A 1,113,439-nucleotide genomic window follows, 5' to 3' on the forward strand; every position below is an offset into this window, starting at 1 on the left:
AGCATAAGACTAAGTAATGACTACTCAGCAGCCACCATGGAGGCAAGAAGGCAGTGGCATGATATATTTAAAATTCTCAGTGAGAAAAATTTCCAACCAAGAATACTTTATCCAGCAAAGCTCTCCTTCAAATTTGAGGGAGAGCTTAAATTTTTCACAGACAAACAAATGCTGAGAGAATTTGCTAACAGGAGACTTGCCCTACTGGAGATACTAAAGGGAGCCCTACAGACAGAGAAACAAAGAAAGGAGAGAGAGACTTGGAGAAAGGTTCAGTACTAAAGAGATTCAGTATGGGTACATTAAAGGATAGTAATAGAGAGAGGGGAAAAATATATATGACAAACATAAACCAAAGGATAAGATGGCTGATTCAAGAAATGCCTTCACGGTTATAATGTTGAATGTAAATGGATTAAACTCCCCAATCAAAAGATATAGATTGGCAGAATGGATTAAAAAAATCAACCATCAATATGTTGCATACAAGAGACTCATCTTAGACACAGGGACACAAAGAAATTGAAAGTGAAAGGATGGAAAAAATATTTCATGCAAGCTACAGCCAAAAGAAAGCAGGTGTAGCAATATTAATCTCAAATAAAATAGACTTTAAATGCAGGGATGTTTTGAGAGACAAAGAAGGCCACTACATACTAATAAAAGGGGCAATTCAACAAGAAGAAATAACAATCATAAATGTTTATGCACCCAATCAAGGTGCCACAAAATACATGAGACAAACACTGGCAAAACTAAAGGAAGCAATTGATGTTTCCACAATAATTGTGGGAGACTTCAACACATCACTCTCTCCTATAGATAGATCAACCAGACAGAAGACCAATAAGGAAATTGAAAATCTAAACAATCTGATAAATGAATTAGATTTAACAGACATATATAGAACATTACATCCCAAATCACCAGAACACACATACTTCTCTAGTGCTCATGGAACTTTCTCCAGAATAGATCATATGCTGGAGTATAAAACAAGGCTCAATAAATTTAAAAGGATTGAAATTATTCAAAGCACATTCTCTGACCACAATGGAATACAATTCGAAGTCAGTAACCATCAGAGACTTAGAAAATTCACAAATATCTGGAGGTTAAACAACACGCTCCTAAACAATCAGTGTGTTAAAGAAGAAATAGCAAGAGAAATTGCTAAATACATAGAGACTAATGAAAATGAGAACACAATACACCAAAACCTATGGGATGCAGGAAAAGCAGTACTGAGGGGGAAATTTATAGCACTAAACGCATATATTAAAAAGGAAGAAAGAGTCAAAATCAAAGAACTAATGGATCAACTGAAGAAGCTAGAAAATGAACAGCAAACCAATCCTAAACTAAGTAGAAGAAAAGAAATAACAAGGATTAAAGCAGAAATAAATGACATACAGAACAAAAAAACAATAGAGAGGATAAATGTCACCAAAAGTTGGTTCTTTGAGATGATCAACAAGACTGACAAGCCCCTAGCTAGACTGACAAAATCAAAGAGAGAAGACCCATATAAACAAAACAATGAATGAAAAAGGTGACATAACTGCAGATCCCGAAGAAATGAAAAAAATTATAAGAGGATACTATGAACAAATGTATGGCACCAAACTGGATAATGTAGAGGAAATGGACAATTTTCTGGAAACATATGAACAACCTAGACTGACCAGAGAAGAAACAGAAGACCTCAACCAACCCATCACAAGCAAAGAGATCCAATCAGTCATCAAAAATCTTCCCACAAATAAATGCCCAGGGCCAGATGGCTTCACAGGGGAATTCTACCAAACTTTCCAGAAAGAACTGACACCAACCTCACTCAAACTCTTTCAAAACATTGAAGAAAATGGAACACTACCTAACTCATTTTATGAAGCTAACATCAATCTAATACAAAAACCAGGCAAAGATGTTACAAAACAGGAAAACTACTGGCCAATCTCCCTAATGAATATAGATGCAAAAATCCTCAACAAAATACTTGCAAATTGAATCCAAAGACACATTAAAAAAATCATACACCATGACCAAGTGGGGTTCATTCCAGGCATGCAAGGATGGTTCCACATAAGAAAGTCAATCAATGTATTACAGCACATTAACAATTCAAAAGGGAAAAATCAAATGATCTTCTCAATAGATGCTGAAAAAGCATTTGACAAAATCCAACATCCCTTTTTGATAAAAACACTTCAAAAGGTAGGAATTAAAGGAAACTTCCTCAATATGTTAAAGAGCATATATGAAAAACCCACACCCAGCATAGTACTCAATGGTGAGAGACTGAAAGCCTTCCCCCTAAGATCAGGAACAAGACAAGGATGCCCACTATCACCACTGTTATTCAACTTTGTGCTGGAAGTGCTAGCCCAGGGCAATCCGGCAAGACAAGGAAATAAAAGGCATCCAGATTGGAAAGGAAGAAGTAAAACTGTCATTGTTTGCAGATGATATGATCTTATATGTGGAAAACCCTGAGAAATCGACAATACAGCTACTAGAGCTAATAAACAAATTTAGCAAAGTAGCGGGATACAAGATTAACGCACATAAGTCAGTAATGTTTCTATATGCTAGAAATGAACAAACTGAAGAGACACTCAAGAAAAAGATACCATTTTCAATAGCAACTAAAAAAATCAAGTACCTAGGAATAAACTTAACCAAAGATGTAAAAGACCTATACAAAGAGAACTACATAACTCTACTAAAAGAAATAGAAGTGGACCTTAAAAGATGGAAAAATATTCCATGTTCATGGATAGGAAGGCTAAATGTCATTAAAATGTCAATTCTACCCACACTCATCTACAGATTCAATGCAATCCCAATCAAAATTCCAACAACCTACTTTGCAGACTTGGAAAAGCTAGTTATCAAATTTATTTGGAAAGGGAAGATGCCTCGAAATGCTAAAGACACTCTAAAAAAGAAAAACGAAGTGGGAGGACTTACACTCCCTGACTTTGAAGCTTATTATAAAGCCACAGTTGTCAAAACAGCATGGTACTGGCACAAAGATAGACATATAGATCAATGGAATTCAATTGAGAATTCGGAGATAGAACCCCAGATCTATGGCCGACTGATCTTTGGTAAGGCCCCCAAAGTCACTGAACTGAGCCATAATGGTCCTTTCAACAAATGGGGCTGGGAGAGTTGGATATCCATATCCAAAAGAATAAAAGAGGACCCCTACCTCACATCCTACACAAAAATTAACTCAAAATGGACCAAAGATCTCTATGTGAAAGAAAGTACCATAAAACTCCTAGAAGTTAATGTAGGAAAACATCTTCAAGACCTTGTATTAGGTGGCCACTTCCTAGACTTTTCACCCAAAGCACAAGCAACAAAAGAAAAAATAGATAAATGGGAACTCCAGAAGCTTAGAAGTTTCTGCACCTCAAAGGAATTTCTCAAAAAGGTAAAGAGGCAGCCAACTCAATGGAAAAAATTTTTGGAAACCATGTATCTGACAAAATACTGATATCTTTCATATATAAAGAAATCCTACAACTCAATGACAATAGTACAGACAGCCCAATTATAAAATGGGCAAAAGATATGAAAAGACAGGTCTCTGAAGAGGAAATACAAATGGCCAAGAAACACATGAAAAAATGTTCAGCTTCACTAGCTATCAGAGAGATGCAAATTAAGACCACAATGAGATACCATCTCACACCAATTAGAATGGCTGCCATGAAACAAATAGGAAACTACAAATGCTGGAGGGGATGTGGAGAAATTGTAACTCTTATTGATTGTTGGTGGGACTGTATAATGGTTCAGCCACTCTGGAAGTCAGTCTGGCAGTTCCTTAGAAAACTAGATAGAGAGTTACCATTCGATCCAGCGATTGCACTTCCCAGTATATACCCGGAAGATCGGAAAGCAGTGACAACTAACAGATATCTGCACGCCAATGTTCACAGCAGCATTATTCACAATTGCCAAGAGATGGAAACAACCCAAATGTCCTTCAACAGATGAGTGGATAAAGAAAATGTGGTATATACACACGATGGAATACTACACGGCAGTAAGAAGGAACGATCTCGTGAAACATATGACAACATGGATGAACCTTGAAGACATAATGCTGAGCGAAATAAGCCAGGCACAAAAACAGAAATATTATATGCTACCACTAATGTGAACTTTGAAAAATGTAAAACAAATGGTTTATAATGTAGAACGTAGGGGAACTAGCAATAGAGAGCAATTAAGGAAGGGGAAACAATAATCCAAGAAGAACAGATAAGCTATAGTGGGTAAATTTAACGTTCTGGGAATGCCCAGGAATGACTATGGTCTGTTAATTTCTAATGGGTATAGTAGGAAAAAGTTCACAGAAATGTTGCTATATTAGGTAACTTTCTTGGGTAGAGTAGGAACATGTTGGAGGTAAAGTAGTTATCTTAAGTTAGTTGTCTTTTTCTTACGCCCTTGTTATGGTCTCTTTGAAATGTTCTTTCATTGTATGTTTTTTTTTTCTTAATTTATTTTTTTATTTTTTTATTTTTCATATAGTTGATTCAAAAAAAAAACAAGCAAAAAATATGTAGCGCTCCCTTGAGGAGCCTGTGGAGAATGCAGGGGTATTGGCCTACCCCACCTCGATGGTTGCTAACATGACCACAGACATAGGGGACTGGTGGTTTGATGGGTTGAGCCCTCTACCACAGGATTTACCCTTGGGAAGACTGTTGCTGCAAAGGAAAGGCTAGGCCTCCCTATAATTGTGCCTAAGTGCCTCCTCCCAAATGCCTCTTTGTTGCTCACATGTGGCCCTCTCTCTCTACCTAAGCCAACTTGAAAGGTGAAATCACTGCCCTCCCCTCTACGTGGGATCAGACACCCAGGGGAGTGAGTCTCCCTGGCAATGTGGAATATGATTCCCGGGGAGGAATGCAGACCTGGCATCGTGGGATGGAGAACATCTTCTTGACCAAAAAGGGGTTGTGAAAGGAAATGAAATAAGCTTCAGTGGCAGAGAGATTCCAAAAGGAGCCGAGAGGTCACTCTGGTGGGCACTCTTATGCACAATATAGACAACCCTTTTTAGGTTCTAAAGAATTGGGGTAGCTGGTGGTAGATACCTGAAACTATCAAACTACAACCCAGAACCCATGAATCTTAAAGACAATTGTATAAAAATGTAGCTTATGAGGGGTGACAATGGGATTGGGAAAGCCATAAGGACCACACTCCCCTTTGTCTAGTTTATGGATGGATGAGTAGAAAAATAGGGGAAGGAAACAAACAAACAAACAAACAAAGGTACCCAGTGTTCTTGTTTACTTTAATTGCTCTTTTTCACTTTAATTATTATTCTTGTTATTTTTGTGTGTGTGCTAATGAAGGTGTCAGGGATTGATTTAGGTGATGAATGTACAACTATGTAATGGTACTGTGAACAATTGAAAGTACGATTTGTTTTGTATGACTGTGTGGTATGTGAATATATCTCAATAAAATGAAGATTTAAAAAAATATATATTTATCTCAGAATCTGGGAGTACTAGGAGGCAATTTAGATGTCCTATGTTTCAGACATACTTCTCCCTGGCCCCATTGTGTAATAGCAACTCAATATCCCCTTAATATTGAGGATTCATCACCCAGGAAAGTATGAGCAGCCCAAACGGCTAGGAAGCACTGACAAATCCCAGAGTAATGGAACAACTGCTCTGGGAACCAAGACCTCAAGACCAGGAGAACCCGAAGTTGCAGAGACAGAAACAACAATTTCGCTAGTGGATAGTTAAATGGAATAGTGAGAAGAGCCACTCCCATTGTCAATCCTTCATTAATAGACCTGGGAATCATAGTTATGGGAGAAACAACAACACATATCAGTCACTTACTCAGACCACACTGCATCCTGCAGAACAATGCCCCAGCCCACAAAGTGTTGCCACCCAGTAGCACTATAGCTATTTAAAAAATTATTTAACCCATCTTTCAAGCCAGCTGCTTAAGGGAGATGAGAAGCATGATAAAACCAACAAATTCCCTAAGCATGGACCCAACACCGTACTTCATTGGCTGTAAAATTAGTTCCCTTGTGAAAAGCAATGGTGTGCATGCCACCATAACAGTGAATAAGACATTCACAAGTTCATGGATGGTGGTTTTGGCAGAGGCATTTGGGCAGAGAAAGCAAATTCATATTCAGAATATCTATTCCAGTAAGAATAAAAGCATGCCCTTCTCATGGCAGAAGTTATCCAATGTAATCACCCTACCAATAGATGGCTGGCTGGTCCCCCTGGGGAATACTGCCATACTGGGAGCTAAGAGATGGTCTCTGCAATTGGCAGATTGGGCACTCAGCAATGACTCTAACCAGACTGGCCTTAGTGAGTGCAAGTCCAGGTCGCTGAATCCACGTCCATTTTGTCCATGCACTTGTTGGTCAAGAACAGGGTGGCTGCTGAAAGAGGCTAACAGCCACAAAACAAGTGACCTTAACCACCTGATTATTAAGGTCCCCCATTAAGGATGCTTTTTCCTGTGCTTTCACATAGGACACAAATATCTTCATACTCTGTATCCATTTGGAGATGTTCATCCATGCGCCATTTCAATGTACCTCCTTGTCACCAATTTTCCAATCATGTTTTTTTCCAAGTCAAATAATTGGTCATCTTTGGGCAATGCCAGCCTATTATGCAAAACCACCCATAATCCAGGCCCAAAGTTTGTCTTCCTCAATAAAATGGTCAAAAGGAATTTCCCATGAGGCCAAAATTATGACTGAAAGAAAGGAGACAATGCAGAAGAAGTAGGTACCATAAGAAACTGCTAATTGCAAATGCAGCTCACTTGTTCCTTTAAGACTTGCTCAAGCCTTATCTTGTATATACCATTCCACTTGATGATGGAATGCAGCTCTGTTTACCCAACCTTATGGCTTCGTAGGTCTAACAATATCCTATTTATGAGGGACAAATCAGGTTACATGGCAACTTGTGGCCCATAACAATAGTTCAGTAGTAAGCCATAAGATTCTCAGAAAGAGAATTTTTATCTATAGAGGATGGCATGGTATGCTCTCAAGTGCTAAGTTTTCCACTGTGATTTACCTATAGGGCCTCATAAAAATTCCATAAAACATTGGCCACAGACATTTCAAGCACCATTAGATCTGCTGGGTCATGTGGCTGAAGCCTGAATCTTGTTCTGGGCCCCCCTCAAAATTTCAGATTTCAAGTTATTCAGAAAAAGAGGTATATGTTAACTGCATAATCTAAAGAGTTCCTTGATACACTGGACTGTTTTCTCAGTGGTAGGAGGGACCAGATATAGTAACCAATCTTTCACCTCGGAAAGGATATCTCAACATGCCCCAGACAACTGTACCCTTAGAAAATATTCCTAAGGTACAGGTCTTTTAATTTTTTTGAGAATATACAGTTCCATAGTTTTTTTTTCAGTCCTGTATAAATTTACTCAAGATTCTAAATCTTTGGAAAGAAGGCTTTTGTCTAGCCATGTTTAGGCCATATCTCACTGCTTGGTACTACTAGGACAGTGAGAGAAAGGATGTGGGAAACGTGGCCTGCCACAGCCTTTAGGAAACTCTGCATCCTCTACTGTAATCTTCCTCAAAACTATGCAACATAAGGAGCTGCATTAACTAGACAACTGCTGAATCGAGAAAACACAGCTTCAAATTCCACAGAAGCAGCCCCTTGTGCCCTTGCTGCACCTCATACCCAATCCCTCCACAAGGCAGAATGAAGCCAGCTTGCACTCCAATTGTGGGTCCCTGACCCTGTTCCAGAAGGGGCAGAGTGGTTCCTGTGCATGTACTGGGGTGCATGTATGTCAGTGCCAATCTTTCAGGTAGAAGTCTGAGAGATTAAGCCAGGGAACTTGTCTTGGGCCTGACCTCCCAGAGTTTTTCCTGAGAGCAGAGAAGCACTTGCAGACAGCTGGGACAGTGCAAAGTTGAAGCAGCCTGGGGACTGCCTGCATTAATTCACTCAAGAGAGCACCCAGGAGGGGTGAAATCTATTTCAAAGAGTAGAGGGTGTATCCACTCAATGCCTGTAATGTAGATGGGGAATTCCTAAGGAATCTCACAGGCAAAAGCCTAGGGAAATAAGCAGGCTTTAGGGCTCCATGGAGACTTAGGACAGAGAGCACCCTGCACTTCTCATTTGCCTCAAGCTGATCTTCTTCATATGAGAACTAGGCTCTGAAGAACACCACCAGCAACAGCAGAGTCAAATTGCAAAGGTAGGAAAAGGTGCTTTTTGCTTTGGTTTGTTTGTTTGGATTAGCTCATGGCATTCAAGAAAATTTCTGTCGTATCACTACCTGGATATAAACTTAATGAACAGAGAGCTCTAGGATTAAATCCTAGAGTTAGCATACTTTAAAATATTAAAATGTACAGTATGCAACATAAGATTTCAAGAAAAACAAAAAAGAAATGATGGCTCATCCAAAGGAACAAGATAAAAACTCAGTCACTGTCAAGAAGAGGATTTACCAGACAGTTTAAAAAATTGATCTTCAATGTGCTAAATGAGACAAAGGACAACACAGAAAAAGAACTAAGAATATGAGGAAAACAATGAATGAACAATATAGGAATCTCTTTGAGATCCTCAACAGGAATCAAACAGAAATACTGGAGTTGAACACAATAAATGAACTGTAAAATTTCCTAGATGATTTCAACAGCAGATACGAGATGGCAGAAGAATTAGTGATTTTTAAAGACAAGACAATTAAAATGATTCAGACTGAGAACAGAAAGAAGAAGAACAACAAAGAATGAACAAAGGTGAAGAGACCTTCAGTACTACATTAAGCATACCAATATATGCATCATGGGAGTCCTAGAAGGAGAAGAAAGAGAGAAGTGGGAGAAGAAATAATTCAAAGCAATAATGGCAGAAAATCCCCCAATTTAAGAATATGCCCATTCAAGAAGCCCAAATAATCCAAAAGCAGGGTAAACTCAAAAAGAACAAACAGCATGTCCGAACAAACAGCAATCAAATTATCCAGTGCAAAAGACAAGAGAATTCTGAAAGTTGGAAAAGAAAAGCAATGAATTATGTACAAGGAAATCCCAATAAGATCAAGTGCTAATTTCTCATCAGAAACCATGGATGCAAGAAGGTAGTTGCATGAAATAAAGTTTAAGTATGGAAAGAAAACAACTGCCAACCACTAATTTTATATCTGGCAAGACAAACTTTGAAAAATGAGGGAGAGGTTAAGATATTCCCAGATAAACAAAAGCTGAGGGAGTTCATTAACACCTGACCTGCCCTACAAGCAATGCTAAAAGAAGTCCTTCAGGCTGAAAGAAAAGGACACAAGACTGTGGATCAAAGTGGCAGAGAGAAATAAAGGCCTCTGGTAAAGGCAACCATATGGGTAATTATACACATGCCAGTACTATTATATTGTATGTCACTTTTTACTTCTTACAGGTGCTAAAATGCAAATGCATAAAAAGTAATGATAAATGTATGATTTTGGACATACAATGGGCAAAGATAAAATTTCTAACAAGTACAAGAAAAGGTGGAGAGACAGAAGGATATAGGAACAGTGTAAATGAATGCAATTGAATAAATTTTGGTATCAAATAAAATATGATTATTAAATATTTGGAATGATAAATTTTAATACCATGGTGTCCACAAAGAAAATACATGAAAAATATATTGAGAAAGAAATGAGAAGGGACTCAAAATGTAACAAGACAAAGAAAAAAATAATAAATATAAACGCAGGTATTAACGAAAGAATTGAGGGTCAAAAAGCATAAGACTTACAAAGACTAAATAACAAAATAGCAGGAGAAAGTCCTGGATTACCAGTAGTTACTTTAAACGTAAGTGGATTAAACTTTGCAGTGAAAAGGCAGAGATCAGCTGTGTTACAAAATATTCACCTTAAATGCAAAGACATAGTTGGTTGAAAGTGAAAGGATGGAAAAAAATATACCATGAAAGTCAGAACTAAAAGAAAGGTGAGGTACTATCTTAACATAAGATAAGATAGACTTCAAGTAAAATAAAAACTGCTATGATGGACAATAAAGTCATTATATACTGATAAAGGGGTCAACTAAACAAAAAGACATAACAATTATAAATATAAATGCACCTAATGACAGAGGCCCAAAATATATGAAGTAAATATTCACAATTTGAAGGGAGAAATAAGTGATTCTACATTAACAGTAGGAGATTTCAACACACTGCTTTCAAAAACAGAGCATCTTGACAGAAAGTCAATAATGAATGGAAGACTTGAATGATACTCCAAACTAATTAGGCCTAAGAGAGATCTATATAGAACACTTCACTCTACAGTAGCAGTCTATGCATTATTTTCTAGTGCACATGGATCATTCTCCAGGATAGACCATATGTTAGGTCACAAAATGGTTCCCGGTAAACTCAAAAATACTGAAATCATTCAAATTATCTTCTCTGATCACATGGAATTAAATTATAAATCAATAACAAAGGAAGAAATGGAAATTCTGTGGAAATTAAACAGCACATTCTTAAGCAAACAATGGTCAAAGAAGAAATCACAAACAATTTAAGAAATATCTTCAGGTGAATGAAAATGAAAACATAACATGCTAAAAAGTATGGGATGCAGCAAAGGCAATGCTGAGAGGGAAATTTATAGCTCTAAAAGCTTACCTTAAAAAAGAAAAAAGATCTCAAATCAGAGATATACCTCAAAACTGTAGGATCTAGAAAAGGAAGAGAAAACTAAATCCAAAGTGAACAGAAGGAAGGAAATAGTGAAGATTAGAGTAGAGATAAATGAAAATAGAGAATAAAAAACAATAGAGACAATCAACAAAACCAAAAGTTGGTTCCTTGAAAACACCAATAAAATCAACAAACATTTAGCTAGACTAACAAAGAAAAAAGAGAGGACTCAGATACCTAAAATCAAAAATAAAAGGCCTAAAAGAGGATACTATGAACAACTGTATGATAACAAATTAGATGTAGATGAAATGTACAAATTCCTAGAAACACAAACACTACCTTCACTGACTCAAGAATAAACAGAAAATCTTGACAAACCAAAAACTAGTAAAGGGAATGGACCTGCAATCAAAAACCTTCCAAAAACATAAGCCCAGGGCCTATGGCTTCACAGGGAATTTTACCAAACATTCCAAGAAGAATTAACACCAATCCTGCTCAGATGCTTACAAAAAATTGAAGAGGAAGTAACTCATTCTATGAGGCCAACATCACCCTCATACCAAAGACAGACCAAGATACCACAAGAAGAGAAAATTACAGGACAATATCCCTTATGAATATGGATGCAAAAATCCTAAATAAAATACTAGCAAACTGAATCCAATAGCACACTGAAAGAATTCTACACAACGATCAAGTGGGATTTATCCCAGGTAACAAGGGTGATTCAATCTAAGAAAATCAATTTAATTAATAAAACACATTAACAGAATGAAGGACAAAAAACATGATCATCTCAATTGATACAAAAAAAGTCATTTGACAAAATCCAGCACCCTTTCTTGATAAAAACAATCAGAAAACTAGGAACAGAAGAAAACTGCTCAACATGATAAAGGTCAACATATAATTATGAAAAAAAAAATGCAAAGTTTTAATAAAGAGGAAGTTATAAATAATAACAAATGCTACAGAGAAGGATAACTTTTTAATTCTCCACAGGGGAATTATGAGTGATATTATTTCATTCTTTATAAACTATAGTTTATTTTTAAATTACAGGTAAGAGCAAACCATTTCCCCTACAAATTAGCAACAAATATATCATTGGCAATCATAGCACAAGCAGGTTCATTGAAGTGCACTGACAGGACAAAGACCATACCACAATTCACTAAGGAAGTGGAGATGTCAAAAGCACATTTCCCTTTCAGATTGAATAACTGGGAAGGAGGGAGAGAGATAGGCTAAGAGCTGGTTGAGAGCATGTAAAGTCTAAGAAGGTTTTGCTTTTAAGGTGGGAAATAATTGAACATGTTTATATTGTTAAAGAATAAACAACAGCTGTTAGGTATGAAAAACAAAGCTAGGTCTATCAGCTTTTCAGCCAAAAGAGAGCCACGTCTCTCAAGAAACATTTGCAGTGAGACTCCCTGAGCTAAAAGTAGAAGGGTTATATGCACAAGGGTAAATGGGAGCATTTACTCCATATTAGAAGGAACCCAAGGCATTATTTTGGGATTGCTTGAAGAGAACATTATAACATCTGCCTTGGAATTGATTATGCTCTGGTATATGTTATAAAAGTGTGGCCAAAGGAGAAAGGCTCTACTGAGTCAAGAGGCACATAACAGAGACTTTCCTATGAGCATGCTTGGACTTGGCAAATTTTTCTTTAATACTATGTTGAGGAAAAAGAGTTATTAGATATGTAGAGGTTGAAGACACAGAAGAAATGAGATAATTAATGCAGCCAGATCCTTGGACAGATATTTTTAGTGGGTTGGACAAAAAATTAAGAAATTTCCCACCTGCTAGCCTCTATTTTTTCTGTGAGTTAAGAAATTAGACCTTCCAATGAAAGTCAAAGAGAGGGTCTAATCAGAGTTGGGAGGGCAACACATGCCAGTTTTCCTGGGAAATACTAGCTTTAGTCCTGAAAGTTCAAGTATTGTGCAAACCAGGACGTTTGGTAACCCTAGATGAGACTGTTATGAGCCATAGTTGTTTAGGAAAATGAAGAAAAAAATTATTAGAATCTCCCCAAGGCTGAAGGCCAGGAATTTGTAATATTCCAGTTTAAACAATTATGTGATTTTGCAATGTTACATGCTTAGGTATGTTTCAATATGTCCAAAATGTTGGGGCAAAAATACTTTTAGGAAAAGAACTTCACACACCAAATATATCCACTGTTTATAATTCCTGTACCTCCTCGAAAAGGAGGAGGGGTGAGCCAAGGCAGAATCAGAGGGAAGGAGAGTGGACAGAGAAGTTCTGGTGTTAGATCTTTCCTGATGGGATAAAGTTCACATGGGATTCTGATGCCATGCCTTCCCTGGATCTTCAGGTTAAGTTTTCCAGAACAATAAGTCACATATTTCTTTCTTCTGTAGAAAGCAAAACCAGATAAGTCCAGTTTTGAAGACTCAAATACCATGTTCTTGCTAGCACAGTATATAGAGAAAGAAAAATAAATATTTTCAGTTCAGAAGCAAAGAAAGAATAGAGAGACAGAAGATATATGAGTGCCTCTGAGTTCAAAACTGCTTGAGTTCACTGGGCATGGTTCTGAAACCCCACTGTGTATCAGAATCACCTATGGAGCATTAAGAATTACAGGTGCCCAGCTGCACCCCAGACCTCCTACATAAGAATCTCAACAGGCAAAGCTCTGGAATCATATCTTCCAACAGGCTTCCCAGAGTGGTTGTGGTACATGATAGCATTCCTTATGCAGAGAACTAGGGCAAGTTCCAGAACTATATACAACACTTGGACATTGCAGTCAGAGCTCTAAGTAAATTTCCATCCCTAGAGATGGTTCACTCATAAAAGAAAAATAAGTTAGAGCCATCCTTTAACCTAACTTGAAATGGATTTTCTTCTCCCTAATTCTTTGGTTTACAATGCCTTTTCATTTTTCTCATAAATAACTGATCAACACTATTTTTCGCTTTGCTTTTTTGGTTGCAAGGAATGGAGACATTCAATCTGCTCCAAGAGGACAGGAGTTTATTTTAAGAATAAATGTGGATCAGACCTGGAACAGGATTACGCTGAGGAGCAAAAGCAGCTATATGAAACAATCACATAAGACTTCTCTCAGAGTATCTCTGTTTCTCTCTAGAAGGAAGAAAGATGGAAATGAAGGCCTATCTGGAATGAATCATGCTTCCTTACAAACAGAGGCAGTAAATGGGCAGCTTTATTTAGAAGGGCATATGGCTAGCAGGATAGTGGACATTTCTAGTGCAAATACTCATGCTGTTTCTAGTTAAGTGATTTTTTTTTACAGTAGAAAACAGAATCATGTCTTCCCCCTGTATCTTTATTTATACATGAAGACTAAATCCTGCATATTTTTCCCTAAATCTTCCTCAGATTCACTTCACTTCTCATGCATCATTCCTTAATATAATGAGAACTGTTTTAACAAGGTTGTAAAAATTCAAGCTACTCCGTTTAAGAAATTCAAACTTATTTGAGTGCCTAAGTTTTTGCCCAGGTAGACTGTAAAGTATTTGAAGGCAGGTTCCTCCACCATTTCCCCTTAACACCTACCTATAGGGCCTATGACTGAGAGAGAATGAACCTAGGAGAGCTCTGAACACACACTAAACACTCATAGGATATTATCTCTAAGGGGGCCCATAGAGATGAACTGATCTACTGGATAATAGCAAATGATAAATATAAATCATGTCTTTTATGTCTGTAATGTTCTCCTACTCCAAATTACTTACAGAACTGAAAATTTATTTGGGTAAAACCTCAGAACTCATAGAGTTGGAATCAAATCATTTAATAGTATAAGATTAGAGGATGAAGAAGCATTTTAAGAAAATATTCTTTAACAAACTGTGGAATAGATCTAAAAATAAGTAGTTTTGTTTTGCATGTTAAATGGATGAAAAATAACAAGCCCATGTAATTTTATACTACTTACAGATTAATATATGTATTAATGATTTGTTCTTTAAACATTTCCTTCTAAACTGTTATTACTTGAATTGGCTAACTCTACTGGTTCTTTTCCCTCTGGTATTATCTTCTCAGAGGACCAAATAATATTACGAAATTCAACCTAAATTCATTCCTTCAACAAATTATTCCGGGTCTATGAGTGAGGGGTGACAATGATGAATGTGGTCTGTGCCCTCAGGAAACTCACAGTCTGTTGGGGAAACAAACACATAAACAAGTAATTACACTTACAATGTGAAAGTGTCATGCTAGACAGCCTCTGGGTATTGCAGGAGCACTGCAGAGGGGACATTTGCCCAACTTACAGAGGTCAGAGGAGGCTTCCTGCAGTATGCGATGTGGCACTGAATCACATACTCCCTCATCTGCCTTAACAGTCTCAAGTTTCTATGAAACACAAGCAAACCACCATGCAGCCATCTTAGTCTAAACTATCATCATTTCTTAGCTCAACTATTATAATAGCCACCTGTTTAATTTTTCCCCACATCTATTCATTATTACTTTACATTATTTTCCACATAGGAGCCAGAGTAATAAATCAGATCATATCTTTAATTCTTTGGTGGCTTCCATCACATTTCAAGTAGGAACCAACACTTTCCTGCAGTTCATAAGCTCTTGTCTGAGCTGGACCGTGTCTACCTCTCCAATATCAGCTCATTCTACTCTCTCCCTTGTTATTCTCCAGTACCAGTGAACTTCTTTCCATTCTATATCTGTCCAGGGCTTTTTCACTTGTTATTCTCTCTGTTTGAAACCCTCTTTCCTCTCTTTGCCTTTTCTTTCCTTGGCTGGGTACTTATCACCCTTCAGGCTTGAAGTTCAATATCTCAAAGACACTTCTCCTGATTATATGAAGTAGACCTCCTTTGTTATTTTCCACCTCCATACCTTGTCTATACCTTGGCAGCACCTATTACAAGTTGAAACAGTGTGTTGATAGTTGGTTTGCTTGTTTACTGTCTGTCTCCTCACCAGGTTATAATTAGCTCCATAAAGGCAGGGACTAGATTGATTCTGTTCACCACCAATGTACATCCAGTAGAATGTGGCCTAGTAGAATCTAGTAGAATGTGGCCCCAGAACTAGGCACTCATAAAGAAGAGAGAGGATGCAAATAAATGAAACAAAATTTCATAAGAGGATACCATGAACAACTGTATGCCAACAAACTAGGCAACTTAGATGAAACGGACAACTTCCTTGAAATAAATGAACCAACCCTCACTTGAGAAGAAATAGAAGACCACAACAAACCAATCACAAGTAAAGAGATTGAATCAGTCATAAAAACTTCCCAAGAGAGAGAACCTAAGATGGCGGCTAGGTGAGACAGGACAAAAAAAACATCTCCATGAAAAATAATAGAAAAAAAACCAGAAGGTGACCTAGAGTACCAGTTTCAGTGATGCGCCAGTTGGATGAGGCCTCCTAGCACCACAGGGGCCATATACTAGGTGTAACCAGGAGTCTGCATTCCGAAATGAGTAAGCAGGCTGGAGTGCTGTGGTGTGGGGAAGCCGGGGGTTGGCTGCTGGAGACAGACTGGTTCTTTAAAAAAACAAAACTGGAAAAACCCAGGAGCGGCCGCAGTTGCCGATGGTGGAAACTGCGCAGTGAAACACGACAGGAGCGAGCTGAGCCGGCCTCTCAGTCTCGGCCATGGAGGATAGCTCGCGGCAGACACCCTCGGGACAAGGGGAGTGCACGGGAGAACCGGAGGGAGGGATAAGCCCCGCGGCTTGTAGCTGGATCCCCGGAGGGCTGGATAAACTCCTGCCCGGAGCCGTGCCCACAGCCCAGAGCCCCGCCAGTTATCCCGGAGCTGGGAAGGAGGAACTGTGCAAAGAGAGGGGGTTGTGGAGACGCCCTGTTCAACCATTCTTGCGTTGGGCTGAGAGCGCCCCAACACAGCAGGGTGGCCCGGGGCTTCCCTTGAGGGACAGCGCACAGTTGTGACATAGCACAGCCCTCCCCTCAGCAGAGGTCCTGGAAGATCACAGCTGAGAAAGAGGGCCTGCTGGGAAAACCCAGGGACGCTGCACCAGGTCCGGTGGTTTGTTGGTCAGTGAGACAGAGGGTCTGGGACGGATCTGAAATGAAGGCTTAGACTCTTGTGACGGCCTTGAATCTCCAGGAACACCTGGGGGGATTGAATATTAAGACTGCCCTGCCTCCCTGGCCACCCAGACACACATTCCACATTCAGGGTGGACGGCTCTAGCAATACATCCAAACTGAGTTCACCCACTGAACCCCCACAAGAATCATTTCCCCACACACCACGGGGACAAGGTTGGGGAGAGCTGACTTTAGGGGTATAGGTGACTCACAGATGCCATCTGCTGGTTAGCTAGAGAAAGTGTACGCCACCAACCTGTGTTTATGAAAAATCAGATTGGCATTTTTTGTTTTTTAACAACTCGAAAGAACCCTATTAAGCAAAGCAAATGCCAAGAGGCCAAAAACAACAGAAAATCTCAATGCATATGATAAAACCAGATGATATGGAGAACCCAAGTCCAAACACCCATATCAAAATATCAGAAGACACCCTGTACTTTGCTCAATTAATCAAAGAACTACAATCGAGGAATGAAAACGTGGCAAAGGATTTAAAGAACATCAAGAAGTCCATGGCCCAGGATATAAGCGACATACAGAAGACCCTAGAAGAGCATAAAGAAGACATTGCAAGAGTAAATAAAAAAATAGAAGATCTTATGGAAATAAAAGAAACTGTTGGTCAAATTAAAAAGATTCTGGATATTCACAATACAAGATTAGAGGAAGTTGAACAAAGACTCAAAGTCCTAGAAGTCCACAGAACAGAAAATGAAAAAACAAAAGAAAAAATGGAGAAAAAAATCAAAAAAATCAAAATGGATCTCAGGGATATGACAGATGAAATAAAATGTCCAAACTTAAGACTCATTGGTGTCCCAGAAGGGGAAGAGAAGGGTAAAGGTCTAGAAAGAATATTCAAAGAAATTGTTGGGGAAAACTTCCCAAACCTTCTACACAATATAAATACACAAAGCATAAATGCCCAGCGAACTCCAAACAGAATAAATCCAAATAAACCCACTCCGAGACATATTCTGATCAGACTCTCAAATACTGAAGAGAAGGAGCAAGTTCTGCAAGCAGCGAGAGAAAAGCAATTCACCACATACAAAGGAAGCAACATAAGACTAAGTTGTGACTACTCAGCGGCCACCATGCAGGCGAGAAGGCAGTGGCATGACATATTTAAAATCCTGAGAGAGAAAAATTTCCAACCAAGAATACTTTATCCAGCAAAACTCTCCTTCAAATTTGAGGAAGAGCTTAAATTGTTCACAGACAAACAAATGCTGAGAGAGTTTGCCAATAAAAGACCTGCCCTACTCCAGATACTAAAGAGAGCTCTACGACAGAGAAACAAAGAAAGTAGAAAGAGATATAGAGAATTTTAACAGACATATATAGAACCTTACATCCCAAATCACCAGGACACTCATTTTTCTCTAGGGATCACGGATCTTTCTCTAGAAGGGACCATAGGCTGGGACATAAAACAAGCCTCAATAAATTTAAGAAGAAAAAAGAAAATTGAATATATTCAAAGCACATACTCCAACCACAATGGAATACAAATAGAAGTCAATAATTTTTTGAATTGTAACTCCACTATTTACTTCCTACATGATATAAAATACACAAACTCTAATGACAAATCAGTGGTTTTGAACTCAACATAAAATATGTAATTTTTGGCAAGAAGTATATAAAGGTGGGGGTATGGAGGAGTATAGGAACATAGTCTATGTGTCCTATAGAAGTTAAGCTGGTATCAAAGAGAAATGGGGGAAGGGGCAATGGGGAGTTAAGAAACGAGTGTAAAGTTGCTGTTTGAGGTGAAGGGAAATTTCTACAATGGAGGGTGGGAAGGTGATAGCATTACAACATTCTAAATGTGATTAATCCCACTAATGGAAAGCTAGGGAGGGGGTGGAATGGGAAGATTTACGCTGTATATGTTTCCATAGTTGAGGGGAAAAAAAAAAAGTCTAAATAGACAACAATTGAATGCCAAGGATGACCCTGGATAGGATCAGACGATGGAGGACAGGAGGCTCAAAGGGACATAGTTGAGACATAAGGAAAAGGAAATACAGAATGCAAGCTTTGTATCATTGTTGAATCTCTTGTACTTCTTAGCTGCGCTTAATGGGATTGCATAAAAGAATGTTCTTGTTCATGGGAATTGTATATGAGAATTATAGTGTTTGTTCAAGGAGGTGTGCAGCTAGCTCTCATATGTTCAGAAGACAGAGCAATAGATGATGGATGATAGATAGGGAGATAGGGAAGGAGGGAGGAAGGGAGGGAAAGAAATAGCAGTGGGACAACATGTTAAAGTTTGTGGATCGGGGGGTATCGGCGGGGTATCGGGGGGGTCAGGGAATGCTGGAGTTCTGAGTATGGGATTTGTATGGTTTTTGCAACTGTTCCTATAACTTTGAATTTATTCCAAAATAAAATTTTAAAAAAAAAAAAAAAAAAAAAAAAAAAAAACCTCCCAAGAAAGAAAGTCCAGAACCAGATGGCTTCACATGTGAATTCTACCGAGCTTTCCAGAAAGAATTAGTACCAATCCTGCTCAATCACTTCCAAAAAACTGAAGAAGAGGGAAAGCTACCTAACTCATTCTATGAAGCCAACATCACCCTAATACCAAAGCCAGACAAAGATATTACAAGAAAAGAAAATTAAAGACCAATTTCTCTAATGAATATAGATGAAAAAATCCTCAACAAAATACTTACAAAGTGAATCCAAAAACACATTAAGAAAATTATACACCATGATCAAGTGGGTTTTATCCCAGATAAGCAAGGCTGGTTCAACACAAGAAAATCAATCAATGTAATACATCACATTAACAAATCAAAGGGAAAAAACTACATGATCAGCTTGATTTATGCAGAAGCAGCATTTGACAAAATTCAACATCTTTTCTTGAAAAAACACTTCAAGATATAGGAATAGAAGGAAACTTCCTCAACATGATATATGAAAAACCCACAGCTAACATCATACTCAATGGGGAAAGACTGAAAGCTTTCCCTCTAAGATCTGGAACAAGACAAGGATGTCCACTGTCACCAATGTTATTCAACATTGTGCTGAAAGTTATAGCTAGAGCAATTATGCAAGAAAAAGAAATAAAAGAAATCCAAATTGGAAAGGAAGAAGTAAAATTTCACTATTTATAGATGATATGATCTTATATGTAGAAAGTCCCCCAAAAATCTACAACAAAGCTACTAGCACTAATAAACAAATTCAGCAAAGTGGCAGAATACAAGATCAAAGCACAAAAATCAGTGGTGTTTCTGTATACCAATAAGGAACAATTTGAGGAGGAAATCAAGGAAAAAATTCCATTTACAATAACAACCAAAAGAATCAAATATCTAGGAAAAACTTAACCAAGGATGTAGAGGGTCTTTATGCAGAAAACTACAAACATTGCTATAAGAAATCAAGGAAGACTTAAATAGATGTTCATGAATCAGAAGACTAAATATAGATAAGATATCAATTGTAACCAAAATGATTTAGATTCAGCACAATACCTATCAAAATCTCAACAGCTTACTTTGCTGAAATAGAAAAACCAATATTCACATTTATTTGGAAGGGCATCTTCAAAAAGAAAAATGAAGTTGGAGGTCTCACACTTTCTGACTTTAAAGCATATTACAAAGCTAAAGTGGTCAAAACAGCATGGTACTGGCATAAGGATATCTGTACTGACCAGTGGAATAAAATTGAAAGTTCAGAAATAGACCCTCTCATCTACAGCCAGCTGATATCTGAAAAGGCATCCAAGTCTACTCAAATGAGATAGAACAGCCTCTTCAAAAAATAGTCCTGAAAGAACTGGATATCCATACCCAAAAGAATGAAAGAGGACCCCTTTCTCACACCATATACAAAAATTAACTAGAAATGGATTAAAGACCTAAACATTAAAGCTAAGACCATAAGACTCTTAGAAGAAAATGTAGAGAAATATCTTAAAGATCTTGTGGTAGGTGGTGGTTTCCTAGACAGTACACCCAAAGTACAAGCATGAAAGAAGCAATAAATGGGATCTCCTCAAAACTGAATTTTTTGTGTGTCAAAAGACTTTGTCAAGAAAGTAAAAAGGCAGCCTACTCAATGGGAGAAAATACTTGGAAACTACTTATCAGATTAAGGGTTTAATATCCAGAATATATAAAGAAATTCTACAACTCAACAACAAAAAGACCAACAACCCAAACAAAACATGGGCAAAAGTCATGGAGAGACACTTTTCCAAAAAGGAAATACAAATGGCTGAAAAGCATGTGAAAAGATGTTCAACTTCTCTAGCTATATGGAAAGGCAAATAAAAGCCACAATGAAATACCATTTCAAACCTACTAGAATGGCCATTATCCAAAAAACAGAAAACTACAAGTGCTGGAGAAGTTGTGGAGAAAGAGGTACACTTATTCACTGTTAGTGGGAATGTAGAATGGTGCAGCCACCGTGGAAGGCAGTTTGGCTGTTCCTCAGGAAGCTAAGTATAGAATTGACATATGATCTAGCAATCCTGTTACTGGATATATATGTAGAAGAACTGAAAGCAGGGACACAAATAGACATTTGCACACTGAAGTTTATAGTGCATTATTCACCTTTGCCAACAGATGGAAACAGCCCTAACAGCCATCAACTAATGAGTGGATAAACAAACCACATATAAATGTACCATATGAGTGAGATATCCATATGATGGGATATTATGCAGCTGTAAGAAGGAATGAAATCATGATACATGCAAAAACATGGATGAACCTTGAGGAAATTATGATGAGCAAAATAAGCCAAAATAAGTCATAAGACAAATATTGTATGGTTTCACTAATATGAACTAACTATAATGAGCAAACTCTGAGACTTAAATTCAAGAGCATAGGTCATCAGGAGATAGAAAGAGGGTAGAGATTGGGCAATCAATGCTTAAAGAATACACAATTTTAATAAGGTTGATTGCAAAGGTTTAGAAATGAATAACAATACTGTGTGACGGTAGCACATTCTGTAAGTGTAACAGAGCTGAGTGTGAGTATGGTTGAAAGAGGAAGACTAGGGTTGTGCATGTCACCAGAAGGAAAGCTAGAGGATAAAAACTGGGACTGCATAACTTAGCTAAACCTAGAATTGGACAATGACAGTGGTTAATTGTACAAATATAATAAAGTTTTTACATGAACAAGAAAAATGTATATCACTATTACAAGGTGTTAATAATGGGGTGTTATATGGAAAAAATACAATTAATGCAAACTGAATTCTATAGTTAACAGTAACATTGGAATATCATTTCATTAATTGTAACAAAGGCAATATACCAAAGCTAAATGTCAACAATAGGAGGATATAAGGGGTATGTGATGTCTTTTTTTATTTTTTTTTTTTCAGAAGAAATGAGAATATTCTCATATGGACTGTGGAAGTGAATGAATAACTATGTGATTTTACCAAGAGCCATGTCTATACACTTAGGATGGATTGTATGGTGTGTGAATAAATCTGTTTAAATAAAATAGAAATAAAATTAAAAGCTATATATAAGGAAGTATCTAAAATGTATATAAAATAATTTTTAAAAAGCCGTTTTAAAAAGGCCCTCAATACTTTCACTGTCTCAAAGAGTACAATGTTTTAAACATAAAAACTATACATACTACTTCTTTGGTGTGAATAAAAAGATTTCTTAAAAAAAAATCCTGTCCCTTCATAAAGTCTTCCCTAATTTCTCTAACATGATCTCATCTTTCCTTCCTATGAATGAGCATAAAAACTTTTGCTTCTCTTAAGCCTAGTGTACACATAGGTATTGTGTGCTTGTCCTATCTTCCTTACTAGACCATAAGTCCCTTAATGCCAGAAATTGTGTCCCAGACATTTTTTTGTCTACCATAGCACCAGTTACATAGTGAGCACTCTGTAAAGGTGATGAGTGAAAGAATAAAATAATTTCTGAACCAGTTAAAAAGAAAGAAAAAGGATTTATGTTAGTAGAATTTGAAGGTGGAACCTGACTCTGACACCTTTTATTGTGTCTTAAATGAGCAGTTTGTCACCTCTAATTTCTATATTCATTCTTAATGTTTTTATCTTGACTGCTCCATGTTCTTTCTCAGTTAAGCTGTCAAAGCTCACCTGGGCTGGTCAGCAAGATGTTAGCCTTGCTGTGACACCATGCCAACATTTACAGTCTGCACCTGCCATTAAAAAATTGGTATGTTATTTGGAGAGAAGAACTATATCAAGAATAATATGAAGGGATTATTCTTAATAGGAGATTCTGCAACATTTGGGAACAGCCCAAAACAGAAAGGATTATATAAATTTCTATGCCTACGTCCACATGATTTGCTTATAGCATAACACTAAAATCAAACCCAGATTTCAATAACTAGAGATACTAAGAGATATTAGCTTTAGTTTTAGAGGAAACCTCAAAGAATGATTCCAATTAAAGAGAATTGTAGTAATATGGTGTGTACACATATTTTCAATATAATTCATTCACCACATACTTTACATCTTAAAATCCAATTTATACAACTTAGGTTTTATGAAATAAAAATGCTAGCCAGTTATTTATAGCACAATGAAAAGTGCTAAATGTCTAAAACATGACAATGACCTTTACATTAACTTCTAGTACTACCTACAAAAGGCATTTTATTTCATAGCCTATCAAATATAGAAGCCATTTTCAGATACATCTAGTTTAAGTGGTAAAACTGCAGAAAATTACACATATAGCATGATAGCTTTTCTCCCTACTCTAAGGAAGCCACATAAATGCCTTCAAATTCTGTAAAATCACTGCTCTTTCAGAATCAATGGTTTCCTAAATTATCATAAGCTGCTTCAATTTTGCAAGTATATGTGATTATTTTTATGGTTAATACATATTTATTGATGCCCACTGAATTTAACATAGATTGTAGATAGCATCACACTGAACCTAAACATTCCCTTGTACAACAGAATAGCATCATTCTATTTAGAGGGGAAGGGATGGAGCAACAAGGAAATCAGGGAAAATGCCCCTCATCAGTCATTAAAGCCTAGAGGAGGACCTCACCCACCCACCAACACTTTCTAGCCCCTTCTGCATCTTTCATCTCTAAATTTATCTAAATCATCATCCAACTCTTGAGAGGAGAAAGTTCTCTAATTTTATTATCTATACTGTGCTACACACTTTCATTTTCTTTAAAATTGTGAATTTTGAGTTTTAATAGGTATCCCATAATTCTCATCCTGAGACTTTGAACAAATCTCCCTGTTAATCCTTTTCTAATTTTGTGACTGTATGGACTTTGATCTTCTCTCTCCCTCATCAGCACTTGACTTTCCAGACTGTAGTTCAATATTTCTAGTCCATCATCTTGCAGAGTTTAAGGCTCTCAATCTCCTTGATCATATAAATCGCCCTACATGGGAAATTACTAGCTCTTTTAGGGTGTTAGTTACTATTCATTTTAACTCTGTCAAAGCTAGGAAATTCCTAACTTTGAATTCTGAGATTTTTCACATGCCGACATTAAAAGATGTATACATTTTCTAGTAGATGCAGGAATAAATGGAAAAAAAAAATCACATCAGATGATGGAAACTGTGAAATAAAAGTAACCCAAGCCTCCCTCTGTAGCTATGTAAGTTGCTAATAACTACTGGCTATTCTAATGTTGTCTGGGAGTGTCAAAAACCTGTCTATCTGAAAGCATCTCTTCTACTTGCCAAATACAATCTCTGAAATTCCAAAGTTATATAATCACTCCTTAAAATGCAAACAATTTACCTATCTACAAGAGGTAGCCTGTTAGTACATGAGTGTGGATCCAATAGGAGGACAATCCTTTGGGCTTGATAGAGTTGTGTAATAGGCTAGTAGAATTTGATGGGTGAGTGTTTCAAGAAAGGTATGAAATTTAAGGAATATACATGAAGGTAAGGCTAGGTAGGTTTTCTCAGAAGATAATCTATAAGCAGGTACAAGCATCCAGTAAACAGTGACTGGAAGATAGGCACCTAAAAAAGGAAAAAAATTTATAGTAGCAGATGCTAGTAGGTTTAGAATGAGCCCCAAATCAAAATGTACAGTTATCTTAACTCAAGTGACATAGTTTTGTTAGAGAAAAACCGCAATTTTATGTCATTTTAAGTACAAGTAGCTACCCACATAAATATACATGACAATCTACCATAATCTTATTGGTTAACTCATCAACTGATAAGAAAAAGAACTCATTAAAAATATTGACAAGGTACATCTTTAAATAAAGACGTACAAATGGATTTTTCACTTAAGAAAAATATGTGGAAAAATCAATAATAAACAAAGATATGCAAATTAAAACCAGATTACATTTTTACCTATCAAAAATGGCAAGGATTAAAAACATTATCTCAAATGCAGAAGCAATACAGCTGGTAGAAATGTAAATTGCTACAAACTTTCTGGGAAATATTTTGTTTATATCAAGGTCTTAAATATTATCATATCCTCTGAAGAGAGTATGTTTTCAGAAATCTCTCCTTGGAAAGTAATCAAAGCTGTAAAAAAATTTGTTACCAGCATTATTTATAGCAATAAAAACTAAAAGAGAAACAAAGATGTTTGAAAATACCCAAAAGGTTAAATAAATTATGGTTGAAATAGAAAAGATAGACTATTATATAACTACTGGCAATAATATTTTGATCACTATATAATGATATAGAAGATAGCTATGAATGCTAAGAAAAAGATCATGGAAGTAAATATTAAATGTTATGTGAGATTTTCTCTGGGTGATGGAATTGTAATTGGTTTTTACTGTCTCTTTAATAGTTTTCTGTATTTTCTACAATGTGATGTATTCTTTATACATTCTAGGGAAAAAACACATTTTTAAAACTAATAAGACTTGAAAGGAGGGGTCTTCTTAGGGCTTGCTAATAATTGTCAAATGCTTTCAAGAAAGTAGAAGCCAGGTGGGAAACCAAACTCTGGGAACATAAGGATAGTGTCAGAGTACAACTGTTCTCCCTATTCTCTAAATCACCTGACAAAATTGCCTAAAATTTTAAACTACATTTAAAACTTTTTAAATCCCACAAGTACGTATTCTAAAAGACAGTGTCATTCTTACAGAACAACAAAAAAAGGAGATATCAACATTAACCAAAATTTATTGAAGGCTAGATTCTTTACCTTTATTAATTTATCTTCACAACCCTATTTTTACAGATAAGAAAACTGAGACCCAAAAGGCTACGTAACACAGTTGTCAATAAATAATAAGTAACAGTTGTCAAGCAATAGTGCCAAAATTGGAGCACAGGTAATAAAGATTTCAGAGCACATGCTTTTAACCATTAAACCATTCTACTCTTTTCATGGCATCATGCCACTCAAAGTTTCTAATTTATTAATCCCTAATTTTTACTAAACCTATTGGTTGCAATGGGCAATGATTTACTTTTGACCTACTCACTTCCCTATAACTAAATTGATCAGTGCTACAGGTTACCAGGTCTGGAAACTGAGAAAATCATTTAGCAGATACCACATCCATATACAACAAAGCTACTACAGCTAATAAAAAATTTCAGCAAAATGACAGGGTAAAAGATCAACAGGCATAAATAAGTAGTGTTTCTGTACACTAGTAGTGAACAATCTGAAGAAGAAATCAATAAAAAAATGTCCATTTACAATTGCAACTGAAATAATCAAATATCTAGGATTAAATTTAGCCAAGGATGTAAAACACTTATGCACAGAAAACTACAAAACATTGCTAAAAGGAACAAAAGAAGTCCTAAATAAATGGAAGGACATTCCAAGTTTAGAAGACTAAATCTCATTAAGATGTCAATCCTACCCAAAGCGATTTACAGATGCAATGCAATCCAAATCAAAATTCGTACCATCTTTTTTGCAGAAATGGAAAAGTAGATAATCAAATCTATAAGGAAGGGTAATGGGCCCCAAATAGCCAAAGTCATCTTGAAAATAAAGGAAATACAAAACTGGAGGAATTGCACTTCCCAATTTTAAAACTTACTACAAAGCTATAGTAATCAAAATAGCTTTGTACAGGCAAGGATAAACAGCACAAGGAGAGGCATTTAGACCAATGGAATCAAATTAAGAATTCATAAGTAAACCCTAACATCTATGGCCAATTGATTTTTTTTTAATATATATATATTTTATTGTGATTGTTCACATACCATACAATTATCCAAAGATCCAAAGTGTACAATCACTTGCCCCCAGTACCATCATACAGTTGTGCATCCATCACAATTAATTTTTGTTCAATTTTTAGAACATTTTCATTACTCCAGAAAAGAAAGACAGACAAAGAAGAAAAAAAAAGGAAACTCAAATCCTCCTATATCCCTAACCAACCCTCCCCCCCCCATTGTTGACTCATGATATTGGTATAGTACATTTGTTACTGTTTATGAAAGAACATTGAAATACTACTAACTGTAGTATATAGTTTGCAATAGGTATATATTTTTTCCCTATATACCCCTCTATTATTAACTTCTAGCTGTAATATCATACATTTGTTCTGGTTCATGAAAGAGATTTCTAATATTTGTACAGTTAATCATGGACATTGCCCACCACAAAGTTTACTGTTTTATACATTCCCATCTTTTAACCTCCAACTTTCCTTCTGGTGACATAGATGACGGAGCTTACCCTTTCCACCACATTCATGCACCATTCAGCACTGTTAGTTATTCTCACAATGTGCTACCGTCACCTCTGTTCATTTCCAAACATTTAAGTTCATCCTAGTTGAACATTCTGCTCATACTAAGCTACCGCACCCCATACTTCAGCCTCGTTCTGTATCTTGGTAACTTATATTTCATGTCTATGAGTTTACATATTATAATTATTTCCTATCAGTGAGACCCTGAAATATTTGTCCTTATGTGTCTGGCTTATTTCACTCAGCATATTGCCCTCAAGTTTTCATCATCAACCCAGTTTTTTTTTAAGATGGTTTTGTTCACATGCCATACATTCCATCCTAAGTAAACAATCAATCCTTGTATAATCACAAATTTATGTGCTCACCACCCTCACCACTATCTATATAAGGACATCTACATGTCTTTCACAAAGCAGGAGGAAGAGTCAAAGAAGTCAGAGAGGCAGAAGAAAAAGAAAAAAAGAAAAAGAAAAAAAAAACATGACAGCTAGGAAGCAGCAAAAGGAATGATAACCTTAGATCAAAGTAGAATAGAGTCAGACAACACCACCAATGCCAAGAGTCTCACACCCCTCCCCTATACCCCTCTCTTATCTGCATTTACCTTGGTATATTGTATGGGCAATTGATTTTTGACAAGGGTGCCAAGTCCACTCAATGGGGAAAGATTAGTTTCTTCAACAAATGGCGATGGGAGAACTGGATATTCATATACAAAAAGAATGAAGGGGGCCCTATCTCATACTATATAAAAAAAATCAACTAAAAATGGATCAAAGTCCTAAATATATGGATCAAAATTATAAAATTCTTGAAGAAATTAAGGAAGCCCCATTAGGACCTTGGGTTAGGCCATAGTTTCTTAGACTTTACACAAAAAGCTCAAGTAACAGAAGAAAAAATACATAAATGGGACTTCACCCAAATTAAAAACTTTTGTGCATCAAATATCTTTATCATGAAAGTAAAAAGACACCTGACACATTAGGAGAAAATATTTGGAAACCACATATCTGATAAGGGTTTAAATCCAGAATATATATAAAGAAACACCCATAACGTAACAACAAAAAAACAAACAACCCAATTTAAAAATGGGCAAAAGACTTGAATAGACATTTCTCTAAAGAAGATATTCCAATGATTAAAAGAAAATGAAAAGATGATCAACATCAATAGTAATTAAGGAGTTGCAAATAAAAACCAAAATAAGATGCCATTTCACCCACTAGTATGGCTACTATTTAAAAAATGGAAATAAGTGTTGGAGAGGATGGGGAGAAATAGGAACACTCATTCATTGGTGTGTAAAATGGTGCAGCAGCCACTATGGAAAATAGTTCCTCCTTCCATATGACCTAGCAACCCCACTTCTAGGAATATACCCAATAGAACTGAAAGGAGGGACTCAAATAAATATTTGCACACCAATATTCATAGCAGCATTATTCACAATTGTCAAAAGAGAGAAGCAACTCAAGTGTCCATCAACAGATGAATGGATAAACACAATCATTAAACAGAAAATGGCCTATTATTCAGCTATAAAAAGGAATGAAGTTCTGTTACATGCAACAACATGAAAGAACCTTGGAGATATGTTGAGTGAAATAAGCCAGACACAAAAGGACAGATACTGTATGATCTCACTGATATGAAATAATTAGAATAACGAAATTCATAGAGTCAGAAACTACCAGGGGCTGGGGTGGAGGTAGGAAATTGGAAGTTAATGCTTATTGGGGAAAGAATTTCTGCTTGGGGTGATGGAAGAGTTTTGGTAATGGATGGTAGTGATGGTAGCACAACATTGTGAAAGTAATTAACACCTCTGATTATATATTTGAATCGTGGTTAAAAGTTGAGATTTTAGGTTTTATATATATCAGTAGAATAAAAATTTTTTAAAAATCAAAACAGAAAACCTTAGGACTGTATAACACCAACTGTGAATCATAATGTAAAATACGAACTATAGTTAATAATATGCATTATTAACAATAAATATGTCAATAATATATATAAATAATATATATATTTAAATTTATACATAAAGGGAGTGGGAGCAGAAAGAGTGGATAGGGACAAAAAAAAGACGTTTCATTTCTTGAATTAGTTGTAGGTGATTGCACCAGTCAATTCTCTCCTTGAATTTGCAAGCAAAGGAGGGTAACTGATGTCTCCAAGTTTCCACATACAAAGCCAAAAAAAAAGAAGATTGCTTCCCCATCATTGCCTAGTCTGTGGGCAAGATTCTAGGGCTTAGGGTGTAGCTAAAATTTTAATGAAACACGTATTCCCTGTGTAGCTTCAAATATGGTTGGTTTAAAACTATTGAATTCTGAAACTATCTGCTTTACTTCATCTTTCAACTGGACAAAAAGATTTTTCTATAGCCAAGAATCTGCTCTTTTATGGTTTTATAAAAATTCAGCTGTCAACAAAGCTCTCCTCAGTCATTCTATTGCACTTTTAAATAAATCAGAAGAGCATTTTACTTCAAATGAAAAGCAGATTGAATATGCAATAAATTCCTTCTTTTATGACAATTTTCCCTGGAGCTGTGTTTATCAATACCACAGAGATACTGCAAACTTTTGTTGTGAGATCAAAAAATAGAAGAGTTGATACAGTGACCACAAGAAGCTTTGATCTCCTTTGTTTAAACTTAGAGAATATAGTGTGATATTAGAAAAGTAAAATAATGGAAGTAGGACTTGGTAGTTAATTATGTAAGAAAAAAGTAATTAGCCAGTTCCTTTCATCAGCCCTTTCAAAACAAAACAAAACAGATAAGAAAAGAAAAACAACCAATAAAATTCTATGTGGATTAAAGATATAAATTGAAAAAATGATCTGTAAATAATGGAGAAAAGTGAGCAAATTATTTTATAATCTTGAAGTAGGGAAGTATCCTGAGTATAATACCAACCCAGAAATATTTTCAATATTTCATTGTTTGTGAAAAACACGGCATTGTACAATTTTTCTTAAAACCACTAACAGTGGAAGTGGAGGAAGTAGGATAGGTGAAAGAGACTTTCACATTCTACTTCACATCCTTCTGAAATAAATGGAACTTTTGCCACATGCATGTAATTCTCTTATAATTAAGAAGGAAGGAGATAAAGAATAGGAGGAGGTAAAATAGAAGTATAAAAAATTATAAAGCATATACCACATTCTCCAAACACATCAAGATCTGCATAGTCAAATATCCTCAGTTACACAATAACCAAAGAGGCCACAATGATTTCCAGGTGCAACTACATCTGAATTCAATCACCCAGCACCAAGCTTTGGTACTCGATATTCAGAACTCATCAGATCTATACTATTTTAGAGAATTTTAAACTAGGACCAACCATTTTTTTTTTTTTTTTTTTTGCTTCTGCTGGTTAAAGCTAATCTCAAATTTTGTACATAAAGATGCACTGGCATAAACTATTGTAATTAGGGCATACATAGGATGAATGAATTTCCTTCAATTTATAAGTAATACTTTCCCTATCAGAGCCTTGTATTCGTTTATTTTTTCCACTTTGCTGGAATTTAATCTCCGATCACACTTCTCAGAACAATTGGAGTCTAAACTTCATAAACAAAATTAAAGACTGTAACAAATAGTTGCCAAGATCAAATTTCATAAAACATACAAAATTTTTAATCTTAGATCATATCCCAAATTTTGTAAACAGATACATCAGTTACAAAATCTGCATCAGGAAGAAGTATTAAGATATCCTCCCTGGTTCAAAATTATTCCTTTGTTGTTGCTTTTTAAAAATTCTCTCTTTGCCTACTTTTCTTACAAATGTGTGGTGATCATATTTTCGAACAAACAAAAAGGGAACACAAATAATTTTCCTAGTTTGTGAATTTATCTTTACTCTTACAAAAAACATAAAACTCAATTTAAATTTTGAAACAAATGTAATGCATTATATTTATTTCAAAAGTATAGTTAAACAAAACCAATATTATCTTAGACAATCCAGGAACTATATTTTATGCAGCAATGTTTATTTCTTCATGAGATAAGAAAGTATATAATCTAATTTTTAACTTTACCAGGAGACACTTCTTGAACAAGGTGGATATAGATGGATTAAAAAGAAAAGGAGATTGATTTAGCTATATACCTGAGCCAGTCTTAAAATACTAATTTTATAATGCTGTAGCTTTATCATCAGATTTAGGTTACACGGAAAGGAAATTCCAAAGTAAAGTAATTTTAATTTTTTAGATGTAACCCAATGACAAATATACAGGATCCAAAATTCTTTTTTTCAAAGGAATAATAAAGATTGTCTTTGGGGCAAGTTCATTATCACAATTATTTAGAAATTTCTGAAATTAATCTACCTCTTCAAAGTAGGGTTTCTCTATTTGGTAAAAGACCATATTATAAAAACAAATTTTCATCCATTAAGAAATCTAGATATATTATTCCCACCATTAAGAAATATAGATATATTATTCCCACTAATGTTCAAATGGCAGCTAAAACCCTTTCTTTTAAACAAGAAAATTTAGATTAAGTGCTACAATAGCCCATCTCTTGATAAGGCAGCTGATAAGATTTGGGTGGAATTTTTTTTTTCCCATCTGTTGAAAAAAAGTATCTGTGCCATTTTCAATGTATTGTGTCCCTCAAACACCATTATCTTTGACGTAGTCTTGTGGGGCAGATGTTTTGGTGATGATTAGATTTGCTTGGAATGTGCCCCACCTAGCTGTGGGTGATGACTCTGATGAGATATTCCCATGGAGGCATGGCCCTACCCATTCAGGGTGGGCCTTGATCAGTGGAGCCATATAAACGAGCTGACTCAAAGAGAAGGAACTCAGTGCAGCTGTGAGTGATGTTTTGAAGAGGAGCAAGCTTGCTAGAGAGGAACTTCCTGGGAGAAAGCCATTTTGAAACCAGAACTTTGGAGCAGACGCCAGCCACGTGCCTTCCCAGCTAACAGAGGTTTTCCAGACACCATTGGCCATCCTCCAGCGAAGGTACCCGATTACTGATGTGTTACCTTGGACACTTTATGGCCTGAAGACTGTAACTGTGTAGCCAAATAAACCGCCTTTTTATAAAAGCCAGTCCATCTCTGGTGTTTTGCATTCTGCAGCATTAGCAAACTAGAACAGTATCTAACATTATGACAGACATTTCCTTTGAACTCTTGCCCAGATTATATTGCTAAAAAAAAATGATATTGAAGCACCACTGACTTTTTTTTTTTTCTTGGAGACAATATAACATGTTGAGAATTTTTTTCTATGAGAACTTCTTAGACCAGGGTGTGCCTGTCACCTTATTTACAAGTGTTGACACCAGGCCAAAGCCACCAAATGATGCAAGCTCTCAGACAATGGTAAAAACGATAGGTCCAATCACGTGTTTCAATAAACTGGTTAAAGAAATCAAACTGTCTCAAACTACGTGCTCTAATTTTTTAGGGGAGAAGAGAACTACCATTTATTGAGCACCAGGCATTTTATATGAATTTTTTCATATAATCCTCAAAACAATCTTATAAGATAGAAATTTTACTCTAATTTTGCAGAAGAAAAGATGGAAATCTTAAAAGGTAAATAGCTTGCCTGAGGAATTCTGGAATTCAAACACAGGTCTGTATTTTGTTTAAAAATCTGTTTTATTGCTATTACGCCACATGTCCCTGAAAATAAAACAGCAGGAATAAATACATGTGTCTTGGAACTATATTCTGTGAGGTGATAAAGCACAGCTAATGAGGACTGCTCTGATCAAGAAAACAAATGCTGAGTTGATTCACTTTCTAGGACAGGAAACAACAAACACACGGAACTGAAAAAATTCTTAAGTAGTTCACTTATGAAAAATTGTCACAAGAGCGTGTATATGCTGGAAATGAGAAGGGGTACAGGGAATCTGTTAACTAAGAACTCAAAGCTTGCACCCTGGGTAAAATGGAATGAGTTCATAAATCTGGGTACTATTGGCTAAAATAATTTCCATTGTACATGGGTCAAGAAAGATTCTTCAGTAAGGTTCAATAAGGGTGGAAGTATCAGCTAATTCAACTGATACTAATTCAGTTGGCTAATTCAAAGTTTGTGGTCATTTAACAACTTTGACTGGCTAGAACCAGTTATGGTGAACCACAGTATTCAATTTTTTGTTTTGTTTTGTTGGTTTTTAAGTAGTTGTTAAAAGTTTAAGTCATCAAGGTGGCAACTGGCAAGATGGCAAACCTGGTTTAAAGAAGACACTTGTATTTATAACCACGGTAAGAGTGTTTAGGTAAGATTGCTAAATTATATACAAATGTAATTTGTATGTAATGCCTTCTAAGGCAATAATACTGTAAACTTTATGTTGTAATCTTTTTTCTATACAGAAAGCATTTGCATTTCTAATGGACAAATTAGTTTGCATTTTTATTTATTGGTCCAGGATAATTTGCATCATTATCATTTCTCTATAGGCTAACAGCTAACCTTACTGAAGTGTGAAATAACCTAATCCCCAGTAAATAAAGGTGGGCCTGTTAGATAATGTTCCAGTAGAACATTGAAATTATATGCAATTATCCTTTTTCCAATTTCCAGATTTTGGATTTTTATTTTGTTCCTAACAGTTGCCTTAGTTTACCAGGCTGCTACTGCAAATACCACACAATGGATTGGCTTCAACAATGGAAATTTATTGACTTATGGTTTCAGAGGCATTGCCTAGAAGATATGCTTCCTCTTTGGGTCAGTATGGTTCTGGCCTGTGGTAAACCTTGGGTTTCTTGACTGTCCCGAGACACGGAGACGGCCTATCCCTTTCTTCCTGGTTCCCGCTGACATCCGGTTCCCAATGATTTTTGGTTCCTGCTGACTTCTGGTTCCCGCTGATTTCTGGTTCCTGCTGATTTCTGGTTCCCCCTTATTTCTGGTTCCCCCTGGCTTCTGACTCCCGACTCCTCCCCTTGATTTTCTCTTACTATGTCTGAATTTCAACTATTTATAAAGGACTCTGGTAATCTGGATTAAAACCCACCCTCATCCAGTTGGGATATACCTGAATAACATCTTCAAGAGCCTATTTACAATGGGTTCACATCCACAGGAATGTGGATGAAGATTATGTCTAAATGGAAATGTTGGTTTTTTAACTTAAATTATGGACATATGTATGGTCAAAGTTGCTAACATGTATATAAACATCCTTGTAGTAAATTCAGCAAATTTAGAGCTATATGGTGATAAGCAACTAGTAATTGAAGAATATTATCTTCTATTTGGAGATTTCATAAGGCATCTAGGAAAATATTTACAATAGCCTCCATCACTCCAGTGTTTTCTTTTCCTCTTATTTGCTCTTCTCTTCCAAAGTCCAGAACACAAACAAAAAGTCATATCCACCAGTTCTGCATGAATTATCTATAAATGTGGCTGTATTCTTCTCTTCTTGAGGTCTCCATACTCAGGAAAGCTTTCTGACCAGCCAAGAGGTGTGATTCTGCGACTCTGTAAACCATAAAACTGTACCAGATTATTTTCTTCAGAGACAACAATGTTGAAATTTACCTGAGCTCCATGCTCCTAGAAAACAGTGATGTTAGGTGACTCCCCCCACCCTTTGTGATCCAGGAAACAGATTATGGCCAAGATATACCCTTTCCCATATAATTTAGATAAGACTCATGAATGCCCCCCCATTTATCTACAACAAGGCTCCCCCCACCCCAATTTCCATTTTTTGCCTAAAAAATGATTATCTGAACCACTTGTCTCCACTAATCAACAGGAATAAAATGCTTTTTAACCAAACTTTGGTTAAAATTCTCTTCTTTCCCTGGGCCCCTGAACTTTGACCCACACCCAGCCTGAGCCAGCATATAGTCCCTCCAGAGAACAGGCTGGCCCCAGGGTAAAAAATTCTCTGATTCTAGCTTATGAGAGGTGACAATGTAATTGGGAGAGCCTTGTGGACAACACTCCCCTTTGTCCAATGTATGGATGGATGAGTAGAAAAATGGGGGCAAAAAAAAAAAAAAAAATGCACCCAGAGTTCTTTTTTACTTTAATTGTTCTTTTCCCCTTTAATTTTTATTCTTATTATTTTTGTGTGCCTGGTAATGAAAATCTCCAAAAATTAATTTTGGTGATGGACACACAACTATATAATGGTGCTGTGAACAACTGAATGTACACTTTGTACAACTGCATGGTATGTGAATATATCTCAATAAAATTGAATTAAAAAAATTCTCTGATTCACTATCTTATCAAGTCACCCTTTCACCTCTAAAATTGAATTAAAAAAAAATTCTCTGATTCACTATCTTATCAAATCACCCTTTCATCTGACTTCTCCATTCTGAATTCTTTCTACCCTTTACTCCTCTAAGACAGAAAAGCCATTTTTGCCTAACCCTTGAAACAGTTGCAGATCTAGGTTCAGGGCATTCTCCATATTGTAATAGACCCCCTGCTTCTTGCAAAAAAATTTTTATAAAGTCTCTCCTTTATAAAGTCCAGATTTGTTTTTCATTTGACAGAGGGCTTTGTAAACAAAGATTCCACATATGAAGTACAACTCCTGCTACTTAATGGTAAATAGGTTTCAATGATATTAATGAAATTTGTTCTTGTATATAACACCCAGGTATGACTTTAGATGCAAAATTTATTTGCCCATTTATATATACTCATAAAAGGAAAGACCGATTCGTACTGAAATATACAAGTAACACTGGCATTAAAAGAAAAGAGATTCATGAAAATTATATGTTCCAAAATTCTGAGGGGTCTGTGAAAAAAAAAGATACCATTTACAGAATATTTCATAATGAACGATGAAATAATCTATTACTTTGATGATTAGAGACAGATCAAGAAGAAAAAAGGAATTCTTCATATGCCAATTAGGAAAGAGAACATTAAAAGTAATAGCAATAGTTTTCTAAAACAAATAGCCACAATTAAATTTCCCTCATTATTTTATTCAATCTTATGTAATTAATCCTTGTTCCACCGGATCTTGTGTCTGTAGTATTTCCATTGATTTATCTGCCTCTGGACACAAAGGGGTTCTAGCAGTCATCTAAATAATGTCAGCTCAGAAGTATGTACAAAATAGTCTATTCCTTGACGTAACAATAATAAAGAGAAATTTGTAGATACCTGGGCTAGTTTTAAGCTGTTAGGTACCCCAGAAAAGACCATGTTCTTTTAATCCCATTCTTGTGAGTGTAGACCTATTTTAGGCGGGACCATTTGGTCAGATTATTTCAATTGAGATGTGATCCAGTCCATTCAAGTTGTCCTTTATTAGGATAAAAGAAAAAAGCCAAGAGAGCTTACAGACAGAAACACCCAGGGAGAGAGCTCACAGAGGGAGAAAAGCCGCTGAGGAGCTGAGAGAGGAGACTGGAACCAGAAGCTGAAAGCAAGGAGACCTGGCAGCAAAGGACCAGCTGATACCAGCCATGTGCCTTGATAACGGACAGAGGAACCCCGGATGCCAGCAGCCTTTCTTCAGAGAAGGCATCGTCCTGTTGGTGCCTTAATTTGGACATTTTCATGGAACTGTAAATTTGTAAACTAATGAATCCCCATTGTAAAAGCCAACCCATTACTGGTATGGTGCATTCCAGCACTTTTAGCAAACCAAAGCAAGACCTTGTGATGATGCCCTGACACTATAATTCTTTCTTGAAAACCAAATTTCTAAACAGGACCTTAAAACAGAGCCTGCAGGTAAGCATTAGAGGAAAAACAATAATACCTGCTGATGATAAATCTGCATGGTTGTGTTGATTTATTACTGTAAGCAAAAATATCAGAATTCTTTTCAAGTGCCCAGTAGGGTATTCCATGTAGGTGTATGTGAGTGTCTGTGTTTGTACACACACATTTTTCAGTGCTGATAGAATATTCATGAAGATAGACCATATGTTGTACCATAAAACAGGTACCAATAAATTTTAAATGATTAAAATTAAATATAGTTTATTCTCTGATAACAACAAAATTAATATAGAAATGAGAAATAAGATATAGAAGAAAACCTCCAAATATTTAGAAATCATGCAACATATTCCTAAATAATCCATGAGTTAAAGAAAATTAGATAATATTTTGAACTGAATGATAATGAAAACATAGTATATCAAAATTTGTGTTATATAGTTAAATGAATACTCAGAGGAATATTTATAGGTTTAAATTTTCTTAAATTTAAAAAATCTGCATGATTTTTATGTAAAACTACAACTTTTCTTAAAAAAACAATCTTCCTAACTTTTACTACTGTGCAGTCCAATATAGTAGCCATTTGCCATGTATCTTGTAAGCAATTGAACTATAGCTAGTACCATTGAGGAACAGAATTGTTTCCATTTAATTTCAATTAATTTAAATATAAAAACTGATAATCAGTTATTGGAAAGCTTTTAGAACTGTAAATTTGCAACCTAATAAATCCCGATTGTTAAAAGCCAGTCCATTTCTGGTATATTGCATTTTGGCAGCTATAGCAAACTGGAATACTAACCCACATAATGGGAGAAAATAGTTGCAAATCATAGGTCTGCTAGGAGTTTAATATCCAGAATATATAAGGAACTATGAAAACTCAGCCACAAAAAGACAAACAACCCAACTTATAACTGGCCAAAAGACTTGTCTAGAAGTTTTTCCAAGGATATAGAAATTGCCTGTAAGCACATAAAAAGACGCTCAACATCAAAAATTATTAGGGAAATGCAAATAAAACCACAATGAGATACCACTTCACACCTACTAGGATGACTAGTATTTAAAAAAAAATGGAAACTAATAGATGTTGGTGAATATATAGAGAAATTGGAATCCTATGCATTATTGGTGGAAACACAAAATGGTGCAGCTAATGTAGAAAACAGTTTGTTAGTACCTCAAAAAGTTAAATATAGAATTACCATATGACCCAGCAATTCCACTCATAGGTATATATACCAAAGAATTAAAAACAGGGACTCAATCAGATACTTAAGCACCAACATTAATAGCAGCATTATTCATAACACAAAAAGTTATATAATCACAGGGTTATGCATTCATCACTACAATCAATTTGAGAACGTTTTCATTGCTCCAAAAAGAAAAGTTCCATAACCATTATACTCCTCTATTATTGATACTTAGCATTGGTATGGTACCTTTGTTACAAGCGATAAAAGAATAATACAATATTACAGTTAACAATAGTCCATAGTTTGCAGGAATGAAGTTTTGATACATGCTACAATGTGGATGACCATTAAAGCATGAAGACATTATGCTAAGTAAAATAGGCCAGATACAAAAGGACAAATATTGTATGATCCCACTTATATGACTAGGCAAATTCACAGAGACAGAAAGTAGATTAGAGGTTACCAGGGCCTTAGAATAAGAGATAATGGATAATTATTGCATATTGAGTATAGGGTTTCTCTTTACAGTGATGAAAAATTTTCTAAATAGTGGTGATAGTTGTGCAGTACTGTGAATGTAATTAATACTACTGAACTGTACATTTTTGTTAATATGGCAAGTATATATGCTACCACAATAAAAATAATATTAAGAGAATATTATGAACAATTTAAACAAATAAATTCAATAAAATAGGTAAATGGACAAATTCCTTTCCCAAGAAGAAGTGGATCAGGATACATACAGAATAGGAAATAGAAATAGAAAATCTGAGCCCTGAACCTATTAAAGAAATTGAATACATAATTAAAAACATTGCCATAAATGACTTCACTGGTAAACTCTATTAAATATTTTGGAAGAGATAACACTAACCAAATAACTCTTCCCAGAAGCAGAGGAGGAAATAACACTCTCCACTGAGTTTATGAGATCAGCATTACCCTTTGAAAGAAATAAGACAAGGACATTATAAGGAAAGAAAATTATAGTCCAATATCCTCAGAACATAGATGCAAAAATCCTTAACAAAATACAACAAATCCAGCAAAATTTAAAAGATAAAGAATCATGAGCAAGGTAGTTTTATCCAAGGAATGCAAAAGTTGTTGAACAAATTTTGTTGAAAATGAAGGCATACAATTTACAATATTAACAAGGTAGAAAAACAGATGATCATTTCAATGTTTGCATAAAAAGCATTTTAGCATAAAAAGCATTTTAGCATATTCAATATTCATTCGTAATTTTAAAATCTTAGGAAACTAGGAAGAGAAGGCAATATTTTCAACCTAATATAAAAAAGTGTATATAAAAAAATTTACAGTTAAAATCTTACTTAATGGTGGAAGACACAAGTTTTCTTCACTAAGATCAGTATCAAGGTAACATTGCCCACCCTCACCATTTCTGTTTAGAAAGAGAGAGAAAGAAGGAAAGAGAGAGAATGAGACAATGAGAGGAGGGAGGGAGGGAAAAGAAAGGGAAAGGAAAAAAGAGGGAAAGAGGAAGGTAGGGAGAAGAAAGAAAAGGTGTTCAGATTGAAAAGGAAGAAGTAAAATTTTGTTTTCCTTGAATGACATGATCATATTCATAAAAATCCTAAGGAATCTACCAAAAAGCTAATGTAACTAATAACTGAATTTAGCAAGGTTACAGGATACAAGACCAAAGGTCAACATATTAACTTCATTTCTATATACTATTAATAAACAATTGCAAAATGTAATTTTAAAAACACCATTACAATGGCATCAAACCATAATATACTAAAGGGATAAATTTACTAAATATAGAGTCTACAAAATATTGCAAATTTATAAGACTTAAATACATGGAGACATATACTACATTCATCAATTGAAAGACTCTGTATTGATTAAAAAGTCCATTGTTCCCACACAGATTTATAGATTCAGAGCAATTTCAATATTTGATAAATTTGACAAGCTGATTCTAAGATGCATGGACCTGCAACTAGACTAGTCAAAATAATTTTTGGGGAAAAAAAAGAACAAAGTGAAAGGATGGAGGCTACCTAATTTTATTTCAAGACATTACAGTAATTAAGTCAGTGTTGTATTGGCATAGGAATGGGCATATTGATCCATGATACAGAACAGAGAGTCCAGAAAAAGATTCACATGAATATGTTTAATTGATTTTTGTCAAAAACTGATGAGGAAATTCAATGAGAAAGTATTTTAAACAAATGATATAAGAGTAACTGGATATCCATATGGAAAAAAAATCTTGTCCTCTACCTCACACCATACACAAAATTTCACTCAAAATGGTTCATAAACCTAAATACACAAAACTATTAAACATTTAAAAAAATATAAGAGAAAAATCTTCATGACCTTGTGGTAGGCAAAGATTTCATAGACAGGATCTAAAAACAACATGAACCTTAGAAAAATAATTGATAAACTGAACTTTAGCAAAATTAATAATTTATTGGCATTAAAAGATATTATTATGAAAATGTAAAGCCAAACTAGATACTGGGAGAAAAGATCCATAATGCATATAATCTGATAAAGGACTGTATCCAGAATACATGAAGAATGCTTAAAATTCAATAATAAGGTAAACAACTCAATATAAAATTAGGAAAGGATTTTAAACAGACATTTTACCTAAGAAGACATATGAATGGTCAGTAAGCTCATGGAAAATGCTCAACAACATTAAACATCAGGAAATTGCAAATTAAACCATAATAACACATCCACTAGCATGCAGAATTTAAACAGGCAACATCAAGTGTTGACAAGAATGAGGAACATCTGGACTTGCATATTTTGCTGTTAAGAGTGTGAAATTAAAAAAAAAAAAAAACACTCTGGAAATCAGTTTGGTAGCTCCTAACAAAGATAAGCGTGCACTCACCATATGATCCAGCATTTCCATTCTATGTATTTACCTAATGGAAATCAAAATATATAGTCACAAAAGGGCTTGTAACCAAATGCTCATAGCAGTTAATTAGTGATACACACAATAACTGGGATGTACCTCACAAACATGCTGAGCAAAAGAAGACAGACCCAAAAGAGTACGTACTATATGATTCTATTTATATGAAGTTCTGAAATTGGTTAAACTGCTCTATAGAAACAGAAATGTGATCAGTTTGGGGAGATTGACTGCAAAGGGGTACTTTTCAAGGTGACAGGATGCTTCATTAGGATAGTAGTTACAAGGGCATACACATTAGCCAAAACTCAAAACTATACCTTTAAAAATATGTGAATTTCAATGTATAGGAATCATCCCTCAAAGTCAACATATTAAACAAAATCTTTTTTATAGTGCAATTCAGGATGTGGTGTCCTGATTTTCTTTCTTGTCTGGGAAGCCTAGAGTAAGAAACTATCATAAATATTGATATAAGATCAGAGATATTCCAGGGATTTTTGCAGAAACAAAGGCAGAACTGATCAGGAGGCTTACTCATATAATCTAGGGCATGCAAAAAAGTAACTGCTGCTAAAGATGTGTTCTCAATTAAATATATACATATATATAAATCACTCGGCTGTGAAGTCATTCAGTGCAAAAAAATAAAAACAAAACAACCTGAAAAAGACTAGGAAATAAGTATATTTACAGTAATTAGAGATAAAGAAAGAGTACTACATCTAATAAGAGAGGATCCCATGCTAAAAAACAAAACAAACAACAACAAAAATGCATACCTGTAAAAGGAATCAAACACAATTTCTAGAAATAAAATCACAGCCATTGTAAGTAAAAATTCAGTGATGCATTCAATAGTGAATTAAACAGTGAATTTGATGCAGCTTAAGGGAAAACTGGTGAACAAAAAGAGTATGGCAGGATAAATATCACCAAAAGTTGGTTCTTTGAGAAGATCAACAAGATTGACAAGCCCCTAGCTAGACTGACAAAATCAAAAAGAGAGAAGACCCATATAAACAAAATAATGAATGAAAAAGGTGACATAACTGCAGATCCTGAAGAAATTAAAAAAATTATAAGAGGATACTATGAACAACTGTATGGCAACAAACTGGATAATGTAGAGGAAATGGACAATTTCCTGGAAACATATGAACAACCTAGACTGACCAGAGAACAAATAGAAGACCTCAACCAACCCATCACAAGCAAAGAGATCCAATCAGTCATCAAAAATCTTCCCACAAATAAATGCCCAGGGCCAGATGGCTTCACAGGGGAATTCTACCAAACTTTCCAGAAAGAACTGACACCAATCTTACTCAAACTCTTTCAAAACATTGAAGAAAATGGAACACTACCTAACTCATTTTATGAAGCTAACATCAATCTAATATCAAAACCAGGCAAAGATGCTACAAAAAAGGAAAACTACCGGCCAATCTCCCTAATTAATATAGATGCAAAAATCCTCAACAAAATACTTGCAAATCGAATCCAAAGACACATTAAAAAAATCATACACCATGACCAAGTGGGGTTTATTCCAGGCATGCAAGGATGGTTCAACATAAGAAAATCAATCAATGTATTATGACACATTAACAAGTCAAAAGGGAAAAATCAATTGATCATCTCAATAGATGCTGAAAAAGCATTTGACAAAATCCAACATCCCTTTTTGATAAAAACACTTCAAAAGGTAGGAATTGAAGGAAACTTCCTCAACATGATAAAGAGCATATATGAAAAACCCACAGCCAGCATAGTACTCAATGGTGAGAGACTGAAAGCCTTCCTTCTAAGATCAGGAACAAGACAAGGATGCCCGCTGTCACCACTGTTATTCAACATTGTGCTGGAAGTGCTAGCCAGGGCAATCCGGCAAGACAAAGAAATAAAAGGCATCCAAATTGGAAAAGAAGAAGTAAAACTGTCATTGTTTGCAGATGATATGATCTTATATCTAGAAAACCCTGAGAAATTGACGATACAGCTACTAGAGCTAATAAACAAATTTAGCAAAGTAGCGGGATACAAGGTTAATGCACATAAGTCAGTAATGTTTCTATATGCTAGAAATGAACAAACTGAAGAGACACTCAAGAAAAAGATACCATTTTCAATAGCAACTAAAAAAATCAAGTACCTAGGAATAAACTTAACCAAAGATGTAAAAGACCTATACAAAGAAAACTACATAACTCTACTAAAAGCAATAGAAGGGGACCTTAAAAGATGGAAAAATATTCCATGTTCATGGATAGGAAGACTAAATGTCATTAAGATGTCAATTCTACCCAAACTCATCTACAGATTCAATGCAATCCCAATCAAAATTCCAACAACCTACTTTGCAGACTTGGAAAAGCTAGTTATCAAATTTATTTGGAAAGGGAAGATGCCTCGAATTGCTAAAGACACTCTAAAAAAGAAAAACGAAGTGGGAGGACTTAAACTCCCTGACTTTGAAGCTTATTATAAAGCCACAGTTGCCAAAACAGCATGGTACTGGCACAAAGATAGACATATAGATCAATGGAATCGAATTGAGAATTCGGAGATAGACCCTCGGATCTATGGCCGACTGATCTTTGATAAGGCCCCCAAAGTCACTGAACTGAGTCATAATGGTCTTTTCAACAAATGGGGCTGGGAGAGTTGGATATCCATATCCAAAAGAATGAAAGAGGACCCCTACCTCACCCCCTACACAAAAATTAACTCAAAATGGACCAAAGATCTCAATATAAAAGAAAGTACCATAAAACTCCTAGAAGATAATGTAGGAAAACATCTGCAAGACCTTGTATTAGGCAGCCACTTCCTAGACTTTACACTCAAAGCACAAGCAACAAAAGAAAAAATAGATAAATGGGAACTCCTCAAGCTTAGAAGTTTCTGCACCTCAAAGGAATTTCTCAAAAAGGTAAAGAGGCAGCCAACTCAATGGGAAAAAATTTTTGGAAACCATGTATCTGACAAAAGACTGATATCTTGCATATATAAAGAAATCCTACAACTCAATGACAATAGTACAGTCGGCCCAATTATAAAATGGGCAAAAGATATGAAAAGACAGTTCTCTGAAGAGGAAATACAAATGGCCAAGAAACACATGAAAAAATGTTCAGCTTCACTAGCTATTAGAGAGATGCAAATTAAGACCACAATGAGATACCATCTAACACCGGTTAGAATGGCTGCCATTAAACAAACAGGAAACTACAAATGCTGGAGGGGATGTGGAGAAATTGGAACTCTTATTCATTGTTGGTGGGACTGTATAATGGTTCAGCCACTCTGGAAGTCAGTCTGGCAGTTCCTTAGAAAACTAGATATAGAGTTACCATTCGATCCAGCGATTGCACTTCTCGGTATATACCCGGAAGATCGGAAAGCAGTGACACGAACAGATATCTGCACGCCAATGTTCATAGCAGCATTATTCACAATTGCCAAGAGATGGAAACAACCCAAATGTCCTTCAACAGATGAGTGGATAAATAAAATGTGGTATATACACACGATGGAATACTACGCGGCAGTAAGAAGGAACGATCTCGTGAAACATATGACAACATGGATGAACCTTGAAGACATAATGCTGAGCGAAATAAGCCAGGCACAAAAAGAGAAATATTATATGCTACCACTAATGTGAACTTTGAAAAATGTAAAACAAATGGTTTATAATGTAGAATGTAGGGGAACTAGCAGTAGAGAGCAATTAAGGAAGGGGGAACAATAATCCAAGAAGAACAGATAAGCTATTTAACATTCTGGGGATGCCCAGGAATGACTATGGTCTGTTAATTTCTGATGGATACAGTAGGAGCAAGTTCACAGAAATGTTGCTATATTAGGTAACTTTCTTGGGGTAAAGTAGGAACATGTTGGAAGTTAAGCAGTTATCTTAGGTTAGTTGTCTTTTTCTTACTCCCTTGTTATGGTCTCTTTGAAATGTTCTTTTATTGTATGTTTGTTTTCTTTTTAACTTTTTTTTTCATACAGTTGATTTAAAAAAGAAGGGAAAGTTAAAAAAAAGAAAAAAAAGAAAAACAAGGAAAAAAAAAAGATGTAGTGCGCCCTTGAGGAGCCTGTGGAGAATGCAGGGGTATTCGCCTACCCCACCTCCATGGTTGCTAACATGACCACAGACATAGGGGACTGGTGGTTTGATGGGTTGAGCCCTCTACCACAGGTTTTACCCTTGGGAAGACGATTGCTGCAAAGGAGAGGCTAGGCCTCCCTATGGTTGTGCCTAAGAGCCTCCTCCCGAATGCCTCTTTGTTGCTCAGATGTGGCCCTGTCTCTCTAGCTAAGCCAACTTGAAAGGTGAAATCACTGCCCTCCCCCCTACGTGGGATCAGACACCCAGGGGAGTAAATCTCCCTGGCAACGTGGAATATGACTCCCGGGGAGGAATGTAGGCCTGGCATCGTGGGACAGAGAACATCTTCTTGACCAAAAGGGGGATGTGAAAGGAAATGAAATAAGCTTCAGTGGCAGAGAGATTCCAAAAGGAGCCGAGAGGTCACTCTGGTGGGCACTCTTACTCACACTTTAGACAACCCTTTTTAGGTTCTAAAGAATTGGGGTAGCTGGTGGTGGATACCTGAAACTATCAAACTACAACCCAGAACCCATGAATCTCGAAGGCAGTTGTATAAAAGTGTAGCTTATGAGGGGTGACAATGGGATTGGGAAAGACATAAGGACCACACTCCACTTTGTCTAGTTTATGGATGGATGAGTAGAAAAATAGGGGAAGGAAACAAACAGACAAAGGTACCCAGTGTTCTTTTTTACTTCAATTGCTCTTTTTCACTCTAATTATTATTCTTGTTATTTTTCTGTGTGTGCTAATGAAGGTGTCATGGATTGATTTGGGTGATGAATGTACCACTATGTAATGGTACTGTAAACAATCGAAAGTACAATTTGTTTTGTATGACTGCATGGTATATGAATATATCTCAATAAAATGAAGATTAAAAAAAAAAAAAAAAGATTCCATCAAGACCCTGCTGTTTATAGCTATGTGATTATACCCTTGATTGTACACTTAGAGTGGATTGTATGGTATTTGAATAAAACTGTTAAAAAAAATAGAGGGATATATGGAAAACAAATTACCTATTGCAAACTACAGACTACAGTTACCAGTAATATCTTAATATTCTTTCATCAACAGCAACAAACATACCACATCAATAATAGGGCGGGGATAAGAGGTATGAGAGGTTTTGAGTTTTCTTTTTTATTTTTATTTCTTTTTCTGGAGTAATGAAAATGTTCTAAAAGTGATCATGGTGATGAATGCACAACTATGTGACGATACTATGAGCCACTGATTGTATACTTGGGATGAATTGTATGGTGTGGGAATATATCTCAATAAAATTGCATCTGAAAAAAAAAAAAAAAAAAAAGAGTATGGCAATCACCGAGAATGCATTACAAATGACAAAGATTTAGAAAATATGAAAGCAATATTAAAAAGAGAAGATCAAATATTCTTCCAAAAGGAGCAAATGCAGAAACAAGAAGAGTGGTAGTCTGACTGCTTTAATGGCCCCAGTTCTTCATCACTTCCTATATGGAAGCCCTTTGCATGTGACTTTGTTGCTTTTCCCTTAAGAGGCTGAATATATTTTCCTACTGTTTGATTCTGAGTTAACCACGTGATTTGATTTAGCCAATGGATGTCAGCAGATGCGACAGAAGCAAAGGCTTAAAAAGTGCTTAGACTTTTGCTGCTAATCTTCTGAGTTTTGGGATTACTAGGAAAACATGCCCAGGCTAGCATTCTGGGAATCGAGGGATGGGTGACACAAAGCCAAGGCACAGTCATTCCAACTGAGATCTTCCTAGATCAGCCAGTGCAGTCTGATCTCTAGACCCATGAGTAAACACAACCAAGGTGAGCAAAGATGCCTGGACAACTCACGGCTAATCACCATGCACAAGCATCCCAGTCAAAATCAGTTAAGCTCTGCCCCATCAGCTGAACCCCACAGCTCATGATCTAAACAAATGTGTATTGTTGTATGCCACCAAAGTATTGTGGATGTTTATTATGGGGCATTATTATGACAAGAGATAGCTGATACAAAATAAACAATATTCAAAGACATTATGAGAATTTTCCAGAATTAAATACAACACAAGAGGAAAAAAAAATGTGACATCATGGTGGATTCAGGAAATACAAGTAGTTCAGAAATCTGGATTATGTGTAGGATTTTTCAAATGTCTCAAGAGGTATGAACTAAATGCTTAAGTTTGAATTAATACTAACTCAGTGTAATTTAAAATGTCAATAAAAGCCATGCTGTTGTTTGACATGTTATAATAGGAGCCAGAAAATCAAATTGTCCTAGGTTTATATTCCAAAAGATTGTGAAGGCATCTTCTCTACTGTTAGGTTTTTCCATCGGGAAGAGAAGAGGCCAAAACTCCATCAAAGGAGCTTTCATTGTTAGGCTGTGCTCAGGCAGGCTGAAGCCATAGATGGCAACAGCCCCGAGCAAAGGGAACAGTAAGGTTTATATAGGATGCTTGGTGGGAAGTTCTTTGTCCAGGGAAAGGGGACTGGCAGGTCTAGGTTGGCAGTTTCTCAGTGGTTACTTTGGGGAAGGTGGGTAGCTGGCAAGTTGACACTGGCTGGTGTGAGAGCATGAGCTTGAGAGTGGGGACTGGGTAGCGAGAAAGTTGAAAATTTTAAATGTTATCGCAAACTTGCAGGATTTCTAAGGGCAGGGGTGGGAGGAGGGCCCAGGGCCTAGACCTAACATCTACCTTTTAAACATATTCCTAAAACGCATCTAGAATTCATCACAGTTCTTATCTTGCATATACTATTCTTATATGCACAAAGATAATTTTGATATTAAAGTGCTAAATACATGCATGTAGGCCTAGCATAGGTATGCAATTAATTAATATATTCTGGTTCTAAAATCAAAATTAATGTATCCTTATGCCTGACTGTTAATCAACAACCATGAATTGTAACTTTTTGACTAAATCAGCTAAAATACTGAAAATACATGAGGTATAATGTTTTTCAGAATATGACTGAGTTTGTGGGATAAGTCTATGAATAGAGGTATAGTATATCCCTTTTATATTATTGAAATATGAAAGAATATGATATTCTTTAAGGTGTTTTACAAAAAAATGTTTTTCTTTAAATGAAAATCAATTTTTATTTTTGGCTCATTCTAACCAATTTCTGTTTATGTTACCAAAATACTTCCATAAAAACTCTAATAGAACAGAATTCCTGGCATGTAGTCAGCCTACAATATATACTGAATATAGTTTTTTTTTCTTTTCTCTCAGTTAAAAAATAAATAAAACTCCTTTTTGTTATAGAGTTTTAAATTGAATTACAATGAAAACCATTTATTCCTTTTTTGCCTTGATTGCTTATATAAACTTGTACAGCTATTTACATTCAAACTACAATTATTATTATTTTTTTTTAAAAAAAAAGCATTTGCCTTTTCTTTGGAAAAGTAAATATATAGGAAGCTCAGAGTTCAAATTCTCAGTAATGATCAGACATTCCTACTTTAATCGGAAAACAAAACTGCTAGAGATTTTCAAACAGAAATTAACATAAGAACCCAATTTCTTTAATGTTCCTACATTGTCTAAGATAGACGTTTGCTATGGTAATGCCAATTGACATTCATTTGACAGGCACCAACAACAACTATGGTAAAGATACCTCCACAAATATTCCATGATAGGAAAGCCCCATGTATCACATCATATGTTATATTATTAAAAATAGAAGTTTGAGAGAAATGAACCTAAGCATTTCTCCACAGCCAATTTCCACTAGACAGCTATTCCAGAAACGCATTATATAACATCACTAAGGGGAAAAATGTAGGTGAACAACATAAACAGATTTGAAAAGCCTGTATTGGCAAATCTTGTTGCCACTCAGATTTTGCTGGCTAAATATGATTAACTGAATAAATAATAGCATTTGTAAGCAATGTTTACTATGTACTATGGGGATCTAGAAGACATGTAATTTCTTTAAAATTATCATACTATTGTTCTCTAAATGGATGACATCTAGTAATTGGTAGAATTTTAAATCAGCTGACCTTTATGTCCATATTGAGAGAGAATTAGAATTAGGGCAAGGGCTGGAGAGGCAAAAGTCAAATTCCCAAAAGCCTCAGGCCTCGAGGAGAAAGATATCTCTGAGAATAGCAATAAACAACACTAGGGGCCAAAGGCCCCCCACCTGAGTGAGTCATCTACAGAGAAGGGTGGAGCCCACTGACCCACCCAAATGCACTATCTACCACCAGGCACAGCCCTGGAGAGAAGGGAGGGTAGGAGAAAGAGCCCAACAGGAAAGGGAGGGGGGTGAATAAGTAAAGCTAATCTATAAAAGCAAATGGTCCCACATTGCGGGGGCCTCTGGCCTCTTACCCTCTCTTCTTTGCAAGTGCCGGCATGTTGTCTCATATACTTTCTTAATAAATTTTCTGCCTGCTTCCTCTATGCTGTGCTGTGTCCTTGAATTCGTTCTCGTGGCATGGCCAAGAACCTAGGAAGCCGAATCAGCAACAATATGATCAGATAATTTGTTAAAACATTACAGTCTTTCAAGTAGAAAACAATAAGAATGAATAACAAACTTAATGCTTTGTGGGTCAAGCCAGGCCCAAATACTATTGCATTTTGCTCATTGCTAATACTTTCCTGGAGCACTGAAGAGTTCTGCTGAACTTGCCACTCTGAAAGCTAGTCAGTACTCTGTTTTTGAGGGGTATGGGTTTCCTATTACGTGGTATCAGATGAGAGTTTACATTGTTTTAAATAAATAGTTTTGTTGCTGCCTTATTTTCCAATAATTCTATATAGTTCTAATTCTCCTGAATCTTTATTCATAGGCTTATTGAAGGGACGGAATACTTTTGAGGATGCCAAAAGGAAGAAGACATGAATATGCAAAACAGAATTTTGCCCAAACTGGGTTGAATGGTAATATGTTTTATCTAATGTTTACCATCCTGTCTTTAATCAATGAATATTTAACACATATGATGAACCAGTCACTATGCGAGGCACTGCAGAGAGAGAATATTGAGTATCCCTACCTTTAGGGAGACAAGTGACATCACATAATCTCAGAAAACACAAAACTGGAACCATGAGAACTGCTAAGAAAGAGAAGCCCCTGCTGCTAAAAGCATGCATAATAATAGGATCTGTCTTAATCAGGGATGAGAGAGAAAGCTTCTCTGAGGAAGCGACAATTAAACGGAGATCTAAAGATTAGTAACCAGGCAAAGAGAGGAAGGAAGAACTTCTAGGCAAACAGGAAAAAAAAGCTTGTAAGAAAGTTCAGGTGAAAGCAGGTGTGACTGGAAGAGACAAAACCAGGAAGATCTTCCCAAGGTCTCAGAGATAGGTCAAAAACATGGTGATAATCCATTAAATAATAATAGAGAAGGCTCAGTTCTAACAACTAAGGGGTTCTATCTCATAGAGGACACACAGACATACCAAGTTCTGCTCTGTCTTTGCACTGATTTCTTTATCCATAAACCATCGCAGAGAGGGGGCAAAAATAATTATATATTGCTTAGAGATTGCAAAATATTGAGTAATAAGTAAATAAATAAAATCACAGGCCTGTACAAATAAAGCTAAAACATCCTTTTTAACTAATTAAAAAGATATAAAGAAAATGAAAATACCAATCATGTTCTAGGTTGAAAAAAATTATTGTCATAATCCTCCTGAAAACAGCAGCCTGGGAATAAACAAATAGGTGAGTGGTACTGGAATAGGAATAAACAAATTGACCAGTGGAACACAATAAAGAGTTCAGAAATAGGTCCTTGGATTTATAGGAAAGTCATAAATGATAAAGTTAATAGACATGCTTTAAAAATCCAGATGTATTAAAGATCTAAATCCATTTATTCAACTGTTCACTCAATCAAATATTTACTGAGGACCTAATGTATGTAGTTCAGGCACTTTTCTAGTAATTGCAAATACAATGATGGAAGAGGTAGACTAGGTCCCTGTCTTAGGGAAATTAAATCTAGGAGGAGAGATAGACAATAATCTCAGAAACAAAGACATGCATGACATAATGTCACATAGACAGAGAGTGCAGGGGGTGGTGGTTACTCACTTCAGTAGAATACCCTTTAATAGCATAACTTTTCTGAGGAAGCAACATCTGAGCTGAGACCTGAATGAAGCAAGAAGGAAAGATTTATGAGCATGTGTTGAAAGAGCATGTCAACCAGAGGGAACAACAAATACAAGCATCTGAAGAGGAATAAGCCTGGTGTATTTGCAGAACAAAAAGGGGTGAGGGTGGGAGGGAGTGGCTGGAATGCAGCTGGAACAAGAGTTTTAGGGTACAGGTTGAAAAGGTGGGGAGGGCCCAGAACATGCAGGGACTCATAAATCATAGCAAGAGCTTGGATTTTATGCTAAATGAAAGTGAAAATCATGAGCGGGTTTTGAGCTGTTATACACGATCTGCATTTTACAGAGATAATTATGGCTGCTCTACTGAGGATGAATTTGGGAGGTAAGAATAGGTCTATATAAGTCTCGGGTCCAAAGTCAAGCAAAGAAATAGTCTCAAAAAGGAGAGTGACCGACTCTGTCAAATGCTTCTGACAGATGACAGGTATGAAAGTCTGACTGGAGCAAGTTCAAGAGAGAATGTAAATGTAAAATAATTAACAGCAAATATTTTATAAGAAATACAACGACATATACCCAGATGCTAGTGTTAGATCCCAGAAGAAGAAATTAACATGTAGAAGGAATTTCTGACCCAGGGGCCCCACAGCTTATCTCACAGAAAACAGGTGCCCCATAAACTAAAGAATGAAGGCTGGAATGAAGGTTCCAGCCACAGTGGCACCTCAAAGGCAGGTAAGGCAAGGTCAGACAGGTCCATAAGACGAACATCCAAAATGGCCTGCTCTCCCTAGCTAGATAATGCAGCTGCTTTCCTAAAAAGAATATTGTCTCAGAACTCTACCAACCAATCAGCCCGAAACTAGATAAGCACTTACCCAGTCGAGGCACAGAACACCACAGCAGGCACCCTTCCCAACGTGGGTTCCTTTTTTTGTTAAAAAATGCTGCTCTCAGATAGAGAGCTGGAGCCATTATCTATCTTTCTTTCTTTTCGCTGGCTCCCACCTGCTTTCTTCCTCTAATAAATCTTAAACTTTATACTTAAACTTTGACTTGCTGCGTTGTGTGGATTCCTGAACGACTCCGACCTAACAGCTATAATGGAATATTATTGTCTATTTGACAATAAAACAATAAAATAAAAAACTTTTCAAAAGCAAAAAATACAACACATAGAGCCAAAAGACAAAAAATAAATTACAAAGATATTGTCAACAAACATTAATATCTACAATATAAAAAGAACTTTCAGAAATCAATAAGAGAAAAGAAAACCAAAAGAAAAAATTGAGTAAAGGTTATGAATTGGAAATTGTCACATAAGGGCAATTTAAACATCCATTAAACATATGAATAGAATCTTCTCAACCTTACCAGTGGTGAAGGATAATGAAAATAAATAAATAAATAAAAGGCATGCTTTTAGCTGGAAAACTATAATGTTAAAAAAAATCTGATATTATCTAATAAAGTTTAAAATATACTTATCTTTTATCACACTTATTCTGAATCTAGGAATCTATCTACCTCAAAGTGAAAAAAAATCGAGTGGGAGATAATTGAATAAACTGTGGTTCATACACCCACAGAGCATCCTACGTACTTTTTAAAAATGTGTTAGATCTATACCAGCTGACTGGGAAGGTTTTCTATAATGTGTTAAGTGAGAAAAGTAAGTCATAAAGAAAGTTTATACAAAATGATTTATATGGTATATATGAAAGATTGCCACCAAAGCATTAATGATGCAAATGTGACATGGAGGGATTTCCAGTGATTTTTCACATTTTTTTATATTTCAGGGGGAAATTACTACAACACATTTCAAATATAATTTGTCACAAAAATAGTAAATACTAGTTATAATGAACCGCAATTTTAAAAAATTACCCAGTCATACATACTTAGACCAACAACTACAGAGTGTAAATATGTAACTTGCTACTTAACATTTATATTTAATCCTGCAAACTTCTTTTATTTATGTAATTTTATTGAATTCTCAAAATAGCTGACAAGCAGTGGATATATTACCATTTCCTTCAGAGAATATGTAGAATGGTGCAACTGCCCTGGAAGACAGCTTAGCGGTTCTCACGAAGCTAAGTAAACAATTGCTATATGATCCAGCAATCCCATTACTAGGTATGTACTCAGGGAAACTGAAGGCAGGGAAACCAATGGACATTTGTACACCAAAGTTTATAGTAGCATTATTCATGATTGCCAAGAGATGGAAACAGCCCAAATATCCATCAATATTTGAGTGGATAAAAAAAACTGTGGTATATACATACAATGGAATATTACACAGCTGGAAGAATAAAGTCATGATGCATGTAATAACTTGGATGAACCTTGAGGATATTTTGGTGAGCGAAATTAGCCAGAAACAAAAGGACTATCTGCTTTCACTAACATGAGCTAACTATAAATGAGCAAACTCCAAGAGTTAAAGTTGAGAACACAGGTTATCAGGAGATAGAAAGAGGGCAGAGATTGGACATTTGATGCTGAAGGAGTACAGAATGTTCAACAGGATTAATTCTAAAGATCCAGAAATGGATAGCACAATATTATCTGATGGTAGCACAATACTGTAAGTATAAAGAACAAAGCTGAGTGTGAGTATAGTTGAAAGAGGAAGGCTGGGAGTGAGGGGGGGCGGGGTGGGTGGGGAATGTAAAACACCAGAAGGATAGGGGATAAAAACTGGGGCTGTATAACTTAGAAAAACCTAGAGTGGACAATGATGGTGATTAAGTATAGAAATATAAGAAAGTTTTCACATGAGGGAGAAAAATGAATGTCACCATTGCAAGATGTTGAAAATGGGATGGTATATGGAAAAAATACAATCAATGCAAACTAGAGTTTATAGTCAATAATAACATCGTAATATTCTTCCATTAATTGTAACAAAGGCAATATGCCAAAAATAAATGTCAATAAGAGGGGGATATATGGTAGGGGTACAGGATTCTTATTGTTGATTTGATTGTCTCTCCTTTTAAATTTTTTATTCTTTATTTAAAAAATTTTTCTTCTTCTTTCTTCATGGAAGAAATGGAAATATTCTCATATAGATTGTGGTGGTGAATGCATAATTATGTGATTATACCAGGAGCCATTGATAGTTCACTTAGGATGGATTGTATGATGTCTGAGTGAAACTGTTTAAAAAATAGAAAGATACAAGTGCTGGAGAAGATGTGGAGAGAGAGAGATATTATTTGTTGTTGGTGGGGAAGTAGAACAGTGCAGCCCCTCTGGAGGGCAGTGTGGTAGTTCCACAGGGGCTAAGTATAGGGTTGCCACATGATCTTGCAACCCCGTTATTAGACAAAGACTCAAATGAACTGAAAGGAGGGACATGAATAGACATTTGCACACTGATGTTTATGGCAGCATTTTTCACAATTTTCAACAGAAGTACGTGGCCTAAGGTTACATCAATGGATGAACAGAGGGGTGAACTGTGGTGTACACATACAACAGAATATTGAGCAGTTGCAAGAAGGACTGAAGTTGTGAGTCATGTAATGAGGTGAATGAAACTTGAGGACATTGTGTTGTGTGAAATAAGCCAGAAATGAAAGAACAAATATTGTGAGTCCTCACTAATATAAACTAAACATAATGAGGAAACACTGAGAATTGAATTCAAGAGCATACGTTGTCAGGGGATAGAACAGGGGCAGAGATTGGGTAATGGATGATTAAGGAGTACAGAATGTTCAATAAGGGTTATTGTAAGCGTTCTCAGATTGTAAGCTCTTACAGCAGTCACATCTATTCCTGAGTTATCAGTGTTATTTCTAAACTCTGAGATGCTGGGCCCTTTGGGTATAACCTGGTAGCTCCCTGGAAATTTGGGTATCTGTGTGACACCTGCGACTCAGAGTTAGAGTTCTGCAGCTCTGAAAGTCAGCATAACTCCCTACAGCACCTTTTAAAGAAGGTGTAAAAGAGATCAGACTACAATTAGAGATATGACTGAAACACACTTGGTTGGGACTAAGGACTAAGGTAAATTAGAATACAGAGTAAAGGATTATATCGACTGTATTTTAAAACTTCAACTTCTGTGTGTGACCAAAGGAAGAAAGGCTTCTTTGGTACAAAATTTATATTTTCTGCAATACACTATTGAATTTAACTTGTCTAGTGAGTTTATTTAAACAACTTAATTACATGGAACCTAGAATAGGGAATGAGATCTTGTTATTGTGTACAGGCTAATGTAATACTCCAATACATCCAGAAAATTTGGGGCAGAAAATAAAGTATTTGCAAAGTCCCCTTGAGGGACTGGAGAAAAACTGTGGAAACGTTAAACTTTCCCACCTGGGGAATTCCTGCTATTCTCCTAAGCAATAGGAACTCCCAATTTAATAAGCCAAGCCCTCAATCCAGAGGCCTGCCCTTATGAAACATCTCTCTCCAATGGCAAAGCTAAGCCTACTTATAACTATGCCAAAGAGTCACCCCCCAGAGAACCTCTTTTTTTGCTCAGATGTGGCCTGTATCTCTAAGCCAACTCTGCAAATAAACTCACTATCTTATCCCCTATGTGGAACACAACTACCAGAGCCTGTAAGTCTCCCTGGCAACAAGGGACAGGATTCCCAGGGATGAGTCTGGCCCTGATATCATGGGATTGAGAATGCCTTCTTGATCAAAAGGGGGAAAAGAAATGAAACAAAGTATAGTTTCAGTGGCTGAGAGATTTCAAATAGAGTCAAGAGGTCATTCTGGAAGTTATTCTTATGCATTATATAGCTATTCCTTTAAGTTTCTAGTGTATTAGAATAGCTAGAAGGAAATATCTGAAATTGTTGAACTGTAATCCAGTAGCCTTGATTCTTGAAGATGATTATATAACTAGATAGCTTTTATTGTGTGACCATGTGAAAACCTTGTGACTGACACTCTTTGGATCCAGTGTATGGGCAGGTAAGTAATAAAATAAATACAAAAATAAATAAATAAGGGGGGGGATAAGGGGTATGGGATGTTTTGGTTGTTCTTTTTTATTTTTATTTATTTATTCATCTACTTATTTATTAATTTATTTTTTTGGAGTAATGAAAATGTTCTAAAATTGATTGTGGTGATGAATACACAACTATGTGGTGATACCTTGAGACACTGATTGTATACTTTGGATGGATTATACGGTATGTGAATATGACTCAATAAAATTGTTATTTATAAAAAAAACAAAAACAAAACTAGGAGCTGGGGAAAGGATTGGGTGATTTGTAGGGTAGGTGACCCAAATCATTTCATTCCTAAATGAATGCTTTCACATTAACTGCTGTTGCCTAAATTTTCCCCATCAGTAAACTTCCCTCTACCTTTCTACGCAATTTATGGTTACTAGCAAGGGTTAGAAAGCTAGTCATCTAAAGTCTTATCTAGCATATTTAGCCTTGCATTGAATGAGTGGCAAAGCAAACAATGTTCAACAATTACTTTTCTATCTGATGATCATTAGTAAAAGAGTACAGTAAAATGCTTCCTTGATCAAGTGTTTTCATTCAAAATAGTGGTCTGTATTAGGATGGAACCCTATCCCTAATATTTCCATCATGGTGGGATTTCTAAGAATAGCCCCCTTGCCCTTCACTCAGTTGTCCCTAGGGGAGGATGAATGACTTACCTGATTGGTAAGTTCCAGAAAAGAAAATGGGCATGCAGGTCTCAGGTACTTGTCAGTGCTCATTTATGGAGAAGGTGCACTAAGATTTCTTTTCTTCAGCCTTGTAGGTAAAGGCTACTGTCCTCTTGATGTCTGTCTAATTCATGGGTGAAATGTTTGCAAACCCTAAAAATTAAGCCAGGTTCTCTAACCTAACTCTTTGCAGTAATAAAGCTGATACTTTCATCTCTCCTGCCCATCTTTCATCATGTTCAAATTATGGGAAGAAAAAAAAAAAGAGGTATGATTAATTGGCCCCCTAAAATGTGAATATCTGATTATTTAGACCAGGAGCCTTTGGAATCATACATAAACACTGGTGTTTGCAGAACAAAGTAACATCTGTTGGAGACTGAGACTTTGATGTAGCCAGGGTGCTCTGCTTTAGGCCATGGACTTTATCAAACAGGGTCATAAAAGTTCTCCAAAATAATTGTTTGCAACACACTGTATTGCATTACACAGCTGGTTTATACTCTAGTGTTTGTGGCTTGTTTCAGATTTATCTGGATGAACAACTTTAGCCTTTGGCTTTGTGAGCATGGGCAATACAAGAATTTGATTGTATTGGGTTAAATTTTTCTGAAGGTGAATGGCTATTTTAAATGAGCAAGGATCTAACAAGGCCTTAACAAACACAAAAGTATAGCTCTTAATACGTAAGCTCAGCTGAGGCAAAATTTGTTTATAGGAAAATAAATTCTTTGAGTATACAGGACTCTTAGGCATTAAAGAACAAGAACATTTTGCTGCTTTTATTATGCTTCACAGCTAAATATGTAGATCAGGATGCTAGACTTTAATCTTCGTAGACAAATGAGTTCTGTACATCCTACAGAAGACTAGTCAGGTTCCAGATTTACATTTTAGTGGCAGCCATGGCAGGTTATGCTAGGGAGCCTATGTTGTTAGGTCCAAATATTGAGCCTCCATTCCTATCACTGTGTTTTCTGGAGCCCATAGTGCAAGAAATGGAGTGACCAAGGATAGAGAATAAGCTATACCATCAACCTGATTGTTGAGTGCCTCCTCTACAGTGCATGCTTTTGGAGGCATCCAAACACTTTGGACCAACTCTTAAAGGTCCATCCACACTTTCTCCATACTATCATGTATCTAATCTTCCAACTTGTTCCTTTCAGGCCCTGGTTAACTGCCAAGCTCTCACCTTTGCCAAAAATACACGCATATCCATATATCAGACAACTTCTCCACCATAAAAAGTTGATGACCAGTTGTTCTATTAAAAACTCTGCCCCACTGGAAGGATTCCCCCTTACCACTGTTCTTCAGGACCATCCCCTGAGGTTTTATTGAAATGGGAGTCCATTTTTCAGCTTATATCAGAATATTGAACAGACTCATCCAATATTTCTTGGATTTCTTGAAAATCAGGCCAGGATTTCTTCCCACTGTGTTAGCTGGTCATGAGGAACTCTAATGAATACATAGTTTTTAGCTGAGGGAGAAAGAGAGCTGACAGAGGAATGTGACGTGGAGGACTGAGTTCATGAATCTGGATAGTGTTCATGTATCTGAATAGTGTGCTCTGGATGTTGTCAGAGCTGAAATATGCTATAATAAATATATGATGGATTGCTGTCATGATCATCCAACTTGATGACCATGGTGGATCTGCTAAATTCCAATCCATGATAGGCAGCTCTGTTCACACAGTAACTTAGTGCCCCGGGGTCCAATGCTCAGTCATGACTTGCCCCCAAGTCATGGTAGAAGTTGCTTTTTAAATGGTGAGCCTTTCTCTGCTGCATAGGCATGGCTTTGCTCCACAACCTGCTGCAGAACTCTCTCAAACTTTGGGCTCCACTCACAACTGCCATCATTCAGAGTCATCTGACAAATGGGTCTGAAAAGTATCCCTTGAAAATCCAAGGAGTCTAACGAAAAATTAAACCTATTTCTTCTTAGTAGGAGACATAAGATGAAATAATGTGTCCTTTCCATTTAGGGAGCTGTCAGGCATACCCAAAGTTCTCAGACTTTTACCAATATGCTCAGAACCATGTGCTTTTATTCATAGTGTTCCCTAATTCCAGAACACTAGTGAAATACTTAATCTCCAAGACCCAATTCCATCATGAAGCATTCTATCCCTGCCCCTATCAGAATTAATCATTCAGTATATTCCTATAATGGCACAGTATATTCCTGTTATGACATTTCTTGAGGATGTACTATAACCTGTTATATAATAACCAGTTATTAAAATCAGAGAACGAGATAGCATTTTTATTCTATTGAATATAGTGCATGCCTCTGACCCTCATTGGGTCATTATGTGTCTTTTTATAGCTCCCTCCTTGTCATATCTAGGATGGTATGTTGCATATAAAAAGGGCTCAATAAATCATTTATAAATGTGTATTGAATGAACAAAAGGCATATCACATTTCCAAAGGGGAAGTGAATAAGAGCTGGTACATGTTACCAATTTAGCCTGTAGCACTCTTGGGTTTTTGCCCCCTCATCAGATAGAGGACAGGACAGTGATAGTGACATAGGGAAAAGAAACAGGCAGTTGTCACAGGAACTGCCACTAGTTCAAGTGAGCTGGCTTGAACACAGAACCAGGAGAAGCCTGTTCAATGGTTTAGGCCACCATGTTTTCAAATAACTAACCATTCACTGTTCATCATGAAAGAAAGACTGACATCATTTAGTAATCAGAGAAAATTGATTATGGTCACTGAAGGACATACTTATTAATCAAGTGGTAAAAATTTATCCAAATCTTTGTTCATCAACGGTATCAAAAAGAATCAAACACAAAGGATAATGATAACTGAAAAGAGAAAAAGAATACCTTTGAAAGCTGAAAATTGCAATTGGGGAAGTAGGTTGCTAGTTTTTATCATTCTTCCATTTCTCTTACTCAGTTGGAAAAACCAAGCAGAAACCCCAGGACCTTTATACTATATTTGATGAAGGCAAAGATTTTGAACCACAAGAATTCCTTTATTAAAAGACAAATTGAATTTCATCAAAATTAGCCAGTACTGTTTTAAAGATTGAATTTATTAGAAACAATTACCTATGAAAATATCCAGTAGAAAGTACTCAAAATATATTAGTTTTAGTTTTCTCTTTTTAAGTTTAGAAACCTATTTAATAAAATCGAGTCAGCAAAAGATAGTTCAGTCTTTTATCCATTAGCTTAAGTATATCTTTCCATTAATATAAAGATATAATTAGTTTAGCAGGTAAATAGATCCTTACTCAGAATTCATATTTTTAATGTGAAGTTGTGACAACCTATATTTACACTGCAATTATCAGCTTGTTAAATGTACTGTTCACCTGCCTTAGGGAACTTAAAGCAGCTAAGTGTATTATCCAAAATGCTAGATCAGAAAAGAATCAAAGAGATACCCACGGATTTGAAAGAGCACATGAAGTATTTTATTGTGACAGTATTGCCAAGACCACAAGAAAAGGGCTTTAAATTGCCCAGGTTCCAACACATTTGTAATAATTGTTTTAATTCTTAAACGGTCTCTTACCCTACAACACTACAGAAACCAGATCATGAATCCTCCAAAATTCCACTAAAGTAGGTTATTTATTCATTTCTAGTTCTATCAAATTTTCTGGATAACAAAAAAGTAGCAGACAAACAGAAATATGGTCAATTGCAGGAAATTAAAGTTGGGAACTTTCATGACAGTATGATAACCAAAAATAACACAAAATGTTTACTTCAAATAATCTATTTTAAATGGCCACTTATATCAATTTTCTTCCCATAAATGGAAATATATAAATAGAAAATATAGAAAATGATCCCCTATGGATAAAATCAAATGCCCATCAAATGCCCTTCTTTGTTATCTAATAGTAAGTTATCTACTGATAGCTAAATATTATCATTTTGATTCAACTGTATGTAGGAAAGGTATTATATTTTAGTCTTATTCATTTGTGTTGTAAAATTATTCTGCAGGTAAATTCTCATGGCTCCACATATCTTCAGAGTGAAGCTCCCACATTTTAGATTAAGAAGCAGGTGTTCAGAGAACAATTTTGCCAAGGTTCCTTAGAGATGGGCCCAGGATTAGAATCCAGCTCTCTGTATCACCTACCAGTCCTTTGCTCTCTCAACTGATCAAGGTTATTTCTGAGGAGAAATAGAAAACCAACCTCCTCAAAGTATTTTGAGAAGTTGATTTCAAATTATTAACTATTTTATTATAATTACCTATGGGAATAGTGGGCTGCAATAGCAAAGCTGAAGTCATGACATTTTTCTTTTTTCCCTTCCCCACTCCCCACATTCTATCCTCCCACCAGAGCCACCTTTTCATATCCACAGCCACTGGTTCTTGGTCTCCTCTAGCTATTAACTGTCTATAACTGCCAGTAAGATACTAGCAAATGAGGTTTTTATTTAAATTTCATGAGTCTAAAACAAACAAAAGCCATTAAGACCCAAATAAGTCAACATGAAATGGTGCAATTTTAAAAGCACTGGCAATCTATCAGCATATTTTGGATGTAGGGTTCTATTAAAAGAATAAGACTACAGCTGGTATGAAAATTTGGTATAAAAACATTCCTACAATTTGTGATTTGCCATCTAAGAACTGGTGATGTCTCTGCATTACATAAATCCATCCATCTAAGGCACTTAGAATTGGATCTGGAACATGGCAAACCTTTCATAAGTGTTAACTATGAGCTATAAAATCTGTTCACACCTAAAAAATCCTTCAGGATTCTGTCAGTTTATCTTACCTTCTATTATTTGTTTGGAATTATAGAATTCATGCATCCTATAAATAATCAAAGCAAAACAGAATATCTACAGGAAATGTGAGACTCTCCCTTTACCCCCCTTTTCATATAGGATTATACTGAATTTATAGGTTAAAACAGGAAGAATTGACATCTATACAATGAGGAATCTTCTTATCCAAAAACAAGATAAATTTTCCCATATATTCAATATCTCAACTCAGTAAAATTACAAATTTTTTTCATAGAGATTCTATACATCTCTTATTAAATTTATTCTTGTTTGTATGATCTTGTTTGGTATATTTCCTAACAGGTTATTGTTTGTATATAGGAAAACTATTAATATTTGTAAATTTTATGTATCTGATCTTGTATTTGAATTTTCTTATTGTGAGTTTTAGTCAACTCTCTCATATGATTGCATATAATCGTATTATCTGCAAATAAGGATAAATTTGCCTATTTTCTAAGTTTTAACATTAATTCTTTCTCTTGCCTAATTATATTTGCCAACTCTTCCAGAACCATGATAAATAATAATAGTGATAAAGGCATTCTAATTTATTGACAATAATTTAGAATGTTTTACCATTAAGACTGATGGAGACATTTGGCTTGTGATTTATTTTCTTTCCATAATAAAGATACATTGATGAACATTTTAATTTATTAAAGTTTTTATCAAAAATGATGTCAAATTTGTCAAGTCTTTTCAAGTATTCAAGAAAATTATAAGTTTTTTTCTCCCTTGACCTATTAATATGGTGAATAATACGAGAGTATTTCTGAGCAGTAAAGCATCTTTGTCTTTCTCAGATAACTGTTGTTCAAGTATTACTTTTCTAATTGTAAGAAGAAAATTATTTATTAGGATCCATTTACTTATATTATACTTGAGAATTTTTAAACAGTAAGTAAGATTGGCCCACATCTTCTTTTTTGTGCTCTCTTTGTCATATTTTGGTTCAATGTGATGTTGGAAAGTTTGGACTCTCCTCTCTCAGCTCTGGAAAGAGAAATAGCATGATAACCCTTTGAACCTGGAAGATGTGATGGAATTCACCTATTTAATTGCTTGTCTTAGAACTCTATGGAGGGGGACTCTTGAACCACTTTGTCCATTTCTTCTATGGTAGTCTCTAATTTTCAATCTTTGAAATTCAGTTTGGGTACTCTAAAATTAACTAGAAAATTATCTTTTTCATTCAGCTCACAAAATTTATTTACATAGGGTTAAGCAAATTATTCTTCTGGAATTCTTTCAATTTCATTTGCATAAAAGATTTAGAAATTGTTTTTCTAACTTGGTACTTTTATTTTTTTTTTAAATGAAGATAACTAATGGATTGCTTGGTTTATTGTTGCATATCTTTTCAAAAACCAGTTCTATTTATTATTCTATGCTCTACTTCATTTATCTTTGCTTTATCTATTTAATTCTTTGGTTTTTTTCATTGTTGTTTGGTTTTTGGTTTCTTATGTGTTCCTTTTCTAATTTTGTGAGTTGAGTGGTAGTTCAATTATTTCCATTTTCTATCTCTTACTAATATGCATCAGAGGGTTTTGTATTTTCCTCTGAGCAGACATTAATCATACAGTATAAGTTACGATACCCAGTGTTTTAATTATCCTCATTTTCTAGGTATGTCCAAATTTGTTTTGAGAATCTGCTCAGAGATGCAAAAAAAATGTTGTTTAACAGAGATCCTTTGCATTTATTTGTTTTTCTTAATTTCTAAGCAGTTGGGATTTCAGGTTTCTATTTTTGATGTTTATTTTATTTTTATTCCATCATGGTCTATACCATTTTTACCATTGAAATTTATCAACATCGCTTTGAGGCCTAACACGTGGTCAAATTTGCAAACCTATCTTTAGTCTCTGGATACTGGGTATAAATTTTGATATTTTTATTGGAGCTATCTTATTCATCACTATTTATATTCTATATGCATCAGTATTTTTCAACTACTTCATTTGTCACGTTGTATTTCTAATTTCCTGCAGCTTTTGCTTTACAAATGTTATGCTGTGTTGTGGTACATTAAATTCATGTCAGAGCCTCCTTGTGACTGACCCCTCTTTGTGTTGCTGAATATGTTTCATCTTGAATTCAACCTTCTCTGATATTTGTTTTCCTGGTGTATTTTTGGCTTTCCCTGTACATTCAAACCTTTATTTTGCTTGACTTTTTTTTTCACCTTACCATACTCTGATCTATTTGACTCTTTTGAACTCTAATTTCAATTAAACTATAACCCAGGAGGCTGGGTAAAATATCCATTTTTCACCACTGTATCACTCACTTCACAGTTACCACAGTATCTGGTACTTAATAATCACTGTTGAAAATGACTCCAGAGGCACTTTAATTAGATGTATCTCTATATAAAACATATACCTAGATTCCTTTAAATCCAGTCTTACAATGTCTTTTCCTAATAGTTGTTAAGCATTCCTATTTCCATTTATTGATATAGCTATGTTTAATCTACATATTGCCACTAAATTTTATTATTTTTCTTGCATTTAGTGCCTCTTTTGTTTTCCTACTTTTGCTGTATGGCCTCCATTATCTTGAGATAGAAGGAAAATCCTCCACCATCCTATTAAAAATATATAGTCTATATTTAATATTTTATTGGTTACTTCTATGACTTTTAATATACTTTCATTTGTTGATTTTTTAATATTTGAAAGTATTTTTTTCCAACATGACTGATAATGAAATTCACATATTTGTATATCTGTCCACCTTCCCTCCCCAACCTGATTTTTGTAACTTATATAAATATTTTACACTTTCAGAGTGTATAATTTTTATAATATATCTATATATGTAATATCCACATTTCCTTACTTCTGCTTTTAAATGGATTCAATGCTTATTACTAGTCCTTTCCCATTTGCATTCTACTGTCTTGAGCTTTTTTCCCCTCAATATTTTATTTGAAAAAATTTTAAGCCTATGGAAATCTGAAAGAAAGGATCAATTAACAGCCACATGCTTTTTACTTACATTCACAAATATGATTTTGTCACATTCACTTTATCCATAGATATGTGTGTGTGTGTATATATATGTATGTTATATCTTTGTTTGTTTATAGACATAATGTTACTTCATCCCTTAATATTTAACTGTCTCTGGTAAGAATAAGGAAATTCTCCAATATAGCCACAACACTATTATTCATAATACCATTTAATATCTAATCCATATTCAAAAGCTCTCAATTCTCTGGAATATCTTTGATAATTTTCTTGCCATTGTTGTTTTAGGATCCACTCTAGGTTCATGTATTACATTTGTTACTACAGCTCATAGATCTTCTTTATACTAAAACATAACCACAATTTGTTTCAATGATGTTGATTTTTTAAAGATCCAGGCCAGTTGTCATGTAGAATGTCCCAGATTCTGGAACTTACCCAATTATTTCTCTGAATGTCACTTATATTGCTCTACTATCCCCTATATTTCTTATAAATTATTTCTTTAGACTTGATTTGACTCAAATTAAATACTTTTGACAATATTTTATAAGTGATGTTGTGTTCTTTATATCACATCATATCAAGAGGCACATAATGTCACATTACCCACTGTTTAGTTTGATTCATCTCTTGATGAGTGAATTTAATTAATCAAGTAGCTTTTTGAATTTTTTCTTTTTTGAGAACTCATGGATTACATTTTAATTCCAGGATAAAAATATTTGAGTTGCACTTTTTAATTCAGATATTTACGGACATGACTCCAGAGTATTCTGGCTTTATGATGTTTATATGAAACATGCAGAGGCCAGATGAATTTCCTCCCTTAAGACAACCTGCTTTTCTTGCTTAGAGACCCAGTAAATAATAATTTAGTATCATGTTTAGTTTTTTCCTTGTGATTCTTGTACCTTTAGATTTCCCTTTTGAATCTGTACATTTTTTTTAAAGGACAGTTTCCTTCCTCCATATCTTTCTAATATTTTTTGTTTCATTTGTTATTTCTCTCCTTTAGTAATAACATTGAACATATTGTATATCCTCTGTATCTACAATTATCATTTCTTTAATGATGGGAGACAGTTCTCCATGGGTCTCCCATATTGCTGCATGTATTATAAACAAAAGCACTAACTGTCCTTTTGTTCCGGACTATTTTTTCAAGAATACGTGTATAGTAAACAGCCTAGCAAAATAGAGATACTGTCCCCTGCTAGAGCAGAAGGTAGGTTTGCTTGCTGTCTAGTACAAAGGTGATAATATCTCTCCCTAGAGCATGGGACAGGCAGATTTGCCTCTTTCCTATAATAAAAGATTTGGACTACCTAGGTTTGGGATCCCTTAGATGTGAAACAACCCACTGTATGCACAGCATCCACCTGGACCACTCTGTACCACTTTCATGGGACTTGGGGGACAGGGTAACCAACCCAGGCATGAAGCTTGTGCCACTTGCTTTATCAGTAATAAAGTCCTTTTCATCTAAACCAGGAGTCCTGTGAATTCGGCAGCATCCACAGAACTACAACAGGCACACCTTTTAACTTAAGAGGTGGGTAAAATCTGAGACCTTCACAGTGTTTGACTCTTTTCAAGCACTTTTATCATTTTGTTCTGTTTCAATGATCTTTTCTTCATGATAGTTTTCTATGACTCATATTTATTTTTTACCAGGTTATTTAATCTGGGTTTCATTATCCTCATCTGGATAATAAGAATACGAATAGTACTTACTCCATAAGGTTATTAAGATTATGGTTATAATGACCAAGATTGGTGTTATAAAATTAACTGAGTGTGGAAAACCCAGGCACAGGGCATTCACTAAGGTCCTTGAAGATTGCACACAGCAGCTTGTGTGACCTAGGCTAGGTCAGTTATGGTTTTACCTATTCTCCTTGTAATATCAGATGCTAACTATAATCTATACCTGAAACTACCTCCTCCCTGAGACTCCCTGAGATACTGTTATCTCTATAATCCTCCCCTCCTCCCTGCTGATTACAATCAACCCCTCCCTACATTGCAGGACCCTCCACTCCCTGCCTTATGCTCTCATACCCATTGTAATGTTGAGCCCTTATAACCAGCTTATTCAGCCCCTCAAAGTGCGGACTATTTCCACGTTGTGCTCTGAACACGCCACCATTCAGAGCAGCTCCTAAATTCATTCAGAAAAGCTCCTGATTTCAGAGCAACATGGCGTGACTTTCCAACCTGTAGGTAAGCCCTATAATAAAAGCTCATGTCTCAGAATGTGTCCAGTGCTTTCTTTAGTCCTTTGACTACAAAAGCCCTCTTGGGCCATGACACTGAGGTAATTAATACATATTATATAGAATAGTCACTGTCATATTGTAAGCATTCAACAAATGACTGCTAATTACATTCATAATCTTATTTTTGTTGTTTTTACTTGAGCTCTTGTATCTTTAATGGTTTTATTTTTCTTTTCCATTTATTTTGTTCTCAACCAGTTCACTTTTCTTCTTTGAACCAAAACATCCTCCCTAGAGAGAAACGGAAGATACTATTGGAAAATATATTTGCTTTTGTTTGTGAGAAACCTTAGATGCTAAAATTACAAATGTTAACTTCATTTTGTTAGCATTGGGGATTCAATGTAGGATTTAGAAATATATATGGTAGAAACATAGTTAAATAATTAACTTGGTGTTTATTTATAGCAGAACTTCTCAGCCGGCACACACCGGCACACACCAGCACACACCAGCACTGAAGCAGTTGCAAGTATGTTGCAATATTTATTCTCCTCAGCCTTTGGCTGGATACAGCTTCCTGGGGGAGACACCTCCAAACATATATGGTCTCATCTGTTTAACCCAGTATGCTGTAAAAATAATTAAGAAGTAAAAAATAGGCTTGTACATCCACAAATAATAAGTGAGCAGATAAGAGGAGCTAAGGAAAGAGAAAGGTAAAAAGAAAGGAGAAAAATCAGAGAGAGCAGTACCTCAAAAGTCAGATAGAGAGAGTTTAAGAAACAAATGGGTGGTCACTAGAGCTCAATGTTGCAGAGTTAAGTGCAAACTTACCAAGAGATTGGGTAAATTAGGCCAGTGTGGGTGACCTTTGGGAGTGCAATTTCAATCAAGTGGAAGCAACAGGAATGAAGAAACTGAAGTGAATTTCTGAATGCAGAAATTTGCATAAGAGATTTGGTAATGTAAGAACCAAGGATCCAGACCAAAGAAGGGGTTGCTTTTGTTAGTGAGAGAGACAGGAAGCACAGCTGAGAAATAGGGAGAGATTTAAAACTACAAGGGAAGAGAAGAAATTTGAAGTGAAATGTCAAATCAAATAGTAAACAATGGGACTGGAATCAAGAATCCAGGCAGAAGGACCAATCCTACAATGGAAAATGCAGATAAGATGTCTGGTAGACCCGGCACAATAAGGCCTTGGAATGTAGAAGAAAACAATACTGTTTAAAAAAATGTATCAAATGCATACATAGATCCTTTTGTTGAAAACATGCTTCTAAAGATCAGTATTCTCAACAGCAATGTCCATATGATGGGCTGGAAATGCTGGTTGCCAGCCTAAGCCCAGTGAAGTACCAATGCATTTCAAAGTGATTTATTAGCAATGCAAATGTCAAGTTACCTCTGATTTTCCCAAAAGCAAGATAAACAAAATAAATGAGCCATTAGGAGGCACAGGTGAGACACTCAGGCTTCAAGAACCTTGCTTTGATTACTTTGAAAGGCAGAGAAAGGCAGAATAACAAGTTTCCACTTGAACAGAGTGTGTTTATTCAGCTTGATGCAAGTCAGAGGAAATAGCCCTAATAGTTTTGAATTGCTATAAAAGGTTGTATGCACTTGTCAAATTTATGCATTTAGGCCATAAAAGCAAAAGAGTCTTACAGAGGCATTTTCTTAATTAAGCAATTCAGGTATAAATTCAGCTATAGGAAAGAAATGCAAGCTTCACATACACAGTGTGTGCCCAAAATTACCTCTCTTTTCCACTCCTACATTTCCTAGTCAGCTTTCAACACCAGCTCAAAGATTTCTGCCTCAAGTGAAGCATCTCCTGTATCTTCCTGCTTATCCCTTCTGCCACTAATAACTTCCAGCAACTTATAAATATCTCTATTGGGACAATTTCCTTTGTTTTATAATTATTAATTTACCTCTTTCTCCCCCTGTTCTGTGATGTCTTCAAAGGCCAAGACCATAATCTATTCACGTTTCTTAACCACAGAGCCTTTCACTGAAAAGATTTAACCATGTTTATTCATAAAAAAAAATCAAAAGAAAAGAGATGATCCCTAATTCTTTAAAGTTTACAGAATTTTTTTTTCAATTTCATAGTGGTTCTTATAAATCTGATAATATAATGCTCGATAAGTACGTTAAAGGATAATTTTCAAAAAAAGGTGAAATGACTCATAAAATTATAAATTGGACATGTATTAAATATTGTATTTAGCTTATTATTATGAGGGAATCAGGTGGATGTTACCATGGGTTCAAAGGAAAACTCAAACAAGCACAAACCAATGCATAAAGTGAACGTTACTCACTAAAGGAATGTGGAAATGAATTTACAAATGGATGGAAAACTGGCATTTCTCCATGGGAAGAGAAGGGAGGAAAGTCATACTCTACCAAACAGAATTTGTTTGCATGCTTAAAAATGAAGTATTTTGCATTACTATCAGTTATCAGTTATCTACAACATACAGAGTTGTAAAAGAGCTAGCTCAGGAGCAATGGAAGCCTAGACAGACAACTTGGGAGAGACTCCCATTAATCTTTTTTTGGTTATTCCAAATTTCCTTACAAATACGTCATCTTAAAGTATAAGGATCCCATGTTCTTTGAATAAAGGATCAACTTGTGATCAAAAATGGCTTTTTAAGTTTGTTTTTTTTAATTAAATTCAGTTTTATTGAAATACATTCACACAGCATACAATCATCCATGATATACAATCCACTGTCCACAGTATGATAACATAGTTATGCGTTCATCACCACAATCTATCTCTGAACATTTTCCTTACATCAGAAAGAACCAGAACAAGAACAAAAAATAAGCTTTTTAAGTTTTTAAGAAAATATAACCTCACACCTCATCAATCATATCATTATCCCTTCCTTAATAATACAGCCATTAAGAAAACTAACATGTATTGAGGGCTTATTATTTGCCAGGTAGTGTGAAAAACACTTTACCTTTAGAATTTTCTTTAATCCACATGCCAACTTTATGAAGTAGGAATTTTATTATTCTCATTTTACAGAAGAGGAAGCTAAGGATTAGCAAAGACTGTAAATCACACTGCTAGCATATGGCAGCACACTGAGTTTTAAACAGAAAGTTCTAGGTCTGTGAAGTCCAAAATGATAGCCAATAGCTACATGTTCTAGGTGCAAAACACATGCTGAATTTTGAAGACTTGGTACAAAACATACATATATTATAAATGATAATGTTTTGGATATATTTAATTAAATAAAATTAATTTTGGCAACTTATTCTTTTTATTTTTTTTGATGTGGCAACTAGAAAAATTTAAATTACATTATTTTTTTGTTGGACAGTGTCGTTCTAGGACCTGCACTCTTAATAGTTGTGAAAGGAACTCTAAATTGACTTTCAGACCCTGGGTTACAAAATGGTTTCGGGAAAGGAGGCAAACAAGATGGGTGTCCTATGCTAACGTACTCAGACTTCAAGCATGTGCAGTTTGGAGAATGAAACTTAAAGCTTACAAGAAACAGGATGAGAAAAAGAAGCCTAAGCTCTGACCAATCAGCTTAAGGGCAAGTTTCCTGCCGCCTCGATGTTCCAGTAAGTGTCCAGAACAGAACATGACTGACAATCGCAAGTTCAGTCTTTTTTTTTTTTTGTACTATAAATTCTCAGTGCCCCCCAAATGCTTTGGAATGCCTGTTTTATTTGGTGTTGGCCAATTTGCGAATTGTGTACTGTTAATAAATCTTTTTTCTGTTTGCAGTAGCAGTTCTTTTGATACAGTGGACTGGAATGACAGAATTGGCAACAAAAATCATACAAGTTCCCATTTTTTTAAATCAGAAAAATTGTAGGTTTACTGGCAGAGTTCCCTTTTTAAAACAATTCTATGATGCGATTAAAAATATTTACTGCATCAAAATATTACCATTATAGTACATGCATGTAATTAGTAGAGAATTTTCTGCAAAAATTATAACATTTTATAAACATTTTAACAGATTTACCCTCACACAGGAAAAGACCATCTCACATTTATCACCTTAAATGCCAATAGTGGATGTACTTACCAAAGAGGATAACATACAGTTAGAAGTGGATTGTGGCAGAGTATAAAATGATACCTGTACATGGGGTAAGGAGGCCTGACTAAGGGTCCCAGCTCCACACATAGCAAGTATCTATGTGAGCTGCAATTTCTTCAACTGTAAAATGAGGACATTTAACTGTGATGTTGCTTCCAGCTGAAAAAGTTCATTAGCTCTGTGATCATACTGGATTTTCACCACCTGTTAACCTTCTTCAACGTGACTTAGAACAGGGTTTCTCAATCTTGAGAGTGCATCAGAATCACCTGGAGGGTTTGTGAAGCCACAGACTGCTGGGTCCCACCTTCAGAATTTCTGATTCAGTGGGTCTGGGGCAGGGCCAAGAATCAGCATTTCTCATAAGTCCCAGGAATGCTGACAGTGCTGTTCTAGGGTCCACACTTGAAGGACCACTGACTTAGGGCAATACACAGAGGCACTCACCCATCAAGGGATGGAGGAGTGCTAACAATGGGGCAGAGTGGAATTCAAGCCTATTCAACAAGAGAACTGAAAGTCTGAGTATTTTTTAACCCTCTTACTGAGAGTGTTTATAATTTGTACATTCCTATTCAAGAAGGGAAAAAGTTAGAACAATAATGACATTAATGATTTTTTTTTTTTCCTGCTGGCATTTTGCCTTTCTTTTAAAGAATTATGTACTCTAAAGGGAAAAGTCAGATTTGGTTCTGAATTCTTTTATTGGCTTGGTTTTTCAGTATAAATCTATATTGCACTTTGAAATGTGGGTAGTTGGCAAAGTCTCCACCTACTACATTACATAAGAGACACATCCAAACTCATATATCTATCTGAAGTTAGATTTTTTTCATTTTCAAACAGAGTTCACTGGTAAAAGGAATGCATTTCCTTCTTATTTGCCATTTTAAAGTTTAATTTATTTTTATATTATTACAAAGTCTGTTTTGTGTCCTTTGGGGAAAAGGCAGCTTGTTCTAATTACATTTATAAAATTTAAAAGCTTGCCCTGTTCCCCTAATGTTTCAGCATTTTTATTGCCTCACATCTGGATATTTTTAGGGCCTAATGTGCAACTTCATGGTTCTGTGAGAATGCTAACTGACTGTGCAAATATGCATTAAAGCAGTGGGAATTTGGGTTACCTTGTCCAGACAATGCTGAGAGAATCATCACACACAAAGATGGCAAATGTGATTTTAAAAATAATAATAATAATAAAGACATTTACCTAGTTGGGAAAATAATGCGGGTTTTTGTTGTTTCTTATTGTATTTTATTTCAGTAAATTCACCTAAATATTAGTAAAAGTGTTGAAGTAAATCATGGAGCCTCTGCCTTAATTAAAAAAAAAAAAAATTCAACCTAAAATTATGTATTAAAAGGTTTTATGTTTTTATGTTAATTTTCTCTTAAGTATTCCAATTAAGCCTAATCTCTGTAAGAAATGAAGTTAGTAGACGAGAAAAGATAAGAAAAGCCATAAAATAATGCCAGGTCTTCTGAAATGAAACTCCTTGCTGATTTGGAATTGTCAATTACCAGGTGGTGCAGTGTGGTCAAAACAATCAATAATGAACTGTTTTGTTCCTATTCTTTACAAGAAATTTGGTTTATATGATGTAACCTGTCTCTAGTGTGATTAATACTACAGCTATTTTAATACTTATTTTTAAGCTTCAGGGCTTTCATGATTATTGTCCTTCTATCCTCATCATTAATAAAGGCCATCTGCACTTCCCTTCCTTTAGTGACTGTAGTGATTCTACTTTATCATCAGTATGTTCTCAGAATAACGCTCTTAATGCTATACTCCGAAAAGTGCCTGAGGTAATTAGGGGACCCAGCTGAAAAATTTCAAAATTAAAATATTTTCCCCAAGCTTGGTAATATTCATGTCACATACACGCTCACAACCATTTTAACTGACAAATATCAAGTAAAGCACTTTTACCAAATTGATGACTTTTCAATCCAAAAAGAATAAAATCAGTAAAAATAAATAAAATGAATCCTTTCCACTTCTCTTTTAAACTAACTCCTTACTCCAAGTAGACATAAACTTCCTTTTTAAAAAATGTCCTCTATTTTTCCTATTTCTTAAAGTTAACCTGGAACTGAGAAAAACAAGACATATTTTACTAGATAATAATGCCTAGTATCAGGAATAGTTTCTACACATTTTGACTATGTCTGCATAGCCTGTTAAAGGTTGACTGTTGCTTATGAGTCTGCGTTCAATGCAGTTCAATGCAGCTGTGTTCTGTATAATTAAAATAACAAGGGATAGGTGGGCTAAACATTCCAAAGGACTAGTAAACGCCACAAAAACCTTTCAGAATTACACTTAAAGAAGAAGCCTCTTAGGCCCTTTAAAGACAAGTGTGATCTGTTCATCCATTCTGTCGTTATCAATCAAGTGGGCTTATAATGTAACTAATTTGGTGCCATATCACATCTATTATCCCCAAGATGGCCACACTGGACTGATCAAATGTGGTTACTATTATTCTTTTATTATTACTACTATGAATATCATCATTATTCTTAATAAAGGCATCGTGTACAGGGTATGATGTGTACTAAGCAACAGCCTAGTTCCCATCTGAAGTTAGGCACTGTCAGCTTAAGTGACAATTAGAGGAAAGATTTGGAACTGTGCATTGAGATAATCTAGAAAGCTTTTTAAAATTGGCCTTGGGTATTTCTAGTGTTTTATAGACAAAATCTGTCTCTGCTTATGATTAGAACTGCAGTCTTCTCATTACTCATTTTAAATGTTCCTACCTTCCATGATTATTTTCTATGATTCTGATTTGATAGGTCTGGAATGGGGCCCAGGAATTTATATTTTTGAAAGCTCATCAGGTGATTCTGCTGTGCAGTCAATTTGTGAACCCTTTTATCACACAGATGGAGAGATTAAAGCTCAGAAGGCAAAGTGACTTACCCTGTTAAGAGGCCTGAAATTTCACCATTGCAATTTACTTCCTCAGAACTTCAATATTTCTTAGTCTTCAATACTTAAAATGGAAAGATTTCTTTAAAGGAAGGTGTCAGCTAAAGCAGAAAGATAAAGGGCTAGAACTCAAGATATGTAAATAGGGAGAGTTAAAATTCCCCAGAAAACAATTATAATAGTGAGATTAAATTCATTTTCACTTTCCTTATTACATTAAGCATGCTGATGATCCATGAGGTAGGTAGGGTAGGAGTAAAGATAATAATAAGGATAATGTAACTGAAGCTCTGAAAGTTTCAGTGACTTCCTTCAAATTATACAGCTTTGTGCCACAGCTGTCTTCAACAATAAATAGGTACTAGCTATTTTGAGCAATCACAGCAAACGTAGAAAAAATGATCCTAGATCATGATTCCAACTCTGTACTTTCTGCTATTTGGTGCTTCATGATTTTGCCTCATAGTGACCACAGTAGAGGGTAATATATGCATGAGGGAAATCACACTCAAGAAGGAATTTTAAATAGTGCAATCAGTACCTGAACAAGCTCTAGCATATAACAGGTGCTCAACAAATATTTACATGAGTAAATGATTCATAGTAAGCTATAATTCCCCTTAAATGTCGCCAGCTCAATTTCTTTCTTTCACTTATTCTACCATCTATCTTTCAATCGAGTTTACTCTAAAACTGTAACCTACTATTTGATAGCTTCGTTTTCCATATTGTGGGTATTGTATTTAAGATCAATCTTGGTCTCACTGGTGTTCCCTACCAGTTAGAAATTTAATATGATAAGCCTAAGAAAAAAGGAATGCAATGCTTGCTTGTTTTTTTTTTTTTTTTTTTTTTTCCTGAACAGAGTATGCCAGTTGAAAGCAAAGACAGGGTGGAATTTCTGAAAGATTTCATAGAACTTCTTAGCTAGAATCTTTAGCCTGACATGCAAGACCTCCAGAATCTGAACCAATCTTTTTGTTTGTTTGTTTTCTTCCAAATTCTGTTTCCACTACAATTCTCACACCTATGACTTTCCTCCAATTTGAGAACTCACATAGTCCTGTCCTTTTATAGTAAAATTTTTGCATGTTCTGTTTGTCCTCCCAATCTCGGCAGTATTCAAATGCTCCCAGTCTTTCAAGCCATACTGCAAGCATCACTTCCCTGTTCCCCTCAGCTGGAACTATGCTCTACCTCTAATATGCAGCTGGATGGATAAATGGATTCTTGACCAGATTTTTAATCCAGGAATCAGTCTTAACTGTTTTCATTGTTATTAAACATTATAAGCAAAAGCCCTGTTTTCTATGACCCCCCCCCCCCAAAGCCTATTGGAAGAAAACAAATATATATGATTTCCAACTGTCATTTTTTCTCCGTTTGCTGTGATTGCTCAAAATAGCTAGCTCCTATTTATTGTTGAAGATTGAAGAAGCAGTAAAGAAAACAATTCTGTTTTCACATTGTGAACCTTGAGTCATTATTTTCAATTCCTTTTTCCCATACTCACATTCTAAATTTGTAAAAATGCAAAGAGATCCCTCAGGTACAGTATTTTATTTGAGATAAGAAACTGCTGTTTTAATAATTACTAAAATGCAATAATAATCTTGTATTATGATTTTATCTTATCTAAATATGATAAAAGGAGCCAAACTAAACTAATTTACAAGAGAAGGTGAAAAAAGTAATGGCCTATTTGAAAAAAAGTAAAAGAAATTCCAAGTTATTTTTGGATACTTTCTACTTTTGATTTTTCTCACTTAACCTGCAATCAAGGGAGCTTTGTATTCCTAAAATAAATACACTGCAACAAATTTATTCTTATATATTTTGTGATTAATCATAAAAGTGGGTAAATTTACAAATGTGTTTGTTTTCCTAAACATTCTGCATTAGCAGAGACCACTGACTCATAATTCTAAAAAAGATCCCAATTTTAAGAATAAGATATTAAAAATAATAAGTAATAAGGACATTGGATAATAATGTTGGATCAAGAAAATGACATTAATTCATTTCTTAGACTAAATGCTATGGCTCTATTCTTCTGAGTTGGTAGAGAAATTATAAAACTGAATATTGGGTTCTTGTGCCAGTTTTCAGTTAAATTCAGATTCATTGAGTGAAGTGAAAATATAGGTGTACATTAGTTAGAACAACTCAAGCTGATGGTACGGAATGAAACTACCAGTTAAGTAACAGATTCTTCAATAATATACCCTGGAGTAAATAACAACAGGTATAAAACAAGTCAAAATGCCATTTTGTTTCCATGTATTTATTCTAAGAAAATAGTCATGAATTTGAACAATGATTTAGCAACTCAACAATGTTTATAAACTCAGTAGTGTTTATCACACGGAAAAAGTGGAAAACACCTATGTGTCTAAAAAAAAAGGAAATCTTTAAATTATGGACTATCCATATAATGAAATAGTATGTAAAATGATGTAAAGCAATCTAACAGCAGAGAAAAATTGTTCATGTTATGTTAATCTTAAAATAAGGTTCTAAAATGTAGGTTCATGGTGATCACATTTGAAAAATAAAATGATTCTGGCTTCATTAGGATATGAACTAAATTGCTATAAAAAGATCTCTAAACAAGTTTTTCACTCATGTGACAATCAAGTGGTACAGGGCATGTAGGCAACTGGGCCCCATGAAGTCTTCCAGGAATCCAGATATTTCTTCTATCCTGATATTCCATGATTCCCTAGGACACAGGTTTTATTATTATTATTATTATTATTATTATTATTATTATTATTATTATTATTTTGGAAATAGGGGTTTCACAGATTTGTTGAATGTTATGAACCCTCACCTCAGAAAATGCACACACACAAACACACTTCTACACTGTTGCAGGGTTTGTTAAGTGAGGTCACAGATACCTCCTGGTGTGTTAGCTGCATCTGCATCACTGAAGCTAGCTCACAAGCTAGCTCACAAAGTTCATGCCTAGGGAAGGTTGCAAGGGGATCTGGGTAATGTAGTCTCTACCCAGGAAGCTACATGCCCAGGTAGAACTTAGGATGGGGGTGTGAAGGGTGGGAGTGCTTTATTAATAAAGGGAAGAAGTGAAGAGGAGAAGGGATTCTGGGAATATTTAGCAGCCTCTGCCATAGATACCATAAAAACACTGATCTTTGTATATCAGATATTAATAATAGTTACGCCTGGATGATGAACTAATGAGTTATTTTTATAATTTCATTTTCACTTTATGGTATTGAATATTTCTATATCAATTCTTCTGAATTCTTTAAAGCATCCTTTGTGGTTTAGTATGTGATAAATTTTTGCAAATGATTCATATATTCTGTTGAACAGTATACATTTTCTATTTATTGGGAACATCTATATATCTTAAATCAAGTTTGATAATGGGTTTTTCAAATCTTCAGTTTGTTAATTTTGCCTGATGAGAGAAGTATGTACTATAATTATGGATTTGAAAATTTTTCCTTGTAATTCTGGGAATATTTGCTTTCTACATTTTGAGACTGTTGTCATTGCACACAAATGTATAATTGTTTTATTTTTTAGTGAAATTTACCTATTGTCATTATGTAGTGACAACATTCCTATTAATGATTTTACATAAATTGTTTTGCTATTTCATTAATATTGCTACACTAGCTTTGTTTTACTTACCATTTGCCTAGTAAATCTTTTTATATTTCTATTTCTAGAAATATAAAATTATATTTCTAAAATTATATAAATTAAAATTATATTTCTATTTTTAAATATTTGAGTTATATTCCTTTATGTATATCTCTTGTGTACTATATAATTCAATTTTGTTCTCTTATGTAATCTAATTCCTGAAAAATTTTACTTTTTTCTGTCATTAATTTTTTGTCTCTATTTACAATTTTTTTGGCTGTTTTTTCTTTTTCTGCTATCTATTGGATTGAGTTTACTTTTATCTTTTTATTCCTTCCTCCACATATTTAGAAATTATGTACTGTTATTTCTAATTTTTTAGTAGCTAACTAAATTTTTAACGTGAATCTCTAAAATTTAAAAGTAATCAATATCTTTATTTGCCTTCTGAATAATTGAAGGGCCAATGAATACTGCTCTCCCACCATATCCCATTTCTATATTATTATAACCTATTGATCAATAAGATGATTTATGAGTTTGAAATGGAAAAGAAGTTTTTTCCAGCTCAATCTGCCATATCACCATGTGGTCTATTTTAGAAATTTTCTCCCATAAACTTGAATACTTTAATAATAAAAAACAAATTCATTTTATAGAATATTTCTAGAGAAAAGAGACAAGTCAAATAAAACTGTCATTAGAATAGATTTTCTGAAAACCAAAAGAATATAAAACTAATGACTAAATAACAGAAAACAATATGGAAGTTCAAACTGCTATAGTTTTAGACATCTGCTTAGGCAAGTGATAAACAGTGAACAAGTAAAACATAGAAAATATTAAAGTTAGGAAAGGACAGGTTGTCATTTATATGCATCAAAAATCCAGGTCTTTGTTTTCCCATTATTGAGTTAAGGAAAATGTCTTCAGCAATGGAAACAATGCCAACGTTTTGCTTTCAGCTCTAGTCATCATCCCATCCTTACTTCATTATTTCTTAAAACAAACAAACAAACAAAACCTTTGGGGCATGATTTTCAGACATCAAGGCCTAAAGCTGTGGAGCATGAAACATCCGGAGTTTGAAAAATGAGGTTTCTGTATCCCTATCTCACCTCTGCTGTATTTCCAGCTAGTATTTTAGGCATAAGCAAAAAGGAAACAATGTAAGTAGCACTGATTGGAAGGTGTCAAAATTCTGTATACTCTCAATCATTCCTTTTCAGCCTAAAAGTCTCTAAAAAATCATCAGTAGAGTCAATCTTCAGGTTTCAACCATTTTGTTTTTTTTAAAAAAATGTATGCAAGACCAACTCATAAAGACATTCAGTTGTTTACATACATCGAGTTAGAATTAACTTTTTAATACTTATTTGAAATCAATGAATTCCTTTGTTGTTTTCTAAAGTTTTTTGTTAAAAACAAAGGGCCTCCTGAAGTGCAGTAAGATGGATAAGATCTAGAATCAATAAACAACTGACAGTCATATTTACTTAAAATAAAGAACCTAAAGTAGACTGCATTCCTGGCAGTGTATGAACTGAGTCTGCATAAATGGGACTTACTCTTCTTGAATCTAGCATTCAAACTCAACTTTTAGTTTTCTCTCTTTCTCTTCTCTCTCTTTCTCCTACCTCTCTCTTCTCTGTCTTCTCTCTGCTTTCTGCTCTCCTCTCTCTCTGATAGTACCGAGAGTCATTTCTATATGTTAAATAAACAATGTCAAGAGAGAAAAAATAACTTGCACAAATTCACACATTAAAATATGGTAATCCTAGGATTCTAGTGCAGGCCACCTGATTTGAAAGCTGCACATTTAATTATTAAACTAAACTGCCTCCTATGCTGAAACGTTCACACAGCATCTATTCTTTCCTTTTCTCCAGTCCCAAAAACCCCTAAGAGTTCATACGATTCCTTTTGTTTTCCTTGTACCAAATCCATATGGTGCAACAAGACCTCTGGAGTATAATTTCACATAGACTGAAACATGGATACAATTGAAGACCTACTTTAATTATTGCCAGCAACCTCTCAGGGAGATTGTTTGATGTGAAAGGTGATGTTGAAATCAAAATTGTTGCTAGGTCAGAAATAACCATTTTTGTAACAAGTGTAGTCATGAGCGGCTGGTGGCTATTCTTGGGTACTGGCCAGGGCTCTACAAGCATGGCAATTCTCTGTCCATTGCTTACTTTGGAGAGTAGTCAGTGAGGATTTGGATGGTAGAAGAGTGTTTCGTGTTTTCTTGGCATCTAGTAAGTAGAAAAAAAGTCAGCATATTTCTTAACAATACTCATTTTGTCATCCTTAAAGGATCAAGAGAGCCCTCGCATACTGTTGAAGCCGTATTTGAAAAGAATAACCAGCTTATTAAAGTTAAAAAGTTAAAAAAGATCCCTTTTTACTCCTTGTACAAAAGACATATTGAATGAAAAGAGATGATTTTGTCATTTTTACATAGACTGCCTTTTGCCCCTGTACCCAATGTATTTAGTAGGAATTAACAATAAATAATATTAAGAAGTTAAGTTATAAATATTTTAATGGAGTTAAGAAAAAGATATGGAGAAAACAGATGATTTTTAGCACTACAGTGACCTAGAGTTCGGGACCACTGTATTGCTTCAACTTTTTTCACTGTTCCACTGCCTTGACTTCTATTACGTTATTAGTGCAATGATTATATACTGTATATATATCATGAATAAAATTAATTTGATTTCTTCTGCTTTCATAAACTTTACTACACAAAAGTTCACCACCTCTCTCTCCTAGTTTCTTTCCAGAAATGATTCTAAGGTTTCTAAATAAATGTAATACTTCATTTGTCATCTTATATTATAGCCTAATGGCAGCCATATTATCTTTTCTCTTATGGGATAAAAGAGGATTTTTTTCCCTGTTAGCATTTATCAACAAGCAAAGATGTCAAATAACAATGGGATGTTATAACTATTTCATATGGTATATTACCTTCACAATATATTTGTTAGATTGGTGAGGATCAATGAATATTTTTAGAGCGAAAATGGGTTATTTTCAAGAGGTAATATTATCACATAAAATGCTTCAGTGAACTAATGCCCTGCAATTCAATGACTGCCCTAAAATTGCTGGAACATTTGTTAAAAATTAGAAATGAGCAGTATTTGCTAAGGGGAGGAGGCAACTGTTGAATTAAATAGTTACTTTCATAGAAACCAGAAATATAAACAAATCAATCCATCTCTTATTATAAATTCCTTCCAGTCTTAACAACAAAGGATTTGTTTTGTCATGCTCTCTTCCTAAATTTGGAGAAATCAGTATATGTTCTAAGATTATGCTGTAAAATATGAAAAAAAAGAAATAAGAAGAGGAAAAGTGAAACATCTTCTAAAGTATAGCACCTGACCTTCTTAACCCAACTTATCCACAGCCCTCTGTGCACACAAGCCCACACTCAACTGAATATGGGTCTGAAGCTCAACTAACAAAATGTGTGCAGGACTAACAGAGCTTATCTTTGACAAATCAGCATCAAAATAAAAATAAAATAAATAAAATGTTAAATGTTAAAGATAATTCACAAATGTAAAAATGAAGAAACATAATATTTGGCACACTGGTGACTGCAAAAATCATTCACATATTTAGGAAATAAATCTGAGTTCAATGACTATGGGTGATTCATGATGCTAGTATCCTTGACTACACAAAGGAACAATGACCTTGAAATGATGCAAAATAATCAGCCTACAACCCTTGTGATGTCTGTTCCTTTACAAAAACTGGTGGGAATTCAGAAAAATATATTGATGTCCATTCAGCTCAACAATGACACAATCCAGATGGTTAACTAAGCAGTAAAATTCTCTTCCCCAGAGCTGCACAGATTGCCTTATCTGCTTCTGCAGTCTGGGCTATCTGTTCAAAAAAACTCTAAGTATATGCTGGCTGAGAGGAAAGTTGCCAGCTTTTAAGGTAAAATTTGATGGAAAAGAACATTGAAAAAAAATAGAATCTTTTAGGGCATTCATTCACTTAACACAAACAAGAAATTGCATGTTTTCCAGAAATAGCAGTTAAAGGCGAAATGTTTGGGAACCTTCGAAAGCTATTGCCTAGAACAAATGGCGTTACTGACCCCTTAGGAATGTTCTGATTTTCCACAGTATGAAATGAAATGCCTATTTCACCATTATCCACTAGTTTGATCATGGAGCCATATTGTATGCCCATACAGATTAAGCCTGGAACTCCTATTTTATGCTTGGCAGTGACTCAGACAGGAATTGAGAACAATCTGACAAGGTTTTTGGATGATTCCAGGCTATAGCTGTATATGGCAGACATAGACTTTAAGTGCTTTTCTTTTAAAACACTCCCACACTTTTTATTTTATTTTACTTTCAAAAGAGTAAGAAAGTCACCTGCTGTATGTTCAATTACAGAGGGAAAAAAAATAAGTAGAGACAAAGCAATGACGTGGTATAGGAAAAGAAAGCACAGGCTTTGGATTCCAAGGTGGTCTATAATCATGACTGACAATTCATATATGTGTGATATAGGGCAAATCCTTGAACTTCTTTGGACTTATTTTCTGATCGTGAAATGTCAATAACACCTTTCAAGATTGTGGTGAGGATTAAATGTGTAAAAGAAAAACTGAGACCATTTAAAATTCTATGAAAAATTATTTGGGCAAAATAATTTGCAAATCAGGCAACACCAAATCGAAAGCCGTATAGAAGCAGTGGAAAGGAGAAGCTCACAAAACGCAAACGCAGAAGCGAGCGGAGAAATGTTCTGTTCTGATTGGATAGCTCAGTTGCATTACCTTATTGGCTCTGTTTTCGGGTGGAACACCCCTTCTTAAAGTGTCTATCTCTGATTGGCTGGTATTAGGTTTCTATTTCTTAGTGCAGCGGGTCTTTTCGGAAAGACAGCATCTCTCAAGGTTTGATCCTGCTACTTGGGTATGTCAGTCAGAGATTAGCCAAGGCCAATCATTTAACAAATGAGATCATAAATGTATAAAACCCATGGTACAGTGTCTCGTATAACCTTCTTGCATGCTTTCACAGTGCAGGAAAAAATACCAATTGTCTTCTACATATGTATGGGATTATTTTATGACTGAGTCTAAAAGCAACCAGATATAGGAAGGAAACATTCAGTATCAGAACTGCACTCATAATATCTGCTTGATGACAAATAATTTTTTTGACTTTCCTGTTTTCATTGAATTAATTTCAATTGATTCAGGAAATCAATTAAATCCGTTGTATAAACAAATTCCTTGGTTCTGATTTGCTCTTTTCTAGTCTCACTTAATATATGAAGGTAAATAGGATCAAAACTCAGATGTGTGTGATGAAAGTTAAAGGTTTCTATAAATTATAACATTCATTTAATGGGTTGTGGGAGACATGGAATTCTCAGCAGGCATCAAGAAGAGAACCCTTTGTTTCCCCCAACTGTATCATTATATTTTAGATCCTCTTCCCAGTCATCCATAATCAATATTAAAGATGCCAGCCATGCCAGAAAATCAGAGAACAGGCTGGATAAAGGGGTGGCTTTTATAATTCTGTCCTGGAAATGACACTCATTTAAAATTATGCAACATAAAACATCACTATGATAGGCCATTTTTGTAAGTCTGGAAGACTTTTTTACATATGCTTTAAAAAATGATTATGGCTGCATCAGTACAGATTAGATTGGGCAATAGAAAATTCCAGCTTTGTTCTTTACAGAGGACGCAGTCAGGCAAAAGAATTGCCTTTCAGTTAAATGACATTTTTAGAGAATACAGTTAAAATTTCTGAAAATATCTTCCTGGGCTTTCAGAAGGATCGGGTATAAAAATCTTTATAGGATTTAATCCTGTTGCCAACGAAGACATCAAATTCCAAAATAAACGATAAAAAATAAAATGCTTCTTTCAAAATAGTGAGAATAGAAAACTCTTAGTATAAAATCAAGATAGGTAATGGTGTAAAAAATTATTCCATAAATCAATCAGCTCTCTATACTTGTTTCATTAAAGGGTAATATAACCAGGATATCATTTCAGCAACACTGTCAAAGCTTCCCAGATTTGATTTCAATCCAAAACTTTTAACAGAGCTCAGCACTTTAGAAACAAAGAAACAAAGGGAAAAGGGAAATCCAGTGCAGATGTACATTTCCATATTTAATGCATAATGGCATAGTTGCAGCATATTAGTCATTATGGCAACCAGCCTCCAAAAAATATTAAGGAAACCTGAGGACAAGCTGCATTTTGCTGTTCAATCTTTCCATAACTCAGATTATAGGGGCTTTAATATTTATAAGCAATATATTAATTTCATGGGTATTAACAGTTAAATAATAGCATCTTTCCTTCCATAAATTCTTGAGAGTCTGGCAGTAGATTGTTAAAAAAAAAAAAAAAGCAATGCATTAATTAGTCATCAGAATGCTTAATTTATCAGACAAACCACTAGGTAATTTGAGTGAAACAAAAATATTAGAACAGAAGGATTAGTCTACCTCCTTAGGACAACTTAATTATGCCTTTTGTAGGTTTCTGTTAATTACCAGGATTCACTGTCAAAATATATGCACTTATTTGCATTACTTTTTCAAAGAGTCACATGAATGTATCATATACGATGAAATGAAAACCTAGAGAACAGATAAATGTGTCTGGAAAAATCAAATCTGAAGAACAGTTACATGTCAGAATAACATAAACACTGTGAAATTAGACAATACTTAAAATCTCAGGTCTACCACTTACTTGAAATGGATGAATTGCCTCTCTATTCCTCAATTATTTTTCATCTATAAAATAGGGACCTAACATTGGAATGGCATTTATTTTCAGATATGATTATCTCCCTAGAAAATCCAAGATAATCAATGAAAGCTATCTAAAAATAATAGAGTTCAATAAGAGCAACATAAAAATAAATAACTTCCCAATACACCAGAGATGGCCTTTTGAAAAAATATAATGAAACAATATCCCATTCCTAAAATATCAAATATCTTAGAACAAACTTTATTATATCTGCATAAGACACAAATGAAAAATATAAAAAATTTAGTGAAGAATAGAAAAGGAGACTTGACAAAATGGAAAAACAATGTTCCTGGATGAAATTTTTTTTTTAGTTCTTTCCAAATCAAGTTTACAAATTCAAGAATCCTAATTAAAACTCTAGCAGGGTATTTTTACATCTTGACAAACTGATTTTAATGTTTGGATGGGGTGAAAAATGCATAAGGCAACCAAGATATTTTTGAATAAAGAAGAAAGGAGTATGGGAAGAAGGAGGTATGCCAGACATCAAATACTATAAACTCACAATAATTAAAAAATGAAGTTATACATGCAAGAAAAGATACATTGACAAATATATCAGGATAATCTGAACCAGACCATATATACATGTAAATGTAGCATATGGTACATACAGAATTTCAAATTGGTAAAATAAAAGATGGACTATCTAATAAAGGATGTTAGGACAATGGAGTATCAAGATAGAGAAAATCACAACCTCACATCATAACACAAATATAACTTCTGGATGGATCAAAGCTCTTAAATAGTAATTGAAGTCTCTCTGCTCCTCTGTGCTTGAGGGACAGCCACACCTTTTCTTGCAGTGCCAGCTGCATCTCTAAGGCATGATGGTAAAGGTCAGAGTAAATGGATTTGGCCAAACTGGTCACCTGGTCACCAGGGCTGCTATAAACTACAGCAAAGTGCAGGTTGTTGCCATCAGTGTTCCCTTCATTGACCTCAACTACATATTCCATCCATGACAAGTTCAAAGGCACTGCCAAAGCTGAGAACTGGAAGCCTGTCATCAATGGGAATCCCATTACTATCTTCCAGGAGCAAGATCCCACCAACAAAAAATTGGGTGATGCTGGAGCTGAATATGTTGTGGAGTCCACTGGTGTCTTCATGATCTTGGAGAAGGCTGGGGCACACTTGAAGTGTGGCACCAAAATAGTCATCATCTCTGCCCGTTCAGCCAATGCCCTCATGTTTGTGATGGGTGTGAATCATGAGAAGTGTGACAATTCTCTTGAGATTGTTAGCAATGCCTCCTGCACAACCAACTGCCTGGCCCCCTGGCCAAGGTCATCCATGACAACTTTGGCATCATAGATGGACTCATGACCACTGTCCATGCCATCACTGCCATCCAGGAGACTATGGATGGCCACTCAGGGAGAATGTGGCAACATGGCATGGGGCTGCACAGAACATCATCCTTACATCTACTGGTGCTGCCAAGGTGGTGGGCAAGGCATCCTGGAGCTGACTAGGAAGCTCACTGGCATGGTCTTCTGCAACCTCACCCCAAATATGTCCATTGTGGATCTGACCAGCTGACTGGAGAAAGTGGCCAAATACAGTGACATCAAGAAGGTGGTGAAGAGCAGGCATTAGAGAGGCCCCTAAAGGGCAACCTGGTCTACACTGAGGACGAGGTTTTCTCTTGCAACTTTAACAGTGACACCTACTCTTCCACTTTGGATGCTGGGCCTGGCATTACCCTAAATGACCAATTTGTCAAGCTCATTTCCTTGTATAACAATGAATTTGGCTAAAGCCACAGGGTGGTGGACCCTATGGTCTACATGGCCTCCAAGGAGTAAGAGTCCCTGGACCACCAGCACCAGTGAGAGCATGAGAAGAAGAGAGAGGCTATCAGCTGCTGAGGAGTTGTTCCTGTTTGCTAATGCTGCCATTATACAAAATACCAGAAATGGATTGGCTTTATTAAAGGGGTTTTATTTGGTTAATTAATTTACCATTCTATAGCCATAAAAGTGTCCAAACCAAGGCATAAACATGACTATACTTTCACTGGAGAAAGGCCATTGGTGTCTGGAAAACCTGTTAGGTTGGAAGGCAGGTGGCTGGCATCTGCTTGCTCCCAGCTTGCATTTCAAAATGATGCTCTCCAAAATGTCTCTAGGCTTAGCTTCTTGGGGCAACCTCTAGGCTAGTATCTCCAGAGAGTCAGCAACAGTCTGCTTTCAATGGCCATCTCCAAAATGTCTCTCTAACCTGCAGCACTGAGCTCCTTCTGTCTGAGCTCTTATAGGACTCCAGTAAACTAATTAAGACCCATGCTGAATGAGCAGGGCCACGCCAACATGGAAATAATCTAATCAAAGGTATTACCCACAGTTGGGTGGGTCACATCTCCATGGAAACAACCTAATCCAAATATCCCAACCTAATCAACACTAATACATCTGCCCCCACAAGATTGCATTAGAGAACATGGTGTTTTGGGGGACATAATACATCCAAACTGGCACAGGAGTCCTAGCCCAAATCAATCCCCCAACATTGAGGATTGCCCATTCTCCATAGCTTCTATCCAGACCCCCTGAAGAAGGGGAAGGGCTGAGAGCCTTACCTTGAAATGTACCATCAATAAAGTACACCCAGCCAAAAAAAAAAAAAAAGAACTGAAAATTTGCAGCCCTAACACCAGTTATGGCCCAAGAATTTTTGTTTGCTTTTTTAATTTTCTATTTTTGAACAGCACAGTGTGAACAATAACAATAATAACAAAACCGTTTGGACTTGATTACATTTAAATAAGGCATTCTCCCTGCCACAGTAACCACAACTTCTAATGTCTTGCATCCTGACTCGTTCTAGAAAGTTGATCATATTTGCAATTTTCCACTCCTGATCAAAAAAATAGAAGTGATTATAAAAGTATTCAAGGAATATTTAGGAAACTCTTTCTATAATGAGTAAAAGCATTGAAACCAGTCTGGAAGGATAGTCAACAAAGTGTTACAGTGGTTACCTCTGTACACAGGAAGGAAATGAAATCAAGTTGGAAAGGTGTTAATGAAAAACTTTTTTTGATATAATACACATAAAAATTATTTGAATTTTGTATCACAAGCATTTATTCAGGTTATTTCTTGGAAAATGTCATTAAAACACAAATTGAGATAATGTTACCCATCTCTTAGAGTGGTTATAAGGATTAAAGAAGATGATGGGTGCAGGGGGCTTTAAAAAAAAAAAACAAAACAATAATCAGTCTATCTTTTCTCATTGAATAGGAGCTTAGTGCTTAGTGCTTCCTGCATAGCCATGCACATTAATAAATACTTGGCTAATTTTAGCCATTATTAATACTATGACCATTTTTAGTGTTGATAACTTGCTCTGTTTTTGCGGTTCTAATCTATGCATATTCATGCACATATTTGTTTCAGAGAGAAATCATTACAGATTATACATCATTTAATTCAAAAAACTGTAACATCATGTGCCAGTTTGTATATATTATGCCCCCCAGAAAAATCCATATTCTTTGATGCAGTCTTGTGGGGGCAGAAGTATTAGTGTTGATTAGATTGGAATTCTTTGATTGAGTGTTTCCATGGAGATGTGATTCAATCAATTGTGAGTGGAATGTTTGATTGGATAATTTCCATGGAGGTGTTACTCTGCACATTCAGGGTGGGTGTTAATTGGATCACTGGAGTCATATAAAGGAATTCACAGACAGAGGACCTCAGAGCAACTGAGAATGACATTTTGGATAAGCTTCAGCTTACGGAGACATTTTGGAGAACACAACCCAGAAGCAAGCAGATGCCTAGAGAGGAACATCATGAGAGAAAGCAATTTTGAACCGAGAACTCCAAAGGAGTCACCAGCCACATGCCTTCCGAGCTAACAGAGGTTTTCTAGATGCCAATGGCCATCCTTCAGTGAAGGTACCCTATTGTTGATACCTTACCTTGGACACTTTATGGACTTCAGACTGTAACCTTGTAACCAAATATAAAAGCCAATCCATTTCTGGTATTTTGCATAATGGCGGCATTAGCAAACGGGAACACATGACTATGATGAATCTATGATACTAATGAAAATATGGAATTAAAAATACTGCCATGTGCATGTGGTCTCCAACCTCTCTGACACAGATGTGCATAGCAACATATGTTTGGAGGCTGGCATCTGAATGAGCTTGTGTAACGTGTGAATAGATGGGCAGAGCTAGCTAGAATCAATACATGTTTAAATGATTTGTTTTAAAGACTCAGTGAATGACCATCAAAACTCATGATAGTCAATAGCTCACTCTTAAAAAATGACAACAATACAAAAGATATCTAATAGCAAAAGGTTCTTACCCAGGGTAGGCTGTATTACTAATACAGACTCACAACTGCTTATGTTATAAAAAAGAAGCTATAGAACTTGAAAATATAAAAAAAAGCCAGGTATGATTCCAAGATGTCAAAGCATTATTACTCTGTACTCAAAATGGAAACTGTTGCATCTCTCATTCCAACCCGGCCTTTTCCCCACAAAACAGGCACTATTACAGATCTTAATACCTTGGAAATAATGAATTTAGCTAGTCCTACTGCATTTTATGGGCAGTAAAATAAAAAATAAGGCATGATCCCTGTTCCATGAGAGCCTTTAATCTAGTAGGAAATATAAAACTAATCCCATGAAATAATGTAATAACAATTAAATGCTGAACTCTTGATATCTTGACTAAGCACTTTAAAAAATTCAAATAGTATCAGTATGGGATGGAAGAAACAGGGGCAGCTTTGTTTCCAGAATGCAATAATGATGAGAATAATGAGAATAAAAACAACAAAAGCATTGGGTTTTTTTTTGTTTGTTTACATAGCCTAAATCGAGTTTACATGGCAGTGCCTGCTTAACAGGTATGGTTCTAAGTGTTACACATAAATTAGTCATTTAATCTTTCCAACAACCCTATGAGGTGAGTATATTATTCTCCCATTTTTCCAGAAGAGACAACTGAAGCACAGGGAAGTTAAATGACTTGCCCAGGGTCAAAGTTACTGCATAGTAGAGTCAGGATTTGAACCCAGGCAATCTAGCTTTAGACCTGATGCTATTGACAAAACACCAGGAGAACTTGCACCTAAAAAGAACTATATTCAGGAATGGTGGAAAATATGGTACTGATCACCCACACTCTTTCATACAGTTCCCACTGGTCTAAGAGCCCACTATTGTATAATAATTTTCCAGGGTTGGGGAAAAGGATGAGAGAGGTATAGAAAGATAGGATGTCCTTAGGCTGTACCTGGTCCAAGGAAGAACTAACACTAAGGAAGAGCAGTCTCCTTTGCTCAGGAAGGATCACTAGAACATTTCTGCATCATTCAGGATCTTGGAAAAGACAGGGAAGGAAAGGCAAAATTGACCCTGTTGGTTTTTCTAGGGTCTTATGGAACAAGGGGAAGAATCTTTATGCCAGCCAAAGGAAAGAAACTTAGTTACAAGCTGCCTGGTACCATGGAGAAAGATATGTCAATTTTTTAAGAAGGTAGTTTTCAAACTTTCGTGTTTTTTTAAACCACAGACTTTTGGGTCCTATCCTCAGTTTCTAATTCAGTAGGTCTTAGAGGGGCCAAAAATTTGCCTTTCTAATGAGTTCCTAGATGCTGCTAATTTTGCTGGTTTGGGAACTACACTTTGAAACATTGATTTGAGGCATTTCACAATACCACAGACTTCTGTGGTGGATCCTGTTGTGTGTCTGATAAAAGGTACTCCATAAGCATTATAATGAGAGGGAAACATGGACTTTCCTCTATTATTGGTACATTGCTGGGAAAACTGCCTTGCATTTCAAAAACCTTCCAAGACCTTGGTTTATTTTGTATTATGCTCTATCCCAGAGCTTCCTAATTGCTATGTCATGAATGGTTAAAAGTGACAAGATATGGTTTTCCCTCATACCTCAAGCTGAGAGGAACACAGAGCATATGGAGTTCACAGCCCTCGGCACCATGTAAAGCTTCATTCAGTTACCCTCATGTGGCATTCAAACACTGACATTTTCTATGTATACCATGATGTGAAAAAGATTGGAAAGCACTACAACCAACTGAGCTAAATAAATACAAATGAACTAAGGTAATAACTTCATATTCTACTTTCACCATGGTCAAGTCATATTGTGCCAGTTTCTCCTAGGAAGTAAGAAATCACGTAAAAAAGAAAATTAGTCATCCTGTATTCCCTTTGTGAAGAAAATTACATAGTCCCACTACAATATTGTTCCACTGGAGTTTTATACTCATCGACAATTTTGAGGCTTCATGAATTGTATTTTAGTAATAGACAATCCATCAACAAACATTTATTGAGAGTCTACTGTGATGGTAAATTTCTTCACAACTTGGCTTGTGTCAACGTGGCTAGGTTATGGTGTGCAGTTGTTTGATCAAGCAAGCACTGACCTGCCTGTTACTGTAAGGCAATTTCATGGATGAATTTAAATCATTAGTCAGTTGATTGCACCTACAGCTGATTACATCTACAATCAACAAAGGAGAGTGCCTTCAGCATTGAGAGGATTCTCCTCATCCTATCAGTTGGAGGTCTTAAGAGCAAATCTGAGGATTTCAGCAGATGGAATGAAGAATTTCTATTTCTACTTTAGCCAGCCAGCTTCTCCTGGGGAATTCAATGTCACCTTCATGGGAGTTTCCAATGTACAGTGTGCACTGTGGAATTTGAACTAGCCATTTCCCAGGGCTATGTGAGCCAATTCCTTTAATAAATATACCTATCTATATGTCTGTTTTGGTTTGCTAAAGCTGCCAAAATGCAATATACCAGAAATGGATTGGCTTTTTCAATGGGGATTTGTTAGGTTGCAAATTTACAATTCTAAGGCCATAAAAACATCCAAAGTAAGGCATCAAGAGGTAGATACTTTCTCTGAGGAAAGGCTGATGGCATCTGGATTCCTCTGTCACATGGCTGGTTCTGCTGTTCCTTCTCTCCTGGGCTTAGCTTCTGGTTTCAGCAGCTTTCTCCAAAAATGTCTCTGAGCTTCTGTCTCAGCACCTGTGGGTCCTTGTTTGCTTCTCACAGGGGCAAACTCTGGACTACATATCTTAGCTTCTCTCCAAAATGTATCTCTCAGCTTCTCTGAGCTCTCTCCCTGAGCTCTCTTAAAGGACTCCAGTAAAGGATTAAGACCCACCTTGAATGGGCAGGGTCACAGCTCCATGGAAACAATCTAATCAAAAGGTCTCACCCACAATAGGTCTCCACCATGAGAGTGGATTTAAAGAATGTAGTCTTTTATGGGGTACATAACAGATTCAAACCAGCACTCTCTCTCTCTCTCTCTCTCTCTCTATCTATCTATCTATCATACTAAATAAGACATAGTCTCTGCCCTTGAAGAGTTTAAGATTGAGTGGAGAAGCACCACAAAAGGGATAACCACAAAACAATCTGTTGAATACAGATATAGAGATATGCAAAGATTGCTTAAATCTATTTAGGAGGAAGGGATTAAGGAAGGCTTCTTAATGACATCCATGTTGCAAACTCAGTAGTAAATTCCCATTCTCATCTTCACTTAGCATCATTTAAAACAGGTTATCACTCCCCACTTCATGAAACATTACCTTCACTTGGCTTCTGGGACACTGCTCTCTGGGTGCTCCTCTTTCTTCATCGGCTGCCCATTCTAAGTTTTCTTTCTTTAATCTTTCTCATCTCACCAACTTTAAAGTTTGTTATGCTCCAGGGAGGTCTTCAGGCCTCTTTTTTGTCTACACTCATTTCTACAGTGATTTATTCCAGTCTCAAGGCTTTAAACACCAACTATTTACACCCGATCTCCACATTTATCCATTCACCCTGGAACTCTCCCCTGAATTCCAAACTCATACCTCTAATGGTCTTCACTTCTCCACTCAGATGCCTAATAATAGGCATCTCAAGCTTAACATATCCATTGACAAACTCCTGGTTTTTCCCATAAAAATTAACCTTCCCCATAGTCCTCCCCATCTAAGTAAATGAGAGTATTATTACAATTATTCAGGGCAAACTTTGCCATCATCTTTGACTCATCTTTTTAACTCACTGTTCAAACCCCAACCATCATTAAATACTGTCATTCTTTACCCTCAAAACATATCCAGAATTCAATTACTTCTCAACATGGCCACTATTAGCACTCAGACCCATCAACTCTTACTTCATATTTTAGTTTGCTAAGCTGCTCAAAGCAGATACCATGAAATATGTTGGCTTTAACTATGGGAATTTATTAGCTTACAAGCTTAAAGTTTTGTTTTTTTTTTTAAATCTTCATTTTATTGAGATATATTCACATACCACGCAGTCATAGAAAACAAATCGTACATTTGATTGTTCACAGTACCATTACATAGTTGTACATTCATCACTTAAACCAATCCCTGACACCTTCATTAGCACACACACAAAAATAACAAGAATAATAATTAAAGTGAAAAAGAGCAATTAAAGTAAAAAAAAAAAAAAAACACTGGGTGCCTTTGTCTGTTTGTTTGTTTGTTTCCTTCCCCTATTTTTCTACTCATCCATCCATAAACTAGACAAAGGGGAGTGTGGTCCTTATGGCTTTCCCAATCCCATTGTCACCCCTCATAAGCTACATTTTTATACAACTGCCTTCGAGATTCATGGGTTCTGGGTTGTACTTTGATAGTTTCAGGTATCTACCACCAACTACCCCAATTCATTAGAACCTAAAAAGGGTTGTCTAAATTGTGCATAAGAGTGCCCACCAGAGTGACCTCTCGGCTCCTTTTGGAATCTCTCTGCCACTGAAGCTTATTTCATTTCCTTTCACATCCCCCTTTTGGTCAAAAAGATGTTCTCCATCCCACGATGCCGGGTCTCAATTCCTCCCCGGGAGTCATATTCCACATTGCCGGGGAGATTCACTCCACTGGGTGTCTGATCCCACGTAGCAGGGAGGGCAGTGATTTCACCTTTCAAGTTGGCATAGGTAGACAGAGAAGGCCACATCTGAGCAACAAAGAGGCATTCAGGAGGAGGCTCTTAGGCACAATTATAGGGAGGCCTAGCCTCTCCTTTGCAGCAACAGTCTTCCCAAGGGTAAATCCTGTGGTAGACGGCTCAACCCATCAAACCACCAGTCCCCTATGTCTGTGGTCATGTTAGCAACCATCGAGGTGGGGTAGGCCAATACCCCTGCATTCTCCACAGGCTCCTCAAGGGGGCTCTACATATTTTTTTCCTTGTTTTTTTTTTTTTTTTTAACTTTTTTTTTTAAAATCAACTGTATGAAAAAAAAAATTTAAAAAAAAAACATACAATAAAAGAACATTTCAAAGAGACCATAACAAGGGAGTAAGAAAAAGACAACTAACCTGTTCTAGTTTGCTAATGCTGCAGAATGCAAAACACCAGAGATGGATAGGCTTTTATAAAATGGGGGTTTATTTCGCTACACAGTTACACTCTTAAGGCCACAAAGCGTCTAAGGTAACACTTCAGCAATCGGGTACCTTCACCGGAGGATGGCCAATGGCATCCGGAAAACCTCTGCTAGCTAGGAAGGCAGCTGGCGTCTGCTCCAAAGCTCTGGCCTCAAAATGGCTTTCTCCCAGGACGTTCCTCTCTAGCAAGCTTGTTCCTCTTCAAAACATCACTCACCACTGCACTCAGTTCCCTCTCTTTGAATCAGCTCATTTATATGGCTCCACCAATCAAGGCCCACCCTGAATGGGTGGGGCCACACCTCCATGGGAATATCTCATCAGACTCATCACCCACAGCTGGGTGGGGCACATTCCAAGCAAATCTAATCAGCACCAAAATGTCTGCCCCACAAGACTACATCAAAGATAATGGCATTTGGGGGACACAATACATTCAAACCGGCACAAAACCTAAGATAACTACTTTACTTCCAACATGTTCCTACTCTACCTAAGAAAGTTACCTAATATAGCAACATTTCTGTGAACTTTTTCCTACTATACCCATCAGAAACTAACAGACCATGGTCATTCCTGGGCATTCCCAGAATGTTAAATTTACCCACAATAGCTTATCTGTTCTTCTTGGATTATTGTTCCCCCTTCCTTAATTGCTCTCTATTGCTAGTTCCCCTACATTCTACATTATAAACCATTTGTTTTACATTTTTCAAAGCTCACATTAGTGGTAGCATATAATATTTCTCTTTTTGTGCCTGGCTTATTTCGCTCAGCATTATGTCTTCAAGGTTCATCCATGTTGTCATATGTTTCACGAGATCGTTCCTTCTTACTGCCGTGTAGTATTCCATCGTGTGTATATACCACATTTTCTTTATCCACTCACCTGTTGAAGGACATTTGGGTTGTTTCCATCTCTTGGCAATTGTGAATAATGCTGCTATGAACATTGGTGTGCAGATATCTGTTTGTGTCACTGCTTTCCGATCTTCCGGGTATATACCAACAAGTGCAATCGCTGGATCGAAGGGTAACTCTATATCTAGTTTTCTAAGGAACTGCCAGACTGACTTCCAGAGTGGCTGAACCATTATACAGTCCCACCAACAATGAATAAGAGTTCCAATTTCTCCACATTCCCTCCAGCATTTGTAGTTTCCTGTTTGTTTAATGGCAGCCATTCTAATCAGTGTGAGATGGTATCTCGTTGTGGTCTTAATTTGCATCTCTAATAGCTAGTGAAGCTGAACATTTTTTCATGTCTTTCTTGGACATTTGTATTTCCTCTTCAGAGAACTGTCTTTTCATATCTTTTGCCCATTTTATAATTGGGCTGTCTGTACTATTGTCATTGAGTTGTAGGATTTCTTTATTTATACAACATATCAGTCTTTTGTGAGATGCATGGTTTCCAAAAATTTTTTTCCATTGAGTTGGCTGCCTCTTTACGTTTTTGAGAAATTCCTTTGAGGTACAGAAACTCCTAAGCTTGAGGAGTTCCCATTTATCTATTTTTCCTTTTGTTGCTTGCACTTTGGGTGTAAAGTCTAGGAAGTGGCCGCCTAATACAAGGTTTTGAAGATGTTTTCCTACATTATCTTCTAGGAGTTTTATGGTACTTTCTTTTATATTGAGGTCTTTCATCCATTTTGAGTTAATTTTTGTGTAGGGTGTGAGGTAGGGGTCCTCTTTCATTCTTTTGGATATGGATATCCAACTCTCCCAGCCCCATTTGTTGAAAGGACCATTATGACCCACTTCAGTGACTTTGGGGGCCTTATCGAAGACCAGTCAGCCATAGATCTGGGGGTCTATCTCCGAATTCTCAATTTGATTCCATTGATCTCTATGTCTATCTTTGTGCCAGTACCGTGCTGTTTTGACAACTGTGGCTTTATAATAAGCTTCAAAGTCAGGGAGTGTAAGTCCTCCCACTTCATTTTTCTTTTTTAGAGTGTCTTTAGCAATTCGAGGCATCTTCCCTTTCCAAATAAATTTGATAACTAGCTTTTCCAAGTCCGCAAAGTAGATTGTTGGAATTTTGATTGGGATTGCATTGAATCTGTAGATGAGTGTGGGTAGAATTGACATTTTAATGACATTTAGCCTTCCTATCCATGAACATGGAATATTTTTCCATCTTTTAAGGTCCCCTTCTATTTCTTTTAGTAGAGTTATGTATTTCTCTTTGTATAGGTCTTTTACATCTTTGGTTAAGTTTATTCCTAGGTACTTGATTTTTTTAGATGCTATTGAAAATGGTATCTTTTTCTTGAGTGTCTCTTCAGTTTGTTCACTTCTAGCATATAGAAACATTACTGACTTATGTGCATTAATCTATCCCGCTACTTTGCTAAATTTGTTTATTAGCTCTAGTAGCTGTATCATCAATTTCTAAGTGTTTTCCAGATATAAGATCATATCATCTGCAAACAATGACAGTTTTACTTCTTCTTTTCCAATTTGGATGCCTTTTATTTCTTTGTCTTGCCGGATTGCCCTAGCTAGCACTTCCAGCACAATGTTGAATAACACTGGTGATAGTGGGCATCCTTTTCTTGTTCCTGATCTTAGAGGGAAGGCTTGCAGTCTCTCACCATTGAGTACTATGCTGGCTGTGGGTTTTTCATATATGCTCTTTAACATATTGAGGAAGTTTCCTTCAATTCCTACCTTTTGAAGTGTTTTTATCAAAAAGGGATGTTGGATTTTGTCGAATGCTTTTTCAGCATCTATTGAGAAGATCATTTGATTTTTCCGTTTTGAATTGTTAATGTGTTGTAATACATTGATTGATTTTCTTATGTTGAACCATCCTTGCATGCCTGGAATGAACCCCACTTGGTCATGGTGTATGATTTTTTTAATGTCCCTTTGGATTCGATTTGCAAGTATTTTATTGAGGATTTTTGCATCTATATTCATTAGGGAGATTGGCCGGTAGTTTTCCTTTCTTGTAGAATCTTTGCCTGGTTTTGGTATTAGATTGATGTTAGCTTCAAAAATGAGTTAGGTAGTGTTCCATTTTCTTCAATGTTTTGAAAGAGTTTAAGTAAGATTGGTATCAGTTCTTTTTGGAAAGTTTGGTAGAATTCCCCGGTGAACCCATCTGGCCCTGGGCATTTATTTGTGGGAAGATTTTTGATGACTGATTGGATCTCTTTGCTTGTGATGGGTTGGTTGAGGCCTTCTATTTTTTCTCTGGTCAGTCTAGGTTGTTCATATGTTTCCAGGAAATTGTCCATTTCCTCTACATTATCCAGTTTGTTGCCATACAGTTGTTCATAGTATCCTCTTATATATTTTTTAATTTCTTCGGGATCTGAAGTTATGTCACCTTTTTCATTCATTATTTTGTTTATACAGGTCTTCTCTCTTTTTTATTTTGTCAGTCTAGCTAGGGGCTTGTCAATCTTGTTGATCTTCTCTAAGAACCAACTTTTGGTGATATTTATCCTCTCTATTGTTTTTTTGTTCTCTATGTCATTTATTTCTGCTTTAATCCTTGTTATTTCTTTTCTTCTACTTGGTTTAGGATTGGTTTGCTGTTCATTTTCTAGCTTCTTCAGTTGATCCATTAGTTCTTTGATTTTGGCTCTTTCTTCCTTTTTAATATATGCATTTAGTGCTATAAATTTCCCTCTCAGTACTGCTTTTGCTGCATCCCATAGGTTTTGGTATGTTGTGTTCTCATTTTCATTCATCTCTACATATTTAGCAATTTCTCTTGCTATTTCTTCTTTAACCCACTGATTGTTTAGGAGTGCGTTGTTTAACCTCCAGGTATTTGTGAATTTTCTAACTCTCTGATGGTTACTGACTTCTAATTGTATTCCGTCATGGTCAGAGAATGTGCTTTGAATAATTTCAATCGTTTTAAATTTATTGAGGCTTGTTTTATGTCCCAGCGTATGATCTATTCTGGAGGAAGTTCTGTGAGCAATAGAGAAGTATGTGTAACCTGGTGATTTGGGATGTAATGTTCTATATATGTATGTTAAATCTAATTCATTTATCAGATTGTTTAGGTTTTCAATTTCCTTATTGGTCTTCTGTCTGGTTGATCTAACTATAGGAGAGAGTGATGTGTTGAGGTCTCCCACAATTATTGTGGAAACATCAATTGCTTCCTTTAGTTTTGCCAGTGTTTCTCTCATGTATTTTGTGGCACCTTGATTGAGTGCATAAACATTTAAGATTGTTATTTCTTCTTGTTGAATTGCCCCCTTTATTAGTATGTAGTGGCCTTCTTTGTCTCTCAAAATATCCCGGCATTTAAAGTCTATTTTATGTGAGATTAATATTGCTTCAACTGCTTTCTTTTGGCTGTAGCTTGCATGAAATATTTTTTCCATCCTTTCATTTTCAATTTCTTTCTTTCCCTGTGTCTAAGATGAGTCTCTTGTATGCAACATATTGATGGTTCATTTTTTTTAATTCGTTCTGTGAATCTGTATCTTTTAATTGGGGAGTTTAACCCATTTACATTCAACATTATAACCGTGACGGCATTTCTTGAATCAGCCATCTTATCCTTTGGTTTATGTTTGTCATATTATTTTTCCCCTCTCTCTGTTAATATCCTTTAATGTACCCATACCGAATCTCTTTTGTACTGAACCTTTCTCCAAGTCTCTCTCTCCTTTCTTTGTTTCTCTGTCTGTAGGGCTCTCTTTAGTATATCCAGTAGGGCAAGTCTCCTGTTACCAAATTCTCTCAGCATTTGTTTGTCTGTGAAAAATTTCAGCTCTCCCTCAAATTTGAAGGAGAGCTTTGCTGGATAAAGAATTCTTGGTTGGAAATTTTTCTCACTCAGAATTTTAAATATATCGTGCCACTGCCTTCTCGCCTCCATGGTGGCTGCTGCGTAGTCACTACTTAGTCTTATGCTATTTCCTTTGTATGTGGTGAATTGCTTTTCTCTTGCTGCTTTCAGAACTAGCTCCTCCTCTTCCGTGTTTGAGAGTGTGATCAGAATATGTCTTGGAGTGGGTTTATTTTGATTTATTCTATTTGGAGTTCACTGGGCATTTATGATTTGTGTATTTATGGTGTTTAGAAGATTTGGGAAGTTTTCCCCAACAGTTTCTTTGAATACTCTTCCTAGACCTTTATCCTTTTCTTCCCCTTCTGCAACACCAATGAGTCTTATATTTGGATGTTTTATATTATCTATCGTATCCCTGAGGTCCATTTCAATTTTTTTCAATTTTTTTCCCCATTCTTTCTTTTGTGCTTTCATTTTCCTTTCTGTCATCTTCCAGGTCACTGATTCATTGTTCAACTACTTCTAGTCTTGTACTATGAGTGTCCAGAATCTTTTAAATTTGGTCAACAGTTTCTTTAATTTCCATAAGAACATCTATTTTTTTATTTAGTCTTGCAATGTCTTCTTTATGCTCTTCTAGGGTCTTCTTGATATCCTTTGTATCCTGTACTATGGTCTCATTGTTCATCTTTAGTTCTTTGATTAGTTTCTCTAGGTACCGTGTCTCTTCTGATCTTCTGACTTGGGTGTTTGGGCTTGGGTTATCCATATCGTCTGGTTTTTCATATGCTTTAGAATTTTCTGTTGTTTTTGGCATCTTGGCATTTGCTTAACTTGATAGGGTCCTTCTAGGATTTGTAGACCAATTGAAGTCCTTATCTCTAATTTATCAGATCTACAGCTTCATGGCATACACTTTCTTTAAGTAACCAGTAGGTGGCTTCCAGAAGCCACCTGTTCTCCACAAGCCAGTTCTCCCCTGCTTTGCCTTTGTGGTGAGTGGGGGAGTGAGTCTTGTGGGGTCCAATTGGTGTACCAAGCTTGCGTGTATAGTTGGTGTTGCCCGCCCTGTATATGGGGCGTGTGTCTGGGCGGTCAGGGAGGGGGGGTGGCTCTAACGATCAAATCTCCGTGGTGTTCCTGGAGTTTTAAAGCTGCTGCAATATTCTAATCCTTCAGTTCAGTCCTGCCACGGTTTGTCTCTGCCACTGACCCACAAGTCCTTGGTTTTGGCATATGGCTCCTGAGACTTGCGAGAGGGTCCCTCTTCCAGGCCATGCACCCCCGGTCCTCTGTTGACGGATGACTGTGCTATGTCAGAGGTGAGTGCCATCCCCCCAGGGTGGTTCTGGGCTGCTGGGCTGTGTAGGGAGGCTCCCAGTCTGCTGAAATGATGGCTGAATGGGGCTTTGTTAATTCACACTGCTCCACCTTCCCAATTCTGGGAAGTGCTAATGTCCACGCCTAGTTTTGTGGTGTGTGAGTGTTATTTGAAGCACTTCCGTCACACTGGGTTGTCTGGGGCAGCTCTGGGCTATGGGGCTTGCGACAGGCAGGAGTGTTTTCTGTCCACCAGGATGATGGCTATGAGCAGACACCCCCCTTTTCTTGGGAAGTTGTGGTGTTTAGTGAATTTTCTCAGCCACTGGATTATTGCCTTTTGTCTCAGAGCTCTCTTTGTTCTGTTCTTGTCTTGACCTGCTCAAATTGCAAGTCTTTGAGGCTTTCTATATTGGGCTTCTTAGAGTAATTGTTTTAGAAACAGAAAAAAAAAGATTAAAAAAAAAAAAAAAGCCCTCCTGGCAGATCTAATGGGTTATTGAAATGCTAAGAGACAAAGCAATTAGGGCCATTAAGGAAAGATCCAGGGGGCAGAGAGATCAGTTTTTCTTCACGATTTGCATATGAGCCTCAGGGCCTGAGCTCTGCCCTTCCCCTTTCTATGTTCACCAGAACTCCAAAAAGCCTCCACTTTTATTTTGGAGTTTTTCTTGCTGTTTTTTGCTATGCCTATCTCCTCTCTGCTGGGCTGGCTGCTCTCAGATTCTCTGGTGTCTGGTCTCAGTCTATCTATGGTTGGAGTTTGGATCAGTAGAATGAGTTTCCGATAAGAGCTGCCACTGCAGTTCTCCCTTCTCCTTCCCAGTGCTGACGGCCCCTCCTCCCACGGGACTGAGCCTGGCAGGGAGGGGCGCGGCTCCCCTGGCCACAAAAACTTACAGATTTCGCTGATCTCAGCAGTTCGACGTGTTCATGAGTGTTGTAGGAAGTATGCCCGAAATCAAATTGCTCTGCATTGTCCTGTACACGCAGTTCCTGGCTTTCTACCTACTTTCCTGGAGGAGTAACTAATACATTCAGCTCACCAATCCGCCATCTTGCCCCGCCTCCAAGCTTACAGTTTTGAAGCTGTGAAAATGTCTAGTCAAGGCATCATCAAGATGATGCTTTCTTCCTGAAGCCTGGATGCCGGTGATCCTGGACTCCTGTGTCACATGGCAAAGGCACATGACAGCATCTTCTGGTCTCTCCCGTCTCTTCCTGACTCCATTGCTTTCAGCTTCTTGCTTCCTTGGCTTTCTCTCTCTGTCTAAATTTCCTTCTCTTATAAAAGACTCCAGTAAGAGGATTAAGCCCCATCCTTAACTGAAGTAACCTAATCAAAGGGTCCTATTTATAATAGATTTACACCCACAGGAATGGAGAACTTGATTTTCTGGGGTACATACATTCCAAACCACCACACCGGATTGCAGCAACATCCTCCTAACTGATCTCCCTGTTTCTGTAATGTCCCTGTTCAGTCTGTTCTCAACATATCAGCCAGACTTGTCCTTTTAATATTTAAGTCAGGCCAGAGGACTCTTTGGAGGAAAAGCTTCCAATGTTCTCTTACCTTCCTAAGGGTAAAAGCCCAAGATCTTGCATGGACCCATGAGGTCATACATGATCTGCCCTTCTACCCCATGATATGTCTCTGAGAAGTCTCCTATCACCCTCCCACTTTCTTACTCTGCTACAGTCACACTAACTTCCTGGAAGTTCCCCTAAAACTCCAAGTAAACAACACCTAAGGGTCTTTTCATTTGCTGCTCTCTCTGCCCAGAATGTTCTGACCCAGACAGGTGGAGAGCTTACTCCTTTAGGAGTCTGCTCAAATGTCCCTTCTTCAGATCAACCCTGATTATTATGTATTAATTCGTTGGAATCCCCCAATCCCTCATACCCTATCCCCTTGTTCTGTTTAATTTCTCTCCATTGCACTTATCTAATGAATATATGTATTTGTTTATTGTTCATTTCCCATCTATCCCCACTAGAAGGTATGCTTAATGAGTAAAGAAAAATTCTGTATCCCCAGAACCTAGAACACTGCCAGGCACATCTTATCATCAATACATACTTGTTGAATAAATGAATGAGTGAACAAGGTAACACCTAGGTTGAAGCTTAAGGCAAATAGCTAGCAATTTTAAACAGAGAGGCTAACATAAGTAAAAGCAAGAAGGTTAAAAATAATATGATGTGTTAGGGATCTGCATGCTGTATATAATTGCTAGAGCATTATGGTGATACATAATGCCCAATAAAGACATAAAACCGGCGTGGTTGTCTGCATTCAAAATATGGAGAGTTTTGCACCACATTCAGAAGGTCAAACTCCATCATGACTGCTATGGGAAGCCAATGAAAATTTTTAACTGGGGATATGGTCTGTAAGCTAGGTGGAGAATTGAACTGATGAAAAAAAGACTAGAATCACGGAGACTGGATAGAAGGCTATTATAAGTGGTGGTGACAGTCTGAACTAAAGCTATGATAGTAGTGATAGAAGGGAGTGGAACATACTTTGGAGACCATGTAACTGATTGGGTGTGGAAGATTAGGAAGAAGAAAAGTCCAAGATAAGAATAGCAATATTTTTTAATGCCTTCTATGAACCAGGAACATACTAAGCACTTGATATATAAAATCTCTAACTCTTACAGCAACTATAATAAGAATAGCTATTTTTTAAGGATTTCCCCCACCCAACCACCCCAAATGGATGGTGACACTGAAGCGCCGAAGTTAAGTGGCTTTTCAGAGGCCAGATGAGTAAGTTCAAGTGGAAACCTTTCCCAAGTTTCTAGCTTGGGTGGATGGTGATACCATCAGTGAAGCCAGAGAAGACTAGAAAATGGTACTGTATGGGAAGAATATGTGAGTTCATTTTGGGCAGGTTGTGTTTCTTGGGTTATTCTAGTTCTGAAGCTTAAGTGTATATCTGGGATACAGACATATCTGTATTACAGGAGACATTTGAAACTTTGGAAACATATGATATTACCTGGAAGAGGGTATTGAGTCAGGAGAGATACCGAGAGAGGCCAGGACCCTAGGGTGTGTCAATATTTGAGTTAGAAGCAAAGGGGTATAAGAAGACAGAGTGGTAATAACCACATCGAATGATGATAAAATTAATCTCCATCATTCATTCGAAATTCAGGTATTTCCTGCCTACTATGTGCCAGGCTTCATATTAGGCTCTGGCGATAGAGCAGTGGAAAAAATTGACCTACAACCCATGGACTCTGTGTCATGGTTTGTATGCGACAATGGGAAAACAAACAGGCCCAAAGACCATGAAGGCAAAGAGCAGGATATTATGAAAGCACACAATAGGGGTGAGCCAGTCCGTGATCAGGGAAGGCCTAATTATAATAATGGTTCATAAATTACTACTACCATGGCAATAATAGAGGTACTTTAGCTTTGGAAATTGTTTTACTCCTTATAAAATGCTTCCAGACACATTTCATTTATTTCCTCAATATCCTGTGAGGTTAGCAAAGGAATTATGAATCTCATTTCAAACATGAGGAAATTGAGACTCAGAGAGGTTAAGTAACTTATCCATGGTCACAAAACTGGTAGAAACTACAGCCTAAAATATAGGTTTTAGCTTATATTCTATTGCAAGTTCTACTAATACCATTTATCTGCTGCCCATAGAAAACTCAGGAAGACACAGCAGGTATTTATTCTTCTCTGCTGAGGTAAAGAGAGGAAGGAAGGTAAACTCATCAGTTCAGAGAATCTTGTGCACTGCTATCGATTCTAAGCTGAAAAGTCATACATTTATACAGACAGAAATAAATAAACGATGGATAGAAAAATGATAAATTGAAGAAAGAAAGATTGATAAAAGATAGATAGGTAGATAGATAGATAATGAGATAGGAGACAGCCAAGTTTCTAAGAACAGAATTAACTTGTCCACTGTGATGGTTTGGAGCTGTATGTACCCCAGAAGAACATGTTCTTAAACTTAATCCAGTGTGGGTATGAACCCATTGTAAGTAAGACCTTTTAATGAGGTTACTACACTTAAGGTGTGGTCCAACTCAAACAGGATGGTCTTACTCCTATTACTGGAGTCTTTTATAAGCAGAATGAAATTCAGACAGACAGAGAAAAAGCCAGAGAGAGCAGCCAGAAGTGCACATAAACAGAACCCGGAAGAGAATTGAGAGACCAGGAGATGCTGCCATGTGCCTTGCCATGTAAAAGAGCTAAGGACCAAGATCACCAGAAGCCAGCCCCAGAACGCCACAGTCTTTGGGGAGAAAGGTATGCCTTGATGATGCCTTGATTTAAACTTTCTCTTAGCTTCAAAACCGTGAGCAAATAAATTTCCATTGTTTAAGGCAAACCATTGCATGGTATTTGCTTGAGCAGCCTAGGAAACTAAAACATCCACTTAGCAAGACTATAGTACTCCCTTTTATATGACTTGAAAGCCATCTAAAGAAACCATGTTTCATAACTGTGTACTTTACGTGGTCTTGTATTTGTCCAGTTGAAAATAAAACATTCCTACTTAGGGAGTCAGCAAACAAGCCTCCTGTAGTAGGCACCACAACACAAGTACTCCCCCTCAGCAGTTGTCCAAGTTCCTTTAAAGACAGTGATGAAGGCAGGCCACATAGGACCAAAGAAAAGACTGGGCCAATCATAAGACTGTCATATTTTAAGTCTCATTTTCCCTCAAAATTGGCTGCAGTTGTGCCAGCTTCCAAACTATTAAAATCCTTCATAGTTCACTTTCCCTACCTTAAATTCAAGCAGACAAAATATTCTGTCCTTTTTAAATGCAGTTCCCATGCAAGTAGAAACATCTTCCCTGCAAGTCTGAAGAATGCATCCCGCAACAGCTTTACACTCAAACTTTCCAGGAGGCAAATGAAAATTTCCATAAGTGTTTTAATTTCTGGACAAAGGAGTAGTGTGTGTTTGTGTATGTCTGCCTTCTTAAACTAAAACCAGAAAACCTAAAGAAGACTTTTTAATTGCTGTTGATAACACTATTTTTCGTTATTAATTTAATGCCAATAATACATGATTATATTCTTATATTAAAAATTCAAATAAAACAAATATACACAAATATAAATCTGGAAATGTCCCTTCCTTCATACCCACAACTACCAGTCCCCTCCCTCTCAAGTCTCCCTGGATTTCTATTCAGCCTTTTGTTCTAGTCCTATTCTATGCATTTGCATACATATCTGTGACTTATAAATATGTATATTTCAGTTATTTTTTTTTTCACAAATAAATCATCTTTACAAGTTGCTGTACAACTTGTGTTTTTCAATTTAACAATGTCTGGAAAATCTTACTTTGTCATTGCATATATAACAACTTCATTCTTCCGTAAAGGCTGCTTGGTATTCCAAAGTATAAAGGATTCATAATATATTTCCTTTCTGTGGTGCCACTCAACAGTTTCCCCATGAAAAATCTGCCATATCAGGTGGATTTCATTTCAGCTCTCCATCTCCTGACTGGTCTTTCAAATATATTAAACACCAGATCTTGACATTAGAAAGACATCCTAGTAAAATAGGATGGAAATTTCTATTTATTATTTTCATTTTATTTTAGAGCTACACATTTATAAGAATGAAGTTTAAGATACCTGAAGTGTAAAGCCAATAGAAAATCCATGTATTATAATACAATTGATTCTTAACTTTCAATTAGAGTTGCACATAAAAGGAAAGAACAATATAATGATTAGTACTCCTTGAAATAGCATTTATAAATTATCATTAATGGAAAGAGTTTCATTGCTAAGTTCACTACAAAGTATGTGATTTTAACCATTAAAAACAATGAATTTTCCCTAATGTTTAAGTTTCAACATTTCACAGAGTTCTTAAGCACTCCTTCACAGACAAAACAGCCATCTTGGATTTCTTTGGAAAATTATTTCAGGACCATTTCTGCTTTCAGGCTTCTGTCCTCAAGGGGAGATAACCCTCTAGTCTTGGCAAAATTGTCAACATTTAAAGCTAACTCACAAAACACACTAATAGGGCTAAATTAATAATTCACAACCAGTCTTCTATCTCACTCTCTTTCCAGCCCACAACTTGCTTTCAAATTTCATCCAAATCAAAGAAAAATTCAGTTCTCCAATTCTTCACTGACAAAATCTTCAAAATTATAATCAGAGTAACAAAGTAGTACATTGGGGGCATTAGTAATGGCTATGCATTGCTTACTTTCCTAAACCACACATGGAAACCCAAAACAGACACACTGGTTGTTTTATTAGACAGTCACTGATCAGGATAAATGGCCCCAGAGTTATCACGCCACAGAGGTAAAAGAAAGTCATTAGGGGTGGGCCTGTCTCACTGCCCCAACTCTTACTTATTCAGAAGCATACTGAAATAATTAATTTGTACTAAAAGTTTTGTTATGGTTATATTAATATGAGTCTTAAAAGTGCTTTGATGTCATCTTTTCAAGAAAGGCATGACCAGGACTAGAAAAGTGAATGCATATTAGTTTTCTCCTCCTTTCCTCTTTCTCCCTCCCTCCCTCCCTTCCTTCCTTCCTTCCCTCTCTCCTTTCCTTCCTTCTTCCTTCCTCCTTCCTTTCTTCATTCCATCCCTCCTTCTATGTTTTCTTTTTTCTTCTTTTATTTCTATAGCACAAGATTTCTCAACCTTGGCACAGCTGACATTATGGATAAGATAATTCTTTCTTGTGGAGGACTGTTCTTTGTATCATAGGATGTTTAGCAGCACCCCTAGCCTCTACCCACTAGATTCTAGTAGTACTACCTCAGTTATAAAAACCAGATATATCTCTGGACATGAACAAATGCAGAGCAAAATCACCCCTAGCTGAACGCCACTGCTCTAGCATTTATTGAGCATGACATCTACAACAGCAAATTCTGAATCCAATCCACCCCATCCACGCACCATGATGACCCATTAACTGATGTCCTCTCACAGAGCCAGAGTGCCTCCTCAGCCACCATTCCCAACATCCTGCTCACAACCAGGAGTGAGAGTATATCAGAACTATTAACAATAAAAATAATTACCAGGCTCTGATCTAAGCACTTTAACATACCTGTCATAATCTCTTTATGCTTTGGTTTCATTATCTCTAAAGAATGGTAATAATAGCAACTACTTCATGGAGTTCCTGTGAAAACTAAATGAATCAGTGTATCTCAAACACTTGGCTGGGTTTGGCATAGAGAAAATCCTATATAAGTACTAATGATTTTTACCCTTATTATTATTGTTATAATCCTTAAGTTTAAGTTTTACAACCGCTGTAATGTGGCAGGTACTATTACCTTTAACATACAGGTAAATAAATGCAAGTTTAAGAGAAGCTCAGTAATTTTTGAGTAAATGGTGGAGCCAGAATGCAAACATGGATCTATCAAGTATGAAAGCTTGGACTCCTAACCACTAATGTTGCCTTGAAAGTAGAGACACTAAAGTTAGCATATTGGGAGCAACATTTATAACTTTACATTTTTTAGTAGCCACCTATTAAAAAGTGTAAAGAAATAGGTAAACTAGTTTTATAACATTTCAATTTAGCCCAATATATTCAAACTATCATTTCAACATGTAATCAATATAAAAATTTTATTGAGGTGCTTCACATTAGTTTTTTTCTTAGTCTTCAAAATCCAGTGTGTGTTTTATACTTACAGCACATCTCAGTTTGAACTAGCCACATTATAAGTGCTCAAAAGCCTCATATGGCTAGACTACTGCATTGGATGGTACAGGTTTAGACTAAGGATAGATCAAGGATGCTGTACAGGTGAAGAACCCCCCAGTTATGTGTCTGTCTTGTGGTTGAAAGTCTTACATTTCTTATTAGATTGGATCCTCTTTGGTGCAGTGTCCATGGCTTGCTAGTCATTGTATAGTGTACACAATTGGAAGTACTGTACATCAAACAGAAGCACAGCTGCGAAACAAAATAAATGTATGAATGAATGAGAGGGTGGAAGTAAAATGAAGCCAAAATAGCATACGGCATTTAAAAACAAACAAACTAACATATTTGTACCTTTTATTAAAATCGTTGAGCACCCTAGGTTTCCCTGAGTTACAGTCCCAGTCTTTATCCTTCGTCTTTTGTTCTGATGTCCCACATGGTCCCAACCTTCCTCTTTCAACCATATTCACAGTCATCTTTGTTCAGTGTACTTACATTGCTATGCTACTATTCCCCAAAATTGTTTTCCAAACCTCTCACTCCTGTCTTTTCCTTTCTGTCTGCAGTGCTTCCTTTAGTGTTTCCTGTAGAGCAGGCATCTTGTTCACAAACTCTTAACATTGTCTGTTTGTCTGAGAATATTTTAAGCTCTCCCACATATTTGAAGGACAGTTTTGCCAGATATAGGATTCTTGTTTGGTGGTTTTTCTCTTTCAGTATCTTAAATATATCACCCCACTTCCTTCTTGCCTCCATGGTTTCTATTGAGAAATCTGCACATAGTTTTATCAAGCTTCCTTTGTATGTGATGGATCACTTTTCTCTTGCTGCTTTCAGGATTCTCTTTACCTTTGACAGTTGATAATCTGATTAAGTTTCTTGGCATAGGCCGATTCAGATCTATTCTGTTTGGGGTACACTGTGCTTCTTGGATCTGTAATTTTATGTCTTTCGTAAGAGATGGGAAATTTTCATTGATTATTTCCTCTATTATTGCTTCTGCCCCTTTTCCCTTCTCTTATCCTTCTAGAACAGCAATGACACATATGTTCCTGCTTTTCATTTTGTCCTTAAGTTCCCAGAGATGTTGCTTGTATTTTTCAATTCTTTTCTCTATCTGTTTTTCTGTGAGTAGACTTTCAGATGCCTTGTTCTCCAGTTCCTGAGTGTTTTCTTCTGCCCCTTGGGATCTGCTGTTGTATGTTTCCATTGTGTCTTTCATCTCTTGTGTTGTGCCTTTCATTTCTATAGATTCTGCCAGTTGGTTTTTTGAGCTTTTGATTTCTACCTTATGTAGGCCCAGTGTTTTCATTATATGGTTCATTCCTTTTGCCGTATCTTCCCTAAATTTTTTTTTTTTTTTGGTTTGTCTGTACGTCTTTTTTTTTCTTTTTAATTTTTATTGGGATTGTTCAGATACCATACAATTATCCAAAGAACCAAAGTGTACAATCAGTTGCCCCTGGTACCCTCATACAGCTGTGCATCCATCACCACACTTAATTTTTGTTCAATTTTTACAAACTTTCATCACCCTAGGCAAGAAATAAAGTGAAAGATGAAAAAAGAAAAAGGAAAAAAAAAAGGAAGAGGAAATTCGAATCCTCCCATATCCTTAACCAACCCCCTTCAATTGTTGACTCATAGTGTTGGTATAGTACATTTGTTACTGTTTATGAAAGAATGTTGAAATACTACTAACTGTAGTATATAGTTTGCAATAGGTATATATTTCTTCCCTATATGCCCCTCTATTATTAACTTCTAGGTGTATTGTCATACATTTGTTCTGGTTCATGGAAGAGTTTTCTAATATTTGTACAGTTAATCAAGGACATTGCCCACCATAGGATTCAGTTTTATACATTCCCATCTTTTGACCTCCAACTTTCCTTCTGGTGACATAGATGACTCTGAGCTTACACTTTCCACCTCATTCATGCACCATATGGCACTGTTAGTTATTCTCACATCTTGCTACCGACACCTCTGTTCATTTCCAAACATTTAAGTTCATTCTAGTTGAACATTCTGCTCATACTAAGCAACCACTCCCCATTCTTAAGCCTCATCCTATATTTTGGTACCTTATATTTCATGTCTATGAGTTTACATATTATAATTAGTTCTTATCAGTGAGACCCTGCAATATTTGTCCTTAAGTGTCTGGCTTATTTCACTCAGTATATATTGCCCTTGAGGTTTTGTCATCAGCCCATTTTTTTTTTTCTAAGATGGTTTTGTTCACACACCATACATTCCATCCTAAGTAAACAATTGATGGTTCTCTGTATGGTCACATATTTATGTGTTCACCACCTTCACCACTATCTATATAAGGGCATCTACATTTCTTCCACAAGGCAGGAGGGAGAGTCAAAGAAGGTAGAGAGGCAAAAGAAAGAGGAAAAAAAATGACAGCTAGGAAGTAGCAAATGGAAAAATAACCTTAAATCAAAGTAGAGTCAAGAGTCAGACACCACCACCAATGTCAAGTGTCTAACATGCCTCCCCTATCCCCCCCTCTTATCTGCATTTACCTTGGTATATTGCCTTTGTTACATTAAAGGAAGCATAATACAATGATTCTGTTAGTCACAGTCTCTAGTTTACGTTGATTGCATCCCTCCCCCAATGCCTCCCCATCTTTAACACCTTGCAAGGTTGACATTTGCTTGTTCTCCCTCATAAAAGAACATATTTGTACATTTTATCACAATTGTTGAACACTCTAGATTTCACCAAGTTACACAGTCCCAGTCTTTATCTTTCCTCCTTTCTTCTGGTGTCTCACATGCTCCCAATCTTCCTCTCTCAGCTGTATTCATAGTTACGTTTGTTCAGTGTACTTACATTGCTGTGTGTGCCAGTTTGAATGTATTGTGTCCCCCAAATGCCATTATCTTTGATGTAGTCTTGTGCGGCAGACATTTTGGTACTGAATAGATTTGCTTGGAATGTGCCTCACCCAGCTGTGGGTGATGACTCTGATGAGATATTCCCATGGAGGCATGGCCCCACCCATTCAGGGTGGGCCTTGATCAGTGGAGCCATATAAATGAGCTGACTCGAAGAGAAGGAACTCAGTGCAGCTGTGAGTGATGTTTTGAAGAGGAGCAAGCTTGCTAGAGAGGAATGTCCTGGGAGAAAGCCATTTTGGAACCAGAGCTTTGGAGCAGACGCCAGCCACATGCCTTCCCAGCTAACAGAGGTTATCCAGATGCCATTGGCCATCCTCCAGTGAAGGTACCCAATTACTGATGTGTTACCTTGGACACTTTATGGCCTTAAGATTGTAACTGTGTAGCCAAATAAACCCCCTTTTTATAAAAGCCAATCCCTCTCTGGTGTTTTGCATTCTGCAGCATTAGCAAACTAGAACACTGTGTCTCCCAAAATTGTGTGCCAAACTACGCACTCCTGTCTCCTCCTATCACTCTGTAGTGCTCCCTCTAGTATTTCTTATAGGGAGGGTGTCTTGTTCACAAAGTCTCTCATTGTCTGTTTGTCGGAAAATATTTTGAGCTCTCCTTCATATTTGAAGGACAGCTTTGCTGGATGTAGGATTCTTGGCTGGCGGTTTTTCTCTTTCAGTATCTTAAATATATCACACCACTTCCTTCTTTCCTTCATGGTTTCTGCTGAGAGATCTGCACAAAGTCTTATCAAGCTTCCTTTGTATGTGAGGGATTGCTTTTCTCTTGCTGCTTTCAGGATTCTCTCTTTGTCTTTGACATTTGATAATCTGATTATTAAGTGTCTTGGCATAGGCCTATTCAGACTTATTCTGTTTGGAGTATGCTGTGCTTCTTGGATATGTAATTTTATGTCTTTCAGAAGAGATGGGAAATTTTCATTGATTATTTCTTCTATTATTGCTTCTGCCCCTTTTCCATTCTCTTCTCCTTCTGGGACACCAATGATACGTACATTCTTGTACTTTGTTTCATCCCTAAGTTCCCAGAGACATTGCTCATATTTTTTCATTCTTTTCTCCATCTCCTCCTTTGCGTGTAGGCTTTCAAGTGTTCTGTTCTCCAGTTCTTGAGTGTTTTCTTCTGCCTCTTGAGATCTGCTGTTGTGTGTTTCCATTGTGTCTTTCATCTCTTGTGTTGTGCCTTGCATTTCCATAGATTCTACTAGTTGTTTTTTGAACTTTTGATTTCTGCCTTATGTATGCCCAGTGTTTTCTTTATAGCCTCTATCTCTTTTGTGAAATATTCTCTGAACTTTTCAAATTGATTTAGCATTATTTGTTTAAATTCCTGTATCTCAGTTGAAGTGTACGTTTGTTCCTTTGACTGGGCCATAGCTTCACTTTTCTTAGTGTAGGTTGTAGTTTTCTGTTGTCTAGGCATCTGACCTCCTAGGCCACCCCAATCAGTTTTCCCAGACGAGAACAGGCTCAGGTCACAGAAGGAGGAAATATTCAGTATCTGGTTTCCCTGATGGTTTTCCTTAAAGGATTGATACACCTGTGCTTTTCTGCCTGGCAGGTGCACATGTCATCCTGTCACCAGCTGGTGTAAGAGGGTGTGGCCTGTGGCTCTTCTACCCCAGGCTTTGGGGTCTGGTACTGGGAAAGGCAGGTAGTAGAGCTGGGCCCCTCCCTTTCCTCTTGGGAAGCTATGTCCCCTCCAGAGAGGTCATCTGCATATCAATAAGTTCTTTGTTTCTCCGACTCTGCTGATCAGAGTGTTTTGATTTTAAAATAGCTGAGGCTGTCTTTACTGCAAAGCGCTACAGGCTGAAAACTGCTGAGGTTTTCTCCACAGAGAGAGAAAGGGACAGAAAAGCTCCCAGGTTCACCCGTCAGCCAGAGATAGCACCTGATCCTCTGGGCACCCTGTCCTGAGACAGATATGTCCCCGACTCTCCCAAGGTCAGTTGTCACCAAAAGCCCCTATCTGCTTGTTGAGGATTCACTGTCTGTATTGAGCAGTTAACATTAAAACCCCAGTTGGAGCTGGTCTGAGGGAGTGCTGCTCTCTAGCACCGCAAGTCTTCTGTGAGGGAGAGGCTCTCAGCTCTTGGCTCTCAGCACAGGTCCGCAGTTTTACCTACAGATTTTATGCTGCGATCTCAGGCATTTCTCCCAATTCAGGTTGGTGGATGATGAGTGGACAGTCACGTTTGTCTCCCCGCAGTTATTCCAGGTTATTTAGTAGTTTTTTGGTCATTTATGAATTGTTCCAGGGGGGACTAACAGTCTTCCACTCCTCTCTATGCCGCCATCTTAGCTCCTCTCCCTAAACTTTTTGAATTGATATAGTATTAGTTTTTTAAATTCCTATATCCCAGTTGAAGTGTAAGTTTGTTCCTTTGACTGGGCCATAACTTCATTTTCTTAGTGTAGATTGTAGTATTCTGTTGTCTAGGCATGGTTTCCTTGGTTACCTCAATCAGGTTTTCCCAGACCAAAATGGGCTCCGGTCTCAGAAGGAAGAACTATTTAGTACCTGGTTTCCCTGAGGGTGTGACTTAGAATATTGGTACACCCTGTGAGGCCTCAGGTCACTGTGCTTTTCTGCCCAGCAGGTGGTGCCTGTAAGCCTGTAACTCCAGACCAGTATAAGGAGGTGTGACCTGTGGCTGTTTTCCCCCAGGCTCTGGGGACTGGTTCTGAATGGAAGGCAGGTAGTAGAGCTGGGCCCCACCTCTTTTCTCTTAGGGAAGATAGACCCCCTAGGGAGAGGTCATTAGCATTTGAATGGTCTCTCTCTGTCTGTGCTATCTCAACCCTTGTCTGGGTCAGAAGATGGGAACTGAAAATGGCTGAGGCTTTCTCCACTGAGCTGAAACAAGGACAGAAAGACCCCCACTGGGTCAGTCCATGGCCACCCTCCAGCTTTCCAAGGTCAGTCATCACCCAAAGCTTCTGTCTGCTTTTTGGGGATTGTAGCTTGTATCAAGGAGTCCACATTTGTTAATTAAACCCCAGCTGGAGCTCAGTTGAGCTGTATTCACTTGCTTGGAGAGAGCTGCTCTCTAGCACCACAAGTCTTTGCAGCTCAGGCCATGGCGGGTGGGAGCTCCCAGCTTGGAGCCACAGTTTTTACTTACAGATTTTATGTTGTGATCTCGGGTGTTCCTTCCAATTCAGGTTGGTGAATGATGAGTGGACAGACATGTTTGTCCCTCCACAGTTATTCTGGATTATTTACTAGTTGTTCCTGGTTGTTTATCAGTTGTTCCAGGGGGACTAATAAGCTTCCACTCCTCTCTAGGCCACCATCTTTGATGACCATAGTGCATTTTTTTTCTAACCTTGGGGAAATAGAAGAGCTTGCAAATCCAAATCCTCTATAGTAAGATCCATTTGGTCATTGGGCCTGGAGTGTTAGAGATACACAGTTCAGTCTCTTGCTGTCAATCTGATAAAATTCTGAATGTTTTCACATTTAAATGCACATTAAATTTTACTTTTTACATATTCATACTCTGTAGAATTACATGATTGTGTAAAATTCTTCTTAAACTTTCTTGAGGACAGCATCTGAGTAAAATCGTATCAGGAAATTTGACAGAAATAGTGAACAAAAGAATGGACAATTCATATGAATGCTATAGTCTTGACTGTGAGTAACACATCAAAATTTGAAACCTCACTTAACATTCTGTTACTTTTAACAGAAGTAATTTTAACAACTAAATATTCTCAGTTGTTTGAGCTATTTTGAACAAGTTTCCTTATACACTCCAGTTCTTCTTAAAATGTAGAGTCCAGAACCAGGTATAATATTCCAGATAGCCTAACAAGCACAGGGTACAATAAAGTTACTAACTTTCTTAATGGAGACATTGAAGTTATAAATCTGTTCATTATACTAATTTTTAAATATCATCTATCACTGAAAGCTCATACTGTTAACTCACTTCTACAGGTCATTTGCATATGAAGGTCCAATAATCAATTATTAACAACCTACATTTACATATGTACACATGGGTACACATATGACGATATTTAAACAGAGTTGTTACTTGAATATCTATTAGACTTTATCTTCTTAACTTTAGCCTATTTTCAGATTACTAGGTCAACATTTATATTGATTTTGATATCTACTACATTAGCTAGCATTCCTAGCATTGTGACCATGACAAATCTGATCAACATATCCATATATCCATCCAATGTTCGTAGGAATATTAAAAAGGACAGAATTTAGGAGGAAGTTCTGTGGAGTCCCACTACTTATTCAAATTTCATGTGCATAAGTATCACTCTGAGGAGTTTTTTAAAATGCAGGCCTCTGGACCTCCCCTGCAGAAATTCTGATTCAGTATGTATGGAGTAGGGCCTAGGAATATATTTTGAGAACGACCTCAGGAAATTCTGATACTGGAAGTTCTCAAACACAGAATGATAGAAATATAAAACACTCATCTTTATCCTCATGTTGGAGCTGATTAAACCATGACCTCAGCCAGTTGACATTTCCCCAGAAACTCCCAGTCCACAAGGATATTAAAGCAGAATGACCACTTGGAATAACAGTTACTTATTTGGGTAATCCTTCACAGTTTACAGTTTTTGCACATTGTTTTTCACATTTAACCTTCACTTTGTCTTTATTTATGAAGAGCATGGCACTATATTCTCAGGCAAGTGGACTCTACATGTGATTATTTGGCTATTACATATTCTAGACATGCAGACTACATCTATAAAACACAAATGGGTATAAAAAACACAGGAAATTTCTCCTAAACATATTTCACAATCAAAAGGATAAGGTAAGAAGAGATGTTCATTTGGTGGAATATCTGTATTTTCTACAGCATGCTATATAATATAACTTATATGGTCAGTTTATTCAAACACCATAATTATATGGAATCTTGAATATAGGGTGAGATCGGGTTGGTTTGTACAGGTTGGCATGAAGCCCCAATATATCCCAGAGTAATTGGGACAGAGAATAAAAATGTATTTGCAAAGCCCCCTTGAAGGACTAGGGAAAAACTGGAAATATTAAACTTCCCCACCTGGGAATTCCTGATATTCTCACAAGCACTGGGGACTACCAATGTTGTAGGCCAATCTCTCGATCTTGGGGGCTGCCCTTATGAAGCTTGTTACTGCAAAGGAGAGGCTAAGCCTACTTATAATTGTGCCCAAGAATCACTCCCAGAAAACCTCTCTTTTGTTGCTCAGATGTAGCCTCTCTCTCTAAGCCAACACTGCAGGTAAACTCACTGCCCTCCCCCCTACATGGGACATGATTCCCAGGGGTGTAAATTTCCCTGGCAACATGGGACATGACTCCCAGGGATGAGCTTGGACCTGGCATTGTGGGATTGAGAAAGCCTTCTGGACCAAAAGGGGGACGAAAATTGAAACAAATAACGTTTCAGTGGCTGAAAGATTTCAAATGGAGTTGAGAGGTCATTCTGGAGGTTATTCTTATGCATTTTATAGATATCCATTTTTGGTTCTTAGTGTATTAGAATAGCTAGAAGGAAATACCTGAGACTATTAAACTGCAATCCAGTATCCTTGATTCTTGAAGACAATTGTATAAGTATATAGCTATACGGTGTGGCTGTGTGATTGTGAAAACATTGTGGCTCACACTCTGTTTATCCAGTATATGGATAGATGAGTAGAAAAAAGGAACAAAAGTAAATGAATAATAGGGAGGAAAAGGAGTATGAGATGTTTTGGGTGTTCTTTCATACTTATTCTTATTTTTATCTTTATTTCTTGGAGTAATGAAAATGTTCAAAAAATTGACTGTGTTGATGAATGTACAACTATATGATGATACTGTGAACAACTGCTTGTACTCTTTGATCATTGCATGGTATGTAAATATAGTTCAATAAAACTGCATTAAAAAAAGGTAAAAAAAAAAATGATAAGGGAAGTATTAAGGAGGAATTTGTACTAGCTATAAGACCCAGCAACTGTACTCCTAGGTATCTACCCAAGAGGAATAAAAATTTATATTCACACAAAAAAACTATACATTAACATTTACAGCAGCTTAATTTATAACTGCCAAAAGCTAGAAACAACCTAGATGTCCTTCAATAGATGAATGGATAAGTAAACTATATTATAACCATACAATAGAACACTATTAAGGAATGAACTATTGATTCAAGAAACAACATGAATGAATCTTAAATGCATTCTTATAAGTGAAAGGAGCCATACCCAAAAGGCTGTACAGTGTATGACTCTTTTTATATGGCATTCTGGAAGAGGCAAACCTAAAGAGATGGAAAACAGATCAATGGTTACCAGTAATTTGGGGAGTGTGAGGGAGAAGTAAACTACCAAGGGGGAGTACAAGGAAATTTGGGGAATGATAGAACTTCTTCAAGGAATTGTTATGGTAGATACATAACCCCATACATTTGTCAAAATTCAGAGTATTGTACACAACAAAGAATAAATTCTACTGTATATAAATTTTTTTAAAAAAGTCAGCCAGGATAGAGAGGAAACCCAAGATGGAATACCGACTTGTGACAAATGAATATAACTGTTTTATAAATAAATAATATAATACAGAAAAAGGTGGGGAAGAAAGAAGTTGATTTAAATAACTTTGGAAAACAATATTTTGACTGAATACTGTGTGGTAAAGACCAAAAGAATGATACACAAATACAGAACTCTATTGCTAAATTTCTCACAGGAAAATGAGTTAGCAACAGTGATGCTTCCCAAATGAATACTAGAATCAAACAAATTAGAAATAAATTTTAGAGAATGAAAAAATCCCAGGAAGTTCTACTTTTGAAAAAAAGAGAAGCAAAATTTGATAAGTAGATAAAACATAAGATTGTTTGTGTCAGGCAATAGAAAAGAATACTTGTTGCATGGAATTTGGGTCCTGGAGAATAACAAGTTAACATGAGGGAACTGAGCATTTCTAAAGATGATACAGACAACACAGCCTGTATTTCTTTCTGCCTCTGACTTAGAGACTATCTACAGCCAGACTGGTCATAGATAAGATAAAAACTGTAATAAACTGTTACAATTATTTTTAAGGAGTAGCAATAAAAAATCATCCATCAAAAAACTTTGAAGTCTTCAGCCACCATATAACAAGATCCTATTATTATCTGCTATGAAATCAGCAATCAGATTACAACAGGAGATATAAAATATATGTGCCAGATGATCAATGGTGCTGACTTTTTTAGAGGTTGAATATTGTAAAAAGAAAATGAAAAACTGCTAAGTTATTTCCAGAATGAATCTTGCTCTTTTCAGTGGTATTGGCATTAAAAAAAAAAAAAAAATGAAGAAAGCTGGATTGTTAGGATCATTTCGAACCTACCATAGATGAAGAACCCTCCTCTCATTTAAAATCCTGTTTCAGAGATGGCTCTGCTCTGCAGAGTTGCCTGATCACTTCTCACAACACTTTGTGATGATCTACATTCTCCCAGGTCCTGAGTAACTTCACAGAAGTTTGTGAGCCTTGTCTCTTAAATTTAAATCACAATGGCTCTTATTTAATTATAAAATCAATGTGTGTTTTGTAATTCCATGAAAATTTTGCTTTGTTGAGCCTATGATTTCCATCAGAAAAGCAAAGGGGTCAGTAACTCCCAACACCTTAAGAGCCACTGCCTGGAGTCAGTAGTTTGAGTGTAAGACTTGCCACTTTGTTGTGTGGTCATGGACAAAGAATTTACTTTCTCTGGGCCTGCTTCCTCCTTGGCTGCCAAGGGCTGATGAAAAAATCCCTTCCCTGCTCAGTTCACTGGCTGACGATCAAATGAGATTGTGGAAGCAATAGCACTTTGTAATCTTGTTTCATAAAAAACTATACAAATGAGAGTTGTGATGAAGAGTATAACTATTAACAAGAAAATTCTTAACATAAATGAAAATCAAAGATAAACTTTTAATAAATAATAAAAACATTACAGACTGACAGATTTGCTATGTTGATAAAATGATTTCAAAAATCATCCATATGACTATTGAAATGTCTTCTTCCCATCATCAAGTATTCAATGATGTGGAAAATGTAAGTAAATCATAGCATAATAACTCAATTAAATAATTTACAAGGATTAAAAATTATAATTATGAGGGAAAATGGAAGTCATGATATTCCTCCTATTTCCTTACTTTATTTAACTAAAAAATAAATAAAGCATGAAAATTCATTCACACTAAGATATTGGGAATTTTTTTACCTTCCTATGGGTACTTCTGGTTTATTATTAAAGCTGAATATAAAAGAGTGAATTGTTAATGGTTGAATTCTGACATCAGGGAAAGACCAACCTCCATTCAACAATACCAGCTAGGCAAGTATATGTTCTTACATAAAGCTAGATCTGCTTTTTTCAAATCAGTGAAAGCAAAGAAAACAAGGAATCTTTTTTTTAATCATGGAGACCATATAATATAAGGAGAAAAGACTGAGCAGAGGGTCAGTAGTCCTTCTTTCTGGTCCCATTATTAGCTATTTCGGACCTCAAATTTTCTCACCTACAACAGTTGTCCTCTCTCTTCTACAGCGTGTGTGTGTGTGCACGTGCATGTGTAGAGAGAGGGAAAGGTCAAATGAAATAAATGTGGAAGTGCTTAAAGAATAGTGTTTTTCAAGAGAGAAATTATAGTTTTTCATTCTGGAACTATTACATTAAGAAGTAAACGTGGTGATAAAAACAGAATTGTGTCCATAATTTAAAGAAAAAAGTCTTAGAAACAGTCATTTCTTGGGAGCATTAAGAATTTAACTTCTATCATTTCTTCAAAACATCAGCTCCTTTTTTGGAGGAGCTATTGTCCCTGGAGAGACAGGCATTCTTCTCCAAGGGCTCTGCCTCTGTGCTCTTTGGTCTCAGCACAATTGTGAAGCAGTTGAAGCACATTTTTGGAACTTTCTATTTCTCTAACAGTACCTTCTCCAGAATTTAGGAGTCACTTCCATCGTCCCAGAAAACTGAAACAAGTCTTTCCACTTCTCCACACATCAGCAGCCTAGATAGGATCAGGCCATGATCACTCTCAACCTCAGTATAATCACCTGAAAAATGTGATCATACTAGATTATGTCATAGGGTCTTTTTCCATACTCATGTTTAGTGCCAACAAGAAAGAAAGTATGCTCATTTCGCTCCATATGGGGAACACTCTTGTTGTCTCTGCAGAACATGAGAGCCAGACTCAGTAAGAAAGCTTCTGGATCTCTCCCAGGAATGGATCCATGTTTTTATACAACCGGGATGAGTAGGAGACTCTTTAAGGAAAAGAACACACATTTCAAATACAAAATTAAATATAGAAATGAACATTTATTTAGAATAAGGTAATCACAACAAAATTACAAAATTTTTAAAATTTGACAAATACCACAAACAAAAAATTAAAAAGCATGTTTTTATTAAATATTGACAGATTTCTATAATACTTCTCCCTATATTTTTGTTGCATGCTCTTTGCTCCTTTGTATGACATCAGTGTTAAAACATTTTACATAAAGTGAATAAAATAATAGTTCAGTCTTTTCCCTATCATGATTAATCAAAATTTGTTTTTTAACTATTGAGGAGGCAAAAAACATGTGACTTCACATACAGATATATACTGTCTATACTATTGCTACCAGCATGTGCCCTACAAATGCAGGGATTCTGAGAACTTCTAATGCATGGTTTATAATAGCAAATGCTGCACTGTTGTATATATTACTGTTTTTGGTGAGTCATTTATGAGAACCAAAACTTCCTCTTACCACTTTGTCCATCTGATGAAGGGAAGAAGTATTTCTGGAAGCTATTCTTGTATCAGGAATATGATATCAGAAATATCACAATACTTGAAAGTGGCATTACACCACATAAATATCTATTACTGACCCCAAACTAAACATATCGTTAGTTCAACTTTCCATTAGCTGAAATCCAAAAATGCCTCTGGTCCCTCTGATGCTACTTGAGAGGAGTTAGAAGGTTGGAAGGAGAGTAGAAGTACAGATACAGAGGTCCTAATCAATTGTGGTTAGAATATCTCAATTTTAAATTTTTACAAAGAATAATGTTCATTAGCTTCACGGCAAACCTTCCTCTGTCCTTCCAATTGATTCCACCCTTACGCATCCTTAGACTGCAGCTCTAAAAGGAAACACTTGAGCGTTGAAGCTGGAAAGTCATGGTAAGGAGCAAATTCTAGAGATCCTGGAACAGAGCCTTAACCTAGAATTAATAAAGTCACTACATCCACCTTGCATTAAGAACAGTATAAAAGTGGACAGCTCCTTTCTTAGAGAGAATAGCAGGAAAAAACCAAGACCAGGTGACAATGGATCCTGTCAAAAGGACCAGAGCACTCCTATGCATTACAGTCTGCTGCAAATTACAAAATTGAGTGATAATTTTGGGAGCCAAGATCAATTAGAGATGCCTGTAAGGGGCAATGAATGGGAAGGTGGTATCATATGTTCTGGTTTCATATGTCAATTCAAACCAGAGAACACGTGTGAAGAGAGCTGGAGACAATGTCCAGAAATTCAAGTGACAGGATTCTGAATTGAAATAGTGGTCAGGAGAACAAACAAACAAACTGACAAACAACAACAGCAACAAAATCCTAGGGTTGTAAAAACAAGCAGAGAATATAATTCAGATGGGAGGAACTACAAAGGAGCATAATCAAGGAAGGACTTCCTTTATCCTGATTTTCACACTTCAGTGTCATAGGCAGATAAGAGCAGACAGTTATTTGTTGTTCCTCATATCTAAGAAGGGCTTACCAAATATTTGTAATTAATGGCTGCAGCACACGTGGAAGAATCTGGCAAATCTTCATAGTTCTAATAAATGAAAAAGATAAAACCCAATATTGGCCCCACAGTTTATATATTCAAGTGCACCCTGAGATGGAACTTTGTTTGCAGCTAGTTTATTGGGAAGTGCTGTTAGGAGCAACACTTGTAACAAAATGAGAGAGGCAGAATCAGACACAGGGAGAAGCTGAACTGTAATGGACTTGCAACAGAACCCTCAGTTGATCCCACAGAGTTCTCTGGAACTTGAATAACCTTTAAAAGATATGCTGAAGTGAAGCAATGGGGCTGCTGAATCCCACAAGGGACCTGTCATTGGATGGAGGTTGTCCCTGGGGAGGGGTGCATAACACTGGGTGAAGCAGCTCCTTAAGGTTGAAAGCAGTTCCCAGAAAGCTTCATGTATGAGTCATCTACAGCCAACATTCCCAGCAGCTGAGGATATGAGGATCTGAGTCTTGAAGGGCGAGCTACACATTACAGTGCCCACTTACGGGCATAAAGATGAAGAAATAAAGGTAAAATCTAAAACAGCAATATAGTATCTGGAATACTTTTCCCTTCATTGATGAGTCAATTGCAAGATAAGTGGCATAGACAGCAGAAAGGGAACATCTTTCTGGTCTTCCTCTCCTATTTGAGTCTCTTCTTTGGATTGAGATCATGAGTCACTGATCTAAAGGCACCGATGACCACATTTGAGAATGAAATAAACACAGATACGTTTAGATGGACTATGCAGTGAGTGAGTATTTCCACTGGAAAATTACAACAGACAGTTGTGGTTCACCAGGGAGCATCCTGAGGGCAATGGCTATGCTAGAAGATGACAAACTGGAAGAGTCACCTAGGGCAGGGAGAGAGCACCAAGGTGAAATTTCTCCTATTTCTAGGCTATCCTTGCTGCACATTGTCCTGTTTTGAATATTCTATTTCTGTTTAACTACATTCTGTGATTCTGTCCCCCAATAGCAGATGCTCCACACTTGGCAATGCTGTGGGCAACTGAAGGATTTGTTTATCTTTGTTCTGAAGCTCTGTGACACTTGTTCTTATATTCCAATACAGACAACAGAAGGAGAATGAATGCATAGCACAGAGAACTAACTACCAATACTTAAAAATAGGCTGGCTTGATATGTGTTTTGCCTTGACTGCAATTAAATATTTTTTTTATAATAGTGAATGCCAAATACATGCAATGGCCCAAGAAAAAGCAAGAAAAACAAATGCTAACAGCCGCCATGTGGCAATCCCAGTTGTATTTGGACATAATTATTAACTTTGCTTCTCTAGAATTTACAGGGAAAGTACTGTTATTCTCTAACATCATTCAAAAACTTCGCAAATTAAGTTTTTGTCAAGTGGAGTCATGATTTGCACTTGAAAATTTTGAAAAAGAGTTAGGAAGTTAGCAGGATTGGATTGAAGGGTTTTCTCTGTTTTTCAAAGCATACTCAGCCTTATCTTCTGAAGAACACTGTGGCTAACACAGGATAGAAATCTATCAGTCAATAATCTATGGTTTTATAAAGATGGGTTTTCCTTGGAGACCATAATTTAAACTATATTATTTAGGTTATATATTATGTTATCTGAATTTTTAAATCAATTTCCAATTTCCAGACACAGAAAACCACTTATTTAGAGTACTAAAACCTTCTTGTTCTCTCTCCTTCTTACCATTGTTTTTTAATTTTTATTTTCATAGACTGTGCCAGTTTGGATGTACTATGTCCCCCAAAACACCATTATCTTTGATGCAATCTTGTGGGGGCAGGCTTATTAGTGTTGATTAGGTTGAAACCTATTGGTTCAGTGTTTCCATGGATATGTTACTCAATCAACTATGGGTGAGACCTTTCATTGGATTATTTCTATGGAGGTGTTGCTCCACCCATTCATGGTGGGTCTTTATTGGATCGCTGGAGTACTTTTAAAAGAGCCACAGAGGCCCAGATGCAGAGCAGCTGTGAGTGACATCTTGGAGAGCAACTGGGAGTGACATGTTGAAGTGTGCTGCAGCTGAGAGACACAATTTGAAGACAGCCATTGGAAGCTGACATTTTGGAAAACACCATTTTGAAACACAACCTGGGAGCAAGCAGACACCAGCCACGTGCCTTCCCAGCTAACAGAGGTTTTCAGATGCCATAGGCCATCCTTCAGTGAAGGTACCCTGTTGCAGATGCCTTACTTCGGACATTTTTATGGCCTTAAGACTGTACTTTGTAACCAAATAAACCCCCTTTATAAAAGCCAATTCATTTCTGGTATTTTACATAATGGCAGCATTAGCAAACTGGAACACAGACTAAACTAAATCTGCTATGGTCCTAAATACAAATATACCTGTAAATACAAATATACCTGTGGGTTATTGGCCAGCATAATCTTAGAAAAGATCTGTTTCAATCCATTATTTACCTGAAATAAAGAATAATAAATTATACTGTTTGCATAGTTTTTTAACTGTTTTTAGTAATAAAAAAGTACTTTTAATTATTTCTTTCAATTTACTTGTATTATTTTGTGAAGTATTTCCTTCCAAGAGACCCAGATAGATATATTTAGATGGCTGTCATCTTATAAACGTAATGCCAAATTTGGTGATTTTGTTGATTAAGGGAAATCCAGGCTATATTCTAGGTCATTTGACATATGACTTCTGTTGACTTTTTCTCAGAGAAGAGGAAAATGACCACCTTGCTTCCAACAGGACTTTGAGAATATATACATAACACTTAATTACCCCAAGATTCAATAGACACCTGTTATATAAAACTCCTCTGTTGGTTATAGCTTCCCCTTTGTGATTTGTGAATCTTATTCATTTGCAGTACATCTCTACAACAAAGTTAGGTCTCAAAATTTTTCCCACTTTCTTTCAAGTGCGGAAATGAATCATTTCAGTCTGTAATTCAACATAATCTTCTCAAAAAAAAAAAAGAATTCTAGCACAGAGGAATTCCCATAGACATGCTAGATAATACTTAATGAAGCTTTTTATAGGGGGAAGATGGTGGAGCTGGAAGCCCCAGGAATCAGCCCTTCCACCAGTACAACTATTAAACAGGCCAGAACTGTCTGAATCAACTATTTCAAAACTTCAGAGTCCAGTAGAACACTGTACAGCATCCAGGGAAGAGTGAGAGGAAGAGGCAGGCAAATTACAGTAAATGCCAGTAAAGTGCTCTCTCTGTATGAAGGTTACTGGCACCCATCCTCCACTCTCATGGCAAGCAGCAGTAGCGTCCAGCCCTTAGTGTAGCTTCCTGATGCCATAGGAAGACATAAAAATGTACTTCCCCAAGACCTGGGGGGAGGAAAGGGTGCAATCCAATGTTGATCAATGCTTTTAATTAGCTACTTCAGATCACTGTGGGCCAAGCTCTGAGGGTGGCTATTATTACAACCCACCCCTGACAAAGGCAGCAGAAGAAACTTAAAGATGGTACAATTTCTCAGAGATGTGGAAGAAAGTTGAAGGACTTATCAGTTGGGCAGGGGCCAAGTCAAGAAAGCCGCCTCCCAGAGTTTGTCCTCCAGGAGAAAGCAGCTTGAGACAAAGAAAGCAGTGTAAGGAACAATTGAGAGAACCTAAGATGGCGGCTAGGTGAGACAGGGCAAAAAAACACCTCCATGAAAATTACTAGATAAAAACCAGAAAGTGACCCAGAACACCACTGCCAGTGATGCACCAGCAGGACAAGTTCTGCTAAATCCACAGGGAATGTGCATTTGGTGAAACCAGGAGCCTGCATTCTGAAACGAGTGAGTCGGCTGAAAGTCCTGTGCCTGCGCTGTGGTGTGGGGAAACAGTGGGCTGCGTTTGGAGACGGACTAGTTCTTTAAAAAAAAAGCCCAGGAGTGGCTGCAGATACGACAGGGAGAGCCGTGCAGTGAAGCACAGCAGGAGCGGGCTGGGCTAATGCCTTGGTGTCTGGTGTGGAGGATACCCCTTCCCATACCCGCTGCTGATTGTCTCAAGACCAGAGGAGCAGAGGGGAGCCAAAAGGAGAAAAAAAACCTCTTTCCTTGCAGCCATCTCCCCAGTGGGCGGGGCATGCTCCTGCCCGGGGCCAGACCCACAGCCCAGAGCTGCACCAAGAACCCAGTGTAATGGGAAATCTTTGCCGCAGCACTACACACAAGCCACAATATCAGCCATGGACAATGGCCTTTAATACACCCACGGCTGATTGTCCTGGAGCCGGGAGGGTGGAGCTGTGCAAAAAGGGGAAAGTTAACGTGTCCCATTCAACCATTTTTGAAGCGGGCTGGGAGCGCCCCTGCATGGCCCAGTGACCCAGGGCTTCCCTGGTGGGCCAGCGCGCACTAGTGATGTGGCGCGGCCCTCCCTCAGCAGAGGTCCTGGAAGAGCACAGCTGGGAAGGGAGAACTGCTGGGAAATCCCAGGGACCCTATGCAAATGCCAAGGACTTGTGGGTCAGCGGCAGAGACAATCAGTGGAAAGACTGAAATGATGGCTTAGGCTCCTGCAACAGCCTTAAATCTCCGGAACGCATGGGAGATTTGATTATTAAAGCTGCCCTGCCTCCCTAACCACCCAGACATACGCCCCACATTCAGGGCGGACAGCACCAGCAACACACCCAAACTTGGTGCACCAATTGGACACCACAAGAATCAGACACCCACACACCACAAAGACAAAGTGGGGGAGAACTGACTTGAGGGGAATAGGTGACTCGTGGATGCCATCTGCTGGTTAGTTAGAGAAAGCTGCAGTTCAGTCAAATTAGGGATCAAGTAAAGCAAATGCCAAGAGGCCAAAAACAACAGAAAATCTTAAAGCATATGATAAAACCAGACAATATGGAGAACCCAAACCAAAACACCCAAATCAAAAGATCAGAAGACACACAGTACTTGGCACAATTAATCAAAGAATTACAGACAGGCAACAAGAGCATGGCTCAGGATATAAAGGACATGAAGAAAAGCATGGCACAGGATATAAAGGACATAAACAAGACACTAGAAGAGCATAAAGAAGAAATTGCAAGAGTAAATGAAAAAATAGAAGATCTTATGGAAATAAAAGAAACCCTTGGCCAACTTAAAAAGATCCTGGATACTCATAATACAAGGTTAGAGGAAGTTGAACAACAACTCAGTCTCCTCGAGGACCACAGAACAGAAAATGAAAGAACAAAAGAAATAATGGGGAAAAAAAATCGAAAAATCGAAATGGATCTCAGGGATATGACAGATAAAATAAAACATCCAAATTTAAGACTCCTTGGTGTCCCAGAAGAGGAAGAGAAGGGTAAAGGTCTAGGAAGAGTATTCAAAGAAATTGTTGGGGAAAACTTCCCAAACCTTCTACACAATATAAATACACAAAGCATAAATGCCCAGCAAACTCCAAATAGAATAAATCCAAATAAACCCACTCCGAGACATATTCTGATCACACTGTCAAATAATGAAGAAAAGGAGCAAGTTCTGAAAGCAGCAAGAGAAAAGCAATTCACCACAAAGGAAACAACATAAGACTAAGCAGTGACCACTCAGTGGCCACCATGGAGGTGAGAAGGCAGTGGAATGACATATTTAAAACTCTGAGAGAGAAAAATTTCCAACCAAGAATACTTTATCCAGCAAAACTCTCCTTCAAATTTGAGGGAGAGCTTAAATTTTTCACAAACAAATGCTGGGAGATTTTGCTACTTCAGATACTAAAGGGAGCCTTACCAACAGAGAAAAAAGCTGAGGGACTTCACCACCAGTAGGTCAGTCCTATAAGAAACGCTAAAGGGAGTTGACCAGGCTGAAAGGAAGGGACACTAAACAATTGACTGAAACTACATGAAGAAATAAAGGGTACCACTAAAGATCACATGGTAAATATAAATACCAATAGTACCATATTTTTGATTTGTAACTCCACTACTTACTTCCTACAGGATATAAAATACATAAACTGTAATGATAAATCAGTGGTTTTGGACTCAATGTAAAATATGTAATTTTTGACAAGAACTGCATAAAACTGGGGGAATGAGGGAGTATAGGAACATAATTTATGTGTCATATTGAAGTTAAGTTGGTATCAAAGAAAAACAAGATTGTTATAGATTTAAGATGTTAAATTTAAGCCCCACAATAAACAAAGAAAGTATCAGAGAATATGACCATAGAGATGAAAAGTAGAGTAGGGGTTCTGAGAAGTGGGGGAAGGGGCAATGGGGAGTTAAGAAATGAGTGTAGGGTTTCGTTTGGGGTGAAGGGAAACTTCTAGAAAGGGATGGTGGGAAGGTGATAGCATTGCAACATTCTAGATGTGATTAATCCCACTAATGGAATGCTATGGAGGAGATGGAATGGGAAGATTGAGGCTGTATATATGTTTCCACAATTAAAAAAAAAAAAAAAGATAGTCTAAATAGATGACAATTAAATGCCCAGAGTGATCCTGGATGGGATCTGAGGATGGAAGAGAGGAGGCTCAAAGGGACACAGATGGGACTTAAAGGGGGAAAAAAAAAAAAAGGAAATATAGAATGTAAGCTTTGTATCAAGGTTGAATTTCTTGAACTTCTTAGCTACGTTTAATGGGATTGCATAAAAGAATGTTCTTATTCATGGGAAATGTATATATGAATTATATTATTTTTTCAAGGATGTGTGCAGCTTGCTCTCATGTTCAGAAGACAGAGCAATAGATGACGGATGATAGGGAAAGAGGGAGGAAGGGAGGGAGAGAGGGAAAGAAAGAAAGAAATGGTGGTGTGACAGGATGTTAAAGGTGGTGGATTGGGGTATCGGGTTCGGGGGGGTCGGGGTATGTATGGGGTTTGTACTGTTTTTGCAACTGTTCCTGTAAGTTTGAATTATCTCAAAATAAAATTTCCTATTAAAAAAAAAAAGAAACAATTGAGGCAGAAGGACTGGGGCAAACATCTAACTGCTTTAAGCCCTGTGGTAGAAGACCCAGGAGAGGGACAAGATCTGTTTCCTGGGAAGTAGAGGAGACATTGAAACTCCTGTGAACACAAGGCCACTAGTGAGCACAAGCCTAGGTAAAGACACAATCTTGGAACAGATAGTTAGGACCCTGCACTCTGCATTTGCCTGTGGCTGAATGCCTGATAGAGGGCTGAACACTGATGGGGAGCACCAGTCAATGCAAAGCCAGTTGACAAAGATGGAGAACAGTGGTTTTGCTTAGTTTTGTTTGGGTTTATTAACTCCTAGCACACAAGAAAATCTCTGTCATATCATCAGCTGATTACAAACTCAAGAAATAGACATCTCAGGGAATAAATCCCAGAGTTAACATTTTAAAATATTAAAATGTACAGTGTACAACAAGTGATTACAAGACAAATAAAGAAACTGGAAAGAATGGCCCATTCAAAGTAAGAAGATAAAAATCCAGAAAACATCAATGAAGAAAATCAGAGTGTGGACATACTGGACAAAGACTTTGAAAAAACAACCTTCAATATGTTCAAAATGAAGGACAATACAGAGAAAGACTAAGGGATAGCAGGAAAACAGTCAGTATGCTCATGGAGAAGGAAAATACAGGAAAGAACCAAAGGACATCAGGGAAACAATGAATGAATGACATGAGAATTTCAGTGAAGAGAGAGAAATTTTTAAAAGGAACCACAGAACTACTGGAGTTAAAGATAACAATAACTAAAAAATTATCAAGAAGGTTTTAAAAGAAGATTGGAGCTGAAAGAATCAGTGAACTTTAAGACAAGACAATTGAAATGAGTCAGGCTGAGGAGCAGAAAGAAAAAAAAGAATTGTAAAAAGTGAAAATAGTCCAAAGAGATCTCTGGTGTAACAACAGTGTACCAAAATATGCATTATGGGAATCCAAGAAGGAGAAAAAAAGAGAGAAAGGGGCAAAGGGAATAGTCAAAGAAATAATGACAGAACACCCCCCAAATTTAGCAAAAGGCACAAATATGCACATCAAAAAAGCCCAGAGAAGAAAAAAACAATTATAAACTTGAAGAAAAATACACCTCATCACATACTGATCAAACTATCAAATGCAAAGGGTAAGGAAACAGTTTTGAAATTTGTAAGTAAAAAACTCAGTGTGTTATGTAAAAGTGAGTACCAATTAAATTAACTACCAATGTCTCATCAGAAGCCATCCAGGCAAGAAGACAGTGGGTTGAAATATTTAAAGTGATGAATGAACACAATTGCCAATCAAGAATTTTATATCCACCAAGACATTCTTTCAAAAATGAGGGAGAGATTAAAACATTCTCAGATAAACAAAAGCTGAGGGAGTTCATCACCATTAGAACTTCCCTGTAAGCACTGTAAATAAAATGAATTCCTTAGAAAGGAAAGGACACTAGACAGTTGTTAAAGGTGCCATAAAAAAAATAAAGACCTATCGGTAACATTAATCATTTGGGTGATTATAATTGCCAGTACTATTGCATTGCATTTTTTGGCATGTAACTCCACTACGTATTGCCTACAGGTACTAAAATGCAAATGCATAAAAAGTAATAACAAATCTATGGTTTTAGCTATACAATGAACAAAGATATAATTTGTAGCAAGTGCAAAAAAAGGACAGGGGAAGGAGGGGCATAGGAACAGTGTATGTGTATGCTATCGAATTCAAGTTGCCAATAAATTAAATATGACTGAATAAATATTTCTCCAAAGAAGATAAAAAAATGGCCAACAGCACATGAAAAAATGCTCAAAACCATTATGCAGTAGGGAAATGCAAATCAAAACTAAAATGAAAATGCTAGCAAACCAAATCCAACATCATATGAAAAGGACTATACACCATGATCAAGTGGGATTTATTCCAGGTATGCCAGGTTGGTTCAACACAAGAAGATCAATTAATGTAATACACCACATTAATAGACTGAAGGGGAAAAAACAACATGATCATATGAATTGATGCAGAAAAGGCATTTGATAAAATACAGCACTAATTCTTGATAAAAACACTTAGAAGAAAACTTCCTCAACACGTTAAAGGGCATATATGAAAATCCCATAGCTAACATTCTACTTAATGGTGAAATAGTGGCAGCTTTCCCTCTAAGATCAAGAACAAAACAAGGATGCCAACTGTCACCACTGTTATTCAAAACTGTACTGGAAATTCTTGCCAGAGCAATTAGACAAGAAAAAGAAATAAAAGGCATCCAAATTGGAAAGCAAGGAGTAAAATGTTCCCTATTTGCAGATGACATGACCTATAACAGAAAGTCCTGAAAAATCCACAACAAAACTCCTAGAGCTAATAAATGAATTCAACAAGTGGTGGGGTACAAGATCAAAATCCAAAAATCAGTAATGGTTTTATACACAAGTGATGAACAACTGAATGAAGAAATCAAGAAAAAATTTCATTCATGATGGCAATTTAAAAAAATCAAATATCTAACCAAGGATTTAAATCATTTATACACAGAAAACTACAAAATGTTGCTAAAAGAAATCAAAGAAGACCCAAATAAATGGAAGCACTTTCCATGTTCATGGATTGGAAGACTAAATATCATTAAGGTGTCAATATTACCTTAAGCAATTTACAGACTCAATGCAATTCCAACCAAAATTCCAACAATCTTCTTTGCAGAAATGGAAAAGCCAATCTTCAAATTTATATGGAAAGGTAAAGGGCCTCAATAGTAAAGATATCTTGAAAAAGAAGAATGAAGCTGGATGTATCACACTTCCCAATCTTAAAAACTCATTACAAAGCCACAGTAATCAAAACAGCACGATAATGGCACAAGGCAGACATATAGACAAACGGAATCAAATTGAGGGCTGTACTGGTTTGTATATATTATGTCCCCCAAAAAAGGCATGTTCTTTGATGTAATGTTGTGTGGGCAGACGTATCAGTGTTAATTAGATTGTAATTCCTTGAGTGTTTCCATGGAGATTCACCCCACCCAACTGTGGGTGATGACTCTGATTGGATAATATCCATGGAGGTGTTACCCCACCCATTCAGGGTGGGTCTAAATTAAATCACTGGAGCCATATAAATGTGCTGACAAACAGAAGGAACTCAGTGCAGCTGGGAGTGACATTTTGAAGGGGAGCTACAGCCAAAAGGGACACTTTGAAGAATGCACTGGAACTGAGAGAGGAGCTTCAGTTTACAGAGACATTTTGGAGATGGCCTTTGAAAGCAGACCTTTGCTCCAGAGAAGCTAAGAGAGGACAAATGCCCCAAGAGCAACTAAGAGTGGCATTTTTGAGGAGCTGAAGCCTAGAGAGGAACATCCTGGGAGAAAGCCATTTTGAAACCAGAACTTGGAGCAGACGCTGGCCATGTGCCTTCCCAGCTAACAGAGGTTTTCTGGACACCATTGGGCATCTTCCAATGAAGGTACCCAATTGTTGATGTGTTACCTTGGACACTTTATGGACTTAAGACTGTAACTGTGTAACCAAATAAACCCCCTTTTATAAAAGCCAATCCATTTCTGGTGTTTTGCATTCTGGCAGCATTAGCAAACTAGAAAAAGGGCTCCGAAATCAATCCTCACATTTATGTTCAACTAATTTTTTACAAGATGGCAAAGACCACTTAATTGGAAAAGAACAGCCTTTTCAACAAATGGTGCTGGGAAAACTGGATCCCCATTTATAAAACAAAACAAAACAAAACAAAAACAAAATAATAATAATAATAACAACCACTAACTCATACCACATGCAACCCTCAACTCAAAATGGATCAAGGACCTTAAAATAAGAGCTAAAACTATCAAACTCCCAGAAGAAAACATAGGAAAGCATCTTCAGGACATTTTGTTAGACAACGCTATCATAGTCTTTACACCCAAAGCACAAGCCACAAAAGGAAAGATAAATCAACCTCATCGAAATTAAAAACTTTTGGGAGAAGGAAGAAGATGATAGCATAGAGAGGAGTGGAAGTTAGTTAGTCCCCCCAGAGCAACTAATAAATAACCAGGAACAACTAGTAAATGATCTGGAATATCTGCTGGGGCACAACCATGACTGTTCAGACACCATGCACCAACCTGAACTGGGAGGAATGCCTGAGATCGCAGTGTGGGATCTGTGAGTAGAAACTGCAGACCCGAGATAGGAACCCCCTCCCCCATGGCACCCGGAACTGCAAAACCTAGCTGTGATAGAGAGCAGCACTCTCTGAACAAGCAAATATACCTCAGTCCAGCTCCAACTGGGGTTTTAATTGGCAAACCTGGACTGATCAATGCAAGCTGAATCCCCAACAAGCAGAGGCTTTTAGTGACAACTCATCTTGAAGAGCCAGGGGACTTCTCTGTCTCAGGAGGGGGAACCCAGAGGACCAGTTGCTATCTCTGGCCAATTGGTCAAACTGGGGACCATGGACTGACCCTGAAAGGGGGCTTTCTGTCACTTTTTCTCTCTCTCAACCTGATCGACTCAGTGGAGAAAACCTCAGTCATTTTCAGCTCGCAGTGCTCTGCAGTAGAGAAAGCCTCCACCATTTTCAGCTCGTAGCCCTCTGACCCAGACAAGGATGGAGAAGCAGAGTCGGAGAAACAAAGAACCCATTTAAATGCAAATGAAAACTCCCTACAGGTGTATTTTCCCCAAGAGGAAAGAGGTGGTGCCCAGCTCTACTACCCGCCTTCCATTCAGAACCAGACTCCAGAGCCTGGGGGAAAATAGCCACGAGCCACACTTTCTTACAATATTTGGGAGAGACAGGCTGACAGGCACCACCTGCTGGGCAGAAAAGCACAGCAGCTTGCGGCCTCACAGGGTGTGCCAATCCTCTAAGACACACCCTCAGGGAAACCGGATACTATTGCCTCCTTCTGAGATCTGAGCCCATTCTGGTCTGGGAATACCTGATTGGGGTAACCAAGGAAACCAGATGCACAGACAACAGAAAACTGCAACCTACGCTAAGAAAAACGAAGTTATGGCCCAGTCAAAGGAACAAACTTACACTTCAACTGAGATATAGGAATTGAAACAACTAATGCTAAATCAATTCAAAAAGTTTAGGGAGGATATGGAAAAAGAGATGAAGGCTATAAAGAAAACACTGGGTGAACATAAGGTAGAAATCAAAAGCTCAAAACAACAACTGGCAGAATCAATGGAAATGAAAGGCATAACACAGGAGATGAAAGACACAATGGAGACATACAACAGCAGATTTCAAGAGGCAGAAGAAAACACTCAGGAACTGGAGAATAAGACAACTGAAAGCTTACACACAAAAGAACAGATAGGGAAAAGAATGGAAAAATATGAGCAATGTCTCAGGGAACTGAAAGATAAAACAAAATTGAGGAATGTATGTGTCATGGGTGTCCCAGAAGGAGAAGAGAAGGGAAAAGGGGCAGAAGCAATAATAGAGTAAATAATCAATGAAAATTTCCCATCTCTTATGAAAGACGTAAAATTACGGATCCAAGAAGTGCAGCGTATCACAAACAGAATAGATCTGAATAGGCCTATGCCAAGACACTTAATAATCAGATTATCAAACATCAAAGACAAAGAGAGAATCCTGAAAGCAGCAAGAGAAAAGCAATCCATCACATACAAAGGAAGCTTGGTAAGACTATGTGTGGATTTCTCAGCAGAAACCATGGAGGCAAGAAGGAAGTGGTGTGATACATTTAAGATACTGAGAGAGAAAAACCACCAACCAAGAATCCTATATCCAGCAGAAGTGTCCCTCAAATATGAGGGATAGTTCAAAACATTCTCTGACAAACAGACAATGACAGAGTTTGTGAGCAAGATATCTGCTCTACAGGAAATACTAAAGGGAGCACTACAGACAGATAGGAAAAGATAGGAGTGAGAGGTTTGGAACACAATTTGGGTGATAGTAGCACAGCAATGTAAGTACACTAAACAAAGATAACTATGAATATGGTTGAAAGAGGAAGGTTAGGAGCATGTGGGACACCAGAAAGAAAGAGGAAAGATAAAGACTGGAACTGTATAACTCAGTGAATCCTAGAGTGTTCAACAATTGTGATAAAATGTACAAATATGTTTCTTCATGATGGAGAATAAATGAATGTCAACTTTGCAAGGTGTTAAAAATAGGGAGGTATTGGGGGAAAAATACAATCAATGTAAACTAGAGACTATAATTAACAGAAACATTGTGTTATGCTTCCTTTAATGTAACAAAGGCAATATACCAAGGCTAAATGCATATAAGAGGGGGCATAAGGGCGGGGTATGGGACTCTTGGCATCGGTAATGTTATCTGACTGTTCTACTTTAGTTTAATGTTATCTGTCATGTTTTGTTTTGTTTTTTCCTCCTTTTTTCTTTTTCTTTTGTCTCTCTACCTTCTTTGACTCTTCCTCCTGCTTTGTGGAAGAAATGGAGATGTCCTCATATAAATGGTGGTGAGGGTGGTGAATACATAAATACGTGACTATACAGGGAACCACTGACTGTTTAGTTAGGATGGACTGTATGGTGTGTGAACAAAACCATCTTTAAAAAAAGGGTTGATGAGGGCACTATATTGAGTGAAATAAGTCAGACACATAAGGACAAATATTGCAGGGTCTCACTGAATATGAACTAATTATAATATGCAACCTCATAGACATGAAATATAAGTTACCAGGACACAGAACGAGGCTAAAGAATGGGAAGTGGTTGCTTATTATGAGCAGAATGTTCAACTAGGTTGAACTTAAATGTTTGGAAATGAACAGAGGTGACAGTAGCATGTTGTGACAATAACTAGCAGTGCTGAATGGTATGTGAATGGGGTGGAAAGGGTAAGCTCAGAGTCACATACGTCACCAGAAGGAAAGTTGGAGGTTAAAAGATGGGAATATATAAAACAGTGAATCTTGTGGTGGGCAATGTCCGTGATTGACTGTATAAATATTAGAAATCTCTTTCATGAACCAGAACACATTTATGACACTAAAACTAGAAGTTAATAATAGAGGGGCATATAGGGAAAAAATATACCTATTGCAAACTATATACTGCAGTTAGTATTTTAATGTTCTTTCATCAACAGTAACAAATGTACTATACCAATACAATGAGTCAACAATGGAGAGGGATTGGTTAGGGTCACAGGAGGATTTGAGTTTCCTTTTTTTTGTCTCTATTTCTTTTCTGGAGTAATGAAAATGTTCTAAAAATTAAAAAAAAATTAATTGTGGTGATGGATGCACAGCTGTATGATGGTACTGGGGGCAACTGATTGTACACTTTAGATCTTTGGATAATTGTATGGTATGTGAACAATATTGGTAAAAAATTTTTTAAAAATTAAAAACTTTTGCAACTCAAAGGACTTTATCATGAAAGTAGAATGACAACCTACACAATGGGGAAAGTATTTGGAAAGCACATATCTAATAAAAGTTTAATATCCAGAATATATAAAGAAATTCCTCAACTTAAGAATGAAAAGACAAAGAACCCAATTAAAAAATAGGGAAAAGACTTTAACAGACATCTCTGCAAAGAAGATATACAAATGGTAGAAAACACATGAAAAGATGCTCAATATCACTAGCTATTAGGGAAATGCAAATCAAAACCATGATGAGATACCATTCCACACCCATAAGAACGGCTGCTATTAAAAAAAAAAAAAACAACAGAAAACAGGTGCTGGAGGGGATTCAGAAAAATAGGAACACTCATTTATTGCTGGTGGCAATGTAAATGTCTGCAGCCACTATGGAAGACAGTTAGGCGTTCTTTGGAAAGCTAAGTATAAAACTCCCATAAGATCCAGCAATCCCACTACTAGGTATACCCAAAAGAAATGAAAGTAGGGATTCAAACAGACATTTGCACACTGATTTTCATGGCAGCATTATGTACAATGGCCAAAAGCTGAAAGCAACCCAGGTATCCATCAACTGATGAATGGATAAATAAAATGCAGTATATACACACAATGGAATATTACTCAGACATTAAAAGGAGTGAAGTCCCGATACATGCCACAACATGGATCAATCTTGAAGACAGCATGTTGAATGAAATAAGCTAGAGAGCAAAGGGCAAATATTGTATGGTCTCACTGATTTGAAATAATTAGATAAGCAAACTCATAGAGTCAAAATCTATAACATAGGTTACCAGGGGATGGAGTGGAGATAGGGAATGTGAAGTTAAGGCTTAAAATCTACAGGGTGCATATTTGAAATAATGGAAATGTTTTGGTAATGGATGGTGGTGATGGTGGCACAACATTGTGAATGTAATTAACAACACTGAAATATATGTCTGAATGTTACTCAAAGGGAGAATGTTAGATTGTATATATGATAACAGAATAAAACTTTTAAAAAATTCCATGGAACAATACAACACAAACAGGGAACCCTAAATTTAACCATGGACTATAGTTAATAGTACAATTATAAAAAAGGTTCTATCGTCAATTGTAACAAATGTTCCACACAATTCAAGGTGTTAAAAATAGGGTGGTATATGGGAATCCTGAATTTTATGCATGATTGTTCTGTAAGCCCAGAACTTCTCTAATAAAGTAAAGAAAAAAGGGGAGAAGGATACCACAATGAGATACCATTTCACAGCCACTAGAATGGCTCCTATTAAAGAAACAGAAAATTACTAGTGTTGGAAAGGATATAAAGAAATAAGAAGACTCATTCTTTGGAATTTTGAATGAATTTTATATTCATTGGGATGTAAAATTGTGCAGCCACTGTGGAAGAAGGTTTGACCATTCTTAAGAAAGGTAAGTAAAAAAATGACCATGTGACCTAGCAATTCCACCTCTAGGTATATATCCAAAAGAATGGAAAGCAGGAACTCTAAGAAATATTTACATACCAATGTTCATAGCAGCACTATCCACAAATGCCAAAAGATGGAAACTACCCAAGTGTCCATCAACTGAGGAAGGGATTAACAAAATGTGGTAGATACACATGAGAGAGTATTATTCAGCCCTAAAAAGGAATGACATTCTGATACATGCAACAACATGAATGAACCTTGAAGACATCATATTGAATGAAGTAAGCCAGATACAAAAAGACAAATGCTGTTTGATTTCACTGATATGAAATAATTAGAATAAGTAAACTCAGAGCATCAGAAACTAGAATATAGGTTATCAGGGCATGGGGTGGTGGTTTGGAATAGGGAGTTAAGGCTTAAAATACACAGAATTTCAATTTGGGATAATGATAAAGTTTTGGTACTGGATGGTGGTGATGGGAGCACAACATTGTGAACGTATGTAATCAACAGCACTGAAGTATATATTTGAATGTCAGGTTGCAAATATTAGGTTGTATATATGTTACCAAAATAAAATTAAAAAAAAAAATCCATTGGACTGTGCAACAGAAACAGTGAACCCTAAGTCAAACCATGGACTGCAGTTAATATTACTATCATAATAATGTGCTTTCATCAAGTATAACACATATACCACACCAATGCAATGTGTTAATAGTAGGGTAGTGTATGGAAACTCTGTATTTTATGTGTGATTTTTCTGTAAAACCACAAGTCCTTTAATAAAAGAAAACATAAAACATAGGAATTTTTAAAAATATTTTGAATGTTTTGAAAATTAAAAAAAAAAAAAGAAAGTCTACACTGTAAACTGTGAATAACACACCTGCCCTGGACTGATCACCCCCAGACTTGTTTAATATAAAACAGAGATAAACTTCTCTCTTGTTTAGATAAAAACAAAGATTTTATACCACGCAGTCTGTATGTGAAATGGTTATTGAAATAATATTTTTAAAAATTATATTTAATTCTTCATCTAAATAATAAAATCAGAACTGACACTATAAAATAGTCCAAAGACAACTAATCTATGACAACTAAGTTGTTACATTAATATTAATAATACCCATAAATAATCCAACTCTTAATTTTTCATAAGACCTAAAAAAGTCACATTATTGCAATAATTGCAAAACAGAAATCATAAAGAATGTGGGATTCTAGCTGAATGCAAATAGAATTTAAATATGTATGTTACAGCTTAACCATACTGTGTATTCTCTGGATGTGGTTTAGTCTTTTTTCTGCTATATAAAATAATTCAACCAATTCTCTTTCATACAATGGGAATATTTTCACAGTACAGGCATACCTCAGAGATACTGCAGGCTCAGTTTCAGACCAGCATAATAAAACAAATATCGCAATAAAATGAGTCACACAAATTTTTGGTTTCCCCAGTGCATGTAAGAATCATGTTTGCACTTTATGCTGTTGTCTATTAAGTGTGCAATAGCACAGTGCCTAAAAAACAATGCACATACCTTAATGTAAAAATACTTCATTGGTAAAAAAATGCTAGTCATCATCTGAGCCTACAGAGAGTAGTTTTTGCTGTTAGATGGCCTGGCCTCAAGGTGAATGGCTGCTGATTAATCAGAGAGGTGGTTGCTGAAGGTTGGGGTGGCTGTGGCAATCTCTGAAAATAAGACAGCAGTGAAGTTTTGCATCGTTTGACTCTTGTCCTTTCATGAAAGATTTCTCTGTAGCATGTGATACTGTTTGACAGCATTTTATTCAAAGTAGAACTTCTTTCAAAATTGGAGTCAATCCTCTCAAACCCTGCTGCTTTATCAACTAAATTTATGTAATGCTCTAAATCTTTTGTTGTCACTTCAACCAATATTCATAGCATCTTCACCAGGAGAAGATTCCATCTCAAGAAACACTTTCTTTGCTCTTCCATAAGAAGCAAGTTCTGATCCTTTCAAGTTTTATCATGAGATTGCAGAAATTCAGTCACATCTTTAGGATCCACTTTTAACTCTGGTTCTCTTGCTATTTCCACCACACCTGCAATTACTTCCTCCACAATAAGTCTTGAGCCCCTCAAAGTCATCCATGAGGCTTGTAGTCAACTTCTTCCACACTCCTGTTCTTGTTGATATCAAGCCAAGTCAAGACAAGAGACTTCAAAGAGAGTCAGCCTGTCCTTGGAGGCTCTGAAGCCAGGCACTAACTTCCCTCTAGCTATGAAAGCCCTAGATGCATCTTCTTTTAATAGAAGGGTGTTTCATCTACATTGAAAACACATTGTTTAGTGTAGTCACCTTCATCAATTATCTTAGCTAGATCTTCTGAATAACTTGTTGCAGCTTCTACATCATCACTTGCTGCTTCACCTTGCACTTTTATGTTATGGAGATGGCTTCTTTCATTGAACCTCAGAAACCTACCTCTGCTAGCTTCAAACTTTTCTTCTGTGGCTTCCTCACCTCTCTCAGCCTTCACAGAATTGAAGGGAATTAGGGCCTTGCTCTACATTAGGTTTTGGCTTAAGGGAATGCTGCGGCTGGTTTGATCTTCCATCTAGACCACTAAAACTTTCTCCATATCAGCAATAAGTTTGCTTGGTTTTTTCATCATTTGTGTGTATGCTAGATTAGCGCTTCCAATGTACTTCAAGAACTTTTCCTTTCCATTCACAATGTGGCTAGCTGTTTGGCACAAGAGGCCTAGCTTGGGCATGCCTTCCCCTCAAAGCTTAATCATTTCTAGCTTTTGATTTAAAGTGAGAGACATGTGACTCTTCATTTCACTTGAACACTTAGAGGCCATTGTGGGGTTATTATTGGCCTAATTTCAACATTGTTGTGTCTCAGGGAATAGGGAGGCCTAGGGAGAGAGAGAGAGACAGGAAATGGCTGATCTGTGGAGCAGTCAGAACACACACCGCATTTATCGATTAAGGTCACCAACTTATATGGCACAGTTTATTGCGCTCCAAACAATGACAATAATAACATCAAAGATCACCATAACAGATATAATAATGACAAAGTTTGAAATATTGTGAGAATTACCAAAATGTGAGGTAAAGACAAGAAAAGAACACATAATGTTGGCAAAATGGCACTGATAGACTTGCTCGACGTAGGGTTGCCACAAACCTTCAAACTGAAAAAATGCAATATCTGTGAAGCACAATAAAGCAAAGCACAGTAAAGCAAGGTATGCCTGAATGGTTTCCTGTTCATCTGAGCAGAGAAATCTTGCTTTCTGCCCCCTTTTTTAATCTACCTTTTACCTATATATTAGCCTAGCCTGAAGTGAGTATCACTTCTACAGAACCAAGACTTTTGCTAACTCCAAACACAAAACTTTTTGTGCTTTCTGTCAAACAATCAGGACAATTTTTAATTACATAAAGCCTTATCATAGACACACCCATGTGAATCCTCTTTTAGGGGTTATAACTGTGACCATGGTACTTTCTGTGCAGAGTATTCTGGTTGGAAGTAAATATAACTGAGTCATGATGCCCATAATTGCAAAAGGGAGGGTTGGGACTGACAGCAGCATATAATAAATAAGTCTGTTAATCAGAAAGATAATTATTTCCACTTATTTCCTTTTTAAGACTGGACAAATCTAGGTATCTTCTGGTGATCCACTGGTATGGGATTCAAACACAATTTTTTTGGTCTGCTTTACTTATCTCCATGCTTCACTCATTCATTTAATTATGTAGGACCTTTATCCTAGACTCTCGCAATATGCCATCTTCCCACATCCTCCATTAATAGTCTTCTGCTATTTTAGTCTAAATGGGCTAGGGTTAGCTGTTATTCAAGTCTCAGCAGCCAAACAACATAACAATTTATTTCTCACTCAGATGAGGTCTGCTGGAAATTGGGTGACTCTCCAGGGCATCTGGCCTCCATGTAGTGATTCAATGATCTGGCTGTTCCCCTCTTATAGTTCTGCCATTTCAATAACTGCACCAGAAGAGATCATCTATAGATCACACAGTTGCTCTTCTGTGGTTTGGCCCAGAAGTAACACATGGCACTTGCACTCTCAGCCTATTGGCCAGAAGTAGTTACACAGCTCAGGATCTGAAGCCCAGGCAGGTGGCCCGTGGTACCTTTCCTGCTGGTGGAATTCTTGTCATACTAGTCAGTCTACCACTATAAAAGCGGTTGAGTAATGAAAATTGCAAGGGTCTCTCTGTTGATTCTTTAAGTAAAGAGAGAACCTGGAGTATAGGTATTTATTGAAGTGATTCTTTAATTTATATGTTTTATGTGAAATAAACATAACTAATGAGTTAAGCTTATACAGTTTGAGCACTTAAAATGAAATATAAAATATTCTTTCTAGATTATTTTAAAAATTGCTTACATTTTTAAAAGTTAAACCTCACACTACTTTTAAATTTCACTTAAAAATGTAATGTTAATGGAGAGACACTGATGTTGCAAGGCATCTTTGAAACTTTTTCTCTGGGCTTCCCATCTTTGTATTCCTAATGAGTGAATAGTAGGTGCTAAAATGACCATTTATCTCAATTGATTAGTTAGTTAATTAATCATTACTTAATTATTAATGATACAATGTATCTACCCAGTCAAGCAAAAATATCAGGGAGCCATCTTGGTTCTCAGTCCTTTCATCTCTCACATACAATCAATCATTTTTTTAAATTCAATTTTATTGAGATATATTCACACACCATACAATCATCCAAAGTGCACAATCAGTTGTTCACAGTACCATCATATAGCTGTGCATTCACCACCCCAATGCATTTTTTAAACATTTTCCTTGTACCAGTAAAAGTGAAAATAAGAGTAAAAAATAAAAGTAAAAAAGAATACCCAAATCATCCCCCCTTCCCACCCTATTTCTCAGCCAGTCTTTTGTCCCCATTTTTCCACTTATCCATCCATACACCAGATAAAGGGAGTGTGATCCATAAAGCTCTCACAATCACACTGTCACCTCTTGTAAGCTCCATATAAGCAATCATCTTATCTGTCAGTTCTACCTCCTCAATATCCCTCAGTTCTGTTCCTCTCCTGGCTTCCCCATTGTGACAAAATCTTATTTCATGTTCCTGCCATCTCTCACCCATAGAATTGCAAAAACCTCCCAACTGGTTTCCCTGAATCTCATGTTGTATGCTTTCAACCCATTATCTACTTTTCATCTAGAATTTTATGTATATAGCATTGTGTGTGTGTACAAAATATTCAAAAGTGATCATATTACTTATTGTTGCCCACTAGATTAAGTCAAACTCCTGAACACGGCAAAGCAAGGCATGATTTGGCCTTGCTCACCTATCCAGCTTCATCACTGGCCAGCTCACCCACTGTAGCTATTAAGATCTACTTGCTTTTCATGGAACTACACTTCTTTCACTGTTAAAAAGATCCATGTGCATCTCCTTATGTCGGGAACACCCTGTCTTCCTATAACTGAGGAGTTAGGATTTAATGAATGATTATGACTACTGAATCATTATATAAATATTCTTTTATTTCTTTCTGGTATGTTGGAGTGGATAGAAGGAAATACTTGAAATCTCTGAACTGTGATTCAGCTGCCCTGATTTCTGATAATGACTCTAAAATCCTTTATCTTGTGCCTTTGTGATTACAAAAGTGGGTACTCCCTTTATCCAGTTTTTTTCTCAAAGTAATTGTTAGGGCATATCCCCTAATGCTAATGGAGGAACTTGAATCAGCTCACAACCAACCATTAATTGGCTCCAGCACAGTTTCACTCTTTTACATTTGTAAATTGTTTCTGCCTATACCTACTATTGAAATAATTGTCTCTCTTTCCCTTTCTGCTTACACTTGATAATGAGATGATTAACTCTGTCTCTCTCCCTTTCTGCATATACTTGCTGTTAAATTTGTAATGACATCATCTTCCCTTGTTAGAAACCAAGAAAATCTTGAACTCCCTAGACTCAGGGAGACAGAATTTTAGGCCACTAGGCCATCTGATCTCCTGCTCCACACTTAGCAGTAAACTCTTTCTCTCTTTGAAACCCGTGTCTCAGGAATTGGTCATTTGAGCACATCGGGCAGAGAATCTTCTGCCTTTGTCCGGTAACACTCCCTGCACTCCTTGTTCCCACTCTGGACTAATTTCTATTTGTCCTTTGCGACTTGGTTTAGCAGATACTCTGAACATAGGTGAGGTCCTCTTCCTTCATGCTGTCACATCTTATACTGGCATCATCATAGCTGTAGCCACACAAGATGGTAATTCCCTCCTTTGCTATATCAACATTATTCAAAACGTAGTCCAGTAGCACCTGCAATCTGAATCAGAAGGGGAGCTTATTAAAATGATAGATTCTGAGATGCTACCCCAGATCTACTGAATCAGAATCTCTGGGAGTGATGTCCAGGATTCCATATTTAAACACGTTATGCAAATGACTCTGAAGCCTACTGAAGTTTGAGAAACATTACAGTGGGTTGCACTCCTTTTGGAGGTAGGCTGTGACTCAGTAATTTCCTCCACATGTATCTCCTTATGCTTAGCAGTGCCTGGTGCCCAGTAGGCAGGCAAGAGAGAATTATGAAAGTCCTATCCCATTTGCATCTTATTGTTTGATGCAAAAAAATGGTTTTCATAACTCAGGCAAAACTCACTCTAGGTTTATTTCATTACCTAAGAGTATGAAAACAACGTGAAATGTACACATTTATCACTAAACTGTTTTACCAAATTTGTAACTTAACCATCAGTTTCTCTTTCTAATGTTGACAATTAAGCTTTATTTCTAATTGTTGTGTGAAATTTTAAGATGAATTCTGATTTTTCTTTCTACAATTATTTTGCCTTTTGCTTAACATGAAAAGATGACTTCTAAACATTTTAAAATATTTTCTTTAAACATGCCCTGCTTAAGTTTCACTGTGTAGTATTCACAATTAACCTATCTGCAGATATTCCAGATATCTAAGATATTACTATACTTATTTTTAGGATTCACTCATTCATTCACTAATTCATTGGACAAATATTAGGGAGCTCTTACTATGCATCAAGCAAAATGTTAGGTGTTAGTTATACAGAAGCATATGAAAGAGACATAGTCCCTACCTTTATAGAGATCGTATTATGCTTGAGAGAAAAACATAGATAAGCAAACAGATGTATGTGTTGATGAGGGAGGTGTGTAAGTGTTTGTATAACACAAAATGTGAAATGTAGGAATGAAATAAGCAGGGTGCTGAGCAAGAATAATGAGGATGGGGTGTTTACTTAATGTCCCTTGCTTCTGAAGGAAAACAGCATTTGACACTGAAGCTGAAGGGCAAATGTAGTCAACAATGAGAGAAGCTAGAGGAAGAATGCCCCAAGATAAAGGACTTACAGGAGGAACTTATCTATTCAGGGGCCTGAAAGAAGCTGGAGATGTCTGGAGGATGGGGAGCAAAGAGGGGATTGCCCAAGATGAGGATGGAGCCATGGTACAGCCAAGGAGCTGGAGCAAGGAAGCAATGTTTAAAAACCTTGAATTTTCTTCTAATCACAATGGGAGGTTATAACAGGGTATAGGGGAGGCAGGTGATTGGACTTCTAATTTTTAGAGATCGCTCTGTCTGAACTCTGGAGGATGGAATTTAGGGAAGGAAGAGAAGGACTGAAGAGAGGAGTTAGATGGATATTGACAGTTGTTCATGTATGACAAGATGGAGTCTGGTGATGGCAATGAAGATGTGAGAAGTGAGCAGACGGAAGCATATCTTGAAGGTTAAATCAACCATTATTGTTGATGGATTTCATGGGGAACAGTGGGGTGAGGTATGGTTGAAAGGGAAGAAGCCAAGGTTCTGGCTTAAAAACTTCGTGGATGGTGGTACAGTTTATTGCAAGAGGGAAGCCTGAGAGAAAAACAATCTGAGAAGAGTAGGAGACCACAGAAGTTCAGTTTAGGACATGTTAAATTGGAGATAATTGTGAGACATTTAAGTAAAGATGTCAGTTAGGTACTTGATTAATACATAAATATTTAAACCACAGAGAAGGTTCACAATGTTCTCACCAGCTCAACCGTGTTGAAATTAACTTTAGCAGTACTTTCAATTTCTTTATTATTGTTTTATTTGGTATCACTTTTGGTCTACTTTTACGCTTCACGTAAGGAGAACCTCCAAACTTCCCCCTTTATCCTGCCATACCCTTCTATGCTCAAGAAACTCAGAAGAAAAAACAAATGTAATCAAATTCTAAAATAATTTCATATTTGAATTGAAGCAAAATTATCATATATATTTCACCCCTAAACATGTCTGTGAGCAAAGTATAAATAGAAGAAATTGGCATTAGAATTCTAAGAAAATAGATGCATTTGTTCTCATTTTACTGTTGAATAACCCTAATGTCTCTCCTTGCTGTTTTACAGACTCCAAATTGACTACAAATTTGCAATGACAGCTGTTTTACACAGAAAAGGATAAATGCGCAACAGAACTCAAAAAGCACACATTGAGCATAGGCATGATGCTTAATAATAATAACAATTTTTATTAAGAACTTATTAAATTATAGATTTTCAGTGCTTTTTCATATAATATCTTGTATGAATCTCATAATACATCTAGGAGATAAACACTTGTACTGTCATAGCCGAGTACTACAAACCGGGTAGCTTAAAACAGAAATTTATTGTCTCAGTACTGGAAGCTAGAAGTCCGAAACCAAGGTGCTGGCTGGGCCGTGCTCCCTCTGAAGACTCTAGGGAAGAATCCTTCTGTGGTGGATTGAATTATGTACCCCAATTTAGACTTGCTCTTTGTCTTAAACTGCATTCCTGTGGTCATACTGGATTAGGGAGCGCCCTTAACCCAATGACTGGCGTATGGATAAGGAGAGGCGAGGACACAGAGACGGAGAAGAGGGCCATGGGAAGGCACGTGCAGAACTGAGAGCGATGCAGCTACAAGCCACGGAACACCAAGGATGGCTGGGAGCCACCAGAAGCTGGGAAGAATCAAGGAAGTGTTCTTCCTAAGAACCTCTGGAGGTAACATGGCCCTGCCAACACCTTGATTTCGGACTTCTGGCCTCCAGAACTGTGAGAGAATACATTTTTGTTGTTTTAAGCCACTCAGTTTGTGGTCATTTGTTACAGCACCCTTAGAAAATCAATACAAGGTCAATTCTCATGTATACTTCAAAATTCAGCTGAAATGTTTTCTCCTCCAGGATATTTTCTTCTGTATCTCCAGGGAGAGTTAAGCACGTCCTCCTCTTTGCTCCCACAGTGCTCAGAGTGTAGCACTATTCCCATTCATCTAAAGACTTCTCTCCTATTTGTGTCCCCCTCTGAATTGTGAAAACACTGCGGGACATAAAATGTGTTATTTGTGTTTTTCAGAGCCCCAGCATTCATTTCGGTGTCTAGCACACAGCAGGCACTTAATAGTTGCTTGGTGCTTGAATAAATAAATAAATGGTTTTGTAGAAGAGAAATGACAATAAACATCATGTCTAATAAAAACATGCAGATGGGCTGGAGGCACTGAAATTGTTTTTATCATAAAATTCATCAGGAGTATGATTTGCACAGTATCTACGAAGTACCCTATATTATATACTGTCAAAATCACTGTAATCATACAGGAAGAACTTAATACTGTGACCCTGATTCTTTAATCTAGCCTATCAAAATCAATAACATGAAAAAATTACTTCATTTTAGATTTAGCAGATGAGGCAAATATGATTTAATTTGCACCAAAAGTTATGAGGTAAATTTCTTCAGCATTTAAAAATAATGAGACCAATATGCATATGATTCAATAGGAGGACTTAGAAAATGATTGTTAAATTGAGCTGTTCAAAATTTGAGGATGGTTTTTTAGTACATATAATCTAGAACAATAATAAGAATTTACCATGGAAAAGTCCATCGTATTTGAAATCTAAAAAATATATATACAAATCTAAAATTAAAATATATATATATATATATATTACAAAATCACAGTCTTCCAAATCCATTCCTTTTTTTCTCTCTAACCCTGCATATATGCTCCATATAGAGAATATAGCATTATTTGGGAAGGATAAAAAGGAAAAAGAATGAATTTCCATGGTCTTATTTCTAACTGTGACCTCATGCCATGGAAGATTTTGAATGTGCCAAGCAATTAAAACCATTCATTGTACCAAATGAATTGGCCCAAATGAAATTATATCTATCATACCTGATGGAATCATTGCCTCTCCCTTACTGAAGAATGAGCCATGATTAAGAATAGATTGAATGTGGATTAAAGTTAAATTAAACATTAATATTAAAATATGTTTCCCTTTAAAAATGTGTACATTTATTAAATTATCCATTTTTACAGGGGAAAAAAGATTATTTAATTGATTTCTACCATTGCATCATGAATACCACCAGCTGCAGGCAAAATCCATTACAGGAACATCTCTACCAGAATGAATCACAAATCCAATTAATACTTATATGCAACATTTGGAAATTCAGGCTACAGGCCGATGGAAATGATTCAAATGACTGTCTCTCATTAAATGTTGAGAGCAAAACAGAGCCAATATGCCAGTCTAAATGAACACGTCTTTCAACTGTCATACAAAGTAGTATAGTGTCTTGAACATTTACTTTTTATAAATAAATTAAGAGAATAGTCAATTGGCATAACTCAACTATTAGATAAGACAATGAAGAAATGCTTATTCAGAAATGAATCATTTAATACATACTGAATGTGTAACCTAAAATATAGAATGCAATATGAAAGAAGCCATACTGCTAAAAATAGAAATAATGCTATCATAATATATTTTTTTCCTCAGTATTGCTCCCAAATACTAAATAAATCTATTTTTTGTTGTTGTATTAAAATGGTAAAATGTTTAAGAAAAAAGATTGCCATTACTGATTTTTTTTTTCCCCATTTATTAAACATTTTTTAAATACAGAGAAAGTGGACAGAATCAGGAATTCCGGGTGGCAGAGGAGGGGGCAGAGGTAACATCAACAGCAGTTTCTATATGTGAAAGGCCTCCACTGCACTAAACTTCCTATCATAGCAACTAAGGACTGACTGAGGAATAGAGACTCAGAAATAAGAGCTACCTGCCCAGCCAAACCCTTCTGGAAGGTTACTGGGCTTGGAGCTGTTTTCCATTGGATAAGCCCATCCTGAGGTTAGAAGCACCCATAAGAAACTTAATAGTGGCAATTTTGTCTTCCACTCCCTTACTCCCTTACTCCCAGAACATACAAAGGGACAGTCTAGGGGTAGGAAACATTGGGAGTATTATTGATTTTTAAATTGTGTGTTCATTGTATTGGTAGAAATTATCAAACTTATCTCAAAGAGTATCACTTTAATTAATTTTCCATCTTAAACATTTAACCCAAAATCTTCTATCTTCTTGACCATTTCAATAGTATTGAATTCAATTAGTTTCAGAAAAGAATGATGTATCAAAATCTGTTAGCACATATATAAGCAGTGGCCAAAGCATGACTCAAATGACAGAGGTAGTTTATGGCATGTTTTATTTTTTCAGCAATATATTTTCTTTTCAGTCAATAAAGAGAAATAGGGAGGATAGTGCTTCCTGAAAGAACGTAGGGAAGTTATGGAAGAGAAAGGTGTGGGAGTGATTTGACAGCTGTGAAGAGAGAAGGGTGTAGTAAGATGAGCAATGAGAATGAAAAAAGGAAAGTAGTAATGATATAAGTAAATATCACTCAAAATGGAGAAGGATGAAAGCAGAGTGCTCAAGAAACTTGCCCTCCACTTCCAGGAAGTCCCTACCCTGTATAAATGCCATCTATTATATTCAAATGTTTTACAATTCTCTCCATTTGGGGACTTTGCCCTTTCTATTTTCAATAATAACCACTACAGTAGTTCCTTATCAGCAGCTTCTCAACATTTTCCAATCATGCTCCTATGTCCTTCTCATGTCTACAAAAATCTTCCAATGAAGAAAAAAAATCTCAGAACCCACAAGTCATCATGGGGGTAACTAAAATGATGCATCCTCATACCTCCCATTTCCAAGGAGTCTTTCAGACTCAGGTGGATGGTCAAGAGAGATGATTCACACCAGTTAAGGTGGACATCCTGGGAAAAATGGGAGCAAGTTGGGGGAAAAGGCCTGTGTGATGGATAGTCTCCAGTATCTCCCCACCCCACCACCAGATCCATTATCAGCACTTCTCTGCCCTGCTGACTTTTATGGTTGATGCATCAAGGCTTTCTTACCCTCTGGCTTCCATTTCAGTTTGGCTAATGAGGGCCATTGGCAGGAAACTATAAGGAAGAAGGGCATTTTCTCCCCACCCTCCCTTACTGCTTTGTCACTCTTCTTAATACTTGCAAATGATGGTCAGAGCCCCCATCCCAGCAGCAACTGCTTTCTGACTCCAAGCTTTCTCCTGACTCCAGTGAGACATTCTCTCTTCTTGCCCCTCCTGGCCTAGGGTGGCAATGGCATCCCCCATAGCCAGTCCTTGACACTTCAAAGGTCTTTTATTGTTCACTTAACTCTACCCACAACTCTGTAATTGCTCAGCTCATAACCTGTCCTCTGTTAAACCCTTGGAGCATTCCATCTTTTCACTGTCAGGACTGTGCCTTACACACTATGGAGACAGTCCTACTGTCACACAGGAGCTCTGAGGAAATGTGTCACACGCCAAAGAGAATCCATCACCCTGGAAGGGGAGACCTGGAAATGGCCACTCTGTAAACTAGCCTCACCTTCCACAGACCAGGATCTAACAGCAGATACTTCCAACACATGTCACATATCTCAATGACAAAGAAGAGGATATTGCTAATAAAATATGTGTATTGATAGATCATTTAAAAATAAGAAAGAAAACATAAGTATTATCCGTAATCTTCATCCCCCGAAATGGTAAAGAAATATTTCCATTGCAGTCATTCTATCGCAGTTCCCTGTTTATTTCCTTTCTTGCAATATTACAAGTTGTAATGATTTTTGTTAGTTTCTTTCTTTGATTTTTTGTTTATTGTATGTCTCCCTCATATAACACTGTACAGTAAGTTATTTGAGGGCCCATACTACCTGGTACAGAGTAGTAGCTCAATACACAATATTTGTGAATGAATTATTGAATATAGATTTCCTTGGAAACCTGTTGTACACTAAGCACTATAATAAGATCTTTTATGAGTTCATGTTCATGGAAAAATACCAAAAAGTTAAACAACTGTAATAGGTATGATAAATGTTATGTGCCTGAATCACATAAATTACTAACTTTACATCCATTATCTCATGTTATCTTTCCCACCATCCAATGAGACAGGTAGTATTATTATTTCCATATATAAATAAGAAAACATTTTCAGAGAGGATAAGTAACTTGCCTAATTTCACACAACTAGTAAATAGTAAAGCTATGACTTGAATCTGTACCTATCTTACACCTCCCTATTCTATGATTCATGTAAGCTCAGAGTCTTCATTCATTGATTGAGTCAATGAATATTTATGTGAGTGTTTATTTTGTACCATATGTTGTTTTAGACACTAGGAATATTGCAGTAAACAAAAGAGAAAAAGTTTTCCTTCAATAAGCTAAAATTCAAAGTTGCAAAGACAAACAATAAAAATGAATCAATATTGATAATAAAATGTTTGAGAATGATCTTTTTTTTTTGAAGAAAATTAAAGCAGAGTAAGGGGACAGAAATAGCAATAAGGATTTCTATTTTAACTTTGTGGGTCAAGGAAGACCCCTCTTAGAACAGGGAAGTTGCTCACCCATTTAACATCTTTTGGCAAATTAGAAAAATGCTCACCTTCCTCCAGGCATAAGCAGCCCTTCACTGGGCACCTGGCCTGGCAAGCCAAGCAGAGGCTGGATGTCAGCCCTCATTGCTGTCTTTACCAGCCAGCTTTGTGCAGGACTCAGCTGAATGCAGTGGCCATTTGGGGAAATGATGTTTAATTAAAGGTGTGAATGAGATGAAAGGCTAAGCCATAAGGAAATGTGAAGGGAAGAGCAAATTGAAAAAAAAAAAAAAGCCTTAAGACTAGAGAATGGCACATTGCATGCGCAATAAGGAGATCAGTGTGGTAGAATGGGCAAGTGCAAAGGACAGGGAAAGGGATTGGAGAGGTAGCCCCTGGGTGAGCCTGGGAAGAGCTTTGCATTTTTCTTAAGTTTAAAGAAAGCCATTAGAGTAGGAAGCTATTAATTCTCTCTCCATGGGAAGCAACCTTCAAAAAAGGGGATACAATTTGATCTGTAGGTTTGAGGATGACTTGGAGTCACTCCAGGGATAGAGGTTCCATATAGAAGGAATCTGCTGGGTTGGAAGGCATGGTAAGAAATAAAGAGAGCTTGATTGCTTGATCTTTGCTGCCAAAAACATCTAGTAAAGACTAGTGGCATCAGCATCACTTATGAGCTCGTGAGCAATGCAGAATCTTGGGTTCCTCTCCAGATCTACTGAGTCAGAGGGTGCATTTTAAGCATGATACCAGGTGAATTATAAACATGACAAGGGATGGTGGGTGAGAAGGAATGTTGAGTGACCCAGCGTTGCTAGATTCCAGAGAATAACCAAGAGCAGACTTAGAGGCTGAAGAGGCCGGAAAATTAGATTGGACTCATTGAAAAAAGCCTTGAGTACAATGATTAAGAGTTTGGAACAACTCGATCGCTCACAGCATGACAATGGCCTCAAATGGCTGAGTATCACCATCTGTGAAATTCAATATTTTTAAAAAAGTAGAGAAATAGAGAAATTTCATGTATTGTTTCAAACAAAATCAAATTAATTAAAAACACTGATAGAAAATGTGGGTTTTAAAAAGGAGACTATATTGTCTATCTGAGATAAAAACTATTATTGGGTTAATATATGCATACATATCCCAAATTAGTTTATATCCAATCCTCAGAAGCCCTGAAATACGTTGAATAAAATGAGAAACTAAATAGCCCTTGTAGATGTAGATCAGAGTTTACTCTTTTCATTTCTCATGTTCCATAGGTCAGGTTAAACCGCAAATGTGCTCTTTCTAGAAATGTAAATGTGATCAATTACAAGGCTTCTCCCCCTCTTTGTTTTGGCACACTGGCTGTTACATCTTCTGCTTCTTAATAGACTTAATAAATAGGGATATTCAGAATTCACCACAAGGAGGGATGGTCAACATAATAGCAAAATTGACAAATCCAATGAATGACTTGAATATTAATTTTTACTAGAAAAATGTTCCAAAAGATTTTAATTTTTCCTTATTTCCTTAACCTTTTTTTTTCTCCTTTTGTCTCCTTTAGCAAGTTTGAGCATCAAGAAGCAACAGTTTGGACAACCAGAGATAGTGGGGACCCAAGGACCTGAAACAACATGAAATTAAGGGCAGTACCTGCAATAGAAAAAAGGAGATGTTCAGCCAGATACTGTTAGCTTCAGGGGGACCTGATATTGGGAATAGGGCAGAAGTTCAGTGTGCAGGGAAAGAAGTACACTAAGGGAAGAGTTGAGAGACGAAACTGGAGAGGTAATCAGAAGCCAACTATGAAAGACGTTATGCCTCATGATGAGGAGCCTGTGCTTGACCTTGATCTGAGAGAGGCATTCACGCCCTCATCTCCATCTTCTCCTCTACCACCTTCAACCAGGCCATGATCAACTCTCATCTACAGCAGCCTTCTAAATGACCATCTTACTTTCATTTTTTGCCCTATTCTAAGCCTCTTCCTCTAATCTACTCCTCACACAGTAGTTAGAGGGTTAATCATGCCACCCCCCACCCCCCCCACCCCCAGCTAAGAAACCTTCAAAGACTTTCCAATACACTAAGAATGAAATCCAAACTCCATACTAATTGGCTCACAAATCTACATGCTGTGGCCTGACCTACCTGTAGCCAAACTCATGGTTCTGACTGGTAATTAAAATGTCAGCAGAGACTTGAGTCTTAAATCCCTCCAGAAAATTCAACTCCTGAATTACTTCTCTCTCCAGGGCTGGTGTTTTTCCTTCTTCCAATGAGAGGACCTGGGACAGTTCTTTAAATCTGAGACTGTCTGCTGGGAACATGGGTGGAGAACAGAAAACACTCCTATTCTTCCATGAGAGTTGCAGTTTCCCTTCCTCAGCTGTCAGAACCCTTGCTGCATGGTCTCTCCTGGGCTCGCCACTGCAGGACCTGGAGAGCTCAGCTTCTCTGCCTGGAGAGTCCAAAGCCTGACACACCCCCTGTCTCCCCAGTTACGACCTCAGAGACTCAGATTATGAAAAATGCCTTTTTGCCTTTGCCATGTTACCTGGCTTCTAGGTGGTCCGACCAACATGTCCATTCCAATTGCTTCACTTCATTGCTTCTCTACTCCTCTCCCAAATCAACAACCCTGAGGCCATTACATTCTTCTCTGATATTATGGGACAGAGTTGAGCTTTTGCTGTTAGCCCCATGGCCTTGACCAAATAACCCACCAGTTTTGCACTTTCCCTCTCTACCTCACAGACTGGAGAGAGAAACTCCATTTTTTAAAAAAAAATGATGAATAATGCCAACTCTTGACCTTGGATGACATCGTCTCTTCTTTTTGCTTAAATATATGTTTTCTTGGTCACCTCTCAATTATTTTTTCATTGATCTTATTAGACTTCTTCCTTATTCCATTATTTTCCTTTACCTCAATTGATCCTCCTGGCAGCTCATCTCAGTTTTTTTCTTATTCCCAATCATATGCTTCTGAAGTTATGCTTACGAAAATGCACGCACACAGAAGGGCTCATTCCCGGATGGCAGTTTTACTGTTGCCATAGAGACATATCAGTTTCCTATCAAATGAGGGAGATGAATCATGATTCATGAATATTTATTTCATTTTATATTTGATTATTCCATTTTTAACATCTGTGGCAAAATATGCATATTTTACTTGCAATATCTTTTCAGTTCAACCTTTTCCTTTTAAAGACAGCAATTCATTCTCACTCAAAAACAAATGCAATGAAGCTGTCAAATGTAATTAGGACCATTACACTGATAAGTTAGTTTCTAAGTAAGTAGGTAAAGAGTAAATATGTATAAATTTGTGGTATACCATAAAATATTGTTATCCACTGTATATTTATTAAAAATATGTTCACCTGCAGAATTATACATTATTTTTAGGACTTTTGTATTAAACTGCCTGTTATATGTCTAATACAATTTCTGTGATTCATGTGGACAAAGAAATTTAGAAAACACCATTAAAATCCAAATCTTGGGTGATTCAAAGTTTCTTACATTCCTTTAAATTTCTGGATCACTTTTCAATTTTTGAAGCACTTTCACATATGTGACAGGGTATGAGCATTCAACCTGCTCTATTACAGAAGCAACTGTTTTGCTCATCTACTCTCTTTCTATGCTACATTAGAATTATAAAATATGCATATTTACCCACACTTCCTAGGAGTGTTTGAAGTTTGAGCTTTTTCTAATTTCAAAGAATGAAACCAGATTTTTGTTTACTACTAATTATAACTCTGAGTTTAACGGACAATCAAAACCATTTAAAAAAGCAAGTGAAAATAGAATAGTTTGTGGGGAAAGTTCATGTGTAAAAATATAGAGGATTTAGCGAGGGAATCAAAGAGGAGGAGCAAGTTTCCTTGGTAATCAGATGCGACCCAGTAGTCAAAGGAAGAAGAAAGATCTTGCCCTGAGAAGAAACAGGTAAGTGGACCCAGACAAGGACCACAGGTTCAGGTGTAGAAAGGGACTTTGCCTCTTGACTTTCCACTGGGAATGATGATTTTACAGGATCCCTAGGTGCACACCCCCAAGCCCAGTATGCTAGAGCATAATACCAAAGATGCGACCCCAGGAAAGCTAGGAAATAGTAGTAAGCTAGCCTCTTACCAGTACTTTGGGGGCTAAACTAAATAAGCTCCAGATTATTGTGCTGAGACAGGTGCTCTGGGTTTGGGATAACCTGTTTATTATCTGTTATCTCACTGAGCCTCCCAAGAGGCCAGTGAAGTGGGGTGTGCAGGCATTTGCTATTCCCCTTTCTACAGATGCATATGAAGCCATATATGAACAAGTTGACAGCATGAACTCTGGGGTCAAGGAGACCTGGACTTGAATTCTATATCTTCCCCTTACAAGCTATGTGTTGAACAAGCCATGTTTTATTTTTCTAAGCCTCTATTTCCCCATCTAGAAAAAAATAGGGAAAATATAATAGAACTTGTTTTACAGGTGTGTTGCAATGATTAAATAAGATAATACAAGTAAAGAAGGTAATACAGATACTAGATAATAATCAGTACTCGATAAGCTTGACTCATTGTTAACATTAGGTAAAGCACAAAGTGGGCAAGTGATTTATCCAAGATTAAATGTCTGGTTAGTAATGGCATCAAGGATCTTTCTACTACCCTTCATGGCTTCCAAGCCATCAATAGGGCATTCACCTTGGAATCAACAGCATCACTGAAGAGCCTACCTCTACCAACCTAACTGAAGATATCTGGAAGGGACATGACTTGTGTATGCTTTTTCTTGCTCAGGCCCAATTGAGTAAGCTGATTGCTCAACTATTTCTCCAACCTCTAACCTGTCCTTCACCCCATGAACAGAGCAATGCCTATGAGAAATAGAACTTCTCAGTCTGGCAGTCAAGGTCCTTTACAATCTGCCCACAAGTTTGCTTATTGAAAATTTTGTTAATTGTAACATCCCATCCTCTGTGACCACTGCGCAGCAGCTGGACTCCCGTGGTCCCTGTGCCTGGAAGATTACATATTCATTCCTACCACTGTGCCTTCACCCACCTCATTCTGTCATGGCTAGACCAACCAGTGTCTCTATTTGCCTGGGACAGTACTATTTTATGTCTGCTGTTCTAGTAGAATTACTACTAGCAACTCTTTCACTCTCAAGAGTATCATGGATTGAACAATAAAGTATATAACTCTACTTGACCCCTCCAATCCAATCTAAAAGTCCCTCTCTGCTGTTCTCTCTTCAACCAAATTCTGCTAATTCTTTGTGAGTCACTCAGTTCTCTGTATGAATCTTTCCTGACATTTTTTGTACAATAATTTTTTTCTCTGTCTGGGTTATCCACTAGCCATCACCAAATTCTGTTGTGTATCATATATTTTGTCTTCCATTTTATTGATTATTGATTTTATATTAAAACCTTCATATATTTTTTTGTCCTCCCCAATGAAATTGTAAGTTTCTTAACAATAAAGACCTTGTCCAATAGTTCTCCATGTCTGCCCTCCCTCCAGACTACAGGGTTAATTTTATAGTGTAGTATAAAGAGTTAAACTTTGGAATTGAACAGTCCTGAGCCTAAACTCAACACCGATATTTACTAGCATGGGTAGGTTAAAGCTCTCTGAAGATCAGTTTTATCAGATGCAGAAAGGCTATAATAATACACTTACATCTTCAGCTAAATATTGCTTCAATTTTAAAGAATAGAAATCCGTCTAAAATAGCCTTATCTATTTCATTTCTCTTACAACTCAAGGGTCTTATGATTAGTTAAAACGACCAGTATTTATCCTGTCCCCCCTCCCCCATTTAAACATCTAAGAATCCTCTTTGATTAAAATTCCTCCTTTATTTTCTTGGTCCTGGTTCTTATAGTTGACCCATTTTGGTTAATTTTTGTACATGCTGTATGATAGGAGTCCTCTGTCATTCTTTTGCATATAGATATCCAGTTCCCCCAGCACCGTCTGTTAAAAAGACTATTCTGTCCCAGTTTAGTGGACTTGGCAGCCTTGTAAAATATCAATTGGCCATAGATGTGAGGGTCTAATTCTGAACTCTTAATTTGATTCCACTGGTCAATATATCTATTTTATGCTGCTTTGACCACTGTAGATTTACAATATGCTTTCAAATCAAGAAGTGTGAGTCCTTCAACTTTGTTCTTCTTTTGCAAGATGGTTTTGGCTATTCAGGGCCCCTTACTGTTCCAAATAAATTTGATAATTGACTTTTACATTTCTGCAAAGTAGGCTGTTGGAATTTTGATTGGGATTGCGTTGAATCTGTAAATCAATTTAGATAGAATTGACATCTTGATGCTTAGTCTTCCAATCCATGAACACGGAATGTCCTTCAATTTATTTAGGTCTCCTTTGATTTCTTTTAGCAGTGTTTTGTGCATTTCTGTGTAAATGTCCTTTGCATCCTTGGTTAAATTTACTCCTAGATAATTGATTCTTTTAGTTGCTTTGTAAATGGAATTTTTCTTCTTGATTTCCTCCTGAGATTGTTCATCATTAATGTACAGAGACATTACTGATATTGCATGCTTATCTTGTATCAAAGCACTTTGTTGAACTCATTTATGAGCTCTAGTGACTTTGCTGTAGATTTTTCTGGACTTCCTATATATAGGATCATGTCATTTGCAAATAGTGAAAGTTTTACTTATTCCTTTCCAATTTAGATCCCTTTATTTCTTTTTCTTGCCTAACTGTTCTAGCTAGAACTTCTAGCAGAATGTTGAATAAAAGCAATGACCGTGGACAACCTAGTCTTGTTCCAGATTTTAGAGGGAACGCTTTCAATCTTTCACCATTCAGGTTTGGATATATGCCCTTTTTCATGTTGAAGAAATGTCCTTCTATTCCTATCTTCCAAAGTGTTTTTATCAAGAAAGGATGATCGGTTTTCCCCCTTCAATTTCTTAATGTGGTGTATTACCTTTATTGATTTTCTTGTGTTGAACCACCATTGCCTACCTGGGATAAAACCCACTTCATCATGGTGTGTAATTCTTTTAATGTGCTTTGCATTCAATTTGCAAGTATTTTTTTTTGGGGGGGGGGAGTGGGAATTTGCATCTATATTCTTTAGAAAAACTGGCCTATAATTTTCTTTTCTTGTAATATCTTTATCTGGCTTTGGTATTAAGGTGATGTTGACTTCACAGGATGAGTTAGGTAGTGCTCCTTCCACTTTGGTTTTCTTGGGAGAGTTTGAGCAGAACTGATAAAAATTCTTCTTGGAATGATTGGTAGAATTCACCTGTGGAATCATATGGTCCTAGGCTTTGTTGGGAGGTTTTTGATGACTGATTCAATCTCCTTACTTGTAAGTGGTCTCTTGAGGCCTTCTGTTTCTTCTGCAGTCACTGTAGGTTGTTTGTGCATTTCTAGGAATTAGTCCATTTCATCTAAGTTGTCTAATTTGTTGGCATACAGTTGTTCATAGTATCCTCTGCTGATCTGTTTTATTTCTGTGGAATCAGTAGTGATGTTCCCATTTTCATTTCTGATTTTATTTATTTGCATTTTCTCTTTTTTTTTTTTGTTAGCCTAGCTAAGGGTTTGTCAATTTCATTGATCTTCTCAAAGAACCAACTTTTTGTTTGTTAATTCTATTGTTTTATAATTCTCAATTTTATTTATTTCTGCTCTAATTTTGTTATTTCTTTCCTTCTGCTCGCTTTGGGACTAGTTTGCCATTCTTTTTCAAGTTCCTCCAGTTGTGCAGATAGGTCTTTGTTTTATCTCTTTCTTTTTTTTTAATGTAGTTGTTTAGGGCTATAAATTTCCCTCTCAGCACTGTCTTTGCTGCATCTCATAAGTTTTGACATGTTTTGTTCTCATTTTCATTCATCTCGAGTTATTTCCTGATTTCTGTAGCAAGTTCTTCTTTTACCTATTAATTATGTTTAAGGGTGTATTGTTTAGCTGACATATATTTGTGAATGTTCAGAATTTTCCAGTTTTCAGCTTGTCATTGATTTTCAGCTTCATTCCATTCTGTTCACAGAAAGGCCGTGTATAATCTCAATCTTTGTAAATTTATTGAGACTTGTTTTTTGACCCAACATGTGGTCTATCCTGGAGAATGATCCATGTACACATGAGAAGAGTGGATATCCTGCTGTTTTGGGATGAAATGTTCTGCATATGTCTGTTAGGTCTAGTTCATTTATCATATTATTCAGGTTTTCTGTTTCCTTACTGGTCCTCTGCCTAGATATTCTATCTATTGATGAGAGTAGTATATTAACTATTATTGTAGAGATGTCTATTTCTCCAGCCAGTTTTGCCAGTGTTTGCCTCATGTTTTCTGGGGCATAATGGTTAGGTGCATAAATATTTATGATTGTTATTTCTTCTTGATGGAGTGTCCCTTTTATTAATATATAGTGTCCTTCTTTGTCTCTTATCTAAGTTTTGCATTTAAAGTCAATTTTGTCTGAAATTAATATAGCTACTCCAGCTCCTTTTTGGTTACTGTTTGTGTGGAATATCTTTTTCCAGCCTTTCACTTTCACCTTATTTGTGTTTTTGGGTCTAAGGTGAGTCTCTAGTAGACAGCATATAGTTGGATCATACTTTTTTTCATCCATTCTGCCAACAGGTGTCTTTTGATTTGTGAGTTTAATCCATTGACATTCAATGTTATTATTGTAAAAGTGGTACTTACTTCAATCATTTTATTCATTGGTTTTTATATATCATATTTTTGCCTCTCTTTTTACCCTTTTAGTTACTCTTACTGACAATTTTCATTTCTACACTCTACTCCATGTCTTTTCCTTTCAGCCTGCAGAACTCCCTTTAGCATTTCTTGTAGGACAGGGAGAAGGTCATGAAAGATGCCAAAAGCCTTGGTGACGAACTCTCTCAGTTACTGTTTATCTGTGAATATTATAAACTCTCCCTCATGTCTGAAGGACAGTTTTGCTAGATATAGAATTCTTGGGTGGCAGTTTTTCTCTTTCAGTACCTTAAATATAATCCACCACTAACTTCTTGCCTCCACGGTTTCTCATGAGAAATCCTAACTTAGTCTTTTTGAGTTTCCCTTGTATGTGATGGATCACTTTTCTCTTGCTGCTTTCAGGATTCTCCCTTTATCTTTGGCAGCTGACATTCTGATTAGTGTGTATCTGGGAATTAAGTCTATTAAGACTTATTCAGTTTGGAGTACACTGCACTTCTTGGACATGTATATTTTTGCCTTTCATAACACTTGAGACATTTTTGGCCTTTATTTTCTCAAATCTTCTTCCTGCTCCTTTTCCCTTCTCTTCCTCTGTGACACCCATGACACATATGTTTGTGTGCTTTATGCTGTCATCCAAATCCCTGAGACCCTGCGTGTTTTTTCCATTCTTTTCTCTAGCTGTTCTTTTGTCTGTAAAATTTCAGTTATCCTGTCATCTAATTCATGGATTCTTTCTTCTGCCTGTTCAAATCTGCTGTTGTCTGCCTCTAGTGTATTTTTAATCTCTTCTATTGTGTTTTTCATTCACATAATTTGTTTCTTTTTGTACTTTCAAATTCTTCTTTACACTCACCTAGTGTCTTCTTAACATCCTTTATCTCTTCAGCCATATTTTCTTTCCTCTCCTTCAGTTGATTTAGATTTGTTTGAATGTTTTTGATTAGTAGTTCCAAATTCTGTGTCTCCTCTGAAATTGTAATTTGTTCCTTTGACTGGGTCATATCTTCCTGTTTCTTAGTATGCTAGTAATTTTTTTGCTGATGTCTAGATGTGAATATCTTGATGAGTTTATTCTGAAGGTCAGTTTCTCTCTCCTGCCTAGGGTTTTATTGTTGGTTGGTTATTTTTGCAAATTCTGGGAGCAGGTACACCCCAGAAAAGACTTTCCAAGTCAATATTTCCCAAACTAAATAGGGTTAGGGACCCACAAAGGAGGGCACAGACCAGCTCCTCCCAGTCAGTAAAGATGCCAGCAGCCTTTTGGATAAGTCCCCAAAGCTGTGCTTTCCTTGCCTGCTTAGCATATGGCACTCTTCAGCAAACTATTCCCAGAGTCCTAGTGAGGAACTGTGTTTTTAAACCTCCACTGTCTCTGTACCTATTAGGAGTGTGGTTGAGACAATGGCTATGGCTGTCCCTGTCCAGGGCAGCCTGAAAGAGCAGTTCAGAGGTGGTACACAGGGATCTGAATTCACTGACAAAAGCAGTGATTAGTGCTCGGCCATGCCCCACCCCTACCCCTGTTCTTGGGGAAGAGGATTTCCATGTCCCTCTTCATCTTCAGCAGCCAGTCAAGGTCTGGACCCCAGGGCAGCCTGCCTAGAGAGTGGGGGATGGGCACCAGCAGCCACTGTGGAGAAAGCTTTTCACAGTTCTTTACCACATTTCTCAACCTCTTCCCCCTACTCTTCCCTGGATACTGTACAATGTTCCCATGCCTCCAGTGCTCCAGAACAGAGAGTTTCTGCCTGTTTCCTACCTGTTTTGAAGGAGGAGTGAGTCTTGGAGCTCCCTATTCTGCCATCTTTCCTAGAAGTTCCTCTTACTTTTATCTCTCACTTTTTATCTCTTTTAAGCATTATGCTTAACACAAAGAATGCTCTAAGTGAATGTTGAGGACATAAAATGAATTTAAATACTGATTTTTAAAATATAGATTATATGAGGGTATTTCAGCTAGAAATTCTCCTGGTGTCAATATAATATATAATGCAAGAGCAGTTTCCAAACTAATAAACCAAACCCATCTAAGAGTAAAGATGTACAAATATTCAGTTATTATACACTTTAACTATTAGGAAATTATTTTCAACAAATCACTAACTTAAATGCATTGGTAAACTTCAATGCCTCATATATAGTAGTGGTTGAGCATCTATTCTTATTATGTTAGTTATTGATTACTAATGATGGTAGCTCTTCAACTGACCCCTATTATTTTCTGAACACTATGCTTGATGATTTTCATATATTATCTAATATTTTCCTCTTATCTTATATCCACATGTTTGGGTGATGTTACTCTAGAAATGAGGAAATACATGTTTCTACAGCTTAAATAATTTTGCCAAGGTTACCCACCTAATGAATGGCAAAGCCAGCATTTAAAACCATGTCTTGAGAGAACTTAAGATGGCAGCTAGGAGAGACAGGGCAAAAAAACACCTCCGTGAAAAATACTAATAAAAGCCAGAAAGTGACCCAGAACCCCAGTTCCAGTGATGCACCAGCCAGATAAGGTCTGCTAAATCCACAGGGACCATGCATTTGGTGAAACCAGGAGTCTGCATTCTGATATGAGTGAGTGAGCTGGCTGAAAGTCCGGTGGCCACGCTGCAGTGTGGGGAAACCATGGGTTGGTGTTTGGAAATGGACTAGTTCTTTTTAAAAAAACAAAAAAAAAAAAAAACCAGGAGCAGCTGCAGTTATGACGATGAGAACCACGCAGTGAAGCACAGCAGGAGTGGGCTGTGAAAACCTCTCGGTGTCTGGTGTGGATAGCCTGCTGCTGATTGCCTCAGGGCCGGGGGGCAGAGGGGAGCCAAAAGGAGAAAGAAACCATGCCCCTTGTAGCCATCTCCTGGTGGGCTGGGAACGCTCCTGCCTGGGGCTGGAGCTATAGCCCAGAGCCGCACCAAGAAACCCAGTGTGACAGGGAGTGTCTCCCACAGCATCGTGCACATGCCACAATATTGGCCATGGGCAGTGGCCTTTAGTGCACACACAGCTAACTGTCCCTGAGTGGGGAAGGTGTAGCTGTGTGAAGAGGGGGAAATTAACGTGCCCCATTCAACCATCTTTAGAGCAGGCTGGGAATGCCAGGGCTTCCCTGGAGGGCCGGCACACACTTGTGACATGGTACAACCTTCCCTCAGCAGAGGTCCTGGAAGAGAACAGCTGAGAAAGGGGGCTTGCTCGGAAATCCCAGAGACCCTATGCCAATACCAAGGACTTGTGGATCAGCGGCAGACACAATCTGTGGCAAGACTGAAATGAAGGTTTAGACTCTTGCAACAGCCTTAAATCTCCGGGAACACCTGGAAGGTTTGATTATTAAAGCTGCCCTGCCTCCCCAACCACCCAGACACACACCCCACATTCAAGGCAGACAGCACCAACAACACACCCAAACTTAGTGCACCAAATGAACCCCACAAGAACAAGATCCCCACACACCACAAAGACATAGTTGGGAAGAACTGACTTGAAGGGAGTAAGTGACTCACAGATGCCATCTGCTGGTTAGTTAGAGAAAGTGTACACCACCAAGCTGTAGATCTGACAAATTAGAGATCGGTAATTTTATATCCAGAAAGAACCCTACCAAGTAAAGCAAATGCCAAGAGGCCAAAAACAACAGAAAATCTTACAGCATATGATAAAACCAGACAATATGGAGAACCCAAACCAAAACACCCAAATCAAAAGATCAGAAGAAACACAGTACTTGGTGCAATTAATCAAAGAACTAAAGACAAACAATGAGAGCATGGTACAGGATATAAAGGACATGAAGAAGAGCATGGCACAGGATATAAAGGACATAAAGAAGACCCTGGAAGAGCATAAAGAAGAACTTGCAAGAGTAAATAAAAAAAAAATAGAAGATCTTATGGAAATAAACTCTTGGCCAAATTAAAAAGACTCTGGATACTTATAATACAAGATTAGAGGAAGTTGACTCAGAGTCCTAGAGGACCACAGAACAGAAAATGAAAGAACAAAAGAAAGAATGGGGAAAAAAATCGAAAAATTTTAATGGATCTCAGGGATACGATAGATAAAATAAAACACCCAAACTCAAGACTCATTGGTGTCCCAGAAGGGGAAGAAAAGGGTAAAGGTCTAGAAAGAGTATTCAAAGAAATTGTTGGGGAAAACTTCCCCAACCTTCTACACAATATAAATACACAAAGCATAAATGCCCAGCGAACTCCAAATAGAATAAATCCAAATAAACCCACTCCGAGACATATTCTGATCAGACTGTCAAATAATGAAGAGAAGGAGCAAGCTCTGAAAGCAGCAAGAGAAAAGCAATTCACCACATACAAAGGAAACAACATAAGACTAAGTAGTGACTACTCAGCGGCCTCCATGGAGGCGAGAAGGCAGTGACATGACATATTTAAAATTCTGAGAGAGAAAAATTTCCAACCAAGAATACTTTATCCAGCAAAACTCTCCTTCAAATGTGAGGGAGAGCTTAAATTTTTCACAGACAAACAAATGCTGAGAGATTTTGCTATTAAAAGACCTTCCCTACTTCACATACTAAAGAGAGCCCTACTGACAGAGAAACAAAGAAAGAAGAGAGAGCTATAGAGAAATTTAACAGACATATATAGAACATTACATCCCAACTCACCGGGACACACATTCTTCTCTAGTGATCACAGATCTTTTCTCCAGAATAGACCATATACTGGGACATAAAACAAGCCTCAATAAATTTTTTTTTTAAATTGAATATATTCAAAGCACATTCTCTGACCACAATAGAATACAAATAGAAGTCAATAACCATCAGAGTCTTAGAAAATTCACAAACACCTGGAGGGTAAAAATGAGGGGGAGATGAAAACATTCCCAGATAATCAAAAGCTGAGGGACTTCATCACCAGTAATCAGTCCTATAAGAAATGCTAAAGGGAACTGAGCAGGGTGAAAGGAAGGGACACTAAACAATTGACTGAAACCACATGAAGAAATAAAGATTTCCAGTAAAGATCACATGGTAAATATAAATACCAATATTACTGTATTTTTGATTTGTAACTCCACTATTTACTTCCTACAAGATATAAAATACATAAACTGTAAGGATAAATCAGTGGTTTTGGACTCAATGTAAAATATGTAATTTTTGGCAAGAACTACATAAAGTTGGGGGAATGGAGGAGTATAGGAACATAATTTATGTGTCCTATTGAAGTTAAGTTGGTATCAAAGAAAAACAAGATTGTTATAGATTTAAGAGGTTAAATTTAAGCCCCACAGTAAACACAAAGAAAGTATCAGAGAATATGACCATAGAGATGAAAAGTAGAGTATGGGTTACTAGAAGTGGGGAAAGGGGCAATGGGGAGTTAAGAAATGAGTGTAGGGTTTCTGTTTGTGGTGAAGGGAAATTTCTAGTAATGGACGGTGGAAGGTGATAGCATTGCAACATTCTAAATGTGATTATTCCCATTAATGGAATGCTAAGGAGGGGTATGAATGGGAAGATTTAGGCTGTATATATGTTTCCACAATTGAAAAAAAAAAAGTCTAAATAGATAATGACAATTAAATGCCAAGGATGATCCTGGATGGGATCTGAGGGTGGAGGAGAGGAGGCTCAAAGGGACACAGTTGGGACATAAGAAAAAAAAAAGGAAATACAGAATCTAAGCTTTGCATCAATGTTGAATTTCTTGAACGTCTTAGCTGTGCTTAATGGGGTTGCATAAAAGAATGTTCATGTTCTTGGGAAATGTATTTGTGAATTATATTGTTTGTTCAAGGATGTGTGCAGCTTGCTCTCATATGTTCAGAAGACAGAGCAATAGACGATGGATGAAAGATAGGGAGGGAGGGAGGGAAAGAGAAATGGTGGTGTGACAGGATGTTAAAGTTGGTGGATCGGGGTATCGGGGGAGGTTGGTCGGGGTATGCTGGAGTTCTGTGTATGGGGTTTGTATTGTTTTTGTAACTGTTCCTGTAAGTTTGAATTTATTTCAAAATAAAATTTAAAAAAACAAAATAAAACAAACAAAAAAAAAACATGTCTTTCTGCTTCCACTCCTTTTCTCAATCTTGCACTGATCTTCCAGGTTATTATGCCTCAAGTTCATTATTTATATCTATAAATAAAATTAAAAACATTTGTCCACCTCCTATATTTCATTGAGTGACCATCATTTCAATGGAAGAAAGAGCATTTTATATGAAAGACATTTAAGATATTTGGTAATTATCTTCAAAGTCAGAAGAAGCAATGAAATGCTCAGAACATAAATAGACAAGTCCAAATTCCTACTGATTCCTAATTAGTCTCTAAATCTGTGATTTTAGGCAATGGAATTATAATCTCTGGGCATCATTTTCTGCAGCTACAAATGTTCACCTATACTCCAGGATTATTGTAAAATTCAAATGACAGTTATGAAAGCAATGGCCATGTGCTCTAAACCCCCTTATTTTTCTATACTTTTTCTATAACATTTAGCACCTTCTAACATTTTATATAATTTAAGTATAAAAATTCAATAATTAAATCAGATTGTAGGCTCCATAATGGCAGAGAATTAGTTTTTTTAAAAAAATTCAGTTTTATTGAGATATATTCACATATCATACAATCATCTACGGTATACAATTATTTGTTCACAGTACCATCATATAGTTGTGCATTCATCACCCCAATTATTTTCTGAACATTTTCCTTATACCAGAAAAAGTAAAAATAAGAAAAGAAAATAAAAGTAAAAAAGATCTCCCAAATCATCCCCCTCCCCTCCCACCCTATTTTTCATTTAGTTTTTGTTCCCATTTTTCTACTCATCCATCCATACACTGATTAAAGGGAGTGCAATCCACAAGGTTTTCACAATCACACTGTCCCCCTTTGTAATCCACATTGTTATACAATCATCTTCAAGAGTCAAGGTTATCGGGCTGCAGGTTGGTAGTTTCAGGAATTTACTTCTAGCTTTCCGACACATTAAAATCTAAAAAGGGTTACCTATATAGTGCATAAGAATGCCCACCGGAATGATCTCTAGACTCCCTTTGGAATCTCTTAGGCACTGAAACTTTATTTCGCATCCACCTTTTGGGTCAAGATGTTCTCAATGCCACAATGTTGTGTCCAGGAGAATTAGTTTTTTCATTGGTAAATCCCAAATCTCTAGATTAGGCTCTCTTAAGTAATAGGAACTCAGATTTCTGGACATATATGGCACATAGTATAAACTGTGAATAGATAGAACTTTAACTTCCAGTAATAGTAAATTAAGTAAATAAAACCAATCATTCTACTGAGGAACGCTAGAAAAACTGGAGAAAATATTTTTAAAACTCTGCATGTTGTCATAAAAAAGATAGCAAAATAGTAAATAATTATCAGATGGAGATCCCAGGAAGGGAGGCCAAAGAGATCCCATATTTTAGGTACTTTACCCCCAAGGACATCTACTGATTGTAGAAGATGCTGCTGAGTAGCAGTGAGGCTGAGAACTACTTTTGACAGACTTGTTGAACTAGTGAAAAAGGTACTGGAGCCCAGGGCTCACTCATGGGCGGGGATGCTGGTGGATCTCCCTAGATTTGGACTGAGTCCTCCAAGGGCTTCACCCTCAGAGCATGGGTAAACTAGAAGTAGAAATGTCCTTGTGGGAACTGCATCCCTATTTAAATCATTTCAATCCTGGACATGATTTGTTGATCTATCATTGCTAGGGACCCCAGGGACTTAGTAAATGCAAACATAAATCCTGTCTGAACGAAGATAACATCTACAAACAATTTTGCAAATACAATACCTTTTATATAATCAAAACTAAGCAGGCACCTAAGGGAACAAAAACACATAATGAAAACCAGTAGAGACAACAACAGAAATATATCAACAAGGACTACAGTTGCTGGAGTTTCAGGCATAGAGAATAAAAAAAACAAGAGATGAGAATGTAGGAGACAGAGAGAAAACAGTGATATGGGTTAAAATACATATAATTGAAATCCCAGAAAAAAGGGGGGAACAGAGCAATATTTGATGATAGAACATTCCAAAACTGATGAAAGACATTAATCTAGAGCTTTTTAAAAAGCTCAATAAATCCCAAGCAGTATAAACAAAAAGAAAACTACATCTAATCGCATAGTAGTATAACCACTAAAACCCAAATATAAGTAGCAAATCTTTAAAGCAGTTAGGATGGGTGGGGGGGAGGGAGAAAGATTTTACCTTCAAAGGAGTAAGAGCTGATCTTTCAACAGAAATAATGGAAGCCAAACGATAACTGAAAGTGCCTGAAAGAAAATACCTTCCAACCTAGAAATCCATACCCAGTGAAAACATTCTTCAGAATGAAAATGAACTGAAGACATATGAGGAAAAACAAAAACTGAAAAAATGCGCTTCCAGTAAATCCATACTAATAGAAATATATTACAATTAATGGTGAAATGTTTCAAGCTTCCCCCCAGAGATAATACAAGGATGCCTGCTAAGACTATCTCCAAAGATAAAAAATGTAGATCACATGATTATATACACATAAAATCCAAGGAATCTATAAATAAATTATAAGAATTGAAAATGAGTACCAAGATATCTGGATACAAGGTCAATACAATAGCCTCAATAATGTTTTTTATATACTAGTAACAAACAGTTATAAAATGAATTTCTTTAAAGTACTGTCTCCAATAACATCAAAAGTATCAAATTACCTAGGAGCAAATCTAACCAAAGGTACATAAGACCTCTATGTATAAAACCACAAAATATCAATGGGACATTTGGGTCTCCTTTAATTTTAAAGAAGACATAAATAAATCAAAGAATATATCATGTTTGTGAATTAAAAGACATTATTGTAAACACATTATCCCCAAATGTGTCTATAGATTTTAGAGTAATCCCAGTCCAAATCCCAATGTCTTTGTGTATGTGAAAACAGAAAATAATCATGATAATAGTTGAAAAGAAGAATAAGGAAGGAAGACCTGCCTTACCAAGTATCAAAAATTCAAAGGACTATGGGAACATGGCAGTATAGGGCTCTCCAGGACTCAGTCCTTCCATCAAAACAACTATTAAACAGGCAGGAACTGTCTGAAACTATTTTGAAACTCCAGAGACCAGAAGAACACTGTAAAGCACCCAGGGAAGAGCAGAAGAGGCTGATAAAGTATAGTGAAAACAGTAAATTGCTCTCTCTGCATGGCAGCTACTGATGTCCATCCCCCACTCTCACAGCAGGCCATTGTGGGGTCCAGACCTTGGCTAACTTGCTGGTGACAGAAAGAGACATAAATATCCTCTTCCCCCAAAACAGGGGTAGGCAAAGTTGATCATTGATCATGGCTTTTGATAAGTGAATTCAGACCACTGGTGACCTGGCTCTAAGGGCAGCCATTGTCTCAACCCGCCCCAGACAAAGGTGGCTGTAGCCATTCTTTTGACTCTCACCAGACAGCAGCAGTGGTGGTGGAGACATAAAGACACTATGCTCCTCAGGAATGCGGGGGACAGTTAGCTGAAAGGCTGCATTTGCTGGGAAGGCCAGGAAAGGTCAGCTTTGGGGAGCTGTCAGAGAAGCTCTTGGTGCCCCTCCTGATCCCCTCCCTGGGGCACTTTGGAGCTGGTCTGTGCCTGCTCCGTGAGTCCCTGGCCCTATTTTGGCTGGGAAAGACTGACTTGGGAAAGTCTTCTCCCAGGGTACCTCCCAGAATTTGCCCTCCAGGCAAAAGTAGCTTGAGTCAACAAAAGGTGTGTAAGAAAATTACAGAAGCAGACAGTCTGGGACAAAGGTCTGCCAGCTTCAAACACCCAGAAGAGGGATGTTTGTTTCCTGGGAAACAGAGGGGCCAACCAAACTCCTATAAATAGAACTCCAAAACAACTAACAAGCAAAAACCCAGAGGCCACGAAAGACAGAGAAAACTCTGCATCCAGCATTTCCTTGGAAGGACCTTCCTAACAGAAGGACTGAAGCTCAAGAAAAATCTCTGTCTTATCACTAGCTGCTTACAAAACCAATAAATAGACATCTCAGGGAATAACTACCAGAATTAGCATTTTAAATTATTAAAATGAACAGTGTGCACAAGAGTACAAGACAAAGAAACATGAAATGATGGCCCATCCAAAGGAAGAAGATAAAAATACAGAAAATACCAATGAAGAAGACAAGAATGTGGACATACTAAAAAGGCCTTTTAAAAAATGATCTCGAAAGTGCTCAACAAGATGAAGGAAAGTACAGAGAAAGAACCAAAGGATATCAGGAAAACAATGAATGAGCAATGGGAGTGTCTTAGTAAATATCAAAATTATTATAAAGCTACGTTAATTAAGGTAAATGTGGTATGGGCGTAAGAATAGAAAAACAGATCAAAGGAATAGAATAAAAAGTACAGAAACTGACCCACATATATTAGGGCATTTGATTTGCAATAAAGGTGACACTAAAGAGCGGTGGAAGAAAGAAGTCTTTTTAATATATAGTATAGGGACAATGGACTATCAATACAAAAAAGAAGTAAAACTTGATATCTACCTTAGTTTAGTGAAAAATTTTCCTTACCGGAAGAGATGTCTGGCTTTTGCCCTTGGCTACTGGAAGGTGATCTGTAGGCTCCTGGGAAGTCCTGCCTGATATGACTATTTGCCTGTGGTCACTGGTCATCAGACAGTCTAACATTATGACTTATAATGGGGGCTTTGAGTTACTCAATATCAGATAAATTGGAGACTAAAAGTATTAGCCCAACTCCCAGAAGGGGCTGGAGACTAAAGGTCAGCCACCCAGGTAGTATGTCATTGAGCCCCAAAAGTCTCAGAGAAGCGCACCTGGTTGTCAATCCTCCATGAAAATTGTCACACTTTGTGGCTGGGAGGAGTTGACACCATCATGACTTCATGGGTAGAGGACTGGAAGCTCTGTGTTTGCACACTTCCTGGATTCTGCCCTATGTGCTGCTGCTTCGTAATCTATATTCTTTTCCTGTAATAACCATATCCATGAGAGTAACAGATTTCAGTGAGTTTGGTGAGTTCTTCCAGCAAATTATTGAACCTAAGGGTGGTTTTGGGAACCCCCTCTTTGAACTTGCAATAGGTGCCAGAGATGAGGGGACTGCTCCCTTTAATTTTTTAGTTGACCCTAAACTTCTCAAAGTCACACTATTCTCAAAAATAAAAAATTGATTCCAGGTGGATTATAGTTCTATATGTGAAAAGTAGAATACAATTTCTAGAAGATAATATAGGAGATTATCTTCATGGCTTTAGGGCAAGGAAACTACTCAAACAGACCATGAAAACACTAACAACAAGGGGGAAGACTGACAGTTTGGAATACACTAACAGACACTATTAAGAGAGTAAAAAAGCAAGCTACAGAGAGAGAGAGAAGACATTTTCAAAATATATAACTAGAAAATATTCATATCTAGAATATATAAAGAATCCTATGCATCTGTAAGAATGAGATGACCCAATTTAGTAACTGAGCAGAAGACTCAATCAGGCACTTCATAAAATAGGCTATTCAAATGGCCATTGAGCATATGAAAATGTCTTCAACATCATTAGTCATAAAACCATAGTGAGGAATTACCACATATTCACAAGAATGTCTAAAAATGAAAGAAAAGAAATGCCAAGTGTTGGCCAGGATTTGGAAAACAGAAAGATTTACACTGCTGGTGGGAGTGTAAATTTTTACAACCACTTTGAAAGACAACTCAGAATTTTCTTTTAAGATTCAAGATACATATATCCTATAACCCAACAGCTCCATTCCTAGGTATATACGCAACAGAAATGAGTGCATATGGACCTAGAGGTATGCAGTAGAATGTTCATAGCAGTGCTGTTTGTAATAGTAAAAAAGGTGACAAGAATCCAATGCCCATAAATATTAGAATAGATAAATGATGTTATATACATTCAAAAAATATTTACAGTAATGAAAATGAACAAGCTGCAACAACCTGTTAACAACATGAAAGAATCTCACAAATATGCTGAACAAAAGAAGTCAGATAGAAAACTATATCTACTATACTATTCCATTTACATAAAATTCAAGAACAAAACAGGCAAAAGTAAACAATAGGTGGGAAAATTATAAAGAGGATGTTGGAGGCAATTGTTATTAAAATCAGGATAGCATTTACCTTTTGGGGAGTGAAGAGAATCATTTTCAGGAGGGGTACAAGGAGGGCCTCTGGGTGCTGGCATTGTTTTACTTCTTGACTTGGGTCATGATCATATGGCATTTTGTGATAAATCATTGTTGCATACATTTTTGGTTTTTGCCTTTTTCTCTATGACTACATTTCACTATAAAAACGTTTATAAAAATATGAATGGGAAGTGTTCCAGTTTGCTAATGCTGCTGTTATGCAAAATACCAGAAAATGGATTGGCTTTAATAAAGGGGATTTATTATGTTAAAAATTTACAGTTCCAAGGCCATAAAAGTGTTCAAACTAAGGCATCAATAAGAAGATACCATCGCTGAAGAATGGTCAATGACATCCAGAACACATCAGCTGGGAAGGCACGTGGCTGGAGTCTGCTGGTTCTTTTCTCCCAGGTTGTATTTCAAAATGGCTTTCTCCAAAATGTCTCTGGGCTTCTGTCTTCGCTCCTTTCTCTCAGCTACTGTGCATCCTTGCTTCTTCCTCCCAAGGTATTTCTCTCTAAGGATCTGGGGGATCCTCTCTTAGGTTCCCCAGGGCAAACTCTGGGCTTCATCTCCTAGCTTAGCATCTCCAAACATGCTTCTGTCCACATTTCCAAGCATCTCCAAGCATCAGCAAGCATCTGGGTCTGTGTTGGCTCTTAGCGTCTCTCTTAAATACTCCAGTGAACTAATCAAGACCCATCCTGAATGGCAGGGCCACACCTCCATGGAAATAATTTAATCAAAAATATCACCCATAGTTGGGTGAGTCATATCTCCAGGGAAACACTCCACTGAAAAGTTCCACCCTAATCAAAAGACTAATAAATCTGCCCCCACAAGATTGCATTAAGGAATATAGCTTTTTGGGGGGCATAATATATCCAAATTGGCACAGGAAGGATACATACCAACTTCACAATGGTCCATACCTCCTAGAAGAGAGGGGAAGAGCATCAAACAAGTGTGCAAATTGGGTTCACATACATATGTAGTATTTTCTTTCTTAAAAGGAGTCTGAGGAAATGTCAAAATGTGAATGAGTTATGGCTATTAAACCTGGTGGACATTAACTATATTATTATTCTCTGTATATTTCTATAGGTGTGAAATATTGGAAAATAATTATTTTCTTTAAATTTTACTACATGTCACTCCTACACTTTGTAAACGTCGTAAGAGCAATTTTAAACTTCTCCCAAGGGACCAGTTCAAGGCATAGTGAATTTAAAATGAATAACTGCTCTTCAGTTGAGTAACTGGTTTGTGATTTGTCGCAAGTGTATTTTAATTGGGAAGACAAAATATTCTTAATCACATCTGTGTCCCTCCAACATCACTGGCCTTATCTTTCTTAGCAAATAGGATCCAGACAAGCTGACCTTGGAACTTGCTGTTTCTTCTGCCTAGATTCCACCTCTTCAGCTTTTTGCATTGCTGGTCCTTTTCATCAATCAGGTCTCATCTCAAATGTCCCTCCTTTAGAGAGAGGTTCCCTGATTATGGTAGCTACTGTCCCTTACCAATATAGTCAATCTTCATTATACTCCTTTTCATTTACTTCCAGCACTAATCACTATCTGAAATTACACTTTCATCTTTTTTCCCACTGTTTTATTGTCTTGCTCTGTTCACTAATATGCAAAGTGTAAGAGGGCAGAACATCTGTCTATATTGTTCACCACCATACCCTCAGCACTTAGAACAACACCTGGCAAGTAGTAGTTGCTTAATAAATATTTGCTGAATTAATGAATCTGCTGAGGCAATTAGAATTTTGCTACACATTTCATTTTATTGACATTTTCTTTACACATATATATGTACATATATATATATATATATATATATATATACAGTCACTGAGGAACAAAAGATGAACTTGGGAAATTTGTCAAGATAAATGGAATTTATTAACACAATTCAGACTGAAACCTATCAGTTGTTACTACAAGTTAACTATAAGCTAAAATAATTATGAACCACATTTCAGATAAATTTTATGAGAAACTTTTGTAGTGCTTTAGACTCAAGGGGGAAAGCAGTTAAAAGTAGAGCTACTTGGTACCTAGCGAATGCATCCTAAGGCAGACCCCAAAACATTATAGAGGAAGTGAACCTTAAGAGGCCAAAGAAAGATGAAAATACATTTTTAAACATAATATGGTACTGACAAGTGGAAATTTTAAAAGAAAAATTATACTTTAAACTTAAGAAATATCCAAGCTAAGTTTGACAATGTTGCAAAAGTCTCTTTTGTAATATTTGAAAATTCTACATGACATTACAATGTTTGGAATAACTCAATGAAACTCTTTAATTTCTTATAACATTTTAAATCATTTGACAATAACCTCAGTGATGAATGTAAGAATCAGAAAGTTTCTAGAAAGGAAAGAAATTCCATTCATAGCTGGTAAATTACAGAGATTGTATTTCATTCCTGAGTCCTCTTAGAAATGTCTGTTCTTAAATAAGGATGTTACCCAGCCTGTTAAAGCATTTAACTGAAACAATAATAAAATTTGTAAATTAATTGCAGGTTGATGGCTAAGTTGAATTCAGAATGGTAATCAGTAATAGCCAGCAAACATGTGTCTTATTTAAATCATATAACTTTTAAATGCCATGAAGGGCCCTCTAAATGAAAAAATATGATGAACTTATTAAAGGGGTATATCATATTTTAGAATGCTGGCATAAAACACAAATAAAATGGAAGAGAAAAACATAAATAAGACATATAACTGAAAAAATAAACTACAAGAACTTGAAAGAAATAATAAACATTTTATAGTTATTCCACAAAGAATAATTTTCTTATTTAATTTTTTTTTAAAGTGAACATTTACTGCTGGCCATTTAAAAAGATTCCATTTCTAGAGAGAGAAATATATGTTTTCCTTTTATTCTTATTCTTTAATTGTTTTAATTTTTGTTCTTTCATTCCCTTATTCTTTTCCTTTCCATCTAGGGTTCCAATTATTTGGATATTTTTAAAGTTATTTCCAGTCATGGGGAGGAAGACAGAAGGAGGTATTATTTAAAGGCCATTTCACATTTGGAGGAAACATGTGCCTTGTAAGAAAGATGCTTCATTATAAAGGAAAAACCATGATATCAGTTAATTTAATGAGATAATAACCAATATGCCCCACTTGTTATAATTTAAATTAGAAGCTTGTTGCAAAAGTGATTAGCTGATCGCTAATTGGATATGGTTAAGAGTCAAGGCTCATTTTATTCATTAATATGTACTGAGCACACAGAATGCACCCAGTGTGGTGCTAAGCAATGAAAATAGAAAAATAAATAAGACACAGTCACTGCTTTCAAGGCAATCAAAGTCTACTGGCAGAATCTGAGATGTAAGTAAATGCTCATAATACAATGAAGAAAGATAAATGGAGACCAATGGAAGCATGTAAGCAAGCAGTCAAATTCCTAGATTTAAAACAAGTCCTAGATTATCCCATCTATAAACATTTAAACAGCTTGTTTCACTCAATCTTCAAAACAAAGCAAAGCAAAGAAAAGCAAACAAAAACCCTTTTGATCCCATATCACCTTCCAGCCACTATCAAGTAACTTACTTATTTGTGCTTCCTCACCCAAACATCCTATGAAATGTCATCTATACTTGCTGCCACCATTTCCTCACCTTTTGCTCTTGAATCCAAATTTCCATCCACTCCACTCCACCTAAATGACTCACATGTCATGAATCCAACAGACTTGGTTTCTGTGTTCATCCTACTACTCTGTCAGCAACACTGAAATTCCTGGACATGCTATCAGACTTGAAGCACACTCTTCCCTATTTCCCATGGCTTTATCCTACCCTCTAATGTATTTCTTCTAACTCCTATGTCTTCTCATTCTTGAACTGTTCTGCGATGCTACCTCTTCTACCCACCACTGAATGGGGGTGTTCCTAGGGATTCCACTCCGGCCTCTCCTCCTTTATTCTCCACTTAACCCTGATGATCTTATCCACCTCCATAACATCAAATGACATTAATATTCCAGGAACTCTCAAATTTGTATTAACAGCCTGGACCTCAGTTCTGAGCATCTGACCTATTTATGCAACTGATTTCTAAACACCTCTACCTGCATGCCAAAAATCCTTCCAGTCAACAGTTCGGTAACTGCAGTCACAACTTTCCCCTAAGAAAATCTATTCCTCTCCCCTTATTTCCTCTTTAGTAAATTGCACAATATCCTTCCAGTTGCTGTTGATGGAAACCTAAGCTTCACTCTTCACAGCTCTCTCCTACTCTCAACACTCACATCAAGTCTAGAACCATGTTCTTCTATTCTACCATCAAAATATCCAAAATATCTATCAGAACAATCCATTTCCTTGCATCTCCACTGCCACCACCTTAGTCCAAACAGCCATCTTGTCTTGTATGGACTTCTTCAATATCTCTTAGCTAATCTCTTTACTTCCAACACTTCCAGTATGTTCCTTTCATTGCAGGTATATTAAACCACTTCAATGTCTTTCTATTGCTCTCCAAAATTGTAAGCATGGCTAAACAAGATTTTACACTATTAGGACCCTTCCTACCACTGCACCCTTATCTTACTGCATACTCTTCTTAGCTGTTTACCCACCAGCAACCATGGCCCACTTTTGTTTCTTTGAAAACTGCAAAACTCTGTATGTCTCAGGCTTTTATAAACACTGATCACTTTGCCTGAGTTCTTGTCATACCCTTTTTATCTACTGGCTTCAGTTACATCTCAATCGAAATGTCATTTTCTTTCTACCTCTCCATTTGGTTAGGACCCCGTTATATTTTTATGTATTTACATCTACATTTCACCATATAGCATTTATCAGATTAGAACTGATTAATTAGTTTTCTAGTACTCTATTTAATACAGATTTTCCCTTTTAGGCAATAAGCTCCACATAGGCAGAAAACACTGTCTTAATTCTTCCAGCATCAAGCATACAGCATTGGTCCATAGTAGGTGCTCAATAAATATTTGTTGAATAAGTGTTGCATGTATCAAGAAATATGTAACCAGAAAGCCTGGTGTAGTAGCAAAAGCATGTGTGGACTCTAGGATCAAAATATATGGATTTGAATCCCAATACTGTCACTAGCCTATTCTTAATTTCTCTGAGTTTTATTTATACGATTTGAAAAGTGGGGGTAGGGGGGCAAGATGGCGGACTGGTGAGCTGTATGTTTTAGTTACTCCTCCAGGAAAGTAGGTAGAAAGCCAGGAACTGCGTGGACTGGACACCACAGAGCAATCTGACTTTGGGCATACTTCATACAACACTCATGAAAACGTCGAACTGCTGAGATCAGCGAAATCTGTAAGTTTTTGCAGCCAGGGGACCCGCGCCCCTCCCTGCCAGGCTCAGTCCCGTGGGAGGAGGGGCTGTCAGCTCCGGGAAGGAAAAGGGAGAACTGCAGTGGCAGCCCTTATCGGAAACTCATTCTACTGATCCAAACCCCAACCATAGATAGACTGAGACCAGACACCAGAGAATCTGAGAGCAGCCAGCCCAGCAGAGGAGACAGACATAGAAAAAACAACAGCATGAAAAACTCCAAAATAAAAGAGGAGGATTTTTGGAGTTCTGGTGAACATAGAAAGGGGAAAGGTAGAGCTCAGGCCCTCAGGCTCATATGCAAATCCCGAAGAAAAGCTGATCTCTCTGCCCTGTGGAACTTTCCTTAATGGCCCTGGTTGCTTTGTCTCTTAGCATTTCAATAACTGGTTAGATCTGCCAGGAGGGCCCATTTTTTTTTTTTTTTTAATCCTTTTTTCTTTTTCTAAAAAAATTACTCTAAGAAGCCCAATACAGAAAGCTTCAAAGACTTGCAATTTGGGCAAGTCAAGACAAGAGCAGAACTAAGAGAGCTCTGAGACAAAAGGCAATAATCCAGTGGCTGAGAAATTTCACTAAACACCACAACTTCCCAAGAAAAGGGGGGTGTCCGCTCACAGCCATCAGCCTGGTGGACAGGAAACACTCCTGCCCATTGCCAGCCCCATCGCCCAGAGCTGCCCCAGACAACCCAGTGTGACGGAAGTGCTTCAAATAACAGGCACACTCCACAAAACTGGGCGTGGACATTAGCCTTCCCTGCAACCTCAGCTGATTGTCCCAGAGTTGGGAAGGTGGAGCAGTGTGAATTAACAAAGCCCTATTCAGCCATCATTTCAGCAGACTGGGAGCCTCCCCACACAGCCCAGCAGCCCAGAACTGCCCTGGGGGGACGGCACTCACCTGTGACATAGCACAGTCATCCCTGAACAGAGGACCAAGGGGTGCACGCCCTGGAAGAGGGACCCACTTGCAAGTCTCAGGAGCCATACGCCAATACCAAGGACTTCTGGGTCAGTGGCAGAGACAAACTGTGGCAGGAATGAACTGAAGGATTAGACTATTGCAGCAGCTTTAAAACTCCAGGATCACCAGGGAGATTTGATTGTTAGAGCCACCCCACCTCCCTGACTGCCCAGAAACACGCCCCATATACAGGGCGGGCAACACCAACTACACACGCAAGCTTGGTACACCAATTGGACCCCACAAGACTCACTCCCCCACTCACCACAAAGGCACAGCAGGGGAGAACTGGCTTGTGGAGAACAGGTGGCTCGTGGACGCCACCTGCTGGTTAGTTAGAGAAAGTGTACTCCACGAAGCTGTAGATCTGATAAATTAGAGATAAGGACTTCAGTTGGTCTACAAATCCTAAAAGAACCCTATCAAGTTCAGCAAATGCCAAGAGGCCAAAAACAACAGAAAATTATAAAGCATATGAAAAAAACAGACGATATGGATAACCCAAGCCCAAGCACCCAAATCAAAAGATCAGAAGAGACACAGCACCTAGAGCAGCTACTCAAAGAACTAAAGATGAACAATGAGACCATAGTACAGAATACAAAGGATATCAAGAAGACCCTAGAAGACCATAAAGAAGACATTGCAAGACTAAATAAAAAAATAGATGATCTTATGGAAATTAAAGAAACTGTTGACCACATTAAAAAGATTCTGGACACTCATAGTACAAGACTAGAGGAAGTTGAACAACGAATCAGTGACCTGGAAGATGACAGAATGGAAAATGAAAGTATAAAAGAAAGAATGGGGAAAAAAATTGAAAAAATTGAAACAGACCTCAGGGATATGATAGATGATATAAAACGTCCAAATATAAGACTCATTGGTGTTCCAGAAGGGGAAGAAAAGGGTAAAGGTCTAGGAAGAGTATTCAAAGAAATTGTTGGGGAAAACTTCCTAAATCTTCTAAACAACATAAATACACAAATCATAAATGTTCAGCGAACTCCAAATAGAATAAATCCAAATAAACCCACTCTGAGACATATTCTGATCACACTGTCAAACACAGAAGAGAAGGAGCAAGTTCTGAAAGCAGCAAAAGAAAAGCAATTCACCACATACAAAGGAAACAGCATAAGACTAGGTAGTGACTACTCAGCAGCCACCATGGAGGCAAGAAGGCAGTGGCACGATATATTTAAAATTCTGAGTGAGAAAAATTTCCAACCAAGAATACTTTATCCAGCAAAGCTCTTCTTCAAATCTGAAGGAGAGCTTAAATTTTTCACAGACAAACAAATGCTGAGAGAATTTGCTAACAAGACACCTGCCCTACTGGAGATACTAAAGGGAGCCCTACAGACAGAGAAACAAAGAAAGGACAGAGAGACTTGGAGAAAGGTTCAGTATAAAGAGATTCGGTATGGGTACAATAAAGGATATTAATAGAGAGAGGGGAAAAATATATATGACAAACATAAACCAAAGGATAAGATGGCTGATTCAAGAAATGCCTTCACGGTTATAACGTTGAATGTAAATGGATTAAACTCCCCAATTAAAAGATACAGATTCGCAGAATGGATCAAAAAAAAATGAACCATCAATATGTTGCATACAAGAGACTCATCTTAGACACAGGGACACAAAGAAATTGAAAGTGAAAGGATGGAAAAAAATATTTCATGCAAGCTACAGCCAAAAGAAAGCAGGTGTAGCAATATTAATCTCAGATAAAATAGACTTTAAATGCAGGGATGTTTTGAGAGACAAAGAAGGCCACTACATACTAATAAAAGGGGCAATTCAACAAGAAGAAATAACAATCGTAAATGTCTATGCACCCAATCAAGGAGCCACAAAATACATGAGAGAAACACTGGCAAAACTAAAGGAAGCAATTGATGTTTCCACAATAATTGTGGGAGACTTCAACACATCACTCTCTCCTATAAATAGATCAACCAGACAGAGGACCAATAAGGAAATTGAAAACCTAAACAATCTGATAAATGAATTAGATTTAACAGACATATACAGAACATTACATCCCAAATCACCAGGATACACATACTTCTCTAGTGCTCATGGAACTTTCTCCAGAATAGATCATATGCTGGGACATAAAACAAGCCTCAGTAAATTTAAAAAGATTGAAATTATTCAAAGCACATTCTCTGACCACAATGGAATACAATTAGAAGTCAATAACCATCAGAGACTTAGAAAATTCACAAATACCTGGAGGTTAAACAACACACTCCTAAACAATCAGTGGGTTAAAGAAGAAATAGCAAGAGAAATTGCTAAATATATAGAGACGAATGAAAATGAGAACACAACATACCAAAACCTATGGGATGCAGCAAAAGCAGTGCTGAGGGGGAAATTTATAGCATTAAACACATATATTAAAAAGGAAGAAAGAGCCAAAATCAAAGAACCAATGGATCAACTGAAGAAGCTAGAAAATGAACAGCAAACCAATCCTAAACCAAGTACAAGAAAAGAAATAACAAGGATTAAAGCAGAAATAAATGACATAGAGAACAAAAAAACAATAGAGAGGATAAATATCACCAAAAGTTGGTTCTTTGAGAAGATCAACAAGATTGACAAGCCCCTAGCTAGACTGACAAAATCAAAAAGAGAGAAGACCCATAAAAACAAAATAATGAATGAAAAAGGTGACATAACTGCAGATTCTGAAGAAATTAAAAAAATTGTAAGAGGATACTATGAACAACTGTATGGCAACAAACTGGATAATGTAGAGGAAATGGACAATTTCCTGGAAACATATGAACACCCTAGACTGACCAGAGAAGAAACAAGACCTCAACCAACCCGTCACAAGCAAAGAGATCCAATCAGTCATCAAAAATCTTCCCACAAATAAATGCCCAGGGCCAGATTGCTTCACAGGGGAATTCTACCAAACTTTCCAGAAAGAACTGACACCAATCTTACTCAAACTCTTTCAAAACACTGAAGAAAATGGATCACTACCTAACTCATTTTATGAAGCTAACATCAATCTAATACCAAAACCAGGCAAAGATGCTACAAAAAAGGAAAACTACCGGCCAATCTCCCCAATGAATATAGATGCAAAAATCCTCAACAAAATACTTGCAAATCGAATCCAAAGACACATTAAAAAAATCATACACCATGACCAAGTGGGGTTCATTCCAGGCATGCAAGGATGGTTCAACATAAGAAAATCAATCAATGTATTACAACACATTAAAAATTCAAAAGGGAAAAATCAAATGATCATCTCAATAGATGCTGAAAAAGCATTTGACAAAATCCAACATCTGTTTTTGATAAAAACACTTCAAAAGGTAGGAATTGAAGGAAACTTCCTGAATATGATAAAGAGCATTTATGAAAAACCCACAGCCAGCATAGTACTCAATGGTGAGAGACTGAAAGCCTTCCCTCTAAGATCAGGAACAAGACAAGGATGCCCGCTGTCACCACTGTTATTCAACATTGTGCTGGAAGTGCTAGCCAGGGCAATCTGGCAAGACAAAGAAATAAAAGGCATCCAAATTGGAAAAGAAGAAGTAAAACTGTCATTGTTTGCAGATGATATGATCTTATATCTAGAAAACCCTGAGAAATCGACGATACAGCTACTAGAGCTAATAAACAAATTTAGCAAACTAGCGGGATACAAGATTAATGCACATAAGTCAGTAATGTTTCTATATGCTAGAAATGAACAAACTGAAGAGACACTCAAGAAGAAGATACCATTTTCAATAGCAACTAAAAAAATCAAGTACCTAGGAATAAACTTAACCAAAGATGTAAAAGACCTATACAAAGAAAACTACATAACTCTACTAAAAGAAATAGAAGGGGACCTTAAAAGATGGAAAAATATTCCATGTTCATGGATAGGAAGACTAAATGTCCTTAAGATGTCAATTCTACCCAAACTCATCTACAGATTCAATGCAATCCCAATCAAAATTCCAACAACCTACTTTGCGGACTTGGAAAAGCTAGTTATCAAATTTATTTGGAAAGGGAAGATGCCTCGAATTGCTAAAGACACTCTAAAAAAGAAAAACGAAGCGGGAGGACTCATACTCCCTGACTTTGAAGCTTATTATACAGCCACAGTTGCCAAAACAGCATGGTACTGGCACAAAGATAGACATATAGATCAATGGAATCGAATTGAGAATTCAGAGATAGACCCTCAGACCTATGGCCGACTGATCTTTGATAAGGCCCCCAAAGTCACTGAACTGAGTCATAATGGTCTTTTCAACAAATGGGGCTGGGAGAGTTGGATATCCATATCCAAAAGAATGAAAGAGGACCCCTACCTCACCCCCTACACAAAAATTAACTCAAAATGGACGAAAGATCTCAATAGAAAAGAAAGTACCATAAAACTCCTAGAAGATAATGTAGGAAAACATCTTCAAGACCTTGTATTAGGCGGCCACTTCCTAGACTTTACACCCAAAGCACAAGCAACAAAAGAAAAATAGATAAATGGGAACTCCTCAAGCTTAGAAGTTTCTGCACCTCAAAGGAATTTCTCAAAAAGGTAAAGAGGCAGCCAACTCAATGGGAAAAAATTTTTGGAAACCATGTATCTGACAAAAGACTGATATCTTGCATATATAAAGAAATCCTACAACTCAATGACAATAGTACAGACAGCCCAATTATAAAATGGGCAAAAGATATGAAAAGACAGTTCTCTGAAGTGGAAATACAAATGGCCAAGAAACACATGAAAAAATGTTCAGCTTCACTAGCTATTAGAGAGATGCAAATTAAGACCACAATGAGATCCATCTAACACCTATTAGAGTGGCTGCCATTAAACAAACAGGAAACTACAAATGGTGGAGGGGATGTGGAGAAATTGGAACTCTTATTCATTGTTGGTGGGACTGTATAATGGTTCAGCCACTCTGGAAGTCAGTCTGGCAGTTCCTTAGAAAACTAGATATAGAGTTACCATTCGATCCAGCGATTACACTTCACGGTATATACCCAGAAGATCAGAAAGCAGTGACACGAACAGATATCTGCACGCCCATGTTCAGAGCAGCATTATTCACAATTGCCAAGAGATGGAAACAACCCAAATGTCCTTCAACAGATGAGTGGATAAATAAAATGTGGTATATACACACGATGGAATACTACGCGGCAATAAGAAGGAACGACCTCGTGAAACATATGACAACATGGATGAACCTTGAAGACATAATGCTGAGCGAAATAAGCCAGGCAGAGAAAGAGAAATATTGTATGCTACCACTAATGTGAACTTTGAAAAATGTAAAACAAATGGTTTATAATGTAGAATGTAGGGGAACTAGCAATAGAGAGCAATTAAGGAAGGGGGAACAATAGTCCAAGAAGAACAGATAAGCTATTTAACGTTCTGGGGATGCCCAGGAATGACTATGGTCTGTTAGTTTCTGATGGATATAGTAGGAGCAAGTTCACAGAAATGTTGCTATATTATGTAACTTTCTTGGGGTAAAGTAGGAACAGGTGGGAAGTAAAGCAGTTAGGTTAGTTGTCTTTTTCTTACTCCCTTGTTATGGTCTCTTTGAAATGTTCTTTTATTGTATGTTTTTCTTTTTTGTTTTTTGTTTTTCTTTTTTTTAATTTTTGTTTTTCCATACAGTTGATTTAAAAAGGAAAAAAAGGTTAAAAAAAAAAAAAAAAAAAAAACAAGGAAAAAAATATGTAGTGCCCCCTTGAGGAGCCTGTGGAGAATGCAGGGGTATTGGCCTACCCCACCTCAATGACTGCTAACATGACCACAGACATAGGGAACTGGTGGTTTGATGGGTTGAGCCCTCTACCATAAGTTTTATCCTTGGGAAGACGGTTGCTGCAAAGGAGAGGCTAGGCCTCCCTGTATTTGTGCCTAAGAGTCTCCTCCTGAATGCCTCTTTGTTGCTCAGATGTGGCCCTCTCTCTCTGGCTAAGCCAACTTGAAAGGTGAAATCACTGCCCTCCCCCCTACATGGGATCAGACATCCAGGGGAGTGAATCTCCCTTGCAACGTGGAATATGACTCCTGGGGAGGAATGTAGACCTGGCATCGTGGGATGGAGAACATCTTCTTGACCAAAAGGGGGATGTGAAAGGAAATGAAATAAGCTTCAGTAGCAGAGAGATTCCAAAAGGAGCCGAGAGGTCACTCTGGTGGCACTCTTACGCACAATTTAGACAACCCTTTTTAGGTTCTAATGAATTGGGGTAGTTGGTGGTGGATACCTGAAACTATCAAACTACAACCCAGAACCCATGAATCTCGAAGACAATTGTATAAAAATGTAGCTTATGAGGGGTGACAATGGGACTGGGAAAACCATAAGGACCACACTCCCCTTTGTCTAGTTTATGGATGGATGAGTAGAAAAATAGGGGAAGGAAACAAACAAACAAACAGACAAAGGTACCCAGTGTTCTTTTTTACTTCAATTGCTCTTTTTCACTTTGATTATTATTCTTATTATTTTTGTGTGTGTGCTAATGAAGGTGTCAGGGATTGATTTAGGTGATGAATGTACAACTATGTAATGGTACTGTGAACAATTGAATGTACGATTTGTTTTGTATGACTGCGTGGTAAGTGAATATATCTCAATAGAATGGAGATTAAAAAAAAAGTATATTAATTTAGCAAATAAATATACAGGGTGCCTAGTTAAATATGAATCTCAGATAAAAATGAATAATTTTTCTGTATAAGAAGGTCCCAAATATTGCATGGAATTCTAATTTAACTGGGCACCTGTATTTTATCTGGCCACCTCATAGGTTTGTAGTGAAAATGAAAAGTGCTGCATGTTAGGGACCTAAAAGTTTGTAACAGTGTCATTCAATAAAGCACTTAATGTTAAACTACACCATATTGAATCAATGCATGTTTGCCACCTGAGGAGAAACCAGGCAATCTAGGTACAGGAAACGGCAGGCTCAGGGCTAAGGATAATGAGAAGTTGGAAAGATTTGAAGGGTAGAGTGCACAAGACTGAATACAAGGAGTCAAAGTTGGAGAGATTTTTGTGCCATGTTAAAAATTTGGACTCAGTGCTGTGGGCAGCCGAAAATCAGCAGAGGTCTGAGAAATGATACCACAATCTTTGTTATTTCAGGAAGACGACAGGTGGAGGAACTGAAGTAAGTAGAGATGGTAGACTGAAGACCAGTTAACAGAGCATTTATTCATGTGTTTACATTTTTATTGCATACCAATACTTACTATATCAGGCCCATGCTAAGGCATGGATTTAGAAAAATAAGTAAGACATAAATCCTGGCCTCATAGAGTTAGTCTAGTATAAATAACAGGCTTATCAATATTTATATGCTATTTAATAGGTTCATGAATAGAAGAAGTATATATAACAACATCACAGAGAAAGGCATGGTTAACTTGGTCTGGTGGTAGCAGCGAGGAACAAGGAAGGCCTCATAAGAGAGATGATACTTGAACCAGGACTTGAGCGATGAGTAGACATGTATTAGTCAGATATGAAATTAAGAAGACTCCCCAAAACAAGAAACAGCTTGTAAACCACGTGACTTATTTGGAGAATTACAAGACTTAATACCTAAGTGAATGGTGGGTTTGTGTGTTATGTGTCTTGGTGAGCTTTGGTGGGGAGGGAATAGGGAAATAAGAGCCAGATAAGGCATTGTGATGGAAAGACAAGCAGTCGCCAAAACACAAATGGCCTTGAATATCATCCTAAGGAGTTTTCATTTTTTTAATGCAACAATGAGGCACTGATTAGTTGGTTATAGACACATATAATAATTTTAGGAAGATCCCTCTGGTGATAGTGTGCTGGATGATCAGGGGAAGACAGAGCCTAGAAACAGGAAGATAATTGAGAGATAATAATATTTTGGTCTTGGTGACAACAATTATGAGGACAAACCTAAGGCAGTAGCTGTGGAGATACAAAAAAGGAGCTGGGTTTAGAGGAATTTCTGGAGGTACAATAAACAGAATCAGATATATGGAGTGGGAAAAGAGATAGGAGTCTGAGATACTGGGGTGATAATATCTTCTAAAAATATCAAGTTTACAGGGCAAAAAAGAAAGGAAAATGAGTTCAGGATCAGACCTGCTGAGCTTACGGCACCTATGGGAAATGCAGAGGGAAATCAATAGACGTGGAAAAGCTGGAGACTACAAACATATTCAGTTGTTGAAGCCATAGACACAAATCAAATTCCCAGGAAATGTTTGTAGAGCAAAAAATAACGGCCAAGAATGAATTTCTGAGGAAAGCTAACATTTGAGGGGAGAGAGTGACAGAAGATGAGGAGTAAGTAAAGGAGAACAAAAGTCAGGGCAAACGAGGAAACCAGGAAACCAGGAGTTATTTCAAGACCAGCATGAGGTAATCAAGTATGTTACCTTTTATCTTACATTCACTTCTCAATGATATCTTTTGACAAAAATAAGCCACCACAGAAAAATGCCTATTAATTTCATGATTATTTCTTTATAAATTTAATTTCTATTGTTTTAGACCTACGTGAAGAGGGTTGAACTAATCTTGCTTCTTATTTTATTGTGTATTTCCATTGATCTATGTAAGGGCCTCTCTTATTTTACTTATTACTTTATTTCATTTTAGCCCTCATACCCACCATTCTAATAAGTGACCATTCTGCTGTGTTTAATGAGCAACCTTTTTTTTTTTTTGTATGTGTTCTTGTAAAATGTGCTCTGTTTGTTGAGCAAACATTTTTAATTAAATAAACAGTATTGTATGATATATTCCATTCTGTTCCTTTCCTTTTAGCAGCCACATTTTTAAGATCTACCTTTTGCTATGTAAGCTTCTAATTCATTGCTTCTAATTGCTGCATAATAATTGATGATGTAATCACCATATTTTACGCAAATATTCTCCCCATGATAGACCCAGGTGACTTCAAATTCCCATCACCAACAATATGGTAGTAATATTTACCTTTCCTTATGTTCCCTTATGGTCCTATGTAAAATTCCTCTGGGTTATAAATCTAGAAGCAGAGTTGATAGGTCAAAGTGTATGCAAATATCTAATTTGAATATCCATTGCCACATTGTTCTCTGAATGACTGCCCTAGTCCACACTCTCTTCAGCAGGTTATAAGGATTCTTGTATCCTCACGTATCAATCAAAAGTTAACTATCTATCTCTTCTAATAATTGTATTGAAAATAGATGATAAGTGATATCTTCTTTAAATTTGCAAAGCTGATTACTAGGACTTTTTAAAGCATCTCATCATGTGTTAGTTTTTGAATTTACTTTTCTGTAAACTGCCTCTTCATACCTTCTGTCTGTTTTTTTTCTATTGTTTATTCTGCATTTTTTGATTGCTGATTTTATGGAAGACCTTGGATATTCAGGATATTAAAGCCTTGTCAGTTTTAGACTCTGCAGATACCGTCTCCCATTATGTTATCTGTCTGTAATACTTGTCCATGGTGACTGTCATTAAATGGAATTTTTAGTAAAATTTTTGGTACCAACCATATTCTACTAAACTGTAGGGAGGCCTTCAATCTAGATATTCATTAAAAATAAGACCACTTAAGTGAAATATTTTTACATATAAGTGTATGATAAGGTAATTGTTGGTTGCTTTCCCAGCATGTAGCTGGAATTCATGTAGATCAAGAGATGCTAACTGTACCTCAAGCTTGACTCTGATTGAGTTAAACCAAAGAGCATATTTTATCCCCTGGTCACAGTAACTGGCTCAGGCCTGGAAACATGACTAAATTATGGACAAAGAGACATTAGGTAAGGATATCTGGATAAAAGGCTTCTTCAGCTGCCATCTAGCTCGACATGAATAAGGAAATACGTAATCTGTTGAAGCTGTTGGCAGCTCTTGTGCTTCCATTTTGGAAGACAGTCTGAAAACAAAACTCAACACAAAATTGGGGAAAGCCATGAGAATCACAGAAAAATTGATATTGAGTCCTAAACAAAACATATCTGAAGCTTTGGACTTTCTATTATTTTGATATACTTTTTTTCCAGGAGAAAAAGCAGTTTCAGAGTTCCACCACTGGCTAGCTATGTGATATTAAGCAGTCTTAACTTCTCTAAGATTACCTTTCCTCATCTGTAAAATGGGATATCCACAGTATCTAACTCACAGAGTTTTGTGAAGATTAAATAAGACAACATATGTAAAGCATTTAGCCCAGAACTGGTCAATTACAAGTAAGATAACTGTGAGACATTTTCTATGTTATTATTATATATTATTTGTATGCTGACATCATTATCAAACTGAGTAGCAAATCCAGTATGAACACTCAAGTCTTTTGTCTCCTAATCTTATACTTCTTCCACTTGAAACAAATTGTCTTTTGGCCCTCAAGCTATCTGAATTAGTATAGGAAAGTAATAGAGGCTACAATTACTGACTTAGTCTAAACAGGAAATTTAAAGAACCTAGCACGTATCTGGTGCATGTAAATGTTCAACCAATATTAATTAGTTTCCAGCATCTCTCTTCCACCCTAAGAATCCACAGGACTCTTGAAGCTCTATTTAAAACCTCTTTCTTAAAGCTATTAAGACCTACTTGCTTTTTTTTATCCTGTAGCAACTACTATATATCTCAGAATATTTTAATATGCATAACATTGTGCAGGTACCTAAGCAAGAGTAAAAGAAAACTTTTTGTGAGTGTGAAATTCATTCAGTATGAATTCTCATAGCCTCACAGGAAGCCATCTTAGCCTCCACCAGGAACACTGTATTTAAGTTTGCCAAAGTTTCAAGTTCCATGTTCAAAACGAATTGTTTTCCCACAATTTTTATGGGTCAGATAAGCGTTTTTCCAGCCTCACCTACAAACTGTGATCAGTATTAGTAACCAATCTAAAGTATGAAGAATGAATCAAGTCATTTCAGAAAGATATCAAATCTGAGAAAAGATGAAAATCATTACAAAAATGAATAAATAAGACACCTGTTTCTCATTTTTAAATTCTCTGGGAACTTGAACAAGGAAACAACCAACTGCCAAAAATAAATTCATAAGTACAGGAGACATGAAAAGAAAAACTGTTACCTTTCCCTTAAACATTTTTCCATACAACATTCATTGACGATAAAGAGGAGAAAGGTCAGAAAAGGAGGCTGCTAGCTGTTCAGAATAAAACCTATAGGTGGCAAACCTCTGGGTCACGGCACGTTCCTAAGTTTTTCTGGTTTAGAAACCTTTTCTTTTTTTTTTTTTTTCAGTGTACCCAAAAAACTGATTCACAATAACCAAAAGTCACAAAAGACCACTAAGCATGAGTGGAAAGCTGTTATTTAATAGTGATTATGATAACTGTCAACAGGACCAAATGATCCATTCTATCTAATTCTAAACTTTTGTTACCTATAAAAATGCATGTGAAAGGAGAATATCTTTAAGTAGAATACTTGGTGACCCCTGAATTAGAGCAAATGCAGTTATCTGGGAGCTTTCTAATGACTGGAGCTGTAAATTCTGATAGCTTGACGTGCCCATCTCCACCCTGTGGACTTACCTGACAAGGAGGCCCACTGGACTCACCATGTTTTCTGATTAGGACATCTCCTTGGATATGCCAGGAACAAATGGAAACATTCTTTACCTCAATATTTCCATTTTTCTAAGTTCCATGAAGAGCATTGCTCTATATTAACACAGCCTTTATACAATCAGGTTATAGGATAATACAGGTGATTTTGTTACAGCCTTCTTCACTGTGATCCAGGCCTGACAGTGCATCGTGGACTTCAGGTTATTCTGGTCTCCTAAGCAATATGCTTACAATTATTCCTTTGTACACAGATCACTCATTCATTGTTTTGTTTCATTTTTTTTCTTCTACTTTTATTATCAGAGGCTGATTTAAACTTCAAAGGTTAGGGAGACCCTATGGTGGCCCTATATGCTATCTATAATGTTCTTTATTACAGCTCACTTTTTTGTTTTAGTACTCATGATCCTTTCAGATCCTGAGGCAGACACTAGGCTTTAAAAATCACAAAAAAAATTTCATTGATGATGTGGAAGTCAGGATGACATGGAAGGCAGTCAATTTTCCAGTCAGAGCCTGACTCAAAGAAAGAAGCTTTCACATTGATATCATAAGTTCCATTTCTGTAAGAATCTAGTTGCCTCTCCAGGCTCCTTCAAATTTTGTTCCCCTGTCACCATGGCATCCTCGTGACAAGAAGAGCTTAAGGAAAGTTTTCTGACATTATCTCATCCAGGAATATTTTTTCCTCCATTTTCTAAATTGACAGTTCCAATAAATTTAGCATCAGCCTATGAAGATTCTAAGATACCTGAAATCCATATATCAGTAAAGATAGGATCCAATCAGATGAATACAAGAAAAAAGAAAATTGGTCTAAAAAGGTTTCTCAAACTCTAGTTCCTACACCCATTGCATTAAAGTTGCTAGCATACTTATAGTAAATAACATTACAGTTATTTATTTATTTGGCAAACCAAGAATTCTTATTATGTGCAATGTTTTAGGCTAAATGGTCAGAACACAGCTGTGAACAAGACGAAGATGATTCTCTGTCATCAGGGAGTTTATGGTGAGGCAGAGGTTCGGGTGGGGATGAGGGTGGATACCACCTAATGCTAATGAATCATTTCACTGTGAACTCAGCATTTTTGACTGGATGACCAAGTGACTCAGACTTTCCATGTTTGGAAACCATTGTTATAAAGCAATTATTTTGGAAACTACGAGAACAAAAGAAACCAGAGAAAAGCAATTATAGAAATTCTAGCCATTCAAAGCTATTGTGCCTTGAGGAGATAATGAAAGACACCTAGCAGAGAAGGGGGTTATGTGGAAGAGTTCAAAACAAAAAACAAAACAAACAAACAAAAAACTAATGTCCTGTCCATCTGAAATCATTCCAATTCTATTTAAATAATAGGTCTCAATTTGATTATTATTAAGCTTCTGTTCCATGAGGCTTCTGTGACCTTAATTTAATATTCTTCGACATAAAGCATTTCACCTAAAAATGAAAACAAAAAATGAACATGCAATTTTCCCTTACCAATAGTGAGAAATAAGATATATTACAGCAGAATTATGAAGTGGATTGATTATTTTCATGGCTTAAAAATAAAACACAACTGTTTTTGTTGCTGACAGGGCAGTGCAGGAATGAGACACAGACACAAAGTTAAGAATTAAGGGAGCAGGGGGCCTACTGCATCTTGTGCTAAGTGGACAATAATGCACCTTTGCTCCAGTTACTTATTTCAGAAGATCAGGGAGTATATGTTAAATGTCCTCAGGCTCGGGAGAGCCCACCAAATACTTATGTTTACATCCTGTTGCATATCAAAAGGAACAATCTACGTTTAGGACAATGGTAAACGTTGTCGTCATAGTCACAAGACACATATCTTTACAGGGGGGGCCCGCACAGCGTTCCATGCAGGCCTGAGGCTTAGTGTTCTAAGCCACCACCCTAGATATGCCTCAGGCAACATGGAAGACTCAGTTTCCCACATGTTTTCTTTGGTATGTATTTTCCCATGCAGACAGTGTAAGTATTTTATCACAAAGGATAAACATCACAGACGTAAAATGCTGAGAAAAAAAAAAAGCTGTTCAAAATGTTTGAGAAAAGAAAAGTTATAAACAGAGATTTTTTTTTTTTTTTTTGCTTTATGAGAAAAGAACAAGGAATAAAACAAACAAGCAAATAAAGGAAGAAAAAATGGAAAATAAAACACAGCTACATACCCTGAGAAGCAAGAGACAGAAAATCTATGTAGCCAACAAATAACCTTCTTGTCAGAATCTATACCCCATCCAAAGAGGCCACTTTGAGAAGAGACAGCAAAGATAGGGAAGGTTCAGTCACACCAGTTATTGCAAAGAAAAATCAAAAGGAAACCTATAAAAGAGACAGGGAGTATGCCCTGACTCTTCTCTGTGAAAATGATTACAAACTGAACTTACTGGTCTCTGCGTTTCTAGGGCGTTTTTGATGTTTAGGATTTGGGATGAAGTGAGAGAGGGAAGGGCCTTTCCTTCTCTTCCTAGAGCTCCAATTCTTCAGAGTGACAAGAGATAACTACTGAATATCTCTCCAAGTTCAACCCAACTGCTTTCATTTTCTGTTCAATCCCTTATGTTTCCTAACCAGACCTATTCTGTCTGGTCCTACCCTATTGGGGCCTATATTTTCAGATTGGAAAGAAAAGATACATGGAAAGAAGTACTGGGATGAGAAACAGAGGAAGGTATCAAATGCAAAAAGAGGCAAGGGTGGGATTCGTGTCACTTCCATGTGTCCTGCGCACTCCCCCAAAACAGCAGTTATCTCACTTTGCATACTAGCTTGTTTATTTGTCCATATCTGCTCTAAAGGCAGAGATCACTTCTGTGTAGTTGTCCACTTTATCCTAAGTCTTAAATTGAGAAAATATTCAATATTTTATAAGAACTTTGAGAAAATTTACTTTTATAATCCTACTCAATAGCAGAGCATCCCAAAGGATTTATGCCAATTGACACTGTGACAGAGCTCAGACCCAGTGGAAAGAGTACAAAAAAGGGAAACCTTTTTCTCTACTGCAATCATCCAGTACTTCAGCCTAAGAACTGGATAATCAAGACATCAACAAATGCTTGCCAAGACCCTACTATGTCACATTAAAATCCTGGGCAACATAGAATACGCATCACCCAGTTACACAATCAAAAGCGGTCTGAGAACCCTCCCACAGTGGAGTCAGGTATGGTGTAGAAAGGGTGTACCAACCTCAAGTATCAGATCAGAAAAGGCCAGGATGACTTGGTTCATGTGCCGGCTGTCCTACTGAGCATCTGTGAACTCTCAGGCAAGCCACTCACCACTTCAAGATCTATGGATGAGATTTTAAATAACCTCTGAAGCTCCTGTAGTTCTACTTAGAGTGCAGACACCAAGAATTTAAACATGCAAGGGTGGTGCTGGCCTCCTCAAATTCCATAGGCCTTTGTCTAAAGAGTGCCTTCATTCTGCAGGCAGTTAGAAGGGTTGTGTCCACAGTGAGTCGATGTGCAAAATGGCAAAACCAAAATTTGACCACTGTTCTAAAACCTACTCTTCCAGAATAAAATAGCTCCTCTGCAGAATCCATTTTGGCCATTAAAATAAAATCAATCAAAACCTACTATATAAGATTCCCCTATTTGCATATAAATGATGCTTCCTTTCTAAATGTACCTGTTTGACACATTGAAAATAGAAGTCATTTTTTAATTACAAGTGAATGCTGGTGATATCTGTCCATTTTCTTAGCTTTTAATCGGAAATATAGATACAGACTACTCAAAAATGACATTCAGATAATCATGAAAAATCAAACTCCAAGAAACTTATACGGATCTGCATTCACAGCCTGTGAACTGATCAAACAGATTTTGTTCACCATAGAAAATAGGTTATTGTGAGTCTGCAGATTCTAAAAAGCAAAATTTATTTTACTATGCATTCAGTCATAAACTGATGATCTCAGATAATTAATCATCAGCACTGTCCAATAGAACTTTAGGTAATGATGGGAATGTTCTATATCTGAGGTGCCCAACAGCATATTAATCACTTGAAGTGTGGCTAGTGCAAACGAGGAACTGATTTTCTAATTTTATCTGATTTTAACTAATTTAAATTTAAATGGTCACATGTGACTAGCGCTTACCATATTGGATAGTGAGACACGGACCATAAAAAGGATAGGAAATGTAATTAAGTTCTACCGTTTTACAGTTAAATACTTCTAGGATTTGATGAACATTCCTTCTGCAAGAAAACATAAAATGATTTCATGAAATTTAAAATTTAATTTATCTGAAAAAAATTGCCCATATGGACAAATGTTTTAAATATATATTTGTTTATCTATAGACAAAACCAATCTTTGACAAATCATACTTTTAAAATAGAAAGATATGGCAAGCCAAGCCAAAGGGTAAAGGTTGAAACTGATTGTGTTTTAAAACTTCAACTTCTGTGTCAGACCAAGGGAAGAGATATTTATTTGGTATAGGATCTAAATTTTCTAAATGGTACAACTCTACAGTCGATTTGTTCAAACACCACAATTGCATGGAACTTTGAATAGGAAGTGAGATACGGTAGGTTAGTATAGGCTGGAGTGAAATAGTGACACATCCCAGAGTAATTTGCGCAGATAATAAAAAATATATTTACAGCCTCCCTGTCGCCAGCCCCGAGGATCTGGGGGAAGGTGCAGATGTGTTGGACATCCTCACCTGGACTGGTGTTGATGTTGTCACAAACATTGGGACTGGCGGTTTGATGTGCTGAGCCCTCGATCATGGGACTTGCCCTTATGAAGCTCGTTACCACAAAGGAGAGTCTAAACTTGCATGTAGTTGTGCCTAAGAGTCTCCCCCTGAGTACCTCTTTGTTGCTCAGATGTGGCCCTCTCTCTCTCTAACTGAGCCATCTCGACAGGTGAACTCGCTGCCCTCCCCCCTACGTGGGACCCGACTCCCAGGGTTGTAAATCTCCCTGGCAATGCAGAATATGACTTCCGGGGATGAATGTGGACCCGGCATCATGGGACTGAGAGTATCTTCTTGACCAAAAGGGGGATGCAAAATGAGACGAAATAGTTTCAGTGGCTGAGAGACTTCAAATGGAGTCGAGAGGTCACTCTGGTGGACATTCTTATGCACTATATAGATAACACGTCTTAGGTTTTAATGTATTGGAATAGCTAGAAGTAAATACCTGAAACTACCAAACTCCAACCCAGCAGTCTGGACTTCTGAAGACAATTATATAATAATGTAGATTACAAGGGGTGACAGTGTGATTGTGAAGACCTTGTGGATCACACCCCCTTTATCTAGTGTATGGATGAGTAGAAAAATGGGGATAAAAACTAAAGGACAAATGGGGTGGGATGGGAGGATGATTTGGGTGTTCTTTTTTCACTTTTATTTTTTATCCTTGTTCTGGTTCTTTCTGATGTAAGGAAAATGTTCAGAGATAGATTGTGGTGATGAACGCATAACTATGTTATCATACTGTGGACAGTGGATTGTATACCATGGATGATTGTATGATGTGCAAATGTATTTCAATAAAATTGAATTTAATTTAAAAAAAAAAATAGAAAGATACGACTTTTCCTTTTGTTCTAAAGCACTTTTTAAAAACAGTGAAATCATGACTCCCCTAAAGCAATCTTAGCAATTTCCCTCAGAGCATTTAATTATACCTTACTTTTTTTTCAATAATGTAAGAATCTAAATATTAATATAAAGTATGAGAAATGTCCAGGCAAGGTATTGGGTGTTTGAACTCCTTGTATTCATCTTAAAATATTCATACATGAAATAAATGAAATTAAGAGTACAATTTGGGTCAAAATAACATTTAGAAACATAATTAACATTTGCACTTTTAAAAAAATTTTAAATGTCTATGACTTTTAAAGCAATTATAAACTATACTTTCATAGATATTTTAAAATTTTGGTTAATTAAAATATTTATTGACTCTCACTTGAATTCTAAAATTATAAAGAAATATGCAATTGTTAATGTACTTCAGGAAATATATAATGTACCTCATGACAGAGAACAAGCAGGAAAAAGTATCAAAACCAAAATCTCCAGGAAGTGTGTGAGTATATACATATGTGTTGTGTGTGTGTGTGTGTGTGTGTGTGTGTGTGTGTGTGTGTGTATAAAATGGTGAATTAATTCAAGGAAAACTGTCAATTATTGCCTCCCAACCTCCCAGCTCATCTCCATTCATCCTCCCAGGGAAAGGAAGCCAGGTTCCAAATGCCTTCCGAAAGGAGATAATAGGGGTGGTCCTGAAGTGGGGTTAGGGATAGAAGATGGGTTTAGAGCACATCACAGGAGCTGGCAAGGGAATGGGGGTGATTTCTCCCAGGCACTAGGGTCAGACGAAGAAATTCAGAGGTTTTAAGCACCAAAAGGTTTAAATGCCCCTACCCATCCATCCGCGTTGTTCAAAATAAAAGAAAACAGCATGTTAAAAACAAAAACTTTACAGACATACTTATATTAGGTTTCTTGATTGTAAACTCCTGGATATGTTTACAAGGTGGACTTTTCTAGTATTTTTGTGCTCCTGTTTTGCTAGATCTCCAAAGAAAATGTTCTGATGACTTACATCTGATGACTTATACAGCACTGGGTACAAATACAGAGACCAGCTCCCACAAAAGGATACCTGAAATGCAATTTCACCTCTGATGGAGTCATCTGAGGAAACCTGATAACAAATCACTGAGCTCTGTGATGATGGGAGCTAGAACAAAGATTCTAGGGCTTGGGCTTAGCATAGAGAACCACCCATTTCCAAAGTTTCAGGGAGGCTTGAACAGAAAGTCTGTCAAAGGTGAACTGGAGACCAGGGCCCAACCCCGGATGTTTCCGTCTGCAAAAGACCTGGGGAAACTTAGTTTGATTTAGGGAATAGAGGAAATTAATATCAACAATGACAATGATTTAATTTCCTGGTAAAACAAGGTTGGGGAGGGAGGCTTTGATTTAAGAAAATAAAGGAATATGTTACTTCTTACATTCAGAGTGGGGAGGATCCTGCCCCCTCATCTGACATCAAGACTTGCTCAACCTCCTATAAGAATATCATTAAATTAGTCTCAGGGCATGTCTTTCCAGCAAGCTGCTAATCAATACACCTACAGACAGGACTACAGACCTGTAAGTTTATAAGGACTCCTCGGTAATAAATGTCTATATGTTTGGCAGAATTTGGTCTGAGACATGCTTTCATTGTGATTATCTAAATTGAGATTTCAGGGTGGGAATACATACATCACTGTGGCATCTAAATACTGGAAGCTAGGCTACTCACCAAAAACTTTCTGACATTCTCTAAATGAAGAAATTTGCTTGGGTGAGCATTTGCAAGTAACATGTTACTTACCAATAATTTCAACTTCATTAGCATAACAGTTGCACTTACCTATATTTTAAACAGAAACAGAGAAGACTGCTTTCTATAAGAGGAAAAGCATGGAAGTCAGAAAAGTATTGATTTGAGAGACTTGTCACCCTCTCTTAATGTTTATTGTGTGAGGGAAAAAAGCAAGACCTAAATCTATTCAAAGACAGATTCATGGTTGCTATTATAGAAAACTTAGGAGAGTGGAGCAATCAAAGTCCAACATAGCAGAAGGGAAACTGCTCACCTTACTGAGATATTATTGGCCGGGCTTAAATATTGTAAGAGAAAGGACAGAAAGGGTGCTATCATGTTTAACACCTCAATGCTTGTCAAATAGCATTATAGAAAAGAGGAGGGAGTTAAGGTAATCATGCTACATATCCCCAAATAAGTAGCTGGAAAATGGTAATTCTTCTTTTTGATCCCTCATCAGCTGACTCTTTACCTAGGGGATTTAAGAATATTGATCCCTTGAAAGAAAGCCACCCACTGAGAATATATAAATTTGTAATGAGTGAAGAATCAGAAGATGTACTGAAATCACAGAGGAAGAAGCAATAAATTACACCTTGAATAAATTACAAAACACAGGTAGGATACTTTCCCAAGAGAAAGCAAAAGTTGGGTTGGCTTGGTTAATCAGAATTTACGCTACAGGAGCAGATACTTTTAAACTAACAAAAGATGGAATTAGAACACTGAGTGACCTTCCCAGGGATGCAAGTCTTGGGTCACACTTAAGGCAACCTAGAGATCTGGATAAACAAGGTGAAACCCCATGACTTTGCTATGTGTTTACAGGCTGGCAATAATTTATCTATAGCCAATACATCCACTTTAAGAGCAAACAAGTAGAAAACCACTGTGGAAGCAAAAGACATATTTAAGTGGTTGACTATGATTGAATGTGTTTATCAAGAGACAGAAACCTCCCAGAGAATTACTAAGCCACCACTTCCACCAAAAGGATCTGGTTAATTAATACATTAGAGAATATATATATAGTATAACAGTCACTGGACACTCTGCAAGTGATAGAAGAATGTTCATAGGTAACCAGCTTCACTTCAGCCATTCAACAACTAGGTTAACTTTAGCCATTAGCAGCAAACCAAGTAGGAGAAAGTTGTGGAGAGTTATAAGAAAGTGAAGATGTCAAAGGATAAAATTGATGGGAAATAAAATGAAGTATTTTAAGGCTGTTATCAAGAAACCAGCTTGAAATTCCAAATGAGCTCACTAGGGGAGAGGGTGAGGATCAAGACTTTGGAATACAATTTGCCAAGGTAAAATAAAGAAAGCTGAATATGGCATTATATACCCCGAATTGAGAAAGTTGCAGCTTCCTTAACACACAGAGTTGATACACTATTCTAAAACATGTTTCCCAGATAAAATCTCCTAAGACACACAGGAACTTGAGTAATTACCTTGACAAATGAAATTAATATCTAAAACATGTTCTTATTACATAGATAATTTAAAAAAAAATTACTGACCAATTCCAGTTCCAGCCATGATAAAACAATGGATGTTGGAATTACCATCCACCATAAATAATTATAAATACCTGAATCAATCACTAAAAAAAAACAAAAACAAAAACAAAAAACTGGATAACAGACATCCCAGGTCAGTAATCCTTGAGAAAGAAAATACACTAGATGAACTCCAAATGCAGGATACAGAAGTAGCCTGAACAAAAAGAATTGGTCTTACAGGGTAGAAAAAATAGACATCAAAGGTAAAAACTGCTGAGGCACCTGGAATTTTCAGGGTAGGCTACTGAAAAAGAGTAAGATATTCCAAGAAGGATCTCCAGAAATAAGCATAGTTTCTCTTTTAATCTTTGGCCAAATGCTAACCCACCTATGTACAAGGTACATGTGAAGCATGGTGGAGAATCACTATTGGGGACTGTGAGCTGAACCATGGCCCCAAAGATCACACAGTGCAGAGAGATATTGAAGATCTGATTATCCCAAATGAACAGCTTCATTGAACTCTGTGGGTATTCAGTTGAGACTCCAGAAAGACCACACATTAAAAGCAGTACTACGTTGGCTTTAGAATAAGGACTAGTCTAGACCTTCTCAAATACAAGCTTCAGTAGGATAAAACTTATCAGCCAGTAAGTTAACTGACTGCCAGAACAAAACTCAACACACTTTAATAAAGACTGTAAAGTATAGGCTCTCAACAATGTAGCCAGAAAATGTGACACATAAGCAAAAATAAAAAAGTATATTGAAACAAACGAAGGATGACATAAATGTTGGAATTGACAAACACTTCAAAGTATTAAAAATATATTCAAGGATTTAAAGGAAAAGATGGACATAACGAGTAAACAGATGGAGAATCTAACGAGATGAATGACAATTTAAAAAAGAACCAAATGTCAATCTTATATCTGAAAAGTCCAAAACCTGAAATGAAAAAAAATTACTGAATCAGCTTGACAACAGATTGACCACTACAGACAAAAAAGGCAGTTATAGAAACTATCCATTCTGAAACAGAGAGAGAGAGAGAGAGAGAGAGAGAGAGAGAGAGAGAGAGAGAGAGAGGGAGGGAGGGAGGGAAGACACTGGAAATGAAAACAGTTTTATTGACATCTGAGACTATATCAAGAGGTCTAGCATACATGTAATTGAGTTCCCAAAAAGAGACGAGAGAGAATGGAGCAGAAAATTATTTGAAGGATTACTGGTGGAAAATCTTCCAAATTTGAAGAAAACTATAACCCACAAATCAAGAATCTCAATGAACCCCAAGCAAGTTAAACACAAAGAAAACAATACCAAAACCTATCATTATCAAATTGATGAAGACACGTGATAAAGAGAAAATCTTAAAAGCAGCCAAAGGGGGGAAAATATGTTATATATAGGGGTAAAACAATAAGAATAACCATTTACTTCTTAACCATTTACTTCTTATCTGTAACAATACAATAAAAGTCAATGGAATGACAAATTTAAAATGCCAAAAGAAAATAATCGTTGACCTAGATGTATATATCCAGAAAAAAATTTCTTTCAAAAATGAAGGTAAAATAAAGACTTTTTCAGATATATAAAAACAGAGAGACTCTGTTGCCATCAGATCCACACTTCAAAAAATGTTAAGGAAAGTTCTTTAGGTAGAAGGAAAATTATGCAGATGAAAAATCAGATCTATACAAAAGAATGTAAAGGACCAGAAATTGTAAATATGTGGGTAAATATAAGACATTTTTTTCTATTTTAAATTTCTTTACAAGATAATTTACTGTTTAAAGCAAAACTAATAACACAATGACAGTAGAAGAGAAATGGAAGTGTGGTTAGCAGAATTCTAAAAATGTTCCCCAAGATCCCTTCCCTAATCCCTGGGACAGGACTATAAATATGATGAGATATCATACTATGATTATATTATGTTACATGGAAAAAGGGATTCCATAGATATAATGAAGGCCACTAGTCCATTGTCCTTAAAATAGGGAGATGAACTGGACAGGCCTAATTTGATCACATTCCACAGGAAAGGAAGTCAGAGAGATTCAAACACGAGAAGGATTAGATTCTCACAAGATGGAGGTGTCCATGCAACAAATGGTTTCTAGAAGCTGACAGCAGCCCCTGGCTGACAGCTAGTAAGAAAATAGTAATCTCAGTCCTACAGCCCTCCAGAACTGAATCCTACCAAGAACGTGAATGAGCTTGGAAGCAGATTCTTTCTCAGAATGTACACATAAGAGCTCAGCCCAGTCAATGCCTTGATTTTGGCTTTTTAAGTCAACCTGGACTTCTGATCTACAAAACTGTGAGCTAATAAAAGAGTATTGTCTTAAGCCACTAAGTTCATGGTAATTTGTAATGCAGAAATAGAAAATTAATATAGAAATATACTTTGTAAAGTTCATTATACATGAAATGGCATAAGATTATCTAAAAGTAACTTAAATAATATTATTTGTGATAATTTAAACATGTATATTTTAAATGCTACAGCAATAACACATAGAAAATTAGAGAGATATAGCTCACAATCCAATAGTTAAGATTAAAATAGAATATTAGGTATATTCAAATAATCCAAAAGCATGCTTCAAGTATTCTCAGATGGGAGCAGGCACTTTGATCTATTTTAGGACAGAGAACACTGCTTGTCATATAGTGGGGAATTTCTAAATATTTATGGGATGAATGAGTCAATACCTGCTTAAATGAATGGTCAAGTCCATGCGCTACGCAATCAAGATCCATTAGCTCTTCTTGAACTAAGACAAAGACAGACACACCTTAGTCCATAAACAATATAAAGGATAACCAAAAGGGAACTCACCACTTAAGCAGAGAAACTGGTGAGATTTTCTTTTTAAATTATTTATACTCAATCTGGTTCTAAAATGGATTTAAGGTACATAAGAACAATTAAAAGTTTGCTTCAATAGTCACGTATATGATGGCTGTGGAAATAAAGAAGGAAAATCAAGGACACTATATATAAATGTAGAGAGATTCAAATTTAAAAAAAACATATAAACACTTACATACCCATATTCCTGCTTTTAAAGACAGGAATATGGGTTCTGGACCTAGCACTGTTTCAGCTGTTTTTGCCACTATTCTACACACAGTAGGAAGAATGTATACTTGCAAAAGTTGCAAATCTAATTATAATGTCCAAGGTTAAATACCAGCCCAGAAATAGATATTGAGATTTAAAGAAAGTCCTCATATCTTCAACTAGTGAATAGTCTACAAGATGAGGCATGCTTTTTAGTAAAATCAGCTAGAATTTTAGAAATTCCATGTTCTCATATTTGACCACGTGTAAGACACGATTTCTGTACATCATAATCTCTAATAATTAGTAAGAATAAGGGTAAGGACAAAGGAACAAGCATATCTATGTTCCTGTTTGGATATGAGGGGCATATCATCAGAGATCTTATTGATGTGAAGCCTATATATTCTGTTCTCTTTGGGAGAATTTCTGGCACTAGAGTACTATTCACGAGAATACACTAACAGGTTTTTTGGAATCTTGGCAGTGCTGCAGTCTATTCTGGATGCTACTGCCTGAGATATTTCAATTATCCTGTAGTCCCATTATCAAACCTGCACATCACTGTGAAAAATGTCATGACTGTTCATATGTCTGTGTATTTTAGATAAGAATCTAAAATGTCTGAAGTTTAACATTAAGAAAATATGGGAGTCTTTTCTTTCCACCACTTCACATAACCCTCCCTTTACCAAGACTTATGGAAAAATGGAAGGTATCTGTGGCTCTCTGTGTTTAAGTAAGCTTGGTATCCCTTTGACCCAGTGAGTATGGATCACTACTTAACAACAAGGTGGTGGGTGTTTTACTAAAAACAAAGTGACTTGATTAAATGCAAGCTTTTGAACCAAATGCAATAGAAGTGTATCTTCTTTCAAAAAAGTCATGCCAAAGAATCTTCTCCAGGGTATCCTATTGGGAAAATGAGCACAATCTTTAACCATACCATACATGATTCACACTAATTAAACACATAGTTTATCAGTTTTTTTTTTTAATCTTTTCAAATGTACTTTTTTTAAAAATTCAGTTTTATTGAGAAATATTCACATACCATACAATTATCCATGATGTACAATCAACTGTTCACATAACCATCTTATAGTTGTGCATTCATCACCCCAGTCTATTTTTGAACATTTTCCTTACACCAGAAAGAATCAGAATGAGAATTAAAAAAAAACCCACGCAGATCACTCCCCACCATCCCACCCTAATTTTCATTTAGGTTTCGTCCCCATTTTCCTACTCATCCATCCATATACTGGATAAAGAGAGTACCATCCACAGGGTTTTCACAATCACTTACTGTCACCCATTGTAAGCTACATTGTTATATAATCGTCTTCAAGAGTCAAGGCTAGTGGGTTGGAGTTTGGTAGTTTCCAGTATTTACTTCTAGCAATTCCAATATATTAAAATCTAAAAAGTGTTATCTATATAGTGCGTAAGAATTTCCATCAGAGTGACCTCTCGACTCCATTTGAAATCTCTCAGCCACTGAAGCTTTATTTCGTTTCATTTCACAAGTTTAGCAGTTTTAATCTAAAACACTGAGTTATCAATTTTGTAGTTTAAAAGCTATGTTAACATTTTCTAGTAACCAGAAAGAAAGAAGCTACTTAGCGGTTGTTTAATCTATCAACACAAACTGAAATATTTTAAATATTTAACTAATGGCTTACTTTTTAAGAGGCTACCCACCTAAAATGACAGAGGGAAATGAACTTAGAGACAACACTGGGTTTAATGTGGCTTGAAACATGAGAAACATACAGTAATTAACAAATACATGTAGTAATTTAATCCTCAAGTATGTGCCAAGTATTGCATAATATACTAGGGATTCAGAGATGAAAAAGACAGGATTTCTTCTACCAAGTTACTTCCAGTCTAAAGAGGGAGACAGCAGTGCATATCAGTAAATTCAGGAAGTATGCTACGTGCTTACTTTGATGGAGACTGGTGAGGAATGCATTCATAAGAACGCAACACATGAGCTGGGCCCCGAAATAAAATACACGTTTTACAGGCAAAGAAAACTCAATGAGCAAAGCAGAGTTATATCAAATGAGGCCCGTTTGTAGAAGCATAGGAGGGATGGGTAAGTGAGGAAAGACCAGAGACTGCCTTTAGCCAAGGCTGGATCCGCAGATAGACAAGGGTCAGAATACACAGGGCCTTGCTGAGGATTTGGGACTGTTTCCCGGGGACATATGGAAAATCATTGAAGAATTTTAAGGAGTTAAGCAAACATGATCAGAATTATTTTTAGAGAGAATACTGTCACAGCAGCATGGAGGAATGAGAAGCTATAGGGCAAATAAAATTTAAAAAATTAAAAGGCCAATTAGGAGATTTAGTGCCACGGTCATCGTAAGAGGTGATAAGGAAGTGAACAAATGCAATAGTAGTGAGGATAAAAGGGAAAGAAGGTTTTGAATTATGTTTTTCAAATAGAAATTCTAAGATTTTTGTTTCCTTAATTGTAGTTAACTTCCTATAAATTCTTAACATGTAGTTTCTATTACATAATCTTTAAAAATCAACTTCAATAATACAAACAGACTTAATATGAATGATAACTATATTTAAGGATAATGCTTTGGGGCAAAACTATTAAATATTTAAGATACCTTTAATAACTTTATCTTAAAAATTTACTTTTCCCTAATCAGCTAATTCTGATCTTATGTACAAACTTTAATAAGTCTCAAACTCACCCTACTCATCTTTTAATCAGTTAAATGATATGCACTTGGTATTATGCTAAGCAGCAAAGAAAATAATAAAGCAATACGCACACTCCCTACCCTTCAGCAGTGTTGCTAGTGACACATTCGTAATGTTTTACACTTACGGAGGCACTTCACATACATTATCTAATTGAATCATCACAACAACCCTGAGAAGTAGATAATATTTCCAAATTTTAAAAAGAAAAGACAGGGAAATTATCTAACTGTCTCAAAGTCACAGAGCTAATGAATAAAAGTCAATGCTGGGACTCAAACACAGGTCAGCTTATTGCAGTAAAGATAGCTAACATCCAGATAGCTAACATCCACTGAGCTCTCACTGGGTATCAGACATTGTTATTAAGTTCTTTACACATATTATTTTAACCCTCATGAAACCTCTATGAGGTATATATTAGTGTGATTATTCCCACTTTTTGTAAAGAGAAACAAAGAAACTGTATGAGTTGCCCCAGATCACATAACTAGTTACCAGCAGGTCCCGGTTTCAGACAAAGGCCATTGAAATAGAGAGGCTACACCCTTTACAACTGAGCTGGGGGCAGCACACTGATCTGCCTTTGCTCTTCTCCATACCAAAAGAAAACCTTTCACTTACTAGACTAAAGCCAGACACGATGCTCAATTACCCTCCCAGACCTTTAGCTAGAACCACAGGTTCTTGTATGCCTTCTTGTATGCCTAAATGCTGAAACACTCCAATATATCTGTCTGTTTTATAACATAACATCATGACTTGATTTTGTTTCTAGTACAAGAGAATTTGTTTCACAATATTTTAATAAACTACTCCAATTCTCTTTTGCTCCCACCTAGTTAATAAATGAAATAACTTATGGTCTATATTCAGTTTTTTCCACAACAATCATTTAGCACTTTATCAGATAATCTCATGCAGACTTTCTGTAAAGAGGTTGAAATTACAAAATATAAGCTTATCAGACCCCAACATTTAAAAACACATTTAAGTAAAACAGAGAAGATTTTAAAATTACATATATTAATGGTTCTCACCACAGGAATTTTCAAATTATGTGGATATCAAAATATCTAAAGTGCACTACATTTAATGCCTAAAAAATTAGCAACTTCCTCCTCTTTCAATTATAAGATAAAGGAAAAAATGAAAGAGGAACACAAAGCATCTCCCCTCTAGTTCTATGCTTTCCAGCAGCTTCCTTTCTTCACTATACCTGAATCAGGAGAAGAAAATAAAACTCAATATTACTGCTATTGAAAATATATATGTCTTTGTGGGGATTTTTTCTTTTCTCTTCAATAACAAGAAGAAACAATAGTATGGAGTAAATGAGTTTAAAAAAGCTCTTTCATGCTCTGGTCAGGAGCTTGCTAAAGCCAATTTGTGCATGTAGTGGTATTTTTCTATCAATGTTTTACTATTATCAGTGTCATCTTCACAACCTGCTTTGCCTAGACTTTCCTATAGAACATATATTTAAGATAGCCTATGTCCCTTTAATAGGTCCAAACATATAAAAAGTTTTGAACATGGATTTACACTAGATGTGCAATACTTAAGCCCAACATTCCAAAGTTATTAATTCAGATGCACATCAAAATGATTGAATATGAACACTCCATCTAATCATTTAACAGAAAGAGTAAAGAGCTGACATATTTATAGTGATAAGGAAGTTGCTTCTCATTTCATATATCTCTATTGACACACTTATTTCAAGAAAATTTTACAAATTCTAGAAATGTCAATGAGAGAAATAGGGCCCTATATATGAGAGATACAGATATATTGCATCTAATGGGCCTTCTGGATGCAAACGAATTTTAACTAATTCTGTACTGCTAGGACCCTACAACAGAATGGAGGGTTGTTTCTGCTTTTGTGCATCCCTTGCACTTCTTGTCTTCTATGCTTTGACAATAGCTCTGTAGCCAGAGGGAGCCTTGGCCACAGCCTCCTAACAGGCATGATCAATCTGAGTGAGGAAAATGAAGTGAGGAAGAAAGGAGAAACAATATCCATCCAGTGAGGGCCAAAATGTCTCTGAGGGGGGATGTGGTAAGCATGTTACAGGACAGAATACAAGTTTTTCAAATTGGTTGTATCTAATGTATATTTGGATATCTTTCTGTTAAAGCTATAAACTTGACAAGACCATTGAAGAAAAGGTGAAAGTACATGTCATTGTTTTCTTTTATACATATTTTTATTCTGAATTGTTCTGAAACTAAAATATGAACTTTGGGGGAAAAAAAACATTTTCTCATAAATTAAAACAGGCAGCATCGGATGGATAGTGGTAGAGGATGCTGCCAATATTCCCCCTTCCAGCTTGTGATCATGGGTAAATTCCTTCAAGTCAGTGTCCTCAAGCACTTCACAAGCAAAAGAGGAACAACAATAGAAGCTACTCACTGGGTAAGAATATTAGATGACGTACATAAGACATTGGCACTTATTAGATCCTCATATGTAGTGAGGCCCTGCAAGTTAGAAAGACGGAGGCGAAAACAGAAGATAGAACTATTATTGTTATGCTTTCTTTTAGATACTCTCTAGTAGGAAAAAGCTGGAAGGATTTTGGATAACTGATTCTGATTGAGAAAATGCTAAGATGGCAACATAATGCTTTTAATTGGAAAATTGATGGGTTTAATATAGTCACTGTTGGGGATTGAATCATGTCTGCACAAAAGACAGATTCAAATATTAATCCATGTTCCTGTGGATGTGAACCCATTTGTAAGTAGGACTTTTTGAAGATGATCTTATTAGTTAGGTATAGTCAAATTGAATCATGGAGGGTCTTAGTCAATATACCTAGAGGCTTTAAAAAGAGAGGAAGTCAGAAGAAGCCAGAGAAAGATCATCATATGATGGAGGACTGCTATCACCAGAGTGCTCCTAATTCCGGGAGAAAGCACGGCCTTGCCGACATCTTGATTTTGGTCTTCTAATCTTCAAAACTGTGAGATAATAAATGCTAATTCCTTTAGCCAACCCATTGTGTCGTATTTATTATAGCAGCTCTGGCGGATGAAGTCACTTTTTAACAAGAGGGAAAAAATAATTGGAGGACTACACATTGACATAAAGAAAATTCATTTTGAATCAGACAAACCGATAAGTTCTTCAGACCATAATTATTATGTAATTAGAGAGGAAAAAATCAAGAGCAATAAGATAAGCTATTTTAAAATTTAAACACAATAGAGAAAGATTTTTAAGGAAAGCCAAAATAGTATAGACAGAAAATGTTCACTTAAAGCTAAATAATGGAATGATAAATTATATGAAAATAAAGATTTATCCATTATAGAATAGGGTGAGAAACTAAAAAGTTATGTGGAAAATTTTGTCAAAATATGAAAGAAAATGTTTTAAGAAGAGAAAGTAAGCAGCTCTTGGTGATTGAGTGAAATGTCCTTGAATTCCAAGGTTACAGGAAGGAAGGTAGACTAATCAGAAAGGAGGATTGTGAAAAACATTGATAAATTTGTCAAATCATGAGTTTTTAGAAGAAGCTTCACCCTGGAAATTTACCACCCTTTTGAAGCCCCTCTGTCTGATTCACTGGTTTTAGTTTTTAATAAAGTCTGAAAGAAAGGGTAGATGAGTAACGCTATGAGTCAGAGGTTATTAAGAGTTATTTTTAAGAAAGGTGATATTAGATTTTAAAATCTTGGCGACCTTTAACATTTTCTATTACCTGCTACACTAAATTATTCTGAGAAAGTAACCAAGGATTACAGAAAAGTTGGCTGCTTCATATGCAGCGTGCACTGTTCAGAAGCAAAAGTTGGCAAGAGGTTTAGTTATTTTAAGAGCAAGGGCAAAGTATTAAAAAGTTTAATGTTACTTAGGTTTTATTTTCCAAAGTTTAGGTCATAAAATTAATTTTCTCATTGAAAGAGTTGCCTCTTGAAACTACTGTAGATATTTGGCACATGCCATCAACCATATTAAACCATAATCTCTAGACTTCTTTTTCTAGATTTAGACCAGGTGCTTTGCTTTACATAATTCAACATGTTGCCTCAAAATAGTTTTTGACAATTGCAATAAATATATGAGGACAAATGAGTTACCAATCTAAGCTTAACAGCAAATCCTTCTTAACAAATAGTAAATATTGTTTATGTCACTTGGAAGTGTTCAATTGTTAGGATTTTGTATCTTTAGCACCTTCCTGGCAATAGATTACAGCATCCAGTTGATGTTTAAAAGTTTGCAATGGCTACCTAATACAATTATTATGCCAGATAGATATTAGCTGGCAAACCCTGTGGGTTCCTGCCTGATCGTGTAATACGACCAATAAAAGCACATTTATCTAGTGCTAAATTGCTCTACTTACTATATACATAATGCCAGTTCCTGACAAAATTGAAGTCCTTTCTAACCTTTATTCTTTATTTTATAAGATTCTACAGAGGATGGAGCTTAAAAAAGCAATTTATTTTCTTATACATATTCATACACAGAGCTGCCCACAGATATATCCATATACAGAAAACTTTTATTTGCAGAAGAGCCTGTTGATATGTAAAATAGCAGAGGGAAGCTGCCCCAAAGCAAATACAAACTGTGTCAGAATTTCATACCAATTCAGATCTTAAAAATGATAAAGTTTCTAAAATAAAATGTATTTAACTGCAAAGCAAAGTAAACAAAACCATTTCACTATATTTTTAACTCCATGAAAAATTTAAGAAATAATTTCTCTATTTTATAACATCTGTTAATTCAATGAAAGCAGGGTTTTAGAAATATTATAAAAATGTTTAAGAATTCATTATTTTCTAAATGAATGAGAGGAAATTAATTTTATTACATTTCCTACTCTGAATCAAGCTTGCTTATGTCCATACTTAAGTCTTTTTTTAACATGTAATTTTATTGAGATATATTCACACACTATACAATCCATCCAAAGTATACAATCATTGGTTCACTGTGTCATCACATATTTGTGTATTCATCACCATGATAATTTTGAAAACATTTGCATTATTCCAGAAAAAGAAATAAAGAGAAAAAAGACCCCAAACATCCTATACCCCTTACCACTCCCTCTTATTTATCACTAGCATTGCACTCTACCCAATTTTAAGAGTTTCAATAGAGGTAGGTGTAACTAAGGCAGTGTAGTACTATTGTAAAAGATAGATACATAGATCAGTGGAACAGAACAAAAAATCCAGAAGTAGATCTATACAAATATGGACAACTGACTCTTTTTTTGCTATTTAATTACACAATCATTATCAAAGATCAGGGCTACTGGATTACAGGTCAACAACTTCAGGTATTTTCTTCTAGACACTAGACACTAAAAAGAAACATCTATATAATGAGTCAGTAGTCACAGTCATTTGTTAAATCCTAATTTTTCAACTACATTTCCTCTGTCTCATTTGATCATTTTCTCAATCTTCAGGGACATAAAGGCAAGGACCATTTTAACTTCTTTGTGCTGGGAAGGGGTGTTGACCTTATGGGGTAGAGGAATGAAACTGGTTGATATTCTTGGATAGACAGGTACCTCGGGGGTTTCAGGGCTTTTCTGGCATGGGGTCAATCTGGAGGGCTTAAGTTTCTGAAAAAAATAAACTTACTAAGAAAAACTTTTATAGAGACTTAGATAGAGCCCAGGGAACTCTGGTGGGGTTCTCAGGAATATTGTTGGTTGGGGCTTCGCATGCTGTGGTAGTTTGCAATATCTGGCTAAAGCTTGCATAAGAGTAACCTTCACATTGACCTCTCGACTCTATTTGAAATCTCTTAGCCACTGAAAACTTTATTTCCTTCCACTTCTTTTCCCCCTTTTGGTCCAGAGGCATTCTCAATCCCACGATGCCAGGAACACGCTCATCTCTGGGAGTCATGTCCCACGTTGCCAGGGAGACGTACACCCTTGGGCGTCAAGTACCACATAGGGGAGAGTGTAGTGCGAGTGCAGAGTTGGCTTAAAGAGAGAGGCCACTTCTGCATGCTCAAGTCTTAACTAAAATTTTATGCACAAGATGTATAAAACTGAGCCCAATTATTGATAAAGCCTGTTTCATGTGTGTAAGTTTATGTGCTAGGTATGTGTTTCACCTGACAATGGACTCTGAAAGTTTAATGCTTATATGCCATGACGAGGAGTGAAAAATAATCCTTTTCATATTAAGCCCCTCAACTTCCTATGGATTAATATTAAAACTGCAAATTGAGAAAAAAAGAGCTATCTACTTGCCTTTGAAACCTTGACAAAGATAGAACTGTGAGTAAAGAAGTGGCAATTAATGTGGTGTATCTCGAGGAGGCACAAGGGCTTTCCAAAAATATAGATGTAGTTGCCTGACTTTCATTTATTTTAATTTAATTCCTGCAGATTAGGAAGACTCTTCAGGTTTTTAAGAAAATCCATTAAAATTAAAATACTTTTGAAAGGAAAGGAACTGTTATTGCTGTTTTACTATATGCACTATTCGAGGTGCTTTATATTTAATTTAGTTGACATATATTTAAGTTTATGCTTTAGTTATTAGTAAACAAATGCATAAAGAACAATAGAAAAGGCCCTGACAAAGTAGTTCTCAGAGGAAACCTAAGAGGAATAAAAAAGATCATCAATCCTGAGTGCCAGCATGTAGACTAACCATATATGTGCTGTAATTCTCACCACAAAAGGAGGAGAATGATGGCATCTTTATGATAAATATGCCATTTATTCATTTATCAGTTCATTATTTTATGAAAAAACATTCTTTTATGTGATGTGAAGGATATACAGGGATATCAAAAAACAAGTCAGGGTGACAGATTGTGTTTGATAGGTACTAAATACTAGAGTGCCTTTCCATAAACAGTAAAGTTTCACTTGGCAGGATTACTTGCCTGGGAGCAGGGCATTAACGTTATTTTGAAATAAAAAAATTAATAACAAAATTGTATTTCTCTAAGTTTAAAAAAATAGTGTCTTTAATTAGCCTAAAGGTTTCCTACTAAAGGTTCTCCTTTGACAAGCCCTAAATATTACTGCTAATCAATATATCAAAGCACTTGTTCAGGTCAAGTAACAATTATTCCACTTGTACATAGAAAGATGTTTCTCAAGTTCTTGAAAGCAGTAGCTTCTTAGCTTCTCTTCCATTAGGTGGTTTCTTCTAGAGGCTATTCACATTGTTAGTTTGCTTAATGATGCTTTTGTGAAAATGCACAAACTTCCCATCCTATCAAAAATACAAGACCTCTGATTTGAAATCCAAATTAGTATATAATATATCATTCCAGATAGGAAGTTTTATTCTGCATCTTATATAATTTACTTCTACATTAAATCATTCACTATCCTATAAATAAATCCCCCATGAGAAATATTTTAAAATTTTAAACTGAGAGAAAAGTCTCCCCAAGGAAATAGCATGTTTCCTCTTTTCCAATAACTAGGGTCATGTTTTTTTTTGCTCTTATTGCCAGGAACCTCAGAGCCAAACCTGAAGTAAAATAAAAAATATGCTAATTTCATGGTTAGAGTATCTGCAGCTTCCATGGTTCTGTCATCTTGATTTATTACATCAATCTCTATTTTATTTGTGGGGAGAGAAGAAAGCATAAATATACTTCATAAATTAAAATATAGAGAATAGTGTACTATACATAACACATAAGTTATACATAGTTTCAAATACCTACCAGTTATGAAATAAATTATTGATACACAAATATATTTGTAAAGCCATGTCAAGGGGGTATAAACATCTCATTTTATTTATATGTAAATTTATTTAAGCAGAAACCTGGTTATCTTAAAAAGAGTTTCATTTGGTCTTAATTTCACGGTTAGTTCCTTACCCAGTATCTTAAACTTTAGAAAATATCTGACATGCTTCACTAGTACTCTAAAAATCCAGCATCATCATTATAAATCACTAGATCAGCTGATCATGTACTAGAAAAAAAGCTTAAATAGAAAAAATAATAAATCCATCAACAAACAAAAAATTGGATGGTTTGCACAAAAGAGAAAGCTGACCAATGTACCTTTCTGAAATAATTGGAAGAACTATCACAAGATCACATTTCTCAAATAAGAAAGCTAATTGATTAGGCCTCCTAAGGGGTTTGTTTTTTTTAAGTAACAAATAATAAATGTGAAAATAAACCGTAGTGCCTATATTAATGCAAAAGATTTTAATTTTTGTTGTGGCTTTCCTTCACTCATTTGACTTACAACAATATAATAATAACACAAGTAATAATCAACCCAAGTAGACTGAGTCAGCTATTCTAATAAGAGTATACTTGGTTTTTAGGGAGGTAAATTCTGCAGGTTTGTAATTTTTGCTACTGAAATAGTGAAGAGAAAATAGATTGGCAGAAACTAAACAACTAGATTTTTGTTTTTTGTTTTTTGTTTTTTTAGTTTAGTTTAATGGGTTTTTTTCCTTCAAACTACGCCTTCTGAAAAAAAGTGTAGGAATTAGAGAAGGAAGGAGGAAGAAATGTAAAAAAATAGTGCCTCTTTGTCTTTCCAGCCAATTCTACTCTGTTATAACCATCTTTTAAGGCTACATATTTCAAAATATGGTCCTCCCCCTTATTGTTTGTCGTCTTAGACGAAAGCCAGTCCCATAAACTCCTCCACTTACCCACTGTTCCTTTATGAATGTTGAAGGCAAGGTCTCTAAGAGATCAAGAGGACCCTAACCAGATATTCACTTTATCCAGCTTCATTTTCAGCTCCAGACTGTCCTTGGGCTTTCCTGCCTGTCCTCCACTCTGGCTGCCTTTGCACTATGACCTTTGGGATCTTAATATTGAGTTTAACACTTTCCTGCTTGGTTTCTGCTTCCTGACTCCTGCCTGCCTATTGGTAAATAAGACCAGCCACTTACTCCATACCTCATCTCTGCTCAGTAGGCATCAATAATAGCTAATATTTATCGAATTTACATGCTTTATGTGCACATTCATTCAACAAAATTCATTGTGTTTACTATGTGCCAGGCAGTACTGTATGCTAAATAAACACTGGAAAATTATGCTGATAAAATCCAGACAAAAGTCTCTGCTCCCATTGAGCCTACATGAAAGAATCAGACATGAATCATATAAACAGAGTAAGGACTATAAGAATCAAACAGGGATAGGAACTCTTAAAAAAAAAAAAAAGCAGAAGTTTTTTTAGGAGAGTATATCAAAGCATTACACCTACGTAGGAAGAGTAAGAAAAGGCTTCTCCAATATGAAATATGAAGGATAATGAAAATTAACTAGACAAATTGGACAAAACACTCCAGACAGACTGAAAAGCATGTGAGGGGAGCCTATAGCCCTAGAAAACCAGAGAAGGGGGTGGGGCAGGCTGGCATGGGCCATTTGAAAGACTAAACAAGAAGGCATGGCAGAAGTGCAAAAAGCTGAAATTAGAAAGCAGCAAATTAGACAAGGCCTTAAAGATTATGTTAATGACTTAAGTCTTTATCCTTAGACCAGTTAAAGCCACTGAAAGATTTTAAATAAAAGTGACACAATTATATTTGTTCTTTGAAATAATAATCCTGGCTGCAGGCTAGAGGAAGACTGGAGGTGGACAGAATGGATGCAGGGAGACCAGTTAGAAGGATATTGTAATAGTCCAGGCAAGAAATGATAACTTTTAATTTGATAATAGCCTACTTAACGAGTTCATGTGATAGATATATCCCATTTAATCCTCACAACAATCCTATCTATTAGAGACTGTAATTCTCTTTACAGATGGAAAATGAGGTTTAGAGGTATTAAGTGACTTGCCAATATCTCAGAGAATAAGAAATGGGAGAGAGATTTGAGCCCAGGCAAGCTAGCACTAGAACTCATGCTCATAATTGTATTCTGTACTGCTGCCTTTGTGTGATGGCAGTGGAGTTGAAAAGGAGTGCACAGACTCAAGAGCTATCTGGAAGGTGAAACTGACGGGATGCAATGACAGATTGGTTATGGAGAGTGAAGAGGTGCTGCTGGTAATGGAGAATGAGAAGATGTTAAGACCAATGTCTAAAGATCTGACTTACACAACTGGACAGATGATGGAGCCATTCACTGAAATAGGGAACACTGAAAGAGAACAAGCTTTGGGGGCCTTGGAGGTAGAAAAATCAAGCAGGCAACTGGATATATGGATCTGGAGCTCAGAAGAAAGATCTTGTCTGGAGATGTAAATCTGGAACCTATCAGCATATAGAAGATAATCAAGGTCATAGGCATAGCTATACTTACTAGGATACATTATTTTTCCCATGTCCTGTGACACAGGAAACTCACTCTGGGTGCCCATTCTTCCCCTCCCCGTGATGAAAACTCAGGCAGACCCCATAGCTTTTCTGTTAGTTCTTACAAGCTTTAATAGACAAATCCAGTGTAATGATCAAAGATCCAGAACTTTCTCAGTTCAGTCCTGCCAGGGTGCAGGCTGATATGATTGGTTTTTCTCTTTCTCACCACACCTCCTCCCCTATCCACTGGTGGTTGGTTTTGATCCCTAATGGTAAGAACTTGGGGGATTAGTAAAGTACCCTCTTATGGAGACCTATATATCTTACTAATTCCTTGACATCTTTTCTTAGATACCTAATAGACATTTCTAACTTAGTATGCCTAAGACCAAATTCTTTTTTAATTTTGGAGTTATCTTTGGCTCCTCTCTTTCTCGCATAAACCATTTCCAAACCGTTAGCAAATCCTGTCATTATCTTCATCCAGGATCTAACCACTTCTCACCACTATAACCAATATCACTTCTGCCTAAGCTACCATCATCTCTTAACTTGCATTAAGCTCCTAACCTGCCACCCAGCATCTACCTTTCCCCCAACAGTCTAACATCTACACACCTTTTTCAACTTAAGTCAGATCATGTCACTCCTCTGTTCCAAACCCTCCAGTGCCTTTCAGTCTCTTTCAGAATGAAATCCAAAGTGCTGGCCATTGGTACACAAGGCACTGAGTGATCTGGACCCCTGTAACCTTAGTGACCTACATTCTGTCCCCTCCCCCACCCCATTCCAGAACTAGCATACTCCCACCTCAGGACTTCGCACTTGATTTTTCTGCCTGTAATGATCTTTTTATAGTTTTCTCTCACTTCCTTGAAATCTCTGTTCAAAATCTCTTTATCAGCCATAGGGTTTCCATGATGTCTCTAGAGTCAATAGCACTGCTGCTACTCTCTATCCCTCTTACCCTATTTTATTTTTCTTCAGGACACTTATTGCCACTTGATATATTATGTTTTTTTTTTAATTATTGAGCAATCCTATTTTGCCACTGTTGTATTTCCAGCACCTAGAACAACATCTAGCACATTATAAGTGCTCGATAAATATTTATCAAATGAATGAAGAGTTGCAGAGTATATGGGTTTATGGGTATAATAGTGAAGTGTCCCCAGCCTGGGACAGAAACTTCTTGATGCTAATGCTCCACCCCCGAACCCAGACTTTATGAGTTCTATTCTTCTGTTTGGTTCCTTAACCAGCATAGGCATCCCTTCATCCATTGAGGTGGTCCTTTTGGATAAAATCTAAGACTGGCTCCCTTATAAATGTGGTCCATATCTGGACCTTGGGAAACACACATCTTAACTCTGTCATTAGAGAGATTTTTAGTACTTAAATATACTAAGCTCTTGCTTTTCTCCAGGCCTCCACATAAGCTGTTCTCTTTGCCTGAAAATCCCTCAATCCCTGTCCATTACACCTCAGTTTAAATATCACCTCTTTCAAAAGGCCTTCCCTGACTCATTAGCCTAGGTTAGGACACTTAGTGCAGTGGTTCTCAGATTTTAATGTATATGAATCACCTGGGGGCCTTGTTAAAAGAGTTTCCTGGAGCAACAATGAGAAGGAGTGAAGCTGTGAGACACACAACCAGGTGAATGGACCCTGTAGACAGCATTTTGAGTGAAGTACATCAGAAATAAAGGCAAACACTATAATGCCTCACCAATATGGACTAACTAACTACAATGTGGAAACTCAGAATTGAATCTTAGGACACAGAGTAAGAGGGGAGCGATTATTGTAATGGTCCCTAGATGGTAAGCTCTTACAGCAGACACATCTATTCCTGAATTGTAATGGCTATCTCCAAACTTTGAGATGCTGATCCCTTAGTGTACAACCTGATTGGTTTCTGGAATAATGGGTATCTCTGTGACATCTGAAACTCAGAGCTAGCACTCAGCAGATATGAATGACAGTATTAGCGCATACAGCCACTGTTTCTAAAAAAAAAAAAAAAAAAAAGCTGAAAAAGATCCCAGACTTCAATTAGAAATATGAATGAAGCGGATCTGGTTAAGACTACGGCAAACCAGGCCAAAGGGTAAAGGTCGAAACTGACTGTGTTTTAAAACTTCAACTTCCATCTGAGACCAAGGGAAGGGATGTCTATTTGGTGCAGGATCTATATTTTCTAAACAGCATAACTCTACAGTCAGTTTGTTCAAACACCATGAACTGTATAGGTTCTAGTGAAACAGTGAGTAAATAAAACACATCCCAGAGTAATGTGGGCAGAGAATAAAAATATATTTGCAGGGCCCCCCTGAGGAACTGGGGGAAAATGCAGAAGAGTTCGACTTCCTCACCTGTACTGATGCTGATGTTGTCACAGACATTGAGGACTGGTGGTTTGATGTGCTGAGCCTTCTATTATGGGGCTTGCCCTTATGAAGCTCGTTACTGCAAGGGAGAGGCTAGACTTGCATATAACTGTGCCTAAAATTCTCCACCTGTTTGCCTCTTTGTTGCTCAGATGTGGCCCTCTCTCTCTCTCCAACTAAGCCACCTCTGCAGGTTAACTCAGTGCCCTCCCCCCTACGTGGGACCTGGCTCCAAGGGGTGTAAATCTCCTTGGCAACACAGGATATGATTCCTGGGGATGAATCTGGACCCAGCGTCATGGGATTGAGAATATCTTCTTGACCAAAAGGGGTATGCGAAATGAAACGAAATAAACTTTCAGTGGCTGAGAGATTTCAAATGGAGTTGAGAGGTCACTCTGATGGACATTCTTATGTACTATACAGATAATACCTCTTAGGTTTAATGTATTGGAATAGCTAGAAGTAAATACTTGAAACTATCAAACTCCTACCCAGTAGTCTGGACTCTTGAAGATGATTGTTTCAGTTTGCTAATGCTGCCTTATGCAAAATACCAGAGATGGACTGGCTTTTATAAAGGGGGTTTATTTGGTTACAAAGTTTCAGTCATAAGGCCATAAAGTGTCTAAGATAAGGTGTCAACAATCAGGTACCTTCACTGGAGGATGGCCAATGGCGTCCGGAAAACCTCTGTTAGCTGGGAAGGCACGTAGCTGGCATCTGCTCCAGAGTTCTGGTTTCAAAATGGCTTTCTCTCAGGATGTTCCTTGTCTGTCTCCTCCAAAAATGTCACTCTTAATTGCTCTTGGGGCATTTGTCCTCTCTTAGCTTCTCTGGAGCAAAAGTCTGCTTTTAAAGGCTGTCTCCAAAATGTTGCTCTGTAAACCACAGCTCCTCTGTCAGCTGCTGTGCATTTTTCAGAGTGTCCCTCTTGGCTATGACAAGCTTGCTCCTTCTGTCTGAGCTTATATAGTGCTCCAGTAAACTAATCAAGGCCTACGCTGAATGGGCGGGGCCACATCTCCATGGAAATTATCCAATGAAAGATCTCACCCACAGTTGAGTGATCACATCTCCATGGAAACATCCAATCAAAAGTCTCCAACCCAATCAACACTGATAAGTTTCTAGCCCACACAAGACTGCATCAAAGATAATGGTGTTTGGGGGGACATAATACATCCAAACCAGCACAATGACTATAACACTGTTGCTTACAAGGGGTGACAGTGTGATTGTTAAAACCTTGTGGATTGCACTCCATTTACCTACTGTGTGGATGGATGAGTAGAAAAATGGGGACAAAAACTGAATGAAAAATAGGGTGGAAAGAAAGAAAAAAAAGACAGTCTAACTAGATGACAATTGAATGCTAAGGATGAACTTGGATGGGATTGGAGGGTGGAGGACAGGTGGCTCAAAGGGACACAGTTGAGACATAAGGAAAAGGAAATATAGAATGTAAGCATTGTGTAATTGTTGAATCTCTTATACTTAGCTGTGCTTAATGGAATTACATAAAAGAATGTTCTTGTTCATGGGAAGCACATATGTGAATTGTAGTGTATGTTCAAGGATGTGTGCAGCTAACTCTCATATATTCAGAAGACAGAGAAATGTATGATGGATGATAGATAGGGAGGGAGGGAGGGAAAGAAATAGTGATCTGACAGCATGTTAAAGTTGGTGGATTGAGCTATCAGGGGAGGGGGGTCAGGGTATGATGGAATTCTGTGTATGGGGCTAGTATTGTTTTTGCAACTATTCATGTAACTTTGAATTTATCTCAAAATAAAAAAAAAATACGGTGGGATGGGAGGGATGATTTGGGTGTTCTTTTTTACTTTTATTTTTTATTCTTATTCTGATTCTTTCTGATGTAAGGAAAATGTTCAAAAATAGATTGGGGTGATGAATGCATGACTATATGATGGTACTGTGAGCAGCTGATTGTACACCATGTATGACAGTATGGTATGTAAATACATTTCAATAAAACTGAACTTCACTTTTTTTTTAAAAAAAGAGTTCCTGGGCCCCATCTCCACAGATTCTGATGGAATGGTCTGATGGAACCCATTAATTTGCATTTCTAACAATCTCACAATTGAGGCTGATACGGTTGTCCAACAACTGTGCTTTAAGAATCACTACCCTTGAATATATAACCTATCATAATCATCACAATTTATTATAGTTATTTAACCATATGCCTTTCCAGCAAGAGATTAAGTTCTACAAAGTTCCCATACAACATTCAACAACAAATAAATATTTGTTGGAAAAATACTCATTTTGGAGTTGATGAAATTAGAGTTCAGATATGTTAACTAATTTGACCAAGGTTACAAAAGCTCTGAGGGTAGGTGCAAGAGAGAAGAGAAAGTGATAAAAGAAGGGAAGAAGCTAGTCTAGTTCTAAAAACCTGAAATGATGAGGATGCAGTCACTCCAAGACTAAATACTGTCTTTTGGGGTACCAAACTTTAGCTGTAGTTAAAAATCTACAAACTAGAGGAATTAGAAACAAATGTACAAAGGGGTTGAATTCTATCACCTCCTCTTCTATTCCTCCAATCTTCTCTTCCTTCCCAGACTCTTTATCCTCATCACACACAAGTAGCTACTTCTATGTCAGTACTTACTAATGTCTTAAATATAACCAAATTGGAATGGCTGACTGAGAGAATGGCTTAAGGGCAGCAGGGAGAATTTAAACTTCCTTGCAAGCTAGTAGGAATCTCCTTATAGAGAAGAAGCTTATTAGGACTCCTGAGACACTAGTTTGCCAGATGCCAAAGGAAAAATAAATGAATTAAAAGTAAAGTGAGTATAAGAGACTCACCTTAAATTCACAGATGTAAACAGGCTGAGGATTAAGGGATGGAAAAAAATATATACCATGCAAATAGCAAGGAAAAGAGAGCTGGGGTGGCTATGCCACTACTACTAATAAAGTCAGATAAAATAGACTTTAAGTAAAAAAGAGTTACAAGGGACAAAGATGGTCATCATATACTCATTAAGGGGACAATTCAACAGGAAGATGTAATAATTATAAATAACTATAAATAAATATGCACCTATCAGCAGGGTCCCAAAATATAAGAAGCAAATACTGACAGATTTGAAGGAAGAAATTGACAGTTCTACATTAAGAGTAGCAGACTTTAATAATGGATAGAACATCTAGTCAGAGGATGAATAATGAATGATACTCTAAACCAACAAGACCTAAAAGACATATATAGAACACTTCACCCAACAGAAACAGAATATGCATTCTTCTCAAGTGCACATAGATTGTTCTCCAGGATAGACCATATATTGGCTCATAAAACAAGTCTCAATAAATTAAAAAATATTGAAATCATAAAATTCATATTCTCCAACCACAAAATGAAGCTAGAAATCAATAATAGCAAAGGGAGAAATGGAAAGTTCACCAATATGTGGAAATTAAACAACATATACTTAACAACCAATGGATTAAAGATGAAATCACAAGCAAAATTAGAAAATATCTTGAGGGAAATGAAAACGAAAATACAACATACCAAAACTTATGGGATGCAGCAAAGGCAGTGCTGACAGGGAAATTTATAGGTCTAAATGCTTACATTATAAAAGAAAGACTTCAAATCAGAGATCTAATATCACAACTAGAGGAACTAGAAAAACAAAAGGAAACTCAACCCAAAGCAAGCAGAAGGAAGGAAATAAAATTTAAAAAATGAGTGGAGATAAATGAAATAGAGAATTGGAAAAACAATGCAAAGAATAAACAAAAACAAAGTTGCTTCTTTGAAAAGTTCAACAAAATTGACAAGCCTTTAGCTAGACAGACAAAGAAATAAAAAGAGAGGATACAAATAACAACAATCAGAAATGAAAAGAGGGACATTATTATCAACCCCACTGAAATAAAAAGGGCTATAAAATGATACAATGAACAACTGCACAACAATAAATTTGATAACCTAGATGAAAAGGACAAATTCTTAGAAACACACAAACTAACTACATTGACTCAAGAAGTAATAGAAAATCTCAATAAAACCAATTCATAGTAAAGAGATTGAGTCAGTCATCGAAGACCTCACAACAAAGAAAAGCCCAGGACAGATGGCTTCACAGGGGAATTCTATCAAACATTCCAAGAAGACAGCTCAAACTCTTCTAAAAAAACTGAAGAGGAGGGAACACTCCCTAATTCATTCTACAAGGGCAAAGTCACCCTCATACCAAAGCCAGATAAAGATAACACAAGAAAAGAAAACTACATACCAACATTTCTTATGAATATAGATGCAAAAATCCACAACAAAATAGTAGCAAACTGAATCCAACAGCACATTAAAAGAATTATACACCATGATGAAATGGGATTTATCCTTGGTATGCATGGTTGGTTCAACATAAGAAAAACAATTAATGTAATACACTGCATTAACGGAACGAATGAAAAAAACCACGATTATCATAATTGATGCAAAAATGTCCTGGACAAATTCCAGCACCCCTTCATCATAAAAAACATTTGGAACACCAGGAATAAGGGGAAACTTCCTTAACAAATAAAAGGCATATATGAAAAGCTCATAGCTAACATCCTACTCAATTAAAAGACTGAAAACATTCTCTCTAAGATCAGGAACAAGACAAGGATGCCCACAATCACCACTGTTATTAAACAATATACTGGAAGTTCTTGCCAGAGCAATTAGGCAGGAAAAAGAATTAAAGCACACCCAAGTTAGAAAGGAAGAAGTAAAACTTTCACTATTTGTAGATGATACAATCTTATATACAGAAAATCCTGAAAAATCCACAACAAAGCTCCTAGCACTGATAAATGAATTCAGCAAAGTGGTGGAGTAGAAGATCAACACCAAGATATCCATAGTGATTTTATACACAAAGAAAAGAATTCCATTCACAACAGCAACTAGTAGGAATCAAATGTATAGAGATAAATCTAACCAAGGATATAAAGGTCTTGTACATAGAAAACTTCCAAACATTGCTAAAAGAGATCAAAGAACACCTAAACAACAGAAGAATATTCTATGTTCATGGATTGGAAGACTAAGTATCATTAGATGTCAATCTGCCTAAAGGAATTTGTAAATTCAATGCAATCCCAATCAAAATTACAAGAACTTTCTTTGCAGAAATGGAAAATCAAATCATCAAATTTATACAGAAGAGTAAGGACCCCAAATAACTAAGACTATCTTGAAAAAGAAGAACGAAGTTGGAGGACTAACACACTTCCTGATCATAAAACTTATTACAAAGCTACAATAATCAAGACAGCATGGTACTGGCACAAGGACAGACCAAAGGAATCAAATTGAGAGCTCAGAAATCAATCCTAACATTTATGCCAACTGATTTTTGACAAGGGGGCAAAGACCACTTAATTGGGAAAAACAGTCTTTTCAACAAATGGTGCTGGAAAACTGGACCTCCATTTACAAAAAAAAAAAAAAAAAAAAAGGACCCCTACCTCACATCATATATAAAAATCAACTCCAATTGTTCAAAGACCTAAATATAAGAGTGAGAACTATCAAACTCCTAGAAGAAAACATAGGCAAGCAACTTCAGGACCTTGTGTTAGACAATGCTTTCTTACACCCACAGCACAAGCAACAAAAGAAAAAACAGGTAAGTGCAAACTCATCGAAATTAACAACTTTTGCAACTTAAAGGACTTCATCATGAAAGTAAAATGATAATCTACACAATGCAAGAATATGTTTGGAAACCATGTATCTGATAAAAGTTTAATAACCAGAATAAATAAAGAAATCCTTCAACTTAACAACAAAAAGACAAAAAATCCAACTAAAAGATGGGCAAAAGACTTGAAGAGACATCTCTCTGAAGAAGATACACAAATGGCCAGAAAGCACATGAAAAGATGTTCAATGTCATTAGACAGCAGGGAAATTCAAATCAATACCACAACAAGATACCATTCCACACCCATTAGAAGGCCAGCTATTAAAAAAAAAAAAAAAAAAAAAAGGAAAATAACAAGTGTTGAAGAGGATGCAGAGAAATAGGAATACTCATTCATTGCAGGTGGCAGTGTAAAACTGCAGCCACTGTCTAAGACAGCTTTGGAATTCTTCAGGAAGCTAAGTACAGAACTACCATATGACCTGGCAATCCCACTACTAGGTATGAACCTAAAAGAACTGAAAGCAGAAACTCAAATGGATATTTGCCCACCAATGTTCATAGCAGCATTATTCCCAATTGCTGAGAGACAGAAGCAACCCAAGAATTCAACAACTGATGAATGGAAAAATAAAATGTGGCAAATACATAATTATTATATTACATATTATTCAGCCATAAGAAGGAATTAAGTCCTGACACATGCAACAACATAGATGAAACTTGAAGATGTCATGTTGAGTGAAATAAGCCAGATGCAAAAGGACAAACATTGTATGATCTCATTGATTTGAAACAATTAGAATAAGCAAACTCATAGTCAGGAGCTAGAATATAGATTACCAAGGGACAGGGTGGGGATAGGGAATGGGAAGTTAAGGCTTAAAATGTACAGGGTTCCTATTTAGAATGACAGAAATACTTAGGTAATGGATGGTGGTGATGGTAGCTATAACATTGTGAACACAATAGCACTGAAATATATATCTGAATATGATTAAAAGCGGAAATGTTTGCTTGTATAAATGGTAACAAAATAAATTTTTCTTTAAATCCATGAAACTACAATGCACAAACAAGGAACTCTAAGTTAAACAATGGACTTTAACTAATAGTATAATTACAAAAACATGCTATCATCAATTGTAACAAATGTTCCACACCAATGCAAGGTGTTGGTGGTGGGGTGTGTATGGGGATCCTGTATTTTATGCATGATCATTCTGTAAACCCACAACTTCTCTAATAAAAGAATAATAAATAAATAAATAATTTAAAAGAAGCAGAAAACAAAAAGTAACATGATAGGAACAAGTTTAGATGAGCATATAATTACAATAACCATAAATGGACTAAATTTTAAATTTTAAAAGAGAGTAATGGTATAATCAAATTAAAAAGGAAGAAAACCAAAATAAAATAAAATAAAATAAAATGATCCAGTAATAATATCTGGTTTATTAAAACTTTCGCATACTCAAGGTCTGTTAATAATCTTCAACCTATAATTTAGTTTCTAACAATAATGATACCAGTAACATGCTTATACTAACATGATGCAATTATCTCTTACACTAACAAAGACACACTTGACTTCTCACCCAAAAATAAAAACAAAATATTCCATAAATTACTGTATTAATATCTGGGTAATGTTAATTCTTTTTCTAGCTTAGGTGCAATCCATCTTTGAAGGATTGCTTGTAATGTAAACAATGAATAATAAGGTTAATCATAAACAAAACGTATTATTAAAAATAGAGCAAGGAGAGAGAGAAAGATAGTCAATTAATTTAACACACACACACACACATATATAAAACACAGTAAAGGGGATAAAAAATATGCATAATTACCTCAGCCCTTGATTCTGAAAGTAATCATAAAGTCATAATTGGTAAACTTTCTTCTACATTCCATTTTGCCTTTGCCCTTACTCTTACCCAGCACCTAAACTGATCATTGTTGGAAGAAAATTCTCCATGGGTTTCTCATATTTCTGCATATCTTGGGAGCAGAGGTACCAACTACCTTTTTTCCAGACTGCCTTTTCAAGAATAGTTGCATAGCAAATAGCCTTTGAAGAAAGGATACCTTGCTGCAGAGGAATGTTGACTTTTATTTATTGTCCAGTATAAGAAAGACAATGCCTCCTACTGTAGCAAAGGTTCTGTAATACAACTCAATGTGTATGTAGCCATCACTGACTATTTTTACATCATCCTGTGGTAACTGTGATTTGGAAACCAGCACAAATGCTTACACTGTGTCTATTGCTATTATGGTGAATACTAAAGTTCTCTTTTCTGATCCAAGAATCTCATATATTTTTTTTCAGTACCCATAAAACTGTGGCACATTAACTTGTAGCTTGCAAATGAATAAAGTTTCATCCTCTTTACAATTCTTGATATGCATGAGTCTACACCTGACAATCCAAAATTTTATTTTTCAAAGGCCTGAGCCATTTATCAGATTGCTATAAATAGTCTTCATTAATTTCTTTCATTTCATTTCCATTGCATTGTTAACTGCAATTTTATTGAGACATATTCACACAGCATAGAAACCATCTGAAATATACAATCACTGGTTCACAGTATCAACACAAAGTTGTGCATACAGCCCCATGATCAAATTTAGAACATTTTTATTACTCCAGAAAATAAATAAAAAGGAAAAAAGACCCTAACCCTCCCATATACCTTATCTCCATCCCCACCCCCACCCCCATATTACTGACCCACAGTATTAGTGTGGTAGGAGGATTTTGTTGAACCCCCCCACCCCACTGTCTTTCAGGGCATTTCTCTACAGGGCTATAAAAATTAACCACATGTGGTGCATCATTCACTTCCACGATGCCATGGGTTTGAAGGAAAAGTAGCAATGCATCAAAAGGAGGTGTCATTTAAGTCTAAGCCACCTGCTCAAAAATTCTTCTTGTGCCTAAGGATCTGCTGAGGCTCAATTACATTGATGACACAGTGAACCTGTGCAGGCCTAAATTTATGGCTTAATAGATTAGATAATACCCAGTTCATAATTGGATAATGTCCAGATTCTCCAAAACCCTCGTGCTTGTCCTGGGATTCTTCTATCTTATTTTCCAGAGGTCCCAATCAGCATCCCTCTCTATCATAATTATTTCAAGTACCATGGTATTAGCTCAGTCATAAGTCCTAAGTGGTAGATGCATGGACTACCTGTACTATATGCAGAGCTTCTTCTTCTATGGGAACAAATCAAAACTGGAAGCCTTACTGGCTATTCAGGAAATGGATTGGAGTAGCAAACTGTAATATAGTGTATGTTCATCTAGAATCCAAATATTTTCGCATATTAAAATTGAAATGCAGTTAGTCCCCTAGAGCAACTAGTAAATAGCCAGGAACAACTAGAAAATAGTCTGGAACAACTGATGGGGGGACATCTGTGACTAGACAACATCACACACCAGCCAGGAATGGGTGGAAAGGCTCAGATTGTGGCATGGAACAGTAAGTAAGCTCCCCAAACTGTGGAGCTGGCACCCCTCCCTACTGGCACAGCAGGCTGAGCTGTAAAACTTTGCTGTGGAAAAAGGAGCAGTACCTGACAAGAGCAAGAGAATGTAGGTCAACCAAGATCCAATTGTAGTTTTAATTAACAAATTTGGACCACTGAATACATGTTACCAGCACAGATAAAACTGGAGCAAGCAGGAAAGGAACCCAGAGGTTTATTCTGGCAGAGGGGAGGCAGGGCTGATGGAAAAAAATACATAAATAAATAAAAACAAAGATTTTTGGAGTCCACTGAGCTCAGAATACTGGAAAAGGGCTATGCCCCAAGAAAAGGGGCACAGAGAACTGGATACAAACTCTGGTTCTTGCCTGGTGAACTGGAAGGCTGGGGACTGGCTATGAAAAGGGGACTTCTTGTTTTTTTCCTTTTGTTTCTCTCATTCTAAGAAGCTCATCAGAGAAAGCCTGAGGCAGTTTCAATTGTCAGCATTGACACAGGCAAGGGTGGAGTTAAGATAGTCAGAGAATCAAAGGGAAAACTCAATTGGAGACAATTCCCTAAAGGGCATATCTTCCCTAAGAAAAGAGGGGAGGGGCCCAGCTCAAGTGGTGGCCCACTCTCAGAGAACTCAGACCCCAGAGCCTGGGGGTTGAGGGGAAAGCAGAAACAGCCTAAGCCTGGCTTCAGACACCCTTGGTCCCTAGCCAGTACAGGGTCCAATGAGAATTAAACACACCACACCTCTTTACACCAGTGGGGAGCAGCAGGCTGAGAAGCACCACTTGCTGGACAGGATAGGAAAAGCATAGAGTCTAGAGGCCTCACAGGAAAGTCTGACAAACTTCTGAGTCTCACCCTCAGGGAAACCTGATACTGAATACAGCCTCCTCCTGAGACCTGGGCCCATCTAGTCTGGGAAAATCTGATTGGGGTAATCAAGGAAACCAGATGCCTAGACAACAAAAAATTACAAATCATACTAGGAAAAACGAAGATATGGCCAGTCAAAGGAACAAATTTACACTTTAACTGAGACACAGGAATTGACACAACTAACTATTAATCAAGCAAATCTCTAAATCAATTCAAAAGTCAAATCAACAAGTTGAGGGAAGATATGGCAAAAGAGATGAAAGATATAAAGAAGACATTGGGCAAACATAAGGAAGAACTCAAAAGTTTGAAAAAACAATTGGCAGAAATTATGGGAATGAAAGGCAGAATAAAAGAGATGAAAAACCCAATGGAGACATACAACAGGAGATTTGAAGAGGCAGAAGAAAGGATCATAAACTGGAGGACAGGAGAGCTGAAATCCTACACACAAAAGAATAGATAGGGAAAAGAATGGAAAAATATGTCATTCAGTTTTGATGACATCATGAAGCACATAATTATACATGGCATGGGTGTCCCAGAAGGAGAAGAGAAGAGAAAGGGGGCGGAAAGAATAATGGAAGAAATAATCACTGAAAATTTTCCATCTGTTATGAAAGACATAAAATTACAGATCCAAGAAGTGCAACATACCCCACACAGAAAAGATCCAAATAGACCGACTCCAAGACACATAATAATCAAATTATCAAATGCCAAAGACAAAGAGGGAATTCTGAAAGCAGCAAGAGAAAAGCAATCCATCACATACAAAGGAATTCTGATAACACTAATGGTGGATTTCTCAGTAGAAACCATGGAACTGAAAAGGCAATGGTATGACATACTTAAGATAATGAAAGAGAAAAACTACCAACCACAATTCTGCATCTAGCAAAACTGTCCTACAAAAATGAGGGAGAGTTGAAAATATTTTCAGACAAACAGACACTGCAAGAGTTTGTGAACAAGTACCTGCTCTACAAGAAATACTAAAGGAAGCACTATAGGCAGATAGGAAAAGACAGGAAAGAGATATTTGGAGAAGAGTGTAGAAATGAAGACTACCAGTAAGGGTAAAAAGAGAGAGAGAGAGAGAGAGGAAAAAATTAAAATAAAATAAGCTATGACATACAAAAGACAAAAAGGTAAACAGTAGACATTACGTTGAGTGAAATTAGCCAGACACAAAAGGATGGATGCTGTATGGTCTCACTAATATGTACTAACATTGCTGAGTGAAATTTGAAAGTTGAGAACACAGGTTATCAGGATATAGAAAGAGGATAGAGATTGGGCATTTGATGCTGAAGGAGTATGGAGGTTTGTGCCAGTTTGGATATAGTATGTCCCCCAAGAAAAAGCCATGATCTTTTAATCCAATCTTGTGGGATATTTGGAATAGGTTGTTTCCACAGAGATGTGACACCCAACTGTAGGTGATAATTCTGAATTATTTCCATGGAGGTGTGGCCCCACCCATTCAGCATGGGTCTTGATTAGTTTACTGGATTCCTCTAAAAAGAGCCATCATAGGCCCAGGCTGCTAAAGCTGGGAGAGACATTTTGGAAACGGCTGTTGAAAGCAGACTTTTGCTGACGCTTTGGAAATGCTAGCCCAGAGTTTGCTCTGGAGAAGCTAAGAGAGGACAAAACTCCCCAAGATCAACATTTAAAGAATGCACAGGAGCTGAGAGAGGAGCTGGAACACAACCCAGGACCAGCTGACACCAGCCACATGACTTCCCAGCTAACAGAGGGTTTCTGGACCCCACTGGCTTCTTTCGATGAAGGTATACTCATGTTGATGCCTTAATTTGGACATTTTCATGGCTTTCAGACTATAAATTTGTAACCAAATAAACCCCCTTTATAAAAGCCAATCCATTTCTGGTGTTTTGCATAACGGCAGCATTAGCAAACCAGAACAAGATTCAACAAGATTGATTATATAGATCCAGAAATGGAATGGATAGCATAATAGTGTGTTATGGTAACACAATATTTTAAGTACTCTGAACAAAGATGAGTGTGAGTACAGTTGAAAGAGGAAGGCTAACGGCAGGTATGACACCAGAAGGAAAAATAGAAAATAGAGAGACTGGGATTGTAAAACTTAGCAAAACTTTGAATGGTCAATGATGGTGATTAAATGTACAAGTATAAGAAGGTTTTTAAATGAGGGAGAACAAATGAATGTTAACACTGCAAGGTGTTGAAAATTGGATAGTATAGGGGAAAAAATACAATCAATGCAAACTAGGGTCTATAGTTAATGGTAACATTGTAAGATGATCCATTAATTGTAACAAAGGCAATATACCAAAGCTAAATGTCTGTAAGAGGGAGATACAAGGCAGTGATATGGGATTCTTGGTGCTGGTGATGTTGTCTGACCTTTTCATTGTATTTTATTTTTATTTTTCTTCTATCTTTTGTATTTTTATTCTTCATTTTTTCCCCTCCTTTTCCTCTTTTTTTGGGGAAGAGAAGGAAATGTCCTTATGTAGATAGTGGTGGTAAATGCACAATCATGTGATTATACTGGGAAACACTGATTGTTTACTTAGGGTGGATTGTATGGTGTGTGAATAAAACTGTTAAAAAAAAAATAAACAGAGGGATTCAAGTGCTGGAGAAATGTGGACAGAGGATGTACCTATTCCCTGTTGGTAGGGAAGAAGAATGGCACAGCCCAGCTGGAAGGCAGTGTGGTGGTTTTGCAGGAAGCTTATGATGGGGTTGTCATATGGTCCTGCAACCCTGCTATTGGATATACACTTGGATGAACTGAGAGCAGGGACATGAGTGAACCTTGTACACTGGTGTTTATGGCAGCCATATTCAAGATTCGCAATGGATGGAGGTGGCCTAATGTACATCGACTGATAAACAGAATGGTGAACTATGGTGTATACTTATAATGGAATACTAAGCAGCGGCAAGAAGGAATGAAGTTGTGAGGTATGAACCTAGGTGAATGGACCTTAAGGACAGTATGTTGAGTGAAATAAGCCATAATTGAAAAGACAAACATTATAACACCTCACTAATATGGACTAACTATAATGTGCAAACTCTGAGAATTGAATCTGAGAGCACAGGTTATCAGGGGAAAGCTTGTGGTAAAGGTTCCTAGATTGTAAGCTCTTACAGCAGTCACATCTATTCATGAGTTGTAATGGTTATCTCTAAATTTTGAGATGCTGAGCTGGTCAGTCCCTGCAACTTCAAGTATTTGTGTGACACCTGAGACTCAGAGCCAGAGTTCAGCAGCTATGAATGTCAGCATTATCCCATACAGCAAATGTTAAAGCTGAAAAAGAGAACAGATTTCAACTAGAGATATGAAGGAAATGGACTTGATTAGAACTAAGGTAAGCCAAAAGGATGATATTGACTGTGTTTTAAAACCTCAACTTCTGTGTGAGGCCAAAGGAAGAGATGTTTATTTGGTGCAAAATATATACTTTCTGTAGCATGCTATATAATTTAACTTGTATGGTCAGTTTATTCAAACACCATAATTACATGGAGCCTTGAATAGGGAATGAGATCTGGTTGGTTTTCACAGGTTAGCATAAAACCCCAATACATCCCAAAGTAACTAGGGCAGAGAATAAAAAGTGTTTGCAAAGCCTCTGAGGGCCTGGGAAAAAATGTGGAAACATTAAATTTCTCCACCTGGGGAATTCCTGATATTCCTGCAAGCATTGGGGACTTCCATTGTAGTAGGCCAAGTTCTCGATCTTGGCACTTACGCTTATGAAGCGTATTACTGCAAAGGAAGGGCTAAGCCTACCTATAATGGTGTCTAAGAGTCACCCCCAGAGAACCTCTATTGTTGCTCAGATGTGGCCTCCCTCTCTGAGTCAACTCTGCAAATAAACTCACTGCCCGCCCTCCTACATGAGACATGACTCCCAGGGATTTAAATCTCTCTGGCAACGTGGGAAATGACTCTGGGGGATTGTGGTGATGAATGCACAACTATGTGATGATACTGGGAACAATTAATTTTACACTTTGGATGATTTTATTGCATGTGAATATATTTCAATAAAATTGCATTAAAAAATTGAAATGGAAAAGTGAACCCTCAAATCCAATACTTGTTTTGCCCCTAACATGCTAGCAATATGTACATTCACTACAAAGAAAACCACACAAATTCTTGGCTACAGGAACCACTACTGCTCCACCTTCTGTGAGAGTACCAAAAGAACTTGAACTCCCATGTTTTCTGTCTTTTGAGAAACCACAGAACTCTGCTAAAGTATTGAGCAGAACAGATATAGAATAAAACGGCATGGCTTCCTTCCTGGTTCTCTCTTTAAAGCAATCTAATATAATGTTAAGATGCATATAAGCACCCTGCAGCTGAAACATTTGTTTCCTGCTCTTGAATTAGAAATGACGAGAATAGAAGCCTGAATGCCGAAACAATTTTGAGATAATCATGTCTTAATTGTAAGTACTTAAGTTTTCATATGAATTTAAGGTTCATCAGCAATTCCACTGAATACTCCAATGCCTGAAATGTTCTGGATCTAATATGATTCTGTGATAACTGGCTCAAGATGGCAGCATTAATGACTCAATTAAATAACACCATGGCACTATAACTTTTCTTCCACTGTGCAAATTCATTGTGATTCACCAGCGTAATCTCCTCATCTTGGAAATCTGTAGTTAACTTCCTGCCTCAAGAAAACTGAGGAATATCAACCCATGGTTTTAGGTTGTTAAATAGATCACTGAATTCACTTGGTTTGGGCTCAGAAAAGAAGATAGCTCATCTTCGTTAATCATTTAGTAAAATCTCCAAAAACAAATCACCCTGTAATTATACCAGTGATGTGGAATGAAGCATTGGTGATGTCCAAGTGGTTTTCAGAAAAATGCCAAAAATTAGTAGGAGGTTTCTGAGAAGTGATACTGAAAAATAACATCTTCCTTGGTATATCAGAGAATTGAGGTCATTTTTTCAGGATACCTGCAGGCACTGGTTATTTTCATCCCAACCCATTATCTAGCGATTACATAGTAATGAATACTGATAAGCTTAGTAAGCAGAGAAAGAATTTCCTAAATTAAATCAGTCTGACTGGCTGTATCATATTTTAGGTGGGACATCAATCACAATTTGACCTTCTCCAACAGTGCTGTTTATAGATTATAGCCACCTTTCGAATAAGCATATAAAATAACTCACTCCTAAACTGTCTCATATCAATGAAGTATGAGCAATGTGTTTCTGCAGAGAGAGTAAAATTTTTTAAGAATTCATAATGGATTAATGAGTTATGGTATCTACCTTCACAAATGAGAAAGATAACTCACAAATGGCTTGGCCATGAAGATAAACATTGTAAAGATTCATTTCGTGTAAAGTATGAACACAATATTCAATTACATTCTTCATTTTAAAAAAAAAAAACATTCCAATTGAAAATTTTCCATGTATGCACCAAGAAAATAAAATGAACAATAATCACTGTACATAAGAGGAAAGCATGCTAATGAAGTGAATCTAAAATGGAAAGAAAAATGCTACGAAGCTACTCCCGATGCTTTGTATTCCACTGTATGAAACTGTCGTTAGTTAAATTAATAGTCAGAGGTCAGTCATTTTAGAGCTAACATGCATGCAGCTGCAAAACTGAAAACAACGAAATTAGATTTTTATAAACCCATTTTATACATGAATTTCCTTAGGTTGACTTCAAATATATTGAATAGTCTAAAATATAAAGCTTATATTTTCAGCAACTGTATTAATAAAAGCATAAGGAAAGAAGAAATCCGTAAGTAGCTCCCTTAAAAAACACTGTGTAATATAGTTAAAGTGTTTCAAACCATAGGAAATCAGAATTATTTGCAATGGGTTTTCAAGTAGTTACTGCTAAATAAATATGAACTCAAAGAATTAATTTCTCCAATGGTACACTCAGTTCAAATTCCAATAAGAATCTTACATTCATCATTACCCACTTTTGTATGTGAATTCAATGTAAAAGAGAGACAAGTATTCCTTGATTTTAAGGTCTAAGTTTTTACAAAGATACCACATATCTTGGAATAACATTCTAAGACTGCATCAATTATTTACGACATGAGACCACCATATCTTAAGAAAATCTCATCAACTCTATTCTCTTGAAGCCTATCCAAGACAGAGCTTCCTGATACTTAAAAATATCCTCTATTCTACAACAAATAACATTCTAGCAAGGTCCCGAATGTGGCTGCATAAAATGAAGGCCCCAAATTTATGTTTAATTAGAAATTATGCTATAGTAGGAAACCAGTTTAAGAATTACCTAAGTGTAACAGCAAGTGAGATATGTCCTCAAAATGCTTACTCTCAAGAGAGATAAAATCAAATCTGAACGAATAGAAAGACTCTAGAATAAATTTTCACTTTTAATTCTTAGGCTTTTAAAATATTCCTAAAATGTATTGGTAGACTTAACTTTCTCACCCCAATAAGTACATTTTCATAAGATGATGGATAATTAAGAATATTGTAACCCCTAAAGAAAATAATTATATACACCAGTTCTTGCTAAAATAATTGTAGAAGCAGATATAGACAGAGTTTAAACTATATCAAATTTATGCTCCAAGACAAATGCTGAATGCTTTTTGAAGATAATTTCCCCGATATGAACTTTTTTTTTCCTTCCACTTGCCCACTTCTAAAAATAAAATAGCTCTGTTGGAAAAATGCATTAGATTGAGGAGTTGGTGAAGGGACTGTAACTCTGATTAAACAATTAGTTTATGATAAGCCCTATACTGATGTTGCTATGTTATTTCATTTAGTCTTCACAAGAAACCTTGGTGATAGGAATCATCACCCCACCTTTACATAAAATGAGACTGAGGTTTAGAAGGTTTAGTTAACTTGCCTAGGTCCACAGCAAATAAATGACAGAAGCAGTTCTGTCTGTTTTCAAAACTTATTTCTAGTATATCATGTTGCTTCATAATCTAGAAAGTCGGATTCTAGTCATTGGAAGGTTTTCAGCATTATGAAAATATTATTTGTAACTGACCTTTTCAAGATTGTTTCAATAATTTCATTAATATCATTTATTGAGTGGCTCCTACTAACTTTGTACCAGACATCATGCTAGGCACAATAAACACAACAGAGAGAAAGACAGACATAGTTCCTACACTCATGAAACTTATAATTTAGAATGAAAGAGAAAAGTAAAAAGACAAAATTTTCACAAACTGTATATGTGCTTGGAAACAAACAAGAAGATGAGAAAGAATAACCATGGTGAGACATATATTTTATAGGGTGGTCAGGAATTAGCAACAACAGGCTGATGGAAAGCCAAGGAAGCTGGGACAGAGTTGAGACTCAACAGGGCAAAGAAATGGATGAGCAATGGCTTGAAAGCCAAATGAATGGGAAAGGAAATCTAGATGTCAGACTATACCTGGAATCAGAAAAATCCATGAAAACCTGTCTGAATAGAAAATAAAAGGGACTGGGTTGTAAAACCCCGAGAAGAAAAGTGCCAGGGACAAAGCAGGGCCATAGACAAGGGCTGCTGCCAAGATAAAATCTCAGTCCTAAAGAGAAACCAAGGTTCAGGTAAAGCAGCCACACAAAAACTATAGAACTTAGACCCAAGATGGGGACAAATGAAGATCTGCAACATATAGCAATAGGCATAAGATTCAAGGACTTGTTGCCAATGAAACAGCCTTAGGAAAGGGAGGGCATATGTCACAGTCAGGTTAGTGGATATTGCCATCAGTACAGTCATAATACAAAACATTTCCGTCACCTCAATATGCACAACTTTCCCATCATGTTGCTCTTTTATAGCAACACTCACTTCCCTCTCTTCTCCACCCAGTCATTAACCTCCGACAACTAATCTATTCACGATTTCTATATTTTTCATATCAAAAATGTTATATTAAAAAATCATAAAGTATGCCATTATTTGGGATTGGCTTTGTTCACTCAGCATAATTCTTCAGTAATTCATTCAACTTGTTGCAAGTTTCAATTATTTCTTCCTTCTTATTGCTCAGTAATATTCTGTGATATGGATATACCCCAGTTTGTTTAACCATTCACCTATTAAAGATTATCTGGAATCTTTCCAGTTTTGGGCTATTATGAATAAAGTTGTGATATAAATATTCATGAACAAGTTTTTGTGTGAACGTGTCTCCAACTCTCTGGGATAAATGCCCAGGAGTGCAATTTCTGGGTGGTATGGTAGTTGCATATTTAATTCTTATGAAATTACCAATCCATTTTCCATAGTGGCTTACCATTTACCAACACTTGGTATTGTCACTATTTTTAATTTTAGCCATTCTGATAGGCATATAGTGATATCTCATTGTGGGTTTAAATTTCCATTTCCCTAATGGCTAACGATGTTGAACATCTTTTCATGAGCTTATTTTCCATTTGTATGTCCTCTTCAGGGAAATATCTGTTCCTATATTTTGTCTATTTTCTAACTGGATTGTTTTATTACTATTGAGGGTTTTTTTAATTCAATTTTATTGAGATATATTCACATACCATACAATCATCCATGGTGTATAATCATTCACAGTACCATTATATAGTTATGCATTCATCACCACAATTTTTGAACATTTTCATTACCACACAGAAAAAAACAATAAGAATAAAAGTCAAAGTAAAAAACAACATTCAAAACATCCCATACCCCCCCATCCCTCCTATTATTCATTTACTTTTTGCCCTCATTTTTCCATTCGTCTGACCATACACTGTATAAAGGGAGTGGGAGCCACAAAGTTTTCACAATCATGTGGTCACACAGTGTAAGCTATACAGTTACACAATCATCTTCAAGAATCAAGGCTACTGGGTTGTAGTTCAACAGTTTCAGATATTTACTTATAGCTATTCCAATACACTAAAATCTAAAAAGAGATATCTATATAATAACCTCCAGAATGACCTCTCAACTCTATTTGAGATCTCTCAGCCACTGAAACTTTACTTTTCATTTTCTTCTCCCTTTATGTCCAAGAAGGCTTTCTCAATCCCATGATGCCAGGGCGAAGCTCATCCCATGAGTCATGTCCCACGTTGCCAGGTAGATCTACACCCCCAGGAGTCATATCCTATGTAGGGGGGAGGGCAGCAAGTCCATTTGAAAATTTGGCTTAGAGAAGCCACATCTGAGCAACAAAAGAGGTTCCTTAGGGATGACACTTAGACACAATTATAAGTAGGCTTGGCCTCCCCTTTGCAATAACAGACTTCATAAACTTGGCCTACTAAATTGGCAGTCCCAATGTTTGTGAGAATATTAGGAGTTCCCCAGGTGGGTAAATTTAATATTCCCACAATTTTCCTCCAGTCTCTCAAGGGGGCTTTTCAAATAAGCCACACACTTTCAACCAATGGGTCAAAGAAGAAATCGTTTAGGGGATATTAGTAAATATCTTGAATGAAAATAAAAACAGAACATACAAAAATTCATGGGATGCAGAAAAGACAGTGCTGAAAGAGAAATTTACAGCTCTAAATGCTTACATTAAAAAGAAAGAAATATAAAAAATCAGTGACCTAGCCTTATAATTGGAGGATCTAGAAAAAGGAAAACAAACTAAACCCAAGGCAAGAAGAAGGAAGGAAATAACAAAGATGAAAGTGGAGAAAAATGAAATAAGGAATAAAAACATAATAGAAAGAATCAACGAAACCATCTTTGAAAAGATAAATAAAATCAACAACCCTTTAACTAGATGGAAAAAGAAAAAGAGAATATGCAAATAACTAAAATCAGAAATGAAAAGAAGTGCATTAACACAGAACTGATAGAAGTATGAAAAGATTATAAGAGAATACTATGAACAACTTAACATGAAAAAATTAGATAACTTAGATGAAATGGACAAACTCCTAGAAACACACAAACTATCTAGACTAACTCAAGAAGATACAGAAAATCTCAACAGACCAATAATAGGGAAAGAGATAGAATCACTAATCAAAAACCTTCCAACAAAGAAAAGTCCAGGACCAGATGGCAACACTGGTGAATTTTACAAAACATTCCATGAAGAATTAACACCAATCCTGCTCAAACTCTTCAAAAAATTGAATACGAGGGAGGACTTCCTAACTCATTTTATGAGGCCAGATTCATCCAAATCTGGCCAGATAAAAATACCACAAGGAAAGAAAATTGCAGACCAATATCCTTTATGAAAATAGAGGCAAAATCCTCAACAAACTACCAATAAATCAAATCTAACAGCACATTAAAGGAATTATACACCATGTTCAAATGGACTTTTCCCACAAATGCAAGAGTGTTTTAACATAAGAAAACCAATCAAAAGAATACAGCACATTAATAGGGGGAAGAAAAAACCCACATGCAGAGAAGGCATTTGACAAAGTCCTGCACCCCTTGTTGATAAAAACACTTAGAAAACTAGAAATAGGAGGCAACTTCCTCAATATGATTAAGGGCATATATGAAAAGCACAAAACCAGCATCATACTCAATGGTGGAAGACTGAAAGCTTTCCCTTAAGATCAGGTACAAGACAAGGATGCCCACTCTTACTACTGTTATTCAACACTGTACTGTAAGCTCAGGACAAAGTAAATAGGCAATAAAAAAGAACTAAAAGGTGTCCAATGAGAAAGGAAGAAGTAAAGCATTCGCCATTTCAGATGACATGATCCTAGATAGAGAAAATCCTGAAAATATCACAGCAAAACTACTGAAGTTAATATATGAATTCAGCAAAATGTAGAGGTACAAAATCAATACACAAAAATCAGTAGTGTTTCTACACACTAGTAATGAACAATCTGAAAAGGAAATCAAGTAAAAAATTCCGTTTACAATAACAAGTAAAATAATCAAATACCTAGGAAAAAATTTAATAAAGGATGTAAAGGGCTTGCACATGGAAACAAAACACTGCTAAAAGAAATTAAAGAAGACTTAAATAAATGGAATTACATTCCATGTTCATGTATTAGAAGACTAAATATTAAGATGTTAATCCTACCCAAAGCGATTTATAGATTCAACATAATCACAAAACAGCCTTCTTTGCAGAAATAGAAAAGCCAATCATTAAATTTACATTGAAGGGTAAGGGGCCCTGAACAGTCAAAATCATCTTGCAAAGCAGAACAAAGTTGGAGGACTCACCCTTCCAATTTTAAAACTTATTACAAAGCTACAGTGACCAAAAGAGCATAGTACTGGCTCAAGGACAGACATACAGACCAATGGAATAGAATTGAGAGTTCAGAAAAACAAACCTCACATCTGTAGCCAATTTATTTTTGACAAGGGTGCCAAGTCTGCACAATAAGGAAAGGATAGTTGCTTCAACAAATGGTGGTGGGAAAACAGGCTATCCGTATGCAAATGAATTAAGGTAAACCTCTACTTTACACCAGTACAAAAATCGACTTAAAATGGATTAAAGACCTAATTATAAGTACCAAAACTGTAAAATTCATAGAGAGAAGCATAGTGAAGCATCTTCAGGATGTTGTTAGGCAGTGGTTTCTTACACTTTACACCAAAAGCACAAATAACAAAAGAAAAAATAGATAATTGGGAATTTGTACAAATTACACCTTTTATGCATCAAAGAATTTCATCATAAAAGCAAAAAAAACAACTCCCAGAATGGAAGAAAATATTTGGAAACCTCATATCTGATAAGATTTAACATCTAGAATATATAAGGAAATATTACAACTTAACAAAAAAGTAAACAACTCATTTTTAAAATGGGCAAAAGACTTGAATAGACATTTCTCCAAAGATGTTACACAAATGGCCAATAAACATATGCAGAGATGCTTAACATCATTAACTATTAGGGAAATGCAAATCAAAACTACAATGAGATACAATTTCACTGCCATTAGAATGGCTATTATTTTTTAAAAAATGGAAAATAACAAGTGTTGGAGTTTTCCAGTTTGGTAATGCTGCTGTTAAGCGAAATACCAGAAATGGATTTGCTTTGATAAAGGGGGTTAATTTGGGTACAAAGTTACAGTCTGAAGGCTATAAAGTGTCCAAGGTAACGCATCAACAATCAAGTACCTTCACTGAAGGATGGCCATTGGTGTCTGGAAAACCTCTGTTAGCTCGGAAGGCACGTGGCTGGTGTCCACTTGCTCCCAGGTGGCATTTCAAAATGTTGTTCTCCAAAATGTTAGTGTCAGCTTCCAATGGCTATCTTCAAAATGTGTCTCTCAGCTGCAGCTAGCCATGAGTTACTTCTGTCTGAGCTTTTACAGGGCTCCAGTGAACTAATCAAGGCCCATGCTGAATGGGCGGGGCCACACCTCCATGGAAATTATCTAATCAGAACTATCACCTACAGTTGGGTGGGTCACATCTCCATGGAAACAACCTAATTCAAAGGTTCCAGTTTAATGAACACTAATAAGTCTGCCCCCACAAGACTGCATTAAAGAATATGGCTTTTTCTGGGGGACATGATATATACAAACCAGCACAGGGGATTTATTTGGTTACAAAGCTACAGTCTGAAGGCCATGCAAATGTCCAGATGAAAGCATCAACACAAGTACACCGTCCCCGAAGGAAGGCCAATGGTGTCCGGAAAACCTGTTAGCTGGGAAGGCACGTGGCTGGCACCTGCTGATCCTGGGTTGTGTTCAGCTCCTCTCTCACCTCCTGTGCATTCTTCAAAATGTTGCTCTTGGGGTGTTTTGTCCTCTCTCAGCTTCTCTGGAGCAAACTCTGGACTAGCATAAGTCTGCTTCCAATGGCTGTTTCCAAAATGTCTCTCTCAGTTCCTCTCCAAAATGTCACTCACAGCTGCTCTGAGTTGCTTCTGTTTGTCAGTTCTTTTATATGGCTCCAGTGCTTTAATTCAGACCCTCCTGAATGGGTGGGGTACAACCTCCATGGAAATTGTCCAATCAAAAGTCTTGCCCACAGTTGACTGAGTCACATCTCCATGGAAACACTCAAAGGATTCCAACCCAATCAACACTAATACATCTGCCCCCAGAAGACTACATCAAAGAACATGGCATTTTGGGGGACATAATGCATCCAAACTGGCACAGAGAGGATATGGAAAAATAGGAACACTCATTCATTTTTGGTGGGAATGGTGCATTTTGAGTAAAATGGTGCAGCCACTGTGGAAAGCAGTTTAGTGACCCCTCAGAAAGATAAGTATAGATTTACTATATGAACTGATAATCCCACTTCTAGGTACATACTCCAAATGATGGAAGGCAGGGACTCAGATATTTTCACACTGATCTTTACAGCAGTATTATTCACAATTGCCAAAAGAGGGACACAAACCAAGTGTCCATCAACAGATGCACGTATAAACAAAATGTGGTATACACATACAATGGAATATTACGCAGCCATGAAATGAATAAGGTTCTGATACATGCAGCAACCCAGATAAAACTTGAAGACATTACATTCAGTGAAGTAAGCCAGACACAAAAGGACTAATACTACATGATCCCGCTGACATGAAATAATTAGAATAAGCAAATTCAGAGAGTCAGAAACTAGAATACACTTTACCAGGGGCCAAATTAGCAGTAGAGAATGGGGAGTTGTGGTGGCTTGGAGTGGCCAGAAAAACATGTTCTTAAATTTAATCCATTTCTGTGGTTGTGAACCCTTTGTAAGCAGGATCTTTTGATGAGGTTACCTCAGTTAAGGTGTGGCCTAATTGGATTAGGATGACTTTAATCCTATCAATGGAATCTTTATAAGAAGAATGAAATTCAGACACATGGGGATAAATCCACATGAAGAAGCCAGAAGTCAACAGGACCCAGAGAACCAGGAGAAATCGCTATGTGCACTGCCACGAGAAAGAAGATCCGAAGACCAAGGATTGCCGGCAGCCAGCACAAGAATGCCACACTCTTCTAGGAGAAAGCATAGCCAATAAATTCCTGTTGTTTAAGCCAATCCATTGCATGGTATTTGTTTTAGCAGCCAGCAAACTAAAACAGGAGTTAATGCTTAATGGGTACAGAGTTTCTGTTTGGGGTGATGAAAATGTTTTGGTAATGGATGGTGGTGGTGGTAGAACAACATAATGAATGCAGTTAGTGCCACTGAAATATATTTAATTATATTGAATATAGATATACAGATATAGATATATACAAATATATATAAAATTGTCCTAAATATTTCCTCTACATCCATTTAGAACCATTTCAGACATGTAATAATTTTAGCTTCATCCACCAAACATAACTTATAAGATTCATGTGGTGAAGGAAAGACAACTGTATGTATCCATATTTTTGCTTACCATGTCTGTTTTACCCTCATGATGTTTGAAAATTCCTTCTTTTATCATACCCATTCTGTTTAAAGAAATTCCTTTAGCCACTTGTTTCAGTGCTAAAGCTGCAGAAATGCAATACACCAGAAACAGACTGGCTTTTAACAACTGGGATTTATTACCTTACAAATTAAATTCAAAGGCTGTGAAAATGTCCAAATTAAGGCCTCAGCAGGAGGACACCTTCTCTTAAGAAAGAGTGCTGGCATCCGGGACACCTCTGTCACATGGGAAAGCACATGGCCGGCATCTCCTGATACTTCTCTCCTGGGTTTCATTGCTTTCAGCTTCTGGCTTCAGTGGCTCCCTCTGTGGGTCCTCTCTTAGCTTCTCTGGGGGTTTTCTCTCTAAAACCTCTTGGCTTTTTTCTGTCCTTTATCCTCTCATAAAGGACTCCAGTAAAAGGATTAAGACCCACCTTGAACAGGGTGGGTCACATCTCAAATTGAGATAAACTAACCAAAAGTTCCCACCCACTATAGGTATGCACTACAGGAATGGATTGAAAGAACATGGCCTTTTCTGGGGTACATAACAGCTTCAAACCAGCACACCATTCTTCTAGTGTAAATCTGCTTTGTAACAAATTCTCTTCTTTTCCCTTCAAATTCAAGAATGCCTTGCTTTCCCTTCATTAACAAAGGATATTTTTGTTGAACATAGGATTCCTTTCCTTCAACACTTGAAATATTTGCCACTTTTTACCAGCCTCCACGGTTTCTGATGAGAAGTCCACGGTCGTTTGAATTGTTCTTCAACTACACGTAAGGTGTTGCTTCTCTCTCACTTATGTCAAGGAGTTTTCCTTGCCTTTTGTTTTTAGGAGTTTGACTATATATCTGGGTTTGCCACAGATTTTTCTGATTAGCTGGAGTAGAGCAGCTTTATGTAAAAGTTTTCTGCCTTGCTAGGCTGCTCCTTTCCTGGACCCAGGGCTAGAGAGGGCTGGCTTTTGCCGGGGCGTTTTTCGACTGCACCCACTGGCATTTCTGGGTTGTCACCTTCTTCAGCCCCGTTCTTTGATATGTGATGCAAAAAGAAAACCCAAGGACTAACCACTGTGTCATTCCTTGAGTCCCAAGAACTGCCTTTTTCTCTCTACCTTTCAGAGACTGCTTATTTTTGTGTTATATATAGTGTCCAGGGTTTTTACTTACACTTAGCAGCAGGAACAGCAAAGTGCATCTGCTTCATCTGCTTGGAAGCATAAATTTGCTATTTTTTTTAAAGCTCCCCAGGTGATTCTAATTACCTAGGGCAACCATGAACAGAGAACTTCTGTGCAGAAAATAAAGAGAAACTATGGGACAACTGGAACAGAGAGGAGGGTATGGAAAGATCACTCTGCCTCACATCCAGTGGAAGAGCAACCATCAGCAGTGGGAACCCCCTGACCCAAGAGGAGGCCATGGGGAAATATTACCCATTTCTGGAGCAACTTGGAGAAGAGCCCAGCCTGATGGTGCAACAAGGAATCTCTGAGAGCAAACTGGGTCAAAAGCACCTCTGAGAAACCACTTGGTTACTGCAAGAAATTATTGGGGGTGATTCCACAGTAATCTAGACAACCCATGTCAGCAGTTGGGAGTAATAGGCCAGCAAAACATAAGTATTTAATTTATATAACTTCATATATACTAACAGGCTGGTGAGACCTGAGAAAAATTCTAATACGTTTTATTTTTTTAATTTCCAGGAAATTTTACTAAGGTACAAATAAATTATTTTCCAGGAAATCCACAATGGAAAAAGTACTGGCAAGCATTTTATTAAACAAACTGTAGTTTTAAATGAACTTCCTCATCTTAGATTTATATTTATGGTTTCACAAAAGATTGCTTCCAGATCAGGCTCTATTCTCTTAGTTGTACCATCATTTATAGTTAGTGAAGCAAATATTTTGTAATGATTTTGATGCCAATCTATCATGTGCCTTCTAACTCAACCCTAGAGTTTTATAGTTGCTTGTAAGAAATTAAAGCTTGCAGAAGTCCTTTTTTAGTTAGTTTTATTATCAGCCTCCTTACAACTTAGAAAATGGAAAGTAGAGGAAGGCTGAAAACTACACAGCTAATGCAATTAGTGTGTCACAGACCAAACATCAACAACTTGTTAAGAGTGGTTTGCTTCTATTAAATCTGGCACCTACTGTAGGCTCCATAGGTACCTTTCAAGTGAAGATTCCTTAACACTAATACATCTATTTTCATTTTTTAATTATTACTGAAATCTGGATAGACAATCATTTAATTATACTGCTTTAGAATAATCTAATAAAACTAGAATAATAAATAAGCCAAATGTGTTTTTTAATTTACTATCAGCAATCTGTGATTCTTTAATTATCCTGTCATTTTGTAGAAATGAACAGTTAGAAAAAAACCCTGTTATATCTGTAATTTTTTCCACCTTAAGAAATCTTACAGGGCTTAAAGCAATAGACAGACTTCTTATACATATGTATAATATACACCAAGATGTCATCTGGGAACTTTGGCACAAAGAATTTGAGATCATGAAAGGTAGAAATTAGAAAAAGGTTGTCATTAAAAAACTGCAAATGGTTTCTATTTCAAATGGTAGAGATTTCAGTGTTCTTGGAGGAAAACTTTCCTTGTCTCAGGGAAATCACCTAATAGAGTCCTACATTACTCAAATAAAAATCAAGAATCTGTATGTTTATATGGGGGAAAATATTAAAACTACGAGCAATCTGAAAGCAGATATTTTACACAGAGAAGCTAAGTCTTATACTAGATAACATAAGTCATTTTGGGTCAAAGTTCTAAGCCCTAAATCTGTAGATTTTATTGTGTTCAGAGGATAGGCTGGGAATGTTTCTGTGGGGATTTTGAGAGAAGGGAAAATCTTCCTCTCTCTGTACCTTACAATGGTTAGAGGAGGGGAAAGGAAGTAAGAGTAGGGGATGTTGAGGGATTTCGGTGTTGCTGACTGAGGATGGCAGGCTGAAAATATGTTTAGGAAGTCCCTTCTCTTGTAAGGAGGCCTGTGGGAAAAGTTTCAGAAGTTTATCTGTTGACTTCCACTTCTTAATGGAGAATTAAGAAAAGCTCTGTTTCAAGATGGTGAGAGTGATAAAGAAGAGGGGAAATCACCCCTCCCTCCCTTCCAGCAGTCATAGGCTGGAGAGGCTGTCATGGAGGCAGAGACAGTGTGATAGAGGCATGGCAGCTTAATGAAGAAGCCAAACAGGTCATGAATGAATTCACCTCTCAAGGAGTGAAGACTATGAGAAACCGCTCAGAAATAACTGAGGGACAAAAGAAGATGGAAACCATCCTAGCTTGAATATCAGTGATTCCCTCAAACTTAATCACATTGTATCATGTTCAAACCTTCAAGTATTTGTAAGGAGCTACAGGATGATTTCAGTGCAGTCAGCACTGAGCCCCACTCTGCAGGAGGCCACAAAGCAGTGGTTCTCAACTTCAGGGTACTTAAGAACCTTCTGAATGCTTGTTACAAAGGCTGGTCCTGGGGTTTCAATCCAGAAAGCCTGATTAATGTCTTCCATTTTAACAAGCTCCCATATAATGCTGATGCCAGAGGTCCAAGACAACACTCTAACAAATACTGCCTGAAAACGTAAGCACTCTTTCATCAGATGTTAGTGTAAGAGTTATAGAAAGAGTCAAGTCATTTCTTACATAAAATAAGACAATACATTTTAGCTCTTTAATTTACATCTTTAGCAGAGCTACTAGAACTGTGATGACCCCGAGGCTTATTTAGGTATGATTATCTTAGATGTGAGCACTAGAAGCAATTACCTTAAGAAATTCTTCCTAAATATCCATATATGTTCCTCTTTTATATTTTAAAAACAATTTAATTTAGTTTATTTATCAAAAAACGTGTCAAATGCCTACTATGCAAGAGGAAAAAAAGCATTATACATAATACAAAGTTGATTTACATGAACAAACTTGTCTTAGGTAATTTAAAAATGGATTTTGAAAACCAGTAAACTAAAAGTATCTAACGGGTATTTTTGTAAATGACTGTTCATCTGACTCCATGGGATTCAGAAATAAATGTTTTCTTAAATAATGATTAGGCACATAATTCCTTCTCTTGTCTGCTTCAACTGGAGTTTAAGTCCTTCATTTATACACTTCTATAAATCTTTCCTATTTGTTATTTTATTGACCCCTGTAATTACTCTCAGATTTTATAATTTGCTCATGTTTTATGGGATTTTTGACTTAATCACATTGTATCATGCTCAAACCTTATAGAGTTTATTTTAATTTTTATTTACTTAGCTAAATCAAATTATTTTTAAGGAAAAAAATTATCCTTGTTAGTTGGGGATATTTAATTCTCTGCTGGAATTGATGAATGTTTAGAGTAATAAGAGCTAGTTTTTTTAAATTCACTTCCAAAATGTCAACAAAATAGGATTATTTTCGATAGCTTTGAGTCCATTTCTCATTATAGCAGTTTAAGAATTTCCAGAACAATTAGCTTTTCATCTTGCCATTCAAAATTACAACTGATATTACAAAAACATCTCTGAAATATGGTTTTCTGTTTTGACTTTAAGTAAGATATTCACTTATAGGCTTTTATAGGATTTAGTGAGTTTTCAGATGTGAATACTAAACCAACATTTAAAATGGACATTTAACTACACTTTTCAAGTAAACAGTTCATAAAATTGCTTATACTCTTCAGATTTATTTCCTTTCATTTTTAATTAATTGCATTATAAATTGCCAAATTCAATTGCTTGCATGACAGTGATTACTGATCAGAGCCTAGGAGTCATGTTAAAGTGTGAGGGAAAAGCAAATAACCTAAAGTCAAAATCTGGTAACTGTCCAGTCATGGAGGAAACAAATAATAGATAAGTATGTCATATGGTCAAATTATTGTTCAATAGGAGGAAAAGCCATCTTTAGAATCTAAGGAAGAGCATAGCTAATGGAATCCAAAGTTTGGGGTGCAAGAATCAACCCATTAGTAAAATGATGAATCATGTGGATACCAACCTCAAGAAGGTTTTTCTAAGAACCAATTATCTGTCCAAAACATCTTCACCTTCAAAATGTTATATAATTAAAAGAACTGTCAGAAATTTTTAGTCTTTCCTTTTGGAGTTCTCTGTATTTTGTGCTTGGTTCATTCAACAGACTCAATGGAAGATATGGGAGTATAAGAAAAACAAGTACATATTATTTAAAAACAAAAGTTTTGTTATCATTTAATCTGTTTTATATGAAACAGCTTACACAAAGATTCTCTATAACCAATGTCTAAAGTTATCATGGTTCTACAAGTTTAGTAGAAATCCAATAGTGTTATAAAATTCTAATTAGAAGCCAGAGCATTAACTATGTTAAGAGTTTTGTGTTTTAGTTGGGTACGTTACATGGCATCTCTGAATGTTCTTGCTGGATTTTAGTGGCATTCAGGCAATAAAAACTATGATGAGTCAAAACATAGACATGAAATCACATCCTGTATTAGCCCACTACACAAGAAGATGTAGACTGTCCTAGAGAGGGAAAATTAATGTTCAGAAATTAATAAATTCTATTCTAAATTGCTCAAAGTCAATCATTATTCAAGTCATACAACAAGAATCTTTGTATCTCTATTCTATTTAAAACATTGTAAATCCATCTGCAAAGGAGAATTTACTGAAAGAATAAATAAAACACAAATTTTGGTGTGGTTAGTTTGTGTCTTTAGGTTATGGATCAGTCATTCAGGTCCCATCTTTGCTTCTATCTGAGAATAATGATATCATCAGCTAATACTTCCCCTTGCTTTTAAAGCATCTATCTTCTAAACCTTTCAAAACATCTCCTCCTCATCTTTTCCTATTCATGGCCTGGTTCCTCTACCATATTCCACTGCTTTCATGATGTAGCTGATACTTCTAGGGATTACTCACCATTCAATCTCCCCTTCTTTCCTAACATTAATTTTGTATGGCATGTGCAAGTGCCAGGTTGAAAGGGCTACCTTCCAGTCTCCCATGTAGCTATAGGGGACAGATGATGTCAGTTCTGGCCATTGAGCTATAAGGTGAAGTCAACTGAGAGGGCCTTACAAAAGTTATTGTACTTAAAGAAATGTCAGAAGTACCACTTTGACTTTCATTCTCTTTCATTCTTCTTCATACCTGGATGGTATGAAACTTGGATGGAGAGGTAGAATAGCCATCTTTTAAACATAAAGGCCCAAAGCCACATCCTAAGGATAGCAAAGCAAAAAGCAAATGGAGCACAGCAAGTTGATGATCTCAAGTGAGTTCTGGGCTGCACACCTGTGGACTTCTTGCAACATCAGAAACATAAAACTGCTATTTGCTAAGTCACTATAAACAGTTTTGTTATGTGGAATCCAATGTAATACTAATCAATACACACAGAAAATCAGCAACATCTCTCCTTACATTAACATGCATATAAATATTTACACTAAAACTCTTGTTTTTATCATACCTCAATAAAAATTTTTAAAAAAGAAGAAATATTCAGCAAAAAGATTAAAATACACATAAATTGTTCAGGCATTTTGCTATGTTTTGTTAATTTTGTTGTTTATGATGGTTTTGGTTTTTTTTTATCCTTGTTTAAACAAGTTTTAATATTCCATGCAATAAAAACAAAAACCTGATTGAGTGATTTTTTTAAAAAATTGGCTACTAATTCTTTGGTACTGTTCCCTAAAAGGTGAGGTCTGTGTCCCTTTTCCCCCGAATCTGAGCAGCCTATGACTTGCTTGAAACCAAGAGAATTCAGCAAAAGTGAATCTGTGATTTCTGAACAGAACACTTGCACCTGGAGCCCTGAGCCACCCTGTAAGAATTTCAACTACCCTGAAGCCACCAATCTGCCAGATGCCACATGCAGTCACATCCTATAGACAGTCCTTGTCTTCAAGTCCTGCCAAATATGTGAGCGAACAAGCCTTCAGCCCCCAGCCTTTGAATCTCTTCAGCGGAGGCCAGACATCATGGAGCAGAGATAAACTGCCCCACTGTGACCTTTCAAATTCCGTACCTATGGAATTTGTTAAAAACAAACAAACAAAAAAACACAGTTTTAAGTTGTTACATGTGAGGGTGATCTGTTTTGTAGCAATACAAACTGCAACACTGGAGAAAGCCATTCCCCTACATTTAGGAATATGTGAAAATAGAAACATTTCTCAAAACTAACTCAAAGGTCTTTAGTTCTCTTTTCCATCTCGGAAGACGGTGGGCAAAAGGCTGAGAAGCTGACTACTATGGAGAGAGGCCAAGAAGGCTGATGCCAGTGGCAAGGGTAAGAAGAGTAGTCTCAAGACCAAAAAGCCCACAAAAGGGAAGCCTCACTTCAGTCAAAACCCGGTTCTTCCCTATCTGCAATGTATTCCAGAAAGGCCATGTACAAGAGGAAGTATTCAGCAGCTAAATCCAGGGTTGAAAAGAAAAAGAAAGAGGTTCTTGCTACTGTCACAAAACCCATTGGTGGTGACAAAAATGGAGGTACCAGAGTGGTTAAATGTCACAAAATGCCTAGATATTATCCTACTGAAAATGTGCCTTGGAAGCTGCTGAGCCATGGCAAAAAACCCTTCAGTCAGCGTGTGAGAAAGCTGCGATCCAGCATCACTCCTAGGACTGTTCTGATCATCCTCACTGGTCGCCACAGGGGCAAGAGAGTGGTTTTCCTGAAGCAGTTGGGCAGTGGCTTGCTACTTGTGACTGGACCCCCAGTCCTCAATCGAGTTCCACTGCGTAGGGCACACCAGAAATTTGTCATTGCCACCTACACCAAAAGAGACATAAGTGGTTTGAAAATCCCAGAACATCTGACTGATGCTTACTTCAAGAAGAAGAAGCTGCATAAACTTAGAAACCAGGAAGGAGACATCTTCGACACAGAGAAAGAGAAATGTGAGCTTACAGAGCAGAGCAAGGTTGATCAGAAAACCGTGGACTCACAACTTATGCCAAAAATCAAAGCTGTTCCTCAGCTCCAAGGCTATCTGCATTCTGTCTCTCTCACAAATGGAGTTTATCATCACAAATTGAGGTTCTAACCTTTTTGCAAAGAACCTAATTAAATAACTGATATATTAAAAACAAAAAAAAAAAACTAAAAGACACACAGTAAGAACAGAAACAGTACTATGAGAGGACTTTGGCAATAATGGAAATAATATTTTACATTTATATTGTGTCTTCCAGCCCATGAATCTGTGGCCCATAATAAACTAACTTCCTAACAACGAAGTACACAGACACCTCTTTCTATGTCTAAATGTACTGAAAAACACAACAGAAAGATGGTGAGTTTCAAATAATCACAAATAAGAATCTAAAATCGTCAGATAATGTTAAATTTCGAAACACACTCAAATTTTCAGTTCAGCAAATGGTATTGCTTTCTAGGAGACCTGCTATTTATATTTCCCTTAACCTCCTCCTCATTATAAAAACAGCAGAAGCATTATCATCATGATCATTTTTATCTCAACTTTTCAAACCAAATGCTGAAGGTATGGAAAATGAAATGCCATAGATTTCTATATGATGTCATGCATTTCTTTTATTTTCTGTATTTAATGATGTTTGCATTTTACTTTTCCATTTTGACATTGCAAACTGAGTGAATGTAGAGCCAATATAATGGACACTTGGCCTACCATTAAAAGTCTTACACTTAACTAGACTGTGAACCCATAATTGAAAATACAATTCCATTGTATGAACCAATTTAATTCCTCCTTTTAAACAATTATATCACACTGTCTAAATATCTTGTTCTCTGAAAGATGTTTGCTGGGAAAGTCACCAATACCTGCTCAACAGCCATCTCCCAGCCCTTGTCTACCTCACCTCCTTTTCCATTGTGAGACGGTGTTTTTTAGACTTTTTCCACTATGCAGCCCAGGGGAGATGTTACAGCTAATGAAAAGGCCTGACCAGACCTTAAACCCAGAAACCAGGAACAAGCAGCCCCAGCTGCTTACTGGGGCAGGAAATCTCAGTGACAGTGCCCCCTCCCCCTGAGTTATATAAATACACCTCCCTGGGCAGCACAGATTTGTCTCTCCCCTCTGTCGTGAAGTGGGGCATGTGGAATTGCCATCCACTGACCCTGACCTGAGCAGTTTGGCCTCCCCAGGAGACTAGCCATGACGGAATCTCTTCCCCTGCTCTTTTGGACCCTTTGGGCTGTGTAACCAATAAAATGGTCGTTTGCTGAAAGGCTCTGTTGTGCCTGAGCCTGTGCTCTCACAATGTACCATGTAGCAACTCGCTCCATATATTCCTATGCCTTTTATTTTTGTAACAGCAGCACCATTTCTACAAGGTGCCTCCAAATAATTTTCTATACTTTGATCTACAAATACCCTCCTCTTCCTCATGTTATGTCCAGAGAGGCATGAAGATATAGACAAGTGTTGTAAACAGTGTCATAGAAACCAGACTCACTGACAGTCAGCCAAGAGTTTCCCTTTAAATCTTTCCTTTGAAAAAAAAGTTGAAAATTATGAACTTTTTCTCAAGACCTGACACTGTCTTCCTCAAAAGAGCCCACTTACATCATTCCAAGGGTTTGTTTACTGTCATATACAGACAGCTTATGTCCTCCCTGAGGCCTGAATTGCTCAGATGACTGTCAAAATTCACTCAATCCAATACTTTGTTTGGATATACCTGTCCTAAAATTGTGATGCTAACCTCCACAAGCCTTGTATTGAAAAACTGAAATGGGGTTCTCTGGTTTGTTCTAACCATAAAAAGACACAAATTTTTAAAACCTGAGCATACATGTTAATGTCATTAGCTAATAGTAAAAATAACTACAAGAAGATCTGGTAAATTCATTTCAGTTAGCTACAATAAAAATACTACAAAGATTTGTCTTCAATTTCCGCAGTAGCATTTTACATGTTTGAAAATACACCCAAATGTTACCAACTTCAACATGTTAGGCTAATATGTTGAAGATTGCAGATTTCACAGCAATAACAGTTTCATGTCATATATGCTTATTTCTTAGTATATTTCAATCATTTATTAGTTATTACCTATTTTGATTTTTCATATGCCCATGGAATCTTTGCAATATCTTTACAGGAGTTTGCCTTCTCCAAATATCAGGAAAAACTTTAAAAATATTTCCTCAAAGAAATTAATTTTCCACAAACATAATTTGGATGGTATTGATTCTCTTTGAGTTAAATAGGATCTATAGCCAATGTTTCATAAATAAATTGATTTCCAAAATATGATATATCTTGTGCTTTATAATGTTATTGTTGGCTTTCCACTAAGTTAATCCACTGGCATAACACTTGAAACTAGAAAACATAACACAGTATATTGTTATATTTTATGAGTTGATATTTTCAGAAAACAAAACACTGAGTAATTAGGGAGTGGACACACATTTGGAAGAATATTCAATTTTCTAACAGATTTTTTAGAATGGTTATGGTAGTCAGTTCTCTTGAGACCTGAGTGTTGTGTAAGGGAAACTTGTGTTTATCAAGTTTCTGTAGAGTGTCTTCCGGAGCTTTATAAGGGAGGGTGTGCTGCTTTAGTTGAGACAGTGCCTAAAGCAACACAATAACATTCTCATAATAAATCCTCTGATTGCCAAAAATAATTAAATCATTCTTAGGTTTGGTAAAAAAAAAAACAAAAAAAAAAAACCTAATGGAAAGCCTAAATCTTACAAATCCATGCATAATAAGAAAAGCATGATGGTAGTGATTAATTACTGAGGTCTGGATTTGTGGCCCTTTTCAGATATCCTTTTCAGGTCCTTAATCAATCCACTCACCCCCACATTTTTATTTATGCAACCTGTTCGGGTATACCGTAGGACTAGTCACATTGAATTATAGTTCATTGTACATACAGTCTGTCTGCACCAGTAAGATGTGAAGTTATCAAAGACAAGTACAATTTCTTTTTCATCCCCGTACTCAGAGTAATTAATGGAGTGTCTGATGTAGGGAAGATACTAATATATGGAAATGGAATGGAATAGAGTAGAGTAAGATTCTTACACATACAGGCATGATAAAGAGACTAAACTGAAGTAAAATACAGTCATGACCATTGATGTACCCAAAACACATGACACAAAGAGTTTCTTAATACTTCAGCTTCGCTAAAAATTACAAACTTTAATAAATCAGGGGATAATTGAAATCACAAATTTACAAGCACCATTTTGTTCTGTTTGGCATTTAAATTTCACAAACATAATCAGCAGTAAGAGAAGAACAATGTTGATTATATTCCAGAGTAGCACTACTTTTTTCTACACTGAGACTCAGGGATATTTTTAAAAAGACATGTTGTGGATCCACTTGGTAATCATAGTGAAAACAACATATAAATGGAGTCGATCAGTTTAATCTGTGTTTTTTAGTAAACGAAACTAGACATCTATAATCACCACAATAAAAGGCTGTCCTGAGAGATTATGACACTATACATTACAGAGTTTGAAAATATAACTTCAATGAAAAGTGCTGGTAATGAAATAAAGTCAGCGGGATATTGCCAGAGAGGCAGAAGAATTTAGAAAATTGAGGTTTCAGGTGAACTCAGATTTGCCTGTCCTTTGCAGACTGCAGAAACAGATATAAGTGCTCTACTTACACATTAAAGAATGTGGGTAAAATTTTATCAGTTATTATACTATTCAACATCCATTAAAATGAAGTCTAAGATGTTTATTGCGGCATTATTCACTATTGCCAAGAGATGGAAGCAGCTCAAATGTCCATCAATGGATGAGTGGATAAACAAACTGTGGTATATACACATGATAGAATATTATGCAGCTGTAAGACGAAAAAAAGACATGGAACATATAATAATGTGGATGAACCTTGAGGACATTATGTTGAGTGAAGTTAGCCAGAAACAAAAGGAGAAATACTATATGGTCTCACTAATATGAAATAACACTAAAAGCAAACTTTTAGAGTTAAAAGCTGATAACACACGTTACCAGGAGATAAAAAGAGGGTAGAAGTCAGGCATTTGATGCTGAAGGACTACAGAAACGTTCAGCAGGAATGATTGTATAGATCCAGAAATGGATAACATAATACTGTGTGATGGTAGCACAATATTGTAAGTACATGGAACAAAGATGTCTGTGAGTAAAGCTGTAAGAGGTGGGATAGGGGAATGTATGACATCAGAGGTAAAGATAGATAATGAAGACTGGGACTGTATAACTTGGCAAAAACTGGAGTGGCCAATGACTGCTAAATGTAAAAATATAAAAATGTTCTCACATGTGGGAGATTTCTATTATCTTTGTTATTATTCACCAAAAACAAAACAAAAAGACACACTTTTTCATAATAATCAATATGTTTAAGTGCTGAGTGTGGTGATAAATGTACAATCCCAGACTTCAATTAGAGATATGAATAAAGCAGATCTGGTTAAGACTAGAGCAAATTGGGCCAAAGGGTAAATGTTGAAACTGACTGTGTTCAAACTTCAACTTCCATGTGAGACCAAGGGAAGAGATGTTTATTTGGTGCAGGATCTATATTTTCTAAACAATATAACTTCCACAGTCAGTTTGTTCAAACACTACAATTACATGGAACTTTGAATAGGAAGTGAGCTATAGTAGGTCTGTATAAATTAGAATGAAATAGCAACACATCCTAAAGTAATTTGGGTGGAGAATAAAAATATATATTTGGGGCCTCCCTGAAGAGCTGGGGGAGGATGCAGAGGTGTTGCACTTCCTCACCTGGATTGTTGCTGATGTTCTCACAAACATTGGGGACTGAGGGCTTGATGTGCTGAGCCCTCTGTCTTGGGGCTGGCCCTTATGAAGCTTCTTGCTGCAAGGAAAGGCTAAACCTGCTTATAATTGTGCCTAAGAGTCTCCCCTGAGTGCCTCTTTGTTGCTCAGATGTGGCCCTGTCTCTCTAATTAAGCCACCCGGCAGGTGATCTCACTGCCCTCCCCACTACACGGGACCTGACTCCCAGGGGTGTAAATCTCCCTGGCAACGTGGGATATGGCTCCCAGGGATGAATCTGGACCCGGCATCACGGGATTGAGAACATATTCTTGACCAAAAGAGGGATACGAAATGAAATGAAATAAAGCTTCAGTGGCTAAGAGATTTCAAATGGAGTTGAGAAGTCACTCTGGTAGATATTCGTACACACTATATTGATAACACTTTTTAGGTTTTAATATATTGGAATAGCTAGAAGTAAATACCTGAAACTACCAAACTCCAACCCAGTAGCCTTGACTCTTGAAGACGATTGTATAACAATGTAGCTTACAAGGGGTGACAGTGTGATTGTGAAAACCCTGTGGATGACACCCCCTTTATCCAGTATATGGATGGATGAGTAGAAAAATGGGGACAAAACCTAAATGAAAAATAGGGTGGGATGGGGGAGGGGATCTTTTTTTTTTTTTTAATTTTTTATTCTGATTCTGATTCTTTCTGGTGTAAGGAAAATGTTCAAAAATAGATTGGGGTAATGAATGCACGACTATGTGATGGTACTGTGAAGAGTTGGTTGTACATCATGGATGATTACATGCTATGTGAGTATTTCTCAATAAAACTGAATTAAAAAAAAAAAATTGAAGTCTAAGATGCTACAACAGTTCATGTTACCCAACATTAATTTTTTGACAAGAAAAAAGTTAATGTATGAGTATTTCCAGGTTTTCTCCCTCTTTAGCTAACTAATGAGATTTCTAGACTAGCCTATTTGGTCTATTTTGCTCCCAGCCCCTTTTCTACTGAGAACAGTATTTTCTGGCTTTGCTCTGTAAACTGGGGAGAATAAAAAGGGGCAAAAGGAGGTAAGTTTCTAAGTTAGTGATGGATGGAATTTCTCAGGGAATTTGGCCAGGATATGAGGCTTGGAGCTTTGGCACATAAGCGAAATAGATAGGAGAGAATGTTTATGCTTTTTAAGTGTTCCTATCACTTAATTTTCCCTCTGCTGTTCCTTCACAATTTTCATGAAAATCAAGTAAAGAACCTCTCCAAATCTGGAGGACTGTAAAGCTTACCTTTTAAGGATTACATGGCATAACAATAAAGGCCAGAGAGTTTACATATTCAGGATTCAGCAAGATTCCTCAGAATACAACAGATCCTGCAAGATTTCTGAAGAGGTAGTGGTATATTGTGAAAAAATCCATGATATAGGGTCACATAAACTTGTGTTTGAGGCCTGATTTTCCCACTTTCTCACTACAGATCAGGAAGCATGGCTCTGTCCTCCTCTGATAATATTGACAAGGCTGAATTATATGGAAAGAGCCCAGCAGTTTGTTTTTGTTATATGCATGCTAATTCTAATTGTGAAGTAGCAATTATCAATAAAAATACCCTATAAAATTTCCTCAAGGAACCTTTTGTCAATTACTGAACATAAATGGGGTTTTCAGGAATATAATAAAAACAGCACACTGTATGGCATTTGCAGCTTTTACATTTATGTACATTTGTACTTTTTACAAATGTTATCTTACTTGATCCTTAGGTATGCCTATTAATAAATAGCCCCAACTGAGACTCAAAGCAAAGGAATTTATATAAAGTCATCCCACCAGTGAATAGTAGAGTTGAAGCGTGATTCCAGATCATCTGAACCTAAATTCTGAGATATTTCCACCACATCTTCACTGATAGGATGTGGCCGCTTAACCGAGAATGGAATAGAGACAGAGCGCGAGTACTTGAGAAGAAGCTGGTCCATAGCAAGGTGATCTACACCCAAGATATTCACATCAAAGGAAGAGCCAAACTACAAGAAATTGTCAACACATTCTCTATGGTATTTTCTAACCAGAAGTCAGTGTCCTTCCACATGGAAATAGGAAACTAACACATTCACTTAACTGGAGCTTTGCCTTAAAGAAGTAAACCTCAGTGGCCTTAATACTGCTTCTGTGACTAACTCCAACCCCTCAATCTCTTCTCTGACTGGCTAAATCTTACTTGTGTCTTAAGATTCAGAATAAGCATCATTTCCTCCATTAAGCTTTCTCTCATCCTTAGCCCTATTCCAAGGTGAGCTAGAGAGCGCATCTTTGCCTTCCCACAATACTCTTTGCCCACTTCATCATAGCACCAGAACAGGAGCTCAATGAGGAACTTTTGTCTTATTCACTACTTTGTTCCTAGCACCTAGAACAGTGCCAGGCATAAAGAAGGTGCTCAATAAATATGTGTAGAATAAATGAATAGCACTTGTCACTGCTTTTGATTTGCTATGCAATGTCTGGGTCATTAGTCATCACATTCCTTGAGAAGAGGCATTCTGGCATATCTGTGGATTCAGGTCCTGGTCAAGATTTTGGCATATATAAACATTCCATATGTATTTGTTAAAAAAAAAAAATACATAGCACCAAGCACAAAGTCCTTTATGGCTATTAACTCATCTATCCTTACAATACCTTAAGAGGTAGTTACTATTATCCTACCCATTTCACAGATGAGAAAATTCAGGCACAGATCACATTAAGTAACTTGGACAAAGGCACACAACTAGAAAATGGCAGGGCCAGGACTAGAACCCAGACAGTCTGGCTCCAGAGTCCATGCTTTTAACCACTACACTCCATTGAACAAATGACTGAAGAATACTCTAACAAAATAAAGATACTGCAATGATAAATTCAGTACTAGAGGACTGCAATAGTGCTGTAAACACAGATGAGGCAGTAATTAACTCTGATTGGGAATGGTTGAAGCCTTCAAATACAGGTGACATTTGAGCTCAGCACCGAAGGATTAAGTCCACCTGGAAGTACATGTAAGTTTTTATTATACTTTACATATCATATTGCAAACAGTATCAATATCTTTTCCAAATCTAAGTTTTGGCAGTGTATTTAGTAACAACACTAACTTTACTCATCGTTTTTTTTAGTTTGTTGGTCATTTCCTGTACTAAGCTACCTCACTTTTTTTCTTTCTATTTTCTTTGATAAAGACAATATTTTGGGAAATGCAATCACTTATCTTTGTGAAGTAGATTGCTTTTGCTGATGCTCATGAAATGAGCTAAAACTGAGATGGAAAACATGAAGTAATTTTCTCTCTCTACTTCATAAAATTTGTTTTGGCTTTCAACTCAGAGGAGCTTGAAACTGGAAACTAATCACTCCAGGGACCACCAATCCATTTAACAAGGTTCATGTCTGATTTTGGCAAACTTCCTTTTAGGATCATGCCCAGCCCTCAAAGAAGTCATGAGAAGGGAATGACAGGGAAGGGGTGATAGGGAATGTGGCTTAAAGTGTCCAGAGAGCACTAGAGGAAAGTGGGAGTCATAGAGACAACGTGGAGATGAGCTAAATGCAACCTTGCTCACATTAGGTATCAAGTTCCCTAAAATGATTCCTACCAGAGATTAGACTGGCTAGAGCTGATTCTACCCCGGCACCCCTTTGGCAGGTTCAGGCAAACAAGACTTAGCTTGCAAGTGTGCAGCTGCTGAGCTTGCAAAAGAGCCAAGAAAAAATGTGGAAAACATCTGCAAGCACGTCACTCAAAAAAGACCTTGAAATAAGTTAACTCTAAATGTGTGAAAGTCAGGACTAAGTGGACAAATAAATTTTGTGTGATTTTGCCCAGTTTCTGAATTGTATGAGGAGGAAATAATAAACTCAACTTCATACCTCTGAAATGCTTATTTCTTTCCACTCCAGAGACCACTATGTTGAGTATTTCTGACAAAGAAATTTCAAACCAAATCTCCATGAAACAAAGCTCCTACATTTCAATTTGACATCAGAAAAGCCACATTCTGAAAGAGACCTTTTATTCCTTATTTAACTATAAAGCATCACTCTATAGTCTCTTGGAGGGAAGCAAGATCACATTTATCCCCTGACTACTTGCAAAAGACAGTAAATTAGAAGCCCAGGTCAGGTTAAGCTACAATTTCTGCAAACGTAAGCAAGGAATCATTACCAAGTAGGGCTCAGATGAAATATGGGCTCTACATGATGTCATGAACACAATGCACTGTTAGGGATAGAAATAACCCTGGAAGGGTTAAGATGTCCAACTTGTTACAATGACACAATGCCTTGCTAAAACATTAAGTAAACTTCAATACTCTGTCCTCCTATGGTTGGATATTATTCTATTTGGCAAAATATAATAATTTTCACTCACAAAAATGCTTAATCAAATAAACAAAAGAAACTCATCTCCATCTATCAGGATTTTCATAAGGAGCCCAGATCATAATGAGAAGTCTTATCCTCCATTTTCGATTCATGTATCCAGTGTCTGACCTTGTAGTTTCCATCCTTAAAATGTCCCAGCCCCAAATAGAACTCTAAGAACTCAAAACTAAATTTTTAAAAGATCAGAACTCTGAGTTTTGATCATGTGATCCCACAAAAGAATTATAAATGACCTTAAAAGAACCCACACAATCCAGTGGTAAATATAGATTACTGAGGCCCCAGTGAAAACTAAAACAAAACTTCATCACCCAGAGAACATAAAATGTTCATAGCAAGACTCCGGGTAAAATTTTCAGTTTTAAATTTTTTTTACTTTATTGTTCTACCTAAGATAACAAATGTTCTAGGTTATATCTCTTATCATGTATATTCTGCATTGTATAGAAACCTAGATAGAAAAGAGTAAACCTATAATAAATTATCAAATTCCTGAGTTCAGAAATGACTACATTAGTATATTAATATATCCTAATGAAAGAAAGCAAAGATTTCATTAATACTCACCTAGTAAAAACCCAAAGAGTTCAAGACCATCAATTTCCACACAGATGACAATCTGTATACCTTTGTGAAATAATGATAATAATCTGCAGTGCTTTATAGCCTTCAAAGATAACATATTATCTTGTCTCAGTCTTACAACAAAGACAGATACAAATATCCTATATTACAGATGAGAAAGTGACTTACCCAAAACTTCATTTATTCTTTTATTTCAAAATTAATGAAGCAACTACTATATTCCAGTGCTGTTTTGGTGCAAGTGATACAACAGGCTAGGTCCTTGCTCTCATGGAGCCTACCTTCTAGGGGAAGGAACACCTAATAAACAGGCAAATGAAACAATAAGTGCAACAAAGACATTAAAACAGGGTGATGTGAAAGAGCAAATGAGGTATAGGATGCTACCTGAGAAAGGGTGGAAATGGGAGTGGTTACCAAGGAAGGTCTCTGAAGAAGTAAGACTTTAGCTAGTTTCTGAGTGATGAAAATGAAACAGCCATGTGAAGATCTAGAAGAGGATTCCAGGAAGAAGGAATAGCAAATTCATGTGATTAGTTAATAGTAGAGCAGAAAATTCAGGTCAATATTCTGCTCTTTCCACAATATCATGCTCCTTCTTTTTACTTGATAAAATGACAAACTATGACCAAGCAGTGGAAAAGCACAAGACCATATTAAAATTCTCATAATAAAATACTTATTTGCAACCTTTTTTTAAAAAAATCACTACTGAAATAGTTTGTTTTACAGGCAAGATAAAAGATTTTAATTTTAATCAATATAAAATCATTCTAATAGAAGAAACATTAGCACCCTCAGTAAGACGCATATTTGAGATTTAAATGGAATTTTTGTCCCTCCAAGCATTTTTATGAAATTATCTTCATTTGCACTCCAGTATACTAAGAATGAATCACCAACCTTGGGTGAAAAGATAAATGTCTCCCCCTCCCACACACATATCTCCCCATAAAAGCATTACCTGAAATCATCAATGTTGGGCCCTTCACCAGTTGAAAAGAAAGATATATTGAAATTTTTTTTCAAGTTCACCTACTAAAATCAGCATTTGCACATTAAATTATAAAGTTTGTGCATTTATATTTTGTGATACATGTTAAAAGCTCTTCACTAATTAGAGCAGATTGATGAGAGAATTAAAATTCATTTGCAATTCTAGACTTCAGTTTAAAAAAAAAAATTAAAAGATTTTCACCTCTCCATACTCAACATTTTAGTAAAAGAATTTTTCTTATTTACTTTATGCAATCATGACTAAGAGTGAACCTGCTTGTTTTATTATTTTGTTCTCTTCCACATTCTACATGCTTATCAGTCATTCTCACACCTCATTACCAGGAAAGATGTGCCTCAGAATACACAATAAAGCATCTCTCAGAGGTACCTGACTTCAACAAGCAGCAAGTCACTGTTTTCTCTGTTTCGAATGAAAATGACTGTTACGTTTAGAATGCTGGACAATACTGTCAGTTGTCATCAGTCTTTCACGAACAACATTCAAGACCAAATTAGAATTTGTCCTTGCCTGGCTAGTCTTGCTTTTATTTTAGGGGAATTGTTTAAGGAAATAATGCTGAAACTTGGGACTTGTTTTTCACAGAATTTTTTTAGTTTTGAAACACTGGGTAGGAATAGGCTATGTTTTGCAGAAGTGGCTTCTTACTAGACTAATAGTAATTGGTTTTAACTGCCAAAGATTTTTATTCCTTGACTCTTTAGAATCCTTTAAGAATCTGTGGATAAACTCTAGATCCCGAAAGGCAAAAAACAGATTTTATTCACCTTTGTATCACAAATACCTAACACAGTGTTTGACACATCAGCAGGCATCCTCTTGTAATTCCTTGCATAATTAAGGATTTTAGGAAGTCCTTGATATTAACTACAGAAGTGAATTACCTCTAAACAGGTCTAAGCTTCTGGAATATTCTGACTTCTCAGATTTGAACCACAGTATTTCCAGAACTACATTCTCCACTGTCAATCAACTGTAGTTAAAACTAAACATCATGTACATAATTCCAATTTTTTTAAAAAAGTCTGTCTTAAAAAGATTGAAATTTCCATTTAATGTGGAGATAGGGGTGAATATAGAGATCCATTGTATTGTACCATTTAACTTTGAGAAATTTTGAGAAAATGAGTCCTATCTTTAAGCAGCATAAATTATATGAAGAAGATACTGATACAGTTTTCAAGTGTCAATACTCTTTTCTAGAGGAGAGCCTTCTATTTAAGTTTAGTTGACAATTTACTACGATTTTCTACCCATGTCTCTTACTCTTTTTTTTCTTTACATATTTAAAAAGAGTTTTCTTGTCTCCATCTTGATTTTTTAAATAGGCATATTTTAATTTAAAAAAATATGTGACTATTTCATTAATAGAAAATAATACAGATGTGAAAAGTGGCACCCTGTTGACTCAGGTGACACAGTATAAAAGGGGTCTGAGACTATGCCCAGGGTATCAGATTGTCTGCTGTTAACTCATCATCATCATCACCTCCCCTCACTTGTCCTAGCATCCCCTTCCCCACATAGTTCCACGTTAATGTTATAATAAAGAATCTGGGCTCTATATTTGAGGTTTGACTGCTGACAGCATTCAAGGCCCGCCTCTCCCCTTTTCTCTTCTGCCTCTCATCTGAGCAAGAAGATAAGAAAGCTCAGGTGCTCCTTCCTTGGTCACCAGTGGGGAAGTTCATACCAAGCAGACCTGTGTCTGCACAACAACCTTTATGCCAGCCCCACCTCCTAATGACAAAAGAAGTCAAGCCAATCTCCTTCCCCTGCTCTCTCAAGACACTTTTGGATCTGCTTACAGGCTGCCCTGATCTCCCACATAACTTTATTTTCTGAGTAGTAAACTTTTTTATACCCTCTTAATGTATGTATGACATCATCAGTCATGCTAACTGAACCAAATTTTGAGTGGGGGACCCATCTCAAAGTTGACCACAACAAGCATGATAGGAGTGGCCATAATTTTCCATAGGCAGGTGCAGCTGCATACATGAGCTGTATTGAGATTTCCAGCAACTTCTGAATAACCCTTTGCAAAGGTCTCACTTTACTTCTGCATAAGGATATAGTTGATGGAAGCTTCTCAGAAGGTCTTGAGATTTGCAGTAGCTTCCCAGTGGGCCCAAAGAACCACCCACTTCAGAGATTCATTGGTGGTGATTTTCCTGCACTTTGCTCCCCCAGCCCTTCCAATGATTGTGTAAGCTTCAAATTCCCTACTACCCCTCCATTCTTTGAATACATAAGGGACTTCCATTTTCCTGACTGAACTCTGACTGACATAGTTAGTAGATAATTAGGAACAAATGAGTTTCAGACTATTCCACAGATTGGCATTCAATAAAAATCTGTTATATGATGGCAGGCTTCCCTCCTTATCAATTAGACTCAGTTAGCAAAAAGAGCTAGCATGAGGAAATTGAGCCAATATTAGGGAGAAAGTTTTCAAGGTAAGTCCAGGGGATGGTTTGGGTCTGAAATGTAATGGAAGGCAGGTGGTATGCCATAGATAAGATCAAACCTAAAGCTGGAAATGAAGTAGAAAGGGAATAACATATCACATGGAGTTGGATGTTGGAAGTATATATTTTTGCACAGTGTATCTCTGCCATATTTGTTTAACAATTTGCTGTTAGGCCAACTTATTTTGGCCTGGACTCAAACGCTGCAGTTCTCTCCCATGTAGCTTCAAGAAAGCACATAGCACCTCAACTGTCAGGCCCTGAATGGTAAGATCTGGCTGCAATGGAATCCACAAGCATATCTAGGAGAAAAGCCAGCTATGGGTGCCCAAGGAAGCAAGCAAGAGCAACTCCAAAGCATAAAGACAAAATATGCTTTCATTTAGGAGTCAACCTAGAGCTAAGTGCTAGAAAGTAAAACCAAGTTGAAGATCAAAAGGTCCCATGGGTTACAAACAAGTGCAAGATTATTGCATGCCAGAAACATATAAATTCTTTGGTCACTCTGTTGCTGGTTCAGTTGGTTTTAATGTAAATGAACCTCACAGGGGGATAGTCTGTCCCTAAGGCTTTTTAACGCTGCTAAACAGCTCTTGACATTGTTCTTAAAGCTTTATATCATTTTGGTTTACAGGTCTGCAGAAAGCCGTACCTCCAACCCTCACTCAAACTCCTCTATTAAGATACCCATGGAACTATCTGCTGCTGCTGTGAACAGTTGTCTTGCTAAATAAATAAGCATCACAAGTTAAAGATTCAGATTTTCAGGCAGTGGCTTCATGTAAACATAGCCAGAATTTGTCTATCGTCTTTTCCTGATTTCTCTTCTAACCTTTAACTACATCTTCTCCACATTCCAATACAAGATCAGTGACTCCGTTTATCTCACCTAAGACTATGTTCAACTCACTCCAGATACCTTCTCAGGTAGCCCCAAGATGAAGAGAAGAGACTAGAATTTGCAAGGGATTTTCATGGGTTTCAAAATTACTGAAAGAGCAGGGATGAGATAACTGTGCAGAGGGAAATGATTTTGATTGCTGCAGGCTAAAATCAATTTGTAGCCTAGATAAAAATACAAAATAGCCAGCAGTGACCTCATAACATTAAATTTCCTGCTGAGGTATTAGGTATATCTCTAGCTTTGTCCTATGTGTTTGAGGATGGAGTTGCCATAAGTATTGCTTTCTAATTCCTGATTCAGCACTATTATCCTCATTCTGGGAACTCTGAAGCAGCGAAGACCTGAGTGAAATCCTTTAAGTTCTATCTTGATGAAGATGAGCAGTCAAGATGCAGGATGATAAGCAAGACAGTGTCAATCAGTATCAGTTCTCAAGTCCATTTGGGAATTAATGCAATACAGATAAGTGAGAATATGGCCTCATCTAAATGTAAACATACTTACTTGTATGGTCTGTGAAGTAGACATGTGAAGACAAAGTCGTATTCACTCATACTCCCTCCTCTTTTACTCATGTGCATTGACGTGTCACATGATATACACGACAGATTCAGAAACACAGCTCCCCACAACTGCACCGACTGACATTTACAAATCCTCTGTATGTTTGGGCCCCCCCATCCCAGTATGCATTCACACAAACATGTTACAACTGTGCCACTGCTAGTATTCAGAATCCCTCGGAAATGTAGAAAGTCCACCTTCTGCCATATGTTCTTATCTGCAAAGTAATTGTGTAATGTGATCGTTTTTTCCCTTAAGTATTTTATCTCTTTTCACTGATGAACAGTTAAGTCCCCACAGAAAGTTATTTTGACAGTCTTATTGATGAATGATTCACAAGAAAAATTAAAATGTGAACTGAAGCACACTTCAAATTGCTGAGTGCAAAATATTGAATCATCTTTTACTATCATGGAATTTCCAAGTTACTGTTTAGTCCTCTTCTAGTACTCTTCTGAAAGTTGAATTTTCTTGAGTACTTTTAAAACAGAGTAGTCATTTGAACAGAAGCGTTTTCCCCTTTGCCTTGGTTTATGGTCTGCATAAAAGTGCTCTGAAAGCTAGGAAATATTTTTACACTAATTAAAGTATATAAACACTTCAGGCTAAGTGTAGGCATCTGAAGTTGCCATTCAAGTTTAGGAACAGAGTACCTTGGAGAAGAAATAAACACTTGTGACATTAAATAGTATATGGCTGAAGGAGTTAAGGAAAAAAGGTCAACATAATAAAGTACATGTTGGAAATTTGGGAAAAGCCCACAAATTTGCAAAAATAAAGACTTCAAATATAATTACTAAGACTACTGATGTTGCTAGCTACGACATAAGAGAGTGTTTATCCAAAGGTCTTTTGTAGGTTCATTCTATGTTTTGCCTTGTAATAAAAAAATGCAATTTCTTATATGTTAATTATACTATTCCCCCCAGCTGTTTTTAGCACTAATGCTAATTCATACAGCTTCATGTCCCTTCAAAGCAATTGGGATTTCAACCTTCAGTTCACCTACTGATGTCACTATGTCTCTTGAAGGAGGATAAAATTAACTAAAAATCCAAGGCTCATATATTAATTTCATATGCTGTTCAACATCTATATGAGAGTTGGTCTGATTATAAATTATATTTAGAAGGCTCTCTTTTGCATTTTTTCAGATTAAATTCCTGTTATAAACATGTCAAAGTTCATAGCTGGCAAAGCACTACATTTCAGTACAGTCAGTGGACCATAAAACTGCTGTTCAGACACAAATTGCTTTGCACATAGATGAAAAGCAAGAGCTGTCTAAAGTACTGGTCCCACTCCTTCAGCAGTGTCCTATGGACATCAAGAGTAGCAAAGAGACTACAAGGTCAGGTAGCCATTTCAAAGTACCTAAGCTTTCCATTTTCTGATCCAAGTTAGAGCATCCAGAAAGTAACAGTTAATACATTTTAAGTAATAATTATAATATCTTTACTGGGCATTCTGGTATGGCTTACTCAACTGCCATCCTACCTTCCTTTTGGTTGAGAGGCAGGGAAGCTAAAAATTATATTTCTCAATATCCCTTGCAATAAGAGTACTTTATATAATGTGTGGAAGATAAAATTGAGGTAGAGGCCAACTTCCTGTGACTCTTGGCTGTTGCCACTAGGTAGTAAGGTCATGGAAACATGAGGCTTCCCGGAGGAACATTATCCTTGCTCTAGCTTCCAGGGGATCCAGTAATAATGGCAGCAGAGTCTTCCTGATTCAACATCCATGGATCACAATTTCAGCTGTCCCCAGACAACTGAAGAAGTACCAGAAGCAGATCTTGCTCTGGCATAGCTTTAATGGTGGCCCAAACATATATATAAGTTTTCTTAGTAGATGACTTCTGCATCGTTCTGAGACTCATTTAGGAGGCTCAACCTAGAACCTGCCCCTTTAACCTTTCCAATGAAATTGTAAGCTCCAAAATCCCTGAACTAAATTTATGCTTAAAACACCTACAGTGTCATTTCCCTCCTGCATTCGACCATGACTGATTATAGTTTTGTAGCTGTATATGTTTAGAAAATAGTCTGTGTGATGTAATGAAAGAGTGGCTTTACAGTTGGGTTCAAATCCTGGTCTCATCATTTTTTAGCTGTGAGAGCATTTAACTTTCCAGCCCCAATTTCCTTACCTGTAATGTAAAGTTAATAATTACTTCTTCACAGGGTTAAATATATTAAATTAGATCTTACATATAAAGTGCTCCCCCCAAGCATCAATAAAGGATATAGTTGGTCCTTCAAATTTTAGTCCTTTCCCCTTTAAAGTACATCAATCTCATTTATATCAAGTCTCTTTCAATAAGTGTTAGATACTCAGAAAAATTCCTTTCCCCTCTTCTGTTCACATATGTGATCTCATTAATCTTATCTCTTCTTTGAAAACCTAATGGGCACTCAACAAGTATTAGTTCTCTTATTAATTTATGAATCTGAGCATCTACCAGGCATATCTTAGGTAATCAATAAGTGAATTTGATTAGTCTATACCCAAGCTTATCACAAAAAAATATCAGTTTATGAATATTGACTCACCCTATGTAGGGAATGGTAAAGGTAAACATTATTCAACTCATTCAAAGTTTACAAACCAGAGCCCAATAAAGTGCACAAAGTTAAGCTGCATAACCTTTGGGCAGGCAAAGGTTATCAGGCCTATTGACTGTTTACCGTGAAGAGATAAAAGCTGATGCATGTTGTCTTTTTCTCCACCATTTCTTACACTTTAAACTTGATAACAATTTTCCAGATAGGTACTTTAAAGTAATTAGGAGCCCTGATGAGGTTCAGCCACTTCTAAAAATGTGACCCTAGACAAGTTTCATAGTCTCTCTGAACCTTAGTCCCAACACCTATAAATGAAGATAATAATTCCTAATAGGGCCATGTGAGAATTAAATAAGTCTTTTGTTATCCTTCTTGACATTCTATACTCAGGAATCTCCAGTTCCCAGTCCTAAAGATGACATTCCCACCAACAAACAGCTTTCTTAAACTCGTTTGTCTCTTGAACTTTAATAAATCAAATCCTTCCTTCTTGTGCTGTGAACCTGGAAGAATACACCGGGCTTTCTTTATCTTTCTCTTGTCTCTCCTCCCTTCCCTTAAGATTTTGAATTCAATGACTTTAAGATTGCCTCCATCCAAGATACCCATCTGCCTTTAGATCTCCCACTGTTCACCAGACACCAAACAAAGAGGACATCTGTCCTAGCTGATTTCTCTTGCTTTCTGCACTAGAGGATTCCCCTAGGGAACACAGCTCAGAAGCCTGCTTGATGATCTGCAGCCTGATGTGTCGTCCTTTGGCACCTAGCGGGGTCAAGTTCCCCATTAGCAATTTCCAAGGGTCCAGCTCATCAGCACAAGACTCAGATGAGAATTTGTTTTGATAAGCTGACCTTCTTCATTCTCTCCAACTGATGGGGAAGTTCATTATTATTCACTCGTAGATTCAACAAAAGTTTGTGTGTGCTAACTGTGAAGGGGATTGAGCTAGGTTCTACTAAAAGATGAAGAAGACATTCTCCCTAGTCTCAAGAAGTTCACAGTTAAGTATGGTCAGTCTTCATTAAACAAACTCCCATCTTCATGTCTCTTCTCATTAGAAGCAACATATTCTTCACTTCTGTTTTGTTGGCCTCATGAATGTGTAAACACAAATGATACATATGGTCAGATCACATTCCTTTTACTCTGCTTTATGTGTCCTGACCAGGACTTCTTTAGAACAATACTTGCTCTAGAACTGTTATTCCAGTAAAAATCTGGATTCTAAGCTAAAAATCTTTTTCTACTATTTTTTTCTCATGATATTTGCATTTATTTACAAAGCATGTACAAAAGCCACAAGGTACTGTATTTTGTTACCCCAAATTAGTGCATCCAAGACTTACTTTTCAGCTCCAGCCTCCCTCTAATCAGTACAGTCTCTAATTACTTTTGCACTTTTTCATTTTTCTAAGGGTAGTCCTTACCTAAAGGAATTACCCGGCTGGTTCAAAATGCACAAAAATGGGTCTCCCATCCAGACGTTAACAGTATCTGACATTTCACTATCAGAGATTCATTCCTTTAGATTGCTTTCCTCACCATCTGCTTTAAGTGCTAGTAACATCACATTAATTCACACTATAGAGTGGAAGGTCATGTTCCAGCAAGGACTTCAGTGTCATGCATGCTTTAGTAAAGATTTTTCTTCATTATTTTCAGTAATATTGTCAACCACTTAAGGATTGCCCGATGCATACAAAGTTCTAGACATTTCACAGCTCTATTATTTAATCTGTACAACAACCCTGAATTACAGGTGTTATTATCATCCATATTGTACAGATGAAAGGTAGTTTAGGAGAGCAATTAAAGAGTCCTGGCTTTGAAGAGAGACAAACATGGTTAAAATTCCAAATTCATTACTTACTAGAAGTGTGTCCTTGGAAACCTTAGAGTTCCTTTGCCTGTAAAGCAAAGGCAATGATATTTTCCTTCTAAACTTGTTATAAATAGTAAATAAGCACCTGGCATGGAGTAAGCATGAAATATAGAGGCTGTCTAAGGACAGATGAGGAAATGACAATCAGAGGTCACGCCACTTGCCGCAGTCACCAGCTATAAGATCCCCATCACCTGGACCACCTCTACCACAGTACAGTGTTTCTTGGGAAGAGCATGCTTGTCTCTGCAGCTCTAAATCCTTCCTCCAGAACAATATGGATAAATAAATATAAAACAGGAAGGTGATAACCATTATAATAATAACATAAACACTGAAAAATTAATGGTTCTCTCTCAAAATTAACTGCTCTCTCCTTTCCTAGCCTGTGTCTCATGAAGGTCAACTGTGGGTTCAGTGACAGCAGCCTCATTCCTCTTCACCAGCTTTGTGAGGACTGGTCTGCCTGTTAGTCTGGGACATTAACTCACCTCTATTAGGAGTTTCATGAGTCAGAGCCAACACAAAGGCTGAGTCATGTTGACAAGCAGTGATGTGGTCTTGAGACACTGGAGATAGTAATTCAAAATGACCTTTGTTGGTAAATTAGGTGTCTCCACGCCCCTGACTGCAAACTTTTATATTAGTATCAGAAAAGAAGGCACTGCACAGTTCATGTGGAGAAAATATTACTGTCGAGACAGATATGATAATACAAGTGAGGAGAAAAAAACAGAGATCTAAAGCTCCTACGAATGTTGTTATTGATACTGGACAAAAACTTCCATTTTGCTTTTTAGTTTGTTCAACTTAGCACTGCAGAGAGCTGTTTATTGCAAATCCAAACTTTTTAAGTGCCCAAAAAGAGTCCCTTTTCTCTCTTATTGACATCTTTTTTTCTCGTTTAGCCATTTATATTGCCCCCAAACCCAATCTTTGGAGCCTGATACTTTGCTAGAACTATCAAAACAGCCAAACATAAATTCTAAAAAAAAAAAATTAGCTTCTTCCCACTCTCCACTATTATCTCTGGCAGGGACACAAGAGATAGCTTCTCTGTTCATTACCAATGGTAGATTATTTTAACAAGATCTCTTTCCTTATATCACTAAGGCTGTGGTTTCCCTAAATTATTTGGGCCTGAACAAGTTCTGATCACTCAGCTTCCAAAGTAAGAAAAGAAGTAGAAATCATCAACCAGCTTTCTCCTTACGGAATGTTCTGTTTTTGAAGAAGAAAACCTTTTCCGTTGGTAGAAAATGCCAGTTGGTTCTGACAAACACTTGTGAAACTTCTGTCTTCTTGAAAATAGCAAATATCTAAAAATTCACAAAACTGTTCACAGATTATAAGAAATTAGTTGGAATAGGTGTGTTGTTAAAGGCCAAACTTCCTGAGCTCCAGCTCTGCTTTTCCAGCTTTCTCTTGGGCATCATCATGTGGCATTCCTGCCAAAACCTCAAACCCAACTTGCTCAAAACCCTATTCCCCAACTTTCCTCTCACAGAAAAGGGCATGCTCAACTTGCCTTGCAGGTATCTTGAGATGTTCTCATCACCATACTACTCACATTCAATTCATCACCAAGTCCTGCCAACTCTCCGTCATTAGCTCTCGTCTCTGTCTCCTCCTTTCCATTCTCACTGCTTGGCCCACATCATCTCTCAAATGAACTATTGCAGGAATCTCATATATGGTTTCTTTGCCTCCTCGAATGCCCTTTGTGCAGTCACCAGCATTATCTTTCTAAAATACAAAGCAGTTTCCAGTTGCCCTCAGAATGTAGTAAAGACACAACCTGGTACCCACCTTCCTCTCTGGCTCCATCTCTTTACATCTTCCACACCGTATCGACGCTCCAGCCACACCAGAAAAGTCACTTTTGCTTAAACGTGCATTACACTTCTTAACTCTCTTCTTTGACAAAGGTGACCCCTTTTCCTGGAATCCTGAACCTGCCCATCGTCACTAATCAGAGTGCTTTCTCCTTCTCGATGCTCCCTGACTTTTTCAAAGCAGAATTTCTTTCTCCTTTGTGCCCTAGATATACATTGTATTTCTTCACAGCAGTCAGTGTGAACTTTTTTTTTTTTTTAATAAAATACTCAAATAATATCACTCCCCGGCCTAAACCTTTAGGGGCTTCTACTAAACTCATGTAATAAATTACATACTTCTAACCATGGTGTACAAGGCTCTGCATTTTTGGCCCCTGCTTACATCTCCAGATTTTGCCTATACCACCCTTCTTGCTTTCCATGTTCCTGCCACACAGGTCTTTTAAATTATTATTATTATTATCCATAACTCCAACTTCATCCCCAGCTCTAAGTCGTTGCATTTGCCATTCACTCTGCCTGGAATATTTCTCCCACACATCGTAACATCACTCACTCCTTCCAGTCTCAGTTTTTATATCACCTCTTCAGAAGGACCGTCCCTCTAAACTAGCTAATCCAACTCACTATCACATACTTCTGTGCATTTTCTTTTTAGCACTCATGACTAACAATTTCTAAAATTATCTCACGTGTATATTTGCATTACCTTTCTTGTCTGTCTCCTTCCAACAAAATGCAAACTCTTTGAGGACAGGTTGCTTATTGTTTGTTTATCACTGAAACCTCAGCACCTAACACGGAGCATGACACATCTGATTGGAAGCACTAAATTAAAAAAAATACAGCATTTAGCCTATATTATCTTGTATTTCAATAAGTTGTATGCAAGACCATCTTTCACCTAGACTGTAATCTTTGTAAGACCAAGGATGATGCATTAATAATATCTATATTCCCCCACAGCACCTTGTATATCAGATTTCCTTAGCAGATAGTCCAAAAAATTTTCTGATTGGAATTGACTTAAGTTGAGTAATGATACAATTCACTGAACTATATTTATCTCCCCAATTGTAAAGAGCACTGGAGTCAGGAAACTGGCCCCAGCTTCAGCTTTGCCACTTAAGAGCTGTGTCACCATTTTCAAGTTGCTTAACATCTCTGAATCTCTGCTCATCTGAAAAGTAGTGATGATAAAAATGCCTCTAACTCACAGAGTTGTTGTGAGAATTAAATTAAATCACATGTGATTTATTTCTGATTAAATTGCATACGAGCAGAGAGAATTGCTATTTCTTTCCTTTATCAAATGTATACATAGATGAATCAATAAAAGCTATCAATCAACAAAGGTATATTACAGACGCTGTAAGAGGCACCTTTCAAATGTTTAACCCTTAAAACAACTATGTAAAACCAGATATTGGTATCCCCTTTTATGGTTGAAAAAATGGATAGAGATTAAGAAACTTGCTTAAGGCCGTATTGTTAAGTCACTATCAATGCTGGGATTTGATAACAAGTCTGTTTGAACAACTAAATATAAGTGCTAATGCTTATTTTTTTTTTTTTTTTAACTATCCAACATCCATTCCCCTTCCTGAGTATTTCCCAATTGCCTTGATAAATCCCAGAAGCTTTTCCTTTCTGTTTCTCCCTCTCATGATTCCAGTACAGCTCAGGAGCAAGCCCATGACCTAAATTTGGACCTGTTTTCATAGGGCACTGAGTCTTGATCAGTGTGAGAGTGAACGAAGGAAAGAGGAGAGTTCATTCTTGCCAGCAGGGGTTCCTGTGCGCGATTATCCTACACTTCACAGCCACTGAGAACTTCTAGAGCTGCCTCCTTTCTGTTCCCGGCCTGGTTCTCCAGCCCCCCGCCCCCTTCAAACCAGTGAGTTTGACAGCCTTCTAATAAATTGTTTTGTCCTGTATTTGGCCAGTTTCTGTTGTTAGCATACACAAAATCCTAACTGATATAATACGCAAAAAGAAAAATGGTATGGACTTGTAATGAATTCTCAACAAATAATTTTAATGAATGAATAACCAATGTGCTAATGAATGAAAGATTCCTATTCATAAGAAAACATGTAAAATATTAAATTACAGGCCAAATGCTATATACAAATACATCACAAAAAATATCACAAGATAGTTATGATTAATTGTCAAATTAATAGCTAAGGTTGAAAATACTGGAGGAAATCAGAGAAGAAAAAGAACACAGCAAGCTTGAGTGATCCAGGGAGGCTCCACAACTCAATAAATACTCAATGAACAGCCATGACATCATTACCTAAGACAGACATGAGGAAAGCACCGAATACAATTCTCTGTTTCTCACAGACACAAAGGGTTGAGGTGCTGGAATCTTTAAACACACAGTCATTTGAACTACTCTTCTTCAGGACTCTGCAATTCAATAAAGGCCCATGACAGAGAGACCGCCTTCGGCCACTTAAGTGCTTTCAGTCAACAAATCCATGTCAAGTGACTACAATGTCCCAGACACTGTGACTAGTGCTAGGAATAAGTAGGTGAGTAAAATTCAGACATTTGCAGGCACACCATCTAATGACGATGAGAGATACAGACAGAAAAATATGAAAACAATTCCTAGTAGCTGACAGAGAAATGCCAGAGACAGAGGATACTCTCAGAAGGGGAACCTACCCAGCCTGCGGATTGTGTGTGTATGGTGGGGGGGCGGCCAGGTAGAAAGCCTTCTGGAGAAAAGGCAGCCTAGCTAGGTCTTAAAGGGTGGATAACCTTGGTAGTGCAGAGGCAGCGGAAGGGCATTCTAGGAAGAGAGGTGAGCGTAAGCAAAAGCAGAATTGAGGAACACTGTGGTGTGTACACATGTGGTGTGTGGCAAGCAGTAACAAGAGATTAGGTCCAAGAGGGAAGCAGGAGACAGACAATGGAGGGTCTGGTATGTGATGAAACTGTAGACACAAGGCTATAAAACCCTAAGACCGAGCCTCTTGACCAAGCTTGGAGGCTGGAAAGTCAATGTCACTTGAAACACATGAACTGAAAGTGAGATAGATTGATGCCCCCGAGGATTATCAGAGTGCTAGTACCAGAAGAGTGAATAGATGTTACCTCTTACCTGTGTTCACCTCTCATCTAGAGTAACAGATGTTTACTCTCATCTAGAGTAATAGCTTCCAGAAATCTATTATACCTAAGAACTCAACAATAATAATAGTTTACATTTCTTACTCTTGAATGGCTTAAACTTCACAATGTATAAAAACCTGCATAAATCTGTGCGACTGAAGGCACCACGGGGCAGGGACATGGTCTTGTAACCACTATGCCTGGAGCATAATAGGTGCTCAACTAAACTTGTTTAATAAGTAAATGAAAGAATAAGCATAATACCTTATTTCATGCCCACCATCAATTTTGTAAGATAGGAATTTTTATTTCCACTTCATAGATAAATATTTAGGTAATTTAAAATATCTTTGGTGAGAAAGTATGTAATCAGATGATTTATTTTTCGGACATTGAATAAGAGTTAGTGACTCAAAATCTAAGACAGAATTTTAATCATATTTCCAAAATAACTTCCTGATTTCAAGGTTTATAAAAACTAGAACTACTTTCCCAGAAAGGCTATAAATCTACTCCAAAGATGTTTTAGGCCAAGTAAGATGGTGATTAAAGTGAAGCCTGCCTTCCTCAAAACAGGGATATAGAGACATTGAGCTCCAACAAATTAGTCTATAATTTCTTTTGTGATGTTTACTAGAAGGAAAAAAACAAATCATTCTGAATGGCTGATTTCTTTTGTTATAGCGACATCTACTGTTATTGACGATACTTTTTTTGAGAGAAACATTTGGAGTATTTGGAAAATAGCAATATGTTTAAGCTCTAACTTAAAAACTTAATATTAATTCTTTATTTTAGGGGCTTAAGTTATGAATTAAATGTTTAGGAAGGCTAAAAGAAACCATATAATTTATACATCTTTGAAATAGAGTATTGATGGAGCTATGGTTATTTTATCAATTGGAAACAGAATTTCCATTTATTTATTGGCTTAATAAATGGTCATCACCACATCTGAATACACATATACATGTATAAATATATATATATATATACACACACACATATCTATATACATATTACATATACATATATAGGGCATTATAAGAAATAATTGTGAGAATTTTAATACTAAGCCTATAAAACTTTAGGCATGTAGTTAATTTAGTAAGCCTTGTACATTTCAAGTGCATTATTAATATAATGAAATGTTAACTATAAATTATTCAATACAACCCTAAAATATATATTTTGAATGGTATTAAAGATAGTCTGAGTACTCATTTTGTTCATTCTATTTAGTAAATTTCTTATTCTAATTTTTTCTCTTTTTTAAGGACTAGAAAGGGCCCTGAAAGGACACTTGGCCCTTTTCATGGAGTCCAAGAACCTTGCATTTAAATCCACCTTAGGGATGTAAATAGCTCATCTACTTCTATAGCTTTCTGAAAATGGAAAGTTGACATCTCCATTACATTGCAAATATCAGTATTTTTAAAACATCTTCTTTGTGTTTTTATTTTAGTGGTATAAGTACAATAATTTACCTGAAGTTTGATAAGTTAGAAGTGAGCTAACATTACTAAAGTTTACTGACCACTTATTACAATGATAGAACAGGGCTGTGCTAAATGCTTTTCCAGCATTATTTTGTTTAATGCTCACGACAGTCCTAACAACTTGCTGAATGTAAAACAGCTAGTAATTGGCAAATAGAATTATGAAATCCAGGGCAAACTCCAAGGGCCAGAGCCCAACTTAGGATCACTTAAATATATTTTGGCACACAAGAAAATAGGATGCAATTTGAAAGATAGAAGGGTAAATTTGAGGAAAGGCAAAGTCATGTATGTGGGAAAAGACCTCAACACACTTACGCTCTCCCTCTGCAATCCTTACCCTATTACTCCTAGCAGGATACAGCTAGGTGGCAAAAACTCAGCATAAAGTGATCAATATCATATGCCTGATTAATCCCACATGATAATTTATAATTTAAAAAAAAGACATGCTTTTTGGAAAAAGTACACAGAAACAATAATAAAACAATACAGAAAAAGAGCATCACACAGAAACCAGGAAACAAAAAAAGCATCTGAGCATGCCACTCAATTGTAAATATCTTAACATGGTAAGTGAAAATTGGCAATAAATATCAACAAATCCAAGCAATATTAGAACTAAAATGAGAAAGAACCTCAGAATTAGGGATATTTCCTAGCATCTCAGGAACAAAATACTGAGTAAAGATACAAGGAAACATCCTGGATGGGCAGACTTCATAGGGATTGGAATTTTTATTTGTCTAAAGTAATCTCCTTGATATACAGATACCTATAGAGACATGGATGAATATATAAGATGACATCAATATAGATATAAATATCTATGTCTGAACTTAGCCTTCCGTCCTGGTCTTCCACATTATCACAAAATCATCACAGGTAATAAGGAAAAAAATCAGTCAATCTATTTATTTTCAAGAGAACACTATTCAGGCATTAAGAGAGACAGGGAGAAAGGCAAATTGGCAGAGGTGTTCTACACATAAGAAAAAATAATTCACAATATCAGACAAAATGAGAGTTTCATATATTAAATTCTACAATGAATTGGAGGAGGTGGCTTCCAACTTGACTCATTACAAAGGGCTCCAAAGTAGACAAGGCATATTAACTGATTTTTTTTTTTTTTTTTTTAGTTATGTAATTATAGAGACAAAGCAGAGCCAAGAGAATATTCTGGGTGGAGACTGAATCAATTTTAGAAGCAAAAGTGTGAAGTCAGGATGTTTCCAAATGCATTTAGAAGACAGGATTTTACCTAGAGAGCAGGATCTTAGAGAGACAGCAGGGTTAGTGTCGGAAATGGTGGTATAGTGGCGATTTACCATGAAGTGTGCTGAATGCCAGGCTAAAGAGTTGGCACCTCATTCTATCTGGAAATGGGATTTTGAAGGCTTTTGATCCCACACTGAAAGCAGTATTTTAAGAATAATACTGGTAGAAATGTAAAAGACCAAGAAAGACAAAGAAGGTGACCAGTTCAAGGTTGCTGCAGTAGTTCAGGTATGAGATTGTAAGTCTGAATTAGGTAGGTTGTGCTAAACGCAGGAAGAAAAAAACATAGATGTGAGAGATGTTGCTAAGATCGAATTAAAAGAACTTGGCAAATAACAAGGACCCAGGTGTTTGGCTTAGTGAAGATGCAGTGCAGCCTATAAACAGCAAGAAGAAACCAAAATACAGTAATGACTGTGATAGATCAGCCATGCCACAACCTCAAGCTTTTAGAACAGCATCCAACCTGGTGGGGAGTAAATACCTCTAGAAGAAAAAAAAAAAAGAGTAACAGCAAAATTGTTAAGAAAAAAGAGCTGAAAATTACACAGAATGTGCTATGATTGGTCTATTTGTTACATAGAATGAAAAGATGCTCTCTAAATAGTTAGTAATGACTGTTAAGAGCTGAGCCAATTTGTGCAAAATCCAAGCTGTCTGGACCAAGCATTGGGAAAGGAAATAGGAGAGAGAAAAAATAAGAGTAGAAAAATAAGCAAATGGCAAGCAGCCAAGGAGACAAGCAGCAGAAGTGGCAGGGGAGAATAGAAGCATAGGAAGTGACAACAACTGTCACCTAGATGAAAGAGAACAGAGCCAGCAATGGACAGAGGGAAGTACTAGCAAGCTCTGAAGTCTAGCATGACTACAAAATTAAATGTACCTCATTTAATCGCCTTTACAGTGATCATTTCCTGGGACAAAAAATAAGAACCCATGTAGTCACAAGTCCAGATTTACTTATGAAGCCAACTGAATAGAATACTAAGATATACTGTGGAAATTTGATATCTAGGAAGGAGGGGAAGGAGAAGAATATAGTGAAGAGAAAAACCAAGCCATATGAAAATGGCTTTTCATGAGCTGGTTTTCCAGCTCATGAAAATGTTCTTACCTGGGCTCTTCCTATAGCTCACAACTTCAAACTGAATAAAAAGTGCAGAGTCCGCACAAACATCACTCTCCTCAGACATCACTCCCCTGGCTTCACTAACTAAATTAACCACTCATCCAGCCTGGTCACTCCTTAACTCTCCAGTGTGCTTTATTTTCTTTATAGAATTTACCACTACCTGAAATTATATTATGCCTTTATTTTTGAGTGATTTACTTTCTGCCTTGTCCTAGAATGTAAGCTCCATAATGGAAGGTACATTGTCTTTCTTGTTTATCACTGCATCCTGTAGTCTTGAATGGTGCCTAAATATTTGTCAAATGAAGAATGAATGAATGAATGACCATATTTGCACATTGACATTCTAAAATCACACAGACCTTTGTTAAATTCCATCTTGTCTCTTACTAAGCCTTCTTCTAGTTTAATCACTTTCCTGATTTTCAGGGATGTCTAGGCAGTGACCACCCTAACTTGTTCATGTTAAAAGGGGTGTCAAATTTATGAGAAAATGGGACACATCTAGTTGATGTTCTTGAAGAGGCTATTGCCTCTGGGTTTTGGGACTGAGCTAGCATAGGAGATCTCTGAAGAATTTAAGTTTCTAAAGAATAAACCTAGTGAGTGAAACCTTTATAGAGTCTCAGATAGGGATGCAGGTAGTCTTTAAAGTTTTCAGGACTACTGTTGACTTGGGCTTATCATACTGTGGTCATTTGGCCTATCTCGGTGAAGCTTGCATAGGAGTAATTTCAAGGACCGCCTCTTGACTCTCTTTGAATTCTCTTAGCCACTGAAACCTTATTTTGTTGCCTTTCTTTTCCCCCATTTGGTCAAAGTGTCAGGCTCATTCCCAGAAGCTGTGTCCCATGTCACCAGGAAGACTCACTCATCTAGGGGGTTCTTTCCCATGTTGGGGGGAGGGTGATGAATTTATTTGCAGAGTTAGGTTTAGAGCAAGAAAGTCCACATTTGAGCAACAAAAGAGGTTCTCTGGAGGTGACTCCTAGGCATAATTTTAGGTGGGCTTAGCCTCCCATTTAAAACCATAAATTTCACTGAGCAAGCCTCAAGATCGAGGGCTTGACTTATAAAGTAGGGGGTTCCTAAGTTCACATAGCATATGTTATGTCCACAATAACTCATAGCATCCTTTGAAATTTGTTCTACAGCTACTTGTTAAACTGTAATTTGAAAGCTATTAGCTTTTTGTATATATGTCATATTTCATAATAAGAAAATAACTGGAAACTATCATACTACAACTCATAACAACTTTGGAAATTTTCTATAGAACAACTTGTTAAATCATACTTTGAAAGATACTACTTTTTTGTATATATGTTATATATCACAATAAGGAAATAACTGAAATTGTGGAACTGTAACCTATAATATTGCTTGAAATTTGCTCTCTAACTACATACTAAATTGCACTTGGAAACTTATCACTTCTATGTATATATGTTATATTCTAAAATAAAAATATGATAAAAAAAATTACACAGACCTATGTCGAAATCCTGGCTCAGCAAACGGCAGCTTTGTAGCAGACCTGGGTTTCTTTCTTCCTAGCTTATTTTGGAAGAGCCCCCATCCCTAGTATCAGTCCAAGTGGCTCTCGGGACTAACCCCACCTTCCAGCTCCAAGGGTGGCATCCAGTCCAGGATGGGTTACTCTGAGAATTCAACCAGCCTTGTCATTGTTGGTTCATGAACTGGTGTGAAATCCAAATTAAGTAAATTTCAGACTCTTCTGATATTGAAAGCCCTCACAGGGCTTCAGCTTTTTTCTGAAGCTATCTAGTCAGTGTAGTCTCTGGGATCTCTATAAATAGAATGTAGCCAGCAACCATTTTTGTTACTTCATGAGAAGCGACTGCCTGAATATGAATCCAACATTGAGGGAAAGCTGATAGATATGGAAAAAGAGACAAATTCCTAATGACATGGTTTGAATCTCTGGATTCAAACATGCCTAAAATGTAACATTCTGAACTTTCCAGGAACATGAGTCAAGCAATACTCTCTTTTACTTAAACAAGTTCATGGTGGATTTTTCTCACTTGCGATAGAAATAATACACCAGTAAAAATTTTGAGTGGTTGGACAAGTCTCATCTTACATATTTGCAAACTAGTGATAATAACACCTATTGGCTGTAGAGGAAAATATCAATTGTTTAAATTATAAGAATAAATAACAATAATAACAAAGTACCTCACACATAGAAGATAATAAATGGTAATAGTCGCTCATGACGTTGTTTGTAGAGGATATTAGCAAGAGCAGCAGGAGAGTACAGAGTTTGTAGAATATAATTGCTAACATTCAAAATAAACAATGGAAAACATTTTGATGTCACGTCTGTCTACAAGAGAGAGGTCTAGCCTGAGCTTAACCTGTCCATGAGCATGTGAGAAATTTTTAACAAGCCCCAAAACCAGGAAGAAAAAGACAAGTCATGGCCAGATATGGACTGGAGGAAGGAATCAGGAAGGTCAAAGACTATCCATCAGGTCAACAAGTTAAATATACTGAGCCAATAGGAATTTAGAGAGAAGTCGTTTGAAATATTAGAGATGGGGAAAAAATGGACATATGGATGAGTGAGGAACAACTGGGGAGACAATTCTGCAACTATATACTCAAAGAGAGACTGGCTGATTCTCTGGACCAACAGCATGTCTTTCAAATGTCAGAAACTCTGTCTGATACACCTTACCCTTAATTAAGTTACCCAACTGATAAATCAAAAGCTTGGTAAAGACAACATCTTGAAATGTGAATTCCTTTCTTTCTCAAGCCAAGAGCAAATAACAAAGTTTAGAAAGTTATACTAACTTCGAAAGAGAAAAGTATGATCTGTACATAACTTGAGAAGAGTCATCCCTGGAAACAGCTAATAGATTGGCTCAGTGTTCAATCCTCCAAATTATTTGACATCAAAAGGTCTGCTGGTCACAGAATTTGTCATTTGTTAATCAACAAAATATAATAAGCATTATTGTATCACACAATTATATGAACAGTTCTCAGTGAGAAGATGAATGCTTTCTGCTATCATGTGTTAGAAGTTAATTGAATACTGGGAACATACTTGGAAGAACCGAGGACAGGGACATGAATGGACATTTGCACACTGGTGTTTATGGAGGCAGTATTCATGATTAGCAATGGATGGAGGTGGCCTGAGGGTACATCGACTGATGAATGGAATGGTGAACTGTGGTGTATACATACAATGGAATATTGAGTGGCCACAAGAAGAAATGAAGCTATGAGGTACACAACTAGTTAAATGGACCTTGAGGACAGTATGTTGCATGAAATAAGCCAGAATCAAAAAGACAAACATTATACTGTCTCAATAATGTGGACTAACTATAATGGGCAAACCCTGAGAATTGAATCTGAGAGTATAGGTTATCAGAGGAAGGCTTATTGTAATGATTCCTAGAATGTAAGTTCTTACAGCAGTTATCTCTATATCTGAGTTGTAATGGTTATTTCTAGATTCTGAGATGCTGAGCTCTTCTGTATAACCTGGTTGGTTCCTGGAACTTCAGGTAACTGGGTGACACCTGAGACTCAGAGCTAGAGTTCAGTAGCCATGAATGTCAACACTACCCCATACAGCAAATGTTAGAGAAACCGATAAAGGGATCAGACTTCAATTAGAGATATGAATGAAATGGCCTTGATTAGGACTAAGGGTAGAGGATGACATTTACTGTATTTTAAAACTTCAACTTCTGTGTGAGACCAAAGGTAGAGATTTGGCAGAAAATCTTTATTTTCTGTATTTTAACTTGTATGGTCGGTTTATTCAAACACCATAATGACATGGAACCTCAAATAGGGAGTGAGAACTGATTGGTTTGTACAGGTTAGCACGAAACCCTGATATATCCCAGAGTAATTTGGGCAGAGTATAAAGAAGTATTTGAAAAGCTCTCTTGAGGGACTAGGGAAAATGTGGAAATATTAAATTTAGCCACCTGAGGAATTCCTTATATTCTCAAAAAAATGGGGACTACCAACTTACTAGGCCAAGCCCTCAAACTTGGGGCTTGCCCTTATGAAGCCTGTTACTGCAAAGGAGAGGCTAAGCCTACTTATAATTGTGCCTAAGTGTCACCCCAGATAACCTCTTTTGTTGCTCAGATGTGGCCTCTCTCTCTAAGCCAACTTTTCAGGTGGACTTGCTGCCCTCCTCCCTATGTGGGACATGACTCCCAGGGGTGAAAATCTCCCTGGTAATGTGGGACATGACTCCCGGGGATGAGTCTGGATCCGGCATCATGGGATCAAGAAAGCCTTCTTAACCAACAGGGGAAAGAGAAAGCAAAACAAAGTAAAATTTAAGGGGCTGAGAGATTTCAAATGGAGTTCAGAGGTCATTCTGGAGGTTATTCTTATACATTATATTGATACCCCTTTTTAGTTTTTAGTGTATTAGAATAGATAGAAGGAAATACCTGAAACTGTTGAATAGCAACCAAGCAGGCTTGATTATTGAAGACGACTGTATAACTTTATAGCTTATATGGTGTTACTGTGTATGGAGAGATAAATAGAAAAAGGGGGACAAAAAAGTAAATGAATAATAGGGGGAATGGGGGAGATGGGTTGTTTTCGGTGTTCTTTTTTACTTTTATTTTTATTATTATTTTTATTTTTACTGTTTTTTTTTTTTGGAGTAATGAAAGTGTTCAAAAATTGAATGTGCTGATGAATGCACAACTATATGATGATACTGTGAAAAACTGATTCTACATTTTGGATGATTGTATGGTATGTGACTATATCTCAATGAAATTGCAAGAAAAAAATAACAAAACAAAAAGTTAATTGAAAGCAAATATTTATATAGGATCTAATGCAATTAATCTATGACAGGTATTTCTTGATGACTAATTTGATGTTTTGAAATAAGACACATTTCAGAAGACTAACAACAGAATTTTTAAAGAGTCAGCAAACTTTGATGCCACAGGAGTACTCAGAGTTTTCCAGTGAATGCAGTTTGAGGCCAAAATATCACTCATCCTCCAAAATTCAGTCAAGTGTCACTAGGAGGCCTTCTCAGAACCATCTTCCAGAAGGTTCACCCTCTCTTCCATGCTTTTTCTGTATGTCTATTATAGCACTCTCCACTGTAAAGTAATTCTTATTTTTGTTGTCCCATCTGCCTTTGCTATACCAATTCCAACTAAATTGTGACCTTTTTACAAGCAAATGCTGGTCTTGCTGATTTCTATAAACCTAGATCCAAATTCAGAGCCTGGCACCTACCAGGTGAGCAATAAGAGAATGAAAACTGAATGAATGAGCAGTCTATTTGAAGCGTTTTATGTTGCTTTGCAAATGAGTCCATTTTAGCAAAACTTAAACATTATTCTGACAACTGCCAGTGAATCAAGCACCTAGATTTTAAAAGAATGAAGATGAAATGATAGTTCTAGAATTTGCTAATCTTGAAGTTTCTCATGACTTTGAAAATACTTATCATACTGGAGCTTACAATGGTATTTTCTCCTTATTACTTAGAATGCAAGCTGATTCATGGATGAATAAAAAACATTTTTGTCATCTTTGTAATCATCTTTTCATATGTCCAGTGAAAGTTAATTTCAGAAATATGCTTACCTGAAGAGAGCAAAGCTATTCTATTGCTATGATATTGAAACACTGCCTGAGGAAGCAGGGTTACTGTCTGTTAATATTTTTAGCATCTCTCTGCTCCCCATTGTTACCTCATTGATTCAACTAATGGACCAGAGTGTTTTTCAAAATATGAAATGTTATTAAACAGAGTTCTGAAGAAAGTTGATTCATCTGAATGAATTATATAAGAATCCTAACATTGTTACAACATTAAAGATGAAATTTCTGTGATATTGATTAGAGCTAGAATTCTATGCAGTCAAATGTTATGGAAAACTTGGAGAAAGTCTTAGTTTCCTAATGTCACACTTTAAGAACTTTTGAAGATAATAATGAGTGTTTAAGAGCATAGGATTTAGATAACCGGATCAAGATGGTGGAATGAGAAACTTCAAGGCTCTGACTCACCATAGAAGTTTTGAACAAACAGCAAGAACTGTCAGAAACCTCTTTCTCAAAGTTCCAGAAAACAGTTAAAGGATTGCAATAACATTGACAAATCAAGAAAAAGGCAACCTAAAAGTAGTAGGATCTCGTGAGACCTGGCCTGGTCCCTCCCATCCCCTCACTGGCTTGCTACAGAGCTAGTCCATGGTCCCAGGGAGGGTCCCTGATCCCAGTTTTCAGACGGAGCAGAGTAAAACCCTTGTGCACATTCTGGGAGCATGTAAACCTCCCCAGTTTCTCAGGTGGTAGCCTGAGGGATTGAACCAGGACACTCATTGCAGGCTTACTGTCCCAGAACTTGCCCTGCATGTAGAAGGCAGCTCGCAGAGCTATCCTAGAGAACATGGTGGGGGAGCAGTCATGTCATGGCTGCCTTGGGTAAGGTATTGCTGACTTAGGACATGTAGTGCTGTGTTTGGGCCATGAGGAGACTTTCCTAGGGAACAGGGGACATGTGTATCCATGTAAATGGGGGAAATCATGGGGACACATGTGCATGACCAAGACAAGGTGCATGTGCACAAATGATCATGGAGGTGCTTACATTTTGGCCTTAAGCTATTCTCTAAACTCATTGTGTGGATAAGCTCTGAAGGACAGCACTCCCACAGGCCAATCTACAAAGACTAGGAAACATGTTTTCTTTTTCCCTTTTTTATTTTTAGTTAGATCCTGGCACTCAAGGGAAGTTCTGTCATAACATTCACTGTATACAAATTTAAGGAACAGACACCTCATAGTCTAAATTCCAATGGATAACACATTAAAATATCAAAATGTCTAGGCTTCAAGAAAATTACAAAACATACAAAAAAAGAAAGGGAGAAAGGAAGAAAGGAAGAAAGAAAGAAAGAAAACCAGGAAGTGATGTCCCAGGCAATGAGAAGATTAAAGTATTAGAAACCATCAATAAGCAGATCAGATCTGGGACATACCAGACAAAGACTTAAAAAATAGTCCTAACAGGTGAACTCGTTGCCCTCCCCCCTACGTGGGACCCGACTCCCAGGGTTGTAAATCTCCCTGGCAATGCAGAATATGACTTCCGGGGATGAATGTGGACCCGGCATCGTGGGACTGAGAGTATCTTCTTGACCAAAAGGGGGGTGCAAAATGAGACGAAATAGTTTCAGTGGCTGAGAGATTTCAAATGGAGTCGAGAGGTCACTCTGGTGGACATTCTTATGCACTATATAGATAACACCTCTTAGGTTTTAATGTATTGGAATAGCTAGAAGTAAATACCTGAAACTACCAAACTCCAACCCAGCAGTCTGGACTCCTGAAGACAATTATATAATAATGTAGATTACAAGAGGTGACAGTGTGATTGTGAAGACCCTGTGGATCACAACCCCTTTATCTAGTGTATGGATGAGTAGAAAAATGGGGATAAAAACTAAAGGACAAATGGGGTGGGATGGGGGGATGATTTGGGTGTTCTTTTTTCATTTTTATTTTTTATTCTTGTTCTGGTTCTTTCTGATGTAAGGAAAATGTTCAGAGATAGATTGTGGTGATGAATGCATAACTATGTTATCATACATAACATAGTTATGTGGATTGTATACATGGATGATTGTATGGTGTGTGAATGTATTTCAATAAAACTGAATTTAATAAAAAAAAAAAAAAAAACCACAAAAAAAAAATGGTCCTAAATATGCTCAAAAAGCTAAAGGAAGTCAGGAAAATAAGAGATGAACACAAAGAGGATATCAATAGAGAGATAGAAATTATGAAAAGGAACCAGATAGAGCTAAGACCAGAGTAACAGAAATGGAAAATTTCCCAGATGGTTCAATAGCAGATTGGAGCTGGCAGAAGAAAAAAATAGTGAACTTGAAGGTAAGACAACTGAAGTCATCAGTCTGAAGAGCAGAAAAAAGAAAGAATGAAGAAAACTGAACAAAGCCTGAGGAACCCTTGGGACACCTTCAAGGGTACCAATATACACACTTTGGGAGTCCCAGAAGGAAAAGAGAGAAAGGGGCAGGAAGAATATTCAAAGAAATAAGGGCTAAAAATGTCCCAAATTTAATGAAAGACATGAATGTATACATCCAAGATGCTCAAAAAAACTCCAAACAGGATAAACCCAAAGAACTACACACAACATATTTTAATCAAACAGTCAAATACCAAAGATAAAGAGAGACTTCTGAAAGCCTCAAGACAGAAGGAACATGTCACATACAAGGGGCGCTCATTCAGATTCAATGTCTATTTCTTATCAGAAATTATGAAGGAAAGAAGACAGTGAGATGACACATTTTAAGTGCTGAAAGAAAAAAAAAAAAAAAGCCAACCAAGAGTTCTGCATATTGCAAAAATGCCTTTCAAAATGATTGGATTAAGACATTGCCAGATGTTTTTAAAAAAGGTGAGGGAGTTCATACCATTAGACCAGTCCCACAAGAGATGTTAAGAAGAGTTCTGCAGGAAAGGACAAAAGACAATAGATCAAAGAAGCATGAAGAAATAAAAAACCTCCAGAAAAGGTAACAACATGGACAAATATAAATACCAGTACTATTGTATTTTTTCTTTGTAATGTCATTTTTTATTTCCTACAGGATCCACAAGGCACATGCATAAAATGTAATGATAAATCAATCAGTGGTTTTGTATTTATCATGTCTAAACATGTAATTTAGGACAAGGACTACATAAAGGTGGGGGCACAGAGGAGTATAGGAAAACAGTTTGTGTATTCAATTAAAGTTAAATTTGTATAAAAGCAAATGAGGTTGTTATAGATTAGATTGTTAAATTTAAGCTCCTCAGTAACTATAAAGAAAATATCAGAGAATAGGCAAGCTTACAGAGAGAAAAAGTGAAGAACATATTACCAGAGGTGGGGCGCAGGGGGAATGCGGAGTTAATGCATAATAGGTGTAGGATTTCTGTTTGGGGAGATGGGAACATTTAAGTAATGGAGGATGGTGAGGGTACTGCAACATCATGAATGTGATTAATCCCACTGAATGTATGTTTGGGAGGGGTTGAGATGGGAAAGTTCATATTGGATATATGTTCCCATGATTTTTTTTTTAAAGAGCCACTAAAGATACAATGACAATTAAATGCAATATATGAACAAGGATGATATCAAAAAAGGAAGAAGTAAAGGCTAAAAAGGACATTATTGGGACACATGAAAAAATTAGAATATAGACTGTAAGATTTAGATCAATGTTAAGTTTCTTGAACTTGGTAACTACACTTAAGGTGATTATACAAATAAATATCCTTGTTCTTGAGAAATGTTCTTAGGAAATGTATTAAGTGTTGAAGGAGCATGATGTGTACAATCTACACTCAAGTGTTCAGGAAATGGATTGATAGATAAACAGACTGATAGATGGATAAATAAAATGATACGGAAATTTGGCAAAATGTTAAAATTGGTGAATTGGGTATCTGCAGGGAAAGGGTTTGTTGGAGTTCTCTATATGGCATTTGTCTTATTTTTGTAGATGTTCTGTAAGTTTGAAAGTATTTCAAAATAAAAAGCTAAAAAAATTCACCACTTGCAAGGGATGTAACTTAAACAAACTTGAACAAATACTTTATCTCTTTAAAACAGCTTCATTATCTGTAAAATGAGGATAAAAATAAAAATGCCTACCTCAGGATTAAATTAAGTAATCTGTGTGAAATAGAGCATTCAGTACATTTTAGCTAATAATATTAATATAATCCTACAATTATGAAAAAATTAAGGATTATGAAGAATTTAGGATTAAGATTTAATTGAGTCTTCCTAAAGCACTCTGAGATAAATATTAAAATGGTGAGAGTTATCCCTTCTTCACACACGTCAATAAATTCCAGGCAAATGAAGTAGGCCAATGAATTAGTAAAGAAGAAGTAATACACAGCTGAGTAATGCTAACAGATCAAGGACACCGGCATCTTTACTGAGGGATGTTGGGGGGAAAACAGAGGCTTTTCTAGAAAGTGAAAAACCACTGGATAGAAGATTCCTCAGCTCTGAAATGCAGAACACAGAGTCGAGTGATTACCATTTCCAAACGTCGTGCTGGAACTTGCTTTCTTGAAAGATTAACTTATGTGAGCTTGTGTGTGTGCATGCATGTGCATGTGTGTGTATGCATGCATGCATGCGTGTTTAATAATATCTTCTTTTTTCATAAAGAAGATGTGGAATGTGAATACAAAGGACCCCAGGTAGAGGTGCTAGATTTAGCAAATAAAAATACAGTTTACTCAATTAAATTTGAATTTCAGATAAACTATGATTATTTTTTATTATAAGTATTTTCCATGCATAACCCCTGGGCTATATCCTGGAAAAGGAGGGTATTCAAATTCAAATTAATATAGTTAGCCCTGCCCCAGAACAAGTGGTGGAAGGAAGGAAACACCCAATTAAATGAGGCTTCCCAAGAAGAGGTAAGGAAGAGTTAGGTGCATAACCACTACTGCATCCTCAGCTACAGAGAGATTGCACAGATGTTCTCAAACATTACTTTCAGTTCTATGAGACCACAAGACACCACAGACCTTTAAGATTTAAGTTCTTAGAATATGACAGGTCTCAATAAATACACAAAAACATTTTTATTCAATGACTAGTAACAAAAGATTTATCAAATTTTAAGATAATTTTTTCCCAAGGTAAATGGCAGTAGACTATCATGTTCAATTGGTACTAAAAACTTAGCAGTTGTTAAAGACCCTTAAATTCACTGCCTGCTTTCATCTGCTTTGTGTTAAGCTTTTAAAAATAATTCTCCTATCTATATCTCAGCTTCTTTGCACCCTTGCTATTACATGACTAGAATCTTTCAAAACCATTTCCCCTAGCCCTTTAATATTCTAAGTGTCTGTGCAGAAGTTGAACTTATGTATTTGGAATTGAGATTAAATTCTCTGAATGCTTTTGGCATTGCTGAGTGCTGTCATTCTCATCACTGTTCAACACCAATGCCATTGGATAAAGTAGTTTAAAAAATCTGAAAATATTGCAGCAACTGAACGATACGTGGGACACCGAGCTGTAAACAGTGGCAGAACTTGAAGCACAGCCTTACTCAATATGACACAGCATGTAATGCACCTGAAATTGGGCCCCATGTAGTGACTAAGAGTTTAAATTTTCCGAGTTTTATAGAATTCTGTATTATGTTTGACAGCTCTGTTTCACACCAATGGCTGGTTCCATAATGCTAACAAGTACAAAGATGAGAAAATGTCACTAAGAAAATCAAGAATGCAAAAAAAAAGTGTATGTAAGCTTCAAGCCCATAAAACCTAATTTCTTATGGGAAATTACCATTTTACACTTGGTTGTGACATTTTGAGGGTAGCACAAGGCAGAGGTGGAGATTGGGGGGTGGGGAAAAAAGTGAGGCAGGATGGAACTGGACCTGTCTGCACTCTCCCCTAGCTCATTTTTATGCCTCTTGCCCTGCTCCATCTCTCCTGCATCTGCTCTTAAAATACAGCATGGTCACATCCACGGAAGAGATTTTTTCCCCAATCAGGTTAAGCATAAGATGAGGTTCCAGAAAGACTGAGACAAGTGATTAATCTCATTGGTCATCCCTTTGTTCCCCCTCCTGGTAACATGCATAGGTAATAAGGAACTGATATGTACTATTATGGATAATCTAGCTCCAATGTGGTTATTGCTGCCCTATTGGGTAAATTTTTCCTGGTGACCATCTCATACCTATAATATGGAGAGGTCCTGTCTCTTAAAGGAACACTGTCTGCCCAGTGGAATATTCCCAAGGACATGTAAAAAGGTAACAGGGATCAGAATCATTTACCCTATTCCACACTGACTCTGATTTCTCTTCCCTCTCCACCTCTTCCTATTTCAACCAAATTTCCGTGTTAGCAGCTTCCCCCTCAACCCCCTGCCTTCCTGGCTCCCAGTTCACAGCTGGCATCCTTTTTCACATGCACCATTTGTCAGACTGATTAATTACCCAGTCACTCCTCTGCTTGCCCTCAGAACACTGCCTTGTGAGCTATTCCCAGAGGCAGCCCTGAAGAGAGTTTTCTGTCATTTGCTAGGTCTCACCTCCTGATCCTGGTCTCAGAAGATCAGAGGTAGACACCTGTTCTCAAATCCCTGATAATAACTACTTGTAATTTGAAATCATTTCATAATGAGGCACTGTGTTATGATGTACAGAGCCCAGGCTTTGAGATCAGATAACCAAGGATTTGAAATCAAGATTCAGGCCCTAATTATCTACAGGAGCTTGGCAAATTGACTTAACTTTCCTGATCCTCCATTTCTACATCCAGAAAATGGGGGTACTGATGCTGAACCTATAAGAGAATTGTGAAATGAAGACTCATGTGGTACATATTAGAGCTATGCTACCCAAACTGATTTCTGGTTATGAAATATAATTTGTTTTATATCTTACTGTCTTTCACCTTCCTTCCTGGAAGAATGAGGGGTTAGAAAGTTCCTATTGCCCATCCACTCATCTTCTGTGCTCCTATTTTTGCTCAGACAGATATTTTGGGCAAGAACATTGAAACTCAACAGTGAAACTCAGACAGAAAAATTTACTGCATTACACATCATTGTCCCAGTGGGAATATTTGTGTTTATGAAATTCATTGGTCTCCTGGGTTTTCTGTTTTTGTAACATAATTAAATGTATTTGGAATCTACCTCCAGATGAAAAGTTATTCATTAATAGAAGCAAAGATTAATTTTATTTAAAAATAAGCAGACCAATTGCTGCCTATGGGTTTGCTTATGTGAGCTTCTGAAGTCACTAAATTCAGATGAATTACGGCAATTTGCTCTCTCATACCATGATTTACATCCTTATCTGTGCCCCTAAAAGGGACACAGAGGTAAAGTCATCTGGTAATTATACTTCTGCAGAAATCCAGGCCAAAAAGTACATAAACCATACCATGTAATAATGATACAGTGATTGGTTACACTGTTCAGCTGCCAAAAATTACCTTCCTGTAGTCCTTTCACATGCTTCAATGGAATCCCATATGTCTCAGTCCTGGACACTTGTCTCCAGTAACAGACGATGCTCTCAGGAATCATTCCTTGGGCCAGAAAACATGGACCACATTCCTTGATGAGAAGCCATTTGCAAAAACATTTCCTAGAAGGTTGGTTTCTGAAAATGGAAGTAATCCAAAATACAGCACTGTCATTACTTATTGATGGTAATAACTGATACAATCATACATATTATGGTATAAATGTTTATTTTTTAAAAGGTACTTCCATTACTTTTCTACCCTAAGCATAGGTATTTGAAAACTTATTTGAGAGAGCTATAAAAATCAGGGCAAGAATAATAAGTTCATATTATTTGGCATAATATTTATTTGAATACTTATTACTGGATGTGTTTTTATTTAATCCTTACAATGACCCCAACTGTAGGGGTTATTATTATTTCCATCTTAACAAATAAAGAAACTTAGACTTACAGAAGATATCTAGCCTTCACAGATGGTAGTGAAACCCAATTCAGTTCCTGGTTTTAATTCTAAAGCACAACTATTAATCAAAACATGAGTATTATTTTGGGTTATTTAGACAGGAAATTCATCCTCAATACCCAAGGCAAGGGTCACATCTAAAATGCCTTCAGGTTCAGGCAGGTATAGAAATGAGTGCAGCAGGTCTGATGTTAAAACGATAGGACATGGTAGTACCTGTGACAGAACTGGAGCATATAAGTCCCTTCTTACAGCCATCCAAATTCAAAATTTTTATAAGACTATACCAATCAAACTAAACACATCTGCTGGCCACATTCAACCCATAGAAAATGTATTTGAGACAATCTCTAGACTGATTTAAAGGAAACATCAAGTCAAGGAGTATTTTCAGAACATTTTTTCCTATGTCTAATCAAAATTACAACCTTATTTGCATAAATGAAAAAGCCAATCATCATATTTATGTATCAAATTTATACAAGTTTATGAGTAGAAGAATCATTCTTCCTGGTCTTAAAACTTCTTTAAAAAGCCACAGTAATCAAACCAGCATGGTACTGGCACAAAGACAGATATGTAGGCCAATAGAATCAAATTGAGAGCTCAGAAATAAACCCTCACATTTAGGGCCAACTGATTTTTGACAAGGTGGAAAACATCAATCAATAGGGAAAGATAGTCTCTTCGACAATGGTGCTGGGAAAACTGGATCTTTATTTGCAAATAAAAAAGGAGGACCCTGTGCTGGTTTGAAACTGTTACGTTCCCCAGGAAAGACTATGTTCTTTAATGCAATCCTGTGGGAGCAGACTCATTAGTCTTTTGATTAGGGTGGGAACTATTGATTAGGTTATTTCCATGGAGATGTGACCCACCCAACTATGTGCAAGACCTTTTTATTAAATTATTTCCATGGAGGTGTGAAATCTGCCCATTCAGGGTGGGTCTTAATCAGATCACTGGAGTTCTTTAAGAGAGCTCATGGAGAGAATGAGCTCAGACAAGCTGAGAGAGACACTTTGGAGAGAAGCTCAGATATGTAATCCAGAGTTTGTCCCCTGGGGGAAGCTAAGAGCCAACTCAGACTCAGATGTCTGGAGACACTGGGAGATGCAGAGAGAAGGATGTTTGGAGATGCTAAGCTAAAAGATGAAGCCAAGAGTTTGCCCCGGAGAAGCTTAGAGAGAAACGCCCTGGGAAAACAAGCAAGGATGCAAAGAGGCTGAGAGAGAAGCTAGGAGAGACAGAAGCCCAGAGACATTTTGGAGAAAGCCATTTAGAAACCAGAATCCTGAAGCAAAGGATCAGCAGACACCAGCCACGTGCCTTCCCAGCTGACATCGGTATTTGAGACACCATTGGCCTTTCTTCAGTGAAGGTATCCTCTTGTTGATGCCTCAGTTTGGCCACTTTTATGGCCTTAGAACTGTAAATCTGTAACCTAATAAATCCCCTTCTGGTATTTGGCATAATGGCAGCTTTCCCAAACCAGAACCAACCCCTACCTCACACCTTACCCCAAACTCAATTCAAAATGGATCAAGGCCTAAATATAAGAGCAGAACTAGCAAATTCCTAGATGAAAATGTATGAACACATGTTCAGGACCTTGAATTAGGCAAGGGTTTCTTAGAATTTATATCCAAAGCCCAAGCAACGAGAACAAAAAAATGGATAACTGGGACCTCATCAAAATTAAAAAATTTTTACCTAAAAGGACTTTATCATGAAAGTAAAAAGACAACTTATACAATGGTAGAAAATATTTGGAAAGCACATATCCAATAAAGGTTTAATATCCAGAATATATAAAGAAATGCTTCAACTTAAAGACAAACAACCCGATTTAAAAATGGGCAAAAGCCTTAATAGGCATGTCTCCAAAAAAGATATACAAATGGTCATAAAGCACATGAAAAAATTCTCAACATCAGTAGCCATCAGGAAAATGAAAGCAAATCAAAACCATGATGAGGTACCATTTCACACTCATTAGAATGGCTGCTATTAAAAAAGAAAAACAGAAAATAACCAGCATTGGAGACGATGCAGAGAAATAGGAACACTCCTTCATTGCTGGTGGCAATGTAAAATAGTACAGCATTTGCTGCAGAAAACAGCATTTTCTGCAGAAAAACAGAAAATAAAGAGTGTTGGAGAAGATGTAGAGAAATAGGAACACTCTTTCATGGCTGGTGGCAATGTAAAATGGTGCAACCACTGTGGAAGACAGTTTGGCAGTTCCTCAGAAAGTTAAGTATAAACCCAGCAATCCTACTAGGTATATGCCCAAAAGAATTGAAATCAGAGACTCAAACAGATATTTTCAAACCAATGTCCATAGCAGCATCATTCATGATTTCCAAAAGATGGAAGCAACCCAAGTGTCCATCAACCAATGAGTGGATAAACAAAAGGTGGTATAAACACCTTCTGGACTTTTATTCAGCCATAAATAGGAATGAAGTTCTGATATATGTAACAACCACCTTGAAGACATCATGTTGAGTGAAATAATTTAGACACAAAAGGACAAATATTGTATGATCTCACTGATATGAAATAATTAGAATAAGCAAATTCATAAAGTGAGAAACTAGATTTCAGGTTACCAGAGGCCAGGTTTGGGGTGGGGAATAGGAAGTTAAGGCTTAAAATGTACAGGTTTCCTATTTGGAATAATGGAAATGTTTAGGTAATGGATGGTGGTGATGGTAGCACAACATTGAGAATGCAATTAGCAGCATTGAAATATATATCTGAATGTGATTAAAAGGGGGAAATATTAGACTGTATACAATGGTAAATGAATAAGTTTAATAAAAAAAAAAAAGCCATGGAACTACACCACACATACTGGGAACTCTAAGTTAAATCATGGAACTTAATTTATAGTGCAATTATAAAATATGCTATCATCAATTGTTACAAATTTTCCACACCAATGCAAGTTGTTGTTGGTGGAGTGGTGAATGGGAATCCTATGTTTTATTCATGATTGTTCTGTAAACCCTCAACTTCTCTAATTTAAAAAAAAAAAAAAGATGGAAGTATTCCACATGTCCATCAACTGATGGAGAAACAAAATGTGGTATACACATACAATAGAATTTTATTCAGCCATAAAAAAGGAATGACATTCTAATACATGTGACAGTCAATGAAATTCCAATACATGTGACAGCATGGATGACATTGAAGACATCCTGTTGAGTCAAATGAGCCAGACACAAAAGGATAAATATTGTATGATCTCATTTTTGAGTAAGCAATCTCATAAGGTCAGAATCTAGAATACAGGTTACTGGGGGACGGTGTGGGGATAGGGAATGGGAAGTTAATGCTTAACATGTACACAGTTCCTATTGGAACCATGGGAATATTTTAATAATGGATGGTCATGATAGTAACACAACATTGCAAATTTAGTTAACAGCATTGAAATATATCTGAGAATGTGATTAAAAGGGAAAATGTTAGGTTTACATTTAAAATGTTAGAATAATTTTTTAAAAAATCCACAGAACCGCACTACGTAGTGAAAACCCTAAGTTAAACCATGGACTATAGTTAACAGTACAAGTATAAAAATAAGTTTTCATCAATTGTAACAAATGTACCACACCAGTGGAAGGTTAATAATAGAGTGGCATATGGGAATCCTGTATTTTATGCATGATTGTTCTGTAAACCCCCAAATTCTTTATTTAAGAAAACAAACAAACAATAGGAGGTCTTTTGGATACTCACCACAGATATTCAGCAGAGTGGTAAGTATTCAAAAAAGACCACCAGGGAAGATACCCAGAGTCACCTGGTAAAATGGTTAGCTTTTTCATTACCAAAAGAGAAGGATAAACCAAGTTTAAAAGAAAATGTTAATGGTACTGTGAACAATCGAAAGTACGATTTGTTTTGTATGACTGCATGGTATATGAATGTATCTCAATAAAATGAAGATTAAAATAAAAAAAAAAAAAAAAAAAAAAAGACATAATGCTGAGCAAAATAAGCCAGGCACAAAAAGAGAGATATTGTATGTTACCACTAATGTGAATTCTGTGAAAAATGTACAATGTTTTATACTGTAGAATGTAGGGGACCTAGAGATACCAATTAGTGGAGGGGGAATGATAGTCTAATAAGAACAGATAAACTATGGAGGGTAATCTCAATGTTATGGGAATGCTCAGGAATGATTATGGTTTGTAAACTTTCTTGGATATAGTAAGATCATGTTGGAAGCAATAGAGTTATTTTAGGTTTTTTTTTTTTTCTCTTATTCCTTTGTTTTCTTAGTGGTTGTTAATTTTCTTGGGGTATGGTAGGAACATGTTGGAAGCAATGTAGTTATTTTAGATTATTTGTTTTTCTTACTCCTCTGTTTGGACATGGTTTATTAATTTTCTTGGGGTATGGTAGGAACATATTGGAAGCAAAGTAGTTATTTTAGGTTATTTGTTTTCCTTAATCCATTGCTTTGTTTGAAATGTTGTGGGGCTTTTTTTTGGTTCTTGTTTGCCTGTTGTTTTTTAATTTTTTGATAACAAAGTTAAAAAATTGAAAAAAAATCAGTAGAAAAATGGGAGTAAAAACTATATGGACAAATAGGGTGGGATGGGGGGATGGTTTGGGTATTCTCTTTTCACTTTTATTTTTTATTCTTATTCTGATTCTTTCTGATGTAAGGAAAATGTTCAGAAATAGATTGTGGTGATGAACGCATAACTATATGATCATACTGTGAACAGTTGATTGTATACCATGGATGACTGTATGGTTTGTGAATATATTTCAATAAAACTGAATTAAAAAAAAAAAAAATCAAAAAAAAAAAAAAAAAAAAACTCATACTAGCATAGCTGGTTCTGCGTTTCTCAACAGGTAGTATGTGTGCTCCTGGTAGGCATGGATAATTGGAAGATAATCCAAGAACATGAAAATAAACAATTCTAAACACAAAAAAAAAAAAAAAAGAAAATGTTATGGGAAAATAGATCTGTGAGAAACAATTTTCCACATATTTTCTTTTCAAATTATTAAATGTTACTGGACCAAAAAAAGATAAAAACACAAAAAACAGAGATTTTTCCATCAAACCCTAACCCAACAAGGGTGAGGAACTGAACCAGATAAAAAAAATTGCTTCTGTCAATATTTTCCTTGATTTTTTGTTTCAAAAAATGCTACAAATTTGATTGGTAATTTAACTAGCAACTTCAGGCTGGGAGCCAATGGCCAAGATGCAGGTTTTGAAATGCAAACATCCCTATAGAAAGCAAAGTTCTCCCTCCTTCTTTTACTTGCATGGAAATAATAGAAGCATTGTGTTTAAAAACTTTTTTCAATTATAGTCTCTGTTTTTAGAGGCAGTTTTAGGTTACCAGAAAAAAGTGCTGCAGAATTACAGCGAGTCTCCCACATATCCCCTCTCTCCCCACACAGTTTCCCCTATTATTAACAACATGCATTAGTATGGTACATTTGTTACAATTAATGAACCATTGTTGATTAAAAATTATTAACTAAAGTCCATAGTTTACATTAGGGTTCATTCTTTGTTTTGAACATTTCTACGGGTTTTGACAAATGCATAATGTCCCATATCCACCATTCCAGTCTCTTACAGAATAGTTCCACTGCCCTAAAACTTCCTGTGCTTCACCGAATCATCCCTCTTCATCCTCCCTCCCCTGAGCTCCTGATAACCACTGATCATTTTACTGTCTACAGTTTTACCTTTTCCAGAACGTCATATAGCTAGAATTACAGATATTTAGCTTTATCATACTGGCTTCCTTCACTTAGGACTATGCATTTAAAGTTTCTCTATGTGAATCATGGTTTGACAGCTCTTTTTTTATCACTGAATAATATTCCATTGTATGGATGTACCACAGTTTGTTTTTCCATTCACCCATTGCAGGACATCTTGGTTGCTTCCAAGTTTTAGCAATTATGAATAAAATTACTAAAAACATTCATGTGCGTGTTTTTGTGTGGACATAAGTTTTTAACTCATTTGGGTAATTACCAATGAGCGTAATTTCTGGATTGTAGTATAAGACTATATTTAGCTTTGTAAGAAACTACTAGCCTGTCTTCCAAAGTAGCTCTACCATTTTGCATACTCACCAGAGTGAATGAGAGTTCCTGTTACTCCATATCCTTGCCAACATTTGATATTGTTAGTGTTTTGAATTTTAGATATTTTAATAGGTGTTTAGTGTTATACTATTATTGTTTTAATTTGCAATTTCCCAATGACATATGATGTTGAGCATCTTTTCATATTCTTATTTGCCATCTGTATATCTTCTTTGGAGAGATTTCTCTTCAGATAATGTGTCCTTTTTTTAATTGGGTTGCTTGTTTTCTTATTAAGTTTAAAGAGTTCTTTGTGTATTTTGGATACAAGTCATTTAATCTTATATGTGTTTTGCAAATATTTTCTTCCAGGCTGTTGCCTGTCTTTTCATTCTCTTAACAGTATTTTTCTCAGAGGAGAAGTTTTTTATTTTAATGAAGTCCAACTTATCAATTTTTCTTTCGTGGATCATGCTTTTGGTGTTGTATCTAGAAAGCCATCACCAAACCCAAGGTCATCTAGGTTTTCTCCTATATTATACTTCTAGAAGTTTATAGTTTTGCACATAATATTTCAGTTATAATCTGTTTCAAGTTAAATTTTGTGAAAAGGCATAAGGTTGGTTTCACACTTTTTTTTTTTTTTTTCAATGTGAATGTCCAGTTGCTCCAGCACCATTAGTTGAAAAGGACTATCCTTCTCCATTGAATTGCCTCTTTCTCCTCTGTCAAAGATCAGTTGATTAAATTTGTGTGCATCTTTTTCTGGGCTCTCTTTACTGTTCATCAATAATACAGTCTCTTGATTACTGTAGCTTAACAGTTAGCTGTTGAAGTCATGTAGGGTCCATCATCCAACTTCATTTCTATCTTTTATTTTTAATTAGACAAGCTCAAAGGAAATCAACAAATGTAGTCTTGAATCTTGTAGTCTTGAATGCTAGCGATAGGATTCTGGACTTAAACCCTCCTATTCCCACGTTCCTCTTTAAAAATGGAAACATTGACAGTTACAGAGTCACGCAGACTAAAGAAGAGAACAAAATTGCCACTCACAATGCCTGGCTCAGCTAGTAGTGACTCGACAAATTCATGTATGTATTCATTCATGCAATAAATGTTTCTTGAGATCTTACTATGGGACAGACACTATTCTAGGTGCTGAGGATACACTGGTAGACAATTCAGAATGAGCCCCTGTCTTCATGGAATTTAAGTACTAGTCAGAGAGACAGATAATAAATAAGGAAGCAAATGCATAATATAATTTCAGATAATAAGTGATTTGAAAAAATACAGGAAGATATGGCGATAGCAAATGAAACCGTGGGAGTGGTAGCAAGTAGGATTCTTTTAGATGGTGTGTTAAGGGAAGACTTATCTTAGAGATTATATTTGAATCAAGGCCTGAATTATGTAAAGGAAAGAGCCCTGTAAAGATCTGGGGAAACAGCATTCCAGGCAGAGCAGAGGACAGATGTTAAGTCTGATTTTGGAATGAATTTGACAAGAACAAAAAGAAAGCCTGTGTGGTGTGGCAGAAGCACAGTGAATGAGGGAAAGAGCAAAAAGAGATGAGACTGTCGTGGTAGCCAATGGTCAAAGTTATGTGGGTCCTGTGTTTAGGGATCTGGATCATATTCTAAGAATTGATTAGCAGGTTTTTAAGCAGAAGAGTGATGTGATTGAATGTATGTATGACGATTTTCCTGAATTACAATGTTATCATTAACCCAACTACTTTGTACATGTTTCTGAAAAGTGGTTGGCCAAAGTTTGGAAGTGGCAACCATTTATTGACATTATTGCTCATTAAATAAGCCATTCGTAAGTATGTTATATTTTCATGTAGCTCCTAAACTATATGATTTGTTAAAAGAGGTATTCATAATAATGTAAAACTTAGGTATACTTCCTGTAACGTACATAAACAATATTTGCCCTAAAGTAAAAACAATAAGAACAAAACACCTAAAGAAAACACATTTTTTGAAATTTATAACCAAATAATCATGGTTCTTCATGCCCTCTTTCAAACTATTACCATTGCTCTTCAACATGCTGAGAATTCTTTAAATGATTATGTGAAAGTATTCAAAGAAAATCTGAAACAATACTAACAAACATATGTACAATAGACTTTTTAAGCTTTTTTTTAAAAAAATGTATATTTTGAACCCTTCAAAAGTATATATTTACTACCTAAGGAGAAACAAGATGAAACTCAAATGAAAGAAAGGTGTCATGCTGCATATTTTTGAATTTGTAAATGTTTAGAATAAATCTATAATCTCAACACACTTTATTTACTTCACACTAAAGAAATAAAATCACAAGGCCTTAATCACATGCATCAATGAATAGGAAACCAACTACAAATCACCTAATTTTGTGAATTTGAAAGCTATTACATTAATAAGTCATCATACAATGAAATTTTATAAGGTTGATTGTATTCCTGCTTCAGAATGTTCAAGAAACAGGTGTCCAAAGCAACACACAGTTTGAAATGTTGCTGGAATGTGTCTCCACCATTGCCATTTAGCAGAGAGCTCTTGGAAATCCAACTGGAAATGAGCACCACTGTTGGAAGCCAGCCACCTCCACAGCAGCAGGGTAATAGGTTACTCAGTAAGGGGCAAAAAGGCTAAAAAGTTGACATGGTGAGGTCTGCGGTTGCACATCCTGGAGAGGAGTCAGGCACAAATTTTCACTTGGGACAGGGCCACTTTGTAGCAGCATCACTTACAGATCAGAGTAGAAGGCTCCTTCCCATACGGATCTGGATAAATCCTTCAAACCCCAAACAGAGATTTGAATTAATTTAACTAATACTAGAACTTATCTAGCTGCAGATATAACTTTTAGAGAACTGTATTTTTGAAAACTGACGGCAAACTGTGCAAATCACTGTATTCTAGTCATTTCGGGAAATTAAGGATAAAGACTCTTTTAGAAGAGGACTAAAGATCTGCTGTAGGAGTCTCGTTATATAAGGAGGTCATCTCTCTCCAGGGTTTTTAGGTAGCAGCTGGTTTTGCAATAATGATAGTGTAATAATAATAATAATGGCTAACATTTCTTTAACATTCAATTAGTCCCACAGGCTGTTCTAAACTCTTTACACAATTATCACAATGACTATCTGAAATAGCATGGCACAAAAGCACCTGGTGGGATGGATATGAATTAGTGAAAATGTACCATCCAGATGAGTAAAATTCCTAAGAAAATCCTAAAAACTATTTGTACACATCTCAACACTCCTTGGAATTATCTACAATTCTGACTTAATACTACCTACCAGACAAATAATTTATTATGTAGCTATCCCTATTTGGAGTTTAGCTTTTTTTGAAAAATCACATTGATGTCATCAGGAATAAAGGACTTCATGCATGGTCCATTCAAACACAGTTCACACATGGTGATTAGCCCATTAATCTCAATGAGCTCAGGGAAGAAAAAGGCAAAGATGTTAACCCCAATCATGTTCTTTTGTTCATCCATTCACTCATTCATTCAAGTATTGCCAGAACTATACTGTTAAAAACAAGAGGAGCATATCTGACTTTGTTGCTATTATAAGCTTAGTGGGGAAATGCAATTACCCACTGATCAAGCATAACACTTTGAATTACCTTGAAAGTGCTTGAGGAAAAAGTAATTACTCTATTAGACAATCAGGCAGTATCATAAATTGCAACATATAACAGTTACTGGTTAGTTTTTTTTGGGCAAAACAGCATTTTCCTTGGCCAGTTCTTACTGTGTGGTATACAAAGGACAAATTAATGTGGTTCTTCTGCTTTTTGTACTTCAACATCCATGATCTACAATGTGACATTTAAGGACACTTTTTCAAGAGTGCTTTTCAACTCATTTAAAGATAGTAACCCTAAGAATGTACGCTATTATAGTACACCCTGCTAAAAATCCTGTCTCTAGCAGTAGGAATAAGGGATATTTTACAGGTGAATCTGGTAGTTTTCCTATATGATACCTGTCTCAAAAGGTCCATTTATTACCTCAGCCTGAAGGATTACTCTATTGTGTAAGATAGTGTTAGCTATTATTTGTTCTAAAATGACCACCTTCAAGCTTTAAGAAATGCAAACATCCATTATAAACTTTGGTATGTCTGTTTGTATCCAGATTACATGTATTAGATGTGCCAGTTTGTATCCAATTTGGAGTGTTGCCAGTGAATCATATTTCCTCCAAGTTATTATGTTCTTTTATTAGTCCACATGTGGAAATCACTTAACTCTGATTGATTTGGTTCTTCTCTAGCATTTCTTATACTATGTCTTTTTTTTTTCAATAAGAGAAGTTGTGTGTTTACAGAACAATGCATAAAATACAGAATTCTCACATACTTCCCTATTATTAACACTTTGCATTTTTGGTACATTTATTATAATATAAAAGCATATTTTTATAACTACTAACTATATATCCATGGCTTATCTGTAAGTTCTATGTATTTTTTATTTATTCTAGTAACATATAAACCTATAATTTATTCTAGTAACATATAAACATATAAACATACATAAACATATAACAAAAAAAGCTAAATTTTCCCATTTTAACAACATTCACATATATAATTCAGTGCAGACAATTACATTCACAGGGATGTGCTACCATTACCAGAATGTCTGTTTAAGAAGGCCTACCCTACACAAGACCTTCCAGCTGAACAAAGTTCTGATTTTTGTTTAAATTAATGTTCAAATAATTTTAGAAGAGCTACATTCAAGGACCGAAATAAATAATAAAGATTATTTACTAGCACAATATTAAGTGTTCCCATAATGTTATCCCAAAATATTCCAAATACAAACAGATTTTCTTTGTAAGAATCTGACTCCCCACTATATTGTAAACTCTTGAGAGAAGTCATGCATTTTTATCTCCATAGAACCTCAATATATGTTTATGAAGTTAAACTTGAACTAAATACATTAATCTGAAACAAGCCTAGCACATATTCCACAAAGAATCCCAACGCTTTGTTTTAACAGAAAAATATATAATTAGCATATATAATTAGCAAAGTTGACTACTGGACAATTTACTTTATCTCCAAGATCCCATGCTTTTCAATTGAAAAATGGGAGATGAATAAAATGCCCAATATTTAAGGAATGGGAAAGAATGGTTAAGGAACACGTCAATGGATTGTGTGCTATAGAAGCTGCATACTTGCTGCCCCTCTCCCTCAGTTCTTAGCTGGCTCTGAAATTGTCCACTTATGGCCCATAAAAAGAAAAATGTAACTGAAAATCTATCACTGGGGCTAACCTTTTATAAAGGAAATATTCCTAATAAACTGGAATACAGAAGTCATTTGATGAAATAAGTAAAAGCTAATAGAATTTTGGATTTAAATGAATGCCTAGAGATTCTAAAAGTATCAAAAATAATATTGGATTAATGAAAACTACTGTGACCTTCTCTCAAAATAAGTCCTCACTTCAGAGAAGCAATTAAAAGAACTCACAAAATGTAGACTACATAGCTAATGTCACAGAATACAAGTCTGAGGAATTTACAGCATAATAATAAAAAATCTTTAATAAGTTGCTACACTTGAAAAGGCAAAAAGACGATCAATAGGATTAATCACTAGACTGCAAAGTATAAAATATTTACTAAAACCAAAACTAATTAAACCCATAAAACTTTAGCAAAGGCAATCCTGATAGAGATTAACAAAGCATAGAATTTTGTGTAGAATTTAAATGCTGTCTGCCTCAATTCCCTTTGGAAACTAGGGAGCCTGCCACAAAAGCTGTCAGGGCAGTAAAGGGAGAAAGGGGTTCTCAAGTCTTGACAACCCTGCTGTCAGTGACCCTCCCTAGAAGAGCATGATACTCAAACGCTAGTGTTCTTTCCAATAGTGTAAAGTGAGAAGCAGAAAATCATATGCTGGTTTATTCATTGGGTAATGACAGACATAATCCTCCAACCCCGCCAAGCTTTATTAATAGATAGAAGAGTTATAAAAATGCATCTTTGCTTGCTACCCAACAATCTGTTCTTTATGCAAATGACAGAACTTTGCATAGGAGCTCAATTTTGGACTGACTGTTGCACCCAGATAAACCTGCAAAAAAAAGATTTCTACCAAATTTTGCTGTAAGAAAGGGTGATTATCCTCATTTGTGTATTCAGGTGAAGAGTATCTTCATGGGACTCCTGGCATTTCTTAACTCCTTGGGGAATGTGACCTAAATGGAATTAAGTTAGGGCAAAAAAAAAAAAAAGTACCAGGCTCAGAGGCTCTAATTCCTACTAGAAATCCTCCACAGAGTATGGCAAAGACCCTTACATGAAATTCTCAATACTCGGCAAAAAAAAAAAAAAAAAAAAGGAAGAATTACAGAGATCTTCTAGAGTTGGTAGCCAGAGAATACACAGGAAAACATGTGAGCATGGACAGAGAAACTTACTTATTATATCCAGGAACTCAAATTCCTCAGTGATCATAATTTGGCTAAAATCTAAAAATGAAACGGAAGCAAAGCTATATTGAAGCATTCCTTTGAAAATTTTGCCATTATTTCATATCCAAGTAATATGCATCAACTACAGGAAAAAAAAAAAAAAAAGAAAATTTACTTTAGCAAAAGAAAAAAAGAGTAAAAAATGACTCATACTAATTATCCAGAGAAACCACTATTACCATACTGATATATTGTACTCCAGGATTTTTTATGTTAAAAAAACTTTTTTACATAAAATGAGATCAGGACATCCAGTTGACCAAGATTGTAGCATAAGATGCTCCAGGGTGCTGTACCCCCACAGAATATTTGAAGAACTAGCAAAAACAGGCAAAGCCCTCTTCCTCAAAACTCCAGAAAACAGTTAAACAGTTGCAGTAATGGGACAAGTGCTATTTCAAGAAAACACAGTTTTAAAAATGGTAGGAGAAGCTCATGGTGCCTTTGCTGGGCCCCCAACTTCCCCCACTCAGTGCATTGTGGAGACAACCTGCACTCCACTGTGGGACACTCACCCTGTTCTGGAGGGAGCCGAGGAAACTCTATGCACATATTAGGGTGCCTATGTGTCCATGTCAATCTGTCAGGGGGCAGCCTGAAAGAGTGAACCAGGAAACTAGTCTCTGGCTCACTTCCAGAACTTGCACTGCAGGCAGAAGCAGCTGACAGACAGTTAAAGCAGTGTAAGAAACAATTATCAAAGTGACCTGGGGAAAAGGATTACCACCTTTAAGACATACAATTGAACACCTGAATTTGGGGAGGGGGAGGGGAGGGTCTATCTCACAAGGAGTGGAGGGGACATTCTGATTCCTGTTTAGGGAAATTCCTAAGGCCACGAGCAAACACAAGCCCAGGACAGGATGCAGGCTCAAAAAGAAGGAGGACCCCACACTTCACTTTTGCCTTGAGCTGATCTTCTTTATAAGAGGTCTAACTCTGAAGGAGAGCACCAGACAATGCACAGCCAAATTGCAAAGACTGTGAAAGGTGATTTTTGTGTTGATTTGTTTGCTTTTGTTTGTTCCTGGCACTCAAAGAAAACTCTGTCATATCATTAGCTGTCTACAAATTTAAGGAACAGACAGTTCAGGGACTAAATCCCAGAATTAACAACTTAAAATGTTAAAATGTAGAGAGCACAACAAAAGATTACAAGACAAACAAAGAAATAGAAAATGATGGCCCATCAAAAATAAAAAGATAAAAATAAAGACACCATCATTGAAGGTGATAAGATTTTAGACATACTGGACAAAGACTTTTAAAAAATGACACTCAGTTAGAACAGCCAGAAGGAAATAACTGAAATTGTGGAAATGTAAAAATTACACCATAATTTGAAATTTGCTCTAAAACTATTTGTTAAATTGTATTTTGCAAGTTATCACTTTTATACATATATGTTATATTTCACAATAAACAATGTTAAAAAATGACACTCAAATGCTCAAGGGGATAAAGGAAAAACAGAGAAAGAACTAAAGAAAATGATGTATGAATAATATAAGATTCTCAAAAAAGATATAGAAATTTTAGAAAGGAACCAAACAGAAATATTGGAGGTGAAGACCACAATAACTGAAATGAAAAACTCTTTAGGTGGTCTCAACAGAAGATTAGAGCTGGCAGAAGAAAGAATCAGTGATCTTGAAGACAAGAAAATTGAAATAATTCAGACTCAAGAGCAGAAAGAAAAAGAATTTAAAAAAGAGATCATAGCCTGGGAGACCTGTGGGATATGATCAAGTATACCAATATATTCACTGTGGGAATATCAGAAGGAGAAAAAAGGGAGAAAGGGGCAGAAGGAATATTCAAAGAAAAAATAGCAGAAAACTTCCCAAATTTAACAGAGATATGAATAAACACATTCAAGAATCCCAACAAACTCCAAAGGATAAACTTCAGGAAAACCATGCCCAAATACATGGGAGGCAAACTGTTGAATGTCAAGGACAAGGAGACAGTTGTGCAAGCTGTGAGAAAAAAGCAACATTTTATGTACAAGGGAGCCCCAATAAGATTATTAGTAGTTACTTTCAATGTAAATGTATTAAACTCTCCAATCAAAAGCAGAGGCTGGAAGAATGGATAAAAAACCATGACCCAACTATATGCCATATACTAGAAATTCACCAAAAATTCAAAGACATAAGTAGGTTGAAAGTGAAAGATGGGAAAAAATTTACCATGCAAATAGTAACAAAAAGAGAGCTGGATTAGCTACACTAATATTGGATAAAATAGACTTTAAGTAAAAAAACTGTTACAAGGTAGAGAAGGTAATTATATACTGATAAAGGGGTCAATTCAACAAGACATAACAATTATAGATATGCACCTAATTAATGGCAGAGCCCCAAAACATATGCAGCAAATATTGACAGATTCTAAGAGAAAAATAGATAGTTCTATATAAATAGTGAGAGAATTCAGTACACTACTTTCAATAATGGAGAGAGCATAACTGACAAAAGATCAATTAGCAAATGGAAGACTTGATCAATTCTGCAAACCTATGATACCCAACAGACATATGTAGAACATTTCACCCAGCAACAGCAGAATACACATTATTCTCTAATGTACGTGGGTCACTCTATAGCATAGACCATAGTTAGGTAACAAAAAAAGACTCATGAAATTTTTAAATATTGAAATCATAAAATGTATCTTCTCCAACCACTAAGGAATAAAGTTAGAAATCAATAAATGAAGGGGAAATGGAAAATTCACAACACACTATTAAACAACCAATGGGTCAAAGAAGAAATCACAAACAATATTAGGAAATATCTTTAGGCAAATGAAAATGAAAATACAACATGACAAAACTTGTGGAATTTAGCAAAGGCTGTGCTGAGAGGGAAATTTATAGCTCTAAATGCTTATAGCAAAAAAGAAGGCTGATTAAAAAAACAGAGACCTAAGCTCAAAATTGGCAGATCTAGAAAAAGAAGAGAAAATTAAACCCAAAGTGAAAAGAAGGAAGGAAATAACAAAGAGTAGCATGGAGGTAAATGTAATAGAAAATACAAAATGACAGAGAAAATCAACAAAATCAACAGTTGGCTCTTTGAAAAGATAAATAAAATTGATAAACTTCTACCAGATTGACAAAAAAGAGGACACAAATGACTAAAATCAGATATCAAAGGGGGACATTACCATGGAACTCATAGAAATAGAAAGGATTTTAATAGGATACTATGAACAACTGTACATCAACAAATTAGACAACCTAGACGAAACAGACAAACTCCTCATAACACAGAAATGACCTACACTGACTCAAGAAGAAACAAAAGACCTCAACTACCAATAACAAGTAGAGATCAAATCATTCATCAAAAACCTACCATTAGAAAAAAGCCCAGGACCAGAGGGCTTTATTGGTGACTTTTAGCAAACATTCCAAGAAGAATTAAAATCAATCCTGAATGATTGTTCTGTAAACCCACAACTTCTCTAATAAGGAAAAAAATCAATTCTGCTCAAATTCTTCCAAAAAAAAAAAAAAACAAAGAAGAAGATGGAGCACTACCTAAATCATTAAATGAGGCCGACATCCCCCTCATACCAAAGCCAGACAAACATACTGTAAGAAATTACACACAAATATCCCTTATGACTGTAAATGTAAATACCCTCAAAAAATACTAGCAAACTCACGACACATTAAAGGAATTATACACCATGATCAAATGGAATTATCCCAGGTATACAAGAGTGGTTCAACATAAGAAAATCAATCAATGTAACACACCACATTAATAGAATGTAGGAAACAAAACACATGATCATCTCAAGGGTGGCACACAAAACACATTTACACAATCCAGCACCCCTTCTTGATGAAAAAAAAAAAAACTTAGAAAATTAGGAATAGAAGGAATCTTTCTCTACATGAGAAAGGGCATTTATTTTAAATCGATGGATAATATTATACTCAATGGTGAAAGACTCAAAACATTTCCTCTAAGATCAGGAACAAGACAAGAACAACCACTGTGATCACTGTTATTCAGCATAGTACTAGAAATTCTAGCTGAAGCAATTAGTCAAGAAAAATAAATGAAAGGTATCCAAATGGGAAAGGAAGAAGAAAAACATTCCCTACTTTCAGATAACATAATTCAATATATAAAAGTCCTGAAATTCCACAACAAAGCTATTAGAGCACTAGAGCTAATAAACAAATTCAACAAAATGGCAGGGTACAAGATCAACACACGTAAGTCACTAGTAATGAACAATCTGAAGAGCAAATCAAGAAAAAAATCCATTTACAATAGCAACAAATCAAATATCCAGGAATAAATCTAACCAAGGATATCAACAATTTGTACATGGAAAATGACAAAACATTATTAAAAGAACTCAAAGAAGACATAAAAAAAGAAAGGGCAGTCCATGTTCATGAAGTAGAACACTAAATATTGTTAAGATGTCAATTCTACCCAAAGCAATTTACAGATTCAACACAATCCCAAACAAAATTCCAACAGCCTTCTTTGCAGAAATGGAAAGGCCAATCACCAAATTTACATGGAAAGGTAAGGGGTCCCAAATAGCCAAAACCATTTTGAAAGGAAGAACAAAGTTGAAGGACTCAGTATTTAAAACACCATTGCACAGACACAAGGACAAACAGACCAATAGAACTGAATTTAGAGTTCAGAAATAATACCTCACATCTGTGGCCAATTGATTTTTGACAAAGGTGCCAAGTTCATTATACGGGGAAAGAATAGTCTCTTCAACAAACGGTACTGGGAAAACTAGATACTCATATGCAAAAGAATGAAAGTGGACCCCTACCTCATACCACGTAAAAAAATTAACTCAAAATGGATCAAAGACATAAATATTAGAACCAAAACTATAAAACTCTTAGAAGAAAAAATAAGGAAATATCTTCAGGAGCCTGTGTTAGGCAATGACTTCTTAAACTTTATACCAAAAGTACCAGCAATAAAAGAAAAATAGATAAATGGGACATCATCAAAATTAAAAACTTTTACACCTCAAAGGACTTTATCATGAAAGTAGAAAGACAATTTACACAGTGGGAGAAACTATTTGAAAACCACATATCTGATAAAGGTTTAATATCCAGAATATACAAAGAAATCCTTCAATTTAACAACAAAAGACAAACAACCCAATTAAAAAATAGGCAAAAAATGTTGAATAGACATCTCTCCAAATAAGATATACAAATGGCCAAAAAGTACATGAAAAAATTCTCAACATCATTAGCTATCAAGGAAATGTAAATCAAAACCACAATGAGAATGAGATACCATGTCATACCCATTAGAATGGCTGCTATTTAATAAAAAGAAAATTACAAGTGTTGGAGGGGATGTAGAGAAACAGGAACTCTCATTCATTGCTGTTGGCGATGTAAAATGGTGCAACTGCTGAGGAATACAGTTTGGTGGTTCTTCAGAAAGCTAAGTATAGAGTTACCATATGACCTGGCAATCCCACTACTAGGAATATACCCAAAGGAATTGAAAGCAGGGACTTGAACAGATATTTGCACACTGATGTTCATAGTGGCATCATTCGCAATTACCAAAAGATGGAAGCAAACCTCATTAATGGATGAATGGATAAGCAAACGGTGGTATAAACATACAATGGAATTTTATTTAGCAGTAAAAAGGCATGAAGTTCTGATACATGCAACAACATGGATGAACCCTGAAGATGTTCTGTTGAGTAAAATAATTCAGACACAAAAGGACAAATATTGTATGATCTCACTGATATGAAATAATTATAATAAGCAAATTCATGGAGTCAGAAACTAGAATTCAGGTTATCAAGAGCCAGATTTGGGTTAGGGAATAGGGAATTAATGCTTAATTGGCACAGCATTTCTGTTTGGGGTGATGAAAAAGTTTGGTAATAGATGATGGTGATGGTAGCACAACATTGTGAATATAATTAACATCACTGAATATGACTGTTGTTAACGGGAAATTTTAGGTTGTATATATGTTACTAGAATCAAACTTCTCCAAAACAAACAAACATACAAACAAACATAGGACTTTACAACTCAAACTGTGAACCCTAATATAAACTATGAACTATAGTCAATAGTATAATTATAAAAACATTGTTTCATCAATTGTAACAAAAGTTCCATACTAATGCAAAATGTTAACAATGAGGAAAACTGTATGTGAGGGATGGTTTACAAGGACTCTGTATTTTCTACATGATTTTTCTGTAAACCTACAACTTCTCTAATCAAAAATAAATAAATACAATAAAAATGGGATCAGGATATATGTTCTATTTTAAAACCATTTTTTTTTTCTCCAAAATGAACACCTTTTCATATCAAGATATATACAGGTAACTCACCTTTTTTAAAGGCTTCATAGTATACCAATTTATGGATATACCCATAATTTGTTTATTTCAACATTTCCCAAAGTCTCTTCTGTGAAGCACTAGCTCCACAGAAACTAGTTTAAGTGTTTTGAGAGGACTATATTGTGCTGCATCTCCTGAATATGCCATCATGAGACTGTTTTTCAGCGATATCTCTGGATTAACGTTCCTCAGAACACATTTTGAGAAAACATTTGCTAGGGCAATACAAGAATTGAACTGAGCCAATATTAAGAACATAGGAATATAACTCCCTTCCTGTTGTTAGGGAAGGGAATTATCAATAAAATGAACAACAGGGTTCAAAAGTTCATGCTTCTATGTGTAGTATCATTGAGGAGACCACTGCATTTCCTTGGTTCTTTTCCCTTTGGACAGCTGCTCTTTCTTGCACCACTAGCTGCTAAAACAAAAAGAACCCAGGACTTCCTCCCACTAGAAGAGAAGCAACTCCTCCCAATAGTAGAGTGCCAAACAAGAGTCAAGATAGTGCCCAGAATAAGGACCAGAATAAGGAAGGCAGGGCAAATAAGCCCCTGCAGCTCATTTTTCTCCAAACTAGATTACAAATAAGGATTTGAGGTCAACAAGTAAGAAAGTAAGAAAAAGTAATTTTGCCTAATCTTTTTTCTATTCAAATAATCCTCAGAAACTCAATTGAGGATGGCTTTAGCCATAGACAAGAGATTAAATTCCTGGCTATCTCTCTCTGGAGAAACACTTAATAACTAACCTTGCTGCCAAAGTGGCAAGACAAGGTTCATGAACCATAGATTCAGGATCCCAACTATTCTCTGTCCCCTTTGGAGACATGACTAACACCTGGTGTAGAGCAAGAGAACATGATGAGAATGGGTACAGGGAATGGCAGGTTCACTGTGGGATCCTCAAACAGCAACTGCCCTTCTTGAGAGCAAAATCTCATGTGGAAGGCAAAGCTCCTGAACTGGAGAGGATTTTGATCTCTGCCTACAATAATAATCTGGAATTAAAAGGAAAAGGGATTCATTCTTAAGCCAAAGCAGATTTACTCAGGACTGAAAGCTGAGTAAAACTTCAGATCTTGTTGGAAACATCTCAGATGGAACAAGCAGAAAGCAATCATCGATCTTGATAACAATCCACTTTGTGGCTAGGGCAAGCTGGCCTTGAAATAGAAGAATTTGCATGTAAAAGTTTATGGTTTGGTTTATTTCAGGCATTTATTGTAGAGATTTCTTACCCTAGCCTTTTATTTATTTACTTATTTTCCTAGTTTCTTCTTTACTGTGGCCAAAGCCAAGACTGGCATATGAATTTTTCAGGAAACAGAATCTTAGACAAAGGTGCTAGGAAAGATAATGACATCAAAGTAGCATAGATTACCTGAGAATGCGAAAGCTTTGGAAAGGCAAAATTTCAGAGGAGAGGCCACTATGAAAGGGCTTCCTCTGAACCCCTGATCAACATCCACATCAAAGCCATCAGAAAGCTCTGAGATTCTTTTTTTTTTTTAATACAGACAAAAGCCAAGGCCAATTTTAACCGTGAAGTGCTATGCTCATCCAAACAAAAGCTATGAACTTTGATAAGCCCTCATTTAGTTCAGAATCCAGGTACCAGGAACTTGGGGACAGGGATAAATGGAAGCCAAATCAAAAGGCTCTACATATATGGTTTAAGCCAAAAATAATAATAATAAATACTAATAGTTTATATGTATTGGGTACTTACTATCTTCCAGGCACTATTCTAATTGCTTTACAAGAAGGAACTATTATAATTCATGTTTGTAGGTGAGAAAACTGATGCATGAGGAGATTAAGTAATTTGTCCTTGGTTATATTGCTACCAAACGGTAGAGTAGAGATTCTGACCCAGCTCACTGGCTCAATACCCTGTAGCTCCTGGGGGGTCTCAGAAGTCATGGGAACTAGGGGTGCCTCCGCTTCAAGTTTCTATATTGCAAGAAGATGGAAGTGTCTTGAAGGCCTCTATCTAAGAGAGGAGATGGTCTGCACAGGTAGTACACAATTTCCTACTCCCCCCCTCCCATTCCCAATAGAGTCACCGCTCTAAAGGACAGTGCGTGAGTCATGGTGCTCAGAGGTGGCCATCACTGAGAGCAGAGGGAAGAGGTCAGAAGCATCTGCTTGGAATGCTCTTATGGAATGCTGTCTCTCTCACTGGATAATTTCCTTTTGGTTACTATTTTTAGGATGTCCAACCATCCTGGTTTGTCCAGGTCTTTCCCAGTTTTAGCACTGGAAATCTCAAGCAAATCAAGACGGATGGTCCCCCTATCTATTTGTCTAAAATAGAGATTATTTTGTGATCCATCCCAATTCACAGGGTAGGGGATCACAACTATCTCCAGTGGGGTTCACACAAGAAATACCCAGTAGTGGTATATGCTGGCTGGGACCATGAATTTCATGTCCATCAGTTCAAGTGTCTAAGGACCAGATAGAATAAGCTGAAGATCTCACTGTAATTCAGAAGTCATGCTAAATGAATGTTTTCTAGACAATGAAATAAGGCTGACAGCTATGCATGGAAACCAGACACTGGCCTAAGAAAGGTATGTAGCCAGCACACAAATGAACAGAGGCTCTAATATTCCAATTTATTGGAAACTCTGTATCTAAATAAATCCTTTGCCATTACAAGAATCAGAAATCACAGCAAAAAAAAATTTGCAAAAATGCTGCAAAACATGAAAAAGAAACATTATACTGTGGAATCAGAAATCTTGGAAAGCAACAACTCTATGAATATACTAAAAGCCACTGAATTGTCCACTTTAAATGGGTGAATGTATGAATTATTTCTCAATTAAGTAACTTAAAAAAAGAAATCTTAGGATGAAGGAGACTTGGCTCTAAATTTCAGAGAAAACTTTAAAAAGTAAAATGACTGGGATGCAATCATTAGAAGGATAAAAAAAAGATACTGAAGGATACAAGCAGAGAAAGAAAATTAATAAACTGGGCATTCATCTCATGAAGTTAGAAAATGAACAAATAAAGAACTCTAAGGAAAACTACAGAGTAGAAATAATGACGATAGAAGCCACAATCAATTAATTAGAAAACAGAAAAAAGATTATTTATTTATTTATCTATAAATAAAGTTAACCTTCTAATCATTCTCCCTGTTAAAACAGACAAAAAAGCTACACCCATTTTCACCAAATTTGGAAAACAGTACATTTTGGATAGTCTGGCTTGAAATACAGGCAGACATTCTTCAAAACAGCAGAAACAAAGTACTGCCTATTTGACAGCCCTTTACGTTAAAATAGAACAGACATTAAAATACAACAGTGTTTCAAAAATATAAACCCAAATTGAAAATAATGAGAGCAGATGCTCCAAATGGTAGGCAGTGTTCTGGACTGAGTTGCTTCTCATGTGGACAATGCCATGTAGCATGTTCTATTGTATCAGCTGGGATTTATTCACATGTGCCCCAAATATTAGAACCAAAATATGAGATATAAACACTTTGTTTCAATGTTAGAAGTTTTACAGATCTGAATTAATTGCTACAATTATAGAAAGTTATTGCAATACCCAGATTATTTTTTTAATTAAACTTGATTTAATATTGGTTTTAGTGATTCTCCCATGTAGCATCACATAATACATCCAGTTGATAAATGAATCCAAGAACTGATTATGTGAAAAACCAAGAAAAATAGACTATACTCTTAAAAAGCTTATCAAAAAAGATGAAAAAAAAAAGAATGAAAAAGAGGATATAACTAAAAATGTGGAAGAGATTTTTATCATTTTTAAGCCTAAGGTAAGAATTATAATTTAATCTAATAATTTTGAAGGTCTAGAAACTTTAACGTGCATCAGAATCATCTGCAGGGTGTGCTAAAACAATGATTGCTGGATTCCACCCCCAGAATTTCTGATTCAGTAGGTATGCAGCGAGGCACCAAAAAATCTTATTTATAACCAATTTCCAGTTGATGATGATGGTGCTGGTCTAGGGACTAGACTTTGAGAACCACTGATGTAGATAAAGTGGAACTATATCTGGGAAAATACGGATAACAAAATGACTAGAGAAGTTAAAAAAAAAAGAAAACTGAGATATCCAAAAGTTTATGGGGAATTACTTTTTTTAAAAAATGGTTACTAAACTAGAGAATTTGCCAGTTGACTTCCTTAAAACTGTTAAGAAATGGATGATCCCCAAGTCACAGCAACTTTTTCTGAGCATTAAAACATATGGAAAACTATCCAACTCATTTTGAAGCTAAATGCAAAACCTGAAAAAGCACAAAAAGAAAATGTAAAAACCAGTGATTGTTCAACAATTCGTACAACTACAGAACCCTGTTCACATGAAATCTTATGTGGGAGACCAGTTCACAGACAGATAAAAGCAGAGAGCTCCCTGCATAGTCTTCCTTGGCCTAAGCATAGTGGCCATATAGTGGTCACTGCTCTAGTCCAGACTCAGGTAGGAATGGGGACATCAGAATCCTAAGTAAAATACTGGTAAACTAATCCATTAAAAAATCAACCAAGTAAGTATTATCCCAGAAATGCAGGCATGCTTTAATAATAGGAAAATCTATTAATATAAATCAATTCAAATGTTTCAGTAAGAAAAAATTTTTTGGCAAAACACTACTTGAGTTGAAAACTTCTCCATAAAGTAGGAATAGAAGAGAACCTGTTAATCATGATTAAGAACGTCAATCTCAAACCAAACCAACATCCATTATAGAAAAGCATTTTTTAAAAGGAGTGAATGTTTTATTCCTTAGTGTTCAAGAGAATACGTAACAAGTCACATAATGATTCATTACTTCACACACAGGGGAGGAAACAGTATCAAGTATTCCTGTTAAACAACTGGTTGTGCATTGGGAGAACAGAAATCTCTAGAGCATTTAGATGGTTGAAGAAATTCTCACTTTAAATTTGGGCATATCTGAAAAGACTTTCTTAAAATATAAAGCAACTTTTTTTTGGCTTTATGTTTCACTAGAAAAGATAACCTTATTATGATTTTTTTCCCCTCTCTCCTTATATTTTGAGAAAATGGCTCAATGATATGTATCACTTAGCATACAATGCTTTCAGCAGTGTCAGAATCCAAGATGGCTCCGTGGGAATCTTACATTGTTTAGACGATATGTTTTTCCAATGACCAGAAAAATTTAGGTAATACATATTTAAAAATTAACATCCATGAGGTATGTTTTAACTCTGTCATTAAATGGTCTCTGATGCTGTTTGAGTAGTCATAAATGAATTGCCATCATTTCTATTCAATAGTAACAGCAAAATTCATTTGTCTATAAAGTCAGAGAGACATAGCTGTGTAATAGTTTACTTTACAATAAATGTCCACAGACCTCAGAACACAAGTAAAAAAAACTTGGCTTGAAAAAAGAATCACAAAATATATAAAGTGACAAGAATCCTTGGTCACTAGTCCATCTTTCTACCACACAAGATTATTTATGAATGGAGCTCTTCTGGTTAAATTTCTTCTGTCTAAATCTCAGGGGCCCAGTAGAGAATCTAAATCTTCAAATGCTAATACTTCTAGATTTTTTACTGTCCAAAAGTGTGACAAAGAAAAGTTAACTTCAACATAACGTGTTCCTGGCTATAGGAAACCCACTCCAGTACTGTAGCAACCAGAAATAAAATAGTATTTTATTTCTTATTTCTCTAGAGACAGACTTAGGTCATCTAAGAAAACTAAATCTCTCTTTAAAAGATTTATAGAAAAGAAAAAATAGAAAACTTAAAATCACAATAACCAATCTTTAAAAATTCAGAACAAATCAGTTTACTATTTAAAGAAACTTAAGTCAATTGAGTAAAGTATTTGTGATTTAGAATATAAAATAAATTCTTAAGGAATTCAATCCCTCCAGTCAATATTTTTCTAAATGTCTACATTTATAATTTAGCATCTTTATGTGGGAGCACCAAAATGATTTGAATATTAGTTTGGGATTTATCATAATTTGAAGAATAAAAAGTTATGAGATCTTCAACCTACATGGCTTTAAGGTAATACTAGCATTCTATGGAAAATTCCAATGAAAACTGGAGCAAGTTATGAACTTTGCCAGTTGCCCATTTTGTCTGAGTTTTCCACAGATTATGCATTACTCAGGGAAGCAATAAGCCCCATATATTTGCATCTAGTTTGAAATAGAAGACTATTTTGGCTAGTATTAAAACTATTACTTAAACATGGGGTTTTAATACTTTTTCAAGACTTCCAAATTTGCTTAGAAGTTTCCAGGGCCAAGTTCTATTGAAGATGTAACAATAAAGAGGAATATAAAGTAAAGCAGTGCAGAATACTGGTTCCATGGGGTAAAGTCTGGGAGGAGGAACTTCCATGGATTTGCAGAGTTTGGGAGACCTCACATTATATGAAGTCAAACGGGCTTTTCAGCACCTTAATATGCAATGCATATTAATATTCTATGCAACATTTCCAAAACCTAACTGGCCACATTCCTTCTTTTTGAGGAACAATTTATGGAACATTTTGAGAAATTCTATGATAGAGAAACTGATGTGTTTTTCTAAAGTAGATATGTGGCATATTCTGTTTCCTCCATTTTATCCTAAAGACTGATCGCCTTTCTAAGAGCTCACTGTGGCAGCTCTGAAATCCAGAAGCTGCTGGCAAAGATGTTGTTAGCAACAGATAGCTGTGAAATGCTATGAAGGTTATGTTTTTTATATTATTCTTATGGATGCTGAGGATATCGTTATATTTTAAATCTTTTGCCATTTTCTTGACATTCCAGATGCTGAATAAAAGCTTTGCAGACTTCTAAGAAGTACTGTCTCCATCTTGTAAAAAGCTTCTAAGTAACTCACTGGGACTTGTTTTATGAAATCAAATGGCTACCAAAATTTATTTTTAAGTAAATATGATTTACACATCATTTCCTCTTGGCAGGATTGCAGGGGCCTTGTCTGAGATATTCTGAGGTGTATTAAGGAAGCAATGAAAGAAAAATTATCTGTTAAGAATTCTTTCCCAAGTAACAATGAAGATGAAGCTTTAGTATATGTTGGTCCGTATTCAGTTTTCAGTTCTATTAGGGAAGTAATGTTCCTAAATGTTCCCCAGTGGATAGAAACATAAGATGGAAATTACCTCCTATACATTTTATCCATTCTCCTGACACTTGGCAAGAAATGCTGACAATTTAGTGAGTCTATCCAGGGTATTAATATATTTTGTGTACTCTCTTCTTAATTTATAGATACAGTGCCTACTTCAATCACCCCTCCTAATAATCTATTCCCTCCTCTAATAACTCTTATGGAAAAGAAATGCATTCATATTAATTTTAAACTTCTTCCTTAGAAAAATAAAGTAGTAAATAATTTCAGTTTCCTTTTGGAATCCAAACATACTTTACCACTGTATTTGTTGATCCTTTCAAGTGTAATCCAATCACTTTTTCATGGTGCTTTCTTTTGGAGGTGGGGTGGAGTGTTGTATCAGGGTTATATTGAGCCAGATCGTCAAATGTGCAAACCACTCCTTGAAAGGAAGTGGAAGAATTAAGAAGTATTAATCCATGATGGATAATTCTAATAAACTGCACGCCATTGGTGTAAAATGTCCATTTAATCTTACAAACATAGCTCCCTTTCAAGAAGTATGTTAACCTCTAGATAAATGTGTGTATCATATCCTTTTCTGTATGTCTACAAGTAGCTTAGTTCATAAAGGTATTTTGGGGCAGGGGGTATTTGCTTTTGTTTCAGAAAACCTGGTCAGGCAAAATTGATTATATTAATTATCCCAATAATCCTGAATGGAAGAAATGAATCATTCAAAAGAAAATTACTAACTGGATAAACAACATTATGCTCAGCAGTGTGGATGATACAAACAAAGTAGAAAATATATTACCTGCCCTAAAAAGCTTAGGAGACTTAGTAAATAATTAGAAAAAACATAGGGAAAGAGTTCTAAAGCCAAAATCCATGTGGCTTGGTCAAAGAACAGTATCCCATTTTAAGATGAAACAAATTTAAGTGGAAATTTTCATCTTTACATTCACTTTTCAAATAAGATACTAAAGAATTAGTGAGTTCCATTTTGAAACCTCCTCAGACGAGTTAATTTAATCCTAGGATGGACTTTCAAGATTTTTCCTTTCTCCAATCAGGACCTCAACATACAGCCATACAGGTTGTGCACTGCACAACTCCAGAGAATACTATTTACATATAACATGACATGAACGGGGCCCTCAGAAATTTGAAACATAGTAATTCTGACTCTAGTGTCATATCAGAATTCATGCTCCCCACATCTACTGCTCCCCATCAACTACTATCTTGAGCAAAATTACAAAGTTAAAAGAACATTATTTTCAATCTCTCTCTTTCCCTTCTTTCTCTATTGCCTGTTTCTATTCTCTTTGCCATTATACACATGCACACACACACACATTTACAAATATACTTATTTTATACTAGGTGACTAAGTGCATGGAACATACCTCTTCTTCAAATTTTATTATGGTATCATTTTTTTTTACCTTTCGAAATAAATTTTAGTGAGTGGGTTATCTCTCTAGGACAAACAGCATCTTTGTTTATTCATTCGTTCAACCAACCAAAATTTACTAAGTACTTATAATATATATAGTATATTACATATACTATATATATACACATATATCCATGCATACATATATGTATACATGTATGTGCTTGTGTGTATTCCTGTAACAGTTTGCTGCCTACCCAAAAGGCAGATCCCCACCTCCCCCCCCCCGGCCAACTTCCTTGCTATTGGAATCAGGATTTGGTCCAGGTAGCAAGGTATCCCTTGATGTCAGGTAATGTGGACCTGGCCCTTAGTCTAAAGGTAGGTAAATGACAAGTTCTGGACAATGAAATCTGGGGAGAAGCCTGATGGGGAAAGAAGAGCTTTGGGGGAATATTCTCCTCCACCAAATGAGACAGGGGTGGGAGGAGTTTTCTGCCTTTGATATGATACCTGAAGCTGCTGTAGCTATCTTGCCATCACAAGATAAAAACAAGCAAATCACAGACATGGATCCAGAGCCTGGAAATTGTTAAGCCAGCAAGCCAATGCCAGAAATGGCCACACTTCTTAATATTAAAAAAAAAAAGTCTTATTGTTTAACACACTCTTAGTAGTGCAGATTCTTAAAGCCTAAAGCATTTCTAACTAACATAAAGTCCTTACAGACAAAATAAAATTGTATTGCTAGTCAAATAATTTTCAGGTTCCAATGAGTATGAGGAAGAATGTTTTGGAGGGCTGGGGACTCTCCCTGAGGTCCTGTGAGCATACCACAAAAGTCGTTCTTTTAGTACTTCTCCTAAATTTATTCATGCTACTACCGCATCTGCCTGTTCTCAGCATATATTTGTGAATCTATGTCTTAAACAGAGCAGGACAGAAAGAAACCCTGAGAACGACTCTTTGCAAACAAAGAGTTAAACAGAGCAAAGTTGTACAAATAATGAGTGCTACCACATTCCCAAGGTCCCCAGAGCTATGCTCAGTGCGGGGAGAATGGCCAGCTGTATGTAGCCATGTTCAGCCTTGACTGCACTGGGAAGCAGCTCAACACCACCAACAGCATCATTCCCAAGCACAAAGAACCCATCTAGTATTCATGCTAAGATCTGTTTTAAAAACAAGGTAAATGCATAATGGAGAATTCACTACAAAATTGGCTTCTAAGCCAAATAATTACCAGTTCTTACCGGAAATACATTCCAGCTTGCTACTACTTTAAACAAAATTTTATATGTGGATAAAATATGTCACAGCAAAAAACTTTAAAGCTCTAATAAATCATTCTGAAAGAATAATTCATAAAACTTTGCTTACATGAACATTATGTCAGTAATTTAGATCTTCTTTTTGACAGCTGACACTATTTTGTACATGATTCTAAAAAGAAAAATAAAGATTTACTTTAATACTAACCAAGTCTGTTCAGCATCTAACAGAACCATGTGATGCACAAAAAGCACAGTTATCACAAGAAACAAACTACACCGATGCCTATTAATAGAAATTATCTGAATCATGAGCCATAAGAACAATGGTTCCAATTGAATAGACACTTTGAACAGATACACTATGTCTTGGCCTGAATTAGGCAAAAAATAAAATAAAAATAATAAAAAAAATACTGTATATGCAGGCATACCTTAAAAAATGCAAAAAATAAGCTAAGGAAATATAAGTTTGTAAAAGGGTAGACTCAGGACAGACCTGGTTCTTCCATTCACTATTGTATGACATTGTAAGAGTCATTTGACCACTCTGAGCTTACCTTTCCTCATATGTTATTCTGTGGCATTTAATTACAACTTGCATTTATTTTATTTATTTATGCTCTTTTGATCCCTCAATAGAACATAAACTCCACAAAGATTAGGACCATGGCTGTCTCGGTTTCCAAAACATCCCTAACACCTAGCACCGAGTCTGGTCTATTGTAAAGGCTCAATGAAAGTACTGAATAAATGACCTGAACCTTATGAATGAAACATAACTTGTAAGTTTGTTTTAAGAACTAAATGAAATAATATGGTTCCAGCTGTTTTGTAAACTGTAAAGTGCTATAAAAAATACATCAGTCACATGTTTCAATCAAGTATTCCTGAATTTACAAAATGCAAAATGAAGTCTTACCAGCTCTATTACTGCAGATGACTCACTTAACCTCTTTAAAAGCCACCCGTGAGCATTTTAAATGGAGACAGACTGTCTCATCCTAATATTGTGAGGACAGAATCAAATAATGTATATTTGGTAGTATGAATAATGGCCCCCTGACTTCCTAATACCTGTGAATGTTACCTTATATGGCAAACGGGACTTGGAAAGTGATCAAGTTAAGGAAGTTAACTTGTATTACCCAGGTGGGTGACATATAATCACAAGGGGCCTTTTAAGAGGGTTGCAGGAGGAATCAGAGTCAGAGGAGAAGGCAATGTGATGATGGAGAAACAAGTCTCAAGCCACTAGAAACTGAAAAAGGCAAGTAAACGGATTCTCCCCCAGAGCAGCAGAAGGAATCAGGCCTGCCCACACCTTGGCTTTAGCCCTGTGAAACTGATTTCAGACTTCCGACCTCCAGAACTCTAAGAGAATAAATATGTGTTGTTTTAAGTCACTACATTTGTGGTAATTTATTACAGCAGAAAAAAGAAACTAATACAGTATATCAAGTTGGTTTTAGCTGTGAAGCACTGTACAGGAATAATGTAATAGAGTTTTGAACATCTGAGGGGACAGAGTGAAAGGGTTCCTATTTCCAACAGAGCAACACACCAGCTACTGAACTATTTAATATAATTTTAAAAGGACTGGCTGCTCAAGCTTTTGACATTGCTAGAAGAGTACAGCAAGGACAAATATTAATTCCCAATTCACTGACAAAGAGATTTTGGAAGAATAATTAAGACCTCCATGCTTTGTACTACATGCTTTTTGTACATTGGGTTCATTTAATTTTTGCAATATCCCTGTGTGGTTAGAATTATTATCATTTTATGTATAAGAAAATTGTAGCTCAGAGGTATTAAGTAACTTGCTCAAAGTGAAACACATGTAAGTGGTAAAGCCATGGCTGGAGACCAAGTCTGTTGGTAGCAATTTGGCTGTGGAATCATGAAGGCTCCTGCAAATCAAGCTGAGAGCCAGAAGGAAAAATTGCTTTGTCCTGCACCCTGCTCTTTCATGGTTGCCTGAGGACTTCTCTTTATCTCTACAGTACCTCTACAGAACAAAATGAAATTGGACTTCTGCCTAGAGTTGCAGAGCTTCACTCTTAAGTGTCAAAGATTGCTGATTTCCCTATTTTCATTAACTTGCCAGACATTTAATTAAATGGAGAGCTCTTTATTCTGTTCCAGAGTTAAACTTAAAACAGGAATAAAAACTTACCAGAAAATGGATTCATTCTTTTCGTATTTTGCTGAGGACTGGGTGGGTTGGGCAAAATTAGACAGAGTTGATTTTCTCTGAACACAGAGAAAACTAATTTTTGTTTTCCCCTGCTTTGTAAATGTGTAAACACAGGGTTAACTTGCAGCTAGTCCATGACATTTCTAAATTTATTTTTAGGGACTCCTGAAATCATGGATCTGACCCCTGACCAAGACGGAGATGAAATGTACTAGGGTGATTTACATTGTACTTTTTAAGGTTTGGAAGTCCCTCGAAGCACCGTCTACCAGCCTGTCATACTATTTATTGAAAATGTGCAGACTGGCTGTTGTATATCTGATTTACCTGGTTACACAGCCTCATTTTGGCTACATGACCAGTGGAATGTAAATGATTCTTTAATAGGCTTATGCCTTGGCTTCACATATCTTGAGGGTTCATGATCCAGGAATGAAGCGTGCCCTGTGCATCTGAAAGAGGACCCAGGAAGCTGCACCTGGATCTTTCAATCTCCCTGTTGTTTACCTGTGCTATCTTTTTCCTCCTGCTATATTGTACCTTTGTCTTTATTAAAGCCTTATGTAAGTATACTCTGTGGAGTTTTGTGAGTTCTTTCGATTATATGACTCTGTGTAATTGCTGCAGCATATAATTTGGTCCACTATAGCAAAGACCATAAAAGCATTAGATTTTTTCATGTGTAAGAAAGTGAGGGTTTAGAGTATATTCCCTGTATACCTAGGCATCAAAACCTACTACCCATTCATAGAACTTCAAATGCATTTTACTTTAATTCATTGGTTCCTTCTCAAACATTTTGTGAGTACCTGCCATGTGCAAATACATACCAACTAACCAAAGATACATTTCCTTTACCCTTTACTCCACAAATCTCTCCTCTATCTTCAACACAACACACATGCTATTTGAGCTCCAGGATAATTTGATTAACACTAATCATATTTGAATCCTACCCCAGAAAAGCTATATTTAACCTAGTGAATTTTGTTCTATACAGGGAAATAAGTCTATTAAATTTAGCAATTTCAAGCTCTCTCCTTTTGTGTTCTGTATCTTTTTAAAATAAAAGAGTCATATAACTGAGAAATGACAGACAAACTTCCATTATTTTCTAAGAATTATATTCCCTGAAAATGTTTTCATTTTGAACTGGATTGAGCAGTAACATCTTAAAATGAGGACCAAATCTTGCTCACATCTATACAGTAACTTTATATCCCATCACTCTTTAAATTGTATATACTCTCAATATTTTGGCCACCAAGTAATAGCACATCCTATCACCAAACATGACTTGACATGACTTCCTTGACTTGTTGAAGCAAAATATGAGGGCAGTGGATATTGTAGGTGGCTCTCTGGATATAAGATATTCTATTCATTCTGGGCCCAAGATACATTAGTTCTCTTTTCCCCCTCAAGTCATGCGGCTTCGCATATGCATTTTGTGTCTCCAGGCTTACGAGAATAAACGTTATTTTCAGTCCTTTACATGTTCTCTCTCTGTTGTCAGGCCATCACATATGCTTTCTCTCTGCCTAGAATATTTGTCCCTCACTTTTCCTCTCATCTTCCTTCCAATTTACTTGGCTAGCACGTACTTACACTTCAGGACTCAAGGGCTTCTCCAACTGGTCTTTCTGACTTCTGAGACCAGACTAAAGGCTCCTGTCCAATATATTCCAGTAGCTCCCTATACACCCCCTTTCATAATACTTATCACTTTTCCTTGTAATTAAATATTTAATCCTGACTTCCCCTCTAGACTGTAAACCCAATCATGTTCACTATTGAAGCATAGTACCCAGGATAGTGCTGGACACATGGCCTTAAACTTACCAACTCATAATCAGTCTTTTTCCTTATCTGTTCAATGGGGATAATACACAACTCTCACTGTGATATTATTTTGGTAACAGTGCTATGAAAAATAAGAAGGTATTAACAAATAGCATACATCTGCATTTATATGCTCAGGTACTACTAGAAAGACAAGCTGAATAGTTCTTTTCTTTGATAAATGATAATGGGTGATTCCTGCCAAAACTGTAAAGTCTAAACACCCCATACCACCCCACCTCCTCCTTTTATAACTCATTTTCCCCAAACCAGTAAGTCTCATAGCCTTATCTAACTCTTCAACTAAGCATTTCCCTCATTCAGTTTCCGTCCCCCAACACACTTGAGAAAGCTCTACTCCCACCATTTCCACACTTTCAAAAATTAAACAAAGTGTTTACACATTAACAGCTCATTTGGTCACTCCTATTTGAACCCATTTGATCTTTACAGATTTCAAAAATAATTTCTCAAAGGTGCTCACTCTTTATAATAAAAATACATAAGATAAAAATCTGGCCCATGATGACAATATTTCAGGACAACAACTACTTTAGGCTGTATTAGTCATAACTATGACTGAGCGCTTACTAAGTGCCAGGTTCTTGTTAAACACTCTACATGGATTATACCATGTAATCCTCATAACAACTCTATGAAGTGGGTTCTATTGCTCTACTCATTTTAAAGATGAAAAAATTGAGACTCGAGAAGAATTAAGTAACTTATTACCCCTCTGGCAGAATGTAGATCTCGGACTCAAACCAAGGCAATCTGACCCCATAGTTCATCTGATTAGCATTACAGCTGCTCAGTAATAAAAATAAAGTCAAATCCCACCTAACCAAATGAATTTTATCAGATTTGCAATGAGTTTTATGAGTTTTATCTCTGGTGGTTGGATGTATTATGAAAATACGAACTTATGATTTTCACTGCATATTTTTCTATGGAAAAAATGTTTCAATCAAACCATTTTATGACATGAATTGGTTGTATTTCATGTAGAACTGTACTTTCTCTTGTATATGAATTTATTAATACAGAAATGATGCCACAAGTACTAAAACTGAATCAACACTTGGTTCCTTGTTTGGTTTTCCGTTTGTTTTCAAAAGCTTTCTAGACTTTTTCTACCTAAGAAAGCACATGTTTATGCTACAGCAACATGTGCTGGTTTATGAAGTTTGGAAAGTGTTTTGTAATTTTAATCAACTCAGAATTTCACACCATTTATACAGATGTAGTGAATAGTAAGTTTAACCTGTGCATCATGCCAAATAATTTTTGGCATTATTAAATAGAATTAGCAGTTTTGCATAATAAAAGTATACTAGGAGTCACATGAAGAATGTATAAATCTTGTTTAGTCACAGAATTCAAGTCTCATGACTCTTTTGCTTTCTTATACACATCATAAATACCCTCAGCAGCCAGATGAAGAGACCCCCAGGAAGAAGTGTTTTGTATAGTGGAAAAAGTCCAATGGGACTCTTCAAAAACCTCAAACTATAAATGCCCATGAGAAAGACAGTATTTTGAGGCCTGCCATGCAGAAGCCCTCGATGGTTAGTTGGCATTAGCTAGGGAAGCAAAGGCCAAACCATAGGCAATTGAAAAAGAGATTATTTGTCCTTTCCCTATTCTCTCTCTTAACCCCAATGCCAGAGGAGTTAGGCCTTGAAAAAGGAAGAGGGGGCATGACCCAGAATCAGACATTCCACCTCTCTACACACACATACACATATATATACCACACCTTTCACCTGGATATCATCTAATAGTCTTTCAGGACTCAGTTCATCTTATCACACTCTAGGAAACTGCCTACCTTTACCGCCAATCTACCTCCCATCTCCTTCACAACCCCATCCCTGAAGTCTCTGTTAGAAGTCCCTTTTCAGTTCTCCCTTAGCCCACTTCTTTCATAGCACTCACCAGCAGTACCACACTAAAATCTGTCTATCTCTCTTACCTATCTATATTAGATTATACCTGCCTATATTAGACTATAAGCTTTTTAAGAGCAGAGGCCATATATTTTTCATCTTTGTATTTCTTTGTAGTGTCTACAATGCAGTAGATCCTCACATATTTGTTGAATGGATGAATAATGACTATTAAGGTAGGTGTGCCTTAAGACACCTTTTTTATTCTGATGCTTATTATGCAACACAGAATCATCATAGTGACCGTAGGCCTTTTGTGAGTCCTAGCAAGATACCTAAAATATGAGTAGCCCCATCAAGACAAATTCTAACCTAAAAGAGAGCAATTATAGGGAATATCTATGTCATTATTCTCAAACAGAGTAGTCATTGCTCCAAGAATAATATCAACCAGGAGAGACATAAAAGTTGACAATTTCTCTTTTGTATTTCAAGTACTACTTTGTAGAAAAATAAATTTGAGCATCCCACCTTTCTCTGCATGGGTACTGTGGCTGTGTTTCATGATCAAGTTCTTTTCCTGCAAGGACATAAGATGGGACCAGTTATTTGGTCCTTTTCCTGGGTTTCTTAGGGGCACACATCAGATGTTCACCAAGAGCAGACCTACATGGAAAAACAAATGGCATCTAGCACCTCCACATCACTGTGGGCCATCAGTAATTTCTGGAAGCATCACTTTCATCACTTTCCTGCCCTGTTATAGAGGTATAGGAAAAGGGCTACATACTGTTTCCCAAGAAAAATCTGGCTTATAGGTAGCCAGAGTAGCTGCCTGACTCAGTGAAGAGGTTTCAGAGGCAGGGGGAATCCTCCACACTTATACCATCTAAATGCTGTGAGTTAAATCCTAACTGCTGGAATGTCATTAAACCACTGGAAGGAGCAAGCTTTAATTCTTTACGTATATTTAAAAATTTTTATGACAAATCTTGAAAGTAGAAGAGGAAGAAAGAACATGAAATAGAACAAAGGGTACCAGAGGAGGAGCGGATTTGGGAATGGTGAGCTCCCTAAGCAGTTTGTGGTCCAGACACTAAGGTTAGAGCATACCAGAACAACACTTATCCTATTTTACAATTGTTCTAAAGATCACTCTGACTTTCACATCCTTCCTTTCATTGACAGTCCATAGTTAACATATATCCAGAAAAAAAAAAAACAAGAATCTTTTGAACATAGTTAATGTTTTTTCTATCATAGATTCAAAAGAATAGTTTATATGCTTCTTTATTTTCCCACTTTCAAATCAATCTTTTTAGACCATTAAAATCCAGTTTCTATCCTTAATACTTCCCTGAAACTGCTCATGCTGAGGTCAAGTATGTCTTCCAAATAGCCAACCCTAATAAATACTATACAATAATAATCATTTTTGATCTCTCTGTAGCATTTAACAGTTTGTCTCCTTGAAGCTCTCTCTTCCCTTGGCCTCTGTAAACGATATGATACTCTTACCCCTCTCAAATGTCTATCCTTCCCCATCATCTTCTCTGGTGCCTCTTCTTTACCTGATCATAGCTACTGATGCTTCCAAACATCCCATTCCTGGGTCTCTTCTCTTATCATTCTCTCTGTAAGGAACCTTATCCACCATTCCCATGGCTTCAATTGTTACATTTATGACTCTGACTTCCAAATCTATATTACTCTGTTATCTAATCTTCAGATGTGAATTGTTGAATGCTGCTGAGTATTGCCACTCAGATTCCTAACCTAAAACTACTTATTACCTTATCCTCAAACTCTTCTCCTTTTCCTACTCTAGTTAATAACATCATCATTTACCAGTTCTTTCCTGATAAACACCTAGAAGTTCTCCTTGACTTCTCCTGCTCTTGCACTACCCTTAGCTAATCAGGCATCAAGTGCTTTCAATTCTCTCTCTTAAATCTTTCAAATTCTCTTCACCTCCACTATTAATCCTTTAGTTTAGACCTCAAGTCTCTCGAACGGGATGTTCTGAAAACTTCTTAGATATTCCACTTAACTTTAATCAAGCAACCTTGTAGTTGCTTTTCATCATAGTGACACATCCCTATTGGTATATATCCAGTATCATTCTAGCATTGTGGATATAGTGGTAAATAAGGAAAACTCCCTGTTTCTATGGAGCTGAAGTAAGGACTAGGCTCTTTAGAATCATACATAAGACCTCTCATGATCTGACAATAATCTACTTTCTAGCCTGTTACTTTCCATTCTTCTGCTCATATTCTATGTTGCTCATGAACTCACTACAAGTATTTTATTCTCTCTCAAAACTTTATGCCTTTTCAGATGCTGTTCCCTCTGCTTGGGATTCTCTTTTATATCCAACACTTTTTACCACCTGATAAAATGTCTATTCATTATTCAAAGCACAATTCAAATGCCATCTCCTCAATGAAACTTTCCTGGCAGTTAATCTTTCTTCTTCTGCATTTTCACAGGACTCTGGACCTTCCTCCATAATAGTATCAGTCACGCTGTGGACATACACATACCTGTCTTAGCTCATCTGATAGTGAACTCTCCCAAAGGCGACTTAATTACCTTTGTAACTAGCACACTGTTTGCTACATAGTAGACAGCCAATACACATAAATGCTGTTTAATAAATAAATCAGAGTAAATGAAATTATACATTCTATATTTCTAATTCCAAATTCAGAAGCAAAAGAAGGAAGTGTAAACATTGGGTATTTTGATTTTTTAGCTTAAAATTTGTACTGATTTTTATCTAAAATTAATGGCACAACTGAATTTAAACAAATATTTAAATGTTTTAAAAACTGATTTTACCAATTGAAATAATAAATGTGCATTTTTTGTTTTTGTATAATGCCCTTTGTATAAAGCAATAACTTGCAGATTAAAGACCAAAAGTGTCTCTCAAAATGATAAAAGGCTGGTAGTAAGTGAAATATATGCTGGGCTTACTTAACCCCTGCTTTGAACTAACAAGCTGGAAACACTTGAACATGACATTTCTTTTTCCTCTCTGGGACTCAGATTCATCATCTGTAAACTGAGGAGGATGGCATGACCCTGGTCCTTCCATTCTGATAATCAATGATTATATCGTTTCCATGGAACTGCCAGAAATGCAACAAATGCATGAACATGAACATGAAAGGTACAGATGAGAAGAACTCATACAGGGGCATCCTTGACTAAAGCAAACACAACTACTCAGAAGCAAGACTAGATTAAGGCAATATGAATTATGCCAAGGGATTCTGGCTGATACCCCAACAAATAAATGCAACTGTTTTAAGCGTGCACTGGAGAAAATAGACAAAATTAGATTGTCAAAGCTTTAAAACATCATAAAGATTCTGAATCATCTCAAAAGATTCAATCAAGTGACACAGAAAGGCAGAGCATTTAATGACTTAGAGTCAAGGGCTTAAAAGGACCTACTTATATCATAGCTTCTCCCCATCCCTTTACAATTTGATAAAATGGATAATCACAAATATTCTGATGATGCACAGTTTCCAAAACTCATTTAAAGTAATACTTCTGTTTTTAGTCAAAGTATGGGCCCTTTTTCTTCACTAATGGAAATGAAGTTGGGTAATGGAGAGAAAAACATCAGAGGCAGAGTCCATCCTGCCTAACCAGACAGATCTGCCAATCTCAAGAATTAGTTGCACATCTAAATATTTCTGGGTCAATTGTTCTAACCTGAAGAAGTACTCAGATTGTTTGTTTTTCACCCCTCTCATCTCCCAAATGTCATGCTCTGTTCCCCCAACAGCTGCTCTATTTTGCCACTCTGTTGGTTTCTAAGCTTCTCTGCCTATCACTGGCTGTGATCTAAGAAGAGAGAGAACAGATAAAAGATGAAGAGAGCACTAGAGCAGAGCAAAGCAGCTGCCAGAGAAAAGATGTGTCACTGCAAGAAAAGCAGACGCTAGAGACGGAAAACATTTGCAAGAACTGCTAAAACGGAGTTTGGGAACATGTGGAAAGTGGAAAAAAGAGAAGAATTGGACTCAAATCTACAAGACCATTGTCACTAATTCTGTGTTTTCATCATCTTTTTAAAAATGTAATTCCATTCCAATTTAGTCAGATTAGAAGTGATTCCTTAACATACCCAAGGTGTCAGTTCTGCTTTTTCAAGGAAAAATTCTCTGTCTTCAAAAGAAAACGTTTAATGTCTTTGATAAAATGAAATCAACAACAAAAATAATTTGTAAATAATGTGGTATAATTGGTTGAAAGGGCTTTAAAAAAACATTTTAAAAAAATTTGCTCCTGCCTCCTGTTTCCATGGAGTTGTTGTTTGTGTTGTTGTTTTGCTTTAATAGCAAAATTCTTATCCTTCAAATGAAAATAGCTGATTGGGGTTCTGATGAAGACATTAATATCAAACATTTTCAGAGGGATGAGAAAATAATCTTTTGGCATTATAAGCAAAGCTGGAAAAAGAGAGGGTAACTATTATTTTTAAAGCAATAACAGTAACACAGAATTCAAACAGAAAATCCACGTCTATTTGAGATACATAACGCTGATTTCTTTAAGATCTTCAGGCACCACCTTCCTCAAAACAAGTATTGAATTCTTATTACATGTTTCATGCAACAGAAGATAAGATGCATACTGTCAATCTCTATACCATTTCCCCTTGTTTTTTTTCTAGGGAAGTTAGGATAAGACATACATCAATGACTGACCCTGACTCCTGCCTCTCTTCCAGGGAGAAGCAGTCTCATTTTTATACAGGCTGGAGAGATCTTAGTCTTTTTAGCTTGTGATTAGAAACTTCTCTTACTGGATGGTTATTTATTATTACCACTGATCACTCTGCCCCACCCCCCTACACATACCTCCCCCCACCACTGCTTCTCTGACCAACACAAGAAAAGATCTCAATACAGCCAAATAAAAGGTGGCTAAATAAAAAAAAAAAAAATTAATTTAGCCAATGCATGTAAATGATTACAGTTAAGAGCTTAAATAGCTAATAACATGCAATAAAAACATTTTCACATACATCTAAACAAGAAAATTAAAATTTTTAAATCCAGGTATTTCCAATACAATTCATGTCAATATGCACATTAGTGTCAAAAGTGTGGACAGCACAACTTTGAGACAATTTTTCCAAAAATGCTCTAATTATGCATAAAATCTACCCTAACTTTTGGCACTTAATTTTAAAGTGCAATGTGTTCTTTTGAAGATGATAAGGAAATACACCATGATCTTCTTGATAAATATACTATATACTTTTTAAAATTCTAGGTTATTCTTTTTCCAGAGATTCAGCTCTCCCCAATCTCCCAATTCAGTACTCATAATGGGCTTAGAAATTCCAATGATTAATATAAGGATTGAACTGGGCTTCACTTTTATATATTTATTGCTTGCTAAATTTATACCCCTGGGTTTAAAATAACTACCAAGTACAAAATTGGAGCAGCACTATCAACACAGCAGAAGAAGGCTGATAGAATTGAAATGGAAGAGGGGAAGAATTAATGGTATTGGACATGAAAGGAGAATTTTTGTTTCTAAACATTAGTTCTGTAATCTCCTCTAGACTTTAAACTCTCTCAAGGTTTATATTCTTAAAATACATTTATTGTAAATTTACTCACTTGCCAAAAAGATTTACTCAAGCTGTCAGTTTTCATATTCTCAAGTATTTCATTTTGAAGTGACTAATTCCAATCATCATCCCCCTTTTAAAGTAAAGTCTTTTAAAGCTGGCTCTTGGGAAACTTCTGCTATAATAAGAAACAGACTCTTCCACTGCTGATGCGAGTGAGTGTAAATTGGTACAACCATTTGTATAACAGGCACTACTGGGCAAAGTCAAATATGCATATGGCTTATAATTCAGTAATCCTACTCCTAGATGGCAAAGAGAAACTTTTACACTTGTATATCAGGAGACATCAACAAGAAAGCTCACAGCATCACTGCTCATGAAAAACAAAATTAGTAATACCTAAAAATCAATAAACAGTAAAATGGATGCACAAATTTCAATATATTCAAATAGAGGATTCTATGTAGCAGTGAAAATTAATGAACAGCCACACATTGATATGCAAGAATCAATATGCAATATGCAATTAATATTGAGTGAATGAAGCAGATCACACACACAGATATACACTACATAAACACACACATCATGTAAAAGTTATTAAAAAGTGCAAAATAAACAATATTTAAAAGGATATAAATCTGATAAAACAATAAAAAAAAAAGAATGATTAACAGAAAATTCAGGAGCAAGATAAGCTCTGAGAGGGGAGGGAAAGGAAAGTGATCAGAAAGGGGCACTTGGGAGCCATCTAAGGTAATAGCCATGTTCTATTTTTTAACTTGGATGTTGGAAAAGTGGATATTGCTTTTATTATTACTTAAACTGTGTGTATATGTGTATGTTCACACATTCTTGCATGTATATTCCAGAAAAAAACTTTAATTATTATTAAAAAGCATAGAGCGAAGGAGAGGCTAGGCCTCCCTATAATTGTGCCTAAGAGCCTCCTCCTGAATGCCTCTTTGTTGCTCAGATGAGGCCCTCTCTCTCTAGCTAAGCCAACTTGGCAGGTGAAATCACTGCCCTCCCCTCTACATAGGATCTGACACCCAGGGGAGTGAATCTCCCTGGCAATGAGGAATATGACTCCTGGGGAGGAATCTGGACCCAGCATTGTGGGATGGAGAACATCTTCTTGACCAAAAGGGGATGTGAAAGAAAATGAAATAAGCTTCAGTGGCAGAGAGATTCCAAAAGGACCCGAGGGGTCACTCTGCTGGGCACTCTTATGCACAATATAGACAACCCTTTTTAGGTTCTAAAGAATTGGAATAGCTAGCAGGAAATACCTGAAACTATCAAACTACAACCCAGAACCCATGAATCTTGAAGTTGATTGTATAAAAATGTAGCTTTTGAGGGGTGACAATGTGATTGGGAAAGCCATATGGACCACTCTCCCCTTTGTCTAGTTTATGGATGGATGAGTAGAAAAATGGGGGAAGGAAAAACAAACAAACAAACAAAAGGCACCCAGTGTTCTTTTTTACTTTAATTGCTCTTTTTCACTTTAATTTTTATACTTATTATTTTTGTGTGTGTGGTAATGAAACTGTCAAAAATTAATTTTGGTGATAAATGCACAACTATATAATGGTACTGTAAATGACTGAAAGTATGCTTTGTTTTATATGACTGCATGGTATGTGAATACCTCAATAAAATGAATTAAAAAAATAAAATAAAATAAAAAGCATAGAATTAATCCCCAGAAGAATACTTCATTTTAAAAGGGAATTTTGTAGTACTGTGTTTGGTCCATGAGATTTGAATCCCAAGTCATCTCTAACTTCAGAATGTTGTCCTTTTAGTTTGATGATAATGTAATGAACAGTGTCATTCCAAGTTAATGGGGGTGGCAAAGATAAAGACAGATACACAACAGGTCTGTGGTGGGCAGATTATAAAGTGGCCTCCGTGATCCTTGTCTTCAGGTATTCACACCCTCGTAATAACCTTACCTTGAGTGTGGACTAAGTGTGTGACTTGCTTCTGGCCAACAGGGTACAGCAAAGGTGAAAGGATATATGTGATTACACATACATGATCACATTATATTAAGATCGTAATGCTTGTATTGAGAAGATTCTCTGTTGTGAAGAAGCATCTTGCCATGTTATGAGCGGCCAACAGAGGCAGCCACATGGCAAGGAGCTAAGGGCAGCCTCCAGCTGACAGCCAGCAAAAAAACTGAGGTCCTGAGACTGATAACCTACATGGAACTGAGTGCTGCCATCAGCCATGTGAATGAGGAAGCAGATCCTTCCTCAGTCAAACATCAGATGAGATCACAGCCCCAGCTGACACATGGACCGAAGCCTTGCTGAACACACAGCTCAGCCTTGCCTGGATTCTAGATATGCAAGAATTGAAGGATCTGGAAAAATAAGATCTGGTGAGAAGTGGCAGGCAGTAGGCAGCTGAAGAGGTATTGGAGATATCTGCTTGTGAGGCAAAGGTGTCTACAAAACTATCAATGATACAAAATCTTTACTTGAAATTAAAGTGTACCCCAATAATGAGGTACAGAAAAACTGAGTACTAACTCTGGAAGAATGGCAAGAAAAGTGGGTGAGCCACACATTGCTTTTCATCAAGAACAAGGACATCAGCTATTAAAGAAGCATTTGGATACTTTTCTTAATGGAAAGAGTGGACTAGGAATATTTTTTCTTCTTTGTGGAAAAGCAGTTCAGGATGAGATGGTTTGCAGAACTGGGACACAGCGAAGCTGGTGTAGAGATCAGTGAACTTGGGATTCAAGAATTTTTTACAAAGCAAAATTTTTCTTACTCAGAAGAACCAACTGCTGAAATTCCTGGAGCCAAGGTATTTAAGAATTCTTCAGGGACCATTTCATTGTACTGTTGCAGCATTTTTTATCTTTCCAGAGTAAATATCAATGACAAAATTTGGGATAGAAGAGCCTTAGTCGCTGTTAATCCAGGTGAACGAGAATGCTATGTTGATACAGTGTCTCTAGCAAGAAAAGGGTTCCACTACCTCGCATCTGTTGTTGCTTATGATCCCATTCAATATGCAGGCCCACCATTTTATTATGAAATTAATAGGTGGCTTGGCACAAAATGCAATATTAATTGTCTTCAGAAGGTTGATGCTTTTGACAAATGACGTAAAAGTTGGAAAATTGACTATATATTTGAAAAGTTAAATATATTTACAGACAAATAAAATCTAGGACATCAACATGTTTTTGAGCAATTGAAAATTATGCTTAGGCATGAAAATATAATGAATGACTAAAAAAAATCATTTACCAATCATATCACAGATCTTTGTTCAACTACGCACATTACTTTTTAGAGAAAAACACATACTAAAATGTTAAAAGTGACTACCTTTGGAGAAGATAACGTAATTAGGGGTAAAAGCAGACTACCTGTCTGTTTACTTACAGATTGTAAACAATTTTTACCATCAACAGGTATTATTTGTATAAAATTAATATAAAAAAGAGAAATGCAGGAGAACCTAAGATGGCGGCTAGGTGAGACAGGGCAAAAAAACACCTCTGTGAAAAATACTAGATAAAAACCAGAAAGTGACCCAGAACAACAGTTTCAGTGATGCACCAGTTGGACAAGGTCTGCTAAAACCACAGGGACCGTAAACTTGGCGAAACCGGGAGTCTGCATTCTGAAACGAGTGAGTAAACTCGCTGAAAGTCCTGCGGCCTCACTGCAGTGTGGCTAAACCAGGGGTTGGCATTTGGAAATGGACTAGTTCTTTAAAACAACAACAAAAAAAAAAAAAAACCCAGGAGCGGCTGCAGTTACAACAGTGAGAACTGCGCAGTGAAGCACTGCAGGAACGGGCTGTGCCAACCTCTCAGTGTCTGGCATGGAGGAGAGACCACTCCTGATTCCCTCAGGGCCAGGGGAGCAAAGGGGAGAGCCAAAAGGAGAAAGAAACCACGTGCTTGCAGCCGGCTCCCTGGCAGGCTGGAGACACTCCTGCCCGGGGCCATACCCACAGCCCAGAGCCACGCCAGGAAACCCAGTGTGAAGGGGAGTGTATCCCATGGCACCGCACACACGCCACAATATTGGCTGTGGACTGGTCTTGGGTGCATACACAGCTAGTTGTCCCGGAGCTAGGAAGGCAGAGCTGTGTGAAAGGGGGGGGGGGGTTGAGACGCCCCATTCAGCCATCTTTGCATCAGGTTGAGAGCACCCCTGCACGGCCTGGTGGCCCAGGACTTCCCTTGAGGGACGGCGCGCACTTGTGATATAGCACAGCCTTCCCTCAGGAGAGGTCCTGGAAGATCACAGCTGAGAAGGGGGGCCTGCTCGGAAAACCCAGGGACCCTACATCAATGCTGGAGACTTGTGGGTCAGCGGCAGAGACAATCTGGGGCAAAACTGAAATGAAGGCTTAGACTCTTGCAACAGCCTTGAATCTCCGGGAACAACTGGGAGGTTTCATTATTAAAGCTGCCCTGCCTCCCTAACCACCCAGACACATGCCCCACATTCAGGGCGGACAGCACCAACAACACACCCAAACTGAGTTCACCAATTGAACCCCATAAGAATGATTTCCCCACACACCACAAAGACAAAGTTGAGGAGAACTGACTTGAGGGGAATAGGTGACTCGCAGATGCCATCTGCTGGTTAGTTAGAGAAAGTGTACGCCACCAAGTTGTAGATCAGAAAAATTAGATTGGTATGTTTTACAACTTGAAAGAACCTTATTAAGCAAAGCAAATGCCAAGAGGCCAAAAACAACAGAAAATCTTAAAGCATATGATAAAACCAGACAATATAGAGAACCCAATCCCAAACACCCAAATCAAAATATCAGAAGAGACACAATACTTGGCGCAATTAATCAAAGGACTACAATCAAAGAATGAGACCATGGCACAGGATATAAAGGACATGAAGAAGAACATGGCCCAGGATATAAAGGACATAAAAAAGACCCTAGAAGAGCATAAAGAAGATATAGCAAGAGTAAATAAAAAAATAGAAGCTCTTATGGAAATAAAAGAAACTGTTGGCCAAATTAAAAAGACTCTGGATACTCATAATACAAGATTAGAGGAAGTTGAACAATGACTCAGTGTCCTAGAGGACAACAGAACAGAAAATGAAGGAACAAAAGAAAGAATGGAGAAAAAAAATTGAAAAAATCGAAATGGATCTCAGGGATATGACAGATAAAATAAAACGTCCAAATTTAAGACTCATTGGTATCCCAGAAGGGGAAGAGAAGGGTAAAGGTCTAGAAAGAGTATTCAAAGAAATTGTTGGGGAAAACTTCCCAAACCTTCTACACAATATAAATACACAAAGCATAAATGCCCAGCGAACTCCAAATAGAATAAATCCAAATAAACCCACTCCAAGACATATTCTGATCAGACTGTCAAATACTGAAGAGAAGGAGCAAGTTCTGAAAGCAGCAAGAGAAAAGAAATTCACCACATACAAAGGAAACAACATAAGACTAAGTAGTGACCACTCAGCAGTCACCATGGAGGCGAGAGGGAAGTGGCATGACATATTTAAAATGCTGAGAGAGAAAAATTTCCAACCAAGAATACTTTATCCAGCAAAACTCTCCTTCAAATTTGAGGGAGAGCTTAAATTTTTCAACAACAAACAAATGCTGAGAGATTTTGCCAATAAAAGACCTGCTCTACTTCAGATTCTAAAGGGAGCCCTACCAACAGAGAAACAAAGAAAGAAGAAAGAGACATAGAGAATTTTAAAAGACATATATAGAACCTTACATCCCAAATCACCAGGACACAAATTTTTCTCTAGTGATCACGGATCTTTCTCCAGAATAGACCATATGCTGGGACATAAAACAAGCCTCAATAAATTAAAAACAAAAAAAAACACACACATCATTGAATATATTCAAAGCACATTCTCCGACCACAATGGAATACAAATAGAAGTCAATAATTTTTTATTTTTAACTCCACTATTTACTTCCTACATAATATAAAATACACAAACTCTAATGACAAATCAGAGGCTTTGGACTCAAGGTAAAATATGTAATTTTTGACAAGAACTATATAAAGGTGGGCAAATGGAGGAGTATAGGAACATAGTTGTGCCGGTTTGAATGTATTGTGTCCCCCAAATGCCATTATCTTTGTGGTCTTGTGGGACAGACGTTTTGGTGCTGGTTAGATTTGCTTGGAATGTGCCCCACCCAGCTGTGGGTGGTGACTTTGGTGGGATACTCCCATGGAGGCGTGACCCCACCCATTCAGGGTGGGCCTTGATCAGTGGAGCCATATAAAACATGCTGACTCAAAGAGACTGAACGGAGTGCAGCTGTGAGTGACGTTTTGAAGAAGAGCAAGCTTGCTAGAGAGGAACGTCCTGGGAGAAAGCCATTTTGAAACCAGAACTTTGGAGCAGACGCCAGCCACATGCCTTCCCAGCTAACGGAGGTTTTCCGGACGCCATTGGCCATCTTCCAGTGAAGGTACCCGATTGCTGATGTGTTACCTTGGACATTTTGTGGCCTTAAGACTGTAACTGTGTAGCGAAATAAACCCCCGTTTTATAAAAGCCTATCCATCTCTGGTGTTTTGCATTCTGCAGCATTAACAAACTAGAACAGATTTTGGTACCAGGAGTGGGGTGCTTTTTGCTGCTGAGTTTGCAAATACCAAACATGTTGGAATGGCTTTTCAAATGGATAATGGGGAGTTTCTGGAAGAATTGTGAGGAGCTTGATAGAAAAGGCCAAAACTGCTTTAAAGAGACTGTTTGTGGAAATATGGACTCTACAGATACTTCTGATGAGGACTTGAGCAGAAATGATGAATATATTGTTGTAAACTGGAAGAAAGGCGATCCTTGTTTTAAAGTGGCAGAGAATTTGGCAAAATTGAGTCCTGGTGTCAGTTGGAAGGAAGAATTTAAAAGTGACAACCTGGAATACTTAGCTGAGGAGATCTCCAGACTACCTGTGGAGGATGTAACCTGGCTTCTCCTTGCAGCTTATAGTAAAATGCGAACAGAGAGAGATAAACTTAGAACTGAACTCTTGGGTTCAAAGAAACCAGAAGCTGATGGCTTGGAAAATTACAAGCTTCCAGGGTGTGGAATCCCTGAAGCTATAGCCCAACATGAGGATGTAACCAAACACGGAACCCAGCCACCATTTCAGTACAAGCCAAGATTGGAGATGGAATTATCCAGAAAGGATTTGTGGAAAGTCCTATTGTCTGATGGCTTTGACCCCTGCGTGCTTCATGCAAAGCCAACGGAATTTTTGCGAGATCTTTATAGACAGAGCCATTGCCGGTCTGGACTGGAGGAGACAGACAAGGAAAAAATTAAAGGAAAAATCTCTTCAAAGACAGAGCCATGGAGGTTGAGGTCTGGAGTCAGGAGGTCTCGGGCTGGGAGAGCGGAGCAGCCCACATGCATGGAAAGGGTGAGTTTGCCCCGGAGGTCGAGGGTGGGCTTTCCACCTCGATGCTCTGGAAGAGTTTTGCCACCTCAGGTCCCAAAGAGGGTGGAGCACATTTCCAGGGAATTGGGGAGAGCCTGGCTGCCACCACACTGTTCTGAAGGGGTTGAGCGTGTGCCCTGGAGATGGAAGGGAATCCGGGAGCTGCCCCGATGTTTGAGGAGGTTGGGGCCGAGAAGGTGGTCTCCCCAATGTGTGGAAATGTTGGAGCACTCACCTAAGCATTTGGAGAGGAAAGGGCTGCCAGAAAGGCCCTTAGGAAGGGTTAGACTCCTGCTCTCTCAAGCCCCAAGGATGCAACGTCATTCTGTAAATGACTCTCAGACTTTGAAATCTAATGGAGTTTGTCCTGCAGGTTTTAGGAACTGTTTTGGTCCTGTTAACCCTGTTTTCCTTACTCTTTCTCCTTATGGCAATGGAAATGTTTATCCTATGAATGTCCCTCCTTTGTATATTGGAAGCATATAACTTGTTCTAAGTCCACAGATCCAAGCTAAAGGAAAAGTATGCCTTAGGACTGACCATGCCTATATTTGATTTTGATGGGATTTTGTACTTAACTTTTGTTAATGAAATGGTTTAAGTTTTTGTGATACTGTGATAAAATGAATGTATTTTGTATTTGGAAAGATAATGTCATTTTGGGGTCCAGGGGGTGGAATGTGCCGGTTTGAAAGTATTGAGTCCCCCAAATGCCATTATCTTTGTGGTCTTGAGGGACAGACGTTTTGGTGCTGGTTAGATTTGCTTGGAATGTGCCCCACCCAGCTGTGGGTGGTGACTTTGGTGGGATACTCCCATGGAGGCGTGACCCCACCCATTCAGGGTGGGCCTTGATCAGTGGAGCCATATAAAACATGCTGACTCAAAGAGACTGAACGGAGTGCAGCTGTGAGTGACGTTTTGAAGAAGAGCAAGCTTGCTAGAGAGGAACGTCCTGGGAGAAAGCCATTTTGAAACCAGAACTTTGGAGCAGACGCCAGCCACATGCCTTCCCAGCTAACAGAGGTTTTCCGGACGCCATTGGCCATCTTCCAGTGAAGGTACCGATTGCTGATGTGTTACCTTGGACGTTTTGTGGCCTTAAGACTGTAACTGTGTAGCGAAATAAACCCCCGTTTTATAAAAGCCTATCCATCTCTGGTGTTTTGCATTCTGCAGCATTAACAAACTAGAACAATAGTTTATGTGTCCTATTGAAGTTAAGTTGGTATCAAAGAAAAACAAGATTGTTATGGATTTAAGAGGTTAATTTTAAGCCCCACAGTAAACACAAAGAAATTATCAGAGAATATGACCATAGAGATGAAAAGTAGAGTATGGGTTACAAGAAGTGGGGGAAGGGGCAATGGGGAGTTAAGAAATGAGTGCAGCGTTTCTGTTTGGGGTGAAGGGAAATTTCTAGTAATGGATGGTGGGAAGGTGATAGTATTACAACATTCTAAATGTGATTAATCCCACTAATGGAATGCTAGGGAGCGGTTGGAATGGGAAGATTTAGGCTGTATATATGTTTCCACAATTGGCAAAAAAAAAAAAAAAAAACAGTCTAAATAGATGACAATTGAATGCCAAGGACAATCCTGGATGGGAACTGACGATGGAGGACAGGAGGCTCAAACGGACACAGTTGAGACATAAGAAAAAAAAAAAAAAAAAACAAAGGAAATATAGAATGTAAGCTTTGTATCAATATTGAATTTCTTGAACTTCTTAGCTGCACTTAATGGGATTGCATAAAAGAATGTTCTTGTTCATGGGAAATGTATATGTGAATTACCGTGTTTGTTCAAGGATGTGTGCAGCTTGCTCTCATATATTCAGAAGACAGAGCAATAGATGATGGATGATAGATAGGGAGGGAGGGACGGAGGGAAAGAGAAATGGCAGTGTGACAGCATGTTAAAGTTGGTGGATTGGGGTATCGGGGGAGGGAGGTCAGGGTATGCTGGAGTTCTGTGTATGGGGTCTGTATTGTTTTTGCAACTCTTCCTATAACTTTGAATTTATTTCAAAATAAAATTTTTAAAAAAATAGAGAAACGCAATACATAAAATAGAAATATAAGAGACAGAAAAACTGACATTGAATATAAAACTTTAATAAGACGCAAGGTAAAAAGAAAATAATCTAAGAAGTTATATAAAATAATAATTTTTACTCTAAACACTCCTTATGCATCCCTTTTCACATTTTGTCTCCTTCTTTAATAATATCATATGTAAGAGAATCAAGAAATTTAAAAGTTTAGTTAAATGAACTAAATTATATGGAACCAAGTGTTTTTCCTAAACTAAAAATTTTTTAAATTTTAAATTAAGTTTTTTCCTGAGTTTGGGAGTTTTTTGTTTCCTCTAGGTTTATCCTGTTTAAATGATAGTCTTTGTATTAGTTAGGGTCCTTTAGGGATACAGAACCACCAAGAGTTATCTATAAATATAAGATTTTATAAAAGTGTCTCATGCAACTGCGGAGATGCATGAGTCCAATTTCTGTAGGACAGGACACACAAGTCCAAAGTCCACAGGGCAGGCAGCAAACTGGCAACTCTGATGAAGGTGTCTGATGAATTTCTCTGGAGATGCTGGCTAGCGGAAGAAGAAGTGAAGGTTCTCTCTCCTTCTCCCTTAAAAGTCTTCAACTGATTGGATTAAATCCAGCTGATTGAATTCTCACTATGGAAGACACGCCTTTCGCTGATGTGATCAGTCATAGGTGCAGTCAACTGACTGATGATTTAATAAACCAGCCTTCTGGTTTATTAACCAGCCACAAATGTCCTTGTGTAACGGTTAGGCCAGTGCTTGCTTGATCAGACACGTGGATACTGTCACCTGGCCAAGTTGACACATGAACCTAACCATCACCATCTTAATAAAGTACAGTGAATCTAGATTCATGATTTTTCACTATGAAAGTTTAGATTAAAATCTATTTTTCACTAACACTCACATTTTATTAAATCAAACATTCCCCTCTAACTGCACTACCTAATATCTAAAAGGATTAGATTGTTTAGCTCCTATTAACAGAATGTTGTATTTTATTAAAAATAAGTTATTTAATTGTGAAAAAAACGAGTTGGTGAGAATGGGAGATTAACATTGAGATAATGATGAGGCTGGAAAATGTTACTGGCAAGGCCTAGAGTAAGACCAGGAGTTGGGTGGCTAAGGCAGAGTGAGAGCAGTCATTGGACAAATGAGGTAGCCAAAGTTCCCAAACTGCTGCATGCTTTGACAAGCAAAATCTGTTTTTGTCTTCTGATCTACATTTATGAACTAAGTCAGGTAAATACACCTGGTTTATTTTAGCATTTGTTATGCAGACAGTCTGTTCAAAGCACTGTGGTTTCAGATGTGCAATAAATTGTAAATGGTTTATTCCCAAGTATGTTTTAAGCAAAACAAATACATTTTTTTCTTTATAGTTCCTTCCTTAATAAATATGTAATATAAATTTAAGCAAACTTCTATTTTGCATATTTGAAAACTACAAAGTAAAAAAACAAACATTTTTTGGAATTTGTATTTTGAATACTCAAGGTGAGAATTAAGTTTTAAATAAACCTATAATATTTTTATCTGAAAGAAAAAAGAGTTGGTGAGAAAGGGAGATTTACGAAAGTGGTAATATAGGGACAGTGACAGTAGGCCAGGAACTAATATATTTAAAGAAAAAGGAGCAATGATCCATGAGTCTATAGATAACTGTAATAAAGACGGATAATGAGCATTATAATCTGGTTTGTAAAATTCAAAGCTGAGGGGGTTTTAGGGAAGAGGTAGGAAGAATGGCCTAGAAGTAGAAATGATGACCAAGGAAACTATCTCCCCCACCTCCAGGGCCAGCGGTATGAGATGGTGTGGGAGAGAAAACTGCTACCTGTTAGAAAGGCTGCAGGGGCATCAGCAACCTCAGGGAAAAATCAGATTTCTATGAAATAGAACTCCCTTAAAACCAGAATCCAGTGTATAAGAATTTATTTTTGGTAAGAGGAATATTTTACTGTTTTGTCTACCACTGCAAAACTTGAATTTCTTGGATTAAAGCAGGAAAGAAAACAACCAATTGAAAAGAAAAGTGATGATTTCTACACATTCCATGAAGCACTGATTTAACCTATTCTGGTATCAACCTTCACCAGTAGTCAATTCCAAGAAGCAGACCATCCTGAATGCAAACGGGAAATATAATGAACATTTCTTTACATGTTTCACTTCTCCTTAGGCCCAGTTTCAGGGAAAATGCTTTCATTAGTTATTAAAATATCTGTAGCCAAGTCAGAGGGTCCTCAGTGATGTTGGGCAAGGCTATAACAACAGAAATCATTTGACAAATACCTTATAGGTAATCAGAAAGCTGCAAAATGCCAGTTTATGCATTTACAATATGACTCAAAATTAATACCTTGACAATAAATATGCCAATTTGTGCTAAATAGAAAATTAAGCAAGTGATCAAACCAATCTTAAGCATCAATTTCAAGGAGAAATATATAAACTCTTAGATAAGAGTTTCTTATGTATAATGTTAAATTGTTTATTTGATGCTACTAGAAAGTAGGTGTACATTATAATCTTAATTTGTGAGGACAAAAAAATGAAAACAACTGGTTTTCAATAAGGAAATAGTTAGGTCATGAAACATGAATACTATTGAAGATAATACAGTCTTGGAGAGAATGAGGTAGGTTTCATCAGTGCTTCTCAAACCGTGACCCAAGGATCACCAGCATCAGAATCACCCGAGGTTTTATTAAACGTGCAGATTCCTGAGACCCATCCCAGACCTACTGAATTCATGGGATTTATCTTTTTAATTAGAACTTCAGCTGATTCTTACCCATTAAAGTTTGAGAACCACTATTGTTAAGAGCCATTCACTCCCAACAGGAAATGTTCTCCTAAATAAATTGTTAGAAGAAAAACCAAAATACAGAATATGTATAACATGAGTCTGTTTTCATAAAAACAAAACTGTATAAATGTGTTATGTTTGTGTGTATTCATGTATGTGTGTGCATGTTTTGTGTACAAAGATGTGTATGTTGGTAAGCAAATGCACAACTATAAACAAATGATATGAAAAAGTCCAGAAAGTAATACACCAAACAGTTAATAATGGTTATTGCTTAAGAAGCTAAGATTGGTGGTATTGGATGGGGAAACAAAAGGAGACTTTTATTTTTAACTCAGTATGATTATTGATTGTTTACATAATTTATAATGAGTACATATTTATATATTAATTTAATAATTTTAGTAGAAGAAGAAATTAATTCAGTGACTAGGAAGCTTAAATGAATGGAAATGTAATACAATGGAAAATGCAGAGGATTAGTGTCTTGTCCTAATAAAATAAACAGGATGAATTCCAAATCTAAGACTACTACTCTTAATAATTATTTAACAAATGCATATCTGGCTCTGCTGGCCATCAAAATGCTGCTCTCAGGTCTCCCACTGCAGGAGAGTAACTGATGGTGAGCACCAGAAGCTGCTCTGAAGCCAGCACGCTGTCTGCCCTGAGGCCATATTTCCCATGATCTGCTTCCAGCCAGTGACCCAGTGCAACCAGGACACTAAAGCAGGCCCATTCCTGGGAGGTGCAGCTTCCTCCAACTGGCCACTTAGACTTGAGGACTTAACATAAGCCTGGCCAAACTATCTTAGAACTGCACTATAGTCTAAGACTCTTCTTATCCAAACTTCCTTCCTTCCATCTCTCCTTTACAGGAGTCAGACCTTCATTGTAGTCTGAGGGCTCTCTTTGCCCCACCTCCTCTGGCTCTTTCCCCAGTTTTCCCCACAATGTTATTCCCAATCTATCTCCTGAATTTTTATTCTCATCTTGACACCTCCTTCTTTAAAAGACTCAAACTAACATACCAAGCCAAAAGCCTTAACACACATTAAAAACATAATGTTATAGGTTGAACTGTGTCCCCGAAAAAAGATATATGGAAGTCCTAACCTCTATTCCCTTACTTGGAAATAGTCATTGCAGATGTAAAGTTAAGATGAGGTCATACACAGAGACAGACAGAGAGAGGAGAGCACTATATGAAGACAGAGACACACAAGGGCTAAGCCGTGAGAAGGTGGAAGCAGAGACTGGAGTGATACAGTTCCAAGCCACGGAATGCCAAGGATTGCCAGCCCCCACCAGAGCTAGGAAAGGGAAAAGAATTCCTCCCTTTAAGACTTCAGGGAGAGCATGGCCCTGCTGACACTTTGATTGCAGATTCCTAGCTTCCAGAACTGTGAGAGAATAAATTTTCCTTCTTTTAAGCTTGGACTTTTGTGGACATCGTTACAGGAGCCCTAGAAAACTACTGTAACATTGTACTACCTGCCAAGTAACATTTGTAACTTTATGGCACACTTTCCTATTTTTAGCACAGATCTAAACCCTCAAAGAAAACAAGTTATTCCTGTGGCTATCTGCCCCAAACCCAGCCCATTACCTCCTCTCTGACTATTGGTCTGATCGCCAATACTTAATCTGAGTGAGGATCTGGCCAGAACTTCAAGATCAGCTCAGATGTCCCTCCCTTCACTCCTTAGTCTATTCATTCATTTGATCAACATTTATTGATGATCTACTATGTGAAAAGTACTGTGCTAGGCCCTGAGTATGCAGCGAGGCACCAAACAGGCAAAGTTTCTGCTCTAAAATAGCTTATCGTCTGTTGGGACCAACAGACTTTAAACAAATAAACATAAATAGACATATAACCATAAATTGCAAAAAGCCTCAGGCGAGGAAAAAACAAAGTGCCATGAGTGTACTAGAAGGAAGCAATGTTAAGACTGGACAGTAAAAAGCCTTCGGAAAAGACAATGTTTAAGCTGAGACTAAAAGAAGAGAATGAGCCAGTCATTGGGAAGATTTGGGAAAGAGCAATTCGTACATGGGAAGCCCTGGGCAGGGAAGAGCTTTGGAAAAGAGGCATCATGAGGCAGAGGTTTGAATAGTTCACTGTGGTTGGAGACACAAAGGTCAGATCATTGAGACTCTTGGGATCAACATTAAGGAGGTAAGATTTGATGAACCCATTGAAAGATTTTAAGCAGGGGTTGGGATAGGGAGTAAGAGTGGGAGACATTAGGAAGACAATGATCTAATTTAGGCTCTTAAAAGATCACTCTGGAAGCCTGTGGAGCCCAACTTAGAAGGTCACACAACAGACTGGGATAGTCCACCAATGGTAGGGGCAAAACTAGAAGGCGTAAAATGAGAGCAGAATCTAATGCATCAGAAAATTGTACAGTGAGGAGATACACACTGCTCAGGGCCCCTCCAAGAACCCACATGTTGGACATGCCAAGAGAGCCAGCATCTGGATACAGCCACACAGAGGGAAGACCTTAACACCCAGTAGTGGTATAGAGAGCAGCAACCATCCAAGGGAGGGCTGGTCCACGGCATGCAAGTAAGGAGAAGTTTGCCCTTTCCCTCTCCTTCCTCTCTACTCCAACACACTGGGATCTAGAGTACTAGAGCCTAGAAAATGCAGGAGGAGAAGTATAAAGCAATGGTTTCTCAAATAGTGGTCCCCAGAAAGCAGCATCAGCATGTCCCAGGAACTTGTTAGAAACACATGTTCCACAGACCTACTGAATCAGGAACTCTGGGGTGAAGGCCTGGTAATTTGTGTTCTTAACAGGAGCTCACTGATTCTGACACATGCTAAATTTTGAGAACCACTAGTGTGGAGCCTTGCTGAGTATTTAAGTTTTAAAGTGGACTGGACTGAGTTTTAATAGCTGCAAATGACCTGATAGTTATACGATCTGCCAGAACTGTAACTAAAGGATAAGAAAGGGAGCTTGGACAAAACATGGTTGAAAGAATTGGTCAAGAAAACAAACTATTTCATATTTGTACCCCAGTGACTGATAAACAAGTTACATATTTCTTCCCTCAAGTGCATTGACAAGAATTGTGTTTAGGATTCTAGAATTGTAAATAACCATTATTTTATCAAGAGTGGGGAAATCTTTTCATCTTATATCCAAAATTAAATCTGATGAGCACGAGCATTTTGTTGATAAGCTATGCAAATACCTATCCCTCATAATCAGATACGCAAAATAGCACGGTCTTCCAATATGAGAAAGTAGAGATTAACTATATCACCTGATTCTATGTCCCATTCACAATCCCACACACAACAACATCACAACAGATTCCAATGATACAACATAAGCATTTTGTCTTGAAGAGACATCGAGTTACTACCGTGAGCATCTGGTCAATTATTTATACACAATATATTCTATTTCCTTACTTCTATACATATTCTTTTAATTGCATCTACTAACATTTATTGAGTACCCAGCATGTGGTAGGTGCTGCTAGGAAATATGATTCTTTATGAAAATTTTGTTTCTAGGGTTGTCAACAGAATGTATTTCCTTTATATCTATAAAAGTGCTTTAGATAACTACAGTATATTATAGACTCACAAGTCATTAACTGTATGTTTACTCTTTGAATACAAAATCTAGAACATATGTTAAAATCAGGTTTCTTGACCATAATTATAGCAATGATTTTAGTTATCTACCAAAAAAGAACCTGTTTACAATTACTCCTGATATACCTGGGACATATATTCTTTGTACACAGAGGGAGACAGAAGCCATCCCATATTTACTCATTAATTCTATCTTAAAACTGCTGAAACTATGACTGCAGTGCTTGCACATTTCAGGTAATATTAACAATATTCTCTTTATAGAAAAAATTAAAGGGCACTACACACTGTGCTAAGCACTTTACACATCTTATCTTAATTATTCTTCACAAGAAACATATCTGATGAGAATGATAATATCTGTTTTACAAATGGAAAAACCAAAGGCTGGAGAGATTAAGTATAAACTATCCAAGGTCACACAAAGTGGCATGAACCCAGGATAATCTTACTCCAGAGAATGAGCTCCTGACCACTACGGGATAAAACCTGAGACATACCTCTAAATGTGCCATTCAGAGGAGTGAAGAGTCACAAGTTATCATCATGTCCTCAGAAAAGTGTATCCCTATCAAAGGGGAATGGGGCTGAGAGGCGGTGTGGACAGTGGGCTGCAGATGAATGCCAGAGGACTTGGATCTCAGCAGAAGGCCAGTATTCCAGTTACTGACCTTTCAGCAAGTGGCCGTTCTGAAAGTCAAGATCTTCTTCAGTAAGGTTCTCCTTATGTGAAAAAATGAACTTTTGCCCATTCATCCTCCTGAAATATCAGAAAAGAACTTCCAGATCAACCAAGATAAAATGAATTTTTCCACACTGAGAAACATCCAGGGTCTGTTTGGCTCCACTAAAATTACAGACGGAATTCAAGGTAGTGCAGCAGGCTCAGCAGCTTTCATTTCTTCCAAGCCCAAACCTTTCGCTGAAAATTTTGAGGGATAATGATGAGACTATTGGATTTGAAGATATTCCTAAGGATCCATCAAAAAGTAAACTAACAGGAGAGCCACACTTAAAGGTTGAAAATAAACTTGGTTTACTGTAATATAGTTGTGCTGTTAATGAAAATAGAGTGACTACATCTTGTTTATAGTTGTCATTTTACTATAATTTGATGTACACAGCATTAAAAATACTGACATTTGAGAATTTTTGCCTAAATAGTATCAGTGATCATTTGAAATTATTTGGTTCTTTGGTTTATGGCCATGTAACAATTGAAAACACTAAAGAGAAAAGATTTTAAAGTGAATTTATGTTAGAACAGTAGCCTTCTAACTCTTAAAAAAAAAAATCATTGCTAATGAATATTATACATATCTGCCTGCAGGTTCCAATTAAACCTATTTCCTAAGTATTCCATAAATTTAATTTTGAATAGTCATTATCAATATTTGAGTATGCAGCCTTCATAGTAGCGTCTTTCAGAATAAATATTTGTAATTGATTTCACTGGCAACTTCAAATTAAGAACGAAATAAGATGTTTATACTTTATCTGGTTTTAGTATCATCCATTAATACTCATAAGGATATTTGCTTTATTGATACTATTTTAAATTACAATGCTCCTTTGATTCTTTCAGGTTGAAAACTCTAAGTTCAGAGGTTTTGATTTTCGTCTTGTCTTTAAAGTGCAAAATTTAAATGACGTAACCAGCCAAAGTATATTTTTTTAAAAAAGAGAGGAGCCAATCAGTGCTAACAGAGTTACTAGAAGTGAGGGGGAAGATGGTGACCGCGAGACAATGAAAGTGCCTTTCTTCCCTTAACCACATAAACCTGCAAAGAAACTTCCCATTAATGGTTTATGATTGTCTGGACTCTAGCCTTCAGATGGCTAAGCAAGATAAATGGGTGTTATCCGGCTCCCAGGGGACACTACCACTCTTTTGGTAGTCCAGCTACTGTGAATACTAACTTTGGAAAAATACAAGTCTCACAAAACATACCAACAGGGAGGAAAAATCAATACCTGGGTGATCTTTAGCAGGTTTAGGAAAGCCATAGATGCACAGAAATTGGAGAGTATGGAAAAAATATACCGGGAAGGTATTAAAAATAAACATTACAGAAACCAAAAAGAAAGTACTTTCATTTTATATTCAAATTCTTAGGAAGACAAATAAGTAATATTTATTAAAAATAACCCAAATGAGAACCCCCAAAATGCACCTTTCTGACTCTAAGTTCTTAAGGTATAGAAAAAAGAACTGTGATTGGATTGCACTAGAAGGTCTCTTTTATCTGAATTTATTTTTTGAGCAGATGTGTTTCTATAGAACTGAAGCTGTCATAGCCAACCTTTCCTCAGCTCCATCTCCTAGAAAGAAGCAAATGTATTTGCTTCCATCTGTGTGTTGCAACAGTGACATCCAGTGGCTGCCTTGCTGAAATACATTTCTCAGGGAAAAAATATTGTATGAATTCTTTTACAAAAATAATGAGGATTTCTGCCCCTAATATTTCCAAAAGTCAGCTCTAATAAGTATGAAAACGGTTGACTGAAGAAAAAGAGCCGAGTTCTTAAGACAATTAAAATTAGATTGCATTTGTTCCATTACATTTGTTCATAAGTACATGTCTTAAACTACAGAGATTCAGCAAGTAAACTCAAACTGGAAGTGAAGACATATCTAGTATGCAGTTACCGAATTCATCATTTAAATTGAAACATTTAGACTTCTTAATAACTGACTTTTATACTACTGTTTCAGTTTATCTATTGAAAGAGAGGAAAATGTTTAACTAAACATTTATTTTATTGTTTCCTTTTTCAACCCAGTGGTTCTGTGCTTTAGATTCTACACAATAGTATTAGGTTTTTTCTTTAAAATGAAGAAGCAAAAATATTTAGTGGAGTGCTTTAGCAATAAAGAATTAATGCAGTTTGTTATGGGTTAACCATATATAATCACAGCACTCAGGTAGCACATTCCATTGTTCCTTGCATTATGTACATTTTTAAGTTGGCAAGTACACATGTTCATTTCAGGAAGAAATTTCACAACACACTGTTTCTTATACTGTGAAGAACTAAAGTTCAAGTCTGCAGGAAACAAGCTTATACCTTGACCCAACTACAAATTTGTGCGTGTGTATGTAATGTTGTACATGGCTGTATCATTGTCCCATTGTATTTCTAAAGCATAAGTATAAAAGTGGCATTAAATCAGTTAAGTGTGGTCCCAGTCAAGAGTTTCTCATTTCAGTCATATGTAACATAATCATCACTAGTGGCATCTTTCCAACCTTAATTAAATCAAGATTCTATACAGTATCTGATACTGTGCTATTTGGTTAGGGGGAAAAGACTACTGTGTGTGTGTGCGCATGTGCGTGCGTAAAAAACAGCTGTCTTGCATTGATGTACATAGCCCAATGTCAGTTATCTTCAAGTTCTCTTATCTTCTGGGACCACCCTTTTTTGTTCAAAAATTAGCCCAAGTCCCCATGCCACTAGGTTAGGAAATGCAGTAACCCTAAGTATTCCTTCCCCCTAGCCATACCTCCAAATAATCCTTGTAGTGCTTAAACTTATTATATTCACCTCTTGCTATAATATCCTGCCTCTGCTGAGTTCTTTCTGGTTCTCTGCACCTGCAGCTATTCTTCACTCTCATTCTAACTAGAATAGAAAATAAGCTACTTAAAAGCAGGAGTCGTTTATGTCCTGCTGCCTACTGAATCCCCAATGCCTAGAACAGCATCTGGCACATAGTATCACAAAATCCTCTCATTTACTCATTCAAAGCAATTCAGTCCATCCTTTTTTCTATTCTCTCCTACCAGACCATGCCCTGACACCCATCTTTTCACATGCACATCGCTCCTCAAATTGATCTACTGAAACAAAGACTCCTCCTATGAGGAATTCTGACATCCGAATTTTCTCCCCATGTAAATCATGTGTTTAAAACACATCTAGATATAGTGGGCTGACCTACCAGAAATTAAATTTTACTTCTTCAAAGGAAGAAGCCATCAGCCATACTCTGAATAGTAAGAAAAAGAAAATCACCCTGAAGCAGCTCTTGAAAGTTCCATTTTAGCAACCAGGCCTCTCCATCTCTGCTTGGTAATCAAAGCTATCGGCACAGGTCAGAGCAGAAGGCGTGCAAGTCATGGCCTCCTGAGGGAGGCAGTGGTGCTGGCTTTCGAGGTATAAATGTTGATTGATCTTTTTGTTTACATTAAGGAGTAAATGTTAATAATTTTCAGGTATAAATATTGGCTGATTGTTCTCTTTACATTAATAACTAAGACAAAAATGAAACAACATATAAATAATCTGTTACTAGAATAAAAATTTTAAAAAAACACATGACTGTACAACACAGTGAAGTCTAATATAAACCATGAACTATAGTTAATAGTACAATTATAATAACATTCTTTCATCAGTTGTAATAAATGCACACACTAATGCAAGGTGTTAATGGATGGGGGGACGGTATATTGAATTCTGTATTTTCTTCATAATTTTTCTGTAAGCCTGTAACTTCGCTAATAAAAAAAGATTTAAAAAATGAAACAAAAGAGATTTATATTGGTGCTTTACTCATTTATCAATAATGAGAAACACTTCTTTGCTCAATAAGATATTATTTTCCAAGCACTGAAAGAAAATTTTCTCAATTTTGGGTGCTAGACACAATGTAAAGAGTACAGCCCAACCACAACTTGTGGGGTTAATCTGCATTACTAACATTTTCTCCATCACTTTCTAAAGACCAGACCAGGGGTCAACAAACTACGGTCTGCAGGTGAAATCTGGTCTGACACCTATTTTTTAAATAAAATTTCGTTGGAACACAGCCATCCTCATTTGTTTAAGCACTGTACATGGATACCTTTGTGCTACAATGGCAGAGTCAAGTAGTTTTGGCAGAGACCACATGGTGCAAAGCCTAAAATATTTACTATTGAGCCTTTACAGAAAATGTTTGCCAATTCATCCTGTTCTTTCTCTCAATTTTTGGCACCCTCTCTCCTTGACCCCGGGTGTCAACATGCCCCTCTGGCTGATAAATGCCCCTGGCTGCTCCCATCACCATCACCAACCCCCTCCACTGTACCTTGCACTTCTTTACCTTTATAAAACATTCGTTTTCATCTATTTTAATTTAAAGTAGCAAGTGGATTATATGAAAAAGTATTTCATGGTAAGTTATTAAATTCAATCCTCCTGTTTCTAAAAGAGGAGCTTATTAAAGAAAAAAAATCAAATAAGGGAATAACATCTGAAGAAAACTAATTTGTTTATAGCTTCACCAGCCCTGTACCTGTCTTCCCAGGCCCTATCACAGACTCTCTGGAGAAGAGCAAGGGAGTGGGCAGGGAGCCAGAGTCACTCATGCCTGCTGGAACCCATTTCTGAAAGGAGTCACTTTCTATCAATTGTCTGTGAAAAGGATAAGAAAATTAGGTCTGGCTTTAAACACCCATTTTAAATTAAATTTGGTTTGTTTATCCCTGTATCTCCTTTTCTGAGGCCTTGTCCTATCTCCAGGTATTGTTCTCTAATTTCTGAGTGAAGATTTTAGTAGTGATATTCAGATATTGTGGTGTTTTAAAAATAAAATTATTAAATCTTCAATAAATGTGTTTTCCTCAAATTTTTTACTCAAAACTGTTTGTTTCTTTTTTTAAAAAGAAGCTTGTTTGTTGTAGAAAAATTTGAAAATACAGATAACAAAAAGAAAATGAAATGCCAACCACCAAGAGATAATCACCATGAAAATATGGGTATAACTACAGTCTTTTTCCAAACAGACAAACACAATTGTGTGTGTGTGTATACACACACAGAGATATATATCATAATGTATTTATTATTTTAGATATAGCTATATTCACATAACCATATATAGTGAAGATTTTTCTAAGTCATAAACTATTCTTCTATATTATCATTTTTATTGGCGATTTAGTGTATGATTGCCTGGCTAGACCATGAATGAACTTAACAAATAGCTGTGTAATTGTTATTTCAGGTTTTAACCTATTATTATCCACACTGAAATAAATACCCAAAGCATCATCCATAACAATTTTCTTAAAGTAAATATCTTTCTGAGTTAAGTACTAGATATATCTTTTGAAACAAATTGGCAGTGATACAAACTTTCAAATTGACCCCCCAAAATATGATATTCTGATAACAGTAATGATCTCTAGAGTGGAATTATGCATGGGTATAATTTTTTTTATCGTTATTTACCTGTATTTTCCATGTTTTCTACAATGAATAAATTGAGAAACCCAGGTTATTTCAGGAGCATCTCTTCATAGATACAGGTAGATTGATGGTAGATAAATAGATAATAAGAATAGTGATGAGAGATAGAGATAGATGATAGTAGATAGACAGATGTAGCAAATTATATATTTATGAATCTATAGCATTTTGTAAGTTAGAAAGCTATAAAACCAAAATTTTAACTATGAAGTATCCTCTTTCATGGTGTTCAGCCATTAATAACAAATGGTCTATGCTGTAATATGCTTAACAGTATTAGAATGATATGGCAAAATCTTTTATCTTTAGCAAGTATGTTAGCATCTTTCCCTAAAACATAAATAAGACAATTTTCCTTTCTATGAATAAATGCAATATTATAAATATACTCTCAAGTGTTTCATATCTTATTTCATTACCAGTGGTAACACCCTACTGCCACCTTCCATTACTGTCATTAGACCGTTTTCATTATAGAGATAAGAAAAGGCATTAAATTTAGAAACTCAGTACCTCAGGTATAACTCCTTGGTGACTATTTCCATCAGTTTCTTTCATTTTCCTGTTCAACATTAATCAAGTATTTCCCCATAAATATGCTAAGCTTCATTGAGAGATAATGTTTAAAGTTAATCAACTGCCTACATTATGTTTCACTTTCAGGAATCATTAAGGTATACATTAGGGAACACTAACATTAAAGCTGTAAACATATCTCTTAATGAATTTACAGTAACATTCCATTAATTTAGAGCCCTTTGGCACAAAAGAAGTACCGCAATAGAAAGACTCATACATTCCATTAAAGACTCCCATGAAAGTAACTGCACCCAAAAAGAGGTTTTCTGGGAACAGTGTGAAGAGAAAGGTTAAGAAAGATGAAGTTATCTTGATTTGGTTAGGGATATTTGGCTGCACTTTCTCAAGCTACACAGAACGGTTCTAATTTAATAGTTTTCAGTAAATACACAGACCTTTCCTTCCACTGAAAATTCAAAGCAGCATGATTGCTTTCCCAACTTTGTGTAATTTCTAGTCTCAGCCTTTAGATCTATCTCATCTTTCCTAATTCGTCAGGTCAGTGTGGGACAGATGTCATACAATGAGCATCAAAAAGATTCTTCAAGGAGTTCCTATGGTAGGAAAACTGAAATTCCCAAAAATGGGGCTATGAAGGACGAGTGCGGTCACGCATCGTTCATTCAACAAATGTTTACTGAATTGTTACTGAGTACCAAGCACCAGGCTACATGCTGAGTAATGTTCCTCCTCATTTCTTGTAAACTGTAACTCCTAGCTTACTTCATTCTCTCCAACAGTACTACTATATTTTAAATATTCATTTGAATGATCCTTTGAGTAACCTGACTTCCCAGATCCTTAATTTGGTTTTCCCCAAGCAGAGACCAAGACAAGCACTTCTATGCAGGTAGTTTGAGAAACGATCACCAGAAGTCACCATGAAAGAGCAGGAAGAGTGAGATAGAGAAGATGTACATTACCAGAGAGAAGATGTACGTTACCAGATTATTTTCCACAATAGGCCACAGGCACTCAATCTTGCTGAAAACTCCCTGAGAACCCATGTTTAACTGAACTGCCATGTTCCAGTTTGCTAATGGTGCTGTCATGCAAAACAGCAGAAATGGATTGGCTTTTATAAAGGGGGTTTATTTGGTTACAAATTCACAGTCCTAAGGCCATAAAAGTGTCCACACTAAGGCATCAACAAAATGATACCTTCACCGAAGGAAGGCCATTGGTGTCCGAACACCTCTGTCAGCTGGAGAGGTACATGGCTCGCATCTGCTGGTCCTTTGTTCCTGGATTTGTTTCAAAAATACTTTGTTCTTTGGAGAAACATTTCTCCAAAAAATGTTTCTGGACTTGTCTCCTTTAGCTTCTTCAGCTCCTGTGCATCTAAGCATCAGGGTCTCTCTTAGCTTCTGTGGAACAAACCCTAGGCTAGCATCTCCAAGTGTCTCCAAGCATCTCCAAGTGTCAGTGTCAGTGTCAGCTCTTAAGCTTCTCTCCAAAATGTCCCTCTCAGCTGCTCTGAACTCCTTCTGTCTGTGAGTTCTTTTATAGGACTCCACTGATTAAATCAAGACCTACCCTGAAAGGATTGGGTCCATAGTTCATTGGAAATAATTTAATCAAACATTTTGCCCATAGTTGATTGAGTCATATCTCCATGGAAACACTCAGTCAAAAGATTTCAACCTAATCAACACTAATACATCTGCCCCCACTAGATTGCATTAAACAATATGACTTTTGGGGGGACATAATATATCCAAACTGGCACATGCCCTTTCAAAGGAAGGGAAACTGGGGCATTCATACATCAATTCCTGTTTCAAACTGGTTAAGAATTGTCACCAAATATAAACTACTCCAGGTTTCCAGGCTGCTTTGCATGGACTGAGGGACTTTCAAGTCTTCAGAGAAAGCTCTGAGGCAGAAAAGCAGGGATAAAGTTAGTGCTCTAGGTGTGAAGTGTCATCAAGCACAGTAACCTTCACCATAGCTGCAGCTTCAATCAGAGGTGGACCAAGGGGAAGTGTTTCAGTTTGCTAATGCTGACAAAATACAATGTACCAGAAATGGGTTAGTTTTTACAATGGGGATTCATTAACTTACAAGCTTACAGTTCTTAAGCCATGAAAATGTGCAACTCAAGGCACCAATAGGCAATGTTCTTTCTCGGAAGACCAGCTACCAGTGATCCTCAGCTCCTCTGTCACATGGCTAGGCACATGGCGAGATCTACCATTTTTTCCCTTCCCTCCCAGGTTTCGTTGATTCCCACTTCTGGCTGCTTCTCTCTTAGCTTCTCTGGGGCTTTTTTCTTTGTCTTCTCTATTCTTCTATCCTCTTATAAAGGAACTCAGTAAGAAGATTAAAACCCATCCTGAATGTGGTGGGTCACATCTCAACTTAAGATCCTAATCACCAAAAGATCCTACTTACAATGGGTCCACACCCACAGGAATGCGTTAGCTTTAAGAACTTGCTTTTCTTGGGTATATACAGCTTCAAACTACCACAGGAAGTGATCCAGAACATGAAAACTGTCAGCTATAACCTCCTGTCTTCCAATGATCTTGTTCTCTACCTATCACAGAACTCACTCTCATAGTCAAACCCTACCTTTATCTTTACCCCTTCCCAAATTGCAATTTTAAGACATTCCTTGGCCAACCACTGCCTCCCATATTTCTGACTTACTCCCTCTAGTACCTTAACTTAAACAAACCTTACACCCTATTGGACCCCACAATCCACTGATACTATCACCTTTCCACAGCTCTTCACTCCCCTCATGTCCTCACTTCCTTTCACTACTTAAATTCCACAATCACTATAATCACTCCCATGTACATATTTTCAACTCCCTTGCCTCTGTCTCATCTTGTCAACCTCTCTTGGCAATACCCTAACACTGGGTAAGTTCATGTCTCCTTCTACTCTATTCTTGCATCCTTGTAGCTGAATGAATCTGGAAAAAAGCACACTGCCATATTGACTAGTCTCTATAAAGGGATGATGGTCAGTCTGTTCAAGTGGGCCCTTAATGCTTCCCCAAGTCATACCCTATTTCCCTAGTTCGTTCATACTCTCACCCTGGATGACTGTTTTATATCTTCTACTCTCTCCTCAAACCTCAAACTTCTCCTTCCTCCTCATTTACAGCTGATGATCTTGCTTGCTCTATCTCTGAGAAAATAAAAGCAAGCAGAAGAGATTCCTCCACAGACCGCCCCCACAACATGTACCACCTCATTACATATGTGCCCATACACTGTAACTTATGTTAATACAATGAACTGCCCACACTCCTATTCAAAGCCAATGCTTCAACTTGTCAACTAGATTTCATCAAATTTTTCCGACTCAAGGATAATGTCCCAGCAAATATCCTCTCTTTCTCCTATATCATAAATGTTTCTCTATTGAATCTTTCCATAAGCATAAAAACTCGCTAATATTGCTACCATCTTAAAAATAAACCTTCTTATTAGCTCATGACCTCTCCATTACACTCCTTCCCTTTACAACAAAATACTAATTTGGAGTTGTCTATATTCAATGTTTCTATTTTATGTGCACTCATTCTCTTTTGAACCATCTTCATGCAGCCCCAGCCAAAATGATCTCGACAAGGGCAAATATGAATTCTAGACTGAAAAATTCAAAAGTAAATATTCATCCCTCATATTTTTTTGACCCATCAACAGCATTTGACACAAATTATTGTTCACTCCTTCTTGAAATACTTTTATCACAACTTCCAGGACAACACATTTGCTTGGCTTTTGTCCCTGGCCCTCCTTCTTGCCTGTACCCATCTCCCTGGTTTCTAAACACCGGGGTACCCCAGACTTCAATTTTTGGACTTCTTTTCTATATATATTCTAAACTCATGTTTCTTGGAGATAACATCCACTTTCATAGCTTTAAATGCTATTTATATTCTCATGAGTCACAAATTTATATCTCTAACTTAGGCCACTCCCATGAATGTTTTTAATTAGCTATAATGAAGTATAATTTAAATTCAGTAAAATTCACCAATCTGAAGTATACAATGTGGTGAATTCTGACAAATGAATACAGTCATGTAATCACCCCACAACCAAGATATAAAACATTTCCATCACCCCCAAAACTTCTTTCTTGTGGATGGAGATCCAGGCTTTGGAAAGCACTTCTCCAAGCTAAAGTTGCTTTCACTGATCTTCCAGTTTTCAATTTTATTTTAGGTATATTCTCAATAATGACCAGAAGGTGGCATGCATAATACTAACATAAAAATACACAACTGAACATACTTATAAGAATGAAAGAGTTATATAATCCAGCACATGTACCTTTAGTTCTCAGTGAAGAAGGGATAAAAGACAAATAGAAGTTTGGGGGAAATTAACAGAGAAAAAGACAGTGAATCTCTTCTGCTTGCTTTTATTTTCTCACCATCCCCCACCAATAACACCACATAAGAAAACACATATCCTGAGAAATCTTTTTAATTATGAAATTCTAGCATGTGAAAGCATTAGCTTGCAAATTTTTATGCAATTGTTTGTGTTTGTTTGCTAGTCTGCTTGCTTTTTAAATATTTGCAGCCTACTGAACTTCCCCTTTGATAGTGGCAGTGAAAGGAGTCTCTCTAAAATCTCTAGACATTTTATTCCAGCAGTTCATATCATGTAATTTTTATTATGCTCCTCCTCCCATATAAGTCTCTGAGCTCAAGACTGTGAAGAAGTGATTGCTCAACCATCAGAGAACCACCTCCTCCTAAGAGAAGAGGCAAAAGAACTAAAGAAAGACAAGGGCGGCAGCTTGGGTAGACTAAAACAGTGGGATCTTCCCAAATTGCTTTGCTCTTCCAGATACTCCTGTGAAGTAAGGATGGATTCTATGTGCTCTAAAGAGCAAGACATATCTAGTGAGTACATGAGTCAGTTATTTCCTACTTATTAAATTATAATTCCCTGTTGTTATCCCTGAACCATTGGTAAACTCTCATTAGGATATACAGCATGGTCAGGTTCGCTGTGGAGAATTCAGGAAAGGATTGTGTGTCCACAGCTAGGCCTGGATACTAAAGATGGAAATACACCCATGTTCCCTGGGGACCAAAACAGTGGTGGCAATCAGGATAGTCAGATCCTCAAGGGGCAGAGGTCAGAAGCCCTGGATGCAAGGTCCAATTGCCCCTTCTCACACAGATTCTCACTCCACTGCTGACCATGGAAGGTCCAAGTGCTAGTTAAAAAGGAAGTTTGTAGGTTTCCTTATAAAGGGCCTCCCTATCCTTCATAGTTTTGGTTCTACACAAAATTCTATACAAAAAACGTCTACACACTTTTGGCTCCCTCCATGTTCCCCAGGATCTTATTTGGGAATGCATTTCCCTAATCATTCAAAACAATAAACTTTCAGTGAAGTTACTTGAAAATAAAGCTTAAATCACCTGAATCATGCATGGCCTGCATTCAGTCCTTTACTCACTAACCAGCAGGGACATGGCTGAAGAATAATAATGGGCATTCACATTGTGCTTCCTAACCACAAAACAGCATATCTAAAGAACTACATTTGACTTTTCATGAATAGAGGGCTCAAAATCTAAGCCAAAATTAAATAAAATAAAAACTAGTAATGAAAACATGTTGTACCAGGAAAGTAAACCTTCATAAAGATGGCAACCTAGAATTTAATAGGCTCAGAGTTACTCAAATCTTTTCATCCCCAAATATTCTCCAGTATTAAAAGCCATTATTATACGAAGGTACAGATGTGATCAGGTAAAGTGATTCACAGAGGCACCCAAAGAATTTTGGACTCATACCAGCTTCCTTAAGCCTGCACCATTATCAAGATCACAGGAGGCCTTACGTAAAAAAGGAACTAGGTGGAAGTCCACATACTGTTTTTTAAACTTGATTGTTAGAAGAAAACTGGTTATACATGTCTATCTTCTCCAACTAGTCAGACATTCAAATAAAGACTAAGAAAATACATTATTTGTTTATGAACACTTATACAGGGCTATAAAAATGGGTATCCTTTACTGACAAAAATATAGAAATATTCGTGTTCCCCTCCCCCATGAAAACAGTCCCAAACATTTCACAAGTTCTATTTCCCCTTGCTTCTAAGTCACTGTCTTAGATGGTAGTTTACACTGCAAGACATTAATACTTTGAAGCTACTAAAGTAGCCTTTGGTTCTGTGCTCTAATGTACTGAATTAGTGGTATTTAGTTATGACATTCTGGATGACACTGAAAATCCTGGAGCAGAAAAGTCCCAGGTCCCTGTAAGTCCTCTAAAATAACACATCTCAATTTTATTATGTATGTTAATCACCTGGGAATCTTTAATTGGTCTGGGTAAGACTTGTGATCCTGCAGCTCTGACAAGCTTTCCGGTGATGCCAATGTGGCTGGTCCCTGCACCGCATTTTTAGGAGTGCAAAATAGAAGATTCAAGGAGTCTCAGTGAACACACACAAAAAATTCATGGTCTGAATAAAGTACTCTCACTAGCATTCTCATGAGTACCCACTGCATAAGCAAACATTTAACCAAAACAGAAGTAATTAAATATTTTGTCCTTGTACAGATATAGCATTTATAGTTTCCACCAAATATGAAAAATAAATATTTATTTGTTTACTTGTTTATTTATTTATTTTACTGTTTTAGAAATCTTTAAAATAATCTTTTATGGAAGCAGAAAAAAACAATACTGAAGAGGAGGTACCAAAATGAAAGCCATACAAGAACTGAACTGGAATAAGATACCAAAGACAAAAATCTAAGTTTCAAAAACCACCAGGTGGCACAAGGAGATGGGGGTGGGAGTAGAAAATAAATAACAAAATGAAGGCAGAATCAGCAAAAGTGTCTTTAGGAGGTGTTCTAGTTTGCTAATGCTGCTGGAATGCAAAACACCAGAAATGGACTGGCTCTTATAAAAAGAGGTTTATTTGGTTACACAGTTATAGTTCCAAGGCCATAAAATGTCCAAGGTAATGCATCAACAATCAGGCACCCTCACTGCAGGATGGCCAGTGGCATCCAGAAAACCTCTGTGGCTGGTGTCTGCTTGCTCTCGGGTTGCATTTTAAAACGGCTTTCTCCAACATGTCTGCATCAGCTTCCAACAGCCGTCTCCAAAATATCTCTGTAAGCTGCAGCTTCTCTCTCAGCTCCTGCGCTTTCCCCAAAGTGTCCCTCTTAGCTGTAGTTCCTCTTCAAAATGTCACTCTCAGCTGCACTGAGTTCCTTCTGTTTGTCAGCTCATTCATATGGCTTAATTTAGACCCACCCTGAATGGGTGGGGTAACACCTCCATGGAAATTATCCAATCACAGTTATCACCCACAGTTGGGTGGGGCACATTTCCATGGAAACAACCTAATCCAAACTTAATTTCCACTAATATATCTGCCCCCACAAGACTGCATCAAAGAACATGGCTTTTTCTGGGGGACATAATATATACAAACCAGTACAGGAGGGGATGTGAGTCTTTGTAAGGGTTGAAAAAGTAGTCTTAGTCCACATTCCAAGGGACTCCATGTAAGCAAACCGGTCATGCTGGGGAGTTTCATTTGGCTTCCATTGTTTCCCTGCTTCAACTTCTGCTCAAGTTTCCAGAAGCCAAAGAACATACATTTAGTCTCTGATGTACAACTACAAGTGTACCTACCACACTGGCTATATCATAATCCATTCTCCTGTCTAGAGTTTGTAAAGTACCTCTCTTTTACTCTTCACTAGTCCCCACAAAAGAAACCCTTTCTTGTTGTGTCTCTCCAATTCCTTACAATACTTCCTTAATTTTCCACAAGTAAAACTGAGTTTTCCTTTCAACACAAAGCCCAGATTTAGCATTAGAAAGAAAAGGACACAAGATTTGAATGAGTCTTATTTTAATCATCTGTTATGAAAAAAATCACTGCAACCTTTAGTGATTTTAAAAACAGCTTATGTCAAAAGCTAGAATATTTTGAAAACTAGCTAAAGAATAATTTGAATGTGTTCTATGCATAATAACCTTCCACCCAATTTAAACAATTCAACTGAAAGAAGTAAGCTAACACAATATTTCTGATACATAACTCTTTCTTGATCAAAAGAGAAAAGTCCCTCAGAACTTACACAGAAAGGGAAAGAGCTGAAGTGGCATGATGTTTTCACCATTCTTCTATCTAGGAAAATAAGAGAAGAGATGATAGAACATAGAGTATAGGAGACATGACATGAGTCCTTCTTGGAGAGCTTTAGGCACCCCTACTGAGAGAAGGACCACATAATTAGTGGAACTGGGCAACAGGAATGCGAGGACAGCCTCCCGGAAAAGGCATATGGCAGGGAGAGAGCCCTGAAGGGGTCTCAGCAGCCCAGCTGAAAGCAATTGTCCTAGAAGCACAGACAAGCAGAACTTTAGCTTTAAAAGCATGTTAGCATTTATTAATCTTTCCATCTCTAGTATCTTATACAGTGTCTGGTGAATAGTGGGAATTTAATCAATTTTTGATGAATAAGGAAAAGATTCAAAACTTTTCAAGGCCTAGAAGGACAGAAGATGCAAGAAAACAAAAATATTTTGAAAGAAAAGTCAACGTTAAGGACGATAGTAATCAATGGCATTGTATTTAGTAATAAAAGGCACCTAGAGGGCCTGCTCCTTTATTTGTTTTATCTTTTTCTACTTTATATTTCCATGTTTCTACCTAGAAAATGTTTTTAGTAGTTAAATATGCATACTACATGTGTTTTATTTTCATAGAAAAAGCTACGGATAAAAGCAAAAGGTTAACAATGGTTATCTTGTGGGGATGGAAGGAGGGAAATGGGGAAAATTGGGGAAAGGTTTTCACTTTTCACATTATCCACATCTGTAGAATTTTACACACATAGATTATGTTTTATTAGATAGAACCTCCATTTCCCTGCCCCATGCTTCCTTAAATGGACTCTAGTAATATTCCTAGCGTCTCCTCCATTATGGGCTGTTCTGCAGGAATTGTCTGATAACTGAATTAGGACAAGGAACTGAGATACCTGAGCTCAGCCCTTTTCTCAAACGTTTCAGAGCCAGAGCATTCATGTCCTATTGTCTTTACTGGCCTTGCCTCCCAAGGCCCCAAGCAAAAGAATGTAAAACCCCAGGAGAGCAAGGACTTCTCTTTAGTTCCTGCTGTTATCTCCAGCACACAGAACAGTGCCTAGCACATGCTAAGTACTCAATGAATCAATACTTTTTAATAAATTCTGTCTGGTCTCTACCAGGTGCCCCTTACCACATGGCAGTCGTCTGGTGCTGCTAGCGACTGAGACAGTTCATCCATCCAATTCAGAGATGAAGTCAATTTTACAAGTCCATTGTGGCTGCCTTCTTAAGGCATATTCTACAATCCAGTGCTCATCAGCACTACAGCTAGCATTTGATCTTTACCTGCTAACATCTGAGTTTCTCTCTCACTTGGCCCCAAGTTCAAGGGGGGTAGAAAGATACTATTTATTGGATACCCTCAAACTCCCACATTTTAATTATTAAAACTTTATTGAAGCGCTGGAATCCTTTTTAAAAGCAACACTAAGTTGATCATAGGCTTCTACTACTCTTCAACAACCATGAGAAAAGAGCATCTGTCCAAGGGAATCACTGTAGCCTTCTCATCTACCTGTCCAGGATCATAGCAGGAAGAGAGTGTCCCCAAAGACTATTCAACATGGGCTCTGACAGCTCATTTCTAGTCAGAGTATCTGTGGCCCAATAAAACGCCCCTCCCCTGGGAGGGCAGGTGTGAAGAACTATTATATTTTTCAGACAAGAACATTGAGCTTCCCCTAGAAGCCAACATACTTCTGTTTTTTCTTTGTTTTTGTATGTTTGTTCGTTTGTTTGTGGTTAATGTATATATAACATAAAATTTCCCATTTTAACCAATTTCAAGCATACAATTCAGTGGCATGAATTACACTCACAATGTCGTACTACTACTACTATCATCCAATACCAAAACTTTTCCATCATCCCAAACAGAAACCCTTCACCTATTAAGGATTGGCTTCCTAATCCCATCATTTGCCCCTGGTAACCTGTAATCTACTTTCCATCTCTATAAGTTTGCATATTCTAGTTATTTCATATAAGTTAAATCATACAATACCTGTGGCTTTTGTATCTGGCTTATTTCATTCAACATGATATCCTCAACATTCATCCATGTTGCAGCACGTTTCAGAACTCCATTCTTTTTTACAACTGAACAATATTCCATTGTATGTGCATATCACACTTTTTTTATCCATTCCTCAAAAGATAGATACTTGAGTGGTTTCCATCTTTTGGCTAGTGTGAATAATGTTGCTATGAACACTGGTGTACAAAATATGTTTGAGTTGCTTTGTATTTGTTTTCACAAAACCAATGGTGATTAAAATATTTCAGAGGATCAGAGATCTCAACATGCATCCTTGTGAGGTCACTTCCCTAATCCTTTCTGCAATTTCTGTGTACCTGCTCACCTGAGACCAATGAGACAAACAGTTCACTTCCTCAAGGCCTTTCACAAATACTTCTTGAATTGGGTTGCAGAAATCTGGAATCAGTTGCAGGAACTGAATGCCTAAAGGCTAATAGCCAGCTCCTTGCAAAGACACCCCACTAAGTGACCACACAAGTACATGCTCATTCATTTAGGCCACCACTGACCTCAAGGATTGCTCGCAGACTTAAAGGGGTAGTCTCTTCAAAGTATATCTCTATCAAGGAACTATTTACACTGTTTTCCCTTCTTCTTAGAGCTATAAGGCACAGGGCCATATGCTACAAACAATATTCAAACAAAATAACAAATGAAATATTGCTATCCATTTGCCAGACCCCTATACAGAGGTTAGACTCACACTTCCCAAAGTTTATAGCCTAGAAATGTGTTTCCCAATAATACCTTCATTAACTAGCAACAAAATTACTCTGTAGCCATGCAAGTTGCAAGTGGTATGAAATTCCTTTTTTTTCATTAGAGAAGTTGTGGGTTTACAGAAAAGTCATGCGTAACATAGAGTTCCCATATACCACCCTATTTTTAACACTTTGCATTAGCATGGTACGATTGTTATAATTCATAAAAGAACACCCTTACAATTAGATTTTAGCTGAATATTAAAATTGATGGCTTAAAAGCCCAGAATAATTTTATCAACTCAGACTTGTCACTTGAGAGAGTCATTAGCTTCTTAAATTTTCAGAGCCTGTAAAAGCAACATAGCCTAACTTGATGTATTGTATGCATATTTCATCAAGACTCAAATCACTTAGTACTAGGTACAGCCAAAACATGTTTTAGGAGATTGATAAAATGTCTAAAGTGCTGGGTGGGACATAAGGGAAGAAATACAGCAGATATAAATAAATAAATAAATAAATAAATAAATAAATAAATAAGGGACAAAACAAACAAACAACAACAAAGTCAAAACCTCAGTTACCTAGTAGGCTTTTGGACTGCAAGCCTCCCTCTGGATTCTTGCTGGATTTCTTCCTTGACCTGATTTATTTTAGATGTAATAATTTATATGGTAGCCCTATTGGCAAGGCTTCACTGAGTCACTGGTTTGTTTTATAGATCAAACAATCCAAAGACTTCCACATATTCTTCTCTTAAAATTCTGAAGCAGCACAAATCTTAACACCTGTATCCCCTCAGAGACAAGACAAAGCCAACAAAGACCAACTTCCTGAGAAGATGAGAGTCCCAGTATTTTCAACCTGCTGGTAGCACTTATTGAAAAAAGTGACTTGTTTTGCTGTGTTCTGTTTGTTTGCTCTAGAAGGGTCATTTAAGTTAGTATGAAATTCCCTTAGATTTCAAACATAGTAACTAGGAGAATGGACTTTGTTGTCAGACAGAACAGGAATTTGCCCTGTTTTGTCACTTACTAACCATATGATGCTGGGAAACGAACATTCACTACACATGACTAAAGCACTGCTCAAAGTGCTTTATATGGATTCATTGATTTAATCCTCAAAATGGTCTTATTATATGGCAACTAATATCAGCCCCTTTTAAAAGGGGCTCTCAGGAAACTGAGAGAGAGGAAACAAGTAGCACGCTCAAGATCACATTGCTGGTAAGAAAAAGAATTAGGATTAAACCTGGTTAGCCCTAATGCTACAGCCTGCACTCTTAACTACTGCATTGATGCTTTCCAATTTTTTTTACTATGACCCATTGTGAGAAATATTTTTGGCTATGACCCATAGAAAGATATATGTTTTAAAACACAACCTAGTAATATAAGTGCATATAATCGAAACACCTTTATGAAATTATGTACCTACTCTTACTTCAATCAGTGTAGCAATGTACTGATATTTTCTAGTCTGTTTTACTGGTTAAAAACTGCTGTTTATCCTCCACCAAACTGATTTCAAAATCCACTGAGAGTCATGACTTCAAGTTTGAAAACAACGCCCCATATTTCTTTTTCACCACCATAAGTATTTTGTGAGAATTAAATAAGATCATGAAATCAGAACATTTAGCACAACGCCTGGAACACACTATGTTCAACACATGATACCTATTATTATTGATCTTGTAAACTATCTGTAATTGCTGGAGTTAGGGACATTGAAGGGAAAACCCTCACTGGGCTACAAATGGATTTATTACCAGTTAGAATCCATCCTTGGCAGTGAGATGGGGAATTTCCACAGTATTTTTAACTTGTGCTGTAATGGAAATCCACATTGAGAAAGAGAGCTGACTTGTGGTTAACTCTGGCTTCCTCTTCTACGGAAAGGGGCAATTTATAAGTTGCTATGCCACTCTGCTAGAAACCCCTGTAAATCCAGTGTTTATTGATCTATATTTGCATCTAACATGGTGCTGGATAGTATGAGCTATACAGAATTGGTCTCATAAAGGAGTCCGACTAGGGAGATGTATTAGTTTCCTACTGCTACTACAACAAATTACCACAAACACAGTGGCTTAAGATGACAAAAATTTATATAATAATTTTTAAATTTAAATAATAAGTTTTACATATTTGGAGGTCAGAAGTCCAAAACAGGTGTCACCAGCCTAAAATCAAAATGTTGGTAGGGCTATGCTCCTTTCTAGAGGTTCTAAGGGAAAATCCATTCCCTTGCCTTTTCCAGCTTCTAGAAGCTGCCTGCATTACCTGACTCACAGCCCCTTTCCTCCATTGTCAAAGCCAGAAATGGCAGATAAATCCTTATCACATTGAATCCCTCCTACTATGACACTGAGTCCATGATCACATCGTCTTGACTTTTCTGTATCCTTCTTCCATCTTTCAAGGACTCTTCTGATCACATTGGGCCCACCTGGATAATCCAGGATAATTTCTCTATTTTAAGGTATTTAAATTAATAGCATCTGCAAAGTCCTTTTTACCATGGAGGGTAGCATATTCACAGGTTCCAGGGATTAGAATACAGATATCTTTTTTTGGGGGGGTGGGCAGTATTGTAACACAGGAGACAAATCACACAGAACAGTATATAACAACAAAAATGTTGACACATAACATCTTTTGAGCATATACTACATGACAGACATTGTGCTAAGTGCTTTACTTGCCTTGACTCATCTCCTTGGTGAGAAACCAAGACACCAAAAGATCACGCAGAATGCCCAAAGTCACACAGATAGAAAGGGCTGAACCCAGGCCCACATGACTTCAAAGATCATGCTCTCAACCATTTTACTACATACAACTAAGTACTAAACATACACACATTTAATGATATACAACTTTTCCTCATCATAAACTCCTTTTACTCTTTTCCCCCGGGGACACTATTTTGAAAGATTGTATATCAAAAAATTTTTTTCATCAACCAAAGACATATTTAACTTTTAATTGTGGCATCTGATAGTTTGAGCTAACCACTTTGCCTATTTTGAACTTATGTAGTTCCAGTCCAAATAATAAAACCTTAAACTGTACTTAATATATTTAGGTGTTACTATGGAATACTAAAAACAGGGACTCCCACAATTACCTTTGAAAATGAATTAAGGACTGTCCCAGGTTGAAGCAACGATGTAGTTCAAAGAAAAAGGAAATTGATGTGAGTGGAGCAAGCAGAAGAAATGGGGTCTGACCGCAATCTTAAAAAGCATAAAATTCTGTTAAACTAGAGAAAAACTAAGAATATGAATGATATCTGGGAAGTAGGAACAAACACATAGATGGATAAGACATAGCAAACTTCTTAGGGAGATCTGGAAAAAATAAATAAAGCATTGAGGCTTTAAAAGACAGGTAAGTAAAGTTAAATATAACCAGATAGGAAAATACAGAGTTTCGAAAGTTTCTGAGTAGTAACGCTTGGGCTTACAGAGATTAACTAGCCCTAGTACCAGGAGAAGAAGAAAGGAGGAGGTGAGGAACCGGCAATAGTAATCACCTTTAAGGGGGGATGTTGGATGGCTGGGAGACGGGAAGGCGGTAGAGACTAACTTTTTAATGTATCCCCTTTTGAGTCTTCTAAATTTTATACAACGTGCATGTATGGGCTAGTAATATACAAATACATGAATATATACAGACTATCTTTACTGACCTAATGTGCCACATAGTAAAACAAGGCATCTACTCTTAGTGGGTACCCTTAAGAACTCAGGATAAACCATTCCACCCTATTCTGTCCCTCCCCACCCATAAAGCTGTTTCAGTTGTTTTCTCATTGGCTTAAAAAATTCTTCTTAGGCTTACACCTATCTACTTTGTCTAAAGGATTAACTCCTGGTTGGCTGTGTACAAGTATGTTATACTCCTTTTATATGTTTTCTCAATTTGATTGAGAATCTATGTCAAAACTGACTCACAGGGTGCTGTCATTTGCCCACAGGATCCATGATCAATAATAGGGTCACAAGACCAACACACCCCAACCAAGCTGAGGGTCCTGGCCCAGACAAAAGCCTATCAACTGGCCCCAATCCCCACACTCCAGACTCCAACTTGCCACCAGCAGATCGACATCAATATTTATCTTTTAAAAATAATGGGCAATTCAAAGGAATTGTTTATCTCATAGATCAACAGGTATCCTATTGATCTTAGCTATTTTTCAGAGCTAACTAATGAGATAACTTAGTTGTTTGTGTGGGAATATGTTCAACCTTTGCACTTTCTGACTAATCTATGCTTTACCACTGTTCCATTATATTTGTAGTATTGGAAAGCTGAACAGTCAAAGCAAATACTCCATAATGCCTAGGCAGTCAACCTGTGGGGTTAGCATTACAAGCAGTAACTGAGGCATATGGAAGGTTTTAGAATTCCCTAAGTATTTTGAGGTTTAGGCAAAGAGTTGCCCAAGAAAAGATTCCTTAATCAGGTTGTGATTTAACTGCATTCAAAGCCATAGCGTTAAACTCCTGTTAAGAGATTAGAGATTATACATGAGATTATATAAACAAACACAAGTCACAGCAGTATAGGGCAGATAATAAACCAAAACAAACTGGCACACTAGCTCCTGAAAGCCAGTTTGGTCACTGCACATTTTGCCAATTTCCATATGTAAAATCATATGCTATACTGTGTGAATGAAAGTGTTAAATCCAAATACCTGACCTTCCTGTCATCTATGAGTCAGTGGAGAAATATTTATTGAGTTCCCACAGGTGAGTAGTGTTATTAACTATGTCAAAATGAAAACATCCAAGAATGGAATAATTATTAAGCCTCTGACAAATGTTCTTTCCCTTCTTGGAACTCCTGAATGGCAGGAAATACTCTGTTTCTTTTATGTGTGCCTAGTATGACGTTAGTCCTCAAATGACTCTAAACTACAATAAAGAAAATCTTAGAGCAGAGCCAGGATTCAGAACTAAAATTAAGTGTGCCACAGTTCACAAAGCACTTACACATGTGTTACCTCATTCAATTCTCCCACAACCCTTAGAATGAGGAAACTGAGACTCAGGAAGGATGGGTAAGAGTGTTGTTAAAATTAGACTGGGCTTGAAACCATGCACAGTCCTGTTGGCATGTTTGTCTGTTTGTTAGATGTGTGCTTAAGGCTATGCATACACTGCAAATTTTCAAACTTTTTAACCCTTCTATCCAATTATGGATATAAAATTACAAATATTATAATCTGTTGCTCAACTGAAAACATTTTATAACAGGGTGCAACTTGATTCACCATGCCTATAGCTCCCGCGCAGCCATGCAGGCCCCCTGGTGGATTTGAGAGACATAGTTCTCATTCTTGGACTTAGTAACCCTCTCTAAATGTATTATACAGACTCTAGAAACAACTTCCCTGTCTACAATACCAAAATGGTCCTCTATTTTAAAGCGCACTTTCATTCCACCTCTTTCCGTAAGTTTTTCCCAATCATCTACACCCTACAAACTACTACCAATTCGATTCCTCACTCACTACCTCCCTGGTAACCTCTCATGCTAAAATAAATATTACTGAGTCTCTTTATAGTGTTTCTGTTAAATATTTGTGTGCACTTATGTATGCACTCTGTCATGTCTCTAACGTAAGTTGCTTACTGCCTGAGGTGTGTACCTCAGATATTTAATTCAGATGTATATACTATTTGAGTACTCAAGAAATAGAAATATATTTCTATTCTAATGAATCTACCCTTCTTTACAGAGAAAAATATATTTAAAACCTGCTAAGTTATGATATTAGGCTCTAACTTTTGTATCCACTTCCTAGTTTTACAGTGACTCCAAGATACTCTATCATGGACTAAATTAACAGGGGCTCTCTTGTTAATGCAATAAACATGAATGCAATGATCTTGTTTAATTCCCAGTTCTATCACTTAACATTTGCAATACTTTACACTAGACATTCAGTTTTCCCATCTTTAAAATGGGAATTCTGGGAGGGACACTCACCTGTGTGTCCTGATTTTTCTTTCTAGGAGGAAAGTTCATTCATTGGAGTACCACTCCTACCCTCTCTCTGGAACCCCTCCCCCAGGACTCTTTCCCAGGGGAGGAGTATTTTATCTGGATTGTGAGTTTGGAGACATAGGTGGCTTATCTTTTCTCTTCCCTTTCTCTTTGGAATCTGCCTGCCTTTGGAAAGAACACATTCTGCCTTGCTGCTATTTGTAATATATTTGACAAGAACAGGCCTCCATGGGATAGGCCTGGGTTTGTCATGCCTGTGATTAGTTGGGTTCAGGATTAGCAAGCCTACTTGCCCAATACACCTAAATTATGTTCTCCAAATGTCAGTAATAAAGTTGACATTTTGATCTCCATCTACATTTTTTTTTGCTTACTTCTCAATTGGTTCTGAATTTTGGGTAAAGAGTGTCATTTATTAGCCCCATCAAATCTCAATAGGGGTAACAATAGTTACAACACAAAACTGTCTTAAAGGTGTTATATCTGGTAGAATGTAAAGCATCTTTCATGTTTAAAGAGTTAGCATTTCAATTTTATCACTTCTTTATATATCTATCTCCTAGTAAATTTTAAGGAGATTCATTTATTCATTCAATCAGATTACAGTGTTTTTACTAAATATAGTAAACAGAGTAATTTCAAGTGTTATGTCAAATTTATCTTCCATCCAAAGTTTTCAGGTATGCATTATCCATTTTTCAATATTTAATAAAATTTAACTTTCTAAATACGTGATAGGAAACACTTTTGCATTGGGTGCAATCCAGAACTTAGAGAACTATTGGGATATTGGCTACAAATGTTTTTTAAATCTAATACTTTTTTTCACACCTTTCCTCTGTGAACTATAATGATTCTTAAACATGAACTTGGTAATTCCCAGAAAACTAAAACTTGAAGTAAGTACAGCAGATAATCCTGCAAGCATTTAAAACAAGAATTATAGTCCTTTGAACAAAAGGGGGAAAAGAAAGGTAACAAAATAAGGTTACAGCGGCTAAGAGATCTCCAATAGAGGCAAGAGGCTGTCCTGGAGGTTTCTCTTATGCAAGCTTCTGCTAGATATCCCAAATGGCCACAGTGTGCCACACCCTTACCAAAAGTAGTCCTGAAATACCTAGGTCCCTAACTGAAATTCTATAAAAGATTCACTCACAAAGTTTTATCTCTCAGAAACTTAAATCCACCAGACTGTTCCTATGCCAGACAAGTCCTGAAACTCAGAGGCAACAGCCTCTTAAGAACAATCAGATGCAGCTCCCTTCCCCATAATGTCGACACCCCCTTTCAATATGAACAGGTTAGGGTGCTCACTGCCTGAACAGCCCTGAAGATAAAGAGATTAAACGAGAGGAAGGGATAGCAACAGACAAAATAGGATTTAATAAAGGATTACAAACACTGAAACTTTATATAAATATATATATAAATTTTTTTAGGTGTTAGGTATTAGGATAGCTAGAAGGAAGTAACTGAAATGGTAGAACTGTAACCTATAACATTCTTTGAAATTTGCTCTATAGCTGTTCGTTGAATTGTGCTTTGAAAGTTATCACCTTCAGTATATAATCTATATTTCACAATAAGGAAAGAACTGAAACTGTGGAACTGTAACCCATAACATTTTTTGAAATTACCTATATAACTGCTTGTTGAGTTGTACTTTGAAAGTTAACACCTTTCTGTATCTACGCTATCTTTCACAATAATGGTATTAACTGAAATTTCGGAACTGTATCCCATAACATTTGTTGAAATTTTCGAACTACTTATTAAATTGTACTTTGAAAGTTATCATTGTTATGTACATATGTTAAATTCACAATAAACAAATGCATAAAAAAAAGAATTATGGTCTTCAAGAGGTCATAGCCTCCTTCCATAGCCTAAAGTGATAGTAGGTGAATTACCATCACTTTCATTTACTGCTTTGGCACTGGTGAACAAAACAGATATGGCCCTTATCTTCATGAGGCTCACATTTGAGATAAGAGCAAGATTACGCAGTTTTCAAATCAAATTTCAGCATTTCATAACCCAGCGGAGACAAGCATCTTGTAAAATTGATAATTCTCACATAAACTAAAATTGACAAGGCTCCAAATGCTTTATTTTTGGAAGGGAAACTAACATTTATTGGGTATAACTTTGTGCATGTAATCCTATTTAATTGTCATATCACCCTTTAAAAAGGTATTATTATCACTACTTAATAGATGAAGTTGTTGAGGCTCTCCAAGATTACAAAACACAAGATCATACACATTGGTTAACGCTGAAGGAGACTTTTAACCCAGGTCCACCTGATTCCAAAGCCCATAATTTTTCTGCTATAAGAGATCAGTTGTTGTCAAGTATATTACAAATCAAAGTTGTCATTGTAATGAGAAAAATTCTTAAAGAATAAAAAGGATGTATATGAAATTTTAGTCATCACCTTTGTCAGTAGGATTGTAGAGAGCTTATTTATCCTCATGTGTTCCATATATAAACCAGAGCCTTTTACATCATAGACATCCCATAAATGTTGAACTAAAATGTTAATACGTAAAAGAAAAAGCAAATTATAGTCAACGGAATTAGTATGATAAAGTTTGTTATCCCTAATGGCATACTGGTATTAAAGAAATATATTAACACTTTAAAATTGCTAGACTACATTTCTTCAGAAGATATCCTTTTTCACAAAAAAGTAACTATTCACATAGTGGTATGTTGAGCTGTATCTATTCATCCACACACCATCTCTTAATTACCATTTTGTGAGAACAAATAACCAGTTTCAGGATGCCTCAGTACGATTTCTTTGATTTTAATCCTGGCTCTGCCACTGAATAGCTGTGGGACCTTATACAAGTTATTCACCTCTCTGTGCCTCTGTTTCTTCATTTTACAGACGAAGATGATAATTACAGAATTACAGAATGATAATAGCACCTACTACACTGTGTTCTCCTATTAAACGACTTACATGTGAAGTGCTTAGAAGACAGTCTGATACATAGTACACATTATATGTTAGTTTTTTATTGCTATTGTTCTTGTTTTTAAGAAATTCGATGTCCTATGTACGTGTCCCTAGAATCCACAAAGGACTTGAAAGATGAGATTATGAGCAGCCAGAATCTCTTCCTCCAGAGTTTTAGCTCTGGAAGAGCACCAACACATAGACAAGTTCCTAGAGAAGCCAAAGGGGCATGCTCTCTGACTAAGATACAGACAGTGAGGGCTCCTGGGTGGAAAATAACCGCTCCATAAACTTGTCAATGTCCTCCAGCTAGAGATCACCTGGAACATATCTGCAGCTCAACAAACTTGGGTTATTAACTCATTACAATGAGAGAGCACATACCATGGGGAACAATGGGGTTTCTCAGTAAAAGGATGTTAGAAAGAACTTACTATAGGATTTGGGCTTGTGGTAGGTGATTTGGACTTGTGGTAGGTGATTTGGGGAATCACTCAAGGAAGAGAGCAGCACCCTGGATTGGATGCTCTCTGGAAGCAGCTGTAATTCTCTGATTGGGCAGTTTAATAATTCTTACCTAGACATTGGGAGCAATGAAGTGGGGTTAAAGCTATAATAAGAAAAGCAGTAGCAGTCACTCAGCCAGGAAAGGGGGATGTTTGGTCATTTTGTGGTTTGAACAATGTCCTTATTTTTGTCTGGTCAGACATGATCAAGGAATGGTCTTATTTTAGTCTTGCTCCATTACGGTCACAAAGTGATCTTGTTTGAGGTTGGTGCTCTATGAAAATGTCCATGTTCAACAGCAGAACTATGCGGCCTTGTTGTGAGTGCCAGGCCAGCTCCTGGCTGACAGGGGTTGCTTTTCTCCTTCTTAAACTAGAAAAGAAAATTTTGCTCAAAGGGCAGAGCTGGTCAGGAAAACAACTATTATTGCTATTATTTATATCAGTTGACAGAGATTTATAGTTTATAAAGGCCTTTTATCTTCATTGTCTGATGTGAGTCTCTCAGATTAATTCCAAGAGAAAAGAAAGCCACAGGGCCCCCACATTGCACAACTCCAGGGGACCCATTCACAATTCTGTATGAATAGCATTGCCTCAATGTGAACTGTGCCCCCTGGAGTTATGCAACAAGGCTGCACTAACAGGGCAGATATTTCTATTTTTCACAATTATGAAAATAGCATCAAAGAAGCTTCCTAAAAGTTCCTTATTTCCCAACAATCCTCCGAGTTCTCTCTGGCAACTTGTTCATCGCTGCCTTTGGATCATTGACTCAGTTATAGTTCCCCCTTCCAGACAATTACACCAGACTGCCCTGTTATGATCTAGACTCTATCCGCAACTACAATAAGAGTATCTCCGCCTTCTTCCTCAACTAGGTCTGCCCAAAGCAAGAGGTTAAAAAGGGCACTGTACTTATAATCTCTTTCACACAGTCACTTACTAGGTAAAGGAAAAATAAACATGGGTATGTATGTATGTGTGTGTGTGTGTGCACGCATACATGTATTGCCTAAAATGTTAGCATACCTTATATGTTTTGCTTACAACCTTGGAGTTACTAATGGAGAAAATGATCTTGAGTTCTAACAAAAATTGTTTAAAGGAAAATATCCTGCTAAATTCAGTGGCCAAAACTTTTCAAGGCAGACTGAACTACTAGTTATATCTCTTTCCACATCCTTGGAAACCTGTCAAGTAAAATATCAAAGGGGACTGGAATTTCCCATGAAATGTCTACTAATAATAAATCTTTGTCCAGCACTGTCTTTTTGTAAATGGGAAATTCCTTGTTACTGAATTTCGTCAACTCAGAAACTGAAAATAAAGAAATTACAGAAAATGAAACTGAAAATGGAATACTCCACAGATATATCAAGCAGCAGCTAGTTCCCAAAAAGTATACAGGCTTTGATACAATCAGAGTTGTTCAAGAATCCCATCTCTGTAATTTACAAACTCTGTGACCTTGGACAAGTTACTTAACCTCTCTGGGCATCACTTTCATTAAATTACTATGCATGCCCCTCTCTCCTATTATCTGAGAATACCCTGCACTTTCCTATCAGAACATTGATCACACTATATTGAAATTTTATGTTCAGGTGTCTATTTCCCTTAGAAAATTAGAAGCATTTTTAAAGCAGGGACCATATGTACTTCCAGCACCTATCAATCATAATGGCATATAAAATAGCCGTAATATTTATTTGTTGCCTTGGGGTGGCGGCCTAGGGATCCAGAACACCTGGAAGGCTTGCTTTTTATTTACATACCTTTTTATACTGTTTGCATGCTTTACCAGGCACATGTGGTACATGTATTTCTTTTTTAATTAAAAAACATACATACATGAAAATAAGTAAAGGAGGAACTGTCTCTTGCACATAAATACGGTAGTGGACTAGTAGGCACTCACTGTTCGGCTTCCTTTCTTCTTTAAGCATGAGATCAATGAAGGTGAATTTAGGGTAAATCTTTCTATCTTCTTCTACACAGTATACCAAATGTATCTTTTGTAGAATAAAGTATAATTTCATTTGGATGCAATTTTTCTTTTATTATGAAAAAGAGATTAGGAAGAGTGGTCCAGCCAGCACTGTCTTAAATCCAGAATATTCTAGTTTGAGGGTAGACAGAGGAAAAGCAGAGAAAGGGAAAGTTTCTTGGGCCTTTAGGCTGGTGCTCTAGCCAACTAATCAGGGCTTTAAAAATATATTACTTTCCTTTCTTTTGCCACTATTCTGTGTATGTATAGTTGTATTAGAGTACCTCATGAAACAAGGTGGCTAGGGTTTGGGGCAGGATGTAGCTACTTCAGAGTCCCTTAGCCTAACACCATTAAATGACACCAAAACCCATAACCCCAACCACAACCAATTTGCACTTTTGAGCAACCAATGTTCCCTGCATCACATACTTCCAAAGATTTTAGTTACTGATCATCTTATCCTGAATGACTGCAGTAAATTCTTTAGTTTTTCTAAAGAACTTCTGTTTCTTCAGCCAAATAACTCAGATTATACTGATGTAGGAAGATTTAAATCTGAATTTATATGCCAATTGCATGTTTTCTACCAGTTTATGATCTATATTTCCAATTTTAAAGGCTTAAAACTACGGTCTGTGTCAATAAGCAATTTTCAGGCTATAATCCAAAAGGCAGAGGAAAAATTACAGATGTTTTATAATCAAAGTGAAACATATTTTCTAGATACCAATGTATCTGGTTAATTAATAAAGGGAGGTCTCTAATAGTTAACACTGGATTTTGAATTTGTCTTTTCCTAGTTCACTTTTTTATTGAGCTTTAAAAAAAAGGGAAAGTAGCATCTATGAAAGGTGTGTGCTATATACTAAACACTTTACATGGATTCACTTATTTCATGTGTATAATAGTAGTTAGAACAGTAACTTCACAGAGGAAGAAAATGAGGCTCAAGGAAGTTAAGCAGGTTGCCCAAAATCATACAGGTCGTAAACTACGAAGCACAGAATTTAACTCAGGAAATTGTGCTGCCTCAAGAACACAGCTAATATATAAAACTCAGGTTTAAAAGAATCATGAAAAGCCAGAAAAATGGAAGTATATGGACCTTCAGAGGTAAGATAAAAATTAACATAATTAAATCTAAAAATTGTGCATGAGTCTATACAATGAGATATCATTACATGATTAGACAGCTAAAATTTAAAATAGCAACAATACCAAATACTGCCAAGGACACAGAGAAACAGTATCTCTCATATGTTGCTGGTGGGAATGTAAAACGATACAGTCACTCTGGAAAATAATTTGGCAGTTTCTTTAAAAACTAAACCACCCTTACCATGCAATGCAGCAACTGTACTTCTGGTCATTTATCCCAGAGTAATGAAAACTTATATCCACACAAAAATCTTTACACATTTGCTCACAGCAGCTTTATGTGTAGTAGCCAAACACTGGAAACAACTAAAATGTTCCTCAACAGGAGAATGATTAAATAAACAACTGTGGTACAACCATACCATGGAAAACTACTCAGCTATAAAGAAGAACCAACTCTGATATGCACAACAACCTGGATGGATCTCAAGGGCATTCTACTGAGAGAACAAAGCCAATCTCAAAACGTATATACTGTACAATTCCATTTACATAACATTCTCAAAATGACAATATTACAGAGATAGAAAACAGATTAGTTGTTGCCAAGGATTTTAGGGATGTGGGAGGGTAGGAGGGTAAGGGTGACTAAAAAGGAGTAGCATGAGAGAGATCTTTGGAGTTGAGGAATAGTCTGCATCTTGATTAAGGTGATGGTTACAGGAATCTACATATGCGATTAAATGACATAGAACAGTATACACACATTGTACGAATATCAAATAACTATTTTTGATATTGTGCTATACTTATGTAAGATATACTCACTGGAGGAAACTGGGTGAAGAATACATGGGACCTCTCTGTATTATCTTTGCAACCTCCAGTGAATCTATAATTATTCCAAAATTAAAAGTTTTTAAAAATGGTACCTGGGACTAAAAAAATCAAATGTGCAAACACAGGAGAGAACAATCTGGCTTAAAGACAATCCATCTTTAAAAAAAAAAGAAAAACAAAACCTTGGGATTTTAGTGGACCAGAGACTTCACCTAAATTAATAGTTTAACAGGACTGCTGAAAAAAAAAGAAAAAGAAAGAATGCTGCCTTCCATTGCATTAATAGATTCAGATCAAAGACAAGCCCAACCATTCTCGCTCTCATCTATCACATGGAATTTTTCTAAGATTTGGACACAGGGGAATACTGATAAAGTAAAATGGATTCACAGGACAACCAAACCACAGTTAGTCTGAAAACAAGTTGAAGAAAATAAATTAATATGTTAAAGACTAAAGATGACATGATATCTGTCTTCAAAGTGTTCCTCACTTAATTCCCCATATAGCCTTTAAAAGTGGTTTCCACTTTGTGTTTGTAAAATGAATAACAAAGTTTAAATTGTCTAGGTTGAAGAATTAGACTTATTCACTATAGCACAAGCAGGTAACAAGATGAGAAGAACTTCCTAAAACTTAAGAGTGTTAGAGAATTGTAACAATAGAAATCTCTAACCAATGGAAAGGGCTTCTTCAAAATGTACTGAATTTCCTTCTCCGAGGGAATGTTCAAAAGAAGCTGGGCAACCATTCTTCAAGGATTCTAGCATTAGGTAGAAAATTGAACTTCATCAGTGTCTTCCAGACTTTTTTTATTTTTAAACTCCTTCCACAGAAAAATATGTTAATGAGAATTTTTTCAATTATTACACCTTTTTCTCAATGATAGATGACAAAGGTGTGACTTTAGAATGACAAATGTTTGCAAAAAGTGTGTTTACTAAATACCATATTAAAAATGAAAAAGTGTATTTACTAAATACCATATTAAAAAGTCAATTTTCATGTAACCTTCAGTAATGATTCTAATATGAGAAATGTTTACTTTTTCCCAATTAACATGTGAAGTTTTGGCTTTATCTACTTTCATAATGTTTAAAAAAGCATCATTTTATCAACTTAAAAATGACATTATGTTCAGTTTTAGTCTTGAATGCAATTAGAATGACTAAATGAGAAACATTAGTGTACTCATTAACTGCAAAAAAGTAGATACTTTTCTGACTCTCATAATAACAGACTTCATGTCATCAGATATATCAGCTATTCTTTAAGGTACTGTTTTCTTAGGAAACAGATACGAAATGTATCCCAGACATTAGCTTTCCCTAATGCAAAACATTTTATTGACAGACACTCCCACCAATAGTATATGAGTGTTCTAGTAGCTCCATTTCCTCACCCACGTGTGTATATTCTTCCGAATTTTAGTCATTCTAGTATGTGAGTAGTGGTGTTGTATTATGGTTTTTCATTTGTATTTGCCTGGTGATTAACGATGTTGAGCACCATTTCACCTTTATTTGCTATTTGGATCTCCTCTTCTGTTCTTCTTAGACTTACAATAAATATTAGTAAATCAAAAGCACTGAAAATTCCTACACTTTTGACCCATTAACCACCACAGAATAGTATGAATAAATACTGCTTCCATTCATACATAATTTTTATTTTTCATGGAATTAATAATTGCCTCATTTTTTTCATTAGTTCTATCAAACACCTAACAATATAATTTGCCAAATACTCAAAACTGGATAATCTATAAATTCAATTATTGTTACTAAATTTAACAAAAATGCACAATATTTATACTCCGAAAACTACAAAACATTGCTGAAATAAATTAAAGAAGATAAAAATAAATGAAAATTATGTCATCTTCGTGGATTGGAAACATAACATTGTTACAACAGCAATACTCCCCAAAGTAATCTACAGATTCAATGCAATCCCTATCAGAATCCCAACTGATTTCTTTATAGAAATTGACAAGCTGATTCTAAAATTCATGCGCAGTTGAAAAGGACCTAGAATAGCCAAAACAATCTTGAAAAAGAACAAAGTAGGAGGACTCACACTTCCCTATTTCAAATTTACTACAAAGCAACAATAATCAAGAGAATGTGTAACTGACATAAGAACAGACATATAGATTAATAGAATATAATTGAAAGTCCAGAAGTATACCCATACATCTATTTTTTTCTGATTTTTCAAGAAGGGTGCCAAGACCATTCAATAGGGAAAGAATAGTCTTTACCACAATAGTGCTGGGTAAACTGGATAGCCACATGCAAAAGAATGAAGTTGGATCCTTTCCTCACACCATATACAAAAAAATCTACTCAAAATTAATCAAAGAACTAAACATAAGAGCTAAAACTATTAAAATCTTACAAGAAAACACAGAGGTAAGTCTTAATGATGTTAGATTTGGCAAAGATTCATAGATGTAAAACCAAAAGAACAAACAACAAAAGAAAAAAAAAGATAAACTGGGCTTTGTCAAAAACTTTTGTGCTTCAAGAAAGTGAAAAACCAACCCACATTACGGGAGAAAATATTGGCAAATTATACATCTGATAAGTACTTGGTACCTAGCCTATATAAAGAATACTTTGAACTGAAAAATTAAAAGACAACCCAATTTTAAAATGGACAAAGGATCTGAATAGATATTTCTCCAAGGAAGATACAAAAATGGCCAATCACACACATGAAAAGATGCTCAATAACAGGGAAATGCAAACCACAACCCTGAGACACTCCATTACACTCCACTAGGATGGCTAGAATCAAAAAGTCAGATAATACTAGACTTGGCATCGTGGGATGGAGAACATCTTGACAAAAAGGGGAATGTGAAAGGAAATGAAATAAGCTTCAGTGGCAGAGAGATTCCAAAAGGAGCCGAGAGGTCATTCTGGTGGGCACTCTTACACACAATACAGACAACCCTTTTCATGTTCTAAAGAATTGGAATAGCTAGCAGTAAATACCTGAAACTATCAAACTACAACCCAGAACCCCTGAATCTTGAAGACGATTCTATACAAATGTAGCTTATGAGGGGTGACAATGTGATTGGGAAAGCCATATACACCACACTCCCCTTTGTCTAGTATATGGATGGATGAGTAGAAAAATGGGGGCCAAAAAAAAAAAAAAAGGCACCCAGTGTTCTTTTTTACTTTAATTGTTCTTTTACACTTTAATTTTTATTCTTATTATTTTTGTGTGTGTGGTAATGAAAATGTTCAAAAATTAATTTTGGTAATGAACACACAACTATGTAATGGTATTGTGAACAACTGAATGTACGCTTTGTAGACTACATGGTATGTGAATATATCTCAACAAAAATGAATTTTAAAAAAAGTCAGATAATAACAAGCAATAGCAAGGCTGTGGAGAAATTGGAACCCTCATACACTGCTGATGGGAATGTAAAATGGTGTGTTTGCTTTGGATAACAGTCTGGCAGTTCCTAAAACAATTAAACGTAGAATTAGATGACCCAGCAATTCCATTCTTAAGTACATACCCAAGAGAAATGAAAATATATGTCCACACAAAACCTGGATCTCAAATGTTTAGAGCAGCATTATTCATGATAATCAAAAGAAAAAAACAATCCAAATGGCCACTGACACGCAAATGGACAAACAAAATCTAGTAAACCCATACAATGAAATATTATTTGGCCACAAAAAGGAATGAAGTATTAATACATGATACATATTGGATGAATTTTGAAAACCCTATGCTAAGAAGCCAACCACTAAAGCCCACCTATTATATGAGTCCTTTCATATAAAAGTACAGAATAGGGAAATCTATAGAGACAGAAAGTAGATTAGTGGTTGCTTAGGGAGGTGATAGTGAAAGGACATGGCTTTCATTTGAGGTGCTGAAAATGTTCTAAAATTGACTGCAGTGATGTTGCAAATATATGACTCTACTAAAACCACTGAACTGTACACTTTAAATGGATGAAATGTATGATTTGTGAATTGTATCTAAAAAAAATCTGTTTTAAAAAAATACAAAAGCAGTGGTTCTCTGTAAGCAGAAATCCTCTATACAAGTCAGGCATTTTTTAGTATTATTGCCTTAAAATTCATCACACACTTAGTATGGACTTATCATGGAATATAACATTTGTCTCACACTCTACAAAACAGCCACTAAGTAGAAAGATGTTTGTCAAGAAGGGTGGAAAAACGGAAAGTTTTTTTTTTGTTTGTTTGTTTGTTTGTTTGTTTTTGCGAGGGGGGTGGTGGAGCAGTTGCATGAAAGAACTGCTTGCCTTTCTCTCAGATCTTAAGAAATAAATCTTTGCAGTTTTACCTAGAGTCAGAGGGGATGGACTCTTTCAAGGTCATTTTCAAAATCTCTCTATATAACTATGGAAATACGGGAGGAGAAGAAGAAAGCAGATACTAGTAGAGGAGAATGTAACTAGAGCTGAACACGTTGAGCGTGCAAGCACTCTAACAGGGTTTATCACCTACCCCTCACTCCTCAAGCGACTAGAATTAAGGGAAGACCGGCGTACAGTTTGGAAGATGAATTTGCCCGTAATAACATACCGGGCTAATTTTGCGTGAAGCCCTTGGGAACCCACCAAGCGTCCTGAAGCGCTTTTCGAGGCGCTTTCCGCGCAGGCGCAGAGTCGCGAGCCGGCATCTCCACCAATCCTACCGCCACCTCCACCTCCCGGGTTTGGGCCAGAAGAGAATCCGCCTGGGAGAGAAGGCACGCTGACCAATCGGACATCAGCCAGCGGGCCCGCTGAAAGGGACTTCCCCCAAAAGGAAAACTTTTCCAAACCCGGGGCGGGGGCGGGACGGGGGGGGGAGGGTGGGGCAGACATAAGGAAACGCCCTGGGTTCCCTCCCCGTCCCCTTCGCTCACCTGGCCCAGCCCTAGCGTCGGCCGAGCTGCGCGACGTGGGTGGGAGGAGCCAGAGCGCCCGGGCCTCAGACTGGGAAGGGAGCTTGCACAGGAGCGCTGCCTCTCTCACGGCCCGCAGTGTCCGCCACTGACGTCGACTGAGAAGTTTTGGGTGGAGGAGCTCGGTAGCCGGGTCACCGGTGGCGTGGCGGCGCCTAGGAGGACCTGTCTGAGAGAGGAGCTCTCCTCCTTAAGGCAGCCGCGCCGCTGAGCTGACTGACCCCAGTCGAGGTAAAGACGGTCCGCTCCGGCTCAGGCAAAGCAGCCGGCAGCGCAGGGCCCGGCGGCGGCCAGTGTGGGCCGCCGGGGAAAATGGGCAGCTTGCGACATAGTATTCGCAGGAGGAAGGACCTCGCCGGCCCCGCTCAGGCAGGGGCGCCGTTCTGGCGCCGAGCGCGGGCACAGGAGCTGCAGGAACCGCGGGGCCAGCCACGCGGGCAGACCCGGAACCAGCCTGGCCGGAGCGCCCCGCGCCGCCCGCCACCATGAACGGGGAGGCCATCTGCAGGCGCCCCTGCCCAACCATCCCTACCAAAAGTCTCGGCGACCTGCACTACCTGAGCCGCGGCGCCTCGGGCACTGTGTCGTCGGCACGCCACTCGGACTGGCGCATTCAGGTAGCCGTGAAGCACCTGCACATCCACACTCCGCTGCTCGACAGGTTAGGGCATCGAAGGCCGCTGCACCCCCCTCATCCGCAGACACCTGCCCGGGGCAAGCGGATTCCGGAGCCCAAACGGCAGTGACCCCTGGGGGCGGCCCCTCCCCTCGTTAACTCTAGGTTGTTCTTCAAGGTTCGGGGCTGGCGTGGTGGGGAGAACGCGCTTCTCTGGGGAGGCCGCGGTTGGATTCCTCCGCTCCTCTCTTGTAGCCACTGCCCTTTCTCTTCTGCCCTCCTTTCCTCCTCTTTTAGTCTCCTAGGCTTTTTTTCTCCGTTTACTAAAACCCAGCAACAGCAGCCCAACTCTGAATGCCGTATTTATTGAAATTGGTGTATGTTTTTAGAGTGGGCGTGGTTTTTGTTTGCTTTGTTTTTCTGTCTGTGTGTGTGTGTTTTAAAGCGGACTCCAGAGCTGCGCGGTCCTCCAATAGGGAGCAATTAGCCACAGGCAACTACTGGGCACTTGAAATACGGCGGTCCTAATTGAAATATGCTGGAAGTGTAGAATATACACCGGATTTTGAAGACTATGAAAAAAAGAATTTCATGTATCTCATTAGTATTTTATATGGTTACGTATTGAATGATAATTTTATATATTTGGTTGAATAAAAGGTATTATCAAAAGTTATATTACCTGTTTCCTTTTATTTTTTACAATACTACCGCTAGACATATGTGGCTCGCATTATATTTCTATTGGACAGCGCTGCTGTAGAGTCTGGGATGTTTTAGGGTTCTGAGCTTTTTTTGTCGTTTATGTTTTGTTTGTGGTCGTGAAAGTTTAAATATCAGACTCAATAGTTAGTTTCTCCTCTGACTCTCATGTGGAAGACCGCACCCAGAGGAAATGTATACTATTCTTGCATCAACAGTAAACTGAATCAGAAGACTGTTAAATGGCCAAAGAGAATGCCTCTCGCATCCTGGAAAAATTTGAGTGCAATGTGTAGGTTTCACGGGAAGGCTAGCCATTAGTTTCTTCTACCAGGGAAGATGCAATCGTACTGCAGATCTGTGACTAAATGTATTAGTCACTGGGTCCAGTCACTAGTCTTGTGTTCTGCCCTTCCAATAGGGATTTAACTACGCCCTGCACTCGGTTGTCACTGAGTTAACACTCCTGAGAGCAACACTCTCTTCTGACCTGTACCTAATGTCAAAATACCTCGTACCAGGGTGCCTGATTGGATAGAAGGGTTAGTATCCAATATCAGATAAAGTCCTCAGCTTTCAGCCCTGCCAGTTTTTACTGGACTTTCACCTGCCTGTGGCTTTTCTTACTGTCTCTCACTATCAGGCTTGGGTGGGCTAGATCTCACAGATTTGGGACATTCTGGAGATTGTCCCACTTTTGTATGCCATAATCCTGTTCAGTGATGCACAGGGTGGTGTTTGTTTACCCTGGGCCTCGAATTCTGTGGAGCAAGTGCTGAGCCAGTGTGTGTATGTAGTCAACTTTGAAGGGTGGGGTTGGTGTCAGAGAGGGTGGATATATTTTAGAACCAACTGTGCAAATTCTATACAGAAATTTAGCATTCTGAGAGACCATTAGATATTTTAAAGCATGGTTAGTACCTTCTCCCAGTTTGAATGCTGCTTCTTCAAGATTTTAATTTATCTAACGCTTTGTGCCATTTGGAGGCGTAGTGAAGGGGGAAAGAAAACGTTCCCCCTTCCATACGCATTACACAGTGTTCATAGTCTCAAAAGGTCTTCACTTAAATTGGGTAGGAAATTAATTCTGTCTTCAAAGAAGCCTCAAAGACAAGAGAAATACACTTTTAGCTCCTCTGACGTTACCACGTCTCCTTCTTTTCTCCCATTTGTTACTTATAAAATCTTAACATTGGCATTATTTATGTAACCTGAGTTTAGGGCTGAGCTATGCAGTTGACTCACAAGGTGTCCCTTTCCTCACTTATAAAATGGGACTAATAAATATATGTACTTGGGCTCTGGCATGGATAATGTTTGTATTATTCTTTGATATCAACTGAAAATAAAAAGATTTATGTTCATGTTACATGTTCTTATTTTAGTGATTGGGGAGTCATTCTTCATAACCTGCTTTCTACCAATGAGAAGACCTTCCCCAAGAATCTCCCCACCGTCTATGAGTAGATGAGTGATTGGTTGTTAAAATACCCTATAGACACCATGACCATTTTTTGACTGAAATTTTCAGTTGATTAATTTTGATGATATGTCTTTAGAAGCTATATTTTAAGTTCATATTCATTTCTAACATCAAAAGTAGATTAAACCTACTTTTAAAATCTTTTGGCTTTCTCTTTTTGCTCACTCAGTCTTCCCAAAATCTGACTTCAAGAATGTTCTTTCTTCTAGAATCAAGCTGTAGCATAGAAAAAAAACAATAGGAAGAACAGACTTTGGAGTCCCATGATTGAAATTCATGTCTGACTCTAACCCTTCTACGTAACTATTTTTGTGACCATTTGAAAATTATTAATTTATCTTAGCCTCAGTGCCCTCATACAGAAAGTGAGAATAATGAAACCAACTTTAAGGAGTTGTTTGGAAGACTTTAAAGGGTTGTTTTGAAGATGACAGTACATAAAAAGTGTCTGACATAATAGAGTTATAGAAGGTGGGAGAATAGATCTTATTCTCAATGGGAGGATGAAAAAGTATGTTAAGTCTTACTGAGACTTTAGCAGCATGCCCTGTACATTGTTCTTTCTCAGTATCCAGGAATCTTCTAGTTCATTCTGTGTATCTCCCTGAAAAGGAGTTACACAAAAAATAGGTGGTTGGCCCACATCTCTTGATACAAGTAAAGAACTATTTCAATTTAGGGACCATAAATTTGATTAAAACAGGTCTCATAAAACTGATGTAATTGGTTGCCTCAGTTGAAGTTTCAGTGGCTGAAGGACAGGAAAAGGAGAGAAGGTTTTCACTGTATGTTCTCTTATAAATCTTGATATATATATATATATATATATATATATATATATAATTTATTCAAAAACTAAATGACCCAGATTTTTTGTTTTGTTTGCATTTGATTGTTTTTAAAGCAGGCTTCATTGTCTGGTCTGGAATGTCTGTTGCTATTATTTCAACAGCCATTCATCCAGAGGTTGGGTGGTTTTAGAGCTAAGTAATCATCATCACTTACCTAATAGGCTTTTCCTTAAAACATTTCTATTTCTGTCATTGCTGCCACCATCACTAGTCATTCAGGGTAAAAACTGATGACGTCTTCCATTTCCTTTCATTACCATGGCCTGGGCATTCTGTTCAGCTAGTGTTTTTGTTTCCATTTCCACTGCTACCTTTATAATTTTAGGCTTTCATTGCTTCACATTTTGACTGGTATTAAAATCTACAAATATCTTAATTTCATACCCTACCTCTTTCTGCTGATGCTACATCCTGCTGCAGAGTTAAGCATCCTAAAAGTTTGTTCGACTGATGTTGCTCCCCTGCTCAAAAACTTTCAATCACAACTCGGTAACTAACAAATAAACTGCAAACACTCTAGCCCAGTTTTAAGGCTGTGAGATATAGCCCTCACTTATCATATTTGTCTTCATTCCTTTTGCATACTCGGTTATATATATTCTGACCCATATTAAACAGTTCACCGTTTCCCAAACATAGCCTTTACTTTAACTTCCTTGAATGTGATATATATCTTGAATATCATCTGTGTGCCAGGTACTGTCCCAGGTCCTGGGGATACATAGATGAAAAAAGAAAGGCAAGATCCCCCTGTTGGTGGAGGCCTCATCTGTCTTGGATGCTGTCTCACCAGTGGTTGAATTTCTACTCATCCAATGCTCTATTTTTTTTTTTAGTGGCACTTATAATCTGCCTTATATTACTTATATAGTACTTATATTAAGTCTTTATCTTATTTTTCTTAAAAGATTCCTGGGCAATTTGAGGGCAGAAACTATGTCTTTTTATCTTATACCAAGAATAGTTCTTTATTCATATTGAGAGTTTAATATTTGTTTTATGTATGAATAAGCAAATGAACCTGAGATCCAGAGATCTGTTATAACAGACCCAGAGATCTGTTATAAGCATTTATCTGTTTTCATTGTTTTCCTGAGTTCCAGTGTATAATTTCTAAGCATTATTGACCCTTCTGTAGCTGTTATAATCTGGTCATCAAAATCTATATTTAAATTTTTTATTGTTCAGGATATGGAAAAATTTTACATTATATGCATCATTAAAAATTCATATGATATTCTAATCAAATCCCATCATTTTAATATAATATAAACCTAACAGTTCAATTACTTCAAGAACCAATAATTCCAACATAGGTAGACTTTATAAATTTATTCTAGCATTATGCTCTTTCCCATTCCTAGGAAAAGTGCATTAATAATAACCTGTGTACAGCACCATTACCTATTCTCTAGGCAGACCTGTGGTATATATAGGGTAAGTATTATCCCTATTTTAAATATGATGAAACTAAGCCACAGAGAAGTTGTGTAATTTACATGAGGTTGCATGGGTGATTAATTTAAAAAAGGACTTATAATCTTATGAGCATGATGATTGTGTATTTTTCACTAATTAAAATAGTTATGCTTTTCTTTCCATAGTGAAAGAAATGATGTCTTGAGAGAAGCTGAAATTTTACACAAAGCTAGATTTAGTTACATTCTTCCAATTTTGGGAATTTGCATTGAGCCTGAATTTTTGGGAATAGTTACTGAATACATGCCAAATGGATCATTAAATGAACTCCTACATAGGGTAAGTATTCCACATTTTCAGTGACTCTAATTTCCATTTCTGTTATTCAAGTTATATATTCCTTTGGTTTTACACTGGATCTGATTATTTGGGGATATACGGATGAACCGAAACAAGAATAATGAAAAGTAATTGCAGTAGTCAAGTTTCACCTTTTATGGCTTTTGTGTTGTTGAAAATATTGTGGAGTCAGGCCCTGTATTGTAAGGACCTAGATTATTTTGCTTAGGTTCCTAAGGTTTACACTGAATTCCAGCATCCACATGTGTATACATTCAGGAGAAGAAAAGAGAGAAATAATAAAATCAGCATAGTATACAATCTACTATTAGTTGAGCCAGATTTAATTTCTATTAAAGACTATCTAGGATTAAATTAAATGTTTATACTACCAGTTCATAAAATTCTGAATTAACAGGCCAAATGAGTCAGTCCATCTGTGAGTACCAGAAACATTGGCTTTTCCAATAATAGCCATTATTAACATTTACCTTTTTTCTCAGATTACTAGTTACTCTGGTTTTGATTATACGTTTCATCAGTAAATCATTTTGGAGTTCCTTATCCACAAAATATGTGTATTCATTTCTTACTGTTTGCTTGAGCTTACATTGTTGTTGTTATTATTTCCAATCTCCATTTTCTCGCAAGAAATCTTTTTAAGCCATTCCATTTTGTGAGGGTTGGTTAACTAAAACTGAGTAACATAATCTGTAAACTCCAGTTACTAGACACTCCCAAATTATAATATATCACAGTACTATGCAGGTGAAGGAGAGAAAGTGGGAACCTTTGTCGGCCACTCATGGAGTAGCTTCCTCTTTGTTTCAGCATATCTTGCATTCTGTTTATCACATGTTACCATCTGAAACAAGGACAGAGTTAAGCAACTACTGTCAGTCTCTATTTTAATAAAGCACTCATTTAAAAAAAAAAAATACAAGTGGAAATTCTAATGTTCTTTCCCACACCCCACTGAGTGCTCTGACATCCCACTTGGGAGTATTGCTGACTCCTGATAAGAATCATAAAGTACTGTGTGTGGTCTCCTCTACCTTCTTTCTGTGATCAACAGCCTCTGACTAACACTATACTGATGAGACAGCTGGTTACTCCTTAAACTGCATAGTTTGCAGCAAAGGTTGCCTTTTTTATAGGTTAAATGATTCAGTTTCTTAAGGGGATAGAGCTCTGTGTATGCCAGAGGAATAATGTTCAACATCAGTATTTTATGTTCCTTTTGTTTTCCTAGAATTGTATCATTTAAGGTGGGAAGTCCCTGCCCCCCACCCCATAGATGATTGTTAAAAAAAAAAATGAAATGTCATGTGAATGATCTTTGGCATTTTGAACCACTTCCCCTGCCATAATGGAACTTGAAGCTGACCCATTTACAGAAAAAAATTCTCAAGAACAGTCTTCAGCTTTCAGTAAAACCATACTTTTTCATACCTTTTAGAAAAACGTACCCAGTGGCATGGTGCCTGATTATTCATTGTCAGACTTCTCACATTGTCTGTTTTCTTCGGAGTATGTTCATTTTTCTGGGAAGCTGTGTTAACTTTTTATGTTCAGGAAACATTTATTTTAAGGAAGCTCAGATGGATATCACTTGGAAGTACCAGGAAATATAAAATATTATGTTTAAAATGTGTCTGTATATAAGCTTAGAAACAAAGATGATCCCTGTCTCCTTAGCAAAACAATACTTTAAAAGGTTAATTTTCAAGGTGGAAGGCAGACAAATTACTTGTATGATTAAAAGTATGAGATAGAGGAGGGTGAGGCAATGTGGCGGCATAGGGAGGTGTGGAACTTAGTTAGTATTCTAGAACAGCTAGTAAGTAGCTAGAAACTGCCTGGAACTACTCTTTGGGGGACATCTGTGACCAGACACACATCATACACCAGTCTGGAATGGATTGAAGGGCCAAGATAACAGGATAGAACTGTAAGTAAAGCTCCCCAAACTGCAGAGCCTTGTGCTTCTCCCCCACTGACACAGCAGGCTGAATTGGAACACTCCCCTTTGGGAAAAAGAAGCAGTCTCTATTAGGAGCAAAGGAAGGTAGCTCAACCAAAGTTCCAGTTGTGGTTTTAATTAACAAATCTGGACAACTGAATACAAGCTATGAGCACAGATAAAACTGGAGCAAGCAGGAAAGGAACCCTGTGGTCTGTCTTGGCAGAAAAGAGGCAGGCTAATGGGAAAATAAATAAATAAACAAACAAATAAATAAATAAAAACAGAAGCTTTTGGAGTCAGCTGAATTTAGAATACTGGAAAAGGGCTGTGCCCGAAGAAAACAGGCATACAGAGCCGGGTACTGGCTCTGAAAATGGGATTTTTTTTTTTCTTTTTTTCTTTTCTTCTTTTCTTTAAATTATTCTAAGTAGCTCATTAGAGAAGGCCTCAAGCATTTTCAATTGTCAGTGTTGACCCAGGCAAGAGTGGAGTTAAGGTAGGTCTGAGAGACAAAATAAGGAGTCAAGTGAAGGAGATAATTCCCTAAAGGGCATATCTTCCCCAAGAAAAGGGGGGTGGGTAGGGTATAGCTCAAGTGGCAGCCCTCCTTCAGAGAATTCAGACCCCAGGGGCTGGGGGTGGGAACAGGAACAGCTTAAGATTCCCTTCTACTTCCACTGGCAGGGACATGGTCTGAGTGAGAATTAAAGGCACTGTACCTCTTTACCCCTGTGGGGAGCTGCGGGCTGACAAGTGCCACCTGCTGAGCAGCATAGGAAAAGCAGAGTCTAGAGGCCTCATAGGTAAGTCTGACAACCTGCTGGGTCTCATCCTCAGGGAAACAACACTGATTACACCCTCCTTCTAAGTCTTGAGCCTGTCTGTTCTGGGAAAATCTGATTGGGGTCAGTCATATCTGGGTAGACCCTCCTCAGGAAAAAAAACAAAAGGGTTCCATATAGGCCGGGCAAGAACCAGAATAACAAGAGCTAAAAAATTCTGATCAGTTAAACAGAAGCTGTGTCAGAGGTCTAGAATAAGTAGAACTGAATGCCAAAGAACAGACAGAGAACAAAACCAACCAACAAGAAAACCCTAATAAAAGAGGGAAAACAATCTCTAGAATAAACTAATCAAGGAAACTAGATGCCTAGACACCAACAAAAAATTAAAAGTCACTCTAGGTAAAATGAAGATATGGCCCAGTCAAAGGAACAAACTTTTGCTTCAAATGAGATACAGGAGTTGAAACAACTAATTTAAAATGTTCAAACAAACATGCTAAATCAATAAAAAAATCATTCAATGAGTTGAGGGAGGAGATGGCAAAAGAGATGAATGATATAAAGACATTGGGCAAACACAAGGAAAAAGCTTGGAAGTTTGAAAAAACAAATGGCAGAACTTATGGGAATGAAAGGCACAATAGAAGGGTTGAAAAACACAATGGAGACTTACAACAGCAATTTTGAAGAGGCAGAAGAAATGAATATGAACTAGAGGACAGGACTTTTGAAATCCTACACAAAAAAGAACAGATAGGGAAAAGAATGGAAAAATATAAGCAGGGTCTCAGGGAATTGAATGAGAACATGAAGTGCATGAATGTATGTGTCATGGGTGTCCCAGAAGAAGAGAAGGGAAAAGGGGCAGAAAGAATAATGGAGGAAATAATCACTGAAAATTTCCCATCTCTTATGAAAGACATAAAATTGCAGATGCAAGAAGTACAGCATACCCCAAACAGAATAGATCCGAATAGACCTACTACTAATCTGACTGTCAAATGTCAAAGACAAAGAGAGAATTCTGAAAGCAGCAAGAGAAAGCAATCCATCACATAAAGGGAAGCTCAATAAGACTATGTGCAGATTGCTCAGCAGAAACCATGGAGGTGAGAAGGCAGTGGTATGATATATTTAAGATACTGAAAGAGAAAAACTGCCAACCAAGAATTCTATTTTGGGCAAACTGTCCTTCAGAAATGAGGGAGAGTTGAAAATATTTTCAGGCAAACAGAAACTGATATTTGTGAACAAAGACCTGCTCTACAAGAAATACTAAAGGGAGCACTACAGGCAGATAGGAAATGACAGTAGAGAGAGGTTTGAAGAAGAGTGTAGAAATGAAGACTATCAGTAAGGGGGGAGAGAGGGAGAGAGGGACAGAGGGACAGAGAGGGAGGGAGGGAAAAAGAGAGGGACTAATATGTACATTAGTGAGCAAACATTGAGAGGTAAAGTTGAGAACACAGATTATCAGGAGATAGAGGATAGAGATTGGGCATTTGATGCTGAAGGAGTACAGAATGTTCAACAGGATTGATTGTAAAGATCCAGAAATGGATAGCACAGTACTACCTGATGGTACCACAATATTGTAAGTACACAGAACAAAGCTGAGTGTGAGTATGGTTGAAAGAGGAAGGCTAGGGACATACATGACACCAGAAAGAAAGATAGAGGATGAGAACTGGGATTGTATAATTTAGCAAACCCTAGAGTGGACAGTGATGGTGATTAAATGTGCAAATATAAGAATGGTTTTACATGAAGGAGAACAAATGAAGGTCAACATTGCAAGGTCTTGAAAATGGGATGGTATATGGAAAAATCCAATCGATGCAAATTAGAGTCTATAGTTAACAGTAACACTGTAGCATACTTTCATGAAATGTATAAGGGCAGTATACAAAAGCTAAATGTCAGTAAGGGGAATATAAAGGAGGGTTATGGGATTCTTGGTGTTGTTTCTCCTTTTTCTTTTCTTTTTTATTTTTTCTTCACTTATTCCCTCTTCTTTCTTTGCGGAAGAAATGGAAATATCCTCATATAGATTGTGGTGGTGAGTGCATAGCTATATGATTATACCAGGAACCATTGGTTGTTTACTTAGGATGGATTGTATGGTGTGTGAATAAAACTGTTAAAAAAATAAACAGAAAGATACAAGTGCTGAAGAAGATGTGGAGAAAGGGATGTACCTGTTCACTGTTGGTAGGAAAGTAGAATGTTGCAGCCCATCTGAAGGGCAGTGTGGTGGTTCCACAGGAGACTAAATATAAGGCTGCCATATGATTCTGCAACCCTGTTAGGTATATACTTGGAAGAACTGAAAGCAGGAACACGAGTGGACACTTGCACACTGGTGTTTGTGGTGGCAGTATTCACGATTTGCAATGGATGGAGGTGGCCTAAGGGTACATCGACTGATGAACACAATGGTGAACTGTGGTGTATACATATAATGGAATATTGAGCAGCTGCAAAAAGGAATGAAGTTATGAGGCATGCAACTAGGTGAATGAACCTTGAGAACTATTTTGAGTGAAATAAGCCAGAAACAAAAAGACAAATATTATAATGCCTCACGAATAAGAAGTAAATATAATGTGCAAACTCTGAGACTAGAATTTGAGAGCATAGGTTATCAGGGGAAGGCTTATTGTAAAGGTTCCTAGATTGTAAGCTCTTATAGCAGTCACATCTATTCCTGAGTTGTAAGGGTTATTTCTAAATTCTGAGATGCTGAGCTCTTTGTGTATAACCTGGTCATTCCCTAGAACTCTGGTTACCTGTGTGATGCCTGAGACTTAGAACTAGTATTCTGCAGCTATGAAAGTCAGCATTACCCCCATACAGCAATTGTTTAAAAAGCTGAAAAAGAAATGAGACTTCAATTAGAAATATGAATGAAGCTGATCTGGTTAGGACTAATGCAAAGCAGACTAAAGGGTAAAGGACAATATTGACTGTGTTTTAAAACTTCAACATCTGTGTGAGACCAAAGGAAGAGATGTTTATTTGGTGCAAAATTTATATTTTCTGTAGCACACTATCCAGTTTAACACATGTGGTCAGTTTATTCGAACACCATAATTACATGGAACTTTGAATAAGGAGTGAGATCTTGTTGGTTTGTACAAGTTAGTGTGATGCCCCAATACATCCCAGAGTAATGTGGGCAGAGAATAAAAAAGTATTTGCAAAGCCCCCTTGAGGGACTGGGGGAAAATGTAGAAATACTGAACTTCCCCACCTGGGGAATTCTTGATATTCTCACAAGCACGGGGGACTACCAATTTAATAGTCCAAGCCCTTGCCCTTATGAAACATATTCCTGCAAAGGAGAAGCTATGCCTACTTATAATTATGCCTAAGAATCACCCCCAGAGAACCTCCCTTGTTTTTCGTATGTGGCCTACTGCCCTCGCCCTACATGGAACATGACTCCCAGGGGCATAAGTCTCCCTGGCACTGTGGGATATGACTCCCAGGGATGAGCCTGGCCCTGGCATTGTGGGATTGAGAAAGCCACCTTGTACCAAAAGAGAGGAAAGAAATGAAACAAACTAAAGTTTCAGTGGCTGAGAGACTTCAAATAGAGATCCCTTTATAGTTTTTAGTGTATTAGAATAGCTAGAAGGAAATCCCTGAAGCTATTGAAGCGTAATCCAGTAGCCTTGATTCTTGAAGATGACTTTATAACTATATAGCGGTTATGGTGTGACTGTGTAATTGTGAAAACCTTACAACTGACACTCCCTTTATCCACTGTATGAGTAAGAAAATAAAGACAAAAAATGAGTAAATAATGGGGGGAGAAGTATGAGATAATGTTTAGTGAATAAATACAATGTGGTCATAATTTTGAATGAAGCAGTGATTATTATAATAAATTAAAATATGGTTTTATGCTGATAGAAATAAAAATTTTGAATGATTTGGTACATACTAGAAAAATATGTGTGTGTATATGTGTATATATACACACAAGTTACTTGATATAAGCTATATTTAGAACAGGGAGGGTGGATGTGAGTCTAGGTATATGTGTTTAGCTATTACATAAATACAAAATAATTGAAAACTGTGTCATTTGTAAAAATAAGACCCAATACCATGTAGCTGCATTACCAATATAGACTAAGAGGAAATATTGGTGCTATAAAAATTTATATTATTTTCAGTAAAAAAATGAGAAAAGTAGGATACAGGAATGTTAAGTAATAAAAATACTATGCTGTAAAAATGAGCTTATGTTTTGGCTTTAGTTTGTACTCCTTTTCCTCATGGAATATTTAATTTTATTAATGTGAATTGTAATGAAATTTTGTCACTAATTTTTATTTTGTTTCTTTTCATATATATAAAGAAAATTGAGTATCCTGATGTTGCTTGGCCATTGAGGTTTCGCATTCTGCATGAAATTGCACTGGGTGTAAATTATCTGCACAATATGAATCCTCCTCTACTTCATCATGACTTGAAGACTCAAAACATCTTATTGGATAATGAATTTCATGTTAAGGTAGCTACTTTAAAAAATTGAATCCAAATCCTTGTGTTTAATAGTTTTAAAAAGAATTTTAATTACTTCTACCTAGCTAATTTATTCTCTCTCCTTTTCCGTATCCCTTAATTTTATCTTCAGTATCCCTTTCTCCTGCTACAGTGGATTTCTATACTATAGAGTTAGAATTATGGTACAAAATACAAAGTCATTATGTTTCTTAATTAAATTAATAATTTTTTATTATTTTGAAATTATTATAAATTCACAGGGAGTAGCAAAGATTGTATAAAGAGGTCCTGTTTACCTTCACCCAGTTTCCGCAAAAGATGCATCTTATATAATTACAGTACAATTTCAATACTAGTAATTTGACATTGGTACAATATGTGTATATCATTCTATGACATTTTACCATATTTGTGTCATCACTACAGCAATCAAGGTACAAAACTATTCCATCACCACAAGGATCTCCCATGTCCCTTTTAGTGACACCCACCACCTTACTCTCCATCATCCCTGAACCCTGGCAACCACTAATCTGTTTAACAATTCTATAATTTTGTCATGTTGAGAGTATTATGTAAATGGAATCATATAGTATGTAATATTTTGAGATTGGCTTTGTTTAGCATAATGCCCTTGAGATCCATCCAAGTTGTATGTATCAATAGTCTACCTTTTATTGCTGAGTAGTATGTCACGGTGTAGTTGTACCACAGTTTGTATGACCTACTGAGGGACATTTCAGTTGTTTTCAGTTTTTGGCTATAACAAGTCAAGCTACCATGCACAATCATGTACAGGTTTTTATGTGAACATAAGTCTTCATTCCTTCTCAGCCCAGGAGTTAAATTGCTGGGTCATATAGTAAGAGTATGTTTATTTTTTTGAGAATCAGCCAAACTATTTTCCAGAGTTGCTGTACCATTTTACATTACACCAGCAATTTTTGAGAGAGCCAGGCTTTCCTCGTCCTCATCAACATTTGGTAGTGTCGCTATTTTTTATTTTAGCTATTTTAATAAGTATATAATGGTATATCATCATGGTTTTAATTTGCATTTTCCTAATAGTTAATAAAGTTAAACATCTTTTCCTATGTTTATTTGCCATTCATTTATCCTCTTCAGTGAAATCATGGCTTAAGTCCATTTTCTAATTGGATTGTTTGGTTTTTTAGACTTGAGTTTTGAGGTTTTTTTAATATATTGTAGATGTGAGACCTTTATCAGATATGTAATTTATAAATATTTCTTCCAGTGTGTAATTTGCCTTTTTTTCCTTTTTAATAGGGTCTGTTACAGAGCAAAAGTTTTTTATTTTGATGAAGCCCAATTTATCAGTATTTTCTTTTATGGATCATGCTTTTGTTGTCATGTTTAAGAATTCTTCATCAAATGCTAGATCCCAAAGATTTTACATTTTACATTTAAGTCTATAATCCATTTTGAGCTAAATTTTTATATAATGTGTTAGATTTGGGTGCCTAAATGTACACCAGATGTCGTAATGTTTTCAGTTATCCTCTGTCAAATTGATGACAACAAATAAAAAATTTAGTTGCTGAATAGTTAATACTATATGCAACTCACCTTATTTATATAAATATGTATTTTGCTATACTTCCTGTAATAGTATATATAAACAGATAAGCTTCAAAAATGTTCAAGGAATTAAGTAATACAGAGAAACTGAAATAAAAATAGAAAAATTAATATAAAAATATTTAAAATGTGAGAAAACGTTAAGCGAAGAAATAAACTTTTAATGAAGACATTTCCTTTCCCTAGAATAAAATGGGAGTGAGGGAAGGCATCAAACTGCTGCCTCACTATTTCTAAAAATAGGACTAACTATTACATTAGTTATATAACCATACACTTAAGAAGTACCTTAATAATCATCTAATCCATTGAATTCTCACTACAAGAATCCCTTGCCTCCCAAGGCAGTTATCCAGTGACAGGAAAGTTGTAACTTCAATCCTTTAATAGCTGTGACATTTTCTTATTTGATCAATCAAAATTTGTTCCCTGTGGCTTCCACCCAGCAGTCCTAGTTCAACTCGTTATGGCTATATATGTCCAACCCCACTTCTACTTGATAGCACCACTTCTACTTGATAGCCCTTTCAACATTTGAATATAGGTGTGATCCCCCTCCCTCACATACACCTGAGTTTTGCCCTGATAAACATCCTTAGTTTCTTCAATTTCTTCATTTCATGAATTCTAATCCAGGTGCTATTTAGATGCCTCTGTTTGTTTGAGCAAAATACTCTTGGTAAAGTCAGATGAATGCAGAATTGAATGGAGGTGTCCTTTCCCTCATCCTGAATAAGTTATCTAATTGTTCCTTAATAATTCATCAGCTCTTTGGGAGGAGTCATATCACACTATTCAAAACATCCTGAGAAGTTCTTTTTACATGTATTGTTGCTTAAGCATTATTTTCTTATTATGTACTTTACAGAATATTTTCTGGACATCATCTAATATTATCTTGTTAGATGTGGGTGATCACTTCAGTCTCTCAAGGCCTTTTCAAATGTTATTTCAGTAGTAGTCCAAGGGTTTTTACTTTCTCTCACAGCTTTATGTCATCCTCAAATTTAATTAGCTAGTTTATTGTATCTTCAAGTCATGATTAAGTAGTAACCAATAGAGAGCTCAGCCCAGAGCTGCAGAACATGTCACTAAGAACCTCAGTCCAAGTCAATATCAGTATTTTTGTTAATCATTGCTTTTGGAGAATAGTCATTCAGTTTGTTTGGAATACTCCTAAAGTGCAATCACAGAACCCATATTTCTCCATTTTTTTTCATAAGAATATCACAGAAGTCCTTGTTTGAATGCTTTTCCTCAGATATCCTCATGGCAATAAGTGAAATGAAACAAAGAAAAACTAGAGCAGAGTAAGGAGGGGACTCAGTAGTTTTTGTTGGGGAATGGTTGTAATGTTCAAAAGGGAATCAGAGCCTGACCCTGGCATTGTGGGATTGAGAATGCCGTCTTTACCAAAGTAGGAAAAGAAATGAAACACAGTAAAGTTTCAGAGGCTGAGAGATCTCAAATAGACTCAAGAGGTCAATCTGGAGGTTATTCTTATGCATTATATACACATTCCTTTTTAGTTTCTGGTATATTAGAATAACTAGAAGGAAATACCTGAATCTGTTGAACAGTAATCCTGTAGACTTGATTCTCGATGATTATTGTATAACTACATAGCTTTTATCCTGTGACCATGTGTTAGTGAAAATCTTGTGATTGACACTCCCTTTACCCAGTGTATGGGCAGATGAGTAATAAAATAATGGCAAAAAATATATAAAAATAATAGGGGAGGATAAGGTATACAGGATGGTTTGGGTGTTCTTTTTTATTGTTATTTTTATTTTTTTCTTTATTTTGGAGTAATGAAAATGTTCTAAAATTGATTGTGGTGATGAATGCACAGCTATATGATACTGTGAGCCACTGATTGTACACTTTGGATGGATTATATGGTGTGTAAGTATATCTCAGTGAAACTGCATTTTTTAAAAAAAGGTAATCAGAGTAGGCCCCATTGGAAAGGTGATATTTGAACAGAAAGTTGAAGGAGATGTGGGAATTAGCTATGCAGATATCTACAGGAAGAATTTTCCTAGCAGAGAGTATAGCCCAAAGACCCAAGAAACAGAAAAAGTACTGGAACAGAGTAAATGGAGAAAAGATCAGAAAGACAATAAGGGTCTGAGTTTGTAATACCATTGAAAAGAATTTGGCTTTTACTCTGAAGGGAAATGGGGATTCATTACCACTTTTGAGCAGAATATGAGCTGACTCAAGTTTTTAAAGATCATTTTGGCTGCTGCTGAGAATTGACTGTAGGGTAGCAAGAATAGTGACGACTAGCAGTCTGCTGTAGTCATCCTGGCAAGAAATGAGGGTGGCTTAGACTAGAGATAGCAGTGAAGGCAGTGAGAAGTGGTCAGAGTCCAGATGTTTTGAAGGGTTTCTTAGAAGATTGGACTTGGATGTGAGAGAAAGGATGACTCCAACATTTTTAGGCTGAGAATTCTGAAGATGGAACTGTAATTGACTAAGATGGAGAAGGCTGTGGATAAAGCAGATTTGAAAGGAAAGATCAGGAATTCAGATTTCTAAATGTTAAGTTTGAAATATATATTAGATAATGTAGGTATAGATGTCAAATAGGCAGTTGGATAAAGGACTCAGAAAACAGAAGAGAGATACGGACTGGATATACAAATTTGAGAGTTGTCATCGTAAAGGTGGTACACAAGGCCACGAGATTACTTGAGATCTCCAAGGGAGTGAATGTAAGCAGAGAAGAGGAAATGCCCATGGACTGAGCACTAAGGCATCATTATTCTGTTTTAAGAAAACATTCAACTTGATTGTTTCTTTGTGGATCAGGTGTCTGTCAGTGGACTTTAGATACAGATGAACCAGTGATAGAATTTCCTTGAAAGGAAAATACATGAAAGCATGTACCTTATCTGCTATTCTCTGCTATTCTCTAGTCTTGTGAGGAAACCACAATGGTTAGAGGTGGATCTTCACAGCTCTGTGGCAATAACTTTATAAAAAGTTATATACACATGGATAATATATATAAATGAAAACAGCAGTTCTATTAGGGTAATGAAATTATGTATGATTTTTATGAAGAGTGTGTTTTCATTTTCTCTAATAATATTTTGTCATCTTTTTAATTTAAAAGAAAACCTTTCCTTGGAAATACATGTTAAGTTCACATGTAGAATGGGGAAGTTCCTATTCTCTGTCTGCATCGCTGAATGACAAATTTATCAAATTTATCCCATTCTTCACTCCCAAACCCTACCTTCCTTTCATCTATTAAAGATGCAAACTTAATGGATCATATCTTACATGATACAGCTTGAAACAGAGAAAGGGGAAAGAACCATCCTTCAGAGGGATGGTTTATTGTGAAATCCAAACTAAACCAACTAACAGAGGGAATCCTGATTAGGAATGTTTCTAGGCCAGGTTTGAAAACATAAAGATGTGAATCTTAGATGAATTAAAAGGAGCACATGAGGAAGCAAGCTCAGGAATACATTTTTTCTTGAATGCTGTATTCAAGCCAAGAATTTGCCTAAAAATTTGCAAGTTATGAATCAGGTATAAGGTGAGACCACACCCTAGTTTTTTAAACATTTTTTTTTACTGTGGCACATATCATAGTAATGCTTCTTATCCTGGAAAATGTGTGACTGGAGTACTGTTGCTTTGAGAGGATGGGTTGGAGGAACAGTTTGCAGTGGCAAATAGGAGTAGGTGGAATATATTGTCTTCAGAGTCTTAATTCCGCCAAAAAGTGCTGTAAGGACCTGAAACTTTGCACTGCTCTTGTTGCTACTGTATAAATAAACACAACCTTAGAGATTTATTCCTGAATACAAAAGATTAATACTAGTAACTGACATGGATACCTTTTATGTGCCAGATAGTTTTCTGAGTTTCTTACTTATAAATAACTCATTTAGTTCTCTCAATGCAACTCTATGATATAGATCATTATCCCCATTTCACAGATGGGTAATCGAGGCACAGAGAAATAAAACAACCTGTGTAAGAACACACAGCTATTTAAACAGTAGAATTGTAGTATAAACCTAAAATAAATCCCAAAACCATATTCTTATCCACGGTAATATACTGCCTTTCAAAATCATTCCAACTTAGATATTAAATTCTTTTTCTTAGACATACCTCTTTTTATTATAATGATGTTTGAAAGATTTATGTCCTCCATCCTCCTTTTTTGGGGTGGGACACCATCATTTCTTTTACCATAAATTCATCTAAACACTAAACAAATTTATTAACTTTATTAAAATTAGTACATATGTAAGCGTTAAATAATTGGACCAGAAATGGTGTGCTGAAATGGAGCTCATTCCACTCTGTTGATTTCTAAATAATGTAGTGTTAAGGTCCAAGTTATTTAAACTAAGTCTCTTTAAAGCTTTCCTATACCCCTTTGTCCATTAACTATTGTTTCTATCCTTACATTGTCTCCATGTAAAGATATGGAACCTTTTAAATATATAGTTATAAGATATTGCATTATATCTGCACAAGATTTACAACTGCAGTAATACTGAAAGAAATACATCAAAAATGCATAGTGTTTATCACTGATAATTCATTAATATACATATGCTCTGTATGCTAATTATCCTATTACCAGCAGATATGAATCTGTTCAGTGTTAGGCATAAACCATATAATAATGAACTATATTGAGACTTCGCTTATTTAAAAATTTAATGGTACTATTTTTAGGATATTAGAAATAAGAACATGTACACCTGAATTGTAAACAATGCCTAAAGATAGTCATATGAAGTATAACTAGATTTAGCAGTCTGTGAGGTATACATGATTTTGGAAAGTACATACTATAAAACTACTTGTCAAAAAAGTAAAATGTTCATTCAGAATATAAGGCAAAAACTATTTCTCTTCAGTTTTTCAACACTTAGTCTCCCTTTAAAAATTTGTAATATTGTATTAAACTTCAAGTCAGTATTATTGCTTCTAGGTTTATTGGGCTTAGTCTATAGATACGTTATATAGAAATGAAATATTAATACATAACATTTCTTCTGGTATGATACAGTGAATATAAACAAATTCAAACAGTTCTTATTTTTTTTAAGAAGAAAAAAATTTTAATTCTTTTCCCTTATAGATTGCGGATTTTGGTTTATCAAAATGGCGCATGATGTCCTTATCACAATCACGAAGTAGCAAATCTGCACCAGAAGGAGGTACAATTATTTATATGCCACCTGAAAACTATGAACCTGGACAAAAATCAAGGGCCAGTGTCAAGCATGATATATATAGGTACAGTAAGTAACTTTCACTCAGAGTTAATCTTATCTGAAAACAAAGCTTAATCAACCAGAATTGTAAAACTATGTTTTAAAGTATGATTTTTATTCTTCTAAGAGAAGCATGGTAAAAATAAATTAGAGGCTGCAATGATTAATATTTTTCAAATTACAGATGCCTTGCTTTAAGCAGCTTTTACATCCTTGAAAAATTTTAGAGTATATCTTATTGTTCTGTCAATTTATAATATAATACTAAAGGTTTTTTAATCATATGTGACTTTGCTGGGAAGGGGAAGTGATTCCCAACATCCTATTCAACATTTCAGTCTCTGATACCTACACATCTTTAGAGAAACAAACAAACTCTTAAACATACAGGAGATGTTTCTATTTAAAGAATCCCTAAGGTAATTACGGTTGCAGATGTGTGAATCCTTTATACAACACTTCAGTGCATTTGCTAAGATCGTGTTTTCACGTTTCAGATGCAGACCACTTATAGTCTCATAATGCAGTAATAGTATAAAACATAGTTCTTGATACTAATCTTTTGACCAGGGAAAAGGAAGATGGTAATTTATAATGCATAGGATTAGGGGATGGGGACAGTCACCTCATGTATAATTTTTACTTATCTCTTTAAATGTGATAGCAAATACGCTCTCATACGTACTACATTTACTGTGAACACATTTTATGGACCCTTAAAATAGCTTTTCGCTATCTTTAATACATAATTAACTTGATAAAAATGAAGAGGCGTTGAAATGAGTATCTCCACCAGAAAATTATATATTTAATTAGATTGTGTATCCCTGTCAGGGAAAATGAGAGAATATTATTTCATGGTTTGAGTGGGAATTTCCTCTGTAATCCTCACTGTCCCTCCAAGACCATGTATTGGTACCTAATCAATTCTGTGTCACATGTCGAATGTACAGTTAATTTAGGGAGTTCAGCAAAATCTTTGTCTTATTTAATCATTTATCTCAAATATAAATTCTGTGTATATTAACCAGATAACTGGCAACTAAATTTAAATAGCAGGCAGGATATTTTCATTATTAAAGAAGACAGTACTTTGACCACAAAAAAAGTAAATGAGACACGTCTTTTTTATTGCTGTTTATTTTGTCTGAAAAATAGAATCATAAAGTTGGAGGGCACAGCTTATCTAGGTGTTTAAGAGTGACTTTTAAATCATCCCCAACTAGTTATCTTTGAATGTAACTTTAAGCTCTTATTATAGTAATTCCCAAATTTATCATATAAGGATTCATTCCCTTTCAAAATGAAACTATCTGTGTATTCATTATCTTTGTTGTATATGGCAATTCTTTATATAGTGCCTTGTCAGTTTAAAAAATGACTTCTCTATAGTCAGCTTTAAAATATAGTGCCATTTTAGTTTACTATGCAAAGTTAGTTTATAATATACAATGCATATGTTTTTATCTTAAAACAGTTATGCAGTTATCACTTGGGAAGTCTTATCTAGAAAACAGCCTTTTGAAGGTAAGTATGCTTTGACTTCATTATTGTAGATAACATCATGTTAACTGGCCATACTTGGAACCATCTAAAGTTAATCTTATTTTAAATCTGCCTATCATTCATCTTTTGAAAAATATGCTATAAAAATATGAATTTATCATTTGAGAATCCTTGGTATATTGGAAAGTGCACTGTTTTAAGGATCAGAAAAACCTGAGTTCTAATTCTTGTTCTGACAATAATTAGCTGTGTGACCAAGTTACTAAATCTCTTCAGTCCTCAGTTTTTCATTTGCAAAATGAATTTTGAGTTAACTATTTCCAAGATCCAATCCAGCCATAAAACTTTTTGTGAAAATTTAACTGGTACTACTTTAAAGATCAGTAAACACTGAAAAAAAAAAAACTATCTTTTTAATTCCTTGATAATATTGTTTCTTTGAGGATTGTAGCGATCAGCTGCTATGTAACAAACAACCCCAAAATCTCAGTAGCTTACAAAATAAATATTTATTTCTCACTCACATTTTATATTAGTTAGTGTGGCCCTTCTTAGCTCTGCTAGGTTCTGCTCACCTCTGCTTCATTTTGCCTTACTCACATTCCATTGGCCAAAGGAAGTCACATGGCCAAACCCAAAATTAATGAGGTGAGGGTATAAACTCCTCCCATAGGAAGCAGGCAAATCATAAGGAAAGAACTGGGATACATATTCCTTTTACAGGAAGTGAAAGTTAATGAATTATTACTAAAATGTTAAGATTCCCTCATTTTCATTTGGTTGGTTTGGAATACATTTAATGTTCTGGATCACAATATATTTCTAATGAACATAAAATATCTGTTTTGACAGAAGTCACCAATCCTTTACAGATTATGTATAGTGTGTCACAGGGACATCGACCTGACACTAATGAAGAAAGTTTGCCATTTGATATACCTCATCGAGCACTTATGATCTCTCTAATAGAAAGTGGATGGGCACACAATCCAGATGAAAGACCATCTTTCTTAAGTGAGTATACAGTTTTAATCTGAACCCTTCGAATTGCAGAAATAGTTAATATACTGTGAATAAGTTATCCCTTGAAAAATTACATTTTAAGTGAATAGCTCCAAGTTTTTCTTTCACTTTTTTTCTCTCTCATTATTCATCATATTTATTAATGTGTAAGTGCTTCTAGAGCAGGATTGAGGATTCCTAAAGACTTGATAAATCCTCTGATAAGAGGAATAATTTCATTCATTTACTTGACGAATTTTTATTGAGCATGTACCATGTGCTAGGCACTGGGGTGAGCACTGGGAACAGAGTAGTGAACAAGACCATCAAAGACACTAACTTCCTGGGACTCACATTCTAGTTGGAAAGGCAGACAGAAAGCAAATAAACAAGATACAGATTGTGGAAGTGTTATAAGGAAATAAGTAAGGTAACAGAGTAATTAAGGGAGGTGAGAAAAGGCCTTTTGTAGGAGGAAAGATTTGAAGCTTGAAAAGGAGCCAGCTATTCAAACTGGAGGAAGAGCATTTCAGGCAAAGAAAATAGCAAATGCAGAGGTCCTGAGGCTAGGAAGAATTTGATGTTTTCAGGGAACAAAGAGAAGGCCTATATGATTGGTATATAGTGAGTGAGGAAGAGAACAATATGAGAAGAGATTGGAGAGATAGGGAAAAGGCTGTTGATCATCATAAGAAATTTAGGTTTTATTCCAAGTGCAATGGAAAGCCATTACCATGTTTTGCAGTGACAAAGCATTGATGTGTATTGATGGGTTTAAGAGAATCACTCACACTACTTTATGGAAAATTGAGTGGAGGAGGCAAGAATGAAAGCAAAAAGACTAACTAGGAGACTCTCATAGGAGTTTTCTAACTAAGGTGGTAGTGCTGGAGATAGAAAAAAAGTAAACCATATTAAGGTGTATTTCAGAGGTAGAAAGAAAACGTGGAAACAAATTAGATACGGGCTTAAGGGAAAGGGAGGAATCAGGATAACATAAATCTGGAGCTTGGTCAGCGAAGCAGATGTTGATACCATTTACTGAGGTGAAGAAAACAGAGAGGAACATGTCTGTGGAAGAGTAAAATCAGAAGCTTCATTTTGGAGAAAGTAAATGTGAGGTTCCTATTGATGTCCAAGTGGCGATGTCTGGTGGATCGTTGATTGAATCCACATGGACTCTGGAGTCCTGTGACCTGGGTTCACATTTGGGCAAGTTATTTAACTTCTCTGTTTCTTCATCTATAAAAAAGGGGATTCTAATAGTATTTTATTGTAATTACTGCTGCTGCTGCTACTACTACTGTATATGTTTAGTTTTATCACAGTTCTTAAAAGGCACTGTTATCTAGCTTAGACATTTTCCATTGATAACCTTTGAGATACTTGTTGGTGGGGGTGGGGATGGTGGGTGGAGTTTTTTGGTTTGTTTTCAATTGAGGAACAACTTTTTCCCCTTAAGGAGACAGTTCCCCATTTTCAGTGGTAAGGCATTGTCATTCATTTATAAACACACTACTGTCTAAACAATCCTCAGTTTTATTGAATAGTAAAAAAAAGCAGGTGCTGAGAACATGAAGGGGAAGAAAAGGCCAAGGAAGATCAATAATAGGGAAACATTTAAAGGGTATTGAAAGAAGAGACTCTGTCAATATGACCAAATGGGAGATGGTGTAATTCCATCTGATATGTCGGAAGTAATCTTGTAAATGCAACAGGGAGACCCCTAGACACCATAGTAACAGCACAGTAACTTTTGAATAATCCTGTTGAAAAGAAATGAAATGTTCAAAATAACAAAAAGAATTTTAACAACCACAGAAACTGTGATGAACTTCAAAACTAAAAGCAATATTTTTCTTTCTTTTTTTTAATAATTAACACGTTAATTAAGGGAAAGCGGAAGTTCAATGAACATTTGTTGAATGAATGACTAATAAAATTCTAAAAATGTGTTCAACTATTAAAATAATGTATTTATTAAGTGACAGAGCAGCACAGCAGTGGAGAGAGGAATGCCCATGTAATAAAGGTTATTTTTTTCCTGCAATTTATTGAGGTATAATTTACTAACCATAAAATTAATCTATTTTAAGTGTACAATTGAATAATGTTTTATAATTTTACGGAGTTGTGCAATATCACCACAGTCCAATTTTAGAACATTCCATCACCCTCAAAAGGTCTTTCATTTCCACTCTCTGGACTACCTGTTCCCACCCCCAGCCCCAGGCAACTGGCAGTCTGTCCTGTCTCTAGAGTTACCTTTCTGTATATTTTATATAAACAGAATCATAACAATATGTGGTCCTTTGCTTCTTGGTTCTTTGATCTAGCATAATCATTTTGAAGTTTATCCACATTATAGCCAGAATCAGTAGTCTGTTCCTTTTTCTTGCTGAACATTATATCATTATGTAGAAACCACCTTGTGTTACTCCATTTACCAGTTGAGGAAAATTTGGATTGCTTCTACTTTTTGGCTAGTATGAATAATGCTATTATGAATTTTCACATATAAGTCTTTATGCAAACATGTTTTCATGTCTCTTAAGTAAATACTTGTGAGTGGAATTGTTGTGTTGTATGTTACATTTATGTTTAACTTTTTGAAAAACTGTCAAACTGTTTTCCACAGTGGCTGCATCATTTTACATTCACACCTGCAATATATTAAGGTTCAATTTCTCCAGTTATTGTCAGCACTTATCATCTGTCTTTTTTATTATAGCCATTTTAATGTGTATGAAATGAAATCTCTTATTTTGCATTTCCTTAATAACTAATGATGTTGGGCACTTTTTCATTTGCTTATTAGCCATTTGTATGTCTTATTTGGTGAAATGTCTATTCAAATCTTTTGCCCATTTTTAAATTATGTTACTTGTGTTATTATTGAGTTGTCAAAGTTCTTTATATATTCTAGAAATATCTTTTAGCAGATATATGATTTGCAAATATATTCTTCCCGTCTGTGGCTTGTCTTTTCATTTTCCTTAATAGTGTCTTTGAAGCACAAGTTTTTATTGTTTTGAAGTCCAGTTTATCATTTTTTTCTTTTCTGGATCATGTTTTTGATGTTACATTTAAGAATTCTTTGCCTAAACCAAGGTCACAAAGATTTTCTACTATATTTACTTCTAATGATGTTATGGATTTAGCTCTTGCATTTAGCTCTATGATGCATTTTGAGTTAATTTTTATGTATGTTGTGAGTTAAGGGTCTTCATTCATTTGCACGTGGATTTTCAATTGTCCAGGCACCATTTTTTTAAAAGTCTGTCCTTTCCCCCATTGCCTTCATACCTTTGTCAAAATCAGTTGACCATAGAGGAGGGGTAAGATGGCGGCATAGAGAGGAGTAGAATTTAGTTAGTCCTGAAGATCAACTAATAAACAACCAGGAACTACTAGTAAATAATTTTGAATAACTGCTGGGAGACAACTGTGACTTTCCACACATTGTACCCCAACCTGGATTGGGAGGAATGCTTGAGACCACAGCATAAAATCTATAAGTAAAAGCTGTGGAACCACATCTAGAGCCCCTCCCCCATGGCAGCCTAAGCTGCAAAACCTCGCTGTGGTAGAAACCAGCAGCACTCTCCAAGTGGAGCGAGTGACTATAACTCAGCTGAGCTCCAGCTGGGGTTTTAATTAATAAATGTGGACTGCTGAATACAAGCTACAAACCCTCAACAAGCAGGCAGAGGCTTTTAGTGATGACTGACCTTAAAGAACCAGAAGACTCATCTGACCTGGGAGGGGGAGCCCAGAAGACCAGGTGTAACCTCTGGCTGACAAGTGAATCTGAGGGTCCATGTACTGGCTCTAAAAGGGGGCTTTCTGTCCCTTTTTCTCTCTCTCAATCTGAGGGGCTCAGAAGAGAGAGAGCCACAGCCATTTTCAGTTCCCAGCGCTCTGACCCAGACAGGGGAGGAAATAACAGAGTCAGAGAGACAACAATTCAAATGCAGTTGAAAACTCCCGAGGGGTTTTATCTTCATAAGAGTAAGGAGGTAGGGCCCAGCTTTCCCTTCAGAGTCAGACCCCAGAACCTGGGGGGAAACAGCCAAAACAGAAACTGAAGTGGCCACATCTCCTTACACCAGTTGGGAGTGACAGGATGACAGGCACTACCTGCTGGACAGGTTAGGAAAAGCACAGCGACTGGAAATCTCAATGGAAAGTTTGTCTTTCCTTTAAGATACACCCTGAATATAACCACATTCTGAGACCAGACCCAGTTCTGGTTTGGGGAAATGTGACTGGGGTAACCAAGGAAACCAGATGCCTAGACAACAGAAAACTACAATCTACACTAGGAAAGATGAAGATATGGCCCAGAGGAACAAACTTAGACCTTAATCAAGATAAAGATGAGCTATTGTTTCACTTTAATGAAACAATCTATTAAAGATTTTCAAAGAAATATGCTAAATGAAATAAAAAAACAAATCAAAGAGTTCAGGGAAGATATAACAAAAGAGATGAGGGCTATAAAGAAAACACTGGGTGAACATAAGGTAGAAATCAAAAGTTTGAAAACACAACTGGCAGAATCTATGGAAATGAAAGACACAACACAAGAGATGAAAAACACTAGGAGACATACAACAGCAGATCTCAAGAGGCAGAAGAAAACACTTAGGAACTGGAGAACAAGACACCTGAAAGCCTACACACAAAAGAACAGATAGGGAAAAGAAATGGAAAAATATAAGCAACATCTCAGGGAACTGAAGGATAACATGAAACGCTTGAATGTATGTGTCATGGGTGTCCCAGAAAAAGAAGAGAAGGGAAAAGGGGCAGAAGCAATAATAGAGGAAACAATCAATGAAAATTTCCCATCTCTTATGAAAGACATAAAATTGCAGATCCTAGAAGCACAGCATACCCCAAACAGAACAGATCTGAATAGACCTATGACAAGACACTTAATGATCAGATTATCAAACATCAAAGACAAAGAGAGAATCCTGAAAGCAGCAAGAGAAAAGCGATCCATCACATACAAAGGAAGCTTGATAAGACTATGTGCAGATTTCTCATTAGAAACCATGGAGGCAAGAAGAAAGTGGGGTGATATATTTAAGATACGGAAAGAAAAACCGCCAACCAAGAATCCTATATCTGGCAAAACTGTCCTTCACAGATGAGGGAGAGTTTAAATATTCTCTGACAAACAGGCAATGAGAGGGTTTGTGATCAAGATACCTGCACTACAGGAAATACTAAAGGGAGCACTACAGACAGGTAGGAAAAGACAGGAGTGAGAGGTTTGGAAAACAATTTGGGTGATGGTAGCACAGCAATGTAAGTGCACTGAACAAAGATAACTATGAATATGGTTGAAAGAGGATGGTTAGGAGCATGTGGGACACCAGAAGGAGAGAGGAAAGATAAAGACTGGAACTTTATAATTCAATGAAACCCAGAGTGCTCAACAATTGTGATAAAATGAAAAAATATGTTTTTGCATGAGGGAGAACAAATGAATGTCAGCCTTGCAAGGTGTTAAAAATAGGGTTGAGGAGTGCAGAAGATGGCAGCATAGAGAGGAGTAGAAGCTACTTAGTCCCCCTGGAACAACTAATAAACAACCAGGAACAATTAGAATATCTGAAATAACTGCTGGGGAACAAACATGACTGCCCACACATCATACACCAGCCTGGATTCAGAGGAATGCCCGAGATCACAGCATAAAATCTGTAAGTAAAAACTGTGGACCCGAGCCAAGAGCCCCTTCCCCATGGCAGCCCAAACTGCAAAGCCTCTCTGTGCTAGCGAGCAGCATTCTCTGAACAGGCGAATATACCTCAGCCCAGTTCCAACTGAGGTTTTAATTAACAAGTGTTGACTGCTCAGTACAAGCTGTGAATCCCCAACGAGCAGACAGAGGCTTTTGGTGATGACTGACCTTGGAGAGTCAGAGGACCTCTGTGGGAGGAAGGGGGAGTCCAGAGGACCAAGTGCTGTCTCTGGCCAATGGGTGAAACAGGGTGGCCACAGGCTGTCCCTGAAGGGGGGCTTTCTGTCCCTTTTTTGGTTCAGTGGAGAAAAACTCAGCCATTTTCACTTCCCAGCACTCTGACCCAGACAAGGGTGGAGATAGCAGAGGTAGAGAGGCTATTCAAATGTAAATGATATCTCCCCAGGGTGGGGGGGTATGTTTTCCCTAAGAGGAAAGAGGTGGTGGCAAGTTCTACCACCCGCCTTCCATTCAGAACCAAACCCCAGAGTCGGGGAAAACTGCATGGGCCACACCTCTTTATACCAGTCTGGAGTGACAAGTTGATAGACGCCACCTGCTGTGCAGAAAAGCACAGTGGCTTGAGGCCTAAAAGGGTATATCAGTCTTCTAAGGCACACCTTTAGGGAGACATGATACTATTGCCTCCTTCTGAGACCTGAGCCCATTCTGATCTGGGGAAACCTGATTAGGGTAACCAAGGAAATCAGATGCCTAGAAAACAGAAAACTACAACCTACACTAGGAGGGGTGAAGTTATGGCCCTGTCAGAGGAACAAACTTACACTTCAATTGAGATACAGGAATTGAAACAACTCATGCTAAATCAATTCAAAAATCTTAGGGAAGATATGGCAAAAGAGAGGAAGTATATAATGAAAACACTGGGCATACATAAGTTAGAAATCGAAAGTTTGAAAACTCAACTGCCAGAATATATGAAAATGAAAGGTGCAGTGCATGAGGTGAAAGACACAATGGAGACATACAACAGCAGATCTCAAGAGCCAGAAGAAAGCACTCAGGAACTGGAGAGCAAGATACCTGAAAGCCTATACACAAAAGAACAGACAGAGAAAAGAATGGAAAATATGAGCAACATCTCTGGGAATTGAATGACAACACGAAATGCAGGAATTGTATGTGTCATTGGTGTCCCAAAAGGAGAAGACAAGGGAAAAGGGGCAGAAGCAATAATAGAGGAAATAATCAATGCAAATTTCCCATCTCTTATGAAAGACATAAAATTACAGATCCAAGAAGCGCAATGTACCCCAAACAGAATGGATCTCAATAGGCCTACACCAAGACACTTAATCAGATTATCAAACATCAAAGATAAAGAGAGAATCCTGAAAGCAGCAAGAGAAAAGCAATCCATCACATACAAAGGAAGCTTGATAAGACTATTTGCAGATTTCTCAATAGAAACCATGGAGGCAAGAAGGAAGTGGGGTAATATATTTGATATACTGAAAGAGAAAAACCACCAACCAAGTATCCTATATCCACCAAAACTGTCCTTCAAATATGAGGGAGAGTTAAAAATATTCTCTGACAAACAGACAATGACAGAGTTTGTGAACAAGATACCTGCTCTGCAGAAAACACTAAAGGGAGCACTACAGACAGAAAGGAAAAGACAGGAGTGAAAGGTTTGGAACACAATTTTGGGAGATAGTAGCACAGCAGTGTAAGTATACTGAACAAAGATGACTGAATATGGTTGAAGAGGAAGGTTAGGAGCATGTGGGACACCAGATGGAAAGAGGAAAGATAAAGTCTGGGACTGTATAACTCAGTGAAACCTAGGGTGCTCAATGATTGTGATAAAAGGTACAAATATGTTTCTACATGAGGGAGAACAAATGAATGTCAACATTGCAAGGTGTTAAAAACAGGGTGGGATTGGGGGAAAATACAATCAATGCAAACTAGAGACTATAATTAACAGAAACATTGTATTATGCTTCCTTTAGTGTAACAAAGGCAACATACCAAAGCTAAATGCATATGTGGGGGGACAGTGAGGAGGGGTATGGGACTCTTGGCACTGGGGATATTGTCTGACTCTTTATTCTACTTTGGTTTATGCTATTTTTATCGCTTCCTAGCTGTTTTGTTTTGTTTGTTTCTCTTTTTTTCTTTTGTCTCTATACCTTCTTTGACGACTCTTCCTTCTTTGTGGAAGAAATGGAGAGGTCCTTATATAGATAGTTGTGATGGTGGTAAATACATAAATATGTGACTATACAGGAAACCCCTGATTGTTTACTTAGGACGGAATGTGTGGTGTGTGAACAAAACTGTCTTAAAAAAAATGGGTTGATGAAGAAAACTTGAGGGCACTATACTAAGTGAAATGAGAGACACATTAAGGACAAATATTGCATGGTCTCACTGATATGAACTAATTATAATATGTAAACACATAGACATGAAATATAAGTTAACAGGATATAGAATAAGGCTAAAGAATGGGGAGCAGTTGCTTATCATGAACAGAATGTTCAACTAGGTTGAACCTAAGTGTTTGGAAGTGGACAGAGGTGATAGTAGCACATTAGGGTGAGAATAACTAACAGTGCTGAAAGGTGTGTGAATGTGGTAGAAAGGGGAAGCTTAGAGTCACGTAAGTCACCAGAAGGAAAGTTGGAGATTAAAAGATGGGAATATATAAAACAGTGAATCTTGTTGTGGACAGTGTCCATGATTAACTGTACAAACATTAGAAATCTCTTTCATGAACTAGAACAAATGTATGACACTATAACTAGAAGCTAATAATAGAGGGGTATATAGGGAAAAATATACCTATTGCAAACTGTGTACTACAGTTAATGGTATTTTAACATTCTTTCATCAACAGTAACAAATGTACTATACCAACACTATGAGCCAATAATGAAGAGGGGGTGGTTAGGGGTAGCGGAAGAATTGAGTTTTCTTTTTTGTCTTTATTTCTTTTCTGGAGTAATGAAAATATTCTAAAAATTGGAAAAAATTAATTATTGATGGATGCACAGCTGTATGATAAATAGTACTGTGGGCAATTGATTCTGCACTTTGGATCTTTGGATAATTGTATGTGAATGATCTCAATAAAATTAAATTTTTAAAAAATCAATTGACCATAATTGTAAGGGTTTATTTTTAGACTCTCAATTCTGTTCCATTGTTCCATTTATCTATCCTTATGCTAGTAATAAAGGTTCATAAGACAGCTGAAATGTCATCAGTTTTTAGAAGAATTGATTTGATGCCTTATCAGTTAAATGTTAGCATTTATATTTTTCAATTTAAAGATTAGAAGCAATCTGAACTCCCTTTTTCCCTTATTTAGAATGTTTAATAGAGCTTGAACCAGTTCTGAGAACATTTGAAGAGATAACTTTTCTTGAAGCTGTTATTCAGTTAAAGAAAACAAAGGTAAATGGCTGAATGAAATGCTGGAATTTATAACTTTAAAGAATTACCTGTTATTCATGAGATTTTTAGTTTGGTTTATTTTAGTGTTTTTTTTTTTTTTTTTTTTAAATCTTCATACTTTTCATAAATATAGGCTATAGGGTTGGGGTGGGAGGGTTTACCAGAGATTACAAATACCGTCTTTCCTTTGTCACCAAAGAGAGTTTCCTACTCATTCAAATAGCCTCTTTAAGATTTCAAAGACTTTTCCAGAATTCTCTTATATTAAATGAAAATTTTAAATATGTAATGAATGTTGTTGTGTACAACAAGTGCTCTGAATCGAGAATTTTTTTTTACTTTCATTTATTTCCCTACAGTTTTAATACCCATATCTACAGAGTAATAGAGCTCTGGGTTCTTGTACTTTTCTTTACTCAGTGTACTTGGATTTTTCTAAGATTTATTGCCAAGTTTATCTATATAATTTTTATTAATTAATAACTGAAACTGAAATGTATGTATTTTGATTGTTTTCCCACATAAATGTTGTATAGATCAAAGTAGCAGTTGATACAGATTACCTAGGGAAGTTGTCTTATTTGCTCCACTTTGGTCTTGTAGATCAGAACAATTGAAGGGACCTATTATTGGAGGTTTTTCTTAATATAATTAAAAGTCAGTTTAAAACAACAATCCTTTAGGGACACAGTAAGCACAATTTGTCACTTCCTAGGTTCCATTAAATTGTGTTTGAAATATGATAATGAAAACTATCAATTAGCCAACTCTTGGGTTGTGAACAGAGTATAGTCCAAGCACAATCTCCTGCTTACTTATCACTCAATGATAAGGTTATCTTGTCACTAAGATAAGTTTATGCTTTCCTGTTTGCTGAATCTATTGACATAACCTTTGGCTAAAAAGGAACGTGCATAAAGGAAACAACTGCACCCTACCAAACTAAAAACGACCCTGGCAATATTAGTACCTGAGTTTCAGAAGGAACTAAAGAGAGTCATGTTTTGTTCTTTTCATTATTTTTCACTAACTTTCCCACATTTGAGTAGGTAAAGTCTTTTCCATAACATTTCAGTTTCCCTACTTCTGAGTAGATACAGACTTCTAATAATTTCTTTTTGCTTTCTCTCTTCACTTCCCTTTTTTTCTCCTCTCAACTTTCTGTTTTCTTTCAATTCTCCTTCCAAGCAAAGGTGGCTAGAAGTGTCTGTTTTCTTGGTTATAAAATGGAAGAGAACCATTCCATTTCCTTTTTTAACATCCCCAAACCACTTAAACATTATAGTCTTTAAGACTGCTAATTTTTGAAAGAAATTTTGACTTTTTAAACAAAGTAATTTAAAGTGAACATTTTCAATTACTTTAATGCCATTTAAAAATAGCATTCCTTTCTTTAGTGTTTTTAAGTTGCCATATTGTTTTCACTCAGAATTGTTGGACTTTTTTTTCTTTTTTAATCCTTACATCAATTCTGTGAAACTGATAAGGCAAGAAATCATCTCCATTTTATAGGTGAGATAACTGAGGTACAGGGAAGTTAGTCACTTATGTACACCCTCACACAGTTAGCTAATCACAGGGCCAAGAGTGGAATACAAGTTCAATAATATTTTTCATAAAGAAATTTTTGAAAGCAAAGATCACCATTTAGCATGACTGATTTTGTTTGAGTTTCTTACATTTTTTAAATTCTTTGACCCAGCTCCTATAATTCATGCTTTCTACAGGTGATGTTTCTTGTATCTTGAATAGTAAAAACTGAATCAGAAAAAGGGTTTTCCTTACTATTCCATTTCATTTCTTCCTAGCCACTGATTCATTAGTTGATTAACTCTTTCAGTTATCGTAACTGAATAGTTATGAAAAATGACATTACTAATCCAAGGATATTGCATTATCAGAAATATTTTGGTAAATTTTATAAGCACAGAAAAAAACAAACTTTATATAACAGAAACAGATCTGAAGACTAATCTTAAAGATTCAAATAAAAATGTATTTAACAAACATTGAGCTGCTGTGTGTGAAATCCTACATTAGGTACCTTATATGCAGAGATGAACAGAAGATCATTTTTTCTTCCTACAATTCCTTACCCATGTCATGGGGCAGGTAGTCATAAATACAAATAAAAGGGGGCTTGGTGTGAAGCCTACCAGTTTCTAAAACTCTAAAGAGTGGGTTGATATTATGTTGATCTGGGGTAGAAAAGCAGACTGGTTTTCCAAGCCTGGCATATAATGGACAGGAGGAAATCACTTACTGGTTTTAATACAAAAGTATAGTATTTAAATAAATTGTTTTTATAATAGCTACCATTTATTGAATGCTTAACAAATAATCTTAGGGCCTTTTAACATACAATACCTCTAATCCATTCAATAATCCTGCAATACAGATATTATTATCCCAAATTTATAGATAAGTAAACTGAAATTAAGTCTCTAGCTTAAGGTCAATTCTAAACCAGATCTGATGAGCTGCATGGTCCCCATCATTCCATTATGGCATATCACCTCCTTTACTTAGACCAAGCCTCAGTTTCTTATCTGTAAAATGAAAATAATAATAGTTCTTATAAGTGCAGTGCATGATAGATAGTAAGTCCTTAATAATTATTGATAGACACACAAACTGAAATTTACTAAGTACCTAATTTGTAACAGACATTTTACATACATTATCTCATTTAAACCCTGGAACAATCTTGCATGTGTAGATTTTTTCATTTTTACGATGAAATTCTTTAGACTCCAAAAGATCAATAATTTGCTCAAGGTAACCAATTAATATGAGGAAGAATTCAAAGTATTACTCTAAAGTTCTTTCCCCTATTCCATACTGTCTCTACCTTTAAGTAATATATTGTATCCTCAGCTGATTTAGAGTTAGATTTCCTTTCCATTGTTTTGTATAAACCTATAAAGTATGATTAAGTAGAATATATTTTACTTCTATAACTTCCTAATTACCTTCAATTAAAGTACATATATGTATTCATCCCAGCTACAGAGTATGTCGAGCGCTATTCATTTGCCTGACAAGAAGAAAATGGAGTCTTCCTTGAACATACCTGTAAATCATGGTCCACAGGAGGTAAAAAAAAAAAAAAAAAAAAAGATAATGTGATTTTTCCAGTTTGCTAATGCTGTCCTTTTGCAAAACACCAGAAATCAGTTGGCTTTTATAAAGGGGGTTTATTTGGTTACAAACTTACAGTCTTAAGGCCATAAAGTGTCCAAGGCAAGGCATTAACCATAGGGTACCTTCACTGGAGAAAGGCCATTGGCATCTGGAAAACCTGTTAGCTGGGAAGGCACGTGGCTGGCATCTGCTTGCTCCCAGGTTGTGTTTCAAAATGGCATTCTCCAAAGTGTTGCTCTTGGGGTGTTTTGTCCTTTCTTAGCTGCAGCTGCTCTGTGTCTACGTCTGTGTGGCTCTTTTTAAAGTACTCTAGTGATCCAGTAAAGATCCACACTGAATAGGTGGGGCCACACCTCCATGGAAACATTTGATCAAGAGGTCACACCCTTATCAAAGGTGTCATTCACAGTTGGGTGGGTCACATCTCCATGGAAACACTCAATCACAAGGTTTCAACCTAATCAACACTAATACGTCTGCCCCCACAAGATTGCATTAAAGAATATGGCCTTTTCTGGAGGATATAATATATAAAAAATGACCCAGTGATAAACTCAAAATTCAAGGAGGTTTTAGGATTAGTTGTATAGGCAGTGGCAAACTCCAGCTTGAAAACCCAGCTCTCCTAATTCTCAATTCATTGCTCATCCCATCATCCCATCAAATCATGGACCCTGCTTCTTTGTTTGGCATTGACTTCTTCCCTGTTATTAGTTTGAACTATCAATGATGTTCCATGACAGTACTTAGGTAAACCATTTATTATAGTTCTACCACTATAATATAGTTCTACCACTATATTTATGCCTCATTGTTCAAATGCAGAACAGCTATATCTGTCCTCTGTTCTAACCTCTTAAAATAATTAATAAAAAGAAAAGGCCGTTTTTGTGCTTATCCAAGAGGAAAATTTTCTACAGTAGCATTCATTCAGACTTAGTTCACATTGGTTATTTCTTTTCAGATTATATAAGCTATGTTCATCTTACAAATTAAGAAAAGTAAACATTTTTTAAAAGTAATAATACCTTCAAATTCAAAATCAACATTAAACACAATACATGATTTTAATCACTTTTATCTTACCTCATTTGATCCTTAAGCCCATGTAGGTACATGTTTAGATAGATATTAGATACAAAGAATCTGAGAACCAAATTTAATTGCCTTTTCCAAGATTATCCAGTAATTCCATGGCAGAGCCAGGAACAGAGCCAAGTTCTCCATCGTTTTTTCCATGGTTCCCCACCCCCCATGTTGAGGAGCCTTAGGCATTTGCTCTAAACCAATAAGTAACAGTATTGCAGATTTCAAATTTCTTACCCACTGTTCTAGCCATGGATGCAGCTTCTTAGAACATGTAGAAAATATTTTAAAAAATAATTATTTCTAATATATTTAATTATTGCCTCATCTCCCCCATTTGCATTGATAAACAAAATGTTTATCTTTGTTGATTATTTTATATATGTGTTTCTTTAATTTTATAAGCTATAATTTGTGGTAGTTTTGATTCTTGGTTTGTAGGAAACCAAAAGCAAGAACTCTTAGAAGTTAAAACTGTGTAACTATTTAAATGATTTCTTTATTAAACTTAAATCCTTTACCTTCTATTCACTTTAGGAATCATGTGGATCCTCTCAGCTCCATAAAACTAGTAGTCCTGGAACCTCAAGATCCCTGTCTGCTTCTCAAAACAATGAATTTTTATCTAGTACGTAAATTTTCCAAGCAGTGTTGACTTGCATGTTTTCCATCTTCCTTTTTAGTTCATATTCTTGGCAAACAGTCATGGCTTGGGTGGAAATTGTCTTTTATTTGTATTCATAATGCATTTTCAAAAGGTGACAGGGTCTAAAGATTTGGCAGTAGTAGTGGGATGTTCAACAAATACACTTAAATATTAAAAGGCATTGTGTCAGATATTGTGGAAAGTTACCAAAAACATCTCTTGTAAGGAAGAAGAGAAAGGTTTCTAAGTTACCATGGTATGAGATAGAAAGTAATGTGTTTTAAGAGAGATACGGATTTAGTACAAAGGAAGAGGAACACTCTTTACAAAGTACTTGCACAGCCATCCTGTCAGGGAGATACTCCTCATTTTACAGATCAAGAACCTTCTGAGTCATATAATGAGTAGCTGGCAGAGCCAAGACTTGAAGTCAGGTCTTCTGATAGAGATTCCTGTGTCACGCCACCACACCATGTCATCATGAACATATTTCTGGTTGAAGGTTGGACCTATAGTTATAAAGAATAGGCATTCTAGGCAAGGGGAACAGCATAGAGGCACAGAGAAAAGTGAGTAGTTTTGATTAGGTGGTGAAAAGGATTAATGAAAGAAGATAAAAGAGGAAAATAAGATCAGAAAGGTAGGTTGAAGCATATCCTTATGAATTCTAATGCTTAGCTAAGCTATTTGGACTTTTTTTTTTTAATGGGTAGGGAAGAACTATTGCAAATTTTTGAGCAAGGGTGTGACATAATAAAAAAAAATCTCTGCTTTAGGATGATTCATCCTGGCTGGATTATGTAGAATGTTTTGAAGGGAAAGGACACTCCAGGTGAGGATACCAGTTAAGAGACTATTACTGTAGTGCAGGTGAGAGATGATGGGAGCTGATCCAGAGTAAAAGAAGGGAGAGGTGGAGTGAGAGATGTTATGGAGGACACACTGATAGACTTCTTAATTTTTCATTTTCAGAATGGAAGAGAGAAAAAAACAAGTTAAAGCTGAATAAGTAGTTAAACCGAGGTGACTAGGAAAACACTGGTTCTGTTAAAAGAATTAGTAGTTTAAACAGATGTAGATTTAAGATGAATAATTAAGTTTTTAATGTTTTTTAATTTGAGGTGCTAGCAGGGCATATGGGAGTTGATGTCCAGTGGGTTATTGGAAATGTAAGATTCAGAAAAGAGGGAAAATTTAATTACATGAATTTGGAAATAGAGGTAATAATTGAGACCCTGCAGTCGAATAGGATGGCCAAAGGAGGGTGTAAAAAGAAACATGTCATATATAGATTTAGGAGACATTTTAAGTGCAGAAGGAGAAAGAAGGCACAGAAGAAATGTAGGACTATGTGAAGAAATAAAAGTCCATGATTTATAATTTGCATAGGGTATTTACTTGTGGGATTAGGTTTCTGAACAAGCTCTAATAGCAGTGAAAACTAAAGACATTGGCCTACCTTCCATATGACCCAAAGGTTGATATTTTAGCTAATAGGAATAGCTAAGGAGTATTCTACCCCCTATGAAAACATTGTGTTTTATAGGAAAAACTCAAGATGGTTCTTCAGTGCTACATCACTGTCAAGTAAATCACAGTTGGGATAGTAACATTTCTGCAGCTCAGAGGACTAAACTATGTGATCAGAAGACCCTCCCTTGCTCTTCAGCAATGATACATCCACTCTTAGCTGAGGGAAATTCAGGTAAATATTTACCATGGGACACTTTGTAAATGATGCCATTTACTTCCTAAATATATGATTAATAGATTTGTCATACAATAAGTTTGATTTGTCCTTATTTCCTCATTATGTTAAATACGTATATTCTTAAGTAGGAAAGTACATCCAATCCCAGAAGATACCAGTGCTGACATGTAACAATAGGCCCAAATGGTATTCCATGAACATCTGGCTAGGGAGGGAGTGCTAATGGGAGGTGTTACTGAATGTGTTTCTAAAGCTAAAGATTTTTGTTTGTTTTTTTAATTAGCAAATATGTAGATAATTTAAAAAGCTGAAGAAAATAAAGTTGTTTTTGCTCTTTATAGCATATAGAAAGTCTATTAAGATGGGAAAGATAACCCAAATATCTGAATGTTTCTTGAAAATTAATAGCATCCACCAAAGTACTGGTATTCCATACCAGCAGAATCATGGGAAAATTAAGTTTTGTGCCTTAATATTTCCTTTTCATGTATTTTCACTTGTTTCTATATATCTGCCCTCACATTTTAAATTCTCCATTCCTTACTCATCTATAGAATATCTGCAGACTGGTATAGCCCTACTGTGGATCCAGAGTAAAAGGGAAGACATTGTGAACCAGATGACTGAAGCCTGCCTTAACCAATCTCTAGATGCCCTGCTGTCCAGGGATTTGATCATGAAGGAAGACTATGAACTCATTAGTACCAAACCCACAAGGACCTCAAAAGTTAGGCAATTATTGGACACCAGTGACATCAAAGGAGAAGAATTTGCCAAAGTTATAGTACAAAAGTTGAAAGATAACAAACAAATGGGTCTTCAACCTTACCCTGAAATACTTGTGTTTTCTAGTTCCCCATCCTTAAGTTTATTTCAAAATAAAAGCTTGTAAGTGAATTTTTCAAGAAGAAAAGTCGACTTACATTTTTGTATTTTTTTGTTACCTTGATCATATTGTTTTTATAAAATCCATAAAAGTATTAGAAGTTTTACTGAAGTTTTTTCTTCAGGTGAGTATTAGTCTCCTTCCATAGCATTACAGTATTTATTATACAGAAAGTTTTCAGTGTGGTACATAGTGTTCAGTTTCTATGTGTCACTTTCATTAATCAAAACTATTTTTTAAAGTGTAATAATTGTATTCTTGACCACAAAAGTATCTTAAGGTATGATTGAAGCCATTTTCACATTCACTGTCTTTGTGGATTATTTATTTATTGTCTAAAATGCAGTTTGGCTTTATGAAGTATATCCTTTATACTTAAATTAAAGATAGTATGGCATTCCTACCCTACAGGAGAAAAGGGCAATCAGTGAACTCTCAATTTTAGCCATCCTCACAAGCCTCTCATTAGTTTCAGAAATTTGTTTCTTCTCTCTAAAATCACACTTCCCATCTCCCATGGAGCATAGTTCCCAAACTACCTCCACTTTTTCTCTCCCTTTCCACTGGATCCTTTCTTCTCAGTCTCAAACATCTAGATTTCTTTTTAAAACAAAGTTCCAGACAGGGATTTCCGCATCCTAGAAAATTCTATACTGCTTCTACTTTTGTTATCAATTTCTTTCTTAATAAAAATTATAATTCATATAATCAATGAATCTCTGGGTGAAAGGAGCCACTGTGTTATGAATCTAATTCCTCAAATTCCTCTACAGTAAAGGTAGCAGACACCTAACCCTGTGATCATACATGTCTGTTGATGGACAGGAAACTTGTTAACCTCTTCAGACAATTTATTTCACCTGTAGACAGTTCTATCACATAGTTCTTTCCTACATTGAGTTAAAAATCTATTTCCCTGTAGCATTGTCCATTTGTCCTAGTTCCAAACCCTGGGATGGTATGTAGAGTAAATCTAATCCCTCCTCTATATGACAGCTGTTCCAGTTTGCTAAGGCTGCCGTTAGGCAAAATACCAGAAATGGATTGGCTTTTGTAAAGGGGGGTTATTTGGTTACAGAGTTACAGTATGAAGGCCATGAAAATGTCCAAATGAAGGCATCAACACATGTATACCTTCACCAAAGGAAGGCCAAAAGCATCCGGAAAACCTCTTGTTAGCTGGGAAGGCACGTGGCTGGCAGCTGCTGATCCCAGGTTGTGTTCCAGCTCCACTCTCAGCTCCTGTGCATTCTTCAAAGAATCTCTCTTGGCTGCAGCAGCTCCTTCTGTCTGTGAACTTTTTTAAAGGAGTCCAGTGATTCAGTTAAGACCCACCCTGAATGAGTGGGGTAACACCTCCATGGAAATTATCCAGTCAGAGGTCTTGCCCACAGTTGACTGAGTCACATCTCCATGGAAACACTGAATCAAAGGATTCCAACCTAATCAAGACTAATACATCTGCCCCCACAAGACTGCATCAAAGAACATGGCATTTTGGGGGACATTAATATATCAAAACCAGCACAACAGACCTTCATGTATTTCCAGGATATGCTTCTGTTTGTGATGACTATATTTTTCTGCTTCAGAATGATCTCTAATCCCTACAATGGTTATTTAAGAGTCAGGATTTAAATTCTTCTTTAAGTATGGCATCTATAACTGCACACAATACTACTTAGGTCTTATCAGCACAGTTGGGATACCCCTCCCTTATACTAATAATATACCAAAAGCCTCCCCCTTTTTTTTAGCAGTCACATGTCATTGTTGAATTAATAATTTACTATCAGCTAAAACTCCTTTATCTTTTACCTCTGTGCTGTTTTGCCTCATCTCTTTTTTATGATCTCCTTTTTTATACTTTTTATTGAGTGGGGTTTTTAGATCCATATATAACACTTTGCCTTTATCCCACTTAAATTAATTTGTCTAAATTCATCGCCATTTCCAGCAAGTTAACATTTTTTTGATTCCTAAAACTGGAATCTCCCAAATTAGAAGAATAACTTTCAAAAAGCTACAAATACTTTCTGCTCTCTCCTTCTCCAAACTCCAACTTTGCCTCTGACAAATGCAGAAATATGTTTAAAATGTGGACTTTTTTTTTACATAAAAGAAATTGGAATTCATGAGATTAACTAAAATTGTTGCTATTTCCAAGTCAGTTTTTAAATAATTGGCTTTTTTCCCTCTATAATATATTTCAATATAAGCATACTTTTTTTTTTTATGTTAAAATGGGATATGCCTCCTCTCCATATGTTAAAACAATGTGGTATTACTCAGGCTCTGCTAATGAAATAATAAAAACAGTAATTAACATTTATTAATGCTTGCTAGGTGCAAAGCACTATGCCAACCAAAACCCCAAGATTTAACAACACCAATCCTATAAAGGAGACCCCTAATACAACATCTGGAAAAAATGCTTGACAACCTTAAAATAAGTACAAATAATATCCTTAAGGAGATTTGGGAGGTTCTATCTTTAAATTAGAAGAAACTATGAAATAGAAACAATTAGAGATTTAGAAACATTTGAACTATGGTCCTCAAAATAATAACCCAGGACCTGGTCATTCTTGAAAGCATCTCACTTCTGAAGACTGCTAGCTAACCTGGGGAGATCATTATAGTATATAACAAGTCCAAAGCTCCAGCTTCCATATCTTTCGCTGGTTGCTTTTTGAGGATTATTTAGAGACCCTGAACGAACAGAGAGCATTTTTTGTTTCATTACTAGTTTGAGTTCTCCCTAACTAAGGTTTTATTTTATAAGGTGTATTTATAAGGTTTATTGCCATGCTGTCCCTCACACTGCACAGGCCTGGGCTCAAGGCACTCTTCACAGTAGTTTTGAACACTCAGTGAAAAGCATGGAAAAGAATAAGGAACTCACTAAGAAAAGCACTGGCTGGCAGAATGGCCCTTGGTTGGACCTCTGCCCCTCAGTAGAATGGTATAAAGTTTAAAAAGACAGGAAAAAAAGGGGGTGAAAAATCAACTAACATTTGGAGTATAGCCTCATCACCAACAAATGAGAAGTATTTCACCCAAGCCTCCCAAGAAGGTTAGAAGGGCTGAAATTCTGTATTTCTTTTACCAGCAGGAGAAAGTTTTAGACTCTGGACCCATTGTGGGCAATCAAGCTGACCTTCCCTAAGGGAGTAAGATGGAAAGTAGTATTGGGAGCCAGGCTGATATCCATTAAGCAAAATTGGCACAGAGCCGAGGGCCAAGGAAAATGTTTTAAGTTTAATTTCTTTCAAAATCAGAAGAAAAAAATTAACAATGATCACTCTTGTCTTTTTATCAATTTAAATAATTATACATATATATGTATGTGTGTGTGTGTATGTATGTAGGAAGGAACCCATGAAGGCAAAAGTGGCTAGGGCCCAAGGAAATTGAATGCCACCCTGATTGGGAGTAACTTCTCTGATGCTCTGGGAGTGGACAGTGATTTGGAAAGTTTCATTGGGTTACAGAGACTGGACCCAGTCCAACAGAGCTCTCCAGAGGTGCCAGGAGAGCAAGCTGGGCTTGTTGACTTCAGGAAGGACCAGTACCTAACAGCTGCAGCATGTAGCAGAAAGAGCAACTGTGATGGCAATGAGTATGCAGATTCAAGGTGGAGCCCTTGGAGCATCAAAGTTCTCCCCACCCCCCACCAGATTGGATACAACCCTCCAGAAGCCAGAGGACAGGGAAAAATGACAGATTGAGACTTCCCACCAGCCCTCTCAGGCCCATAAATAAACATGCCATGCTCCTGAGTGTTAGAGGAAGGCCCAGTACACAGATTTATTGGAGAAAAGCCTTTTTTAAATGGAAACATTATCTTTTTATCTAGAAGAGACAGTTTTAGGAGTAAATAGAATTGTGCCCCAAAACGACCTTAACTTCTCATTAGTTGACACACTTTAAACAGGCTTCTCCCTGACTCCAGGCCCCTGACCTCCCTTTCATGCAGGCCCTCACATTATCCAGGTCTGAGAGGCTCCTAGTTCCTTATCTCCCTCTTCCTCACTCCTTGTCTGTCCAGACTGCAGGTGGCCTAATTACCTCAAAGATAAACATTCCCAACCAAGTGCTCCTAATTGCCACCTCAGTAAATCACTCACCATTGATCAACCCACACCCTCCCACCCCTGCCCCCACCTCTGCACCCTCCCAACCACCCTCCATCCCACCCCCGGCCCTTAAAAAGCTTGCTGTCTTTTATTTTGACTGAATTGAGTTCCACTCTCTCCCTCCTACAGTAGCAGCTATGAGTAAAGGCTTCCTTACCTGTTTCACATTGTCCGGCACAGTTTTTCTTTGACAACTCCTAGAAAAAAAAAAATCCTCTTATTATAGGTTCTTCTCAGTTTTTCATAACATAATCCCAGGAAGTAGTTTCCTTTCTAGTAGTCAGTGTTGTACTGTGGTTAACCTTCAGAGAAGAAAAGTAGCTTTGTAATTCTGAAACTACAGATGGGGACATTAGAGGCTCGATTTCAGGCATTGACTTCAGAGTTCTGCAAGATAACCCTGTTGCTTTATTCCTAAATTAATGTCTAGGTAAAGTAGGCTGTCCGGCGCTGCCCCGCTCGGTCCCCGGTTCCCGGCCGGCGAGGGGAAACAGGGAAGGAGAGAGAGAGATGCAGACTGCGCGAACTAACCTGGTCATGAATCACGACTCGAACCACACGGCAGTTGTGAAAGCAAGCCCTTTACTACAGCTAGATGAACATTCTGTGTTACTGGTTCCCACACGGGGCACGGCGCCTCGTGGGAGAGCAGCCTCGATGTGGCCGTCAGGCACGGCTCCTTGTGGGCTGTCTCACCCTACCCCGTCCGGGTAAGACCTTTTATACACAATTAACAACCAATAAGCTTCTAGGTTAGTATCGCGTATACAGGATTTCGATTGGTAGGAGCGGGTGGCGGATACATGCGTCACTATGCGGAAACAGGATGCAGGCGCCATCTTGGCTCACTCGATGGGCGGGGGTAACTCTAGAGCAGGCTGCAGCGCATACGCTAGGCCCGATTCGGGAGGCGGCTTTCCACATCTCCCCCTTTCTTATTTATTTTTGACCCAGTGTCTCCAGTGATGAGCGTGCTCCCGTGAACCCAAATGGTTCACAACCTCTTTGGTGCTTTGGGGAGTCTGGACTAGGCCTCAGCCATCCAGCGGCGGAGCCTCTAGCACCAACCAGAATGCTCACGTCATATGGAGACCGGAGAGTCCGTAAGCTGGAAGCAACGTGACTCTCCCTGCAGTGCTTTGCCTGGCAACTGGGGAACAACGACGGGGGCAGGAACAGCAGTAACCAGAGTCGGGGGTGTCACTAGGTGTCTCTGTGCAATGGCTAGGGTCCAGTCTGGCCACAACTAGGACTCTGCCCTAGAGACCCACCTGAGACAAAATTATGACTACTGGTGTCGCCTTTTACACCCGAGAAACAGCCATGCGATTCGCTACAAATTTTGCTCCAAAGCGCCCCACCTGAGGCGACCAGGAAGGGGTATGGTTAATAAATCGGTCACTATCGGGGGTAACAGAGGTGGGAGTCATAGCCATCATAGTGGTAACACGCAATTGCTGCTGCGCTTGAAACAGGCGTTCTAGCAAACATTTAACAACGACTAATCCCACCAATAATCCCACTGCAATGAGGATCCAATTAGTTAAATTGGGCCAAGAGAACCAGGAAGAAACACTGTGCAATAGTTTCTGTAGAACCTCGCCTAACCCGGAGAGATCGACTTTAACGGGTTTTAACTTGATCCCCCCAATTGTGTCTAAACTAGATTCCACCTGTTGGGAGAGATTAACAAATTCAGGAAAATATGACCTTTTCAGCCAATCAGAGACTCTGGAAATGCTTCCGGTCACGTTGGCCCTGACAGGAGTGACACAGAGTTTAACCGTAAGCCACCGGGTGTCACATGTTTGCTGAAGCACTCTCCAGAGTCCATCTGTTTCCAGTCCAAGTTCATCTATCTCCGCTTGGAGTTTCTGAATGGCCTGGAAATTTAAGTTCAGCATCTGATTGTGGCGGCGTAGCACGTCTCGGGTAAGGTTGACCAAGCCATTTACCGTTTCCATCGTTATGGCAAGCTGCCGATCTGTCCATGCTTGTAGCACAGCCTGCCCGATCGTTGGGACAAACAAAGAAGAAGCTACACTGGCAGCATTCGATAGCCATTCTTTTATGCCTCTTGGACGCCTAGACTTAGAGAAGGGGATATTGTTAAGTGAAACAACTTGAGAAACAGGGCCAACCCAGTCAGTTGCCTTGACGGGGAGCCAGACATAACTTGGGCGATACACTAGGATAGCGGGGCGGCGAGGCATCCGGGTCTTTGGAACGGTTGCAGACTGTAGGAGCAAGCCCTGGAAGGAAAAGGCACCTTTGAGTCTCCTTTTTACTCAAGATCCCTTCACAAGACTGGCGGCTCTTCCCTGTAACGTTAAGAAATTCAAGCAAGACTCCCTTACTTAACTCGCCATTACCAGTTTCACAAGTAGCATTCGCCGCAACTGTGGTGTTGACAACCTTGACAGAGAGGTTAGCAAAAGAGAGGATCAGTGTGTCATTGGTGAGGGGGAAGGACTCGTTGAAGCTTGTGGAGGAAATATAGTTCCACTAAAAAGAAAAAGGCAGATTAGAAGGATTGCTATAGGAGAGCAAAGAACAGAGTTACCGATCCTCTTTTTGGGCAACCGCGGGGTGGTCAGTCCTACTATTATCGTCTTGTCGGTCGTCGCCATCATCAGCAGGGTCGGAGGCTTGGTCTAATGGTTCAGGTTGTATATTCGTTGGCGTTTCTGACAGCTGTTCCTTGGCTTCTTCAGGTGATGTCACGGTTCTCACCAGTCTTTCCGGAACCCACACTGGTTGACGTCCTGGTTCCTGGGGAAAAACACAAACAGAGCCTCTGGCCCAGCTGAGCACCGGGTCAGGGCCTTTCCACTGCCCCGACAGGACATCCTTCCAACGGACTAGACCTCTATGCGGAGGACTCGGGGTGGTGTGTTGCAGGGCAGGTGTCATTCCTTGTGAATTTTCGTTTAAAAAATTATATGTGAGCAAGGCTACAGACAGTCGAGCTTTTGGGGACAGGCCGTGGCCTATACCCTCTTTCTGTTTTTTAAGCAAGTCTTTGAGAGATCTGTGCGCTCTTTCAATGATTCCTTGCCCCTGAGGGTTATAGGGGATGCCATGTTTCAATTGGACATCCATGTTGTCACAAAATTTTTGGAAGGATTTACTAGTGTAGGCAGGCCCGTTATCCGTCTTTAACGTCTTTGGCTTACCCCAAGCTGCCCATGCAGCAAGGCAGTGTGCAATGACGTGGGAGACTCTTTCTCCTGGTTCAGCAGAGGCAAATAAAACTTGGGAGCATGTGTCCACCGACACATGTAAGTACTTGATCTTACCATACTCTGAATGATGAGTGACATCCATCTGCCAAGTATCCCCTGGGGTGAGACCCCTAGGGTTGACCCCAACCGAGGGGACTGCTCTCTGCTCTGCACAATTGTTGCAGGCTCGGACAATATCTCGAGCAGCTGCACGTGGTATGCTGAACCGCTTAGCTAGGGTACCTGCGTTGATGTGAAACTTGGCATGGAATTCTCGGGCTTGTTGATACGGTACCAGCGTCGGAAAGATGTGCAGCTGTCGAGTGGCTACATCTGCGCTATGGTTCCCCTGGGCCATAGGGCCAGGCAAACCTGTGTGGGCTCTAATATGGGTTATGTAAAAAGGGTGTTGCCTGGTCCATATAACCTCCTGTAGTTTGGCAAAGAACGTCCTTACTGTAGAGGAATGTTTAACAATGCCCACCGTTTCTAAAATTTGTACAGAGTTCACAACATAAGCAGAATCCGAGACGACATTTAAGGGCTCGGAAAGGCTTTCCAGGACTGCAATGATAACCTGCAGTTCTACCCATTGAGGCTTTTGTGGTTGGAAGAGCACTGTTTTAGGAGTGTCCCCCTCCACACAATACGCCCCTGTTCCAGAGCTGGAGCCGTCCGTGTATACGGTGGGGGCGCCTGCTAGTGGCCTAGGAGAGGTTACTTTGGGAAAAATCACTGGGTGCCGGGTGACAAACTGCAAGAGAGGAGCCTTAGGGAACTGATTGTTAATGGGACCAAGAAATGTACACCGGAGAATGGCCCATTGATCTATGCATCCGGTGAGTATCTCAAGCTGCTGGGAAGAATAAGGCACCCTGAGATTTTTGGGCTGCTGACCGAAATGCTGCACAGCCCTTTTAATGCATTCTAGGGCCAAGTCTGCAACCGCTGTAGGATAGTGCTCTAGGACTTTTTGGGGGAAACTCCAGGGTGGACCCAGAGCAGCGGCCCCCGCTGCCACAGTACCGCAGTGGGCTGTAATTCTGTCGGCAGCACGCAGGCTTCAAAAGGCTCATCAGGGTCTATTCTCTTCAATGCAGCGCCACTGAGCGCCTGTTCCACCTGGCATAGTGCTCGCCTTGCCTCTGGAGTGAAGCTTCGAGGTGAGTTTATATTAGAATCCCCCTTCAACAGGTCGAACAAAGGTGTTAGTTTGACATTGGGTATTTTTAGGTATGGACGGATCCAATTGATATCCCCCATGAGTTTTTGTAGATCATTGAGAGTGTGTATATTGTCTAGCCTGAGAGACACCTTTTGGGGGGAAACATGAGTGGGTGCGACTTTCGCCCCCAGGAAAGTGGTAATGTCAGTCATTTGGATTTTTTCAGGGGCAATCTCTAGGTTAGCTTCTCCAAGACTAAGGACTAAATGTGACAAAACTGTTTTAAGAAGATCTGTGTCTCTATGGGCTAAGAGAATGTCATCCATATAATGGATGATTTTCACTTGAGGGAACTGCTGCCGAGTGCTAGCTAGCTTCGCAGCGACATACAGCTGGCACATGGTAGGACTATTAGCCATGCCTTGGGGCAGGACTGTCCATTCAAAGCGTTGACAGGGCTCCTCTTGATTACTAGAGGGCACAGTAAAGGCAAACTTAGGGGTGTCTTCAGGGTGGAGCGGAATAGAAAAGAAGCAATCTTTCAGATCTATGATGAAAATCGACCAGTGCTCCGGTAATGCCGAGAGGAGGGGCAGTCCCATCTGAACGGGCCCTAAAGGCTCCATGCAATCGTTAATAGCTCTTAGATCATGTAGCAGTCTCCATTTACCAGATTTCTTTTTTATTACGAATATAGGGGTGTTCCACGGTGACGTGGAAGGGGCGATATGGCCCTTTTCTAGTTGTTCTGATACTAGGGCGTGCAACGCTGCAAGTTTTTCCTGTGGCAAGGGCCACTGAGGCACCCACACCGGAGCCTCGGTTTTCCATTTTAGTTTTATAGGTGTGGGTGGGAATCTCTCCTCAGTGGCCCCTATGAAAAACCCAAGCCTCGTCTGTCAGACTTGGGGGCAGCTTGTATAGGCTCCGCACGTCCGTGCAGTGAAGCTCCTAAACCCTTGCCGGGGGTATACCCCATTTCTTTTAGCAGTCGCTTAGAGGTTGGGGAGTAGCCGCTAATTAAAGTAACGTCCATTTGGGTCAGAATGTCTCTTCCCCACAAAGACACAGGCAGGGCTAATACATAAGGCTGGAAACTGCCTTGGTGTCCTTCTTCATCGGCCCAATGAAGGGCAGCTGCACTGAGCATGGGCGCTGAAATTTGGCCTATTCCTCTAATGGGCTCTTCCGCCCTGCTCGTTGGCCAGGTGGGGGGCCATTCTTGTTGTCTTATGATAGACCGATCGGCCCCTGTATCGAGCAGGCCCAAGAAAGATCTGCCTTGCACCTTAATGGTTAGCATAGGTCGAGACTCCAGGGACATATGGAGTCCCTCAAAAATCGCTCCACTGGATCCGAACCCTTTTTCCCCTCTCTGTCTGATTCTGCTTGGAAAGACTGCATGTAAGCTGGGTAAGAGCAGGAGCTGTGCCAGCTTATCACCTTCTGCAATAACTAAGGTGCCCCGCTGAGATTGAACCATAACTTGGGCACGGCCTGTGAAATCTGAATCTACAAGTCCTGGTATAACTGTTAATCCTTTCAGGGCCGTGGATGCTCTTCCCAATATGAGCCCTACAGTACCAGCCGGTAAGGGCCCCTTGAAGGAGGTCCCTACTAACTGGACACCCATGGAGGGGGTTAGTACGAGTCTGGAGGTGGCACAGAGGTCCAGTCCTGCTGAGCCGGGGGACGCACGAATTTGATCGGATCCTGTGTTGTCGAATGGCATGCAAGGGGGTCCGTCGAAAGGGCGGACCCCCTCTTCCCGTTTTTTGGAATCTGCTCGGGGCGGCCAGAGAGGCGTCTACCCTGCGCATCGAAAACCGATTTACAGTCTTCTGCGCGGTGGGGGCCTTTGTGGCAACGGCCACACGGCCTGGTTGCTGCACCTGGTTCGCCAAACCGTTGAGTGGCAGGGGGCTGACGTCTATTGGGACAATCTCTCTTAAAGTGCCCTGATTGGCCACAGCCATAGCACCCGTTAGACTTTGCCCCTAAGGTTCTCGGGCTTTTTGTAGCCACCTGTAGGGAGCTGGCTAGCATGGCAGCTAGACCTGCATTAGTTAAAGGGCTGCCAGCATCTCTACAGAGCCTGACCCACTCTGTCAAATTTTTTGCTCTGTTTTGTGCCAGGATAACTTTGCACTCCTTGTTGCACTGCTCAAAAATCATTTGCTTAACCACAGTCTCTGCTACTCCTGGATCTGAGAAGATTCTCTCAGCTGCGGTTTGCATCCTGGCTACAAAATCCGCAAATGGTTCTGTGGGGCCTTGGTGTATATTGCTGAGTGAGGCCTGAGCCTCTCCCTCACCTGTTAGCTTTTTCCAGGCACCCACAAAACAGCGGAAGATCTGGGCATAGACCTCTTGTGGGAAACCCGTTTGGTTCTGGGCATGGGCACCTCTCCCCAACAGCATGTCAGCATTCCACCCGCCACGTCTCCCCGCCGCATTCCTTGCGGCCTGCTCTTCAGCTAACTCCTCAAACCATGCTTTCCAATCTATGAATCGGCCTGACGGCAAGCAAGCACGGGCTAGCTGAAAAATATCTGCGGGTGTATGATTTAGAGCAGAGAGGTTCTCGATCATGTTCAAGGTATAAGGGGCATTGGGGCCATACTGATGGACGGCCTGCCTCAATTCCCTCAATAGTTTGTAATCATATGATTCGTGCCGATTGCCACCTTGGGGATTGATAATAACCGGGTACATTTCTGAGACTGGCTGCGGCTCAAGTGGCTGGTAGCCACCCAGCATGCCAAAAGGTCTAAATGTTGTGAAAGGGTTCCATCTCCAGAAATGTCTCCCACCACTACCTAATGGCAAAGGGTCCTGAGGGCCTGTATACTCGGGCGGGGGGTACGGCAAAGGTTGCCCCTCCCCTGACCGACCCATCGGGGTTTCCGGGTCTGGCAGCAAAGGATAATTACATTTACTGGGCATGGCCACTAGAGGGAGCTCTCGGCAAGGTCCTTTGGTGGGACCGCCCAAGGCGTCAGTTGGGAGCTGGGGTGTCCCTGGGGGTGCAGCGGTAGACATTGGCGGGGCGGAAGGCCGCACGGGTGTGGCGGGAGGCTCCTCCCACTCAATTAGCGGGGATGCTTCCGCCTTCTCGTCAGTATCGCTATCTGACTCTGAGTCAGAGTCACTGGACTCCGGCGGTTTGCCCTTACAGGAGCCGTCCGCTGACGAAACTGACTGGGTTTCTTGGAGCGCGCACCGTGCTTCTTGCAAGACAGAGGACGGGCTTAGGCCGGTAGCCGATTCTAGTTCAAGGACCGCATGGACGGTCTCCCATATGGGTACTAGAATCGGGTCCATACACACGCCCGTCTGGCGCGCTCGGTCTATGTCGCGACCGAGCTTCATCCAAGAGGGTAGGCTAAGGCTGCCGGTGCAGGCAAACCAAGGGGCAAAAGTATCAACATCATCAAGAAAACGCTGAAGGGAGCTTTTCCTGACCGAGATACCCCGTTGTTTCAAAAGGTTCTTTAAGGGAGCTAAGAGAGGTGAACTTCCGGACTGCCCCATGATTGCAGTCGGCACTATACTTCAGTCACTCGGAGAGCTCTTCCGAGTCCCCCGGGGTCACCTGAAAACCCACGGGCCCTAACTATCATGTAATAAGACGCACTCACCTTCTCGCGTTGATCAGGCGCGGGAAGTCCGCCGTAAGCTCGACGCGCAGCGCTGCTCTCCTCACAGAGGGACCGTCGAGAGCGAGGCAGGAGGAGGAGCTTCCCCGTACGGGCCACCACTTGTCCGGCGCTGCCCCGCTCGGTCCCCGGTTCCCGGCCGGCGAGGGGAAACAGGGAAGGAGAGAGAGAGATGCAGACTGCGCGAACTAACCTGGTCATGAATCACGACTCGAACCACACGGCAGTTGTGAAAGCAAGCCCTTTACTACAGCTAGATGAACATTCTGTGTTACTGGTTCCCACACGGGGCACGGCGCCTCGTGGGAGAGCAGCCTCGATGTGGCCGTCAGGCACGGCTCCTTGTGGGCTGTCTCACCCTACCCCGTCCGGGTAAGACCTTTTATACACAATTAACAACCAATAAGCTTCTAGGCTAGTATCGCGTATACAGGATTTCGATTGGTAGGAGCGGGTGGCGGATACATGCGTCACTATGCGGAAACAGGATGCAGGCGCCATCTTGGCTCACTCGATGGGCGGGGGTAACTCTAGAGCAGGCTGCAGCGCATACGCTAGGCCCGATTCGGGAGGCAGCTTTCCACAGTAGGCCACATTTCCTAAGCATTGGTCAAAATGAAACTTTTTTTAGACTATTTCTCCATTAAAGCTCATGTTGTGATTCTCGTCATAGTCATTGTGTAACGAAAATTAAACAGCTAAAATTAAGCTCAAGGGGGTGACATTTACAATGCGATATTATAGAGGAGAATAAACCAGCCTTGTGGAAGGGTCCGGAAGGAACTTTAAGGAAAAGGGAGCAGTCGGGAAGGAGGTGATTTGCTGGAGGGCAATGGAAGAGGGAGGGCGAGATGGGAGGAGAGATAAACGGGCTCAGAACCCCCAGTGCATTTAGGCACTAGTAAGGAGTTTAATTTTACTCCAAGCAAAGTGAGAAATGACTAAGGGTTTTAAGAAGTCATTTATGCCTATTAATATTTCTGTAAAGAATGGATTGTGGGGAGGGGAGTGGCAAGAGTGGACTCATTTAGAAGGCTTGGACTAGAATAGGAGAGTTTAGACAGATAGAAAAGAAAAGATTCAATGTGTGTTTTAGAATTAGAACCAACACAATTTGGTAATGGATTAGATATGAAGGAAGGAAAGGATTAAGGATTACTCCTAGATTTTGGATCTGAATAATTTAGTGGATGGGGAAAGGACAGGAAGAAGTTTTTGTTTTGATTTGGTTTGGTTTGGGTTACTGCTTGTTTTTTTAAGGATGGAATGAAGAGATCTGTTTTAGACATCCAATTGGAAATAGGAAGTAGGCACTTGTCTGGAGATCAGGGCAGAGTCCCAGGCCAGAGATTTAAATGGAGGAGTCATTAGCACAGAGATTAAAAAAAAAAAAAAAATTATTGAAGTGAAATTCACATGACGTAAAATTAACCATTTTAAAATGAACAATTCAGTGACATTTAGCGCATTCACAATGTTGTGCAACCATCACCTCTATGTAATTCAAAAACATTTTCATCACCCCAAAAGGAACTTGGTACCCATTAAGCAGTTACTCCCCATTTCACCTGCCCCTAAATCCTAGCAACTACTAATCTGCATTCTGTCTTTGTGGATGTGCCTATTCTGAATATTTCATAGAGATGGAGATTCCATTACATACTTTCTGAAGGAAAACCGTTCGTTTTTTTTTTATTGTGGCAGCATGTAGATAACATAAAATTTGTCATTTTAACTATTTTAAGCATCAAGTTCAGTGGCATTAATTACTTTTACAGTGCCTTTTACCATTACCACCTTCCATTACTAAAACTTTTTCATCACCCCAAACAAAAACTCTTTACCCACTAAGCAACAGCTCCCCATTTCCCCACTCCCCAGCCCCAGTAACCTGTAATCTACTTTGCATCTCTATGAATTTGCTTATTCTAGATATTTCATATAAGTGGAATCATACAATATTTGTCCCTTTGTGTCTGGCTTATTTCACTTAGCATAATGTTCTCAAGGTTCATCCATGTAGCATGTATCAGAATTTCATTATATTTATGTCTGAATAGTATTCCATTCTATGGATATACCACATTTTGTTTTCCCATTCATCTGTTGATGGACACTGTGTTACTTCCACCATTTGGCTCTTTTGACTAATGCTGGCTGTGAATGTTGGTATAGAGAGAGTTTTTAAATTTTGGAATTGGTTAATACTATAGTAGCTAACATTTTTTGAATGCTTATTCTGTACAAGGCTTAGTCAAGTATTTTGCTAATACCTTTAATTCTCAAAACAACACTATGAGGGTGGTCCCATTACTATCCCCATCATAGAAATAAGGAAACTGAGGTTCAGGGAGTTTACTGAGATTTTAGGGACTTGCCCTAGATCACCCAGCTAGTAATTTAGAGTTTGAGAACTCAGCTGAATCCAACAGCAGTGTTGTAAGCCACTCCTCCCTCCTTAATCAGCTCTTGTAAAGGTGACCTTTCTATTACTAAACAGTTTCTTCCTCTTTCACTTGTTGAATCCCTGATGACACATTTTGAGCGGCTGGTATGATGAAACCAAACACTGTGTTCTTTTAAACTAAAAGAAGCAATGTCACCCCAACATTTTAAATGGGGAAAAACTGATTACGAGCAAGACTCAGATATAAATCAGTCATGAGTCATATTAGAATTAATCAGTATTTATTAGCCCTCTTGTGAGGAAGTTTCTATGCTTGGGACTGTGTTGCCTAGAAAGAAGAAAGATGTGGATTACGGTTCTCAAGTTACTTATATTCTAGTTGTAAAGGAAAATATATACAAAGGATTATATATACAGCTAAAAATGATAGATAGGAGTAGAGATATATAGTTAGATCTATCATCTATCTATCATCTATCTATCTATCTATCTATCTATCTATCTATGCCAAAGAGTGGCAGAGACAAGTCACTGATCCATTCAACAATATTTACTGAGTATCCTGCATGTGCCAGGCACTTGGCATTTAAGTACATCAGTGAACAAGACAGACAAAAAAAAAAAAGAAAGAAAGAAAGAAAGAAAGAAAAGAAAAAGAAACCTCTGCCCTTGTTAAATGTCAAGACAGATAATTAATTTTACAGCATTTTAGAAGACTGTGAGAACTAGACATTTTTAATATTTATAATTTCTAAATATGGAGAGCTCTTCCAAATCAAAAAGAGTAAGTAATATGAGCATACTTGTAGAAAAATAGTCTGATGACAGGAATAATTAATTCACAAAGAGAAAATTCAAATAGTTAATAATTTAAAGTGTCCAGTTCAACAAATTATCAAATAAAACAAGAAGCCATTCTTAAGCTGGTTGTGTTGTCAGGTTTTCGTTTGTTTCGTGGTATTCCTTGATACAGCCCGTGTAGCTGGTAGGGGTTGATGTGCGATGATACTGCTACTATGTTACTATGATACACTGCTGGTAAATTGGTGCAACCTTGCCAAAGTACAGAGCATCAAATATCTTAAAAGTCGCATATTTTAAAAAATCATACCGTAGTTTATTATGAAAAATTTAGAGCATGCAGAAAAGTTAGAAAGCACAAGACAATCAGTACCCATACATCCATGACCTGAACTTGCACTATCTAATGCAGCAGCCACCAGCCACATGTGACTATGGAACACCTAAAATGTGCCACAATTAAGAAATACACACCAGATTTCAAAATAGAATTTTAAAAAAAGATGTAAAATATCTATGAACTATTTTTATAATGTTACATGTTGAGTTAATAAAATTTGAGATATATTGGGTTAAATAAAATATATTAAACTTAATTTCACCTATTTCTTTTTATACTTTAAAATGTGGATACAGAAAAAATATATGGCATGCATTGTATTTTTATTGTATAAGGCTGATCTAGATGTAACAACTAACATTTTGTAATCTTTGCTTCATATATGTTATCTATATATTTGTTTGTTTGGTTTGGCTATATTATTTCAAATTCAGTTGCACATGCAATGAAACTTCACCCCTAAATAGGGAGAGAGAGATTGGAGTTATGTAGCCACAAGCCAAGGAGAGCCTGGGGCCACCAGACACTGGAAGGGGCAAGGAAAGATCCTCCCTAGAGCCTGCAGAGGGAGTGTGGCCCTGCCAACACCTTGATTTTGGACCTCTGGCTTCCAGAACAAAGAGGGTATAAGTTCCTGTTGTTTTAAGCCACCAAATTTGTGGTAATTTGGAAACTAATACACTCCATTTTTTTTTAAATAGACTTTATTTTTTAGAGCAGTTTACGGTTTCCAGAAAAATTGGGAAGACAGTACAATGTTCCCACATACCCAGCACCCGATTTCCCCTATGATCAACATCTTTTGTTAGTATTATGTTTGTTATAATTAATGAAGTAATATTGATATATTATTAACTAAAGCCCACATTTATTCAGATTTTCTTAGTCTTTACCTAACGTCCTCTCCATTTCCTGTTCATGTCTCCCAAGCTTTTGCATATATTTTGATTCAGCAATTCTACAACCAATAATTTACGCTAAGGAAATAATCATGGATCTATGTAAAGATTATACCACTAACATGTTCCCTGAGGCATGCTTAAAAACTATTGAGGAGCCAAAGAGATTTTGTTTATGTGGGTTATAACTATTGACATTTGCCATAGAAAAAAATTGAATCTGTTACCGTTTGAAAACATGGTTCTAAATAGTCAGGCCTGCCTGATCCCGCATCAAACAGAGAAACAAGTCTCTCTCTTTGGTGAGAAGGTGTTTATTGAAGATGCATCAACAAGGAACTGGAGGAGAGAAAAAGCTTTCAGGCCCAGTTCAGAGTGAGAAGAATTATTTGGGCTTTTATAACCCCAAACAGACAAAGAAATGGCCAGAAGCCAGAAGAAAGCAGAAAGGAAAAAAAAAAAAAAATAGAAGAGAGAAAGCTGTTTGGTCAGCATCTTCTTGTTACCTTCAGGTCCTCCCCTCATTCAGGCTTGTTTTTCAAGGTACTGATTATGAGACCATATGGTTACATCCCTCATATCTTACTGCAGGCAATGCTGGGAAAGTTCCTGGGAGCAGAGAATAAGTTTTTGTTGCTGAGATTAGAGCAACAGCAAGTTATTTTAACAAGGGCTTTTCATGGTCAGAATAACTCAAAGCTGCTTAAGTGAAGTGATCTTAATGAACCGGTTTTTTTTTTTCTCTCTATTGGCTATTGAACACTGTATCAACCATTTTCCAGCTAAAGAATTATATTGAATATTTTCTACTTATCAAGCTATCAAATCCCCCCTTTTATGAGACATTTTCTTATTCTTAAGACATGGTATATTGTGAGCATCTCCTATAAAAGGGAAAGTGGGTGGAGGTCTTTCTTCTTGTAACTGCTTCCTGCTGAGCAAGGGTGAAGAGGTTCTTACATTAATCTGGAAGATGCTCTGGACATAAACTCACAGAAACAATACAGGCAACAAGACAAACAAATGACAAGCAGAATAAAAACCATGCTAATAAGATGGATTTCATAGTTAATTCATTAACCACTCAGAAAATGCATCCAGTTTATTATAATTTTAACATGATTATTATCATCTGCATATGATTTAATACTGAAGGATATTGTTCTATTTATTTGGTATATATGTGTACCACTTAATGCTAATGAGTGCTCAAGTTTTTTTCCTGAGCTGCATTAGGTGTTAAGCTTACAATACCATACATGCTGTCCCCTCATAGGAGCAGGCCTTAGTGTTAATTATGTTTTTAGGTTTCAACCACATCATGCTGGCAATTATAGCTTTGGGAGGTATATTCTTTGTACAGTTGTTGTAGCACAGCTTCGTTGGTGCTCTGGGAAACAGGATGGTGGGCTCCAGGGTTCCAATGGACTGTCTTCCAGTGCCCTCTGGCATGTAGCAGAGCCAGTCTGGAGGCAGTGTCCACTGAAGAGCCAAAGTGACCGAGTCTTTTCTGGCAGGTAGAGCCAAAGGTGTCTGTAGTAAAACATGTTTTTAGTAACAGCATGTTTCCATCTATTTCTGGAGCATGTCCATGTGATGTGGTTGACTCCCCTATATTTCTAGGGACCACAGAAACAGGTCTTGCCAATAACTCTGATGGGAAGAGAGCATGCAGGCACAGTACTAGGAGCCTGGTTTAAACATGCAAGCACTTTAATTAGAACAGAGGTCTAATTTTTCTTTACATTTTTATTAGGGTTATGTTAGACAATGGGTAGGACATAATTTATATACTTGCCTTGCTTCTTTTTAAAAGTCTTTCTTTGCTGTTGTTGAAGATGAAACTGACTTGTAGCTAACTGCAAGCACTTTCAAAGAAGAATCAGAGTAAAACAATGTAACTCACAAGGAAATTTGTCTGTTTTTGTGACATGTAACACTTCACTTCAAAAATAACTAAAATCATAACTAGCAGTACTATATTGTTGTTTGATGTTATGCATATCAGTAACCAAAAGAAAGTTAGAAGTTTTTAATTTTTATAACATTGTCTAAACATTTCTTCTGCAACTTATATTGCATGAATTTAATCATTTTTAGCACTTCATTTTTTTTTTTTCAAGGTGAAAGAACAAATTCTTTGTAACTGTTAGGAATAAAAAGATATTCTTTAGGGCTTGACCTTGAGAAAGCAAAATGTTAAAAGTTGTTAGGTTTGAAACAGTAATTTTTTTTATTTAACTAAAGTTAAGGAAAATACAGCTCTTTTAAAAGTGAGAAGACAATATTTTTAAACAACCAAGGACACGATAAAGTTAACAAAAAGTGCAAGAAGTTATTTTGATAAAACAGATTTTCTGCCTTTTACATTGATTATTCAGGAAAACATTTTTATAACCTCTTACTAAAAAATAACACCTTAATAATTGAAAGAAACTTTTTTTTTTAAATAAAAGCACTTTTTTTTAATATTTTATATTAAAAGTTACCAAAATGATTTTGGAAATTGTTTTCAAACAAACATCTTATAACATACAATTACCATTAGATTTAAACTTGTTAGAATAATGCTAAATAATTAAAACACTTTAGTTAATGCATCCTGAAACAGTAATAAACAATCTTTTGATAAGGATTAATGGAATGTATGTGTTACATTGTTCCTCCTAAAAAACACATACAATGATTTAACTTTGCATGAATTTTGAAATTCACAAAAGTATTTTGTTTTCTTAGTTTTGTTAAATTCTTTGCAGGCATATTGGCTCTATGTATGTGTCTGTTACTATATTACTGAATGAGGGTGAAGCCACAAATAGGCTTCAGAATCTTGTATAACAATTATTAAATCAGAGTATTTTATAAGGATCTTCAATGTTTTTGCTATTTGCCATCCCATGGCTGCTCCTCTATGCCCACCTTTTTATGTATCATAAGGCAGCTTCCTCAGCAGGTGTGGGAAATATTAGGAGGATATGGGCTAAAGCCTTTGCTTTGTGGTTACTAGGAGAAGTTTTCCCAATTTAATTAGTTACCTGGCAAAGTATTCTTTTATTATTTTTTTAATGTAGTGTGCCACCTTAATACTGTTAAACATTTGAGGTTTGATGACAAGTTGAAGTGAAGACACTAAGTTTTCTTCATATACTCTAGGTTTACCACAGTGATTACCAAGTAATTGATGGATACATCTATTTGAGGCATGGATAGCTTAGAAAACAAATAATATTTTCATACATTCACAAAGTTTCATCTAACATAAAATGAGTAACCATAGTTTTATTTACTGGCCAAACAAGGCTGTTAAAGGGACTTTGTGCTAGTGTCATGGGATTGTTTTTTATACCTCAAACCTATGGTTTCCATTAGAAAAGGCCTGAACCTTATCAGGTCGTGGTTTAGCCAGTTTGGGTTTCATTAAGTAACCTTCCATTCAAATAAGAGTATAGTGATAGACAATAATTTAAAAGTAAAGAGTGCTTAATACAAGAATTCAAATTTAACATATCACTGAAGGAGTACTTAAGGTAAAAGGAATAAGTTTACAATGTAAAAATATATTGGTACATTACCAAGCCCAGGGACTTTGGTCCCTTCAGGATGTACATAGATATGCTATTAGAAGACCCGTCCTAAGTTATAGAGTATTTATTTATAGAGCCTTGATTTAAGGTACATTTAATTTAAGTCATATTCTATATGTTTGAGCCATGAGTGATGAAATACAGGTGGTGAACCACCAGTGAGTCAAAAATAAAGGAGGGTATTCACAGTGTTATCAGAGATTCAAACTTAACCTTGAATGTCTGCAAAACTTTATTAAAAATATTTCTAATTAAGCTATGACTTCTGTAAGAGCAATATAACCCACCTTTTACTTATATAAAACTAAAATTTAGAAGTGAGATTATTTTTACTTATATATATCTTATTAGTGCAGTTTTAAAATTTCATTTTATAATTAGTTTAACCATTGCATCATGTTGATAAGTATACATTTGATTAAGACCGTATTTAGCTTGGTTACATTACTCATTATTTATTTAGATTGAAATAACAGCTACAGCTCTATTCTGTTTTCTTTTTCTTTTTTACACAGAGGACAAGATGGTTACATGTTATCTTTATGTAATAAGGTTGAGAGGGGTTTTTGGCTTTTCTGAAAATAGTTACAGCTTTCAACTGTTTAGCTTCTCCTGAAGTACAAACTTCTAATACAGGACCTGAAGGATATGAATCATTTGTCCCAGATATTATACTAAGACTTTTTACTTTCTATTTTTTGGAAATTGTACTTTCGTGTTTTAGGGTGAAATTCTGTTAAATACGCTTCTATATCAGAAGAAATACCTGGTTCTTCACCATCAGAACAAAAATCATTAGTTGGTATATGAGAGAACAAGGCTTCTCAGCTGTCTAATCTCTATAGAGAGAGGGAGTCAAAGTTCTCATTAGATTCCTCAGTAGAGATATTATCCTGTGACACTGGTTTGACAATTTGCACTTTTGCTGATTTTTAAATTGTATTAGTTATTTTTGATGTCCTCCCAGCAATTTCGGGTTTTTGTAAGGACCCCTTTGGCCAGGTCATTTTTCTGACTTCTTAATTTTAAAAACTGACAGGCTAGCACATCTAAATCATTATTTCTCTTATCTAATTGCTCTGGAAGGCCTGATATTACAGCAGAGGCAGAAGTCTGCATATCTTTTTTAACTGTAACTTTTCCTTTAACTTGCAGATTTCTGTCTTTCTTGAGACAGTCTGCTATAGCTATATGGCCATAATGGCCAACTGACTGCAGCTGCCACTTATTTGCTATTTTCATTAAATTTCATAACTTTTTTTGTTCTTACAATACATTTTTAATTGGATAATTACTTGAAGGTTAGAATCCCATCTTCTGTTCATTCTGCCCCTTAATTTATATTGTGGCCACACAGAGTTGCAATAATGTACTAACAATTTTTTTAAGACACCCTCCATATTTAGACCAATTATTAAAAATAGTTCCCAAGGGAGATGTAGCCAACACACTTTGAGAGTTTCCCATGGCTGAGCAATACCAACAGAAATGACCAAGACAGAACATCAGAGTAGGAGCTCCTCAAATACAACTGGCTCCCCACACAAATGCAAACTGTGCAAACTGTACAAAATTCAAAAGGAGAACTACAAATCCAGGGTCACGGATAGTGGGGCTCAAACCCACCGAGTCTGCATGCATGACCCCTGCATCAACTCAATTAGCCTTATTACACAATAGACTAATTGAAACAAAAGAAAGCAAAGTGAACACAACAAACAAAAGATCACACGCTTACCCAGCAAAGGGAAAGTCTCAATTGCAAAGTCACCTTCACCCAGATGTGCCTGGTGTCCATTCGCAGCAGGCACCTCCACCTGGACCCTCCAGTCCCGGGCCTCCGGGAAAAATTCCTGGGCAGCTGCTAGGCACAGAGCTGAGGGGTCCAGGGAAGCCCCGCAGCTGATGAGACATGGACCAGGGCTGCACTAAAGGCAGCAGGGTCCCTTCGTGGTGACCAATTGTTACTATTTGAAAACACGGTTCTTAAATAGTCAGGCCTGCCTGATCCCGCATCAGACAGAGAAACAAGTCTCTCTCTTTGGTGAGATGGAGAGTTTACTGAAGACACATCAACAAGGAACTGGAGGAAAGAAAAACCTTTCAAGCTCCAGTTCAGAGTGAGAAGAATTATTTGGGCTTTTATAACCCCAAACAGACAAAGAAATGGCCAGAAGCCAGAAGAAAGCAGAAAGGGGAAAAAAAAAAAAATAGAAGAGAGAAAGCTGTTTGGTCAGCATCTTCTTGTTACCTTCAGGTCCTCCCCTCATTCAGGCTTGTTTTTCAAGGTACTGATTATGAGACCATATAGTTACATCCCTCATATCTTACTGCAGGCAATGCTGGGGAAGTTCCTGGGAGCGGAGAATAAGTTTTTGTTGTTGAGATTAGAGCAACAGCAAGTTATTTTAACAAGGGCTTTTCATGGTTAGAATAACTCAAAGCTGCTTGAGTGAAGTGATCTTAATGAAGTTTTTTTTTTTCTCTATTGGCTATTGAAGACTATACTAACCATTTTCCAGCTAAAGAATTATATTGAATATTTTCTAAGCTATCAAATCTGAGAAGTTAAAAAATTATTTGTCAATCTATATAAAATAACAATAGTGTATCCATTACATATTAGCACATTTTTATGAAAGGTAATTATATTTTTAATTAAATTCAGTTTTATTGAGATATATTCACATACCATACAATCATCCATGGTGTACAATCAACTGTTCATAGTGCCATCATACAGTTATACATTCATCACCCCAATCTATTTTTGAACATTTTCCTTACACCAGAAAGAATCAGAATAAGAAGAAAAAATAAAAGTAAAAAAGAACACCCAAATCATCCCTCTCATCCCACCCTATTTTTCATTTAGTTTTTTTTCCCCCATTTTTCTACTCATCCATCCATACACTGGATAAAGGGAGTAAAATTCACAAGGTTTTCACAATTGAAAGGTAACTATATTTAAAAAATAATAAATTTAGAAAAAAGTGACATTGTTTTATATTTTCACAAATATCATATTTGGCTCATTTTCTGTTTGCTTTCCTCCCACTAAAATAAATTCCATGAGGGTAGGTGGAAACCATATCTGACTTACACTAAGTACTAAGTACTTTTAGAGTCTAACATCTCCTAATCTTTCTAGAACCTAATCTAGGTTTGTCTTCCTCCTTTTAAAATACTGCAGTGTTTTTCCATTGCCCCAAAATACAAAGGTCTTCAAATTCTGGCTTCTGCTTTCCTTTCCTGCAACTCCACCCCCCAACCCCTGCCCTTTTCAAGCTATTAATAGTTTCCATAAGCTCCAGCTAGCCTCTGGTCTTCAGCTTTCTCTGGTTCCTTTTACATTAAAACAACAACAACAACAACACTCTTTCCTTTCTTTACTGGATATTCTAGACTTTTCTGAAAAGTCTGAATTTAGACATCTACCCCTGTACCTGGACTTTCTTGACTCCAGACAAGGATCTCCTTCCATGGGCTCTGCTAACTCTCTTTCCCTGCTGAATAATGGTCCCTGTTTTAGTTTCCCATTGTATAAAACAAATAATACAATAGGTTGGCTTGACAACAGGAATTTATTGGCTTATGGTTTCAGAGACTAGAAAGCTTGCTTTCTCCCTGGGTCAGTATCTTCTGGCTTGCTGGCAATCTTTGGCATCCTTGGCTTTGTTGTCACATAGCAATGCACATGGCAGCATCTTTTCCTTTCTCTTTCAAATTCTGTTGATTTCCAGCTTTAGGCTGCTCCCTGTGTCTTCTCTGACTTTTACTCTGTTTATAAGGGACTCCACTACTCCAGATTAAAGCCTAACCTGATTTAGTTGGACCACACTTTAGTGGAAGTAACCTCTTGAAGAGATATTATTTACAATGGATCCACACTCACCAGAATGTGGATCAAGACCAAGACCATGTCCAAACTGTGGTAAACAATTCAATCCACCAGACTCCCCAAAAGAATCCAGGTCCTAATCCCTAGAACCTGTGAATGTTACTTCATATGACAAAGAGGACTTTGCAGGTGTGATTAAATTAAGGATCTCAAGATAGGGAGATTATTCAAGATTATCTGGGTGAGCCTATATGTAATCACACATGTCCTTATGAGAGGGAGGTGAAGGGAAATTTTACTTTTGAAGAGATAAGGCACATGATCAAAGAAGCAGAGAGATTTGAAGATGCTATTCTACTAGATTTAAAGATAGAGGAGGGGGGGTCATGAATTAAAGAGTGCAAGAATTCAGCTCTAGAAGCTAGAAAAAGCAAGGAAACTATTCTCCCCTTAGAGCCTCCAGAAGGAACCAGCTCTACCGACACCTTGACTTTAGTCCAGTGAAGCTGATTTTGAACTGCTGGCCTCCAGAATAATAAGAGAATAAATCTGTGTCATCTTAAGCCACTAAGATTCTGGTAATTTATTATGGCAGCAGTTGGAAACTAATATAACCACTCCTATCACAATTTTAGATCTCCATCTTGAAATTGGCTATTCATCTGTGTTCCCCACCAGATTTTAAACTCCAAGGACATGGATTGTGTCTTATTCACAGTGACTTTCAATTAGACTATTATGGCATATCTGCATAATAGAATAAATGTACATCAGTAACATGGAATTATAGAATAATATTTATTGTCATTAAAAAATAATTCAGTGAAAAAATTGTGAATTTCCAAAAAAAATATGTACACTATGATTCACAGCTATAAATTATTTATATAAGTATATGTTCAGGCCCAGACTGAATTCATGCAGAGCACAAGCTGGTGCTGCCACAAGACTGAAAAACACACCAGGCACAGAAGTAGACATAGATTTATTAGGACTTATGAACAGGAAAGATTCTCCGGAGGTGGTGTTCCGGAAGGATAGCACTCCAAAGAGGGATAGGAGTGCAGGGAGGAATATTGATAAGATTTTAGGACAAAGACATTCCATATAGTATGAGGACATCGAACTTCTAGTATAATCATTAAAGGGGCTTAAGACCTGATGTTTTACTAAGATTAATGTTTAAGACTAAGATACGATCAGTGGCATTTTACTTCGGTAACTACATTCCTCTCCCTCTGGGGAGACTGTTTACTTTCTCAACCTTTGGTCAAAGCAGTCTTGCTATGTGCTCAGGTTATCATTCCTGTTTAGCTGGGGGCCTGGGCCCTGGGCCACCACATAAAAAAATAGATAGAATATTGTATTAGTTAGGGTTCTCTAGGGAAACTGAATCAACAAGAGATATCTATAAATACAAGATTTTATACAAACGTCTCATGCAACTGTGAGGATCCACAGTCCAAGTTCCACAGGGCAGGCAGCAAACTGGCAACTCTGATAAAGGTGCTCAATGAACTCCTCAGGAAATGCTTTGCTGGCTAGCTGAAGAAGTGAAAGTCCTCTCTCTCTCTTCCTTAAAAGTCTTCAGCTGATTGAATTAAATCCAGCTGATTGAATTCTCTCATTGTGGAAGACACGCCCTTTGTTGTTGATTGAATTCTCTCATTGTGGAAGACATGCCCTTTGTTGTAATCAGTCACAGCTGCAGCTAATTGAGTGGTGATTTAATAAATCAGCCTTCTGGTGTGTTAACCAGCAGCAAATATCCTTGCAGTAATGGTTAGTACAGTACTTGTTTGACCAGCCACCTGGATACCATCATCTGGCCAAGTTGACACCTAAATCTAACCATCACAAATATATTTAGTGAAAAACTGTGAATTTCCAAAAAACTATATACACCATGATTCACAACTATAAATTATTTATGTACTAAAAATAGAATATACATAAAGCCTGATAATAATGATGTCTAGGTGTTGTGATTATGATCATTTTTAATATTTTAAGTTATCTATATTTAAAATTTGTTTCTATACTGAATACATACCTGTTTTGAAATAGAAAAAAAAGACACTTTAAAAAGAATGCTGTCACACTATCTAACTTAACTTGTATGGTCAGTTTATTAAAGCACCATAATCACATGGGATCTTGACTAGGGAGTGAGATCTTGTTGGTTTGTACAGGTTAGTATGATGCCCCAATTCGTCCCAGAGTAATCTGGGCAGAGAATTAAAAAAGCACTTACAAAGCCCCCTTAAGGAAGTGAGGTAAAATGTGGAAATATTAAACTTCCCCACGAATTCCTGATATTCTCGCAAGCATTGAGGACTATCAATTTAATAGGCCAAGTCCTTGATCCTGGGGCTCGCCATTATGAAACATATTCCTGCAAAGGAGAAGCTAAGCCTACTTATAATTGTGCCTAAGAGTCACGCCCAGGAACCTCTTTTGTTGCTCAGATGTGGCCTCTTTCTCTAAGCCAACTCTGCAGGTAAACTGCCCTTCCCCCTACATGGGACATGACTTCCAGGGGTGTAAGTCTCCTTGGCAATGTGGGACATGACTCCCAGGGATAAGCCTGGCCCTGGCATTGTGGGATTGAGAAAGCCTTCTTGGACCAAAAGGGGAAAGAGAAATGAAACAAAATAGAGTTTCAGTGACTGAGAGATTTCAAATAAAGTTGAGAGCTCATTCTGAAGGTTATGCTTATGCATTATATAGATATCCCTTTTTAGTTTTTAGTATATTGGAATAGCTAGAAGGAAATACCTGAAACTGTTGAACTGTAATGCAGTACCCTTATTCTTGAAGATGATTGTATAACTATATAGCTCTTAAGGTGTGACTGTGTAATTGCAAAAACCTTGCAACTAATACTCCCTTTATCCAGTGTATGGACAGATGAGTAAGAAAACAAAGAGAAAAATAAATAAATAATAGGGAGGGATAAGGGGTATGGCATGTTTTCAGTGTTCTTTTTTATTTTTATTCTCATTTTTTTTTTGAGTAATGAAAATGTTAAAAATTGATTGTAGTGATTAATGCACAACTATATGATGATACTGTGAACCACTGATTGTACACTTTGGATGATTATCTGGTATGTGAATATATCTCAATAAAATTGCTTTAAAAAAAAGAATGCTGTCTAATAATATTTAAGCTATGAATCAATAACTTCATACTACTATTAAAAGGTAAATTCTTCCATAGCATATGAAATTAGGAGCATACTGAGCATTCAAACCCAAAATAGTTATTACTCATCAGACAATAGTACTAATTAAAATGTCCATGTGTTCGGGTATCATCAAATCTTTTCTAGACAATTTTACAAATTCCTTAGTTCCATAATTAAGAGATGACTATGCATTCTCTGCACACACAAAGCTTGGAAAAAATGTGCAGGTATTGGAAAATTCAGACCAAAATAACTGTACCAAAAAATCAAACCAAATGATCCAACAAAATTTTTGTGTGAGGTAAGAGTGCTGATATTTATTAACAAATATTTATTGAACACCTATTATTATTATGCCTTCTGATTTCATTGGCTATAAAAAGAGCTAACATCTCTGCCCACAGGTAACTTACATGATTGTGAAGTGAATAGACAGGAAACAAAACAAAATAAATATATTAAATAATTACAAATGGTTTTTAAAGCTTTCAAGACCAAGAGGGAGTAGTAATAGTGAATAACTGGGGAGAGTTACCTTAGATAGAATAATTAAAGAGGGTCTCCCTAAAGAAATGCCATTTAAATGAAATCCTAAATGAGAAGCAGGAACCAGCCTTGCTGTGATATGATCAGTAAGTCCAAGAGAACAGGAAATGCAAAATCTCTGAGATGGAAAAAGCCTAGCTTTTTCTAAGATCTGGAAAGGACAGTGTAGCTGAAACAACACTCAAGGAGAGGTAGGGAGAAGCAAGTTCATACCAGACTACTGACCATGGGAAGGAGTTTGTATATAATTTCAAGTGCAAAGGGAATTTGACAAAGAGTTTTTGAAGAGTAACTATGTGATGATTCGAATTTTTAAAAAACGTACACAGGAAGGTATATGCAAATATGGATTTTGGTAACTCAAGAACAGAAGAGGGAACCCAATGAGGATGCTATTACAATAGTCCAGGTGGGAGACCATGGTAACTTGGACAAGGTCTAGGCAGTGGGGATGGTGAGAATAGCAGATTGAAGATATATTTTGAAGACAAGACAACTTGCCCATATAGAGGCTATGGAAATACGGGGATCAGGAGGGAAAGAGGAATCCAGGAAATGCCCCACGAATTTAGTTTTAAAATGTGGTTGGACAATACTATCATTTTCTGAGATGGGATACCAAGAGTTTAATATGGGACACATTAAGTTTGAGATTGTAAGAAGAAGTCCAAAATTCCAAGAACATATCAGTGATTAGAGTATGATTGGGATAAGTAAACTAGGGAGTCATCAATATATAATAAGTGGAAGAACCTGAAGAATATCCTCTCTCCCTCAATATATACTTTTTAATATTTCTGTCATTTAATTTTATAAGTTACTCATAATCTGGAACCATATTAGGAAAATTAAAAGTAGAACAATATTATTTGCAATAGCATAATCTTCATAAGAAAAAGACAGTCTTCTACCTAGGTAAGGAGACATTGATTTCCAGCAGGGGGAAAAGAGGAGATTAATTCTGAAGAGCTCAAGTTTCTTTTTCAGTTCTCTTTTGAATACTTTGCATGGTCATGGGTGATGGGTAATGGCTGAACACACCCTTACTAAGAAAATTTAACAATTCTGCCAAAGGAAGTTCAAGTAAACATCTTAGCCTTTTCATGGTGACATATAATCAATGCCTATTGTTTCTAAAACTTCCAGAAGAACTCTTATGAATTAGTAATCCCTTTACCAGCAAAAAAATTTATACTTACAGTCTTCAGTTCGGGTTATTTAAAGAGCCTCCCTCTTTGCTAATATTTCTTTCATCTTGTGAATGTATAACATAAACAGTAATCAGGGAATAGAACTTTCATTGCCCTTCAGCAGTAATAGCCACTTTAGCAGCCACTTTAGAGTTGGGCTTTTAGAAGTCAAAGCAAGATTGAGAATGAGCTGACACTTCAGAAGGAAAATAAGGAGGCCAGAGCACCATCTGCCAGTAAGGGAAGAAGTCTTTAGATTCCAAAAGAAATAACTGGACAATTGTTTTTTCTCCACACTGGTAAGCTCCTTCACTAACCGTAAGTTTCCCACAGGGAATAATCATATCTTCTTTTCTTCGTTTCTTTTTTTCTTATTTCCTGTTCTGAATGATAACTACCCTTACTCATTCTTTATTCCTAAGCAGAGATACAAATTCCATATGACTTGTTTTTTTTTTTAACAGTTTAATCACACATCATACTGACTTGTTTTATTAAGACAAAAGTGAGCAACTAGAAACAATGCTCCAGACTTTTCAATGACATGGGTCAAGCTGAGAAGACAATTCTAACCCAGCTAACCAGAGAACTTTCAACAGGAGAGTCTTCCCACAAGACTCTTTCTAATGCTATTCTCAGACTGGAAGGGGCAGAGGAGGCAGGCCTGGATTTTCCTAGGAAGAGGGAATTTTAGCTATTGTTTCTACGTTACCAATCTGAGCAAAGTAACTCATCCATTGTTCAGAGGGAAAAGTACAGGAAGTTATACCTTTTCTTTCTGGAATTCCTAATAGCTTTCATAAAAACCAAGTGGCATATCTAACACATTTTTCCTGTGAAACTTCCATTTGTATTTCAAAATACATAGGTCATTACTGTTTTATCATGTGGTCAGACAGTGAGGATGGGGCTTAAATGATCAGATGCCCTAATTGTTCAGTAAGGACATAATAGTTTGGATGGAGCATGGGTTTATTCTGCTTCATTTTAATCAGAAATAAAGTTCCTTGTGGAGTTTGTATTTTTATATAATTTACTAAGATAAAACCAAATAACCTTGTGCTCTGGTTTTCCTATCATACCACAGAGAGAAACCTTTGCATAAGCAAGTCAAGTTTTAATTTTTGTCTTACAAGCCTTAATTTGTGTCTGAAGAAAATGAAATAACTTTCGGCTTCTTAATAAGTCAAGCGCTCAATCTTGGGGCTTGACTTTATGAAACCTATTCCTTCAAAAGAGAAGCTAAGCCTAATTATAATTATGTCTAAGAGTCACCCCCAGGAAACCTCTTTTGTTGCTCAGATGTGGCCTCCCTCTCTCAGTCTCTCTCTCAGCAAACTCTGCAAATAAATTCACTACCCTCCCCCCTAAAAGAGACATGACTCCAGGGTAGCAAATCTCCCTGGCAACATGGGACATGACTCCCAGGAATGAGCCTGGCCCTGGCATTGTGGGATTGAGAATGCCTTCTTGAACAAAAGGAAAGTTTCAGTGGCTAAGAGATTTCAAATAGAGTCGAGAGATCATTCTGGAAGTTATTCTTATGCATTAGATAGATATTCCTTTTTAGTTTTTAGGGTATTGAAATAGCTAGAAGGAAAAACCTGAATCTGTTGAACTGTAATCTAGTAGACTTGATTCTTGATGATGATTTTATTAGTAAATAGCTTTTATCATGTGACTGTGTGACTGACACTCTTTATCCAGGGTATGGACAGATGAATAATGAAGACAAAAACAGTATATAAATATTAGGGGGGAAGGGGTATGAGATGTTTTGGGTGTTCTTTTTTATTTTTATTATTATTATTTTTTATTTTGGAGTAATGAAAATGTTTTAAAATTGATTGGGGTGATGAATGTACAACCATATGATGATACTGTGAGCCACTGTTTGTATACTTCGGATGCATTATATGGTGTGTGACTACATCTTAATAAAATTGCATTTTTAAAAAATGAAATAACTCTTGGTTTCTATACTGCTTTGAAAGTTCTTTTTTACTGCTGTGATTTGCTTCCCATTAACTTTACATACAATGGGTTTTCAGTGATTCACATGGCATGTCTGGTCTGGATAATAAAGCATTTTAGAGCCTATTAATACTGACTGTTTTCAGGGACTCAGAGAACCTTTGTGTGTTTGCTTCTAGGTCAACTCACATTTTGGCATAATTATACTTCAATCACTTTCAAGTACTCAAAACTGTTTCCTTAAATATTCTTTTCACTTTAAAAACAATGAAAAACTTAGTGTATTAAAATAGAAAAAATGTAATATCAATGAATGAATTGTAGTGAAAATAGTAAACTCTTAAGACAAAATTTCCTTTCAATAGTAATGGGATGACCCACAATCTCTAACAAAAACCAACCTATCCTTTGAGATTATAAAAATTTTTCACTGGAAATTATTGCAGAAATCCACAATGAAGTGGCAGAGGGAGAAAGACTAAAATACTGGCTCACCTGACATAGTAGACATATTCTGCTAAGAAAAAACATAATTGTCTCAGACAGTACACATTGTAGTACACATTGTTAGATTTCTGAATATCTTGCTGATGTACCCCACCCCCCACAAGGAATATAATAATGAAATATACTGTTCATTCATTCTAGAAATCACCAGTACACACCCTCTGTTCCAGTTTGCAAATGCTGCTATTAAGTAAAATACCAGAAATGGATTGGCTTTTATAAAGGGGGTTTATTTGGTTACAAAGTTACAGTCTGAAGGCCATAACGTGTCCAAGGTAAAGCATCAACAATCAGGTACCTTCACTGAAGGATGGTCATTGGCATCCGGAAAACCTCTGTTAGCTTGGAAGGCACGGGGCTGGTGTCCGCTTGCTTCCAGGTTGTGCTTCAAACTGGCGTTCTCCAAAATGTTGCTCTTGGGGTGTTTTGTCCTCTCTTAGCTGCAGCTCCTCTTCCAAATGTGACTCTCAGTTGCTCTCCAAAATGTCACTCACAGTTGTCCTGTGAACTCCTTTATAAGTGAATTCCTTTATATGACTCCAGTGATCCAACTAACACCCACCCTGAATGGGCAGGGTAACACCTCCATGGAAATTATCTAATCAAACGTTTCACTCACAGTTGACTGAATCACATCTCCACAGAAACACTCAAAGGATTCCAATCTAATCAACACTAACACGTCTGCCCCCACAAGATTGCATCAAAGAACATGGCGTTTTGGGGAACATAATACATCCAAACTGGCACACCCTCCATGTATCAGACTCTGTCCTAAGGACTGGGGATGCAACTAACGAGACAGAAAAGATTCCTGTTCTCAAAGAGCTTATATTCTAGTACTATGTGAATAAAAGCCTATCAGTTGGTGGTTAATGTAATGAAGAAAACGTAGTAGGACAATGGGTTTTAGAGGAATTAGGGGAGAAATCTATTTTAGATTAAAAGTGGTTAGGCTACTTTAAAAAAAAAAAAAACAAGTTCTGAGAGATTCCCCCAATAAAGGGGAGGAGCAAGCCGGGAGAAGATTTGAAGAAAGAGCTATCAAAGAAGTACAAAGGCCAAGGCTCCGAGGGGAAATGAGCTTCCACCCTTGCAGGACCCAAAGTAGACCAGAGTTAGGCAGGGTCGTAAATGAGGACAAGGGAGCTATCACAGGACGCCAAGGAGGAGGCAGGGGCCAGAATCACACTGGGCCCTTAGACCACAGTAAAGAGTTTGGATTTCATGGTAAGTGTAATGGAAGCTACTGGTTAAATTTAAAGAGAAATGTGATCTGGTGTTTGAAGGTTACTAAGTCTGCTGTGTTGAGGATGACTGGGCAGTGGCCATAGCAAAGACAGCAGTTCAGGAGGCCGTTCCATCGATGATAGGAATGGTTAGATTTCAAAAATAGACTTGATAGAAAGTTAATAAAACCCAAAAAGCATAAACACAAAGAAAATAATGCCTAGATACATACAGTATCAAACTGCTGAAAACTGAAAATGAAGAGAAAAATCTTGAAATGAGCCAGAGAAAATTTACACATAACATATAGGAAAACAACAATCTGTATGACGTGGAGGCCAGAATCCAGTGGAACAATAGCTTTAAAGTGTTAAAAGGGAAAAAAATATTATCAAGCAAGAATTCTATATCCAACAAAAATACCCTTTAAGAATGAAGGCAAAATAAATATATACTCAGACAAAGGAGAACTAGGAGAATTTACGGCCACCAGACCGGTGCTATAAGAAATGCTAAGTGAAGTTTATGAGGCTGAAGGGAAATACATGGGTAAATACAAAAGATGTTATTTTTCCCTCTTATTTCCTTTAACATACATGACTGTTAAAAGTTAAAAAAAAAAAAAAAAAAGTAGAGCTGATAGGCCTTGATAAATCTCTTACTTTACTATAAAGAAATGTTCCAGTCATTGTTAGGCTTCATTTTTCTAAAATTGAACCTCTCATGCCACTTCTGTTTCATCTAAGGTACCCAAATGTCCACAGGACAGAGGCCAATCTCCTTAGCAAGAAACCCTTTAAAGTTAGCAGCTACATATCTTTTCAGGTTTCACTCCCAGCACTACTTCCTCTATACCCTAAACTTCAGCAGTGCCAGACAACTTGGTCCTTCTCATGTGCCTTGCATGTGCTGTGAATTCTGTCAGGAATGTCTTTCTCTTCCTCTTCATGCACTAGGGGGATTCTTGGTTATTATTCCCAAAGCAAAGGACATTCCCTTAGTCTCAGAGACAAGTCAGTTGCTGCTTCCTCCATGAGCTCATTGTAGTCCAAGTGATCTTCTATATTGCATTTTAATTTTTCTTGTGGACTGATATGCCTGAGAGCAGGGATTATGCTTTATTATCTGTATTCCCAAGTTCTATAAATGCCTATAGAAATGAATAAATGAATGGATGAATTATGCTAAAAGTAAAGACATTCAGTGTGTACATGATATACTTTTCTTGCCAGCATTTCAAAACCGTCTATTGAGTATTCTTTAACTGCTTTGTATTTATTGTTGGTTTGAGAGTTGCCAAGAATTGGTTTTGCCATCTTCATGTACCAATTAATCAATAAGGTTTCCTTTCCTCTCGTCCACTCACAGGTGTGATGCCAGCACAAGATGACTGCTCCATTTTCTGTACACTGTGGTAAGCATGCCACACTCAATAATGGAGAACCAGCAGAAGACAAACACAAGGACCAGGAAGAAAAATTCCAGATGAAGCAGAACATCCCTTTACTGAATGGCTTCTGTCTCATAGTAGGGAACACAACTGGGTCAGGCATATTTGTGTCCCCCAAAGGGGTTCTTATGCATAGTGCTTCCTATGGGTTTTCCCTAATCATTTGGACCTTTGCTGAGCTTTTTTCACTGTTTGGGGCTTTGTGTTATGCAGAGCTGGGAACCTTCATCCAGAAGTCAGGGGCAAGCTTTGCCTACATTCTGGAAGCTTTTGGTGGATTTATTGCCTTCATTTGACTTTGGTCATCTTTACTCCTCATCAAGCCAACAGGACCTGCTGTAAAGGCAATCACAGTACAAAATATGTTATCATACCTCTTTGCCCAAACTGCAAGCCCCCATGTGAAATGGGGAAGTTGATCTCAGCTGCCTGCCTGTGAGTATAGTATTCTGCCCTCAGACTCTTAGTCTTACTCTAGTCAAGGAGTCTTCATAGGCTATTTTCTGAAGTCCTATCAACCTGATATTTTAGCTGTGGGTCAATCTATATGTGGAAAGTAGCCATTTTTAACTGTGGTAATTTTTTAATTTATGGCCTTTTATCTCTCTTGAAAGTTGCATTAATTTGTTTAGATTGCTTTTATGAAATATATTTGGTAACTTCAGTTTCATCACCCACTAACAGATTATATTTAGTGGGTGATAAACCTATAATAAAAGTCTAAGTCTTGATAGTTTAATTTTGTTCTATTCCATTTAGTTATGAATATTCTATATGTTGGAAACTGTGAAGACAAAATAAAGCCTTGCTCAAATAGCTTATCTTATAGTGAGAGTATAAATACAGCACAATCAGAAAGTGACATTCCATCAGAAATGTATAAACAAGTGCTATAATATTTCAAAGTTGAAAGATCACAGTTGACTTCTTAAAGAAGGTAACTGTCAAGACAGACTTTGAAAGATTGGATTTTGACAAACAGAAATGGAAGGGCGTATACAAATGGGCATTCCACATGTAGAAAACAACATGAGCAAAGTTATGGGGGCAGAGAAATCAGAGATGTATTCTATGTGAATGGAGGCCCTGGAATTGTATGACAGAGTGGCCTTAGTTTTCTCCGCATAAGTAGAAGACAGGTGGGATCCAGTTTGGGCATTTAGACCTAACTCTATGGTCTACATCAGAATCACTTTGAGAACTCAACTCATTCTAATCATAGGGTAAGGAAGAGTAGGAAAAATAAAAGTAGATAAAGTTTTAAACTACTGCATAAAATCTGTCTTTAGCAAATAGAATTTGGTTTCATCTTCTTAATTGTTAAACTTTTGTTTTTTGAACAATGGAGTCTTATCTTATTAAGAGTTCCCTCTGAACACTGATTCTTGCAAGAATCTGTTGCTATTACGTAATTAGTATAAGGAACATAATGCTGAATTTCACTTAACATATTCATTTTCTCTACAGGCAACTAAATATTTATTAACTGCATGAGTGTGAAGTGGAGAACCAGAGTGCAGGATATTATTACAAATGCAAAGATCTTGACCTTCATCTTAATTATATTTGTGGGTGTCTATTTCATTTTTAAAGGTAAGATCCAAAAGACAGGAATATATAAGTAAACAAAACAAAAATTTGTCCATGGAGTATTTAAGTGAATATTAACTACTATATTAATGAATATTAACCATTATATTACATGAATATTAACCAACTATATAGTTATTAGGTATTAAGCTAGACGGTTTAATAGGTTTTAAGTAAGCTAATATAGTTTAAAGAAAAGGTTGTCTCAAATGTAGCCACTATTAGAAATTCTGATCATGAAAAAGGAAATCTATGTAACTGTTCGGTTTTCAAAGCTTTTTCGCCACAAATATTGCTTTTAATTAATTTAATGTGAAATAAGTAAAGCAAGTATTATTCCCACTTTACAGATCAGATGAGTGAGAAGTGGGAAGGTAAAGTGACTTGTCCAAATTTACCCAGGAAAGCCACTCATCAAACATTTTCTTTAAGGAATGCCAGCTCTGTAGTTGGCACAATGCTAAGCACCAGGTATACAAATACAAATAAGAAGTAACCCCTGACCTTGAGGCAAACTGTCACCATCTTGACTGCAATCTTGAATGCAAGTCTCCAATATCTTAGCTACATATGAATGAAACAGACTGTGGGAAAAGCATTATAATATTAAATCAGGAGACCTAGTTTGTAACTCAACTAATTTAACTGTAGTAGTAGAGACCTGAGTTTCAGTGTTCTCAGCCATTAAATGAGAGATGATCTGATGTGGATTTCCTAAGGACATTCTAGTACCCAAAATTCACAATGAAATGTATAACATTAAGAATTGATACTTATAGGTCAAAGGCAAAATTTATATCATTGTGTGATGAATATATCTTTTCTTATAAGCTATCTACTTTTGTAAGATAAACACTTTCTAAAAACTGTTTTAATACCAGTTGTTTTATTTATTACTAATATCATTTCAAGCCATACAAATTAGTGCCACTCAAGTCTCAGATACCATAAATTAAATCAAAACCTTCACAAAATTATTTTTCAACAAATAGGTATTGAACTCCTAGAGAAGAAAAAAGTGAAAAAGAAACATTCTTGCCCTTCAGGAGATCCAGTTAGGGAAAAAAGGAGAAAACATATATAACTAATTGTAATGTGCATGTTTATGAAGAACAACCAGGTCTTAGAGGTGGGATGGAAAAATCTTCACCAAACAATATGGAAATCAGAAAGAAAATGACACAAGTTGAAGTGAGAATAGCAAGGAGGAGGCCAGTTGGCTGTTTCCCAAGACACCTAACAGGGCATTCTTACCTTACCTTACTGAATTTCATGTTCTAGCCCTCAGATTTGTAAACTCAAACACAGATTTTTATCACTCAGTGGAAAGTAGATCCATCCTTCAGAGGAGTACATGCAGATTCCAAGACCGATAAATGAAATCAGCATGCAATGCCATTTTATTCATTAAGGAAAAGAAATATAACTGTCACTTGGCCTCCAAAATTTCTGTGCTGAAACCGAAAGTGTAAACAAGAGAATGCACTTACAGGCTGTTCTGGTTTGCTAATGCTGCTATTATGCAAAATGCCAGAAATGGATTGGCTTTTTTTTTTTTTTTTAAGATGCCACTCAAAAAAGCATAGCAATGACTTTTTTTTTATTGTATTTTGAAACAAATTCAAAGTTATAGGAAAAGTTGCAAAAACAGTACAAACCCCATACACAGAACTCCAGCATACCCTGATCCCCCTCCCCCGATACCCCAATCCACCAACTTTAACATCCTGTCACACCACCATTTCTCTTTCCCTCCCTTCCTCCCTATCATCCATCATCTATTGCTCTGTCTTCTGAACATATGAGAGCAAGCTACACACATCCTTGAACAAACACTGTAATTCACATATACATTTCCCATGAACAAGAACATTCTTTTATGCAATTCCATTAAGCACAGCTAAGAAGTTCAAGAAATTCAACATTAATACAAAGCTTACATTCTATATTTCTTTTTTTTTTTTCTTTTCTTATGTCTCAACTGTGTCCCTTTGAGCCTCCTGTCCTCCATCCTCAGATCCCATCCAGGATCATCCTTGGCATTCAATTGTCATCGATTTAGACTGTCTCTTTTTTTTTTTTTTTCAATTGTGGAAACATACATACAGCCTAAATCTTCCCATTCCACTCCCTCCCTAGCATTCCATTAGTGGGATTAATCACATTTAGAATGTTGTAATGCTATCACCTTCCCACCATCCATTACTAGAAATTTCCCTTCACCTCAAACAGTAACCCTACACTCATTTCTTAACTCCCCATGGTCCCTTCCCCCACTTCTCATAACCCATACTCTACTTTTCATCTCTAAGGTCATATTCTCTGATAATTTCTTTGTGTTTACTGTGGGGCTTAAAATTAACCTCTTAAATCCATAACAATCTTGTTTTTCTTTGATACCAACTTAACTTCAATAGGACATGTAAACTATGTTCCTATACTCCTCCATTCCCCCACCTTCATATAGTTCTTGTCAAAAATTACATATTTTACATTGAGTCCAAAACCACTGATTTGTCATTAGAGTTTGTGTATTTTATATTATGTAGGAAGTAAATAGTGGAGTTAAAAATAAAAAATTATTGACTTCTATTTGTATTCCATTGTCGTCAGAGAATCTGCTTTGAATATATTTAATTGTTTTTTGTTTTTTGTTTAATTTATTGAGGCTTGTTTTATGTCCCAGCATATGGTCTATTCTGGAGAAAGGTCCGTGATCACTAGAGAAAAATGTGTGTCCTGGTGATTTGGGATGTAAGGTTCCATGTATGTCTGTTAAAATCCTCTATATCTCTCTCTCTCCTTTCTTTGTTTCTCTGTCGGTAGGCCTCCCTTTAGTATCTGAAGTAGGGCAGGTCTTTTATTAGCAAAATCTCTCAGCATTTGTTCGTCTGAAAAATTTAAGCTCTCCCTCAAATTTGAAGGAGAGTTTTGCTGGATAAAGTATTCTTAGTTGGAAATTTTTGTCTCTCAGAATTTTAAATATGTCATGCCACTGCCTTCCGCCTCCATGGTGGCCGCTGAGTAGTCACTACTTAGTCTTATGCTGTTTCCTTTGTATGTGGTGAATTGCTTTTCTCTTGCTGCTTTCAGAACTTGCTCCTTCTCTTCAATATTTGACAGTCTGATCAGAATATGTCTTGGAGTGGGTTTATTTGGATTTATTCTATTTGGAGTTCACTGGGCATTTATGCTTTGTGTATTTATATTGTGTAGAAGGTTGGGGAAGTTTCCCCAACAATTTCTTTGAATACTCTTTCTAGACCTTTACCCTTCTCTTCCCCTTCTGGGACACCAATGAGTCTTAAGTTTGGACTTTTTATTTTATCTATTGTATTCCTGAGATCCATTTCAATTTTTTCAATTTTTTTCTCCATTCTTTCTTTTGTTCTTTCATTTTCTGTTTTGTGGACCTCTAGGACACTGAGACGTTGTTCAACTTCCTCTAGTCTTGTATTATGAGTATCCAGAGTCTTTTTAATTTGGCCAACAGTTTCTTTTATTTCCATAAGATCTTCTATTTTTTTATTTACTCTTGCAATTTCTTCTTTATGCTCTTCTAGGGCCTTCTTTATGTCCTTTATATCCTGTGCCATGTTGTTCTTCATGTCCTTTATATCCTGTGCCATGCTCTCATTCTTTGATTGTAGTCCTTTGATTAATTGCACCAAGTACTGTGTTTCTTCTGATATTTTGATTTGGGTGTTTGCAATTGGGTTCTCTATATCATCTGGTTTTATCAAATGCTTTAAGATTTTCTGTTGTTTTTGGCCTCTTGGCATTTGCTTTGCTTGATAGCTGTGATCTTCCAGGACCTCTGCTTAGGGAAGGCTGTGCTACATCACAAGTGCGCGCTGTCCCTCAAGGGAAGCCCCGGGCCACCAGGCTGTGCAGGGGCGCTCCCAGCCTGATGCAAAGATGGCTGAATGGGGCATCTCCACTCCCCCCTTTTCACACAGCTCCGCCTTCCCAGCTCCGGGACAACTAGCGGTGTATGCACCCAAGGCCACTGTCCACGGCCGATATTGCGGCGTATGTGCGGTGCCGTGGGATACACTCCCTGTCACACTGGGTTTCCTGGCGCAGCTCTGGGCTGTGGGTATGGCCCTGGGCAGAAGTGTCTCCAGCCCGCCAGGGAGCCGGCTGCAAGCAATGCGGTTTCTTTCTCCTTTGGCTCTCTCCTCTGGCCCTCTGGCCTGAGGGAATCAGCAGCAGTCTATCCTCCATGCCAGATATTGAGAGGTTGGCACAGCCCGCTCCTGCCGTGCTTCACTGCGTGGTTCTCACCGTCGTAACTACAGCTGCCCCTGGGTTTTTTGTTGTTGTTGCTTTTTTTAAAAAGAACTAATCTGTCTCCAAACACCAACCCCCAGTTTCCCCACACCGCAGTGTACCCGCGGGACTTTCAGCTGGCTTACTCACTCTTTTCAGAATGCAGACTCCTGGTTTCACCAAGTGCATAGTCCCTGTGGTTTTAGCAGACCTTGTCCAGCTGGTGCATCGCTGAAACTGGTATTCTGGGTCACTTTCTGGATTTTATCTAGTATTTTTCATGGAGGTGTTTTTTCACCCTGTCTCACCTAGCCGCCATCTTAGGTTCTCCCCGTGGATTGGCTTTTATAAAGGGGATTTATTCAGTTACAAATTTACAGTCCTAAGGCCATAAAAGTGTCCGAACTAAGGCATCAACAAGAGGATTCCTTCACTGAAGAATGGTCGATGGTGTCCTGAACAACTCTGTCAGCTGGGAAGGCATGTGGCTGGCATCTGCACTTCTCCAAGGCAAACTCTGGGTTTCTTCTTCTGTCCACAACTCAAAGTATCTCTAAATATTTCTGTCAGCTCTGGCTCCTCTTAAAGAATTCCAGTGATCTAATGAAGATCCACCCTGAATGGGTAGAGCCACACTTCCAGGAAATATCTAATCAAAATGTTTCACCTACAGTTGGGTGAGTCACATCTCCATGGAAACAACCAAATCCAAATATTCCATAAGATTGGATCAAAACATGGCTTTTGGGGGGACATAATATATCCAAATAGGCACACGGGCCACCTCCCCAGTAGAGATACTGTAGTTGAGGCTTTAAAGTTAAGTACTCTCTGGCTCAAGAAATGCCTGAGTGGGCATGAAAAAGTTGCAGAAACATGAGTAGCATATATTAATTACAAGTAAAAGGTTAAAATTGTCTTGGGTACCTGGGGAGGAATCTAGACCCGGCATCATGGGATGGAGAACATATTCTTGACCAAAAGGGGAATATGAAAGGAAATGAAATAAGCTTCACTGGCAGAGAGATTCCAAAAGGAGCTGAGAGGTCAATCTGGTGGGCACTTTAATGCACAATATAGACAACCCTTTACAGGTTCTGGTGAATTGGAATAGCCAGCAGTGAATACCTGAAACTATCAAACTATAATCCAGAACCCATGAATCTTGAAGATGATTGTATAAAAATGTAGCTTATGAGGGGTCACAGTGTGATTGGGAAAGCCATATGGACTACACTCCTCTTTGTCCAGTGTATGGATGGATGAGTATAAAAATGGGGGCAAAAAACAAAAAAAGGCACCCAGTGTTCTTTTTTACTTTGGTCATTCTTTTTCACTTTGATTTTTATTCTTATTGTTTTGTGTGTGTGGTAATGAAAATGCTCAAGAATTTATTTTGGTGATGAACGCACAACTATATAATGGTACTGTGAACAACTGAATGTACGCTTTGTATGACTGCATGGTATGTGAATATATCTCAATAAAAATGAATTTTAAAAAAATTGTCTTGGGCAGAATTTCTTCAAATTACTAATCCTATGAAAGATTTTTAGAATGTTGGTAATTTGAAAAGGCTTACTGAAAATTCTACTGCAAGTCTGAGTGGTAGCAGTAGTAATAAACTGGTTTTCTCAAGCTTGAAAATACTCCTGACTATAGGATAAGTTAAGTGCTTTTGAATTGGTGTATAGCAAAGACGAAGCTACCAGACTCAAGTGACACCACCTCATATCTATGGGACATCCTGGGATTTGCTTCTCTACCCCTCTGCTTTCCCCTCAATCACTCCCCACCCCTACCCACTCTGGTTTTTATTAGGGTTAAGAGGTAGTAAAAAATGTCAGGGATTTCAGAAGAAAGAATGATTTTGAAAAGTCCCTGAGAAGAGACAAGCTCTTCCCTTAAGTTTTCCAGGCTGTATTTTGAGTCAGTCCTGTGCTAATTCAGACTCATGTATTCCTACAAACTCCTTTTCTTTTTATTACTTTTCATTGTACAGCAAAACAAGGAAACTATACACATTCTCAAAAATTGTGTGCCAGTGTCTTGCAGGAGTTAATGTACTATTAGCTGCACAATTAACCACTTAAAAGTAACTTCCATTATCCTAGAGAATAGAGTGCTGATTACATCACATGGTCTCAAATAACAACATTAAACATATGAAATGTTTTAACTCCTTTTCTGGGCTCAGGAATATTCTCTAACTCAAAGAATCCTCGAATTTCAGAGTTGAAATATCTTTTAGAGATCAAGTAGTCCAGTTGGAAATAATCTATTGTTTTAAAACTTTTTTCTTCAATTGTAAGATAATAATTATAACAAACACTGGTTAAATTAAATTGGCCCTTGACAAGTCCTTCTTATTTTATCATTGTGAGAATGCTGTGAGTTAGGTATTAATATAATCTCAATTTTAAAAATGAAGAAACTGAGGGTCAAAGACTTGTCCAGGGTTACACTGTGAGTGACAGCAAACATTCAATCCAAGTCTGACAACAAAGCTTTGTTTTCCTAACTTCTATGTAAAACTCTCTTCCATCAACAGCTAAAAACACTGATTTTTAAAACTATTCTAGAAGACACAGGAAACCTAAAGAATGTATTCGAAAGTGCAACCTCAGACCTAAGATATGATGCACCTGCTCTATATTCAGCCCTGTTTTCCTACATAGGATGGGATACTATGGATTTTATCATCGAAGAACTGAGAAAGGTGTGCACAATTCTTTAATATGGTCTGAAATTTCATTCATTTGTAAAAATCATATGTGTGGGATTTAGATATGAAACCAGAGCACAATTTGGGGCTGTTGTGATAATTCAAATTTAAAATTTAAAAAAAATTTTATGAAGCTGGAAACAGCCATATTCCATATGTTGTCAAGAATTTTTGAAGAAATCGTTGTAAGAATGGTCTTAGAAGATAAGGTTGGAAAAGTAGAAGCATGAATAACACGTGAGCAAAGTTTAGAGTCCAGATGGAATACTGTAACAGAAAAGACTTCAAGAGCCTAGGATGGCAGTGTTGTAATCGAGCAGTTAGGATTTAAGGGATGATCATGATTACTGAATTATTACATAGATATTTCTTTTTACTTTCTGGTATATTAGAGTAGCTAAAGGAAATACCTGAAATCTCTGAACTGTAATACAACTGCCTTGATCTCTGATAATGATGGTATAGTCTTTATCTTTGGCCCTTGTGATTGTAACCTTCACTTGTACACATTTATCCAGTTTTTCGACTTCAGAGTCTTAGGATCACTAAAGACAGCCCCTAATATTATGTTATCTTGATAACCGAAGCTGGATCTAACCAAAATGGGCCCACCTGACATGCGCAGTAGCTTAGACTTTAACTCATAAGTGACCTATACCTCATTATAATACTAAAAATCACTCCCATCATCATATTAAAGCCGTCATTTTCTTACAAACATTCTGTGACTAAGCACGTAATCAATCTGTGCATGCTCAATAATTAGATCACCTCTAATTACATTGTCTGGGGCCACTGTGCTCATTAAGCTAAAACCTGTCCATCTTTTGATACTATAAAACTATCAGAATTACTGCAGTTTGGGGAGACAGATTTTTGGGCCAATAGGCCATCTGCTCTCCTGCTTGGTGCTAACCAATAAACTCTCTCTTTGAAACTCTGGTATCTCAGGAACTGGTGATTTGAGCACATCAGGCAAAGAATCCACTACCTTGGTCCAGTAAGAGTTTCTCTTATTTCCCATTTGAAGATAGTGAAGCATCAGCCAAAGACATCTCTAGGCTTTGCACATGTGGTTACCTGTATCTACATCACTCATACCCTCCTTACTTCATGTGGTTCACTCTCCTACTTATCCTTTAGGTTTTGACTTAGTCCTCAATTCCAGCACAACTTTCCTGAGCCCACATTGGAGAACCATCTGTGCCCCTCTTCTGTCTCCCACAGAACTGTGTATTTCCTCTATCACTCTGTATTGAATGTGTTCATTTACTTGTCTCAGTTTTTATGTACCCTCTAAACCCAAGTCTCTCTTGCTTATTGATACACCCCAGATCCAAATGCAATGCTGGCACATAGTTGGCACTCAATAAATATTTTCTGAATGAATGCAGTGAGGGTCAGGTGCTAGCTAATGACTGGAAATCCCAAAGTCTCAGAGAGAATCAATGCCTTTGTCAGGGGAATCTTGTTGAGGGACCCAGAGCAAATAGCTAGTTTGGCTTTTGCAGTTTGTGTTAGTTTTCTATTGCTGCTGTAACAAAGTGCCAAAGCTTTGCAGTTTAAAACAATACAAATTTGTTATCACACATTTCTGTAGATCAGAAGCCTGACACAGGTCTCACCAGGCTAAAATTTTGGTATTGGCAAGGCCTTATTCTTTCTAGATGCCCTCAGGAAGATTCCCATTTTCTTGCTCTTTAGGTTGTTGGCAGAATTCGACTTCTTATGGTTGTGGGACTGAGGTTCCCATTTCCTTCCTGGCTGTCAGCTGAGGGTCATTCCTCGTTTCTAGGAGATGCCTAAATTCCTTGGTTCATGGACCCCTTCCTCCATCTTCAAAGTCAACAGAATGGGTCAAGTCACTCTCACACTTGGAATCTCTCTTGCCTCTTTTCCTGGGTAATCCCTTTATCTTAAAGTCAGATGATTAACAATCTTAATTCCATGGGCAACCTTAATTCCCATTTGCCATATGAATGTAACAAATTCATTGGCATAAGAAAGGGGTGAAGATCATGGGGGCCAAAATCCCATCTGCCACACTATGTTAATGCCTCAGAAATTATTCTTTCATCACCTAGCAAGGATAAGGAAATGTATTTTCCGTGTTGAGAGATTTAATGATTTAATGACTCTTTTGTAGCTTGCAGAGAAAGCATAAGCATAATTGAATTTTTGAAGAGCACAGAAGAGCACAGATGTAAAATGTGGAGTAGGCAGATTTATAGATCACTTCTTCCTCCATCAGAAAAGTGAATAAGCTGGGAAAAGACATTGCAATTAACCAGACTGTAACCCTGGAACCAGATTGTACATTTAGAACCACAGGAGAGCTGGACTAAGGGAGAGGCTGTGAAGAGTTCAGTTTTTCTAACTGAACGGGAGCCTGAGACAGGGACCAACCACAAGCCTCAGCCCGACACCTGCAGCTATGGAAATGGCAGTGGCTGAGGAAACACAGTTCAGGAATGGATGTCTGAGTCAGGGTATGTAGAGGAAACCTTATCCCCCAAAATTTGGGGTCAGAAGTTGAGGTCAGTTCCCTAAGGGACCAGCTCAGATGCTGGCCTTGGTTGCAGCATCAACAGCAGCAGCTCCTGGCTTCCCACTGACATGTACCGATAGACTTGGAGAGGTAGTGCAACTTTTGTGTGTGGAGGGGTGGGGGGCAGGCAGTGGTGGCAGTTCTTTGTTGGTATTTTTTATCTTAGACTATTCCTGGCTTTAAAATAAGGGTGTGGCATGGGCCATGTCTTGCTGAATTCTAAGAGAGGACAGCATCTTAAAGCTTCTTAATCCATGAGGGAACCCATGAGCCGAGGCCAGGGACTGACCAGACCCAAGCAGGATGTAGAATCTGGGCCAACCCATGCCTCCCTTGGGTCCTTTGCATTCCTACCTCCTTGATGGAACCATCAGGAACAAAGTCACCTCTGTTCTCCCTAAGTTTCTGCTAGGGTTTCAGTAGTTTTGTTGCTTTAATTATAGTGTGACCATGACAGCATTAGTTTTTCTCCTATAATTAACTGTGATTGAAAATCACTTCTTCCTCTGCCTGTGTGCCAACTATGATGAAATTATCCTTTCTGGTTAAACTTGCTTTTTATTGTTTTAGGAATTCGAGAGTAGGGGAAAGGGAATGTGTGCAGGGGAGCTGATTTCTCCTTCAACTGTTTCTGTTTTAAAGGAGATGGTGCAGACATTCATTTGGATGAATTTCTAATTTCCTGTTACACCTGTCCATGTTGTAAAAAAGAAAAATAAAAAAAAAAAAGGAAAAACAAAGACTTATTATCCCTGTGTGAAAATGCTAATCTTCACTTCAGTTTATTTGCCCCCGCTTACACTTCCAAGTCTGTGGGATGAGTCATATAGGACTAGGAAAATTCACCTCCATGCATTTATATTTGAACATCATTACCAGCATTCTTACCAACTAAGTTAGCAACAATTGCAAAGAAGTTATTAGTTTTTTTTCTAATATATAGGACAAAAGTTTTTGTTGGATTCTTTTTTTCACATATGAAAATGTATTTCTATAAATCATTTGTAGAAGCAAATACATTTTGTGATAGAAAAATATTTATTCCTTGGAAATACTATATATGAAGGATTTTGCTATCCTTTCTACTGAGGTAGCCTGTCTTTATAGAAAACATCAGTGGATCAGTACTTTGAGAATCTCAGATTCATAATAATCACCACTTGTTGAGTATTTGCTATGTGCCAGACCTGGTGCTAGAATTTCAGGGTTGAATAAGATGCAATTCTGCCCTCAAAGAGCTCATATGTAATAATAGAAAGAGGTTTATACCCAATTTGGAGGTAATTGGAAGGCAAGTATTAATGCAAAATAAAAATTATCTATGGTGGAGCTATAATAGTATAAGTAGGGTACAGAGTTGGCTTGGGCTGACCCAGGATGGTTTTGTAGATAGGCTGCCCTCTTTAGAGCTGGCTTCACAGTTTGGTAAAAGTAATGAAATACACTGATAGTTAGGGGCAGCTTAAGCGGAACAGAATATGTACAGTACATTTAGCATAGTTACTGAAGAATAAGTGAGAATAAGAAACAGGTCTTGCCTTCAAGGATAGGAGACAGAATGAGAGTTTACCTCTTTTGAATATCTATTAAATGTCAGACCATGTGTTAAGCACTATGCTAAACAACAGTACAGAGGAAGAGACATAACCTAACCCTCAATTATAAAAAGGTATGAATAATATCATAACAGAAGTGAGCGTAAAGTCCAAAACTGCATACAGAAGGAAATTTTAGTCAGCTCTGCAGGTTGCAAAGGCACAATAATGCTCTAGCTGAGAAATGAGATTAGTTTAAAGAGTTTTGGTGGGAGAAGGCAAGCTCATGGTAGAGAACTATAAGGCTGAGTTGATGAAGATGACAATCCATGAGGAACTACATTATAAAAAGTACTTGAGAAAGTAGCTTGACATAGTAAGCAAGACTGTGTACATGGTAAATGTTTATGCCATCCGGGAAATTTATACCAATGTATTTAAAATTGCAGGCATATAATACTATATATACATTCTTTGTTTTGGGAGGGGATGATAGCTATGCTGCATCTTCTGGTGAAAGACATCTTTCAATTCATTACCATTCCTTCAGCTACTGGTTCTATGTCAGGATCTCTATTGTAGGATTGATGTACCTAAGGAAAAGAAGGCTGAAAAACCAAGGCCAGTCAGAGTATGTTTGAGAATTATCCTAGCAGCATCTATGTATGCATTATTTGTGTGGTTTTTTGTTAGCATTTTAAAAATAAAAATAACCTGTGAGGGAGGATCTAAGATGGCTGCATAGAGAGGAGTGGAAGGTGGTTAGTCCCCCTGGAACAATTGAAAAAAAAACAAGAACAATAGTAAATAATCTGGAATAACTGCGGGGGGAAGAACATGACCATCCACTCTTCATACATCAACCTGAATTGGAAGAAATGCCAGAGATCACAGCATAAAATCTGTAATTAAAAAAACTGTGGATCCAAGCTGGGAGACCCCTCCCCGCACAGCCTGAGCTGCAAAGCCTCGTGGTGCTAGAGAGAAGCTCTCTCCGAGCAAGTGAATATAGCTCAGCTGAGTTCCAAACGGGGTTTTAATTAACGAGTGTGAACTGCTCACTACGAGCTACCAATCCCCAACAAGCAGACAGAGGCTCTGGGTGGCGACTGACCTTGGAGAACCGGAGGGTCACCGTGGACTAGCTCTGAAGGGAATTTCTGTCCCATTTTCGGCTCAGTGGAGAAAGCCTCAGCCATTTTCAGTTCCCAATGCTCTGACCCAGACAAGGGTAGAGATAGCACAGGCAGAGAAAGACCACTGAAATGCTTATGACCTCTCCCTAGGGGAATCTATCTTCTCTAAGAGGAAAGGGGTGGGGCCCAGCTCTACTACCTGCCTTCCATTCAGAACCAGACCCCAGAGCCTGGGGGAAAACAGCCACAGGCCACACCTCCTTACACCAGTCTGGAATTACAGGCTGACAGGTGCCACCTGCTGAGCAGAAAAGCACAGCAACCTGAGGCATCACAGGGTGTACCAATTTTCTAAGACACACCCTCAGGGAAACTGGACACTGAATATTTCTTCCCTCTGGGACCTGAGCCCATTCTGGTCTGGGAAAACCTGATTGGGGTAACCAAGGAAACCATGCTTAGACAACAGAAAACTACAACCTACACTAAGAAAAATGAAGTTATGGCCCAGTCAAAGCAACAAACTTACACTTCAACTGAGATACAGGAATTGAAACAACTAATAATAAGTCAATTAAAAAGTTTAGGGAAGATATGGCAAAAGAGATGAACCATATAATGAAAACACTGGGTGTACAAAAGGTAGAAATTGAAAGTTCGAAAAAGCAACTGGCAGAATCTATGGAAATGAAAGGCACAACACAAGAAATGAAAGACACAATGAAAACATACAACAGCACATCTCAAGAGGCAGAAGAATACACTCAGGAACTGGAGAACAAGGCAACTGAAAGCCTACACACAAAAGAACCGATAGAGAAAAGAATGGAAAAATATGAGCAACATCTCCAGGAACTTAAAGACAAAAGAAAAAGTAAGAATGTACATGTCATTGGTGTCCCAGAGCAAAAGAGAAGGGAAAAGGGGCAGAAGTGATAATAGAAGTAATCAATGAAAATTTCCCATCTCTTATGAAAGACATAAAATTACAGATCCAAGAAGCACAGCATACCCCAAACAGAATAGATCTCAATAGGCCTATGCCAAGACACTTAATAATCAGATTATCAAATGTCAAAGATAAACAGAGAATCCTGAAAGCAGCAAGAGAAAAGCAATCCATCACTTACAAAGGAAGCTTGATAAGACTGTATGCAGATTTCTCAATAGAAACCATGGAGGAAAGAAGGAAGTAGTGTGATATATTTAGGATACTGAAAGAGAAAAACCACCAACCAAGAATCCTATATCCAGCAAAACTATCCTTCAAATATGAGGGAGAGCTTAAAATATTCTCTGACAAACAGACAATGGCAGAATTTGTGAACAAGACAACTGCTCTAGGCACCAGCCTGCCACATGTTTGGCTGGATGCCCTATCTTGCAAGATAGTAAATAAATTCTTTTCTCCTCCAGAACCGAGTGAGCATTTATTCCCTTACAGGTACCGCTTTATTTCCGACAACAGGGGGGCTCATCCAGGATCCGAAGCTTCGGAGGGGGACCCCCGAGGTGGACAAAGGGAAGGCGCACCCCGCTGATTGAGTGGTCTCGGACTCCGCCATTGGGGGCCCATCTCCGGCAGCTAAAGGGCCCGAGACCAGACGCTTGGATCTGCTGGTTGTGGATGAGAAAAGGGGGAAAAGGAAAAGCCTGCCTCTGGTTGACCAGGCAACTCCATGCACGGATCAAGGCACCCTGAACTGCTGGCTCAGACCCCGCCTCTTGAATTTGCTGCCCATCGACATCAGCCTGGCAGCTGGGTTCTAATCCAGTCATGGAAAGAATCCAAACTTCAACTGATCTGGGAGGAACCCTATCAAGTCTTGCTGACAACTGAGATGGCAGTCCGAACAGCAGAAAAAGGCTGGACTCATTACACACGAGTAAAGGAACCAGTGCCTGAACCAGATGATAAGTATCCAGCAACTCAACCTGAATCCTGGAAAGTGACTCCCACCTCAGATCCCCTAAGGATCACTCTAAATAAAAGGAGGGAGAAAGGGCTGAATTAAACCCTGTGTTTGCATTGTGCTCTGCGTACAGCTTAATAATGAAATTGCTTGTACTGATCATAATGTTCAATATTCAAGGAGTAACAGGTTCTGCTAAGCTGGTTATAAGTGTAGTCAAAGGCTTAGAGTCTCAAACTATACAATTTAATGTTTGACAAGTAATTAGCTGTAAAAATCTAAAACATCAGCAACAGCTGAGGGAGGAATATAAGCATTTATGTAAGCAGACTGTTCAAATAGAGAGGAAGATTATTGGGGGGTGAACATTTGAGAGTATAACTTATGAGTTATCTGACCCCTGTTATTCTTGAAACACTGTTTGGTAAACCACACAGTATGAGGGATGGGTCTTACCCAGGTTGAAGGAAAAACCATTAAGGGGAACTTGGCTGGAGTTTAACTCTCCAGTTCAAATTGACCCCAAGGTCATTGGAATACTTAAGGCCAAAGACTTAAAGCAAACCATAAAAATAGAGACAGGTTACGGAAATACAAATGCCTGAGTAGAATGGGTCCAATATACCATCCAGAGTCTAAACAGAAGTGACTATTATGCTTGTGCAACCAAACAACCCACTGTTCAAATTATGCCCTTCCCCTTGGGGATGAAAAAAGCATGAAAAGGAGTTTAAATGTATAACACTCCTCTTTCAAAATGCTACTCCTGGTGAAAGTTGTAGTACGTTGTCCTCCCTTTTCCCTCCAGTCCAGAAGGGAAGTGCCAAAGCCATACCAGCGTCTCGCCTTAGTCCTGGAAACCATTTTGCCTGTCTCTCCAGATGGGAAGAAGGGCTCCAGGATCTTGGTACCATGGCTTGTGTACACAGGTGTGGAATGTGAGCAAGGATAGTACTGGCAACTTCTCCAGCCTAACTATACCCCGAGCAGACCTCTGGTGGTACTGTGGGAAGGGCGTCCTCTGGCCAACACTACCTGAAAGGTGGGGAGGAACCTGTGCTCTGGTTCAATTGGCTATCTCATTTACCCTGGCATTTGAAAGTAATAAAAAAGTACCAACCCAAGGCAAAGGAAAAAAAAAATGTACAAAATGTACCTAGTTCCTTCAATAAAAAAATGTTTGTAGATAGTATAGGGGTCCCCCGGAAAGTTCCTAATGAGTTTAAAGCTAAAAATCAAGTAGCTGCAGAATTTGAATCGTCCTTATTCTGGTGGGTCACCATCAATGAAAATGTAGATCATCAGCTAAAATTTATCAACTATACCAGGAATGCCATTAAAGGAATAGCAGAACAGTTAGACGTCAGTAGCTGAATGGTATAGGAAAACAGAATGGCCCTAGACATAATGCTAGCTGAAAAAGGAGGCGTCTGTGCTATACTTGGGGCAAATTGTTGCACATTCATCCCCAATAATACAGCACCTGATGAAACTATCACCAAAGCTCTACAAGGCTTAACAGCCTTATTTCAGAAACTAGCAAAAAATTCTGGCATTAACAACCCACTCACAGAATGGTTAAAAAAATTGGTTCAAGAAATGGAAAGGAATTGCAAAGAAAAATCCCTATAATGAGGAATGTAAAAAAGCCCTTAGCAAATTTGAGAATCTAAAATGTGAAAACTAAAAGAGTTTAAAAAAAGAAAGAGGAGGGAATCTGTAAGAAAGGGATAAGTTTAGTTTTCACATAGAGACAGCATGGAATAAGGAAAATGGAGGCAGAACCAGCTTAAACAAGTCCTATGGTAAAGGGAAGAAAGAAAATCTATGCTAGCTCCTTATATGGAAAAGTAACCATGGTTACTGGAATGTAAAGAGATATGAAGTAAAATCAGAGGCGGGAACTCACAGCAAAAAAAAAAAAAATTTTTTTTTTTTTAAAACTAAATCAACTCTCTGGGATAGGCTGATCAGTTCAAAATCTCAATAATGAGCTAGTTCGCTCTCTGGGATTGGCTGTACAAATTAAAATCTCAAAAGATAAATTAGTTAGTGTTCTCGGATAGGCTGTAACCTCTGTAGTACCCAGTCAATGGGGAAACGGGAGGGACTTGCGAATTAGAAGTAGAAGATTTAAAGATCACCATTCTCTTCCTCTGGCGCGCCAGCCTGCCACATGTTTGGCTGGACACCCTATCTTGCAAGATTGTAAATAAATTCTTTTCTCCTCCAAAAAGAAAAAAAAAAGATACCTGCTCTACAAGAAACACTAAAGGAAGCACTGCAGACAGAAAGGAAAAGACAGGAGTGAGAGGTTTGGAAAACAATTTTGGGAGACAGTAGCACAGCAATCTAAGTGCACTGAACAAAGATGACTGTGAGTATGGTTGAAAGAAGAAGGCTGGGACCATATGGGACACCAGAACAAAAGACGAATGATAAAGACTGGGACTGTGTAACTCAGGGAAACCTACAGTGCTCAATGATTACAATAAAAGATACAAATATGTTCTTATATGAAGGAGAACAAATGAATGTCAACTCTGCAAGATGTTAAAAATAGGGTGGGATTGGGGGGAAGGTACAGTCAATGCAAACTAGAGGCTAGAATTTACAGAAACATTGTATTATGCTTCCTTTGATATAGCAAAGGCAATATACCAAACCTAAATTCATATGGGGGGGGAGGATAGGGGAAGGCTATGGGACTCCTGGCATTGGTGATGTTGTCTGACTCTTTATTCTACTTTAGGTTAATGCTATCTTTCCTTTTGTCACTTTCGAGCTATCAAGTTGTGTGGGTTTTTTTGTTGTTGCTGTTTGTTTTTTCTCTCTTTCTCTTTTCTTTTTCTTTTGCCTCTCTGCCTTCTTTGACTCTTCCTCTGTCTTTGTGGAAAACAAACGGAGATGTCCTTAGATAGAGTGGCAATGGTGCTGAATACAAAAATATGTGACTATACAGGGAACCAACGATTGTTTAATTGGGACGGAATGTATGGTGTGTGAACAAAACCATCTTAAAAGAAATGCATTGATGAAGAAACCTTGAGGGCACTACATTGAATGAAATAAGACAGACACATAAAGGCAAATATTGCAGGGTCTCACTGATATGAACTAATTATAATTTGTAAACTTATAGACATGAAATATAAGTTACCAGGATATAGAATGAGGCTAAAGAATGGGGAGCGGTTGCTTATTATGAGCAGAATGTTTAACTAGGGTGAACTTAAATGTTTGGAAATGGACAGGGGTGATGGTAGCATGTTGTGAGAATAACTAACAGTGCTGAATGCTGTGTGAAGGTGGTGGAAAGGGGAAGCTCAGAGTCACACATGTCACCAGAAGAAAAGTTGGAGGTTAAAAGATGAGAATGTATAAAATAGTGAATCTTGTGGCGGACAATGCCCATGATTGACTATACAAATATTAGAAATCTCTCTCACGAACTAGAACAAATGTATGACACTATTACTAGAAGTTAATAACAGAGAGGCATATAGGGAAAAAAATATATACTTATTGCAAACTATATACTACAGTTAGTAGTATCTTAACATTCTTTCATCAACCGTAACAAATTTACTATACCAAAACTATGAATCAATAATGGAGGGGGGCATGGACAGGATATGGGAGGATCTGAGTTTCCTTTTTTTTGTCTTTATTTCTTTTCTGGAGTGATGAAAATGTTCTAAAAACTGAAAAAAAAATTATTGTGTTGATGGATGCACAGCTGTATGATGGTACCATGGGCAACTGATTGTTTACTTTGGATCTTTGGATAGTTGTATGGTATGTGAACAATCTCAATAAAAAAATATATATATATACATATATATATAAATAATAATAATCAGTGAGAAGCAAAGACAACTTTAAAAATTACTTTTTACCCATTTCCATACCTAGGAATTTTTCCTAAGGGAATAACAGAAGTGAAAAAATGTGTGACAAAGTCAAGTACACTTTTCTAAGGACAAAAACACTGCTGGTTTGAATGTATTATGTCCCCCAAAACACCATTATCTTTGATGTAATCTTGGGTAGGCAGATGTATCAGTGTGGATTAGATTGTAATTCTTTGAGTGTTTCCATGGAGATGCGCCCCACCCAACTGTGGGTGATGAGTCTGATTGGATAATTTCCATGGAGGTGTTACCCCACCCATTCAGGGGGGGGTCTGAATTAAATCACTGGAGCCATATAAATGAGCTGACAGGCAGAAGGAACTCAGTGCAGCTGAGAGTGACATTTTGAAGAGGAGCTACAGCCAAGAGGGACACTTTGAAGAATGCACAGAAGCTGAGAGAGCAGCTGCAGATGAGAGACAGTTTGAAGACAGCCGTTGAAAGCAGACTTTTGCTCTGGAGAAGCTAAGAGAGGACAAATGCCCCAAGAGCAACTGAGAGTGACATTTTTGATGAACTACAGCCTAGAGAGGAACATCCTGGGAGAAAGCCATTTTGAACCCACAACTTTGGAGCAGATGCCAGCCACGTGCCTTCCCAGCTAACAGAAGTACCATCCTCCCGTGAAGGTGCCTGATTGCTGATGTGTTACCTTGTACACTTTATGGCCTTAAGACTGTAACTGTGTAACCAAATAAACCGCCTTTCATAAAAGCCAATCCATCTCTAGTGTTTTGCATTCTGGCAGCATTAGCAAACTAGAACAAACACATTAACTACAATAAAAAAGAAAACATGCATCAAGTTAATGGAGAATTATGCAGCCATTAAAAATAATATCTATATAAAATATTAACATGAAAGTTACAATTCAAAATAGCATTAATAGATAGTATACTGGGTCAAAAATAGACTTTTGAACATGACAATTCAGATCTAAATTACATTTAGTTGCTTATGAACCATTATGACTTCACACACAGCTCTTACCCCTACTAAGCTCTGTTTTCTCATTTGTAAAATAGAAAGACCAATAGTTCTTAGTCCATCTCATATGAGCAATTCTTTGGTAAACTGGAATTCACTTGTTATACAATTTTTAATGGAATGCCCTGTTAAAAAAATTATGTGAAAGTTTACTCTCAGAAATTTACTCTGAAAAGTTGTGACCTTCTTTCCAACATACTTTGCATTTCAGATTTAACTTTTATGTCTCATCATTGAAATAACTAGCAGAAGCTACTGCTGTTTTGTGAAGTGTTTTGCAGAACTTGATAACTATAGCATCTTCCTGATGAATAATACTTAAAAATTAAGAATTAAGACTAAGCAATTGAGATAAGGTGCTAATCATTTAGGGAAGTTTTGGCTCTCATTTTATTGTCCTGCCTTGCATTCTTAGTTCACTACTGTAAACCATTTTTCTTAAGAGAAGAGTTTAAGTGAAGCTTCATTAGGATTTGAAGAGAATTAAAAGAAATTGAACCATTAATAGAATATAAAAGGAAATATAAATCACATAAAAGAGGAAAAGAATGCCAAATTAGTGAAAGAATGTAGAGGACAGATGAAATGGGATGGTGAAATGGAATAATAAATCTGAGTACAATTTTCACAGGTGGCTATGATTCTAGTTGATGTGATAGGCTATATATGAACACCATTTAATATACTCGGTAGTCTCATTTCAATTCAGCAATTCTGAATCTGTAAAATTTAGAAACACTATTTGGCCCTCAGATAATATGACTTGCGTTTCTGGCTCACAGATTTTCTCTGAAAACTGTGAAAAAAAATACATTACTAGGCTTATCACACTGCCACTGTGCTTTTATGATGAATGGCTGTGAAGGATATCATATTTGGCTAACTAGCTTACTTGTTCTTGCATTATTGGCAGCATTGGATGAATATTATAAACACCAGCAGTCATTTTTATTGCCTCTTTTATGAGTTTATTGGGAGATTTATACTTTTACCTAGAGATGTTTTTTGTTTATAATTGGTGCTATAAATTTGAAAGACTGAAGTAGTAGATCTCAATCTAGTTCTACCCAGATGATTAGGGGTTGGTGGGAATTGATGTGTTTCTTAGTTGTAAGGCATAAAATAATTTTAGTTTCCCATTCACCTGATGCTTTTTGTGACTAACTGAAGACTGGATGCAAGCTAAAGAGTTCAGTATTAGAGGTTTCCTGTTGACAGTCAAGAGTCATATCTTCACACAGCCCAATTTTCCTGGGGCTTACCATCATCAGTCAACTCTGCATTTGTCAGTACATGAGCAAAATTAAATATAATTCTCAACCCATTGCTTTTATCATTGACAGAGCCAGGTGCAGCCATGCAGTGGAGTAACACAGTGTGACAATAAAGGGAGCAGTTGTAAGTGTCTTTCAATGGGAAAATAGAGCAAGTGGAATAAAGAGCAGTGTCAGAGAGAACAGAACAACTTGTAGCTCTCAGTGTTGTTTCATCTCTAGCCAAGCCACTTCTGGTTTTTTGCTTGTGTGCCCCCTTCCTGGTAATACCCCCTCTCTACCCTAATGCAATCAACTTCTTAACTGGAATTGAAATTTCTCTGTCTGAAATTCCTGCATATCTCTTGGGAGTATATTTACCAGCAAATAAGCAACCTTCAACTTTCCAAAGACTCTACAGTAAGAAATGCAAACTCAATTTTCTTCCTATTGCGTATCTGATTTATAACATTAACCATGCAAAGGGAGTAAACGCTTGTAAGTGAAAAATGCAAGGGCTTCCCTCTTTAACTTCCCTCTAAACACATGCATACATTAATATAAAAGCATGTGAAAGCATTTAGCAACAGGCCTACCACAAAACAGGCACGATGTTACTTTCTTTCCTTAGAGGAGGAGCACTAGGACAGTGTGTTAGCCACCATCAAACATTGCCTTAGGGAATTAATGGGCATAGCAAAAGGCAGGGAGAGAATAGCTCAGTCATTAGAAATATGAACTTTAGTGTCAGAGCTGGTTGAATTCCAGCTTCACTACTTAGCAGCTCTCTGTCCTTAGAAAAATTACTTCAACTCTGATTCTCAGCTTCTTCATCTACAAAGTTAGGAGACTACTATTTACCCAAACTCCTCTAGGGTTCAAGGGAGAGGAAAGGCTGTGTAACTGATAGAAAAGACTGAGCAGAAGTATTCTTTCTCTCTCAATTTAGGGGAGACTCAAAAGAGTTAGAAATACCTACTAGGAACATGCAAATTTCTGGAATGTATTTGTGTAAATGCTGTGTCTCAATATTGGAAATAAAAACAGTTGAGAGGATGGGAGCGTGACTTTGAAAGGGAAGGAAAGAAAAGGGCATTGTTGAAAAAGCTTGCAGTTTGGAGTCAAGATGAGTTCGAATCCTCATTTCACGACTTGCTTATTCTCTGAGGATGACTTATTCATCAGTAAAACTGGGATGATGTTTTTCTAACAGGGATGCTGTGAGAATTAACCCAAGATAATGTGTCTGAAAAGTTCATAGGATAACTATGAAGCACAATATACATTTTACTTGTGATTTTTACATGTAAGAAAACCTAGCTAATAGCCACAACAAGGAAAAACAGTGTATAATTTCTACCTATCATTTACAGAGTTAATCACTTATTATTTTGAAACCTATGTTTTGTCTGGTTTATGGACCTCGCACTTAACTCACTACAGGAAAGTGTGGGCTAATTCTTATCTTCAAAGTAAAAATGTGACACGTTATCACCTGAGCATTACTGGTAATAAATCAGAATTTTTTTACTTAAAGCAAGGAAATAGTTTAATGTTTTTTTAAGGGCAAATAATTGTCTTGAATCATGGTTTAAGAATGTGATCTGTTCATTGTTCTCCCCTTCTCTAAAGATAATCCTACATATTTACAAAAGGTAATAATCAAATTCCTTCTACTTCTAAATAGAAAGGAGGAAATTTCACCATGAAAAATTGAGGATAGAAAAACTTTCACACAATAAGGCTGACATGATAATGAACTTTATTTTCCCAAAGGAAAATGGAATCTTTTCCTTGGGAATTTTAACAAAAAAGTCTTCCATGTCCTAAAAGATTATGGGGGAATGTTCATTGGAATGCCTCATGGAGCCCTAGTTCACAATACTTAGAGTTAATATTTCCCAAAATTCACTAATGTGATTTCCTACTTTTTTTTTCTTTCCGTGTATGTTGTAGCTTCAACAATAAAATGCATACAGCTGCTCTACTACTCTTGCCTAATTGATTTGGACAGTGAACAAAAGAAAAAAGAAGAAAAATCCAAGTAGAATTCAATGGGTATTTACATTAATGTGCCATTTTAAAAAATGGTTTGGACTGGTCTATAGCCTAGCTTCATTTTGTTTCTTTATCAGTTTCTCTTTTTATATTACAATAATCCTTTTTTAATACATGAAAGCTCAATCAGTATCTATAATTTGGGCCGGGAGAAGCATACCTAATATCAAGAGTAAACACTTGTGACCTTAAGTTCATTAAAGAAAGTTAACAAGTAGTCTTACCATAGTAAGAGCAAATAGGTAAATGAAAGTACAGCTCTATCCCCAAGTAGTTGTTGCTTTAGTGGCTCACCTTGAACAAACATCAGTTTCTTCTGCTAAGGTGTTTTGAATACTAACAATAATGAAATTGTTCCACTGGTTTCCACTTCACTGATTAGCTCTTGTATCACATCAATTGCAGTCCTTTCCATTTAGCTATCTCTGAACTTTCAACACATCCTGTTTCTGTGCAAACGTTGTGGAGAAAGGAACTTACATGTACATATGGGCAGAAAGAGAAAACTGAGGAAACAAAAGGCTTCCAGGAAACTAGTAATTTCTATGAAAATCCCCAGTGTGTGTTTTTTTAAAACATTGTAAACAATCTTAGTGAATCATCCAACCTGACCATTAGCTGTCATCCACAAGTATCTAAGATGAAGACCTTGAACAATGAAATAGTACAAAATGACACATCCATTGCTATATTTTCTTATTTCTCTAGCTAAACCAAGAGGCTTCCATGGCAATTGTTTCTAAATAGGCTTCACGTTCATGGCATTATGGTTTAGAGGAATAAGCACCAGAATTAAAGTCTGGATTCTAGCCCTGACTTTGTCTGGTGATGTTGACTAGGTAATTTTCTTTAATTAACAAGGCCTTATTCACTGATATTCCCTAAAATTTCCCACTACAGATTAGGGAATATTAAAATTCCCAGGAATTTAGAAGTCCAAACATATCATCTAGAGGTAAAAGAATAAATATGCTCCTTCCAGGTCCTTCAGGAAGACATCAGTTTGTATTACCTTAATGGATTGGGAAGACACAGAAAGCTTCACTGTGAGGTATGGAAACACAAAGCACATAAAGTTGCTTGAGGGTGAATATATTCATGAAAGGAGAAATGTAATACAAGTTATCATGGTGTCATGCTGTCTCCTTTTTCCCAGGGCCACAGTTGGCTGAGACACCTGGGAGTGACATGGCTTGAGGAGAGGTTATTGAGTGATGGAGGGAGGATAATTGCCTGAAGGTGCCAATGGGAAGCTGGGAGCAAGCCATGGCCCTGATTCCTTTCACTAAAGTTTGGGAGTGAGCATTATGGCTGAATTTGCACAGGAATTTGGAAATCTAGGAAACATAAAAAAATTTCTATCTTTATTCAAGTAATCCATGCTCATCATTGAAAGTTAGTAAGTACAGATAACCACAAAATAAGCTCACTCCAAATAAGAGCAAGAAACATACTGTTAACATTTTGTTGCATATCATTCCAGATTTTTTTATATGTAAATCTATACATAGAACTATAATTTTAAAAAGAAACTATGCTTATTCATAAGTGCAATCAATTTTTAGGTTTAGTAGAAATTGTATTACGTTGATGGGAGGGTTGTTTGCTTTTTAAGTCTTTTAATTTGGGAATCCCCGTGTCCTTCAAATGTGCACTTCTGCAGTTGTGAAAAGTATTGGATTCTATTATCTGTGGGTTGTACTTGCCAGACAGGTCTTAATTGTATTTTTTTGTTGTTATTGTGTTACACTTTATACAATTTCTTGTAGATCATTTTGAAAGGGTCAAGAAATCAGGATAGTGTTTTCTTTACTATCTATTTAAAATCTATTAATTTCATGTTAGTAGGACTGTTAACTTGTCACCAAACCAGACAGTATTTAAAACTATTTGTGGCTTGTATATAGTTAATCCTAGAGGTAAAGCTTCGTAATGCTATTTTTATTCATCACATTAACCAGCTGTAAAACACAGACCTTTATAATGGGCAAAGAATTTCCAGATTCATATACAGATAGCCTGTAAGGTCATGTTATTTGAAAAGCAGCATTTCAGTATGAAGAGCTCTCATACTGTTTATAAAACCAACTGAATTAAAAGGATGTATAAATGTTCTCAAAAAAGGCTTATGTTCTATAAACTATTTTTTTTTATTTTTAGAGCTTTTTATTTTGAAATCTTTCAAACCTATAGAACAGTTGTAAAAATAATACATCCTCACAGAGAAAATTCTACCATATTTCCCCACCCAGATAACCAGATCCACCAACTTTTTCTAGACACTATTTTGTATCCTACTTTTCCCATAATATATATATATATATATATATATATATATATATATATATATACCTCTTTCTGTGTAAGTGAAAATACATCCACATCAATTTAAACACCTCGTTGGCATCCTTTTGCAGGCAGATGACAATTTAAACAATCCCTATTAGGAATTTAACTTCTTTTGTTTATTTTCTGTCTCTCTTCACTACAGTGTAAGCTCCAAAAGGTCAGAGTTCTCTTTCAGTTTTGTTCACTGATGTGCCTATAACAGTGCCTGGCTCATAACAAATATTCAAAAACATCTGTTGAAAGAATAGGTGAGAAAGGAACGGGCTCAGAACTAGGGGCAGATCCAGGTTTTGCAAGATGTGGAGCTTATAAAATTTGGGAAGGCTCTCTTTTTAAAAAAAAGTATATAAAAATATCTTACTTTTGCAAATTTTACAAAACATTTGACTATGTGAACAGATCACTAGTCTGTCCCAGGGTGTGTGAAGGACCTTGAAGCTTGTTTCATTATCATCAAGATAACAAAGGTCAGAGTTTTGAGGATACCACTTTTAACAGAGGCTAAGAAGAGGACCAGCAAAAGAGACTGAAAAGAGCCAGAAAGGTAAGAAGAAAGTCAAGAGAGTATAGTATTTGTGAAGCCAAGGAAAGTTTCAAAAGGGGAAAGAGTGGTTACCCACCTGAAGACCTCACATCTCTACTGGCTCCTTCCTTTCTGCTTGAAAACATAGTCATTTCTCCCCTGGCTATAAACTCTTTCTCCTTCCTTTCAAAGAATTGTTATGCCAACCAAAATCAAATTTAAGTATAATACATATATTAAAGCACTTTGGAATCTGTAAAACACTGTGTACCTGATGAATGTCAGATAAAGCATCTACTAGTCTATATGACTCAGATATGCTTTGTCATGTGGATTAGAATAACAATGGAGAAGAGCTATTGTGACATGGGTCAGAGGTGGCCAATGGAATCCACCACCTCAGCAGGGGGAACTATTATATGTAAGACATTTCACCAGCAAATGCCTCAGAATTTCCTATTCCCACTTGATATATTTCATCAAGAATGAGTCATTCCTTATTCTCTGACCTTTAGTTTCTCCCTCTACCTTAACTATTCTGACTACCAACATTGTTTAGGGAGTCATCTCAAAAGCTCAGAATTTAAAAGGACAGGAATGAAAAATAGCAGCAGAGGTACAAATTCAAGAGCAAATTTAGAGTCGCGACCTGAGCTCTATGACTAATATCAGGAATGCTGAAGCTTTAAATGAGTTCAGACTTGAGAAAAAATAGCAAAGGTCAGAGATAATGAAGACAAAAGTGATGGTGGTGTAATGTTTTACAGGTGAAAAGAAAAGTAGAATGACATGACTTCTGTTTGATTTTCAAGGTCTGCAGTGAAAATCTCCAATATCTGAAGAGATAAAACAAGCACATTTAGGAAGCAATTGAAATCCATTTGATGGGTAAGGAATGTTAAGACCATTTAGCTATTTATAATGTTAAAGTGAAATACTTTCCAGAGCATTAAAAGTAGTTGTGGATATGGGCAAAGGAGTGCTGTCAGTAATACTTGAAAAATTGCAGAGAATAGGAAATATGTAAGAGAAATGAATATAGGCATGCCCTAATTCAAGAACAGAGAAAAAACCACTTACTGGGGGAGGTCGCTGTGGATCCTCCACAGAACTCTCGAATAGGTTGGTTACCATAGAAAGGGGTGGGAGGCTTCCCACTAAAGCTGGCTGACTGGTCACATGCATTTAATTCTCTTCCCAAATCCTGTATAAATGTCAGAAGACTAAAATTACAAATAAGTTTTGGAAAATTCATAAGGGGGTTTTTTAATAGTCAACCAGAACCATGAGAAATTTCTGGAATATACTGATACTGAAATTTAACAGAACTAAGATACACACAAATCCAGATCAGTGAAAGAGAATTTCCAAAGTAAAAGTTGCCCTGGCAGAATTCTGGGACACACCTCACAATCAAAATAAGCAGGGACTGATTAGGAGAAGTGAGCCCTGAGTGGGGACCAGGTAATAAAGGATGTGGAGCAGCAGAGCAGTCCTTATGTCACCTAGGGGCCCATGCCAATGTGTGCCGCAGCCTTGACTATAGTGAGAGGTTTTACACAAGAGACTCTCAAAATGGGCATTGGGTCCAAAGAAAGGCATCTTGTCACACGCAGAGGAGAGCTGCGCGTTCTTAAAACCATATTCACATCTTAAGGAAAGCCAAGCTTCCCTCTGCCATGCACAATCACTTGAGCCAGAGCTGACTTAATCCAAACCTGACCTTCTAGCCAAGTGAAGGAGAATTCTTGTTCTCTCTCTAGATGCCAAACAGTGTTCAAATTAGGCTCTTGCCTACAAATATGAACAAACAACCAAGAACCATCAAACCACCAAGAAGACTAAAAGAGAAGCACCAAACCCAATAATCAGAACCAATCCCTGAGAAAACATAATCTAGGACACAAAATAAAACTCTAAAATAAGCATATTTAATACCTTCAACGAGATTCTAGGGGGTTCTGAACCTATAAAAAAATAAAATAGAGAGTGCCAATAATAACCATTTAGGAAGAGGTTTAAGATTATTCAAATACTTAAAATAAGAAAAAAGAGGGGAAATAGTGAAGCAATTATTATTCCAAGTCAGCATGAATTCAGGAAGTGCATGTCATGCCTCAGTAAACTCATTTCCTTGAGAGGTCATCAGACTGGTAGGTCGGGGAATACCAGCAACACGATGTGTCTGGATTCAAACAGGCCATTAAATAAATTGTTTTGTGAAATCCTAAAAACAAAGAAATTATATCCTACCTCTTACCAGAGACTAATAGAACAACAGAGCAACAAGCTAATAAAAATTTGTATCATTTCATAGAAATTCTTATTTAATTGTCTTTCCCCTCTAGATTATAAAATTCTTGAGAGAAGAGACCATTTTCTGGATTGCATTCATCCTATCCCCATTGCCTAGCACAGTATATAGCATAAACTAGATAAGTATTTATTGAATGATAATTAAATTTGATTGTGACTGACACAAACTATGAGCTTATAAGTATGTGTGAGATGAAAGCAGTAGCTGGCTTCTCAGTTTGTTTTGGAAAGACATAGGAGTTTTAGCTGATTGTTTGCTAAATGCTGTCAACATTGTGACCCAGTTGACAAGAAAGCAAAAGATAAAAGGTTATAGTAATAAGCAAATAGTGTGCAAAAACACAGAAAGAAGAGTTGTGGCAACCACAACAATCTCTTCCATCCCACATGCTCTTTCTACATGTGATTTTGACTTTCAGCACTCCTCCTATTGAGTGGTGGGGTCTATGTTTCCTTCCCTTGAATCTGAGCAGGTTTGTTACCATGGTGATGTGCACCACATAACTTCCTAGGCTAGGTCATAAAGGGATATACAGTTTCCACCTGATCTCTTCGGATACTTGCTCTTGGAACCCAACCACCACTCTGACCCAAGATACCACACTGACAGCTCTAGCCGAGGTCTCAGTTGACAAGCCAGCATTAACTGCTAGACATGTAAGTGAACAATGTTAACCGTTTCTTTCAGATGAATCCAGACTTAGTGATCAAGTCATCCATAACCATCAAATTTCCCCAACTGAGGTTCCAGATATTGTGGAAAATAGACAAATCATTCCCCAGTGCCTTTTTCAAATTCCTAACCCATAGAATTCATGGAAAGAATTCATAATATAATAATATAATAACAATTATTATTTTATACTCCTAGTTTGTTACATAGCCATTGACAACTAGAATAGGAATATGGATATGCAAGTTATGATACATTTACTCAATGGAATATTATGCTGTCACAATAAGAAGGGTTCATATTAAAATAGAAATAGAATGTTTGTTAAGATTGGCCTACTATTTGCTAGGGGCTTTCTCTGCTGGAGATGCACCACTGAACAAAACAAAGTCCCTACTCAAAATCCACTGACCTGTACATTTGATGTCACCCATTTTTCAGTCCTTAGTTTTCTTAGTTTTAATCATTGATGGTGTCCAGAACCCTATGTTCAGCTCTGACCTTTATTCTGAATTACAGACCTGCTCTCTTGAATTGGATATCCCATAGGCTCCCCAAACTCCTAGGTAATGGCATTAACACCTACCCAATGTCCTAAGCCAGCAACTTGGGAGTCATCAGAGATTCCTCTCTCCCCTCACCTCTGCCCACTTGAAAACCCTGCCTCCATGCAGTCACAACGGCCATTGATCCTATCTTCATTTCATTTGAATCCATCCCTTTTTTCCCCATCCCTTGGCCACTGCTGCAGGTCATGTCATTATTATTTTTCCCTAGGTTCCTAAAACAGCCTCTTAATTGATCTTCCTGCCACCATTTTTCCTCAAACTCACACTATACAATTTTTTTGTAATGTACAAATATGAATATGCTACTTATCTGTTTGAAATCCTTCACTTCTACTCTTCAGAACTAAGTCCAGAGTTCTTATCATTGTCATAAGATTAAAGAACAACATACAAGGTTTGATCCAATTTCTGTAAATTTACATCCATATATCCAAATGTTTAAATATGCATAGAAAGATACTGGATGTTCCATAAAAGTTCAACAGTTGTAATTTCAGAGTGTACGGATTTCAAGGTGATTTTCACCTTCTTCGTACTTTTATGTATTGTTAATGTTGGTATCATTTTCAAAACTGACTGTGTCTCATCTTTAAAGAAACAATAAAAAATTAAAAATACAGGAAACAGGAAACATGAGAGTGCTCAAAGCATATGAAGGCTGTATTCTGGGCTCTGCCTCTGAAGAGAAAATACCAACCGGTCTGATGAGGAGTAGACCCATACTAATAATATTAAGCAAACAACTGGAGAAAAAAAAAATGGGAAGGAAACTTGGATAAAAGGGAAACTGATTTATAGAGAAGACAATGTATAACTTCTACATTGTTATCACTATTACAATATTGCTGAATTACAGCCTATGCTCAGACATATAGTCACTACTTAGAATTCAAGTGAACTGCTGGTACATAAAATCAACTGTGGGGTAACACCACCAACATCTATTCAAACTGCATTCCTTTTTGCTTGGCACTTGAAAGAAAAGAAAAGGTTCTCTCAACACTTACATGCTACAAGCATGCTCTATTTTCCTCAAAAGTTCATTCTTATAATGATACATTAAATAATCTTTTACTAAATGAAAAAATTAAATAAAGAGACTCTTCATTATCTGGCCTTGACTTATTTGGCTTTGATATTTCACCTCTCTCCACTACATTGATTACTTGAATTTTCTCCACAAACTATGCTCTAAGCTCGAGCTTCTAAACCTTCATACATCCAGTTTCCTAGTTTCCACTGCTCTTACCTGTGTTCTGACTCGGCTAATTCCTACTTACTCTTCAGGGCTCAGGTCAGATGTGGCTCTTATTAGAGACTCCCCAACCAACTCCTTCTCCAGCTCCTGTGTTGACTTTTGTCACCACTTATCATACTGCATCATAGCTATCCATTGGCTTCCATCTTTGTATGGAATCCTACATACCATGGTATCCACAGAGCCCACTATAGGCAGGCATACTGAAAGCATTCAATAAAACGTGGAAGAAGTCAAAATTATCCCTATTCACAGATGACATTGTCCTATATATAGAAAATCCCAAAGAATCCACAATAAAGCTACTAGGACTAATAAACAAATTCAGCAAAGTTGCAGGATACAGATAAACATGTAGAAGTTGTTGGGTTCCTACACACCAGTAATGAACAATATGAAAAGGAAATCAAGAAAACAATTCCATTTACAATAGCATCTAAAAGAATAGGTTACTCAAGCAAATATCAATGCAATGGTTTGTCTTAAACAATGGGAATTTATTTGCTTACAGTTTTGAGGCTAAAAGAAAGTGCAAATCAAGACATCAGCAAAGTGATCCTTTCTCCCCAAAGACTACGCCATTCTCAGGTTGGCTGATGGTGATCCTGGGGTCCTTAGCTTGTCACATGGCAAAGCACATGGCAATGTCTCCTGGTCTCTGCCTTCTCTTCCAGTTTCAGCTTCTTGCCTCCTGTGGCTTTCTCTCCATCTGTTTGAATTTCACTCCACTTATAAAGAACTCCAGTAATAGGATGAAGACCCATCCTGACTTAGGAGGGCCACACTTTCTAAACTGAAGTAACTTCATCAAAATTTCCTACTTATAATAAGCAAACACCCACAGGAATTTATTAGATTTAAGAACATGTTTTTCTGGGGAATATACAGCTTCAAACCATCACACCATACAATAGAATATTATTCAGCTGTGAAAAAAAATGAAGTGCCGTTACATGCTACACCATGGATGAACCTTGAAGACATCATGCTGAGTGAAATTAGCCAGACACAAAAGGACAAATGTATGATTTCTCTTATATGAAATACTTAGAATAGGCAAATTCATAGAGACAGCAAGAAGAATAGTGATTACCAGAGGTTGTGGGAGTGGGGAGTTATTGCTAAATAAGTATAAGTTATGGTTTAGCATGATGGTAACAGTCTGAAAATTGATAGTGGTGAAATTTACATAGTATTGTCAATATATTTAATTGTCAAAGAACTGTCCACTTAAAGTGGTTAAAATGATTTTTATGTTATGAATAGTTTTACCACAACTAAAATTAAATATTAATTTTTTATTTATAAAAATTCATCAGAATGAAGTACTGATACTTGCTGCAATATGGATGAACCTTGAAAACATTTTGCTAAATGAAAGAAGCAAGACAAAAAGGACAAATAGTTACGATTCCATTTATATGAAATATGTAGAATAAGCAATTCAAGGGACAGAAAGTAAATTAGAGGTTGCTAGGGGCTGAGGGAGGGAGAATGGGGAGCTATTGCTCAATGGGTATAGTTTCTGTTTGAGATGATGAAAAAATTCTGGAAAAAGAAAGTGGTAAGTGTTGCACAACACTATGAATGTAATTAATGCCACTGAACTGTACACTTAAGAACAGTTAAAATGGCAAATTTTATGTTCTCTGTATTTTACAACTTAAAAAAAAAGGAAAAAAATGTGGAAGAACCACAGTAAAAGACCACACATACAAGACTCCATTTATATAAAATGTCCAAAAAAGGCAAAATCTATAGAGATGAAAAGTAGACTAGTAATTGTCTACAGCTCGGGATGGGAACAAGGATTAACTATAAATAGGATTAAGAGATTCTGTGGTGATAGACATGTTCTAAAACTGAATTGTGGTGACAGTTGCTCAACTCTGTAAATTTACTAAAAATTATTGACTCACTTTATGTGGGTGAATATTATGGTATGTAAATGATATATATACAATAGGTTGTTTAAAAAAAATGTTTCCCAAGGAAACCATTGAAATATGTTTGGCGAGACAAAGAAAGGTCAAGGACAAAGGTTTTGACATCCACTACCTGGGTTCAAATTCCAAGTTCTGGCACTTGCCAGCTGTGGGAACCTAGCAAGTTACTTCCTCTGTTCACTTTGGCTGCCACATCAATAAAGTGAAAATAAAAATAACCACTTCATTGGGTTGTTGTGAAGATCAAGTAACGTAAAGTGTAAACAAGTTCTGCACAAGGTAAGCATTTAATAAAAGGCCATTATTATTATTTTCTCCTCCTCATTGGCCTATGAGATCTTCAAGAGCAGGGACTGTGTCCTTCTCTTTGTGTTCTCAGAATCTGGCATATATCTGATGTTTAATTGATGTTTGCCGAATAAGTTATAAAAACTGGCATATCCTTGAATTTTCTGAAGAATATTTTCCCTTTCTTTAATAATTACTTCATGATTATTTGATTATTTTCTCCCTGAAGTCATCCTCCAATGAGAGCAGCGATAGAGGGATTGTGCCATGCTGGAGGAACTGCATTCTTACCAGAGGTTATGAAAACCCAAGTAACCACGTGCAGCTCCGAGAACAGCACTTCCCTTTGCCCCTTGTTCCCACATTCTCTGGTTTGTATTTTATTTTCCAGAATCTGGACCTGTCTCCCTTCCTTCTGTCTTTCCTCCTCTGCCTACACCCCACAGCCTGTCTTTGATGATACTTGTTGGGGGTCATACAGGAAGCTGAGGGGTCATCTGGAATCCAGCCCTATGTTTCTATAATGTGACCTTCCTCAGACTATTCAAGATGGATGATGATCTACACAGAGTCCTTATGAGAGGACCTCCTTATTCAGCTCCTTACTGGTACCCTCAGAAAGTAGAAAGCCAAGCATGCATCTCCAACTCTCATTTCTGACCACTTAAAGCCCATTTGAAAAATAATTCTTGTGAATTTTTATGGAAGATGAAATAACATGACAAATGTGGAAGAGCTTTTAAAAAGTTAAATTACTGTGTTAAACTTTAAGGATAAATTCATCCTTTTGTGTCTTCAGCAATTTAAAAAAATGGCAATTTTTTATCAATCTTAATTGTAAATGCTAAATTTTCTTAAATTAAAAATAGGTGTCTTTTTGCCATATTCTTAGAAGCATCAGAGCCCATTAATGTTTGCAAATCAGACTCGGGAAATATTTTGACAGTTACAGGCAACCTCTGGTGAACAGCAAGCCCTGGCATCCCTTCTCTACCACAGGAGTAACCAGGAGGGTGAGAAAGAAGGACTGCTTCTGCTCTTCAATCATTAGCAAGCCCATAAGTTGTTCTGTTTAATATGCCCCAAACTTGTGCATCACAATATTTTTAAATTTACTTACTAAGGGATTCATAGAGTATACTTTGGACTTTCCAATAATTTTCCTGAGCCAAATGTCTGCTTTATCAAGAAAGAGGAGTTTGGGCTAAGCTTTAAGGATAGAGATAGGGAGAGCTGGGGGCATGATAGTCTGAAAAGAGATAAAAGAAGGAAGAAAAGAAGGAAGGGAGATGGAAGAGAACAGATTAGAGTATGTCTAAGGACAGTGAATAAACCATTTTGGCAGCAGTGGAGAATTTATATTCAGAAGTGCTGCGTGTTAATTTTGTAAAAGTGGGTCTGAGAGTTTAGCCATGTGCAAAAAAAAAATTCAGACTTCATTGAGCCATGGTCTCTTGTTATTGATGAGACCCTCACAAACCTCATTCTTTGAATTGAAAAATACTATTTAGGAAAGACTGCTGATGAGATGACATAAGTAAAATAATTGGCCCAGGAACTGGTCCATGCTTCCTTCACCAGGTAGTATAACATATTTGTTGAGTTTTGTTATTTTCCAAGGGCTTACCTGGTTCTCTGAAGTAGGTACTGTTAGTATTTATCTTCATTATGCAGACAAAGGAGAAGTTGACCAACTTGCCAAAGATTATCCAGCTAGCAAGGATCAGGGCCAGGACTTGAACCTTAGCCTTTCTCCAGGGCCTGGGCTCCTGTTGCTGAACTGTGTCTCCTCCTTCAGACCAAGTTAACAGGTGGGTCCTTAGGCTAAAGAACTGTAAACAAGACAGTAACAAGAAAAAACATGGGTTTTTGAAATGTCATTCTGGTGCTAATGTGGAGGCTGGACTGGATAGGAGAGAGACAGCCAGGAGGAAACACTAGATTTTTCTGTTCTACTGACTGTTTTGGCCTGCAGTTTTCTTACCATTTAATTATTAATACAAAGTAAGAGAACTGTTGATATGTTAGATGAGTTATTCTGACCTGGGGAAAAAAATTCACAACCAGTAGCATCTTGATCTCTTTGGATATATTTTTTTAATTTTTTTATTTGCTAATGTAAACATTTTTAAGTGTACAATTCAGTGGCATTGATTATTTTTATAATGTTGTGCTACCTTCACCACCATCCATTACCAAAACTTTTTCATCACCCCAAACAGAAACTCTGTACCCATTCCACATTCCCCTTCCCCCAAGTCCCTGGTAATTGCAAATCTACTCTCTGTCTCTACAAATTTGCTTATTCTAGATATTTCATATAGGTGGAATCATACAATATTTGTCGTTTTGTGTCTGTCTCATTTCATTTACCATAATGTTTTCGAGGTTCATCCATGTTGTAGCATGTATCAGAGCTTCAATCTTTTTATGGCCAAAAGGTATTCCATAGCATGTATGCACCACATTTTATTTATTCATTCATCTGTCGATGCACACTTGGCTTGTTTCCATCTTTTGGCTACTGTGAACAATGCTGCTATGAACATTGGTATACAAGTATCTGGTTGAGTCTCTGCTTTCATTTCTTTTGGATATATAGGCATACCTTGGAGATATTGTAGATTCAATTCCACACCACCACAATAAAGTAAGTCATATGAATTCTTCGGTTTCTCAGTGCATATAAAAGTTATGTTTTGTATTAGTCTATACTGTAGTCTATAAGTATGCAGGAGCTTTATGCCTAAAAAAAACAATGTACATACCTTAATTTAAAAATACTTTATTATTAAAAACTGCTAACCATCATCTGAGACTTCAGTGAGTCCTAATCTTTTTGCTGGTGGAGGATCTTGCTTCAACATTGATTGCTGTTGACTGATCAGGGTGGTAGTTGCTGAAGGTTGGAGTGGCTGTGACAATTTCTTAAAATGAAACAACAAAGAAGTCTGGGCATCAACTGACTCTTCTTTTCATGAACGATTTCTCTGTAGCATGCAATGCTGTTTGACAGCATTTTACCCAAAGAAAAACTTCTTTCAAAATTGGAGTTAATCCTCTCAAACCCTGCTCCTGCTTTATCAACCAAGTTTATATAATTTTCTAAACCCTTTTCTAACATTTCAACAATATTCACAGTATCTTCACTGGAGTAGTTTCCATCCCAAAAAAAAAACTTTCTTTGCTCACCCTTTAGAAGTAACTCCTCATCCATTAAATTTTTATCATGAGATTGCAGCAATTCAGTCACTTCTTCAGGTTCTACTCTTAATTCTACTTCTCTTCCTATTCCCACCATACCTGTAGTTACTTCCTCCACTGTTGTTTTGAACCCTCAAAGTCATCCATGAGGCTTGGAATTAACTTCTTCCAAACCCTGTTAATGTTGCCATTTTGATCTTTCTACCATGAATCATGATGTTCTTAATGGCATTTAAAATAGTGAACCCTTTCCAAAAGATTTCAACTTACTTTGCCCAGATCCATCAGAGAAATCACTATCAAGGGCAGCTATGGCCTTAAGAAATGTATTTCTTTTCTCTTTTTTAAACTTTATTTATCAAAAGATTAAAAAACAAACAATAAACTTTTCAAACAAAACAAATGTATTTCTTAAATAAGATGAATTGAAAATCGAAATGACTCCTTGAACCATGAACTGCAGAATGGATGTTGTGTTAGTAGGCATGAAAACACCATTAATCTTATTGTACATCTCCATCAGAGCTCTTGGGTGACCAGGTACATTGTCAATGAACAGTAATATTTTGAAAAGAATCTTTTTTTCTGAGCTGTAGGTCTCAACAGTGGGCTTAAAATATTCAATAAACCATGTTGCGAACAGATGTGCTGTCATCCGGGCTTTGTTGTTCCATTTATAGAGCACAGGACGCATAATTTAAACATAATTCTTAAGGATCCTAGGATTCACAATGGTAAATGAGCACTGGCTGCAACTTAAAGTCACCGGTTGCATTAGCCCCTACCAAGACACTCAGCCTGTCCTTTGAAGCTTCGAAGCCAGGCACTGAATTCTCCTAGGAATGTCCTAGATGGCATCTTCTTCCAGTAGAAGGCTGTTTCATCTACACTGGAAATCTGTTATTTAGTGTAGCCACCTCCATCATCTTAGCTAGATTTTCTAGATAACTTGCTGCAGCTTCTACATCAGCACTTGCTGTTTCACCTTGTACTTCTATGCTATGGAGACAGCTTCTTTCCTTAAACTTCATGAATCAACTTCTGCTAATTTCCAACTTTTCTTATGCAGATTCCTCACCTCATTCAGCCTTCAAAGAATTGAAGAGAGTTAGGGTCTTGTTCTGAATTAGGCTTTGGTTTAAGGGATACAGTGGCTACTTTGATCTATCCAAAACACTAACTTACTCCATATTAGCAATAAGGCTGTTTTGCCTTATAAACATTTGTATACTCACTGGAACAGCACTTTCAATTTTCTTCATGAACTTTTCCCTTGCATTCACAACTTGGCTAACTGCTCGGTGCAAGGAGGCCTAACTTTCAGCCTGCCTCAGCTTTCAACATGCCTTCCAAAGCTTAATCATTTCTTGTTTTTTTATTTAAAGTAAGAGATGTGTAGCTCTTCCTTTGACTTGAACACTTAGAGGCCATTGGAGGATTATTAATTGGCCTAATTTCAATATTGTTGCATCTCAGGGAATAGAGAGGCCCAAGGAGAGGGTGAGAGATAAGGGAACCACCAGTCAGTGGAGTAGTCTGTATTACTGGATTATCAATTAACCTTTCCGTCTTATATGGGTGCATTTCATGATGCTCCGAAACAATTAAAACAGTAACATCAAAGATCACTGATCACAAATCACCATAACAGATACAATAATAATAATGAAATAAGTTTAAAATATTGTGAGAATTACCAAAATTGACAGAGACATGAAGTGAGAACATGCTATAGGGAAAATTGCACTGATAGACTTCTTTGACGCAGGGTTGCCACAAACCTTCAATTTGTAAAGATCACAGTATCTTGTGAAGTGCAATAAAGTGAAGTGCAATGATATTAGGTATGCCTGTTTATGTAGATACAGAACTGCCAGGCCATAAAATAATTCTATGGCCTTTTTTTTGGAATCACCAAATTGTTTTCTACACCAGCTGCACCATTTTACACCCCCACCCCCCACCCCTCAATACACAAGGATTCCAATTTTTCCACATCCTCACGGTGGTGCATTGAATTATGTAGCCCTACAAAAGACATGTTCTTAATCTTTATCTGTGAGAACCCATTTTAAATAGAACCTTTTTAAGATGTTATTTTTAATTAAAGTATAGCCCAACTGAATCTGGGTGAGTCTTAATCCATATTACTGGAGGCTTTATAAAAAGAAACTGGAAGCAAGAAGTTAGAAAAAGCTACAAGGAGGAGACAGAAGCCGGAAGTCAGCAGAAACCAGACAAGCAGACATGAGGAAAGAGATCTACATTTGAAGGGAGGCACAGATGCAAGCCAAGGAACCCCAAGGATTGCAGCAAGCCAGCACCAGGACACTGCAACCTTCAGGGAGAAAGTGCAGTCTTGCTGACACCTTGATTTTAGTCTTCTAGCCTTCTAAACCATGAGTCAATGAATTCCTGTGGTTAAGCCAGCCCACTGAATGTTCTTAATGGCATTTAAAATAGTGAACTCTTTCCAACAGTAACATTGTGTGGTACTTGCCATTGCAGCCTGGCAAATTAAGACACTCACCAACACTTGTTTTCTGTTTTCTGTTTCATTTTATTTTGTTGTTGTCGTTACTGTGTTAAATAATGGCCATTCTAGTGGGTGTGAAGTTCTTTGGATATTTTAAAGCACTTTTAAAATGGATAACATGTTCTCATGCTCTCTACTTGACCTTTTCATTAGGGGTAACAGGTTATTCTCTCTATATCCTGGGAGTGACTCCCATATTACCCTCAGCATGAAAATGAAGAAGAACCTTACCCAACAAAAGTGTTGGGGATTGAGGGTGTCAGGGATAAAGTATGGATAAGTGGGCAGTTTATACAAAAGTGACTAAGCTTGAATGTCATCTATTAACACTATGCTATAATCATGTGAAACATTTTCATGTTATAATTTCTATTTTAGTGATTTCTTTAAAAATTATGGTTTTACTAAATGCTTCCTTAGCAAAATTTCTGACCTGATAAATATTTGTTGTTGTATTAAAACCAAGTGGAATTGAAAGAAATAGAATTTAAATGAAATTAAAAATAATTGAACCTCAAAATATGTACAAGTATCACAGTTCTTAAATGTATCTATATTGTCACAAGAGGGAGCTCAGCACTTAATTTGTATTCTAAAAGAGCCCAACACACTGGCCATCAAAATGGCATTCCATTGTATTATGTGTGAAGGGGCCTCCAAAAAAATCAACACCATTATTTTTCCTAGAAAAGGGAAGTGACAGAAAACATTAGCCCTCGGACAAATATAAATGCCTTCTGTGTGGCGCCGCTGTCAAAATTCTTTGAATGAGGCTCCAAAGTGGCTCACACTCTGCAATGGTTCAAAATGGAATACACAAATAATGATTAAAAAATGATGCAGGAAATATGCTACTGCAGAGTGGGCTCAATCGGAAAGGCCCTGTGGGGCGGACAGCACAACCACCATAAGAACAAGATCTGGAACCACAGATGATGTGCCACCTTTAAATCTCTATTATTATATGTGATCTGCACATAAGTATTCCTCTTGGGATTGATGCATTTCTTAAAGACAAGGGGGAGCTCTATTTTGTCACCACCATGTATGGCCAAAAGCCACTGAACTTTTGCCTCAAGCTGTTTTTAAAGACTACATGAGACTTTTAGAAAAAAGTAAACCTTTGCCAAGTCCTGAAGTTGAGGGATTTTGAACAAAAAGAAAAAACAATTCTAGGTCTTATAGGAATAATTGAATTGAATGAGCCTTGTAAATGAGAGCAAAAAGGATATTTCCATCATATATATATATATGATAAACTCAAGGCATTTTATTCAGGGAAATGAGCTCTATATGAGTAATCATTTCCAGACCTTGCTCTGTCACTGGCTGGCTGTGAGAATCTGAACAAATCACCTCATCTCTCATCTTTAAAAGGGAATTGTTCTAGTATGGCTGGATTATATACATATTATTAAAAAGTTGCTTGAATAGGTAATAAATACACATGTTCATGGTACAGAACTGAGAAAGTTGAGAGCGAAAACTCTCTTTGTACTTCTATTTAAATATATTTTACTAGCCTGGTTTCTAGAAAAGTAATAAAACATGATAAAAGTAAGCAGTCCAGGCATTCCTTTCTACTTCCCCAGGCAAAAGCCAACAAATATGAGCCTTAGGTCACTCGGGACAGGGTACTTGCAGGACCTGTGGGAAAGGCTGACCTTGATAAAAACCACCTACTCTGAAGAGCTGGAAGGAGCTCAGGGGTAGTTTAGTCCGGGCAGAACACCCTTTGTTTTGCTTGGGCAATTGTGTGTGGGGAGGGGCCCCACCAAGTTTTAAGACAGCCTCTAATTCTGGTGAAAGAAACTCTCTGTCTTTGGAACTGGAATTTTCTGCTTTACAGCATCATACTTTTATTTATTTTGCCCTCTGGCGGAAGGCAAAAAGTCTCCTTTCTTGTCCTCTGCAAACAAAGGAATCTGTTGAGTCTAAACATAGCCATTGAGGCCTCCACAGCTGCTCCCTTCTTCCTCAGCCCTGGACCCACTCACCAAGACGTCTTATATCCGGACAAAATATTACAATTTATTTAAAACGTTTTAAATTAAAATCTACTTTTATCATTTTCCGTTGGTACAAAATTTATAGAAAAATTAGAAAATTTAGATATATCAGATTAAGAAAATAAAACTTACCACACAGACATACCTTTGGTTATATATATATTTTTTGCATGTATTTCTTTTCTCAATATAACTCTTTCTTAATTTTTTGGCATAGAAAGTAAGATATTATACATTTTGCTTCATAAACTCCTTTTCATGTAACCAACTAATAAGCATCTGCATTTTAAAAACCTGTACAGTATTCCATTGTGTTGCTTATACTATGATTAATTTAATATGCTATTGCTGGATATTTAGGTAGTTTTGCATCTATGCTATTAGAACAATCGCTAAACAATTCTTGCAGAAGCAGTTTTGCATGGTATATATTATTTTCTTATATCTTTGGGTTCTTTTTTTTAAAAAAAATTAAAACATTGTAATCTTTTTAACATTATTATTTAGGAGCCAAATACATTATTTCTTCATCAACTGCTTATAAAACATTGTCCAATTCCATCACCATCCTGACCAACCTGAAAATCATGACACTTGCTTGTGCTTTTTGCTCTGACACTTTTTGTGCAAGGCCACTCCCCTCCCCCAATAACATTTTGTCAGAGGCTTCCTGGAATAATATGGGATAATCCCCAAGTTATTTGTTAACTGAGAAAGGCCTTGGCTGAAAAGGGATAAACTCAAGGCATTTTATCCAGGGAATGAGCTCTATGTGAGTAATCATTTTCAGACCTTGCTCTGTCACTGGCTGGCTGTGAGAATCTGAACAAATCACCTCATCTCTTTGAGTTTAGTTTTCTCATCTTCAACAGAGAATTGTTCTAGTATGGCTGGATTACATACCTATTATTAAAAAATTGCTTGAATAGGTAATATATACCCATGCTCATGGTACAGAATTGAGAAAGTTGAGAGCAAAAAGTAAGTCCTCCTCCAAATTGTCCTTCAGGCACCCAAATTCCCTTTCAAGGGTCAGCTGTTGTTACCCACACTGTGTATACTTCTAGAGATAGTCCATGTATTACAAACCTTCACATGTATGTATTCTTTTTTTTTTAATCATACAAATGGTAATGTACTACACACACACTGTCCTTAGTAACACCAGACAGCACTTCAGCACTACTCTTGGGAGCCATTTTAAACAGTGAAATCACCAAAAAAGGGGACACAAAAAATGTGAAGAAGGTGGCACTAAATATACTGCAAAAAGGACACTTGTTTATGGTATGAGAGCTGAAATAAAGCAGGAGAACCACCTTGTTCAGCCTCAGCTGGGAATATACACATTAGGCCACTCAAATTTTTCACTGCTCTGCGCATGTATAATGACTGTTAGAGTGCCACAAGTATTGATTTGTGGGTTACAAATAAATTTTAGTGAGTAGGTAAATTCACAAATATGGAAACCATGAAAAATGTGGATCAACTGTACCTGCAATGTAGCTGAGCAAAAAGCTAAGGCCCAGGAAGGTTTTATAACTACTCTTTGAAAGATACTTGAAGAAAGTACTATGATTATTGGATATTTAAAATGTGCCAGCTTTATCACATATATACTTTACTTATATTAAGTCCTTTTAATAACCCCCTGAGTTGACATTGTTGTCCTCATTTCACAAATGAGAAGCAAGAAACACTAAGAAAATTATTTAAGACTTTCATTCATATAATCTTTTAATATAAGAAACAACTTGATATTGTAGAAAGAGAACTAGATTTATAGATAATTGGATTGGGGCCCTGTCTCCATCACATACTAAGCAAGCTTGGGCAGGTTACTATTTCTAAGCTTTAGTGCTAAAATGTGAAATTCAATATTTTAGTAATGACTATATAACACATTTGAATAGGGCAGAGTTTCTCAAACTCATTGTGCATAAGAATCACTTGAGCACCATGATTAAATGCAGATCCCCAGACCTCACTCTAATTCTAATATAGCAGGTCTGGGGTGGGGCCCAGGGATTTGCCCTTTTAACAAGCATCTCACAGGTGATACAGATTCAGGTAGAACACCATTTGGCAAACATCAGTAAAAGGTGATACATTTTTATAGATACTTGCATATATATAATTTCAATCCCTCAGTGAATTTTAAAAGTAAGTAGGACTACTATTATCTTCATATTATAGATGAAGAAACTAAGACTTTAAATGTTTAGATGACTGTGGCAGCCCCAGAACGTCTCCACAGGTAGGGCCTTGGAATGGCTATCTGGTTAGAACAGGGTAGCTAGGGAATGGTTTTGTAGACATGATTACACAGCAGTACAGTGATCTTACTTAGACTGAAGGATTGCTTGGGGTAGCTTTGGGGTGCTAATGGCCTCTCCCAAGACCCCCACACCTCCCTGCTTCCTTGGCCCTGCCCCATTATGAGGCTTGCCTAATTTCTCTCAGTCACTATGCAGCAGAGCTAGATCCAGAGGTAGGACTCCTAGTCCAGTGCTCTCTCAATTATTGCCTCACATTGGCACTAGGTTTGCCTTTGGAAATATAACACCTGTTTGAATTTACACTGTCTTTTTAATTTAACAGTCTGCCCTTAATAAATCAAGACAAGTAATGTATTCTTCAAAAATAAAGTATTCAATCAAGGGTCATTATTCAATATTATCATCATTATTACTACTACTAAGTCATAGAGTTAATAAATGATATGCTTTACTGCTGTTTCACTCTGTGCCAGGTAGTGTGGTAAATCCATTACATATATTATGTCTCTTGCAGCAGCACAATCAGATGTCTTATCTCCATTTTACAGATGAGAAACTGGGGTTCAGAAAGATGAAATAAATTAAGCTCACACGGCTCGTTGATACAGAGTCATCATTTAAGACCTAGTCTTTATGACTGTACAGCTTGTATTTCCTCAGTATTGCTAGGTCTTCCTATGTTAATAGTCATACCCTAATGATCAGAGAGACAGTTCTTTTATATGTACTATACCCAAGTATTTTACTAAAATGCTTATTTCTTGAAGGCAGCAGTTCTTATTCATTTTCATAGCTCCCAATACTAGCAAAGCTTCAACACATATTAGGTATTCAATAAATTCGTAACCAATGAATTGATTTCTGAAATGTTAAATATAGAAATATCTAATATTTCAAATGAAGTGTACTTTAAAACACTTCCGTTTTCCGCAATCAACAAAACTCCTGAAAAAAAAAAAAACCCCACCTCTGACCAGCTACAGTTTTCAAAAATATAAACCTTCCTTTGTTTCCTAATAGCTGAGCTAAAAGTAACTTTCTCACAGTTGGGGAAGGATCAGGAGGTCACTCAGTTCCACCCAGGAATGGAATGCCCACTTGGTGCTTGTTCAGAGAACTGATGATGCCAACAGTCCTTTGTCTTTGGTATAATCAGAAGCTGAAGTTTGTTCAGGCCTTTCTGTTCAGGCTGCCAACACTGGCAGCATTGCTTCCAGATGAATAACTTCAGTTCTGCTGACTCAGAAAGTCAATTCCCAGAGTCAGACAGGACCCCTATTCAAATCAGACCAATTTTTCTTAATTTTTTTGGAGGGATGGACACCTAAACTAAGATTAAAAAACTAAATCATTTTCTAAAACAAAAGACTTTATTTTCTCCCTTTCTAAAATATTTCCTACTGGAAATAATTTCACATGGCTCAGGTATATTTGAGGTAGCTAATCTAATAAGCTGAGGGGCAACAGAGTGATTTTTGACATTCCATATGACCCCAAATAGTTCATTCAGCAGCAGCTTGTTCCAGGCTGCTCATTACATTCTAATGGTGACTGCTGGCAGATCTAGGAAAAGCTGTACTACCATCAAAGGCAAACTCAAGGTTAAAATGGAAAGAAATTGGGTCTGGAAGTATGTACAATGACAGTAATTATTGTAAAGAAAATTGCAAAGTATAATTTTATTTCTCCTGACCCAACTTGACAAGTGCTTATAAATTTCATGCTTGAAGCTCAATGTATAAAATTTTAATTATCAGGGGGTTGTAATCCCTTCTTACACAGTTAAGGACGGTAGTACTTGAGTTACAGAATAAGAAGGGCCTCCCTCCACCTGCTCTCAGAGTCAAGACAATGCCGTGACCACCTACTTCCAAGTGCTTTGACTTTGCAACTAGAAAAGCACGTGCAAAATTTCCCATGCTTTTCCTTGGCAAAACCAGTTTGCAAACTCTTATCTTACTTGCAAGGCTTGTTTCTCTTTTGTTATGCAATACCCTGTGACAATTCACAATGCCAGGAAGGATGGTACCCAGGCTGGTATTTCTAGATTAGAGGTGCATTAGCAAAGGAACATCAGCTGACAAACACTATGCAGATAAAGATGTTTTATCAGTTGCTGTTGAGGCAAATTATAGGCCTGCTATTTCCTCTGCTAAATGTCATCATTTTATCCACTTTACAACGGAGGAAATTAAGCTTTGAAGAATTTAAATAACACAGCTAGTAATATCAGAGGTGAGAAAACAAACTCAACCATTTGACTCCAAATTTTAATACCACATTGACTCCAACATTCTTTCCTTAACTGAACGTAGGTGAAAAATACCATTGATCAGTTGACACAGAGGCTCTGGAAGGCAACATTAGTGTGAATAAAGTAAAAATTGTCTTTAACTTTGAATGTCTTTATATACCTATGTGTGGATATGGGTGTTGTTAATATTCTGAAAGTTCATAAAACGAACTTGTTCCCCAAATTGATTAGCTGTCTTGATTTCAAAGCAAACCTCCTACTTCTTTTCCTTTCAATGACTTTTGGATTTGGAATTTCCAAATCACAAAATGAGATGAATACATTTAAATGGATAAAAGAACAGATTTAAAATCAGGATTTTCTGAAATACGTGGTTGCTGTTTTTGCAAAATGTAATTTAGGGGTATAAACAGGAAAAGTGATAACAAATGTTAACCCAGAAGCTATTAGAACAGAGGAGATGAAAGTATTATGGGCAAGCTAAAGGCAAGATTTATTTGGGTAAGTCTGTATTGTTCATGCATTCACGTGAGTAGGCAGGTGATACTTTAGAAACAACATGCCTTGCTATTTCTAAATCACCAAGGAGATTGAAAAATGCTTGGAACTAACGAGGCAGCTGAACTAATTATTTGCAATGGTGCTTTCAGACTGAAATGTTTTATTCTGAGTTTCTGGAATAATTACATTTGTGGTTAGCTAAAAATCTTGGAAAAGAAAACACATATTAAACATTCTGACAAATATTTTCCTAACTATGGGGCTTTTAAATCACTGAAAGGTCTGCAGCATATGATAAAAATGAAAAAACTAAAAGTTAAAATTGTTTTATGCAATAGGGTGTTGTGGTTTTCATAAAATAAAAATAAAACATTAATTAATATTAAATCCACAATAAAAGTAGTATATACTTATTAAAGAAAAATTTCAATTTCAACATACTATAAAGTAAATAGCAAAAACAAATCCCTAACCACACAAAAACACAAAAAATAACATTTTAAAGTATTTTCCTCCTATCTTTTGTCCAAATGCAAGGCTTAGATATTTTAAAATATATATAAATTGAAATACACCTTGTTTTACATCCTGTGTGAATTTACCATAATTAATTGCTCCCCAACAGTCAGAGAATATTTTAAATTTTTATGAATCTAAATAATAGTGTTGTGAACGATGTCTTTGTGCACAGACATTTCTGTATTTATTATTATTTACTCAGGATTGATTACCAGCAACATAATTGATTTTAGCAAGAAGATCAAAGGGTATAGTCATTTAAAATTTTGTTCACCATTACAAACTCTATTTCACTGGTTCTATGATGCATACTTTTTTCACATTTTAAAATCTCTGAAATCAGGAAGCAGCATACAATCTATAGCATCAAACATCACTGTCTGCCAGCAGCAGTCAGTGACAGTTGTCATTGCCATGCCCATGTGAACTGGGTGATTATACCTGATGGCAACACCTGCAGCACTGAAACCCTCTGAATTTCAGTCAACAAGTTTTTTAGGGGCCATTTAAGGAAGAAATAAGAATCCTGGTTATTCTCTGAAAACCTTCCATTGATAGATACCTCATAGTAAGATCAAGGAATCTCAGCTCAAAATTTACAAAATGGGTGTCAGATACTTAGAGCTCTCTTTGAAGAAAAGCCGTAATATTTTACTAATAATGACACTGAGGACCCAATTATATAGGAAAAACATGGATCTCAACAACTCCAAGGAAAAGAATGACATAGAAAGGTTGGGTTCTGAATATGAAGTTTGCTTATATTTTCCTTTTTATACATGCATAAGAATTATAAATAATATATTGATAATGTTTAAAGAAGTCTAAAATAATTCAATAAGTATAAAATATATATTATAAATGAAATCATTGTGTCAAAATATATGGAGGTTTATTTTTCTTTTAGTGGTGGATAAAACAGAACTGAATCTTAAAAACAATGGCATCTTAGATTCAACAAAGCCCATTGTATTGTCAAATTGCTTTCCCAAGGTGTTACATCAATTTACAAACCAGGAATGTATAATAGTAGCCAAATGTTTAAAATTGCTAAATTCCACCCAAATATACAAGCATTAATCTTATAAAATAATGCAAAGTAGAAAAGCATTAACATTTATGAAATATTACTTAAAAATAAATATCCACCCAACTTTCTCTTATGCAAAATAGGTTCAGAATAAATATTTGTTGATGATGATGCACTTCCTATTGCTGTGGCAATAATTAAAAATATAGTGAGGCAATTTTTAAACATTAAATGTTCAGTATTAAAAGATTGATTAAGATAATATTAAAAGACACTTATAGTAAAAGAAAGCGTGACAGATTCACCCTTACCCCTTCACACATGAATAACACTTGAGTTCAAAGTAAGATGAAGCAGGATGTGGAGGGTCTGGACAAATGATGACAATAATACAGAAAAAAAAATTATATGAACTTTCATTTATTAAGCACCTATAGAACCAAGCCAATTACACACACAATCGCAAATAAAAATTATTATATTCCATTAATAGATTTAACATATCTTTACATCTGTATTTATATCTACATATCTATATCTATATCTATATCTATATCTATATCTATATCTCTACACTGAGCCTCAAACTTGGTATTTAGTGTAATCACACTAGTGGTCAATTGCAGGGTGAGGATTCAAACTTAGGTCTCTCTGACTCTGAAGCCCATGATTTTAACAATTACATTCTCAATCTGTAATAAAATATTAAATCTCTTCTATACCCAGGAAAAATCCCAATCTTTAATTTAGAGATATAAGACTTCAAGAAAATATTTGCAATACATAAGACAAAGGATTTATTGCCCTTATAAGCAAATTGTTCCTATAGACGATGCAACTGACAAAAAAGTCATAGAAATGACCAAGAAAATTTAGGAACATAGATATAAATGGCCAATAAACATATTTTTAAAAACTTAGCCTCACTAATGAATGTAGAAATGCAAATTTAAATAAGATTTAATTACATAATAACAACAAATTTTTTTCTATCAGAAAAGCACAAATTTAAAACATCACGTGTATGTTTGGTGAAGGTTTGGAGGAAAAGATGTTCTTACATATGATAGTGGGAATGTAAATTAGTACTTATCTATCCAATAAGGGTTTTATAGTCAGAATATATAAAGAAATCCTACAACTCAACGACAAACAATCCAATTAAAAAATGGGTGAAATCTCCTTCCTACATGGGACCTGACTCCCAGGGGTGTAAATCTCCCTGGCAATGCAGGATATGACTCCCGGGGATGAATCTGGACCCGGCATCATGGGATTGAGAAAATCTTCTTGACCAAAAGGGGGATGCAAAATGAAACGAAATAAAGCTTCAGTGGCTGAGAGATTTCAAATGGAGTCGAGAGGTCACTCTGGTGGACATTCTTACGCACTATATAGATAACACTCTTTAGGTTTTAATATATTGGAATAGCTAGAAGTAAATACCTGAAACTACCGAACTCCAACCCATAGCCTTAACTCTTTAAGACGATTGTATAACAATGTAGTTTACAAGGGGTGACAGTGTAAGCCCCGTGGATTGCACTCCCTTTATCCAGTGTATGGATGGATGAGTAGAAAAATGGGGACAAAACCTAAATGAAAAATACCTGAATGTGGCTAAAAAGGGATGTATTATGTTCTACACATGAGACTAGATTTAAAAAAACAATAGTACTCATCAAAACAAGTTAAAATTCACATACCCTTTGACCCATTTCTAAGTATCTCTCTAACAGAAATACTCATATAAATGCTCAAGGATATATAGTGTTTTGTTTTTTTTTTAATTATGAAGAACTAGAACAAATTTAAAATAAACCAGTTGAGGATTTAAAATGCAGACTTTTAAAATGATAAAGTATATGTATTTATGCTAGAAAGATTTCTATGACATATCATTCAATAAAAATAGCAAGGTGCAGGATGGTTTGCTATGATACAATTTGGCTAATAAAAAAGATATTTACATTTGTATGTTCATAAAGAAAGGTGTGATAGGATACAACTAAATTGTTAACAATGGTTACTTCTCAGGAGGGAAAGTTGTAGGAAAAGGCAGATAAGGAAGAGGACATTACAAATTTCAGTAATATTTGATAATTTTCAATCATTCACAACTTTTATAAGAAAAATGTTTTTGACTTTTAAAAAATTTTCAAGTGGGTTTTATCCCAGGTATGCAAGGGTGGTTCAATACAAGAAAATCAATTAATGTAATGAACCACATTAACAAATCAAAGAGGAAAAACCACATGATCATGTTTCTTGATAAAAAACATTTCTTTCTCTCGGATAAATACCCAGGAATTGAACTGATGAGTCATAGGGTAGGCATACGTTTGGCTTTGTAAGAAAGTATCAAATAGTTTACCAAAGTGGTTGTAGCATTTACACTCCTACCATAACCTATGAAGAGTTCCAATGGCTCCATGTCCTTGTCAACATTTGATATTTTCAATCTTTTGAATTTTAGACATTTTGGTGGGCATGTAATAACTCCAGTATTTCTACTAGCAGGCATATATGAACATGTGCACCAGGAGACATGCACAAGAATGTTCACGACAGCACGGTGTAATAGTGAAAGTTGGCAAGCACTAGTGATGTCCAGATAACATAGGCAAGCCGCATAGCTACATGAAATCAACATCCCCTCGGCAGGCTCTATCTGGGAGAAAAATGTTTTTAAAGAAAAAAGATATAAACATTTTTTAAAGTGAAAACTGCACATTCTTAGGGAAAGAGATGCTGCATGGACAAAAACTAATTTGAGAAAATCTCAAGGAAACCACTCAGTGCAATTGTCTCTCAATTGAAAATTCTCCTTCCAACCCTAAAAACGTAAAGGTGCTATAATAGGAACTATTGAAGTATAATTTACATATAGTAAAATTCAACCTGCTTTAAGTATACAATGCAGTTTTACAAGTTGTAGGGGTCCCACCAAACATTTTGTTTTAAAGGCTCTACTTCACTCTAGCTAAGGATCTGCTCATTCTTATCAGGCACATTTACACTTTAACAGATGACCCTTCCAGCTGCTTTAACCCAATGGTATGTAACTCTTAAGTTAAAATTTGACTTGTATCAAAGCCCTTTAAGTCAAGACAAACTACTCATGCTTCATGCCCTAGGTCGCTCTGAAAGCAAAACGCAAATATCTGGGACTCCCTAGAGTCAAGATAATTACTCAGATTCTAGAAAATTAGTTGCTCTCTGCAATTCCCATTCCTTATCTCCTCCCTATTTGTTTTCAAATCAAGTAATCTTGCCATTTCTCTATGTCTCATATTCTTAATTCAGTAGTCTGGGTTTATTAACTCACTTTTGGCTCTCTTTGATTTCGATTAACCTCTGAGCACTTACCTGTTGTTTGTTTATTGTTTTTACCTTGGCTAACTTCTGCAGCATTTACAATTGCTCATTTCATTTACATTTACATCTTCTACTCCAATCTGGCATCCTGGAATAAAGTTTCTCAGGCCCACCATGAAAACTTGGAATTCAGTATATATTTGAAGGAGGAAAAATATTTGGGGGCTTTTCCTTTTCAATTCACATCACAAAGTTCCTTCATTGTCCATGGTTAAGTCTGGTCCTCCATTCTTCCTCTTCTTAGATTTTATACTTTTAATTTTGACTAGGCCTGTTGACCCACTTCCTAACTGAGCAGTCTTTAGATATGAGTCCACATTTGGAGGATGGAGAGGAAGGGAACTGACTTTTATAAACTTTTGCCATTTTTGCCAGACATCCTGTATTTCTTTTTCAACTTTTTAAATTAAAATGATTATTTGAAAGATAAAAAGAGTGAGATAGGAAGCCATGGCTATCTTAAGGGAATCATTCTCCAGATTGTAACCCAGAAGTTAGGATTTAAAGACTGATTATTATTACCGAATCATTATATAGATATTCCTTTTTACTTTCTGGTATATTAGAGCAGACAAAGGAAAATACCAGCTGCCTTGATCTCTGATAATGATTGCACAGCCTTTATCTTGTGCCTTTGTGATGGTAAAAACCTTGTGACTAACCTTCACTTGTACCCATTTATCCAGTTTTTTGACTTCAAAGTCTTATGATCACTAAAGACAGCCCCTAATGTTTATTAATGAAGGGTCTTGCATCAGCCCAGAACTAATCCACCCCAAGTCCAAAGTTATCTTGATAACTGAAGCTGGATCTAACCAAAATGGGCCCACTTGACATGTGCAATAGCTTAGACTTTAACCTTCAAGTCACCTATACCTCATTATGAAACTAAAAATCATGCCCATCAGCAAGTCTGCCATTTTCTTATGTACGTTCTGTGACTAAGCATGTGGTCAATCTGTGCACGCTCAATAATTAAATCACCTCTAATTACATCATAAAACCTGCCCATCTTTTGATACTTTAAAACTATCATATTTATTTCAGTTCGGGGAGACAGATTTTGGACCGATAGGCCATTTGTTCTCCTGCTTCATGCGTAGCAATAAAACTCCTTCTCTCTTTGAAACCCGGTGTCTCAGGAATTGGTCATTAGAGTACAAGGGGCAAAAGAATCCACTGCCTTGGTCCAGTAACAAGATCTTCATCTTCATGTGAACTCTGTCCCATGAGCAATTGGCAACAGCCTGTCTCCCTCTTTGAAAGAAAGGCTTATCTCCCAGTCATCCCAAATTTTACTATAATGTTTCAGGTATAAATACCTCCAAGGTGCAAAACAAAGGGAAAACATGAAGAATTGAAGTTGCTGTTGAGAAAGTGAATTTTACTAATGACTGGGTAACAATTATTTTTGCAAGTGAGGTAGGTGTTTTCCAATTCTTTGTTTTCATCAGAACTGAAGGAGGATCTAGTCAAATTTATCAGCTGATTCATATTAAAAATAACTTGATAGTAGATTATGATGTGTTTTTTTGTTTATTTCTTGGAAAGATTTCAAAATGACATTACTATAACAACATTTTTATATTACTATCTGCCTATTCATGTAAATAGTTTCTCAGTACTTCTATATATAGAGAGAGAATTGGTGCTAACCCTCTTGGGTTCTAGTAATTTGTAATATTCATCAATATAAAGATACACCAATTTGAAGAAAAAACTCAGATTTATCCATCTCCTTAAGAGGTGCAATTTCAATAAATTTTAGTTTTTATGTTTCCTAATTTTATAATTCTTAGGTAATATATTTCTTCTATGTACCAGTTATGATTGTATTGAGAATTCTTAGGTAATATATTTCTTTTATGTACAGATTTTGATTGTATTGAAAATTCTTAGGTAATATATTTCTTTTATGTACCAATTATGATTGCATTGAGAACTCAATTGAGAAAAAAATTGTGACACTCAAAGCCTTATGATCACATTTTTTTAATTCAAGTTACATGAATTGTTGCAGAGAAGTATGATAGAGTGAACAATAAAAGATTTGAAGGCATAAAAATGCATTAAGATAAAAATATGTGGAAGAGTGGAGTGGAAATATGAATTCAAAGAGAAAAAGGAATTATGTAATAAGACTGTTAAAGGGGAGCTTGTTCATTAGTGTTTAAAAAAAAGCTTTTTATTATTGAAATTTTCAAACATATGTAAAAATAAATTAAATCCTATTATCTGACTTCAAACTTACTTTGAATCTTGCCAATCTTGTATCGTATTTTTTGGTCTGAGATTTTAAAGCCAATCTCAGACTTCATATATTTTAATCCATTTTGTTACTTGTTCTTTATTTTTTAATTTAGAAATGTATATGTATGTGTTTTGAATATGTCAATCTTTCCCTTTGTGATTTCATTCAACACTAATAAGCATAGAAAACTATCCACATTCCAGAAATTTTATATTCTATCTGATTTGTTATATTTTTTCTATGACCTAAGTTGTTGTTATGTAATGGTCAATCATATATTTCTAAAATAGATGATGGTAGGTATCAGCTTAATGTAGAGTTCATTAGATACATTTTAAAAGAGTGATATGGCAGCTGTATTTTAAAGTCAGTATTTACAACATATCAGAAATTGCTGTATTTTATTGACTCTAAAAAGGACATTTCAACATTTCTTAACCTGAGATAGAAATATGACATTTATTTCTTTCCCCCTTTAAATGGTTTTGCTCTTAAAAAAACACCCTTTAAAAAAAAGCAGGTACTTTATTCTGGTCATAAGTAAAGCATAAATTATAACAAGAAAAAAAATCTTATTTTGCAACTAAAGGTGCCTTGTGGCATCATCATAGGTCTATCATCCCTTCTCTGCAATTCCAAAATATAAAAACTTTGAACACTAAATGCTTTTTCATAATTTTGCTGTAAACTCATTGGATAGTAAAATCTACCTGAAATGATGTGAGGTTATTCAAGGATTTTATTTTTCCTTTAGTGTGAATATTTATACATTTTGTTGCAAAAATATTAGTGTGTTTGATTATAGGATGCTGTATCAAACCTTGACTGAGATATTATCTAATACACAATGAAAGGCAGCACATATTAAATTAATTAAAGTCTGAAACACATATGGCCCTAAGGGTTTCAGGTAAGGGTTATAGACTGTAGTCACATATTTTATTTAGCTGCAGAAAATCCACAATTTGTATTTTAATCCATTTATTGCATTACTATTTTGCAGTTGGTGGTCTATTCTCTGTTGATTTAATGAAATGGAATACTTTATAAAGCAAATAAATATAATATATTCATATATCTGGGGGCAACAGAAACAGAACTATGTTTACAATTAAAAATACCAGGCACTTTAAATAGAACTCAGCTAGCATATGACAAATTTTTCTGTGGAATTAAACTTGTTTTTCCAAAATGGAATCAAATGCTAAAAGCCTGCATTTATTATTAGAGCCACTTAAGTCTGGAAATAACAACTATTTGATAAAATAGCTAAACAAACTCCATACTGGAAAGTTAAATCATTTGGGTTATTCCCCAAACTCTTATTTCACATCCTTTACACTCCCCAACCCCTACAGTCCCCATCCCAAAGAGTATAAATGCAATTCTGCAGCTAAAGTAAACAATGAAGCATAATTTGTCTTTTAGGAAAAAAATGGGCCAATTCTACAGGAATTTTCTAAAATAGAAACAGTATGTCTTCCTTTCATTTTGACTGCCGCAAAAGTTCTACTTGTACAATCTTAAAATTATCTCAATTGTCCAATGTAATTTCTTACAAACACAAGAACCAAAACTATGGTTGATGTCAAAAATAAAATCACAACAGTAAGAAAGTGAATAATCGAAGAATTATTTAAAAATTGTTTAACAATTACTACATGTGTTGGTTTGAAGCTGTATATACCCCAGAAAAATACATCCTTAAATTTAATCTATTTCTGTGGCTGTGAACCCTTTGTAAGTAAAACCTTTTTACTTCAGTTAAGGTGTGGCCTAGCCTAATCAGAAAGGGTCTTAGTTCTACTACTGGAGTCCTTTATAAACAGAATGAAATTCAAACACAGAGAGAAAAAGCCACAGAAACAAGAAGCTAAAATTCAATGGAACCTGGAACCCAGAAGAGAATGGAGAGGCCAGGAGAGGCTTCCATGTGCCTTGCTACGTAACAACCTAACGACCAAAGGTTGCCAGCAGCCAGCCCCAGAACACCACAGTCTTCCAGAAAAAAGCAATGACTTGATGTTGCCTTGATTTGAACTTTTTCCCAGCCTCAAACCATGAGTGAATAAATTCCCACTGTTTAACCCCATTACTTGAGCAGCTTAGGAAACTAAAACACTGTAACATTAAAAGTAAACAAGAATTAAAGAATAAATGCTTAAATCAGAATATTGGGCAAGAATAAAAAGAGGGATATCTTCCCTTCTTCCTGGTCCTCTGCCTACTCAGTTATTGCAACAGTTCTGAGAGGGAATTAATAGCAATGGGAGAATAACTAAACCATCTGCCAGCCAAATAAAAGATAAACCCTTATAGCTTTACATTTTTTATTGGTCCCAGAATTTAAAACTTTTGAGTAATATTCTGATGACGAGACTATCTAGAGACTATCCAATCCAGGTGAAGACAACCCCGAATTTATGTAATACTTATTAAGGCCTAAAACTGATTTATTTACATCTAAGAAAAGCATATATCATGAGATTTTACTTTTCTGAACTTTAGATTTTATTCTTTTAATTATTCAAGTAATGCATAAATCTATCCTCCTTTGAAAGGATTCAAACAATGTAAGTGCATTTAATAATGCACACCCTTCACATACACATATACCCACGCACAAGCACATTCCAGAGGTAACCACTATTAATAATGCCTGTCTAGTCTTTTTTCAATGCATTTACACAGATATATTTATATATACATGTAAATCTTGGAAAATACATTAAATAAATTATAGTGTATATAGTGTTTTGCAATGTGTTTTTTCACTTAGTATACCTTGGAGATCTTTTAATGCTATTAACTCATTCTTTGTTAAATATAGCATTGTATATCATAAATGAATCAACTACATACCTATAGGAGATATTTACAGTGTCTCCAGTTTGGGGCTATAAATATTTGTACATATATCTTTGTGTACAAAAGTATTTCTTGGGGTACATTCTTATTGAAATTACTAGGTTAAAGGGTATAAGAATTTTATATTTTGATAATGTTTCCAATTTCACTTTAAAAAGTTGACCAATTTTATTCACTCACCAACCAAAAGCATTTGAGCATGCCCATTTCCTAACATCCTCACTAACACTGGTTATTATCAATCAACTTAATTTAATCAGTTTAATAGCCAAGAAATTATCTTATGTTTATTCCATTTTACTTGACTATGAAAATAATAAACAAAAATGAAGTAATGAAAAAAAATCAACAAACATCAATTGATTACTAGCAAAAACATCCAAATATATGCAGCAACATTTTGAAATCTCCAACTATAAATATGAATTTCTCTATTTTCTCTTTTCAATTATTGCTTTATTTATTTCAAAGCTCTGTTCTTATGTACATATACATTTAGGATTATTAAGATTGCTTATGGATTGCCCACTTTATCATTATAAAATGTCCCTCTTAAACCATGTCATTTTTCTTTTCTGCAATCTCTACTTTGATATGAAAGTAATCACACAAGCTTGCTTTTCTTTAGCTTTTTCACAATACATCTTTTTCAACCATTACTTTTAACCTACTTGTGTCTTTACATTTAAAGTGGGTTTTTTGTAAACAGGGTTTTGCTTTTTTATGCAATCTGATAATTTCTGCATTTTCCTTGGAGTGTTTTGACTACTTACATTTAATGATTATTTGTATGAATAGGTTTAAATCTAAAATCTGGCTATCTCTTCTTTGTTCCTGTTTTTTCTGCTTTCTCTGACTCCTTTTAGATGAATCTAAAATTTTTTAATTAAATTTTTTTCCACTAATTTCATATTAATGGTACATTTGTGTGTCTGTGTGTGTGTGTTTGTTTGTTGCTGTAGGGCTTGCAATATATAACTTTATTTCAGCCTGCATTAAAATAATATTATGCCATTTCATGTACAATGTAAGAAAATAACAACAGTGAACTTTATGATATTCTTGGCAAACATTTCATTTCCACATATTTAAACCAAACAATACATTGTATTATTTTTGCTTTAAGTAGGCAATTATCTTTTAAAGAAAAATTTTAAATGAGAAAAAAATGTTTATATTCACCCACATATTTACCATTCCCAACTGGTATCATTTTACTGCCACCTGAAGAAGATTAATATTTCTTATTCTGCTGGTATGCTGGCGAAGAATCATTTCACCTTTTGTTTATTGAAAAAAACTCTACCTTTATTTTTTTTTTTTTCATTTTTATTGAGATTGTTCAGATACCATACAATTATCCAAAGATCCAAAGTGTACAATCGCTTGCCCCTGGGTACCCTCATACAGCTATCATCCATCACACTTAATTTGTGTTCAATTTTTAGAAACTTTTCATTACTCCAGACAAGAAATAAAGTGAAAGATGAAAAGAGAAAAAAAGAAAAGGAAACTCTAATCTTCCCCTATCCCTAACCAACCCCCCTCAATTGTTGACTCCTAGTATTGATACAGTACGTTTGTTACTGTTCATGAAAAAATGTTGAAATACTACTAACTGTAGCATATAGTTTGTAATAGGTATATAGTTCTTCCCTATATGCCCCTCTATTATTAACTTCTAATTGTATTGTCATACATTTGTTCTGGTTCATGAAGTGATTTCTAGTATTTGTACAGTTGATCATGGACATTGCCCACCATAGGATTCAGTTTTATACATTTCCATCTTTTGACCTCCAACTTTCCTTCTGGTGACATATATGACTCTGAGCTTCCCCTTTCCACTTCATTCACACACCATTCGGCACTGTTAGTTATTCTCACATCTTGCTACCAACACCCCTGTTCATTTCCAAACATTTAAGTTCATCCTAATTGAACATTCTGCTCATACTAAGCAACCACTCCCCATTCTTAAGCCTCGTCCTATATCTTGGTACCTTATATTTCATGTCTATGAGTTTACATATTGTAATTAGTTCCTATCAGTGAGACCCTGCAATAATTGTCCTAATGTGTCTGGCTTATTTCACTCAGTATATTGCCCTCGAGGTTTTGTCATCAACCCATTTTTTTAATATGGTTTTGTTCACTCACCATACATTCCATCCCAAGTAAATAATCGATGGTTTTCTGCATGGTCATACATTTCTGTGTTCACCACCTTCACCACTATCTATATAAGAGCATCTACATTTCTTCCACAAGGAAGGAGGGAGACTCAAAGAAGGTAGAGAGGCAAAAGAAAGAGGAAACAAAAAAATGACAGCTAGGAAGCAGCAAAAGGAAAAATAACCTTAAATCAAAGTAGAATAAAGAATCAGACAATACCACCAATGTCAAGTGTCTAACATGCCTCCCCTATCCCCCCCTTATCTGCATTCACCTTGGTATATCACCTTTGTTGCATTAAAGGAAGCATAATACAATGATTCTATTAGTTACAGTCTCTAGTTTATGCTGATTGCATCCCTCCCCCAATGCCTCCCCATTTTTAACACCTTGCAAGGTTGACATTTGCTTGCTCTCCCTCGTAAAAGAACATATTTGTACATTTTATCACAATTGTTGAATACTCTAGATTTCACCAAGTCACACAGTCCCAGTCGTTATCTTTCCTCCTTTCTTGTGGTGTCTCACATGCTCCCCACCTTCCTCTCTCAACCGTATTCATAGTTACCTTTGTTCAGTGTACTTACATTGTTGTGCTACCATCTCCCAAAATTGTGTTCCAAACCACACACTCCTGTCTTCTATCACCCTGTAGTGCTCCCTTTAGTATTTCCTGTAGGGCAGGTGTCTTGTTCACAAAGTCTCTCATTGTCTGTTTGTCAGAAAATATTTTGAGCTCTCCCTCATATTTGAAGGACAGCTTTGCTGGATACAGGATTCTTGGTTGGTGGTTTTTCTCTTTCAGTATTTTAAATATATCACACCACTTCCTTCTTGCCTCCATGGTTTCTGCTGAGAGATCCGCACATAGTCTTATTAAGCTTCCTTTGTATGTAATGGATTGCTTTTCTCTTGCTGCTTTCAGGATTCTCTCTTTGTCTTTGACATTTGATAATCTGATTATTAAGTGTCTTAGCGTAGGCCTATTCATATCTCTTCTGTTTGGAGTACGCTGAGCTTCTTGGATCTGTAATTTTATGTCTTTCATAAGAGATGGGAAATTTTCATTAATTATTTCCTCTATTATTGCTTCTGCCCCCTTTCCCTTCTCTTCTCCTTCTGGGACACCAATGATACGCACATTATTGTACTTTGCTTCATCCTTGAGTTCCCAGAGACGTTGCTCATATTTTTTCATTCTTTTCTCCATCTGCTCCTTTGCGTGTAGGCTTTCAGGTGTTTTGTTCTCCAGTTCCTGAGTGTTTTTTTCTGCCTCTTGAGATCTGCTGTTGTATGTTTCCATTGTGTCTTTCATCTCTTGTGTTGTGCCTTTCATTTCCATAGATTCTACTACTTGTTTTTTGAACTTTTGATTTCTGCCGTATACATGTCCAGTGCTTCCTTTACAGCCTCTATCTCTTTTGCAATATCTTCTCTAAAGTTTTTGATTTGATTTAGCATTAGTTGTTTAAATTCCTGTATCTCAGTTGAAGTGTACGTTTGTTCCTTTGACTGGGCTATAACTTTTTTTTTCTTAGTGTAGGTTGTAATTTTCTGTTGTCTAGGCATGGTTTCCTTGGTTATACAAATCAGGTTTTCCCAGACCAGAACAGGCTCAGGTCCCAGAGGGAAGAAATATTCAGTAACTGGTTTCCCTGCGGGTGTGTCTTAGAAAATTGCTCCACCCTTTGATGCCTCAGGTCACTGTGCTTTTCTGCCCAGCAGGTGATGTCTGTTAGCCTATAATTCTTGACTGGTGTGAGGAGGTATGGCCATGTTCCCCCAGGCTCTGGGGTCTGGTTCTGAATGGAAAGGGGCCCACCCCTTTCCTCCTAGAGAAGACAGACCCCTCAGGTGGAGGTCATTAGCATTTCAATGGTCTCGCTCTCTGCTTGTGGTGTCTCCACCCTTCTCTGCTTCACAGCCCTGGAAACTGAAAATGACTGGGGCTTTCTCCACTGAGCCAAAAAAGAAACAGATAGTCCCCTTCAGACCCAGTCCAAGGCGACCCTCCGGCTCTCCCAGGTCAGTCGTCACCCAAAGCCTCTGTCTGTTTTTTGGGGCTGCGTACCTGTAGTGAGCAGTTCACACTCGCTACTTAAAACCCCAGTTGGAGCTCAGCTGAGCTGTATTCGCTTGCTGGGAGAGAGCTTCTCTCTGGCACCACGGGGCTCCGCAGCTCGGGCTATGGGGGAGGGGGTCTCCCGACCTGGTTCTGCAGGTTTTACTTACAGATTTTATGCTGTGTTCTCGGGCATTCTTCCCAATTCAGGTTGGTGTATGATGAATGGATGGTCTCGTTTGTCCCCCCGCAGTTATTCTGGATTATTTACTAGTTGTTTCTGGTTTTTTGTAGTTGTTCCAGGGGGACTACTTAGCTTCCACTCCTCTCTATGCCGCCATCTTGCCCGAGTCCTCCTCTACCTTTATTTTTCAATGGTATTTTTACTGGTGTAGACTTCCAGGATAACTTCTTTGTAGTACTTTAAAGTTGTCGCTCCATGGTCTTCTGGCTACATGGCTTTCAACAGAAAGTCTCCTTCATTATTTATTTATTTTCTTTGTTTATTTCATAATGTGTCTTTTCCCCTCTGGCTGCTTTTAAGATTTTCTCTTTATTGCTGATTTTCAACAATTTGATTTTGATGTGTCTTGTTAAGGTTTCCTTTATGTTTTTTTCTCTTTGAGGTTCGTTGACCTTCTTGGAGCTGTGGACATATAGTTTCTACCAAATTTGGAGAATTTTTAGCCATTATCTTTTCAAATATTTTTCTTCTTCCTTCTGGGACTCCAATTATAGTCTTTTTTCTCTGTATATCATTTGTTTTTCTAGCTATATCTTCAAGTTCTCTAATCTATTTCTTCTAAGAGTCTATGTGGTTAATCCAATCTAATATTTTTCATTTCTGACTCTATAATTTTCTTTTCCTTAAGTCTGTTTTTGAATATTTTTACATGTTCTATTTCTCTTTTACCATGACATATTTTCCTCTATCTTCCTGAACACAAAGAATATATTTATAATAGCTGTTTTAACAGCCTTATCTACCAATTTTATCATCTATGTCATTTCTGAGTGTCCTATTAATTGATTTTTCTCCCATTTATGGATTGCATTTTTCCCCTTCTTTGAATACTTGGAAATTTTCTGTTGGATGCTGTACATCGTAAATTTTATGTTTGAAATGCTGTATTTTGTTGTATTCTTAAATATTGTTGGGCTTTGCTTTGAGGTCCAGTAAATTTATTTGGAATCAGTTCAATCCTTTCCATGTTTTCTTTTAAGCTTTGTAAATGTAGATTTAGAGCAGCCTTTAATCTAATACTAATTTGGTTCTCTACCAAGGCTCCCCTTTTTGCTTTACTTGCTGCTTCATGTATTAGGAGGTCTTTCCACCTTGGCTGGTTAGAATGCAAACTAATTTGAGCTCTGGGGTTTGTTCCACCTACTTCTTTCCAGTGTCCTTCCCTAGCCTTAGATAATTTCTATCTAAGCAGAGGAATGTAATTACTAGGAAACACTTTTCTAATCACTGTCATTGCACCTATGTGTTTGAAAGGTTCTCTCTTTATTTAAATTAAACTTCCTACAGATTTTTACTGGGTGAGGTAACCATAGTCTAGACAAGGAGAAGTTATCTCTATACTGCCTGTATTAGTTAAGGTTCTCTAGGGAAACAGAATCAACAAGAGATATCTATAAATATAAGATTTACAAAAGTGTCTCACACAACTGTGGGTATGCACAAGTCCAAATTCCGTAGGACAGGCAGCAAACTGACAACTTCAATGAAGATATTCGATGAACTCCTCAGGCAGCAAACTGGCAACTTCGATGAACGTGTTCTATGAACTCCTCAGGAAATGAACTGACAATTTCGACAACTGCCTCAGGAAACACTTCACTGGTCAGCTGAAGAAGAAGTGAAGTTCCTCTATCTGTCTCGCTTAAAAGTCTTCAACTGATTGGATTAAATCCAGCTGACTGCATTCTCTCATTGTGGAAGACACACCCTTTGTTGATGTCATCAGTCACAGCTGCAGTCAAATGACTGATGATTTAACAAACCAGCCTTCTGGTTTATCAAGCAGCCACAAACATCCTCATAGCAACGGTTAGGCCAGTGCTTGCTTGACTAGACACCTGAGTAACATCACCTGGCCAAGTTGACACATGAACCTAACCAACACACTGCCTCTAATCTTACTTCACAGTGGCCACTCCTTACCTCCCTCATCCTTACAATTTAACAATCTCTGCCCATCATTTGGCTTTAACATGTGACAGAGCAAAGCAGTGTAAAGGCAGGGACTATAGCAGTCAGTTGTGCCAGGGCAGCAGCAGGAGCAGCCATTGATTTTTAAAATTTTGGGACAGGCAGAGATTGGAATAAAACTAGGTCAACCACCAAAGGCATAACCAAGCTCCCCTTGACTGCTGCAGCACCTTCAGTCACCTTTCTTTCAGATCCTCCTTTAGTAGGAACCAAAGCAGCAAGGGATGCCCCGTGCTCACCTCCCCAGTCATGTCCTGAAACATTCACTCTGAAGAAGGCTGTATAGACAGTCAGGAAATACTGACATGATGTAATCTCTACAGGGAGATCTCACAACCACCACAGCTTTATGCTTAAAAGTATAAATAAACAATATCTTAAAATATTATAATATTCATATACATTATATCATTTCCAGCTTCCAACAACTTTCTGAGGCAGGCAAATCATGGATTTTTTTTCTTTAAACTGAGAAGTGAAGTGACTTGTCCAAATATACACATCTTGTAAATGGCAAAGCTGGGGTTAAAGGAAAGTCAATTTCTCAGAGTACGGTGGTTGAGAGCATGGACTATGCATCCAGACTGTGAAGGTTAGATTCTTGACTTCCCTATTTCTTAGCTGTGTGATCGTAGGTAAGGGATTTAACAGTGCTGTAAATGGGGATTTTCACTGGACTCTTTGGGGAATTAAATGTGTTAGTATATTAAAAGCATTCTGGAATAGTGTTGGCATAGTAGTTGGGTAAGTGTTTGCTTTTATTCACTCCCCATTTAACAACATTTTCTAATCTGATTTTGTTTTAAGGAAAAATCAGTATTTTTGCTTCTAGGTGACACTGCTTATCTAATCTTTAAACTAATATGAAAGTAACATTCTAAAAGAAGGAAATAATGATGTGGAAGAAGCAGGTGTCCTAGGAAGGCCCTAAATGTAGAGTTAAAAAGTTATCACTCATCAGTGATAACCTATCAGAGGCCAAAGAGCCACCTGCTCTCAGAACATAAGTTAGCAGCCTGGCAGCCCTTAGATCTGTTCTGGCCACACCTTCCCATTCTCTTTAAGCAGTTATCTGTCACCTTTTAAACTATTTCATACACTGTCCTTTGCTTTATGTCCAATGACTGATAGGCAGAAAAGGATTTGTTATAACGTGATTAGAAATAAAATACATTTTAGAACGAAGAAAAATTTCCTTGGCATTATTTTGAGGTTTAAATGTATTCATATGAATAAAGCTCTTAGAAGTGCCTGGCAAATACTATATAGATGTCAGTTATCATGTGTCCTCTTCCTTATTCTCATCCATGGAGCCCTTGGATTCATGCCAGCTACACATTCTGCATCCTTTCTTACCACTGCTTTCACCAAATTAACATAACATCAAGGGGGCAGCATCCAAAGATGCAGTTCTATTGGTCTCATTCCCAAATTATTCTAGGTCTCATTAAAGAGGGAAGTGAGGGAGAAGGCTTGGAGACACTCTTGGCTCTGCCATCTTTTGCCCTGCATGTGAGGAATAGGGATATTTGGAAGTGTTTACAATTACTCAGCGTAAACCCAGCCCCTGTCCTTCTGGAGAGGCCTCTTTCAGTATCTCTGAGGAATGAAGACAATCTGCTGAGGGCTTTAAGGAAGGCAGGTTATGATGCTCTTTCCTCATTCCCCCTTCCCACCCCTTGCCTTTGTGCTCCCATTACCAACCACACTTCTAAGTTTGCATTTAATTTTTTTTTTATTTCTTATCTAGCTCTGTCTTACTGACACAACTATGAGGTTGATTTTTTTTCCAAAAATGTAAAAATTAATCTCATTCTTAACATTTTCCCTTAAAGAATTTTTCCAGTTGGTGTTTTTCTGTCTACAGTCCCAGATCAGACCAGTTTTTCTTAAGACATATTCTGCAGAAGTAAGACAACATCACATCCTCAAGTTCTTTAATTCATTTCAAGTTTGCTTCCAGATAAAGAACTTGTTTTGCTGCTGGGAATCACTTACCTTAAATGAACTCTTCTCTTAAAGCAGTGGCTAGCCTGATTTCTAAAATAACCTGAAAGTTGTGGCATCTGTTAGAACAGCATAGTTTGTGTTCCCCTCTTTTGAAGAAATCTCTGCTAGACCATGGTCATATCTGGAGAGGAAGAAGACGACTGTGATTGAGTTAGGGTCATGACGATAAAGCCTTCTGCACAGACCACTGGATTTGATTAGATACAAAGAGACCTCAACTGATTGAGCCAACAGGAATTTATAGTACAGTGGAAGATAAAACACACACACAAACACACACAAAGTTCAGAATGGAATTTAAATGGTTAAGTTATAAGTCCCATATTTTACATCTAAATGTCAACCATGAGGAATTTGGTCAAATAAGTTAAGACGTAAAGTATAGGGCACAATATTAGGAAACCATTAAAAATAATTTTAAGAATATTTAATGAAAGCAGGATTTTAAAAATGTCTCTCTATATGTATGTATGTATATATATATTTATATGAGTACATATGTATATATTGTAGAATATACAAAAATATTATGTGGTTACATTTAGCAGTAAGAGTCTTGTAATTCTTATTTCTTCTTTTTACAGAAATGAATACCCTTTTTCTAAATTTTCTGTTATGACAAGGTATTACTTCTAAAGTAGAAATTCAAATATGTATTTTAAAGGGACAGTATTATTAGCTTAAGTATGTTTGAAAATTATTTTGATATAAATGGTTTCAAAACATTCTAGATATTTGATAAACTCAAAATGTCTATTCCTAATAATGTATTTTTTTTCTTAAATAAATAAAGCTGCATAGTCTGTAATATCCTATTTCCCTCCCCCCTTAGTTCTTATCCATGTTTTTGGGTATAATAAGAAATATATACTTTAAAAAATTATTTATTTTAGCTTATGCTTTTATTTGCTGCTTGATTCCTGATTTACCCATACATAGCAGTCTATCAGCCCAGGAACATGATCAAGAACATCAGTGACCCGGGATATCTTTGCTCCCAAGAATTCCAGAATGTGAGCTCTGTGTCCACAATTTAAATCCATGCCTTATCATCAGCAAAGATTAACTTCAGCTCAGTGTTTCTGAAAGTGATTAATGCTGAATACTACTTGCTGTTCACTAACACTATGTTTTGAAGGAGGTGGTAGAAATTAAATAAACATCTTTCATAATTAAATGCTTAAAATATATCATCACTACCTTTTAACTTATACCATGTCCCTGCTTCCTATGGTATTTACTATTGTATAATATCAAGAGACCAAAGAAAGCATAAAGTATGTTGATGAAAATGAAAATACAGAAGCTTAGAGTTGGAAGCAACATTAGAGACCAGCTGCTTGGAAGTTTCATCCAACAGATTCTTTTCCACAATATGTTAATGGCTGATCATCCAGCCTTTGACTTAATACTGCCTCAGGAAGCAGGAAGCACATTTGAAAGCTGGCCAATGCTAGTTATTACTCACAGCTATTATTTCTTTTACTATTGCTTCTGTTACTACTGCTACTATTACTAATTCCATTATATTCGAATAGACCTTTCATAATTTTTTTGTTTAACCAAAATGTGCTTCCTTGGAATTTTCTCCCACATTAATGCAAATCACTCTCTCCCAAGTAAGAATTCCATTAGCATGTTTCAGATCCATCTCATTTGATTTTGATGTGGATTTTCAGAAGGACTTAACCAAATTCTTCAGGAAGTTTAAAGGAAACCAGCAAGATATATCTGTTTGGATTGTGTTTAGCCACTAGCAACAGAAATCTAAAATAACATTATCATAACTTACTCCACTCACATGAAAAGAAATGAGGAGAAAAGTGACCAAGGGCTGACAGCATGCTTTCATAAACTATTGCACCATGTTTATTGTACTGGTGAATACTAGAAAGAATTAGTTGAGTGGACCCATATATAGTGAACACACACCTGACAAACATTTTGTATCCAGAATCTAAAAGAACTCTTAACACCCAGTAAGATGGTGATGGTAGCACAATATTGTAAATGTAATCAATGGCACTGAAAAAATATCTGAATGTGATTAAAAGAGGAAATGTTAGATTGTATATATGTAACAGAATAAAAATTTAAAAATATCCATGGAACTACACTACACAAACGGTGAACCCTAAGTTAAACCATGGACTATAGTTAATAGTACAATTATAAAAGTATGCTATCAGCAATTGAAACAAATGGCCTATACCAATGGAAGGTGTTAGAAATAGGGTGGTATATGGGAATCCTGTATTTTATGCATGATCGTTCTGTAAACCTACAACTTCTCTAATAAAGGAGGAAAAACAAATAAGAAAGTACATTATCAATAAAACAATAGGGAAAAGATTTGAACAGAAACTTCTCCATAAAAGATATATAAATTTCAAATAAGTATACAAAAAGATGCTTAGCAGCATTAGTCATTCATGAAAAGCAAATTAAAACTACAGTGAGATACCACTGCATATGACCAGAATGGCAAACATTAAAAGGACTGACCAAGTTTTGGTGAGGATATTGAGCAACTGGAACTCTCATGCATTGCCAGTGGGGATGCAAAATAGTACATTCCCACTGCTAGGTCCCAAATGAAATAAAAATACTTCTACAGAAGGACCCATATGTAAATATGCATTGCAGTTGTATTTATTTTTATTCTTGATAGTCCCAAACTGGAAACAACTCAAATGCCCATCGACTGGGGAATAAATGAACAAATTGTGGTACATTCATATAATGGAATTCTACCCAGCAATAAAAAGGAGACCATTCCAGGCAAAGAGGGCAGTTGGCACAAAGGCTCAAGACAAGAAACAGCTTGGTTTGTTGTTGAAACTGCTAGGATTTGGGGGTTGCTGGAAGGTTAAGGAGCAGTTAAAATAGATTACATACCTTGCACGTTATGCTGAGGCTTAAAATTTATATTCTTGGTGATAACTTCAGTTAGATTTGGACAAGATGAGGCAAACAGTCAGACACTAAGATAAAATAATTAGAAAAGAAAATTTATGTTAGAGCATGAATTGGCATGTTATCAAGGAAGTCAAAGACAGGAATAGAATTTTCCAGAGGATGTGATTTAATTTTGTAGAATAGAAGAGATTCACAAGTGCGTTTCTATGTGCTTATATTACATGCAGTTTCTCTTTCAACACTGAAGTTCACACATTATTAAAGCTAGGGAAGTAGTGACTGTATTGACACTGTCAGAACTATGGTATTCAAGTAATCAAGAAACTCTTGCAGAGGAAAAAAGAACATGCTAATAGATTTTAAAAGCTTTAATTCTGTTTTATTCCAGTTTTGGGCTCTAAAATATCTTCATGAGGCCAAGAAGTTAACACATACATGAATTCCATCAGGTTTATAGACTACCCGTTGATTTAAGAAAGGTAAACGCTTTGTTGAACAAACTTGGCAAAAGGAGTCTCACATGGATATATAAAGCAGGGAGAAAAGCTGGACCATGGTCACCACAGAAAAGTTGGAACCAAAGAAGCAGAGGAAGATGGGGAGGCAGTAGCCAGAGCTGTTTCTCAAAAAGCTAAATTACATTAATGGAGGCATATTGCCAATTGCTGTCTTTTCACTAAGTTTTTCCTTGGCAATTGTGAGCTCTCTGCCTGGGCCTGTAGATTGTGAAAGAAGTAATCAGAGGATGATGAGGGCATGTTGGAAGGAGAGGATATATGTATGTCTAAAGGAATGAACAACAAATAGGGGACTGAAGAGCAGGGTGTAAGACAATGATTTGGCTTCAACAGATGTTCTTCAGTGTTTACCCGTTTGGACCCATTTAATCTATGGCTATGCTGTGGATGTCTGAAATCATGCATGTGTGGAATCTGGCTGGTGTGTTCAGCTAGTTCATCTTATGCTCTAATTCTAGTAACCAGACTTCTACTGTTAACCAAAACCTCAGTGCCCACTTTGACTTAAATCAGATTAAAACCTAGCCTACTTCTTCCATTTCTTGTTAGCTTGTCAGGTATATCAGTCAATTTAGAACTTGCTTGGCTTTTGTTAATCCCACTCTCATGGAATAGAATCCTGACTCTGATCCCCAGTCCAACTATTTTCTTTAACAACCTACTGCTGTGCCTCAAGACGCTTTTTAGGATATACAATCAACCCATGTTCAACTTCTCTATAGGTCATATTGCTATTCTTCATTCTTACCCACGAGTTTCTGCCTCATCTTCCAGATTTGTTATAATAAAATTATTGTAAGAACTGTGAGATAATTCTAATCCCTCAGTGGATATTCAAATACACAAGATCACTCTAGAAAGTAAATTTGGCCATTCCTATCTCTGTCTAAAAAATATATTAGCATGGACTTTAACAAATTATGTTTTACACTGATTTCTCGTCTAATAAGATTGAAAAATATATATATATAGAATTCTCCTAAATGTGACTGTTTTCTAATATGTATTTATAACTACAAAGATATCTGCAATAATGTAAATCTTTACGATCAAGATATGCTTTATGAAAACATGAATGAACCTTGAAGACATAATGCTGAGTGAAATAAGCCAGACACAAAAGGAGAGATATTGTATGTTACCACTAATGTGAACTCTGTGAACAATGTAAAATAAATGTCTTATAATGTAGAATATAGGGGACCTAGTGATAGACAGAAGCTAGAGAAGGGGGATAATCTAATGTGTACAGATATGATAATGAGGGTGAACTTAATGGCATGGGAATGGAGAGGTGTGATTATGGTTTGTTAATGGGATTATAAGTATCAGTGCCGCATTAAAGGCAAACAGGTTCGAAAGTGGTTGTATAAAGGCATGTAACCCACAGATTAGCATTACAAACATAAATAAGTGTTAGCATGATATACTTACAAGATATGACACTGGTAAAGAGTTAACAACAGTGGTATATGGAAAAACTACCCATTACATACTATAGGCTATATTTAATAGGAGTATTTTACCAGTACAACACTAAACCTAGGGATGAAAATTAGTGGCTGATAAGAGCTCTGGGATGTTTTATGTTATGATAGTTGTTTAAAATTGAGAGTGATGCTGATTGTACAACTAAGTGAAGATAATGTGAGAAACTGTTTATCTTGGGACAGAATATATGTTACATGAAATTAGGAACCCACTACTTAATAAATCAGGCCCTCAACTTGAGGCTTGCTCTTGTGAAACTTAGGGCTGCAAATGGAAGGTTAAGCCTTCCTACAATTATGCCTAAGAGGTACCTCCAGGGAACCTCTTTTGTTGCTCAGATGTGACCTTTCTCTCTCTAAGCCCAACTCTGCAAATAAATTCATTAACTTCCCCCTCCTCCCCTGCCCCACATGTGGGACATGACTCCCAGGGGAATGAATCTCTCTGGCGATGTGGGACACGATTCCCAGCAATCAGCCTGGCCCTGGCATCAAGGGATTGAAACTAAAAGGGGGAAAAGAAAGGTAACAAAATAGGGTTACGGTGGCTAAGAGATCTCAAACAGAGTCGAGAGGCAATCCTGGAGGTTTCTCTTATGCAAGCTCCAGCTAGATATCCCAAATGGCCACAGTATGCCATGCCCTTACCAATAGTAGTTCCAAAATACCTAGGTCCCTATTTGAAATTCTATAAAAGATTCACTAAGTTTTACTTCACAGAAACTTAAATCCACCAGAGCGGTCCTATGCTAGACAACTTGTAAAACCCAGAAGCAACAGCCTCTTTGTAAGAACAACAATCAGATGCAGCCCCCTTCCCCATAGTATTGACACCCCTTTTCAATATGAACAAGTCAGGGTAGTCACTGCCTAGACACCCCTGAAGATTGAGAAAGTGATTAAATGAGAGGAAGGGTAGCAACAGGCAAGACAGGATTTAACAAAGGATTATGAATACTGCAACTTTATATAAACACACACACATATATATTAGATGTTAAGGTATTAAAATAGTTAGAAGGAAATAACTGAAATGGTGGAACTATAACCTACAACATTCTTTGAAATTTGTTCTATAGCTATTCATTGAATTGTGTTTGAAAGTTAGTACCTTTCTGTATATATCCTATATTTCACAATAAGGAAAGAACTGAAACTGTGGAACTGTAACACATAACATTTTTTTGAAATTATCTTTATAGCTGCTTGTTGAGTTGTACTTTGAAAGTTAACACCTTTCTGTATATATGTTATATTTTCCAATAATGGAAATAACTGAAACTGTAGCCCATAACATTCTTTGAAATTTGCTCTCTAACTACTTGTTGGATTTGAAAGACATCACTGTTATGTATATATGTTAAAGTTTACAATAAAATAAAATGCATTAAAAAAGGATATGCTTTAGAGAATTAAAGAGAATACCATGAGTCATATTAAAGATAGAATAAAGAGAACAATTATCCCCAGATTGATATATAAATTGAATTGTAAAATTACTTCTAAATTTAAAGGTTTGCAGTATTGTTGAGGGGAAAATACAGTAAATATTATTAGTTTTATTCTAATAAAATATTCTGGTCATGTACTGAGCACCAATATTTAATAATAAAGGTTGCTGTCACTACCCCAATTAATATCACTTGTATTCCATACTCCAATACATTGTGGTGTAAACATGTAAATTTAATCTCATATATGTCGATGGTGGTCTGTCTGTATTTTCCACCATTGAATATTCTTATTCTTAGAAGCAATATATATGATTACATGGTAGAATTCCATATCTTTTCATAAGACTTTTTTAGGGTTGTGAAAGTAAATTTGGACATAGCTAATAGATTTTAAAGTACTTTATCACCATTTTATTGACGAGCATTAATTGACCCATTTTATCTTGGAAGAACTGAAATACTGAGATATAAAGCATCTTATGCAAGTTACATTATATCATTTCTTTATTGACAAAATGATTTGGTAATTTATGTATAGACCTGCTTGGATGAATCACTTTTAACCAAAGACAGGTTCTATGGAGACATCTGCCAGACCTACCCCCAAGAAGTCACCATATTCTCCTGTGAAGAAGCATTATGTATCCTGCCCCTGTTGGCAAATTGTAGTTATAACTAAGACTGAATTATCAGAATGGAGAGCTCCAGCAGTGCAGTCCACTAGAGTTTTCTAGATATGTGAGATAGTTGAGAGTCACAAACACATTTCTATATAAATATCTCTATGCTTACACAGGATGTACAGTGATTCTATCTTAATTTCCAGGTTAACAAACTATTATTTCTACTTCTCTAAGGTAACTGACATTGTCAGAAATATAAGCTTCATTCAAGTAACCAAAGACTGTCAAGAGGGTAAAAAGAACATAGTAGTTTACTCCTGTCTATGGTAAGTCTCTATCTGATGGAAATAAACCCATTTTTTTGGCTAAAAACATATCACCATAAAATGCAGCCAAGATGTAGAAGAGTCCCAATTCACATCCTCAGTTTTCATCTAATGAAAAAGCTATACAGGAATTACAGAACACAACTCCTCAGCTTATCAAAGGAAAAAGACTTTTCGTGCAACGCCCATCTAGTGAAGTTGGGGAAGAGGTAGATCCAAGAAGAGAGATCAGCATACAAAAATCCAGAGACAAGGAAGAACATGGTGGACTTGGGGAACAGAAAGAAATTCATGTAGCCAAAGCATGAAGTTACAGGAGAAATAAGCAGGGGCAAATCATGAAAGAAGCATTGTAGTCCACATTTAGGAGTTTGAACTATATCCTAAAAGAAGTGGGGTGCTTTGAATTGTTTAGCTCAGTGACAATCAGATTTTGACTAACCATTTTGACTTAATATTTGTATGAGGTGTGAGACTTAGATCAAGGTTCATTTTCATGCCTATAGATGTCCAATTGCTCCAATACCATTTATTGAAAAAGTTATCTTTTCTATATTGTGGTGCTTTTACACCTTTGTCATAAATCAGTTACACATATTTGTGAGTCTATTTCTGTTATCTATTCTGTTCCATTGATCTCTGTGTCTTTATGGATATCCACGAACACCATACAGTCTTATTACTGTAGCTATATAATGTCTTGAAGGTTCATCCATGTTGTAGCATGCATCAGAGCTTCATCCCTTTTTATAGCTGAATAATATCCCATTATACGTATATACCACATTTTGTTTATCCATTCATCTGTTGATGGTCACTTGGATTGCTTCCATCTTTTGGCAATTATGAATGATGCTGCTATGAACATCTGGTGTGCACATTTGTACAAATCCCTGCTTTCAATTCTTTGGGGTATATACCTAGAAGTGGGATTGCTGGGTTGTATGACAATTCCATACTTACCTTTCACAGGCATTGCTAAACGGTTTTCCACACCAGTTCTCCCATTTTACGTTCCTACCAACAATGTACAAGTGTTCCTATTTCTCTACACCCTCTTCAACACTTGTTATTTTATGTTTTTAATTGTATCCATTCTAGTGGAAGTTAGAAACTGAAATATAGAGGAATGATTAGTGAGCAGGAAAAGGAGTAGAAGCCAAAATAGTGTACGTAGGATGTCCACACATGTACTGGTTTTCTTATGATACCTTTATCTGGCTTTGGTATTAGGGTGATGCTGGTCTCATAGAAGGAGTTGAAAGTTGTTTCCTTCTCTTCAATACTTTGAAAGAGTTTGGGAAGGACTGGTGTTAATTCTTCTTTGACTGTTCAGTAAAATTTACCAGTAAAGCCGTCTGGTCCTGGGTTTTTCTTTGACTGGAATTTTTTGTTTACTGATTCAGTCTCTTTACTTCTTATTGGTCTGTTGAGATATTATATGAATTCTAGAGTTAGTGAAGGTAGTTTGTATGCTTCTAGGAATTTGTCCATTTTGTCCAGGTTATCTATTTTATTGGCATACAATAGTTTATAGTATCCTCTTATAATCCTTTTTATTTTGTGGGTCAGTAGTAATGTCCCCTCTTTCATTCCTGATTTTAGTCATTTGTATCCTCTTACTTTTTTCCTTTGTAAGTCAAGCTAAAGATTTGTTGATTTCACTGATCTTTTCAGAGAATCAACTTTTGGTTTTGGTGATTCTATTTTTGTTGGGGTTTGTACTCTATTTCATTTACCTCTGCTCTGATCTTTGTTATTTCCTTCCTTCTCACTTTGGATTCATCTTGCTGTTCTTTTTTTTTTAGTTCCTCCAGGTGTCTTCTTAGGTCTCTTGATCTGAGCTTTCTCCTTTTTTAATGTAAGAATTTAGGGCTTATCAATAGTTAATTCAAGTTCAAAGTACTGGTTTGATCCTTTTGAAAGAAAAAAAAGGATTATATTACTGTACCTTAGCAATAATGAACTTCCATAAACTATATGAGACAAAATTCAGTTAACTATTTTTAGGGGGAAAATGGAAGAATTCTTTGCTTATCATATTTGTATCCATAATGCAAGTAAATGTAGTTATAATGATTAGGCAATAATTAATAAATCGAATTAGAATGCACAAGAATCAGCAATACAATGAAAGATTAGAAAGACTTGCACATATTGAAGAAATCAATGAATTTAGGTTAATATATGAGAACTATTTGATATTGGGAAACCCCCTTCCTCCCAATCCAACCAAACATAACAATGGAAGTTTTGCATATACTGTCAAGCTAGAAAATGTCAGAAAAATCTAAGGTGGTAGAAATTAAGAAACTGAAAATATAGAGCAATGATTAGTGAGCAGGAAAAGGAGCAGAAGCCAAAACAGTGTACTGTAGGATGTCCTCACATATACTGGTTTCCCAAGGATGACCACACATGTACTGGTTTACACCTGCAACTTCACAGTTATCAGTAATGCCCCCTTTCAATTTCAAAAGTGTCCTGATATAGATAACTTATAAGATCATCCAAACTAATGAACATTTTGACAGCAGATCATAGGATTCTGATAATCATGCATGAAAAGTACCTTGGCCTAAAGAACTAACTACGCTTTTTTGCACACAACCAGGAGTCATAAGGGCTGATCATTTCATGAAATAGTATGCAGAAAAACTTCGGCCACTGACCCTGCCTAGGATACTGCAAGGAACTTGCCCTCTAAGATCTTGGGTAGAAAAGAAATCACCCATAGGAAGCCAGCACAACAAACTGTGGTAACTGTGGAGTCCAAATTCATTCTGTTTGCTTGGCTCTCTGGTCCTAAATTGGGATGTTTGCATTAAAACTGTTTCAGATTTGGTGAAACCCATCGAGTCTAGACAGAGGCAAACGTGAAACTGCTCTATGGTTAAGATTCTAGTACTGGGCAGACAGCATAAACCCCCCCAAATCAAACCTTGGCTGGAAATGAATTTAGTTAGAGATTATAATCTACTTCAGGAAATGAATCACCATGAGAAAGTATTATCAGACACAACAAATCGGGGAATTTGCACACCAGGGGCTAGAAAAGGACACAATCTAGCTTGAAAGATATTTTGAAATAAATGTTTTTAAGGGAGGAAGGAAGTAAAATCAAATGAAAGAAAAAAGATGAATTTTAAATAAGAGAAGGCAGTTTATAAAAGCGCCAAACAGAATCCTAGAAATAAAATATATTCTCATGGGGAAAAGTGGATAGATTTCAAATCCCTGTTGTTTCATTAGATTAGCTGAAGCTTTGGTGTCTTTTTAAATTAACTCTGGAAATTAACTCTTGCATACAAATTTTACTTAAACAGAACAGAAGATTGATTTTTCCCTCTGGAAATGAATGCATGCTTTTCTGGAAACATTTCACCAATTTGTTAGGGAATGATGTAGAAATCAGGGTCAGGAATCTTTAGATTACAAATCCTTGATATAAACACTGGCTCCAAGCTCTGGATGCCACACTAAATTTCTAAAATACTTAGCATGATTTTTCATTAGTTTCTATTATGATACATAATTTGACATAAAAATTTACACAATTAAGCACATTCCCTGGCAACCCCCCAAAAGAACTCCCTATCAATCATTCTAGTTACAGTAGTGTAACAGGCAATTTGACATACAATCAAATGATTAGTTTTAAGTAGGTCATGACTGGTAAACACTTTGAAATAAAATTTAAGAAATAACTATCCACATTTATGATTAAAGCTATTATTCTTGGGATTTATAATCTGTTTTTGGATCGACAACAAAGACAAATATATAATTATTCCAGTAATACTATGTATCTGATAGTACCACTATACCATACATGTAAGTTGTCTTATTTTTAAAGTTTTTTTATTTTTGAATGCCTTAAAAATACCAGGTTAACAATTCAGTCTCTTCTTTTGCCATGGAAATAGATCAAGAATAAATTATATAATGATGGAAATTCAAGTTTTCTTTCCAAATAATCTGATCTATGATGTATTTGACATTACAGTTCTTTCAGTTCTATAGGAAAGAAATGCAAAATAGCAGTGGGTGTTCAACAAAAATGAGTCTTTGTATAAGTCACTGTTAGTTGATGAGTACCTCTTGTGACTCTGAGATCCATGTCTAAAAACAATCTAATAAATAGAGCATACAAAAGAAGTCTTAAGTCATAAAATCCTTCTGTTGATTGTGGGGACCAGTCTTTTAAAATTAAAAGAGAAAGAAAATTTAGAGCAAAATAACAAATATATACTTTCAAATTAAAAAAGAAATCAGTTTCCTTATGTAATCATCCCACTTGGTGGCATAAATTTAAAGTCCTAAGCCTCTAGGGGAAAATGTAGAAAATGGACCCCTTTCCAAAAATAACTTTGCCATGCATCTTAGAATTTTACTTGATTTAACGGGTAAATAATCATGGAAGAGGATGAGTAGGTGGAAAAAAAATCTATAATGGTATTTATTCTAAACCTTTTTAATAGATTAAGTGGATCAAGGGATGTTAATGTAATTTGCAAGATGCTAATAGGAAGAGTTTATACAATACAAACAAAGTGATGTGGCATTACTTAAATCAAATAAACTTTGATCTATTAAAAAAAAAAGGCAAAGCAATCCTTTTTTTTTCTCCAGGCAATGTTTTTGATAACTTTGCAAGAAAACAGACAAATAGGGTCTCATTCTGGTACCAAAATGGAAGACACTAAAGTTAAATTAATGAACTGAGTTCATTAATATTGGTTTAACGTGTCTGAGATAGAAAAGAAGCCTAATTCTATGAAAGAAATCAAAATTTCACTGTCTTTTTATGAACTCATGCAATAGAAAGTATTGCTAAGATAAATATCTCATTAAAAACTAGTAGCTAGTAGCACTGTATTATCTAATTTAATCTCACAATGGCTATTACAATGTCTACTGAAATTGGTACTATTTCCATACTGAGGCCTAGAGACTTTTAATAACTTGTTTGACACACAACCAACAAATAATTGAGCCAGGAATAAAATAAAGGCAATCTTAATACAAAGAGTATAGCTCTTAACTACCCTACTATATTCAACTTGAAATATGGAGATGGGTACATTTTTAACTGCTTTGATAAGAAAATAGAAAACAGCACAAAATTTACATTTGATTGTTCATCAAGCTCACAACTGGCAATAAAATATCATGTAACAGAAGAGGAAGAGAATTTGAAATTGATTTACACCAAGCTCCTTATTTTATAGATTTAAGTGAGACTCAGAGAGGTGAAGTAACTTGCCCAATTACTACATATCTAATTAACTAACAAAGCAAGATTAAAGCTCAGACCTTCTGACTCTCAGACCAGATATCCAGCAGGCTTTACTGGGATGGAACATTTCCCCAGGGAGATCTGCAAAGACTTTATGAAACAGTGTGATGCTATCACATTCTAAACATATTACGTAACATGTCTCCACATGTAACTTTTAAGGAAAGAATGAGCTAAATCTATTTAAGAAACCACTGAGGTTCAACAAATCTTTATTGAGTGCTAATTATGTGTTAGGCACTGTTCCAGACATTTGAGTTTCATGAGTTTACAAAAACAAAAAACCCTGATTTATTGGCTTACATACTATAGGGGGAAACAAACATTAAGCAACAGACACAGTAAGTAGGCAAAGTATATAATATGTTAGAAGATGATAAATCCTATGATAAAAAAAGTCGAGCAGTGTAAGTGAGGTTGGAAGTGGCAATTTAGAGTGTGGAGGGCAGACTGCAATTTTAAATAGGGTGATCAGAGTCAGTCTCACTGATGAGATGATATTTAAGTAGATTCTAAGGAGGTGAGGAAGTTATTGATGCGGATATTATGGGAAGTGTTCAGGCAGGGGGAACAGCTAATGCAAAAGTCCTAAGGACAAGGAATGTTTGGAGAACAGCTTGGGGGTGGGGAACTGAGAATAGTTAACAGGTAAAATGAGAACCACAGGCTGGTGTGTATAGCGGGCTTCTGACCACTGAATTAACTTTACCAATGAAATGAAACTATAAATTTTCCATTTATACTATATGTATTATAAGATCAAAGAAGAGAGTGTAGTTCTCAGACTTTATTGAAAAAAATTTTTTGCTTGATTCTAAAAATGCAAAAACATACTCCTAGAATTTTACTTCTAGGAAATGTAAAAATATACATACTATTGGTAATGAAAACTCTTACTCAGTTATTAACATGTGGCAGGAACTATGGTTAAGTGCTTTATGAACATTTTTTCATTTAATCCTCCCAACAACCAATGAACTAGATTCTGTAATCCTCATTTTGCATTTAAGTTATCAAACTCAGAGATGGTAAGTAACTTGCCCAAGATCACACAGCCTAGTAGAGGGAAGACCAACACAGTTGGTCCGTTCAGCCACTATCTAATTTAATGTATATAACACTGGTACATTATATACCAGGAAAAAGAGCTGTTCAGTAAGGATTCTACAACCAAGGGACAATGGAAGCCCAGAAGGTACCATAGACTGGCAAGGCTAATAAGCCCCACCTTAAGATATACTACAGGGGCACTGAAAGAACTAAGGTTCTAACACACAGGTAAAGGATATGAGACTCTCTCGACTTTTGGATTACATACCAATTTACACTTTTACCAGCAGTCTCTCGGTGTCTGTTTCCCTACAACCTCACCAACCTTGAGTTCTGTATTTAAATAAGAGCTCTTCTACAATTTCAAAATAAAAACACAAAACTCTGATATGCTCCATTTGCTCTAAGAAAAATCTTTGTAGTCTTTGTGCCTGATTTATCAAAAAATACTCTCAAGAGTAAGACATGAGACAGGAAGTTCATAAAGTTAAATACAAACCTGATTAACCCTAAAATTTGATAAACCCATTTTATCTGATCTAAAATTATAACAAGAAAATACAAAATGAAAACAAAGCCATAAAAGAAAAGCTTATACAAAGTACTTATAAATTAAACATTCTTTAGTTTTAGATAGCATTTAGGTCCTATTGATTCGCTTGGCATACTCTGGGTCCTTTAAAAGAATAATATTATGAACAGTAATGAAAAAGTAACTACATGCTATATTTTCGGAAACAGCATTAAAATAAGTGAACATGTCAAAGTGTTAATAGTTCAAAGAAGAGAAAAATACATAACTTTTAAGGTGGTAAATATGCTTTTAGATTGTATAATCCTACTATTTTAAGTTCTACAGAATCTAAAATAACTGCAGATTGCAAGTTTATTCAATGACAACAGTCAGCAAAACGTAACTGAACTTTCTAAAAAAACTAAAAAGATAAAACATATATCTTACATTTTAAATGCAAAAAATAATTGGGGCCTATGGGGGAGGGAAAGAAAGAAATCTCTGTAAACGGTAGAAAAACCAATCAATTTCTTCTTTTTTTCCCCTTTAATATTTGACAAACACCGATTAGGGACAGCCACCGTTAAGTTCTTTTCTAACTCCGAAATGCATCACAACCACCTGGAGAGAATTTAAAAATACACGTTCCTTCCTTTTCTCCTCCCTCAAGGTCTGGAGAGAAGCTGAGCACGTGGACTTTTAATCAGCGATGCAGGTAATTCTTACATTCGTGGATGTTTGGGAGCCACTTACTTAAAAAGGGGAAGCTGACTTCATTTAGGAAGCCGGACTTTCATAATCAGCACCTTTGGAGGTGGGGCCCAGCAACCTGCGGTTTGGCAAGTTTCTCCAGGCCATTGTGATGCTGGGTCGAGAGCGAGAATGCGCTCTGGCAGCACGAGGAAATGAGTAAAGGTGGGTTCCCAGGTACGAGGAGTTCAGCCTCTCCCGTAAGTCCTCTGGGGGAAGCGGGAGCAGGCGGACTCGGGCGACACCGTAGCGCTCGGGTCGCGGAGGCCGCGCGGTACGCGGGGATTTCCCCTGCGCCGCCCCGCCGGCTCGGGTTAGTGACTTTTCCATTCTCCTCGTCACTCTGCCCTCTCGACGCACATCCACAGGCCCGACCTCGCGAAACCCCTCACTGCGTGGAGCCCTACCGAGGCCCAAGCCCCTGCTTGCCTCCACGGCTGCAGGCCCAAGTGACCCGCAGACCTCGGCCCCTGGCCCGCGCAGCCGCGGCTCCGTCAGGCCCGGCCCCTTACCGGTCCCGGATCCACCAATCGCGGGCCTCGCCCGCAGCCGCCGCACCTGCGAGGAGGAGCCCGCGCGCCGCCGCCGTCGCCGTAGCAGCGTCCCCGCCCCGCTCCGCCCCCTTCGCTGTTCCGCGAGTTCACCAGTGCCCTGCGCGGGGCTCCCTGCCGGAGAGCAGCGGAAGCCGCTATCCCTGAGGCGAAGTCCCGGGCGCCTCAGCCCGGCGGGTCACTGAGCCGCAGCTTCCGGACAGCTGCGGCAACGGCGCGGCGCGAGGGCGCCCTGCGCACCCCACGACCTCCAACGAGCGGGCGCCCGGAGCAGGCAGTCCCGTCGGGGGAGGCGGTGGCCGCGCTCGAGCGCCCGGCACGCATCGCTCCATGCCGGTGTGGTGCTGCCGCTGCTCCCTGGCCGGTCATTTCAGGTGACTTCTCTGTAGGGGAGGGGAAGAGGGGAAAAGGGGGTGGAGAGCGGCCGGGCTAGGATGAGAAGAGACCAGGACAGAGTCGGGGCAGGGCCCGGGCCCGCGGTGAAGGGCGAAGGCCTGGACAGCAGTGTCCTCCCGCCGCTCCCCGCCGGGTCCCCGCCGAGTCGGGTTGTCGCCCCTGCTCGGGGGGCCCTCGGTCCGGGGAGCCGTCCTCTGTTCCCTTTTTCCTGGACTGGACCTTACCAGTCATGGGACTGCGAGATCAGCTAGGCCCAAAGCTAGTCAGTTACAGAGAACTGAGACTTCACAGTAGTGCAGTTTTAGTAAAGGGTTCTAGGAAGGGTCTCTTTTTCTGATTTTTATTACTAATTAAAAAAATATAAATATCCCAATAATTTAAGTTATTGGATTGAAGGAAGGTAACTTAAGATTGAGGGGAACTACTTTAAGTGTGAGTATCTAGTTAAAAATAGATTTAGGCTTGTAGAAATTTGAAAAACTTTTAATTTTAGATTCAAATTATGGAGAAAGTTTTTAGAGGTGGTAAGAATAATATGTTTAGAAATAAAAGTGAACCTGTTTTTCAGATCTAGCACATAATTGACCCTTCTCTCAGTTATGGGGAGAGCGACCAAAAAAAAGACACTTGAAACTGATTTTAACCCTGAGGTGAAGAAATAAGAGGAATTTCACTGTTAAGTTTAGCGAAAGACAGATTAGTTAAGTTACCTTGCTTTACCTATATGAATTTATAGAATAATGGTGTGGGAAACTTTTTTGGTAAAATGTGAAACTCAAATCAAGAGATCTTAAGTTGGGAATCATGGATAAATAAAACTTGGGTCCATGAACTTAGATGGATTTAACTTAACTGAAAACTAACATTCCTTCAATTATGAATATAGGCAACAAGATGCAGTAGTATTTATCAGTAGAAATAACAATTTTTATATCACAACATACAGTTGGGGTATTTAGAAATACCATTTTGGCATCATTTTTTCAAAATACAGTAATTATTACTCATTGCTGAATTTGTTATTTAATGCAGTAGAGAAGCAGGTGTAAATATATATATCAAGTTTATTTTTTGGCTTCCTTGTACATTCTATGTATCTTTTATTTATGTATTTAATAGCAGTATTCGGAGAAGGGGTCCATATGCATTACTAAATTGTACAAGGGGTGTAAGGCACAGAGAAGGTTCAGAACTCCTATAGAAAGCAACAATCCAGCCCTGCCCAGTTTTTCAGTAAGTTTTGTGTGAGTTTAAGTTCTGGATAATTTTTAAAAATTGTTTTGTATGTAACTTGGATTTTAAGTTCTAGGCAAATCTGTTGACTACTTGATAGACAGTGGTTTAAGTATCAGATTCACTTTGGAGAATTACAGAAAACAAGTTGCCCTAGTAAAAACTTGTTAAGCTGAAACCACTGGGACTCAAATGCTTTTCAGAAAATAGTGTTCAAGAGTCTTTTGGTACAATTGAACTCTAATGGGTTAGCTTAGGATTCATATCCATTCATTTAGCCCTAGGTGGTGAATATAATATACTCTGCGCACAGATGCTTCGAGAAGCACAAAGTATTTGCTATATTTTAGTCTTGAGAGGGATAAAGAAAAACAAAAACCTGTTAGCCAAAAAATAAAAAATTATGATTATTAAACCACAACTTCATTGTGAAAGGAGCTCTGTTGTGTTTAAAATTTTAAAATAAAACATTGTTTGCCAGTCCTTCAAGAATATGTTTCTGTTTTACTAATGCTGTTCTTTGAGCAATTTCATTAGAAAGACACGTATTTTAAAACAGATTGTAACAATATCGGTATTTTGGATTTTGTCTAATATTTGAAAGGATAGACATTGTTAGAGAACCGTGCACTAAATTTTCAACCTCATGCTTCCTGTTCTGGGAGAACACTGTGTCTGACTTCATTTGTGACTTCAGAACCTTCTTCTCAGGTGGTCGTTTCAATTTGTGACAATTTTGGACCCTTCTTTCAGAGAATGTAGAAATTCGGTGTAAAGCACTTCATTTGAGTTTGAGTGATCATTTTTAAAAGTACTGCTATGATGTAGGAAGTATTGTTTTGTTTTCCAAATATGCCTACGTCATAGGCCCAAATTTTGTTTTGAAACTCTGGACTTAGAAAAAGTAGAAGGCCTCCAAAATCATCTTAGACTTCAATATTTCAATATTGAATTTCAATAGACTTTTAACTTAATGCCTAACAATAGGGCAACTATTTTTGCATGTGTGTAAAGTGCTGTTCTTTAGTATTTCCTAAAATGTAATTGTACATATTTTCCGAAAGGTGCCCCCAAATTAGGGAAAAGTCAATTTAATTTTTTGTTACAATAAATACTTAAATAGAACACATTTGTTTAATTGGATATCAAAAATGGAAATTTATACTATTTGTGGGCCTGTGATAGAGTATACATATTTCTGTTCAGCATGTAAAGCAATTCTAAATTTATAATTTAGGCTCTACAGTTTTTAGAAAGAATAGTTACTAGTTTAGCAGGCCTTTGTTTCATTGTTGCTTTATGTAGACCAGGGAACAGGATTTTTTTTTTTTTTTGTGCACTTGTCTTGATTCAGAATTTTTGTGATCTCTGTGTTGAACCAGTATTAAATTTATTAAATAGCATGCAGGTTTATTACAGATATTTCACCACACAGATTATACTAATGACCACTAAAAAGTCAGAGCAAATTACCTATACTATGTAGAGAATTGAGATAAGTTAAAACATTAGCACTACTTAATATATTTCAGTTTTGGAACATGCTAGAGTCAAATTGCTTGAGGCCCACCAAAAAACTACTAGAACTAATAAACAACTGCAGCATTACTACAGGAGACAAGATCAGTATATAAAAATCAATTGTATTTTTATGTACTAGCGATGAATAATCTGTAAATGAAATTTAAAAATAATCCCATTTTTAATGGCATCAAAAAGAATTATATAAATTAACAAAAAAATGCGAGTCTTGTGTACCAAAAACTACAAAACATCATTGAAAGAAGGTCTAAATAAATGGAAAGAAACTCCATGTTCCTGGATCAGAAAATGTAATATTCTTAAGATAACAGTACTCTTAAATTGATAAACAGATTTAGTGCAATCACTAAATCCAAGCTGCCTCTTTTGCAGATATTGATAGGCTTATCCTGAAATTCATATGGAAATTCAAGGAACCCAAACTAGCCAAAAAATCTGGAAAAAGAACAAAATTGGAGGACTCACACTTCCTGGTCTTAAAACTTACTACAAAGTAACACTGATCAAGACAGTGTGGTACTGATGTAAGGTTAACTATATAGATCAGTAGATAGAATAGGAAAGTCCTGAAATAAGCATTTACACTTTTGGTTAATTGGTTTTTCACAAGGATGCCAAGATGATGAAGAGAGAACAGTATCTTAAACAAATGGTAGTGGTTTGAATGAATATCTACAGTTGAAGATATCCCTACCTACAAAAATTAACTCAGGAGTAGTGTGAAGGAGAAGAGGCTAGAATTATCCCCGGACGGACCGAAGCCTGTGCACAGCTTACATCCTTGTGTCCAGTGCCTATGTCCCACTGCCTTTGCCAACATGCCCAAGAGAAAGGCTGAAAGGGATGCTGAGGAGATAAAGCCAAGGTGAAGGGTGAACCACAGAGAAGATTGCAAGGTTATCTGTTAATCCTGCTCCTCCAAAGCCAGAGCCCAAGCCTAAAAAGGCCCCTATAAAGAAGGGAAAGAAGGTACCCAAAGGGAATAGGGGGAAAGCTGATGCTGGCAAGGATGGTAATAATCCTGCAGGAGACCAGGCATAGAAAGCTGAAGAGATTGGAGATGCTGAGTGAAGTGTGGATTTTTGATAACTCTGTACTTTTTGTAACTGTACAGATTGAAATAACTATTTTTTATTAAGTTTTATAAAAAAGCAGAATTTTGTTTTTGTTTTTGTTTTTTTAAGCTATCTTGTTAGCACACAGAACACTTGTGTTTTGGGGAAGGGGCAATTGTTACTAATAGAATGTCTCTGAAGCTGAACTGATGCGGGAGAAAGCACTTTTCCCTTTTAGTTTTGAGAGACTTCCTCTTTTCTCCCAGGAGAAGGGATTCCCTAACTTTAACACACATTGGCTACCTTGACACAAATGCCTTGTGTGGAAAAACTAAAATTTGTTCTGTTGTGCTGACATCTTCTTCTCCCTCTTTGCATTCAGCATAAACTTGACTCCTTTAAATCCAGAGACTTGACCCTTAAAATTGGTTTCCAGAATGTCAGGCAATCTGGACTTTCCAGGGATGCTGTTGAGTTGGCAAACTGATAATTCTGCTGTTTTCATGTCTTGAAAGTTGGGGTTGACTCCTGAAAAGTTGTTAAACAACACACTAAATGTGAAATATCAGCCTTCATTCTAAACCTTCCCTCTTCAGAGCATCAAATGAAGACTTGGATTTTATAGTGGCTTTCTGATTTTGGTAGTCCATTGAAGAAAGGAGTTTGAAAGTTGTTGTATACTATTAATGATTTTTTGCCCATGTCCTGCCTGAAATATCATGATTGTTTATGAAAAAAAAATCTTTCATAAAGCTGGATATAGTTTGACTTGGGGAAAAAAAATAAACTCAAAATGGATCAAAGATCTAAAACCTAAGAGCTAAAACTATAAAACTTTTAGAAGAAAACACAAAGAAAACACAAAACTCTTAGAAGAAAACACAAAGAGTAGTCTTTATGACCTTGAATTAGGCAGTGGTTTCTTAGATATGACACCAAATACACATGCAACAACCAGAAAATAAATTGGACTTCATCAAAATTAAAATATTTTGTGCTTCAAAGGACACTATCAAGAAAGTGAAAAGACAACCCACAGAATGGAAGAAAATATTTGCAGATAATATCTGAAAAGCAACTTGTATCCACAATATATAAAGAACTTTTACAGCTCAGTAATAAAAGGATGAATAACTCAAAAAAAATGGGCCAAGTATTTAAGTGTATATTTCGCCAAAAAAGATATACAGATGGCCAACAAACACATAAGATGCTGCACATAATTAGTCATTAGGGAAATGCAAATCAAAACCATAGTGAAACGCCACTTGATACCCACTAGAATTGCTAATGTAAAATAAGACTGATAATAAAAGGTGTTGATGAGAATGCAGAAAAATTGAAACACTCATATGTTGTTGGTGGGAATGTAAAATTGTATAGCTACTTTGGAAAAACATTTTGGTAGTTCCTCAAGATGTTAAACACAGAGTTCCTTATGGCCCAGCCATTGCACTTCTAGGCGTATACCCAGGAGAAATGAAAACATATGTTGTGCCAGTTTGTATATTTATGTCCCCCAGAAAAAGCCATATTCTTTAATGCATTCTTGTGGGGGCAGGTGTATTTAATGTGGATTGGGTTGGAACCTGTTGGTTCAGTGTCCATGGAGATGTGACCCACCCAACTGTAGGTGATAACTCTGATTGGATAATTTCCATGGAGACGCCGGTTCAGCGTGGGCTTGTTTAGTTTACTGAAGCACTATATAATCTCAGACAGAAGGAGCTCATAGTTAGCTGGAGCTGAGACAGACATTTTAAAGACAGCCAGTGGAAGCTGATGTAGACGTTTTGGAGAACGCCATTTTGAAACGCCCCCTGGGAGCAAGCAGACACCAGCCACATGCCTTCCCAGCTAACAGAAGTTTTCCAGATGCCAATGGCCTTTCTCCAGTGAAGGTACCCTTTGTTAATGGACACTTTATGGCCTTAAGACTGTAACTGTAACCAAATAAACCCCCTTTTCTAAAAGCCAATCCATTTCAGGTGTTTTGCATTCTGGCAGCATTAGCAAACTAGAACATATGTCCGTATAAAAACTTGTGCTACATGAATGCTCATAGCACTATTATTTGTTATAGCCAAAAAGTGCAAACGGCCCAAATTTTCATTAACTGATGAATGGGTAAACAAAATATGGTATATCCATACAATGAAATATTATCCAGCAATAAAAAGGAATGAATTACTTATAACATACTACAATGTAGATGAACATAAAAGATGTGTCTTTCAAGTCAGACACAAAAGGTGACATATTGTATGAGGTGTTGCATTTATATGAAATATCCAGAATAGGCAAATTCGTAGAAACAAAGTAGGTTAGTGATTGTTAGAGACTGGAGGGAAGGGAGAGTGGGAAATGACTGCTAACATCTTTTTGAGGTGATAACATTTTTCTGGAATTAATGGTGATGGTTGCAAAATCTTGTGGATATACTAAAAACCACTGAATTGTGCCCTTTAAACTGGTGAATTGTATGGATGTGAATTATATCTCAGTAAAGTTCTTGTAAAAAAGCCAAAACATTTTCTTTCCAAGGTTCCCTTTATGTACCTTGGTTTAGGTCCTGATCAAATGACCTAGTGTCTTACTGATATTTTTGAACTCTTGAAAACTGTTTGCCTTTCTTCATTAACAGGAACCCAATAGGGGACATTTTATTTCAAATTGTCTTTACCTCAAGTTACTTTTTTCTTCCTTTTTAATTATATATCAGTTTTTTGAGAGGACAGTTCTGATTTTAAATATTAAATGTTATATAAAAATTGAGTTCTACCTTTAAGCAATTGGAGTTTCTTTAAGCCAACACACTCTCAGTGCTAAATCTAGTGAGTACTGTTCTGTACTAGGCATAATTTGTCTTAAGGAATTTGAATATCAAGTATTCATTTTGCAGCATCTATTTGTAGACTTAAGAAATTGGTCAAGGCATTTTAGATCATTGAGTTTTGTATATAAAATCAAATATGAGTTAAGTGCTAAAATGCCTTCATTCACAGTCATTAGACATTCAGTTTGAGAGTGTATGGGATATCAGGTGTTTTAAGTTAAGTAGTCTTAACTTACCAAATATCCATACTCAACTCAATCCCAAGCATGTCTCCAGTTTTTTCTTTTTTATGTTTAAGGTATGGAGAAGTAAACGTCTTGTAGTACTTGCCAAATCTTAGTGATGAACATTTTAATTACTTCACACGTATGGAAGCAGCATTGTTTGAGGTAGGGATGTCTGGGAGAGACTGAATGTGAGATCTACATCTTCTGAAAAAGAATCATGGCCTTTGCAACAACAACAACAATAAGACCAATCAAATCAAGCCTGGGTAGGAAAAAGGATTTTAGTTAGAAGCTAAAGGGAACTAGGAAAGCTGGACACAGTAGACACTGAAGAAAAACCAGGGCCAGGCCTGAGTACATAGTACATGTTGAAGTCAGTTGACAAGAAACAGAAACAGGCAAGGCAGCTGAGGCACCAGGATGTGATCAGACACAGTGGTTGGAATGATTCTGAAAGTGATGAATTGAGTGTAAAACACTTCCTTAAGGAGCAGGCTTAAGGTGTGGGGAGGGGCTTCTCTTAGCAGCCATGCCTGGTGGGTATCTATTCTGGCCAAAAGGGAGCATGTTTTTTAAGAAGAGTTCAAATATTTGAGGGTAGAGGTTAATATCTTCTTTGGTTCAATTGAACTCTCAATGTATCCCGGGGAACTCTGCCCTTTCCTAAGGTAGATGGGAACTCTGAAGGTAACAGGGAAACAGAAATTCCTGTCTAATTCTTCCAATTTCTCACCCTTTTCTCAGAACAGTAAATTGACTTGAGTCCCATGTTTATCATTTTGGGAATAGTAATAAGCACACTAACCCACTAGTAGAAATACAGTTTAATATTTCCAGATTTTGTGCCAGTTGCTGACTATGGAGATAAAAAAGAATTCAGGGATTGTATTCCAAGGTAATGTGTAGTATACCTAAAGACATTAACTATGTTCGAGGGATACTCCGTTTATTGCATGAGCATGTCAGAATTCTAAAAACTAGTTTCTAGGGAGGTAGTTGGGAAAGAAAATAGTTTGGAAGTCAATATTAAGATCTTTGCATGAAACTCATTTCTTTTACTAAAATGCACAATTTGTAATATATGAATATATACTACAGTATTTTTTCTTAAAAAATTATGTGACTCTTTTGCCTCAAATACTCAGCCTGTGACAGTCACCTTTTAATTATTGAGAAAAAAGGTAGAGGAGAAAAATTAGACATTTCTAGGGGAACTCGGGGAATTATAAAATTCCCAATATAATGCTCTGTCTTTGGTCATTGAAAAGAACTTCTGATTTAATGGGAACTTGTCTATAAGGTACTAAGAAGAGATTAGCAGTTATTTAGGTGTTTTGGCCTTCAAAGTGGTATAGATTGACAGGGAGCTAATTACTAATTTGAAAGCATTAATCAGAGGGTTTCCTTTTCTCCTATGGAACTACTGAATAGTTGATGGCTGAAGTCAAATCTGAGTAAAGATTGATTTTTATAAAGGTTATATTGACTATATATCTCTTTTTTGTTTTTGTTCTGTGTTTGTTTTTTAAAGAAACTATAGTGACACTGAAACCGAAGGAGAGATTTTTAATTCCTTAGTGCAATATTTTGGTGATAGTTTGGGGCGAAAAGTTAAAGCAATGCCATTAGTTGAAGAAACGTCTTTACTTGAAGACTCATCATTGACTTTGCCTGTGGTAATAATAGGTAAGTTATTCCATTTATCTCTAAATTACAGTTATGACTCTTACTACTTGTATAAATCTGTAGTGAGAACAAATTCCTAAGGATTGCATTGAAAAGTATTCTTAGGTTGTTTGATATGTTAAATTAGCTAATAACCATATCTTTGGAGAGAGTAATAGATTTATTTATCTAACATTAGATTCTAATGTTAGAAAGCAATGTCTTTTTGTTAAAGGATTGTTTTTACTATTTTATTTTAAAATACTGCCTATCACTGGTAAGTGTCAAAATCATATGGCAATGCAATGGTAATGATGATAAGCCAGTATTGGTAGAGCGCTGTACAGAGGAGTCTCTGTAGATTATTGGATTATCCGTTATAACCTTACAACCCTCTGATCTTGGTAGGGCAGATATAGACAGGAAAACTGGTTCAGAAGTTCAGTTACTTGTGCCAGTTAGATCAGTGCTCAGTTAGTAGGAACATTATAGTACTCTGCAGTAATGTTTGTAATTACCATTAACTGTAACATTACTAGTATGTATCCTTTGTACCACCTTAACAGGTAGCATATGAATTATTAAAAATTAAACTATTAGTAAAACCTAGTTACTTCAGAATTATAAAAGTTTTCATGATTTACTTTTATTGTATGCATTTAATTACCTGTTGTGGATATCTTCTATCTAATATTCAAACTCAGGAGAATCAGACAAGCACCACAGAATGAAGGCAAGTTGAAGGAGAGAATTACAGGACATAGGTGGCATAGAACTTCCTCCACTTCTTTGATAGTCTGTTTCAAAGTTCATGGAAAGAAGGGAAAATTCCTGTTCTTTGGCCTACAAGAGATGTATTGACAGAAGGAAGGAAAGGAGGAGAGCAAGCTTGTTCTTCTATACTAGGTACCCCTATAGGGAATATGATAGAGATGGCAGTTTTTCAGTAGTTCCCGTCTGGTATAGTTCTCAGAGGCCATACTTTCTGTTCCCTTTTTCTGTCCATATCCAACTCTGACTTTCCATCATGGGTGTCTTGGAATAAGTAAAGGAACCCTGGCTTCCTGTTGTGGTTGGGCTGTGGGCGGGGCAGAAAAAGGTAAACTGCTTCATCTTTATCTGCCCACCCTACTCTGCCCAAAACAATCAATCCCTGCTTTGCATCAGCCCATGTGTAATATATAGGGCCATCACAGGTGACTGTGGTACCACTAGCCTGAACACAGGTAAAGAGCTAATTTCCTTAGTATGTGTATTAGTTTTTGATTGCTAGCATAGGAAATTACCACAAACCTAGTGGCTTTAAACAACAAAAATTTATTATCTTACTAGTCTATAGATCAGAAGTCTTACATGGGTCTCACTGGACTAAAGTCAAGGTGTTGGCAGGATTGTATTCCTTTCTGGAGGCTCTAGGGAAAATCGGTTTACTTGCCTTTTCCAGCTTCTAGAGGCTGCTCACATTGCTTGGCTTGTGGTTCACTTCTCCATTTCAAAGCCTGCAATGTTGTATTTCTCTTACCCTTCTTTTATAGTCACCGCTCCTTCTGACCACAGCCAGGAAAGGTTCTCTGCTTTTAAGGAATCATGATTAGATTGGGCCTACCTGGATAATCCAGGATCCTCTCAAGGTCCCTAACCTAATGACTTCTATTCAGTACTATTTGCCATCTAAGGGAGCTTATTTACAGGTTCAGGGGTTAGTACAGGACATCTTAGGAGAGAGCATTATTCTGCCTACTACAATATATTTCTTCTGTTGAACTGCCTGCTTGAATTCTTTGCCATTGTCTTTTGAGCTTTGTCTCTTTTTTAATTTTAATGTAATTTTATTGAGATATGTTCACACACCATACAGTCCATCCAAAGTATACAATCAGTGGTTCACAGTATCATCTCATCATTGTGAATTTATCACCTGATCATTTTTAGAACACTTGCATTATTCCAGAAAAAGAAATAAGAAGAAACAAGAAAACCCCAAACATCCCATACCCCTTACCCACCCCTCTTGTTGACCACTAGCATTGCACTCTACCCAATTTTAAGACTTATAATAGAAAGGTAGGTTAACTAAGACAGTGTCGTATTGTCATAGATAGATATATAGATCAATGGAACAGAGCAAAACAGCCCAAAGTAGGTCCACAGAAACACAGGTGTTCTGGTTTGCTAATGCTGCCGTTAGACAAAATACCAGAAGTGGATTGGCTTTTATAAAGGGGGTTTATTTGGTTATAAAGTTACAGTCTGAAGGCCATCAAAATGTCCAAATGAAGGCAACAACACAAGTATACCTTCACCAAAGGAAAGCCAGTGGCATCTGGAAAACCTCTGTTAGCTGGGAAGGCACGTAGCTGGCTTCTGCTTATCCCAGGTTGTTTTCCAGCTCCACTCACAGCCCCTATGCATTCTTCAAAGCATCCGTCTTGGCTGTAGCTGCTTTGTTATATGGCTCCAGTGATTTAATTAAGAACCAGCCTGGATGGGTGGGGTAATACTTCCATGGAAACTATCCAGTCAAAGGTCCTGCCCACAGTTGATTGAGTCACATCTCCATGGAAACATTTAATCAATGGTTTCCAACCTTATCAACACTAATATGTCTGCCACCACAAAATTGCATCAAAGATAATGGCATTTTGGGGGACATAATACATCCAAACTGTCACAATGGGCAACCAACTTTTTTTTTTTTTTCGCTATATAGTTAAACTGTCGTTATCAAAGATTAGGGCTACTGGCTACTGGATTACAGTTCAATAACTTCAGGTATTTCCTTCTAGCTATTGTAAAACACTAGAAACTAAAAAGAAATATCAGTATAATGAATCAGTAGTCTCAGTTATTTGTTACATCCTAATTTCTCAGTCCTACTCATTTGATCACTCTCAATTTTCAGGGATATCTGGGCAATGACCATTTTATCTTCTTCGTGCTGGAAAAGGGTGTTGACCTTGTAGGGTAGAGGAATGTTAACTGGTTGATGTTCTTGGAGAGACTGGTATCTCTGGGTTTCAGGGTTTACCTGGCATGGGATCAATCTGGAGGTGTCTCCTTTTTTTGAGTCAAGGAAATTAGCTCTTTGCTTCAGATCTTAACTCCCACTATCTGTTTTTTATGAAGTCAAGTGGTTCATTTCCTTTCTAGCCTTTGGATTTTGTGTCATACTTGAAAGCTTCCCACTCTAGAATTGCAAGGAGAAATAGCACCCCCTTTTCTATTTTCTTATGGTTTTACTTTTCATACTTTGGGTAGATTTGCTTTGGAGCAAAGTATTAGCCAAGAAACAGGATTTTTTTTTTATTTTGATGGCTAGCAGTTATCTCAGTTAAATTAAATTTTTGATAGGTGGAGATAGAGAAATGGCAGTCCAGACTAAAAGAACTACATGAATGGAAGTAGGAAAACACACAGTGATTAACAGATCCAGTTTGGTTTTTGGTAAAGCGTATAAAAATGTAAGGAAGGTAGTATTAGGAAATGGGACTGGAAAGATGGTTGAGACCAAAACATGAGAACACTAGGTAGTCAGAAAGAGACAATTAAGCCCTTTAGAATTGAAGGGATAACAGAATGAGGGCTGTATTACCAAACTCATCTGAATGAAGTAGTATAAAATGATTTGATAATGGGTAGATCTTAAGAAAAACAGAAGGATGCTTTGTTCTCTTCATGAGAGTATTGGAGTGGGAATAACAAAGACAGTTGACTGGATATAGAAGGCAAATAGGTTTAGAACCAGAATTTGATACACTTAGGAGTTTGCTAGTACCACACTTTGAGATGGGGTTTAGAGGAAGGGCACTTAAATGAAGGGACTCGAGAATTTGCTTTTGAATATGTTGTGTTTAAGTTGTTCACTCCAGTCAGTTGGAGTGAAGAAGTAGCATTTGGAAATGTGGGATACATTCTTAGAAAAGAGGTCAGTCTAGAAATCTAATTTTGGGAGTCTACAGTTGAAGCCTTGAGATGGAAAGAATTGAAGTCTTGTGTAGATGAGATTCCGAAGAGAAAGCAGGAGAGAAGAAGGCAAAGGTCAGAATCTTGTGAGACATCTGGTTTTAAGAGATGAGAGAAGGAAGAAGTAATGGTGAGGAAGGGGAGCCAAGGACAAGAATATTAAAATAGATATATGATGTACCCCCCATCCTTTTTTTTTTTTTTTTTTTGTATAGGAAATGGACCCTCAGGAATATGCCTTTCTTATATGTTATCAGGCTACAGACCATATTTATCATCAGAAGCAATACATCCAAATGCAATCTTACATAGTAAATTAGAAGAAGCAAAACATCTTTCCATTGTTGATCAGGTATTATTTCTTACGTGACAATTCTTTTTTTTTTTTAATGCTGAGATAGGATTAATTTGATATTTATATAAGCATCATGTTTCTTAGTTGCCAATTCTTTATTCTAAATAATTATCAGTCTTATTTTTAGATTCATAAATATATTTGGATAAGTTACTTCTATTTATTTTCTTAAGTTGGTTAGAGCAAAATTTCTCAAATTATTTCCTGATGGCTTTTTAAAGGCTGTTCTATGCACAAGTAAGTTTAGGAGGTGCTGCCTTTTATTATTGGAGTTCCAGGGTAGATATTAACATATTAAAGGCATCTTCAAGTTTTGCAGTAAAAAAGATCTGGTTAGCTTTGTTGAAACCCAAACTTTTCCCATATTAATTTGACCAAAAAAATCTCTATTCAGACCTCAAGGAACATCGGTGTTCTGTAGCACACCATCTGGGAAATGCTGGATTAGAGTAATGGCCTTCACCATGACTATGGTAGCTTCTTTTCCCCCAGTGTTTAACTCTGTCTGCCTTTTCCTGTCTTTTCTTTTCTTTTTTCTTTTTTCTTTTTTAATTCATTCAGGACTTAGAATATTTATCTGAGGGCCTTGAGGGCCGATCATCCAATCCAGTTGCAGTACTTTTTGACACACTTGTTCATCCAGATGCTGACTTTGGATATGATTATCAATCTGTTTTGCACTGGAAATTAGAACAACATCATTATATTCCTCACTTAGTTCTTGGTAAAGGTCCACCTGGTGGGGCTTGGCATGTGAGTATTTTTTTTCTTAGCATTTTAGCATATGTGAATTATTTCTCGTTAAGGACTATATGAATTCTTAAGCATTATGGTAATACTATTATATATGATGTTTACATTTTTTATCTGAGAAGAATTTAAGTGTTGTTTATTTAGTTAAATATGGGTTAACTAAGTGGTAGTTAAGCTAAATTTGATTACTGAATCAGTCTTAAAATAATTTCTCTATACTACTTTGTAAGAATTATATAAAAAACATTTCAGGAATGTTTTGCATAGTAAAAAATTTTTAAGTCGGTTCAATTTAGAGTTTACAAAATCTCATATAGTATTTCAAGTCAGTATCCATTATTTCTTCTCATTTTCAAGATTGTAAATGAAAAATATATTCTAAAAGAAAGAGCTTTTTAAAACTGAAGAACCAGTAAATCAAGGATTTATTGAACTGCATTTCATTAGAAGGTCAGCAACTAACAATTATTCTTCCCTTCTGTGTCAAAAGATAACACAGTGTCTAGCATATAATGAAAGCTTATTGTACAAATAAATGTTAAATAATTTTGTACAAAATTCACTTGGATATTCTATGTGAGAGCAATGTTATATGTCTAAAGAGTTGTTTACATTTACCAAGTGACTGTGTCAGGGACATCAGGGGACCTTCCTAGATTAAATACCTCACTGCTTCCTTTTTTAAATCTTAATTTCCTTTATGGTGATGAGTAGCATTATCCAGTTGTTAGCGCTTTTTAGCTTAAGTGTTTATATTTTCACTGTTAATGGTTAGCATTCTTGATAAAACTGAATTTCTTGAAAAAACCATATGCATGTATTTTTTTTAGGCTTTTAGACTGCCTTCTCTAAATTCATGAGGTTTTATTGCCTCAATTACTAAAAATATTTGAGTCAGTGGTAGAACATGAGATATACCTCAAACTCCCTGATTTTTTCCATACATTTCTTATATCCACTAGAATAGGGATATAAATGATATTTGAGCTGCAATCCTGCTGTCAGACATCATCTCCTTGAAGGTTCCTAACTTTCCCATATATACATATTTGTTCTTACCTCTGCATTCCATACTTTATTCTTACTTTACAGTGCCGTGGTACTGTTTATCTGTATGCGGCTATCTCCCCTGCCATGTTTCACATACTTCCTAGTTAACCTTGGTCACTGGCCAAAATGTAAGCTCCTTAAGCCATCTGCCCTCTCTCTTACTTATTTCCATATGGCTCTTTGCTTCTCTTGTGATCCAATTTCTCACCACTTTCCTCCCTCCCAGATGTTCCAGCTGTGACATCTTAAGCCCCAATTAGTGATAAACTCTCTTAGATCCTTAACCATTTCAGCTATTTGCTACTTCTACTCCCTTCCCTGAAAGTTTGCTGTCCCCGCAGATACCACTTCTTTGAACAGGTTATCCCATTTTCTAACTCCTCTATCATTACAGACTGTTGCCATTAATTACTGAATCTGTGGTACCAAACTCGTTGTCTTCCATTATATGCCAAGCTTTATTATCACCTTTAATGATTTTACCCTCTACATACATGAACAGAAACAATTTCTTAACCTGTTACATTCTTAATGTCCACATATCCAATGACCTTCTCTTCCATTCTTACGTAGCTACTAACTCTTGTGGTGTCACCGTAGATTTCATCATCCATAACTACTCAAAATATGAGATAGTAAATTCTCAAATATCATACTTTCTGGTCACAACTTCCTATTCTGGCTGCTTCATCCAGTTACTCCCACTGTACCTAATCTTCAAACACTGAGAATGTTCCAGGCTCTGATTTTCTTTACCTCTTTACCTTATCCAGCTTAGGTACTATAGTCCATTGATTTAACCATTCTCCTTAATTCCCTTAAGCCATTGTCCCTCCATCACATGGGTTTGGCAAAAAAAAAAAGCAGTTTATCCAATTGCCCACCTTATCTTTTCCTGTACTTGAGCTGTCAAACATTACCACACAGAAGTCATTCAACTGTGACAGTTCATCTCCAGCCTCAGTTGGCCTTGAACACCGCTTAGTAATCCATTGTTATTTCCTTAAGTTTTCTCTTCTCAAACCTCTGTCCTTTTTTTCTCCTTTATGCTTAGAAATGCTCTTGGTCTTACTTTACAGAGAAAATGGGATCCATCAGAATTGAACTTCTACAATTTCACACTGAAACCTACAAATTTATCTGCAATCATGTTACTTGTTTGTTTCTTGTTTCTCGTTTTCCCCATCTAAGGCTGACCTTCTAGAATATTCTGAATCTCTGCCTTCTCAAGGACCTTGCTTAGAGTTTCCTTTCTCTTCTTGTAATCTCTGATTTCTCTGCTAGCTTCTATTTATCAGTGTGTAAATGCGCTAAAGTTACTTCTATATTTTAAAATTTCTTTGGGTGCTAGCTTATCTGTATCATTTGCTTTATAGCCAACTTATAGAAAAAGTTATCTATACATATTATCTCCATGCCTTTGCCTCCTGCTCCTTAGATCAACCTGATTCTAGTTTCTTTTCACTGTTTTTCCATTGGGACTACTCAAGGTACAATTTCTTTTAATTCCATGAAGTGCATTCATGTTCTTTTTCTTTATTAAACTGTCACATGAACTTTTTCTGCCTGGATTATTCTCCCTTTTTAGTGGTGCACTCCTCAAAGCCCATTTAGACATTATTTCCTTTAAGAAATAGATAATCTTTCCTTTCTGTATGCTCCTGTAGGACTCTGTCATGTCTGCATCTCTCAGTAAACTGCAGTTTACACTACAGCAGGCATTCATGGCTTATTGGGATAGGGAAATAAAGAAAGGCAGATAAGGAGGAAAATGAAGGGATCAGAGGACTAGGATTCTCAACCAACTGGAAGAACTGGTGTAGTGGGAATAAAATTAAAAGATAGTGGTCAGAAAGTAGAATATTAGTGCTTTAAGGTTTTAGTGTTCCAGGTGAGACTATTATGGCTCCAGATAATCTCTAATATATAGTAAATTCTTAACAACTCCTCTTCTGAAGATACCAGTTTTCCATCTTCTTGGTTCTGATCCTAGTGTCAGGTCCAGCCTGCCTCAAAATAGTGGCAGCTTTGCTGCATTTTCTCCCTAAGGTGATTTCTATGTACTGTAACGAATTATGCTTCATAGGGCTTAGCACATAGTAAGTGCTCTGTAAATGTTAGTCCATAATTATTATTATTACAATAATAAATGCTCCATTCCCCAAACTGAGCTTTGTGGAAACAGGGGCAGAAGATGTAAGAGAAAAGAAGCCATAGCCTAAAAGAGTTGGTTCAAAAAGATAGATCATAGTTGTCATTGGGATGGGTGCCTTGGTCCTTGGGATGTTCTTGCTTTCTATTGGGCAAAGCAAAAGTACATAGGACAAGGGAGCTTGAAGTGCTCATTTTTCTTGAAGGTAGTATTAGCTTCAGCAGTGAGTATTTTCTTTCTCAGACAACCACTGCTTATTTCCCTACTCTTAGGAAGAAATGCTGTTGTATCCAAATCAGCCTAGATTTAACAAATTATAACTGATGGAAAAGAAGCTGTTCTTCTGCCAACTTTTTAAAAATCTGGCAATAACATTAAAATAAAAGATATTTAAAGTATTTTGGAGATTAATGAACTTTTTTCCTTTTGTTTAAAGTGTGAAAATATCCCTAACTTGATTTTATTTATCTGAATTTTCTTGTTGATCATAGACCATAGGTAGCAACAATATTGCATAGGTGTTGAACAATATTGTATATTTGTTTTATAAATTTGTTACTACATGAAAGAAGGAATCAAATAATGAAAATGCATAGAAATTTATTTGGATAAAGTTTTAGAGGTAATTTACACAACCATTTAGGACTTTTTTGCACTCTCTTATGGTCTTAATTATTATAAATGAGATAAGTTTGGTAAAGGAAAAAAACCATGTTACTGCTTAAATGTGTTTTTTGACTGTAGTTTTCTATTCTAATAGAATATGGAAGGCTCCATGCTGACAATCAGCTTTGGAAATTGGATGGAGCTACCTGGACTTAAATTTAAGGATTGGGTATCTAGTAAACGAAGGTAAAGACAAGACTGCATTAATATTCTTTGCTGTATAGTGAAAAAAGACTATTGGGAAAATTTCAAAATATTTGTCATCATGCTTTAGATGAGTACATATCTTTCAAATAACTCTTTTTGCAGCAGTGGTGTAATGAGCTAGTTTCCATTGTGAGATGTTAATTAAGCACAGAAGTAAGGGATTGTTCATAGACTTGGTTCCTGTGACTTCTTTATAAATTATGGTTTTATCCTACTCTCCTGTTAAATCATTCTTTCTTAACTTTCTCATCTACCCACACATTCTTCCCACACTTTTCTTTACTTATTTTTATGAGTGGATATATATTTTTATGTATGCAACCTCATGTGTACATACCAAAAGTATTTGACTTTCAGGGTAGAAGAGTGTTCATGATTCACAATTTAGAATGGTGGAATAAAATTAGAATCTGAGTCAGTAGAGAGATGTGATTGGCTACTTCAGTATCGACATAAATGTATAATAACAAATATGAAAGTAGGAATAACTAAGAAGAAAAATAAGCTTGTAAGAATATTTATTGGGGGCAAAGAACCCAAAATTTAAAAAGAGAAGTATGAAAAGCCTTACCATTTTCAAGGATATCAAATATTGCATTAGATAGGAATTACTGATAGAGAAGATCTACTCTAATTTGACCACTTACAAAAAAAGTAAATTAAAGCAGGAAATTACTTATCCTTTGTCAGAAAAGGTTTGAATGCTTGACATCCTGCTAGAAATCATGTTGATCCATAAAATTTTCCTTAATTTGAGAATATTTAAAGGAGCAAATTTAAAGCAGTTTTGATATAATTGACATTAAACCTTTCAATAATTCATTTTTACTTTTTTAAAAAGGAATTATACATGGGTTTTGAAACCAAGGGTTTCAGAGTTGTACAAGTTCTTGATTTCTATAAGTAAACAAGTAAAATTGCTCAACACATTCTTCCTTTTGTGACATGGGTTAAGAAAGAGAAAGCTTTACGATTTATGTACCAGAAGTGTTCAATACTAAGTTATGTATACTGTATATTGAAGTAATATGTGAAAATGAATCTTGTGATACATATTAGCTTTTAGTTCTGGCTTTGCATAATGTTTAGAGTAAATTCTTCGGTCTCTAGAGATTGGAAGGGTTAAAGCCCTGACTTGGTAACTTCTGATGTTGTGATCATGTGCAGATAACTTAAGCTGTCAATTTCCTAGTTTGTAAAACGGAGATAATAGTAGTTACTACTACATAGGGTTTCTGTAAAAATTGAGCATTAATACATTCTTAATATTAATTTATAATCATTAAATTTTAGAAAAGAAAAATTTTGTGAACTTCTTCCAATTACAAGTTATATTGATTTATGCCAAATGATTTGGTATGTTTTGTCTTCTGCTTATCTCTAATTGGGGCACAGAGTTAGGGGCATTTATGCCTGCTGCTTTAAAGTACAACTGGAAAATGAAAGATGTACCAGTGTACTTTTAAGTAAAGAACAGATTATAGTTTTAGAACTCTTTATTAGGAAGACAGAGAAAAATATTTTATATACTTAGATGCAAGATGTTTTTGTTCAGCAGAAGACTATGATCTGAATTATTTTTTTGTCATTAGGAAGATAGAAAGCAACTGTAAAAATCTTGTCAGGATGATATATGTAATCTTTTGGAAGCTTAATGTCTTTCAGGTAGATCTATAATGTTTCACAACTGGAATCTAAATGATTTAGTGGTCTAATTTTCAGATGTCCACATTTTTAATCCCTTCATTTATTCAATAAAAGTTTATTAATCAGCTAATTTGAACAGACACTTCGCAAGGTGCTGGGGGAACAAAGATTTGTTAAATCCAGTCTCTGCCTTCATGGGACTTTGTCTACTGATAAAACGATTTAGTTAAGATTCTTAACTAGAAAATCAAAAAAACTTCCTTTGTAAATTATTATGATAATTTGTAGCTGAGAGAGTCCAAAGGACTTAAAAGATAAAGAAGCTTACTAGATGGAGAAGAACCATGGAAACTAAAAGTACTGTACCTCATAGGATGTATTTCCTTTTACTTTTTAAGGAACCTAAAGGGAGATCGAGTTATGCCAGAAGAAATAGCACGCTACTATAAACATTATGTCAAAATCATGGGTCTTCAGAAGAATTTCCGAGAGAATACTTACATAACCTCGGTATCAAGACTCTACAGAGATCATGATGATAATGATGATCAAGACAGAGATATTTCAACAAAGAAATTACAGATAGAGAAGTCAAAATTTATCAAGAGAAATTGGGAAATCAGGGGATATCAGCGAGTAGCTGATGGTTCTCATGTACCCTTCTGTCTCTTTGCTGAGAATGTAGCTCTGGCAACAGGAACGTTGGATTCTCCTGCCCATCTGGAAATTGAAGGAGAAGATTTTCCTTTTGTATTTCATTCATTGCCTGAATTTGGAGCTGCTATAAGTAAAGGAAAGTTCCGTGGCAAAGTGGATCCAGTGTTAATTGTAGGTTCTGGGCTTACTGCAGCTGATGCAGTACTATGTGCTTACAACAATAATATCCCTGTGATCCATGTATTTCGCAGACGAGCAACTGACCCAAGCTTAATTTTCAAACAGCTTCCCAAAAAGCTTTATCCTGAATACCATAAAGTATATCATATGATGTGTACTCAGTCTTATTCTGTAAACTCAAATCTTTTATCTGATTATACCAGTTTTCCTGAGCACCATGTGCTTTCCTTTAAGTCGGACATGAAGTGCATTCTTCAAAGCATCTCTGGATTGAAGAAAATATTTAAGCTCTCTGCAGCAGTAGTGTTGATAGGTTCTCACCCTAATCTGTCTTTTCTGAAGGAGCAAGGGTGTTACCTAGGCCGTAACTCAAGCCAGCTAATCACATGTAAGGGTAATCCTGTGGAAATAGATGTATATACCTATGAGTGTGTTAAAGAAGCCAACCTTTTTGCATTGGGTCCATTGGTTGGAGATAATTTTGTTCGGTTTTTAAAGGGAGGGGCCCTGGGTATTACACACTGTTTAGCTTCAAGACAGAAGAAAAAGCAGCATCTATTTGTTGAAAGAGGAGGAGGAGATGGGGTAGCTTAAAGCAAGTTTACAAGTAATTTATATGGACAGTTTACCATTAAAGATTTTTAAATAGTGGTTTTGCAATGTACTGGCTTGAATTTTCTGGACTTGAATTAACTGGAGGAGAGCCTCAAGCTATAGTAACTTCATTTTAAAGTTACAAGAATGTAGATTTATACTGTAACATTAAAGGTGTCACTATCAGACAAGTAGAAACACTGCCAATTTGTCTGGTTATACTTTAAACTCCCACTTAACTAAAACATTATTCTTTTTTCCCAAGACTTAACTTTTGTGATCAGTTTTGGTTATCTCTTAGGATTGATTTTGAAATATTACAGTCTTGAGTCTGTAAAACCACACAGTCATTAGGCCAGAAATTGTCCTCACTCTATGATATTGGGTCACCTTGCTGCTCAGAGAGTGGCCCAGGGGCCAGAAGCATCAGGCTCCACAACACCTCCTGAATCCCAAGGGGTTTGTTTGCCCATTTAAGTCCGAGACACACAGGTCTAAAAGAAAATGTATATAAGGTCTGTATACTTGGGTAGGGCAGGGTAAGAAGCATTTAAAACTCAGGTTTTATTTATTTTGAAATTATCAATTGTATAAATCTAATTTATTACCAGATATGATAGTCTTTTAAGAGAAATAAAGATTTTTATTGCTGACCTGCTCTTTTGAGCTCTGAATGAGTTAAATTGGATGTTTTCTTAATGTCAATTCTAACTTGAAAATAATGTCTGTAAAGGGTGTTTTCTAGGGAAGCATACGACCTGTTGACATCTCCTTATGTCCCAAAAGCCTGCTCTTCTTACCCAGCAGATAGCATTTTGTGGGCCCTAGGTCAACCGAGTGAGTAATTTAGTCTTGAATGACTTCTTATTTCCCAAAGATTCATCAAACCCAGCTGTTAACATTCAAGCCTTTTCTATGCTGTGCCTATACCCTTATCAATTGTATAAATCTAATTTATTACCAGATATGATAGTCTTTTAAGAGAAAAGATTTTTATTGCTCAAACCTTGACAGGTACTTCATTTCTTATCTTCTCATTATTTTAAAATTCTAATAATGCTGAAATATATTTAGACACACCAGAACCAGCCAAGATATTTTACAGAGATTTATTCTCTGCTTTTAGCCATCATAACACTTAATTCCTCTGATTTGCAATTCAATAAATTGCTGATGGAACTACTTATCCCTGTGTGAATATTGAGTTAATTTCTATAACTTAAACTAAGATATTTGGGCATGGTAAATACTTCTAATATCATATTGCTGTTTGGATATTGCTAGAATTATTACAGATTAAAATTGAAAATAAGGGTAAAACCTTTTTTTCCTATTCCCAAGGTGATTATTACTTTGAAATTCTAACTTTGTATTTGGTTGTTGGAGATGACATAGTAACTCATGCTATGGTTACTTATTGAATTTTATCTACTCTTAATATCTTCATTTGTATTTATTCAGGTGTGCTTAATATCTGTATTTTCATATAAAGCCCCAGCATTTTTAGTTAAACAAAAATCTCTTAAGTTTTCCATGGCAAGTTGAATTTCTTGGTCTTCCTTTTCTTGGTAAAATTTATTTCATCTGGAATGTGTTCATGGAATCTGTAATTTTTCTGTTTTTCCTATAATTAAAAAAGTGGACTAAAGTGTCAGTATTTTTCTGTCCATTTGTTTACAGTTATATGCTTAGTTTACTAGAGATTCATAATTCACCTTAAATTTAATTGTTTAGAATGTATTTGCTTCTACCAACTAAATGCTTCAAATTCTTAGACTCTTGATAACTGTCATGTATGATTAAGTTTAACTTAATTACAAACTATGTAATTCAGTTTTAATTCTGTATTATAATTTTTTAAAAACTTATTTCACATTTTATTGAAATGGCATAATATCCTCTGTTTGCACTGGATTCAATACTCTTTTGCTTACCTGCTCTTTTGAGCCCTAAATGAGTTAAATTGGATGTTTTCTTTATGTCAATTCTATATTGAAAATAATGTCTGTAAAGGGTGGTTTCTAGGGAAGCATACGACCTGTTGACATCTCCTTATGTCCCAAAAGCCTGCTCTTCTTATCCAGCAGATAGCATTTTGTGGGCCCTAGAATAACCTATTTCCCAAATATTCATCAAACCCAGCTGTTAACATTCAAGCCTTTTCTCTGCTGTGCCTATACCCTTGTATTCCAAAACTATTGTTCCTTTATTTCTGTACCATAATTCCAAATCCTCTTTCCTTATTCTTCAATTTCAGTTCAGGAGGAGAAAATCGTAAATCATTAAATATTTGATTAACCATATCATAATGTGGGCATCTTTTACCTTTTTTCCCACCTCATCCCTCAAAGTCTAGCATAGTATCTGGACAATGGTCCATTCTTAATAGTTGTTGAAAGAATGTTTACAAAGCAGAATCTGTTTGGGGTTTTAATAATGATATTACAAAATAAACGTCACAGCTTTCAGTATTTTATGCAGTGTGAGTATTTATGTGAAGTTAATACAACTTTTTCTTTTAATCTTAGAGGCTTTATCATACAAGTATGTTCCAGTGGTATTGAATTTTAAATTTAAAAAATCAAACTGAAAAGTATTGTAAATATTTCATTGTCACTGAGAAGTGGTAAACAAATCCTTCTAAATAAATCTTGCTATTAAATTAAAGCAAGTTCCCTTAAGTTCCAGCCTGTGCAACACTGAGGCACACCTAGAATGAAAAATAGACTGAATTTAAAATGTCATTTTAAAGCTTAGCTTCCTTATAGGGTTGTTAGTCATATTGCATAAAGCCATTCTGATTATATTAGATCATATAGTCTAATATATGAGACTAGCCTGAGAAGAGTATATGGAATATGGTTCACAGATACCCTGCTACTCTTGAATTATTCACCACCTAAGCTAGTCAAGAAAAATGGTATCTTTGAGAAAGGAACAGAGCAAAGAAAGGTAAAGGATGATGATAAATCATAAAAAGAATTTAAAAAATATCTTTCAAATTTAAAATACAAAAAATAAAAAGAAGGACTGACTCCTGGTTCCAGTCATGATGGATGAATGAGAATTGGACTTCCCTCCATGGTAATCAGCTACAGAACTCACAACACCCATAGAGCAATGTATTCAGGTACAGGACAACAGCCCTAGGCTGTTTTTTAGAAGAAACACGGGAGGGTAAGCTCTACAGTCATCCTGGCTTTCTGCCTGACGGCACTACGCAAGCTAACACAGGAAATGGAGCCCAAACCAAGAGCAGTGAAGTCTTTGGGTAAGGAAAACTGTCACAGTTCAGGGTTGCTTAGAGAGATGGAATTACTAGAGAGGAGGGTTGCACAGAGAAGCAGCACCAAAAATTTACATAAAGATTCCCTTAAGTCTGGCTAAATACAGAATTGAATAAAAGGTGAGAAACCATGAATCCTGGCAGGCAGAGATCAGCTACTGGAGGCTAGGGACTCAATGGAGCAAAATATTGGAGGACATTGGAGTTCTGAACACCCAGAGTAGTGAGGCCTTGCTCAACACCCCAGGAATTCTACTGAGACCCCAAAAGGCTATGCCTTAGGAACAGAGTTAATCTAATCCACCTTATCCCAAAACTAAGCCTCTCCAGGATCAAACTGATGTGCCTGTAAAATAACTGCCAAAAAAAAAAAAAAAAAAAAAACCATGTATATTCGAGAGGAAGAGCAAAATGCAAACTCTTAGCAATAGCATCTGCTATGTATAACAGACAATAAAAAAATTATTAGGTGTGCAAAGAAACAAGGAAATGTGATTCATAACCAGAAGAAAAAACAAGCAATAAAAACAGTTGACAGAACACTTTAAATAAACAAAATAAAAATGTTAAAAAATTAAAGAAAACATTGACATAGTGAGTGTAGAGATAGGGGAATCTCAGAAGACAAACTATACAGAGACAAATGAACATTGTAGAGCAGAATAAAATATCCTAAAGTGAAGAAAAAAAAAAAATACAGTTAACTGCAGAAGAAAAGATGAATGAATTGAAGGCAGGTTAGTAGAAATATCCAAACTGAAGCACAGAAATGTAAAAGACTGAAGAACAGTGAACTGATTTAATAATATGGTATACTATTACCAAGTGTTCTAACATACAAACTTAGAATCTAGAAGGAAAGGAGGAGAGATTGGGGGAGAAAAAAAATTCAAAGAGAGAGAGAGAGGTAAAAGCTGAAAAATTTCCAAAGTTTATTTAAAAAATTAAAAGCAACCTTCAGATCCAAGAAACTCAGTGACTCGCAAACATGTAAATACAAAAGAAACCATACCAAAAGCAAACTGATGGAAAAGATAATGAGAAAATGCCAGAGGAAGAAAGACACATAATGGGGAACAATTAGAATGAACAAGCAACCAGAAAAAAATGTAAATCAAGGAGACAGTGGAACAGTGTCTTTAAAGTGCTGAAGTAAAAAAAAAAAAAAAAAACAAAACTGCCAAACAAAATAGTTCTGCAGCTATTGGAAATATCATTCAAAAACAAAGGTGAAGATATTTTTGTATAAATGAAAGCTGAAAAAATCTGTTATTAGGAGAACTACACTAGAAGAGATGTTAAAGGAAATTCTTAGTGATAGCAGATGGAACATATCTACATGAAGGAAAGAAAAGTGTCAGAAACAGTGAATACAAATGACTTCTTTTTCTTGTTCCTTAAATTATTTAAAAGCCATTTGGATGTTGAAAGACAAAAATAGTAAAAATAATTTATAACAAAAATTTAAATTTGCAAGTCTTAGGACATACAGAAGTAAAATATATGACAATAATAGCACAAATATTAGGGCAAATGGAAGTTTACTTTTAAAAGGTATATAAATTCAACATGAAGTGAAATTAAGGTTGACTGTGATAAATTAAGGATGCATATCATAGCAACTACTAAGGAAAAGGAAAAGGGGTATAGCTAAAAAGGCAACAGGGAGATAAAATGTTTGCTAAAAAAATACTTGATTCATCCAAAGGAAGACAGAAAAGGCAGGAAAAAAGAAAGACCAGATTGGACAAATAGAAAACAAGCAAAGCAAGATGACAGACTTCAGTCCAACCATATCAATAATTATATTACATGTAAATGGACTAAGCACCACCAGTTTAAAAGCAAAGATTATCAGACTAGATAAAGAAAAGCAAGCTTCAACAATATGTTGTTTACAAGAAATTCATGTACATATAAACATACTGATAGGTTATAAGTAACAAGGTATATATGCAAACACTGTAATCATAAGAAAGACTTCAAGACAAGAAGTATTACTAGAAATAGAGATATTTCATAATGAGAAAAGGTTTAGTTAATCCAGAAGACATACCTAAATTTATATGCACCTAAAACTGAATTTCAAGATGAGGCAAAAGTTGATGGAACTAATGAGACATATAACAAATCCACAATTATAGTTGGAGATTTTAATATTCCTCTTTCAGAAACTGGTCAAAAAAGTAGGTAAAACATCAGAGAGGGTATAAAAGATTTCAATAGCACTGTTAACCACTGACCTAGCTGATCCTGATAGAACACTTCCACCTCAAAACTGCAGATAAACATTCCAAGTGCACATAGAACGTTCACCAAAATAGACCAACAATATGCTTGCCCATAAAACAATTCTCTCTAACTTGAAAAGATTATAATCTTACCAAGTATGACATCTGACCACAGTGGAATTAATTTAGAAATCAGTAATATATAGAAATAAAAAGCAATTAACTAGTATATCTTTTGATATATGGAAAAATATTTAGAAATTAAATAATCCATGTCAATGAAGAAATCACAAGGAAATTAGAAAATATTTTGAACCAAATAAAAATGTCAAAATTTGCCACAGACAGCTAAAGCAGTACATAGAGGGAGATTTATAGTTTTAAATATTGATAGTAGAAAAGAAAGGTTTAAAACCCAATATTTAAGCTTCCACATATAGGGGCTAGAAAAACAAAAGCATATTAAACCCCAAAATAAGTAGAAGGAAAGAAACAGAAAAAGCCAAAAGAGAAAATCATTGAACTCAAAAGTTCTTAAAAACATTTAATAGAATTAATAAACTTGCTACAGTGATTAAGAAAAAAAGAACTCAAATCTCTGACATCAAGAATGTAAAAGGGGGCATCAGTATATATTCTAGACATTAAAAGGATAATAGGGAGAGTTTCCTCTCGCCCCATGTTGTGAGCTATGCAGGAGCACTAGCTACAGCCTTGGAAAGATGGTGGAAGAAAGTCAAGAAAAAAGATCCCTTCTCCTGAAAAAAAAGGAAGGCTCATCAGGCCCTCAGAGCCACCCAGGCAAAGCAGGTACTTTTGGAAAAGAAACGGAGGAAAGGGCACCAGCTCAGGTTTAAGCGACTGGAATCATTCTTAATCGATTCTCAGTGGCAGCAGCGTGATGGGATATACAAGTCAGATGGCTAAATGTGAAACCTCATGGCTTGGAATATGCATCCAGAGGATCAATGGGGTAGGTGTGCTGGTGCAGAAGGACCATTGGACTTCACCTGAGGAAGAGTTTCAGCGATGTATTTGTGAAAGTAACCCCCATAACCTTAAAAATGTGTACAGTGGAACCTTATGTAACCTCGGAATTTCCAAATCTGTAGTCTCCTGGGAACTCATCCTGAAACAGGACAAGCCAAGGTCAAGAATAAAATAATTCCGCTGACAGACAACATAGTAACTGAGGAGCACTTGAAGAGGTTTGGTGTCATTTGCTTGGAAGATCTCATCATGAAATTGCCTTCCTGGGGAAGTATTTCGAGAGGATCTCCCAGTTCATGTATCTATTTTACTTCTTGGTGATCCACCACCCTAACAAGAATAAAGTGGGCTTTCTTAATGAGATGGGCTTACCTGGTTATTGGGGCAGAAGCATCTATTAGCTCATCTGACAGCTGAACTAGACTGGAATCTCTGAAAGCACATTGCTTTGGAGGCATATGTTTATTTTTTGAGTTGTATCAAGTATCTTCAAAGATTATTTTCTGCTCTGTCTTCACAAACTAGAGGGGAAGGATCAGACAAAAGACAGTGGGTGATGTGCATGGTAGGCATCTCTCATATCACAACCTGGTTCTGAGGAAAAGTTCCAGTGGATTTTCCACGTGGCCACTGCCTCTTCTGGAATCAACAAAGGGCACATAGTTGCCAAGGAGGAGGGAGTTCTGCTGTCACATCTTCTGTCCTGGGGTTTAATGTTGGTGAGTACCCAAGAATGTATACAAGGCTTCCCAACACCCTGCAACAGTGGACCAAGCCCAGGGCATACCTGGACCAGAAGCTTCATTCATAGGGCCTTGTTTTGAAAAGCACTTGAAATACAGTTAGAAGAACACAAAAATGAATGCTCAGTTGTTTCTGCTATAAGTCCATGTTTCAGGCTTTCACTAACAACTTTGAGACCTCTAACTGGGCTGGCTCTAAATGTTTATCTGGTGGCTTTCTTTTCCTAGCCTGCATCTAACGTAGTCCTTTCCTCTAGAATTTTAACCTATTCTTGGGTTACAAACCCTGTTGAGGATCTGTCAAAGGGAAAGACCCCTTCTCCAGGAGAACATAAATTCACTCAAAATTTTGCTTGGAATTTTAGGGTATTTGTAGACCCTCATACTTAGGGACCTATGTACCTCATGTGAGGAAGTCTTGCTCTATCAGGATTGGTCACCCAGGCCCTGCCCCTGCTAGTCTCTGGTTCATGTCCTGCTATAGTTAGCTTTTTCCCTTCAAGCCAATTGGGTATATTGGACTAAGAACACACTGGTGGATTGCTAAGGCCCCTGCACCATTTATAACATGGGGAAATGCCTACCACTTGTTTCTCCTGGACTTAAGGATAGAATTTTCTTGTTTCCTTCATGGTCAGCCCTCTGTATAAAACCTGGATCAGGAAAGAGTGAATCATTTTCTTGGGTTGGTGTGGGTGAAATTAACATTATTTGGCCTTTTAAGCCCCAGGCAAGCAATTTAGTTAGACCCTTCCATGCTTTTGCCCTTTCCTTGCATATTCTGTACTCTATAAGTATTGCCCTCTGCCATGCTGGTAATGATGTTGTAAACCAGCTACAGGGCTCTTGAAGACAACTGAAAAAAGGGTCTGATCCTTCTTGTGCTCACCCCTAAATAGATCTTCCCTGTGTTCCCATCACACAATTGCCTTAACTTCCCATCTAAGCAGTTGGTGAGGGTCTACCAAGTCCAGATTAAGACTTGAAAACATGCTTAACCATTGTGTTCCCTGGTCACCTAAGATCAACTTTGCTGCAAATTTGGCTCATAGGGTCCTCAAACCTAGCTGTGAAATTGAGTTAGAGGTATAATAATGTCTTAAAGTGTGCCAGGTTGTCAGGTAACTTTTGACTGACTCAAAAGTTAACCTGCCAGGAATACATTTGTTGTAGATGTTACATATACTGTAAAGCATTATGAAATCAGATTACTGTAAAATGATGTATCACAAAATCATGAAAAGAAGCAGGTGTGAGGATGGAGGCCAAGGATTTATGTCCCAGATCTGTTTTGTACTAAATATAAGAATAGTGTTTCTATCTTTAGCCTGTAAAATGCTAATAACATCTAGCCTGTTTACCTCACAGGTTGTTAAAAGGATCAAACAAAATAATTTTTAACCTTAGAATTGATGTTATAAAAATTGTGCACTGCTGTTCAGTGTACATGATATACCATTCCCTAAACAAGTTGTGGGACTATCATTTTCTGAGAAAATTTACACCTACTGTATTATAAAATCTACATGGTAGTGTATGCTTATATGAACTTTTCATGAATTCAGTGTATATACCTGCTATCTTCTAAGTGTTGTAGGGAAAACAAAAACAAAAACCTTATTTTAGGGAGCAATACTAGGTACGATGAACCACAGTGTCTGTTAACAAGGGGAACTGACTAGAAGATGATGGTAGAGACTTTTTCTCTGCTCTAAGCCCCTAGACCCCTGCCTGACCTAACTGGTTTCCAGGTTCTAGGGTTTTTGTTTGTTTGACTTTTTAAAAATGCTTGGGTATTTCATTCATTTAAAAGTAAATTTTTTGTAAAGTTAATAATACTTCATGTGGTGGTGAATATGGTTAAAAGGGCAAATTTAGTTGGTATATATGTCACTGGAATAAAAAAAGAAAACATATAGGACAGTACTGCACAAACAGGGAACCCTAATGTAAACTATGGGCTACAGTTAATAGTATAATTAAAATAATATTCTTTCATCAGTTAATAAATATGGCAGCTCTGTATTTTCTGCATGATTTTTCTGTAAACGTACTTCTCTAATAAAAAATTTCTTTAAAAAATAAATTTAAAAAATTAAAAATGGATAATAGGCATATTATGAACAACTTTATGCCAATAAATTTAACCATATTGAAGAATTGATAAAGTCCTTCAAAAACACAAATTACCAAAAGTGACACAAGAAATAGAAAATCTGGCTAATATTATAATGAAAACATTGAATTCATAATAGAAACCTTTTCTTAATGAAAACCCCAGACCCAGCTGGCTTCCACTGATGAATTCTGTCATACATTTAAGAAAGAAATAATACCAAAACTTCACAAACTCTTTCAGGAAATAAAGGAGAAAGAAATACTTCTCAATTTATTTTATAAGGCTACCATAATTCTGAACCAAAGTGAGACAAAAATATTATTAGGAAAAAAAATTACAGACCAATATCCATCATGAGTACAGAAGCAAAATTCCTTACAGAATATTAGCAAATTGAATCCAGCAATATGATGATAAGATAAAATATGATGAACAAGTAGACTGTAACTCAGGAAGACAAGGCTGTTCAACAGTTTAAAAAATGTAATTCACTAAATTAAGAAATAGAGGAGAAAACCTATATGATCATCTCAATATTACAGAAAAAGAATTTGTAAAGATTCAACATCCATTTATAAAAACCAAAAACAAGAAGAAAAAATCAGTTAGCTAGAAATAGAAAGCAATTCACTCAATCTGAAAAAGGACATCTACAGTAATTTTATAGCTAACCCCTCATATTTAATGGCGAAAGCTTACAAAATGTACAAATCTACAAAAAGATTTCTAAAGAATCAGTGAGTTTAGCAAATTTGCAGGATCCAAATTCAACATACTAAAATAATTGTATTTCTATATACAAGTAATAAATCATTGGAAAATGAAATTTTTAGAAGTTCCATATACTATAGTATCAAAAAAATTATATGCTTAGGATAAATTTTAAAATGATGTGCAAGCTTCTATGCTGAAAAAACAATAGATGTATTATGATCATGCAGTGGAAGAGTGAACATTTTTAAGATTGTAAATTCTCCCAAAATTTAATTTCAAATTCAATAAAATTCCAAATAAGATTCTAGATTTTTTTTGATAGAAAAAATCTTGGAGGACTTACGGTACCTGATTTCCAGACTTATTAGAAAACTACAGTAATCAAGACTAGTGAGTGTAAAGATAAGGTAAATAAATCAATGAAATAGGACAGAGTCCAGAAATAGGCTCACCTATATATGGTAAACTGAGTTTTTAAAAAGTTGCCAAGGTAATTTAATGAAGAAGGGACAAACGGTGTTAGAATGACTAGATACACAAGTGGGGGGAAAACTAACCCCAACTCATAATTCACACCGTACTTAAATATGAATTCAAGATGCATCATGGATACAAAAATATAAAGCATAGAGAAGAAAATTTCTTTGCAATCCTGGGGCTGAATCAAATATCTTAGGATACAAAAAACATTAACCATAAAAGAAAAAATTGATAAACTTGACTTTATTAAAATTTAAAACTTCTGTTCATCACAAGATATCATTAAGAAAATAGTCAAGCCACAGACAAGGGGAAAATGTTCTCAATACATATACCTGAAAAAACTTGCATCCATAATATGTAAACAACTGCTTTAACTCAGTAAACACAAACAAAACATGGACTAAAGTTCTTGCATAGATAATGGAAGACATGTGAATGGCCAGCAAGTACATGGAAAGTGTTCAACCTCACATTGCTTTAACATCAAAGCAAATTAAAATCAAAATGAGACATACCTACTAGAATAGTTAAAAAACAAAAACTGACAATACCAATATTTGTAAAAATAGAGTTACCAGAACTCTTAAACCTGGGGATAGTTTAAAATAGTACAACCACTTTGAAAACTGCCAATTTCTTATAAACATAAACCTACCCTATGATCCAGCAATTCTACTCTGAGGTAGTATTCAAGAGAATTGAAAACATCTACAGAAAGATTTGTATGATAATTTTCATAGCAGTGTTTTCATAATAGCCCCAAACTAAGAAACAACTCAAATGTCCATCAAGAGAATGTATAAGCAAATGGTAGTATAATAATATACAATGGAATATTTCTCAGATATAAAAAGAAATGAGCTACCAATTATTGTAGTAATGTGGATAAACCTCAAAAGTATTGTATTTAGCAAAAACTAATAAACACAAAAGATCACACACTATGATTACATACAGTATATATCTGTAGTGATAAGTATCAAAACAGTGGTGTAGGTGTGTTCTGGTTTGCTAAAGCTGCTGTTATACAAAATGCCAGAAATGGATTGGCTTCTGTAAAGGGGATATATTAGGTTACAAATTTACAGTTCTAAGGCCATAAAAGTGTCCAAACTAAGGCATCAATATGAGGATACCTTCACTGAAGAAAGGCCGACCGATGGCATTCAGAACACCTGTCAGCTGGGAAGGCACTTGGCTGGCATCTGCTGGTCCCTTGCTCTTAGAGTGCATTTCAAAATGGCGTTCTCCAAAATTTCTCTGGGTTTCTGTCTCTCTTAGCTTCACTCAGCTCTCTGCTTGGTTCTCCTGGGGTGTTTCTTTCCAAGCATCTAGGAGTCCTCTCTTAACGTCTCTGGGGCAAACTCTGGGCTTCATCTCTTAGCTTAGCATTTCCAAACATCCTTCTGTCTGAATCTCCCAGCATCTCCCAGCGTCTGGGTCTGTGTTGGTACTTAGCTTCTCCTGGGGACAAACTCTGGATTACATATCTTAGCTTCTCTCTGAAATGTTTCTCAGCTTCTCTGAGTTCCTTCTCTCTCTGTCAGGTATTCCTGTTAACTAATCACTGGATGGGTGGGATGACACCACCATGGAAATGATCTAATCAAAAGGTCCCAGTTGGGTGGGTCACATCTCCATGGAAACAACCTAATCAAAAGGTCCCACCCTAATCAAAAGACTAAGTCTGCCCCCACAAGGTTACATTAAAAGAACATGGCTTTTATGGGGGGCATGATAGATTCAAACCAGCACAAGGTGGAAAGTTGATATATTTGATTCCATACAGTACATATCTAAGGTGATAAATACCAATACTGTGGTGTAGGCAGGGCAGTTTTCCTTAGAAAGGGACTATGATGGCACAGATATCAATATTAACCTATCCATTATATTTCTTGCCTGTAAAATGGGAGCCCATGTATGTTCCGTCTACTTCACTGGCTAACATTTCATTAATTGATTAGTCCTGTCAATTTTACTTCTAAGGTGTCCAATATTCTTTCTACTGTCATTCCAATATTCTACCACTATCATAATTTAAGTGTAAAAACCCTTATATACTATTTCAATAATCTGTTTTCTTAAAGGGGACAAAAAAATGTATTGAACCAGCCATACAAAGAAAAATTACATTTTTTTTTATTGAGGTGAAATATATTTAACATAAAATTTGTGATTTTGACCATTTTAAATGTATAAGTCAATGGCATAAAGTACATTCACAATATTGTACCATCACCACTATTTCCCAGGTTTCTTTCATAATCTCTTAATCAGTCTTGATACCTATAGTAGTTATTATGGATTGGCTCACCTCATTCCACTTCCTAGGAAAACTGAGAAGCTTAAAAACTATATTTCCTTGACTCCTTTGCAGCTAGAGTTCAGCCTGCAAGTAGGTAGAACTTACAAGTAGGTTAATTAGGGTATTAGTTTCCTAGGGATACTGGAACAAGTCATCATAAATTGTCTCGCTTAAAACAGCAGAAATTTATTCTCTCACAGTACTGGAGGATAGAAGTCCAAAATCAAGGTATCAGCAGGGACTTGCTCCCTCTGAGAGTCCTAAGGACGAATCCTTCTGTTCTAGTTTGCTAATGCTGCCGGAATGCAAACCACCAGAGATGGATCGGCTTTTATAAAAGGGGGTTTATTTGGTTACACAGTTACAGTCTTAAGGCCATAAAGTGTCCAAGGTAACACATCAGAAATCAGGTACCTTCACTGGAGGATGGCCAATGGTGTCTAGAAAACCTTTGTTAGCTGGGAAGGCATGTGGCTGGCATCTGCTCCAAAGTTCTGGTTTCAAAATGGCTTTCTCCCAGGACGTTCCTCTCTAGGCTGCAGTTCCTCAAAAATGTCACTCTTAGTTGCACTTGGGATATTTGTCCTCTCTCAGCTTCTCCAGAACACAAGTCTGCTATCAACTGCCATCTCCAAACTGTCTCTCATCCACAGCTCCTCTCTCAGCTCCTGGGCATTCTTCAGAGTGTCCCGCTTGGCTGTAGCTCCTCTTCAAAATGTTACTCACAGCTGCACTGAGTTCCCTCTGCCCGTCAGCTCATTTATATGGCTCCAATAATCAAGGCCCACCCTGAATGGGTGGGGCCATGCCTCCATGGAAATATCTCATCAGAGTTATCGCCTACAGTTGGGTGGGGCGCATTTCCATGCAAATCTAATCAGCACCAAAATATCTGCCCCATAAGACTACATCAAAGAATATGGCTTTTTCTGGGGGACATAATACATTCAAACCAGCACACCTTCCTTGCTTCTTCCTGGCTTCTGGTGTGGTCCAGGTGTTTCTTGGCTTGTGGCGGAACTCCAGTCTGCCTCTGTCTTCAAACGGCCATATTCTGCCTCTGTGTCTCCATCTTCACATGGCATTCTCCTCTCTGTGTCTGAGTATCTTTGTGTCTTCTCTTCTTATAAGGACACCAGTCATCGTAGGATTAGAGACCACTCTAATTCATTGACCTCATCTTTTTTTTTTTTAATTCAGTTTTACTGAAATATATTCACGTACCATACACTCATGCATGGTATACAATCACCTGTTCACAGTACGATCATATAGTTATGCATTCATCACCACAATCTATTTCTGAACATTTTCCTTACATCAGAAAAAATCAGAATAAGAATAAAAAATAAAAGTAAAAAAAGAACACCCAAACCATCCCCCCCACCCCACCCTATTTGTCATTTAGTTTTTATCCATTTTTCTACTCATCCATCCATACGCTAGATAAAGGGAGTGTGATCCACAAGGTTTTCACAATCACACTGTCACCCCTTGTAATTTACATTATTATATAATCTTCAGAGGTCCAGACTACTGGGTTGGAGTTTGGTAGTTTCAGGTATTTACTTCTAACTATTCCAATACATTAAAACCTAAGAGGTGTTAACTATATAGTGCGTAAGAATGTCCACCAGAGTGACCCCTCGACTCCATTTGAAATCTCTCAAACCACTGAAACTATTTTGTCTCATTTTGCATCCCCCTTTTGGTCAAGAAGTTATTCTCAATCCCACGATGCTGGCTCCAGATTCATCCCCGGGAGTCATATCCTGCATTACCAGGGAGATTTACACCCCTGGGAGTCGGGTCCCACATAGTAGGGAGGGCAGTGAGTTCACCGGCAGAGGTGGCTCAGTTAGAGAGAGAGAGGGGGCCACATCTGAGCAACAAAGAGCATTGACCTCATCTTAACTTGATTACTTCTGCAAAGTTCCTATTTCCAAATAAAGTCACATTCACAGGTACTGAGGCTTAGAACTTAAGCGTATCTTTTCAGGGGATGCAATTAAACCCATAATCATTAGGTCCTTCTAAGTAGATGCAATCTCCTGAGATTTGGAAGGTGGACATAAGGCAGAGGCCAGCTTCCTGTTCCCTCTGCTGTTTTTGCTTACAAGAAAACTATATAGTATTGTTTTCATTCCCCAGTATCCAGACAGCTGAGCAGCTGCAGTGACTTCTTGATTTCAGTGTTTTGCTCTCTGGATCATAGGTACACAATGTATTCTTAAAACACATAGCTCCAGTGAGGCCTCAGAGGTAGGAGTTAATTGAGTAGGTCTGTTCTAAATTGTTCTTGAAGGTACAGATTCAAACCTGCTTCTAGTCTAACCATTTTAAGCACATAATTCCTTGTCTTAAATCATTTCCTGCTTATAAATACTTAGTGTTTTCTGTTTGCTTCAACTAGGGTTCTGCATAGATATGGACATCTCTAGTCTCCATTTCCTAATATAACTTTCACAGAATTAACACACAGATTTTGAATTCCCTATTCAGAAACTGTTTACAGCTCCCCATTACCTACAGAATAAAATGTAGACCTCTTGGTCTGACATTTAAGGTATCATGCTGTTTGCTAACAAAATTGATGCTGCATTAAAAAAAAGTGCTATTCCCGTAATTTGGGAGGCTAGCTTGCAAAGTGACAGATCAGAACTGACATTCTTGTTTAAAGCATTAAAATATGTTCCACTGTTTGCCCACCTCACATCATCCCCTTGTCACTGAGTATTTTTATGTTGATAAATTCATAATCGGTAACCTGAAAAAAAGGGCAAATTGTTTAGAAGCAAGTTATGTAGGTGGCCTTGTTAAACTTGAGAGGAGGTTTGACCCAAGTCTCAGTGTTGCAATCTCTTAGGAAGGAATTAGGGTCATTATTAGAATCCAAATAACCAGATGTACCAACCCCAAAGCTTCAGTTCTGGAATTAGGAAGAAGTCTGGGAGTAATAATCCTGAATAGAAAGGGAGTTATGCCTGGAGAAAGGGAAGAAGGCATAACACTCCAAAATTGCTGCTGGAGGATGGACAACTGTGATTGTGGCCAAAAACCTAGGCCACCTCCTCCTCGCTATCAGGAAGGTAAACTGATCCACAGCTCCTAAAACACTAGGCTAGAAATAGGGCATAGTTCCTATGCACCTGATTAATGGAGAAAGGGAGGTATCAGATTATCTGCTCACCCACCCTCCCCTAGCCCTTTCTTCCAAAACGTATATAAAGGTTTTGAAAATGTCCCTAACAGGGCCAGGGCAAAAAGCACAACCTAACAAAACAGGGCTGTTACTAAAGTTGTTCAGCTCAGAGCTAACATCCTTCTAAAGACTGAGCAGCACTGAAACATCTATGCAAAGCTATGGGAAGCATCATCTATTTAATAGTTCCTTTTACAATCAATAGAACTTAAAGGTAACTTAAAAATTAACTCAGTTCCTAGAGAGCAGAGACCATGATTCATTAATGTTTGCATTCTTTCACAGTGTTATGGAGGGCAATACTTTGTATACAATACGTGTTTAATAATGTTTTCTGAAACAAAGAATTGGAAAGAATAATGGAGGGTGCGAATAAAACTAAGAAACAAAGAAGAAAAGCTATGACATTTAAAAACTATCCTCAAAAAGAAAATTTTATGTTCTGAGGACTGATCAAAGGAGGAAATTATGTGGTGACTTGCCTTGATTGAGTTTGGAGGGACACTGAATCTTCCACAAAGATCTAGCAGCAGTACATATTAATTTATGCTATGATATTGCATTCTGCATTATCTCTGAGAACCTAAAAAAGGTAAACTCATTAGGATGTGAAAACCAGTGTGACACCAGGAAGTGTTCAGTCAGTATAAAAGTCTTATTCTACTTTCTAGTGCATAATTATACATGAGAACTTAAGAGGTGATGAAAAAGACTTCACTGTAATTCCAATGTATTTGAAAAAAAATACATCCTTTTCCCCCCTTATCATTTTGACTCTATAGATAGGAAAACTAGGACTCTTAACAACGTCAAAACAAAGTCACACCCAGCTCAATAAGACCACCAAAAAAGGTGCATAGGCCTTTGTCATTCTGGTGAGATCTATCCACAAACCTGATAAAGTCTTCTATATTGTCTTCAGTTTCCAGCACTAGAATTACATGTGGGTGACACCTTCACTACTGAAATTCATTTCATTTCGGTCAGCTCAGAAAAGACTAAAGCATAATAGAAAAACAAAATACATTCTGATATGCCTATGATCTTTAAATCTATTAAGTGAAAAGGTACACAGTGCAGAACACTGTTATACTATTGTTTATGTAGGATATTATGGAAAATGACATGCATAGAAATTTGAATATGCATTAAAAATCTCTGGAAAGACTCACAAGAAATGTTTGTCATGGATTTCTTTTGGGGAGGAGAACCAAGTATCCAGGAGACAGTACTGGAAGGGAGACTTCAGTCTTTACCCTTATATACTTTTAGAATTTTGAACTGTAACTAATTAACTATTCAAGAAATAAAAAACACTTTTAAAAATGAAAAACATTTTGCCATAAGATGAAATGGTAAAGTCTGAAAAGAGAACAGACAGAATTCACTGTTATACACAAAAGAAATGGAGTTTTTTATTTAACAAAGTTAGGCCATAAAATACTTGTAATTTAAATCCCTTCTATATACTATATTCATGTATTTCAGGAAGAATGAAGTAAATGCTTGTTAGGAAATGTTTTTCTGTGCTTCTTTATAAAATCCTCAGTTATCTTCTCCTTTTTACACTAGGGTTATATCTGCAAATAAAGAAATAGGATTAAATAACAACTAGATAAATGATGGCATTTCTTTCACTTTTAAAGTTAAAGGGCTTTCAAAATATAGTCACATTTTTTGGCAAACAGGATGAGAATGCCAATTTTGTCCTTAGAATCAGATATTAAGCACTGACATCTTTTACTTCCATTTCTCCCTTTGATGAATATTTGGTAAAAAGAAAACATCATCAGCAACAATAAAAAATCCTGAGAAGCAGGATTAAAATCATTAATAAAAACAACCCTGATAAAAATCAGTGTGTTTTTATACTTTTTCTAGTTTTGGGAACAGCCCAAAAAAACCTTAAAGAATACCATCTGCACAAAAAAGAATAATGAATCTAAAATATAATGACCCTTTTACAAAATTTTCTCCTATAGCAATTAAAAAAAAATGTAGCTGGCAACCAGATAATCTCATGTGACCATCTATGGAAAACCAGTATTGTTGGTCAACATTTCATCAATAGTTCATACTGTCAATAATGAAGTTAAAGAATCAATCAAACTGGTTGCATAATAGATTCAAAATTATAGGACTTCTTGATTCTACCTTTAAGTAAGTTTGGGGAAATAATTATCCTCTCCGAGCAAGTATCTACATATAATATATTTTGTGAGTGTTTAGAGGTAATTATTATAAGATTTGTTGTGCCTTCAAGAATGCTAAAGATACATTAAATCAGAATTAAATTATAATAACCCACTCCTTTAAAGCCTCCCACAAAGACACTCTTTGAAATTTTCATCAAGCCTTTTGTTTTTATGCACATACCAATGAAAACTAAACAAACAGTGTGGAATTTTATTTGCCTTAATTCAAAACCCACTCTTTCATGATTCTGCTCACTGCAAAAAATCTAACAAATATATAAGCCAAATTCAGCCATCTCAGGGAACTTCTTTTGGCTGAATGTACCCATACAAATTTTAAGTACCTGTGAATTAACCACATACCTTGAGGCTATATCAAGTAAACCCAATTAAGATTTCCTCAAGTAGTAAAAACAAATACATATGTTAGAAAACAAAAAATATTCCTTAGATGATGGGACTAAGTGTCTATTTTTAAGGACAGAAAAAACAAATATTTAATCTTCTATGAATAGAACTGAATTATTTCTACATCTCTCAAAGATACATGAGAAAGCTGAAATTAAACCTTACCTAAAGAGATCATCAGCAAGAGACTCCTCTTTTGCATGTTGATTTTGTACCTGTCAAAATTAAAATAATTTCAAACATTTGCTGAAGAGTGAATGTACAGTTTATTGAACTGCTATATAGAAGATCAGTCATCTTTGGGATTTCCACATCTGGTAGGTCACCAAGTCCTGTAAGTTCTTGCCTCTACAATATCTCTCTTCCAACAGATTCACTTCATGCCAAGATTATTTCAAAAACCTTATTAGACACCTTTCTCTAGTCAGTCTCTTCTCCAAAGCTAGCCAATATATTACTACTAGTTTGCTGAGTTCTTAAACATTCTTCCCAAATGAAACTGCAGTGCTTTGAGATCAGGCCACTGGTGAAGGTGCTAGGAGGGCACTACCTACCCCACCTCAACCAGAGCAGCTCCCCAGGGGCTTGGCTCCCTTCCTCCCTACCTCAAATCAAGGGGCTAAGAAGGTGCTGCTGAATTACCTCACCCATAAAGTAATTTTAAATACAAGCTAACCAAACCCCTAAAGCAACTCCAAGAATCTGCATTTGAAAAACCCTTCAATGACTTCCCCCACCCACCAAAGAAAACACAAGCTCTTGAAGTCTGACCCTTAAAGTGTGCAAGGTTCTTCATAATTGGCTCCCCTCTATTTTCCCAATCACCCTTCACCCTCCTCTTCATGGACCCTATTTTCCAGTTAAAATCAAATCACACACAAAAAGCAAAAGACAAAACAAACAAAAAGAATCCCCTCCTAATAAATATCCTGAAACCCTCTCTGCTTTTTATCATGCTTCTCCCTCTGTCCAGAATGTTACTTCCTTTTTTCTCCTCTTCCTTCATCTGTCTTTCAAAGCGCATTCATTCAATAATTACCTAGCATCTACTATGTGTCAAAGAATATGTTCTTCACTTCTTTAACGAAGACTTTCTGATTCCCTTCATTTAAAAATAATGTCTGCGATTTCCTGTGGGTCTGCGGACAAAACGAGAAGATGGTGGCGCTGGGGGAACCTGTGTGGCTGGAGAGAGATACACGTAGAGCAATTGAATTGTTGGAAAAACTACAAAGGAGTGGAGAAGTACCACCACAAAAACTTCAGGCTTTACAAAGAGTCCTTCAAAGTGAGTTCTGCAATGCTGTAAGAGGGATATGAACACGTCTATGAAACGGTGGACATCAGTAGCAGTCCTGAAGTGAGAGCTAATGCAACTGCAAAGGCTACAGTTGCTGCATTTGCTGCCAGTGAAGGACATTCTCAGCCTCCAGTGGTTGAGCTACCAAAAACAGAAGAGGGCCTTGGATTCAATATTATGAGAGGGGAAGAACAAAACTTTTCAATCTATATAGCTCGAATAATTCCAGGTGGTATTGCTGATAGACATGGGGCCTCAAATGATGAGACCAACTCCTTTTCTGTTAACGGAGTGAGCACTGAAGGAGAACATCATGAAAAAGCTGTAAAGGTTAAATTAGTAGTTACAATATACACCCAAAGTCTTAGAAGAAATGGAGTCATGATTTGAAAAAATGAGATCAGCAAAACGCAGGCAACAGACATAATGCAGTTCAAAACTTTATATTCCATTTTGCTTTTAGCTAGAGAAGGTTTACTTGTGACCTACTGGGCCGCAATGTCAATAATTGTAAAAAACAAAAACTTCTCATGAAATTCTCCTTGCTATTTTATAAATACATATTTTAACATCATGTATGGCTCCAGAGATAAAAAACTTTTTTCTGACAAGATTAAGTAAAAGGTGATGAAAGCAATTCTGTCCTGCTGTTTTTACAGGACTTTTTCAAAAGTAGATTTTGCCATAAAATTGTTATAGATTTTTAAAAATGCTTTTTTAATATTAAAATATACTTTTACACTCAATCTCTTTTAAAAAAAGTTTTCTTCATTTGGCTGCTTATTTAAAAATAACAATTCTCCAATTCCTTTTTTTGCTTATTCTGTATTTTTTTTACCTGTAAGATTTCTTTACAGTTCTCTGAGAAATTAACAATACAGTCTCAGTTATTACACTGTCAATGTTAACATCACTGCTGCATTTTGTACTTTTCAAAGCATGTAATATATCTAATGAATGATAAATCATAACTAAGCACAGTGGAAGTTCTTTACTTTTATTTAAACATAATGTATAATGAATATTCATTTGTACTGATTTATAAAAGTAAGTTTTTAAACACTGAACAATCATTGCTAAAATGTGTCCTTTCATAATATTTGAGCAGTGATGTAAGAAGATGTAATTTGATTGTTAGCGTTCCTGATTACATCCTTTTCTATCTATTTATATTCAATAATATATCATAAATTACAAGTGCAAAAAACAGGTTCAAATTTCATCTTTTACAATTTTTTTAATGCTGTTTATTTTTATTTAAATATATTTCTTACATTTTATTTCTTTCATTCCTAGAGATGAGCCAGTTAGTTTGTAGTGGGAAATACCAGAAGCAAAGGTTATACCTTTAACTTCACTAGCCTTGGGAGTTACACACTCTTTACCAGTCCAATTTAAATGTGCGCTTTTAAATAGGAAGAAGAGAGAAGGACATATTCAAGATGTACAGAAAGTATGAGGGGGACATATTCATAAGAATCTGCAGACTCCTTGTCAAAATGTGCAGGAACTAATTTATATTAAAAATACTGGATTTAGAGAATGTGATCTTTGTTTACAATTCAAATTATGAAGGGAATTTTGAAAGGTTTCGTTATTTCACTTGTCCACTGGATATCACTGTTTTACCGAAAGGCAGGTGTATGACTGTGACTGAACTCCTTTTTCAAGGCTGAAATTAGAGTTGAGGTTCATTTTTAGTCAGATCTTTCAGAACTTATAGGAGAATTTGTACATTAAAAAAAAAAAAATTAACAACTGACAGATCCTGAAAAGAAGATAATGGATTGGAAGATAAGGGAAAATGGAATTTGACATAATTATCTATCCTTCATAAAAAGTGGGCATTTTGTAACATTCCTTCAGGAAGACTAGAAATGTACACCTTTTCTGCATGTTTGTGAGCACCATGAGTCTTAAAAGATTATTCCAGTTTTCAGAGATTTTCAGAGTAAGAAGTCTGTCAGCATTGTTATTTATCATTTAGGCACTGAACACTGGATTGCATGGTTGAATACATCTTTAGTCCACTAAAAAATGTGCTTGTTATTGATAGGATCATGTTGTAAATCGTATATTTTCAAAATTAATTGATGTTTTTAAAATGTTGAGACCAAAGTAGAATTATGGACTTATTTTATTTAATTGTAAAATTATTAAAGGTATTTGTTACAGAGATTTCTATATATTAAGATTTCTATATATTAAGATTTCTATATATTGGTGCATATAAAAACAGTAATATTATTGTAATGCTTGTATTCTTGCATTACAGGGTAATGAAGCCCTGAAGAAATCTTATTTAGTATAGCTACAGCTGCAGTAGTTTTTAAGGGCATGTCAACATTTCATTATAAATTATAGTTTCCTGGTTCAGTATCTCAGCAGTTTCAGAACTTTCAGCCAAGTTAAATCTTTTTTTGGTGTTGAAATTTAGTAAATTGAGTAAGTTATTTTTTTTCCTTCTATAGTAATCCACAATCTGTTCTTTGTGTAGTTTGGCCCCTATTTATAGTTCTTGAAATTAGGATAGCTTAAAGGAGCCAAATACAGTAGTTTTACTTGCTATTGTTGAGCATGAGTAGCAGTACTTTTCATTAATGCAGTTTTCATAGTGTATCTCAGAATTTTAAGTCTTGATTATAGAAAAATTCAGTTATTCAGTGGCAAAGATATACAGTAGTGGTCTAGTATAGGGGAAAATGAAGGCAGTTTTGGTCTTAGAAATGGATGATTCATGAACATAACTAGGCATATAGTAAGTATATAATAGGTGTTTGATTTATAAAGTTACAAATATAAATTGTCCCCCCTTCTCAACTTTCTTTTATTTTTTTTGATATTTCAAAATGAGGTGACTCAGTGGTTTTCAAACTTGGATACATAATAGAATACCCTGCAGAGCGTTAAAAATTATTGATACCTGGGTCCCATCCCACACCAACTAAATGAAAATATCTCGGAGTAGAGCCCTGACATTTATTTTTATTAGTCTTTCCAGGTGGTTCTAATGGATATGTAGGGTTGAAAACCTCTAGTTTCCCCCTTTATAAAATATTCTAATTACACTGGACTCTGTTTGGAAGTATTAGAGTAATTCAAATTGCAGCTATGTAATGAATGATTATATTACTTAGTAATTTTTTTAGGATTAAAAGGTACAGATATTCCTCACCTGGGAATAATTACAGTCTACCTTAATTTTTTATTTTAAAAGAAAATCTGCCAATGGATTAAATGTAAAATCTTAATGTCTGGCACCCTTCTGCTCCCCTCACCTTTAAAACTTACAAAAATAAATATATAAAAGCATGTTTAAAAATGCAGACATTAGAAATAGTATCATTGGTAATTATCTACTTTCTTATATGGCCATTGCATCTGATGGTGTAATACTAGAGTATAGTGGCCTAATTCTTTGGGGTTTGATGATTCAGATGTGCTTTTTAAAAAATAATTTTCCTTCTCCTTTAAATTTTTAAGTCATTTTGCCCAAATACTTTGTTTACAATTAAAATGGATGCCACAGCATTTAATAGAAGAAATGGTTATGACTTCCCTGAAAAGAATGTCTGCATGACTTGGAGTAGATTTAAGAGAATACATGTGAATATTTTATGGGGAAAGATCATTGACATATCAAGGACTTTGATAATTGTATTTCCTGAATAATTGTATGTTTATGAGTTTTCTAAAAAATAATAATGTCTGCTATGAAGAACTCCCACAAAACTTCAGCTGCAGAATTCCTAGGATATGTTTTACTTTCTACCTTCTATTATAATTATTTCTAATTTACTTATCATATTCTCACTAAAAGACTGTTAAGTTCCTTGTATTCAGATACTATTTATTTTTACTGTTAATATTTATATTTGTGTACTTACTATGTACCAAATACTATCTTAAACTCTTTACAAAAGATCTCATTTAATCTTCAAGTAACGCCACTACCTACAATTACACTATCATCCCAGTTTTAACCAATGAGGGAACAGAGCCTTAGAGAGGTTTAGTAACTCATAGAAAATCAAAAGGCTCTCAGATAGAAGAGCTGGGATCTGACCCAGGTCTACATGAATATGAGCACCATCTCCTAGTCTGCCACCCTGCTTCTGAGTCTTTGGAAAGGGCCTAAAACAGTGCCTTACACAGATTCAATCTTAGAATGATTTTATGTTTACATAGTGAGAAGTCAAAATGAAATGAAATCTTTTCTTTTTACATTTCCTAATAGATATAACAAAATGTAAATGGGAAAGCAGATTCATAAAGCAATTGTCAAAACACAGTTGCTGGCATCATTATCCTATATATTGTTAGAGGCTTCCTAGCAGGGGACACTGATTTTAAAATTATAGCAGAGGAAAGAAAATCAGTGAGGAACAATCAGTTTTGTTTCATATATTTAGTAAGATACCACATTAAGTGGTATTAAGAAATAGAAATCCTCATTTACTGGCATTTTTAAGGGGTTTGGTAGAAGCACTAACAAATAATCTTTCAAAATTCAAATTGGGTTGGGCAGACTTTAAAGAATTGCCATGTTTGATTCAAAGAATGAAAATGTCCTAATATAAGGATATTTAAGAAACTGATCAAGTGATTATAAGAACAGACTGGTCCATAGAAGCAGACAAAGAAGGGTTGAAAAGGAACAAAAGGCAGGGAATATAGAAGAAGTGTGGCTGGGGCAAACCTAGGGAAATGGGGTATCAATACAGCAGTGGCAGTACTTTTATGTATATAAGCAGCAGCCATGCAGCAGAAGAAAGCCAAGTCTATTATCTTCAAGAATAAATCCTACCATGAGCATTTAAAATTCTTCCAACAAAAAGATTTGGAGGAATAAATCCAGAACACAGGCTTGCTCTCTCCTAACTCCAAAAATCAACAACAACAACAAAAACCTAGTAGTTGATCATAATTCTCTCCATCTCTCCCTCATCAAAAAACAAACAAAACCCAACAGTTGTAATTAATCAAAGTATAACCCCATGCCACAGAGTTCAAAAAGGTGGCTGTGCAAAACTGAGCCCTGCCTTGATCAAGATGGTGGAGTGAGATTCTTAGAACTCTTGTTTCCCCACAGAAGTTTTGAACATCCCAGCCAGAACTGGCAGGAACATCTTTCACAATGCTCTAGAAAACAGTTAAAGAACTGCAATAACAGGGCCGAACCAAGAAAAAGGCTACCTAAAAGCAGTAGAATTTCATGGCGCCCTGGCTGGCCCTCCCCCACCCTTCACCAGCTCAGTGTGGAGCCAGCGGGTGCTCCCAGTGCAGATCCTTGGTTCTGGTATGGAGGGAGCCGAGTAACCCTCCTGCACATCTTGGGAGCATGTATGTCTGGCCCAGTCTCTCTGGTGGTGGCCTGAGGGACTCACTGTCCCAAAACTTGCCTTGTGTATAGAAGGCAACACATGAATCTCTTCTACAGAATGCTGTGGGAGACAAGCAAGTGGCTGCCTGGAGCAAGGGATTGCTGGCTATAGGACATACATCCAGGACAGTGAGGAAAAGGAAGAAGGGACATTCAGAATGGTGTAAACTGGGGAATTCCTAGGGCCGTAAGACCATACCCAAGACAAGAAGCATGCACAAAAAGGATTAGGGAAGTCTCCAAATTCATTGTATGGATAAGCCCTGAAGGAGAGCCCTCCCACAGGTCAATCTGCAAAGACTTAGAAAGGTGTTTTCTTTTTTTCCTTCTTTTTTACTATAATTATTTTTTTTAGTTAGCTCCTGGCATTCAAGGAAAGCTCTATCACAACAATAAACAGATACAAGTTGAAAGAACAGATGCCCCAGTATCTAAATTCCAGTGATAACACATTAAGATATCAAAATGTCCAGATTTCAACAAAAGATTATAAAACATACAAAGAAACAGGAAGTGATGGCCCAAGCAAAGAAGATTAAAGCATTAAAAATCACCAAAGAGGAGGATCAGACCTGAGACATACCAGACACAGACTTTCAAAAAAATAGTCTTAAATATTCTTAAAGAGCTAAAGGAAAATATGGACAATGAACTAAAGGAAATCAGGAAAATGTGAGATGAACACAAAGAGGATATCAATAGAGAGATGGAAATTATGAAAAGGAACCAAACAGAGCTGAAGAACATAGTAACAGAAATTAAAAATTACCTACAAGGGTTCAAAAGCAGATTGGAGCTGGCAGAAGAAAAGATCAGTGAACTTGAAGATAAAACAATCAAAATCATTTAGTCTGAGGTGAAAAAAGAATTAAGAAAAGTGAACAGAGCCTGAGGAACCTGTGGGATACCATCAAGAATACCAACATATGCACTGTGAGAATCCCAGAAGGAGAAGAAAGAGAGAAGGGGGTAGAGACAATATTCAAAGAAATAGTGGCTGGAAACTTCCCACATTTTACAAAAGACATCAATATACATATCCAACATGCTCAACAAACTCCAACAGAGTAAACTCAAATAGTCCCACACCATTTATAGGATTTGTATTATCTCTGTAACTGTCCTGTAAGTTTGAAAATATTTCAAAATAAAAAGTTTTTTAAAAAAGGTGTTTGTGTAAAGAACCAAAAGATTTGATATGACTATCATTCTTAATACTGCCACTACCTGTTAAAAGGTGCTGCAGAACTGACCAAGACCTGAGAATTCTTACTAATACCCCAAATTTGGGAAAAAATCAGCCTGAGCAGGGAAGAGAAAACAACTGCTAACAGGCTGCTGGGAAGGGACTAATGTGGCAGGGAGCAGAGTAAGTGGGACTGACGGTGACCAAAAGCAAAGGCTCCAGGGAATCCAGGATAAATTGAGGTAAAAAACCTAAAATGCTGGGTTATTGTCTTTCAGGGTTAGGATATACTCTCTGGTACTGGAAGAGCTTAGTCATATCCCAGGAGAGAGCTAGCCAGGCTTTTCAATAAAAACTGCACATAGCTCCAGATGACCCTTTCATTTCCCGATTCAATGTCTTCAGGCCACAGAAACTAGATGGAACATGCAATGCACCTTTGCTGCTTTAAGCATGTTTCCAAGCTGACTGTAAGGCACAGGGTAATTCTGTTCTTTATGGGCAAGCAAAGAGGATTAAAAATAGTTTTGAGTATACTCAATTATTGCCTCACATACTTGCTTTAAAACCTAATCTCTGCATAAATTGGTATTAGATGCTTGATACAGCAACACAATGTCTCGACAGGGCATCCCACTTTAAATAGCTGCAAGATGAAAGAAAACAGCAAAGCTACTCTACATACTAAAGCAAAAACAACCAACCAACCAACCAAAAATAAAAACACAAAGGGGAGACATTGGAACAGAACATACAAAAAGAAAGATGAAGAAATCTGTATGCAAGAACTAATAACCCAAAGAATAAAACATGAATAAAATTAATAAGAATGTGAAAGTAATGGAACAAAAAGGTTAGATGATTTAAAAAAACCACAGTACAATGAAGTGAAAAGGGAATGAATGCCAGGTAAACAAACTAAGAACCATAATAACATCATTTCAGATTTAAATAAATTTAAAATAGTAGCGTTAGACAGCATTGAGTATTATAAAGGCTTTATAAGCATTATCTTATTTAATCCTCACAATAATCCTATAAAATAGAGATGATATTATTTTTCCCATTCTGAACAAAAGGAAACAGAGGTATAAAGAAGTTAGGTAATCTGCCCAAGGTCACGTAGCTGATGAGGAATAGAACAGACACAACTGAAATTTGAATTTTTGACTAGTGAAAGGGCTTAAGAAAACTACAGTGAATGCAGAAGAAATAGATGCAGAAGGCAGAGAAGATCCAACATAAGTATAGTTAGTTCTTAACTACATGTAGAGAGCCAGCAAATATAAAAAATGGTTTTTAAAGATGCAATAGTAGAAAAGTTCCAAGAAATAACGAATTACATCTACTGTTACAGGAAAAACTAATGGAGAATAATCAACACTCCACTGTGATTAAAAAATCACAATACAATAATATTCTGATTATTATTGACTTTCCTTCCCTTCCCACTCTGTCCACTCTGTCCCTGCCTTTTACCCCTTCTCAATAAAGAGAAATCTAGAATGTTATTCACTGAATGGTATAACTGGTCATTTATGGGCTGTAGGATATATTTTTAAACTTTTTTTTTTTTGCCATAATTATTTGGAATGCACATTTATCAAACAATAAAGCTAATTATTCTTTAAAAAAAGTAAAGAAGGATGAGACTTCCATTCTTCTGTTTTTTGACTATAAAAAACGTGAGTGATCTTCTTAACAAACCTACTTCTTGATTAAAAGAAAATTCTTTTTAAATGAACTGCTGAAGAATACACTAAATCCACAATAACACAAAATAAGGAATCCTGAAAGGCTAGCAAGTGGTAACCAAAGCCAGCTTTTGCACTGTGGATATCTGCAAACATGGAGAACCTGGGCTCTGTTTTGATGTTTACATGGAGTGTGAGTGATATGAAAAGAAAACACAAGATGGGGAATCTAAGACCCCAACACCAAAGGCTAATAGAGAAATAAACCCTACAATGCAGAAGGATATAGCAAATAAACTTGCCTGTCTTGACCCTGGCACTGAGTGAAGGAAAGAAATAAAAATCTCACTTGAAGTATATACCCACAAGCTGGCTTTCATTCAGGCTTACGGTCCAAATGCATACCAACTACCCATGATCCAAAAAAATCCAAAGCAGAGAATTTCATTTAAAGTCTCATGCTGGTGGAATAAGACTGGTAGCTAAAAATTCATCTTTTCTGGAGGAATTAAACTTGAACTTAGGACTCAAGGAATTAAGAGATCAAGTTCCAAGGAAAATAAACAGCTTAATATTCAAAAATCGAAAATATATACTTGGAAACAAGGCACCATAGAATAGAATTAGTAGAAACAAATCTACAAAGACTTTAGGTTTTGATATTGGAGTAGGCTGTATAGTCCCATACCCCTCACCAACTTATGTCCACCTGAAACCTCAGGATGTGAACTTAGTTGGAGACAGGATTTTTACAGAAGTAATTAAGATGAAATTGTACTGGATTGGAGGGAGGGGGACCTCAATCCAACGACTGGTGTGCTTGTAAGAAGAGAACACACAGATACACACACAGAAGAAGGCCACATGAAGATGGAGGCAGAGACTGAAGTTATACTGTCACAAGCCAAAGAATACCTGGGATCACCAGAAACTGGAAGGGGTAACAAAGTGTTCTTCTATAGAACCTTAAGACGGAGCACAGTGCTAATAACATCTTGATTTTGGACTTCCAGCCTCCAGAATTATGAGAGAAGTTTCTGTTGTTTTTAAGCCACCCAGTTTGTGGTACGGTAGCCTTAGGAAACTAATACAGGCATTATTAGGCAAATTTAAAAAAGTAACTTTAATATGTCTAAAGACATAAAAGAGGAACTTAAAAACCATCAAGAAATGTTCAAACAAGAAGATACAAAACAAAACAGACTTCTAGAAATAAAACACTATAACAGGATTGAATTTAAAACTCAATGGATGGATGGAATATCAAACAATTAGGCAGGGTTGAAAACAGAAGTAGTAAACTAGAAGAAAATCTGAAGAAATTACCAAGAATACAATCCAGAAAAACAAAGAGATGAAATTTATAGAAGAGCAGTTAAGACACATGGAGGAGAAAGAGAGGTTTAACTTGTCAAATTCAAGTTCCAGAAGGAGATACTAGAGAACACAGGAAAAAACATATTCAAGAAAATTATGACTGAGAAATCTGAGGAATTTTTGAAAGACATTTCCCAGTTTTAGACAGCCCAGTCTATTTATATACTGTTTCACTCATATATCTGTATTGTCCTTCATATAACTGCATGCCCATCTTTTAACTGTTATCCTTTTCTTTCCTTTTCAATTATTGTAGTTAAAGTTTTTATTTTTCCTTTGTATCAGGAGGTAAACTTAACTCAATCATTTAGTTATATATATTGATTAACAAAATAAATCAAGAGTTCCCTTAAAGAGGTATTACAGAATGGTACCAATTAATTTTAATGCTCTGTAACTCAGGAATTTTCTTGAATGATCTTAGGTCATTTATCTTAAGTTTGGTTTTAATAATAATTTGCTCTAAGAAAATCACAAGGGATCAAAATGCAAATCAAACAAGTTTCTGAGCCTCACTTCCTACTAACCTCCATTTCCTGCCTTAACCACTCTTCTAATTCTGTATTCTTTCGAGCATGATGAGCTATTAGATCTGATCCACCTATGATGTGTGGAAGTTTTCCAGCTCCAGGAAATGTGACCTGTTAAATAATAAAAGTAAAGAGGTTAAACATATTAATATAAATGACCAATTTTTAAAAAGCAGAGACTGAACCATACATAAGTGTCAAAGATGATTATATCCTATAGATGAAAATGAGTTTAACTGAGTTGCTAGCCCACCTGTTTATTGCCCTTATCTTTTCTAACTTTAGCTATACTACATTTAGATATGCCACTGGGACTTATGTACTAGAAAGAATTAAGTTTTCACTTTGGAGTTTTTATCCAAAAAATGGCCTTAGCTTATCACCCACAATTAAAGCAACTCAGTGTGAACACACATCCTATAATTTAAAGCATTCTATTTTGTTTTAGAGATTCAAAGTTTAAGGCTTCCTAGTATTCATTAAAATGTAAATCTTTTCAAAACTTTCCAGTTTATAAATCTCTAGCAAGAAACAATAAGATTTTGTAACACAATATTGAACCTGAAGTAACCATGCTATAAGAACCCCCAGCTAATCATGTGTCAGCTATGGGGTAGGAAAGAATAAATGGTGTTAAACAAAAGGTATGCTGATGCCATATGTAAGTGGGAGATATTTTCATCTTCTACATTAAGTAGAAGAAATTCTTCCTGTCAAATCAAGATCAGAACTCTTTAGACACTCGTAGTAGACAGAAAACTAATTTAACTGAGAAAATGTTAAGAGCAAAAGCCCACATCAGAGAGAGAAAGCTACAACACTTCTTAATACAGCAAAACCATATGGGTCATGTTATAGAGAAAAGCAGTCTTCCACAGAAATCATTTTTTAAATCATTGCTGTACTCTGATCAAATGCATAAACAAACAATAACTGAAAATGTTTATGCCTACTATCACTTAGTAGTAGGCCTGATACAAGAAGCAGATATCCCAGAATATATCACAAAAGGATAAACAAAAGAATACAGACTGGATCAGAACCATTCTTTTAACCATACTGAAGAACTCAGATCTAATGACAATGCTCAGTGTATACATTTATATTTTGTTTTATTTATACGTGTGTAGTAAAAAAAAAAAAAGCCTACAGTTTTTATTATTGGATGTGCTCAGTTCTTTTCAACAAATTTGCTATCTTCATAAAGTCTTGAAGAAAGAAACCCCTCAGGTAGTTTACAAATCAATATTAGAACTGGGGGGACCCCATCATTACAGCTGAAAATCTGGTGCTTAAGGTGGGGAAAACCAGGTGAAAAGCACCCTTCAATGGGTTTAATGAAGTTTGTATCATTCTGGGGGTTCAATATGCTCATGAACTATCAGTTCATGTCTTTCTTAGTGTAATTTTTTAACCGTTTTAAACAGAAGAAATATCATCAGCTTTCAACATAAATGGCTTTTGTAACTACTAAGTATTAATAGTATTTCTAAAAACATTTCAAACACTGACCTCTTGTGATACAGTTAAAGAAATACCTACCTTTTTGAATTTCTTGAAATTCTTTAGCTGACCATAATCATCATTTATGATGGCTGGATTTCTGGAGGTAGAGTTATTAACTACTAGCGATCTAAATTCTGTCAGTAATACTTTCCTTGGAAGCATCTCACCATCACCCTGAAGTTCATCATTCTTAAATAGGGTAAAAATGGATAGAAAAGATGGATAGGTCATCCACTATACTTAAGCTTTCTTGGATTCTCAATAGTTTGTATTTTTAATTATTTTTTATACCTCCAAAAGTGAATCATTAATTTTGAACAAACTACCTCTTTAACAGACAAGTGATATTTTCTATTCCAGATAAGAACCTAATAAGTTAAGATTTATCTAAATAGTTAATAAATCAGTCTGAAGATTCCTTCCTGTTATCATTCAATTGCTGGATGAGATTTATTGCTTTATGCCATCTACTATTAATTTTCTAGTTTCTAACATTTCTACAGCTGCTCAAGGTTATTAACAGGTTTATGATAAAGCTGTCAGAGAAAGAAGAAAGAAAGGAAAAGTCAAAAAAAAAAAAAAAAAGTTCATTTCATAGTGACAGAATTTAACCAAAACCTCTAGGAAAATAACAATAGCCAAAATAGCCTAATACTTCTTTACTCTGCTTTAGAGTTCACAAATATTTCACATCCATTACTCTACTTGATAAACAACTCTGTTAGAAAAGTATCAACCTCGTTTTAAAAACAAAGGACTTGAGGTTCATAAATGTAAAAATGACTTGTTCAACATCACATAATCCATAGAGTAAGTAACAAAGCAGGGACTTAAACCCAGGCTTCTCTACACACTCCTTTTACTCTATCATGGTTATAAGATGATCTATCCATTTCCAGAGGAGGTACGGTCATTAAATAGACCAAAACTATAGAAAGAGATACAGTTAATCCTAAAAATGTAAATCTACAGAAATTGTTGAGATGAAGGCCCATAATCAAATTGTTATAAAAATTAAATAAAATAAATAAAAATTTCCTCACAGACAGTTCTTTTGTTGACCATAGAGATTCTTTCTTGAGCTCACATTTCTTGCCAATTTCATCTTCCTGCTAAAAAAATAAAAAATATTGTTCATAGTATATTTTGGTACCTTTCTGAAAACCTTAGAAATATTGACAGTCTTTGATCCATTGATTTGACTATCCAGTATCTTTCCTAAAGAACAAATCAGGCTCTATAGGGGCAGCATAATCAAATAATGTTAGAAGGCTCTCTATTTTTACAACTTAAAGAAAATAGATATGTGCCAACCAAGTGATCACCCTAATTATCAGTCTCAAAGGAATATAGTAATACAGGGTTATTCATTTCTATTTCATGAATTCCCACTAATAGAGGCTCAATACGTTAAAAATGAAGTGTTGTTCTTTGTTTCTAACAGTTAAAGCACGAACCGAGCAGAGGGATACACGTCTAGACAATGTGGGGCAACACATGTTTCTTATGTTCCCCACAGTGAATGGGGCATACAAGGGCATTGTTGTTGGCTCTATTTTGTAGGAATTTTTAAGACTGCATGCTGTTGCTTTGTCATTAAAATAACCAGCAGTGATAAGGTGGCTCTTACTGAGGTGTCAATAAATGTAGTAAAATAAATTAATATGGTAACAATTTATAAAGAAAAAAATATATCAGATATAAGAATAAAAATGTATGCAGAAAGAGACACTATAGTATAATTTATAAGAGCAAAGAATTGGAAGCAATCTAAATTCACATAAGTCATAAATTTAAAGGATACGTAACAATATGGGAAAATGATCATAATATAAGTAAATAAAAAATAGCATTAACAATACAAATTAAAATTTTAAAAAGAAAATAAAATATTAATTATGGTTATCTATAGAAGTAGAAGTAGAATTATCACATCAACTAACTGTTGGTGTGTTTTTTAATGAAAATTTCCAAATTTCTGTATGATCATGTATACCTTTTATAATCAAAAAGGAAAACAAATATTCTAAAAGGGTTCTATCTAAATTTACATATAGGATCAAATCTTCATGCTTAATTCAAGGGAAAAGAAATAAGAGTTACTACAACTGTTCAAGATATTTGTCTACAATAAAACTAGAAACTGCCTTGTATTCAACCATATTATACTTCATAGTCATATATCCAGACCATGTTCTATCCAAAACAGTATTATATAGATGGCCTTCTATACTTCCAGTAAAAACTACAGCCCCTTGGAGGTATTGGGAGAAATACCATCTTACATCAAATTTTTCAACAATACAGCAATAAAAATTCACAGAAGTTAAAAAAGAAAAAAGCTGGAAAGAAAAGGCAGAAAGACATTTGTGCTTGCTTAGGGACTAAAGAGAATTTTTTCAGGTTTATCTAAGATTAAAAATTAATATTCCAAGCCTACTTAAACGGAGTACTTTTCATATACACTATCCACAGGAAGTCGTCATCACAATCAGATATTTTATACAGTTCCATCACCCTTGCCTCCTTCCCATCCTGCACTTCTCAAGTATTTCCTATCTTAGAGAATTAAAAGCTTGGGAACTATCCCATACCCTTTGTTCTCTCATTTCCTGTACTGAATCAATCACCAAGTTCTAGGTATTCTACCTCCTAAAGGTCTTATCAAACTTATCTTCTCAGACTGCCTTTGATTTTAGCAAGCCCAATGCCTGGAATAACTGAACACATGAATGAATGACATTTTGAGAAAGCTGACAGAAGTCGAGAGAGAAGGAACTCAGAATTCTCTACTACATAAACAGCACAGAAGACCTGTGTTTTTGTCCCAGTTGTTGATACCTAGCAACCTTGGCAAGTTACTTAACATCTCCCACTGTCAGTTTCCTCATATAATAATGGGAATAGTGCTACTTCTTTGCAAGGTTGCTATTATATAAAATGATAGCATCCAAGAAGTGGTAGCTATTACAATGGGGCACTAGAACATGCTTTAGTTATTAGAGGAGAAACCTTAAGAGTTGAGTAAGAGATATTTTGTACATATAGCATGCACATGCTGTTAAGGAGAGGAATGTTAACAAGGATGCTGAGCCATGTTGGTATTGTATGGAGACTGAGAAATTGAAAGTAAGGACAAAATTCCCATTGAAAGAAAAAACACTTTTGTAACTAGTCTTCTTACTAAAAACATAATACTGGAATACAGTGATTTAAATTTTACTATATCCTAAAGTACATCACAATCAAATACTATTCACTGTCCAAAGCCTACTATAGCCTGTTTAATTTGTAATGCATTTTTTTTAATTTAGATTGTCATGAATGCTGAAATAGCAAAATAAAGATAATAGAAACCATGCTAAAGAATCATCAAGCAAAATAAAATAATTATATTCCTTTATACCATTACATAACTTGGATATTAAATGAAAGGTCTTTTCTGGTCTATAAAAGATAATCTAATGGCTCCTATGTCACTGGCACATAGTACTCAGCTCTTGTCTTTCCTAGCCTGGTTCTATCACCCAGTTCCTTGGATGACATGAGTTCTGGGAAAATGTGCTGTGGAAGTAAGGATTTAGGAAGATTAATTAGCAGTCATATAGGATGGACCAAAGAGTTCTGTGACTAACTAAAACCATGACCATTTCTAAACAAGTACTGGTTACAGTAAGCAGTGAACCAATCTACAATAGAATTTAAGGAAAAGAGAAAAAAAAAATCTATAAAAGAAGGATAAAGTAAGTAATCAGACAAGATTATTAGAGAAATAAAATAAAAACATATCAACAAAAATCAGAAATAAATACAGGAGGAAAGGATACCACAAGGGAAACAGGTTTTCAAAGATGTGGCCAAAATAATATATACATAGGGCTTAACTTTCTAAAGACTACACACTTAAAATAGTAAGTAGCCTGAACACAGCTACTGGAACAGTTTGGAGTGAAGGGGACAATGTGAATTCATAACACAAGAAGAATAATTATATCTCTATAAAGAGATGTAAATTTATTAAATTTAGCAAATCATCCCTTGGATTTCACCAAATGTTACATTAAACTAACTTATTTAGCTCTCTAATATAGTGGAAGTTGTTAGAGAAGTCACAGGATATATAAATCACTTGGTTCAATTAATCTTTTCTGTAAAATGATAGCTAATCTCAAATCCTTGATAATACTGGGTACTCTGTCTCAGGAGTTCAAACTAACTGCAAACTGAAATCAGATTTCTAGTTGCCTATTCAATATCCATTCTCTTTCTTCCTTAATGTAACTAATTTTGTTAGGGATAGTAATGTGCCCAGTTTAAAATACATTTCCCAGCATCTCTTGCAGACTGAGGGTCGGGGGTTAGGGGATGGGGTAGCCCATGATCAAATTCAGGCCAATGGGATATATGCGAAAGTTATTAAATGAGGTTCCTGAGAAAGCATCTTAGAAAGTGGGAAGGAACTCGGCCCTTTACCCAGTCCCTTCTCACCCTCTTCTTCCTCCAAGGAAAGGGAATTGATGGCTGGAGGTGCCATCTCCTAAAGCAGAGTGACAGACACCTAGGATATTGATAAGACTGTAGAACTGCCAAAGCAGCTTTGGGTTACCTCTTTTTACCTTTTACAGGAAAAAAAACACACAAAAAACCCCATCTTATTTGCCAATGTTTTTAGTTTTAAAAGAAGTCAAAAAGGAATTCTTAAGTAAGACAACAAGGAAACTTTTACTGGGTAGAAATTCAGATGTGCTGAACAGGATCTCTGGGGTTTGGGCCTGGAAATCCTCATTTTTTAAAAAAAGCTCAATGGATGATTCCAATGCAGCTAGTCCACAGAAGTGTGTTTAAGATTCACTTGCAAGCAATAAAAAATAATGAGGATACACCTCCTGTGTGAGATGCCAAATCTATTTAAGTCAAATAGGGCATATATATATATATTTTTTAATAATGGTTATAGATTTTATAGTACTTAATACACATAGGTTCGCAACAAATATTTATCAAGTTGATTATACCTTCCAATTACTTAATTTTTAACCTTTCACTTTGTCCTGTCCTTAACTTGTAACTGTTAATAGGAGGGGATGCCATGACTATGAACACAGAGTGGAACTAACTGACCCATGTGGGAGATCAGAATATTAAATTCTGTGCTTTTACTTAATGAGCTACCTGTCTACAGAGAGTAGGTCACCTTACTTTTACATAAAAGAGGAAATATCTGACGAGTTTTCTTAGACCAAAGTGGGTAAGATAAATTATCAACTTTCATGAAAACAGGGTAAGACATTAAAGACCAAAATTAAAATGAAAATTCCTAATAATGGTATATGTATTTTATCTTAAACACATATTTAGTAGACAGTTTGGTTTGGGTTTAGTAACTTCATTTTTCTATGCCTGTTTACTCTATTAAGCCATCTTCTATACTTACCATCATGGCCAAATGTCTGATATAATAGTAGCCTAATCTGGAAATTTGTTAATACAATCATATAAAACAGTTTTATTTGTTTTCATTTATTTTATATTGTTGAAGAATCACTGTTTAACTTTTACCTTGTCAATCAACACATACTTAATACTGCCTGCTGAAGACATTAATTTTTTTCCTTAATTGGATGGATGCATGCTAATACCACCAATACAAAATCTAAACACTTTTTATTATTCTAAGTTTCTATTTGCAATACTTTTCATTAAATATGTTACTTACAGATATTTTATTATGTTCTGGTACTGCTTCATCATTAAAAGTGCCATTTGTTTCTATAATGAACCTTGGCTTTTTTTTAATATTGACACATTCCTCTTGTTTTTGAACTCTCATTTCAATTCCTGATTCTGGTTTTGTATTCTTGAATAACTGTTCTAATACTTCATCTTCTATAGCCAAATCATCAACTTCTTTTCTTTTTTTTGATATTAGCTTTTCTGTGGAAAGAGATTCATTGGCAGAATTTTTCACATTAGATTTTAAATCTACATCTGTAAATAAGTTTTCTGATTTTTCGTCCAGAGGTTCATTCTGAGGTGGATACTGTTCTTTATTTTTCCACATCGAGAGTGCAGCAGGTTCTGTTTGTTCTAAAAGAGAACACGACATTTCTATTCTTGCTGATTTGGATGAAGACAGTTCTTGATTTTCTTCATCCCTTTCCCTTAGTTTTAACAAAGGAGAGAAGAAAACAAAAAACAGAAAATGAACACAGCTAAGTAATTTTTTAGTTTGGCAATAGTTGTCCCTTCCCCAGTTAATTCACAATGTACTCTAGATTTTCTTGATTAACAATATCACTGGAATTCAACAAACATTTAAAAGCAGTACATAATTGGCATACACTGCACTGTTTTAATAGGAATAATCCACCCTACAGCTAAAACAATATGGAGGTTATCTATCCTGTCTACCGAAGTAGTAGTAGTTGATAAATCATTGTGGAGGAAAAGATAGAAAAATATAAAAATACAAAGGACCTATTTCTATGAGACATTACTTTATAATGTAGGGAACTCAAGGTCAGGGAAAAATTACCCTGGGAATATAACCTAATAGGTTAATGAGAGCTGGATTCAAGATAACAAATCAGAGTGGCTAAGTCCAGAATATGGTACGGATAATGCACTGTAAATAACAAGTGAATATATGACTAAAAGCTTTTCATACAACACTGTATTACCCATTGAATAAATACTGAACACTTATTTTATTTTATGCAAATTGTACTACATGCCATAGAGGACACAAAGACCTGAGTCTTTGCTCTTCAGGAGTTTACTGGATTTATGCTAGAGTGGAACAATCAAAGTGAAATTTTAAAAATACCAATCTAATGTCAGGGTACTGGACAGACAATCAGGAGGCTTCTGTAATAATTTAAGTGGCCAGAGTTTGAGTCATCTGTTTCCAACCCAAACAGATGGAAAGGGAGGGATTTATAAGATAGTGAAAATAAGAATCAACACTATTGCTCTGAGGAATCAGAGGATAAAGTCAAAGATTATGAAAAGGTGAACCACTAACAAAAAACACACACATTCAGTGAGAGGGAAGAAGAGGTTTTAGGCTGACTACATGGAACAGTGGCAGGAAATCCCTGGGGAAAGTAGAAGTGAAGCTTAAATGAGAAGGTAGGGGCAAATATGTCGATCATCTGTAATAAGGTCATGAAACCTTCAAGGTTTATAGTGTATTAAGAGTATAAAGAGCAGTAGGAGGAGGAAATGAAGTTCTTAAAGGGGACAAAGGGAAGAAGAGAGGCAGAAGAAGCAGTACAGGACACTCTTGCAAAAGCCAAGAAAAGAGGCAACAAGGACAAAGTTTCAAGAACTGAATGTTACCAAAAGGCCATTAGGGTTGGCAATTTTGTCAACGGTCAATTTTAAGGATGCCATTTCAAGATGAAATACTGCTCTTAAGAAATAGTTCATACACAGATGGAAGTGATAACAATTTTTTGGGGGGAGGAGGAAGTTTAACAGTGACTGCAAAGAAAGAAAAATCAAAGAAAAAAAACCAGGTTAAGGGAAGGTTTAAAAAAAAATAAAGAAGAGATTCAGCAATTGAAAACAGAAGAAAAGAATCTAGGAGAAGATACTAAATATGTTAGAAATTGAGAAAATAATTGATGGAGCATTGTCCTAGAGGAGGGAAGACAAATGATCAAGGGGAACATGCAGAAAGGCCATTTTGGAACTCAGGTGTGGAAAAGCCCTTCTTCAAGAAGGAAAGAAATAAATGGAAGAGAAGTACAGCAAATGAAGCAACAGATAGGTTAAGGTATAGAGGAAGAAAGATGAGGGAGAATATCTCTAAAGACTTTATTAACAGTCATTAGGACATTCTGAAGAATGAAGTCAAAGAGCCGCAGCTTTCCACAGAAACAAACTTCAAAAGCAGAACATACTAAAGATAATATCATTCTACAATAGTATTAAGAAATACTATTTTTTTGGAGACACTAGTACTAATATTATCAAAAATACTACTAATGATACTAAACAGTAATACCAAATAATAGTAATACCAATTAGTAACACTAATAAAACTAAAATAATAATATTAAAAATATTAACATTTTTCAGACATATTTTTCCAGAATTATTAAATGTATTATTAAAAAATACCTTTTTTTGATAGATGGCTGAAAGTAGTTTGTGATGGAGTTGGTTTGCTGAGAAGCCCTATTTCTACTTTTACTTACACCTTGGAATTTAGTTGGTGAAAGCTGATAGTTTGGAATTTTCATTCTAACCAGAGTATCTGGCACTATATTATTATCATTACAGCTTGTTTTAGGGAGTTCCCTTATAGTGGATGTTTCTTGTGAAAGCATCCTGAACTTTTGTTTTGTTCTGGAAATTTTCATTTCTTTTGGCATTTCACTCAAATCCATACTGCAGCAAAAGAAAAGAACATATATTAAACAATCACGGTTACAAGACCTTTTATCTAGAAACAAAGTGCTTTAATAGTTTAAATGCAATATAGCTTTAGACAATAATTATCTTTAGACAATAATTCACTGAATATATTTTACCATCCCAAGGAAGTAGCTCCATGAGAAGGATGTTCCTTACTGTTCTTCATCTCCCATAGCAAATATTGTTAGCCATGTTCTGCTAAAAATATCTGCCAAACACACATGGAATGTCAACCTAGCATCCTATTATAAATTAATCTAGGAGATAAAAGTAGGCAATTATTGTTCTCTTCATAAGTTTTTAATTATTTTCCATGCAAAAGTAGTATAATTTAAAAAAAATGGAAAACCAGGACAATAATCTCCTATTATTTCAGTATTGTATATAATGGGGTATTTAGATCACTCTGGATGAACTGATAACAATTAGATTCTATCCAGATGGCAGTCTCTAGAATAGAGTAGAACTCTAGCTTACTAGAAAAATATTTTAAACATAAATATAGTTCTATAACCTATGGCTGAACAGTTAACTACTTTTGATTATAAGCTTGTTCTTATTGGTGTCATTCAAGTGACTTTACAGTAACACTTTCTCTTAAAAAAAGTAAAATCTGGCCTCAATATCAAACATAGGCGTAGCAAAAATTAAAATAAATATGGTCTAGTATAGTGATATTATAGGTATTCTTCAATATAAACAACTTATTATGGACTATTTAAAATACAGTACACCATCTTAACTAGAAAATACAAAATTTTCTATTTAGAATACAAAAAAGCTACCTCCTCCGCCTAAAATAACTCTCTTTAAATAGAGAAGCACTTAAAAACTATCATGAATATTATCTACTCAAGACAGCCAGATAGACATATATATAGTATCTCCAAAATTATAGATAATAGTCAAATAGAGTCAACATCATACTATACAAATACATTTATTTCAAACTTATTTCACCAGTCATGAAGTCGTAGAATTCATTATAGTTTCTGTATACATTTGCATGGAACAAAAAACCCTCAACTTTATCCTGAGATAGAGGTTTGGAAACCATGGATGGCCTGCAGGCTGAATCTAGCCTATACCTATTTTTGTAAATAAAGTGTTATTGGAACACAGTTACATTCATTCGTTTATGTACTGTCTGTGGCTGCTTTCACACTATGATAGCACAGAGTTAAGTAGCTGTGACAGAGACTAATGGCATGCAATGCAGAAAATATTTACTGTTTATTCCTTTACAGAAAGTTTGCTGACTCTTGTCCTAAGATATTATTTTCCTGGGCATCCCACTTTCCAATGCTTTATTTCCCAAGAGATGAACTGATGAAGGTACTGAGTTTACTTCTTGGATGCACGATTAATTTACTGACAGAATAATAATAACAATTTGTTAACAAGAAACATTACCATGTATCTGCTTGCTCTGACTCTGTGTCAGCTACATATGTTGTGGTATTCACAGGGGCAGTTGGCATTAGTTTTTCACCAACTGACAAGTCTTGGGAAAGGCTTGGCCCTGGAGTTGTTGGCTTTAATCCTGTAAATCAACAGTGAAAATAAACACACAAGATGGACATTTGGTAACTTAAAATTGTTAGACTGTGCCATCTTAAAGGAATTAACTAGATAATATGGGACATGCTTCTTTACAGTCAGTATTAATGAAACAGCTTACATGCAGCCTACTGACATTTTGATGGGCTTATTTAAACCAAATCATTTTAAAGCTACCTTAAATCCTTAGTGGTCAAGTATAAATATCAACTTAACTTTTAAAAAATCCACTTAAATTCTCAAATTATGCTTTAAATCAGTGGACAAAAAAAATTATATTTTCCCCCAATAAAAGGTATATTTATACCACCATCTACACAAATCAGAATCAATGTAAGTTTCATTTTTAGAAGGAATATGCTATTTGAACTGAAAACATCTGAAACAGTTTTAGACATGAATTTTTGGTTACTCCAGAAAACTATGATTACTTCATTTTATTTATTAGAAGAGCAACTTAGTTCAAATGCTACTCTTCCGGGATACTTTAATTGAAACCTCTACATTACCTTAGGTACTCCTCATTTGTGATTCCCTATCACCCTGTGTTATCACTCTTTTAAAACATTTATCACTAGCTGTGTGACCCTGCTTAAGTTATTTAACCTCTCTATGCCTTAGTTTCCTCTTCTGTAAAACGGGGATAATTCTAGTGTTTTCCTCACAGTTTTGAGAGCAAAATGAATTGACACATGGATTGCACTTAGAAAAATGGTTGATACATATTAAGCATTATACTAGTTAATTCCTATTTCCTGAGTCTTGTTCATTTCTATGTCTCCAGGGCCCAGATCAATGTTTGGTATACAGTGGATATCAATAAGTTAATGGAATTGAACTGTTAACTGAAAATTTTTAAAAGTTGACATTTTTAAGTATCTAGGCTAAATTATCACTCTGTTAGGCCCATATGACATAGAATATGCTTAACAAATGTTTATTACTGATTCCAAATTCAGGTACTTAAATCACTTCTACTATTTTTCTCATATGACCACCTTAAAAACTCTTGGCGTTTCCTTAAAAGATACATATCCCTAGAATTCACTTTAGCTTGCACAGAAGCTTGCAAATAATAATAATTAGGAATGTTTACATAATCACTAAAAGAAATTATTTATAAATGTAATCTAATGACCCAGAATGACTAATGTTTGTTAACAATTACATTATTTACAGTGTTCTTGCTAAAAATACCATGAAGGATTTGGTCCTTATCTGCTCACCTCTATTCCAAGCACTTAGCATAGTTACAAGCATATAACAAATGCTCAGAAAATATTTGTTAAATTAAACGAATGAATATGGAAGGGAAGGTGGGAAGGAAAGAAAAGAGAGAAGGTAGGAAGGGAAGAGGGAGGGAGGGAGACATACACTTACTCTGCACACACTTCAACCTGATTGGGTTCAATTTTAAGTTAGAGGTCCATAACTTGGAAACTTATAATCTACCTATGAATATATGCAAGAAGAAATACTACTAATTCTAATGTTTATTTCTACTTACCACTTGTGATTTTGTTCTATATAAAATGATACAATAGAAAAAGTACTGGTCTGAGAGTCAAAAATTTAGGACTGGCTTGGCAGTGAAATATAGGACTGGCTTGGTTATGGAACCTTAGCTTTTCTTAGCCTTGATTTCTCTTAGAGAGACAGATTAGATGATCTCTAACACCCTTTCAGCCATAAACATAATTCCAGCAAAGGATGACAAAAAGTTGTTCTTCCAAACTGGCAAAGATGATCTTGTACACCAAGAACTTAATTCAGGTACAACAAATAAGTATTGTGCTTAGGGCAGTCAGAAATCCAAAACTAGTAACAACTTAAAATCAATCTAGGCACTGAAAGGGGCATGGAAGCAACTGGTTACATTTCAAAGCAGGAAGAAAGACACTAAAACTGTAAAGAAAAAGAAAGTTACTGGAGTGTAGAAAACAGAATAATTAATTCTGACCTGGAGAAGAATTATGGGATGGAGGGAAAGCAACTTGGAAAAATTTTATGAAAGCAATAAGCATTTGTGGAGTGAGTCAGATTTTGATTAAGTGGTATTGGCAGGAGATAGGCTGCAGCTAAATAATTGAGGGCTTGGAAGTCTAGACAAGGGATTTGGGACTTATTCTACAGGTAATGAAAACTAGTAAAAGCTTTTGAGAAAAGAGAAGGTGATTCCAGTGGCAAAACGAAACAACAGTAGAGATGAATTTGGAGGCAGGACCACTACTGGGGGCAATTACAACAGCCCTCAGGAAAGAAAGCTGAGGAGGGTTCAAATAGGGCAGACGTTGTAAGAAGGGACATAGCTGATCTCTTGAAAAGATGCTGCAGATGGAGAATCTCAGGTCTTGATGATTAAATGGATGTGAAAGGTAAGGAAAAGAGAGGAAAAAAAAAAGTATGTAGTCTGAGTACCTCTTCCATTTATATAAAAGAATATTCCTCTCAAGTTCAGTCATTCTCAATATATCCTAAGTCAATGTTTCTTGGCGTTTGTGTGAGAAACGTGAGTGTAAAATCAAATAAAACAAAAAAAAAACCCGGATATCTAGGCTGTATCCCAGAATATTTTGAATTATGGAGAATTTGCATTTAAAAATGCTTCTAAAGTAAACACCTGGTTGAGACCTAGTTTTCTAGACACAGAAACAAAGGCACTGTACCCAAATGGGGGCTGGGACAGGGGGAACTACTGACTTAGACCAAAAAAATTCTGTTTGTTTTTATAGGTTTCATTTGTTGTTTGCTGTTAAAGTCTGAAATTGCTTATAGGGACTTTTTTTTTCCAGACAGAACAGAAATTCACTGTCAACAAAATAATACCTACAGCACATGCTATTTCTAAAGGTAGTACAGAGTTCTAATGAGCATGGAAATAGTAGCTTCTCTTACAACAGGGCTCTCTTTTGGTGTCCACATTTAAAGTTTTCTCTCTCAGGGGAGAAAGAGTTGGTCTTTAGCCTCTGACTCTAAAGATGAGTTTTGGGAATGTTAATCATAAATTTTGGGGAAGTACTCATGTCACAATTCCACTAAAATAAGTTATTTGGCTATAGGTGAAACTTCAAAAGCAGTTAAAAGTATTTGTATTTGAAGGTTACCGATGTACAGACACAAACATACCTAGTGTACTCAGTGAGACGGGATGGGTTATCAGCTGAATAAACATTCTTATCCAAACAACAAAATACTCACCTGTCAAATTTCTTATCACATCTCTCCTCTTATATCTGCTCCCAGTCACCCCAGACCACTACTTCTCAACTTTACACATCAAAATATAAGCCAAACGTACTGCAATGTAACAATGTCATAACATACTTGGGCTTAAGAGTCTGTTTTACTTGCTTTGTGACCTTGGACAAATGTCTTAACATCTCTGTATCTCAGTTCCCTCATCTATAAAATATGGGTGTCATCTACCTTAAAAGGATCATTTTACATATGAGGTATATAAAGCATTTACCCTAGTCTCTGCACACGCAAGAGGCAGCAGTTATTAAAACATATTTCTAATGATCTACACACGTAATCAACCCCATAAAAATAACCTGTTCCCCAATCATTTTCACAGTACCTTGTTTTGGTTCCTTGTATATTTGGCCATATCTGAAAGTATTACATGTGTATGTGTGTGTGTGTGTGTGTGTACTTATTTATTATCTGAATCCTGACTTTTAGAATATAAAGTCCACAATAAAAGAGATCTGTTTTACTTTGTTTATTTCTGTATTTCCAACACTTAGAACAGTTCCCAGTAAATGGCAGACACAAATGATTATCAAATGAGTAAATGAATGAATGGATAAACAGATGAGCTTTAAAAGATGGTGAATAGGGGCACTCCGGGCAAGTATAAGAGTAATGTGCAGACAGCCTATGATCAATTTACATAATGAACTTGCTACAGAATTGATTAAATGATGTATTAATTACCTGTATTGGGCTGGCCCTGAGGATCACAGTAATTCTCTGTAGTCATGAAAATAACTGCCAATCCAATTTCTGCTTCAGGAATAGGTCTAAGACCCTTCCTATCAGAATAAGACAGTTTAAGTATAATTACATATTAAAACTAACAACTTTTATTAAGATGACATCAAGCTGACTCAATCTTTTATTGTTTTCTCAAAGAAATATCAAAATTTTACGGTATAGAAAGAATTCAAATATACAGAATATTACATTACTCGGTGTCGCAGCATTACACTGGGCAAGTCCACCACCTTTCAGTAACTCGGTTACTTAATATGTAAATAAGGAGGCTAGGGTAAAGGATACAGATCTTCATAGATCTGGAATTCTATAATTTTCAGAATAAGATAAAAACTGTAATACCCAGATGAAGCAACAAAATAAACAGATTTTTATAAACAAATTTATGATTACTACGATCCTAAAATAAAACTTGAAGAAGAGAGAGAGAAGTACAAAGAACTATACAGGTGTTATAACTGTACATATCTTGTAAGTGAGAAAAAAAGATTACATGTAACATGATGACCATGTTTTAAAATTAAATACAATTAAAAGACACATTTTAGGAATACATGAAGAAACAGTAAACCTATATATATATATATAATAACTATAAAGGAAAACAAGCAAATTATTATCAAGGGATTTGGGATGACAGTTATCTCGGGTAGGGGGAGACTAGGCTAGGGTATTAAGTTATTATTTTCAATGATCTAGCTTGTATTTTGGGTCGTGGGTTCCCAGATACCTATTATTAAAAATAACAAATTAAATAGTTAGTGAATGAAATGAATGTGAGTTACACATGGTCTGAGGATAAGAGTGTGTCATGAACTAGGGATTATGAATCATTCAATTTTGTATAAGGCTGGGGGATAGGTGAGGAGAGAGGGAGGCAGAGGGAGAGGAGACAAAGAGAAAAAAATTAATGACAGGAATATTTCCCACATTTGAATTTAAGATACTGAAAAAAACAGGTAGCAAGGACAAAAACCAGGGTTGTATTTTTCCCTTAGACATCTAATCTACTCCAGAAGATACTCGATCTCAACCACTATACCTATACCTACTTCTGACATCTAATCAATATAGCCATGGCAACTACCAATTGAAATTTTGCCCTGCTGCCTGAAGTTCAGTCTATAGCTGACTTAGTTGGCCTTCTTGCTTGATACAATTGATGGAATTGCACCTTCAAGGGCTATTAAGATTAAGTAGACAGGTGTTATTATAAGTGACAACCTTTCTTAAACTATAAAATTGCCCGCCACCACCCTCCCCCCAAAAAATGTGCCACAGGGACCGAAGACTACAGAGCCAAATGTCACCTCATGATTAAGGTGCCATGCTCTAAGCAACCTTTCTAGGTTGCACTCCAGATTTTTTCCTACATTAGGGCCCCTGGACATTCTGAAAAGCAGCGTGATGTATGGTAAAGAGCATGGATTCTCGAACCAGACTGTCTGGGTTCACATTCTGGCTCCTCTTCTCACCACCTGTGTTCTACTCAAACCCCTTTTTGACTCAGTTTCCTCATGCATACAGTGAGGACCATAACAGTAAGTAATGCACAGGGTTTGTGAGGATTAAATCTATTTATGTACATAAAACTCTTAGGACAGAACCTAGTATACAGTTAAATATTATGCAATCATAGCTGTTATTGCTGTTGTTCTGCCTGGCACATTCTTCTTCTGGCTCTATGAAACTACCTCTTTTAGGTCACAGGGAAAACAGTGCCTGAAAGAGGCCTTCTCGATGTAGAATAAGCTTCTCCCTTCTGTCCTGTTATTCTGTTTCTTTATACATTTTTAATTATCTGTTTACTTATCTTGCATCTATCTCCCCCTCTGACAGTAAGCGCTAATGGCTGTAGAGACCATGGCTATCTTGTTTACCATTATATGTCCACTGCTTGAGTATAATAGAACCACAGTAATTTTTTTTGGTAGTAGTAAGATGGTACTTTTGTTTCATAAGTGTCTTTTTTGCAGAATGTAATATATTTCCATTAAATAAAATATTTATGGGATAAATGACTAAGATTTAACTTCTTATTTCAGCAAACCCATAAGAGGAAAAGCAATCCCCATGGTCAGGATGACTGGGACGGAACAATGAATCTTTTGAAGGCAGTTGGCTGTGGCCTTTTCAGGCAATATAAAGGCCCTAGGCCCTAACAACTTTTTGCTAGGTGAAGAGAAACTTAGTCAACAAACTGCCAAGCCTGTTATCTTGGCACAAGCCACAATACTTTTTGGTTCCAGGATGCTAAGATTATTAGTAACAATAAAGACCTCAGGAAACAAACTTTCCATTTAGCTCTTTCACAGTCTCCCTCCCAACTACAAACACCATTCTAAAGATATCTGACATTTTTTCTGCTTTCCTTTAATTACATCCCATTTATGGGATGGAGATTTTATAACGCATTTTTTAAGGGTAATAATCATCAAGGGATAGATACATTTTAGCTTTAGGCAATTTCAGGAAAAAAATTTATCTTTGAATTTAAACTTTCTTAACTGCTACATAGTCTACAGAAAAACCTAATAAATATGACTTTATTAATCTAAAGAGGTAAATTCTGAAAACTGTATTAAAGTATAAAGCAACAACAAAAAAAGCAGCAGAAAATACTGAGGTAAAATTGTCACAGACAAAGATAACCTATTTCTATCATACTAACTCACATTTTTCAAGCACTCTACAGGAAAAACATTTGTAATAATTCTTGTTTCTATTTTTCCATTGGAAAGTAGAGTGCAACAAAAAAGTTACATGTGAAAAAATCTTATTGTATTTTTTTCCTAACAAACAATAATTCTGTACCTTTGAAGCATATCCATAATTGAATGAATCCATTTCTTCTGAGAGTCAGGAATTAAGGTCTGTGAATCTGTTATTCCCATATCAACAACACAAGTTCCAGGAGCTGAAAAGAAACTATCTTTTTCTTCATTTTCATCTGTTATCAACCTTGCTTCTCCACCTCCAAAAATAACTGCTGAACTTAATTTCTTATGCTAAAAATGAAAAAAAAAAAAAAAAATGCACAAAAAGCAATTTAAATAGCCAAAATTAATTCTTTGAGTAGATTCTCACACTTGTAAGAATTCTGATTTGGGAATGAAAACAGAAGTAGAATTGAAGTAGAACTGGGTCTACCTCTTGAGTGGGCAATATGGGCCTCCACTCTAAGAAAATCACTAGCTCACCAGGTTCTTCTGAAGCCCTGAAACCATAACATTTTGTGCATTTCCTCAGCACACTTACCACATAGTACCATAAATGAGGGCTCACTTGTATGTTTTTCCACTGCAATGTAAATTCCTGGAACCCCTATTCGGGCACACATAAGATATTCAACAATGGCTAGAAGGAGGTAAATGACATGGTGGAACTGAAGCCTACAACATCCTTTGGGATTTGCTCTATAGCTGCTCATTGAATTACGTCTTCAAGGTCTTCACTTTTCTGTATGTACTTTCTATTGCATAATAGGGAAGGGACTGAGACTGTGGAACTGTAACCCCTAACAATTTTTGAAATTACCTGTATCACTGCTTGTTGAGCTGTACATTGAGAGTTGACACATTTCTGTATGTATGCTATATTTTACAGTTATGGAAATGGGTGAAGTTCTGGAACTGTGACCCATGACATTCTTTAAAATTTGCTCTTTAACAATTTGTGAAATTGTATTTTGAAAGTTATCACTGTTATGTACATATGTTCAAGTTCACAATAAAAAAATTAAAAAAAAACCAAAGGAATGAAAACAAACAGACAAAAACTAAAAATAAAAACAGGTGATTAGCCCACAGGTCACAATTTGCCTATTTGAAGTTTTAAAATATTGCGTTATTATTTATCTTCAAAAAAATTAAAATAAATGAATTAAAAAAAAAGACATTCAACAGATGTATATTAAATGAACAAGTTAGAACTTAAACCAAAGTTTTCTGCCCCCCCCCCCACCATATTTAAATAAACTTAATAGGCCAGTTAACAGGTATTGAGAAATATCTGGTCACTGAGCTGGTTCTAAAGGCTGGGCTTTTTTTTTTTTGGTCGGCATTTTTTAATTCTACTTCACACTTACATACAAAGTCCCAAAATGAAATGCATTAACAACTATTGAGAACAGCAGTAATTTATCATAGTTTATAAATGTTTTCTATTAGGAAAATTTAGTTTATAACATTACCTGTTTAGAATTTAGAAATATAAATGTTTTCCCTTTGAAGATTTGCTTTCTTTCTTGTCGTCCTGAAAGATCAATATTTTTACTCCCAATAGCTGGTTCATCAACAGGTGGGTAAAAACTATAAAACATAATTAAAATAAATTCTAATTATATACCACCCTGTTTTTACTAGTAAATGGGTAAATGGGGTTGCTATCTAGATACTAAAATTTAATTTCCATAACACCATTAAGGGTGAGAGGGACATCATCCAAAAAAACCATATTCTATTAGCATCTTACATTTGTTGGGGAACAAGTATGTATTAATAATGTTTATATTCCAATTCTATGAACTGCGTTTTTTATAGCTCCCTTTGGAGAAGTTCACAAAATTTTAAACTTACATTATTTTCTCAGTTTAAATAAAATTTCCACAGTGAGATTAAAGAATACAATTTTTCAGCTAAATAATCAGAACTTTTTCTACGGCTTCTCATAACTGATTATTCTTTCATCTTGTCACTCTAACCTTCTAGAAAAATACTAACATCACAGTGATGGAGTCCTTAGCTACAGGACTTATGGACCCCCCATGGAGATAAAGGAATAGGCTTCAGGGGAAAGGGTAATTCTGCTGGAATAATATGCAAGTTTTAGTATGTAGGTGAATTTTCCTGAAGAAAGACCAGAGCTTTCAAATTCTCACAAGGATAAGGGACTCAAAAAAGGTTAAGAGTCAATTCCTCTAAAATCAGGGAACTTTTTCCAGAGTTCAAATACCTTACAGTTACCTGTTAACTGGATTATAAACATGTGCACAATTTTGGAGGCAGAGCTTGCATAGCACCTGCTCTGCAACATGTACTCTTTTAACTTTACCTCTGTGCCCTTTACTATTCTTCAATGTTTTTCTTTAAATATTAGCATATACTTAACATTGGTTTTACAGAGTTAAGAAATAACCAACAAAGAATTTGGGGAACACTTTCTTTATATACTAACAAAAAAACTTCCATTAACAATGCTGAACTATATTGCAACTGTTACATCCTGAAACAGTCATTTAAGAGAAAATTAATCTATATCAAATCAGTGTCATATTTAGTATGTCATATCTTATAATATATTTAGAATATATAATATACCTTTCAATTTGTGGAGGCTGTTTCTTGGACTGAACTGCTTTGAGGAATTCAGTAAAATATTCTGGCTTTACAATTGGACGGCCACAAATGAGTGCGCATATTGTCTAAAATGAAGAAAATATATATGAGTCCATAGACTCATATGCTGGTTCTTTTCAAGAAAAGTGTTAAGTTACAGACTAGGAATGGGTTGTTCTACTGTTTTTCCTCTCATATCTCTAAATCTATAAAGGAGCCACAATTTCTAAAAGAGAAGCCAGTATTTGGTCACCGCTTAGTTTCAGAATACAAATCACTATTTCCTTGATTATAAGAAGCCATCAATTACAATATTATCTTAAAAGCTGCTTTTTGGCAGATGAAGCAACATAACATAACATACACAAATCAATTTTAAAATGCTTTCCAATTTTAAAAACATTAAAATGTCAAAAGTATGTATATCTTAGAATTGAGGAAATACAACATGTCTGCCCCAGAGAAAATACTGAGAGAAAAGCATGAAAGAGAAAATCTTTTTAGCCTAATTGTTTTTAACAAAAATTATAACTAGTGAATAAGGCCTTTTGAAGAAAGTAAATAAAGAAATAATTGTTAGGGAATGGATAAAAGCTCAAAATAAGTACAGAAAGATACAGGCCAAAAAAGAAACAAACTTTGACTATTATATGAATTAAGCTATTGGCCTCAACTAAGACACATCCACAAAATGTGAGAAAGATTAGAAAATACCACTCTTCGCAATGAAAATGAAAATATAAAGAAGATACAGTATAATTTCAGGAAATAATCCAACTAAAGATAGTTTGTGAGTATGCTTCTAATAACATAGGGTACTGCTTAAATAGGAGCAAGCAGGTTTAGGGTATCTCCCAAGAACTGAATCTGAAAGACAGCAACCTCAACTATGAATGAAACCATTAACTTCTGGCATTAAACACTAACATGCAATATGACAATGGACCAAGTAAGATCCAAGAAACATGACTCTGGGCAAACCACTTATTTGCTCCATGCCTCAGTTTCCTTTTCAGAAAATAAAAGTTGAACTAAATGTTCTATAAATTCCCTTTTGATTCTAACATTCAATGATTTTTAAATAAACACAAGCTAACCTGTACTTGGAAAATTTACCAAAAAATAATACAAGACAAGGTTTCCTCTTTTTGGCACATGATTGATGAGAAATATTGAAAAGGGTGGACTGCTCTCTAATCCTTTGCTAGCATTTCCAGGGTTCTAATGCAGAGAGCCCTTAGTGGACATTAGCATCCCAGTCACTGCCACAGTGCACACGCTCGTGAATAGATGCTGCTTTCCAAGTTCTGTCACAGCTTCAGCAAAACATTTCTCAGTACCATCTAACTGCTTGTCCTTATTTCATACCCACCAAGCAGAGGCATGAGTATCTACTCTTTCTCACATACCCTGATATCTTAAAGGGGACAGTGCTAGAGCCCACATATAAATATTCTCGTCACTGTAAAGGTACATCGCCACTGAAAACAAACAGACATTCTGATTTATAAATATGTTATCTGTGGTTTATTAGCATAAATTAGGACTCCCGAGGCTAATTACACTGCTGAATTCATAAAATCAATTTCATATACTTGCAAACATGAAAAAACCTTTGATCAGATATAACTCCACCAATGTACAAGTTTAACTTGAGGTTCAACCTAAGCAGCAAGCCTTTCTCCATGGCATCTCTTTAGCTATAATACATATATTCTAATTTAAATAATTATCTTAGCTACTATATTCAACTTCTAAGGATTTTCATATCATCTAATAAAAGAATCTAAATATTTGTTTCTTTTCACTATAGGTATTAACCTAAAACAATCCCACACATCTATGATCAACCTGCCTAAAAGGAGACGAATCACCTCCCAATGCCCTTCTTCAATTAGCTTTGAATATAACCAAATCCGATGAAGATGCAAAATCTGAAAATACACCAAAATATATTACTGTTTTAATGAATGGTCAGCAGCTTTAAAGGTGAAATGTATATATATACACATACACACATCTAGGTTTTGAAGATATATTAAGAGAATATTAAACTACAAGAATTTAAAAAAGTCTTTGTGATTAGAGACATAAATCAAATAAACACTAAATAAGAGAGCATGAAATCATAAGAAGATATCACAGACTAGAGGAAGACAACTTGATAGAAGAGAGACAAGACGCTAACTTTGAAGCCTGGCAGTTGATCTCCAGTTGCTCTGCTTTTAGACTGAAAAATACAAACTATGCACTATAATAAAGTTCTTGGTGAAAGGATAACAAATCATTTTTTTTAAAGCTAATCAAAATGTGAAATCTAATTTTATGTTTCATCTGAAAAACCACTGGAGTCTATATGGTATGTAAAGGCTTGGGACGGGCATACCTAAATCCACAACTAATCTAACAGCTTTAAAGTAAATGACTTAAAAATAAGTCTGTATGGTAGGTAACTGAATAAGGCATTCAACCTACTTTAATGGTAACTTTAACTGATATCATGACGAGATGAGTACATTCTTCTGTCCAGTTGTTTACTGTAAGTCCTCCAAGTTGCAGAATAGCTTGATTTAAAGCTGTTTTCCCAGAGACATCTAAACAGGAAGAGCATGCAACCAAAGGCTCATATTCAACTCTGTAAATGAGAATAAATTACATATAGTTATATTATCATAGTTGTAGAGATGGCAGCTTTCAGTACTTTAAAACTTTAAGCTCACATCACATCCTGTTATTTTAACTTTTATCTTCATGTTCCATTAAACCCTCTAACTCATAAAATCACTTTAAGTCTCAAGTCTCTAAGAAAAAACAAAGACAAAGCTGTCAACATTATACTTTAATCTATCATCAAAGCTCTTGGGGCCCCCTCAAACTCTTCTTCACTCTCATAATCATCTATGGTTGACACTGTAGGGTCTGAGAATGCAGCAAACACGTGTCAGCACAAAGTTCAATACTGTGCTAAGTCAGAGCTAAATACTTCAATTCATCATCCATAAACATCCTTTTCCCTTTGAATTTGACTGGTATAAAATAAAGCTGTCCAGAGAGTGGAGGGAGGTCCAGTTCAACTGGCACCCTCCTTCTGAGAACTCAGACCCCAGGGGCTGGAATTCAGATTCTGGCTTCAGTCAGCCACGCCCCCAACAGGAACAGAGTCACCAGGAGAACTAAAGTGTCCATACCTCCCTACACTGGTGTGGGAGCTGCGGGCTGGCAAGCACCACCTGCTGGACAGGAGAGGAAAAGCACCAATTCTCAAGGACTCATAGGAGGGTCTCATTCTCAGGGAAACTCATACCTTCCTCATGAGACCTGGGCCTCTCCAGACTGGGAAGATCTGACTGGGGTCGACCATATCACAGGAGACCCTCTCACAAAAAAGGCTACATAGAGGCAGGGCAAGAAACAGAAAAACAAGAGGTGAAAAATTCTGATCAACTAAATAGAACCTAAGTTAGAGGTCTAGAATAAGTTGAACTGAACGATGGAGGTCAGAGAATAAAGCCAACCAACAAGAAACCCCTAGGTAAAAGAGAGAAAACGAGCTCCAGAATAAACTAATCAAGAAAATCAGATGCCTAGACAACTTAAGATAACAAGCCATATTAGGGAACATGGATCAGCCAAAGGAGCAAGCTAATAGTTCAAATGAGATATAGGAGTTGAGGCAACTAATGCTAAATGAATTCAATGAACTGAAGGAAGATATACAAAAGAGATGAAGGATTTAAAGAAGACAATAGATGACCACAAAGAAGAATTCATTAACTTAAAAAAACAAATGGCAGAACTTATGGGAATGAAGGCCACAATAGAGAAGATGAAAAACATAATGAAGGGACACAACAGTAGATTTGAACAAGCAAAAGAAAGGATCAGTGAAATGGAAGACAAGACATTTGAATTCATACACACAAAAGAACAGATGGTGAAAAAAATGGAAAAAATACGAGCAGGGTCTTAGGGAGCTGAGTGACAACACGAAACACACAAATATATGTGTTACGGGTATCCTGGAAGGAGAAGAGAGGGAAAAGGGGGCAGAAAGAATAATAGAAGAGATATTCATTGAAAATCTCCCAACTCTTATAAAAGACAGAAAATTTGAGATTCAAGAAGTACAGCATACCCCAAACAGAACAGATCCCAATAGACCTACTCCAAGACACTTACTGATCAGATTGTCCAATGTCAAAGACAAAGAGAGAATTCTGAAAGCAGCAAGAGAAAAGCAATCCTTCACATACAAGGGAAGCTTTGTAAGACTATGTACAGATTTCTCCACAGAAACCATGGAGGCAAAAAGACAGTGGCATGATATATTTAAGATACTGAAAGAGAAAAACTGCCAACCAAGAATTCTATATCTGGCAAAACTGACCTTCAAAAATAGGGAGAGATTAAAACATTTTCAGACAAAAAGACACTGAGAGAGTTTGTTAATAAGAGACCAGCACTACAAGAAATATTAAAGGGAGTGCCACAGGCTGATAGGAAAAGACAGGAGAGAGAGAGTTGAAGAATGCAAAAATGAAGATTATCAGGAAAGGTAAAAGGAGAGGGGGGAAAAATAAGATATGACATATAAAATCCAAAAGACAAAATGGTAGAAGAAAGTACTGCCCTTACAGCAATAACACTAAATATAAATGGATTAAACTCCCCAATAAAAAGACACAGACTGGCAGAATGGATTAAAAAACAGGACCCATCTATATGCTGTCTACAAGAAACTCACTTTAGACACAAGGAAAAAAATAGACCGAAAGTGAAAGGTTGGAAAAAGATATTTCACGCAAACAACAACCAGAAAAAAGCAGGAGTAGCTATATTAATATCAGACAAATAAGATTTTAAAAGTAAAACAATTAAAAGAGACAAAGAAGGACACTATATATTAATAAAAGGGTGAATTCACCAAGAAAACATATCATAAATATTTATGTACCAAGCCAGAATGCCCCAAAATTCATGAGGCAAACACTGAGATCACTGAAAGGAGAAGTAGATACCTCTACAATAATACTTGGAGACTTCAATACACCACTCTCATCAATGGATAGAACATCTAGACAGAGGATCAATAAAGAAATGGAGATGTTGAATTGTACAATAAGTGAACTAGACTTGACAGACATTTATACAACACTACCTTCAACAACAGCAGGATACACTTTTTTCGCAAGTGCTCATGGAACATTTTCTAGGATGGAACACATATTGGGTCACAAAGCAAGTCTCAACAAATTTAAAAATATTGATATTATACAAAACACTTTCTCAGACCATAATGGAATGAAGTTGGAAATAAATAAAAGGCAGAAGGTCGAAAAATTCACAAACACATGGAGGCTAAACAACACCCTCTTAGAAAACCAGTGGGTAAAGGAAGAAATTACAAGTGAAATTAGTAAATACCTTGAGGCAAATGGCAATGAAAACACACCATATCAAAACTTATGCGATGCAGCAAAGGCGGTGCTGAGAGGGAAATTTATTGCTCTAAATGCCTAGATTAAAAGAGAAGAGAGAGCAAAAATTGAATAATTAACTGTTCACCTGGAGGAATGAGAGAACAGCAAACTAACCCCAAAGCAACAGAAGGGAAGAAATAACAAAGATTAGAGCAGAAATAAATGAAACTGAGAACAGGAAAACAATAGAATTAACAAAACAAGAAGTTAGTTCTTTGAGAATATCAATAAAATTGATGGACCGCTGGCTAGGCTAACAAAAGAAAAAAGAGAGAGAGAGCGGATGCAAATAAATGCAATCAGAAATGGGAAAGGAAACATAACTACTGACCCTGCAGAAGATAGTGAGGAGATAGTGAGAAGACACTATGATAGTGAGAAGATACTATGAGCAACTACATGCTAATAAACTAGAAAACTTAGACAAAATGGACAACTTCCTAGAAAACCATAAACAGCCAACACTGACTCAAGAAGAAACAGATGATCTCAACAAGTAAAGAGACTGAATCAGTCATCAAAAAGCTCCCAAAATGGAAAAGCCCAGGACCAGATGGCTTCACATGTGAATTCTACCGAGCATTCAAGAATTAGTACCAATCCTGCTCAAACTCTTCAAAAACATTGAAGAAGAGGGAAAGCTACCTAACTCATTCTATGAAGCCAACATAACCCTAATACCATAATCAGACAAAGATACTGCAAAAAAAGAAAATTATAGACCAATCTCTTTAATGAATATAGATGCAAAAATCCTCAACAAAATACTTGCAAATCGAATCCAGCAGCACATTAAAAGAATTATACACCACGACCAGGTGAGATTTATTCCAGGTATGCAAGGCTGGTTCAACACAAGAAAATCAACTAATGTAACACACCACAATAATAAATCAAAGTGGAAGAATCACATGATCATCTTGATCGATGCAGAAAAGGCATTTGACAAAATTCAACATCCTTTCCTGATGAAAACACTTCAAAGGATAGGAATAGAAGGGAACTTTTTCAATACAATAAAGGCGATATAAGAAAAACCCACAGCTAACATCACACTCAATGGGGAGAGACTGAAAGCTTTCCCTCCAAGATCAGGAACAAGACAAGGATGCCCACTGTCATCATTGTTATTCGACCTTGTGCTGGAAGTGCTAGCTAGAGAAATTAGGCAAGAAAAAAGAAATAAAAGGCATTCAAATTGGAGAGGAAGAAGTAGAACTTTCACTATTTGCAGATGACATGATTCTATATGTAGAAAATCCAGAAAAATCTACAGCAAAGCTACTAGAACTAGTAAATGAATACAGCAAAGTGGCAGGCTACAAGATTAACATGCAAAAATCTGTAGTGTTCCTATACACAAGTAATGTACAATAAGAGGAGGAAATCAAGAAAAAAATTCCATTTACAATAGCAACCAAAAGAATCAAGTATTTAGGAATAAACTTAACCAAGGACACAAAAGACCTTTACACAGAACACTGTAAGAAACTGCTAAAAGAAATCGAACGGGACCTAAAAAAATGGAAGAACATACCATGTTCATGGATTGGAAGACTAAATATAGGTAAGATGGCAATTTTACCTAAACTGATTTATAGATTCAATGCAATACCAATTAAAATCCCAACAATTTACTTTACAGAAATAGAAAAACCAATAACCAAATTTATTTGGAAGGGCAAGGTGCCCCAAATAGCCAAAAATATCTTGAGAAAGAGGAATGAAGTGGGAGGTCTTGCACCACCCGACTTTGAAACATATTACAAAGCTACAGGCTCAAAACAGCATGGTACTGGCATGAGGACAGATATACTGACCAACGGAATAGAACTGAGTGTTCAGAAGTAGGCCCTTGCATCTACGGACAACTGATCTTTGATAAGGCAGTCAAGCAAAAGCAAGTGGGACAGAGCAGCCTCTTCAATAAATGGTGATTGAAGAACTGGATATCCATTTCCAAAAGAATGAAAGAGGATGCCTATCTCACACCTTATACAAAAACTAACCTGAAATGGATCAAAGACCTAAACATTAGAACCAAGACCATAAGACTCTTAGAAGAAAATATAGGGCAATATCTTAAAGATCTTGTGATAGGAGACAGGTTCCTAGAATTCACACCCAAGGCACAAGCTACCAAAGAACAAACAGACAAATGGGATCTCCTCAAAATTAAACACTTTTGTACATCAAAAGACTTTGTCAGAAAAGTAAAAAAGCAACCTACACAATGGTAGATATTTGGAAATCACAAATCAGACAAGGGTTTAATATCCTGAATATATAAAGGGATCCTACAACTCATCAACAGAAAGACAAAGAATCCAATTAAAAAATTGACAAAGACATGGACAGACACTTTTCTGAAGAGGAAATACAAATGGCTCAAAAGCATATGAAAACATGCTCAACTTCACTGGTTATTAGGGAAATGCAAAGCAAAACCACAGTGAGTTATCATCTCACATCTACCAGAATGGCCATTATCCAAAAAAACAGAAAATTACAAGTGCTGGAGAGGATGTGGAGAAAGAGGCACACTTATCACTGTTGATGGGAATGCAGAATGGTGCAACCACTCTGGAAGACAGTGTGGAGGTTCCTCAGGAAGCTAAGTATAGATTTGCCATATGACCCAGCTATTCCATTGCTAGGTATGTACTCAGAGGAACTGAAAGTTAAGACACAAACGGACATTTGTAAACCGATGTTTATTGCAGCATTATTCACAATTGCCAAGAGATGGAAACAGCCCAAATGTCCATCAAAGGATGAGTGGATAAACAAACTGTGGTATATACACATGATGGAATATTATGCAGCTGTAAGACAGAACAAAGACATGGATCATGTAATAATGTGGATGAACCTTGAGGACATTATGTTGAGTGAAGTTAGCCAGAAGCAAAAGGACAGATTCTGTATGGTCTCACTAATATGAACAGACATTAATGAACAAACTTTGGGAGTTAAAAGCTGACAACACAGGTGACCAGGAGATAGAAAGAGGGCAGAGATCAGCCATTTGATGCTGAAGGACTACAGAATGTTTAGGATTGATTGCATAGATCCAGAAATAGATAGCATAATACTGTGTGATGGTAGCACGGTATTGTAAGTACACTGAATAAAGATGTCTGTGACTAAAGCTGAAAGAGGTGGGACAGGAGAATGTATGACACCAGAGGTAAAGATAGATGATAAAGACTGGGACTGTACAATGTGGCAAAAACTGGAGTGGCCAATGACTGTTACTAAATATACAAATATAAAAATGTTTTTGCATGTGGGAAAGCAAATGAATGTCAACCATGCAGAGTGTTGAAAAAGGGATGGAATTTGGGAAAAAACATAATCAAAGCAAACTGGAGTCTATGGTCAACAGTAACATTCCAGTATGCTTCCATTAAATGTAACAAAGGCGATATATCAATGATAAGTGTGTATGAGAGGGGGATTTAGGGGAAGGATATAAGATTCTTGGTAATGGTGTTGTTTTCTGTCCTTACATTATATTGTATTGTATGACATGCTATTTTTCTTTTTATCATCTTTTTTATTATTTGCTAAAAAAAAAAGCCAACTTTTTTTTTTTTGTAGTAATCAATATGTTCAAGTGCTGACTGTGGTGATGAATGTACAACTATATGATGGTTCTCTGAAAAACTGATTGTACATCTTGGATGACTATATGTTATGTGAATATATCTCAATAAAATTGAATTAAAAAAACACAGAAAAATAAAAATAAAGCTGTCCATTTCAATATCAATGAAAAAAAATTCTTACCTGAATTTACTTTCAAATACCCCAAACGTAACCCTATCCCCTGTCTTCAAAGTTCTGGAAATTCCATTCTGCATTTTTTCCTCATTAATAAAGGTACCATATTTAGAATTATCTTTTATTGTCAAAATAGGGATTTCATCCTTCTGACTCTGGAAATCAACAAATAATTTGAAGTCTTTTACCACTCAATAAACACAGTTCATAGAGAGAAAGATTTCAAAAGCAAGGGTCGGTAGCTGTTTGAATAGGCACAGGATAGGTGGCTAACCTCCCAACACAGTAGACATTACAGTTATTGTTTTGATTACCTGTTGAATGATCACTCAACTGGCAATTAATACTTTACCCTAAGGAAATTTCTTAACTCCAGGATTACCACTTTTGGAACATAATTTTATTTATTTTTCAAGTCAGTAGAGTTTTTTTTGTTTTTTTGTTTTTTTTTTTTGAGAATTCTTTTGTATAGTCTGTTTCATGTATAACATGACAGCTAATTTTTTTTTATATTATCCAAATCATATTGAAAAAACTGGTCTAATGAGAAAAAGGGGGTTAAAGCTAGAGTTTCTGACTTTAAGTAAAAATTTTACTTTTTCTGTAGGAATTTCAACAATGTTTTTCTACACCTAAAAGAATACAGACACAAATCCTGAGTATCAATGAACACATCCAGCATCTGTTTATGTGCAGTCTTTGCTCAAAATGGCTCTTCTCACTTATTAACCAGGAGCATTACAATGAGCACAGCTATTTGTTTATATTTGTATCACTTTTATCACCCATGGTTGTGATTAAAACAAAACAAACTCAAAGCCATTCAAAGGAGTTGCATGACATAAGTAGCAGCTGCCTTTCCTTGCAAAACAAATCAATTCCTGTAGTGAAAACTTTTGTTACTTAGGAAATGCCTGTGTACATTTGGCTACATAACTCTTTTAAGAGTAGGAGTTATGCCTGTCTGTTCACTGCTCTATACCCAGACTTAGCTCAGTAACTGACATACAGTAAGCATTCAATAAATGTTTAAGTATATAAATATGAATATGTCCAACTTCCTGTTTTCCTAAATCACTACAACAATTGGGCTTTTAAAATCCTCATAAACTTCTGAAACAGAAATCTCAAATCTCAAAATAAACTTTTACCACTGGTATCACAGCAAAAATATACGTATTTAATTTTATTAACATCAAAAAAAAAAAACCTAACTGCTTTAAGAAATGAAAAGTCTGGTGAACTCCAATACATTTGCACCAAGGAAATCTTTTGTGATTTCAACCCCCTCTTACGGCAAACTAGTGAAATATAATTAGTAACATACCAGGCTGGTTACAGGAAAGCTAGCAGTTAACACAGCGTGATTTCGACTGATTGACTGATCACCTTCAATTAGAATGCCACAGTTTTTCCTTCCAACAATGTATTCAACATCAGTCAAAAGCCTGTATGGTTCTCCTAAGAAAAATTAAAAAAAAAGTAAACTGATGTACACAAACACGTGTGTATACACACACACACATGCACACATATATAATACAGGTATGGCAAACATTTTAAATATTTTTAACTTCTGCCTTAAATGTTAATCTTTATATATATATATATCAAACTTGTGTTTACTTAAAGATTATATAAACAGATGGAAAGCCATGTTTGTGAAAGGGAAACCAATATTGAATGGAGTCAATTCTCCCCCAAATTGACTTATAAATTTAATACATTAACAAACAAAATCACAATACCATGTTTGGAACTTGAAAAACCGATTCAAAAATTCATCTGGAAAATATAATGTAAAAAAATAGAACAACTTAAATAACCTCACAGGACCTTGCCCCACCAGATGGTAAACTATGCCACAAAGTGACAGTAATTGAAAAGTATGGTATCAGTAGGACTGTCCGACACTGAGTGAATCTTAATGTAAACTATGGACTATAGTTAATAACATAATTATAATATTGTTTCATCACTTATAACAAAGATATAACACTAATGCAAAACTTGAGTAATAGGGAAAACTGTGTGGGGGGATATATATGAACACTGCACTTTCTGCATGATTTTTCTGTAAACCTGCAACTGCTCTTATAATATATATATATATATATATATATATATATATATATATATATATATATATATATGTTTTTTTTTTACGTTCTTGTCCTTTTAATTTTCAACTGGAATTTAATTTGCAAATAACATACTGTACACAAGTACATAGTAGGTACTTAGCTTTCTAAGTCTGAATAAGAGCTTTATTTGCAAATTGTCGTTATTTAGAATCATTGGTTAAATATAGAGAGTTCAACAGATGTTTATAGGATAAATTATTTTTTCCAACTCTAAAATTCAGTTGTTTGCATGTGGATGTATTTTGATTCTCCTTTTTCAAATAATAGACTTTAATTTTTAGAATAGTTGTAGGTTTATATATATGTTTTTTTAAAGTATGGTATTGACCAGGAGTAAATAGCAGAGATAAATGTAATAAAGTCCAGACCAGATTCACGTGTATACACATGGAAATTTTGCTTTCAGGATAAAGGTAACATTGCAAATCAATGGGAAAGTTCTATTAGTTTAAAAAAAAAAGTTGGAAATCACAAATGCTGGAATAAACCATGTACGCTAGAGACGCGTTTTTGGCGTCAGATCAACAGAAGCATGCATGTGGTCGACTTGTAGAGTATTTAGACTGGGAGCATGGGGTGCCATTAGGGGAATGGTAGGGAGATTAGGGCAGGTAAACTAGACAAGTGCGAAGGGTCCAAGAAAGCCTTGAACACCACTCTAAGACGTTTGAATTACATCCTGTTAATCAGAGAATTTTAATCTAGAGTGGACAGTTTCAAAGAAACATTTGCTGTGTGTGTTGGTTTATCTACATTTTTTTTTCAGGGGAATGGGTCAATAGCTTCCATCAGATTCAGAAAAAGTTCATGACTCTCCAAAACTTAATGCCAGCCACTGATGCTAGGTAATTTCCTTGTTACCACCCTACAGGAACGTCCTCCAAAAGAAATGAATCCTACTACAGGAACGTCGTACAAAAAACCTGAATCCTAAAGCTTATGTCCTTCTTCTGCAGTTGCCCCAAGATCACCACTTTGCTTTAAGTCCTTACAGTATTTATTTTCCATACAGTTTGGCCCTCCTCATACTGCCTTACACCATCGATTTGGCATCTATATAGACCTTATTTTTTCCAATCATAATGTAAACCTCCTAAGGGAAAGAACCAACCATGGCTTTTATCTATGCACCTTTCTAACAACTAACGACTATAATCACTGGGCAACCAAATAACATGTAATAACCGTTTTCCACTGCTGCACATTCAGAAAAGAAAACAAGAATCTACTTTTTTAATTGTTCTGGTGACTGGGTCTGAAACAAAAGTGAAATTTTGCTTTCCCTTGGTGGCCGTTTACCCAAGTCATCTCTGTGGTTTTTTACAAAAATAAGGTATTCAAGACAGAGCGTTCTGTTCCCATCATGTGCTCTGCCGTGTGATAACTTAATGTGGTGGTTTCCCTACAAAGCTGAAAAGACGAGCTGTGATAAGAGGGGCCCGGCTCAGACTCAATTCCGCAGGCCACCGAAGGCCCGGGTTACAGTCATCGCCAGTGGGACTGGTCTCGACCACAGAGAATTTGGCGGTGACGAGGAGGGAGCTGCGGCAGTCACAGAAGAGCCCAGAGCTCCACTGATCCCGCCTAAAGCTTGGTCCGAAGTCACTGCGCGGGTCGGGAAGACCACACCAGCCACAAACACCAAAACCGCGGTTTTCATCCTGCCTTCGTAGCCTTCCGGAGCGGAAACTGAGGGGGCGCCGGAAGGAGGCAGGAGCGGAGAGTGCGGACCGGAAGTATAGCCCCGCAGACCCTCTCTCCACGGAAGGCGCTTGCGGGAAAACGGTCCCCTCCCCCCACGCCTCCATTCCGCCCTTACCTCGGGCCGGGCCCGCAGCGGGGAGAAGCTTCCACATGGGTCAGGATCCTCTGAGCCTCGGCCTATGTGCGGTCGCGTACCCGCGGCACAACACGTGCGCGTCACCAGCGATTGCAGTCAAGGCGGGCTCCAGGACGTGCGCGCTCCCAGGAGTGGGGCGGACCCTGGAAGCTGAGGCAGGAGCGCAATATAGGGGCTAGGTCGCCGACTGGTGGTCAGAAAAAGAACAGCGTAATTTGCATGGTAGTATACTGTATTGAAAAGGTATGAGACTAAGCAAATTCACAGTCAGAAAATAGAAATCAGGTTATCAGGTATCAGAGTGGGAGTAGGGAATGAGGAGTTAATGCTTAATTGGAACAAGATTTCTTTTGGGGTGATGAAAAGGTTTTGGTAATGGATGCTGGTGACGGTAGCATATTACACCGCTGAATTGTATAAATATCAGAATGTAGTTAAAAGGGGAAATTTTAGGTTGTATATATGTACTAGAATAAAATAAAAGAACAACCATAGGACTGTACAGTGAACCCTAATGCAAACTGTGAACTGTAGTTAATAGTACAATTATAATAATATTCTCTCATCAATTGCAACAAAGGTACTACACTAATGCAAAATGTTAATAATGGGGACAGGTATCTGGGAACTTGGATTTTTCATAAAATCTGTCGCATGATTTTTCTGTAAACCTACAACTTCTATAATAAAAATTTTAAAAAATGAAAAAAAATAATAAAAAATCTTAAAAGCCCAATAAAAATTAGTAATTTCTAAACAAACAAACAAACAAACAAAAAACTAGCTGATAAATCTGTTAGGAACATAAATGCAAAAATCCTAAGCACCATATTAGCAAATTGAATCAAGTGGTATATAAAAAGGATAATCATGGCTAAGTGGAAGGGTTGTTTAACATTGGAAAAATCAATGTAATTCACACATTTTAACAGGAGAAAAAGACAAAAATCATATGATCATCTTAATCATTGCAGAAAAAGTATTGGATAGAATTCAACAACCATTCATGGTAAAAACTCTCAGCAAAGTAGGAATGGAGAGAACATCTTTGATCTAGTCAAGGGCATCTATGAAACATCTTCAGTTAACATTGTATTTAAGGAAAATTATTGAATGTTTCCCCTGACATCATGAATGAAACAAGGATATCTGCTCTCACACTTATTTTCAAAATAGTATTAGAGATTCTATCCAATACAATAAAGCAGAAAAAGAAACAATAGGTATCCAAATTGGAAAGGAATAATGCCATTATTATTCGCAAGTAATGTGATTGTGTTCAGTACATTGAAAATCTTAAAGAATCTATTGACAGGTCACTGAATGCAATGAGTCCATGCAAAATTTAATAGAAAAGTGACATATATAAAAAAGATTGCAATATGATAGCATTAAAAATCCTCACATACTTAGTAATACATCTATTAAAAGTTGTGATACAAAATGTTATTAACTGCAAACCATTATCGACACAAAATAAAAGGTGTCCTAAATAAATGGATAGATAATATATCCTGTATGCGGATTGTTAAAAGTATTATTTCTCCCCAAATTGAGCTATAGAATAAAGCAATTTCAAACAATGTCCTGGCAGGTTTTTTTGTTTGGAAATTGACAAGCAAATTCTAAAATCCATATGGAAATGAAAGGGGCCAAGAATAGCCAAGGCTATTTTTTTGAAGAAGAACAAAGCTGGAGTACTTATAGTAACATATCAAGATCTATCATAAATTAGGATAACTAAGTCAAATGTTATTGGCACAAGGGTAAAAAAAATAGGCAAATAGAACGGAATAGAGAAACCTTGAAAAAGACCTACATATATAAGGTAACATGATTTTTTCACAAAGATGATAATACATAGCAGTGGAGGAAGGATGTTTTTTCTTTGAATAATTGGTGGTAGGGATATTTGTTAACACTACAGAAGAAATGAAAACAGATGCCTGCCTCACGGTACATATGGGCCAGAGTGGTGAATTAAATGGACATATGATGGGAACCAAAGATGGCACTTAGATCTACCATTCTCCCATATTATTTTTTTTTTCTCAATTGTGGAAGCATATATACAGCCTAAATCTTCCCATTCCACCCCCTCCCTGGCATTCCATTAGTGGGATTAATCACATTTAGAATGTTGTAATGCTATCTCCTTCCCACCATCCATTACTAGAAATTTCCCTTCACCTCAAACAGCAACCCTACACTCATTTCTTAGCTCCCCATTGCCCCTTCCCCCATTTCTCTTAACCCATACTCTACTTTTCATTTCTATTGTCATATTCTCTGATAATTTCTTTGTTTTTACTGTGGGGCTTAAAATTAACTTCTTAAATCCATAACAATCTTGTTTTTCTTTGATACCAACTTAACTTCAATAGGACACATAAGCTATGTTCCTATACTCCTCCATTCTCCCACCTTTATATAGTTCTTGTCAAAAATTACATATTTTACATTGAGTTCAAAACCACTGATTTGTCATTAGAGTTTGTGTATTTTATATCATGTAGGAAGTAAATAGTGGAGTTACAATTCAAAAATTATTGACTTCTATTTGTATTCCATTGTGGTCAGAGAATGTGCTTTTAATATATTCAAATTTTTTTTTTTAATTTATTGAGGCTTGTTTTATGTCCCAGCATACAGTCGATTCTGGAGAAAGAGCCGTGATCACTAGAGAAAAATGAGTGTCCTGGTGATTTGGGATGTAAGGTTCTATATATGTCTGTTAAAATTCTCTATATCTTTTTCTCCTTTCTTTGTTTCTCTGTTGGAAGGGCCCCCTTTAGTATCTGAAGTAGGGCAGGTCTTTTATTGGCAAAGTCTCTCAGGATTTGTTTGTCTGTGAAAAATTTAAGCTCTCCCTCAAATTTGAAGGCGAGTTTTGCTGGATGAAGTATTCTTGGTTGGAAATTTTTCTCTCTCAGAATTTTAAATATGTCATGCCACTGCCTTCTCACCGCCATGGTGGCCGCTGAGTAGTCACAACTTAGTCTTATGTTGTTTCCTTTGTATGTGGTGAATTGCTTTTCTCTTGCTGCTTTCAGAACTTGCTTCTTCTCTTCAGTATTTGAGAGTCTGATCAGAATATGTCTCGGAGTCAGTTTATTTGGATTTATTCTATTTGGAGTTCACTGGGCATTTATGCTTTGTGTATTTATATTGTGTAGAAGGTTTGGGACGTTTTCCCCAAAAATTTCTTTGAATACTCTTTCTAGACCTTTACCCTTGTCTTCCCCTTTTGGGACACCAATGAGTCTTAAATTTGGACGTTTTATTTTATCTATCATATCCCTGAGATCCATTTTGATTTTTTCGATTTTTTTCTCCATTCTTTCTTTTGTTCTTTCATTTTCTGTTCTGTGGACCTCTAGGACACTGAGTCATTGTTCAACTTCCTCTAATCTTGTATTATGAGTATCCAGAGTCTTTTTAATCTGGCCAACTGTTTCTTTTATTTACATAAGATCTTCTATTTTTTAATTTACTCTTGCAATTTCTTCTTTATGCTCTTCCAGAATCTTCTTTATGTCTCTTATATCCTGTGCCATGTTCTTCTACATGTCCTTTATATCCTTTGCCATGTTTTCCTTCCTCAACTGTAGTTCTTTGATTAATTGTGCCAAGTACTGTATCTCCTCTGATATTTTGATTTGGGTGTTTGGGATTGGGTTCTCCATATTGTCTGGTTTTATCATATGCATTAAGATTTTCTGTTGTTTTTGGCCTCTTGGCATTTGCTTTGCTTGATAGGGTTCTTTCAAGTTGTAAAAAAAAAAAAAAATACCAATCTAATTTTTCAGAAATACAAGTTGGTGATGTATACTTTAACTAACCAGCAGATGGCGTCTGTGAGTCATCTATACCCCTCAAGTCAGTTCTCCTCAACTTTGTCTTTGTGGTGTGTGGGGGTCTGATTCTTGAGGGGTCCAATTGGTGCACCAAGTTTGGGTGTGTTGTTGGTGCTGTCCGCCCTGAATGTGAGGCATGTGTCTGGGTGGTTAGGGAGGCAGGGCAGGTTTAATATTCAAACCTCCCAGGTGTTCCCAGAGATTCAAGGCTGTTGCAAGAGTCTAAGCCTTCATTTCAGTTTTGCCCCAGATTTTCTCTGTCACTGACCCACAAACCACCGGCATTGATGTAGCATCCCTGGGTTTTCTGAGCGGGCCCCCCTTCTCAGCTGTAATCTTCCAGGACCTCTGCTGAGGGAAGGCTGTGCTACGTCACAAGTGCGTGCCATCCCTCAAGGGAAGCCCCGGGCTGCCGGGCTGTGCAGGGGCACTCTCAGCCTGATGCAAAGATGGCTGAATGGGGTGTCTCAACTCCCCCCCCTTTTTTGCACAGTTCCTCCTTCCCAGCTCCGGGACAACTGGCACGGCTCTGGGCTGTGGGCACAGCCCGGGCAGGAGTGTCTCCAGCCCGCTGGGGAGCCAGCTGCAAGCAGCGGGGTTTCTTTCTCCTTCCAGCTCTCCCCTCCGCTCCCCTGGCCTGGAGGAAATCTTCAGCGGGCTATCCTTCATGCCAGACACCGAGAGGCCGGCTCAGCCCGCTCCTGCCGTGCTTCACTGCGCGGTTCCCACCATCACAACTGCAGCCGCTCCTGGGTTTTTCCCTTTTTTTTTTTAAAAGAACCGTCTGTCTCCAAACGCCAACCCCCGGCTTCCCCACACCACAGCGTGGCTGCGAGTCTTTCAGCCAGCTTACTCACTCGTTTCAGAATGCAGACTCCCGGTTTCACCAAGTGCACGGCCCTTGTGGTTCTAGCAGACCTTGTCCAGCTGGTGCATTGCTGAAACCAGTCTTCTGGGTCACCTTCTGGTTTTTATCTAGTATTTTTCACAGAGTTGTTTTTTTGTCCTGTCTCACCTAGCTGCCATCTTAGGTTCTCCCCCCCACCCCATATTGTTTTATAGTTGCTATCTTGACTGTGCAATTTCAGAGGCTCCCTCTTGACTTTCTTACTTTGATAGCTCTTACACCATAGGCCAAGGAGCCAGTGTAGATGTTGTACTAACTACCAAGTATGTCCATTCCAATTACACATTTGGAGACTGGGAAAGTGACCACCAGATATATTCATGTATTCAGTGGACCCATCGTGAATGAGACCCGGACACGAGCTCCTTTTATTATCTAGCTCCTGTGTACCTCCATTCCAACTGGGAAGCCATAATAATATTTTGGATTCCTAGGTATCAACAGTTGTGTCCAACAGTCCTTAAAAATTGGGGGGATTTCCTTTCCTTCAGTGTATGATTCCTGGAGTAAATGGCCGTAGGTCCCTTTGGGGAAGAAGAGGAAGTGGGGTGGGGTGCGGTGGGGTAAGTCATTGCCATATGTTCTTGCCATGTTGTTGCAGGGTCCTTTCTACTGGGGATTCTGCTTCTCCTTCAGTCAGTGGCTTCTGGGTTGGCAAACTGGCTCAGGTCAGGAAACTGGGTAAAAGACTGTGACTTTTAATTGTGGCTGCTGCTCTCAGCCTTGTGGTCATCTATCTTTGATTTCTTTTCATTATGTAGATTGAGCACATGCTTGTTAGCTAGCCTTTATCTTCCCCTTAGAGATACCAGATTCTATTAACCATCTTTAGAGCTCTCTCTGGGTCAAGAGCCTTGCCTGCCACTTCAACATTGCCACTTGTTATTGTAATTGTACCATTCTGATAGTTAAGTGCACCACCCCGTCTCTGTTTTGGGGAGATTCTATTATCCCCTTTGCTATCTGTTAACCCAATTATGTAACAATGTCTTTTCTTGTCAGCCATGACCTATAGAGGAGAGCCTCTACTGAGCTTCTCAGTGATACGGGTGTCTCACTCACCAGAGAAATCCTTCTCACTCTGATAAATGGAGTGTCTGAATCGGAACTTTGTCACCTGGTGGGATTTTCAGCCCTATACAATATATCTGCTCTAGGATGCCCACTGCTTTCAGCATCTTAATCACTTCTCCCACCATCTGCCATGGCAGTTCTAGCACTTCTACTTGTTGTGTGGGCCATCCCCCAGCTTCCAAGAGCCATTATGAAGGCAGTATAGTAATGTTTCCCAGGGTCCTTGCCAGGATGTTAAATCCTCTCTCCTGGGAGAGTGCCCCCAAATCAATAAACTCTCCCTTATCTAAATTTATGTTCCCCTTGACCACATCCTCAGTCCTCTGAGTACTTTCATAGTTTTCTCCTGGTTGGTACATGTTGGCTGGGTCCTGCAGCTTTCCTAGTCACTTTCTTCCCTTATCAGACCCAGCCCTTCTCTAGTAGGGTTATGTTATAGCTTAAACTTATTTATTGGTTTGATAGCCAGAAGGGAAGATGGGGCAGTGGCAGAGTGATAAAAGAAAAGTAAGAGGAGGCGGGGCAAGATGGCAGACTGGTGAGCTGTATGTTTTAGTTACTCCTCCAGGAAAGTAGGTAAAAAGCCAGGAACTGCGTGGACTGGACACCACAGAGCAATCTGTCTTTGGGCATACTTCATACAACACTCATGAAAACGTGGAACTGCTGAGATCAGCGAAATCTGTAAGTTTTTGCGGCCAGGGGACCCGCGCCCCTCCCTGCCAGGCTCAGTCCCGGGGGAGGAGGGGCTGTCAGCTCCAGGAAGGAGAAGGGAGAATTGCAGTGGCTGCTCTCATCGGAAACTCATTCTACTGATTCAAACTCCAACCATAGATAGACTGAGGCCAGACACCAGAGACTCTGAGAGCAGCCAGCCCAGCAGAGAGGAGACGGGCACAGAAGGAAAACAACACGAGAAGCTCCAAAGTAAAAGCAGAGGATTTTTGGAGTTCTGGTGAACACAGAAAGGGGAAGGGCGGAGATCAGGCCTTGAGGCGCATATGCAAATCCCGAAGCAAGGCTGATCTCTCTGCCCAGGGCACCTTTCCTTAATGGCCCTGGTTGCTTTGTCTATTAGCATTTCAATAACCCATTAGATCTCTGAGGAGGGCCGTTTTTTTTTTTTTTTTTTTTTTTTTTTTTTTTTTAAATCCTTTTTGCTTTTTCTAAAACAATTACTCTAAGAAGCTCAATACAGAAAGCTTCAAAGAATTGAAATTTGGGCACGTCAAGTCAAGAGCAGAACTAAGAGAGCTCTGAGACAAAAGGCAATAATCCAGTGGCTGAGAAAATTCACTAAACAACACAACTTCCCAAGAAAAGGGGGGTGTCCGCTCACAGCCACCATCCTGGTGGACAGGAAACACTCCTGCCCATCGCCAGCCCCATAGCCCAGAGCTGCCCCAGACAACCCAGTGTGACGGAAGTGCTTCAAATAACAGGCACACACCACAAAACTGGGCGTGGACATTAGCCTTCCCTGCAACCTCAGCTGAATGTCCCAGAGCTGGGAAGGGGGAGCAGTGTGAATTAACAGAGCCCCATTCAGCCATCATTTGAGCAGACTGGGAGCCTCCCAACACAGCCCAGCAGCCCAGAACTGCCCTGGGGGGACGGCACTCACCTGTGACATAGCACAGTCATCCCTCAACAGAGGACCCGGGGTGCACAGCCTGGAAGAGGGGCCCACTTGCAAGTCTCAGGAGCCATACGCCAATACCAAAGACTTGTGGGTCAGTGGCAGAGACAAACTGTGGCAGGACTGAACTGAAGGATTAGACTATTGCAGTAGCTTTAAAACTCTAGGATCATCAGGGAGATTTGATTGTTAGGGCCACCCCCCCTCCCCGACTGCCCAGAAACACGCCCCACATACAGGGCAGGCAACACCAACTACACACGCAAGCTTGGGACACCAATTGGGCCCCACAAGACTCACTCCCCCACTCACCAAAAAGGCTAAGCAGGGGAGATCTGGCTTGTGGAGAACAGGTGGCTCGTGGACACCACCTGCTGGTTAGTTAGAGAAAGTGTACTCCACGAAGCTGTAGATCTGATAAATTAGAGATAAGGACTTCAACTGGTCTACAAACCCTAAAAGAACCCTATCAAGGACAGCAAATGCCACGAGGCCAAAAACAACAGAAAATTATAAAGCATATGAAAAAACCAGACGATATGGATAACCCAAGCCCAAGTACCCAAATCAAAAGACCAGAAGAGACACACCTAGAGCAGCTACTCAAAGATCTAAAGATGAACAATGAGACCCTAGTACGGGATATGAAGGAAATCAAGAAGACCCTAGAAGAGCATAAAGAAGACATTGCAAGACTAAATAAAAAAATGGATGATCTTAAAAGAAAAGTAAGACCCCGTGACTTCTATCTGCTGCTTGGCAACAATGCAGGAACTGATTGTCTGAGCTCAGAAAAAATGAAAAGAAAGGGCTTGATGCAGATAGTTTTAGATAGATAGCTAATTGCTCTTTGTGCCAGTTTGGATGTTTTATGTCCCCCAAAACTCCATGTTTTTTGATGCAATCTTGTGTGGGCAGACATATTAGCGTTGATTAGGTTGGAATTCTTTGATTGAGTGTTTCCATGGAGATGCAACTCAGTCAACTGTGAGTGAAATGTTTGATTGGATAATTTCCATGGAGGTGTTATCCTGCCCATTCAGGGTGTGTTAATTGGATCACTGGAGTCATATAAAGGAGTTCACAGACAAGGACCTCAAAGCAACTGAGAGTGACATTTTGAAGAAAAGCTGCAGCTAAGAGAGGACAAAACTCCCCAAGAGCAACATTTTGGAGAACACCATTTTGAAGCACAGCCTGGGAGCAAGTGGATGCCAGCCATGTGCCTTCTGAGCTAACAGGGGTTTTCTGGATGCCAAAGGTCATCCTTCAATGAAGGTACCCTGTTGTTGAGGCCTTACCTTGAACACTTTATGGCCTTAAGACTGTAACTTTGTAACCAAATAAACCCCCTTTATAAAAGCCAATCCATTTCTGGTATTTTGCAAAAGGGCAGCATTAGCAAACCGGAACAGTCCTTTTATTGCTCAATGTTCCCTGCTTCATGCAGCTTTCTGGCATCTTTTTTCAGCCGTGTTCTGTTGTAAACAAACACTCCTAAATCTTTAGTGTCTTCACAGAAGCTTGTCTCTACTTCTTGCCTTAACGAAACTGTAGCTCTCACCCTAGGTGACAGCTTCCCTTGCCAGGTTCTAGAATAATTCCCTCCAATACCTCTCCTACTTATATCCACCAGATCTATGAACTAGTGGGTTCTAAGATCTATTGCCTTCTAAGCTTTTATCTTCCATTTTAGGGTTTCACTCTTCCCCTCCTTGCAAATCTCTCCTAGTTCAAGGGTTATCTCATGTGACTACTAACCCTCTACACCTCCTTTTACTATTACCTGTTTCAGGTGTCTCCATGTCACTTGCCCATATTCATTGAGGACACTGTCACCTAAGTGAGGCTTTTCTGCTCCATCCCAACACTTGCCGTCATTCTCAAGTAGCGGACGACCCGATTGGAAAACCCGTTTGACACATTAGGTTCACATTTCTTTGACTTTCTCAACTTTTGTCACTTCATCTTTACTCTACCTGCAACACCCACACTTTAGATCTTGACATTACCAGCATCTTCTCCACCTTTAATATCTAACTCTCTGACCTGAGCTGCCTGGCTTTCTAGCTTTCTTGTATGCTTATTACCAGTATACCTGCTGTTTTGCATCATGTGGGTCTCCAACCACTTTGTGCCTCACCTTTACCCAGGTTATTAGTCTCCTTCTGTCCTTCATATCCAGGCTGGACACCAGGGTCTGTAGTTTGAACTGCTTTCACTGTCACTCTCAGTTCTATAGCTCACTTGTCTAAGAACCTTAACAAACCCCCAACCATGAATCAATCTTACTACAGCCTTCTATACTGAGGCTCCTTGATAAAATCTATCTTTGAAAATATGGAGCTAACATAAATTCATAACTCTAATATCAGTTGAACTATGGACCTTTTAACTGCCTTTTTAAAAAAATCCATTTTCCCTGAAGAGCTATTTTAACACCTTTGCCAAACTCCTTACATCTGTTTATCTCCTTCCCTCCTTCAGAAAAGACACCATATCTTAGGGAGGAAATTGATGCAAGAGCTTCATTACAATTTCTGACTTTACTCTGCTCCTACTGCTATTGCAAGACTAACTTTTTAAAAAAAATCTACACCTATATGTCACCCTTACCTCCTTATCTCTGGTTTCAGTTGATGCTTCAGTTCAGTTCAGTTCCTCCATTTGCACTTAAACCCATTCCTTCATTTCCCTTAGGGTTTGTGTCATCAGTTATACCTCTTTCCTATATACTTTCAATGTATCTCTTTTATGCCTTCCCCTAAGCTTAAAAACATTTTGAAGACTGTCTTGTCCTCCAAAAAATATTCCCTTAACCCTCCCTTTAACTTCTAATGTTAAGCTAAAGCATAGTTTTAGAATAGCTGGCTTTTAATTTTTTTCAAAATCACACAATGAGTAGCTAACAAAGGTAGCTCAGTCTCGTCATATATATAGGTGGGCTTAAGTAAAATACCCTGCCTTATTGTTAGGACGAAATGAGATACTATCCGATGGTGTTAAATGAGTGTAGGTACTAAATGGATTTTAGTTCCCTTTCCTTTCTCTCTAGCTCCTTGAGAGCAGGGGTTGTGTATCTCACTTTTGTATCTCTAATACTTACCATAGTTAAGAGCACACAGCAGGCACATAGTAAGTGTGTGTTGAACTTAACCACTCATGGAACCTCTTTCACCTCTCTCTCCAACCTTTGTTTATATTGGAACTGTGAACTCCAACTGTGAAGTAGAGCTGGGAGGCATGTGGAAGGCTGTTCACTCAATGTGCAGCCTTCTGATTCTGAAGATTACCTCCTAGTGAAGAGATGATTAGTTCTATTTGTGTGGTCCTATCCTAATTCACTCTTTTAGTGGAATAAATAATTTAACTACCATGTGTCTTAATTGTTTTGTCATTATATGTGTAAGGTTAACATGCACATAATTAGTAGAATCAATTGAAGCATCAGTAGATTTTACTTGAATCAAATTGACTGTTAAACCATAATTTATTATTTTTTTAAATCGGAAGATAAAGAACAGCAGTAAGACCCCAAAACTCAAAGTGTAAGACTTGACGTTACAGAATAAACACAAACAAGCTGGGGTGGGAAGCTCCCTTCCAGAAATCATTCAAGAAGCTCGATAACAATCGCGAAGCACTTTGGAAATCCGATGCTTAATAATCATCTGAAATGGGTAAATCAGAAGTATTCAATCACCATAGGTACATAAGAGCTAATATTCTAAAGAAAGATATATCTGTTGTTATTTTATCTTAACAGCATTTCACAGTGACTTCCTTATTACCACACCAGGTAGCCAAAGTAATTCTGCCAAAACTAGTTTATTTGTAAATCACAGATTTTTATGACTACAAGTGACCTTAAAGATAATTTACAACAACACCCTAATTTTATGAATGACGATAATAAAGCTGATAAAAGTATATTTGCCCTGTAGCAGAGATCCACTTTGGAGCAGAGTTGTGACTGGAACAAAATAATTAGGGCTGCTACTTCTCATTGCAGCTGTCTTTAGGTGCCTTCAGCCCCAGACTGGACTTAGTCCTTGGAGAAGTATGCTTGGCAATCCCTGTGATGTGCACCCCGTGAGGTGGACGCTTGATCAAAAAAACAAGAGAGAGCAATGTTATCAACTGCTGCTCCCTTTTCTCAGACTCATACCTGTATCTTTAAGGATGTTATTGATCACCAGTCTGGTACATCCCACCAAAAATAAGCACAACTCTCTGCTTCCCATCCCCCTTACACCTGTTCTTCAGCAGTGAGACAGAAACCAGAAAGCAGCCAAAGCATTGCTCAGTCATAGTATTCCCTCTTCAAGACAGTGCTAAACAATGCTGAGAAAATACGCTCATTGCTCTGTCTCTTCACAGAAGACATGCTTCTTTCTTACCCCAGCAGTCCAGGCCCTGAGTTGGTGTAACTATGAGGTTTTAGGACTGGACAGTGAAGGTTTTGCCCATAGTTCATTGCCAAGCTGGATGGGACTGATCAACTTCTTCAACCTCTTCCAACGGGGCAGAAGCTGTGAACTTCGGTGTCATCAAAACAGAAACTTGGAAAACTTATTTTGGTTACCAAGTAGCAGGTTTTTGTAAAACTCTAACAAAAATATTAAACGGCACTAAGAATAATTTCTAGACAGTAAGGCTTTGAGCAAAGCTTATTGTAGACTGTGTTACAGCAGTCCTGGCAAAGTGAAATACTCACTTTCCCAAATGAGGATAATAATAGTATCAATTTCATAAATAATTGTGAGGATTAGTAAAATATGCACATAAAGCACAGTCTGCCACAGGAAAAAGTTGATACATGCTACCTTTTATCAGTAGCATATCTTCAGCCCTGGAGTCAGACCCCATGATTCCTGTCTCAATGAAATAACTCACTGCATTTGGAACAACCTCTTTCTTTCATGTCCTTATTCTATTCCTCAGTAGCTCCTACCAATGCTACAATTTCTCTAAATTATTTTTATGGAACCTCCCTGCAACTCTCCCTTTAGAAGATGGCAACTGTTCTGGTTTGCTAATGCTGCTGTTTTGCAAAACACCAGAATTGGATTGGCTTTTATAAAGGGGGTTTATTTGGTTACAAAATTACAGTCTTAAGGCCATAAAATGTCCAAGGTAAGGCATCAGCAATAGGGTACCTTCACTGAAGATGGCCATTGGCATCCAGAAAACCTCTGTTAGCTCGGAAGGCACGTGGCTGGCATCCGCTTGCTCCCAGGTTGTGTTTCAAAAATGGCATTATCCAAAATGTTGCTCTTGGGGCATTTTGTTCTCTCTTAGCTTCAGTTCCTCTTCAAAATGTCACTCTCAGTTGCTCTGAGCTCCTTCTGTCTGTGAACTCTTTAAATGTCTCCAGTGATTTAATTCAGACCCACCCTGAATGGGTGGGGTAACACCTCCATGAAAATTATCAGTCAAAGGTCTTGCCCACAGTTGATTGAGCACATCTCCTTGGAAACACTCAATCAATAGGTTCTAACCTAATCAACACTAATATGTCTGCCCCCACAAGATTGCATTAAAGATTATGGATTTTTCTGGGGGACATAATATATATAAACCAGCACAACAACAGTCCCAGCGTTTACTCATTCACTCAACAAATGTTTGTTGAGGGTTTAGTAGGTACCAGGGATTCTGCTTAAAATGGGAGATAGAAGGGTTGTAAATAAAAATGATGCACACTCCCGCAGGCCCCTCCCTTCTAGTAGATGAAAGAGAGATACGAGAGAGATATAATAGCAATTGTAACAAGAGCTACACAAGAGAAATCCAGTGCTTCATGGAAATACATAGTAAGGGGCAGAGGTAGCTTTAGCTGAAGCAATAAAGTTCAGAGGGTCTCACTTGCACATCCCTTCCAACACCCTAGGGCTCTTTATTTTTCTACAAGATTTGAGAAGTAATATATTTTAACGGCAAGAGTTAAAATAGCTGTCATCTTCCATTCCTACTTCTGTTCATCAAACTTCCTTTCATGTGGGGTGATGTTGGAGTGGCATTGGGATCTGCTAAAAGGAAATTGAATTGGAGATAGGCTCAACTTGGATTAACTAAGATATACTTGCATGGTGTGCTGTCACCTTAGAATAAAGTCAATGTTAGTAGTCCTGGTATAGGACTACCTTCTAGAAATATACTTTCATCCATCCTGTGACATGAAGGTGCAGGGCCAGAGGGTGCATCAAGTTATAGATGTGTCATATGGTGCCCATCCCAGAAGTATATGGGACTGGAGGAGAGGCAAAGTTTGAAATGTATGGAGCCAGAGGCTAGTATTGGTTGTGTAAAATAATAAGCAGATAATATGGTTTCATTGATACGTAATCAAAATAGAAGATCTCCTCTGTCAGGAATATTCAGTAATGCAATATTTATTATAATGAATGTACCATACATTTTTAAAAGATGAGAATCACACACAATAGCATTTATCAGAATGTTTATGTTTGCAGGACACAAATCTGGAGCAGTCCTACAATTAGTAAGTCAGTGTGTGCATGAGGCCACATGCTTTATCACCCCAACTTTTATTCTCTTTATAAAAATGAGCTTAGAGCCTCTTTGCTATATGAAAAGGTGATCAAAGAGAATGCAGCCAAAATATGTAGGGGAAAAGTAGTCTTGAATTTAAGTGAATTTAAATATGACCTTATTGTGTAGAATTTGTGGAATTATCAGTTTTTTGAAATTTGAAATTTATTATGGTTTCTTTTTATATTCTACATTTTTTTTGCACCTTATTTTTCAGTCTTTTTCCTAAAGAAGGCTCCTCAAAATTGTGCAAGGTGTAGGAGCCACAAAACTTGGATGTATCCCTAGAAGGGAGACCTAAACAAGTGAAATCAAGGGAACTTTCCCTAAGAAAATGACATGAAAGCTGACCCCATGATGGTTGGGGTGGGAGGCAGCCACTCTAAGGTGGAGGAGTGGGGGTAGGAAAAGAGGCAGGGTGAGAGGAGTGGCATTTGTTAGAGTGTAGCAGCAGGCCACAGGATGGAGATCAAAAGTCATAGTATGTTTTTAGGTCCTTCGATTTCAAGAAAAATAAACATTTTTATAATGTTAAATATTAACTTTTTCAGTTTCACAATCAAAACAAGTATAGTGGATATGAATTTTCAATCACATATTCAGGAGTAAGAGTAATATTACCTTATTTTGTTTAAAGCAACTGAAATTCTATTCCCAGCCTCCATCCATCCCTCCATGATTGTGGGAAATGCAAGCTTAGTTATCTTTAGTGCCCTATTTCCTTCTTTCACTCTCAGGATTGTGTAAAAGGCCCCAGGTCTTATACAGAGCCGGGCGTTTGGGGAGGCTTTCTGGTTTTCAGTCCACAGTAGTTATGTTTTCTGTAGCTGGCGTGGTCCCTTGAAGTCCTGCCCTTCTGCTTCTGTACTGACCTTGGGGCACCAATAGTTAAGCTGGGTGCCCAGGGTCCAGCCTGCTTAAGTGCATTCTGCAGCTGTTCCCCTCTGACAGGTGGTAGAGTGTGGGTGTCAGTTACCTAAGACATTTTTTTTTTAAATAAGTAGTAAAGTTTCTTAAAGAAAAAGAGAGAGAGAACATACCAAAGAGTTAGTACGGGCATGTTCGAGGAGAAGCATGCATTGAGTGGGAGTGGGTTGGCGTGTTATAAAGGGAAGTTTTGCTGGTGACAGGTTTCCATAGTAACCTTTGAACACTGGGGGGCCTACAAGGTTTGTATTAACTCTGGTTTGCATTAACTAGGTATCTTATTTGTTCTAGAAGATGGCTATCAGGACTGTCTTTGGCAGGTGTTTAACAATCTTTTTGGCTCCATGCTTTTTGCTATTAACTAAGAGTTTGCTTTGAGCCCATGATTTCACAAGCCTTTATGGTTTGGGGAAGCGTCAGAGCTTTAGGGGAAATCTTGGTTCCATGAAGTCTGAGTTGAAGATTTGCAAGTTTTCATTAACTCTTTAGAAACTGAATAGAAGATCAGGGATCATAGCCTTGATACCCTATTCTATCTTGCCTCAATTTCCCCCAAAGAGTAGAACATTCTTAATCTTAAGGGGGTGTTGAGGGGCAAAGATGCGACTTCTGTCATTTCTTCCTGCTGTTTGGGTGTAGAACTCTTTCTCTATTCTAGTAAGGATGGGGGTAGGCTGGTCCTGGTCCAGAGCAGCTTGATATCCACAGATAAGCATGACCTTAGCATGGAATGCTTGCAGTGTGTTGGAAACAAATTTGACAAGTAGGTAAAATATACATGGGCCAAACATAAGAATGAGAAGAAAAGGAATTAAAGAACCTAGAAAAAGAAGGATCTAAGTAGATTAGATAGATGTCGACAAGGACTCCAGTTATTTCCAGCATTGTTTTTAATTTGTTGTCATAGCTCCCAAAGGTCTCATATGTTTTCTTGGATTTACCTGAGTGGTTGACATAAAAGCAGTACTTTTTTTGTAAGAAGAGGCCTTTTAAGGGATGTTTGGTTAGGATGAAAGGTGCAAGGTATAGCAGAGCACAAAGGAGAGAGAGAGAGAGAGCTCATGATACTTAGCTGTGTTTCTTTAGTAGGAGTTTTAACCATCTAGTGGCTGATAGCTGTAGGATTCTTTTAGTTCAGGAGTGTCTGTAGGATCCTGGCTGGGGAGCTTGACCCTGAACAGGTGAATCCAACTGGAGATTCCACTGACTTTTACTGCATGTCAAGAGACACCCGGGACTCAATGATTTCAATGTTCTTCGGTGAGATCCAGGGAGGTACTGCCCCAGGCTCCTTCAGTCCTGGTCGTGGGCGGCCAACAGGGCTTTTGGAGAGGCTTCGCTCCCCCTTGGGGCTCGACACATTCTCAGGCCCAGTGTCCTGCCTTTCTGTACTGTGGACAGGGCCCTGGAGGCTCTCTCCATCTTCAGGGGCTCCTTTGATCCTTGGGGGCACTCTCGTCTCCAGTACCCTGACTCTCTCTGCATCAATGACAGGTTCTTGATGGCTTCTGCCCCAAGTGGCCCTGGGGCACCTGCTTACCATTTACAGCTGAAGCTATGAGCCTTGCCTTATTTTGGTCTCTCCTTGTCCTTTCCTCCTCTGCAGTCCAGTTCACTGAGGCTCGGCATCCCATAGTATCCTGCAGCTGAGTAGTACCCTCGCAACACCTTATCGTCCTTGGGCATCCCTTTTTTTTTGGGGGGGGGGAACCTTAGACTTAAGAGAAGGGCTGTCTGGTTTCACCCCTTGACTCCCAAGCTGGACCCAGAAGGCTGGTGAGCCAGACTTCCCACCCCAGCAGCTCTGGGCCGGACTCAGAAGGTTGGGGAGCTAGATCCCTCACCCTGGTGGTCTACCTAAGACTCTCTTTCTTCCCATGTATAGCATAGTGCTTGTGGTAGGTAGAATTTTAAGATGGCTCTCATGTTCCCTGCTCCATGGGTTAGCTCCTGTATAATTCCCTCTTCTTGAGTATGAATGGACCTGTGACTTATTTCTAGCCAGTAGACTATGGCAAAGATGAAGGGATTTTGCAGATGCAATTAGGTCCACAAACAGTTGACTTTTAATCAAAAGGATATTAAGATTACCCTGGGTGGGGCCTCACATTATCAGGCCATTGCTCTTAAAAGAGGAACGGGGCCCTCCATCTTGCTGGTTTGATGAAGTAGTAGTCACATCGAGGAAACCCAGATGGTAAGGAACTGTGAGAAGCCTCTAGGAGCTGAGGACAGCCTCCTGTTGACAGCCAGCAGAAAACTGTACCTTCAGACATACAACAGCAAGGGAATGAATTCTGCCAACAACCTCAATGAGCTTGGAAGTAGATTCTTCCCCAGTTGAGTATCCAAGTGAAAACAAATCCCAACCAATACTTTGATTGCAGTCTTTTGAGACCTTGAGGGAAGGATCCCACAAAGCCATGCCTGAACTCCTGACTCATAGAAACCGTGAGGTGATATATGTGTTGTTTCAACATGCTAATGTTGTAACCACTCTGAAGAAGCAGTATGGAGCCCACCACAAATTTGGTTCAGATGTCAAGACTGATGATGCTACACACACACCAAGAGGGTATGAAAAGTTTTGTGTTGAGGCTTTCTAGGAAAAGCAGGGCAGGCCTCCCAAGCTGATAAAGGAATGGCTTAAGAAAGCAAGGAAAAAAGAGTGGCTTGGGATTTTTATTGTGGATAGAGGGGGGACTGGCATGAAGGTTCCCATGTATGGGAAGGGGCACATAAGAAGGGAGAAACCATACTTTCTTATCAGCTTACCCAGATGTAGGACACAAGAGGAAGAGAGAAGAGTGATGTCTTTTAAAGATGTCATCAAACACAAAAGAAAATGGACTCAGATTGTTTATTATAGCTAAGTTTGTGATAATTTGTTACGCACCAATAGAAAATGAATACTGTGGTAAAGAGGGCTTTCTGCTGCAAATACCACCTTCACAACTTATAGTTTGAAGCAAATTCCTCAACTACTCTATGTTATGCCTCAGTTTTCTAGTCTGTGAAATGGAGAAAATAATAATATCTACCTTACAGGGTTGTTGTGAGAATTAAATGAGTGGGCCTGTCAATGTGGGGACCCCACTGATATCCGTTAGGCTTTACCAATTCAGAGTACTATCTACCTCCAACTGCCACACTGCCTGCATCTCTTTTCTTGAGGCCTTTTGCTGAAACTCTGAGGCCAAGCCCACAGTCCAGAAGTGCTGGGCTACCAACACCCTGCCTGGAGCCGCCCTCAACATGGGAAGTGGTATATAAATACTCCAGCTCCCTCAGGTGGAGTATCTCTGAGGCATGTGTTCATCTTCTCCCAGGAATTCCGCTGGGAGAATAAGGTCTAGTTGCCCATAGTGTTAGTTGCTTGATAACTTACCCTCTATTTGTTGCCTTCCCTTCCCTACTGGTGTTTCCCAAAATTCTTAAACAAATCACTTGCATTGGATCCTTGTCTCAGAGTCTACTTCAGAGCAACCAAACTAAGGCAGTGAATTAATACTAAGGGAACCATCAATACCCTCCAGCCAAAGACCAGTGGGGAAATACTTGTAGTTACCAGTTTGGATATTAGTCTTTTTAGCGAGGGGGTGCACACAGCATGGGAAATCATGGGGTGTCCCAGTAAGAGGGTTTTAGAAAGAACTTATTATAGGATTTGGGCCTTGTTTGATGATTTTTGGAGAGTCTAAGGAAGTGGGGGTTCACTCTAGATTGAATACTATCAGAAAGCAGGGACAATTCTATGAATGAATATCTCAGTAAGTCTTAATTATAGGGAGTGTAGACTGGAAGGAGATTAAAGTTGTAGTTGGTAAAGAAATAGTCCCTCGCTTTGACTGAAAGAAGTGGTGTATGGTATTTTGTGGGTAGTACAGTGAACTTGCTTTTGTCCGTGCTTAGACATAATTATGGAGTGGACTTGCTTTATCTCTTTTTATCATGATCTTAGGGTGCCATGTCTGAGATTGGTATTCTTTGAGATGGTTTATGTTTGATAGGAAAACAGAATAGCTATCTTTGAGTGCCAGGACAGGTTCTGTCAGGGGCTGCTCTTTTTTGTTTGTTTGTTTTGTTTTTGTTTGTTTGTTTTGTTTTCCTTTTTCAGCATTAGAAAGTGCCAGGCACATAGCAAACTCTTAAACTCTCAATATCATCTATCAGCACCGAGCTTGGTTCACAATATCTTGTGGTAGGTATGAATAGTCACATTTTACACTCCGAGAAAGAAATGTGATCTAGGCTTATGCAGCCTATCAACAGGTATTTTATACTGCGAGAGAGAACTCTACACCATGGGTCTGCATTTGCTTTTAACATGTTTATTAATCCCTTTGAGAGAGTCACGTTACATCTCGGCGATAGGGGACGGTGTGCCCCGAGAAAAGTCCACGTCCCCCGGAAGCTGCAGCTTTTATTTGATTTCAACCACTTCGTTCTAAGAGTGATGCCACTTTTTAAACCCCACATATTATTCTGATAATTTGTTGTTTAGCGCCACACCGACCACGAACTTAAACAGGCACTTAAGGAATAAACATAAATTACTGGAAAAAAAGGTATTAGCACTCGGTGGGTGGAGTGTGTATGTCGCATGTTTCTGCAATCTGCAAACCCTTTATGGCGCTGTGGTTCGCCTCCTACACAGGGACACCTAAAGCAGCATTCGCCGCCCTATAATAAACTCCGGGAAGACGGACAGAGAGCAAGAAAAAGTCTCGGAGAGGACAATGCTCCCGGGCGTGAACCTGGCGGTCGCGGGGCCAGCAGGAGCGGCCCAGTCGCCCTCCCTCTTTCCGACCCCGCCCAGCTCCCAGGACTGGGGTTGTTTGTGGCGCGCCCCCGCGGCCGATCGACTTCCCGCCCTGGCTGGGGAGGCTCAACATGGCGTTGCTGGGCCGGATTTGCTATGCTTGGGGGCCCCAGCTGTCCTACGGCCTCGGTCCTCGGCGGGTAAGGCAGCCCTGGAGGGGCGAGTGCCCGGCTTACTCCCCGCCAGCGCCCTGCCTCCGTCCGCCTCCGGGATGGCGGTCGGGGCTGCGGGGAGCGAGGACAGGGTCCCGGGGCGCGGGGAGCGAGTGCCCGGGGTCCCAGACCGGTGGGGGACGAGGAAGTTTCGAAGGTGAGGATTTGTGGGCAAGAGAGGCACCTGTTAATGTGGTTTGCCCCCTTCCTCGAACCGAGGCCTGGGTTTGAATTCTTGAGAAAAGAAAATACTTCACATCTGTGAAGTGGGAGGTTGTTCCAGGGAACATGATGTTTTTATGGGCAAATACAAGTTGTTACAATTAAAACCTCTAATTTGAATATTTTTGTTACCAAGAACGAAGAGAAATGTTTTATTTTTCATGAAAGCTATTTGTGAAGTGCTATATTAAATTGGGCTCTTACTTAGTAGGGCTTAGATAAATTCAACAAACATTTGAGGACTGGCCTTGTGCCTGGCCCTGTACTATGCCCTGAGATTGCAAAGATTTAAAAAACATCTATCGTGCTCTCAAGTTGCTCTTAGTTCTACTGAGGAAAACGTTCATTCTTTCAGTTATCAGGAAATGCTAAGTGCCTCCCAAGTGTTGGACACTCTTTGAAAATCCATAGTTGAAAACACAATCTTCCTACCTTCAATGAGCTCATAGTCTCATGCATGTTTTTCAAGCTATGGATCTTGAAATCAATTTCAAGACCCATGAATAGACCTTAAAATCAATTTAGTGGAGCAAAATAGGATTTAAGAAATAAATTGAAATTGAATAGGAAATAGCAGAATTCATTTTATGTAGTAAAGTTAGGATTACTTTATGAAACTTTTTTTGAGATGATAGTTTACCATTCTTTTGTAGATTCTTTGGCATCTGTGATGGTACACATCCTTTTTCTTTTATCTTTATGGAGAGTAACAACCTTACCATTTTAATAAAAATGATGCCTGGCCATTATTCTTTCAGGCAATAGAGTTAAATAAAAATACAAAGTGACACATGGCCCCAAATCAGCTACACATTATTAACAAGAATTAACCCTTGTTCACATTTGGTGAACATCCTTCCTGGTATCTGTGCTGGTGAAAGGCTGGGTGGATAAATATACTTTATCTCGGATGTATTAGATTTATTTTTCCCTTAGAACGTAGTTGACATTGTTTCATTGTCTTCTGTTACTGAATATTGTTGGGGAAAAATATAAAGCCAGCTGAATTTTTTTTTCTAATTTGCATTTTGGATTTTCTGTATTTGCTTTTTTTATCTGTTTGGAAAGCCTAAGAACTCTTCTTTTAATCAACTTAAAATTCTATTGAGGGTAAGCTCTATGGGGGTAAGGATTTACCTTTGTCTTGTTCACTGCTGTATCCCCAGGTCTAGAACAGTAAAGAGTAAGCAGGCAGGTGATGAGAGACAGGTTAGTGAGCACCTAGCCCTTTTGGTCCAGGTGAAGGAGTTAGTGCTTTGTCCTGTAGGCATGAGAGTTGGGGGTGAGAGTCGGGTAGAGAGAGACATCAAACCACACATAATCATCTCTCAGGTGAGCTGTGATGGCAGCCTCAAACTTGAGTAGCAGTGGGTGTGGAGAAACTTGAAGTTGAGTGGTTTTTAGGAGGTAAATTGATAGGTCTTAGTGATTGGTTGGCAGTGGGGTGATGGTGGGTTTGGGGAGTGAGGGGAAGTTCAGGCCATGGGGAAGAGATAATAAGGTGCCATAAAAATTGTGAACTGAGCGGGGAAAGTGATGTGATCAGGTAAGACTTGAAATAAGGAGACCCTAAGTCAAAGCAAAAGTGATAACGGTCTGAACTGGGTGTTAGAACTCTTTATGACTGAAATGAATGGCCTGATGGTGTGGACATGTGGTGGGCGATGAAGCCCAGATTCCTGCCTTTGGCCCATGAGTTAATGGCATTGCCACTCTTGAGGGCATTTATGAGGGGGAGCTGGAAGGAGGTGAGGGGTAAATGATGACAGTCTTGATGTATTAAAGAGTTTGGGGGATTCCTAAACTAACGTGTACATAATTTAAGCTAAATTACAGAGGTGGAGGAGAACATGTTAATTCTACCTGGGAATGTTAGGGTGGACATCTGAGCTCTCAGAGATGGATTTGAATGATGAATGTTGGGTAATAAGGTCAATTTTGTAAAGATAGGGCAATAGAAACAGTTTGTGTTTGAGGAACACTGAGTACTTTGTTTTTCTTAGTGTAAGTTTCAAGGGAGGAAAGCAGTGGGAGGTCAGACTAGAGAGAAGAGCCAGGGCAAGGTCATGGAGACCTGGTGTAATGTGAGAAGCTAAAGAATCTAGGCAGCCACCAAAACCACTGCAGGATTTTTAGGAGCAAAGGTTAGGATACTCTGGAGAACAGGGTCACCAATGGGTTGGAGTAAGGAGAGACTGGAAGCTGGAGACAAGTTAAGAGATGACACATATTTGTATTTGTGAATGATGTGAGATATGGGGTTTTGAAGTAAAGCAGTGGCTAGAGAGGAAAGTGGGGAGGTCAAGTGCATGGGACTTGATATGGATTGGATATTTTGGGAGGAGAAAAAGAGGACAGGAGCGAGTCACTAGGGGGACTAGATGGCGCCACATGCACACAAAGGAAGAAATTTCAAAAGTAAACTCTTTCCCCAAACTATTAAACCCACCTTGTAATATTTAAAAAAATCCCCAGTCCAGATGTCAGATTATTACCCAAAAGTCATTATAACAACTTCAGAAGTGGAGGGGAGTTCCATAGATAGCCAGGGTTTCCTACAGCCCAGATTGGAAGTCATATCATCAATATTAGGCAAGCCTTAGTTTTTAAAGAAAATTTCTGTAGAAAATGATCGTTAATCTCAGCTTTTCTATGCTGTTCTCTTCCTAAAGTGATAGCCCACCTTGAGATCAGAAATGCCTGAATAAATATAAGTAAGTTGAGAATAAAACAACTATATTTTGATCCCTTCCGATGTGGGGAAACCCCACACTGCACTGCATCATACAAGCAGTGGTATAAGCTTTCTTAATTGTTGCAATGATGTAATTATGTTGCCATTCTTCTCCTCTAGTCCCTATTTATTCTCTTTGCTTCAAAAGAGCATCTCTAACTGCAGATTTCTCCACCTGAATATTCCCCCAGGCATTCCAGGTGCAGCATTTCTAATTCAAAATTTGTTATGTTCAGTCCTCCAGTTTGGATCTTCTCATGTAACCCAGACATTTCATTACACATCACTCCACATACAACCATTTAAACTGGAAAACTGTCATTTTCAAGACTCCCTCTCTCACTAACTGCTTCCAGCTGGTTGGCTTCTGAGTTCAGGCTAATCTACACATTTGTTTAAAGTGGGTGAGTGTTGTCTTTTCTTTATTTCTGCTGCCCTTAGTATTTCTTCCTTCTAGCTCATTGTTAAATCTTAATCTTTCTAAAACACAAAGGTAATGCAAAAGTAAGAGAGATGTTGAAGTGAAAGTGAGAAAGATAAAAATGTTGTCTCAGTTCAATGGCCTTGATCTTTTCAGTAAAGTGGGGTACTGTTTATCTGCTTTTATGGAAAGAAGATGTGATGGATTGGGCTTCAGCAAGAAGAAATAATTGGTCCAGGCAATATTAGATACAGTTGAGTAATTTATTACATCCTGGTTTTTTGGGACTGTCCCACCTGCAAACAATTTTATGTGCTACCTCCCTACCACTTCCAATTTTAGTATCCTGGTTTAAGCCGTCATTACCTCATGTGTGGCTGCTACCAAAGCATCACAACCAGTCCCTTTACTTCCAACCTTGCACCTACCCTCCATCTCAACATAGCAGTCAGAACGATCCTGCCAGAACTTAAGCAGATCCTGTCAATCCTTTGCTTAAAACCTCACAATTATTTGCTACGCAACTCAGTCTAAGTCTCCGTAGTGGCTGACTGGGCCTACATGATCCAGCTGGCTTCACCTTGTTGACCTCACTTCCTGCCCCCTCTCCCTCTCTCCTGCTACTCCAGCCACACTGTCCTCCCTGGCTAGTCCTCAGGCACACCAGACAGTCTCCCTTCCCAGGGCCTGAGGTCTTACTCTTCCTTCTGCCTGGAACAACCATGTGACTCATTGCCTTCAGGTCTTTGCCTTCACTGAACACCCTGTTGATAATTGCTTTCCCTCTCAGCACATATCAACTCTTAATATACTATATATTTCACTTGATTTGTTTATACCCCCGTCTCCCAAGGATACTCTCTCTGAGGGTGGAATTTTGCTTCTATTTTGTTCACTGCTATATCCCCTTGCCATTCTAGTACCTGGGGCATAGTGGATACTCAATAAAAACTTGCTAGAAAATAAATACTTGAATTTCCTCTGTACCTAATCATAACATCATGCTGTTTCATAGAAGCAGATTCCCAAATCAGAATAAACCCCTTGTAAGAGCAGGGGTTCTAATTCTGGTTCAAAACAGTCATGTTACTTTGTGTTAATGTGATTGGAAATTGAGATAACTCAAAGGAGAGGCAAGCAGGGGTAAAGGCCCCTGTTGAAAATTTCAAATCGCCTGCTAATTTCTCTCCCTGACTTCATCTCCCTTTATTGTGTAGTGTGGTGAAGCATCTGTTTGGTGTACATCTGATTGCTAATAGATAAGAACTGTAATAAAAATGGGAAGTACACCTTGTAGCAGAGAGCAACTATTTTTTTAAGGACTCAAGTTCACCGCTACAAGCTGTTTCATTACTTAGAAGTGTGATTTTCGTCTTGCAAATGGCTACTGTGTAATTCAGCCTAGCCACTGGAGCCTGCAGTCCAGCAAGGCACTTTCTTTTATATTTGCTCAACCTTTCCTTCAAGTTGCTGTGGCAACGAGGTCTGTGCTGTACAGCTTAAAATAGCAGCAGTCAATTTGCAGTGCCCTGCTTTAAGTAAAGGAATGGGTGGAGGTCTCAAGCAATCCACATAGTCACAGGGTGTGAGCTTAATATGCATGTAAGTAGAGTTTGGGCATTTCAGTTCCTTCAAATTTTGCAGGGTCGTTATTGGCATTTGGGGAGGGGCAGTCCACTATGCGGGACTGTCCTTTTCTGGACAGAAGCATTCAGTAGTGTGTCCTACCCAGCTGTTCCACATATTTCCAGATGCCTCCAGTTAATAACGACTTAAGTGGCAGTGGTCTGGGCATTGAAAGTAATGCACACGGGTCATGTTCTCACACCGTCTAGCAACTGCACAAAATAAGTCAGGAAGTAGTTATTAAGGCTTACTATTTGCAGTGACTATAGGAGGTGCTTTGGGAATGCAAAGATGTGTAGTTTACAGAGTTATCCTTGGAAAACTACAATTGCTCAGGTTTTACTGAGCTGACGTTCTTATATAACAGTTAAGGCCCACTCTGCAAAGCAATTTTGTAAATTATAGAGTAAATTTTGACCTAAACCAGCAGGTAATCAGGAACCCCCAAATACAAATAGATATGATAATATTTCATTTTCCATAAATAAACACTTAAGCTTACACTTAAGTGTTTAATGCATAAAATTCATGCTTCAATTTCTTGACATATATACCTGTAAATGAGGCATAGATCCTTATCATGAAACTGATTCTCTGCCATTTTTCTTGCTATAATTTTGTTTTCCTTTGTACTCTTCCTATTATGTGCTATATATGATTCAATTTTTGTTAACTATTTTTAATTAAAAAATAATGTATGAACATGTGGAACATTCAAGCAGTACAAAAGAATATGCAATGACAAGGCAGTGAGTCCTTCTTTCATTCCATGACCCCTCCCCAGAGGTCACTACTAATGGTTTCTTGTTGATGCTTCTAACAAGTTTTGTGCAAATATCAACATATTGTAAGAAGATATCCTCATTTTAAAAAAACAAATATGGGAGCATATTGTATATTTCTCTACCTTGGGTTTTTTTTGTTTTCTGTTTTGGGGGGTTATTGCATTTTTTGTTGTTGTTGTTGAGATTGTTCACATACCATACAATTATCCAGAGATCCAAAGCATACAGTCAATTGCCCGTGGTATCATCATACAGCTGTGCATCCAACACCACAATTAATTTTTTTCTTTCAATTTTTAGAACATTTTCATTCCTCCAGGAAAGAAAGAAAGACAAAAAAAGGAAACTGAAATCCTCCCATACCCCTAACCACCCCCCCCCCTCCATTATTGATTCATAGTTTTGGTGTAGTACATTTGTTACTGTTGATGAAAGAATGTTAAAATACTACTAACTGTAGTATACAGTTTGCAATAGGTATATATATATATTTCCTATATGCTTCTCTTATTAACTTCTAGTTATAGTGTCATACATTTGTTCTAGTTCATGAGAGAGATTTCTTAATATTTGTATAGTTCATCATGGACATGGTCCACCACAAGGTTCACTGTTTTAAACATTCCCATCTTTTAACATCCAACTTGCCTTCTGGTGACATACATGACTCTGAGCTTACCCTTTCCACCACCTTCACATACCTTTCAGCACTGTTAGTTATTCTCACAACATGTTACCATCACCTCTGTCCACTTCTAAACATTTAAGTTCAACCTAGTTGAACATTCTGCTCATAATAAGCAACTGCTCCCCATTCTTTAGCCTCCTTCTATATCCTGGTAACTTATTTTTCATGTCTATGAGTTTACATATTATAATTATTTCGTGTCAGTGAGACCCAGCAATATTTGTCTTTATATGTCCATCTTATTTCACTCATTATAGTACCCTCAAGGTTTCTTCATCAACCCATTTTTTTAAGATGGTTTTGTTCACACAGCATACATTCTGTCCTAAGTAAACAATCATTGGTTCCCTGTATAGTCACGTATTTATGTATTCAGCACCATTGCCACTATTTATAAAAGGACATCTCCACTTCTTCCACAAGGAAGAAGAGTCAAAGAAGGCAGAGAGACAAAAGAAAAAGAAAAAAGAAAGAGGAAAAACCAAAAAACAAAAAACAAAAACATGACAGCTAGAAAGCAACAAAAGGAAAGATAGCATTAACCTGAAGTAGAATGAAGAGTCAGACAACATCACCAATGCCAGGAGTCCCATACCCTTCCCCTATTCCCCCCACCCCCGTATGCATTTAGCTTTGGTATATTTCCTTGCCTTTATTATATTAAAGGAAGCATAATACAGTGTTTCTGTTAATTATAGTCTCTAGTTTGCATTGTTGTATTATACCCCGATCCCACCCTATTTTTAACACCTTGCAAAGTTGACATTCATTTGTTCTATCTCATGTGAAAACATATTTGTACCTTTTATTACAATTGTTGAGCACCCTGGGTTTCCCTGAGTTACACAGTCCCAGTCTTTATCTTTCGTCTTTCATTCTGCTGTCCCAGATGCTCCTAACCTTCCTCTTTCAACCATCTTCACAGTCATCTTTGTTCAGTGTAGTTACATTGCTGTGCTACTATCTCCCAAAATTGGGTTCCAAACCTATCACTCCTGTCTTTTCCTTTCTGTCTACAGTGCTTCCTTTAGTCTTTCCTGTAGAGCAGGTATCTTGTTCACAAATGCTGTTATTGTCTGTCAGGAATATTTTAAGCTCTCCCTCATATTTGAAGGACAATTTTGCCAGATATAGGATTCTTGGTTGGTGGTTTTTCTCTTTCAGTATCTTAAATATATCACACTACTTCCTTCTTGCCTCTATGGTTTCTATTGAGAAATCCGCACATGGTCTTATCAAGCTTCCTTTGTATGTGTTGGATAGCTTTTCTCTTGCTGCTTTCAGCATTCTCTCTTTATCTTTGACGTTTGATAATCTGATTATTAAGTGTCTTGGCATAGGCCTATTCAGATCTATTCTGTTTGTGGTATGCTGTGCTTCTTGGATCCGTAATTTTATGTCTTTCATAAGAGATGGGAAATTTTCATTGATTATTTCCTCTATGATTGCTTCTGCCCCTTTTCCCTTCTCTTCTCTTTCTGGGACACCAGTGACACGTACATTCCTGCTTTTTGTTTTGTCCTTAAGTTCCCAGAGATGTTGCTCATATTTTTCTATTCTTTTCTCTATCTGTTCTCAGCTTTCAGGTGCCTTGTTCTCCAGTTCCTGAGTGTTTTCTTCTGCCTCTTGAGATCTGCTGTTGTATGTTTCCATTGTGTCTTTCATCTCTTGTGGTGTGCCTTTCATTTCCATAGATTCTGCCAGTTGGTTTTTCGAACTTTCAATTTCTACCTTTTGTACACCTAGTGGTTTCATTATATGCTTCATCTCTTTTGCCATATCTTCCCTAAACTTTTTGAATTGATTTAGTATTAGTTGTCTCAATTCCTGTATCTCAGTTGTAAGTGTAAGTTTATTCCTTTGACTGGGCCATAACTTCGTTTTTCTTAGTGTAGGTTATAGTTTTCTGTTGTCTAGGAATGGTTTCCTTGGTTACCCCAATCAGGTTTTCCCAGACCTAAACAGGCTCAGGTCCCTGAGGGTGTGTCTTAGAAAATTGGTGCAGCTTGTAATGCTTCAAGTCACTGTGCTTTTCTGCCCAGCAGGTGGCTCCTGTTAGCCTGTAACTCCAGACTGGTGTAAGGAAATGTGGCCTGTGGCTGTTTTCCCCCAGGCTCTGGGGTCTGGTTCTGAAGGGAACACAGGTAATAGAGCTGGGCTCCACCTCTTTCCTCTTAGGGAAGATACCCTCCTAGGGAGAGGTCATTAGCATTTGAGTGGTTTCTCTCTGCCTGTGCTATCTCCACCCTTGTCTGGGTTAGAGCTCTGGGAACTGAAAATGGCTGAGGCTTTCTCCACTGTGCTGAAACAGGGACAGAAAGCCCCCTTCAGGGCCAGCCCATGGTCACCCTCCGACTCTCCAAGTTCAGTCATTACCCAAAGCCTCTGTCTGCTTGTTGGGAATTTGTACTGAGCAGTCCACACTTGTTAATTAAAACCCCAGTTGGAGCTCAGCTGTGCTATATTTGCTTGTTGGGAGAGAGCTGCTCTCTGGCTCCATGAGGCTTTGCAGCTCGGGCTATTGGGGGAGGGGCCTCCCAGCTAGGATCCGCAGTTTTTACTTACAGATTTTGTGCTGTGATCTCGGGTATTCCTCCCAATTCAGGTTGGTGTATGATGAGTGGACGATCATGTTTGTCCCCCCGCAGTTATTTCAGATTATTTACTAGTTCCTGGTTATTTATTAGTTGTTCCAGGGGGACTAACTAGCTTCCACTCCTCTCTATGCTGCCATCTTCTCTCCACTCTACCTCAGGTTTTTCATTTATCATACAATGCCTCACATTGTTGGCAGTCAATAAATATTTTTTCAATGGCAGAATAAACAAATTATCTTTACAATGTTTATATTAAGCATATAGTTTCTAGCTCCTTCTTTAAGTAGCTCCACTGTATTTTGTAATATGGATGTGAACTAATTGATCATGCATGTCCCCTATGTATATTGTTTCTAGTCTTTTCTATTATAAACCTTGCTATAATGCATATCTTTAGCTATTCTGTGTCCCTTGCATTTCCTGGATGAATTTTTTGTCAGTTTCTGCAAAAAGCCAACTGGGATTTTGATAGAGTTTGTGTCAAATCTGTAGATCAATTTTAGAAGCATTTCCATCTTAACATTGAGTCTTCCTACGTGAGAACACAGGAAGTTTTTCTATTTAGTTAAGTCTTCTCTAATTTCTTTCAATGTTTTGTAGTTTTCAGTGCACAAGTCTTGTACTTTTGTTAAATTTATTCCTAAAGATTTTATTCTTTTTGGTGCTATTATAATATTGTAAATAGAACTGTTTTCTTAATGTCATTTTTATCATAATGAATATCCTTGAACATAGCCCCTTTACTCAAATGAGTGGGTACATCTGTTGGATAAATTCCTAGATGTGGAGTTGTTAGGCCAAAAGATGTTTATATTTAGCATTTTGATTAATGTTTCAAAATTGTTCTCCAAAGATGTTGTCTCAATTCACATAAACAGATTATAAGAGTGACTTTAATAAGCTGCTTCCTATAATATGTATTATAGAATTTGAACCTTACCAATCTCGCAAGAGAAAAATGCTATCTTTCTTTGTTTAAATGTGCTTATTCAATTATACGTGTGGCTGTATTTTATTTGTTTGCCAATTGTTTGTATTTCTTTTTGTGTGGACTACCTCTTTAAGAAAGCATTTGCCAGCTTGTCTTGGCAAATGATTCATTAATACTCATGCATCAGTTGAGTATCAATCTGTCGATTTTCTTTTCTTGGTTGTGAATTAACTTTTAAGATACCATGATTTAGGATCATTGGAAATGACTTTTTAAAACCAAGTGGCAAAGAACTGGGTTTGTATATGTGTCTGCACAAGACTACACGTCTGTATCTGTGCACTTTCTAATGGAATTGGAACCTGACCAGCCATTGTTACATCCAATAAAGCAAGCATTTATTGGATGCTGATTTGGTGCCAGAATCTCTATTATAGTGATGAATAGATACTGTTCCTGCCTTCCTGAGTGCTCACAATCTGAAAGGGGGTGTTTGAGAGCATGGTGGAGGGAGAGTTTCAATCTGCCAATTTTTAACAGAGGTGCCCTGCACCTGTTGACACTTTTACTTGGCTTTGGAGGCTGATTCTGATTGGTTGAGAATGAAGGGAGGGACAGTTCAGGCTGAAGAGAAAAGTGTGAGCAAAGGCCAGAGGGTGAAAGTGCTTGGCAAATTCCCAGAGTGCTGAGGTGTTGGTGAGGGTAGAGGAAGTGGTGGAACTGTTAGAAAGTGGCTCTAGGAAGGGAAGATGAGGACACAGTGTACAACGGCTTGACTATCAAGCTAAAGAGTTTAATTTTTGTCTTTTTCACTAATGAAGGTATCAGTGATTTTGATGGATATGATTTTAATGTGGAGGCCTACTCAGTAGTGATGATGATGGTGACAACTAAGCTAAGCTCTACTTAAATATTAACTCATTCAGCCTCACAAATTCTGTATAATGGTCTATTATTATATGATATATACAAATTTGAAACTGGAGTTTCTTAATGTTTCTAGTATATTAAATAGGCATTTTTAAAGATCTTTTTATGTAGAAATAATTTTAGACTTGCAAAATTGCAAAAATAGTACAGAGAATTTCCATATATCCAGCTTCTACCAATATTAACATCTTAAAGAACCATGGCACAGTGATCAAAACTGAGATTAACAATGGTACGGTACTATTAACTAAATTATAGGCTTTATTTATATTTCTCGTTTTCCCATTAATGCCCTATTTCTGTTCCAGGATCCAGTCTGGGGTAACATGTTGCATTTAGTTGTCATATCGCCTTGGTCTCTTCCAATTATAATAGTGTCTCAGTTTTCCCTTTTTCTTTCATGACCTTGCCACTTCTGAAGGATACTGGCCAGTTGTTTTGTAGCATGTCCCTCAATTAGGGTTTGCCTGATGTTTTCTCATGAGTAGGTTGAGGTTAGGAATTTTTGGCAATAGTACACAAGAGATGATGTTCCTTTCTCAGTGTATCATAACAGAGGGTATGTCACGTCAATATAGCTTATTACTTGTGATGTTAACTTTTGTCATGTGATTAAGATGGTGTCTCCAGTGTAAAGTTACTATTTTCCCCTCTGGGATTAACATGTTGGTAGAGATACTATAAGACTATGTATGTATCTTGTATCTTCTCAAAATTTCTCCCATTTATTTTAGCATCTGCCAGTGGATCTTGCCTGCAATAATTATTACTTTGGTGTTTTTTTTTCCTATTAGAAACAATTTTCCCTATTATTAACGTTTTGTATTAGTGTGGTACTTTTGTTACAATAATGAAACAATAGTATTATAATTATGCTATTACCTTTAGCCTACTGTTTACATTAGGGTTCATTCTTTGTGTTGTACAGTTCTGTTTTGCGACCTAAAACATCCTTTTATCCCTTTTCAGGTACACAGTTCAGTGGTGTTAATTACATTAACAGTGTTGTACCTCTGTCCTTATCATCCTTTACCAAAACTTTTCCATCACCCCAATTAGATATTCCATACCAATTAAATGTTAACCCCCCGTTCCTGTCCTGAGTGGAACCTGGTCACCTGTATTCTAGTTTCTGACTTTATGAATTTGCATATTTTGCTTATTTCATGTAAGTGAGATCATAGAGTATTTGTTCTTTTGTGTCTGGCTTATTTCACTCAACAAGATATCTTCAAGTTTCATACATGTTGTAGCATGTATCAGACTTCATTTCTTTCTAATGCCAAATAATAAGTTGGTTGAATGCATAAATCACATCTTGTTTATCCATTCATGTGTTGATGGACAGTTGGGCTGCTTCCACTTTTTGGCAATTGTGAATAATGCCAGTGTGAACATTGGTTTGCAAATATCTGTTTGAGTTCCTGCTTTCGATTCTTTGGGGTATATACCTAATAGAGGGATTACCGGGTCATACGCTAATTCTATACTTAACTTTCTGAGGAATCGCCAAACTGCTTTCCACAGTGGCTGCACCATTTTACATTTCCACCAACAATGAATGAGTGTTCCTATTTCTCCACATCTTCTCCAACACTTACTTTCTGTGTTTTTTTTTTTTTTAATAGTAGCCATACTATGTGAAATGGTATCTCATTTGTGGTTTTGATTTACATTTCCCTGATGGTTAGTGTTTTCATGTATGTATTGGTCATTTCTGTATCTTTGGAGAAAGTAAACAGCTACTTTGACAGAAATTTGTTTTACATTGTCACTAAAGAATCTCTGGAGAAATGAATCTTGATATGAGAAATGTTATTTCCATTTTCTAAGGAAAAAACAGTGCATGATTTGAAAATCTTTGAAAACCTGTTTGTATCCACTTTTTATGATTCAAAAATAAATGGTCAAGGTGCTACTTCAGGTTATTCAGGATATTTCTTTCTAGAAATAATGGGTTGAATACAATATGGTATTCCTGAGGGGTCTTTTCAAATCTCTATGAATCTTAATGTTGAATTGAACATTTGCTTTTAGGCAGACAGATTGCTTGAATTTATCTTCAACAGCATATATGCTGTGGATAGTCAGAGAGTAATGTGTATTGAAATGTCACTTTAATTACTTCACTTTTGGGTAGGTGGAGAGGGGTAGAGTCATAGGATCAGATCAAATACGATAAAATGGGGACGGCTATGGCATGTAATAGCCTGTTACTTGAGGGAGATTTATTAAAAATTGTTACCATCAAATGTGATTTTTACTTTTTTATTCTTTTCTCTACCAGCTAAGAGGTTCAGAAAATATTTTAAAATAATAAAAAAATAAAATTTGTATACAAATATCTTCCTTAATTTCCTTATCTTTCATAAAGCACATCAACTTCTCTACACAAATCAACACTAAATAAAAATTCATGGTAGAGCCTTTGGCAAATTGGAATACATTTTTTCATTATTACCAGGTAATGACAAACTCACCAGCCTACTTGCACAAATCCTCTGATACATCATCTTAATGTAATAGTTCTCGAGGCAGGTGGCAGCCCTAAGTAAAACTGCCATTTATGTAGCAAAAGGTTATTGTAGGTTGCTTGGATTAGCAAGCCATGTTGAAAGGATACAAAAAGAAAATGCTTTGTTAACATGAAGCTATAAGAAATATAATGACCAGAATGAATGTAACTAATTTTGCAAGTTCAACTTCACCAATTATTTTATATACTTAATTTTTGTTTTTCAGTCACATTTTTTTGTGATTATAAAAGCAAAGTATACTTATTTGATAAGTTTAGAAAATATTAAAACCTAGCAAACAAAATGAACAAATCATCATCCATAATCCTACCACCTAGAGATAGTAATTGTGTGAGGTGATGGATGAACTCTGAAAGACAGATCTTGGGTTTGCATCAAGTCTTTACTATTTGTTGTTATTTGTCTTTGTGTAAGTTACTTAACCTTTCTGTCTCAGTTTCCTCATCTCTAAGGTGGAGGTAATAATAGAATTTACCTTATAAACAAGGTTTTTGTGAGATAATGCATTGATCATGCTTAGTTATCCTTGCCACATGGTAAATATTGAATATACAGATTACTGTTGTTATTTCCTTCTGATCATTTTTCTAAGCATACTTTTTTTTATAGTTAAGAACGTGCTCTGTGTTCTATAGTACTGTATGTTCTCTAGTTAAGAACATAGTGCCTCTTTTTCACTTAATAACACATCGTAAGCATTTTCTTGTGCTCTTTCCAGTTGATGATCAGCCTTATACTAAATCATGGATCACATTTCTAACTATTTCCTTATGATGAATTTCTGGGTATCTCTGATCAACTGATGGCGGCCCATTTAGCTTGCAAGCATACTCCAGCAGGAAATGATAGATTTCGGGGCTTTAATCTTACAAGCATGACCTCCTGGGGAATATCCCTTAACTCACTGCTGTGATCAAGACTCAATAGGAGCTCAGTGAGTAGAGAGAGGGCTTTGGAGCTGAGCTTGTTTGAGTCTTGATTCTGCAACTTGGACAGTATCTTTTACTGTCTTTGGGCCCCTCCTATATAATGGAGTAATAATAATACCTATTTCATGAGGTTGTTGTAAAGATCAGATGGTTTTATATCTAATCCTGGTACAAGGTAAGCACTTAATGAATGTTGGTTCGTATTGTTTACTATTATGTTCAACACTTAAAGTTTGCTTTTATAAATAATATCAGAGAATGGCAGTGATCTTCAAATATGGCAATACAGATATTTTTAGTTCAAAATGGTTTGATTTTTTTCCTATTTTAAATATAACAAACATTTATCTGTTATGAATTTATCAATCAGAAGACAATATGGGAAGAGATTTGATTTAATAAATCTTGATAAAAAGCTTAATTTTTTTAACTTCAGTGACTCAAAAATGGGATGTTATTTTAATCCAAATTATTATTGTGAAAAGACAAAAATGCTTTGTATTGTTTTTCTTTAAAGTTAAATTTAGGTAAAACCTGCAAATATCCTGCACATATCTATGGAAATATCCTGCACATATCTAAAACCTGCACATATCTATAGAAATGTGTATCATGTGCTATATACTGCTCAAGGTATTTTACTTATATTAACTCATTTATTCCTTACAACATCCTAAAAGTACGGTTCAATTATTGTGCCTGTTTTATAGATGAAGAAACTGAGGCACAGGTAAAATAAATTGCTGAAGATTATACAACTGAGGAGCAGATTCCATCCCAGGTAGTCTGACTTTGGAACCCATGAGTTTGTTCCACTATCTTGCTTAACAACATTCAGATAGAAAATGAGTTATTATTGATTAAATACAATACCAATACATTTATATTGAGTTTGTATTAGTCCAATAATTTAATTAATATTCAGTTCAAGAATAAGTTTTTAAAAATGTAAAACATTTAAATTAATTCCTTTTTTTCCTTTTAGTTTTTCAGCTATGGAACAAAAGTATTATATCAAAACACCGAAGCTTTACCATCTAAATTTTTTCCACCCCTTCAAAAAGCGATGCTACCACCTAATAGTTTTCAAGGAAAAGTGGCTTTCATTACTGGAGGAGGTACTGGCCTTGGTAAAGGAATGACAACTGTGCTTTCCAGCCTCGGTGCTCAATGTGTGATAGCTAGCAGGTAAGTCAGCCTCAGCAAGTTGCCTAATGAGAGAGCATCCTTTGAAGAAACAGTTCTGCCACAAGATTGAAAACATTGGTTGCTGGAATTGTTTGATTAGCATATTAAACTTATATAAAATATCCTGTATAGTATATAAATACATTTTTGAAAAAGTCTTTTAGAATTTGTGATGTTATAAATGATGATCATGAAGCTGTTGATGTATACATTTCCTAAATTCAGTTAGAATTTTTTTTTTTTGGGCAAGAAGATGAAGGAAGAGTTCACTCTTGAGACTGCTTTGTTTTCAGTAGGAGTGATTGTGATTACTGCTTCAATACGTAATTAACCTTGTATCAGGATAATGGATAGACTCCTTCCATTTTCTGTAAGATGGACAGATATTTCAAAACATCTATTATTGAATGGAATGTGGGATGCGTAAGACCATGTGGAAGGAATTTTTTTTTTTTCTTATTTGGGCATATCCTGGTACCTATAATTATGAAAGTCTGGAGCTTTAAAGACAGATCAAAAAAACCCTACCCCTTCCTCCAGTTTTGAATGGTGTGAATTTTGGGGCATGTCAAGTAGGGCTAATCTGAACAATAGTCAGTATATGTCATTTACAAAGAGACACAATTTTTTTCAGATGTTTTTCTTTAATTCAGATTGGCTAGAACATTTTTGTTTTAATGTAATTTTTTAAAAAAAGTTTTAAAATGCTGTTTCCATTGTAATACTACATGATTTATACTCAGGGTCTATTTTTCATATTTCTTTCAAGGGCATGAGACTCTGAAGGTATATATAGTTTGTCCAACCCCATAAATTTGGTCTAAAACCTACTTACATAATACCATGAGTGAGTCTTCTTTCTAAAGCTGGTTTGGGCAAAGAAATAGATACAAATGACTGCAATTAAAGAAATATTTTTAAGTCTATGCATAGATAATGCCAAAGTAATTAAGTAAACATAGTTTGAAAGTGAAGAATTTTATAAATTATTACCAACTGTATAAAAATGGTTTGAATTTAACTTTCAGAAAATGAATTCACTAAAACTAATTTGTACATAGCTATAGTTTTCATATTTTCTCAAAAAATGCTTTTCTTTTTCTAAGCTGTAGATCTCTATGTTCTTCAATTTATGGAATTAAAAAATATATATATAATCTGAAGTCATTTAAAAAACTTATGCAAATTACCATGTGTTTATTTCTAGGAACATTGATGTTTTGAAAGCTACTGCAGAAGAAATCTCTTCTCAAACTGGAAATAAAGTACATTAAAAAACTTATTAATTGGAATGATAACATGTTTAAATAATTTACTTATGTTTTTGGTTTGGAAAATCTAGAGAATGTAGGATTCTTTTTTCTCTTTGTTATTTTGCAGGTCCATGCAATTCAGTGTGATGTGAGGGATCCTGCTATGGTTCAAAATACTGTGTCGGAAATGATTAAAGTTGCAGGGCATCCTGATGTAAGTGTAATGGTGATGAGGCCAAAGTATGAGGTGCTTGATGTTGGTGACATCCACCAAGATGCAGTAAGGAAATAACAACATTGATGTGAGAAAGTGCTGTGTTGAGTATACCCCTATTTTTTTTAGCAAGGCAAATTGTGCTTTCAGATACCAGCTCTCCTTGAAGCAGGTGGATTGCTATACCATGTCCCTTCAGGAATACTTAAAAAACGCATTTGCAAGCATATTGAACAAACTAGATTTTCAGTTTATTTAATAGGATTAATAAATAACAAGGGCAGTTATCCAAAGGCACAATATCTAGTTTAAATGATTCATAATCTTTGCTTTTCCTAGTAACTTTTTATTATCTTCATCAGTGGAGAACAATACAAACAAGGAAAACTGCAGGAAACTCCAGATTTCTCTGTATAAGACCTGAGATATGCATGGATATTTTGCTATTGTTTGTTACACATATTAGAAAGAAGCCATTTCCTCCTCTAGTCTCAAAGAGAGTACTTTTCTTTTTTTTTTTTTTTATCTTCATTTTATTGAGATATATTCATATACCACGCAGTCATACAAAACAAATCGTACTTTCGATTATTCACAGTACCATTACATAGTTGTACATTCATCACCCAAAACAATCCCTGACACCTTCATTAGCACACACACAAAAATAACAAGAATAATAATTAGAGTGAAAAAGAGCAATTGAAGTAAAAAAGAACACTGGGTACCTTTGTCTGTTTGTTTCCTTCCCCTATTTTTCTACTCATCCATCCATAAACTAGACAAAGTGGAGTGTGGTCCTTATGGCTTTCCCAATCCCATTGTCACCCCTCATAAGCTACATTTTTATACAACTGTCTTCGAGATTCATGGGTTCTGGGTTGTAGTTTGATAGTTTCAGGTATCCACCACCAGCTACCCCAATTCTTTAGAACCTAAAAAGGGTTGTCTAAAAGTGTGCGTAAGAGTGCCCACCAGAGTGACCTCTCGGCTCCTTTTGGATTCTCTCTGCCACTGAAGCTTATTTCATTTCCTTTCACATCCCCCTTTTGGTCAAGAAGATGTTCTCCGTCCCACGATGCCAGGTCGACATTCCTCCCCGGGAGTCATATTCCACGTTGCCAGGGAGATTCACTCCCCTGGGTGTCTGATCCCACGTAGCGGGGAGGGCAGTGATTTCACCTTTCAAGTTGGCTTAGCTAGAGAGAGAGGGCCACATCTGAGCAACAAAGAGGCATTCGGGAGGAGGCTCTTAGGCACAACCATAGGGAGGCCTAGCCTCTCCTTTGCAGCAACCGTCTTCCCAAGGGTAAAACCTGTGGTAGAGGGCTCAACCCATCAAACCACCAGTCCCCTAAGTCTGTGGTCATGTTAGCAACCATGGAGGTGGGGTAAAAGAGAGTACTTTTCTATGTTAAAGATATATTCAGACAGATCAATAATATTGAATCTGCTTTGGAATTAAGTAGTATCTTTATTGATAGTGAAGGAAAAGATCACCAGTTAAGAGTTTCTTTGGGGCAAGTTAAACCAAAATGATATGAGAAATTAAAGGGCATTTCTTGAGATTCCTTGAAACAAAGTGTAGTCACATGGTAGATATGATTAATTTGTTTTCATTTTCTTAATAATAGATTCTTTCCTAATTTTAAGACAAGGATTAGGATTCTGAAATTTGGTAAATAACCCAGGAGGTTTTCACAGCCTCAAAAATGTAAAACTGAATCAACCATCATGGTATTGTTTCATAGCAGAGTGTGAACTTCAGCTTTTTTGTATTATTTGGATTAATAAGTTTTGGAAATAAAAGCCCTTGAGAAAAAATGTTCTTCTTCATACAAAAGTTTCTGACTTGCCTTATTCATTTATTAGATCGTGATAAACAATGCAGCAGGAAATTTTATTTCTCCTACTGAAAAGCTTTCTCCTAATGCTTGGAAGACCATAACTGACATTGTTCTAAATGGCACTGCCTTTGTGACACTAGAAATTGGAAAGCAACTTATTAAAGCACAGAAAGGTATGTTTATTTATTCATCATACCTCTATAGCACCCTACTATGTGCATGATCTGTGCCAAGCCCTGAGATACTCACAGAAGTCAATGAGACAGTTGTCTGCACTGAGACACGTATAATTTAGTGGATAAAAATGATATTTAAATAATTATCATACATTTAATATGAGCTATAACAAATTTATGTTTCAAATGCCATGAAAACCTGACAACAGGAAGGCCTAACTCTGCTGAGGGTTGGTGAACAGGTTGAGAAACAAAATGCAACTTGAGCTGAATTTTCAAAGATCTCTATTTAGAGAAGGAAGAAGAGACGGAAACATGAATGTCTATGATTAAAGGCCTAGTGGAGCCTAGCAGAAAACCAGAAGGGTTTAGAGAATGATGAGAAATCTGATGTGGTTATAGATGGTGAGGGAGGGTGATTGGAAATTTTGGGAAGGTCAGTTGGGGTGTAACCGGGAAAGTTATCAATGCCAAAATGGAGTGATCAATGTTAATTCTGAAGAAATAAGAAGCTATTTCCTTATAGATTTCCCTTGAAGGTCCTTCATAAAGAATGTGACTTGATTGCAAAGTTTACTAGCAACAATGTGGGCAGATGGAAAAGATTAAGAAGACCCACTTAGGAGGTTTTATTTTTCTTTTGGCATGTGGACAGATGATATTGGGGATTGAATCATGTTCTGTATAAAAAACAAGTTCAGGTCCCAACCCTGGTTCTTGGGGGTGTGAACCCATTGGTAATAGGACTTTTGAAGATGGTGTGCCCAGACTGAATGAGAGTGGGCCTTCATCCAAGATGGCTGAAGTCCTTTTAAGCAAAGGAAATTGTACACAGAAAGAGAAACCATGAGAAGACCAAGAAACTGGAAGTCATAAGAACCCAGAAGAGACAGAAGACATCGCCATGTGACAGAAAAACCAAGGACCAAGGATTGCTGGCAGTCCAGCCCCAGAATGCAGAATCTTCTGGGAAAAAGCATCACGTTGTTGATGCCTTGATTTTGGACTTCTCCTAGCCTCACACTCTGAGCCAGTAAATTCTTGTAAGCCAACCCATTGCATGGTATTTCTTTTAGCAGCTAGGAAACTAAAACAGATGGTCAGAGGGATAAATTAATTGACATTAGGAAGATAAGATCAACAGGACCTATTGATGATGTGAAAAAGTTTTTAACTGGGGTCAATAGTTTGGGTGGTGATGGCCTTGATGAAGTTGAGAACACTGGAGGAATAGATTTAGAGGGAAGTTAATGGGAGAATGTTTTAGTTTAATACTGTGAACCAACTTCTTTATGAAAGTTCATGCATATATAAAGAATAAATACATAGGTAACATATGGATGTATTTATATACAGATGTCGAGAAGCTATGTATATTTATTTATTAAATAGACTTATATTGATGACTTGTATGTAGCAAGTCCTGTGATGCATGCCATAGGCACTGAGTGTCCCTGAACAAATTAGGATTGGACCTTGAAGGATAGTATTTTCTCAGAGAAGGTGGAGAGTATTCAGAGCAGGGATAAGGAGGAAGAGTCCATGTGCTTTTCAAAGGATGTCCTTGGAGGTTTGAGGGGAGGAAGGAAGGTGTGGAGCTGGCCAGGTTCCTTCCTTTGGTTCAGAGGCTCTCCCTCGTTAATTCAGTTCTTGTGGGCAGCATGGATAATCCTCACACCAGCTTGAGAAAGGATTTGGGAACAGACAGAAGGAAGCTAGAGAGGCACTAGCTCTTTTTGTGCTAAGAGTTTCTATCCTTTCTCTGTGCCTCACTGAAATTGAAATCTCAGGTCACTTATTGCCACAACAGAGTGGATACAATTGAAATTTTGAGTTTGGATGTGTTTGGTTTGGTTTGGTTTTCTCAAAAGGGATGGATGATTAGGAAGGGACACGGGGAAGGATTGTGCCGACTCCTCTCTCTTCCCTGACTCTGTCCGAGGAAGAGAGGGCCTTATCTCTGCATCTCTCGTCCCTTTCTCTGACTCTGTCTGGTTTTCTCTTTCCACCGCTGACTCGTCTATCTCATTCTCTCTATTAATGCTCCCATTTTGATTCCCTGCTTCTTTCTTCATCTGTTTCTTTCATCCCTTTTTCTGTCTCTTTCTCATTGTCTTTTATTTCTTCCCCTCCCCATCTCTGTGACCCTCAATTTCTGTCACACTCACCCTTCTTTTCTCATTATTGACTTTGCATTTTAACATAGACTTTGATCTATTTTTATTCATCATGTTGGATTAAAATTCTATGGGCTTCATTAAAAATATATTAGATAAGATTTTTTAAAAAGATGGAAACCAGTTTTTATTCCTCCAAGATTCCTGTCAGTTGATGATGTAACCTGACAGGGTTTAAAGAACTTGTACCACTGGGCTAAGAAGAGTACTGGTGCAGGGTCTATTCTGGTATTGGATCAATAGGGAATTCAGGTGCTAATGATCTTTAAAGTGTGTCCAAGTGTGGAAATCTGGAAGTAAGTGTAAGGTGCAGGCAATCTATGGTAATTGAAGTTCATGAGTTTGTTAGGTGGTCTGGTATCTAAGAAATCAATCAGGATAAGATATCTGGGATATCAGATTGGAGAAGATAACAGCATCAGCAACTGGAGGATAGAAGCTTACTTGCCAGGGATAGGAATTGGTGACAATGTGCACTCAGGGAGGGGACAGCAGATGACTGACAATCAAGAGGTTTGTAGCCATAGCAGGGACACAGTAGCTAGAATTAGAGGGAAATTGTTAAAAACACATTTCTAAGGACCATTACTATAAAATTAACAATTGTGAACAAATAAAAGATTTATGAAACTACTAAAGACATTAGCCCAATATTCTCTAATAGCCACACATGTCAATAAATAAATGACTGGTCCATATTGGGAAGGATATTGAAAATATGCCAGTTCCATTCATCACTAGAATATCATGTATAAATGTAATGATCTAGTAAATAGTACAGAAAAGGGTGTACTGAATTTTATTAAAGAATTGAGAAAACTTGCAATGGGGGAAGACTAAGAGTGAGAATAATATGGGGTTCTATTTAAGAGTCTAGTCACAAAGGATATGGATAGATGAACGTTGAATTTTTCCTTCAAATCCTAGCTCACTTAGAAGCAATCACTTGAAAGTCACAAGAGGTGATTTTAGAACATATAATGAAGTTTTTTTTATTGAAGTAGCATTCATAATACTTTATACTACCATAATACCTTAAATAATTTACAAAATGCTTTCAAACCAGTGTGGAAATGGTATGAAACCTGAGAGTGTTATAAAATGAAATACAGATAGATTCAAGATTATGTCAATGGATAATATAACTCTAATGTATTATTTTTAGTTTGCTAAAATTGAGGGAAAATTTAGATAGTGAAATGCACAGACCTTAGGTGTGCAAATTGATGAGTTTTGATGAACTTGTACACTTATGTAGCCATTACACAATCAAGACCAAGAACATTTCCATCATCCCCAGAAGTTCTCTCTTGCCACCTTCCAGTCAGCCCTCACCATCTGTTCAGGTCTTGTCCATTTTAAAATTTGGTTGTTTGTCATCTTGGAATTAAATTCAAAGTGTTTTTTTATGTATTCTGAGAACAATTCCTTTATCAGATATATGTTTTACAAGTAATTTCTCCCAGTGTATGGCTTGTCTTTTCATGCTCTTAACAATGCCTTCTCAACAGAAAGGTATTTCATTTTGATATTGTCCAACTTAAAAATATTTTTTCTATGGCTCATGCTTTTGGAGTCCTGTCTAAGAAATCTTTGCCTCATCCGAGGTCACAAGTAATCTGTCCATTGTTTTCTTGCAGAACTTTTATCGTTTTATCTCTTACATTTTTGTGCATGATCCATTTTGAGTTAATGTTTGAACATAGTTTGAGGAAACATTCAAGGTTCATTTTTTTGCATATGGTTATTCATCCTTTCCCCATTGAATTTCCTTGGTATTTTGTTGAAAATCAATTGGCCATAATTTTGAGGGTCAATTTCTAAACTCTTTATTCTATTAATCTATATGTCTATCATTATTTTGATTAGTTTAGCTTTATAATATATGCATATGTTGTGTGTTATCTGTATTATATGTATTGAATACTTTTTTATATTAACTTGAAATCAAGTAGCATGAGTCCTCCAGCTTTGTTTTATTTTTCAAAATTATTTTAGCTATTTCTGTGTCCTTTGCATTTTCATACAAATTTTAGAATCAACTTGACAATTTTTGCAAAAAAGCCTATTGGGATTTTTAACAGGGTTGCGTTAATCTATAGGGTCGTCTGAGCTATTACCATTTGATTCTCCATTTACTTAGGTATCCTTTAATTTCTTTTAGCAATGTTTTGCTGTTTTTAGTATAATGGTTTTGTGCATATTTTGTTAAATTTCTCCCAAAGTGTTTCATATTTTTGCTGCTCTTGCTAGTGATGTTGCTTTCTAAATTTTACTTTTCAGTTGTTTCCTTCAAGTATATGGAAATACAATAGATTGGGTTTTGTATATTGACCTTGTTTCCTGGCATCTTGCTGAACTTATTTATTGGTGTGTAGCTTTTTTGGTAGATTACTTAGGGTATTCTACGATTATGATCATGTTATTTATGAAAAAAAGACAATTTTATATCATGTATACTTTTATATCCTTTTCTTGCCTTATTTTACTGGCTAGGACCTCTAGTACAATGTTAAATAGCAGCGGTGAAAGTTAACATCATTGTTCCTGATATCACCAATATGGCATTGATATCCACTATTAATTATGATGATACTTGTAGGTTTTTCATGAATGCCCTTTATTAGTTTGAGGAAATTCCCTTCTACATCTAGTTTGCTGACAGCTGTTTTTTTTTTTTTTAATTCATTAATAGATATAGAATTTTGTCATGTTTCTTTCTGTATTTATTGAGATGGACACGTTTTTTCTTCCCTTTTGCATTTTAATATGGAGAATTACATTGATTAATTTTGGAATATTAAACTAACATTGCTTTCCAGGGCTAAACCCTGCTTGGTTATGATAATTATCCTGTTTGGATATTGCTGAATTTGTTTTGCTAAAATTTTCTTAAGGATCATTGTGCTTATGCTCATGAGAGAGATTGGTCTGCAATTTTCTTTTCTTCTAATATCTCTGTCTCATTTGATATCTGGATAATGTTGGCTTCATAAAGTAACTTATCAAGTATTCCCTTCTTGCTTCCATTTTCTGAAAAAGTTTGTGGAAAATTGGTGTTATTTCTGTCTTAAGTAGTTGGTAGAATCCATAAATGAAGCTAGCCCTCTTCTTCTTGGACTCTAACATGTATACTAGATTGCTTATTATGGTCCCACGGTCAATGAAGTTCTGTCTATTTTTTCAGTCTTTTTTCTCTTTGTTCCCCAAATTGGACATTTTCTATTGATCTGTTTCCAAGTTAATCTTCCTTTCTCTTGTCATTCAGTGAATGTTCTTATATTTTAGTTTTTGCTTCTAGAGTTATTATTTTAGTAGTTTTTATTTCTCTACTGCTGGTACCCACTGATTTTCTCATTATGGCCATCTCTTCCATTAAGTCCTTGTAAGTTAAGTCCTTGAACACACTTAAAATTGCTTTTAAGACCTCATCTTCTAATTTCAACACTGGGGTCATCTTGAACTTTCTACTGAGTATATTCTTTTTTTTTTTTTTTCTCTTGACTATAGGTTACATTCCACTGTTCCTCTTTGCATATATAGTGATTTTTAAAAAATTATTCACTGGATATTACCTTTTTTTCAGGCAATTACATTTCTGAGAGTTCACCTTGAAATTTTAAGTGTTTGGGTTTACATGTTGTTAGACTGAACCAGTTTCAGTTTTGCCTTTAGTTATTAGATAAATACTTTAATCTTGTGACATCATGGTTACTAATAATGTTTAGCCATTTTGGGGTTTAAATGTATAATTCAAGTTGTGGGATTTAAATGTATAACTCAAGTTGTTTACCAAGCCCTTCTAATTTGGCAAGACTCAAACTTAAATTCTTTCTCCTCCATACTAGGCAGCAACTGATAGCTCACTTTTCAGCCTTTCATCTTTACACTGAGCTTCTTAGAGCCATTCCTGTGCTTACTCAATTCATGGATCAATTGCAGGAAGTTTGTATGCAGGTCTTGCATTCTCCTTTTCCCTGACTCTGGTAGTCCTAAACTCTGTCCTCTGGAAACAGGTGTTGGGTTGGCTAAATATAACCTTAATCCTTTGAAATTAGTATTATATTTAGCCTAAGTCCAACAAATGCCTTTTGTGCCAACATCAAAGACATATTAGATAACTTTTTAACACAGTATGATGCTCTTCATATTTATATGTTCTTCAGAATCTTAAATTACATAACATTTAAGTAAAAATGTTGGCTGCTTAGATCCATTATTGTGTTTTCAAAATATGTGTTTGGGTTCCATCTAAAGAAAATTAGTATTGATTACATTTTATTTTTGTTTGTCTTGCATGTATCATTTAACAAGATACATGACAGCCTAACTACCCAGATGTTATACTTGATTTTGGACTGGCTTTGGTAATTGAGTCACATGGATTACTTTATGTGAAGAAACTAGAATTCTTTCCACGTAGGGCCATAAGAGAATACTGTAGCAATTACTGCAACATCTACAATTATCAAATAAAAGAATATAATGCAACAGATGTTGGAATACAGAACAAGCAAAACAGGAGGCATTATGAAAAAGGATATGCCCTAATTTCAACCAAATTTTCTTTTCTTTATCTTTTCTTCCTTCTTCTTTCCCTCCCTCCCTTCCTTCCAATGGCTGACTTTACTGAGTGCTTATGCTGTGTCAGGTGTTATTTGAAGTGCTAAATACTTATTAACTCATTTAATACTTCCTGTAAGGTCATTATTTTCATTTATAGATATGGATAGAAACTGAGGTACAGAGTTAGTCTTTTTTAATATTCACCTTTACAAATGAGAAACCATGGTTTATTAAGTACCCAATAAATGTTAATTATTACTATTAAATTGACAAATTGACATAACTAAAATTTTTTTTTAAGTTGTCATAAGTGATCTGTTAGAGAAAAGAAGAAACTCTGGTTATATTCTAGTTATGGTCACCTAGTTCACAATTCATAGTAGGGCAGTCATAGTAAGTGATGGTATTTTTACCACTATTCAGCTTTCTCATTGGTAAAACAGATTTGGTAATAAATTACTATTCCAACATTTAATAATAAAACAAGATATCATTGGTAAAACAGATTTGGTAATAAATTACTATTCCAACATTTAATAATAAAACAAGATATTATATATAAAAGCCTCTGGAAAAATATACATTGCTTTACAAATGTACATGTGCTTCTTCATCCATGTGAATGAAGATATAGTAGCCTAGATAATTGACAATCTCAAAAGTTTTACGGGAGCTGAGGAAGCAGCCCCACGAAGCCTAAGCCATGTGAAGCCTAAGCCATATGAAGCCTATGTTGGAGAAAGAGGAGGAATAAAAAGTCACTACTCTGAGAGATTAATCATGCAAAATGAAGGGGAAAAGAAAGAATTTAGAAATGTCTGTAAAGGGAATTCTTGATAGGATAGATGTTATTGGAAGTGTGCCCAAGGTAACCTCTGCTGGAAGAAAAGAAGAGTAAATGCAAATAGTTTACCAATATGAGAAAGAATGAAAAGAAAAAAGATCCCTTAGGTCAGTAGATATGAAGGAATAGTTTTCAAGGCCAGAGGTCTTGAAAGCATTGAGCTATAAGTAAAATACAATTACACTATTCTTGCAACTAAATTAAAATAAATTACCAGAAAACGCAAGGATTTTAACCATTCTGCTATTCTTCTGGACTACATAATGTATGAACTGTAAACACAAAAATAAATTTCAGAACATTATTATTTCCAGATTCAGAGTTTTTGTACGTGGCCAGTTACTCATCCCTCATCTTCTGTAATCTAATCCCCTTGACCTGTCCAGTCTTGCCTCCTTCCACAGCAATCCCTTTTTTGGCTGCTCCTTTACGTATGCTCTGAGTGCAATTGTTTTTTTCCTCTCTCTAAGCTGTATAGATATTCTTGCCCATCTCTCATCCTCCTCCTCTATGAAGGATTCCTGTTTAGAGGCTGTAATACACGATTTAGCATTTAAAAACCAGCATGTTGTCATTGGTTCATGTTTTTAAGTCTCCTTTTCCTCCCCATCAAGACTGGAAATACTGTTGCCCACCAGGATACACTAGTTCTACTCCACCTGCAGACCATCTCTGTTCTTTCCATAAGCCTCTCCCCACTATTTCCTAATTCAACACTAAACAAAAAGGCAATGCTTTGTTTACAGAATGAAACATATTTCTGAGATCCACAAAAAGAAGGTGAATTGGAAACATATCTAATACTTCCTTCAATTTTGTTCTTCAGCTTTTCTATTGAGGGTAAAGAGGAGGCCCAATCATTTGACATGGTCAAATAGAATGGAGGTAAATGCACCTTCTTTCAGAAGTGGAAGAGTAGAGCAGCAGAAGAAAATGATTTTCTGATTTGTCAATAGTGTGAGTGCAAGTTGCATGCTGGTTAGATTTTAAAGTACTTAAAAATCATATTGGTATATTTCTTTGTATTATATGAACAGTGGGTACATATAAAGAATATTTAAAATGACATTTTTAGTAATCAGTTGGAATTTATTAGGGCCACTTTAGTATCCTTTTAAAATTTTGCTAGAGTTATTTTGCTAGTATGATGAAATATTTCACCTCATTTGTTAAAATTTCTTGTAGCAACTGTGCACCTTACTTCAGTGTTTTGTGAAGACAATGCAAATTTAAGAAGATTAAAAAAATTGAAAAGGAGTCTTTTAAAAAAATATTATTATTTTAAACTATGTATTTGGATATTTCTTGGAGAAGCAGTTTTACCTAGTGATTAGGAGCATATCCTCTAAAGCCAAACTGCCTGTCTCCAATCCTGGTTATACCACTTATTGGTCCTGTGAACTTGGGCAAGTTACCTCTCTGTGCCTCAGTCTTTTCTTCTGTAAAATGGGAATTAAAAAGTTACCTCCATCCTAGGATTGCTGTGATGATTAAATGAGTTGGCGTCTGTAAAGGCTTAAGAACAGTGCTTGGCCCAGATTAGTGTTCAAAAACTGTTAGCTATTAAGAAAGTGTTAGATTCTTTGATGGTAAGTGAATTTTTATACTTTAGTACAAGGGGACCATCAAGTCTCTGAAATTTAAGCTATTAACCCTAAATAAAATAGGAAAACCAGAGCCCTGATACCCCTTATTATAATTAAACTTGCGATTTCAGCCTACATGAGGGATAAATTTATATTAAAGGTTTAAATTGGGGGAGTCTTGATTTGATAGATAATATTCTTTTAGGAAGATAGTTATTCTAGTTTTCATTAAAAAGTTATAGTCTTTCTTTGAATAATTTTTAGAACATTGATGATTTTTTAGAGTTAAGTTTAATCTGGGCTCTTACTGAAGAATGGCTCAGAGACAGGGTGCTCTCTGTGCCCTCACCAAAAAGACAGAGAAGTGTAGGGTTTTCTCTTCTTGCCGTGGTTGTCAGTAAGATAGATTGCTGGCAATAATAATGGAAGAGTTAAAGCTACAAACAATAATTCAATTGTGTATTCAGGAAGTATGAGGAGTTCAGTTTTGCTACTGTGTAATGTATAATGAATGCCTGGGACGCAGGAGATGAGGCTTTGGGATATGGTCTTTACTCTCGAGATGGGTCGTTACTGAACTGAAGGATCTTTTTTTTTTTTTTTTTTATTCAGTTTTATTGAAATACAGTCACACACCATACAATCATCCATGATATACAATCCACTGTCCACAGTATGATAACATAGTTATGCGTTCATCACCACAGTCTATCTCTGAACATTTGCCTTACATCAGAAAGAACCAGAACAAGAATAAAAAATAAAAGTGAAAAAAAAACACCCAAATCATCCCCCCATCCCACCCCATTTGTCCTTTAGTTTTTATCCCCATTCCTCCACTCATCCATACACTAGATAAAGGGGGTGTGATCCACAAGGTCTTCACAATCACACTGTCACCCCTTGTAATCTACATTATTATATAATTGTCTGAACTGAAGGATCTTTAGAATAGATGTTTTCAGAGTGAAGATTGTAGCATGATTAATGACTAAGACGATGGCCCACCAAAGAGAGGACTTGAAGATGAAGGAGAGAGAAGAGAGAACTAATGAAGCAATGGTCTTGTCTCAGGAGCTGTGAATCAGAAACACAAGTGGAGGGGCTGACTCTGGATATTGAAAGAGTTGCTGAGAAGTCCAGGTTTTGGTTAGATTGAAATAGCTATGAATGTCATTGGGGGTACAGGTCATGGATCTTAAGATTTATGATATTGTCCACATGCATGCTGAAGTCTACCAGGATAATTGCTGAAGTCTACCGGGATGATCACAGAAGTTAGGTTTGTAATGTGGATATTGATATGTTTGTAGGTTGGAGGCTGGGGAGTCAGAATTTCAGTGAAAGTGGCTGAGTAGCTGGGAAGTTAAAAGATATCATTAGAAGTCACAGATGGTGTTTAAAAAGCTGGGTATTATCAGTGTCAAAATGTTTTTGTTTATTTTGTTTTTGTTTTTTGCATGAGGGTAGAAGAGTATTGCGTAGAAGCAACAGCAACAATTAACTAACGATTAATCCTTACAATCTAATGACATTTGCTGGATGCTCAGAGAGGGAGGTGGCTTGCTCAAGGTCACAGAACTACACAGCTAGTAAATAATTGCAATCAGCATTTGAATCAAGGTGTCTTTATTCTACCCTATTCCACCTCTGTTGGTTGTTGGAACTGAAATTGTTTATTGTGTGTTTATTGTTTAGTTTTCATAATTGGTATTGAAACCAGATTTTAGAGCTTTGAGTCTGTTGAAATTGGAATGTATTCTTGCACATATTTTATCATTTTTAATAGACCGTGAGTTTAGTGTTTGTTACTATACTTTCCATTTTGAAGGAATGAAGGATGAGCTAGCAAAATATTTATTTCATTTATTGCTCCCTATCTTACTGTCTTAACCTCACTAAAATAGCATAGATTTATAACTTTAAGCAGAAGATAGCACACCTTCTATTGGAACATTTGCTTTTATAAGTAAGTGTCACTTATTAGAGTAGTTTTTATAATTTTGCTGTAAGTATGATACTGTTAACATCTGTTGTCTGAGCTATAATGGAGCAGACTAATGTTCTACATCTCTCCTTTTTCACACAGTAAGGTTTTGAAAGCAAACTAATTTGCAGAGATTTGAAAAGCTGAATTTGATATATTAAATGAGTTACCCGAATGACAGATGTAACCATTTATTTCTCATAACCTCAAAATGGTAATCCTGCCCCCTCTTCCTGCCCCCACATTGTCCAGGATATGCTGAATTTTGTTTCTACTCTGGAAAATGCAGAAGAAAATAGAAACTAAATAATGTGGAGGAAAGGCAAAAGCTTATTTGAATATTCTCAATTATTTTCATTATAGTCCTTCAGATTTAAATTTCTTGAAGTATTTTTACTGTTCTATAAAATATGTAAGTGTATTTTGATCCTTTTGCAAATATTAAGCTTACAATATTTTCTCATCCTGTGTTGTGGATAAATAAGTAGAAAATCATTGATTTTTTAGAAGGTGAAAATGGCCCCTTTAAACTTTCATGCACTCAGTGAATTTATTGAATTTTAGTATGTGCTGGGCACTGTTGGTCACTGTATGTATAGTGTCATTTTTAGTATAGCTTTATACAGGAAATTATTTTTAAAAGAAATTTAGAAAACAAGAAAAAATCCTTTATATTTACCTATATAATTACTATATTCTGACTGAAGATGTGAGTTTCTCTCTAGTATCATTTTTACTTTAGCTTGGAGAACTTCCTTTAACACATCTTGTAGTGCAGGCCTCCTGGCAATGAATTCTCTTACCTTTTGTTTATGTGGAAGATATCACCTTCATTTTTGGAGGATATTTTCATTGGGTTCAGAACTGAGGGTCAACAGGGTTTTTCTTTTCAGCACTTTAAAGATGTCATTCCATTATCTTCTTGCTTATTTTATTTCTGATGAGAAATCAGCAAAAATTTTAATCTTTTTCCCCCATTGTTTATTAATTCCTCTGCTAAGATTTTCTCTTTATCACTGGTTTTGAGTGATTTGATTATGATATACCTTGAATGATTTACTTTGTTTTTATCCTGCTTGAGATTTGTTTAGTTATCTGAATCTGTAGATTACAGGTTTTGCCAAATATGGACATTTTTCAGCTTTTGTCTCTCCAGGTACTTTTTCTACCTCTTTCTTCTGGGACTCCAATAACACGTTACACATAGATAGAACATGTGTTACACATTCATTAGCTTCACTATGTGCCGCAGTCCACTGAGGTTTTGTTCCCCACGTCCCCAACCCTGCAACTTTTTTTTCTTTCTGTCCTTCATTTTGGATTGTTTTTATTGCTGTGTCTTCAAGCTCATGGATCTTTTCTTCTGCAACTAAGCTCATTCATTTTAAATTTCAGATATTTTGTTTTCCATCTTTAGAAGTTCTATTTGGTTCTATTTTTATTTTTCTATTTCTCTCCTTATTCATGTTTTGCTTGAACTCTTTTAACATATTTATAATAGCATTTAAAAAGTCTTTGCTAATTCTAACTTTGCTGTCAATCTGAGACTCTTTCTATTAACTGATTTTTTTCCTGGTTATGTTTCTGTTTCTTTGAGTGTGTAGATTTCCTGCTGTGAATATTATATTTTTTGAGTGTCTTTTAAAAAAATTTCCTTTGAAGTGTGTTGACTTTTATTTTGGCAAGCAGCTAAGTTACTTGTGGATCAACTTGATAATTTCATGGCTTGCTTTTAAGCCTTATTTAGGTGAGTCTAGAGTAGCTTTTACTTTGGGGCTAATTAAGCACTCCTGCTAAGACGTGGCCTTTCTGAGCATTCTGCTGAAAGCCCTGGATGCTCCAACAAGGCGGTATGGAACTCAGATGTCTCCCAGCCTTGTGGGAACTATGGGAATTGTTCAGCTCACAGCTGTACAGCAGTGGTTCTTTGCTCAGCCTCTTGTGGCTTGGTATTCTGCGAAAGACTCAAGGGAACTCCGTGAAGATTCATGGAGCTCTTTCTCTACATATTTTCTTCCTTGGGGGAGGTATTAGTCAGGGTTCTCCAGAGAACTGAAGACAAATTGGCTCATGTGAACATGGGGTCTGGTAAGTCCAAACTTTATAGGGCAGGCCTCAGGCTGGAAATGTCAATAAAGGTGATGCTGAAGTCCTTCATGCAAATTCCCCAGGGGAAGCTGGCTGGCTGATAATTGTGATAAGGGCCAATGCTGAAGTTGAGGCAGAAATTCTTCTCTCTGCCTTCTGAGATCCTCTGTTCTGGCTTTTAAGACCTCCAGCTGACTGGATGAGGAGACTCCCCACATTGCTGAAGGCAGTCTCCTTTGTTGATTGTAGATGCAATGAAGTGATTATAGATGCAAATTCCATCTATGAAATATCCTCAGAATAACAAGTAGGCCAGTGTTGATCAAACAGCTGGATACTATAATTTAGCCAAGTTGACACACGAAGTTAATTATCACAGGGGAACTCTGCCCCATAAATTCCAGCTTCTTGGGCCTCCCCAAATTCTGTCCTCTGTCTTTTCAACTCGATAAAAATGCCATGTTCTGTTTGGATTCCTCTTCCTTCTGCCACAGTCTGAGAAGCACCTTTAGACAAAAAACTAGGGTGATCTTAGGGTTCCTTTTATTTGTTTTCTTTCTCAGAGTTCATTCTTCCTCACTGTTCTATAATACCTGAAAAGAGTTGTATCATGTATCTTACACAGTTTTCTTGCTTTTTTTAGCAGGCGGGCAGGTCCATCATGGTTGGAGGTAGAAATACCTGTTTATGTAGTTTCGATTCTGATATATTCTTATATAAGTGGATGCTTAGTTTATGGAAATTCTGTCCACTTAATTATGCAGTATGTTGTAGTGCCATACCCTTGAGCTTTGGGCCTTGGTATTAACTCAACTTGAACACAATTCCAAATAACATTGCATTCTCCTGAATAATGGCAAGAATAGTAGGAAGAGGTAGCAATTTTATTAGCTATCCCGTTTACTTAGGACTAGTGACATTTTCAAAAATGCTTGAGGTTTTGTTGTGCCCTCTTGAATCTGATCCCATTCTTGTGAATTACGTTTTTCTGCTGATTATTGATATAGCTGTATCCTTTTAAAATTTCAGGAGCAGCATTCCTTGCTATTACAACCATCTATGCTGAGACAGGATCAGGTTTTGTAGTACCAAGTGCTTCTGCCAAAGCAGGAGTGGAAGCCATGAGCAAGTAAGTACTACTATTATGTTAGTCCCTTTGCTGAACATGAAGAATGTACTTAGTACTAAGGAACTAAGTTTCTGCTTTCAGGTCTTCATCCAGTGAAAGGTGAAATGAAGACTAAGTTGAGATTCGCCAGGAGACAGACATTCTCTCTCCTGGACGAGTCTTGTTTGTCTATAGCTGCACTATCAAATATAACTTTCTGTGATGATGGAAATGTTCTATAAACCTGTGCTCAATAGGCATGTGTGGCCACTGAATTCTTGAAATGTGGTCACAGTGACTGAGAAACTGAAGATTTGATTTTTATTTAGTTTTAATTAATTTAAAATTAAATTTTTAAGATTACATTTAAATAGCCACGTGACTAATGGCTACCACATTAGGCAGTGCAGGACTACAGCCTTTCTTTTTTTTTTTTTTTGCTCTCCAGTACATCTTTACTAGTGTCATCCCTGACCTCTCATAAACACATGTTCATCCTCTTATGGTACCTACTGCACAGATTAATAGGACTAACACAGAGCAGTGACCACTTGCCAGGTGTAAGCCTTTCTTCAGCAGTATATGGTTGCCTGTTGAATTCGTTCCTGTTAGATTTGTCTACTGTCTGCCGTAATGCAGGTTCATGTCGTCACTTGTCTGGCTTATGTAATAACTCCATAAAATGTTTCTCTGCTACTAGGCTCTTCCCCTTTATTTATTTATTTTTTTACCTACACTCCCACCAGAATTATCTTTTTGAAAATATGTTTATGCTTATGATACTCAATAGCTAAAAACCTTATATCATTTTCCATTACTTCAGAACATATGGCATACTGAACATACTTGTCCCTGACCTTCCTTTTTCAGTCATTTGCTTATTCATTAATTTATTTAATAGACAAGTATTTATTGAGTGTCTTCTGTGTGCCTGACACTGTGCTAGGTGCCAGGGATGTGACAGTGAAGAAAATAGAGCAGTCCACATCCTCACCAGAGTGTATGTGCTTCTATCATTCTGTCCATTATCCCTGGGCTTTAATTTCCATTGAACTACTCCATGTCTCCTGAATGTGCCACACATTTTATTCTACATGTTGTATGTGCCTTTGTCCTTTACTCATACTCATCCATATGCCTGGGCTGTCCTCCTTCCCACATCACACCCTGTATTATATCCTATCCCCTTCTTCCCTTCTCCCTTTCTCGCCTTCTCCTCTTCTTCCCCTCTCTCCTTTCTCTCCATTCCCCCACCCCACTCCACAGCAAACTCCTAATCCTCCTTCAAATGTCAACTCAAATTTCCCCTCCTTGGGGGAGGCTTTCCTGTCACTCCCAGGAGACTTAGGTGCTTTTCCCTTTAAGCAGCCGTTGCACACGTTACACAGTTCCCAGTATAGTACCTAGTTCATTATACAACCAAACTGACCTCTCTTGAAAGCAGAGACTGTCTTTTTAAATTTGAGAGTAATCAACACCTATAAGGTGTTGGCACACAAGTAAGTACATAATAAACATTTATTGAATGAACAACAATAGTGGCTAACATATACTGAGCATATTGTGCTTAGCATCTTAACATGCGGAGTGAATGGTATGAGGTGGATCCCTTACCTTGTTACGATAGTTCTTCAGACTATGAACTAGCTTAATGAGAGCTGATAGACCAGGCTAGCATTGGAACAATTTAATCCTGTTCACCTCTGAGCAGAGCTAGGATGCTTTTCCTTTAGGTAGGTTTCCTTAATAGGTTGATCAGTTTTTCACAGGATGATGTGATCTCTGCTCAGCTCAGTGATTCTAAGACACAAGATTACCACTTCCATGGTAATTTGGGAGTGGGTACACTACAAGTACATACCCAGGATAGGATGGTCATGAACTTTGTCAAAAGCATCACCCAGAAAAGCAGTTTTGACCTCCGATTATGTCAGATTAACAGACAGTGCTTGGACCATTTGCCCCCTACCTGTGGAATCGCTTTTACTGAATTGGCCTTTGAAGTGATTTTGTCAGGCCATTTTGATGGATGTCTTACATTTCATAAAATTTGTCCCATTGTGTCTATTGCAAAGACACAATGTCTTAATGACATGAATATGCTATACAATTTTAGTTTTTAAGTCTTCTAGGGAAAAATGTTTTTCTGATTTTTGTATCAGAAAAAAATATGCTTTTCCTGAGCAACTAGTTTGCTTTTTTCCTTATATGGGCTCTGTGAATTGTGTAGCTGGTAGGCTTCCCATTGTTGCATAGGGTCTCAAAAAGAGTAGATACAAGTTTGTGACCCTGCTACTGCAATTATATAGAACTTCATAATACAATCAGATATTAGCTTCACTCCTGGCTTCATTACATTTCCTTATCTTTTGTTTTCTTTCTTACTTTCAAATTATCTTGTCTTCCCCCTTTGCATTATATGTATTCTTTTAAGCTACCTTAAGACGTTCTTTGGAACTAGATGAATTATGTATAAATACACACACACAAACTACTAATATAAATGCCTGAAAGGAGTTTAGAGAATAAAAGTTAGACAGATCAATTGAGTAGGCTTTTAAAACAGATTGAGGAAGGCGGGGCAAGATGGCGGATTGGTGAGCTGTATGTTTTAGTTACTCCTCCAGGAAAGTAGGTAGAAAGCCAGGAACTGTGTGCACTGGACACCACAGAGCAATTTGACTTTGGGCATACTTCATACAACACTCATGAACATGTCCAACTGCTGAGATCAGCGAAATCTGTAAGTTTTTGCGGCCAGGGAACCCGCGCCCCTCCCTGCCAGGCTCAGTCCTGTGGGAGGAGGGGCTGTCAGCGCTGGGAAGGAGAAGGGAGAATTTCAGTGGCAGCTCTTATTGGAAACTCATTCTACTCATCCAGACTCCAACCATAGATAGACTGAGACCAGACACCAGAGAATCTGAGAGCAGCCAGCCCAGCAGAGAGGAGACAGGCATAGCAAAAAACAGCAAAGAAAAACTCCAAAATAAAAGCAGAGGATTTTTGGAGTTCTGGTGAACATAGAAAGGGGAAGGGCAGAGCTCAGGCCCTGAGGCTCATATGCAAATCCCGAAGAAAAACTGATCTCTCTGCCCTCTGGATCTTTCCTTAATGGCCCTAATTGCTTTGCCCCTTAGCATTTCAATAACCCATTAGATCTGCGAGGAGGGCTTTTTTTTTTTTTACCTTTTTTTTTTCTGTTTCTAAAGCAATTACTCTAAGAAGCCCAATACAGAAAGCCTCAAAGACTTGCAATTTGGCCAGGTCAAGACAAGAGCAGAACTAAGAGAGCTCTGAGACAAAAAGCAATAATCCAGTGGCTGAGAAAATTCACTAAACACCACAACTTCCCAAGAAAAGGGGGGTGTCCACTAACAGCCATCATCCTGGTGGACAGGAAACACTCCTGCCCGTCGCCAGCCCCATAGCCCAGAGCTGCCCCAGACAACCCAGTGTGATGGAAGTGCTTCAAATAACACGCACACACCACAAAACTGGGCATGGACATTAGCCTTCCCTGCACCCTCAGCTGGTTGTCCCAGAGTTGGGAAGGTGGAGCAGTGTGAATTAACAAAGCCCCATTCAGCCATCATTTCAGCAGACTGGGAGACTCCCCACACAGCCCAGCAGCCCAGAACCACCCTGGGGGGACATCAGTCACCTGTGACATAACACAGTCATCCCTCAACAGAGGACCAGGGGGTGCACAGCCTGGAAGAGGGACCCGCTCGCAAGTCTCAGGAGCCATATGCCAAAATCAAGGACTTGTGGGTCGGTGGCAGAGAAAAACTGTGGCAGGACTGAACTGAAGGATTAGACTATTGCAGCAGCTTTAAAACTCCAGGAACACCAGGGAGATACACGTACCATATACAGGGCGGGCAACACCAACTGCACATGCAAGCTTGGTACACCAATTGGACCCCACAAGACTCACTCCCCCACTCACCACAAAGGCAAAGCAGGGGAGAACTGGCTTGTGGAGAACAGGTGGCTCGTGAACGCCACCTGCTGGTTAGTTAGAGAAAGTGTACTCCACGAAGCTGTAGATCTGATAAATTAGAGATAAGGTCTTCAATTGGTCTACAAATCCTAAAAGAACCCTATCAAGTTCAGCAAATGCCAAGAGGCCAAAAACAACAGAAAATTATAAAGCATATGAAAAAACCAGACGATATGGATAACCCAAGCCCAAGCACCCAAATCAAAATACCAGAAGAGACACAGCACCTAGAGCAGCTACTCAAAGAACTAAAGATGAACAATGAGACCATAGTACAGGATACAAAGGATATCAAGAAGACCCTAGAAGATCATAAAGAAGACATTGCAAGACTAAATAAAAAAAATAGATGATCTTATGGAAATTAAAGAAACTGTTGACCAAATTAAAAAGATTCTGGACACTCAAAGTACAAGACTAGAGGAAGCTGAACAATGAATCAGTGACCTGGAAGATGACAGAATGGAAAATGAAAGCATAAAAGAAAGAATGGGGAAAAAAATTGAAAAAATCAAAATGGACCTCAGGGATATGATAGATAATATAAAACGTCTGAATATAAGACTCATTGGTGTTCCAGAAGGGGAAGAAAAGGGTAAAGGCCTAGGAGGAGTATTCAAAGAGATTGTTGGGGAAAACTTCCCAAATCTTCTAAACACCATAAATACACAAATCATAAATGCCCAGCGAACTCCAAATAGAATAAATCCAAATAAACTCACTCCGAGACATATTCTGATCAGACTCTCAAATACTGAAGAGAAGGAGCAAGTTCTGAAAGCAGCAAGAAATTCACCACATACAAAGGAAACAGCATAAGACTAAGTAGTGACTACTCAGCAGCCACCATGGAGGCAAGAAGGCAGTGGCATGATATATTTAAAATTCTCAGTGAGAAAAATTTCCAACCAAGCATACTTTATCCAGCAAAGCTCTCCTTCAAATTTGAGGGAGAGCTTAAATTTTTCACAGACAAACAAATGCTGAGAGAATTTGCTAACAAGAGACCTGCCCTACTGGAGATACTAAAGGGAGCCCTACTGACAGAGAAACAAAGAAAGGAGAGAGAGAGATGGAGAAAGGTTCAGTACTAAAGAGATTCGTTGTGGGTACATTAAAGGATATTAATAGAGAGAGGGGAAAAATATATATGACAAACATAAACCAAAGGATAAGATGGCTGATTCAAGAAATGCCTTCACGGTTATAACGTTGAATGTAAATGGATTAAACTCCCCAATTAAAAGATGAAGATTCGCAGAATGGATTAAAAAAAATGAACCATCAATATGTTGCATACAAGAGACTCATCTTAGACACAGGGACACAAAGAAATCGAAAGTGAAAGGATGGAAAAAAATATTTCATGCAAGCTACAGCCAAAAGAAAGCAGGTGTAGCAATATTAATCTCAGATAAAACAGACTTTAAATGCAGGGATGTTTTGAGAGACAAAGAAGGCCACTACATATTAATAAAAGGGGCAATTCAACAAGAAGAAATAACAATCATAAATGTTTATGCTCCCAATCAAGGTGCCACAAAATACATGAGAGAAACACTGGCAAAACTAAAGGAAGCAATTGATGTCTCCACAATAATTGTGGGAGACTTCAACACATCACTCTCTCCTATAGATAGATCAACCAGACAGAAGACCAATAAGGAAATTGAAAACCTGAACAATCTGATAAATGAATTAGATTTAACAGACATATATAGAACATTACATCCTAAATCACCAGGATACACATTCTTCTCTAGTGCTTATGGAACTTTCTCCAGAATAGATCATATGCTGGGACATAAAACAAGGCTCAATAAATTTAAAAAGATTGAAATTATTCAAAGCACATTCTCTGACCACAATGGAGTACAATTAGAAGTCAATAACCATCAGAGACTTAGAAAATTCACAAATACCTGGAGGTTAAACAACACACTCCTAAACAATCAGTGGGTTAAAGAAGAAATAGCAAGAGAAATTGCTAAATATATAGAGACGAATGAAAATGAGAACACAACATACCAAAACCTATGGGATGCAGCAAAAGCAGTACTGAGGGGGGAATTTATAGCACTAAACACATATATTAAAAAGGAAGAAAGAGCCAAAATCAAAGAACTAATGGATCAACTATAGAAGCTAGAAAATGAACAACAAACCAATACTAAACCAAGTAGAAGAAAAGAAATAACAAGGATTAAAGCAGAAATAAATGACATAGAGAACAAAAAAACAATAGAGAGGATAAATGTCACCAAAAGTTGGTTCTTTGAGAAGATCAACAAGATTGACAAACCCCTAGGTAGACTGACAAAATCAAAAAGAGAGAAGACCCATGTAAACAAAATAATGAATGAAAAAGGTGACATAACTGCAGATCCTGAAGAAATTAAAAAAATTATAAGAGGATATTATGAACAACTGTATGGCAACAAACTGTATAATGTAGAGGAAATAGACAATTTCCTGGAAACATGAACAACCTAGACTGACCAGAGAAGAAATAGAAGACCTCAACCAACCCATCACAAGCAAAGAGAGCCAATCAGTCATCAAAAATCTTCCCACAAATAAATGCCCAGGGCCAGATGGCTTCACAGGGGAATTCTACCAAACTTTCCAGAAAGAACTGACACCAATCTTACTCAAACTCTTTCAAAACATTGAAGACAATGGAACACTACCTAACTCATTTTATGAAGCTAACATCAATCTAATACCAAAACCAGGCAAAGATGCTACAAAAAAGGAAAACTACCGGCCAATCTCCCTAATGAATATAGATGCAAAAATCCTCAGCAAAATACTTGCAAATCGAATCCAAAGACACATTAAAAAAATCATACACCATGACCAAGTGGGGTTCATTCCAGGCATGCAAGGATGGTTCAACATAAGAAAATTAATCAATGTATTACAACACATTAAAAATTCAAAAGGGAAAAATCAAATGATCATCTCAATAGATGCTGAAAAAGCATTTGACAAAATCCAACATCTATTTTTGATAAAAACACTTCAAAAGGTAGGAATTGAAGGAAACTTTGTCAATATGATAAAGAGCATATATGAAAAACCCACAGCCAGCATAGTACTCAATGGTGAGAGACTGAAAGCCTTCCCTCTAAGATCAGGAACAAGACAAGGATGCCCGATATCACCACTGTTATTCAGCATTGTGCTGGAAGTGCTAGCCAGGGCAATCCGGCAAGACGAAGAAATAAAAGGCATCCAGATTGGAAAAGAAGAGGTAAAACTGTCATTGTTTGCAGATGATATGATCTTATATCTGGAAAACCCTGAGAAATCAATGATACAGCTACTAGAGCTAATAAACAATTTAGCAAAGTAGCGGGATACAAGATTAATGCACATAAGTCAGTAATGTTTCTATATGCTAGAAATGAACAAACTGAAGAGACACTCAAGAAAAAGGTACCATTTTCAATAGCAACTAAAAAAATCAAGTACCTAGGAATAAACTTAACCAAAGATGTAAAAGACCTATACAAAGAAAACTACATAACTCTACTAAAAGAAATAGAAGGGGAACTTAAAAGAAGGAAAAAATATTCCATGTTCATGGATAGGAAGGCTAAATGTCATTAAGGTGTCAATTCTACCCAAACTCATCTACAGATTCAATGCAATCCCAATCAAAATTCCAACAACCTACTTTGCAGACTTGGAAAAGCTAGTTATCAAATTTATTTGGAAAGGGAAGATGCCTCGAATTGCTAAAGACACTTTAAAAAAGAAAAACAAAGCAGGAGGACTTACACTCCCTGACTTTGAAGCTTATTATAAAGCCACAGTTGTCAAAACAGCATGGTACTGGCACAAAGATAGATATATAGATCAATGGAATCGAATTGAGAATTCGGAGATAGATCCCCAGATCTATGGCTGACTGATCTTTGATAAGGCCCCCAAAGTCACTGAACTGGGTCATAATGGTCTTTTCAACAAATGGGGCTGGGAGAGTTGGATATCCATATCCAAAAGAATGAAAGAGCACCCCTACCTCACACCCTACACAAAACTTAACTCAAAATGGACCAAAGATCTCAATATAAAAGAAAGTGCCATAAAACTCCTAGAAGATAATGTAGGAAAACGTCTTCAAGACCTTGTATTAGGCGGCCACTTCCTAGACTTTACACCCAAAGCACAAGCAACAAAAGAAAAAATAGATAAATGGGAACTCCTCAACCTTAAAAGTTTCTGTACCTCAAAGGAATTTCTCAAAAAGGTAAAGAGGCAGCCAACTCAATGGGAAAAAATTTTTGGAAACCATGTATCTGACAAAAGACTGATATCTTGCATATATAAAGAAATCCTACAACTCAATGAGAATAGTACAGACAGCCCAATTATAAAATGGGCAAAAGATATGAAAAGAGAGTTCTCTGAAGAGGAAATACAAATGGCCAAGAAACACATGAAAAAATGTTCAGCTTCACTAGCTATTAGAGAGATGCAAATTAAGACCACAATGAGAGACCATCTCACACCGGTTAGAATGGCTGCCATTAAACAAACAGGAAATTACAAATGCTGGAGGGAATGTGGAGAAATTGGAACTCTTATTCATTGTTGGTGGGACTGTATAATGGTTCAGCCACTCTGGAAGTCAGTCTGGCAGTTCCTTAGAAAACTAGATATAGAGTTACCGTTCGACCCAGCGATTGCACTTCTCGGTATATACCTGGAAGATCGGACAGCAGTGACACAAACAGATATCTGCATGCCAATGTTCATAGCAGCATTATTCACAATTGCCAAGAGATGGAAACAACCCAAATGTCCTTCAACAGATGAGTGGATAAATAAAATGTGGTATATACCCACGATGGAATATTACACGGCAGTAAGAAGGAACGATCTCGTGAAACATGACAACATGGATGAACCTTGAAGACATAATGCTGAGTGAAATAAGCCAGGCACAAAAAGAGAAATATTATATGCTGCCACTAATGTGAACTTTGAAAAATGTAAAACAAATGGTTTATAATGTAGAATGTAGGGGAACTAGCAATAGAGACCAATTAAGGAAGGGGGAACAATAATCCAAGAAGAACAGATAAGCTGTCATGGGTAAATTTAACATTCTGGGAATGCCCAGGAATGACTGTGGTCTGTTAATTTCTGATGGGTATAGTAGGATCAAGTTCACAGAAATGTTGCTATGTTAGGTAACTTTCTTGGGGTAGAGTAGGAACATGTTGGAAGCAAAGTAGTTATCTTAGGTTAATTGTCTTTTTCTTACTCCCTTGTTATGGTCTCTTTGAAGTGTTCTTTTATTGTATTTTTTTAAATTATTATTATTTTTTTTAATTTTTCATAGTTGATTTAAAAAAAAAAAGTTAAAAAGAAATAACAAGGAAAAAAGTATGTAGAGCCCCCTTGAGGAGCCTGTGGAGAATGCAGGGGTATTGGCCTACCCCACCTTGATGGTTGCTAACATGACCACAGACATAGGGGATTGGTGGTTTGATGGATTGAGCCCTCTGCCACAGGATTTATCCTTGGGAAGGCTGTTGCTGCAAAGGAGAGGCTAGGCCTCCCTATAATTGTGCCTAAGAGCCTCCTCCCGAATGCCTCTTTGTTGCTCAGATGTGGCCCTCTCTCTCTACCTAAGCCAACTTGAAAGGTGGAATCACTGCCCTCTCCCATATGTGGGATCAGATACCCAAGGGAGTGAATCTCCCTGGCAACGTGGAATATGACTCCCGGGGAGGAATGTAGACCCGGCATCGTGGGATGGAGAACATCTTCTTGACCAAAAGGGGGATGTGAAAGGAAATGAAATAAGCTTGAGTGGCAGAGAGATTCCAAAAGGAGCCAAGAGGTCACTCTGGTGGGCACTCTTATGCACAATTTAGACAACCCTTTTTAGGTTCTAATGAATTGGAATAGCTAGCAGTAAATATCTGAAACTATCAAACTACAACCCAGAACCCATGAATCTTGAAGCCAATTGTATAAAAATGTGGCTAATGGGAGGTGACAGTGGAATTGGGAAAGCCATAAGGACCACACTCCCCTTTGTCTAGTTTATGGATGGATGAGTAGAAAAATAGGGGAAGGAAACAAACAAACAAAGGTACCCAGTGTTCTTTTTTACTTTAATTGCTCTTTTTCACTTTAATTATTATTCTTGTTATTTTTGTGTGTGTGCTAATGAAGGTGTCAGGATTGATTTAGGTGATGAATGTACAACTATGTAATGGTACTGTGAACAATCGAATGTACGATTTGTTTTGTATGACTGCATGGTATGTTCAATAAAATGAAGATTAAAAAAAAAAAAAAAAGTAAATGGACTACTCCACCTTGCATGGACATGAATCTTAGGGGTGTAAATCTCCCTGGCAACTTGGAACATGACTCACAAGGATGAGCCTCCTTGGACCAAAAGGGGGAAGAGAAAGGAAACAATCAAGTTTCAGTGGTTAAGAAATTTCAAATAGAGTCGGGATATCATTCTGGAGGTTATTCTTATGCATTACATCGATATCCCTTTTTAGTTTTTAGTATATTGGAATAGCTAAAAGAAAATATCTGAAACTGTTGAACTGAGACCCAGTAGCCTTGATTCTTGAAGATGATTGTATAATTATATAGCTTACACTGTGTGACCGTGTGATTGTGAAAACCTTGTGGCTCCCACTCTCTTTATCCAGTATATGGACAGATGAGTAGGAAAAAAAAAGTAAATGAATAATAGGAAGGGATGGGGTTTATGGGATGTTTTGAGGGTTCTTTTTTACTTTAATTTTATTCTTACTCCTTGTGTGTGTGTGTGTGGTAATGAAAATGTTCAAAAATTGATTATGGTGATGAATGCAGAAACTATATAATGGTACTGTGGATAATTGTACACTATGAATGTATGATTTGTGAATATATCTCAATAAAATTGAATTCAAAAAAGTAAAAAAAAAACAGATTGATTCAAGGTTCTATGTTTGCTTTTAGTGTTATATTTTGCTTCAGCTCATTTAGCAAGATTTTGTTAGATTCTTATTTTATTTCAAGCTCAATTCAACAGTTGCATTAAAGCCTAGTTAAATATGACTGTGGTTAATGTTTTAAACCTCTGCAATCCATTTCTTCCTCAATTAAAGCACTTGTGATGTTGTGGACATTGTAATCCAATGTACAAGGCTATAAGTAAAGTTATGTTGAACTTTGTAAGTAGAAAACTTTTCTGAAGGGATATGAGTCTCTCACTTTTTTATGTTAATTAAGGAATATTCTAAAAATGTATATTGATATCAGACTTATTTCTAAAATGTAAATTGTAGCTTATATAACATATGGATTAAGGACATTAAAATATGAATAGTAGGTTATATAGTATAGTGACTAAATGTATAAACTCTGGAGCTTGAGTTTGACTCACTAGCCATGTGACCCTGTACAAATGATTTGAACTCTCTGAGCCTCAGTCTCCTTACTGTAACATGAGGATAATAATAGGTCCTGCCTATTGGAGTTGCAGTGTCTGGCACCTAGGAAGCATACAGTGACTGTGTTGGTTGTTGTTATTTTTAATATATGGTATAATATTTTAGAATCTGTGTTGTTTATTTTAATTTTTAGGTCTCTTGCAGCCGAATGGGGTAAATATGGAATGCGATTCAATGTGATTCAACCGGGGCTCATAAAAACCAAAGTAAGCTTCAATTTGCTTATTGTCACATTGGGAATGATTAAGGAATGAAACAGTGATAGATATATTCTGATGGTTGTGTGAAGAACTGTCTAGGGCCATCATTATTTAATATAAGAAACAAGGAGGAGACAGGAATATAGCAGCTATGCAATTTCTTCTTGATAAGATCTATTTCAATGTCTTAATCTTGGATCTTTCATGTTATCAATTTTGGCTTTTTTTTCCTATTTGTTTCAGTGATCTATTACCCTATATTTCTTAATTTTCATCATATTTTAAAGACTCCTACTTTGACTGACATTCTTTTTTTAAATCATGGAAATGCTTTTTTTTTTTTTTCTTTTAAGAGATGCTCTGGAAATTTATTATACAGGCCTGGTCTTGCAATAGGTAACATTTGCTGTGACTCATATCTGTGCCTTTTCATTTTTTTTAAATTCAATTGAGATGTATTCACATATCATACAATCATCCAAAATATACAATCAGTTGTTCACAATACCATTATATAGTTTTGAATTCATCACCACAATTAATCTTTGAACATTTTCATTACCGCAAAAAAAAAAAAAGAATAAAAAATTAAGGTAAATAAGATCCAAAACATCCCATCCCCCCCATCTCTCCTTATTATTCATTTACTTTTTGTCCCCATTTTTCTACTCATCTGTCCATACACTGGCTAAAGGGAGAGTGAGCCACAAGGTTTTCATAATCACACAGTCACACAATATAAGCTACATTGTCATACAATCTTCTTCAAGAATCAAGGCTACTGGGTTGCAGTTCAACAGTTTTAGCTATTTCCTTCTAGCTATTCCAGTACACTAAAAACTGAAAAGGGATATCTATATAACACATAAGAATAACCTCCAGAATAGTCTCTCAACTCCATTTGAAATCTCTCAGCCACTGAAACTCATTGTTTCATTTCTCTTCCCCCGTTTGGTCAAGGTGGCTTCTTTAATCCCTCAATGCTGGGTCCAGGCTCATCCCCGGGAGTCATGTCCCATGTAGGGGGGAGGGCAGTGAGTTAACCTGTAGAGTTGGCTTAGAGAGAGAGGCCACATCTGAGCAACAAAAGAGGTTCTCTGAGGGTGACTCTTAGGCACAGCTGTAAGTAGATTTAACCTGTTCTTTGCAGTAACAAGCTTCATAAGGGCAAGGCCCAAGATCAAGGGCTTGGCCTTCTAAATTGGTAATCCCTGATGCTTGTGAGAATAGTGGTAAAGCCCCAGGTGGAGACATTTTTTTTATCATTACACTTCATGTATTTTATTTTATTTATTTATTTATTTATTATTATTTTTTTTTTTCTGGGCCTAGAAAGCTTTTATTGTAGGATAGGTAACTCCAAAACAGACTTTTCTATATTAATGAAAAAAAAATCTTATGAATTTAGTCCATTTAAAAGTACAGTCTACGCTGGATCGAATGGTAACTCTATATCTAGTTTTCTAAGGAACTGCCAGACTGACTTCCAGAGTGGCTGAACCATTATACAGTCCCACCAACAATGAATAAGAGTTCCAATTTCTCCACATCCCCTCCAGCATTTGTAGTATCCTGTTTGTTTAATGGCAGCCATTCTAATCGGTGTTAGATGGTATCTCATTGTGGTCTTAATTTGCATCTCTCTAATAGCTAGTGAAGCTGAACATTTTTTCATGTGTTTCTTGGCCATTTGTATTTCCTCTTCAGAGAACTGTCTTTTCATATCTTTTGCCCATTTTATAATTGGGCTGTCTGTACTATTGTCATTGAGTTGTAGGATTTCTTTATATATGCAAGACATCAGTCTTTTGTCAGATACATGGTTTCCAAAATTTTTTTCCCATTGAGTTGGCTGCCTCTTTACCTTTTTGAGAAATTCCTTTGAGGTGCAGAAACTTTTAAGCTTGAGGAGTTCCCATTTATCTATTTTCTCTTTTGTTGCTTGTGCTTTGGGTGTAAAGTCTAGGAAGTGGCCGCCTAATACAAGGTCTTGAAGATGTTTTCCTACATTATCTTCTAGGAGTTTTATGGTACTTTCTTTTATATTGAGATCTTTGGTCCATTTTGAGTTAATTTTTGTGTAGGGGGTGAGGTAGGGGTCCTCTTTCATTCTTTTGGATATGGATATCCAACTCTCCCAGCCCCATTTATTGAAAAGACCATTATGACTCAGTTCAGTGACTTTGGGAGCCTTATCAAAGATCAGTCGGCCATAGATCTGAGGGTCTATCTCCGAATTCTCAATTCAATTCCATTGATCTATATGTCTATCTTTGTGCCAGTACCATGCTGTTTTGGCAACTGTGGCTTTATAATAAGCTTCAAAGTCAGGGAGTGTAAGTCCTCCTGCTTTGTTTTTCTTTTTTAGAGTGTCTTTAGCAATTCGAGGCATCTTCCCTTTCCAAATAAATTTGATAACTAGCTTTTCCAAGTCTGCAAAGTAGGTTGTTGGAATTTTGATTGGGATTGCATTGAATCTGTAGATGAGTTTGGGTAGAATTGACATCTTAATGACATTTAGTCTTCCTATCCATGAACATGGAATATTTTTCCATCTTTTAAGGTCCCCTTCTATTTCTTTTAGTAGAGTTATGTAGTTTTCTTTGTATAGGTCTTTTACATCTTTGGTTAAGTTTATTCCTAGGTACTTGATTTTTTTAGTTGCTATTGAAAATGGTATCTTTTTCTTGAGTGTCTCTTCAGTTTGTTCATTTCTAGCATATAGAAACATTACTGACTTATGTGCATTAACCTTGTATCCCGCTACTTTGCTAAATTTGTTTATTAGCTCTAGTAGCTGTATCGTCGATTTCTCAGGGTTTTCTAGATATAAGATCATATCATCTGCAAACAATGACAGTTTTACTTCTTCTTTTCCAATTTGGATGCCTTTTATTTCTTTGTCTTGCCGGATTGCCCTGGCTAGCACTTCCAGCACAATGTTGAATAACAGTGGTGATAGCGGGCATCCTTGTCTTGTTCCTGATCTTAGAGGGAAGGCTTTCAGTCTCTCTCCATTGAGTACTATGCTGGCTGTGGGTTTTTCATATATGCTCTTTATCATGTTGAGGAAGTTTCCTTCAATTCCTACCTTTTGAAGTGTTTTTATCAAAAAGGGATGTTGGATTTTGTCAAATGCTTTTTCAGCATCTATTGAGATGATCAATTGATTTTTCCCTTTTGACTTGTTAATGTGTTGTAATACATTGATTGATTTTCTTATGTTGAACCATCCTTGCATGCCTGGAATAAACCCCACTTGGTCATGGTGTATGATTTTTTTAATGTGTCTTTGGATTCGATTTGCAAGTATTTTGTTGAGGATTTTTGCATCTATATTCATTAGGGAGATTGGCCGGTAGTTTTCCTTTTTTGTAACATCTTTGCCTGGTTTTGGTATTAGATTGATGTTAGCTTCATAAAATGAGTTAGGTAGTGTCCCATTGTCTTCAATGTTTCGAAAGAGTTTGAGTAAGATTGGTGTCAGTTCTTTCTGGAAAGTTTTGTAGAATTCCCCTGTGAAGCCATCTGGCCCTGGGCATTTATTTGTGGGAAGATTTTTGATGACTGATTGGATCTCTTTGCTTGTGATGGGTTGGTTGAGGTCTTTTATTTCTTCTCTGGTCAGTCTAGGTTGTTCATATGTTTCCAGGAAATTGTCCATTTCCTCTACATTATCCAGTTTGTTGCCATACAGTTGTTCATAGTATCCTCTTATAATTTTTTTAATTTCTTCAGGATCTGCAGTTATGTCACCTTTTTCATTCATTATTTTGTTTATATGGGTCTTCTCTCTTTTTGATTTTGTCAGTCTAGCTAGGGGCTTGTCAATCTTGTTGATCTTCTCAAAGAAGCAACTTTTGGTGATATTTATCCTCTCTAATGTTTTTTTGTTCTCTATGTCATTTATTTCTGCTTTAATCCTTGTTATTTCTTTTCTTGTACTTGGTTTAGGATTGGTTTGCTGTTCATTTTCTAGCTTCTTCAGTTGATCCATTAGTTCTTTGATTTTGGCTCTTTCTTCCTTTTTAATATATGCGTTTAGTGCTATAAATTTCCCCCTTAGCACTGGTTTTGCTGCATCCCATAGGTTTTGGTATGTTGTGTTCTCATTTTCATTCGTCTCTATATATTTAGCAATTTCTCTTGCTATTTCTTCTTTAACCCACTGATTGTTTAGGAGTGTGTTGTTTAACCTCCAGGTATTTGTGAATTTTCTAAGTCTCTGATGGTTATTGACTTCTAATTGTATTCCATTGTGGTCAGAGAATGTGCTTTGAATAATTTCAATCTTTTTAAATTTATTGAGGCTTGTTTTATGTCCCAGCATATGATCTATTCTGGAGAAAGTTCCGTGAGCACTAGAAAAGTATGTGTATCCTGGTGATTTGGGATGTAATGTCCTGTAGATGTCTGTTAAATCTAATTCATTTATCAGATTGTTTAGGTTTTCAATTTCCTTATTGGTCTTCTGTCTGGTTGATCTGTCTATAGGAGAGAGTGATGTGTTGAAGTCTCCCACAATTATTGTGGAAACATCAATTGCTTCCTTTAGTTTTGCCAGTGTTTCTCTCATGTATTTTGTGGCACCTTGGTTGGGTGCATAGACATTTACGATTGTTATTTCTTCTTGCTGAATTGCCCCTTTTATTAGTATGTAGTGGCCTTCTTTGTCTCTCAAAACATCCCTGCATTTGAAGTCTATTTTATCTGAGATTAATATTGCTACACCTGCTTTCTTTTGGCTGTAGCTTGCATGAAATATTTTTTTCCATCCTTTCACTTTCAGTTTCTTTGTGTCCCTGTGTCTAAGATGAGTCTCTTGTATGCAACATATTGATGGTTCATTTTTTTTGATCCATTCTGCGAATCTATATCTTTTAATTGGGGAGTTTAATCCATTTACATTCAACGTTATAACCGTGAAGGCATTTCTTGAATCGGCCATCTTATCCTTTGGTTTATGTTTGTCATATTTTTCCCCTCTGTCTATTAATATCCTTTATTGTACCCATACCGAATCTCTTTAGTACTGAACCTTTCTCCATGTCTCTCTGTCCTTTCTTTGTTTCTCTGTCTGTAGGGCTCCCTTGAGTATCTCCAGTAGGGCAGGTCTCTTGTTAGCAAATTCTCTCAGCATTTGTTTGTCTGTGAAAAATTTAAGCTCTCCCTCAAATTTGAAGGAGAGCTTTGCTGGATAAAGTATTCTTGGCTGGAAATTTTTCTCACTCAGAATTTTAAATATATCGTGCCACTGCCTTCTCACCTCCATGGTGGCTGCTGAGTAGTCACTACTTAGTCTTATGCTGTTTCCTTTGTATGTGATGAATTGCTTTTCTCTTGCTGCTTTCAGAACTTGCTCCTTCTCTTCTGTGTTTGATAGTGTGATCAGTATATGTCTCGGAGTGGGTTTATTTGGATTTATTCTATTTGGAGTTCGCTGAGCATTTATGATTTGTGTATTTATGTTGTTTAGAAGATTTGGGAAGTTTTCCCCAACAATTTCTTTGAATACTCTTCCTAGACCTTTACCCTTTTCTTCCCCTTCTGGGACACCAATGAGTCTTATATTTGGACGTTTCATATTATCTATCATATCCCTGAGGTCCATTTCGATTTTTTCAATTTTTTTCCCCATTCTTTCTTTTATGCTTTCATTTTCCATTCTGTCATCTTCCAGGTCACTGATTCGTTGTTCAACTTCCTCTAGTCTTGTGCTATGAGTGTCCAGAATCTTTTTAATTTGGTCAACAGTTTCTTTAATTTCCATAAGATCATCCATTTTTTTATTGAGTCTTGCAATGTCTTCTTTATGCTCTTCTAGGGTCTTCTTGATTTCCTTTATCTCCCGTACTATGGTCTCATTGTTCATCTTTAGTTCTTTGAGTAGCTGCTCTAGGTGCTGTGTCTCTTCTGGTCTTTTGATTTGGGTGCTTGGGCTTGGGTTATCCATATCGTCTGGTTTTTTCATATGCTTTATAATTTTCTGTTGTTTTTGGCCTCGTGGCATTTGCTGAACTTGATAGGGTTCTTTTAGGATTTGTAGACCAATTGAAGTCCTTATCTCTAATTTATCAGATCTACAGCTTCGTGGAGTACACTTTCTCTAACTAACCAGCAGGTGGCATCCACGAGCCACCTGTTCTCCACAAGCCAGTTCTCCCCTGCTTAGCCTTTTTGGTGAGTGGGGGAGTGAGTCTTGTGGGGTCCAATTGGTGTACCAAGCTTGCGTGTGTAGTTGGTGTTGCCTGCCCTGTATATGGGGCGTGTTTCTGGGCAGTCAGGGAGGGGGGGGTGGCTCTAACAATCAAATCTCCCTGGTGATCCTAGAGTTTTAAAGCTGCTGAAATAGTCTAATCCTTCAGTTCAGTCCTGCCACAGTTTGTCTCTGCCACTGACCCACAAGTCCTTGGTATTGGTGTATGGCTCCTGAGACTTGCAAGTGGGCCCCTCTTCCAGGCCGTGCACCCCGGGTCCTCTGTTGAGGGATGACTGTGCTATGTCACAGGTGAGTGCCGTCCCCCCAGGGCAGTTCTGGGCTGCTGGGCTGTGTAGGGAGGCTCCCAGTCTGCTGAAATGATGGCTGAATGGGGCTTTGTTAATTCACACTGCTCTACCTTCCCAACTCTGGGACAATCAGCTGAGGTTGCAGGGAAGGCTAATGTCCACGCCCAGTTTTGTGGTGTGTGCCTGTTATTTGAAGCACTTCTGTCACACTGGGTTGTCTGGGGCAGTTCTGGGCTATGGGGCTGGCGATGGGTAGGAGTGTTTCCTGTCCACCAGGATGATGGCTGTGAGCGGACACCCCCCTTTTCTTGGGAAGTTGTGGTGTTTAGTGAATTTTCTCAGCCACTGGATTATTGCGTTTTGTCTCAGAGCTCTCCTAGTTCTGTTCTTGACTTGACCTGCCCAATTAGCAAGTCTTTGAAGCTTTCTGTATTGGGCTTCTTAGAGTAATTGTTTTAGAAAAAGAAAAAAGGATTAAAAAACAAAACAAAACAAAAAAAAAGGGCCCTCCTCAGAGATCTAATGGGTTATTGAAATGCTAAGAGACAAAGCAACCAGGGCCATTAAGGAAAGGTCCACAGGGCAGAGAGATCAGCTTTTCTTCGGGATTTGCATATGCGCCTCAGGGCCCTTCCCCTTTCTGTGTTCACCAGAACTCCAAAAATCCTCCGCTTTTATTTTGGAGTTTTTCGTGTTGTTTTTTTTCTATGCCTGTCTCCTCTCTGCTGGGCTGGCTGGTCTCAGATTCTCTGGTGTCTGGTCTCAGTCTATAGATTTCGCTGATCTCAGCAGTTCCACGTTTTCATGAGTGTTGTATGAAGTATGCCCAAAGTCAGATTGCTCTGTGGTGTCCAGTCCACGCAGTTCCTGGCTTTCTACCTACTTTCCTGGAGGAGTAACTCACTTCATGTATTTTAGATCCTGTAGGAAGTAAATAGTGGAGTTACAAATCAAAAATACAATAGTATTGGTATTTATATTTACTGTGTGGTCTTTACTGGAAGTCTTAATTTCTTCATATGGTTTCAGTCAATTGTTTAGTGTCCCTTCCTTTCAACCTGCACAATTCTCTTTAGCATTTCTTGTAGGATTGATCTACTGGTGATGAAGTACCTCAGCTTTTGATTATCCAGGAATGTTTTCATCTCCCCCTCATTTTTAACCTCCAGGTGTTTGTGAATTTTCTAAGTCTCTGATGGTTATTGACTTCTAATTGTATTCCATTGTGGTCAGAGAATGTGGTTGGAATAATTTCAGTTTTTCTAAATTTATTGAGGCTTGTTTTATATTCTAGCATATGGTCTATTCTGGAGAAAGTTCCATGATTACAAGAGAAGAATGTGTATCCTGGTGATTTGGGATGTAATGTTCTATGTATGTCTGTTAAATCAAATTCATTTATCAGACTGTTTAGGTTTTCAGTTTCCTTATTGGTCTTCTGTCTGGTTGATCTCTCTATAGGAGAAAGTGATGTGTTGAAGTCTCCCTGAATTATTGTGGAAACATCCCTTGCTTCCTTTAGTTTTGCCAGTGTTTCTCTCATGTATTTTGTGGCACCAAGATTGGGTGCATAAACATTTATGATTGTTATTTCTTCTTGTTGAATTGCCCCTTTTAGTATATGTAGTGGCCTTCTTTGTCTCTCATAACATCCTTGCCTTTAAAGTCTATTTTATCTGAGATTAGTATTGCTACTCCTGCTTTCTTTTGGCTGTAGCTTGCATGAAATAATTTTTCCATCCTTTCACTTTCAATTTCTTTGTGTCCCTGTGTCTACAATGAGTTTCTTGCATGCAACATATTGATGGCTCATATTTTTTTATCCATTTTGCCAATCTGTATCTTTTAATTGGGGAGTTTAATCCATTTACATTCAACATTATTACTGTGAAGGCATTTCATGAATCAGTCACCCTATCCTTTGGTTTATGTTTGTCAGATATATTTTTCCCCTCTCTCTTTCTTATTGTCCTTTAATGAACCAATATTGAATCTCTTTAGTACTGAACTTTTCTCTATATTTCTCCTTTCTTTGTTTCTCTGTCAGTAGGGGTCCCTTTAGTATCTGAAGTAGGGCAGGTCTTTTATTAGCAAAATCTCTCAACATTTGTTTGTGAAAAATTAAAGCTGTCCCTCAAATTTGAAGGAGAGCTTTGCTGGATAAAGTATTCTTGTTTGGAAATTTTTCTCTCTCAGCATTTTAAATATGTCATGCCACTGCCTTCTTGTCTCATGGTGCCCGCTGTATATCACTACTTAGTCTTATGTTGTTTCCTTTGAATGTGGTGAATTGCTTTTCTCTTGCTGTTTTCAGAATTTACTCCTTCTCTTCAGTATTTGTCAGTCTGATCAGAATATGTCTTGGGATGGGTTTGTTTGAATTTATTCTATTTGGAGTTCGCTGGGCATTTATGCTTTGTGTATTTATGTTGTAGAAGGTTTGGGAAGTTTTCCCCAACAATTTCTTTGAATATTCTTTCTAGACCTTTACCCTTCTCTTCCCCTTCTGGGACACCAATGGTCTTATATTTGGGTGTTTTATTTTATCTATCATATCCCTGAGGTCCATTTCGATTTTTTTCTAATTTTTTCCCCATTCTTTCTTTTGTTCTTTCGTTTTTCATTCTGTGGTCCTTGAGGTCGCTGATTCATTGTTCAGCTTCCTCTAGTCTTGTACTATGAGTATCCAGAATCTTTTTTAATTGGTCAGCAATTTCTTTTATTTCCATAAGATCATCTATTTTTTTATTTACTCTTGCATTTTCTTCTCTGTGCTCTTCTAGGATCTTCTTCATGTCCTTTATATCCTGTGCCATGCTCTTTTCCATGTCCTTTATATCCTGTGCCATGCTCTCATTGTTTGTCTTTAGTTCTTTGATTAATTGCTCCAAGTACTGTGCCTCCTCTGATCTTTTGATTTGGGTGTTTGGGTTTGGGTTATCCATATCGTCTGGTTTTTTCATATTTTCTGTTGTTTTTGGCCTTGTCTTAGTTTGCTAATGCTGCCGAATGCAAAACACCAGAGATGGATTGGCTTTTATAAAAAGGGGGTTTATTTGGCTACACAGTTACAGTCTTAAGGCCATGAAGTGTCCAAGGTAACACATCAGTAATCGGGTACCTTCACTGGAGGATGGCCGATGGCGTCCGGAAAACCTCTTTTAGCTGGGAAGGCACGTGGCTGGCGTCTGCTCCAAAGTTCTGGTTTCAAAATGGCTTTCTCCCAGGACGTTCCTCTCTAGCAAGCTTGTTCGTCTTCAAAACGTCACTCACAGCTGTACTCCATTCAGTCTCTTTGAGTCAGCATGTTTTATATGGCTCCACTGATCAAGGCCCACCCTGAATGGGTGGGGTCACACCTCCATGGGAGTATCCCACCAAAGTCAACACCCACAGCTGGGTGGGGCACATTCCAAGCAAATCTAACCAGCACCAAAACGTCTGTCCCACAAGACCACAAAGATAATGGCATTTGGGGGACACAATACATTCAAACTGGCACATTCCACCCCCTGGACCCCAAAGTGACATTATCTTTCCAAATACAAAATATATTCGTTTCATCACAATATCACAAAAACTTAAACCATTTCAGTAACAAAAGTTAAGTACAAAATCCCATCAAAATCAAATATAGGCGTGGTCAATCCTAAGGCATACTTTTCCTTTAGCTTGGATCTGTGGACTTAGAACAAGTTATATGCTTCCAATATACAAAGGAGGGACATTCATAGGATAAACATTTCCATTGCCATAAGGAGAAAGAGTAAGGAAAACAGGGTTAACAGGACCAAAACAGTTCCTAAAACCTGCAGGACAAACTCCATTAGGTTTCAAAGTCTGAGAGTCATTTACAGAATGACATTGCATCCTTGGGGCTTGAGAGAGTGGGAGTCTAACCCTTCCTAAGGGCCTTTCTGGCAGCCCTTTCCTCTCCAAATGTTTAGGTGAGTGCTCCAACATTTCCACACATTGGGGAGACCACCTTCTCGGCCCCACCCTCCTCAAACATCGGGGCAGCTCCCGGATTCCCTTCCATCTCCGGGGCACACGCTCAACCCCTTCAGAACAGTGTGGTGGCAGCCAGGCTCTTCCCAATTCCCTGGAAATGTGCTCCACCCTCTTTGGGACCTGAGGTGGCAAAACTCCTCCAGAGCATCGAGGTGGAAAGCCCTCCCTTGACCTCCAGGGCAAACTCACCCTTTCCATGCGTGTGGGCTGTTCCGCTCTCCCAGCCCGAGACCTCCTGACTCCAGACCTCAACCTCCATGGCTCTGTCTTTGAAGAGATTTTTCCTTTAATTTTTTCCTTGTCTGTCTCCTCCAGTCCAGACCGGCAATGGCTCTGTCTATAAAGATCTCGCAAAAATTCCATTGGCTTTGCATGAAGCACACAGGGGTCAAAGCCATCAGACAATAGGACTCTCCACAAATCCTTTCTGGATAATTCCATCTCCAATCTTGGCTTGTACTGAAATGGTGGCTGGGTTCCATGTTTGGTTACATCCTCACATTGGGCTGTAGCTTCTGGGATTCCACCCCCTGGAAACTCATAATTTTCCAAGCCATCAGCTTCTGGTTTCTTTGAACCCAAGAGTTCAGTTCTAAGTTTATCTCTCTCTGCTCTCATTTTACTATAAGCTGCAAGGAGAAGCCACAGTATATCCTCTACATGTAGTCTGGAGATCTCCTCAGCTAAGTATTCCAGGTTGTCACTTTCAAATTTTTTTTTCCGTCTGACTCTAGGACTCAATTTTGCCAAACTCTCTGCCACTTTAAAACAAGGATCACCTTTCTTCCAGTTTACAACAATATATTCATCATTTCTGTTCAAGGCTTCATCAGAAGTATCTTTAGAGTCCATATTTCCACAAACAGTCTCTTTAAAGCAGTTTTGGCCTTTTCTATCAAGCTCCTCACAACTCTTCCGGAAACTTCCCCTTATCCATTTAAAAAGCTGTTCCAACATGTTTGGTATTTGCAAACTCAACAGCAAAAGCACCCCACTTCTCTGGTACCAAAATCTGTTCTAGTTTGCTAATGCTGCCGAATGCAAAACACCAGAGATGGATTGGCTTTTATAAAAAGGGGGTTTATTTGGCTACACAGTTACAGTCTTAAGGCCATGAAGTGTCCAAGGTAACACATCAGTAATCGGGTACCTTCACTGGAGGATGGCCGATGGCGTCCGGAAAACCTCTTTTAGCTGGGAAGGCACGTGGCTGGCGTCTGCTCCAAAGTTCTGGTTTCAAAATGGCTTTCTCCCAGGACGTTCCTCTCTAGCAAGCTTGTTCGTCTTCAAAACGTCACTCACAGCTGTACTCCATTCAGTCTCTTTGAGTCAGCATGTTTTATATGGCTCCACTGATCAAGGCCCACCCTGAATGGGTGGGGTCACACCTCCATGGGAGTATCCCACCAAAGTCAACACCCATAGCTGGGTGGGGCACATTCCAAGCAAATCTAACCAGCACCAAAACGTCTGTCCCACAAGACCACAAAGATAATGGCATTTGGGGGACACAATACATTCAAACTGGCACAGGCCTCTTGGCATTTGCTTTACTTGATAGGGTTCTTTTAGGATATGTAGGACTATTCACAGAATTATCTATAATTTGTCAGATCTACAGCTTGGTGGCGTACACTTTCTCTAACTAACCAGCAGATGGCATCCACAAGTCACCTATTCCCCTGAAGTCAGTTGTCCCAAAATTTGTCTTTGTGGTGTGTGGGGTTCTGATTCTTGTGGGGTTCAATTGGTGCGCAAAGTTTGGGTATGTTGTTGGTGCTGTCCACCCTGAATGTGGGGTGTGTGTCTGAGCGCTTAGGGAGGAAGGGCAGCTTTAATAATCAAACCTCCTAGGTGTTCCTGGAGATTAAAGGCTGTTGTAAGAGTCTAAACCTGCATTTCAGTCTCGCCACAGATTGTCTCTGCTGCTGACCCACAAGTCCTTGGTATTGGTGTATGGTCCCTGGGATTTCTGAGTGGGTCCCTCTTCCAAGCCCTTCCCTTCTAGGGCCTCTGCTGAGGGAAGGCTGTGCTATGTCACAAGTGTGCACTGTCCCTCAAGGGAAGTTCTGGGCCACCAGGCCATGTAGGGGTGTTCCCAGCCTGCTGTAAGGATGGCTGAATGGGGTGTGTTAATTTCCCCCTTTTCGCACAGCTCCACCTTCCCAGCTCCAGGACAGTTAGCTGTGGGTGCACGAAAGGCTACTGTCCACACCTGATATTGTGGCGTGTGCACGTGCTGCTGGAAACACTTCCTGTCACACTGGATTTTTTGGCACAGCTCTGGGCTGTGGCTCCAGCAGTGGGCAGGAGCATTCCCAGCCTGCCAGGAAGATGGCTGCAAGGGGCGTGGTTATTTTCCCCTTTTGGCTCACCTCTGCCTTCCTCGATCCAAGACAATTAGCAGTGGGTGTGCGAAAGGCTATCTTCCATGCCAGATATTGAGGCGTTTGCACAGCCCGTTCTGCCACGCTTCACTGTGTGGTTCTCGCTGCTGTATCTGCAGCCGCTTTTGAGTTTTTTAAAAAAGAACTAGTCCACCTCCAAATGCCAACCCACGGTTTCCCCACACTGCAGTGTGGCTGCCGGACATTCACCAGGCTTACTCACCCGTTTTAGAATGCAGACTCCCGGTTTCACCAAGTGCACAGTCCGTGTGGATTTAGCAGACCTTTTCCAGCTGGTGCATCGCTGGAGCTGGTGTTCTACGTCACTTTCTGGCTTTTATCTAGTATTTTTCATAGAGGTGTTTTTTTGCCCTGTCTCTCCTAGCCACCATCTTAGGTTCTCCAAGAAGTTTAATATTTCCATAATTTTTCCCAGTCCCTCAAGGGGGATTCGCAAATACATTTTTATTCTGTGCCCAAATTACTCTGGAATGTATCAGGGCTTCACATTAACCTGTATAAGCCAACGATATCTCACTCCCTACTTAAATTTCCATGTAATTATAGTGTTTGAATAAACTGACCATACAAGTTCAGTTATGTAGTATGCTACAGAAAATATAGATTTTGCATCAAATAAACATCTCTTCCTCTCATCTTACACTGAAGTTGAAGTTTTAGAACACCATTCCCTTCATAATCACAGTTATGCATTCATCACCACAATCTGTATGAGGACATTTCCATTTCTTCTGCAGAGAAAGAAGAAGAGAAGAAAAAAGAAAAAAAAAATGATGACTAGAAAAAATAAAATAAGATACAATAAAAAGTTCAGACAACACCACCAATGCCAAGAATCCCATACCTCTCCCATTTATCCCCCTTTTACAGACATTTAGCTTTGGTATATTGCCTTTGTTACAATTAATGGAAGTGTATTACAATGTTACTATTAACTATAGACTCTGGTTTGCATTGACTGTATTTTTTCCCCAATACCATCCCATTTTCAACACCTTGCAAAGCTGACATTCATTTATTCTTCCACATGTAAAAACATTCTTATATTTGTACATGTAATCACAATCATTGACCATTCTAGGTTTCACTAAGTTATACAGTTCCTGTCTTTATCCTCTATCTTTCCTTCTGGTGTCATACCCCCTAACCTTCCTCTTTCAGCCATACTCACAGTCATCTTTGTTCAGTGTACTTACAATATTGTGCTACCATCACACAATATTGTGCTATCCATTTCTGGGTCTATACAATCAGTCTTCGTGAACATTATATACTCCTTCAGCATCAAATGCCCGATCTGTACCCTTTTTCTATCTCTTGATATCTTATTTCTACACTCTTCTCCAAACCTCTCTCTCCTGTCTTTTCCTACCTGTCTGTAGCACTCCCTTTAGAATTTCTTGTAGAGGAAGTGTCCTGTTCACGAACTCTCTCTCAGTGTCTGTTTATCTGTAAATATTTTAAGCTCTCCCTCATTTTTGAAGGACAGTTTTGCCAGACACAGGATTCTTGGTTGGCAGTTTTTCTCTTTCAGTATCTTAACTATGTCATACCACTGCCTTCTCGCCTCCATGGTTTCTGCTGAGAGATCTGCACTTAGTCTTATTGAGCTTCCCTTATACGTAATGGATTGCTTTTCTCTTGCTGCTTTCAGAATTCTCCCTTTGTCTTTGACATCTGAAAATCTGATTGGTAAGTGTCTTAGAGTAGGTCTATTTGGATCAATTTGGTTTGGGGTATGCTGCGCTTCTTGGACTTGTAATTTTATGTCTTTCTTAAGAGTTGGGAAATTTTCATTAATTATTTTCTCTATTATTCTTTCTGCCCTTTTTTCCTTCCCTTCTCCTTCTGGGACACCTGTAACACATATATTCATGTGCTTTATGTTGTCATTCAGTTCCCTGAGACCTTGCTTGTATTTTTCCATTCTTTTCCCTATCTATTCCTTTGTGTGTAGGATTTCAGATGTCCTGTCTTCTAGTTCACTGATCCTTTCTTCTGCCTCTCCAAGTCTGCTGTTGTATGTCTCCATGTGTTTTTCCTCTCTTCTATTGTGCCCTTCATTGCCATAAGTTCATAAGTTTGTGAATTCTTCCTTATGGTCATCTGGTGTCTTCTTTATATCCTTCCTCTCTTTTGTCACATTTTCTTTCAACTCATTGATTTGGTTAGAAGATTTGTTTGAACATCTTTAATTAGTTGTTTCAACTCTTGAATCTCAGTTGAGGTATTAGTTTGTTCTTTGACTGGGCCGTATCTTCATGTTTCCTAGTGTGGCTCATGATTTTTTGCTGTCTAGGCATCTGATTTTGTTGATTAGTTTATTTCGGAGGCTGTTTTCTCTCTTTTTCTAGGATTTTCTTGTTGGTTATCTTTGATCTTTATCTTTTTTGTTGTTGTTGTTGTTTCTCTTGATGGCCGGTTTTCAGATTGGCTCTGACCCCCAGTCTTCCCCCCAAAATCAGGCACCCACCGCGGCCTGCCACAGGGTTGGGAGTAGGCACTGGGCACCCCAGCAAGTTCACGGTGTGTGGTAATACAAATCTGCTGGCTTCCAGTGATGTTCTGCTTTCCCCCAGCCAGCAAGACTTGGGTTTGTTTTAGAGTCCTACTTTAACAGTTGGGTCTTCTATATTTCTCAGCCCAAACGTGGCTGGGTTTCCATATAGGGCATGTAGACCAGCTCCTGTCATCTTAAGAAAGGGTTTGGAGCAGCTTTTTAAAAAGTTTTTCAATTCCTTTGCACTTTCTGGAGTGTCCAGCAGATGGCACTGTTCAGTAACTTAATTGACCTCAGAAACTGCTTTGCCTCTGAGCACAGCTGTGTCTACACAGATGAGCTAAAACAGTGGGATTCCTATGCTCTCACTTTGCCAGCCAAAATCTGGCTCAATGTGGGCCCCAAAATCGTGCAAAGTACTCCCTCAGCTGACCCAGTACACCAGCCTTCCCCTCCAGCAAGGAAATGGCCACCAGCTGCTGCTTCCCTCAAGGGTAGGGGTAGGGCTTTCAGACCCAGGGCTGGAAACACTGTTTCTGTCCATGTTTTATCAGTCTCTTTGTCCCTCACTGACCTGGGCCTTGAGATGTCCTCCCCTGTCCCCCGGGTCTTCAAACGGTGGCAGTATGTCTCACTGCTGTGAGAGGTTTTGTAGTCTGTGTCTGTGGTGGGAGGGGTTCCATGTGCTGATTCTGAGCCTTTCCCACATAAGACTGAGTAAGGGGGAGTGGAGGGGATTGGCTGGTTCAGGATGGAAGATTTCCTACCTGATACTTCTTCTGTTTCTTCAACTTGGCATTTTCAGGGTCCTTCTCCAGTCTATATCCTCTTCCAGAGTTTCAAACAGTTCAGAATTGCCCTTCCTTTATTTTGTTGAATCTCTGGAGAGAAGTTTTTAGTAGCTGTTTACTTCGCCATGTTGATGATGTCCCTTTATCACTTGTAAACACTCAGTTATGCATGTTTTCTAACTCCCATGTCTCTATAATTAAAAACCCTTCTGATGGCATACATTTCATCTGTGATCAATAATCCTCACAAATGCTGATTGCCACTCGTAATTATGCAGCTCTTAGTTAGAACACTGTTGCAGATATTGCTCAGAATATTCACATGTTCTTTGTTCTCTCCCATTACTCCAAATAACTTTACTACTATGTATATTTTTTTCCATCCAAGTAAAGCAAGAATTTACAATCCAAACTGAGATGTAGCTTTGAAGATCCAGCTGAAGTTCAATAACTTCTTTCAGTAGTATAAATACATTTGAAAATAATGCTAAGAAGCATGTGGGTTTTTTTTTTTAATCTTCATTTTATTGAGATATATTCACATACCACGCAGTCATACAAAACAAATCGTACTTTCGATTGTTTACAGTACCATTACATAGTTGTACATTCATCACCTAAATCAATCCCTGACACCTTCTTTAGCACACACACAAAAATAACAAGAATAATAATTAGAGTGAAAAAGAGCAATTGAAGTAAAAAAGAACACTGGGTACCTTTGTCTGTTTGTTTCCTTCCCCTGTTTTTCTACTCATCCATCCATAAACTAGACAAAGTGGAGTGTGGTCCTTATGGCTTTCCCAATCCCATTGTCACCCCTAATAAGCTACATTTTTATACAACTGTCTTTGAGATTCATGGGTTCTGGGTTGTAGTTTGATAGTTTCAGGTATCCACCACCAGCTACCCCAATTCTTTAGAACCTGAAAAGGGTTGTCTAAAGTGTGCATAAGAGTGCCCACCAGAGTGACCTCTCGGCTCCTTTTGGAATCTCTCTGCCACTGAAGCTTATTTCATTTCCTTTCACATCCCCCTTTTGGTCAAGAAGATGTTCTCCATCCCACGATGCTGGGTCTACATTCCTCCCCGGGAGTCATATTCCACGTTGCCAGGGAGATTCACTTCCCTGGGTGTCTGATCCCACGTAGGGGGGAAGGCAGTGATTTCACCTTTCAAGTTGGCTTAGCCAGAGAGAGAGGGCCAGCATGTGGGTTTTAAGTAGCTCTGGGGTATTACATATTAATATGGAAATGGTTATATTTAACAGTTTAAAGGGGTAGAAAGTGGAAAATATAACTGAGCAACTTGAATATTTTGTTTGTCTGACACTTCAGTAATATAGAGTCTAATAAAATTAGTGGAAAAAGAACTCACAAGCATATATTAAAATGTATGACTCGGGGTGTCACTCTGTGCTATGCACTGTCTGAAAATAACTCCATAGTCAGGGGAGCTTCTTTCTAGGGCCTTAATATCTTAGGAAGATCACTCAATTTTAATTAATTAATTTAACATATATTTGTTGAATGCCTATTATGTGCAAAGGTACTGTGAAAGACGCAAGAACATTTGCAATAAAGTGCTTACTATCTAGGAGCTTATAGTCTATCAGTAGAGATATGATTTGTTCACAAATAACTAGTCTATTAGTTTTAAAGAGATTGAAAGAAAACAATTACAGAAGCTTCCTAGCAAACCACAGACACAATCAAGATTGGAACCAGTTGTTACCATTTGTCTCTGCAGCTTTATATTTGCCCAGGAAGAACTGGAGGGCTCACAAGGAGCCTCTTAATGCTTACTCTGTCTCATATCTGTGTTATTGAGAAAAATTGTCACCCAGACTTCAAGCCACTAGAACAGAAAAGGCTAATTGCTTTTATTAATCAATACACATCCATTCTTCTTCTCTGGTCTTCCACATCATTAGCAGAAGGGATTGGCAAATTTAGGTATGGTTTTTCTTGCTCTACGACCTACTTGAATTTAGTAGTCCTATATATTTGTTTTCTTCCTTTCCTATTATTTTGAAACAAAAGGAAAAGAAAAGGATTTCTTAAAGATTTCCTATTTGAGTCATTTTTCTGTATTTACAAAATGAAATGAAAAAAGTACCATTACTTCTACCATCTTAAGCTTATATTATTTCAGAGTACTTTCACATGTATTTTCGCATTTCATATTTACAGAAATTTTGTGAAGTAGGTATCCTCATTTTACAGATGAAGGAACTAAGATAAAAAGATTACATTTTGAGTGATTTTTAAATTCAAGTTTGTTAAAATGTCCTGTTTTAAACTAATGAGAATATTGAAGAATTTGGTAAAATTCCTTTTTACTTACAAGGCTTAACGCATGAACAGGCTGCCATGATAGCATTCTATTTTATGCAAATTAATTCCTTAAGTACAAGGGGGCTTGCATGAAAAGAAAAATGCAACTTAATTGTTGTTTTAATTTTTAAGGGTGCTTTTACCCGTATTGACCCAACTGGAACATTCCAGAAAGATGTGATTGAAAGAATTCCCTGTGGTCGAATAGGAACTGTGGAAGAACTTGCAAATCTTGCTGCTTTCCTTTGCAGTGATTTTGCTTCTTGGATTAATGGAGCAGTAAGCATTATTGCTTTCCTGGAGTTTTGGGGGAGGGGGCGGTTTAAGGCTCAGGGGCATATTGTGGAACCAACCTTGCCAATTCTGAATGTGAATACAATTTAAAATATTTGTTTAGCTGTAAATAATTTCAAAACATTGTGCATATATATGTGTATATGTCTGTGTGTATGGTTTAGCCTATGAAATTAATTTGTTGATAATAGATTTTAAGTATAAATTACCATAGTATACATGTCTTAAAGTTTAAAGATTAGAATTTGAACATGAGGAGATAGTGGACAAGGATTCTGAACAGAAGCTAATCAATTCAGGTTTAATCATTAGTTTTGTCTTTTAAATTTGGGCTTTGATTAAAAGTACTAAAGAGATACTGTATCCAAGTAGGACGGCGAAATGACTAATGGTTCAGAAACTTTTAAAAGGGGGTTTATTTCACACTTTATTTTATCAGGTCATTAGATTTGATGGTGGAGAGGAATCATTTATATCAGGGGAATTCAACAGTCTGAAGAAGGTAATGCCATTTTGTGTATATAATACAATATAGCACCTAGGTTACTAAGCTTTAAAAACATGCAAGAACCACAATAAATAGATTTTTTCCTTTGTGTCAGGTCACCAAGGAGCAGTGGGACACCATAGAAGGACTGATCAGGAAGACAAAAGGCTCTTAGAACCACCTTGGTCTGTATCCATGGTTACAAAAGTATCAGTGAATAGAAATTATCCAAATTGCCTTATAATCTTTTAAGTATTTTCAAGCCTAATAAACTTTAAATTAATCAATATTTATCTAGTGTGTATTATGTGCCAGGCCTAATGGTATACATTGTAATTAAAACAAAAAATAAGACGAGATATCTTCCTGTCAAGAAACATGAAAAAAATAGAAAGAGAGGAGTGTATGAGGACTTTGATAGAGGTAAGAAGTGCACCATGCCTATGGTACTAGGGCTAAAAGAAAGAAATTAGAGTATCTACACTAAATTTAACAGATTCTACCTTTCCAGTTAATATTTCCTTTTCCTTGAACTTGTGAATTATCTTCTTTAGATAGCTCAATGTCAATTTAAACCTTATATTTACCAGGACTGATTTTGTAACTAGGTGTTTCATCTGTACTGAGGATAAAAAAGGAATAGTCTACAGCCCTTGCCCTCTTGAAACTAATTAGCTAGAAGATTAGATAGCCCTATAAATAATTATCTATGATGCAATGTGGTAAATATTATCCTAGCAGTGTTAAAGTGTGGAGAAGGAAGTAATTCATTTTGTCTCTATGGTTTAATGAAAGTGATGCCTAGGAGTTAGCATTCCATTTCAGCTTTAAAAGAAGGGTAAGTTTCTCTAGGTAGAGAAGAGGAATAAAACTTACAAAATATTTTTTGCATATAATTTAATTCCATTTCATAATTGGTGTGACTAATCAGTCATCCTGAGAATCAAATAATAAGAAAGTCAAAGTATCAAGTCTGCATAGCTATAATTTTGAACCTGTATATAATTTTAAAGAGCTAGTTTGCTTTCACTGGAAACACTCAGGCTCACTAAGCAATATTTATTACCCAGATTTCCAAGAGAGGTGGCTGGCTTCCATCTTAGAGTCTCTGAATAGATCTGCAAAGGAATCCAGTTTTCCAACTGGAATTTGTATAATAAGCCCCAGATAGAAACTCATTTATATTAACAGTTAATTACATAAATACATTTATTATATTTGTTATTATATAGGTGAAGTTATAAGTTTGGGATAATGGCTTTGTCATACCCAATTTTACTGGATTTCATTGGCTTTTTATAATATTATACTTTTTCTTCATGCTTGTTCAATGTGGGTACCCAGTCTCCATTTACCTTTAACACTAACCCTGGCTTTCCTTTTCCTCATCCACATCTTTTCTTTTTTTTTTTTTTTTAATTATCAATACTTCTTGTTATAAATGCCAGTAGTTGTATAAGCTTATCCAAGTTTTATCATTTTAAATTTTCTTTATTTATTAAACTCAGAATTATAATATCTGTCTTATAACATTATTATGAGGATTAGTAAGGTGAGAAAGTAACAGAACTTTGTAAAATTTTTGAAAAAGGAAACATACTTTCTCATTTTTAAGACATGGTTATCATAGAAAACACGAGACTACAAAAGAATAGAGAAAGAAAATACTTAGTAATCTCCCAAAGACAATTTCTAACATTTAGATATGTTATTTTCAGCCTTTTATTTATTTACTTTTTATTTTTATTAAATTAATTTGTATATATATAATTTACACAAAAAGTATACTACTGTAGTCCTAGCTCCAAAGCTCACTTCCCTCAGCAACTGCTTTCAGCTCTTTTAATACTTTCTTTTTTTTTGGTATGTATTTCCATTTTTAAAAGCAACTATGGTGGCTTGAGTTTTGTATGCCAAATTTAGATTATTCTAGGTTTTAATCTGCATTTCTGTGGGTGTGAACCCTATTTAATAGGCTCTCTTGGAGATGTTATTTTTAGTTAAGGTAAGGCCCAACTGAGTGAGATTGGGTCTTAATCCTCATTTTGGAGTCCACTATTAGCAAAAGAATTTCAGAACTCCGTGGAAACCTGCAAGAGAAAGGAAAGGACATTGCCGTGCTACAGAAATGCTGAGGGACCCCAAGGACTGCCGGCCCAGCCAGAACTCTACTGCTCCAGGAGGAAGCAAGCCTTCTAGCTGTCCCTTTGATTTGGACTTCTGGCCTCTGAAACTGTGAGCCAATAAATTCCTACTGTTAAGCCAGCCCATGTGTGGTATTTGTCTCAGCAGCTGGGAAACTAAAACAGCAACATTCTTATTTTCCTATTTCTTTATGTTTTTTTTCCAATTTTAGAAACTTTATTGACTTTCTTTCATGAATGATGAAGGTTTTGTTCTCTTATTCCATTATCACACCCACTCTCCACCTGCCCCTAAACACACATGGGCACACACACATTCTCTTCCCCAACACTTATACTTGCAATATAACCATATTCCTATTTTTGGTTAAATTAATGTTCAGTGTTTACATCTTTATAACTTTATAAATATTGTTCTTTTTTTCCCAATGTTTTCTCAACTTCCTTCCCTTTTTAAAAACATAATTGAGATTATTATAAATCAGATCCCATTTTTTTTCATAAATATGACTTGTAGCATTCAGTTGTTTATATGTATCATTATTTATTTAATCCTCTATTCTTGGCATTAGGTTTTTTTTAAATTTTTTGGTATTCTAAATAAAACTGTGATGAACATTTTTGTGCATAAAACACTTAGAATATTTGGAACTTTTTCCTCAAGATAGATTCCTGGAAGTACTATTAATCAAAGGCTATGAAGCTTTAAAGGACTTTGATGTATATTTCCACATTGCTGTTCAGAAGATTTGTATGAGTTTAAACTCTCACGAACAGTGTGTGAGAGTGCCAGTTTCAACAAATACCTACCAACATGGGTATTCTCATTTTAAAACTGTTTACCAATTCTGTAAGTAACAAATGATAGCTCCTTTAAAAATTGTTTATTTGATTGTTAGTGAAATTGAACACATTTCTATACTTGTGAATTTCCTGTTTGTCTTTATTGGTATCATATGAGGCATTTTTAAAAACTTGATTTATATGAGCTTGTATACATTTTTCTTCTATTAATCATCTCTTAAAGTTTGCTTCAATAATATATGCTATTACAAATGATGTTTGAAGAAACAAAGCTTGCAAGCATGACAGAGATCAGAAAAGTGAAATCATGGGGATATCAGGTAGTAGAAACTTCTTCCGGTTTGAAAGAGAAACAAATGTTATTGATGGATCATCACTATACTTTTGTTTCACCTTAAGAATTTTTAGTTTGTTACTCTACTTAGTACTTTGTCTTAAGAGTCCTGATTCTATTGCACAAATGAGAGTTCACACTCAGTTAAATTGAAGGGAGGATTATTGATAATTAACATGTGAAAACAGAACATCACCAATAAATGTTTCAATCATGGAGTAGCAATTGTTGTTTCCTTATTATTCTTGTGGGAAACTAAAGCAGCTAGAATTTAAATGACTTTGAATCTTAGACTTTTAGAACTGTAACAGCCATGGAAGATTCTAATTCACAACCCCTTTGTTCTACAGATGAGGAAACTAAGGCCCTGGGAAGTTATATGATTTGTTCAGGGTCACCCAGCTGGTTGAGCCAGAACTGGAGCTCACATCTCTCACCTAATTGGACCAGTCTCTTGGGATCATAACTTAAACTAAGAGACAATAACAAGGTCTTTATGAGACACAGTTATATTTCAAAAGCTTCTAGGGTAAAAAAGTTTATTATTTTTTAATCTCTTAATTGAATTATGATGTCATAAAAGCATACAAATCAGGAATTGTCACAAAATGAACACACTCATGTAAATACCAACCAGGTCAAAGAACAGATCACCAGGAATCCAGAAGCCCTCCTTGTGTCTCCCAGCCTGATTCTCTCCTTCCCACTTGAAACTAACCATTCTTTTGATTTCTGATGTCATAATGTTGCTGCTTTTGAAATTTATATAAATAGAATCACATAATATATATTCTGTTTCTGGCTTTTTTTTCTGTGTAGCAATTGCTTATGTATCCTCATTGCTATAAAATATTCCATTGTATGAATATACCACAATTTATTTATGATTTCTGCTTTGGTGGATATTTGGGTTGTTTCTAGGGAGGGTCTATGAAAAATAAAGTGCTGCTGTGAATTTTCTTGGTCTTGTCTTATGGTGATATATACCCATTTATCTGTTAAAATGGTAATACTTAGAAGTGACAATGCTCAATTATAGGGCATGCAGAAATGTTCAGAGATAGTGGATATCGGCAGAGGGCTTTCCAAAGTGTTTGCAGTTTAACCTTTCATCAACCATTGTGTGAGATTTTCCATTGTGCCATGTCCTCACCAATATTTAGAATTCTAAATTTCTTTAATTTTAGCCTTTCTGCTGAATGTATGGTAGTGTCTCATTCACTTCAATTTGCAATTCTCCTGATTATTAATAAAGTTGTTTACCCTTTCTGTGTTTATTGGACATTTAAATATCCTTTTTTTTGTGAAATACCTGTTCAATTTTCTTACACATGTTTTCTTTTGGGTTATATGTTTGTTTTTAATTATAATTCCTTTTTAAGAGTAATGTTTGTCTATATGGGATATATGCCTTTGTCAGTAATATGTGTTGCAAATATCTTCTGCCACTTTGAGGTTTGATTTTTCACTTTCCCAGTAGTGTCTTTTCATGAACAGACATTCTTAATTTAATAGAGTCCAATTTTTCAATCTTCCTTTTCATAATTGGTTGTTAAGAAATCTTTCCATGTGCAAGGTCATGAAGATAATCTCTTATGTTACTGCCTTTCACATTTAGATTGATAATACACCAACAGTGAATTTTGTTGGTTTCATGCCAGCTATCTTACATTTGCCTTTCCAGATTCATTTTCTACTTGACACCCTATTGTTTGCCTCAGAAAGCTGACCAGTTTACTTATGTGTACTAATAGCGAATGAGCTATTAGAATTTCTTTCTGTGACAGTGCTCAGACTTCTAAGTCTACCACAGTTGGCCTGATGCTGGATTCATGACCATTATTACTCTCAGCTCTCTAGGGAGTTTCTTGAGAAACTTTCTCATCACACTTCCTTTTTCGTTGTTCTTTTTCCATGCTGCTACTCTAAGAGTGCCAAACCTGGTATAGTTTTAATGTATACTTTGTGGTGAACAGCTATTTTTCTGCAGATGAAATGTAGGAAAATTTTGTATGTTTCTCCTATTCCTTTCGAGATCGTCCTTGAAGAACTATTTGATTATGTCAACTGGACAGAATCCTTCAAATATTTGGATTGTTTGAGATTTATTTGTTTGTAAATGTCAGAGGTGCCTCTTCATTCAATGAGGTGTCTGGTAATTTCTTGAGTCAGGTTTGCATTTACTTAGATTTCTTAGGTCCTAATAATTTAAGCATCTTACCTTTCCACCTGGATTGATCATGCAGTATATATTGATGGACATTTTGTGGAAGAAACAAAAGTACAAGAGATTAAGATTATTTTCCTCTTTATTTTTTCTTAGTAGTTAAATTCCATCTAAGGTCACTGCTTCCATTTACACACTAGAGGCAAAGCCTATCTACCACTTACTTACATCATTTGTAAATGTTATTTCTTGGCAGCCCTCTCTTCTTTTCATTCTTGGGAAAAGAGATAGCTCACATTTTTTGTTGTTGTTTGCTTTGTTATTTCTGTGAACTGAGAAAATCTGTGTTGAATTTATAGACTTTGGGGACATTCAGGCTAATCCCAGAACCACTATTGGCTCTTTGGTGGTAACTTTACAGATTTCACATGGACACATCTCTCATGGTTTCTTGGTTCACAGTCAAAGAATCAGAAAGCACCCACCAGTCTATGTCCACTATAACCAGTATAGGACATTCAAGCTACAAATATGTGAAACCTGGACTTGGATAAAATGCTTTTGAATCTCCTTTGCTAAATAAGATAAATGATTACATTAGCATTTTCTCCAGATGCTATTTTCAACTCATTTAAAATTATTTGCAGATAGAAATAGAACTATTTTCAATGCTGATCTCAATATGAAATATAGATTCCACAGACTACACAAAAGTATTTATGATATAACATTCAACAATCAGGATGCTATGAATTTTACATTAAAATTCAATATGTAATAAAAAATAGAGTTATAGCTAGAAAAAAATATTTTCAAAGGCAGCACATACCCTTGGTGGAAATGAACAGTTCTATTTAGAAAGAAAATCCAGGAAGTATACAAACTAGACACCAGGACACTTAGTATATTAAATTTAATTATAGATTGCACAGAATATGATGTAAAAACAGCATTTGACTACAATAATTATAGCCTGCAACATGTGAAAACAGTTTAGAAAATGGATTAAGGTTGTACTTTCTGACAGGACGCTTGTTGGAAATACAGATAGAGAATCAAGACAGATCTATATGTCAAATCTGTGCTTCCTTCCCTTGTAACCAAATCAACTTGAACCAATAGCTTGGTATGAATTCAAGCAGTAGACATGTTGATTAGTAAACTAAATCTTCTCTAGTGAGACTGTTAACTTTATAGAGCCACAATGAACTATTTATTGATATTTTGGTGAGTATTTTAGATGCAAAAGCACATTCCTCCTAATAATCGGAAACATAGGTTAGAAATATTTTGTGGAATAGTTCTATGATTGTCTACAGTAAGAATGCTTGGCCTGTTGTGTATAATTCTCCTATTCAGTAACAAATATGTATTTATGCATCAGGGACTGGAAATTTGGAGATTAATCCTGGTGGAATTTTGGGGGAAATCTTGACCAACTGTACTTATGAAAGCAAGATTGCATTAGGTTATTTATTTTTAACTGGATGTATGGATTGGCCTAAGCATAGACATTCTCCTTATCAATCATATAGTTACAAAAACTGTACATTACAAACAGTATAGAAACTAGCTGAAAAGAATGTGCCACACATCCTGGATAATAATCTATATGCTGTTAAATTTACAGATATAAAAGAAAATACTTCCTACTCCTGTATAGTGCACAGTTATTTTTTAGATACAATGTATCGCTAGTAAGTGGTCATGGTCACTCAACTCTAGTTGTCACCAGCACAGAGAATAAGAGCAAGATCTGTTCGGTACAGCTTTCCTCCATCTGACAAAGCCATTATGCTCTTCTTGTATGTTGGGATATTATTAATATCCAGATCCTGTATAGAACAGACATAGCACTGTTATCCAGTTTACTATGGACATTAGCTACTGTCAAGTGATAAAATGTGAGATGAAAATGGCTTGTTACATCAATCCACATGACTTGGGTTAAATTATACAAATATGAGTAATCCTAAAATTGTTTTTTTTTTTTAAACTTATTCATCACAGTTACACTGATTTAGGCCAGTAGCAAATTGAGTTAAGAATTGAAATCTACCTATGTTCCTCTACAGATTTTTAAAGCAGATTTCCAAAATGGTTGTGACGGTTGCTTTTGGATGGATCTATAAAGTCTACTTAAGTAGTAAGTGTCACAGTAACTAAATTACCTGCTTATTCTTCTCACACAGATCCTTCAGTAAAGCATCCAGTTCATTTTCATCTATGTATCCATTGCCATCCTGGGGGAAGAGAAAGAAAACAGTATACAACCAACTCCAACCACAATAATGGGGAGTAGAATAAAACAGAAATGATTGAAAGTCTCAGAAAATTTCCCAACTGCATATTTAGCAGATATTCTAACCTCTTATCTCAGAACCTTATGATTTTTAGCTTCTCCAGAGTTCCAAAATAGAAATGAGTTGTCTCAGTTAACATCTTACATTTTGTAAAATACCTTGAATTTTTCAAAGTACTTTCACATTTAATATTTCATTTTATGTTAACAATATATTGCCTCCTGTTAAGTCCTAAAATATGTTCACATGACAATTGAGGTCACTGAGACCCAGGGAAGAGATGTGACTGGCTCAGGGCCACACCAGGTGGTGCCAGAGCAGTAAAAGAGTCCTCTGAAGACTGATTTGATCTAGGGGCAGTGAAATTAAAAGAAACAAAGGACCTGAACAAGCAACATAAAACAGTGTTTTCTTACACATATGATGTTACCATATAATGGGGGAGCATGTACGTGTATATATATATTTTTTTAATTCTTTTTTTCTTTTTTAGAGAAGTTATGGGTTTATAGAACAATCAAGCATAAAATACAGGAGTCGCATACCCTGCCCAACCACCAACACCCTGCATTGGTGTAGAACATTTGTTACAATTGATGATAGCACATTTTTATAATTGTACTATTAACTATAGTCCATGGTTTACCTTAGGATTCACTGCTTTTATAGTGAATTAAAAAATGGATTTTTAAAACATTTTTTATTCTGTTACTATATATACAATCTAATATTTCCCCTTTTAATCATATTCAGATAAATATTTCAGTGCTGTGAATTGCATACACAATGTTGTGCTACCATCACCACCGTCCGTTAACAAAACATTTGTCATTCCAAATAGGAACCCTGTACATTTTAAGCCTCAACTTCCTATTCTTTATCCCCATCCCCTCCCCTGGTAACCTATATTCTAGCTCCTGATTCTATGAGTTTGCTTATTCTAATTGTTTAAAATTAGCAAGATCATACAATGTTTGTCCTTTTGCATCTGGTTTATTTCACTCAACATGATGTCTTCAAGGTTCATCCATGTTGTTGCATGTATGAGAACTTCATTCCCTTTTATTGAGCACTACTCCAATGTGTGTATATATCATATTTTATTTATGCATTCATTCATTGATGGACACTTGAGTTGCTTCCATCTTTCTTCAACTGTGAATAATGCTGCTATGAACATTGGTGTGCAGATACATCTGTTTGAATCCCTGCTTTCAGTTCTTTTTGGGCATACCTAATAGAGGGATTGCCAGGTCATATGGTGATTCCGAACTTTCTGAGGAATTGCCAAACTGTCTTCCACAGTGGCTGCAGCATTTTACATTCTCACCAGCAATGAATGAGTGCTCCTGTTCTGCTGGGCATTTTTCATCTATCTTAATCCTCATCCACCCTGCAAAATGGATATTATTATTGCTCCCTATTATTCTACCAATGAGGAAACTGCTGCACAGAGAGTTTTTGTATCTTGTTCAAAACCTCACAGCAGATAAATGGTAGTGTGGGATTTGTATCAAGGTGTGTCTGATTTGGGCTATACCATGATAGGTTTCCTATGTAAAAGAATTAATTGGTTGTGTAGTTTTAATATTCTGTTTCTTTTAATATGTGAACCTTGAGTTTGTGTGTTCTTTTTCCATAGTGAATATTTTCAAATTATTCTCAAGAATTAAATTACAGATAAGAACAAATTTTTACCTGATCATATAACTCAAAAGCCTTATTGAACTCTTTTCCACACATTTTGATTCCCTAAAAGAGAGATGGGAGTAAAGGTCAAATTCTAAATCCTATTATATTTCAGCGTGTTTCCCTTGGCAAATATCCCACATTCTAACTTTTCAAGGAAAATATTATTTATGGCAGAGAAAATGTTAAATACCTGAAATTTAAGAAGAAAATTCTCCTGTACTGGTAGTAACCTTTGGAGAGAAAAACATTTTAGTAATAGTTTAATTTTTTCACAAGGATCAGCTTATTATAGTAATATTTGCATAGTTCCTAAACTCACCTGGCCATCTCAGTTAATTCCAGCTTCCCATCATTATTTGAGTCAAATAATTTCAGCTGAAAGACAGAATGTCATTATTCTAGCCATTGAAGAATGATTTATTGCATGAAGAAGAAGAAAACTCAAAGCAAAGCAGCTTGAATTAACAAGTTCTTATATAAACAGCAAAATTCTAGAACCTAGTATTTTTTGTTAACTGTCAATGTGAGTCTGCAATTCTGTAACTTCTGTCAGTTGGTTTATCAGAACAATGTAGAATAGTCTAATAGAGTAATGATGTTCTTAGCTAGGCTTTTAGAAGATCACTGTTTATTATTCTTGCAAATATGTGTGTATGGTGTCAAGATGTGTCAGTATTCCTGGTAGTATTCAGCACCTCCAAACAGTGATATGAATCTCTCCAAACAGTGATATGAAAATAAATACTTGATTTGTTTCCCCCCTTTAGAGCATGAGAGAGTACAAACAGAAGTAATAGTCATGTCCATAAACAAATCTTTAGAACGTAGAATTTTTGAGTCATTTTGATTTGCCTTATTTTCCATGAGGTATTAGATATTCAATAATGCTCCTTACCTCCCCTGTTACACCTACACTTAATACACCAACACGCCCAGACACAAATACTTGAATTTGAGAAGCATTCATGTTTTTAGAAAGTAGCCACTAGTGCTAAGATGTTATATATAAAAATATTGAAGTATATAAAATATGTAAACTAAATATGAATTCTATATAAAAAAATTAAAGTATATAAAATATATAAACTAAATATGAATTCTGAGTATATGGAAAAGTATCATTATTTTGTTTTTAAAGATAGGTGAGTGATCAGGGTCATACTAGAAATAGGAAATAGGTTTAGTGAGGTCTCTTTAGAGAGAAAAGGAAGGGTGTTTTATGGTTTAAGATATTCTAAGAATCCTTTCTAAGAGGCAGATTTCTGCACTGGCACAACCTTTTATAATTTATTGAATGTAAGTTCTAATATGACAGTGTCTAACAAGATACTGGACAACTAGATCATGGAGTTTAGTGCCCACAGGGAAATATTTCCCCAAATATTTGTTCAAATTTTAATTAGTTCTTGATTAATTTGCTTCCTGGATTTGAACTGGTTTATGACATTTAATCAGCTATGCCAGGCCAATCCAACAGGGGGAAAACTCCCATCTGAGTGATTTTAAATTAAAGCCTGCTTCAAATTTTTACCTGGAAAGGAGTCTTTACTTTAAATAGATATCCCTTAAAATTGGAACAAAACAAAATTAATAAATGTAGGTTATTGTCTGTTATCTTAAAAGTTACTCAGCTTAGATCTGCCCATTGTGACACAGCGAGAAATGCAGCCCATTTGGATACTGTTATGATAAATGTAAATGTAATGAGAAGTTAAAGACTACCCTTCCTTACAATGAAAACCTTTTGATTGTTTGGAGACTAAAGATGAGTTTCATTTTGTAATAAATATCACTGTATAGTGAATGCAATAGGAAGGTTCTAATTTTTTTTTTTCTCCCCAGATAGAGTAGGCTGAGAGGCTGGAGGTAAGCTTCAGATACATCAAATATAATCAAACCCTTTATAACATTGTTTCTCAGGTTAATTAAGAAATCTACTCCATCAATCTAATACAGCATAGCAGCTTTTATAGTATAAAGCCATTTTTTTTGTGGGGTTATTTATTTAAATCCATGGCATAAGAATTCACTATACCTTCATGGTACTTACACACACACACACACACACACACACACACACGCACACACACACACACACACACATACACACACACACGCCAATCTGGATTATTTAAAACTTTGTCTGAAGTTTTGAAATGTAAATGTAATGAGTAAAAATGAGCAAACATCACCTACTCAAAATGAATGAACTGTACATTGGATTATTTCATGTAGACCCTCCTTAATTTATTTGTTCATTCCTGACACATTAAGTGCCTGTGTGTAAATCAGTTTTCTTGGCTCTGTTATCAATATTTTGCAATAGATCTTGATTATATTATTTACCATATAATCAGGCTCAAGGTAGATTTGAATTTCCTCACCCACAGTGTTAACACGCTACTGTAGAATAACGAGAATCAAAGGAAAGAAGGAGGAAATACCCATTTTATCTTGCTCAAAAAGTATCTAGAATTTCTCTTAACTCTAACAAAATCTATGAATTCCTAAGCCAAGATGAAAATTGATCCAGACATCTAAAATAAATTATTTTTTCATGATCTAATTACACTGGTTTTGTAAGAAAAACAAATCATCTTTTGATAGATTAAATTTACCAAGCTCCATGAGAAAGAAAATTCTTACATGTTGAGCCTTGCAGCAGATGTCTGCAGCATTCAGTGTCAATTTGACTGGTGTAAGCATCCTTAAATATTTCATTTTACAAATGAAATCATACCTATGTCTATGTGATGCTCACATCATGGTTTATTTATTAAATCCTGTGTAGCCTTAGGAATTAGCAAGAACAGTAATATTTCATAAGCTCTTGGCTATAATCTTTTTAAGATCAGTCTTACCATTAGGTCTGTATACTCGGCTAATTTTGCATCATCAACAGTCTTGTTTGCTTTTTCTAGCAGGTCCTTCAGAAAGTTCTGTTAAGACAAAAGCACTGAAATAAATTTCATCAGTAATATATTTTCAGTCTGTTTCCACTTTAACATACCTTGAAATTGAATGTCCCAAGAATGTAAAAGTCTCTCTTGAGGTAGAAGGGAGGGAGGAGAGGATCTTATAAGTGAGATTAAACCATATGGTCCTCTTTCATTCTAGCAATGAGATTGCCTTAGACAGGTATGATACCTGCCAGATACTGAGACTGATTGATCATAGTCAGTGCTACACTGTGTGCTTTATTATATCGCTGAAAGGAATATCTGGGTTGAGCGTTGTGTACAAATATGAATAAAAACCTTTTGAATCAGTTCATCCAATAGATGAATTTCTACACAAGGAAATCTTCATAGGTATTTATGTGGCTATCTCTACTTTCAAATGCCTTTGCAAGCTGTATTTCCACATCATTTAATTGCCAGTGTAAGCTTGTTTCACAAGAGGACCAGTTAGTTTGATTTTAGGCCTATCATGGTCCGCAGCATGTTGGTTGGAATGCTTGGACAGAATGTTTAAATTAAAACAAGTGGCCACAGATGATGTCATCTACTCCTTTAAGAATATATAAATCATATTAAAATAGAAATTAATGTGGGAAGGATGAAAAAAGATGGTTATTAATTTGACAGTTGAAGCGAAGGAGTAAGTTTAATTTTTTTAACTGAGAAATAAATCAAATAAAAGCTTTACAAAGGCTTGCCATATAAATGACAGTGTAAGTACTTAAGCATGTAATAGTCTTTCATTTTCTCTAGTGATTTTCACTTAGAGCTCTTATTTTTTAAAAAAATGAGTTGAGGCAGTTATGGAAAACTGAGCAGATACTGTGCCCAGATATTGTTGAAGAATTGGGTTTCTTTGGTTTTGTGGTGGTTTAATCCCTCACAAATATACAGTTCTATAGGGCTGGATTTGATTTTACTCTTTTTAAGGATGGAGACCTTTTTCTTAGTTTCATAAATTTATTTTCACTTCAAACATTCCACTTCAAATCCAACATTAAGCACAGAAAAGTCAAAGGAATTTTCTGGGGGTGAATTTTATTTTTGAACCTTGTGAGGCTTTTGTCAGAGATTAATTGGGTTAAAAAGCCTCATCAGAGACCAAAATGGTGGTCACAAAAATAGCCTGGGAGAAACCTTGGGACTCTCAGATTCAAAGTCGTGTCTGGGAGCAAGTGATATTTTACTCTATTATGGATCTTAAAATTAGCTTTCTTGAAAGATCCATTAAAAAAGCATGCCAACTTATCTTCAAAATTCCCTAGGGAGGAGGACTTCTATTTAGAATCTCTTTCTGAGAATAAAATGTAGAACGAAGAAGGAGCCCTTTAGAATATGTCGAGGTCAGTATTGGAAATGAGCTAAGGTTTTCATTGTGAACTTGAAAATACTTAAAAAATTTTTTTTGTTCAATAGAATTAAAACACAATAGCTAAACTGTCACCTTGTGGGCAGTGGGTTGCTGAACTGCAGGTTTGTGAAAGGCATTGTAATGAGTGATTTCATATTAAAAATGTTTACATTTTTATTGGAATAGTTAGAAGTAAATACCTGAAACTACCAAACTCCAACCCAGTAGCCTTGACTCTTGAAGATGATTGTATAACAATGTAGATTACAAGGGGTGACAGTGTGATTGTGAAAACCTTGTGGATCACACTCCCTTTATCCAGTGTATGGATGGATGAGTAGAAAAATGGGGACAAAAACTAAATGAAAAATAGGGTGGGGGGGATGATTTGGGTGTTTTTTTAATTTTATTTTTTATTCTGATTCTGATTCTTTCTGGTATAAGGAAAATGTTCAAAAATAGAATGGAGTGAAGAATGCACAACTATAAGATGGTACTGTGAACAGCTGATTGTACACCATGGATGATTGTATAGTATGTGAATATATCTCAATAAAACCGAATTTAAAAATGTTTACATTTTAAAGAGCTGCAGTAGAATGTGTATCTATAATTTTACAATGGTGCAAATATTCCATTTCCATTTCTAAAATTGTATGTGACTCAAATCATGTCGAACTATGACTAGGAAACTGTGTTTGATATTCGTATTTCCTCACACAGCAGAAGACGTAGCTCTCAATGAATGAAGTTTGAAAATGTGTGTTGTGGAAAAAAAGCCCCAGTATTAGTATTATCAGATGTTCTAGGTCCAAATCTAGGTTCTTTTCCTAGGAATCCATGTAATCTTGAAGAGAACTTCAGCTTCTCTGTGTAATGGAAATGATAATACCTGCCTTGCAACTTTTTTGTGAGGATTAAATGTTAAAATATATTTCAAGCACCTGGTACCATGCCGGTCACCTAGTCAGTACTCAATAAATATTCCCTTCCCTTTTAGACACTCTGTGTTCTGAAAATAGAGAAAATAGGGTCTTCCAGGTGGAGAAGTGTCTGGTTGGTCTGAGAAGAGAGAATGAGGCTCCCATATTTCTGAAAGAGTAGTAAGTTATTGAGTTAATATGACTTTATGCCTTGCATTTTACAAAATCTTCCATGTGTATCATCTTACTTGAGCTTCCCAATAAATCTGAGAGGAAAAAAATGAAAAAAATCAGGCTGGATGCTATTAGAGATTTGCCCAGAGGTAAAACGTGATTTCACATCTCTTTTCCTTTGCTTTTTATGCTCCTCCTCTTCCCTACCACCTCCTCTGTACGTCTGTGAGACATGAATTGATAAATTCATTTTCAAAGTTGCAATTTTATAGATGTTTGGTTATACTAAGATTTTGTCATTGTTCTTAAGAGGCAGTGGGTTGTAGGGGCCTCGAAGACAGACAAATATGGGTTTAAAAATTGAAGCCCCATGTCTCGTTTCTGTGTGATTTGTGGTATATCACATCACTCAACCTTTTTCCTCACTGGGATAATACCAATCTCCTAGGACTGACATGAATATTAAGATAATGCATGTAAAGTACTTGGCATTTAGTATGTATTCATTAAAGTCTTCTTTGTCTTTCTTTAGGAAGAAAAATCTATATAGTTGTTTAATTTACAGAGAACAGTTTCAGATTCAATGAAAAGTTATGGCTTGGCAAGCTGAATGTATAGTTAGAGCTTTCTGTCATTTATCTATGTAGCTGTCTTAAATAACAATTTTTGTATACCACAGAAAATGCTAATTCCTTGCATTGCTGAACAGAATTTCAAGAAGTACTTGAAGTCTCTTTTTTGATCTGGGTGGAAGAGTGGGTGACAATGTGCCATTACTCAACATTAGTTTCTTTTGTGGGAGGTTTTTAAAAAAGCTTTAAAGCCCTTAGCAATTCATGGCTGTATTTGAAAGAAGAAAAGTTACCACAAGTTTTCATTTGCTTACCTTAAGCTCCTCAGTTTCTATGAAGCCACTGTGATCAGTATCATATTTTCTCCATGTCTGAAAGCAATTTTGGGTAAGGAAAACCAAATACATTAAAAAACACCACAAATAATTTTCATACTTAAAGCAGTTTTCTGAAGATGTCACCCAGTGACAGAGCTTTCTTGTACCTTCATGAATTCCTCACAGGACTTCAGCTGCTGGCATCGGAAGAGCAGCAGGAAGTTCTCTTCTGTGGGTAATACATGTGCCAACTGGAAAAGATTTAAAAAGAAAAGGTTGAAAGGAGCTCGAAAGCAAGTCTCTGTCATTACCTGCTACTGGGTTTTCCTTCAACATGTTTTCTAGGAGCAGATTCATTGCCTAGAAAACCAGGAGAGGAAAAAGAGTCAAGTTTCCCTTCCTGGTACTTGGTTCCTAGCAAGTGGCATCATATTTTTGAGTGCTTTTGCATGCCCTTGGGTGCTTGTTTCTCATCAGCAAGCTGGCTGCAGCAGCTGTGTGCTCAGGCAGGACCAGTTTGACCACTTCCTGGCTGCTTATAAGCAGATCCATCGAATTGGCTTGAACTCACACCTGTTCTCTGTGCAACAGATCAGGTTATGCTCCTCACAGAGCCTGGGGAGTCATTACATAGAATGGCACACTTTGGAGCTGTACATTCCATGTGAGACAAGAGGAAATTATGTGAAAAAAAAAAAAGAAAATGTAGGGGAAAGGAAGGAAGGAAAAAAAAGTGCATTCCCAAGCCCTAGGGGAATACCTTCTAAGAAATGCAAGGGAATATACACCAAAGATAAATCTAAGGTAATGGAAGGAGAGGCAAAAGAGACAATTCACAATGAACAGTGGGGATTTTAACAGTAATGGGAAAAAATCAGTACTCAAAGAGTTGGTTTCTGGTAAAAGAACTTCCACTTTTTGAATCCATGGCTTGGGTTTATTTTTTGATCTCTGCTTTCCTGGTCCAATGGCATTTCCCCTTAGATCTTATTTCATAACTTCAACGCTACTTTTTTTTTTTTTTAAGGAAAAAAATGGGCTCCAGATCCCATTTTAAAACTAATATAATCTATCTATTACAGTGCAGGAAGGGAGGGAGTCAGGGAGGTGGATTGATGGCTCTACTGCAGACGTGGGTTCTATTTCTGGCTCAGCTGCTAATTAGCTGTGATCCCCTGCAACTCCCTCAGCCATTTCTGGACTTCAGTACTCCATCCCTAAAAATAAGGAGTTGAAATAGAAGCCAGTGCTTCTTATATGTGTTGGGTGCAAAACTCCTTTGAGAACTGGTTGAGCTCAATGCATCTTCACCACTAAGGAATGTATGTATACACACTACATTGCATCTGATTTCCAGACTTTGTTTAATCCCCTAAAGTGCAGATATGGAACCTTATCCCTGGATTTTAGGTCAAGAGTCTGTGGTCTTAGATCAACTCTAAATGTAAGTACAAGTTCTAAAAGTTATACCAAATTACAGGAAAGATTCTTGTTCCTACATTTTTTTTTTTTTTAGAATTTCATCCTTTGAGGTCCATTAAAAACATTTGCAGTTTAATATAAAAGATATCATTCTCCCTTAGATACAAGCAATCTTATCTTCCTTATGCCTTTATAAAATGTCCTTTAACTTATCTCATTGCTTGATATTTGAAATGATATCTCAAGTTAGAACTATTCATTTTATAGGGTGTATATATGAAAGTGAGGTGAAGTGAAAGGTTCCGACATCTTATTAGGATGTTTAGAATGATTCAGTCAGAGAGCATTTACTTAGGTATTTGGAAATAAATATAACTAGTATGGTTAGATGACAATATTTCCAGAATGTGAAAATAGGGATTTAGGGTTTGCCAGTAAATGTTTTTTTATTGTGATCAACTTTTGATCTTTAAACACATTTACATCACTGCACTGCATGTGTGTGTGTGTGCAAGCATGCATTTGAACCATGATATTAAGCTCAGGATACACTTCTGTGATCCTTGAATTCTTGAATTATAGAATTCTATACATCAGACATAATTCAATTCAGTGCAATTCAAGGCTTATATTTTTCATTTGAGGATGCTAGAAAACAATGACCAAATGTAAAATTAGGGAAATTTTGACCTTTTCTGTTGCACAATTTTTAGTTCATAGAACTCACAAAAAGCTCAGAGGTCCCCAGAATGTCATGTATGGAGATGGTAAAATTGCTATTAATGTCTAGTGCAAATGTATATTTCTTTGCTTGTACCATTCTGGTCTCACTTGGTTTTATTCTTATCAAAAATACAGATTGTATCTATGTGCAACATATTCAGTCTGTTTTTATTTCATTGAACTGTTAATGTTAAACCACACCATACTATTTTACAGACATTAGAAGTGTCTTAACCATGCAAAAATTATTGTTAAGACAAACCAACAATTTATAAAAGGATGTGGCTATAGTAAACATAAATAAATCATCTATTTTAAGATACTTTTCACAATGTGGTGGTCCTGTGTTTTATGTTGATCCATCCATCAAATGCATAAGATTCAATATTCAAGTTTCAGAGTTGCACATAGTACTCCCCAGCTGAAGAGTCTAATGCCATGCATGCAAAGTGCCAAATGTCTTTAATAGAGTTAAGTAGAACTGCTTTATTCTAAGATTTGCTAAGTCACTACTCTCCATAGAATTATCCAATATGCCTGTTCCACGTTTATTGGTGATTTCTTAGTCCTTGGACTGCCTGCCTGTTCTTTCATGAATTCCCAGAACTTTTTGATGTGTTGGAGAAGATAGTAAAGACTATCAAGGAGATGAGTGGAAGTCAGATAGATGTGATCACAAGGAGACTCCCTCATGGCTCTATGGATGAAAACTGGTTACTTGTCGTTGGAAGTAGGCAAGCAAAACTTTCTACTTTTCTGTCTCCCCTACTGGTTTAGATGTACTAGGGGTCTGTATCTTATTTACATTTACTGTTTTTTTTTGCACAGTGCCTGCAACATTTTCACTAAATTTTGAACCAAAGAATGAAGGCAATTGACTATTTGTCCAGAGTCAGCATAAGGTATAAAGAAGTGGAAGTTCCTTAGGAGACTATTCAAATAATTTATTACTAAATTACTATTTGTGGATAGTGGTTGGGGTGGGCACTGTAATATGCCACCCAGAGCTCCCTTCAGTTACTGGGAGTATTGCTGGCAGATAGCCCTTAGCTGTCATCTCCCTTTGGAGGATTGCCTGGGCTAAAGAGAGCTGTGTTTCCAAGGAGGCTACATCCAACAACTGCCCCATCTGAGAATATAAAGGACCAGCCTTTATTTTTTATCTCAAAAGTTAGGACATCTATGAAGGATCATCCCAGTCACAGTCCAGCTTCTCCTTTTGCCCTGTCCTGCTCCCTTCCCTTCCCTTCAACAGGTATATATTCCAAGAACATTTCCTAATAAACCTCCTCATGCTAATCTTCAACTTAGAATCTACTTGCCAGGAAACTCAGCCCATGATAGGGGTCATCTTTACATCTCTTTTCTGTTTTGGGGCATAATATGGATCCCTTGCCTTGTTTTGGAATAGGTTGAATTCTCCTGCTATGGGTCCCTGGGCTGTGTTTCAGAACCTACTCAACACTAGGTACTGCGCTGGGTGCTGGGAATTCACAATCACTGCTAGTAAGAACAATACAGAGAGGCAGATGGATAAACAAACTTCAAAGCAGAGACAGAATGATAAGCCTAAATACAAGAATGAGGAGGGTACCAGTGAAGGGCAACTTTACTAGAGATATAAATGGCTGAGATAGGTATTCAAAGTAGACATAAGGCATAATTTCTAACTTTTGTAGACTATCATGGTGCATGTCAACCTCCTTCAAAACATATTAGCAAAGTATTTAATTTTTTTTGTTTGAGAATCAGAGAAACTTTTTTCCTGTTCAATAAGGGAAATAACCTTCTCATATAAATTTAAGGTTATTTGAGTTTAATAATTTGAACTTGAAAAATTACATAAGTGGAAAAACATGACATTCAAAAGAATGGTGTAGGTTTTCCTTGAGTTATTTTTAATTATAATAGCAAATATATTTATTGAGATTTTACAGTGTACCAGGGTTGATTTATTTTCTTGATATGTATTATCTCATTTGATGTTAATACTCATAGCAACCTTGTGAAGTTAATACATTGCCATGTCTATGCACAGCTGAGGAAATAGAGGCTTAGAGAGGACAGATGATCTGCTATCACATCGCTTGTAGTTTGAGCCAGATTTGAAGTCAGATAGTCTGACTTTCATGTTTTTGAGACCTTCGTCTCAAAAACCTTCCTTCATCACCCTCCATTAAAATCTTCCATCAAAAAAGTTTCACCAACAAACCTTTAAAAATCTCTATCCAGAGCAGTCTTTAATCAGATTTCACTGTTAGTCATTTCTCCAAATTGTGAGGTGAAAAAGTAGTCTACCATGGAAAGTTACATTCACCACGGCTAAACTCAAAGGCTCAGATCTCACTGTGGAAGAGGGGAATGATAGAGAAGTGCCTGCTTCCCTTGGAGCATTGCTAAAGTAGCTTTTAGATCTATTTTTCAGTGGATGCAATGATTTGGTCAAATAGAAAAACTAAAAATGGAGAGGACCATAGGTTCCACATTGCTCAGTGGATCAGGTAAAAGCTTACAGATTTGGCATCCAGGTAAGGGAGATATCTAAACTTAATATGAGCACCAGAGATGAAAATTCTATAACCAGCCAAAGCATTCAGTCTTCATCTTTAATTATTTTAAATATTATTTTAATAGATCTTCTCTGCAATAGAGCTATTAGGCTGAATGAATTTAGAGTATTTTTGACTGTCATGGTATTATTTCAGAATTTGTGTGCTTCTGTTTTGAATTCACATTAGCAATATATTATTGAACTGTATTTGTGTAAATTTCACTCTATTTAAAGACGTAAAATTACAAAATTCAGAAGAAAGCACATCTGTACATAATGCTCCTTGATACATGTTTCTGGGTAAAAAATGCATATTGTTGGAAAATGTCAGTCAACTTCTTCAGACCAGTACTTTAAAAACTAATCACTATATTTTCTGATAGTTTAACAACATATTTTGATATTTTAATCACTTTTTTCTGCTCCATCAGAAAATCAGACTGCATGATTATCATTTGATTTACTTTGATAGGATTTAAGTGAACCCATGTGTACCCTGTACTAAGTGGGCATAACATATAGGCAAATCCAACCTCTTTCCTCTTTGAACACCCAAGTTATGGTATGTTTGTTATGATTCTGTAGGTCATTATAAATTTTGGAAATCATGGGGGCTTCCATTCCTTCATATCTGGCTGGGACAGCTGTATTTATGTCCAATATTATAAAAAAGGATTTCTAAGCAAATGATATATGTTAAGTTGTGAAAAGTAGGACAAACTTCCTTTAATACAACTTCTTCTGGGGCACATAAATTGAGGCATTTCTCCTTTCTCCATTTTCTGTACTCAATCTGTAACTTTCCATTTCTTTTTTCCAATAGTGTTCAGAACCTCTCCTTCTTTCTCTTCCTCTTCACTCCTGCATAACCACCCTAGATTGAATCAACACACATTTGAACTACCACAGCAATCTTTCCCCTGTTCTGCTATTCTCTAATTCTCACCTCTCCAACTCATTTCCCCCCTGCTGGCTGAAAACTCAGGTTAGTGAAAGGAGCTCTGGAATTAGAGCCAGATCTAGGTTTGTATATAGGTTTGGCCAAGGTCCCCTTCCAGTAGGACCTTGACCAAATCTTTCAACTTTTCTGGGTTTCAGTTTCTACATCATTAAAATGAGGAATTTTGGCTAATTTTCACAGAGTTCTGTGTCTGGAATCGTCAATTCTTGTGTCTCACTTCTCACCCTCTAAACTCTTTGTGCTTCAGCTTATCTGAAAAGTTCTTCCCAAATCATGTTTCAAGTGCTTTGGCCAAATAACTTCTAGATACTAGTTACTATGTAACTCAACTAAGCTTAAACCCTTATAATAAGGAATCAACCAACTAAAGCTTGAAAATCTTTTCTTTTAATGCAGAACATGTGCACACTATTTGATATTTAAAAATAAAGGCAGAGTTGTTTAGAGGAACATAGTTGGATTCTGACTGTTCCACTATTTATTTCTTATTTTTTTCTAACGTTCTGATTCTCTTGAAGCCCCAATTTCTTCTTCTATAAAATATATCCTCATTTTATATTTAGACATTTTATTTTGTTATTATGAGGATCAAATGAGATAATGTGCTTGAAATCATTTTGTAAATTGTATGATGTCATACAAGTGAAAATCCTTTTTCTCATTGTTATTGCTATAAAAGTCCCTCAGTTCTTCATTTCACGCTTCATTAACTCCTTCATCTACTGTTATCAACCTTTATCCTTCTTCACACAGAAAACCTTTACTTTCTTATGACAGATTCTCTTCTCAAACTTCGGGGGAAATTTCTTTCATCAGACTTCCAAGACAATGCATCTGCTAAGTGATCCCTAGCTTTTCATTCAAATTGGACCTTGAATCTGTTTATAAATAATCATTCAGAAATGACTACATCATACCAAATATAGGAAAACCTGGATTCAAAACATATTCATCCATCTTGTCCTTTTAAAAATAAAAAATCCATGTAGCTGCACAACCTAATATCACTTTAGAAATTAAGTGGAATAAGTTCAGTACTTAGAATAATTAAGTATTTTATTCGATGTTTATTAACATATAAAGCCTATTGGAAGCCTTCTAAGCCTTTTGGAAGCCTACTGGAGGCTTAGCCCATTGGAACCTTTTAAGGTGAAAATATGTTAAATGTGAGATGACAGGCTTTTTCTTCTACTAAGATTATAAAGTATGTCAAAGCCTAAAATAGCCACATCTATAATTTCACTGATTTCAGATTTTCCAAATAGTTTTGAATAATTAGATTTACCTCATTTCATTTATGTTCATTTTAATATTATTTTCTTATCCTTGATAATTTCATGTCTTAATTAGATGACCTCTATATCAGTCTGTAAGTCCCATTACTATTAATTTATCTATGTATATAGTAATGAGTTACACATAGGTGAAGGGAAAATTGGATACTCCAGGGAAAAAAGTTAATTACAAGGATAATAATAGTATGTGTTCCCTTAACTATTTGTAGTAGCTTTTAAAAAATAAGTTTATTTTACATAGGCATTGCAGGTGTCCTGTAAGGTTGATTATTTGAAAAACTAGGTTAGTTCTCTGAATCCAAAGTAATTTGTGACTAAATGTTGTTGACAGCCAGAATACTTCACAATATAATACACTGAGAACACTATAATAAGAATGTAATTATCTTGTGATTTGGCATATTTAAAAATATTACCTTATTATTTTGGACAAAGATTTCCCTTCAGTTTTTAAAGTAAGTTGCAGACATAGAGTAGTTGAGACACCTGACTTTGGAAAAAGAGAAGTAAGGAAGCAACAACTTTCACAAATCTGAGAATGCAATAAGAGAATAGATGCATAAGCAAAGTTTTGCTTCCATGAGTCATAGACCAAAGAAAGTTGTCCTCAATAGAAAAAGTCATTGTCAAAAATTAGATTTGACATCCACAGTTCTAACTTTTGATACTCGAAAGAAATCTATACTATAACTTACCAGAAACTCTCACTCACTTTAATTCTTGTGTTTTTAGTAAGGCCAACTACTAAACTAAAATAGAATTTTGGAAACCAAGCTGCAGATTTTTGCTATGACCTTGTCCATGTATGGCCATATTTATTTCATTTTATATTTTAACAGAAAAGTCTATGCTGTTAAACAATAAGAAATAACAATTAACCGCGTACCTGTCTGGTATATTTTTGAAGTGGGGCTGGGTCATGTAATGAATGAACACTCATCCAGAAGTTGGGGACCCAGGCTTCTAACAGCACCTGTGCCAGCAAACAGCTACCTGACCAGAGGCAAATCATTTCACTTCTCTGGGTCTCAATTTCCTAAGGTATTAAATTTAGGTTCCGGATTAGGCAAATGCTTAGGTCTCTTTCATTTCTAAACATTTTTTATTTTGAATTTCTGAATAGAAGATGATGTTATTTAGGGAAAATAAGCCCCTATGAAAGGATCTTGCCATATATATCATGTTTGAGTTGGATACAACTATAAAATGAAGCTCATTTATTAAAATTACATTTCAGAAAATGCATAGGTTCCTTACCTCTACAATTCCAATTTTTCCGTCATCTCTCTGCCCATACTGATCCACAAATGTTTTCATTTCAGGTGATAATTCCTAAAATTATATCAAAGCAGGTAAGAAGTTTATTTCAAAAATTCCCAATATGCCTGTAATGGTGTTGTAAATGTTTGCAAAAAAATCGGAATTAAAACCACTTAGAATTAAGCATATTGAGTAACTATTCTAACAAAAATTAAAGACTTAACTGATGCACAGTTTTTACTGATTTCAAATGAAAGAGTTATGCTTATCATTTCTGAATCAGTCACTATGATATATCTTCTATTATTGGTTTTGAGATTGTGCTATCCTTTGAAAATATAGTCAAAATTATTCTGGTTATGAATTTAAATATAATGATCACTGTTAATGTACTTTAAACCTTGCTTTCTTTAGTAATGTTTCTTTTATATTGCTGTACTGTCTTGTCCTACAGCAGTTTCCTTATTTTACCATAATGTTTTATCCATGGAAGTTAATAATACGTGTTTTCAGTTCGGACAAGTGAAAAATGTGAATGTTGAACAGTGACCCACTTTGTAAGCAAAGAATGTTTCTAGTCTGGAAAAGACTTCATTTATTAAATAAGTTAAAAAATTAAATATCAGAAAAATGCACCGGATAATAAAGTGACTAAATCAATTGTACTTTCATCAGATACAAACAATATCAATGACCTTATTTTGGGCCACTGAATACATATGCTTAATATCTTTACTACCAAGAGTAACTTAGAGAGTAGTTTTCTAGTATTGCCTTGTTTCCATTTTTTCCAAGATGATGTTCTCTCGCCCATGTATTTTAGTGTAATTAGGCATGTTTGAATGACAGAATTAATATTTTCTCCTCTTTTGGCTTGTTTTCTTCAATCTGTTCTATTGCTTATATAACCTGTTCACATATTGACTATATGAAAAGGGCTATTAACTGTAAACTGGTGATCTGAACGTAGAACTAACATTCATGAAGTTGAATTTTACTCTTGGGTTTCCAACTAGCCCATCTAGAATAGCCCTGTTGCCTTAACTGAAGCCTGTTTAAAATAGGTCAGCCCTTTCTAATGTCCTACTCTGCATCCTTGGGAAAATAAGGTCTCGGTTTTCATCATAACTAGGAAAAAGGTGGTAATATTTGCTACACGGGCTTGCTCTAGGGATATATTGAGGCTAAATATCATTACTACTAGTATTACAATATCCTTTTTTATTCAATATCAATATCTAGTGGAATTAAAATAACAAATAGTAGCAAAGCAATTTAATTATAATGTAGTCTTTAAGAAAACTCATCTACTTTGGATAAATTGCAGTTTTCATTTATTAAATTTGCCCTGCAAGAACGATAGTTGGAAAATGGAAGTGTCCACGCAATGGCAATGGTGCAACTCAGTCCCTATGATTTGTATAGTTACTTTAAGGTAAACAAAACACAAAACATTCCTTCATACATTTGGAGTAGGATTGTATGATACCACTAGTTTAATTAACAGACTTTACATTTAGTTGTGAACTTTCTGGGTGACAATTATGTCAAAATCTATGTTTTAAACTGAACAAAATATATAATAATAATTTAAAGCTTCATAAAAATGAATGCAAATTTAAAAACTTAATACCATGGTTAGTGTAAAAGAGTAGTTTTGAAAATCTATTGGATTGTTTTATTTCATTAATATTATCTTCTCTTATATTTAATATTAGTAAACATTTTGAAACTTCCTGTTATTAATATGAGAAGCCAGTTTTTCCAAATGCAACAGTACAACAGTGAAATCTGTTATCATTTGGCAGGAGATGTAAAGAAGCTTGGTTTATAGGGTCAACCTTTCTGTTCTAAAAAAAAGGGAAAAAATATATGAAAGTAGGTTTAATGTAATGGGGTTGGTAGTATAGTGAAATATACTTCTGGTGCATGAACCTCTCAAATCAAATATTGATTTAGATTTTAATTATCCAAAGCCTGTAATCATAATCAGGAAAACACTCAAGAATCAAGGTATTAACCAACTTTATACAATCCTTTAACTGTACTCAAGGTTAGTACTATTGGATTATAAACTAACAATTGAAGCTTCAAGTATTCCAACATTGGAACATAGGCAACAGAAAAAACAACCTCTAAACTCTTTAAAACTCCAGCTTGCAGACATTGTTTATAAAAAAGGTATAAATATTAAAATGGGAGGAAGAAAAGGAAAATGTGAAAAAATTTCTATAAGCCCTGTGTATTTGAATTTCTAAGATGAAAATAAATCTCAATATTAAAATTATTTGTAGAAAACAATAATCATTTGGCTACTGGAAGCTTTTTCCAAGATTTAAATACTAAATTTTATGGAAAATAAGACTTTTCCAACAAAATATATCTTTTTAAATGAGAAAGAGAGTTGCTTTTGTTGTATTAACCAAAGATACATAGAGTTATAATTGATAGTATTGCATGGATTTATTTACAGAGTAATATATAAGATGTGTGTGTGGGGAGGTGTGAAGAGAAAAAAAGAATATGAAATATTTTCTATTTTGTTTGATCCCATTCTATTATATTTTTAGATATACATATTATCAAATCTGGGTAAAACAATCCCTAGAGCACTATCTGGTTTTAAATCAATTTGGTCAATGTTTTAGCAAAGATGGTTTTGTAATGCATTAGAATACATTTAGAGCCCTCTGGGATTCTTTTGAATATATTATACAGAGATATGTATCACAATTTTCAATTCAGGCAGAACAAAAAGTAAATATATATGTATACATATATATATGTAACTTTAATATATAGCTCAAAGCTAGCAGTTTTGATCTGCTAAAGCTTTTCATATACCCCACATTTTCCTTTTATGATTATATAATGTATATATAATATATAATTTATAATGTATAGTGTATATATAATGTAAAATCTGTTATCCTAGTTAGAAAGGCCAAAGACCATTAACACATAACTAGCCCAAATCCAACACTGCCTTCTGGAAAGAAGTCTTACATAAACCCCAATAGATTAATAAAATTCTTAACCTATTTTCCCCATACAGCCATCTCATCCATGTTTAAAAGCCAGGCATATTTTATTTTTATGCTGATAGTATCTTTTCTTAGGTTAATTTATGCCAAAAGGAAGTAATTCATAATTAATAAGAATAGTCATTTGTTTAACTAACTAATGTCTTATATCACAAATACAGCTTTAAAAAACACATACACAGTTTTTTCCCATCAGAGCAACTCTTTGCTTTTTAAAAAAAATACGAAATTCTTAAAAGTGTTTTACTTTTTAACTTCTAACGTTTGGGTATCTCCCTCTCAACAGAAACAAAGATCTTTTCTTGATAAATTCTTGCTCACTATTATGTTGCAAGTTGTCTAACTTTCCCCAGTGAAGGATGTCAAGATAGGGTATTACATCTCCTCAACCACATCATCACCACAACAATTATTGGCAGTGGAATAGAGAGCCATAATCTGCAGATCTGTTTCCTGACCACCAAGGGGCAGAAATGTATTTCTACCCTCTTACTTCTCACAAGGTAAAAGAGAAGTTAAAAATTACCTAACCGAGCTCAATAGAGGTGGTGATCTGCTAAAGGATTTCACACACCCACTCTTTCATTTTAAGATGTATTTAAGCAGTTACAAACATGGAATATATATTTTTAAAACTCCGGTTTCAGACCCTAAGGTTTTTCTCTTTAGGAAATCTTATTCTCCCATCCTTCTCCTTCCTCCCTCTCCGCCCCACCCCCCACCCCCCAAGCCTCGACCTCCCCGGGAATTTGGAAACGCACTCTTTCTCCCCTATCTCAGTCAATAAACCTTTACATTGCCGGGGAACCTCTTGACACCGCTGGCCCTTTATGAAAACGCAAGAAAACTTGTTTTAGGGTCGAAAGTCTTTCCTCCGTTTTGAACTTGATCCTACCAGTCCAGCCTTCTTCCGCGCCTGCTGGAGCTCCTGGATCAAGTTCTGCAGCTCCTTTCCTTCCAGGTAACCACTTCCTTCAAAAACAAAGAGGCACCCAGGTGTCAGACATCTCGTGCCAAGTTTTTACCCTGATCACTTTCCAGGACAGTTATTTTTTCTGGTGACTGAGAGGCTCACTCTTGCCTGGACATTTGTGAAACTCGGGATTAACCAGTAAAGGGTGAAGACGGAGAAGTGCTTCCTTCCGGGGATGTCAAACTTTAGATTTACTGAGGGCAAAGGAAGATAGTTGAGGTGCTGAGCCCATCCATAAACTTGGGGGGGGGGAGCAGGGTTCCCCAATCCCAGCTCTCTCTGTCCCCCTTTCTACTTTTACCGTTCCTGAAGGGACAAAAGTTTAAGGTTTGGGAATTACATTTAAGCAATATAAACTTTCAGGTTGATGGTTCGCCGTATAGCCGGGGAGATGAGATTAGGAGGAAGGGGGAGAAGAGAAAAGAAACTAAGGATAGTGGGATCAGGAGGATCAAGAGAGGGGAAGGGGTGGGGAGGGGCATGGAAACGGGTCTTGAAACAGGTAAAGAAAAGATAATCACCGTCAGCGTCGAAATGGAGCCAGATCTCGAAAAACTGTGAGGCTGTGATCAGGGATGATTGCAGGTGGTATTCTGCCATCTTAAAGCGAGGTGTCTGTCTTTCTGTGTGAGTATGTGTGTGCGAGCGTGTCCGTGCGAGTGTGGGGTGAGCGAGAACCTAAGCTTGAGTGTGAGTTTTGGAAGCCAAGCAAGACCAGGGCGCGGACTCTGCCGGGCGCTGTCCTCGGTGCTGCTCAGCCCAGCCGTTCCTCCGGAGTTCTCTCTCCACACTCCGCACCCAGTTCTCGGTATTTATTCCCACGGCCCCAAGCCGGGCCACGCCTCCGCCTGCCTCCCATTCCTCACTCTCCGCCTCTTGCTCGCACAGCCTTCTTCCCCTCCCTTCCAGTTTTCTCCTCTCCTCCTAGGAAAGATAGCTGGGCAGGAGTTTTGGCGTGCAGGAAAGCAGCAGGTGGTGGGAGACACAGAAATTGGATGCTCAAAACAGACGCTCATTTTCCCCCAAATTCTCCTAGTCAAGGAATAGTCTTATTCTTGAGTATTATTGTAAAATAACACACCTGGAGAGGTTTTACTTTCCAGATGGAAGAGGAAAGCTGATGAAGGGTAGAACCATATGATAACTATTCTCTCTCTCTCTCTCTCTCTCTCTCTCTCTCTCTCTCTCTCTCTGTGTGTGTGTGTGTGTGTGTGTGTGACATCTCCATTATTCTTTGGTGTTTGAACAAAGTCAGGTAAAAGGTTGGGTTATGATAGTAACAGTATTATATTAATTTGATTAATGTAGACAGTGGTTTTATGGATATCAATAATCACTCTATTTCATTCTTTTTAGCACCATTGTATGGGTGTATCTTATGTGAAATAGCCTTGCCAACATGAAAATGCAGGATTATGGTTTCTTTTCAGATTGAAGTCAAATTATAATTGGAAGATAGTAGAATTAAATTATAAAATCATAAAATGTTAAAGAAGGAAGTGGCCTTAGTTAGAGATACTATGATTTACCTCCTTGGGTTTAGAAAGAATGAATAAACTAAAGAGAAACCAAGGGTTAGGACAAGGTCACACCTAGGTAAGTTAATGACCCAGCCAGGGCCCATTCAATGGCCTTAACACCTCATTACTTCTCCTTTCTATGCTAAGAATTCCCTGATAAGGATTTATTTTTAGAGACTTGAAATCACCATTGGAGTTGGAAAAAAAAACCTGCCTCCTAACTAAATACATAATATGTTATATATTTTATATAATAAACAATATACTTAGATTACATATATGTACCTAAGTACTTCTAAAGTATTTTGGGAACTCGAAGTCAACCAAAGATGTATTTCAAGTATCTGATTACAATGATTTAAGGAACAAGAGAAAATCCAAATATCACCAATAGGGACTTAGTGAATTAAAGTGAAGTCACCAAGCTCTTTTAAAAAAAAGTGTGTAAATGAGTATGAGAACTCTCAAATTTATGTCTCTGAGACTATGGCTCTATTCAGCAGTGGGATTCTGGAGCATTTTATGGATATTCTTTTCAGATATCTATCATTACAGAGCTGGCCAATTTCAATATTCTTCTCCAATGGAGTTCCCATTACTATAGTACTTTGTGTTACATAAATTATTTTCACTTCAGTTATTGCATCTGATTCTTACATAAGTCTCTGAGGTTGGTTCATATAGCAATACTGTTATTTTATACAAGAGGTAAACTAGGATTTGAGAGGTTAAATAACACTGTATTATTGATTGCATAGACATTCATTAAATGTCCTGTTATTTATACTTACAGTCATCCAATAATACTTTCTAGCTCCTAAAGTATCAAGCACTCTGCTAGAAACTGGAAGTAAAGAAATAAAAGATATGGTGCTTACCTTTATGGGAAAAGGGTAGAACCATATAAATGATGATTATATATATATTTACGGGGATAGGGTCACCTAAACACACATGGCAGTACATATTATTATAATGGAAGTATGTACCTGGTACTATGTGTGCATAAACCTTCTAATTTTTCTGCATATGTGGGAGTTGAAGCTTGAGTTATCTAAGTTACCTTCCCCCAGAGAAAACTTTGTTCCATGGTGGGCACTTAGGTTATAAGAAGAAATGGTCATGGGAATGAAAGACAGATACTTTGTGCAACTCATCATAACTTCTGGAAAGCTAATTCTAAAAATACAGTCCTGTTTGTCACAATAGTAGCAGCATGATCTTTGTATGAAAAACATAGCATGTGAACATGGAGGTGGATGCTAGAAGATAAACTTTGAAAAGAGAGACAGAGAGAAAGCATGGTCATAGTAGAAGAAGCACTCTGACCCTTCTACTGACAGCGTTGCCATTGTCTAGGCTTTGGGTACAGTTCTGAGTCAAAGAAAAATGCCATCACCTATTGAATGAGAAAATGAAGAAACATCGACTGAACAAAGTGATGGTAAAAGAATTAACATTTCCATTCTTTTTGACAATTACAATTAATTTCCTTCCTTAAAAAAATAGAAGTATAAATTCCTAAATAGTTTGATCAACTTTTTTCTTGTAGAATTTCATTTGCAATTCCAAAAGTATTATATGACAATCTTAAAAGGTTCTACAGAGAAACAGAACCAAAAGATATACATACATATGTGGTAGGTTGAATTATGTACCCCAATTTAGACATAATCTTAAACTGTTCCAACTGCTTCCTGTGGGTGCAAACCTATTGTAAACAGGACCCTTTGAAGATGTTAATTTTAGGTAAGGTGTGGTTTAACTGAATGAGAATAGGCCTTAATCCTGATTACCGGAGTCATTATAAGCAGAAGAAAATCAGATAGAGTAAGAGAAAGCCATGGGGAGGAGCTGGAAGCAGCTCATCAGTGGAAACCATAAGAGAAAGTAGAGAACACCACCATGTGACTGGAAAGCCAAGGAAGCCCAAGAATTGCTGGTGAGTCAGCACCAGAATGCCATAGTATTTGGGGAGAAAGCAGGTTCTCGCGGTACCTTTATGTTGGATTCCTTCTAGCTTCAAAACCATGCCCAGTAAATTCCTATTGTTTAAGTGAACTCATCGTATTTGTGATAGGCACTCCACCAGACTAAGACAATAGGTAAATAAAAAAGACGTATAAGAAAAGTCAATTTCTTCTCTGAAGCAATGAAAACTTTGGACAGGTGGGGGGGTAAGGCTAGGGAGTTTTCTTGGAGCAAGCACATTTTTTAAAATTTCTTTTCATGTTTATGTAGAGTGGTTTTTGAGGGAACTAAGGTAGATAATGGAGCATTAAAGTTACTTTTTAAGTCACCTCTTAGTGCTGCCACTACCCTGAGGTAATCAATATAAAAAGCTTCATGCTTATACAAACATAAATACACTCAAATTTTTTTTGTTATTTGGTTCTACAGAAAGGGGACCATATTACTATGTATATTACTCTATAACCTTTCATTATTAATTCAAGTGCAATCCCCAGCCATTAACATCAACATCAAATTCATCCTTTTTGTACAGTCAAATAAAAGTCTATTTTATGGATTACCCATCATTATAGGCATTCAAGTTAGTTCTAGTTTTATACTGCTACAAATAATAGTGAAATAAATGTTTTCATGCATTTATCTTAAGTAAGTAAATGTGTTATTGCTCACAACACTACAGAGTCCCAAAATTATTGCTACTTCAAAAGTATGCACATTTAAAATTTTAATACACATTTCCCAGTTACTTTCCCCCAATTTGTTGCAATTCATAGTCAAATGAACAATGTATGAGGGTGCCTTGTCTTTATTCATTTTTAACTTTTTTTCAGTCCAATGGATAAAAAAATGGGTTATTCTTCCTTTCATTTGCATACACTATTAATTCATAAAATTTACTCTTTGATTTTCTAAGGTAGAATTTTTATGCCTTAGATTTTTTTAGTGGCATAGATATAATTTCATAAGAAATATTTCCTCTTGAGACTGTTGTTGGTGTGTTGTTCGAGTGTCATTTCAAAGCAATATCTCCTCTCAGATTTCTAGATTAAATTCTACTTTATGGTGCCAGTTAAGATGTGGATATTGATTTGAAGTAACCTGAAAAATACCCCTCCCATCTTCCTCCCCAAATCCTTCAGTTAATTAGCTAAGGTAGAAAGGGTATTACTCCTTAAGTGCATGGGAATCCTTTTATTTCTAGGCTTCTGGAAAAACTACAAATGTTTTTAAAAAAGAGAAAGATTCTTTCCTTAATATTGGAGTTTCTAAAAACAGCCTCACAAACAAACTATTTTTAAGACCTACTTTATAGGCCTTATTACCCCACATCAAGGGGAATGGGTTAATGATCTAACCTTGTCATAAAAGAAACAATTTATGTGTAAAAAAATCTCTCAGGTAATTAAACTGCTTTACCCATTTCATGTTATTGAATTACTACATCTCCATTCATATTTAGGATACCACGGTTCCAATTCACTATGCAAATTGGAAGACTCAGAAATTCCCAAATTTAATGAATGCTTACTTTCCATTCAGAAAAGAAAAGTCTCAGAAATCTTTTACCCAGGTTCCAATTGCCTATGAAATATAATGACTCACTCTCTCTTCTCATCTAGTCCCTCATAGAAGTTTCCTTAGCTAGATGAATTAATTAAGCTGTCTTGGAGATCACAGTTTCACCAACTAGTGTTCTCAGTAGTTGAACTGTCTTGCCATTTCATGTATTTTTCAGCAGTGTCTTGCCATTTCATGTAGCAGCAGTGTCTTGCCATTTCATGTATCTTCCCCAAGGTGTTTTAATTTGCTAGACTGCTGAAAGCAATATACTGTGAAATGGGTTGGCTTTTAACAATGGGAATTTATTAGCTTACAAGGTTACAGTTTTGAGGCCATGAAAATGTCCAAATCAAGGCATCATCAAGATGGATGCTTTCTTCCTGAAGACCAGCTACTGGCAATCCTAGACTTCTCTGTCACATGGCAAGCTACAGGGCAGCATCTGTTAGTCTCTTCCTTCTGTTCTGGGTTTTGTTGCTTTAAGCTTCTTGGAGAAGAAGCTGACTGCAAGTATTTTCAGGGCTCATACGCAGAAATAGGGTAGACTTTCTCAGAAGGCAGCACAGAGGTGATATTCTGGTTTGTTAATGCTACCTTTTTTGCAAAATATCAGAAATGTATTGGCTTTTATAAAGGGGATATATTTGGTTACAATGTTGCAGTCTTAAGACCATAAAGTGTCCAAGGTAAGGCATCAACACTTTATGTTCTTAAGACTGCATCTTTGTAACAAAATATACCCCCTTTATAAAAGCCAATCCATTTCTGGTATTTTCTCACTGGAGAAAGGCCATTGGCATCCAGAAAACCTCTGTAAACTGGAAAGGCATGTGACTGATATCTGCTTGCTCCCAGGTTGCATTTCAAAATGGCATTCTCCAAAGCATCAGCTTTCAACGGCTGTCTTCAAAATGTGTCTCTCAGTTGCAGCACTGAGGTCCTTCAATCTGTGAGCTTTTATAAGACTCCAGTGAACTAATGAAGGGCCATGCTGAATGGGTGGGTCACACCTCCATGGAAACACTCAGTCAAAGGGTTCCAACCTAATGAACGCTAATAATATGCTCCCACAAAATTGCATCAAAAAAAAATGTCGTTTTGGGAGACATAATACATCCAAACAGGCACAGGAGGCTTCCAGTCCAGTTTAAATAGATTTCTTTATAAGTTAGAACTCTTCTACAAGGGTGGGGTTACCACATGGTATGATTCCCCCATAAGAACACTCATTTACTCAACAGTATTTTTTGACTACATTCTATGGTGCAGGGGACTACAATGGTGAACAAGACAGAAAGTCTCTGTCCTCATGGTTTTTACAATCCAGCAGCAAAGAATGTGGAAGCTGAGGTTGATTGGTGAAGAGAGTTGTCAAAAGGATTAATGCACTGGGGGTGTTTTGACTTCATGACCTCTGTAATCACTCCCAACCCTTCAATTCTTTAATTTTGTGATTGTGTTTGCTCTGATTTTAAAAAATAATTCATTTCCTTTTTTTTATTAGAGAAGGTGTTGGTTTACAGAAAAACCTTGCAGAAAATACAGAGTTCCCATATACTCTCACCCTATTATTAACATCATTCATTAGTGTTGATGAAAGAATATTATTATAATTGTACTATTAACCATAGTCCATAGTTTACATTAGGGTTCACTGTTTATGTTGTATAGTCCTATAGTTTATAAAATGTTTTTATTCTATTAACAACCTAAAATCTCCCTTTTTCACCATATTCAAATATGTATTTCCGTGCTCTTAATTTCATTCACAATGGTTTGCTACCATCACCACCATCCATTACCAAAACCTTTCCATCACCCCAATGGAAACTGTGCAATTTAAATATTAATTGTCTAAAATTAATATTAATGCCTCCACCCCTGCCCCTGGTAACCTATATTGTAGTTACTGACTATATGAATTTGCTATTCTAATTATTTCATATCAGTGAGATCACACAATATTTGTCCTTTTGGGTCTAGCTTATTTCATGCAACATGATATCTTCAAATTTCATCATTGTTCTCATGTTTCAGAACCTCATTCCTTTTTATGACTGGATAATTTTCCATTGTACCACATTTTGTTAATCTATTCATTTGTTGATGGATACTTGGGTTGCCCCCATCTTTTGACAATTGTGACTAATACTGCCAGGAACACTGGTGTAGATATATCTGTTCAAGCTGAATTCTTTTGGATTCTTACCTAGAAGTGGGATTGCCAGGTCATATGGCAATTCTATACTTATCTTTCTGTAGAACTGCCAAAATGTCTTCCACAGTGGTTGCACCATTTTACCTTCCAGCCAACAATGAATGACATTCCTATTTCTCCACAATCTCTTCAACACATTATTTTCTGTTGCTTTTAGTAGTAGCCATTCTGGTGGGTGTCAAATGGGGTCTCATTGTGGTTTTGATTTGCATTTCTCTAATGGCTAATAATGTTGATCATTTTTTCATATGCTTTTTGGCCATTTGTATATCTTCTTTTGAGAAATGTCTCTTCAAGTCTTTTGTCCATTTTTTTTAGTTGTGTTGCTTGCCTCTATGTTGTTGAGTTGTAGGATTTCTTTATATAGTCTTGTTATTAAACCTTTAGCAGATTTGTGGTTTCCAAATATTTCCTCTTATTGAGTCAGTTGTCTTTTTACTTTCAAGATAAAGTCATTTGATGCACAAAAGTTTTTAATTTGGATGATGTTCCATTTGTCTATTTTTCTTTTGTTGCTTGTGCTTCAGTTGTAAAATCTAAGAAAATGCTGTCTAACACAAGATCCTGTAGATACTTCCTTATGTTTCCTTCTAGGAGTTTTATAGTTATGGTTCTTACATTAAGGTCTTTGATCCATTTTGGGTTGATCTTTGTATACAGTATGAGGAAGGGTCCACTTTCTTCTTTTGCATTTGGACATCCAGTTTTCCCAGAACCATTTGTTGAAGAGACTATTCTTTCCCAATTGAGTGGAATTGGCACCCTTGTCAAAAATCAGTTGGCCATAAACATGAGTGTTTATTTCTGAACTTTCAATTCAATCCCCTTGGTCTATATGTCTGTCCTTGTGCCAAAGGCAAGTTGTTTTTATTTTTTTTAATTTTATTTTTAAAAGTTATTATTGAGATACATCATTCAAATACACATAAACAATAAGTGTATAGTTCAGCAAATTTTAATAAAGTGAACATATCCATTTAATTAGCACACAGATCAAGAAATAGAATATTACCAGTATCCCAGAAACCCCCTTGATTTTCTCTCTACAAAGATACCTCCATTCTGGCTGCTGTCTCTAGATAGTTTTACCTTTTTCTGAACTTCGTTGTTTTATCTATTATGTTCTTGCACTACATGTTTATCTATTCAATCATGATAGACATTTGAATTTACAGCTTTAAACTATTACAAATAGTGATATTATGATTATTCTCATATACGTCTTTGATTGGGCATGATTATGTATTTGTTCAGCCAAAAAGTTTTAAAAAAATGGTTGTAGCAATTTATACTCCTACCAATTATGTGTGAAAGTTGCAGTTGCTTCAAGTTCTCCCCAAATATTGGTATTGTTGTTGTTTTTTTTTTTTTTAATTTTTAGCAAGTCTAGTGGGAGTATTGTGTTATCACTTTCTGATTTTAAGTTGCATTTTCCTTATGAATTTGATCAAACTTTCATTCCATATTTGAATATGCCTTCTTTGTGAAGTGTCTGTTCATGTATGTTGTCCATTTTTCTCATGAGTCATTTGTCTTTTTCCTCTTGATTTGTAGTTCTTTATGAATTCTGGATACGTATTGCAATGATCTCTTACTTTGTGTCTTGCCTTTTCACTCTCTTACAGAATAGAAAGTCTTAATTTTAATGAGTCTGTAATATCAATGTTTTCTTTTATGGTTCATTATTTTTTATGTTTTGTCTAAGCAATCTTTGCCTATCCCTAAATATAAAAGTTTTTCATCTGGGAGTTTTATTGTTTTAGCATCCAAAGTTAGTTCTACCGTAATTCTGTTACTGACTTTTGTATATGGTGAGAGATAGGGATTAATTTTTTCTGTATATTCAATCAACCCACCATCATTTGTTTATTTATAGGACCATATCCTGTACTGCAATGTCACCTTTGTTATCAATCAAGCTATTATATGTATGTCTATTTCTGGACCCTCTGTTTGTTGTAGAATAAAGCCAATAACACACTGCCTGGGTTAAGATAGATTTATAGTAAATCTTGATATTTTGTTGTGTAAGTCTTCTAGCTTTATTCTTCTTAAAGATTGTTTGGGGTATGTTTGACTCTTTGCATTTTATATAAAATTTTAAATCAGCTTACAATTTTCACAAATATTGTTTATTAAAATTGGAATTGCATTAACTCAATAGATCAAATTGGGGAAAACTGTTTTACATTGTCTTCTAACATGTGAAAATGATATAATATGGTAATCTAATTCGTTTTTTTTTCAGTTTCTTTAAATTCAGTTTTATTGAGATCTAGTCACATAAACTACAATCATTCACAGTTTACAATCAGTTGTTCACAGTGCCATCATATAATTGTGCATTCATCACCAAAATCAATTTTTGAACATTTTCATTACTCTAAGAAAAAAATAAAAACAGGAATAAAAATATAAGTAAAGAAAAACACCCAAAACATCCCATAACCCCAATGCCCCCTATTATTCATTTAATTTTTTTTCCCATTTTTCTACTCATTTGTCCATACACTGGATAAAGGGTAGGTAAGCCACAAGATTTTCATGAACACAGGCACACCATGTAAGCTACATAGTTATACAATCATCTTCAAAAATCAGAGCTACTGGGTTGCAGTTCAACAGTTTCAGTTATATCCTTCTAGCTATTCCAGTATACTAAAAACTAAAAAGGTATGTCTGCATTTTCCCCCAGTCCCTCGGGGGGGCTTGCAAATACATTTTTATTCTCTGCCCAAATTACTTTGGGATGTATTGGGGATTCACACTAACCTGTACAAACCAACAAGATCTCGCTCCCTATTCAAAGTTTCATGTAATGATGATGTTTCAGTAAACTGAACATACAAGTTAAATCATCTGGTGTGCTATAGAAAATATAGATTTTGCATCAAATAAACATATCTTCTTTTGGTCTCACACAGAATTTGAAGTTTTATTACTGACATTCATAGCTGCCAAACTCTAGCTCTCAGTCTCAGGTGTCACACAGATACTCAAAGTTCTAGGAACAGAACAGGTTATACACAAAGAGCTCAGTATTTCAGATAACCATTACAACTCAGGAATAGATGTGACTGCTGTAAGTGCTTACAATCTAGGGACCTTTACAATAAACCTTCCCCTGATAACCTGTGCTCTAAGATTCAATTCTCAGAGTTTGCACATCACAGTTAGTCCATATTAGTGAGGCATTATAATGTTTGTCTTTTGGTTTCTGGCTTATTTCACTCAAAATATTGTTCTTAAGGTCCACTCACTTAGTTGCACACCTCATAACTTCACTCCTTCTTGCAGCAGCTCAATATTCAGTCCTATGCATACACCACAGTTCACCATTCCATTCATCAATCGATGTACCCCTAGGCCACCTCCATCCACTGAAAACAGTGAACACTGCCACCATAAACACCAGTGTGCAAATGTCTATTCATATCCCTGCTCCCAGTTCTTTCAAGAACACACCCAATAGTGAGTTTGCAGGATCTTATGGCAATCGCATACTTAGCTTCCTGTGGAAACACCACACTGCCTTCCAGATGGGTTGTACCACTCTACCTCCCCACTATCAGTGAATACGTACATCATTCTCTCCACGTTTTCTCCAGCACCTGTATCCCTCTGTTTTTTATCCTGCAACTTTATAGAAATATATTCGTATACCATATGGTCATCCACAGTGTACAATCAGTTGTTCACAGTATCATCATATAGTTGTGCATTCATCACCACAGTCAGCCCTTGAACATATACATTACTCCAAGAAAAATTAAAATAAGAATAATAAAAAAGAGAAAATAAAAAATTAAAATAAAATAAAATTAAAGGGCAGAAAACACGACCACCACCTAGAATCCCATACCCCACCCTTATATTCTCCTCTTACAATCATTCAGCCATGGTATATTGCTTTTGTTACAATTCATGGAAGCATATTACAATGTTAATTTTAGCTATGTACTCTAGTTTTCCATGATTATATTTTTCCCTAATGCCATCCCATTCTCAACAACTTGCAAAGTTGACCTTCATTTGTTCTCCCCCATAAAAAACATTTTATATTTGTAAATTTAATCACCATCATTGACCATTCCAGATTTCACTAAGTTATACTGTCCCTGTCTTTATCTTCTATCTTTCCTTCTGGTGTCATACATGTCCCTAGCCTTCCTCTCTCAACCTCGTTCACAGTCATCTTTGTTCTGTGTACTTAAAATATTGTGCTACCATCACACAGTATTGTTGTGCTATCCATTTCTGGATCCATACAATCAATCCTGTTGAACATTCTATACTCCTTCAGCATCAAATGCCTGATCTCTACCCTCTTTCTATCTCCTGACAACCTGCATTCTCAGTTTCAACTCCCTAAGTTTGCTCATTAAGCCAGTTCATATCAGTGACACCACACAACACTTGTCCTTTGGTTTTGACTAATTTCACTCAGCATAACGTCCTCAAGGTTCATCCACATTGTTATATGCTCTGTGACTTGATTCTGTCTTATAGCTGCATAATACTCCATTGTATGTATATACCACAATTTGTTTATCCATTAGTCCACTGATGGACATTTGGGCTGTTTCCATCTCTTGGCAATCATGAATAATGCCTTAGTAAACATCAGTTTACAAATGTCCATTCATGTCTTAGCTTTCAATTCCTCTGAGTATATACCTAGTAATGGAATTGCTGGGTCATATGGCAATTCTATCCTTTGCTTCCTGAGGAACTTCCACACAGCTTTCCAGAGTGGCTTCACCATTCTACATTCCCACCATTCTACATTCTCACATTCTACATGCCTCTTTCTCCATATCCTCTCTAGCACTTGTAATTTTCTGTTTTTTTTTTTCTGATAATGGCCATTCTAGTAGGTGTGAAATGTTATCTCATTGTGGTTTTGATTTGCATTTCCCTAATAGCCAGTGAAATTGGGCATCTTTTCATATGTTTTTGAACCATTTTTATTTCCACTTCAGAAAAGTGTCTGTCCATGTCTTTTGCCCATTTTTGAATTGGGTTGTTTGTCTTTTTGTTGTTGAGTTGTAGGATCTCTTTATATATTCTGGATATTAATCCCTTATCTGATATGTGGTTTCCAAATATTGTCTCCTATTGTGTAGGCTGCCTTTTTACTTTTCTGGAGAAGTCTTTTGATGTACAAAAGTGTTGAATTTTGAGGAGATCCCATTTATCTATTTCTTCTTTCATTACTCATGCTTTGGGGCTAAGGTCTAGGAAATCGCATCCTACCACCAAATCTTTAGATATTTCCCTACATTTTCTTCTAAAAGTTTTATGGTCTTAGCTCTAATGTTTAGGTCTTTGATCCATTGTGCATTAATTTTTGTGTAAGATATGAGATAGGAGTCCTCTTTCATTCTTTTGGATATGGATATCCAGTTCTCCAAACACCTTTTGTTGAAGAGGCTTCTCTATCTCAGTTGTGATGGCTTGACTGCCTTATCAAAGATTAGTTGTCCTTGGATGAGAAGAATATCTCACTTTGATTCCATTGGTTGGTATATCTATCTTTATGGCAGTACCATGCTGTTTTGACCACTGTAGCTTTGTAATATCATTCAAAATCAGTTAGTGTGAGACTTCCCACTTCATTCCTCTTTCTCAAGATATTTTTTACTATTCGGGGCAACTTGCCCTTCCAAAAAAATTTGGTTATTCATTTTTCTATTTCTGCAAAGTAAGTTGTTGGAATTTTAATTGGCATTGAATTGAATGAATAAGTAAGTTTAGGTAGAATTGACACCCTAACTGTATTTAGTCTTCCAATCCATGAACGTGGTATGTTCTTCCATTTTTTTAAAAGTCCTGTTTGATTTAGTTTAGCAATTTCTTGTAGTTTTCTGTGTAGGTCTTTGTGGCCTTGGTTAAGTTTGTTCCTAAATACTTGATGCTTTTGGTTGCTATTGTAAATGGATTTTTTTTTCTTGATTTCCTCCTCATGTTGCTCATTACTGGTGATAGGAACACTAATGATTTTTGCATGTTGATCTTGTACCCTGCCACTTTGCTGTATTCTTTTATTAGCTCTAATAGTTTTGATGTAGATTTTCCTGGATTTTCTACATACAGAATCATGTCATCTGCAATCAGTGAAAGTTTTACTTCTTCCTCTCCAGTTTAGATGCATTTTATTTCTTTTTCTTGCCTAATTGCTGTAGCTAGAACTTCCAGCACAATTTTGAATAAAAGGAGTGACAGTGGACATCCTTGTCTTGTTCCTTGTCTTAGAGGGAAAGCTTTCAGTCTTTTCCCCTTGAGTATGATGTTGGCTGTGGGTTTTTCATATACTGCCTTTATAATATTGAGAAAGGTCCCTTCTATTCCTATACTTTGAAGTGTTTTCATCAAGAAAGGATGTTGAATTTTGTCAAATGCCTTTTCTGCATTGATCAAGATGATCATGTAGTTTTCCCCCTTTGATTTATTGATGTGGTGTATTACATTAATTGATTTTCTTGTGTTGAACCAGTCTTGCAAACCTGGAATAAATCCAACTTAGTCTCAGTGTATAATTCTTCAATATACTGTGGATTCAATATGCAAGTATTTTGTTAAGGATTTTTTGCAACTATATTCATTAAAGAGAGTGGTCTATAATTTTCTTCTTGGAGTAACTTTGCCTGGCTTTGGTAATTAGGGTGATGTTGGCTTCGTGGAATGAGTTAGGCAGCTTTCCCTCCTTTTCAATGTTTTTGAAGAGTTTGAGCAGGATTGGTACTAATTCTTTTTTGAATGCTTGGTAGAATTCACATGTGACGCCATCTGGTCCTCTAATTAGGTATTTTAACTTGAATATTTTTAAATTTCTCTCAATAATGTTTTTTTCTCTTTTTCTTAATGTAATTTTATTGAGGTATATTCACACACCATACAATCCTCCCAAAGTATACAATCAGTGGTTCACATTATCATCACATTTTTGTGCATTCTTCACCATGACATTTTGAAAACATTTTCATTCCTCCAGAAAAAGAAATAGAAAGAAAAAAGAAGACCTCAAACATACATACCCCTTACCCCTCCCTGTTGTTGATCACTAGGATTGCACCCTACCAAATTTTAAGACTTACAATAGAGGTAAGTTAACTAAGACAGTGTAGTATGTCAGAGATAGATTTATAGAACTGTGATACTGAACAAAACATGCAGAAGTAGATCCATACAAACACGGGCAACTGACTTTTTTTTTTTTTTTTTGCTATATAATTATATGATCATTACCAAAGATCAAGGCTACTGGATTATAGTTAAACAGCTTCAGGTATTTCCTGCCGTGTATTCTAAAACACTAGACAGTTAAAAGAAATATCTATGTAATGAGTCAGATTGGTAGTCATTTGTTAAATCCAAATTTTTCAGTTGCACCTTTTTCCTCTCACTTGATCTTTCTCTCAATCTTCAGTGATATCTAGTCCCATGATAACTGTGGCTTTGAAATGAGCTTTAAGATTGAGAAGTGTGAGTCCTCCAATTTTTTTCTTCTTTTCCAGGATCTTCCATATAAATTTGATGATTAGCTTTTCATTTTTGCAAAGAAAGCTGTTGGAATTTTGATTCTTATTGATTGAATCTATAAATCTCTTTGGGTAGAATTGACATCTTAACAATATTTAGTCTTCCAATTCATGAACATGGAATCTCCTTCCATTTATTTAATGGTCCTCTTTGATTTCTTTTAGCAATGTTTTCAATTTTCTGTGTACAAGTCCTTTATGTCTTTGGTTAGATTTAGTCCTAGTTATATATTCTTTTTGTTGCTATTGTAAGTGGATATTTTCCTAATTTCCTCTTCAGGTTTTCCATTACTAGTGAATAGAAACACTACTGATTTTTGCATGTTGATCTTGTACCCTGCCAGTTTGCTGAATTTGTTCATTAGCTCTACTAGCTTTGTTGTAGATTTTTTAGGTCTTTCAATACATAGGATCATGTATCTGCAAACAGAGAAAGTTGCACTTCTTCCTTTACAATTTGGATACTTTTTGTTTCTTTATCTTGCCTAATTGCTCTGACTAGAACTTCCAGTACAATATTGAACAACAGTGGTGATGCTGGCATCCGTGTCTCATTCCTGATCTTAGAGGTAAGGTTTTCAGTCTTTCACCATTAAGTATGTTACCTGTGGGTTTTTCATATGCCCTGATCATGTAAAAGAACGTTCCTTCTATTCCTAGTTTTCAAACTTTTTTATGAAGAAGCATTGCTAGATATTGTCAAATACCTTTTCCGCATAATTAAAATGATCATGTGTTTTTTTCCCCTCTGATCTATTAATGTGATGTAATACGCTAACTGATTTTCTTATGTTGAACCACCTTTGCATAACTGGAATTAATTCCACTTGATCATGATGTATAATTCTTTTAATGTGCTGTTGGATTCAGTTTGCTAGTATTTTGTTGAGGATTTTTGCATCTAAGTCATAAAAGAGATATTGGTTTGTCATTTTCTTTTCTTGTGGAATCTTTATCTGGCTTTGTATGAAGGTAATATTGGCTTCTTATAGAATGAATTAGGAATTGTTCCTCTTCAATTTTTTGGAAGAATCTGAACATGATTGGTTTTAATTATTCTTGGGATATTTGGAAAATTCACCTGTGATGTCATCTGGCCCTGGGCTTTTCTATTTTTTTTTTTTTTGGTTGTTGTTGTTTTAATGATTCAGTCTCTTTATTAGTTATTAGTCTGTTGAGTTCTTCTCTTTCTTTTTGAGGCAGTATACATGGTTTGCATGTTTCTAGGAATTTGCCCATTTTATCTGCATTATCTAATTTGTTGGCATACAGTTGCTCATAGTATCCTCTTATAATCATTTTTATTTCTGTTGGGTCAATGGTAATGTCTGCCCTTTCATTTATGGTATTAGTTATTTGTGTCCTCTGTCTTTTTTCTTTATCAGTGTAGGTTTGTTGATTTTACTGGATCTTTTCAAAGAACCAACTTTTGGTTCTATTAATTCTATTTTTTAATTGTTATTATCTATTTCATTTATCACCACTTTAATCTTTGTTGTTTCCTTCTTTCTGCTCATTTTGGTTATAATTTGCTCTCCTTTTTCTAGAGCCTACAATTGCAAGCTTAGGTCTCTGATTTGAAATCTTACTTGTTTTTGAATGTAAGCATTTAGATTTATAATTTCCTTCTCAGCACTGTCTTTGCGGCATCCCGTAAGTTTTGTATGTTGTGTTTTCATTTTCATTCACCTGAAGTTATTTCCTTATCTCCCTTGTGATTTCTTCTTTAACCCATTGGTTGTTGATGTGTATGTTGTTTAATTTCCACATATTTGTGAATTTTCCAGTTCTCCCTCTGTTACTGATTCTAGCTCCATTCCATTGTGGTCATAAAAAATGCATTGTATGTTTCTATAGTTTTGACTTTATCAAGAATTATTTTTTGACCTAACATATGGTCTCTTTTGGATAATGATTCATGTGTTCTAGAGAAGAATATGTATTCTGCTGCTGTTGGGTAAAGCGTTCTTTATATGTCTTTAGGTCTAATTGGTTTATAGTGTCATTCAAGTCTTCCATTTCCTTACTGATCTTTTTATTGTCTAAATGTTCTATCCATTATTGAAAGTGGTCATTGAAGTCTTTTACCATTAATTTAAAACTATCTAATTCCTCCTTCAGATCTGTCCTTACTTCCTTCAGATCTGTCCTTACTTGCTGCATAGATTTTGGGGCTCTGCCATTAGGGGCATATATATTTATAATCATTATGTATTCTTGTTGAGTTAACTCCTTTTTCAGTATATGGTGACGTTCTATGTCCCTTGTAACAGTTTTTGACTTAACGTCTACTTTATCTGAAATTGGACAGCTATTCCAGTTCTCTTTTGGTTACCATTTCCAGGGCATATTTTTTTCCCTCTTTTCACTTTCAACCAACTCATGTCTTTGAATTTAAGGTGAGTCTTTTGTCAACAGCATACAGTTGGGTCTTGATTTTTAAAAAAAGTCCATTCTGCCTATGTCTGCCTTTTGATAGGAGGATTAATCCATTTACATATAAAGTAAACTGTGATAATGCAGGACTTTCTTCTGCCATTTTGCTATTTTGTCTTTGTAAGTCTTACACCTTTTTGACCCTCTATTCTTCCACTAATGCCTACTTTTATATTTACTTAATTTTTTGTATCATTTTGTGTTTTTTGTATCATACTATTTTGAGTCTCTTCTCATTTATTTCTGAATACATTTTTCATATATTTTCTTTGTGGGTACAACAGGGTTAAAATTTAACATGTTAGATCTATAACAATCACATTCAATTATATACAAAATTAACTTCAATAGCATACACATGCCCTGTTCCTATACCCCTCAGCACCCCCACCTTTTTGTTGTACTTCTTACAAATTATATCTTTATACATTGTCTGTCTCAAGCCATAGATTTATCATTACTTTTTATGCATTTATAGTTTAGAGCCTGAAAGAAGCAAGAAATGGCATCACATACCAAAAAAAATACAACACAGTAGTACTGACATTTATAATTACCCATGGGCTGGTTTGCATGTATTATGTCCCCCAGAAAAAGCCATATTCTTTGATGCAATCTTGTGGGGCAGACATACTAGTGGGGATTCAGTTGGAATGTTTGGATTAGGTTGTTTGCATGGAAATGTGCCCCACCCAACTGTAAGTGGTAACTCTGATGCGATGTTTCCATGGAGGCGTGACCCCACCCATTCAGAGTAGGCCTTGATGAGTGGAGCTGCAGCTGTGAGTGACATTTTGAAGAGGAGCTACAGCCAAGAGGGACACTTTGAAAAAAGCCCAGGAGCTGCAGATGACATACAGTTTGAAGACAGCCGTTGAAAGCAGACTGTTGCTCCGGAGAAGCTGAGAGAGGACAAATATCCCAAGTGCAACTGAGAGTGATATTTTTGAGGAACTGCAGCCTAGAGAGGAACGTCCTGGGAGAAAGCCATTTTGAAACCAGAACTTTGGAGCAGATGCCAGCCACATGCCTTCCCAGCTAACAGAGGTTTTTCGGACACCAATGGCCATCCTCCAGTGAAGGTACTTGATTGCTGATGTGTTACCTTGGATACTTTATGGCCTTAAGACTGTAACTGTGTAAGCAAATAAAACCCCTTTATAAAAGCCAGTCCATTTCTGGTGTTTTGCATCCCGGCAGCATCAGCAAACTAGAACAACCCATATGATTGCCTTTACCAATGATTTTTGTTTCTTTATACAACTTGGATCCCTTGAGGTGTCTATTCCTTAAATTTATTTCCAGCTAGTAATATGACAGAGATTTCCTTGGGTGCCAGGAGCTAACAAAAATAAACAAACAAAAGCAAAAAGCACCTTTCACAGTATTTGCTATCTGCTTTGACTGGTGGTTTCCTTCAGCACTTAGCCTTCCTATTAATAAGATCAGCCTAAGGTAAATGTGAAGTGCAGGGTCCTCTCTGTTTTATCTGAGTCTGCTTGGAGCCATGGAGTCAAATTTCTTTCCTGAGCCTGTGCTTATGAGTAGATTAAGGAATTCCCTTGATTTTTATTTATAGTTTATAGAAGTTCTGTTTACAGGAGTCGAAATGCCTCCTCCAATCCCTTTGAAATAGATTTTCACCCACTCCTTGGTGCTCTACTATGTGACTTAATGCAGGTAGTCCTTTGCTTCAGGCCATTTTGACTTAATTTTTCTCACACTGCCCCAGCTATCTGCAAGCCACTTCTGTGCCCTCAGGACAAACTCTGGAGCTGCTCTTATGGCTTTTGAAGCTACATTTTCTTCATTCAGCACTCATCAGTTACTGCATCCCTTTAACTGTTTTCTCTAGTCTTGAGGAAGGGTACTGTTCTAGTTTGCTAATGCTGCTGGAATGCAGAACACCAGAGATGGATTGGGGGTTTATTTGGTTACACAGTTACAGTCTTAAGGCCATAAAGTGTCCAAGGTAACACATCAGCAATCAAGTACCTTCACTGGAGGATGGCCAATGCTGTGCGGAAAACCTCTATTAGCTGGGAAGGCATGTGGCTGGCATCTGCTCCAAAGTTCTGGTTTCAAAATGGCTTTCTCCCAGGACGTTCCTCTCTAGGCTGCAGTTCCTCAAAAATATCACTCTCATTTGCACTTGGGATATTTGTCCTCTCTCAGCTTCTCCGGAGCAACAGTCTGCTTTCAACGGCTGTCTTCAAACTGTATCTCATCTGCAGCTCCTGTGATTTCTTCAAAGCATCCCTTCTGGTTGTAGCTCCTCTTCAGAATGACACTCTCAGCTGCACTGAGTTCTTTCTGTTTGTCAGCCCATTTATATGGCTCCACTCATCAAGGCCCACCCTGAATGGGTGGAGCCATGCCTCCATGGAAATTATCTCATCAGAGTTATCACCTAAAGTTGGGTGGGGCACATTTCCATGCAAACAACCTAATCCAAACGTTCCAACTTAATCCCCACTAATATGTCTGCCCCACAAGATTGCATCAAAGAATATGGCTTTTTTTCTGGGGGACATAATACATTCAAACCTGCACAGGTACTGTCTTTAAAAAATTCCTCTGCCACTTTTTCCTGAAGGCATTTGGAACAATGGCCATCCTCAAAGTTAGCCCCCAGTGATCTGAAGTTGCTGTTCAAAAGCAGTAATCAGTGATCAGGCCACCCACACCTGGAGTTTGGATAACTAGGTCCTCAAAGCCCACCCTACCACCACCAAGCTGTACCAGGAGCTGGGTTGAAGTTCCTTTTGCTGTTTGTCACAAGGCTGGGGAATGGGGGATTGGATCCACTGCAGGGAGGGCAAAAGTCACCGGTATTCACTGCACTTTACCAGCCTCTCCCTCCAGTTTTTGCTTGGATGTGCCACAGTGTCCACTAGACCTCAGAGTTTCAAAATAGTTGATTCGGATGGTTCTTGATAGTTCAACAATTGTTTCGGTGGAGGGACTTATTCCTGGGGCTTCCTACTCTGCCATCTTCCTACAATCCTCTCTCTTGCTCTGATACTTTTGTGATCAGTAGTATATATTTACAAAATAGATTTCTAGCAAGGAGTATATTTAGACTGTGTCCCAGAGCAAAAATGATTTTCTTGGAGACTAACTGGTTGATTTAGGAGAAGTCTGAAATCATTGGCCTTGTTAGCCCTATATCTAACTTCCTGAATTACAAAAACAAGTAAATATTGTTTTAGATATTTTTATTTACATTAACCACATTTTTATTTTTTCAAAGATATTGAGTCCCTTGATTTATGAAGAGAAAGACATATAAAAATGGGAGACATATTTTATCAAGTTTTTTAGAATAGATATGTAAATCCTTAGACTTGCAACTGATAGCACTTTTCTTCAGTTTTAAACTCCATGTTATTTCACATTTTGATATCTCTGACATTGTGATTATACAATTAGTATCCTACTATTAAGTTGTTTCTTTTTGTTGTATAAAATAATCATGCATCTTAAATAAGTGGTATTTAAAATTTGATGAAATTCATTAATTCCCTTTAAAAAACCTCAGTGGGTACCCGTTTACCTAGGGAAGAGAATTTGAATCCCTCAGTCTAGAATCCAAAAGACATGCACAATATATTTTCAGCCTTATTTTCAACACCATTCCCCTAACATCCAACTTTCCATCCACAAAATAATCAGCTCTATATTTTGAGTATGACGTTCCTCATGTTTTCTTTTGGGGGGTGTTTCCCTTCCCCCCTCCATCAGCATTTCCCTGTTGGAGTGCTACCCATTGGTATAGGCTTTTTCTCTATCTTCTCTACCTGCCTTCTCAAGTGGGCAGACCAATTACCTATAAAATGTTTTTTTTTAAAAAAATTCAGTTTTATTGAAATATATTCACATACCATACAATCATCCATGGTGTACAATCAACTGTTCACAGTACCATCTTATAGTTGTGCATTCATCACCCCAATCTATTTTTGAACATTTTCCTTACACCAGAAAGAATCAAAATCTGAATAAAAAAATATAAAAAAAAAGAACACCCAAATCAATCCCCCATCCTATCCTATTTTTCATTTAGGTTTTGTCCCCATTTTTCTACTCATCCATCCATACACTGGATAAAGTGAGTGCTATCCACAGGGTTTTCACAATCACACCATCACCCCTTATAAGCTACATTGTTATACAATCATCTTCAAGAGTCAGTGCTACTGGGTTGGAGTTTGATGGTTTCAGGTATTTACTTCTAACTATTCCAATATAAAATGGTTTTAAAGATCCAGATAAAAGGAACTACATCTAGCAAATAACATGGAGAAAATTTATCAGATCTTGATTTTAATATGAATTGATACCTGACTAGAAGAAAACCATTATATGTTAATGTCTGTGAATTTATGATTGTACTTATATTTCCAATAGTCTTTTGTATCATTTTAAAATGTACAAGAGAGGTAGAAAGCCCTCATCAATACATGCAATGACTTAAAGAATTAGCTTTTTAAAAATGTAATAGGAAACTTAAAGTAGGAAAGCTGGCTAATCAATGAATCAAATATGTACAGTTCAAGAATTTCAAAATCTTTGACAAACCCTGGAGTCTTACTTCTTTCTGGATTCTTCTCTTGCCAACACACTTGCCCTCCTGTATTTTATGCTCCAAATGCAGTGAATCTTGTTTGGTTCTTCAAGGCTCTCTCTTGTCTCCAGGGCATTTGCACATGCTTTCTTGTTCCTGGAACATCTTCTTGTGCCCTCTTAACTGGGATAGCTCCTAATCATCATTTGGGACTAAAATTAAACATCACTTTTTCAAGGAGGCCTTTTCTGCATTTTCTGTGGGGTGATACAACCCTTCCATATAGCCCAACAGCACTCTTCGTAATTCTCCTGTCATATATCTGTCATTCTAGCTTCCAATATCTCTATTTTTTTCCAGCAGAATCTAAGTTCTGTGAGGACAAAGACCAAGTCTATCTTTTCCTTCATTGTTTCCTAAGTACTTGGACATACTACCTGATCAATAAATATTTTTTAAAATGAGTTCTTAAATGCAGGAAAAGATGAGTCAGTTCTAAGGACTTTATTGAGAGTCTGGACCTTCAATACATTATCTATTACTTATATTCTGCCTTTCTGAGAACTAAATGCCAATTGGTAGGTAGAATAGATGAGGGTGGGGAGGGTGAGAGGAGGGAGGGAGAGAGAAACTTAGAAAAAAGCAAAATAATTCAAAGCCAATGTAAAAACTAATTAAAACAAATAGCTATATGGAAATATGGATGAAAATGCTTAAGATATAGTAAATCCAAAGAATACATATTTTGAACAGTTTTTTCCCTTGGTACTTTAAAAAGTTGCTCCACTATGTTCTCATTTGCCTTGTTTTTGATGAAAAATCTGCTTTATCTTTGTTTCCCAGTAGGTTAAGTGTATTTTATTTTCTTTTTGACTGCTTTTAAGATTTCTCTTTGTCACTGCTTTTGAGCAGTTTGATTATGATGTGCCTTGAGATAGTTTGTTTTATGTTTCTTGGTCTTAGGTTTTGTTGACCTTCTTGGATTGGTCAGTTTGTTTTTTATCTAAAATTTGGAAAATATTGGGTTGTTATTTCTTGTAAAGGTTTTTTTGCCCTCCATCTTTTGGATACACCAATTACATGTGTATTAGATGGCTTTAAGTTGTTCTATGTTAACGAGTCATTAATATATTCTCCTGCAATGTCTAATCTGATGTTAACCCCATCCAGCATATTTTTCATTGGAAACATTGTAGTTTTCATTTATAGCAGTTCATTTTGGGTCTTTTAAAGGATGTTCAATGTCTCTACCTAAGTTTTTGAACTATGAAATACAGTTATAATAACTGTTAAAATGTTAAAATAAAAATGTCTTTGCTTATTCTAACATCTGTGTTAGTTCTTTGTAAGTTTTGATTTATTGATTTATCTTCTCAATATGGCTCATATTTGTACGGTTCTTTGCATATCTCCTGCTTATTTTTTTTAATTTCAGACACTGTATATTTTACTCTGTTGAGTGTTGGATATTTTCATATTTCTATAAATGTTCTTGAGCATTGTGTGGGACACAGTTAATATCATTGAATATAGTTTGGTGCTTTTGCATCTTCCTTTAAAAATTTGTTAGGTGAGGCTAGAGCAGTGTTTAGTCTAGGGCTACTTATTCTCCACTACTAAGATAAGATCCTCCTGTGTACTCTATCCAATGCTCCATGAATTACGTGGTTTTCCAGTTTGCTTGGTGAGAAAAGGCACTATTCCCACCCATGTGAGAGCATTAAGTACTCCTTGCTCTTATCCTTTTTGGTGGTTTCTTTGTGGTCTCTTTTAATTTTCTTACATACATGTACTTGTCAGTACTTAGCTGGAGATTCCAGGAGGAGTTATTTCTCTGTACAGCTCAGCTTTCTCTTCGTTGGTACTCTGTCGTATGGTCTTGAGCTGTCTTGGTCTCCTCAGACTCTTGGCATTGTCTCTTCAATTCAGGGAGCCTGCTGTACTCCACCTGTGTTCTCTCTCCCCACATCATGGACTGGAAGCCTTCTCAAGGCAATCATTGAACTCATCTCATTTGATTCCTGTTGCTCAGGGATCCTTGTTTTTTGTTACTTCATGTCTGGTGACTTCAATACCATTATTTCACATATTTTGTACAGTTTTTCTGTTTTTTTTCTTATAAGTATATGTGTGTGTAAGTGTGTGTGTGTGTGTGTGTGTAGTGCGGGGAGTAAATCTGGTTCTTGTTGCTCCATCTTGGCCGGATGTAGAATCCTCTAATTACTCTTTACAATGTTGCCAAGGTGCTCTTTCTAAAAGGACAAATATGACTATGTCATTTTTGTTGAGTGACTTTCATTGTAAGGCATATGAAATCCTCTGTAATTTTACTTTGCCCTCCTTTAGAGGTTCTTGCAATGTTCTTTTTTATTTTCCAATTTTTCTACTGCACTGAATTACTTGCTTTTCTTCAAATTTTCTATGCTCAGTAAGTTTTTGTCTGCTGTTTCCTCTCCACCTAATCTTCCAGGATTAAGAATTACCATCTCTTAAGCTTTTCTTGACCTTTCTCTTTGTTGCTCAGAATTGATCATTCCTTTATTTGTAATTCCACTAACCTATACTTACTTTTATTATAAAATTTATTATGCTGTTATAATTATTGGTTTGTATGGTTTCCCTTGTCCATTAGTCCGAGGAGATGGGAATGAGGCCTCCCTTATTTTTTATCTTCTCAGTATCAAACACGTTATGCTTGGAACATAATGAATGTTCAATAACATGTTGAATAAATTAATAGAGATTATCATGCCGTATGTCAAGGGCTTCATGGAAGGACAAGCCTTTGTTGTAGTGGTTTTCAACCATGGTTGCACATCAGAATTACTGGAAAATCTTTTAAAAATCCTGATGCCCACATCCCAAGAGCATTAAATCAGAATATCAGAGATTAGGGCCTATACATGAGTCTATTTTAAAGCTACCCAAGCAATTCAAATATTCAACCAAAGTTGAGGTGCCCTGCTTATTTATGATATTTTTATGACTTTATTGATATACAATTTACATACCATAAAATTCACCCATTGTAAATAGACCATTAAGTGATTTTTAATAAACTTATAGAATATGTAACCACAACCACAACATAGTCTTAGAACTTTTCCTCGCTCCCTAAATTTCCCTCAACCTGTTTGTTGTAAATCTCTAGTTACATTCTTTCAGCTCCAGGCAGCAACTGTCTTTGTAAACTTTGCTTTCCTGAATATCTCATGTATATGGAACCATAAAATAAGTAGTCTTTTGCATCTGGTTTCTAATGTTCTTGAGGTTCATTTTGTTGTAGCATAGGTATCAGTATTTATTTCTTTTTATTGTTCTATAGTATTCCATTGTACATATACAGCAAATTTGTTATCTGTATACCAGTTAGTTGTTTTCACTAATTGTTTATTATGACTGATGCAGCTATGAATGTTCCCTTACAAGATTTTGTGTAGGCATATATATATTCTCTTTTCTCTTGGGTAGATTCCTGAGAATGGAATTGCTAAGACATATGATAAATTTAATTTTAATTTTTTGAGTAACTTCCACATGATTTTCCAAAGTTGCTGTATCATTTACATTACACTAGTAATGCATAAGATCTAGTTTCTTTGCATTCTCACTAGTAGTTGTTATTATCTGTGTTTTTTTTAATTATAGCCATTCTAGTGGTGTGTAGTGGTATCTCAGTGTTTTTTTTTTTTAATTATAAACTTTTTATTTTGAAATACTTCAACTTTACAGGACAATTACAAAAATAATACAAACCCCATATGGAGAACTCCAACATACCCCTCTCTGCCCAGATACCCAGATCTACCAATTTTAACATGTTGCCACATTTGCTAAATCATTATATCTATCCATCCATCTATCAATCAATCTATCAATAACCTGTCTATCATCCATTTTCTGAACCCTTGAGTATAGGTTGTATACAACATGATACTCCAACACTTAATAGTTCCATATATATTTCCTAAGAACAAGGATATTCACTTATGTATCTACTTAAGTGCAGTTATCAAGTTCAAGAAATTTAGCATTGATATAAAGTGTACAACTTACATTCCAATTTTTTCATATGTTCCAATGTCCTTTTGAGTGTTCTCTTCTCCTTTGTTAGATCCTGTTCTAGTTTGCTAATGCTGCTGGAATTCAAAACACCAGAAATGGATTGGCTTTTATAAAAGGGGGTTTATTTGGTTACACAGTACAGTCTTAAGGCAATAAAGTGTCCAAGGTAATGCATCAACAATTGGGTACCTTCACTGGAGGATGGCTAATGGCATCTGGAAAACCTCTGTTAGCTGGGTAGGCCTGTGGCTTGAGTCTGCTCAAAGTTCTAGTTTCAAAATGGCTTTCTCCCAGGACATTTCCTCTCTAGGCTTCAGCTCCTCAAAAATATCACTCTTAGTTGCTCTTGGGATGTTTGTCCTCTCTTAGCTTCTCCAGAGCAAAAGTCTGCTTTCAAAGGCTGTCTCCAAAATGTCTCTGTAAGCTGAAGTTCCTCTCTCAGTTCCAGTGCATTCTTCAAAGTGTCCCTCTTGGCTGTAGCAAGCTTGCTCCTTCTGTCTGAGCTTGTATAGTGCTCCAGTAATTTAATTCAGACTGACCCTGAATGGGTGGGGCAACACCTCCATGGAAATTATCCAACCAAAGGTCTTATCCACAGTTGATTGAATGACATCTCCATGGAAGCACCCAAAGGATTCCAAAATCTAATCAACACTAATATGTCTGCCCATACAAGATTGCATTAAAGATAACAGCATTTTGGGGGACATGATACATCAAACTGGCATAGGTCCCATCAAGGATCATGTAATGCCTTTAATCATCATTGTTTCTTTAATTGCTTGTCTTTTTTTTTAAATTGTGAAAACCTATATTCAACATAAACTTTCCAACATTAACCACTCCCATACATGCCAGTGAGTGGGATTAATCACATTCACTATCCTCAACATCTTCCATTACTAAAACCTTCCCATCTTCCCAAACAAAAACGCTACAGCCATTTTGCATTAATTCCCCATTCTTCCTGCCTCCTGCCTCTGGCAACCCGTACTCTGTTTCTATGAGCTTGCATATTCTCTGATATTTTCTTTGTAGTTTGGGGCCTAAATATATAATTTTTTCACTTTTATACCAACTTAACTTCAGTAGTATACACAAACTATGTTTCTGTACTTCTCTATCCCCCCACCTTTATGTATTTCTTATCACAAATTGCATGTTTATACATTGTGAGTCAAAATCCACTGATTTATCATCAAATTTTATGCATTTAATTTTTAGATCCTATTGGAAGTAAAAAAATGGAGTTATTTACCCAAAATATAATAGTACATGGCACACGTATGTTGTTACCCTTAATGTATATCTTTATTTCTTCATGTGGCTTTGATATATTGTCCATTGTCCTTTCCTTTCAACCTGCAGAACTGTCTTTATCATCTCTTGTAGGACCAGTCTAGTTGTGACAAAATCCCTCAGCTTTGGTTTACATAGGGATGTTCTACTCTCTTCCTCATTTTTGAAACACGGCTTTGCAGGAAACAGAATTCTTTGTTGGAAGTTTTTGCTTTCAGTACTTTAAATATGTCATCCCACTGCCTTCTTGCCTCCACAGTTTCCAGTAAGAAATCAGCACTTGATCTTATTGAGGCTCACTTGTATCTGACATGTTGCTTCTCTCTTGTGGCTTTCAGAATTCTCTCTGACAGTTTGATTAAAATATGACATGGTATGGGTCTTTTTGAGTTTGTCCCTTTTTTTGGTCAAATAGATTAGATGGTGTATTCATGTCTTTTGTTAAATTTGGGATGTTCCCTGCCATTACTTCTTTGAATATTCTTTCTGACCCTTCTCTCTTTTTTCTCCTTCTAGGGCAATATATATGCATTGTGATTACAATGCATATATTGGTATACTTGATGGTGTCCCACAGGTTTCTGAGGCTCTTTTTGCTTTCCTTCATTCTTTCTTCCTTCTACTCCTCAGACTGGCTGATTTCAATTGTCTTATCTCAAGTTCACTGATTTTTTCTTCTGTCAGCTCCGATATGTTTTTAAATCCCTCTAGGGATTTTTAAATTTCTGTTATTGTGGACAGCAGCTCTGTTTGGTTCTTTTGGATAATTTCTGTCTCTCTATTGATATTCTCTATGTGCTCATCTGGCATTTTCCTGTTTTCCTTTTTCAATTCTTCCTTTCCATTCTTAATGCCTTTAATTTCTTTCTTTCTTTTTCTCTCCTGCCCCACCCCCTTTCTTTCCTCCCCCTCCCTCCCTCACTCCCTCCCTTTCTTCCTCCCTCCCTTCCTCCCATCTTCCTACCTTCCTTTTTCTGTCCACACCTCCTCTCTCTCCTCCATCTGTTTTCTCTCTCTCTTTCCCTTTCTCTTTCTCTCTTTTTATCTTCCTTATTTTCTTTTTCTTTCTCTCAATCTTTCCTTTGGTCTTTTTCTTTCTCTCTCCTCCATCTTTTCCTTTCCTTTCCTTTCCTTTCCTTTATTTCCCTTTCCCCTCCCCCCCTTCCTTCCTTCCTTCCTTCCTTCCTTCTTTCTTTCCTTCCTTCCTTCCTCCTTATGCCTTACTGCACTCCTTAGAACCTCCAGAATAATTTGAATGGAAGTGGTGAGAGTGTACATCTTTCCCATGTTCCTGATCTTAGGGGAAATCATTCAGTGTTCCTCCATTGAGTATGATATTAGCTGTGGCTTTTTCATAGAATCCCTTTATCACTTTAAGGAAATTCCCTTCTATTCCTGCAAAATTCTTTGCTGAGAGTTTTTTTTAAAATAATTAATTAGTGTTGGATTTTGTCAGGTGCTTTTTTTCTGTATCAAAATAACACACAAGCATACATGTGGTTCTTTTTCCTTTTTTCTGTTAATATGTTATGCATTAATTGATTTTTGGATGTTAAAACAACCATGAATTTGTAGGATAAGCCCCACTTGGTCAAGTTATATAATGTTTTTATATGTTGCAGAATTCAGTGTGCTAATATTTTATTAATTTCTAAATTTAATGTATTTATTTGACATTTTTTGTTAATGTTTTTTGCATCTATATTCATGAGGGATATTGGTCTGATTCAGTCTCTGCTATACATGTACTCAACATCCAGTTAATCCAAGATATATAGAGAGCTTGAAAAGCCACCTATGACTTTTCCCTGGAAATCCACAGACAATCTGCCAGTTGGTTTTTTTGTGCCAAATTTGACCACAACATCAAACTGGTGGAGCTGCTGGCACTCCTTGTTTGCTTACACTGACACAGCTTCTTTAATTGACAATGTTCTAAATCAAGTGAGCCTCCTCTGGCAAAGCAGTGAAGCTGCTGATTTTCATGGTGTTGCCTGCCCTGCCCTGCCCTGGCTTAACTACTGAACGGATCCTTCTGAAGGTAAGATGGATGAAACCACAGGCAAAAACATCACAGATTTGCACTGTTCTCACCTGAAGTTCTATATTTTTCATGAATAAGCATTTTTCAGTTTGTAATATACCTTTGGTTGTTTTCCATTGCACTGAAATTATTGTTTGTGATGAGTTTATTCAGCTTATAATTGCTTTTGTCAGAAGAAAATTTTTCTATTTCATCATTCCATCACGCAGAAGTCAACTCCCTCCCTTCAGATTTTGATAAAGAGGGAAATCTGGATTTTTCATTTGTTTTAGGCATCTGTTCAGTGGCTCTCACCAAGCTTTCTGGGACTTCAACCATGGAATAATTTCAAACAGTGCAGTGCTATTCAAATGAAGCTTTAAGGCAAATTCCCCAGCCCCCTTAGCTCCTCCTATATAAAAATTTGGTGCTGCCATTTCAGGATGCTGTATTTTATGTACATGTTTTTGGACTACATGCTTATAGATATTTTATCATAGTTTCCTTTTTCTTTTCCCGAAGAACTCTATGTGGAAAAAGAGTTTTATATGTGTGACAATAGGAGAAAAAGAGGAAAATAAGGTACTGACCTCTTATTGTCACTTGCTGTGCTAACAGAAAATTCATCTGACTTCTTCAATCTTTTATTTTTTCATAGGGATGACACAGTCAGTAAATACAGACTTGAAACAAGCTATGTGCCAACTATTATTTCCTATATATGAGAAGGTGAAGAGATCAGAATCAGGATCACGACACATTTTGCATATGTTTTTAGTTTCAATTTCCTTTTGTCTAGTGTTTTATAAGGGGAAAGAGGAAAGAGTAAATTTTGAATGAATGCCTCTGCTTCTGGTCTATCTAATGGTAGAGAAGTGGATTGAGGTTGAAATGTGGAAAGGAAGAAGGGACAGATCTGTGGGTGAGATTCATAAAAATGTCAAAAGTGTGTGTGTCTGGGAATTTAAAAAAAATCAACATCTTTTAATGTTATTCTGATATTTCATTCATGATAATAGAATAAAACACAGGCTTTGCAGATAGGAAGATGTGTTTAAAATCCTGAGTTTGTTCCTTGCTAATTTTGTGACCTTGGTAAAGAGTAGTTCTAAAATCTGTAAAATGGTGACAATATCTGCCTCATCATATTAAAAAAAAGAGTTATATGTAAAGTGTCTGGTAGGATGCCAACCATGTCAAGTAGTTAATGGTTAATAATTAATCAGCATTTATTAAGGATAGAATATGAAATTGCTCAATTTGGATTCAAGATTCTTATGATGCTTCTAATCCTGATCCATTATAATTGACTGGGAAAACCATTCCCTTGCCCTTTACAGTAGCAAAATTTCATGAGTATTTTATTGGTGCATGTTTATTGGATGGTTATTATTAATTTCCATGCATGAGTCATGATTCATTAACTAGAAGTGCTGTTTTGAATGACCTTTTGACTTCTATATACAAACAATGCCAACAAGAAGTGAAGTGTGAATGTGAGAGCTATCGATCATGATACAAGCCCTTTACATTTTGAGCTACTTTGTGATTATTAAGGCTGAGCACAGTCTCAGGGATTCTTAGGATATCCCCTTCCAATTAACTATAACACAATATCAAAAAAATCTGGGAAAAATTCTTTCACAGAAGGTGAAAAAAGGAATGTTTTAAGATCTCAACAAAAGGGAGGATAAAGAAGATAACCAATAGAAACAAAAACAAAAATAAAACAAAACAAAAATAGAAAGAATTTTCCTGAAATAAAACAAGTTTTGTTCCAGCATCTTTATGCCTGTGTCTTCTGGGGAAAAAAAGAAAAACCATTAAGAATGTTCTCAGGCCTTCAGGAAAATTTGAGAGTTGGATTTTTTTCTATTATGTTTCTTGGAGTTTATAGAGCTTTGGTATATTCAGGGCTGGAATCAGACCAAGAAATTTTACATTAAACTTAATTCCTTTAGGAAAATATTATTTTTTCCTTAAAACATTGTATATGTGTTCAGGGAGAACAGTGATGAGCACTAAACAAATATCTTGATGGATGAAAAGCAATTAGAATGTGCTTAGAACTACTGCACCCAGCACTGGAAATGCAAATTAGCTAAAGCTAATGTTAAAGATGAGGGGCATTGTTTAAAAATTATTTGAAGATAAGTAGACAGAGCCTTCTGTATAAATGTGCACTAAGTATTTATGTTTTTCCATGGAAGATAGTGAAACTGAGAGGCAAATACTAGTCTGGAATTTGTTAATAAAGTTTTCATTCCAAAAAATTTTTGAACAATCACTATGTGCCCTTCACTGTATATGAGCTGGGAATACGGTGCTAAACCAGACATCCTCTGCTCCAGGGGCTTATCCTTTACTCAGAGAGACGGAGAAGTAAACAAGGAGTTTCAACACAATGTGATATGTATTATGATGAGTCTTATGGGAGAACACTGAAGGTACCTAACCTGCTCAACTGGACAGGGAAGGGTTGGGGAAATGGTATTTAAGCCAATGACTGAAGCACAAGGGGGAGTTATCTAAGCAAAAATGGAGTTGAAATGGATGTAGGGGAACTAGTGATGATGGTGGTGGTGGTGGAAGAGGGTGTTCTAGACAGAAGGAACAGCATGTACAGAAGCACAGCAGCAAGAGGGTGTGCGGAGTGCTTGTGAGCCTGTACATTTTAAGTATTGCTGAAGTGCTTAATGTGGGGAAATTGAGAGATGTTGCTGGTGAGAGATGAAGCTGGAGAGGTAGGCAAGGGCCAGAATGAATAACTCTCTGACCCATGTGAAGGGAAATAGTTGTTCAGTGGTGTGCTGGTAAATTGCTCTCTGAATAAAAACCCTATTTTTTGGTGTTTTCCCATTTCTGTGGTGTAAATACTCCTACCATGGCTGAGTTCAAGCTACCAACAGTTGAACAGCTAGCTTGGAAACTTCTTGAATATTTAATAATTGGCTCTCATGAGCCTGTTCGAGCTGGCTCCAGCACATCACTCCCAGAAACTTAACCATGATTTGTGAGTGATCTACTATTGGGATGGAGCCTATAGAGAGGAAGGCAGATGGACTGGTTATAGTAACACATCAGTACTTTCAATATCCTTTCTTTTCATAAGTTCTAACTGAATCCTACTTCCCCAACTCCAGTGCATACTCATATACTCATAAAATCAGCAGCTCATTTTGCTATTTGGGGGTATGGAACTTAGAATCTTAGAATTGGAGGAGATCTTGGAAATTGTCTAACTCAGTCCTTTTAGAGTTCAGGAAACTGAGGCTCAGGTAACAGAACTAATAGTTGCATGGACAGGTGTAAAGCCTGTATGTCTTTTTCAGCTTTTCTCAATTCAGCCATTAGCCGTTCTCAGCAGCCTCCAAACCCTACAATTTCTCTTCTTTTTAATACACCCCTTGTTCCAAACTGCCAGTCACTAAATTTTAGTTCTTTACTCCTTTACTAAATATTTATGATTCAGCTGAGCTGTAATATCATAATTTATAGTCTCAGAGTTCCCTTATTTCAACATTTTAGATTTTTCAAGTCAAGCTGTTTTCCTGTTTGAATTATTATTTTTTTTATACTGAATCTATTTTGTGGGTATGTGCAGATTTTAAATCATATTTTAAATTAATATACATAGAGAAGTAAGTAAACATGCATGTTCAATTCAATTAGTAATTTTTAAACAATGTTAATTTTTTTTTCTTTAACAGTCAAACCCAATTTAAGAAACTCAAAAGGAGAAGGAAAGTATATTGTATGTACTCATGTTTTCCTTTTTTTCACTGTTCTCTCTTTCTTCTTGATGTTGTAGGATTTCTTCTTTATCATTTCCTTTTTGTTTCAAGACCTTCCTTGAACTCTTCTGTTAGGGTAGGTTAGTAGGTGACAATTTCTCTTAGTTTTCCTTTAGCTGGGAATGTCTTGATTTTGCCTTCATTCCTGAAGAATATTTTCACTAGTTGTAGAACTCAGGATAGACAGTTCTTTTCTTTCTGCATGTGAATGATATTGTTTTCTTATGGCCTCCATTGTTTCTGATGAGAAATTCACTGTCATTTGAATTGTTTTTCTGCTGTAGATAGTGTGCTGTTTCTCTCTGGCAGGCTTCAAGAATTTTTTTTTTTTCTTCAGTTTTTAGAAGTTTGATATGATGTGTCTTGGCATGGATTATTTTAGGTTTGTTTTGGTTGGGATTCACTCAGTTTCTTGAATATGTAGATTTATGTTTTTTGCCAAATCTGGGAAAATTTCAATCATTATTTCTTTCAATACTTTCTCAGCCCTGCCCTCTTTCTCCTTTCCTTCTGGAACTCCAATGGCATGAATGCCATATCTTTTGTTGTTGTCTCACAGACCCTTGACTCTATTCAAGTTTATGCAGTCTATTTTCTCTCTCTTGCTCAATTTGTGTCATTTCTATTGTTCTGTCTTCAATTTCCCTGATTTTTTTCCTCTATCTTCTCCGTTCTGCTCTTGAGTCAATTTAATGATTTTTTTAAAAATATAAATTATTGTTTTTCTCTTTTTCTTTCTTTTTTCTTTTTGCAATTCTCACATTTCATTTGTTTTTTTTCTTATAACTTCTCTTTCTTTGCTGAGACTTCCTATTTTTTTCCCATTTGTTATGAAGCATGTCTGTAGTTGCTCATTTAAGTATTTTTATGATGGGTGCTTTAAAATCATTTTCAGACAATTCCAGCACCCATGTCCTCTCAGTGTTGATGTCTGTTGATTGTCTTTTTTCCTCCAAGTTGAGATTTTCCTGGTTCTTGGTATGGTGAGTGATTTTTGATCATATACTGGACATTTGGGCTATTTTCTAATGAGACTATGGATCTTATTTAAATCTTCTGATGTCATGGGCCCCTCTGACATTGCCTGCAGGGAATGGCATGAAGTCTCATTATTGACATGCTGGGGTGGAAGTCCAGTTTCTCAATCTAGCCTCCATGACACCCTGGGGTAGGAGTAGGGTCCCCTCTCATTCCTGGTGCGGTAGGAACTCAGGTGCCCCACTTGGCCTGTGCTGACACTGTCATGGCTGGGGGAGGAGGGCTACCTTGTAACTGCTCCCCACATGGCCTCTGCTGACACCATGGGTGAGCCAGGTAGGGATGAAATTTCTGGCTCCCCTGTCCACCTTCTCTGACACCACCCTGGGTTCCTTTTTACAGCTGGGTGAGGGCAGAAGTCTAGGTTCCTCATTTGGCCTTTGCTGGCAGGTGTGGAGTGTGGCCATATTTTTTTCTGTGATGTTTTTGGAGTGGGATGTTATTTTTAAAAATGTGTTCTTTCTAGTATTCTCCTTTTTTGGTCCTATGGCTGGAGAGACCAAAATGTGTGATGGATTTCTTGGGGCTTTTTTTTCCTCCAATAGCATCTCTGAGTTTCCCCCTTCTCTGCACTTAAAACATCTTACATAATTTACATGTCTTCTTGCCTTCCATTAAAAAGTTACCTTAAAAGGCCAAATGGATAGAAAATTTAGGGATTTTGATATCAAATTTTGAGAAAAAGACTGAAAATCACAAGTGTCCAGAAATAGAATATTTGTAGGTGCTATATTCTTTATTGTTGGCTATTGAAGATGGAATTCAAGGTACAGAAAGGGGATTGGATCAGCTGATGTTCAGATCCCCTTCAACCCTGAAGTTCTAGGATATTCAGAAAATCTTCCCCAGTGAAAAGGCACCATACTCGAAAACCAATCCCTTCACTTTTTTGTATAGTGTTTTCTTATCAGTCCCTGTAAGAAAAAAAGTGGGAGGATTGGGGGGAATGTGAAGAGAACATTTACCGTAGACATGGAAAGTACATATTTAAGTAGCTTACATGATTTCAAGAAACTGGACTATATTTTCAGCATGTTTATACTGTCTTCAGCATGCTGAGCACTCCTTAATAAGTAGTACAGGCACTGAAGTGAATACTGGAAATTCTGATTTATGTAATTACAAATACTTTTATTATGGAGAGAGGTCAATTGCATGTGATTCAAAAGTAAATACATTATATGATTTGCATCTCAATAAACCGTTATTTGGGGAAAAAAAAAACAGTAACTAAAGTATACAGCCTGATAAGGTTAACTAGTTCATCACTTGATCCCTATTAACTTACAATAAGCTTATATTGCCATAGGGGATGATAAGGAAATTAGTCATCCTAGTTAGAGCTTGCTAGTGCAAACTTGTTACTCAACTGTGGAATTACCTCAAAGAAATTTATTTACCGTATCACTGTCTGTACATATTTTTAGCTAGCTGCACTGGGGGCTCCAGCAACACTAGAGACAAATTTGGTATTTGTTTCCCAAGTGTCATTTTCATTAATATTAGTGGGTGTGAAGTGTAGACAGTGTGGGAAAAATCATTTCCCTTTGCAGTTATCACAAATTACAAAATGAGAGGAATAGTAAAACAACTCAAATATGTTTCCTTACCTCACTTTTAAATATTTGCTAAGCAATATTCCTAAAGGGTTTTTTGTTTGTTTGTTAATGATTAGAATATTAGATTTTTCAATATTCATTTATATTTAAACTGTTAACCTTATATAGTTTTTAATAGTATTGTGTTATCCAGGCAAAGATTAAATGATCAACAGTCATGGCTTGGTTAGGAACCTTGTTGGCTAGTATGAGAGTCCTAATACTGAAAAACTTAGGATTTAGTAGAAGTAGATTGATGTCTGATAAGAGCAAGAATGAAAAGATAGATCTACCTTTTTAATCTGCATGTGTATATGTGTACTATGTGTATTTGTCTATGCAAATCTCTGTGTATCTCCATATACAAACTATGTATAAACATATGCCTAAATATGTATGTACATATATATGTACATGTATGCATATATATAACTTTAAGTATATAGTAAAAAAAACCTTAGACATAAAGTTCCTTTTCTTTAAATTTCTCAATTTTGTAGTGAAAACATCATTTTCTTGTATCATCAATATTATTATTACTTCAGTCTTACATGTTAAAATGTCTTAGATTTTCCCTTCTAAAGTTTTGCAATAAAATAAAATCTTATTTAAAAGCCTATATATATGAAATATTTTCCTATTTTCCTTGCTATGAATTTTACTTACTTAAAAAGTCCTTGTTAGTGGAATCCCTTGACAGCAGTCTCAGTTATCTTTATGCCAAAGAATAGCACAAATTCCCATTTCGATTAGCTGAATCTGATCGCTGGCTTTTCTAGGAACCCATCCATCAAATTAGAAACAAAATTAACTCCTTTTGGCTTAGCTTTAAAGGTTAATTTCAAAAGTTGATGTTGTACAGATTTAAAACTTGTGCTTCTTTCATGTATCTTCATATGTGGAGTCCAAAGTCCTTTTCTGTAGCACAAGCTTTCAAATCAAAGCAAACTGCCTTGGATGTATAATCAACTCTTGAAGACTAAAGACTCTTCCTGTTTGTATGAAAGGAATAAAATTTATGTAATAGATCATAAAAAATCAAATGAGTAAAACCAGAAATGCAACTTCAATGTTACCTGGAGTGGTATAGCATTGTGATTTGTCTTTTCATCAGTACTACAACCCATAGTTCCAAAACCACAAATACCATGTTTTGTTGATTTTTTTTTTTTTCCAGCTATCACAGTGAATCATGTTTTCCAAGGTGGAAAAATTAAAGTCTGACATATGGATTCTAAATTTGGTGATTCCCCAAATTAATGGTATGGTCTTGAGCAGTCATTTCATCTCTCAAGTCTCTTGCCTGTAAATTGAAAAGGCAGAGATAGTTTATCTTTCAATGTGTTAATGTAGACTAAAATTTTTAGATTTATAGGAATTGATTCTTGAATGGTAGCTGAATCATTCCAGTAGGTAGGAAGTCTATTCTCTACTTAAATCCCATTTATGTTCTTTTTTGACCTTTCTTTATCCTTATTCCGGCATTTATTGTTCTTCATTTATAATTAGTTTTTTTTTATAAATCGAATTTAAGGCTCTTTCCTCCTGTTCTTGATCTTCTGGAGAAAAAAAGTCTGCAGAGTTGGTTTTTACTCAGGAAAATCAGACTGTTCCATACCATCACTTAGAAAAAATTAAATGGTTGCAAGTGTTACTGATACTGGGTGATATTCCACTATCACAGTGCAGTTAGAGCAAAGGGCAGTTATATAAATAATTCAAACTAAACAGTTGTCAAGAAAAAGTATATTTAGCTGAATAGTATCTTTGATTTTTAATCATGTTTGTTTATATGTTCTCTAATCCATAAAATGTGGTAATTTTCAATGGCCCTCCATCACCATTAGTGCAAATTAGCAACTGAGTTTCTCTAGTCTGTGATTTCTTATTTATGGAAACAAGTTGAGCTGTTTAGTACAGCAGCTAATTGGAAGCTAAAATAATATATTATACAGTGCTTTTATTCAAGAAGTTCAAAACAAATCAGTTTACACAGAACAAATAATCAAGAAGATGGGAAAATGGTTACCCATGAGAAGATGGCGTAACTCCTTCACAACACTAGGCTATTAGTAGTGCCTGACAGAAGCAACTGGTTGCAATCCTAGAAGCCTTGTTAATCCCAGACTAAGAATCAGGTAGGGCAAGCCATTCCTTTTACCTTCTCTCCAGTTTTTCCATCAAGTTATAGTGACTTTGGGCAAGATAAAAGCTAGTCTTATTTTCTTTGAAAACTATTGGGAGGGAGAGATTTTATTCAGGATGTCATAATTTCCCCCAAATATCTAATTTATTCCAATTTCCTCTTGTTCTCTCCTTAGGAAAAAATAGAGATAGCTATAAAGTACCCAATATCTAGCATCCTTTCCTGCTGAGGAAACAGTCTGAGACAGGCAAAGCAGTTTCCCCAGGCTACTCTGGACTTGAATCAAATACCTCTCACTGGAAATACAGAGTTTCATTCCTTTAGTATTTTGTTCCTTTTTGTTGCAATCAAGAATTTAAATGATTATTAGCCAAGTAGACGGAAGAAGTGGGTGAATATTTCCTGATCTTAGATTCCAGTCTAAGCTCTATTGCTTATTAACCAAGAAAACCTGGGCTACACCTACTTATATTAGTTTCTTAAAAAAAAAGAGAAGTAATTAATGATTCATATATAACATTCAAATGGGTCTGGAGATGAAATAAATTCATATTTCATAAAACTTCCAGAGAGAATAAATGACTATATAGAAATATACACTATACCAATTGGGTAAAGCCATGGAACAGCATAGTGGAAAGGGGAAAGCTCCAGGATGGCGCCAGAAACTTGGTTTGAAATTGGAATCGAACGTTTATCACCTTTGTGACTTTGGACAAATTACTCCATTTCTCTGAGGCCCATTTCTTCATTTGTAATATGGGAATAACAAAACTTATCTAAGCCACGGACAGGTTTAAATGGGAACATGCATATGTCCCATTGGGTGCTCTCTTCCTTCTCTTCCCATTTTCCTCATCATAATTGACTAACATAATATTTATTGTATGCTTCTGCTCCTCCACAATACCTCTCAGCACACCCAGCTTAACTAACGACTTTATCTTGAACCACTTAGACAGGGTTAACCAATGCCAAAGGAATTTGACAGTGAAAATTTATTCAAGTACCCTATACTTTGGCTTTTAAAATAAAAAACCTATTTAATTGATTTTTCATCAAATTGGCTGCTTTTTCCACTCTTTAATCAGAATGATAGATAGGCACTTTGGTTATCAGGTAGACTTACACATTAGGAATATTGCTTATGAAAATTACACTAACTTTGGATAGCATTTGTAAATTAGTTTACCAGAGAGGGAAATTGTCAACCAAGGGCTTATTTGTTTATGAAACTAAATTGTTCATCATGCAAAATGAATTCACTGAGTCCCATGTTTTCTAAATAAAATTATTACACTAAATATTTATGCTCTTGGAGAACCTGGTATAAATATGCTATTTTAAATTTTCCTTTATATTTATCACACAAATCCCTTTTATTAGCCTACCAAGATGAAACCTGATATTTATTTAAAGAATAATTATATAACTATGAACTTCTAAAGACTGTACACATTATTTACATATCAGTGAGTGTTGTTTTTATGACCTGTTCCATTTCAGGGGGTAAATATATGTTTGAAGCATAAAAATCTTTTACACTGCTAAGCAGAATATTTATTTAAAAGATTCTCTTGCTTGACTGGTTGATGTGATTTCTTAGAATTACATTAAAAAGAAGGGCTGGAATGATAATTCCATACCATTGTATCTATGCTAACATACCCTGTGTTAGAGGTATTTTCTTTGTGCATAAAAAATATTCTGCATGTCTTTTTGTGGTGTTAGTAAAATTTTATTATTAATATAAATGTTACAGTACTTTCATAATTTTAGTTTGTTTGTGCAGACTAACAAAGAAGATATATTCACTTGGCAAAAGCATGTCTTTTTCCATTAAAGCTGATGGATAGCTTTGAAAGAAGGAATATGCTCAGAATCCTTTGATCAATGTGATATAAACCCTGAATCCTTTGATATTGTAGATGAACTCCTTGGGTAGCTAGGAAATATAAATGAGCAAATTAGTTGTTCTGCCCAAACTAGTTGAAAAGCCTAATATTAAAATCAGTCATTCTCTTATCTACAAAATATTAAGTCATCCATTTTATTTTTTGGTTGACATGTGTTCAACATTAACCTTGAAAAAAATGAAAGAAAAAATAACATTGATTACTTTTCCTATTGTAAGCAGAGTCTCTGCTAAGATCTCAAATATCTTTGAACTATAGATGTAATTTTGTTGGTAGAAGGAGTTGTTTCTCAAAACCATTAGGATTCAGCTTTATTTTGGATTCAATATAAAAACTCTCTTTTGCTCTAAGTCACAGCTCTGTTCATAAGCTCCAAAAAAAAGTCCTCTCTTTTACTGCTGCTCACAGCTGTGAATACAGACAACTGATTTCATTGTGAGGACAATTAGGAATAAAAATGTGAGTGGAAATGACCTAAAAGTATTAAAATTTGGTATTTCTTATTCATTGTTGTTTCAAAAAGAAAGAAATCTTCCTAGCAGTACAAATCATTGTAAAAATTAAGAAACAGAAATTGAAGGTTTCCTTGTAATTTCACTTTATAAAGTTATGTTTTGGTGTACCTCCTTCCATCCTTTCAAATTTGTGCATATAGATGTATATGTCTATATAATCACAATTTATACATACTCAATATCCTTCAGTCAAGTTTTATGGTTCTCTTCCCATATGATTTTTCCTAGGTTTATCTCCAGGAATAATATCATTTTTGTTCAATTGGACTGTGACTAGAACTGTTCCCTTATCACATCTAAATGATTACTGTTAATGTTTAGAATTTACTGATTTTTATATGTTTATGTTATAATTGTTACCTTGCTACACTGTGTTATAAAATTTGGTTCTTTTGCCTTTCCTGGGTAGATAATTATATCATTTGCGAATCACGATAATTTGCTTGCTTGCTTTCCAATGTGTGCCTCTATTCTTTCTTTTTCTTGTCTCATTGTATTGACTAGAAACATCACAGAAATGTCAAGTAATGGAAGTGACAGCAAATATTCTTGTTTTATGTCTGATAATAGAAATGCCTCTAATTTTTTTTTTACCATTAAGAATGATGATAGTTTTTTTTTTGTTGCTGAATAATATTGAGGAAGTTCTCTTCTATTCATACTACAGAAATAGATAGCAAGTTACATTTAATGCCTTTTTTGTCATCTATAGAGATAAATATGTGGTTTCAATCTATTGACCTATCAGCACAATTACAGAATTGGATTTTCTAAGTTGAGTTATCCCTGTTTTCCTGGAATAAAGCCTACTTAGTCATGTTGTAATATGTGTTTGATATAATGCTAGATTTGATTTGATTGCTAATATTTTATTTAGGATTTTTGTGTTATGCTCCCAAATGAGATTGCTATATAGCTATAGTTGGGTAGGTGTGTGCTCACAGGTGGGCATGGAATTCATTATATGAAGTTAGCCAGTTGTTACTCAAGTCCCCTATATCATTTTTAAATTTTATGTCTACTTTTTCTATCAAATTCTAAAGGAGATCTGCTAAAATTTCCTATTACATTTGTGGTCTTCCTTCTTGAATTTCCAATAGTGTTTCTTTAGGATTTTAAAATAATGGCTTGAAGCAAAAGGGTCATCTTAGCTTGAGTTCCAGGATTTAAGTGCAAGTAGTTTCTAGGAAGTATGGGTAGAGAAGTGGGAAATTGGGACAGAGAAAGTCACTAGAGGGCATGTTAGCAAATAATTTACCATTGTGAGAAACTAGAGCTTAATCCCTCAGGGAAACTCCTGGAGCCACTCTCAAAAGCACACTTCAGAGTTATCTGGCCCAGGGGATGAGAATGCTGGGGTATCACACTCCTGTCAGTAACTGGTTGAGGGTTACTCCAGGGGTAGGGGACATTAATTCTTCAATATTTCTGTCATTTTTCATCTGCAGGCAGAGTGGTCTCGGGTATACAGAGAAAGCCAGAAAATTAAAAGAAGAAATGTCAGGTTCTGGCAGTTGGAAGTCAGGCCCTCATAAAAGTGAGGTAAAATAGCAGCAGTTGCAGGTGTTCACAATTGTAGTGTTTTGTGGTGCTTTCTACTTATTTATTTTACTCAGTAATTCATTTATTGAACAAAGTATTGCTTTCACACAAGAAGGACAATTTGACTGATATATAACTCTAGGATTATTCCTTGAAGCATTTCTCATAGTCTTGGTTTTCGATAATACCCATTCTGCTAATTATTGCTTTGACTGATTTATCGATTATGACAATTATTTTTTTAATTATTAAAAAGATTGTTTTTCTCTGTGCTTTTTTTTATAGAAGTTTACTGTTTTTTCTAAACCAATACACTATTATTGCCTCAATATTGAGAATTCTAATTAGACTTTAAAAAAAGTTTTCTCCTCTTTACTGAATTAACATACTCACTGATCATTGTTTGTTCCGATCACCTGGGTTGCTCATCTTTTTTTGGCTTCTGATTTTCTTCACATTTCTGGGAGTCTTCTGTTGTCTTAGATGAATAATGATTAAATGATTACTTTAATCAACTGATAATTAATGACAGCAGGAATGATCTCCCTAATCAATTATGTAGCTTAGTAGTTCCAAGACTTTGCACATAGAGTCAAAAATTGGGAAGACATAGTATCACCAATTTTTTTTTCTTTTCTTTTTTTTTTTTTTTAGTTATATAAGCTAGCCTATTTATACTAGGCTAGATAGGTTTTAAATTGTGGCTCTTCTACTGGTCTTTCGATTCCTTCAGTCTCCTGATGGTGAACTTTCCCTTGACTACAGAGGGGGTGTTGTTTGTCCAGGCACCACCAGCTATTTTCATGCAGGAATCGCAGTGCAAGATCCCCATAGTTTATCTCTTCAAGTGTTTTTGGCATGCTGGCTGACTGCTTCACCATTTTCCTGATGGCAGTGCAGTAACGGGTCCCACATCTACCAATGGCTCCAACCCTCATTGCATTTTCCATGTGGCTGCAAACTAACTCCTAACCCAGAGAGAACAACAATTTTAAAATTAACATGTAAGCTAATTCCAAAGTATCTACTATATCATAGATTTATTATCAAATAAAGAACATTTTCATTCCTTTAAAGTAGGAAAGATACAAAATACATCCTAGCAGTGCAAATTTAGCAGTATACATAATTACAGTAATGGCCTGTATTTTCTTTCTTCTCCACAGACTGAGGGACACTTCCTCTCTGGTAGGCCCTGGGAGCCTCTATGGTTCTAACTTTTGCCCTCAGGCCTCAGTTTACACTCATCCTCCCCACAAGTCATTGTGATTGTTTTCTGGTGGCAAAGCTTCACTCTACTTTGTGTGCTACACATGCCAAGTGAAACCTGGGTGCTAATGTTGTGGCCGCCCTCTTTATCTGAGGGGCTCTGGTGGGTCCCCGGAATCCTTCAGTTTACCCTCTCCAGTTGCTTGGAAAAGACACTGCTCTTGAGTTCATGATTTTCTCCCAGCCTTATCAATAGCTAAGGGAAATGCATACTGCCCATCAGAATGTCCTCCATTTACTTCTTATCTGGCCCTGTTGTTCGTGATATGGAGTTTATTCTCTTGGTTGCTCAAATTTCTATTGCTTTTGGGTGATATTCTTTAGAGTTGTCATGTAAAATTGGGATCTTTCTTGCTTTTCCATGGTTGAAAGAATATTAGCTTCTTGTTCATTTGATTGGATATTGTTGAGGTGTTTTGTACTCTATGGCCACTTTTACAAATTACCTCACTCTGGCCTTCACAGTCACCAGGAATCAATAGTCTGGATATTTCAGGTAAATATGAGCAGCATGTGTTCAATAGGAAATAAAGGTTGCATGGAATATACAGTTACTGAGTTCCTACTAGGTGCCAGGAGATGTGCTGATTCTTTAAATTCCTCCAAAACTCTGTAAGGTAGTCATTGTGGGGTGGGGAATTGTTATTACCTTTAGACAAGAAGAAGTAGGCTGAGAGCTTAAGTACCTTGTTCTTTGTCACGCAGTTAATTAGTGGCAGAACTTGGGTGGAACAGGCCTGTCTGGCTCCTCAATCCATATATATTTTTTCCAGCACTCCACTACATTTTCTAATGAATTTATTGACCATCTATAATTCTTCACTGCGTATTTAATGAGGAACTGGCCAAATAATTATTAATGACTTACTTGAAAGTAATTTTTTTTAAAAAATAGGGCTTGAGTTTCTTAGATTATAATCAGAAGTTACTGATCAAATTATTTCTTCAATTCCAGCTCTTACCATAATAATATTTTTAAACTAATTTGGGTTATAAATTTTTAAAAAAATACTAAATATATAAACTCTGTCCTTAGAAAAATTCACATGCATGCAAAACTTTGTACCTGAAACAATTTCAGGGGTTTCTTGGTCTTAACAAGAATAGATTATTACATATGAGCAATTCTTTTTCTATGACACTATACCTATCTTGAGACTAAAGAAATGTTCTTTAATGAAGCACACTCTCAGATCCTGTTAGCTAAAGGAAAATGTAAGTTTTCAAGACCTATGTTTTATATACTATCTAATATGCGCTGTCATGAGAGACAGAGTTAATATATATGTAATATATATTACTAGTGGCATATATTACTTCTTACCCTTTAGTTGTCTAAGCTGAATTGTCTGATCTCTCACTCAGGTTTTCTTCCTGGGCCACGCTGGTCCTAGATGTCTACATGTTGAATTTCAGTTGAGTTTGATGCCCTTATGACTCAATAATTTATTTGCTAGCTTGGCTTTCTCTTTGGAGAAGAATTTTGGGTTGTCAAGCCCTTGCACAGTGATTTTTCATGGGATGCGAAGTCTGATATTTTCTGGGCATGTATCCAGATTTGTAAAAAATGTGGGGCAGTAGTTCTAATGAAAACTCTCTTCAAGGTGCTTTTGGCTGTACTGATGAAAAACTTATTAGTCTTGTTTTTAAGCGGGTGTAATAATATGTTGATCTTTATTCTCTCCATTCATCATATAGATCATATAGGCCATGACTGAAGCAACATTCTTTGTTAAAATTTCTTTAACACATTGAACCACTGTAGTGTTTACTGATGATAGTGCACTAATGTAATATAGATAAATTATTGGATGATTCCATTGTTTCATGATTTCTTTGAAAGCCAAGCAGTACCTTTGATTGATAATAGCTATACAGAATTTAGTTGCCTAAGATTTTTTGAGATCAGACTTCTGTAGCCAAATATGAGACCAGTAAGATGTTAGGTAATTGGATAACAGTTTGGTTTTATATATATGAAGACTTGATTCATCTCAGACCACAAACCAGCCATAGGCTGAATACAGCCACAGATTGTTTTGTTTGAAATAAACCATGTTTTGAATACATTTTGAGTTAGTTGTCAACGTATAAAAATTGGGCAATTTTACAAAAAATCCCCAAGTTTTCTTTCCATTGAAAAATCAGAAGATCTGGCATCACTAAGCCCAAATTATGGAGCTATCTATTTGTGCAGAGTTCACCCTAGTTTCCTTTTTGTCTCCCTGATAAAGAGACTGAATTTCAGTTGCCATATATCATTACAATTTCTATTATTAGTTTTCTTATTGTAGAGAGGAAAATGAATGATTTCCTGTACTTGTATCTTTATCCAAAGGGAAAACAAATGATATGTTTGAAAGGGTAGCATATGGGAGAGAGCATATTTCCTAAAGTGAATATTATTTCTGTGTTTAATATGCAAATTATGTTTTCATCCTTAAACTACATCTTAAAATGCCATTATGTAAGCAACCACAGTAAGAATATGACTGGCAGATGGAAAACTTGCTTGATTCTATCAAACTTAATGATCTGAGGTAAACATAAAAATTTTTTTTACTGGACTTTTTTTTTAAGTAAACAAAATCTGAGTAATGCTGCTGTAAAATTTAATTATGAAATACCTAAAAATAATTGTCTTGGAACCAGAAACTTTGTATATGTAGTGATTTTATTAAAAGTATATGTTAAATACAGAAGTATGTGTCCTAATCAGAAACAGTCATTTAAATTGAAAATTTTAATTTCAACCAGAAATGTGAGCTCAGAGCGTGAAAGAAATGGCTGAAAACCTAAAGGGTAAGTTGGGGTAAGAATTTAAAATATTTGTGTTATGTACTATTGGAGATGATGAAAGCCCAGATAGAAACAAATACCACCCGACCTGATTACCTATATTTATATGTGTCATCAATGAGAATTTTGATGAAGAACTTTTGGACATAAAACCCACGAGAGGCATAACAGCAGAAAGTAAACTATCTCTCTGTGTTGCATAAAGTCTTAGGTCAGAAATATTAGTACCTAGTGCATGTAGATGGCACCTCCATGGAAGTCTATGTTAACTTTCATATCAAACTTCCTCTGACATGAAAATCTCAGGTAGTAAAATTTGGAGGAAAACATTAAATTTGCAGGAATTATCTTTGTACCAAAATGGTTAAAAAAAAATAAAGCATATCTCAGCTGGATTGAGTATCACTGCGAGTTGAAAATGCTTCCCGTGGCTTGTCAGATAATCCAGTGCTTTATTTGATGCACTGGAAGCACCATGCAGTAAGTCTGTTGTGCAATGCAGAGGTCAGGTCAATTAGTTGTGGCACCTTAGTTGTGTTGAAGAGATTTTTTTTTTTTTTTAAAGTTGAATGAAATTGACTTGCTCATTCCATTTTGGGAAAATCCTTCCTTCAGCTCACCAGAGACCAAATGATCAAATCTTGGCCATTTTGGTTGGTGTTACAACTCAACTAAATACTTGCACTTTCAGAAGTGGTTACAAATCATTTCATATGACCATTCCAAGCAAAATTCCCCAAATACTGAAGTTGAGACTGAATTAAAAAAAAAATTCCCTGAGTTCAAACTTTATAAAAATGAGCAAATGTTCAGTTTAATCAAATTAATTGAATCAAATCAAATTAAATTAATTTTATTCATGTGAACAAAGAGCTTTAAATGGAAGTTTGTGAACTGCTGAAAACTAAATATAAGTTCTAGAACACCAAAATTCTATAAGTATTGCTGTGCAGTCATTTTCTGAATTGTAAAAATCATTGTGCAAGTATTTTATATGTGTCCCAAACTACATATGTTGTGAAAGGCTTATTGCTTTTATGAAAAAATGAAATAAAACTGCTGACTAAAGTATTCAAGGCTGAATTCTCTATACGGCATAGTAATATTACATAGCACAACCAACCATTGCCGTCTTGGCGTAGAAGAAAAGGGGTGAGCTTTCCAGCTCTAAATCAAAGAGTCAATGAGTTAGGAAAGAGAAATGTAATACTTAACTGCTTCTGTTTTCAAAGTGTGTATCTAATGTGCAGTTTAAGATATAGTCTCTACTTGAATATATATTTGCATTCATATATAGTCAAACCATAATCCAATAAAATTTAAAAAATGGTTATATATCTAGCAGTTGATATTTGTGTATATGTTTATTTTATGTGCTTTACTTTACTTTTTTATTAAGTTCCTGGAAGCATAAGTACTTGAAATTTGAGACTCTTGACTCAGTGCTTTGCCTTAGCAAATGAGAACTCTGGCTTTTCCCTTTAAATGCCTTCAAATGCTTTCAAAATAATGACTGGGGCTGATGATGACTGATTTCTGTGGGTGGGCACAGTCTGATTTCTACATTTGGCATGAAAATGGCCTATGACCATTTACTTCTTCATCCATTGTTCCTCAGAAATACTGAAATTGTTGACGCGCCTTTCAAAATGCTGCACATTTTAACTAATTTGAAGGAAGCCCTGAATCAAATGTAGATAAATTACATATTATGTTTCCACCTAATATAAGCATATTTTCTTTTGTTTTAGGAAAAAATCATATGTAAATATTAATGTCCTTAATACTATCATGACAGTATCTCCTGTATTTGTCAATGTTCTTTGTACTTAATGGTCATGATTATTGATAGTGATTATGATTTTTTTCATTAGAATATAAACTCCTCAAGGATAGGGATTTTTTTCTTTGTTTACTGATGTATTCTAAATACCCAGTGTAGTGCCTGGCACATGGTAGGTACTCAATGAATATCTTTTGAAATACTGTTCTGTAACTGAAAACAAATGCAATATTTGAGTAATATGTACAGACTGAGTTGTATTGTGGATAGAAAACAACCTCCAATCATAGTGGTTTAACATAAGGAAGTTTATTTCTTACTCTTAAAACATGCCATCATTTTTGACAGAGGGCTCTGTACCTGGGCTGATAGAGGTTCCACAGTCTTGTGGCTGTACCCTGAAACAGAGGCCACCATTCAGGCATCATGGCAGGGGAAGAAACAGACTGGAGAATCACAATTAGGCTTTTCTTCATTCCTTTAGTTGACCAGAAGTAATTATATGGCTTTATGGAGGCTGGGAAGTGTAGGGAAGAAAACAGAATATTCGATGAGTGTCACTGTCTCTGCCACAATGAGGTAATTAAGCCAGCAACTAGTTTTTATCTACAGTTGCTTTATGCAGCTCTTAGGACTGTTGTCAGACCTTTTGGTATAAATTTCCACATACAAAAATAACTATATCCCCTAAGAGGATCACAAGGCAGTGCTTGGGTCCTCTGAAAATTCAGTTATGTCACATTGTTTAAAGGGCTAAGTTAGAGTGCTCTTTGAAGCACATTTGATTGGCAATGTCACATGGACACACGAGCTGTAACAAAACATAATGGATTCTGTTAGAGTCTAGACGTGTTGGTCCTGAATGGTTCAGAAGTAAAATTTTATGGTGATCTCTCATTGAAGGCTTTTCTTTTTGCACTGAAACAGGGACCTCAGAAATAGCTCTATAAAATTTATTTCTAGTTTTCAACACTTTGTAGGCTTTGCCACTGATACTGGGGTTTCTCTCCACAGTGGGATGGTCTTGGGGCCCTGCTTCATCTTTTTCCAGAGATATTCAGATACCATTCCTGGCAGTAATAGATCTTCCACTGACTTAACAAGTGATTTTCCTCCTTAAAGAGAAGTCTGGTGCCAGCCAAAAAAGCAGTAACATTGTCACTTCTTTGCGTGTTTGCCAGAAGTCATGTACTATCAAAGTGATAAGGTTCTGAGACATCTTCCAGGTCTGTATTTCTGAGTAAAATCTGTCAATTGTGTACAATTTAGGTTACGTTTAGGCTGTTCTTTCCTTACATTGTTCAGACTCTGTAAAATGATTCATTATGTTTTGCATGTAAGTTTGGAACAGAATCATTCACCCAATAAATGTTTATTGAGAATCACCTATGTGCCAAGGATGAGGAAAACTGGGGATAACTGTTGGACACAGAAAGGGGAATGAGACACAGTGACTCACGTGCTGGTTAGCAAGAGGCATGTAAAAGGTGAGTTCTGGCCCATTGAGATGCGTACTATAATTTAGGAACAAAGTAAGTAAAGGAAGGGAGAGACTGTTCCTTCTGTGTTTTTCAGGACAGGTGTTTCAGAAGAGGTGGCGTCTGAAATGATTTTTGAGAGTTGATAATTTCTGTTTGGGGGCAGAGAACACTCTGGGGCAGGAGAGCACTGTGAAGTGTAAGGGTCGAAGCCTGTCTGAAGTCAAGAAGGCATGAAAGTACATGACATGTCTGTGAACCAGGAGAAAACCAGTGGGTTAGAGAATTGGGTTCTGGTGAGGGTAGTGGTATAAAATAAGAATAGAAATATGTGTTTGCTACAATAATGGCCCCCAAGAAATCATTCCTCCTGATAGACTTACCTTGTATACTACCCTCTCACATTGACTAGGCTTAATCATGTGATGTCGGTAGCAGCTTGATAAGTGCTTGTGCAGGGGGCTTGCCTCCTTGGGGCCCTGAGACTAGTATGGCTGAAAAGTCTAGGTCAGCCCCTTGAGAATGAGAATTACCATAGAAAGAGAAAGACCATGGACAGCAGCCACAGGAATGAACCCAGGCAAGCCCAGCAGAAGCAGTGCCCAGCCAACCCACAAAATTGTGGAAAATTATAAACATCATTGTTCTAAGTCACCAAGTTTGGGGATGGTTTTTTTATGCTTCAATAGATAACAGATACAAGATGAACTTCACTTATTCAACGAATACTTACGGAGTGCTTACTATGTGCTGGGCACTATGCTAGATTGAGACCATATGTTTCAGGGCTTTGCATTCTTTGGTAAGGAGTCATCTTCTCTTTGTCCTGACTCCAGACACTACAAATGCTTTTGCTATTGTTTTAATTCAGAACTTCATCTTGTCTTACCTATTGTAATAATCCCCCAATTATTCTCTCTCTCTAGCCTTTTTGTTCTAAAACACAAACTTGACCCTTAATATTCTCCTACTTAAATCCCTTCAATGACTTATGACAACCATGAGGTCAAATTTCGGAGTCCTTTGTATCATTATCTAACAAAATTTATGCCCTCTTCCGTATTGTTTAATAACTTGTGGTTTCCTAAATAGGCAATGTTTACTCAGGTATTGGAACCTTTAACATACTGCTGTGTAAAGGTCTTGGAAGGTCTTCTCTTTCACTTGTTAGCCTGGAAAAAACTTATAGGTATTTCAAGACACAGTAAAATGTGTATTCTTCTGTGATACCTCCAGGTGGACTTGCTCACTCCCTTTTTTGTGTACTAGTTTATCACTCTCTATTGCACATTACTACTATTGTAATATTTCTCAGACTACATTGACATGTTATTTTCCTTTCTGGATTGTGAACTCCATGAGAGAAAGAGAGTCTGTCTTTTTCACTTTTGTATAGTTTTCTCTTTAATGGCCGGCATATAGTATGTACTCTATAATGCTTCCTGAGAAAATACCTTTCTTGTGTGGGCTTTAGGATATCACTGGATGTTTTACAGGAAGGAATTTCTGAAAATTAATTCTGGTATCAGGGTGAAAGATGGAAGAAATGAAGGCCAGTTTAATTATGCAGATGACTATTTCAATGGTTTAGACACATGAGGTCTACCTGAACAAGGCAGTTGTAATATAGAAGAGGAAGTCTATTTAAAACACATATCAGAGGTAGAATGGATGTGAAGTGGAAGTTTCCTAAATGTGGGAGAAGAGGAAGGGTGAGCAATTGAATTTGTGGTGTCTAGCTTGGAAAAATGGGCAGATGGTGATGCTGTTACCCAAGACAGAAAATATCAGAGAAGGAGCAGATTTAGAGAAGAGATGGAGGGAATAATATGGAGATAGTCATCAGCATTCTGTCTGTCCAGAGTGAATTTCAAGGATATATAGTGTCTCTCTAATAAGGGAAACCAACTGTTAATAATGAGGATGACTCTTTTAGCAGAAGGCTGTAAATCACAGTGGCAATAGAAATCATTCATGAAGATGACCCAGATGGACTAGTCTTTAGGAGCTCAGGTTAAAGGGAAATGAACATAGATCTGTTAATTATATGCCCAATAACCTTTAAATTTCTCCCAGGCAGAATTTGGTACACAGTCAAATAAACAGTTGGGTTTTATGACACAAGCTACAATTGCAAAATTTTTGAGAAAATTATATATCTAAGTAGACAGTAGCAGTCCCATTTTAATGATGCTATAACTGACTTATTGTTATCACAATTAACAGTGGTCACTGACCTAATTTAGAATGAAATTGGTGATTCCAGCATAGCAATGGCAGCATAGAAATGATTCTGTTGAGATTTTATCCATGTATCACAAGATTGCAAAATAGTCTTCTCTTTGGTTCTTCTTCTATCATTTATTGTCCAACACAATTGTCCAGATAGCTCATATATCAAACTGATGATCTTTTCCTCTAACTAGAAGTCTTAATCATCCAGAAAAGACTTCAGTTCCATGTTTCTTACATCATCAGTGTTGTAGAAAAGACTTCAGTTCCATGTTTCTTACATCATCAGTGTTGTAGATGAAAAGCTTCAAGTAACACGTTGCCTATACAACATCGTCCCATCATGGTAGTTGCACTGGTTAAGTTGGTCTTCCTTTTTTTATTTTTCTCAGAGATAAATTTGGGTAAAAGTGAATTCAATGGGAAATATGCTTGCTAAAGAAGGAAGTAGAGAAGTGAAGCCATATATTGTTTCTTTAAAAGATTTAACATAAATAAAAGACAAAATTATACCCAGCCAGGGATTGTGAGATATCAAAAATAACACAAAACCAATACTTCAAAACCTTGGATTTTGTGATAATTAGTGCAGCAAAGAAACACTTGCTGCGTCTGCAAAACAAAACTTAAATAGGGAGAATAGAGGGGATGAAACGAAAATTGAAGAGGCTGAAGACCAAACTCAAAGTTCCGGTTTTATCAAGACTACCAGATGTACTGCTATACGAACACAACATGGGTCAGAGATGGACTATCATGCAGTCCCAGACTCTCAAGAAGCAGTAATACATTGGTCACTGCTATTTGCTGTCTCTCCCTCTCTCTAATTGTTTTGATTAAAGTGTAAGAAGTCAAGTGACGTTGTAGAGCCTCACAAAAATTTACCCCTCCTGTTCTAGTCATTATCAGGGTCCTACAATTGGTTGATGCCATAGTGTAGTCTGGAGACCAAGCAAGTTTGTGCTCAGAGGACACAAAATATCATTGTCCAAGTAAAGCACTTACGTAGTACCACATATGATCCTGATGTAGCTAGAAGCTTGTGCCTTACGTAGGAGAATGCATGTATGCCCAACTCACTGCAGAGACCGAATTGGGGATAATGCATCCCACAGTCTCCTTATACTATATTAGCAAGATGGAGCAGATTCTATCACTTTAGCCTCAGCTGATGTTTGTGGTAACCAGAAACATAAAACATCTACTCTCTTTGTAATTCAGGCAGTGCTATCTTGGAGACTGCCTAATAAGTTAGGTGATAGTGAAATGAAGGCCTTTAGGCAATGAGTGTGATGCCTGGGTTTGTTTTGAAGTGGAGTTTAGTTGCAAGGTGAGTAGCCCTGCCTGTGCAATTGCCAGTAAGTTAAATCAAAACAGAAATCAATTTCTTAAAAGCATTGCTCTTATTAAAGGGAACACAAAACTGGCTGCAATGAATAGAGACCCTATATATTCAGAGTATGGCAGATAGTTTAAAGGCCTTAAAATAATTGATGCTTGTGGATTTTTTTTTTTTTATTTTAGCCACTAATATAACTTCAGGTTTTTGCTGTTTTATTTTTGCTTTTTAAATTAGTTAACTAAGTTTAAAAATGGTGTTTTCCGAGTGTAGCCATGAGTTGATCATTTAATAACTTGATATTTTTCTATTGTTCTACTTTCATGAATGCTTAAATTTTTCTATTAATAAATTATTGAAAACAAAATATGTTTTCTAACTAAGTCTTTCAATAGTAAATGGTAAATGATAAAATAGTAAATGGTAAATGGTAAATTATGTTTTCTAACCAGTTCTTTCAATAGTAAAAGGCCTTTCCCTGGTGCCACATCTATTTGTAAATTTGACAGTATGACTTTTACGTATATTGAAATCTCTGGGTGGGTATACACTTTTCACTGTATTTTCACTTGCCCATATATATGTCAACACATATCACTGATTTGGCCCTTTACTTAATTCACTCTAATATATTTAAGGAAGAAAGGAGAACTTGAAAGAATGCATGGTTCTGACCTGGATATTTAAAAATCAAGATGAGTACATAAAATGTAGTTCTTACTTTCAAAGAACTTATAGTCTGTTTTTGAAGGTAGAAATGTGCCACAAACCGAGAAATTGATGATTTGCTTCTGGTCTCTGTGAGACTCCTAGGGGATCTGCTGAGTATGTAGCAGGAATGTGTCTATGTGACCAGCAAAATATAAAAACTGTAGCGGTGACTCCATTTGGGTCTCCCTGGTTCCAAGATGTCACATTGGTTGTTCTTGATTTAAAAGAAAAAGGGCATCTTGTCATGGGCCTCACAGAGAGAGGGCAATTGGATTTTGCAATTAGCCTGTCCATATCCTCTGCTGTGAGACAACCTTCAGCTGTGATGTATATCCTTATTTTAATGCTGTTGATATATTTTTTTCCTTTCCCTGTAATAAACTGTAGATTTCTAAGCATTGTCATTTTGGGTCCCATAAGTCTTCTTTAGCAATTGAATCCTGTACAATGTCCACTATCCACTTTTAATGTCATTAGTGCAAAAGTCCAATGGGTGGGGCTAATAGAAAGCAAAGCAATTTTGTGTGTGCATGCTGTGTGTGTGTGTGTGCGTGTGTGTGTGTAGGCTTCATAAGGCCTTACATAGAAGGTAGGATCTAAGAACTTTTCTTTTTTTTTAAAGGAAGATAGTGAAGATAGAAGTGAATAAGAGGCCAAAGAAATAGCTTGGCTAAGGGCATGGCACATTCTAAAAATAATTTAGAGTGAATAGTGTAAAATCTTGAGCTCAGGACTAAACTCAAACCTAGATATACAGTGCTGGGAATTACTAGCTGTGGGAATGGACGAAATTGTCCAAAGAGAGAGTGCAATATGAGACAAGAGTTGAAAAAAATCTCATGGATGACCTATATTTATCCCTCAGCAGAGAATAAACTTTCAGAAACCAAGAAAGGAAAGAGTTCATAAAAATATTAAATGAAGTAGAGAGTTCAAGAAGAGTGAGGACTGTGAAGAGATTTTTTAATTTTTTAAACCAGAAGGTCAAAGGCAACCTTCTGAAGAGATTTCAATTCAAGGGGGAATGGGAGTAGAAATTTTGCAATGAAAGGGAAAGAGGGAAATGAGGTTAGAGCTTGAAGTAGAAGAGAGTTGATAGAAATTTTTAAAAAAGATTAGCGAAGAATTGAAATGCCTTGAGGCTGAAGAGAAGGATCCAGATGAGGAGGCAAGCTGAAATGCACAAAATGGGAAGAACTGATGAGCGTTGCCTTGGAGTAGGGGATGAGGATGAGATGAAGAGAATGCTGCTTCTGTGAAAGAAGAGAAAGAGGAAAATGCTGGTTGTATGAATGATCAAGCGGAACATGTGTTTTATGGGCCAGGCTGTTTAGGGCCCTTAAGGATAGATTCTTTACCATTTAAAAATGAATAGCATGTACTGTATCAAAGCATGATATGTGAAAGGGGATATGGTTTGTCCTGGAGTTCAAAACTCTTTCCAGTCCTTACCAATCTATATTTACATCTTAAATAATAAGCATTTTCTCATGTGCTTGGGCTTTATTTGGCCATATTACTTTGCTCTCATGTGATTTCTAGCAAGGAAGTCTCGGGTCCTTGATGCCTTTTATATCCATGTACAAATAGGCTGAGAGGCAGTACTAGGGTGGAGAGAGGCAGGTTTAAAAAAAATACTTCCATTCAAAGTGGACAGGTATCCCAATAGACTCCATCTCTATTACAATGTTTTCTTTGACTTTCTCCTTGAATTAATTCACTGGTTCTTCTAAAAATAATCTTAACTATCACATTTATTAATTTTCCATTTCTTAATTTGTACCCCATATTATTTTACATAGAATTTCAATTAGCCTTACATGTAATAGAGCACACATGGTCCAGCCAAGATGAAGTAATGGAGACTGGATTTAACTTCCTTCCTGAAACAACCCCAAAACTGGGCAAATTATAAGGAACAACAAATTCCAAGATACTGGCCAATAGGAAATGATGGTGATGATCCCTGAGAGATGGAGAATAATCAGGTGAGCTCAATCATTGCTCCAGTGTTTTGTCTTGAGAGAGTTTCCAGGTCATGGTGCAGGATGAGGAACCCAGGTCTCTGAGCCAAGGAGGCAGGGCTGAAATCCCTAAAGACCAAGGAGGCTAGAATCCATAGGACAGGGTACTAGAGGGGAGAGGTCTTCAGAGGGTCTCCTGAGAGTATTCAGGTGATTACCGATAAGCCCAGGTGTGTTAGGAAACTATGTGAGTCTGGAGAAAAGAATTGCCCAAAAGTATTAGAGGTTAACAGTGCCTGGTACTTTCACATGCCTGCTTCTACCTGCCGGAGTGGAAATACCCATGATTCACAGGGCATTGGGCAGACTCCACAAAGTGCCTTAGTGTTGAGGAATAATTAGTCCTCAACTGAGCGCCCGTCTTGCCTAAAACATCTTAAAAGCGAGATGTGAAAGGATCAACTAATTCTGACTAACTTACAACTTATGTCCCAGAACAAAAATCAAGTTATGCATAGGGATATCCAGGATCCAACAAGGCAAAATTCACAATGTCTGGTGTCCAATAAAAAATTACCATGCCTGCAAAGAAGCAGGAAAATGTGAACCATAATAAGGAGATAAAGCAATCAATCACGAGCTCGGAACTTACACAGAAATTAGAATTAGCAGACAAGGACGTTGAAACAGCATTCCATTTGTTTTAAGTTTGTGGGTAATTTGTTGAGAAGCTGTAGATAACCAGACAATTGTAATAGTGACTGCTGCAATTGAAATAAGCTGTTTATGACTAAAAAATTGTTGCTTGCATTGAATTTTTGTCTTCTCCAAAATGGCACACTCTACAAAATTATTTTACTATTAAAGAGCTGTCATTATTTTAAAATTTTGAAATGACATTTAATTGCGCTCTCTGCTTCTCAGAATCCACTCACATAATTTTGAGGGTGAAATGACCTGTCATTTCACTGAGATGATTGAGTAAATTTACCATGATTTTATTGTAGAACTTAGAGATTTGTTTTTATTGGGCAGGAGTAAAACAAATTCTGTGGTTTGACTTGAAGGATCAGATGGTCCTTTCTTTTTAATGGCTTCATTTCTATAAATATGCAGATTGTTTTAATCAATAGTGGTTGTTTTCCATGCTCGATTATACAAGAAAAAGACTAATGTAAGTGATAAGGTTTTTCTAATTGTACATGTGAAAACTTGATTTGTGACTATTGTTACTATTTTAAGAATCTCTCTCAGCTGGGTAGTCACTTGTTTATCCCTGCCTCATGGATTGAACTATTTCTCTATTCAAATAGAATGCCACTGTATTGATTTTTGTGTGGAAAGTCTGTCTTTCTGCTGACAGTTTTGGTTCAGCATGTTCTTACAGTGTTTCCTTCTCTTTCTGCCTTACTACTTCCTGTTGTCATCAGCTAAGAGCTACCTAGGTATTCTTTTGTTACTTGTATGCCTGGGGTGTTCTGAAAGGCTGAGAGGAATCATTTCTCTAATGCTGTAAAGTGACTTTATTGTATGAACTGTTACTGGTGATTCAGTCTTCTTACATATACCTTTTAGTACAGTATTTTAAAAAATGTTTATATCAGTTATCAACACAACTGTGAAAAATGAAAAATGTGATAAAATGAGATTTTTCCTTTAGTAATAAATGTTTCTAGGACATATGAGTATAAAAATAATATATTATAACATGTGAAACCAAGTTTCAACTCAAGTGGCTTATAATTTCCCCCTTCTACTTTTAAATTGTGCCAGGCACTAGTTTACTAAGCATACTAGAGATTATAGTCCAGGTAACAAATGTACAGTATTATCCTCAGTTGGATAGGTTGCTATTTACATAGCATGAACTCCTAGGCTGGATTTCATGTGTGGTGATATATAATCTGAAACACTGCATTTACTTAAAAACCTAAAGGGCTATTCAGTAACTGAGCAAGTGATCAATCGTGCAATGAATGAGTCTCTTAAAAATTTAAGGAGAACACTGGAGGCAGTTGACAATGCTTTTAACTGCTTGGTGGTGCGAAGCACTCTCCCTCGTTGAAAACAGGAGATAGTTGGAAAGCCATGCAGGATGCAGGTGAAATGAGCCTGGAAAGAGAACTCTGAGAGACTACTTTCTAATATGTTTTTAAACAGTGGTATTGTTGTGGATCAAACACTAAGCTTGGTGTCAAATAACCTGTGGTTTATTACTGTCTTCTCCACTCATGCTTGTATTTATATAGACTCGTTCACCCTGAAATTCTTATGAATTATTAACCTGGAAGGAGGGCCACTTTCCATAATCACACAACAGTAACATAGCCAGGAAGAGGTAGCTAATTCTCTTGATTCAAACACTGAGTGTTCATTCAGACTTAAATGTTTAGGTAATATTTAATAAATATTTGGGAATTAATCAGTGAACACCCTCAGTGAATACAATGATCTATTTGCTTTGTATTTTTACTTCATTTTGATTGCTGACTAGAGCCTCCCAAACAAATTTTTTGTTGTTTGCTGAGTGATTCCAGGAAGGAGACTATTAGAGATGGCCCAGGATATCTGTGTTCATCTCGTGATTATGTACAGTCCATTTCCTTAGGGTGTTTCTTGACCTCCTCTTTCTTATTATACACTACGGAATTTTATTAACTCCCATTTCTGGGACTGGGAAGCTACAGAGAAGCATTGCTCCCTAGCTCCTTACCCTCAGAGCCTCTGAGGCTGTTGTCAAAAATTACGATGCTCCTTTTGTGGCAAAAGAATAAACATTTTTAGTTTTTTTTTTTTTTTTTTTTGTCTTTTTGTGTTTACTCAGATTTCCAATAAAGTATAATATTCTCGGGTGCAATGCTTTTACACTGCTGCCAACAGGTAATGTGAGCTGGGGGGCAGACCCCCTCCCGAGGCGCTCAATGGAATGCATACCTTGTAGTTGTCTGATACCAATCAATGAAGCTCTAGTTTCAATGTGATACAGTTGTTTCAGAATTCACCTTGGGTTTAATGTTCCTGGAGCTTTATCCAGAAGACTAAATTGCCTCTGTAATGAATTCAAGTATCTGATATGATGTCTAGGTACTGATATATGTAAGCGTATTTCAAAGGAAGGAAGAAAGGAAGGAAGGAAGGGAGGGGAGGGGAGGGGAGGGAAGGGGAAGGGAGGGGAGGAAGAAAAGAGGGAAAGAAGGAAGGCAGGGAGAAAGAAAAATTGACTGTTGAAGAAAACTTACTTAAAGGGAAAAATGCCTGGTTCTGCTTTTTTTTTTTTTTTTTTTTTTTACCTAATGAGGTTACCTTGTTTTAAGAGAGAGATATTTTCTTGGGCTTTAAAAAAACAACAACAAGAAAAGAAAACTCGGACAACCTCAGTGCAAGCAGTGTTTCTGGTCAAGGACAACTCTAACTGATGTAGGAGCTGCATTTTGGATCTATACATGGGTCATCATGAGTAAGCAATATGAAAAAGAAATGAAATAGAAAATAAAAATCTTCATTGCAACATTTTAGAGTAGTGACTTAAAATTATTTCACCTGCAATGTTAATAAGAGTTAATAAGAGTTTTATTTAGAGGATTTTGGAAAGCATTTCCACTCACATTGATATTTTAAATATCTCAAATTATAGTTTGTGGTTTTGATATATTTGGTGCAGATTTCTAATCTTCGTGAGGAGGGGTACATTTAAATGGAATTCTTTCACTGTTTGTGCCCTGGTTCCTATCTTCTGGCAGTTATCTGACTCCAAATAGGCCACAGGTCAAACTTTTAACACCTTAATTATTTACTACAAATGACTAGCTAGAGTTGCTCATGGATTTTTCTCTCATTAGTATGCAGTTCCAGTGACCTTGGAGAGAATCCTAAGAAGAGTAAGAAGAACAAAGAAAGGATGTTTCTTGAAACGGGCCCTTGGCTTTCTGGAATAGACTCTTTCTAGCTTTATTTCTAAATATGGATTATCAATAGAAGGGTTTTATTCATATGCCATTTTATGATGTGGAATTTCTAAGTGGAGTGTCTTAGGTGTGTTGCAGGAAGAATATGACACAGAAGCGGGTTCTAATGCCTCCTCCTTCTTCTAAAGCATGTTTGATGACTCATTTAGATGGTTTCAGGGATTGGAAAGGGGGGTGGGTGGTGACTGATTCCTCTGTTCGTTGCCATGTCACAGTGGCCTGAATGATGGAAGTGTATGCCGTAGTGGTACAATGAGAAGGCTGCCTGGCTATCCTTAAAACATCACTATTGTCCTCCTATTCTCCTTTTTTCACACCTTCAATGTTCCTTCAGTGCCTGCTGGATGAAATGGAAATTCTGTAATCTGTCAATTTTGTATGATTTGGTTAAGTAAGTGAGAGTATATAAGCAGAGTATATAACTTTGAAGTCCTCTTTATGGTCCTACAACTGGTTAGATTCCTTATAGCTGATGACCTGGGGTAATTGCTTAACTCTCAGCATCTCATTTTGCTCATCATTAAAGTGAAAATTATGACATCACGCTAATAGGATTGTCATGGACATTAAATAAGATCATATGTGCCAAGTCATGTTATGTTACTGGCATATATTAGGTCTTTAATAAGTTGTTGCTGTTTTACTTGGCATATTATTGCCTTTACTATTATTACTGTAGCAGGGATGTTGAACAAGCAAAACTCATGGGATTTAATAGCAATTATCTTTATTTTTGTTTCCCATTGCCTCTTTAAAATCTAGTTAATGATGGAAGTTCTCCAGTCCCTTTTTGAAAACTTAGACAATACTATGAATTCCTGGTCATTTTTAGAAAACACAAGGACCTATGTTCACTTTAAGTCACAAAACACAGTATCAATTTGGTGATTGAAAATGTCCAGGTCCAGGTAATAATCAAAATTTTGACCTTGATTTAAAGTTAAATATTTTTTTCCTCCTCCCAGCAAGGGTATGCTGCAGGAGAAAAGGCTTTGGTTTGAGAAGGGGGCAAGTGGAAGGATGCTCCACTTACAAATTTCACATCATAAGGAAGCATACCATTAGTACCCTTCTACTGCTAGTCATTTAGAAATTAAGCTAAGAAACAGTCTATTACAGAAAGCCAAGAGTCAGAGCTGCTGCTCCCCACCTCCCTGGGAAAGAAGTGTGCTCAGTTCCCTATATACATTCTTTATGTACATAGAGGAGATTCTTATTTATCCAGCAAAACCACTATCCTCTCAAGTATTAATAAAGTCCAACATCTTGTCATCAGCTTCCAGTGTGCTCTTTAGGAAATGAAAACACATTTTAATCCTATTTTACAACAAAACGGGGAAGGAAGTGCTGCTGCAGCACCGATATCATTCATTGGGAAACAAGTTTGGGATCACATTTTGGATTTTCTGTGTCCCAACTCTCAGGTATTAGGAAAGTTAGCTGAGCAATACAGCCATTTCCTGGATTGTCAAGATGCATGGCTTTGATTGCCTCACATAATTTATAGGCCCTTTTGATTTCCCATATCCAGCTTCTGTAACAAATTCCCAGAAATTTAGATTCTCAAGACGTGAATTAAAATGCCATTTCCTATGGAGCAAGACACCTTAGCTAAGTTTCATGTCAGCTATATTTGAGTGGTGGATACTAGAGAAAGCCGAGAGCTCAGTTTTTGCTCTCTTTCCTTCCCCATCTTGCTAATCAAGTTTTCTGATCCCTCCAGGTTCAAGTATGAAGGGAAGAGGAGAGGAAAGAGAGCTGGGAAGGTCTTATGTGCTGGTATTCTTGTAAAATGACTTTCCACAACCTGCCTGAAAGATATTTAACCTCTCTCTCGTGTGCTTTTTAAATGGCTCTCACAGAGTTACATTTGAGCTCACTTACAGTGATGAGGGCAATGTATTTTACTTTCACTGACTTTCCCTATGCTTCTCTTGGTGTGTCTATTTTCTGGGAGGTTTTCTAGGGAAGAATTTAAAATGGTTTCAGGCCAGCTCTTTTTCTTGTATGAAATGCTAACATGCCCTTTGCCAAGAAAAATTCTGGTAATATTGGCCGATTTCAGTGGAGACACTACTTCTCTCTTTCTCTGCCTCCTTGATTTTCCAGTCAGGAGTCAAAAGCCTGTCCGCTGTGTGTTTCCACCTGCAGGGACACATCAGATGCTCTCTCACTGCTCCTGTAGAAGCTCTTCTCACAGATTTCAGTGAGGGACGGGCCCTCCACCCGTCCCAGCACTCCAATGGTTGGCTCCAAAAAGCCTCCCCCAAATCGCTTCCTCATCACCGCTTTCTGGACTCTGTAATATCCTCTTTGTGACTGAGACACCATTAGAATTAAGAAACATGTTCTTGGTAATTTCTTTGAGTATTTTCACTTTGGTTGAATAACTTGGTTTAGATTTTTCTATTGTATTTTGATGCTTCATTGAAAACACGCAACCTTATACCATTTCCAGACCTGTCTTTTACTATTCTTTTAAAACCTTCCACTTCAGTCAGTGTACTATCTTTCCCTTAACTATAACCAGTGATTTCCTTCTTCCGTCTTTGCTTAGGCTGATCCCTCTGTCCTGATTTTCTGAATATTTCTTTGTCTCTGCCCTGTTCTCTGCCTCCAAATTATTCCTTTCTTTGTCAACCCATATCTTTTTGAGTAACTTAGTTTAGAAAACTAGTTTATACTGGAGTGGTACACTTCCTAGATAATATTTGCATTTTAACCCAAAATACTGAATAATGTGGGAATTTCAAGTACCTTGGAAGAAACAGTGGAAGGCATTTCAAACTCTTCAAACCATAATAGCTAGTCAGCTTCCTCCTCAGCTTATGCCAAAGACTGGTTTTGCCAACTTCCCACCTACGTGGGGCTGCATCAAGAGTAACTATTCCTTCCCTGTAACCCTAGCTATAACACTGCCAGAGAACCACAATCAGGAGAAATGCTAGTTGGTCCTCTTTCAATAGTTGTTACATTTCCTGAAATTATCCCCATCTATCTGGATACAACAATTTTAAAGAGTTAGAATTGAGTCCAAGATTGAATACCATGTAATCTTACAGTTGTTGTTTGGAGAATGAGAAAGGAGACTTGGTTAATTGGTCAAATTCTTAATCAGGAACAGAAAATGGAAACCTGTCACCTTACTCAGAAATGAGAGGGCGTGTGTGTGTGTGTGTGTGTGTATGTGTGTGTGTGAGCATTTTGTACCTTTGTACCTTTTAACAAGAAATTAAGTCAAATGAAATGATATATCTGTGTTATGGCAATGAAAAACAAGGGCTGCAATAAACTTGAAGTCAGAGATATTTCTCTAATTTTGAAATAGTATGGATGATAGAAAAAATGTCATTTAAATTTGTTCTTATTAACATGTAAAGGAAATAAGAGTAGAGAACTGATACCTAATAATTTTATGACTTTTTCATGAAATACATTCAGGCTCTTGAAAATATATAATTATTCTATAATATATAGATTGCATTTGTTTCTTAAGATGTAAAAGCAAAATTACTGGGAAATTAAATTCCACAGTGACTTGAATACATTTTTAAAAATTAAACATTTATGTATAGCCTGAATTTCAGAAAGGTTGGCTCATTAAAGGCTTTCAAATGAATTTAATAGCATTCAAATTATGTCTACTTAATAACAAACATATTTTTAGAAGATCATTAGTGGTACCTCAGACATAAAAAAGGAAGAAAAAGTAATTAATATTTACCAAATGACCAGGGTGAGACGGTCATGTTCCACTATCTTCTTTGGCTTTCATTTGAAAAAATGTTCTTCCATGACAAGAGTCTACTTCTCTCCCCTAGTCCTCTTGACTGAATCCTGGTTGGTCGGGTTAATCTGTTTCATGATGAATAACTTCTGTTGTTCCAACATGTGATACACAAAATGAGCACTATCTATTGTTCAGAGCAAGGAAAAGATCGGATATAAAATAAACAAATAACTATTATATTAGCATATTTATAATTCAGGATAAAAATTTTATATCTGGACATTCATGTGGATAGCTGATATAAAATACAGAACTGTGAATTTCAATCATAGGTGAGAAATTAAAATATTGTTATGTTTAAATCTATTTAGTTCAGATAGCCATGATTTGGGAAGGACCAAAAACTACAAATCCCAAAAAAAAAAATTTTTTTTGTAGGAAAAAAAAGAAAAAAGAAAATAAGAATGAACTAAATTCCTGTAATATATCTACTGGTAAAATGAAAAACTAAGGGAGGCTCTAAAAGTTACCAGCAAGTCATTCGGTACGTGAGTAACTAAGGAAGGCTCTAAAAGTTACCAGTAGGTCATTCAATCATAGACTCTGGGAAGGAGAAGGGCTGTCAATAGATAGAAGATAAAAAACAAAGGTAAATAAGTGAGAAAGAGAACAGCTGATCAGAACAGCATAAATATAAAAGGTTTTTTTAATTGTTGTTTTGTGGTTTTTTTTTTTTTTGTTGTTTGTTTGTTTGTATTTCTTTTTTATAGCCTAACATAAAGGCAGAAAAGTACCCGAAGAAAATTGATAAAATTTTACAAAGTAAATACACTGTTATGGTTTGAATCATGACTCCCAGAAAGACATGTTCAAGTGCTAACCCCAGCCCTATGGATGTGAATCCACTTGTAAATAGGATCTTTGAAGATGTTATTCATTAAGGTGAGGCCAAACTGAATCATGGTGGGCCTTAATCCAACATGACTGGAGACTTTATAGGCAGAGGAGATTGGACACAGAAGTACGAGACAGAAAGAGAATAGGCAACAGATTGCATGTGATTGTGGCAGACATTGATTGCCAGCAAATCACCTCCAGAATGCTGTAGACTTTGGGAGAAAGTATGGCCTACCAATACCTTGAGTTTAGACTTCTAGCCTCCCAAACCAAGAGACGATACATTCCTGTTAAGCCAACCAGTCTGTGGTATTTGTTATAGCAGCCCTGGCAAACCAAGACATGCACTCATGTAACCATCACATAGAATGTGTAAAAAACAGCACATTCTTAGCATTCTGTAAGCTTTCTTTGTTCTTCTTCCAGTCATAACCCACCTTCAAATATAACCATTATTTTGACTTTTATCTCCAAAATTGGTTTTGTTTGTTTGGAACCTTATATAAATAGAATCTTATATTCTTTTGGGTCTGGCTTCTTTCATTTCTCATTATGTCTGTGAGATTCACCCATGTTGTCATAGATAACAGTTCAATTTTTTCATTACTGTTTAGTAGTCCATTACATGAATGTATCGCAAATCGTTTTTCCATGCTAAATAAATTTAAGTTGTTTCTATATTTAGGCTATTATAAACAATATTTCCATGAACATTCTTCTATGTCTTTTGGTGCATGTATGTGAGCAATTATTTTGGCATTATATCTAGGAATTGAATAATGGGTCATAGATATTGCTTTAGTACATACTCTTGATAAGTTTTCTAATATGTTTGTACATACTCTTGATAACTTTTCTAATATTCACTCTCCTAACAGCAATATGAGAATCTCAGTTGCTCCACATCCTTTTGAACATTCAATATTGTCAGTTATTTTCATTTTAGCCACTCTCTGTGTATGTGGTGGTAGTTCACTGGTGTTAATCTGCACTTCCCTGATGAGTAATCAAGTTGAGCACCTTTTCATATACTTACTAACAACTTATATCTCCTCTTTTTGGGAAGTGCTTGTTCAAGTCTTTTGCCCATTCTCATAGAGTTGTCTGTCTTTTCTTATTGATTTCCTTATGGTAGAAGTTCTTTATGTATTGTATACAAGTTCTTTATCAGATATATGTATTGAAAATAACTTTTCCCATTCTAACTCTTACATTTTCACTTAAATTTCATTTATGAATAGGAGATCTTAACTTTAATGAAGCCAGTTTATGAAGCTTTCCCTTTACGGTTAATGCTTTTCATAATTAGTTTCCTAATTAAGAAATCTTTGCTTACTCAAAGGTCACAAAGATATTTTCCTATTTAATCTGGAATACTTGCCATTTGATCTTTCACATTTAGGTATAAGATCCATCTGATTTGATTTTTATGTATGGTATGATATTGGATTCAACATTAATTTTCTTTTCTAAATGGATAACCAGTTGTTTAAGCACCCTTTATTTTAAAGACCCTGTTTCATTGCAGTATTAACTTTCTCTTAATTAGATTATTATGATTATTATGTATGTCCATATCTAGACACTTAATTCTGTTCCAGTGGTCTCTATGCCAATCCTGCATCTATACTACATTGCTTAATCATTGTGGTCTCATAATTATTGACATCTAGTAGGATAAGTCCTTCAACTTAGTTTTTCTTCACTTGTCTTTGCTATTCTTGGCCCTTTGAATTTCTACACATATTTTAGAATCAGTTTGTTAATTTCCTTTAAAAAAATCCATTGGGATTTTGATTGTAATTGCACTACATCTAGAAATTGATATGGGGAGAATTGGCATCTTTAAAACATTGTGTCTTCTGGCCATCAACTTGGGACGTCTCTCCATTTATTTAAATCATCTTTAATTTCTTTCAGTAAAGTTTTGTAGTATTCTGTGTAAAGGTCTTGCAAATATTCTGGTAGGTTTATTCCTAAATATATGTTATTTTTTTGTATTAATATAAATTATTTTCCAAATGCTTGTTGTTGGTATATAGAAATACAATTTATTTTTGTACATTGAGCAAATATCCAGTGACCTTCCTAAATTCACTTAGTTCTAATAGTTTAGCAGGCGGTTTTATTGTATCTTCTCAGTACCTAATTATGTCATTCACGAATAATGAAAGCTTTATTTATTACTTTATGATCCTTAGATCTTTATTACCTTTTCTTTATTGCCCTGGCTAGGGGCCCTAGTGCAGTGTTAAAGAGAAGTGATGGTAACAGTCATCCTTTTCTTGTTCTAATTTCAGGTAAAATCTTTTACTATTACAAAATTAAGTTTGCTATTTGCTCTATTTTTTTTTTTTTGTAGTTTTCCTTCTATTTCTACTATGCTTAGAATTTTAAACATGAATGGATGTTGAATTTTATCAAATTTTATTTGCTCCTATGAGTTGATCATAAGAGTTTTGTTCTTTATTCCATTAATTTTATGTATAATACTGATTGATTTTTTAACCATAATTTTATTGAGATATATTCACACACTATATAATCTATTGAAAGTATACAGACAATGGCTCACAGTATCATCATATAGTTGTGCATTCATTGCCACAATCAATTTTAGAACATTTTCATTATTCTGAAAAAAAGAAAAAGAAAAAAGAACACCTAAAACATCCCAAGTCCCTTATCCACCTCTATTACTTATACATATTTTTGTCTTTATTTTATTACTCATCTGCCTATACACTGAATAAAGGGAGTGTCATTCACAAGGTTTTCACAATCACATGGTCAATATGATAAAAGCTATTTAGTAATACAACCATCATCAAGGATCAAATCTACTGGATTACAGTTCAAGAGATTCAGGTATTTCCTTCTAGCTGATTGATTTTTTAATATTAAAACAACTTTACACTCCTGGAATAAATCCAACTTAATTGTGATATATTATCCTTTTTATATATTATTGGTTTGGATTTCCTAATATTTTATATACAATTTCTGTATTTATATTAATAAAAGGTATTGGCTTATAATTTTCTTTTCTTATAATATCTTTTTTTTTAAATTCAGTTTTATTGAAATACATTCACACACCATACAATCATCCATGGTATACAATCCACTGTCCACAATATGATATCATAGTTATGCGTTCACCACCACAATCTATCTCTGAACATTTTCCTTACATCAGAAAGAACCAGAACAAGAATAAAAAATAAAAGTGAAAAAAGGACACCCAAATCATCCCCCCATCCCACCCCATTTGTCCTTTAGTTTTTATCCCCATTTTTCTACTCATCCATACACTAGATAAAGGGGGTGTGATCCACAAGGTCTTCACAATCACACCGTCGGCCCTTGTAATCTGCATTATTACATAACTGTCTTCAGGAGTCCAGACTGCTGGGTTGGAGTTTGGTAGCTTCAGGTATTTACTTCTAGCTATTCCAATACATTAAAACCTAAGACGTGTTATCTATATAGTGCATAAGAATGTCCACCAGAGTGACCTCTCGACTCCATTTGAAATCTCTCAGCCACTGAAACTATTTTGTCTCATTTTGCATCCCCCTTTTGGTCAAGAAGATACTCTCAGTCCCACGATGCCAGGTCCACATTCATCCCCGGGAGTCATATTCTGCACTGCCAGGGAGATTTACAACTCTGGGAGTCGGTTCCCACGTAGGGGGGAGGGCGGTGAGTTCACCTGTTGAGATGGCTCAGTTAGAGAGAGAGAGGGCCACATCTGAGCAACAAAGAGGTACTCAGGGGGAGACTCTTAGGCACAATTACATGCAAGTTTAGACTCTCCTTTGCAGTAATGAGCTTCATAAGAGCAAGTCCCAGGATTGAGGGCTCAGCACATCAAACCTCCAGTCCCAATGTTTGTGACAACATCAACACCAGTCCAGGTGAGGATGTCCAACACATCCACACCTTCCCCCAGATCCTTGGGGCTGGGAAGGGGGAGGCTGTAAATATATTTTTTATTATCTGCCCAGATTACTCTGGGATGTGTCACTATTTCACTCCAGCCTATACTAACCTACTGTATCTCAATTCCTATTGAAAGTTCCATGCAATTGTGGTGTTTGAACAAATTGACTATAGAATAGTACCGTTTAGAAAATTTAGATCCTGTACCAAATAGATATCTATTCCCTTGGTCTCATATGGTAGTTGAAGTTTTAAAACACAATCAGTTTCAACCTTTACCCTTTGGCCTGGCTTGCCCTGGTCTTAACCAGACCTGCTTCATTCATATCACTAATTGAAGTCTGGGCTCTTTTTCAGCTTTTTTTTTTTTTTTTTTTTTTTGACAGTGGCTGTATGCACTAATACTGACATTCATATCTGCCAAGCTGTAGCTCTGAGTTTCAGGTGTCTCAGAGATATACATTGTTCCAGAGACCAATCAGGCCATACGCCAGGAGATCAGCATCTCAAAGTTTAGAAACAGGCATTACAATTCAGGGATAGAGGTAACTGCTGTAAGAGCTTACAATCTAGGGACTATTACAATTATTATGTCCACGTTAGGCTATGTTCTAAGATTCAATTCTGAGTTTACACATTGTAGTTAGTCCATACTGGTGAGGCATCATCCCTCTCACCATGTTTTCTCCAACACTTTTTCATATTATGGTATCAGGTTTATGCTAGCTAGCCTTTTAAAACAAATTGAGAGTTGTTTCCTCTTTTTTTCTTCTCTGGGGCCAATTTGTGCAAGGCATATTTTGTGTAAGACATATTCTTAAATATTTGAAAGAATTCATTAGTGAAGCCACCTGGGACTAAGGTTTTCTTTTGGAAAGGTTTTTAATTATCAGTTCAATTTGTCCAGTAGTTACAGTAGCCATTGAACTTTCTATCTCTTGTTGAGTCAGTTGTGATTTTCAAGGATATGTCCTTTCATCTACATATTTAAAAAAATAAGATAGAACTGTTCTAATGCAATGAAGATTTTCGTTTTGAAATAAATGCTCGTGAATCTTAGTCAAGAGAAAGCAGACCAAAAAATGTTCAGAGGAGTTTATGGTGATGCCACAGACTATGCCAGAGCTTATTCCTTCTCTGGAATAAAGCAGTAAGAATAAAAACAAATGGTTTTTATTTGTTAAAAATGACAGATGGTTAAAGGGTGCTTAATAGTTTAGCTTTTGCTGTATAAGGAGTTTATACACTATTCCAGGGTTTAATGGCTGAAAACAAAGACCATTTATTTAGCTCTCAGTTCAGAGGGTAGGAAATGTATTCTGTTCTGAGTTGGCCTTGGCTCACACTGGCTAGATTCATTCATAGTCTGTGGTGAGTTGGTGGCTTGCAGGGGCCTGGTTGACTCCTGAAGGAGACAGTAGGGATGGCTGGGAAGGTGTTGCTGTTTTTCATCAGAGGCCCTGTGGTCTCTGTGGCCATTCATACCCCAGAAGGCTGGCCCTGGCTTGTTCTCATGGCAGTTATAGCAAGGGAAACAGGAGAACAAATTCCCAGGGCTAAGCACTTCTCAATTCTCTGCTCATGTCAATTTCTGCTGTCCCATTGGCCATGGTAAACCATACAGCCCCAGCCACTATCTGTGTGGAAAGGTACTGTCAAAGGGTGTGGATATAGGGAGGCATGAATGAAATGGTGCCTTTACATCAACTAATCGACCAGGGCGTGTTCATGATACATTTGCACTTCCAGTCACAGTGAAAGACTTTCATGGGGTACATGTGAGGAAAAGGAAAAAGGAAGAGGAATGTAAAGTGTTGTTAGGGAAAGAAATACAGTATCTAGGGAGAATAATAATATCTAAATTTTGTTGAGAACTAAGGACTTTATTATTTCTTTGAATCCTCCTAACAACCTGATGTTTACATAAAACTATCAGGGTGCAAAATATATATATGGCAATAAATCATTGGTATAAAGGTAGCTGAAAAAAGGAGACAAGAAGACTTCTCTCACAAAGGAGAGTATTATCTAAGACCCACAGAGTAGGAAAATGAGAAGAAGTTGGGCAAAGTCCTAGAAGAAACCTAAAGAGTAGGATGTATATAGAAGGAGGGCTGTGGACTGTGGGGATGGGAAGTTTATTGCATCTGAGATGAATAAAATATTGAGACTGAGAGGAATTAAAAGCTGGAGGAGTGGCAGCGGAATACAAGAAGTTAAAAGAAAGCATTGAAAGATAACTGAATTCTACATGAATGTAAAAACACATAACCTGAAGTAGTGCCATGCATTATGGAAAGCACAGGAACTATAAAAGCCAGGATGCCTTCTAGAGTGTCTCTCAGAGATGAAAAATTAGAAAGATCTGATTATATATACACACACATATATATATATGTGTGTGTATGTACATATATATGTTTGTGTGTGTATATATATATATATGTAAATAGATAAGGGTAAATCTGTTGAATGCAAATAAGTTGGAGGAAGAGTTCATGACTCTTTTTTTCCTGAATCAAAAGTAGAAGCCAGGAAAGAGAACCTAAGATGGCGGCTAGGTGAGACAGGGCAAAAAAACACCTCCGTGAAAAATGCTAGATAAAAATCAGAAAGTGATCCAGAATACCAGTTTCAGTGATGCTCCAGCTGGACAAGGTCTGCTGAAACCACAGGGACCATGCACTTGGTGAAACTGGGAGTCTGCATTCTGAAACGAGTGAGTGAGCTGGCTGAAAGTCCCATGGCTGCACTGTGGTGTGGGGAAACTGGGGGTTGGCATTTGGAGATGGACTAGTTCTTTAAAAAAAAAACAAAAACCCAGGAGCGGCTGTGGTTATGATGGTGAGAACCACACAGTGAAGCATGGCAGGAGCAGGCTGTGCCAACCTCTTGGTGTCTGGCGTGGAGGACAGACCACCACTGATTCCCTCAGGGCCGGGGGGCAGAAGGGAGAGCCAAAAGGAGAAAGAAACCACGCTGCTTGCAGCTGGCTCCCCAGCAGGCTGGAGACACTCCTGCCCGGGGCCATACCCACAGCCCAGAGCTGTGCCAGGAAACCCAGTGTGACGGGGAGTGTGTCCCACTGCACTGCGCACACGCCACAATATAGGCCATGGACAGCGGCCTTCGGTGCATACACAGCTAGCTGTCCCAGAGTTGGGAAGGTGGAGCTGTGTGAAAGGGGGGGGGCTTGAGACACCCCATTCAGCCATCTTTGAATCAGGCTGGGAGCGCCCCTGCACAGCCGGCGGCCTGGGGCTTCCCTTGAGGGATGGTGTGCACTTGTGATGTAACACAGCCTTCCCTCAGCAGAGGTCCTGGAAGTTCAAAGCTGAGAAGGAGGGCCCGCTCGGAAAACCCAGGGATGCTACATCAATGCCAGGGACTTGTGGGTCAGCAGCAGAGAAAATCTGTGACAAGACTGAAATGAAGGCTTAGACTCTTGCAATAGCCTTAAATCTCTGGGAACTCCTGGGAGGTTTGATTATTAAAGCTGCCCTGCCTCCCTAACCACCCAGACACACACCCCACATTCAGGGTGGACAGCACCAACAACACACCCAAACTGAGTTCACCAATTGAACCCCACAAGAATCATTTCTCCACATACCACAAAGACAAAGTTGAGGAGAACTGACTTGAGGGGTATAGGTGACTCGCAGACACCGTCTGCTGGTTAGTTAGAGAAAGTGTACTCCACCAACTTGTATTTCTGAAAAATTATTGTTTTTTTTACAACTTGAAAGAACCCTATCAAGCAAAGCAAATGACAAGAGGCCAAAAACAACAGAAAATCTTAAAGCATATGATAAAACCAGACTATATGGAGAACCCAATCCCGAACACCCAAATCAAAATATCAGAAGAGACACAATACTTGGTGCAATTAATCAAAGGACTACAATCAAAGAATGAGAGCATGGCACAGGATATAAAGGACATGAAGAAGAACATGGCACAGGATACAAAGGACATAAAGAAGACCCTAGAAGAGCATAAAGAAGAAATTGCAAGAGTAAATAAAAAAATAGAAGGTCTGATGGAAATAAAAGAAACTGTTGGCCAAATTAAAAAGACTCTGGATACTCATAATACAAGATTAGAGGAAGATGAACAATGACTCAGTGTCCTGGAGGACTACAGAACAGAAAATGAAAGAACAAAAGAAAGAATGGAGAAAAAAATTGAAAAAATTGAAATGGGTCTCAGGGATACAATATATAAAATAAAATGTCCAAATTTAAGACTCATTGGTGTCACAGAAGGGGAAGAGAAGTGTAAAGGTCTGGAAAGAGTATTCAAAGAAATTGTTGGGGAAAACTTCCCAAACCTACACAATATAAATACACAAAGCATAAATGCCCAGAGAACTCCAAATAGAATAAATCCAAATAAACCCACTTCAAGACATATTCTGATCAGACTGTCAAATACTGAAGAGAAGGAGCAAGTTCTGAAAGCAGCAAGAGAATGGCAATTCACCACATACAAACAAAACAACATAAGACTAAGTAGTAACTACTCAGCGGTCACCATGGAGGCGAGAAGGCAGTGGCATGAGATTTAAAATTCTGAGTGAGAAAAATTTCCAACCAAGAATACTTTATCCAGCAAAACTCTCCTTCAAATTTGAGGGAGAGCTTAAATTTTTCACAGACAAACAAATGTTGAGAGATTTTGCCAATAAAAGACCTACCCTACTTCAGATACTAAAGGGAGCCCTTCCAACAGAGAAACAAAGAAGAAAAAGATATAGAGAATTTTAACAGACAAATATAGAACCTTACATCCCAAATCAACAGGACACTCATTTTCCTTTAGTGATCATGGATCTTTCTCCAGAATAGACCATATGCTGGGACATAAAACAAGCCTCAATAAATTAAAAAAAAAAAAACACAAAAAACAATTGAATATATTCAAAGCACATTCTCTGACCACAAATGGAATACAAATAGAAGTCAATAATTTTTGATTTGTAACTCCACTATTTACTTCCTACATGATATAAAATACACAAACTCTAATGACAAATCAATGGTTTTGGACTCAAGGTAAAATATGTAATTTTTGACAAGAGCTATATGAAGGTGGGGGAATGGAGGAATATAGGAACATAATTTACATGTCCTATTGAAGTTAAGTTGGTATCAAAGAAGAACAAGATTGTTATGGATTTAAGAGGTTAATTTTAAGCCCAGCAGTAAACACAAAGAAATTATCAGAGAATATGACCATAGAAATGAAAAGTAGAGTATGGGTTACGAGAATTGGGGGAAGGGGCAATGGGGAGTTAAGAAATGAGTGTAGGGTTGCTGTTTGGGGTGTAGGAAAATTTCTAGTGATGGATGGTGGGAAGGTGATAGCATTACAACATTCTAAATGTGATTAATTTCACTAATGGAATGCTAGGGAGGGGGTGGAATGGGAAGATTTAGGCTATATATATGTTTCCACAATTGAAAAAAAAAAAAAAGACAGTCTAAACAGATGACAATTGAATGCCAAGGATGATCCTGGATGGGATCTGAGGATAGAGGAGAGGAAACTCAAGGGGACACAGTTGGGACATAAGGGAAAAAAAAGGAAATACAGAATGTAAGCTTTGTATTAATGTCGAATTTCTTGAACTTCTTAGCTGCACTTAATGGGATTGCATAAAAGAATGTTCTTGTTCATGGGAATTGTATATGTGAATTACAGTGTTTGTTCAAGGATGTGTGCAGCTTGCTCTCATATGTTCAGAAGACAGAGCAATAGATGATATATGATAGACAGGGAGGGTGGGAGGGAAAGAGAAATGGCAGTGTGACAGCATGTTAAAGTTGGTGGATTGGGGTATCAGGGGAGGGGGGTCAGAGTATGCTGGAGTTCTGTGTATGGAGTTTGTATTGTTTTTGCAACTGTTCCTATAACTTTGAATTTATTTCAAAATAAAAAAAAAAAAGTAGAAGCTAGGCACATTGGAATGGGGGTTCCACACACTCATATACAGCATAGATGTTTAAATGACATGCAATGCCTGTTTTAGAAAGCATGTGATTGGAGTGAGGGGAGGGTATTTACCTTTTGAACGGGTTTGTATTCTTCCAACACCAAAAGAGAAAAAGAAAAAGGAAATAGTTCCTAAAATGCCTCTTCGGGTAGGGGAAAGGGGAAGGAGATATCCCCACTCCCTCTCCCCCCTTTTTTTTGCAAAAGAGTAGCGTGACGTTCCAGGAGAGTTCACCTCTCTCCACGGTATAAAAAAGTGGTTGTCAGTCTCTCGAACGTGCTGGGTGGTTCACGAGAGAATCTATACCTGTTTCCTCTCCCAACAAGCAGGATGTAGCAGGTCATGGGAGGCAGAAGGGTCTAGAGCTGATAGAGCAGCAGGGTGCTCTCTTAAGGAGGGTGGGGGAAGCCTCCAGAAGGTTAGGGTGAACTGCCGTGCTGCTCAGGCATCAGAATCACCCAGGAGTTTGTTAGAAAATGGAACCTCAGGCCCCATCCTAAACCTACAGAATCCAAAACTCAGGAGTTGGTGTCTAGGGATTTGTGTTTTAGAAAGCTCTCTGGGTGATTCTCTTGCACACTTAAGTTTGAGAAGCACTGGGTTGGAGGACATGTGGGAGAATATAAGAAAAAACAAAACAAAACAGTTTTCTTCCTGAAATATAGGGATTTATGTATTCAACAAAACTAGTTGAGTGTTTATCGTACCGTGGTTCAACAAGCTCAATGGCTCGCCACATTTTTATCACAAAGGATCCACTTTCTTATTCTCACCCTCCCATTAACCTATAAACCATGTTTAGAGCAGGATTTCTCAACAGGGGCATGACTAACATAACTAACATTAACACGGATAGTTACTTGTTGAGGATGTTGAGCCGCATCACTGGATCTACCCACTAGATGACAGTGGCACCTCCTTCCCTGTTGTGACAACCAAGAATGTCTCCAGACATTGCCAAATGTCCCCTGGGAGGCAAAAATCACCCCAGATTTAGAAGAAAACCACTGGTTTAGAAGAAAACAAAACCCAAACAAGGTACATTTATCAAATAATATTGTATTTTACTATTTCAATAATTAAACTATATATATTTGACAACCAGAGCATGAAGCAAGCAGGACTTGGTGGAAACTCACCACTGCACAGCAGTTAACTGCATGCTCTTTGGAGTCAGACCAGCTTGGGTCAAATCCTGGCTCTCCAATAAGTGTGACCTATTGGATTCTTTTTAAAAGCCTCCGTCTTATCATCTGAAAATCAAGGGTAATATATTTACCATTCAAATATTAAATGAAATAAAAAATATACAAAGTGCTTAGCAGATAGTTTGGCAGGAGTGCTCAAAAAATATATACCTGTCATCCTTACTATTGGTTTGATTTAATTCTAGAATGAAATAGAAGTAACTGGACATTCCCATTATATTGTCCAGCCTTATGGCAGGTAATTTCCACTGGACTTCCTGATATATTTGAAATAGCTAAGTACCCCCATGACATCATCACAGATTTCCAGGGGTCTAAGGACTTCAACAATGGGAACACCAAACTACATGCGCTTCAGAATCGTTTCCAAGCACAACATTCTCTGGTTCTATTTACAAGTACATCTAAGATTTCAGATATTTTGTTCTGTTTTGTTTAAGGATACCTCTAAGATCTCGTGGAAGACATAAATACTCTCATTAGAAAAGTGCACATATACACATACTTGTGCCACTTTGCAGACAATATCAGATGTTTCCAGAGCCTGTGAAAACCATTTATAAGTCTTAGGTTAATATTCCCTGATGAACAAGTGAACAGCTTGGAATTCATTTGCAGCAAGGGGTGTGGGCAGGTAAAGCTGACAAGATCTGTATCAAGGACAAAAGTGAGGTTGACACAGGGAAAGTAGAAGATGCCTCTCTTCTAACCATGAAGTAGTTAAAGCTGGAATGAACATTTTAGCACTAGTCTGGTTTGGCAATAATGGAGACTGATCATGACAGAATCCTATTGGAACAGTGAGAACTAGAGAACATGTCAAGAGGGGCACCCAAGAGCCTAATTCTGCTGAGAACAAGCAAAGATGAAAGTAGGTGGTGGTGGATTTGGGACACAAAAATAAATTTTCATGTATTTGGAAAGGCAGGGAAGGGATCAACATTGAGAATATACTTTATGATAGGTGTTCTACAAACATGTCATCAGTGTGTGTTAATTGTCACAGAGAGACGCTGGCTCCTTAATCAGTTGTTATTGATGATGATGAGTGGAGATGTTTACAGACTATGTCAAAAGTGATAACAGATACAGAAAGGAATGAGAAGTATGTCTATTGCAGGGAGGCTTCCAGTCAAAAAAAAGGAGGGTTTCCTAGAGATAGCATACCCCAGGGAGTGAGCAGTATGAAGTTATTGTGGAGAAAGAAACTTGCCTGTAGCTGTGAAGACCTCTGCTAACCTCTTTTATGACTTTTGAGGATCCAGAGCAGACTTGGACTATTATTTTCCCTAACACAGTTCCAAAATACTGAAATGGTCCACGGAATGGAACAAGTGTTGTTAGGTATATTTTTAAGAGGGAGCAGAAAAATTTTAAAACTGAGAGCTTCTATCATTATCAACACACATCATAAGATATGTTTGCATAGAAATTCTGATGCAAAACAAAATTGAAAAGCAGAGGCCATGATGCCCAATGGACAGAACTTAGCAGACTGGATGTAGAAAGGGTGACAAAAGAACAAAAATAATGAGCTAGCTACGGATAGATCAGTTTGGAATGAGGTAGAAATGAATTCAAATTCTTGTTTGATATTTGCTTGATGTGATCTTTGAAGATACTTAATTTTCTTAGCCTTATGTTTCACAACCATAAAACTGTCATCAGAATAGCTATCCTGAAAGAACCATCATGAAAATTAGATAACATATGAAAAGATAAAGTATTGAAAATACCTGGCACACAGAAAAATAATTAATATTTGGTGGCTATTATTATTTCCCAATGCTTACTACATTCTAGGCACTTTTCATATATTTGTTCAATCTGGACAATCACTATGTGAGGTTGATAGGATGATACACACAGGTATAAAAATATAACCAACTTTTTTAAATAATAAAAATAATAGGATATAAAGAGCAAATGTTTGAAGAGTTAAATCACAGTAATAATTTTATAATTTTATACCTTTGGCATTCCCGGCAGCTCTTAAGAGATGGAAACTCTCTGGGCAAATGGGACATAGGGTACCTGTTTTTATGCCCCTCATCTCATAGTACAGTGCCCGTGGGAAGAAACTGGGAGGTCATGTAGTTCTGCTCCCCTCATAAATACAAAGAAACTTCAGAAAGAATGACTTTCCAGAGGTCACGTACTAATTAATGGGCGAGTATAGACTACAACATCAGTTGTCTGATTCAGTATCTTAGAGTAAGTTGAATGTGCTTGCTTTGTATTGAAAAGTTTATTAGTTCCTGGAGTGGGGGCCTTGAGGGATATATTAATATGCCTCTAGAGTGACTCCCTTAGGTTCCCAGAAGCATCATCGCCACGTTGTAGAAACCCGCTCTGCAGGCATGTACTTGGCAGTGGGTCTGTGCTTGGCAGCTGCTTCAGTAACTGTTCATTCTTAAACTTGCTTTTAAAGATAGTTCCTTTGATGTAAATGGTAAAGATAATCACTTCCTGCAATTTAGTACCCCAAATGTGCCTGCTCTATGAAGGGGGGGAATTGGGTCTCTGCCTAGTATAAATGTAATGTGCAATGGTCCTGGAATTTCCCAGGTGGAAAATGAAGTTGAATTTCAAGACTCCTCGAAATATGTGTGTGTGTGTATAAGTGTGTGTTTTGGGGTGGGGGGAAATGTCAAGGAGGTTGTAATAGAATGGGGTAGTTTAAGGTGTGGGTAGGATGTTCTTTTACCAAAATTCCAAAAAAAAAAAAAAAGGCATAATTGTATTGAGGCCCTCCGTCTCTCACCCCCTGCACTGTTTTCTTCTCCCTTTCTCCTTAGGAAAATTTCTGGTACCAATAATTTCCAGCCAGACTTTCCTTATGCTGGCTGGACCTGGTTGCTCTGAAGTTGAATAGTCTTGGCTTTGCATCCTGACTCAGGCTGTGAGACTCTGATAAATTCCTCTACCTCTCTAAGCCTCAGTTCTCCCAAATGTCAAAGGGGAGACTACTAGTGTCTATCTCACACTGTTGTGAGGATAAAATGAACTATTACACATAAATGTTTAACGAAGTAGGCCACCCCTTCCCCCTCTTTTTTTTACTACTTCTACTCTCAGGAGGGTTTACATTTAAATTTTCTATCTCTAATTGTGTACTCTGGCACATCTACCATTAAGGGGGTTTCATGTTGTGAAAGCAGCATAGAGGGGCTTGGGGAAATAGTACCCCTTAGACTTTAATCTTGGAGAATCCCCTCTTCTGCCCAAACACACTGTAAGCCTGTGTGGGGACAACCATGCAGCTGCTACACTGAATGATCATCATGTAAGTATGTGTGTGTTGCATACAAAAGCTGGATCTGTGAAGATTGTCTTTCATTTCAGGACCATTTATGATTATAGGTGTCATCTTCCCAGCTGTTGATGAGCACACAGGTCAGTGGCAAACTGTGACTGCTATTTTAACTATGTGCTGCAAATTTCTACTATTGCATACAGCAAGAAGACTCGAGCCCCCAAGTTGCTGTAAACACCACTTCCCTGTGCTTGCAAAGCATCTGTGACCCTCTATATCATCACTTATGCTGTTATGCTGACATGATGTGATGTGTAATAATCTCTCTCACTAGTCAGACGACTTCTGGGCATAAAGCTTATTTTTCTACCCTCAGCATCTAGCAGAGTGCATGGCCCTATAGTTCTTAATTAATATTTGTTGAACTGGGTCAAAATATCCACCTGTTATTGGATAGGTTGGCTAAAATAAATCTCTGTATTATTAAAAAAAAAATACAAAGCTGGTTGCCCCACTGTGAGTGGTATCTATTATACCTTTTGTTTATAGTTTCTCATGAAAGTTTCTCATTTTTCAGTGTTACAACGGAGATACTGTTTAAAGCCCAGTGGTGATAATGTTGAGTTAGGTGGCAGCAAGCCAAACACAGGTGAGAGTGCTGAGACAGAGTAACAAACCCATAATCAGAGGAATGAGACTAGAGTCATTCAAAAACAAAGTTTAGCATCAGAAGCTGAGCTTGAGAATAACTATACCTCCTTACAAGAAAATCTAGTAAACAAGGGGCTGATAAAGACTCATCCTCCCCAGTGTGTGAATCTAACCTGGTTCAGGTATATGTATTTGAAAATGCCTGGGACCATCAACAGACCACAGTTACCTTAAACAGTGGTGGCAGCCCATTATCCAGGTCTTTAGGTAGCAATTACTGTCTACACAGCATAATTATTGTCTGTATTAATAAAGCCAGCCTTTAAACTAAGCTACCTTATGAATGTCTGTAACACCTTGAATGGAGAGAGGCTGATATGATCATCTTCAAGATACAGGGTAGGGCCTCAAGGGGCATAGTATTGTGTAATGGATAAATGTACCAAATACAGAATCAGACCTAGGAGAAAATTACAGCTCTGATCATTGCTTACATGTGGCCAGTTACCTAACCTCTCTAAACTTTAGTATCCCCATAGAGTTATAGTGAGGATAAAGCAAATTATGTAAAGGGCTTAGCACGGTCACTGGCATAAGTATTCAATAAATGGTGGTAGTTATTATTAGTATCATAGTAGCAGCAGAAATTCTACAAGTCATAGTAAGGGCAGTGAAGTGGTGGAAGGTCTACCCTCAGTGGGTGGGCATTCTGTATGTCACTCATCATCTGAGAAGGCAGGACCCTCCAATAAGAAACCAGAGCTCAGAAGACTTGGAATCCCAGGCAGGAAAAGTAACCCCTGCCTCTCTTAGGGATTTGGATCTAGAAGTGCCCAAATGAGCTTTTGGGTGGGAAGGGAAAGCTAGTTGGGGACCCACCCCGGGATCTAGGTCTTGAGGCTGCTCTGTAGGGACTCCATCTGAGGATACATGAACTATTGCTGGGAGATCAGATGGTCAAATTACAGGCTATTTCCCTTTTGTTCTTCCTCCAATTTTTTTCAATCTGATTTAATTTTCACCTTATATCAGATTTGCCCTGAGCCAGGAAAGAAATAAGGTTTTCCTTATGTAAGCTTGAGATTTATTGGGTTTATATACCACTTAAAACCCCTTCTCAGACCCTTCCTCACCCTCCCAATTGGATCGATGAGGCTGCGGCAAGGATAATTAGCAGTAAGTCCCACAGAGAAGTGAACCTGACAGGGAGAGTTGGGGACACAAGCTCCCACCAAGAATTTCTCTCTTCACTGACAATCTTGAAGTTCTGGCATCTGATTTTATCAAGAAAGCTTTCAGGTTTTCCGGCTAGTAGTTAATCATATGCTATGGGGTACACTTCCATGCTTAGTAGTTTAGTATATTTAATATAATCTTAGTTTTTCTATTAGATTATAAACTCCCTGAAGGCAGTGATTTTTTTTTGTTGTTTTTTTTAATACTCTGAAGCACTTGGCATAATGATCTGTAGTGAATATTCAGGAAATATGTTTGATATTTATCTAAAATGTTACATTTACTTGGGCATTGGCAACCCTTGAGAACGTCACAACAATACTGAATTTGCCCACTCTCTGACTATCAGATCTTTTGGAGCTGCGGATATTTCTGTATGCTATCAAAATTGAGGTAAATGTGTTTTCAACAACACCAGAGCACGCCTTAGAGGATAATTAAATGTCAGCATTCTCAATACTCTGAAAACATACAGCCGAGGCTATCTCAAGTATTCACCACTCAAATATAGCTGACGTGAAACTTAGCTAAGGTGTCTTGCTCCATAGGAAATGGCATTTTAATTCACATCTTGAGAATCTAAATTTCTGGGAATTTGTTACAGAAACTGTATATGGGAAATCAAAAGGGCCTATAAATGAATTGAGGCAATCAAAGCCATGCATCTTGAAAATCCAGGAAATGGCTTTATTTCTCAGTTAACCTTCCTGAGTTGGGGCACAGAAAATCCAAAATGTGATCCCAAACTTATTTCCCAGTGAATGATATTGGCGCTGCAGCAGCACTTCCTTCCCCATTTTGTTTGTACAGTAGGATTAAAATGTGCTTTCATTTCCTAAAGCGTACACTAGAAGCTGATGACAAGATCTTGGGCCTTATTAACTCTTGAGAGGATAGTGGTTTTCCTGGATAAATAAGAATCTCCTCTATGTACATAAAGAATGTCTATGGGGCTCTGAGCACACTTCTTTCCCAGGGAGGTGGGGAGCAGCAGCTTGACTCCATGTGACAGCCATGGGTGCAGACCCAGAGGAGCTTCTGGCTTCAAGGTAGGGCAGGGTGCAGAGTTTGGGTGATGAGAAATGAGGGCTAAATGTCAGTTAGTTCAAATAGTCTTTTGCATCAGACCCAACTCCAAAGAACGTTACAGAGGAAACAAAGGCACCCTTTAGTCATCAGAGAGCATCCGCACTAATTTTACATGAAATTCTGTGGCTCATTACTTGAATTCTAACCACATGTCAGGGATTCTGGATATTTTCCTTCTATGAATTATCTCATTTAATCCCTTTGTGGAAATAAATGAAGAACACCCAAATGATACCAAACAAAGGCTACTTATTCAGAGTTTGCTCTAGTAGGAGAGTTCAGCCTCCATCGTTTGCATTTGGCAGAGACTCAAAGGCAGTCTCAGAGGCAGAGGAGTGGGAAAGCTTTATAGTGGGAAAAAGAGAAATCTTTAGGAGGCTGTTGGCATGGGGAAGCTGGAGGTAGGGTAACGAGAAGTGAGGCACCTATGTGACTGGTTAGGGGACCGTATTTGGCTTTCTCTGGATGGTCCTAAGTGGAAAGTGAGGCAAAAATTAGGGAAGTTGTCAGTTATTAATCAAATCTGTCTATTTTGGGTCAATTATTACAGGAATTGTGATTTAGCTTTCTGGAGTGGTTGTTGTAGATAGAAGTCAGCTTCCTGGACTGATTGCTACAGCTAGAGTGTCTTGGTCTGGTTATTGCTGATAGTGAGGGTTTAGGTTTGCTAAAGCTGCTAGAATGCAAAATACCAGAAATGGATTGGCTTTTACAATAGGGGTTTATTAGTTCCCAAATTTACAGTTCTAAGGCCATGGAAATGTTCCAGTTAAGGCATCAATTGGATGATTCCTTCTTAGAAGAAAGGCTGATGGAATCTGGGGTTCCTCTGTCACATGGAAAGACACATGGCCGGAGTCTGCTAGGCCTCTCCTGGGATTAGTTTCTGGTTTCTGTTGCTTTCTCCAAATTGTCTCTGGGCTTCTCTCTTAGCTTCTCTCTCTCAGCTCCTGTGCATCCTTGCTTGTTTCTCCCAGGGCATTTCTCTCTAGGCTTCTGGCGGTTCTCTTTAAGCATCTGGCAATCCTCTCTTAGCTTCTCCAGGGCAAACTCTGAATTTCTTCTCTTAGCTTTTCTCCAAATGTCTTTCTATCTGCATCTGCAAATGTCTGGGTCTGTGTCAGCTCTGAGCCCCTCTTGCTCCCTGAGTGCTCTTAATGACTCCAGTAAACTAATTAAGACCCACCTTGAATGGGCAGGGTTACATCTCCATGGAAATAATCTAATCAAAAGTTCCCACCCACAGTTGGGTGGGTGACATCTCCACAGAAACAATCTAATCTAAAGGTCCCACCCACAATACGTCTGCCCCCACAAGGGTGGATTAAAAGAACATAGTCTTTTATTCAAACCAGCACAGTGGTTGGTGTTTCCTGGTCATTTTTCCATTTGTGTATTCATCTCTTACATTCAACCATCTTAAGTAAGATTAAGTGAGCAAGGCCATACATTAAGTAGGTAGGGAATCTGGGGCGTAAACCCGGGTCTGCCAGCTCTAGGACCACACTCTTCAGCATTATCCTATCTGGCTTGGTGTTTTAGGAATGTGCACAAAGGCAGGCATACATAGCTGGGTGATCTTGGCACCCAAAATTGCCTTAGACTGTATGTTGGAGACTGTGTTGTGGTATAGTCCAAGCTGAATGTTCAGCCAAATGTGATGATGAATTTGTCGCAATTGGGGAAAGTCACACATCCAACTATTATAAAATGTATTGAGTATTGTTATAGTTTGCATCTTAAGGCAAATTACTATTTATCTGGTGTTTGTAGATAAGGGTATGGGTGCCTTAACCTGTGCTTCCATGCCACAGCCTTGCACATTTGCTTTCCAGAGGTAGTAGCACATTCTATTTGCCATATAGGCATGACCTTCCTTCTGGTTGTCAGGTAATTATGAGGAATAGAGTGGGAGCTTTCATGACATTATGATACCTGTATCCTGCCTGTTATTCATGCCTCCTCCTTTTGTGAGTTTAGTGGAAATCTTACAAATAAGGAATTTAGAAGTAAATGAAGTAAAGTTCCACTTTAGTAATAGCTGGGCATGAGCGTGATAATCCCTATGGAGCTCTGGCAAAAGTCTGACTTGGAGTCTGAGGCTTAAGCAAAGCCCTATCACTTGTTCTCCACCTTCCTCCTCTTAAAATGGAAAGTTTAGTATCTACAGGCCAAGGCATACCTGCAAAAATAAAAAGCAAACACCAAAGAACAGAGTGGCTGGGCTCTGCTTTGAGTCCACGAACATAAAAACATTTCACAGAAGCTATCAGAGGCCCACACCTACCCTCTCAGCGCTCACCATTTTAGCACATGCTGATGGCATCCTAGTACAAGCACCCAGGAATTTCTGCCTTAGAGCCTTTTCTTGGCTGGGCAGACTGTGACTGGGTATGCCCTCAGGAGCAGTCCTCAGCCAATAGTGCTGTGAGTTGAAGGATAAATACCCCAGCTGCTTCACCGTTCAGGTGGAGGACACCTATACCCATATCTAGCTGGGTGGCCCCTCCGTTGCCCACACTGGTGACCTGCTGAATAATTGTAGTAGGGTGGTCCCCCAAAGATACCTGTGCTCTAATCCCTGAAATCTTTGAAATTGCTGTGTTACATGGGAAAAGGGATTGGCAGATGTAATTCTGGTTAAGGACCTAGGTTTCCTGGATTACCCCAGTGGACCCAATCTAATCACAGGAGCCTTTAAAATCAGAGAACTTTCTCCAGCTGGAGGCAAAAGAGAAGCGCAGAAAGGCAAGTCAGTGAATTTGAAGCATGAGAAGGGCTCCATGAATTGCTTCTGGCTCTGAGATTTAGGGGCCCACATGCAAGGACCAGAGGGAGGCCTCAGAGCAAAGTGTGGCCCCCAGCCTCCAGCCAGCAAGGAAATGGGGACCTCAGTCCTACACTGCAAGGAACTGGATTCTGCCAACCACCTGAATGAGCGTGGTAAAATATTCTCTCCCAGAAGCTCTAGATCAGAGCACAGCCTGCCAACATGGTTTCAGCCAACCCTAAGCAGAGCTCCAGCCCAGCCACACTGTAAGAAACTCTGACCTATGGAGACTGTGAGAAAATAGATTTGTGGTATTTAAAACTGCTAACTTTATGGTAATTTGTTACGGCAGCAACAGAAAAGTAATATAAAAGGCAAATTTCTTGGTTTGCTTGTTTTCTATCTTTGCTTTCCCTCTTCACTACTGGTGCTTACTGGGCTGTCCTCCCAAATAAACCATTTGCCCTCAAATCCCAGTTTGAACTCCAATGTGGCTGTTGTGAAGAGATCCTAGTGTGAGAAGTGCAGGCAGCTGACAGTCCCAGGCCTTTGGGATCAGCCACACACAGTATTCAAGCACGAGCTCTTCTCGGAAGTTCCTGTCAGTGACTGGGTTCAGTGGAGTACCAGGAACCATCACTTCCGCCTGAACCGGGACTCCTCTCCAGGTAACCTTAGTGCTGGTGTCCCTATGTGTTGCCCGAGGTGATCTCAGAGTTGCATCATAGTTTGAGGCTTTTCCTACCCAATTTCCTTCCTTTCCCTTCTTTTTACATAGATGTCAGGCCTGTAATGTTGTCTGAAGGCTTTCTTTGTCCACTCTTGCTCCTGCTTCCCTTTCTCATAGGCGTTAGTCCCAATAAATCTCATGCACTTTTAACTTTGACATGACATAAGATTCCTGGAAGACTGAACTAGCACCCCAACCTACAACTCACTCAGAAACAGAAGAGAGCTAAATATAGTTATGGCTGGCCTTCTGCAAAATGACAGCACTCTTGTAGCTTGACTTATTGCATTGAAATAAAAGTTATGTATGTAAGAGTATTTTAGTTTCCTGGCTGCTGAAACAAATGCCATAAAAATGAGTTGACTTAACCACAGAAATTTATTGGCTCATGGTTTCAGAGGCTTGAAGGCTTGCTTCCTCCTGGGGTCAGTATCTTCTTGCTGGCCAGCAATCTTTGAGTTCTTTGGCTTTTCCCTCACATGGCAATGAACATGGTGGTATCTTCCTTTCTCTTCTGGGTTCTGTTGACTTCCAACTTCTGGTTGCTCTCCATGGCTTCTCTCTCCATCTGACTTCCACTCTGTTTATAAAGGACTCCAGTAACCTGGATTAAAACCAACCTGTTTCAGTTGGGCCACACCTCAACTGAAGAAACATTTGAGGAGATCTGATTTACAATGGGTTCACACTCACCAGAATGTGGACCAAGACCAAGAACATGTTTAAACCCAGGTACACAATTCAGTCCACTACAGAGAGGGAGTAAAGAGTGGCCATGTGTATTTTTAAGGTGCAATGATGCCACTGTATTAATTAATAAATTAAATGTTTTGGAATCTATGAACTGATTAACAATTTCCCTGGAGGGGATAAGCTTGCAGATGGGGTCATTCAGTTTGGAGGTCAAGACACAAAAGCAAAATTCTCTACCTTTTTGTCTGTCTCTTCAGGGGCCTGTATTCCCACATACTTGAACAGTGGGGTGACGAGAGGCTGCAGAAAACATAAAAGTTCAGGAAAAAGTGAAGAAAGCTGTAACAGGATGATATTCTATTCTATAGTTGTCCACAGAGAGATGATTCATGGTTGGTGAATAAAATCTTCCTGGGAAAATTAGCCATGTATCTCTGTTTCTTTAGGAGGCAGGAGACTCAACAAAACAACAGGTTCAAGGGGCCAATCTGAGCCAAAAGCTGATATTGCAAGTCAAAATCTCAAGACAAGCAAACATAAATCTAAAGTGGGAATTTGAGTTTCAGAAGTACTCTACTTTTCAAAAATTAGTTATATTACGTGCTTCAATTATGATAATAAAATTTATATTATTGCAACATCAAACAGCTGCCTTAATTAAAAAATAGACAACTTTCAATTTACTTTGTAACCAAAGAGTGATTTAAAGGAATTACTTATAGGTGTATCCATTTGTAGGTGTATCTATTTATAGGTGTATCCACTGGATGAAGGCATTGATTTTACCAAGTCCAGAAAATTCAAATTTTATTCTTAATAGCCTGAATCCCTAAGAGCATTGTATACAGGAACTCAAATATTAAGGAGCTACAGTTCGTGCCACATTTAAGGTCCTTGTGTCCTGGAAGTTTACACCAGATATTTCTCTTAAGGTCGATTTTCAAAAAATGAAAATTTGCTAAGGGAATTACTACTTATGCAAATCCCTTACATAATACAGGGAGGCTATCAAGTCTGGAAATGTTAAATCCTGACTCATGTTCTCAGTTATTTAATCTCTAAAATCACGTGCCATTGTAAATCTTAAATCACATGTTGCATGTTGTCTCCCCTCAAGGCCAGGATCTACACTGTTTACCGCTTTTGTTTTCCCCAACCCCTCTATCCAGTATCCTACTGTACTGTCCAGTATCCTAAGTACATAGAACAGGACACAGAGGCTACTTACTGACTGATGAGGCTTCATAACATACAAGTGAGTGTGGAAGTGTTCCACTGGGGCTTGATTACTTGTCCTAGATAGGCAGAACACTTGATCATTTTCAGTCACGTTGAAACACACCCATTATAATTCATACTAGGCACACAAATCAGAGCTTTTAGCACAAAGATACCTCCTTTGACATCAGTTCTTAATGTACAGATTGACAGGTATTCATTATATAGGACTAGGGTCAAGACAGCAGAACCAAGTGCTTAGTCACATGGGCTTATGTTTGAATCCCTGTTCCACAGTTATTAACTGTGTGACCCTGGACCAATTTATTAACTTCTCCAAGCCTTAGTGTCCTCATCTGTAGAAAGGGAATAATAACAGTACCTTGCTCATAGAGTTATTGTGAGGTTAAATGAGATCATAAATATAAAATCTTAGCCCAGTGATTGATCCATTAGGGCTCAGTAAATATTAGATTAAAATACAGCATTGAATAATGTGTTAGAAATTGCATGGGAATACCTAACGCACTGCCTAGCAGATGGTGGCACTCAGTTGCCATAATTATCAAGGGTAGGCTAAAGTGCTGTAACAAAGTGACCCAAAATATAATGGCTCAAACACAATAGAAGTTCATTTTTCCCTTACATAATAGTTCAAGGTGGATGTTCCGTATCAGCAAAGGACACTCTGCCCCACACAATCATTCAGGGACCCAGGTGACAGTGGCAGTACCATGTTCAGCATGTGATACTCCAGGTATTTCCATCCCAGCTAGCTGGAATGGAGTGCAGCAAAGAGCAGGAAGGCACCCTCCTGGGAGATATTTTGTGGTCCAGGTCTGAAACTGTCACACTTACTTCCTTACATTCTATCAGAGAGAACTAGTTGCAAGGCCATACTCAACTACACCGGTGATTGGGAAGTCTAAGTATATTGGAGAGGGTAGATTTTGGTAGACAACTAAAGGTCTCCACTAAACCTATCTTTCCTGGGGGCAGCAAGCTCAATAATGATTCATTTATAAGATTAGTAATCCTCTAAAACTTTAGGAAGTTGGATTCAAAATGTTCCTATAAATCTTTAGGTAAGCCTATACAAATTAATTAGTATTTTTAATTTTATTTGTTAAATACCAGAATATCATACCAGGAAACAGTACTTTATATGGAATTTATTCAGACATTTATTAAAACAACCAATATTTATCGAATTCTTAGTTTTCTCCAGGCACTGTGCGTTTATGTGGGTGATGCAATAACACAGATCCTGTCCTCAAAGAGCTTGCAGGCTGATAGCAAATTGATGATATTACCATCACAAGTTGTCATAAAATTGGGAAATGAAAGTATCATAGAAAAAGAGGAGCAAATAAAGTGCTAGAAACAGATGATATGAACAATCAGCTTCGTTTAGACCAGAACTGCCCTTCTGCTTTCATTAGCACTTGAAAGTGGTGCCTTGGCTATGTCAAGCCAGACCTTTCTCTCCAAGACATCAGTTGGCCAGGGTGTAGTAAAAAGCTGCAAACCTCCTTGGCCCCAGCACTTATGCATATGCACAGCTTTAATTTTTTGATTTCAAGAGGAAAACATTCATTTGAAAAGAACTTTTCCTGAACCCAAATGAGGTTTTATTGGAGACCATTTCTTAGTAAATTTCTAGAACTGAAAAAAAATTTCTTTCATAGGCTTTAAAGTTCTATCTTTTATCTTCACTTTTTCTGTTGTTTGTTTTGGAGAGATTATTAAATTCTCTCTCCTATTTACATGGTAATTTCCTCTTCAAAAATAATCTGGCAAGAAGAATTTGAGAGTATCTATTTCTCCAGTATCTGTTTAAAGATAGAGGTGGAAATAAAGATAATTTTTAAATAAATTACAACGGTGCCTCATTAAATCCTTTTAAAAAAACTAAGGACAAAATAATTTTCTTTTTCCAAAAATGAAGTATAAGCTTACTTTGATTATAATTGTGCTATTACTGATTAGTAAAAGAAGATATCACTAGAACCAAAATTAAATTTTCTGGAAAGTATCACTTCCTCTTTCAAAGAAAAAGGACTCTGAACACTGTCTTTGTTCTTATGTAAGATGTTTCCTATCCTGGAATTCTTTAAGCACAGGATATGTGTTTTCTGCTTTGAAGGAGTGGAGGGTGACTTTCTAGACTTCGTGGGTACATCAGCTGTACTTTGAAAGTCACTTGTAATATATCACAAGCTGAATGACTTTCCATTGTACCTGATTTCTATTTTCTTTATTACTAGTGATGATGCAATGAATAACTTTGGATATTTAGCTTTTGCATTTTTTTTTTTGAAATGTTTCCATACATTTTCTCATGATTAAGGGATAGCTTTTTTTTTGGTCATATTTTTAAAATTGTGGAATATAACATTAACTGGCACCCAAATTGTTTTACATAGTTGAAACATGATCAAAAAAAGGTTGTACAAAAGCAGTTCATCTTGCTAGTGTTTGGGTTGTAGGACCTATGTGTAAAGAACACAGAATTCCTAATAAATGCTGCCATGGCTAAGCTTGTGCCCTTAGGCAAGTAATTTCCTCTCACTGACTTATCTCAGACTGACACCAATAACTATCCCTCCTCTCTAAAATCTCAGTTTCAGTCAGTCCACATTCTTATCCCTCCTAATTCCCTTATTCTTTTTCTTTTTTAATTTTATTTTGAAATAAATTCAAACTTACAGGAACAGTTGCAAAAACAGTACAAACCCCATACATAGAACTCCAGCATATCCCTCCCCCCTCCCCCAATACCCCGATCCACCAACTTTAACATCCTGTCACACCACCATTTCTTTCTTTCCCTCCCTCCCTGTCATCCATCATCTATTGCTCTGTCTTCTGAACAAATGAGGGCAAGCTGCATACATCCTTGAACAAACAATGTAATTCACATATACATTTCACATAAACAAGAACATTCTTTTATGCAATCCCATTAAGCGCAGCTAAGAAGTTCAAGAAATTCAACATTGATACAAAGCTTACCTTCTATATTTCCTTTTTTTTTTTTTTTTTATGTCCCAACTGTGTCCCTTTGAGCTTCCTCTCCTCCAGCCTCAGTTCCCATCCAGGATCATCCTTGGCATTTAATTGTCATTATTTAGACTGTCTTTTTTTTTTTCACTTGTGGAGACATACATACAGCCTAAATCTTCCCATTCCACCCCCTCCCTAGCATTCCATTAGTGGGATTAATCACATTTAGAATGTTGCAATACCATCACCTTCTCATCATCCATTACTAGAAATTTCCCTTCACCCCAAACAGAAACCCTACACTCATTTCTTAACTCCCCATTGCCCCTTCCCCCCTTCTCATAATCTGTACTCCACTTTTCATCTCTATGGTCATATTCTCTGATACTTTCTTTGTGTTTACTGTGGAGCTTAAATTTAACCTCTTAAGTCTACAACAATCTTGTTTTTCTTTGATACCAACTTAACTTCAATAGGACACATAAACTATGTTCCTTTACTCCTCCATTCCCCCACCTTTATTTTCTTGTCAAAAATTACATATTTTACATTGAGTCCAAAACCACTGATTTATCATTACACTTTGTGTATTTTAGATCCTGTAGGAAGTAAATAGTGGAGTTACAAATCAAAAATACAATCATATTGGTATTTATATCTACCATGTGATCTTTAGTGGTACCCTTTATTTCTTCATGTGGTTTCAGTCAATTCTTTAGTGTCCCTTCCTTTCAGCCTGCTCAGTTCCCTTTAGGATTTCTTATAGGACTGATCTACTAGTGATGAAGCCCCTCAGCTTTTGATTATCTGGGAATGTTTTCATCTCCCCCTCATTTTTACCCTCCAGGTGTTTGTGAATTTTGTAAGTCTCTGGTGGTTACTGAATTCTATTTGTATTCCATTGTGGTCAGAGAATGTGCTTTGAATAAAATTCAAATTTTTTTTTTTTTAATTTATTGAGACTTGTTTTATATCCCAGCATATGGTCTTTTCTGGAGAAAGATCCATGATCACTAGAGAAGAATGTGTGTCCTGGTAATTTGGGATGTAATGTTCTATATATGTCTGTTAAATTTTTTTCTCTCTCTCTCTCTCCTTTCTTTGTTTCTCTGTCAGTAGGGTGTCCTTTAGTATCTGAAGTAGGGCAGGTCTTTTATTAGCAAAATCACTCAGCATTTGTTTGTCTGTGAAAAATTTTAGCTCTCCCTCAAATTTGAAGGAGAGTTTTGCTGGATAAAGTATTCTTGGTTGGAAATTTTTCTCTCTCAGAATTTTAAATATGTCATGCCACTTCCTTCTCACCTCCCTGGTGGCCGTTGAGTAGTCACTACTTAGTCATATGTTGTTTCTTTTGTATGTAGTGAATTGCTTTTCTCTTGCTGCTTTCAGAACTTTCTCCTTCTTTTCAGTATCTGACAGCCTGATCAGAATATGTCTTGGAGTGGGTTTATTTGGATTTATTCTATTTGGAGTTTGCTGGGCATTTATGCTTTATGTATTTATATTGTGTAGAAGGTTTGGGAAGTTTTCCCCAACAATTTTTTTGAATACTCTTCCTAGACCTTTACCCTTCTCTTTCCTTTCTGGGACACCAATGAGTCTTAAATTTGGACATTTTATTTTATCTATCATATCCCTTGAGATCCATTTCCCCATTCTTTCTTTTATTCTTTCATTTTCCATTCTGAGGTCCTCGAGGACACTGAGTCATTGTCCAACTTCCTCTAATCTTGTAGTATGAGTATCCAGTGTCTTTTTAATTTAGCCAACAGTTTCTTTTATTTCCATCAGATCTTCTATTTTTTTTATTTACTCTTGCAATTTCTTCTTTATGCTCTTCTAGGGTCTTCTTTATGTTCCTTATATCCTGTGCCATGCTCTTCTTCATGTCCTTTATATCCTGTGCCATGCTCTTTTTTTTTGTTGTTTTTTTTTATTAAATTCAGTTTTATTGAAATACATTCACACACCATACAATCATCCATGATATACAATCCACTGTCCACAGTATGATAACATAGTTATGCGTTCATCACCACAATCTATCTCTGAACATTTTCCTTACATCAGAAAGAACCAGAACAAGAATAAAAAATAAAAGTGAAAAAAGAACACCCAAACATCCCCCCATCCCACCCCATTTGTCCTTTAGTTTTTATCCCCATTCCTCCACTCATCCATACACTAGATAAAGGGGGTGTGATCCACAAGGTCTTCACAATCACACTGTCACCCCTTGTAATTTACATTATTATATAATTGTCTTCAGGAGTCCAGACTGCTGGGTTGGAGTTTGGTAGTTTCAGGCATTTACTTCTAGCTATTCCAATACATTAAAGCCTAAGAGGTGTTATCTATATAGTGCATAAGAATGTCCACCAGAGTGACCTCTCGACTCCATTTGAAATCTCTCAGCCACTGAAACTATTTCGTCTCATTTTGCATTCCCCTTTTACTCAAGAAGATACTCTCAGTCCCAAGATGCCGGGTCCACATTCATCTCCGGGAGTCATACTCTGCATTGCCAGGGAGATTTACACCCCTGGGAGTCGGGTCCCACGTAGGGGGGAGGGCAGTGAGTTCACCTGTCGAGATGGCTCAGTTAGAGAGAGGGGGGACCACATCTGAGCAACAAAGAGGTACTTGGGGGAGACTCTTAGGCACCATTACATACACCTTTAGACTCTCCTTTGTGGTAATGAGCTTCATAAGGGCAAGTCCCATGCTCGAGGGCTCTGCACATCAAACCGCCAGTCCCAATGTTTGTGACAACATCAACACCAGTCCAGGTGAGGATGTCCAACACATCCGTACCTTCCCCCAGATCCTTGGGGCTGGGGAGGGGGAGGCTGTAAATATATTTTTTATTATCTGCCCAAATTACTCTAGGAGGTGTCACTATTTCACTCCAGCCTATACTAACCTACCGTATCTCACTTCCTATTCAAAGTTCCATGCAATTGTGGTGTTTGAACAAATCAACTGTAGAGTTGTACCGTTTAGAAAATTTAGATCCTGTACCAAATAGACATCTATTCTCTTGGTCTCATATGAAGGTTGAAGTTTTAAAACACAATCAGTTTCAACCTTTATCCTTTGGCCTGGCTTGCCCTGGTCTTAACCAGACCTGCTTCATTCATATCACTAATTGAAGTCTGGGCTCTTTTTCAGCTTTTTTTTTTTTTTTTTTTTTTTTTTTTGACAGTGCTGTGCCATGCTCTTATTGTTTGTATTTAGTTCTTTGATTAATTGCACCAAGTACTGTGTCTCTTCTGATCTTTTGATTTGGGTGTTTGGGTTTGGGTTCTCTATATCATCTGGTTTTGTCATATGCTTTCAGATTTTCTGTTGTTTTTGGCCTTTTGGCATTTGCTTTACTTGATAGGGTTCTTTCAGAGTCTAAAAATTACCAATCTCTAATTTGTCATATCTACAGCTTGGTGGTGTACACTTTCTCTAACTAACCAGCAGATGGCATCTGCGAGTCACCTATTCCCCTCAAGTCAGTTCTCCCCATCTTTGTCTTTGTGGTGTGTGGGGATCTGATTCTTGTGGGGTCCAATTGGTGCACTAAGTTTGGGTGTGTTGTTGGTGCTGTCTGCCCTGAATGTGGGGCGTGTTTCTGAGTGGTTAGGGAGGCAGGGCAGCTTTAATAATCAAACCTCTTAGGTGTTCCCGGAGATTTAAGGCTGTTACAAGAGTCCAAGCCTTCACCTCAGTCCCACCATAGATTGTCTCTGCCACTGACCCACAAGTCCCTGGCACTGGCATAAGGTCCCTGGGATTTCTGAGCAGGTCCCCCTTCTCAGCCACGGTCTTCTAGGACCCCTGCTGAGGGAGGGCCACACTACATCACACTTGTGTGGCAGCCCTCCAGGGAAGCCCTGGGCTGCCGGGCCATGCAGGGGCATTCCCAGCCTGCTGTAAAGATGGTTGAATGGGGCGTGTTAATTTCTCCCTTTTGTCCCAGGTCTGGGACAATTAGCTGTGGGTGCCCTAAAGGCCACTGTCCATGGCCAATATTGTGGTGTGTCTGCGGTGCTGCGGGGATCACTCCCCGTCACACTGGGACCCTTGGTACGGCTCTGGGCTATGGGTCTGGCCCCAGGCAGGAGCGTCTCCAGCCCGCCGGGGAGATGGTTGCAAGGGGCATGGTTTCTTTCTCCTTTTGGCTCCCCTCTGCCCCCCTGGCCCTGAGACAGTCAGCAGCGGTATGGGAAGGGCTATCCTCCATGCCAGACACCAAGGTGTTGGGACAGCCTGCTCCTGCCGTGCTTCACTGTGTGGTTCTCACTGTTGTATCCGCAGTTGGTCCCAGGTTTTTTTTTAAAAAGAACTAGTCCATCTCCAAATGCCAACCCATGGTTTCCCCACACTGCAGTATGGCTGCTGGACTTTCAGCCAGCTCACTCACTCATTTCAGAACGCAGATTCCTGGTTTCACCAAATGCACGGTCCCTGTGGATTTAGCAGACCTTGTCCGGCTGGTGCATCACTGGATCTGGTGTTCTGGGTCACTTTCTGACTTTTATCTAGTATTTTTCATGGAGGTGTTTTTTTGCCCTGTCTTACCTAGCCGCCATCTTGGGTTCTCTCCAATTCTTCTAATTCCCTTACTCTTAATTCTAGTCCATCATTTCTCCAATTTCATTGAGAATTACCACTTTCTCATTATCAAGGTCACCAAAGTGAAATGGTCACATCTCTGTCTTCATTTTCTTGCTCTCTCAGGTAAATTTGACACCATTGGATATTCTCTAGTTTTGAAAAGATTTCTTTTCTAGGCTTCAGTGCCTAGATTTCCTTCTATTTACCTTCCCTTGTTCTCAGTCTTGCTTTCCAGTTCCTTCTTTCCCTTGGTCGGACCTTTAAAAGCTGGAGTTTCTCAGGGCTTAGTCTTTAGGCTTCTTCTTTCCTCTATCTACTTTCAGATTCATAGATGTTTCCATCTAGTATTATAGCTTAAAATGTTTATACTTCTCTCCTGGACTTTAGACTTGGCTATTCATCTCCATTGGGATACCTGATGGACAACTCAAACTAGCAGAACCATTGATTTCCTGATTTTCTTATCCTTCCAGGCTTAAGAACATCACTATTCATACTGTTCTCAGGAAGAGAAAAACAAAATCCATGGAAGTCAATTTTGATTTTCTCTCATATCATACTATCTTTCTCTTAATAAGTCCTGTTGGCAAATTATTCAGAATAGATCCTTATTCAACTACTTCTCTCTATTTCTACTGCAGTGCCCTAATCTAAGCCTCCATTATTTGTCACCTAGACTATTCTAACAGTCTTCTAACTGGCTTCTCTGCCTCTGTTATTGTCCATATCAGTCCATCCTCCACAGTTCAGACAGATCAATCTAAACATAATGAGAGTTAATATTTATTAAGCACTCACTATTTACCATATCTTGTTCTAAGCTCTTTACACGTGTTCATTCCTTTAAACTTTTTGAAATGGATGTTGTATTCATTCCCATTTTACAAGGCACAGGGAAGATAAAAAGTAGTCCGAGGATATACTATCAATAATTGACAGAAGCAGGATTTGAATGTGGGCATCCTAGCTCTAGAACTTGAGCTCTTAAACACTATACTTTATCATTTTCACATCAAATCTCTGTTTAAAATGTTCTAAATCTTATCATTGCAACTGGACTAAATCCAACTCATTGCCAGGGCTGTAAGGCCCCCCCATGATCTATTCCTTGCCTACCTCTTTGATTTAATCTCTGCGCCTCTCCCCTTTCCCTTCTCCCCATTTATTACACCCCAGCCACACAAGCCTCCCATCTGTTGTTCAGCCTTGTCAAGATCATTCCCATCTTAGGCCTTTGAACTTGCTGTTTCTTCCTGAAACATGCTTTGCTAGATCTTTGCATGGCTGTCTGCTTCTCATCATTTCAATATTACCTCAATTGTCACCATTTCCTAGAGACCCTCCCTAACCACTCTATCCCCATTTATTCTCTTTGTAGCACTTATAACTACACAAAAGTATCTCATTTACTTATTTGTGTTTGTCATCTCGTGCTCTCAATTAGGATGTAAACTTCTTTAGGGCTATAGTAGATTGAATTATTTACTCCAGTTTGAACACATTCTTGGTCTTGATCAACATTCCTGTGGATATGAACCCACTGTGAATGGGATCTCTTGAAGAAGTTGTTTTGAGTTAGGGTGTGGCCCAAATGAATGAGGTTGGATCTTGATCCAGGTCGTTGGAGTCTTTTATAAGCAGAAGAAATTTAGACATGGTATAAGAAAGCCACGGGGAGGAGCCAGCAGTCAAAGGGAACCTTGGAGAGAAAGGCAAGGCCACTGCCATGTGATGGGAAAGCCAAGGCATCCAAGGATTGTGGGCCAGCCAGAAAGCTACCAACCCGGGGAGGAAGCAAACTTTCAAGCCAATGCCTTGGCTTGGACTTCCGGCCTCTGAAACTGTGAGCCAATACATTCTGTTATTTAAGCCAACACAATGTGTGGCTTTTGCCATAGCAGCCTGGCAAACTGAGATAAGAGTTTAGACCTTTTCAGTCTTATTCATCTCTCTAACCCCAGTGCTTTGAATTGTGTTAGGCACACCACAAACCACATGCCTAAAAGGAGGATAGTACCTCTCTTACCAGGTTTGGGGGAAGGAAAGTGAACCTGTATCCAAGAAATCCCTTTGCAAAGTATTAAGTTCTTAATAAAAAGGAAATATTATTTAAAGCTGGTAAACCCAATGGAGCAGAGACTATGACTAACATTAAGGCCTCTCCTGTTGCTAAGGCAGAGGTCTACACCTTCAAAATAAAAAATAGAAACACAAAATAAAACCAAAAAAATCAATGAGAAAGGCAGACAAGTAACCCACATACATGATTTGGCATTGAAACAAGGAACTAGACATTTGTCATAGATTTAGGTCACATTAGGAAGCTGTGAAATCGAATCCTAGGGAAGGAGTCATGCTTTGCTGCCTTGAGAGGGTGTGTGCACATGTGTATCTTTATTTCCTGGCATTTATATATTATGTTATATTTTGGTGGGGAGTTTGCTTTTTAATTGGAGAGTATAGCATGTCTGGACAGGCTATTAGAACTAATTATTTTCCAGGGCCCCTGCTGTACCATCAGCGGGAATATTTTTACAGTTCAACTTTATGAGCTCCCGGAGCCATAAACATCTCCACAGGTTTCAGCGCTCCATTCTGGAGCAATTAGCAGCTGGTTGTTAGAGGCACTGTAAGCAGTGACTACACTGACAAATTTGATTACATAGAAACGATAGGTTCTTGTGGGTTTTTGATTTTTTATGACACCACTGAATGCGATGTAATTTCAAAAACATTGATTCACCTAATAATCAGAGGTTCAAATTTTAGGCAAAATGCAACAACTGTATGCATTTTCTGTTCTACTCACATTCCCATAAGTTTCTTTTGTCAGTATCCCTAGCGGCTTTCCATAGCTTTCATTTTTTTTTTAATTAAATTCAGTTTTATTGAAATACATTCACACACCATACAATCATCCATGGTATACAATCCACTGTCCACAGTATGATAACATAGTTACGCGTTCATCATCACAATCTGTCTCTGAACATTTTCCTGACATCAGAAAGAACCAGAACAAGAATAAAAAATAAAAGTGAAAAAAGAACACCCAAATCATCCCCCCATCTCACACCATTTGTCCTTTAGTTTTTATCCCCATTTTTCTACTCATCCATACACTAGATAAAGGGGGTGTGATCCACAAGGTCTTCACAATCACACTGTCACCCCTTGTAATCTACATTATTATATAATTGTCTTCAGGAGTCCAGACTGCTGGGTTGGAGTTTGGTAGTTTCAGGTATTTACTTCTAGCTATTCCAATACATTAAAACCTAAGAGGTGTTATCTATATAGTGCATAAGAATGTCCACCAGAGTGACCTCTCGACTCCATTTGAAATCTCTCAGCCACTGAAACTATTTTGTCTCATTTTGCATCCCCCTTTTGGTCAAGAAGATACTCTCAGTCCCACGATGCTGGGTCCACATTCATCCCCGGGAGTCATATTCTGCATTGCCAGGGAGATTTACAACCCTGGGAGTCGGGTCCCATGCAGTGGGGAGGGCACATAGCTTTCATTTCTGATGCGTAGATTTAAAATCATTCCCAAACTGTAAAGTATCCTGGGGCAACTTTGTGTACAAGAGATGAGGACCCTGAGAAGCAGAAAGGTTAAGAGAACTTGAGAGAAGAAGGAGTCCTTGTCTCCTGAAGGGATTTCTAAGGGCCAATAATTCCTTTCTTTTCTCTTCTAGCAATACCACTGTCAGAACCAACCTCCAAGCCAGAGGCCATCTCCTGGGCCAGGAATAGAATGAGCTAGGAAGAGTCAGCTTGGGTATAGAAGCTAATCGCTAGCTAGGCTTTAAAATTGTTTGAGGCCATGGGTTTCCATTGTCCCCAGGTAGGGACTTGGGGACAGTTCTAAATAGGGAGCCTCGTTTCATATCATTTTATGTAATACACAGTGCATGCTGAGAGAAGGGGAGCCATGAAAAAGTGAGATTTCTCCTGTGCTCTTTACTCAGTTACTAAACTTTGTTACTTTACATTTCTCCCCTGAAGAAAAACATAACAATAAAAATGAAATTCAAGGAGAGCTCCAATTTCTAAAGGTGAAGTCATCACTGCATCCTCTTGAGACCTTTTCCTCCTGGGATCATCGCTTCAAATCCAGGCAGGGGTGCCTGCAGGCAATGACTGTCTACTGATAGATGAAACTTGATCTGGCAGTCCTGGTATAAATTTCCACATCACAAAAGGAGAACAGCAGCACCTTTTGAAAAGAACACTGAACTAGATAGTCAGCAGACCTAAGTTCTTGCATCCACACATTTGCTATTATATGAATTTTCATGGGGTCCCAACATCCTGCCTGTAAAGTGGGGCAATCACAGTACATGTTTCTCCCAGAGGCATAGACTCAAGCTGATGTGAGAAAGGGGACTTGGTGTTATGGAGGAAACTTTGTGTGTGTGTGTTCATGTTCTTATCTTCTAATGGAACTGGCCAGTTGGGATGTTTAGTAGGTAGTTGTCTTGTGTGAAATAAGCTACTATGGTATTTTACACTTTGCCACTTGATTTCTGCACACAAGTTATAGATGGGGTACTCCCAAATCTGGATGTGTGCTTGGTGCAGCCAGTGAAAGTCATAGCAAACGGGCTGAGGAGGAAAAAAGGTTTATTTACGCTGGTGGGAGTACAGGGGAATTTTCCCGAATCAGCCTCCCCAAAGTGATTTTTCAATTGGCTTTTATACCCTTCAGAGACAAAGAGAGATAATCATCTTAGTTAACAGGTAACAGAATTCTGGAGAATTTCAGTCGTTTATCTCAGTTATTTCCTACTTCCTTCGGGATTTATATCCTCTATGACACCTGGAAAAGTGCCTCCTAGTCTAGGGAGATAGATGAGAGGCTTATTCATATCTGGGAGGGCTGGGGCAATAGATGAAAGCTTACTCAGGACTGGGTGTGGGCTTTACATTTACATATTGCTCCTTTGTGAGACGAAGTGCTCACATTCACAGCTTGCTTACATTTAGAGGCGGTTATTACAATTTCCATCTTGCTTGCAGTTTTAAGATTATATTTAAAAAGTGATTGTTACAAAGTGAAGCTCCACTCTGGACTCAGGATCAGCTTTGACCTTACAATAGAGGGATTTAAGGAATTGTGGACAAATGCGATCAGCTTCATCTCCCTCATTCCCAATCTGGCTCTGGCTTCGTGTATCATTTGAAATAACTGGATATCTTGCTTGCTCCAGGCCCTGGGCCCCACCATTTTTCATATTTCTAGCAACTGGATCCCTACCTTGCTCCTCTGAGTTAGAATCTTGGGAGCCTGCTCGGTTCCCAGCCCTCCTGGATGCTCCTTGCCTGCCTGGATTGCTTCTTGACCTTCTTCCCCTGGTGTCTGTGAGAGTGTGCTCCATCCTTTGCTGTCCTGCATTGACCTTCCCTGCTGGTGACTGCTTCAGCACACAGTAGGATTCCCTACCAGAATCTGAGTGGGTCAGTCCCCTAGTTGGTTTTGGAGGATTTAGTTCTAAATCGAATTATTTACTCTCTGTCTCACATGTTGTAAACTGGTCATTTAGGGAGGTAAAGATATGACATGACGTAGGACAAGTAATAAAGAAGGGATTGCGGAAATGAGCAGATACACTGTCCCCAAAGGTGAAGTACACTAATACCAACATATTTATTGATCACTTATTATGTGCCAGGCCCTGGCTGAGTGCTGGGGATACAAAAATTTGGAGATTGATATGGTCGGTGCCCTCATAGAGTGGGCGTTTTAGTAAGGGGAAAGTAAAAAATCTGTAAACTGACAACTAAATGAAATATTTATAAATTCTGAGGAAGTGCCATGAAGAAAATTTAGCATAGGGAAGTGGAGGCTTGAAGTGAAAATTCAAATGAGGTCTATTGATGTCTTGATGAAGTTTCTCTAAACTATACTATATTGCCTCCAATGACAAATCAAAATAGAAATAAGAAGAGCCTTAATAGCAACAACAACAATAGCAAAAGGAAAATCTAGCAAGGGGTTTAAAGAGTTGTGGGGAGGAGATAAAAAAACAAAAAAACGAAAACACTTTACTTTGGGTGCCCACGGTATAGCCATCTAATGAATGGAGAAAAGATTCTCACCTCTCCTGTTCTATGTGAATATTTTTTACCAGAATTCAAATCACTTCCAGAGAGATGACCATAAGCATTAACAACTATCTTGTGAAATCGGAATATACTATACTGTCAGTTATGCTCTGGAACTCTCAGAAAGCAACTTCATTTCCGAATAAATGTAACAACCTGGCTTTGGGGCTTGCCACATGCTTTTTATTAGGGCATGGAATGTTAATAGAAGCTGATATTCACAGATTTACCCAGACCCAGGAAAATAAGAGAAATGAAGAAGCACTTTTTTTTACAAATTCCCAGTGGCATGCCTAATTATATATGATAGAATTAATTACAGGGTATAAGTAAAGCAGGTTGGAACTTACAGACACTTGAACTAGCCCTGCTCATAGTTTTTTGGTTTTGCCTTTTTTTTTTTTTAACAATTAAAGGAAATTCAGAGCAGAATGGTTGAAATGGAGGCACACACAGAACTAGGTCCATCTGTCTGCAGCCACAAATAGAAAGCTTGTCGCAACTGAGACAATATTAGTTAATCTTTGCCCAGGAAACCATGGAGTAGCAATTGTTGGTAGCATGCCTTCAAAAGTAGAATGATGTTTAGTTGTAGAAGGAAGAATTATATTAAGAAAGAAAATAGATCTGCTAGAAATATGGTCTGTAGGGCCTCTTTAATTAAGTTCCCCTTGACCCTATTGGTCAATTTTACATGACCTTATGTCCAGGCAGGATTGTGAGGAGGTGGAATGGAATTCTATTACTGATCTCTCTAAGCATCACCCTCCCTGAAAACCAGCCAAGTGACAGCTCTAGATTTGGCATTTATGGTCAATGGGAACAAGGAGTAGGTGGAAAACCAAGTTAGAATCTGTACCAACATCCCCCCAGCTACTTGTATAGCTGCTACAGCTAGCGTCAGTGTGTGGCTGAATGTGCAATGAAATGACAGTGGCCAGCATGAAGGGGCATTCCATGTGCTTTCTCAAACTTGCAAACTCACCCTGTTTTAAGGGCCTGTTTTTTCTCAAATATAACCTGGAGATTGGGAAGGTGGGCATATTATTTATATCCCTTCTATTGCAGTTGGGAGTGGGAAAGGAAGGTTAGTCTAGATAATACCTAATATCATTTCATGTCTAATTTTGGAGAGGGACACAACTAGTCAGATTACAGGTAAGTGTCAGTGGTGTGCTAGACACTGCTAGTACTGGCTTATAACTTCATATCTAGTGGCATCCTGTTGGTATTTATGTGATGGCAGAAGAATATATACCATGTTGGTAGCTTGGCTGGCCATGGTGGGAGTATTTACACCAAGGAAATTGGCAAGTGCTACTACTCAGGGTTTATTTTTTCCAGAGAGCAGGTTTATCAGCAAACCCCAGGATATATCTCAGACATCTTGTAATTGTCACAGTACAGACTGGCTTTCATTGCAATTTATCTAGGAGAATATGTGAGAAGTCTTGCTAAATGGAGAAAGTGAGGACATTTGTTTATGTGCTTTTAGTATTTTGTCCCTAAGAACAACAGCAAATACAGCTTTTATTCTAAGTGATAACAGGCCAGTCACTATAACCCATCAGGGGAGATTTGGATGATGGCCTTGCATCCTGAGGGTAACTTGGGTAGGAAAATTACTGGTGACATCTATCTTTTCAGTACCCTGGTAAATCAAAGCTTTGTCTGGATTGTTTACTTGTGTGTCTAGTGGAAACTTTTTCAGGCATCTACATCTTCCCTCATTTTGAATAATGTGCTCTAAGTGCCGTAGTTCTTTTCTCTAAAGTTCTTGCCCCTACTCATATGTCTATTATGTTTCTTGATTTCTTAAGCATATTTTTTCAAACATGCTTCTTAGATTTGGACTTATAGGACCCCTCTTTGGGGGTGGGAGGAGTGTACTTGTAACAAACTGCCATTGCCAGAAAAAGAAGGTGAAAGTGATTGGTATTTTACTTGGAATTACAGTATTTTGTGGAGAAAAGAGAAGGCAACAGGTGGAGAGAAAAAGATGTGGGGAGTTAAGAAGATGTTGCTTACTTTCCCAATTTTATTTACCCTCAAACACCCTCTACCTGGAATTTTGACATGTTACTGGTAAATCATTCTAATATCTTTTCATCATTCTTGGTAGATACTTATTTTGATTCAACTTGAGAGTTAGCACAAATTCTGTTATAAATGGCCAGGTTTAGAAAAGCAGGGATATTGCCAAGGGAATGGGAGGAAGAGCTCCCAGTCTATGCCCAGCCAAGCTGTTAGGTAAGACACGGTTAAATTTCTTGCTTTTCTATCTCTCTTTCTGCAGTATATTTTTTCTTTCACGACTTGGCCCACCTTGAGGTTCCCAGAGCCTTTATTACTCCCGCTGAGTAGCCTAGGTCTCTGCTAAGTAAACCACTTCATCTGGTTGCATTCAACAAATGCATATTGAGCACATACTATTTGCCGGGGAGCTGTACTACACACAGAGGATTTAACAATGAATGAAGTACAGCCATCCTCCAAGGGAGTTTCCATAAATGAGTGGAGCACACACACATACATACACATATCATTCTCAAACTATTCAGAATATTTATGTTATTCTATTGATATAAACCAAGTACTATGTGGATAATGAGAGGATTAAGGAAGGCTTTACAGATGTTGAGAAGGAGGGAGTAGGGGAAGGTATTCCAATTATCCAAAGTTAACATTTACTGAGCACTTCTGAGCCAGTCGCTTTTCTAAGGGGATGTATTAAACTCATTGTATTCTCACAACAACCCTATCTAATATTACTGTGATTTTACTAATGTGTCAATCGAGGTGCAGTGGGGTTAAGTTGTCAAACATTCACAATTAGTAAGAGATAAAGGCAGTTTTTCATCTAGGCAGAGCTCTCGTGATCACTACTCTGCTATATGATAGATTTTTATTCATCCATCTATAAGTATGTACACAAACACACATAAAACACAAAATCAAAAAACTATGTTCCTGCATTATACTAGCTCTAATGATATAAAAGAAAAATTGAAAATGATCCATGCCCTTGAGCATCTCAGAATCTAATGGAATAGAAATTTCACCAAATAGAATGTAACAAATTCCATTTAAGCAATGCACAAGGGTTGATGAAAGTACATACCAGGGACTCCTACCTGATGTAAGAGTCTTGTACAGTGATTATTAATTTAATTAATTTTATATGCTATGCTCACTGCCAAAAGTGATTTACTTAAGAGGGTTTTCAAAAATGCTGGAAATATAGCAACTTTGAAATGCCAACAATCTTTTGACTAATGTCTTCACTCTATTTATTGTACCATCTTTTCGTTGTCTCTTACCTTCCTCATAAACTCCTTTCTCTTTCCTTACCCAGCTCAAATTCCAAGCTCAGTTATTCTAATCACTCCTTCCCATATGCCCTCAACTCCCTTGTCCTCTTTTACTTAATTGTATTCACTTGGCAGAACTCTAAACCTGGTGGAATCCAATACACTGCCTACTGTGCATCTGAATCTGCACTGTGGAATGTGACTGGAGAAAAACACACAATTCCAATGGACCATCACTAAGATCAAGCAAACCATAAGGCCACTCAGCAAGGATACTGTATTCCCCTGGTCCTGTCATTCTCTCTCTATTTTATATCTTCTGCACTCTTCTCAAACCTCTGTGGCTTTCTCATACATTCTCCCTCACAACTCGAGACTTTGCTTCCTATTTTGCTGGGAAAATAGAAGCAGACAGAAAAGAACTTCCACAAGCTCCCAACACTGTACAATCCTCCCTCCTCTATCAGTCCCAAGTACTTTGCCTTTTTCCTGTTTTTTTTTTTTTTTTTTTTTTTTCCTCTATGGTCTGTCTTTGTTCCTAGCAAAACCAACACTTACCTTTGTACATTAACTCCCATCCCTTCTTGCATGACCAATTTTTCTGTCTATAATGGATCAAACTTACTCTATTTATCCTATCTTAAAAACAATCACTTAACCCTCCCACTATTTATCTCTTCCTTTTTAGACAAACCTCCTCAGAAGAATTGTCTATATTCAATGTCTCCAAATTCACTTCTATGTTCTTTTGGATCTTTTCCAGTCAGGATTTTGCTCCTATGTCTTTGCTGAAACTACACTTATCAAAGATAACATCTCCATCTTACTAAATTAAATGCTATATTTTCAATTCACATCTTTTTTTGATGCCATTCATTCGTTCCACAAATATTTATTTAGTATCTGTTCTAGGTGCTGGGGATGTACTCGCCTTGTTTTCTTTCTACTTCTCTTACTGTTCTTCTCAGCATCCTTTGCTGGTTCTTCTTCTTCTTCTAAAACTTAAACATTGAGTGCTCCATGGACCTCTTCTTTTTGATCTATGCTTACATAGTTGGTAATTTTTTCTCATAGTTTTTAATATTATGTATGTGTTTATATTGTTATATATATATCCATCACGGACTTCTTCCCTGAATATATTCAATTGCATATTTGATATCTTCACTTGGATTCCTAAGACATATTCAAGCTTAATATGTCCAAAATTGAACTCTTGCTATCCCCAACTCCCACAGCCTGCCCCTCTCATAGTATTCCCATCTCAGTGGAAATTCCATTAGTTCAGTTGTTCACATCAAAACCATGGCATCATTCTTGATTCCTCTGTATCTAACAACTGACATCCAATCCACCTGCAAATAATGTGGACCCTACCTTCAAAATGTGTCCTGAATTTGGTGACTTTTCATTGTCTTCACTGCCACCTTCCTGGTCCAAGCCACCATCATCTTTTTCCTTGGTTATGCAATGACAGCCTAACAAGTCACCTTGCTTGCATTCTTATGTCCTATCATCTATTCTCAGCCAACAAGCCAGGAAGTTCCTGTTAAAACATGAGTTAAATCATGTCGTTCTTTAGCTACAAAATTTTCAGTGGTATTCCCTCTCCCTTTGAGTTGAAGCCAAAGTTCTTAAAACAATAGTTAAGACTCTGAGCATTAGCTTTCTGAATTTTCATTCACCAGATATCCTTATGGATTACTGTTTCACCTGCTTCAAGTCTTTAATCAAATCCCACTTTCCTGAAGAGCATTTCCCTATAGAACATTGCAGGCCATTTCCCTTTTGGCCCCTGAGATTTCTTAGCCCTCCTTACAGGATGACTTTTCTCCTTTGCAATTATCACTACATAGCATCCTCAGCATGTTAATTATTTACCTTACTTGTTATCTGCCTCCCCAACTAGAATATAACTCCTACGAAGGCCTTTATTATGCAGTTAGTTTCGCTCACTTTTCTATTACCCTCAGCACCTAGAACAGTTTCTGGCACAGAATATGATCTATAATTATGTGTTGACTGAGTATATGAACACCAAAAACTAAAAAAAAAAAACTAAAAAAAAACCAAAAAACCTCTGTAAGGGTATTTCAGTTGCAAAAGATGGTTTCATTGAAGGTTATTGAATAAGGAGTAAATGTCAAAAAGTGTACAAAGAATGTAGTTGAAAAAATCAGGGAAATGGAAAAAAAAAGTGGAGTTTTGAAATGAAGTCAAGCTTTAGGCTACTACACAAATTATGTACCATGAATTTGAATACCTTCGCTTAATGTATATCAGAAGTTTGACTCTAAGCCTTCAGGCAGACAATGTGAGAAGTTAAAAAATAAGGGCGTCATGATTCACAGGATCCACAACTGAGGCACAACAATTTCTCAAGCAAAGCCAAATTATTCCAGAGAGCTGTTTTCCCCACGAGTTCTTAGAAGAGAAAGCACAGTGAAATGTGCCTCACTAACTTCATGGTGTGTCCACAGTACAAGCCAGTGGATCATCCCACAGTACAATTCTGTATTAGCAGTTCTACCCAGGGGATCTGATATATTATCTCCGTACGTAGTGCTCTGCCAGTGTTGCTTAAACTGGGTATTTTAAGAATATAGAGGAAAGGGCAGGCTGCATAATTTTCAGAAAAGTGGTCTTCTACTTATTCACTCTACAAATGTTTACTGAGAATTGTGGCACATTGAATTATGTGCCCCGATTGAAACATGTCCTTAATCTTAGTCCACATTCCTGTGGTTGCAAACCCATTCTAAATATGATCTTATGAAGATGCTCTTTTTTTACGTTAAAATTTTTTTTGTTACAGCATGTCTTAGTTTCTTGGTTGTGACACAAATACCACAAAATGGGTTGGCTTAAACAATGAAAATTTATTGGCTTATGGTTTGGAAACTAGAATTCCAAAAGTGAAGCATCAGCAAGACAATTCTTTCTCCTTGAAGACTGTCACATGCCATAGCTGGCTGCTAAATCCTCCCGTCCTTGACTTTCCTGTCATGGCAATGCATATGGTGTTGTCTTCTCCTTTCTCTTCTGGATGCCACTGACTTTCAGTTTCTCCCTGTGGCCTTCCCTCTCTGTATCTGAATTTCATTCTACATATACTGGCCTCCAGTATAATTCGAATTAAAGTTGGCTACATCTTAACTAAATAAGTTGTTAAAAATATCATCTTCAAAAGGTCCTATTGACCATAGGAATGGATTTAGATTGAGAACATTTTTTTTTTTTTTTTCTCTTTCTGGGGTATATAATTCAACATATCACAGAACAGTTGTAGATTTACAGAAAAATCATACAGAAAGTACAGAATTCCCATATACTGACCCCCCACACTTACAGTTTTCCCTATTATTAAAATTTTGCATTAGGGTGGTACATTTGTTACAATTGATGAAACAATGTTATTATTATATATATCATATATATATAACAATTATATTATTAACTATAGTTAATAATTTACACTAGGGTTTACTCTTTGTGTTGTACAGCTTTATGAGTTTAAATTTTTTTAATCTGGTAATATGTGTACAACTTAAAATTAATCATTTTAACCACTTTTAGATATACCATTCAGTGATTATCAAATTCATTCACAGAGACTCGGGCAAGATGGCGGCATAGAGAGGAGTGGAAGCTAAGTAGTCCCCCTGGAACAACTACAAAAAACCAGAAACAACTAGTAAATAATCCAGAATAACTGCGGGGGGACAAACGAGACCATCCATTCATCATACACCAACCTGAATTGGGAGGAATGCCTGAGAACACAGCATAAAATCTGTAAGTAAAACCTGCAGAACCAGGTCGGGAGACCCCCTCCCCCATAGCCCGAGCTGCGGAGCCGCGTGGTGCCAGAGAGAAGCTCTCTCCCAGCAAGCGAATACAGCTCAGCTGAGCTCCAACTGGGGTTTTAAGTAGCGAGTGTGAACTGCTCACTACAGGTACGCAGCCCCAAAAAACAGACAGAGGCTTTGGGTGACGACTGACCTGGGAGAGCCGGAGGGTCGCCTTGACTGGGTCTGAAGGGGACTATCTGTTTCTTTTTTGGCTCAGTGGAGAAAGCCCCAGTCATTTTCAGTTTCCAGGGCTGTGAAGCAGAGAAGGGTGGAGACAGCACAAGCAGAGAGAGAGACCATTGAAATGCTAATGACCTCCACCTGAGGGGTCTGTCTTCTCTAGGAGGAAAGGGGTGGGCCCCTTTCCATTCAGAACCAGACCCCAGAGCCTGGGGGAACATGGCCATACCTCCTCACACCAGTCAAGAATTATAGGCTAACAGACATCACCTGCTGGGCAGAAAAGCACAGTGACCTGAGGCATCAAAGGGTGGAGCAATTTTCTAAGACACACCCGCAGGGAAACCAGTTACTGAATATTTCTTCCCTCTGGGACCTGAGCCTGTTCTGGTCTGGGAAAACCTGATTTGTATAACCAAGGAAACCATGCCTAGACAACAGAAAATTACAACCTACACTAAGAAAAAAAAAGTTATAGCCCAGTCAAAGGAACAAACGTACACTTCAACTGAGATACAGGAATTTAAACAACTAATGCTAAATCAATTCAAAAAGTTTAGAGAAGATATTGCAAAAGAGATAGAGGCTGTAAAGGAAGCACTGGACATGTATACGGCAGAAATCAAAAGTTCAAAAAAACAAGTAGTAGAATCTATGGAAATGAAAGGCACAACACAAGAGATGAAAGACACAATGGAAACATACAACAGCAGATCTCAAGAGGCAGAAGAAAACACTCAGGAACTGGAGAACAAAACACCTGAAAGCCTACACGCAAAGGAGCAGATGGAGAAAAGAATGAAAAAATATGAGCAACGTCTCTGGGAACTCAAGGATGAAACAAAGTACAATAATGTGCGTATCATTGGTGTCCCAGAAGGAGAAGAGAAGGGAAAGGGGGCAGAAGCAATAATAGAGGAAATAATTAATGAAAATTTCCCATCTCTTATGAAAGACATAAAATTACAGATCCAAGAAGCTCAGCGTACTCCAAACAGAAGAGATATGAATAGGCCTACGCTAAGACACTTAATAATCAGATTATCAAATGTCAAAGACAAAGAGAGAATCCTGAAAGCAGCAAGAGAAAAGCGATCCATTACATACAAAGGAAGCTTAATAAGACTATGTGCGGATCTCTCAGCAGAAACCATGGAGGCAAGAAGGAAGTGGTGTGATATATTTAAGATACTGAAAGAGAAAAACCACCAACCAAGAATCCTGTATCCAGCAAAGCTGTCCTTCAAATATGAGGGAGAGCTCAAAATATTTTCTGACAAACAGACAATGAGAGACTTTGTGAATAAGACACCTGCCCTACGGGAAATACTAAAGGGAGCACTACAGGGTGATAGAAGACAGGAGTGTGTGGTTTGGAACACAATTTGGGGAGATGGTAGCACAACAATGTAAGTACACTGAACAAAGGTAACTATGAATACGGTTGAGAGAGGAAGGAGGGGAGCATGTGAGACACCACAAGAAAGGAGGAAATATAACGACTGGGACTGTGTAAGTTGGTGAAATCTAGAGTATTCAACAATTGTGATAAAATGTACAAATATGTTCTTTTACGAGGGAGAACAAGCAAATGTCAACCTTGCAAGGTGTTAAAAATGGGGAGGCATTGGGGGAGGGATGCAATCAGCATAAACTAGAGACTGTAACTAATAGAATCATTGTATTATGCTTCCTTTAATGCAACAAAGGTGATATACCAAGGTGAATGCAGATAAGAGGGGGGATAGGGGAGGCATGTTAGACACTTGACATTGGTGTTATTGTCTGATTCTTTATTCTACTTTGATTTAAGGTTATTTTTCCTTTTGCTGCTTCCTAGCTGTCATTTTTTTGTTTCCTCTTTCTTTTGCCTCTCTACCTTCTTTGACTCTCCCTCCTGCCTTGTGGAAGAAATGTAGATGCTCTTGCTTAGTATGAGCAGAATGTTCAATTAGGATGAACTTAAATGTTTGGAAATGAACAGGGGTGTTGGTAGCAAGATGTGAGAATAACTAACAGTGCTGAATAGTGTGTGAATGAGGTGGAAAGGGGAAGCTCAGAGTCATATATGTCACCAGAAGGAAAGTTGGAGGTCAAAAGATGGAAATGTATAAAACAGAATCCTATGGTGGGCAATGTCCATGATCAACTGTACAAATGCTAGAAATCACTTCATGAACCAGAACAAATATATGACAATACAATTAGAAGTTAATAATAGAGGGGCATATAGGGAAGAACTATATACCTATTACAAACTATATACTACAGTTAGTAGTATTTCAACATTTTTTCATAAACAGTAACAAACGTACTATATCAATACTAGGAGTCAACAATTGAGGGGGGTTGGTTAGGGATAGGGGAGGTTTAGAGTTTCCTTTTCTTTTTTTCTCTTTTCATCTTTCACTTTATTTCTTGTCTGGAGTAATGAAAAGTTTCTAAAAATTGAGCAAAAATTAAGTGTGATGGATGCACAGCTGTATGAGGGTACCCAGGGGCAAGTGATTGTACACTTTGGATCTTTGGATAATTGTATGGTATCTGAACAATCTCAATGAAAATGAAAAAAAAAATTCATTCACAATGTTGTGTTAACATTATCACACTCTATTACCAAAACTTTTCGTCACCTCCCCAAAAACTCTGTACCAATTAAACATTATCTCCCCATTCCCCACCCCTGACCCTGGTAATCTGTATTCTAATTTCTGACTCTATTAATTTGCATATTCTAATTATTTCATGTACATGAGGTCGTACAATATTTATCCTTTGTGTCTGGTTTATTTCACTCTCAACATGCTGTCTTCAAATTTCATCCATGTTGTAGCATGTATCAGAATGTCATTGCTTTTTACAGCTGAATAATATTCCATTGTATATATATATGCTGCATTTTGTTTATTGAAGATGTTGTTTTAGGTTAAGATGTGGCAACTAAGTGAGGCTGGGTCTTAATTTGGATTACTGGAAGCCATATATTTAAAGAGAAAGAAACCAAAAGCCAGGGTCAGAGAAAGCCACTGGGAGGAGCAAGGCAGATATTGGAAGCCAATGGAACCCAGAAAAGAAAGGAGAGGACAGCTCCATGTGACCTGACTCAGGGATACAAGCCAAGGAACCTGGCAGCCAGCACTGGCAGCCAGCAACAGAATGTTACAGACTTTTCGGAGAAAGCATTGACTTACCGATGCTTCAATTTTGGACTTCTCCTAGCTTCAAAACTGTGAGCCAATTCACTGTGTAGTACTTGTCATAGCAGACTGACAAGCTAAGACAAGAATCTACAGTGAACCATAATGGGCTCAGCACTTGGTATATTGTAATGTCTAAAAAAGATATCCCCTATGTCATGAAGGTTGCAGTTCTTTTAGCTGAACTTTGAGAACTATGAGAGTCAACGAACCTGTGGAAGTTCCATAACCACTCCAAGCTTCAGTTTCTTCATGCAAAAAGAAGATGTGTTACAAAAATCCAACTTATGGGTTTGGGGAGTGTTAAATGAGATACTGCAGGTACTAAAGTATGTAGCACAGCACCTGGAATTGTGTACGGAATCAGATAGTTTTCTTTATTATTATCATCAGCTGATCTATAAAAATCTGAAAGGCCTAAAAAGGAAGTTTGCTTTAGTGGAAGGCCACTCCCCCTTCACTTGGGGATGCCTGAGGGAGAGTAGGAAGTGATATGACTTGAATAGCAGGTAAGAAACAGGCCATTTTATTTATATGCTGATGCATTTGGATTTCAGTTTTAGAGATGAGAAACTACAGATGTTGGTTGCCCAAGGATAAGTCAGAAGTTTGGAAATTTGAAGAGACAAGAGCCAGGGAGACTAATTAATAATCAAGGTGAAAGATGATGAAAGCTTAACCCAGGACAGTGGGACTGGGGATAGAAAATGAGAGAAAAGATTTGAAATTGGTATGCTTTATTGTGATATCACCACAAAAGTTTATTGGTGTTTTAATAGCATCTTCAGTGCTTAAATCCAAGGCTTAAGTAATACTAGCATTTCAAGCAGCATAGCAGGGACCATGGAGAAAATATCTCGGAGAAGGAGAACCTTCCCTATTTTTCTTGTCAAGTAAAGCCCTGAGTAATTTTGTTCACAGTTACCACAGTTGATATTGGCACCTCCTTTCAACTCATAGCCCATATTTTTAACAACGTTGTAACCATTCTATGTAGGCAGAATAAAAGAAAAATCTTTCATTAAAAAAAAGTCAATGTTACTATAGAAGGTATTAGATATTTTTGTCTGGCTCTTCTTCTGATATTTTTACCAGACTGATCCAAAGTCAGGTGGAATGTTTTAAAAAAAAAAATCTTGTTTAGGATACAAAAATAGAATTTAATCAAAGGCATATCCCACCAGTTCATTACAGAAAAGGAAAGAGAGGCATCACCGTGAGTCACAAGGGGGAAAGTAGCAGATGACTAAATCAAGCCCTTTTCTGGTGCTGTTTCCCGAAGTGGGATTCCAGGGCCTTTTGTGATGGTTGGATTCATTGGTGGTGAATGGTAGGTATTATTGAGAGAAGAAAGTGTGGGCAGACCCTGGGAAGAAAGAAAAAAAATCTTCCTTGCCGTTTCCTCATTTGGTTCTTATGAGGGTGGAGTTAATCTGGTAGACACTTCAAGGAACCAGAGGCTCTTGTTCTCTTTTATTCTCTTCCATATATTAGCTGGTTTGCTAATTCTTGTTTTCTCAATGTAAAATTCATTAAAAATTGATTCATTCAACAAATATGTTCTGAATGCAAACTGTTACAACTAAGCATGGGTATGTTACGATGTATAAAATAGGGCCTCGGGGGTTAATTCTAATGGGGTAGGGAGATATTAAACCATTAAAATGCAAACATATGATATTGATTTATAGTATGTGGTATGTTTGTATTAATACGCGTGTGCTTTATGTATTTGCTAATACACAATCTATTGACATTATTACAAAATATATAGAGCTTTTGTATGATAAATGATAGTAATGTGTTGTTACTTCTAAACATCACAAATGGCATAAGAATCAAAATTTGCAAATGCGTTTTAAAAAAATACAACATGGTATGTAATGCAAGCCGTATTTACTCATTCACAAGATTATAAGGGTGGTGTTGGATTCGATTACAGGGTCTAAGATTTTAGGCTTTGGCTTTAGAAAGGAATTAATTTCTTAGGCCCCAGACACTTAGACGCATATCTTCAAAGAGCCTGAAGACTGTCCAAAAAATTGAATTTGGAGGTGCACACCGAGGAAGCCCCTAGTCTAGGCATCTGGTTGGCATGAACACTGATCTTGGGGCACTTTCCCACCTTAGTGTACTCTCTGGTGTTAGACAGTGACTGCCCTGGCTCCTGCTACATATCTTACAGCACTTACTGTGCTGTGTGCAATTCCTTGTTATGTTTCCATGAAGGCAGGCAAGATGCTGGACATATCTTTGTGTCCTTTCTGCCCAGGACAGTGTCTGACCCCTGGCCAGTGCTAGTCACTGTTGGCTCATATTATAGAACTCCTTGAAGTGAAGGGACGTGTTCCTGCTCCTGGCTGAGCCTTCACGCTGTCTGCTGCCTTCATCGCAGACCTCCTCTTCCTTTTCAAGGCGACTCAGGAAGTAAAGAAACAAAGCAAGAGGGTAGTTTGGGGCCCCTGAAACTGGTGTTCTCTTCATAAAATCTTTTCTGCTCTTGTTTTTGAGAACATCTTGCACTGATTCAAAGAGTCTGTTTTCTTTTCCATATGACAGTGATGTTAACAATGTACTTACTTGTTTTACAGTAGTTTGAAAAAGTCTACTTCCAATGGAGATGGCTTATAAATTTACAGAAAAGTTGATGTTATTTTAGTTTATGAGGTAAAACCTTCCTCAGAATAGATGAATCAGGAGGTATTGTCTACTCCAGATTTTAGGATCCCAGGGTAAAGTTACCTAGATGAAAACGGTCTTAATTGAAACTGAAAAGTCAACAATCTGTGTTAATGACAAATCTATTCCCATAGTTTGACAAATCACTTTTTCCTTCCCAGGAAGTTTGGATTTCCGGGCAAAGCTTATACAACCCTGACTCAGTGTGTAATTGTACTTTTGGTTTTGAGGAATTATTACTACAGGCCATCTATGTATGAGTGCCAATTACTCCCAAATTAGACTTGCTATTTCTGTGCTCTGAAATTGCATAAAAGTCAGCTGACATCAGCTATGCAAATCACACAACTGCCTGTCTTCCAAGACAATGACTCATTAACATGAAGAACTTAGATAAGTAAGATTGTCTTGTCAAATTCCTGATGAATGCACTATTTTCCCTCATCCTCCACTCCCATGGCAGCCTAAAGATATAGCAAGGACAAATAATCTAAACTGAATGGTAATGCTGACTGTTTTCCCCAAAGATATTTTGGGAACTGAAATGGTGATTATAAGGAGACCAAAACATCCTAAAGATTTAGGAAAGATGAATTCACATGTAACATTGTCCCTAATTTTCCAAAAATATTCTGACTGATTGAGTCTCAAAAAATTCAAAGTTGCTTGAATTCCTGCTATTTTCTGTCAGTTCACCTTTATCTAATTTTGGTGTAGGCTAAGGGGGTTAGAGTGGAAATGCAACTGGGGCTCATTACCTTTATTTTTGTTTGTACAAGCAGAAGGTATCCAGAAATAAGTGGAAAATGACATAGGGACTGAGTTAATGGGTATTAATCACCCAAATGTACATAGAATAAACTTGCTGACTTAGATGTAGAAGCAGGAAAGTCAGGGGATACATATTCAAGCTGTACTTCAAGTTCTCTGGCTGCCATATTGTCTTGAATCAATGGCAGAAAGGAGTTTTAAAATAGGGGAAAGAAAGAAACATCATAAAAAGGATGATTTCCTTGGAAAAAAAAAAGGGAATTCTTAAACTGTTGTCCAAAGAGGGTTCTTATAGGGTTTCATAGTGTCCTTGGACTTGAAATTAAAGACAAAATTTTGGTTGGTTTGCAGAAATGCATTTTTTTTGAGTGGAGAGAGGAAATGGCCCTCAGCTTTTATAAAATTCTCAAAGGCTCTATCACCCAACAGAGTTTATGAACCACAGGTACAAAGGAAATAGCACCATCAGCTCTAACACTTACTCTGTGCGACCTTTACCAGGCATTTAACCTTTATGATCCTTTGTTTCCAATATGTATGAAATTGACTCTGTCTTCCCTCTTCACAAGTGCTGTTATGAGGATCAATGAGATAATAAGATGATAGAGAGCACTTGACTATGTGCCAGGAACATTTTTAAGGCCTTTAGGCATTGATTTCATTTAATCTTCACAACTCTATGAAAAAAGAATTATTACTTTCCCTATTTACATATGAAGAAACCAAAATACAGAGATCAAGTAATTTGCTCAACATCCCATGGTTACTAAGGAATTAAGCTACTGGAATTTGAAACCAGGCAGTCTGGCTCTGGAGTATGGGCTCTTGACTGCAATGCCATAATGCCTTTCTAAAGGCTTGTGAAAGCCATTCAGACATGAACTAGTTTATGATTAATGATCATTGGAAGTTAAAATTTGCAGTTTTTTTTTTTTTTTTTTGAGGTGGTGTATTAGTTAGGGTTCTCTAGGGAAACAGAATCAACAAGAGATATCTAAATATAAGATTTTATAAAAGTTTCTCACGCAACTGTGGGGATGTGCGAGATCAAATTCGATAGGGCAGGCAGCAAACTGGCAACTCCAATGAAGATGTTTGATGAACTCCTTAGGCAATGAACTGGCAACTTTGATGAACTCACCAGGAAACACTTCGCTGGTCAGCTGAAGAAGAAGTGAAGGTCCTCTATCTGTCTTGCTTAAAAGTCTTCAACTGATTGGATTAAATACAGCTGACTGCATTCTCTCATCGTGGAAGACATGCTCTTCATTGACGTCATCAATCACAGCTGCAGCCAATTGATTGATGATTTAATAAACCAGCCTGTTAGTTTATTAACCAGCCACGGATGTCCTTGCAGTAACATTTAGGCCAGTGCTTGCTTGACCAGAACCTGGACACCATCACCTGGCCAAGTTGACACATGAACCTAACCATCACAGGTGGATAATTCAAATAGATGCCTGGAAACACCAGCTTGGGGAACCTTAGACAGCACAGGGGAAGGCGTGACATGTAAGTAGAAAGTCTTCTAGTTTCACCCGTCCTCAGACTTGGTGCACCATACTCAGATTGTTCAGGCAAACTGGTCTTGAGCTACACCATAATTTAAAAACCATGGTAGCCAGGTCAACCTTAATGTGCTTGGTTAAGGTGATTTAGGGAAGGCCTGATGGTCCTCTCCCCAGTGCTACAGCATTTGCTCAGTGTGGCAGCTCTGGCTAATTTCTGATGAAGAACATATGGAGTGTGGGTGTGGCGATGGTTCTCTGCTTTCCCAAGAGTGGGCCTCGAGGCTTGGAACATCAGAGAGTTAGGGAAGGTGTTTGCTGGAACAGTAAAGATCTATATTTGTTTTAACAGGAGTTTATTTCTGCCCATCCTTTTCCTGCCAGAGCAGCATGCTCCACTTCATCTGTGGACTGCTGGTGTGTAGATGAGATGTAGAGCAGCAAAAATGGGAGTTTAGGGATTCACATCTGATACCAGAAGTCAGAGATGATTTGAGATGCTAGTGCCAAACCTGGATCATGAGAGTTCTTTTCTAACAAGCATCTCAGATGGCTCTGCAGACTCTTATAGCTGGAAAGATTCTCAAGAGGTCATCCTGTCTAGGGGTACTTAACCTGAGGTTACAGAGGAACTTCAGATCTGCATGCCTGTGTGCCTTTTCCTGAGATGATCTGTAGCTTGCGTAAGATACTCAAAGGGGTTCATGAACCTTTCAAACAATAAGAACCGTGAGTCTAATCCCAAACCCAGACTTAGAAAAAGCAAAATTAAATATAATCCATCTAAAATAGATGACTGCTTTAAAACTCTTCAGAAGGAAATACACTAGCAACAACTGTTTTATCTACTTTTGCTTATGGGAGAAGGTCCTCAATTTGCCTATTTGTAATTTCTATGACACTTTAACTCCATTTACTTCAGTTGCAGTCTCTATGGTGATGGATGGAAAGTAGCTGGTCAGGAGAAGCGCCTTTAAAGTAAGCCTGGGGGACTGTTACTAAGTTACCAAGGAATTTTCTTGTCTCTGGGCTAATAGACAGTACTCCTTTGATCTCTCTCCTTTGGTTCTATTTTCAACATTTAATTATTTCTGTGGCTCTTCTTGGGGCCCTGCCCATTCTTGCTGGATCTGTCTTACACTGTGGAGAAGGGTGACGGTGCTCCCCAGGGTGCTGAGCAGAGCCAGTGCCAGACATCTCAGGTGGGCTGCTTCTGCCTCATGAATCTCACACTCGGCTCTCACATCGTCAGAGGCTGGCTGACTATTTGAAGTCACAGCATTGCCCTGTGGACACCATGGATGTTCTTTATGGATAATTAGGGCATATATGAATGTTACTTTGACGGGTAAAGGATAAAGGGAGGTTAGGTCACCAAGCAAAGCCGTGGTAGGACTGAAATTATCTTCTCATTACTTGAATCCCAAGAACTGTATTTACATAGATTTCTAAAATCTCCCAGTCTAGATCTTCCAAAGTTCTTAGGGATTCTCTCATTTGCCTCCTCTGTAAAATGGGAGACCACGTACATTTTCCATGATCACATAATTTCTAAATTATGTGTTCAGGGAATGGAAAAGGAGAAGGTAGATGGTTTTGAGTTCTAACCCTTATTTTACCACTGATTTTCTGTTTTTTTTTTTTCCTAAGTAAGGAAAAAATATTCACATACAAAACCTCTGGTAAAAGTGCCTAATTAAGAAGTGCACCAAACACAACAGCATATTTCTGTTATTAAGAGAGCACTCAGAATTGGAACTTGTTAGCCACACATACATTTGAGTTTGGCAGGCATGGAAGTTTACTTGCTGACATTTAAACGTTGAGAGATGGCAAATAAAAATTCATATTTGTGGCTTCTGTGCCTTCCTTCCCTAAGGGCAACAATCAGCTAGAGCTGGTAGATAGCATTGCCCCCTAAAGTTGAGACCAGAGATCTCCAATTGGCCTCAGTCTCCACTCACTGAGTCGTTGACTCTGGGTATTTACAGGTGTTATAAAGCATAATCAAAGTACACATTACTAATTAGCTGAGCAAATTTTCAGGCTGTGACTGGAGAGTTTGAATGTGGTCAGAGAAACCATGTATCTTTTCGTGTCTCTATTTTCTCACTCGTAAAACAGCAACTCATAAAGAATGATCACAATGACGGTTTCAGATGTTTGCAGTTTGTGGGGGAATTGGTAGTCTCCCTGGCCTTCTGAATACTGTTAGAGAGCTGAAAGGTGAAATAAGGAGCCAGGGAGTACAGTTACACACTTAAAGGAAAAGTCTCTGTAATCCGCTGCGCTTCAAGTGAGTCCGCGCAGCATGCGTGCTTCCGACCCTTGTCCACCTTACAACTTTAGGGAGTGGTGAGGAGCACTGGCTGACCAAGTAGCTAGCTCTCTGCCAGATAATGAGGCCTAGAACTGGAGCTTCTTTGCCAGATGTCTTATAAAAATTTAAGAGGCTGTTGACCCCATGATAGCTGGATGGAGAAGGAAGTAATTCACAGGGGCATAAACATACTGAAGGGCAGGTTGTTTAAACTTGTGTGGGTTAAATGATTTCAATGGCTTCCCCACATGGCCAAGACAGCCTATTGCCAAACCAGCTGTTGGTAACCCCGTGCTGAGATGCCACTGAAGTTAAGTGTTCTTTTAAGGAGAAATAACTCATTATCGTATGTTCTTAGAATATCGAACAAAGTTTGAATCCTGGCTCAACTACTTACTAGCTGTATGATTTGGGGCAAATTACTTAAACCTCTTTATGCTTCAGTTTCCTCATGTGTAAAACAGGAATGATAGTGGTGGTTATTTCAAAAGATTGTAAAGAGGAATACATGAGTCAATACATGTAAAATATTTAGAAGAGTACTTGTCAAATTTAAGAATTCAACAAATATTGCATACTACTATTTTTATTTTGAAGACTTTACTAAATATTTCAAATCCAAATTTTTAATCATCATATTTATTTTAAACAACCAGTCTATTCAGGGTCAAAGTTCAGAAAGCCTTGATAAAATTACATTATAACATTATTGATGTAATTAATACTTTTTATATGTAAGCTGCAATTTGTCATCCCCCATGTATAATCATTGTGATATGTTTATTTTCACAACTTCTACTATGTATCATAGGCAATGTTTTCAGCACTATAAACATGGAAAGGAAGCGTTTTTTCTCAGTGACTCTTTAAAATATGTTAGTGATCAATTATCCCTGATTGGAAGTGAAATTCATGAGACAGTGATTCTTTAGTCTTTGTTTTACTGGCTTGGTGAAATATGTCTCTTTCCATCTGAAGAGAAGCCAACTGACTCACTGAAGGTCAGATATAAAGAAGATGGGGTGAGACTAACTTCTGGGTTTCCTGACTTCTAGTTTGTTTCTTTGGCTTTTCCTATATAAGGAGAGAAGAATTCTGTAACAGGTGATTGTAAAAGCAGCATTTCTTCCAAATAATGTGCTTCATACAGGTTAAAAATAGCTTTACCTTAAATGCGCAGTTCTCAGTATTGCACTTTCTATTCAAAGTACATGAAAGAAAGGAGAGAAAATGATGCACTTACCTGCTTATGTTCAGTGATTGGGCTCATTTCACACTAGAGACTTGGGTTTCTGGTTTCTGTGAAATTGTCTGAATTTCTACTTGAAACTAAATACTCAACTGTCTTTCAGAGTAAAGATGATAACCTTTTATCCTGGTCTTGGTAAAGGAACACTTTGTTCCAGGTATATATTACAAGAAAATGAAGCATTCATTACTTGGTACTCTGACGTTCTCCTAGTTCAGCAAGATCCCAAAAAGAAGAGCTCTCAGTAATCATTAAAAATTCAAACTGCGTCAGTGTCTGAGAGTCAAGTTATCTAGCTTGTTAGCTTGTTGTTTATAGATCTGTAAAAGGGTTTAAATAGAAACTTGGAGCCTGTGGGGAAATCCTGTCTATGAAACTGCTTTCCAGATGTGTAGGTACGTATATATATTTTCTGTGATTATGCAAAGTTGTACAAAAGTTGGTTCAGTCATTTTATTAGAGGCTTTTTTTTAGCAGCCTAGCTAAATGTGTCCACTGTGATGTGAGAGATAACCATTTGTCTTATAACACAGGAAGGAATCTCCACTGACATATACTGAGCTTGCTGGAGTTTGTAGGTGTCAGAGCATATAAACATCAACTTTTACACTTGGCCATTGAGACAAATTATCAAATACTTTAAGTTCTACTCTTGTCTGTGATGAAATCCCATTCTATACATTAGCAACATGCAGGTCAGTTCCTACCATAATGTGTTATCAGGCTTCCATGAAGGTGCTATATTCTTCCAAATGTGATTGCTCAGTTTATATCCACACACTTCAACCATGCTGATTAAATGGCCAACTCCATTCAAAGAACCAGGTAGTTACTTGCTGATCAATTCAGTCAAAATGATTTCAGTGTGTAGACCGGTACTGGGTCTCTGGTTCTTTAAGTAGGATGACCAGTCATCCAGGTCTGCTTGTCACTGTCCCAGTTTTAGCAATGAAAGTCTTGTGTTCTAGGAGACCATTCCCTAAAACACGGAAATTCCAAGTTTTCAGTAAGGCTGAGGAATGTTGGGATTAAAGTACAAAATCCACATGGTGGACCCAAAAACTGGGGGCTGAAAACAACACTGTTTTTAGTGTCAAATGGACCCAGCATAGATTATCTACCTCCCATAGTCACTGTTGCTGTTTTTAGTTCTGACCTTTACCCCTTATCCCTGGTGTTGGCAACCGTGGTGATTTGGAGTTGTATGTACTGCAGAAAAACATGTTCTTAAACTTAATCCATTTCTGTGATTGTGAACCCATTGTAAGTATGACCTTGTGGTGAGGTTACTTCAATTAAGGTGTGACCTAACTCAATTTGGGTGGTTGGTAATCCTATTAATAGAGTCCTTTATATGCAGAGTAAAACTCAGACACACAGAGAGAAAGCCGCAGAAAGCAAGAAGCTGAAGGTCAATGGAACTCAGGAAAGATAAGGAGAGGCAGCCATAGGCCTTGCCATGTGATGGAGGAGCCCAGGACCAAGGATTGCTGGCAGCCAGTCCTGCCCAGAACACCAGTCTTCAGGAAGAAAGCATTACCTTGGTGATGCCTTGAATTGGACTTCTTCCTAGCCTCAAAATTGTGAATTAATACATTCTCCTTGTTCCAGCCAACCCATTGCATTGTATTTCCTTGACCAGCCAAGGAAATTAAGACAGCAACCATGATTTGTGGTTCACAGTAACAGATATGAATAAAGTGTGTGCAATTTAGGTGCATTGTAATCATGCATACTAACAGTCCATCTTTGACTTTGCCTGTGAAGTAAATGTCATGCTTTGTATTGAGATAATACTTTAACTTTTAACATTGTGAAATGTTACTATTTTCTCTAAGAGTGACCATATTTTCTAAGAGTTCAGAAAATGAAAGAGTAATCATGATATCAATTCCATCATGATCCAGACATCACTGAAAAAGAAATCTTAATGACTGCAATAGTTAAAAGGTAGATATGAGGACACATACAACTGGATCAGGGAAGTAAACCAAAATTAGAAGGCTATACAACATGAATAGAAGAATTTGAGACTGTGGATGTATAGAATGGGTTGTGAAAGCATGTATAGAGAATGGATCTCACACATTGAGATGACATAGGCAAATACTTCCAAATCAATAAAAAATGTTTTTGTCTCCTAAAATGGTATCGATGCTCTGTAGAAAATAGCAGCTGCTGAATTAGCTTGGGAATACCTCACAAAAGAGCTCACATTATTGTATCATCCCTCTGATTGCTCTATATGAAACTGTGAAGTTAAAGTTACTTTGGATAACTGACCTGTGGGTGAAGGAAAGGAGAAATTTTGGTAACAGCTATGTTAGCTCCTTATAGCACGGAGCTGGTCTGTCGGACCATACCAAGAATCATGCTTTCTGTTGTGTATTAAGTGAACCCCTTGAATCATGGAAACAGAAACAAAAATACTCCCCCTAACTCTTAGGTACTTCGTCTTGAGAAATGGAGTTTCAAAACATTTTCTTGATTTTTATGAAGATTTTAATAAAACCTCAGAAAACATAAAACAAAAGATTGTTCATAACTTGTTCAAAGACAAACTAAACTTCCTCATTTAGCTGCGTATTTTGGAGACAGTGCAAATGTAAGTTACGACAAATTCCATTCCATCTACAAACATCTTCCTAAAGAAAATGAAAATGATCTTACCAGCTCAATGTCCTGTACACTTTGTACACAAAATGGCTAAAAAGGGGTATGACAATAGGAGAAAATATTCGGAAACCACATATCAAATGAAGGTTTAATATCCAGAATGTATAAAGAAATTCTTCAACTTAACAAAAATCCTCAAACAACCCAAATGAAAAAATATGGAAAAGAATAGTCATCTCTTCAAAGAAGCTATACAAATGGCCAGAAAGCACATGAAAAGACGCTCAACATTATCAGCTGTCAGGGAAATGCAAATCAAAACCACAATGGGATACTATTTTACACCCATCAGAATGGATGCCTTAAAAAAAATGGAAAATATGTGTTGGAGAAGATGCAGAGAAACAGGAACACTCATTCGTTGCTGGTAGTAATGTAAAATGGTGTAGTTGTTAGATGAGATCCTCAGAAAGCTAAGTATGGAACTACCATCTGATCCGGCAGTCCCACTTCTAGGTATATACCCAAATTGAAAGCAGGGACTCATCAGACATTTGCACACCAATGTTCATAGTGCATTATTCACAACTGACAAAAGACGGAAGAAATCCTGTGTCCATCAACCGAAGAATGGATAAATAAAATGTGGTCTCTACATACAGTGGAATATTATTCAGCCTTAAAAGAGGAATGAAGTCCTGATACATGTGACAACATGGATGAACCTTGAAGACATCATGTTAAGTGAAATAAGCCAGACATAATAGGACAAATATTGTATGATCTCACTGATTTGAAACAATTAGAACAAAGCAAACTCATAGAGTCAGAATCTAGAATATAGGTTACCAGGGGACAGGGTGAGGATAGGGAATGGCAAGTTAAGGCTTAAAATGTACAGGTTTGCATAAATGTAGCATGCCTAAATGTTTACCATATCATAAAGATATTTCTCTATTAATGGGATCTTATATACACTCTCGCACCCACACTCATACCAGATATTGGGAAAGAAAATTTTTTACTTTTTTAAAGGTCAATTCTTATGTCCCAAGAAAACCGATGTTACCATGTGTGCCAGTTTGGGTGTATTATGTCCCCCCAGTGGCATGTTCTTTAATGCAATCTTGTGGGGGCCAATGTATTAGTGTTGATTAGGTTGGAATCTTTGGATTAGGTTGTTTCCATGGAGATATGACCCTTCCAGCTGTGGGTAACACCTTTTATTAGATTATTTCCATGGAAGTGTGGCTCTGCCCATTCAGCAATGGTCTTGATTGGTTTATTGGAGCCCTATAAAAGCTCACAAACAGAAGGACTTCAGTGCAGCTGCCGCTGAGACAGACATTTTGAAGACGGTTGAAAGCTGACGCTGACATTTTGGAGGATGCCATTTTGAAACGTAACCTGGGAGCAAGCAGACACCAGCGACGTGCCTTCCCAGATGACAGAGGTTTTCCACACGCCATCGGTATTCTTCAGTGAAGGTACCCTATTGTTGAAGCCTTTGTTTGGACACTTTTATGGACTTAGGACTATGACTTTTTAACCAAATAAACCCCCTTTATAAAAGCCAATCCATTTCTGCTATTTTGCATAATGGCGGCATTAGCAAACCAGAACACTTTGTAAAATGCTGTTCACATCTTACTTGTAGCCTAATGTAAGCACTGTGAGATTTCAAACACATCTTAATGGACTCAATATTATACTAATAGCCCTAATTAAACCTGAAACTCTGGCTTTATTAAAACAATTAATGTTGACAATGGAAGTGCAAATGAAAAGATTAATGAATTTGTTTACTATCCATTAATAGCATTAGATTTCAAATTCTGTGGGTATATTTGATTATGTGCAGAGAGTGTATTTTGTTTTATATATAGTCTCATAAAGCTTATGGACAAATTTTTATTTGAATTAGCAGAAGAACCAAGCAGAAACATTTCAAGCAATTGTTAAAGAAAATGGAAGAATATACTTTCAAAAAAAGGTCAGAATTTAAAGTAAAATTGCAGTCTCATTAAACTCAAATGTGAAGAGAAATAAAAATGTTTATAAAACCAGCTTGAATTGTAAAATCTTTCCAGCAGCTATTACCTCAGTGGAAGGAGACTTTATTCTTTTTAAAAATAATTTTAAAAATTAGCAATGAAAAATCACTACATGATAATCGTGATCGAATGAATGATTTTGGGTTATAACAATAGTGTAAATGTGTTGGGATATATCCTCAATTACATCTTAATTTAAAAACTTCAATCATTTGTGGGCAGGGATGATGTCTTATTTATCTCTGGATGTCACATAGTGCCTAATCCTGCTTGAAGAGAATAAACGCTCATTTTGAAAAACTTGTTCATAAAATCAATTCAGTTGTAAAATTGGTCCAAATGGAAAAGTATCTTTAAAAAGCAGTATTTAGGCTTATTTTACACCTGGACTTCAAGTATGGAGGTAGTGCAAGAAAGTCAACTTTTAGAAATACAAATCTAATAAGAACCCAGTATTGATTTTCTGAAAAATAAGCTTCAATATATATGCACATGCATGGCATCCACACATTCACCATGAGACATTTTAAACATTGCCATATATTTAACTGGTTAGCAACTCTGCTTCTTCCATTTTAAAACCATTTACACCTTCACATTCTATTCTCTTAATTCATTTCATAGGGTTGAACTACAGGAATTTGAGTACAGTCCTTGGAAATTTGTCAGGAATAGTGTGCTACTAAAGCTTGATATGGAGCAAAGTCCCCTTGTTGCCTCTTTTTCCCTCTGTCTTTCACATGCATACTTCCCTTTAAATGCTGATGGACCCCCGATAGGGATTTAACACTTCAAAGTGTCTAAAAGCTCTCCCTAAACAGTCTCATCTAGTTCCATGGCTTCAACTACCATCTCTAAATGTTGATACCCAGTCCAGAACTTTCTCCTAAGTCCTAGAACCTTATTTATAACTATGTAAGGAATATTAGATTTCTCTATTTTGATGTCTCATAGGGACCTAAAATTCAACACACAAAAAATAAACTTTTTATCATTACCCCTTGTGCTAGATACTGTGTAGTAACAATGTGTCCATTTTCCACCCCCTTCCTATATACCAACATCCTCCCCCCTTCACAAGATACTATAGGGGCTATTAATAAAAAAAACACATTTGAAGGACTCCTTTTTGTCTAGAGTCTTGGGCTGCATGAGTTATAGGGAAGGCACAGGACATTCTTTCCTCTAGTGATGTGGGCAGAAAGGCAGGCTCTAGCAGACATGCATGCTAGCAGCTGGAGCTCCATGCTCCACTGTCAATTCCTCAGATAGAAGGGGAGCCAAGCGCAGCAGCAGGGTCCTCACCCAGGGTGCAAACAGCAGTTTCTGATCTCTGAATTCTGTTTCTGGCACCAAACTCTGACTGATACACTGTCTCTCGCTGTGCAGTTTCTATCTTGGAGAATGTCACCGCTATCTAGATGACTACTCAAGCCACCCAGTGTGTAGATGGCTCCCAGATCCAAGTCTCTACTTTTGACTTTGAACTTTATGTTCCCATACCTTCATTTTCCTGCTAGACACTTTGACCCATCTGACCTCAAGTTACATCTTAATTTAATAACTTAAAATCGTTTGTCATCCCAAACTCAACATGTCTAAAATAATCTTTCTTTCAAAATCGGTTCTTTCTTTTAAAATCAAGAAAATGATACTATTATCATCCTGGCTGTTTCACCTTGTGAAACAGGAAGGGCTAAGTTGTGTTGTAGTAAAAGCTCCCAAATCTCAGTGGTTAAACCAAATTTAAAATAACAAATAATTCCCTGAGGCTCAAGTTGAGGCTCTGTTCCATAAGTCCTCATTCTGGGACATTGCCAGTCATTGTGCCTGAGGGACAAATGAGTTCTGGTAGGTCTTGAACTGGAATTAAATTATTTGGCCAGAAGCAGTCACACGGTCAATTTCGGTATTTCCCCCTTCTCCTGTGAAGGTAGAGACAGATATACAACTACTACTCACCATCTTCTTTTAATATCTTATGCTTTTCTCTTTTCAATCTTCATTTTCCCTCACACTGTTGTTTTTAATGTGAAAAGCTCTCTATCTATATCCACATTGTACCTATTCTTTAATAGCCAGCTTTCCATTATAGGAATAATTGGTCAATTTGACGCTAATAATTGTGACATCTCTGCTTTATTGCTTTATATTATCATTTAAGTTTTATGCTTTGCCTCTGTTATTGGATTATATGGACAGCATCCTTTCCTTCTGTATGCCATCCACCATGATTGTCACTATACTTTTCATGTGCAGGCTCTCAAGAATGTTTTTACTTTTCAGGGATATGTTGAAAATGGATAAACACTGACCAAATTTATAAGGACAGAAAAGCATATCACTCTAACTCTTGAGGACCCCCAGAAGTGATACTACAAAGTGTATTTTACACTGAAATGTATATTGAAAAGATTAAAGACCAAGGTAGACCATGTTTCAAATGGGATTAATATATTTGTAAAAACTTAACAACAACTATAGCAACATTACGTTAAAATAGGCAACTGTATTTTAGCATAAAGGTAGTATTCTTTCATAGATTATATGACTAGACAAAAGCTTTGTATTAAATGTATTTATTGTTTTAATAATAATAAAATTGCCTTAATTTCAATAATAATAAAATTGCCTTAATTTCAATGCTTAAAAATAATTTTCTTTTGTGGCTGGTTTCTCATTTCATACCTCACATGTCCCAAATCTTTGAATATCACTGTATAAAAATATGGGAAGCACAAAATTTGCAATCAGTGTGAAAACATGAGACTACTGCAACATTTTCATGTTACTTTTTAGGATTGTGTATTGATTTGAAGATGAATTTCTCTACTTTATCCATTATGTCTTTTGGCATTTAGGATAGAGAAAGTGATGAGAAATATGTTTGCAGAGAAATAGTTACATAAAATAGAAAGATTAGGAAAAGTGAACCAGACAAGCTGGACATTTGGGAATCTACAAACTATTGCTGTGTGAGCAGCCACCTTCCGGATTTGGCCTAGTAGACAAGCTGCAGCCTGCCCTTGAGTTCCCCCCGCCCATTGAGTGGTGCCAAGATGGCGCCCACATCCTGCTTCCGGCTTCTGATGTATGTAACCACCCGCTGTATTCACCAATTATGCTTGTGTGCGTGGCGTTAGCCCATTGGATACACGCAAGGTTTATAAGAAAGTTCCCGGGCAAAGCTCGGGGAGACAGCCTACAAGGAGCCGTACCTGACGGCCGCATCGAGGTTGTTCTCCCCCGAGGTGTCTCGCCCCGGGTGGAACCTGTAAAGATGATGATTGCCTAGTCCCATTAAAAGTTTATCTGCTTTACCACCGCGAGTCCTAAGTGATCACAAGTGCTCCGGGTAAGACGTTGTCCGCACCCTCTCTCCCCTTATCTCTCTGGTCCCCATCGCCGGCCGACCGAGGACTCGAGGCGGGGCGAAGAAGCGCCGGACAAGTGGTGGCCCGTACGGGGAACTTCGAACCCGCAACCTCATTTACAAGAACTGTACTTAGAACTGCACATTTGTATATGCATCTGAAGTGCCACCTCCAACACCCAAACATTACCCAGTTTCAAATAGATACTATTTTGTTCGTTGTTGTTCAGGTATGCTATGCAACGAAGGAGGGCCTGCTAATGTTGAGAGAGACATCTTACCTGACATTGTACATCAGTTTTGTGTGTGTGTGTAGTCCCATTCCCCAGAGCAAGCTCATTCTCTGTTGCTAAAAAAAAAAAAAAAAAAAAAATGTTTCTTTAATTCTCAATGAAAATAAAAGTATTTCAGTATCAATTCATTACATCCTAAATTCATTGGCACTCTTTCAATGACACCAAAATAAGAACATAATAAATCTAGAAGGAGACATAAGAATATCTCTGTTTGTCATTAAAATGTATAATTCATGTTGCTGCAGAGTTAAGGATTGTGTATGTCATATTGAAAAAAAATGTATTTGAATTAATTCCTTTCTCACTCTAAAACTAAGATTGAAAAGAAGTAAATATACCTATATCCTACCTTTTTTCCCTCCTGGTTCTCTTGGCCTAATCTGACCAACTGGGTTCTTCTTGCTGTGGGGTTATTAGTAGGTTTGATCATTGTTAAGAGTTTGCTGGAGCGTTTGTTTCAAAGACAACAGCAATTACGTGTTACCGCCATGATGGCCATGTCCTCTGCCTGTAACCCTCCTGATAACTATAGTCCCTCTGCCCAGCACCCATCCCAACCACTCGAAGCTGGGCATTCGGGGGTAAGGTTCGCAGCTAAGTATATGAAAAAATCTCGTATATAAACATTCGGTACCAGTGGCCCTAATTTTTGTCTCAGGTGGACCTCTTACGCAGAGTCCTAGTTGTGGCCAGACGGGACCCTTGGCGTTTGCACAGAGGCTCCTAGTGACACCCTCGGCACTGGCTACCTTCTCCTAATCCTCCTGTCCCCCAGTTGCGAGACTAAGTACTGCAAGGAGGGCCACGTGGTTTCCGGCTCACGGGTTCTCCGGTCTCTATATGAAGTGAGCATTCTGGTCGGTGCCAGAGGTCCCACCTTGGTATGGCCGGGACCTAGTCCAGACTCCCCAAAGCACCAAAAAATACGTTGTGGGCCATCTTGGTCCACGGGAGCACATTCATCACTGGAGACACTGGGGCATAAAAAACAAAAAAGGGGGAGATGTGAGCAGCCACCTTCCGGATTTGGCCTAGTAGACAAGCTGCAGCCTGCCCTTGAGTTCCCCCCGCCCATCGAGTGGTGCCAAGATGGCGCCCACATCCTGCTTCCGGCTTCTGATGTATGTAACCACCCGCTGTATTCACCAATCATGCTTGTGTGCGTGGCGTTAGCCCATTGGATACACGCAAGGTTTATAAGAAAGTTCCCGGGCAAAGCTCGGGGAGACAGCCCACAAGGAGCCGTACCTGACGGCCGCATCGAGGTTGTTCTCCCCCGAGGTGTCTCGCCCCGGGTGGAACCTGTAAAGATGATGATTGCCTAGTCCCATTAAAAGTTTATCTGCTTTACCACCGCGAGTCCTAAGTGATCACAAGTGCTCCGGGTAAGACGTTGTCCGCACCCTCTCTCCCCTTATCTCTCTGGTCCCCATCGCCGGCCGACCGAGGACTCGAGGCGGGGCGAAGAAGCGCCGGACATGCTGTGCATCTTTTTTGTAACTAAACGAAGTGGTTAAATAGTACATTAATCTTCAAAGGACAATAAATTGTGCATACTCTGCAGCTATCTCATCTTTAGGTCTACAAAGTGTGTATTGTGCAGAAATGAATTATTCAGGAGCCACTTATGAAGATGAAAACCTCAGCATCAGCTTTCTGATACTGACTTGCAATGACATCACATTTGGGTAGGGAGAAAAATGATGCCCTTTTTTTTTTGATATGTTAAATTTTGGCCAGATAAAAGAGCATTGATAACATCTGAGTAAGGTTAAGTGAGAGCAATAAAATTAAACACCTAGGTATTACCAACCATTTTAAGGAATAGAATATGATCAGTATGTTTGAATTTCTCTTTGTGCCCCTCCTTGAGTCCACATCTCTCCCCCCTTATACATTCATATCTCTAAATAATATGTTTGATTTTGTGTTTTTGAAATTTATATAAATAGAATCATAATTTATTTTTTCTTCTGTAATTTTCTTTTTTTTGTACATTATGTCCCTGAGACTCATCTATGTTGGTGAGGCTGCACTTCATTCATTTTTATTGCTGTAGAGTTTTTCATGCAAGATTATAACAAAACTTAATTATTCATTCTACAATTGATGCATATTTAGATGGAATTCGTTTATTTAGTTAATACAAAAAATGCTGCTATAAATATTCTTTACCCTTCTTTTGGTGCATTTAAGAGTTTCTGTAGGATATCTACTTGGGAGTGGAATTGCTTCATCGTTAACATGATGAAATGATGTCAAATTGCATTCCCACTTGCAATCTGCAAATGCTCCACATCTTCACTTACATTTCATTTTCTCTAGTTTTAATTTTCTGCAATCTAGTGGTATAAACAGTTGGTTTAATTTGAATTTCCCTGATGACTAATGAGGTTGAGCATCTTCTTTATATGTTAATAGGCCCTTTATGTTTCTTCTTCTATGAAATGCCATTAAAATCTTTCCTTATTTTAAAATTAGGTGGGTTTATTTTTTGTCTCTTAAAAAATTGATTTATGGTAATCTCATATATTCTAAATAAGTGTGCTTTCATATGTTTTATGTCTGTGTGTTGCAAATATCTTCTCTCAATTTGTGGATTCTTTTCTTTTTACTTTTTGTTTTTGTATCCTTTGATGAATAAAAAATTTAAATTTAATATAGTAAAATTTATTGCTATCTCTATATGTGTAAGATATTAAAAAATTATTCCATAACCCATATTTTCCTCTAAGTTTTACATTTTGACTTTAACATTTTAATCAACTTGGAATTGATTTTTATATGTGGTGTAAGATAGGAGACTAGTTTTACTTTCTTCTCAATATCGATACCATTGTTCCAAGTACCATTTATTACTTAGTCCATCTTTTCCTAATGATTTACAATTATGATTGTCATAAATCTAGTTTATATATGTAGGTCTATTTCTGGTCTATCTGTTACACTAGTTTACTTTTCTACCTATATATCAATATCAACCTGTAATTATTAAAGCTTTTGTTAAAACTTGCTACCTGACAGGGTAATACCTCATAGGAATTTCTTGAGTATTCCTGGTTGATTGTTCTTCCATTTAATTTTAGATTTGGTTTGTCAAGTTTTACAAAAAAATTATTAGGAATTTGATGTGTATTTATTTGAACCCATAAAACAAATTGGGAAGCATTGACATATTTATATGTCACCCCTTCTTAGCCTTTGTTGGAAAGAAAGCTGTACCTGAAAGAGAATAAACGCTCACCCAGTTGTGGAGAAGAAAATAATTTATTCACAATCTTGCAAGAATGGGCACACACCAAAACGTGGTGGCTGGCATATGCGGAACAATAGAAAACAGCACAATTTATCTCCTAAGCCTGGCACGCAGGTCCCTCCCCTGTTTCCCCATTGGCTGGGTACTCCAGAGGGTGCAGCCTAGCTGAGAGAGCTAACTAGCCCACCTTTGGTGTCTGAATTGTACAGCCTTTCGGAGAGGGCTAACTAGCCTGCGTGAGTCCCATTTCCAACATTCCGGCAACCCTGGGCTTTACCCACTTTTACCCATATAAGGAACTGGTGCCAATCCTAGGTTTGTGTCAGAGGCCCTTTCCTTCCCCTCCTCCCCTCCCTTCTTAACCACAGGGCTGGTTTGAACTAGTTTTGCAGTCTTTTGTTTAGTAAGTTCCATTTCTCCCATTCCGTGCCATTTTGTGTGAAAGTTAAACTTAATTCTATTCTTATAGCCTTAAACATCATAGATCTCTTGATTTACTTAGGTGTTTTAAAAATGCCTTTTTATCAAGCGCTATAACTTTCACCATTAATTTCTTTCTCATATTTTATTGAAATATGTCCTATGCAATTTATACTGCAAATCATGTCTTTTAGAAATATTTTCTCAGTGCTTGCAGTTGGTCTATTGAACTTTGCATTATTGCTTTTGTATCCCATAATCTTGCTAAACTCACTTATTTTCAATAATTCATTGGTAGATTCTTTTTGGCCTTCCATATAGATAATCATATCAGCTATGAATAAAGAATGTTTTGTTTCTGCTGCTCTATTGCTTTTGAATTTTATTCTTTTCTCTTGCCTTACTTTGCATTCGAAGACAGCCAATTCAATGGCAAATAGAAGTGATGACAGTAAACATCCTTGTGTTCCTGATTTTAAAGGGAATGCTTTCAACAATTTACCATTCACTAGTATGCTAAAGTATTTGTTTTTGTTTTGTTTTAACATGGATGTTGAATTTTATCAAAAGATATTTCTGCTTCTATTGAAATTATGGTATTTTTCTGCAATCTCTTCATGCTGTAAATTTCATTAATCAGTTTTCTAACCTTACATTTTTGAGAAACCCAACCTGATCATGATGTATTATCCTTTTTACTTATTGCTAAATTCAGTTTGATAATATTTTAATTTGTATCTTTGGTTATGACTGTAATTTTTCTTTGTTTTTTACTTGCCTTGTCAAGTTTTTATATCAAGATTACACTAGTCTAAAAAAATGAATTGGGACAGGTTTCTTTTTTCTGTTCCTGTAATGGTTTTATGAGATGAGAATTATATGTCCTCATAGAATCTGTCAGTTAAATAATATAGGATTGTTATTGCCTGTATGAGAAGAGTTTTGAGTACTGGTTCCTTTATGTAATGGTTTGGGAGTATCCATATTTTCTACATCTTCTTGTATCAATTTTTGGTCAGGTATGTGTTTTTAGGAATTTGTCCCATCTCATTTAAGCTCTTCTGTACACATTTCATGTTAATTATGTTTTTTTTGTAGCTTCTCTTAAAAATCTCCCTAGAAGTTTGTCAATTTTATTAGTATTTTCCACGAACAATTTTTTCTTTATTGACATTATTTTGAGTTTGTCTTCTAGTTCGTTATTTTCTGATCTTATATTTGTTATTTTCTTCTGTCCATTTTCTTTACTTGTATTCAGTTCTTTTTCAAATTTCTTAAGTTGGAGATTTAGCTTATTTATTTTCAGGCTTACTTCTTTCTAATGTAAGCATTTTAGACTATAAGTTTATACCTAAGAAGTGTTTTGCCTTTATCTTGCAAGTTTCGATATGCAGCATTTTAAAACACCCTTTATGTTTCTTTTTGAGTCATGAGTTACTTAAAAATTAGGTTTGGAATTTTTACATGTAAGGATTCTTGGTTGCTAACTTAATCACAATTTTATTGGATATTGCAGACTGGATGATACCGAACTTTTGAATTTTGTTGAGACTTGCTTTATGGCCTGGTATAAGTCCAAGTTTTAAAAAAGTTAGCCCCTATGCCTTAAAAAGTATGAGTTGTTCTTCAATTGTTGGACACATGTTGTGCATTCACACATGAAAATCTATGTCTTGTTAATTGTGTTGTGCAAATTTTCTATGTTCTATATTCATGACAGTTTTGTCATGTTCAACTTGAGTTTGTCAACATTTTTGTTTTATTTTTTAGGAATATAATATTTGGGCATTCAAATTTACAATTATGATATCTTCATGTTGCATTGAAAATATTATCAAAATATACTGATGACCTTTATTTCTAACCATGCTTTTTGTATTAAAATGTTAATAGAGTAGCAACACCTGTATTCCTATTAGCATTTACATAGAATACTTTTTCTGATTTGTCCTTATATTTTGGCTTTGTCTCTTGTAAACAATATACTTATTTTAAAACCCAGTTTTGAAAACTCTTTGTTTTCTTCACTGGACAGCATTCCATTTTTACTGATTACCATTACTGTAGTATATTTTACTTATTTCTTTCATCTTAATTTTTACTTTCCCTTTGTTCTTCTGTTTCTGTTTCTGTTTCTTTTCTTGTCGTCTATTGGGTTTATTACTTCTCCCCTCTGCTAGCTTTGACACTCTATATTCTATACAGTATTTTGGTGGTTCCTTTAGAAGTTTCAACATGTATGTTTAACAAAACAATGTCTAAATTTGAACAGTATCTTTTCCCTCCTCCTAAACAACACAAGGATCCACAGAACAAGCCTTCAGCTCATAGTACTTTCCTCCTAACTCACAAGCTATTACAGCCCAGTATTTTAGATTTATTTTGGTATATTATTGCTCTTTCATACATTTAATGTTTTGATTAAATTTACCCACATACTCAACACTTATTGTTTTTGTTTCTTTCTCACACCTCAGAATTTCAATGTGGAATGATTTTCTTCTGCCTGAGGCAAACTTTTTGTTTATCCTGTGGTGGATTTGTTGGTGTTAATATTTCTGTTTTTGTTGGCTGGAGAAAGATATTTGTGCTGGGTATATAACTGTGAGTTGATAGTTCTTTTGTGCATGTGTGTTGTGTGTGAGGGGAGGATGGTACACTGAAGTTAGTATTCCACCATGTGACCCAGGAATATTACACTCAGTCAAGATATTGTTCAAGGATGGAAGCAGTGGGAAGATATTCTCAAATAAAAGAGCTCAAATAATACAGAGCTAATGAGACTGTCTTGGGAAAAAGTTTGACCATGAAATCAAGTAATGGAATAAAAATAATTTAGGAAAAATGAATCATGGAAAAATGGCTGATGGTGAACATTGGATCCTTTTAAATATTGAGGTAAGAAGATCCAACTATGGACCACAATGAACATCTTATAAACCTAGAGATACAATGATAATAATGTAACTAAAATTTTTAGAGATTAGAGGAAATGTGAGAGCACTGAAGTCCTCATCCTTCAAAGTAAAAGCCAATAGATAATAGCTAAACAAATAGCATCTAAAATGACAACATAAAATTATGAAAGCCATTATTGTAATGTCTTTTAAATTGGAGGAACCCTTAAAAATATTATTCTTGTGGTGAAGAAACATTTATTTGCATTTCAACATTTCTTTCAGTTTCATTTCTTCTATTTAATTTAAATAAAATTACATTTAATATGTTTTATTAAGATATTATCTGTGCATTACCATTACCTCAGTGTTTCAAAAAAGCTTTTCTCTCAATTGAGTCATCTCATTTCAGAGTATATGGATTTATCTGTTGAAGGAACTAAGAATATTAATGATAGTAATTTCTGTGTAATGAAATTTTGAACTGGTTTTTAATTTTCATTTTGTTCTTTCCAGCATTATTTAAAACTTTTATTATACACAAATTAATTTTATACAAATAATAGAGTAATTTCTCTTAAAAGATGTAAATATGCCAAAATATTAACAGTAGTTAAATGCATTACTACATTTTTTAATTTCTAAAGATAAAAGAAATATTGAAATAATTTTTTCTATAAGCTTTTATTTAAAAATATTTTTTCTATAGAGACCATAAAGGACAAAATTGCTGAAATTTTTGTAGAAGGATTAGTTATATATTGGCCTTTCTCATTTCTAAGTGTTTTAAACTTTTTTCTTTACTTATTGATATAGGCGTATTGATTCATCCTTCAGAGTTCCTCTACCTCTGGGTTTGCCTTCTTCTTACAAGCTCATTATCATTGTCTACAGTCTTTATATTCCTTCACAGATTCTTCTCCTGTAAACTCTTCCATTTGTTTTTCTTAATTCCTTAGGGAGCTCTTTCACCCTTATTCTTGAAGATTGCCTTTTTCTTGGCATCTCTACAGTCTGCATTGCAAAAGCCTGAACTCTGACGTGGATTGATATCAGCATTTTAGCAAAATTTGTCCTGCTGCTGTTTTGTCATGCTTGCATCATCCCCTACTACTTCAAAAGGTGAGCAAGGTTTGGTAGTTAATAGTTTTAAAAGATCTCTGTTTCAGAATCCATAAAATAGTATGGCCATGCTTAAGAATCTCTATATTGTATAAACTTTTTTTGAGGTTAGTTTATATCTGACGGTACTAGAAAAGACATATAGATTTTAATGTCAAGGACAAACTGGTTTGATTCCCCTTTCCACCACTTATAAAAGTGTAATCATTAGCAGTTTTCTTAATCTCCTTGAACCTCAATTTTTAAAATCTGTAAAATGAGGATAATAATGCCTGGCTGATAGCATTTTCTTGAGAATTTAATGAGCTATTACATAGAATACACATATTAATAGGTTCATGGATATAAAACATCTGAAAGTGAACTCATTGATAGACTTTGCTTAAAAATAACTATTAATATTAGGTAATTTATTCATAATCCTCAACTATTTTCAGTCTTTACTTACTCAAATCTTGGTTTTTATGTTCAGGCTCCAACTCACTCATCCTACTTCTCTTGGAAATGGGCAGAGAGGTGGTTTGCCATAATGGTTGAAAACACCGTGTTTAAGAACACAGAATTTAGGTTTGATGCCCATTTCTACACTTACTAGCTTTGTGACCTGAGCAAGTTGTTTTACCTCTCTGTCTTGGTTTCTGCATCTGAAAAATGGCCATAGTAATAATTCTTACCTCATAGTCTTGTTTTGAGATTAAATGAGTTAATTTTTATAAAGTGTTAAAAATTTGTGTTGTCAGGGAAATAAAGATATTTCCAAAGATGGGCTAATGTTAGGCTAGTTTGATGTCAAAAGTGCCTCCAGTTGTTTTGTTTTGTTTTTTACTCTGTGGTCCTTTCATACCTGCTGTAACTCCTGTTTTGAGCACTCCTGACTTGAACACAACTGTCTTGAACGTTCTTCTCTCTTGTCTTCACCCTCTGCTCCTTACCCCTCAGGTCTTAGCTTAAACAGTTTTCTTCAGCAAGCCTTCTTGGTTCTTGCTGAGGAGGTTAGGTGATAAAGTTAAAAATCCCACAGCAGCCTGGAGGTCAATCTTCCCTTCTAAACCATAAGCTCCCCGAAGGCAAGGATTGGATGGTCTTGTTCTCTGAAGAAATGTTAGCTCCTAGCACTGTGTCTGACATCTGTTGAAGAAAGAAAGAATACTCCTTTTACTCGGAAACACATGGACTATTTATTGGGAGGCTGAGATGTAAATAAAGGAGGGTTTTGTTTTTTTCCCTAGATTTCTCATCCTCCAGGAAGACCTGAATTTCCCTCTGATTCCCTGCTGACTTCTCCTTGCTGCAGACATGCAGAGAGTCTAGTCCCACTTGATGTCAATAGCCTGAACTCTCAGGACTGTTTCTTCCAGTGAAAGGCATCTTTTCCTGTCAGAATCTTCTCTGAGATTTGCAGGTAGTTTAAATACAGTTGTTTCTCTTCTCAGCTGAGATTGCCCCTGGCAACCAGCTTTCATATCAGCATCAGACTTTTGCCTTCTGTTCTTCAGAACAAGGATTTTAAAATCAGAATTTCTGATGGTTGTTACATATAGACCCATAATGGTTTTCTCACAGGATTCAAATGACCTGATTATTTGTAGATCTTGTTGGCTTCGCATTTGGAAACGCAGCTCTGCATGAACTTCTCTCATGCTCTTTTTCTGTCAATGAGGAAGGATTCTTGGAGAAGGAAGTGAAATAACATTGATGGCATTCAGATAATAAGCAAATGAATCACTTACACTTGCTTTCAATGAACTGTTTTACCATTGCTGAATAAGAAAGACAAATAGACCCTAATAAGATGGCATCATCATTTCAAAATATAAATGGATATAATAATGATCAAATAAGACTGCATGGTTATTATTCAAATCATGAAGCATCCACAGAGTGAAAAATACAAAAATAGAAAAGAAATGGCCTTGGTTGTCTTGATTATTAAACACAAAAGAGAATTATACTCGACCATGGCAACACATGCATATTCCTCTTCAATAAAGCTAAAACATCCAAGAGAAGATAAACCCATAGAAAGATTTCTGTCAACTCACATAGGTAAACAGAGGAAGGCATCTGCAAAGACTCCAAGGGAAGAGTCTGCCTTTGAAGCTGGAAAACAAAACATCAAATATTGAACAACATTCAGGTCCGTCTATCAGTTCTAAGTTTGGCCAAAACTTATTCAGGTCAAAACAGTGCTTGCCAGCAATGATAAGCCAATTAAAAAAAGAAAAGTAAAAAAAGAAAATTCTCTAATAGTCAGAATGTTATTTGGTTTTTGTGGAGCCATCCTAAAGATAGAAATTCTACTTAATCTGTGAACAATATAGGGTGGCATTAGCAGTGTGAGATATCAATTTTACCTGTCTCCTTAATCCTTTTCTTTAGGGATGGTGTCAATTATTTCTGATCTCTGTTTGTGTGGTGCCAGGTAGCCAGTCAGTCAGCAGTATTTAATGAGTGTCCACTGTGTACTCTGGGGAGTTATAAAAGGAAACAGCTCCTGTCCTTGAGGAATTTACAATGAAATGGGAGAGACAAGGCAAACACAAAAAAATATACAATGGTTGTCATCGAGTCTAGCACTAGTTTTCTGATTAAAAAAGCAAAACAAAAGAAAAAAACACTTAGGTTTGCCCATTGCTTTTGTTTTAAAGTTCAGAGAAAAGTGTCCCTTATTTTCAGGAGTATCTAGAGGAACAAATATGAGAATTTATTTTGAACATTTTAGGAAATTCCTGAGATTTTAGTCAATATAAGTTTAGTACTATTGAACTCTTCAGCAGGGTATCTTTAAACACCCACCCAAAAATAGGAAATCCTGGCTTAGGTTCCTGAGGTTGGAATTGGAGATAGGAACAATATCCCTGTCGTAAACTTGTTGATATTTCTGTTTTCATAGTTTTGATGATAAGTTAGCTTTTGACTAAATAGCACGTTGGAAGTTCTGACTGGTGGGGGAGTTTGCTCTTCCGCTTTTTTATCCCCCCCCTCCCTGCCTCCTTGAGGTAAATGAGATGAAAGTTCTTGGTTTCCTCAAAGTCTGATTTCTGGGCAGCTTTTACCAATAAGAACCACCAGTGAGAGCTAAGTGGCTGTTCAGGGTATGAGTTCCCTATCAAAGGCATGGGCCTGACTTTAAGGAAGGCCACTATTTTCAAGCAAGGTTTTCATGTTTGTTCTCAATGTCTTTCTGTCTGACATCTGGGCCACATTCTCCAACTTGAGGTATTTCCTTGCCTCAGTACCAGTCCTAAATGCCTGAGTTCCCCCACTGAGATGTTCTAGTGATGGGCAGCCCTTCTGGAAGAGTTTCATCTTCTGACTCTTCTCCCTCACTCCAAAAGAAACCTAGTCCTTCAAGTGACACAAGCTAATGAATCAATCCATACTAATGTGCCAATGACTTTAATGGTTTACTCTGTTAGCATCGTCAAATATTCACATCATAATGGGGATTTCTCAAAATGAAATGAACCCATTTCTATTATTGAAACTAAACATTATGAGGATGCCTGGGAGAAAGATTTCAGGGTGGGAGGGCTCTATTACTTCCTGATTTAATGCCTTCAGGCTAGTTCTATTGTCATCAGGTGGGGAGATCCATGCCAAGGTTGGGGTGGGAGGTGACTTAAGAAAACATTTCATATGTCCTCTGATTTCCAGGAGGAAAATGTTGTCACCCCTTCTTGACTCCTCAATAGTCTGTTGTTGAATTTAAGCTCAGGTTAAAAAAAAAAAAAAGAAAACCCTTAAAATTATTGCTTCCCTACTGTGCCAGTTTGGATATATTCTGTCCCCCCCAAAATGTCATGTTCTTTAAAGCAATCTTGTGGGGGCAAACATATTAGTGTTGCTCAGGATGGAATATTTGGATTTAGATTGTTTCCATGGAGATGTGACCCAAACAACAGTGGGTAATACCTTTGATTAGATTATTTCCATGAGGTTGTGGCCCTGACTATTCAGCATGGGTCTTGATTTAATCATTGGACTCCTATATAAGAGCTCAGACTGAAGGAGCTCAATGCTACAGCCACAAGAGACATTTTGCAGATAGCCATCGAAAGCAGACTTTTGCTGACACTTTGCCCTGGAGACAATAAGCGAGGACAAAACACCCCAAGAGCAACATTCTGAAGAATGCACAGAGAGAGAGAGAGGAGCTGGAACACAACCTGGGATCAGCAGATGCCAGCCACATGCCTTCCAGCTAACAGAGGTTTTACAGACACCATTGGCCTTCTTTTGATGAAGGTATACTTGTGTTGATGCCTTAATTTGGACATTTTCATGGCCTTCAGACTGTAAATTTGTAACCAAATAAACCCCCTTTATAAAAGCCAATCTATTTATGGAATTTTGCATAGTGGCAGCATTAGCAAATCAGAATACCTACAAACAAAACCTAACCCTAGATTATGGAAGAAATTAATACTTTTTCCAAATGTCTGAAGTTAGAGTGGAGTGTGAACACTTCTATTCTTTGAATATCTTCAGTTCTTTAGTAAAGAAACAAATGAAATTGTCTTTCAAACATCAGGGGACAGTTTTGGTTTTAGTGACTATTTTCATACCTGAAAGTGAAAGATTTTATTAGGAAGAGCTAACAGCATCTTTTAGGAAAGAGGGTGTCCAGTGGATCATTGTGTAACTAGGAAGTCATCGAGAAAAAGTCACCACAGGAATGCAATCAGTGGGAAAAGAGGCATTGTCAGGCAGCCATTGGAAAAAATGTATGCAATATTTCCTTCTTGATCCTCCAAGTCCCTGGAAAACATCAGGGCTTCTAGGAATATGCAGGAGAGCCTCGATTACACTAAATAACACAAAAGTGTGAGCAGAAACAAAGACTGGTGGCAGAGAAAGCAGAGCGGGCAGGGCAGTGACACTGTGTTCTAGGTTGGGGTCACAGTTGATTAAGGCAGAGTTACAAGGAAGAAAATTGCTTCTATTTGCCAAGATGAAGGCAAGCGGTCTAGCTGGATAGACCCCAATAAAACTTCTTAGAAAGGGCCCTTATTTGTGTCAGCTCCACAATCAGCAGTTTTCTCCTTGCAATGACAGGTTATACTGGTTATTTTAAAGGTGTATGTGCTCCTGTGGAGATGAAAACAGAAAAAGGAAAATAAATGGCAGGGTTTTTCTCCCTTGCTGTAGTTCTTATTTGATTACCTTGTCTATATCTTTTTGTTTATTTTCCTTGAAGACCTTGCCTCATCAATTTTCCTAACTTTCTTTTATTTGTTAACAATCTGTCTCATTGTAACCTTGAGCTTGCTATCATAACCCAAAGAAGTCTCTGTCAACTTGAAAGTTAAACATGTATCAGGCTATTTTAATTTGCATTTCTTTGATGACTTGAGAGGTTGAACATGTTTATATGTTTTTTCACAATCTATTTCTTCCCTAGAGTATAACCTAGTCACATTCCTTGTCTTTTTTTTTCCTCCTATTGGTATATTCCTGTTTTCCTTAAAAGAACTCAGTGGTTAAGATCACAGGCTCTCTAGAGTCAATTGCCTGAACTCCACACTGGCTCTGTCACTTCCTATGGGACACCATGGGCAAGTTAGGGAATAGCTGTGTGCCTCAGTTCCCATCTTTCAAATGGCGGATGATAATTATTGCGATATATTAGAGTTGTGAGGAGTAATGAGATAAAACATGTAAAGTTGTTAGAACAGCACCTAGTTCATAGTGTAACAAAGTTAGGATTTAGGGGATGATTATGATTATTGAATCATTATACAGATATTCCTTTTTTACTTTCTGGTATATTAGAATAGACAGAGGGAGTGCTGGTTTGGATATGTTATGCCCCCCCAAAAGCCTTGTTCTTCAATGCAATCTTGTGGGTGCAGATTTATTAGCCTTTTGATTGGAATGGAACCTTTTGATTGAGTGATTCCATGGAAATGTGACTCACCCATATGAGTATCACCCATGTGGGTGATATTCTTGATTAGATTATTTACATGGAGGTGACCCTGCCCATTCTGGGCAGGTCTTGATTAGTTCACTGGAGTATTTAAGAGAGAAGCAAAGAGCCGACCCACACACAGACGCTTGCTGATGCTTAGAGGGGCTTGGAGATGCAGACAGAAGGACTTTTGGAGATGCTAAGCTAAGAGATAACACCAAGAATTTGTCCCGGAGAAGCTAAGAGAGGACTCCCAGATGCTTCAAGAGAAAACCACTGGAATCAGAAGCTGAAAGCAACGCCACCCAGGAGCAAAGGACTAGCAGATGCCAGTCACATGCCTTCTCAGCTGACAGAGGTGTTCTGGATGCCATTGGCCGTTCTTTAGTGAAGGTATCCTCTTGTTGATATGCTAGTTTGGACACTTTTATGGCCTTAGAATTGTAAATTTGTAATCTACTAAATCCCCTTTATAAAAGCCAAGCCATTTCTGGTATTTTGCATAATGACAGCATTAAACCAGAACGGAGGGAAATACCTGAAATCTCTGAACTGTAATCTAGCTGCCTTGATCTCTGATGATGATTGTATAACAATATAGCCTTTATCTTGTGACTGTAAAAGTGTTAGAGGAGACTGTACCATGTGATGGAAAGGAATGAACACTAAAAGGCACGGCCCAAGAGGTGACCAGGGCCCGGCATGGTGCTGGGGGGTGCTGCCCACCAAGGCTCACTGCTTGAAGCTAGAGAGTCCACTTTGAGGACAGGCAGTGTGAGCCAGACAGCAGAGAGCAGAGCCGCATGGCAGGGAGAAAAGCCATCGACGGTGGCATTAGATGGACAGCTGGATGGACTTTAGGACTGTTTCCCCCATTTTGGGGGTAAAAGTTAAGCATGTCCACTTCTCTTGGATTTTAGAAGCCCTGGCTGTTTTGAACCATCCAAGGGTTAGCATGTCAGGAGAGAGAAGCCCTGTCCAAAAAGGGTGATCCTGGACTTCCTGCCAATCTAGCCAGGGGGTGTTTAAGACAGTTAAAAAATCAAAACAAAATAATAATAATAATAAAAAAAAAAACCTTGTGACTCACCCTCACTTATACACCCTTATCCATTTTTTCAACTTTGGAGTCTTGTGATCACTAAAGATAGCCCCTAATGTTTATTAATGAAGGGCCTTGAGTTAGGCCAGATGTAAGCCACCCCAATTCCAAGGCTATCTTAAGATGAATCTGGTTCTAACTAAAATGGGCTCACCTGACATGCATGGCAGCTTAAACTTTAACCTATAAGTGACCTATACCGCATTAAAATTACATGCCCATCATCATATTAAGGCTGCCATTTTCTTACATACATTCTATGATTAAGCATGTAATTAATCTGTGAATGCTCAATAATTAGATCATCTCTAACCTTCTCATCTGGAGCCACTGTACTCATTATCCTATCCATCTTTTGATTCTATAAAACTATCAGAATTACTGCCGTTTGGTGAGACAGAGTTTTGGGCTGATAGGCTGTCTGATCTCCTGCTTCACCCCTAGCAATAAACTCTCTCTGTCTTTGAAACCCTGGTATCTCAGGAATTGGTCACTGAGCACATTGGGCAGAGAACCCACCACTTTTGATCAGTATCAATAGTAAATGGTCTATAAATGATAGCTATTATTAGTGCTATTTAAATATTAAGGTTATTATTCCTTTGTAGATCACATTTTTTAACAAATATTTTTCCCCATTTGTTATTTGCCTCTTTATTTTATCTGAGATCTTGTCTTTCAAATGTTTTCAATTTTAGATGATCAGATTTGTTGATTGTTAATTTTGTGCCTTTCTCCAGTGCTTTTATGCTCAGAAAATCCTTCTCAACCACGAATTTCCAAAGAATAGATCTCCACACACTATCTCTAATTTTCACCTTTAGTTTACTACTTCTCAATCTCTCCATTCTTTTAAAACTGCTCTGATAAAAATCAACAATGTCCACTTTGTTAATATGTTCAGTGGAAACCTTTCAATTTTTCTCTTATTGAACTTTGAAGCCTGAGAACTATTTCATATAGGTTCATTCTAGGAAGTCTCCACTTCACATTTAGCTTTCTAAGTATTACTCTTCCCACCTGTGTCTCTGTTTCCTCTCAATTTCTTTCATGAACCACTTTTCTTCTAATAAGGCCTAAAGCATTGATGTTCCCCAGGCTTCTGTTCTTATTTGCCCTTCTCATTTTATACCCTATCCCTAAGTGAGCTTATGCAAACTTCCAAAATAGTGAATAGTTGTAAAACCCCAATCTTTCCTGAAGCATCATACTAAGAACTGGGCTCAAAAACAAGAGAAAGGTTATCATGCACCAGAAATGGAATAGAAATTCAAAATGGAGGTTTTCAAAAATTCAAAAGTTGATGATGTTGGCTTGATTGGATCTGGGTCTAATTCAAGCAGTAGTGGCTAGAAATTGGTTTTCTCTGGGGGGAAAGGGACTATAAGTGCGTGCTGCAAAATGGAACTGGAGTCTTGGTTCAAATCCTGAAGCTTGGGATTGGATAGTAGCTTCTTTCTAGAGTGAAAGGATGCCCAGAGTTAAGAAATATGAAAGCTTCTGATCTAGGGAAGTGAAATGTCAGAGAGACAATCTCTAGAGCACAGCTTAAGCTACCTGCTTAATCTGTGGCCAGATCTACAAAATATGCAATTCAGTGGAAGGCAGTAACTCCAAATTGCCAAGAGATGAGCTGGTTCTGGGTTAAAGCATGGAGGACTGGGTGGAGACAAATGCCAAACAGGTGGACAGGGAGGAATGAACAGGGAGGAGACAAGAAAAATAAACACAAAAATTCCTATACAAACTGAGCCTAAAACTAAATTCCAGAGTACATGGAGAAATTTAATACTAAGGAAAGCAGCTGATAAAAATCAATGATCAGAACAAAATAATACTCCAAATGAAACTATAAAACAATTAAAAAAGACTTTAAGATGTTCAAAAAATAAACTGAATACAACTTCTTTTAAAACGAGAAGACTTTATTAAGAAACAAAAATTGGTAACAAGAATGAATGGTTTTGAAAATGATCCAATTATAAATATTGGAAATGGAAAAAAGTACATGATCATTGAAATAAAAAAAATGCAATTGAAGCAATAAATAGTAAACTATAGACAAAGAGTGAATTAATGAATCAGAAGGCACTACTGGACTACTATTTAGGACTCACCCAGAGTCTTGCAAAGAAAGACAGTCAAAAGTACAAAAGAGAAATTAGGAGGATAGATTGAAAAGTTCTAACATTTTTCTAATAAGACTGTCAAAAGGAATGATGGAAAGAAATAGCTAAGAAAAAGGCATGAGTTTTCAGCTGAAGAGTTAACTTTGTAAATAAAAATAAATCCACATTTGGATACATCATGATTTTACTGCTTCATAGATAAATAGATGATTCTAAGAGCTCTGAGAAAAAAGACATTACCTACAAGATATAACTGTTATACCAGCAGTAGACTTATCACTGGCTATAATAGACCCCAGATAATCATGGAATCATATAATCAAAGGGTTGAAGAAAAATAACTCCCAACTTAAAATGTAGCATTTAGCTTTCACACTGTCATTCAAGTGTAATGGGAAAATGAAAGAACTCTTAAAGGATGCTCTTTATCAATAAGAATGGTGAATTCAGAGTGGAACATGAAGGATACAAGAATGTGTGAGTTGAGCTCCAATAGTAAATTTAATTGAATATTAATTGTAAAAATATAAGGTTTTTTTAATGTTTTTTTAAAGGGTAAAAATAGAACTATAAGTTTTTTTTATGTTTTTCTAAAGGTTAAAAATAGAACTATGTACCTGCCCCAATCACCCTGGGGTCAGGTACCAAATAACTAGGGACACTCCCTTTGTCCTGGAGTCCCCTATGTTATTCACATTAGCCAATCCACAGAGAACCTGTGAAACCTAGCTAACCTCACCCTGCTTGCCATACATAAATAGCCAGATTGTGTGGAAGGTGTTCAATGAGTAGTTAAAGCATGCTAAGGATATCCTTAGGATAAGAAAAGAAATACCGAAGAACAGCAGTTTCATTAGAAAAATTTGCATTTTGTAAATGTTGTAAATGTTGTAGCATCTATCAGGAGTCTGTTTCTTTTTATTGCTGGGTTGTATCCCGTTGTATAGATGTACCACACTTTGCTTAGCCATTCACCGGTTGATGGGCATCCCAGTAGTTTCTACTTTGGGCTATTCTGAATAATGCTGCCATGAATATTCATGTACAAGTCTTTATGTGGACATATGTTTCCATTTATCTTGAGAATATATTATTATACCTAGGAGTGGAATTGCTGAGTTGTGTGACAGTTTTATATTTAACTATTTAAGAAACTGCCAAACTGTTTTCCAAAGTGGATGTATATAATATAGTTTTTTTGAAATGCTGTTCTGACACAGCTTTTAGGCCCTGGCTAAGGGTTGTCAGTTCCCTTTTCAAGGCCTTGGCTAGAGATCTGTTTCCTTTCTTGAACAGCTGTTTGAGTCCATACCCAAAGCTTTATTAGCTCTCACACTTGGAGACCACTATGTACCTGCCCCAATCAACCTGGGGTCAGGTACCAAATAACTAGGAACACTCCCTTTGTCCTGGAGCCCACTATGTTATTCACACTAGCCATTCCAGAGAACCTGTGAAACCTAGCTAACCTCACCATGCTTGCTGTACATAAACTGCCTTCTCTAGTTTCAGCTTGCTGTTATCCTGTCTCTGGGTGTAACCTGCTGTGTGGCCCTCTGTGGTAGGTAGCCTTCTCTTGTTTGGAGGTGTGTGTAAAAAAGACTTCTGCCTTTCATCTTTCTCAGTGTCTTTGTGCTATATCCTGCCATACAAAATCCTATAATCATATCTAATATCTTGTGATTATAAAACAATGTACCATTTTACATTTCCACCAGTCACTCATGAGGGTTTCAGTTTTTCTCATTCTTTCCAGTACTTGTTATTGTATTTTTTTTAGAGTTCTTTTAGTGGATGTGAAGTTGTATCTCATTGTGGTTTTAATTTTAAATATAACCTTTTGAACTGGTAAATCTTTGAGAAACTGACTGACACTTCTCTACATCTCTGGACTACCAAAACTTTTATCTACTACTTAGTGTTGTTTAAAAAATTATGGTGTGGCCATGACTCATTCATTCATTCATTCATTCAGCAAAGATTAATTTAATGCCTACAATAGATAAGGCAATGTTCTGGGACTAAAAAGATGAATTAACATGATTCCTTCTCTCAGGACTGTCTTTAAAAACCTAATTAGAAACATGGATCTAAACACCAAGAGTTAAAATACAATGTAATAGATGCAAAAGTAAAAAACATTATTAAGGTTCTGGTGTCCTTCATCTTATGTGTCAATGCCTTCTAGTTGCCATTTTCCTTATCATGAGAACCTTTTTCTCACATGTTTGAGGCTGATGTTGAACAGTAAGGGAATTAGGTTGGAATGAGATAGGAGCTGACTTCTAGCAAAAACTACTGTGGGCCTCCCATTTCACCTTACTTTAGTCCATTATCAGGGCTGTTATCTAGTTCAGAACTTGATATGCTGAAAACACTCTAATTTCTGTTCTTGCATCTTGAAGTAGAAAGATCAGATACTGTTTCCATTAGTTGTTCATCTAAGGATACCCTGTAGGCTATTCCCTTGATGGATTTAGTTTCACATTTCACTACTGTGCAGTGAGTTTTTCTGAAGGAGGAAGCAGCTGGAATGAACATGGAGTTGAATTCTGAGATTCTGATGGTAATGACATTTGTAAGCAGTCTGTAGCAAGTGAAGGAGAACATCCCTAAGGTACTTTCCTCTATGCTATTCTTATAATTTCTGCTTTCAAGTATCCCCTTGCAACTCAGTGAATGAGGAACGTGCCATATTCATCCACAGATTTTAAATCTAAATAAAAGAAAGGGATTCTAGTGATTTTTTGGTATTTGCCCCCACCTTTATATAAATGCTAATTAAATCATTTCAAGCAGATGTTTACATATCTTATTAAATATCTTTAGGGAAGAAATTCCTCCACCTGTTCCATTGTTCAGAAGTCTTGAAATCTATGATTTAATATGGAAAATAAATTAGAAAGTTACAGAATGTATATGACATTTAAAACACGTGACTGAATTAGTAGAAAGTTTTAGAGCACAGTATGTGTACACATAAAAATTTTGGTGAAGCATGCCATAAAATTATAATTCGTTTTTTAATTCTGTCAATTCACAAGCCTTTATTGGGTATGGGTAATGTCTTAGGCAATATGCTAGTTACTGTGGATACCCAGATAAGGAAAACATGACACTCATTTCTAAGGAACAGACTCATTGGAGAGACAGACCTGTAAACAAAGAATTTCCATACACTGCAATAAACATAGGATAGAAACATGAACTCATCGTCAGGGCAGGAATGAGAGTTTTAGGAAAGCCTTGCATAGAAGATGCTTGAGCTGTGCCTTAAATCTTTGCTGCTCAAAGTGTGGTTTCTAGACTGGGGCATTGGCATTGTCTATGGAACTGCAGAATCGCAGACCCTGTTCTGGACTCACAGAATTGGCATCTGCATTTTAATAAGATGCTCCGGTGATTTGTATGATATTAACGTTTGAGAAGTTTTGCCTTGAAGGATGCTTAGGAATTCCCAGGTGGCTATGGAGGAAGGGAAGAATATTCTCCAGCAGAGTGAACATTATGTATAAAGGTGCCACCTTGGGTTGGATTCCCTCCAGAACAAGCCCAGAGATAAGGATTTGAATGCAAGTAATTTGTTTGGGAGGAAGCTCTCGTAGGGGAGTGGGAAATGAGACAAGGAAGGTAAGAATGACTGTGGAGGGGATATTTTCTAGCAAGTTACTTCTGTGGGCAACTGGGGCTCAATCTTTTGGGAGATCCCCAGGAAACATGTGGTGTGTGCCCTGGAGTCATTTACCAATTCCAACCAGACTGTGGTTGAGGTTGCTCCCAGGGGATGTTAATTCTACAGCATTTTTGAACTTCTGCAAGGGTGACCTCATGGCTTCTGATCACCAGTGAAAGTCCAGCCAGCAGTTTGGAGTTCACCGATATGGTGAGTGTTGACAGAATGTGGATGGGCCCCCAAAGAGGCTGCTCTCAGGATGGAGGCAGGAAATAGCACTGCAGGATATCTTTAAGGAATTGCTGGTTGCTCAGCATTCAGAGAGTTACAAGGAGTGAGAGTGTAAATGTCAGGATCCAAGGCTGCCTAGATGCATAGGAGTCAAATCATAAAGGGCCTTGTGAGGAAGACATGCTAAGGAACTTGGGATTTCTTTTGTGGGCCGTTAAATATTTTTGAAATGGAATGTCATGATAGAGACTTCATTTTTTAGAAAGGTTGTTTTGGAGGAAGTATGGAGGATGGATTGGAGTGAGTGAGACTGAAGGCAGAGAAGACAGTTAAGAATTATAGAACCCTGGATATGGCTTCAGTGGTTAGAGAGTCACCATTAGCAAGCTGGATTAATCAGTATCTCTATTGAGCTCCTACTATACTAAAGGAATTTTGCAAGTAGCTATGTGAGATGCAAAGGATTGTGTCTAAACTTTTCCTTTTCTTTAGTTAATTAAAAGAATCTGTTCAAACTGAAGTCCCTTCAATATGTTGGTGCCATTGCTGTCTGTCAGTAGGTGTTGATGTGTTTCTATTCAACTTAGATATTTACGTTCCCCGGACAAATGTCCTAGTTGATGCCAGATGTCATTCTTTCTCTTTGCTTTCTTTTATTAATTAATTTATTTTAAAACAGAACAATAGTTCTTCTGGGAGCACAGGGCATTATTTAAACTAATAATTTTTTCCTGCCAAATAGAACTACAAGTAGGTCCCAATTAATGAATATATTAATCATTTATCTTGTTCATGGACATTAGTACATCTTTATTTATGACCATTCCACATCTCACATAATAGGAATTTCTTGGTTATTGCTATACTGTTTCTTATCAAAGTGTTGCCTACCATTTCTCTTAGCTGAGACAGGTAGAATATTTTTCTTTAAGCCAGAGAATAATGGTTCATGTGCTAATCCTTCTGAAATAACAAAGGATCTGTGATGTTAAACAGGAAAGAAATCTCCTCTGTGTCACTCCATATCCCTAATCTTAATGCCCAGAAGTGTGTGTCTAAAATGTCATGTTTTTCAGACTTTATTTCAGTCACTGTAGTGTATTGAAAAGCCTCATTTGCTATTCCTTATTACTGACACCACTGTAAAGATTTGATGTTGTTTAAAGTAACCATTGACTTAATATTAAGTCAAGCTTCTCTGTTCACCTTTATATCAGTTAGGATTAATTTTTCTCCCCTTGTCCTTACATTTACATCCTTTGATTTTTCTCATTATTGCGATCTTGGTTTTCTTGGAGATATAGGTCTTTGACTGACGATAGGAAGGAGGTTGTAAGATTTGACTAATGTAATGACTAGTTTTGTATTTGGTATTAAAGGAAGAATTTCTTGGTCTCTAGCTTATTCTTTATTTGAAAATATTGAAAAGTTATTGGGGAGACTCAATCTGATAAAGTTGTCTATGTGTAAGACATTAAAAAAGATGCTAAAATAGAGTCCAAATCTTTCAAAGGGCTGCCAAAGCCATTTGATAAGAAATGTATCTCCTCTTGGCTGCTTTAGCTTAAAATCAGTCAAGTCTTAATGAGTCACGACCCTGGCTCTTTGTTCATTTCTGCTTTCATCTCGCTTGCTGTGGTGAGGATTCAACAAATATTGATTAACGTTAAATAAGTTTCACTCTGTAATGGAACTCTCACCACAGATGTGAGATGTTTTGTTTCACACTCGTATATGGTGACTTTTTCTTTGGTGATTACCATAGAAGAACAATCAGAAGTATCTGTTAGCTATAACATATCTTAGAATATTAGCCCATGCGTTGTTTGGAAAAGCAAAGCTACCTGAAGATTGTGCAAGTTGATCTGACACAATGGGGAAATCCCCTGGAGGATTTAAACATGAGATCAAATTTTAAATCAATTCTTAAAATAATGATCTTAAAACACATTACAATTTCTCTCAGTGGTCTCTTGCATTTACTCATCTAATGAGACAGTAAAGTGACCTGATGAAGCGTGTGGGTTTGGGAAGGTAAGTCCGTATCTGTTAGGTAAGTTGCTTCACCTCTCAAAAGCATCCTTTGTTTATGTAAGATAGTGGGCAATAATGCTCTTATTGGGAGGATTAAATGGTATAAAGTGCTTGTCACAGTCATATTTTCAGTTTCATAAAAAAATTAGATGATAATACCTTTTTGTAAATGGAAGAAAAATGGTTTGGCTGTTGATGAGAAGACCCAGAATAAAGGCCCTTTCTCTTCATAATTCCTAAATTTTCTGTAACTTTCCACTGTCTTTCACCCAAACTCCTCTTTACTCCAGTTATCCAGTATTTATGCTGGGGGCATAATGGGTTAATGTTGTTGCTGTACATGCTTTTCCATTTCCTTTTTTAAAGTTCCATTGTTCTGTGACATTAAGATTGTTATCAGGAGTCTAAGGTCAATGAGTCAAAAAAGTGGAATGTAAAACATTTTTCTCCCACCATTCTGAAACCTCGTACTTATTTTGAAAGGACCGGAAAATCACCCTCTTTTCCCACTCCCTCCCAAAGTCGATCCCATCTGAGGCTTAAATTTCTTACTGTTTGCAGCGTACTTTGTAATACTGATGGCTAGCCTTAAGCTTGGCAAAATGCTTCCCCTTCATTTCACTTTTGCTGAAGCTAGCCCTTTCGGACATCTGATAGGTCAGCTCTCGTTGGAGAGCTGATGGCGGTGGAAGGACATGCACTTTGGAAGTAGCTCAGCTCTTTAACAAAAGAAGTCAAGCAGCAAAGGTCAGGCAGGAACCTGAATCCTGATGCTCACTGGAGCCCCAGGCAGGCCCTCTACAGAATCTGAGTAGCCAGCATCTGGGGAGAGAGAGAACATTGTGTTCACTCCAGTCATCTCCTGCTGGGCAGGGCAAGACAGACATGCCCTGGTGAAATCCAGCTATAACCCAGGTAAAAGGAAGATAGGGAAAACATTTTAGGTTGAAAGTAGGAAAAATAATAAATGGAGAAAACTGGGAAAATAAAGTGATTTTTTTTTCCCTGTTAGCAGTTATATTATAAACCAAAGATGGCCCTTTGAGTTGGACACAAAAGGGATTCCCTTTTGTAGTTATTCCATTTACAGCCGAATACCTAAATAGAATCTTCATTGAGGCTATTGTTTTTAAAAGTCATTTTTGGAGCCACCATTTTTCTTGTTAAATTCAAATTCCTTAGAATGATAGCTGTAGAATGACAGGTAATTAAAGAAACCATAACAGGGAATGAGCTCACAGAATAGAGAGGAAGCACCTTTGAAAATGTGGTGATGAAAGAAGGATGGATGAAACTTTTCAGTCAGCTTCAGGTTTTTCTCCTATTTGAATCATAGGATTGGCATTTGATTGGTCATGGGATAGTATGATGTAACTTAGGTATAGATGTCTGAAGACTCATTCTTTAGGAGATTTACCACCAGTTATCCCACTACAAAGTGGTATTTATCACATCTTCATATACATGTCTTAGAAATAATGTGAGGATGCTGTGATTCATGTCTATGAGAGGATTTTGGTCTCTTGGTTTTAAACCTTGCCTGTAAGGGTAGATATTGGTAGCGATGTCATACTCATAAGGCATGAGAGTTCTTTGCTGAGACCCACTGTGAAAGCCTGATGTTGTTATTCCAGCATTACTGGAAGTTCCTGTTTTTGTGAAGCAGGTTAAAGCAGAATTTAATACCTAAAGAAGTAGACATACTGTGAAAAACCTGCTGATCACTCTTTTTGAAAGCTGGTTCAGACTGCTAGACATTTCTAAAATGTTTGATTTAAAATTAATTTTAGTGAAAAAATATTAGAAGCATTTGTTTTGGCTATTTTTACCCAAGTCATTTCTTTTGGGAACGTTAATGGCTCCAAGGAAGAAGGAAAAAATTGAGGCACTTGCTTATGTGCTTATGGAAGAAACATTATGTTTTCAAAATGAGGACCCAAAGGTAATTACCTCACTTAAAAAGAAAAGGGATTATGGCACTTTAGCACATTCCATAGACTAATTAAATATTTTAGCAAAAGAAGCAGCCTTAGAAATGCCAGTTCTTTATGTGGATACTGTATATAAGTTCTGATCTCAGAGACAAACCCTATCTCAACTCTTTTTTCTGTGCCTCCCTCTCCATCCCCATCAGTTTCCCAGTTTCCCATGTCTAAACAAGAAAATACTCTTGTATTTTCCATTAGCACAGGTCATGGAAAATCCAATGAGTCCAGCAATAGAGTGTGATACTGTGTGTATTAATACTTTCAGGAAGTACCTGGAGCTACCTGAGGAGTCAGACCTAGTAACATGGCTTGACCTTGGGTGAGTCATCTAGTCACGCTTTGCTGGTTTCCTCATCTGCAAAGTGGCAGTAGTGATACAATCTACCTTACTGGTGTTCTACAAATATTACTGAAATGGTTGTTGGTTAGCACTTGGAAAGAACATGCTATAAAAAATCACCCTTATTGCCATCTCTTAAGGGCATAGAACTCTCCTTAAATCAGGAGCTATTGTACCTGTGCAAGGCATCCCTGAAGCTTGGAAAGGAGGACAAAGTGGAATCTCAGAGGAGGGCTAGATTTCAATTATATTTGTGGGTAGAGAAATGCCATATTTGCATCTGGAGATGGCCACCCACAGATGAAAATGAGTAAAACTAAAATTATATTCTTATCACACCAAAATAAAAAAAAAATTTAAAAGGGGTCCAGAAAGGAGAAAATACACATATTTGTCAAGGGGGATGATTAATTATCCACCCTACCCTAATCAATATACTGCCCTAATCAATATACTGGAAGAATACTTAGATTATTTTCAAATGATTTGGTTACAGCAAACGCACCCTCATGACCATCAGATACTTAAGCATTTTCATTAGAAACCACCACTGAAATCAATAGGTTTTCAGTTTGAATGAGAAATAGGAGAACAGGCTAGAGACTTAGTGCAGCATTAGTTTCTGTCCAAGATGCTGATATGTTAAGTGTTGCCTACCAGTAGGCTCTGGGGGCACAGAAAGCCATGTCCCAATTCTGTGACTAATCTGTCTGAAAATTTGCGGCAATGAAGATAGAAATGTTCTTAGAATCCTGTGGTTGAAGACACCTTCACAAAATTTCTGCTCATGGAAATAAAATACTTCTTTTGAAGAATGTGTACCAGAACAGGAACAATAGGACAAAACGTGTTAAAGTGCACTGAATGACAAAACACCATCAGTCATAGTCACAAAATTCAACTTTGAAAGCCATTAACTGTCCCTCATCCAGGCATATGAAACCTGTAAATAGAAAGATAGCTTTTTAGGGCCATTCACCTATGGCAGTTTTAAATAGAGAGATAACTTTAGTTCTGTCATTATTGAGTCTTAGAGACAGGGATGCCTAATCATATAATTATTTGTCTATTTATGGATTCTCACTGAACACTATGCCTTAGTTTATTACTGTACTTCTTTGGATGTTAATTAGCTGTCAAAGTAATTAAACAACAATTCAAAATTTATTTTTTTATTTTCTTAGAGTAGTTGTAGGTTTACAGAAAAGTCATGCATAAAATACATAAAATGCAGAGTTCCCATATACCACCCTATTATTAACACTTTGCATTAGTGTGGTATCTTATTACAATATGTGAAAGAACATTTTTATAATTGTACTATTAATTATAGTCTATTATTTACAATAGGGCTCACTGTGTTTTACAGTCCTATGTTTTTTAAAAAATTTTTATTCCAGTAACATATATACAACCTAAAATTTCCCCCTTTAACCACATTCACATGTGTAATTCAGTATGTAAATTACATTCACAATGTTATGCTATCATCATCACCATCTATTACCAAAATTTACATTCAACCCAAATGGAAATTCTGTAATACTCAAGCATTAACTACTCATTTCCTATCCCCAACCTGGCCCTTGGTAACCTGCATTCCAGATTCTCACTCTATGAGTTTGCTAATTCTAATTATTTCATATCAGTGAGATCATACAATATTTGTCCTTTTGGGTCTGGCTTATTTCACTCAATATGATGTCTTTAAGGTTTATCCATGTTGTCGCGTTTATCAGGGCTTCATTCCTTTTTTTGGCTAAATAGTATTCTATTATATGCATATATACATTTTTTGTCCATTCATGGAGTGGTGGACACTTGGGTTTCTTCCATCTTTTAGCAATTGCGAATAATGCCATTATCAATATTTGTGTGAAAATATCTTTGAATCTCTGCTTTGAACCTTTTTGGGTATATACCTAGAAGTGGAATTGCCCAGTCATATGATAGCTGTATATTTAGCTTTCTGAGGATCCACCAAACTGTCTTCCATAGTGTCTGTACCATTTTACATTCCCACCAGCAATGAGTGAGTGTTGCTATTTCTCCCACATCTCCAACACTTCTAATTTTCTTTCTTTTTTTTTTTTTTTAAATAGCAGCCATTCTAGGGGGTGTAAAATGGTATCCCACTGTGGTTTCTGATTTGCATTTCCCTAATAGTTAATGATGTTGAGCATCTTTTCATATGCATCTTGGCCATTTGTATATCTTCTTTGGAGAAATGTCTATTCAAGTCTTTTGCTCATTTTGTTTTTTTTTTTTGGAGGGGGGTAAAAGACTTCTGAGTGATTTATTATTATTTAAACAGTTTTATTACCACATCATATAATCCATCCTAAGTGTACAATCAATGGCTCTTGGTATAATCACATAGTTATGCATTCACTACCATAGTCAATATGAGAACATTCTCATTTCTCCTGCATAAACAAACAAAAATCCCATACCTCTTATATCCCCCTATTATTGACATTTAACTTTGGTTTAGTTCCTTTGTTACAATTACTGAAAGAATATTACAATGCTACTGGTAAGTATAGACCTTAATTTGTATTAATTGTATTTTTCCCATATACCACCCTATTATTAACACTTTGTAATAGTGACATACATTTGTTCTAGTTCATGTGAGAACTTTCTTATATTTGTACAATTAACCACCATCATCGTCCGCTCTAGGTTTTGCTAAGTTATACAGTCTCAGCTTTTATCCTTTAACTTTCTTTCTGGTAATATACATGGTTCTAGCCTTCCTCTTTCAACCATACTCATACTATACTTTGTTAATTACATTTACAGTTTTTTGCTACCATCACACAGTATTGTGCTATCCATTTCTGAGCCTTTATAATCAATCTTATTAAGCATTCTGTACTCTTTAAGCATCAATTGCCCATGCTCTACCCTCTTTCTATCTCCTATTGATCTATGCTCTCACATTTGACTCTCAGAGTTTGCTCATTATAGTTAGTTCATATTAGTGAGACCATACAGTATTTGTCCTTTTGTGTATGGCTTATTTGCTCAATATAATGTCCTCAAGCTTCATTCACGTTATTGCATGCGTCATGACTTCATTCCTTCTTATGGCTGCATAATTTTCCATTGTATGTATATATCACACTTTGATTATCCACTTATCAGTCGATGGACATTTGTTTTGCCCATTTTTTTAATTGGGTTGTTTGTCTTTTTTATTGTTGAGTTGTAGAATTTCTTAATATATTCTTGATATTAAACCCTCGTCAGATAGGTGGTTCCCAAATATTTTCTCCCATTGAGAAATTGTCTTTTCACTTTCATGATAAAGTCCTTTGATGCACAAAAGTTTTAAATTTTGATGAGGTCTCATTTATTTTTTTCTTTTGTTGCTTGTGCTTTGGGTGTAAAGTCTAAGAAACCATTGCTCAACACAAGGTCCTGAAGATGCTTCTCTCTGCTTTCTTCTAGGAGTTTTATAGTCCTGGTTCTTATCTTTAGGTCTTTGATCCACTTTGAGTTAATTTTTGTATATGTTGTGAGATAGGGATCCCCTTCGTTCCTTTGCATATGATATCTAGTTGACCCAGCACCATTTGTTGAAAAGACTATTCTTTTCCAATTGTGTGGACTTGGCACCCTTGTCAAAAATTAATTGGCCATAGAGATGAGGGTCTATTTATGAACTCTCAGTTCAATTCTAATGGTCTATATATCTATGCTTCTGCCAGTACTATGTTGCTTTGACGACTGTAGCTTTGTAATAAGTTTTAAAGTCAGTAAGTCCTCTGACTTCCTTCTTCTTTCTCAAGATGCTTTTGGCTATTTGGGTCCCCTCACCCTTCCAAATAAATTTGATTATTGAATTTTCCATTTCTGCAAAGAAGGCTATTAGAATTTTGATTGGGATTGCATTGAATCTGTAGAATCGACATCTTAACAATATATAGTTTTCCAATCCAGGAGCATGTAATATCTTTCCATTTATTTAGATCTTCTTTGATTTCTTTTAGCAAAGTTTTGTAGTTTTTAATGTATAAGTCCTCTACATCCTTGGTTAAATTTATTCCTACATATTTGATTCTTTTAGCTGCTATTGTAAATGGAATTTTTATCTTGATTTCCTCCTCAGATTGTTCATTGTTAGTGTATAGAAATGCTACTGATTTTTGTGTGCTTTTGAAATTCAGTTTGGAGCCTAAAAATGCTCCTTTAAGGAAAGACTGATAGTGATTTTTTTTATACTGCCATGCCAGGAATAAGGAGGCATCTTTCCCATTTTACCCTGCACATATGTATATAAGTCATGTAGAGCCAATGAACTGAGAAGAATCTATGTGTTTCCTATTTAATTCTCCAAATGAGCAACTGAGGCTATTATTGTTTCTTCCATTAATTAGCAAATATGCTTTTCAGTTTGTCGAGTGGGAAGGCAGAAGTGGAAAGGCAGAAGGCCCTAAAATTATTCAGGTGTCTGGGTAAACTCAGGAATCATGGGACTGGGAGTTTCAGACTGGATACCCCCAAATCTCTATCTCTTTCTCTGAGCCTTGGGATTATACACTGGTTTAGGAAACTGTTAGTGTTCACAGGTACTGTTAAGAATTGCTAACTGATGACTCAGTTTGCCTCTGTTCTCCCAATGGCAGAATTGTTGGTACCTGCTGGACTTTTTCAGTAAACCCAGAAAATTGATGTTTAAGCCTTTTGGTGATTCAGCAGTGGGTGGGAAATGTTACTGCTGTGCTAGAAAGGGTTTGTTTCTATAGTCAAAGAGCTTTCATGCGTTTGTCTGGGTTTTTAATAACTCAATACATTTAGGTTTATAGAGACCATTTATTTATGCTTCTCTCTCTGTAGCTGGAACACACTGCCCTGTTATATAAACACTGAACCAATCCTTCATCATAACTATTTTATACTTTGGGTTTTTATACACTGAATTAGGGAATTTCTTCATACTTAACACACTGAGAGACCGTTTTGAGGTCTGGCCTCCACATAAGTTAAGAATTGACTGCACAATTAAAAAAACACACTGTCCTTTTTCCACTTTTATCCCCAAAGTTGGAAATGCCTCCCCTCCCCATAGTAAAATTACACTTATTGACAACTTGGCCAGCTGGCAGGACATCTTATCCAATCTACTCCTCAGATATAATCCTGCATTTGAATAACTGATATAAATACAATCAACTGCTAGCATAAGGTATTGTCATTGCAACTGCAGGCAGTCATTAAAGCAAAGATAATTAATGGTTCTCATCACCACAACAAGGTATATGACACTTTCTGAACTTGGCAATCAAAAATAATTAAAGCGCCAATAAATCTTATTGTTATAATCCTGAAAACTTTGAGGACTGAGCTGGTATTGTCTCCTTTCCCAGTTATACTGTACTACATAATTATTATATAAAGAAAGAAAATATATTATAAGCCTTGTAGGCAGAGCTCAATCTGTGAAAACCTTAAATATATGCATTTCATAAAATGGTGTCAAGTCCATTTTTGTTGTGTTTGGTGTCTTACAAAAAAAATTAAATTGGCAAACTTCTCATTCTATAAGAATTAAAATTAAAGATGCAATTTAAAATTAAAGTCATGGTCTTATAAAGAGAAAGAGAACTAGATTGGGAGTCAGAAGACCTGGGTGTGGTATCATCCATCCAACACATTCAGCGTGTGATTTCCAGCATGCCATCTCACCTCTTGGACCTCATGAACCTCAGCTGTGTTGTGAAGAAACGCAGCTCCTCTCTCAGTGGTGTTATCACCAATAAGTCTTTTAGTTCTAAGAGGCTTTTGGAAAAGAAACAAAGATACTCTAGAGCCATAAATTGTGGAACAGAGTGCTTTTGTATTAAAAATATTGTTGTGTTTGGAGCTCTGTACTCCAGAAAAACATGTTCTTAAACTTAATCCACGCCTGGGGGTGTAAACTCTTGTAAATAGGACCTTTTGATGAGGCTTCTTCAGTTAAGGTGTGGCCCAGCTGAATCAGGATTGGCCTTAATCCTATCACTGAAGGCCCTCTGGGGAAGGACACAGAGAGAAATTTCTGCCAGAGGGAGGAGCCAGAAGCTGAACCTTGATGGAACCCGGAAGAGAAGGGAGAAGCCAGGAGAGCCCACTATGCACATTGCCCTGTGACAGAAAAGCCAAGGACTGAGCATTGCTGGCGGCCAGCTGCAGAACACCACGGTCTTCTGGGAGAAAGCATCGCCTTGATGACACTTTGATTTTGGACTTCTCCTAGCCTCAGACCTGTGAGTCAATAAATCCTCATTGTTTAAGCCAACCCATTGCATGGTGTTTGTTTTACTAATAAGAAGACTAAATAAATATAAACGTAGCTTTAAATTTTGGTGTAAGATTTAGATGGGAATAATAGGAATTGTAGATTGGAAAAGGGGATAAAGAAATGGAAAAAACAATTCCTCAACAATGGATTTTTTACTAAAAGATAATTTAATTAAAATTGGTATTGGAACAATCCAAAAAAGATTTTAAGAAAACAATTCAATTTACCATAGCATCAGAAAGAATAAAATATATAGGGATGAATTTAACAAAAGAAATGCAAAACTTGTACAGTAAAAACTGCAAAAAAATCATTGAAAGATATTAAGGAAGACCTAAATAAATGGAAAGACATCCTATGTTATGGATTGGAAAACTTAATATTGTTAAGATGACAATATTCCCAAATTGATCTACAGATTAAACACAATCCCTATCAAAATATCAGCTATACCAGTTAGATTTTCTGCAGAAATTGACAAGTTGATCCTAAAAGATTTTTGATTCCTAATTTAACCTTTTTATTCATCATTTAGATGTATTCAGATTTTTTTTATTATTATTGAGTCAGTTTTGGTAGTTTGTATCTTTCTAGGAATGTGTCCATTCATCAAGTTCATCTAATTTTTTTGGTATAAAATTGTTCATAGTATTATCTTATAGTTTTTTTTTTTAATTTCTCTAAGGTCATTAGTGATGTCCTCTCTTTCAATCCTGATTTTGGAAATTTGCATATTATCTCCTTCTCTCTCTCTCTTTATTTTTTGGTCAAGCTAGTGAAAGTTTTATCAACATTGTTGATCTTTTCAAAGAAACAACTTCAGTTTCTTTGATTTTGTCTCTTGCTTTTTGATTCTCTATTTCATTTATTTCCACCATAATCCTTATTATTTCTTCCCTTCTGCTTGCTTTGGGTATAGTTTGCTCTTCTTTTTCTAGTTTCTTAAGATTTTTAATATAGATATTTACATCTATAAATTTCCCTCAGCACTATTTTAGCTGTATCCCATAAGCTTTGGTAACTTGTCTCTTTGTTTTCATTCATCTCAAAGTATTTTCTAATTTCCCTTGTGATTTCTTTGGACCCATTTGTTATCAAGGAGTATATTGATTAATTTCCACATATTTGTGGATTTTTCAAATTTCTTTCTGTTATTGATTTCTAATTTCATTCCATTGTGGTTAAGAATTGTACTTTTTATGATTTCAAGCCTTTGAAATTCACGGCTGAGTTTTAGGAGAAGAAAAGCAGTTGCTCTATTGAGGAAGGACTTCGAGTTGAGCCTGAAGGTGAAAAATGAAGGCAAACATTACAGGCAGAGGGAAGAGCATGTTGAGTTCCCAGAAGAAGGAAAAACCTCAGCATTTCCAAGGTGTTGAAATAAGGCCAGTGAGGCCGGAGTGTAATGAGGTGAAGGTGCCCTGCGTGCCAGATGCAGGAGGAGAAGCAGACAGATCGTGGGAGCTTGGCAAGACCACGAATAATATCCCAGGCTTAAGATTTGGTGAGAATCCTGTATTAAGCTGAACTGGGTTTCATGTGTTCCAGCTAGTAAGCATTGAAAGAATTACAAACAAATTTTAGAAATCCTGATGGGGCAAGAGGATATGGCTGTTCCTGTTCATTTTTTCCAGGTGTGCACCTGAAGGCAGGCAGGGGAAAGAAGAATCCAGAGCCAAGGATTCTCCATCTTTCAGGATGGTGATGGTGTAAGGTCAGCAGTACCATCACTGGGAAAAGCAGGTTTAGGGTCAGAATGACTTGTGTCAGGAGAAATTGTGAGAGACTTGGAAATGACCAAAATGATAAAAAAGATTTGTGGAAGTCCTGACTAGTTTACTCCCTCAGATTCTCTCTGCCTTTCATGGTCTTTGAGCTATTTTTCAACTCTAAATTGTAGATAATTAATAGCAGTGCAAATGATTATTTTCCATATGCACATGAATTATATCAAATGGAGGGACAATTGATCCACTCCCCCAAAGAGACAATTTTTCAATTATTTGTAAATTCATTTCAGAATTCCAAATACATCTATGTAAGTATGGTAGTTTGAATTCTTGGAACCAATTGTGACATCTTACTTGTTTCCTCATTTATTAATGAGTTAAATAAAATCTTTGACAGGTTCTTACTCTATCCTTATAAGAATTATAATTTTACCTTTTAAAAATACACTTTAACATTGGAAAGAATCTTCATTTTGTCCCTTTAATATTTTAGTCCTCTGAGACAATTTGTGGTAGATTTTGTACACCCCTGGTTGTGAGGAAGCAATTCATTCTCACTCCTTCTCTGGCAACCACTTGGTCTTCTCAAACCCTCTGCATTTATCTCCGACTGCCTGGCAGCATACAATCATACTAAGCAGTCCATACTCCTAAATCCCCATTTCAGTCTCTGGGGCTTTTTACCCTTTACTTTTATCCAGAGACTAATTACAGACTAATTAACACATTCTTCTCCCACTCTCCATCTCAAGGAGCACATTCCCTTTGTTATAAACATAAAGCTAAGGTGAGGCTGGCAAATGAAGGAATTCTTGTATGACCTGCTTTAGAGCATTAGTAAGCAGTCAGAGTCTCCATGTCTGCAACGAATTAGCAGCTCAGCTACAGCTGAGGAGGGATGCTGCCCAGAACAGACCTCAGCATGTCTGACTTTCTGGGCTACCTGGGCATAGCTGTGCTATCCACTCTATCTAAGATGATACAAGGGAAAGGCCAAGCTCATGGCCACAGTTATAGTTACCATACATAGGTCTTGTTACCAGTCCTCAATCCCTTGCTTGGCCAGAATCATGTCTTCCTTATTTTTCCTGCCGGAACATTGTTCACACGTTTCTACATCTCCATAGCTCTCATGGTGAGACCAGCCAGTGCCAGTGCAGACATGGTTCAGTAGCAACCAACAATGGCCCTAGTGAGTGTTCCTGCTGCCTAAATGAACAGCCTATTTTCCAAATGCCTTAGATCAATGCTTCTAAAAGTTTAGTGAGCATCAGCATTGCTGGGAAAGCTTTTCAGAACAGTTTCTCCTCCCCATCCTTAGACTTTCTGATCCAGTAGGCTTGCAAGGGACCCACAACTTCATGATTTTAACAACCCCGGGTGATGCTGAATGCTGCTAGTCCACAGTCCACATGTTGAGACTATCACTGCTGTAGAGCATTCATAGGCGTGTTCCCATAGGTACCACAGAGCCAAATGCCCCTTTGAACAGGTTCATGCTTGTAGCCAGGTGATCTAGCCCTCGCCCACACCCTTTCTTACTTCCACTTGAGGTTGTTCTGGCCAACCCTGCTTACTGTGCCATATTGATATATACTAGGCCAGGTCACAGAAGCTGGTCCAGGTTTAAGGACTGGCAAGAATGACGGCTTGAATTTGACTAATATTACTTTCACTTGGCTGTACTTTTGCTTCAGCTGGTCAGTAATGCACAGGATTCTCACGTAATTAAGGATACAGGATGGTGCAAGGCAAACTGACTTCCTGGTGCCTCTTTGGTTTCTTTGTAAGGTTCAGAGGAGTAGGAAATCTACTTCTTGCTAGAAGAACTCAGAACACTGAGCTTGTTGCCATTTATATCATTGTAGACAGAATGAGTAGAAAACTAGTACAGGATATTTTTGGTTGCAAACAGTAACATGCACTAGAAACTTCCATATTTTTTCCTTACTGAATCACCATGCTCACTTAAGGTTTCAATGCCTCAAATCTGGGCATGGTCATGAAAATGAGTTTGGATTATATTCTAAGTGCAATGGGAAGTCATTGAAAATTTTTATGCAAACAAGTGAAATTATCCAATTTCCATTAAAAAATAAAAAGGCTACTTGGGCTGTTGAGCAGTTAATGGATTTGATTAGAAGAGGAGGCATGAGAGTGGAAGTTAAGTGACCAGTTAGAGGGCTCTTAAAAAGTCCAAAGGAGATACAATATGAGAAGTAGTAAATGCTTGGGCTCAGGTGGTGGCAGTAAATATGGAAAAAAGTGGATTAGAAGAGATGAAGAATGTATATATTTTGGAGATGGAATAATGATGGATGTGTAAGAAATTCGTCTTTGATGTAACATAACTATCAAGCGAGGAATTTATTTATATATCTGGTTTTCCCTATGAATCTTATAGGATTGTTTTAGATTCCAGTCTCTTAAAACTTGTAGCAGCAGCTTGGGTGTTTGAGTGGCATCCATGCTTATGAAATAAGTTTATCCAGGTATAATTGGTGATAAAGGTATTATTTTCAGGTATAACATATTTGATTTGTGATCAACATATTTGATTTGATTTATGATTCCTTGGGGGAGTTCTTGACCTAGAGTTGAATTATATGGAAATTAATCTCTTTCTCTACAATTAGTTCATTTTTATTTTTATTTTTTGGCAGTTGCACACCCAAGTTAGTTGCCTTTTGCATCAAGATGCATTTCTGCAATTCTTAAGAAATCTAATTTTTTCTTACTGTATTGATGAGATAAAGCTGAGAAACAAAAATGAATGATATCACCTGGAACAAATCATGAAACCAAAAATTGCCCTGAGTTTTTTTTTTTTAATAAAATACTCGCACACTTTTATAAAAGCTTTCATGATGGGCAGCTAACAGAGACTGAATATCCTATCAAGGTAATTTTTTATGATGTGACAGGATTAAAATTGGAAAGATTTCTTTTTCTTATTTAAGTAGTATAGTGAAACTTAAATGAAAACAGTGCTGGAAAATCTCCCTACTTCAGCAACCTATTATCAGTGCAATTTATATAGTCATTGATCTGGAAACCTAAATAAAGAATCAAATTATATTATATGTCATTTCACAAGAATATTCTCTACATATTTGAATTATTTGTGACCAATAATTGAGTTTAGACACAAATTTGTAGGGGCTGCCTTGGATCCATTGTGAAGGAATCTCCTAATACTATGTGCATTGAACATTTAAACAATTAAATGATTTATATCTTCAACTTTGTTTCTTTTTGTGTTATTTCTTTCACTTTTAGTTAGAACCCTGAGAGGTAGGAGAGAAAAGAGGCTAATCCCCTACCTATCATCCCTCATCATTAGAGATTTCAGGAAGACTCTGCCTTCCCTTTCTCTATCTAAACATACATGGGTGTTAAAGAAGAGAGTAACCATTTGTGACTTTCAGGGTGTATGAAGGGTCAGGAAACTTCTCCAGATATTAGGATCACTAATATCTGACAGGAAAAGGGTTAAGGGGGGTCAGGGGAGGTGGAAACAAATAAATGGCCGCAAGTGGTCTACCCAGGATCAGATTTCTGTTGCTGGGAGCCAAGAGCCTAGGACTTTGTGGACAGAGATGTTGAAGGACAGGAAAATTTCCTGTATTCTCAATTCTCTGGGAATAAGTCACTGTCCATAGTAAGTTAAGATTGGACTAGATCAATTTGTTAATAGATTTAATAAATCTATGGAAGTCAGAAATAAAGGAAGAGGTATTGTCTGATAAATTGAGTAAAGGAGTCTATAGTCTCTGAATACCACTGAAGGTGGTTGCAGCCAAGAAGATATCTGTTCTAGCAGTTAGATCCCAGAGATACTATGGACTTAGAGATGGGATCCCCCAGCATAATGGCCAGCTTTCTTCTCACTTATTTTAAAGCAAAATCTATCAGTTGACAAGCTTAGCAACTCACATAGAGCACCTCGTCAGACCTCATTCTTATGTATGAACAAATAACAAAGAATCACAGCTATTTGAGGACAGACTGACATAAGTGTGACTACTTGAAAAAACAAATTGGATCAGAGGAAATGAAAACTCCACGAATGCAAAATCTTAAATTGGTAGCCTCAGGGATCTCTAAGAAGATGTTGTACATGTAAAATAAGATCAGCATATTGTGAAAAATGAACAATGAATTCCAATTCAAGATGGCAGACTGATCAAATGCATTTATCACCTTTTCCTACTGACTCTATTAAAATGACAGTAAACGAATAGGAAAAGATCATAAGCCTGCATAAAAAGAGTGGGAAGTGTACAGTGAAAGATGTGAGTGAGACTAGAACAGGTTTCTAGAGTGTAGGAGGAAACACATAGACCACAAATGAATAAGCAGAGGGATAGGATCATAAGCTAGAGAAATAGTATTTATTTTTATTACTGTGACCCTGGTGAGGTGTAGGGAATCATAAATTTTAATAGATTATTACAAAAGTCCCGGAGGAGGGCCATGAGAGCCACTTGAAGGCCATGAGTCTATAAAAGGCAGTCTAATATATTGGTCAATCCAATAGAAGTAGACAATAGGGAGGTCCTTACAAAAGAGACAGTAATTGTGGAAAAGTTTGAAAAATTTGGCCAGAGAAAAGAGAAGAGACATCTTTTCCAAATATTAGCAAAAAACAAGAACAGAGGCTGAATCTGTTAAGATCATGGACTGAGAATCAGGTAGGTTTCAGATAAACTGGGGCCTTAGGGTGATAAAGGTTTGAAAGAGTGATGAGGGAAATTGTAGAGGAACTACACAAGACAAAATATTGTGGAGCAGCAGTGAGATCTCAGCTGAGGCTGGCCTGGCTCATAGTGCCACAAATTACACAGTAATTTTTCTCCAGCCATGTGTTAGGTGTCATGTGTTAACACATCAGACAATCAGTAGATCTGGAGATGCTAGAATGCTTGTGTGGAGCAACTGAAATTGTTGATTGTGAGTGACACACAGAGGAAGAGTAATGTAAGCAAACCAGACGGGGTTCCTGGACTGGGCGAACATGAAGGAGAAATTGAAGAGAGCGAATAGTGGAAGTAAGTCTATTTGGAGGCAAAAGACTTGGGGACATGATTATAAAAAAGTACAAGGTGGGTCCTAACTCATAAAATTAGTGTATTTCATATGAATGAGAAGGCCCAAAGTGTAACTTTAAAAGTGACTGAATGAAATGGAATATACATCCAGAGATCTTCTTCAGCATTTGTTATGTAACTAAATGTGTACTATTTGCAGAGAATAGAAAAAATATTGTATGTGTGTATCCAAAACGAATCAAATTAATTAGGATGGAAAGGGCTAGGTAAGGTTTTGTGTAAGATAATAGTGAAATAAATATTCCTAAGAAGACATATCAGAATAAACTGCAAGTAGCTATTTTTGTCCCTCAAAAGCAAATTTTCTAATGGTACACATGTATCAGATTTATTTCCAGGAAAGCAATAAATTGCTTTGCAATGAGACAAGACATATGTCTCACTAATGATTAGTAGTACTTGTAAACAATTTTTGCATTACCAATCAATAGTCAAATTTATTTGGATAAATGAACAATCCAGGAGATATGTTAATACAGATACATTTAATCCATTACATGGAATAAATACATTAAATGGATACTTTTTGGGTTATCTTATCTCCTGCCACATAGTAAATCATTGAAAAAAATAGTAGCTTAAAGCAACAATAAACAACAATAACCATTCATTATCTCAAGATTCTGTGGATTGATTGAGCCAAGCTGTATAGATCTTCTGCTCAATGAAGAGTTGGTAAGGGTAGTAGTCAACTGAAAACTAAGCTGGAAAATCCAGAACAACTTAGTCACTTGGCTGGTAATTGGTGCTCTAGTTTGGGTGACAGTTCATTTGGGACTTGTTGACCAAGGGGCATTTTTTTTTTCCCTCCATGTAACCTTTCCATGTCTTTACCTTCTTACAACACAGTGCTTGGGTTCCAAGATTGAGTTCCAAGAAGAAGCTGTAGATCTCTTAAGGCCCAGTTTTGAAAGTTACAAAGTGTCACTTCTGCTATGTTTTATTTGTCACTGGAAGTCTCGAATCTGGGCAGACCAGATTCAAGGGCTGGGAAACAGATTCCACATCTTGATGGGAAGAGTAGCAAATAATTTATGGCTATCGTTAATCTACCATGGATACTAAAGCTAGCATTAGAGTGGTGATGTGTGGGAGAGCATTTTCTAAATTTTTTTTTATTAAATTAAAGTAATATGTGCATATAGTTTTTAAAAACTGAAAAGTAATGGTACTCTGCTAGCCTCTCTTTCCCTTTGCTTCATTCCAAAGGCAAATGCTCCTTCTTGTTTCTGGTTTTAGTTCTTTTGATGGTCATTTCTGTCAGGGTCTGGGATTTGATTTTACAGTACTGACAGGCTAATGTTAGCCTATTACTGTTTCATGTTTGCTGACAGAAGACACGAGATTCCTAGGTCAGAGAAAGGACTTTATTACTGATAGCACAGCAAACAGTATGTGTATCATTGTTTGTTTTAGTTTTTCTTTTCGACTTAGATTCCACAGGGACAAGAAAAGGGGTCCGGATAGATGCTTGCACATGCATAGTATCTTAGATTTTCAGCCACAGACTGGTTGGCTTAAACAATAGGAGTTTATTGCCTCATAGTTTTGAAGAGTAGATGTCCAACATCAAGATATTGGCAGGACTCATTTTCTCCCAGAGTCTGTAGTGTTCCAGCAATTCTGTCACATAGTGCTGTCTCTCTCCTTGTGTTTGCTTCTCTGGTTTCTGCTGACTTCTGGTTTCTACTTTCCCTGCTCAATCATCTGTATCTCTGTCTTGATTTCCTCTTCTTGTAGGGACTCTAGTCATATGAATCAAGACCCACCTTAATTCCATTCAGCCTCATCTAAATAGGATCTTTGAAGATGATATTCACAAATGGGTCTATACTTAAACTAATAATGACAACTTCAAAGTTTCTATTAACAGATGGGTTAATACCCACAGGACTGGGTGTTAGGACTTGAACATTATTTTGTGTGTGTGGAGGGGCCATGATTCAAACCTCAACACATGGGATCACTGAACTTGGAGAACTCACAATGTTATAGCAAGTGGGAAACAATTCTGCTCTTTGACCTGGGGAGAGCTTACCTCATTCTTTAAGGTTGCTAGCTGAAAACACAACCAGAGATATAGTCCATGTTAAGGGCAGTCAGGGACTTGCTTCTTTGGCATTCCCAGAGGTTTGGTTTGCTAAAGCTGCCAAAGTGCAATATACTAGAAATGGGTTGACTTTTTCAATGGGGATTTATTAAGTTGCAAATTTACAGTTCTAAGCCCATGAAAGTGTCCAGATTGAGGCAACACGAGGAAGATACCTTATCTGAGAAAAGGCATTCAGGGTCCCTCTGTCACATAGGAAGGCACATGGCAACTTCTGCTGATCTCCCAGCTTCTGGTTTCAAAAACTGCTCTCTCAGTTCCTATGTGTCCTCCTTGCTTCTCCTGGGGACAAAGTCTGGATTACATCTCTTAGCTTCTCTGAGCTCTCTCCAAAATAACTCTGTCTTTTATCCTCTCATGGTGGACTCCAGCAAGGGGATTAGGACCCACCTTGAATGGGCTGGAACACATCTCCATGGAAACAACATAATCAAAAGGTCCCACCACAATAAGTCTGCCCCCACAAGATTGAATTAAAAGAACATAGGCTTTTCTGGAGTACATAACAGATCCAAACCAGCACACCCAGCAAGGTGTGTATGAGGTCAAAAGACCCATGGAGGAGTGTCTCTCAAGAGTTTCCGTAACCATCAACAGTAGAACAGAGAAAATATTGAATGTTCACATAATGGAATAGTACCTAGTAATGAGAATAAATGAACTACAGCTTTTCACAACAATATGGATTAACTGCATACACATAATATTAAGAGAATGATATTATTCACAAAAGTGTACCTTTTTTATGCTTTCATTATTATTAATAAATATGGAGTTCAAGACAGTCCAAACTGATCTCTGGTGTTAGGCATCAGGATAATGGATACCTTTGGAGGGTTGTAACTGGGAGGGATCAGGACAAGCTTCTGGGATACTAGCTGTGGTAGATTGAATTATGTACTTCAATTTGGATATGCTCTTAATCTTAATCCACCTTCCTCTGGGTGTAAACCCATTGTAAAATAGGAGTTTTTTCATTGTGGCTCAACTGAATGAGGTTAGTTCTTAATCCAGTTTACTGGAAGCCTTATAAAGAGAAAGATACCGGAAGCCAGAAGTCAACAGAACCCTGAAAAGAAAGGAAAGAACATTTCCTTATGATTTGGGGCAGGGATACAAGCCAGGGAACCCCAAAGGATTGCTGACAACAGAATGTTACAGACTTTGGGGAGAAAGCTTCACCTTACTGATGCCTCAATTTCGGATTTCTCCTAGCCTCAAAACTGTGAGCCAATAAATTCCCATTATTTAAGCCAGGCCATTTTGTGGTATTTTTCATAGCAGCCTGGCAAACTAAGATACTTGTAATGTTTTCTTTCTTGGTCTAGGTGATGATTACACAGGTGTGCTCACTTTGTGGTAACATTGAGTTATGCACTTATTATCCACTTTTCTGTATGTGTATGTTCCATTTATCTACTGGTATGTAACCATTCCAAACTCAGTGACTCAAAACAGCAATCATTTATTTTTCTAGTGAGTCTGGACAGGGATCAGCAGGGGCAGCTTGCCTCAGAAACTTGCTGCCTCACCTAGGGTGGCTAGAAGGAGAGGGTACTTGATGGCTAACAGCTGTCATCATCTAGAACTCTTCCACTTCCATGTCTGGCAATTAATGATGGCTGTTAGCTGGGGCCTCATCTGGGGCTGTTGGTCAGAACACCTACAGTTGGCCTTTCCATATGACTGATTGACTTTTTCATAGCATGGTGGCTGGGTTCCAAGAGTGAACAAACTAATAGAACAAGGCAGCTATGTGTGACATTTTGGTAACTTTTTATTTGACATCACTTCTACAATACTCCACTGGTCAAAGGCAGTTACAAAAGTCCATCCAGGTTCAAAAGGAAGTAACATAGATCCTACCACTTAATGGGATGAATGTCAATGTCACTTGTAAGAAGAGCATGTGAGATGGGATATATTATTATGACCTTCTTTGGAAAATACAATTTGCTGTAGTGTTAACTGTTTTTTTTTTTAAAGATGTCATGCTACAGACGTTGCAAATTAACAAAATTATAAAATAGCACCCTCTCTGGAGGTTATTTTGAAGTAGAGGGAGTCCATATGATTAGCGATGCGTCAAAAGGAGAAAGCAGCAACATGCGATGCCAATTTTCACAATTTAACTCGTATATTTATTTGTCAATAATTCATTGAGCATCTAGAGTTTGCCAAGTCCTTGGGGATATAAACATAAAAAAGACAAGCCCTTGCTTCTCAAGCAACTCACATGATATGACAAATAACTTCACCATAACTATAAGGTACTTACTTAACTTTTGAGGCATGTAGGGTGCTGGCACAGTAGTTAGCTCTTAGAAGAGCTGGTATCTGATTGAAGACACCTTACAATATATCCTATCATGTTGTTGTCCTAGGCATTGTCTACTTTTCACATGGCCTGTGTAGTCCGTGTGGGTTCATTGTTTGAATCTGGTGTGTGAATCTGCCAGTCACTTGCTCCTGGTGAGCCCCATTATTGCTATTGATGTTATCATTGGTTTAAATAACCATGCTGCTTAGCTTCTCAAGGATACCACTCCAGAGAGTATACAGATTTAGCTTGAATTAAAGTAAACTGGGGCAGTGTAGTTGGTTACAGAATATAGCAGTATGTCCTACTAAGGGCAGCTTCTCTGTCAGGGGAAAGCTATATTTAACTCACTCTTTTTTAATTGCTTGGGTGTATTTCTATGGGCAGTGAAATTTAATTTCATTGGAAACTTTCCCTTTTTATAGATCCCAGGCCTTTCTTTTTTTTTTTTTTAAATGAATTTACCCAATTTTAGCAAAGAACAAACCTTCTGAAATAGAAAAGAATATTAACAGGAAATATATTATTTTAAAATAATGCATGTTTCAACAATATCTGAAAAAAGAAATAGATAAATGAATAATTTAAGAAGGTAAGTGTATTTGCACACTTATCCTCTCACTTATAAGCCCATGTGAAGATGGGACACAAAGCATATCTGTGTAAACTTAGAGCAATAGCTAGTAGAGTGCCACAAATAAAGTGGGTCATGAACATTTTCACAGATTTTCAGAATATACAGATAGTTTTTAGTTCTGTGTTTATAGTCATGACATGTGCAACATGGATTTGGTTGCCCATTTGTAGAGATCACCTTATTTGCAGAGTGCAGGAGCATCTTCAGTTGGAGAGCTGGAGTGTGATCCATTCTGTGGAGTATTTGGGACTCTTCAGAAACCATGTAGAATAATCTGCTAAAGGGAACAGTCTTAGAGAGTTAGATATTGGAACTTACCTGGGAAGATATATGTCAATTTTTTCCCACAAAGCAAAAATGTCTTCTAATCTGTTTAGATATTTGCAGTGACAGGGATTTCTCTATATCACAACGCCCCCAGCCCACCCCAAGTCCTTCCCGTTGTTAGAAAATTCCTCTTGGTCTGAGCCCAAATAGTCTTTTTCCCAGTGATTTCTCTTTAGATCTTTAATTTCAAACCCTCTTAAAACTTTCACCTTTCCAAAAGTATGGAGACAACTCTCATGGCTATTTATCCAGAGGAAACCATTTCTATATCCTTCAGCCATTCTCCTTATAATGTTTTTTTAGACCCTTCTATTGCCTTTTCATAGTACCTATAGGCAGCCTCATTGCTCTGTGGTAAAATAATGAAACAAATAAATTGCCTACTCGATGCTAAGTATTGTGCTAGGTACTTACGTGTACATATTTTCATTTCATTTTCACTGTAATCCTCTGAGGTAAATATTATCAAGTAGGAAATTGAATTGGCTAGGTTAAGTAGTTTGCCAAAAATCGGAGTAATGAGTGGTAGAGCTGGTATTCCCAAACAGATCCTTTGACTTCTTCTTCAGATTTTCCCACACTTCCCCAGCTACCATAGGTGTGAATGACCACCAATAGTTACTGATTAAAGGATTGATGTGTTCTAGTGCAGCAGTTATCAAACTTTAGAGTGCATAAGAATCACCTGGGGAGTATATGTTAAAATGCATTTTTTTGGATCCTCCTCCCCAGAGTTTCTGATTCAGTATGTCTGTGTATGGCCTGAGAATATGCATTTCTAGTTAAGTCCCCAGGTGATGCTGATGCTGTGCCTCTGAGGAGACACTTTGAGAACCACTAATTATAGAGTTCCTCATTGCTTCTCTGCTGGACCCTGTAGTCTGCATAGTACTTGGAGACAATAGGAAGCATCACTCTTTATAGGAACTCTAGTAATGCCTCATATCCCCTTTACACTACATGCAACCCTCCCTCCTCCCCATCTGTACAACACACCACCTTTCTGGTCCCATAATCCTCTGTGCATATCCCTGTCATTGCACTTATTGCAATGTATGTACATAGTATTTTTCCTTTCTTTCTCCCCTACTATATTGTGGGGCTTTTGAGGACAGAGGCTACTTTCTTTGCCTCTGAATCCCTGACATCTAGCAAAGTGTCTGGCAATCAGCAGAAACTCAAAAATTTTAGAATGAATGAGGGAATATAAATGGCATGCTTATTACATTTGTACGTAAACTATGAAGATTGCTGGTATGTCTTTGACAAAATAAAAATTTAAAAAAGATTTAAAAATCACAGGCCAAAATAAAAGAGATGAAACATTATAAAGAAAATGCAAGTTTTCAAAGTTAAAGTCATTTTATTAAATACAGAATAGAGAAAAACACTCTTTGATGCTGTTGATGCGAAAAAGTCTTGGGGATTTTAGTTAACTCTCAGTTCAGTACAAATCAATACTATGAAATACCTTCCAGAACAATTAACAAAACCATGAGCCTCATATAGAGGTAGAGTGTTCAGATTTAATGCAGATTATTTGTCACTTTTTAGTTCAAAGACAATAACAGTGTTTAAAAGAAAAGAGCCTAGTAGGAGGCTGGGTTTACCTTTCTACATCATTATCTCCTTGTTACACCAAAGCCAGATTATCTATAAAGTGTACAGCTTTTTGTCTGGTCTTATTTTACTTCAGGAAGTTTCAGTGATTTTTTTTTTTTAAACTTAAGAGCTGCAAATGTTTAACTGTAGGTTCCCTTTTCTTTTTCTAGCTGAAGCCAATTTCTTATTATAGCATGCGTCATTGAAAATAGTCTTCCATTGTTTGTTCCTCTTTTCACCAACTCCTAATATTTTGAAATGGGTCTTTTTTGAACTTAAAGTTCATATGCTTAGTCTTATTTCAGGTAAGGGAATTATTGAAGGAAGGAATGATTTAAATAAAAACCATTTATTTGTTCTAGCTAGCCACATAGAGCTAATTTCCCATTAGATGAAAGTACTGCTAAATCTTTTAGGAAATATTGGATTTATAAGTAACTGACATTTAAAACTGAAAAATAGTTTTTAGTTTAAGAAGAAAATGAAAACCAGAAATGGGGAAAAACCTAGGTGGTTATCCGCTCCCTCTCTGGGTTTAAATTGGTATGATTAAAACATACGCTAGAGAGAACTTGATGCTCCTTTCTCATAATTCTATTTTCTTATACTTCTCTGACCACTCATTCTCTGTGTTCTCTGCTGGACACTTATTTAATGGGCTACAAATCTTCCCTCCTTGTAGGTATTTGCAAAGCCTGAGTTCTTGGCTCTCAGCTCTTCTCTTTTTATATTCTCCTTTGGAAAAAATTCTTTTCTATTTTTACTTTTTAAATGGTTTTAACTCTCATTGCCATATAGTCAATTCTAATGCATAGTATCTGGATGTATTATGTCCCCCAAAACACCATGTTTTTTAATGTAATCTTTTAGGGGCAGACATATTAGTGTTGAGTAGGTTGGAATCTTTGAATTAGCTTGTTTCCATGGAGATGTGACCCACCCAACTGTGGGTAATACCTTTGATTAGATTATTTCCACAGAGATGTGGCCCCACCCATTCAGCATTGATCTTGATTAGCTTACTGCAGCCCTATAAGAGCTCAGACAGGAGGAGCTCAGTGCTGCTGCAGCTGAGACAGACATTTTGGAGATGGAAATTGAAAGTAGACTTTTGCTAGTCCAGAGTTTGCCTGGAAGAAACTAAGAGAATACCCCCAGATTCCTGGAGAGAAATGTCCTGGAAAAACACCATTTTGAAATGCAACCTGGGAGTAAGCAGACGCCAGCCACGTGCCTTCCGAGCTAACGGAGGTTTTCCAGACGCCAATGGCCTTTCTCCAGTGAAGGTATACTCATGTTTATGCCTTTGTTTGGACACTTTTCTGGCCTTAAGACTGTAACTTTGTAACCTAATAACCCCCCCTTTATAAAAGCCAATCCATTTCTGGTGTTTTGCATAATGGCAACATTAGCAAACTGGAACAGTATCTAATTCTGTTTATCACCTCAGATCCAATCCCATATTTTTAGCTGTCTACTTAATTCCACTTGACTGTCCTGTGACATTGCAAACTTACTGCTTTTAAAATGCTATGCATTGCCTGTCTACTTCAATAAAATCTCCCTCTTAACTTCTCTGGTCATAGCAAAATACCATCATTCTCTCAATCACTTAAATTTAAACTTTTAAATCAACTTTGAAACATTCTCCTTTTTCATCCTTGTTTGTTGCCAGTCACGAAATCTTGTCAGTGTTTCCATCAGAAATTACCTCTTTTCTTTTCCATTCTCATTGCCATTGCCTAAGCCCACGCCCTCCGTGCTGGATATCTTAATCTCTGTCTCGCTGTTTCCCTTAGTGCAACCATTTCATCCCCAACATCTAGAATTTGCAGTGCTTTGTAGCAAGCATCTCTCCATCTCCTGCCACAACTGGCTGAAGCATGGTAGGGCACCTTTCTAAAGCCAGGAGTGACAGTTAAATGAACAAACGGTCATGTTGAGTTTGGATGGTAGTTTTTATCTATGAGCACGCAGGTGACTGGGCAGAGCTAAAGGGCACTGAAAGAAGCAAGGTTAAGCCTCCTAGCAATGAGATGCTGGGCCAAAAGTCAGCATGGCTCCCTGAGAGATGACCTTCTAGTCCAGCCTTCAGGTGGCTAGAACTACTTTCTTTCTTGTCCTGAGATATTTGTGATTTTGCAGCTTGTATTCTTACAATACATCTCCTTTTACCTAAGCTAACTGGATTGAGGTTTTGTCTTGAGAACAAATGTGTCCTTATCCAGATACTACTTCCCAATCACATGTGGACTGTAGCTATAGCTTCTTAGTTCACCTCATTTAAGCTAAGATCTTGAGATTTAAGTCTTTCCTACCTACTCCTGCTAGATTAATCCTCCAGTTTAAAAATATTCTGTGCCCCTCCAACAATTACAAAATCAAAGCACCTTTTCCTGGCTTTCGTTATTTAGAAAATAGAGACTCTGCTTTGCATATCCAATCTAATTTCTCCCTTCGCACCAATATTAACCCGCCACTCAGTCCGGTTGTTTGGCCGCAGAAATGCCATGCTCATTCCTAACTCCATGCTTTTACTAATAAAAGTTGCCTTCATTTGTCATGCCTTCCAACCATCAACTTGATCTGTCCAAGTGCTACCTACCTATTAATGCTATGCCTTCAGCCTGATAAACCTCCATGCTCCAACAAAAACACACCTAACAAAGGCCTACTCATCCTTTAAAATTTATCTCAGCATTATCTGATTTGGAAAACCTTTCCTGACTCCTGTACTTTAACAATACTCGGTACCTATTATTATCCTAATATTGTATTAATATCACCTATTTATGTACTTATCTTCCCTGAAATAGCTGGGTGTGCCTTGAAGTCAGAACATAAATCAATTGTATGTCTTCAGAAATTAACACATTGCTTGGTAGAAAACTGGTTTTAGTAAGTGAATGCTGAATATGTGAATGAATGAATAAATGCCTACCTTTATAGACTTGGGTTAAGTCTAACCTCCTTGGAAAAAGCCTTCTGCAATTTTTTTCAGCATTTGGTCATCTCCTTTTCTTCAACACATGTAGATTTTGTGACACAATTTAGTATTCCATTATATGCACTCATATGTTATTTGATTTATTTCATACTTTAAAATCTCTGCTTTAAACAGATTAGAAATTCTTGAACATCAGGGAGTATACCATTGTCTAATTGTGTGATTACCTTAGTGACTAGTAGGGAAAGAACATGTTGTTACTCAAATCTGTTGATTATAATTGTTCAAAAACTACGTCTCTGACAGAATTAGAGATGACGTCTTATGTCAGTTATAAAGAATTGCTTCTGCAGATATATCCATATTTACTCTCAAGTAAAGGATACACCATTCAAAAGCATTTTGTTTCTCATTGGGACAACTCAGAGATGTAACTTCATTTCTGTACCTGATCTTTTTTTTATTTTCCTTTGGCAGTGATTTCCTAATAGCAAGTTCCTTTCCAAATTCTAGCTCTGGTGGTGAATGTGTTTCTCTGTCTCTCATAGTTAAGTCTAGGATTTGGTTGAAAAACTGTAAAAATGTAGGAAAGACTTGTTTTGATTCATCTCGATTTGGAAAGTGTTCATGTTTGTCCAAAATACACCTTCTTTGTCAGATGCTCATTTTGAAACTTGAGAAGTTTGGCTAGAAATGGGGACTAATTTGAGAATGGTGCCAAAAGTTAGGACCTAATAAAAAACCAAAAATAAAACAGAAACCAAAAACCAAACAGAGCTCCCTCACTTTTAATGTATGTTCTTCATATGGTAATTTTGTGCTTTTAACTAAAGAGTCATGAAAAATAAGGAGACATTTATTTATTTTTTGACAGGAAAAACTAACCTGTTATTTCTATTATTGAACCAAATTAAGCACATTAATCTATTTCTTTAGGAAAAAACCAAAAGATTGACTTTATAATTTTAAATCAGAAATATTTAAAAATTCCACAAAAATATCCCTTGCATAATTACCTAATGTAATTATATCTACTTTTTAAATGAAAATATCCAATTAAAAACTATCCATTTGGTTGAAAGTAATTTATCATAATTCATATAAAATACTTGTTAGCATTAGAGTAAGACTTGAAAAATTTTTGGATAATTTTAATAATTTTCCTCCTTTGCTTGCCCCCACATTTAAAGGTGACTGGACCTTGTAAAATACTCTTCCTCTGGTCTTTCTAAATAAGAAGATGTCAAGTTATCACCATTTGGATGGCTGCTCCAGTGAAGCTGTAACTGTGGCAACCGTATGCTGATGAACCCGCTTCTATCAGGAATGTGTTTTAAAAATTCCCATGAGCCTTCAGCAGCTTGGTAAGCCAAAGGGAAACATGTTTCAAATTAATTGTTCCCATTTTATGTGATAAAAAAAAAAAAAAATCAGCCATGCTCCTCTGTGACAATCCTGTTTTATTGTGTCAGTAATGAAACCACACATTTACTTGACAAGTGACAGTTCCTTGCTGTTCTGTTTCCTTAGCTATTCATTGTATTACCAGTGGGTGTCTGTGGTGCTGAGAATGCCTGTGGTGGTGGGAAGGCAGTGTAAGTATGGTCAGTTCTGTATAGTGTCCTGAACAGGGGTCTCTTACTCTGTGGGACAGCATTGTTCTGGACTGGTTGTTTATATATTGAGTTATAGTAAATTGAATTATATTTATATGTGTTAGGGAGTTTGCTTCCTCAGGAAATCATGTCATAATGTTTTTTAAAGTAAAATATACTTTTTTATTGCAAATAATTGGTTGGGAGGAAAAGAGAAAGAATTGAGAATCAGCAGGGTTATATTTGAGAAGAACTAGTACATCTAGTCAAAGCTCCACCACCACCTAGATTTATCAACTAGGGAAAACCCAAATCAATTAGAGACAACTCAATTTCTAAAAGTATGGCTTCTAATATTTATGCAAAAGAGAGAACTTTTTTGAAAACCAAGAGTTTTAAGTATCAAATTTTTAAAGAGATGTGTTTAACCTATAATAGACTGTATATTAAAAACTAAAGATAGGCTTTGTATGTGACAAAGCCGGAAAAAGCCAAACAAATCCCAACTTTTCTTGAACCCATCTGAGAGCTGGGGTTGCAGGTGAAGCTAGAAACCTCAAATCCTAGGAGAACACACCCACCACAACCCTCCTCCAAGGAGAGAAAGAACACAGGGACTGTCTCACCTGTGGCTAGGCATGGTAGGAAGAAAGGGATACCATACAAGAAGGTTAAGATGAAATCAGCTAAAATTTTCATGAGTTGCTAAAGCCTGAATCGAATGTAAGTTAGTGTGACAGTATAGAATCCCTGGGAGCCTCAGACACAAAGGGGACTTTGCAGCCCCATCACAGGCTCTTTTCCATTGACCATTACTGACGGTTCATGAAAAATATTGGGGATAGGGCAGGGGACTGGAGAGAGCTTCTGCTTTATGTAGGCATGAAGGAGCGGATCAGCTGCCTTTGGTAAAATGACTGAAGTCCCACCTTCCTTCTCAGTCTGTTCTCTGAAAAGTCCTAAGATTCTGGGGGAGGTGAAAAACCCTGTCACCACCAGGGCCCAGCTAAAGAACCAATCTTGCTGGAAAAAATTTTTAAAAGGTAACTCCTTTACTCCTGGTTGAGGGACAAGAAAGAGTACTGAGACTCTACTGATCCCATTAGATCTATCTGTAGGGGATAGGTAGCAAACACGATCCCACACCAGAACAACCATAGATACAGCAGAGTATCACTGCCCTGAGGGGTGGCAGGAACACTGAGAAAACCCTACTCCAAGCTCAAGCACACAGTGCTTCCCTGAGACTGAGGTTCAACCAGGACGAGAGTCCCCTCGTCATCAGCCTGGTAAGCAGCAACTAGCTACTGCAGCCTAATACTTGGGGAGAGAACAGAGAATGGAGAGAGACCTGCCACCCCAACCCTGTGGCACAGAAGTTAAGTGACGGTTGAGAGATGAGGGTGAGTGATAAACAGATAAAAACACTACAGCAGCCTCCACTGCCACCCTAACTATACGGCATTATTAGAGCCATTTGCTGTCTATTGTACACTAAAGGTAATTATAATGACAATAATACCCAAACTCAACGAAATTCCTGACTAGATCGACACAGTCCGACACTGACTGCCTGAAAAGAGGTGTAACCATTTCTGGGCATAAACAGTCTGGTCTATTCTATACCAGTTGTCTAACAGTCAATCACAAATTATGAGACACTAGATTATTAAGGGACAGGGTGGGGATAGAGGATGGGAAGTTAAGGCTTAAAATGTAAAGGGGTTTTATTTGGAATGATGGAAATGTTTTGGGGATGGGTGGTGGTGATGGTAACACAACATTGTGAACACAATTAATAGCACTGAGATATATATCTGCATATGATTAAAAGAGTAAATGTTAGATTGCATATATAGTAACAAATAAAATTTTAAAAAAATCCATGGACCTACACTACACAAACAGTGAACCCTTAGTTAAACCATGGACTTTAATTAATAGTACAATTATAAAAATGTGCTAGTATCAATTGTAACAAATGTTCCACACCAATGCAAGATGTTGGTGGTGAGGTGGTATATGGGAATCCTGTATTTTATGTATGATTATTCTGTAAAACCACAACATTTCTAATAAAGGAAAAAAATAAAAAAATTATGAGGTACAATAAAAAACAACCAACTTTCAAGAGGCAATGCTATCAACAGAACAAGACTCAGATATGATCCAGATATGAACATTTTGAGACATAAATACTAAAGTAACCATGATTAATATATTAAATGGTGTAACAGAACAAGACTCAGATATGATCCAGATATGAACATTTTGAGACATAAATACTAAAGTAACCATGATTAATATATTAAATGGTGTAATAGAACTGATGGAGAATTTCAGCAGAGATAAAATGAATAGAAAGAGTCAAATGGAATTGCTATAAAAAAACAACCATGATATCAGAAATATCAGATATAATAGGCTTTGGCTTATTCATAAATTGACACATACAAAAAGAGAATCAATGAACTTGAAGAGGGCTTAATAGAAACAACCTAGGCTGAAACAATACGAGAAAGAGAAGAAAAGAAAACAGAAGAGACCACCCAAAAGCTGTGGGATAGTATAAAATAGTCTAATAAATGTAAAATTATAATACTAGAAGTAGATGACAGAGGACAGAACAGATGAACTATTTGAAGATACAATAATCAAAATTTTTCCCAAAATAAAGACATTAAACCGCAGATCTGACAGGTGCTGAGAATCACAAGTAAGAATTGAACACACACATACACACAGCTAGACACATCCTATATAAACTACCAGAAACCAAAGATAAAAAGAATTACTTGAAGGCAGGCAGAAGGGGAAAACACATTACATACAGAAGAATAAAGGTAAAAATCACTGCATACTTCTCATCAAAAGTCTACAAGCTGGAAGAAAATGGAGTGACATACTTAAAGTATCAACAGGAAGAAACAATATCATGTCAATCAAGAATTCTATACCAATGAAAATATCTTTCAAATATGAATGTTAATTAAAGGACATTTAAGACAACCTAGAGTTGAGAGAATTTATTGTCATCAATAGGCAAGAAGAAAAGTTAAAATTCTTCAGGCAGAAGGAATATGATAGCAATTAGAAACGTGTCTTCAGAAAGAAATGAAGAGCTCCAGAAAGAGTAAAAAATGAAGATAAATGTAAAGAATATTTTTTCTTATTTTTAATTGCTATAAAAGATAAGTGACTCTCTAAAACAAAACTAGTAATATAGTATGGGGTTTATAACAGATGTAAAATTAAAATACTTCACAACAATAGCACAAAGAATGGGAGAAAGGAATCAGAAGCATATTCTTGTAAGGTTTTTATATATCCTTAAAGTGGTGTAATATTAGTCGAAGGTAGACTGTGATAAGTTATAGAAGTATATGGCCTACGAGCAACCACTAAAATAATCAGAAATAGAAGTATAACTAATAAATGGTGAAAATTAAATGGAATTACATGTAAAAAAGCCTCAATTCTATAGTAAGCAGAAAAAGAGAAAAATAACAAGGAACAGAAGGAAAAATAGAAAACAAATCTCAAGATGGCAGATTTAAATCCAATAGTGTCAATGATTCTATTAATGATTTAAGCACTCACATTAAAAGACAGAGATTGCCAGATTGGGGGAGGGGCACAAGACCACTTCAATTAATCCATTTAAAATGTAAAGGCATACATAGGCTAACACTGAAATGATTCAAAATGACACAAAAATCATCTACAAAATATAAACAACTTGAAACAAGCAATTTATTAAGAAAGGCAATACGCCATGAAAAAAATGGTGTTTATTACGAATGCAAGGTTGAGTCAACGTTTGAAAATATCAGCTGACAATAGGAGAAGAATCGTATGTCCATCTCAATAGAAGCAGAAAAACCTTTTGACCAAATTTAGCATACATGCATGATATAAAAATAAAATTCTCATAAAGTTAGGAATAGATGAGAACTTTGTCAAGCTGATGAAAGGCATCTATAAAAAAACCTCTGCTAACAGCATACTAATGGTGAAAGGCTGAATGGCTTCCCCTTAAGTTTGGGAACAATGCAAGAATGTCTGCTTTCAACCCTCCTATTCAACACTATTTTCCTATTCAGTGCAAGAAGGCAAGAAAAATAAATAGAATATTTATAGATTGGAAAAGAAAAATTAAAACTCTATTCACAAATGGTGTGATTTTCTACAAAGAAAATCCCCCCAAATCTACAAAAAAGCTATTAGAATAAGTGAGCTTAGCCAGGTTTGGAATACAAGGTCAATTTACAAAGATCAATTGAAATAACATGAACAGTGACTACCAACTATCCAAAAGTGTCATACCATTTAAAACACCAAATAAACCATGAACAGTGAAAGATCAATTGTATTTCTACATATTAACAATTAAAAATAGGAAGTTATGTTTAAAAAACACTATTTCCAATAGCATCAAAAATATAAAAAATGGTTACATATAAATATAATAAAAGATGTGCAAGATTTGTATACTGAAAACTTAAAAACACAGAGTAGAGGATCAAAGAAGACATAAATGGAGAAATTTACTATGATCAGGACTTGGAATAATCAATAATGTTATTATGTCAGTTCTCCCCAAATTGATCTGTATATACAGGTGTTCATTTTTGTAGAAATTTACAAGCTAATTCTAAATTTATATGGAAAAAAAAAATTAATATATTTTACTCTGTGTGTAGCATGTTAAGAAATTAAAAAGCAAGACACACATTGGAAGAAAATATTTGTTAAACATCTCTCTGATAAATGATTGGTATCTAGTATATATAAAGAACTCTACAACTCAAAAATGAGAAAACAAGCAACTTGATTTTTAAAAATGGTCAAAAATATGAACTGACTCTTCACCAAAGAAGATATACAGATGACAAAAAAAAAAAAGAAAAAATGCTCAGTTATTAGTGATTAGGAAAATACAAATTATAACTATAACTCATCGTTCCAAATGGTTAAAATAAAAAGTCCAATTGAAGTGTTTGCAATGATGTGATTCAAATGGAACTCTCATATGTTGCTGACGTGAGTGGAAAATTTTACTGCCACTTTGGAAAACAGTTTGACATGTTTTCAAAATGTTATACTTACACTTGCCATATGATCCAGCAATATCACTACCAGTAACTTACCCCAAAGAAATGAAAAACCATGTCCACACAAAAGCCTGAACATCAGTGCGTACATTATCTTTATTCATAATTGCCCCAAACTGGAAACAATTGAAATGTTCATCCACTGGTGAATGAATAAGCAAACTGTGGTAAATCCATTCATGAGCTACTACTTAGCTATTAAAGAATCAAGTACTGATGTATGCAACATCGATACATCTCAAATACATTATGCTAGGAGAAAGAAGTCTGTTTCAAATGGCTACATACTTCATGAACATCCATTTATATGACATCCTGGAAAGGGCAAAACTATGGAGACAGACAATAGATCAGTGGTTGCCAGGCTCTGGGCGTGGGGGAAGGCAATTGATTATGAAGAGGCACAAAAAAAAAAACTTTTTGGAGAGATAATTATCTTCTGTGTCTTGATTGTGGTGGTGGATACACAACTGAGTGAACTCACAGAACTGTACACCTTAAAAGTGTCAACATTACAATATTTAAATTAATCTCAATAATCCTGATTTAAAAAAATAAAAAAGTAAAGGTAGATATAGAATGGAGGATCATTCTTGAGAGAGAAAGTTTCTTCTTATTTCAAAAAATGAGTTGTTAACTGTTGGCAGATATAACTTCCATTTATATTTATTACAAATTTAGTGGAGTCCTTATGGATCCCTCATGATGTACAACTAAATGAAGACATAAATATTTATCTTCCTGGATTTATCTTCATTTGTCCAATCTCCCTTTCCCTGCATTTTAAAGGTTACTTTTGCTGAAAGGAAATTTTAAAAATGTTAGCAGTGGTTGTTATCTCTGGAGGGGGATTACAGAATATGAGAATTTTGTTCTTAATATTTTTGCACTTTCTAAATTTTGTATAATTATTATGCATTATTTTTATAATCAGAAAAAGTTATTAAAATAACACAGCATTCCAAATGACTCCAAAAGTACTATTTGAATATATCTGACTCTCTAGAGTTATACACTTCCCCCCACCCCCAACACACACGTACATACTCACTTTCTTGCAGACACCTGTCTAATTTAGGTTGCTTCCTAAGGGACTAACAGATGTTGGTCACTGAGCAGCTTTGCAACAGAAACAGTTACTTCAAGCAGGCCATGTTGAAAGTAGCGCTTATTTTTTATTTGCACAGAAAATATCTTCACCCATAATGTACATAAGCTGTGTGAAATATGGCCCATCTTATATTCAAACATATACACATACTTAAGCACAAATAAAAAATGCCCATAAGGTCTAGATTGCATTTTGTATAATATGTTTGGGTTATTCATAGCTCAGGATATTTTTCTCCATTTCACCCACATTTAATTAGAGTTCACTGAGATGTAGGGATATTTTCTAAATAGCACCTCTAATGAAAGGCAAAATGCATACAATATTTTTAAGCTGTCTTTTCTATTACGAAATTACTATGAGAGTCTAAAAAATTGGAAAATGCCAATATCTATCTATCTATCTATCTATCTACCTACCTACCTACTTATTTTTATCAATCAATCAATCTATTGTCTCTAATTGCCCAAATCCCAGCTATTCAGGATTATGCTGCTGTTAACATTTAGGAGAATTTCCTTTCAGGTCTTTCTCTCTATGCATAAACACTAATATAGGTATTTAAGGCTATTCCATCTTCAAATCTTCTGTTACTTAAATTGCTAAAATAAAAATGCAGATGTGTTCCATTGTGATCACATTATTTTCTTATTAGTAAGTCAATAAATGATAAAACATAGCTTGGTAAAGATTATGTGCCCTTTCCTCTTATTTATTTTGTTTTCCCATTAATTTGCTAATTTTCCCACACTTACTGAGCTTCTTTTCAGTTCCTCCTTTAGTCGGTTACTTCCAGGTTTGGAAATAAAAGCGTGCTAACGTAAACAATTTTCCTGCCTTCAATGTGAATAATCCTTAGCATAAACAATTTTTTTCTGTTTTATTTAAAACAGAATTATTAGGATCATCTTGTTTCCATTCTTTTCTGATTTTACTTTATTTTAATTTTTAAACTGAGCTCCTCTTTATTCCTCCTCTTTTGTTCTTCTATTCCTTGGAATTGCTCGATCTCTTGTCTTATCTATCTTAAATCTATAGCAATTGCTCTATAGTTCTAGAAATGTAGAATTATTTGCAACTCCGCTATTTCCTGGAAGAAGGAGGGATTTCTAGATGAAAGACATCAAGGCAAAGGTACTCAGAGGTACAAAACATTTTCCTTTCACTACAGCCTTCAAAGTTTTCCTTATGAACACATATTTCTAACAGCTGTTATAAGATGCATTATGCAATGGAAACGGAAACTACAGCACATTTTTGAACAAATTCCATTTTACTGCTATAGCAAAGCAACATTTACCTTTGCCACTGAGGATGGATAAGAGATCTCGCTTATACAATGATTCATTTCATGACCTTCAAAAAGAAAAAGTCAATTGCATCACCTTGTAATAAAATGTGAAATCAAAGAGACAGGTCTTAAATACTCTCTTGAAGGTCAGCAACCACAACAAAAGTAAACACTTTTATTAATGAATGTTAAAAAAGTTACAGGAACAAAATAGATATGAAAACGACAGTGTTAGGAAGATCCTAACAAAAAAAAATGTATATTAAATTATAAAACAAATATATCTCTCATTTTAAAACTGGAATTTTGCCACAAATATGAACATCTGACAAGCAGAGGCCACTGGGGTCCATAGCATCGGAGCCCCCTGCCCCCCCCTTTCTGGTGATTGTGTTTTAGTCAGGAGTAAACAAAAGGGAAGCCAATGAATGAAATCTCTTGCTTCTCTGAGTTGTCAATCAAGGTTTGAAGAACGAATGTAGACAGAGAATTGAAGTATTTAAAAAGATTCCCCCCCAAATACCACAATTTACTTAAAATTCAGACCTTCTAGTGATACGGTATCCCTTCCCAGAAGAAAACTGCCTGACTCTGTTTTTGGGAAATAGTCTTGAGGTTTGATTGTGAGTTCCACTGCAAATTACTGTGTGTTTTTTTAACTGCAGGACTCAATAACTTTGTTACTATTAATGCCAGGATCAGCTTGAGGTCTGTCTTCCACTTCTGTTTTCCTGCTTCTGACCTGAGCCCTACTTGCACTAGGGAGTCTAGACTTCCTCAAGAAATAGGGATAATTTGGGGACTGGTGGTCAGTTCCTTGAAATCTGGGATCAATACTCTTTTTGAACATAGAGGGATCTGAAATATCTTCCATCTGAGGCATGCATTCATTCTAGGATGGCAGGAACTTTCCCCAGAGGTGGAAGAGAGTCAGAGGCTCCCTGTCCTCTAAGAGCATTCAGAATTAGTGTATTTAAAGGCAGATAGGGGCACATGTATCAATCAAGGTCAGTCAGGGACAGGGACTCAGTGAAAGCAATCTAATATGAGGAATTGGTTACAAAGGTGTTGGAAGACCTAAAAGGCAAACAGAGGAAGGCGAGTGGCCCAGATATCATAAACTGTACGAAACCACTGCCCTCTCTCTGCTGGAGGCCAAGGGAGAAAGCATAGCCCTGGAGCTGGGAGCACCTGACTGGAGCTGAGGCCACATGACTGGAGCTGGAACCACCAAAGACCCTCAAGCAAAGAGAGATAAAAAGAAATCATCCTGGCCTTCCATCTCCTTCTACATGCCTCTTGGCAGTGCCTCTTACTGCCCAGTTCTAAAAGGAAACTAGTTAGTAAGAGAGCCTGGGAAATGTAATCTGCATGGGTCAGAGCAGGGGAGGGGCAGGGAAAGAATCTCAGGGCAAACACAATGTGGCTGCCTGTCGTATCATACAAGCAAGTTCCCACGCCGACATTGGACATTGGCAGTGTATCCACAAGGGGGTGGTAAACCTGAAAGATCAAGATTAACTTTCGGGTTACCAAAAGGTACGAGCCACAAGACAAGGATTGTTTCAAAGTGCGTTGATACTCTTCTTCCACTTGGGGCAAATAATGCAATGTGGATTCTTAAAGAAGAGTCTCAGCCAGTGGCCTGGAAGCCAAGTGCGCAGCAGCTGTGGAGCGGAGCCGGGGATGCAGTCCCCTGGCAAGTGGTGCTGAGGAGTGAAGGATGAGGCTCCAGAGATGTTCAAAGCTGGGGCTTCAGAAAGGCTCTGTCTGCAGGGGGGACAGACTCAAGGCTGGCCCACCAAAAGCAGCAGCAATCTTTAGGGAAAGGAAGTTTGACAGGATTTCTTGGACAGTTTTACATAAAAGGGTAGAATTAGGGTAGAATTAGGGTAGAATTAGAACCAGCCTTTGTGAAGTAGAGGAACATCACAGAAACCCAGAGAAAGAAGGGATCTATTACTAGGGTATAAATAAAATATGTACCCAGCATCTACTAGGTACGTGTAAGTCGGGCACTGTGTAGTATCTTATTTAATCCTCACAACAAACATATGGGGTAGGTTCTCTTCTTATACTCAGTTGACAGACCAAAAGAGTACAAGGTAAGTGAGGTCACCCAGCTGGTGAGAGGTAGGCTAGAATTTGAACTTGGGCCTTCTGACTTCAGAGGCTTCTTGTTCAACTACTATGCTAGCTCTCCTTCCTATGCAGTCTCTGTGATGTGATTATATAATTTCATCAATCTTAATGCTGTTTACACTTTTAGATCTTCCCTAAAGGGATACATTTGGAAGGTTTTCTAGGTCATGCACACTATGGAAAGAAGGTTAAGTTTCTCAAGAAGCATGCGTTACCCCTAAAGGATAAACCAGGCATACATCAACTGACACCCCCAGAAAGGGCATTTTGGCCCTAATTCAATCTGGCCAGATGCCATCCATCTGGCTCTGCATCCTGCTTGACTTATTCAGTAATTTGACTCATTGAAGCAGGATGCATATGCAGCCTACTACTTGGGAGCCCTCTTAAGAAGAGAATAAAAACTCTGCAGATGTGACCAAGCTGATGAAAAGCAAGGAAGTTTCTAGTTAGAAAGCACTGCCAATCCTTTCTCACACCATCTGACCTGATAATACCAGGAAGAAAAACTTTCATGTTGGTTAATAGGATGAACATTTCTTCCTAAGGAAACCAGTCTTCTGTAAAATTACTGGGAGATCCCAGAGATAAGCCTGCAAGGCCCAAACTTCATCCCTTGTTTAACTAAATGTAGCAGTAATTTAGATTTCAGTTTCTGAAGCGAGTCGTAATATGACATCAGCAGCCAAATTTCAACAGGTTAAGGAGGCTCTGGAATTGCTCTCCTTTTATATGGGGAAAAACACCCAAAGGATTTTCCTATGCTTTATGTTAAAGGTGTGTGAAAACTTATTTGTCCTAATCTTGATCTTTTCAGCTAATAATAAAGATTTTTTAGAAAAGACCCAAAAAAAGAATTACAAAAGAAAAAAATTGATAAATTGGGCTTCATCAAAATTAATATTGTTCATTTCGCTAAAAGACATTTTTAAGAAAATGAAAAGCAAGGCACATATTGGAAAAAAATATTTGTTAAACACCTATCCAATGAGGGACTGGTATCCAGAATATAGAAAGAATTCTTACGACTCATTAATAAGAAAACAATCTGAATTTTAAAAAATCAGGCCAAAAGTTTTGAATAGACTCTTTACCAAAGAGGATAAACAGATGGCAAAAAACAAATGAAAAGGTGCTCAACATCATTAGTTATTACAGAAGTGCAAATTATAATCATAATGAGAGATCATAATATACCTATCAGAATGGCTAAAGTAAAAATAAAAAACTCTGATGATCCTAAGTACTTGCAATAAGGTAGAGCAAGTGGAACTCTCATAGAGTTGCTGATGGGAATGCCAGATTTTACTGTCACTATGGAAAACGTATCTACAGTTTTTTTGAAGTTATGCATACACTTTCCATATGACCTGACTATTCCACTCTTAGGAAATTACTCCCCTCCCTGCCAAAAAATGAAAACCCATGTCCACTCAAAAACCTATATACAACTGCTTACATTGGCTTTATTTATAATTGCCAACCGTGGCTTTGGCCTTTTGTTAAATGCGCATTCATTTATTTCATTATCCAGCAAATAATTTACTGACTGTCTCTTGAGGCACTGAGCTGGGGACTGAGCCTTCAGTGGTGAGTGGACACAATCCTTAAAAACCCCTGTGGGGTTATCAGACAGTGATGGAGACAGGAAAAACAAATAAGCAATGAATAAAATATTGATAAATACGTGATAAGCATTATGTAGGTAACAAAAGGTTGCTGAGATACATAATAAAGTGGGAAGCTCTTTTCATTTGGTCAGGGAAGGTGAGGTGGTCATCAGAGGCTACAGCAGGGGGTTTTGCATGGAGGAGGGAAGAGAGATGGGTCCTTGTGCTATTCCAGCCCCCGACTTAGCACGGGAATACTTCAGGGCATCTGTCAGATAAGGGCCGGGGGTGCTGCAAACGCTACCCTAAGGGTGTTTCCAAAGCAGATCAAAGTAATGAAGCATCCACTTGGGGAGGAGCCGCAGTAGGAATTTTTCTCCTGACCTTTGCTTATTCTTTTTCTTCCTTCTGTGTCTAGGTTACTCAGGGAAAACTACAAAGTTGTGAGCCAAACCATAAAGAATTTACAGAGTGGCACCCATCTAAATCACTCAAATTGTCCAAAAGATTTGTGAATAAGGCATGGTCCCCAGCATATTTTGACTTTTCCAAAGTTATTTAAGACATGGAGCACAGGTGCCAGGTTTTCTAGGAAAGTTACTGCCTGGGTTACCACCAACTGTCCGCCTTCCTCCAAGGTCACTGTGTTGTTGTTAAAGCCTAATTGGACCATGGAGAACTGAAGTTCTGAAAAATGAGTGCTGGAGTCAAAAAAAGTAAGGGAAGCAAGGTTCTTACAGGGGAAAATACATATATTTGTATGTTTGTCTATGTATGTATATACACACACAACCTCCTGCCTCCCATGTGTGTGTTTTTTGATTGAGGTAAATTGGAGGATGGGTAAACTCTTCTCTCTTGATGTGCCACAATGTAGCATTTGAGAGCACAGCCTTTGGAGTCGGACTAGCCTGGGTTCAAACATAGGCTCGGCCACTTCCCGGCTGAGTAAACTTGGACAAGTCATCCTCTCTTGGACTCAGTTTCCTCATCTGTAAGTGGTGGGATGGTGGGAGGATCAGGTGAGATTATGTCTGTTAAGTAATTAGTGTAATACCTGGCACATAATAAGTGTTCAATAACTACTAGTTATTGTTATTAATTTTATGCTCTGTATCCCATCCTTTGGGAGTTAGTCCCCAGTTGTAGTGGCGTGAATTCTAGCCTTCACTGCGCATTCTGTACCACAAAGTCATAAACTAGTGTTTCCTCCCAAAATGTGTGGACTTGGATGAATGAATAACTTAATATCCATGACTAAAAAGAAACAAAGCCCCCCATAATATCTAACATGAAGCTCTAATTTTGGATCATGTGATTTCATAGAATCTTTTAAAAAATATAAAAAATAACTTATTAAAAGTTCTCTAGGATAATGCTTCTTTCTAGCCTCATCAACTTTTTTAAGGTACTCTCTATAAAAGCATACCTTATAGCCTTCACTCTCGGTATTCAGAGTGTAATTGGGGCTTTTATTTCTCAGGTGACTTAGGGTATAAGGGCTGGTGGCAGGTAAGTGGGGCATGTTGACACTTCACCACCACAGGAAAAGTTCAAAGCTTTTATCTTATCAATAGAGGATCAGCACCTTCCCTATTAATCAGCACATTCTTTTTCTGTCTTTTGTATCACACTATTGATTGAGTATGAGACAGAAGCATAGTTTTTGTTGTAGAGTGTTAAACTGGACAAAGAATTTATTAGCTCACCTCACTGCCTGGAAGCCTTATCTTATAATTTGTATTGGAGTGTGATTTCTTAACAAGTCTGTACTGAGCATACTCAGTGGGTGTATCACCTTATTGGGTACTATAGAGAAAGAAATTTAAAAAAAGGAAATAAATGACAGCCTTAGAATTATCTGGAATTCATAAAATAACTTTCACTGTTGCCTGCTGACTCCGTGCTAGGAAAAAGTGCTGAGTGCTGAATATAGAGCATCTGTTTCATTTATTCTTCACAGCCACCCTATTATCTACATTTAATAGATGAGGAAACTGAAGCCCAGAACAGATGAGTAACATTCCCAAAGTCACGGTCAATAAGTGGCTGAGAGTTTGTAAACAAGGTCTGTCCAACTCCAATTCCAAAACCTGTGCTATTGGCCACTATGGTTTTGACCCGGCTGGTGGTCAAGCTTAACTGCTTGTCTTACTACTAAAATCCAAAAAGAGAAGGAAAAGAGAACACTAAACTATCCACAAAGTAAAGGAGCCCCAAACAATAATCATTTTAAAAATAGAAAATAAAATAACTCTATTTAAGAGATGTAATAATGAGAAAATTAAATTCTTTGCTTAGGCTAATTCTCATACAGCCCTGACTGGTTCCTAAAGTGACAACACTAGAATAAAGTCTGGCATTTGTTTATAGTCAATGAGGTGATGGTACAAAATGATATAATTTGGGCTCTGAAAAATCAATAGAAACCTCACAAATAGGTAAGCATAATAGCACCTTCCTGTCCCTCCGATCTAAATCTAAATAGACCTAAGAAAAATAAAACCTAATTGGGCAAACGTCTTGTTTGGACTCATTACATTGATATGTTAGAGGCACCAGGCAAAATAATTAAAATTAAAATAATTTTGATTTTAAAATCAAAATAATTTAGATCAGCTTCTTAAAACCCATCTCACCTTCCACCGGTTAATCAGCAAAGAAATCTTGGTCTGGTGGAGTAGGGCAGAGTTCATGTCCAGCTTCTCTTGGCATAGCCAAACACAGCCTGAGTCTGCAACAGTGTTCAGGCAGTTGCAATGGCTGCTGGGATATCATTGTAGAAAAGGAGGGAAAAAGAACTTATCATGGAACTCTTTAAGAAGAAGGACATGGAGTACAGTAGACGTTCCTTAAACTGCATTGTAACTATTAGATAACAAATTATTTAATAAGATTCTAGTTAGTTAATAGCAGGCAGGACTAAGACTCGAAACCTCTAGTCTTTGACCTCGATATGAAACACTGTGTCCAGTTTAATTGTTTAATTTTATTTAGGTGGGTTTGCATTTAAGCATGAATATGATAGTCATGCAGCACTTACTTTACTCAGGCAAGCTGTTCATAAAATTGCATAGACATGTATGGGTAAAATTAGTATGTCTTCCCCAGTCTACTTTTTCATTTATTGAGCACTTTGTGTCATGTCCTGTGCTATGCATTTTATGTAAAATATCTCATCATAACAACCTTCTTGTACTGAAGAAATTGCAGTTCTGAGAGGTTAAGATCTTGTAAATAATTAAGGAGTTAATGAGAATTTGTTGGAAATTAAACCCTGATCTGTTTCCTGTATCCAAAGCTCATGCTTTTGACCACTTTACCATGGGTTTCAGGATCTTTTCCTAGACTCTAGGCATTGGAGATTCCTTCTGTTAATACTTGCTCTCTTTATTCAAGTCTATTTGCATTTTAAAAGATTAAGTTGCCCCTCATGTTAGGTAAGGCTACGTTTACCATGACACATTAATTATGAGTATAACTTCTGGAGTTAGACCACCTGGATTCATATTCAAACTCCACTGCATACTAGCTATTAGACCTTGCCTAATTGGCATAACTTTGCCAAACCTTCGATTTCCTCATTTGTAATAGAATGATAGTATGACTTACCTGATAATACTGGGTTGTTGTAAGGATTAAATTAGATAATGCATGCAAAGCATTTAGCATTTGCCTGACTCATAGTAAATGTTAGGGAAGTCATAATTGTTAATTTGCCATTGCCCAGCTCTCACCTACCCCCACCTCCTTCACTGGGGAAGTCACAAACACACACTAAGCAGCCATCCTCTGCCTCCCCTACCCCCAGCTCCTTTTCTTCACATCTCCACAACCTGGATGAGATGTGAAGCCTAATGAAAAGGCTTGGCCAGACCTTAAACCCTGAAAGGTACAAGCAGCCTCAAATGCTTACCAGAACAGGAATTCTCAGTGTCAGAACCCCTCCTCCACCATAGGTGGATAAAACCCACACTCAAACACTAGAGATCTGTCTCACTTTTCAAGCATGAAGTGGGGCATGTGGAGCTGCCATATATTGACCCCAACCTGGAGTAGTTTTCTGCCACCCTAGGAGACTGGTTGTGATGGGACTTTTTCTCCTGCTCTTTTGGACTCTTTGTGCTGAGTAAGTGACAAAGAGATTATTTGCCCTTTCTGGACTCTTTATTCTATGCAAGTAATAAAGGGATCATTTGCTGAAAGTTTGTTGTATCCTGAACCTCTGTTCCCACGATATATGGTTGTAGCAACATGCACAACAGTAGGTGTCAATAATATTATTACATAATGGGAGCTTTTTGGAAAGAGTTTGGGCATAAGATTTTAGGTAGCCAGAGAGCCTTTGCAGAGATGTATGGGAATTCACGTCTTTGTAAAATTTAGTATTAGATTATTATAGAAATCTTCATTCTCCAAGCCCTGTCTCTTCTACAAATTGTTGCTAAATTACTCTGATCATGAGCCTCCCCTGTCTAAAAAACTTCCCTTTCCTTGCAGAAGACGAACACCAAGAGGTTCAAGGTGAACATCCTTGGTGTTACAGACAAACCACATCTTCTACTTGTTAACCTTAACATAGTTTTCCCATCCTTTCTACTACTCCATTTTATATAATCCATGGTTAAGTCATAGTGAAACCACTTGATAGTCCTAATATAAATTATTTGCTTTATCATCTCCTTTGTTCCCTCCCACATTTCCTCATGTCCTCATGTCCAAATCACAAGGCTTAGGTCAAATGCTACTCTCTCTCCACAGCCTTCCTGGTCCCTCAGCTGGAAATGTTTTCTTTTATAGCAGTACTTCTCAGTCTTCACTGTGCATTAGAATCACCTGGAGGGATGGTTCTAACACAGTGTGGCCCACCCCCAGAGTTTCTGATTCAATAGGAACAGGGTGGGGCTTGAGAATTTGCATTTCTGCGATGTTCCCAGGTTGTGCTGATGCTGTGTGTAGAACCTCATTTTTGAGACCATTTTCTTAGATCCTGTTAGTTCATGGCATTTACTACCATTTGCTTTGTATTTCAGGTTATGTCTACGTCATACCTCCTATTAGCAAGTAAACTGATTGAGAATAAGAGTTGAGGTGAATCAATCTTTGTACCTCTCTCTTATCAGCAAATAGGGAAGTTTTTAATAATGTTTGACTAAGTGAATGTTAGTGATTTGGGAAGACTTCTTGACTACTGAAGTCCAAAGAAGGTGAAATACCCTGAATCCACAGGCATGGCCAATTTTAGAGCTGAAAGAGAATGAAAACAGTAATACTGAAAGAGACTACCTATTTATTGAGAATGTTCTGTTTACAAGGTTCTCATTGTACTTCACACACCTTGTCACGTTTAATCCTCACAACAATTCTTGGAAGGTAGGGGCTGTTAGTATTCCCATTTTATAGATGAGCAGTGACCCTTATAGGCTAAGTAATTTCCCCAAGGTCAGCTAGCTAGCAAGTGTCAGAACTCAGATCTAAACCACCCTACAGAGCCTGCTTTGGAATGCCAATGCTTAATGCCACACCTCCTACTGAATGATGGGTAGTTGTCCAGTCATAGGTCTCTAGACTTATAATTAACTTGAGGCAGTTGTCTCTAAAGAGTGGAGATAAAGTAGATTATTTAGATTCATTTACAGATTTGACTTCAGGTGATTTCTGTTATGGTCTAAACTTAAAAACATAGAGAGTTTAATTTAGAATCTTAGGCAGAAACTTAAATTACCAGACTATATATAGGAATGGTCAACCTTAACATCTTGGGTTCATTGGTCGACACTTGGATTGTTACACACATTTCCATTAGTTCAAAAATGCTGATAAAATTAAATAGTGTCTAAGACACTAAAAAACTGGATTTGCCAAGCACAAATGCATTGACTGATGGAACAAAAGAAAAAAAAAAAACAAATCCACTGAGTAACTTGGATTAGGAGAAGCATTCCAAAAGTAAAACAATTTCCTTCAAACCCATTTAAGATTCTTGATTACTTTTTATACTGTAACTTTAGTTCTTAGATTAAAAAATGTAAATGACCAGGTTTAAAATAATGTATAAGGAACATTAGTAATAAAATACAAGAGTATCCAAATAAAGCTATTTTGAAGTAATGTTGGTTGTAGTTTTCTGGGCATTTTGAAGTGGTTTTAAAGCATTGAGTTTTCTGGCTGCTTGAATGTTACCATATTGTTAAGATAAATGTGTGTTTTAAAGAAAGGAAAGGATGAATGGTCCTTGCTGTGGGATTGCTGTATCAGGGGGACTATGGGCATCATTCTATGTGAATATGTACCCAAGAAGTTTACAGTAGCATAAAGAAAGGTCTAGAAGAGACCTGTAATTTGCAATGTTGTCTGACTATTCCTCAATTAACTCTCTGAGCTGAAGATCATTACTTGATTATAATTAGTGAAACACCCTGCCGTTATGCTATTTCAAAAAACTGTGAGTCTGTACTCCATTAAGAAGTAAATGAAAATTAGTATAGTACTTGGAGTTATATTTCATTATCCCTCAGAGTTTTTGCACCCAAGATTCTAGAAAAATTGAATGAGAATCCAGGGACCATGCTTTTAAAACCCAGATAAAATAATGACTAGTAATTCTGGTAGCTTGATTTTACTGACAGTTGTAAGAATAAAATGGAAGAACTTATTGTGGTAAAAATGAGATTATTATTTTTTTTCTTTCTAGCTTATGATTTAGAAAAACAGTGATAATAAATAGTTACAGGGAATAAATTTACATAAAACATGTTCACTGAAATATCAACCAATATAATGGTAATAATATTTGTTAAGAGTTATAAAAATAGAATAATAAACGACATTAAAATAGCAACCAGTTTATGACAGCAAAATAGGGTATGGAAAGATGCACTGAAGGAACTCCCTGTTTACTAAAAAGAGGCTTAGAACTTAAGAGATGTGATCCCCATAAGGAAAATGCTCTTTGTCTTATTTCTTCTTTTCTTAAACAACTTGGAACACAAAATTTTCTGCACAGTCTCCATTAGAAATCATATATTTTGTGCTAGCCAATGAATGTCATGCAAAAAAAATGCCTTTTCAATCCATGGTTATTAGAACTTAAATACATATTTTTTCCAAAACCGACAGATACAGTAATTGGAAATAATCTCTATGAAAATGAATAAGTCCCCATAGATGTATTTCTTCAATACATATATGAATCTTTCCCTTGGGGAACTTGAATAATGGTAGTCAAATATATATTGTTGATTGATTAAGAGAAATCACACTTGATAAGGATAAAAAAATTAAAAGCCAGCTGAATGAGGATGCCCTCAGGGAAGGTAGGAAGAAAAGGGGAAAGGAGGCTTAAGGGAAAGTGTGTGTGTGTGTGTGTGTGTGTGTGTGCCCTTCCAGATGTCCTAAGCTTTGAGAATATGTTTTTGCAGTCCAAAGGCAGGACTTTCCACATTGTGTGTTTTGCCTGAGAATCCTGAAGGTTAAGTTCCCTTCCCTGCCTTCACAGTCTTACTCTGACCTCAATTTTTCCATCAGCATCAGGGCTCCTGGAGAACATCAATGTGTTGCTTCCTATGAAAGATAAATGTAAAGTAAATCCTAAATGCATTGGGACATTTTTGAAGCTCCAAACCTCCTGAACTTTTATGTGCCAGTAAAAAACTGTTTAAAGTTCAAGGTAGGACATGATGCCTTAAAACATATATCTATATATCTATAGCCCACAAATACTTTGACCTTCACCCCCCACCCCCCGCCTTGGACCTCCTGGGGTTTGAAGTCCTGTTCCTTTCATTATGGGTGAAAAAGACTCCAACTAAATCAGTTAATGCTCAAACACACCTGCATTGGTCTGGCAAATGAAAACTATTTAAAGGAACTCATATGCATGAGGAAAAAAAACAATATTGCCTTTCTAAAATAATAACTACTGCCCTCCAAGGATCACACAAGGTAGAGGTAATTAGCCAATTTAACCCATGGCAAAGCACTGTGGGAAGTTCTAAAATTGCTGGTGTTGGAAATCCAACCTGTGTAATCTGTTTCCAGTTTATTTTTTGAGGCTTTCCGAAGTGCCAACATTATGTAATGCCAGTTAATTCTGAAAACAAATGATAATTTCCACTTTATAGTATACTAAGTCTCAGTGTAATAAGCTGAAAAGAGGAAGCTGAGTGTCATAAAGGGTGGACAACTTGTAAGTGATTGGCTCAGGCTTGACCCCCAAGTCTGTCTGATTCTAAAGCCATGCTGTTTTGTCAGACCCCTGTCCCCAGCATCACTAGCAAACTTTAATAGGAAAAGGTACTCAACCAGATGGATCTTTCATCCTCATCATGTGAAACAGATTTTTATGCCAATGGTTTTAACTTTCCATTTTAGCCTACTACACACATTATTTATTATTATAGGAAATCTTTATTTCCTATAGCTCACTGAATCTCATAATAAACTGTACTCCATTAGGTAGTAGGGGTCTACAGCTGTGGAAGTACACACTGAATTACTCCAACCTGGTAAACTCAGCTGGTCTAAATAAGTTAGTCTCTTTAGGTAAGTGGGTCATTTTTCTTAATGATTGGCTCCTGTCCTCTGCTTCTCTCTAAGGGGCTTCGGAGTTTTAGAGAACTCAGTGTGCCACTGCGTGGTTGTGGAGAAAGACGGGGGCAGGGTGCTCACAGGTACACTTGCCGTCCTTTAGTTTTCCCAGATTCCTCTGGCCTCCACTGCGGGTGTCCTCTTGTATCTGAAGCTGACCACGTGGCTGGTAAGTCAGTAGTTCTTTGGCTTGGCTGGGACTTCCCTGTCTATTCTGCACATTTCATTTCTTACCTTCACAGCAGAATGTTTCAAGTCTGTGTGTGACATTTATCAGGTCCCTGGCTTGGGTAGGAATCCTTGGCTATAGGGTCACTTCACATCCACTACAGCAATCTCTTCTCTCATGCTCCCTAGAGAGAACCCAAACTATTTCTGTATCCCACTGGGGGTATTTGGGAAACCCAGGGATCCTTCTCATACACGAGAGGAGGCTTGGGTTGGGAAAACTGCTGCAGGTGCTTCCTCTGCGTAAATCCATTGTGCTGCCACTTGTCAACTGCCCATCTCCCCCAGTTATTGGCAGAGGCCCCCAAACCCTTCTGACTTGACTTCCAAAACCATGTATCTTCTCTCTTGAGGCTGAAATGGTGGGGACATCTGTCTCCCAACTCATCTTCCTTGCTTTTCTCCAACTAAAAGAATCAGGATCAAGTGTGTCTGGGAAGTAGGCATGGGGGTGGTGTAGAATTGAATTTTCTTCCTGTCTTGCTTTTATGGAACTTCCCTCCTCTTTGGTGAAATGGTATCCATCCCCTCACCCTCCCCATTTCATTGTACTAAGATGTCAGAACAGCTCAGGAGAACCCGATTTATGGGGGCTGAGGAGGAGGGGAGGATGTTTTTACAATGGTTTAATAGTTTTAAAAGACCAGCCCAGTTCCATGTGTGTACAAAGCTCTCCATAAGAAATGAAAGCTACCATGCTGAAACAGAGATAGACCTTAGTAAAAATCGGTTCTGAAGGAGTAAATGGAGATTCCTACTCCTAGAAGAAGCTCTGTATAATATTATAAAGTTTGCTTACAGTCTGAAATATAAACAATATATAAAATACTTTCAAGATTCTGGATGGTCCAATTTTGAAATCTTCCATCAATTTTGCCTTCGATTAGCAAGTTTTGAGCAAATACTGTGTCCTAGAATATTGCTTTACTAATCTAATTACTCCTATGCATATATTCCTATTATTTATATGTTAGATGATGCTATTAGACCATCATTACAAGGAGGTATGTTTTGAGAGTGTTATTTTTATATTAGAGGTGTTATGATTGCACAAATATTAATATCTCGTTGGTCTCTTTAAAGCCTTTTATTTGCTAATATGCATCAAGAGTTTCCAAGAAAGGGCTATAATGTCAAACTGTCTTCCAGAAATATGTTTGACTATATAATCCTTTTTTTTCCCTTTTTGACAAGGATTAGAAGGATGGGAGCTAGGTTCCATAAGGAAAGGTCAAAGTACTTAGATTTTCATTTATTCGTTCTGTTTTGTTTTGCTTTGTTTTTGCAAAGGGAAGAAAGGATGAGAGGCCTCAACAGCTTTCCTTGTCAGATGGCAAATAAAAGTGTGACTCGGCTTTAAAGACAGGTGATTTTTCACTTAAAAGTAAATTATATTTTCCTGGCCACCAGAAGGGAAAATATCATAATGGACCTCTAAGGAAGATTATGGAATTTGAGTTGGAGATCCTGAAGATTGGAATTGCCCATCCAAAGGAATTAGCTCATCCGTGTTCAAAACTATGCAGTTGATCCCTACTGCTAATCCTTCAGAGAATGCTACTAGAGGAAACACAGCACCCATTTGAATCAGTGGTCCCTGCAGCACTATTATGAGGACCAGTTGGGCTCAGGGGTGGAAATTCTCCATTCCTGTTCAAGGCTTTGATTCTTTCAAGTGGTCATCAGGGTTAGGCTAGACCAAAACATCTGAGCACTTGCTCAGTGACCTGTGGGCTAATCCATTCAAGTATTCTGGGTGGTTTTTATGGGAGGGTCACTGCAGCAGCGGCCTCTTGACCTGGGGGCTTCCTGGCTCCTTGAGATTTTTGTCCTGATTGCTTTATGGAGATCATCCAGTACTACACAATGTGCCCAAGTCACGTGTTTTCCCAACAACGTGTTTACCCTTTTGCTCATCTTTCTGCTTCTCTGACTTTGGGAATGTCACCTTTCTGCACTGCTAAGATCGTTGCATTTAGGGAAAGCTTTTAGGCTGCGGGGAGGTTTCCTGGGAGCCTGCAGGGAAATAACTTTGGCCTACTTCGGGATAGAGTGACTTGGCAATGAGGGCGCTCGATCTCTGGGTTATTGGCTTGTGAGCACACTTCCAGGGCATAGTCAGGATAACTTCTTCAAGGACTTAGAATGACTTTCACAGCCTATTAAAGTCAAGTAGTTTCTGAGATGCCTGAAAGTTTATTCTATTGCCATCTTTCAGGCTTGCTTTTGAGTTTTCAACTTTGTGTCAGTTAAATGGGCTGAAGAAAACAGAAATATCCTTTATTTGGTGACATTAGGAGAGGGCCTGCTGATTCTTTGCCAGTGAACTTAGGATATGAATGAACTTTTCTGACAAACCAAATATTTTTAAAGTCAAGCTGTGGAACACTTGTAAACGTGAATGAAAATACAAGACAAAGAATAGATTTGAATTAATGTAATACTTATTTAAATGAATGTTTTGAAGTATGTTCATCCACAGCAGAATTTTTTAAAAACATTCTTTTATCTAGTTATATATCATTTCTTAATCATGTGGTGTTTGATTCATAGATTTTGAAAGTTTGCTTTTGTATACCTCTGAAAAAAAATTATTCCAGAAGCAGGACAAATGATTTAAAATAGTACCAAACAATATCTTATGTGTGCATAGTGCTTTTTTTAGCTTATAAAACATTTTTGTATAACTTATTTGTTTGATTATTCAAGTCACATTTAAATACTTTTCTTAAGCATCTTTTAATGCACAAAATTAAATCAAAAGTGTGGTCTCAATGACCAAAGACCGTTTTTACCCTTTATAAAATGAAAACTTCTTGGTGCTTTACACAAGATAAAGATTAACTGCTCAATGATTGTTATCTTTTCAGAACTCTAACTCAATTTGCAATAATAATTAACTATATTCATTCCTTGAATGCATGTAGCATACTTCCTGAGAAAAGCTCCAAGTTTACAAGTTCATGTTAACACATTTATCACTACAATGCTTCCCAGAACACAAGTCAGGCAGATTTTACCACCTCTATTTATGGATGGAAAAACTTCATGATAAAGTCTGATGACATGGCCAGAGCTGACTGGTCAGCCAGGTTGCCCTAGTTAACCCAGCAGAGTCAGGGTGTGATCCTCTGACAGGTACCTGCCCTGTCACAGTCCTGGATGGCTCAGGGTCACCCTCTTGTGGCTCTAAACCCAGTGTGCCCTCCCACAGGTTGCCCTGCTACAGAACCATGATGCTCCCCCTCATATCCCCCCATCAAAGTCATCCGTTCATTGTCTGTGCTTCCCGCGGCCTCCTGACTCTCAGGTTTGATCTGCGGGGTGAGTGGCTGTCAACAGTTGCATGTCTGATTCCACCACAGGACACATGTGCATTTGCCTGAAATAACCTCAAGGCCAGTGAGGAAAGGATGTGTCTGAGGCAGAGGTGGCACCTTGTAGACCTCTGCCTTGAGCAAGTCCATATCTGACTGATCCAACTCTTGGATATACCACTTCTATGTTTATCACATTCGTTTTATTGACAAGAGCTGTTAAAACAAAAAACAAAAAACTCTCTAAAAATACATAGCTTTCACTGTCAACCAGGGAGTTGCTGAAAGCCCCTTTTTAAGCTTTTTATGACTGAGGCTTCTAAAGTGTTTTGGAGAAGCCTTTTACAATGGCAGTATTTTATTTTCTGTCCCAGAGGTTTTATTTTTAGTTCCCATCTCAGGCTCATGGAGAAATCTAAGTAAATGAACACTTAAGATACATTTTCATGCCCAATAGCCACAGGAGAGTCTCACAATTAAAAAGTTCAATTTCCTTTATTCATTAAATGCCAATAAGTACCAGAGAGACAGGCATGTTGTAATATTCATGCAAAACAGTGCCCATTAATGGGCTCAGATGTGAAAAATAGGTCATTTTAGTAATTCTGATTTTTGATGCACAGGTGGCCCAGAATTCCACTTTCCATTTTAACAAAATCTATTCCATACCAAGACAATTCTACTATTAAATGTCATAGAATAAAATATGTACATTTAAATATGCAGAAAGTGGTGACACAGGCAACATCACAATCTGAAGAAAATGCACAATTTATAGTATTAATAAGAGATAATTGTAAGCTTTTTATCAGAATATGAAAAGCTCTCTTTCCAAAGTGTCCTCTGTTCCATGGAAGATAGATACTGTGTCACTGAGTCACAATGAGGTTCAAATGTGCCCAGGGTTTTTAAAGGTAGGAAGGAATGGAGCTGGGATTTAAACTCACACTCTGACTCTAAGGCACCATATTATGGGAGTAATAACAGATGTTGAATCCTTTTCTAGTAAGTTAATGTGAGTTCATCCAGGTCCATGGCTTCACATGCAAATATATATGTTGATTATTCCCCAATTTCTCACTTCTCCCTGAAGCCTAGACTTGTGTCGACACTGGGGTATCAAATACATATCTCAAAATAAATGTGTCCAACATAAAATTCCTGATCATCTTTTCCCAAATATGAGCCTTCCAAAGTCTTCCCTATCTCAGATAATAGCAGCTATAAGCACTCACTTTCAATGCTCTGAGACTTTGTCATTACCAATAACTGAAAATCCTCCGTAATCTCAGTTTCATAAATCCTGTTCTCTCTAACCATCACCTCCAAGTCTTTGGTTCACTCCTTGTGGGACCCCAAATATAACCATCCTTCAGGACACCCCAGATTAACCACTTTTTACCGTTCCTTGCCCCTTTGAGATGTTCTCCCTCTCCTTACCTGGCTTAAATCCCAAATTCCATAATCACTAACTCTTCCTTGCTTGGATTCTTCCTTATCCCTTTCTTATACTTGCTTGACAAAACCACGACTGCAATTAAATCCAGTACACCACACAACTGTGCCAACTCCCTGTGAATTCATGGATATGAACCTTACATGGGGCCTAAATGCTGACAGGTAATCATATACTCTCACACTCACCTAGATTACTAATTCAAACCTTATTCTTCTCCAAATTTCTAACATCTCCTCCTCATCCCCACTCTCAGACAGTGACCTTGTTTCACAAAGGAATTTGAAACAAATAAGAAAGGAACTTGCACAAATGCATAGGACCACTTCTCATCACCTACCAGCATTTACACCAATATCCTTTGCTTTCCTACCAGTTACAGGAAGTGAACTATCCCTAATCCTATATCTAAAGCAAATCCTTCCCCTTGAGCATCCTATCCCCTCATGCCTAATTAAGGACATTCTCTAGTAATTCTCTTTCTCTCTTATATTCGTGATGTTTCACTGTCTTCTGTATTGTTTACATCAGCCTACAGACATGATGCCACTTTTGTCATTTTAAAGACAAAACACAACAAACAAAAAAATCCCTTTCTCTTGACTCCATTTCTATCCACGTTATCACTACTTCCCAATTTTTTTGCCTCCCTTTGTAGAGGAACTCCTCCAATTCAGGCTGTCTCTGATTCCTCTCCTTTCGTTGCCTCTTAAACTCTCTTACTATTTTTCACCTCTGCCACTCCACAGAAAGTTCTCTTGTAAAGGCCACCAATGACTTTGCTGAATATAATGGCAGATTCTCAGTTTCCATCTTACTAACTTATTTGACATTGTTGACTCTCTCCTTATATTGTGTTTTTACATGGCCTCCACACTGCTTGTTTTTCATCTAACCTCCCTGGTTGCTCCTTCCATTCTCTTCTCTCTAACTTTCCGGTAACTCCTCTTCTCTCTAATCTTTTAATGTTGGAACACCCCAGGACTCAGTCTGAGATCCTCTTTTCTTTTCTATAAACAATCACTCCCATGGTGATGTCATTCAGTTTCCTAGGCTATAAATTCCTTCCATAAACAGATGACTCCCAAATTTACAATTTCAGGTCAACTATTTCTTTCCACTTCCAGATTCATATATCCATTTCCTACTCAACATCATCACTTAGATGCCTAACAGACATATCAAACTCAATATCTCAATGTGCAACCTTCACCATATCAGTTGATTGCAACTCCATTTTTCTAGTTTTTCAGGGCAAAAACCAAACAGACACATTTGGAGTCATCTTTAATGTCTCTTTTTCTCACACCACACATCCAATCCATCAGAATATCCTATTGTATTTACCTTCAAAATATATCCAGAATCCAATCACTTCTCACTAAATCCACTGCTCACATTTTGTCTAAGCCGCTACCACCATCTAAATGTTTTTTTTAATTGTTCCTCTTCAGTCTGATTTCAATACAGCTGTATAGAACAACTAGAATGATCATAATGAATATTACATCAGATCATGTAAATCCTCTCTTCAAAACCTAGCAATGGTCCCCAGTTCAATCAGAGTGAAAACCAAAGCCCTTACAATGACCTATGTGGTTATACATTATTTAAATCCTCATTACTCTTTATTTTATACTGACCCACCCCCTACTCTCCCTGTGGATACCACCTCCCTGTTTCAAGTTTTTGCTCACATATCAACAACTCAATGAAAACTCTCTCACTATTCTATTTGAAATAGCACCTCTCCTACCCTGGCACTTTTGATTCCTGTTACTCTATTTTTAAACTTTTCCCCATAGAAATTATTGCTTTCTAACATATTGGGTAATTTATCTATTTAGTATGGCTATAGTTTATTGTCTGTTTCTCTTGTCTAGAATATAATAATTTTGAAGGTGGAAATCTTGTTTTGTTCATTGATCTGTTTCAAGTGCTCAGCAGATAGCAAGATCTCAAGAAATATTTACTGTGTGAGTGAAAGAATGACTCCTTCCCATTGTTTAGACCTAAGACCTGGACTTACTCTTCACTCTTGCTCTTCCCTCATATTCTATAAACAATTCAGCAGCAAATCCCATCAGCCTAATCTTCAAACTATATTCATAATATGACTACTCTTTCTATCCCTACTTACTACCACTGTGGTTTAAATCACTTGTCTGATTTCTCTGCTTCCACCTTTGCCACTCATTATTCCTAACACAGAAGGCAGTAGCCAGAGTTGGCCTGTAGAATGCAGTTAAATCATGTCATGCTTCTGCTCAAACCCTTGCAATGGCATCTAATCTCACTTTGAGTAAATGCCTGTCACCCAACAGCCTACAAAGCCCTAGCTTCTCTAGCCCCTTGTGACCTCTCTGACATCAGATGCTTTACTACCTACTCTTCTTCTTGCTCATGCAGTCCGGCCATATTGGTCTCCTTATTATTCCTTGAAAATGCCAGCCAGGTTCCTGCCTCAGATTTCGCACTGGCTGTTCCCTTTGCCTGGGATGCTTTTCCCTTTGTGTTTCACATGATTCATGCCTCTAACTCCTTCTAATCTTTTCTCAAATACCACTTTTTCATTGAGATCTTCCCTAAACATCCTATCACATTTTCAATTCCCATTTCCAGAACTCTTTATCACCTGTTCTTGCCTTTCTTTCATTCATCACCATCTAACATGCCATGTGTTTTACTTATTTATTTTGTTTTTCCTTACCCCTTTTTCCACCCCACCCCCCATTAGAATGAATATTCTAGAAGGGCAGGGATTTTTGTTAAGTACTCTATTTCCAGCATCTTAAACAGTGTCAGGCACAAAATATGTATGGAACTTCTTGAATGAGTAAGTGAAGGTTGGGCTCCCCTGTGATCTTGCCTTGTACATCAGAAGTGCTCACAGACATTGTTTGACTGTAAGGATGAATGAAAAGGATTAAATCGTAAGGGAGTGAAAATATTACCAAAAGAGTTCTCAGTCTCAAGCTTATCCTCAACTAAATAAGAAAAAGCAGACAATATGGCTAGCACATTAAAACCATCCCTGGATTTGTGTAAAACACATGAAGACTTGTTTACTTCCAAATTCTGGTGATAGTTTAAATTCAGATGGATTTTACATGGCTGGACCACATTTCCATCTATCTTGGCCTCAGTGTAGCTGCACATCTTTTAAGTGTGCAAAGAGTCACAGGGCCTTATGACAGTTCAAGCTGTTCATACTCGCTTTCCTCAAGGAGGGATGAATTGGGGGGTGGGGAGGCAGGGGGAGGATTGAAGCTCTGCTTTAGAGAGTGTGAATGGCTGGCCAGAGTCAGGATACATGGCTTAATTTTCTGTTTCTTCTAAGAAAGATATTCTGAAGCAGAAAACTATTCTTTACTTGGATATAGAGTTTGAAATCTGCAAAGTCTATTGTTGGAAACAAATACTAGTGCCGTTTTAGTATGTGGACAGTTGATGTCATTGTGTCTTTGGGATTAGAAACTTCAATGGAAAAGACCCCAAAACGTGTCAAAACTACATGATGGCTCCACCTAGGGGTCATGCAGGGTTTTGATAGGTTGCGCCGTTTGGGCCCCAGACAAACCTCTGTGACTGGGTTGTCAGGTTATTGCTCACCTGCAGGGCAGTGTACCAGGTGCCCAATAATGCACTCAGTCCTGAGTCCAAAGTACCATTTTCCCTAGAAGAACAGCCTGAATTTTAATAAGTAAATATGAACCCTAGCAGGAACAGTTCCAATATGCCAAAAATTGGAAAACTCCCTCTGTCACCTCCAAGAAAAAGTGTTTGGTTGTACGTCTGTAAGTTCTTGGCTTGTGTGGCACCTGGACTTTTTATTTAACCGAAGACATGAAAGAATAGTACCCTAAACAATACACTCAATTGAAAGATGGCCAAAGAAATATTTAAATGAGAACCAAAACTTGGAAACTTGGTATAATTACATACATTATGCTGTGTAAATGAAGTCACATTTCTAAGCTGCCACTTAGAATTGCATTTAAACCTATCTAGAAAGTTTTTTATTTTTTAAGAGCTTCAGAAATGTTTCTATAACAACCGTTAATCACCTATATCAGTTGCCTACAATTCTTAGGTCATAATTGTTTTCTAATATCAAATTATAGAAACACATCATGAGACTTTTTATTAAAGAAAAGATTCTTTCTACCTAAACATCTCAGTCTATTTTGCATATGTTATATACAAACACTTAACAAAATACCCTTGTGAAGAGTATGTTGATGTTTCATTATAGCCATGGGATGGAAATGCAGCCAGGGAGCATGACTTACCGTTTGTCACCCAGCCTCTCCATGGCAATCTCTATGGAGGCCCTCAGATGCCCCTGCTATATTCTAGCTGCTGAGACAGACATCTCTCCAAATCTGTCTGTGAGCTGAGATTAAGCATGCTGCCTTTACAAAGCCTATAAATATTATAATTGAACTCACAATAGACTGTTACCCTCAGGTCTAGTCTCTGTGTAGCATGAGTATGCACAAGATCCAGGTATAAAAGTTGAAGAAAGCAACTGCTATAACCTCTGGAATGGAGAATCATTTAGAAGCATATTTTCAAATCCCTGGTTCATCTATTTCGCTTATGGAAAACAGTCTTCACTTCCCCTCCCACTGTTAGAGCTGGAAACCAGTCTCCACATCATATTGAGGACCCAGCCCCAGAGCTCAGTGACAAAGGAGCCTGTTCAGTCTAGAAGGCACAGTCCCACAGGCTCTCTTCTCCATGTCTTTATTCCTCTGACTGGCTCTCCTGCCCTTAAAACTGGGATATCTAAGAACTTTGACAAATAACACACTTGGGTTCATTTCTAATTCCTTTGGAAATGGAGAAGGTAGGCAGCTTTCCAGTCCTTTGTCTCACTAGATGAGGCTTTTCATCTGCAAGTGTCTGCTTCAAAAGGAATACATACGTTTCTATCCATACATGTATATTCTTGGAATTATCCATGTGTCCATAAGGAGAACACATTTAAAGAGATACATTAAGCATATCCCAGCTAGAGGACTGGAATATTTGTAGTTTTTAAGAAATAGGAACAATTTTGTTAAGAGAGTAAGTGGTTGTTTCCACTGTGGTTCAATGTGCCTTCAGTTATCTTCTTCCAAATCATACAGCCTTGTCAGGCTGCATAAAACAAACAAACAAACAGAAAAAAAACCAACTAGTATGTGGCCAAAATATTGGCTTTTTCAGCAACAATTTTGTAGCTTATATATGTGCAACTACAAATCAGAGCTTAATCTCATTTTATATTATTTATTACAAAATTCTTAATACACTGTTCCCAGGCCACTTCACAATCCTATATTGTAATCCTAAATGTTTTTGATAGTTATTTGCTGTTCAAAATTCTGGATTCTTTGCTAAACTGTTTACTCAAGGGTCCTTATAAATTATTTCATCTTATAGTCTGAGGTTTCTGATGTGAAATCCAGCTGAAAGTTTTCCCATTTGATTTTAGGATTATTGTCTCAGTGGAAGAACATTAATGCTGAAAAAGGAATAAGTGATCACAGAAGACTTCCTTTCATTCATGATCCTGAGACTGTTTTACACAGTGTGTTAGTTCTCTGGCATGTTAACAGTTAATTCTATGACTGAAATCTCTTACATGTTCAAAACATTTATAGTGTGAGTTCTGTCATATTGTCTAATGGCAGATCATACCTGAAGGCTTTCTCGCATATATGGCATTCATAGGGTTTCCCTCCAGTTTGAATTCTCTCATGTTGTCTAAGGTTAAATAATAAATTAAGGTTTTCCTACATGGATGATATTGTAATGTTTTTTTCTCCAAAGTGAAACATTATTGTCCTCTAAAGCCAGAACAACTAGTGAATGTGACTTTCAAGTATGTGACTTTCGAGGTGTTCCACTCCAATGTCCTCTCATGTCATGAAAAGACAGATCAATGAGTGAAGGCTTTCCAATATGCTGGTCATTCATGGGGGTTCTTTCCAATGTGATGTTTCTTGTTCTCTAAGGCCAAAACAATGAGAAAAGTCTTTCACAAATAGAAGACATTCATAAGGTTTCTCTCCTAGGTAGGTTCTCTCATCTTTCACACAAAGATGACATTCATATGGTTTCCCTTTATAGTGAATTCTCTTGTGTTGCCTAAGGGAAGAACCGTGAGTTATGGCTTTTCCACGTTGATGACATTCTTATGATTTCTCTCCAAAGGAAGTTCTTTTGCTTTGTCTAAGATAAGGACATTGAATGAAGGCTTTCCCACATCAACAGCCTTCATAGTTTCTCTACAGTGTGAGTCCTTTCATGTCAGGTAAGGCCAGAACCACAAGTGAAGACTTTACCACATAGATGACATTTATATGGTTTCTCTCGATTGTGAGTTCTCTCATGTTGTCTAAGGGCAGAACAATGAGTGTAGGATTTCTCATGTAGAAGACATTCATAAGGTTTCTGTCCAGTGTGAATTCTATCATGTTGTTTAAGGAGAAAAGATCTACCAAAGGCTTTTCCACAAAGATCGCATTCATGGTTTCTCTCCATTGTGAATTTTCTCATGTTGTTTAATGGCAGAGCAACTAAGAAGGCTTTCCCACATAGATGACAATCATAGGGTTTCTCTTCAATATTCAGTTCCATTGTACTCTCTAAGATCAGAATTTTTAATAAAGACTGAATTACTTTGTTGAAATAGACTTTCTTTCCCATGTGAATTAACACATGCTGAGTCACTGTGGATCTGAGTGAAATCTTGCAAATCACTACATTTAAAGGATTTCTATGGAATGATGCAAGATCTCAATGACGTGATGGTAGATCTGTCTCTCCTGCTGATAAATGGCATGGGTATCATTTCTTGCTTTTTAGAGGGACTTTTCCTGCCTGAACTCAGGTTTCCTTCTCTCCGTAACTCCTGTCCTTGTTCCAATTGGGAAAATATATCTGATTTGAAGATCTGATATCCTACCACTGAGACTAGATGATTGATAATCTCCAGCATCACATCTCTGAGCAGCTTACTCTGGGATGTGTCCAGGAAAGCCCACTCTTCCTTGGGGAAGTCCATAGCTACATCTATGAAGGAGATTGACTCCAGTAGTTGCATTGTTGGTAACTCAGCTGAAAATTATCTTCCTCTGGGTTTTGACTCACCAACAGAGAGCAGTAGGGGAGCAAATTTGGAGCCTGATTTATTCAGCTTAAATGGGATTCCACTAGTCAAATCTGGGACTGTGCAAGTACCAAAATAAATACAAACACACTATGGTAGACATGCCTTCCCTGCAGATAGGTTGCATGGATGTCATTTCTTGTTTAGTAAAAACCACTTTCCCTGCCTGAACTCTGGCTTTGGAGAAAAATCATTCCTTCTCTCTGTAGTACCTCTCCTTGCTCCAAGTAGGAAAGCACATCTGAATTGCAGAACTGATATCCCAGTTGGACCAGATGATTGATATTCTCCAGCATCACATCTCTGAACAATTTTCTCTGAGATGTATCCAGGAGGGCCCACTGTTCTTGAAAAAAGTCCTCAGCTACATCTTTGAAAGTCACTGACTCCATTACCAATAGCTCAGCTAACAAATGTCTTCCTCTGTGTTTTCACACATATCTAGAAAAGCAGTAGTGATTCAAAGAATGGCTGCAACCCATGCCAGACCAAAGGCAGTGCTTCCCCCAATGAGATTTTTATGACTGGGTTCTGAATCTTTATTACTGAAATGAAGTTCTATAGCATCAGTGGGCATACTCAACCTTCCTCTTTCTTCTTGTATATGTATAGGCCAATCTTTCACTCCTGTCTTCACATAGGAGCTCTGAAGAAATTGTGGCACATGGCTAGGAGTGAAAATTGGACCCTGTGCTTATTTCAATTTATTGTGTACCCCAAAGAAAAGCCAAGTTATTTTAATCCATTCTTGTGGGTGCAGACTTATTGTGGTTGGGATCTTTTGATTAGGTTGTTTCCATGGAGATGTAATCCACCCAATTGTGGGTGGGACATTTTTATTAGATTATTTCCATGGAGATGTGACTCCACCCATTCAGGGTGGGTTTTAATTAGTTTACTGGGATCCTTAGGAGAGCTCAGAGCTGACACAGACCCAGATATTTGGAGATGCAATCAGAAATACTCTGGGAGATGCTAAGCAAGGACTCACAGAAATAGCCAGAACTTGGAGAGAGCCAAAGGAAGCCAAGAGATGAAACCCAGAGTTAGCCCCAGAGAATCTAAGAGAGGACCCACATACAATTATAGAGAGAAAGCCACTGGAATCAGAAGCTGAAAGCAGTGCAACCCAGGAGCAAAGGACCAGCAGATGCCAGCCATGTGCTTCCCAGCTAACAGAGGTGTTCCAAATGCCATTGGCCTTTCTTCAGTGAAGGTATCCTCCTGTTGATGCCTTAATTGGAACATTTTCATGGCCTTACAACTGTAAATTTGTGAGCTAATAAACCCCCATTGTAAAAGTTAATCCATTTCTGATATATTGCATTTTGTCAGCATAGCAAACCAGAACAGACCATTATGTTGACCATTCTTAGCTGGCACTAAGTAATGCTTGTGCTTACTGGGCTTCATATTTTCAGTCAGGCTTTCAGCTGGTGGTGCAGCTGGGAAACATAAAAAGTCTAAAGCACAATTAAAAATTAGCCCTCTATCTATAATGTTCCAGAAGAAGATAATGAAGACCCTTGATGTTAAAAACTGACCTATTTTTAATCAGAAAAAGGACTTTTTTCTTTTCAGTTGATGTAAATGAGTCAACATTGGGCTACTGGACTAATTAAGTCTATTACCTATTTTCATATTTGCTGTAATTAACCAGTAATTTGGATAATAAAGGAAATTTTTGAAGAAAATCCCAATTTCTTTGAACAATTGGCTGTGTAGAAATATTGGGGAAGTCAATGGAGGTCTATCAAAAAATTGTCTCAGTTGAGTGCAGTCTCTAGAGCTAGCAGTTAAAAACAGTGTACAAATGATCAGGGATGATTAATTCCACACAAAGCTATGCTCATTGATTTTTTTTTAAAATTTTTAATTGGTTCAAGTTTTCTGAAAATGACTGATGTGCTAAACTCACAGCTAATGAAGGGAAGGACTCCAGAGCACATGCCCTTAAGGAGATATTATATTAACAGTGTTGGAAGAAAAGAATCTTTTCAGATAGTCTAGTGAAAATAAGAATGCCAGAGGTTATCATAGCTGTCAGGCTGTAAGTCAATCATGAGCTTCTGCTAGAAAGAAATTTCCCCAGATGCCAGATTATGATTGTTTTGTTGACTTCCATCTAGTGAGTCTTAGTAATTTGTTTAGCACCAGGGAAGAAGGGAAAGAAAGGATCTGACCAGGAAACTCAGATTTGAAATATAATAGGCTAAGACCTTAAGAAAAAGGAACTGAGAAAAGGGAGAAAGATAGGTGGATTGAGGTGGCAGGTGAGTAATTGTATGCTTTATTGTAGATGGTCTCTGTCTTCATTTAGTGCCTCCCTGGATACGGTGGACCATGTTTAAAGGTATCTGTTAAGCTGCATGATTATTGGACTGTTAGAGGGCATCCTGGCATATTGCATTTCTTTATAAACATTCATCCTCTCCTACCAATTGTGGTTTCTATGTTTATTTACTTCCTTCAGACTTCAGGACCTGGAGCCGAGCTTTTCCCTTTCTTCCTGGGAGGAAATTAGTCAGCACAGAAAAACTTAGAGATTGGGAACTACATAGTCAGGATTGAACTCAAGCTCTCCTGCTTAGCAGTTAAGTTTGGGCAAATTCTTAACTTCTAAACCTAAGTTCCCTCATCTAAAAATTTAATTAATATTACCTTCCTCATAAGGTGTCATAAGAATTAAATAAAATATATAAAATGAATTGGCACATTGTAAATGCTTGAGTGCAAATCTAAGTCTGCCACAGTGGATTCATAAACATTTTCCAAAGGTTTTTGGGGAGGGGTTCTGTATTTGGGCAGAAGACGCTGTTACATGAAGGGTAGAATTTGAGAAGCTGTCAGAAATATTCCCATATTGAATGTGTTTCCTTGGTCCTAAATTTCTTATGTTTAAGATCATGTCCTTGGGTTAAAATATTGTAAACTTTAAAGGTAATTGTTAAAAATTCAAAAATGTTAAAGCTACCTAAGAGTAGCATTTATGAAACAGTAAGAGTAGCATTTAAACAGTAAAAAACAACTTTTCAGTGGACGAGGAGTATGTGAGATGTGGTTCAGTAACAGACAACTTAGAATATGTTCTTTTCCTTGGAGATGTGAGAGGAAGAGGGGGAGTTCTAGTAAAACCCTTCCTGCCACCACAGTGTGGTAGAGAGAGAACAAATCAATCCCCATCCATTCATATATATATACACACAATATTTATTGAGTATCTTCTCTGAGGCAGCTTCGTGGTAGAAACATTTAATGCTCTTCCTGCCCAAATGGAACTTCTAGTCAGTGAAGGAAACCAAACTTAATCAAATGATCAAGTAAGCATAAAACCACAAACTGTAATTGGTTTCTATGAAGGAAAAGTTCATGGTTCTGTAAGTGGCAGTCAGGCATTTTTGCACTGTATATTTTAGAAAAGAATTGCATTACTGCAGCAGTACATGTGCACCAGCAGTATTTAGAGCTAGAGAAAAACAGTTGGAAACTATTCATGTTTGGTCTTGGAGCAACTGCATATTGAGACTAAAAAAAATCTCTAATATAAGGACTGATGTAGGCTGTGTGGGATGTAGAGGAGAAAGAGGAGGAAGAAAAGCGGAGAAAAAGGGGAGAAGGAGGAGGGATGAGGGATTGAATATTAGGTGAATCTTCGGGAAAATTGGAATGAGCTAAATTAATAAATAATGGCAATAAATTTCATCACCATCTTTAGCACACACACACACAAAAGTCAACTGTGCTTTTATGCAGACCTGTTCTTAATGCAAGAAGAGGCCTGCAGAGTACTGTTTGGTTATTGACCACAGAGAGAGCTGAAATTTAGCAAGATCTCTTGAAATATCTTATATAAGACTTCATTTTTATGGGGAAGCAAGGGAAGAAGATGAGAATGTGTGCCGATAATTAGAATGAAGCGGAGGGTTTAGGACCTCCTTGTTCTTATTTGAGCTCTCCTCATAAAAGCACCTCTTTACCAGCTGAGAATGGTGATATAGAACTTGCAGAGATGGTAACTCTAATTCATATATCCAAAAATTCAAGGGGTCTCATCGACTGCTAAGTTTGGCTGCTGAGGACCTGGCAAGGTAGGCTCTAGTAAGAAAGGCAGGACCTATTAGATCCTGGGCTTTGCAGCCTGTAGACTCTTGGTTTGAATCTTGGCCATGCAGTTTACCAGCTCTGTAACTCTGGGTGCATCTTTTTTGTCTTTTGAACCTTAGTCTTCTCATTGATAACATGGGCACCCAAATTCCCAACTTGAAGGGTTGTGGTGAGGATTAAACAGAGCTGAGTACATAATTCGTGGGGTCCAGTACCAGATGAAAATGTGGGGCCCCTTGTTCAAAAATCAGTAAAATATTGCCATTAAAGGTACTAAAAACTTGAAGCTCTTTTCTTTCCTCCTTAATCTTTCTTCTCCATTGGTCACAGTGGTTTTTATTTGCTTATTTAAATTGTGCTCCCTGGCAAGGGGATATGCCCTTCCCAGGAATCTCCCTTCCCATGGCCCTGCTGTCCCAAACCACGGTGGCCTGGCAACCCCCAAGGGATGGCAACCTCTGCACCAAGACGTGCATGGTGCCTGGATCCAGAGGGCAGATGAGAGCTGTCCACTGATTGTGCTGTGGCACTGGCAGCCTGGGACAGGAACGGCTGCTGCCATGTCCTGCCCTGAGACACCATGGGGTATGCTCCGACCTGGACCCCCCCCCCCCTCCTTGTGTGTGCACAAGACCTCACTAGAGGTAGAGGGCAGCAGCAGTGGCTGGGCAGGGGAGGGGAGTGAGAAGCTGGTAGGGGTTCCCAGGCCAGAGGTGGGGGAGTAGGTAGCCACAAGCACCTCCTAGGAAGGTAGGGAGATGGCGGAAGGTGGGACCACATGTGAGCTGAGGCTCCAAGGCCCTCATGCAGATTACATTGTCCTATCAGGCTTTAGAAAATATTAAGCATTCCACTTGGCCACCACTTGGCATTAAAGCCCAAGTATGGGGCCCTTCCCAGTGGAGGGCCTTGTCTGGCTGCACTGATTGCACAACCACAAAGCCCTGGACTTATATGAGACAATGCTCTAAGCCTCTGTCACATAGGAGACACTGAAGAGTTACATGTGGTGGCTATAGGACAATGCAGGTCAAAATGTCACGTGGTGTTTAAAATGAAATATTTTGCAGAGTTAAAAATAAATGAAAAATGAAAAGGCTTTTAAGCATCATCTTCATTCAAGACCCTTCTACTGAGATGCAGCTTTCTTAGTGAAGGTTTAACTACTGGACAAACGGAAATGAAAACTCTCTGTGGCCAGTACCTAGTGGAAGAAAAAAGCACCTCCAAGCAAGGTCTCAGAACTCTATATAGAATGCAAGTGGTACCTGTAATGTTAGAACTATGTGGAAGTAATTTTTATGTATGAGTCAGTGCAAAGGCAGAGTAAAAAAGAGCTTGATTTTGGTGTTGTGGTGAATGAGCCATAATTGGAAGTTTAATTGAGGGGAGTGGGTGGCAGTGTGGGCCTGGATTATGAAGTCCATTTAGGATTCTATTGAAACTGTAAAGAAGTGATTGGCACAAATGCTTAAACAGCTTGTCAAAGTGTCTGGGGATGAGGACATTCATCTAGTTAAGTTGACATCCATACAAATTTGTCTTTGGGGGAGGTGAAGGGTGCCAGACTGTTAACAGCTGAATCTGGAATGGTCCATATATCCTCAGAACCTTCTGAGACATGAGCACTGAAGTCATAGCTGGTAAGTTCTCGGGAAATTTTTGGATTTCCACATGGCCTCCTAAATGGTGTCTTCATTTTTTTAATAAACAAATAAACAAAGATATCCTTTCATTACTACCCTGTTTGACATTCTCTATTGACATTTAGTTGCCTGGGAATAGTCTAAATTACTTACGTTGCAACAAGGCTCTTCACAATCTGACTTTCTTTACCTTCCTGCTCTATTCCACATTCTACTCCACTCACCTTCTCTCTCATCTCTTGGCTCCTGCTCTCTTTCCTCTGAGCACTCTCTCCTTCTCCACCCTCCTTTCCTTATTTTTTTCACAATGAACTCTCACAATTGTTAAGGTAAATCACTTCCTCACAGAGGGAGGCCTTCCTTTATCCCAGGTAGGGTGCGTGCTCCTCTTCTGTGCTCCGTTGGTACCACTGGTCTCTGATCAGGGCACTTTTCACATTGTCTCATATGTGCCACAGGAAAGCAGGACTCATGCCCATCCTGATCATTTTTCTAGCCTCACAATTAGAGTTTGATACATAGTGGGCATTCAGAAAGTCCTGGTTGGATAAATGAAGTGATACATTCTTTTTGACTCTGGCCTAAGGTGTATAAAGGAGCTCAGTGTCTACATAGATTTGTATATATCTAGCACTTACTAGGCAGGGTGAAGTACCAGAGAAGTATGTGATGCCCACCCAGATTATCCTTTATCTGGAGTTGGGCTGTCACTTGCACTGTATAGGCCTTGGACCACTCCAGGTAACAGGTGTTGGAGCTTAGAGTCACAGTGTGCTTAAAAAGATCTGCATAAGTTGAGCTGTAAATAAACAGCACATTAGACAAAGCATGAGTCAAAAGCCAGAGCAAGAGATAGCTCTATATGTGCTCAATAATGTTTGTGGATTGAATGCCTTTTTCCATGTCTCTTCAGGCTTGGGACAGTCTCTGAGGGGTCTTCCCTAGGATTTCCAAGGAATGAATTTTGAATGAGGATTGCAAGATTAAAGAATTGTTTCAAATAGATTTGGCTCTTGAATTGAAATGCCTGACTTTGTGTGTATGTGGGGGGTTTCAGGCAGGTAGTGAAGAGGTTAGGTTGGCTCTGATTAGGTAGAGTTTTAGTTTCATGTTACCAGCTCTCAGAAGGCATTGTAGGGTCTGGTGCAGGGAAATAACAAGAAGGTCTTCCCAGTGTTAACTGCTATGTCTCTATAAGGAGTTAAGAGAAGGGATAATATGGGGAACTATTGTGATGAGATGAGGGTATTTGGCAGCATTCAGGCTTGCATATATTCCACTTCTGAAATGCTGGTGCAAGTGCTTGAAATAATGCACCTACATTCCTTCATGCCTGTTTAAAGAAATTCTGGAGACCTCAGTCAAAGGCTTCCTTATAGAGAGGTGCTATTGAATCTCTATGTGAATGCTAACAATAGTTAGTATAATCATCTGGCCACCTTTCCTTTATACATTCCATAAATATTTAGTGATTACCTACAATGTAGTAAACCCTGTTCTGAAGACTAGAGATTCAGCTGTGAGTAAGAAAGGCATGGTGTCTGACTTCATCTACTGGCTAAAAAGCACTCTCCAATAGAACTTTCTGGGATAATAGAAATACAATAGAAATATAATGTCTGCCTTCTGGTACAGTAGCCACTAGCCATGTGTGGCTATTGTGCACTAGTGTGACTGAGGTACCAAGTTCAAAATCCCAGACTCCTCCGAATGGCTGATACAGGTCTCCTTTCTCACATCTCATCACTTCTGTTGCTAACGCTTGTCAACGTCTTACTGAAATATTTGTGGTTTCCTGGAAAACTTGCCATCACTTCTCCTCTATGTCTTTTGCCTAAGAGATGAGCCAATACTCACTGGTTTCCCCACCTCCAGACCTCCTTACCTGCTTCTATTCCAGGTAGGAGCCACAGCCTCCGTGAAGTCTTCCTTTATCCCTCAGTCTGCTTCCATAGAACTCTTTGTATATCTCTATCTCAACACTGACCATCATTTGTTATATATAACTGTTTTTACACTTGAGAAACAGTGAAACATAGAGGTTATGGGTGCAGGCTCTGAAGCCAGATGTCTAAGTTCAGGAACAAAAGGACTTGATAATAAGCACTTTGTTTTCTCATTATATAAGTACTAATAATCAAAGGCATGTATCATTGTCAATCACAATGCAAATATAATTTTAGCCCCAAAGCATAGAAACCTAGTATCTTTAATATGATGGGGGTTTTCAATGAGGATTTTCTAATTATTGATTATAGCACAGGACCCCATCATTGCTTTTGTAGACGTTTAGTTAATATAAAGAAAAAAAAGATCATCAGTTCAATTTGTATTTATTCTAAACTTGTGTGTTAACTTATCTAGGACTAGACACTGTTGAGATGAGACTTGTTAAGAGTAAAATGAACGAACAAAGGCATTCATGAGAAAATCAACCACCTGGTCAATTAACTCTAAGGAGGATTACCGAGTAACTTTTTCCTTCTTCATTGTAGACTAAATGGAACTCAGTGTTGTCAGAAGTTTGTCAAGATGCACACTCAGATGGCCCTTGAATAGATGGATAGTCAATATTTTCTCTTTGTTCCCTGTTCTACCATAAAAGGATAGCCTTTGAATTATAGAGTCTGAAGATAGGAAGTAGTATGAGATTCATTATCATCCAATTCCCTTCCTGCTGCTCCAACGCCACCTCCATTACCATACACAGGTAAGAAGAGCTCTTATTTCACAAGTTGCCAGGGTAGGAAATGTAATCCTCAGACACCCTTCCCACTGAAAAATGGCCCTTCCTGTTACACCTAAACTGACCCTTTTTGCTGGAGATTGCTGTCTGTTAACTTTCATTTTCTCCTGTAGGGAGATATGGGGTCTCTTAACAACCTCTTAATAATATCTTTTCGTATCAATGAGAATAGCATAAGCTACTTGATATTAAGGAGACGGCTTTGGCTCCTGAGCAGGTTTTTCTGACTTTGTTCTTTTCTTGTGCGGTTGTTGTTACATTGATTAACCTCTGGGTGTTATGTTTCCCATCTGTAAAATATGGACATTAGGACTTTTTACTTACTTTACACATTGGAGTTTTGAGAGAAAATCTTTATATCTGCGGACCTTCTGCTGCATTAGCAACTTACATTTGCTATCGGTGAGTGCTCTGAATGTTAGCAAAAGCTTTGGGATTTCAAAATGTCTTTTGGGTTGATAAGAGCCATTTTGCAAATCTTAAGCTTAAGATTTATGTTTATTCCTATTGGTGGAAGCCTAAGAAAACTTTCTCAAGTACACTAAGAAGACTGCAACTAGATAGAGAACAAAGAAGAAAAACTGCAGAATGGCCAATGGTGTCCAGAAAACCTCTGTTAGCTGGGAAGGCACGTGGCCGGCATCTGTTCCAAGTTCTGGTTTCAAAATGGCTCTCTCCCAGGATGCTCCTCTCTAGGCTGCCATTCCTCTTCAGAATGTCACTCTCAGTTGCTTGTGGGGTGTTTGTCCTCTCTTAGCTTCTCTGGAGCAAGAGTCTGCTTTCAATGGCCATCATCAAACTGTCTCTCATCTGCAGCTACTTTCTCAGCTACTGTGCATTCTTCAAAGTGTCTCCTCTTCAAAATGTCACTCTCAGCTGCACTGAGTTCCTTCTGTTTGTCAGCTCATTTATGTGGCTCCAGTGATTTAATTTAGACCCACCCTGAATGGGTGGGGTAACACCTCCATGGAAATTATCCACTTAGAGTCATCACCCACAGTTGGGTGGGGCGCATTTCCATGCAAACAACCTAATCCAAACATTCCAACTTAATCCCCACTAATATGTCTGCCCACAAGATTGCATCAAAGAATATTGCTTTTTCTGGGGGACATAATACATTCAAACCTGTACATGGTATGTAGTAACTCTGACTATATTTTAGAGTTTATAGAGTGGAAACTATGGGTCAAAGCCATACTGTTTTGATGGCAGTACCAGTATAATTACTGAGGTCTTTGACTTACAGTCCAGAGCTTGGGCTATGCTGAGATTGACTTCTTAGATAAAGGTTGGGATATAAACAAAAATCAAACCAAAACAAAATACAACCATTTTAACATGCTGATACACAAAGGATTAAGTAGGCTTCACAGGAAAGAATACCCAGGTAAGGTTTAGAAAGGTCTTGATAGGTGATACAGAGAGGGGAGATTTTCCACTAATTAGCTAATAGGCCCCAAAAGAGTTTACTCCTGACTAAAGATATTAAATTGATATGGGTGAATGATAGATGTGTTTAGGCTCTACCACTTTATATTTCTTCTGGTACTTGCTTTCTCTTCCATTTCTGTTCTCACTTCTCTACAACACTTTTCTGTTCCTTGGTATAAAAGGCATTGCCCTTCTGAAACCACATTTTAATCTTCTTTCCTCCCTACTTGTTTTATCTCAGGCCTGGAGCTGAGATTGCTTATCCCCTGTGAAGCCTGCATGATGGTTGTAAACCACATGGCCTTTCCTACCCATGAAATGTCTAACCCTGCTGTTTACATCATTTTATGTGTAAAAATTCACTGTCCACTATTTTTCAACTTTTCACATTTCATGTGTGTCTCTAACTTGTTTGTTAAATTCCTTAAGGACAAAATTCTTGCCTTCTTCCTTTTGTAACCCCCAATAGTTTTTATAGTGGATAAACTATATAACACACAAAGAAGGCATTTAATACATATTTATTGACTAACCGTTGGTAGAAGGAATATAAAATGTGAACTTTTGCATGAGAAACCACATTACAGCTTTTTCAGGTTTCATACTAACTTTACTTACCCATTGTGGTAGGTTGAATTATGTACCCAAACAAATACATGTTCTTACTCTTGATCTGTTCCCAGTGGGTGTGAATCTATGTGAATAGGACATTCTGAAGATGTTATTTTTAGTTAAGGTGTGACTAACTGAACCAGACTGGGCCTTAATCTGAATCCTGGAGAATTTATTAGGAGAAAAACAAAGAACATCATCATGTAAGGGCGGCAAGGAAAAAGAAAAGGACATCATCATGTAAACGGCGGCAAGGATAAAAGTCAAGGTATCCCAAGGATTGCTGGCAGTCAGCATCAGGATGCTACAGTCTTCGAGGAGAAAGCAAGTCTTGCAGATATCTTGACTTTGGACTTCTTGTAGCTTCAAAACCATAAGCTAATAAATTCCTGTTGTTTAAGCCCAAACTAGTTTGTGGTGGTTGTGGTAGCAGATCTGGCAAACTAAGACACCCATTCTGTTTGAATAACAGTATCCAGAAATCATGATAATTCATTCAACTATAATTTATAAAGCACCTGTAGTCTGGTGAAGGTTTGGTTCTTTTAATGGATCCCTTCCATTCATTCCAAGTCATGGGAATTACATTAGCAGGGGCCTTTAATCACCAGAACCCTGGCATACTAGTTTTCTGTACTGCATAACAAATTACCATAAATTTAGTAGCTTTAAATGACCCGCATTTATTATCTCTCAGTTTTGTGCATGAGGAATCTGGGATTGGCTTAACTGGATCTTCTGCTCAGGTAATCAGTGTGATAGCTGGACTGTGTTCTCTGGCTTTCAGGGTCCTCTTCCAAGCTCTCTAACTTATTGGCAGACTTCAATTCCGTGCAGTTTTGGACTCAGGCTCTCAGCTCATAGAGGCTGTCTTTCTCTCTAGGCAGTTTAAAACATGGCCCTTTGCTTCTTTATACCAGCAGTTGAGCATCTCTGACCTCTAGACCTTCCTTTAAAGGGCTTACCTTACTAGGTCAGACCGACCCAGGATAACCTCCCTTTTCATTAAAGTCAACTGAATATGGACATGAGTTACATATGCAAATTCCCTTCACCTTTGCCATACAACATATGCTGCTCAAGTGACTATCCCATCAATTTTGCCATATTCTATTGGTTAGAAGCAAGTTACAGGTTCAGTTTGCACTCCCAGGAGGAGACTGCAAAAGAGTATGACTCAATATGGGTCACTGTAGGGTATGTCTGCCACATTTGGCTTTGGAAATACTCTAGGTATCATCCATCTTCCAGTGTCTTGGATTATTTTATATATTCATGCAGAAATCCCTTCTTATTTTGTGTCATTTGGACTTGGTACCAAAGCTCTATGTCTGTTTTTACTGACAAGGAAACCTGATAGGTTTCTTCTTCTGGTAAGTAGCCCTTGGGATTCACATTCTAACCCCTCAGACACTGTCAGACTGACTTCCCTGAATCTCCTCATTTTCCTGGGAATCAAATAAGACAACAACTATTGACCAGGCACCGTGGTAGGCAGTATGAACACAAAGGAGTATAAGACTTGTTTCTTGTTCTTAATGAGTCCTCAGTTCAGTCGGAGAGGCAGATATGACAAAAGATGAGTACAGTACACCACAGCCAGCTAGAGGTGTGGCAGAGGAACCAATGCAGTGCTAGAGACAGCAGGGATGACAGTGTCTCCCTCTGCCCAAGAAGATCAGGAAGAGCTTTTCAGAGGTGGTAATATTTGAACTCACTTTGAAAATGAGTAGGAATTTCCCAGGTAGAGAAGGGAAAGTATTCTAGAGAGAGGGAATAGCATGTACAAAGGCATGAAGGTATGAGATAGCAATGGTTTAACCCTTAAAAAGCATGAAATATGTGCCAGCCTCTGTGCCAATATTTTTACACAGATTTTATTATTTAATTGTCAAAGCAGCTTCATAAAATAGGTACCATTATTATAATAAACATCTCCTTTTTATACATAAAGAGACTAAGGATCAAACATTAAGTAACTTGCCCAAGGTCATATTATTAGCAAGGAGTCAATTTGGATTTGAACCTGGGTAGTGTGTATTCAGGGTCTGTGAATTGAACCATTATGCTAAGCATGGGGTGTGGAATTCCAAGGGGAGGGGAGGAAAGTGGAGGGTAGCTTGGGACTAGGTAGGGAAGGGCATCATATTGATCTAAGGCATTTAGACTTTACCCTTGGCAGTGGGAATTCATCAGTCCTAACTAAAATTCAGTAGACATACTAGTTCCTCAGTAGCACTGGTCATTGGAGAAGAAGAGGAAATAGGGAGTAGGGAGACCTGATGTTTGAGGAACTATCTGGCTGGCAAGCTAAATCTTACTTGGAAGTGAACAGATCAATGGAATATATTTAAAGGGGTGAGGTGATACTTCCTGTTTGGTCTGCGTTAGTTCAGGAACCAAGCAGGGCTGAGCCTGTAGATTACAAAGATCAGTATCTATAATTGAAAGGCACTATGCTGGGGAGGGACAGAAAATTGGTAGTTCTGAAACGAATAAGTGGTTTAATCAGATTTGTGATTTAAGAAGTAACTATAGAACAGTCAACTGATTTTCTACAAGGATGCCAAGACAATTCAGTAAGGAAAATTATAATAGTCTTTTACAACAAATAGTACTGGGACAACTGGATATTCACATGTGAAAGAATGACATTGAACCCCTACTTCACACCATATATAAAAATTAACTCAAAATGGATCATAGACTTAAATGTAAGAGCTAAATCTATAAAACTCCCAAAAGAATATATAGGATTAAATCTTTAAGATCTTAGGTTAGGCAATAATTTCTCACATGAACACCAAATGCACAAGCAACAAGAGAAAAAAATAAATTGGACTTCACCAAACTTACAAACTTTTGTTTTATAAATGATACCTTGAATAAAATGATAAAAAAAAATCACTCAGATGGGGAGGAAATTTTTACAAATTATATATAAGGGACTTGTATCTTGAATATATAAAGAACTCTTAAAACTCAATAATAAAAAGACAACCCAATTTAAATGGGCAAAGGACTTGAACAGACATTCTCCAAAGAAGATACGCAAATGGCCAATAAACATGTGAAAAGATGCTTAACATCATTAGCTATCAGGGAAATGCACATCAAAACCACCTTGAGACACCAATTCATACCCACTAAGATGTCTGTAATAAAAGAGACAAATAATAACAAGCATTGAGAAGGATGTGGAGAATTCTTCATATACTGCTTGTGGGCATTTAAAATGGTAAAGCTGGTATGGAAAAGAGTCTGGCAGTTTCTCAAACAATTAAAAATAGAATTACCACTGACCCAGCAATTCTACTCCTACGTATATGCCCAATAGAAATGAAAACACATTATGTCCACACAAAATCTTGTACACAAATGTTCAAAACCACATTATTTGTAATAGGTAAAAAGAGGAAAGAACATAAATATTTATCAACTGATGAAAGGATAAATATGTTACATCCATGCATTGAAATACTATTCAGCAATAAAAAAGAATGAAGTAATGATGCTCCAACATGAATGAACTTTGAAAACATTATGCAAAGTGAAAGAAACCAATCAGCAAGGACCACATATTAAATGATTCTATTTATATGAAATGTCCTGAATAGGAAAATCTAGAGAGACAGAAAGTAGATTAGTGGTCGCTTAGGGCTGGAGGGTTTGGAGAAAATGGGTTGTGACTATTAAAGGTTAAGAAGTTTCTTTGGGGGGTGATAAAAACATTCTAAAATTGATTGTGATGACAGTTACACAACTCTGTGAATATACTACAAACCATTGAATTGAATACTATTAATGGGTGAATTGTGTGGCATGTGAATGATATCTCAATAAAGTTGTTCTCCCATAAAAGTAACTATAGAGCCCAGACAAGGGAGAAGAAAGAAGATGGGATGTTTGGAGATGAGGAATCTGGGCTAGAAGTCTGGGAAAGATGCAATGAAGACTGTAGGAATGGTGATAAAGGGTGAGATGAGAGACTTAAAGAGTAGAATAGACAGGAAGCAATTGGAAGTAAAAGGTAAGGGAGTAGAAAGAGTTGAGCTTGAGTTTGAATTTCTACATTCAGGTATCTATAGTACATCTATGTTCTGACCTCAGTAGAAGAAAAATCCTTGCTTTTTCTTACCTTTTTTCCCCCCCAATGGTTGTTTTTTTTGTTTTTTAAATTTTATTTTGAAATAAATTCAAACTTACATGAACAGTTGCAAAACAATACAAAACCCATACACAGAACTCCAGCATACCCCGACTCCCCTCCCCTAATACCCTGACACCAACTTTAACATCCAGTCACACCACCATTTCTTTCTTTCCCTCCCTCTCTCCCTCCCTCTCTCCCTATCACCCATCATCTATTGCTCTGTCTTCTGAACATATTAGAGCAAGCAGCACACATCCTTGAATAAACAATGTAATTCACATATGCAATTCTCATGAACAAGAACATTCTTTTATTCAATCCCATTAAGCACAGCTAAGAAGTTCAAGAAATTCAACATTGATACAAAGCTTACATTCTATATTTCCTTTTTTTTTTCTTTTCTTATGTCCCAACTGTGTCCCTTTGAGCCTTCTCTCCTCCATCCTCAGATCCCATCCAGGATCATCCTTGGCATTTAATTGTCATTGCCTATTTAGACTGTCTTTTTCTTTTTCTTTTTTTTCAACTGTGGAAACATATATACAGCCTAAATCTTCCCATTCCAACCCCTCCCTAGCATTCCATTAGTGGAATTAATCACATTTAGAATGTTGTAATGCTATCACCTTCCCACCATCCATTACTAGAAATTTCCCCTTCACCCCAAACAGAAACCTACAGTCATTTCTTAACTCCCCATTGCCCCTTCGCCCGCTTCTTGTAACCCATACTCTACTTTTCATCTCTATGGTCATATTCTCTGATAATTTCTTTGTGTTTACTGTGGGGCTTAAATTTAACCTCTTAAATCTATAACAATCTTGTTTTTCTTTGATACCAACTTAACTTCAATAGGACACATAAACTATGTTCCTATACTCCTCCATTCCCCCACCTTTATGTAGTTCTTGTCAAAAATTACATATTTTACATTGAGTCCAAACCCACTGATTTGTCATTAGAGTGTATGTATTTTATATCCTGTAGGAAGTAAATAGTGGAGTTACAAATCAAAATTATTGACTTCTATTTGTATTCCATTGTGGTCAGAAAATATGCTTTGAATATATTCAATTGTTTTTTTTTTTTTTTTTTTTAATATATTGAGGCTTGTTTTATGTCCCAGCATATGGTCTTTTCTGGAGAAAGATCCATGATCACTAGAGAGGAATGTGTGTCCTGATGATTTGGGATGTAATGTTCTATATATGTCTGTTAAATTTTTCTATATCTCTCTCTCCTTTCTTTGTTTCTCTGTCGGTATGGTGTCCTTTAGTATCTGAAGTAGGGCAGGTCTTTTATTAGCAAAATCTCTCAGCATTTGTTTGTCTGTGAAAAATTTAAGCTCTCCTTCAAATTTGAAGGAGAGTTTTGCTGGATAAAGTATTCTTGGTTGGAAATTTTTCTCTCTCAGAATTTTAATTACGTCATACCACTGCCTTCCCACCTCCATGGTGGCTGCTGAGTAGTCACTACTTAGCCTTATATTGTTTCCTTTGTATGTGGTGAATTGCTTTTCTCTTGCTGCTTTCAGAACTTGCTCCTTCTCTTCAGTATTTGACAGCCTGATTGGAATATGTCTTGGAGTGGGTTTATTTGGATTTATTCTATTTGGAGTTCGCTGGGCATTTATGCTTTGTGCATTTATATGCTGTAGAAGGTTTGGGAAGTTTTCCCCAACAATTTCTTTGAATACTCTTTCTAGACCTTTACCCTTCTCTTTCCCTTCTGGGACACCAATGAATCTTAAGTTTGGATGTTTTATTTATCTATTGTATCCCTGAGATCCATTTCGATTTTTTCGATTTTTTTCCCCATTCTTTCTTTTGTTCTTTCATTTTCCATTCTGTGGTCATCGAAGATGCTGAGTCGTTGTCCAACTTGCTCTAATCTTGTATTATGGGTATCCAGAGTCTTTTTAATTTGGCCAACAGTTCCTTTAATTTCCATAAGATCTTCTATTTTTTTATTTACTCTTGCAATTTCTTCTTCATGCTCTTCTGGGGTCTTCTTTATGTCCTTTATATCCTGTGCCATGCTCTTCTTCATGTCCTTTATGTCCTGTGCCATGCTCTCATTGTTTGATTTTAGGTCTTTGTTTAATTGCACCAAGTACTGTGTCTTCTGATCTTTTGATTTGGGTGTTTGGGTTTGGGTTCTCCATATCATCTGGTTTTATCATATGCTCTAAGATTTTCTGTTGTATTTGGCCTCTTGGCATTTGCTTTACTTGATAGGGTTCTTTCTGGATATAAAAAAATACTGATCTCTAATTTGTCAGATCTGCAGCTTGGTGGTGTACACTTTCTCTAACTAGCCAGGAGATGGCGTCTGTGTGTCACCTATTCCCCTCAAGTCAGTTCTCCCCAACTTTGTCTTTGTGGTGTGTGGGGATCTGATTCTTGTGGGGTTCAATTGTTGCACTAAGTTTGGGTGTGTTGTTGGTGCTGTCCGCCCTGAATCAGGGGTGTGTGTCTGGGTGGTTAGGGAGGCAGGGCAGCTTTAACAATCAAACCTGCCAGGTGTTCCTGGAGATTTAAGGCTGTTGCAAGAGTCTAAGCCTTCATTTCAGTCTTGCCACAGATTGTCTCTGCCACTGACCCACAAGTCCTTGGTATTGGCGTAGGGTCCCTAGGATTTCCGAGCGGGTCCTCCTTCCCAGCCGTACTCTTCCAGGACCTCTGCCTAGGGAAGGCTGTGCCACGTCACAAGTGCGCGCCAGCCTCCAGGGAAGTCCTAGGCTGCTGGGCCATGGAGGGGTGTTCCCAGCCTGCTTTAAAGATGGTTGAATGGGGCATGCTAATTTCACCCTTTTTGCACAGCTCTGCCTTCCCAGCTTTGGGACAATTAGCTGTGGGTGCACTAAAGGCCACTGTCCACGGCCGATATTGTGGTGTGTGCACGATGCTGTGGGAAACACTCTTGGCGCGGCTCTGGGCTATGGCTCCGTCCCCAGGCAGGAGTGTCTCCAGCCTGCCAGGGAGATGGCTGCAAGGGGCGCAGTTTCTTCATTCTTTTTTCCTTCTGCTACTCAGACTAAATGATTTCAGTTGTCTTATCTTCAAGGTCTCTGAATTTTTCTGCTGTCAGTTCCTCTAGGGAATTTTTAATTTGTGTTACCATTTTCTTCAGCTCTGATTTCTCTTCATAAATTTTCTCTCTCCATTGATAGTCTCTTTAAGTTCATCTATCATTTTGCTGATTTCCTTTAGTTTTTGTCCATGTTTTTCTTTAGCTCTTTGAGCATATTCAGGACCATTTTTTAGAAGTCTTTGTCTGGTAGGTCCCTGATCTGGTCTTCTTCATCGATTGTTTCTAATAGATTAATCTTCTCCTTTGCCTCAACCATCACTTACTGTTTATTTATATGTTTTGTAACCTTTTGTTGAAACCTGGGCATTTTGACATTATAATGCATTATTGCTGGAATTTAGACTTGAGGAGTCTTTTCCGTGAACTTGTATCCAGCTAGTGTTATGATAGAGCTTCCCTTGAATGTGAAGAGCTAAATAAAAAAAAAAAAAAAAAAGAAAGAAAAGAAAAAGAAAAAACAAAACACCTTTCCCAATATTTGCATATTTAACTTGTGTAAGTGCTCTCCTTCTGGGCCTATCCATACAATAAGTTTGAATAGCTCCAGGCCAAAGTGTAGGGGCCTCCCTCATCCCGTAGTCCTTTAACTGTTTTCTGGGGCTTTGAGAAAGATGTTTCTGCCAGTTTTTGCTCATTGTTCAAAGCTTCTGTGAGGACAGAGAGCTCTGGAACCTCTCACTCTGCCATACTGATTGGAGTGTGGCCCAAATCCTTATTTTTGACCAATACTTTCCTTCCCAAGTATCTTGCATCTCATATACCTTATGTTCCACTGAATTTAACAAAATAATAATATGGGAAGTTGTTTCCTGGAAGAAACAAGACTTATAAGAGGCTGATTTTCAAAAATGACAGGTGACCTGAGCCATAGGAATATTGAAATAGTGAACTCCTTGAGCAATCCCTCTTTCCCACCTCCTCATCCAAAACAATCCATAGTAATCCTGATTGTGATTTTAAATTTCATTCACATATTTTTCCTTTACCCTTTTGCACAGTATATACACATGGGGTAATACTTCTGAGCATGAAATTTGGGATTTTCTTGAAGCCCAAGAAATTAACATTTTTGAATTACCTGGTGGTTGGAATATAAACTATTCTCCTGAGCAGCAGAAGCCCACTAGGTTTAGGAAGCAATGTGCTGACATAAATGATCACTGAATGGATTTATGTGATTGCTCATGTTTGGTTTTAATGTCATTTAGTATAACTCTCATCTCTGGGCCATTAATTTGATGCCTTTGGTATATACAAGTAACAAGAAATCCCACTGGAATTTGCCCTCCTTAATCACCTCTGAAGCAATAAAAACTTTTATTAATTATACCTTTAAAGTGTGCTCACTGTGGGGAACCCTACATCACATGAATGACAATATTAAAAAAAATCATACTAGAGTGAAAGTTACTCTACCATGACATTGTCAGCCCTTCAGTTTGCAGCTTCTAGACAAACCAGAAGTTATTGAATGCCAGGGCCACCCAAATGCCCCAAATGGCCAAGACCTCAGATTTATAAATTGTTTCCATTAGCAAGAAAAGTCCTTGTCAAATATGTTCTTGTTCATGTTCCCTAATATTTCTCAGGAGTCCCTTTAAAAAATAATAAATGTTCTTGGAACAGAGAACTCAATAAATAATCAAGAATATCCCTTAAACAAAGAAACAGTGCTGTAGTTTAATTGTGTTTTTATTACAGATCGAATTATGCTCCCCATAAACACGTATTCAATTCCCAAGTCCTCTGGATGTGAATCCATTTGTAAATAGGGCCGTTTTTGAAGATGATGTTAATTAAGGTGAGGCCAAACGAAGCAGGATGTGCCTTAATCCAGTCTGACTGGAGTCCTTACAAGCAGAGAAAATGTGGACATGGTGGTAGGAGACCAAAGGAGACAGACAACCCTGTGAAGGAGGCAGAGATTGAGTTGTGGATTGCTGGCAAGCTGAGCTGACACCAGAACACTACAGACTTCAGAGAAAGCATGGTCCTGCTGGCAACTTGATTTTGGTGTCAGTCTCCAAAACTTCCAGCTTCAAAACTATGAGAAAATAAATTCCTGTTGTTTAAGCCAGCTTGTCTGTGGTACTTTTTTACAGCAGCCCTGGAAAACTAAGACAGTTTTGGAATAACCATATGCAGGTTAAATTGGAGTCCAAATTCATTTTTTAAGTTATTTCTTTGTATTCTTGCAATAGTGATGTTTACATCTCTCTCTCCCCAGGTCAGTGTACCACAAATGACTCCAAGAGTATAGGTGTGAAGGTTCTCACAACCAGGCTGGTAAAGCAGTACTTTCAAAACAAGCATCTTTCTCTTCACCACTTCTCTTCACTACATGTCCAGTGAGATCCATTATTTGTGAAGTCTAGGGATATTTGTGGAATTGTCCTTTCTAATGATTAGGATTCATGGGCATAAATACAATGCACACAGATTAGTGCTAACAAATATGGGTCAGGATCCACTGGTTGATGCCAGTGTCTTAGCAAGGATATCTTCCAGTAGGATCCCACAGCCTGAACTTTAAGACCTTAGAACACAAAATGTTGATCTGGTCTTCTTTTCTGGACAAAAAAAAATTGTTTGCCTTTTGTGGGAACCAGTCATTTCAAATGCTACAGACTATGGTTAGATATTGTCTCCTGGGGGTCCACACCCTTCACACATAAGAAACTCCCCTGCATGACAGGGAAATCCCTTCCACGTCACAGCAGTGTCACTCCCACCCAAGAGTAGAGACAAAATCAAATTTGATCTCCAACAGTGTGCACCTGAAAAGCCTTTCTTTGTAGAAATGGTGTTACAGAGAATTCATTTGGTTTCACAATAGACTAACAAAATCCATGAAATCTATAATGCAGTTGAAGCAGAACATAGCTAAAAGTCTTATAAAATTTAACCACTGAGCATAAGACATTTCTATGGAAAGGTATGGTCCGAATTCCAATTTGGGATTCCAAAAAATACTTGTCTCCTTGTTATATCCTTGCAAATGGAGATAGGACTCTGACATCAGGGCCTCTGCCCCCCACTCTCTGATACCTCCTCAGATCCAAGGCACTGGAGAAGGTGTCCAGGAAAAAGAGCAGAGGATTCAGAGACGCAATTCCTGGGAAGAGTTGCGATGAAAATTAGGTCTATTGACTGTTGAAGTCTAGGAGACAAGGAGCAATATAAGGGTCACCTGTGTTAATCATTCCTTAAATGCTGACCTTTAGATTTGTGTCTGGCCTCTTCTCACACCCTTGGACTCCCTTAGGGATGGCATCTGCTCATGGCTCAAGGGCACTTTATAGTACTGTCTCTCAAAGTGAGTTACCTGACTCAGAATTATCTTGAGTGTTTGTTAAGGTAAGTCTGAATCTGGTGGTGGTGGAGAGTCATCCTAGATTTTTAGCTTTTTTACTTTTTAGCAAGCACCCAAATTGAAGTAGTAAAAGGAGAGAGGGTGCCTTCACCACCTCTGTCAAGTAACAGTGATTAGAAATAGCAAAGATGGATAATTGCCCCTATCCCATGACTTTGCTATTATGTGTTTATTTTTCTGTCTCATTTGGCTGTAAACCTCTTGATGGCAGAAATCAAACTATATTTATATTTCATGCATCTTGTACAATATTTGGTATATAGAGATGTTCAATAAATATTTGATGAATAAATGAGATGATAATCAAATATACCCAGAGATAAGCTAATCTTAGCATTTGTGTTTAAGGAAGGAATAGGTTTCAATTGGAAATGTAATTTTAAAGATTTTCTTTGTGACTTTTTATATTTTCCCTGATTGCTATATTTGTCTAATTTAGTTTCTTCATATTCTTAAAATAGCTTATTGGTACGTCATAGACTATTGATGTCTTCTCTGCTGTCTGTTAATGGTTTTGTTCCAGATAGCTTTCAAAAAGTGAAAATTGGGTATATTTTCTACTGTCAGATAAGTAATAAGGTAAAAAGACTGTGTTTGTAAAGCCTATATTAGAAGAAGAATGAATGAAATAACTATCATCTTGGAAATCAGTTCAGAATCTGTTCCTAAATTTTTTGTGAGCTTTGTCCTGGCACTTACGTTTTTTGTGTTTTATTTTATTTTTCTGGAAAGTGAAAATGACTGTAGTGACTTAATTCATTGATTTTTTTTTTTTTTTTTCTAGCTTAAACAGGTAGTCTGCAGTACCCTGAGATTCAGGATTGCAAGGTCCTCGATGTTCTATTGTATCTTCATTTTCAAAATCATGTTGTTTTAAAGTTATTTCATGTAATAACTTTCTATTCAGAAATCCATGTCTTCTAGCATCTTTTATATCTGTTTTTCCCATTTTTCTTTTAAAAACTTACCTTTTTAAAGTATACTGTTTTCTCTGAGTTTCTCTGAGCATAACTGGTTTTTCTTCCCTTTTCCCTCCTGCTCATTTATATAAGAAAAAATTTATTTGCTGCCTGAAAAGCCTTCCATCTGACCCAAATCAGTAATCTTGTGGGGCAGACTAGTTTGTTTTGGTTGTTGTTTGCCTTCTTCTCCTCCTCCCCCTCCTCCTCTTCCTTCTTTTTCCTCTTCAAAAAGATTCATTGAAAGAGCAGTTTTAGTCTCGTTCTGTCTTCAGAAACCAAAAAAATACTAATAACAGTGCCTAGGCTGTTTTCATTAAAACAAAATGGGTTTTTGATGGTCTAGGAACCATAATGATATTCCCTAAGATCTTTGTTATTTTATTTGGTCCAGCAAGTTCAGAGTTTTACTTATTTATTTTTCCTCCTTCCAATGCATGGTTTTGTTCCTTTGTGTGTTCGCGATCACAACATGTTTTGAGGAAGCTGAGTGTCAGCCAATCTGCAACAGAAGAATCCCTGCCTTAATTTACAGATGCAGGTAATATCTTAACACCAAGATAAACAATGAGTACCTTCCTCAAATGGAAGAGAGGGGATTCAACACCATAAACTATAGGGAAAATTTACACCCTCTCAATGATCTATTTTTTAAAGTGTCTTACTGAAAATAGTTTTGCATTTCATTGACCCTGATAAGATCATGAGCAATTAATTTGTCTCATGAAATTAAGGCTTAAAACTTGTGAATTTCCAAATAGTTCATTTTATTTCATCCACATGATCCCCTTCTTTCCTTCTCCCCTCTAACATGTCAACTGTTAGATATAATTTCTTATCCTGTAGTTCCTCAAATGATCATTGCAAAAATTCTGTCAAGTCTCTTCCTACCACAAGTGATTATTTATAGATGATTTATAAACTGCTGAAAACTGGAATTAATCATGGAGAATCTGACAGGGCCTGAAATGTTTCTGCACTGGGAGGCGTCAATAGAACAGAGAGCATACATTACCAGAGAGAGCTTCTCTTTAGCAAAAGGGCTCCCATGAAAATGAACATAACATATAACCTGCTCAGAAAGAGCTGGAATCACTGAAATAATCATGGACGTCTCAAGAACTTACAGTGTTCTTGTCTGTAGAGCTCTTACACATAAATGTATCTGAAAAAGCATTATAATGGCTTCCCTTTCAAGAGGCTGATACTCCTTAGAGACTCCAGAGCCTGAAGTTATACTCTGTTGTATCTGAAGACATGGTGAAGTGGCTTTTTTATATTATGCAATTAAAAGTTTCAGAATGTCTCTGGATCATCGCTACATTGTGGATGTCTAGGGCTTATGCCATGGAGTGGGAGAAAAGATAAAATCTCAAATATCAATTCTCCTATGTTCTTTGAGGACAAGAAAATCACAGAATGTAAAATCCATAGATAATTTCAAAACCTCCCAATGGCCAAAAGGTTTTAAATTCTAACTAAAAAGCATTCAGTAGAAACAGAAATAGACTGATTTGGGTTTCTCTGCCTCTTCCCTCCCTCTTTGGCCTACTCTCAGTAGTTGCCAAGAATATCAGAGCATTGCCCTAAGGTCAGACAGCCATAGAAAGGAGGAGGAAGTAATTCACAAATGGAAACTGCAAATATCTGGATAATTTTTAATTGGAATAAAAATGTTTTTCCAATCAAAAGAGAAAAATCCTTATACCTTTTTCTTTGACTTATTGAAAGAAGGAAAAAAATATTGCTACAAGACAAAGCCTCAGCAATACATGTGACTGGTTTTATGCTCTGGGAGAAGCCAGCTGTGAAGCTGATAGTCAACTTTTACTGAGGGCTTCTTATGTGCCAGACACTCTTACAAAGGCCACTGTAAGCATTTTACTTATATTTCTTGTATCCCCATAATAACCCTGTAACTAGTCAAATGCTATTCCCTCTGTTTTATAGTTAAGGAAACTGAGGCATACAGAGATTAAGTTTCTTGCCCATGATCACAGAGTTACTAAGAGAAAGAGCTGGGACTTGAACCTAGGTATTCTGGTGCTAAAGACCACCCATTTTCCACTTGCTATACTGCCTCACATGCTTGTGCCATATATGAAATACATATGTGAGTTGGTAGACCTTCAGTCTCTCGATGACCTCCTCTGTCATTCATTAAACTATACTTAATGATTGGCATTTGTTTGGTATCTATAGTATACTAGAAGAACCTGAATACTAATTTGGAGAGAAGTGTATGTATGATACAGGTTTAGTGCATGTTCTAATCCCTGAAAACTGATTTTTTTTCCCTGTAGATGGAAAGCATGGCTCTGCAGATGTGATTAAAGTTAATGAATTTGGGATGGGGATATGATCCTGGATTATCTGGTTGGGCCCAAGCTAATCATTTGAATATTTAAAAGCAGAGAACTCTTCTCTCAGAGAGAGATTCAGTGTTGCCAGCTTTGAAGATGGAATGAGGGGGCCACAGGCCAAGGAATGCTAAGAGTTTCTAGATGCTGAAAAATGCAAGGAAACGGGTTCTCCTCTAAAGTCTCCAGAAAGGAACACAGATCTTGCATTGATTTTTAGCTCAGTGAGGCTCATGTTGGACTTGGGATGATGATAAATTTGTATTGTTCAAGTCATTAAGTTTGTGGTAATTTGTTAAGTAGGAATAGAAAACTAATACACCTTGTGTATATTTGTAAGCTTACATTTGTTTAACAGCTCACAGTTTCCAAAGAACTCTCACAGGCACTATTTCATTTGGTCCCAAAGTAGTTTTGAGTGTTGGGCTAGGTAAATGAGGAAATGACAGCTCAGAGAGGCTCAGTGACTTTTCCAAGGTTTCACAGCTAGTGGATGGGAGAGCTGGGCTTCAAACCCAGGGCTTGTTCTGCACTCTGTACTAAAGTGCTCATGTATAGTGATACCCACACGGTAGAACAGCCTGACATATCAGAAAGTCCCTTCGTTGGATATTTATGCTACTTAATTGAAGCTTGATAAAGCTGATCCAGCGGTGCTCCACAGAGGCCGTGGAAAAGAGAGCCTGAGGTAGTTCCTAGGCCCTCTGTCCTGTTGGACTCCAGCTGTAAATGAAAGACTGTTCATCCTCACAATGTCTGCTCAGATGTCTGCATCATTCTTAAGGATTCATAATTTGTATACACTATATCATCATTTAAACTATAAAATGAAAAATTGTTTCCTTCAAGACTCATATCAAAATTCACCCTGTTTATGATCATGTAATAAACTAGCTTGGTAGTGTGCCCCGGTGATTTGAGCAAGGCAAATAATTAGCATAAATTGTTTTGTTATCCACCCTTACATTGTGAACCTTCTAGTGAATCCATCATGCATTTAGAATTCCAGACATTAATACAAAAGGAGGGAATGCCTTTTCATTTTAATCTTCACCACAGAGACCAAATCATCCATGTTACATAGCTACCAAGGCAGGATTTCGGTAATTTATTAGGTAATATGCAAAAAGATAATAAAATGGAAACTGAGGACTTGAATATTGAAAATTATAATTTGCTCGAAGAAATGGAGGTTTGGAAGAAAGGATGACTCGTGTTCAATAAACTTCTGCAATTATCAAGCCATTTAATGAAAATGGATGAGAATGGAAAGTTAATGTGAACTAAAGCTCATTGAATCAGAATGTATTCTTTGCAAAAATAAGCTTTACCAAAATCATAGTAATTAATATATTCAGTGTTAACTACATACATTCACACGCTGTGTTTGTTTTAGACACGATTACTGGAGTACTGCTAGACTTTAATCTGCACGACAGTATAGATTGCTATAAATGTTCCCGTACTGTACAGCTAATTAGCTTTAACTTTTTATTTATTTTAATTTACTTTGCCATATGGACACAGAGCATAATCCTCTTCACTAAATCCATAGTAATTTTACTTATACATTTTCCTTTTCTTTCCCTTTGTCTTCTTTCATTGGACCCACACAACGTATCTATTGAGTTTTGAATAGGTGCAAATCTTTCTAGTAATGTTGGTGTAAGTATAATATTGAAAAACAAATGATGGGGGGAGGGGTCAATACAATAAATTAATTTTTTTATATGTTTATTACCTTATTGGGGATGCAGACCATACACACTTGAAAAAATAAAAAATCCTCCCTCTGGATGATCTTAAGGTATCAACAATAGTGTTTAATTATATTGTGTAAATACCAAGTGTGTGGCACCTGTCCCTTAAGCTGCCTTTCCTCTCGTAAATCGGTGTTCCTTTAAGGCCCTTGAGGCAGCTTGTCTGTAGCTTTTTTTTTTTTTTTTTCTTTACTCTCTGAGATGAGTCTTTTGGTGTACTATATCTGTTCACAGTTTCCTTTGAGATAGACAAGGCTGCATACTAGGATAGAACACCCTAGGCAAAGTCTAGGAAAGGAAGCAGGAAAGTCAAGAACCAGCAATGCACACAAACTCAGTCAAGCTGAAGAGTAACTCAGCAACGCAGGAGGTGACTGCCTAGACCACGCATATGGTGGATGAATTTTCCAATTTGCTTAAATCCAGGGTCAATAAAATGAGCAGATCTATTTCCAGGGGCTATTCCCAGAGAACTGGTAGTTTAACAAGATGTGACAAAAGATAAGGGGGTTGGATAATGGAGAGCCAATACTTTTAAGCAGATGTCCCATTATCAGAACTATAATTTAGGACTTGGGTCGGGATTGAAGCAGATTTGGGATGAATTGATAGGTGAGTCTTCCAGCATGTATAAGCAATATCTTGTGTCCTCTGTGTCCTTGTTGTTCCTTGAATAACAGTAAAACATTTTTGAGAATGGACTGTGTTCTTCTTGCTTTTCCAAAACATAAATAGCATAGCTAATGGTAATATAGCTATAGATGGCTATACTTAGAGTGTTTATTATTTATAATTATAGTGCTTGTGTGTTGATTTGCTTTGAAATACTTCTGTATAAACGTGTGTGTGTGTGTGTGTGTGTGTGTGTATGTGTATAAATGAACTCGAACATTTATCCCAGACATGGTTATTAGCATTTGAAGTCCACTTAAACCAGAAAGTAACATTTCAAAGTGATTACTTAACACTTAAAATGTAATTATTGACATGTCTCATAGTGTTTGTTAATTGCCATTGGTGAAATGAGAATTGTTCAACATAGATGCATGGTTAAAATATTGTAGATGCCTTACCACCTTGAATAAAGGAGGTATAAAAATTCCAAAAAGCCTAGCAGTTTAATGCCATTGGTAGAGTAATCAAAAATCTATTGGTCTTACATTTCTCTACCTCCTGGAGAGATCATGCCAGATTCTACTCCAAAGCTGACTTGAAATGTCATCAGAACATCACTGCATTTGCCTTGGAGTGAGCCCCTCTTACAAGGTAGTAATCAACATACCAAGGCAGAGACTGGATTTTCCCAAAACTCTGTAATAGGTGCCATGACCATTTGGGGACCATCTTGTTGATAAAGGGCTGTAAATTTGGTGAAATCTGGTTTGAAACTTGTTTTCATTGTAAGGTAGCATCTATCTAGTAGTGATGGTATGAGAAGAGGGATGTATAGTTCCCACTTGGCTATATAGAGAGTCTACTAATATTTACCAAAAGAACCTGATATTTGCTGAGTGATCTTATTTGTTTGGATCATTTTGGAACCTATTTAAATATATCTATGTATCAATAACCCTCACATCTATATATGTCTATAAAAATTCCCATGTTCATACACACTTTCTATTTCTCCTTAAGAAAGAGCAGAGAGGCCACAGGGAAAGAGAAGGTGAGAGTCCCTAGAAACCAAGATGGGAGATTAATTTAAGGGGAATGAAGTCAATGTGGTGGTTTTGTATACTGTCAATCTGGCTAAGTGGGACCACATTTCCCAGAATCCCCTTTGCTGTTTGGTTAGTTATGTCCCAAAGAGACATTTGTCTGAGGTTTGAGAGACAGTGATATGCAAGCAGCCTTTGCTCTCTGAAGGTCATAGTAGTAAAGTGTAGAACAAGACAGATCCAGAGGTCCTAGCAAGTTCCAACTTGCCTTTGATATCTCTTACTTTGCATCAGGCTCTTCTTTCTGACTGCCAGCTTTATAGGTGACGCCAACAGTGATCTCAGATCACTATCAGGTCCAGGAAGAACAGCTTTCCATTGACTTATTAACCAGCTCCCTTTCTCAGCTCCCAGCCCAGCTGCTAGAGGTGTCTGACTTTCCAGATTCCCCTGCAAGCTCTGATTTGTCCACATGCACCAGTGCTTCAGGAGGGCTGGCTAGAGACTTTTCTCTGATCTTTTCTGTGCCTTACTTCCTTAGCCTTCTGCAATTGTGTAAGGTCTATTTAATTCCTATAGTAAATTCCTTCTTCCGTAATAGTCGTAGTGGTCTGCTTCCCTGATTGAGCCCTGTGGGATCCAAGTGTCAGGTGTTGCAGAAAGAGCAAATAAGATAAGGTCAGAAAACCTTGTTTTAAATAAAGTAGTCAGAAAGCTGTTGACTTTTTCCATAGCATTTTCTCTGAGGTGGTGGGAACAGAAGGAATATTGCAGTGAGAAAGTAGGGACAGCAAAAAAATGCAATGCTAAACACTTCCATTCTCACATTTGCTATACCATCTTGCTACTGTTAGTTACATATGTCTATCTCCTCTTCTAACCTGAAAACTCACTGAGTAAAGAAACTGTACTTTAATCTGACATCTCTAGGAATTAGTACAGTATTTGGCACTGCTACACACTTAGGTAATTCTTGTTTAATAAAGAATGAATAATAGACCTAAATTTGTTTTACCGAAATATATCGAAACTTCAGACTGAACCAGGGGGACTAGCTCCTCCATCTTAAACTAGCAATTGGAGAGGGACATAAAATTATTTGGGAAACGAGCAAGAAAAGTAGAAAAAAAGAAAAATTAAATAAAAATACACCTGATTGAGCCTGATATTTACATAATAGAATGATGTGGGTTATACTTGATTGAAAACAAGGAGATAAAATCACCCGCCCATTTCTTTGCTAATTATTGGACCAATGAGGAATTGATGCTTTTTACCTTTTTCTAGGTCCAGACTCCTTTGACAATCTAATAAATCTGTGCACCTTGTATCTGCATAAATTCAAATATTTATGTAGATCACTGATCTTTCAGTTTATAACATACTTGAAATTCTCCAGCATAAGAACTCCTGTAGTAGAAAGAAAAATGGGTGGTCTGTCTGTTAAATTCACATCTCTCTCTCCCTCTTCTTCCCTTCTGAGACTCTTAAGCTGTTTCCCAGTGTTATCCATTATCAGGAGGAAAAGAAAAACATATATGCTTTAGAAAGCACATTAGGAAAAAGATCTTTTTCTTCCCCCACATAATGCTGAAGTACAGATTTGACTAGTATATTGATTTAGTTGTATGTGGTGATTTAGGAAGGGTTTTAGGATTCTCACCAAAATGCAAGACGTCTAAAGAAAACGGACACGTGGTGAAAGAAAGAAGTAGAATACAAGAAATCAGATTAAAGATGCCAAACTGTTTTCTTGCTAGCTTGGTTTGGATTTCCTGGATGAAAAGGTCATTGCATACTTCTGGAGTTAACATAATCAATTACAATGAACATTTACATGTAGGAATGGGACAGTTAATTCTGGAGAGCCAATGAAAGTCAACATCATCATCATCGTAGTCAACATGTATTGAGTTCTATGTGCTTACTAAGTGCCTTACATGAATTTTTCATTTAATAATACCCAATTGTCTCTTTTCAGAAACTGGAGATATCAAGAGGTTAAGTTACCTGGCCAAAGACACACATCTAGCAGGTAGTGGAAACGAGATGCTCAAAAACACATGCAAAAATGATATGGGCAACACTGGATCGTAAGTATCTGAAATTTATAACTTATCTAAATGTAAAACAGCTCTCCTAGTCTCACCTCCCCGGTGCAATACCCATGGGGTGCTTCTTAGGGCAGGGCAAGACTCTGTGGGTCCAGAAGGAGGACAGAAGAAACTGAAAAAAGCTTGTATATTTTGGTGTTCTGTCTCCAGACTTGGGCTCTCAGAGAGTGAAAGGAGGATAATGGTTACCCATTCTTCAGGTTCCCAAATGTTGCTTGGTCTTTTGCTCCTTTCTGGGTTTATGGACCTGAACTATCAAATAAGAAATAAAAGATGGTGTGATGGAAAAAACTTTAGGGAGGAGTTTAAAGTTGAACTTGTGGAGAATACCAAAAAGCATAAAATATAGTCTCAGCCCCCAAAGAGCAAAATCAGGCTGGACATTTAAGACACATATACATATTTAAGTTGAAATACAGTGCAAGGCAGTACATGAATAAATGTGTTAGATTCTGAAGTGTTGGAAGGGTACACAGGGCAGACACTGGATCATTGGGGCTGATACAATCCCTGGATGCTTCTGGACCTGGTGATATGTAGCTAAGCAAAGAAGAAAAAGGAGGGAATTACAAGTTGTGTGAACAGCTTGAGCAAATGTAAAGTGAAGTTGAATGAATACTGAGAATACCAATTTAGCCAAGATGTTCACAAAAGGAATATTGCAGATAAAAGCCCTGATCTTGGGCATAGAAGAAATCATCAAGCATTTTGTAAGTTGTCTGAATGACATTTTAAACAGATGCCTCTGTCCATACTCATAAAAACAAGTCCTGGTTTTTCTGAAGGAGTTTCTAAAATATTTGGTCTTCAACAAGGTTGCTTCCCACCCTCTCCCCCCACCCTTTGTTCACTTGGTGGTAGATATCCAGTGGGTCATAAACCTCTTCATAATTGCTATGCTATTTCAGTTTGCTTCCAAACGTTTGTGTTTTAAAATGTTTCAATGTCTCCCATCTGGAAGGCAGTTGTCAAAGATGATTACAAAATGTTCTTTGAAATATGACTAGCAGCATGGTGAAAGAGGGTGTTTCAGTGGCTAAATTCATGGCTGCCTCCTACATTTGGCATCTTCATACCAGTAGAACAGGAAGTAGAAAACATATTTGTTTAGTCAGGAAACTTGTATTGAGTGTTTGCGCTGGCTGCACAGGAGGGTGAGTGGGTATTTACATTACTGCTCTGATTGCAGGGCACTTTTGATTACTCATTAATGGTGTTTGGAGGGTTGTGAAAAGAAATATAACAGCACACAGTTATTTTCATAGACTTCCTTCAAAGTAGTATAATTACTACAAATATTGCTTTAGTCTCCTACGAGGCAATCGGAACCTAATTTCATGTAGAATAGAATGAAAGTAAAAGAAGGCAAAAGGCTTAAGGCAGCTAATATTTCCACCATAGGAAAAGCTTCTTAAATATATATTTAGTAGTTCACTAGCTACTTTTAAGAGATCGTTTCCCTTTAGCTTGGAATATAGGAATATATTTTAAATAATGTTTGGTTTTTCTTCCCACTTCATACTTTTCTATTTGTATTTGGTCCATCTATGTGTGTATAAACATTTGCTACATCCTTTTTGCCCATACTTGGATAATACACAGAAATGTCTTAAATTCCCTGGGCTTCCTTCCTGGGTGCAAGGACTCCTAGAGGACCCCCTATTTGCTCCATACCTTCCATATCCCTTCATGAATTCATCTGCAGAGCCAGGAAGCTTTAGAACAATTCTGGTGGGGCCCAGACATCAAATGCAAATACAGTGGGAAATTTTAACATTAGTTAAATATATACCTAATTATTTTTAAGGCTGTGTGCCAAACACAGGGTTGTTGTTTGAAAGTCCTTTTTGGTAGTAGAACCATATTTATTTGCTCACAATAGATTAAGCATCTGCTGTACTGAATTTTACCTTGAACTCTATGTCTATGCATTTTTTGTTTGTGTTCTTCTGTTTTGTTTTGACAAGATTCAGAAACTTCTTTACCTAGTAAGGTCAGGAAATTAAGTATGTGAGTAAGGCTATGGGTAAGACTGTAAGGAGTTATGGAAAACTAAAAGGCACAGCTAATCCCCAATTGATTATTTCCATATAGCAATGTGGCCTAGTATTGCCAAGGATTGAAATTTTGTAAGAGAAGGTAGAAATGCCAAAATTTTCTTAACATTTTGCAATTTATAAAAAACCTTGTGTGCTGCACTGCATGGAGGTGGTGAGAGTGGAGCTAGGCTTCAGGACCTAATATCCCTTGTAAACTGTTAGTGGCAAACGTTTGGCCTCCTGAAGAATAAAACAATGAACTATGTCCGAGATCCATTTTGCCAGCAGCTCTTTCATTTAACACTAAAAGCATTACTTATAAATGATTCATATGTTTTACATATCATTTATCAATACTTAAAAACATTTGTATCCATATCTCTGATTATTCATCCATCTCTCCATCCACCCATCTATCAACATACTTACACTTATGAGGTTGTGCTGTGTGGTTGTCAAAGAGTCTGAGCTCTGCAGTTAAACTTTTGAAGTCCAAATCTTACTGTCAACTACTAACAAAGTGGCCTTGGGAATTTATTTAATCTCTCAGTGCCTCAGTTTACTCATCTGTAAAATATGGGTAAGGACACCCACTAGAACATAGGGTTGTTGTGAGGATTGACATCAGCTTTTGCCTGGCACCTCCCTAATGTCCATTTTCATGCCTGCTGCTAGGCAACAAAAAAGTGGTTCCATCAATTTTCTTTCCAGACAGGAGCATGAGATGCTCAGAAAAAAACAGAAATGAAAACAAGAGATGTCTGAACAGGTGCTGTAGTGTAAAGTCTGCAGGGTTTGGAGAAGACAATTTTGCCACAAAGCTCTGAGCCATTAGAGTTTCTGTGAACCCAATGCTAGGCTGCTTTAAAAATAAGTCATATATTTATATCTTTTCATCAGATAGTGGCCAACAGACTGGTCATTGAGGCATGTCTTTCTTCAAATTATCCATTTCACAAAATAAATTCTTTATTTTACAAGAAAATTTAGAGTAAGATTGCTTTGAAAAGCAAGCTTTCAATGCATTCAAAGTATGAATCAATTTATGAAAAATTGATTTACATGCAACTTTACAGGAACAAATCTATTGCATAAAAGCTGTTACAGGACTCAATCCAACAAGCCTTAACAAATGTAGAATGAATTGCTTGTCTGAAGCCCAAAAGCAGAAATGAGAACAAGAGACCTCTCAACACCCTAACCTTTGCTCAGCCTTTTGAACTGATGTTCAAAATGAGGAAATATTGCAACTAAAATTTCCTAATAGTTAATATACAGCTGAGATGTAGAATTAGACATTTTCAAAGAAAGACTATTATTTTACTTATAGATTACCTGCCAGGAAAAATTAATTGATGATTTTTTAGAACAAAAAGCAGAAGTAAAGTCCCATATCAGTAAGGATAATTGCTCTACTCTACATTTACCCTGTAAATCTTTTTTGTTGTTGTTTTTGCTAGTTATTTGTTGGTCCTAAAAGGAAACAAAGCTGAGGCCTAAAAGCATTCATCAGTGGGAAAGTTTGACAGACCTTCCTGACAGGCTGCCAAAGTGCCATTTAACACCCTAGCTATAAGCGTGTAAATAATACCTGGTAGCCAGGTAATTAAAAAAAAACAAAACAAAAAATACATGCTAAGCTCCCGTCCCTGAGATGGACCCGTCATTTCCTTCTGCCTGATCAATCAAGGGCCAGTTGTACTATTAATTAGTGCTTCTGGTAGCAAACATAAAAGTATTTGACTTACTTGCATAGACACATGACACATGTAAGTGGATGATAAACAGTATTTTTCCTGTTGTCCCAGAGGTTAGCTGAGGGCACCCCAAATTGAGGATAGTAGGTGTTAAATGTCAAGAAATTCTAAAGAGAGTTGCTGGGTTCATCAGCATTTGGGCTTAGTATGAGGTAAGCTGCTTCTGTGAGGCCTCCTTCATCCTACAGAAGAGATGAAAATAATTTATCAGATAAATTAGAGAGAATTGGTGCCACCTTGGAATTCTTGGGTAATCCAGACCTGCATCCCCTGGAGTGTGTGGTGGTTTGTCCCTAAGACTATGGAGTTTGGCTCTGATGTGGAAAAGCATAAGGCAAGTGGCTGAGTGGAGACAACTGTGAGGGGGAGTGCAAAGGTCAGAAATCCCCAAGATCACCCTAGCTTCTGACCCCAACTTCAAATTCAGGTGTTCCCCAAGACCAATCTCACTTCTGACACCAACTGTAAGTTCAGTTGTCTCCAAGATCACCCTCAGGTTAGATACTTTACTAGAAGGACTCAGAACTCACTGACAGTTGTTATACTCACAGTTACAGTTTATTACAGTGAACGGATATGACGAAAATCAGCCAAGGGAGGAAGTGCACAGTATAGGTTACAGGAGAGTTTCAAATGTGAAGGTACCAGTTGTCCTCTCCCAGGTTAGCTGTACAAACAGTGCCTATTTCTCCCAGAAATGATGTGTCACAATACGCATGGTGTATTGCCAACCAGAGACATTCACCTGAGCCTTGGTGTTCAGAGATTTTATTGGCGCTTGGCCACATGGTCAGTATGGTTGACCACTGCATGGATGACCTTAGTCTCCAGCCCCTACAGAGGTTGAGCTGATATGTGTGGACCAAAACCCCCACCATAAATGACATTGTTAATATAGACTATCCAGTGTGGCTTAAGGCTCCCACCATTAATCACAATTGTTGGCATAGTCTATCGGGTGTAGCCCATGCCCAGCAGGTAAACAAGGGCACTCGTATCAAGCTTCGGCCAAGTGCAAAGGCCAGACCGGTCTTTGGTCAGTTTAATTCTTTACAGAGAGTAAAGAGAAAAGCCCAAAGGAGGAGTTTGCACATTTCAGAGTTGGCAAGGGCAAGGATGTGCTTTGTTTCCCAGCTACCAGAATGGAGCTGGGTTGAGCCATTCTGGGAGTAAGTTATGCAAGAGGACAGCCTACCAGAGCAAAGTGACCACAGAGGGAAAAGGCTGGGTGGGGTGAACCTTTAGAGTAATTGCTGAGAGGGTACCAGGAAGCCAGATGGAGAGGTAATTGCTTGCAGCAAGCAACATGGCACTCTCTAGGTTTCTGTGGGGTCTAGGAAGAACTCAAAGACAAGCCCCATCTACCACCCAGACATGGATGCCAAAGAACCACAGCTCCAACCCAGTGAAGTCATTCCTCTCATCCTCCTATATCCCCATTCTGGAGTAGTCAGCTGCAGCAGAGCCAGTGGGGAAGGAGGTGGAAAAAGGGAGCAGGAAGCAATAAATCATGCCTCTTTACCGCCACTGCAAGGGAGAATCTTTACATTAGATGGCAGTTGAAGTTTTGATTTGGATCTGATTTGACTTGTTAAGACCTGGAAATGATACTGTTCTGGTTCCTAAAATTGAGAGCTGCCAGGGAGATTATAGAGACAGGGAAGGGAGGTTAACTAGAGTAGGTTTGAAGGACTTTGGTGGAGAGGAAAGTAAAGATTTTTTTGACTGGTATGACTGAGTCAACCCATTCAATAAATTGCTATCTATACTTTGGAATGAACTAAAAATAGCAAAGCAACAGGATTTTCACAGTTCTTTGAAAGAAAATGCCATGAGTATAGTGATAAATAGAAATTTTAAGAATCTTATTTAAGATTTTATTGTAAAAGAAGTCTCTGCTGAAGTTGAGGAAAACATGCTCATTACTGTTACTCAAGATGCCACTCAAATCTCACCTAGAATCACCTAGACCTAGACTCTTCACTCTCCTCTCCCTCATTTTTCATTCAACCAGTTACTTGATCCTGTGTCTTGAGAGCAGCTTTCAAATCAGCTCATTTTTCTCTAACCCTGTTATTACTACCCTAGTTCAAGTCCACATCATCTATTCAACAATTTCCATAGTATCTTCTGTGGTCTCCCTGCCTCCAGCTGTGTCTCTTCCAATCTGTCCTTGACACTCAGGCCAGAATAATCTTTCTAAAACACAACTCATTTCACTCTCCTTCTTGGAAAACTCAGTAGCCCCCTCCCTGATGACGGCATAGCCCCTGAAGTTTTAATTGGTCCCTTCCAACCTCTCCTACTGTATCTTCCATCATTCTCCCTCACCTCCACCAACACTGACTAGTTCTCCAAACAATTGTATGTTTCTTTTCCTTTCCACAAGGTTTTTCCACTTCCTGGGATGACATTCCCCTGTTCTGTCTTATTTGTCAACTTCATTGGTACCCTTTCTTTTATGCTCATTAAAGTGTCTACTAAATGTGAAGACTCACAAACCTAACCTGGGCTGCACTGGACACCAATTTCCACAGAAGATGTTACACAGGAAACCAGCTTGCCAGCTTTTTGATCTCAGTGCAAGAGTCCACAGGGCAGTTGATGCAGCAATCCATTTAGCCCTCGGGGAGCTGTCGTCTCCTTGGGGAACAACTGAGGGGCAAGGAGATGAGATCCATGAAGGGGCACTGCAATTTCTGCCTTGGTGTACAGGAAGCCACATGCCCCATAGGGCCAATATCTCTTGTGAAAATTCCATAGGCACTGCTTCCATGCAAGGGGCATGCCAGTTACAAGAGTCACTGTACTCAGGGAAGCCCAAAGCTATGACTCACCATCTGGTATTCATAGTTCATTTATAGTTTCCAGAAGAGCTGCAATTTACCAACCAGAGGTCATTTTTACCATAAGTAAGTGTTGGGGATTGAATCATGTACCCCACAAAAGACATGTTCAAATCTTAATCCACAGTCCTGTGGGTAGGTAGGAACCTATTTGTAATTAGGACCTTTTGAAAATGTTCTTTTTAGTTAAGGTGTGGCCAAATTGAATCAGGGTGGGTCTTAATCCATAATACTAGAGATCTTATAAAGAGGAAACTTGAGTGTAGCCAGAGAAACCAGAAGATATAAAAGCCAGAGACCAGTGGGAGCCAGAGGTAGAAGCCAGAGAGGAGAGAGTGATTGCCATGTGATAATGATTGGCATTATCAGAATGCTGCTGACCCCAGAAGAAGGCATTGCCTTACAAACTTCTTAATTTTGGACTTCTAGCCTTCAAAATCATGAGACAATAAGTACTTGTTATTTAAGCCAACCTATTGCTGTGGCATTTGTCATAGCAGCCCTGACAAACTAAAGATGGTAGGCATTTTTTAAAAATAATATTTTTTTAAAAACTGCAAGCTAAAATGAAAATACGTTAAATTAATTCATTGAAAATTTTAATTGAGAGAATGTGACTTTTTAATCAAACCAGATCATGTATTAAACATTCTTATTAAACTATAGACCATAGAGAACCTGTAATAGCTCTTCATCCAAGTTCAAGTGGTGTCCTCAATCTAGAGCAAATGGTGAACTCTGGATTTAATGCATATGTTATTAGCAGTTTGAGCCCTTAGATTCAGTCCATGGATTTTAATTCTCTTCAAAAGATGTTCAAAATGATTGGAAAAGTGAGGTTAGAGGTAAACAGGAGCAGCTGTTTGCCAGAAAAACTCTTTACCTGACTCCTGCTGAGTTAACATGATGATTTCTGAGAGAACATGATGACTCACTTCCTGGTATTTACCACAGTCTCATATATTTCACTCTTTTCAATATATGACTTTAATCCCCCCTGATTGGGGAACATCACATCTCCACTTGGAAACTGACTCAGATGCATAACAGATGTCAGTAGAAGGTTGCACTTTGGCTGACCCATATTTACCCTTCTCTCCCCATTTGACTCTCCATGACTCTGGGGAATATTGAATATCCAGAGGAATTCAGCTAAAGTATGAGGCCTGTAGATATTGATACCAGAGTTGATGCGGCAAAAGAAAGGAACTGGACTAGTTTTCCCTAAAACTCTAATTGCTGAAGTGGGGAGAGATGAAGAGGAGACCAAGGAGACATGAAAGAAAAGGAAGAGGCTGACAGTGTCAGAGGACTAGAACAGTAAGTTCCTGCTGCAAAGAGTACAAGGAAATAAAGTGTCCATAGAGAACTGGATTCTCGCTCCCCACAATAACACCCTGGGCAGAGATTTCAGGTGGGAAGAATGATGGCCACGTCAACCTTGGCCCCACTCTTGCCCTGCCGTACCCAGATTTCAATCCTTTCCAGCTTTCAGTGCTCTTGTCTCATAAATGTGGGAGAGGAGAAAACTTACAAGCTCTTTATTTTCTCTGAAATGTCTGTGGAGAAAGGCTGAAAATAAATAAGAAAGCCAAACCTTATGTAAATTGTGAAGGTGGCTGGAATAGATTGTACCTCCAAGGGACTGCCCTGGAGTGACTGTTCCAGCACAGATTTTGATTCTTATTTGCATATTGGATATGAATTGAAAGTCCATGCAAAAATAAATATGTATACCTACTACATTGTGGACATCAATAATTAATGAATGACGAGAACATTTCAGGATAATGTGGAACCAAGGTGGCTAACATTTGTATTTCTTCTGCATTGAAGCCTTTTGAGTTGTCTAAACAGATACCTGGAGAGTCCCTTTGCTCCTAATTATTAGAAGGTACGCAAGCAGAGACTTGTGTATTTGAATATCCTGACTCAAGTTTTTTTACTTACTTTCCTACACTGGCTTAATCGAGTGGCACTGATGTGACAGATGACACTGAACAGGACTCCTAGTGCAGATGTCTTTCCAAAAAGATCTAAAATTGAAGGGAATACAATGTATTTGTTCAATTGTGTACCAATTCATTAGATTCTCTTGGGGAAGGTCTTGTTGTAAAGCTTTCTTTAGCTTGAAACCAACCTATAACTTGGTGACTTTGGTCCATATTAATGATAACTGACACATATTTGAGTGTTAAGCATTGTACATATAGTCCTTTATTTCCTATGAACAACCCATGTCACAGGTACTACTGTGGCTTTCGTCTTGTAAATGAAGGAACTGAGGCAAGAAGAGGTTATAAAATTAGAACAGGATCATACATCTAGTAAGCTATAGAGCTGCATTTTGAACCTAAACAGCCTGGCTCCAGAGCCTACAAGGTCTAACCACCACCTGTACCAATTTGGATATATTATGTCCCCCCAAAAGCCATATTCTTTAATACAATCTTGTGGAGGTAGACGTATTAGTGTTGATTAGGTTGGAATCTTTTGATTGTGTTCCATGGAGATGTGACTCTGTCAACTGTGGGTGAAATGTTTGATTAAATTATTTCCATAGAGATATGGACCCCCACCCATTCAGGGTGGATCTTGATTTAATCACCGGAGTCCTGTAAAAAAGCTCACAAACAGAAGGAGCTCAGAACAGCTGAGAGGGACATTTGGGAGAGAAGTTAGAAGCTGACACTGAAGCTGACACTTGGAGATGCTTGGAGATGTTTGGAGATGCCAGCCCAGGGTTTGCTCCAAAGAAGCTAAGGGAGGGCCCTGATGCTTAGATGCACAGGAGTTGAAGATGCTAAGAGAGACCCAGAGACATTTTGGAGAAAGCCATCTTGAAACACAACCTGGAAGCAAAGGACCAGCTGATGCCAGCCCCATGCCTTCCCAGCTGACAGAGGTGTTCTAGATGCCATTGGCCATTCTTCAATGAAGGTATCATCTTGTTTGATGCCTTACTATTTGTATGGCCTCAGATCTGTAAATTTGTAACTTAATAAATCCCCTTTATAAAAGCCAATCCATTTTTGGTATTTTGCATAAAGGCAGCATTAGCAAACCAGAACACCACCACAATTGCATCATAATTCTGAAAGAAAATGGGACTCAAGTAAATTGGGATGGAGGACAAAGGGTAAGAAGGCAAGGCCAAGTACTTGGTGAACTTGCTTCTGTTTATGAATATGAGCTGTGTTTCTTCTGCTGCCTGTCCTGACTAGCCTTTGCCTTGGCACTGCCACTCTGCTCTTCTATCCTCCTCTTCATTCTAGATACCAATATCCATAGCTTTCTCCTCACTCTCTTTCTTTCTTCTGGTTGGCATCATCAATTCCAACTCCAGTTAAAACAGTAATAGACTTCCAAATATGCATCTCTACCTTGAGCTCCCAGCAGACCTCTGGCTATCAACACCTGGTTGTCCCACAGGCCTCTTGTGTAAATGTAGCTGTAGTAACAAACGGAAAGCAGATGGAAACAGAAAGTAAATTTAGCACTTGAAAGCAGATCTGACAAGACCCTAGTTTGAATGTTCAGTGCAATTTATTTGCTTGCTTAATCACCAGCTGCTATTATGACCTTTGCACAGTCTCAAGTGAGGGCACACAGTACAGATAAGGTGGAGGATGGTAGAGTCTCTAAGGTCCATCAGCCCGAGAGCTGCTGGACTGCAGGCTGATACTTCTAAGGAGCAGGTGAGAGTCAGGTCCCACACAGTGTTTAGTGGAGGATCCGAACTTGACAGCGGGAGTTGCTGGTCACGGTGCTGCAAGACAGTGGCAATGAGTTTCTTTACAACACAGCACAGGCACTGAAGCCAGGGGTCAGAGTGACTGTGTGTCCATCTGCCTCAAACTGATGCTCACGGAAGCAGCACCTGCACTGGGTCTTTATAAGAATGGCCCATCTGGGTTGGCATCAGACACTTCAGATCATTTCTTTACACAAATGTCTGGTTTTCACTTATTATAAAAACATGTTTTTCTCAAATTCCTTACATTCTATTTATGGTCAACATGTTAACAATATTTTGGGTTTTTTTCTCAAAATTTTTACAGTGTTTCTTGGGGTTCAAGATCATTAGTCTCATTTCAGCATGTCCAAAGGTGACTCCATGGCCTACTGGATAGGCTCTACCGCCAAACTGCTCCTCTTCCTGTATTCTCTATCTTGGTTAATAGTGTTGTTGCCTAACTTGCAACATACAGGCAGCATTTCCTACTCTTCACTCACCCAAACCCTGCCATCTGAACTCAGAGATCATCTCTAAGCCAGCTGCCCGTCTGTCTGTCCACAGCCTCTGTTTTAGGTGTGTTTCATGTCACGTTTGGCCTGTCTGCCATCAGTTTTTCTCTCCTCCAGTTATTTCTTCTTCCTCATTTCTAGGTGTATGATTCTCAAAAACAAATTTGACCATATTAATTCTCTGTGTAGGAACATCTGTCATCTTCCTAACGCTCAGGTGATAAAATCCAAACTCAGGATGGCTGGCATGCTCTTCCAAATATGGTTCCTATGTATCTATAACAATAAAAAAAAATAAAGATAGTAAAAGGACTGAAACCAGATGGATTCATCTGCTTCCCCTCTCCCAGCACAACCAAGAGCCCAATTTGCAGAGAGCAAGATGAGCCAGGTAGTTTTGAAAGTGCAAATAGAGGCTTAGAAGGAAAGAGATACCTTTCTTATTGGAACCGCTTTCTTCCTTTCCTTTCTGTGGTTGCTTGGCTTATCCAATTCATCAACTCTTCATTCCCTTCCCACTCTCCAAGCACTCATGTCATGTAATCAGCCTCCAGGGGGATTAGCCACTGAAGCTGGGGACAATGATCACTGGAAGAGTCATCAGTGGGGCCTGAATTTAGGGTGGATTATGAAGAACAAACAAACAAAAACAGCATTCACACATTCACACTGTCAAAATCAATGCCCCAATGTGGGACACAACTCTCAGGAATGAGGGATTGAAAATGCCTTCTTGACCAAAAGGGGGAAAGAAGGAAGAAGAATAAGAAAATAATGTTTCAATGGCTAAGAGAGTTCAAATAGAGACAAGAGGCTGTCCTGGAGATTACTCTTATGCAAGTTTCAGCTAGATATTCCAAATGGCTACAGTGTGCCAAGCCCAAATCAATAGTAGTCCAGAAAATACTAAAGAATACCCAGGTCCCTATCTGAGACTCCATAAAAGTTTCACTCGCTAAGTTTATTTTTCAGAAATTTAAAACCTCCAGAGTGTTCCTATGCCAGATAAGTCCCCAAACCCAGAGGCAACAGCCTCTTCAAGAACATCAGACAGATGCATCCCACTCTCCATAATGTCGACACCCCTTTTCAATACGAACAAGTTAGGGTGGTCATGGCCCAGTAACCCTGAAGATTGAGACAGTGATCAAACAAGAGGGAGGGGTAGCAACAGACAGGATAAGATTTAACAAAGGATTAAGAATACTGAATCTTTATTTAAATTTTTTTTTTCAGTTTCTAGGGTATTAGAATAGCTAGAAGGAAATTACTGAAATGGTGGAACTGTAACTCATAACACTTTGAAATTTGCTCTATAGCTACTTGTTAAATTGTATGTTGAAAGTTATCAACTTTTTGTATATATATTTCACAATAAGGCAGTAACTGAAATTGTGGAACTATAAGCCATAATATTCTTTGAAATTTGCTCTCTACTTGTTAAATTGTACTTTGAAAGTTATCACTTTTCTGTTATATGTTATATTTCACAATAAAAAAATGAGTGCCCTGCTTGTATCTCTGGTATGTTATTACATGTACATTAAAAGAAAAAAAGTGGTTTTTGAATGCCTTGTTTCATTCTATATGATTTATATTTATTTTAACTTATTTAGTCCTCACAACAGCTATGAGGTAGTAATATTTTTATCTCCTTTTTGTGTATGAGGAAGCTGCAGCATGAAAGAGGTGAGTGAATTTTGTTAGGCTAAATAGCTAGAAAGTACAGGAATTGGGGTCTTGACCTTGAGAGGTTTGAATGTATCTGTGCTGCCCTGCCCCACCCTCTCTGACCTCGTAGGCTCTAGACATCCCTGATTTCCTTGCATTCTTGATTTAACCATGGATGTGGAGGCTTTTGAGACTTTGCGGTGCTATCCTTCCTGCTGATAGTGTTAGTCCTCCTCTGCTCTGGACCAAAATAACTTTTTACCTTCACTGTGACACAAATTCAGTCTCTCCCTTCTCTGGGTGCCTTCTGCCCTGCCTATATTCCTTATTATTTTTGTGGCATCTGTCTCCCACGTTGGACTCTTATCAACTTGGTTTCTGGGACACACTTACTTAGGCTTGTATTCTCCTGAAGCATTGGACACTGTGCCTGAGACATGTTAGATGGTTAATAAATGTTTGTTGAAAGTACCCTAACTACTGATTGCACGTTTATTGGATTGCTTTTGACATTTGTATAGGACTGTTTCCATAAATTCAAATAGAGCAAAATGAAGACCTTGCTGTTTTATAATGTAAGTCCTTAATGGACTGTCATTACAGTCTCCTGACAGTGCTTGTAGATTCATCTTTGTGGAGTTTTATTCTTCATTTCTTATGACCTGACCTAAGCCAGTTTGGCTTTTATAATTGCCAAGTTCTTTCTGGCAGCCGCAGGGGACTAGAGGTGGGTGAGGGCAATAAATCCCACTTCCCACAACTTACCATACACTGGGTGGTATATTACAATATGAGTCTGACTCAGATGTGACTCTGCCACACAGACAAACACTTGTTGACAAGCAGGCATCAAATGGTCATAACCTAGTCTCCTGACATGAAGTCCCTCTTCTCTGTCCTTTTGGGTGATCCTCAAACACCTTGAATGACAAGTTCATGCTGAGGTAAACATGACAATGTTCTGATGGCAGGAAGAGCTAACCTTCCATCAGAATCAGGAATAAAATTCTCCATTCAGTGGGAGGAACAGAAGACCTAAATTCTGTAATTACATGTAACTTAAAGACGTTAAGTTCCTGGGCTCACTACATATTTTACTCCGTACATGGAAAGGGAGATACCTGTACAACATATATAGCCCACCAATTTCTTGAACTCATTTCATCAATGCAAAATTATTTCTGATGCCCTTTATGCTGGTTAGAAATCCTCTAGAAAGAGCTTTCATTTTTTTGCAGCACCTGCTAGCCCTGAAGAGAAGCCCCCTGGTTACGATCTCCCAAATGCTTACTTCCATTAGAGTGTGAGTCCTCGAGAGTCCTTCAAACACTAACTGCGCCTAGGATGTAGAACACCTGCACATACAAGTTATTTATATTGAAGCACTTTAAAGAAAATCATATCTGTACATGATATTGTCGAGCAATTTTCTCAAGTGGTTCTACCAATTTACAGTCTCAGAAGGGCATGAGAGTTCTAGTTGCTTCACATTCTTAGCATCACTTGGATTTGTTAGTCTTTTAATTTTTTTCCTTAACGTGACCAATCTGATAGGCAGGTAGCACTATTGCACTGTGCTTTTAATTTGTGTTTCCCTGATGGACAATGGAGTCCCAGAGCTTTTTATATATTTATGAGTTATTTATGGGTTATTTAGTAAAATGTCTTTTCAAGTCTTTTGCCCATTTTCCTATTCAATTGCCTGTCTTTTCCTTATTGATTTATAGGAACAGGATATTTATAATAGTTTCAGAGCCAGGGCAAGAGTACAGATTATCACTGGTCACTCTATGGCTTCCCCTTTTACAATACAAATCATGTATCTTGACAAACAAATATTCTTAATTTTAATGTAGTTTAATTTGTCAATTAAACTTATATCTGGAGTTGGTTTATGCACCAGTTATACTATGTGATCTTAATAGAAAGCCAGGAGAGATGAGGAAAGTTATTTCATTCTTTGAAGCAAATTTAGGCTAAATTACAAATTTTTATTAATAACAAACTAGAACATTAAATTATAGAAGTCCCATATGGAAACATAAAAGGAAGGTACATCTAGAGATAAAAGTGCCTCTTCCTTACTACTCCTTAGCTGTTATGACTTACAGTTAATCTAACGAAATTTTGTAAGCCCATGATTAGAATGCTTCTTTCTGATTCGCCTGTATTCTTAATTTCCTGTGAAATTCTTCTTTTTTAAGAAGTATATTCCCATGGCTCACAGTATAGTCCCATGGTTTTTACTCAAAGTATTTCTTCTTAAGGCATAATTCTTTCCGAAACTTCCCTTTAAGCTCATTCTCCAAAGGTTTCACCATTATTTCTTTCTTCCTTGCATCAGAAAAAGTAAGCATAAGAATGAATGTAGCATCATGATGCTGATGAGAGTGACTCATTTTTTTGCAATCAGAAAGAGGGAAATTGCTAGTTTCCTATTAAAGCATAGAACAAGCTTCCCCCTGACAGATTTTTCAAGTAGCAAATGCTGTCTAGGCATTCCCTGAAGTATTTATACAAGGAGAGGAGTTGACATTGTTTACAGCAATGACTTGGGCTTATCAAAGTTTTATAGATTGCTGGTGAACGAAGTTTTTAGAAAGATAATTCCTTTGTGTTTCTGTGTAATGATAGTATTTCAGATTGCTAAAAGATCAATAGCCCACATTATGGAATATTTTATAATCAAATTTGAGCAATAATACTAAGCTTTCATACTGTTTAATGACAGATGAAATCCAAGACTAACCCTTGTACTAAATTCCATTATATAGCCAAGATTATCAATTGTTCATGTTTCCTTTTTAAATTACAGGCTTTTTCATTAAGTGTTGGATTGTGTATGGATACATAGGTCTGTCTATGAGTTATATATTGAAAAGTGGGTAGTGTCTAATTTTCCTTATAGACTTTGAGATGAGTCTGAAAGAGTAGATGACTTGAGAGAGGCAAAATTAGAGTCTACGTAAGAATTAGTGTAGAGATTAGTATAGTGAATGGCATGTAAATGTATATTCAGGGCAAATTTTAAAAAAGGTAGGCTTGAAACTATGTTCAAAATTCTGAAGAAAACTTAAATCAAGCCTGTTGGTGATAGGTTTTATAAGGCATATCATTGTAACTTGCTAAATTAACAGCATTTTTTGGTACATTGAGAGTTTTGCTTTAATGAGTTCCGTACTTAAGCTATCACTATTCTTTACATGTGTGCCGTAGTCACATTTTCTTTCTTTATCTCAATCGAGACTGTAAATTAATTTAACTATAACATTTCTTTTTATTGGCTGCAATATTTCTAACTATAGCATCATATTTGATGAATTTCAATTTTCTAATATTTACATTTCTTGAATTATTCCACTTTTGCCAAAAAATTTTTTCCTGCTTTACTCTTCTCTACAAATTATCCTCAAGTTAGCCTAAAGAATTTTATAACCTCTATGTATATGCTATTTTAATATTATTATGGCAGATTTTTGAAAGGCTTTCTTTATATCTAGCTCAAATCTTTCATGTTGTATAGTACTTGCCTTTCCTTCTTTGTGTATTAGGTAGAGACTAAGAACAAGTTAGTCTTCGAATTAGTCAAGATCATTGCATTATTAGGTACCAATATCCTTTTCTGTGAGCCCACATCTCTTTGCTGTTCCAGAGGCTGCCTTTTCTAGCCCCTTAGTAACTTTGATCTCTTTCTTGACTTTTGTTTACTTGCACACCCCATTCCTCCTAGTCACAAGACAATAATAAGAAAAACCTCCTGTTTTTGAGCGCTTACTCCTGCCCAGAGCTTTCTGTAAATCACTTCATGGGATTTGCAGTAGGGAAGGTGATGCCCAACAAAGCTGAATGGCATTCCCAAGGTTAGAAGGAAATAAGTGGCAGAGCCAGGATTTGAAATTTTGTCTGTGAATTCCTAAGCTTGTGTTCTTAATGACAAGGCAATCACAAGTATTTATTCAGTATGTTCTATGTATTTAACACTAGGCTAGTGGAATGAGAAAAAAGAGAAATAAAAAAAAAAAAGCCATGGTCCGTGTCTATGTGGCTTCATAGGATACTTGTGAGATAGGAATACTGCATGGGGAGGACTATGAGTATTTAAGTGTAAATCTATTTGGGTCATAAATGAAGCCTACAAGATTTAGCAAAAATTGACTTTCTAAAACCTTTTTATTTTGAAATAACTTCAAGATTACAGGACAACTGCAAAAATAATACATTTCTGTTGTGGTCTTCAGTTCTGTCTGGTTCCTTTTCATAATTTCCATCTTTCCATTGATAATCTCTTTGTGTTCATGTATCATTTTTCTGATTTCCTTCAGTTCTTTGACCATGTTTTCATTTAGCTCATTGAGCATATTTAGGAAAATTTTTAAAAAGTCTTCATTTATTATGTCCCAGATCTGGTCTTCCTCATTGATGATTTCTAAATACTTTAATCTTCTCCTTTGGCTGGGCCATCACTTCCTGGTTCTTTGTATGTTTTGTAATCTTTTGTTGAAACCTGGACATTTTGATATTTTAGTGTGTTATCACTGAAATTTAGACTCTGAGTCTTCTGATCTCTATGCTTGTATCCCGCTAGTGTTACGACAGATCACTCCTTGATTGCCAGGAGCTAACGGAAAAAAAAAAAAAAAAAGAATAAAAGAAAACACCTTTCTCAGTTTTTGGAGATTGACCTGTGTAAGTGCTGTTCTTTGAGGCTTATCTATACAATGAGTTTGGAGAATAGCTCCAGGCCAAAGCATAAGGGCCTCCTAATACTTCCTGTGTGGCTCTAGGAATTTCCCCATTTGCACAGTTCGCAATGTTCCGTCTTCCCTAGGAAACAGTTTCCTCATGGTCCTGGTGCTGCACTACGTTTCATACAGCCAGCAGTCCCTTGCCCCAGGCAGCACAACTTGACTGCTCTCCCATAGCATTCTGTAGGAGAGCTCTGTAAACTTGCTTCCACATGTAGTGCACGTTCTGGGAAAGCGAGTCCCTCAGGCTACCACCAGACAGATTGGGCCAAACATACATGCTCCCAGCATGTGCATGGTTTACTCTGCTCCCTCTGGAACTGGGACCCCAGATCTGTTCTGGGAGTAGTGGACTATCTCCAAGCCAAACAGTGCGTGAATGGGGGAGGGACTAGCCAGGGCACCATAAGATCCTACCAAGTAAACATGGCCTTTTTCTTGATTTGTCCTGTTACAGCAATCCTTTAACTATTTTCTGGGGCTTTTAGAAATATGTTTCTGCTAGTTCTTGCTGGCTGTTCAAAGATTCTGTAGGGGGAAGAGTATTAATGTAGTTTACTAGGTGTGCTGCATGGTCAAGATGGAAGGCACAGTTGTGTAAGACTTCAGTGAGAGAGATGTGACTTGAATAGGGAATGGATGGATTCTTTGCCCATCATTGGTTTTTCCTTCTCCAGGGGATTTTCTTGGGGATAAGCTTATTGAGCCTCATTCAGCTTCTGTTGACTCTCTTATTAATCCACCAAGGTCATTTGGAATGCTGAATCTTTTCCCCAAGGTGCTGGCTAACTCACCCCAAACCAGAGCTCCCAGTGAGCATTGCATTAATGTTGTTTATTACATAACCACTGAAAATGCTAAACACTAGGCTGTAATCATTCCATTATGTAACTGTTCAATAGTTGTATATTAGAAACCGTATTTTCTAACATGTGTTTTTTAAGAGCTACCACATGGTTCAAAGTCCAACTCTTTATTGAAATAAGATAACAAATTGTACATTCCTCTGTATAGCACTTGACAATTTCTAAAGCATTTACAGATCCATTAACTCCCATGATCCTTGAGAGTTTTTACTTTTTGTAAGAATGTGTGACAAAATCTACTCCCCCAATTTTATTTTGAGAACTATCTGTTCATTTGGTCTTCAAGTCTGAAGTCTCCCAAATATCAACAAATCTTCCTGCACTTGCCACATGCCAAAGGTGAAAGGTAGAGTAGAATACAATAGTAAAAATGATACAGTTTCCTAGAGAAGGAGCTTGGAAATTCAAACTGTCATAAAGCCAACATAAAGTTTCTCAGCCTGGTCATTTCCTTTAATAAAAATGTGATCCAGAAGCCATGCAGACTTTGAATTATTATCATAACATTTTAGGTTTATATATATTAGTATCCTACAGTAACCCATGGCTCAAAGGCAATAGGCATTATTTTTTATTTTGATTTAGGCTAGTTTCTATTAAAATTCATTCAGCTTTTTTCTCTGTTGCTTGCTGTATATTAGTTTTCAGGGTAACATTTGTTTCCATTGCATGTTAAAGAATGCCTGTAACAGCTCTTCAGGTTTTTCTACTGAAATATTTACCTCATATATAATATATACCTGTGTAATAATTCATTAAAATTTTTTGCTTTTCATGCCTTGCTTTGCATCAACTTTTACTGACATATTTGCTTTGTCTACATCAGTATATAAGAATTCATTCCATTCATTTCATATTTTTATTCTTTTTTAGTTGCTTGCATTCACTGATTTGAAGTGAATCCCCTTATTTTTCCTCAATCAAAATTTTCTTCAAGAGGTTTTTACTAGGATTTAATAATTTTATTTGATTTTTAATTAGTTAGGATGTCCTTAGCTTCAAGGAATAGAAGTAGAGATTGATTATCTCACAAACAAGGTGTTTGGAAATAGGGTATTTGAGGGCTGGTAATTCAGACTCAACTGAAACTTCAAGGATCCAGGTGTTTCCATATTTCTTTTCTGCCATTATCTGTTTATCATTCTTTTCTCTTATGGTCACAAGATGAATGACACAGTTTCAGACATCATGTGCTGTCACTCCAACATACAATAAATGAGGAGAAGCTTATGCATCTGTTTATTACCAAGGATCCTTTCTCAAAAACCTTCTGGCTGATTGCCTCTTATGTCTCATTGGCTGGGATTAGGTTACCTGTCATGACTGACTTTGACAAAACATCATCACATGTACCTTTCCTGTGCCCATGTCCCCAACAAGGAAGGTGAACACCTGAAAAATTGAGTCTCTACCAACCAAAGAAGGGGAAATATTTGGGAAGTTAAAAAATCACTTTTACTCTCTAATATTATCCATTTTTCCTTTTAAAATACAATTTTGGCCCTACTTTGTACTTTTCCTATTGCTAGATAGCCCACTTCCACATTTTATAAATTTTAAGTGTACCAGTATATAAATAATCTGGATAATTTGTTTGTAGTTACAAGTACACATTCTTATTCATGGCAGTATACCAAATTCAGGTGTCCAAAGTTGTAATTTTATTTCTAGAATTATCTGTTCATTCTGTCTTCAAGTCCCAAGGTTGTCTCTTGGCTTTAGCTTTGTGTGGGAGGTTTTATGAAAATTTGATCCAAATTCAGTGATTTCTTGGTCAAATCCAGAAGTGATTTCTTAGGTCCAGCTGAGTTCCTCTCCTGCTCCTGTGGTCCGAACAAATTCACAGGGCCACCCTACTTAGCCACATCCTGATGCAGTGAGGGGAGGGTATTGTACGCCTCCTCTGCTCCTTGTCCTCCTCTGCTGTCAGCAACCAACATCCTCGTGGTCTGGACTCATGGTGCAGGTGATACCCAGTGGTGGCTTTGGTAAGTAGCACATTTGGTTCTAGTGCAGCTCAAGGATAGAGAAAATCCCCAGTGATGCAGCTTCTTTCTCTCCTCCATCCCTGGTGGGTGGTCCAGGTGCTTCCGCCTGCCCTGGCAACACACTTTTCTGGAGCTGGCTGCAGGTCACCTACACACTCCAGATGCACAGAAAGTTTATGAGCCACCACCATGCCTCCCTCAAGTCTTCAATCTCTAGACAGAGGGTGTATTAGTTTCCTGTGGCTGCCATAACAAAACACCACAAACTGGTGGTTTAAAACAACAGAAATCCATTCTCTCACAGTTCAGGAGGCCAGAAGTTTGAATCAAAGTATTGGAAGGACTACACTCCCTGTGTAGGCACTAGGGGAGAATCCTTCCTTGCTGCCCCTGGCTTCTGGGGCTCCAGGCTTTCCTTAGCTTGTGGCTGCATCATTCCAGTCTCTGCCTCTGTTGTCACGTGGCCTTATCCTTTTCTCCCTGTGTCCTCTGTCTCTTATAAGGACACTTTTCATTGGATTTAGGGCCCATGCAGATAATCCAGGATCTCAAGATCCTTAACATGTTGCTATCTGAAAAGACCCTTTTTCCGAATAAGGTCACATTCATGAGTTCTGGGAGATAGGACATGGACATATCTTTTGGGGACCACCATTCATCATACTCCAGGGTGAGAGTCTGGGGCCCCTCCCCTGAATGTTTATGCCACACTTCCATCTCTCTTGCTTTCCTCAAATCCAGTTGCGCGAGACCCGCTTTCAGGACCGTTTCTCTAAAGCTACAAACAGGAAACAAATCTGACTCTTCTTCCCTCACATACCCCCCAAAGTTCATGAGGGGCTTTCTTGTGTTTTCCTTCTCTATCCTCACCCTCTCAGAACTCAGGTCTGAGACATTACGGGGAACAAATTCCATATGGTTTCTTATTCTTTGTACTTAAATTGTTTTGTCCTTGAAATCTTTGCTGCTCCTTCCCTCTCCCTGTCTCACCCCCCAACCCACCACCCACCCCGTACTCCCCCTCCTATCCCCCATCACTCAAAATGCTTTTTACATGGGAGGATGGAGCTGGGTGTGCAAACCATCTCTAATCTTTTTTATTCATGTCAAGAATAGTACTTCTTTGGACTTAGCAATTTCAGGTTGAGATCTTTGCTGTTAGGGTGAGCCCTCTTCACTGCAATAGACACCATTAGGTTCAGCCTGCAGATGGGGGAAGAACCAACAGGACAGGAAGGGGTCCACTCAAGTGACACTTCACAATTCATGCTGCCACACTTACAAATTGAGAATTTTCACTCATGTCACTCAAAAATGCTCTTCTTTTAGCTGCTCTAAGTGGCTGGGAGTTGCTTGAAAACCTTGTCATTTATGTTATTTTTCTTCTCCATTTGAGTAGTATTATCAGTTACAAAAACATTTTAGTACTGCTCTTTCAAATACAAAATAAAGTGTTTTGGGATCATCCTATTTTTTAAAACAAACCTTTTGGGTACTTTGATGATTTGTGCAAATTGCTCCAAGACTGATTTGACTGCAGCTTAGCAGAATTGGTCAAAATGAATATATCAGAGCTATAATGGGTGCCTTAGAAAGAGTGGGGCAATTGGGGTTTTGTTTCTAGGGCCCCCAAGTTTATAATTATGAAGATTATATAGACTGAATGTAAAAGATTGATCCTTTGTACACTTAAAAAAATGCCCTTTCTCATAGGTGCCAGGGGATAGAATGTGGCCAGAGATTGGGCAATTGATGATGCAAGGGTGCGGATTATTCAATGAGGCCTGTTGTAGATGTTCGTAGATTGTAAGCTCTTATGGGAGTCACATATATTCCTGAGTTTTGACTGTTATTTAAGAGAAGTTTATGTGGTACAGAATTTATATTCTCTGCGGCATGCTTTCTAATGTAACCTGTATGGTCAGTCTATTCAAACAAAGTGCTTGCATGGAACCTAGAATGGGGAATGAGATCTTGATGTTTTGTACAGGTGATTATGATACTCTGATGCACCCCTGAGTACTTTGGGCAGAAAATAATAACGTGCAAAGTTCCCTTGAGGGACTGGGGACAATTGTGGAAATACTAAATTTCTTCACCTGGGAAATACCTGATATTCCTGCAAGCATTAGGGAATCCCAATTTAATAAATCAAGCCCTCAATCTTGGGGCTTACCCTTATGAAACATATTCCTTCAAAAGACAAGCTAAGCCTACTAATAACTATGCCTAAGAGACATCCCCCAAAGGACCTCTTTTGTTGCTCAGATGTGGCTTCTTTCTCTCAGCCAACTCTGCAAATAAACTCACTACCCACCCCACTACATGGGACATGACTCCCAGGAGTGTAAATCTCCCTGGAAATGAGGGACAGGACTCCCAGGGATGTGCCTGGCCCTGGCATCACAGGATTGAGAATGTTATTGTGCCAGTTTGGATGTATTATGTCCCCCAAAATGTCATGTCCTTTAATGCAATCTTGTGGGGGCAGACATATTAATGTTGATTAGGTTGGAATATTTTGATTGAGTGTTTCCATGGAGATGTGACCTGCCCAACTATGGGTAATACCTTTGATTAGATTATTTCCATGGAAGTGTAGCCCCACCCATTCAACGTGGATCTTGATAAGTTTAGTGGAGCCCTATAAGAGCTCAGACAGAAGGAGCTCAGTGCTGCAGTTGACAGAGACATTTTGGTGATGGCCATTGAAAGCAGACTTTTGCTAGCCCAGAGTTTACTCTGGAGAAGCTAAGAGAGATGAAGTCCAGAGTTTGTGCTGGTATATGCTAAGACAGGATCCCCAGGTGTTTAGAGAGAAATGTCGTGGGAGAAAGAACCAAGAACACACAGGAGCTGAGAGAGGAAATGGAACACAACCCAGGATCAGCAGATGCTAGCTGTGTGCCTTCCCAGCTAACAGGTTTTCTGGACGCCATTGGCCTTCCTTCAGTGAAGGTACCCTATTGTTGATGACTTAGCTTGGACATCTTTATGGCCTTATGACTGTAACTTTGTAACCAAAAAACCCCCTTTATAAAGCCAATCCATTTCTGGTATTTTGCCTAATGGCAACATTAGCAAACTGGAACAGTCATCTTGACCAAAAGGGGAAAAAGAAATGGAAGAAAATAAAGCTTCAGTGGCTGAGAAATCTCAAATAGGGTTGAGAGGTCAATTTGGAGGTTATTCTTACACATTATATAGATATTCCTTTTTAGTTTCTAGTGTATTAGAAAAGCAGGAAGGAAATACCTGAATATGTTGAAGATAATCCAGAAGACTTGATTCTTGATGATAACTGTATAACTATCTAGCTTTTATCATGTGACCATGTGATAGTGAAAACCTGGTGACTGACACTCCCTTTAACCAGTGTATGGGCAGGTCAGTAATAAAATAATGACAAAAATATATAAATAGTGGGTTGGGGTAATGGGTATGGGATGGTTTGGGTGCTCCTTTTTCTTTCATTTTTATGTTCTTTTTCTTTACTTTGGAGTAATGAAAATGTTTGAAAATTGGTTGTGGTGATGAATGCACAACTATGCAATGATACTGTGAATCATTGATTGTATACTTTGGATGGATTATACGGTGTGTGAACATATGTCAATAAATTGCATTAAAAAATGCCCTTACTAACAGTGAAAATGTTTGGGGGAAGAAGATAGCTGTGAAACAATATTTCCAGTATCAGAGAGGGGAGAGGGCTTGGGAATGTGAAGGAAGGCAGCCTGGAACTGAGAGAGAGTGGGCATTTGGAGGTGGGAGGGGACTGGAACAGAGGATTTGAAAGGCTGGGCTCTTGGTAGCAGAGTAGGGGTAGTGTGAAGAAGACTGGGGGAATGTGCCCATGAAGATCCCCCAAAAGGCTGGCAACTTGCCCATCCACTTCCCAAATTTCTAAGAGCTTAGAGGCATAAACAATAATTTACTATGTTACAGTTCTGTAGGTTAGAATTCCTATATGAGTCTCACTGGATTAAAATTAAGATATCAAAATGCTATTCCTTTTGGAGTCCCTGGGAGGTTCCTTGCCTTTTGTGGCCTTTAGAGGCTGCTAACTTTGTTTGGCTCATGGCTCCTTTCCTCCATATTCAGCGCCGGCCAGTCATATCTCTCTGACCTTTCTTCCATTGCCACATCTCCCTCTCACTCTGATCGGGAAAGGTTCTTGCCTTTCAAGGATTCATGTGATTAGGCTGGGCTCACCTGGATAATCCAGGATAATCTCCCATCTCAAGGCATATAATTTAATCACATCTGCATAATCTCTTTTGCAATATAAGGTGACATAGTCACAGGTTTGGGATTAGGGCATGGACATTTTTGCGGAGGGCCTTTTTTCTGCCTACCACAGACCGTATGAGTTACATCCAGCCTGGGGTTGCCACAGAAGTTCCATCTCACTCCATAGCTCTTCACCCTGTGTCATGGGAGATATGAACTTGAAGTAAACAATGGATTGAATTTTCCTTGAGGTCCTGGGTCTAGGTGTTTGTGTTTGACTGTCAGGGGGAACAGATGTGAAACCTTTGCCTTCATCTCCTGAAGGCACCTGAGGCACCTTCATTTAGGCATCTGGGAAATGAAGTGGGCAACTTGCTAAGAAGCAGCTTTCCTTGCCTGCCTGACTTCCCAAGTTGAGGGCCCTGGTGATAGAGGATTTGAGGCTGCCTTTCATGTGCAGGCATGAAAACTGCTAATTACGATTCTTTTGCCTACTAGCCATTTTAAGATCAATTTGTGTAATGTTGTGCCTCATATTTGTTTAGTTATTTTAGCATTTTCAAATTTTTATCCTTACTCCAATTGAAGAACTAAGACAGATTGGTGTCCTTATCAATGATTTCCTGGTCTAAACTCAAGGCCACAAATCTTGTATACAAATGCTGCTACTGTCATCTTTCCTTCAGAGACTGTTTTACCCTTTTAAACCATCTTTTCTAGTTTCTCAGATTTTAATCTTGTATTCTGATACCTGATACTCACCCCTCAATGTCAGGTGGGTCCATTCTGATTGATTGGCAGTGGCTGCTAAATTCTAGGTTGCAGAGCACTAGGAAGCTTCCAGGGATTAGTGGAAAAGAACTTTGTGCTCATTTAGTGTTGTCTGCCATGGGCTTGGTGGTAGTGATGGGAACATGTTAGCAACATGTCAGGGATTTCCTGATCCTGAGCCCTAGGATCTACCTTGCCTTGAATTTGGTTTCTGGCAAAGTTTATACCTCAGATTAATCCCCTCAGCATCATGCATTGAAATCCTTAGGGAGCAATAATAAATCTCTATGACTTTGAATATTTACTATGTGCTAGATAGTTTGCTAAACTCTTAATCTATATTATTAATTTATTTTATTCCCTAAAACCACCCTCTTGGTAGGTAATATCTTCCCCAATTTACATATAAGAAAAATTAAGTATTCAAATAATTTCCGAAAGTCACAGAGCTAATTCGTGTGGAGCTAAGACTTATGGCAGGTTCTGTCTGAATCCATGCATTTATCAACTTTTGGCTCCTGGACAACATCTCCTAGTCCCTTCGGGCAATGTGAAGTCTCTTAATTCCTGGCTAGAATCCTTTGCATTGAACTCTGCCATCGTTGCACCTTTTAGAAATATCTAACCTTAGCATGTGTTATTATGTGAAAAATAGGACAAGGGATAGAGTTTTCATTCATAAAACAGCCTGTGAATAATGCGTCTACTTAAAAGGAATATTTTTGAACATAATTGTTGAATTAATAGTAACAACTTGTAATTTTTGTTTATAGTGTATTCTGGTAATATTATCCTCTATCCATAACATAAATTGAAGCTGATTTTTAAAATAAGGATTACATTTAAATCCCACTAGTTTGGGCTATTTCACAGGATTTTACAATGTAGATAATGATTTTATATTCTGAGACATGAGACTTTATTGTGAGTCTTCCATGAACTATGACCCCAATAAAAAGTTATTTTGTCTAAACAGTATCATAAACCATATGTCTACAAACTAACTGACTTTTTTCACTGTGGCAATGCATAGCAGAGCTTAAGAAAGCATAACACATTAGAGATTTTGAACAGAAGATTGAATCTCATTTTGAGTTGAACTTTTAAGTCTCTTTCCTAGGATTTGATACTCAATCAGTATTAATTTATTATAGGAATTGAGAACTATGTAAGAGCATTCAACTATTTTGGAAGGGGAATACAAATCCGCCATGATCATTCAGAGTGAAGTACACAGGTACTAACTTCTAAAGGAAATTAGATTTTATTCATAGCAAATGAAATTTTGTTTTGTGGGTCACATGCTTTACTCCAGGGACATTATGAAGAAGGTGGCAATTGGAGATGTTGGTACATATTCTCAGGTTGCAGTGTGCAAATCACAGAAGGTCCTGTGCAAAAGTACCAACACTTACTGAACATTCATAAAGGCAAGTAGGCTCTAAGTGGACTATTAACTGCTAGACAACAATGTGCTCATTTACAATATAAGAATAAATGGGGGGAGGAGGGGGCAAGATGGTGGCATAGAGAGGAGTGGAATTTAGTTAGTTCCCTGGAAAACTAATGAACAACCAGGAGCAACTAGTAAATAATTTGGAATAACTGCTGGGGGACAACTGTGACTGTCCACACATCGTACACCAACCTGGATTGAGAGAAATGCCTGAGATCACAGCGTGGAATCTGTGAGTAGAAACTGTGGACCTGAGCCAGGAGCTCCCTTCCCCCATGGCAGCCTGAACTGCAAAGCTTTGCTGTGATAAAAAGCAGCATTCTCTGAACAAGTGAATATACCTCAGTCCAGCTCCAACTGGGGTTTTAATGAACAAATGTGGACTGCTGAACACAAGCTACAAACCCCCAACAAGCAGACAGAGGCTTTTAGTGATGACTGACCTTAAAGAACCAGAAGACTTATCTGTCCTGGTAGGGGGAGCCCAGAAGACCAGGTGTTATCTCTGTCAGATGAGTGAAATTGGGGTGTGTGTGTGTGTGTGTGTGTGTGTGTGTGTGTGTGTACTGGCTCTAAAAGGGAGCTTTCTGTCCCCTTTTCTCTCTCTCAATCTGAGGGGCTCAGAGGAGAGAGCTGCAGCCATTTTCATTTCACAGCAGTCTGACCCAGACTGGTGGAGATAACAGACTCAGAGAGACAATTTAAATGAAGATGATAACTCCCTAGGGGGTGTATCTTCCCTAAGAGTAAGGAGGTGGGGCCCAGCTTTCCCTTCAGAACCAGATCCCAGAGCCCGGGGGAAAACAGCCAAAACAGAAACTGAAGGGGCCACATCTTATACCAGTCGGGGGTGACAGGCTGACAGGTGCTACCTGTTGGGAAGGTTAGGAAAAGCACAGCAACTGGAAACCTCACAGGAATGTCTGTCATTCCTCTATGATACAACCTGAATATAACCCCATTCTGAGACCTGAGCCTGTTCTGGTCTGGGAAAATCTGACTGGGGTAACCAAGGAAACCAGATGCCTGGACAACAGAAAACTACAATCTATACCATGAAAAATGAAGATATGGCTGAGTCAAAGGAAGAAACTTACACCTCAATCAAGATACAGTTGAGGTATTGTTTCACTTTAATGAAACAATCTATTAAAGATTTTCAAAGAAATATGCTAAATCAAATAAAAAACCAAATCAGTGAGTTCAGGGATGATATAACAAAAGAGATAAAGGCTATAAAGAAAACATTGGGTGAACATAAGGTAGAAATTGAAAGTTTAAAAAACTGGCAGAATCTATGGAAATGAAAGACACAACTCAAGAGATGAAAAACACAATGGAGACATACAACAGCAGGTCTCAAGAGGCAGAAGAAAACACTCAGGAACTGGAGAACAAGACACCTAAAATCCTACACACACACAAGAGCAGATAGGGAAAAGAATGGAAAAATATGAGCAACATCTCAGGGAATTGAATGACAACATGAAATGCATGAATATATTTGTCATGGATGTCCCAGAAGGAGAAGAGTAGGGAAAAGGGGCAGAAGCAATAATAGAGGAAATAATCAATGAAAATTTCCCATCTCTTATGAAAGACATAAAATTACAGATCCAAGAAGCGCAGCATACAACAAACAGAAGAGATCAGAATACAGCTATGCCAAGACACTTAATAATCAGATTATCAAATGTCAAAGACAAAGAGAGAATCCTGAAAGCAGCAAGAGAAAAGTGATCCATCACATACAAGGGAAGCTTGATAAGACTATGTGCAGATTTCTCAGTAGAAACCATGGAGGCAAGAAGGAAGTGGGGTGATGTATTTAAGATACTGAAAGAGAAAAACCGCCAACCAAGAATCCTATACCCAGCAAAACTGCCTTCAAATATGAGGGAGAGTTTAAAATATTTTCTGGCAAACAGACAATGACAGAGTTTGTGAACAAGATACCTGCGCTACAGGAAATACTAAATAGTATTCCATACAGATAGGAAAAGACATTAGTGAGAGGTTTGGAACACAGTCTTGGGTGATGGTAGCACAGCAATGTAAGTACACTGAACAAAGATGACTGTGAGTGTGGTTGAAAGAGGAATGTTAGGAGCATGTGGGACACCAGAAGGAAAAAGGAGAGATTAAGAGTGGGACTGTATAACTCAGTGTAACCTAGAGTGGTCAACAATTGTGATAAAATGTACAAATATGTTTTTACATGAGGGAGAACAAATGAATGTCACCCTTGCAAGGTGTTAAAAATAGGGTGGTATTGGGGAAAAGAAATACAATCAAAGCAAACTAGAGTCTATAGTTAAAAGAAACATTGTATTATGCTTCCTTTAACGTAACAAAGGCAATATACCAAAGCTAAATACCTTTAACAGGGGGACATAAGCGAGGGGTATGGGACTCTTGGCATTGGTGATGTTGTCTGACTCTATTCTACTTTACATTAACTCCTGTCTTTTCTTTTGTTGCTTTTTAGTTGTTATGTGTTTTTTTTCTTTCTTTTTCTTTTTCTTTTGTCTCTCTACCTTCTTTGACTCTTCCCCCTTCTTTGTGGAAGAAATGGAGATGTCCTTTTATAGGTAGTGCTGATGGTGGTGAATACCTAAATATATGACTATACAGGGAACCATCGATTATTTACTTAGGATGGAAAGTATGGCAGTGAACAAAACTGTCTAAAAAAAAAACAAAATGGATTGATAAAGAACCCTTGAGGGCACTACACTGAGTGAAATGTCAGACACATAAGGACAAATATTGCATGGTTTCACTGATATGAACTAATTATAATTTTTAAACTCATGGACATGAAATATAAGTTACCAGGATATAGAACAAGGTTAAAGAATGGGGAGCAGTTGCTTATTTTGAGCAGAATGTGCAACTAGGTTGAACTTAAGTGTTTGGAAATGGACAGAGGTGACCGGTAGGATGTTATTGTGAGAATAACTAACAGTGCTGAATGGTATGCCAATGTGGTGGAAAGGGGAAGCTTAGAGTCATGTATATTACCAGAAGGAAAGTTGGAGGTTAAAATATGGGAATGTATAAAACAGTGAATCTTCGGTGGACTATCTCTGTGATTAACTGTATAAATATTAGAAATCTCTTTCATGAACTAGAACAAATGTTTGACACTGTAACTAGAAGTTAATAATAGAAGGGTGTATAGGGGAAAATATACCTACTGCAAGCTATGTACTACAGTTAGTAGTATTTTAACATTCTTTCATCAATAGTAACAAATGTACTATACCAATACTCTGAGTCAATAATGGAGGCAGGGAGTGGTTAGGGGTATGGGAGGATTTGAGTTTTCTTTTTTTGTTATTTCTTTTCTGGAGTAATGAAAATGTTCTAAAAATTGAAAAAAATAATTGTGATGGATGCACAGCTGTATGATGGTACCATGGGCAATTGATTGTGCACTTTGGATCTTTGGATAATTGTATGGTATGTGAACAATCTCAATAAAATTAAATTTAAAAAAGAAAGAAAAAAAAAGAATAAATGGGTCATTTAAACTAGGTTACCAGCAGATCAAAATGAGAATAGGGAGGTTTATGTGAAAGAAGAGAGATAAAAAGGAACAGTGTACTTGTAAGCTCTGGTGTCTGCAAATTTCTGCAAGGCAGTTTGAGGATCGGAATGTGTTTGCCTGAGCACCTTTGGGTGGACCATATATTTGTGGTTTTGCATCTGGAGGTGTGTTTGTGCCCCTGTGGGAGTGCACTATTTGGGTGAGATGGCAAAAGGCCACTTGAGAAACAAATGAAATAAAATTCACCTTGAGGGAGAGCATTGGGCAGGGAGAAATCTGGGGCATAATCCTTTGAATAAATGGCAATAAGGGAGGCAGAATGATATTTAAAGCACCAAAAGAAGTGACATGCAGGAGAATGTTTACGCTTTCAAGAGAACTATAAGAGAAATTGTGATCTCTGATGTTATTTTTGACTACACGGGTGCATTTCTAAGAAACTAGATTCACATATATGTGAAGAGAAACATCTCATTTTATTAAAACCAATTAATATCATTTGCATTATTTTCATCACTCTGTAAAGGCCAAAACCTAATAGATGTCAAAACTCATATCAAAGTATTAAAATAGGAATAATAATCTGCACATAGAATAATAGAATAATAATCTGCACATAGAAGTTTTCGTCCATAGCAATTCATAGATATTGATTCTGTCTCATTCAGATGCTCTATTCTATTCTATTTAATTGAAAGAGGGGGAGAGGCCATTTAGGAAGTATAAAGTTTTCTACTGCTTTTTATGTTTGGAAGAGATAATAAATCATTTTTTTAACTTGGAAAATATTCTCATTAGGATGTTAATGACAGTGAACATAGTAAGCAAACAAACAAAAAAAAACAAAATCACAAAAAGAAGAGACAGGTTTTAGAAGAGACTAAGTAGAAGAGAATACTTTGGGATGAATACATTACTAATCAAAGCCCCAGCTCCAACAAGTGGAACTTTGATGAATAAGATGTATATGACAGACAATGTCCACTGAGTCAGAGAGGGTGTAGACTGGTAAGAAACACTGTTTTTGCACAGAGCAATCATCTGACAAAAGCAAAGGAGTTCATTTTTCATTTTGTTCTGCCCCTTTCACCCTTACCAAATGGATCCAAATGCGGAGCACCTAGTAACTCTGCTATTCCAAAATAAGCATTGAGTCATCCCCCCCGCCCCCCTACCCCGGGTTCAATCAACTCAGCTTCTTAGGCTTGTCTTCAGCCAGGAAGCCTTATAGGCATTCATCATGTCTGATTCATTCATTCTTTTGTTCTGTATCTTAAAAGCTCAACAGGTTTGGAAGTGATAACAGAGCTGCAGTCATTTCCAAAAACAGTCAACAATTTTTTCCTGAGCACCAACACGCTGCAGAACAGCATGCTGAGAATATACTGACCACAGGCAGCCCGGAGTGGCGCCCAGTGGACAGAGATCATGGAAGGGTGGAAAAGCAGTGGGAACCTGGTCCTCCCACTGGGGCTCTTACAGTCTGACTAATAGAAGCCTCTGAGCAGGGCTCTACCAAGCAGACCCCGGGAAGTACAGGGGAGCACAGCGCTGACCAGTGGCCCTTCTTGACTGGGCAACACTCACTTGCATGTTCTGTAGCAGCAAACTGTTCTCTTCTGCCAATTTCCCTGGGTTTTTAACCTCCAAAGTCCAATAATCACTTTGGTCAATCCCATCAACAATGGAGGGGATCCAGATAGTCTCCTTTTATTAAATTGTAAAAGTGATACAGATATTCTATTTTTAAAAAGTCAAATAGTAAAAAACTGAAGTTTCTGTACTCCTCACCCCCGGACTTCCAGTCCTCTCTTCAGGACCAGTCAGTTTTGCACATTATTGTATCTTGAAATAGTCTACGGAACATGCTACTATCTATCTCCTCCTACCCTTTCCCCCTTTTTACCCAATTGTTGCTGCTGAATTTTCCTCTTCTGCACCTCCAGATCTTCTCTCCCCATTTCTCCATCCTGATTTCTCTGGATTGCATCAACTTGGCTCCCTTTCTCCTGTAGATTCCAGAAGGAGGCTCTAGCAGGAGATGGAGGGAAGAGGGAAGAAAGAGTGCTGGGATATTTGTTCTTTGAGTTCCCTGCCTGCCCCTGGCTGGCATAGCTCCTTTCATGGTTGTCCTGTTCACCTCTTCCTGGTTCTGGTAACTGCTCACTCCCTTCTGGACTAGGGATAGTAATGGCTCCCATTCATTAAAACTCCTAAGTGCTTTACTCATACCTTATTGTTTTCCTTTATCTCTTTCCACACTTTGTAAATGGTATCTTCATTCCAGGTGAGCACATATTGACCTACCCCATTATTATCTTAAAATAGCTTCATTGAGGTATAATTGACATACAATGACTTACACTAATTTTACATTTGTATAAATTTGAAATCATCATCATAATTGAGATAATGAACATACACATCATCCACAAAAATTTCCTCCTGCTCCTTTGTAATCCTTTATTCCCACTCTGGCCCCATCCCTCCCTACATCCCCAGGCAACCACTGATCTGCTCTCTGTCACTATGCATTAGTTTGCTTTTTCTAGACTTTTACGTAAGTGGAAACATACAGTATGGACTATTTTTTGACTGGCCTCTTTCATTCAGCATTATTATTTTGGGACCATCGATGTGTATCAGTAGTGTGTAGCAATAGTTATTTATTCCTTTTCACAGTGGATTAATATATCATTGTATGGATAAACCACAGTTTGTCCACCATGTATTGATGAACATGTGATTGGCTATTAAAACTAAAGCTGCTATGAGTATTTGTGTAGTCTTTGTTTGGATATATGCTTTAATTTTTTTGGATAAATGCCCAGCACTGGAATGAATGGCTCAAGTGATAAATGTATATTTAACTTTTGAAGAATTTCCCGGTTTGTTTTATAAAGGCTGTAGCATTTTACATTACAGCCAGCAGTGTATGAGAAGTCCAGTTCTTTCACATCCTTGCCAACAATTAACATGGTGAGTCTTTTTAATTTTAGCAATTCTAGTAAATGTACATTGTTATTTCATTGTGACTTTAACTTGCATTTCTCTAATGACTAATGAATTTAAGTACCTTTTCATGTGCCTATTTGCCATCCATATTTCTTCTTTGCTGAAGCATGAAGTATCTGTTTAAATTTTTTGCCCATCTTTTAGTTGGTTGCTTTCTTATTGAGTTTTCGATGTTCTTTACTTTATTTTGAATATAAGGGTGTCATCATATATAAACTATACAAATATTTTTTCCTAATAGGTGGATTGTTTTCTCATTCTCTTAACAGAATCATTCAAATAGCAGAAGGTTTTAATTTTGATGAAGTCCAATTTATCTTATTGTTGTTTTATGGAGAAATCCTTTGGTGCTATATCTAAGATATCTTTGCCTAATCCAAGATCACAAATGTTTTTGCGTTTATTTCCTTCCAGAAGTTTTGTGGTTTTAAGTTTTTCATTAGATTTTAGGAGTTCCATTTTGATTTAATTTTTATGTATGATGAATGGTATGGATTAAAGTTTATTCTTTTGCAGTTCTGCTACCATTTGTTGAAAAGCCTATTCTGTTTTCACTGATTTGCCACTGAAACATTATTAAAAAAATCATTTGTCTATATATGTGTGGACCTGTTTCTGAACTCTGTATTCTGTTCCATTGATTTCTTAGTCTATCTTTGTGCCAGTACCACACAAAGCACTGATTACTGTAGTATCAGGTAGTTAGCCCTCCACCTCTTCATGTTTTTCATTTTCAAAGTCTTTTTGACTACTCTAGGTCCTTTTTGTTTCAATCTGAATTTTAGTATTGTTTTGTCATTGTCTCCAAAAATTCTTGCTGAGACTTTAAGTTTGTGTTGAATCTATAGATCATTTGGGGAAGAAGAAATGACATCTTCATAATATTGAGACTTCTGACCATGAGCATGATACATCTCTCTCCATTTATTTTAGTCTTCTTTAATTTCTCTCAGGAACCTTTTACTGTTTTCAGGGTACACACTGTTCCTTCATATTTTTCAGGTTTGTCCCTAAATATTTAAATTTTTGATGGAATGTTAAATAGTATTATTTTAATTTGTAATTATTTTGTTGCTGCTGTATAGAAAATATAATTTATTTTTGTGTATTTATCTTGAATGCTGAAACTTTGCTAACCTCACTGTTAGTTATCTATCAAGCATAGCAACAGCAGCTAATAATAACAAATTACCCCAAAATATATGGCTTAAAAAACAACAAATACTTATTATCTCTCAGTTTCTATGGGTCAGGAATCTGGGCAAAGATTAGCTGAGTGCCTCTGACTTTGGAGCTCTCACAAGGCTGTAATCAAGGGGTCAGCTGGGAAGGCAGCCATCTCAACGATCACCTGGATGAGACTCCATTTACACACTCTCTCATGTGGCTGGTAGCAGAACTCAGATCCTTGCTGGCCATTGAACCCATCAGTTCCTTGCCATGTGGGCCTCTCCATAGAGCAGCTATCACAAATGGGAACTGGCTTTCTTCAGATTGAGGGGGGCACTAACAGAGAGCATGCTCAAAAAGAAGCCATGTTCTTTGTATAACTTAATATCAGAAATTATATCTCGTTGCTTCTTCCATATTCTTTTTGTTAGAACTGGGACCATAAATCCAGCCAATGCTCAAGGGGAGGGAATTACACAATGGTGTGAATATCAGGAGACAAGGATCATGGAGGGCCATTTTAGAGGGTACCACACTCAATACTCATAGCAGATTGTTTGTAGATTCTATTAGATTTTATTCATAGATAATTATGTCATCTATAAATAAAGACAGTTTTATTTCTTCCTTTCCAATCTTAGTGCTTTATATTTATTTTTCTATCCTGATTGCCCTGGCTCAAACACCTCCAGTACACTGTTGAATAAAAGTGATGAGAATGGACATACTTGTCGTTTCCTATTTTAGGGGAAAGCATTCAGTATTTTATCATTAAATATAATATTTACTCTGTAGGTTTTCCATAAATTACCTTCTTTATAGGTATGGGGTGTCCCCTTGTACTCCTAGTATTCTGAGAACTTTTATCAGGGATGGATATTGGATTTGTCAAATGCTTTCTTTGCATCTACTGAGATGCTCATATGGTCTTTTTTACTGTGATTATATGGTGAATTGTACAGATTGATTTTCAAATGTCAAACCAACTTTAACTTCCAGGGATAAACCCAGTTGATCATGATGTATTATCCTTTTTATATACTGTTGGATTCAGTTTGCTAAGGGTGTGTTTCAAATTTTACATCTGTGTTCATGAGTGATATTGGTTTAGTTTGTTTTTCCTTGTAATTGCCTTGTTGAATTTTGATATCAAGATTATGCTGGCCTGAGAGAATGAGTTGGGAAATACTCCTGCCTTTTCAATTTTCTGGAAAAGTGTATGTAGAATTGCATCAATTTTCCTTCCTATCAAAAATACTTGGTAGAATTTGCCACTAAGCCATTTGGAACTGGAGTTTTCTCTATAGAAAATATTTAAAGTACAAGTTCAATTATGTTTGGTTATAGGGCTATTCAGAATATCTCTTTGTAATTGAATGTGCTTTGCTAGTTTGTGCCGTTCATGCAATTTGCTTATTTCATCTAAATTCTGTAGTGTATTGGGATCAAGTTGTTTATAATATGCACTTTTTATCCTTTTAATATCTGTAGAATCTGTAGTGAGATCATCTATCTCATTCTGATTTTGGTAATTTGCGTCTTCTCTATTTTTTTTAATGATCAGTCTGGCTAGAAAGAGTTTTGGCAATTTTATTGATATTCAAAGAACCACCTTTTGGATCTTTCATATTTTTCCTGTTGTTTTTCTGTTTTCTTTTCTTTTTTTTCCTTCTGTTTTCTATGATATTTATAAACTGCTTTTTTGTATATAAATTTACATTTAATTTGTTCTTTTTTTCTAGTTTCTTAAGGCAGAAGCTGAGTTGTTGATCTGAGATATTTATTCTTTTCTAAAATAAACCTTTAGTGCTATCCATTTTCCTCTAATTACCACTTTAGTTGCATTCCACAAATTCTTATGTGTTGTATTTTAGTTTTCATTTAATTTAAAATACTTTTCTATTTTCCTTGTGATTTCTTCCTTGGCCCATAAGTTCTTTAGAGAGTTACTATTTGGTTTCTAAATATTAGTGGATTTTCTAGAAATCTTTGTTATTAATTCCTAATTTATTAGAAATCTATCATAGAAATCTGATGCAGCCTATCATCATATCAGAAAAGAAACTTTTTATGACTGAAATAATTTTAAATTTATTAAGACTTTTAAAAAATTATTTTTATTTAAAAAGTTTTTACAAACATTCTGCCTTCCTTCGTCTTTCCATCCCCACATCCCATAACCTCTAATCTGCTTTCTATCTCTGCAAATTTGCTATTTCTAATCATCTGTTAAAATGATATCATACAATTTTTGTTGTTCTGTGTCTTGCTTATTTCACTGAGCATGATGTTTTCAAGATTCTTTCATGTTGTAGCATGTCTCATAACTTCAATTTCTGGTTGTTGAATATATTCCTGGTGTGTATGTACCATATTTTGTTTATCCATTCATTTGTTGATGGACATCTGGGTTGTTTCCAGCTTTTGGCTATTGTGAATAATGCTTCTATAAACACTGGTGAAAAAGTATCTGTGACCATTTTCATTTTCTCTGTGTGTATACCTAGAAATGGGATTACAAGTCAAAAGGTAATTCTATATTTAATTTTTTTGGCAACTGCCATATTGCTTTCCACAGGGGCTATACCAACCGTGCACCAGAATTCCAGCTTCTCTACTTCCTCTCCAATACTTGTTACTTTCCATGTGTTAATAGTAACCATCCTTATGGGGGTGAAGTGATATCTTATTGTGATTTTAATTTGCATTTCCATAATGGCTAATGATGTTGAGCATATTCTCATGTGTTCATTGGCCATTGTATATTTTCTTTGAAAAAACGTCTATTTAAGTCCTTTGACAATTTTTTAACTGGGTCATTTGTCTTTTTGTTGTTGCATTATGAAAGTTCTCCATATAGTCTGGATATTAAACCCTTATATGATACATATGTTTGCAACTATTTTCTCCCATTCTGTAGGTTGTCTTTTCACTTTTTTGATAATTTTCTTTGTTACTTGAAAGTTTTAAATTTTGACAAAATCAAATTTCTCTGTTGTTTCTTTTGTTGCTTGTGCTTTTGGTGTCGTATCTAAGAATCCACTCCTGAATCCCAGGTCATGAAGATTTGTACCTATGTTATATTCTAAGAGTTTTATAGCTCAGAGTTTATGTTTCAAATCTTGATCCATTTTGAGTTGATTTTTTCATATGGTGTGAAGTACGAGTCTAACTTCATTCTTCTGCATATGGACATCCAGTTTTCCCAGCACCATTTTTTGAAGAGCCTGTTCTTTCTCCACTACATGTACTTAGCACCCTTGTCAAAAATCAATTGGCCATCTCTCTCTAAGCCAACTCTGCAGGTAAACTCACTGCCCTTCCCCTTATGTGGGACATGACTCACAGGGGTGTAAATCTCTCTGGCAACATGGGACAGGACTCCCAGGAATGAACCTGGACCCAGCTTTGAGGGATTGAGAAAGTCTTTTTGACCAAAAGGAGTAAGAGAAATGAAACAAAATAAAGTTTCAGTGGCTGAGAGATTCCAAATGGAGTTGAGAGGTCATTCTGGAGGTTATTCTTATGCATTATAACAGAAACTCATTTTTAGTTTTTAGTGTATTAGAACAGCTAGAAGGAAATACCAGAAGCTGTTGAACCACAACCCAGCAGCCTTGATTCTTGAAGATGATTGTAGAATTATGTAGCTTACATTGTGTGGCTCTGTGATTGTGAAAACTTTGTGGCTCACACTCCCTTTATCCAGTGTGTGGACAGATGAGTAGAAAAATGGGGACAAGCAGTAAATGAATAACAAGGAGGGATGGGGGAGATGGGATGTGTTGGGTCATCTTTTTTACTTTAATTTTTATCCTTATTCTTTTTTTTGCACTAATGAATATGTTCAAAAATTAATTGTGGTGATGAATGCACAGCTATATAATGGTACTGTGAACAATTGATTGTACACTTTGGATGATTGTATGGTATGTGAATATATATTAATAAAATTAAATTTAAAAAAATCAATTGGCCATAGATGTGCGTGTCTATTTCTGGACTTTCAATTTTTGTCCACTGATATACTTGGTGATGTTTGTGCTGGTACCACACTGTTTTGGTTAATGTTGCTTTGTATTACAATATGAAATCAGGAAGTGTGAATTCTCCAACCCTGCTCTTTTATAAGATTGTTTTGGCTATTCAGAGCCTATAGTAGTTCCATATAAATTTGAGGATTTTTTTTTCATTTCTGCCAAAAGGACTGCTGGAATTACATAGGAATTACATTGAATTTGTATATTGCTTTGGGTAATATTGACATATTAACAATGTTAATGCTTTCAATCCATGAACGTGGGATGTCTTGCCATTTATTTAGTTCTTATTTCATTTCTTTCTGCAGTGTTTTGTTGTTTTTCAGTATTCAAGTCTTTTGTATCCTTAAATTTATTCCTAAATATTTTATTATTTTAGATGCTTTGGTAAGTGGAATTGTTTTCCCAATTTCCTCTTCAGATTGTTTATAGTATATAGGAACACAATTGTATTTTTGCATGTTAATCTTGTACCCTTCCACTTTTCTGAGTTTATTCATTAGCTTTAATAGTTCTCTTGTGAATTCCTTTGTGTTTTCTCTATGTAATATCATGTCATCTGCAATTAGACAGTGTGTGTTCTTCTTCTTTACCAATTTGGATACCTATTATTTCTTTTTGTTGCCTAATTGCTCTGGCAAGAATTTCTGGTACAATATTGAAAAGCTTTGGTAAAAGTGGGCATCCCTTTCCCCATTCCTGATCTTAGGGAAGGAAATTTTGAGTATTGCATCATTGAATATGATGTTAGTTATGAGTTTTTCATAAAAGGGCTTTCTCATGTTGAAAAAGTTCCCTTATATTTTTACTTTTCTGAGTATCTTCACCAAGAAAGGGTGCTGGATTTTGTAAAATATCGTTTGTACATCTTTTCAGTTAAATATGTTTTTTTTTCCCTTTTGTCATATTTATGTAGTGTATTTCATTGATTGATTTTCATGTTGAACCACCTTGCATTCATTGGATGAATCCTAATTGGTTATGGCATACAATCTTTTTTAACATGCTGCTGGATTTGGTTTGCTAGTATTTTGTTAAGGATTTTGGGTTCTGTATTCATAAGGGACATTTGTCTGTAATTTTTTTCTTGTGATGTATTTACCAAGCTTTGATATGAGTAATGCTAGCCTCATAGAATAAATTAGGGAGTATTCCTTCCTCTTGTATTCTTTGAAAGGGTTTGAGAAGTATTGGTTTTAATTCTCTTTAAATATGTAGTAGAATACTCCATTGAAGCCATTTGATCCTGGACATTTCTTTGCTGGAATGTTTTTGATTATTAATTCAGTCTTTGTATTTGTTATAGGTTTGTTGGTGTTTTCTATTTCTTCTTGAGTCAATTTGGGTAATTGATGTTGTAATAGGAATTTTTCTGTTTCTTCGAGTTTATCTAGTTTGTTGGCATGCAATTGTTCATAATATTCTCTTATAATCCTTTTTTTTCTGTAAGGTCAGTTGTGATAGCACCATTTTACCTTCTAATTTTGGTTGTTTGTATTTGTTCTTTTTTTCTTTGTCAGGATAGCTAACAATTTGTCAATTTTATTGATTTTTTTCAAAGAACCAACTTTTTGTTTATTCTCTCAATTTTCTATTCTTTACTTCATTTATCTCCACTCTAATCTTAGTTCCTTTCTTCTTGCAATTGTGTTTTTGTTTTCATTTGTCTCTAAGTGTTTTCTAATTTTCCTTATAATCCTTCTTTAACCCATTGGTTGTTTAAGAGTGTGCTGTTTAATTTCTGCAAATTTGTACATTTTCCAGTTTTCCTTCTGTTATAGATTTCTAGCTTCATTCCATGGTGATCTGAGAGGGCACTTTTTATGTTTTCAATATTTTTAAATTTATTGAGACTTGTCTGGTGCCACAACATATGTTCTATCCTAGAGAGAGATCCATGTGTACTTGAAAAGAATGTCTATTCTGCCATTGTTAAGTGAAGTGTTCTATATATGTCAGTTAGATCTAGTTTGCTTATAGTGTTGTACAGGTGCTCTATTTCCTAATTGATCTTCTGGGTAGGTGTTCTGTCTAGTGTCGAAAGTGGTGTGTTGAAATCTCCAACTGTTGTAGAGAACTGTCTTTTCTTCCTTCAATTCTGTCAATGTTTGTTTCATATATTTTGATGCTGAGCTGTTAGCTGTATATGTTTATGATTATTAAATATTTCTGTTGAATTGTTCCTTTTAACACTATATAATGCCATCCTTTTCTCTTGTAACAGTTTTTGACCTAGGGTCTATTTTGTCTGACATTAATATAGCCCTCCCACTCTATTTTGATTACTGCTTCCTTGGAATATTTTTTCTATACTATCATTTTCAACATATTTGTATTTGTGTATTTAAGATGGGTCTCTTATAAACAGCATATAGTTGGGTTATGTTCTTCTCATTATCTGTTCTACCAATATCTGTCTTTTGATTGGAGGGTTTAATCTATTTACATTTAGGGGAATTACTGATAAGGTAAGATTTACTTCTTCCATTTTGCTAATTGATTTTTGTACATTTTTGGCCTCCATTTCCTCCAATATTGCTTTCCTTTTTGTTTAGAAGATCTTTTATAATGAGGCATTTGAATAATTTATCCTTTCCTTTGTGTAGATTTTATAGATATTTTCCTTATGGTTACCTTGGGGATTACATGTAGCATACTAAATCTATTATAATTTAGTTTGTGTTGATTCCAACTTGACTTCAATAGCCTGCACATACATCCCTCCTGTATCCTTCTATCCCTTCTTTTTATGTTGTGTATGTCACAAATTACATCTCTATGTGTTGTGTGCCCAGTAACAATGATTTATGCTTGTTTTTTATGCATTGAATATTCAGTCTTATAAGAAGTAAAAGACAACATTACAAATGAAAAGGTAATAATACTAGCATATATATTTACCTATATTGTTACTTACACTAGAGATTTTATTTCTTCCTCCAGCAAGGAGATAGTTTGTAGTGTCTTTCCTTTCAACATGGAGAACTCACATTTAGCATTTCCTGTAAGGCAGATCTAGTGATAACAAACCCCCACAGTATTTGTCAGGAAATGCTTTAATTTCTCCCTCATTTTTGAAGGAGAGCTTTTTGGGGTATTTGTTCTTAGGTAAGTTTTTATTTATTTATTTATTTTTCAGCACTTTATGTCCTCCCACTGCCTTGAGGCTTTTGTGGTTTCTATTGAGAAATCAGATGCTATTCTTATTAAGGATCCCTTATATGTGACATATCACTTCTTTCTTGTTGCTTTTAAGATTATGTCTTTGTCCTTGGCATTGGACAGTTTGATCATAATGTGTCTCTATGTTGATTTGTTTGGGTTTATCTTGCTTAGCGTTTGTTGAGCATATAGGATTTATATTTTCATATCTTTCTTCAGATTTGGGAAGTTTTCCACCATTATTTCTTCAAATATTTGCTCTGGAGTTTTATCTCTCTCTTCTCCTTCTGGGAGTCCTATGATGCGTATATTGATACTCTTGATGGTGTCCCACAGGATCCTCAGTCTCTGTTCCTCTTTTTCATTCTTTTCTCTTTCTGGTCCTCAACCTGGATAATTTCAATTGTTTTATCTTCAAGTTTTCTCATCCTTTCTTCTGCTTCCTCAAATCTTGTTCTATTGAATTTTTTTACTTCAGTTATTGTACTTGAGTTCCAGAATTTCCATTTGGTTCTTTTCTGTAATTTCTATATTGTTATTTAAGTTCTCATTTTATTTACATATTGTTTTCCTTATTTCCTTTAGTTCTTTGTTCATGTTTTCCTTTAGTTCATTGCTCCTATTTATGAGTGTTGTTCTAAGATCTTCGATTAGTAATTCCAGAGGCTGTGCTTCATTTGAAACATTTTCTGTTAAATTCTTTTATTCTTTTCCTGGGCTATACTTTCCAGTCTTCTCGTATGTTTTGTAATTTTTTTGTATTATGTTGTAACCACTCTGAAAATCTAGTTCTCCCACTCTTCAGTCCACCAGACTAAGAACAAGAAGAAAAAAAGAGAAATGAAAGGTAGGAAAAAAGAGAGATAGAGGGAAAAAAGTAAAAGAAAAATATAATGACAGACAAAACACCCCCCCACCCCCCCCCACACACACACACAAAAGGAAAAATGGAAAAATATACCAAAGCACGCTACCTCTCCAAGTTTCTTGTTCTGTTTTTGTTCTGTGCCAGTGGGAAGCCAGAAGTGGCTGTATTCAAGAAAAAAATCTAGCACAGCATCACTGTTCATCCTTCAGGGATCTGCAAGACCCCAAAATATAAAACATAGAAAGAAAACACCAAATAAAAAAAAAATGTGAAAGAGGTGCCCTGGCTCTTTATTTCTCCATAGATGGTGGTAAAAGGCCAGAAGATGCTGCTTATGAGAGAAATTGAAGCTATTTGCACCAGGCCCTCAGGGATCTCCCAAACTAAACAACACAAGAGAGAAAAAGAAGAAAACAAACCAATGAAAAAGTGCGCTAGGTCTTTAAGTCCTGGTAGATGCTGGTGTGAGGCCAGAAGTCACTACAGCCAATAGAACTGAAATCAAGGCTAGAGTCTATTCTGTGACCAGGAAATTTCCACACAAAGAAGGAGAAAACAAAAACAAAACACTAGCTCTTTACATTCCGGTTGATGCTGGTGGGAGACTGGAAGTACTGCTGCAAAGAGGGCTAAAACTGAGGCCAGCTTCCATGCTTGTTCCTTATGAATCTCCCAGACTGACCTTGACCCTCAACCCCAACTTTTGGAGGAGGAGGGTTCTTCTATCAGCCCTGACTCCAGACAGCCACTTGTGGAATCCAGACTACCTTGCCACAGCTGCAGCCATTTCTGCAGCTCCTGCCAGGGGATGAGCAATGGGGGCTGGTCACTTGTTCATGCTTTCACTTACAAAAGCTGAACTCTCAGCAGCTTCTCGCTTCCTCTGGCCCTCTTGTAGTTGCTCTCAATGTCCATTTTGGTTCCTAGGTTACCACCTAGTTAATTCCAGTCTCTTTTTCCCAGCTCTTTCATTTTTCTAGCTGAGAGAATGGTTTGTAAAACTTCCTACTCCATCACTTTGAGCTTGTTTCATTGCCCAGAATATAGCCTAGCTTGGTAGGGTTCCATATGCACTTGAAAAGACTGTCTATAATGCTGTTATTGAATGTAAGTTTCTGTAAATGTCAATTGGGTCAAGTTGATTGATAGTGTTAGGTCTTCAGATTCCTTATTTTCTCTACTTGTTCCATCAATTATTAAGAAAGGATTATTTATATCTCCAACTATAATTGTGAATTTGTCTATTTATCCTTACAATTCTATAGGTTTTATTCATGTATTTTAATGCAATTTTATTGAAACATACTCACATACCATAAATCATCCAAAGTGTACAGTTGTTCACAGTATCATCATATAGTTGTGCATTCATCACCACAATCAATTTTTGAACACATTTTCTTACCCCCCAAAAATAAAAATAAAAATAAAAGTATAAAGAACACCCCAAATACTCATACCCCTTCTCCTCCCCTATTATTCATTTACTTTTTGTCCCCATTTTTCTATTCATTTATCCATATACTGGGTAAAGGGAGTATGGTCATAAGGTTTTCACAATCATAAATTCACACTATATAAGCTATATAATTGTACTATCATTTTCAAGAATCAAGGATACTGGATTGTGGTTAAACAGTTTCAGATATTTCCTTCTAGCTATTCTAATAAACTAAAAACTAAAAAGGGATTTCTATGTAATGCATAAGGGTTACCTTCAGAGTGACCTCTCAGCCCCATTTGAAATCTCTCAGCCACTGAAACTTTATTTTGTTTCATTTCTCTTCCCCCTTTTGGTCAAGAAGACTTTCTTGATCCTGTGATTCCAGGGTCAGGCTCATCCCTGGGAGTCATGTTCCATGTTGCCAAGGAGATATACACTCCTGTGAGTCATGTCCCACAAAGGGGGGTGGCCAGTGGGTTTACCTGCTGGGTTGGCTTAGAGAAAGAGGCCACATCTGAGCAACAAAAGATGTTCTCTGTGGGTGACTCTTAGGCACAATTCTAAGTAAACGTAGCCTCCCCTTTGCAGTAACAAGCTGCATACAGGCAAACCCCAAGATCGAGAGCTTGGCATACTAAACTGGTAGTCCCCAATGCTTGCAAGATATCAGGGACTCCCCAGCAGGAGAAGTTTAATACTTCATCATTTTCCCCCATTCCTTCAAGGGGTGTTGCAAATACTTTTTATTCTCTGCCCAAATTACTCTGAGATGTATTGAGGTTTCACACTAGCCTGTACAAACCAACCGATCTCATTACCTATTCAAGGTTCCATGTAATTATGGAGTTTGAGTAAACTGACCATACAAATTAAATTACATAGTGTGCTACAGAAAATATAGATTTTTGCACCAAATAAACATCTTTTCCTTTGGTCCCACACAGAAGCCAAAGTTTTAGAACACAGTTAATATCATTCTCTACCCTTTAGTCTGATCTACCCCAATCTCAACCAAGTCCATTTCGTTCACTTCTGATCTCCTTTTCAGCCTCTTTAACAGTTGCTGCATGGGGCAATGCCAACACTCACAGTTGCCAAACTCTGGCTCCAAGGCCAAGATGCCACAAAGACACCTGAAGCTCCAGGGACTGACCAGGTCACACATAAATAGCTCAGCACCTCAGAATTTAGAGATAACTGTTACAACTCATGAATCAATGTGAATGCTGTAAGAACTTACATTCTAGGAACCTTTACAATAAGCCTTCCCCTGATAACCCATCCTCCCAGATACAATTCTTAGAGTTTGCACATTATTGTTAGTTCATATTAGTGAGGGATTATAGTATTTGACTTTTCATTTCTGGCTTATTTCACTCAACATACTGTTCTCAAGGTTCATCCACTTAGTTGGATACCTCACATCTTCATTCCTTCTTGCTGCTGTTCAATATTCCATTGTATGTATACACCACAGTTCACCATTTTGTTTATCAGTCAATGTACCTTAGGCCACCTCCATCCATTGCAAATCATGAATATTGCCACCACAAAAACCAGTGTGCAAGTGTCCGATCATGTCCCCACTCTCAGTTCCTCCCAGTATACAACCAATAGTAGGATTTCAGGATCATATGGCAACTCCATACTGATCTTCCTGTGCCCTCCAGATGGGCTGCACCATTCTACATCCCTACCAACAGTGAATAAGTACATCCGTCTCTCCACATTTTCTCCAGCATTTGTATCCCTCTGTTTATTTTTTAAACAGATTTATTCACACTCCATACAATCCATCTTTAGTAAACAATCAATGATTCCTGGTATAATCACATGGTTTTGCATTTACTACCACAATCTGTAAGGGGACATTTCCATTTCTTCCACAATGAAAGGAAGAGGAGAAAAGAAATGAAGAATCAAAAAGATAGAAGAAAAAAAATACAATGAAAAGGTCATACTTATGCCACCACCAAGAATCCCATACCCCTTTCCTACACCCCCCTCTTATAGACATTTATCTTTGGTATATTGCCTTTGTTACCGTTAATAGAAGCATATTAAAATGTTACTGTTAACTATACACTCTAGTTTGCATTAGTTGTATTTTTCCCCTATACCATCCAGTTTATCCAGTTTTCAACACCTTGCAATGTTGTCATTCATTTGTTCTCCCTCATGTTAAAACAGTCTTATATTAGTACACTTAATCACCATCAGTGACCACTCTAGGTTTCACTAAATTATACAATCCCAATCTTTATCATCTATCTTTCTTTCTGGTATCATACATGCCCCTAGCCTTCCTCTTTCATCCATAATCACACATATCTTTGTTCAGAGTACTTAAAATATTGTGCTGCCATCACACAGTATTGTGCTATTTCTGGATCTATACAATCAATCCTGTTGAACATTCTGTACTCCTTCAGTATCAGGTGCCTGATCTCTACTATCTTTCTATCTCCTGATAACCTGTGTTCTCAACTTAAACTTTCAAGGTTCACTCATTAATTTTAGTTCATATTAGTGGGGCCATATAGTATTTGTCCTCTTGTTTCTGGCTAATTTCACTCAATGTAACATCTACTGTCTATCATTTTGTCTTTTGGATTTTATATGTCATATTTTATTTTGTTTCTATTTCTCTCTCTCTCTCTCTCTTTTTTTACCTTTACTGATAGTCTTCATTTTTACACTGTTCTCCAAACCTCTCTCTCCTGTTTTTTCCCTATCTGCCTGTAGAGCTACCTTTGGTATTTCTTATAGAGCAGTTATCTTGTTCACAAATTTTCTCAGTGTCTGTTTTTCTGAAAATATTTTTAACTCTCTCCCATTTTTGAAGGACAGTTTTGCCAGAATTACAATTCTTGGTTGGTGGGTTTTCTCTTTCAGTATCTTAAATATATCACACCACTGCCTTCTTACTTCCATGGTTTCTACTAAGAAATCCACATATAGTCTTATCAAGCTTCCCTTGTATGTGGCGGATCACTTTTCTCTTGCTGCTTTCAGAATTCTCTCTTTGTCTTTGATGTTTGGTAATCTGATTATTAAGTGTATTGTCATAGGTCTATTCAGATCTGTTCTGTTTGAGGTACACTGTGCTTCCTCAATCTGTAATTTTATGTGTTTCATAAGAGATGGGAAATTTTCATTGATTATTTCCTCTATTATTGCTTTTGCCCCTTTTCCCTTCTATTCTCTTTCTGGGACACCTATAACACCTATATTCATGTGTTTCATGTTGTCATTTATTTCCCTGAGATGTTGCTCGAATTTTTACATTCTTTTCCCTAGCTGTTCTTTTATGTGTAGAATTTCAGCTGTCCTGTCATCCAGTTCATGAATTCTTTCTTCTTCCTCTTCAAATCTGCTGCTATGTGTCTCCCTTGTATTTTTCATCTCTTCTGTTGTGCCTTTCATTCCCATAAGTTCTGCCATTTGTTTTTTCAAGCTTATGAATTCTTCCTTATGGGCACTCAGTGTCTTTTTTATATCCTTCATCTCTTTCGCCACATTTTCCTTCAGCTCTTTGATTTGATTTAGAAAGTTTTGTTGAACATCTTTGATTAGTTGTTTCATCTCCTGTATCTCATTTGAAGTGTAAGTTTGTTCCTTTGTCTGGGCCATATCTTTGTTTTTCCTAATGTGCCTCATAATTTTTTGTTGTCTAGTCATATATTTTCCTTGATTAACCCAATAAGATTTTCCCAGACCCAGAGAGGCCCAGGTCTCAGAGAAAGGTGTAATAAATATCAAATTTCCCTGAGGATGAGACCCAGCTGGTTGTTGGACTTTCCTGTGAGGCCTCTAGACTCTGCACTTCTCCCATCCTGTGCAGCATGTAGTGCTTGTCAGACTGCAGCTCCCTGCTGGTGTAAAGATCCCCTGTCCCAGCCAGGGGCTGAGGATGTCAGAGGCCAAACTTAAGTTATTTCTGTCCCCCCCACCCCGAGGCCCTTCAGTCTGCATTCTATAAGGGAGGGAAGCCACTTGAGTGGGACCCCATCCACCTCCTTTTCTTAGGGAAGATACACCTTTTAGGGAATTATCTCCTACAGTTGAATTCCTCCTTTGTCTCTCTGACTCTCTTAACTCCACCCTTGTCTGGGCCAGTGCTGACAATTGAAAATGCCTGAGGCTTTCTCTAATGAGCTATTTAGAATGAGAGGAAAAAAAGGGAAAAAGAAAAAAAAGCCCCTTTTCAGAGCCAGTCCCCAGTCCCCCAGTTTCACTGACTGACCAGAGTTGGTATCTGGTTCTCTGTGCCCATTTTCTTGGGATGCAGCCATTTTCCAGTATTCTGAGATCAGCTGGCTCCAAAAGCCTCTGTTTTTATTCATTTTTTTTTTTTCCCATCAGCCCTGCCTCCTCTCTGCTGGGAGAAACCTCAGTGTTCCTTTCCTGCTTGTTCCAGGTTTATCTGTGCTTGAAGCTTGTATTCAGTTGTCCAAATTTGCTAATTAAAACTGCAGTTGGAGCTTGGTTGAGTTACTTTCCCTTGTTCCTTAGTAGCCTGCTTTTTTTTTTCCACAGGGAAGTGTTCTAACTCAGCCTGCCATGCTGGTGGTGGAGGGGCACCAGCTCTGCAGTTTGGGGAGCTTTACTTACAGTTCTATGTTGTGATCTCAGCCATTCCACCCATTCCAGGCTGGTGTGCAGTGTGTGTCCAGTCACAGATGACTCCCAACAGTTGTTCCAGGCTATTTACTAGTTGCTCTAGAGGACTAACTAAATTCCTCACCTCTCTATGCCACCATCTTGCCCTGCCTCTTGCTTCATGTATTTTGAAGCCCTCTTATTAACAGCAGACTCATTTAGGATTATTTTGTATTCTTGGTGAGTTCACCTTTTTATCATTATGAAACAGATTTTTTATCCTGTAAACTCTTTTCTTCTGAAATATATTTGTCTTTTATTAATGTAGTCACCACACTGTCTTTTAAAAACACATATTTATATTTCAAAGTAGTTTTAGATTTTAGAGAATTTGTGAATTTAGAGTTGCCACATAACCCACAGTTTCCCATATCATCTTACATTAGTGTGGTATTTGCTATAATTAATGAACCAATATTGAAACATTATTATTAAGTAAAGTCCATGCATTATTCAGATTTCATTAGTTTTTACCTAATTTCCTTTTTCTTTTTCATTTCAGGATCCAGTACAGAATACCACATTATATTTAGTCATCAGGTCTCATTAGGTTTCTCTTGGCTGTGACAGTTCCCCAGACTATCCTTTTTGTTTTTTTTTTTATAATCTTCACCCTTTTGAGGAGTAGTAGTTGGATATTTTGTAGGATGTCCCTAAATTTGGATTTATCTGATATTTTTCTCATAATTATACTTGGATTATGTTTTTTGGGGAGATGGACTACAGTAGTAAAGTGCCATTCTCATCATATCAAAGGCACATGCTATCAATATGACTTATCAGAGTTGATGTTGATATTGATCATCAAAAAGAAGTAGTTTTTGTCAGGTTTTTCCACTGTAAAGTTACTCTTTTTATCTTCCTTTCCATACTATAATGTTTGGAAGGACGTCACTATGCACATGCACAAAGCACACTTAGAGTGGGGAGTTATATTCCAACACCTTGGAATTCTTCCACGTTAGAGATGTCTAATCTCCCTCATCATTTTATGTATTCAATCATTTGTTTATATCATTATGGACTCAGCGTTATTCATTTTGTACTTTTGGTTATAATACAATATTAATTTACATATTTTGTTGTTGCAATTGTTCTGGCTTTGGCCATGGGGAGCACTTTCAGTTGCCTCCTGTGTCCTTATGACATTCTACCATTATTGGTGGGTTTTCTACACAGTTCCTCTCTTTATGGCATTACAAAATGCTCCAGACACATCTTGTAAGTTCCTTGCTCCAGCCCTAGATGCAACCAATTCTCCAAGACATTCTGATTCTCTTTTTTGGAGAATGGTATTAGAAACCAAGATCTGGGTACGGCATGTACTCATCGCTCCTGGGGTTGTTGTGTTCTCAGCTTTTAAATCAAGGAGATACATTTGAATACTAATCTGTGTGTATACACATATCTATAACTATTTCTATATATGTACACATATATATAAATATTTCTGTTTATGTACCTGTACTTATATTAAGCTAAACACAAGTTCATTCTGATATCTTCAACTCTAACCAAACACAAGAATTATTCTAGGTTTCTCTCATTGCTTGTCTATATCCTCCCACTGCTACATAAAGAAACATAGTTCCCACCTCTGCCATGCATTAATTAATTGCTCAATTTGAACATATATGTGTAGTGATTTCAGAATTGTTAAACCATACTCCTTTGGGAAACAAATCAGTTGGATAAATACAATGACATGGGATTGTTGGATCATATGGTAAGACTATGTTTAACTGTTTAAGAAACTGCCAAACTTTATTCTCATCAGCAATGCATGAGAATTTCTGTTGCTCTGAATCATTACTAGCAAAAGGTATTGCCAGTATTGTTTTTGAATTTTAACCACTCTAAATATCTATGTAGTGTTGATGTTTTAACTTGTATTTCTGTAATTAAAAATGGTGCTGTCTTTTAATATACTTGTTTGCCATTTGCATATCTTCTTTGATGAGGTATCTGTTCAGATCTTTTAATTTGGTTGTTTTCATATTGTTCAGTTCTAAGAGTTCTTCACATATTTTGGATACAAGTCCTTTGTCATATAAGACAAATCTGTAACCTGTCTTTTCATAATTGTTCTTTCATTCTCTTAACAGTGTGTTTCACAGAACGGAATTTTTAAATTTTAATAAAGTCCAACAAAACTGTTTTTTCTTTAAAGGATCATGCTTTTAGAATTGTTTCTAAAACTCTTCACTAAACCTGAGTTATGTGGATTCTTTCATATGTTTTTTTTTCTAGAAGTTTTATAGTTCTTAAGTTTTTATTTAGGTCTGCAATCCATTTTGAATTTTTGTCTAAAATTGAAGGACTGTGTTGAGGTTCACTTTTTTTTTTTAATTGGGATGTTCAGTTGTCCCAGAGCCAATTGTTAAAAAGACTGTCTTTTGTCCATGAATTGCTTTGCTGTTTGGTCAAATATCAATTGACCATAGATATGAGTCTATTTCTGAATTCTCTATTCTGTAGTGTGAGTCCTTCAACTTTGTTCTTCTTTCTTAGTATTGTTTGTCCAGTATACGTCCTTTGCATTTCTATACAAATTTTGGGTTCATTTAGCTGTTATCTACAAAATAACATTCTGTGATTTTGATTGGGATTGCATTGAATTTATAGATTATCACCTGCCTTTAGATTAGTTACTAGCATGCCATATATTTTTAGCTCCTTTTGTTTTAACCTGTTTGTGTCTTTCTATTTTAAGTGGGTTTCTTGTGGATGACATTGCTGACTCTTGCTTTTTAAAATCCAATTTGACAATCCCTACATTTTAAATTAGGAATTGAACCACCTAAATTTAATATATTTATGCTATTCGTTTTTCTACGTTTAATCTATTTTTCTTCCCTTTTCCCTCTTTTCCTTCCGTCTATTGGATTGTCATTTTTATGGTTTCATTTCATCTAATTTCTTGATTTATTATACATGATTTTTAAAAAAAGTTAGTGATTGTTTTAGGAGCCATTGTATACATAAGGGACTGGCAAACTACAATCTGTGAGCCAATTCTGGCCTGCAGCCTGTGCCGATAGACCCATGAGCTAAAAATGGTTTTTACACTTTTAAAGCACTGTAATAAGAAACAAAAAGAATATGCACTATATTGCCCACAACGCTCAAATATTTAGTATTTGGTCTTTCACACAAAAATTTGCCAATAGTTGCTATAGAGAAAAGTGCACTGGTTTTTAAAATTGCCCCCAGTTTTCCTAATTTTTCCCAATATTCTTTATTTTGGGTGGTATGTTTTTAATTTTTCTTAATTCTACTTGTAAGAATTTGAAGAATCATCTCTTATATTTATTAGATCATTTTTTGCCCTTTGTTGACTTCTAAGCTAATACTCTTCATTTTCTGATCCTACTGATTGCTTTAGGGTTTGTAGCATACATATTGACCTCTTCAAAGTCTACTTTCAAGTGTTATACAACTTCACACATAATATATGAATCTTACAAAAATATATTCCTACTTCTCCCCTCCATGCTTTTGTCTTATTTTTATATATTTCATTTCTACATATGTTATAAATCTCACATAACATTGTTATTATTTTTTAAACAACTATCTTTTATATTTAAATATTAATAAAAACCCTTATAATTTGCCTATGTAATTACTGATTCTGGTGCTTTTCATTCATTTTTATAAATCCATTACTTTCCTCTTGTATCATTTTCCTTCTGTTAGAAGGACTTCTTAAATATTTCTCATAGTGCAGGTCTGCTAGTAAATAATTATTTCAGCTTTTATGTCAGAAAAGTTTATATCTCTTTCATTTTGAATGGTATTTTTGCCAAGTGGACAATTATGGATTGACAGGTGTTCATTTTTTACCTGGAATTTAAAGATGTTGCTTTTCTGTCTTCTGAGTTATTTTGTTTCTGACAAAATATATTCTATAATCTTTACCTCTATTTCTCTGTACGTAATTTTTTTTAAATCTCTGGTTACTTTTAAGATTTTTTTGAAATTGATTTTGAGCAATTCGATTATGTTTTTTTCTGATATAGGCTTTTTTTCATTTTTTGTGCTTAGGGTTTGTTGAACTGAGATTTGTGTGTTTGTTACTTTTCATCAAATTGGAAAATTGATGGCCATTATTTCTTCAAAAATATTGTTTCTGTTCCTGCCTTCCCTCAGGCACTCAAAATGGATGCACATTAGGCTGCTTGAAGTCTCACATCCACTAAAATCTTTTTAAAGGTTACCTTTTCTCTCTGAATTTCATTTTGGTTAGCTTCTATTACTATGTCCTTCGGGTTCACTAACATTTCTCTTCTGCACTGTGTAATCATAGTTTAATCCCTTTCTGTCTTTTTAAAAGTATCTCAGCCCTTGTAGTTTGCATCAGTAGCTGTTCAATTTGGGGATTTTTAATATCGTCTATGTCTGCACTTTACCTTTAAACATATTAAATACAGTTATATTTATATTTTTATGTTTTTGTCTCCTAATTTTCGTATCTGAATCATTTCTGGGTCATTTTCAAGTATCTCTTCATTATGGATTGTACTTTCCTACCTCTTTGCATGCCTGGTAATTATTTTTGTGTGTGTGTGTGTGTGTTTTTGTGTGTGTGTTTTTTTTTTTTCATTTTTATTGAGATTGTTCAGATACCATACAATTATTCAAAGATCCAAAGTGTACAATCACTTGCCCCTGGGTACCCTCATACAGCTGTGCATCCATCACACTTAATTTTTGTTCAATTTTTAGAAACTTTTCATTACTCCAGACAAGAAATAAAGTGAAAGATGAAAAAAAAAAAAAAAGAAAAGAAAAGAAAAGGAAACTCTAATCCTCCCCTATCCCTAACCAACCCCTCTCAATCGTTGACGACTCGTAGTATTGATATAGTACATTTGTTACTGTTTATGAAAAAATGTTGAAATACTACTAACTGTAGTATATGGTTTGTAATAGGTATATAGTTCTTCCCTATATGCCCCTCTATTATTAACTTCTAATTGTATTGTCATACATTTGTTCTGGTTCATGGAAGTGATTTCTAGTATTTGTACAGTTGATCATGGACATTGCCCACCATAGGATTCAGTATTATACATTCCCATCTTTTGACCTCCAACTTTCCTTCTGGTGACATATATGACTCTGAGCTTCCCCTTTCCACCTCATTCACACACCATTCGGCGCTGTTAGTTATTCTCACATCTTGCTACCAACACCCCTGTTCATTTCCAGACATTTAAGTTCATCCTAATTGAACATTCTGCTCATACTAAGCAACCACTCCCCATTCTTAAGCCTCGTCCTGTATCTTGGTACCTTACATTTCATGTCTATGAGTTTACATATTATAATTAGTTCCTATCAGTGAGACCCTGCAATAATTGTCCTAATGTGTCTGGCTTATTTCACTCAGTATATTGCCCTCAAGGTTTTGTCATCAACCCATTTTTTTTTTAATATGGTTTTGTTCATTCACCATACATTCCATCCCAAGTAAATAATCGATGGTTTTCTGCATGGTCATACATTTATGTGTTCACCACCTTCACCATTATCTATATAAGAGCATCTACATTTCTTCCACAAGGCAGGAGGGAGAGTCAAAGAAGGTAGAGAGGCGAAAGAAAGAGGAAAAAAAAAGACAGCTAGGAAGCAGCAAAAGGAAAAATAACCTTAAATCAAAGTAGAATAAAGAATCAGACAATACCACCAATGTCAAGTGTCTAACATGTCTCCCCTATCCCCCCCTCTTATCTGCATTCACCTTGGTGTATCACCTTTGTTACATTAAAGGAAGCATAATACAATGATTCTATTAGTTACAGTCTCTAGTTTATGCTGATTGCATCCCTCCCCCAGTGCCTCCCCATTTTTAACACCTTGCAAGGTAGACATTTGCTTGTTCTCCCTCGTAAAAGAACATATTTGTACATTTTATCACAATTGTTGAATACTCTAGATTTCACCAAGTTACACACTCCTAGTCTTTATCTTTGCTCTTTTCTTGTGGTGTCTCACATGCTCCCCACCTTCCTCTCTCAACCGTATTCATAGTTACATTTGTTCATTGTACTTACATTGTTGTGCTACCATCTCCCCAAATTGTGTTCCAAACCACACACTCCTGTCTTCTATCACCCTGTAGTGCTCCCTTTAGTATTTCCTGTAGGACAGGTGTCTTGTTCACAAAGTCTCTCATTGTCTGTTTGTCAGAAAATATTTTGAGATCTCCCTCATATTCGAAGGACAGCTTTGCTGGATACAGGATTCTTGGTTGGCAGTTTTTCTCTTTCAGTATCTTAAATATATCACACCACTTCCTTCTTGCCTCCATGGTTTCTGCTGAGAGATCCGCACATAGTCTTATTAAGCTTCCTTTGTATGTAATGGATCGCTTTTCTCTTGCTGCTTTCAGGATTCTCTCTTTGTCTTTGACATTTGATAATCTGATTATTAAGTGTCTTGGTGTAGGCCTATTCATATCTCTTCTGTTTGGAGTACGCTGCGCTTCTTGGATCTGTAATTTTATGTCTTTCATAAGAGATGGGAAATTTTCATTAATTATTTCCTCTATTATTGCTTCTGCCCCCTTTCCCTTCTCTTTTCCTTCTGGGACACCAATGATATGTACATTATTGTACTTTGTTTCATCCTTGAGTTTCCGGAGATGTTGCTCTTATTTTTTCATTCTTTTCTCCATCTGCTCCTTTGCGTATAGGCATTCGGGTGTTTTGTTCTCCAGTTCCTGAGTGTCTTCTTCTGCCTCTTGAGATCTGCTGTTGTATGTTTCCATTGTGTCTTTCATCTCTTGTGTTGTGCCTTTCATTTCCATAGATTCTACTAGTTGTTTTTTTGAACTTTTGATTTCTGCTGTATACATGCCCAGTGCTTCCTTTACAGCCTCTATCTCTTTTGCAATATCTTCTCTAAAGTTTTTGATTTGATTTAGCATTAGTTGTTTAAATTCCTGTATCTCAGTTGAAGGGTACATTTGTTCCTTTGACTGGGCCATAACTTTGTTTTTCTTAGTGTAGGTTGTAATTTTCTGTTGTCTAGGCATGGTTTCCTTGGTTATCCAAATCAGGTCTTCCCAGACCAGAACAGGCTCAGGTCCCAGAGGGAAGAAATATTCAGTATCTGGTTTCCCTGAGGGTGTGTCTTAGAAAATTGCTCCACCCTTTGATGCCTCAGGTCACTGTGCTTTTCTGCCCAGCAGGTGACGCCTGTTAGCCTATAATTCTTGACTGGTGTGAGGAGGTATGGCCATGTTCCCCCAGGCTCTGGGGTCTGGTTCTGAATGGAAAGGGCCCCACCCCTTTCCTCCTAGAGAAGACAGAGCCCCCAGGTGGAGGTTATTAGCATTTCAATGGTCTCTCTCTCTGCTTGTGCTGTCTCCACCCTTCCCAGAGTCACAGCCCTGGAAACTGAAAATGACTGGGGCTTTCTCCACTGAGCCAAAAAAGAAACAGATAGTCCCCTTCAGACCCAGTCCAAGGTGACCCTCTGGCTCTCCCAGGTCAGTCGTCACCCAAAACCTCTGTCTGTTTTTCGGGGATTCATACCTGTAGTGAGCAGTTCACACTCGCTACTTAAAACCCCAGTTGGAGCTCAGCTGAGCTGTATTCACTTGCTGGGAGAGAGCTTCTCTCTGGCACCATGAGGCTTTGCAGCTCGGGCTATGGGGGAGGGGGTCCCATGACTTGGTTCCGCAGGTTTTACTTACAGATTTTATGCTGTGTTCTCGGGCGTTCCTCCCAATTCAGGTTGGTGTATGATGAGTGGATGGTCTCATTTGTCCCCCTGCAGTTATTCTGGATTATTTACTAGTTGTTTCTGGTTTTTTGTAGTTGTTCCAGGGGGACTACTTAGCTTCCACTCTTCTCTATGCTGCCATCTTGCCCCTCCTCAATGTTTGCTTGTTTTTATTGTCCATCCACTAAGTCAGGCTCCTCAAAGAGAAAGATGCCTGGTAATTATTGATTGGATGCCAGACATTGTGAATTTTACTTGCTGGGTGCATGATTTTTGTTTTGTTTTGTTTCTGTAAATACTTTTGAGCCTTTTTTCTTTTGTGCAGTTAAGTTTCTTGGAAACAATTTGGTCATTTCAATTCTTGCTTTAAGTATTTGTTAAGTGGTCCAGACCACTGCTGAGGGTAAGGCTAATGATGACACACATCTGAGGCAAGGTGCTTCTGGGTTATCTGCCCAGTGTTCTGTGAGTGTTGAGGTCTTCCATTCTGGCTGCTCAGAACAAGCACTTTTCTTGACCCTGTACAATCATCAGACATATTACCTCCAATCCTTTCAGGTTGTTCTTTCCTCAGCTGCAGGTAGCTCACTCATGTGAATGTGCTGACCATTACTTAGCTCAATACTTGAGAAGTCTCCCTGGACTTCTGCCTGGAAGCTCTCTAAAGGTAGTAAACTGGGGAAATCATTGGGTTTATCTAATTTATTCCCTTCTCTAAAGGACTCTGTTCCTTAATGTCAGATGTCTAATGTCTGACAAATTGCCGTTTCTGTTGTTTCATATATTTTGTCTGGGTTTTGGTTGTTTCAAGTGGGAGAGTAAATCTGGTCCATCTAACTCTATCTTGGTCAGAAGTCCGTATTTACTTTATTTTTTTTAACTTCTACAAAATATTTCATTTTATGGGTATACCACCATTATTTGACCAGTTTCCAAATTGATTGATATTTCAGTTAGTTTTTTTTTTCTGTTGTTAATTCAGGAAAATACTGCAATTAAAATGTTTGTATATGTATCATTGCCTCTTTGTGAATATAACTCTATTATATTTTAGAAGCTAAATATCTCAATCAGAATGCATATGACTGAAATTTTACACAATTTGTCTTCAGAAGTTTCTACCAGTTTTCATCCCACTAAACATGTATGAGAGTCTATTTCTCTAGGGATCCTTTCTGAGATCACTGTTTCTTTTCTGTTGCATTTAAATACTGGGTACATGGGAAAGATACATATGTATGTGGTGTATGTAGAAACATTTTAGAATTTCAAAAACTCTTATTGGCTGAATTTTCTCTCATACTTCTTATAACTGGTTCTAAATTTTGCCCATCATTCTGTTTACTACATGTACTTTACATATCATTTAATTCTCACAGCACTATAAGATAGGTATTATTCCTGTCCCAAATTTACAAATGTTAAAACTGAGGCACATGACCTTTAGTAGTACTTAAGTTCACAAAGATTATCTGGAAAAGCCTGGATTTGATATCTGATTGCTACCGCTCCAAAGTCTGGAGCTTGCCTTGTCCTTGGTAATATCCTTGACTGATTCATGGAAGCCTCTGGATCTGCATTCATCTGGTCAGAGCTAGGTCTGGATAGAACAGCAACTTCACTCCTTGTACATCCTAACCCTGCCTTGTCCATACCAATACCAGAGTATCTGGAATGGTTCTAGTTTCTCCCCACATGTCAAACCGCCTCCATTCTGTGCACTGGTTCTGCCCTCTTGGGATACCCTTTGCTTCCTGAAAACTTGAGAATAAAGGACATTTTTCTATGGTCCATGCAGGTAAAATTCAGAAACCAGCCTTCCCTGACCTTGCATATGCCTCCTTCACCTCTTTCTGGCTCTCCTGCTGGTTCTGTCTCCAAGAGAGTCTATCTTTTTGCTTGCTTCTGTTTTTCAATACTGTGAGTCTTGCATTTTTTTTCCAAGCGAATCCTGAATTTTCTCTTCTGATGGAACTGTCTTCTTTCTAGATTGCTAAGATGGTTTCTATAAGTGTGATGTCAGTATCTCTTATTCTTCAGCCCTACCTAGATCCCTCACTCTATGCCTTTGTAGTGTCCCTGGGGTTAAATGCGTCATTTTATCCCTCTGCCCTACACTATCAGCATTTCTATTCCCCCACATTGCATCAATTCCAATTATTACCACAATGAGGATCACTGTCCTCCCTGTTTAAAATCCTCAGGTAATATCAGTGCTGTTTATCTTTTTTTACTTCTTGGCAACTGAGCTAGTTTCTGTCTGCAAATAACTTATGGCCTCTTCTATATGGAAAGATGATTTTCTCACAGCTCTACTACTCTCTTCTCAGATATCAGCAAATGACCTTCTTGGCTCAAGGGTCAAGAGAGAGGTACTTAGAATAGTCAAATTAATGCATTTTTGCAATTCATTATCTTTAAACATTTGGAAATTGAAACAGAAATAATTTCCAAGAGTCATTTGCTACAATGAAACCAGCAATCTTATATGAAAGGTAATACTATACAGAGTTAATATGACCAGGCAATTTTATGTGCACTATGAACAGAAAAAAAATTTAGGTTATTAAATGATAACAAAGGGGGTTTAATTTAGGCTGAGGAAGAATGCTTTATCCGTGAATTTTTTTAAAGAATAGCATTAAACCTCTTTAAGTTTTCTGCCTTGCTATCATGGGCAATTGCATTGTGGAGTAGATAGATTTTGAGATGTCTGGCTCTCCCACATACTACCTTTTCTGAAAAATTACATTTTTCACTACCGGGGTGGGTACCTGAAAATTGGTCATGGGAAGACAACTGACCCAAACTAGGCCCATCAGCTCTCGTTCCTAGGAATGTGGTGTTGAAATGTGATATTGGAATTCAGAAATCCCAGTCTGTTTCTTGGGATCCTGTGCTGGGAAGCAATCCAATTCTATGGGGGAGACATCATTTTCTGTCATGTGCCCTAAGAAGGAGCTAAAGGTCAGCCTGGAACAAGAAAAATTCAGCTGTTACAATCAGAAATATAGAAAAGAATGGGCATAGGGAAGCAGAGTTGCCAATTGCCATGAAGTCCTTATTGACCTCTGGTTCCAGGCAATGCCCTGGTGTCCTCCACAAATATTCTACTTACAAGCTACTCTGAGAGTGTTTCTATAGCTTTCAATTAAAATTACTTTGACCAAGACAGAGCTAAACCACAATATCTGGAGTAGTTTAGGAGCAATCCAACCTGAAATGAGAGAATGACTTATGTCAGAACTGTTCTGTTCCTGATCTGAATGCAAAGTATTGTTCTTAGCCAAGAGTTAATATGTAAAGGTACATCTATTTTATGCAGGACTCCCATTCTGAAAATTGGTTAAGGTAACATTTTAAGTAAAAATATAATATTTTAATATGTGTTATGTCCTAATAAAAATCCATATAATCATCATCATAATGTGTTTATCAACTACGTATGTGCCAGGCATGTAAACACTTTGCATGAATTTTCTCTACTATTCAAACTCCATAACAAAAGGACTATCTTTGTCCTGATATATACTTTAGAATATGGTTCCGCTACAAAATAATGGTCTTAGTCTCATTTCAGAGAAAAAAGATTGGAAGGACCATGCATAATATGACTTCTATATAGTCTAGTTTGGTGGTGATCTTTTTAAAATAAAATGATCAAGTCAAGCAGACAACTATACGTAAGCCTGATCAACATAAAGGACAGCCTGCATTCATACAAAAATTTATGGAATATATTCTGTGTGGCAAACATCTAGTAAGTGCTAAGGCAGTAGAGAAGTTGTGGTGGTGGAAGGATACACACAAACAGATTACAACAAAACTTGGCAAATGTTTTCACAGAGCTTAAGGCATTCTTTCTAAAAGGAAGTCAGAGGAGTCATTGTGGTATATAAGACTGATGTTGGCATCCTTCCTGAGTTATACAAGACAAATTCCAGACTTGTTTTCCTAGAAGTCTTCCTTCCCTACACCTTTATACTCCAACGACAAAAATTTCTCTCTGTTCTGCAAATACTACAATGACACCGGAGAGTTTTCTAGGCTAGGACAGACAGATCATCATTTGGGTATTTGAAGGTAACTCTGGCAGCTGTCAGGAGAAAAGACTAAAGTCAGGAAATAAGAAGGCTAATGTAGAAGTCTAGAATGGAAACAGTGGGTCCCCCAAAAGACTGTGACAAGGGAGTATCCAAGGGAAATAGGGCATTCAAGAGTTATCTTAAGATAAATTGGCATGATTTAGTGATGCATTAACTGTGGGATGCGAAGGAGAAGCTGAAGATAATTCCAAAGCCCTTAGCTTGAGATACTCTGGATAGTAAACCATTAACTTAAGGGAGAACAGAGGAATCCAAACAGCGTTGGAGGGAGATGGGAAGGTAATGGATTTTTGGTAAGCTGGGTTTGAAGGGAATGTGGGATAAGCTGATGAAGATGTCTAGCTGATGGAGATGTGCAACTTCAGATTATATTCACTTTGTAAGCAATCATGGCCCATCACTGATTAATGTTGAGGTCTTTTATTATATGAACTTCTATCCAAGTGCTTTCCCTTTCCCTCCCCCATTCTCTTGAAAAATTTTTAATTACCCTAAGTAGTAAACTTATCCAATTTTCCAATTAAGTTTCACTTTGTTGGTTTCTATTTGTCAAGATAATTTTGCATCTAGAGTTGTTGATTCATCACAGATTTCAGCTTTTTGCTATTCCAGATCTGATATTCTGGCACTATTTCTTTACCCAAGTGGTTAAAAATGTTGAACAGGACCAATGGCAAACTCTATGGCTCACCAGCTCTAAGGGATTGGGTGGTTATTCCACAATTTTTTTTAACCTCCCCTTCCTGATCTGTCTGCCCTTCCTTTCCTTGCTCTTGACCCTGACTTCTACCAACTATTTCAACTAAGCATATTCACCCTCTGGCTTCTGGTTGGATCTGCCAGTGGAAGATGTAGGAAGGAGATCCAAGGGTTGGGTCAAAGAGTGGTCAGGGCATTTCTTGCCCTGCTCTCTCCTTTCCTCAACATCGGGGCTCTGGCAGTGGCCACGCTTATCATGAAATCTGCCTTTCTGGGCTCCACCTGCATTCTGTCCACTGCATTCTGGTGACATCATGACCTCTCTTTGCTCCCTCTGGCCTGGGGGTGGTAATGGTTTGCGAGTTCCTGGGAGACTCAACATCCCTATTGGTACCTTTAGTGCCACCCCCATCTCTGCACCCAGACCCGTCATTGAATTCTCATCAAAATCCCAGCTGAGCACCTTGTTTTCTACTGAGTCCCTGACATTCTACTATGATACTGCCATTCAATTTAACATTTTAGTTATCTCTTCTATGTGATTTTGAATTATTAAGTTGTTACAAAGGACTTATCACATTACATTTAGAAGAAATAATTTTCCATCTGAACACTACTTGTCAGTAGAAGAATGATAGGGCATCATAGTCTCAAAGAACGTGAGGAAAGAAAAATTGGGATCAGAGTGCACACACACTCCAAAAACTTGCTTCCATTAGCTCAAGTTATTGGTGGCTACTTTCCCACTGTGAAAATCATGATATAAGTAAAGAACAGCACTTTGAATTAGAAATAATATACAGCCTATACATGTCTCACCTAGAGTAATCCTTTGTAACTTAGTCACACTGGCTCACTACAGAATCCTGGAATGCACTGGGCACCACTTACTGCTTATAGAGCAACAATGCCCAGGATGAAGTGCTGTGTTACTGTGAACTTAGCCACGATTACCGTTCAACCAGGGCCCAGCTAAAAACAGTGATATTCACTGTCTCCATCTTTCTATTTGTACTAAGATACATAGAAAGAGGAATGCATTTATCATCAAAGTTTAGGAACAAGGGTCTCTTTGTTGCCCAACTGAGGATGAGCAAGGGCTCGGCTGCTAGGATTGCAAAAGGAGTATTCAACTATTTGATTTCTTGGAAAGTTTACTATCTTTGCTCTTTAAAGCATGGGTCCTTATTGATGGGAGTCGGGGCTGGATGTGGGAAGAGAACATCACATCAGTTACTCTGAACTCTTCCCGTTTGGAAAGTTTCATCATATGCTACTGTTTTTATCCCCTTATGGTATTCCCATTCCATTTTTTCTGAAACATATATAGCTTTTGGTCAATCCAAAGCCAAAGGAATTGTTAAACTCTAATATGATGCTGGAAAGCTAAAATGCAGAGAAAAAATGAAGCCACTTTTGCCAAGACCAATTAGTGGCAGAGCAGTGTTTAGAAATATGGCTGTATCTGCTACTCAGATGATGGTATGGTGGGAAAATTCCAAGCGGTAATAATGTTTTTCTATTCCTAGAATGTAAAAACAAAACAGCTTAAGATGTTTTAACAATAATGTTCTGAAAGGCCACATTATGTGGATGATGCTCAATGAAAGCACTTTCCCTGTGAAACTAGATAAATCTTCAAAATGGCAATTTAAGGTTTCCTGTTATGGAAATTAAGAAAAAGGGACTCCAGGAGCTCCTATGCTCCCAACTTTTAAGTAGCAGTTGAAATACTTTTATTATTCATTTTGGGAATGCTTAGCCCACTATGTGAATTTGGGGTGCTGTATTAATTTTTCTTGTGTTTTATTTTAAATTTTTCTTCTGGTGACATATACAACCTAAAATTTACTCTTTCATCCACTTTCAGATATACAATTCAGTGTTGTAAATTACATTCACAATGTTGTGCCACCATCACCACCGTCAATCACCATTTTATCCATCAGCACAAGTGGAAACTCTGCACCAATGGACTCCCTACCCACACCTGGCCCCTGGTAACTACCTGTGTTCTAGTTTCTGAGTCTATGAATTTGCTTATTCTAATTGTTTTCATATCAGTGAGAGCACACAATATTTCACTCAACATGATGTCTTCAAGGTTCATTCATGCTGTATCATGCATCAGAACTCCATTTCTTTTTATGGCCAAACTATTCTATTATATTATTCTAGTGTATTATTAACCTGATTAACTTTCTCTTTCTTAAAGCTCTGAAAAACAACACATTTAGTTCTGTACATCTAGGAATATAAGGTTGTGTGAATTCCTGATCATCTAGTATGTTTATATAAAAATAAATCATATTTTTCCTGTTACTGTGTTTTTAATATCCCTAAAGATAAAATTAGTTTTATCTCTCTCTCTGAGGTTGTCTCCTCCACTTTCTTCTTCTTTCTATTGATTTTTGCCTTTCATTGGCCAAAATAGAGAATTTAAATAGAAAAGAGATTGTAATGAACACTTATTGAGTACTTGCCATATAGCATATATTGTGCTGACTCCTTTATACACAAAATATAGTATAATTCAGTCATCTCAAGATTCTAAGGGAGGGAACCCTGTTTCATTTAAGAAAAAAATATGAAACTTAGAAAGTTAAAATAGCTAGTAAGTGTTAGGGTTGTGACTTGATTTCAGGTCTCCCTGAATCTGAGAGCAATGTTTTCTTCTTCCTATATAATTTTTTACAATTTCTTATAATTATTTAATGAAGTTTTGTGTTTCTTGTGCAAAGTAAAACAAAAATTTGTGGAATATTTCATATGTCTGCTTTTTAACAATTAAAATTAACTTACTTTTGCTTTCATGGATTTTGAGGAATCATTTCTCCCTTCTGAATTTCAGAAAGCTTTTCATTTCTCTCTGATAACAGCTTAAAACATTTCAAAGCTAAAGAAAGAATGTAAATTTCTAAATCCACTTTACTTTCTGCTTTTACATTTAAAATGTATTTTCTTCTATATACCTTCTAACTGTATTTTTAATTGAAAAAGATCATTTTCAAGGAATGTATACACCATCTTAAAATATGACTTTTTAAGTTTATTAAATATCAGTAGAGTAACCTATCCCCTGAATTGTCCTTTTTGAGATTGAGGTCATTTCATTTTTGTTGGTTGCATGCTGTAAACCAGGAGTTGATGGACTCAATAAACCAGATTTCATCAAGTAACTTGCTTCTAAGGAATGAGGATGCAGTCAATCAGCTTGACAAAGCAGTAGCAGACAAAACAGTACCCTCCCTATGGTCATTCAGCAAAATAGTTTCCTGATGAATCTTTTCTTACAGAAAGTATCTTAAATATCAGGACAATCTACCACATGTTGGCCTAGATTTTCTATGACTGTTTCCAGGGAAGAAGTTTGAGCTGAGGCTTTGACTTAAACAAGGGGGTCCTAAATTTTAGTCCTAGTATAGTAGTCTTGCCTCATTTCTGATTATTAGTATAGGGCTAAGTCCCAAAACCCAGAGGCAATAGCCTCTTCAAGAACATCAACCAGATGTGTCCCCTTTTTGCATAAAATCGGCACCCCTTTTCAACATGAACAAGTTAAGGTGGTCACTGCCTAGACATCCCCAAAGTTCAGGAAAGTGATTAAACTAGAGGAAGGGGTAACAACAGACAAGATGGAATTTAATGAAGGATTATGAATACTGAATCACTATATAATTTTCTTAATTGCTAGGGTATTAGATTAGCTAGAAGGAAAGAATCGAAATGGTAGAACTGTAACCCGTAGCATCTTTTGAAATTTGTTCTATAGCTACTTGTTAAATTGTAATTTGAAAGTCATCACCTTTTTATATATATGTTATATTTCACAATAAGGAAATAACTGAAACTATGGTGCTGTAACTCATAACATTTTTGGAAATTTCCTCTATAACTACTTTTTAAACCATACTTTGAAAGATATTATCTTTTGTGTACATGTTATATTTTACGATAAGGAAATAACTGAAACTGTGGAACTGTAACCCATAACATTCTTTGAAATTTGCTCTCTTATTACTTGTTAAATTGCACATGGAAAGTTATCACTTCTATGTATATTTTCTACAATAAAAAATATGATTTAAAAATAAGTGTATCTAGGCTATTAGTAAGTGAGACAGTTTAGTATACAGGTTAAAAGTGGCGCTGTAGTAAAAATGGACTCAAATCCTGGGTCCTCTATTTACACTTATAGTCACTTTGAGGAATTTGCTAATTCCTTTAAGTTTCCATCTCTTTACATTAACTGGAGATAAGGAGTTGCTACCTCACAGGATCATGAGAGTTTAGAAAATGGCCTATGCCTAGTGCTAGCACAGTGCCTGTTCTGCTTTGACTTGAGTATTAAAAGATCTGTAACCATTACTGCATGCAGCACATTAGCCCGCGGTGCTAACAATTGCACGGTCATGCGTCCAGTGCCCCCGGAGGCCAATTAGCCTTACTCGTGACCTCAGCTTTACCCAGCAAAGACATATCAGCACAAATCTATACCCATTACCAGAAAAAAAAATCAAGATGTTTGCCCCAAGGCTGGTCATTTAGTAGGGTCACTTCATACACAAAGGACATTATTAAAATTATATCCATCTGCTCAAAAATTAAATGTGCAGACTGTACCTTAACTCTGATGATTGAAGGAAGACAATGAATTGGCAGAGATTTATGAAAGAGCAAAGTTAGGTGAGAGAGGGGGTCACACTATAGGTTTAAGACACAGCTCTGTGGGGCTATTGCCACAAGAACTAGTTTATAAAAAGGAATAAAACATGACTGGAATAATTTGGCTCTATGATGTCGGTTTACTCATATTCTCCCATGCAATTGCTTATATAACTAGAGATGTGCAAATTGGTTCCCCTTCCAACAAAGAACCACTCTTGAGTAGAAATTAAAAACAAACCAAAAACACAAACACTCCTTACTGTTGCCTATCCCACTCCCGCCAAATGTTGTATAAATAATGAAAGGATATTAGTTTCAAATTATCAGCTTGCCGGGGGCTGAGCACAGCAAAAGCAAACATCTCCTGGCAATGTGGTTTCCTTTATAATGCATGAAGATAATAAGGGGTGGTAATATTTAGAGAACTTATGGGGAAAAAGGTTTGATTTTGTTCTGATTCCTGCTGTTGGCATATCATTTGGCATAGACAAGTGTCAGAGTTCCCTTGGTGTGAAGTGGGGATTGTGCCTCACCAAACTCTGGTGAAAAATTGAAAATATCGGCGCTTACTCATCATGTGGGGCTTATCTCTATGACAGAGCTCTCCACAACTGTAAAAACTCATCAGGTTGAGTCAAAAATCAAATTATTATTTTGCTTGCCTGGAGAAAAAGAACCACTACATTTGTCATCCATACAGAATTTCTTTTCTACACTAAAGATTAACAGGGTAGCATCTTACATTTTAAAATCATTTTATGCTCTATGGGATACTTTCACTCACAGCAGCTCTCTGACAGGCAGTAAACAAAGGCAGGGCAGCCAGAAGAAGTACTCTCCTAGCTACGAAGGTTTAAAGGCCCTGGGAAGAGTTGACAGGAGAGGCCATGAAGGGTGGGGTCACTGAAGAACCCACAGTATAGTACCCACCATCCTGGGGAAGGGCTCGCAGAGAGTTAAAGCACATTTCTGCCTGAAAGAAAAATATCTGACCCTCCCACACAGTTTGAACTAGAATTTCTCCTCATTCACTGAGGCCGTATTTCCCCTTTCTTGTCCCTGCCTCTCTCTCTGTCTTTTCGTCTGAGAGCACAGGAAGTAGGAACATCTCCTGCTCCAAAACACCATAATCACCTCCATCAACACAGACTTTCACGAACATTAAATATAAAAGGAACAGAAAAAGAAATAGATTTTCTTTTTTTCTTATGTGGTCTCTTGCTGGCCCTTCAGTCACTTCGAGAATAGGAGCATAGGAAATTACTTATCTGTGTCAACACCTACCTCAATTCCCTTACCTTTTCCTTCTTTAGCACCTTCACGTCTTTGTTCAAATCTCCCCTTTCTAAGGAGGACTACCCTGCCTACATTTTGAAACTTGCTCACCTGCCTCAACATTTTCTGGGGGCTGTCAACCCCCTTATCCTACTCTAAATTTTCTCATCATGGTTCTAAAATCTTATATAATTTATTTTTTTTTTACACTTGTTGCTTATTATCTGTCCCTTCCCACTAAAATGTAAGCTCCATCAGGGCAGAAATCTTTGTTTTATTCACTGATGCCTGGCACAGAGTAGGTCCTAAAGAAATACAGACTGAGCGAATGATTTTCTTTTATCCTTCATATAGGGAATTCAATATGCAATAAGCATCACACCCAAGCTGACTTGAAACTTTTCAAAACTGGTCAGTAGAAAATGTTAATATGTATGTGCTGAACACAATATTATTTTGCAGAGAGGGATAGGAGCACATTTCAGTAGAAATGTGAAAAAAAGCTGCAGAAGGTGTAATGCTGCATTTACTAATAGTGTATAACAAATTATTGGGTTTAGAAATTCAATTTACTTCTCAACATGTACTGTTTTGCCACCTGCGTACACAAGAGTCACACCTACACCCGCTTTCTTTGCCAGCTCTGCCACCTTTTATCCTCCTACTCATTAGCCAACACCTAATTACATACTAATTGGCTCAGAGAACACAAGCTTGTTATTGCACTAAAAACACTCAAAGCTCCCCCACAGACAGATTCTCATGAAAACCAAATATAAAAGGTGTTGGCCCAGTGCCTGGATTTCATTAGTACTAAGCTAGATTCTTCTAGGTCCTGGCCACACAGATCAGTGTTTGTTTTTATGCTCTTTCTGTTAGGTCAGTTTTGGGGGTGGCAATGGGGCTGGGGGTGGGGGCACAGTTTGAACTTGGTACCAGTCAAAAGGGTGAATCAGATCTGAATCTCTTACATGGGCAGCAATCTCAGAAGGGAAGGACCTTTACAAATGACCTTGATAAGTATGTGACTGGTTCATTAGACAAAGAGACACCTACAATGCCAGGAGGAGTAGTTCTTCATTCAGCACACTGTTATTCCCCTTTTGTGATCCGTTTTGTGCTCAAACTGTAACTATCTAGGATTAGATAAACTGACTTTATAAAGATATTAGGAACATGGGCATGTGATACTCTTTACTGAAACTCATTTTTCTTCCAACAGGAGACACCCCAAACCATTTCTGCCATCACACCACAGTCAAATAAGCTGTGACTAATGACATAGCACATTAAGAGTCTCATTCAACATGCAGTTTTCTAAAGCTGTGGTTTTACTTCAATTAGATTCTGGTGTTGTGCGTACCAGTGAGAATGGGTTCAGCCACCTGGAGGAGGAGATGGAAATGTAGAACAGAGTGTCCAAATGAGGACCACTCGTGGTACATCAAATTGGCTACAGACTGCTCTCCCACACTCCCTGGTGTGGGGGAGGTGGAGGTGGCATCAGGGAAAAGATGATTGCCATGTTAGGAAATGAAATGCCATATTAGGGCAAGAATAATTAGGAACAAGGAGGGGAAGAAACCCATCAAGCTACATCTGTCTACCAAAATGAGTTGCACTCTAACTCCGATTGCATATATTAAAAGGAGATTGAGAATCTTGGAGAAAGTCTGTGTGCAAACTGTTGTTGCTTTGCTTTGATGGTATGATGCAGAGGCTGAAATATAGGTCTCCTACTTGGATAAACAGATTCTTAGAGTATCATCTAATTGAGTTTCACAACCAGTGCATGAATCCTCTATATAACAGTCATATTATATTCTCATTTCATCTCTAAACAACTCCAGTGATGGAGAACGTACTTGATAACTGTTCCAGTTTGCAAACGCTGCCTTTGTGCAAAATACCAGAAATGGATTGGCTTTTATAAAGTGGGTTTATTTGGTTACAAAGTTACATTCTTAAGTTCATAAAGTGTCCAAGGGAAGGCATCAACAATAGGGTACCTTCACTGGAGAAAGGCCATTGGCATCCAGAAAACCTGTTAGCTGGGAAGGCACATAGCTGGCATCTGCTTGCTTCCAGGTTGCATTTCAAAATGTCAGTGTTAGCTTTCAATGCCATCCTCAAAATGTCTGTCTCAGCTGCAGCTTCTCAAGTCCTTCTGTTTCTGAGCTTTCATAGGGCTCCAGTAATTAAATCAAGACCCAGGCTGAATGGGCAGGGCCACACCTCCATGGAAACAATCCCATCAACAGGTCACACCCTTATCAAAGGTGTTACTAGCCACATCTCCATGGAAACAATCAAAAGGTTCCAACCTAATCAACACTAATACGTCTGCCCCACAAGATTGCGTTAAAGAACATGGCAATTTGGGGGACATAATACATCCAAGCCAGCACAATAACTCAGTGTTTTGGGGCTAGTTATTTTTATACATCATTTCAAGCATCATAAATAAACAGCTAGCAATTGTATGAGTGTAATGGTGCTTTACGTTTAAAGGTGTTTTTTTTTTTATCTGAACCTCATATGGTAAATTCCACATTACAGGTATTGTTAATGTTTTTATCATTATTTTAAATGGGTAATGAAATTATGAATGTAAGACGATCGTAACAGTATATAGCACATGGTAAGGCCTCAATAAATGTTAGTTGAATGAATAATCCTTTTTCACAAAGGAGCAGTGCCAGTCTCATATGTGCTGGGTACTTATTTGGTGAGTGCATGGGGTAGGGTTATTAGTTGCAGACAATAGAATCTACCTTGTCATGTTTAAGGTAAGAGGGAATAATGAAGAGGCATAAAAAGCACAGAATCACTGGTGGCCTCAAGAAATAGAGCCTAAGCTAAGGTTCCAGGAGAGCCCCCAAAACACACTGCCAATTACAGTAGCTGCTGCCTCTACCATGAGCAGAATTCAGAAGGAGGAAGGTGCGGCAGTCTGCTCTGGGACCATGCCAACTCTGCAGGATTTGCATGAGCAAATAGGAAGCCCAGCACTGCCTCTCTCCACACATAACTAAACTCTAAATCTAAATCCTGCATGAGTGTGTATGATTGACAGACTCTAATTCATATTAGGAACCTCATCCAAAGGAACCTAGGAAATGGAATTTTAAACTTTCCATCCTCTACACGTGTGAAGGGAGTTGGAAATTCACAGACTCTCCCACAGTGAGGTGGAAGAAAATGGAGAGCTGTGAGCAATAACTCATGAGGACAGGAGACTTGGGCAAACTGGCTTCTTCCCAGGACAACATCAGAACATGAGCAATCTGGAAAATCTTGCAAGTTCAAGGGGCTGAAAACTACATGAGCTGTTATGTCACCCTCTCCCATCGCAGATGCACATAAACATCATGATCTGCCTCTGGTCTTCTCTCCTGCCTTTGTCCAACTTCAAATTTATGTTCAAGACCCTACTACTTGTATTCCAGTAAGCATGCCTCCACATCTTTGCTCTTGTGGTCTTTTGGCCTGAATGCTCTCCTCTTTTTCTGTGGGTTTCCCTGGCTCCTGTCAATCTGGGCATTACCTCTATTAGGAAGCCTTCCTGAATTCCCCAGTAGTGAGTCATAGTAAAAAGTGCATTATCTTTGAACTTCAAACATTTAATTATTGTTATCTGTTTTTGAGTCTGTCTTGCTCCCATTGTATTTTGAGTTACTTTAAAGACAGGTCCATGTATTATTCACCTTAGGATCCAATACAGGACCTAACAGTGCTTTTAGTCAGGATTGGATAACTTCTCTAACAAACAAGGCTAAAATTTCAATAGCCTGACTCAAATAAACCTTATTGCTCACTCACAAAATAGTTCAATATAGGTCAATGGAGAGGCTTTGCTCTACACAGTCATTCAGGGACCTATGTTCCTTCCAGCATTCAACTCTGCCATATTATAGACCTGAATATTCTTTGCTTTATCAAGGAATGGAGAAAAAAGAGAATATTAAGAACTGTGGAGGAGGTATAATTTCTTTTTTTAGGTAATGGGTCTGGAAATGGTGGAGATGAATTCTACCTACATTCCATTGACTAGAACTCAGTCATATGTCCCCATATTATGACAAGGAAGGCTGGGAAATAAAGTCTAGCTGTGAGGTCGGGAGTTATATGAAGTGGTATTTGTTTAAAACATAGTGTTGTTTATATACAATCCATACCTCTGGCAACCAAATTTTACTCTTTCTCTTAAAAGGAGGCAATTCAAAGTTCCTTCCAGTTACTGTACCCAGTTCAAAGCCCAGGATCTCTGGGTGATGTTCAACCCTTTCCTTCATATATATATTTGGTTCCTCAAGGCCCCATGATATACAAACTAAGAAGAAAAGTTACCTACAAGTACCATCCTCCTTCAATCTTATGCAAAAAATATGCAATAATAGAACAAGGACAAACTAACTTCAATAATATTTCCCATTCAAAAGATGGAAAAAAACAAAAGATGTAGCAGTAACTGGTCCATAGAATTTATAGATCCTCTAGGCCAGGGATCAGCAAACTTTCTTTTCAAGGGCCAAAGAGTAAATATTTATTCTTGCAGATGATGCCCTTTCAGTTGCAATTATCCAGCATGCTGTTGTAGTCTGAAAGCAGCTGTAAAAGAATACATAAAGCATGGCTGTGTTCCAAGAAGTCTTCGTTTATAAAAACAGTCCACCTGCCCACAGACCATAGTCTGCTGTCCCTTGCTCTAGGCAAATATTTTAAAGTCCCCCTAATCTGGTAGAGGTAGTTCCTTGATTAGGCTCTGATCTCACCTCTGGAGGAATTCCCCTGTCTATTTTTCCCCATGGCACCCAGATTGACCCTGGGATGGGGGAGGGTGGTTGCTTTGTTCATTATTCCCCTTGACAGCATCTGATGTGGGGATGGGGAGGATGCACTCCTTGACAGTGTTCCCAGCTGTTTCCAGGTAGAGACTCTTCCCCAACTCAGAGTCACCAAGGCAGCTGGGGGTGTAGGCACCAACAAAAGGGACCCTGCCACAACCAGTCTGACTTAGGAAGACTCTTTACCCCTGTGGATCTGTGACTCCTTTTCAGTTCCCAGAGACACCTTGGATGATGCGGGTACTGGTTAAAGGCATCCCACCACAACAAGCTCTCAGTCTGGGAGCTTTTCATTCCTGTGGACCCAAAATTCCCCCTCAACCCCTGTATCACTGATCTGGCCCCATCAAGAGACAACTGACAGCTCAGCCTAGAGAAACACCTTCTGCCCCCTCACACACCATCAGCAGGGATCAGCCAGCAGAGTGGAATCGATAAACCAAGAGGAACAAAATAACATCACAACTTCGAAAAGTAAACTGTTATTGGAACTACAGTTCAAAACGTAGGCCAGGATCAGTGTGCTAAACCTAGATAGGGTGACTTCTTGATAAAATAGAAGATTCACTAGAACCTAGAGTGTCCCAACATAATAGACAAAATGTTTATTTAGGATACAATAAAAAATCACCTAAGATACCAAGAACCAATAAAATCATAACTTGAATGGGAATAGACAATGAATGCCAACACTTAGACATATCACATTTTAGGATTATCTGACATGGATTTTAAAGCAACCATAATAAAAACACTTCCACAATCAACTACAAATTTTCTTGAAACAAATGAAAATTACAAGAGATCAACAGAAACATTACAGTCATAAAACAAATATTAACAAATTTAAAAGAATTGAAATCATAAAGAGTGTGATCTTTGACTATAAAGGAATCAAACTAGAAATCATACATGGAAATTTATAAATATGCAGAAATTAAATAACCAGTGGATCAACGAACAAATCACAAGGGATATTAGAAAATAGGTGAATGAAAATGAAAACACAACATACCTATATTTATGGGATGCAGTAAAGCTGTATTTAGAAGGAAATTTATATGGGCAAATATCTATATTAAAACAGAATAAAGATACCAAATAAATGATCTAAACTTCCTCCTTAAGAAACTATAACAAGGAGAGGAAACTGAACCCATAGGAAGGAAAAGGAAGAAAATAGCAAAGATTAGAGGGGAAATTAGTGAAATAGGAGTAGAAGGAGAATAGAGAAAATTAGAAGAAAACTGGAAGTTGGTTCTATGAAAAGATAAATAAATTAATAAACTTTGAGTTAGGCCAACCAAGTAAAAGAATTAATGCTCCAATTACCAAATAAGTAATGAAAGGGGGCAGCATTACTGACCTTACAGAAATAAAAATGAGTCCAGGGGAATACTATGAATAATTAGTTTGCCAACACGTAGATAACTTAAGTGAGATGGGAAAAATGCTAGGAAGACATAACCTATTAAAACTGACTCAAGAAGAACTAGAAAATCTGAATAGACATCTAAAAAGTGCAGAGGTTGAACTGACAATCCAAAAAATTTGCGTAAAGAAAGCAAAGTCCTATTTGGCCTTGACTGTTGAATGCTCCCAAACTTTTAAAGAAGAATTAAGACCAGTGCTTCACAAACTCTTCCTAACTCATTCTATGAGGACAGTATTACCCTAATAAGTCAAGGACATCACAAGAAAGCAGTAGAACGGTGTCTCTTTAGAATACAGATGCAAAAATCCTCAAAAAAACACTAGCAAACTGAATCCAATAACATATGAAAAGGATCCTACTCCATGACCAAGTGGGATTTATTACAGCAATGCAAGGTTTGTTTAACAAACAAAAATCAACCACTGTAATACACCATATTCATAGAATAAAGACAAAAACCACATGATCATCTTACTAGAAAAAGAAAATCATTTGACATAATCCAATAACCAATACCCTTTTATGATTAAAACTACTCAACAAAATAGGAATATAAAGTAACTTCTGCAACCTGATAATAGGCATTGATGAAAAACACACAGGTAGCATCATATTTAATGATAAAAAAGTGAATGCTTTCCTCCTAATATCAGGAATAAGATAAATATGTCCACTCTTCCCACTTTCATTCAACATTGTACTGGAGGTTCTAACCAGAGCAATTGCTAAGAAAAATAAAGAGCATCCAGATGAAAAAAAAGAATTAAAAGTATTTTTATTCCAAGATGAAGTGACCTTGTATATAGACAGTCCTAAAGAATACATTTAAAAATTATTATAAATAATAAACCAGTTTAGAAAGGTTGCAGGATACAACAACAAACAAAACTCAATAGCAATGAACAATCCAAAAAATTAAATTAAGAAAACAATTTATTTTGAAAGAGTATCTAAAAGAATAAAATACTTTGGCATAAATTTAGCAAGAGAAGTGCAGAATTTGTACACTGAAAACTACAAGACATATTTGAAATAAAGAAGATTTAAATAAATGACAGAAATTCCATGGTCATGGATCAGAAGTAGGATCAGAAGAATTAACGATGTAAAGGTGGCAGTAGTTCCCAAATTTATCTACAGATTAAACACAATCTCTATCAAAGTGCCATCTGATGTTTTTGCAGAAATTGGCTTGCTGATCCTAAAATTCAAATAGAAATTCAAGGGACCCAGAATAGCCAAACAATACTGAAGAAAGAACAAAGTTGGAAGACTTACACTTCCCAATTTCAAAACTTACCTTAAAGCTACAGTAGTCAAGACATTGTGGTGATGACATGATGACATAAAGATTGACATTTAAATCAAGAGAATAGAATTGAGATGCCAGAAATAAACCCTGTTAGATTGGTTTTCAACAATGGTGCCAAGACAATTCCATGGGGAAAGAACAGCGATTTGAACAAATGGTTCTGGGATAATGTGATATCTACTGTATATGAAAATTAGTTCAAAATGGATCATAAACCTCAATGTAACAGCTAAATCTATAAAATTCCCAAAAGAATACATAGGAGCAAATCCTCATGATTTTGGATTAGGTGATAATATCCTATATATGACACCAAGTGCACAAGCAACAAGTGGGAAATAGATAAGTTGGGCTTCATCAAAATTACAAAGTTTGGTTCTACAAACGATACTTTGAAGAAAATGAAAAGGCAATGCTCCAAATGAGAGAAAACATTCACATATCATATATCTGATAAAGCTGTATTATACAAAATGTAAACAAAACCTCTTATAACTCAATACTAAGACAAATAATTCTGTGAAAAAAAAGGAAAAGGATTTGAATAGATATCACCCCAAAGAATATATTCAAATGGACAATAAACACATGAAAAGATGCTCAAATAATTAGTCATTAAGGAAATTAAAAACAAAACCACAGTATGATACCACTTCATGCCCTCTAGAATGTCATAAACAAAAAGACAGGTAAATATAGTTGAGAATGGGAGACATGCAACATATAATATCATTCCAATATAGGAAATGTCCAGATTAGGCAAATCCATAGATTGAGAAATTAGATCAGTTGTTGTCAGGGTCTGGCAGGAGGAGGGAATGGGAAGTGACTATAATGGGTAAGGGGTTTCTTTTTTAGGGTGTTGAAAATGTTCAAAAAATAGATAGTGGCAATGGTTGCATAAGTCAGTGAATATACTAAAAGCCACTGAATTATACATTTTAATAAGGTGAATTTTATGCAATTTACTTCTCGACAAAGCTGTTATTCTAAAAAGCCTAAGAAGTTTTAAAAATACAAAGTGTAAAGAATAAAGTTATAGCCATACATATTCCTACTACCCCAAAACAGCTACTGTTATATTTTGATGTTATTTCCTTCTAGTCTATTTTCTGCATGCATTCGCACATATTCACACACATTTTTTGAAAGAAAATTTAGATTAAACTGTGTATACCAATTATATTCTTATTTATAAAATTTAACATATGCTTGGCATTTTCAATTATTAAATACGCAATAATATGATTATTAATGGTTACATACTATTCCAGTATTTGAAGGCACTATATATTTCAAAATAAAATTTCAATTATTGGTTATTTAGGGTGTTTTCACTTTATATATTTTTACATAATGTAATAATATTTTTCCTAAATCTTTGTACATAAACTTAATTACTGTTTCAAAATAAATTTCTATGAATTGAATTATTGGGAGAACAGCTATGAATTATTTACAGCTTTAGAGGCGTATTTCCAAATTGCTTTTCAGAAAAGTTCTGAAAAATGTAATGGCATTATAGGTAGGGATATGTGCCCATTTTACTGCCTCTAAGAACACAGTAGGTATCATAATACCGTAATGCTTCCTAAAAAGGAGCTCATTTTTGTTTGTTGTTTTTACTTGCCTTTTTTTTTTAATGAGTTGGACAGTAACATTTTCTATTTATTTATTGACTATTTGTATTTCTTTTTTGCGAAGTCTCATCCTCATCCATTCTTCTGTTGGGAAATTCACCATTGTTAGCAAAATATTACTGTAATTAAATTATTTTAATTTTATGCCAAAAAATTCTCTTTGGAAAAATTTCCAATAAATTTCGGTTAGGCAATAATATCTGTCATTTCATGGGTTGAAATGAAAAAGATAAAACACTTAATGTGCTTTAGTGTTAACCTTGCATTGTCTGGCAAATTGTAAGCTCTTAATTAATGGTAGATACTGTTATTTTCATTATTGATGAAAATACTAGCCATGATCCTCAAATGATAGAAAATATCTCCAGATCACACCTTTCTTATTGCTGTGTGTGTGTGTGTGTGTGTGTGTGTGTGTGAATTGTCAATGACTCCACTCTATCTGGGGGCTTGTTGAAACCCTGCAATATTCATTTGGAAGACTCAGTGTAAGACCTCCCACCCAACACTTTGGGAACTAGGAGTCCTCTATCTAGTACAGCTTTGCACAGGTGAGGTGGGGCTTATTTCTATTGAAGTGACAGAATTTATTTTTAATACAAAACAAAACAAAATGCCCTGCAACATGCACCAAGCCTAGGGAAGCCTCGGGCTCATTCTTTCTCACTGATGCTCAAGTCACTTTAGTAGTGGGCTCTACAGCCCTGGGAGTGCAAAGATCCATTTCCACTCCTCTTCCTTCCTCTTTCTTCCTTTCTTACACACCCCCCCTTCTAACTCCTCCCCCCACCCCCCTGCCCCCAGCTTACTAGGATGAATATGGTGGGAACACTGCCCTGGCAAACCAAAAATGCGGTACCTGCCCAATAGAGAAATGACAGGATAGGTTTTCAGGTTTGGTAGAGTCTCTAAGTATCTAAGCCAAAGCACAGACAATAAAGAATGTTCAAATTGTTTTCCTACCCTTTTAAAGATAACTGTTCCTCCTTTAGCTGTGTTCTCATTGTATTTGAATGGAAAGACTTGAGAGGCTGCATCAGGGTCTGCTAGCAACAGGGTCTGGAAATGGAATGGAAATCACTTGGCTCAGCTCAGGTGTGGCTTCCTTTAATATAATCTCTCCTTGGCTCTTTAATTCTGTTCCATGGCATCCTGTGTATATTTCCGTCATGGTGCATTATATTCCAATAATCCACACCTTCTCCTACATGGACTGTGAGCTCCTTGATGGCAGATTCCAGGTCTTATTCATCTTTATATCCTTGTTGCCTTGCAAGATTTTTTTTTAAATGCAGTTATAATAGGGATGGAAAGGAGGGAAATATTTAAGAGGTAATAATCTGAAATACTTGGTGCTTGATTATATGAGGTGAGGGTTGAAAGATTAGGGTTGAGGAGGAGAGAGGACCCTCAATTTTGGACTTGATCAAGTATAGTGGATAGGGTTTCTTGCCTCCCCCAGCATCCACTGCAACTACTGTGCTAACAGCCATGACTTTTATATGGGGCTCAGTTCACATTGGTCTAGACGGGCCTGCACTCTTACGTCTAGAGGCAACATGGGACCAAGGTCTAGGTAATCAAAAGATGTCTCAGAGATGGACACCTGACCTAAGCCAGTTCAAATGGTGTTCTTTTTCAGGAGACCTAAAAATCAAAAGCTCCTTGACCTTTTCTTCTGAACTTAAAACTTAGAAGTTACGAAGAAGAGTCCACTGTATCTTTCCTATTGCCCCAAGGGATGAACTTGGATCTTCTGGAAGCCATCAAGTGGCAGAATTGAGAGAAAGCCAGTCCTGTGACATTGTGCGTGGCTTGAATCCAGCCATGCCTGATGAAAATTATTTACCTCGGATACTGAAGGAGAAGACACCTTGGGCTCTCCTTTACTAGAGCTATTTTAAGTAGGTAATTCTTCAAATAAAGCACCCTAATTGGCCCAAAAATTCTGCTTCAGATTATCAGAAGTGTCTGAAGTTTTGTTTTCTGATTCAGAGTCATTCTTTCAACTGGATGTCTACTAAATAGTCCACTAAGGGTATAGGCTTCTCCCCACCACTCCCCCCCTTCTCTTTCTCTCTGTCTCTGTCTCTCTCTAGAAAGCCAGACAAAGAGAATCACTTTAGAAGCTCCCTCAGTTGCTCAGGTGGTTCAAGGTTTCAGGAGGTCTAAGAGTGCAGTGAAGGTGTGCATTTTAAACTTCAGGCTGACCTGGTTTGTAATTCTGGCTTTACCATCTACTATCTGCATGATCTTGAGGATGCTGCCTGACTTCTTGAAGCCCCAGTTTCATCATCTGATAAATAAGAATAAAAACATCTTCCTCATTGCAGTGGAAATTAAAGGAGATAATGTTGGTAAAAACATGGTGCCTGTAATGTTTAGGTTCATGTGCCAACTTGGCCAGGTGATGGTACCCAATTATATTTGTAGGGCTAATCTGTGAGATACATGCCTTCAAACAACCACTTTTGATCATGTTCTCCTTCAATGTGGCACTGATATTTATAATCCCATTAGTGAACAATCATCATCCTTTCCCATTCTCATAACTTTAAGTTTGCCCTCATTATGTCTCTACATATGTATATTAGGTTATCATTCTCCCTTCACTATCTTCTATCTCTAGATCCCCTATATTCCATATTATAAGACTCTTATTTTACATTGTTCACATTAATGATAGCATACAATATCTCTCCTTTTGTGTCTGACTGATTTCACTCAGTATTATGTCTTTAAGGTTCATCCATGTTGTCATATGTTTCAAGACCTTGTTCCTTTTTACTGCTGCATAGTATTCCATCATATGTATATACCACATTTTGTTTATCCACTCATCTGTTGAAGGACACTTGGATTGTTGTTTCCATCTCTTGGCAAGTGTGAAAATGCCACTATGAACATTGGTGTGCAAAGGAACATATCCTTTTTGAATTTGATTTTCTCGCTCCTCATTTAGTTTTTGAGATATATTTGTGATACTATATCTAGATCTAGTTAATGCATTATAATTGCTTTATGGTATTTATTGTATGAATAAATTATAGTGTATTTAGCTTTATCCTTCCTAAAGGCAATTAGTTTCTTTCTCCTTTCTTGTTATAAGCAGTGGTGAAGTGAGTATTTTTGTACAATTTCTTTAGGCTTCTAGTTATCTAGATGTCTGAAAGTAGACTTGTTGGATCATTAAGTATGAATATTTTGAGCTTTTTAAGGTATGGAAAAAATTGCTTTCCAAATTAGTTGTACCAATATATACTCGCCCAAACAATATTATAGAGTTTCTATTTTTTCATATCCTTACCAATATTTGGTATTGTATGACTTAAAATTTTGTCACTCTGATTGGCAGGAAATAATATCTTAAGCATGTTTTCATTTAATTTATTGCCTCTGCTCCCATTCTTTTTTGGATGTGAGAATAGTCACATGGTCACACTCCATCTGCAAAGGGGCTGGGAAATGAAGTTGTTGGCTGGCAACCACTTCACAGTGGTAACTCCACACCATGGAAAGGGGAGCACAGAGTTTTGGTGGACAGTTAGCTGTGACAGCCACTGACTTTTTCAAATGCTTTCACTAGCTAGGTTTTAATTTTCAATTATACTGACATAAGCAGGTTAAAATCTTCTATTATGATTGGAGATTTATCAACGTTTCTATGTTACTCTCTCATTTTTGCTTTATGTGAATTTTGATTTTGTGTTTGTAGGAGACTACAAGTTCAAGATTTTTCTGTTTTCCTGGTGAATTGTTTATTTTTGGATATGTAATGGTTCTCTTTATCCCTAATAATCCTTTTGGCTTGTTGTATCATTTCCATTCATTTATTTTAAAGCTTTCTGTGTCATTTGTTTTGGATGCATCTCTTATACATAGAATATAGCTGGATTTATTTTTAAATAGCTGAGAAGCTCTTTTTTTAACAGCTGTTTTTAGTTTGTTTACATTAATATTAATTCATATATTTGGATTTATTTTACTCTATTCTTTTGTGATGTCTATTTGTCATAACTTTTCATCATAACTTACCTTCTGTTGGAAGAAAGAAGTTTTTATTTTGCCTCTTTTGTACTCATATGAATTTTGAAGTTACACAATCCATTTCCATACTTTTATTAATATAGTTTTATTGAACTATATTCACATACCCTACAGTAATTCACAGTGTACAATTATTCAAAGTACCATCATATAGTTGTGCCTTCATCACCACAATTTTTGAACATATTCCTTACTCCAAAATAAATAAATAAATAAATGAAAATAAAAGTAAAAAAGAACACCCAAAACATTCCATCCCCCCATCCCACCCTATTTTTCATTTAATTTTTGTCCCCATTTTTTTTACTTATCTGTCCATACACTGGAGAAAGGGAGTGTGAGCCACACGGTTTTCACAATCACACAGTCATACCATGTAAGTTACATAGTTATACATGATTGTATAACTTCAAGAATCAAGACTACTGGGTTGCAGCTCAACAGCTTCAGGTATTTCCCTCTAGCCATTCCAACACACTAAAAACTAAAAAGGGATATCTATATAGCACATAAGAATGCCCTCCAGAGTGACCTCTTGATTCCATTTGAAATCTCTCAGCCACTGAAACTTTATTTTGTTTCATTCTTCTTCCCCCTTTTGGTCAAGAAGATTTTCTCAACCCCATGATGCAGGGTCCAGGCTCATCCCTGGGAGTCATGACCCACATTGCCAGGTGGATTTAAATCCCTGGGAGTCATGTCCCACATAGTGGGGAGGGCAGTGAGTTTACCTGCCTAGTGGGCTTAGAAAGAGATAGAGGGCCACATCTGAACAACAAAGAGATTCTCTGGGGGAGACACTTAGGCATAATTATAAGTAGGCTTAGCCTCTCCTTTGCAGTAACAAGCTTCATAAGGAAAAGCCCCCAGATCAAGGGCTCAGCCTACTAAATTGGTAGTCCTCATTGTTTGTGAGAATATCAGTAATAACCCAGGTTGGGAAGTCCAACATTTCTACATTTTCCCCCAGTTCCTCAGGGGGGCCTGTAAATACATTTCTATTCTCTGCCCAAATTACTTTGGTAATCTGTATAAATATACCAGATCTCGCTTCCTATTCAAAGTTGCATATATTTATGGTCTTTGAATAAACTGCCCATACAAATTAAATTATGTAGTGTGCTACAGACAATATAGATTGTGCACCAAATAAACACCTCTTCCGTTGGTATCACACAGAAGTTGAAGTTTTAAAACATAGTCAATATCATTCTTTACCCTTTGGCCTGATTTGCCTTATTCCTAACCAGATCCACTTCATTCAAATCTCTAATTGATGTCTGAACTCTTTTTCAGCTTTTTGGGCATTAGTGTATGGGGTAAAACTGACATTCATAGCTGCCGAGCTCTAGCTTTGAGTTTCAGGTGTTATACAGAGACCCAAATTTCCAGAGACTGACCAAGTTAAACACAGAGGTCAGCACCTCAGAATTTAGAGATAACCATTACAACTCAGGAATAGATGTGACTGCTGAAAAAGCTTGCAATCTAGAGATGTTTACCATAAGCATTCCTCTGATTACCTATGCTCTAAGATTCAATTCTCAGAGTTTACACATTATAGTTAGTACATATTAGTGAGGCATTATAATGTTTGTCTTTTGTTTCTGGCATACTTCACTGAAAATGCTCTCCTTAAAATCCATTCACATTTTGCATGTCTCACAAATTCATTTTTGCAGTTGCTCAATTTTCTATTGTATGCATACCCCACAGATCACCATTCTGCTCATCAGTAAATGTACCCTTAGGCCACCTGCATCCATTGCAAATCACAAATACTGCTCCCATAAACACCAGGTTGCAAACATGCATCTATGTCTCTGATCTCAGATCTTCCAAGTATATACCCAATAATGGGGTTGCAGGACTTTATGGCACTGACAAACTTAGTTTGTTGTGGAACCACCACACTGTCCTTCAGATAGGCTACACTATTCTACTTCCCCACCAACAGTGAATATGTACATCCCTCTCTCCATGTTTTCTCCAGCACTTGTACCCCTCTGTTTATTTTTTTCACTGTAATTTTATAGAGGCATAATCACATACCATACAATCATCCATGGTTTACAATCAGTTGTTCACAGTATCATCATATAGTTGTGCATTTATCAGTCAGTACTTGAACATATTCATTACTCAAAAAAATTTTTTAATAATAATAAAAAAAGAAAAAATAAAAATGTAATACAATCAGTATTAAGACAACAACACCACTACCAAGAATCCCATACCCTTCTCTGATATCTCCCTCTCATAGACATTTAGCTTTGGTATATTACAATGTTACAGTTAACCATAGACTCCAGTTGCATTGATTATATTTTTCCCAATTCCATCGCTATTTCAACACCTTGAAAGGTTGGCATTCATTTGTTCTCCCACATGCAAAGACATTTTATATTTGTACATTTAGTCACCATCACGGACCACTTTAGTTTTCACTAAGTTATATAGTACCAGTCTTTATCATCTGTCTTTACTTCTGGTGTCATACATGCCCCTAGCCCTCCTCTTTCAACTTTAATAACAGACATCTTTGTTCAGGATACGTACAATATTGTGCTACCATCACACAGTATTGTGCTATCCATTTCTGGATCTATACAATCAATCCCATTGAACATTCTATACTCCTTCAGCATCAAATGCCCAATCTCTACCCTCTTTCTATCTCCTAATAACCTGTGTTCTCAGCCTTAACTCTCAAAGTTTGCTCATGAATGTTAGTTCATATTTGTGAGACCATACAATATTTGACATTTTGTTTCTGGCTAACTTCACTCAACATAATGTACTCAAGGTTCATCCATGTTGTTATATGTTCCATGACTTTGTTATGTGTTACAGCTGTATAATATTCCATCGTATGTATATACTGTCATTTGTTTATCCACTCATTCACAGAAGGATATTTGAGCTGTTTCCATATTTTGGCAATCATGAATAATGCTGCTATAAACATCGGTTTACAAATGTCCATTTGTCTCTTAGCTTTCAATTCCTCTGAGTATACACCTAGTAATGGAATTGCTGGATCATATGGCAATTCTATACTTAGCTTCCTGAAGAACCATCACACTGCCTGCTGGATTGGCTGCACCATTCTACATTCCCACCAACAGTGAATAAGTGTGCCTCTTTCTCCACATCCTCTACAGCACTTGTAATTTTCATTTTTTTTTTTTTTTTGGATGATGGCCATTCTAGTAGTTGTGAGTTGATTTGATATCTCATTGTGGTTTTCATTTGCATTTCCCTTATAGCCAGTAAAATTGAACACATTTTCATATGTTCTGGAGCCATTTCTATTTCTTCTTTAGAAAAATAACTGTCCATGTCTTTTGCCCATTTTTAAATTAGGTTGTTTTGTCTTTCTTTTGTTGAGCTGTAGGATATCTTTATATAAGCTGGATATTAAACCCTTATCTGATATTGGTTTCCAAATATTCTCTCCCATTGTGTAGGCTGATTCTTACCTTTCTGAAAAGCACTTTGATGTACAAAAGTGTTTAATTTTGAGGAGATCCCGTTTATCTAATTCTTTGCTTGCACTTTGGGTGTAAGGTCTAGAAGCCACCTCCTGTCACAGGATCTTCAAGATGTTTCCCTAGATTTTCTTCTAAAAGTTTTATGGTCTTAGCACTAATGTTTAGGTCTTTGATCCATCTCAAGTTAATTTTGTATATGGTGTGAGATAGGAGTCCTCTTTCATTCTTTTGGATATGGATATCCAGTTCTCCAAACACCATTTATTGAAGAAGCTGCTATGCCCCAGTTGCATTAGCTTGAATGCCTTATCAAGATCAATTGTTTGTAGATGAGAGGGTCTATTTCTGAACACTCAATTTGACTCCATTGCTTGATGTAACTACCTTTATGCCAGTATAGTACTGTTTTGACCACTGTAGCTTTGTAATATGCTTTAAAGCCAGGTAATGTGAGACCTCCCATTTTGTTCCTCTTTCTCAAGATATTTTTGGCTCTTTGAGGCTCCCTGCCCTTCCAAATAAATTTGATTATTGGTTTTTCTATTTCTTCAAATTAAGTTTTTGGGATTTTAATTGGTATTGCATTGAATCTATAAATCAGTGTAAGTAGAGCTGACATCTTAACTACATTTAGGCTTCCAGTCTATGAATAGGGCATGTTCTTCCATTTTTTAAGGTCCTGTTTGATTTCTTTTTGCACTTTCTTGTAGTTTTCTGTGTATAGGTCTTTTGTGGCTGTGGTTATGTTTATTCCTAAATACTTGAATCTATTACTGGCTATTGTGAATGGAATTTTTTTTCTTGATTTCCTCCTCCTGGTGCTCATTCCTTGTGAATAGGAACATTACTGAGTTTTGTGTGTTGATCTTATAGCCTGCCATTTTCTTTATTCATTGATAACCTATAGTAGCTTTGCTATAGATTTTTCTGGATTTTCTACACTGAGAATCATGTCATCTGCAAACAGTGAAAGTTTTACTTCTTCTTCTACAACTTGGATGACTTGAATTTCTTTTTCTTGCCTAATTGCTCTAGCTAGAACTTCCAGACAATGTTGAATAACAATGGTGACAGTGGGCATCCCTATCCTGTTCCTTATCTTAAAGGGAAAGCTTTCAGTTTTTCCCCATTGAGCATGATGTTAGTTGTGGGTTTTTCATATATTGCCTTTATCATATTGGGAAAGTTCCCTTCTATTCCTATCCTTTGAAGTGTTTTCATCAAGAAAGGATGTTGAATTTTGTCAAATGCTTTTTCTGAATCAATCGAGATGATCATGTGGTTCTTCTGCTTTGATTTATTGATGTGGTGTATTACATTACTTGATTTTCTTGTTTTGAACCAGGCTTGCATACCTGGAATAAATCCTTCCTGATCATGGAGTATAATTCTTTTAATGTGCTGTTGGATTTGATTTGTGAATATTTTGTTGAGGATTTTTGCATCTATATTCATTAAAATTATTGGTCTGTAATTTTCTTTTCTTGTAGTATCTTTGTCTGGCTTTAGTATTTGGGTGATGTTGGCTTCATAGAATGAGTTAGGTAGCTTTCCCTCCTCTTCAATTTTTTTGAAGAGTTTGAGCAGGATTGGCACTAATTCTTTCTTGAATGCTTGGTAGAATTTACATGTGAAGCCATCTGGTCCCAAGCTTTTCTTTTTTGGGAGCTTTTTGATGACTTAGTCACTTTCCTTGTGTTTGGTTTATTGATGTCATCCATTTCTTCTTGAGTCAGTGTTGGTTGTTCATGCTTTTCTAGGAAGTTGTCTATTTAATCTAAGTTGTCTAGTTTATTGGCATATAGTTGCTCATAGTATCATCTCATTATCTCCTTTATTTCTGTGGGGTCAGCAGTTATGTCTCCTTTCCCATCCATTTCTGATTGTATTTATTTGCATCTGCTTTTTTTTTTTTTTAAACCCTAGCTAAGTGTCCATCAATTTTATTGATTTTCTCAAAGAACCAACTTCTGGTTTTGTTTATTCTTCCTATTGTTTTTCCATTTTCAATTTCATTTATTTCTGCTCTAATCTTTGTTATTTCTTTCCTTCTGTTTGCTTGGGGTTAGTTTGTTGTTCTTCCTCTAGTTCCTCTAGGTGAGCAGTTAATTCCTCAATTTTTGCTCTTTCTTCTCTTTTAATATAGGCATTTAGGGCAATAAATTTCTCTCTAAGCACTGCCTTCACTGCATCCCAGAAGTTTTGCCATGTTGTGTTTTCATTGTCATTTGGCTCAAGGTATTTACTAATTTCTCTTTTTATTTCTTCCTGTACCCACTGGTTGTCTAAGAGTATGTTGTTTAGTCACCATACCTTTGCAAATTTTCTGACCTTCTGCCTGTTACTGATTTCCAACTTCATTCCATAATGATCTGAGAAAGTGTTTTGTTGAGACTTGCTTTATTACTCAACATGTGATGTATTATATAGAATGATCTATGATGACTTGAGAAAAATGTTTATCAGTCATGGGTGTATTGTTCTATAAATGTCTATCAAGTCTAGTTCATTTATCATATAATTCAACATCTCTGTTTCCTTACTGATCCTCTGTCTAGATGTTTGATCCATTGATGAGAGTGGTGGATTGAAGACTCCAACTATTACTGTAGCTATATCTACTTCTCCCTTCAGTATTGTCAGTGTTTGCCTCATGTATTTTGGGGTACTCTGGCTTGGTGCATAAATATTTATGATTATTATGTTTCCTTGATGAATTGTCCCTTTTATTAATACACAGTGTCCTTTTTTGTCTGTTTTAATTGTTTTACATTTGAAGCCTAATTTGTCTGGTATTAATATAGCTATTTACACTTTTTTCTGGTTGTAGTGTGAAATATTTTTTTCCAACCTTTACTTTCAGCCTATTTTGTCCTTGTGTCTAAAGTGAGTTTCTTGTAGACAGCATATAGATAGGTCCTGTTTTTAATCCATTCTGCCATTATATATCTTTTTATTGAGGAGTTTAATCCATTAACATTTAGTGTTATTACTGTAAGGGCAGTACTTTCTCCTACCATTTTTTTCTTTTTGATTTTATATGTAATATCTTGTTTTTTTGTCTCTCTCTCCTTTTACCCTTCATGATAGTCTTAATTTCTACACTCTCCTCCAAACTTCTCTCTCCTGTCTTTTCCTATCAGTCTGTAGCAGTCCCTTTAGTATTTCTTGTAGTGCAGGTCTGTTATTCACAAACTCTCTCAGTGTCTGTTTGTCTGAAAATACTTCAATCTCTCCCTCATTTTTGAAGAACAGTTTTGCTGGATATAGAATTCTTGGTTGGCAGTTTTTCTCTTTCAGTATCTAAAATATTTCATACCACTGCCTTCTCACCTCCATGGTTTCTGCAGAGAAATCTGTACAGTTTTATTGAGCATCACTTGTATGTGATGGATCACTTTTCTCTTGCTGTTTTTAGTATTCTCTCTATGTGTTTGACATTTGACAATCTGATTAGTAAGTGTCTTGGAGTAGTTCTTTTGGGATCTTTCCTGTATAGTGTATGCCCACTTCTTGAATCTGTAACATTATGTCTTTCTTAACAGTTGGGAAATTTTCAGTGATTATTTCTTCTATTATTCTTTCTTCCCCTTTTCCCTTCTCTTATCCTTCTGGGACACCCATAATACATATATTCATGTGCTTCCTATTATTTTTCAGTTCCCTAAGACTGCTCATATTTTTCCATTCTTTTCCCTCTCTCTTCTTTTGTATGTATGATTTCAAATGTCGTGTCTTCCAGCTCACTGATACTTTCTTCTGCCTCTTCAAATCTACTGTTGTATGTCTCCATTGTATTTTCATTTCTCATATTGTGCCTTTCATTCCCATAATTTCTGCCATTTGTTTTTTCAAGCTTACAAATTCTTTTTTATGGTCATGCAGTGTCTTCTTTATAACCTTCATCTCTTTTGCCACATTTTCCTTCAGCTTATTGATTTTATTTAGGAGGTTTGTTTGTACATCTTTAATTAGTTGTTTCAATTCCTATATCTCAGTTGAAGTGTTTGTGTATACATTTAGCTAGTCCAAATTTTCATGTTTCCTAGTATGGCTTATTATTTTTAGCTCCCTAAGCATCTGGTTTTCTTGATTAGTTTATTCTGGAGCTCATTTTCACTCTTTCACCTAGGGTTTTCTTGTTGATTGGCTTTGTTCTCTATCTGTTCTTTGGCATTCAGTTCACCTTATTGTAAATCTCTAACACAGCTTCTGTTTAGTTGATCGGATTGTTTTCAACTCTTGTTTTTCTGTTCTTGCCCTGCATCTCTGTCACCTTTTTGTGAGAGGGTCTCCCCAGATATGATCAACACCAATCAGGTTTTCCTAGTCCAGACAGGCCCAGGTCTCAGGAGAAGGGTATGAAGTTTACCTGAGAATGGGACCCTGCTGGTTGTCAGACCCTCCTCTGAAGCCTCTAGGCTCTGTGCTTATCCTATCCAGTCCAGCAGGTGGTGCTTGTCAACCTTCACCTCCCCATCTGTGTAAAACAGGTGCCACCAGTGCCTTTAATTCTCTGCAGTCCCTGTCTCTGCCATGGTCATGGCTGACTGAAGCTGGTTTCTGTTTTCCAGCCCTTCGGGCCTGAGTCCTCTGAAGGAGGGTTGCCACTTGGGGTGGGCCCAGCACCCCCTTGTCTTGGGGAATTTATGCCTTTTAGGGAATTGTCTCCCCCACTAGACTCCTTGTTTTGTCTCTCAGACCTATCTTAGCTTCACCCTTGCCTGGTTCCAGTGGCCAATTGCAAATATCTGAGGCTTTAGAATAGTTATTTTTTTAAAAAATTCCCTTTTCAAGGCCTTTCCCCAGCCCCCAAGTTTTGTCAGTCCCAATATAGGCTATTTAATGATACGCCTTTTGGCTATTATCTCTTTCACCTTAATAGTTACTCTCAGACAACTTTAATTCCACCCTTGCCTGGGACAGTGCTGAAACAGGAGCTCTGATGGACAATTGAAAAGTAAAAAGATAAAGAGTCAGCAAGCAAGAGAAGAAAAGAGAGAAAAGAAAAAAAAAAAAAAAAAACCAAAATCCTTTTCAGAGCTCCTTGGATTTGCAAGCAACAGCCTGAGTTGGCACCCATTTCTCTGTGCCCCCTTTTCTTGGAGCCCAGCATTTTTCCAGTATTCTGAACACCTCCAACTCCAATAGTCTCTGTTTTGTTGTTGTTGTTGTTGTTGTTAGCCCCACCTCCTCTCTGCTAGATTGATGTTTCCTGGTTCCTTTCATATCTCCTCTTGGTTTATCTGTGCTTGGAGCTTTTTTTCAGCAGTCCCAATTTATTAATTAATGTTGCAGTTGAGGCCAGGCTGAGCCCCCCTCCTTGCTCCTAGCCCAGATTATTTCTTTTTCCCTCAGGGAAGCAGCTCCACAATGGTCTGTGGTGCCTGGGTGGGGAGGGGTGCCAGCCACCTGACTGGGGAAACTTACAGATCTTTTTTGCGATCTCAGCCATTCCACCCTTTCCAGACTGTTTTAAAATGTGTTCCAGTCACAGATGTCCCCAAATGGCTGTTCCATATAGTTCCTGGCTATTTACTATCTACCCTAGAGGAGTAACTAAATTCCACACCTGACCACTCCTCCATGTTGCCCCACCTTTATTTCTATTCTTTTACTGTTTACCCTTAAATATTTAACATGAGTATTTAACAAAGTCTGAAATAAATAAAAAAAAAATTCCACCCCCCTCCTAAGTAACACAAGGACCCAGGTTTTAATTCTGATCAATAACTCCCTCTATATTACAAACCATTTTCAATATTTTGATTATCTCTTATTTATAACTACTCCACCAATCTAGTAATTATTTTTCCTGTATTCCATTCTTGTTTAGATTGATCCATGTATGTCCCATTGTGGTGTTGTCATTCAACATTGCTTGTGCATCCCCCTCCTCCCTTCCAAGTCCAACTTCCCTCTTCCTCAGTGACTTCCTGCAATAGCTCTTTAAGTGAATGTCTGTGAATGGTAAACACTCTCGATATTTGTTTTTTGAGAATACATTTATTTCTTTCTTACTTTTGAAAGATGGTTTAGCTGGGTTTAGAATTCTGAGTTGAAATGTATTCTCCTTGAATGCTTAGCAGATATTATTCCAGCATCTTCTGGCCTCTAATTTTGCTGTTGAAAGTCTCCTCCAATTACAATTATTGTTTCTTTGCAGGTAACTTGTCTTTTATCTAAGGTTTCTTTTAAGGCTTATCTTTTCCTTTGGTGATCTAAAGTGTCACTATGGAATCACTTGGTTTGGATATTTTATTGTAATTACTATATCTCTTGCTTGGGAATTGTTAGGTTTTCAACCTGCAGATTTTGAGCTTCATTAAATTTGAAAATTATGAAGCTATTATACCTTTAAATATTGCTATTCTCTCCTTCTAGAACAACTGTTATTTATATTTATATTTATATAAATATTGAACCTGTTTTTTCTATCCTTATTTTCTATTAACTTCTTACTCATTTTTTTTCAGTTTTTTATTTCTCTCCTGAATTATGGGTAATTGCCTCAGAACCATGTTTCAGTTTACTAAATAATCTTTAGCTATTGCTAATATGCTCTTTAAACCATCATTAAGTTTTAAATTTCATTCTTTCCTTTTTATTCTATTTGGTGTCATTCTCTAAGGTTTTTGTTCTTTATTCTTATCTCTTCAATCATTTTAAACTTAGTCTATATTTTCTTTAAGGTTCACAGGACTTGTTTTTTTTTTTTTTTTTTTTGTCCCCAGGGTTGGGGGATCTTTATGTTTTAAACCATGCAAATGTTCCTCCTGAGTAGTTTTGTATTTCCTTTTGCCAGTCATCCCATACTCTTTTGTTAGTTTTTTGGCTTGTAGACTCCAGAATTACATGAATAATATACAGTGAGATTCCAAACCTATAAGACTCACAGGCCTGCCCAACAAGTTTTCAAGAGAAATACTTTTAAAAAGTTTTTTACCCAATGCCTGGATATGGACAAGATTCCTAGTTATTTTCTTGAGTCAGTGGGTGGAGTTCTTTTTTTTTTCCTAGTTAATGAGCATTTGGTTTCAGAAAATCTTTAGGCAAGAGATCAGCTCCACTTTCTGCCTCATACAGGCCCAAGTGCCTCAATATTACCTCCCTCCTTCCTCGCAGCTCATTTTTCTCTTTTAACTTTCTCTTTATCTCTATCTCTGGCAATTGTGGATTTCCATTACTTTCTTGTAAACTCAGATATGCATTAACAGTTTATTATATTTTATCCACTATTTTTAGGCTTATGTAGTAGGCGTGTTTCCAGGATAATCCTGTGGATCATGTTGCTAGAGTTCCAAGTCCCCAGTTAACCTTTAGCCCAATTCCCAAGCTAAGGGCAAGACTAAGAGGCTCACTGTGCTCTAGAGATGGACCAGGATATCTTCCACCACCCACTGAAGTCTAGTGGCTTCAGGAGTTTGGAGCAGTTCAATTCCTGCCTGTGAAGTTTTCATGTATGACACAGACCAGTATTTCATAAACTAAGGACCCTGCATCATCCTATCTCAGAATAACCAGGGGGCTTGTTAAAGTGCATATTTGATTTTTGTTTGTGTTTTTTTTAAATGAAATTTAACTGAGATATATTCACATAACATACAGTTCTTCAGAGTGTACAATCAGTTGTTCATAGTATCATCATAGAGTTGTGAATTCATCACTACAATCTTTGAACAGCTTCATTACTCAAAAAAAATTAAAATTAAAAAAGTACATCCAAAACATTCCATTTCCCTCCTCCCCCATTGTTCATTTACTTTTTTTAACACTCGTTCATTGTTCATTTAAACTTTACCAAAAAATTAAAAAACAATAAAAAACAATATTTCAAACAAAATCAAAACAAAGTAGTAAGAAAGAACAAATAACCTAAAATAACTACATTGTTTCCAACATGTTCTTACCCTACCCCAAGAAAATTAACAAACCATAACTGAACAAAGGAATAAGAAAAACATTGCTTCCAACATGTTCCTACCCTACTGAAGAAAATGAACAGATTATAACCCAACAAAGGAATAAGAAAAACAAATAGCCTAAAATAACTACATTTCTGTGAACTTCTTCCTATCATACCCCCAGAAAATAACAAACCATAGTTGTTCCTGAGCATTCCCATAACATTAAGTTTACCCTCCATAACTTATCTGTTCTTATTAGATTATTGTTCCCCCTTCACTATATGCTGTTGATCTCTAGGTCCCCTACATTTGACAATATAAACCATTTATTTTACATTTTTCACAGTGTTCACATTTGTGGTAACATACAATATCTCTCTGTGCTTGACTTATTTCACTCACATTATGTCTTCAAGGTTCATCCATGTTGTCATATGTTTCAGAACCTCTTTCCTTTTACTGCCACGTGGTATTCCATTGTGTATATACCACATTTTGTTTATCCACTCATCTATTGAAGGACATTTGGATTGTTTCCATCTCTTTTCAATTGTGAATAATGCTGCTATGAACATCAGTGTGCAAATATCTTTTCGTGTCTCTGCTTTCAGAAGTGAAATTGCTGGATTGAAGGGTAGCTCTAGTTTTCTAAGGAACTTCCAGACTGTCTTCCAGAGTGGCTGTACCATTATACAGTCCAACCAACAATGAATAAGAGTTCCAATTTCTCCACATCCTTTCCAGCATTTTTAGTTTCCTGTTTGTTTAATGACAGCCAATCTAACTGGTGTGAGATGATATCTCATTGTGGTCTTAATTTGAATCTCCCTAATAGCTAGTGAAGATGAACATTTTTTCATTTTTTTTTTTTTTTTGGCCATTTGTATTTCCTCTTCAGAGAAATGTCTTTTCATATCTTTAGCCCATTTTATAATTGGCCTGTCTATACTATTGTTGAGTTGTAGGTTTTCTTTATGTATGTAAGATAGTCTCTTATCAGATATATGGTTTCCAAATATTTTCTCCAATTGCATTGGCTGCCTCTTCACCTTTTTTGACAGATTGCTTTGAGGTACAGAAGCTTTTGATTTTGAGAAGTTCCATTTATCTACTTTTTCTTTCATTGCTTGTGCTTTGGGTGTAAGGTTTAAGAACCTACCTCCAAATACTAGGTCTTGAAGATGTTTCCCTACATTATTTTCTAGGAGTTTTATGGTACTGTCTCTTATATTGAGGACTTTGATACACTTTGAGTTAATTTTTGGATAGGGTGTGAGGTAGGGGTCTTCTTTCATTTTTTTGAATATGGATATCTAGTTCTCACAGCCCCATTTGTTGAATAGACTGTTATATCCCAGTTCAGTGGTTTTGGGGGCCTTATCAAAGATCAGTTGACCATAGATCTGGGGGTCTATCTCCAAATTCTCAATTTGATTCTATTGATCAATATGTCTATCTTTGTGCCAGTACCATGCTGTTTTGGCTACTGTGACTTTATAATAATCTTCAAAGTTAGGGAGTGTGAGTCCTCCTGCTTTGTTTTTCTTTTTTAGAATGGTTTTAGCAATTCGTGGCATCTTTCCCTTCCAGATAAATTTGATAACTAGCTTTTCCAAGTCTGCAAAGTATGTTGTTGGAATTTTGATAGTAATTGCATTGAATCTGTAGATGAACATTACATCTTAATGACATTTAGCCTTCCTATCATGAACACAGAATATTTTTCCATCTTTTTAGGTCCCTTTCTGTTTCTTTTAGTAAAGTTATGTAGTTTTTTTGTAGAGGTCTTTTTCACCTTGGTTAGGTTTATTCCCAGGTACTTGATTTTTTTTAGTTGCTATTGAGAATGGAATCTTTTTCTTGAGTGTCTGTTCAGTTAGGTCATTTCTAGTGCATAGGAACATTACTGACTTATGTGCATTAATCTTGTATCCCGCTACTTTGCTAAATTTGCTTATTAGCCCAAGTGGCTGAGCCATCGATTTCTCAGGGTTTTCCAAATATAAGATCATATCATCTGAAAATAATAACAATTTTACTTCTTCCTTTCCAATTGGATGACTTTTATTTCTTTGTCTTGCTGGATTGCTCCAGCTAGCACTTCTAGCACAATGTTGAATAACAGTGGTGACAGTGGGCATCCTTGTCTCATTCCTGATCTTAGAGGGAAGGCTTTCAGTCTCTCACCATTGAGTACTATGCTGGCTGTGGGTTTTCCATATGTGCCCTTTATCATATTGAGGAAGTTTCCTTCAATTCCTACCTTTTGAAGTGTTTTTATCAAAAAAGGATGCTGAATTTTGTCATTGCTTTTTCAGCATCTATTGAGATGATCATTTGATTTTTCCCTCTTGATTTGTTAATGTGTTGTATTACGTTAATTGATTTTCTTATGCTGAACCATCCTTGTATGCCTGGAATGAACCCCATTTGGTCATGGTGTCTTTGGATTTGATTTGCAAGTATTTTGTTGAGAGTTTTTGCATCTGTATTCATTAGGGAGATTGGCCTGTAGTTTTCCTTTCTTGTAGCATAATTACTTGGTTTTGTTATTAGAGTGATGTTAGCTTCATAAAGTGAGTTAGGTAGTGTTCCATTTTCTTCAGTGTTTTGAAAGAGTTTACATAAGATTGGTGTCAGTTCTTTTTGGAAAGTTTGGTAGCATTCCTCTGTGAAGCCATCTGGCCCTGGGCATTTATTTGTGGGAAGCTTTTTTGATGACTGATTGTATCTCTTTACTTGTGATTGGTTTGTTGAGGTCTTCTATTTCTTCTCTGGTCACTCTAGGTTGTTCATGTGTTTCCAGGAAATTGTCCATGTACTCTCCATTATCTAGTTTGTTGGCATACAGTTGTTCATTGTATAATCTTACAATTTTTAAAATTTCTTTGGGATCCATAGTAATGTTGCCTTTCTCATTCATTATTTTGTTTATTTGGGTCTTCTCTCTTTTTGATATTGTCAGTCTCGCTAGAGGCTTGTCAATCTTGTTGATCTTCTCAAAAGAACCAACTTTGGGATTTATTTATGTTCTCTATTGTTTTTTTGTTTTTGTTTTTTATTTTTGTTCTCTATGACATTTATTTCTGCTTTAATCCTTGTTATTTCTTTTCTTCTACTTGGTTTAGGATTAGTTTGCTGTTAATTTTCTAGCTTCTTCAGTTCCGTTAGTTCTTTGATTTTAGTACTTTCTTCCTTTTTAATGTATGCATTTAGAGCTATAAATTTCCCCCACAATACCGCCTTCACTGCATCCAACACATTTTGATATGTTGTGCTCTCATTTTCCTTTGTCTCTATATATTTAGCAATTTCTCTTGCTATTTCTTCTTTAATATACTGATTGTTTAGGACTGTGTTATTAAACCTCCAGATATTTGTGAATGTTCTTAATCTCTGATGGTTGTTGACTTCTAATTGTATTCTGTTGTGATCAGAGAATGTTCCTTGAATAATTTTGATCTTTTTAAATTTATTGAGGCTTGTTATATGGCCCAGCATATGATCTATTCTGGAGAAACTTCTGTGAGCACTAGAGAAGAATGTGTCCTGGTGATTTGGGATGTAATGTTCTATATATGTTTTTTAATTCAAATTCATTTTTCAGATTGTTGAGGTTTTCAGTTTCCTTATTGGCCCTCTGTCTGGTTGATCAATCTATAGGAGAGAGTGATGTATTGAAGTTTCCCACAATTATTGTGGAAACATCTATTGCTTCCTTCAGTTTTGCCAGTGTTTGTCTCATGTACTTTTGTACACCTTGATTAGGTGCATAGACATTTATGATTGTTATTTCTTCTTGTTGAATTGTCCATTTCAATAGTGTATAGTGACCTTCTTTGTCTCTTATAACATCCTTGCATTTATATTCTATTTTATCTGCAATTAATATTGCTACCCCTACTTTCTTTTGGCTGTAGCTTTCATGGAATATTTTTTTTTTCCATCCTTCCACTTTCACTTTCTTTGTGTCTCTGGGTCTAAGATGAGCCTCTCGTAAGCAACATATTGATGGTTCATATTTTTTAATCCATTCTGCCAATTTATAATTTTTAATTGGGAGTTTAATCCATTCACATTCAATGTGATTACTGTGAAGGCCTTTCTTGAATCAGCCATCCTATCCTTTGGTTTTGTTTGTCAGATATATTTTTCCCTCTCTCTCTTTTTTTCCTTTAATGTACCCTTCCTGAAACTCTTTAGTTCTAAACCGTTCTCCATACCTCACTCTCCTTTCTTTGTTTCTCTGCCTGTAGGGCTTCCTTTAATATCTCTTGTAGGGCACGTCTCTCATTGGCAAATTCTCTTAGCATGTATTTGTCTTTGAAGATTTTAAGCTCTCCCTCAAATTTGAAGGAGAGCTTTGCTGGATAAAGAATCCTTGGTTGGCAATTTTTCTTTCAGAATTTTAAATATGTCATAGAACTGCCTTCTTGCCTCCATGGTGGCCTCTGAGTAGTCACTACTTAGTCTTATGTTGTTTCTCTTATATGTTGTGAATTGCTTCTCTCTTGCTGCTTTCAGAACTTGCTCCTTCTCTTCAGCATTTGACAATCTGATCAGAATATGTCTCAGAATGGGTTTATTTGGATTTATTTTGTTTGGTGTTCGTTTGGCATCTATGATTTGTGTATTTATCTTGTTTAGAAGGACTGGGACGTTTTCCCCAACAATTTCTTTGAATTCCCTTCCTAGACATTTACCCTTCTTTTCCCCTTCTAGAATACCAATGATTCTTATATTTGTGCACTTCATGTTGTCCATTATATCCCTGAGATCCCTTTCAAATTTTCTGATATTTTCCTCCATTCGTTATTTTGTACTTTCACTTTCCAGAACAGTTTCTTCAAGTTTGCCTACTCGTTCTTCAGGTTCATCTAATCTGCTGCTGTGTGTTTCCAAGATCTTTTTAATTTGTTCAAGTTTCTTTTATTTCCATAAGCTCATCTATTTTTTAATTTACTCTTGCAAATTCTTCTTTATTCTCTTCTAGGGTCTTCTTCATGTCTTTATATCCTGAGCCATGGTCTTGTTGTTTGTAATTACTTCTTTGATTAATTGCTTCAAGTACTGTGTCTCCTCTGGTTTTTTGATTTGGGTGTTTGGGTTATCTATGTCTTCTGATTTCTTCATACGCTTTAAAATTTCCTGTTGTTTTTGGCCTCTTGGCATTTGCTTATCTTGATAGGGTTCTTTTAGGATATGCAGACTTATTTGAACAATTATCTGCAATTTATCAGAGCTACAGCTTGGTGGAGTGCACTTTCCCTGACTTACCAGCAGATGGCACCCCTGAGCCACCTATTACCCTCAAGCCAGTTCTCCCCAACTTCATCTGTGCACTAAGTGGGGGTCCATACCTTGTGGAGGTCCCATCAGTGTACCAGATTTCCATGTGCAGTAGGGACTGCCAGCCCTGAGGCTGGGGGTTGCGCCCTGAGCAGTTAGGCAGGGAAAACAGCTTTAAGACCCAGAACTCCCGGCTTTTCCCAGAGTCTTAAAACAGTTGCACGAGTCCAACCCTTCAGTTCAGACTCCCCACAGTCTGTCTCTGTCATGGGCCCACAAGTCCCTGGGATTGGTGTAGGGCCCTTGGGGCCTCCATGAGGGACCCCACCTCCAAGCCACACACTCCACAGGCCTCTGTGGAGGAAGACTGTGCAACATCACAGGTGAGTGGAATCCCCAAGGGATGCTCTCGGCTGCGTCACTGCGAAGGGGTGTCTCCTGGTCCGCTAAAAAGATGGCTGTACGGGGCATGGTAACTTCCCACTTCAGTGGATCTCTGCCTACTGCTGCAGGCCATTCCTTGCTCCAGGACAATTAGCTGTGGGTGTGTGAAAGGCTATCGTCCATGCCAAATACTGAGGCGGGTGCCTGGGGGATGGAAGGCACTCCCCACCACACTTGAATGCGTGGCTCTCACTGCTGGATCTGCAGCCACATTCAGGGTTTTTAAACTAACCCACCTCCAAAAGCTGACCCCAGGTTTCTCCCCATGCGGCTCAGCTGCCATTTCCCCAGCAGCCTCACTCACTTGATTCCCAACACAGACTCTGGGTTTCACCAAGTACAAAGTCACTGTGAATGTAGTGGACCTTGTCCAGCCAGTACAACCCTGGAACTGGTATTCTGGAGCACTTTCTGTCTTTTATCTAGTGTTTTTCACAGGGAAGTATTTTTCTCTCTCTCTCCCAATCTGCCATCTTGGATCCTCTTAAAGTGCATATTTGTAGGTTGAAACCCAGATCTACTGAATCAAAATTTTTTCAGGGGATCCTGAGCACTTTAAACATTTTCCAGACAATTTCTATGGAACTAAAGTATATAACTACTGGCTTACAAGGGTCATTCAAGTAGATCCACATCCCTCTAAGTGTTCCAGAATGCATCTTTATTTTCTTGTGTGTTCCATAACACCTAATACAATGCTTTACATATATCATGTGATTGATAATATTTTATATAGTTAAGTGGATAAATCAGGACTGGACTCACCCTAGAACCAAAAGGGCTTCTACATATAATATGGGCCTGCTACATATATGGGCCTGCTATACATAATCCATGTCTCCATCTCCAATCCCAGCAGTGGGCTGAATCCTTAATCAATATTCAAACCAGGAAAATGAGGTAGTTACTTATTTATGTAACTGGAAGCATAACAGTAAAGCACTATTATATTAGATCCAATTACTTTAATATTTTTATATTACTTATATTATTGATAATGTTTATCTTATCTGTATATTTATTAACCCAATATCATCAACTCATTTTGATTCTACTAAGTGACAGGTGAATTATACCTGCTATAAGCCCCAGTTTCTTCCTTAAAGAACTGATCTTGGTAGCATGTTAAACATGAACTATATGTAAGAATACTTGATCTGCCCTTCTTGAAGTAAATACAATGGCCCCAGAATGATATTGTTACAAAGCACTCCCCTTGTTCTTACCAAAGGTCGAGAGTACTCCTAAGTATGATAATCTCAAGGGAAGCTGAGAGTGTGACTTTTAATTACTTGAAAATTGAAATCAAGACTTTAAACGTAGCTTCTAATGTTATTGACAGCCAGGATAAAGGGAAGGAGAACCAATTTGATGTGGTCACTGTCCTTAGCAAACATGCTGCTACTTTGGGGACTATCTTTATTTCTCTGATTGGTTTTCTCCAGCTGAGTCAGAGGGAGACCATTGGAATTAAGGTGACAAGGTCACATGTCTTCATATTCAAGGCAGGCGTGTAATCATCTATCCAGATGGGAATAACCAAAACTCTACAGCAGAGTATCAAAAATGATAAATAAAGAGAGTCTATGAAATTATGCATTAGGACATGAATGTTCAAGTCCCACTGCATAATAACAGCAAATTCAGAATGTAGTACTTACCATGTGCCAGGCATTCTTGTAAGGACTTTAAGTGTATCGACTTATTTAATCTCCATAACATCCCTGTGAGATAGAAACTACTATTGTCAGGGAAAACTGAGGCATATAGAGGTTAAATCATGTGCTCAGTGAGTGTTACTATCAGGATTCAAATGCTACCCTCTTGGCTCTAGGGCCTGAGCTCTTTATGCAAAGTTTTCTTAAATGGGTCACAAAAAGCATTTACTATAAAAGAAATGATTTGTATATTGGACTAGATTAAAATTAGACACTTCATTCAATATATCAAAGGGTGAAAAAAAGTTCAAAATACATAAATAACTCTTAAAAATCAATAAGAAAAGATGGATAACTTGATAGAAAAAAGGGAAAAAGACCTGAACAGGAGCTCTACAAAAGAGGATATCCAAATAGAAAATAAACACATGAACTATTGTTGAATCTCATCAGGAAAATTCAAATAAACACCACAATGGGAAGCCCGAATATACTGTCCACATGGCTAAAATTAAAGGGACTGAAAGTGCCAAGTGTTGGCAAGGATGTGAAGTAAGTGGAAATCTTGACATTTCATCCAGTGTATTTTCTCTGATTTTCCCCTTTACTTAATGAGGGAACTACAAAAGGTGATATATATTTTTAAATTGAGTTCAACCATGGTGGTTTGAAATGAAAAAGACATCCCAAAGCAAAAAGTATTTCTATGGTAGCATACCCTCCTGACTGTAAGCCAGCCAACCCACCAGGTTCAAGCAACAATTCAGCTCATTCCTGAGTATTTATTGTAGAAGTTGGTGAGTATTCAATTCAATTTTCTAGAAGTATCTTCCCCTCCTACACCCGAGAGTCAGCCTTCCTAAAGGGTATTCCTAGAATAGGAAAAATTTGTATTATTCTAGATACAACTGCTAATCAAATATTCTTTCTCTTGAAGAAAGGAAACTTTTCCTATCATAAAGACCTTTATTTCTAGAAAAGTGACAGAATAGTAACCAAGGTAGTTGTTTTGACTGGGTCTCTCCTTGTCAGGGGCACCATGGTGTAGTCTAATGGTGCATATCAGAATCCCCTGGGGTGCTCTGTAAACATGCACGTGCTCTGTGATGAGCTGAGAGTCGGAGGTGAAGAGTGAGGCTGAAGCATGTGCCTTTCTAAAGTGCCCCTAGGTAGTCCTGACGGCCATGCCTGTTTGGAGCAGTCTGGTTTGTGGGTCCAGGAGCTGAGTTTAGAGAGTTCAGGCTTCAAAGGTTTACATTTATATAACATAATAAAGAGTCCCAGCTCTCTCTCTCTAACTGTCTGGGTAACTTAGTTAAGTGACATAATCTATTTGAGTTTCATGGCCTGCGGCAGAGTGTTTTGTATCTTAGTTTCCTCATCTGTCAAATGGGGCTGATGATAACTGCCCGGCTTGTTTTACAGAGTTGTTAGAGAAATACAGTTGGAATAAAAGATGAGTTAGCACTCAAACTCGTAAAGCCCTCCAGTAATGTGCAAAAATAGTACCGTTTCTTTCTGATTCTCTTCGTGATCTGCCTGAAAGTTTTTCATCAGGCCCCAAGAAAGTGTAGAGTCAGCTTCAGGTTTCCTGTAAAGGACCAGACAAATGAGGACTTTTGTCTGTTAAGGGATTGCAAGAACAGAAGAGGAGTTGTTCCAAGTTGAGTTTTTGGGTTCCATCCCTGGGTCTACCTCTGTCCAGGGCTGTGCTCAAATACTCTGTCCTCACACAGCTGGGTTTTTCAGACCCCAGTACTGCGCCTAAGGGACATTCTTAATTTAACAACTAACTGGATGGAGGAATATGTGATTCACCCATGGAATTAAATCCATCACTAGAATGGATGAAGGAATTCCTGCTACCAGGTATCAATTTTAAATAACATCATATACTGCTGCAGAGGACACCCTCTTACACCCGAAGTGCTCTGTTGTATAAGACAGATGGGGCCAGGCCTGGAGGGGCAGAGATGGAGCCCTCAGCAGCCCCAATCTCCAAGGTTGTGACCGGTCAAGGTAGTGGATTCCACAGGGTGCCACAGGTGGACAGGGCGAAGCTCAATGCTGACATTAAGAAAGTTAGTCTAAATGATATAAAACCAAGCACAGGCACAGGATTGGCATAAAATTGGGGAAAAAAGATTATGGCTTAGATATCTGTGCCCTCGTCCAAGTAAGAAATAAATTATTGAGCAGAGTGCAGGACCGCTCACTATGTGACATACTGCAGCTTAGGGCTTCTGTTTGCCTGTGATTCATGTTTAATCATTTCCTTTCTGCTCACCTTCTGTGTCAACCTCAAACAGATCTTCAGTCCATTTTCATAGCCTGGACTCTTTTGTCCCCATACCAATGTAATTTCACTAACCTTGCCTCCTAACCCGATCCTTCCTTTGCTTTTATTGTTCTGGTTTTCTATGACCTCTTTATAGTACAAATCCTTGACTTTGTGCCTCTGGAAGAAGGCAGCGTTACAGATGAATTCTCTCTGGGCTTAGGCCAGTCAGACCCAGCCGTGAGAGACCTGAGCTGCGGGGCAGTGCCCCTGAATGGCCAACATGGGAAAAGGACAGAGCTACTAAAAATAAAACAACAAACTCTTAAGAAATATTTAAATTACATTACATTTGTTGCTTGTTCTCAAATATTTTAACCTCCTGTTTGGTGTTGACTGCGTAATTTCCACAAGCAGGTGGAAATGAGGAGGAAGTGTTTGTCCCATCCTAGGAAATACATATACTCTTTAGGGCAAATATTGTTACTGGGGCCTAAAACATCATCAAAAGCAATGGGATGGGGTTTTCCCTGCTATACCTATGTTCCTTGCTGTCTTTGCAATCATTTCTCATGTTCTCTTCTACCTCTGATCCCAAATGTACACACACTCTCCACTTTACAGAAAACATTTTTGAGAGTGAAAGTGGGGCCTATTAATAATTATGAGGAAAAAACATATAATCCAGGACCACTTGGGAACAACTGGGACGAGTGTTCATTCTACTGCTCCTCTGAATATCTAAGGCCTTATATAAAGCCAGCTGAACTGCTCTAAACCATGGAGCTAGAATCACATAAAAGCAGGACCTTCAATAAGTTAGACATGGAGTTCTATATGACCCAAGCATTCCACTTCTAGGTATATAACCAAAAGAATTGAAAACAGGTGTTCAAACAAAACCTTGTACACAAATGTTCACAGCAGCATTATTCATTTTGTCCAAAAGGCGGAAACCCAAATATCCATCGATTGATGAATGGATAAACATCATATGTGGTATAGCTGCACAATGGAATATTATTTGTCTATAAAAAGGAATAAAAAATAATAAAATAAATAATTTAAAAATACAGATGAACATTAAGAATATTATGCTAAGTGAGACACGAAAAGCCACATATTATATGAATCACTTTATATGAAATACCCAGAATAGGCAAATCCATAGAGACAGAAAGTATATTAGTAGTTTCCAGGAGCCAAGAGAACAGTATGGGGAGTGACTCCTTAATGGGTTGAAGGTTTCCATTTGAGTGATAAAAGGGACAGATGGTGGTTGCCCAACATTATGAATGCAATTAATGCCACTAAATTATACACTTTAAAATGGCTCCAGTGGTAAATTTTATGTTTTCTGTATTTCACTACAATAAAAAAAAAATTGCTAAAAAAAAAAAAAGCAGGTCCTGTTATCCTCAAAATGTTCTCAGACTCTCTCTCAATCAGACTACAGTCTATCTTGTACTCGCTTTCTAATTCATTTCTGATCCCAGCTCCAGCCTCTCAGACAGTTTTCCTGTGTGTAGACTTGCCTCGGTCCTTACCCTGATGCTCGAGGTGCCTTCCATGAATCTTAGCCCTGGTGGGCACCTGTGACAGTGCTCAGCACCCTCTTGTGGATTCCCCTCTGCCTATTCAGGATAAACACATTCTCTAGTTTAGCTGCCTTAGTGCCTCTTCCCTTTCCCACAAATCCACCTGTGTTTTTCCTCATCTATACCCATGACTCATTCAGAATCATAATTATAATAACCTACACCTGATGGCCATGACTTTCGTAGACGTGGTTTCATTTGATAAAGCAAATTTGGAAAGAAGATGTATTGGCTTCATTTCATATATGAGAAACTGAAGCTCTAGGAAAAATAGCCTTGATAACTTCAAATGTTCTCCAATGTGAGCCCAATATTTCCAATATAATGGCAAAATTTATTCAAAGACTCCAGATTTGGATTATTCATTAAACTGGCTGAGAGCTCAGCCAGTTTATTGAATTTGCATTCCTATGGTTGTCATTACTGTATTCACATTTATATAGTTATTAGAAAAAGGATTTCTTCTTTCTGCATCCTTGCACTTCACAGCTGGGCCATTCAAACTTCCCCTTAGATTTTGCCCCAACTCTAATCTAGGACCAAACAGTCCCTTTGAGGGAGTTGTAATGCCTTCCATCTCATCATTCCCACTTGAACCTTGCTACCTATGCTCTTAGAGCCCTGGGTTCTAGTCACTGTGATATTTTCCATGCTTGGATTCCAGAATCCTCAAGCCAAAGCTGATGCTAGATCTGCTTGACACTTTCTTGATCCCACCAATTACCCCCATGGACCAGGGCACGCTGGCTGAGGGGACCTTCTGGCGCTGGAGCTCTGTTTGGACTTTTAGACATTGGTACTGGTGTCTTGTCGTCCCCTTCCCCCATAAGCTGACTTGCCTCTTTCATGTCTATATTCAAATTAAATTTCTTCAAAGTCATCCCTCAAATAGAGGAACTCTCCTTTGCTATACTATTCTTATATGTGACTTTTATCAACAGCTTCTAGCTTATTTAAATTCCCTGATTCTGCCTTCCCCAGTCTAACCCATCTCACCTGAGATCTGGTTCTGACATGTCTATCTTTGTCAATAATTCTAAGTGTTCCCTTGTTAAGTGAAAATTGTCATACTCAGCCGGACTTGCCAGAAGGTCTCTTTGGGTTCCCAGTGGCTTGGTCTGGTATGAAAGAAAAGGGATGTGTGGAACCAGGTTGGGGAAAATTGACCCTGCTGCTGAGTGGATGCTAAGGGGAAGGTAGCCTGGGAACCAGAGAACATGTCCAAAATGAAACCATGATCTTGCTTTTCACCTGAGCCCTTGGCTGTGTCGATATCCAAAGGTTTCCACTGTTGGCATCAGTGATACTCCACATCAATTAAGTAATATGGCTGCAGTGGCCAGTATCTCCAATACAGGGCCCTAAATAGAAACTTGGCATTCAGAGGGCAGGTCATTGGAATTGGTGAACGTGATAGGAGATGCTCCAGGGAAGACTGTGATGATGAGTGAGCAGAGAGGATGCCACAAAACTAATGCAGAACCGCACCAAGTGGTAGAGTGGAGACTCCCAGTATACGCTCACCCCCCACCAGTGTGTTTCAGTAACTAGCTAGGATAGATGAAGAGTCCCAGGGATTGCTGATGAGAAATGAAACTTAAACTGTTACCTATTTATAGCTTGAAAGATAGAGATTTTGTTTGTTTGTTTGCTTGGTTCTAGCTGTACAAACTAAAATGATCTTGTCTTAATTTTATGTTTATTAAATAGAACATATGAATAAGCACAAAACACCTGGTCTCTGTTTCTCCAGAGTGGTGTGAAGATTTAGGGTGAGTTCAGGCCTGAGCCTTTATTTCCTAGTGAGGAATTCAGATGGACCCTAACAAATTTTTGTTTCTGCTAACTCTTTCCTGTACCATTGAGAGCCTGTTTATAGTTATTCTCAAACTTTAGTTATTCCTAATAGTAACCTAGGGAACAAGTTAAATGCAGATTCCTAGGCCCTGCTCCTTCAGCATCCCATTCGGTACTTCAGGGAGAACTCTGGAATCTGAATTTCTCTAAATTTGCCAAGTGATGATCCTGACACAGCTTGTCCTGGAACCATGTGTTGAGAAACTAGACTTTGATTAGTCAGGAATGGTAAAAATCCTCAAAGGGATCAAAAATGAAAGTCTAAAGGAGAGAGGTTAAAGGGAAGACAAGGTTCCAGCCTTTCACTTGGGCTAAGTTGAGAGATAATTCCTTATTCTGTTCCATTTCCTCTTAAATATGTTTCCCCTTCCTAACCTTTTCTCCTGATACATTTTTTGAGGGAAATAGTTTCAGGATAATAACACTGCATATTTACCATGCACATTTCTATGTGCTAGGTCCAGCGGTAAATACTTTAAACACATCACTATTTAATTGTCCCATCAACCATAGTAAGTAGTTACTATATTTATCCTAATTATATAGATTAATAAATAGATGAAGAAGACAATTTGGTCATAAAACTAGTAATGTCAGAGCTCGGGTTCAAATGCAAGCCTGTTGGTGAGTCAGTGCCTTAAGCCAATACACTCACCTGCTCCTGGCATGCTATACTGCCTCCCACAAGTTATTTTTCATTCATTCATTCACATGTGCATTCAACAATGCACCGATTCATTAATTCAACACTTATATGTTGAGTACCTTCTGTATGTGCCAGGTACATACGGGTGCTGGAGATAAAACAGAGACAAAACAGGTAAAAAGCCCTGCCCTCATGGAGCTTATATTTTAGCTGGTCCATGGGGGTTAATTGGTGGCATCAAGAAAGTGTCAAGAAGATCTAGCATCAGCATTGGCTTGAGGATTCTGGAATCCAAGCATGGAAAATGTCACAGTGACTAGAACGCAGGGCTCTAAGAGCATAGGTAGCAAGGTTCAAGTGGGACTCATGAGATGGAAGGCATTACAACTCCCTCAAAGAGACTGTTTGGTCCTAGATTTATTTAATGTCTGTTTTCTTCCACTAAAGAAGGCCTCCCTGAGAAGGTGCTGTCATGTCCGAAGGGGCTGGGGGACGCTCAGAAGTATGAGAGGGTGTGCCGTGACTGGCGAGGGCCAGTGTGGTTGGAGTAGAGTGAAGAAGCAAGGTAAGAAGAGTAGGAGGTGAAGGGCCAGACCCAGCAGGGGTGGGGGACAATTATGTTCCACCGTGGACAATGAGGAGCCATTAGGGATTCTGAGCGGAGGACTGGAAAGATTTGATTTACAGTTTAAAAGGATCACTTTGGTTGCTATGTCGAAAGTAGACTCTGGAAGAGAAGTACATTTGTGCATTTATCAGGATAATCTCGGTTGCAGAAATGAGAAATCCCAAACAACAGTGGCTTGAACAAGATAGATTTTTTCTTTCACAAAGGAGTCCAGACTGTGATCCAGGATTGGTAAAACGACTTGACTTTATTACTCTGCTATGCCCAGGTTATTTGTGTCCTTTTCATAGTCAAAATCAGCTCGCCACCATGTCTGCATTCCAAACTGCTGGGGCTCAAAAATTACAAGGGAAGCCATGCTGCTTTGCTTTTAAGGACATGCAGCACAAACATCTCTTTCACTCACAACCTGTACCAGAACCCAGGGATGTGGGCACAACCAACTGCAAGGGACACTGGGAAGTGGAGTATGGGGGAGTCATTTACACACAAAAAACTATTGATTTGGAATAGTGGCTCCCAGAGTATGGTCTCTGGACCAGCAACTGCTGGGTTACCTGGAAACGTTTTTAAAATGCCGTCTCTGGTCTCAGCCCAAATCCACTGATTAGAAACTGGGGTTACGGAGCCAAGATCTTCATTTTAACAGGAACTCCAGGTGATTTTGATGCAGGCTGAGGGGAAGACTAAGGGCAAGGGGAAATGTAAAATTAAGAAAGAAAGTCACAGCATGTGGTCCACCCTATATTAGTCCTTAATAACACAGATTTGGAGGAGGGTAGTAAATTTAATCATGTCATAAATGTGCCGTAAGAAGGAATCTGATAGATTTTTTTTTTAAATAAGAATTTGTTGGAGAATGCATCCCACACGTTTACAGGTAGATTTTCCTGTGCTGTGTTTCCTGAGAGCTGACAGCCCTTGAGTCTGTCTTGATTGAATTCTTTGGGTCTAATGGGAAGTCTCTGTCACAGAAGCAGAGGCCAAGGTTTGTTAACTTGTCTTTCTAACTACTTTATCTGCACCCGAAAGCAGAATGTATAGATTTATTTTAGATATAAATAACCATGAAAATCAAGATTATTTCACTAGGCCTTTAAAAAAATCAATGTTTTGCCACTACTGCATAAATTAATTTTACTTACTGTATTTAACCTATAAAATACATACTATAAAGTGAGTTTCAAAAGGAAAAATTGCTTAAAATACTATAAATAGTCTTTAAAATTGCCTTTAAATGTAGACCCTTTGCTTTATGAATGTGCTTCGATCTGGGAATTACCTCCCTTTTTATCCGTCTAAAATCAATACATGCTTTTCACTGAAAACCAAGCTCAAATGATGCCTGCTCTGAGAATATTTCTCTGGTCATGCAGGCCATAAGTGGTTCCGTGGCCTCTGGGCTCCTGTGGGTCTTTGAACTCCTCATATCATAATTGCTTCCTGTAGCCTTGTCTGTGGATACCTGTGGCTGAGATGGGTGTGTAGGGACCATCTAGAGCTCAGGAGTGGGGTAGAACACCTAATTCAAATCCTGGGCCATCTGTATTTTTGTGATTCCAGACAATTTACTTAATCTCATGGGTAAAAGGAAATAATACCAGTATCACAGGATTATTATGAATTTTAAATGAGAGCTTAATGTAAAATCGGTGTTATACTATGAAGCATATAAGTGCTACATTAAATATTGCTTAAATTGGAACAATATATCTCCCCTACAAAATTGCAAACTTCTGAGAGTGGCTCATGCGTACTTTCTTTGTATTTTCCAGATGCCAAACACAGTGCCTAGCTTATGGTATGATACACACAATATACACATTTGTTTAATAATCAAAAGATGTTATAATCACAAGTGTACATTACCACTTTTAAGCTCTTCGCAACACCTCTTAACATGACCTGTCACATTTGTTTCTGTTACGGGTAATCTCAGGCCTTTTTGATTGATTCTAGGAGTTCTTTGTTCAAGTTTTCTTTAGAATATTGTGAAAGATCCCAGTAGCCCCTTTCTGTTACTTGCTCTGAGCACTAATATTCTCAAGTGGCTCTTCAGTGAGCCCTCACAAGTTACTCGGCAACAGACAGACCCAAAACCTCACCTGCTGTTTGCTGGCTTGGGTCTTGAGTCTGTTTTTGAGATGTTGTTTGTGAAAGCACGGCATTTCCTCAGCTCTACCTAATTCTCTCTTAAATGTTATTTTCACCATCTGTAACAATGGTTCTTAAACTTTTGAAAAGCCAGAGACTGTTCAAACATCTAATTAAATTCATAGATCCTCTCCCTAAAAAATGAATATGTATTGCACATAGAAACACAACTTTCCATGCAATTTCAGAGGCTTCACTGACTGACCCCATGGAGCCCATCCATGGTCCATTAAAGTCTATAGACCCAAATTGTAGAACCCCTAACTTGGAGAGTAACAAAAAATGACTTTTTGTAAAGAACCAGATCTTTATTTCTGATGCACAGTTTTAAAACAAAAGGAAGCCCAGCTTTAAACTACTAATCCTCTCTTGCCTAATGTATTATCTAAATGTTTTTTATTCCCTATGTAAATTAATTAAAAGAGATTGAATCTAGATAATAAGGATAAGATGCCAGTATTGTCTCCTTGTAGATTTTCCAATAGGGATTGAAAAAAAATTTCTTCAGTTTTGTGATGGTCTTGGATGCATTGACAAAAAAAACTACCTTTATAATAACTATAATATATTATATTAATATACTAAATTTATTCATTTGTATTTTGGTATTTAGTTTATGATGAAGGAAGCTCATTATATCAGTTGGGAAAGATAAAATAGAGAAGCTTCAACAAATTGCATATAGATGATTGGTAATCCAAGTGATAAAAAATTGTTCTTAATTACAACATATATAAAAATAAATTCCAGATGCATTAAAAGGCTAAGTATTAGAAGGAAACAGACGAGAATAGTTTTATGATTTTGGAGATGGAAAGCCCTTAATACATAAGAGTTACAATCTAAAAACCTAAAAGTCATGAAGGAAAATACTGAAGCTTTGTTCACCTAAACATTAAAAGCTGCTGAATGAGAAATGACACCATAAATTTTAAAAATAAGCAATGCCACTCTGGGGGAAACAATGATATATTTATATTTATTATTACTCTATTTAAAACATGAAATTCATTTCCACGATGCATAATCTTTTGTGTCTATAGGAAAAAGACAAATAACCCAATTGAAAAAATGGACAAAGAATATGAACTGGCAGAGTATATGCAGAAAAAATGCAAATGACCAAAAAGCAAATGAAAAGTTGATCAACTCGCTAGTATTCAGGAAATGCAAATTAATACAGCACATGTTTTTTTCCTATCAGATTGGCAAAGTTAAAAACATAAATGAAATTTAAAAGATAGGTAACATCCAGAGTTGAAGTAGGTGTAGGGTAATTTCATACTCTTTTAGTATGATATTTTTTGAGGACAAATTGCAGAAACTGTGTTTAGAGAAAAATTTGTATATAGATAGAGGTAGGTCTTGAAAAAAAATCTTACTTTTGCAGAAGGGGATGGTGGATAAGATTGGAGAAGGAAGAAGAAGGAAGATTTTTCACTTTTTACTTTATAAAGTTCTATATTTTTGAAGGTTTTAGAGTGACTGTATTTATGTAAACTTATATATTTAATTTTTTAAATAAAATAATTAGCTTGAGCTAGAATTGACTATAGAAATAGAAAAACACATCCCAGCCTTAAAACCCAAATATATTCATTAGAGTTCAATGTCATGTCAAATCATGTTACATCCCCTTAGAATGTATAACTTAGATCATGAATCATCAAAATGTGCTATCTTGTTTGTCACAAGTCAACAAAGGACATGGCTTGCCCACAATTTCTCTGCTGCTACTATAACTTTTTGTTCTAGCAATTTTTAATCATAAAATACTGTTTGGGTAAACATCCTTCTCTTTCCTGTTTAATGAACACAATTTTGACTTCTCTGTTGAGCCCCAGAGACTCCTGGGTTGTTTCCATTTTGTATGCCTCACTAAATCAGACTTCAGCTAATTAGGTTTGCTTTACAGCTGCTACCATTCTTTTGAGCCATTAGGCATAAGGGGATCTATTAAATACATGATTTTAAATATATTCAGGAGGAAAATAGGGAGAAATTGGACTTGGGCAAGATAGTGAACTATTTGTAAGCAAATTAAGAAACCCCACAGTCCATCCATTATTCCTTCTTTTAAGAAGCAAACTAAGAAAACTTCACTGTCCATTACACTTGCTTGTCAAAATTCTAAACCAGGCTCAACCTTAGGGTTTACCTCCTCTTTGCCTAAATCTGGATTGCTGAGTCCTCATGAAGAAAATTAAAGAATCTTTGAGTCCATTATCACTAAAAATACAGTCAGCAACCCCAATGGAAGAGAAAGATTCCCCTGGTTAATGGGAGGAAATATTAAGGGTATGTAATGATGTCAAAGCCACACAGATGAGGCAGTTCCCTAGGTCTGTAGGTCTGTAGGTTCAGGGGACAAAGGTGCCATGCAACTTGCTCTTTTGGCACAGCTTACAGGGAGGCCCCAGGAGGGAAGTGTCTGCCTGGTGTATCTAGCCAATGGGACTACTGATGCTTGTGACCAAAGTGTGGCACAGGAGCAGAATAGGTGCCTTGGGACATTAGGACCCTTGGTGAAATGATAAATGATGTGTCAGTGACATCTTGTAGGTATAAATGGGTGAGGACCACCTTCTCCCATAGCCACAAGGACCAGGGCTCCCCTGAAACTTGACTAGATCCTGAAGCTGGGTAAAACATCCAAAAGAACTGAGATTAAGTTTGTATCACCTGAATGGAATGTGGAATTGAAATTGCATAATCAAGTCTCCTGGTTGAGATTTATGCCAAGGTAAGCAGCAACTTTCCCTCTTGCTAAATACAATTGATGCATCTCGGTGGTTTCTTATTTGACCTTCCTGTACAGGTGACTCAGTTCAGCACTCCCTCCTTTAAATTCTCTCTTCTCTGGGTGTGCATGATACTGAACAATTGGGGCATTCATACCACCTCTTGACTACTTCTTAATCTCTTTTGTGGGTTTTTCATCTGCCTGTTTAAGTAATTTATTGGCACTTAAAATCAAAAAAATAAATGTGTTTATACTGTGGAATTTTCGAATGGACCGAAAGTCCATTTATAGTAGACTAATAAGGCCTTTTGAGTTTTTCAATGGATTTAGTGCTGTTTGAGATGTTGGGAAGTCCTGGGTAGTGATCTCTGCCTTTAGGTAGATAGAAACCCAATTCCTGGGTTTCCATCTAAGGCAGGTTTACTCTGAAGCTAATGGAGCTGGATCTGCAGGGCCTTTTAGTCACACGGGCTCTTCCAAAATCCCAGAGAGGTCTTAACAATGTGATCATAATCCTATGAGTTGTAAAATTTAAAAAAAGTAAGATACTTTAGCTGCCATTGTCTCTTTCCATTCCACTTCTCTTCTGTCATTTTTTTCTCCTTATATCTGGCAATGTTGGAGCAGCTATAGACATTTCTGAAATCTGGCCAAGGGGATGTTGGATTCTGGATACATTTACTTTGGGTTTAGTGGCATATATTTGATTGGTTGGCAATTTTGTTTGTGCAGTTAAGTTGTTGCCAGATAATTAATAAAAATATCATCTTATTGTTCTGGGATTTTCTGATGTTTGTTGCTTTTGTCAGCTTTCTTTTTTATCCTAAATTATCACTTTTGTATTTACATTTGTATTTATAATTTTTCTTTCTCTTTCTTAAAGAACCCACTCCCAAAGTATATGTTACATGTTCCATATAAGCTGGACTCTTTCCTAATTCTCCTGAGTATGAACAAAGCAAATGGGGGAAGGGGAGAGGGGACTATATTTTCTAGCCCATCTATTTTGTACCTATCTTCTTGGTAAGGTCTAGTTAAGATGATGTGAATCACAGATGAATCACAGAGTCACACTGCTGGCAGGGACATGGGGCCCCTCAAGAAAGGACACTTCATCTCCTGGTCCCAGATTTCCTTAAGACTATTCCTAACTTGCTTCTCTTTAGAACAATTATTACACTGTCCAGATTGGTTCCTACACCATGGTCCATCCCTTGTCCAACCTACTAAGGAACATTAAAATGATACAGCATTCCCAGAGAACAATGCAGCTGTAAAAGGCTATGGAAGTTATAGCATCTTTTTTTCACCAATGGTTTTTATCTGCCTGCCATCTACAGGCACCACGGTAATATTGGGGATGGTCCCATCCTCAGGGAGTTCCCAGTCTAGTAAAGATACAAATAAGTAAATGAGTAATCAAGCACACACAAATTAATTACCCATACGTCTGTCTTTACAGTGATCTTTCATTTTCTACTTACTCAACAAAATACTTATTGAACCCACACTTTGTACATGGAATTGTCTTTCTAAATGAGAAACCACCTAAATGAATAAAGCACCTAAGTATGACCCATAGCAAAATACACTTTCATTTAAATAGGAACTGAGAAATACCAGTGAATGGTCAGTTGGCAATCTTCAGGCAACTCTCACCATTGCCTACTTAAAGCAGAGAAACAAATTTCAGCTTCTGCCAAAGAGCCTTAGTGGTAGCAGTATTTAAGCAAGTGAACATAAGTAAAATGATCTAATGTTGAAAATATTCTGCTTCTAATCAAAGAAAATGAAGGAAATTCTCAGATGAACTTGAAAATTATGAGTTTTCTGCCAGCTTCAATAAGGCATAAATCTCTCAGCTTCTGACTAGATAATTAGCTATTTCATGTTATTACATACTGACATTACTATTCTCAATAGTGAATGACTAACTAGCAAGGGATATGGACTAATGTCATTTGTTTTAGGAAATCTCAAGAAAGTAAAGAAAATATGCTTTGCTTCAGTCACAATTAGCATGTATAATGTGCTAAATTTTCTTCTCCCTTTGGCCTGATTCTCCTCCTAATGGAGAGGATTGATTTATATGGTGAAGGAAAGAAAATTAAGCCTCTGCAGGAGAGGTACCATTTATTGACAATTTATTATATCTGTGCATCATCATGTTTAATTCTCACAAGAATCCTACAAGATATTATTACCCCCATTTTACAAATGAGAACTCAGCCTCAAATAAGTTAAGTAACATGCCCAAGGCAGCTAGGAGGTGGTTGAGTCAGAATTTAAACTCAAATCTTAATGCATGCCTTCCTATAATGCAAAGGTGTATAGGCTTGGGATTTTGTATTCCTTATAGGAGACCAACCAAGGGGGAGTTTCAGAGGTGTGTGTTCCAGTTTGCTGCCATTATGCAAAATAACAGAAATGGATTGGCTTTTATAAAGGGGATTTATTTAGTTACAAAATTATAGTCCTAAGGTCATAAAAGTGTCCAAACTGAGGCATCAACAATAAGATACCTTCACTGAAGAATGGCTGATGGCATCCGGAACATCTCTGTCAGTGGGGAAGGCACATGGCTGGCATCTGCTGTTCCCACGTTATGTTTCAAAATGGCATTCTCCAAAATGTCTCTGGGTTTGTCTCTCTTAGCCTCTTCAGCTCCTGTGCATCTAACCTTCTGGGGGTCTCTCTTAGTTTGTCCGGAGCAAGCTCTGGGCTAGCGTCTCTTAGGTTAGCATCTCCCGATGTCCTTCTGTCTGCCTCTCCAAGCATCAGCTTTCAATGGCCTTCTCCAAAATGTCTCTCTCTTATAGGACTCTAGTGATTTAATTAAGACCCACTTTGAATGGGCAGGGTCCATATCTCTATGGAGATAATTTAATTAAATGTCTAGCCCACAGTTGATTGAGTTACATCTCTCTCCATGGAAATACTCAATCAAAAGATTAATGTCTGCCCTCACAAGATTACATTAAAGAATATGACTTCCTCTGGGGGGGCATAATATATACAAACCAGCACAGTGTGGTAGCTTGGAGTTACGTATCCCAGAAAAACATGTTCTTAATCTTTATCCATTACTGCAGGTGTGAACCCACTGTATATAGGACCTTTTGATGCAGTTCCTACAGTTAAATTGTGGACCAACTGTATCAGTATGGGTCTGAATCCTAATACTGGGGCCTTCTAGAGAAAGCCACAGAGAGAGAAGTAATGGGAAGCAGCTAGAAGTCAACACTCAGCAGAACCTGGTGGAGAAGACATCATCATGTGCATTGCCATGTGATGGAAAAGTCAAGGAACCCCAAAGATTGCCAACCAGCCAGAGGATACCAACCTCAGGAGGAAGCAAGCTTTCTAACCTCTGAAGCTGTGAGCCAATAAATCCCTGTTGTTAAGCCAACCCATTTTATGGTATTTGTTTTAGCAACTGAGCATCTAAACAGTTTTTGGTACTAGGAAGTGGGGGTGTTGCTATGACAAATACCTAAAAATGTGGAAATGACTTTGGAATTGGGTAATGGATAGAGGCTGGAAGAATTGTGAAGTACTTGATAGAAAAAGTACAATCTAGAAAAGTACTAGATTGCTTTGAAGAGAATGTTGGTAGAAATATGAATGTTAGAGGTACTTCCAATGAAGCCTTAGAGGAAATGATGAATGTGTTATTGAAAACTGTAGGAAAGGTGATCCTTGTAAAGTAACAGAGAACTTGTGAAATTGTGTTCTGGTGTCAGATTAAAAGTGGAACTTGAAAGCGATGAACTTGGATTCTTGGCCTGTCCAGATAGCATGCTCTGAGAATAGGGTCAGGAATTTGTATCTATAAGAGCACCCCCTGGGCTTCTGAGAAATGAGCCCCCAGAAAACATGGCTCTGTGCAACGGTTTAGCTGAACAGCTCTTTGCTAAGGAAAATAGGCATATGACTCATGGTTCCTGTCAGTCATTTTAGAGGAAGTCATGTTTGGAAATGCAGTTATCCAGGAAAGATCTCTGGGAACTTCAGTTGTCTGATGGTTTGGACCCCTTGAAACTGCACACAAAGCCAACCAGGTTTTTGTGGAATTTATATGAACAGAAACAATGCCTGAAATGGACAGAAAGGAATGAACTGAAGGAAGAATGACATGAAGGGCAGAATCATGGAACCATGTTCCAGAACAAAGAGAGCAGGCCACCCATGTGTGTGGAATGGGCAGGTCTTTCCCTACACTTGAGGGTCTGCCCCTGTGCTTTATGCCCTGTTGTTCAGGGAGAGTGCCTCCACCCCAATGCTCAGAGAGGGTGAGGCTTACACCCAGTGCTTGCGGAGAGCATAGCTGCAATGCAAGCATAGAAAAGGGTGGAGGGGCACTCCAGCAAGCCCAGAGGACAAAACATCAATCCACAGATGACCTTCAGACTCTGAAGTCTAATGGAGTTTACCCTACTGGGTTTTGAACTGGTTTGGTTCCATGACTTCTGTTTTCCTTCCAGTTTCTCCCTCTGGAATGAGAATGTTTATCCTATACTGTCCTGCCATTGTTTATTGGAAGCAGGTAACTTGTTTTCTAGGTTTTACAGAGCCACAGAAGGCCCTAGGATGGACCATACCCATACTGATTTTGATGAGACTTCAGTTTTGGTATTGTTCTAAAATGGCTCAAGGCTTTGGGGATGTTGACATGGAATGAATGTATTTTGCATGTGGGAAAAACATGTCTTTTGGATTTTAGAGGGGGGACTGGTGGCTTGGAGTTACGTACTCCAGAAAACATGTTCTTAATTCCTGTAGGTATGAACCCATTATAAACAGGACATTTTGATGAGGTTACTTCATTTAAGGTGTGGCCCAACTGTATCAGGATAGGTCTTAATCCTATTACTAGAGGCCTTACAGAGAAGGCCACAGAGAGCAAAGTAACAGGGAGCAGCCAGAAGTCAATGGAACCCAGAGAAGAAAGCAAAAGACATCACCATGCATTGCCATGTGATGGAAAAGCCAAGGAACCCAAAAGATAGCCAGACAGCCAGAAGATACTAACCCCAATAGAAAGCAAGCCTTCTAGCTTCTGAAATCATGAGCCAATAAATTCCTATTGTTAAGTTAACCCACTGTGTAGTATTTGTTTTAGCAATTGGGAAGCTAAAACAGGAGGGATGTGGAACAGAACTGACCAACATGGCTAGGTTGCTGATTGTGAGCCCAAGGGGCATAATGTATGCCTACGGCATAAGGTTGGCTTCTGCTTCTTTCATTCCACAGTGTCTAGAAGGGATTGCACTGGAGTTATTGGTTGCACTGGAAAATATGGGAGAACTGGAAATAAAAGCCTATTTATCTTCCACATCGGAGATGCCCACCGAGAGAACTAGCTCTTCTCTTAAGGTTGTCTCATAAATAAGCCTAAAGAGCACACACAAAATATGGTTGGATGGAAGTAAACCTATCTACATTCTACATAGGATTAGAAGCATGCCTTTCCATGTTTCAATTCTTGGCTTGCCTTTAGCAAATGATACATCCAAACTTCTGAGAATATCAGCTGTTTATATAATTACTCCTCACCCCAATCCATGCAGTCTCTAAACACGAGGAATAATTCAGTATTTTGCAAACCTAGCTGGTTCTTTCATAACTCTCTGTGCCTTTACTTATTTTATTCCATCTACCATAAATGCCTTCCCCACCTACTTCTCTGTTGGGTAAAACTCTTTTGATTCTTCAAGAGCAGCTTAGTTAATGTATTTATGTAAAATCTGCTGGCCCTTCTGGACAAAAGTAATTTCTCCAACCTCTGAGCACTTAAAATAATTTGTATTTATTTTCTTAGAGCATTAATCATATTATCACATAATTATTTAACTGTTTATATGTCTTAACACCTTGCTAAATTTTATCTGTTTCTTATTCATCTTTCCATCTAGGTTAAATAAATAAATGTAAAAAGGAAATATTATAATTTACTAGGTTCTGTTCCCTCATCTATTTTATTTAAACATAAGTCCTGTATTTGTCTTCTTTCCTTTTTGGAGTTATAAACTCAGAAACTTTGTTTCCAGGGATAATGTACAATTATATTCCAGGAGCCAAAAAAGAAGATGAAGGAACAGAAGTAGAAGGGGTGGTTATAGAACTGGTAAATGGAGGCAGAGCTGATGACAGTTTTTACCAGGCTTTCTGCAGTGAGAATCATCTGTTTTTGAACAAGTACTTTCTTTTGCCTCCTCCGCCAGAGTGCAATTAAACATATCACATTGGAAATGTTACTAGGAGAAGATGAATACAGAGCATGACATAAATGTCTTTTCCCAAACAGCCAAATATTATTTAAAGATACCTTAGTTCAACTGAGGTCAAGGGTAAACATATACTGATGTTTGCTTATTGAAGTGAGTGTAGCACTGAGTTGAATGCAGCATGGCACAGTTGAAAGAATATGAATTTTACAGCTAGACGGTCCTGAGGCCACACAACAACTTGGCCACTTATTTACATCATGTCCTTGGACAGGTTATATAAACTTTTCAAATCTCATTTTATTGATCCCCAATTTAAGAATAATAACAGCTCCAAATAGCATGTAGTATAACAATGTCTGGTTCACAAAAGATGCTTATTAATGTCATTTCTTTTTTTTTAAAAAAATGAAAAAAAATATCAATGACATTTTTACATTGAGAATTAAGAAAATCCATCAATTTTCTCAAAATTAATGGATGCAGTTGGATATTTTCTTAGTTCCTTCACTACTTAGTTGTGAAATACTACAGAATGTCTGCTACTATCTAGTTGTAAAATATTTAAGATGGAATTAGTGATCCCTGGTGGGAAAGTATGCAAAGTACTGGGCTAGAATCCCTTTTAATGATCTCTTCCAATCCAGGGAGATAAGTGAAGATCCATTGCTTGGATCTTTGGTAGAAAAGTTTTCAGAGAGAAAACTGTATATTTAGCGTGCTAATGGTATTAATAGGCTCAACACATAAACCAAAACATTCTTATTTAAATCTGGACAATAATATATATTTTTCTTAAAATTTGCCTAATTAGAAACTTTCAAATTATGTTTCTCTGGTTTCCTCTTTCCCTTTTCAAAATAAATAAATAAATAACATAAATAAAACTGGGATGTCTAGTGGTAAGTTAGCCAAGATTTTGAATGAATGAGCTTATCCTGAACTTTTCAAATTCCTAGATAGTGAATGTCTTTGCTGAATAATGTCAGAATTTTTCCAGGGAAAATGCTAGCGATGGTATTTTGAGTACCAACACCATGTACCTAGGCTTTTATTAAGGTAGCACAAGCACAGTATGCTATTACTTAGTTTCCTCTGCAATGTTGAAAGGTTAATTAGTTTGGTGAGCAATGTTTTAATTTATTCTAATTTGCTTCATTAAGATTCATCCTTTTAATAGTTTTGAATATTTTTGCATTCATTAAAGTCCATTAAGGTAAACCTTTTTCACTAAATCCTCATTTGTGTCCACTTTCAATATTGAAAATTTGAACCCCATTGTTAGCCAAATGTCAAACACTTCATAAATCTTTACATTAAAGGTCACTTTTCTGATAGCTAAAGTCATCATATTCACATTATGTCCTGTAAAAGAAAGTGCTTGGTTGTTCAAGTCTCATTCTAGTCTTTTAAACCAGATACAGATAAAGACCTTAGTGCTTTTATGGATTTGGAAGTGGTTGCCAAATAAATTTCTAGCATTTTATTTTCATAAAGGCAAGTCAGACGTGCCCTGCAGCCTAAGAAGATAATCTGCTGAACCACTAGAGTGGAATCAGAAGACCATATGCTAAAGTAGATTGCTACTGCACAAGGCAAATGGTGCAGCACCATCACAATAGGACATTTTCGTTACTTCTCATTCACTCTCAAAATACTACTCATTTCATTACTTCTGATTCACTGAGACGCTATGGTTTTCCTACCAGTTACAAAGAACCTTTTAATGAAAGAGATAGATTAACACTTTCAGGGTAAGATGTTTTTAAGAATGTATTATGCAATTATGCCAGAGCTCAGTGAACAAAATGAGCACCCTACTGTCAAAAGGAGTGAAAAGAAGCTCTCATTCATGATTTATAACATCTCATCCATGCCACTAGTCAGCAGGTGTCCTTTCACTGTCTTTTAGAATTACAGGTATATGCAATCTGCCACCAACATATATTTTCAAGGTGTTAAAGTATAATTTTTAAAGGTAAAATTGTTATTCATGGGCAAATATAAATATGTGCAAAAGATTGTATTTAATTTATCCATTAATGTGGGCTCCAATAGGATGCTATTACTGGTTCAAAGAACATTTTGAAAACTAGGGTATTCAACAACAGCAGGATATACATTTTTCTCAAGTGTTCATGGATCATTCTCCAGAACTGGCCACATGTTAGGTCAAAAAGTAGCTCTCAATAAATTTTAAAAGATTGAAATTATACAAAACACTTTCTTTGATCATAATGGAATGAAGTTGGAAATCAATAACAAGTGAAGACTGGACAATTCACAAATATATGGAGGCTAAACACCGCACTCTTAAACAATTAGTGGGTCAAGGAAGAAATTACAAGAAAAATCAGTAAATATCTCAAGGCAAATGAAAATGAGAATACAATATATTAAATCCTATGGGATGCAGCAAAGGCAGTGCTGAGAGGACTCATAACTTATACAAAAATTAATTCAAAATGGATCATACCTAATGACTATAACTAAGACCATAAAATGTTTAGAAGAAAATATAGGGAAATATTTTAAAGACGTTGTGATAGGAATTGATTTCCTAGATCTTACACCCAAAGAATGAGCAATGAAAGAAGATGTAGATAAATGGAATCTCCTCAAAATTGGATACTTCTCCACATCAAAGGACTTTGTCAGGAACGAAAAAAAAAAGCAGCCTATGCAATGGGAGACAATATTTGGAAACCACATATTAGATAAGGGTTTACTATCCAGAATATATAAATAGAAAAGAAAGGGAACATAATAGAGTTTCAGTGACAAAGAGATTTCAAACAGAGTCGAGGGGTCATTCTGGAGGTTACTCTTATGCAAGCTTTAGCCAGATAATGCAAACTACCACAGCATGCCAAGTCCCAACCAACAATATTCCTGAAAACCCTAGGGAGTGCCCTGGGCTCTAGCTAAGTCTCTTTAAAAGTTTTTCTTAGGAAGTTTATTCTTTAAGAAACTTAAGGCCTCCAGATTGATCCTATGCCAGATCCCTGGAAGCCAGAGGTACCCGTCTCTCCACGAACATCAACAAGTTTCATTCCTTTACCCAAAAATGTCAACATTCCTTTCCAGCACAAAAAAGTTAAAATGGTCATTGTCCACATATCCCTGAAGTTTGAGAGAAAGATCAAATGAGAGGGAGGAGGTGTAACTGAAAAAGAATTTAACAAATGACTGTGACTACTGACTCACTATATAGATACTTCTTTTCAGTGTCTATTGTTTTAGAATAGCCTGAAGGAAATACCTGAAGTTGTTGAGCTGTAATCCAGTGGCCCTGATTTTGATAATGATTGTGTAACTATATATATAAAAAAAGCCAGTTGCCCATGTTTCTATGGACCTACTTCTACTTCTGGAAGTTTTGTTCTTTTCCACTGACAGTACAACACTGTCTTAGCATATGACAATACTACACTGTCTTTGTTAACCTACCTCTATTGCAAGTCTTAAAATTGGGTAGAGTGCAATACTAGTTGTCAATTAGGGAGGGGGGAAGTAAGGGGTATGGGATGTTTTGGGTTTTCTTTTTTTCTTTTATTTCTTTTTCTGGAGTAATGCAAATGTTCTAAAAATGATCATGGTGATGAATGCACAACTATGTGATGATACTGTGAACCACTGACTGTATACTTTGGATGAATTGTATGGTATGTGAATATATTTCAAAAAATTACATTAAACAATAAAAGAAAAAAGTCTCACATTGGGAAAAATAAGCTAGGGTATTTTTAAGAGATGTTACAAAGAAATGATACGACAATATTGCTGAGTTCAATTAAGAAAAAGGGTTCCATTACCATTCAACAGGCCATAAGTCTTTGGTGTTATTTATTTCACTGATAAGTAATTATTTTCATCTCTGCTGGATGAAAATCAACAAGATAACAAGTAACTTCACTATATCTGTGACCTTTAATTATTAGTAAAAATGAGATCAACTAAATGCATTCTTCTAGACAATTCTCAAGTGGCCTTTGCCCCCATATGATATTGAAAGGGCACATTCTGCCTTCATGCTTTTTTTCCAAGTTTATATATTTTTTTCTGATAAAAATAATAAATTGTGCAATAAATTCCTCACAAGAGTTTTTTTTTTTTTTTTAATTCAATTTTATTGAGATTATTCACATACCATACAATCATCCAAATTGTACAATCAGTTGTTCTGGTACCATTATATAGTTGTGCATTCATCACCACAATTAATTTTGTTTTCAATTTTAGAACATTTTCATTACTCCAGAAGAGAAATAAAAAGAAAAAAGAAACTCAAATCCTCACATACCCCTAACACCACAACCCCCCCCGCTCATTGTATTGGTATAGTATATTTGTTACTGTTGATGAAGGAATATTAAAATATTACTAATTGTAGTACATAGTTTGCAATAGGTACATTTTTCCCTATATACCCCTCTATTATTAACTTCTAGTTAGAGTGTCATACATTTGTTCTAGTTCATGAAAGAGATTTCTAATATTTGTACAGTTAATCATGGACACTGTCCACCACGAGATTCACTGTGTTACACATTCCCATATTTTAACCTCCAACTTTCCTTCTAGTGACATGTGTGGCTCTAAACTTCCTCTTTCTACCACATTCACACACCATTCAACACTCTTATTTATTCTCACGATAACATGCTACTGTCCCCTCTGTCCATTTCCAAACACTTAAGTTCAATCTAGTTAAACGTTCTGCCCATATTTTAGCCTCATTCTATATCCTGGTAACCTGTATTTCATGTCTATGAGTTTACATATGAGAATTAGTTCATATCAGTGAGAGCATACAATATTTGTCCTTCTGTGTCTGACTTATTTCATGCAGCATAATGTCCTCAAGGTTCACATACCATACATTCCATCCTAAGTAAATAATCGATGGTTCCCTGTATAATCATGTAGTTATGCATTCACCACAACCACCACTGTCTATAGAGGGACATTTCCATTTCTTTCACAAAGAAAGAGGAAGAGTCAAAAAAGAAAGATGAAAGAAAAAGAAAAAGAAAGAAAAAATGACAGCTAAAAAGCAACAAAAGATAAAATTCAATAAAGTCCAAAAAAAAGTCAGACAACATCACCAGTGCCAAGAATCCTATACCTCTCCCTTATATCCCCCTCTTATAGGCATTTAGCTTTGATGTGTTGCCTTTGTTACATTAAATGAAGCATAATACACTGTTTCTGTTAACTATAGACTCTAGTTTGCATTGATTGTATTTTTCCCCAATATCACCCCATTTTCTACACCTTGCAAGGTTGACAGTCGTTTTCCCTCATGTAAAAACATATTTGTACATTTTACCACAATCATTGACCATTCTAGGTTTCACTAATTTATATAGTCCCAGTCATTATCTTCCCACTTTCCTTCTGGTGTCCCTCATGCCCCTAACCTTCCTCTTTCAACCGTACTCACAGTTATCTTTGTTCAATTTGCTTCCATTATTTTGCTACCATCACCCAAAATTGTGCTCCAAACCTCTCACTCCTGTCTTTTCCTATTTGTCTGTAGTGCTCCTTTTAGTATTTCCTATAGAGCAGGTATCTTGTTCACAAACTCTCTCATTGTCTCTGTCAGAGAATATTTTAAACTCTCTCTCATATTTGGAGGACAGCTTTGCCGGGTATAGGATTCTTGGTTGGTGGTTTTTGTGTTTCAGTATCTTAAATAAATCATACCACTTCCTTCTTGCCTCCATGGTTTCTACTGAGAAATCCACATATAGTCTTATCAAGCTTCCCTTGTATGTGATGGATAACTTTTCTCTTGCTGCTTTCAGGATTCTCGCTTTGTCTTTGATGTTTGATAATCTGATTATTAAGTGTCTTGGCGTAGGTCTATTCAGATCTATTCTGTTTGGGGTATGCTGTGCTTCTTGAATCTATAATTTTATGTCTTTCATAGGAGTTGGGAAATTTTCAGTGATTATTTCTTCTATTATTATTTCTGCCCCTTTTCCCTTCTCTTCTCCTTCTGGGACACCCATGACATGTACATTCATGTTTCATGTTGTCATTCAATTCCCTGAGATGTTGCTCATATTTTTCCATTCTTTTTCCTATCTGTTCAATTTTTTTTAGTATGATTTCAAAAGTCCTGTCTTCCAGTTCACTGATACTTTCTTCTTTCTCTTGAAATCTACTGTTGTATGTCTCCATTGTGTTTTTCATCTCTTCTATTGTGCCTTTCATTCCCATAAGCTCTGCCCTTTGTTTTTTCACGCAGTTGGGGCCAGGTTGAGACCCTCCTCCTTGTTCCCAGCACAGATTGTTTCTTTTTCCCTTGGGGAACCAGCTCCAAGACAGTCTGCCATGCCTGGGGGTGGGGGGTGGGGGGTAGTATCAGCCCCCTGGTCAGGGAAACTTACAGGTCTCTGTGTCCTCAGCTGTTCTGCCTGTTCCATACTGCTGTACAATGCATGACTGGTCTCAGAAGTCCCCCGACCAATTGATTTTTGACAAGGCTACCATGTCCATGCAATTGGAAAAGAATAGTTTCTTTAACAAATAATGCTGGAAGAGCTAGATATCCATACACAAAAGAATGAAAGAGGACCTCCATCTCACACCATATATGAAAACTTACTGAAAATGCATCAAAGGCCTAAATATATGACCCAGGACTAAAAACTCCTAGAAGAAAATGTAGGGAGACATCTTCAGGATCTTGTGTTAGGCAATGGTTTCTTAGATTTTACACCCAAAGCACAAGCAACAAAAGAAAAAATAGATAAATAGGACCTCATTGAAATAAAAAACTTTTGTGCATTAAAGGCCTTTGTCACAAAAGTGAAAAGGCACCTATGCAATGGGAGAAAATATTTGGAAACCACATATCTGATAAGGGTTTAATATCCAGAATTTAATAAGGAAATTCTACAACTCAACAATAAAAAGAAAAACAACCCAATTTAAAAATGGGAAAAGACTTGAGTAGACATTTCTCCATAGAGGATATACAAATGGCTAAAAAGCAAATGAAAAGGTGATCAACATTACTAGCCCTTAGGGAAATGAAAATCAAAACCACAATGATATCATTGCACACCTACTAGAATGGTCACTATTGAAAAATCAGAAAGCTACAAATGTTGGAGAGGATGGAGAGAAGTGGAAATACTCATTCCTTGCTGGTGGGAATGTAAAATGGACAGTTCATCAGGAAGAATTGCCATATGATTCAGCAATCCCACTACTAGGTATATACCCAGAGGTACTGAAAGCAGGAACTCAAATAGATAATTTGCACCAATTTTCATAGTGGCATTCTTCACAACTGCTAAAAGATGGAAGTAACACAAATGTGCAGTTTGCTAAAGCTGCCAGAAATGCAATACACCAGAAATGGAATGGCTTTTACAATAGGGATTTATTAGTTCACAAATTTACCAAATTAAGGCATACCAGGGTATGATGTAGGGATAAGGAATAGGGAATTAACGTTTAAAAATGTACTGTTTCCATTTGGGATGATGGAAAAGTTTTGGTAATGGATGATGGTAATGGTAGCACAACCTTGTGAATGTAATTAAGAGCACTGAATTATATATTTGAATGTGGTTAAAAGGGGGAATGTTATAATGTATGTACTTGAATAAAAATTGAAATAAAAGTTAAACCATGGTCAGTAGTACTTTCATCAATTGTAACAAATATACCACACCAATACAAGGTATTAATACTAGTGTGATATATGGGAATTCTGTATTTTATGAATTTCTGTAAACCCACAACTTCTCTAATTAAAAAAAAGGGGGAGCTCTCAACTGGAGAAAATTTTACTCACCCCTGTTCCTCGCAGGTGATATTTGGTAATATCTGAAAACAACTTTGATTGTCATGAGTGAGGGGGGAGGGGTGCTATGACATCTAATGGGTAGAATGCTAAATATCCTACACAGGTCAGCTTCCCCCAACAAATAATTATCTGGCCCCAAATGATAATAGAGCAGAGTTTAAGAAACCCTGATGCTAGCCTTTCCCTACTTCTCTGGCTTCATCTCAAACCTCTCTATACCTCCGTTGCTGCATTCCTATCACTTGGGATTCCTTTCTATTCCTTCAATGGGCCCCCATCCTTCCCACCTCAGTGACTTTGCCATATCATTTCCTCTGCCAGAAGTTCTCCCTGAGGTCCCTCTTTCTTTGCTTGGTTAGGTTTCCTTCCTTGAGTTCTCAGATCCTACAGCACGTTTATAGAAGCCCTCATCCATCAGATCAGATAGCCCTGTTATATGGTCTCTTGGTATCATGCGATTTTCCTGTATAGCTTATGTCACAGTTTATAATTGTGCATATACACAATTACTTGATTAATGTCTGTATCCTTCTTTGAGATCCAGGGAAGAAAGAGCCTTCTCTTTGGTCTCATCCCCAAATCCCTTAATCCAGCATTATGCCTTCCAAGTGGATAGGTCTCAATAAATATTTTTAGATGAATGAATAAACACCCAAAAGTCACCTAAGCACATGAAGAAGTATCATATCAAGTAGTTAAGGTTGCCAGTTATTTTGTTTACCTTGTCACTAGCAATCTTGGAGAAGGTTGGCTCTTAGAGAATGATTATGGCTTTGGACTTTATGTTACATATTTTCAAATCTTGTTATAGGGGACAAACAGATCTAAATTTCCAGGTGGCTAAACATTAGGTTGGAAAGTCTGAAGATGATATGGCCTGGACAAATCCATCTCATGTTTTCAGCTAGTTCTCAAGGGAAGACATTACTCAATATTAAAGGTTCTACTAAGGCTATCTGTGTCACTTGCCTGATGCTCTAGCCTCAGGCATCCATATGCTTTTCTGCCATAATTAAATAGGAAAGACTTAAAAGCTTTTCAACTGGCAAGCTGCATTTTAAATTCAAACTACAGTTTCTGTATATTAAGCACAACTGTACCGTCTCTGTTTTTGCAGTTGTGGGAGAAAGAAATACTAGCTAATACTAATAGCTAACATATTTATTGAATGCTTGCTATATATTAGACACTGTGCTAAATGCCTATAAGAATTATTTCCTCTGTAAGCTGGCCTCATGAAATGGGTGCCAGCTCTTATTATCCTGTTTATGGCTAAGGAAATGGAGTCTTAAGAGGTTTCATATCTTGCTCAAGATCTCATAAGCTTGTAAGTGGCTGAGCTGGGATGCCTACTCGCGTCTGTCCCACTCCAAAGTCTCTCACTGAAAAGCTGCCAAAAGAGGAGTGGGAGGGCTCAGGAAGAAAAGAAAGCAAAAAATAATTAAAATAAAATAAAGGAGGCTGTCTTCTGCTTCCAAGGGAGACATATTTTTTCTAGTGGCTTTTCCCAGAAGCTATTCTTTCATGCCCAAAGCCATAAGGACTAGGTAAGTGTGTATTCTTAGAGAAAATTTCTGTGCCTGAAGGGTGAAGCCAGGCATAGCTGCTGGCTCAGTAAGAAGAGAAAAAGGTGACTACAGAGAGTCTGGATCTTGAGACTTTTGATGGAGTTGTGTCCTTCAGAACTTTGGTTCCTGAGACTCATTACTAACAGGAATCTTCTGGGAAGTGTTCACATTTTCCATGCAAATTCCCCACTCCTGACTTCCCAATCAGGATATTGAAAGTAGTATCTGAATTCTGTCCATTTGCTTGTTTTTTTAATGGTTTCTGATGAAGTTGACAGTCTGCAGGCCAGGATTTGCTTAGCGGAACTAAAGGAAGCTTCCCAGTAAAGGCTAGGACAGTGCGTAAGGAAAAGGTGATGATTTGAGAGGGTCCGGAATCATGAGTGGTCTGAGACTTTGAGTGCTTTTTCAAAGCTCCAAGCATCTGGCTCATGCGCCGTGGAGAAAGCTGATGCATGTCCATCCTTTAACTTTGCCTCAGGGAACAGACTGCCTCCAAGTGCTTCTTCTAGCCCAGCATTTTTATGCTGAATGAGAAAACATGATGCTACTTAATTGAGAGAACATGAGACCAAGCAAATACGACTTAAGTTACAAGATAAAAATTCTTCCAGGGATTTTTTTAAAGCCATATATTCTGTAAGTTTTGCACAGTTCACGTATATAAGAACTAGTGTCCTCATGAAAACCTGTACATCGAAAAGTTAATGATGAATAGAAGGTCTATAATGTAAATCCTTGCTCCTCCCTTGAAATAATGCCATTGTGTTAAGGGACACTAAAAGAAATTCTTGGGTGAGAGATTCGGCTAGGAAGATAGGGAAGCCAGAAATGATACATCAGAGTGAAAAAAAATGATCAACAATGAGAGTTAGAGTTAAAATCTGTCACAAATGCATGTGGAATCAGGTCCTCCTTAAGGCATCGTCCCTCTTTCATGGTGTCTGTTAAGAGTGAGGCCTAGGATGGAGTGTAACCTGATCCTTGTTTTTCGAATGTGTGACTCAGTGAAGTGTAGAGTTACTAGTTTTTTAGGTAGCTAATCACTCTGAACATTTTGCTGAAGCTTCAGAAGTAAATAGGCTTCTATCAAAATGTATTCACAGGGACATAGCAACTCTTAATAATCATCCTAATTTTCAAAACAAGTTCAATTCTCTAACACTGGGGGAGAAGCAGATTTGCATTAACCTTGGAAAGGAAGCTATCTTTTTCTGTACTTCATTCATTTGATGTATATTTACTGAACATTTATAAGGTGCCAGCACTGTGATAAACCCTGGAGACAAAGCAACGAATAAGTTCAGATTTGTCGCCAGATACGAGGCTTATGTCTAACAAGGTAGATAGAAATCAATAGCAATATCAAAAAAACTATGGTCTAGAGAGGTCATTCTGGTATAGAGTTTATTTTTAAGCATTATAAAGATATTCCTTTTTAGTTTCTAGTGTATTAGAATAGCTAGAGGGAAATGCCTGAGACTGTTGAACTGTAATCCAGTAGACTTGATTCTTGATGATGATTGTATAACTATATAGCTTTAATCATGGGACCTTGTAATTGCTGAAACCTTGTCACTGACACTCCCTTTATCCAGTGTATGGACAGATGAGTAATTAAAAAAAAAAAACAAACACAAAAATGCAATGGTCATAACTGATCCAATGGATCTACTCAAAAAGGGCTATTTATTGCTTTCTAGGCAGTGTTCCTTCTCTGTAATTGGAAGATGCAATCACTCATTCATTTAACAAATAATTATTTCATATCTCCTAAGCACCAGGAACTGTTTTATTCTGAGTATTTGGTGGTGAGCAAAACAGACATGGTCCTTGCCCTTTTGAAAGTAAATCAAGTAATTCCTCATCATCCCTGAATTGGCAGAGCTGCCCAGTTATTGACGATTATGTTGTCATTCCATTTCAATAAGAACTTTAATGGGTAGTTCCTCATTTATCCCAATGAGATGTTAATACACACACAGTGACATGTCCATGAAGTGCCAGTGGCCTTAATTTCTCACAGGCACACCATATCCATATGCATGTGCTTTGGGCACATATCTTGCAGCTATGAACCCATGGCAGGAAGATTTTGAAGTTTTATGTGGAGAAGAAGGAAAGGAGGAGAATTGTTTCCCTACTCCAAGGCACACTGCCCTTGTGTAGCCTCAGATGAAGACTCCAAGTCTTTGATGAGACACCGCCATGTACATTGTAGGGGTGAGGTCACCAGTGCCCCATCCATCCTTGTTGGCCCTGCTTCATCCTTTGTAATGAGTCTGGAAATTAAAAAAAAATGAAAGTTTTAGCCTTGAACATCATGGGGTCCAGAGAAATAATTTCTTTCAAAATTCCTTGGCCTGGTTAAAGCAGGTAATGTGGGAATTAAGACTTTGCCAACCCTTCTGCTCTCACACTGAGCTTAAACGCAGGTAATCTGGAATGTCCCCCTTGTTCTGCTCTTCCTTGGGATAGTACATAAATTCTGGATAGTGCAACAATTTGGGTTTGCCCTGAGACCTCAACATCTTTCAGTATGGAGCCCAGCAGCCAATGGTCCTGGTGGTATCCTTCAGTACAGGTTATATATGTGCGTCTATGTGCACATGTACATACAGGGTAGTGGGATGGGTGGGAGGGTATAGTGTAGGTATAGGGATCTGGTGAGAGGACCCTGCTCTGTGACCCTTGAATGATACCCCACGGATAGCTGACTACAGTGTATCAGGGACTATATATGAGGCTTCCATGTTAGTGAGCTTTCAATGTTGTTTTAAAAAAAATCCCATCTATCACTTTGAATTAATCAAAATGTCAGGGAATGCTGAACAATCGTTTTTGTCAACCAGTCATTTAAAGTTTTTATCATTAAAAGGCAAATTACTGCAAATTACTGACTTTTTACTATTTGTAGCCGTTTGTTCATAATGCTAGCCTTCAGTCAAACAATGGATTCTTTTAAGCCACAAATAATCAGGATGTCTGGGTCCCAGCTGCAGCATTCTATGTTACGGAGCTGCTGCTTGTGATTGGCTCTTTCATTGCCTTGCTTCAGTTTATTACCCTGTTGGTAAACAGGAATCACTGAAGCTGTCACATCCAATGCCTCCTGGATTTCCAGCATCCTTCACTGGCATTCTTCTGTAGCAAGGGATGAATTGTTCTTTTGTTGTTGCATAATCTGATTGACATGACTAACATGAATAGGGTCTATTGCATCAAGAAAATAAGGTGCCATTTCTCTTGTCATAATTCCTAAGGGCAGCAGAGGGGCCTTCCTGGCTTTGCTAACTCCTGAGATGGTCCCCCTGGGTGAGGTGCAGCCTAAAAATGCAGTGGATGATGCTTAATAAACACTCATCATCACACTGCATTTTCTTGGGGGGCTGTTTCCTGAAAAGGAGGGAGTGGTGGATGCTATAATTCTAGAGCTGTCAGAGACCCTTCAAAATAACACTCTTGTTTTTACCCTTCTTTTCCCACTTTCCTCCATTTTATGTTAAATATATAAACTTCAGCATTTTATCATATAAACTTTGGCATGTTAAAAGATACAGGTATCAGTCCTCATATAGTTCTCTGATCACTGTTTGCTAATTTCTCTTAACCAGACCACCTTAGAATATCAGAAATAAATAAGGTAGTTCTAGGACCTAACCTTAGGAATTTTGTGTCACCAAGAAACAGTAACTGTGAGGCCAGGGGCAAACCACCTAACACCTTCAAGCTACGGTGTTTGCACTAGCTAAAGGGTTTCTAAATACTTTGCAGAGTTTCTGTGAGTAATAAGTTATATGGTGGAAGTCAGGTTTGCATCAGATGCAGAGCTCAGATTCTGGATTGAGCCAACACTGGATTGGAGTGCTGGCTGTACTACGTATTAGCTGTGTGACCTTGGACAGATTGCATAAAGCCTGAGAATTTAATGAGAGTGCCTACAAAACATGGAGCACAGATCTTGGCACCAATAAATTCCTAATACTTGGTAGTTATTTTTATTGCAATTATTATTATAAAAGGTACATGAATATATCTAATAAAACACATTTTACATAGCAACAGAAAAGCAATGTTTCCTTCCTTTCCTATTTTTCTGTTTTTTTTTTCCTTTCTTCTTAATATATATTAAAGTTTCCACATTGAAAAATGTGTCATAAATCCATGTCCTAACTTGGTACCCTGAATGCTTCCTGGCACAAGAAGCAAAAATAGGATTATTAGTTACCCTAAGACAATGACAACATACCATCTCCTCATCCTGACTTTGAAGAGCGGATGGCCCAACAAAGTGCATTTTTATAAACATGAGTTTGCTAGTTAATTAATGCTCATTAAACATTCCTAGTTTCATTCATATGTATTTCCAACATTTTAATGGAAATATTCCAGGCTTTTGAAACATTATATTTTCCCCTGAAAATGGTTAATGGAAAGCAATCAGTGATGATGGAAAGTATTAATGGAACTTTCTCAAGAGATATGAAAACATATGTCCCCCCAAAAAGCACACAAAAATATGTCCAATAGTCTTTGAAACAGTCTTATTTATAAAAATGTCCCCAAACTTTAAAACTCCAAATGTCCACCTATAGGAGAATGCCTGAGTAAATTGTGGTATATTCATATGATAGAATACTATTCAACAAAAAGAGGAATGAACTACTGATACACAAACAACATGGATGAATCTCCAATAAATTATAAATTATACTCAGTCAAAAAATAGAAGAGTACATACTATGTAACTCTTTTATATAAAGTTGTAGAGGAAGCAAAACTATTCCATGACAATAGAAATCAGAAAGTGATTGCCTTTGGGAAGAAGGAGGGGAACTGACTTGAAGTGTCCATGAGAAACTTGCTGAGGGTCATGAAAATGTTTTATATCTTGTTTTGGTGGAAGCTACACGAAGGTATGTTATTATAAAAATTCCTCACTGAATTCTTAACAGTTGCGCATTTTATTGTATGTAACTACATCAAAAACAGGAGTGGGGGGGGAGACACAGACACTTAAACCCCACAAAGCAACACTACAAAATATAGGTGCTTGTTGTAGTTTGCTAATGTTGTCGGAATGCAAAACACCAGAGATGGATTGGTTTTTATAAAACGGGGTTTATTTGGTTACACAGTTACAGTCTTAAGGCCATAAAGTGTCCAAGGTAACACATCAGCAATTGGGTACCTTCACTGGAGGATGGCCAATGGTGTCCAGAAAACCTCTGTTAGCTGGGAAGGCACGTGGCTGGCATCTGCTCCAAAGTTCTGGTTTCAAAATGACTTTCTCCCAGGACGTTCCTCTCTAGGCTGCAGTTCCTCAAAAATGTCACTCTTAGTTACACTGGGGATATTTGTTCTTTCTCAGCTTCCCTGGAGCAAGAGTCTGCTTTCAACGGCCGTCTTCAAACTGTCTCTCATCTGCAGCTCCTGTGCTTTCTTCAAAGTGTCCATCTTGGCTGCAGCTCCTCGTCAAAGTGTCACTCTCAACTTCACCGAGTTCCTTCTGTTTGTCAGCTCATTTATATGGCTCCAATGATCAAGGCCCACCCTGAATGGGTGGGGCCATGCCTCCATGGAAATATCCCATCAGAGTTATCACCTACAGTTGGGTGGGGCACATTTCCATGCAAACAACCTAATCCAAACGTTCCAAATTAATCCCCACTAATATATCTGCCCCACAAGATTGCTTCAAAGAATATGGCTTTTTCTGGGGGACATAATACATTCAAACCAGCACAGTGCTCTAATAGAAGAAACTGAAAATTTTTAAATGATTGCTGAAAGAATTGATATTCTTAAGAATAAAAATGCTCTGAAATCCAGGACTCTTAGACATTAAACAGGAAAGAAATATTCTGTTATCTGGTGAACCAGAAAACTTAGTATAGTTTACTAGGTGTCAATAACATTATAAAATCAATTAAGTGAACCATCAGTCTTTGACCCACATCTTCAATACATTTCATATTCTCTGTATCTCTCTGGGACCAGAGTTAATTGTGTGAAGAAGACATTTCTTAATGTTCTTTCTACTCTGCCAAGTGTTTCTTCTTAAATTCCATTTCTTTTGCTTTATTGTGTCATAGCTGATTCCTATTTGACACATATACAACCAACTTTTCTTTATAACTGAAATGAGAAGATTAGAATCTAAATTTGAATTATAATCTGCCTTTTCTTAAGATGTTAATAAAATAGGTAGCTTTGATTTTTCTCTTTTATTAATGCATTTTTATATTTAGTTTGTACCTTTTAGAGAATGAGAGACAAAGGGTTGATCTGGGAATAGATTTCACTCTGCTTTCAAAATGTAGGGGTTTTGCCGGTCTAATTCTGTAGCTACAAAGCTCAATAGCTGTCCGGTGGTCTGTGAGCTCCCTGGCACCACCCACTTTAGTTAAGAGGAGCTGCAGAAAATGGAGTCCAGAGTTTTCAGACTAATCATTCCTTATTTTAGCTTTTAGCTCCATCAAAGACATTAATGCATCATTTCTGGCATATTAAAATGAATCCAATATCAAAGAGTAAATTTGAATGGGTCTTTGGAAGCAAATCAGCTGTGTTTCCCAATTGCACATCCTCCACCAAACACTGTATTTTAGAGCTATGGACTTAGATCTTGCAGATCAAGTTTGCTTTTCACCACTTGCTGGCTGTATGAGTTTAGGCACATCCTATAAATTCTCTGAGCCAAGCATCCTAATCCAAAAATAAGTAAATAAAAAATGCTGACATTACAAGACTGCTGGGGAGATCCAGTGAGTTAGGGTTGTGGTTGAAAGCTTGGGCTTTAGGTCAGGTAGTCTGGTGATGGATAGTTATGTAAAGTAATTAAGTGATAATAATGACACAATAAAGGCAAAGCATTTAGCATAATGCTCAGTAAATGGTAGCTATCATTACTCCTCATAACTATTCAATTATTATCCATAGCAAAGTGCTAGACAATTATTTAGTGGGTATTTCATTATTGCTATTTGAGCCATGGCATTCACCTACAGCAAGAATTTTTGGACTAGAATAACAGAATCACTAGCTACGAGCCTAGCAGTAACAGCTAAAGAGAAGTTGTCAGGAGGATACTCAAGAAGCTGCTGTTCTGGAGCTGAGACGGGCAAAGCAGAATCACTGTTGTATGGAAACAAATAAGTACAGACAGGTATTACTCACCAGCCTGATTTGCTGCAATTCAGTCCTCCTGCCAACCATCAGTGGGGAATTCAAGCCCTGAGGCACTTACTGTTGCTGGGACTACATGTAGCAGCAATAAAGACTTCGGTGGAGATTTTGCAATATAATGTTGTACCCAATATTTTGAATCTTTTATTGTTCAAGAGAAAACACACCACATTTTACCCTCCTAAAGTAACAGAGAATTTGTTCACTTTATCATGTATCAGCATACCTAGGTTGGACAATCACCAGTCACCAGGAATTTCTCTCCTGAGTGGGAAAACGGCCCAGCTGCCATGTAAGGATTTCCTCTGATTCAAGATTCTGTGATTCTATAGATACTGAAAGATCTAAAATATTTTCAAACTAAATAGTTGGCATGAAACTGTTCCCTGTGACTAAGTTCCTCAGTCACCATGATTTTTTTTTTCTTTTTTTCTTTTTAACTCTGGGAAAGGGAAAGATGGGGCTGATTCTAATTGTGGCTGTTTGTATAAACATAACACATGGTTTAAAAAGCTCATTAGGCTGTGTTAGATTAAATGATTTTTTTCTCTTAGATAATATATTATATCACTGGAGATAATCAAAATCAGATTGTTGAGTGATGCCCAAGTCTACATTTAAAGAACTTTTGACAAGCAAGACTAATCAATATTTATTACACTACCTCACTGATTTTAAAACACATTTTAAAAAAATTTAGCCATCATGAAGTCAGGATACATCTTAAAATCAATGGCATCTTAAAATTGCCATCAACCAGGAGGCAGTCATGATAAAAATGCATGAAAACCTTTTGGTAAGAACAAGCAAACTCCAGCATCTATGGGTTAAATGTGATGAAATATGGGTAAATGCTCCCGGGTATAATACAGTAGTAATATGAGCACTAAGCAGAAAGTCCCATTCTGCCTGCTGCTTCCTGGGGGCTCCACGGACAACGAAAGAGGTCAGAAAAGAATTGGTTTAAACAAAACACAGCATAGAGCAGTAGTTAAGGTTGTGGGCTTTGGAGGCAGACACACCTTTCAATTTCCTCTTTATAAAATGGAGATGCTAGACATATTATCTGTCTCATTAGCATGTTTTAAGAATTAGATAAGATTATTCATTTAAGCATTTTGCATAGGGCCTGACACACAGGAAGTTCTCAATAAAGATAAGTTCTTATTTTTTCCTAATGCCTTTGTGCAGAAACCATATTTAGGAAACAAGGGTCAGGGCTGTGTCATCTGCCGCCTACATAGTTGACATTTATTAAGTCTGGAAACAGGAATGGAAAGGTGAAGGTAGAATTTATGCAAAAATCTGATTGAGTTCATGGCCTAGCATCCTATGACATAATTTTAATAACTGATTATTGCTCAGTAAATTATTTGACTCAAGAAAAGGAATTGTTTCATTAACCCACTGTTAAATTACAATTATTAGCCAGTATTGAAATTTATATTCTTCCTGTTAAATAATAAAAACCTAAAAATTTGGACCGGATCCAAATACCTCAATTTCTACAACATATTCATTTCATACACTGTCTCATATTCCAGCTTTAGGTCAGGATGGCTAAATGTTGCTAAAGCAACTAATGATCTACTGAATGTTTATAAAGTCCCTGTATAATTTTTAAATTAAATAACTTTGTACACAATAGAGGCAAGTTGTGTCATGTGGAGCGATATGATTAATATACTAATGTTTTAAGTGCTAATTTTAATGTTCTATTTTATTCACAAATCCTACACAATGGCTGTGCATGCTTCTTTTTGGAAAAAGCAGCAGTTGGTGAATATTGTCTAATAATGTTGCAGGATTTCTTTATATGTGATCCATGAAAATAGAGACTTTTCAACAGTAATTTCCTCAAGCACCAGTGTGCATCCTTACAGGATGCCTCAAATATGTAGCATTCAAAGGAATGATGGCATTTTAAGACAAGTGAATTTGTAGGAGAGCTGAATTGTTTAGCACTATAGTGCCACCAAAGAGAAATCTTAACCCTACTGAATACATCATAACCATTAAAAACAAAATCAAATGCTTATAATCAGCAATTTGAATTTAATTCAGGATGTAACATCAACTGGAAAGTACTTTCAACAAGTTGGAATATCAGGAAACAAGGTACTTGACTAAAAGATCTCACAGTGGATAGAATTTGTTGGTTATTTGTTACCAGAAGGAACCCCCTTCTCTAGTCTTCTAAAACTGTCCACAGACACTTGACACCAGATCCCATATTACCAATGGGGGCCTTGGTCATATTTACAGAGATATTATTTAATGAATGAGAATTCATTAAATTTCTGCACCCATCAGAAGGCAGGAATATTATATTCAAAGCTACATATTAGAACCTCATATTTTTAAAAAATCAATTAACTATACTTCCTTATGAAATTTACAACTTGTTACATTGTGGATACTTAGGTCGTTGAAAGCATAGTTTGCATATATGCAAACTGAATTGGAAGCTTAGATTTTTTTACCCTACAAACCTGAATGGACACTCAGATTATTCTGGTTGAACACAGCAAATACAATTCCTTAGTTCGGTCCTTGAGGTGCTTTTATTTTTTTTCTAATTGCAAGTCCACTGATATGTAGATTGTTTCTGTTGCTAAAAATTACCATTCATTGAACTACTAGTATGGGTCAAATGCTGAGTTAAGTGTCCTGTGCATATATTTCCTTGCATAATCTCCCAAATAACTCTTTGAGGTGGTTATTATTCCTTTACCAGATGAAGAAGAGAAGTGAGTCTAAGCAGCCTATTCAAGTCTGGCTGTGCAGTAACAACTGGCAGAACTGAGATTCAAACCCAAGTCTGAGATGGACATGCATGCCTTAAGAAGGAATTTTGATTTTTTTGTAATGCTAAGGGCATTAGGCAAGTCACCACGGGGTTTTAGCTTGGGAGAGCAAGGATATCAGCTAGTGGAATTTACCCAAACACCCTATCTGCAGAAATGGCAAACTCTCTGAACTAGAAATAACTGTTAATGTTATTTGACTTAAAGCTCCACAATGCTTATCTTTCCAAGACCCAAAATCATTCATCGCCACTAGCAGGATACTGGCAAGATGATTTACCTCCTTACTTTCCCAGAAGGCATATTTAAAAACAATCTGGGCCCTGCCTACCTCTCCAGCCTCCTAGCCACTCACCGCCTCCCTAGCTCAGCACTCCAGCCCGCGGAGCTGCTTTCTGTTCCCCCAAACTCACCAAGCCCTCTCACTCTTCAAGGTCTGCACGTCCAGTTCCCTGGGCCTGAACTTTTCATGGGATTAGCACCTCCACCTCCTCACCTTCAGCTCTGGGTTCTTCTTCCTTCTTCCCCCATATTTTATTCTCTCTCACAGGGTCTTTTTATTGGACCCATCACTTAAATAAGCATTTATTTCAGAACTATGTTTTTACTATAGATTAAAATTTAATATGATGTAAGACACATATAAAGACAATTCTGGAGGCTATCTGGGTATGATATGGTCGGGTGCTACGTGGATCACGCTAATCAAGGTCACACTCAGGCCTGACCAGATACCAACCTGCTCATGCATGAGAAGTAAGATTTCTCTCTTTCACTCATCACTTGCAAATGCAGTGGCCTTCTGCAGAAGTTGCACCCAGCTGAGGAATGCGGCTTCAGCTCTAGTCGCACTTGCTTCCATGTGGCCAGCAGATTCTTGAGAACGTAAGCCATCATCTGCGGCATGTGATGAGCGATGAGGGAAATACACAAGCACCGTGGGGTAGCTGATTGCTTGAACGTAGATGTTTTGTCTGCTCATTAGTTTGTCACAGACTTCTGGGTTTCTAGCAGCATCTGCAACCCAGACCGGGATGATGTGACAGGGGTGGTGGACGACTGAAAGGCCAGCATCCGTTATCATCTGCCTCATGAGCTTGACATTGCACTGCTGCTGGTGGTGAAGCGTCTGCCCCTTGGCACTCTTCAGGATTCCCACAGACTTCAGGGCTCCAGCCAGCAGCATGGGCGGCAGGGAAGTGGTGAAGACGAAGCCCACCGTGAAGGACCGGACAGTGTGTTGGCGATATATCCCCCAAAACAGCCAAAGGCCTTGCCGAGTGTCCCATAAATGATGTCCATTTTTGGCATGACTATCCTGATCCCCAATCCCTCTGCCTCAAGCTCCATAGAGCCCCACTGCGTGGACCTCATCCACAAAATTGATTGCTCCAAACTCATGAGCAACGTCACACAGCTCTTCCAGTGGGCACACTGCCCCATCCATTGAATGGACAGTTTCAGATGAAACAATCTTGGGGACTGAGGGGTCTGAGATGGCTGACATCATTGTGGTGGAAGATGGACTTTGGCACTAGGCTATTTTTGAATCCCTTGGATTGTGGAGGCACAGTTCAAATCTTACAGCCTGGAAGCTGTCTTCCATCTGCAGTCTTCTGGGATCTACCAGGAGTCTGCTGGACCTCAGCTTTGGCAGTTTTGTCCTTCTTGTTGGCTGGAGGGGTTTCTTTGACCTGCTGGCAGCATAGGTCTCACAGGGTCTTAGTCTGAATTCCCTTGAAAGCAGAGCCTGGGACAAGGGCTTGATTCACTTGGGTAATTTAGGAAGTGATTCCAGGAAGCAGAGGTGAGGGAGCAGGAGGAGAAGCCAATAATGGTTACTGCTATGGGCTCATTCCTGCTGGGGACCCTCCGAGGAATCAAGAATTCATT

At 37.0% G+C, this 1,113,439-nt stretch overlaps 7 protein-coding genes, 3 long non-coding RNA genes and 4 pseudogenes across 14 annotated transcripts; 7 read left to right on the forward strand and 7 right to left on the reverse strand.

Moving 5' to 3' along the window:
• Positions 1-49,881: 49,881 nt before the first annotated feature.
• On the reverse strand, positions 49,882-385,032 carry LOC119509246. Its single transcript, XR_005211657.1, has 3 exons — positions 384,587-385,032; positions 291,166-291,335; positions 49,882-50,000 (listed from the first exon to the last, which is right to left on the reverse strand). It is a non-coding gene; the product is annotated as an uncharacterized LOC119509246 (long non-coding RNA).
• On the forward strand, positions 249,298-250,082 carry LOC119509244 (60S ribosomal protein L6-like). The gene has a single exon (XM_037803176.1). It carries the CDS (start codon positions 249,405-249,407, stop codon positions 250,080-250,082), a length of 678 nt encoding a protein of 225 aa, XP_037659104.1. The 5' UTR covers positions 249,298-249,404.
• LOC119509242 lies at positions 348,576-349,003 on the forward strand (annotated as a pseudogene).
• Positions 383,953-423,814, forward strand: RIPK2 (receptor interacting serine/threonine kinase 2). Of its 2 annotated transcripts, XM_037803174.1 has the most exons (11): positions 383,953-384,690; positions 389,286-389,439; positions 396,560-396,715; positions 403,436-403,593; positions 405,049-405,098; positions 405,930-406,091; positions 415,181-415,266; positions 418,273-418,362; positions 420,034-420,124; positions 421,689-421,847; positions 422,408-423,814. In XM_037803174.1, exons 1-11 carry the CDS (start codon positions 384,515-384,517, stop codon positions 422,743-422,745), a joined length of 1,620 nt encoding a protein of 539 aa, XP_037659102.1. In that variant the 5' UTR covers positions 383,953-384,514; the 3' UTR covers positions 422,746-423,814. The 2 variants fall into 2 exon arrangements, with proteins under 2 accessions (XP_037659102.1, XP_037659103.1); XM_037803175.1 differs by lacking the exon at positions 389,286-389,439 and having other exon boundaries at positions 384,570-384,690; positions 422,408-423,813.
• LOC119509247 lies at positions 417,564-427,421 on the reverse strand. The gene is made up of 2 exons (XR_005211658.1): positions 427,036-427,421; positions 417,564-417,815 (listed from the first exon to the last, which is right to left on the reverse strand). It is a non-coding gene; the product is annotated as an uncharacterized LOC119509247 (long non-coding RNA).
• Positions 427,422-435,373: 7,952 nt separating this feature from the next.
• Positions 435,374-530,884, reverse strand: LOC119509245. The gene is made up of 5 exons (XR_005211656.1): positions 530,571-530,884; positions 524,928-525,013; positions 522,018-522,150; positions 492,366-492,570; positions 435,374-435,525 (listed from the first exon to the last, which is right to left on the reverse strand). It is a non-coding gene; the product is annotated as an uncharacterized LOC119509245 (long non-coding RNA).
• A 74-nt stretch (positions 530,885-530,958) lies between these two features.
• On the reverse strand, positions 530,959-537,847 carry LOC119508837. Its single transcript, XM_037802598.1, has 3 exons — positions 537,706-537,847; positions 536,976-537,637; positions 530,959-531,275 (listed from the first exon to the last, which is right to left on the reverse strand). The coding sequence occupies exons 1-2, from the start codon at positions 537,845-537,847 to the stop codon at positions 537,000-537,002; spliced, it is 780 nt and encodes a 259-aa protein (XP_037658526.1). The 3' UTR covers positions 530,959-531,275; positions 536,976-536,999.
• On the forward strand, positions 537,705-561,177 carry OSGIN2 (oxidative stress induced growth inhibitor family member 2). Of its 2 annotated transcripts, none has more exons than XM_037803171.1 (6): positions 537,705-537,897; positions 546,344-546,498; positions 550,656-550,792; positions 551,357-551,548; positions 555,511-555,602; positions 557,669-561,177. In XM_037803171.1, exons 1-6 carry the CDS (start codon positions 537,854-537,856, stop codon positions 558,699-558,701), a joined length of 1,653 nt encoding a protein of 550 aa, XP_037659099.1. In that variant the 5' UTR covers positions 537,705-537,853; the 3' UTR covers positions 558,702-561,177. The 2 variants fall into 2 exon arrangements, with proteins under 2 accessions (XP_037659099.1, XP_037659100.1); XM_037803172.1 differs by having other exon boundaries at positions 550,698-550,792.
• Positions 561,178-564,986: 3,809 nt separating this feature from the next.
• On the forward strand, positions 564,987-565,686 carry LOC119508667 (annotated as a pseudogene).
• Positions 565,687-576,167: 10,481 nt separating this feature from the next.
• On the reverse strand, positions 576,168-623,057 carry NBN (nibrin). 3 transcript variants are annotated; one of them, XM_037802777.1, is made up of 16 exons: positions 622,905-623,057; positions 620,269-620,402; positions 618,948-619,096; positions 612,151-612,310; positions 609,658-609,761; positions 608,532-608,649; positions 607,154-607,347; positions 604,280-604,377; positions 600,194-600,323; positions 598,484-598,753; positions 596,073-596,517; positions 591,400-591,465; positions 590,393-590,545; positions 588,848-588,961; positions 577,546-577,595; positions 576,168-576,357 (listed from the first exon to the last, which is right to left on the reverse strand). In XM_037802777.1, the coding sequence occupies exons 1-16, from the start codon at positions 622,939-622,941 to the stop codon at positions 576,327-576,329; spliced, it is 2,253 nt and encodes a 750-aa protein (XP_037658705.1). In that variant the 5' UTR covers positions 622,942-623,057; the 3' UTR covers positions 576,168-576,326. The 3 variants fall into 3 exon arrangements, with proteins under 3 accessions (XP_037658705.1, XP_037658704.1, XP_037658706.1); XM_037802776.1 differs by having other exon boundaries at positions 591,400-591,468; positions 622,905-623,056; XM_037802778.1 differs by lacking the exons at positions 618,948-619,096; positions 620,269-620,402; positions 622,905-623,057 and adding an exon at positions 612,864-613,145 and having other exon boundaries at positions 591,400-591,468.
• LOC119509003 lies at positions 578,539-579,216 on the forward strand (annotated as a pseudogene).
• Positions 623,058-642,690: 19,633 nt separating the features above from the next.
• On the forward strand, positions 642,691-707,602 carry DECR1 (2,4-dienoyl-CoA reductase 1). The gene is made up of 10 exons (XM_037802691.1): positions 642,691-642,846; positions 658,244-658,446; positions 659,654-659,711; positions 659,827-659,913; positions 661,786-661,933; positions 676,214-676,313; positions 687,913-687,985; positions 706,665-706,811; positions 707,266-707,328; positions 707,429-707,602. Exons 1-10 carry the CDS (start codon positions 642,778-642,780, stop codon positions 707,486-707,488), a joined length of 1,008 nt encoding a protein of 335 aa, XP_037658619.1. The 5' UTR covers positions 642,691-642,777; the 3' UTR covers positions 707,489-707,602.
• A 5,284-nt stretch (positions 707,603-712,886) lies between these two features.
• CALB1 (calbindin 1) lies at positions 712,887-736,078 on the reverse strand. Its single transcript, XM_037802692.1, has 11 exons — positions 735,805-736,078; positions 735,206-735,282; positions 731,264-731,338; positions 723,222-723,305; positions 723,052-723,108; positions 719,619-719,696; positions 717,077-717,132; positions 716,948-716,987; positions 716,764-716,817; positions 714,934-715,005; positions 712,887-714,597 (listed from the first exon to the last, which is right to left on the reverse strand). The coding sequence occupies exons 1-11, from the start codon at positions 735,881-735,883 to the stop codon at positions 714,484-714,486; spliced, it is 786 nt and encodes a 261-aa protein (XP_037658620.1). The 5' UTR covers positions 735,884-736,078; the 3' UTR covers positions 712,887-714,483.
• A 376,185-nt stretch (positions 736,079-1,112,263) lies between these two features.
• LOC119508838 lies at positions 1,112,264-1,113,056 on the reverse strand (annotated as a pseudogene).
• Between the last annotated feature and the right edge of the window lie 383 nt (positions 1,113,057-1,113,439).

The sequence above is a fragment of the Choloepus didactylus genome, chromosome 14 (genome assembly GCF_015220235.1).
Source record: "Choloepus didactylus isolate mChoDid1 chromosome 14, mChoDid1.pri, whole genome shotgun sequence".
Classification (NCBI taxonomy): domain Eukaryota; kingdom Metazoa; phylum Chordata; class Mammalia; order Pilosa; family Megalonychidae; genus Choloepus; species Choloepus didactylus.

Excerpts from the sequence above, each read along its gene's own strand:
- OSGIN2 (XM_037803171.1), top strand. The coding sequence starts at position 537,854 with ATGCCGGTGTGGTGCTGCCGCTGCTCCCTGGCCGGTCATTTCAG. Across the intron at positions 550,793-551,356 it reads ATCTTTCCATTGTTGATCAG|GACTTAGAATATTTATCTGA; the intron begins GTATTATTTCTT and ends TAATTCATTCAG. Across the intron at positions 555,603-557,668 it reads TGGGTATCTAGTAAACGAAG|GAACCTAAAGGGAGATCGAG; the intron begins GTAAAGACAAGA and ends TTACTTTTTAAG.
- CALB1 (XM_037802692.1), bottom strand. The coding sequence starts at position 735,883 with ATGGCAGAATACCACCTGCAATCATCCCTGATCACAGCCTCACAGTTT. Across the intron at positions 717,133-719,618 it reads CCGAGTATACAGACCTAATG|CTGAAATTATTTGACTCAAA; the intron begins GTAAGACTGATC and ends TCTGTCTTTCAG. Across the intron at positions 715,006-716,763 it reads CTTTTGAGTTATATGATCAG|GATGGCAATGGATACATAGA; the intron begins GTAAAAATTTGT and ends CTCTTCCCCCAG.
- DECR1 (XM_037802691.1), top strand. The coding sequence starts at position 642,778 with ATGGCGTTGCTGGGCCGGATTTGCTATGCTTGGGGGCCCCAGCTGTCC. Across the intron at positions 659,712-659,826 it reads CTTCTCAAACTGGAAATAAA|GTCCATGCAATTCAGTGTGA; the intron begins GTACATTAAAAA and ends GTTATTTTGCAG. Across the intron at positions 687,986-706,664 it reads CGGGGCTCATAAAAACCAAA|GGTGCTTTTACCCGTATTGA; the intron begins GTAAGCTTCAAT and ends TTAATTTTTAAG.
- NBN (XM_037802776.1), bottom strand. The coding sequence starts at position 622,941 with ATGTGGAAGCTTCTCCCCGCTGCGGGCCCGGCCCGAG. Across the intron at positions 619,097-620,268 it reads GCTTTCCTGTAACCAGCCTG|AGTCAGAAGGATGAAATCCC; the intron begins GTATGTTACTAA and ends GTTGATTTCCAG. Across the intron at positions 598,754-600,193 it reads TCAGAGCAAGCAGATACATG|TATGGATTTGAGTGAAATGC; the intron begins GTAATGTTTCTT and ends CTTTTGCTGCAG.
- LOC119508837 (XM_037802598.1), bottom strand. The coding sequence starts at position 537,847 with ATGCGTGCCGGGCGCTCGAGCGCGGCCACCGCCTCCCCCGACGGGACT. Across the intron at positions 537,638-537,705 it reads TGTCCGGAAGCTGCGGCTCA|GGAGCCCCGCGCAGGGCACT; the intron begins GTGACCCGCCGG and ends GCTCTCCGGCAG.
- LOC119509244 (XM_037803176.1), top strand. The coding sequence starts at position 249,405 with ATGTATTCCAGAAAGGCCATGTACAAGAGGAAGTATTCAGCAGCTAAA.
- RIPK2 (XM_037803174.1), top strand. The coding sequence starts at position 384,515 with ATGAACGGGGAGGCCATCTGCAGGCGCCCCTGCCCAACCATCCCTACC. Across the intron at positions 418,363-420,033 it reads TAAATCATGGTCCACAGGAG|GAATCATGTGGATCCTCTCA; the intron begins GTAAAAAAAAAA and ends TATTCACTTTAG. Across the intron at positions 421,848-422,407 it reads CTTAGCTGAGGGAAATTCAG|AATATCTGCAGACTGGTATA; the intron begins GTAAATATTTAC and ends ACTCATCTATAG.